At 41.2% G+C, this 895,000-nt stretch overlaps 1 protein-coding gene across 1 annotated transcript; it reads right to left on the reverse strand.

Moving 5' to 3' along the window:
- Positions 1 to 28,941: 28,941 nt before the first annotated feature.
- Positions 28,942 to 802,882, reverse strand: LOC122792407 (presenilin-2-like). The gene is made up of 7 exons (XM_044060195.1): positions 802,702 to 802,882; positions 649,072 to 649,212; positions 544,789 to 545,018; positions 457,446 to 457,587; positions 296,542 to 296,609; positions 29,078 to 29,298; positions 28,942 to 29,036 (listed from the first exon to the last, which is right to left on the reverse strand). Exons 2-7 carry the CDS (start codon positions 649,201 to 649,203, stop codon positions 28,942 to 28,944), a joined length of 888 nt encoding a protein of 295 aa, XP_043916130.1. The 5' UTR covers positions 649,204 to 649,212; positions 802,702 to 802,882.
- Between the last annotated feature and the right edge of the window lie 92,118 nt (positions 802,883 to 895,000).

Genomic DNA, 895,000 nt, shown 5'->3' on the forward strand with positions numbered 1-895,000 from the left:
TTCTTTTTGTTAAGTGGGACCCTAGGTCCATTTATGAACAAAGAAAACATCAAAAGAAAAGATTTTCAGACAAACCTCATAGGAAATTCTCCACTGTGGAGGACTCCCTTTGGAAGCAAAAATCTGTGACTACCTTCTCAACTACCCTTCCTTCCTCCTCAACTCTTCTACCCCTCTAGTCAAAAGACTCTGTCTTTACCATTTTAGGAATTGGTAACTACAGACAAATGTGTTCTATCATCCAAAAAGGCTATGCCATGACTTGGGAAAGCATTCTGTCCCTAAATGGCATGCCTCTTCCACCTCTCAAATAGCTTCAATTCCTTGACCCTATTATTCAGGACTTACTAGATCAGGAAACCATAGAAAGGGTGACTTCATTCAAGGGAATAGGTGTCTATTCCAGATTCTTTCTAGTACCAAGGAAGGAAGGAGAATGGAGACCCATTCTGGATCTCTCTCTCTTCTAAACACTTTCCTGAAAGCCCCTTTATTATTCAAGTTGCTCTCTCTTCCCACCATCCTACCCCCTCATTCTCCCTCATGCCTTTCTGGTATCTCTAGACCTAAAGGGTGCCTACCTTCACATTTCCATTCAACAGCATTGCAGAAGAATCCTCAGATTCATCTTGGTCTCTTCACATTTTCAGTTTTATACTTTGTCCTTCTACAGCACCAAGAGTCTTTACAAAGTGTCTGGTCCCAGTATCCAATATATATCCAATCTTCTTCCCTCAGAAGAAGGATAGACTGTACAATGACTACACAGAACTGTGTGTGCTTGATGTATTGATTCAAGTGACCATGGTCTAGAATTGGCCTTAGGTCCCTATTCTTTTTTGGCACTAAAAAGAATCTGGAAGAAGTTTCGAACCCTTGCTGGTCTGGTGGGATTTCTTGAATGATTCACTTATCGACCAGTTTTTTTATTTCTAGTGCTGCTGCTTTTCTTTAAGAGGGTGGTAAGTTTTTTTCATAATGGGGGTAGATGAAGAAAGGGAATGAAATAGCCACTGGTAATTGTCTAAACCCAGACATCTCTGGTGATGGACTTTTAGGTGAAGAGCCAAGTGCCCCAACTGCCTCCAGAGTGGAGGATTCAGGCAACCACTCAGGAATGCTGACAAGGGCTCTCAGAGAACTAAGCCCTGAAACCTTGATTCTGCAGGCCCCTCTGCCACAATGGCAACATCTACCATTAGAATACCCTCCTCTGCCATGTTGTGGGGTCTCTCTCTGGAGGAATCCTGAGAAAGCCCTTGAGACTTCTGAAACTACAACTTTTTACCTGTTTTTGGTTTCTAGTGAAGGTCCTCTGGGGGTACAAACCTGTATGCCTATGGCAGAAAGAGTTTTCCCATCTTGTTCTCTCCTGGCGAATATGTCTTCAACTTCAGGTCCGAACAAAGTTGAGCCATCAAATGTGGCATTGATAAAAGACATCTTAAAAGGGTCTGCAAAATCACACAAATGGATCCAGGCATGCCTCCTTATGGCAATGCCTGTTCCTGTGGCTCTCAAAACACTTTCCATTCATTGGATATGAGCTACATGAAGGTATTTGACAAGGACTGAAGAATGGCCAGCTGCAAATCCATTGTTTTTCAGTCTTCCGCAGACATAGACCCAAAAAAGAGAGACCCGGAGAACTCCTTTGTCAAGCATATCTGAAGCGTAGTCATATGTGCCAAATAATTCAGCGACCTTAACACAAAGGTTGCTGAAGTGTAAACTAGCTTCCCAAACCTGTTCTGTTAGGGGATGGATAGATGCGCTTTCTTCTGTGAGCTCCTCCTTACTGGCTGCCACTACTACCATGGCATCCACTGCCAGGCCCTTGCTCCAGTGAGAGCAGTCTTTAGGGGTAAGATATTTGTCTGTTTTTCTGGGGAAATGGTTCAGTGACATCTGGTTCCTTCCATGCCCGATGACAGATTAAATCCACCATCTCATCAGCCGGGGAAACCACTTATGGAGTAGCTGAGCTGGAACCAAAAGCCTTAATTAATGTGGATGCCTCCTGAAAAGGGGCTTAGGAAGACCAACCTCCTTTCTGAGATGCTAGAGGATCTCCCCAAATGAGATGTCCACAAGGGGTGATCTGAAGGACCCCTCCCCTTCAACAAAATCAGTGTCTTAGACTCCTAGGGAGAGTCAGTGGATCTCCTTTTACACTTATGCTTCTGAGAAGTCTCCATGGGGGGAAACTTCTGGAGATGACTTGGAAGTCTGAGGGGTGTCCTGAATGAGGACAGTCTCAAGGTTAGTATTAACCAGCTATCCCAATGGAACAGACTGTGCATGATCAGGACCAAAGGTTATCAATTGCAGAGTGGGTAGAGCCAAGAGGGCTAGAGAAGTCTATTCTCCCGCCTTGGAGATAGCTCTCTCTACTGCCTTGAAGGCACAAGCAGAGAGGAAACTTAAGATCACTCCAGTAAGAGTCAAAGCTGCCATATCAGCTGACCAACAGCACCATCCTGACTCTGCTCAGAGACCAAAGGCGCAGTCAAGCTATCTAATGCCAAGGCTTTGAGGGGAAGGGATGGCTCTGACAGTGTTAGAACTCTTAGCCCCTTGACTCAATGCCGAAGCTTTGTTCAAATATCCATCTGGCTCCAAAGAAACTAGAGCTGGATGGGTCAGAGATGATGCCAGAGGTCAAAGCCTGAAGTACCAAGGAAAGTTCCCACGGGGGAACCGTTTCTGACAGGGGGTCTGAGCAAAAAGGTGCCTTTTAGGAAGGTTTTGCATAACTTAGCTGACATAAGAGACCCTGAGTCATGACCAACATGGTAATGAGATATGGCCGCCAGCTGAACTTTGACCGTGGAACTACTGGCGCCATCATTAAAGAGAGTAGTAAGGAAATCTAGAACCAAAGGAAGGGGAACCGTGAAAGGATCTAGGCCTTGCCGCTCTGCCCAAATGGAGAAACGCTTCCATTTACTGCGGTAAATTTTTCTGGTAAAGGGCTTGTGGGCCGCTACCAGAATGGTCTTAACTGGGGACGAGATACCGGGAGTCCTGATTAGGAGTGGAACTGGAGCAGCCAAGCAGTCAACTTCAGGTTGTCCAGGTTCGGAGTTGGTAGGTTCGATGGGTGTGATATCAGATCCGGAATGGGATCTAGAATCCAAGGTGGATTCACTGAATGAGACCTTAGGTAAGGGAACCAGATCTGTCGAGGCCAGAATGGGGCAATGAGGATCATTCTGCACCCCAACCGAGAGGCTTTCTGAAGTACTTGTAGCATCAGAGGTAGAGGGGGGTATGCGTAAAGAAGACCGGGAGGCCAAGCATGCACCAGAGCTGCTCGGAGAATCCCCTGAAGGGATTAGATTAGAGAAAAACTGTCGCACTTGGCGTTTAAGGGAGAAGCAAAGAGATCGCAACAGGGAGTCCCCCACTGTGCAAAGATACGTTTCGCTACTTGAGAATTGAGAGACCACTCGTACAGGGAGAGAATGGTTTGACTGAGCTTGTCCGCTAGGATGTTGGTCCGACCCGGAATATGCGTTGCGATAAGAAAGCGGTTGGTGGAGATCGCCCATTCCCACACTCTCATGGCTTCTCGACATAAAGGGTAAGACCTGGTTCCCCCCTGTTTGTTGATGTACCAGACCACCGACATGTTGTCTGATTGAATCGCAATTGTTTCCAGGGGAAGGAGGGCTTGAAGTGCTTGCAACACCAAGAGCAACGCCCTCATTTCCAGAACATTGATATGCAGGGAGGTCTCTGAATCGCTCCACGTGCCTTGGACCGTCCGGCCCGCAAAATGCCCCCCACCCGAGGCGTCCATGGTCACTGTGGCGAGGGGAGATGCACAAAGGGCGGCCTGTGGAGGTCCGGGGAATGGAGCCACCACAAGAGAGACCGCTTGCAAACCTTGCTGATTGCAATGGGATGATACAGGGGGAGGGAGAGAAATGACTATTGCACCTGAAGTGTCCAGTGAAGTACCCGCATGTTCAAGTGGGCGAGCGGAAGAAGAGTAATCGCTGCCGCCATAGACCCTAGCGCCCTCAGGATCAATTCCGCAGGTGATGAGCTGGAGTGAAGGATGGCCCGCACCTGGAGTCGTAGATTCCAAACTCTGTCGGTTGTGAGAAAGGCTCTTAAATTTCTCGTGTCTAACCTGGCTCCTATAAATTCTATTTGTGTAGGGACCAGGTTGGACTTTTCTATGTTTACTGTGATGCCTAGCCAGGGAGCTAGACGAAGAAAGGAGTCTCTTGCCAAAGAGAGTAGATGCCTTGTTGGGGCGGTGAGAAGCCAGTCGTCTAGGTACGGAAAGACCTGCACCCCCTGAAGCCTCAGGTGGGCCGCAACCACTGCTAATACTTTGGTGAACACCCTGGGGGCTGTGGTGAGACCAAAGGGAAGGACCCTGAACTGGTAGTGACTGGCTCCCAGCCGGAAGCAAAGAAACTTCCTGGATCATCTGTCCATCAGAATGTGGTAGTACGCATCCTTGAGGTCTATACAGCACATCCAGTGATTCTCCCCTAGAAGGGGGAGGATGGATTGCAAAGTGACCATCCGGAACTTCTCTTTGGGAACTGCCAGGTTCAACAGGGACAGGTCCAGAATGGGTCTTAGGTCCCCCGTCTTTTCTGGCACTAAAAAGAACCTGGAGTAGAACCCTGATCCGATCTGGTCGGGGGGGGGGGGGACGGGCTGGATGTCTCTTTCTCAGCAGATGGCCAATTTCTGCTGAAGCGGCCTCCCTCTGATCGGGTGGAACATCGGGGAGGGTTTTTAACTTTGGGACATGAAGAAAGGGGATCTTGTAACCTCTGGATATAATCTGGAGTACCCAGCGGTCCGATGTAATGGACTCCCATGCCACTAGGTGCGCCGAGAAACGTCCCCTGACTGCCTCCAGAGTGGAGCAGTCGGGCAACCCCTCAGGGTTGCTGTGTGGGCCGTTCAGAGAAAGGTTCCCTGGACCCAAAGTTCCTGGGAGCCCCCCTGCCCCTAGGGCGGCGTCCTCCCCGTCCTCCTCTGCCGCGGAAGGACTGGTTGTCCGGAGCGGGTTGGGAGTGCTGCGACTTCCGGAACCACATCTTCTTCTGGCCCTTTTGGTTCCTAGAGTAGGACCTCTGGGGCACAGAGAAGCGGACTCAGATGGCAGACAGCGTCTTCCCGTCCTTCTCGCTCTGAACCAAGGTGTCGCGAACCGTCTTGCCAAAAAGGGCAGAACCATCAAAGGGGGCATTCGCGAATGACGCCTTGAAGGGCTCCGTAAAATCTCAGTGGCGGAGCCAGGCCTGCCGTCTTGTGACTAGGCCCGCTCCTGCAGCTCTAGCAGCTCCCTCGGTAGCGTGGGAAAGTAACCGCATAGAGGTGTTGGTCACAGAACGAAGAGTGGCCATACGGGTGGAGTGCATAAGTTTGTCCTCCTCAGACATGGACTCTGGGGGGGGGGGTGCAGCGTATTCCTTGATAAGATCGCGCTGCATCCTGATGACGTGTGCCAAATAGTTGAGCGCCCTCACTGAGAAGGTCGCTGAACTAAACATTCGCTTCCCCAAACGGTCCATCATCCGAGACTCCTTGCTAGGGGGATGGACAGAGGGACTCTCGTGGGCGAGTTCCCTCTTAGTGGCTGCTGCCGACAACATGGCATCTACCGGGGGTCCCTTGCTCCAGTGGGCACGGTCAGCGGGGGGGCTAAGGATCCTGTTGGGCCTCTTAGGGATTGGCTCCATGGTGTCCGGTTCCTTCCACGCCCTGGTGGTAATAAGGTCCACCAGGGGGTCAGCAGGAGGGGACACCCAAGAGGTAGACGGGCCCGCTTCAAATGCCTCCAAGAACACTGACTCATCCGAGGAAGACTTTGGGGCAGACCACCCACCTCTAATCCGTAACATTTCCATGATGTCTCCGAAGGAGACATCCTCAGGGGGTGATCTTGGGGAGCCTTCCCCTTCCTCCAAGTCAGTGTCTTCAGTCAAAGACTCGGGGGAGTCTATGTGCCTCCTCTTACACGAATGCTTGCGAGGTGCTTCCTCGGGGGGTCTGTCCAAGGAGCCCTCACCAGCAGTGTCCAGAATAGACCCAAAAGAGAGAGACCTGGAGAACTCCTTTGTCAAGCATATCTGAAGCGTAGTCATATGTGCACAACAATTCAGCGACCTTAACACAAAGGTTGCTGAAGTGTAAACTAGCTTCCCAAACCTGTTCTGTTAGGGGATGGATAGATGAGCTTTCTTCTGTGAGCTCCTCCTTACTGGCTGCCACTACTACCATGGCATCCACTGCCAGGCCCTTGCTCCAGTGAGAGCAGTCTTTAGGGGTAAGATATTTGTCTGTTTTTCTGGGGAAATGGTTCAGTGACATCTGGTTCCTTCCATGCCCGATGACAGATTAAATCCACCATCTCATCAGCCGGGGAAACCACTTATGGAGTAGCTGAGCTGGAACCAAAAGCCTTAATTAATGTGGATGCCTCCTGAAAAGGGGCTTAGGAAGACCAACCTCCTTTCTGAGATGCTAGAGGATCTCCCCAAATGAGATGTCCACAAGGGGTGATCTGAAGGACCCCTCCCCTTCAACAAACTCAGTGTCTTAGACTCCTAGGGAGAGTCAGTGGATCTCCTTTTACACTTATGCTTCTGAGAAGTCTCCATGGGGGGAAACTTCTGGAGATGACTTGGAAGTCTGAGGGGTGTCCTGAATGAGGACAGTCTCAAGGTTAGTATTAACCAGCTATCCCAATGGGACAGACTGTGCATGATCAGGACCAAAGGTTATCAATTGCAGAGTGGGTAGAGCCAAGAGGGCTAGAGAAGTCTATTCTCCCACCTTGGAGATAGCTCTCTCCACTGCCTTGAAGGCACAAGCAGAGAGGAAACTTAAGATCACTCCAGTAAGAGTCAAAGCTGCCATATCAGCTGACCAACAGCACCATCCTGACTCTGCTCAGAGACCAAAGGCGGAGTCAAGCTATCTAATGCCAAGGCTTTGAGGGGAAGGGATAGCTCTGACAGTGTTAGAACTCTTAGCCCCTTGACTCAATGCCGAAGCTTTGGTTCAAATATCCATCTGGCTCCAAAGAAACTAGAGCTGGATGGGTCAGAGATGATGCCAGAGTTGAAGATGAACACAATTTAGGATCGGACATGGATAGCCCAGAACTCAGATCCAATATCCCTGCAGCTAGAGGTCAGATTGGGGTAGGAATAGCCACAGCCAAGGGTCAAAAGCACGGTACGATGGGAACCAAAGCCAGGAAAACTCTCAAATTAATCTGGGTTTTGAGGAAATTCCTCATCATTCTATCCAGATCAACTTCTGTCAAGCTTCTGGTAGACCTGATGGACTTTACTGATAAAGGTGTGGAAGGTGGCCTTGAAGTTGTCTGTACAGGTCTCTCTTGAAACGGTGACCATAGCCTAGGAGATGCTGTATACTTGGCTCTGGCAAGGGAGGAGTTTTGGACTGTACCAGGATCAAATCTGGGAATTTGTAGGATATAAAGGCTTGAAAATCTCAGTTGTGAGAGCCGAAGATAAAACTAATGAAGTAGAGCAGTCAAGTGATAGCTTCCTCACTTCTCTGCTCTTTTACTTGGGCTTACAGCTCTTGTTCCTTTTGTGTTTTTCCAATGACTTTTTCCTGGATGGAGAAGTTCCAGATTCAGGTTTAGAAGTTATGAGACCCTTGAAAAATGGGCTTATTACATCAATCAATCAAGGCTCAGTAACCAATGGCTGTGCAAATCAAGCAATCCTCCTCCAGATGAGCTGCCCCCAAATAATACTCACACTTAAGGCATGAATCAGAATATGGTATTTTGTGGCTACAAGCCACGCATTTCTAAAAACTAGTAGGTTTGTTTGACATAGTCCCCAAAAGAAAAGAAAGTCTCCGGTAACATTACAAACAGTAACAAAAGTATACAGAGAAAAAATGGTGTATATATGACAAGACAAGAAATACCAACAATGGTTACAACAATTAGCAGATATTACTAGAAAGAAAGGAAACACATGCAGAAAGGTGTGATGGAAGCCTTGAGTAAAGTTTTTTTTAAATATTGGAGGGGAAGAAACATCAGTTAGAAAAACGGCAAAGTATAACAGCAAAGAAACATCAAATACTTTACAAAAGAATGTATTAGAAGATGCACTTAGCTGAATTAAAGCCCGAGCCAATGACTCACATCTGTACTCTACAAGCAGAAAACGAGATCTGAGGTAATGTTGGGGACAGTAGAGGATTATGGGTAATGGGAGGAGCCTGAGCTATGTATCCTAAGTCTGGAAAAACTGGCCAAAGTTGGATCCAAGGTGAGATCTAAAAGCAAGCCATCAGTTGGAGGAATGGATGGAAAAGACATCAGGTTTAGAATTATACAACTGAAAATGTACATTCGGTAAAAAATGTCAACATACAAGTACATTATTTTTGACATACAATTACATTATTTTTAAAAGTTAAAAGACATAACTTAAGTCATTTATTTTTAAATAATGTAATTGTATGTTAGCAATGTATCATGTATTGCTTATGGGTATTGCAGGTTTAACCGTAGCTGGCACTGCTTGCATCACCAAACCACACTACACATGGCTGCATTACTCATACATAGTCATGATTTACTGATAAATTATATAATATATACATGGTGTTTAAACTGGAATAATCTGATTGTGATAATTCCCAATTAAAAAAGAACAGCTGTATATTAAAATAAAAGAAAAACAAATTAAAAGTTGAAGCATTTTTCAGATGCGTTTTGCTATCAGAATATCTCAATTAACAAACTTTTTAATACCCACCACATTAAAAATCCTACTTACCCATAACAGTAGATGTTTGAATTTCTTCATTGCTGCAATAGCCTACAGGTAATCTCCTGCCAGCTTGCTGAAGTTCTTACTCAACTCCTTCCCTCCCTTACACTCCCTCTGGCTGCAGATATACTGCCTTCCAAAAAGGGTGCAGCCTATTAGCAACCAGTGAGGTAAATCTTAAGGATTTTACTGCCCTGAGAAAGGAAGGAAGGAAGGAAGAAAGATTCATCCTGAGCCAACAACCTAAGGAGGTAGCGTCATACCTCAACTATGTACAAAGGGAGGTGGTGGGTGGGTGCGACTACTGCAGCAGTGAAGAAATTCGAGCATCTACTGTTATGGGTAAGTAGGATTATGTTCTACATTCTCACTGCTGTAGCAGCCTATGGGTAGATTCCCAAACCTTACCCTACCAGGGAGGAGGAGGAGGGATATGGGTCCAGGAGCCCCTGGGGAATGGTTCTAGCAAAGACTATCCTGGACTTAGAGAAGGAATACAGTTTGTAGTGCTTTCTGAAGGTATGAACAGAGGACCAAGTTGCTACCTCTAGAATATTTCTAGAGTTTACCCCTTCCCAGTATGTTTTCAAAGAGATCAAGGCCCTGGTAGAATGTGTCTTAACTTTGCCTAGTTATACCATAGTGGAAATAGCAAAAAACAACAGCAGAGGAAAACTTTGTAGACAGGAGCTATTTAGACATGAGTTGAGCTTTTATTCCAGCATAGGAAACAAACTGTTTTTTAGCTTTCCTAAAGGACGTTGTTCTGTCAAGGTAGTACCTGATCTGTCTAGTGCACAGCCAATGTATGTAGAATCTGTTCTTTTTTTCTTTTTTGGCTCTTGGAAGAAAACTGGGAATTTGAAGGCTTGATTGATTCACTGTAAACTTGGAAAGAACTTCAGACGTGAAGGATTAATACATCATATGACCCAATTCCTGTGGAAAACATAGGGTTCACAGACCATGACAGCCTGCAGCTCAGATACTCACCTTACAGATGTCAGAGCAACATGTAAAACAGTTCTCCAAGTAATGAACTGCAAGCCAGTCTGAGAGGCCAGTTCAAAGGGAGTTAAGGTCAACTTTTCTAGAACAAAATTGAGATCCCAAGGAGGAGGCATTTGCTTGTGAGGGGGTCTCATGTGCAGCATTTCTTTCAGAACTAGGTTGACCATAGACATAGAAGAAAGAGGGGCTCCAGAGGCAGACAAGCTGAGATGGCTGCAAGATGTACCTTGACAGAAGCATATGACAAGTCATCTTTAAGGAGTTTACACAAATATTTGAGAACCAGAGGTGTTGCATCTCTTTCTGGTCCCCTGTGTTTGGTAAGCCACCAATTAGAAAATCTCTTTCATTTGCCAATATAACACTTTCTAGTAGCAGGTTTTCTTGCCTACTTTAGTACCTGCTGCATGTCCTCATGAGAAAGTTGCCAAAAAGGTATTAAAACTGAATCATCCAGGCTGTCAGTTGTAGTTGACTGATGTCGGAATATCAAACTCCCCTTGTGATGTGTGCGTGTAGATCCAGTCTGTAAGGAAGCTTGTGGTAACTGCCCTTGGGTAATTCCATAAGAAGGGAGAACCAATTTTGCCTGAGCCAAAAGGAAGTCACAACAAGTTTTGGTAATTATTTCTGAATATTTAGAAGTACAACAACAACAACCTTGGAATAATTGGAAAGGATGGAAAAACATACAGGAACATTCCCAAACAAGGGAATGACAAAGCATGTGTTCTCCAGGTTAGCTTTAAGGAAGTTTTAAATTATTAGTTATGTACTTACAATAACTTGGTATCTGTGTTGTCCTCTTCTCATTCTGCTTCACTGATGGGTTACAGATCCAGTCCTTGGATTTGACTCAGCCACCTCCCACAGATATTAGCTTCCAGGTTCGAGCTCCTCCCTTACCCATAAATCCTCCCACCCTAGCCTAACTTTCTCAGATTGAGTTTGCTGCCCCTAAAAACAGGACAGGGATGAAAAAGGAACCAAGAGCTCAACCTGGAACATAGGTTCCAAGAAAGGCTGTTCCAGATCCTCTGGTACCAAAGAATTCCGGAGGGGGATGGTTGAGTGGAAAGGTGAAGCAGAATGAAAAGAGGATAGCACAGATACCAAGTTATGGCAAGTACATAACTAATAAATCTGATGTTGTCCTTCTCATTTTGCTTCACCAATGGGTCAGAGCCCTCAGCTACATGATTTATTGGGTGGCCTCAAGGAAGGATATGCTGGAGCACCAAGGAACCACAGGATGTTCTGCTCCTGGACACAATATCTAACTTATAATGGGTCATGAAAGTATGAGACTTAGACCAAGTGGCTGCAGCACAAATGTCATCAATGGAAATCCTAGACAAAAAAACTGCTGATGCAGCAATGGATCTTGTTGAATGGGTTTTGGAGGACCAGCCAACTTCAAACCATTCTTCTCATAAATAAAGGAAATGCAACTAGTAATCCACTTCGCTATTGTCACTTTTGATACTGTTTGACCTTTATGATTAGGTGAAAGAGAGACAAACAACTGCTCTGATTTTCTGAACTGTTTTGTCTTATGGAGGTCAAAACATAGCTGTCTGTGAACATCTAAGGAATGTAGCAGGTATTCTCCTTTGCTGGAATAGTTAGGAAAGAACACTGGAAACTGAATATATTAGTTGATACTAGCTGAAGTGGAAACCTTTGCATGAATGAAGGATTAGTACAGAGGGAAACCCTACCTTTGTGAAAAATAATGTAGTGATGTTTGGATGGAAGAGCTTGTAAATCGGAGACCATTTTCACTGATGTAAAGGCAACAAGTAAAGCAGACTTCCTGGATAAATATTTCAAGTGACAATCGTTAGCCAGTTCAAAGAGGCTTTGGATCAAGGCTTGTAGAATGACCATCAAATCCCATGGAGGAGTTTTGTCTTGGATTGGAGGTCTAAGAAAAATGCCTTTCATAAAGGCTTTACATAACCTGGATGAAGCAATAGATCCTGAAGGTAATCCTGAATGGAAGTTGGACATGGCTACCAACTGGAGCTTAATGGTCACAAAACTTCAGCCTTGCTTATATAAAGATTCCAGAAAGGACAGGATTCAAAGGAACAGGAGCTGAAAAAGGGTAAACCTGATTGACAGCCCAAACAGAAATCTTTTCCACTTACTCTTGTACACCTTTTTAGTAGATGCTTTCTCAGAGGCTAAAATGATAGCTTTGACTGGAAGAGAACCTGGACCCTCTAACAATTATGGGAACTGGAGAAACCATGTGGTTAACTTGAGTATGGGGAGACTGAGGTGGAATCCTAGTGCTGGATGAGACACGAGGCCCGATTTGGGTTTCAGTATCCACAGAGGATATTTGAGTTGAGACCACAGGAAGGGGAACCATACCTGATGAGGCCAAAAAGGGGCAATGAGGATAACCGTGCTCTTCAACTGTTTGGCTTTCTGGAGAAATTTCTGGATCAGAGGGAACAGGAAGTTAAGCATAAAGGAGACTGGGAGGCCAATCGTGGACCAGAGCATCCTTTGGGGAACTCCCTGATGAAGGGATCAGAGCAGAGTAACTGCTGCATTGGTTGTTGTAAGGGGACGCAAAGAGGTCGCAGTAGGGGCGACCCCACTGGTCAAATATCTTATTTGCTACTGACTGCTTGATGGACCACTTGTGGAGCATCAGTACAGATCTGCTAAGCTTGTCTGCTAACATGTTGGATTTCCCCTGCACATGTACTACAAGCAGAAAGCAGTTTGAAGAGATTGCCCATTCCCAGACCCTCATGGCCTCTCACAGAGAGGGTACAAATGGGTTTCTCCTTTCTTGTTGATGTACCAAACTACTGACATATTGACTGTGTAAATAGCAACTGTCCTTAGAGGGAAAGCCTCCTGAAAGGCTTGCAATGATAAGAGGACAGCTCTACTCATTAGGATGTTAATATGCAAACTGGTCTCTATCACAGTCCATGTGTCTTGGACCATCTTCCCCTGGAAATGCCCCTCCCTAGATGGGAAGCATCCATGGCCACAGTGGCTGAAGGGGGGGAAGAGTGGAAGGTCTGCTGACTGTCAGATCTGTTTCAATTCACCACTGTAGATGGGACCTGCAAATGTTTGTCAGATATTTTGGAACAGACAGGGGCTGATGCAGAACAGATCACCAAGCAGACAGTTTTTCCACTGAAGAATGCGCATATAGTACCTGGTTAGAGGAACAAAGAGTATAGCAGCTGCCATGGATCACAGAGCTCATAGAATCAACCCAGCAAGAGGATAAGGAAGAGTCAGAATGGCTTGAACTTGAAGTTTCAATGTATCAATGTGATGCTGTGGCAAAGCAACTATTTAGGTAACAGTGCTCAGTTGGACTCCAAGATTTGAACAATCAGTGGTTGTGACTTGTCCAAGTTTATGGTAATGCCTAGAAATTGGGACAACTGGTAAAGACAGTCTCTGGCCTGAGAAAGTTGGCACTGAGTGGGGGCAGTCAGCAGCTAATCATCTAAGTATAGGAACACCTGAAACTCTTGCAGTTGGAGATGAGCTGCAACCACTGCCATACATTTGGTAAACACCCACAGGACTGTGGTGAGACCAAGGGCAGGGCTCTGAACTGGAAGTGATTGGCTCCCAGATAGAAGCGAAGATGACTTCTGGAGTGTCTGTCTATTTTTATGTGATAGTATGTGTCCTTGAAATCCACAGAGCACATCCAATCCTCCTTCCTTAACGGGAGGATGGACTGAACTGCTACCATCTGGAACTTGACTTTCTTCACATACAAGTTGATATTGCTTAGGTCCAAAATGTGCCATAGGTCCCCTGTTTTCTTTGGCACCAAAAAGAAATAGGAGTGAATTCCAGACCCTCTCTCTTCGGTTGGGACCTCTTGGATAACCCTCTTTCACAGTAGTTTAACAATTTTTGATAACTGCCAACTCCCTCTGGCTGGGTGGAATGTTGGGGAGTTTCTTTTGAATCTTTGGTGGGGGTAGAGAAAAGGGAATGCAATAGCCTCTGGATATAATGCTTTCCACTCAAGGATTTGTTATTATTTGGGCCCAGGTGCTTGACTGAAGAGAAAAATGGCCCCGAATGTCTCCAAAGTCGGACAGTCAGGCAGTGCTGCAGAAGCACTGAAAGGCTTGTTGGAAATAGGTTCCCTGAAGCCCTGGTTTTGCAGGCCTCTCTGCCTCTTTGGTGACATCTCCCACTACAGCCTCTTCCTCTGGAGGAGTACTCTCAGCTTTGATCAGGAAAGGAACCTTGCAACTCATGGAACCAAGTTTTCTTAGCCCCTCTGACTCCGTGAGTAGATTTGGTGAGGGGTGGAAAACAATCCCCATGACAGACAAGGTCTTACCTTCTTTCTCACTGTAGGTCAGGGTGTCCTTAACTGATGGTCCAAACAGTGAAGAACCATCAAAGGGGACACTGACAAAAGATGCTTTTAAAAGGCTTCACAAAATTACAAAGCCTCATCCAAGCATGACAACATATCACAATGCCGGTGCCGGCTGCCCTAGAAGATCCTTCTGCTGAGTGGGAAACAAGCCTCAAGGAAGAATTTGCTATGGAAGTAAGAGTGGTTAGCTTAGAAGAAATCTTATCAAACTCCTCCTTAGGCATGTACTCCACCAAGGATTCACAGTGTTTTGTAACCAAGTCTCTCTGAAGGTGAATGAAATGTGCCAGGTAATTGAGTGCCCTCAGCAAAAACATCGCTGAGGCCTAAGCGCGCTTCCCAAACCGGTCCATCACTCTGGACTCCCTGTTTGGTGGATGGAGAGTGGAGCTTTGTTGGGTAAGCTCTTTCTTGGTAGCAGCTGCCACCACCACATCATCAACTGGGATGCCCTTACTCCAGAAAGTATGGTTCTCTGGGGAAAAAGAATTTTGTCTGGTCGCTTTTGTACTGGTTCTATGGTGTCCAGCTTCTTTCAGGCCAGACGGGCGACAAGGTCTATAAGAGAATCTGCCAGGGGGACTACCTAGGATGTAGATAGTCCTCCCCCAAAGGCATCCAGGAATACGGATTCCTCCAAAGACAGGTTTTTGGAAGATAAGCCACCTTTTAAACTTTAAGAACTCCAAGATGTCTGTGAAAGAGACATAATCTGGTGGTGATTTGGGAGGCCCCTCTCCCTCATCTCAATCCATACCCTCGGTGAGGGACTCCACAGGGGACTCCAAGTCCTTTCTTTTGCACATCCACTTCCATGGGATCTCCTCAGTGGGACATTCAGGAGAGGAGTTGGAAGATGAGGTGGAATGGGCTGGAGGTCCTTCAAGGCAGGCTGGCCCTGGACAGAAATGGTAGATCCAAAGCTCCGATCCAATGTAGGCACACAGGGAGAAGCAGCAGTCAAAGGGTCCAGAGCTCTGCTAACAGAGAAGGCCTTTTCTATACCCCGAAAGGCTGAAGGTCCTGGGGAGAGCCCACCGAACTCCCTAGGAGCTGAAGCTCCCAAGGAAGACAGAAGAAGCTCACCAGAACCCCCGACTCCTAGACAGAACCAGACCCACGCTGCTGATGGCCAAGGCTCCAAGGGGGAGGGACAGATCCGAGAACACTGGAGCCAAACCTCAACCCTCAGATCTGGCCGCAATATTCTGAATCCAGGAAGCACTCTGATCTGAGGCAGTCAAGGTAATAGTCAGTGTCGAGGAAGCAAACGCACTGTGATCTGACCCCAAATCCCTTGAAAGATTACTGTCCTGGGGCTCCAAAACCAAAACACCGATCAGAGAAGGAGAGAAAGAAGTAGACAGGACAGGCTTGGATCCATGAGGGGAAGGACGTGTAAGTTCCCCATCTGAATCTGGGCCTTGATGACTGATATCAAAATTTTGTCCACGTCGTCATAAAGGTTCCGAGAGGATCTTGAGGAAGCCACTGAAGATGGACAAGAGTGTCTGGGGGGGGTCTGCATGATCTTCGAAGGAGCTGTAGGAGAAACTGAAGTAATGGATCTCCCTAGAGACCTAAAAGAGGATTGTGGATACAGAGATCTATGGATCCGAAGGGGTTGAAGACTACATAGATCTAGGGACTTAGGATCTGGAGACTTGGATGATATTGAAGGCTCACTCGGTGCAGTTACATCAATCGGCTCCAACAGATCTGACATAGGCCCTGGCACTGACATATTCAGATCCGATACCTCTGGAGCCTTGGCAGGAGGCTCCAAAGATGCCCTGGACTCCTTATGGTGCATTTTCTTGGCCTTGGAGCCAAGTGAATCATTGCAGGGGGTTGAGCCTCTAGTGATGAAGAAAGAGGAGCGAGCATAAGGCCCTTCAAAATCAATTTGTTTTTCCTTTCCTGAATGGCTCTTGGATTGAACCCCTCACAGATGCTACAAGGGAAACCCAGGTGAGCTGGCCCTAAACAATAAACACATCTATCATCTGCGTCCGCATGTGGAATCTTCTTCTCACACATGGCACACTTTTTAAATCTTGTAGGCTTATCCACAGTACAGGAGAGAAACAGAGAGAGAGACAGAATTAACTATTTACTAATAAAACTATATATCTGTAAGGAGTGAAAGAAGGGCTGAAGCCCGAAGAGAAAGAAGGAGGTTAATATAAAAAAACTGCCACTTAGCTGCTTGAGCTCTGGTAAGCATGTCTGGACACACTGACGGCAAGTGAGATCTGAGGAGGTTAGGCTAGGGCAGAGGATTATGGGTAAGAGAGGAGCTTGATCCCGGAAGCTAAAGTCTGCGAGAGGTGGCCGTGTCAGATTCGAGGATTAGATCCATAACCCATCAGTGAAGCAGAATGAGAACAACATCATCAGATCAGAATGTTTCCAGCTGTCTGTTTTGTAAGGAGGTAAACAACTCTACTTGAGGTGTCCCCATAGATGGATCAAGTCCTAGAACATGTCTGCATTGAGTTTCCACTTATAAGGGTCTGGTCCTGAATCTGTCTGCCATAATAGTTTCCTCTGAAGGAATATTGGGGGCCTGAAGAGTCAGAGAATGTTGAAGAGCCAGCTCCCAAGCAATCAGTCCCAACCAGATATCCTCTTGTTTGTTGAGATGCCACATCAGTGTGGTGCTGTCTGTAACCACATGTAAAGGGCCTGAGGCCTATAAGTAGTGCAGAGATTTCAAAGCAAGAAGAACAGTTGAGTAACTAAACTTACCATAACAGCTGATGTTTGAATGATCACTGATGCAGTAGCCTTAGCCATATGGGTTATATCCTGCCAAGGATGTAACAACCATCCAGTTTCCAAACCTTCAGGACACCTTCCACATGACCAAACTGTCAGGCAGTTTGAGCTGAGCTGACAAACACAAGTTTGGGTGTGAAGCCCTTCAGAGAATTCCTGCCAGTAGACAGAGAGAAAGGGAGGCTGAGCCCTGAAAGGGCAATGTCAGGAACAAAAACTAAATGTTCACCTTCTGGCATAAAAAACACACCAAAAAGCAAAGGGGATGGAGGGAGGGAGGAGCTACTGCAGCAGTGATCATTCAAACATCTACTGTTATGTTAAGTTTTACTTACAAAACTGTACTATACTCAGCATATTGATCACTGCTGCTGTAGCCGTAGCTGTATGGGTAGAGTACGTTAGGTAACTAAATTTGGGAGGTACAAAGAAAACAGTCCAGGAATCCCTGGAACATGGTCCTAGCAAAGCCTGATCTGGGCCTAGAGAAAGAGTAAAGCGAATAGTGCTTTGTGAAAGCATGTACAGAGGACCAAGTAGCAGCTTCTAGACTACCTCTAGAATCAGCACTTTCCAAAAAGCTGTAGATGAAGCCAAGGCCCTGGGAGACTGGAACTTGACGCTGCTGGGAACAGTTCTGTTATGGTGAATATAACAAAAGGTAATAGCCTTAGACAACAATTTTGAAATATTCTGTTTTGACACAGGTTGTACCTTCTTACCTTCACAAGAAATGAACAACTGATCCACAAATCTGGAAGACTTATTTCTGTCAAGATAGTACCCGAGTTGTCTGTGGACATCCAAGGAATAGAGTATCCTTTCTCCCTCACATTTAGGTTCAGAAAAGAAAACAATGAGATGGATAATTGGGCCTAAAGTAAACTTGGATACCCGTTTAGGCATAAAAGATGGATTAGTTCTCAAAGAAACTCTGTCCCTATGGAAAATTAGATATGGTTGACTCACCATAAGAGTTTGCAACTCAGATACCCTTCTTGCAGAGATCAGAGCAATCAGTAAAACTGTTTTTCATGTTAAGAACCTCAAGCCAGCCAGGTTAACTGGTCAAATGGAGCAAGTGTTAGCTTCTCCAACACAAAATTAAGTTCTCAAGCAGGGGTCAACAGTTTTCTTAGAGGCCTCTTGTGCAAAACAACTTTTAAGAACTTTTTTGACACGAGACTCCATTGAACGAGGAGAATCCATGGTCAGACATACTGAAATGTCTAATACATGAAGCTAGACTGTGAAATAAGAAAGGTCACAGAAAAGCAACTCACACAAATATTGCAGAACCAGAGAACAACTAGCCCTGGATGGGTGCTGGTTATGTTGTTAGCGCCAACTAGAAAACATTTTCCGCTTGCTAATATATGATTTTTTATTAGCAGGCTTTCTCGTCTCCATTAGTACCTGCTGTACGTCCTCAGTAAAAAGGTGTTTAAAAGGAATTAAGACTCCATCATCCAGCCAGTCAAATGAAGTTGAATGATGACAGGGTGTATGAAACACCATTGTTCTTGTGTGAGCAGATCAAGTCTGTGAGGATGCATGTGGTAAATGCCTCTGGCCATTTCCTAAAGAAGGAAGAACCACAGCTGTGTGGGCAAGAAGGGAGTCACCACAATGATCTTGGTAGATTCCTTCTGAATTTTCAGAAGTACCCTTGTTATTAGTGGAAAGGGTGGAAAAGCAATGCAAGAAAATTCATGTCCAAGGAAAACAAAAGCATCCATCTTCCAGGCATTCTTGCATGGATTCCTGGAATAGAATGTTGGCAGTCAACTGTTCAGAGAGAAGGCAAGGAGGTCTACTTGAGGAACTCCCCACAGATGGCTCAAATCTTGGAAGCCCCTCTGATCTAGTTTCCATTTATGAGGGTCTGTCTTGGTTTTGCTCAGCTTGTCTGCCACACAATTTTGCTCTGATGGAATATAGGATGCCTGTAGAGTTAGACTGTGTTGTGAAACTACATCAATCCCAAGCTAACATGGGTAGTCTGCAAAGGGGCACGCATTTCCTTGACATTTATGTGCTTCTATATGTTCTTGGATGTCCCACACCTCCTGCACTTTCATCCCTCCTGAAGCTGCTCCCCAAGTAATGTCCAAATCATCTGTGGTGACTGACTGCTTTGGAGCAGGGAAGGAGAAAGGGAGATCTGGATTTAGGGATATCTGTTGCCTCCACCAAAAGATTTCTCTTCTGACAAACCCTGGCACTGGAATTTGAAAAGATAAAGGTTGTTGATGCTGGGACCCAAGAGATTTCAGATACCACTGTATCTTTCACATGTGGAGTTTTACCAGGGTTACCATGAAAGCAACAGATGCCATGAGACCCAAAATACTGAGGTATTCTCTCTCAGGGATCAAAGTCTAAGTGGAGAACCTTAGAAAGATATAAAGATCTATTTTTCTGTGGAAGAAAAGCTGTTTGAATTGAAGTGTCTAGCTGACATCTCAGGAACACAATCCTGTGTGAAGGAGTCAAGAAAGACTTCAGAATGTTCTCTTAGAATCCCAGCTTGTGTAAAAGATCTCTCAAAGAAAAAATTCATGACACTTGAAAATACTCTGCAAAGTTAAGCAAGTTGTCTAAATATGGAATAATGTGGAGACACTGTAGCCTGCAGAAAACTCTAACTACAGCTAGACATTTTGAACACTCTTGGTACGGTAGACGGTACAAAGGGTAAGGCAGAGAACCTTATAATGTGATCCAGACACACAAAACCTTAATAAACATCTGATGTCTGGATGAATAAGGATGTGAGGATTAGCATCTTTTAAGTCTGGTGTTGCCAGGAAACTTGAAAGAGCAAGAAGACATAACAGGTTGTACAGTGACATCATTGTGAATTTGGGCAGTATCACAAACAGGTTTAGGAAAAAAATTGAGACTGTTTATTCTATTTTTTTAACCAAAGAATGAATGAGGAGATAGAAAATCCCTTGTAAACTTTGGAAAAGGAGGGCTGAAAAAAATCAGATTCCCTGTATCAGCTTGCCCCTTTCATCACACTTTTTGATCACATAAGCAGCAGAGGCCAAACACAATCTCTTTCCGAGGGAGAATTTAAAATCTAATTTTTATCATCATCCAGGAGGTTCTGAGAATGCAGACATGCAAATCCCTTCAAAAGAGCACCAGTGACCATAGCCCTGGAAGAAGTATCAACAGGGTGTCTCTCAAATATACACACACACACAAACAAAACAATGATAGTGTCCTGTGCAATAGAAGAAATTAAGTTATTTAAAGCTGATTTTTCCTCACAAGAAGAAACTGCAGACAAAACATTCCCCATAGTTTCACAATTTGTCAAAACAAACTAACATATAAGCCTGATAATTCAAAATTAAGTTCAGAAGTATGCACACTTTTTCCCATACCTATCAAGAATTTTCCCATCCTTAGAGCAGGAATGAAATTAACTAAATGCTTAGCAGCAGTGGGATTAACTAACGCTATATTGTCTGTCAGGTTTGGGAATAGTGTTTAAAATGTTAAAATACAAAGGAACTTTATACATCCTATCTGCCTTTTCATCAGGAAAATTGCAGGCAGTAACACATGCATCCTCCAAAGCAGACAGGAGTAATGGGTATAGGTTCTGGAAAATCCTTCTGTAACAGCTCATACTATTTTCTGTGGGAATGAGAAACCTCAGTGTTTTCCCACTGAAAACAATGGCACATTGTAGCAATAGTCTCAGGAAAGAGAGAAACCCCCAACAAGGAGAAGCAGAAACTGAGCTCATCTTTGAGTCTGCATCAGAAATATGAGGGAAAAAAATAGTATCCATCCCTGACTCTTCCTGTTCAAATTCAGAATATTGAATCTCTTTAAGAAAAGAGGAATCCCTCTTTCTTTTGCCAGAAACTTCTTTACAAGAAGGATCAATAGCCTGAACTAAACTCTGAGACTGACCAATTAAACTACTATCAAAAGAAAATTGCGAAAAAGTAGATAATATACTTCCCCAGGGATGGGCACAGCATGCTGACAACAGGGAATTTGCTTGTTCCCTCACCCAGAACCGAAAAGAGTGGCTTTCCCTTGCACAGTGAGAGGACCCTAGCAGCCACAGAGGACAAGGATGACCCATGGTCCATAGTGGCTGTAAATGCCACAACAGAGGAATCTGGTGTAAAAGATGAGTGATCTGAGGTACAACAAATGGCCAAAGCAGAGTCATCCAATTGTGGCCGAGACACACTGCTAACCTGCTGTGATGGCAAAGGTTGTTTGCTTACATTTTTTGTTTGTTTTTGTGGCCAGAAGGACCAATTGTGGGACTGGTAGTCTGTCCCAATGTCAAGCCTCTTTCCCAGGGAAGACAAGCAGCAATTTCCAGTAAATACTACCAGTGCAAAACAGTTACTTTGACAGAAAAGCACAATAAAATGCACTTTAACACATTAGGCCAGCCCCACAAAAAGTAAAACAAACAACTTCTCCACAGAAAAACTGTTTTCAGTTACTTTACACCACTTTTAAACTGACTGAAAAAAATGAGCGCTCCATTTAAAAGTACACTAGAGTCCCGAGGCAGTCAGTTAAAACTCTAGCTTTAAAATAACTTCCCTGAAGAAGAAAGCAATGAAATATCAACAAAATTAAGAAAATGTAAGTTTTTTCCCAAAAAGGAATTTATCTGCCCAGCAAAGGAAAGCAAAAGCTAACCATCGATCCTCAAAAGCCTCAGAGGAGTTTACTGTTCAGCGACAGTAAATTTCATAAGAGCTTTGTGCTCCAACTTGTCTATTAGTCAGCTCAGCTCAAGCTGCCCAACTGTTTGGGTCAGTGGAAGGGGTCCTGAAGCTTTGGAAACAGGCTGGTTGTTATATCCTTGGCAGGGTATTACCCATATAACTAAGGCTACTGCAGCATTGATCAATATGATGAACATCATATGTTGTAGCACTGGTGGAATCAGGTCTGTCTTGTTTGCATGATGTGAGGGGTATTCCCCTGAAAAGAGGAGAGTCTACCCACTGTCAAGTGAATCCTTCCTGAATCACCTTCAAACAACAGTCTGACCATAGGCTAAAAGGTTGAGTGTCAGTCAGTGTGTGACAGGTAGAGCAGGAGGTGTGGGTCAGGTGATCTGATTCCTGACATATTCATCCATTAGCTGGAGTGTGATGTTTTGAGAAAGTTACTTCTTTTATTTGGTTTGGAAGAGTTATCCTTTTCTTTTGGGGGCCTGCTTATTATTAGGCTGGGATTTCTGTTTGTTCTGCCCTCTAAAGAATTAAGTGGCCTTGTTAAGGTAGAACCTGGGTACTTGAAAAATCTTACGAGGCTCCCATCCTCCAATTAACCACTGTTATCCAACTGTTTCAGGTTCTAGGTAACTGCAAGCCCAAATACCACATCTGGGCTAAGTGAAGTACTAAAAATGTCAATCTTCAAAGCATCATAAAGATTCTGATTATGCAACCGAACAAATCTTCCCAACATCACAGAAGAAGCAGAAGCTCTAGACTCAGTGTCAGCACAATCATGCACAATTCTCAGAGCATGTTTAGAAAGTTCAGTCATGTTGGAAACAACCTGATTCAAATATGACCTGCCTTCTGGACACAATGAAGCAGCAAATTCTTCCAAATTGTAAGCACATTTTAACACAAACTTTCACATGTAACCCTCCCACATAGTAAAAGCAAACAGTATTTTACCTTGTTTGTCTAACTACTTGCCCTCCTTATCATAGAGTATGGGCCCTATTGAAATGTCGGCACTCAAAATGCAGAGTGCCAAAAAGCCCAAAAAAATGAAGACTGAAAACATAAGAGATGCAGCGAATCTCGAAAAATCACTCTTCTCCTTAAAACTTCTTTTTGCAGGGGGGCAAGTCCCCCCTGCACTCACCCCAAACCGCCATACCTCAAAGGAAAGGGAATATTCCGAGAAATAGTATCTTGCAGTTAGTATACGCAAGTCCTTTCTTTCAGCCATTCAGTCTCCACATTTCGAGACTCACTCTTGTTGGTCCTGACATTTGAAATGGTTACCTGGGGTACTGGGTTAGAGGAAGCCAAAAATTTCTTGTTAGCTACTGCAGTCGAGAATCATCATCAACTAACTTCTTCCCATTTTCTACATGGGGTCGGGGTGCTGTGTTAACTATAGCCATCTCTCTCGATTCAATGCCACTGTCCTGCCTTCTTCAGCACTCATGTCTAACTGTTGCAGATCTTCTCTTACACAATCCATCCACCTCTTTGCTGGATGCCCTCATTTACTCTTGCCTTTTTCCTGTCTGTCGCAAATCATCTTCACCGGATTGTCTCCTGATTGTCTGCACTGTGCCCAAACTATTGTAATCTGTTGTTTGATCTTTTCTGCAACTGGAGCTACTTTGACTTCTGCTCTTATGTCCTAATTTCTTCATCTGTCCCACAGTGTGCATCCTACCACCTTTCTCATTTCAATCATCTCTAGCTTTCTTATCTGCTCTGCCTTCACTGCCCAGGTTTCTGTGCCATACAGTAGTAATTGCTGCACCACTGTTTTGTACACCTTACGTTTTAGCTTCTTTGGCATTCTTCAGTCATACACTACACCCAACACTCTATCCCAGTTGGCTGCAGCCCCTCTGATTCCTAGCTTTGACCTCTCCATTCAGACTTCCCTTCTCCTCAAATCACCCCTCTCAGATGCTTGAAGCTGTTAACCTGTTCCACTATCTTCCCTTCTATCAATTCTCAGCTTCTTCTGATTTCCCTAATTTGCTGCTATTACCACTGCCTTGAATGTACTTAAATTTCATTCTGTGTGCTTTCAGTTTTGCATTTGTTTCCCCTGCCGTTTGCTGAAGTTCTTACTCAGAGTCTACTTGTAATGCCACATCATCTGCATACAGCAACTTTGCTGACCTGTCCCCTCTGGCCTGTTTGCTTATGTAGTCCATCATCAGTATGAACAGCAGTGGTCTCAGAGCTGAACCCTGGTGCACACCCACTCTCAATAGGAATGCCTCTGTGAGACTGAACACTGTTTGTACATGAGCCATCGGGTCCTTGTACATAGCCTGCACTAGTTCTAACAATGTTTCTGGGACTTCGAACTACCGCAGCACTGCCCAAATCAGCTTTCTTCGGACCTTGTCATATACTTTCTCCAAGTCTAGGAATGCCCAGTTGGACTCTTTCCTCATCTCTAGATTCTTTTCAACTATCTGTCTCACTGCAAACATCAAGTCAGTTGTGCTGCATCCTGATCAGAATCTGAACTGCTAATCTCTCATATTACTTTCTACTACTCTGCATATCCGTTTATTAATCGCCCTCTCCAGAACTTTCATGCAATGTGACAGGAGTTTGATACATCTGTGCTGCCCACAGTTGTGGATGTCCCCTTTGTTCTTGTACATTGGCATGAGTATGTTTACTGTCCAGTCATCTGTGATATGCCTTTATCTCCACACTGCTATGAGTAGCCTTAAGAGCCACTTCTCCCCATCTCACCTAGCATCTTTATCATATATGCTGTGATCTCATCTGAGCCAACTGCTACTTCATTTTCCTTAGTGCTATTCTTACTTATTGTAGGGTAGAGGCTCCTCCTCTGTCATCATAGACTGTGTCTGGGGCAGTAGAGCTTCTGTGGGGTTTTCTTCATTCAGAATCTGCTAGAAGTGCTCCTTCCATCGGCCTTTGTTGTCCTGTGTTGCTGGCATCCCTTATGAAGGGTGTCTGACTACTTTCTTTATCTTTCAGTCTTTGTCTTGCAACCTGATGTAGTTTCTTTGTGCCACCTACTGAGTCAAATTCCAGAAACTGGTAGAGTGCCTCTGATGTCCCAATCTTTGCTACTCCAACTCTTTTCTTAGCTTCTTGTCCAGCCAACCAACATTCCTTCCTAAACTGGTCTGTCTTTTCTAACTCCCAACTTTTTCTTGCACTCCTTCTTTCTTTTGAGGACTTCCTGGACTTCTGCATTCCAGCACCAGCTTTCCTTATTTACCTTATTTTCATACCTGGATCAGCCACATATCTGTTCTGTAGTCCTCATACATGCTGTTTTGAGGTGCTGCCATTATTCTTCAACTACAACTATTTCCCCCTCTTCTTGGGGTGCTAGAGCCCTGAGAAGTTCCTTGAACTGTTGTGCTTTCTCGCCAGTCAACTTCCAGGTCTTCAGCCTGGCCTCTGCTGACCTTATACCCTTCTCTGACCATTGGTTGCAGATGATTGTAGCAACCAGTGGTTTATGCAGTGGGCTGACTGTTGCACTGGGGATGACTTTACAATCACTGATTTTACACCAGTGCCCTTTCCTTACTAGAGGAAGTTCTACCAGAGTTGTAAGGTGGCCTCTGTTTTATGTGATCTTGTGAGTGACTCTCTTTCTGAACCATGTGTTGACTAATATTAAGCCATTTGCCAGACAGAAGTCTACAATGGTCTCTCCTTTATTCCTGTATCTTCACCCATATGGACCCATTCAGTCCTCATATTCTGTTCTGTCTGTCCTGATATGTGCATTCAAGTCACCCATTATAAACAGCCATTCTTGTCCTGGTTTATCTGGTAGGTCCTGCAACTGCTGTCTGAATGCACTCTTCCTCACTATCACATCCCTGCTGCAGGACATAGGCTGAGATTATTAATACACTGAAGTCTCATTGCCATGAGTTTGTCACTAATTCTGATGATATCCCCTCACTGTCTACTGAAGCCTCTCTCACTCACCACAATTTCCACATCATTTCTAGCCTGCCCTCCTGCTGAGTAGTAGACTCTGGATTCTAAAGGTCTTTGCTGCACTGCTCTTCCATCTTGTCTTTTTGGTACATAGAATGTCCACCATGTCATCTACTTCCAAGCACCGTCCTCTCAGTGAACCTACACTGAGAGTAGCAATTCTTAGTTCATCTACAAACCAAACAAATCAATAGGCAAATTGCTCTATAAATGCTCAATATCCCATAGTTGGGACAAACTTCCTAGTAATATGCGATTTATCAAATCTACCCTGCTCTTCAAAAAAGAACTAAAAAACTACATTGCTAATTCACCTTCCTGCTCTTGCCATCACCCTTTCTAACTCATACTCCCTTAATATGCCCTTAGCATGCTTTCCTTTCCTTGAGAAAATATAACAAATAATTGTACAATCTATCTCATTCTACTAAATAGTTGAATACTTTAATTCAGTCCTTTTCCTCCAAAATAAATTAACTTCTTGCTTATCTCCTACTTTTTCCTCATTTCCTTATACTTAAGACTCATTTATGCTTCTCGATTTCTCTATTTCTACCTCACTATTAATACTTTTTTCTTTTCCTGTCTGTTCAATCCTACAAGTTTTATACAGGTATATTTCTGATTTATTTGTTATGTTAATATGAAAATAATTATTTTTGATCTTTTGTATATAATGTATGTACTCTATGTTATCTTTGGTATTTTCTTCATTTTGTATTTGTTCACTTGTATATATGTTTGTTATATTGTGTTAATATTTCTTGTATAGTTAACATATTGTATTTTTTGTGAAGCTTTTCTCCTTGGGTCTCCACTGAAAATGGGTCATTGGCCCAGTCAGACTAACCAGGTCAACAAAAGACAAATAAATAAAAGGTTTGGCAGGTTAGTTGATTTTTTGTCCAGCTTTTGCTCAACAGAGCTATCCTGGGTAACCCAAGCTGGGCAAGTGGACACCAGCCTGCCAGCAGCTTATTGACCCAGGACTGCTGGGCTTTATGGCAGGCACACACTGGCCAACAGAAGCACATACACCCTTCCCACCATTAGCATGAGTCCCTGGCATAGGTCAGAGTAAGCCAGGTTCTCAGCCCAATTACCAGCAAATACACATGCCCATTTGATGACAGTAGTCAACATGACCAAATTCACCTAGAGACATATTTTACACCGTCGAGTGACTAGCCCTGCCACGGCATGAAGTCTGTGATCCATGTTCTCCTATCTTGAGGATACTAAGCACCACTGTAGATGCCCAGACAGGTTGGTCTACACAACTCTTCCCTCTATAGGGCACCACCTAGAGTCTGCGCTGCTGACCACAGCTCCATTCATTGGCGAGTTTGAGATGGAAACACTCAGCATGTTTTTCGGAGGTGGGAAGACCCCCGCAGAGACACAGGGGGAACATGCAAACTCCAACAGGCATTGGCCGGAGATCAGGATCAAACCTTGTACATGGGAAGTGAAGGCCTTAACCATTATATCAACTGCTCTCGCTCTCAGTTGAGAATAAAGACATTTATAATCTGGCGAGATCCTATAGTGCTTATCAGCTTTCTTTAGAACTGTAGACAGTCAGTCAGGAGCCTTAAAAGCAATTTTAAAGGTATATTCAAGAGCTGTCAAAATGGGAGGAATAGGTAATAAAATTATGGGACTCATCCTGTAATACATCATAAAGTCTGCCCAGTTCTTGGGAAGCCCTTTTTTGCACCCATGCAAAAACATCCCTGAGTTTAGCAGCAGTCTCAGCAAAGGAAAAATACAAAAAAAACTTATCTAGGATTAACTTCAGATTTACCATCTGAAGTATCAGAGTTCTGGGTTATGTATTGCTGAGGAGCATCACCCCTGTCTCTGTCAAAATTCCCATTCTCTGAAAACACATACCATTCTATGAAAATACCTGCACTAGAACTGTGAAAAGGCAAACAGCCTCCAGAGTTGAGTGACTGAGTGCAAAACACTTTGCCAAAGATATAACATCTGACTTGCATCAGAAACAACCTAATCATCAGCCCTAAAATTAAGTTTTTGTTTCTTTTTTCTAGGAATATCTCTACCGCGAGAATGGTCAGGGGGCAGCCTACTGTCCCTGGCAAGAGGTCTCTTTCCCCAGAGAACTGCTGTACCTAAAGCATTTGGTTTTCCCAAACCTGTAAAAGGCATGGGAATCTCCGGCCCATACCAACAATTACAGCTACACAAGTGGGAGTTGAGATTATAAGTAAATGGTCTGTGAAAACTTCTTTGGCCATGCCAGAGTCTAACCATAGGGTGAAGCAATAATTTTTAATTTTACTCAATTTTTTTTTGTTTTATTTTAGATACAAGCAGAGTTAAATATTAGCCATGCTGTTGCCAGAGAAGAAACCTGATCACTGGTACAGGAAGGTAATTAATAGTGGGAGAAAATTATTCAGTAGTAAGCACTAAGCACAGTACTTCCCCAAACTAGTAAACAGAAGCAGTACGCTGAAAATTGTGTCTTGAGACCCTACTTTCCAGGTAAACAAATGTTAAATAAAAATAAAATAAAACATGTATTACCTCAGAAATGAGAAAACATTCCAATTCTGTTAAAAACAGTAACATGCAGGAAAAACGCATTCTGACTATAAAAGCACAGTCCAAACTCTTAATATTTTTATAAAATCTTAGTTTTCTACACAAAATTGAAAAATAAGCCAAGTAAACAGAGCAGAAGCACATACAAACCCTGACAAAAGTCAGTATCCTCGATCGAATACCACAAGCAGCAGTTCATTTTTTTAATTAAGGTAGCTCAGAAATAATACCACAAATATTCAATAATAAATATTTATGACAGGAAGGGGTCCCCCAAATGGGGTCAAATCGGTTAGGCAAGAAGCTTTTGACCAACTACTGTTCCTCTGGAGTCAGAGACATGTTCCTCCTTGAGGTAGCAGGAAAATATTGAAGATTTACCTCACTGTGGTTGCTGATATAATTCCCTCCAAAAAGGGAACAGTAGCTTATCAGCAGCCAAAGTAAAAGAGGGAGAGGAGAGTTAGAGCTTTGGCAAACTGGCTGGTTGCTGTCTTTGGCAGGACACTACCCACATGCTAATGCAGCATTGAGAATGAAGAACACCTACCTTTAGTTTGTAAGCTACAAAATTGGCAAACCATTATAGTCTGTCAGCAAAAGAAAAAAATTCCTTTAAGAAATTTCTATTATTATGTAATAAAATCACTTTTTAAGAAGCTACATTTAGCAACACATTTACGCAATGAAATAACCAAATAAGGACATGAGCAAAAGCACTGAAATTCATTATAAAAATATTAAATTCTAAAAAAAAAGAGAAACAAATATTCAAAATAAACACCTACCGTATATAGATATTGCTCCCAAAATGACCCATGCTGACCACTCTGGGAGGTACTTGATGAAGACTAAAGCCATTAATGCACTGATCATGATGAGATAGGCCTGCTGAAGCTGCAAGGGACCCTTCCAGTGAATGCAAATCATCCCCACTGCTCCAAAGTTCCAGATAACAAAAAACAGTGTTGGGTAGTCCATTGCCACATTATATGTCTTGAAAACTTCACTGTAGAAAATTATACAGAGCAACAGATTACTATAAAAGTCATCTAAAATTACTATCTGCTTATGATTTGCACAACATAAATATGACTCATAAGCTTACTGTTGCCTAACACACTCACAAAGTTAAAATAAACGGAGTACATATGTAGTGCATGGAGCACAGTGATTGCGCACCGATTTTCAGAAAAAGGCAAACCAGCTAGAGTGGCGTGAGACCTAAACTTAAACATTAAGCATCCCCTACCATACCTTTCAACTGTCCAGATTTTTGGTCTGTTCCAACTAAAATTTATTTTCTGGCAAATCATTGAGGACTGGTCACAAAATACTGACATCTGAGTTTCAAATTTCATTCCATTCAGAAAATGTGTGCTTATACAAATAAGTTTATAAGCAACATTTAAAATTGTCCCTATTTTGAAGTACCCCCCCCCCCCCAAATATTTCTGGATTTGTCCAGAATTCTTGCCCTGCTGAAAGTTTTATGGTCAGGCCCTGTGCTAGGCAGCCAGATCTGCCAGTACTAATCAGTAAATGACAGTGGCAGAATAAAAGATTTGGCTCTGCCAGCTGCCTGTGCCAATAAGATGTCCCTTCCTCTTACAAACTAACAGGATGTGTGTTCACCTGCATTTTGCCTGAATGATATGAACTCTGAAAATTAAATCTATGTCACTATACAGTTACTTCAATCCTCTGTGATTTGTCTGAAAACCACTGACTTTATAAAGGCTAGACCAAAGAAACAAAACTAAAATCTGGACATTCTGAGAAAATCTGGACAGTTTAGAGGAATGACAAGGTGAATGTAAACGTAAGGGGATTGTATGTTACACTGCCTTTCTGACTGTATTCACTAAGTGATCAAGTGCTTTATGGCTTTGAAAGCTGGCAAAACACTTTTTTTTGCTTTTTTTTCTGTAATTAGTAGTGCATGGAGCAGATAATGATCCATGCATTACCAAGAATTATGATTGGGTCTCCGATCATAACCATAAATTATGTGTTCTTCACATTGTTGTCAAGATTCACCTCTTGAGATTTGTTCTCAAAGTGAATTTCTTGGCATCCATGTCTCAAACGCATAATAAACTGGTTATCATAGGCAGTTCAATCATAGTCTTTTATATTATGCTTACAATGAATGATTAATGCTACAATGCAGCATATCAATCTACGCAAACTTATTGTTAGACTATTTAATCCAAATATGTGCGAATGTGAGGCAACTGAAAATCAAGAAATACAGAGATACATCATGTACAAACAGGCAGCATATAAAGATATTTTTCTAAGCTTCAGTTTTAGGACCTCGGCTCCAGATCTTGGGAAGTGAAGCAGTGCGAGGCTTGTTTAGAAGAACATGTTCTCAGTGAAAAGACAAAATGTTAAACTGTTCTCCACAGTATGATGTAAATAATATACGTCCAAAACAGGCTACTGTTTTTATCTAAGAATTAATGACATATAAAGTATGTGATTCACTACACCAGTAATATTTCAATTTCTGTTGGCAGGAGGAATTATTAAACCCATATTTCTTATTTATACTGTTCACATATATAATATTCACATCTATAATGTTGACTAGCTACCTATATAAAAAAGTACAGACCAATAGCCCCTTTATGAATTCTTATGCATATGGACACGAGAAGACATTGTTGCTATGTTTAATATATGAAACAATACAATTAGATATTAAAATTCAGACTCGAGTAAATTAGTAATTTTAATATTCTATTCAAGAAAATACAATAATACTGCCATTAACAGAATCTGAACACACACACACACACACACACACACACACACACACACACACAGTAAAATAATGTGAAGCACATACAGAGGAATTTCACATTAAAACTGGAGCTATCTTTAAGCTAGGGTAGGTCTGTAAGGAAAGTATAGGATTTTCCCCAAGCAGACCAGAACAGCTCCATGGAAAGTAGACTGGAGCTAGCTGAATTCATAGTACAGAATGTTGAATGCTGCTAGCAAATGGAACATCGAGGAACAGAGGTAGGAGGAGTCTTCCTATATAGCTAAAGAACAGGTCATCAAAGCTCTAAGGCAAAAAAAACACAGCCTCTGAGTCCTGATGGCATCCCAAGCTGCATTCTAAACAAAGCAAAACAGGAATTAGCAACCCCCTTAGGCACCCTATTTAACCACAGCCTGAATACAGGATTTGTCCCTGCTGAATGGAAAACCACAACCGTTATTTCCCTCCACAAGGGTGTCTTAGCAACAGATCCAGGGAATTATAGACCCATAAGCCTGATTAGCCTTATCTGCAAGGACACGGAAAGTACAGTTGTGTACACTTCCCATAAATGTAGATGTTAGAGTGTATTCACTGATGCAGTCCTCACATATGGGTTATCCGGCTCCTGGTAGCCCTCAGTCGGCCCGAATACCAGAGTCCTTGGTATATGATGTAGGTTGCCGCCGGTTGTAAAACTGATGTCAGAACGTCATGTATAAAGGGAGGCAGACAATGCCATTTCCTCAGTTTTTCTTGCCTTAACTTTAAGGAGCACCCAAAAGAAAGCTAACCCAGGAAGGTAGCACCCTGGACACATGTCATACAAAAAATAAAAAAGCATATAGTCTGTGCCTTAGGAAAAAAGGGGGAATGGAGGGTGGGAAACCAGGGCTGCAACAGTGAATACACTCGAACATCTACATTTATGGTAAGTGTACACAACTGTACTATGTTCTTTGTGTTTCACTGTTGCAGTCCTCACATATGGGTTGATTCCCAAAGCCCAGGAAAAAGAAAGGGTGGAGGAAGGATCACAGATTAAGGGTTGGTAAGAAGGCTCTGCAAAACTGCGGAGGCAAAACTAGCCCTGGATTTACAAAACAAAGGTAGATTGTAATGCTTTGTGAAAGTATGGACAGAAGACTAAGTAGCTGCTTCTAGAATGTCCTTAGTAGGCACACCTCTCAGAAAGGCTGCAGAGGTAGAGGCTGCTCTAGTAGAATGGGTCCTAATACCCTGAGGGGGAACCTTCCCATGCTGCAGGTAACAAAAGTGAATAAAATGAGCAATCCATTTGGAGATGGTTTGTTTTGAAATAGCTTTACCCTGAGCCCCAGGAGCAAAACTAACAGACAACTGTTCAGATTTTCGAAAGGATTTAGTCCAGTCTAAGTAAAATCTCAGCTGTCTATGCACATCAAGAGAGTGCAGAATCCTTTCCCCTTTATTTTGGGGATTGTTGAAAAATGTAGGCAGGTGAATAGATTGGTTAAGGGTTAAACTGTAAACTATCTTAGGCATGAAGGAGGGATTAGTTCTTAGAGAAATTCGATCCAAGTGAAAAATAATGAAAGGTTCTACTGCCATTAAGGCTTGCAGCTCAGATACCCTTCTAGCTGAAGAAATAGCTAAAAGGAAAGCAGTCTTCCAGGATAGAAACTTCAAATCTGCAGAGGCAGCTGGTTCAGGAGGCAGAGTAAGTTTTTCCAGGACAAAATTAAGATCCCAAGCAGAAGTAGGAGCTCTTCTGGGAGGTCTAAGATTACTAGCTCCCCTCAGGAATGGTTTCATCAAGGGGTGAGAAAAAAATGGGTTGCTCAAAAGAACAATGAGCCAAAGTTGCTGAAGCGTGAATTTTGATTGAAGAAAAGGAAAGTCCACCATTAAGCAGTCCTGCTAGGTAGTCAAGAATGAGGGAAAGAGTCTTCTCCTTTAGCCTGCATCCAAGAGCAACATCTCTTTCATTTATCTGCATAGGATTTTCTGGTGCTAGACTTCCTGGCCTCATGAAGAACTTCAACCACCTGTTGGGAAAGATTTAAAGTATTAGCTAGGCAGTTAAATGCAGAGTTTGAAGATGAGGATGAAGGAACTTTCCCCCTCCCTGAACCAACAGATCTGGTACCAGGGGAAGATGCCAAGGCTGAGCCTGTGAAAGGCTGCGAAGGAGGGGATACCAATGCTGCCTGGGTCAATCTGGAGCTATCAGAATAGCCTTTGGCTTTTCATCCCTTATCTTTAGCAGCACTCTGGGAAGAGGCAGAGGACGGAATGCATAAACAGAGATGTGTCCATAGGAAGGACAACGCGTCCACCCTCCAAGCTTTGTTGTGAAACTCCCTGGTGCAGAAGGTTGGAAGGAGATGATTGGTGTGAGAGGAGAAAAGATCCACTTGTGGGATGCCCCAATGAGTGATAAGATGGAAAATGTTCTTGTTCAGTTGCCACTCGTGAGGATCCAGAACATGTCTGCTCAAATGATCCGCCAAGGAGTTTAGCCTCCCTGGGAGATACTGGGCTATTAAATATAAGCCCATGGTTGCTGCTATGGACCATAGTCTCATGCTTTGTCTGCACAAGGGGTAAGAGTGAGTCCCCCCTTGCTTGTTGATGTACCACATGACTGTGGTATTGTCTGTCCTGATCACACAGTCCCAGGGTAGAGTAGGTCCTTGAAAGCCAGTAAGGCCTGCTGCACTGCCATCAAATCTGCTGGTTGCTCCAAATCCCCCGTATGCCCCTGCCTTCCAGATGAGCCCCCCATTAAACATCTGAGGTGTCTGTGGTGAGAGTCTGGCTGGCAGGCGGTGGGCAGAAAGGCAGACCCTTGTTCTGAGAACAGGCTGTCGCCCACCAGAGGAACTCTATTTGTAGACAGGGAATCAGGGAAGAATGAAGTCTAAGTCATGTGTGTACTGACACCAACAATTCATTCTTGAGGTACTACTGAAGTTTTCTGATATGCAGCCTTGCATATGGTATCATCAAAATACATGAAGCCATGAACCCCAGTGTTTGCAGGAATTGCCTTGCAGAGAGCTGGGTCATGCTTGCCAAGTTCAGGAAGTAAGCCAAAAAATTTTCTTGCTTCTGTTGAGGGAGGAATACCTTTTGGGTGGCTGTATTCAGACTCGCTCCCAGGAAAACAATCTCCCTTGTAGGAACCAACTTATGACTTCTTTTCATTGAGAGTGTAACCCAAAGAGTGAGAGTGTTCTTCTCGAAATCCAAATCATTTTCTAGTTCTGGGGAGTTTGCTTGAATTAAACAGTCGTCCAGGTAAGGATAAATTTGAATGTTTCTCTGCCTGCAAAAAGCAATGGCTGGAGCCAGGCACTTGGTAAAAACTCTGGCAGCAGTAGATAAGCCAAAGGTCAATGCTGAGAATTGAAAGTGTTGCTTCCCAGCCCTGAAGCAAAGGAACTGCCTGCAACTTTCCCTTATTGGGATGTGCAGATAAGCCTCCTTTAGATCCAAAGTTACCAGCCATGAATCCTTGCCCAGCATTGGTAGTAACTGTTGAAGGGTGAGCATCTTGAATTTGGGAATCACCAGAAAAGTGTTTAGAATAGACAGATCCAGAATAGGGTGCCAGGTGCCCCCTTTCATGGGTACAAGAAAAAGTCTTGAATAAAAACCTAGGCCTGCTTGATTTGCAGGAAATGTCTCTATAGCCCCCATAGTCAGTAAAGAAGAAATTTGAGTTTCTACCTCTGCCCTGAGAGTTCTGGGTATGTCTGGGTACCCTTGTAAAACAGGGAAGGTGTGAAAGTAAAACTTGTAACCTTGGTTTACTATATTGAGCACCCATTTGTCATCTGTGATGTTAGACCATACCTCTGCGAACCTGGCTAACCTTCCCCCCCAAAGGAAACCCAGGGCCCACAGAGGTAGGCACAAGAAAGCCAAAGTCATCAAAAATGTTCGCTATGGGGAGCTGGCTTAGAACTCACCGATTTAGCAGAAGAAGAATGCCATTGCTTAGCCCTTTGAGGGGCAGAAGGCTGCCCTCTGGAAGATCTGAAACCCCTAGGCCTAGAGCGACCCTGCTTGCCAGAATCCGGGAAAAAAACAATTCTTGGAAGGATAATTCCTACTAAACCGAGGAGGCTAAACCTAAAGGAAATCTGTTACAGCTTGCATAGATTTCGCCTTATCCTCCAACTTCTTCAGTACCTCCTCAGCCTTATTACCAAAAAGATTGTCCTTGTGCAAAGGAACATCCATCAATTTGGACTTATCAGGTTCAGAAAGAGGATGCTACCTGAGCCAAGCATGTCTTTTAATTACAGAACCAGTGTTTGCTGCTCTGCAGGAAGCCTCCAAGGTGTCAAAACCACAATGAAGTCAACGCTTATTAACTAAAGTGGCAGAATTCAGTAAGTCTTGTAAATCTTTGTTCTCTGTCATGGAAGGAATATATCCAAGTTTAGCCTTAATAGCCTCCAACGTATGCTGCTGATACTCAAGCATGTGAAAAACACAATTCATGGATCTAATGGCAAGAGTTGCAGAGGTATAGACTTTTTCACCCCACCTGTCTAAAGCCCTACACTCCTTATCAGAAGGCACAGGGTTTTTAGCAATAGTAGCCTTAACACCCTTGGGGCCTAGAGCAATAATTTCTGGATCAGCAGTAGGGTTTTTAAAAAGGAGTTGATGAGATTCATGAACCCTATAATACCTATCCAGTTTTCTGGGGGCAGGAGGAACAGAATTAGAAGTTAAAGAGTTTTCCATGAAATCATCATCTACAACTTCAAAAACTGGAGGTATAGCCAGAGGCTTATGCTGAGGCAAATCCAAAAATTCCCCGTTCTTTTCTTAGACTGTGGAAAATCCTGACATTCCCATTTAAAATGCTCCCTAAGGGTATTCAAAGTATCCCCAAAGGAAAAATCTTCTGGAGGGGAGGCAGAAGGGGATAGAATCCTCAGCATTAGAATCCTCAAAGCCAGAAAAAAGTTGAGAATGTCCTTCACCAGCAGACATACTGGAAATCTCAGAATCTGAGACAGACAAAACATCAGGAGATAATTCTCTAGTCCTCTTTGAAGGGGTGATGAGAGCCCCTAATCAGGGAAAGATCATCACCTGCCATCTTTACCAACTGGGACTGAGGCAGAGGAGGTGAGGCCGACGTCTGCTTGCAAGTACGTTTGCTCCTGGAAGGTTTACTAGCAATCCAGAGGGACTCGGGAGGCCTAGCAACTACAGAAGTCTGAACTAAGGTAGTCGGTCTGGTTCTGGTCTCATGTTGAAAAGAAGAGGCATCAGAAGCCGGTGCCTGCAAAGCTGCTCCGGACCCATTTGAGGTGGTGACAGGTGGGGGGTCTGAAGACAAAATAGCAGCCTGCGGCATGGAGGACTCCATATAGGTCTTGGCAGAGGCTTGCTGTTGAAAATCTGCAGGCTGCACCTCACTGACTACCGCTGTGCTGACGAAAAATTTCTCCGGTGCATTGTCAGCAGATTTAAATCCTAGGCCTGTCGCGGTCCTTGTCTTTGTATTTCCTAGGTATATCCAAAGTCGGGAGACCAGAAGACGCCATACCGACGAACTTAGGCCAGACTCCGAAATGCTTATACAAAATCTTAGCTCTACGGCGTATGGTACGAGGGTTAAAGGAAGCACAGAGATCGCAGTTAGGGACGTCGTGCTTAAGGCCCAAACAAGTTATACAATATGAATGGAAACCACGGTGCGGAATTGTTTTCCACAGACAAGACAGTTATTAACTTTATCTAACATTTGTTAAAGCAAGAAAAGAGGATCCCCAACGGGGAACTTATCTGAAGGCGTCTTCAACTTGGTAGTCGGAAAGCAAAACAAAGGTAAACGGCCGACTGGCACTAATGCAAATTGCACCTGCTTCGGGTTTCGCGGCAAGAAAGACTGAGGAAATGGCATCGGCTGCCTCCCTTTATGTATGACGTTCTGACATCAGTTTTACAAACAGTGGCAGCCGACATCATATAGCAAGGACTCTAGTATTCGGGCCGACTGAGGGAATTATGAGATATCAATATACATGTGTATAAAATTAAACAATCAAACCCATCCATCCTCATCTAGTCACAACCATTTCCAGGTTCATCTACCCTACTAGCGATGTACAAGCCCCTTTACTCACCATGCATGGCAAGTATGCCCACTTGTCCAGAAATAATACAAACCCACTTACTATTAAAAAAAAAATTACCAATCCCCACATTTCTCTGCACACCGTTCTGCTTACATTTAACATTACTTACCAACAAATAACTTCCAGTTAAGTTATCAACAATTACATCTGACTAACCGCCACTTCACAAAATACATACAAAACCAACTTGGGTTGAACTCCCTTTGAAACATCACCTCCACTCACAATAAATTAGATAAGGCCAATACTTTGTTTAAAACGGTTACCCACAAATTCTTCAAGCAAGTATAGAAACAGTAACATTATACCACCTGCCTAACACTTGGTCTTCACTTAATTGCCATTTACAAATCATTTCACTTAACTCCATGACCCCCAAAACTGCAGATGTATTTAATACAAACACTGTTTTGGGGTCTTCAGACCCTCCCAAAATGATAGCAGAACATGCCTTTTTTCCTCACTGATTAGTTGCTTCTCTCTCTTTGCCTAAAATGCTTCTGAAATTGTTGGACACCAAGACTATCTGATCCTACTGAACAATTATCGTCTCCACCCACCTCCACTTGCACTTGATGCACTGGAGCCAGTGCCAGTAAGCTGCTAAAAACTTTGTAACTTAGAAATGGATGAGATTTGCTGTTTTGTTTAGAAAGAATATGAATAATGTATGATGCCGAGCCCTTTCACTTTTTTGCATTATTACCTAAAGGACATCAACTGATCAATTTACCCAGCTATTTGAACTATGACTTGCTAATGTTTTGTTGTATGCTTTACTTTACAGTTTAATTTTTTTCACTTCAGTCTGCATTTGAAAGCGAGTGACTAAGGCAGTCCTTTAACCCAACGCTACTCTGCCTTCTCGAAAACAGTTACTTGTTGTTCTGGAAGGCATTACTGAGTAATTGAGAAATAAAGTGTTAGGATTAGAAAACTATTTCATTAACATTTTCAGAAATAAATCATAACAAGACAAGTGTGTTCTCTGTTGGATAGTACAGTACAATGGAAGTGGACCGTTGTAGGAAAGGAAGCAGCGGCACTGATTCATGGCTAAGTACTAGGCAATCAGTCCAGTCTGCAGATCATCACAAGCGTAGCTGAGCCCTTATATGTAAGTTCCATCCAGGTTCAAGAAAGACAAGACAGGAATTTCTTTTTTTTGGGGGGGGGTTTGAGGTGGGCTTTGCATAGTTGTTATTGTGTCGAGAGTTAATTCAATTCTCTTTACTACTTGCAGCTTTAGTGATGTCCCGGTCCCACATTGTTTAGATTTCAGTCATCTGATTTCCTCAGTTTTTGCTGTTGGCGTACTTCACAGAAGCAAAATATAAGCAAAACTGTACAAAGTTTCACTGCTATAGTGTGACTTCAAACAAAACAAAAAGCAGTAAAGCAGCACTCTCTTATTCAATGATAACAGAATAAAGCTTTCGAGGAACACCCTTCATCAGTATAAATTACACATCTTATTCACAGTATAAATAGGCTTTTTTCTAAAAACACGACACAACTAACCAATAAAAAATCCTAATCAATTAAACAACCTTAACATAGCTTTAAAGCCATATTGCTAAAATAAAACATTTACATCAACATTCTAGTATTCAAAATGTTTGTGCATGACATTCATTTATACTCCTTTTGTCTGGCTACTAATATAGGTTTTAAACTAACCATGTTATTCAGGCCTTGATATTTATCTGCCTTTAACATGGTTATCCATCTATATTCAGCTTCATCCAACTTATTTACAATATCCCCACCTCTCATGTTTACATGTAATACTTGTAACAGTTTAAAGTTAAATTTGTGTGTTAATTCCTTTTCCTTAAGGTGCTTGGCTACTGCATTGGTCATTACCATCCTTCTAATTTCTGATTTATGTTCAATTATGCGGTCTTTCAACTGCCTAGAACTTTTACCTACATAAAATCCTGTACACACTGTGCAAGTAGCTAAGTATACTATTAATTCAGTGCTACATGTTGCATAATAGTCCATTTTGTATATTTCCTTACTTACAGGATGTTCAAATTCCATTTTACTAAATATATATCTGTGCAACAACTACAACTATAACATGGCATTGCACCCTTCTTATTACCAGATAGGCAGAATGTTGATGTAAATGTTTTATTTTAGCAATATGGCTTTAAAGCTATGTTAAGGTTGTTTGATTAGGATTTTTTATTGGTTGGTTGTGTCATGTGTTTTTAGAAAAAAGCCTATTTATACTGTGAATAAGATGTGTAATTTATACTGATGAAGGGTGTTACCCGAAAGTTTTATTCTATCATTGAATAAAAGAGAGTGCTGCTTTACTGCTTTTTGTTTTGTTTCAATTACTTCATAGAAGCACCAGTCATGGTGGTTTGATGCCAGCTTCCAAAGATATGAAGGACTACACAGCCCCCTACCCATAAACATTTAAGTCCTCTCCCTTTCTCTCTGTTGTCACTGACAGAAATCCTAAGTGTGCTGCGCATTATGAGGAATGTTCCTCATTTGAGCCATAAGAAGTCTATGTTCCTAAATGTTCTACATTGAAAGGGTCACTAATGTTGTTTACAGAGGAACAAGTTTACTGTGGAGATGTTAAGCTTGCTGTGGGATTGAGAGGTTTTGTATTTACATACTCAAACTGCAGGTACTGACTTCTTAAGAGAGTGTCATTAGTGCTAAACTGGGTGATGACTAGCTTACAGCTGTCCCAGTGTTGAGTAACAGGCAACTTACACACAGTGTGTCTGTATAGGGATCCAAACCACCACTACTGGTTCACAGGAGCATACAATTGTAGCTTTCTGGAAACTGTACTGTACATGTCAGCATAATTAAAATATTTACAGGCTATGCCGTGACAGAGAGGTGCCCGTGTCTTTATTTAATTTCTCTCAGATGAGATGTGCTTTGTCTTCCTACAGGAGTCACCTTTGCATACTAGGCTTTTCTGGCATCTGAAACTAAGTGAGGTTTGTAACGAGATTAAGGCAGTTAACTGGCTCTACTATAATGTTTAAATAGGAAAGGGCCATTGTGCAGCAAGTGACCCTTTACAGTTGCTAATTTACTGTTGAGTAAATTTTAGAAATTCCGATTCACAGCATTTGTTTTTAAGACATTAGGGTGGTATTTTTTACAGAAAAGTTTGTTACTTTATACATTGCTGCCACTTCCTGTGCAGCTGTAGTCTTTCTTTGTTTTGTGTTGTTAATTTTGCTGACCCAAGTATGCTGCTGATGTTTTGGAGTCCCATACAAACCCTTGTAACTGTCCTCATTTCTAGCTGTCCTGAGCAAGTCCTTGGCTTTAAAACTATTATTCTGTAATACTGTTGGTTACTGTTGATGTCTATGGAAAATGTTTTGCATTCTTTTAAATTTACTACATTATGAAACAGAAGCAGATTAATTGCAAAGCATTGCGTTTCAAGAGTCATTTTTGTGTTGACTTGCATACCAGAATTACTAAGTCCCCACTTGGTGATTTAAAAATCCCATCTTAGAGCAGGATAGGAGAGGCTGAACATAGAGCTAAGGTGCTATTTTTACTAATTATGGGTTGCACGGTTTACCACTACAAAATGTGTGGGTTGTTTGAACAATCTGATTCCTCTGAGATGAGAGGTATTCAGGCCTTGCAGTGTTAAGTCACTTACAGGACTTGTGCATTCTATCATTAAATTAATGTACTTCCTATCATTAAATTAATGCACTTCCAGATAGGTGATGAATCGGGGTAGCATAACTTAAGTGAATGCAAAACTGTGTTTGAAAAGCAAAAATGAAAGAAGGGCAGTTAAATGCAGTTTGGGACTCAAACGAAACAATGGCATGGGTTCTGTTACTGTTTTCATGGTGATGGTAAAACCCGAATATTAGAAGGCTGGCTGTATGGGTGAGAGAGACAGCGATGTAGAGGTAAGGAGTGGCAGTTCCCTTTGTTTTATACTGCATGGACTGTTATGTGGATTGCTATCTTAATGCCGCGGGATATGCTGGGGGTGTGTGATGACAAACGCATGAGCATAAAAAATGAAAATAAAAATGAAAAGGAAATTGGGATTTAAAGGGGCCAATCAGGAATTTGTGGAACCCTATTATTTTGAGCCCCAAACTGGGAAATGCAGAGGAATTGGGTAAAGTTGAGAGGTATGCTGCAAACTTGGTGTGATCGTTGACTCCCCAAATGATGCCAGTGTACTCCAAGAGGGGCTTACACAGACCAACAATTGGTGCCACAGCCGTGGACCCAAACTAAAAGCAAAAAAATGCATAATTTTCCTCTTTGGTAAAAGCAATGTCCCTACTACCTATCAAATCAACAATACCTTAAGTACGAATGCTGTAGTGAGGGATTTGGGCACACATGTAGACTATGACCTAAACCTTGACCACCATGTGTCCACTGTAGAAAGAAAGGCATTCTACGTTGCACATTTGATTAGCAAAGGCATAGCCTCAAGAGCAAAAGAGGTTATAACCCCCCCATACTCATCCTTTATTAGGCCCATAATTGAGTGCAACGCCCCTTTGGTATGTACCATACCAGACACCTGCAGCAACTGGAAAAACCTCAGAGATTTTTAACGAAAATGATCCAGAGTCTTCAGCACATGCCTTACACAGAGACTGAAGTCTTTGTCACTGTACTCAGTAGCATATAGGCTGCATAGGGCAGACTTGTGCCTGCCTTACACAGCAATCTCTGAACCGAACCTGATGAAGTTGCTGCACATCCCCAAGTCCAGCGACCTAAATCTGGCCTGCGATTTAAATAGGACATGCTGGATAGACAAATTCATCTCACAGAGGTTGCCACTTCTCTGGAATAGGTTACCAATTCATGTTAAGCAGAGCACCTCTAGGACTCTGTTCAAAATGAGCCTGGATGAATGGATGGGAAATTGCAAATTCTTGTCAGGAATAGCTCCCACATCCCTCTTGGACATGGGCAGTCATTACTAATAATCTTAGGCATTGATTAGACTTTTTCTCTTGAAATATAATGGGTGTAACAAGCTAGGCTTAAAATGACTCTCAAGTCAATAGCCCAGTAACCTCCAATAAGAAGGAATCCTGTTAACTGGAAGGCATTTCTATAAGCTGTGATGGAGGAATTTATTCCTTTGTCTGAGAAGCTGTTCTCCTGAGTGAAGAAAGTGAATTACTTGTTTACTGAATTCTGCTGAATGCTGGAATGACTCAATGAACTTTTTTTCTGTAAAAGAAACATGAGAGTGGCCCAGAAAGCAGAAACCTGCACTGTCAAAGTTTTTGCATTCAATACTTGGATTATTTTCTTCTTGAAAGAACTGACAAGATAAGTGTATGCTGCTTTATGTTAGGCTTAGCACACAAGTGAGGAAGGATGGCAGATGCTTAGGCTAAACGTCCCTTGACTGCCTCCAGAGGTGGAGTGTCAGGCCTCCTTTCAGGAGCACTGGAAGGATCGTTCAGTGAAGGTATCTCCAGGTTCTTGGTTTTGCAGACTGCCTCTGCCATGTGGGTGGTGCCTTCCATTAGAGTTTCCCCCTCAGCCTCCGGAGGAACTATCTCAATGTGGATCATGGAAGGAGCCTTGGGACTTTCTGATCCACATTTTTTGACAACATCATTGATTCCTAGAAAAGGTCCTTTGAGGAAATGAAAAATATACACCCACAGCAGATAGGGTTCTACCTTCCTGCTCACACCTGGATAATGTGTCTTTGACTTTGGGGCCAAATATAGAGCCGCAGACTTTAAGGGCTCTGCAAAATCACTCAGTCGTATCCAGGCATGCTTCCTAATGGAAATGCCTGAAACTATTGCCATTAAGGTACCTTCAACTGCATGGGAGATGAGCCTCATAGACGAGTATGAAACAGATTATAGGGTAGCCAACTGTGAGGCAGTCGATCTCTCTGCCTCTGAAGTAATGGTCCCAGAGAGGGATTTGGTAAGGTCTTTAATCAAATCCCTTTGAAGTCTACTGAAGTGTGCCAAATAATTCAGTGACCAAAGTGCAAGTGTCAATGAAGTATATACATGCTTCCCGAATCTGTCCAGCACCCTAATCTCCCTGTTTGGTGGATGAACAGAAGAACTTAGTTCTGCAAGTTCCTTTTTTGTGGTCGCCGCTACAACCATGGTGTTAACTGTACTCCCTTGCTCCAGAATTCCCAGTCCTTGGGTGGTGCCAGGATCCTGTCTGGTCTCTTGGGAATTGACTCACTGGAGTTGGGCTCCTTCCATGCCTGTCGAGATATCAAACCAATGAGCTCATCAGTGGGCGGAGTCACCCAGGAGGTAGATGGGCCAGCTCCAAAGGCTTCCAGGAATACTGGTTCCTTTTGGGAAGGGTTGTCAGTAGATCTGCCACCCCTTTGCTTGAGGATCTCTAGAATGTCTCCAAATGAGATGTATTCAGGTGATCTTGGGGACCCTTCCCCCTCACTGAAGTCAGCATCCTCCATGACAGACTCTTCAGGAGAGTCTCAGTGCCTCCTTTTGCACTTTCTCTTCCTAGGGACTTCTTCAGCAGGATGTTCCATTGAAGTATCGGAAGATATCAATATACCCTGCTGGGTATCCTTGTGACTTTGGGCTGTTGTCTCTGTGGTGCAGGAAACTTAGGTTCAAGACACAAAGACAACTGGGTCTGGGAAGTAGGAGCTGAGGAGGGTGGACAAGTCCTTTCTCTTGGAGAAGAGAAGGCTGTCTTCACTACCACTAAAGCAGAATGCCTAGGAGAGAAAGAGACCAATGGCTCTGAGAAGACATGTATCTGGACCACTGACTCCCTTCAACCTGAAGCCAAACCACTCGAGGCAGGAGTTGGAGCCAAGCTGTCCAAAACCGAGTTTCCAAGGGGCAGCGATGGCTCCAACAATCTCAAATAGACTAACACCCCAGATCCAGCACTGACGCACTGCTTCCAAGACTCATTTGGCACCTATGTGCTTGCAGCCGGTCCACTCAGAGATGGTATTGGAGTAGATGATACTATGATTTCCAGATCTGATATGGATGGCTCTGGGATCCACAGATCCAACTGCTCTGACACCAAAGGTCAGATCAGTGAAGAAAAGGTAGCACTAATGAAAGTCTCCAGGCCCAATGGGGTGCAAGCTGTAAGAGCCCCATTTGAATTTCCATCAAGAAGTAGTTCCTCATCATCCTGCCCACATCTGCTTTGGTCAGACTTCTGGAGGAGTGAGAGGAAAAGGCTACAGATGAAGCCCTAGAATGATGACACTTGGGAGACCTGTCCAGAAAGGGAGATGGGAGATGAGAGGACACTGGATCCAAATGCAGAGACAATCTGATCCCTTGTGACCTATCTGAATGCTTCTTCGGATCTGACAGGGTCAGATCTGAAGTTTTTGTCTTTGGATCTGAAGGGGTCAGATCAGAAAATTTTCTCTTTGCTTCTGAACAGGTCAGATCTGACAGTTTAGAAATCTTAAGAGGCGTTTCCAAGCCCAAAGGCAATAAACTTGTAGGCTCCAGGGAATACTTCTTAGCCTTTTTTTTTGTCAGGTTTCTTAGGGCCTTGAGCCCCAGATGTTGCATCAAAAGTTTTTGAGGGAAGTAACCTTTTTAAAATTAATTTATTTTTTCTATCAAGTAAAGACCTGGGGTTGAAGGCTTTGCATATATCGCAGGCAGAATCCAAGTGTGCTGGGCCTAAGTAATATACACCCATAGCATGTTCATCAGAGAGAGGAATCTTACGGCCACAGGTTGTACATTTCTTAAAGCTGGACAGTTTTTCAGCCATATTCAAAACTACCAGAAAAATAAAGAGGAGAAAGATTTTATTTAAGGAAAAAAGGAGAAAAAAAGGAAAGATTACCAAAAATGGTAATATGAAGATCTGCCTAAAGGTATGAAAGAAAAAGGAAAGAAAGATAGATTACCAACTATGGTAATAAAGAATTACACTATAAACGTTTATAGAAACAAGGGAGGATACTTAAAAAGTTTTTGTAAGTGATTTATAAATAAGGAAACTTACATTTACTCGCAAACTCTACTACTACCCAAGAGTTTGCGGTGACCGCACCCAAATACGGAGGTGGCAAATGAGATCTGAGGATGTTAGAGGATAAGGGCATTGTGGGTAAGGGAGGAGTTCAAGAGTTTCAGTGCTCCACAAGCTGAAAAAAGCGACAGAGTTGGATCGTAAGGTCAGATCCAAACAGTTGAGGAAGAATGAAAATGACATTATCATTTGAAGGGTTAGTCCACAAAGTAACCCTGTCTTTATGAAAGACAATGTAAGGAGTCTTTGATGGGTGGCCACGGTGGTGCAGCAGTTAATGTTGCCGCCTCACAGCAAGAGGTTCTCTGGTTCGATTCTCGGCTGGGGTGCCTTCTGTGCCGAGTCTGCATGTCCTCCCTGTGGTCACATGGGTTTCCTCCGGGTGCTCCGGTTTCCTCCCACATCCCAAAGACATGCAGTAGGTGGATTGGACACTCTAAATTGGCCTTGGGTATGAGTGTGTGTGTGTGTGTGTGTGTGTGTGTGTGTGTGTGTGTGTGTGTGTGTGTGTGTGTGTGTGTGTGTGTGTGCCTTCTGTGGAAGGTTGGGCACTGGGCTGGCAACTCAACACCATAAAACTCCACTGCCAATCATGAGCGGACAGATCCGCTGTGGCACCCCCTAACCGGGAAAAAGCTGAAAGAAGAAGAATGTAAGGAGTCTTTGATGAAAGAGCATGGAGTTCAGAGATCCTTTTAACAGAAGTATCAGCTACTAAAAAGTCTGTTTTCCAAGATAGGTACTTTAAGTCTGTTTTTGCTGAAGGTCCAAAGGATTGTTGAGTGAAACCTTGGAGCACCACTGTCAAATCTCAGGGAGGAGATGGATCCTTTACTAGAGGTCTAAGTAGGAAGGTGCCTTTTAAGAAAGCCTTACATAACTTGGAAGCAGCCAAACAATAGTTATTGTCCCCTGCATGAAAATTTGAGATGGTTGCCAATTGTACTTTGATTGTGGAAAAACTAGCATCTTTTTTGAAAAGAGAAGGTAGAAAGTCTAAAACAGCACAGACAGGGGCAACAAAAAGGTCAGTGTTGTTTCTCAGAGATGAAAATGAAAATATTTTCCATTTTCTCTTGTAAATCCATTTGGTTGAGTCTTTTTGCAAGGATAATAGTTTGGCATGGACAGGGGAGGAAATTCTTGGCTGTCTGGCTATTACTGGAACTGGCAAAACCATGTGGTTAGTTTGGGGGCTGGAATATTGAGAGGATTCATCCCTAAAGAGTGTGACAAAAAGGTCTGGAGTCAGGTCCAGTACCAAGGAAGGATAACAAAGATGAAACCAAAGGAAGGGGAATAATACCTAGTGAGGCCAGAAAGGGGCAATGAGGATGACCAAGCTCTTCAACTGATTTGCTTTCTGTAAGAATTTTTGGGATCAGAGGTACTGGGGAATAGGTGTAAAGGAGGCCAAACGTGGACTACAGCATCCCTTGGTGACTCCCCCTGAGGGGGGAATCAGGGCAAAATACCTGCTGCACTTATTGTTTTGTGGAGATGCAAAGAGGTCACAGCAAGGGTGGCCCCAAAGATGGAATATTTTCTCCACCACTGATTGATTGATTCAGAATGGAACTGCTGAGTTTGTCCGATAGAATGCTGGACTTCCCTGGAATGTGTGTTGCTACAAGGAAGTGGTTGGAGGAGATCACCCATTGCCATACTCTCATAGCTTCTTGGCAAAGGGGGTAAAGATCAGGTTCCAGCTTGCTTGCTGATGTACCAGACTACATACATGCTGTCAGTCTGAATCACAATAGTTCTTAGAGGAAGAGCATCTTGAAATGCCTGCACAGCTAAAAGGAATGCTCTCATCTTCAGAATGCTGATATGCAAATTCATCTCGAGAGGACCACGTACCTTGGAACGTCTTTCTCAAGTAATCCCTTCCTCACCCTAATTGGGAGGTATCTGTGGTCACTTTGGCCAAGAGGGAAGGAAGAACAAACTGCCATCCTACGTAAATGTCATCTGATAGGATCCACCAGTGAATATGGTGTTCGCATATTTGGGTAAGTTTGATTCGAAACAAAAGGGGTTGTCTAAGAAAAGACCACTGAACAGCTAGAATCTATTGAAGGACATGCATAAAGTAGTGTGCTAAAGAGACTAGAACTATTGCCGCTGCCATGGAACCTAAAGCTTGAGGCATGAGTCTGGCAGGAGGAGCAGGATGAGACAGACTTTGATGAACCTAAGACCTGAGGTGTGCCTGTATGGTGAGAAGGTAAGGAAGCAATCTGATTTGTGTTTAGATGTGCACCTATAAACTCCAGGCTATGTACTAGTGTGAGATTCGATTTGGCAAAACTGACTATTATGCTTGGCGAGTGAAAAATCTGGAGTAGGTCATCAGTGAACTGCTGTAGGAGATGCAAAGTTGGGGTGGTGAGAAGCCAGTCATCCAGATATGGAAACACTTGGAAACTTTTTAGTCTCAAATGAGCTACCATAAACTTGGTAAATGCCCTAGGGGTTGTGGTGAGTCCAAAGGGCAGGGCTGAGCTGGTAGTGACTAGATCCCAGACAAAAGCGTAAGTGTCTCCAGGAGCACCTGTCTATTTTGATGCGATAGTACACGTCCTGAAGATCTATGGAGAAATCTAGTCATCCTTGGATAGAACTAGCAAAATGGACTGAACTGTGACCATTCGGAACTTTGATTTCTTCACAAATTTATTTAATTTGCTTAGATTCAAAATTAGTCTCAGATCTCCTGTATTTTTTGGCACTAACAAGAAACAAGAGTAATTTCTGAATCCTGTTTGGTCTGGTGGGACCTCCTGGATGAATCTTTTGTCTAGCAGCTTTTGAATTTCTTGTGCTGCAGCTTCCCTCCGATTGGGTGGAATATCAGGTAGCTTCTTTCTTTTGGAAATTGGAGTCTGAGAAAATGGTAAGAAGTAACCTCTGTATATTTGGAGTCTGAAAAAATGGTACGAAGTAACCTCTGGATATATTTAGCACCCAAGTATATTTTGTTATCGTAGCCCAGGCTCCTGGTTGCATGTAGAAATGTCCCTCAATTGCCTCCAGAGGTAGGCAGTTGGGCAGCACTTCAGGAGCACTGAAAGGGTTTATCTGAATAGGAATTTCAGAAACCCTGATTTTATGGCCATCCTTTGCCTCAAGGGTGGAATCTTCTGATTCAACTCTGTCCTCTACCTCAGAAGGCATTGTCTCTGTGTGAGTCCTGGAAAGGTCTCTGAGATTTGCGGAACCACATTTTCTCGCCACCTCTCCAATTCCTTGAAAAAGTTTGTTGAGGAGTAGAAAATTTAATTCCTATGGCAGACAGGGTCTTCCATTCTTGTTCACTGTGGGTAAGCATTTCCTTCACAGAAGGGCCACACAAGGATGTTCCGTCAAAGGAAGCACTGATGAAAGAAGACTTGAAAGGCTCCGCAAAGTCACATAGCCACATCCATGCAAGTCTCCTTACAGCAATGCCTGAACCAGCCACCCATAATGCACCTTCTGCTGCAGTAGAGATTAACATCGACAAATTGCAAATAACAAAGGTGTGGCCAGATGAGATGATCTTTTGAAATACTCTGCAGACATGGACTCAGAGACAGAGTTTGATAGCTCTTTTGGCAAATATCTCTGAATCCTTGTAAAGTGTGCCAGGTAGTTCAGGGACCTCAGGCTGAAGGCCCCTGAAGCAAACACACACTTTCCAAATCTGTCCAGTGCCCTAGACTTTCTGTTAGGGGGATGGACAGAAGAGCTCTGTTCTGCTAGCTTTTTGATGGCTGCCATCAACCATAGCATTGATAGGGACTCCCTTGCTCCAGTGGAGTTTATCCTTTGGCTGGGCTAAAAACTTGTCTGGGCAATGCGGGATTGGTTTAACAGAATCCGTCTCCTTCCATGCCTGGTGAGAGACTAGGTCGATGAACAAATCAACCAGGGAAGTCACCCAAAACGTAGATGGGCCAGCATCAAAGTCTCCAGAAATACTGACTCCTTTGGAGAAGGATTACTGGTGGATCAACCATCTTTCTGCTTAAGGATCTCAAAAATGTCTCCAAATTGAGACATCAGGTGTTGATCAGGGTGATTCTTCCCCTTTCTCAAAATCAGTATCTTTAGTGAGACATTCCAAAGGGGAATCTATATGCCCTCCTCTTGCACATTCTCTTGTGGTGAACCTCTTCAGGGAGATATTCTGGTGAGGTGCTCAAAGAGAGGGGAAGTTCTTTGGTTGGAACAGACTAGAAGCTAGGAGGAACTGTCTGTCCCTGTGGATTAGGTCTGATGGAATCAGAGCTCTGAACCATACAGGGCTGAGGGGTAGGATCATCTTCAAGATGGTGGATGAGAGACTGGATACCTTGAATGAGAAAATATCCTTTCCACCACCTTAAAGGCAGATGGACCTGGAGAAACCGTGACCAGCCACACCAAAGCCAAATGGTCCAGCGCAGGCAGATCACAACTCTGGCCCGATGTATGCTTCGAGGAGGGTACCAGACCTGAGCTGTCTAATGCTGAGGATCCAAGGGACAGGGATGGAGCTGACATCATTGGAGTATACTCCGGCCCCACGGATCTGACACTGACACTTACGCTCCTGGACTCATCCCAATCCAAAGGCATAGGAGCAGAACTAATCAGGAGCATTGTTAAAACTGAAGAGGTAATTCTCTATGGTTTTGGAGCCTCACGATCCAGCAGTTTGGAGAGTTCCAGTGTTGGATTCGAAGGACTGATCAGAGAAGGAGATAAAACTGTATGGGCAGTGCAGGAAGGCTCACAGATCCAGTGGGAGACGGAGCTGATTTAACTCCCATCTGGATCTGAGCTCTGATGAATTTTCGCATCATCCTATCCACATCCACTTCAGAAAGACTCCTGGAGGACCTGATGGAGGATGCAGTGGATTGAGGTCTGGAATGCTTTTTAGGTGTCTACATAAAAGAAGAGTGGAGCTGAGGGCGATAGGATCCACCATAAAAAGTACAGTTTTGTACCTACCATAAATGTAGATGTTCGAAGATCCACATTGCTGCAGTCATAACATATGGGTAGCCCGCTGTCCTCGGTCGGCCCGAATACCAAAGTATTAGGCTGACGTCGGTCATGGGCGCTCAGATCTGACGTCAGAGCGTCAAGGCATTAAAGCGCATGACCGACGTCATATCCTCAGTCTTTTCTTGCCCCAGATGTCAGAAGGCCCTAAAAAGAAAGGCCACAGCCAAAAATAGAATACCTCCCAAAAGCCATGTACAAATAACAGCTACCACCCAAACCATACAACCATTCCAAACTACAGAGGGAAGGAGGAATTGGACTGCAGCAATGTGGATCTTGAACATCTACATTTATGGTAGGTACAAAACTGTACTATGTTCTTCATCTCACATTGCTGCAGTCATAACTTATGGGTAGAATCCCAAAGCAGAGGTAAAGGGAGGCTGGAAAAATCATAAAGCATTGGGAGCTGCCAAAATGCCCTGTAAGACTGCAGTGGCAAATCCAGCCCTAGATTTGGAATAAAGAGGAAGATGGTAATGTTTAGAAAAAGTGTGCACTGAACTCCAAGTAGCTGCTTCCAAAATATCTTTAGTAGCTACCCCCCTTAAAAAGGCCGTAGAAGTGGCAGAAGCCCTAGTGGAGTGAGGTCTGATTCCAGCCGGAATCTCCTTACCATGATGAGAATAACAAAAAGCAATACAAAGGCCAATCCAAACAGTTTGTTTTGAAACAGGTTTCCCCTGAGAACCCAAAGCAAAAGAAACAAACAACTGCTGAGACTGTCTGAACCCTTTAGTCTTGCTCAAATAATAACGCAACTGCCTGTGAATATCCAAAGTGTGCAGAATTTTCTCCCCTTTATTTTGGGGATCTGCATAAAAAGTAGGCAAATGAATAGATTGGTTCAAGGCCACATTTGAAACCACTTTAGGCATAAAAGTAGGGTTAGTACGCAGAGATACCCTATCCTTATGAAAAATTAGGAAGGGTTCAACTGCCATTAGAGCCTGTAATTCAGAAACCCTTCTAGCAGACGAATGGCCAACAAAAAGCAGTCTTCCAAGACAAAACTTCAACTCAGCTGCAGGTTCAAAAGGAGGTAAAGTAAGTTTTTCCAACACAAAATTGAGATCCCAGGCAGGAGTAGGAGCTCTACGGGGGTCTCATGTTCTTTGCCCCTCTAAGGAATTGCTTAAACAAAGGATGAGAGAATAATGGTGGGTCACAGTCATAGTGAGCAGAAATGGCTGCAGCATGAACTTTTATAGAGGAGAAAGACAAACCCTTGTCTAATAATTCTGTAAGATATTGAAGAGAAACACTCAAATCAGGCCTGGAAACATCAAAGCTCTTTGCTTTGCTCCAAATAAAAATCTCCTCCATTTATCAGCATAAACTTTCCTTGTACTAGGCCTTCTGGCCTCCAAAATAACATTCAAAACTTGTTGTGGAAGCTGCGACCCTCCAGGTTCTAGAACAGAATATGCCAGGCTGTTAGATGCAGGGACTGAATCCTGACATTGAGGAAATGATTGCCCTCCTGAGACAAAAGGTGTGGAATCAAGGCAAAGGCCATGGTGGATCCTAAACTCCTCAGCAGAGGGTACCAGTGCTGTCGAGGCCAATCTGGAGCTATTAGAATCATGGAGGGCTTGTCTTGTCTGACCTTCAAGAGTACCTTGGGGAGGAGAGGCAGAGGTGGAAAGGCATAGACGTGAAGATTGCTCCAACTGAATGATAGAGCATCCACTTTCCAAGCTGTGGGATGAAACATTTTGTGCAAAACTTTGGCAACTGGAAATTCAGTGGAGAAGTTTAACAGATCTATGTCTGGAGTTCTCCATATCACTGTCAATTTTGAAATACATGAGGATCCAATTTCCACTGGGGATCCACTATCTGTCTGCTCAAAACATCTGCTAAGGAGTTCTGTGCTCCTGGTAGAAACCTTGCCTGAAGAGTGAGGTGCAAACTGAGAGCAGTCTCCCACAAAATCATAGCTTGCCTGCAAAGAGGGTACGAATGGGTTCCTTGCTTGTTGATGTACCACATGACAGTTGTGTTGTCTGTTTGAATCAACACTTGCCCTGGGTGAAGTAAATCCTTGAAAGCCATCAATGCAAATTGGACTGCTAACATCTCCTTCAAGTTGATATGTAAATGTTGAAGTCTGGCAGGCCACGTGTCTTGAACCCATTTTCCATTGAGGTGTGCTCCCCAAGCCTTGTCCGAGGCATCTGTCGTTAAGATCTGACTCGCCTCTGGTCGGGTCACAGAGAGTCCCTTGTTTAGGTGACATTCCTGAGCCCACCACAAAAATTCCTTTTGAATGCAAGGTATTATCTGAATGACAGTGTCCAGATCTTGGCAGTGTTGTGTCCATACATTTTTGAGATACCATTGCAGCTTCCTCATATGCAGTTTGGCATTGGGAAGCACCAGAATACAAGATGCCATGAACCCCAAGGCTTGAAGGACTGTCCTTGCAGTCAGCCTGGACCGTAGAGACAATTGATGGAAGTAAAGTGTAAGGTTCTTTTGCTGGTCCGGGGTCAAAAAGGCCATCTGGGAAGCTGTATTCAGTCTCACACCCAGAAAGCACATTTCCTGAGAAGGTATTAGACTGGACTTTGTTTCGTTCACAGAATACCCTAGGCACCTTAACACTGCCATCACATACTGTAGATGATGAAGAAGTTCGCACTTGTCTTGAGCAAGAATCAGGCAATCGTCCAAATAAGGATAAATTTGTATTCCTCTTAACCTTAAGAAGGCTATCACCGGTGCCAGGACCTTTGTGAACACCCTGGTAGATAAGCCAAAGGGCAATGCAGAGAATTGATAATGTAAAGTCCCAGCCCGAAAACGCAGGTATCTCCTGCAACTGGGCCTGATAGGAACATGAAGATAAGCCTCTTTGAGATCCAGAGTTACCATCCAGTGATCTTTGCCCAACAAAGGCAGAAGTTGTTGCAACGTCAACATTTTGAATTTTGGAATGTCCAGATATGTGTTGAGGATAGATAACCAAAATCGGCCTCCAAGTGTTTCCTTTCTTTGGTACTAGAAACAGGCGAGAATAAAATCCTAGGCTCACTTCTGACAGAGGGACCTGCTGTATAGCCCCCATTTGAAGAAGTAAAGAAATCTGTTAGCCTCTACCCTTTGCTGAGGAGGAACGTCTGGCATGCCTTTGAAAGGAGGCAATGTGTGGAAATAAAACTTGTAGCCTCGGTCTATAATGTCCAACACCCATTTGTCCTGGGTGACTAATAGCCAGTTTTGCTTGAAGAGTGCCAACTTTCCTCCCAAAGGAGCTGCCAGACAGGAAGGATCTGGCAGCTGAAGATGCAGGTCATTGGGCCTGTTTACGAAAGGACTGGCCCCTGCCCTCACCAGTAGATTGTGCAGGTGAACTCCATGTTCTAGGCCTAAAAGAACCCTGAGCTCTGCCCCTACCACGTCTAGATCTGCCCCTAGACTGTAAATCAGAAGGATAAGCCCATCCCTTAGTAGGCCAATTCCTGCTAAACTTAGGGGGCTGCACCTGCAAAAAATCTTTAACAGTCTGCATAGACTTAGCCTTGTCTTCCATTTTCTTCAAGACAGACTCCACAGGAGAACCAAACAAAACTTCAGACTGCAAAGGAGCATCCAAAATTCTAGTTTTAACATGCTCTGACAAATTCTGATCCTTAAGCCAGGCGTGCCTGCGAATTACTGAACCAGTGGCAGCCACCCTGGAAGAAGCCTGTAAAGCATCGAAACCACACTGCAAAGAATGCTTACCCACCTGTTCAGAGGCATGTACCAAATCCTGTAATTCCTTACACTCTATGCCCTCTGCCAAAGCATCCACTTTAGATTTTAGCTGAGTAAGGAGAAAATTCTGGTACTTCAACATATGAAACTGGCAATTTAAAGCCCTCATTGCTAAAGTGGAAGAGGTATACACTTTTTACCCCACCTATCCAAAGCTCTAGCATCTTTATCCATAGGAACCGGATTCTTTACAACAGAAGCCCTGACACCCTTAGGTCCCTGGCTAATAGTTTCTGGGTCAGCCCTTGGACTCTTATACAGATATTTATGAGCCTCAGGCACTCTGTAATACCTATCTGGCTTAACTGGCAGCAGGCAAAGAGTCTGGATTAAGGAAGCCTCAGAGAAAACGCCTTGAACAACATCCAAAACAGGAGGTATAGCCAAGGGCCTATGCTGTGGTAAAACAAAAATTCCCTAAGCCTCTTTGGAATCTGAGAAATCCTGACCTTCCCATTTAAAATGCTCCCTCATAGAATGCAGGGTTTCTGAAAAAGAAAAATCCTCTGGAGGAGAAGCAGAAGGAGTGGAATCCTCTGCGTCTGAATCAGAATAAGGAGGAAAATCCTGAATGTCTTCAGCCGAAGACTCTGAGTAATCTGAAGCCTGCTCCAAACTTTCCACCTCTGGCTCCACCCTAGGCCTCTTATCAGGAGGGGGCATAGAACCTCTGATTAAAGAAATTAAATCTTCTGCCATTTTAAGCATGTGTTTTTTAGGTACAGGACCTGCAGAACTAGGACTGACACCTGTGGAAGACAAACCAGGCCTGCCTTTGGAAGGAACCTTAGAGATAGAAGGCCTAACCACCTTAGGCAAGGAAGGGAGAACAGCAACCTGAGAGGCCCCCTCAGCCTGACCTGACTCCTGAGAGGCCACATCTAGCAAAACTATGTCTCCCCCTGAATCTCAACTGAAACCTCGGCTGGATCTACAGATTCCACCGTAGTTTCCAAAGAACCGGCGTCCGGAACGGACGACTCATCCTGCTTGGACTTTAATGATTTTTCTTTGCACTCGCCGGAGGATCCGACGGCATATTATAATTACACCGCTATCAAGACAAGCCTAGCGCAATCTAACCTACGCTTAATGGTGCGCTTATTAAACCTAGCACAAAACACCACTACGCCATGCTCAGGCCCCAAACAAGGAATACAAAGAGAGTGGTAATCCCTATGCGGTATCTGTTTCCCACAAGAAATACAATTATTCACTTTTTCTGACATCCGGAATTAACTGAGGCAAGAAAAAACAAAAATATTCCCCAACGGGGTACTTAGCCCAACTTGGTTCCGGTCTGAAACTCAGAATACGAAAAATTCAGAACGCCGAACGGCACTTGCAAACGCTGCTTCTGCATCGGACCATGCGGCAAAAAAGACTGAGGATATGACGTCGGTCATGCGCTTTAATGCCTTGATGCTCTGACGTCAGATCTGAGCGCCCATGACCGACGTCAGCCTAATACTTTGGTATTCGGGCCGACCGAGGACAGCGGACTACCCATAAGTTATGACTGCACAATGTGAGATGAAGAACATCTTGGGTGAGTGAGTCCTCCTCATATATGATATGCTAGGCATAGGATCCGATGGTTTCAGATTCGTAGTTTTAGTAGAGCTAGAAGAGATGAAAACAGGATCTGAAGAATTTGGGTCTGAAACTTGGATCCATGGTTTGTCGTTTTGGATCCAATGAACTCAGATCCAAGGATTTCTGAATTTTCTGTAGCGGCTCCAAGGAAGTTTTTGGAGACTTTGGAGGGACTGTTTCCTGTGCTCCAAGGAAGCTTTAGAATATTTACTGGGGAGGATTGAGCCCCTGAAGAGGATGAAGATGTAGGTGGCAGTAATCCCTTAAGGACAAGCTTGTTATGCTTGTTAGCAAAGGCTCTTGAATTCAATCCTGCACAAACAGTGCAGTTTGTGTTTAAGTGAGACATACCTAAGCAGTAAACACACTCCCTGTGGACATCTGAGTTAGGGATTTTATGCCCATAGGAATTGCAATTTTTTAAACCTGTCAGCTTATCAGTCATGATGAACAAGTTAGAGAAATACTATAAAAAGAAGAAAGAATTTTTTTTTGGTAAGAAAAAATACCACTGATGGTAATAAAGAATACCCTGTTCAAAAAGGGTAGGGAAGAAAAAGGGATAGAAAGAGGAGTACCAACAATGGCATTTGAAGACAAACTACAATCAGACTAGTAGATAAGGCCTGACACAGAAAAAAATGATAAAACCAAGAGGCAGGTTTGAAAATGTAAAAATATGAGAAAATTAAAAGGGAGAGAAAAATATATCAAAAGGAAGGAGAAAGTGCACTTACAGTTAAGAATACAATTAAACAAATGCTGTGAGAGAGGATCCTACATCCAAGTGTGACGGTCGCAAACGAGATCGGAGGTGTTGTGAATGGACTAAGGCATTATGGGTAGAGGGAGGATCTTGAGAGTTGGGTCCAAAGTCTGGAGTACGCGGCCAAGTCAAATCAGAGGATTGGATCCATAACCCATTCACTGAAGAAGAATGAAAAGGACATCAGATAAGGAAAATCAAATTTGTTTTCAAAATCTTGATACTACAGTAGCATTAGGCTAATTATGTCTGCTTTTTTTTCTATTGACAAAAGGAAAACTGCAGTTTAGTATACTTTGTCTTTTTTCCTGGGATTCATAAACATGTCTAGAATGATTGCAGGGTGCATACTGTAAATACAGCTCATAGTGCAATGCAAGTACTCTCATGTCGTAATTAACTAGGTGAAAATTCACAACCCAGTTTACTGCCAATAATCAAACCCATTCACATTATGCACAGAACCTATGTTGAAGGAGGAAATCCTGCAGTCACAGCTAAGAGTGTTCTAGAGAAAATAGATAAGCATAGAGAAAGCACATGCTTGAGCATATGCGCCAAGACATAATAAGTGGAAAACAGGGACACCACTTTAAAGGGCCACTGCAACATTTAAATCTGCTTTTTTTTTCTTGTACCATAAAAAGGGTTAGAAATTTGTGTACAGGACTGCTGTAGGAAAAAGCGGCAGCAAGCAGAAGAGAATACACAAGGTAAATGGGAAAGGTAAAATTGGGAATGAGGAGAGTGGGAGGGAGGGAGGGTAGACTACTGTGAGACAAGTTCCTATTTCTTTTTTAATAAGAGAAGCTGTGAAAGATGTACGGGAAGGTAAAGTTATGGTAAGAGGATAAGGGTCAAAAGCAAGGGCAAACACACAAATAACAGACTGATGAGGAGGTGCTGCCATACAGAGGGTTGGGAAAACCATGGATTCACAAACAAAGGAAAGGAACTGGAGATGGGGAGTAGTGCACAACAAACAGGAGAGGATAGTGTCAAATAATGGAAGAGAACACTGGGAAGGGGGTTAGGGTAGATATAGTCTACTGTATTGCACTGCCTGTGCAACACCCTGAGTGAGGTCACACAACACCCTGACCACCTTCCCTATTAGACTAGCGATAAAAACAAGTGAAATCCGGAAAAAAAGCCACCAGCGAGAAATGTAGCAAAGTATAAAATTTTTAATCCAATTAAAGTAAAGCACTTTTCGTCACTCCAAATAGAGTAACTTCATCAGACATCAAAATACAGACAAAATAACTTACATTTATACTCAAACGTCATTTCCTTCTAGCACTCAATGACTTATTAAAGACATAGTCACATATACCACAACTTACTATTAAAATAAAAAGTGCTCATGAAGTGGGTAAATACTCATTAAGTACATTAAAATTAGGTTAAAAAGAAACATATGAACAATAGCTAACGTTCTTCAATATTATATTAGAATCCTGTGCTAATAATACAGTACATGTGATTGTGTGTTGCTTCTTAAAGTAATACATCATTCTAGTTAGCGAACAAGAAGTTAACGATTAATCAAAATAAACTTCATAAAGTGTATAGACATAATTGTGCTATCACTAATATGAAATTTTCACAAGTCTGAGTGTGCACTTATTCAACTAGAATAACTGAAAGTTGTTAATTAAGCCGACAAGAATTGTAGATATTACATGTCTACGAACATTATGTAAGCACAAGTTAGCTAAATAGTATACAATCAACCATGAGGTTTTTTAAAATGGTGATAAACTCTGGTCATATTATTTAACTTTGAAAAAATAAAGAATATAATTATAAATAAATATATATGTGTAAATAAAGAAATGTTACCCGTATAAATAAATATATGTGGTGTTAAAAAGTTGTATACGAAACATTGTCTAAGTATACATTTAATATACTAAAAAGTATTAATAGTAGTAATAATAAAACCTATGTTCAAATTATGAAACACTGAATATAGTTGTGTTTGTAAAAATACATATCAAATTTAAATGCAAAAATTTAGTAAATGGTATATATTAATTAATTATTTATACCAATTAGTTAAATAATATATATGTATATACAATTTATTGATGTCCTAAAATAGATAAATATACATATACAAAAAATATATATATATTTAGATAACTAAATGATTTCATCTATTCAGGCTTCTCAATTTTAGTAAACATGTAATATTACATAATTCGTTCAGTCCTGGTTTTGTAAAGGCATTAGTTAACCATTGCCAAGTTAATTCACGCTCTTCTAAAATTAGCTTATATGGACCCCCTCTGATATCAGTTACGACTTGGTCTATTGCTGTAAATTTAAAATTGTGACCAAAGTTTGAAGTTGTATGCTTTGCTAATGCGTTATCCATTTTCTTATTAGCAATAGCGTATAAATTTTATACTTTGCTACATTTCTCGCTGGTGGCTTTTTTCCGGATTTCACTTGTTTTTATCGCTTGTCCTTTCTGCTGTAGTTGGTTTTTGTGTTTCCCTATTAGACTACACCTGAAGTGGTGATAGCAGTGGCAGACAGTGATGTGACTCTACTAGTTGCAAGAGGCCCCTTTCTAGGCAGCCAGTGCAGGTTTCCATCTTATGGTCTAACAGACCTTCCACCACCTGCATCAACTGTGTAAGTATCACAAACTCATCACCTCCTGCAGTGCCACCAGGAAAGACAGTGGGGTTTCCCAGAAATTGAAGCACCACCAAGAGCAGGAGAGGTGGGCTTCTGGCTGTTCCACTTTGCACACACACACTGGGAAAGCAGGCTAGGGTACAAGTCGGGTACATACTGGGGATGACTAGGCCTGCTGGAAGAATGGAGTCTATGAACACACCACAGGCCCTGCCATGACAATGAACAGAAATAAAAATAAACAGAAAATCATTATTAAAGAAAGGACAACAACAAAGGAAGAGGAAATAGAAATAAAGACCTGAATAACTTATATGTACATATAATATATGAAACAGTGCTGAATTGCTACAGTACAGCAATATATTAGTGCAATCATTAACTGTCTGATTGCATGTTATAACTGCCTTTTTGCTAGGATGTGGTATCTGAAAAGGGAGAATAAAAGTAGCTGTCAATGTATGCAGATGTGGCTGTTTAACTTGTGGTAAAAAATATTAGTGTCTGTAGACAGCAATTACAACTTAGTGAGCCTGTGTACCTCTGCCATACTATACCTAATCTGTTGTCTATATCATGCAGGCACACAGCAAACAAAGTGCAAAGGTCAAACATACAGGTAATCTATGTAATTAACTCTATGCTCATATTCAGAATACTACTAAATGTGATACACATATATTCTCTATACCTTAACACAGGCAGTCTTACCTATACAAGTTCACACTTTTTTGCATGCTGCTGCTAGCAGACATCAAATGTAGTAATACATTCTTAACATGATTATAATTACAAAAAATATTACCTAGAAATTCTCTCTATTCTCCTTCAGTACAGAAAACTACCCTCCTATATAGCTTCCTGAGCTAGGAAAAAATATTAAGTTATATGCCAAAAATGCGTACATCTATGAATCAGGTCCTATATAGCCTGAAACAAGATACTTGCAATGATTTACTATCAAAATTTGCAATGGCAGTTGTGTGAATGCCATGTGGTCAAAATCACGGTTCTCAAGGTTCACAATGCCAAACTGAAGTAGTACAAAACATAATAATGAAACTAAAGCTGCATTCATTATTATGAGTTTGGCATTGTGAACGGAGATCGTGGTACAGTGGGTATTGGGAAATTTACCTTTTTCCTCACTGTAGTGCGATCTTGGAGTTGGTATATGTAATATGCAGGTAGTGTGATGAGGGTGCAGGGGGGGTTTGCCCCCCTGCAAAATGTAACCACTAACAGATACTTTCAATTCCGAATGTCCTGAGTTTTGAAAGGGGACATTGCAGTTATCAGTTCCGAGATTTTGTACAAAATGGTGAGCACATTTTCATCTATTAGGTTCGGCATTGTGGTGCTGCGGTAGCATTGTCGCCTCACAGTAAGACGCTGTCCGGTTCGATTCTCAGCTAGAGCGTCTTCTGCGTGGCGACATGCGTGAATGGGCATACCTTCCTTGAAGGTTGTGCGTCAGGGCTGGTAACTCGGCACGTAAAAATCAACTACCAATCATTAGCGGACCGGAGTCCCGCTCTGGCAACCCCTAAATGGGAAAAGCCGAAAGACAACAAGGTTCGGCATTGTGAATAAATGCACAACTGCCATTCCAAATTTGGTTAGTAAACCACTTGCAATATATATCCTAGTTGTCATTTCTCTGATCTTTTCTTCCCACCAGCAAAGAAGGTCAAGATGGCACCTCCACAGTTTACTGTAGTGGTGCTTATACTGCCCACTAAAGTGGGTACTCCAGTGGCAGCAAGACACTGCTTTGGCAAGACTGTGCCAGATCTCCACTTTATGCTGGTTACCTTCACAGGAGTCCCCAACCAAGCAAACTTGGTGGTCCCTATGCAGCAGATAAAGGAAGATCTTTCCTTCCTTGCTAACTCGCCAGAAAGACCTGTAGCACACAGTGTCCTTTGAAGCCATGGCCCTGACCAGGTAATATACTAGAGAACTATGGCAAGCCTCTTAGGGTCACCTCATTTACATTTTTGACATGTACCTCAGAAAGTATAGCTGTGTAAGTCCTACTTCCCTATAACAGTTGTTGTTGTTGTTGTCTTTCGGCTTTTCCTGGTTAGGGGTCACCACAGCAGAACTCCAGTCCGCTAATGATTGGCAGTAGATTTTCACAAACGCTGAGGTACCAGCTCGACGTTCAAACTTTAACGAAGGCACACCCATTTACGCATGTCTTTCGAACGCCCACCCAACCGTGGGGAAGACATGCAGACTCCACACAGAAGGCACTCCCCGCACTCCAAACGAGAATCACAGTAGATGTTCAAATCTCACACTGTCTCAATGGCATATAGGTTCTGTGCCTGTACAGACTCACACTGGCAGCTTTCCACATCTCAGACCCACCCCCCCGGCTCTCTATGACAGGGGACTGGCTAAGTCCCTCCCATCAAGGAAAGCATAACCCCCACCACAGAACGTCAGCTGTTTAGGATTTTAGTGCTAACTAGGCACCACCAAGAAAGCAAGAATTACCTGAAACTAACCAATTTAAAAAAAAAAAAACAAAGCCAGACAACAATACAACAAGGTTAGATATCACGGAATTATATACAAAAAAAACAAAAAAAGGATAATGGGTGGGTGCTGATACTGAAGCAGTGTGAAATCTGAATATCTCCTGTTACAGGTTAAGTAGGACTTCTGCAACTGTACAATGTTCATCATTCACACTGTCTCAGTGATACATGGGTAGATTCCCAAAGTTTACCCTACCTGGGAGGAGGAAGGATAAGGATCTACGAGCCCCTGGAGAATGGTCCTCGCAAAGCTTGCTCTACAACTTGAGAAAGAGTCCAGTTTGTAGTGCTTTGTAAAGGTATGAACAGAGGACCAGGTTGTTGCCTCTAGAATGTGTCTAGCATTCCACTCCTTTCCAATATGCCATCAAAGATGCTAAGGCTCTGGAAGAATATGCCTTAACCTTGCCTGAAATAGATTTACCATGGTGGAGGTAACAAAAAACAATAGCAGATGATAATTAATGAGCAATTATTTGCTTAGAGACAAGATGACCCTTCTTAGCCCCAGAATAGTAAATAAACAGCTGTTCAGCTTTCCTAAAGGACTTGATTTTATCAAGGTAGTACCTGAGCTGCCTGTGCACATCCAAGGTAGAGACTCTTCTCTTCTCTTCCATGTTTTATGTTCCAGAAAGAAAAAGTGGGAGATTGATGCTTGATTCAGGTTAAATTCAGAAAAAAAAATTTGGCATGAAAGATAGATTAGTGAACAGAATAACCTTGCCTTTATGGTAAATCAGAAAAGGTTGGCCCACCATGACAGCTTGCAAATGTCAAAGCAATAAGCAAGAGTATTCCAAATGATGAACCTCAAATCAGCCTGAAAGGCATGTTCAGATGGACATAAGCTCAATTTTTCAAGAACAAAGCTGAGATCCCAGAGAGGAGAGATTTTCTTTTCAGTGGTTCTCAAGTGCAAAATCCTTTCATAAACTGACCACAAAAAGATGAAAGAGGGGATCCATGAGCAGCCAAGCTGAGATGGTCGCAAGATGCACCTTGACATATACAGTACATAAAATAAGCCATTGTTGACAAGCTCTCACAAATACTTCAAATCCTGAGGGGTAGACACCATACGGCGCCCTCTGATATTGGTTAGGTACCACATAGAAAACCCCTTCCACTTGTAAACATAAGATTTTTTTAATTGCAGGTTTTCTTGCCTCCTTCAATACCTGCTGCACATCCTCATGGAACAAGTGCCTAAAAGTTATCAAGACAGAACCATCCAGACTGTCAGTAGCAATTGCTCTAACTTGGGGTGCACCAATTGCTCCTGACACTATGTGAGCAGATTCAGAGTGCAAGGAAGCTTGTGGCAATTGCCCATGGCCAGTTCCATTAAAAGACAAAACCTACTCTGTCCAAGTCAAAAGAGGGTCACTGCAATTATCTCTGGCAATTCTTTCTGAATCTTCAGAAGTACCTTTGGTATCAATGGAAAGGTTGGAAATTTATAAAGAAACATTCTCATCCAAGAGAATGAGGATATCAGTTCTCCAGGCATTGCTGCAAGGATATCTCAATTAGAACTTTTCCAACTACCTCTTTTGAAAGGAGGTGAACGGGTCTTTTTGAAGTGTTCTCCACTTCTGGACCAAATCCAGGCAGACCTCTGACCTGAGTTTCCACGCGTGATGGTCTGTCTGGGATCTGCTTAGTCCTTCTGCCACTATGTTTTGCTATGATGGAATAGATAAGGCCTGAAGCGTCAGAGAATGCTTTAAGGATACCTCCTAGGCCATCATTGTCAATCGGCAGAGGGTATAACCTTGTACCCTCTTGTTTGTTCAGGTACTCAGATGACCGTGGTGTTATCAGAGACCAATAAAAGGGGACCTGGAACCATAAGTAGTGAAGAAATTTTAAGGTCTGAATCACTGTTAACATTTGACATTTATGTGTTTTGTAGTGACTGAAGGACCCCATTCACCTTGCACTTGAACTCCATGTACACTGCTCCCCATGCAAAATCTGATGAGTCCATCAGGACTGACTGAACAGGGATCTAGAGGGAGAAGGGTAGGTGTGGACTGAAAAACACCTGATCCCTCCACCAATGTAACTTTTGTTTCACAAATTCCAGCACTGGCACCTAGACCTCTAAGGAATGCAGGTACTGGATCCAACATTTTTTTATGTACCACTTAATCTTTCTTATGTGGAGTTTGGCCAGTGGTGTCATGAGGATTGCTGATGTTATGAAGCCTAGAATTATGAGAAACTCTTGCAGGGGCAGCTTACTGAAGACAGAAATCTCTCAAAATGTTCTGAAAAGTCAGGAATTTGACTTCTGGTAGAATGACCACAATTACTTGTGTCCATCATACACTCCAGGAAGGCAATTCTTCATGAGGGAGTGAGATGGGAGGTATTTACTTTCAAGAGGATTTCAAATGTAACCCTCTTTTCATAACCTGTCTGACCACAATCAGGTCAACTTGAAGTTGGGAGCAATTGGAATGTGATAATAAGCATATTACATATGTAAAGTCACCATGAAATAGCAGTCAGGAAGAAGGAGTAGGACAGTCTGACTGCAGGGTAAGCATTATGAATTTGAGTACTTTCAGAAAGGTATTTGGGTACAACAAATTTAGCACTGGTCTCCATTATAGCTCCTTTTTGGGGACCAAAAACATTCAGGTGTAAATCCGTTTGTGTGGTACAAGAACTGGTTCTATAACCCCTGCTTGCAACTTGTGAAGCAGTACTGGAAAGAACAGATGTGTCTGGTCTGGTAGGTGCAGGGGGAAGTTTCCCTGAAGGGAGGAAGATTTTTCTGTTCACTGTCAAGAGTATCCCCACTGAATTATTCTTGGCACCTGTTTGTCTGAGATTTATGGCCAGGCTTCTGGGTTGAGTGAAAGCATGGGAGTAGGGGAAAGGGGAGGAGGAACAGGACAAAAAGGACAGGATGCCTTGAGCCTTTGCACAATTATTCTTTAGCAGTGGAAATGATCTTTTTAGGAAAGGAACCCCTTTTATCTGGTTTGGAAGCAATATCTCCCTGCCATTTCCTCTTGGTACCTTGACTCCTGTTATCCTGGGATTTTCTTTTTTGTTCTGCCTATTGAAGTTGGATATCTTGTTGGGGGAAACCTGGGAATATGAAACATTCTAGGTACTCCATTCATCAATTTACCTCTATTATCCCACTGTTTGAGAATCTGGGTAATGGAAGGACCAAATACAAATTTAGAACTTAAAGGAGCATTCAAAATATCATTTTGTTTTAAATCCTCAGAAAAGTTCTGTTGTTTCAACTATGCATACCTTCACACAACAAAAGTGGCTGCATTCCTAGAAATTCTCTCCACGTTCCAAGACACTCTTCAAAGCATGATTTGAAACCTGGAGTCACACATCTGTTCATCAGGCAAACACATAGCAAAGTCATCTAAACTGCATTTTTATTTTATTTTAATTTGCACATTGCAAAATAAATTTACACATGAATTCCTGGTAATTTAAAATTTTAAAAACTAAAAATTATTAGACTGACTCAACATTTTTCCCTGAGATTCTAACCACTTGTCAATTTTATCTGGCGGTGTAGGGTTAGAAGAAGCCAAGGATTTCTTGTAAGGGTTGGCAGCCACAGAAACCACAGCTGGGTCAGCAGAGAAAGGAGAAAAAAAGCTGCAAGATCAAAGTACGCCTTGTATTTCCTCATAGCCTTTTTAGGAACTGGTTCACTAGTCAAAGGGATTTTACATGCACTGTTAGAGGCATCTTCTGAGGCAGTAACAGAGTAGGAACAGACAAAACATTTGGAATCTCAACCTCAATAAGATCATAAACTCTGCCAATCTCTGGCACAGCTTTAGATTACTTCCAGTCAAATACATCTCTAAACTTAGCTAGCACCCTTGGAGAGATGAGCATACCGCCCAACCTCTTAGTGCAAGAGACAAAATGGGAGGGGGGAGGGGACCAAAGGCCCAAAAGTAGGGACATATTTTAAATATTGCTCTTATAAACTTAGAATGTTGCTAGAGGTACAGGGTTTGTTTTAACTTACATTTTCTGAAGGATTTTAAGTCTGAAATTTTGTATGTCATTATTTAATGACCTAAATCTTTTTTTCAAAACAGGTTTATTGTTTTAACATATAAGAGAAATATCATAACAATTTTATACAAGTAATTAAAAATAGGTATTATTATAATATTCAACAAAACAACTAAAGTATTTACAAAGACATCCACTACAATCAGATCAATTAATTAAACTAAAATACCATGCTATTGAAATTAAATTTTTTTTAACAAATTTTGTAAATTATCCCATACAATAAAATAAGATGTTTTTCTATTTGTTCTAGTCCTAATTGTGTTTATTTCCATATGGCACACTATATTCATAACATTTTTAAATTCATTGAACGAAGGAGGTGTATTTGAAATCCAATTTCTAGTTATTATTTTCCTAGCCACTGCTAGAATAGACCATAACAAGGGAAGCTTAACCTTTTTAACACTTTGAGGTACAGGTGTGTTGAATAATATAAGAGATTTAGAAATAATGAAATTATCTGTAAAAAGAGCCTGCAAAAATTCATTAATTGACTTCCAGTATTCTTTCAATTTTATACAGTCATAAAACATATGAGCCCAGTCAGCATTAATTTCTACATTACATCTCTTACATAGATTATCTTTATTATTTATTTTATTCATCATCAAAGGTGTATAAAAAGATCTATGTAAAAATTTCCATGTATAAAGTCTCCAGACAATGGAAGACGTAGTTCTATAAGAATGACCTAAATCTTCAGATCATCCCACAGATTTGCCAGAATATCACGAGTTTTATGAAAAACAGACCAAAAATATTAGCCACAATTCTGAACATTCTGCGAAAATCTGGACAGTTGAGAGGTATGGGGGTGAACATTTGCTTGGGTTTTTGAACCTGTTCACCTTCAAAGAATCAGATTGGATGGAGAGTGTTCACTACTGTCCGCGTCAGAGCGCCCATCAAAATCTGTGGCACTGGATTGATCTCTAGGGAATGTAGCCCCTTAGGCATTCTGAATAGAAGCACAGTCTCTACTGACTTTAAACACTTAGCTAAGGAAACATCAGCCCTATACATGGTAATAGCTGATGTCTGTTGCGTGATAAAGTTTCTATTTATTCTTATTATGAACTACACTGAAGAACAAAATATCTAGAGCTAGAGACAGACTATTATGTCTGGCAAGAAGTCTCTTACCAAAGACGTCTTCTGCACCTAAAGGGTTTGTGTCTCCCATACATGAACCTGGTACTAGGACAGCCCTGGAGGATATGTCTGACTATCGTACTACAGAGGGCTGCAGGCTAACACCAGAGGGTGGCAGGGAAAAAGTCAAGTGGTTTGTGGACTGGCTTGAGGTAACACATTCACAAGGCACTGACTGAGGCATATTTTTGTGGATTTTTTTTTGTTTTTTAGATGCAACTGGATTTCATGAGTGGGCTGGGGAGGTATCAGGATCCATCAAGTCTGCCCAGAATAATGCACCAAGACTGTTGGCGGCTGAATAAGGGCAGCAATAACAGAAAAACTACGTTTGCACATAACAAATAGACCTAAATTGCAAAACTGCAAAAATATGGCAGAAACAGTTTAAATTGTGCTATGCCTTGTTCTACAATCTGCTCAGTGTAGTAAACAACAGCACACAGTCACAATACCAAGCTAAATTCACTTATCCAAATAGTGACAAAAAAATCAAATACATGCCTTTAAATAAGTAGAAACAATTAAAACAGTACAGATAGTCATTTTCTTAGAGATGTCCTTGTTAGAAAATGAAAAGAATCTCCACAGAAAATGCAAATAAGTAATTTATGGTAAAATAAATCACGACTTAACAATAAAAATGGCTACATTAATGTCACATCAGAAGTAAATATAAAAATGAAGAAAATGGTGAAAACTGCAATATTTTCCTATCAGAACTTCAAAATGAAGCAGATAAACAGAATCAACATATCTCTTGGCACCCTGCTCTACATGGACAAGGCAGTCACTAGTGTTCAACACCACAGGAAAAATAGTCATGTACTCACCATAATGTTCCATCTGTGTTGTCTGTTTTCACTTTTTCCTCACACTTCAGTTCGGATCCAAACCCTTGGATCCAACTTGGCTGTTGCAACAGCTCATGGCAACCAAAAACCTCTTGAGCCTCCTCCTTTACCCACAATGCCTCTCTCCAAATCACCGCAGATCTTGCTTACGGGTCTATATCACATCGTCGAACTTGTATAAGTTTGAACGATGTAATATCGAACTCAAAAGTCCAATCCACAAAAATAGCGAAGCCACGACACATTGATTTTTTTCCCAGGGAAAAAAATCAGTGGTCCGTTTTTGGGGATTTGCTGTTTCCTCCACCGTGGTGCGATCTCAGAGTTGGTATATTTAAGTAGGGTGGGTGTGGGAGGTAGAGCCCCCCCACGTTGGGGTGTGTGTGTGGGACGAAGCCCCCCACTTTAGTTTTTGTTTAAGGTTTATGTTTTTTTTTGTTTGTTACGGAACAGCAATTTTATTTCCCCTGGGAAATAAAATTGCTGTTCTTTGTGTTTGTTATTGTGTGGTTTCGGACTTTGGGTTCGATATTACATCGTTCGAACTTATACAAGTTCGACGATGTGATATAGACCCCTTGTTTACATATAATCATAGAATAAAATAGAATAGAAAATTACCTTAGATAAGGCTAAGACCATTTTTGGCTTTCACAATAGCCAATAACAAATTTAGGTCAACTCAGTCCACTAGAAACAAAAAAAGGATAGGGGGGATGATGGGTGAGTTTGTGAGGATGTTGTCAATTTTCATTTTATCCTCATACTTGAGACAGAGCCCTCAGTTACCTTCTTTCCTGGGTGGCCTCATGAGGATATTCTTCAGAACCATTGAACTGAAAGAGGGTCTGTCTACCCCTAGAAATCAAATGTTGTTTGTGGTGAGCAATAAAAGTATGAGTAGCAGCCCAGTTTGCTGCAGTGCAAATGTCATCCATGGATGCTCTAGACTGAAAAACTGTCGAAGCGTCAAGAGAGTTCAGAAGTTCTAAACCTCGACTCTTGTAAACATAAGAGATACAGTCTGTAAGCCACTTAGCTAGTCACCAAATACCCAATCTATTTTCTGAGAAAGAAAAAACAGTTGGCTTTATTTTCTTATGTCCTTTGTTCTATGAAGCTAAAAACATAGTCGTCTATGAACATCTAGCAAATGCAGCATGTATTTGCCTTTATTAGTGAAATCTGGGAAGAAAACTGGCAGACTAATGGACTGGTTTGATGGTAGATTCTGAAACTATCTTTGGTAAGAATGAAGGATTAGTATGTAAAGCAACCCTGTCTTTGTGAAAGATCAAATATGGCAGTTGTGATAATGTCCAACTCTCAGAAATTTTCCTTGCAGACATAAGTATGATCTGGTTCCCTCTTATTTGTTGATGTACTAGACTACCAACATGTTATCTGACTGAATCACAATCATCCAGCAAGAGAGAGCATTCTGAAAGGCTTGCAGTGCTTGTAGCACTGCTCATCTCCAGGACATTTATGTGCGACTTGGCTTCTTGAGTAGACCACGTGCCTTGGACTGTTTTTCCCAGATACTGCCCCCCCCCCAATCTGGGAAGTGTTCATGGTCACTATAGCCTTGGGGAGTGGGGGGACAAAGGGGCAACCTTGAATAACCTGTTCCAAGTGAATTCACCATGATAGATCCCTGTTGCAAGTGTTCATAACTCATTGTGGCTGACATAGACTGATGCAGAATAGACCACTGTACTGCGAGATGCCACTATAATACTCTCATGTGGAATCTGGCTAGTGGAATTAATATTACTGCTGCTACCATGGAATCTAAGGCATGAAGAACTGTTTGAGCAGACGCCTTTGAATTGTGTGGTAACTTCCTGACCTGATCTCTTATGGTCACCACTCCTAATGATGGGAGATGTGTTAACCTCTTGATTATGTTTATGTTTGCTCCTATGAAGTCTAATGCTTGAGAGGGTTCTAAGTTTCATTTTTTATGCTTTACTGTGATACCCAACAAAGAGCAGGTCTGAAGAACTGTCTCTTGCTTGTAGAAGTACATCCCTGGTCAGGCAGGTGATAAGCCAGTCATCTAAATATGGAAACACCCAGAATCCATGTTGTCTCAAGTGAGCTACTACTGCCATACATCTGGTGAACACTCTGGGGACTGTAGTGAGGCCAAATGATGGTACTCTGAACAGGTAATGACTGGCTCCCAGACGGAAGCATAAATGACTTCTGGATTGCCTGTCTATCATTATGTGGTAGTACACATCCTGAAGGTCTACTGAGCACATACAATCGTCCTTTTCCAAGAATGGACTGAACTGTGACCATCCGGAACTTGCTCCGCTGAACTGATTTGTTCAATCTGCTGAGATCCAAAATTGGCCTCCAGTCCCCTGTCTTTTTTGGTACCAAAAAGAACCTTAAGTACCTGATCCTCTCTGGTTTGGGGGGACTTCTTGGATTACTCATTTGTCTAGCAGCTTTTGTATATGGATGGCTGCCTGCTCCCTCTTACTGGGTGGAAAACTTGGGAAGTTTCTTGATTTGGGGTGGTGGATGGGAAAAGGGTATATAGCATTCCTCTGCATATTATCCTCTGCACCCACTTGTCATTTATGTTTAGCCGGGCTTTCAGGTGCAGGGAAAGTCGACCCCTTACTGCCTCCATATAAGAGCAATTGGGTGTCCATTCAGGAGTGCTGGAAGGGTTTCCCAAAGAATGTATCTCTGGACCCTTGATGATGCTGAGCTCCTCTACGTCAGGGGTGGTGTCTTCCATAATTGTCCCCCCCTCTGCCCCTTGGGGATCTTTCTCCATGCGCTTGAAGAAAAGACCCTTGTGGTTTTCTGAACCACATTTTTCCACTGTTCCTCTGATTTTTAGAGTTAGGTCTCTCAGGAGTGGAAAAATGAATGCCCTTGGCAAAAAGGCTCTTCCTATCTTTCCTACACATGGACAGCATATCTCTAACCTTGCAGCCAAATAGGGAAATGCCGTCAAATGGAGCACTGATGAACAAAGATTTAAAGGGCTCAACAAAGTTGCATAAGTGCATCCAGGCCTGCCTCCTCACAGAGATACCTGAACCCACAGCTCTACTCACCCCTTGCGAAGTAAGCCTCATGGAGGAGTTTGCAATGGAATGTAGGGTGGCCAGCTATGTGGTGATGGAAGCCTGGACTTCTTCAGACGTGACTCCTGAGAGGGTATCTGTGAGCTCCTTGATCAGATCACTCTGCAGTCTGGTAAAAATGAAAAAGATAATAAATAATAACTTCAGGGCAAAAGTCGGTGAAGAAAACACCATCTTCCCACATCTATCCATCATCCTAGAATCCTTATTAGGAGGACAGATAGAACTATCCTCAGCAAATTCTTTCTTTGTGACCACTGCCATAACCATGGCATCTACTGGAACACCTCTTAACCAAAACTTCTTGTCTTCAGGCACTGTTATTTTATTTGCTCTGCAAAGAGTTTGTTTCAATGGAGTCTGGAGCTTCTCACGCCTGCCAAGAGATCATCTCAATGAGCTAATCTAAGGGGTGAGGTCACCCAGGGGATAGATGGGCAGGATCCAAAATCTGCAGGTACACAGACTCCTCAGATGAGGGACTGCTGGACTTTCAGCCATCCCTCTGCTTCAAGATCGCAAAGATGTCCCCGAAGGAAACACTGTCAGAGGGTGACCTAGGGGATCCCTCACCTTCATCAAGGTTAGTGTCTTCAGTGATGGACTCTTCCATGGAGTCCTCTTCCACCTCTTCTTCTGAAGAACCTCCTCCAAGGGAAGCTCTGGCATGGTATCAGAGGAGGAAGGGGAACCCTGTTGGGTACTCTGGGGCTTATGGATCTGCTGTCTCTGTAGGAGGTCTGGTTGAGACACATGGGGCAAGGTCTGCAAAGAAGAAGACTGTAGATCCAACTGGGTAGACTCTGGACTGCCAAAGCAGACATAACTCTCTACAAAGCTTTGAAAGCTGACTGTCCCCAAGAAATGGAAGAAACTCGACCCAAAGGACAGTGTCCTCTGGTCTTGGCTCCCTTGACCTCAGGAGACAGTAGTCTCAAAACTGAAGTTGGGGCCAGGCTGATTCGAGCTGGAACTCCAAGACAGGGGGAAGGTTCTGAGAACTTTGGTGCAGAACCCACCCTTTTGGAGACAGGATTGCCATGACCCTGAGAGGTCTCGGGTTCTGAATGGGCAGAGGAACTCAGAGCAGGAGCCAGAGTCGAAAAAAGAATAGTTGCATAAAATCTTACTATAACCATAGATGTCTTTCTGTTCCATGTTGCAGCATTCTGTACTCTTGGGTTTCCTCCTCTTGATACCCGAATGTCCGGAGAGAGTTCAAATGTTTGCAGTCATTGCAAGGTGTGTGAGGATGTCCAATGTGGCTAGATGAATGTGGGACATAAAAGTGATGTCTGCACGCACCATCCCTCAGAACTAAGCACCCCAGTCGGACCACAGTCCCACCTGTGCAAGTCCTGTGCCATCCAAGAAAGGAAATGAAGGATAACAGGAAGGGCAGGAGGGAGGGAAGGAATACTGCAACATGAAAGAGAAGGACATCTATGGTAAGGTTTTACACAACTATTCTATGTCCTTCTATTCTCATGTTGCAGTATTCTGTACTCTTGGGTGAGTGCCAAAGCTCACTGTGAGGAAGAGGGTGGTGACCTTGAACAATTCTCTATGAATACATGGAGGATAGCCCTGGTGAATCCAGCCCTGGACCTAGAGATCTGGTCTAACTTGTAATGTTTAGTGAATGTGTGGACAGATGTCCAAGTTGCTGCCTCTAGGATAGAGGAGGTGTCCAAGCCTTTGAAGAAGGCTCCTTGCTGTAGTGGAATGTGCTTTAACCTTGCCCCCTAACAATTTTTCATGGTGAGCATAGCAGAAGGTGATAGCCCTAGATATCCAGACTGAGATGGTTTGTTTTGTTACTGCCTTTCCCAGAGCCCTGGGGTGGAAGGAGACAAACAACTGGCCAGACTTCCTGATGGACTTAAGTTTTGTGCAGGTAGAATCTAAGCTGTCTGTGCACATCAAGGGAGTGTAAGACTTTCTCACTGTCCCCTATAGGGTGGGCAAAGAAGGTGGATGGCTTGGTTCATGGACAGCTCATTGACCACCTCGGGCATGAAGGAAGAGTTGATCCTAAGAATTATCCTGTCTTTGTGGAAGATGAATAGGGTGAACAGCCATGAGGGCTTTTAAGTCAGACACTCTCCTAACTGAAGTTAGAGCCACCAGGAGTATCGTTTTCCATGTACAGAATTTGAGGGAAGCCTTAGGTGCTGGTTCAAAGGGAGCTACCATCAGCTTCTCCAAAGCATAATTCATGTCCCAAGGAAGAGGAATGGGTTTCCTGGGGGGTCTGAGATGTAATACTCCCTTTAAGAACAACTTTACAGGCAATCTGGAAGCCAAAGGGGGTTCCAGAGGCAGACAAGCTAAAATGGCAGACAGGTGAGCCTTAATGGAGGAGTATGCTAATCCTGTCTGTAGGAGTTCACACAGGTAGGACAGTAGTAACGGGACCTCACTTTGGAATGTGTGCAACTGTCTTTGGAAACACCATATGGAGAATCTTTTCCACTTGGATAAATAACATCTCCTTGTATTAAATGTCCTGGCCCCTGCAGGACTGTAAGCACATCCTCACTGTACAGGTGTCTGTAAGGGATCAGAATTCTACCACCTACAGGGTGAGGTGTAGAGATTACCATTGTGGGTGGATGAGAGATCCCTTGTCCTGTGTGAGGAGGTCCACTCTCTGGGGTAACTTGTGGTGATTGCCCTTGGATAAATGCAGAAGGGTGGGCAAAAGGGAGTCAACCAGCAAGATTTTTGGCCTGTCCTGCTGAATCTTCAGCAGGACTTTCTGAATAAGAGGGAAGGGGGGAATGCATAGAGAAACATCCCCTTCCAAGAAACTGGAAAAGCATCCATTGCCCTTGCTTGAGGGTTGGGAAGCATGGTGCAGAAAGAGTGAAGTTGTCTGTTCATGAAGGAGGCAAACAGATCTATTTGAGATGTACCCCCATCTGTGGACTAGATCCAGAAAAACATCCCTGTGAAGCATCCATTTGTGAGAAAGTGACACGGACCTGATTAAGATGCCTGCCTGAGTGCTCTGTTTGGAAGGGATGTAAACTGCCTGAAGTGTTATTCCTGATGCGTGGCCAGCTCACACACAAGACGAGCTAGTCTGCAAAGTAAATACAACTTTGTTCCCCCGTTTGTTGACATACCACAGAACTGTGGTACTGTATGTGTATATTTTTAGCAACTCCTGTGTCAATTTGGATAGAAAAGCTGTCAATGCTAGGAGAATTGTTTTCATCTCTCTCGCACCGATGTGCTCCTGTTTGTGAGATCCTGGCCAAGCACCCTGGACTTTTAGGGGTCCCAAGACTGTTCCCCAAACATGGTCTGAGGAATCTGTGAACATTTTCTGTGTTGGTTGGGGGGGATTGCAAAGGTAGACTCGGGTTGTGGTACTCCTGAGTCAACCACCACTGAATCTCTTTTTTGAGGCAGGGTAGTATGGGAATTTTTCTCTAGCACCTCAGCCACAGTAAGCCTTCAAGGAGTAACACATCACATATTCAGGCAGTTTATATAACACCAGCTACAACCATTAATCATCAATCAAACAATTAAGCAATCAAACAATTAAAAATTAAGTGCAATACATTTCAAAAACATTTCAAACAACACTTCTCCAATAACAGTCTGTATTCAGACCCTTAGGAATCAAAGTATCGTATTTTAAATTAAGCTGGTTGGGTGAGAGATAGAACTGCTAGTACGAACAATGCACACATGCCTGCCAGTATACATGACAGACATAGTGAAAACGAAGTTAACAATGATTTTCCACCATTACCATCTCCGGTGAATGACCGCTATTTTCCTGATCATTTTCGTCCACAAAGGGATTATGGTAGGCAGCAGAAAAGAGAGCTATTCTGAACAGGAACAACACAGAGGAGGGCCTCAACATCAGTGGTGTGATAACAAAAGGATAAAATGGTACTGATTCATGCTTTGATTTGAATTATGTGATTAATTTATCTGGTTGCCAGGTTAATGACAGTATTATTACTGTATTAAACCATGGATTAAAATTTGTACAGACTGTTTTACCTAAAATATATGAATATAAAATAGAGTTGTTACGATTTGTGAGAAAATTGCATTTATGGTACTATTTTCAATGTTTGTCTTCTACTGATGTTGCTGTTGAAACTGTTTCTGATGACACATATACTACTGATGAAAATGTATCGGATGTGGATACATGTGATTCCTTTGTATCTTGTACAAGTGACCTGAATGCCTATTGTGTTATAGATACTTCTAGAGTGACAACTAAAAGTAATTTTATGCCTCCTTTTTTACATGAAAGCATCAAAAGATTTCAAGCGATGGTTGAATTTGAGGTTAATTTATTGTTGAATAGTTTTGATTGGAAACAGGTTGATTGTAATTTATCTAAAAGTGAATGGCTAGAATTAATCAATTTTTCAAAAACAGAAAGAATTGGTAGTGAAACCCTCTGATAAAGGGAATAAAATAATAATTATGCATTATACACAATATTTAAAAATGTGTTTAGATTTATTAGGGGATGAAACAACATATTGCATAGTAAGTGATGATGTTGTTGAACAGGCTAAAAATAACTATACATGTTTAATACAGAAGGGCCTGAGATTGGGATACTGGCCTGATACTGATGTCAAGAATAAGCTGATTATTGTAGACACTGGTCCAGCTTATTTTTATTGTCTACCCAAGATTCATAAAAATATCATGAACCCTCCGGGTAGACCTATAGTTTCAACCAGTAAGTATTTCCTACATAACTTGGGGGTTATTTCACATCAGGTGTTATTAAAGGAAGCACAGAAGCTCCCTTCTTATATACAAGACTCTCTTGATTTTTTAAATAAAATAAGAAATGTTATATGGAAAGACAACATGTATTGGATTACATTGGACGTGAAGAGTCTTTATACCAATATTAAACATGTGTTTGGATTAAAGGCATTACATAAATGGATGGGTGACCATCTTCTTACATATTATATTTTAGATTTAGTGAAATTTTGTTTGGAAAATAATTATTTTTATTTTGATAATCAAATTTTTCATCAAATTCAAGGCACAGCCATGGGTGCCCCATTTGCACCAGTGTATGCTAATATTTTTATGGGTTTGGTTGAACAAGAATGCATTTATACTAATTCTTTTGTTAAGAAATATGTGAAATTTTATTTTAGATTTATTGACGATTTGATTTTTGTTATGTGAAGGGGGTATGCATTTGGTACAAAATTTTATACAGGACATTCAACTAAATAGGTTCAATATATCTTTTGATGGATTACAATATGGACAAACAGTCTCTTTTTTGGACATTAACTTGCAAGGTACTGTTGGAAAACACATTAGTACGAGTATCCATAGGAAATTTGATTTGCCAAATGAGTTTTTAATGGGTACCAGTTGTCACCCGAAACGTATTATTGAAGCCTTACCGTATGGTGAATTTTTGAGAATTTCTCGTTTATGTAATGAAGATAATGTATTTATGAAGGAAATACAGCACACTAGGACTATGTTTGAAAGAAGACAATATGATGTTAAATTAATTGAATCAGATATTCAAAAGATATTTGATATTAGATATAATACAAGATCATTACAAAAAAATAGATGCAATAATTATGTTATTAATCATAAAAATGTAGGGAATTTATTTATGGTTTTGACTTGTAATATTTGTAGTGATAGTATTAAAAAATATATAGTACATTTTTGGGAAGTTTTAAAAAATTTTGTTGAGCTTAACTTAACTGACAATAAATAAATGTTTTTCTTATAAGAGGGGTAGAAACATCAAGGATATGGTGGTACACACCAGATTTTATAAACCTGAGGATAAATTGTATTATCATATTGCTGCTAGAGGAATGTCATTGTGTGGAAAATGTAGTGGTTGCCCATACATAATTATTTTTTTTTCATATATAAATATTGGTTTTAGACCAAATGGGCTATATAATTGTAGAACTGAGAGAGTTATTTATGCTATTAAATGTGGATGTGATAAGTTTTATATTGGTCAAACTAACAGAATGTTTAAGATAGGATTAATGGAACACTTGAGGGATATCAGGGTAAATAAATTAGAGAGCCCTGTAGCTCAACATTTTCATGAATATCATGGTGGTAAGTGTGATAGCTTAAAAGCAACCATCTTGGAACAAGTTTTTATAAGTGAATTTAATGTAAATAAGATTAAGAATGTGCTTCTAAAGAAAGAAACTATTTTTATTTTAAAATACGACACTTTGATTCCTAAATGTCTGAATACAGACTGTTGTTGGAGAAGTGTTGTTTGAAATGTATTGCACTTAATTTTTAATTGTTTGATTGCTTAATTGTTTGATTGATGATTAATGGTTGTAGCTGGTGTTATATAAACTGCCTGAATATGTGGTGTGCTACTACTTGAAGGCTTACTGTGGCCGAGGCGCTAGAGAATATAGAATTTTTTACTGGCTTCGTTGTTTCATTTTGTGGTGTAGCAATTTGGGTCCTGCAGTTCGTTGTTAGTATGGGAATTTTGTATTCCAGAGGATGAGAGTGTTGAGTCCAAATGGATCTTGGGTACCACTGATGTTTCCTTATTTGGAGCCTTGTCAATGGTAACATGGGAATGGTTGAAGCCATGTGGCCCAGGAACCTGAGGTACTGCCTGGCAGTCATTTCTTTGGACTGCAGTACCAATAACAGGTGCTGTGTTAAATTTTCCACCTTTTGGGGTGGTAAGAACACCTTCATTTTGTCTGTCCAAATTCTGGGTGCACCTGAGGAAAACAAGATTCTGGGTGGGGGGGGGGTCAGGGAGGACCTGGGATAATTTATCTGGAACCCCAGAGCCTGCAGGAGGGAGAGGGTTTTTGGCAAATGGAGCAGGAGGGATTCTTTGCAATCCACCTGGATGAGCAGGTGGTTAGGTACGGGAAAATCTGAATTCTCTGAGTCCTGCAGTAGGCTATCACTGCAGCCAGGCACTTGGTGAAAATCCTTGGAGCTGTGGAGTCCTCGAAGGGCAAAGCCAAGAATTGATAGTGAAAACAGGCCACAGAAAAATTAAGGTATCTTCTGAAATTGGGCCTTATGGGTATGTGGAGTTTGGCATCCTTGATGTCCAAGGTGGCCATGAACCCCTGAGGCAAGATCAGGGGAAAAAGTGTTTGCAATGTGAGCATCTGAAAGGTGGGCACTTTCAGGAAAAGGTTTAGATAGGAGAGATCCAGAATTGGTCTCCAGGGACCCTCTTTTCTTGGTACTAGAAACAGCCTTGAATAGAAATCTTTTCCCCATGCTGTCTGTGGGACATGCTGAATGGTGCCTTGGGCCAAGAGATCATCCAAAACAGCTTGAAGGACAGGGAGCTGATCTTTGGGCAAGCTGAGGGATACCCCTTCCAAAAGGAGAAGGTGATCCAAGTCATGAAGTACCCTATTTATATTATGGAGAGGACCCACCTGTCTGTAGTGATGTGTCTCCACACTTGGAGACAGTGACAGAGAGCCTTAATGAAAGGGAGACAGAGGGATGGGGAGGTGGATTCAAGAGTGGCAGATAGACACAGACTACCTGCTCTGTCTTGAAACTGAGGCTTTTGTGCTGGTGGTTGTGAAGGTCTAGCAGAAGTGGATTGTTTCCTGGCAGCCTTCCTGGGTCTTGATGGAGGAGTAGGCGCTAAGCACTTCCTAATAAATTGGGTTTTTGAGGGATAATCCCTTTGAAACTAGGGGATAGTCCTGTTGCTCCTTCCCCTTTTGTTGCAGAGTCTTAAAAAGATCTGTGACCTTGGAGCCAGACAGCTGAATTGTCTAAAGGTGCATCAAGTAATTTTGCCCTTACATCATCTGGTAGAGGCTGTAGACATAGCCTTGAATATCTTCTAAGAGCAGATGCTGATGCAGCAGATCTAGCTGAGGCCTCAGCAGCATCACAGCTGCACCTTATGGAGTTGTCTAGTGAATTGGGAGGTCAAGGAAATAAGACTGGACAGTTGAGCTTTGGCTGTAGAATCAGGGATGTCATCAGCTGTTTGGAGACTTTTTCTGAAAGAGCTAAGGCATATTTGGACATATGGGTCTGATATTTGATAGCTCTGAAAGCCAGGGTAGAAGATGTGTAGATCTTTTTGCCCAAACGTTCCATAGCCTTGCTGTCTCTATCCGTAAGCAGGAGGGAAGAAAAAGGAAGGAGTTTGAAAGCTTTATCAGTGGAGATTGAGATAATGCCTGGCTCGGCTGCAGGGCATTTCACTAGAAATTTAGCTTTCTCAGGGACTTTGTAAAATCTATTAGGTCTGCATGGAGCAGGGGGCTGAGAGAGTCAGAATTCAGGGGAAGCTGCACAGAAAGCATCAAGAAATGCCGACAGTACTGGGAGATAGCTGAGGGGGCAGGGGAATCCATCTGGAGATCATAGTACCTTTTCTGTACCTCTGTCATCTCAGATGAATCCCATTTAAAGTGTTCCCTCATCTTAGTAATGGTTTCCCCAAAGATGAGATATTCTGCAAGAGAGTCTGCTTCAAGTGATTCTTCCTTTGGAGAAGCACAGCCAAGAGGAGAGGGGAGTTGGGAAGCATAAGAGTCAATTGTCTGAAAAAGACTCAGAAGATTTCTCCTCTTCCACCTGGGAGGAGTCTAGGGCTCAACAAAGGTGGAAGTATTGGTGAGGCTACTGTAGAAGCAGGTCTCAAGGCCATAAATGCATTCAGGAGACTCTGTCTGAAAGCCTGCCAATCTGGATGGCTTTCCACAGAAGGAGAGGTATGTTTTCTCTTTTCTTTCCTCTTGAAGGAAGGCCTAGCAGGCATCTGCACAGGAGTAGGCTTAGGGTCTGATGGCAATGAAGAACTGGAAGGCATTCACCCAGTCGGCCGATGCAATCCTGGGTTTCCCCTCGGCAGAGACAAACGTCTGCAGGGCCTCCAAGGGCGTGCCTTCCACACAGAGTTCTGCAGCTTCCACATTGGTATCCGCTGTTCCTGTAAGGGCGGCAACCAATGTTCCTCCAGGCAGATGTCAGCCACAGGATGAAAGTTGGAAGGCAGAGGCACAGCAACCATTGCAGGCCTTAAGGTCTTGGCCTTTTTCTTGGGTGGCTTGGCGGGCAGATCAGACATCCCCCTCCATGCTCAATGCTAGCTGTCTGAGGTGCTGATTCTCGAGCTATATATTCAAAGCATGGAGTCTGCTATACAAAGTTTATGGGATGAAGGCCTGGCAAATGGTGCAGACCTTATGGCCATGTGACAGCCCTAAGTAGAAGAGAGAGAGCTCATGGGCGTCCTTGTGGGGAATCTGACAGCTGCACTTGCCCTTTCTGGATGACATGAACAAGCACTAGCATGCAATAACACAAATAAAGGTTCCCCAATGGGGTACTTACCTTAAGATCGTAGATCCAATGGCCAGGACAGCAGGAACATCTGATGTTCAACTGGCGGCAGAGAAGTTCTGAGGGATGGTGCATGCAGATGTCACTTTTATGGCCCATCTTCATCTAGCCACGTCAGACGTCCCCATGCACTTTGCAGTGACTACAAATTTCTGAAGACTGGCCGCACATTCGGGTAAGCAAGAGGAGGAAACCCAAGAGTACAGAATACTGGAACATGAGAACAGAAGGACATGGAAGGATCCTCAACTCCTGTATCGACAGAATTGCATGCATCAGACCAGACGATTTCAAAACTTCCAAAGGTGTCAGAGGAGGAACATGAAATAGGGACGATGAGATTTGGAACTCCTGACCCTTGGGGGTAGGAGCCGAAGGGGGCCTTGCAAAGCCTTGCACCCAGGGGATCTTCTTGACCATGGTCTCCATATCATCTTCTGCAAAGCTTCTAGTGGAGCGAGTTGAGGAAGCTAATGGTGACCTTGGCCTTTCCAAGAACAGTGATGGAATCCTGGATGGAACTGGATCTATAGAAGGGAAGTACCAAGCCCTGGGCAAAATGGGCTTAATGGGCTTCCCATCAGATCCAAAGGTGATGGATATGACCTATCCTTAGGCACAGAGGTTCTCGGATCCGAAGCTGCAGGATCCATCGGAAGAGTCTTCGAAGTTGTGGGACACATGGAAGTCTAATCTAGATCAGAGCATTTGGCAAGTTTTTCAGCTGGCTCCACAAAAACTTCAGAGCAGACGAAGGTCTTTTTCCTCCTGCTGTCTGAACCTCTGTAGGACAGGGAAGAAGCTGGGCTGGAGCATCCAGATTTAGAGAATGTATCAGTCTTCTTTTTGTCAGTGCCAGAAATAGCTTCCCCAAATGAGGAGGGCAACATGCACTTCAACATCAACTTGTTTTTATGCTCTACTAAAGCTCTGTGATTAAAGAATTTACAAATGTCACAGTCCTCCTGGAGATGGGATGGACCAAGGCAAAAAAACACACACTGTGTGAGTTACAGAATGGGATTTTGTGACCGTACTTTGGCCAGATGACTTGTCAGGTTTTTCTGCTATAATCAGGGCAGAGCACACTCCACCAAGGAAGGAAACAAGAAATAACACACACAGCACAACAATATAGCAAGTATCAGAAGAAATTGTAAGGGGAAACACAAACTACTACTACTTTTTTTTTTTTTTTTTATAAGAATATAATGCCAGAAATATGAGAGGGCAGGGAAAGGGAAAAGGGAAGAAAGTTTCACTTTATAAATAATCAAGTAAACTCAGAGAAGAGTTGGAGAAGAAGAAATTAGAAGTTATGTACCTACCATAACGTTCCATGCTAGTTGTCTTCTCTCGCCTTCTTTCTTGCTGGATGGATCGGCTCCGACTCGGCACTTGCTAAGCTCGAGAGCTAATTTTACCAGCTCGAGGCAACCCTATATCCCATGATGCAAGGCGGAGATTACTCAGATCTCATTTGGTAGCTAAAGAAAGAGCAGTATTTTCTTCCAACTTAGGAGGAAGAAATAAAAAATACTAAATAACATCATAACCCTCTAGAAAGGATCCACATAATCTAGTGACACTAGGAGTTGAACAGTTAGAAAAAGGTAATAACCTCTTAATAGAAGATGTATAATCTTCTCGGTCTGACCAGGCTAGGGGGAAGGAGGGCGGGACGCAAGAAAGAAGGCGAGAGAAGACAACTAACATGGAACGTTATGGTAGGTACATAACTTCTAAATGTTAAGTTGTCAATCTCACCTTCATTCTTGCTGGATGGGACTGCGTCCCTAGCACCTCTATCCTGGGTGGCTCAATGGAACAGACTCTTGAGAACGGTGGAACCAAAATTTGCTCTGTCTCTGGATACCAAATCTAACTTGTCATGTGAGACAAAGGTATGAGGAGAGGCCCATGTGGCTGCTGCACAAATAGTGTCTATTGGAAGTCTAGCTTGAAAAGCTGTAGATGTAGCTAGAGCTCTGGTTGAATGGGCTTTTGGGTTAGAAACCAACTCTTTGCCTCTGAGCTGATAAATGTAAGTGATCACGGAAGACAGCCACCTAGATAAAGTTACCTTAGAAACTGGAAGGCCTTTCCTGTTCTCTGCATAGGATAGAAAAAGTTGATCAGATTTCCTAAAAATTTTTGTCTTATCCAGATAATATCTCAGCTGACGGTGAACATCGAGATAATGTAACTTTTGTTCAGCTCTATCAGAATAATTCGGGAAAAATACTGGAAGATCAATGGACTGATTTAGGTTAGTCTGAGATGCCACCTTTGGTAAGAAAGATGGATTAGTTCTTAGGGATACCCTATCTTTGTGGAATATTAGATAGGGAGGGCGAACACAGAGAGCATGACGCTCAGATACTCTCCTGGCAGATGTAATGGCAACTAGAAAAAGTGTCTTCCAAAAAAGCAATTTCAAGGAACAGGCAGCTGCAGGTTCGAACGGGGGAAGAATCAAGGATGTTAAAACTAAATTTAGATCCCACTGTGGTGGGGGGTCTCTAATAGGAGGTTTCAATAAAAAGATACCTCGAAGGAATGCCTTGCAAAGTTTATGTGGCATAATGTTGTGGTCCAAAAAGCCTATATGAAAATTTGAAATGGCTGCCAGTTGAACTTTCACTGTGGAAGAAGAGGATCCTGAATTAAAAATGTCAGCTAGGAAGTCCAACACCAAATGAATTGGAGCAGTATAGGGGTCTATGTTCCTAGCTTTTGCCCAGAAAGAGAAATGTCGCCATTTACTAGTGTAGATCTTTCTGGTAGAAGATTTTAGGGAAGCTACTATGATATCCCGTACAGGATTAGAAATCATAGGAAGCCTGGCTAACGATGGAAGTGGAGCAACCAAGCAGTGAGGTTGAGAGACGGTATGGATTGGTGCAGCTGACCCGACTGGTGGGTCAGAAGATCTGGAACCGGGTCCAGATGCCATGGCTGTACCAAGAGGTAATGATGTAGGAACGGAAACCAAATCTGTCAAGGCCAATAAGGGGCAATGAGAATCAACTTGGCTCTCAAGGCGGTTACTTTCTGAATTAGCTGAGGTATCAGCGGAAAAGGAGGAAAAGCATAAAGAAGTCCCCGGGGCCAATCTTGGGTTAGAGCGTCTCTGGGGGGATGGCCTAGAAGGGGGAAGAGAGAGAAGAAGTCTGGGCATTTGCTGTTTTGAGGTGTAGCGAAAAGGTCGCAGCAAGGAAGACCCCACTTCTGAAAAATCTCTTCTGTCACTGACTGTTTGAGAGACCACTCGTGAGGCATGAGAATAGCTCTGCTCAATCTGTCCGCTATGATGCTGGATTTCCCGGGGATGTGCGTTGCTATCAGAAACCGGTGAGAGGAGATTGCCCATTGCTAAAGTCTGAGAGCCTCTCGACACAGTGGATAGGACTTGGTTCCGCCCTGTTTATGTACCACACTACGGACATATTGTCCGTTTGGACTGCAATAGTTCCCAGGTGAAGAGAGTCATTGAGGGCTTGCAACGTTAAAAGCACTGCTCTCATCTCCAGAACATTTATGTGCAGATGGTACTCGAAAGGTTGCCAAGTGCCATGGACCATTCTGCCCTGATAATACCCCCACCCAATCAGGGAGGCGTCCGATGTAACCGTGGCAACCGGGGCAAGAGGAACAAATGGTCTGCCTTGATGGATTTGAGGGGACGATATCCACCAAGTCAGATGTCTTTTGCAAGTTGGAGTTACTATGATCTCGTGATGCATGGGAAGTTGTTGAAAAGACCATTGGGTGAATAGCATCCATTGTAGCAGCTGCATGTAAAAGCGGGCGAGGGGAAGAAGTGTTATGGCAGCCGCCATAAGACCCAGTACTTTCAGAGCAAATCTGGCCTGAATTTTGTTGCTGAATAGAATCACTTGGACGTGTCTTTGAATGTCCAAGATCCTTTGGTCTGTCAACCTTGCAGAAAGTTGTACTGTGTCCAAATTTGCGCCTATAAAAGTAATATATTGACAAGGCGACAAGGCAGATTTTTCAAAATTTATAGAAATTCCTAGCCCTCTGCAAGTGTGAATGGTGTAATTTCTGGCTTGGAGAAGCTGATGCCTGGTGGTGGCAGTGAGGAGCCAGTCGTCTAGATATGGAAACACCTGGAATCCTTGACGTCTCAGGTGAGCCGTAACCACTGCCATGCATTTGGTGAACACTCTGGGGGCTGTAGTGAGTCCAAAGGGCAGGGCTCTGAATTGGAAGTGACTGGTCCCCAGCCGAAAGCGGAGAAATCTTCTGGAGCATCTGTGAATTTTTATGTGATAGTACACATCCTGAAGATCTATCGAGCACATCCAATTGTCCTTGCCCAGAAAGGGCAGAATGGACTGAAGCGTGACCATCCGGAATCTTGATTTCTTTACAAACTTGTTGAGTTTGCTCAGATCTAATATTGGTCTCCAGTCCCCTGTCTTTTTTGGAACTAAGAAGAACCTTGAGTAGATTCTGGATCCTATTTGGTCCGCTGGGACTGGCTGGATGGCTCTTTTTACTAGCAGTTTTGATATTTCTAGTACTGCTAGTTCCCTTAGACCGGGTGGAACGTCTGGAAGGGTTCCCTTTTGTTGAATTGGGGTTTGAATAAAGGGAATTTTGTAACCCTTGGATATAATTGACTGTACCCATTTGTCTTGAGAAAGGGAAAGCCAGGCTATTGGGTACAGCGATAATTTTCCCCCGACTGCCTCTGAAGGCGGACAATCGGGCAACATCTCAGGGATGCTGGAAGGGTTTGTCAGAAAGAGGCTCTCTGCTACCCTGATTCTGCGGACCCCCTCTGCCCCTAGGGTGGCGTCTATTATTGTTAGCCCCTCTGCCTCTGGGGGTAAACTGACTTCGTGCGTCAGGCGTGACTCCTTGAGATTTGCGGAACCACATTTTCCCTCCCCTCTGTCCTTTGGGGTAAGGTCTAGAAGGGGTGGAGAAACAGACACCTACGGCAAAAAGAGTCTTGCCATCTTGTTCGCATCTAGTCAAAGTGTCTTTCACTTGAGGACCGAACAAGGTCGAGCCATCAAAAGGGGAGTTTGTGAAAGACGCCTTGAAGGGGTCTGCAAAATTACAAAGCTGCATCCAGGACTGACGCCTTAAAGCCACTCCTGTGCCTGCGGCCCTACTCGCTCCATCGGCTGCATAAGAAATGAGCCGCATGGAGGAGTTAGCAATGGAGTTAAGGATTCCTAGCTGTGAGCTAATCTTATCCTGAGACCCAGCAGCTGACGGATCCTGTAAAACTTCTCCCATCTCTTTAAAAACATCTCTTTGAAGGCGGGTGAAGTGGCATAAGTAGTTCAGCGATCTCATGGTAAAAGTCGCTGAAGAAAAAATCCGCTTACCGTACCTGTCCATAGTCCTAGAATCCTTATTAGGAGGATGAACAGGTACTGAAGGATCAGCTAATTCCTTCTTGGTGGCAGCAGCCACCACCATGGCATCAACTGGGACACCTTTTGTTAAGTATTGTCTATCTTGTGGGGCTGTAATAAATTTTGAAGGTCTCCTGGGGTAGGTTCCACCGAATCCGGAGCCATCCACGCCTTTTGAGCCACTACTTCCATGAGAGGGTCGAAAGGCGGAGACACCCAGGAGGTGGAGGGTCGAGATCCGAACGCCTCCAGGTATACTGACTCGTCCTCGGAGGGATTAAGGGAGGGCCAGTTCCCCCTCTGTTTAAGGATTTCAAGGATGTCTGAAAATGAGACCTCCTCAGAGGAGGACCTTGGGGACCCCTCTGACTCATCCAAGTCAGTATCTGATGTAGTAGACTCAGGGGAGTCTAAATGTTTCCTCTTACATGTCCTCTTAAGGGGGGGGGGTTCTCCTGACGGATCAGGACAAGCCTCGGAAGAGGAAGATATTCCCAATGGGGAAACCTGAGGTGTTGGATCTCTGGGTCCGGGAGCAAAAGAGTGGGAAGAGACGTCAGCAGGCACTGTAGTGGGAGGAGCTGATGGAACTGTCTGCTGACTAAGCCCAGGGGCTAGTACACTCCTCATCACCTTGAAGGCTCCCCCATCAGAGAGACCAGAAGGTTCCCGCTCCAAAGAGATAGGAACCCCAGGCCTCACCGAGAGGGAAGGCTCTGAGGCAGATGTCGGGGCTGAGCTCACCAACGCCGAAGCTCCAAGAGGGAGAATGGGGTCGGACAAGGGTCCGATGCCACTCGCCCCCTCGGAGCCGATGAGAGAGACTAGACACCCGGATCCCTCCAATGAAGGTCTCAAGGAGGAAATCGGAGCAGAGGACGACGGAGCCGAAAGGGGTGGTATCGGCTCCGAAGTCACAACGGTACCGGTTCCGAGGAGCTCCGGCTCCGAGCTCTGTAAGAGAGTCGACGGAGGAATGTTCGGTGGATGTGATATAGCTACCGTCTGTTGAGATGGGCTATGGAGTATTTGGGCCAGTGCCTGAGACTTTAATAGTCTACTCACCACTCTCTCAAGGTCGTGATCAGATAGCCTGGATCACCGAGAAGATCGGCTCCGATGGCTCTGCTCCGAGAGCAAGGGTGATCTCAGAGCCGAATGAATAGGTTCCACAGAAGGGGATCGAGATCTCTTTTTCGAGATCAATGGAGCCATCGGAGCCGAAGATATGTCGGCTCCAACCGGAGCAGACACTGAGTGTCTAGACCTGACAGTATCGGCGCTGGATGGAGCCGATACTGATACTGGTATAGAAAGATCGGCTCCAGCCGGAGCCAATCTCGAACCTGGTGAGGAAGAACCTGAAGCCGACGGCTTGGAAGCCTGAGCCGAAGGCTTAACAGGTTTCGAGGGCTTCCCCGGTGCCAACTTAGTCAGGGAGCTCTCGGGTTTTAATAAGCCCCTTAAAATGAGCTTATTTTTTCGTTCCTGCAGGACTCTTGGGCTGAAAGCATGACAGATAGCACAAGATTCCTGCAGGTGCGAAGGTCCCAGGCAATAAACACAAGAAGTGTGACCGTCTGTCAGAGACATCTTCTGACAGCACGAGTCACACTTCTTGAAGCCTGAGACCTTAGTGTCCTTCGACATAACTGTGTCGATGAAACACTGGAAACATACTCACACACAAAACACACTCAGTCCAACAATTTAATTAAATTAAATTAAACTAACAGGGATAACAGACAGTCACACACAAAAAATTCCCTGACAGGAAAAAATTTAGGGAGGGGAGCTGGTAAAATTAGCTCTCGAGCTTAGCAAGTGCCGAGTCGGAGCCAAGGATCAGCTCCGAACCCATCCAGCAAGAATGAAGGCGAGATTGACAACTTAACATCAGCTTTTAAAAGGTTGAAGATTTTTCAAAATTATAAGGGAAAGATAATATAAATACAGAAAAAAACTTAACTGCTTGAGAGCTGTCAGAGATGACCACGTCTTCGTAAAGCGGCAAACAAGATCTGAGGTGATTAGGAGAGAGGCATTATGGGTAAGGGAGGCTGCTCAAGAGCTTTTTGGTTGCCACAAGCTGTTGCAACAGCTGAGTCGGATCTGAGGGTTCTGATCCGAACACAAGTGTGAGGACAAAGAGAAAACTGACATCAGATCTTCAGTTTTCCAGTTGAAGTCATAAAACACTTTAGAAAAGCTCTATAAGTGCATAACAGCAGCAATAAGCCTAGAAACAACACAACAGTAAGCTAGAATTCTCAGAGGAATTAATAAGCAGTAATAAACAGTAAAAATATAAAAAAAACACATTTATATATAAAAATAAAACAGAAATAAATCAAAAGTATATAATAATAAAGAGGAAGGGAAGTTCCCAAAGGGATCTTAGAGTCTGGAAGCTGTAATTCACCAGTGCATTGGAGATTCAACTGTGCAAGTCCTACTGCTGGCCTAAAAAGACTGAACAATTGGCTTTATCTGACAGGGGTTAGGCTGCCTGTGATGGGAGCGCCTTAGCCAATCCTCTATCACAGAGGGTCACAGCAGGAGATTCTTTGTACTGGAAAGCTGCCAGTGTGGTTCTGTGCAGGCACATAACCCATATGCCATTGAGGCAGTGTGAATGATGAGCATCATAGTGCACTGTAGTAGCACTACACGTCACAATGTGGTCATGATGTAATGCAGAAAACTATGCCATGGCAGAGTGGTGAAGGTATGAAATGTGTACAGTACATGCATGTTGCCTATGATGTGAGCAGTTATGTTCTTTACTGCCTCTGTCAAATTACCTTGCAACTGTCCAGAATTTTGCAGACTGTCCCAATTTTCCCCTCATAGTTCTGGTCTGTTCCTCATACAATTTGTGATTTTATGACTAATCCTTGAGAACTGAAGTCACTAAATAATGACAAACATTTGAGTTTCAGACTTCAAATAATTTAGAAATTTCGTGCTAATGTAAAACTTGTTATTTTAGCAACTACGTTTGTAAGAGTAATATTTAAACAGTGTAAGAAACTTCCCTGTGTGGAAGATATTCAGTCCATGTATATCTAGTTAATCACTGTATATTAATCAGATCAAACAAAAGCAGTAGAAGTAGCGAACAAACTCGTCTCAAGTAAAAAAAAAAAAAAATAATAATAAAAAATATATAATTGTACAGAATTACTAAGTATTTGAAAGTAATCCAAGCAAGGCGGACAGTCTGTTTTCAGTTGAAAATCCTTTAAGTACACAGACAAACGAGCCAAGAAAAACAAAGAGTAACAGTTTCCTCCTACGCTTTCTAAATATATATATATATATATATATATATATATATATACACATACATACATACTTTTTATCAGGCAAGGGAGTGGCTTATTGTGCTGTAAGACAAAGTGTTACTGGTACACATGTTAAATTCACATCCCTTCCCCCATCAGTGTAACATTCGAGCTGGTCCTACTAAGTAGGGCAGGACCAGCTCAAATGTCACACTGATGGGGGAAAGGATGTGAATTTAACAGGTGTACCAATAACACTGTTTTACAGCACAGTAAACCACTCCCTTGCCTGATAAAATATATATATATATATATATATATATATATATATATATATATATATATATATATATATATATATATTTAGAAAGCTTGTGAGGAAACTATTACTCTATTTTTGTTTTACTTAAATCGCTTGTCTGTGTACTTAATAAAGGATTTTCGACTGGAAACAGACTGCCTGCCTTGCTTGGATTACTTTCGAATACTTAGTAATTCTGTACAATTATATATTTTTTATTATTATTTTCTTTTCTTTTTTTTTTACTTACGACGAGTTTAAGTTCGCTACTACTTCTACTTTTGCCTGATCTGATTAATATACAGTAGTTAACTAGAAATATATGGACTGAAAATCTTCCACACAGAGAAGTTTCTTACACTGTTTTGTTTTTGGACCCACTACACTTGTTTAGTGGGTTGTTCTGAGACTTTGGGGATACCACGGAGATTACTTTTTTTTTTTTTTTAAGAGTAATATTTAAAATCTGTCCATGAATTTAGAGCTTTACTGCCTCCATTATTAATTTTGTTCAGAATTCTTGCGTTAAAAGGTTGAGAGGTATGAACATGAATCATGGAAACATATATTTAGTAACATTGATGGCGCCCAATTAACTTCTAATTTATGTAATATACATCCTAGCGGTCTCATAAGCCTCATCTTTCTAAGGAAGACTACATTGTAGTCATTTGTATGGCACCTGTTATTCACAGATAAAAACAAATGTTAAGCACTTGCCATAATGATGCATCAGTGTTACCATTTTCATTGTTCCTCAACTAATGGGTCTTAGATCCGACCTCAGATCTGGCTCAGACACTTTCTCTAGATTTATGGATCCAACTCTTAAGCTCCTCCCTTTACCTATAGTGCCCCATACCTCAGATCAAGTTTGATGCCCTCCGCAATATACAGAATCAAAAGAGTACAAACAGTAGAGAGAAAACTGCAGCTCAAACAAGGAACAATTTGTTCCCAATAAATATTCCTTAGATATTCTCTAGGAAGAAAGGGACGGGGGTTAGGGGGGTGGGAAGTTCAGGAAGAATAAAAATGGACAACACAGATGCATCGTTATGGTGAGTACATAGCTTTTGTATCTGATGTTGTTATTTTCATTTGCTCCTCAACTGATGGGACAGCGTCCCTAGCTAGAAAAAACTTTGGGTGGTCTTCATGGGAGGATATTTCGGAGTACTGTGTAGCTAAAAGCAGCTATGTCCCTAGAAATCAAATCCAACTTGTAATGGGCAATAAAATTATAAGCACTGAACCAAGCGGCAGTTGTACAAATGTCATATATCGAAGTCTTTGACCAAAAAGCTGCAGAAGTGGTGACAGACCTCATGGAATGTGCTCTTGGGGGCTTAGGCAAAGACCAGCTTTTGTGTTTACAGACAAGGGATATGCAATCAGTCAAACATTTGGCTAAAGTCAGTTTGGAAACTGCCATGTCCAACCATTTGGCTAAAGTCACTTTGGAAACTGCCATGTCCAATTTATGTGACAAGGATGCAAACAATTGGCCAGATTTCCTAATATTTTTGGTCCGAGTTAGTTAAAATCGAAGTTGCCTATGTACATTCAAAAGAAGCAGTATGTAATTAAAGAGCTGATTAATGTTAGACTCAGAAGCCACCTTAGGTAAAAAAAATAAAAAAGATATATTGGTACATAAGGAAACCCTATCCTTATGAAAGATCAAATATGGAGACTTGGTGGAAACAGCCTGGAGTAGAGGTAATGGGTGATAAGCACAGATGGCACCGGGGGCATTTGTGAACTAGAACATCTCTCAATGACTCTCCCAGAGGGGATCAGGGTGAAGAATCTGCTAAATTTGTTGCTGAAATGGAAAGTGAAGAGATTGCACCTTGGCTGGTCCCACCGATGGAAAATTCTCTCTACCACTTTGACATTGTGAGACCACTTGTGAGGCATCAGAATGGACCTGCTTTGTTTGTCTGCAAGCACATTGGCTTTCCCCAGAATATGTGTTTCAATGAGAAAGTGACCAGAAGAGATCACCCACTGCCACACTCTCACTGCATCACAACATAGAGGGTAAGATCTGGTCCCCCCTATATGTTAATGTACCAGACTACAGACATTGTCCATTTGGACTGCAATCATCCTGGAGTGGAGAGCATTAAGAAAGACCTGCAATGCTAGGAAGATGGCTGTCATCTCCAGGATATTGATATGGGAGTTGGCCTCTTCTGGAAGCCACATATGTTGGACTGTCCCTTCCCAAGAAATGCCCTCCCCACCCCAGTTGGGAGGCATCCCTGGTTACTGTCGCTACATGTAGAGGGAGAACAAATGGATGGCCATGAGAAACACTGTTTGACTAGGTCCATCAGAGAAGGAGTTCATTGCAAACTTGTGTTATCCTGACTGGAGTATACAAGGGCTGCTGATGAACAAACCACTGCAGAGACCTAGCCTAGTGATGAATCCTCATATAAAATCTGGCTAGTGGAACTACAGCTATTGCTGCTACCATGGACCCCAAGGCTTGCAAGACTAGTCACGCTGGAGGAGAAAAATGCAAGCTCACTTCCCTTACCTGGGACCTGAGGATTTGTACTCTTGTTGGAGGAAGAGACACTATCTGATTGACTGTGTCTAGATGAGCCCCTATGAACTGCAGATTCTGTGCAGGTGCAAGTTGCGACTTGTTGTAGTTGACTGTCAAGTAGTCCCTTGCTTGTACAAGTACATGCTTGTCAGAGTAGTCAGGAGCCAGTTGTCTAGATAGGAAACACCCAGAATCCTGGCAGTCTTAGGTGAGCAGCTACCACTGCCATGCATTTGGTGAACACCCTGGGGGCTGTGGTGAGGTCAATGGGTAGTGCTCTGAACTGGTAATGACCATCTCCCAGCCTGAAGTGCGGATATCCTCTGCTGCTTCTGTTCCTTTTGATGTGATACTGTACATCCTGAAGATCTATCAAGCACATCCAATAGTCTTTTCACAGCACAGGCAAAACGGACTGAACTGTGACCATCCAGAACCTTTGAGTATTTCATGCACTGGTTTAGTCTGCAGAGATCCAAAATGGTTCTCAAGTCCCATCTTTTTTGGCCCTAAAAAGAATCTTGAATAAATTCTGGATCCTATTTAGTCTGGGGGGAATTTTTGGAGGATTCTTTTTTTCTAGCAGCTTTCTTATTTTCAGGGCTGCTGCCTACCTCTGATTTGGTGGTACATTGGGAAATTTCCTCATCCTTATGAGAGGAATTTGGGAAAATGGTATGAAATAACCTCAGGATATAATCCTCTGTGTCCGAGTATCTCTTGTGATGGATGCCCAGGCTTCTGGATGTAGACACAAGCTCTGCCCCATCTGCCTCCACAGAATAGCAGCTGGGCAACCTTTCAGGAGTGCTGACAGGGTTTTTCTGAGAAAGCATCCTTGAAGCCCTGGTTCTGTGGGCCACCTCTTATGGGAGAGCAGCATCTTCCATTACAGTTCTCTCCTCTGCTTCCGGGGGAGTCTTGCAAAAGACCTTGGGACTTGCAAATCCACATCTTTCTACTTCCTCATTGATTCAGAAAAGAGGGTCTCCAAGAGAAAAACAGATCCCAGTGGCCTCATGGATGCATTAGAAATGGGCTGACGGGTGGCCAGTTGTGAAGAAATCTTGTTCTGGTCCTCCACAGACATGGACCTGGAAAGAGATTTGGAAAGCTCTTTTGTCACATCTCTTTCCAACTTTGTAAAGTGTGCCAAAATAATTCAGTGACCACAAGCCAAAGGTCTCTGAAGTGCAAATGCACTTTACAAATCTGTCCAAAGCCCTAGAGTCCCTGTTATGTGGATGGACAGATGAGCTCTGCAAGGTCTTTCTTACTGGCTGCTGCAACAAGCATAGCATCTACTGTGGTCACCTTGCTCTAGTGTGTGCTGTCCTTTTGAGCGGGTGCTAAAAATTCTATCAGGGTGCTCGGGGATAGGCTCCACAGTATCCAGCTTCTTCTATGTATGGCATGAGACAAGGTCTATCAGCTCATCAGCCGGGGGGGGGGGGTCACCCAAACATAGCTGGGCCACATGTGAAAGCCTTCAGGAATGCAGACTCCTTCTTGGGAAGGTGGGTCACAATACTATCCACCTTTTTTGCTTTAAAAGTTCCAGAATTTCTCCAAAGGAGCCATCCTCATCTGGAGACCGGGGGATTCTGTCCTCAATGAGAGATTCCTGAGGGGAATCCAAGTGTCCCCTTTTGCATATTCTCTTCCTAGGGACCTCATCAGTGGGATGGTCTGGTGAGATATTGGAAGTGACAGGGGAGTCCTGAGGGACTGACTGGAGGTTTGATTGGGTTGGCTGTCCCAGTCAGATAGAAGTGAGAGGCTCAGAACTCAAACCTGATGGTGGAATAAAGAAAAGATCCAAAGGGGGCAAGAATGTCCTCTCTCTAGGCAGAGAGAAGGCCCTCTCCACTATCTCAAAGGCAGATTGTCTAGAAGAAACAGAAGTTGGCAACACCAGAGCCAAAGCCCCACTGTGCCAACGAGCCCTGAATCCCCCCCAGGCCCCCCTTCCATGGAGGGAGTCAGACCCAAGTTGTCCAGCACCAAAGCACCTACAGGCAAGGACAGCTCTGATAACTTCAGAGTTGAACCCAACCCCTCCAGAGCCAGCACCGATGATTCGTCTCAGACTTTTCCTGATACAAAAGGATTGTAGTCATATGACTCAGGAAAGTGGTCAGAATCAAAGAACAACCCGTCTTCGCATCCAACAAGGATAACCCACGCAAGGATCTCAGATCTGAGGGCTATGAAACCACAGGACAGATCAGAGGAGGAGACAGCAATTGAGGGTTGGTGCAGGGAAGGATCTCAGGTCCAATGGGTGGCAGACATGGGGTACCCCCATCATCGTCTGATGAACTTCCTCATCATCTTATCCACCTCTGCTTCATACAAGCTCCTGAAGGACCTAAGGGAGGAGCTGGTAGATTGTGGTCTGGAGTGTTTTCTTTGAGTCTCCTGGAGAACAGGAAAAGGGATTCGAGGGAGAGATCGGCTCCAGCAACTATCAGGGTGACTGGATCAGAGGAGACTTGGGCTTCGAGGAGGAAGGATCTGATGGAGTTTAATCAGACTTTTTTGAGATTTTTGATGGAGGCTCAGTGGTCAGAGCCAATGTTGGTGAACAGTCCAGAAACCTTTTCCTGGAGTCCTTATACTTCACAGCCAATTTAGGCTTCCCTTTTTCAGACTTCTTAGAGGGGTTACAGCTCCAGTAGCTACAGAAGAGAAAAGAGAAAGTAGAAGGAAGAAGGCCCTTGAACACAAATGTATTCCTTTGGTCAATAAGAGCTCCATTAAAACCTGCACAGACAGTACAATCAGTATCTAAATGGGCCATATGGCATACCTCTCAACCTCTTTGCAGAAGAAATCTGGACAAAGGCCCAAAAATAGGTACAGATTTTAAATATTGCTTTTATAAACTTAGGAAGTTGACAGAATAACAGGACACATATTAGCATATCTTTTCTGAAGGATATAAAGTCTGAAACTCAAATGCATGCCATTATTTAGAGACTTCAATCCTCAGTGATTTACCCCCAAAAATACAAATTTTATGTGGAACAAACCAAAAATATGAGGCAAAAATCTGGACATTCTGCAAGAATCTGTACAGTTGAGAGATATGTACATCTAAGCAGTAAATACAATCTCTTTGGGCATCAGAATTGGGAATCTTATGCCCATAGGAAGTGCATTTTTTAAAACCAGTCATCTTATTTGCCATGAATCTTAAAAAAATATATATAGGAAAGGAGATGAGCTGCTCTACTAATGTACATATATGGTAGAAAGGAAAACCCTCTAAGGGTAGGAAAAGGGAAGTAGAACAGAAAGACAGGAGTACCAACAATGGTACTCAAGAGTATCCAAGCAACTAATGGGTAAGAAAAGGGACTACATGATGAACAGAACCCAAGAACTAGAGGGTACGGGAGGACAGGTTTAAAGATAGGTAAAAATATTCCAATGGAAGGAAACTTATAACCCTTTAAGACCAAAAACAACACTCAATTATTCGAGAGAAGGCGATCCGCATCCAAGAGATACAGCAGCAAACAACATCTAAGGTAATGATAGATTAGTGGGGCATCATGGGTAAAGGGAGGAGCTCTGTAGTTGGATCCTTGATTCAAGAGAGAGTGGCCGAGCCAGATCTGAGGTCGGACCTGAGACCCATCAGCTGAGGAACGAATGAAAATGTCAGCATCAGATGGAAAGGTATGCACTTACCATAACACTAAATCGTTTCATCCTCGTCTGTCAGATGTGACTGATAAGTCACTGGTAAACTTGTCAGATCCAAGCTGACAAAACTAGTGATTCAGTCTTGAGCTCAAATTTTTGGTGCTCCCACACTGCCCTTGTGCAAGAAGCTCCCTCAGACATAGTTTGTCACTAAAAGCAAAGCTAGCTTCTTGCTATCTACCTAACGAAACAACCAAACCTTCAGATCCTTTAGAGAGACAAATAGAAGGGGGAAGGATGGAGGGTTATTTTACTGGATGGACAAGGATGAAAGGATCCAGCATTATTTTAAGTACATAATGTCCATATCCTATTCATCCTATCTAGCAGATGAGACTGATGGGTCAAAATCACACCTGAAGCACTTGGGTGGTATGACAAGGGACATCTGTGGATACAGGCTCCAAAGAAAGCCCTTTATCTTGAAATTAAATCCAAAATAGAATGTTTGGAAAGGGCATGCATCATTGGCCAAGTTGCTGAAACACAAATATTAGAGACAAAAGAATTTATGAAGAAGGCTGTAGAACTACTGATCTTGTACAATGTGCCTTTGGCTTCTATGGCAATGGTAGATTATGGTTAGAATACACATAGAAACAGTCAGAAGACCACCTGGACAAAGTGATTTTAGAGACTTAAGTGCAGCCTATTGTTAAGTCTGGCAGAGATAACAGCCACCAGAAAGATTGTGTTAAGAAAGATATTTAAGGTCACATTTAGCTGCTGGTTTGAAAGGGGATTTAGTAAAAGCCTGCAGTAACAGATTCAGGTCCCATGGAGGAGTATATCTCTAAAAGGGGGTCTTGCAAGAAGAATGCCTTTCAAGAAGTCTTTGCTTAATTTATGAGAGGCGACAGAGGCACCATCAAAACTAATGTGAACATTTGATATGGTCACTAACTGAACTTTAATGATTGATGAACTAACTCCATATTTAAGAAGACTGGACAAAAATTCAAGAATGCTATGTATGGGGCTTAAAAAGGGTTTAGTATTATTTAGAGAAGTCCAGTGAACAAACCTCTTCCATTTGGTGGAGTAGAGCTTTCAGGTAGAAGGCTTATGGGAAGATAAAAGTATATGATGAACAGGTGAAGACAGCATAGGTTGTCTCGCTATTAATGGAACTGGAGAAGCCAAGCAGTCAAGCCTGAAGCTGGTTATGTTTGGATGAGTCATGCATGTCAAGTGAGACAGGAGATTTGGAATCGGATCCAGAATCCAGGGTTGATGAAGCAAGTGAGGCCAAAGAAAGGGGAACCAAATTTGTTGAAGCCAGTAAAGTGCAATGAGGATGACTTTCTTCAACATGGCAGCTTTCTGAAGGAATTTCAGAATTAGCTGTATGGGTGGAAAAGCATAGAGTAGACCAGGAGGCCAATCGTGAAGTAGAGCATTCCTTGGTAATTTCTCCTGTGGGGGATTAGGGCAAAGTAGCTGCTGTATTTGTTTACAGGGAAGGCAAAAAGGTTGCAGAAAGGCTAGCCCCACTGACGGAAAATTATTTCCGTGACATTCTTGTTGAGGGACCATTCATGAGGTAGAAAAATGCACCTGCTCAGTTTGTCTGCTATCACATTGGATTTCCCTGGTATATGGGTTGTCCTATGAGAAAGTGGTTGGATGAGATCACTCACTGCCACACTCTGACAGCTTCTTGACACAAGGGGTAGGATCTGGTCCCTCCTTGCTTGTTGATATACCAAACTACTGACATATTGTCTGTATGACTTGCCATAGTCCCCAAAGGGAAAGCATTATGGAAAGCCTGCAGCCCTAAAAGCACTACTCTCATCTCTAGGATATTAATGTGCAAGTTGGACTCTTTGGGGGACCAAGTGCCTTGGACTGTTTTCCCCATAAAAAGCCCTCATAACCCTAGCTGGGAAGTGTCTGTGGTCATTACAGCCTTGGGCTGAGGGGGAATAAACGGACAGCCTTCTAGAACCTGATCTGATCGAATCCACCATGTGAGATCTGTCTTGCATGTCTGAGTGACTCTCATCTGATAACACATGGGCTGGTAAAGTACTGCCCATTGTGTAGCTAGTTTCCAACAAAGAAATCTAATGTAAAATGTCGCTAAACATATTACATGTTATTGCCGCTGTCATTGAACCCAGAGCTTGAAAGACCAGGTGAGCTGAAATCTTGGTACTGCAGATTACATTTCTGACTTGTGATCTTATGGTATGAACTCTTTTGAGGGCGGTAGTGAAGCTATAGGTGACTTTGTGTTGAGTATCACTCTTCTGAATTCTAGACTCAGAGTTCCTTTTAGTGGAGACTTTTTGTAGTTTATGGTTGTCCCCAGAAGACAGCAAGTCTGGACAACCTGATCTCTTTCCCTTATCAGTTGATGCCTGGTCAGTGTGGAAATGAGCCGGTGATCTAGTTATGGAAACACCCAGAATCCTTGCAGGCTCAAGTGAGCTGCTACTACTGCCATACACTTGGCAAACACCTGGGGCTGTGGTGAGTCCAAAGGACAGGACTCTGAACTGGTAATGACTGGCTCCCAGCCAGTAGTGTAAATACCTTCTGGATTGTCTGTTCGTTACATGATAGTACTCATCCTGAAGGTCTACTGAGCACATCCAGTCTTCCTTGCCTAGAAATGGGAGAATGGACCGAACCATGACCATCCGAATTTTGGTTCATTGAAATGACTTGTTTAAATTGGTAAGATCCAAAATTGGTCTCCAGTCCCCTGTTCTCTATGGCACTAAAAGAACCTTGAGTAAGTTCTGGATTCTATCTGATCTGGTGGGATCTCTTGGATGACTCCTTCTAGCAACGTTTGGATTTGAACTGCTTCTCATTCCCTCTGACTGGGTAGAACATCGGAGATTCTTCTTTAGTTTGGAGGAGGAAGGAAAAAGGGAATTATATAACCTCTGGAAATAATCCTCTGCGCCCAAGTATCTTTTGTTAAGTCTAGTCAGGCTCTCTGGTGCAGGGATAAATTTCTCCTGACTGCCTCCAAAGAAAGGCAATTAGACCTCCTTTCTGGAGCGCTGGTAGGGTCTGTCAAAGAAGGATCTCTGGACCCCTGGTTTTGTGGGCAACCTCTGCCTTGTGAACATCGTTGGCCATTAGAGTTCCCTCCTCTACCTTTGGAGGAACCTCCTCTACATGCGTCTTGGAATGCCCTCAGACTTCTAGAACTACATTTTTCGACCACCCTGTTGATTCCTGGGAAATTATTTTTGAGGGGACGAAAAATGTACATCCACAACAGACAGGTTCTTTTCATCCTTTTCACACCTGGATAGTGTGTCCTTCACCTTGGGGCCAAGCAAAGACGTGCCATCAAAGGGAGCACTGAAGAACGAGGACTTGAAGGGCTCAGCAAAAACACACAAGTGCATCCAGGCATGCCTCTGAATGGAAATGCCTGAACCTGCTGCCCTTGAGGTTCCTTGTGCTACGTGCAAAATCAACCTCATGAAGAAATTAGAAATGGATTGCTGGGTAGCCAACTGAGAAGCCATAAATGACTGAACTTCTTCAGAAACAACTCCCAAAAGGCTATTTGACAACTCCTTAATCAAATCCCTCTGACGTGTGCCATATAATTCAAAGAACTTAAAGTGAAGGTCACTGAAGGATAGACACGCTTCCCAGATCTGTCCATTATTAGCGACTCCCTGTTGGGGGGATGGGCAGTGTAACTCCTTGGCAAGTTCCTTTTTGGTGGCCATTGCTACAACCATGGCATCAACGGGCACCCCTTTTCCCCAAAACTGCTTGCCCGTGGGTGGTGCTATAATCTTATCTGGTCTCTGAGGTATAGGTTCAATAGTTTCAGGTTATTTCCATGTCTGCCGAGAGATCAACTGAATGAACTCATTATCTGGTGGAGTCACCCAGGAGGTAGATGGGCCAGTACCAAAGCCCTCCAGGCATACCTCTCAACCATGCCAAATTCCTCTGTAAATACCGGTTTTGAGGGCAAAATATTTGGGTGCCACGAATTCCTGAGTGGCCGCTTTAATTTCCAAATTTCCTGGGTTTTGTTTTGAATTTTTTTTGTTTTTGGCCAAATTTGCTACTGATATTAACACGTGCAGGGCATGCACAATTACGTCAGCTTCACAAGGCAGACAGACAGCCTGTTGGAATGCCATTTAGCAGAACGAGAAACAGCTGGGTTTTGTTCTTATTCAGCAGAACAAGAAACGGTCTGTAAGTTCTTATTCAGCAGTTGTTGTACATTGAGTTTGTGTGTGTGCGCATTCATTGCTGTTATTCGGCAGTTGAATGAGAAATGGCAGACTGCTGTAAAGTCTTTGCAAGTTGCATTTCTATATATTCAGCAGTTATACATTAAGTTTGTGTGAAGGTCCTATACAGCTGATTAAGAGAGGTGTGTGCGTGAAATGCCCCAGTTAGGTATAACTGGTGGTTAGTGTGTTCCTCAGACTTAAACCCTGTACAAGAAGCAACAGCTTAAATTCTCTACCCATACCACCACCACTTGTGATAGTTCTCAACTGTCTAAAGTTTTACAGAATGTCTAGAATGTTTGTCTTAATACTTGTAGTCTGTTCCTCTTAAATTTGTTTGGTTTTCTGGCAAATCAGTGAGAACTGAATTCGGATTCATATTATAACACCGAACGTTGAAAACAGCGAACGGTGTTACATTGACACATATTCAAGCAAATGCTGAAAATGTCGAAACCACAGAACAGCGATTTCTTTCCTAGGGAAAGAAATCACTGTTCTAACCCCCCCAAAAAAAAACATTAAACACTTCCAAACATATACACACATACCCTAACCCTAATTATATCCCCCCAAAAACCAGTAAACAACTAAATACTCATATGCACGTAACATCTAACAAAAAAACAGTAAGCATTTTAAAACATATGCACTTACCTTAACCCGCACCCTAACCCTAAGGTCAGTAACTCTCGCACATTTACATAAACAGTTGCAAACACACACAACCTTAACCCTAATCCTACCCCCAAAACAAAAGTAAACCGCTAAAAACACACACATACATAACTCAACCATACATCTAACACAAAATAAAAAACAGTAAACACTTTCATACAAATGCACTTACCTTAACCCGAACCCTAACCATAACATCAGTAACTGTTGCACAATCATGCTCGGGAGCTATACCGAACAAGGGACCACACTACAGAACAGGCAAAGCAACGAAGCGGTCAAGCGATTTCTATCCCAGGGAAAGAATTTGCTGGACAGCCGCTTCGCCCTACATGTGCTGACAAAAACGCAGTCGACAAAATGCGTTTTCGTTGTTCTAATATGAACCCCTGAATTCAGTAAATAATGATAGCCATTTAAGTTTCAGTCTTCTCATTTTCAGGAAATGCATGGACTGGTAACACAAAACATTTTATTCCAGCAACTTTTCTAAGATTATACAAGCAATGTTTAAAATGTGTCCCCTGGTTTTGGGCCTTTGTCTCCCCCCCCGATAAATTTTGGCTTTTTCCAGACTTCTTGTTCTGCATAGTTCTTCAGGGGGAGAGAAGTTTAGTGCTACTTATGCCAAGTCTGTTTGTGCTTTTTGTAAGTAGCACAACAGGTAGAAATACTTGCTTTTGATGCAGAAGGCTGTGGGTTCTACTCCCACAGTATGTAGATGGATTGCTGATACTGTACTGTGTTGTACTTTTAAAGGGGGTGGATGCTGCAGTCCTGAGAATGTCCTCCTTGGCGGAGATACCTAGTAACTATGAACCTGTTATCAGTTTGCCATCCATTCTCTATTACAATATTACTAGCGGATAATTTTTTTTTTTATGTAAAATAGGCAATTTATTCCCCAAGGGCAATAGGCACTTTATTTGTAGATGAAATAATGAAATATAAAGTTGTTTGCTAGCAGCAACCTCTTCATTAGTTACAGAGATCTTTAATGTGGAATTATTTAGATGATCTATACTTCTGCAGAGATTGTGCATATTTACTGATACTGGTAGATTGTAGAAGTTTGAGTAGGTTTTATACTTCTCAAACTCTCAGCACAAGAAATCTGGACAAAGCCTGACATAATTGGGGAACAAAGGCTCAAAAATAGGAACACACTTCAAATATTGCTCTTACAAACTTAGAAAGTTGCTAGAACAGGATTTGTGTTTGCATGCATTTTCTGAATGATATAAAATCTGAAACTCAAATGCACGTCATTATTTATTGACTTTAATCCTTAAGTCATTTGAGTGATTTGTCAAAAAAACTATTTTTATGAGGAACAGATCAAAAATATGAGGCAAAAATCTGGACATTCTGCAAAAATCTGTACAGTTGAGAGGCATGGTAGGCTTTTATGATGGAAATATTCTGAACTGGGCATTTTCATCATTATTGGTTCATGCATTTTGTTTCATTGCTTACTGGAAAAATGTTCAAAACAAATTCAAAACTTGCTCTAACAAGTGTGCTGTATTATACAAGGAATAACATTTAATACAATCAGGAAGGTGCATCAAAGAACACAAATATGTTTCATGTGCAAGGGGTCTATGATTTGAAAACAGCCTAAAGGTAATCTTTATCCGCCACTGGCCAGATGCATTTTCTTTGAATGTGGGTTTCAATGCTGTTTCAATGAATGTGAGATTTAAGGGCAGAGTAATTGTAATGCCAAGTCTATTTTCATTGTGAGACTGTATTGCTTTTTTAGGAGATGTCTTTTAGTGTTTCTGCTATAAATTAAAAAGTAAAATAAAAGTTTTAAATGAAATCCAAATAATCATTGTAGAAGTAAAGCAGTATTCACATTAATGTTTATGGTACATGAGGCAAAATAGCCAAGTAATGGGACATTGGAATGACTGTGGGGGGGGGGGGGGCTGTCTATGGGGGGTCCCATTCGACCATGATTTTGTGAGGGAGGAAGGGCAGCAAACTCAAAGACATCCCCAGGTGGCACAAACGCTAGCTACACCACTGATCAGTAGGCCACAGAGAATGACATTTGGAGGTCCTAATAAACTATATTATTATTCTGCTAAGCTTAGACTATTGCCTACCAGTAAATGCCCTACTTTTACCACAAAAAACACATACTGCAAGTCACCAAAAACAAAATCCTAAGGTTCAGCTTCTCCCTTCCCATCATTGCTACACATTAAAAAAAAAAGTTACCATTTACTACAGGGTCTGGGGGGAGGGCACATTTTGGTTGTCTCCTCTTCAGTTTGCGTTTGAAAGCTGGTATCCCACAATTCCATGGGAGTGGGTTGTATTACATAATTATGTATGCAAATGTTATGTTAATCAGCATACAGACCTCTACTTATTCTTCATGGGCCTTTGTCCAGATTTGTGATGTTTTCAAGTTGAGAGGTATGCCTCCAGGAGGACAGACTCCTCAGACGAAGGGTTGCTGGGCGTCTAGACACCTCTCTGTTTAAGAATTTCAAGGAAGTCTCCAAATGTGACACCTTCAGGTGGTGACCATGGGGACCCTTCACCCTCATTGAAATCCATATCTTCTGTGATGGACTCCTCTGGTGAGTCTAGGTGCTTCCTCTTGCACATCATCTGCTTAGGGACCTCCTCTGTGGGATGATCTGGAGAAGTATCAGAAGAAGAAATCAAGATTCCCTGTGGGGAAGCCTGGGATCTTGATACTGGCTGTCAATGTAGAAAGATTTGGTGAAACTCTGAACGCTGAGATGTCAAGGTTGAAGATCTAGGATCGAAGGGGGTTGGATCCGTCTATTCTGTTGATGCACAGAAAACTCTCTTCACAACCTCAAAAGCAGATAGCCTTGGAGAAGGGGAAGACCTCAGATCTGAGGCGGCAAACTTCTGGATCGTGGCCCTCCCTCACTCTGAAGGCAAAATACCCGAGGTGGAAGCCGGAGTCGAGCTGTCAAATACCAAGGATCCGAGGTGCACAGATGGCTCTGAAAGCCTTGGAGTCAATTGCAACACCTCGGATCTGACAGGGAAGCTTTGGCTCCAAGAGCTCTCTGGATGTGATGGGATAGGAGTGCTCACTGTAAACTTAGGGTCTAAGTATACAGCAATGCTCAGATCTGAGCTAGATGTATCCTGGCAGCTAGGATCCATAAATTCTGAGACCACTAAGGAGTCAGAGGAGGAAGTTGTAGTAGTGGTGGTGTAAAAGAAACAAGGACCTCCTGACCCAGAGGGGTAGGAGAAGATAGGACACCCATCTGACCTTGCTCCGATAGCATTTTCCTCACCACTCTTTCCATATCTTCCGTTGTGACTTCTGGAAGAAAGAGTGGAAAATACCGAAGGAGACCTGGGTCTGTCCAAAAACTGGAAGGTACTCGAGGTTACCCCCCTATCCATGGACTGTGAATACTAAGTCCTTGGTAAAATAATAAGAGTTGAAGTAGAAGTACCAGCAACAGCTGGATCCGACAGAGTCAGATCCAAGAAGGAAGCATCAGATAATTTTGGTCTCCTCAGATCTGTAGGAGTCTGATCAGACATTTTCAGCTTCTTTGGATCTGAGGGTGAAGTCAGATTTTTTTCAGACCTCCTCTTTGAGGACTCCAAAGCAGAGATGGTGGCTTTGACGTTGAGGACTTTGTTTTAGCCTTGGTTTTCAAAGATTTCTCTCCTGATATAGCATCTCCAAAAGATAAAGGCAAAAGCCTTTAAGAATGAGTTTATTCTTGTGTTCAGCTAACACTCTGGGGTTAGACCCATGGCAAACAGAACAATCTTCATGTAAGTGAAGCAGTCCTAAGCAATATCCACAAAGTGTGGGCATCTGATAAAGAGAACTTATGCCACACTTAGTACATTTTTTGAAGCCTGCTGGAGCTTTATTTGCCATACTGTCACGCCAACAAAAATCAAGAAAGAGAAGAAAATGAACTATTTCTACTTCCTTTTTTTAAGCAGAGATAAATAAATGGCAAAGAACAGCTACCAACAATGGTATTAGGGAAATTACATAAAATGTAGTACTAAGGAAAAATACTAACAATAGTATCAAGAGGTATGCGAGTACAAGAAAAGGAAGAAAACTAAGAAATTTAGCACAACACAAGTCAAAAAGGAATGTGATAGGTAAGGGAAATACTTAAAAATAGAGAAAAGAGAAGTAAATAAGTGAAGTTTTTTATAAACTTATCTTAATATCACTTGAGAGTGTTGGAAACCATGTCTCTCGCTGAAAAGCAGCAAATGAGATCTGAAGGTAACTGGGGTTGGTGCACTGTGGGTAAGGGAAAAGTTCAAAGAGTTCTTGGTTGCCACAAGTTTTAGCAATGGCTAAATTGGATCCGAGGGATCGGATCTGAACCCATAAGTTGAGGGCAGAATGAAAACTGACATCAGATGCAATGTTTCTGAATAAGGAAGGGTCTGCAAAGGGGTATGACCTGGTTTCCCCTTGCTTGTTGATGTACCACATGACTGTGGTACTGTCTGTAACTTGAAGAGGTCCCAGGGACCAAAGATGTGCTTTGATCAGGGCAATCATCTCCTTGATATTTATGTGCTTGCATATGTCCTTGGTGTCCAACATCCCCTGCACTTTTATCCCTCCTGAAACTGCTCCACAAGTAAAGTCTAAGGCATCTGTGGTGACTGACTGCTTTGGAGTACGGAGGGAGAAGGGGAGACCCTGTAGCCTGCAACAAGCTATAACTGGAGCTATACACTGAACATTCTTGGTGCAGTGAATAGTCTAAAGGGTAAGGCAGACAACTGATATGATCCAGATGCACAAAACCTTAAGAAACATCTGAAGTCTGAATGAATAGGTATGTGATAAGCATTTTGTTGCCAGAAATTTGAAAGAGGAAAAAGATGTAATATGTTGTGGGAAGTGACATCATGTTGAATATCAGCACTATCACATACAGGTTTAGGAAAGAAAGATCCTGAATTGGTCTCCAACCGTTTTCTTTCTTTCAGCACTAGTAACATGCTTGAATGAAAACCCTTCCACACCTATGAAGGAGGAATTGGTTCTATAACTCCTTGGAATGGTATATGATGAAGAACCGGTGGTAACAAAAGCATCTGATCTGGAGGATGAGGAATGACTTTCTGAAAAGACGGAATCTCCTCCCACTGCCAAAAGGTGGCTTGATGAATGAATTCAGAACCAATATGCCTGAAATGATCTGCTGCCAAAGAGAAAAATGAAAATTCAGACTGTCTGGAAGAAAAAAGGGGCCAGGGTGGGGAGGTGGTCAAAATGTCTCTTGAATAGTCATTCAGACTTGTTGGATTGTCCTTGGTTTTGAGAGATTCTAGACTATTTTGGAACCCCCCCCCCCCCGCCTTGCTATTTCCTCTTAAACGTCTATTTACCTATATTTTGTTGAGACTGTTTATTCTGTTTTTTTGCCAAAAATGGATGAGGAGATAGAAAAATACCTTGCGGAATTTGAATAAGGAGGGCTAAAAAATCTTACTGAGTCCCTTGATAAACTTGCCCCTTTCATCATACTTTTTCATTATCTCTGCAGGCTGCAGCAGAGGGGCCAAACACTAAATCTCTATCCAAGGGCGAGTTTAAAATCTCACTTTTAACATCTGCAAGGTTCTGAAAATGCAGCTATGCAAACCTCTTATAAACAGTACCAGTTGTCATAGCCCTGAAGTATCAACAGAGTCATATACACACTGTAAGCAATGAGCAGAGGCCTGTGCAACAGAAGAAATGAAGCTATTTAAAGCAGACTTTTCCTCACAAGAAGGAAACAAAAGTTATGTACTTACCATAATGACAGATCTCAGTTGAATATTTCTGTCCTTCCTCAACATGTGGGTTTCAGATCTGACCTTGGACCAGACTTTGGATGCTGTCAGGTTTTTGGATACGGTGCTCAGGCTCCTCTCCTTAGCCATAATCCTTGTACAGATAACAAGCTACATCAGATCGACTTTGCCTGCAATAAGTTAGAAACAAACAGGGATAGTAAAAAGGACAAGTTGAAGGAAGCTATTGGATTCAAAAAATAGTCAGCCAAACAGGAAAAAATTCCCTAGGAGCCTCCAGATGTGACCAAGAAAAAGGGAAGAGACATAAAAATATATGGTATGGGCGATGGGGGTGGGTAGATGAGGAAGGACAGAAGCAGACAATAAAGAGCTTTCATTATGGCAAGTATATAGCTTTTGTATCGGATGTCTTTTCTGCCCATTTCTCAACATGTGGGAGAGTCCCCAGCTATGTTCTCTCTTGGGTGGTCTTATGGAAGGATATTGCAGAGCACAGTTAAACTGAAATAGGGTCTTGATCTGGACTGTATGTCCAATTTGTAATGTGAGATGAAAGTGTGAACCTTAGACCAGGTAGTTGCAGCACAAATGTCATCAATCAACCCTGTGGAATGAGCTTTTGGTATTGAGGGAGCTGATGATCCTCTCTTGACAGACGTAAGCTATGCATTGAAAAGCAAATATAACAAGGTGATTTTGGACCCTGTTTACCCAGGTAGCAGCTGAAATGAGACTAACAATTGTTCAGATTTTCTAAAAGTATGTTCAATGCAAGTAAAAACATAATTGGTGATGAACATTTAGTAAATGTAGTGCAAATTTACCTTTGTTTGAAAAAATTGGGAACAGCACTAAGATTTATGGACTGGTTAATGGACAATTCAGAACCCACCTTAGGAAGGAAAGAATGATTCATTTTCAGAGTCACTATGAACCCTCTATTTGATTTTTTACAAGGACTAAGAAAGTATGAGGTTTGGAAATTCTCCTGGCAGAAGTAACAGCGACCAGTAATAAGGTTTTTCATGACAAGAATTTTAGATCATCTTTGTCAGCAGTTTCAAAAGCTGGTGTTATTAAAGCTTGTAGCAAAACAGTAATGTCCCTTGGAGGAAATGGATCTCCGAGTGGAAGTTAAAAAAGAAAGGTAACTCTGAGAAAAGCCTAAGAATTTAAAAGAAGCTATGGGAGTATGATTTTCACCAATGTGGAAAGAGGATATAACTGCTAACTGCACCTTGATATGTTGAATAGCTAGCTCCATTCTGAAAAAGATGGGTGAGAAAATTAAAAACAGTGGATACAGGAGCTGAGAAATGGTCAGTGTTATTTTCGGATGCCCTAATGGAAAACCTTTTCCACTTGCTTCTATAGATTTTCCTGGTGGAAGATTTCTGGGAAGTGGACAAAATGTGAATGACTCTAAGAAAACCTAGATTGTTGAACCATCATTGGAACTGAAGAAGCTATGCAGTCAACTTTAGGGACTGAATGTTCAGGTAAGGCGACCCCGACAAATAGGGAAGAAGATGTGGATCTGAGCCAGAGTCTAGGCAGGATGAACTAGATGAGACCAGAGGAAGGGAAACCAGACTTGTTGAGGTCAATAAGGGGTTTATGAGGATGACTGTGACTTTCATCTCAGATAATTTCTGAACAAACTTTGGAATCAGGGGTACTGGGGGAAAGGTGTAAAGGAGTCCTGGGGTCAAGGGTGCATTATAGCATCCTTGAGCAACTTTCCCTCTTGGGGAACTACAGCAAAGAACGTTGCATTTGGTGTTGAGGGCAGAGGAGAAGAGGTTGCAACAAGGTCAGACCCAGTGGATGAAAATCAACTCTGTTACTAATGGATTGATGGACCACTCATGAGAGAGCAGGAAAGACCTCTTCAACCTGTCTGCAAGTATACTGGATTTCCACAGAATTTGCATCGCTATTAGACAGCATTGAGAAGATATCACCCATTGCCACACTCTCATGGCCTCTCAACATGAAGGATAAGATCTGGTGCCTCCTTTTTTTTGTTAATTTACCAAACAATGATCATGTTATCTCTATCTGGACAGGTATCACACACCTACGGGGAGCGAGCCCTGAAATGCTTGAAACTCTAGAGGAACTGTTCCCTTCTCCAATACATTAATGTGTAGACTGGCCTCTGTCTAGGACTACGTGCCTTGGATTGTCTGTCCCAGGTAATGCCCCTCCCCACACACCCAGTAGGAAGCAAGTGTGGTCACCATGACTTGGGGAGAAGGAGGAATAAAGCGTTGTTCTTGAGATACATGAGCACACCGTAGCCAACACTGTATGCAAGTTCTGCAAAATGTTATCAGTAAGACTGGAAAAGACATGGGCTGGTTTTCTAACTGACCATTCAACCTCCAGGGTTCATTAAAGTATTCTCATATAATACATAGCTAAAGGGACTAACGTGATAGAAGCTGCCAGAGAACCCAGAAGTCAAAGAAATCAGCTTTGCTGGTGGTTTCTGATGGGATAAAACAATTTGGGCTTGTTGATGAAATTATGCAACCCTTGTCTGGGGAAACTGCTATTTGGAGCATGTCCACAAGATTTCCAATAAATTCTATCAACTGCGCTGGCTGTGGGTGGGATTTCTTTCAGTTTATTGTGCTCCCCAATTCTATACACAGTTGAATCAAGGAGTCTTTGACTTGAATGAGTAAATTCATGATAAGGACTGTGATAAGCCAGTCATCTAGATATGGGAAAGCCCAGAATCCCTGCAGTCATAGTCAAGCTGCCACTACTGGCATACATTTGGTAAACACTTGGGGACTGTGGCAGATCAAAGGGCAGAGCTATGAACTAGAAGTTACTGGCTTCCAGCCAGAACCAAAGATACTTCCTGGAGCACCTGACCTGGAGAACTTATTGAGCAAATCCAGTCATTCATTCTCAATAAAAACCGAATGGCCTGTACCAAGAGCATCCAGAATTCTGTTTTACAACTTGTTCAGGTGGCTCAGGTCCAGAATATGCCTTAGGTCCCTGTTTTTCACTGGCACTACAAAGAATCTTGAGTGAATTCTGGATCCTGTCTAGTCTGGTGGGACCTGTTGGATGACTCAGTTTCTTAGCAGCTTATTTATCTTGGAAGCTGCTGCTTCCCTTTGAGAGGGCAGGACATTGGAAAGTCTCTTTGGTGAAGGGGGAGTATAAAAAGTAAGGAGATAGCCTCTGGTAATGATCCTTTGCATTCATTTGTCTTGAGTGTTTGATGGCCAGGTTGTTGGTGCAAGGATAAGCATCTCCTGACTGCCCCCAGAGTGCAGCAGTCAGATAACCATTCAGGAGCACTGGAAATACCTCTCAGAGAAAGGTCCTCTGATGCCTTGATTTTGTGGGTCACCTCTGCCCTTGGGGTGATGTCCATTATAACAGTTTCCCTCCTGCTTTCGGGGGGGGGGGCTTTTTCCCCAAAAGTGTCAGAAGTAAATTTCTGTTTACAGAAATATTTCTCTTCCCTCCATTCCAGTTTCTAAAGAAAGTCCTTTTAGGGGTGGAGAATTTGATTCCTACTGCAGATAGGGATTTGCTATCTTTCTCCCTCTTGGAGATAGTTTCTTTAAGATTATGACCAAAAAGGGTTGATCCATCATAGGGAGCACTGATGAAAGACATCTCGAAATGTTCAACAAAGTCACATAGCTGCATCCATGCATGTCTCCTGATGGTAATGGCTGTGCCAGTTGCTCTAGACACACCCTCTGTGGCATTGGAGATCAGGCATATAGAGCCTTTAGATACAGAGTGAAGGGTCCCTAGCTGTGAATCAATAAATTTCCTCTGATCTTCAGATAAGCTCCCTAGGAAAGACTCTGTAATCTCCTTAAGCAAGTCCATCTGGAAATGTATGACATGTGCCAAGTAATTTCACACTCTCATTGAAAAAGTAGATGAGGCATAGATACACTTCCAAAATCTGTCCAGTGCCCAAGACTCTCTGTTCAATGGATGGACAGAACTCACCTCGGAGTTACTTCTTTGGGGCTGCAGCTACTATTATTGAAACTGTTGCAGGCTCTTTGCTCCAATTAAGCCGTTCTTTAGGAACACCCAAAGATTTGTTGGGTCTTTTAGGGATCAGTTCATCTGTGTCAGATTCCTTCCTTACCCATGAAGAAATTAGGTCGATCATCTCATCAGTAGACAGACTACCCAAGAAGAGAGGCCAGAACCAAAAGCCTCAAGAAAGTAAGATTATTCTGGAAAAGGGGCTTGGGAAAACCATCCCCCTTTCTGTCTAAGGAGTTCAAAGATTTCCCCGAATAAGACGTCCTCAAGGGGGATCGGGGGGAACCTTCTTTACCAGAATCAGTGTTGGTGGTAGGAAATTTCTCAGAGGAATCCAAGTGTCTCCTTTTACACTTGTGCTTCATGTGTACCTCCCTCTTGTCAGATTTTAAGGAGAAGACTCAGAAGGTGACGCAGCCTCTAGTATGAACAGTCTCAAGGCTTTTGGGAAATGGTCACCCCGATGGGACAAGATGAATAATCTCCAAATCCTGGGAGATCCAATGGGGAAGGGGTGGATCAGACTTCAAACTGGTAGCCCTTTCTCTCTCAGTTGACAGAACACTTTCCCTAAAGCCTCAAACTCCAAATCTGATACGAATCTGGAGAGCTGCAATCTAGAAGCCAGAACCACCAAAGGAGGCTCAACCCTGGATGCCATCTGGTTAGGCTCCAAAGCTGACGATGGAGCCAAACTTTCAAGCACTGAAGCCCCTAAGGGAAAGATCCTACCCTGTCGGAGTCTATGCTGACTGTGCATCACTGACATTTGGATGTGTCCATCACAGTCAGAGTCAACCTCATAAAGGAACTCATTGGAATCGAGGAGTTGTGAACTCTCAGCTCCAAAAGAGATCCACCTTGGGTGAAAACAAATCCAGGTGCTCTGATCTGGAAGGTCAGATCAGAGGAGTAGTAAAGCAAAGGATGAGAGGAAGGAACACCACCTCTGGTTCCAAAAGTGGTCAGAACTTGAAGGACCTTCAGTTGTATCTGGGTCTGGATAAATTTCCTCATCATCTTTTCCACATCAGCTTTCGTGAAACTTGTGGAGGACCTAACTGTTGAGAGAAAGGAACATGGCCTGGAGAAGTAGTGTGGCTTTATCCTGTAAAATTAGAGAGTGGACTCAAGTGAAACGGGCACCAGTGAAAATCCTGGAGGTGTATGGAATCCGACAGTTACTGGATCTGAGAACAGCATCAGCTCTGAAGGTTTTAAAACTTTTGGTGCCAGAGCCAAAGAAGGTGTCTGGAGACCTCTTTTCTGAGGTTTATGCCTAATCCTTTTCAGCATCCTTTTGCTTATCTTTGGTTTTGTCTCATGGCTTCTTTATGGGAGAAGGGGAAGAAGAGGTACTTTAGTCTTCCCTGATCCTGAAGGAAGTTTGTCAGATGTAGATGGTTGAAGGAGACCCTTCAAAATTAATTTGTTCCTCTTTTCAATTATGGCCCATTGACTGAAAGCCTCTCAAACAGAGTAGGCAGTGTAAAAGTCCGATTGGCCATGGCAATCTATGCATTTGTCACACCTTTCTGAGTTTAGAAGCTTGTGTGAGGAAGTTGTTAATTTTTTGAAACCTGAAAGTTTCTCTGCCATTTTCCTAAAAATATGGAAAAGAAAGAACAAGGGAAGATTTTTTTTTGGTGAGATAAATAAAGTAAGGTAGCGATACAACAGAGGAGACTAGTAGTCAACAGTAAGGTCTCTAAGATTACTATCATTATTAATATTTTATACATGTGTGTGTGTATATATATATATATATATATATATATATATATATATATATATATATATATATATACACATATACACACACACATTATATATATATATATATATATATATATATATATATATATATATAGGCCAATACACACACAATTATTATTATAGAAAGGAACTGTGGAAATTGTAACAAAAATTGTCCCTTGCTAATGAAGGGCAGTAATAGGGTAAAGGGGAGGTAAAGACTAAAGAAAGAGGATATAAAAAAGGGGACTTGCCTATAATCTTTTGAATGTCCTCAGCACTTGAAATCTGACTAGCGCTGATGGCGGCAAACAAGAAGGTGAGGAAGCATATTCTCTGTACAGGGATTATGGGTAAAGGGAGAAGCCTAAGCACTGGATCCAAAAGCTTGAGAACAGCCAATGCTGGATATGAGGTTGAATCCGAAATCCGCACACTGAAGAATGGATGGACAAGACAACATCAGATCTGCAGATAAAACATTCCTCATACTTTCACAATTAGAACAAACTAACATATGAGCCTGACGGTTCAAAATTCTGAAAATCAGAGTTGTAGAAGTATACACTTTTTTCCTCATACTTATCAATAATTTTCTCATTCTTATCAGAAAGAGTAGGAGTGGAACTGACTAGGTGCTTAATAGCAGTGGTATCAAGTGGATCTATAGCTGCTGGGTCAGGATTGGAAATAGTGTATAAAATGTAAAAGACAGAGGAACTTTATATATTCTATCTGCCTTTTTAGGGACAGCTGTCCATCAAGAAAACTGCAGACAGTATCTTATACATCCTCTAAACCTTACAGAACTGGTAGAATGGGTGTAAGATGTGGAAAATCCTTCTATAACAGCTAATAGTATTTTCTGAGGGACTGTGAAACTTCAGAGCTCTCTAATGAAAACACTGGCACATTCTAGCAATAGTCTCAGAGAAAGAGAAACCCCCACAGGGAGCATCAGAAACTGATCACTCCTTTGAGTCTAAATAAGAAATCTGAGGAAAAAAACCCTGTATCCATCCCTGCATCTTCCTGTTCAGACTGAAAATCTTGAATCACTTCAGGACTTTATCAGAAAGTACTTTACAAGAACAATCTAGCCCAAATTAAACCCAGAGTCAAACCCAATAAACTACTCGTATTCAAAGACGTTTGAGGAGGAATTGATACAGGCTTGGGTTTGTCTCTTTTTGAAAGGAAAAATGGGGCCAGTCATGTTATTAATGGCAGCAACAGCTTCCCCCAGGAATGGGTATGAGTGGTGTAAGGTACAACAAATGGCCGTAGCAGAGTCACCTACCTGTGGATGAGACAAATTGCCAGCCTATTGTGCTGGCAAAGGCTATTTGCTTAATTTTATCTTTTTTGTGGTTGGAAGAAGGGCCTACCACGAGACTGGTAGTTTGTTCCATGGTCAAGCCAAAAATGGTTCCTCTATCCCAGGGAAGACAAACAGCAAATACTGGTAATCACTACCAGTGTACAAACGTTATTTTTTGACAGAAAAACACAGTGGAAGGCACTTAAAACACTATGCCAGCCCCACAAAAGTAAAATAAATTAACTTTCCACAGAAAAATGTTTTCAGTTACTTTGCACTGCTTTTAAACTAACAGGAAAATGAGCGCTCAGTTTAAAAGTACATTACAGTCTCAAGAAAGTCCACTGAAACACAACACTCCAAGCCTTAAAATAACTTTCCTGAAGAGAAACGTGGCAAAACAGAGCACAAATAAGAAAAAATTGAAGGACTTTTCTCCAAAGGGAACTTATCTGCCTAACAAAGTTACAACACAAGCAAACTGTCTATCCTTGAAAGCCTCAGAGTAGTATACTCTAATGGCAGTAAAGCTCTGAAGAGCTTTGTGCACAGACATGTCTTTTAGTTTGCTCAGGCTGCCTGTCAGTTTGGGCATGTGGAAGGTGCCCAGAAGCTTTGGAAGCTGGCTGGCTGTTGTATCCTTGGCAGGATATAACCCATATAGCTACGACTACTGCAGCAGTAATCAATGTTTTGAACATCTATACAATTACCATTGTCCAGGTGATATCCAATACATAGCATAGGTTCATAGGTAGGTATCGACCCTGAGGTCTATACAAGCCCAGCCAAAAAGGTACGCTGACTTTTGCCACCCAAGAAAATTATTTTTCTGTGCCACTGTCGAGCAGAGCCACAGAAGTGATCCCCTGGATGAATTTCCTATTTCCCATCCAATCATCAAGATTTTTCTTGAAGAGTGCTAATGAGGAGCTTTGTTTGATATAGATATGTAGTTTATTCCAGAGTATGGGAAGTCTCTGGGACAGGAATCTATCCCTCTGGTATGTTCTGTTTATTATGGTGACATGGTTTAGATCCCTAGAGCATGTAGCTCGGAGGGATTGGGATTTCTTTAAGTGGAGCATGTCCAACAGCTCTGGGTTTGACTTAGCTTTGTATGTTAGGCAGAGATTGCCTCTGAGTAGGCGATATGTGACAGAGTAAAGCTTGAGTTTTTTTAGACTGTCTGCGTAGGGCATCTGTTTGAGGCCAGTAATCCTCTTTGGGAGGTATTTCTGTGGCCTTTCCAGTTGTTGTAGAGGTCTTATGAGTTACATACCAAAAGGGGAGTTGTACTCTATAATGGGTCTAATGAGTGATGAGTAGAGGGGAACAATGACCTCTTTTTTTTTCTTGATGAGAAACCTTTTGTGATGTGTGCCACGTAAAAGGATTTCCTGACTACTGTGGCAATGTGATTATCAAAGGAGAGACTACTGTCCACCTGTGTCCCAAGGTCTCATCACACTTTCGGTGTTAAGTATACTACCGCCTATGTTGTAGTTTATGGGTACAGAGGTTTTACCACAGGGGATGACTATGAACTTTTTGGCATTGAGCTTGAGGCCATGGCTTTGATACCAGACATATGTCTCAGTGAGGCCCTTTTGTAGGATGTCCACATCATTAGGAGTTTCGATTATGGCTCCTAGTTTGCAGTCATCTGTGAACTTCATTAGCCAAAGACCTTCTGTGTTAGTCTGTACTTCAGAGACGTAGATACCAAACAGGAGAAGACCCAGGACTGAACCCTGTGGTACTCCACTTGTCACTGGTCTGAAGTCGGATTTGGAGTCTGCCTCTTTCACAGTGTGGGTTCTGTCAGTGAGCCAGTTGGCAACCCATCTTGTGACATAGGGATTTATAAGTTTATCTATAATTCCAGAGTGGGGGATGGTGTCGAAAGCCTTGGCAAGATCTAGATAGGCTGTGTGAACCACCTTACCCTCGTCTACGGCTTTGGTGACTGCTTCAAAGAAGTCTATCAGGTTTAGGAGACATGATCTGCCTTTTACAAACCCAAACTGGGTGGGGTCCAGAGTTTAGAGATTACCAATGTCGGTTTAGAAGTTCCATGATGATACGTTCTATGGCCTTGCAGACCAGGCTCGTCAGGCTAATGGGGCGGTAGTCCCCGGGGTCCATGGTGGCTCCCCCCTTGTGGAGTGGGATAACAGTCACTGTGCGCCATTCAGCAGACACAAAGCCTGAGGTGAGACTATGATTGAACATGGTACTTGGGTGAGGTGCTAGTTCTTTCTGTAGTTCATGTAGAATGCAGCCTGGGATGTTGTCTGGTCCCATGGATGCTGTGTTCTTGGCTTTGGAATGTGTGGTTTTTACCTGTGCAGCCGTGATTACAGGAACTTTGCATTCTTCCAGTATAGAGATGGGCTCTTTAGGGGGTGAGAGGGGGATAAAGTTAGCACTGAACCTATCTGCCAGGATGTTGGCAATATCAGTTGGGTCTGTATATTTAGTGCCATTGTGCTGTAACTCACAGCAGATCTGAGTGTTGCCATTGAGATTCTTGACATAGCTATAGAATGCTTTGTGGTTGTCTTTAGAATCAGTGGCGATTTTGTTTTCGTAACTAGCTTTGGAGGATTTTATCAGGGATCGCAGCTTCTTACTGAGGCTGACCAGGGAGCTCCTCCACTTATGGGATTTTACTCTCTTTTCCAACAGTTTCTTCCTTCTGTTGTACAGTTTGTTTATGGCAGGGGACCACCAGATTGGCTTCCTTTTTTTGGAGGATAGTGTCTTGGTTCTGTTTGGGATAGCACGATCCATGCATTCATGTAAGTGCTTATAAAGTGCAACTGTGTAGGATTCAGTAGTCATAACTGTATTGTCCATCTGCATGGGTGTCATGAAGTTCACCACTTCTGTCTTAAGAAGCATGAATTTGGCTTTGGAGAAATTTTTTACCATGGTTTCCTTAATGGGGGGTGGGGGCAGGATGTGGATATCTAGGGTAATTAGCTTATGGTCAGATCGGACCAATGAGGCGCTGATTTCAGGTGTGGAACATCGGTCACTCATGTTGGTAATGACTAGATCTAGGATATTGTTGCCCCTGGTGGGGCTGTTGTTAAGCTGATCCAGGGCATTGGAGTTTATGAATTCCAGAAAGCGTTGAGCAAAGGAGTTGGTACACGAGTAGTTTTCCCAGTTAATGGTGGGGTAGTTGAAATTGCCCATTACTAGGGTGTTTGGTTGAACTCTAATATTTTCCAGTACATCAAGAAAAGAGGAGTGGAAATCCTGGGGCATGGTGGGGGTTCTGTAGCAAGCTACAATTTGGATTGCAGTTTTGCCCAGAGTTAGTTGCACTTGGATGACCTCGGCTGCACTATGCTGAACAACTAGCCTGAAGGTGTGGATATCCTTAGTGAATATGGACACACCTCCGCCTTTGGTGTTCCGGTCCAGGTTACATGGCTGAAAAGTGTGATATGAGTTATAGCCTGGTAATGCAGGGGTGCTCTCTGGAGCCTTGAACCAGGTCTCAGTCACTGCACAGATATCGATGTTCTCCATTTTAAGGAGTGCCTCGAGTGAGTGCATTTTGACATTTAGACTTCTAGCATTGACTAGCATCACCCTCAGTTTTTGCTTGCCTGTTCCTGTTACGGTGGTGAATTTGTCATTTGAATTTGGCATTGCCTTAGTTGTTTGAAAAATAGACCTCTCTTTGTTGATGGACATGCCCAGGAACAGAGCGAGCTCAAGAAAGCAATTCTTGGCCTCTATCAGTGATTTCTTGTTTGTTGTAGATAGCAGCCAATCATCCAGATATGGAAATACTCTGCTTTCCCACAGTTGCTGATGACCTGCAACCAGAACCATGCACTCAGTAAACACCCCAGGAGCTGAGAAGAGGCAGAAGAAGAGGGCTGTGAATTTGAAATGATCGACTCCTAGACAGAAGTGTAGGAGTTTCATGGAAGGCTTGGCCATGATGTGAGATAAGCATCCTGGAGATCCACAGAGCATATCCAATCATTTGCCTGAAGGCACAGCAGAATTGACTGCATCATGACCATCCTCATACGGGTCTTTTTCTACATATGTTTTAAGGTGGCTTAGGTCCAGAACTGGCCTGAGATCTTTGTTTTTCTTGGGAACCAAAAGAATCTTGAGTAATATGCTGACCCTGTCTGGTGGAGCGTATTGGATGTCTCTCTTGAAGGAAGAAAAATTCTCTTACGACCACTTGTCACTGGTGGGGTAGTACATCTGGAAGCAGGAAAATTTTCTGAGGGGGACATCAGGCAAAGGGAGTGGGGGAACTGACACCAAAGGAACCTAAACTTCTTTTCTTGAGGAGGGAAAGGCAATCATCCTTCCCATAACCTTGTAGGCTGATCTGATGGCCGCCAGATCCAAGGAACCCCTGTCCAATGCAGGTGTCAGTCATGTGGGTGAAAGGATGGGCTGCACTAAGGAAGGTATCCCCAAAACAGACAGTGGATGGCCCTGAGGATGGAATCATTACCGAAGCTTTGAAAGCTGAAGTCTCCAACACTGAGAACAGAGCTACATGTGCCAAGAGTGGTAGTGATTAGGACCAAGACCCACTTGGCTCCAAAGACTTCAGAGTAAAGCGAGTCAGATTCAAGGCCCTGGCAGCCAAGGTAGAAGCACTTATTGGTGCTGTAGGAACCGTTCCCAGTAGCAGTGGTGTCAGCTTTGATATCACTAGTAATGTGACATGGACTGGGAAAGGAGCAAGGAAGGGAGGTGAAGGTGCTGCATTCCATCCTTGACACAGAGGTAGATAGGACACCCATCTCAATCTGTGCCTTCAAAAATGCCCTCATCATGTGATCCAACTCAACATCTGAATCACTCAAAGGATCTGAAGGATTTATATAAAAAAGCAGAATGTGGTTGAGAAGGTAAGGGTGACAGCTCCTGCTCCAAAGAGGCTCGGCTCAACAACCTCTTAGGAGATTTATCAGTGATAATCATCAACATTAAAGCCTCTAGAGCCAAGAAGCAGGTATAACAATTTACTTTGAGTGAGCGAGACCATTTTTAGATAGCTTCAGTGCCAACAGTGCAGCCATGTCATTGTTTGTCCTTTTTCTAGATTTGTCTATCCTTTCTTGGGATTTTTTCATATGGTTATCCCATTTTTGCCTTACTACCTGGGAAGAGGTCTTTTTTATTTTTTATTTATTTTTAACATTTGACTGTGCTAGTGCTGATTTAAAAGTTGTTTTGTTGTGTGATAATTCTTACTCTAAACCTGGTCAAGCTGGGACCCCACAATAAGAGGAGGAGCTACTGCTGGTGTTTCTGTGCAGTACTGGTTACTTAGTAGTATTAACTTTAATTGGCCAATGTTCTCTTCTTGCCTGCCTTAAACTTGGAGTGCATGCTGTTTTGTGATGAGCTGTGATATATCAAACTTGCCTTGAAAATTGCTACTGGACTTGATTTGGAAAACAGTCCCACACCATCTGAGAAGTGATTCTTATACTTAATATATTAGTGTGTGCTAGTGCTGATTTAAAATCCTGTTTTTTGTTGTGACCATTTGCATCTAAAACTAGTCTTATTTAGTCTCCACCAGTGAGAGGAAGGGTCTGCAGCTGCTATTTCTTTGTATGAATTACCACCGACTACTAAATTTAATTGGCCTGTGAGCTCTTATTGTCTACTTTAAATTTGTTGAGACTGTTCTATTGTTCTGCTCTTCAATATAATAAATCTGACTTTGAAAACTGTCCCACACCATCTGAAATGTGTTACACTTACTGCACTTTGCTTACAGATATACAAAACAGTACTTGATTCCACAGCACAGTAGAAGACATTGATCTTTCTGTCTATCCTAATCATCCACACCCCTATTCCTCTTCTAGCATATCTTAGTGCTCATCCTCACTTGGCAGCACTTGGGTATTTGTGCTGGAAGCTTGTGGTACTATCTACCCACTAGTGATCTTGATTTAATTTTGATAATGGCCATTTCTCGGTGTGTATTTCTTAACCATAGTTGACTGTTTTATTACTGTATCCTTCATGTGACAGCATTATTCACGTTGCTGAATTACTTGAAATTTTCAGCACTGTATTTAATACTGTGATATCCAAGCTTGCTACTGATGCCTAGATTACAAAGTTGTGGCACCCTAGCCTATTGTAGCCAAGATCTCTTATCTTGCCATTTGAATTAACCACCTTGTGGAATCTTGTGGCATTTTTCCTGTTGTATTAATCACCTCATGGAATCTTGCAATCATTGCCATCTGCATCTTCAAGGATATTTTGCCACGGTATCTCTGCATGTTGCTCATTTGCACACTAATTTCGGAATCATATGATGTAGTGCGATCCTATTTCGCCTACATTAGTAACTGATGGGCTCGGAGCCGAGAAACGGCTCCGACTCGGCCAATAAACTAGCACAATCTCTGATTGGCTGGGCCAACCCCTCTATCCCAGGATGCACCACACCCAAGCTCCCAGATCTCGTTTGCCGCTTCTAGAGATAAGACGTGGTCTTGAGTTGGCTGTGGCTAAGTACCCTATTTTTTTAGTCAAAATGTTGGCTTTTGGTGGGTTTTTTCTTAAGAATTAACCAAAAACAGCTATTTTCAAAGCTATCTTGTTGTTTGATTGTTTTAGACTTAAAGTTTGTTTTCTGTGGTAAATTCCAGGTGTTTGGTGGGCTAGGTCTGTTTAACTTAGAGGGCCTTAGCCCTGCCTTTAGAGTGTTTAACTTAGAGCTAGCCCCATTCCTTTCCTCCTTCTGTGTGTGTTTTGTGAGAATGTCTGGGAAAGAACATAAGCCTTCTGGCTTCAAGAAATGTACCAAATGCGGATACAAAATGTCCATCACAGATGGCCATGACATCTGTGTTTACTGTCTAGGGGCCAAGCACTTGCAAGAGTCTTGCAGTGTTTGCCATGCCTTCTCCTCGTGGGTCCACCAGGAGAGAGAAAAAATAAACTGATTTTAAGAGGATTAATCAGACCTTCCTTTGAAGAGGTTCTTCTATCCTTAGAGCCTCATGGTAAGAAGAGGAGGTCTTCGGCTCCGACAAGTCCGTCAGATCCGCCGGCCAAAAGAGGAAAATCTATGTCTTCATCTTCGGCGCCATTGCCCTCGGAGCCGACAGATGAGAGACCAAGTTCTGCTTCCGGTCCCATGGACTTTGGAGCCGATGGAAAGGGGTTCAGAATTGGGATTTCTCCCCTCGGCTCCTATGGCTTCGGAGCCGATAGACAGAGGGTCGGCTCCGGGATTGGTTTCTTCAGCTCCTACTTCATTGGCTCCAAAGGAAGTTTCGGTGTTTCTTGAGTCTGCCTCGGCTCCGATGCTGTTGGTGCCGATTCAGAGCTGAACTCCTACGGTGATTTTGGAGCCTTTGGAGACAGTTTGTAGAGCCCCTTCGGTTTCCTCCAAATCCTCTAGGCTCTCTGATTTGGATCTGGACAGGGTCGTCCAGAGGCTCCTACAGTCACCGGTCTTTTCCAAATTTCTGTCGGCTCCAGCCCAGTCGGCTACGGAGCCAGCCTTGCCTGTATCATTGCTTCCTCCTTCGACAACCTTAGGGTCGTCGGAGCCAGAGTTTACCGGAGCTGGGGAAGTTGTCGGGTCGGTTCCGAGACCCACTGCTAGCCCGTCGGCACCAACTTCTGCTCCGACCTTCTCGATACTTTCGACAGGTCTGGGTACTCGTGGCTCTTCGGTTGGGCCTGACGGGGAGTCATCGGGGCCTCTGGTTTCGGCTCCAAGTCTCCCTCTTGGTGCTTCGGTGAGGGGAGCCCCGACTATGGCCAGGGCCTCGGAGGTGGGTCTTTCAGCAGACTCTGGTAGACCAGCCCTCGAGGCCATGAGGAGTGCACTGGCAAAGCCCCTAGTTACTTCTCCGGAATCTGTAGCTCCTTCCCTGGCGACGACTGGAGCCTCTGTTGCACCCCTGTCCTCGGACAGCGGGGCTCCCAGGCCTGAGGATACCTCCTTCTGTGGTCCCCCAGTTTCCGAAGGGCCGTCAGAGTCCTTGCCTGAGGAGACCAAGATGTGTAAGAGGAAGCACGTGGACTCCCCAGATGAGTCCATCACCTCAGACACCGATCTGGATGATGCGGAAGGATCCCCTAAGTCGTCCTCTGATGATGTCTCGTTCACGGACATACTAGAGATCTTGAGACAGAGGGGCAACTGGCCTTCCAAGACCCCTTCCACGGAAGAGTCGGTGTTCCTCAAGGCCTTCGGAGCCCAGCCCTCCGCCTCCTGGGTATCTCCACCCTTCGACGAGTTACTGGACATTTGTCGAAGGGTGTGGGGACACCCTGACTCCGTGGAGCCTGTCCCCACTCGCCCCAATAAATTCTTGTCTGCACTCCCTGATGAACAATTTCTCACTAAGGGAGTTCCGGTAGATGCTATGGTGGTGGCATCTGCCACTCAACAGGATGTGGCAGAGGCTTCGACGTCTATCCATCCACCTAACAAGGAATCTAGGAGCATGGATAGGTACGGGAAGCGTACCCAATCTTCAGCGACCTTTACCCTGCGGTCACTGAATTATTTGTGTCATTTCACAACGCTACAAAGGGATCTCGTGAAGGAGTTGGAAGATACCCTGTCGGGACATGTGCCTGAGGCGTTGGCTCAGTCTGTCAACGCCCAGCTGTTGACCCTGTTGTCCGTCATTAACTCGTCCATGAGGCTTATTTCATATGCGGCCGAGGGGGCGGGTAGAGCAGCGAGTTTGGGCGTAACCCTAAGGAGGCAGGCTTGGATGCGCTTGTGTCACTTTGCGGAGGCGTTCAAGTCTTCTTTCACAGACGCCCCCTTTGATGGGTCCTCCCTCTTTGGACCCAAGGTGAAGGACACCCTCACTAGATGTAAGCAGGAGGACAAGACCTTGTCTGCCGTCGGGGCCCATTTTTCGCTTCCCACAAGACCTTATCCCAAGGCTCAGAGGGGAGGAAAGATATGGTTCAAGAAATCACAAAGGTCTTTCCCGGCTCATCAAGGTGAGCCCCCCTCCAGAGGCAGGGGAGGGGGGAATTATTCTGGAAGACGTCGCCCCAGAGGCAACAGAGGCCCCCGCAACACAGGAGACTGCAAATCCTTTCGTGACTCATCCTTCCAACGTCCCTGAGGGACGGCCCGACTGTGCGTCTCCGGAGCCAGTCGGGGGTCGATTTTCGGAGCACCTGAAAGCCTGGGAGTCCATCACTCAGGACCAGTGGGTGCTCCGGATCATCGCCGGAGGTTACACCATCCCGTTTATTCACCCCCCCCCCAGGAAAATCCCGGACGTTCCACCCAGTCAAAGGGTTCAAGCAGCTACAGAAGTGGTAAAGCTGCTGGAAAAAGGAGTCATCCAGCCAGTCCTTGAAGGCCAGGCCGGATTAGGAACTTACTCAAGATTATTTTTGGTGCCAAAAAGAACAGGGGACTTGAGACCTATCCTGGATCTCAGCCGTCTCAACTGCTTCGTAAAGAAGTCCAAGTTCCAGATGGTCACGCTACAATCCATTTTTCCATTGCTGGAAGAAGGAGTTTGGATGTGCTCCATTGATCTCAAGGATGCCTATTATCACATCAAGATAGACGAGGCGTCCAGGACTCATTTACGCTTTCGTCTGGAATCCAGTCACTACCAGTTTCGAGCCCTGCCCTTTGGTCTCACCACAGCCCCCAGAGTGTTTACCAAGTGCCTGGCAGTGGTAATGGCTCACCTGAGGCGTCTTGGATTCCAGGTGTTTCCGTATCTAGACTGGCTCCTCACTGCTCCCACCAAGCATCTACTCACTCGTGCTGTGACTACTACCATCGAATTGGGTCAATTGCTAGGCATAACATTCAACTGGGAAAAGTCTGTATTGCTGCCATCACAGCATGTTGCCTTTATAGGTGCAGAGCTAGACTCTAAAAATGCGAGCCTTCCTCCCAACAGAAAGGGTAAGGATTTTACAGAACGAAGTCAAGAACCTATTGCCCAGTCGGAAAGCTCCGGCCAGGTTAGTCCTTCAACTCTTAGGATCCATGGCGGCCTCTATTCTATTAGTTCCGCTGGCAAGACTGCACATGCGTATTCTACAGTGGCTCCTATCGAGCCAATGGTCCTTCCAGGAACTTCCGTTGTCCCACCCGATAATTATCACGGACTCATGTCGGCGGGATCTTCACTGGTGGCTTCTCTCTTCCAACCTGAACCTGGGCAAATCCTTCTACCCTCCATCCCCCGTGGCCACGGTGACCACGGATGCCTCCCAGATAGGGTGGGGGGGGGCCTTATCTGGGCAGGACTGTCCAAGGCACTTGTCAAGATCATGAGACTCGTCTACATATCAATGTCCTGGAAATGAGAAAGGTGCTTCTAGCATTGCAGGCACTACACAGCTCTCTCCCACTGGGGATGATTGCGATTCTTTCAGACAATATGTCAGTGGTTTGGTAACACAACAAACAGGGAGGGACCAGGTCTTACCCCCTTTGCAGAGAAGCCATGAGAGTGTGGGAATGGGTGATTGCTTCCCAGAGGTTTCTAGTGGCAACTCACATTCCCAGGAAATCCAATGTTATAGCGGACAGGCTGAGCAGGGACATCCTGATGCCCCATGAATGGTCCCTGAACGATCAAGTGGCGGATCTTCGCCCGGTGGGGGTTGCCTTGCTGTGACCTATTCGCCAGTCCGCTGAACGCGAAGTGTGACAACTACTTCTCCTTGATCCCTGCTCAAGGGGAAGAACCCAGGGATGCGCTGGTCCACAAATGGCCCTCCGGTCTACTCTATGCCTTCCCCCCACTTCCTCTACTGCCCAGACTGATTCAGAAGGCAATCCGTCTGGGAAGCACCATAATCCTGATAGCCCCATTCTGGCCCAGTCAAGTGTGGTTTCCATTCCTGCGGAAGTATGCGGTGGACAGCCCCTGGATCCTGAATCAGATTCCGGACCTCCTGACTCAGTCGGGGCAGGCCCATCTGTCCTTACAGACTCTCAAACTGGCAGCTTGGCTGCTCCGCTTCCAACCTTAGTCAGGCAACAGGTGTTTTCGCCCTGAGGTGGTTCGAATATTGTCCTCTTTGCATAAGCCTTCTACCAAGGGTATTTACTTTAGCAAATGGAAGAGATTTGCTATTTGGGCCCAGCGGCATAACCTTGATCCCCTGACAGGCCCCGTTTCCACGGTTCTGGATTTTTTGGCTTCTCTTTTTAGCCAAGGTTCTGCCGTTGCTACGCTGAAGGTACAATTAGCAGCAATTTCCAATTACCATGTTGCCTTTGATCCTACACTCATGAGTTACAAATTGTGTAAGGCCTTACTTAAAGGAGCGTGGTTGCTTCATCCCCCTATATCGCATCCAGTTTTGCCATGGGATTTGAATATGTTCCTTGGTGCCTTGACATCCCCTCCTTTCGAACCAGCAACAACTTGAGAGAAAAAATTCTTGTCATGGAAGACTGCATTTTTGGTAGCTATTACTTCAGCCAGAAGAGTTTTACAACTTCAAGCCCTTTCTGCCAAGCCTCCTTATCTCATTTTCCATAGGGACAGAGTATCCCTGAGATTAAATCCATCCTTTCTCTCTAAGGTTTCTTCTGCTCTTCACCTACAACAATCTATTGAGCTTCCAATCTTCTTTCCCGATTTTTCCAACGATGCAGAATATAGATTTCACCAGTTGGATGTGCATAGACAATTACGTTTCTATCTGGATAGGATGCAGCAGGACAGAAAATCAGATCAACTATTTGTTGCCTTTGCAGATAACAAAATTGGCAAACCAGTCACTAAGGCCACGATCGCCAGATGGATCAGGGATTGTGTGTCCTTCATTTATTCATCAACAGGAAGGTCCCTTCCATTCCCAGTTAGAGCTCATTCTACTAGGGCCATGGCAACTTCAACAGCTTTCCACTCCAGACTGTCTGTGGATGAAATTTGTGCTGCTGCTACTTGGTCTTCTCCACACACCTTTGTTTCTCATTACAAATTAGACTTGACGTCCAGAGGTCGGGTGTCTTTTGGTTCCACAGTGCTCAGAAGTGTTTTTTCCAGTGAGCCTCCCAGGATATAGGTGCTAGGGACGCGGTCCCATCAGTTACTAATGTAGGCGAGATAGGATCGCACTACATCTTTTAGTTATGTACTTACCATAACGATAGATGTATGCGATCCATCTCGCCTACATTCGTATATACCCCCCCCTCCTGCCCCCTACCTGAAGGATTTGGAGGAAACACTTTTGGGGTTTCCACTGAAGGTCTAATTTCTTCTCTCTGGATCACGTATCTCCGTGAGTTGAGTGCAGGTGAGGGAGAGTTTGTGTGGGGCAAACAAGATCTGGGGGCTTGGGTGTGGTGCATCCTGGGATAGAGGGGTTGGCCCAGCCAATCAGAGACTTTGTGCTAGTTTAATCGGCCGAGTCGGAGCCGTTTCTTGGCTCCGAGCCCATCAGTTACTAATGTAGGTGAGATGGATCGCATACATCTATCGTTATGGTAAGTACATAACTAAAAGTTATAAGATTTTCTGGAATACTGTGCTGTGCCATCCATGACCACTTCTCAGTTACACACAAATTGATATTGTAATTGATCATTCCATTGAATATCCCATGCCCACGTTTATATTGCTATATTGAATATTTCTGCATTTACTGTGCTGTGGCATTCATTTTTGTTGTTAATTTATTTCAATATTATACTGCACTGTACGGTACTCAACTGTACTGAAGTTCACTGTACATTGTTTCCCTATATATTACAGAGCTAGAGCTACTGTTTACTTCTACATGAAACTGTATTGCTGTACTTGTCTCCTGATACATCAGAGAACTACATTGTGCTCATCTCATTCAACCTCTCAATGCAAGAAATCTGGACAAAGCCAGAAATAATGGGGGAACAAAGGTCCAAAAATAAGAACAGATTTTAAATATTGCTCCTATAAAAACTTAGAAAGCTGCAAGAATAGTAGGTTTTGAATTATTATATATTTTCTGAAGGATATAAAGTCTGAAGCTTAAATGCCTGTCATTATTTAGTATTATTTAGGGACTTCAGTTTTCAACGATTTGCCAAAACATCACAAATTTTATGAGGAACAGACCAAAAATACAAGCCAAAAATCTGGGCATTCTGCGAAAATCTGGACAGTTGAGAGTTATGATAGTGCTATACACCATTAATGCTATGTTGCACTGTTTGGACTGCTTTTACGGTCCCTTTATATATTACATAGCTCCTCTTCTCCTCTAGATAGACTAAGGCTTATCAAAAATTCTATATCATATATCCTATGCCATCAGGTTTTTCAAGATCAGTAATGGGTCCTCAATCCGTCTCTGCTGCATCTGTTCCCAGCCTTCTAGTAAGAAGCATCTTGAAACAGTGTACAAACTACCACATTTACTGACAAGTATTTCTGATCATCACAAAATGAGACCGCACGTGAGAGGTGCAGACAGTTATTACAGATTACGTCAAACCTCATCCATAAACTGGTCATCAGTACCCATACTAACACCACACCTACACATCATATAGAATTTTCCTCTGTTGAGATGCTGCAAAGAATCACTTTAAGTACCACAGCATTCCCCTGAGTATGGTACTGAAAGCATCTGCAAGGCAGCCAAACCTCAGTAACACACTAACACCGAGTATGGTACTGAAAGCATCTGCAAGGCAGCCAGACCTCAGTAACACACTAACACCCATTCCATACTCCATACAGATTTTTCTACCACCATCATCACAGACAGTAGTCATTGCAGTGGTTTGGCCAGGCCTTACAAACTACAACAGCAGTCCACTTACTATAGAGATGTACTTGCTGTAGGTGACTCCATACTGTGGCATACTAATTGCACAATCAAGACAGGGTGCCAGTCAGCTGCCTGTCAGGTGCTACAATTTTCCTTATCCCCATGTTACGTCCTTACATCCCAAGAATGAATATGACATGACCATTATTCATGTGGGGAGGAAGAAAGTATAGTTGTGTAAGTAGGTATTGCATAACAGGAGGTATTCAGATGATCACAGCTGCAAAAGCCTTAGCTATATAGGTTACATCCTGTCTACGATATAGCAGTAGACCAGCTTCCAAAGCTTAACAGCTCCTTCCATGCCCCCAGGCCACTGAGAGCTTGAGCAGAGCTGAGAAAAATTTGTGGTACGGGTGCCAAGCAAATCAGAGCTTTCATGCCAACTGAAGAAGGGAGGCTAGAGCTCTGAAAGAAGTCAATGTTACATATGTAACAATGCTCTCATCTTGGCAAAAAAAAATCAAAAAATGGGGGGGGGTGGAGGGAGGGAGCAGCTGCTGCAGCAGTGATCATTCAAACATCTACTGCTATGGCAATTTACTTACACAACTGTACTATGTTCATCATTTGATCACTTCTGCAGTAGCCTTAGCTATATGGGTAGAATACTACTGCTTATAATGTTTGGAAGGAGGAAGGATGAAGATCCAGAAATCCCTGGAGAATGGCCTTAGGAAACTTTGTCTTGAACTGGAATTGGAGTCTAGTTTGTAGTGCTTTGCAAAATTATGTACAGACAACCAAGTTGTGCCTTTAAAATACTTGTAGAGTCCACTTTCCCACTGATAAAACCAAGGCCCTAGTAGAATGTGCCTTGACCCTGTCTGGAACTGGCATGTCAAAACCATTACTAAAATAGTTTGTGGTCCATTTCCTAAGCTGAAGAATGCATTTAATTGAACAAGCAGAATTAAGTCCATGCGGGTTGTAGGTGTTGACGCAAATTTGATATTCCAGCTCCTTACTTTCAAGAACAGCATTATACTTCCCCTTGAGTGGACCCATCCTGATCATGTCGAAAATGTGAAAATGAAAAGTTATGTACCTACCATAACGTTCCATGTTAGTTGTCTTCTCTCGCCTTCTTTCTTGCTGGATGGGTTCGGAGCCGATCCTCTGCTCTGACTCGGCCACTTACTAAAGCTAGAGAGCTTACTTCACCGGCTCGAGGCAACCCTATATCCCATGATGCTAGGCGATAACTCACCAGACCTCGTTTGGAAGCAGAAAAACCTAGCATAGGCCAATAAAACAAAATCCTCCAACTGGAAGGAGGAGGAAGAGGGATAAAAACTTCCAAAGATAATTATTTACACTATATATACCCTAGGACACCTAGATAGTGAACAAAGGAAGAAAAGGACCCTTCAAGGAAGGGAAGATCTTCTTGGTCTGTCCAGGCTAGGGGGATGGTGGGTGGGATGCAAGAAAGAAGGCGAGAGTAGACAACTAACATGGAACGTTATGGTATGTACATAACTTCTCAATGTTAAGTTGTCAATCTCGCCTTCATTCTTGCTGGATGGGACCGCGTCCCTAGCACCTTCATCCTGGGTGGCTCATTGGAACAGACTCTTAAGAATGGTGGAACCAAATGTTGCTCTGTCCCTGGAGGCCATGTCCAATTTGTAATGCGAAACAAAGGTATGAGGAGAGGCCCATGTGGCTGCTGCACAGATAGTGTCTATTGGTAGTCTAGCTTGAAAAGCTGTAGATGTAGCTAGTGCTCTAGTTGAATGGGCTTTTGGCTTAGAAGTTAATTCCCTGCCTCTGAGTTGATAAATAGATGTAATCACAGAAGACAGCCACCTAGATAGGGTTACCTTGGAAACAGGAAGGCCTTTCTTATTTTCTGCGTATGATAAAAACAGTTGATCAGACTTCCTTATTTGTTTGGTTCTATCCAAATAGTATTGGAGCTGGCGGTGAACATCTAGATAATGTAGCTTTTGCTCCGCTCTATTAGTATAGTTTGGGAAAAAAACTGGGAGATCAATTGATTGATTTAAATTTGTCTGCGAAGCCACCTTGGGTAAGAAGGATGGATTAGTCCTTAGAGAAACTCTGTCTTTATGGAAGATTAAGTAGGGAGGACGAATGCAGAGGGCGTGAAGCTCTGATACTCTCCTAGCAGAAGTAATGGCGACTAGGAAAAATGTCTTTCAGGAAAGAAATTTCAATGAACAGGAGACCGCAGGTTCAAAGGGGGGGAGAATTAAGGATGTTAAGACTAAATTAAGATCCCACTGAGGTGGAGGGTCTTTGATCGGAGGCCTAAGTAAATATACACCTTTAAGGAAGGCTTTGCAAAGCTTATTGGACATGATGTTGTGGTCCAATAAGCCTGTATGAAAATTCGATATGGCTGCCAACTGAACCTTTACTGTAGAGGCAGAAGACCCTGAATGAAAAATTTCGGCTAGGAAGTCTAAGACCGAATGAATTGGGGCAGTAAAAGGATCTATATTCCTTGCCTTTGCCCAGGAGGAGAAACGTTTCCATTTACTAGTGTAAATCCTTCTGGTGGAAGATTTAAGGGAAGCTACTATGATAACCCAGACGGGATTAGAAATCATAGGAAGCCTGGCTAAGGACGGAAGTGGAGCAACCAAGCAGTGAGGTTGAGAGAATGTAGGGATTGGTGCAGCTGCCCCGACTGATGGGTCAACAGATCTGGATCTGGGTCCAGATGCCAAGGCTGTACCAAAAGATAATGATGTAGGAACGGAAACCACATCTGTCGAGGCCAATAAGGGGCAATGAGAATCAACTTGGCTCTCAAGGCGGTTGCTTTCTGAATTACTTGTGGAATTAGAGGAAAGGGTGGAAAGGCATAGCGAAGTCCCCGAGGCCAATCTTGGACTAGAGCATCTCTGAGGGGATGGCCTGGAAGAGGGTGAAGAAGTCGGGGCATTTGCTGTTTTGGGATGTAGCAAAAAGATCGCAGCAAGGAAGACCCCACTTCTGAAAAATCTCTTCCGCTACCGATTGAGAGACCACTCGTGTGGCATGAGTATGGCTCTGCTCAACCTGTCCGCTATGAAGTTGGACTTCCCGGGGATATGCATTGCTATCAGAAACCGCTGAGAGGAGATCGCCCATTGCCAAAGTCTGAGTGCCTCTCAACACAGGGGATAGGACTTGGTTCTGCCTTGCTTGTTGATATACCTCACTACGGACATATTGTCCGTTTGAATTGTAATAGTTCCTAGGGGAAGAGAGTCGTGGAGGGCTTGCAACAGTAAAAGCACTGCTCTCATCTCTAGGACATTTATGTGCAGGTGGCGCTCGAAAGGTTGCCAAGGGAGGGTGGCCTAATGGTTAAGGTGTTTGCCTTACAAACACAAGGTGCAGGGTTTGAGTCTCACAAGGGATAATTGGCTAGGCTTAAAATGGCTCGCAAGAGCAGTTAGCTTAGTATGAATCTATTAACCTATTAAGTGCCATGGACCATCCTGCCCTGAAAATGCCCCCCCCCCACCCGATCAGGGAGGCGTCCGATGTCACCATGGCAACCGGGGGAGGAGGAACAAAGGGTCTGCCCTGATGGACTTGAGGGGACAATATCCACCAGGACAGATGACTTTTGCAAGTTTGAGTTATCATAATCTTGTGGTGCATGGGGAGTTGCTGAAAAGACCATTGGGCGAACAGCATCCACTGTAGAACACGCATGTGAAAACGTGCAAGGGGAAGAAGTGTTATGGCGGCCGCCATAAGACCCAATACTTTCAGGACATACCTGGCCTGAATTTTGTCGCTCTGAAGAAGAACATGGACATGGTTTTGAATATCTAAGACTCTTTGGTCTGTTAACTTTGCTGAAAGTTGTACGGTGTTCAAGTTGGCGCCTATAAAGGTAATAGACTGACAAGGCGACAAGGCAGACTTTTCGAAATTTATAGATTCCTAGCCCTCTGCAAATGTGAATGGTGTAAGCTCTGGCTTGGAGAAGTTGATGCCTGGTGGTGGCAGTGAGGAGCCAGTCGTCTAGATATGGAAATACCTGGAATCCTTGCCGTCTCAGGTGAGCCGTAACCGCTGCCATACATTTGGTGAACACTCTGGGGGCTGTAGTGAGACCAAAGGGCAGGGCTCTGAATTGGTAGTGACTGGCCCCCAGCCGAAAGCGGAGAAACCTTCTGGAGTGCCTCTGAATTTTGATGTGATAGTACGCATCCTGAAGGTCCACGGAGCACATCCAATTGTCTGCCCAGAAAGGGCAGAAGGGACTGTAGCGTGACCATCCGGAATCTTGTTCTCTTTACAAACTTGTTCAGTTTGCTGAGATCTAATATTGGTCTCCAGTCCCCTGCCTTTTTCGGTACCAAAAAGAACCTTGAGTAGATTCCGGATCCTAGTTGGTCTGCTGGGACTGGCTGGATGGCTCTTTTTGCTAGCAGTTTTGATATTTCTGATACTGCTAGTTCCCTTAGACCGGGTGGAACGTCTGGAAGGGTTCCCTTTTGTTGAATTGGGGTTTGGATAAAGGGAATTTTGTAACCCTCGGATATGATCGACTGTACCCATTTGTCTTGAGTAAGGGAAAGCCAGGCTATTGGGTACAGCGACAATCTTCCCCCGACTGCCTCCGAAGGTGGACAATCGGGCAACATCTCAGGGATGCTGGAAGGGTTTGGCAGAGAGAGGCTCCCTGCTACCCTGGTTTTGCGGACCCCCTCTGCCCCTAGGGGGGTGTCTGTTGTTGTTACACCCTCTGCTTCTGGGGGTAAACTGACCTCTTGCGTCAGACGTGACTCCTTGAGATTTGCGGAACCACATTTTCCCACCCTTCTGACCCTTAGGGTATGGTCTTGAAGGGATGGAGAAATGGACTCCTACGGCAGAAAGAGTCTTGCCATCTTGCTCACATCTGGTCAAGGTGTCTTTCACTTGAGGTCCGAACAAAGTCGAACCATCAAAAGGGGAATTTGTGAAGGACGCCTTGAAAGGGTCCGCGAAATTACACAGCCGCATCCAGGCGTGACGCCTTAAGGCCACTCCTGTGCCTGCGGCCCTACTGGCTCCATCAGCTGCATATGAAATCAGATGCATGGAGGAGTTAACAATCGAGTTCAGGGTTCCAAGCTGTGAGTTTATTTTATCCTGGGACCCAGCAGCTGATGGATCCTGTAAGACTTCTCCCAACTCTTTGAGAATATCTCTCTGAAGGCGGGTGAAGCGACACAGGTAATTCAGCGACCACATAGCAAAGGTCACTGAAGAAAACATCCACTTACCATACCTATCCATGGTCCTAGAATCCTTATTAGGAGGATGGATAGGTACTGAAGGATCAGCTAGTTCCTTCTTGGTGGCTGCAGCCACCACCATGGCATCCGCCGGTACACCTTTTGTTAGGAATTGCTTGTCAACTGGTGCTGTAATGAATTTAGATGGCCTCCGAGGGGTGGGTTCCACCGAATCCGGGACCGACCACGCCTTCTGAGCCACTACTTCCATAAGGGGGTCGAAAGGCGGAGACACCCAGGAGGTGGAGGGTCGAGAACCGAACGCCTCCAGGTACACCGACTCGTCCTCGGAAGGATTAAGGGAAGACCAGTTCCCCCTCTGCTTCAGGATTTCTAGGATATCTGAGAAAGAGACATCCTCAGAGGGGGACTTTGGGGATCCCTCCGACTCATCCAAGTCAGTGTCAGATGTAATAGACTCAGGGGAGTCCACATGCTTCCTCTTACATGTCCTCTTAAGCGGAGGCTCCGCTGACAGGTCAGGAGAAGCCTCGGAAGAGGAAGAAATTCCCAGTGGGGAAACCTGAGGCGTTGGATCTCTGGGTCCAGGAGCAAGAAAGTGAGAAGAGACATCAGCAGGCACTGTAGTGGGAGGAGCTGATGGAGCTGACCGTTGACTAAGCCCAGGGGCTAGTACACTCCTCATCACCTCGAAGGATCCCCTATCAGAAAGGCCAGAGGGCCCCCACTCCTAAGAGGTAGGAACCCCAGGCCGCACCGACAGGGAAGGCTCCGAGGCCGATGTTGGGGCCGAGCTCACCAGCGCCGACGCTCCGAGAGGGAGAACGGGGTCGGACAATGGTCCGATGCCACTCGCCCCCTCGGAGCCGATGAGAGAGATCAGGCACCTGGATCCCTCCAATGAAGGTATCAAAGTGGAGATCGGAGCGGAAGATGAAGGAGCCGAAGGGGGAGGTATCAGCTCCGACGCCACAACGGTCACGGCTCCGAGGAGCTCCGGCTCCGAACTCTGAGGGAGAGTCGAAGGAGGAAAAATAGGTGGAGTCGTAATAGCCACCGTCTGATGAGCCGGGCTAGAGATCATCTGGGCCAATGCCTGAGACTTTAACAGCCTACTTACCACTCTCTCAAGGTCGTGATCCGAAAGTCTGGATGACCGAGAAGATCGGCTCTGAGAGCAGGGGAGACCTCGAAGCCGAATGGATGGACTCCAATGAAGGGGATCTTGACCTCTTCTTAGATGGAGCCAACGGAGCCGAAGACACGGCTCCAGCCGGAGCCGACAGCGAAAGCATGGGCTCAGAGGTATCGGCACCGAGTGGTGCCAAGACCAGAACTTGTGACTCAAAGGGATCGGCTCCAGCCGGGGCTGATTTAGGCACAGACAAGGAGCCAGCAGCCGAAGGCTTAGTACTTGGAGCCGACGGTTTTGCAAGTTTCGAGGGCCTCCCAGACGCAGACTTAGTCGGGGAGCCCTCGGGCTTTAACAAGCCCCTCAGTATAAGTTTATTCCTGCGCTCCTGCAGGACTCTTGGACTGAATGCATGACATACTGAACAAGAGTCCTGCAGGTGCAGGGGTCCCAAGGCAGTAAACACATGAAGTGTGACCGTCTGTCAGAGACATTTTCTGACAGCACAAGTCACACTTCTTAAAGCCTGAGACCTTAGCTTCTTTAGGTTCCTTCGACATAACAGTGTCAAGGGTTCACAAAAGTAACAGAAAAAACACACACACACACACACACACACACACACACACACACACACACACACACACACACACACACACACACACACACACACACACACACACACTCAAAAATTATAAATTAACAATAAAATGTTAATAGGGATACTGACACACCCAAACACTCCACAGGATCCCTAAGAAAAATTAGGAAAGGGGCAGGCTTAAGGCCTAACCTAAGAGTGGAGGGGGAGGGATATAAGGGATAAAAAGGGAAGGTATATAAAAAAGTAATAGAGTTAAGGGTAGTTACTAACTATTGAAAGAAATAACTATAAATTAACTCAAAAAGGGTGACTGAATTCTCTATATATAAGACTTACCAGGAGGTGGTAAAAAAACGCACCTCGCAAGCGAAAGCGGCAAACGAGATCTGGGGAGTTATCGCCTAGCATCATGGGATATAGGGTTGCCTCGAGCCGGTGAAATAAGCTCTCGAGCTTTAGTAAGTGGCCGAGTCAACCCATCCAGCAAGAATGAAGGCGAGATTGACAACATATTTTATTATTGATGTTGACATGAGATGTTTGCTCCTTTCTTCATTTTTCTTGGACATTTTTTATGCCTGTAATTTTGATGGTTTCTGTTCTGCTACAACATATACATAGTCATTTGCATAACTGCATCTTTTCCACATTTTGTCACACACATTTTATTGATTTTTTTTTCAGTTTCTAGTGTATGACTGATTTTATGGATGCTCAGTTTTAACAGTCATCTGATGAAACCCTTTGGGTGAAAGCATTTTTTTTGTTTGTTTGTTTTTAATAAACATAAGATTACAGTTTTTAATTTGCTTATATTTTTACCTGTGATGTTTCTTTATATGGCATCTTCTCTAAGGTTACTATAGTGGGCGCTGTTTTCTAGATCAGCAGTCCTCAACCACTGGGCCGTGGATCGGTACCAGGCCACCAGGCACGGAGTGAAACAAAAAGTGAATGTGTGTATGTATCTGTATGAGTGTCTTTATATGTCTGTCTGCGTGAGTGAGTGAATGTGTGCATGAAAGCCGAATGTATGCATGTGTGAAAGAAGAAGAGACTGTGTGTGTACGACAGAAAGTGAGCAGTGAGATCGAACGAGCCATTTTATACTCACTAAGCAGCGCTTTTGCTGTTTAATGAAGTGTAAAATGAAAGTCAAGGAAACTGAAAAAATGTGCGTGTTTCTGTCCACGTGTGTGTGTGAATGCATGCATGAAAGTAGAAGAGTCCATGGGAATGTGGATGTTTCTGTCTGTGTTTGTGAGTGAATGCGTGCATGAAAGTGGAAGAGACTGTGTGTGTGTGTGTGTGTGTGTTTCTATCTGCATGTGTGCGTGAATGTGTGTATGAAAGCAGAAGAGAGAGTGTCTGTGTGTATGTGTGTTTCTATCTGCATGTGTGCGTGAGTGTGTATGAAAGCAGAAGAGAGAGCGTGTGTGTGTGTGTGTTTCTATCTGCATGTGTGCGTGAATGTGTGTATGAAAGCAGAAGAGAGAGAGTGTGTGTGTGTGTGTGTGTGTGTGTGTGTGTGAGAGTGAGAGTGAGAGATATCGATCGATCGATCGATCCCTGGCAGCAGCAATGAGGTTTGCGTACCTCTCGACCATACCATTCAACCTCTTGCACAATAAAGCTGGACAGCACACCTCTCAACCTGTTACAGCAAAAAATCTAGACAAAGCCACGAGTCATGTGGGGACAAAGGACCAAATATAGGGACACTTTTTAAATATTGGTCTTGCAAACTTAAAAAATTGATTGAACAGGTTTTGCATTAGCATGAATTTTCTGAAGGATCTGAAGTCTGAAATTCAATTGTCTGCCATTATTTACTGACTTCAGTCCTCAAACGTTTTGCCAGAAATTTGTCAGAAAACCACAATTTTATGGGGAACAGACCAAAAATATGAGGCAAAAATCTGGATATTCTACGAAAATCTGGACAGTTGAGAGGTATGCTGGACAAAGCCACAAATAATAGGGACAGATGTCAACTATTGCTTTTATAAATATAGAAAGTCAATAATGGGTTTAGACAGATTTCAAATATTGCTTTTATAAACATAGAAAGTCATTAATGGGTTTATATACTTTTCGACCATACCACTCAACCTCTCGCACAATAAATCTGGACACATTCCTCTCAACCTCTTACAGCAAGAAATCTGGACAAAGCCTAAAATAATGGGGGGACAAAGTCCCAAAAATAGGGACTCTTAAGTACTGCTTTTACAAGCTTAAAAAGTAGACAGAAATACAGGTTTTGTGTTAGCAGTTTTTTTCTGAATGGTATAAAGTTTAAAACTCAACTCTCTGTCATTATTTTCTGACTTCAAATTTCAATGATCTGCCAGTGATTTGCCAAAGAAAATTTATGAGAAACGGACCAAAAATATGAAGCACAAATATGAACATTCTGTGAAAATCTGTACAGTTGAGAGGTATGCCACTGGACAGAGCCAAACAATAGGGACAGATTTTAAATATTGCAGTTATAAACTTAGAAAGTCAATAAGGTTGCCATTAGGTTTACATATCTCGACCATAGTAGATCAATGTTATACTGTTAAGCAGACTGTACACCTTTTTTTTGGTAATTATTGTCAGTTGTCTTTTTATTATACTTTGAAGCTTTTCTCCCCTGGTCTCAGTTGAAAATGGACTTCTAGTCCAGTAGGGCCTCATTGGTAAACAAATGTCAAATAAATAAATAAATAAATATTATGCATTTTATTATGCATGCATGATGGCAAGTCAGTGTAAAATGGTCCTTGGTGCACAAAAGGTTGGAGACTGCTGTTCTAGATTCATGTGCCTGTTGTCACACACACACACACACACACACACACACACACACACACACACACACACACACACACACAAACACACACACAAAATAAAGGCAGCTGAGCATACCTCAATGGCAAATCCAGCACCAAACTGTATATTCAAGAAAGGGTGGTGGTGGGTGGGTACTGCCAGTAAGTTTATTCCATGAAGACCTGTTGTTACAGGTAAGTAGATCTTGGGCAACTATACTATGTTCAACAACACACTGCCCTACTGGCATTTAAGTACATTCCCAAAGCTTACCCAACTTGGGAGGATGGAGGATAATGGTCCAAGAGCCCCTGGAGAATGGTCCTAGCAAAGCTTGCTCTGGATTTAGAAAAGATATCCAGCCTGTACTACTTCATAAAGGTATGAACAAAGGACCAAGTTTCTACCTCTAGAATACTTCTACAGCACAATCCTTTTCAATACTCCACTAAAAAGTACAAAGCCCTAGTGGAATGTGGCTTTACCTTGACTTGATTCACCTTGCCATGGTGGGTGTAACAAAAAATCAGTATCAGAGGACAACCAATGAGCAATGGTTTGCTTAGAAGCAAGTTGACCCTTCTTTGTCCCTGTGTAGGAAATAAAAAGCCTTTCAGCCTTTTTGATGGGTTTTGTTTTTTCAATGCATTACCTGAGCTTCTGAAGCACATTCAAAGTAATTAAGTATTCTCTCGTCCTTATTCTTAGATTCTGGGATGGACATGGGGAGGTTAAAAGACTGATTGAAAATGAATTGTGAGACCACTTTTGGCATGAAGAATGGGTTACTGTATGGCACAACTCCATCCTATGGAAAATCAGGTAAGGTTGGCTCACCACTACAGCTTGCAGCTCAAAGACTTGCCCTGCAGATGTCAGAGCAATATGCTAACAGTTTTCCACTTTAAAGAACTTCAGATCAACCTGAGTGGCTGGTTCAAAGGTGGTAAGGTCAATTTTTCCAGAACGTACTTGAGATGTCATGAAGGAGGAATTTGCTTGAGAGGAGTGTCTCATATGTAATGCTCCTTCTTGAACTGTTTTACCAAAAGAGATGAAAGAAAGACGGAGATTCATTGGCAGACAAGCAGAGATGGCCACTAAATGCACATTAATGGATTCATAAGCTATCTTGAAGCAACTCACACAAAGATTTCAGGACCAGATGGATATTAACCTCAAGGGTCCCTGTGTTTCCATTTAGGCGCCACTTAAAAAGCCTCATCCATTTGTGAACATAAGCTTTTCAAGTACCAGGTTTTCTGGCCTCCTTTAATACCTGCTGCACATCCTCATGAAACATGAACATAAACAGAGTCAATACTGAATTATCCAGGCTGTCAGTTGTTGTTGCTCCAAACTGAGGTGTACCAGTTGTCCCTGAGACTGTGTGAGCAAATCCAGAGTGCGAGGAGCACTGTAAAAATTGTCTTTGGCCAATACCATTAGAAAAAGAGACCACAGCTCTGTCTCTTGTGAGTCAGGCAGAACTTAGAACTGATCAATTAAGGACTCATACATAAGATAGAAGAGGTCATTTAAGGTTAATCATTTGTGAACTGAGGGGGTGGAGCTAGGAACTAAACCTTCTATTTAAGAGGTAAAATAAATTCAGAGCTTTGCTAGAAAGGCTCACCCAGACTCTGCTATACTTTGCTGTGAAGGAAAGGTTAGTTTGCTTTTTATTTGTTGTATTTTGTATTACTTTATTGCCTTTTTATATTTTGAATACTGTGATTTGTTTTCTTTACCTTGTGTTTTACTTCTATTCTGCTTTTAAGTGCATATTAAAACTTCAAGAGACTACAGCGTTGTCTCTTGTGAGTCAGGCAGAATTTTCCTCCCTCCCACCCGCTTACTGTCGTGTTCTTAAATACCACTGTCTTTCTAGTTGCCTGCCTCTTATGTTAATTTGACCATATATCTAATTTCCTCTCTGCTTTCACTGGCTTGTGTGAATAAGCACAAAATTATAATTTTGTGAAATCACTCCCCTTCAACTATTTAAACTTCTTGGCCATCCTACTGTATTCCATAGTACCAGAATACAAAAGTGACCACCCCCTTTCAGTCTATCTTGCTGTTTTAAAAATAGTGACTCTCCACTAAAACTTAACTTTTTAGACAGGTAAAACTTAAGTTACCTACTTTCACATCTAACTTATCTAGTGCACACTGCAGTGTTTAAGATGAACCATTTTTTTTTTCATCTTACCTTTAAGCACTCTCTGACTAGCACTTGCTCTAATACCTGCTGGAAAGCACTAGGAAGCCTTAAACTGATAAAAGCACCCAACTCTCCTTGTTAATAAGGAGAAATTAATCATAGGCACTAAACAGCCTATAATTGCAAAGTACCTTGCTAAAGCAAACGAAAACAGCTCCTGTACTTTACAAAAAAAGCACCAAACCAGGCATGTCCAAGGGTCAGCTTCCGGTGATTTCTCCTGGTGACCACCTGGTGAATCTGGGCATACTGGGGCAATGCAGCAATTGCCTCATGTACAGAGACAACCCTCTTTTCCTGCCACCCAACACTACAACCTGAGAGATACACTTACATTGCCAAACTGGAAGCAAAGCTCTCTCTCCACCCAAGATTGTGCTAGACAGTCAAGAGGAGAAGGTTAACACCTGCACTACACCTCAAGCAACACACAGCCCTTCTAAACCCACACCACCAACACCCACACATAGCAACATTAAATCCACATATGTGGAGACCCTCAACTGTAACCTGCCCAAGCAACAAGGACCTCAGAAGCTGAAATGCAAACAAACACCAATCACAACCACAGTGTCACATAGCTCACAACACCAGTGTGCCACCCAGCAGAAGCCCCTAAGGCAAGACAACGTACTTAACACTTTAGTCATAGGTGACTCTATAGTCAGGAACACTGATGTCCCACTCACCAGGCTGAACAAGGAGAAAATTACAGTCAGCTGCCTGTGGGGTGCCAGGATCCGCCACATAAAGCATGCACTCAAGTCACTCCACAACAAGTATAAATATGACTCTGTCATTGTCCATGTTGGAGTGAATGACTTGAGACGTACCTCCCTGGACTACATGAAAAGAGACATGGAAGAGCTCTCGGATCATGTGGCCCAGGCAGGTATGACCCTGGTCCTGAGTAGCATCCTACCTTCGCCCCGAATGATACCACAATATAAGGACAAAATGATTGATTTCAACAATTGGCTAAGCTTCTGGTGTCATTCAAAGGGGATCCAGTATCTGTCTGCCTGGGACGACATGATCACCAGACCACGATGCTTTGCCAGAGATGGTCTGCACCTGTTACCCCTGGGATTCAGGTTACTGGCTAAGGCTCTTGCCATCCCTATAGTGCCTTTTTAAGGCAAAGTTCAAAGGACAAAACCATCACCACAACAGGTACAAGCATGCAAAATCTGAAGGTAATGCTACTCAATGCTAGAAGTCTAAACCTCAAAATGCACTCTCTCGAGGCACTCCTAAAAATGGAGAACATCGATATCTGTGCAATAACTGAGACCTGGTACAAGGCTCCAGAGAGCAACCCTGCAATACCAGGCTACAACTCTTACCACACTTTTCGGCCACCAAACCAGGACCGAAACACTAAAAGTGGAGGAGTGTCCATATTCACCAAGGATATTCACACCACCAGGCTAGCTGTCCAACACAATGTGTCTGAAATTCTCCAGGTGCAACTAACACTAGGCAAGACTGCAATCCAAATTGTAGCTTGCTACAGATCCCCCACCATGCCCAAGATTCTCACTACACCTTTTAAAACATACTGGTAAATATTAAGATACAACCAGACACCCTAATACTGGGTGATTTCAACTGCTGTGCCATTAACTGGGAAAACTACTCATGTACCAACACGTTTGCCCAACGGTTCTTGGAATTCATAAATTCCAATGCTCTGGCTCAACTAATCCATAGTCCCAACCAGGGGGCTCCAGTATCCTAGACCTGGTCATTACCAACATGGGAAATCGATGCTCCACACCTATGGTCACCCACTCGTTGGTCAGGTCTGACCATAAGCTAATCACCCTTGACATCCACATCCCACCCCCACCCCCCACCCCAGTAAGGAAACCTCCATAAAAAACTTCTCCAAAGCCAACTTCATGCTACTCAAGTCAGAAGTGATGAACTTCATGACACCCATGCAGACGGGAACTGAAAGTTCGACCTCTGAATCCTACACTAAGGCACTGTATGAGCACATCCACTCATGCATGAATCGTGTCATCCCAAATAGAACCAAGATGCTCTCCTCAAAAAAAGGAAGCCAATCTGGTGGTCTCCTACCATAAACAAACTTTACAACAAAAAGAAAAAACTGTTGCAGAAAAGAGGAAAATCCCAGGATGCAAAAAACTCCCTTACCAGCCTCAGTAAGAAGCTGAGATCCCTCATAAAATCCTCAGAAGCTAGTTACGAAAATAAAATTCCCAAAGATTCCAAAGACAACCACAAGGCATTCTATAACTATGTCAAGAATCTAAATGGCAATGCTTAGATCTGCTCTGAGCTACAACAGAATGGCATTAACTATACTGATCCCAAGGATATTGCCAAATATCCTGGCAGATCAATTCAGTGCCAACTTCACCCACCTCTCACCCCCTAAAAGGCCCATCTCAATACTGGATGATTGCCAAATACCAGTAATAATGGCCACACAGGTAAAAAATGCACTCTCCAAAACTAAGAATACAGCATCCGTGGGACCAGATGACATCATGGGCTGTGTACTATATGAACTACAAAATTAACTGGCACCACACCTAAGTGTTATGTTTAATCATAGCCTCACCTCAGGCTTCATGCCCACTGAGTGGCGCACAGCTACAGTTATCCCACTCCACAAGGGGGATCCACCTTGGATCCCGGGAACTACCGCCCCATAAGTCTGATGAGCCTGATCTGCAAGGCCATGGAACGTATTATCATGGAACTTATAAACAAAGACATTGGCAACCTTCAAACACTGGAACCCACCAAGTTTGGGTTCATGAAGGGCCGATCTTGTCTCCTGAACCTGATTGACTTCTTTGAATCAGTCTCCAGAGCAGTGGACAAGGGTAAGGCGGTTCACGCAGCCTATCTGGACCTCGCCAAGGCCTTTGACACCATCCCCCACTCTGGAATCATAGATAGACTTACTAAGCTGGGCATTAATCCTTACATCACTCAATGGGTTGCCAACTGGCTTACTGACAGAACCCACACTGTAAAAGTAGCAGACTCTAAATCCAGCTCCAAACAAGTGGAGTACCTCAGGGTTCAGTCTTGAGACCGCTCTTGTTTGGCATCTACTTCTCTGAAGTACAGGCCAACACTAAGGGACTCTGGCTAACAAAGTTTGCAGATGACTGCAAACTGGGAGCCATTACTGAATCCCCAAATGATGTGGATACTCTACAAAAGGGCCTTACAGAAATAGATGCTTGGTGCCAGAGCCATGGGCTCAAGCTTAATGCCAAGAAATGTACAGTTATCCCCTTTGGGAAAAAAAACATGTACACATGAATTACCACATAGGTGGCAGTACATTAAACACTGAAAGTGTGATAAGAGACTTAGGGACACAGGAGGACAGTGGTTTCACCTTCGATAACCACATTGCCACAACAGTCAGGAAATCCTTCTATGTGGCACACCTCATCACTAAGGGCTTTTCATCCAGAAAAAAGGAGGTCATTGTCCCACTGTACTCATCCCTCATTAGACCCATTATAGAATACAACACCCCTTTTGGTATGTACCTCTCAAAGACATCTGCAACAACTGGAAAGGCCACAGAAATACCTCACTAAAAGAATCACAGGCCTAAAGCCTCCAGCTATACTCTGTCACATATCGTCTACTCAGAGGCGATCTCTGCTTAACATACAAGGCCATGTCAAACCCAGAGCTGTTGGACATGCTACACTTAAAGAAATCCCAATCCCTCAGAGCCACACGATCCAGGGATCCAAACCTTGTCATCACAGTAAGCAAAACATGCTGGAGGGATAGGTTCCTGACCCAGAGACTCCCCAGACTCTGGAATAGACTGCCCATAAATGTTAAGCAGAGTGCCTCTTTGGCCCTCTTCAAAAGGAACCTTGACGAATGGATGGGAGAAAGGAAATTCATCCCGGGGATCACGTCAGTCACCCTGCTAGACAGGGGTCCAGGGAAGTAACAGTGTGGGAAGAAATAGCCAGGGAATTGTTATGGCTAGGCTTGTATAAGCCCCTAGGGCCAATAGTCTAGTACCAACCTATGAAAGGAGAACCACGACTGCCTGGGCCAAAAGGGTGTCACCACAGTGATCTTTGGCATTTATTTTCGAACCATCAGAAGTACCTTGTGAATCTGTCGAAAGAGTGGAAACACATACAGAACCAACCCCATCGGAGTTGATTAGGAATGAGTCTGTCCTCCAAGCATGGCTGCAATGATTTCTGAAACATAATTTTTCTAGCTGCATGTTTTGAAGGGAGGTGAACAGATCTATTTGAAGCATTCCCCACAACTGGACCAGATCCTGGAATACCACTACCTTGAGCTGCCACTCATTTGGGTCTATCCAGATCTGCAGAGTCTGTTTGCCACAACATTTTGTTCTGACAGGATGTAAAATGCCTGAAAAATCAGAGAATGCTGTAAAGCCAGCTCCCAGGCCATCAAATTCCAACCAGTATGATTAGTATCTCCTTGTTTGTTGAGGTACCACATCACTGTGGTGTTGTAGATAACCACAACAGAAATACCTGGAGTCCATAGGTGATGAAGGACTTTCAAGACATGGATTACTGCGAATATCTCCTCGATACTGATGTGCTTTCCATGTATACTTGGGCCTCCAAATGGCCTGCATCTGTACTCCTACTGATACAGCTCCCCAATCAAAGTCAAACAAATCTGGACAGCTTTTACCGGGACAGGTGATAAGAAGGGAAGTCTTGGAGTGACACTTAACTGTGCTTTCCACCACTATAGCTCTCATCTGATAAAGGGCACATAGCTGCTGGATGCAACAATTTTGGATATACCATTGAATTCTCCTCATGTAGAGACAGGCCAGTAGTATCATTATAATCATAGACACCATCAGTCCTAGAATTTTTAGGAATTCTCTTGCCTAGGCAATGTTCTTCATGGACAATTCCTGAAACACTGTCTGGTAAAAAAGGACCTTGTCTTTAGGAAGAAAAGCCATTTTTTTGCCAGTGTCGATTAAGCAACCCATGAAGACAGGTCTTTTTGAGGGTGTAAGACACAACTTCCAAAGGTTCAACTTGAACCCTAGCTGGGAGGGTAAGGTTGAGACCTTCTCTAGTGATTCCAGATACTTGGATACAGACTTTGCACAGATCAGCAAGTTGTCCAAGTAGAAAAACATGTGAATGCCAAGAATCTGTCAGGGAGCCACTACCAGAGCAAGTCATTTGGTAAACACTTGAGGTATAGTGGGTAGTCCAAAGGGCAATGCATTGAAATATTGCAAACCAGACACAACAAATCTCAGAAATCTCCTGACTCAATGAACAATGTCACCATAAAGCAATGGTCCAGCAAAAGAGGAACAGTGTCTTGAGGGTGAGTACCTTCAACTTGGGGAAATTGTCCAGAAAGGATAAGTCCAACAATGGTCACTATTCGCCTTCTAAACAATCTGAAGTATATTTATGTAGGGATCCTATTCTAAACACTGCATGAGTAAAATGACATTAGTTTCAATAACACAGTTCAAAGCACAAAATACAAGTCATAAACGTCGCACAGTTTTAATAAACAAAGGCTAGTTTCAGCCTTAAATGATTAGGAATAGAATAAACAGCATTAGACAAGGAATAAAGTATAAAGTTATGAACACATTCCTATCAGAAATGTTTAGCATACAAAATGGAGCAAAAAAAAAATCACAATTTAAAAAAAACATTCATTTAAAATGCTGTAAACCTACTCAATCAACTCAAATAATCATAGCAAAAAAATGCAAAAAAAGTTGTGTTTTCCTGTCAAAACTTTCAAATGAAGATTTTAATCAATGAAAATAACAGATATGATTAACTTGCGATTGTGGAAACATGAGACAATAAGAGGAACTGTACTAAAATGGCCTTAGCACAGAAACTCAGTTAAACATTCATCAATGGCCATAAACATATTACAAGACTTAAAACTTCACAGAAACCAATAATTTGCTTAAAACAAATATAAATCTTACACCGCAGGTAAAATTAAAACCCAAGCACATACAATTTCACAATCAGAAAAAAAAAAAAAAACAAGCAAAGCAGCAGAATACATTATTCAAGCATTGACAGAAAAGGGCTTCTTATCTGAGCTCCACAGCTGAAGAGCTCCAAAACAAGGAACAGTCTTCCAAGAGGTCCTTGTCTTACTTAGCCACTAGAAATCTGAAAGTGTCCTGTCTGTGGGTCTAAAAGACAGTCCCTGTACTGCCAGGCAATTGGTTCTTCTCACTCATAGACAGATAGTGTGAGGGACCTCTGAGCAATGGTAGACTGTTAGTGGAAGGATAGCAGGGTATAACTGTGTTAATTACAGTAAGGTAATGTGTTTGCTGAACATCAAAGTTTACACTAAACAATGATAGAAAGTACAGTTTTGTACCTACCATAAATGTAGATGTTCGAAGATTCACATTGCTGCAGTCATAACCTGTGGGTAGTCCGCTGTCCTCGGTCGGCCCGAATACCAAAGTGTTAGGCTGGCGTCGGTCATAGTCGCTCAGATCTGACGTCAGTACGCCATGGTATTAAAGCGCATGACCGACGTCATATCCTCAGTCTTTCTTGCCCCAGATGTCAGAAGGCCCAAAAAAGAAAGGCCATAGCCAAAAACAGAAAAACCTCCAAAACCCATGTACAAACAATATTTACAACCCAAACCATACAACCACTCCAAACTACAGAGGGAAGGAGGGAGGTAAATTGGACTGCAGCAATGTGGATCTTGAACATCTACATTTATGGTAGGTACAAAACTGTACTATGTTCTTCATCTCACATTGCTGCAGTCATAACCTGTGGGTAGAATCCCAAAGCAAAGGTAAAGGGAGGTTGGCAAAATCATAAAGCATTGGGAGCTGCTAACATGCCCTGTAAGACTGCAGTGGCAAAACCCTAGATTTGGAATAAAGAGGAGATGGTAATGTTTAGAAAAAGTGTGCACTGAACTCCAAGTAGCTGCTTCAAAATATCTTTAGTAGCTACACCTTAAAAAGCAGTAGAAGTGGCAGTAGCCCTAGTGGAATGAGGTCTGATTCCAGCCGGAATCTCCTTACCATGATGAGAATAACAAAAAGCAATACAATGGCCAATCCACTTAGAAATAGTTTGTTTTGAAACAGGTTTCCCTGAGAGCCCAAAGCAAAAGAAACAAACTGTTGAGACTGTCTGAACCCTTTAGTCCTGCTCAAATAATAGCAACTGCCTGTGAATATCCAAAGTGTGCAAAATTTTCTCCCCTTTATTTTGGGGATCAGCATAAAAGTAGGCAAATGAATAGATTGGTTCAAGGCCACATTTGAAACCACTTTAGGCATAAAAGTAGGGTTAGTGCAGAGATACCCTATCCTTATGAAAAATGAGGAAGGTTCAACTGCCATTAGAGCCTGTAATTCAGATACCCTTCTAGCAGTGGCCAACAAAAAAGCAGTCTTCCAAGACAAAAACTTCAACTCAGATGTAGCTGCAGGTTCAAAAGGAGGTAAAGTAAGTTTTTCCAACACAAAATTGAGATCCCAGGAAGGAGTAGGAGCACGTGGGGGTCTTATGTTCTTTGCCCTCTAAGGAATTGCTTAAACAAAGGATGAGAGAATAATGGTGGGTCACAGTCATAGTGAGCAGAAATGGCTGCAGCATGAACTTTTACAGAGGAGAAAGACAAACCCGTGTCTAATAATTCTGTAAGATATTGAAGAGAAACACTCAAATTAGGCCTGGAAACATCAAAGCTCTTTGCTTTGCTCCAAATAAAAATCTCCTCCATTTATCAGCATAAACTTTCCTTGTACTAGGCCTTCTGGCCTCCAAATGACATTCAAAACTTGTTGAGGAAGCTGGACCCTCCAGGTTCTAGAACAGAATATGCCAGGCTGTTAGATGCAGGGACTGTATCCTGACATTGAGGAAATGATTGCCTGCCTGAGACAAAAGGTGTGGAATTGAAGGCAAAGGCCAAGGAGGCTCCGTACTAAACTCCTCAGCAGAGGGTACCAGTGCTGCCGAGGCCAATCTGGAGCTATTAGAATCATGGAGGGCTTGTCCTGTCTGACCTTCAAGAGCACCTTGGGAAGGAGAGGCAGAGGAGGAAAGGCATAGACGTGAAGATTGCTCCAACTGAATGATAGAGCATCCACTTTCCAAGCTGTTGGATGAAACATCTTTGTGCAAAACTTTGGCAACTGGAAATTTAGTGGAGAAGCGAACAGATCTATGTCTGGAGTCCCCATATCACTGTCAACTGTCGAATACATGAGGATCCAACTTCCACTCGTGGGGATCCACCATCTGTCTGCTCAAAACATCTGCTAAGGAGTTCTGTGCTCCTGGCAGAAACCTTGCCTGAAGAGTGAGGTGTAAACTGAGAGCAGTCTCCCACAAAATCATAGCTTGCCTGCAAAGAGAATGGGTTCCCCCTTGCTTGTTGATGTACCACATGACAGTTGTGTTGTCTGTTTGAATCAACACCTGTCCTGGGTGAAGTAGATCCTTGAAAGCCATCAATGCAAATTGGACTGCTAACATCTCCTTCAAGTTGATATGTAAATGTTGAAGTCTGGCAGGCCACGTGTCTTGAACCCATTTTCCATTGAGGTGTGCTCCACAAGCCTTGTCTGAGGCATCTGTCGTTAAGATCTGACTCGCCTCTGGTCGGGTCACAGAGAGTCCCTTGTTTAGGTGACATTCCTGAGCCCACCACAAAAATTCCTTTTGAATGCAAGGTATTATCTGAATGACAGTGTCCAGATCGTGGCAGTGTTAAGGCCCATACACTTTTTGAGATACCATTGTAGCTTCCTCATATGCAGTTTGGCATTGGGAAGCACCAGAATACAAGATGCCATGAACCCCAAGGCTTGAAGGACTGTCCTTGCAGTCAGCCTGGACCAGAGACAATTGTTGGAAGTAAAGTAAGATTTCTTTGCTTGTCTGGGGTCAAAAAAGCCATCTGGGAGGCTGTATTCAGTCTCACACCCAGAAAGCACATTTCCTGAGAGGGTACTAGACTGGACTTTGTTTCGTTCACAGAATACCCTAGGCACCTTAACACTGCCATAACATACTGTAGATGGTGAAGTAGCTTGTTTTTGTCTTGAGCAAGAATCAGGCAATCGTCCAAATAAGGATAAATTTGTATTCCTCTTAACCTTAAGAAGGCTATCACCGGAGCCAGAACCTTTGTGAACACCCTGGGCGCAGTAGATAAGCCAAAGGGCAATGCAGAGAACTGATAATGTAAAGTCCCAGCCCGCAGGAATCTCCTGCAACTGGGCCTGATAGGAATATGAAGATAAGCCTCTTTGAGATCCAGAGTTACCATCCAGTGATCTTTGCCCAACAGAGGCAGAAGTTGTTGCAACGTCAACATTTTGAATTTTGGAATGTCCAGGTATGTGTTGAGGATAGATAAATTGGCCTCCAAGTGTTTCCTTTCTTTGGTACAAGAAACAGGCGAGAATAAAATCCTAGGCCCACTTCTGACAGAGGGACCTGCTGTATAGCCCCATTTGAAGAAGTAAAGAAATCTGTTTGTGAGCCTCCGCCTTTGCTGAGGAGGAACGCCTGGCATGCCTTTGAAAGGAGGCAATGTGTGGAAATAAAACTTGTAGCCTCGGTCTATAATGTCCAACACCCATTTGTCCTGGGTGACTAAAAGCCAGTTTCGCCTGAAGAGTGCCAACTTTCCTCCCAGAGGAGCTGCCAGACAGGCAGGATCTGGCAGCTGAAGATGCAGGTCATTGGGTCTGTTTACGAAGGACTGGCCCCTGCCCTCACCTGTAGATTGTGCAGGGGACCGTTCTAGGCCTGAAAGAACCCTGAGCTCTGCCCCTACCACATCTAGATCTGCCGCTAGACTGTAAATCAGAAGAAGGGTAAGCCCATCCCTTAGTAGGCCAATTTCTGCTAAACTTAGGGGACTGCACCTGCAAAAATCATAACAGTCTGCATAGACTTAGCTTTGTCTTCCATTTTTAAGACTGACTCCACAGGAGAACCAAACAAAACTTCAGACTGCAGAGGAGCATCCAAAATTCAAGCTTTAACATGCTCTGACAAGTTCTGATCCTTAAGCCAGGCGTGCCTACGAATAACTGATCCAGTGGCAGCCACCCTGGAAGAAGCCTGTAAAGCATCGAAACCACACTGCAAAGAATGCTTACCCACCTGATCAGAGGCATGAACCAAATCCTGTAATTCCTTACACTCTATGCCCTCTGCCAAAGCATCTACCTTAGATTTTAACTGAGTAAGGAGAAAATTCTGGTACTTCAACATATGAAACTGGCAATTCAAAGCCCTCATTGCTAGAGTGGAAGAGGTATACACTATTTTACCCCACCTATCCAAAGCTCTAGAATCTTTATCCATAGGAACTGGATTCTTTACAACAGAAGCCCTGACACCCTTAGGTCCCTGGCTAATAGTTTCTGGGTCAGCCCTTGGGCTCTTATACAGATATTTATGAGCCTCTGGCACTCCGTAATACCTATCTGGCTTAACTGGCGCAGGAGGCAAAGAGTCTGGATTAAGGGAAGCCTCAGAGAAAACATCCTGAACAACATCCAAAACAGGAGGTATAGCCAAGGGCCGATGTTGTGGTAAAAAAAATTCCTAAGCCTCTTTCGGAATCTGAGAAATCCTGACCTTCCCATTTAAAATGCTCCCTCATAGAATGCAGGGTTTCTGAAAAGAAAAATCCTCTGGAGGAGAAGCAGAAGGACTGGAATCCTCTGCGCCTGAATCAGAATAAGGAGGAAAATCCTGAATGTCTTCAGCCGAAGACTCTGAGTAATCTGAAGCATGTTCCAAACTTTCCACCTCTGGCTCCACCCTAGGCCTCTTATCTGGGGGGCATAGAACCCTGATTAAGGAAATCAAATATTCTGCCATTTTAAGCATGTGTTTTTTAGGTACAGAACCTGCAGAACTAGGACTGACACCAGAGGAAGACAAACCAGGCCTGACCTTGGAGGGTACCTTAGAGACAGAAGGGGAAGGCCTAACCACCTTATGCAAAGAAGGGAGTACAGCAACCTGAGAGGCCCCCTCAGCCTGACCCGACTCCTGAGAGGCCACATCTTGCAAAATTAACGGCTCCCCCCTGAGACTCAGCTGAAACCTCGGCTGGATCCACAGATTCCACCGTAGTTTCTAAAGAACCGGCGTCCGGAATGGACGACTCATCCTGCTTGGACTTTAACGATTTTTCCTTGGCTTGGTAGCGGTGGCCGGAGGATCCGACGGCATATTGTAATACACACCGCTTCGAAGACAAGCCTAGCAATCTAACCTACGCTTAATGGTGCGCTTATTAAATCTAGCACAAAGCGACACTACACGCCGTGCTCAGGCCCCAAACAAGGAATACAGAGAGTGGTAATCCCTATGCGCGGTCTGTTTCCCACAAGAAATACAATTATTCACTTTTTCTGACATCCGAATTAACTAAGGCAAGAAAAAAATATTCCTAACGGGTACTTAGCCCAACTTGGTTTTCGGTCTGAAACTCAGAATACGAAAATTTCAGAACGCCGAATGGCACTTGCAAACGCTGCTTCTGCTACGGACCATGCGGCAAGAAAGACTGAGGATATGACGTTGGTCATGCGCTTTAATACCATGGCGTACTGACGTCAGATCTGAGCAACCATGACCGACGCCAGCCTAACACTTTGGTATTCGGGCCGACTGAGGACAGCAGACTACCCACAGGTTATGACTGCAGCAATGTGAGATGGAAGAACATCCACAATCTCTCAACTGACAGACAAGTCATGTGACAGTTCAAAGAAAATGACATTTCTAGCAAAACGCAAACATATTTACTAAAATAATATTTCAGGCATAAATTTAATTTTTGAAGTTTTTTTTTTCCTGAAAGGAACATGTCTGCGCAGCACTGGAGAAATGCTAGTCGACTGTCAATCCTTGAAAGCCTGCAAAAGGAACACTCTTCAGTGTCTTGAAAGCTCTGAAAGCTTGCCCCCCTGGACTGCTGATTTTTTCAAGCTCTGCTTGGGCTTTCAACTGTCTGGTTACATCTAAAGTACACTTCAGTTTCGGAAGCTGAATGGCTGTTATATCCTAGGCAGGATATAAGCTATATAGCTAAGGCTACTGCAGCAGTGATAAATGATGAACATCTTGTAATGCACCCCCTTGGACTGTCTTGAGCAGTATCTTACCGTCAGCAAGAATGACGCCACAATATAAACATAGCATGACTGACTAACAACTTGTTTAGTTACTGGTGTCATTATGAGTAGGGTTAATGTCTGTCAGCCTAAAACAAAATGGAAGACAGTCATACCTGTTTTGCCAGGCAAGGCCTGTACCTACATTTCTAGGGTTTCTACATACAGACTAAGGCATGTTTTATTTATTTTACATTTGTTTGCTGGGTTAGTCTGATTGGGCCAGTGGCCCCTTTTCAGCAGACACCCAGGGGGAAAAGCCCCAAAAAGGGAAAAGAAGAAGCTATCAGAATGAACAAATAAAACAGATATACATAAACAGAATAGAAATAAGATGAAATATACATTAGTAAAAACACATTATGTAAAAAAATTGTAGTAAAAAAGAAAACAGGTATACCAGTATGCAGTAAGACCTTGTACAAAGACAAATCAACTGTGTTATATATACAAATCAATATTGGTAGATACAAGAAGCTTGCTTGGACAGAGTAAAGATAAGCTGTTTAGCGGAACAGAGGCATATGGAGATGAAATTATCCAGGGATGATACAGGAACAGAGCCAGTTGTTAGCTAGATGTTCTTTAAGAAGTAGTTTGAATTTAGAGGAGGAGGGGATGTTAAGAATGAGTTGAGGAGTGCAGTTCCACATTTTTGCTATTTTACATGAAAATAAGGATTCACCAAAAGAGTTATATTCTGCCCCAAAGTGCCTTTTTTAGGTTAGATCAGTTTACTTACTCTACCAACCACCCTCAAAGCATTCCTAAGTCTAGAAAATGTGGATATTTGTGTTTTAACAAACTTGGTTCTAGTTAGTAACAGTACTATACTCCCTTCTTAAATGGTTTTACTGCCTACCACCACTGATATAGACCCACAAGTGCAGACAGACATAATGCTGGTGGTCTGTCTTTATCCAACAAGTCATATGACTAACTGACCATGGCAATATTCTTGAATTCCTTTGTATGCTACTATCTGTAAACAAGTCCTCATAGTATGTCCTGGCCAACTACAGAACCCTCTTCATGATACCCACAAATCATCAAGTTGTTGTTGTGTCTTTCGGCTTTTCCCATTTAGGGGTCGCCACAGTGTAACTCCGGTCCGCTAATGATTGGCAGTAGATATTTATGTGCCAGGTTGCCAGCTCTGATGCACAACCTTCAATGAAGGTACGCCCATTCACGCATGTCTCCACGTAGAAGACGCTCTAGCTGAGAATCGAACCGGACAGCGTCTTACTGTGAGGCGACAACGCTACCGCAGCACCACCACCGCAGTTCACCCACAAATCATAAAGTATACCTGAATAAACTTGTCTCTCTCTATCTCTGGCACAAGCACCATCATTTTAGAGGATGTGAGTCACACCTGCACAAAATGGCACTCCTGCAGATCTACAAATAAATAAGTTTAATGACGCCTTAACTTTACCCATGCAAACTCAGATCATACAGCTCCCTTCCAACAAGAAGATCAAATATACTCAATCTTGCTCTTACCAGCACAGTACCTGTTTGCTTCCCATCCACTGTCACACCCTCACTAATCAGTGTGATCCATACCTCTTAAGTGTACCTCATTATGAGACTTAAAAACATCCATGTTTCTCGCAATTCCAAATTGAAAATATCTGTCACGTATTCAGTGTTAAGAAGTTTTCTAATATCTTTGATAATACCTACTCATATTAACTTATCAAAATAATATTTTATAAATACAGTGTAACCATTTTAACCATCAGGTGTGCTTTCTAGTTGAAGGTGTTAGTAGGAAGTGTTCCACATTTTGCTCTTTTATTCTACATTATGGGGATGGAAAGTTGAGAGTTATGGTCAGATCGCCACACTGTATTATTCACCATTTGGTCCCAGTTCAGATCAATATCCAACCTAATCATCTTCAAAGACTTCTCCAAGGCCAATGTCTTTTTTGTTCAGTGCTGATTTGAGACGGTTCAACAGTTCGCCACTCCTTATTGACCTTATAATTACCACCACATATATACAGAGTTTTTACTCCCATCTCAACTGTTGCATAGAAGCTCATGTCCTTATTTGCCATAAATACAACACTAACTTTAGAAACAAATCCCTGTTTTAGAAATCAATAAATCAATTTTACAATAAGAAAAAGCTCACAGACGTAAAGAAAAGAAGAAATTCTCAGTATACTAACATAGACCTTAAAAGGGTTGAAAATGGGGAATAAGATAAATTGTTACAAAGATAATTATAAACCAAAAATTGCTATATCAAGGGCATTGAATATGGCTGCATTGTGATCAACAGTTTAATTTCAGCTCTTCTCGGGTGTGAAAAAAGAAACAGAGAACTATGGGCCAGTAACACTGCTGGTTTTAGTAAATTAGCTAGAAAAGGTGAAGAGAAACCACTGACTGAGAAGAATCCTCTATCTGTTAAGCAAAAATCAGTTCAAGCTCCAGCTTTGGTGCAAGCCATGGCTTCTAGTAATCTAGTAGAAAAAATAAATTAAATGCACTCAAGAGCTAATTAAAATAAACAAAACATTGAAGGAATATATCAAATCAAATAAAAGGCTGGAGAATATCAAATCAAATAAAAGGCTGGAGAAAAAAAAATGGAAGAAGCTTTAAACAGATATTCAGATGAACTGATAAAACTGCAAAAACCAGAGGATGAAATTAAGAAAAGGCTGGCTAAAAGTATGAGACTGCTCAACAAGAACAGTTTCAAAAATTAACAACCTGTATTCAAACTGGAGAGACAGCCTTACAGAACTATCTTCAAGCCACGCTGCTTCGCAAGGGACGGCTTGCACCTGTCACCCCTGGGATTCCGGATATTGGCAAAGGCTCTTGCCACCCCCATAGTGCCTTTTTTAGGCAAGGCTCAAATTCTAAACCTACCACCCTAGAACACAAAAAAGGAAAAAAACTAAGGGTAATGCTGCTCAATACCAGAGGTCTAAATCTCAAAATGCACGCACTCGAGGCCCTTCTCAGTATGGAGAACATCGATGTCTGTGCTGTGACAGAAACCTGGTTCAAGGCTCCTGAGAGCACCAGCGCTATTAGGTTTTACCTCATATCATCGCGTTCCGGCCCCAAAATCCGGACAATACCAAGAAAGGAGGGTATCCATATTCATCAAGGACACCCACACCTCAAGACTTGGCAACGACGATGCATCGGAGACCATCCAGGTGCAATTAACCATAGGCAAGACTGTTTCTGCAATTGTGGGCATGTTACAGGCCCCCCACCCCTTTTTCCTCCGGGCCTTTCCTGAAAATTTTTAGAAAAAATTGTTCCCAAAAAAACCTTTTTCAAACTGGGGCCCCTTAAAAATTATTTTAATTATAGACTGGGAACATTTTTATTAACCCCAAACCTTTTGGTTCCCTTGAAAAAAACCCCCAAATCCATAAAAAACAAATTTTTTTTAAACCTTTCCCAAAAAGGGGAAAATACTTTGACCTCCAAAAAATTAGAAACCCAATTTGTTTCAAACCCCTTTTACCCCTTTCCTGGTGGCCCAAATCCCCAAATTTCGGGCTGGAGGCCTCAACCCCAAACCGGGGAAATAAAAAAGACCCGTAAGCTTTTTTCCCGGGATTCAAACCTAAAAAGGGCCTTTTTAACCCCCAAATGAAAAATACCCAAAAAGCCCTGAAAACCCACTTACAAACCCCCCCAAAAACCTCAGGGGAAGGAAAAAAAATTTCCCCAAAAAAGGGGATTTTTGAACCAAAGGGGGAAAAAAACGTCCATTTTCTTACCCAGCCATAAACAAAATCCCAAAAAAAGGGAAAAGGGGGGTTAAAAACAAAGTTTGGGACCCAAAATCCCTTAAAAGGGAAACCCACCCTTTGTTTTAAAAAAATTAATTTTTAAAAAACCTAAAGGAGCTCCCCCAAAAAATCACCCCCCAAAAGCAAAAGGGGAGAGAAAAATGGGGAAAAAGGAACCTTTAAAAAAAACAAAAAAATAAAGGCCCCCCTTTAGTATTTTTTTGAAACCCTTGGGGGAAACCCCAAGAAAAGAAATAAAAATGTTAAAGATTCTAAACCTTTTAAGTTTGCCAAAAAACTCTGCCGGTTAAAAGTGAAAAATTTTTCCCCAAAGGGGATACAAAAATTAAAAAGGTTTGGGAAAGGCCCCCAAAAAAAATTTTTGGGCCCCCAAAAGTGGAAACGGGGCCCTTCCAAAGAAAAAAAAGGGGGGAAATCCTTTGGGACCTGAATTGTCCCCTTTAGAACTAATGGAAAAAAACAGTTTTAAGGAAAAAATTTTTAATCAAATTTTACCTCGGTTCAAAAGGGGAAAATGAACTTTTCCCCCAAAAATTGAGACCCGGAAATTAGGGCCCTTAGTTTTTTGCCCTTTAAAAATTTTTGAAAAAAGGGAGGGAGAGGAATAAGGGGGCCTCATAAAAAAGGGGACATGAATTTCAAAAGGGGAAAAAACCCGTTTTTTGTAAAAGGAAAAAATAAAATTGGCCTTTTAAACTTTTGTTTTTAAAAAAAAATCCCCCTTTTATGGGGAAAACTTTTTTTACGGGCCTTTCCCTAAAAGGGCTTAAAACCTTGTTAAATAACCCCACTGGGGGTATCCATTGAAAAACCTCTTTCAGAAATGTTCTTCCTACAAAATGGGTTGGGCAAAGGCCCAAGGACCCAAACCCCACAGGGGTCCAAGTTCCCGGGGCCCTTTTGGGTTCAAAATCAAAGGGTTTGTCCCCCCAAGTTGGGGGAACAGGGGGGAAAGGCCTGGGGCCAACTTTGTTGGCACCCATTTTTAAATTTTTAAAACCCAAAACGGAGGGTTTTAGGGGGAAAACAAAGTTTGCGGAGCCCCAAAGGGGAACCTTTTGAAAAACTTTGGGACCAAAATTTTTCCTTTCGGGGGGTCCAAAAAGGCGGAAAAAACTTCCCAAGGAGCCCGGCCCTAGAAATTGCCAAAATGGGGTAAAATAACCCCCAAAAAAAAGGGTTTCTGCAAAAGGGGGAATTTTCCCCGGGGAGCCACAAAAGGTTTTGGGGAAACCCTTGGGGGAAGGTTTGAAAGATCTGAAAATTCGAACACCCCATTTTAAGCAAATTTTTAGTTGGGGGCCTTTCTTGCCCATTTTCCCTTTGAAGGGTTCTCCCCAAGTTTCGAGGCATTTCTTTAAACCCTATCGCCCGGGTTGGGTCAAGACCCCTTGTTTGGGAAAAACCCGGGAGACCAAAAAAATTCCCTTTTAAAAAGGTTTTAAAGGGCCCAAAAATCTGTCCTGTTGCCCTTTTTTGAAAAAACCCTTTAGTTTCCTATTCATTTTGGCTTGGGGCCCAAAATGATTTTTTGCCCAAAAGGGCCCTTGAAACGTTTGAGTACCCTTACCTAAAAATTGTTAAAAGAAAGGTAAGATTTTTTTTTAAAAATCCCTCTGGAGGGTTTTAGTTCACACCCAAAAGACTTCCCAAAGGGGCTTTTTTTGGAAAAAATCCCAAAACTTTGTGAGGGAAAAGAATTTGGGGCCTTTTTTCGAGAAATCGGAACCAAAATGGATAAAATTCCCCAACCTAAGGGTTCACGGGGCCCTTTTAAACAGGGGCAAGAAAAAAAGGGGAACCCCAAAACTAAAGGGGGAAAAGTAAGCCACCGGGGAAATCCTAGTTTCCAAAATGTGAAAACCCTTTTAGATGAACCTATGAACCAAATTAGGGGCAAAAGTTTTAAATTTTTTTGTTTTAATTCCCGGTATTTTGGGGAAGCTAAAATTGGGCCTTTTAATTTTTTCCCTTTCTTTGGGAAACAAGAAAACAGAATAAAATTTTATAAAGGGCCCCTTCCTTCCCCATTTTTGGTTGAAACTGGTCCCCCCCCCTTTTCCGGGGGCCGTTTTTCACCCTTTAAAAGGGGGCAAGGGGGTTTTGTGCCCCCTTTTAATTAAAAACCCTTTTCCTGGGGAAAAAGCCTTTTCAAAGGAACTTTCCCCCCAAGTTAAAGGGGGGCGGGAGTAAAAATTTTCTGTTTATTCCCTGTATTTTGGGGAAATTGCCCGGGCCTTGAATTTTCCCCCCTTACCCTCTAAATCTATAGAAAACAGAAAAATAAGCCCCCCCCTTTAAACCAATTTTGTTAAACTTACCCTCACCTCCCTTTCTTTCAGCTGAATAATTTAGCTTTGTTTCCTTTTTTAAAACCCTGAAAAAACGGAGAACCCAAACAGAATTTCCCAATTAAGGGGAGCAAAAAATTTTATTTTCTGTGAAATTCTGATTTAAGAAAATTTGCCTTTTGAAAAACTGTGTCCCCCCCGGGGCCTGAAACATAAAAACATAAAAATTTTTTAAAAATAATTTGCAATTCCTTACATCTTGTTGAAAGGTCCCCCCCCTTAATTTTGCCTTGGTTCTTTTCAGCTTGAAATAATTTAAAACCCCTATTGCTGGGGGGGTTCCTTTTTTCCCCCAACCTTTTTCCAAATTTAGAACACCAAAAGGAACTATTTTTTAAAAAGGTTAATTGGGCCCCTGGAAATATTTTCGGGGTTTTACCCGGGGTTTATAAAAATTTTTTGGTCGGGCCTTGAATACCTGTTTTTAAACCGGGGGGGCAAAAATGGGAAAAAGTTAAAAAAATTTGAAAAACTTTCCCTTACCAACCTTTTTGGGAAAACTTCCCCCAACCCCTCTTTCCCTGTTGCCCTTTCCCCACCAAAATTTCCCTATGGTCCCCTTTTTAAAAAAGAAAAACCTTGGGGGGAAAACGGGGAAACAGAACCTTATCTTAAAGAAAAAGGGGGAAAAATTTTAATTTTCGGGAAATTCTGAAAATTGGGGCTAAATTTCCCCTTGGGTCCCCCCTGGTCTTATCCGGGGGGCAAACCCCTTTTAAGGAAAACAAATTTTTTTTAAATTTTTTTGGCAAAAACCTTTAAACTGGGGTTGAAACGGGGAAAAAACCCCTATTTTTGGGGTCCTTTAAGCTGAAAAAATTTAAAGGGCTAGGCCGGGGGCCCCTTTTAATTAACCAACCCAAATTAAATTTGGGAGCCCAGCCCTTACAAAAACCCCCTTTTCAAGAAGGCTGGGGATATTTTTTTTTGTTTTCGGGGTATTTGGAGCAAATTTGGCGGCTTTAAAATTTGGTTTTAAACGCCTGCAAATCAAAAAACCGTTTAATTTTTTAAATTTGCAAAACCCCCAAAACTTTTTGCTGGCCCCCCCCCCCCTAAAAATTTCCCCTTGGGGTTCTTTCCCCACGAAATAAATTTTACTTTTGCTGGTTTCTCCTTTTAAATTAAACCAACCCGGGTTTTCAAACTGGAATAAAAAACGGGGCCTTTACGGAATTTAAATCTTCGTTAATAAAAAAGCTGGGGATTTTTCGTGGTTTTTCGTTTATAAGCAAAATTGGCGTTAATCTGGCACTGCCCGGCAAATTTTAGGGAAAACAGAATAAATTTTTATTTTTTGCAAAATTTTAATTTGGGAAACTGGTCCCCCACCCCCCCTCATTTCCTGCCTTGTCTTTCAGCTGATATAATTTAGCTAGTGCTGTGTCTCCTTTTAATTAACAACCTGTATTCAAACTGGAGAGACAGCCTTACAGAACTATCTTCAAGTTATAGAGCTGAGTATATTTTCTGTGTTATTCTGTATTATAGAGCTAAATTGTCTGCTTGATATCTGTGTCTTACTGCTCTGCAAATCTATAGGAAACAGTATATTTTTTTTATAATTTGCACATTCCTTACATCTGTGTTGAAACTGGTCCCCCACCCCCCTCATTTCCTGCCTTGTCTTTCAGCTGACATAGACCAGCTAGTGCTGCCCTTCTTAATTAACAAACCTGTATTCAACCTGGAGAGACAGCCCTACAGAACTATCTTCAAGTTATAGAGCTATATATTTTCTGTGTTATTCTGTATTATGTAGTCAAATTGTCTGCTTGATATCTGTGTGTTCCTACTGCTCTGCAAATCTATAGAAACAGTATATATTTTTATAACGGTACATCATTCCTTACATCCTGTGTTGAAACTGGTCCCCCACCCCCCTCATTTCCTGCCTTGTCTTTCAGCTGATATAATTAGCTGTGTACAAGCTTAGTGCTGGTGTCTCCTTTTAATTAACAACCTGTATTCAAACTCGGAGAGAACCCAGCCTTACAGAAACTATCTTCAGAGTTATAGAGAGGCTGAGTATATTTTTCTGTGTTATTCTGTATTATAAGAGGCTAAATTGTGCTTGATATCTGCGTTCACTGCTCTGCAAATCTATAGAAAACAGTATATATTTTTTTTTATAATTTGCACATTCTTAAACATCTATGTTGAAACTGGTCCCCACCCCTCATTTCCTGCCTTGTCTTTCAGCTGATATAATTTAGCTAGTGCTGTGTCTCCTTTTAATTAACAACCTGTATTCAAACTGGAGAGACAGCCTTACAGAACTATCTTCAAGTTATAGAGCTGAGTATATTTTCTGTGTTATTCTGTATTATAGAGCTAAATTGTCTGCTTGATATCTGTGTCTTACTGCTCTGCAAATCTATAGGAAACAGTATATTTTTTTTTATAATTTGCACATTCCTTACATCTGTGTTGAAACTGGTCCCCCCACCCCCTCATTTCCTGCCTTGTCTTTCAGCTGATATAATTTAGCTAGTGCTGTGTCTTCTTTTAATTAACAACCTGTATTCAAACTGGAGAGACAGCCTTACAGAACTATCTTCAAGTTATAGAGCTGAGTATATTTTCTGTGTTATTCTGTATTATAGAGCTAAATTGTCTGCTTGATATCTGTGTCTTACTGCTCTGCAAATCTATAGAAAACAGTATATATATTTTTTATAATTTGCACATTCCTTACATCTGTGTTGAAACTGGTCCCCCACCCCCCTCATTTCCTGCCTTGTCTTTCAGCTGATATAATTTAGCTAGTGCTGTGTCTCCTTTTAATTAACAACCTGTATTCAAACTGGAGAGACAGCCTTACAGAACTATCTTCAAGTTATAGAGCTGAGTATATTTTCTGTTATTCTGTATTATAGAGCTAAATTGTCTGCTTGATATCTGTGTCTTACTGCTCTGCAAATCTATAGAAAACAGTATATATTTTTTTTATAATTTGCACATTCCTTACATCTATGTTGAAACTGGTCCCCCACACCCACCCCTCATTTCCTGCCTTGTCTTTCAGCTGATATAATTTAGCTAGTGCTGTGTCTCCTTTTAATTAACAACCTGTATTCAAATTTTGGAGACAGCCTTACAGAACTATCTTCAAGTTATAGAGCTGAGTATATTTTCTGTGTTTTTCTGTATTATAGAGCTAAATTGTCTGCTTGATATCTGTGTCTTACTGCTCTGCAAATCTATAGAAAACAGTATATATATTGCACATTCCTTACATCTGTGTTGAAACTGGTCCCCCACCCCCCCTCATTTCCTGCCTTGTCTTTCAGCTGATATAATTTAGCTAGTGCTGTGTCTCCTTTTAATTAACAACCTGTATTCAAACTGGAGAGACAGCCTTACAGAACTATCTTCAAGTTATAGAGCTGAGTATATTTTCTGTGTTATTCTGTATTATAGAGCTAAATTGTCTGCTTGATATCTGTGTCTTACTGCTCTGCAAATCTATAGAAAACAGTATATATATTTTTTATAATTTGCACATTCCTTACATCTGTGTTGAAACTGGTCCCCCACCCCCCCCCTCATTTCCTGCCTTGTCTTTCAAATTTTAGCTAGTGCTGTGTCTCCTTTTAATTAACAACCTGTATTCAAACTGGAGAGAACAGCCTTACAGAACTATCTTCAAGTTATAGAGCTGAGTATATTTTCTGTGTTATTCTGTATTATAGAGCTAAATTGTCTGCTTGATATCTGTGTCTTACTGCTCTGCAAATCTATAGAAAACAGTATATATATTTTTTATAATTTGCACATTCCTTACATCTGTGTTAAAAAATTTTTGGTCCCCAAAAACCCCCTCATTTTTCCCTGCCCTTGGTCCTTTGGGCGGGATTTTTAATTTAGCTTTTTTCCCTGGTTCCTTTTTTTCCCCGATTCAAACCTTAAAAAAAAGGGCCTTACCAGAAAAAAAATCCCCAAAAATAGAACTAGTAAAAACCCCCCCCCCCCCTGAAAAGGGGGGAAATTTGGGCTGCGAATTGGTCTTAACCTCTAAAAATTTAAAAAAAAAGGTAAAAAATTTTTAAAATTTCTTTCATCTTTTGCTCCCCATCTTTTCCTGTTGCCCCAAAAGCAAATAAAATTTAGAAAATCGTCCCCTTTTAATTAAAAACCCTGTAAAACTGGGGAAACCCACCCCTTAAAAATTTTAAAAAAAGGGGAGTGGAAATTTTTTTTGGTTTTACTGAATAGGAAAAGCTCCCTTAAATACCCTTGTTTTACCCCTTAAAAACATAGAAAAAGTATAATATTTTTAAATTTGCAATTCCTTCCCATTGGTTGAAACTCCCCCAACCCCCAAAATTTTGTTTGCTTTTCCAGCCCGAAATTTTTTAACTTTTGGGTGTCTTTTTTTAAATTCCCTGTTTAAAATAAGAACGCCTTGAATATCCAAAAATAAAAATTTTTTTTCCCCTTTTTTTTTGGGGAATAAGCAAAAAATTTTTGGCTTGAAAAATTGGTTTAAAGGCCCTTGAAAAACTTTGGGAAAAAGGGGTTTTATATATTTTTTATAAATTTGCCTTTCCTTTAAATTTCGTTTTGAAAGGGCCCCACCCCCTTTAAATTTCCTCCCTTGGGTTTTTTTCCAACCTTGAATAAAATTTGGGGTTTAGGGGGCTTTTTTCTTTTTTTTAAAAATTTTAAAAAAGGTAAAAAATGGGGGACAGCCTTACAGAAATTTTCAAGTTTAAGGGGGAAAAAGAAAATTTTCTTTTAATTCTGTAAATAAAAGGCCTAAATTGGCCTGCTTAAATTTTTTGTTTTGCTCCAAAAAAAAACCCCTTTTTTATAAAAAATTTTTTAAAATTTGGGCCTTCCTTACTTTCCTTGTTGAAACGGGCCCCCACCCCTAAAAAAATTTCCGGTTTGTCTTTCGGGGCTAAATTAATTTTGCAGTGTTGTTTTCCTTTTAAAAAATGTAATTAAAGGGAAAAGGGGCCGGGGTTTCCCAAATTTCCCCCAAAAGGGGGTTAAGGCTGGTAATTTTTCTGGGTTTTTCGTTTTATAGGCTTTGCCCTCCCTTAAACCTTTCCCCCTTTTGGGGAAAACAAGGGGAAAACATAAATAATTTTTTAATAATTTGACCCCCCTTTTCCAATTTTTGGGGGTTAAAACCCTTTGTCCCCCCCCCTTTTCCGTTGGGTTTTGGGGCGAAAATTTAGCTAGTCCCCCCCCTTTTTTAATTTAAAAACCCGGGGTTTTCCAAACTGGGGGACCACCCTTTCCCAAAACATTTTCAAGGGGTTTGGTTTGGAGAATTTTTTTTCCTGGGTTATTCAAATTAAGAGCTAAAAATTTCTGCTTGTTCGGGTTCCCCCCTGCTTGTTATGAAAACATATTTTTTTTTATAATTTTAAACATTTCCTTAATTGTTTGAAAGGCCCCCCCCCTAAAATTTCCTCCCTTTTTCCCCTTTCAGTTGATATAAATTTTAGCTGGGGGCCCCGTGTTTTCCCTTTTAATTAAAATTTTTCCCCCAAACCTGGAGGACGCCTTAAAAACTATTTTCGTTTGGGCGAGATTTTTTGTGTTTTTCCCTGAAAAAAAATTTTTCCCTTTTTGTTTCGGTTTACTGTCTGCCAAATTTTGGCAGTTTATATTTTTTTTAAAAATTTTTGACTTCCTTACATTTGGTTGGGGAAACCCCGTCCCCCAAAACCCCCTTTAAACCTGCCTTGCTTTCACCCGGGATAAAAATTTTAAGAAAGGGTGTTTCCCCTTTTTTTCCCGGGAAAAATTAAAAACTGGAGGGACAGTTTTACAAAAAACACTTCCCAAGGGGGTTATAGACTGGAATTTTTGTTTTTTCCCGTTTTATGGGATTTAAATTGCCTCTTGAATTGGTCTTATTTTGTTTTGGCAAATCAAAAAAAACGTAAATAAATTTTAAATTTGAATTCCCCCTTAACCTGGGTTAAACGGTCCCCAACCCCTTTCATTTTGCCGGGCTTTCGGGCTGAAAATTAAATTTACCCCAGGCCTTGGGGCCTCCTTTTAAATTAAAAACCTTTTTCCCAAACCCTGGTAAACACCTTTAAAAACAGAATTTTAAAGTTAAATTTTGGAATTTTTGTGGTTATTTGAAATAGACTAAAATTGGGCCTTAATTTTTTCCCTTTCTTTGGGAAACAAAAAAACGGGAAAAAAATTTTTAAAATTTGGGCAATTCCTTCCCCATTTTTTTGAAACTTTTTCCCCCCCCCTTTTCCGGGGGCCGTTTTTCACCCTTTAAAAGGGGGCAAGGTGTGTTTTTCCTTTTAATTAACCCCCCCCTTGTTTAAAACTAAAAGAAAACCCTTTAAAAGGAACTTTCCCCCCAAGGGGTTTAAAAGGCGGGAGTAAAAATTTTCTGTTTACGAAAGGAAAAACCCCCCCTCCCTTGAAATTGTGCAGGGCCCCAAAACCCTATAAAAAACCCCTAATAATTTTTTAATTTCAATTCCTTAACTGTTTGAAAAGGTCCCCCCCCTTTTTCCAATTTCCCTCCCTTTTGGGGTTTTTCACCTGAAAAAAATTTAAAGCTAGTTGCTTTGTTTTCCTTTTTTAAAACCCTGAAAAAACGGAGAAAAAACCTTTTCAATTAAGGGAGCAAAAAATTTTATTTTCTGTGAAATTCTGATTTAAGAAAAGGCTCCCTTGAAAAACTGTGTCCCCCCCGGGGCCTGAAACATAAAAACATAAAAATTTTTTAAAAATAATTTGCAATTCCTTACATCTTGTTGAAAGCCCCCCCCCTTTTTTTCCTGCCTTGTTCTTTTCAGCTTGAAATAATTTAAAACCCCTATTGCTGGGGGGGTTCCTTTTTTAACCCCCTTTTTCCAAATTTAGAAACCCTTTACCAAGGAACTATTTTTTAAAAAGGTTAATTGGGCCCCTGGTTATTTTTCTGGGTTTTTTCTTATTTAGACCCTTAAATTGTCGGGCTTAAACGGGGTCTTAAAATTTGCCCCTGAAAACATAAAAACGGGGTATAAATATTTTTAAAAAAAAATTCCCTTAATCTTTTTAAAAACTGGTCCCCCCCCAAAATTTCCCCCCTTTGGGTTTTCAGGAAAAATTTAAGCAAAGGCTGGCCCTCCTTTTAATTAAAAAACCTGTTTTCCCAAAACTGGAAGAGAACCCTTCCAAACCTTATTTTCCCCAAGGGTTTATGGGGGGAAGCCCTGATTAAAATTTTCGGGTTTTTCGTATTTTTTGGGAAGCCTAAAGGGGCGGGCCTTAAAAACCCGGTTTTCCCTTTTGGGAAATCCTTAAAAAACAGAATAAATTTTAAATTTGAAAAATTTTTACAGGTTAAAAACCCCCACCCCCCTTTTTCCGGGGCCCTTTTTTTCCTGAAAAAAAATTTAGCTAGTGCCTGGGGGTTCCAATTAAAAACCGTATTTCAAAAGAACGCCAAACGGAACTACCCTTAATTTAATGATTTTTTTTTGGGGTTTTTTTAAATTTGGGGCTAAATTTGGCGGCTTGTATTTGTTTTAAAACGCCGGGCAAATCTAAGCGTTTAATATTTTTTAAATTTGCAAAAACCCCCCAACTGTTTTGCTGGCCCCAAACCCTAAAAATTTCCCCTTGGGGTTCTTTCCCCACAAAAATTTTACAATTTTCCCTTTTTTAAAAACCGGTTTAAACTGGGGGAAGAAAGCCAAAATTTTCCCCAAGTTTATAATTTGGTTTTTTCGGGAAATTCGAAAAATTTGGGGAGCAAATTGTTTTTGGCCTTAAATATCGTGGTCATGCCTGAAATTTAGAAAACCCGGATAAATTTTTTAAAAAGGGACACCCCTTACATCTGTGTTGAAACTGGTCCCCCCCCCTCATTTCCTGCCTTGTCTTTCAGCTGATATAATTTAGCTAGTGCTGTGTCTCCTTTTAATTAACAACCTGTATTCAAACTGGAGACAGCCTTACCAGAAACTATCTTGCCTTCAAGTTATAGAGCTGAGTATATTTTCTGTGTTATTCTGTATTATAGAGCTAAATTGTCTGCTTGATATCTGTGTCTTACTGCTCTGCAAATCTATAGAAAACAGTATATATATATTTTTTATAATTTGCACATTCCTTACATCTGTGTTGAAACTGGTCCCCACCCCTCATTTCCTGCCTTGTCTTTCAGCTGATATAATTTAGCTAGTGCTGTGTCTCCTTTTAATTAACAACCTGTATTCAAACTGGAGAGACAGCCTTACAGAACTATCTTCAAGTTATAGAGCTGAGTATATTTTCTGTGTTATTCTGTATTATAGAGCTAAATTGTCTGCTTGATATCTGTGTCTTACTGCTCTGCAAATCTATAGAAAACAGTATATATATTTTTTTATAATTTGCACATTCCTTACATCTGTGTTGAAACTGGTCCCCCCCTCATTTCCTGCCTTGTCTTTCAGCTGATATAATTTAGCTAGTGCTGTGTCTCCTTTTAATTAACAACCTGTATTCAAACTGGAGAGACAGCCTTACAGAACTATCTTCAAGTTATAGAGCTGAGTATATTTTCTGTGTTATTCTGTATTATAGAGCTAAATTGTCTGCTTGATATCTGTGTCTTACTGCTCTGCAAATCTATAGAAAACAGTATATATATATTTTTATAATTTGCACATTCCTTACATCTGTGTTGAAACTGGTCCCCACCCCCTCATTTCCTGCCTTGTCTTTCAGCTGATATAATTTAGCTAGTGCTGTGTCTCCTTTTAATTAACAACCTGTATTCAAACTGGAGAGACAGCCTTACAGAACTATCTTCAAGTTATAGAGCTGAGTATATTTTCTGTGTTATTCTGTATTATAGAGCTAAATTGTCTGCTTGATATCTGTGTCTTACTGCTCTGCAAATCTATAGAAAACAGTATATATATTTTTTTATAATTTGCACATTCCTTACATCTGTGTTGAAACTGGTCCCCACCCCCCTCATTTCCTGCCTTGTCTTTCAGCTGATATAATTTAGCTAGTGCTGTGTCTCCTTTTAATTAACAACCTGTATTCAAACTGGAGAGACAGCCTTACAGAACTATCTTCAAGTTATAGAGCTGAGTATATTTTCTGTGTTATTCTGTATTATAGAGCTAAATTGTCTGCTTGATATCTGTGTCTTACTGCTCTGCAAATCTATAGAAAACAGTATATATATTTTTTATAATTTGCACATTCCTTACATCTGTGTTGAAACTGGTCCCCACCCCCTCATTTCCTGCCTTGTCTTTCAGCTGATATAATTTAGCTAGTGCTGTGTCTCCTTTTAATTAACAACCTGTATTCAAACTGGAGAGACAGCCTTACAGAACTATCTTCAAGTTATAGAGCTGAGTATATTTTCTGTGTTATTCTGTATTATAGAGCTAAATTGTCTGCTTGATATCTGTGTCTTACTGCTCTGCAAATCTATAGAAAACAGTATATATATTTTTTTATAATTTGCACATTCCTTACATCTGTGTTGAAACTGGTCCCCCCCCCCTCATTTCCTGCCTTGTCTTTCAGCTGATATAATTTAGCTAGTGCTGCGTCTCCTTTTAATTAGCAACCTGTATTCAAACTGGAGAGACAGCCTTACAGAACTATCTTCAAGTTATAGAGCTGAGTATATTTTCTGTATTATTCTGTATTATAGAGCTAAATTGTCTGCTTGATATCTGTGTCTTACTGCTCTGCAAATCTATAGAAAACAGTATATATATTTTTATAATTTGCACATTCCTTACATCTGTGTTGAAACTGGTCCCACCCCCTCATTTCCTGCCTTGTCTTTCAGCTGATATAATTTAGCTAGTGCTGTGTCTCCTTTTAATTAACAACCTGTATTCAAACTGGAGAGACAGCCTTACAGAACTATCTTCAAGTTATAGAGCTGAGTATATTTTCTGTGTTATTCTGTATTATAGAGCTAAATTGTCTGCTTGATATCTGTGTCTTACTGCTCTGCAAATCTATAGAAAACAGTATATATTTTTTTATAATTTGCACATTCCTTACATCTGTGTTGAAACTGGTCCCCACCCCCTCGTTTCCTGCCTTGTCTTCTTCAGCTGATATAATTTAGCTAGTGCTGTGTCTCCTTTAATTAACAACCTGTATTCAAACTGGAGAGACAGCCTTACAGAACTATCTTCAAGTTATAGAGCTGATTATATTTTCTGTGTTATTCTGTATTATAGAGCTAAATTGTCTGCTTGATATCTGTGTCTTACTGCTCTGCAAATCTATAGAAAACAGTATATATATTTTTTATAATTTGCACATTCCTTACATCTGTGTTGAAACTGGTCCCCACCCCCTCATTTCCTGCCTTGTCTTTCAGCTGATATAATTTAGCTAGTGCTGTGTCTCCTTTTAATTAACAACCTGTATTCAAACTGGAGAGACAGCCTTACAGAACTATCTTCAAGTTATAGAGCTGAGTATATTTTCTGTGTTATTCTGTATTATAGAGCTAAATTGTCTGCTTGATATCTGTGTCTTACTGCTCTGCAAATCTATAGAAAACAGTATATTTTTTTTATAATTTGCACATTCCTTACATCTGTGTTTAAACTGGTCCCCACCCCCCCTCCCTATTCTTGGTTGTAGTTTAAATTTGGTGGCTTTTGCAGTGCCCGCCCCACTGTAGATTTGATCTAAGACACTCCCCAGGACATCTCTTTACCGCATTCTACCTAATAAACCCTTTCTGCACTTGCTTTTAGTCCTTTTTAATTTAATTAAATTTTTTCAAACTGTCTGTGGACTAATATTGCTACATATTCAAGTGTGCCAGCTTGCACTGCATGAGAATTGTATTTACTACTGCTTTTGCTACTTTTCTAAAAAAAAAAAATCTGCTTTTACTGTACTTGTGTTTCTTCCTACTTTATTTTGCTTTTGCGTCATCTTAAACGTTCTCAATTGTATTTATTACTGCTTGGTGTAACTCATTCTAAGCCTTTTAATTTAAACACTTGGGCTTCAGACCAGTTGTTTTACATTGAGAGGGTTTGTGGTCTGCACTGTAGTGGCAGAACAGGTAGCTTACATCCTCTAAGTTGGGAACTGCTGATTGAGGGCTCAGTGTCTGTTATTCTAAAGTATATTCTGGTTTAAGCACTTGGGCTTTCAGGCCAGTTATTTTACATTAAGAGGGTTTCGTGGTCTGCACTCTTGTGGGAGGAGAGGCTGGACTCTGCCCTTCTGAGCTGGGAATTTCTGGTTGAAGGCTTATAGTGCATGCATATCTGAATTTCTTCTTACTGAAATTGGTACACCTTGTTTGCTGTAGCATAGACTAGATCCAGGCCTGCTGAATCTAGCTTTGTTTGTATAACTTGAGCACTAATCCAGGCATTATTTAAAGTATTCAGTTGTATTTATTAATGCTTGGTAGTAACTTGGTTAAAGTGTAGCTATCACTCTAAGTCTTTTGGATTAAGCACTTGGGCTTCAGACCAGTTGTTCTACATTAGGAAGGTTTGTGGCATGCACTGTGGTGGCAGGACAGGTAGCTTTCATCCTTCTAAGTTGGGAACTGCTGATTGAGAGCTCAGTGTCTGTTATTCTTAAAGTGTATTAGCTCCGGTTTAAGCACTTGGGCTTCAGGCCAGTTATTTTACATTAAGAAGGTTCGTGGTCTGCACTCTTGTGGGAGGAGAGGCTGGACTCTGCCCTTCTGAGCTGGGAATTTCTGGTTAAAGGTTTACAGTGCCTGAATATTTGAACTGTATCTTACTGAAATTGGTACACCTTGTTTGCTGTAGCATAGACTAGATCCAGGCCTGCTGAATCTAGCTTTGTTTATATGCTTGTTGTTTGTTTGCTTGTTATTTCCCTGGAACGCTAATTCCACCTAAAGGCTTCTCAGCTTCTGTGGATCTCTAGTGATATCTGCATTGCTTACTGTACTTATTTCCTTGTTTCGCTTGAAAGAAAGTTACTGTTTGTCGTTCTTGCATTTAAGTTACCTGTAACACATTGCACTTGTTACCTGGCACTTGCTCACTAAAGCAATTATAAGTCAGCACTAAAAATTAAAAGCACTACACCCTCGCTCCCCATTGGCCCTTGTTTTCAATTATAAAGGAATTCCCAATATTATTCTAGCATGTCCAAAGGTCAGTTGTCAATCTCCTCTCCGGTCCAGCTGGTGAATATGGGAATCTTGAGGCAATGTTACAACTGCCTCATGTACACAGACAACCCTCTCCTCCTCCCAACAAATTCCAACACATGTGAGAGATGCAACCATATAGCCAAACTGGAGGCTAAGCTCTCTCAACTCAGTACTGGCATAACCAGTCAGGAGGAGAAGGAAACCACACTCACTACAATTCCAGTCTCACATAGACCTACCACGACAGCAAACCAAACACATAATCACACAAAAACATACTCGGAGGCTCTAAATAAAGATCTGCCTAAGCAGCAGAGACCTCCAAAGCAGACACCCAAGCAACCGCTACCCCAAAACAAAACACATGCAACATATCTCACAAAGCCAGTGTGCCGAACAGTCACAGCCCTTAAGGCTAAACAACACACCTGATACACTTGTAATAGGTGACTCTATTGTCAGGCGCACTGACGTCCTGCTCACCAGGCTGAACAAGGAGAAGGTCACGGTGAGCAGCCTGTCTGGCGCTAGGATCCGCCACATAACACAAGCACTCAGGTCACTCCAAGGCAAGTACAAATATGACTCAGTCATTGTCCATGCTGGTGTGAATGACCTGAGAGATACCTCCCTGGACTACATGAAAAGAGACATAGAGGAGCTCTCTGAGCATGTAGCCCAGGCTGGTATGACCCTGACCTTGAGTAGCATCTTACCCTCACCAAGAATGATGCCACAATATGAAGACAAGATGATCAATTTCAACAATTGGCTTAAGTTTTGGTGTCATTCAAAGGGGATCCAATGCCTGTCAGCGTGGGATGATATGCACGACAAGCCACGATGCTTTGCTAGGGATGGCTTGCACCTGTCACCCCTGGGCTTTCGGATATTGGCAAAGGCTCTTGCTACCCCCATAGTGCCTTTTTTAGGCAAGGCTCAAAAGACAAACCCACCTCCATAGGTATCACAAGGGATAAGAAACTAAGTAATGCTACTCAACGCTAGAAGTCTAAACCTCAAGATGCACGCACTCAAAACTCTCCTTAGCATGGAGAACATCGATATCTGTGCAATAACAGAAACCTGGTTCAGGACTCCGAGAGCACCCCAGCACTACCAGGTTATACCTCATACCATGCTTTTCGCCCCAAAACTTGGACGAAAACACAAAAGGAGGGGAGTATCGATATTCATCAAAGATACCCACACCTCCAGGTTGGTGGCAAAGCACGAAGCATCAGAGACTATCCATGTGCAACTAACAGTGGGTAAAACTGCCTTCCAGTTTATAGCCTGCTACAGACCACCCTCCCAAACCCAGGAACCCCACTCGGCCTTCCTGAGAACACTGGAAAATATGAAGGTCTCTCGAACACCATTATATTGGGTGACTTCAACTACCCAAACAGATTGGGAGCATTACTCTAGCTCCAACACCCTTGCCCAAAGGTTCCTAGAATTCATAAACTCAAATGCTATGGAACAACTTGTTACCACTCCCACAAGAGGGGAAACATACTGGACCTGATCATCACCAACATGGGGACTCTATGCTCCAGACCAGAAGTGTATCCCTCACTGGTAAGATCAGACCATAAACTGATCTCACTGGATATTCACATCGACCCCACCCCTGCCCGAAAACCACAGTGAAAAACTTCTCTAAAGCAAATTTCACACTCCTCAAAACCGAGGTGGAATCCTTCAAAGCCCCCGGGCCTGTGGAAAATACGTCCCAGACCGCAGAATCCTTTATAAATGCATTCTATGAACACCTTCAGGAATGCATGGATCATGCAATCCCAAATAAAACCAAGACCCAATCCTCCAAAGGCAGACGACCTGTCTGGTGGACCCCAGCCATAAACAAACTATACAATAGAAGGAGGAAGCTACTACATGATAGAGCAAAATCCCAAAAAGGGAAGGCATCTCTGATCAGTATTAGCAAAAAACTAAGGGCACTCATAAAATCGTCAAAGGCCAGCTTTGAGAGAAAGATTGCACAGGACACTAAAAATAATCACAAGACTTTCTTTAGTTATGTTAGGAACCTGGGTGGGAATTCACAGATATGCTCAGAATTAGTCCAAAATGACAAAAAATACACTGATCCCACAGACATTGCCAACATCCTAGCTGACAGGTTCAGCGCAAACTTCTCCCCCCTCCTCCCCACCAAAAGGGCAAATATCTATCCCAGCAGAGTGCTGCCCCCCTGACATCTCAGATGCTCAGGTGGGAGCCGCCCTCTCAAAGCAAAAACACAGCATCAATGGGACCAGGCGGTGTCCCTGGCTGCATCCTACATGAACTCCAAGAAGAGCTAAACCCAAACATAAAACTACTGTTCAATCTCAGCCTTACTACAGGATATGTACCCAAAGAGTGGCGTACAGCAACAGTGGTCCCTCTCCACAAAGGTGGTGCCTCAACGGACCCTGGAAACTATCGCCCCATAAGCCTGAGTAGCTTGGTCTGCAAAGCTATGGAAAGGATCATTATGGACCTCATAAATAAAGATATTGGGGACCTACAGACACTGGATCCTACCCAGTTTGGCTTTGTTAAGGGCAGTTCCTGCCTCTTAAACCTGGTTAACTTCTTTGAAACAGTCACCAAGGCCATTGATGAAGGGAAGGTGGTCCACACAGCCTATCTGGACCTCGCAAAAGCCTTCGATACAATACCCCACTCGGGCATTATAGATAAGCTCACCAGCTTAAATATAAACCCCTATGTCACTAGATGGGTTGCAAACTGGCTCAAGGACAGAACCCACATGGTTAGAATTGCTGGAGCCATGTCAGACTCCAAACCAGTTACAAGTGGCGTCCCACAAGGCTCAGTCCTGGGACCTCTCTTGTTTGGTATATATTTCTCGGAGGTACAGGCCAACATGGAAGGACTGTGGCTGACCAAGTTCGCAGATGACTGCAAACTGAGTGCCATAATAGACTCTCCAGCCGACACAAGCATCCTCCAAAAGGGCCTCATAGAAACAGACAACTGGTGCCAGAGCCATGGCCTCAAGCTAAATGCCAAAAGTGTATAGTCATCCCTTTGGCAAAAACAAAGTGCCCACAAATTACCACATAGGTGGTAATCCATTAAGTACAGAAGTCGTCATTAGGGACCTGGGGACCCAAGTTGATAGCAATCTCTCATTTGACAACCACGTGGCCAAAGTGGTTAGAAAAACATTTTATATAGCCCACCTAATCATGAAGGGATTCACATCTAGATTAGGGAGGTCATCGTGCCTCTTTACTCAGCCCTCATCAGGCCCATAAAAGAGTACAATGCCCCTTTGGGATGTACCTTACCAAACACCTGCAGCAACTGGAAAGACCCCAAAAGTACCTCACCAAGAGGATCAAAGGGCTCAAACAGATGCCATATGCTGCCCGTTAAAGAAACTCCAGCTCTACTCAGTGGCATACCGACTGCTCAGAGGTGACCTGTGCCTGACATATAAGGCCATGTCCAACCCGAATTAAGGGACATGCTGCACCTCAAAAATCAAATCCCATCGAGCTACACACTCGAGAGACTTGAACCTCAGCACTGAAATAAATAGGACATGCTGGAGGGACAGATTCATAACCCAGAGGCTCCCTTCACTATGGAATAAAATCCCAGTCCAGGTTAGGCAGAGTCCCTCATTGACTCTCTTCAAGAGGAATCTTGATGAGTGGATGGGAGATCATAGGTTTACCCCGGGTATCACTTCTGTATCACTGTTAGACAGAGGCACAGTATACTAACCTCGAAAAAGGGCATAGCAAAATTAATTTAAAATGGGTGGCGAAAGCCAAACATACTCTGGCTAGGCTTATAAATGCCCAAGGGCAGATAGCCTAGTATGAACCTATGAACCTAAAAATGATAGACTTAAAGAGCACACAGGGAAAACCTGAGATTTTCTGCTATACCAAAGAAACTGGAAGGAACAAACTGCATTAATTTTATGAAAACACAAATAACCAACTGTACTGGCATTCCACAGTAGGATTTGTTAACTGACAGAGCACACTGTGTGTATGTTCTATATCGGACCATGAGAAAGCAGCCAAATTAGAAGTTATGTACTCACCATAACGTTCCATCTGAGTAGGTGTATTCATTTGTCTGCAACCTGTGGGTTATGGATCCGATATCGGATCCGAACCGGCATGGTTATCCAGCTATGGATCCAAGCTCTCAGCTCCTCCCCTCACCCATAATGCCCTGCTCTACCCTCATGACCTCAGATCGAGTTTGCCAAAGCAACAATACCCTAAAAAGGGTAACAAGGAATATGCAGGAAACTGGCCAGGGGATAGGAGGCGATAGTTGCAGACAAATGAATACACCTACTCAGATGGAACGTTATGGTGAGTACATAACTTCAAATCTGAAGTAGGATATTCATTTGTCTGCAACCTGTGGGACAGAGTCCCCAGCTACCTGAATCTTGGCGGCCATCATGGAAGGATATTCAGACACCGCTGAGCCAAAGGATGCTCTACCCCTAGATGCAAGATCCAACTTATAGTGAGAAATAAATGTATGAGATGAAGCCCACGTGGCTGCTGCACAAATATCATCTAGAGGAATCCTAGCCTTGAAGGCTGCGAGGTAGATACTGACGGGTTGAATGAATGAGCATGAACACCCCGGTGCGGAGCCTTCCTGGCTTTAGATAAGCCAATAAAATGCACTGTGAAATCCAGCGGGACAGAGAAACTTTAGAAATTGGCTTGCCCAAATTGAATTTTGCAGGAGAAATAAACAGCTGGTCGGATTGCCTCATGACCAGCTGTCCTGTTGAGATAAAATCTAAGTTGCCTGTGAACATCTAGTGAGTGTAGCTTATATTCACCTTTGTTTTCATACTTAGGAAGAAAACAGGAGGTTAATGGACTGATTGATGTTTGCTTCAGAAGCGATTTTAGGAAGGAAGGACGGGTTGGTCCTGAGGAGACACGGTCGGATGAAATACCAAGTAAGGAGGTTTAGCTGACAAAGCTCTTGAAGTTCAGAAACCCTCCTGGCTGATGTAATGGCTACCAAAAGGCTGTCTTGTAGGACAAAATTTGAGATCCACCGTGTAGCCCGGGCTCGAAGAAAGGGGCGGTCAAGGCCTGTAGGGACAAAAGGTCCAAGGAGGAACTGCTTGTTTTATAGGGGCCTAAGAAGGAAAGTACCTTTAAGAAATGTTTTACACAATTTGGCTGACATAAGAGGTTAGAATCTTGACCAATGTGATAGTGAGAAATTGCCGCCAGTTGAACTTTGACTGTGGAACTGCTGGCACCATCATTAAAAAGAGAGGTTAGAAAATCAAGCACTACAGGGAGGAACCGTGAAGGGATTCAGGCCTTGCCGCACAGCCTGACAGAGAAACGTTTCCATTTGCTTGATAAACCTTTCTAGTGGTTTATGAGCCGCCACCAAAATAGCCTTTACGGTGAAGAAATACCGAGTCCTTATCAAGAGTGGAACTGGAGCAGCCAAGCCGGTCAGCTTCAGGTTGTCCAGGTTCGGAGGAGGAATGCAGGATGGATGGGATATCAGATCCGGATGGGATCCAGAATCCAAGGAGGATTCACCGAGTGAGACCTTAGGAAGGGAACCAGATCTGTCGAGGCCAGAATGGAGCAATGAGAATCATTCTGCAACCCACCGAGAAGCTTTCTGAAGAACTTGCAGCATCAGAGGCAAGGGTGGATAGGCATACAGAAGACCGGGTGTGGCATGCACCAGGCCAGATCTCTTGGGGTACCTCCGGGAGGAGTAGGCCAACTGTCGCACTTGGTGTTTGAGGAGAAGCAAAAAGATGCAAGAAGGGTTCCCCACCGTGCGAATATGCGTTCGCTACTTGATAATTGAGAGACCACTCGTAAGGGGTCAGAATGTGCGACTGACTTGTCCGCTAGGATGTTGGACCGACCAGATATGCGTTGCTATGAGAAAGCGATTGGTGGAGATTGCCCATTCCCAAACTCTCATGGCCTCGACAAAGAGGTAAGACCTTGTTCCCCTTGCTTGTTGATGTACCAGACAACAGACATATTGTCCGATTGAATCGCAATTGTTCCCAGGGAAAAAAGTCCTGAAGTGCTAGCAACGCTAAGAGCACTGCTCATCTCATCTCTAGAACATTGATATGCAGTAAGGTCTCTGAATCGTTCCACGTGCCTTGGACTGTCCGCCGAAAGTGCCCCCACCCGAGCGGGGCGTCACCGTGGCCGAGGAGGGGCAGAAGCACAAAATGGGCCTCGTGGAGAGAAGGGAGTGGAGCCACAAGAGGGACCGCAAGCCCTGCTGATCGCTATGGGATGATGCATGGGGAGAGCAAGGTATGACCACTGTACTAGGCGTCCACTGTAGAATGCATATTGAGCCTGGCAAGAGGAAGAAGTGCTATCGGCGCCATGGACCCTAGAGCCCTCAGGACCAACTCCGCTGGAACAGAACATGAATGGAGAATGGCCCGCACCTGGAGCTGCAGATTTAGAACTCTGTCCGCAGTGAGGAAGGCTCCGTAAGAACTCCTTGTGTCTAGTCTGGCCCCTATGAAATCTAAGAGCTGAGTGGGTGCCAGGTTGGACATTTGTTGTTTGTATTTGTATGATGCCCAGAAGAAATGGAGCAAGATGGAGAAAGGAGTCTCGCGAGAGAAGTGAGAGAAGTATGCCTTGTTGGGGTGGAGCCAGTCGTCCAGGTAGGAAGAGACCTGCACCCCCTGAAGCCTCAGGTGGGCCGCTACCACTGCTAGTACTTTGGTAAACACCCTGGGGGCTGTGGTGAGACCAAAGGGGACCGGAACTGGTAGTGACTGGCTCCCAGCCGGCGGAGAAACCTCCTGGAGGCGCCTGTCCATTAGGATGTGGAGAGATAGCACATCCAGTAGCCTTCTCCCAGAAGGAGAATAGATTGTAGAGTGACCATTCGAAATTTTCTTTGGGGACTGCCAGATTCAAGAGAGAGAGGTCTAGGATTGGTCTTAGTTCCCCGTCTTTTGGCACTAAAAGAATCTGGAGTAGAACCCTGATCCGATCTGGTCTGGGGAACGGGCTGGATGCTGGATAGCTCTTTCTCTAGCAGATGGCCAATTTCTGCCTCTTTGACCGGTGGTGCGAGGGACTTCATCTTTGGAAGGTGAAGGAAAGGAATGCGATATCCCTGGATATGATTTGGAGAACCCAGCGGTCCGATGTTATGGACTCCCATGCCGCTAGGTGCCCAGCGTCCCCGACTGCCTCCAGAGTAGAGCAGCTCAGGGTTGCTGCTGCGCCCGTTCAGAGAAAGGTTCCCTGGACCCAGTTTCTGGGAGCCCCTCTGCCTCTGGGGGCGGCGTCCTCCCTGTCCTCCTCTGCCACGGAAGGACTGGTTGTCCGGAGCAGGCTGGGACTGCTCGACTTCGAACCACATCTTCTTCTGACCCTTTTGGTTCCTAGAATAGGGCCTCTGGGGTGCAGAGAAGCAGAAGCCCAGTTCGACGGCAGACAGCGTCTTCCGTCCTCTCGCTCTGGGTCAGCGTCTCGCGAGCGGTCTTGCCAAACAGAGCAGAACCATCAAAAGCGCGTTAAGCGGCGCCTTGAAGGGCTCAGAAAAATCGCGGTGGCGGAGCCAGGCCTGGCGTCTAGTGACCAGTCCTGTCTGGCCAGAAGCCCTCCGTAGCATGGGAGAGTAGCCGCATAGAAGTATTTGTGACTGACCTAAGGTGGCCATTTTGGTGGAGTGCAGAACTCTGTCCTCCTCGAAATGGACTCAGAGGATACAGCGTACTCCTTAATAAGGTCTCGCTGCATCCGAATAACTGCCAAATGGTTCAGCGCCCTTACCGAGAAGGTCGCGAACTGAACATCCGCTTCCCCAAGCGGTCCATCATCGAGACTCCTTGCTCGGTGGGTGGACTGAGGACTCTCCTGAGCCAGTTCCCTCTTTGTGGCGCCGCCATCAACATGGCATCTACAGGAGGCCCCTTACTCCAATGGGTCCTGTCCGGAGTCGGGCTGCTAAGGATCCTATCAGGTCTTTTGGGAATTGGCTCCACGGTGTCCGTTCCTTCACGCCCTGGTGGTAATAAGGTCCACCAGGGGTCGGCAGGGGACACCCAAGAGGTAAACAGGCCCGTTTGAATGCCTCCAAGAACACTCGTCCGAGGAAGACTTGGGGGCAGACCACCCCTCCTCTGGGCATTTTCCATGATGTCTCGGAAGAGACATCCTCGGAGTGACCGTGGGGCCTTCCTTCCTTTCCCAAGTCCGTGTCTTCAGTGAGACTGGGGAGTCAATGTGCCTCCTTTTGCCGTATGCTGGGGGCCTCCTCTGGGGGCTGTCAGAGGAGTCCTATGAGCAATTTGCTCCATGGGAGCAACAGCACAAGCGGGCTGTCCCAGGGGCGGATGGTGGAAGCCTGGCCCAGTGCAGAGAGGGGCCGGGCAGAAAGCAAGTGCGGGGTCCGGAGACCCTCAACAGAGCCCTCTCCAATCAAAGCTACATCAAGCCGACCTCGACCAAAGGATCCGACAATCGGCTCCCCTCGGATCGGATCGGATCGGGCGAGCACTTTCGGATCCGGCGACAGTCGCTCCGACACAGGCGGCGAAGGAGCACTGATCCCCGGATCGGCTTCGGATCAGGCTCGAGAGGTCACGGTCGCCCGGCCTTTTCCCCTCGCGAGTCCGGATCCGCTCCAAAGTACTGGCTCAACCCGGATAGCTGGTTAGAGAAGGAGAGGCTCCAGTTGCTCGAACGGATAGGCGGGGAGGCAAGAGCAATCTGCATCTAAAAAGGGGTTGAGGATGAACCTTCATCATCCAAACACTCCCATCTGCATCTGGGCCTACCTTCTCATCCCGGTCCAGATCAGCATCCAGGCTATGGGTAGATCTCGCGAGGCTACTGAGCCTGGAATGCCTCCTCGATAGCCTCGGCGGAGATCAGTCTCCTCCTCCTCAGGACCGGTGAGAAGCACACAGGGGACGAGCCGAAGGAGGAGACCCGAACCGACAAAAAGCCGGGAGAAGCCCGCTTGGCTGGCGGGGCGAAACAGAGGTCTCGGCCCGCTTCTCTTGGGTGCTTCTCAGATGCATCCCTCTCCTCTCCTGAAGCGGGAGTTTGAGTCCCAGGAGCAGGAGGGTGCCACAGGGGAACAACTGCAAGCGCGGGGTCCCGAAGAGCGGAGGCGAGTCCGGCGGTAAAGACCCGCCAAGACCAGCTTGGACCTCCGCTCCTCAGTGCCTGGGGTTGAACCCTGCACAAATGGAACAACCAGATGTGAGGTGTTCAACCCTAAGACTTCTACACACCGAGTGTGGCCATCAGCGGTGAGAGCTTATGGCCACCTCGGGCTGAACTGATATAGACTTAGGCTGTTCAGCCATAATCTATAAACTAACCTAAAGTTACAGAAAAGTAAAAACAATAAAAAAAGCACACAGGCCACACACACTCCTACGTGCCAGCGAGGGAGGGAATAAAAATTACTACTGAAACTTAAATTAAACTAAAACAGTCAATATTAACGGAAACCTACTACTTTCACACAAAATTGTTAAAGAAACAAAAAATTCTCTGATTTTACACAAGAAAATAGTCTACTTAGCTGAGAGCTATGTATCCACATCCAGTTACCAGCGCGGCAAACAAGATCTGGGGTCATGAGGGTAGAGCAGGGCATTATGGGTGAGGGAGCTGAGAGCTTGATCCATAAGCTGGATAACCATGCCGGTTCGGATCCGATATCGGATCCATAACCCACAGGTTGCAGACAAATGAATATCCTACTTCAGATCTTGTATTAGTAAAGATGCAATCACATCAGCAGAAAGAGTTGATCCTGATAAAACTGTGGCAGAAAGGGAAAGTATTAAAACAAGAGATAGTAGAGTGTGTGTGGAAAAACAACTACTCACTGTACACCAGACAGAAAAGTAAATTTATACCAGGAGTCAGGGAATGTTGAGAGGTAGGTGTGAGATTCAAGCTGCTGTATCCAAACGTCTTAAGAATATTTTTTTTCTTGGAGAATCAAAATCATTTTTTGATGCACAACAGGGTAAAAAGGAAATATAAAAGTCTGTCTAACAAAAAGTGAGCCAACAAACAGGAGAGACTGCTTCTCATTCTTCTGATACTAAAGCTCACAGAATGACTTTACCAGTGAAACCTTTTCCAAGTTCCAAAAGAAAATGATCGAGACAAAAAAGCACAGAAGTTGACAAGAAGAATCAGGAATACCTTGGACTTAACCAGAGTCTGTGGATAGGAGATGGAGATGAACAGGAAGAAGACCAACAACACTGAAATTGGTGAATAAACATGAGATTATAAAGCATTAATCACATTTGTGAATTACAGCTTTTCAAAGAAACGTGGAAAGATTGGACCTTTGTTGACTTTGTTACACTTGTGGTGGACTGAAAAGTGTATACTGCACTTCATGTCATTAACGTTTGGAAGGACACTAAAAGGAAGGGAATAAAAAGTAAATGTAAGTAACGTTCTTACCATAACGATAGATCCAGGTCGCCCTATTTTTGTCTGGTTCAACTGTCAGGACTCTGATCTGACCTAGATCCAGTCTCAGCACCTTTAAACCTTTGGATCCAAGGCTTGGATGCCTCTTCTATTCATAATTTCCCTCCCTTCATTGAATTACTTCAGATATAGTTTAACTAACATGAGGTTATATACTTCCAATACTGAGAGCCAACAAAAGAAAAGGGGTGGGGGTCCCACGAAAAGAAAAGGGAAAAGACTTGAGGTTTGTGTTAGTAAGATACCTCTAGAGTACCATCTGATCTTCAAGGTACATGGGGTGACAATATGGAAAGGGAAAGGTATGTTGAACAAGATGAAAATAGGACAACAATGATCTGTCGTTATGGTAAGTACATAACTTTTGAATCTGATGATCTCTGTTTTAATCTGATTCAACTGTTGGGACAGACTGCCTAGTTCCCTAGTTACTACTTTGTCTGGGAGGTATCAAGGAAGGATATTCCAGAGAACAGCAGTGTCAAAAGATTTAACAGATCTGGATTGTACATAAAACTTACAGTGGGATACAAAAGTATGGACAGTAAACCAGGTGGCAACAACACAAATCTCATCAACTGGGAAATAATGTTGATAATCTGTGGAAGTTGCCACTGTCCTTGTCGAATGAGCTGTCTTTTTTTTTTTTGTTAATGATAAACCAAATTTGGGACTTCCAAGATGGCTGCACACTAACAGCTTAATTTCAGCTTTTTAAGTGTGAAAACAAACTCAGACAAGACAGCCAGTGACTGTCTTTTTGGGCAAATTTCAGATACTGGTTAGTAAGTGAACTGCTTGGATGCCAGCAAAGAATAAATTTAGATAACCTGAAAGAAATCAATCACAAAAGATGAGGAGAAGACACTAGCTGGGAAGAATCCTGCAGCTGCTCAGTAAGAAGCAGTTCAAGCTCTAGCTTTGGTGCAAGACACAACTTCCAGCAATCAACAGGAAAAAAATAAGTCAAACATGCTCAGAAACACTTAAGGAGTATATCAGCTCAAATAACAAAAGGCTAGAAAAATGTAAGAAGCTTTAAACAGATATTCAGATGAACTGATAAAACTACAACATATCAGAGGTCAAAATGAAGAAAAGGCTGGCTGAGCACAAGACAGCTCAAGAAGAAATGCTTAAAAAAAATGACAGAATTGGAGGACAGAGGCACGCAAGGTAAAAAAAGAAGTCAAGTACTTACCATAATGTTCCATGTGTGTTGTCCATCTCCACCTTTATTCTCATGTATGGGTCGGATCTGTCTTGACCTTATACAAAAGTTCGTTGTCTTCTACCAAGCTTTCAGGCACCCTTCCCTTCCCAGAATGCACCTCTCTGTTACCTCCGATCTTGTTTGCTAAAAATGTACATAGACATTATATAAGAAACCAAGACATAATGGTAGGTTCATAGGTTCAGAGGTTGATACTAGGCTATCTGCCCTAGGGCATTTACAAGCCTAGCCAGAGTGTGTTTGGCTTTTGCCACCCTTCTTAGATTAGTTGACTGTGCCTCTGTATAGTAGGTCACAGAAGATAGCCCGTTTAAGGTTAGTTTACCGTGCCTCTGTCTAGCAGTGACACAGAAGAGATCCCAGGGGTAAATTTACGATCTCCCATCCAAACGTCAAGATTCTTCTTGAAGAGGGTCATTGAGGGGCTCTGTCTGACATGGATTGGGATTTTGTTCCAGAGTGAGGGGAGCCTCTGGGATATGAATCTGTCCCTCCAGCATGTTCTATTTATTTCTGTGCTGAGGTTTAAGTCACTGGAGCGTGTAGTTCTCATGGATTTGGATTTCTTGAGGTGGAGCATGTCCATTAATTCTGGGTTGGACATGGCTTTATATGTCAGGCACAGATCGCCTCTGAGTAGGAGGTAAGCAACTGTGTAGAGCTGGAGTTTCTTTAGCCTAACTGCGTAGGGCATCTGTTTGAGTCCCTTGATCCTCCTGGTGAGGTACTTTTGGGGTCTTTCTAGTTGTAGCAGGTGTCGGGTAAGGTACATCCCAAATGGGGCACTGTATTCAATTATGGGCCTGATGAGTAGAGGGGCACAATGACCTCTCGATCTAGATGTGAACCCCTTCATGATAAGGTGGGCTATATAGAATGTCTTTCTAACCACTTTGGCAATGTGATTGTCAAAGGAGAGATTGCAATCTACTTGGGTCCCCAAATCCCTAATTACTTCTTCCATACTTAATGGATTACCACCTATGTGGTAATTTGCGGGCACTTTTTTTCCCAAAGGGGGCAACTATGCACTTTTTGGCATTTAGCTTTAGGCCATGGCTCTGGCACCAGTTATCCGTCTCTGTGAGACCTTTTTGGAGGATGCTTGTATCAGCCGGCGAATTGATTATGGCCCCTAGTTTGCAGTCATCTGCAAACTTTGTCAGCCATAGTCCTCCTGTGTTAGCCTGTAAGAAAGTATCGTATTGCATACCATTTTCTGAAGCCAATGAGTCCATGAAAAGAACTATGTTCTTTTATTACCCGATCTCCTAGGACACTAGGATGGGGGTTGGTGTGAGGGTTATGAGAATAAAGGTGGAGATGGACAACACACATGGAATGTTATGGTAAGTGCATAACTTCTTTATGTGATGTTGTGAATCTCACCTTTATTCTCATGTATGGGACAGCATCCCTACCAAACCTGAAAACCTGGGCGGCTCAAGGGAGAATATTACTCCGAACCAAAGATTCAAAGGAAGGTCTAACTCCTGGAGGCCAAATCTAGTTTGCAATGAGTAATAAAGGTATGGAGATTTGACCATGTTGCTGCTGCACAAACACTCTCCATAGAAAGTCTAACTAAAGGAAGAGGAAGTAGCAATAGCTCTAGTAGAATGGGCTCTCACAGGTTCATGAAGACTGAGGTTGTTTATTCTGGGAAGTGTAAATAAAGAAAATACAATCTAAAAGCCATTTAGATAAGGTGGACCTCTTCTTGTTTAAGAAAAAGAGATAAATAATTGTTCTGTCTTTCTAAATTCTTTAGTTCTGTGCAAATAGAAACAATTGCCTGTGAACATCCAATAAGTGTAACATATACTCTCCTTTATTTTGGAAATTTGGGAAAAAACATCGATAGTTCAATCGACTGGTTTAGTTTCTTGTCAGAAACTGCTTTAGGAAAAGAAGGATTAATATGAAGAGAAACTTTGTCCTTATGAAACACCAAATAAGGAGGATTGGCAGAAAGGCCTGCAATTCAGATACTCTCCTTGCTGAAGTAATAGCCACTAGAAAAAATGTTTTTCCAAGACAAAAATTTCAAATCACAATTTGCTGACGGCTCAAAAGGGGAATGGATGATATGGGACAGTACAAAATTTAAAGCCCAGGGAGGAGATGAACTTTTATAGGGTGGTCTTAACATCAAGGTTCCCTTTAAAAAGGTCTTACAAAGCTTGTATGACATAATTGGAGAGCCATTTTCCCCTTGATGAAAATTAGAAACAGCGGCCAACTGAACCCTTATATAGTTGCTGCTGCAGCACCTTTATTTATAAGCTTCATCAAAAAATCCAAAATAAAATGAAGGGGAACAGTAAAAGGATCAACATTTTTGTAGCCCACAGAGCAAACCTTTTCCATTTGCTTTTATAAAGTTTATGTGTGGAGATCTTAAGTGAGGAAAGTAAAATATGTCTAGTTGGGGACAAAAGAGTGGGATGCCTGCCTTTTTTTGGAATTGGAGCAGCCATGCTGTCAGTTTGAGATTCTGTAAATTGGGATGAACCATTTTTTGCGGATGCAAGAGGAGGTCAGGCACTCAGTCCAGAATCCATGGTTCTTCCAGAAGATGAGGCCACAGAAAAGGAAACAAAATTTGCTGGGGCCAGTAAGGGGCAAGGAGGATGATTTTTCTCTTCAACAAGCTTGCTTTCTGTAAAAATTTGGGAATAAGAAGTTATGTCTTACCATAACGATCCATGTGAATTGTTCATCTCGCCTTTGTTCTTACACACGGGTTCGGAGCCGATCCCCGGCTCCGAGTCGGCCGCATCACTAGCTTGCATCTTCGAGAAAGCTCGAGGCACAGTAATATCCCATGATTCTCTGGTGCTAACCCTCAGATCTAGTTTGCTATACCAGAAGAATCCCTCTTAGAAATGTGTCTAAAACACTTATGAACAAATACTACAAATTGTCGGGAACCCTACTGCCAGGTAGAGGATAAAAGATGCCATTACTGATGTTAATAACATGCCAACCATACCTAGAAAAGGCTGAAAAGGAATCTAATTGAAAACCGTTCTCCCAGACCGTAGGACGGGGGATGGAGGGGGGGAATGTAAGAACAAAGGCGAGATGAACAATTCACATGGATCTTTATGGTAAGACATAACTTCTTAATGTGAAATTGTTTAATCTCGCCGTTTGTTCTTACACACGGTAGCGCCTAGCTCCTTTTTCCCGGGTGGCTCAAGGGAGAACATTCCTGAGTACAGTGGAACCAAACGTCGCCTGTCCCTGGAGCTCTTGTCTAGCTTGTAGTGGGCGATAAAGGTATGTGGTTTTGCCCAAGTTGCCGCTGCACAAATGGTATCTAAAGGCAAACGAGCGGTATGGGCTGAAGAGGTAGCAATCGCCCTTGTAGAATGAGCTCTGGGTTTGAAAGGGAGTTGCTGTTTGGATTCAGCATATACGAAATTTATGCAATCTGAGAGCCATTTGGATAAGGTAACCTTCGTTACTGCCTGTCCTTTTCTTTGGTCAGCATATGAGACAAATAGTTGATCTGACTTTCTGTACTCTTTTGTCCTATGTAAGTAAAATCTTAGTTGTCTGTGAACGTCCAACTTGTGCAAAGTGTATTCCAGCTTATTGGAATGATTTTTAAAGAAGGTAGGCAGTTCAATAGATTGACTGATGTTCTGAATCGAACAAACCTTTGGAAGGAAGGATGGATTGGTGCGCAAGGTTACTCTATCCGGATGAAAAATCATGTACGGGGATCGGATAGATAGAGCCTGTAACTCTGAAACTTCTGGCGGAAGTGACGGCAACCAGGAAAAGTGTTTTCCATGAAAGCAATTTTAACGGAGTTGTGGTTGCTGGTTCAAAAGGAGGCAACATGAGTTGTGACAGCATGAGATTAAGATTCCAAGGTGCTATTGGATTACGAAAAGGGGGACGGAGATGAAAAGTACCTTTCATGAAGGCTTTACAAAGCCTGTGGGACATAAGAGAACCATCCTTAGAGCCAATATGAAAATTGGATATAGCGGCCAGTTGAACCCTTATAGTGGATGTTGATGCTCCTTCTTGAAAAAGTGAGGTAAGGAAATCTAGTATCTTGTGTACTGGGGCCCCGAATGGATCTATACCTTGTTTGGAGGCCCAGTGCACAAAACTGTTCCATTTGCTGATGTACAATTTTCTTGTAGATGGTTTGTGAGAAGATACAATAATTTGTTGTACTGCAGGAGATAGTAACTCCGACCTGGCTAAGATGGGAAGCAGAGCAGCCAAGCTGTCAGTTTGAGGGACTTGAGGAAGGTGTGAGGAACTACCGACGAATGTGTCAACAGATCTGGCTCCGGGTCCAGTATCCATGGTTCCTCCACTTGATGGGATTGAAGGAAGGGAAACCAGATTTGTCGAGGCCAGAATGGGGCTATCAGTATTATGGTCCTGTCCAGACGTTTGGCTTTCTGCAAAAACCTGGGAATTAGTGGAACAGGAGGAAAAGCGTAAAGGAGACCCGGGGGCCAATCGTATACCAGTGCATCCCTGGGGACACCCCCTGGGGGGGGGGTAACAGGGCAAAATAGCTTCTGCATTTGGCATTCAAAGGGGATGAAAACAGGTCGCAGCAAGGCTGGCCCCATCTGCGGAAGATCTCTTCCGCCACTTGAGGTCTAAGGGACCACTCGTGAGGGAACAGGATGGCTCTGCTCAACCTGTCCGCGATTACGTTGGAAGTCCCCGGGATGTGCGTTGCTATCAGAAAGCGTCCAGTGGACTTTGCCCAATGCCAAATTCTGAGGGCCTCTCTGCATAACGGGTAAGATCTGGTTCCCCCTTGCTTGTTTATGTACCAGACCACTGACATGTTGTCTGTCTGAACTGTCACTGTTCCCCGAGGTAAGGACTTGTGAAAGTGTTGCAACGCTAGAAACACTGCCCTCATCTCTAGAACATGGATGTGCAGATTGTACTCCAAGTTGGACCATTGACCTTGGACTGTTTGTCCCTGAAAGAATCCCCCCCCACCCTATCAGGGAAGCGTCCGTGGTTAGAGTTGCTACCGGACTGGGTAATACAAAGGGTCGTCCTAGTGTTAGCTCTTGACTGTGTATCCACCACAAGAGATCCTTCTTGCAATAATTCGTGATCAAGATTTCGTGAGACAGTGGAAGTTGTAGATACGACCACTGGGCGAATAGCATCCATTGAAGGATCCTCATGTGCATCCTGCCTAAAGGAACTACAAGAAGGGATGCTGCCATCAAGCCTAGCACTCTTAATACTTGTCGTGCAGAGACTCTGTTGTTGTGAAGAAGGAGCGAAATTTGATGCCCGAGGTCTGAAACTCTTGATGGGGGGAGAGTAACTTGAGCCAGGGAAGTGTCTAGCTGTGCTCCTATAAATAAGATATGCTGTGACGGTGATAAGACAGATTTTCCAAAATTCACCGTTATGCCTAGTGAAGAGCAAAGACTGATGGCGGAAAGGAGCCAGTCGTCTAGATAAGGAAATACCCGGAATCCCTTTCGTCTAAAGTGAGACGCTACTACTGCCATGCATTTGGTGAACACCCTGGGGGCTGAAGTGAGACCAAAGGGCAGAGAGCGAAACTGGAAATGACTGGCTCCCAGCCGGAAGCGCAAGTGATCTCTGGACGCCCTGGCCATTTTGATATGGTAGTACGCGTCTTTGAGATCTACAGAGCACATCCAGTCGCCCTTTTGCAGAAAAGGGAGGATTGACTGAAGCGTGACCATCCGGAACTTTTCCTTTTTCACAAAGGTATTTAACTTGCTAAGGTCTAAAATTGGCCTCCAGTCCCCTGTTTTCTTTGGAACTAAAAAGAACCTTGAGTAAGTTCCGGATCCTATTTGGTCCGCTGGGACTGGTTGGATGACTCTGTTTTCGAGCAACTTTCTTATCTCTATGGTTGCTTGGTCTCGCAGACTGGGTGGAACATCTGGGAGTTTTTTGGAGTTTGGTGGTATTTTTATGAAGGGGATGTTGTAGCCTCTGGTAACTATGCTTTTTACCCAGTAATCTGATGTAAGATTTAGCCAGGCCTCTGGATATAAAACCAAGCGACCCCCGACTGCCTCCAGAGTAGGACAGCCGGGCCTGCACTCAGGAGTGCTGGAAGGGTTTTCCAGAGATGGTCTCTCTGTCACCCTGATTTTGCAGACCCCCTCTGCTGGCTAGGCGGCATTTTCCGTTTCTTCCCCCTCCTCTGCCTCTGGAGGGGGCGTCACTTTGGGTGTGTTGAAAAGATCCCCGAGTCTTTCGGAACCACATCTTTCCTCCTCGTTGCCCTTTAGGGTAGGGTCTAGATGGAACGGAAAAACAGACCCCTACGGCAGACAGGGTCTTCCCTTCTTGTTCACACCTCGTGAGAGTCTCCTTTACTTTGGGCCCCAAAAGGGAGGCACCATCAAAGGGGGCATTGGCAAAGGAAGACTTAAAGGCTTCCGCAAAGGAGCATAAGCGCAACCAGGATTGTCTTCTCAGGGCAATCGCGAAGCTGCCGCTCTACTCGATCCTTCGGCTGCGTATGAAATCAGTCTCATGGACGAGCTGACTATGGAATTTAGGGTGTTAAGTTGCGCTGTCACTTTCTCGGCGACAGCAGCATCTGTGTGTCCCTGAAGAGTATCTCCTAATTCCTTAATGAGATCTCTTTGTAAACACGTGAAATGCGTAAGGTAGTTGAGCGATCGGATGGAAAAAGTCGCCAAACTAAATATGCGCTTCCCATATCTGTCCATTGTCCTAGAATCCTTATTAGGAGGATGGACAGAGGAAGATGATTCAGTCATCTCTTTCTTAGTGGCCGCCACCACCACCATAGTGTCTACGGGAACTCCTTTTGTAAGATAGGCTTTATCTTGGGGAGCTGTCATGTATTTGTTGGGTTTACGAGGGACTGGCTCCACTGTATCAGGTGTTTCCCAAGCCCTCCGAGCTACTAGATCCATGAGATCGTCAAAGGGAGGAGTCACCCAGGAGGTAGAAGGTTGAGTCCCAAATGCCTTCAGTAAAACCGATTCATCCGCAGAAGGGGTAAGGGTTTGCCAGTCCCCTCTTTGCTTCAGGATTTCCAAAATGTCTGCAAATGAGACATCCTCAGAGGTGGACCGTGGGGACCCTTCTGTTTCATCTAAATCGGTATCAGATGTAAGAGATTCCTGTGGGGAATCTATGTGCCTCCTCTTGCACAGTCGTTTCCTTGGAACATCCTCAGCGGGAGCTTCTGGGAATGCATCTGAGGAACCAGAGTCTCCCTGTGGGGACTTCTGAGGCATTGGGTCTCGACGCTTGGTAGGTACTGAAGGCACAGAAGCAGAACGCGGACCTTTTGGGGAAGGAGATAAAGATACCGATGAAGTATGTGTCTGATCCAGCAAGACCTTCCTCATGATGTCAAAGGCACCGGTGCCCCGACCCGAAGATCTGACCCGATCCGAAGAAGGTCGTTTCTCCGGAATTGGAACCACGGGCTCAGACACCGAGGACGGATCCGAACTGATCTGAGATGAGGCACTGAGAGGAAGAGTCGGAACCGAAATCTCAGTTCGACTATCCCCCCCGGAACCCAGGAAAGATGTTCGGCTCAACAAATGGCTAAGTTTCTGGTGTCATTCTAAGGGGGATCCAGTATCTGTCTGCCTGGGATGACATGATTGACAGACCTCGATGCTTTGCCAGAGATGGCTTGCATCTGTCACCCCTGGGCTTCTGGATACTGGCCAAGGATCTTGCCACCCCTATAGTGCCTTTTTTAGACAGCGTTCCAAAGACCAAATTACCACCGTAACAGCTACAAACAAATGCAATCTGAGGGTCATGCTGCTCAACGCCTGAAGTCTAAATCTCAAAACGCACTCGCTCTAAGCACTCCTTAAAAACGGAGAACATTGACATTTGTGCTGTAACAAGAGACCTGGTTCAAGGCAGCAGAAAGCACCCCTGCACTACCAGGCTATAACTCATTCCACACCTTTCAGCCCCAGAACTTGAACCAAAGCTCCAAAGTGGTGTTTCCATATTCATAAAGAATGCACACACCTCCAGACTGGTAGCCTAACATAACACATCAGAGATACTTGAGGTGCAGCTAACATGGTAAGACAGTGAGATTTAGGTCATAGCCTGTTATAAGTCCCCAACCATGTCCCAAGACACTCACTACACATTCCTAAGCACCCTGGAGAATATTAGGGTCCAACCTAACACTCATACTGGGTGACTTCAACTACCCCTCCATTAACTGGGAAAACTACTCGCGTACAAATACACTTGCCCAAGGTTTCCTGGAATTCATTAATTCTAATGCCCTGGACCCACACTAGAGGTAGCAACATCTTTGACTTGGTCATTACTAACATGGGCAACCATTGCTCTACTACACTAATAGTCAACTCCTCCCTGATTAGAACAGACCACAAACTAATCACCTTGGAAATACCGCATCCCTCCCACCCCCGCAAAGGTAACCACCATGAAAAACTTCTCCAAAGCTAACTTTGGGCTCCTAAGAACAGAGGTGGCTAACTTCATGGCACCCAGGCACCCATGCAAATGGAGAATAATTGCATGACTGCTGAATCATACCACCAGTGCACTGTACGAACACGTACACAAATGCATGGATCTAGCCATACCCAATAGAACCAAGATGCTCTACTCCAAAAAAATGAAGTCAATCTGGTGGCCCCCTGCCATAAACAAACTCTACAACAGAAGGAGGAAACTGATGTGGAATAAAGTGAAGTCCCAAGACTGGGAAAACTCCTTTATCATCCTCAACAAAAATTTGAGATCCTTAATCAAATCCTCTAAAGCTAGCTTTGAAAACAGAATTGCAGCAGATAGTAGAGACAACCACAAGTCCTATCATTATGTAAAGAACCTCCACAGCAATACCCAGATTTGCTCTGAGCTACTGCACAATGGTACTCCTATACAGAGCCAACAGATATTTACCAATATACTGGCCGACAGATTCAGTGCCAACTTCACCCCCCCCCCCAAAGAAGCAATCATAATACCAGTAGATTGCCAGGCACCCAGTATTACTGCTGCACAGGTTAAAACAGCACTGTCCAAGGCCAAGAATACAGCTTCTATGGGGACCTGACAATATCGCTGGCTGTGTTCTACATGAACTACAGAGTGAACTGGCACCTCACCTGTGTGCCCTGTTCAATCACAGTCTCACCTAAGGCTTTGCCCCTACCAAATGGTGCACTGCTATAGTCATCCCTCTCCACAAAGGAGGAGTGACTGCAGACCCTGGGAATTATCATCCCATTAGCTGACAAGTCTGACATGCAAAGCTACGGAACGCATCATCATGGACCTAATAAACAAGGATATAGGGAATATCCAAACTCTGGATCCCACACAGTTTGGTTTTGTGAAGGGTAAATCATGCCTGCTCAACTTGGTCGACTTCTTTGAGTCAGTCACCAGAGCTGTGGATGAAGGCAAGGTGGTTCACATACAGCCTACCTTGATCTGACCAAGGCCTTTGATACCATTCCCCACTCAGGAATCCTAGAAAAACTCACTAAGCTAGGCATCAACCCCTATATCACTAGGTGGGTTGCAAACTGGCTCACAGAACCCACAGTGTGAAAGTAGCTGACTCCAAGTCAGACTGCCGACCAGTCACGAGTGGAGTCCCACAGGGATCTGTCTTGGGTCCTCTCTTGTTTGCCATCTACTTCTCAGAAGTCCAGACCAACACGAAGGGACTTTGGTTGATAAAGTTTGCAGACGATTGCAAGTTGGAAGTCATTAATACTCCCCAAGTAATGTTGACATCCTACAGAGACTAACGACTGGTGTCAGAACCATGGCCTTAAGCTCAATGCCAAAAAATGTGTCGCCACATCCCCTTTGGGAAAATCCCAGTTCCAATGAACTACCACATCGATGGTATTCCACTAAACACAGGAGGCGTTATAAGAGATCTGGGAACACAGGTTGACAGCAACCTCTCTTTTGACCACCACATTGCCACTGTGGTCAGAAAGTCCTTTTATGTGGCACATCTCATTACTAAGGGTTTTGGAACCAGGAAGAAAGACGTCACTGACTCCCTCTACTCTTCCCTCATTAGGTCAATCATCGAGAACAATGCCCCATTTGGCATGTACCTCACTAGACACCTGTAACAACTGGAAAGGCCGCAAAAATACCTCACAAAGAGGATTCTAGGCCTTAAACACTTGTCCTATGTGGACAGACTCAAAAAACATCTATTCTCTGTCTCATATCGCCTACTTAGAGGCGATCTCTGCTTGACTTACAAAGCCCTGTCTGACCCAGCTATGTTAGAAATGCTACATCTAAAGAAATCCCAATCCCTCTGCACCATATGCTCCAGAGACCTCAACCTCATTGCCACAATCAACAGAACGTACTGGAGGAACAGGTTCAGAACCCAAAGACTGCCCATGCTATGGAACAGACTTCCCAAACATGTCAAACAGAGCACCTCACTGGCCCTCTTCAAGAGAAATCTTGATGAGTGGATGGGAAATAGAAAATTCACAGTGGGATCACTCCAGTGGTTCTACTCAACAGAGGCACTGGAAACTAAGGTCAGGTGGCTTGATGCCAGGGTAATCCTATGGGCTAGGCTTGTAAAGGCTCCAGGGCCATTAGCCTAGTACATACCTATGAACCTATAAAAAGGAACTGTGTCGCCTGTGGGACCTTATAAAATCAGTCAGGATGTTTAGATGCTGGTGGTTGTGAATCTGGTGTCTGAGAGGCCGCTAAGAAGGCATCCTGGAAAGCAGGAAGCAAAGGCGGTACACCTAAAGGGGATGGCTGTTCCATTTGAAGCAGGTCAACATATCTTTTTACTATACGAGACCTCTGAGGCCTGCCATTTAAAATGTTCCCTCATGAGGGTGATGGTATCACCAAAGGTGAATTCTTCCCCAGGAGACTCGGGTGTAATAAAGTCCCTGGGTGAATCAATTTGAGATTTATAGGTCATAGAATCTTCATCTTAGGAGAGATCTTCCTTTGATACAAGTAAAGGCAGCCCTGTTGGGGAAGCAGATGGTTGTTGTTGTGTCTGTAGTGCCTGGGATGCCTTAAACAGGCTGTGTGTTAAAACTTCCCAACCTGGGGCAGGTTGTGTTTCTGTGCGTCTTATAAATTCATAGGTTCATAGTTTCCTAGGTTGGTACTAGGCTATCGGCCCTAGGGGCCTATGCAAGCCTAGCCATAACAATTCCCTGGATATTTCTTCCCACAATATTTACTTCTCCAGGCCCCTGTCTAGCAGGGCTACTGACATGATCCCCGGGGTGAATTTCCTATCTCCCATCCAATCATCAAGGTTCCTTTTGAAGAGGGCCAAAGAGGCACTCTGCTTGATATGTATGGGCAGTCTATTCCAGAGTATGGGGAGTCTCTGGGTCAGGAACCTATCCCTCCAGCATGTTTTGTTCATTGTGATGACAAGGTTTAGATCCCTGGAGCGTGTGGCTCTGAGGGATTGGGATTTCTTTAAGTGGAGCATGTCCAACAGCTCAGGGTTTGACATGGCCTTGTATGTTAAGCAGAGATCACCTCTGAGTAGACGGTATGCCACAGAGTATAGCCGGAGTTTTTTTAGACAGTCAGTATATAGCATCTGCTTTAGGCCTGTGATTCTTTTAGTGAGGTATTTCTGTGGCCTTTCAAGCTGTTGCAGATGTCTTGTGAGGTACATACCAAACGGAGCATTATACTCTATAATGGTTCTAATGAGGGATGAGTACAGTGGGACAATGACCTCCTTTTTTCTGAATGAAAAGCCCTTAGTGATGAGGTATGCCACATAGAAGGATTTCCTGACTGTTGTGGCAATGTGGTTATCGAAAGTGAGACCACTGTCCACCTGTGTCCCTAAGTCTCTCATCACACTTTTGATGTTTAGTGTCCTGCCACCTATGTGGTAATTCATGGGTACATGTTTTTTCCAAAGCGATAACTATACATTTCTTGGCATTAAGCTTGAGCCCATGGCTCTGGCACCAGGCATCTGTTTCTGTAAGGCCCTTTTGTAGAATATCCACATCATTTGGGGATTCAATAATGGCTTCCAGTTTGCAGTCATCTGCAAACTTTGTTAGCCAGAGTCCCTCAGTGTTGGCCTGTACTTCAGAGAAGTAGATGGCAAACAAGAGTGGTCCCAGGACTGAACCCTGAGGTACTCCACTTGTCACTTGTCTGGAGCTGGATTTGGAGTTGGCTACTTTTACTGTCTGGGTTCTGTCAGTAAGCCAGTTAGCAACCCATCGAATGACGTAGGGATTTATGTCCAGCTTAGTAAGTTTATCTATGATTCCAGAGTGGGGGGTGGTGTCAAAGGCCTTGGCGAGGTCCAGATAGGCTGTGTGGACTGCCTTACCCTCGTCCACAGCTCTGGAGACTGATTCGAAGAAGTCAATCAGATTCAGGAGACAAGATCAGCCCTTTACAAACCCAAACTGGGTGGGGTCTAGTGTTTGAAGGTTGCCAATGTCTTTGTTTATAATTTCCATAATAATGCGTTCCATGCCCTTGCAAATCAGGCTTGTCAGACTGATGGGACGGTAGTTCCCGGGATCCAAGGTGGATCCTCCCTTGTGGAGCAGGATAACTGTAGCTGTGCGCCACTCAGTGGGCACGAAGCCTGAGGTGAGGCTATGATTAAACATCACACCTAGGTGAGGTGCCAGTTCATTTTGTAATTCATGTAGTACACAGCCTGGGATGTCATCTGGTCCCATGGATGCTGTATTCTTAGCTTTGCAGAGTGCGGTTTCTACCTGTGTGGCCGTGATTATCGGAATTTCGCAGTCTTTTGGTATTGAGATGGGCACTTTAGGGGGTGGGGTGGAGTTGGCACTAAATCGATCTGCCAGGATATTGGCAATATCCTTGGAATCAGTATATTTAATGCCATTCTGTTGTAACTCAGAGCAGATCTGAACATTGCCATTTAGATTCTTGACATAACTATAGAATGCCTTGTGGTTGTCTTTGGAATCTTTGGCAATTTTATTTTCGTAACTAGCTTTTGAGGATTTTATGAGTAGTTTTTGTTTTCTCTTCATTGGAGTAGATGGCAGAGAAAGAGACTGAGACGACATCTGGGTGGATGGAGGAGCAAGAGCAGGGCCCTCCTACTGAATGAGTCATGGTTCCTTTCTTGATTTGCCTCAGCGGACATACTCTAGGTTTCCAGTAGTCTAGCTTCCATCATGGTTCCTGGGCCTAGTAAGGAAACGGGGCTCTGAAGAGATCCTGGGCTTTCATCAGTCTCAAGAATCTCTCCTGACGCCGGAGGTGCAGCATGGGAATTGGGCCTGGTTTTCTTAGCCTTTTTCAGCAGCGGCTTTTAGGATGTGCCTGCTCCTCGCTCCCTGCATACAGAGCGTGAGACGTCGGAGCCTCTAATTTTCCAAGTAAAGCTTAAGCGTGGCCAAATGGCTGCGAAGGGTTTTAGGAACTAATGATTTGTAAATGGAGCAGGAGATATGGTAGTGAGCCTCACCTAAACAAAATACGCACTTATCGTGTGAGTCCTTGTGAGGGAATTTGTCTTCCACAAGTACACTTCCCCTTTCTAGTGGAGATGTACGTATTAACAAAAAAAAAAACAATGAAAACCCCACAGGGTACTTACCTGTAGCAGTTGTTTGTAGCAGTCATCTGAAACAGTGATCTGCTTTCCAAATGGGCGAACTGGAGTCAGACGTTCACTGCAGCAGAAAAATTCTGAAGGGGGTACGTGCAGATGCCACTTTTATACACTACGTCTTTTTATAGCCCTGGCGCAGGACGTCACATATACCCTTCTGAAGCAAGACTTTGGTATACTGGCCGGATGGAAGCAGGCAGCAACCTCCCTACTGTTATGAATACTGCAACATGTGAATAGGAGGACATTGTGCTTTGCTATCAAAATGTGATTGAAAGATATCGCCCATTGCCAAACTTGGAGGGCTTCCAGACAAAGAAGGTAAGATCTGGTTCCTCCTTGCTTGTTGATGTACCAGACTACCAACATGTTGTCTGACTGGACTGCTCCTGTTCCCAGAGGGAGAGAGTCTTGGAAGACTTGCAAAGCTAGAAGCACTGCTCTCATCTCTAGAACATTTATGTGCAGATGGGGCTCGCACGGGGACCAAGCGCCTTGGACTGTCCTACCAAGATAATACCCCCCACCCTATCTGGGAAGCATCTGCAGTCTCTGTGGCTTAGGGTTGACTGGGTATAAATGAATGACCTAGACTGACTTGATCGGAATTGATCCACCACTGAAGAGCCTTTTTGCATGAATCTGTAATCAAGATTTTGTTAGACATTGTAAGGTTTAGATAGGACGACAACAACCACTGCAGTATCCTCATGTGTAGGTGAGCTAGAGGCATTAACACTGTTGATGCCACCAATGTTACAAAGACCGGCATTACAAGTTTTGCTGTTGCTCTTTTCTTCCGAATCAATATTCTCATCTGATTGTGTAATATTATTCTGTTGGAGGGAAGAGTTGCTGTCATTTGTCTTGTATGTAGATAAGGTCCTATGAAAACCAAGTCTTGGAAAGGTCGTACAGCTGAGTTTTCAAAAAGTATGGTGGTTCCTAGATGTGAGCAGAGCTGTAAGGTTGTTTCTCTTGCCTGTATAAGTTGAGGTCTGTTTGTGGCTGTTCGGAGCCAGTCTAACTATGGAAACACTCCGAATCCTAGGTGCCTCAAGTGAGCCGCAACCACTGCCATGCATTTGGTGAACACTCTAGGGGTAGCAGTGAGACCAAAGGGCAGGGCTTGAAACTGATAATGACTGGCTCCCAGCCAGAAGAGCAGATGTCTTCTGGAGTGTCTGTCCATTTTTATATGCTGGTATGCATCCTCCCACTGAGCACATTCAAATGTCTTTTCCCAAAAAGGGGAGAATAGACTGTAAAGTGACCATTTGAAACTTCCTATTTCTGATCGATTTGTTTAATTTGCTGAGATCCAGAATGGGTCTCCAGTCCAGTTTTATTTAGAACTAAAGAATCTTGAGTAAGTTCAGAATCCTCATTGGTCTAAGAGGACTTCTTGGATGACTCTTTTGTCTACAATTTTTGAATTTCTTTGATTGCTTGGTTCTTTTGATTAGGTGGCACATCTGGGATTTTTTTGTTTTGGGGATGGGGATGGGCAAAGGGGATGACATAACCTCTGGATTTTATTTGCTGAATGCATTTGCCATTTGTAATCTCTTGTCAGGCCTGTGGATGCAGAGACAGCCGACCCACTGATTGCCTCCACAGGTGAGCAATCAGGCCTCTGTTCAGTAGTTCTGAAAGGGCTTGTCAAAGAAAGTATCTCTGGAGCCCTGATTTTGTAAGCCTCCCTGCCGTGAGGGTGATGCCTTCCATTATTGCTCCCTCCTCTGTCTCTGGGGGAGCTTACACCAGCCGTGTCCAGAAAAGACCTTTGAGATTTTTTGTAACTACATCTTTCTACTACCTTCCTGACCTCTGGGATAGGGTCTGGTCGGAGTAGAAAAAGGGACTCCTATGGCAGACAAGGTCTTACTTTCTTGGTCACACCTGGTGAGCATATCTTTGACTTTGGGCCCAAAAAGAGATGAGTCATCAAAAGGGGCATTCACAAAGAAAGACTTGAAAGGTTCCGCAAAATCGCAAAGAAACATCCAGGCCTGCCTCCTAATGGAGATACCTGAACTTGCAGCTCTACTCGCTTCATCTTTTGCATAAAAAAATCAGTCTCATGGAGGAGTTAACTACTGAATTAAGGGTAGCGAGTTGAGAGGCTACTTTGTCAGCGACCTGCTCAGCCACAGCTCTTTGCAGGGTATCTGTTAGTTTTCTAGTAGATCCCGCTAAAGTCTCATAAAATGAATAAGATAATTCAGCGAGCGATGAGTAAAGCCCGCTGAAGAGAAGACACACTTCATCCTAGAGTCCTAATTAGGAGGATGGATAGTGGAACTGGTCTCAAAAAGCTCCTTTTTGGTGGCTGCTGCCACAATCATGGTATCTACAGCTACTCCTTTTGATAGAAAAGTTTTGTCAGTAGGTGACGTGAGCTACTTATTTGGCCTTCTAGGAATAGGGTCTATGGTATCAGAGGTCTCCCAAGCCTTCCAAGAGATTAAGTTAATAAGCCCATTGGAAGGAGGGGGTCACCCAGGAGGTGAAAGGGCATGACCCAAAAGCCTTCAGGTATACAGATTCCTCCAAAGGGGTGCTGGACTGCCAGCCACCTCTCTGTTTAAGCATTTCCAAGATGTCTCCAAATGAGACATCTTCAGGAGGTGATCATGGGGACCTTTCGGCTTCCTCAAGATCAGTATCCGAAGTGACAGACTCCTCCAGGGACTCGATGTTTCCTCTTACAAGTACTCTTCTGAGGGACTTCCACAGTGGGATAATCTGGGGGAGCTTCGGAAGAGGGGAGGTTCCCTGAGGAATATCCTGAGGCTTGTGGCCCCCGCTGTCGCTATGGATGGGGTGAAATAGAGGCTAAAGGCACAGGCAGGGGAGGGGGAGGAAGATCCTGAGAAGACTGAGTCTGAGACTGAGAAGCAGTCAAAGCTCTCCTCAAAGCCTCAAAGGCACCCTTGCCCCTGATCCAAGCAACTCCCCAGCACCACCAAAAAAAAAAAATACCTGGCGCTGGAGGCCCCTCTGGACCTGAAGACAAGAAGTCCAAGGCCGAAGTAGGAACCTAGCTCATCCGACCAGCCGGGTCTGATCAGAAGAAAAAGTGGTTGGATGCCTATCCTCAGGGCCGACCAGAGAGCTATGGCTCTCAAAGTCCTCCCGCTCCGACAAAGCAGAGGAACTCGAAGCAGATGTCAGAGTCTATGACAGTTGAGGTCTCTGATCTGACAGAGACACAATCCGGATATCAGAATCTTCTGTCTCCGAACTAAAAGGTTGGGTCAGAGGAGGAAAGAAAGCTACTGGGGTGGACTCTGATGGCTCTAAAGCCTTAGGGCTTGGATCCAATAACAACTTGGCCTGCACTGGTGTCGAGTAACCTATGTACAATCCTATCCACATCATCATTAGAGAGGCTCCTAGTAGATCGGGTAGATAAGGTTGGAGACTTAGATCTTGCCAAAATATGGGAAAGCAGTCTGGAAGAAACAAGTCCAGTGGAAGGAGACTTTTCTTGGATCTGAGTCGGCATTGGAGCAGAGGTTGCTGGAGCAGAGACTACTAAACACTCCAGTGAACCTTCAGATCTCATACTGTTCTGCTCCGAAGTACTTAATGGAGGAGAGAGAATTTAGCCTTTTTCAGACTTGGCTCCAGAGAAACCTTCAGAGCTGATGGAGTCTTATTTGGTCTACCAGAAAAAGATGAAGATGAAGATTTAGCAGATTCATGGCCCAAAATGGCTTTAGGAAAAAGGGCTTTATGAAAAAGGGCTTTTTAATAAACCCTTTAACATCACCTTATTCTTTTTCTCTAACTAAACACGCTTGTTAAAGCCATGAGAAATACTGCAAGACTCTTGGAGGTGTAAAGGGCTGAGACAAGACACACAGAGTGTGTGTGTGTGTGTGTGTGTGTGTGTGTGTGTGTGTGTGTGTGTGTGTGTGTGTGTGTGTGTGTGTGTGTGTGTGTCACTCAAAAGGCATTTATTTTTCCACACTCCTCACACTTCTTAAACCCCAAGGGTTTGTCAGGTTTTTGAGATTTTAACAACTAACAAAGGACAGGATAAGCAATGCAGTAAACACTACTACTAACTACAAAAACATCCAGCAGAAAAATCAACAATGACAATAATCCTAGTGATTCTACTATAGAAAAACTAGAAAGATAGCAAATATAAAGAAAAATATACACTACTAATTACATTATATATAGTTTTTTTTTCTCAAAAGAACACAGGAGTCCTATTTAAAACAGCAGACTACAGAGTGACAGGAGAGGAGGGGGTGGAAGGGAACAGAGTTATTTCTACTTACTAATAAAAAAAATTCAGAAGAATGAAAAAAAAAAACAGAAATAGGAATATACTCAGAAAAGTTGGAAAAGGAATCCAACGTACAGATGATATAAAATATAAAAGAAATACACAGAATTTCAACTTAGCCTGGAGCTCAGTGAAATGACTACGTCTTTCACGAAGTGGCCAATGAAATGAGAGTTAATGGAGATATGCATTCTGGGAAGGGTGCCAGAGAGCTTGGTAGAAGGCCATGAGCTTTTGTATAAGGCCGAGATGGATCCGAGAAATCAGATCTGACCCATATGTGAGAATAAAGTCGAAACTGACATCATCACGTCTGGAGATTTTCTGCTGTACAAAAGAAACTGGGAGGAACAGACTATTAATTTTTATGGAATCACAGATAAGCAACTGGAATGGTACTTCACAACAAGAGTTATTGATTGAATGGCCACATTGTGTGCATGCTCCAAATCTGGCCATGGGAAGACAGCAAGACATGTATTAGTAAACATGCAATCCTACCAGAAGAAAGAGTTGATTCTGACAACACTGTGGGCAAAAAGGTAAATTACTAAAAGCTGGAGACAGTAAAGTGTTTGTGGAAAATGTTTACTCATTTTACACCAGGCAGAGAAGCAGCAAATTTATTCCAGCAATCAGGAAATGTTGAGAAGCAGGTGTGAGATTCAACCTGCTGTATCCAACTATCTTTAAAATATTTTTTTCCCTGGAGGATCAAAGTAATTTGTTTGATGCAGAACAGGCTAAGGAGGAAATACAAAAGTTTGTGCAACAAAAAGTTAGATATCAAACAGAAGAGGACTTGCTTATTATTCTTCTGATAATAAAGCTCATAGAGAGACTTTGCCAATTAAACCTTTTCCAATGTCCCAAAGGAAAATGCTTGACAGACAGAGAAAAGCACAGGAGTTGACTAAAAGAACTGGGAGTACACTGGAAATGAACCAGAGACTGGAGTTGGGAGAAGGAGATCAACAGGAAGAAAACCAGCAACTTGGAAATTAATGAATAAATGTGGAATTACAAAGCATAAATTACATTTGTAAAATATGACTAAACAAGAAACACTGGAACTATTTCACTTTTTCTGACTTTCTTAAACTCGTACAGGCTCTAAAGTATTTGCCCTACTTCATTTCATTAATGTTTGGAAAAACATTAAAGGAAAGGGAAGAGGAGGGAAAGAAGTAATTGTAAGTAAAATACTTCTTGTTCTTAACAGCATTTTTATGAAACAGTTCACGGATAAACTGCTAAGTATACTAAATGAAACAGGTGCTCCTTTTTTCTTCTTTTATTCTTTCTCTTTTTATTTTTAAGAAATGTAGGCATTGCAGTATAAAAAGAGAATTAAGCATGGGCAAAGGCATGTTTAAGCTAAAAGGGTATAATCTTGGGTTGCTGAGGTGTGGGATGGGGTATAAAAGTGTACAAATCATGATATAAGTAGAGTTGATAATCTTTTAATTACGTTTGCATAGCAAAATGACTGAATTAAGGCCCTTGGCTTAACATAACAGACGTTTTGTGTGGAAGCAAATATATAAGAGAAGACTGAATGTAATGAAACGTTTTCCTTTAGTAAACAAATGTTCACAGCCTAGGTTTTGAAGCTTGTAGCTGAAGGCAACTATGTATCTGGTTCTTAGGACTCTATGAAGATAAACTGATAAGAAGGCACTACTTTTTAAGGCTGAAAGTTACTGCTTTCTGAAAGCAGTCAGATTGTTTTCTACATTTGGGAAAGGAATAAAGATAAGGCTAAAACAGACAGCACTAAGTGTAAGCTGTACCATACATCTCCCCATGCATAACCTGAATTACAGATCATTTAAAGTCTGAGTGGTGCTGTCAATCTGGGAAAACTGTTTCTATTAGGAGGGTTAAATTGTATTATTTGAATATGTACACTATTTTTTATGTTTGTAGTAAGTTAATAAGTTCTGGAGGTATTCTTGGGGTGTGCTTGTTTTATGTTTGAAGGTGTTCATTAAAACAAAAGCTTACAAGATGCAACATAGATTCAAATGGACATGACAAGAAACAACTATATAAAAGATCAATCTGCCAAAAATTAGTATATGTATGCAACACCAAAGCTGAAAACAGACATTGAAAAAAGCTGTTATACAGAACAGGTGGAAACAGTAACTTCTTATCTTAATGGCAACACTTTACATTTTATCTGGAATGTAAACAGTCTCACAGGTATATACAAAAACAAAGAGTAGTGAAGTATATTAAGAAATGCAGAGTGCGAATAGCCATGCTACATGAGATCCATTTGGAAAGAAGTGAGCATGCAAATTTGATAAAGACAGGAATTCAGGATGGTTATGTAGCAGAATATATGGGACAAAAGAAATTGGGGATTACTTATAATAATTGGAAGAAGACCTCCAACAGTGACAGAAGAGGAAAAAAAGATAAATGGAAGACTTGTGGTAGTGAGGGGCTACTGGCAAGGGAGGAGGATTATGCTGGCATGTATTTATACTCCACCTAAAGCTGCTGCAACGGAGCTTAAAAAAATTCTGGGTAAAAATAATCAGCTTTCAGCAGGAACTATTGCATGTAGGTGAGGACTGAAAATATAACAAAAGAGGGTAGATTTTTTTAAGAAATTTATGAAAATATTTGTCATGGAAAATGTCAATTCAGTAGCAGGAGTTCAGAGAGTTTACATATTTCCCAGGGTATAATAACTGGGCTAGGCTAGACAGAAATTATATTTCACTAGAAGTTGTTCACTTAATTGAAAGTTTTGATACATATCCAATAACTATTTCAGATCACACAGCAATAATAAGTAAGAAAAATGCAGGGTAGTGAAGTAAAAATAAGACACTGGCACTTCTCACTTATCTGTTAAAAAGAGAAGAATTTAAAGACTGGATAGTGGAAATTATTCAGGAGTTAAGGAAGATGGAAATTTCTCCAGCAGATATAGCTAGGAAGCAGGATAAAAGGAAACTGGAGTTAAAAATACCATAGAAATAAATATAAAAAAAATGTTTAAGTACTAACAAGAATTATTTAGAAGGACTGACAAAGGTTAAAGTTTTTTAAGGGGAATCTCACAGAACAAGAACAGGCGTGAATACAGGATGTGAAACAGAAAATAAGCGACTACCTGGATAATATGCATGGATTTAAAAAGACTGCTGTTAAGCAACAGTTTTTTGATAACTCCAGAGCACAACAACTCAGGCAACACAAAGTAGAAAGTTGGGCGGCACAGTGGTACAGCGGTTAACGTTGTCACCTCACAGCAAGAGGTTCACCGGTTCGATTCTTGGCTGGGGTGCCTTCTGTGTGGAGTTTGCATGTTCTCCCTGTGTTCGCATGGGTTTCCTCCGGGTACTCCGGTTTCCTCCCACATTCCAAAGACATGCATCTGGAGCACTTCTCCCCGGGTCTCCGCTGAAAACAGGCTCTGTGGAACCTAGTCAGACTTTCCCGGTCAACAAATCATAAATAAAAATAAAAAATAGAAAGGGTTGCTGCCAAACATAGATAGCTTATAAACAAGGAAAATACCCACAGATCCTTTAGAGGTAATAGAAATATTTTGGAAATTTTATGAAAATCTGTATGAAGCACAGAAATGTGGAAATCAAGAAAAAACATAACTGGAAATATTTATGGAAGAATTAAATACGCCAAAATCAGAGGTAGATGAGACTCAATTATTAATAATTAATATAGGAGGAGATATGATAAAACATGTAACATATAATATAAATGAAAGTCTCTAGGAGTAGATGGTATTCCTGTGGAGGCTTAGAAGACATGAGGGAAGAAAGTGATAAAGATCTGGTTGGTTTTCTTTAAAAGTATTTTAAAAGGAGGGAAAGCACCAACATCCTGGAAGAAAAATGTGGTGACTGTTAACACCTAAAGATAGTAAAGACCCATCCAGCTTCATATAGACCCATTTCAATTCTAAAAAAGAAGTTATGCACCTACCATAAAGTTCCATGCGAGTTGTCCATCTCGCCTTCATTCTGTACTGATGGGTTCAGAACCGATCCTCTTTTCCGACTCAGCCGTTTAATATAGCTCGAGGTCTTCAACCAGCTCATGGCTCACTCCCTATCCCATGAAGCACTGGTGCCTTCCTTAGATCTTGTTTGTTAATATACTAATGTTCACATGTAACTCCCTATTATTTATATAGCGAGAAGAGGGTCAAGACACACAGGATGCCAATCAGTAACCTCTGGATCCTCTATGAAGCCAAGGCTGGGGGATGGAGGGGGGGCATAAGAATTAAGGCCATATGGACAACTCACATGGAACGTTATGGTAGGTACATCATTTTTTATGTGAAGTTGTCCTATCTCGCCTTCATTCTGTACTGATGGGACAATGTCCCTAGCACCATCTTTCCTGAGTGGCTCACAGGAGTATATTCTTTAGTTTAGTAGACCCAAAGGAGGCCCTATCCCTGGAGGCCAAATCTATTTTATAATGAGTGATAAAGTTATGAGTCTTCGCCCACATGGCTGCCCCACAAATTGTATCTATTGGCAATTTTGCACAAAATGCAGAAGATGTGGACACAGCCCTAGTAGAGTGAGCTTTAAATTTATATGGCAGCTGTTTATTTACTGATTGATAAGTGAACAAAATGCATTCTGACAACCACTCGGATAGAGTAGTCTTCACTACAGGCACACATTTTTTGCAGTCTGAAAAAAAAAACAAATAGTTAATCCAACTGTCTGAAATCTTTTGTTCTGTGAAGATAGAAGTGTAACTGCCTATGAACATCAAGTTTGTGTAACCTATATTCTGCCTTATTGCCATACTTGGGGAAAAATCTGGCAAATCTTTGGACTGATTCAAGTGGAATTCTGAACAAACGTTTGGTAAAAAGGACGGGTTTCTCCGAAGTGACACACTGTCACTGTGAAGCAACATATATGGGGATTTGATAGATAAGTTTTGTAACTTCGAAACTCTCCTTGCTGAGGTGATAGTCACTATGAAAATAGTCTTCCACGTCAAGAATTTTAAATCACATAATGATGCAGGTTCAAAAGGGGGAAGAATTATTCGGGATAATACAAAATTCAGATTCCATGGTGGCAGTGGGGGTTTAATAGGTGGTATCAAAAGATTAGTGCCTCTCAGAAAAGCCTTTGAAAGTCTGTGAGGCATAATATTTGGTCCTTCATTCCCAAAATGAAAATTTGAGATTGCTGCTAATTGCACCCGAATAGTAGCTGCAGCCGGTCCCTCATTAAAAAGCTTCAAGAACTCCAGGATGGAAGAAATAGGTGCTGAATAAGGGTCAATATGATTCTCGAATGCCCAGAAAGAAAACCTTTTCCATTTGTTGAGATATAATCTTCTCATAGATGACTTGTGAGAAGAAATCAGGATATGTTGTGCTGCAGATGAAAGGTTTTGTAGCCTGGCTATACTTGGAATTGGAGCAGCCAAGCTGTCAACTTGAGGGTCCGAAGAGAAGGGTGAAAAGCTCCCGACGAATGGATCAGATCATCTGGTAATGGGTCCAGAATCCAAGTCTCTTCCTGAAGATGAGGCCATAGGAAGGGGAACCAAATTTGACAAGGGCAGTAAGGGGTTATTAGAATTAAGGTCCTTCCCAATGTACTGGCTTTCTGAAGAACTTTGAGAATCAATGGGAAAAGGAGGGAAGGCGAAGAGGAGACCCATCGTGTACAAGTGCATCCCTCGGGGGTTCCCCAGGGGGGGGGGAATTAGGGCAAAGTAGCTGCTGCATTTTGCGTTCATGGATGTGGCAAACAGGTCACAGCAAGGCTGGCCCCATTTTCGGAAAATCATTTCTGCTACTTCTTGTTTCAGGGACCAGAATTGCTCTGCTGAGTTTGTCTGCTATCATGTTGAACTTTCCCAGGATGTGCGTTGCTATCAGAAAGCGATGGGAGGAAGTAGCCCACTGCCATACTCTCAGGACCACAAGACAAAGGGGGTAAGATTTGGTTCCTCCTTGTTTGTTAATATACCAAACAACTGACATGTTGTCTGTCTGGATTGCAATTGTTCCTAGAGGAAGAAAGTCTTGGAATGCCTGCAACGCCAGATGCACCGCTCTCATCTCTAGGACATTGATATGCAAATGGTCCTCGTGATCCTGCCACATGCCTTGGGTTTTCCTTCCCAGGTAATGCCCCTCCACCCTATCTAGGAGGCATCTGTGGTAACTGTGGGTAGCTGGGATGGGAGAATGAAGGGTCGACCTAAGGTCACTTGATTTGAATATAGCCACCAATGCAGGTTTTCTTGTAAGATTCTGTTAGCATTATCTGATGTGACACTGGAAGTTCCTGCATGGACCATTGGGCAAATGGGAGTCACTGTAAGATCCTTATGTGCATCCAAGCTAGGGGAACTACAATGACAGCTGCTGCCACTGTGCCCAATACTTTGAGAACGGTCTTTACTCGAGTCTTTGTTTTTAAAAGGAAGTCCATAACCTGTGCTCTAAGGGTGTATATCCTTTCTGGTGTAAGTTTTACCGTCATTGTAGTAGTATCTAAATCTGTGCCTATAAAAACAATATGTTGCAATGGCAATAAGGCAGATTTTTCATAGTTTATTGTAATCCCTAAATGAGCACACAGATTCAAAGTGGTGTTTCTTGCTTGTGTAAGTAGATGCTTGGTGGTGGCAGTTAGAAGCCAGTCGTCTAGATATGGAAACACCCAGAATCCTAAACGCCTCAGGTGAGCCGTAACCACTGCCATACATTTGGTGAACACTCTGGGGGCTGTAGTGAGACCAAAAGGCAGAGCTCGGAATTGGTAGTGACTGGCTCCCAACCGAAAGCGCAGATGACTCCTGGATGGTCTGTCCATTTTTATATGGTAGTATGCATCCTGGAGGTCTATAGAGCACATCCAATTGTCTTTTCCAAGAAAAGAGCACTGACTGCAGTGTAATCATCCAGAACTTTATCTTTTTTTACAGATTTGTTCAGTCTGCTGAGATCCAAAAATGGGTCTCCAGTCCCCTGTTTTCTTTGGAACTAAAAAGAACCTTAAGTACCGGATCCTATCTAGTCTGCGGGGACCGGTTGGATGACTCTTTCTAGCAACTTCTGAATTTCTATGGTTGCTAGTTTCCTGTGACTGGGTGGAATGTCCGGAATCTTTCTCATTAGTGGGGCAGGCATGGAAAATAGAAGTTATGTTCTTACCATAACGTTCCATGTTAGTTGTCTTCTTCTCGCCTTCTTCTTGCTGGATGGGTTCGGAGCCAACCTCGGCTCCGACTCGGCCACTCTAAAAGCTCGAGAGTTGGTTCCACCGGCTCGAGGCTCCCCTTATATCCCACAATGCTAGGCGAGAGTTACCTCAGATCTCGTTTGTAAGCTAACCCCAGCTTATAATAGTAACAGAATAACTCTAAACAGAGTCCACCTCTAACAACAGGGAGAAAGAAGGGTGACCTACATCCTGATCCAGGAAATATGCACAACAGCATATGCCTAAGAAAGAGGTGGTAGAAAGAGAGGTCACAATCACAACTCCTCTAGGTCTGTCCAGGCCAGGGGAAGGAGGGTGGGGCGCAAGAAAGCAGAAGAAGACAACTAACATGGAACGTTATGGTAAGAACATAACTTCTATATGTTAAGTTGTCTATCTCGCCTTCATTCTTGCTGGATGGGACCGCATCCCTAGCACCTTGTCCCGGGTGGCCTAACGGAACAGACTCCTGAGAACAGTGGAACCAAAGTTAGCTCTATGCCTAGAAGCTAAATCCAACTTATAATGAGAAATGAAAGTGTGAGGAGTAGCCCAAGTAGCCGCTGCACAAATGGTGTCAATAGGCAGTCTGTCTTGGAAGGCTAAAGAAGTAGCCAAAGCTCTGGTGGAATGGGCCTTAGGTTTATTAGGCAGTTTTGGTGTCTAATTTCATACACAAGGGAAATTAAAGATGTTAGCCATCTGGATAATGATACCTTTGAAACTGAAAGTCCCTTTCTGCCTTCATAGGAGACAAACAGCTGGTCAGATTTTCTGAATTGTTTTGTTCTATCCAAATAGTACCTCAATTGACGATGAACATCCAGGCAGTGTAATTTTTGTTCAGACCTATTGGAATATTCTGGAAAAAAAGACAGGGAGGTCAATGCTTTGATTTAGATTTGACGTCGAGACTACCTTAGGCAAAAAGGACGGGTTCGTTCGTAAGGATACTCTGTCCTTATGAAACAATAGATAAGGAGGTCGACAGCTGAGTGCTTGAAGCTCTGAAACTCTCCTAGCTGAAGTAATAGCTACCAGAAAAAGAGTCTTCCATGATAGCAATTTTAAAGAACAGGAGACTGCAGGTTCGAAAGGGGAAAGAATCAAAGAAGTAAGAACTAAATTTAGGTCCCACGTAGAAGGAGGATTTCTTATAGGAGGTCTGTGAAGGAAAACTCCTTTCAAAAAGGCTTTGCAAAGCTTGTGGGACATTAAGGCAGATTCAGAAATACCCACATGAAAGTTAGAAATAGCTGCCAATTGAACTTTAAGAGTAGAGGGAGATGAACCTGCATGGAAGAGTTCAGCTAGAAAATCAAGGACTATTTGGATGGAAGCAGTGAAAGGATCTATGTCCTTTCCTTGAGCCCAATATGAGAAGCGTTTCCACTTACTCAAATAAATCTTCCGAGTGGAAGATTTATGGGAAGCTATCAAAATATCTCGAACGGAGTGAGATAATTGAGGAAGCCTGGCTAAGGTTGGAACTGGAGGAACCAAGCAGTGAGGTTCAGAGAGGGGAGGGAGCGATGAAACTGACCCGACTGATGGATCAAAAGATCTGGAACTAGGTCCAGATGCCAAGGTCGCTCCAATAGAAATTGATGTAGAAAGGGGAACCACACCTGTCGAGGCCAGTAAGGGGCAATGAGGATCAATGAGGCCTTCTGAGCGATAGCTTTCTGTATCACTTGAGAGATTAGTGGGAAGGGAGGAAATGCATACAGAAGTCCCGGGGCCAAACTTGGACTAGAGCGTCTCTGCTGGGTTGGCCTGGTAAAGGGAATAGAGTGAAATATTCTCTGCACTTGCTGTTTTGGGGAGTAGCAAAAAGATCGCAGCAAGGCTGACCCCACTTGAGGAAAATTTCTCTCACAACAGAGTCTTTCAGAGACCACTCGTGAGGCATGAGGATAGCTCTGCTCAACTTGTCCGCAATTTGATTGGACTTCCCGGGGATGTGCGTTGCTATCAGAAACCGCTGAGAAGAAATCGCCCATTGCCACAATCTTATTGCTTCCCGACACAGGGGGTATGACCTGGTTCCGCCTTGTTTGTTGATGTACCACACTACAGACATATTGTCTGTCTGGATTGCAATCGTTCCCAAGGGAAGAGAGTCTTGAAGGGCTTGCAACGCTAAAAGCACTGCTCTCATCTCCAGAACATTTATGTGCAAGTGGCATTCGTTTGGTTGCCATGTGCCCTGGACCGTCCTGCCCTGATAATGCCCCCCCCACCCGATCAGGGAGGCATCCGTTGTCAGAGTAGCAACCGGAGGGGGTGGAACAAAGGATCTTCCCAACAAGAGCTGAGGGGAAGACATCCACCACATGAGATGATTTCTGCACGCCTGCGTGATCATAATGGTGTGGGACATTGGAAGTTGCTGGTATGACCATTGTGTAAAGAGCATCCATTGAAGGATCCGCATGTGGAACCTGGCTAATGGAAGCAGAGGTATGGCAGCCGCCATAATTTCCAACACTTTCAGTACCAACCTGGCTTTGATTCTGTTGTTGTTGAAAAGGAGTGAGACCAGTTTGTGAATGTCTGTTATTCTTTGATGTGTTAGTCTTGCAGACATGTCTACTGTGTCTAGATTTGCGCCTATGAAAGTAATAGTACGACAAGGCGACAAAACAGACTTTTCGCAATTTATTGAAATGCCTAACTTTTGACAAATGCGAAAAGTGTAATCCCTGGCCATCAGAAGGAGATGCTTGGTGGGAGCTGTGAGGAGCCAGTCGTCCAAATATGGAAACACCTGGAATCCTTGACGTCTCAGGTGAGAAGCTACCACTGCCATGCATTTGGTAAACACCCGGGGGGGCAGTGGTGAGACCAAAGGGCAGGGCCCTGAACTGAAAATGACTGGTTCCCAGCCTGAAGCGGAGGAATCTTCTGGAGCGTCTGTTCATTTTTATGTGATAGTACGCATCCTGAAGGTCTATAGAGCACATCCAGTTTCCTTTTCCCAATAGGGGAAGGATGGATTGCAGCGTGACCATCCGAAATCTTGTTTTCTTGACTGATCTGTTCAAGATACTGAGATCCAAAATTGGTCTCCAGTCCCCTGTTTTCTTTGGAACTAAAAAGAACCTTGAGTAGATTCCGGATCCTTGCTGGTCTGCTGGAACTGGCCGAATTGCTCTTTTTGCAAGCAGTTTTGAAATTTCCAAAACCGCTAGATCCCTTTGAGCGGGTGGAACATCTGGAAGGGATTTTTTTGATTGGTTTGGAATGCGAAGAAAGGGGATAGAATAGCCTTCGGAAATGACGGACTGTACCCATTTGTCTTGAGTCAGGGATAGCCAGGCTTCTGGGTACAGTGACAATCTTCCCCCGACTGCCTCCGAAGGTGGGCAGTCGGGCAACATCTCAGGGATGCTGAAAGGGCTTATCAGAGAAAGCTTCCCGGTTGCCCTGGTTCTGCGGAGCCCCCCTGCCTCGAGGGCGACGTCTACCATTGTTATTCCCGCCTCTGCCTCTGGCAGGGAAACGACTTTGTGCGTCAGGCGAAGTCCCTTGAGATTGTTTACGGAACCACATTTTTCCACTTTTCTGGCCTTTGGGGTAAGGTCTAGAAGGAGTAGAAAACGGACTCCGGCAGAAAGAGTCTTGCCATCAGTCTCGCACCTAGTCAGGGTTTCTTTCACTTGAGGACCAAAGAGAGATGATCCATCAAACGGGGAGTTAGTGAAAGACGTCTTGAAGGCGTCCGCAAAATTGCATAGCCGCATCCAGGCATGCCTACGTAAGGCCACACCTGTCCCTGCGGCCCTACTCGCTCCATCAGCCGCATAAGAAAGGAGGCGCATGGAGGAATTGGTTATGGAGTTAAGGGTAGCCAGCTGAGTGTTCATCTTATCTTGAAAACCCGCAGCTGTAGGGTCCTTCAACATGTCACTCGCTTCTTTGATCAAGTCCCTTTGAAGACGAGTGAAATGGCACAGGTAGTTCAGCGAACGCATAGTAAATGTCGCTGACGAGAACATCCGCTTCCCGTACCTGTCCATGGACCTAGATTCCTTGTTAGGTGGATGGACAGGTACTGAAGGATCAGCTAGTTCCTTCTTAGTGGCAGCAGCTACCACCATAGCATCCACAGAAACTCCTTTTGTCAAGAACTGTTTGTCTGCTGGTGCCGTTATGAATTTGGAGGGTCTCCTGGGAGTGGGGTCCACTGAATCAGGAGCCGTCCATGCCTTTTAGCAACCACCTGCATGAGGGGGTCAAAGGGGGGGGACACCCAGGAGGTGGAAGGGCGAGAGCCAAACGCCTCAAGATACACAGATTCATCCTCCGAAGGGTTAAGGGCTGGCCAATTTCCCCTCTGCTTCAGGATCTCTAGAATGTCTGCAAAGGAGACATCTTCAGAAGGGGAACGGGGGGAACCCTCGGAATCATCTAAATCTGTGTCAGATGTGATGGACTCAGGTGAGTCAATGTGTTTCCTCTTACACTTCCTCTTCCGAGGGGGCTCTTCTGCCAAATCAGGAGAGGCCTCGGAAGAGGATGAAATCCCCACAGGGGTTTCCTGAGGAGCTGGCTCTCTGCAGTCCGGGATGAGGGAGTGAGTCGACTTGACCTGAGGCACCGTAGTGGGAGGGGCGGACGGAGCCGACTGTGGAGTAGAGCCAGGCTCTAACACACTCCGCATGACCTCGAACGCAACCCTGTCAGGCAAAGCCAGAGGTCCCCGCTCCGAGAAGCTGAGAACCCCCCTCGGCACCGACAGTGATGGCTCCGAGGCCGATGTCGGAGCCGAACTCACCAGCGCTAAAGCTCCGAGAGGAAGAGCGGGGTCGGACAAGGGTCTGATGCCACTCACCCCCTCGGAGCCGACGATGGAAGTCCGGCGCCGAGATTCTTCTAAGGAAGAAATTGGAGCCGACGATGGAGCCGAAGACAATTGTATCGGCTCCGACGCTACCACAGTCTCGGTTCCGACACGACCCGGCTCCGAGCTCAACGGAGTCGGAGGAGGAATATATTTGATGGACAGGGGCAGGCATCGACTGATGAGTCGGGCTCTGAAGCATCTGGGCCAGTGCCTCGGACTTAAGAAGTCGACTCACTACCCTCTGAAGGTCATGATCCGACAGCCTCGATGACCTAGAGGAGTGAGATTTATGGCTCCGTTCAGACAGCAGGGGAGATCCTGGAGCCGAATGAACGGAGCCAAGGGATGGTGACCTGGACCTCTTCCTAGATGTCGGCTCCGAAGGTCTGGTCGGAGCCGACACGGGAATTTCTAATACCTTGGCTCCAGCCGGAGCCGAGGGAACCACAGAAACTGTGGATTGAGACTCATCGGCTCCAGCCGGAGCCGATGTAGGCGGAGGTTTAGAAGCCTTAGGTCTCGGCTCAGTTGCTGGAGCCGAAGACCTAGAAGCCTTGGAGGGCTTCCCTGAAGACACAGTAAGGGAATCCTCAGGCTTGAGTAAACCTCTTAAAATTAACTTATTTTTTCTTTCCTGCAGGACCCTGGGACTGAAGCCATGGCAAACAGCACAGGAGTCCTGCAGGTGCAAAGGTCCCAGGCAGTAGACACAAGAAGTGTGACCGTCTGTCAGAGACATTTTCTGACAGCATGCATCACACTTCTTGAAGCCTGAGACCTTTGATTCTTTAGACATTCCCAAAGTGCAATCACACACACAGTCAAAATACACTGATTACACCCTGTCTAGTTTAGCTTAAAATAAAACAAGTAACTAGGTTTTAAATTAAGAAAAATAACACACACACACACACCCTACTAGGGAAGGAAGAAGGCCCGAAGGCCCGAGGGAAGAACTTAAAGTTCTTGTGGGAAAAAAACAGGAATTTTAAGAAAAAGGGGCAAGAATTCCTCTAAACTAAGGGAAATAAGTATAAAAATTAAAAATAAAGGGGTTTAAATGCACTAACTTTACAAGAAAGTCACTTACCAAGAACCGGTAGAAAACCAACACCTCGATCGCTGTAGCGGCAAACGAGATCTGAGGTAACTCTCGCCTAGCATTGTGGGATATAAGGGGAGCCTCGAGCCGGTGGAACCAACTCTCGAGCTTTTAGAGTGGCCGAGTCGGAGCCGAGGTCGGCTCCGAACCCATCCAGCAAGAATGAAGGCGAGACAGACAACTTAACATAGGGTATAGAATAGCCTCTGGTTATGATACTTTGTACCCACTTGTCTTTTGTTATTTTTAGCCAGGCATCTGGGTACAAAGATAAGCGACCCCTGACTGCCTCCAGAGAGGGACAGATGGGCCTCCTTTCAGGAGCGCTGAAATGGCTTACCCAAGAAAGATTCTCCTTCACCCTGGTTTTGCAGACCCCCTCTGCCACGTGGCTGGCATCTTCCATTATTACCTCCTCCTCTGCCCCTGGAGGAAGGTTCAGCACGTGTCCGGAAAGACTCTCTCGGATTTTCGAAACCACATTTTCCCTTCCTTTTGACCTTTGGAATAGGCTCTAGAAGGTGTGGAAAAACAGACTCTGATGTCAGAGAGAGTCTTGCCTTCCTGTTTACATTTGGTTAGGGTTTCTTTGACTTTAGACCCGAAAAGGAATGAGTTATCGACAGGGGTGCTAATAAAGGATGATCTGAAGGGTTACGCAAAGTTACACAAGAGCATCCAGGAATGTCTCCTAAGAGTGATTCCTGAACCCACCCATCTACTCGCTCCATCGGCTGCATCTCATGGATGAGTTCACTATTGAATTAAGGGTGGAGAGTTGGGAGAACACCTTATCTGCAACCTCTGCAGCTACTGAACTCTGGAGCGGGTCTCCAAGCTCCTTTAAGAGATCTCTCTGTAGCCTCATGAAATGGCTAAGATAATTCAGGGACCTGAGGGTAAAGGTAGCCGAGGAGAAAATGCACTTTCCATATCTGTCCATCATGCGCAAGTCTTTGTTCGGAGGATGGACAGACGTGGACATCTCAGAAAACTCCTTTTTGGTGGCTGCCACCACCACCACAGCATCTATAGGGACACCTTTTGTCAAAAAACTTTTGTCTTCTGGAGAAGTAATAAATTTATTTGGCCTCCTAGGGACAGGTTTCACTGTATCTGGAGACTCCCGTGCCTTTCGATAAACCAATTTGATGAGTTTGTCAAAAGGTGGAGACACCCAAGTGGTGGAAAGTTGAGACCCAAAAGCCTTCAGGTAAACAGACTCCTCATCAGAAGGGATGATGGGCTTTCAGCTGCCTCTCTGTTTAAGGATCTCTAAGATGTCTGCAAAGGAGACATCTTCAAAGGGCGACAGCAGGGATCCTTCTGAGTCACTGAGGTCTGTGTCAGACATGACAGACTCCTGTGGGGAGTCCAAATGCTTCCTCTTGCATAATCTCTTCTGAGGGACCTCTTCAGGAGGACATTCCGGAGAGGTTTCAGAAGAGAACTGTTCACCCATAGGGGCAACCTGGGGGCTCTGGGTCTCTGAGTGGAATTGGTAATGCCGAGACGGACACTGGTGCTTTTGGGGGAGGAATGACTGGACCTGAGAGTGTAGCTGTCCGCAGAGACAGTGCTCTCCTCATGGCCTCAAAAGTCCCCCGCCCATGACTTGAGGAAACCCCCAGTTCCAAAGAACCGGAAGGTCCCCCTGGCTCCATGGTGGCCGGCTCCGAAGCAGAGGTAGAAGCTGAACTCACCTGAACCGAGGCCCCAAGAGGCAAGATCAGATCTGAAGAAACATCGGCCTGACCTCTCTCCCCGGACCCGGCCAGGGAGTGTCGGCTCCTAAACTCTTCAGACAGCACCAAGGTAGACAGAGCTGTAGAAGCTGAAGATCCTGGAACAGGTCTCGGCTCCGACAGTTCCAGCACTACCAGTTCTGTGCATTCCAGCTCCGAAACCGCAACTCAGGTCGGAGGAGGAATTGATGTTGTCGGGATAGGTGTAGTCAGTGCCAAATCCTTTTGGGACTGTTCCAACAAAAGTTGTGCCAGCGCCGGTGTCCTCAAGAGTCTCTGCACCACATGATCCACATCATAGTCAGAAAGGCTTTTAGAGAATCGAGAGGAGGCAGCTGGGGATTCTATGGTCTGTAAAAAGGGTGACCTCAATGTAGGAGATACCAGCTCCAGAGCAGGGAACTGGCTCCTCACTTGGAAAACCAATGGCTCCGATGCCAGTGGAGCTCAGGTGGATGGTCTCTCGGACCCAACAGATTTGGACATTGTTGGAGACATCTTCGCAGACTTTCAGTGTCACCAAACCCTCTGAAGCAGAAGAGGATGACCTTTTTGAACTTTTGGTAGTCTTGTCCAATTTTTGTGTAGGAGAAATGGGTTTCTTTGGAGGACTTTGACCCTGTTCCAAGGCCTCTGTAAAAGAAGATTTCACCAGTCCTCTTATGATTAGCTTGTTCTTCCTGTTGTGAAGAACTCTGGAGCTAAAGGAGTGGCAAACTACACATGGCTCCTGTAAATGAACTGCCCCCAAGCAGTAAACACATTCAGTGTGGCCATCGGTGATGGACATTTTTTGAATGCACTTAGGGCATTTCTTGAAACCCAAAGGTTTAACTTCTTTACCTTGTTTAGACATTTTACAAGCTACAATAACCAAGTAATCAAAGGAAGAATGGACCTGCAACTCTCTAATTTAAATGAGTTGGCTTGATAGGGAAATAAACAATTTCAAAGGATAACTGCCACACAACAACTATTCTAACTAACAATCACACTGAAAGGGAAGAGCCCCCTAAATAAAAACAGACTCAGCTGCTCTCTAATAAAAAACAAGCTAGCTTATACTAGAAGGAACTATAGAAAAAACACACCTCTAAGATAGAAAGCTATGACAGCTTAAGGAAAACTATGCAGTCGCACACAGAAAACTTATTTACAGGCTAACCTATATATATATATATATATATATATATATATATATATATATATATATATATATATATATATATATATATATGTATATGTATACATATATATATATATATATATATATATATATATATATATATATATATATATATATATATATATATATATATATATATATATATATATATATATATATATATATATATATATATATACATACATACATTTAAACTACTTGCTAAGCACTCTAAAGGCAAACAGTAAAATGTATTTAAGTGAACTACTGTGAAAACAGGATAGGAAACTATTTAGGCCTAAATAAAAAGCAACCAAAAATTGTATCAAAAAAGTCCTGGACGCCACGTAGGTTAAAAAGTCTTTATAATATTCACAAAAACACAGAGGATGAGCGCTTTCGTCTAATGACTAGACTTCATCAGATAAAAGCACTGGTACAAATTGCAACTTAAATACACCCATTCAAATCAAGTTAATTACACTCAATCAACTTTTAAAGAAACATACATAAAAATCAAATACTGCCTTAAAAAATACTATAGGGCTTATATTACTAATAAAATTTAGTCACGTTTATCTAGTTTTTCTTATAAACATTTCTTACACAATAAAATGTCTTATGGAATAACCAGAGAAATTTATGTTTAGTTTTATAGACAATTAATCAATTTTGTGTATAAAACAATTAATAAGCTGTATATATATGTATATATATATATATATATATATATATATATATATATATATATATATATATATATATATATATATGTTAATGTGTAAATATTTTAATCAAATTCATATCAAATTTCAAATTTTATTTGTTATGTATTTGGTTAATTCAAACATTTTCTGCTTTTTTACATAATACAGTTTTATAATAATATAGTCGTTTAAGCCAGGTGGGGTGTTAGATTTAAATAAAAAGCAGCCAGAAAGTTAAACAACACTCACTAATAAAGTATTTAAACACATTACCTAATAAACGTGTACTAAATATGTATTAACTAAGCCATTACAGCTACACCAAGAGTATAAACTAGAGAAATATATAGAAAAATTTGTTTTCCACTTAGCCAGAGCTGGAAGAATCACCTGATCTGTTTCAGCAGCAAATGAGATCTGAGGAAAGCACCAGTGCATCATGGGATATGGAGTGAGCCATGAGCTGGTTGAAGACCTCGAGCTAGTAAACGGCAGAGTCGGAACAGAGGATCAGTTCTGAACCCATCAGTACAGAATGAAGGTGAGATAGGACAACTTCACATTCATGATTATAAAGTGTCTAAAAGAATGGCAAAGGCGTTGCCAAAATTTATAGATATCTATCAATTTGGAATTGTGGACAGTAGGCAAACATTTGACAACATTAACAGAACAATGGTAATCCAAGAGGAAGCATAATGTAAGAAAATACCACTATTGTTGTTGGGTCTTGATGCAGAGAAAGCATTTAACACAGTAAGTTGGGATTTTTATGAGTAGGACAATGGAATCATTTGCATTCCCTGACACAATGTTGTGTCTTTCGGCTTTTCCCAGTTAGGGGTCACCACAGCGGAACTCCGGTCCATTAATGATTGGCAGTAGATTTTTACGTGCCGAGTTGTCAGCCCTGACACACAAACTTCAACGAAGGTACACCCATTCACGCATGTCTCCACACAGAAGATGTTCTAGCTGAGAATTGAACAGGACAATGCATTCCCTGACACAATAATAAGGTTAATTAGGATGATATACAAGGGACTGGACGGAAAAATTAATGCTGGGGGGGGGGTCCCCTCTGAGAAGTTCTGTTTGAACAGAGGAACCAGGCAGGGGTGTCCTCTTTGTCCCTTACTTAGAACCACTGGCAAAGAAATTAAGGGACTCAGAAATTCAAGGATATAATTGATATGGTAATCAAGGAAAGTTGGCTTTATTTGCAGATGATATTATATTGTACCTGATAAAACCAGAAAAGGACATCTCAGTGTTGTGGGACATTGAGACTGTTTCAAGTCTTTTTGGGGATATAAAATTAATGAAGATAAAACATACGCTATAGCTGTAAACTATGTACCCACAAGCAAATTGGTTCAGCAATAACCGTATTTATGGGGACAAGATACAATGAAATACTTAGGAGTATGGGTTAAGGATTCTGTTATGACAGCTAAGGATATGTGGGAAGAGACCAAGCAAAAGATGATACTAAAAATGAGGAACTGGAAGCTCTTGTTTATTATTGCCTGAATATGGATGACAAGATACAAGCAGTGAAAATGTTTTAGTCCCTTTAGTTTTATACACAGGTTAGGCATATTTTTATCAACTAGAGGAAAAGTTAATAGCAATTAATAAAGAATTGAAGGACTTTATCTGGGAGGGAAAGAGGGCAAGAGTCAAGTGGCATAAGTTGAGCCTTCTACTAAAATAAGGTGGACTGGGATTACCTGATGTGAAATATTTTAGAGCTACACAGTTAAGGGTCCTACATATAGCACAAGCAGAAAACTGCAATTCAAAGTGGAAAGGGATGATGATGATGAAACAAAGGTAAGCTAAAAAAAAATAATGCGAGTGGGATTTTGGATCCAGATCCTTAAGGAGAATAACAGCCATACAGAATATTACATACATAAAGTATCAGAAAGTATTCTATGAACTAAGCCAACACAGGAATGGAGAAATGAGATCCTGCTAATAGGGATGACTGCAATTAAGGGTACTGAGAATGGGCAAGAGGAAGCAGGAATTTACTGGAGAAAACTGGCAAAGGAACCAAAGCACTGGGAGCAAATAATTAGAGAGGGAAAGGTAACAGAATAATAAGAAGCCAAGAATACATTTGGACTGCAGGCTAGGGGCTTCCTTCCCTATCAAGGACTGATAGAGTATAGGCAAAGAGAAAGGATAGGGGAATCCCTAAGTGAAAGACCAGCACTGTTAGAGTTTTTAGTTGAATCTGAAATAGACGTTGATGCTAAAAAAGGGATAACTGGTATGGCATATAAAATATACTGCATGATAACTACAGAAATCAATCAGAGGGATTTAGAAAAGATTGGGAAGACAGACTGGATAAACAATTCACAAAGAAACAATGGGAGGATATAAGTATGGCTTCCAAATATGCAACAAAGTCTACAAGATTTAGGATTTTTGCATGGAAGTGTTTGCATGGGTACTTTTATACCCAAAGCAGACTTCAAAGAAGTTTTCTTCAGGAACATTGTAAATGTTGGAGGTGTGATGGAGAAGAGAGGCAATTTGGAAATTTTTTTGGGAATGTAATGAGTTGGCAGGCTTTAAAAATTCCCTACAGACTAATATGTCAGAAATACATGGTGAGTAAACTGGTGTACCTAAGGAAATTATTTTTTTTAGGCTGGGATACAGGATCTGAATTGCGTAGATACAGTAAGACCTTGCCAAATTTAATTGTGGTGGCTGCTAAAAAAAGCAATTATTAGAAAATGGAAATCCAATTCTAAACCAACCATATTTGAAGTAGTGAGTATAGTAACAGAGATAAAATAACTATAAGTGGGATATTCAAAAAGGTAGAAACAAATTATAAAGAAAAATGGGAATTGTGGAAACAATACATACAGAAAGATGTTTGTGAGGAGAAATGAGGTTTAAAGGAAGGTAGGAATTGAGTGAGCTATGTAATGCTGGATTGACAATGACTGTACAGAAGATTATACGTGATGTATAACGTTTGTGAGACTATGTCAATATGGATTGTTTTCATTTATATAATTCCTGTATGACTGTCTATGTCATAAGTGATAATTCAATAAAGATGGTTAAAAAATAATAAACCAAATTTGTCATAAACAAATGTAATGCAGATTGGCAGCCATCTTGAAAGAGTGACATTGGAAACTATATACCTCAGTTTTGCTTTGGAGAATGCAAGAAACAATTGGTCTGACTTCCTGAAACCTTTAGTTCTATTTAGACAGAACCCAAGTTGTCCATGAATGTCAAGCAAATGCAATGTGCATTCCGCATTATTAGAAAATGATGTAATGGAAACTGATGGGTTAAAGGACTAGTTTATGTTTGATTCAGATGCCATCTTTGGAATAAAGAAGAGATTTGGTTTTAGGAAACCCTGCCTTTATAGTAAAACAGATACGACAGTCTGCATGAAATGGCTTGCAACTCAAATTCTCTTAGCAGAAGTTACTGCCACCAAAAAGACCATCTTCCATGCTAAGAATTTTAGATCTACAGAGACTCCTGGCTCAAAAAGAGATAGTGTAATAGCTTGAAGGATCCCTGTAATATCTCATGGATGAACTGTGCCCCTTACAGGGGGTCAAAATAGGAAAGTTCCTCTAAGAAAAGCCTTGGATACCTTTAAAGAGGCTACAGGAGCCTCACTGCATCCTATGTGAAAATTAGAAATAGCTGTGCGCTGAACTTAGATTGTGGAAAAAAAAATAGAACCTTTTTGGAATAATTCCAGCAAAATAAAAAAAAATCTAAAACAGAAGGAAGAGACACAGAAAAAGGGTGTAAACCCTTTCCTGTAGCCAAAAAAGAAAATGTTTTCTATTTACTTCAATATACTTTCCTGGTGCTAGCCTTCTGACACGCCATAATGATACACATTACATTGTCCAAAAACCTGGTGTCTCTGACCATTGTTAGAAATGGAGGAACTATGTGGTTAATTTCAAGGTTTCTGGGTCCAGGAGAGAGTGCCTGAATGGATGGGCCAGGAGATCTATGCTGCAAGCTAGCATCCAGGGAGGACCTAGAGGGTGACGCCAAAGATAAGGGAATCAGACTTGGTGAGGCCAATACAGACAATGAGGATTATTTTTGACGTGCACCTTCTGGCTTTCTGAATGAATTTCATGATCACTGGAAAAGAAGGAAAGGGGTAAATGAGACCTGGAGGCCAACTGTGGATCAGAGGTCCTTCAGTAACTGACCCAGAAAAGGGATTAGGGTGAAGTAACTGCTGCATATTTTGTTTAGGTAAGATGCAAACAGGTTACAGCAAGGTTCATCCCTGCGGCAGATGATTTAGTTTGCTACTGTCTGACTTGAAGGACCACTCGTGAGGCAGAAGAATGCAACTGCTTAATGTGTCTGCTAGTACTCTGGAAGAACCTGGAATATGTGTTGCTAAAAGAAAGCAGCTGGATGACATCACCCATTGCCACACTCAAGGCTTCTTTATGAATATATAGTCGTCTGTCTGAACTGAAATCACAGACGCAGAGGGTTTTGAAACGCCTGCAACGCCAATAGCACTGCTCTCATTTTCAGGATAAAGCTTGATCTCTAATGGTGTCCATGTACCTTCAGCAGTTTTCCCTTTGTAATGCCCCCACCCTAAAAAGGAAGCATCAGAGGTAACCACAGTTATTGGAGGTGAAAGTCAAAATGGACATCCTTCTAACAACTCTGAGGATGTGATCCACCATCTGATGAAAGTTTTGCACATGGATGTTAATCTGATTGGGGTACTAACAGGCTGATAAATTTGGGACCACTGGACTGACAGGATCTATTGAAGAACTCTCTTGTGAAATGTGGAAAGAAGGGCCAAAGTAACTGCAGAAGCCACAAGCCCTAGAAACTTCACAATTAGTCTTGCTGGAGGAGCTGGGTGAGATAATACTTGGTTTTCCCACTGCTGAATGAACAGAATCCTGTGCTCTGGTAAGGTGACCATTTGAGCTGCTGCATCCAGGTGGCATTCAATTAATTCAATGGACTGAGGAGGATTCAATTTGCTCTTTGCCATGTTTACAGTGACTCCCAAGTTGTGAAGTAGCTGGAGTAAAAGGTTCATCTGCTGAATTAATAGATCCCTGGTTGGAGCAGTTAAGAGACAATCATCCAAGTACGAAAACACCTGGACCCCTGCAGCCTGAGACAGGCTGTCACTACTGCCATGCATTTGGTAAGCATCTGTATGAACTAGACTGTGGTGAGTCCGAAGGGCAGAGCTCTGAACTGAAAGTGACTGGCTCCCAGCATGAAATAGTAGGCATCTTGGAGATCTACTGAGCGCATCCAGTCATCCTTCCTGAATGAAGGTAAAATGGATTGAACTGTGGCTGTCTGGAATTGACTCCCTGACACATTGGTTTAGATGACTTAAGCCCGGAATAGGCCTTAGATCACCTGGCTTCTTTGGAACTAAAAAGAACTTGGAGTAGACTCAGTCTCCTATCTGATCATGTGGGGTATTCTGGGTGGCTCTTTTTTTCCCCCAACAGCTTTTTGATTTCTGCTGTTGTGGATTCCATTTGATGGGGTAGCACTAAGCGAGTCTTTGTTTTTATTTGAGGAAGGAGAGAAATGGAATGGTGTATCCTCCAGCTATTATCCTTAACACCCAAGAGTCTGAAGTGATGGCTCACCAGGTTTGAGGGTGTAGGGATAAGTGCTCACCAACTACCTCCAGAGTGCAGCAGTCAGGCAACACTTCAGGAGAGATTAAAGGATTTCTTGGAGAAGGGATCATAAAATCCTTGATTTTGAGGACCTCCTCTGACCCTAGAATGTCCATTAAAATTACACCCTCCACTGCCACAGGGAAACATGAGGTTTGTCCGAGGAAGTGCCTTGGTTAAAACCCTGTGATGTTCTGAACCACATCTTCTTTCCTTCTCCTTGATTCCTGGAAAAAGGTTCTTTGAGGAGTAGAGAAGCAGATTCCCACAGCAGGCCGGATGATACCATCCTGTTCACCTCTGGTAAATGTCTTTTTGACCTTAGGTCCAAACAAAGTGTAATCAAAGGGGACACTAGGGAAGAATGTCTTAAAGCTTTCTGCAAAATTACAAAACAGCATCCAGGCGTGACAGCATACAGCTAACCCTATACCTACTACTCAAAGTTCTATCAGCTGCATTAGAAAGCAGGTGCAATGGAAACATTTAAGACAGAATTTAAGGTAGAGAGCTGGGATTCCACATTTTTCTGGATATCCACTGGCAAGTTACCTGAAAGAGAATAGTAGCTCTCTCTCTGGTCAAGTCTCTCTGAAAACGAATAATATTGGCAAGATATTTCAGTGCTCTCAAAAAAAAGTTGCTGAAGCATAATTCCATTTTCCACATCTGTCCAGAGCTCTAGATTCACTATTAGAGGGGTGAACAGACAAATTTTCTTCTTCATGGTTTCCACTATGACCACTGCATCTACAGGACGGCCTTTACCCCAGGAGCTCTATCCTTTGGTTTGGCCAATATCTTGACAGGTTTCTTGGGAATTGGCTTTGCTCTATCAGGCTCCTTCCAGGCCCGCTAAGCCACAAAATCAATGATGGTATCAGGTGGGGGAACCACCCAAGCAGTAAAATAGCCAGTTCCAAAAGCCTAGAGCAGCACAGATTCTTCCAGGAAGGGTACATCGGTGGACCATCCCCCTTTCTGCTTCATCAGTTCTAGAATTTCACCAAAGTCGATATCTCTGAAGGGGGCTCTAGGCAAACCATTCCTTTCATCCAAATCTTTGTTTTCCATGTTAGATTCTGGTGATGATTCTTGGTGCTTCTGTATGCAAGTCTGTTTAATATGGGCTTGTCATTGGGGAACTTCCGGTGATGGGTCTGAATCAAACTGGGACCTCAGTGAGAAACCTACCCGGAGGCTTTTGGCAACTGACTGTCCCTGTCAACATGAAGGAGCGGTGTCCAAAGCAGTATACATAGAAGGCTGGTTTGGATCTAAATAAGAAGGTGACATCTCTTTTCTTGACTTGGACAGAACCCGATGAAAAGCCTCGAAAGCTGAAGTGGGAAATCAGAGCTGAGGAGGTCTTTCTAATGGGGGACAGAAAGATCCTGTGGCTCCAACCCACCTCAGCTCAGCTCCAATGTTGACACCAGAGCAAAGCTGTTGAGGAACTGATGCTCAGAGAGGTAGGAAAGGATCTGAATGTTTCAGAGTTGTTCTGACCCCCTCAGGCATCAGCCCTGATACTTCAGCTCTGACTCTCGTCATGATCCGACAAGGTTGGAGTTGAGAGATTGGGCAACAGTCATTGCAGAAGTGAAGGGCACTATTGGCATCAATGTAGGTGTCCAGGAATGTTCAGATCGGAGGGCTTTGGTTCCGAAGATCGGACATGCATCTGAGTCATTGGTGGAAGGATCATTGTCACTGTTCTCAGCTTAACTTGTGGAGACAGAGCCGAGAGGACCCCCAACAGTATCTCTCTTTGTAGGAACCACTGTATCATTCTGTCTATGTCAGCTTTGGTAAGGCTCCTCGAAGAACAGGCAGCCCTTGAGGAATGAGCAATCAAGGAAGCCCTGGACCAGTACTGGAGTAGAAGTATATAGAGTCAGTGACTAAACAGCTCCAGGGAAAAGAGAAGCATGGGAGAAACAGAACAGATCCACGTAGGCTGCAGAAGGTTTTGGTACTTTTGGCACCCGACCCACAAGAATTGCTGGTTTGAAAGAGAGCTTTTTGGGTTTCTTGAGCTCCTTCTCTGGAGTCCTGTTGTCCAGAGGTGACTATTTGGAGAGTTCTTTTTCCTTATCTTTTGAAGTAAATGGAGAAGGTGATGCCACTATTTTGGTCGACTAAGCAGGAAGAACCACCTTTAAAATGATCTTGTCCCTTCTACTTTGAAGGGCTTTGTGGCCAAAGGAAGCACAGGCATTATAGTCTGTGTCTAAATATGCAACTCCCAAAGAGTAGGCACTAAGGGAGTTGATGTCTTGTGGAAGAATTTTGTGGCCACATTTTGAGCATTTCTTAAAACTTTCATCAGTGAGAGAAAAAAATGTTAAACATACACACTCGCATACCAACCCTTAATTTTAAAATAAAGGAGAAAGAAACTTTAAACTCTATAAACTAACAACAAACTCACACTATGAAAATGTAAATATGTCATTACTATCTAAAAGTTATCTAAATATAAGTCTAAAATAAATATTGTCTAAATATTTCTAGAGTTGTCAAAGGACAACAGGTACAAAAGGAAAAAGGGTGAAAAGCACCAGCTAAAGACTAATGGAAAATGCCAAAAAAGACGTCCTACAAAAGAGACTGCAGCCCTTGTTCATAGGTTCATAGGTTCATACTAGGCTATCTGCCCGAGGGCATTTACAAGCCTAGCCCATCGTTTTGTGGCTTACGCCACCCCTTTAGTATGGGGAACTATACCCATTATTTTGCTGTGCCTCTGTCGAGCAGTGACACTGAGGTAATCCCTGGGGTATATCTGCGATCTCCCATCCATTGGTCAAGATTTCTCTTGAACAAGGCCAGCGAGGTGCTCTGCCTCACATATACCGGGATTTTGTTCCACAGCATAGGGAGTCTTTGGGTGATGAATCTATCCCTCCAGCACGTCCTATTAATAGCCGTGTCGAGGTTTAAGTCTCCCGCCCTTGTGGCTCTGATGGATCTAGATTTTTTGAGGTGAAGCATATTCATCAAATCTGGGTTTGACATGGCCTTGTATGTTAGGCAAAGGTCACCTCTGAGCAAGCGGTAAGCGACTGAATAGAGCTGGAGTTCTTTCAGTCGGGCAGCATAGGACAGATTTTTGAGACCCTTTATCCTTTTGGTGAGGAACTTTTGTGGCCTCTCCAACTATGCAAGTGTCGGGTCAGATACATTCCGAATGGGGCATTGTACTCAATCATTGGTCTGATGAGTGATGAGTAGAGGGAGACAATGACCTCCCTTGATCTAGATGAGAATCCCTTCATGATAAGGTGGGCAATGTAGAAGGTCTTCCTAACTACTTTAGCTACATGGGTGTCGAATGACAGACTACTATCAACCTGGGTCCCCAGGTCCCTGATAACTTCTTCTGTGCTCAGTGGATTGCCACCTATTTGGTAGCTAGGGGTAACCTTGTTTTTCCCGAAGGGTATGACTATGCATTTTTTGGCATTTAACTTTAGGCCATGGCTCTGGCACCAGTTATCCATTTCTGAGAGACCCTTCTGAAGGATATCTGTGTCAGATGTGTTTTCTACTATGGCGCCCAGTTTGCAGTCATCTGCAAACTTTGTCAGCCATAACCCTCCTGTGTTTGCTTGTACTTCGGAGAAGTAGATGCCAAACAAGAGTGGGCCCAGGACTGAGCCCTGTGGGACACCACTTGTGACAGGCTTTGAGTCTGACATGGCGCCAGCAACTCTGACCCTGTGGGTTCTGTCACTCAGCCAGTTTGCAACCCATCTTGTGATGTATGGGTTAATATTTAAGCTGATGAGTTTTTCAATGATACCAGAGTGGGGTACTGTATCGAAGGTCTTCGCCAGATCGAGGTAGGCTGTATGGACTGTCTTTCCCTCATCAATGGCTTTGGTGACGGTTTCAAAAAAGTCAACCAAGTTTAAAAGGCATGAACTGCCTTTGACAAAGCCAAACTGGGTTGGATCCAAAGTCTGCAAATTCCCTATGTCTTTATTTATGAGGTCCATTATGATCCTCTCCATGGCTTTGCAGATAAGGCTTGTCAAGCTAATGGGCCGGTAATTTCCAGGGTCGGTGGAGGCACCGCCTTTGTGAAGTGGGACCACAGTTGCAGTGCGCCACTCCCTGGGTACGTATCCAGAGGTAAGACTTTGATTAAACAGCTGTCCTAGCTGTGGGTTTAATTCCTCATTGAGTTCGTGGAGCACACAGCCGGGGACAACATCAGGTCCCATGGATGCTGTGTTTTTTGCTTTGGAGAGAGCAGTTCTCACTTGGGCATTGGAGATGTTTGGGGGGCTGCAATCGTTTGGTATAGATATCTCTCCTTTTGGGAGTTTGCACTGAACCTGTCAGCCAGTATGTTGGCAATGCCCGTAGGATCAGTAATCTTCACATCATTTTGAACTAGTTCTGAGCATATCTGGGAGTTTCCTCTCAGGTTTCTAACATAGCTAAAGAAGGCCTTATGATTGTCTTTTGAGTCTTTAGCTATTTTTCTCTCAAAATTTGCTTTGGATAATTTTATGAGAGCTCTTAGTTTTTTACTTATAGTGATCAAGGGTGTCTTACCTTTTAAGGATTTTGCTCTATCTTGTAGTAGCTTCCTCCTTTTGTTGTAGAGTTTGTTTATGGCTGGGGTCCACCAGACTGGACGCTTGCCTTTGGTACAAAGAGTCTTTGTTTTGCTTGGGATTGCCTTATCCATGCAGTCCTGCAGGTGCTGGTAGAAGGCATTTGTAAGTGATTCAGCGGCTTGTGTACTGTTTTCCGCGGCTCGGGGCCTTAAAGGAGACCACACTAGTCTTTAGAAGTGTGAAGTCGGCTTTCGAAGTTCTTTACTGTGGTCTTTTTATTTCAGGTGGGGTGGGATGAGGACCTCCAGCGAGATTAGTTTGTGATCTGATCTCACCAGTGAGGGGTATACTTCGGTGTTGAACATTGTGCTCCCATGTTCGTGATGATGAGGTCAAGTATGTTATCTCCTCTTGTGGGGATGGTAACTAGTTGTTCCATGGCATTTGAGTTTATGAATTCCAGGAACTTTTGGGCTAGGGTGTTTGGGCTTGAGTAGTGTTCCCAGTCTATATTAGGGTAATTGAAGTCACCTAGTATGATGGTGTTTGGTGATACATTTATCCCCTCTAGTGTTTTCAGGAAGGCCATGTGAGGTTCCTGAGTTTGTGAGGTGGCCTGTAACATGCTACAATTTGCAGAGCAGTCTTGCCTATGGTTAATTGCACCTGGATGGTCTCCGATGCATCGTGCGTTGCCACCAGTCTTGAGGTGTGGGTGTCCTTGATGAATATGGATACCCCCCCTCCTTTCTTGGTATTGTCCGGATTTTGGGGCGGGCATGATATGAGGTAAAACCTGATAGTGCTGGGGTGCTCTCAGGAGCCTTGAACCAGGTTTCTGTCACAGCACAGACATCGATGTTCTCCATACTGAGAAGGGCCTCGAGTGCGTGCATTTTGAGATTCAGACTTCTGGCATTGAGCAGCATTACCCTTAGTTTTGTGACCATTTGGTTCAGGCAGTAAACAAGATCTGAGGTAATCTGATGAAGGTAGGGGAATTATGGGTAGGGAAGGAGTCAGAGCCCTGGATCCAAAGATTTAAAGGTGCCAAGACTGGATCACAATCAGATCCAAGTTCCAACAGTTGAATCAGACAAAAATAGACACCATCGGACCTGTAAGTAAAAAGTACAGTTTTGTACCTACCATAAATGTAGATGTTCGAGGATCCCCATTGCTGCAGTCCTTACTATTGGGTGTAGTCCGCTGCCCAGTCGGCCCGAATACCAGAGTATAAGGCTGACGTCGGTCAGGGCGCATTAGACTGACGTCAGTACGTCAGGGTACTAATGCGCATGACCGACGTCATATCCTCAGTCTTTTCTTGCCCCAGATGTCAGAAGACCCTAAAAAGACAAGGCCCAAAATACCTGCACCAAAAATATGTACAAAATATACAAGAATATATACAAAAATATCAGCATGTAACCTCACCTACACAACCACCCCTAAACACAGAGGGGAAGGAGGGAGGGTAAATTGGACTGCAGCAATGGGGATCCTCGAACATCTACATTTATGGTAGGTACAAAACTGTACTATGTTCTTCGTTCCCCATTGCTGCAGTCCTTACTATTGGGTAGAATCCCAAAGCAGAGGTAAGGGAGGCTGGCAAATCATAAAGAAGCAGGAGCTGACAACATGCCTTGCAAAACAGCTGTGGCAAAACCAGCCCTAGACTTAGAGTAGATAGGAAGGTGATAATGCTTAGAGAAAGTATGCACTGAACTCCAAGTAGCTGCTTCCAAAATATCCTTAGTTGCCACCCCTTAGAAATGCTGTTGAAGTGGCAGTAGCCCTAGTGGAATGAGGCCTAATCCCAGCTGGAATCTCCTTGCCATGATGGGAATAACAAAATGCAATGCAAAAGCCAATCCACCTAGAAATAGTTTGTTTTGACACAGGCTTGCCCTGCGAACTCAAAGCAAAAGAAACAAACAACTGCTGAGACTGCCTAAAATCCTTAGTCCTGCTTAAATAATAACGCAATTGCCTGTGTACATCTAAAGTGTGCAAAATCTTTTCCCCTTTATTTAGGGGTCTGCATAAAAAGTAGGCAAATGAATAGTTTGGTTTAAAGCCACACTAGAAACCACCTTAGGCATAAAGGAAGGATTAGTACGTAATGATACCCTATCCTTATGGAAAATCAAAAGGGCTCTACTGCCATAAGGGCCTGCAACTCAGACACCCTTCTTGCAGAAGTAATAGCCAACAGAAAAGCAGTCTTCCATGACAAGTATTTCAATTCAGCAGTAGCCGCAGGCTCAAAAGGTTGTAGAGTAAGTTTTTCCAACACAAAATTGAGATCCCAAGCAGGAGTAGGAGCTCTACGTGGGGTCTTATATTCTTTGCCCCTCTAAGAAACTGCTTGAACAAAGGATGCGAAAACAATGGTGGGTTACAATCATAGTGAGCTGAAATTGCTGCAGCATGAATCTTAATGGAAGAGAAGGACAAACCTTTGTCCAATAACTCAGTAAGATATTGAAGAGCCACACTCAAATTAGGCTCAGAAATCTCCAAATTCTTTGCTGTACTCCAAAATAAAAATCTCTTCCATTTTTCTGCGTACACTTTCCTTGTACTAGGTCTTCTAGCTTCCATAATCACATTTAAAACTTGTTGAGGAAGTTGAGACCTGCTGTGTTTCAACACAGAATATGCCAGGCTGTTAGATGAAGAGAGTGAAGCTTGACATTGAGCAGATGACCGTCCTTCTGAGATAACAGATGAGGAATCAGAGGTAAAGGCCATGGAGGCTTCTTTACCAGACTCCGTAGTAGTGGGTACCAGTGTTGCGAGGCCAATCTGGAGCTATCAAAATCATCCTTGGCCTGTCTTGTCTGACCTTTAATAGTACCTTTGGAAGAAGAGGCAGAGGTGGAAAGGCATACACATGAAGGTTTTTCCAACTGAAAGACAGAGCATCCACTTTCCAAGCTGTGTGATGAAACCCCTTTGTGCAATACTTTGGCAGCTGGTGGTTTAGTGGAGAAGCGAACAGATCTATGTCTGGAGTTCCCCATGACACTGTCAATTTCTGAAATACATGAAGATCCAGTTTCCACTCGTGGGGATCCATGATTTGTCTGCTTAACACATCTGCTAAGGAGTTCTGTGCTCCGGCAGAAACCTTGCCTGAAGAGTTAGTTGCAAGCTTAGCGCAGTCTCCCATAAAATCATTGCTTGCCTGCATAGAGGATAAGAATGTGTTCCCCTTGCTTGTTGATGTACCACATGACAGTTGTGTTGTCTGTTAGAATCAACACCTGCCCTGGAAGAAGTAACTCCTTGAAAGCCATTAATGCAAACTGGACTGCTAACATCTCCTTCATGTTGATATGCAGATGCTGTAGTCTGGCAGGCCACTTGTCTTGTATCCACTTTCCATTTAGATGAGCTCCCCAAGCAAAGTCCGAGGCATCTGTCGTTAAAATCTGACTCGCCTCTGGCCGGGTCACAGAGAGTCCCTTGTTTAGGTGACATTCCTGAGCCCACCACAAAAATTCGTTTTGAAGGCAAGGTATTATTTGAATGACAGTGTCCAAATCCTGGCAGTGCTGTGTCCATACATTTTTGAGATACCATTGTAGCTTCCTCATATGCAGTTTGGCATTGGGAAGCACCAGAATACAAGATGCCATGAACCCTAATGCTTGAAGGACTGTCCTTGCAGTCAGCACGGACTGATGAGATAGTTGATGGAAGTAAAGTGAAAGACTCTTTTGTTTGTCCGGGGTTAAAAAGGCCATCTGGGCTGCTGTATTCAGTCTCACACCCAGAAAGCACATGTCCTGAGAGGGTACTAGACTGGACTTTATTTCGTTCACAGAATACCCTAGGCATCTTAGCACTGCTATGACATATTCCAGATGCTGTAGAAGGTCTTCCTTTTCTTGAGCCAAAATCAGGCAGTCGTCCAAGTAAGGATAGATTTGAATTCCTTGTAGCCTGAAGTAAGCTATCACTGGAGCCAGAACCTTTGTGAATACTCTGGGCAGTAGATAAGCCAAAGGGCAATGCAGAGAACTGATAATGAGAATTTCCAGCTCGAAACCGCAGATACTTCCTGCAACTTAGCCTTATAGGCACATGAAGGTAAGCTTCCTTGAGATCTAAAGTTACCATCCAGTGATCTTTGCCCAGTAGAGGTAAAAGCTGTTGTAACGTCAACATCTTGAACTTGGGAATGTCCAGGTAAGTGTTGAGGAGAGATAAATCCAAAATTGGTCTCCACGTGTTCCCCTTCTTTGGTACTAGGAACAGGCGAGAATAAAATCCTAGGCCCCTTTCTGCCACAGGGACTGGCTGAATGGCCCCCATCTGGAGTAACTGAGAAACTTGCTTGTGAGCCTCTTTTCTTTGTGGAGGAGGAACGTCTGGCATGCCTTTGAAAGGGGGCATGGTATGGAAATAAAATCTGTAACCGTGGTGAATGATATCCAACACCCATCTGTCTTGAGTAATTAAATCCCAATTTTCTTTGAAAAGAGACAGTCTTCCTCCCAAAGGAGCTGCCAGACGAGAATCTACTGGCAGCTGAAAAAGCAGGTCATTGGGTCTGTTTACGAAAGGACTGACCCCTGCCCTCACCAGAAGTCTGAGCAGGTGAACTCCCTGTTCTAGGCCTAAAAGAACCTTGAACCCTGCCCCTACCACGTCTAGACCTACCCCTAGACTGGGAATCATAAGCAGGATATGTCCACCCCTTAGCAGGCCAATTTCTACTAAACTTTGGTGGCTGCACCTGCAAAAAATCTTTAACAGTTTGCATAGACTTAGCTTTGTCCTCCATTTTCTTTAAAACTGCTTCCACAGGCGAACCAAACAACACATCAGACTGTAAAGGAGCATCCAAAATCCTTGTCTTAACATGCTCAGCTAAATTCTGATCCCTCAACCAGGCATGCCTGCGAAGAACAGAACTAGTAGCAGCCACCCTCGAGGAGGCCTGTACAGCATCAAAACCACATTGCAAAGAATGCTTACCCACTTGTTCAGACACATGAACCAAATCCAGCAACTCTTTACACTCAATACCCTCCGCCAAAGCATCCACCTTAGATTTCAATTGTGAAAGGAGATAATTTTGATATTTTAGCATGTGAAACTGACAATTCAACGCTCTCATGGCTAGAGTGGAAGAAGTATACACTTTCTTTCCCCACCTATCCAAAGCCCTAGCCTCTTTATCAGTGGGAACAGGATTTTTAACCACAGAGGCCTTAACACCTTTAGGCCCCTGAGAAACAGTTTCTGGGTCCGCCCTAGGACTCTTAAACAAAAACTTATGAGCTTCGGGCACCCTATAATACCTATCAGGTTTAACAGGAGCAGGAGGCAAAGAGTCAGGGTTCAGGGAAGCCTCTGCAAAAACATCTTCCACCACATTCAACACAGGAGGTATAGCTAAGGGCCTATGCTGGGGTAAAAACAAGAATTCCCTAAGCCTTTTCCTGGAATCAGAGTAATCCTGGCCTTCCCATTTAAAGTGCTCCCTCATGGAATGCAGAGTCTCTGAAAATGAGAAATCCTCAGGAGGAGAAGCTGTAGGAGTGGAATCATCCACATCTGAATCAGAATAAGTAGGATACTCCTGCAAATCTTCCGCAGAAGACTCAGAAGCCTCTGAACACTGTTCAAAACTGTCAAACTCCGGTTCCACCCTAGGTCTCTTATCAGGAGGGGGCATAGAACCTCTAATCATAGTAATCAAATCTTCTGCCATTTTAAGCATATGTTTCTTAGGTACAGAACCCGAAATGCTAGGAGAAGCCCCCACTGAAGCTGAACTTGGCCTACCTCTCAAAGAAGTTTTAGCAACAGAAGGAGAGGCTCTAACTACCTTGGGAAGAGAGGGAAGAACAGTTACCTGAGAAGCCCCCTCAGCCTGGCCTACCTCCTGAGAAGGCACATCCTGTAACAGTAAAGTTTCAGCCTGAGACTCCATGGAAACTCCTGGCAAAACCTCTGGCTCCACTGAGCCTTCTAAAGAACCGACGTCTGGGACTGCGGTTCATCAACCCTAGGCTTCGCTGTTTTGTCCTTGCGCTTCTTGGAAGCGGGCGCCGGAGCATCCGGCGGCATTTTATAATTGCAACGCTTCCCAAACACTAACCTGGCACAGTCTAACCTCCTCTTAATAGTGCGTTTGTTAAACCTAGCACAAGAGCGGCAACCAACAACGTCGTGCTCAGGCCCTAAACAAGGTATACACAAGGTATGGTAATCCCTATGAGGTATCTGTTTCCCACAAGAAATACAGTTATTCACTTTTTCTGACATCCGGTTAAATACTGAGGCAAGAAAAAACCAAAATGTTCCCCAACGGGGTACTTAGCCAACTCTGCTTCGGTCTGAAACTCCGGTTTCGGAAATATTTCAGAACGCCAACCTGCACTCGCAAAACTGCTTCTGCATCGGACCATGCGGCAAAAAAGACTGAGGATATGACGTCGGTCATGCGCATTAGTACCCTGACGTACTGACGTCAGTCTAATGCGCCCTGACCGACGTCAGCCTTATACTCTGGTATTCGGGCCGACTGGGCAGCGGACTACACCCAATAGTAAGGACTGCAGCAATGGGGAACGAAGAACATCGCTTTTTTTCTTAACAGTATTTATATAAAACATTTCATGATACAAGTAGCATGGTACTTAGTAAAGCATTTTCAGTTACTGTTGTATGAGATAACAATACTAAAGCACATAAGTGCCTTTTTTTCTTTAAGTTTTAAGAAATGTAAGCAATACAATGTAAAAAGAGAAGCAGGGCTGGACAAAACATGTTTAGGTTAATATGCTATAATCGTGGGTTGTTGAGGTGGGGTTGGGGTGTAAAAGTGCACAGACATATAATACAAGTAGAGTTGATATGTTTTCTCTTACATAGGTTAATGTCTGGATTAAGGCCCTTGACTTAATCTAATAATATGTTTTCGGTGTAAGCAAGTAAATAAGAGAACACTGAATGTAATGAAAAGTTTTTCTTCAGCAAAAAAGAAGTTATATACTCACCATAACATTCCATGTGTGTTGTCCATCTTCGCCTTCATTCTTACTAGGCTGTGTACGGATCCGATCCTCGGATGTGTCTCAGCCTTATTTTCAAGGTCGAAGCCCTCTGCCAGCTCGTGGCTAAATCCCTATCCCAGCATGCAGAACTATCCTCAGATCTTATTTGCCCTAACTTTCAAATAAAGATTCAGAGGCTGGAGAAGGACACAGGTTAGGGTAATCCCATTTGTATAGACCCAGTCCTCTTGGAGTAAAAGAAGGGAAGGGGAAAGGAGGGTGGGATGTTATGGTTAGTACATAACTTCTTTATGTGATACTGTACTATCTCACCTTCATTTTTACTAGGTTGGGACATCGTCCCTAGCATAGCGAATCTTGGGTGGCTCATGGGAGAATATTCCTCAGAACCATGGATCCAAAAGAGGCTCTATTCCTAGAGGACAAATCAAATTTGTAATGAGTGATAAAAATATGTGGTTTAACCCATGTTGCTGCAACACAAATGGTGTCAATTGGCAGCTTAGCCAGAAAGGCAGAAGTTGCAATGACTTGTAGAATGGGCCTTAACTTTCTTTGGAAGTTCTTTACTTTGAGACTTGTAAATAAAAGTTATGCAGTCTGATAGCCACTTAGAAAGTGTAACTTTGGAGACGGGATCCTGTCTTTGAATCCGAAAGAGACAAATAACTGATCAGATTTTCGGAGTTCTGCAGTTTTATATAGATAAAAACATAAGTGTCTATGTACATCCAGTTGCTGTAACATGTACTCTGCCTTGTTTTCATAATTTGGGAAGAAAAAAATTTATGTACTCACCATAACGTTCCATCTGAGTAGTTCTACTTCATTTGTCTTCAACCTGTGGGTACAGGATCCATATTGGATCCAAGCTGGCAATTTCACTAGCATCTGCTCAGAGCTCCAAGTTCTTCCCCTTACCCATAATGCATATCCACTACCTTCCAACCCCCAGATCGAGTTTGCTGCCACTTATACTGAGGACCCAACCTGAAAAACACCTTTCGCACCTAAAACTTCAGCCAAACAGGCTGTCCATATGGTAAGGCTAGGGGGAAGGAGGGAGGGACAGTTGAAGACAAATGAAGTAGAACTACTCAGATGGAACATTATGGTGAGTACGTAACTTCTTTATCTGAAGTAGTTTACTTCATTTGATCTTCAACCTGTGGGACAGAGTCCCCAGCTACTAAACACCTGGGTGGCCCTCATGGAAGGATATTCCAGAGCACCCCGGAAGCAAAGGATGCTCTCCTTCAAGAAATCAAATCCAATTTATAGTGAGAAATAAAGGTACGAGATGAGGACCAAGTGGCTGCAGAACAAATATCCAATGAGACTCCCCACCAAAAGGCTGCAGAAGTAGCTACTGAACTAGTCGAATGAGCTTTCACCTGACCCAAAGGAGACAAACCCTTATCCTTATAGACCTGAAGGATGCACAAGGAGATCCACCTAGCGATGGTGACCTTGGAGATAGGTTTACTCAAAAAGGGTTTAGAGAAGGACACAATTGATCAGATTTATGAAAGATTCTAGTCCTGTGTAAATAGAATCGTAACTGTCTATGAACATCCAGCAAGGGAAGTCTGTGTATTCCACTTTGTTAGTAAAATTTGGAAAGAAAACAGGTAAATTAATGGTTTGATTGATGTTAACCTGTGATGCTATTTTAGGAAGAAAGGAAGGACTGGTACGAAGAGAAACCCTGTCCTTATGGAAAATCATGGATAGAACTTTAATAGACAACGCTTGTAGTTCTGAAACCCTCCTAGCAAAGGTGATAGCCACTAGAAACACTGTTTTCAAATACAAAAACTTAAGATCCATGGTTGCTGCAGGTTCAAATGGCAGGGCAACCAATGAGGTCCCATGGGGGAATAGGATCTTTGACCAGAGGGCGTAATAGGAAAGTACCTTTAATAAAAGCTTTGCACAGTCAGGAAGAGGCTAGAGAAGCAGAAATCTTGCCCACGTGAAAATGGGAGATGGCAGTTAGATGAACTTTGATAGTAGAAGAGCTAGCTCCTTGTTAAAAAATATTTGCTAGAAAATCAAGAATAGCTGAAACAGGAGCAGTGAAAGGGTCTAAACTCCTTTGAGAAGCCCAAAAGGAAAAAGTTTCCATTTGCTACGATAAACCTTCGTGGTGGAAGGCTTATGAGCTGCCACCAAAATACACCTGACTGAATAAGACAATCCAGGAGTCCTAGCAATTAGGGGAATTGCAGCAGTCAAGCTGTGAGCTTCAAACTGTCCAGACTCAGATGAGGAACCCCTGAGGGGTGTGAAATGAGGTCCTGAATGGGATCCAAGGTGGAGCCAAAAGATGAGACCACAGGAAGGGAAACCATACCTGCCATTGCCAAAACAAGGAAATGAGGATCATTTTGCTCCCCAGTCGGCAAGCTATCTGTAGAAACCTTGGAATATGGGGTACAGGAGGATAAGCATACAGTAAGACCAAGCATCTCTGGGGGACTCCCCCTGCTGGGGGTTCAGAGCGAAGAACTTGCTGCACTTCACGTCGGAAGGAGATGCGAAGAGATTGCAGTAAGGCTGACCCCACTCCAGAAAGATCTGCTCCGCTACTGAAGGATTCAGAGACCACTCGTAAGGCAACAGTATAGTCTGACAGCCTGTCCGCTAAGATGTTGGACTGTCCCAGAATGTGCGTTGCTGTCAGAAATTGACCGGTGGAGATCGCCCATTCCCAAACTCTCATAGCTCGTTACAAAGGGGGTAAGATCTGGTCCCTCCCTGTTTGTTGACATACCAGACCCCTGACATTTTGTCTGACTGAATTGCAATGATTCCCAGAGGAAGAAAGGCATGAAGGGCTTGCAACGCCAAAAGGACCACCCTCATCTCCAGGATGTTTATATGCAAACTGGTCTTGATAGGGGACCACAGGCCTTCGACTGTCCTGCCTTTATCAATGCCCCTCCCCCACCCTAGTTGGGAGATATCCATGGTCACTGTGGCTTGAACAGGGGCTGGAACAAAAGGTTGTCCCTCCAGAATTTCCGTAGAATGCATCCACCAAAGGGATGACCTGCCGACTCGACTGAGGTGTATTGGATGCGACAATGGATGATCCAACAGGGACCATTGCACTGCTAGAGCCCACTGTAGTACTCATGTGTAATTGGGCACAAGGAAGAAGTATTATGGTTGCTGCCATAGAACCTAGGGCCCTCAAAACAGATTCTGCCGAGGGAAGGTGAGAACGGTAGATGCAGGTAACATGCATCCTTAGGTTTCGAACTCTCTCCATGGTTCGGAAGATTTGTGACTGTAGTGTGTCTATCCGTGCCCCTATGTAGTCTATCACCTGGACAGGATTCAGAAGAGATCTGGATGCATTGATTGTAATCCCTAAGTGGAGTGCAAGCTTTAGGAAATAATACCTGGTGAGGTAAAGTAGACACTTTGTGGGAGCAGTAAGGAGCCAATCGTCCAGGTAAGGGTAGACTTGAATCCCCTGAAACCTCAGGTGAGCCGCTACTACTGCCATCACTTTGGTGAACATCCTGGGGGCTGTGGTGAGACCAAAGCATAAGGCTCAGAAACCAATAATCAGCGTGTAATAAAACTCCGTAACCACAAAACCACACTGAAGAAACCCCTCGGGTCTTGGCAGGCAAACAAATCCAATAAAAGGCTAAAGGAGCGTTAACTAAGTTCACGACAATAAAGTTTAGTAAAATAAAAACGTGTTTAATCCACAAATCGATAACAGTTTAGCGCTTTCACTCATGTAAGTTGAGCTTCTTCAGAACTAATCTCCATTTTAGAAAAAACTGTTTAAATGCACATTTTGGCGCCAAAAAAAAAAAAAAAAAAAAAAAAAAAAAAAAATTTTAAATCTTTAAAGACACAGTGTTTCAAAATACACAAAATACAAGAATTAATTAGTAATGCATAAATAAATTAATAGATTGAATATCAGCAAATAACTACTAATATGTCAAACTACATATCAGTTATACATATATAACGTAGAAAAAATTAAAAATGTTCTATTAACTTATTATTAACATTAAAACATCACAACATGTATTTGATAGATATTGAATCATTTAAACCTGGTTCATGTGCAGCATCTGTATAAAGTTGCCACCAGGTTTCCTTATACAATAATTGTTCTTTAAAATTCCCACCCCTGTTATTTGTCTCAACATAGTCTATAATACCAAATTTAAAAGAATGAGTCAAATCAAATTTGCTAACATGTCTGAACAACGCATTATTCTCATTTTTGGTTTTTATACAATATAAGTGTGAATATATCCTTCTACTGAACTTTTGCTCAGTTTTTCCTATATAGAAACTTGGGCATCTTTCACATTTAGCTAAATACACCACCCCCTTAGTGTTACAATTTCCTGATTTAAATCTAATGATGGTATTATTCACATTTCTCAATTTAATTTTTTCTTCTTCAAGAATATTATTACACTGACGACACATACCACATTTTTTAGTATGGTCACCTTCACTGTGTTCGGTATTTATTCTTCTCTCCAACAACTTCTTCAAGTTGTTCCCCATTTTATAAACAAAAGAAGGTGCACCACCCAATATTTGTGTAATACTGTCGTCCGCTTGAATAATACTCCAATTATTAATAATAATATTTTTTATTTTGGCTACATGTGGTCCATATTGTAACACACATACCCTTCCTAAATGTTTTGTAGGTGAACTTTTTTCTTTTTCGATATTATTATTACATGTACCATACACACTTTCCCCCAACAGTGGTTTATATTTGATACCCCAGTCTTTGATCAAACTTATTGAAATTTTCTTAAGCATTTGGTACTCGTAACCTCTACTTTTAAATAAATCAATAATATAGGAAACTTCATCCAACATGTCATGAAAATTCGATGTCATTCTTATGGCTCTAATGATCTGCCCTTTGAAAATGTTATTAAACATTTTCCTAGGGTGGTTACCTTGAAAATTCCAAATAGTTGTTGGAGAATGTGTTTTTTCTGTACAATCTAGACTCGAAACCATTGTTACCCTTGAACACATATGTGTCCAAATAGGCCAAACCTTGGTGATCACAAGTTGATGTAAATTTTAAGTAATCACTACTATCACGAATGTAAACTAAAAATTCTTCCAATAATGTCTTGGTGCCATCCCACAAAATATACACATCGTCCAAGTACCTTGAGTAGTATTTGATGTGTTTATTGTATTCACTAGGAAAAATAACCCTTTCTTCCCAGTCTAACATCACAAGGTTGGCAAAAATGGGAGCACATGATGCTCCCATAGCCACTCCCATGTCTGTTTAAAAATTCTCCCTTGTGTTCAATATAATTATGTTCTAGCACCAAAGACATTAATTCCATGATCAGGCATATATTGTCCCAAGATAAACCACTGTATTTTCTTACACTATTCAAAAATGCCTCTAGGCCTGAAGCTTTAGGTATACAACTAAAAGATCCACAACATCCACAGTGACGAAAAGCATATCTGATTTCCATATGTTGGTGGGATATTTTCTTAGAAACTCCCAAGAGTCCTTAACCATATGATGCGATTTAGATATGTTTTAGTTGTTGATCAATCATAACACCCATAGGAAAGGTCTTAGAGTGACTACCCGAGATAATAGGTCTAAAGGGGGGGTCAATAGTAGACTTATGGATTTTTGGAATACCAAAAATCCTAGCCAGCAAAGGATATTCCACTTTAATAAATCCATATGTCTCATCAGAAATTCTATGATCTATCAAAAATTCTTCAATATGGTAGTCTATTTGCCTATAAGAAGACAGAATTTCATTATAACATATAATCTGATAATTATCTGTATTATATAAGATATCATGTATTTTATTAAAGTATACATTGCTGTCATATATAACTATTCCCCCTCCCTTGTCGGGTTTCATTACATGCTGTTTCACTCTGTCAAGTTCTTCTAACAACTCAATCTCTGCTGGGGTTAAATTAACGTCCGGTTTACTGACATAGATCTTATTAAATAACTTATATATATGTCTAGTAACAACTCTATCAAAAACAGCCACTGTAGGATGTGTGGGCGGAATAAATTTACTTTTCTTTTTTAATAACTTATTCTGTCCTGTAGTATTTTGAGATGTACTCAAAGTTTCAGCACCATCTTTAAATAGAATAGCTAAATTTAATTTACGTGTATATTTTTTAAATTCAATCAACGTGTCCACTAATTTAGGTTTTACAGTGGGAATATACTTCAAACCTTTCGAAAACAATTTAAAGTAAATTTTATCAATGTCCTTGTCTGTATAGTTGTAAATGTTGAAATTTTTATAAGACAATACATTACCAACCCTCAATATGTCCTCTTCTTCTGTTACATTACACACACAAGTGTCAATCAAGGCTTCAGGGGAGATGTCCCAACCCTGAACTGAAAAAATAGATTTACTACAATCATTAATTCTGTCGTCATTCCTTTCTAACCCATTAGTAGCGTAACTAACCAATGGATTATTGTCCTTATTTACCATTGCTGGTGTCTGGGGTATTGTTCTTCCCTTCTCTTGTACCTCTTCGGCTTGTAGGTGTTCTCTTCCCCCAAAAAATAATCACCTTTACCATTACCAGCCTGTCCGACACTGTTGTTAGAAAAACTACCTTTTTCCCTGTTCGAAACTTGATTATGTGTTTGAAAATTGTGGTTAATCCTATTCCATTTATACGCTACATTTTTTTGGTATTGTGTAATATCTCTTGACAACTTTTGCGTCTTTCTATTATAAACCTTCTTAGAAAACATTTCTACATTCTGAAATTGTTTTTGATACAACTTTTCCCACTGTGGGAAAAGTGCATCACATTGTATTGTATTATTAATATTTTCCACTTCTATTAACAACTTACAAAGATAACCATCATTGTATTTTATCAAATATTTCATAAATTGAATACCAAATGAATCAAACAGAATGTTGAAATCTGACATCACAGCCTCTGTTAACTCTAATCCCATGGGGACTTTGAAAAATCTCAGCCCCATCGGGACTATATTAGATTCAATACATTTAGAAAAATACGCATTGTCCATTTTTAAGTTGTTAATAAGTTGCATTTTCTTCCCCAGCAAATAAATAATATCACGTAGAGAACCACATTTAGCCATAGAATTATCATGTAATGATTCAGTACCTTTTTTAGTGTTGAAATCACAACTGTAATGTAAAAACTTTTGCAAGCGTTCATCTACTTGGGACTGATGTTGACCAGTACGTACTGTTCTATTAAAATTCACTTCTGGGCAACCTTCTCGTCCATTGACCTTATTACAATTAGCATAAGTTCGAGCGGGTACCTGTCTCTTAGGTTTTGTACCCGTTCGTTGAAATTCATCCTCATTTTCGGTAAATACAAAATCGAACGTGAAGTCTGACAAACCCAATCTACTACTGCTCTGCTGTTGGTGGGTTGCTGGCAAGTCAATCAAGTTAGAATAATTCCGCTCACCTCTCTGTCCATTAGGGATAACATCAGATTCCACGCTAGAAAGATTAGACTTGTTGAGATTATTCTCATTGATATCGTTTGTAACAGGGTGCATTGCTTGTACAGTAGGAAGGGAATCACCTTCCGATGCTGGCTGAATGTTACCAATATAGTCCGGGCGACTGAATGGAGTTCGCCCAATTTCTTTAAGTAAACACGTAATATTTTGTATTTCGCTCCTCAGCGTGGCTAGTTCAGCCTGAACGCTGTTCCACTCACTTCGTGAAATAGATGGACTCAGCGGTGGTGTTGCTCCGCTAACAGACGCCATGGGGTAAAAACTGAAACCTCAGAAACCAATAATCAGCGTGTAATAAAAACTCCGTAACCACAAAACCACACTGAAGAAACCCCTCGGGTCTTGGCAGGCAAACAAATCCAATAAAAGGCTAAAGGAGCGTTAACTAAGTTCACGACAATAAAGTTTAGTAAAATAAAAACGTGTTTAATCCACAAATCGATAACAGTTTAGCGCTTTCACTCATGTAAGTTGAGCTTCTTCAGAACTAATCTCCATTTTAGAAAAAACTGTTTAAATGCACTTTTTGGCGCCAAAAAAAAAATTTTTTAAATCTTTAAAGACACAGTGTTTCAAAATACACAAAATACAAGAATTAATTAGTAATGCATAAATAAATTAATAGATTGAATATCAGCAAATAACTACTAATATGTCAAACTACATATCAGTTATACATATATAACGTAGAAAAAATTAAAAATGTTCTATTAACTTATTATTGACATTAAAACGTCACAACATGTATTTGATAGATATTGAATCATTTAAACCTGGTTCATGTGCAGCATCTGTGTAAAGTTGCCACCAGGTTTCCTTATACAATAATTGTTCTTTAAAATTCCCACCCCTGTTATTTGTCTCAACATAGTCTATGATACCAAATTTAAAAGAATGAGTCAAATCAAATTTGCTAACATGTCTGAACAACGCATTATTCTCATTTTTGGTTTTTATACAATATAAGTGTGAATATATCCTTCTACTGAACTTTTGCTCAGTTTTTCCTATATAGAAACTTGGGCATCTTTCACATTTAGCTAAATACACCACCCCCTTAGTGTTACAATTTCCTGATTTAAATCTAATGATGGTATTATTCACATTTCCTCAATTTAATTTTTTCTTCTTCAAGAATATTATTACACTGACGACACATACCACATTTTTTAGTATGGTCACCTTCACTGTGTTCGGTATTTATTCTTCTCTCCAACAACTTCTTCAAGTTGTTCCCCATTTTATAAACAAAAGAAGGTGCACCACCCAATATTTGTGTAATACTGTCGTCCGCTTGAATAATACTCCAATTATTAATAATAATATTTTTTATTTTGGCTACATGTGGTCCATATTGTAACACACATACCCTTCCTAAATGTTTTGTAGGTAAACTTTTTTCTTTTTCAATATTATTATTACATGTACCATACACACTTTCCCCCAACAGTGGTTTATATTTGATACCCCAGTCTTTGATCAAACTTGTTGAAATTTTCTTAAGCATTTGGTACTCATAACCTCTACTTTTAAATAAATCAATAATATAGGAAACTTCATCCAACATGTCATGAAAATTCGATGTCATTCTTATGGCTCTAATGATCTGCCCTTTGAAAATGTTATTAAACATTTTCCTAGGGTGGTTACTTGAAAATTCCAAATAGTTGTTGGAGAATGTGTTTTTTCTGTACAATCTAGACTCGAAACCATTGTTACCCTTGAACACATATGTGTCCAAATAGGCCAAACCTTGGTGATCACAAGTTGATGTAAATTTTAAGTAATCACTACTATCACGAATGTAAACTAAAAATTCTTCCAATAATGTCTTGGTGCCATCCCACAAAATATACACATCGTCCAAGTACCTTGAGTAATATTTGATGTGTTTATTGTATTCACTAGGAAAAATAACCCTTTCTTCCCAGTCTAACATCACAAGGTTGGCAAAAATGGGAGCACATGATGCTCCCATAGCCACTCCCCGTGTCTGTTTAAAAAATTCTCCCTTGTGTTCAATATAATTATGTTCTAGCACCAAAGACATTAATTCCATGATCAGGCATATATTGTCCCAAGATAAACCACTGTATTTTCTTACACTATTCAAAAATGCCTCTAGGCCTGAAGCTTTAGGTATACAACTAAAAAGATCCACAACATCCACAGTGACGAAAAGCATATCTGATTTCCATATGTTGGTGGGATATTTTCTTAGAAACTCCCAAGAGTCCTTAACCATATGGGGTACGATTTCGTAGATATGTTTTAGTTGTTGATCAATCATAACACCCATAGGAAAGGTCTTAGAGTGACTACCCGAGATAATAGGTCTAAAGGGGGGGTCAATAGTAGACTTATGGATTTTTGGAATACCAAAAATCCTAGCCAGCAAAGGATATTCCACTTTAATAAATCCATATGTCTCATCAGAAATTCTATGATCTATCAAAAATTCTTCAATATGGTAGTCTATTTGCCTATAAGAAGACAGAATTTCATTATAACATATAATCTGATAATTATCTGTATTATATAAGATATCATGTATTTTATTAAAGTATACATTGCTGTCATATATAACTATTCCCCCTCCCTTGTCGGGTTTCATTACCCGTACTGTTTCACTCTGTCGAAGTTCTTCTAACAACTCAATCTCTGCTGGGGTTAAATTAACGTCCGGTTTACTGACATAGATCTTATTAAATAACTTATATATATGTCTAGTAACAACTCTATCAAAAACAGCCACTGTAGGATGTGTGGGCGGAATAAATTTACTTTTCTTTTTTAATAACTTATTCTGTCCTGTAGTATTTTGAGATGTACTCAAAGTTTCAGCACCATCTTTAAATAGAATAGCTAAATTTAATTTACGTGTATATTTTTTAAATTCAATCAACGTGTCCACTAATTTAGGTTTTACAGTGGGAATATACTTCAAACCTTTCGAAAACAATTTAAAGTAAATTTTATCAATGTCCTTGTCTGTGTAGTTGTAAATGTTGTAAATTCAGAGCGAAGAACTTGCTGCACTTCACGTCAGAAGGAGATGCGAAGAGATTGCAGTAAGGCTGACCCCACTCCAGAAAGATCTGCTCCGCTACTGAAGGATTCAGAGACCACTCGTAAGGCAACAGTATAGTCTGACAGCCTGTCCGCTAAGATGTTGGACTGTCCCAGAATGTGCGTTGCTGTCAGAAATTGACCGGTGGAGATCGCCCATTCCCAAACTCTCATAGCTCGTTACAAAGGGGGTAAGATCTGGTCCCTCCCTGTTTGTTGACATACCAGACCCCTGACATTTTGTCTGACTGAATTGCAATGATTCCCAGAGGAAGAAAGGCATGAAGGGCTTGCAACGCCAAAAGGACCACCCTCATCTCCAGGATGTTTATATGCAAACTGGTCTTGATAGGGGACCACAGGCCTTCGACTGTCCTGCCTTTATCAATGCCCCTCCCCCACCCTAGTTGGGAGATATCCATGGTCACTGTGGCTTGAACAGGGGCTGGAACAAAAGGTTGTCCCTCCAGAATTTCCGGAGAATGCATCCACCAAAGGGATGACCTGCCGACTCGACTGAGGTGTATTGGATGCGACAATGGAAGATCCAACAGGGACCATTGCACTGCTAGAGCCCACTGTAGTACTCATGTGTAATTGGGCACAAGGAAGAAGTATTATGGTTGCTGCCATAGAACCTAGGGCCCTCAAAACAGATTCTGCCGAGGGAAGGTGAGAACGGTAGATGCAGGTAACATGCATCCTTAGGTTTCGAACTCTCTCCATGGTTCGGAAGATTTGTGACTGTAGTGTGTCTATCCGTGCCCCTATGTAGTCTATCACCTGGACAGGATTCAGAAGAGATCTGGATGCATTGACTGTAATCCCTAAGTGGAGTGCAAGCTTTAGGAAATAATACCTAGTGAGGTAAAGTAGACGCTTTGTGGGAGCAGTAAGGAGCCAATTGTCCAGGTAAGGGTAGACTTGAATCCCCTGAAACCTCAGGTGAGCCGCTACTACTGCCATCACTTTGGTGAACATCCTGGGGGCTGTGGTGAGACCAAAGCATAAGGCTCAAAATTGGTAATGATGGACTCCTAGCCGAACGCGGAGGAACCTCCTGGAGCTTCTGTGCATCTTAATGTGATAGTAGGCATCCTGGAGATCAAACAAGCACATCCAGTTGCTCTCTTGCACGTACGACATGGACTGTTAAGGTGACCATCCAGAATTTTTTTTTGTCAAATGACAGGTTTAAGGTAGATAGGTCCAGAATGGGCCTCAAGTCCCCCTTTTTCTTTGGTACCAAGTAGAACCTGGAGTAGTTGCCCGATCTGGACTGATCTGGTGGGACGGGTTTGATGGCTCATTTCTCTAGCAGCTTGGAAATTTCCAGTGCTGTTGCCTCCCTTTGCGTGGGTGGTACATCCAGGAGGTGTTTGAGAGGTTTGGGAGGAACCACAAACGAGATTGAATATCCTCTGGAAATTATCTGAAGCACCCAGCAGTCTGATGTTACGGACTCCCATGCTGCCAGGTGCAACTACAAGTGACCCCCGACTGCCTCCAGAGTAGAGCAGTCAGGCAACCCCTCAGACTTGCTGTGTGGGCCTGTCCAAAAATGGCTTTAGAGACACAAAATTCCACGGACCCCCTCTGACTCTGGGCTGGCATCTACCCTGTCCCCCTCTGCCTCTAGGGAAAGAAGAGCCCTGAGTGTCCCAGGAATACTGAGATGTCCAGAACCACATCTTCTTTTGCTCTCTCTGATTCTGGGAAAAGGATCTTTGAGGATTCAAGAAGCAGATTCCGACGGCAGACAGTGTCTTCCCGTCTTTCTCACTCTGGACCAAGGTGTCTCGGATGGTCTTAGCAAAAAGGATAGAACCGTCATAAGGGACATTCACAAAAGACACCTTGAAGTGTTCCATGAACTGACCATCTGAGCCAGGCGTTACATCTCATGGACACGCCGGACCCAGCTGCCCTAGCCGCTCCTTCAGTAGCATGTGAGTGGAGTCGCATGGACGTGTTGGAAACTGCTGTCAAAGTGGCCATCCTCGTGGAGAATGTGTCTCTGTCCTTCTGCAACATGGACTTTGGGGGAGACTCAGCCAGTTCCTTTACCAGGTCACGCTGTAGTATAGTAACATGGACCAGATAGTTCAGTGCCCTGATGGAAAAGGTTGCTGATGCATGGCTGCTGTTACCACCACAGCATCTACAGGGGACCTTTTATTCCACACTGGTCTGTCGGGAGGGGCTCAAAATTTTGTCTGGGTATTTTGCGATTGGTTCCACGGTGTCTGGCACCTTCCAAGCCCATGAGGTGACCAGGTCCACCAGGGGATCTGCGGGAGGGGATACCCAGGAAGTAGATGGGCCCATGCTGAAACCTCCAGGAACACAGATTCGTCTGAGGAAGGTTTTGGGGTGGACCAACCTCCCCATTGGTGTAGGATTTCCATGATGTCTCCAAAAGGGATATCCTTGGGAGGTAATCTGGGGGAACCTTCCCTATCATCCAAATCCATGTCCTCTGTGAGGGGCTCGGGGGCATCCCAAGTGCCTGCTCTTGCACGTATGCTTGCGAGGCACGTCTCCGGATGGGCTCTCCAGGGGGAACTCACAAGCCACTTGTTCCTTAGGGGAAACACCTGGGGCTCCTCGAGCATGGGCTGTCCCTCAGGTAAAATGATGGAATTCACACACAAAGTGGAGGGAGCTGGGTCGGAGTCCGAGGAAACAGTCAAAGGTCTCAATCCAGTGAAGAGAACACTTTCTACCACATTGAACACCAAGGGAGAACGAGCTTCCAGGGCAACCAGTAAAGAAACTGCTCTCCCCGGATCCGATGCGAGAATCGGAGCCACGCCTAAAGTGGATGGAGCTCCGAGGGGGGGGGGGACTTGGCCCGACAACATCGGAGCTGATGGAAAAAGTTCCACTCCCTCTGATCAGACACCCAGGCTTTGGCTCAGAGAGCCACTCTGATCCAAACTGGTCAGATCTAACATGTTCCAGGCAGCTGCCGACATCAAGCAGACAGGTACCGTTGGTGCCAACCCCCTGACTAAGGCCATCCTCGAATCCATGTACTCCAAACCCAGAGGTCGGATCAGAGAAGGAGAAATTGGAGTGAAGAAAGGAAGTGAGTGGCCCCTCCAGAGGGAGAGGGGGCTGGCAAGACTCCCATCTGGATTTGTGTATGAATGAACCTCATCATTTTATCCTTGTCGACTTCGGAAAGGCTTCGGGTGGACCGCGATAAGGCCACGGACTCCAACCTCACAAGTCGAGTAACCGAGACCCTAGATGGTGGTCGTGGCTCCTCTGGCTCCAGGGAAAATCTGGGGGAGTCATGGTGCCTAGATCGACTCTTGGAAGGTGTTCTTGATGCTGAAAGGTCCAGGGACCTCTTACGTTTCTCTGTCCGGTGCTCTCTCTCCTATCTGCCTTTTCTGCGCTCCGCTTCTGCAGGCTTAGAAGTGGGAGGGAGAGTCCCAGCCTGGGAGGGAGGAGAAGGAAGGACAAGAGAGGAAGGAGAGGTGGCCACAACAGTAGAGGAGGCAGTTGCCACCGTGGTAGGTAGAAGGCCTTTCAAGGATAACTTTTCCCTTCTATCCTTAATGGTGCACGGCTTTCAACCTGTGCAAATGGCACAATCAGTATTTAAATGGGCTACACCCAAACACAGCACGCAAAGAGTGTGACCATGAGTGGGTGACAATTTGTGGCCACACTCAGTGCACTTCTTAAAGACTGGCTTAGGATCAGCCATGTCTCGCACAAAGATTCTTAGAAAAGTCTAACATGCAATATAGAAAAACAAAACTATTTTCTACACAGACCCACTCACCACACTCCCAGAAGGCACACAGAACACTGAGCGGTGGAGGGGAAGACAACTATACACTAACTGGCTAAAACCACACAAAAACCTAAAACTTGACGACCAGTGATGGGAAGAAGAGAGGGAACCTTCATTGACAAACTACACTCAAAAAAACACACAAAAAATACTATAATACCAAAACTACCCAACTCACAGACTCAGAGCTCAGGATCACGATGCTTCTGGCTAACCACGGCCAAAGAGATCTGGGGGTTGGAAGGTAGTGGACATGTATTATGGGTAAGGGGAGGAACTTAGAGCTCAGAGCAGATGCTAGTGAAATTGCCGGCTTGGATCCGGTACCCACACTTTCAAGATCAAATGAAGTAAACTATTTCAGATCTGGTAATTCTATACATTGGTTTAAATTGTTCACTGAAACCACCTTAGGTAAAAAGGAGGGGTTTGTTCGCAAGGACACCCCGTCTCTGTGGAAGCAAATATGGGGGCTTAATGGACAATGCTTGCAACTCTGACACCCTTCTAGCAGAGGTGATTGCTATCAAGAATATGGTTTTCCTAGTCAAAAATTTCAATTCACAAAATGCTGCTGTTTCGAAGGGAGGAAAAACTGTGTGTGATAGAACAAAATTTAGATCCCATGACCCTGATGGGTCTCTGATAGGCAGTCTTAACAACATAGTACCCTTGAGAAAGGCTTTACATAGTTTATGACATTATATTGGAGCCAGACTCTCCCAAATGAAAGTTCGAGATCGCTGCCTGCTGAACCCTAATAGTAGTTGCAGCTGCACTGTCACTGAAAAGTTTTGCTAGGAAGTCCAGAATAAAACTAACAGGAGCAGAAAAGGGACCTATATGGCTATTGGTAGCCCACTGGCAGAATTTTTCCATTACGTTTATAAATTTTCCTTGTTGAAACCTTATATGAAAATATTAGAATGTGTTTAACTCGAGAGGAAAGGGTTGGAAACCTGGCTATCGTTGGAATTGGATCAGCCATGCTGTCAGTTTTAGGGTCTGAAGGGATGGATGGGGGGTTCTTGATGCATGAGTCAGAAGGTCTGAAACTGGATCCAGAATCCAAGGCTCTTCCAGAAGAAGCGGCCACAGGAAGGGGAAACAGATTTGGAGACGGCAGTATGGAGCGAAGAGCATCAAATTCCTTCCCAAACAACTGGCTTTCTGAAGGACTTTGGGAATTAGAGGAAAAGGGGGAAAGGCATAGAGGAGTCCCAAGGGCCAATCGTGAACAAGTGCATCCCTTGGCGACTCCCCCAGAGGGAGGATGAGAGCAAAGAAGCTCCTGCATTTGGCATTCATAGATATTGCAAAGAGGTCACAGCAAGGCTGGCCCCATTTTTGGTAAATTCTTTCCGCTATTTCTTGTTTCAGGGACCACTCATGAGGCATCTGAATAGCTCTGCTGAGTCCGTCCACTATCACATTGGATTTCCCTGGGATGTGCAATGCTATCAGAAAACGCTGGGAGGAGGTTGCCCACAGCCATACTCTCAGGGCCTCTCAACAAAGGGGGTAAGATCTGGTTCCTCCTTGCTTGTCCTTTTTTTCCCGCCAAAACCAACTGACACTCTACTCCCCAATTTCAACTTGTTAACCAATCCTACTCCCTTCCCTCTTCCTGACCACACCCCTCTATAACTAATACTACTCTCCTTACTTCTAAAATAACTTTCACTTCCTCTATACATAACTATCTCCTATTTACCAAACAACACCATTCTATTACTGTTCTACTGTTACTCTTCTACAACATGCTTCCTAAATACTCCATCTCCCTTCCACTACTACTTCTCCTCTCCTTATCTTATCTCCACCATCTCTCCCAGCCCACTACTTCCTTCACCTTCCAATCCTTTCACATAACTAACCACCACAACTCACCCCCATTACAATCATACTCTCTTATTTCCCCCTATTTATACCCCTCAGACAACCTCCTTCTTTATCGATACAAACTTATCTCCCATCACACAATTTCCATTCCCATAACTACTAGTAAAACCCTCTATCTCACAACAAACCCCAATCTCACCACACTGCTATCTATTCACCTAAACTGTTACATACCACACCTGATTGGTACTCTCATATCAGGTGACATCCATCCCAACCCAGGCCCTGCCACTATAACCACCACAACTAAATCCTTATTATTCACTTCCTTAAATCTGCAAAATATTGTTAACAAAGTCCCAAACCTTCATGCTTGGCTTATACACAATAAACCTGACATCTTGACTATTTCTGAAACCTGGCTAAAATCTCATATTAAGGACTCTGAAATAGCTCCCTCTAACTACTCCATCATAAGAAAGGATAGACCTCTCAGAAAGGGCAGAGGAGTAGCGCTTATATATTCCTCCTCCCTAGTAGTTTCTCCCTACAACAAACCTATCCCACATTTTAACAACGCTGAACTTCTCCTTACTCTTCTACAAATCAATAATCACAAACACATATGTATAGCTTCCCTCTATATCCCCCCCGGGGATAACATCTCTACACTTGAACTTATACTCTCTTGGCTATCCAGTAACATTAGCAATGAAACCATAATCCTTGGAGATGTAAACATTAACTGGGCCTCTATCCAGGCTCCTGCAAACACCAACAATATCAACCTCTACAATTTCTCACAACTAATCAACTTGCCCACCTACCCAGCCAAAAACCCCTCAAATGGGAGCATATTGGATTGGATTCTAGTCTCTCATCCCCACTATTTCACCAACAGTGGTATCCTTCCCGACCCACTAGGTGACCACCTACCCACCTTTACCCACCGACTTCCCACTATCCTTCAACGGACCCACAACATCATTACAATCCGAGACCAAAAAAACTTCAACCCAATAACCTTTTCTAACTCACTTAAAGCAGTAAATTGGACCTGTCTAAAAACACTACCTCTAGACAATGCTGTCTCTTACTTTAACTCAACATTCTTAAATGTACTTGACTCCCAAGCTCCCCTACGGACCAAGAGAATAAAAGCTAAATCAGCCCCTTGGCTATCTAAACCTACTCTTTCTACCATGAAACAAAGAGACAAAGCATGGGCACGCTACCAAAAACATAAGGCAACCCCACTCCTTAACGAATACAAAATGCTTCGCAATAAAGTTAAGAAACGCATCTCTTGTGATTGACGAAACTATTACTCTGCACTCCAAAACCATAACAAAAACAACCCTCAAAAATTCTGGAAAGGAATCTCCTCTCTCCTCCACCCCAGCAAACCAGAGACTCCCACCCCAGACCCAAATGCTCCAGAACTAGACTTAGCCACCCAATTTAATTCCTTCTTCATTGACTATTTCCAAGCTTACCTCCTCTTTCTCTATCTCCTCCCCATCATCTAACACCCCTTCACCCACCCCCATTATCTCTGCATCCACACCATACTCACCACCCACTAATCCCACTATCCCCCATTATACACAAATTCCACCCTCATCTTTACCACCCCAGAATTCAACACCCCCTGACTGCACTCTCTTCACTTTAAATCCCATTACTACTGCTACCATTAAGAAATTCCTTCAGAAATTGAAACCATGTACCAATGCTCCTGACAATATCCCATCTTACTTTCTTAGTATTGCTGCTGAAAGCCTTGCCTATCCCATCAGCATCTTAATTAATCACTCCCTACAAGAAGGCACAGTTCCCCAAATTTGGAAACAAGCATTTATCATACCATTACACAAAGGTGGTAACAATAACAGCATTACTAACTTCCGTCCCATAGCCATCCTGTCCCCCATTTCAAAAATCCTTGAAAAATGTGTACAACTCCAACTCCTTCCTCATCTCCTAGACAACAAGCTTATCACCCCCACACAACACGGTTTCAGACCTAATCATAGCACCATGACTGCCCTCCTCTCCTTTCTTGAAATCGTCAACAAAGCCCGTGACTCAGGTCAAATTGTTTCCACCGTACTCCTTGATCTTAGAAAAGCCTTCGATACTATCTCTCACAGCCTGCTCCTAACAAAACTCTCCAAACTCTTCCTCTCCACCTCCTCTTTGAACTGGTTCTCTAGCTATCTATCAAACAGAAATCAAGCTGTTAAATGGAAAAAAGCAACTTCCTCTTACCTAACTACCCCTACTGGAGTTCCACAAGGCTCCATACTGGGTCCTCTACTCTTCAATATCTTTATTAATGACTTCTACAAATCTATCCCTCTCTCTAGCATCATCCAATATGCTGATGATTCTACTATCATCTGCTCTGCCTCTTCTATCCCCACACTACAAAAACTTACTCAAGATGCCTTTTCTTCCACAGAGCAATGGATGCTAAGCAATCATCTAGCTCTCAATGCCACCAAGACCAAATTAATGTTATTTACTCCCTCTAAACTCACTCCTCCCAACATTAACTCATTCTTAGTTACTAGTCAAAACAACTTACCTCTCGAAATAGTGTCAGACACCAAACTATTCGGGGTCCAGATCGACAACCAACTAAAATTTAATTCCCTCCTACAAAAAAACATCAAAAAAACACATCAAAAACTTGGCATGCTGTATAGACAAAATGCCTACCTTACATCCACCACTAAAACCACTCTAGCTACTTCCTTTCTTATCCCCTCCCTTCTCTATGGTGCCCCTCTACTTACTAATCTTCAGTCCTCATTAAAAAACAGCTCTCCTCATGCTACAACAAAATTGCTAAATTTGCCACCTCTCATAGGTCTTCCACTCACCACTGTTTCTCCCTCCATAAACTAAAATGGCTAGAACTTCCCAACTATCTCACTTACACTCAACTAACTCTAGCCCACAAGCTGATTCTAAACCCCTCCAACTGTCCCTCCTTTTCTTCTGCCCTTAAAATGCACCTACCAAACAGAGTTCTAAGGTCTAATAATCAGAATCTACTAGAAGTGCACAAACCCACTCATCCCCCAGGCAAAAACCTTCTTTCCTTCAGCCTCACTCGCCTCTGGAACTCTCTACCACCTAACATCCACATTACCACTAACCACTCTACCTTCAAGAAATCTCTTTTCTCACACCTAGCATCTCAATGGGAGTGCTCATGCACCCACCCTCATAACCTACTCTACTATATAACCAACTCTACTACATGCCGTTTAATACCATAACATACTGTTTTTCATCTTCTATGTTTGCTCATTAATCTGCATTTTTGTTTGTGTTTGTTGCTTCTATAGCATGTACCAAGGCTGTTACTATCAAATTTTAATGAACATTTATATTTTGCTTATGTTCTTTTACTACAATGTACCTAGAATTTATTGTCAAATGTTAATGTACATTTATTTCTGTTTTGGAGCTTTTCTCCCCAGGAATCCTTTGAAAACGGGTTCTTCGAGGCCCAATGGACTATCCTGGTAAACCAACTGCAATAAATAAATATCCAACTGACATGTCTGTCTGGATTGCAATGGTTCCCAAGGGAAGAGAGCCCTGGAGTGCTTAACAATGCTAAAAGCACCACTCTTATCTCTAGGAAATTGATGTGCAAGTGGGCCTCGTGATCCTGCCAGGTGCCTTAGACTGTCCTTCCCAGATAATGCCACACCCTCTGAGAGGCGTCCTTGGTCACTGTGGCCACTGGTTGCGGGAGAACAGTCGACAGAGTTACTTGAGAGGAGTGTAGCCACTATCAAAGATCCTTCCTGCAAGTTCCTGTGATGATTATCTTGTGAGACACTGGCAGCTCTTGCATCGACCACTGAGTGGATAACCACCACTGAAGAATCTTCATATGCAGACATGCTATGGGAACCAAAACTGTTGCTGCCACTATGATCCCTAGAGCTTTGAGGACAGTCTTCACTTGGGCTTTCTTCCTTCTTAAGAGATATTTTCACATGGTAAATTAGAGATTGTATCCTTTCTGGTGGATGTTTTGCCGTCATTTGTGTTGAGTCTAATTCTGCCCCTATAAATACCACATGCTGAGTAGGCACTAAAGCAGATTTTTTGTAGTTTATGGAAATCCCTAGGTGGGAGCAGAGTTGCAAGGTTGTATCCTTGGCCTTGATTAGAAGATGCCTGGGCGTAGCGGTTAAGAGCCAGTTGTCTAAGTATGGAGACACCCAGAATCCTAGACATTTCAAGTGAGTCACTACTACTGCCACACATTTGGTGAACACTCTGGGGGCTGTAGTGAGGCCAAAGGGTAGAGCTCAAAACTGGTAGCGACTGGCTCCCAGCCAAAAAAAGCAGGTGTCTCCTGGATCGCCTGTCCATTTTTATATGGTAGTACGCATCCTGGAGATCTATAGAGTACATCCAGTTGTCTTTTCCCAGGAATGGGAATATCGACTGCAGTGTCACCATCCGAAACTTGGTATTTTTTACTGATTTGTTTAGAATGCTGAGATCCAGAATTGGTCTCCAGTCTCCTGTTTTCTTTGGTACTAAAAAAAACTTGAGTACGTTCCGGATCCTACTCAGAATACGGGAACTTGTTGGATGACTCTTATCTAGCAACTTTTGAATTTCTAGAGTTGCCTGTTCCTTTTGACTGGATGGAACATCTGGAACTTTTTTTATCTTTGAAACAGGAAGTGAAAACGAGATGGTGTAACCCCTGGAAATTATGCTTTGTACCCATATGTCTTTTGTTACTTGTCGCCAGGTTTCTGGGTACAAAAATAAGCAATCCCTGACTGCCTCCAGAGCTGAACAGTCTGACCTCCTTTCAAGAGCGCTAAAAGGGCCTACCAAAGAAGGATTCTCTGTCGCCCTGATTTTGTGGTCCCCCGCTGCCACAAGATTGTCATCTTCCATTATTACTTCCCCCTGTGCCTCTTGGAGACGTTTCACCACATGTCCTGAAAAGATCTCTGTGATTTCTGGAACCACATTTTACCACTACCTCTCTGACCTTTAGGATAAAGTCTAGTAGGCATAGAAAAATGGACTCCTACGGCAGACAGAGTTTTTCCTTCCTGTTCACACCTGGTGAGTGTGTCCCTTACCTTAGGCCTGAACAAGGACGAGCCATCAAATGGGGCATTTACAAAGGAAGACTTGACAGGTTTAGAAAAGTCACATCAGTGCATCCAAAAATGTCTCCTTAGGGAAATTACAGAACCCGCTGCTCTACTTGCTCCATCTGCTGCGTAGGAGATGAGTCTCATGGAGGCATTGACAACTGAATTTAAGGTAGCCGGCTGAGAAGATACTTTGCCAGCAACCCCTTCAGCTACCGAACCTTGGAGGGCATCTCCTAGCTCTTTCAGGAGATCCCTCTGCAGTATCGTAAAATGAGTGAGGTAGTTCAGCGATCTAAGAAAAAAGGCCTCTGAAGAAAAAAAATGCGCTTTCCATACCTGTCCATGGTCATGGACTCCTTGTTCGGGGGACAGACAGAAGATGATGTTTCAGAGTTCCTTCTTAGTGGCTGCCACCACAACCATGGCATCAACTGGGACTCAATTTGTTAGAAAAGATTTATCAGAGGGGGATGTAATAAATTTGTTTGGCCTCCTTCGATAGGTTCCATGGAATCTGGGGACTCCCACACCTTTCGAGGCACCATGTCCACAAGCTCATGGAAAGGTGGAGACACCCCAAGAGGTGAAAGGGTGAGATCCAAAAGCCTTCAGGTATACAGACTCTGCAGCCGAATGGTTAGAGGACTTCCAGCCACCTCTCTGTTTTAGCATTTCCAAGATGTCTCCAAAGGAGACATCATCAGGAGGGGACCATGGGGACCCTTCAGCTTTGAGTTCCATATTGGAAGTGATGGACTCCTCTGGGGAATCTAAGTGCTTCCTCTTGCAGAATCTCTTCCTGGGGACATCCTCAGGAGAGTACTATAGGGAGGTTTCGGAAGAGTGGGGGGATGCCCTGTGGGGCATCCTGAGGCCTAGGATCTCTGCGTCCCTGTGGCTGCAGGGGTATAGAGGCAGGCACCGATGCTCTAGAGGGAGGAATATCCTGAGAGGAATGTGGACCTGTCTGTGGAGACAGCACCCTCCTCACTACATCCAAAAGCCTCCCATCTCAGATCTGAGGACATCCCTGGATCCAAAGTAGCCAAAGGAGTACCCGGAATCAAAGACAATGGACCCGAGGCTGCAATAGGAGCCAAACTCACCCAAGCTGAGGCCCAGTGAGGCAAAGTCAGACACGACAGCTGTCTGATCTGACTCACCCCCCCCCACCAGACCGGACTGGAGAGTGTCATCTTCTAGACTCCTCCAGCTCCACTGAAGCCGAGGACATCCGAGCAATGATCAGATCTATAGAACCCATGGTGTGTCTCAGATCTGACAGTTCCACTAATATAAACTCCATATCTTCTGGCTCCAAAGCCAGAAATTGGATCAAAGGAGGACTCTGAGCAGAGGAGGTGGATGTCATAAGATCCGAAGCCCTGGGGGCCAGATCCAACAATAATTTGGCCAGCACCAATGTCTGTAAGAGCTTCTGTACCACCCGATCCACATCATCATCAGAACGGCTCCTAGAAGATCAGGTGGGGGGATGGGAGATTTTGTCTTTTGTAGTAAAGGAGTGCTTAGAATAGGGGAGATCAGTTCCAAGGTCGGAGATCGGCTCCTAAGATCAAACTCAACCGATACTGAGCAAGAAGGTGTTGGAGATGACGAAGCTTTGTCTGATCCAGTAGCCTTTGGATCAGAGGAGGATAGTCTAGGGATTTTATATGTCAGATCCAATAAAGTAGAAGAGGAAGGTCTTTTTACAGATTTGTCAGATTTTGAAGAGGGAGCTTTATCAGATTTAGATGAACCCAGACCTTCTTCCAGTACCTCTGAGAAGGGGGTTTTTAGAAGACCTTTTAGAATCACCTTATTTTTCCTCTCCAGTAGTGCTCTATAATTAAAGGAATGGCAAATGCAGCACAACTCCTGGAGGTGGACCACCCCAAGACAATAAACACAGTGTGTGTTTATCGCTAAGGGGCATTTTGTTTACTACATTTGTCACACTTCTTAAAGCCCATTGGTTTGGATTCCTTGCCAGGCATTTTTAAGCTAACTAAAAGAAAACACAACAAAACACTTTTTTTTTTGCAGGCTGGACCCTCTGACTTAAACGGGTTGAGCTATGTAGGAAACAGAACACACAGGGGAAAATACAGTGACAAAGCCCTCTAACTTAAATGGGCCCTGCACAAACAGAGAAAGACAAAGACTAAGCCCTCTAACTTAAACGAGCCATGTTACAATTCTCTAAGTTAAACAAACTGTAATAATACTATGGAAAGTGAACTAGTAACAAACAGAGAAAAAAGGGCAAAAACAGTAGGGTTAAAAGCCTTCTAACAAAAATGAGATATCTAACAGTTTCTCTAAATTAAACAGACTATTCCACTAAGGTAAACTACAGATTAACACAAGCTGGGAAAGGGAATACAAGGCCTAATGAAAGACGATGGCCAAGGTCAGAAACAGCTCAAATATGGAAAATATCCAGATATGAATAGACACAGTCAACTGCAAATTCAGAAAATATCCACAAATTTCTAGAATTACAGATGAAAGGTAATCAAAAAGATTATACCTAGCCAGAGCTAGCAGACAAATGCTTGAACTTGTTTAGCGACAAACGAGATCTGGGGATAGTTCTGGTCCATGCTGGGATATGGACTTAGAAACAAGCTGGTAAGGGCCTCGAGCTTGAAAATAAGGTTGAGATGGATCCCAGGATCAGATCCAAACCCAACCTAGTAAGAATAAAGGCAAGATAGGTCAACATCACATCTAATGTTCAGTGTGACATGAGATGTCTGCAGCTGAGGGCAGCTGTCCATTTTCTTATTAAGTTTCCATGGAGGTAAGTAGATTATAGGGGTAGGCAATAAAAAAACAGAGCACTTTTTAAGGCCAAAAGTTAATGTTTTCTGAAAGCATACAAGCTGTTTTTCACATCTGTGAGGGAAGTAAAGATTAGACAAAAACAAACAGCAACAACTGTAAGAAGGAGCACAGGCTATAACATGCATTATAGCATAATCTAAATTTTAGGTTGGGTAATTCCCGTCTGTGCAGTTGTCAATTTGGGACAATTGTTTCTATCAAGGGGGTTAATCTTCATTATTTGGAGAGGCACATAGTTTTGTCTAAGTTAATATGTTACAGGGGTGTTCTGGGGTGCATTTAATTTTTATTAAAATAAAAAGTACTGCAAAATGTGATAGGTTCAAATGGAGATGACAAGAAACAACTATATAAAAGATCACCTTCCAAACATTAGTGGGTGCATGTAATACAAAAGCTGGAAACAGACACTTAAAGTGGTCATACAGAACAGGTGGGAATAATAACTTCTTACCATAATGGCTACATTACCCATGTTATTTTGGAAAATTAATGGCTTCACAGGCACAGACAAAAAGGAAAGAGTACTGAATTATATGAAGAAATGCAAAGTGCAAATAGCAATGCTAGAGGAAACGGACTTAGAAGCAAACGTGAATTTGATAAAGAAAGGATTTCAGGAGGATATTCAGCAGACTATTGAGGACAAAGAAAAAGAAGACTACTTACACTAATTGGTACAGGAGCTTCAATAATGATAGAAGAGGGAACAATATAAAAGTAGATTTATGGCAGTAAGGGTCCACTGGGAAGGGAATAGGATTAGACTGGCACATATTTATATTCCACCTAAAACTGTTGTTATGGAGCTTAAGAAAATTCTGAAAGAAATAATCAGCTTTCGGCAGGGAATATTACTTAAAGGTGGGGACTGAAATTTGATTTGCAACAATGAGGATGTATCTGGCAGACACAGAAGGAAATATATAATGAAATAAGGTCGATTTCTGAAGAAATTTATGAAAATATTTGGTATGGAAGATGTGAATTCAGTAGCCGTAAAATGGAGAGAATTTACATGTAATTTCCCAAGGTATAATAAGTGGGCTAGACTACAGAGAAAAAAAAGTTATGTCTTACCATAACATTCCATCTGTGTTGTAGATCTTCATTCATTACTGATAGGACTTCGGTTCCATCCTCGGAACAGACAGCCATTTCCAAGCTCACACTAGCCAAAAATTCTCAGCAAAGACCCACCCATAATGCCCCTCTCATGGTCTCATCAGATCGAGTTTGCCTGCCCCTATCTTATAGAGATAATAAGAGAGACAGTAGGAGGCTCTGTCTGAGCAAATAGTTAACCAGGAGATCCTAAAGTCCACCAGGAGTCCAGACAAGGGGAAGGAGGGTGGGAAGTAAAGAATGAATAAAGATCTACAACACAGATTGAACATTATTGTAAGACATAACTTCTTTATATGATGTTGTAAATCTTTATTCATTCCTTACTGATAGGACCAAGTTCCCCGCTACTTGAATACTGGGTGGCCCTATGGAAGGATATTCCTGGGCACCATAGAACCAAAAAATGCTCATCCTCGGAGGCCAAATCCAATTTGTAATGAGTGAAAAAGGTATGAGGTCTTGCCCAAGTGGCTGCTGCACAGATATCATCCATAGAGGCTCTGGAATGAAAAGCCACTGAAATAGCCATCAATCTATTGGAATGAGCCTTTACTCTGGAAAGTTAGGACAGTTTATTCTGATGGTAGAAGATAATGACATTTCTAAGCCAGAAGGATAGAGTCACTTTGGAGACAGGTTTACCCAATCTGGGTCCCGCAAAGGCTACAAACAACTGATCATTTTTCTGAAAGATTTAGTTCTGTCCAAATAAAAACTAAGCTGCCTATGAACATCAAGGGTGTGAAAAAGATACTCCCCTCTGTTAGAATGCTGAAGGAAGAAAACCAGCAGGTCGACTGGTTAATTGAAAATCCAGAAATGACCTTGGGCAAGAAGGAAGTGTCAGTATGTAGGGACACTCTATCCCTGTGGAAATTCAAGCAAGGTCTCTTGACACTCAAGGCCTGCAACTCAGATACTCTTCTCGCTGAGGTAAGTGCTACTAGAAGCAGAGTCTTCCAAGATAAAAAATTTATATCACATGAATTAGAAGGTTTGAAAGGAGGGCTTGTTAATGACTGAAGTACCATAGTCAAGTCCCAAGGTTCTATGGGGGGCTTAACAGGAGGTTTAACCTGTAATACTCCTTTCAAGAAAGTTTTGCACAGCTGGTGTGACATAACAGAAGAATTATCAAATCCATTATGGAAAGTTGCGATAGCTGCTAAATGTACAGTAATTGTCAATGCTGAGGCTCCTGCATGTAGAAGAGTAGTCAGGTACTGTAGGATCTTCTGAATAGGCATACAGAAAGGGTCTATGTCCTGATCTTTGGCCCATGTAGAGAACCTAGCTCATTTACTAGAATAATTTTTCTGGTGGAAGGTTTGTGTGAAGCCAGAAGAATCTCAAAGACAGGAGATGAAATGTCAGGCAGCCTGGCAATCATCGGAAGTGGAGGAACCAAGCTGTGAGCTTGAGGCTGTGGAGATTGGGGTGAATCAGTCCCTGAGGGTGAGATAGCAGACCTTGGAATTGATCCAGGATCCACAGGCTGTGAATCAGATGAGGCCATATGAAAGGAAACCAGACTTGATGGGGCCAATAAGGGGCAATGAGGATCACTTTGCTTCTCAATCTTTGAGCTTTCTGGAGGAATTTCAGGATGAGGGGAAACGGGAGAAAGGCATACAGTAGACCCAGGGGCCAATCGCGTGTTAGAGCATCCCTTGGCGATTCCCCCTGAGGGGGGATCAGGGCAAAGTAGCTTCTGCATTTGTTGTTTAGAGGTGAAGCAAACGGATCACAGCAAGGCCTGCCCCAATGGCAGAAGGGACCACTCATGCGGCATCAGGATGTTCCTGCTCAGATTGTCCGCAATAAGGCTGGAACTCCCGGAATGTGCATTGCTATAAGAAAGCAGTTGGAAGCTATCACCCAGTGCCAAATCCTCATGGCTTCCCGACACAGGGGGTAAGACCTGGTTCCGCCTTGTTTGTTTATATACCAGACTGACATGTTGTCCAATTGAATTGCAATGGTCCCAGAAGGGAGGGATGTATGGAACACTTGCAACGCTAAGAGAACTGCCCTCAATTCCAGGACATTTATGTGCAAATTGGCCTCCATGGGGGACCAGGTGCCTTGGACTGTCTTTCCCTGGAAATGCCCCCCCCCCCTAACAGGGAAGCATCCGTGGTCACCGTGGCCCTGGGCTGGGGGAGACAGAACGGTCGACACCAAAGATTTGATTCTACCTTCATTCACCATAGCATTTCTTTCTTGCAAAGGTTTATCAGGCATATCATGTGGTCGAGTGGGTGGGTAAAGACTTACCATTGTGATGAAAGGAGCCACTGTAACAGTCTCATGTGCAACCTCACCAGTGGTACTAGGGTAATGGCTGCTACCACACAGCCTAATAGTTGTAGTACAACACGTGCTGGTACAAAAGTCTGTGGAAGGAGGACTTGAATCTGGTTTCTTATTTTTGAAAGCCTGTGAGGAGGGAGGGTGGGAAGCTTGACAGGATGTTGTGTCAAAGATCACTCCAATAAATTTCAGTGTTTTTGTTGGGGACATTTAAGATTTGTCCTTGTTAATCATAATCCCCAAGCAGAGAGCAAGGCCTTGAGTGTAAGAGAGGCTGTGGATGAAAAGACACAGTGGTTGTGGCGGTAAGGAGATAATCGTCTAGATACGGAAACACCTGGAATCCTTGTAGTCGAAGATGAGGTACTACAACTGCCATACAACTGGTGAACACTCTGGGGAGGGGGGGCTGTCGAGAGACCAAATGGCAGTACCCTAAACCGGTAGTGATTTGCTCCCAGCCAGAAGCGGAGAAATCTCTGGAGTGCTGGTCCATCTTTTTATGTGGTAATATGCGTCCTGGAGATCTATACAGCACATCCGGTTGCCCTTCCCTAGGAAAGGGAGAATGGACTGTACCGTGACCATCTGGAATTTTTGAGGTTTTATAAATTTGTTCTAGGATTGGTCTCCAGTCCTCTGTCTTTTTTGGCACTAAAAAGAACCTAGAGTAAAACCTGAATCCTCTCTGGTCTGGTGGGACTGGCTGGATGACTCTTTCTTAGCAGCTTTTCTATTTCTAAGGCTGCTACCTCCCACTGAATGGGTGGAACACCGGGGATTCATTTGACGGGTCTGTGAGAAAGATCGAATGGGATATGGTAGCCTCTGGATATCATTCTCTGCACCCAAACATTGGTAGTAATAAGATGCCAGGCTGGTAGGTGCAGAGAAAAATGACCTCCAACTGCTTCCAGAGGAAAGCAATCGGGCCCACTGCTCAGGAGCGCTGGTAGTGTCAGCCAGAGAAGGAATCTCTAAGCCCCTGGTTACGTGGACCCCCTCTTCCCCGAAAGGGGAGTCTTCCAGATGAGTTGCCCCCTCTGCCCTAGGGGGATTGCTCACCATGAGTGTCATGAAAAGATCCTTGGGACTTTTTGAACCACAACTGCCCCTCCCCTCTGTTTTCTGGAATAGGATCTCTGGGTGTGGAAAAACTTATGCCCACAGCAGACAAGGTTTTTCCGTCTTTCTCATTTCGTGCTAGTGTGTCTTGTACTTTGGGACCAAAAAGAGTGAAGATTCATCAACAGGTGCATTGATGAAGGAAGATTTAAAGAGGTCTGCGAAATCACACAAACGCATCCAAGCTTGACGTCTCATGACGATGCCTGATGTGGCTGCCCCCTTGGTGGTGTGAGATATCAATCACATTGAGGAGTTAGAGGTAGATTCTAGGGTAGCTAGCTGTGATCTGACAGTGTCACGCACCTCATCAGGCAGTACCCCCACCAAAGAGGTAGAAATTTCAGAAATTAAGTCTCTTTGGAGGCGAGTGAAGTGTGCCAGATGGTTCAGCAAAGGAATGGCAAAGGTTGCTGAAGTATAGGTCCGCTTCCCCAGTCTGTCCATGGCCCGGGACTACCTGTTCGGGGGGCGTGCACAGTGAAACTATCTTCTGTCAGTTCCCTCCTGGTGGCCGCCACCACGACCATGGAATCAATTGTCAATTGCTTGGACCAACTGGGCTGGTCTTTGGGGGTGGATAAAATTTTGTCCAGCCTCCGGGGGACCGATTCTATGTTGTCAGAGGCCTTCCAGGCATGCTGCATGATTAGCTTTACAAGCTCATCCGCAGGTGGGGTCAACCCAGGAAGTAGATGGCCAGGTACGGAAGGCCTGCAAGAACACAGATTCCTCCAAAGAAGGGTTAGAGGACTTCCAGTCTCCCCTCTGCTTGAGGATTTTGAGAATGTCTCTAAACAAGACGTCTTCTGGGGGAGACTGTGAAGACCCTTCTCCCTCATCGTAATCTGTGTCCTCAGTGATAGATTCCTCAGGGAAATCGAGGTGCTTCCTCTTGCACCATTTCTTTCAGGGAGGCTCCCCAGTGGGATCTTCTGAGGAGGACTCCGGAGAAAGAGTTCCCTTCAAGGGAAGGTCTTGCGGCTCCCATGCCCGGGATCCTAGAGTAGGGAGTTGGGACAGCTGCATGCTAGGGGGGGGGGGGGTTCTGGTGTCGATGCCATTGGTGCTGACTGCGAGCCCGTGGAGGCAAGGACACTCTCCATCACCTGGAAAGCAGGCCCGCCCGAGGAGGGATGGGAGCCCAGAACTGAGGACAACCTCGGAACCGGGGTCACTCCCCGCCCTAAGGAGCCCGCCTCCAGGTGAGGAGGTCTGAGAGAACTGGTAGCTGTTGGTGGAGCCGTGGACAGATGGTGCTAGTGAAAAAATAGGTGCAGAACTAGGAACCATGGTGCTAACAGCCCAAACACTGCTCCGAGAGTGTACCAGTTCCAACGGAGCTGATGCACCAAGGGTAGTCAGAGCCAACAGGGGAAATTCCACAGTTGGAGCCGAGACAGTATGCACCACGGTGGTCATCGGTACAGAGATCTCCAGAGCCTGGGAAGAGGCTGGAGGATATACTGGTGAGCATGCTTTGAAAGGATCCATTCCAAAGGGGATGGAAGGTCTAGCTGGGCTGGGCAATCCTCTAGCTGCCAGAAGCTGGTCCACAACCCCCACTACATCTTGTTCTGAAAGGCTCCTGGTGGATCTATAGGAGGCTGGTGAAGGAGAGTCTGGTCTTTCAAGAAGGGGGCTAAATTGGTGCCCTGAAAAAGGGTCATACATTGGAGAACATCTGGTTCTTGGAAGGTGTTCAACCTTTGGAACCGATGGGATCATAGTCTGTGGAGCTGAATAAGCTATCGGTACAGTGGCCAGGGATGGTTCCAAAGCGGGTATGGTCGTCAAAGCCAGTGTTAGAACCAATGATGGCACCAAAGACGATGGTGCCGAAGCTGGAACCATAATAGGAGTCAACATCTGAGATGGCACTGAGGGAGAAGACACAGACCTTGGTGCCAAGGTTGTTCGCGCCAAAGGTGCTGGAGAAGCTCAGTGTTTACGGACAGGGATGTAGAAACTGAGCGACTCCGTTTCTCTTTGTGTTTTTTTGGTCTTAGGAGGTGGTGCGACCTCCATTCCAGAGACAGCCTCCCAAAAAGGTGTTTTTATTAAACCTTTCAAAATCAGTTTGCGTTTGTGCTCGGCTAGAGTGCGATTACTGAAACTGGAGCAGATGTCACATGAAGCATTTATATGGTCCATTCCCAAACAATAAAGGCACCGAGTTAGGCATCTTACACCCACACTTATCGCACTGCTTAAACCCCAACTTAGCTTATTCTGACATAATGTACACTGTTGTTTCCTTTCTTGATAGTTTTTTGTCAAAGTGAAAGGAGAAAGGTTTTTTTTTGTAAGATATATAGAAGGAAAGAGAAAAGTACCAACAATGATATCTAGAAATACCACAAGTGGTAAAAAGAGGGCCTACCAAAGGTAGGAGAGACGCACAGTACCAACAATGGTATAAGGGTAACTACTAAACGTAGAGGGTAGGAAGTAGAAGAAGTTTACAGGCGAGTAGGAGAAATAGTGAGACTGACTAAAAAAGGTAAAGTTTTGACAGAAACTACACAAAAATACACACATTTTACACTTAGCTTTGAGAGACAAGGCTTGGCACGTCTGACAAGGAACGTGGCAAACGAGATCTGAAGAGACTATGAGAGGGGCATTACGGGTAGGTCTTAGCTGAGAGTTTTTGGCTGGCGCGAGCTTGGAAATGGCCATGTCAGTAAGGAATGAATATTTACATCATCAGATATTACATTTCAGAAGAATATGTGCATTTAATTGAAAACTTTGACACGCGTCCAGTAACTGTTTTAGATCAAGTGCTAATAACAACCAAGATAAAAACGCACAATGATGAAGTAAAAATGAGACACTGGTACTTCCCCACCTACCTATTAAAATGAGAGGAATTCAAGGAATGGGTAGTGGAAATTATTCAAGAGTTTTTAGGGAAGATAGGAATTTCTTTATAGGGAAGATAGGAATTTCTTTATAAGTTGTAGCTAGTGAATGGGATAAAAAGTTTAAAAATGGTAGAAATAAAAGAAAAAACATATCAATAAGAAGTAACAGGAATTTAGAAGGGCTGACAAAAGTTAATGTATTGCAGAATAAGATGATCTCACAGAACATGAAGAAGCACAACTGCAGAGTGCTAAAGAGAAAATAAGGGAGTATTTGGGTGATATGCATGAGTTTAGAAAGAATGCTGTTAAGCAGCTTTTTTTATAACAACTTCAGAGCACAGAAACGTTTAGCACTATACTTGGGTAACAAAGTAGAAAGAGTTATTGCCAAACCTACAGAGCCTATAACAAAAGAAACAAAAAATCACCCAGAGATCCTGTAGTGATAGTAGAGATATTTTGGAAATTTTATGAAAATTTGCATAAAGCAGAGAAATGTGGAAATTGAGAAAGAGCACAAATGGAAATATTTATGTTCGACTTAATTATGCCAAGGTTAGTGGTGGATGAGGTTCAGCAATTAACAGTTAAGACAGAAGCAGATGAGACAGTGATGTACAATCAATCTGCAGGAAAGTCTCCAGGAGTTGCTGGTATTTCTGCAGAAGTTTGGAAACTAGGCAGGAAGAAATGATAAAGATCTGGAAGGTTTATTTAACAGTATTTTAAAAGGAGGGAAGCACAAGCATCCTGGAAGAGAGCTCTGGTGGCTGTAATAACTAAAGACGGTAAAGACCCATCAGACCCAGTTTCATATAACCCCATTTCAATTTTAAACTATAATTATAAAATGCTTATGTCTATAATATCTACAAGTATGGCAAACGTGTTGCCAAAACTGATAGATATGGATCAAGGTGGTTTTCCACAGGGGAGACTACAACTCATACCACACATTTCAGCCACCAAACCAGGACCAAAACACTAAAGGTGGAGGAGTGTCCATATTCACCAAGGATATTCACACCATCAGGCTAGTTACCCAACACAATGTGTCTGAAATTCTCCAGGTGCAACTAACACTAGGTAAGACTGCAATCCAAATTGTAGCTTGCTACAGATCCCCCACCATGCCCCAAGATTCTCACTACATGTTTCTAAACATACTGGAAAATATTAAGATACAACCAAACACCCTAATACTGGGTGATTTCAACTACTCTGGCATTAACTGGAAAAACTACTCATGTATCAACACCTTTGCCCAACGATTCTTGGAATAAATTCCAATGCCCTGGATGAACTAAATCCACAGTCTCACCAGGGGCTCCAATATCCTAGACCTCGTCATTACCAACATGGGAAATTGATGCTCCACACCTATGGTCACCCCCTTGTTGGTCAGGTCTGACCATAAGTTAATCACCCTTGATATCCACATCCCTCCCCCACCCCCCAGTAAGGAAACTTCAATAAAAAACTTCTCCAAAGCCAACTTCATGCTACTCAAGTCAGAAGTGACAAACTTCATGACAGCTATGCAGATGGGAACTGAAAGTTCGGCTGCTGAATTCTACACTAAGGCACTGTACGAGCACATCCACTCATGCATGAATTGTGCCATCCCAAACAGAACCAAGACGCTCTACTCCAAAAAAGGAAGCCAATCTGGTGGTCCCCTGCCATAAACAAACTTTACAACAAAAGGAAGAAACTGTTGCAAAAAAGAGGAAAATCCCAGAATGCAAAAAACTCCCTTACCAGCCTCAGTAAGAAGCTGAGGTACCTCATAAAATCCTCCAAAGCTAGTTACAAAAATAAAATTGCCAAAGATTCCAAAGACAACTGCAAGGAATTCTATAGCTATGTCAAGAATCTAAATGGCAATACTCAGATCTGCTCTGAGCTACAACATAATGGTATTAAATATACTGATCCTAAAGATATTGCCAATATCCTGGCAGATCGTTTCAGTGCCAACCTCACCCCCATGTCACCCCCTAAAGGAGCCATCTCAATACTGAAAGATTGCCAAATTCCAGTAATAACAGTCACACAGGTAAAAAACGCACTCTCCAAAGCTAAGAATACAGCATCCATGGGACCAGATGACATCCCGAGCTGTGTATTACATTAACTACAAAATGAACTGACACCTCACCTAAGTGTCATGTTTAATCATAGCCTTACCTCAGTCTTCGTCCCCATTCAGTGGCACACAGCTACAGTTATCCCACTCCACAAGGGTGGGATGTACCTTGGATCCTTAGGACTACTGCCCCATCAGTCTGACGAGCCTGATATGCAAGGCCATGGAACTTATAAACAAAGACATTGGCAACCTTCAAACACTAAACCCAACCCAGTTTGGGTTCGTGAAGGGCCGATCTTGTCTTCTCAACCTGAATGACTTCTTCGACTCAGTCTCCAGAGCTGCGGACAAGGGTAAGGCGGTCCACACAGCCTATCTCAACCTCGCCAAGGTCTTCAACACCATCCCCCACTCTGGAATCATAGATAAACTTACTAAGTTGGGCATAAATCCCTATGTCACTCGATGGGTTGCCAACTGGCTTACTGACAGAACCCACACTGTAAAAGTAGCCGACTCCAAATCCATCTCCAGATAAGTGACAAGTGGAGTACCTCAGGGTTCAGTCCTGGGACCGCTCTTGTTTGGCATCTACTTCTTTGAAGTACAGGCCAACATTAAGGGACTCTGGCTAACAAAGTTTGCAGATGAATGCAAACTGGGAGCCATTACTGAATCCCCAAATGATGTGGATATTCTACAAAAGGGCCTTACAGAAACAGATGCTTGGTGCCAGAGCCATGGGCTCAAGCTCAATGCCAAGAAATGTATAGTTATCCCCTTTGGAGAAAAAAAACATGTACCCATGAATTACCACATAGGTGGCAGTACACTAAACACCGAAAGTGTGATAACAGACTTAGGGACACAGGTAGACAGTGGTCTCACCTTCGATAACCACATCGCCATAACAGTCAGGAAATCCTATGTGGCACACCTCATCACTAAGGGCTTTTCATCAAGGAAAAAAGGAGGTCATTGTCCCACTGTACTCATCCCTCATTAGACCCATTATAGAATACAACACCCCGTTTGGTATGTATCTCCCAAGATATCTGCAACAACTGGAAAGGCCACAGAAATACCTCACTAAAAGAATCACAGGCCTAAAGCGGATGCCCTATGCTGGCCATCTAAAAAAACTCCAGCTATACTCTGTCGCATATCGTCTTCTCAGAGGCTCTGCTTAACATACAAGGCCATGTCAAACCAGAGGTGTTGGACATGATACAATTAAAGAAATCCCAATCCCTCAGAGCCAAATGGTTCAGGGATCTAAACCTTGTTATCACAATGAACAAAACATGCTGGGGGGATAGGTTCCTGACCCAGAGACTCCCTAGACTCTGGAATAGACTGCCCATACATGTCAAGCAGAGTACCTCTTTGGCCGTCTTTAAAAGGAACCTTGACGATTGGATGGGAGATAGGAAATTCACCCCGGGGATCACATCCATCACCCTGCTAGACAGGGGTCCAGGGAAGTAAATATTGTGGGAAGAAACAGCCAGGGAATTGTTATGGTTAGGCTTGTGTAGGGCCTAGGGCTGATAGCCTAGTACCAACCTATGAAGATTAGAGGAATGATGATTTTGAGGGAAGCAAAATGTAAGAAAATACCTCTATTGTTGGTGGGTCTTGATGCCGAGAAAGATTCAACACCTTTTTTTCTTTTATGAGTAGGGGAATCGAAGCACTTGCATTCCCTGATGCAATAATAAGGTTAATTAGGAGGATATATGAGGAATCAGAGGCACAAAATAAAGGAGGCGGGATCCTTTCTGACAAGTTGTGTCTGAAAAGTGGAACTAGGCATATGTGTCCTCTTTCCTTTGTTATTTTCTTTACATTTAGATTCAGTGGCAAAGAAAATAAGGGACTCAGAAATTCAAGGGTATAACTGGTATGGTAATCAAGAAAGCTTGTCTTTATTTTCAGATACTATTTTGTAACTGATAACACCAGAAAAGGAAATTTCACTGTTGGTGGAACATCTTAAGACAGTTTCAAGTCTTTTGAGGATATACTGAGGATAAAGTAAAGGCTACAGCTGTAAACTATGTACAGCCACATGAACTGGCCCAACAGTATTCATTTATGGGCACACAATAACATGAAGTACTTAGGCGTATGGATTAAAATGCTACAGTTAAGGACATGTGTCAAGAGACTAAACAAAAGATAATACAAAACCTAGGAAACTGGAGGCTCTTGCTTATGGAGATGGATATCAAGATACAAGCAGTGAACATGTTTTAGTCCTAGTTTTATTTTCAGGTCAGGCATATATTTATCAACCATAGAAGAAGTTGTGGACAATAATAAAGAGTTGAAGGAATTTATCTGGGAGTGGAAGAGGGCAAGGATCAGTGAATAGCTGATCCTTCCAACAGAACAAGGTGGTTTAGAATTACTTGATTTGCAGGGATGTTTTAGAGCTACACAGTTAGGCTCATATACATAATATAAGCAGAACGCTGTAATTCAAAGTGGAAAGGGATGATAATGAAGCAGGGGAGAGAATTTAAGAAATAGAGAGAGAATGGTAACACAGAATAGGTAACAGGGGGCTGGAATTAATTGGAGAAAACTGGCAAAGGACCCACGGTACAGGGAGCAAATAACTAGAGAGGAAAAGGCAACAGAATGAAGAGAGGTCAAGAAGGCATTTGGACTGCAGGCTACAGTCTGCCTTCCCTATCAAGGATTAATATCAGCGTACAGGTAGAGAAAGGGATAAGGGGATCCTAAGTGAAAGAACTACTTTGGTAGAGCTGTTAGTTAAATCTAGAACAGAAGCTGCTGGGTAATTAGTAGGGCATATAACTATAGAAATCGGTCAAAGGAGGTTCGAAAAGATTGGGAAGAGAGATTGGACAAGAAATTCACAAGGAAACAACGGAAGTATATATGTATGGTTCCCATGTATGCAACAAAGTCTAGAAGATTTAGGATTTTTGCTTGGAAGTGTTTGCACAGGTATTTTTATACCCTAAGCAGATTCCAAAGAATTTTTCCTCAGGCAGATGGCAAATGGAGGTGGGATGGAGAAGAAAGAGGTACCTGGGAACACATGTTTTGAGAGTGTAATGAATTGGCAGATTCAAAAATTTTCTAGAGAGTACTCTGTTAGAGGTATTGAGTGAGCAAATGGATGTAACCAAGGAATTTATTTATTTTATTTTTTTTTTAGTTTGGATACAATGTCTGAATTGCCTAGATACAGTAAGGCTTTGCCAAGTTTAATTCTGGTGGATGCCAAAAAAGCAGTTACTTGAAAATGAAAATCAAAATCCAAATCAAGTATATATGAAGTATTGAATATTGTAACAGAGATAAAAGAACTGGAAGTAGGAGCAAATTACATAGATAAAAATGGAAATTGTTGGAACAATACATGTAGAATAATGTCTAGAGGAATAGTAAGATTTAAGGGAAGGCAGGTTTTGAGCAATTTTTGTAATGTTGGATTGATGATAGTTGCACAATAAAATAAATGTGATGCATAATATTTGTAACTAGGAACATGTAAATATAGTTTGTTTACTTTTATATAAATGTATGTTTGCCTATGGCTTAATTGATAATTCAATAAAGGTGTTTAAAAATTGCTACATCAGCAAAGGACAACACAAATGTGTTCTTTAATTATGTAAAGAAACTCAAACAAAAAAACAGTATTGCACCAAGTTTATCTCTAATATCACCATCTACTCAGATCCCAAGGATATAGCTAACATCCTTGCAGATAAATTCAGCTCCATCTTCTCTCACCTAGCAACTCCAAATTTCACAATACAAATTAAAAAAAGTTAATACCCTCTCCCCATAACTGCCTCTGAACCCATACTAAAAGTACTCTCCAGGACCAAAAACATGAGCAATATAGGGCCAGATAACATAAAAAAAAGTCATATACTCACCATAACGTTTCATGTTTGTTGTCCATCTCGCCCTTCATTCTTACTGTTTGGGTTCGGAGTCGACTCAGCCAAATACACTAGCTTGAATTCTTTCACTTGGCTAGTGGCTGAACAGCTATCCTATCATGCAGTGGTGTAATTCCCCAGATCTTGTTTGCTGCTAATCATAACAATGTGTCTACATTTGTCATGCAACATCAGGTATAGAAGTAACAAGGAAATTCAGAGAAGTTCCTTCGCTAAGGAAGAAAAATCTCTAAGTCCTCTAGGAGCCCTGGGCTGGGGGAAGGTGGGAGGGTCGTAAGAATGAATAGCGAGATGGACAACAAACATGGAACATTATAGCGAGTGCATAACTTCTTTATTGAAACAAGAAGTGGTGTAAAGGTGCTTATAAGCCCAGCAATTAAAACAAAATTAAGCACCCAGGTTGTTAGACTCAGATCCGTTTATTATAACAAAATATGTTAAGCCCTTTCATCAAACAAAGACTTCATCAGAACAAGGAAACCAAATGAATTTAAATAGTCTAAAAATATGTTAAAATATATACCAAATATTATATCATAAATATTAATTACTTCCAAGGTGGTAACATGAAAAATATAAAATTAGTGGCTTAGACGTGTCCTGCCCTTTCTTTCAAAACTGGCAGGATAGTCATACAGTCATTCAAGCCCAGGATATATGATGGCAACCAGCCTTAATTGTCACATTAACTCTTTTTTGCACAATACATTTTGCCAATCTCCCCCTCTAGAATCAATTTGCACAACATCCAAAATGGCAAACGTAAAGACAAAATTCTCACAATGTAAACCGTGTCTGAATAGAGCATTAGTTTCTTTCTTATTTTTTACATCATATAAATGCTCATATATTCTAGATTTGAGAGCCCTCTCGGGTTTTTCCAACATAAAATGCCATACATGTGTTACACTTCTTAAGATATACTATTTTACTTGTAAAGCAATTACCTTTTTTGAAAAACAAAGTATTCACATTTTAGTTGGCCAAGGAAATAGATGTGCCCTGTAAAATGTAGTGGCAATAGGAACATCGACTACAAGGTCTAGTTCCATTTGAATTCTTATCGGCTTCACCACTATTAATTTTCCTCTCTAAAATCAACTTTAAATTGGGTCCTATTTTAGAAGAAAAAGTTGTTTTCTCACCCAGTACTTTATAAACTTCTTTGTTGGTTCTAAAAATGCTCCAATTTTTATTAAAATATTTTTTACCCCATTATATAAAGGGCTATACTGAATAACACATGCTTGCTGAAAATAAATATGTACCTCACCATCCAGGACGAAATCAACTTGTGGTGTTTTAGTTAACCCCCTACCTAAAAGTGGGGTGTATTCCCCCCCCCCGTCATCTAAAACTTCACTTAAGTTAGCATCAATAAAATCACTGGGATATCCCCTATCTAAGAACGTCCTTCAAATGGACAAATTCCTTCACCACATCTTTTTTGTGAAGTCATCCGAGCTATCCTGATGGCTTGTCCTTTAATAATGCCCCTCCTCTGAAATAATGGGTGGTGACTATTAAAATGTAAATAACTATTACAAAAAGTCTTTTTTCGGTATACCCGGGATATAAAAAGTACAGTTTTGTACCTACCATAAATGTAGATGTCACTCCACCCACGTCATCTCTGTTGGTCTTGGGGTATAAAGGCATCAGCAGATGCCAGAAGCCCTCTTGCAGGCTAAAATTTGGATAGATGCCAATGTTTCCAAATAGATAGAGGTAAACACAACAATAAGCATGTATGCACATATAGACAAACAAATACACCATAAAGACCCCCACAGCTAGCTATTTAGAGGGTAAACACCCTAGGAGTACCACAGAGGGACATCTACATTTATGGTAGGTACAAAACTGTACTATGTCCTTCATGGATGCATCTGCAGTCATAACAACTGGGTAGAATACCATAGCCAACTAGGGAGGAGGATAAAAGTAGATTATGGTGTGTTTAGGATCCCTTGCAGTACAGCAGTGGCAAACCCTGCTCGGGATCTGGAATATAGAGGCAAATTATAATGCTTGGCAAATGTATGCACGGAGGTCCAAGTAAGAAGGCTGTGGTAGTGGCTGAGAATGAGGTCTTATGTTCAATTGGTTTTCCATGGAAGGAGTAACAGAATCGTATGCAATTTCCTATCCATTTGGAGATTGTCTGTTTGGAAATAGCCTTTCCTTCCCTTCCTGTTGCATAGGCTACAAAAGTTGGTCAGTCTTTCTGCTATTTTTTGTTCTGTCATGCAGAATTCTTTCCTCTGTTTTGTGGGTTGGGAAAGAAGGTAGGTAGGTGGATTGCCTGGTTTAAAGACACTCTGGATACCACCTTGGGCATACATGTAGGATTAGTCCTCATGGACACTCTATCTTGGTGGAAGATTAGGAAGGGTTGCACTGCCATTAAGGCCTGTAGTTCTGAAACCCTCCTTGCTGAAGTAATTGCCAGTAGGAAAGCAGTTTTCCATGACAGGTGTTGAAGGTCTGCTGTTGCTGCTGGTTCAAAGGGTGATAGTGTCAATTTTTCTAGCACAAAGTTCAAATCCAGGAACTGCCTGAGCAAAAGAATGTTAGGCATATCTATGTTTGACACATCTTTTCTCTTTCTGTGTCCAAATGACAAAACCTTTTCCATTTTCCAGCATAGTTCCTTCTTCAAGAATAATGTCTTAAAGTTCTGGATTAGCTGCTGCTATGTGATGTTCCATGCAGTTAGTTGCAACGCTTTTAGGTTTGGATGTATGATGCTGTAGTTGTTCTGAGTTAACATCAAAGGCCTCAGGGTACCAGTGTTGTCTTGGCCAGTTGATTTTCAGTAGTACCTTGTGTATCAAAGGAATAGGTGGGAATGCATATGCTGTTAGGCCTTTCCAGTTGAAGGAACTTTCCATGCTAGAGGGTGGAATGTCCTTGTGCAGAATTTTTGAGCTGGTGATTGAGGGTGATGCGAAATAGTCTATCTGTGGCATTCCCCATTTCTTTGAGATGGTCTTGAAGATGTCCTGCAGCTTCCATTCCATCGAAGTGGTTCTGCTTAATATGTTGCTAGGGTATTGTCTTTCCTGGTACAAATATTGCCTGTAACTGGATGTTGTAGCTGAGTGCCAGGGTCCACAGCTCCAAGGTCATTCTGCATAGGGGTGTATGATGAGCCTCCCCCCTGTTTGTTGATGCACCACATGACTGTGGTTGTGTGTGTCCTATCATCAACTGGCCCTCCTTGAGAAATGGTTTGAACTTTTGGATTGCCAGTTTTACTGCCAGCATTTGGTTGATGTGCAGGTGAGGTGGAGCCTGTGACCACAGTCCTGGCACGCATTTGTCCAGCATGTGGGCCCCGATGGTCTGGCTTGCTTGACATGGTAGGCCTGGGTTTGACTGGCATGCCTGAGCCCACCATAGAACTCCTGTTTTAAGCATGGAATTAGTGGGATTTCTGTTTCTAGACTGTGTCTGTGTTGGGACCATAAATTCTTTAGGTACCACTGTAGTTTTCTCATATGTAGTCTGGCAAATGGAACCAAGATTATGCATGATGCCATGAAGCCCAAGGCCTGCAGTACTTTTCTTGCTGTTAACTTGTTCAGTTTTGTTAGTGCCAAGAAGTAAAGAGGAAGTTCTTTTGTTTTTCTGTAGTCAGGAATGCCATTTGTTTTACTGTGTCCAATTCGCCCAGCCCAAGAATCTCCTTGTTTGGGATGGTATCAGCCTTGACTTTTGTAAATTGACTGTGTATCCCAGTGCTTGTAGGAAGTAAATGACCCTTTGTAAATCTGTTGTCAGCTTGCTTTTGTTGTCCGATGCCAGGCATTTTGTGAATACTCTGGGCGCAGTAGATAAGCCAAAGGGCAATGCTGAGAATTGATAGTGCTCTGATCCTGCAAGAAATCTGAGGTATCTTCTGCAGATTGGTTGAGATCTAGAGTTACCAGCCAAGACTCCTTGCCCAGCATGGGAAGAAGCTGCTGTAGGGTCAGCATTTTGAATTTTGGGACAATGATGTATGTATTTAAGGTGAATTGGTCTCCAACTTTTTCCTTTCTTGGAACTAGGAATAGTCTGGAATAGAACCCCTTTCCTTGCTCTGCTGTTGGCACTCTTTCCACAGCTCTCATGTTTGCTAACTCCATTATCGAGAGCCTCTGTTTTTGATTTGGAGGTAGATTTGGCATTCCTCTTTTGACTGGTAAAGTGTGGAAGTAACCTTGATCTATGGTTTGTAAAATCCACTTGTCTTTGTTATGCAGTGCCAGTTCCTTGAAAATAAGGTTTAACTTTCGCCTAGAGGAGCTGTTATTTGTTCCCGTCACTGTGGTTGTGCTGATGTAGTGGCAGTGGCTGTGTCTGTGCCTCTGTTGTTACCTTGCCACTGTCGTCCTCTGTAGGCACCTCCTCTGGATTGGTTTCTGCCTCTGGAACGCCTATTCCTGCCCTTTGAAATTTTGTGGAGTCAGGAAAGGACCAATTTTGGCAGGCCAGTTCCTGCTAAACCTTGGGGTTGAACCTGCAAGAAATCTTTAACAGTTTGAACAGATTTTGCCTTTTCTTCCATTTTCTTCATAACCTGCTGGGCAGGTGTACCAAACAAACTTGTCTTGTCCAAAGGAGCATCTAGCAGCTTAGCTTTAACATGATCCTCCTTTAGCCATGCATGCCTTCTTATCACTGTGCCTGTCATGGCTGATCTAAATGAAGCCTCCAGTGCATCATAGCCACATTTTAAGGAATGGTTGCTAACCTGTTGTATGTTATTTATCATCTCTAATACATATTTCTTATCAAGAGATTCATCAGTGGTTAGTTTTTTAGTTACTTACGTTGTTTTTGAGTAAATTTTGATGGCGGAGACTTCAGGGGCAGAGAACAGCAAAGAGTCCATTGTATCGGAGAAAGGTGAATGTTATCGGACAATTGTCCCAACTTGTAGAACTACTAACACCAGTTTGTTCATCCATCTCAGTGTTACTAAATGAGTGTATAAATGTAAAACAGAAGCGGTTCCTGTTTCTTCACCTACCGTAGTTTACTCGGGTTTGCAAAGCGAACTTTCAAGGTGAACGGTCTGTTCACCAGTGTGGACAATGGTGGGCAAGCAGCTCTTATTCCAATACCAAATATCAATGATTTTGATGAGTTTCCTCGTCCCTTTCATTACAGAGCATCGGAAGTTTGTGACATTAATACTGAACATTGTCCTAATCAGGAACCTAGAAGTCAACGTGAACGGAGGTCCCATTTAAAACAAGGTGACTGTAACAAATGTTATTCTTTTGACTTGCAAGCTTTTTTAAGCAAAAAATTCAGTATCAATGAAGGAATTAATGACGCTAATGTGCCTTCATCATCTTCTGTAACATATAAAGAAAACTTGGACCTTTTATATTTTTATGTAGAGAAATATGAGAGGGTTGTGATATAACATTTTTACAAGAATGTGTTACTAAGGGTATTGTCCCAAAAGGGTTTGCAGTATGTAAATACCCCAACCGTGTGGAAGAAAATTCAGTATTCCACAAGGATTTAATAGGAATTTTGACAAATGTGGAATCGAAATTGTTAAAGCTATTATATGAAAACAATAGGGTTAGGGAACATTTATTTAACAAAATTATTCATGTCAACACAAAAATTACAAGTGATTTATTATATAATGTAGAATCAGAAAAGTCTGTATATCTCAGTATATTTACTAGTATTGAAAAGGATTGTCTCCAAAATATGAAAAGGAAAGCTTCTAAGTTGGAGAGGGATATGGAAGCTTACCAATTAGGGAATGCATACCCAAACGAAGCCCACAAGTCATATCGAAGTGAGATGGTGGCTAACCATGACACATCCAATGCAAATATTAATGTTGATGACATCTCTGTTCACAGTGTGAGAGAATTAAACAACCAGGATTTTCCATTGGAATATGTACCCCCTCACATAGATCGAACAGGTTGAGGAATCGTTCCCCAGTACTTTACAATCAGTACTATTATCAACCCAGGTTGAATCGCAGGTAGTTATTCAGGGGGGTGATGACATTCAACAGAATATGAATGTATATGAATATAAACACTATAAAATTTTAACTATAGTATTTTGGAAGTTACCACAGAACTCTTTGAATTATTTATAAAGGGCTTCAAATTCATTCCACTAAGGAAGACCAACATTTCAAGTGCTATTGTGGATCTTAAGATGTTTCTCAGAAAACAAAATTTAGACATTATGTTTGGTAATAATCCTCTTGGGTCAGTAAATTTAAGTAACACTCATACTGATGTTTCATTAAAGAAAAAGAGTGTATTTAATCCCCCCTTACACCCACAATTAAAGAATTTAGAACGTGTAATGGAGAAATTAGAAATACCATCAGTTCTCACTATGTCTCTTAATTTATCTAAACGAGCAGGAACTCTTATTCGATCTGAGGGCAACAAAAATTTAAGAATTATGCAACCTGATAAAGGGGTGGTGCTGTGGTGATGGATTATATTCTTTATGAATCTAAGATGAAACAATGTTTAAATAATGTTTACAACTATTCAAAAGCTTCTCTCAATGAAATTAATATTTCTAAAAGTAAAATCAACATTTTATTGAATGACTTATTATTTGAAGGTACCATTGACTTGGATACGTTTAATTATTTACACAATCAATTTCCAAGGGTTCCTTCAGTTTTTGGGATACCCAAGATTCACAAAGACCCCCATGACCCACCCTTGCGTCTTATTGTGTCCTCTGAGGGCTCAGTCACCACCCCCTTGGCCAAGTACGTGGATGTGAAACTGAAAAGTTTATCAAACCAGGGTACAACAGTTATCAAAGATTCCTGGGACTTTTTAAGACAGGTGAAGTTAAATCTTTTTTCCAAGGATATAATTTTCATTACCTTGGATGTTATTGATCTTTTTGGCAGTATACCCCATGACATGGGTTTGACTTGGCTTGAGGAAAGTATTTTGCATTTTGGTGACTTAAGTGATGACACATTTAGGACAGTTATGGTTTTAATGGAGACTGTTCTGAAACACAATTTTATGTTCTTTCAGGGTGAATTTTACAAACAGGAAAAGGGTGTGGCATGGGGGCTAAATGTTCACCCACCTATGCCAATATTGTTTTATCATGGTGGGAGAATAAGTACATTATTTCTAGTGAATATAGTAATTCTTGGGTATTCTACAAATGTTTTTTGGATGACATTATCATTTTTAGAAAGATTTCATGAATTTTTTGAGTACATAAAATCTACTACAAATTTTCTTGACTTTACATATAGCATCAACCATGATGAATGTTGCTATTTGGATGTTTTATTAAGGAAGGGTGATGACCATTTTATTTCAAAGGTGTACAGGAAACCCACCTTTTCCAATTCTTATCTTCATTTTACTAGTGGCCATCCTTTTGGACAAAAGAAGAATATATTAAAAGGACAACTTGTTAGATCCAGTAGGATGACCTCAGAAGAAGTAGATTTTTTAACAGATAGCAAGTTCATCATAGATATGTTCAAGGAAAGAGGATATCCAAGCTTTTTGTGTGATGAAATATATGAAATGGTCATGGAAGGCAGGAAGAATAGATTTTCCCCAATTCTTGGGTGTCACGAATCCACTAATACTATCCAATCTACTATACACACCCCAATGTTACATCAAAGACCGTTGATAATTATTCCACTGCTTATGTAATGGACTATACAGGTGATGCATTCCCACTTAAAAAAGTTTTAAGTAGGGAATGGGAAAGGTTTCAGGAAATTACTGACTTAGAGCATTTGAAGAATAAACCTATCAAGTTTGTATATAGGAGAGACACTAATCTAAAAATATTTTGAATTTGGAGGACAAGGTACTACTAAAAGGCCATGGCCACAAAAGGAACGTTCAAATGTGGATCATGTTCAGTGTCAATATATTCAGACGGTTCACAATTGTTTGTATCTGAAAGAAATAAAACAATTAAAAGTACATCCTTTGCCAACTGTAATACACAAGGGGTCATATATATACATGCCACTCCTGTTCTTCCTTTTATGTAGGTAAAACTGAAAGGAAACTGAAATCCAGAATATATGAGCACTATTATGAAATGAGGAAGGAAATATAAACAATGCCTTATATAGACATTCCCAAAAATGTGAGAATTCCATCTTTTATTTTTGTCATTGAAATAGTGCCCAAAGAAATCAGGGTGGCATGTGGGAAACAAAACTCGAATATAGTGAATTGTACTGGCAAATTGTTTTGGATGTTGTCAGGGAACCTGGTTTGAACGACATGATATCACTAGCTCCAGTATTAAAACTGAGAGCTGCCAAATTGTGAGTGTGATTTTGATATTTGTCCACTAGATGGTGTTGGAGATTTTTTTAACATTTTTTTAGCAACTTTCAACTATTGTAGTAATTAAATATACAAATATATTCTTATTAAAGTATATAATATCAATTTTAAAACCATTTTTATACATTTTAATCAAATATACTATTTCTTATTATGTTTTATTTTATATCATAATTATTTAGTATTAATAAATGCTTTTCAAAGAAAACACTATTGCATATCATGTTTAATGAGTTAATTAATTCTAATGATCATCTATTATTCAATCAAGTGGTGTATAAATACAGCAATAAAGTAAGTGAATGTATGTTCTGAGGAAGGTGTTCGAAAACGTATGTATTTGGAAGCGTTATTAAATACTTCAGTCTTACAACGGAATTTTGGTGTTTTGTTTAGAAACTGTCATCTTTTGGATCTATCCTTTGGAACTCTTATTTGTGTGGTTCTCATACCCTTATTTGGGTCTCAAAGAGTGAGTTTGTGGTTTACAGTATTGTGTTTTCACTCTTTACCATCTTACGTTGTTTGTTAGTTTTTTAGTTAACTGATCAAGCATAAACTCTTGGTATTGTATCATGTGAAACTGACAGTTTAAAGCTCTAGCTGAGAGAGTAGCTGAAGTGTAGACCTTTTTACCCCATCTGTCTAATGACCTTGCTTCCCTTTCAGAAGGAGTAGGGTTTTTTGGGACCCTGGGATATAGTTTCTGGGTCTGCAAGTGGGGCCTTGTAAAGGTGGTGATGAGTATCTGGCACCCTGTAAAATCTGTCTGGTTTGGCAGGGGCTGGGGGTAAAGAATCTGGAGCGGAGCAAACATCATTGAAAGCATCATCCACCACAGAGAGAACAGGAGGGCCTGTATAGCTGTGGGAGGTGCAGAAAGGTCAGTCTGAAAAATCCTGTTGCTGCCATTGGAACTGTTGGAGAATTCTTCGGTGGGAAGCAGCTGGAATGGATTCTTCAGCATCAGAATCTTCAAATTGGGAGAGGGAGCCTCTGGCTGGTCAGTTATGTCTGATTCATCAGCAGATTCATCAGAGGACACTGGCTCAGGGGCTCTGCCCTAGGTCTCTTCTCTGGGGCTGAGAGGCCCTATCTGGGTGAGATTGAGATCCTCTAATTAAAGAAATTAAATCTTCTGCCAAACATTTGGGAACTAGAGAGGGCCTGGATGTGGGGGTTTAACAGGCACTGTTTTAGTAGTCTTGGCTGCTTTAGCCCTGGCGAAGGCCTTAATGGACATGGCTGCTGGAGGCTAGAGACATCCAAGGGATGGTGTCTGATAAGTCAACCACAAGTGGGTAAAATTTCTGAGGTCGATTCAAGAGTTGTAGCAGGGGCCTCAGTTGTAGTAATCGGTTCAGCTGTACTTAGATCAGTTTTCTCGGTTTCGTTCCGGACCCACAGCGTTTTGCTTAATTTAGCAACCATGATTTCGAAACCGAGACCCGCGAGTGTGGTCTTCTCTCTTCTTTTTTTTTGGTAGCTTGGGTAGTCGGAGGATCAAAATCAGAACCGAAAACTGTTCTGCAACAACCCGAACGACGAAGCCCGTCGGCCGAAAGAAAAAGCACAGGAACAGGCAGGCTGCACGATGTGTGGCTGGGCCTAAACAAGGCAGACAGTAAGAGTGGAAATCTTTATGAGGTATTTGTTTCCCACAGGTTAAACAATTGTTAACTTTTCTGACATCGGCTGAGGCAAGAAAGAGTCCCAACGGGGTACTTTAGCTTAGAAGTCTTCAAGTAGGCTTCGCCTACGTGGCAAGAAAGACTGAGGAAATGCTGGCTGATGCCTTTATACCCCATGGGCTGATGCGCCTTTATACCCCAAGACCAACAGAGACTTTGGAATCCGGCCGACTGAAGGGCTGCCTGACGACAGGACAACCCAGTTGTTATGACTGCAGAAGCATCCATGAAGGACATCCTTCATTTCCCTTAGCTATACTAGTATCAAGATAATGTACTTCTTTATCAAGATATTCATAAGTAAATTTTAAAAAAGTAGTGGTATTATTCAGATACTCAATGAAAGCAGGTATATTATATCTTTCTTACCTTTCCACAAAATAAAAATGTCATCCAAAAATCTGTTGTATGATAGAATCTCAGAAAGATATTCACTTTTAAAAATGTGTTCCAATTCCCAACCCAACAACACAAGATTGGCATAGACTGGGCACACGTGGCCCCCACTGCTACACCATTTTCCTGTTGGAAGTATTGCCCCTCAAAAAAAAAAAATATTTTCAAGAATAATGGCCATAATTTCACATATCATAGTGATTTGCTCATGTTGCAAATGGGAACAAGTAAAAAGTATCTCCTCAACTAATTCTAACCATTCCTTTTTAGGTATACAGGAAAAAAGATGTTGAACATCTAGTCAAAAAAAAATCCTGGAGACCACAATTCTGATTTCAATTGCCCCCAAAAACCCCAAGAATCTTTTACCAAATGTGGCACCTCTTCTACAATATGCTTTATTATTCTGTCTACATAGACAGCTAGAGTGTGTGTTTTGGACCCACCAGCAACTACAATAGGCCTAAAAGGTGGTGTCACAATGTTCTTGTGTACTTTTGGTATGCCAAACATAACCGGCACCTTAGGATGTGTATTGGAAAGAAAATCATAGGTCTCTTTAGTGATCCTTTGCTCCAACAAATATTCATATAAAAACTATCAATACGCTGATAAGAAATGTGAATTTGGTTTTTGGAGACTTGGGAATAATTGTCAACATTAAACAATATATCCTGCATGACATTAGTATAATCCTCAGAATTAAAAAACTACTACACCACCACCTTTGTCTGGGGTCATAATTGGAATTCCTTTGTCTTCTCTTAATTGTTTTATAAGACTCCTTTCCTTTGGACTAAGGTTGAAAAAAAAAACTTTTTTCTCCCCACGTTTTATAAAGATCATCCCTAACTGCTTTCTCAAAATGTAGCTACTAGGGGATGCAAGGGTAGATTAATTGCACTACTTTTTTAAAAACATCTTTCATTTACATTTTACTGCCACCATCCTTTTTACCAAATAAAACTTTAAAATTTAATTTCCTTGTGTACAGTTGTGCATCTATTAATACTTATGCAATGTCAGGAATTTTAGTGGCAACAAACAAACCATTTTGAACACAGTGAAAAAAATTCCTATTATAGGTTTATCAGTATAATTATAGATGTTAAATCCATGAGAAGTATGAAGAATCTGTTGCCCCTCACTTCCTAGTATTGATTCCTCCCCCTCTGCCAACTGGAAAAACCCTTCTGGTATTGTGGCACTTGACTGTAGGCAGGTTGCCTTCCTTGGTTCCTGTTTGCTATCCTTTCAGAGCGTCTTAGTACAGGAAAATCCTGCTGTTCGGGACAATCCACCATGTGTTCTTCCTCACCTTGGGAGTAACTAAATATTTATGATATAATGTTTGGTATGTATTTTAACATATTAATATTGATAAGGCATGGTGTTTAATGTATTTTGGTTGGTTTCCAACCAATCCTGTTTTTGGACTATTTAAATTCATTTTTTAAAAAGGTTTCCTTGTTCTGATGAAGTCAACTTTGTTTGATGAAAGCGCTTAACTTATTTTGTTATAATAAACCTGAGTCTGACAACCTGGGTGCTTAATTTTACGTAACTTCTTTATGTAATTTTACGTAACTTCTTTATGTTATATTGTCCTATCTCACCTTCATTCTTACTGGTCAGGACAACGTCCCTAGCACCATTTTTCTGGGTGGCTCATGGGAGTATATCTTTGAGTACAGTGGAACTAAAGGAAGCCCTGCCCCTGGAGGCCAAATCAACTTTGTAATGAGTAATAAAAGTATGTGGTGTTGTGCACGTAGCAGTGGCACAAATACTGTCCATTAATAATCTGGTTTGGTAAACACAGGATGTTGCTAAGGCTCTAGTCGAGTGGCCTCTAACTTTTTATGGTAATTTCCTATTTGTGGTGTATATAAAGGTTATGCAATTTGACAGCCAATTTGAAAGTGTAACTTTTGAAACTGGCATGCCATTTTTAGCTTCTGAAAAGGAGCTGAACAATTGGTCTGTTTTCCTAAAATCTTTAGTTCTATGCAGATAAAACCTAAGTTGCCTATGCACACCCAATTAGTGACATTTGTATTCTGTCTTGTTGCTATGATTAGGAAAAACACTGGGAACCCAATTGGTTTATTCAGATTGGTTTGAGAACAAACTTTTGGCACAAAGGATGGATTAGTTCGCAGAGATACTCTATCCTTATGGAAAATCAAGTATGGCAGCTTGATTGATAGAGCTTGCAATTCCGACACTCTTCTTGCAGATGTAATGGCTACTAACAAAATAGTTTTCCAAGAGAGAAATTTGAGATCACATGATGATGAAGGTTCAAAGGGAGGCAAGGTTAGGTGAGTCAGGACACAATTCAGATCCCATGTAGAGATTTGTGTGACATCAGGTTAGAAGTGTATTCACCAATGTAAAACTTAGAAATTGCAGCTAGTTGAACTCTAATTGCAGCTGCGGCGGAACCTTGCTGGAAAAGTTCTGCAAGAAATTCTAAAATTCAACTAAATGGGGCAGAAAAGGGATCAATGTTTTTTGCTTTTGCCCAGTAGAACCTCTTCCATTTACTAGAGTGTAACTTCCTGGTAGAAGCCTTGTGAGAAGATACCAAAATGTGTTTTACTGCTGGTGTGAAGTCTTGAAGCCTGACTAAGTTTGGAAATGGAGCAGCCATGCTGTCAAACTGAGTTGAAGAGAAGGATGAAGTGTTCCTGACATATGGGTCAGAAGGTCTGGAACTGGGTCCAGAACTCACGGTTTCTCCTGTAGGTGAGGCCAGAGAAAGAGGAACCAAATGCAGCAATGAGAATTAGCCTGCTTCCCAAGGATTTTGCTTTCTGAATGACTGGGTATCAGGGGAAAGGCATACAGTAGTCCCTAAAGCCAATCAAGTGCGTCTCTTGGTGTCTCCTCCATAGGGGGGATTAGGGCAAAGTAGCTGCTGCAGTTGGTATTCATGGGGGTGGCAAATAGGTTGCAGCAAGGCTGGCCCCATTTTCAAAAAATCTTCTCCACTATGGTTTGATTTAGAGACCACTCATGAGGCATTAATATCACCCTGCTGAGTTTGTCTGTTATGTTGGATTTTCCCCGGGACATGCATTGCTACCAGAAAATATTGGGAAGAGTTTGCCCACTGCCATACTCTCAGCATTTCTCGACAATGGGGGTATGATCTGGTTCCTCCTTGTTTGTTTATGTACCAGACTACCGATATGTTGTCTGATTGGATTGCGATCGTTCCTAGTGGAAGAGAGTCCTGGAGTGCTTGCAACGGCAGAAGCACTGCTCTCATCTCTAGAACACTGATGTGCAAATGGGCCTCATGTTCTTGCCATGTGCCTTGGACTATTCTTCCCAGATAATGCCCCCCCACACTATCAGGGAGGTGTCCATGGTCACTGTAGCTAGGGGTTGTTGTGGCACAAAAGGTCGCCAGATGGTCACCAAAGCCACCATAGAAAATCTCTCTTGCATGACTAATTCTGATCTGGTGAGACATGAGAAGTTCTTATAACGACCACTGAGCAAAAAGGAGCCACTGAAGGATTCTCATATGCATTCTGGCTAGAGGAACTAGGGTGATAGTTGATGCCATGGTTCCTAGGACTTTCAAAATTGTTTTTGCTTTCACCTGTTTTTAGGTAGAAGGTTGGCTATTTGCTGTCTGAGAACAGAAGCTTTGTCGGGAGGCAGACATGCCATCATGGAAACAGTGTCGGGATCTGTGCCTATAAATGTAATATGTTGACAGGGCAACAAGGCAGATTTTTCTAAATTCACTGTTATGCCTAACTGAGAGCAGGTTTGTAGAGTGTTGTCTCTTGCCTGTTGAAGTAGATTGCTTGGTGGTGGCAGTTAAAAGCCAGTCGTCTAGATACAGAAACACTTGGAATCCTAGACGTCTCAAGTGAGCCTTGACTACTGCCATGCATTTGGTGGACACTCTGGGGGGCTGTAGTGAGACCTAAGGGCAGAGCTTGAAACTGATAATGGCTGGCTCCCAGCTGGAACCATAAATAACTCTGTGATGCTCTGTCCATTTTTATGTGGTAGTACGTATCTTGGAGGTCTGTTGAGCACATCCAATCATCTTTCCCTAAAAAGGGAAGAATTGACTGCTGTGTCACCATTTGGAACTTGGACTTCTTCATGGATTCGTTTAGTTTACCAAGATCAATATGGGTCCTCAGTCCCCTGTTCTTTTTAGCACTTAAAAGAATCTCGAGTATGTTCTGAATCCTATTTGGTCTGCGGGGACTTTTTGGATGACTCATCTAGCAACTTTTGACTTTCTATAGTTGCTTGTTCCCTCTGACTGGGTGGAACATCTGGGGAAGTTTTGATCTGTGGGGATAGGATGGCAAAAGGGAATGGAATAACCTCTGGATATTATACTTTGTACCCAACTTGTCTCTTGTGATATCTTGCCAGGTTCTGGGTACAAAGTTAACCACCCCCCCGACTGCTTCCAGAGTAGAGCAGACGGGCCTCCTTTCAGGAGCGCTGGTAGGGCCAGCCACAAAAGGAATCACGATCACCCTGGTTTTGCAGACCCCCTCTGCCTCGTGGATGTCCACCATTATTGCCTACCCCTCTGCCCCTGGAGAAGGGTTCACCTTGTGCATCCTGAAAAACTTCCTGGGATGTTTTGAACCACATTTTTCCACTCTTCTGACCTTTAGGGCAAGGTCTTAAAGGTACGGAAAAACGTACTCCAACGGTAGAGAGAGTTTTTCCTTCCTGCTCGCATCTGGTTAGTGTATCCATGACTTTGGGTCCAAAGAGTGAGGAACCATCAAAAGGGGAATTGACAAAGGTAGACTTGAAAATCTCCGCAAAGTTACACAAGCGCATCCAGGAGAGTCTCCTCAGGGAAACTCCTGAACCCGCTGCCCTGATCACTCCATCTGCTGCACAGGATATCAGTCTCATGGAGGAGCTAACTATGGAATTTAAGGTAGATATCTGAGAGGTCACCTTTTCTGAGAACCCCGCAGCCAATGAACCTTGGAGAGCATCTCCTAACTCCTTCAGGAGATCTCTTTGTATTCTTGTAAAGTGCGTAAGGTAGTTCAGTGATCTAGGGGTAAAAGTCGCTGATGAAAATGTATGCTTCCCATATCTGTCCATCATTTGAGAGTCCTTATTCAGCAGATGGACAGATGAGGACGTTTCAGAAAGTTCCCTCTTGATGGCTGCTGCCACCACCATAGCATCTACATGGGCACCTTTCGTGAGAAAATCTTTTTCAAATGGAGCTTATAAGAACTTATTTGGCCTCTGGTTCCATGGTGTCTGCTGACTACCACGCCTTCCGACTAACCAACTCCAATAGCTCGTCAAAGGATGGGGACACCCAGGAGGCTGAAGGTTGAGATCCAAAGGCATTCAGATACACAGACAACTCATCAGAAGGATTGATGGGCCGCATCTCTCTTTCAGGATTTCTAAGGTATCTGCAAAGGAGTTATCTTTATAGGATGACCATGGGGTCCCTTCTGACTCCTTGAAGTCAGTGTGAGAGGTGACTGACTTGTCAGGGGGGAGTCTATATGCTTCTTGAATGTCCTCTTTCGAGGAGCCTCCTCAGAAGGGCATTCTGGGGAGGTCTCGGAAGAGTGCGGTTCATCCAATGGGGGTCCCTGAGGCACTGAATCTCTGCTGTCCTGTGGATGGAGTGGTGTTGAGACAGAAGCCGGTGCCTTGAGGGGAAGAATACCAGTATCTTTGTGTAGAGCAGTAGGTGGGGCAGCACACTCATCAGCTCGAAAGCAGATCCCTCTGGCTTCAAGGGCACCTTCGAGGAAACAGAGGAAATCCCCGGCTCCAAGGCTGAGGCTGATGTAGGAGCCAAGCTCAGCCATGCCAAAGCCCCGAGAGGTAAACTCGGGGCCGAAGAAACTTGGGTCCGAGTGAGTGCCCCCCCCCCCCCCACCACCACCAGAGCTGACCAGAGAACTTCGGCTCCTACACACCCTGGATGGCACAGGAAGTGTCTGAGCAGGGATCAGTTCCGAAATCTCCTGGAGAGGTCTCGGAACCAAAGAGCCTACATCAAGTGGTATCTGGCATTCTGGCTCTGAAAATCCAGTTTGACTTAGAGGAGGAATAGTCATGGATGTAACAGTCTTGGATGGCTCCAAAACTGGTTGGGTTGGAGCCGAAAACAATTTAGCCATTGCCGGTGACTTGTGCACCACCCTGTCCATGTCATCATCCAACAAGCTCTTGAGGACCTGGAGGAGAAGGTTGGTGAGCGAGATCTCTGCAATATGGGAGATCTCAAGTTAGGGGAGACCGGTACTAGTTCAGTATACCGGCTCCGAAGGCTGTGGAGCCAAAGGACTTGATTTGACTAATTCAATTCTCTCTCTCTCTCAGTTGAGGGCTGTGGAGCCAAAGAGATTGATGTTTTTGAAATTTTGGCCAGTTTTTGAGGTAGCTCCTAATGAGTCGATGAAGAGGAAGAGGAAGATGGTCTTTTTGTAGACTTGTCACCTTTAGAGGAATGGGACTTATTTTTAGAAGAAGGACTCTGTAAAGCTTCATGAAAAGGAGGTTTCAGGAGTACTTTGAGAATTAACTTGTTCTTTCTTTCCTGTAAGACACGGGAGCTGAAAGAGTGACAGGAAGTACATGTCTCTTGGAGGTGAATGGCCCCCAAACAATAAACACAAATACTATGTCCATCAGTAATTGACTTTTTGTATGGCCCTCTAACTTAAACGGACCTAGTAGAGCAACAACAAGGGCACCCAATAGACAAACCCTCTAACTTAAGAAGGTATTTAGAGTAGCTCTCTAACTAAAACGAGCTAATAAACACATTCAAGGGAATACACACTCTAACCAACTATTCTACAGAAAATTTGATGGGATAGAAGAGAAATGGCCTTGCGACTTAATGACAGCAAACAAAGCAACAAACACAGTAGCTAGATTAAATTGCACATGCAACACTACAGCAGAGAAAAACTATCTACATTACTAAACCTAGACTAATTACTATAGCAGAAGACAAGAAAAATATAAAGTTTTAAACAAACTTAGCCACGGCCAAGGAGAGAGCATCTGAACTTGTAAAGTGGCAAATGAGATCTGGGGAATTACACCACTGCATGATGGGATAGCTATTCAGCCACGAGCCAAGTGAAAGACTTTGAGCTAGTGTATTCGGCTGAGTTGGAGCCAGGATCGGCTCCGAGCCCAACCAGTAAGAATGAAGGTGAGATAGAACAACATAACATCAGGTTGTTTCCTGATCAGTGTGACGTTCCTATTATCAGACTTCCTTTCGCAACCACAGCCTCTCCACTGGATACATACCAGAAGCCTGGAAAATAGCTGTAGTAGTGCCCTTCCACAGGGAAGGATCCTTATAAAACCCTGGCTACTATAGATCTATCAGCTTTACCAGCATCATTTAGAATGTGATGGAATGCATCAATATGGACCTCATTAACATGGGCATGGGAAACGGACAATCTCTAAAATTAAGCCAGCCTGGTTTTGTAAAGTGTAGATCATGCTTAAGAGTGAAATAAGCAACAGAGGAGGGAATTTCAGTGCATACAACTTAACTTGATCTAACTAAAGGTTTTGTCACTATACCCCACTCTGACATCATTGACATCCGGGTCACACAATACAATTCACTACGTAACAGTGTATATTACCAAATTATCACTAACAGAACCCACTCAATTAATGTTGGAGGCACAATATCGTCTAAGAAACTTGTCACCAGTAGTGTACTCCAGGAGTCTAGTTCTGGAACAGCTTCTATTCAGGATTTACTTCTCTGCTGTCAAATCCAACACAAAGTCTTTGGCTGAACAAATTTGTGGATAATTGTGAGCTTGGAGCCATTATCAAATCCCACGAAGACAGTCATATCATCCAAAAGGACATAACTGGGATAAACTTGTAATATTAGGATCATTGTCTACATCTGAATGCCAAAAAATGTTGCATCATATAGTTTGGGAGAGTAGAAATGTCACAAACCTACTATAAAAACTGCAACCCTCCCTTAATACTTCTGTCATTAGATATGCCGGTTGATTCATAAACAACTGCTTTTTTGTCCGCTACATATCCACTGCCATCAGAAAAGCCTTCTTCCTCACCCAACTGATTACTAAGGGGGCTCTCTTCAGTCAAAAATGGTCACCATTCCCCTATACTCATCCCTCATCAGGTCAATACTAGAAAACAATGTACCTTTCAGTATGTAACTGTCCAGGATCCTAAAAAAACTATGCTAAGTTACCCAGAGCATCTGAATTTTCTCTGTCAAATACAGACTCACCATGGCAGTTTATGCCTGGCCTACAAAGCTGTAAATAAACTAAGGCACTATATGCCTAGCTTAAAAAGCTGTAAACCAACCAGTCCTGCTTGATGCACTGCATATGTGCAAGAATGGTAGTTATACAAATACATGATTAAGGACCTGAAGCTATACTGCAACATAAATGGGGCTTGTTGGCATGACAAATCTCTCTCCCAAAGAATTCACCAACTCTGCAGCAACTTCCTACTTTTTGAAAAGTAAAGCATGTCCCTTCACTATCTTCTAATCAAACTTAGATGAATTGAAGGGAAAACAAATTTACCACAGGCCTAACCCCGTCCCATCCCTTATGTATCAGTAGAATTAATTTACTATAGTAGTAGGACTACAGTGGCTAGGCTTTAAATAGCTTAACTGGTCTACTAACTAGTAGCAATCTAAGAAGCCTATGAACTATTACAGGCAAAAAATCATCTGAGTGAGGTTAAGGTAATGGAAGGGTGGAGCAATCCTACAGTTAAAGATCGAGCTTTTGAAATATTTACATCATCTTTATCAACATATGTATTACTTTATATCTTACTGCGGTGGTGGTGCTGTGGTAGCGTTGTCGCCTCACAGTAAGATGTCCTGTTCGATTCTCAGCTAGAGTGTCTTCTATGTGGAGACATGCGTGAATGGGCGTACCTTCGTTGAAGGTTGTGCGCCAGGGCCGGCAACTCGGCACGTAAAAATCTACTGCCAATCATTAGAGGACCGGAGTTCCGCTGTGGCGACCCCTAACCAGGAAAAGCCAAAAGACACAACAACATTTATTTTACATTTGTTAACCGGGATGGTTTGACTGGACACAGGTCCATTTTCAGTGGAGGATTGGAGAGAAAAGCTCCACAGTAAGTAAAATTGTACACAATATGTTAAAATACAGTATACAGAGAATTTTCAAACAATATGTTAAAATACAGTATACAGTAGAAGACATATGACCTATATATACAGGAAAAAAATAGTTACACACGGTTAACACCACAATAAGTATACAAATTCAATCAGCATTAGGAGAAGACCTAGACTGTAATATATATTACAGTAGGTATATTAGGAAGTGAGGTATATAAGTGGAATAATCTGAGGACTTATGCAATACATGGGCATAGCCACCTATTCTTTGTGTGTGTTCTAAGTGAGTTTTTAAAGTGAGAAGAGGTAGTGGCAGAAATCAGCGCAGGAGGGAGATTATCCCAGGTTCTAGCTATGGAGTGGGAGAACAGTGCTTTTCCTGCAGTATTGTTAGCCCTAGAGATACAGAGGAGGAGCTTGTCGGAAGATCGGAGAGGACGATTTGTATTATAGTGGGAGAGAAGCTGGCCTAGTGTAGGGGTTTTTGCTGGATGTGTTACCAAATTGTAGGCAATGACTAATTGGTGGTAGGTTAGTAGGTGGGGAGGTTCCAGCCATTGCAGTTCCCTTAGAGCCTAGCAATGGTGGGTTCTAAAGGTGGAGTTGTTTGCAAACTTGGTGATTTTATTATAACATGATTAGAGTCTGGCAAGGTTACGTTTTCTAAGCTGGGTAAGAATTGGAGCAGCATACATTAGGGTAGACAAGAGGTGAGTTTGGGCTAGGGTAATCCATGCTTGTTTCGAGAGGGATTTCCTGTGCCTATATAGTGTTCCCATTTATTTATGGACTTTTTTGATAGTTTGTGAAATGTGGATGTTGAAGTGTAGATTTTTTATCAATTTCAACGCCTAGGAGTTAGGTATAGTCAGAGGGAGAGATAATAGTACCATTTTTGGAAGAGATAATGAAGGATAGAGGGGTGGAAATGGTTTTGTTGGGGGTGAGAAGTAGTAATTTGGTTTTATTAAGGTTTAGGATAAGTTGGCTCTGAGTGATCCAACTTTCCACAGAGCTAAAAGATTCCTGGGTGAGTTGCTGTAGAGTGGGAAGTGATGTAGCTGAACAGATTAGAGTTGAATCGTCAGCATATTGTATAAGTGAAGCAAGCTGTGTGGTGGTATGGAGATTATTGGTAAATATGGAGAAAAGAAGTGGGCCTAATATGGAGCCTTGTGGTACACCTATGGTAGGTAGTTGGGAGTAAGGGGGATAGTACACTTTGCCATTGGACACACTGTTGCCTCTGATAAGACAGCTTTTAAACCAGGCTATAGCAGATGGGGCAAAGGATGGGGATGTCAGGGTGCCTATTAGTAAGGCATGTGAAACCATATCAAATGCTTTGGAGAGGTCTAGAAATATTGCAGATACAAAGTTATTATTTCTGTGTTGGCTGATCAGATTGGTGAAAGAGCAGAGCGGTGGTTGTGCTATGGTGTTGTCGGAAGCCATGCTGTGTGGGGGAGAGGAGATGTGTGAGTTTAGGAATTGTGTTACCTGAAAATGTATACATTTCTCTAGTATTTTAGATAAAGGGGATAGAATGGCAATACGGTGATAATTTGAGAATTCCTAACAGTTTCCGCCTTTATGTAGTAGAATAATGTATGATACCTTCCATAGCTGTGGGACATGTGCTTCTTGTATGGCGTGAGTGATAAGAATAGAAATAGCCTAGGATACGGATTCAGCAACTATTTTTAGGAAGTTGGCTGGTAGACTGTCAGTGGCTAGGGTGGTAGGTTTCAGTTTTATGAGGTGTTTTTTAATTGTTGAGGTGGGAACAGGTGACAGCGTAAAGGATGGGATGTTGTCAGGACATTTGGTTGGGTTATATGTAGGGCTGCTTTTGGATAGCTGGGAGGATAGTGTTAGGATGGATTCTGTGAAGTGGTGATTGAATTGGGAGGCAACGTCCTTGTTGTCATTCGTGGAGTCAGGAGTGGTAGTGGTAGTTTTGCCTGGTTTTAGCAGAGTTAATGGCATGCCAAAACTTTTGGGGATCTATCAATGAGTTATTTGTAAATATTTTTGTGCATTTACTTTGAGTTTATTTGCTTCTCTAAACTCAGTTACCTCAAAAATATCAGTACAAAAAGAGTTAACAGACCCGATCAGCCATGCACTGGCAGTACAACTGTATTTTGATGCTAGTCAGTCAGAAAAGTGAATTCATTTCAGAACAGTTTTCAGTAAAGCCAGATCGTTAAAGTTCACAAAACATGAGACACCCTTAAACTTTTTAAAAATATCAAAATACATTAAACAAAATATAAATAAGCATGCATAAATAAAGCAAACTGCAGCCAGACAGACATTTTCAGTAACACTGCTAAAATGAATAAATTACACAGGTAATAAACTAATTATTTGGCAATATTCAGCTTCTAACCTCCCAAACATTCAAGCAGAAAAAAAATCAAACCACAGAGTTTTAATCACAATACCTTATCAGACAACTATCACATTTCACAAGACTCTAAAGTGATACCCTGTTAAGGAGTTTTCAGTGCTCCAGTCACAAAACTTTTTTTTTCAAATATTACAAACAGTACTCAGACGCTGTTTAGCCCAAAAAGATAAAATCTAGTTAAAATCAAATTTTAGGGAAATGAAGATCGCACTTCACACAGATGAAATGACTAAGAATTCAACTTTCTTTAAGGGCTGCCACTATCTGGTACAGATTCTTAATGCTGCCATCCTCAGAAGCATGTGTTAGACAGTGGCAGGCCCCCTTTTTTATTTGGCCATTGCTTAAGAATAAACCATTAGAAGACAAATGGAAGGGATGAATCTGAAAGGTGAGTAACTAACAGATAAGGAATGTTATCATTAGAGCCTGCCTTAGGAAACTGTTACATGTTCTTGACACGGATGCCAATATTCATATCTCAAGCTTAGTTCTCAAGGTGAATTTCTTGGCATCTACAGCTCAGACATGTAATAATCTGGTCGTGATTGGAGACCCAGGCAGAATCCTCTATATTCCATTCTCGTTTTCTTCTCTTATTTTTCAGTAGCTCAGTGACTGTTGTGCTTAAGGACCCCCACAATACCATTTTTTATTCTGTCAAAAATTTACAGACAAAGATAAATTCACATTTAAGTTTTTTAATATTAGTGCTACCCTTCCTGCACTGAAAACCTGCTTAAACTCTGCAGGAATCATAAAATGCACCGCAATGTACAGTGTAAGACACATGACATTTTATTCTCCATTTTCCTTTTATTGTCTCCTGTATTCCATTCCACTCCAGTCACATGCTCAGTAATGCTGCCTCTCCTCTCCACTCTTTTTATGTTTTACTATCCACAGCCATGGTCTTACCATCAAGCCCACAGCAATTCAATACAATCAGTTAAGTGACTCAGTTTTTGAAATTATACTATACTTTGATGACGTTTTGCATGTTGTACTGGTACTACCTCAGAATGACAATCAGTTTCTACCTTTCTTCAAAGCACCTGTAATGTCACTGCTATCCACTCCCCCACACCTGTTAACTGCCAAATCATATGTGGTTGTGGGCATTATCACAATGGATATTCCAAATTAATTCGATCATCTTAAGAAATTTGCTTTATCCAAATGGAGGCCAGACAGAGTCCCCAATCATATTAACTCTTCCTTTCTGCCTTTTCTCACAAGTAATACCTAATGCAATTGATTATGTCAATACAAGTACAATACTGCTCTAGCAATACTTTCTTCTCATTCATCTTTGACCTTTTTAACTTTACCACAATTACTGGATTTTGTTGTGTTCCACTGCTCCCACCAAGGTTCACCTCTTCCTCATTATCTAGGTTTGTCTCCTTCACATATACATGCACAAACTTTATTCATGACACAATTTTATGCTTCACATACTAAAACTGTTACCTTCCCAAACACAGTGTCTCACACTCTGTCATCCCTCAACTCTGTATTTTCAGCTGTGTTCTCCCATTAATGTTTCCTGGTATTCCCCTCCTCTTCATCTCTGATTATATTATTTCCTTCCTGCTATTTTTTGTTCACTAGCTGTACCCTCTTCTCCATCAACAGATTCATCTGGCTTCCAATGTCCATTCTACTTAATATACAACTTCACTATTGGGTTGCCCTCTGCTACCCCTCTACCATACCTCTCAGAGTACTTAAACTTTTCCTGTCTTACATATTTTACATACTATTCCTATTGTTTTTTTTGGTTTTTTTTTTACAATTTTCAAAAAAAGCCACTGTATTTCTTCTGTTGCTCTTTTTTTCTCCAACACAGCTGACCAACAACTGACCTCAGTGCATCTCCTTTACTGCCTACCTTCTGACTGCCTTGGAATTGTTCAAATTAAGGTTGGATCTGACAACAAAATCAATGTGTCCTGGGACAGCACCCCACTGTTGCTGTAGGAGTATTTTTCCTATTATCCCTACCCCTGTGTGTGCCCAGTAACAACTTGAGTGTGGAATGTGCAATGGGCATTAGCCCTGGACTCCCCTCCCTTTCACAAGTGGCTAACAGTATGATATCCTGCATACCCCCCAGGTGGCATTTTGTGGTTGTATCCCCCTGTCTTCACCAGGGAAATCAAACCATAACATGCCCCCTCATGTTTACGTCCACAAGAGGAGCATACCCACTCTCCCCTTGCAGCACCTCAGGCATTTGGGCTGCTAACCAAACCCAGGTTGTCGTGACCATGGTCAGGGATTTATCAATCTACACAATGGTGCTGGCAAAGCCAAATAATGCTTTTAAGTGGAAATCTGAATGTATCTGTGTTTGAGCACTATCTAACTGGTAGCACATCACAAGATGAGGTCATAATGCATAGTACAAAGGAGTGAAGTCCCCAGGGGCACTGATCCTGAGCTGCCTATCTAAAGCAAAACACAAACTGGCAAAAAATGCAACCTATTTATTCAGCAATGACTACACAGTTGACAGTTTGTTCATGAGATTGTCTACTTTTTTGCCCCACATTCTGTTTTAATGTATAAAGTATATATCAGTTATACTCTTTAAATGATGAAGATACACTCCAAGTCACAATTTAAAGAGCAAAGTTTCAAACTAATATTTTCTGTTTCACATTGCAGCACCTCTTACCATCTCAATAAGTTTATAATACACAGAGATGATTTGCAATCTCAGTTTGAATTATTTTTATTCCTTCTTTTTGTCCTGTTAGAGTTGCTACTTCAGCTGTTCTGGAGCATATAATGTACTCTGTCTTGTGTCATACAAAGACATTTTCACTGTAATTTTTATTTCAATAACAGGTCAATTCTGTGTGCATTATACTAATAAGGCATGCTAGGTAAGACTCTATTATACATCCATGGAAAGTGCTCCCTAATTTTTTTGCATTAGGTAACTGTAAGGTTTTACTGTACAAACAAAATGAATGCAAGAGAATGAGTGGCTTAGCAAACTTGTTTTTCACATTAAACATAACTTTAAACAACATATAGTCTGCTTCTATCTTCATCCTAAAATCAGCATATGGCTGCTAACAGTATTTATTTTATTTAAACAATAAGAAAAAATACATCCTTAGCATGCACAAGCTTGCTTCAAACATAAGAAATATGTCAGCTCATGTTAAACATATGCATTATCAGAGATAAAGCTCCATGGTGGAGCAGAGCCATGCCTATAATGCATTATCTCAATGATATTTTTGTGTGTGCACTTACCCAAGATAAATATAGGTGAAAAGGAACAGCAGCATCAAAGAAGACAGAATCAGCCAGCCATTAATGAACTGCAAAATAAAAATATATGAAATGGTATGATGAAGTGGACTATGCGCCCTGTTCTGCTGCTTGTCCCTATCAGAAAAGTAACTGTGATAAAAGTTTAGAAAGCTTTCAGCATTGCTTTATCTTTTCATCCACTGTTTTGCAAGGTACTGAAAATGTACTACATTTTAGACATCTTTAGAAAAGACAGTTTGGCTGAGATGTAGCATAAAAAAGAAAGAAAGTTAATGAACCATATATGTGTCAAACTGGAATTCCAGCAATTTTGACAGCGTGTCTTGATAACATGGTGGAATCCAAAATACACGATGGGCAATTTCACCTTCCACTGATGTGCAGTGAACCCTATTCTGAAGAAAATCCAGTATTCATACTAAGTCCAAATGTACTGTCTTTACTAACCAATTTAATACCTTTGCTTTTTTAATAAAAACATTTTTGTTGATGCTTTAGTTAAATTAACAAATTAAAGAACACTGCATCACATCACACAAACAAAACAGGTATACCCACCTTCTGCCTTCTGTCTGTACTGTGCATTGCTTTCTTGGATGTAAGCCAATACATGTTACTTTCTGTAGTATATTCTACACATTTTAGTTATACTTTGTCAGTAATATCCACACATTTCTCCTAATCACTGGGGTTATCCTTGAAAGCATTTCTAAATGTCTGTTTAAGTAGAAAATGAACTCTTAATCCAGTCCTCATAAGTATCCCTATTCGTATTAGTCCAGTTTTCCATGATGTACTGCTTTCTAGTCACAATGGGGATAACAGCACAAGATTCATGGTATTCAAATTTATGGGTTTTAAAAATTAAGGAAGCATACTTCCAATGATGGTACTAGTACTGATGCCAAGACTCCCTCTTTAATAACATCATCAGCATTCCATTCCAGATAGAATGGTTGTTTTGATCTCTCTCTTATTGGGGCACAAATACAGCTTTGGTTATCTATACCCTAAAAGATACTTGTTTAGCCTGTGCAAAGTGTAGGTTATGAATTATCATTTAAAATGTAGTGCAAATACTTACATTTGGTGAATGGAATATATGAGTGAGTACTCAAATGGTTCCAAATGAAGTTTGTAGTGTTTTCTCTGGGTGCATTCTCCCAAAGACTTGATTTTTAAAGTAGATATTTTCCAGGTTCATTAATTATGTCCAAGTATATGTAAGAGATCATGTTCTTGGGTGATGAGTGCCTGCACACAGTTCTTGGGAAGGCCAGGGTCAATTAAGTTGGAGTGGTATAGCCACTAGAAATTTCAAGGTAGTAATTATATAATCCTTAATCATACAGAGGTCACTGTTTTACAGATTCCAGTTTTTAACTAGAATATTTATGTCCATAAATAAGTCTTAAACTTGAAATCACATACGGTCTTATCCTTTAACTTGGCAAATCTTGTATGCTTCAACATATAATTATTCAGGGCAATGTTTGGATTGTTGTCTTATAGTTGTCATAGTTTAAATTCCCTACCATAGCCAATTACCTCTACTAATTTGCTAGCCTCAGATATTAGATTTCTTAGAGGCATCGGCAACTAGAACTTTTTAGACCATTTTATGTTTAGAAATGTGGTTGCTTTAATACTGATTTGAATGTTACTTTTCTTTTTGTAACACTATTATTCATAATGAGGTTGAATTTTTTGGAAGTGTAAAATAAAGTGTACAACATTTAGCTGTTTTGCTAGCCTGCTGACTGTAACACGTGAAGTACGAGAGTTTGAATATTCTGTTACTTGTGTTTCTAGCAAGCCAGTTTAGACGGCATCTATGAATGGTAAAGTTCCAGACAAAATCCAGAGCTATTTTGTTGAACTAATGACATGTTTTATTATAAACTGAAGTAATTGCGTAGTTACTTAAAACAAAAAACATGGGCAAATGCATTTTGATTATTATAACCCTCACTAATAGCTTAAAATGCATTTCCCCATCATAGTAAGTCTGCCTTGACCGCTCAAATGTTTTTAATATGTTATTTATTTTACATTTTTTAACTGGGAAAGTCTGACTGGATACATATCCATTTTCAGCAGAGGCCCAGGGAGAAAAGCTCCAAGCAGATAAACAGTTAAAATGCAGTATACAGTAATATTTAGCAATTAACAAAATCAAAAGAAAAATACACATAGGTTACATATTTAAGAGAATGGTCTGAGTAAGGTAATATTTACAGAGATATTAAGCAATTTAACAAAAATAAAAAGACAACTACAAATAGGTTCCATAATGAAAAAGGTTCAAAGTAAGGTTATATTTGGATAAGAGAAAGTAGACAACAACGTGGGAGGTGGAGGGAAACTATAAAGGGAGAAAAAAATTAAACATATAAGAGAAATGAGGGTATAAGAAGAGGAAAAAAGGTAAAGGAAGATCATTTATAAAAGAAAGAGAGGAAGAATGAGATAAGGGAAGGGCAGGTTAGGTAGAAAGGAGCAGAGGCTGAGAACGGAAGTTACAGTTCTGATAATGGAAGCTAGAGCCAATATAAAGGGGTAGAAGAAATTAATTGAAGGAGGGTACGGAGAGAGAAAAGGGAAATTCTCTTAGATAACGAAGATGGTTTAATAGATTATATGAGTAATGTCGGGTTAGACTCGGACTAGCTAAGACTAAGACAAGCTTTAGTTGAAACTCAAGTCAGTGAAGTAACTCAGACTGAAGAATTTGAGTTTTAGTCAGGGTTTAGACAAGGACATAGCCAGTTATTGTACATGTGTGTCTTTCGTGATATTTTGAAGTGAGGCAAGGAGCAATTTGTGGTTAGTTCACCAGGAAGGGAGTTCCATTTTTTACCAGCAGTGTTAGAGAATAAGGAATCTCCAGCAGAGTTGCTGGCTTTGGTAGGTTGTACTAGCATTCTGATGGAAGAGCGAAGGGATGCTAGATTGCAATATGGGGTTAATGATATTAGCTAGACTGGGGGTGAGGGAAGGTTGGTGGAGGATTTTATGAGTTACTATGAGTTGGTTATAACAGATCTGGTTGGGTAGCTCTAGCCAACCTAATTTTTTGAAGATTGTGGCAGTGGCGAGTTCTGTATTCTGAGCCTGTGGCAAATCTCGCTATATTGTTGTAACATTTAGTGATTTTGTTGAGATTTGATTTGGATAAGTTAGTGAGGATGGGTGATGCATAGAGAAGGGATGACAAAAGATGTGTGCGAGCTATGGCTGTTCTAGCAGTTGGGGTTAGAAATTTCTTAATCCTATACATGGAGCCTATTTTTTTGTTTACTGTTTTTATAGTTTTGTCTATATGGGCATTGTAGTTTAGATTATCAATGAATATACCTAGCAGTTTAGCAGTTGGTTCTGGAGAAAGTATGGTACCATTCTGAGAAGAGACTGAAAATGTTGGTGGTGTTATCTTACAGGTGGGGGGGAATAATAGAAGTTTGGTTTTGTTTGGGTTCAATAACAGCTGATGATTAAGCCAGTTCTCTACTTTGTTGAAGGTTGTTTGGGATAGGGATTGTAATTCTGTAGGAGTTGTGGCAGAGCAGATTAGCATGGAGTCGTCTGCGTACTGTATAGTAGTAGCATGAGGGATAGCTTTGGGCAGGTTGTTTATGAAAATAGAGAAAAGGAGGGGACCCAGAATAGAACATTGGGGTACTCCTAGAGTGATGGATAAAAGAGGAGATAGATGCTCTTTCCACAGGACTGCTTGCTGCCTACTGTGCAAGTAAGAGTGGAACCATTTGATTGCAGGGTTTTCTATGGACAGGGATTTGAGAGAGTCTAAGAGTAGGGTGTGGTTAACCATGTCAAATGCTTTTGATAAGTCGAGGAAGAGGGCAGAGGAAAGCAGGTTTTGATTGCGGTTTTGGTTTATTTTGTGGGAGAATGTGAGAAGGGCAGTGGTAGTACTGTGGGCTGGTCTGAAACCATGCTGGGATGATACTAGGAGATTGTTGTGGGTCAGGTGGTTTAAAAGTTGTTTTTGCATGCATTTCTCCATTGTTTTGGCTAGGAGAGATAGTATGGTGATAGGTCTATAATTAGAAAGTTCAGTGGAGTTTCTACCTTTATGAAGTGGAATAATATGAGCTGTTTTCCAAATGGGGGGGACGTAGGACTTCTGGATACAGCAATTGATTAAGATGGAGATAGGGATAAGCTATTACATTGGCAGCTTTTTGTAGGAACACTGCGGGAAGTTGGTCTGCAGCCAGGGAAGTAGGTTTTAGTTTCTTTAGTAAGGATTGGATATAGTCTGTAGGTATATAATTGAATTTTAAGTGGGGGGATTCAGCTGATTAGCTGTGCTAGTAGTTGAGGAGCAGGGAGATAAATTATTAGCTAGGAAATTTACAGTTTCGGTGAAGAAAGTGTTAAAGGTCTTAGCTACAGAATCAGGGGGTAGATGTAATGTTGTTGATGGGGTGGGGGTAGCAGATTTACCTGGGTGTAGTAGTTTATTCAAGCTTGACCGAAATTTTTGAGGTTGATTTTGGTGTTTTTGCTGTAAGTTGACATAATAGCTTTGCTTGTCTGACAGGATTGATCTTTTTGCTTCGTTTCTTAATTATATTATATTAACGGAAGAGCTTTTGATCATGTGTATATGTTATTTCCAGATATTTCAGCTCTACTGAAGAGACCTTTATGCCTCTGACAAAGCCAACATTGCTTGTGCTTGCAAAAACACTGTACTTTCCAAGGGACCACAAACTGGTTTTGTAGTAGGACTTCTGCAACTACGCTCATCATACCTGCTACTTCTGTGGCATTTTGGGTAGATTCCCAAATTTACACTACCTGAGAGGTGAAAAGGTAAGGATCCAGAAGCCCGTGGAAAATGATCCTAGCAAAGCCTGTTTTGGACCTTGAAAAAGAATCCAGTTTGCCATGCTTTGTGACTTTATTAATACAGAACCAGGTTGCTGCCTCTAACATGCTTGCAGAGTCCACCACTCCGATATGCCAACAAAGAGGATAAGGCCCTAGTCAAGTGCGCCTTAATCTTGCCTGGAAGAGATTTACCATGGTGAGTGTAACAGAAAACAATAGCAGAGGACAACCATCATATAATAGTTTGCTTAGGAGACAAGCTGACCTTTCCTAGCCACTGCATAGCAGACAAACAGCTGTTCAGCATTACTAAAGGACTTTGTTCCGTCACAGTACTGCCTGAGCTGTCTGTAGGCATCCAAGGTCTGTAGCAGCTTTTCTCCTTTGTGGATCAGGATAGAACACTTGGAAGACTGATGGCCTTACTAAAGGTAAATTCAGAAACAACTTTAGGTATGAATGATGGATTACTGTGCAACACAATTCTGTCCTTGCAAAAAATGAGATAGGGTTGGCCCACCATGACGGCTTGCAGCCTAAAGACTCAACTGGCTGGTGTCAGAGCAATGAGTAAAACAGTCTTCTAAATAGTGAACCATAAATTAGTCTGAGAGGCAGGTTCAAAAGGAGGTAAAGTCAATTTTTCAACAAAGTTGAAATCCCAGGGAGGAGGAATTGGCTTTCGATGGGGTCTCATGTGCAAAACTCCTCTCATAAACTATGTGACCATAAAAAAAGAGATGAAAGAGGGGAATCCCATGGGCAGACAAACAGACGGCTGCAAGATACACTTTGATACAAGCATATGACAAACAAAGTAGCTCACACAAATATTTCAAAACAAGAGGGGTCAAAAGCCTTTTGGACCTCTGTTATTGAACCTAGAAAACCTCTTCCACTTCTAAACAAAGATTTTCTAATTGCAGGTTTTCTTGCTTCCTTAAATACCTGCTACACATCCCCATGGAACAAGTGCCTAAAATATATTGACACAGACTCATCCAAGCGGTCAGCTGGAATTGCTATAAGATAGGGTGGACCATTCACCACTGATGCTCTGTGAGTAGATCCAGCCTGTGAGGAAGCTTGTGGTAATTGCCCTTGGCCAATTCCATTGAAAAGGAGAACCAACACTGCCTGGGCCAAAAGGGGTTCACAACAATGACCTTTGGTAGTTCTTTATGAATATTTAGAAGTATCTTGGGAATCATTAGAAAGGGTGGTAATGCATACAGGAATATTCCTGATCATGGAAATGACAAAAGTATCATTCAAGCATGGATGCAGGGATGTCTTGAACAGAAGTTTTTCAGTTGTCTGTTTTGAAATGATGTGAAGATCCGCTTAAGATGTTCCCCACATCTGGATCAAGTCCTGAAAGACCTCTAGATGGAGCTTCCTCTCATGAGGGTCTGTCCAGGATCTGCTTAGTCTGTCTGCCATTGTGTTTTGCTCTAGCAAAATATATGCGGCCTGAAGAATCAGAGAATGCTGTAGATCCAGCTCCCAGTCCATCACTGCCAACCGGCAAAGAGGGAATGACTATATACCCCCTTGCTTGTTCAGGTATCACATTATGGTAGTTCTGTCTGTGGCCACTAGCAGTGGACGTGGAGTCCATATGTGGTGAAGAACTGTTATGAATCACTGTCAATATCTCTTTTACATCTATGTCCTTTGGTTTGTCTTGGGGACCCCACAAGCCTTGCACTTGAACTCCCATGGACACTGCCCCTCACACAAAATCTGAAGAGTCCATCAGGGCATAATGGATTGGGGTCTGAAGAGAGAGAGAGAAAGGGAATCCTGGATTCAGAGACAGTTGATCCTTTCATCACTGCAGTACAGTTTTACACATCCTAGTACAGGTAAAGTACAGCTGTGTACCTACCATAAATGTAGATGTTAGAGTATATTCACTGTTGCAATCATTACTCTTGGGTTATCCTGCTGGCAGGCTACCCACAGTCGGCCTGAATTCCAAAGTCCTGGTCCGGCGTCGGTTTCTGTCGCCTCTTCCCTGACGTCAGTGCACCAGGGGTATAAAAGATGCAGCCGACGCCATTTTCTTCAGTTTTTCTTGCCCCAGATGTCAGGTGCCCCCAAAAGGGTAGTCTAAAAATTCTGCTTATAAAAAAAGCATGCACAAACATAAACATTACCTTCATCTAGAAGCAAATACACCACATAGGTTGTATAGAATAGAGAAGTACAGAGAAGTTCCAGCAATGAAAGGGGGATGGTGGGAGGGTAACCTGGACTGCAACAGTGAATACACTCTAACAGCTACATTTATGGTAGGTACACAACTGTACTATGTTCATCGTGTTTCACTGTTGCAGTCATTACTCTTGGGTTGAATCCCAAAGCTGAGGTTGGGTGGCTGGGCCTAAATAGAATGAGTGGCTATGAGGCCCTGCAGAACTGCAGTGGCAAAGCCTGCTCTGGATTTAGAGTAAAGAGGTAAATGGTAGTGCTTGGTAAAAGTGTGCACTGAAGTCCAAGTTGCAGCCTCCAAAATATCCTTGGTTGGTACTCCTCTGAGGAAGGCTGCTGAAGTGGCTGCTGCTCTGGTTGAATGTGGTCTAATGCCCTTAGGCACTGATTTGCCATGTTGTGAACAGCAGAAACGAATGCAGTGGCCTATCCATTTTGAAATAGTCTGCTTTGAAATAGCCCTTCCCTGTGATCCTGCAGCATATGCCACTAAAATTTGCTCAGTCTTTCTGAAAGCTTTTGTTTTGTCCAAGTAGAAGCGTAGCTGTCTCTGTATGTCCAAAGAATGCAGAAGTCTCTCCTCTTTATTCTGTGGGTTTGGATACAAGGTAAGCAAATGAATGGTTTGGTTATGAGCCACACTGGACACTACCTTAGGCATAAATGTTGAGTTTGTCCTTAGAGAAACGCTGTCTGAATGGAAAATAATAAAAGGTTCCACAGCCATTAATGCCTGTAACTCAGACTCTTCTTGCTGAAGTTATTGCTAGGAGCAGAGCTGTTTTCCATAAGATTTTATCTCGGCTGTATTGGCTGGCTCAAAAGGAGGCAGTGTTAGCTTTTCCAAGACAAAACTGAGGTCCCATATAGGTACTGGTGCTCTCCTTGGAGGTCTTATGTTTTTGGCCCCTCTGAGGTACTGCCTTAGCAGTGGATGTGAAAAAATAGGTGGGTCCGTATTGTAATGAGCTGAAATGGCAGAGGCATGGATCTTAATTGATGAGAAGGATAGGCCTTTGTCCAGCATCTCAGTTAGGTATTGTAAAATCTGAGGAATATTTGGTACGAGTGTCAGTTCCTTGTGCCTGGTTCCAAGCACAGAATCTCTTCCATTTTTCTGCATAAGATTTTCTGGTGCTGGGCCTCCTGGCCTCCAAAATAACATCCATAACTGCTTTATAGAGAGATGTGTTCTGAGTGGTTATATTATCCGCCATGCAGCCAGATTTAGGGTTCTGAGTTGGCTGTGCAGGATCTGATTGCTTTTTTTTTTTTTTTGGGTCAGTAGATGAGGAATTTGAGGTAACGTCCAGGCTGGACCTTGAGACAAGCTCTTTAGGATTGGATACCAGTGCTCGCGTGGCCAGTCTGGGGCAATCAGTATCATTTTTGGCTTCTCTTGTCTGACCTTTAGGAGTACCTTGGGGAGGAGAGGCAGTGGAGGAAAGGCATATACTGTTAAGTTTTTCCAGCTGAATGATACAGCATCCACTTTCCATGCTTGTTTGTGATAAGTCCTTGTCCCTGCTCTTGCTGTGGTACTCGATGAATAGCCTTCATGTCCATTTGTGCCTCTGCCCATTGATTGTGTGGCACTTCTAGCATACCTTTTGTCTTTGGAAGGGTGTGAAAGTGGAACCTGAAGCCCTGAGAGCCTATATTCAAGACCCATTTGTCCTGGGTGATCATGTGCCAATTTTGTATAAAAAGTGCTAGCTTTCCCCCTAAGGGTGCTGCCAAAAGATAAGTGCTTGGCACTGGCAGAGGAAAGTCATTGGGACTGTTTCCTATATGGCTGTGATTTGTCATCTCCGCTTTTGGAGGTAGAAGCACCCCATTGTTTAGGCCTGTATGAGCCTTGGGGCTGGGGTCTGCCCTCTAGGGCATCTGTATCTGCCTCTTTGTGGTCTGTCTGACACTGGAAAGGAGCACTTCTTCGAAGGCCAGTTCCTGCTAAATCTGGGTGGCTGTACCTGTAAGAAATCCTTGACTGTCTGCATAGATTTCGCTTTATCCTCCATTTTCTTTAACACCTCTTCTGCCTTAACACCAAACAAAGTATCATGCTGCAATGGAGAATCCAATAATTTTGCTTTAACATGATCAGGCAGATTCTGTTCCTTTAACCAAGCATGCCTTCTAAAGACAGAGCCTGTAACAGCGGCCCTGCAAGAGGCCTCCAGTGAATCAAAACCACATTGCAAAGTATGCTTTCCCACTTGTTCAGCTGCATACAATAAATCCTGCATTTCCTTATTTTCAGAACATTCAGAGCTTGTCAACATTTTATGTTTTAGCAGTGACATTAAGTATTGCTGATATTTAAGCATATGAAACTGACAATTTAAAAGCCCTTACAGCCAAAGTAGCAGAGATGTAAACTTTTTTCTCCATCTGTCCAGTGCTCTAGAACCCCTATCAGAGGGGACAGGGTTTTTTGCAGTGGAAGCCTTGACCCCTTTGGGACCCTGAGATATAGTTTCTGGGTCAGCAGTAGGGTTTTTATATAGAAATGTATGAGAATATGGAACCCTGTAGTACCTGTCTGGCTTAATGGGTGCAGGGGGTAAAGAGTCAGGAGATAGGCCGGACTCTGAAAATACATCATCTACAATGTCTAGAACAGGTGGAATAGCAAGAGGTCTGTGCTGAGGCAGTAAGTCTCTGAGTCTTTTCTTAGATTCCGAGTAATCTTGGCTCTCCCAGTGAAAATGCTCCCTCATGGTATGCAGGATTTCCCCCAAAGAATAATCCTCAGGAGGAGAGGCTGAAGGAATAGATTCTTCAGCATCAGAATCCTCACAGGGAGGAAGAGAGTATCCCTCTTCTGAAGAGGAATCAGAGGAAATGGAAACCTGATCAGAAGAATCATATTCAGTGTCTTGCCTAGGCCTCTTATCAGGAGGGGGATGGGAACCCCTGATCAAAGTAATTAGGTCTTCGGCCATTTTAAGCATCTGTTTCTTAGGCATGGAAGTCTGTCCAGGAGAATGCTGTACTTGTTTCTTTGTCTTTAAGGCTGTTTTAGTCTTTGCCTTGGAAGCTGAGGTTGGCTTGACATATAACTGTGTAGGTCTGAAAATACCCTCAGAAGCCGATGCCTGCTCAGCGGGTCCGGACCCATCTGAGGGAATAGTTTCAGAGTGTCCAATACCTTGAGTATCCAGAGGCCTAGTTGTCTCCACATGGGAGTCGGAAGCGGCCTGTGGCTCTGAGGTAGCGGGTGTCAGGGGCTGCGAAAACGCCTCACTGAGAACCGGCGAGCCGGCAACTGGCCTAGCAGAGGCCTCGTAGTCGGTTTTAGATCTCAGATGCCTGCCTTTTTCCTTTTCCTTGCGCTTTTTATGAACTCCGGTCATCGGCTGTTCCGGTGGCATTATATAATTAAACCTTCGGCCAAAGTAATGAAAGGCAAAATCTTACCAACGCTTAATAGTGCATTGGTTAAATCTAGCACAAAACCGACAGCTAACAACGTCGTGGTCAGGGCTTAGGCAAGGAATACAGTAAGAATGAAAATCCTTATGAGGTATTTGCTTCTCACAAGAAATACAATTGTTAACTTTTTCTGACATCGGTCTGGAGCAAGACAAAAGTTTCCCCAACGGGGTACTTGGCTTTATTGAAGACTTCGGATCTGAAATGCGATTTCGAAAATCTCAGGAGTCGGCCGACCGGCACTTGCAAACTGCTTTTGCTTCGGGCACTGCGTGGCAAGAAAGACTGGGGAAAATGGTGTTGGCTGCATATTTTATACCCCTGGCACACTGACGTCAGGGAATAGGCGACAGCAACCGACGCCGGACCAGGACATTGGAATTCAGGCCAACTGCGGGTAGCCTGCCAGCAGGATAACCCAAGAGTAATGACTGCAACAGTGAAACACGATGAATATCTGGAATTTCAAGGGATGAAGGTGCTGGGTCCAACAATTCAAGTATCACTCAAGTTTTCGCAAATGTACTCTGGCTAATGGTATCATGAGCCTCATTGATGCCATGAGGTCTAGAATTCTGGGGAACCCTCTTCGTGAAGCCATATCTAGGAGAGAGAGAAATCCAAGAAAATGCCCTGATAAGTCAGAGCTTTGTCTTTTGGCAGGAGCCATCCTTTTACTGTGTTTATCCGATACCCCATGAAAACAATTCTTCAGAAGGTGTGAGGAAGGACTTTTGAAGGTTCAATTTGAAGACCAGGTGGGAAAGGAAACAAGTGACCTTGTCTAAGCAAGCATATGGACATAGAATCTGCACAAATCAGCAAGTCACCTAAATAAGGAAAAATGTGGATGCTTAAGGTTCTGCAGTAGGCAACCACTGGGCCCAATCACTTTTGTAAACACCTGAGGTGCAGTAGATAACCCAAAGGATAATGCAGAAAAAAAGAAGTTATGTACTCACCATAATGTTCCATGTATGTTGTCCATCTTCGCCTTCATTCTTACTAGGTTGGGTTTGTATTCGATCCTCGGATCTCTCTCAGCCTTTATTTACAAGCTCAAGGTCATTTGCCAGCTCATGGCTAACTCCCTATCCCAGCATGCACTGGAACCACCTCCAGACCTTGCTTGCCCTAAATTTATAGAGGTCTTCCTAACTCCAAAGAAAGAAGGGCAATGGTCAAGGGGATCAAATTTGAATAGACCCAGTCTTCTAGGAGTAAAAGAAAGGGAAGGGGGAAGGAGGGTGGGATGTAAGAATGAAGGCAAAGATGGACAACACACATGGAACGTTATGTTGGGTACATAACGTCTTTATGTGATGTCGTCCTATCTCACCTTCATTCTTACTAAGTTGGGACAGCATCCCTAGCACCTTGCTTCTTGGGTGGCTCACGGGAGAATATTCCTCAGAACCAAGGATCCAAAAGAGGTTCTGCTCCTGGAGGCCAAATCAACTTTGTAATGAGTGATAAATATTGCAGGAAGAAATATCCAAGGAATTGTTATGGCTAGGCTTGTATAGGCCCTAGGGCCAATAGCCTAGTACCAACCTATGAACCTATAAAGGTATGGCGGATAACCCAAGTTGCTGTTGCACAAATAGTGTCAATAGGCACCTTAGCCAGAAAAGCTAAAGTAGCAGCAATGACTCTAGTAGAATGAGCCTTAACTTTTTTCAGAATATCTTTATTTTGAGACGTGTAAACAAAAGTTATACAGCCTGATAGCCATTTAGAAAGTGTAACTTTAGACACAGAGGATCCTTTCTTTGAATCTGAAAAGGAAACAAATAGCTGATAAGATTTTCAGAATTCTGCAGGTCTGTGTAGGTAAAAACGTAACTGTTTATGTACATCCAGTTGATGTAACATACACTATGCTTTGTTCTCATAATTGGGAAGAAACTGGTAATTCAATACTTTGGTTCAAATTTGTTTCTGAAATCACTTTAGGTAGAAAAGGGGGTTTGTTCGTAAAGACAACCTGTCTCTATGGAAAAGCAATGGGGGCTTTATGGATAACGCTTGCAACTCTGACACTCTTCTAGTAGAGGTGATAAAGTAAATGGTTTTCCAGGTCTAAAACTTTAATTCACAAGATGATGCTGGTTCGAAGGGAGGAAAAGCTATGCGAGACAGAATGAAATTCAGATCCCAAGGTGCTGGAGGGTCCCTGACAGGTGGTCTTAACAAAATAGTACCTTTGAGAAAGGCCTTGCATAGTTTAGGAGACATTATATTAGTGCCAGAGTCACCCAAATAGACGTTTGAGATTGCTGCTAGCTGAACCCTAATAGTAGCTGCAGCTACACCCTCATTAAAAAGTTTTGCTAGGAAGTCTGGGATAAAACAGGAGTAGAAAAGGGATTGATATGGTTATGGGCAGCCCATAAACAGAATCTTTTCCATTTGTTCTTGTAAATCTTCTTTGTTGAAGACTTACAAGAAGAAATTAGAATGTGTTTAACCTGAGATGAGAGGATTGGGAGCCTGGCTATCACTGGAATCAGAGCAGCCACACTGTCAGTTTGAGGGTCTGAAGGGATGGATGAAGCGTTCCTGACGCATGAGTCAGTAGGTCTGGAACTGGGTCCAGAGACCATGGCTCCTCCAGAAGAGGAGGCCACAGAAACGGGAACTAGATTTGGCGAGGCCAGTATGGAGCAATGATAATCAAGTCCCTTCCCAAACAACTGGCTTTCTGAAGGACTTTGGGAATAAGAGGAAATGGGGGAAGAAGCGTAGAGGAGACCCAGGGCCAATCATGTACAAGGGCATCCCTTGGTGACTCCCCCGGGGGCAAAGTAGCTGCTGCACTTGGCATTCATGGATGTCACAAACAGATCACAGCAAGGCTGGCCCCATTTTCGGAAAATTTTCCCTGCTACTTCCTGTTTCAGGGACCACTCGTGAGGCATCGGAATCACTCTGAGTCTGATATTACGTTAGATTACCCGAGGATGTGCTTTGCTACCACAAGGCGTTGGGAGGAGATAGCTCACTGCCATACTCTCAGGGCCTCTCGACACAGGGAGTAAGATCTGGTCCCTCCTTGTTTGTTTATATACCATACCACTGACATGTTGTCCGTCTGAATTGCAATGGTTCCCAGGAGGAGAGAGTCACTGAATGCTTGCAATGCTAAAAGCACCACTCTCATCTCTAGGACAATGATGTGTAAGTGGGCGCCATGGTTATGCCATGTGCCTTGGACTGTCTTTCCCAGATAATGCCTCCCCCACCCTATCTGGGAGGCATCCGTGGTCACCGTAGCCACTGGTTGGGACTGAACAAACGGTCGACCTAGTCACTTGAGTGGAGTGTATCCACCATTGAAGGTCCTTTTTGCAAGATTCTGTTATGATTATTTTGTGAGACATTGGTAGTTCCTGCAAAGACTACTGAGTGGATAGCAACCACTGAAGAATCTGCATATGTAGACGTGCTAGGGGAACTAAAACTACTGCTGCTGCCATGATCCCTAGAGCTTTTAGAACTGTCCTCGCTGGGGCTTTGTTTATTCTCAAAAGAGATCTCACCTGGTACCTTACAGATTGAACCCTTTCTGGTGGGAGTCTCCCTGTCATCTGTGTTGAGTCTAATTGTGCCCCTATGAATATCACATGCTGAGAAGACACTAAGGCAGATTTTTCGTAGTTTATGGAATCTCTAAGTGGGAGCAGAGTTGTATGGTTGTATTTCAGGCCTTGTTTAGCAGATGCCTGGTCGTGGCAGTTAACAGCCAGTTGTCCAAGTATGGAAACACCCAAAATCCTAGACGTCTCAAGTGAGCCACTACTACTGCCATACATTTGAACACTCTGGGCCTGTAGTGAGACCAAAGGGTAGAGCTCGAAATTGGTAGTGATTGGCTACCAGCCAAAAGTGCAAGTGTCTCCTGGATCACCTGTCCATTTTGTATGTGATAGTACACACATCCTGGAGATTTATAGAGCACATCCAATCATCTTTTCCCATGAATGGAAGTATCGACTGCAGTGTCACCATCCAGAACTTGCTCTTCTTTACCAATGTTTTGGAATGCTGAGATCCAGAATACGTCTCCAGGCCCCTATTTTCTTTGAAACTAAAAATAATATGGAGTAAGTTCTGAATCCTGATTGATCTGCAGGGACTTTTTGGATGACTCTTTTTGTCTAACGACTTTTGAATTTCTAGAGTTGCCTGTTCCTTTTGACTGGGTGGAACGTCTGGAACTTTTTTCATCTTCAGAGTGTGGAGGGAAAACGGGATGATGTAACCTCTGGCTATGGTGCTTTGCACCCATTTGTCTTTTGATAGTTGTCACCAGGCTTCTAGGTACAAAGATAAATGGCCCCCAACTGCCTCCATAGCTGGACAATTGAGCTTCCTTTCAGGAGAGCTAAAAGGGCCTACCAAAGAAGGATTCTCTGTCGCCCTGATTTTGTGGACCCCCTCTGCCACAAGGTCGGTGACTTCCATTACTATTTCATTGTCTGCCTCTGGAGGAACTTTCACCATGTGAGTCCTGAAAAAATCTCTGATTTTTCGGAACCACATCTTACCACCATCTCCTCTGACCTTTGGGATAAAGTCTAGTAGGTGTGGAAAAACAGACTCCTATGGCAGACAGAGTCTTTCCTTCCTGTTCACACCTGGTCAGCGTGTCCTTCACATTAAGCCTGAACAAGGACTAGCCGTCAAATGGGGCATTTATAAAGGAAGACAAAGGGTTCCACAAAGTTACATAAGCGCATCCACAAATGTCTCCTTAGGGAAATTCCAGAACCCACTTCTCTACTTGCTCCATCAGCTGCATAGGAGTTGAGTCTCCTGGAGGAGTTAACCACTGAGTTTAAGGTAATAAGCTGAGAAGATACTTTGTCGGCAACCCCTTAAGCTTCTGAACCCTGGAGGATATCTCCCAGCTCTTTTAGGAGATCCCATTGCAGTCTCATAAAATGGGTGAGAAAGTTCAACGATCTGAGAGAAAAGGCCACTGAAGAAAAAATCACATTCCATACCTATCCACAGCCCTGGATTCCTTGTTCAGGGGATGGACAGAAGATGTCTGAGAGTTCCTTCTTAGTGGCTACCACCACGGCCATGGCATCAATTGGGACTGCTTTTACAAAAAAAGATTTATCGGGGGGGGGGTAATAAATTTATTTGGCCTCCTAGGAGTAGGCTCCATGGAATCTGGGGACTATCACACCTTTCGAGAAACCAGCTCAAAGAGCTCATCGAAAGGCGGAGTCACGCAAGATATGGAAGGGTGAGACCAAGGCCTTCAGGTATACGGACTCCTCCACCAAAGGGTTAGAGGACTTCCAGCCACCTCTCTGCTTTAACATTCCCAGGATGTCTCCAAACATCATCAAGAGGTGACCCTTCTGCCTCACTGAGGTCCATATCAGAAGGGATGGACTCCTCTGGGGAGTCTAAGTGTTTCCTCCTGCACGGTCCCTTCTGAGGGACCTCCTCAGAAGGGTATTCTAGGGAGGTTTTGGAAGAGTGAGGTGTACCCTGTGGGGTGAGGCCTAGGGTCTCTGCATCCCTGTGGATGCAGGCATAAAGAGGTAGGCACCGATGCTCCAGAGGGAGGAATATCCGAAGACTACGGACCTGCTGTGGAGACAGCACCCTCCTCATGACCTCAAAAGCCCCCCGTCCCTGATCTGAGGATATCCCTGGATCCAAAGAAGCCGAAGGACCCCCCGGAACCAATGATGACTGACCTGAGGCTAAGATAGGAGCTGAACTCCCCCGAGCCAAGGCCCCAAGAGGCATAGTCGGATCCAACAGCTGTCCGATTAGACTTGCCTCCCCACACCCGACTGGAGAATGTTGGCTCCCACACCCCCTCTAGTTCAGATGGAGCTGAGGACGTCTGAGCTGTGGTTGGATCTGTGGAACCCATGCAGGGTCACGGATCAGACACTTCCACTAATACCAACTCTGTACCTTCCAACTCCGAAGCCAGTGGTTGGATCGGAGGAGGACTTGGAGCAGAGGAAGTGGATGTTGTAGGATCCGAAGCCCTAGGGGTCGGATCCAACAGTAATTTGTCCAGTGCCGGTGTCTGTAAAAGCCTCTGTACCACCTGATCCACATCATATGAAAGACTCCTAGAAGATCAGGTCAAGGGAGTGGGAGATTTAGCCTTTTGTAAAATGGGCAATCTCAAAATAGGGGAGACCAGCTCCAAGGTTTGGGACTGGCTCCTAAGTTCACACTTGTTCTTGATAAGGTTTTTTCCTGACTATGTCTTTACTGAGAGGTAGATTTAAACTGATTTGCTTTCTGTGTTATTTCATTTCTGATTTTATATCTGATGATGCCTTTATTGAAGGCGAAAGCACTTAAAAATTAAACTACACTTAGTTATTTCCAGTCCGTTCACTTAGTTGTGGTCTGCTGGAGGAGTCTGGTGTGTTTTCTTGTCATTGGAGTTTCACCTTACACCAGGCAACCAAAGAGTGGTTACTAGTCTTTTTTGGAAGTTGCTACACCAGAGTCTGCTTTCCACTACTTTGTAGAGTTTTGATTCAGCAGCTCAGCTGAGCTACAACTATTTTGCTGCTGTTTACACTGTTGTGTATTGTTTTTTGCTACACATTCTGTCTTCCTACAGATTTACTGGGTGTTATTAGTTGATTTAGCCAGGCTGCATTTTTCATTTGACTTTGGGGCAGCTTTTTATAGGCTTCCTTGTAACGTTGTTGATTGTGCTACAAAGCTGTGCGGACTGCTTCTTCATCATGGAATCTACACCTGCAGATCTCACACTGTTAATTCAGCAGTTATCCAAGTTAGTTTCAGCACCAGCGGTGGGGGAAGGAAATGGGTTACTTAATCCTACAGGTAGCAATGTTCCCTGCTGCTCTACACAGAACGTATTTGCACATGCTAACCCTTTTGATAATGGCTTCCACTATGACCTTATATCCTGGCTTTCCAACCCAGACTTCATGATAGAGGAACCTACGGGTAAAGGTACTCTTATTTCACAAATTAGATTGTTTGAACATAATCTCATTAAGTATAGAATTTTACATATTGACAGTATGTACTTAAATGAGTGTGATAAATATAAAAGTGTACTCAGAGGCCTTAGACTTTGGAAATTTCCAGTTGGTTTACTGCCTAATTCTTCTTTATACTGTGAACATATTGAACTGTTTGATTGTACAGGAATTGAGTTAGTTAAATTGCTTATTACAATGAGAGTAAAATCTAGTTTTTGGAGCATGAAGTACTGCAATTACACAATAAATGGTCTCCTTTGAAGTAAAAATAAAACCTGGACCCCAGCTCAACCAGGAATATTCAGGAACTATTCTAAGGTTAACCTCCTGCTATTAAGTGAGAACCTGGCAAAATTTTAAGCCCCTATAAACTCTAAGAACACTTCTGCCTATGCAGGGCTCTTCACAGAAACACTGTACAAGCATGTTCATAGCTGCATAGAGGCAGCTGTACCCACCAGGAAGAAGTAGAGAACTAACTCAGAAAAATAAGCCACCCTGGTGGAATCACAAAATCAATCAGATGTACAACAGGAGGAAGAAAATCATGGCAAAAATTAGCTGCAGCACCCAGAAGGATAAAAGCACTCAAACTAAACAAACAACTCAGAGGACAAATAAAGTCTACCAAAGCCAAATTTGAGCTAAGTTTGGCCTCCTAGGCCAAGGACAACCACAAAGCATTCTTTAGCTATGTCTGCAACCTCAAAGGCAATACACAATTGTGTGCAGAACTCATTGCAAATGGAGCCACCTATACTGAGCCAGAAGATATAGCAAACCTCCTGGCTGATAAATTCAGCTCAACTTTACTCCACTCTCCCGCTCAACCTTCCCTCAGGAAATATCATCAAATATAACTCCCCTTACTATCACTAGGGAAGAGGCCCTTAATGCTTTTTCTAAGACAAGAACACTGAATCAGTGGGTCCAGAAAATATCCCAGGATGCCTTCTAAATAACATGAAATATGACCTTTCAGGGGCCTCTGGAATTACTATTTGACCATAGCCTCCAAACAGGCTCTGTGCCTCATGAATGGAGAAAGGCAACACTCATCCCTCTGCACAAAGGTGGGCCATCCACAGACCCTGGAAACTACAGACCCATAAATTTCACGAGTCTTATATGTAAAGCCATGGAAAGAATTATCATGGAAATGATCAGAGATATAGTAAACCTCCAGACCCAACCCAGTTTGGTTTCAACAAGGGCACATCATGCTTACTCAGCCTGGTGGACTTCTTTGAGAAGGTCACCAAAGCAATGGATGAGGGCAAAATTGTTCACACTGCCTACATTGACCTGGCCAAGGCATCTGACACAATACTCCACTCAGGGATTGTTGACAAACTCAAGAGGTTAGGTACAAAGCCGTATGTCACCTGGTGGATAGCCAACTGGCTCACAGACAGGACCCAGGATGTTAGAATTAGGAAGTCCACCTCTACAAAGAGGCCAGTCACAAGTGGAGTCCCTCAGGGATCAGTTATTGACCTGCTTCTTTTGGCATTTACTTCTCAGAAATCAAGGCCAATGTCAATAGTCTCTGGCTGACTAAATCTGCAGATGATTGCAAATTAGGAGCGGTCATTGAAACTCACACTGACAAATGTTCTCCAGGAGGGGCTGACAGACAAATAACTGGTGTCAGAGCCATGGACTACAACTAAATGCCAAGAAATGCATAACAGTATCTTTTGGGAAGTCATCCATCCCTGGTAACTGTCATATTGACAACACATCCCTAAGAGTTGACCCAGTAGTCAGGGACTTAAGATTCCCATTCCCACACAGATAGTAATCTAGTCTTTGATCATCACGTGTCTACAGTGGTGAGGAAATCATTCTATGTTGCACAACTTAAAAACAAAGGTATGGCATCCAAGTCCAAGGAAGTTACTGTTCCACTGTATTCGGCATTTATCATAGGTTCATACTAGGCTCTTTGCCCTAGGGCATTTATAAGCCTAGCCAGAGTGCGTTTGGCTTTCTCCACCCATTTTAAATTAATTTAAATAAGCCCTTTTTCGAGGTTAGTATACTGTGCCTCTGTCTAACAGTGACACAGAAGTGATACCCGGGGTAAACCTACGATCTCCTATCCACACATCAAGATTCCTCTTGAAGAGAGTCAATGAGGAACTCTGCCTAACCTGGACTGGGATTTTATTCCAGAGTGAAGGGAGCCTCTGGGTTATGAATCTGTCCCTCCAGCATGTCCTATTTATTTCAGTGCTGAGGTTCAAGTCTCTCGAGCACGTAGCTCGATGGGATTTGGATTTTCTGAGGTGCAGCATGTCCATTAATTCCGGGTTGGACATGGCTTTATACGTCGGGCACAGATCGCCTCTGAGCAGGCGGTATGCCACTGAGTAGAGCTGGTCTTTAACCAGGCAGCATATGGCATCTGTTTGAGCCCTTTGATCCTCTTGGTGAGGTACTTTTGGGGTCTTTCCAGTTGCTGCAGGTGTCTGGTAAGGTACATCCCAAAAGGGGCATTGTACTCAATTATGGGCCTGATGAGGGATGAGTAAAGAGGCACGATGACCTCCCCTGATCTAGATGTGAATCCCTTCATGATTAGGTGGGCTATATAAAATGTTTTTCTAACCACTTTGGCCACGTGGTTGTCAAATGAGAGATTGTTATCAACTTGGGTCCCCAGGTCCCTAATTACTTCTTCTGTACTTAACGGATTACCACCTATGTGGTAATTTGTGGGCACTTTGTTTTTGCCAAAGGGGATGACTATACACTGTTTGGCGTTTAGCTTGAGGCCATGGCTCTGGCACCAGTTATCTGTTTCTATGAGGCTCTTTTGGAGGATGCTTGTGTCGGCTGGAGTGTCGATTATGGCACCCAGTTTGCAGTCATCTGCAAACTTGGTCAGCCACAGTCCTTCCGTGTTGGCCTGTACCTCTGAGAAATATATACCGAACAAGAGAGGTCCCAGAACTGAGCCTTGTGGGACGCCACTTGTAACTGGTTTGGAGTCTGACATGGCTCCAGCAATTCTAACCATGTAGGTTCTGTCCTTGCCAGTTTGCAACTCATCTAGTGACATAGGGGTTTATATTTAAGCTGGTGAGCTCATCTATAATGCCAGAGTGGGGTATTGTATCGAAGGCTTTTGCGAGGTCCATGTAGGCTGTGTGGACCACCTTCCCCTCGTCAATGGCCTTGGTGACTGTTTCAAAGAAATCAACCAGGTTTAAGAGGCAGGATCTGCCCTTAAAGCCAAACTGGGTAGAATCCAGTGTCTGTAGGTCCCCAATATCTTTATTTATGAGGTCCATGATGATCCTTTTCATAGCTTTGCAGACCAAGCTAGTCAGGCTTATGGGGCAATAGTTTCCAGGATCCATTGAGGCACCACCTTTGTGGAGAGGGACCACTGTTGCTGTATGCCACTCTTTGGGTACATATCCTGTAGTAAGGCTGAGATTGAACAGTAGTTTTATGTTTGGGTTTAGCTCTTCTTGGAGTTCATGTAGGACACAGCCCAGGACAACGTCTGGTCCCATTGATGCTGTGTTTTTTGCTTTGGAGAGGGCAGCTCTTACCTGAGCATCTGAGACGTCAGGGGGCAGCACTCTGCTGGGATAGATATTTGCCCTTTTGGTGGGGGGGGAGGGGTTTGCACTGAACCTGTCAGCTAGGATGTTGGCAATGTCTGTGGGTTCGGTGTATTTTTTGTCATTTTGGACCAATTCTGAGCATATCTGGGAATTCCCACCCAGGTTCCTAACATAACTAAAGAAAGCCTTGTGATTATCCTAAGTGTCCTGTGCAATTTTTCTCTCAAAGCTGGCCTTAGACAATTTTATGAGTGCCCGTAGTTTTTTGCTAATACTGATCAGAGATGCCTTCCCTTTTTGGAATTTTGCTCTATCATGTAGTAGCTTCCTCCTTCTATTGTATAGTTTGTTTATGGCTGGGGTCCACCAGGCAGGACGTCTGCCTTTGGAGGATTGGGACTTGGTTTTATTTGGGATTGCATGATCCATGCATTCCTGAAGGTGTTCATAGACTGCGTTTATAAAGGATTCTGCAGTCTGGGCTGTATTTTCCACAGGCCCGGGGGCTTTGAAGGATTCCACCTCGGTTTTGAGGAGTGTGAAATTTGCATTAGAGAAGTTTTTCACTGTGGTTTTCAGGGCAGGGGGTGGAGTCGGGATGTGAATATCCAGTGAGATTAGTTTAAGGTCTGATCTTACCAATGAGGAATACACTTCTGGTCTGGAGCATAGAGTCCCCATGTTGGTGATGATCAGGTCCAGTATGTTTTCCCCTCTTGTGGGAGTGGTAACAAGTTGTTCCATAGCACTTGAGTTTATAAATTCAAGGAACCTTTGGGCTAGAGTGTTGGAGCTAGAGTAATGCTCCCAGTCTATGTTTGGGTAGCTGAAGTTGCCCAATATAATGGTGTTTGGAGAGACCTTCATATTTTCCAGTGTTCTCAGGAAGGCCGAGTGGGGTTCCTGAGTTTGGGAGGGTGGTCTCTAGCAGGCTATAAACTGGAAGGCAGTTTTACCCACTGTTAGCTGCACATGGATAGTCTCTGATGCTTCGTGCTGTGCCACCAACCTGGAGGTGTGGGTATCTTTGACGAACATTGATACTCCCCCTTCTTTTGTGGTTCGGTCCAAGTTTTGGGGCCGAAAAGCATGATATGAGGTATAACCTGGTAGTGCTGGGGTGCTCTCGGGAGCCTTGAACCAGGTTTCGGTTACTGCACAGATATAGATGTTCTCCATGCTAAGGAGAGTTTCGAGTGCATGCATCTTGAGGTTTAGACTTCTGGCGTTGAGTAGCATTACTCTTAGTTTCTTATCCCTTGTGATACCTATGGAGGTGGGTTTGTCTTTTGAGCCTTGCCTAAAAAAGGCACTATGGGTGTAGCAAGAGCCTTTGCCAATATCCAAAAGCCCAGGAGTGACAGGTGCAAGCCATCCCTAGCGAAGCATCGTGGCTTGTCGAGCATGTCATCCCAGGCCGACAGGCATTGGATCCCCTTTGAATGACACCAATACTTAAGCCAATTGTTGAAATTGATCATCTTGTCTTCATATTGTGGCATCATTCTTGGTGAGGGTAAGATGCTACTCAAGGTCAGGGTCATACCGGCCTGGGCTACATGCTCAGAGAGCTCCTTTATGTCTCTTTTCATGTAGTCCAGGGAGGTACGTCTCAGGTCATTCACACCAGCATGGGAAATGACCGAGTCATATTTGTACTTGCCTTGGAGTGACCTGAGTGCTTGTGTTATGTGGCGGATCCTAGCGCCCGACAGGCAGCTCACCATGACCTTCTCCTTGTTCAGCCTGGTGAGCGGGACGTCAGTGTGCCTGACGATAGAGTCACCTATTACAAGTGTATCAGGTGTGTTGTTTAGCCTTATGGGCTGTGACTGTTCGGCACACTGGCTTTGTGAGCTATGTGTTGCACGTGTTTTGTTTTGGGGTAGCGGTTGCTTGGGTGTCTCCGTTGGAGGTCTCTGCTGCTTAGGCAGATTTTTATTTAGAGCCTCCGAGTATGTTTTTGTGTGTTTATGTGTTTGGTTTGCTGTCGTGGTAGGTCTATGTGAGACTGGAATTGTAGTGAGTGTGGTTTCCTTCTCCTCCCGACAGGTTTCGCCAGTACTGAGTTGAGAGAGCTTAGCCTCCAGTATGGCTATATGGTTGCATCTCTCACATGTGTTGGAATTTGTTGGGAGGAGGAGAGGGTTGTCTGTGTACATGAGGCAGTTGTAACATTGCCTCAAGATTCCCAGATTCACCAGCTGGACCGGAGATTGACAACTGACCTTTGGACATGCTAGAATAGTATTGGGAATTCCTTTATAACTAAAAAAAAGGGCTAATGGGGAACAAGGTACTCAAGGAGAGTTTGTGAGGGTGTAGTGCTTTTAATTTTTTAGTGCTGACTTATATAATTGCTTTAGTGAGCAAGTGCCAGTTAACTTAAATGCAATGTGTTACAGGTAACTTAAATGCAAAAATGACAAACAGTAACTTTCTTTCAAGTGAAACAAGGAAATAAGTACAGTAAGCAATGCAGATATCACTAGGGATCCACAGAAGCGCTGAAAAGCCGCGCTTTAGGTGGAATTAGCGTTTCAGGGAAATAACAAGCAAACAAACAACCAGCATACAAACAAAGCTAGATTCAGCAGGCCTGGATCTAGTCTATCCTACAGCAAACAAGGTGTACCAATTTCAGTAAGAAACAGTTCAAATATGCAGGCACTATAAGCCTTTAACCAGAAATTCCCAGCTCAGAATGGCAGAGTCCAGCCTCTCCTCCCACAAGAGTGCAGACCACGAACCTTCTTAATGTAAAATAACTGGTCTGAAGCCCAAGTGCTTAAACCAGAACTAATACACTTTTAGAATAACAGATACTGAGCCCTCAATCAGCAGTTCCCAAGTTAGAAGGATGTAAGCTACCTGACCTGCCACCACAGTGCAGGCCACAAACCTTTCTAATGTAAAACAACTGGTCTGAAGCCCAAGTGTTTAATCCAAAAGACTTAGAATGACAGCTACACTTTAATCAAGTTACTACCAAGCAGTAATAAATACAATTGAATACTTTAAAGACCTATCATTGAGTACAGTGCATCCTTGGTATGTACCTAGCCAGGCATATCCAACTGGAACGTTCACAGAGGTTCCACATTAAAAGAATACAAGACATAAATCATATGTCCTATGTAGACTGCCTCAAGACCCTATCCCTGTATTCTGTCTCCTACAGGCTTTTGAGGGGAGATCTATGCCTTGCATAAAGGGCATTGTCAGACTCTAGTCTGATGGACCTCCTGCATATCCACAAAACAAACAGTAGCAGAATTACCCATTCTAAAGACTTAAACATTGCCTGTGTTATAAACAGGACCTGCTGGTGAGATAGATATGTATCCCAGAGACTACCCCATCTATGGAACAGGCTCCCTATCCATGTGAAGCAAAGTTCCTTCCTAATCCAATTCAAGAGCAACTTGGACAATTGGATGGGAAACAGGAAATTCACCCCTGGTTTGGCAGCTATGTCTCTGATGCAAACAGGTAACCTTTAAAGGGTTCATCTCCTAGGCCCATGCTTACACTTATCAAGGGTATCAGAATTTGTCAGAGATTTGGGATGCATGGCTAGGCTTATAAAGGCCCTTGTGGTCGTTAGCCTAGTAAACTCCTACGAACCTAATAATATTGAGGCTGATCCATCTTTTTTAGGGTACAAACAAGAATATTTCAAGATGTTTAATAAGGCTGACAATCTAGTAAAAAAGAATAAAACAAGGCAACAGAAAAAAATACCTGGGATAAACAAGGGTACGACTAAAACCATGCTTATCCCAAACCTAAGCAGGACCATCAAAACAAGGTGCCTACTTCTTATAATGAAAGACAACAGTAACATGCTTTTAATCTACACTTTAGCCCTTTGATTACAAATGATGCTGAGGTTTTTGACAATTCTGGAACTGGAGAGCCTGACCATAATGAAAGAAGGGCCTCCAATAGATTTGTTTGTCAGAGTCCCCCTTTTTGGAATCTGCAATTAAATTCTCCCAAGCAATCGAAATGGACCAGAAAAGGGAGGAATAACCGGAAAAATTTTAAATTGAACTTTTTTTACTGACTGTTTAGAATACAACGATTGTTGCAAAACTGTTACAAATGATGTTTTTAAATTATTTAATTATAGTTATCTTGAACTGGACAGTGCACGTTTCGCTTTTTAAAAAAGGGTTCAAGTTTGTTCCCGTCTTCAAGCAGGATATAGTACAAGTGCTATTACATTTTAAACTGCTAGACAGCTTAACCTGACATGCTTTTTCTGCCCCCCCCCTCCGCACCAGTAGTTCCTTGGTTTGTAAACGGAAGAGTATGTTTGTACCACCTTGCTGCCCTATGACTTCTGTTTTTGAGAGAGTTTATGAGGGTAAATTCAGGCATTTCTTGAAAAACAGTAACAAAGTAAAAGACAACTTAACATCTGAAGAAAGAGAACTTTTGGTTCAGATTAAGGGCAACAAGGAGACCCATGTTATGAAACTGGATACAGGTGGGGGGCTGTCATGATGGATTTCTTCCTTTATGCAAGTAAGATGTTGGATTTATTACACGACGCAGCTTCATACAGTCAGGTATCAAAAAATCAAAATCAACATAGCCCACTCTAAAATTGATTTTTATTTGAATGATCTTGTTCAGGGGACTATGTCAAGAGACGTTTAGGATTTTGTTAAAGTTAACAAGCCGGTAATTACAGCAATCTTTGGAATACCAAAAGTGCACAAGTGTATACAAAACCTCCACTTACACCTATTGTGTCAGAGATGAAATCCAAACAGAGCCCCTAGCTAAGTATGTTGATGCAAGATGTAAAGCTTTGGTGGAAAGTGAGAACCACATTCTGTGGGACTCATTGCATTTGTTAAATTCTGTTCCATTCAAGGAAAATGTTAAGTTTTATCAACACAGATGTGATTAATTTGTTCTCAGTGATTCCACACAATGAGGGTTTACAATATTTTCATAACATGTAATTTAAGGACAAAACAAAGAATGCCAATAAGATATATATATTATTCACAAATTCCATGAAATGGTATTAAAATAATTTTGTTTATTCTGATAGTGAGTTCTACCATTAAATTACAGGGGTAGTGATGTGTGCTAGATGTTCTCCCATTTACAGAATGGGAGCACACCAAGGTTCTTAGTTCCAAGTTTTTCAATAAAGTATTTCGTTATTTCAGATTTTTGGATGATATCCTAATTTTGTGGGATGATGTTTCTGTGTTCAAGCAATTCCTATCTGAACTAAATGCCTCTACAAGCTTCTTGGAGTTTACATCCACAGTTGGAAACTATTCCATCAACTTCCTTGATGTGACCATAACCAAGGACAGGAAGCAAAAAAGATGTATTTAAAACATATTTAGAAAGGAGACCTATTCAAACTCCTTTCTACATTATAATAGCGGTCATCCCCTTTTCAAAAGATGAATACAATTAAAGGCCAAATGGTATGCTGGTCAAGAATATTTTCTCTTGACACTATATTTGCAGAGGAGCTTGACAAGCTTGGCAATATGTTCTGTGAAGGGGATTATCCTTCTGAATTGGTTGAATCTGTTAAGACAAATACTAAAAGGTAGACAGGCAAATTTGCCCTTTTACCTAGTAACACTAATAAAATGAATGAATTTTCATAGAGTAAAAAGTTTGTCACCAGCAATCATGAAAAGGTTGGTGCTATAATTATTCGGTACAACCATCGGATACCAGCACCAAGAGGTATTCTAAACAAAACTTGGAGTACAGCTTTTACTACTGAATAGCACGTTTTAGGCCCAGCACCCAAAATTAAATACAGTAGAGGTGAAAACCTGAAGAATATTTTTGAAAAAAATAATAGTAGTAGTATAAGATTTTTAGGTTCAAAAATGACAGTGTGGCTATTGCAAATTTTTTCAAGATGGACTATATGTAGCTGTTCATGGACATGACAAAGAATCTCTCATGTCCAGGGGTATGTGATTTTAATACGAAGATGGTTGTTTACTTTGCTACATGATCAGTTTGCTCTGCATTCTATATAGGTAAAACCACTAGAAAGCTAAGAGAACGGATTTATAAATATGTTTATGACATAAACAAATCAAAATCTACAAATACTCTTTTTAAAACACATCTATGTACTGTCCAGATTTCAGGATATTTCTTTATTCTTCATATTGACAGGGTTTGCAGGTCAGAGGGGGAGATAGTGAACTGTTATTAGAAAAGTAAGAACTAAACTGGCAGATCCAGTTAAATGCAACTAATAAACCTGGATTAAATGATTATGTCTTAATTGCATTTTAAACTCTCTTTAAGTAACACTATTTTTATGTCTGTTTTATATGTATTTGTGCTTTGTATATATGCACTGTCACTTTAAATGTTGCTATACTTGTTCTTGATAAGGGGGTTTATTGGCTTTATATTTACTGAGAGGTAGATTTAAACAGATTTGCTTCCTGTTATTTCATTTCTGATTTTTATCTCTGATGATGCCTTTATTGAAGGCAAAAGCACTTAGAAATTAAACTACACCTGGTTATTCAGCTGTGCTGTTTCCTGTCTGTTCATTTCAGTTGTGATCTGCTGGAGGAGTCTGGTGCATCTCCTTTGCCACTGGAGTTTCACCTTATATTGGGCAACCTATGAGTGGGTAATAATCCCATTGCATTCGCACCTCGTCAGACCAATAATTAAGTACAATGCATCCTTTTGTATGTACTTCACCAGGCATATGCAACAGCTGGAGTGACCCCAGCGGTTTCTCACCGGGAAGACATAGGATATAAAAGTAAGTCCTCCACAGAAAAAAATAAAAGCCCTATCACAACAAGCTTCACATTCATGTGAAGCAAAGCTTTTCCCTTATCTTTTTCAAACATAACCTTGATCAATGGATGGGTAATCTTAAATTTACTCTTGAGTTGGTACTATGTCCCTCACTGACAGAGGCAGTCAGTATAAGATACCATAGCATAGGCTCATACCTCTGTGAACTTCATTCACCTAGTTTTTGAAAACTGGGAAACTCGGGTTAAATATGGCTAGGCTTGTAAGGGCTCTTGAGCCATTAGCTCAGTAATCTCCTATGAACCTACGGGAAGAAGGAGGAAGAGAAGAACGGAAGGAAGGTTGGGGGCTAGGGTTGCTCTGGGACTTGGCATAGTCATTCCTTCACAGGGGGTTGATCCTTTTTCAGAAAGGAACCACTGGTTTCAAAGAATTATCATTCTCCCATCTTCTGTTGGATCCCTGACTTTTGTTTCACTGGAATTTTTGTTTGTTGTGCACCTTGAAGGAAGAAACTTTGTTTGGGGAGAACTTGGGTGCATGAAACATCTTAGATACCACATACATTCATTTGTCTCTATCATCCCACTGTTTGAGAATCTGTGGAACATAGGGCCTATATACCAATTCAGAACTTAAAGGTGCATTCAAAATTTGGAATTCTAAATTATCAGAATTCTGATTATGCAACCAAACATACCATCTTAATACAACCGAAGCAGCATTTCTCAAGACTATAGCTGCACATTCAGTCACACCTCTCAAAGCATGTTTCATAACTCGAGTCAAATTAGAAGCAATTTCATTAATATAAGACTGCAAGAATGCAGCAAAATCATCCAAACTATACACACTCTGGAAAATAAACTTCTACATACAGCATTGATAATTTGACATTTTTAAGACTAGGTAACTAGAGACATCATTTTGCACTGAAGATCTAACCAGTTTTCCTCTTTATGGGGGGGGGGGCAATGAATTAGATGAAACCACTTATTTGTGTAGGTGGCTGGAGAGACTGCAGCTGGGTAAGCAGTAAAAGGAGAACAGATGTGTGATATGTCCAAGGAGACCTTATACTTTCTCTGAGCCTTTTTAGGGATTGCTGGAATAGATACAGGTATCATGCAGGCGGCTTTATAAATATTGTACAGGTCTGGTAAGGGGTGGATAGCCAAAAAACTGGACAACTCATTCTCTATAAGGTCGTATACCTTGCCTAGCTCTGGGGTAGTTCCTGACTGCTCCAAAGCAAAAACATCACTAAATCTAGCAATCATCTGAGGAAAACTGAACAGTTGTTTAGACTTAAGCATTCAGAATTCAAGAGACTGGACTCATGAAAAATATGAAATCACTATTGTCTGCTAAAACAACAGGAAGGTCTATAGCCAAACTAGCACTACAGCCATGTATGGCAACACAGCCATCAGAATTAGCTATAATATGATCATCAGATGAATGTTAAAGCTTTGGTTTCTTTTTCTTGTGAGCTTCACACAAGACAAAATATCTAGGAGCAGAGTATTATGTTTGGCAAGGGGTCTTTTACCCCAGACTACTACTGCACCCAAGTGGTTTGGTTCTCCCATACCTGCGCCAAGTAGTGGAACACTCCAGAGAATGTGTCTAAACCTCATTCCATGGTGGCCAGCAAAGGTATACTAAAGAAACACAGACAAAAAGGTAATGGAAAAAATAGGGAGATGGCTAGTTTAGCTTAAAGTTAACTTGGACAACACTTTAAGCATAAAAGAAAGATCAGTTCACAAAGAAATCCCTTCCCAGTGGAAAAGAGGGTAGGTTTGACTCACCATAAGAGCTTGCAACTCAAATATCCTTCTTGCAGAGGTCAGAGTAATCAGTAAAACAGTTTTCCATGTTAAGAACCTCAAGTCAGCCAAGTTAGCGGTTTCAAATGGAGCAAGTGTTAGTTTCTCTAACACAAGCAAAACCCCTTTCAAAAACATTTTAACATGAAAATGTATTGAAATAGAAAGGTCCAATGGCAGACATGCTGAAATGGCCAATAAATGAACATTGGAGGAGTATGAAAGGCTATAGGATAGTAACTCACAGATATATCATAAAACCAGAGAACTAGCCCTGAATGGATACTGGTAATGTTGGCACCAACTAGAAAACCTTTTCCATTTGCCAATATATGATTTTTTTTACTAGCAGGCTTTCTTGCATCCATTATCACCTGCTGCATGACCTCATTAAATAGGTGCCTTAAAAGAATTAAGACCCTATCATCCAAGCAGTCAAATACAGTTGATTGGGGTTAGGGTGTATCAAACACCCCTGATCTTGAGTGAGTAGATGCAGTCTATGACCCAAAACTCGGAGTTATTCCCTCACAGTGACCAAAGTCCAAGTAGAAAATGTTAGAAACAGATCTAGATATAGATCTATTTATCCAGTGGAAGAAAAGCTCTTTGAACTGAGGTGTATTGCTGACACACCAGGAACACAATCCTGAGTAATGGAATAAAGAAAAGACTTTTGAATGTTCTGTTGGAATCCCAGCTTGAGTAAGATATCTCACCCAAGTGAGAGATTCCTGACACTGAAAAAGACTGCAAAGATAAGCAAGTCATCTAAATATGGAATAATGTGGACACCCAGTAGCCTACAATGAGCTACAACTGAAGCCATACACTCTGTGAACACTCTTGGTGCAATGGATAACCCAAAAGGTAAGGCAAAGAACTGATAATGTGATCCAGACACACACAACCTTAAGAAAAGCCTGAAGTCAGAATGAACAGGGATGTGGTGATAAATATCCTTTAAATCTGGAGTTACTAGGAACATTGAATAAGGAAAAAGAGGTAACAGGCTGTGAAGTGACAGCATTTTGAACTTCACTAAGGCTATAGCTGTTGGGTCAGGTTTGGGAAGATTGTATAAAAATTTAAAAGACTGGAACTTTATACATCCTATCTGCCTTTTTATGAGCAGCAGGAAGACTTATCAGGAAAATTGCAGGCAGTAACATCTGGTGTAACAGGTGAAGGCTCTGGAAATGCCCTTTGTAACAACTGATAGTATTTTCTGAGAGAATAAGAAACCTCAGTGTTCTCCACTGAAAACACTGGCACATTCTAGAAATAGTGTCAGAGAAAGACACCCCCCCCACCACCACCACCACAGACAAAATCATAAAAGTACAGTTTTGTACCTACCATAAATGTAGATGTTCGAAGATCCACATTGCTGCAGTCCTAACACTTGGGTAGTCCGCTGTCCCTCGGTCGGCCCGAATATCAGAGATAGGCTGACGCCGGTCAGGGCGCATTTGACTGACATCAGACGTCAGGGTACAAATGCGCATGACCGACGCCATATCCTCAGTCTTTTCTTGCCCCAGATGTCAGAAGACCCTAAAAAGGTCAAAACCATAGACCACAGCTAAACAATCAACCAACCTAACACCAAAAATGTACAATATATACAATATACACAATATACCTCAGATGGATAGCCCAACCCACACAACCACCTCAAACTACAGAGGAGAAGGAGGGAGGGTAAATTGGACTGCAGCAATGTGGATCTTCGAACATCTACATTTATGGTAGGTACAAAACTGTACTATGTTCTTCATCTCACATTGCTGCAGTCCTAACACTTGGGTAGAATCCCAAAGCAGAGGTAAGGGAGGATGGCTAAACTATGATGAAGCAGGAGCTGCCAAAATGCCCTGCAACACAGCAGTGGCAAAACCAGCCCTGGATTTAGAGTACAATGGAAGGTGGTAATGCCTAGAAGGTATGCACTGAACTCCAAGTGGCTGCCTCCAAAATATCCTTAGTGGCAGTAGCCCTAGTGGAATGAGGCCTAATCCCAGCTGGAATCTCCTTGCCATGATGGGAATAACAGAAAGCAATGCAAAATCCAATCCACTTAGAAATAGTTTGTTTTGACACGGGCTTGCCCTGAGAGCACAAAGCAAAAGAAACTAATAACTGCTGAGATTTTCTGAACCCTTTAGTTCTGTCCAAATAATATCGCAACTGCCTGTGTACATCTAAAGTGTGCAAAATCTTTTCCCCTTTATTTTGGGGATTTGCATAAAAGTAGGCAAATGAATAGTTTGGTTTAAAGCCACACTAGAAACCACTTTAGGCATAAAGGAAGGATTAGTAATAAAGATACCCTATCCTTATGGAAAATTAAGAAAGGCTCAACTGCGATAAGGGCCTGCAATTCAGAAGCCCTTCTTGCAGAGGTAATGGCTGACAAGAAAGCAGTCTTCCATAACAAATATAACAACTCAGCAGTAGCTGCAGGCTCAAGGTTGTAGAGTGAGTTTCTCCAACACAAAATTGAGATCCCAAGCAGGAGTAGGAGCATTCGTGGGGGTCTTATATTCTTTGCCCCTCTAAGAAATTGCTTGAACAAAGGATGAGAAAACAATGGTGGGTCACAGTCGTAGTGAGCTGAAATTGCTGCAGCATGAATCTTAATAGAAGAGAAAGACAAACCTTTGTCTAATAACTCAGTAAGATATTGAAGAGCCACACTTAAATCAGGCTCAGAAACATCCAAATCCTTAGCTGCACTCCAAAACAAAAATCTCTTCCATTTATCTGCGTACACTTTCCTTGTACTAGGCCTTCTAGCTTCCAAAATCACATTCAAAACTTGTTGTGGAAGTTGAGACCCTCTATGGTTTAAAACAGAATATGCCAGGCTGTTAGGTGAAGGTTTGACATTGAGCAAATGACTGTCCTCCTGGGACAACAGATGTGGAATCAAAGGCAAAGGCCATGGAGGCTTCCAGACTTCTCAGTAATGGGTACCAGTGCTGTCGAGGCCAATCTGGAGCTATCAAAATCATCCTTGGCTTGTCCTGTCTGACCTTCAGAAGTACCTTTGGGAGGAGAGGCAGAGGTGGAAAGGCATACACATGAAGATTTTTCCAACTGAAAGAAAGAGCATCCACTTTCCAAGCTGTGGGATGAAACCTCTTTGTGCAAAACTTTGGCAGCTGGTGGTTTAGTGGAGAAGCGAACAGATCTATGTCTGGAGTTCCCCAGGACACTGTCAATTTCTGAAATACATGAAGATCCAGTTTCCACTCGTGGGGATCCATGATTTGTCTGCTTAACATATCTGCTAAGGAGTTCTGTGCTCCTGGCAGAAACCTTGCCTGAAGACTTAGTTGTAAACTGAGAGCAGTCTCCCACAAAATCATTGCTTGCCTGCATAGAGGATAAGAACCTTGCTTGTTGATGTACCACATGACAGTTGTGTTGTCTGTTAGAATCAACACCTGCCCTGGAAGAAGTAAATCCTTGAAAGCTATTAATGCAAACTGGACTGCTAACATCTCCTTCAAGTTGATATGTAGATGCTGTAGTCTGACAGGCCACTTGTCTTGTATCCACTTTCCGTTTAGATGAGCTCCCCAAGCTGTGTCCGAGGCATCTGTCGTTAAAATTTGACTCTGGCCGGGTCACAGAGAGTCCCTTGTTTAGGTGACATTCCTGAGCCCACCACAAAAATTCCTTTTGAATGCAAGGTATTATTGGAATGACAGTGTCTAGATCCTGGCAGTGCTGTGTCCATACAATTTTGAGATACCATTGTAACTTCCTCATATGCAGTTTGGCATTGGGAAGCACCAGAATACAAGATGCCATGAACCCTAAGGCTTGAAGGACTGTCCTTGCAGTCAGCCCGGACTGAAGAGATAGATGATGGAAGTAAAGGGAAAGATTCTTTTGTTTGTCCGGGTTAGAAAGGCCATCTGGGATGCTGTATTCAGTCTCACACCCAGAAAGCACATGTCTTGAGAGGGTACTAGACTGGACTTTATTGAATACCCCAGGCATCTTAGCACTGCTATCACATATTCCAAATGAAGAATAAGCTCGTCCCTTTCTTGAGCCAGAATCAGGCAATCGTCCAAATAAGGATAGATTTGTATTCCTTTCAGCCTGAAGAAAGCTATCACTGGAGCCAGAACTAGTAGATAAGCCAAAGGGCAATGCAGAGAACTGATAGTGAGAAGTCCCAGTCCCTGCAAGCCTGATAGGAACATGAAGGTAAGCCTCCTTGAGATCCAAAGTTACCATCCAGTGATCCTTGCCCAGCAGAGGTAAAAGCTGTTGTAATGTCAACATTTTGAACTTGGGAATGTCCAGATAAGTGTTGAGGATAGATAAATCCAAAATTGGTCTCCACGTGTCCCCCTTTTTTGGTACAAGGAACAGAATAAAATCCTAGGCCTTTCTGGCATAGGAACCGTTGTACCCTATGTGAAGTAACAGAGAAATTTGCTTGTGAGCCTCTATTCTTTGTTGAAGAGTGGCATGCCTTTGAAAGGAGGCAAGGTATGGAAATAAAACCTGTAACCGTGATGTATGATATCCAATACCCATCTGTCTTGGGTAATCAAACTCCAATTTTCTCTGAAAAGTGCCAACCTTCCTCCCAAAGGTGCTGCCAGGCGAGAAGGTTCTGGCAGCTGAAAGGTAGGTCATTGGGTTTGCTTATCACCTGAAGACTGTGCAGGGGAACTCCTGTTCTAGGCCTGAAAGAGCCCTGACCTCTGCCCTGCCACCTAGATCTACCTAGACTGGGAATCATAAGAAGGATATGTCCACCCCTTAGAAGGCCAATTTCTACTAAACTGGAGGCTGAACCTGCAAAATTCTTTAACAGTCTGCATAGACTTAGCCTTATCTTCCATTTTCTTTAAAACTGCCTCAACAGGGAACCAAACAAGACATCAGATTGCAAAGGGCATCCAAAATCCTAGTTTTAACATGGTCAGATAAATTTTGATCCATAGCCAAGCATGCCTGAGAAGAACTGACCCAGTGGCAGCTACCTAGACGCAGGCCTGTACAGCATCAAAACCACATTGCAAAGAGTGCTTACCCACCTGTTCAGAAACATGCACTAAATCTTGTAACTCTTTACAATCAATACCTTCCGCCAGAGCATCAACCTTAGATTTCAACTGAGAAAGGAGATAATTTTGATATTTCAACATGTGAAACTGGCAATTCAAAGCTCATGGCTAGAGTGGAAGAAGTATAAACTTTCTTTCCCCATCTATCCAAGGCCCTGGCCTCTTTATCTGCCGGAACCGGATTCTTGACAACAGAAGCCTTAACACCCTTAGGCCCCTGGCTAACAGTTGGTCTGCCCTAGGACTTTTAAAAGATACTTATGAGCTTCAGGCACCCTGTAATATCTATCAGGTTTAACAGGAGCAGGAGGCAAAGAATCAGGATTAAGAGAAGCCTCTGCAAACACATCTTCCACCACATTCAGAACAGGAGGAATACCCGAAGGCCTATGCTGGGGTAAAACAAAATTCCCTAAGCCTTTTCCTCGAATCAGAGAAATCGTCACCTTCCCATTTAAAATGCTCTCTCATCGAGTGAAGGGTTTCTGAAAGAGAAAAATCCTCACGAGGAGAAGCAGAAGGAGTAGAATCATCCACATCAGAATCAGAATAATGAGCATACTCCTGCAAGTCTTCAGCCAAGACTCAGACACATCAAGCCTGCTCCCAATCCCCCAACACTGGTTCAATCCTAGGCCTCTTATCAGGAGGCTCTAATTAAAGTAATTAAATCTTCTGCCATTTTGAGCATGTGCTTCTTGGGCACAGCACCTGAAGAACTGGGAGTGACACCCAGAAGCTAAACTAGACCTGCCTCTGGGAAGCCTTGGAAGCAGAAAGAGGCCTAGACCCCTTAGGAAGGGAGGGAGTACAGTTACCTGAGAAGCCCCACAGCCTGCCCTGCCTCCTGGGAGGCCACATCCTGTAAAATCAAAGTTTCTCCCTGGGACTCCAGAGAGGCCTCCGGGAACCACCGGTTCCACTGACGCCTCTAAGAACCGGCGTCCGTTCGAACGACTCCTCTAACCTAGGTTTAACTGCCTTGTCCTTGCGCTTCTTTGAGGAGCATCCGACGGCATTTTGTAATTGCACCGCTTCCCAAAGACCAACCTGGCACAATCCAACCTCCGCTTTATAGTGCGTTTATTAAACCTAGCACAAACAGGTCCCAAACAAGGTATACACAAATTATGGTAATCCCTATGCGGTATCTGTTTCCCACAAGAAATACAGTTATTCACTTTTCTGACATCCGTAAACCACTGAGGCAAGAAAAACAAACCCAACTCTGACTTCGGTCTGAAACTCCGAAAAATTTCAGAACGCCACGGCACTTGCAACACTGCTTCTGCATCGGACCATGCGGCAAACCAGCCTCATACTCTGATATTCGGGCCGACCGAGGGACAGCGGACTACCCAAGTGTTAGGACTGCAGCAATGTGAGATGAAGAACATCGGAGCTCTCCTATGAGCCTGAATCAGAAATCTGCAGGGAAAACCCTGCATCTGTCCCTTCACTTCCTGTTCAGGTTAAGAATCTTGAATATCTTCAGGAAAAGCAGAATCCCTCTTTCTTTTACGAGAAACTACTTTACAAGAAGGATCAATTGCCTGAATTAAACCCTGAGCCAAATCTAGTAAACTACTCCTGTCTAAGAAAATTTGAGGATGAACAGACACATGCTTCGTTTTCTGTTTCTTTTTGACTGGAAAAATGGGGAAACCATGTTTCTAAACGGAACAGCAACTTCCCCGGTGATGGGCACAGCATTCTGAGACAACAAGAAAGCTTTTCCTATTCCCCTCCCAGGACTAACAAAAGTGGCTCTCCTTTACCCATTGAGGGAATCCCAACAGCTGCAGATGATGTGGCTAACCCCGAAGTCCATAGTGGCTGTAGGTGCTACACCAGAGGTATCCGGGGTAAAAGATGAATGGTCTGAGGTACAACAAATGGCCACAAAACAGTCATCCACCTGCAGCTGAGGCAAACTGCTTTATTTAAAATTTTTAATGCAAAAAAACACAGTAAAAAGTACTTTTAAAACACTTTGCCCAAAAAAGAAAAATAAACATAATTCCACCAAAGAAAAAAATGGTTTTATGTTACTTTACGCAACTTTTATACTAACAGGAAAAGAGTGCTACGTTTTAAAAGTATGATACAGTCTCAAGACAGTCCATTAAAGCACAAAACTCCTAGCTTTAAAGTAACTTTCCTGAAGAAGAAAGTGATAAAACAAACAATATTTAGAAAATGGGAGGTTCTCCCCGAAAAAGGAGATTATCGTCCAGGCAAAAGAACAGTACCAAGCTAACCATCGATCCTTGAAACCGTGAGAGGAGTGTACTCTTCAGCAGCAGTAAACCTCTGAAGGGCTTGGCACCCAAACTTGTCTTTTAGTCAGCTCAGCTTGAGCTGACAAGTTTGGGCATGTGGAAGGTGCCCTGAAGTTTTGGAAGCTGGCTGGCTGTTACATCCTTGGGCAAGATATAACCCACAGAACAAAAGCTACTGTTGCAGTGATCAGCATGATGAACATCACAAGTTATGTATGTGTGATTTTATGCTAATGTGAATTAGCTTGGGGGGGGTTGACATTGAGGGGCTTTAGAACTAGGATTGATGTACAATAGTAATAACAGTAAATACTGTGTTGCACCAAATAAGGTGGAGATATTATACTTACAAATATAATTTCTAATTTGTGAATAAATGATATAGTGAACAGCAGCATATAACTGATGAACAGAATATTCAAAGCATTAGCAGCTTTTCTGCAGAGGGAAATTTAGTAAAAGTAATTTTTCTCAGATACTCAGATATTCAGTGTTAGGAAGAGTAAAGCATGGTAGCATAAACAAGGTCAATAACTAGGTCTTGAAATGATACAAGCAGGAGTGGTATATGGTTGCGTAAGAAACAAAGATATTCTGGAGAACAGATGGGCTATTAAGCAAGACTGTGTAACAGTTAAACTGAGGGGAGAGAGATAACTGCTAGAATGTACTAGGGTGCATGAGTAGAACTTAATGAAAATTAATTTATAAGAATCAAGAAAAAAAACATTGGGAAGACAGGACAAAAAGTACATAAAAATGAAATTTTGGGGAAAGTGGTGTACTTCTGTAAGTCTGCAGGATAAAAGTTATATACTCACCATAACCATCCATCTTTGTTGTCCATTTTCATTCTTCTTCAATGAATGGGTATCAGATCCAACTCACTTTTCTTCCAGACTCTGGATTTGACTCTCAAGCTCTTCCTTTTCCCATAAAGGCCTTTACTACTATTTTACCTCAAATTGAGTTTGCTGTCACTATAAAGTACACACGCATGAAAGTTATAACATGAAAAAGAATAGCATAGGGACTCAAATAGGAACAGTGATTTCAAAACACAACTTTATCAGGCCACTTACAAAGGAAAGGTGAGGGGGTTGGGAGTTCAGGAAGAATAAAAATGGACAGCACAAATGCAGAGTTATGGTGAGTACATAACTTTTACATGTGATGCTGTCATTTTCATTAATTCCTCAATGAATGGGACAGAGTCCCGAGGTACGATAACCCTGGGTGGCCCTCATGGAAGGATAGTCCAGAGTATGGCAGAACCAAAAGCAACTCTTTTTCTAGAGATGATGTCCAACATGTAATGAGCAATAAAAGTATGAGTACTGGATCATATAGCTGCAGCACAAATATCATCAATGGAAGCCCTGGCCCAGAAAGCAGCAGATGTGGCCATAGATCTAGCAGAGTGAGATTTTGGATGTCTTTTTTCAAAGGTAAACGCTTCAAACAGTAAACATAAGAAATGCAATCTGATATCCATTTAGCTAGGGTGACTTTAGGTATTGTTTTTCCCCAATGTTTGATGGGTAAAGGAAACAGAGTTGGTCAGTTTTCCAATAATCATTCTATGGAGATGAAAACAAAGCTGTCTATGTACATCCAAAAGGTGAAGCATGTATTCTCCTTTATTAGAAAATTTTGGAAAGACCACGGGCAAATTTATGATCTGATTTATGTTTGCTTCTGAAGATATCTTTTCGTAGAAAAGATGGATTAGCACATAAAATAACTACATTTCTTATGGAAAATCAAAAAAGGTTGTTTTGAAGAAAGTGCTTTAGAGTTTAGAAATTCGCTGAAAGAAATAGCCACAAGGAAGACTGTATTCTGCGGTCAGATTTAGCTGAGGGCTCAAAAGGGAGCTGAATCAAGCTCTGGAACACAACTGTGATATCGAAGATGGAATAAGATCTTTAATCGATCAAAGCAGAAAGGTGCTTTTAAGGAATGCTCCACATAGTCTGGACGAAGCTACAGGAGAAGCATAATCTCCAATGTGATAATTAGAAATAGCTACTAGCTGAACTTTGATGGTGGAGAAACTAGTACCTTCTTGAAAAATCGAGGCCAGAAAATCCAAAACAGCAGAAATAGGAGCAGTAACGGGATCTAATTGTCCCTGTTGCACCCAGATGGAGAATCTTTTCCATTCACTCCTGTATATTTTCCTGGTCGAGGGTTTCTGGAAAGATATTACTATTTGTTGAACTGGAGAAGAAAGTCTAGACTGTCTAGCTATTATCTGAAATGGAGAAACCATGTGGACAACTTGAAGCCTAGAATGTCCAGGTGAGACATCCCTGAGGGATGAAACACCAGATCCGGACTGGAGTCGTGCATCCAAGGAGGACACAGAAGGTGAGACCACAGGTAGGAAAACCAAACTTGCCAAGGCCAGAAAGGGGCAAGGAGGATAAACTTGTATTTCAACTGGAGTGCTTTCTGAAGAAATTTTGGGATTAGAGGTAGGGGAAGTAAGTGTACAAGAGACTGGAGGGCCAAACATGGACTAGACCATCTCTCTGCGACTCCCGTGACTCCCCTGAGCAGGAATGAGGGCAAAAAGTCTTTTGTACTTGTTGAGGGGGCAAAGCGAACAGATTGCAGCAAGGTTGACCCTATCTGCGGAAGATCCCTTCCATCACTGTAAGATTGAGAGAGCACTCATGAGCCAACAGAACAGTTCTGCTGAGCTTGTCTCCTAGAAAGTTGGATTTCCCAGCTATGTGTGTTGCTACTAGAAAGCAGTTGGAAGAGATCCCACTGCCAAACTCTCACTGCTTCTCAGCAAAGAAGCTGGACCTGGTTCCCCCGTTTGTTCCTAGAGAAAGAGTTCTGAAAGGCCTGCAACACTAAAAGGACTGTTCTTATCTCAAGACAAATTAATCTCTTCTGGAGCCCACGTACATTGAGCAGTCCATACCAAGAAATGCATTCTCATCCCAATTGGGAGGCATCCGTGGTCAGCGTGGCCTTTGAGGAAGGAAGGATAAAGAGACATCCCCGTCAAACATCGCTGGACTGGATCCACCACAGAAGGGAGTATCTGCAAACTTGAGAAAGTTATAGGATGATTCAATGGTTGTCAAAGAATCAACCATTGCACTGCCATAGTCTACTGGAGAACTTGCATATGAAGGCTAGTAGTGGGTAACACTGTAATCACTGCAGCCATAGAACCTAAGGCCTGAAGAACCAGTTTTGTCCGAGAAGGATGTGATAAGATCTGACTGACATGTAGTTTTAAAGTATGAATTCTGTTTTGTGGACTAAAGACCAACTGACTGTCCAAGCGAGCTCCTATGAAGTCCAAGACTTGAAATGGCCAAAGGTGAGACTTGGGGAGGCTGACTGTGATCCCTAGGGACGGATACAGATAGAGTAAGTAATCCCTGGTTCCCACGAGTAGACGCCTGGTTGGACCGGTAAGTAGCTAGTCATCCAGTTAAGGAAACACTCAATCCTTGCAGTCTGAGATGAGCTGCCACCACTGCCATACACTTGATGAACACCTTGGGGGCTGTGGTGAGACCAAAGGGCAGGGCTCTGAACTGGTAATGACTGGCCCCCTGCTGAAAGCACAAGTGCCTCTAAGAACATCTGTTCATTTTGTTGTGATAGTATGCATCCTGGAGGTCTATGGAGCACATCCTGTCATCCTTTCTCAGAAGGGGAAAAATGGACTGTACTGTGACCATCCAGAGCTTGGAGTTCTTTACAAACAGATTCAAATGACCAAGATCCAGAACTGGTCTCTGGTCCCCTGTTTTCTTTGGAACTAAGAATCTTGAGTAAACTCCAGATCTTCTTTGGTCTGGTGGGGCCTCTTGGATGACTCTTTTGTTCAGAAGCTTTTGAATTTCTAGGGCTGCTAACTCCCGATAACTGGACGGAACATCTGGGAGACGTGTTTGTTGGAATGAAATACGCTCCGGATATGATTCTTTGCACCCAAGAATCTTTTGTGATGGCTTTCCAGGTATCTGGATGCAAAGATAAGCGCCTCCTGACTGCCTCCAGAGAAGAACAATTGGACAACCCTTCAGGAGTGCTGAAAGCACTTACCCAAAAAGGAATCTTGGAACCCTTGGTTTTGCAGACCCCCTCTGCTGTGAGGGCAGCGTCTTGTGTTATTTCCCCCTCTGACTCTGGGAGAAATTTCCGTTTGTGAATCCTGAAAAGGACCTTGGGATTTTTGGAACCACATCTTTTTCTCGCTGAAATGATTCCTAGAAAAGGATCTTTGTAGAGTAGAAAAATGGATTCTGATGGCAGATAAGGTCTCTCCATCTTATTCACTCTCTGAAAATGAGAAGTTATGTACCTACCATAACGTTCCATGTTAGTTGTCTTCTTCTCGCCTTCTTTCTTGCTGGATGGGTTCGAGGGCCGACCTTCGGCTCTGACTCGGCCTATACTAAAGCTCAAGAGCTATTTATACCAGCTCGAGGCTACCCTATATCCCATAATGCTAGGCGCTAACTACCCAGATCTCGTTTGATAGCTGAAAACCATAGCAGTTTAGCTCTCCAACAAAAGGAGGAGAGGAACCTCACTAGAAAGTCACCTAGACCTATAGCTACCAGAAGGGATAGCCTAGGGGTCAAACTGAGGCAAGAAGAAGATCCCCAAGGATCCTTTAGGTCTGTCCAGGCTAGGGTGATGGGGGGTGGGATGCAAGAAAGAAGGCGAGAAGAAGACAACTAACATGGAACGTTATGGTAGGTACATAACTTCTCAATGTTAAGTTGTCAATCTCGCCTTCATTCTTGCTGGATGGGACCGCGTCCCTAGCACCTTCACCCTGGGTGGCTCATCGGAACAGACTCTTGAGAACGGTGGAACCAAAATTAGCCCGGCTTCTGGAGGCCATGTCTAATTTGTAATGAGAGATAAAGGTATGAGTAGAGGCCCAAGTGGCTGCCGCACAAATGGAATCTATTGGTAATCTAGCCTGAAAAGCTATTGAGGTGGCTAATGTTCTGGTGGAGTGAGCCCTGGCCCTTGACGGTAGCTTTTGGCGTCTGAGCTGATAGATGAAAGTGATCACAGATGACAGCCATCTAGAAAGGGTTACTTTGGAAACTGGAAGGCCTTTCTTGCCTGCTGCATAAGAAAGGAAGAGATGTTCAGATTTCCTAGCTTGCTTGGTTCTATCCAAATAGTAATGGAGTTGACAATGAACGTCCAGAAAATGCAGTTTTTGTTCCGCTCTGTTGGAGTAGTTGGGGAAGAAAACTGGAAGATCGATAGTCTGGTTTAGGTTCACTTCAGAAGAAACCTTGGGTAAAAAGGACAGATTAGTCCTGAGGGACACTCTGTCTTTATGGAAAACTAGATAAGGTGGACGAATGCAAAGGGCCTGAAGTTCTGATACTCTTCTCGCAGATGTTATGGCGACCAGAAAGAGAGTTTTCCAAGAGAGCAATTTCAGGGAGCAGGAAGCCACAGGTTCAAAGGGGGGAAGAATCAAGGAGGTTAGAACCAAATTTAAGTCCCACTGTGGTGGGGGTCCCTGATTGGGGGCTTAAGCAAAAAGATACCTTTGAGAAAAAATTTACAAAGCTTATGGGACATGATACTGGAGTCCGAAAAGCCTGCATGAAAGTTCGAAATAGCCACTAACTGTACTCTGATGGTGGAGGAAGAAGACCCTGAGTGAAACAATTCGGCTAGGAAGTCTAGGACTGATTGGATAGGGGCAGTAAAAGGATCTATATTTCTAGCTCCTGCCCAGAAGGAAAAACGCTTCCACTTGCTGGCATAAATCCTCCTGGTGGATGACTTTAGGGAAGCTATAAGTATGTCACGCACAGAATGGGAAATAAGGGGAAGCCTGGCTAGGGTTGGAATTGGAGCAACCAAGCTGTGAGGTTGAGAGATTGGAGGAAGTGGTGCAGCTGTCCCGACTGATGGGTCAAGCGATCTGGCACTGGGTCCAGATGCCAGGGCTGCTCCAAGAGCTAACGATGCAGGAACGGAAACCATATCTGACGAGGCCAGTAAGGAGCAATGAGGATCATGGTGGCTCTCACGGCGGTAGCTTTCTGAATCAATTGAGTGATTAACGGAAAGGGGGGAAAGGCATACAGAAGTCCCCAGGGCCAATCGTGGACTAGAGCGTCTCTGGGGGGGTGGCCAGGAAGAGGGAAGAGAGTGAAGAAGTTGTGGCACTTGCTGTTTTGAGGTGTTGCAAAAAGGTCGCAGCAAGGTCGACCCCATCTCTGAAAAATTTCTTCCACTACTGTTTGTTTGAGAGACCACTCATGTGGCATGAGAATGGCTCTGCTCAACCTGTCCGCTATGATGTTGGACTTCCCGGGGATGTGCGTTGCTATCAGAAACTGCTGAGAGGAAATCGCCCACTGCCAAAGTCTGAGAGCCTCTCGACACAAGGGATAGGACTTGGTTCCGCCCTGCTTGTTGATGTACCACACTACGGACATATTCCACAAACCAGAAATACAACCCAACACAGGGTCAAAGAGATAACAGGCAAAATATTCCAACCACTGCACCTCAAGTCACCAATGCCACGAATGTCTGGTCTAAAAATTTTTATTCAAGACTAAATTTAACCTCCTAGTGTATAACCTCAAGGCAATTAAAACCTGAGCAATGTCCAATCTAAAATTAGGAACAAAGTTAATGCCCTTACTAAATAGGTCAAAATACGTTTCACGTAACTCAAGGTCAGTGTAGTTATATATAAAAACCCCCCGCATCTGTGTAGTGTTACATTTCAACAAAACTTCACATTGCGAGTCACATTGAACTAAGGAGTTGTTTCCCTGAAACTCGAGATCAAGGGTACTATCTCCCCCAGCACTTTCCGTTTTACCATCAAGTAGTTCCTCACTGTTAACCACAGAATACGAAGTAGAAAACATATTGTCATTCCCTAAACAAATATCACATAATTCTGTGTCACCCGAAACAACATGCTGGGTGCACGCTACCACATTCAAGCAAGTGCTAGTATTGCAGTTATTAAACAGAAAAGATGACTCCTCAACCTGAGGCACATTTAAAATGTTGAAATCAACGTCGTTAAAAACATCCAAATGATCAACACTCCCAGCAGTAAAAATCATCGCCCCCCCCCCCGATAACCCCCTCTCCCTCTCACAGGATGTTCCTGAAAGTTCAACTGCTTGTTCCCTCTGTTCAATAGTCTTTCTGACCTCCGAGGGCCGTAGGACTGTTCCAAAAAAGGCTCATGTACTGACTCAAAGTCTTGATCATTGTTCTGCTGGTGCGCATTACCATCGTTGTCAAAAAAACCAGGCCTATCCGAGTTAGTCTTTGGTGTATAAACACTATACTTTCGCCCAGGTAGATAAGCACACTTGTTAGCATAATCAGTAGTATCCCTGGTCAACTTTTTTTGTTTCAGCATCCTACTTTTGTTTACAAAAAACTCAATGTTCTTCAAGACCCTATCAAAGTTAGCTTGATACTGGAAAAACAACAAATCAGTGGTGATACTGGTGTATAACTTAGAAATTTCTGAACGCAATAATTCCAACTTACTATTGTTGTTCTTGATGATCACGTCTAACATTTCCATGCCAGTCCGGTCAAACAAACCAACTAACTCGTGGAACGCCTCAGAACCATATTGTCCGTCTGAACTGCAATAGTCCCGATGGGAAAAGAGTCCTGAAGGGCTTGCAACGCTAAAAGTACTGCTCTCATCTCCAAGACATTTTTGTGCAGGTGGCACTCGAAAGGTTGCCATGTGCCCTGGACCATTCTGCCCTGAAAGTGCCCCCACCACCCGATCAGGGAGGCATCCGTTGTCACCGTGGCGACCGTGGAGAAGGAACGAATGGTCTGCCCTGAAGGACTTGAGAGGAGACCATCCACCAAGAAAGGTGTTTCTTGCAAGACAGGGTTATTAAAATGTTGTGTGACATTGGAAGTTGTTGAAAGGACCACTGGGAAAAGAGCATCCATTGAAGGATCCGCATATGAAAGCGAGCTAGGGGAAGTAGAGTAATGGCTGCCGCCATGAGACCTAATACCTTCAGGACAAACCTGGCTTGGATTTTGTTGTTCTGAAAAAGGATGTGAACATGCCTGCGAATATCTAGAACTCTTTGTTCGGTTAGTTTTGCGGAAAGCCGGACTGTGTCCAAGGTGGTGCCTATGAAGGTAATAGACTGACAAGGCGACAAGGCAGACTTTTTGAAATTTATGGAGATACCTAGCCCTTTGCAAGTATGAATGGTGTAATCTCTGGAGAGAAGTTGACGCCTGGTGGTGGCAGTGAGGAGCCAGTCATCTAGATATGGAAACACCTGGAATCCTTGACGTCTCAGATGAGCCGTAACTGCTGCCATGCATTTGGTGAACACTCGGGGGGCTGTAGTGAGACCAAAGGGCAGGGCTCTGAACTGATAATGACTGGTTCCCAGCCGGAAGCGGACAAACCTCCTGGAGCGCCTGTGCATCTTGATGTGGTAGTACGCATCCTGAAGGTTTACTGAGCACATCCAATCGTCCTGACCCAGAAGGGGTAGAATGGACTGTAGCGTGACCATCCGGAACTTCGTTCTTTTTACAGACTTGTTTAGACTGCTGAGATCCAATATGGGTCTCCAGTCCCCTGTCTTTTTTGGTACCAAAAAGAACTTGGAGTAGATTCCGGATCCTTGTTGGTCTGCTGGGACTGGCTGGATGGCTCTTTTTGTTAGCAGTTTTGATATTTCTAGTACTGCTTGTTCCCTTAGACTGGGTGGAATGTCTGGAAGGGGTCCTTTTGGCTGAGTTGGATTGTGGATAAAGGGAATTTTGTAACCCTCGGATATGATCGACTGTACCCATTTGTCTTGGGTGAGTGAAAGCCAGGCTTCTGGGTACAGTGATAACCTTCCCCCTACTGCCTCCAAAGGCGGACAGTTGGGCAGCTTCTCAGGGATGCTGGAAGGGTTTGTCAGAAAGAGACTCTCTGCTACCCTGATTTTGCGGACTTCCTCTGCCCCTAGGGTGGCATCTGTTATTGTCCCCCCCCCGCCTCTAGAGGGGAACTGACCTCTTGTGTCAGGCGCGACTTCTTGTGGTTTACGGAACCACATCTTCCCATCCTTCTGACCCTTAGGGTATGGTCTAGACGGGGTGGAAAAACGGACTCCCACGGCAGAGAGAGTCTTGCCTTCTTGCTCGCATTGGGTCAAAGTATCCTTCACCTGAGGTCCAAACAAAGCTGAACCGTCAAAGGGGGAGTTAGTGAAAGATGCCTTAAAGGGGTCTGCAAAGTTACAAAGCCGCATCCAGGTGTGACGCCTTAAGGCAACGCCTGTGCCTGCAGCCCTACTCGCCCCATCGGCCGCATAGGAAATAAGCCGCATGGAGGAGTTGACAATGGAATGCAGGGTTGCCAGCTGGGAATTTATTTTGTCTTGAGACCCCGCAGCTGTTGGATCCTGTAAGACCTCACCCACTTCTTTGAGCATGTCTCTTTGAAGGTGGGTGAAGTGGCACAGATAATTCAGCGAATGCATGACAAAGGTCGTTGAAGAAACATCCGCTTGCCATACCTATCCATAGTCCTAGACTCCTTGTTAGGAGGATGGACAGGTACTGAAGGATCAGCCAGTTCCTTCTTAGTGGCTGCAGCCACCACCATGGCATCAACCGGGACACCCTTGGCTAAAAACTGTTTGTCCGAAGGGGCTGTTATAAATTTGGAAGGCCTCCGTGGGGTAGGTTCCATTGTATCAGGGGCCGTCCATGCCTTCCGCGCCACCACTTCCATGAGGGGGTCAAAGGGCGGAGACACCCAGGAGGTGGAAGGGCGAGAGCCAAACGCCTCTAGGTAAACAGACTCATCCTTGGCAGGATTAAGGGTAGACCAGTTCCCCCTCTGCTTCAGGATTTCAAGGATGTCTGAAAAGGAGACATCCTTAGAGGGGGACCGTGGGGACCCTTCCGACTCATCCAAGTCGGTATCCGATGTAATGGACTCAGGGGAGTCCACATGCTTCCTCTTACATTTCCTCTTCCGAGGGGGTTCCCCTGACGGATCAGGGGAAACCTCGGAAGAGGAGGATATTCCCAATGAGGAAACCTGAGGCGTTGGATCTCTATGGTCAGGAATGAGAGGGTGGGTAGAGACCGCAGCAGGCACTACAGAGGGAGGAGCTGAGGGAGCCAACCGTGGAGCAGGCACAGGGGCCAGCACGCTCCTCATGACTTCGAAGGCGCCCCTACCAGGCAGGGTAGAAGGTCCCCACTCCGAAGAGATAAGGACCCCTCCCGGCACCAAGAGGGATGGCTCCGAAGCCGATGTCGGGGCCGAACTTACCAGCGCCGAAGCTCCGAGAGGGAGAATGGGGTCAGACAAGGGTCCGATGCCACTCACGCCCTCGGAGCCGACGAGGAAGTCCATGCGCCTGGATCCCTCCAAGGATGGGACCATGGAAGAGACCGGAGCCGACGACGAAGCCGAAATGTGAGGTATCGGCTCCATGTCAACAGCCATGGCTCCCACAAGCCGGAGGAATCGAAGATGGGGTAGGGATAGCCACTGTCTGTTGAGAAGGGCTATGAAGCATTTGGGCTAGTGCCTGAGACTTAAGAAGTCTACTAACCACCCTCTCGAGGTCGTGGTCCGAGAGCCTGGAAGACCTGGAGGAATGGGTTCGATGACTCCGCTCCGAGAGTAAGGGAGACCTCGGAGCTGAGTGAACAGACTCCAAGGATGGAGATCTGGACCTTTTACGGCTAGCAGATGGCGCCAACACCACTATCGGCGCCGACTGAGTCTCGGAATCATCGGCTCCGGTTCGAGCCGATGTAGAAGCCTGAGTTTGAGGAACATCGACTCCAGCCGGAGCCGATGATGAAGACGGTCTTGGAAACATTGCCGGTTCGAGACGATGTAGAAGCCTGAATTTGAGGAACATCGCCTCCAGCCGGAGCCGATGTGACAGCAGTTCGAGTACCACCAGTCGAAGGCTCTGAGCTCGGAGCCGACGGCTTAGATGGCTTCAAAGGCTTCCCCGACGAAGACTTGGTCGGGGAACCTTCAGGCTTTAACAAGCCCCTCAAAATTAACTTGTTTCTGCGTTCCTGCAGGACTCTTGGGCTGAACGCATGACAGACCGAACAACAGTCCTGCAGGTGCAGAGGGCCCAGGCAATAAACACAAGAAGTGTGACAGTCTGTCAGCGACATTTTCTGACAGCACGAGTCACAGTTCTTGAAGCCTGAGACCCTGGTGTCTTTTGACATCCTACGTACAAAAAATTACACACTCACACACACACACACACACACACACACACCCACCCTTTTAAACAGTAAAGTCAGTCACACAAAATATAAAACTGACAAGTAAAGCAGAATAGGCCCAAAGGCCTAACCTTATAACTAAGGGGATTAAAACGAACTTAAAAGGGATTAAAAAGGGACCGGAGTGGGGATTAGCTATGAAGGGAAGCTAATGGGATAGTCGCTAACTAAAACTAAGAAAAAAACGGACTAAAAGATAGAAAATTTTTGAATTAAAACTTCTAACCTGAAGAGCCGGTAATAAACGCACCTCGCAACTGTAAGCGGCAAACGAGATCTGGGTAGTTAGCGCCTAGCATTATGGGATATAGGGTAGCCTCGAGCCGGTATAAATAGCTCTCAAGCTTTAGTATAGGCCGAGTCGGAGCCGAAGGTCGGCTCCGAACCCATCCAGCAAGAATGAAGGTGAGATTGACAACTTAACATTGCATCTTTAACAGTGGGCCCAAACAAGGAAGATCCATAAAGGTGAGCATTGATGAAAGAAGAGTTGAAGGATTCCACGAAATCACACATGTATCCAAGCATGTCTCCAGATGGCTACACCTGAACCCGCATGAGGAACCTTCATGCTGCATGAGAGATTAACCTCATGGATGCATTCAAGATGGACAGGAGGGTGGCCAGTTACGAGGAAAAAACTTCAGTTCCTCTGCTGACATGGACCCAGGGGTAGACTCAGATGCCTTAATCAATTCATACCACTGTGAAAACGTCTTTTGTAATTTGTGAGTATACTAATCATGTCTAAATAACTAAATGTATCTGTAATTTTCCTATGTGGAGCTTTTCTTCCCAGGCCTTTGCTGACAAAGGGCCTTTTCAGCTCAGACACCCTTGGTTAACAAATGTAAAATAAATAAATGTAAAATAAATTCCCTCTGTAACCTAGTAAAGTGTACCAAATAATTAAGTGACCATAATACAAAGGTCACCGACACATAGATGCATTTTCCAAACCTGTCCAATGCCATAGACTCTCTGCTGGGTGGATGGACAGAGAAGCACTGTTTGGCTAGTTCCTTTTTTGTGGCTGCTGCAACAACCACGGCATCTATGGGAATTCCCTTATTCCAAAAGGGTCTGTCCATGGGTGGAGCTATGATCTTGTCCAGGTGATGGGGAATTTGCTCTACGGTATCTGGCTCCCTCCATGTCCGGCAGGAGACAAGGTCTATTAAGTCATCCATCAAAGGGGTAACCCCAGCCATCGATGGGCCAGACCCGAAGGCTTCTAGGAACACCGATTCCTTCTGGGAAGGGGGTTCAAAGGATCAACCAATATTTTGGTGAAGGATCTCTAGAATGCCTCTGAAGGAGACATCTTCCGGTGGTGCCTTGGGGGATCCTTCCCCTTCATCAAAATCAGTGTTTTCATTACGAGATTCCTGGAGGGGGGGAATCCCAGTGTCTCCTTTTACACAGCTTTGTCTGGAGAACCTCTTCAGTGGGATGGTCTGGAGAGGTATCCGAAGAGATGTAAAGTTCCTGGACTGGAATTGCCTGGAAGCTCATACGGGCTGTCTGTCTCTGTGGAATAAGGCAGATGAGGCTCAGAAGCTGGATCCAAAGGGGAAATGGGGTTAGGATCCAAAGTAAGAGTTGAGAGTGTTCTCAGATGAGAACGTTCCTACTCCACCACTTTGAAAGCAGAGGGACCAGGAAAAGCCAAGGTCAACCTCAGTGAAGCCAAAACTCCCAGTGCTGCCCTGACCTTGCCTAGAGCTCTGCTCCGAGGGTGGAGTTGGACCAGAGCTGTCCAGCGCCAAGGCTCTGAGGGGAGGCAATGGATCTGGGACTCTGAGTCAAAGACATCCTTCCAGATCAGACACCAACACTTAGGCTCCGATACTCATCCTGCTCAAGGGGGTAGGTGCTGAACAAGTCAGGGATATGGTCAGAGATGAAGATGAAACTATCTTCGGATCCAACATTTTGATTCTCTGGGCTCTCAGATTTGATGGCTCTAAAATTGCTGTTTGGATCACAGAAGGCGAGACGATGGAATAGGAAACGGATTGAAGGCTCATGGATCCTATGGGAGACAGGGATGGTAAAACCCCCATCTGAATGTGAGCCCTGAGAAATTTCATCATTCCATCCACATCAGCTTTGGACAGACTTGAAGAGGACCTGCTGGATGATGAGGTGGAAGGAAGGTGTGACAACTTTCAAGAAGTTTCTTGCAAAAATGTTAATTGGAGTCGTGGTGAGATGGGCTCTGAGGTTGAAGAGACTTAAAAGGTGAAGGAGTCAGATCAGAATGTTTATAAATTTTGGCCAGTGGCTCCAATATCAGAGTGGATTTTGGAGACCAAGTGGGAGAGTGTTTCCTATGCTCCCTTGACTCCAAAAAAGATTTAGTTTTTTTGAGGGTGCTTGAGCCCCTGATGCTGAAGCACAGGAAGGAGGAGCCGAAACAGGAAAAAGGCCCTTAAGAACAAGTTTATTTCTCCTATTGTTAACAGCCCTGGTATTAAATCCTCCACAAATCTTACAGGGGGGAATCCAAGTGACTAGGGCCTAGACAATAAATGCACTTCCTGTGGGCATCAGAATTGGGTATCTTATGCCAAAAGAAAGTGCATTTAAACCAGTTGGCTTCTCCACCATGTTAGAAAAAGGGAAGGTGGCCAAGGACAGATCAAGAAAAAAAGTTGTTTTTTTTTTTTTGAAAGGGAAGAAAAGAAATAAAGATAAAGTTACTAACAATGGTAACTACATTAACCTGAAAAAACAGGTACAAAAGGGTGAAGGGTTGCCAACAATGGTAACAGAGAGATACCTAAAAGGGTAGAAATAAGAACAGAACTAGCATTCTACAAAAAGGTAAAGGGTAGGTACAAGGAATAGAAAATTAAAGATAATAAAATTCTATTATATACTCACATAATTTATAGGAAGCTATCCCACAGCTTGAGATAGCGTGATCTGAGTCCAAACCGTTTAAGTGGCAAACGGGATCTGAGGTAAAACAGTAGAAAGGGGCATTAGTGGTTAGGGAGGAGCTTGACAGTTAGAGACGCAGTCTGAAAGAAAAGTGTCCGAGTCAGATCTGATATCCATTTGTTGAAGAATGAATGAGAATGACAACATCAAATCTCACGGTTATTTTCTTCATCATCTTGTTCTGAAGTGGAATGTACAGCTTTCCTCCTAAAAAAACATTTGCACTGTAGCTTCTATGACTTCCCTCTAGAAAGAGTAGTTCTGAACAAAAATGACCCCCTACTTTAACTTCTTTACCATCTTAACAAGCCTCCTGATAGCTCCATTTTTTCTTCAGCTCTCTGTTCCTCTTGGAAACAAAAGGGTTTAGAATTCTGCATTGTCTTACCTATCTCATTTTTAAGTACTTGCTGCCACTTCTTCTCATGTAAGTGCCTCTTTTCTTCTTTTTTTCTCTCTGCTTCTGTGCTAACACTTATTCTAAGTCTCTGTGCACACAATTATCTTTTTTAACATCTTTATAGAATTACCACTTAAAACGGAAGCAAACATACCTTTATAACAGAAAACCAACCATGTTAGCATGTTCATAGTTGTAAACTTTATACATCACATATATACATTTTATAAAATGATCAATCCAACATTACATACATTGATCAATCCCTGCCTTCTCTTAAAACTAACCACCAACAAAGCATTATTCTGGATGTGGAAAAGCATAAAATGGAGCAGAATAAAACGATGGCCAGCAGTAATAAAAATAAAACATCTTTAATGGAATCTAAATGCAAGCGCTTTCACAGTTACATAGACTGCTTGTGTTGTTCCCACAATTTCCATTTTTTCTGTTATTTGCAACTACCATTTTCTAAACATCCCACTTACAGTTCTTTTATCTCTGTTGCAATATTCACTACTTCAAATACAGTTGGTTTAGACTTGGATTTCCATTTTCTACTAATTGCTTTTTTGGCAGCCATCAGAATTAAACTTAAAAGACCTTACCATGTCTAGGAAATTCAGATTCTCTATCCCAGCTCAAAAAAAATTTCCTTACTTGTACCCATTTACTCACCCAATATATCTGATGGAGTACAATGCAGGGAACTGTTACAGTGTGCCAACCCATTACACTCTCATAAAAAAGAAGTTATATACTCACCATAACGTTCCATGTTTTTTGTCCATCTCGCCGTTCGTTCTTACAGTGATGGATTTGGAGCCGATTATCGGCTCTGACTCGGCCGAATACATAGCTGAAAGTCTCAAACCTGGCTCGTGGCAAGAAGGTATCCCACAATGCAGAGGTGTAATTCCCCAGATCTTGTTTGCTGCTACTACTGAATGATATGTACACTATATACAAATATATACATATATCCAAGTCTATATTATACTTACTAAAAGGAGAAACAAACTGAGAAAGAACTCCTGAAGGTAGTAAAAAACATCTACCAGGTCCACAAGGAGTCTTTGGCAGGGGGAAGGAGGGAGGGTTTGTAAGAATGAACGGCAAGATGGACAACAAACATGGAACGTTATTGTGAGTACATAACTTCTTTATGTTATGTTGTCCTATCTCGCCATCATTCTTACAATGATGGGACAGCGTCCCTAGTGCCTTTACCCTGGGTGGCTCACGGGAATACACCTTTAAGCACCATGGAACCAAAGGAGGCCCTGTCCCTGGAGGCCAAATCCACTTTGTAATGAGAAATAAAGGTATGTGGAGAAGTCCAAGTAGCTGCTGCACAAATATTATCCATGGGAATTTTGGCTTGAAAGGCAGATGATGTAGCCATTGCTCTAGTGGAATTTGCCTTCACTTTGAAAGGTAAATCTCTGTGATTTGAGGTATAGATGAATGTAATACAATTAAAAAGCCAATTGGAAAGAGTAGTTTTAAAAATTGAGCTACCCTTTTTCACATCAGAGAAGGATACAAATAAATGATCAGATTTTCTGAAGTCTTTGGTCCTATTTAAATAGAATCTGAGTTGTCTATGCACATCTAGTTGATGTAATTTGTACTCTGCCTTGCTGCTATGATTAGGAAAGAACACTGGAAGCTCTATAGATTGGTTTATGTTTTTTGGAGAAGAGACTTTGGGTAGAAAGGATGGATTAGTTCGTAAGGATACCCTATGGCGGTTTAATATAAAGAGCTTGCAACTCTGATACTCTTCTAGCAGAAGTTAGTCACTAGAAACAAGGTCTTCCAGGAAAGGAACTTGAGGTCTGAAGATGACGAGGGCTCAAAAGGTGGTAACGCGAGATGAGACAGAACAAAATTTAAATCCCAAGGAAAAGGGGTTCCTTAAAGGGAGGTCTTAATAAGGAGGCACCTTTTAAGAAGGGTCTACACAAGCTATGTTAAGTTGGAAGTAGAATCAGCAATGTGAAAATTTGATATTGCAGCGAGTTGAACCCTGATGGTTGCTGCAGCTGAACCTTGTTGGAACAGTTCCACCAAAAATTCCAAAATAGAATGGATAGGTGCAGAAATAGGATCAATGTTCCTGTCTTGGGCCCAAAAGGAAAACCTTTTCCATTTGCTAGAATATAGTTTTCTAGTGGAAGCTTTATGTGAGGACATTAAGCTATGTCTAGCTGTACAAGTGAAATTGTGAAGCCTGACTAAATTGGGAAGTGGAGCAGCCAAGCTGTAAATTTTAGGGTGCGGAGAGAAGGATGAAACTCCCCTGTCATACGAGTCAGCAAATCTGGTACTGGGTGCAGAGTCCAAGGCTTCTCCTGACGATGAGGCCAAAGGAAGGGGAACTAAACTTGGCGAGGCCAGTAAGGAGCAATGAGAATTATCCTGCTTCCTGAGTACTGAGCTTTCTGAATGACTCTGGGTATGACAGGAAATGGAGGAAAAGCATATAGAAGTCCCGAGGGCTAATCGCGAGCAAGTGCGTTTCTCAATGTCTTCCCCAGAGTGGGAATTAGGGTAAAGTAGTTGCTGCACTTGGCGTTCACAGGAGTGGCAAAGAGATCGCAGCAAGGCTGACCCCATGTTCGGAAAATCATTTCTGCTACATTGTGATTCAGAGACCACTTGTGAGGCATTAGGATTGCTCTGCTCAGCTTGTCTGTTACCACGTTGGACTTCCCCGGAATGTGAGTTGCTATTAGAAAGCGCTGGGAAGAAACTGCCCATTGCCAAACTCTTAGGGCCTCTCGACAAAGGGGGTAAGATATGGTTCCCCCTGCTTGTTTATGTACCAAACCACAGAAATATTGTTTGACTGTTTCACAATTGTCCCTAGAGGGGAGAGACAGTCGTGAAGTGCTTGCAACGCAAGTAGCACTGCTCTCATCTGTAGAACATTTGTATGCAAGTGAGCCTAGTGTTCTTGCCATGTACCTTGGAATGTTCTTCCCAGATAATGCCCCCCCACCCTATCTGGGAAGCGTCCATGGTCACTGTAGCTATGGGTTGATGTGGAACAAAGGGTCTGCCTATTGCCACATGAGTGGAGTGCATCCACCATCTTAAGTCATTCTTGTATGATTCTGTTATTCTGATCAGTTGAGACATCGGTAGCTTTTGAAGTGACCATTGGGAGAACAAAAGCCATTGAAGGATCCTCATGTGCATTCTGGCACGAGGGGCCAGTGTAATCGTGGAAGCCATTGTTCCTAGTAATCTTAGAATTATCTTTGCTTTCACTTTGGTCTTGGGAAGGAGGTGAAGTCTCTGCTTACTGAGTGCTACAACTTTTTCTGATGGAAGACATGCTACCATACAGGAGCTGTCTAGATCTGCGCCCATAAATGTAATATGTTGACAGGGCAACAAAGCAGATTTTTCAAAGTTTACTGTAATACCCAGCTGATTGCAAATGTCCAAAGTTAGATCCCTGGTTTGTAGGAGTAGATGCTAGGTGGTGGCGGATAGGAGCCAGTCGTCTAGATAGGGAAACATTCAGAATCCTAGATGCCTCAGATGAGCCGTGACTACTGCCATGCATTTGCTAAACACTCTGGGGGCTGTAGTGAGACCAAAGGGCAGAGCTCAGAACTGGTAATGGCTGGCTCGCAGCCAAAGGTGTAGGTACTTTCTTGATGTTTTGTTCATTTTTATGTGGTAGTAAGCACTTTGAAGGTCTATCGATCACATCCAATCATCTTTCCCTAAAAAGGAAGTACAGACTGCAGTGTCACCATTTGGAACATTGACTTCTTGACAGATTCATTTAATTTGCTTAGCTCTAATATGGGCCTCCAGTCCCCTGTTCTTTTTGGCACCAAAAAGAATCTTAAGTTCTGAATCCTATTTGGTCTGCGGGGACTTCTTGGATGACTCTTTTGTGGAGCAACTTTTGAATCTCTACAGCTGCTTGCTCCCTTAGATTGGATGGAACATCTGGGACTGTTCTCGTCTGTGGAACAGGATTGGAAAATGAGATGCAGTATCCTCTGGATATTATATTTAGTACCCAATTGTCTCTTGTTATATTTTGCCAGGCTTCTGGGTACATCGATAAATGTCCCCCGACTGCCTCCAGAGTAGAGCAGTCTGGCCTCCTTTCAGGAGTGCTGATAAGGGCATCCGCGAAAGGAATCACAGTCACCTTGGTTTTGCGGACCCCCTCTGCCTCAGGGGTGGAGTCTACCATTACTGCCTCCCCCTCTGCCCCTAGGGAAGGAATCACCCCGTACGTCCTGGAAAACTCTCTGGGATCTTTTGAACCACATCTTTCCACTCTTCTGGCCTTTGGGATAAGATCTTCAAGGTACAGAAAAACGTACTCCAATGGCAGACAAGAGTTTTTCCTTCCTGCTTGCACCGGGTTAGTGTGTCTCATTTTAGATCCAAGGAGTGAGGAACCATCAAAAGGGGCGATAGTAAAGGTAGACTTAAAGGGCTCTGCAAAATTGCACAAGCACATCCAAGAGTGTCTCCGAAGGGAAACTCCAGAACCCACTGCTCTGCTCGCTCCATCTGCTGCGTAGGATATGAGCCTCATGGAGGAGTTAACAATTAAGGTGGACAGCTGGGAGGAGACCTTTTCATTCACCCCACAGCTAATGAACCTTGTAGAGTATCTCCTAGCTCTTTCAGGAGATGGCTTTGCAGCCTTGTAAAGTGGGATAGATAGTTCAGCGATCGCAGTGAGAATGTCACTGATGAAAAGACATGCTTCTCGTATCTGTCCATCGTTCGAGAGTCGTTATTTGGAGAATGAACAGATGAGGAAGTCTCTGCAAGTTCCTTTTTGATGGCTGCTGCCACCACCATAGCATCTACGGGTACCCCCTTGGTTAGAAAATCCTTACCCGAAGGAGCTGACAAGAATTTGTTTGGCCTTTGAGGGACTGGCTCCATTGTGTCAGGTATCTCCCACGCCTTTCAACTAACCAGGTTCATTAGCTCATCGAAAGGCGGAGACACCCAAGAGGCTGAAGGTTGAGATCCAAAAGCCTTCAGATACACTGACTCCTCATCAGAAGGAGTAGTGGCCTGCCAGCTGCCTCTCTGCTTGAGGATCTCTAGAATATCTGCAAATGAGATATCAGAGGACGGCCGTGGGGACCCTTCCGACTAATCAAGGTCAGTGTCTGAAGTTAACGACTCATCTGGGGAGTCAACGTGCTTCCTCTTGCAAGTTCTCTTCCGAGGTGGCTCCTCAGAAGGATATTCTGTGGAGGCCTCGGATGAGAGGGGCATTGGAGGATCCTGAGGCTCTGGATCTCTGCTGTCCTGTGGAATGGGTGGTGCCGAGACAATAGCCGGTGCCTTGGGGGACGAGTACTAGTATCCTTCTGTGGTGCTGAGTGGGTAGACAACACACTCCTCATCAGCTCAAGCAGATCCCGCCATCTCCGAAGACTCCCTCGGCTCTGAGGAGACAGAGAAAGGCACTGGAACCAATGAGATCGGACCGGAAGCCAATGTGGGAGCCGAGCTAACCCAGGCCAACGCTCTGAGGGGTAGACTCAGCACTGAAGAAGATCGGGCCCGAGAATCCCCCCCCTGGGCCGTTCCCCAGCTCTGAGTCCCTGGACGGCACCAAGAGAGTCAGAGCAGATGTCAGCTCCATGAACACTGAAGGGGGTCCTAGAACAGAAGGATCCACAGTAAGCGGTACGAAGTACCCTGGCTCCGAAAGACCAGCTTGGCTTGAAGGAGGAACAATAGTGGGTATAATGGATACAGTATGCTCAGAGACCACATGAGTGGGAGCAGAGAATAATTTAGACAGCGCTGGTGACTTCAGGAGCCTGCGCACCACCCGTTCCATGTCATCGTCTGATAAGCTCCTGATGGACCTGGAAAGACAGGGATGGACAGCGAGACCTGTGCAGGATTAGAGATCTCAATGTCTGAGAAACTGGCAAAATATCCATGGACCGGCTCCGAGGACTTTGGAGCCGAAGTACCAGGCCTGTCAACTAGTATGACCTCCGACAGCTCCGATGACTGTGGGGCAGAGGAGGTAGTGGCCTTGGAAATTTTTGGAAGTTTGACTGGCGGCTCCGACTGAGCTGATGTTGCAGGCGAATGCCTTTTTTGAGACTTAGCCTTTTTAGAGGAAGGAGAAGAAGAGGAAGAACTAAGGATGACTTCCTCAAAAGTTGGTTTTAAGAGCCCTTTCAGAATCAATTTGTTTCTCCTTTCTTGAAGTACTCTTGCACTGAAAGAGTGACAGAAAGTGCAGTCTTCTTGAAGGTGAATAGCACCAATGCAATAAACACATATAACATATCCATCTGTGATGGACTTTTTTGTGAGCACTTCTGACATTTTTTCAAAGCCCGAAGGCTTATGTTCTCTCTCTTTTGGTTCATCGGACATAATTAAGGTAAGACTGCAAAAGCAACAATAACAACAAGAAAAAATGTAGCTATTGACTAATGAAGAGCTAAAGCTACATCGAACTGTAACTACGGGAAACACAAGGAAAAAAGACAGCCAGGGAGAGAAAAATAGGACCTCTAACTCAAAAGATCCTATTTTCTAGACAATAATTAACTACAAGCCCTCTAACTTAAAAGGGCGAATAGCTCTCTAACTTAAATGACCTACAGATAAAACTAGCAGACAGAAACAACCACTACAAAAGGATACCAATAGGCCTACAAAGCAATGGCAAAAGCTGTGCTAAAGGGGAAAATACTATCACTAACAGAAAGGCAATAAAAAGCACAACAAATTAAATATAAGAAATAAGCTATCTATTAGCAAAAATAACAATTTTGAGGAAAAAGTAATACAAAATTTGTCACAACTTAGCCACGGCCAAGATAAGCGCATCCAACCTCGTAAAGTGACAAATGAGATCTGGGGAATTACACCACTGCATTGTGGGATACCTTCTTGCCATGAGCCAGGTTTGAGACTTTCAGCTATGTATTTGTCCGAGTTGGAGCCGAGAATCGGCTCTGAACCCATCATTGTAAGAATGAACGGCAAGATTATTATGATAACCCAGTGAAAAAGAATATCTTTGTGAATCTCAATATGGAAGAAATGTTTGAGTTAAAAGCATTGTGTAATGATCCCCAGCTTGTATTTAAGCCAGCAGATAAGGGAGGGGGGATTGTAGCCATGGATGCAATTTTTTACCATGAACTAATGCTCAATATGTTAAACAATGATACTGCATATAAGAGGATTGATAAACAACAAATAATATCATTGACGCAATATGTCCATGACACACTATATGATATGTTAATGACTAGATCCATTGACAAACCTCTATATGATTTTTTGTTGATAGAACTTCCCTTGATCCCTATCATTAAAGGCTTGCCGAAGCTGCACAAGGACAAATACCCACCACCTTTGCGTCCTATTGTGTCAGGTGATCACTGGGTAACTTATAATGCATCACTTTATGTACAAACTAAACTAGGAGCATTAGTGAAGCAAGTACCTACGATCCTTCTTGATTCCTTCAAACTTCTGGATGACCTGAAGTTGAACATGGTAACAGATAAAATAACAGACGGAACTCTGTTAGTAACCCTAGATATTGAAAGCCTATTTACTAATATTCCCAATGAGTATGGCCTAGATGCGATAAAGAACCCATATGACAACTGGGTATTGATAATGGTGAAATTATGAATATATGTTGTCTACTGGACTTAGTCCTAAATAATAATGCTTTCCTCTACGACAATGTGGCATATGCACAAACATGGGGGGTTGCCATGGGCACCCCCTGTGCAAATGCATATGCTAATCTTGTCGTATTGGAATGGGAAAAGGAGCACATTTTCAATGACTTGAGATTTGCAAATGTCGTACTATACAGACGTTTTGTAGACGACATACTAATATTATGGAATGGGGACGAAGATAGCCTCACTTCTTTTATCAGCTACATGAATAGTGTTACTTCGTTCTTTAAATTTAGTCATGATTTTTCTTATCATAGTGCAAATTTCTTGGACATCACCATTAAGAAGGGTAATCAATGTAAGCTAGTGACGACACTCTATAGGAAATCCTGCTGGAGGAATGGGATCCTCCATTATGACAGCTTACATCCGCGACATATTTTTCGCAACATAATAAAGAACCAGATGAGCAGGATAAATAAAATTTGTAGTGACAAACTGGATACACTTAATATATTGGACATTCAGAGGAAGCACTTCATGGATAGGGGCTATCCCTTAAAATTGATTGATGAAATGAATGAATCCATACCCGATAACATCATACCCCAGACCAAAAAATTTTTTAATTACCATAGACCTAGTAAGAATATGGCCAATACTCTATCTTATGATATAAAATTTACTAATGATGTACAGTATTTGACTAATATAGTGAGGGGTAACTGGAAGATTTTACTTTCAGATATGTCTGTCCTAGAAGCTGTCAGTGAGAAACCGGCATTTAGATTCATGAATTGTATGAATTTAAAAAGACTTTTATGCAAGGAGAAGTTAGTTATTACATCTACTGACATTAGATCTCAGATGAAAACAGGCACTTTCCCATGTGGAAAATGTTCTTTCTGTGGCTACATCTCCAAAGAATGTGGATTTACACCTCCAGGTACTGGAGTGAGTACACTACCCATGTTTTATGCAAATTGCAATACTAAAAATGTGGTCTACCTTGCTACCTGTACTCTCTGTGATGGCTACTATGTGGGATTGACCTCACGGAGACTAAGGGATCGAATATATGATCATGTTTATAATATCAGAAGAAATAATTTTAATAATGCCTTGGCTTTACATTGTAGTACCCATCCCAAGCACAGTTTTGTGTTTCAGGTGCTACAGGTAGTAGATCCCAATAGGAGGGAGGGTGACCACATGAATACCTTGGAGAATTTTGAACTAAGGTGGATCCTAAGACTTAAAGCTCACATACCACCAGGTTTGAATACTGTGGTCAATCTTCGACCAGCCTTGTTAGGTCCTAGCTAATTTGATCTGCTTTATTATGTTTAATCTGAATATCAATTTATGATGTATACCTTACCATTGTGATCTGGAAATTTATATTCCTTTATAATGTATAGGGATTTGCATTGATATATCTATGACGATAAAAATTGTAAATATCAAGCAATACCTTCCTATTCATCAGTGTTTATTTGTACAACGTATTGCAATATAGCAAAATTTTTTGCCATATTATGTTGTTACATTTCATGATCCATCTGGCCATTAGTCTGAATGCTTGGTTGGCCCGCTTGTAGCACAAGGAACTATTCAGAGTATGACTCTTTTATGCTTTTGTGTTTTTGGTTTTTTGTCCGAATAAGGACATCGGCGCAATATAACAATTATATGCATTTGAGGTTAGAAAGAAACCCTCACGTGTCTTTGAATTCTTGAATTATTGAATATTTGATTTATTGAATTTTGCATTTTTGCACTTTTGCACTCTTGCATTTTTGCATTTTTGCATATTTGCGTCTTTTTGCACTTTTTGTATTTGTGGCACTATATTGACGTTATGCATTATTTTTGTGACTATAAAGTTGGTTTGTGATATGGCTATTTGGCTAAGTATGTCTTTATTGATACTAGTCAACGGCACAAGTTTGTAATTACACTTGGACGTGGTCAATCATCTTTAATATAGATGTCATTGTGTATTATACCTGCTATGACAATTTATGCATAAATGACTGTTTTTAGATTTTCTAGATATTACAGTTTTAGCAAGTTAATGTTTTATTCTATATTTTTATATTTTATATTTTGATGGGCCTTGTGCATATTGTATTCTAATTTTGATGACTGGGTAAGTTCAAGGCGTTGGTTGGTTAGCCTTGAGTTGACAGATGGTGTTCATCGGAAATTAAATGGAGTTTTGTGAATTTTGTGAATAGCATTGTATTATGCTGGGAGCACACATAAATAATATCTGGTTGCTTGTGATGTTTTTATCATCATTTTTGCACAGCTCTTGCTTTACGTAGCATTTGCTTACTTTTGTAATGACTCATGTCATGGTCTTGGTGGAAGCGGTATTGTAGCTCCTTTGACTTTGGACATGTACTCATACGGCATAGATGATGATGCTTGGTCTTTAACTTGCTTTTGCGAGAGCGTCTTTAAACAACAAGCAGGCCTGAACCTGTTGTTCTTTATGCATCACTGAAGATATATGTAAATGTTTTGTATAACGCCGTATTTGATAATGGATATTTACAACGGATATCTATATACATATTTCCAATATTTGATTTTACTATCAGCAATGGCTGGCTCTATTATGTTCTAGCTAGGATGTATTGACCTATTGTTTTGGCTTATTATGCTTTGAACTTTATGTTCTTAATAATATTGAACCAAATGGAACACTATGAAGTTGGTGTCTTAATTAGGTAACAAGACTGATAAGAAAGGTCATACTTTAAGCTATCTTCCCTCCAAATATGGACATTACTTCCTGAATAATAGTTAATGAGGCTCATTGCTAACAATTACGGAAAGTCATGCATTTTGATACTTTGATATAAGTCCATTGATTATAAATTTTAAATGATGGGTATTGTTGCATTAATAAACAATATCATTAGGATGCCTATTCTAAATGGTGTGCTAGGTTGTTGAATGTATAATTGTTATGCATTTTTAAGACTATGATTCTCGAATGAATTAACTGAACTAATTGGTAAATTGAATAATTGTGGTTAATGCATTACTATAAAAGGTAATGGAAGTCTTTGTAAGATTGTAACCTGATGAAGCGCAATCTTATTGCGTGAAAGCGCTTGTTCCTGTTTTTTTTTTTCATTAAATGCTGTTTGAATTACATCGTGGTGGTTTCAAGCAATTTCTTCAGTACTCAGAGACCACATGAGTGGGAGCAGAGAATAATTTAGACAGCGCTGGTGACTTCAGGAGCCTGCGCACCACCCGTTCCATGTCACCGTCTGATAAGCTCCTGATGGACCTGGAAAGACAGGGATGGACAGCGAGACCTGTGCAGGATTAGAGATCTCAATGTCTGAGAAACTGGCAAAATATCCATGGACCGGCTCCGAGGACTTTGGAGCTGAAGTACCAGGCCTGTCAACTAGTATGACCTCCGACAGCTCCGATGACTGTGGGGCAGAGGAGGTAGTGGCCTTGGAAATTTTTGGAAGTTTGACTGGCGGCTCCGACTGAGCTGATGTCGCAGGCGAATGCCTTTTTTGAGACTTAGCCTTTTTAGAGGAAGGAGAAGAAGAGGAAGAACTAAGGATGACTTCCTCAAAAGTTGGTTTTAAGAGCCCTTTCAGAATCAATTTGTTTCTCCTTTCTTGAAGTACTCTTGCACTGAAAGAGTGACAAAAAGTGCAGTCTTCTTGAAGGTGAATAGCACCAAGGCAATAAACACATATAACATATCCATCTGTGATGGACTTTTTTGTGAGCACTTCTGACATTTTTTCAAAGCCCGAAGGCTTATGTTCTCTCTCTTTTGGTTCGTTGGACATAATTAAGGTAAGACTGCAAAAGCAACAATAACAACAAGAAAAAATGTAGCTATTGACTAATGAAGAGCTAAAGCTACATCGAACTGTAACTACGGGAAACACAAGGAAAAAAGACAGCCAGGGAGAGAAAAATAGGACCTCTAACTCAAAAGATCCTATTTTCTAGACAATAATTAACTACAAGCCCTCTAACTTAAAAGGGCGAATAGCTCTCTAACTTAAATGACCTACAGATAAAACTAGCAGACAGAAACAACCACTACAAAAGGATACCAATAGGCCTACAAAGCAATGGCAAAAGCTGTGCTAAAGGGGAAAATACTATCACTAACAGAAAGGCAATAAAAAGCACAACAAATTAAATATAATAAGAAATAAGCTATTAGCAAAAATAACAATTTTGAGGAAAAGTAATACAAAATTTGTCACAACTTAGCCACGGCCAAGATAAGCGCATCCAACCTCGTAAAGTGACAAATGCGATCTGGGGAATTACACCACTGCATTGTGCGATACCTTCTTGCCATGAGCCAGGTTTGAGACTTTCAGCTATGTATTCGTCCGAGTTGGAGCCGAGAATCGGCTCTGAACCCATCATTGTAAGAATGAACGGCGAGATGGACAACAAACATGGAACATTATGGTGAGTACATAACTTCTTTTTTTTTTTTTTTTTTTTTTGAGAGGGTAGCGGGTTGGAGCACTATAACAGTTCCCTGCATTGTACTCTGTCAGAAGTATTGGGTGAGTAAATGGGTACAAGTAAGGAAATTATTTTTTTGAGCTGGGATACAGGATCTGAATTTCCTAGACATGGTAAGGCCTTTTAAGTTTAATTCTGATGGCTGCCAAAAAAGCAATTACTAGAAAATGGAAATCAAAGTCTAAACCAACTGTATTTGAAGTAGTGAATATTGTAACAGAGATAAAAGAACTGTAAGTGGGATGTTTAGAAAATGGTAGTTGCAAATAACAGAAAAAATGGAAATTGTGGGAACAACACAAGCAGTCTATGTAACTGTGAAAGCGCTTGCATTTAGATTCCATTAAAGATGTTTTAGTTTTATAACTGCTGGCCATCGTTTTATTCTGCTCCATTTTATGCTTTTCCACATGCAGAATAATGCTTTGTTGGTGGAGTTAGTTTTAAGAGAAGGCAGGGATTGATCAATTTATGTAATGTTGGACTGGCAATAAACACATAACTTAGGATGGAAGAAGAATCCGTCCGTAGAAAATGACTCTACAATAGAGGGGAGCAGTCGAAAGAAAGCTCTTTGTTGATTTTTAACATTGTCATTTCCATTAACCCGAGCAAGTAAGTGTTTTAAATAGAGGGCTTAGTTTTGTGCCTTCCCAACCAGTTCTTGTAGAGGATGTTCTGCTTGACATAAAACTTTTTACATGCAACGTAGCTCTTAAGCTACTTTATGGGGAATGTACTAATGTATCCGCTGCCTAATACCATGCAGCCCAAACGAACAAGTACTTTTGTTCCACAATTACCACCTGTGCTTGAGACTTTTTTCAGGACTGTTGATAAGGAGTTGCTTTGCACTGATTTGAAAAAGATTAACTTTTATAATTTAACTAATGTTGAGTTCAAAGCATTAAGTGAGCTACAGACCAATAATGAACTTACTATACGTCCGGCGGACAAGGGGGGCTCAATAGTGATTCTTGACACTGTGAAATATGACTCTTATACGACAACTTTACTTAATGATGTTTCTACTTATGAATGTTTGACTGAAAATCACTTAACATGTATTAATAATGTGTGTAAATGTCTATGATTTATTGATGGAGCAGGCTATTGATAAAGCACTTTACGATTTTATGTTCGTAACCAAACCCTTGATACCAGTTATACATGGTTTATCGAAGGTCCACAAGACTCTTACTGACCCACCCCTGCGCCCAATAGTTTCGGGCAGGGGTTGGGCCACTGAATTCATCTCTGTTTGGAGGGGCAACTGAAGAAACCACTTGAGAAAGCAGTTGCTGTCTTGAAAGACACTGAACATTTTCTCAGTAGTCTGGGTGAATTGGCTAGAGGTCATGGTTTATTCACTGGAGATATCCTTCTGGTTAGCATGGATATTCAGATGCTCTTTACAATAATTCCTCATGATTTCGGGATAGCGTCATTAAAAAAAATTTTAAGGGAAAATGCTGGTTATTTTCTTGATTTGACAGAATGCTTAGGTGTTCTAATGGAGATAGTGCTATATAATAATGTATTTTTGTATGGTGATTCTGTTTATAGGCAGAAGGTTGGTGTGGCCATGGGGTCTCCATGCGCTAACAGTTATGCCAATATAGTATTGGCGGACTGGGAGCACATGGCAGTCCTCTGTGGTCATGAGTTTTCATCTAATCTTCTCTATCATAAGCGTTTTGGGGATATTTTTATTTTGTTGCATGGCTCAGATCTAGACCTTATGATGTTTGTGCAATATCTTGACTCTACTAGTAGCTGCTTTAGATTTGTTTTAAGTCATTCACCGACAACCATGGAGTTTCTTGATACTAGGATCACACTGACTAATGGCACTTTATCCAGCTCTCTTTTTAGGAAGGATTGCAGAAAGAATGCATTTTTACATTTTAATGGTATGCATCCTAAACATATCTTTAAGAACAATGCCTATGTTAGGGTACCCTAATACGTATGTCACATTTACACACTGATGATGTGCAAAGTCATGAATCGATGCTAAGCATCAAGGAAGATTTATTAGTGAGAGGCTATAGTGAACAGTCACTGGACAGCAGCATGAACTTGGTTGGCGCTATGCATTCAGATAGAGGTCAACCATTTTTTCATCGGACGTATACCTCTTTTAAGAGGAATGTTCATGTTAGTACTAATACTAATGTTAGGTTATCGCTAACGTATCAAGTTTGTAATGTGATCAAGAATTTTTGGCCCATCATACTCTCTGATGACAAGGTTAAGGGTATTGTGTGTTATAAACCATATTATACTTTCAAAAACAATTTTTCTCTTAAGAGACAAGTCTGCTATAAATCAACTTATACTTCTTTGCCTGTATCTGATCGACATGGCACTTATAAATGTAGAAAGTGTAAAGCTTGTAGTCTTATTTCCATGGTACAAGAATTTCAGCATCCAGTTATTGATTATTTAGACCATGTTTTTATGCTGATTGTAGGTCCAAAGGTTTGATCTATTTGGCTAGGTGTAGGCTATGTACATCATTTTATGTGGGCAAAACAGTCAATGTTAAAAGAACGTATCTTGCAGCACATGGGAGATATTAAACGTTTGAATTTATTAAATGCATTGGCTAAACATGCCTCTATGGCACCAAGGCACTCTTTTGTTTTTAGTGTTTTGCAGATTGTACATGTTAGTAAGAGAAGAGGTGATTTCAACAACAAATTAGAGACTATTGAAGCCAAATGGATTGTGAGGCTGCAGGCAGACAAGCTGCCTGGGATTAATTCATCTGTACCTTTAAAAACCTGCATTACAAAAGTGTAGTATACATCAGTAATTGATGTTCTTGTTTGATTGGTTAATTAACTGATTTTGTATTATATAAGACTATGTGATTCCGTGATGTTTTTAAGGATCTGATGAAGCACTAGGTGTGAAAGCGCTTATCCTCTGGGATAAAGTTTTACTTGAGTTTATCAGCCCTGATAGAAGCTTGGTTTTTGTGGAACATTTGCTATACCCAAGATCGAGTCTGCTGCCCCCAGATATAAAAGGACAGCCTATTATAAAAATTACCAAAGACAGAAAAGAAAGGGGAAGCTGGAGCTCAAATAAAGAACAGAGGTTCATGCACAACTCTTAGATCTTTCTAGAAGCAAAGGATGGGGGTAGATAGGCAGGAAGTTGAGGAATAATGAAAATGGACAACACAGATGGAATGTTATAGTGAGTGCATACATTTTTTATCTGATGTTGTCCTTTTCGTTCTTTTCTCAACTGATGGGACAGAGTGCCCAGCTACTGTGACCTTGGGAGTCCCCTATGGAAGGATATTCCGTAGCACTGCTGAGCAAAAAGGCCACTATGTTTATGGAAATTAAATCAACTTGTATTGAGCAATGAAAGTATGAGGATGAGCCCAAGTTGTAGCTGTATCATCTAAACAGGCACTTGACCAAAAGGCTGAAGAAACCACTGAAGACTTAGTGAAAGAAGCTCTAGGAGGTTTGGGCAAAGATGATCCTAATTTACCATAGACAAAGGTTATACAATCAGTCAACCACTTGGCCAATGTAACTTTAGATACTGGCTTGCCTAATCTGGTAGGAGAAAAGGAAAATAATTGGTCAGATTTCCCAAAGTCTTTGTTCTATGAAGGCAAAAACTAAGTTGTCTATATGCATCCAAAAAGTCTTAACATATACCTCCCTTTGTTTGAAAAGTTAGGAAAGAAAACTAGGAGATTAATGACCTGATTTATATTTGACTCAGAAGCAACCTTAGGTAAAAAGGATGGGTTTGTTCACAATGATACCCTCTCTGTGAAAAATCAGGTAATGAGGCTTTGAGTACCTAGCCTGCAGTTCAGATGCTCTTCTAGTTGATGTAACAGCAACCAGAAAAATGTTCTTCCAGGATAGAAATTTAATATCTGCTTTGACTGAAGCATTACATTTAAACCCCACTGAGGAGTAGGCTCTTTTAATGGAGGTCTAAGCAAAAAGGCTGCCTTGAGAAAGGCCTTGCATAGTTTAGAAAATGCAAAGGTAGTTATTTTTGCCAAGGTGGAAATTAGAAATGGCAGCCAACTGAACTTTTGTAGATGAGAAACTAGCTCCTTCACTGAAGACTTCTTCTTTCAGCTGCTCCCATTAGGGGTCGCCACAGCGATTCAACTGTTTCCATTTCTTCCTGTCCTCTGCATCTTGCTCTGTCACACCAACCACCTGCATGTCCTCTCTCACCACATCCATAAACCTTATTTCTTAGGCCTTCCTCTTCCTGTTACCTGGCAGCTTCATCCTTAGCATCTTTTTCCCAATATACTCTGCATCCCTCCTCAGCACATGTCCACACCAACATAATCTTGCCTCTCTGGCTTGGTCTCAAAACATTCCAACCTGGGCTGACCCTCTAATATACTTATTCCTAATCCTGTCCATCCTCGTCACACCCAGTGCAAATCTTAACATCTTCAACTCTGCCACGTCAAGCTCTGACTCCTGCCTTTTTGTCAATGCCACTGTCTCCAACCCATATAACATAGGTGGTCTCACTACCCTCTTGTAGACCTTCCCTTTCACTCTTACTGGTACTAGTCTGTCACAAATCACTCCTCTCCACCCACTCCATCCTGTCTGTACTCTCTTCTTCACCTCTCTTCCACACTCCCCATTACTCTGAACTGTTGATCCCAAGTATTTAAATTCATCCACCTTTGCCACCTCTACTCCTTGCATCCTCACCATTCCTCTATCCTCCCTCTCATTCACACACATATATTCTGTCTTAGTCCTGCTGACCTTCATTCCTCTTCTCTCTAGAGCATATCTCCACCTCTCCAGGGTCCCCTCCACCTGTTCCCTACTCTCACTGCAGATCACAATGTCATCTGCATACATCATAGACCATGGGGGCTCCTGTCTGATCTCGTCTGTCAACCTGTCCATCACCACTGCAAATAAGAAAGGGCTCAGAGCTGATCCTTGATGTAATCCCACCTCCACCTTAAATGCATCCATCACTCCCACTGCAGACCTCACCGCTGTCACACTACCCTCGTACATATCCTGCACCACTCTTACATACTTCTTGGACACTCCCGACTTCCTCATACAGTACCACAACTCAGGGGCGGCCCGTGCTATTGGACTGCCGGACTGCAGCCCTCTCAACAAAAAAAAAAAAAAAAAGAAAAAAAAAATTAAAAATTCGCGGACTTCGCGCATGCGCAGTAGTCCAGACTACTGCAAGTCTACTGCACATGCTCCAGGCAGTCCAGCAGTCCAGGTAGGGAAACATAGGAGACGTCTGTGCACTTTTAAAGTGCACAGACTCGCTGGGAAAACGCGTCGCGGCCGGACTGCAACAGCCAGTCTCTCTCATCGGGACTGTGGATTAGGGTTTGGATCGCGGGAATCTCGCGGGACTGTAGATTATTGCGCGGGCATTTGGATTATGTTATGGAGAATGGGCAGCAAGGACAGGTAAGTGTGTTTAGAATGGTAGGGAAGTGTGTGAATGAATGCCTATTTGAATAGACTGGGGTGTGTGTATGAAAATGCCCCAGGTGCTCATGGTGGTGTGGTAGGGAATACCTCAGGCTTGAACCCTGTACCCTGTATGCAGGTGTTAAAGACTTGAGTTCCCTACCCACCACCATTTGTAAACAAATTGCAGATTTTTGCCTCATATTTGATCTGATATGTTCCTCATAATATCTGTGGTTTGTAAATATTTCAATGCTTGATATTTGATGGTGTAGTAGTAGCATTGTTGCCTTACAGCTGCAGGTTCTCAGGTTTGATTCTTGGCTGGGGTTCCTTCTTTGCTGGGTCGTTTGCTTGATATTTGATGGAGTAGTAGTTGCAGTGTTGGGGGTTCCTTCTTTGTGGGGTCTGTTTGCTTGATATTTGATGGTGTAGTAGTAGCATTGTTGCCTCACAGCTGCAGGTTCTCAGGTTTGATTCTTGGCTGGGGTTCCTTCTTTGTGGGGTCTGTATCTTCTCCCTGTGTTTGTGTGGGTTTGCTTTTGTGTCCTCCCATGTTACGAAGACATGTCTGCATTATTTCTTCCTGGGCCTCTGCTGAAAATTGTTTTTTTGTTCCAAGTCAGACTGTCCTGATTAACAAATGTTAAATAAAATTGACAGGCATTTGAATTTCAGACTTCATAGTCTTCAGAAAATACATAGTAAAACAACTTTTTATTCTAGCAATAAATATATAGTAACACAACCTTTTATTATAGCAATTTTTTATGTTTATAAGATGACTATTTGAAATTTTTCCTTATTTTTGGGACTGTAATACCCTGTTAGTGGCTTTGTCCAGGTTTTTTGTGCTAAGGTTGACAGCTATGGCAAGAACTGAATTCACTGAATATGTTTGCGGGCTGTATTCCCTCATTACTGGGTTTGTCCAGGTGTTTTGTGCTAAGGGGTTGACAGCTATGGTGAGAACTGAATTAATTAAATGAAAGCCATTTAAGTTTCAGTCTGCCTCTCATTCACAAAACAGCTGATTTGGCGTAGTGGTATGTTGCTCTTGACTGTTTTGCACAGGGACCTTGTCTGTAAAATGTACGATGGTAACACAGCATTTTTCTTTCACAAAGCAGGTGATTTGGCATAGTGGTATGTTCTGACTCTTTTTTGCACAGGGACTTCGGCAGTAAAATGTATGGTGGTACCGTGGTAACACAGCATTTTATTCTAGCAGCTTTCCAAGATTATACAAGCAATGTTTAATGTGTCCCTGGTTTTGCCCTTTGACCCACCCCAATAAATTTTGCTTTTTCCAGACTTCTTGTGCTGCGAAGTTGAGATGCAGTTGAGTATTGAGCAGATTTTACAAGGAGCTGAGAGCTGCAGGGAAAGAGAAGTTTAGTGCTAATAGCACAACAGGCTGTGTGCTTGCTTTTGATGCAGAAGGTTGTTGGTTCTACTCCCATAAGGGGTGAATGCTGAAAGTTAAGATACTAATTATGAGCCTGTTATCAGTTTGCCATCCATTTCCTATTGCAATATTACTAGCTTATTTTTAATGTAATTTAGGCAATTTATTCCACAGGGGCATCAGACACTTTTTTTTCGATGAAAACATGAAATGTAAAGGTGATTGCTAGCACCAACCTCTTCATTACAGATTTATTTAACGTGGAATTATTTAGATGACTTTTTACTACTTCAGAGATTGTGCATATTTACTGATAATGGTGGACTGTAGAATTGTGCATATTTACTGATAATAGTGGACTGTAGAAGTTTGAGTAGACTTTTATGATGGAAATGTTCTGAATTGGACAGTTTTGTTTCATTGTTTACTGGAAAAATGTTCAAAGCAATAGGAAGGTGTATCAAAGAGCACATGTACGTTTCATATGCAAGGGGCCTATGATTTGAAAACAGCCCAGAATTAATTTTTATCTGCCACGAGTAAAATGTATTTTCTTTGAATGTGGATTTTAATGTTGTTTCAGTGAATGTGAGTTTCAAGGGCAGAGAAGGTTTAATGCCAAGTTTGTTATGTCTTAGTGTTTGTGCTGTAAAATGCAAAAATAAAACTTTCAAATGAAGTTCAAATCATCATAGAAGTAAATCAGTATGCACATTAGTGTTTATGGTAAATGGAGTGAAATAGCAAATTAATGGATCATTGGAATGGCTGCAGGGAGGCTCCATTCGACCAGGGTTTTGTGAGGGGGAAGGGCAGCAAACTTACACAGCCCCAACTTAACCATACCTCCCAACTGTCCAGATTTTCAAAGAATGAATAGATGTTTTGCTTCTTATTTTTGATTTGTTCCTCATAAAAATTTGTGATTTTCTGGCAAATCATTTAGGAATTAAGTCACTAAATAATGACACACCTAGTTTCAGACTTCATAACCTTCAGAAAAATGCATGCTAAAGTAAGACCTGTTCTATCAACTGTCCCAGTTTATAGAAGAGCATTTTTTAGTACTGTTTATATGTTCCCCCCAATATATTTGGCCTTGTCCAGATTTATGTCCCAGTTTATACAAGAGCAATTAGTACTGTTTATATGTTCCCCAATATATCTGGCCTTGTCCAGATTTATTGCATTAACAGGTTGAGAGATACATGCAAATAAATTGCTTTATAGAATTAGGCATAGCCAAACCTCTGAACTGTCCCTGATTTTGACTCAAAATGTTGCTCTTCCCTAATGATCCCTCCGCAAAAATAGCAATTTTGGAAGAAAACATGGAGGGTTTATAATTAAGAAATAACTGTAATAATCAGATTACTTTTATTTCAGAAATGCATGTAGATTATTTTATTTTGTCAGCTGCTCAAGTTAGCAGTACTAATATTAAAGTGTCCCTTCTTTGACAGGTTCCCAGCTGTATTGTGTTGCTATTTTATATTTTTACATCACATTTTTGGTCCATTTTTCATAAAATTGTGTTTTTTGGCAAATTAGTGACAAATAATTAAAGACTGAAGTTAGAAAATAATGACAGACATTTGAGTTTCAGATTTCATACCATTCAGAAAATTCATACTAATGCAAGACCTCTATTAGCTTTCTAAGGTTATAAGAGCGATATTTTAAAAATTGTCCTTATTTTTGGGCCTTTGTCCCATTTCGTTGTATGGCTTTGTCCAGATTTCTTGCTCTGAGGTTGAGAGGTATGACAAATGTGTCAGGGCCATCACAAGTCAGCCAGAGACATTTCAAACTGTGACATACTTGTTACACCCCACTCCCCCATGTAGTGACTCGGGATGTGTCGAAGCAAGGCAAGGAGTAGTTATGCAGTGTAAATGTGCAGAGAATCCCACCCATCCAAGGTAGACACAAGTACTAGAGTGGCTTTTCATCTGTCCTTGATTTTTGCAGAATGGTCTGGTTTCTGTCATATTTTTTGTACTGTTGATTTATGCTTATTACTCAAAGTGCATGTTGCTCTGTGTTTAAGTAGCAATACTTTAATGACCATCAGGTAAGCTTGGCTGAGATTGCAAGATGCAAGTAAGCTTTAATAAGCATACTGTTAAAGAATTGCCAACATTGAAAGCCTTTCTGTTGCCATGTAGAGAATACTTAACTAGATAATGTATAAGCCTTGGGTATTGAAATGCATATGCCAGTATTTGTAATAAAGGACAGAATTACATTATTTTAAGAGTCTCATTACACTTGGAGACTTACAGTCATCTCTGCAGGCTTTAACCATAAACCGAATGCCAATCGTGTGGTCTATAACCTGTACAGTAATCCTTTTAAGCAATGTATCTTGAGCTCATTTCTTGTTTGCTTTTCATTTTTTACTTTGATCATGTTTTCCCCATGAAACAAGTAGTTGTTAGGCAGCAGGTCTTTTTGGATAAGGAACATTTTTACAAGTGGGGGCCATCAGAGATTTCTACTTTCAGCATGTTACTTTAATAAAGCTGAATATAAATTATAATTAGAACTGCAGTGCAAGAAGTGGTTTGAGTTGAGTGCTGCTTGTTTTTCTTATACTTGATTTTGACTGGCATTCCATTAATGTATTTAAAAAAAAGTAATTTCTTCATGCCTCACAACCTTTTTTGTTTCCATCTAGATATTAAGCTGTCATGCAGCCAATGCATTGAAATATTTTTATTCTTCTACACTTCATTTTGTCTTGATTGGACTCTCATGACAACTGTTTGGCACCCAATGCAGTATATTTAGTTTTTGTGGTTTGCTACTACAGTTGTGTGTGTGGTAGGGAATACCTCAGGCTTGAATCCTGTACCTTGTATGCAGGTTTTAAAGACCTTAATTCCCTACCCACCACCATTTGTGAAAAAAAACTGCAGATTTTTGCCTCATGTTTGATCTGATCTGTTCCTCATAATATCTGTGGTTTGTAAATGTTGTAATGCTTGATATTTGATGGGGCAGTTGTAGCATTTTTGCCTCACAGCTGCAGGTTCTCAAGTTTGCTTCTTGGCTGGGGTGCCTTCTTTGTGGGGTCTTTATCTTCTCCCTGTGTTTGTGTGGGTTTGCTTTTGTGTCCTCCCATGTTACAAAGACATGTCTGCATTATTTCTTCCTGGGCCTCTGCTGAATTTTTTTTTGTTCCAAGTCAGACTGTCCTGATTAACAAATGTTAAATAAAATTGACAGGCATTTGAATTTCAGACTTCAGGTTTCTGAATGTTTAAGTCTTTGCATATTTGATGGTGCAGTGGTAGTATTGTTGCCTCACAGCTATAGGTTTTCTGGTTTGATTCTTGGCTGGGGTGCCTTTTGTGTGGACTCTGCATTTCCTCCCTGTGTTTGTGTGGATTTGCACTGGTGCCCTGTCATTTTACAAAGACATGTCTGCAGTATTTCTCCCTGGGTCTCTGCTGAAAATTGTTTTTATTCTGTCAGCAGTAAAATTGACAGGCATTTGAATTTCAGACTTCATGTTCTTCAGAAAATACATAGTAACACAACCTTTTATTCTAGCAATTTTCTAAGTTTATAAGATGAATATTTGAAATTTGTCTCTATTTTTGGGACTGCATTCCCTCATTATTGGCTTCGTCCAGGTCTTTTGTGCTAAGGTTGACAGCTATGGCAAGAGCTGAATTCACTGAATGTTTGAGGGCTGTATTCCCTCATTACTAGGTTTGTCCAGGTGTTTTGTACTAAGAGGTTGACAGCTATGGTGAGAACTGAATTCACTAAATGATAGCCATTTAAGTTTCAGTCTTCCACTTTTATAAAGCAGCTGATTTGGCGTAGTGGTATGTTGATCTGTTTTGCACAGGGAGCTTGGCAGTAAAATGTATGGTTCTAGCAACTTTCCAAGATTAAACAAGCAATGTTTGTATCCCTGGTTTTTGGGCTTTTGACCCCCCCCCCCCCAATACATTCTGGCTTTTTCCAGTTTTCCTGTGCTGCAAAGTTGAGTATTGAGTAGATTTTACAAGGAGCTGAGAGCTGCAGGCGAACAGAAGTTTAGTGCTGCTTAAGTGAAGTTGGTTTGCCTAGTTAATAGCCCAACAAGTTGTGTACTTGTCTTTGATGCAGAAGGCTGTGGGTTCTACTCCCACAAGGGGTGGATGCTGCTGTACTGAGAATGTTCTCCTTGGTGAAGATACTAACTATGAGTTCGTTATCAGTTTGCCATCCATTTCCTCTTGCAATATTACTAGCTTATCATTTTTTTAATGTAATATAGGCAATTTATTCCTGAGGGGCAACAGGCACTTTATTTTTCGATGAAACCATGAAATATAAAGGTGTTTGCTAGCAGCAACCTCTTCATTAGTTACAGATTTCTTTAATGTGGAATTATTTAGATGACTTTTACTTCTTCAGAGATAGTGCATATTTACTGATAATGGACTGTAGAATAGTGCATATTTACTGATAATGGACTGTAGAATTGTGCATATTTACTGATAATGGACTGTAGAATTGTGCATATTTACTGATAATGGTGGACTGTAGAATTGTGCATATTTACCGATAATGGTGGACTGCGAAAGTCTGAGTAGACGTTTATGATAAATGCTCTGAACTGGGCAGTTTTGTCATTATGGGTGCATGCATTTTGTTTCATTGTTTACTGGAAAAATGTTCAAAACAAATTTAAAACGCCCTCTAACAACTGTAATATATTGTACAAGGAATATAATTTAGTACAATGAGGAAGGTGTATCAAAGAGCACATGTATGTTTCATATGCAAGGGGCCTATGATTTGAAAACAGCCCAAAATTAATCTTTATCTGCTACTGGCAAAATTTATTTTCTTTGAATGTGGGTTTCAATGCTGTTTCAATGAATGTGAGTTTCAAGAGCAGAGAGGTTTTAATGCTAAGTTTTCATTGTGAGACTGCATTGCTTTGTTTAGTAGATGACTTAGTGCTTGTGCTGTAAAATACAAAATAAAACTTTCAAATGAAGTCCAACTCATCATACAAGTAAAGCAGTATGCACATTAGTGTTTATGGTAAATGGAGTGAAATTGCCAAGTAATGGTTCATAGGAATGGCTGCAGAGGCTCTTCAACCGTGATTTTGTCAGGGGGGGGAAGGGCAGCAAACTCAGACAGGCCCAGCTGAACTATACCTCCCAACTGTCCAGATTTTCAAAGAATGAATAGATTTTTGCTTCTTATTTTTGGTTTGTTCTTCATAAAATTTGTAGTTTTCTGGCAAATCATTCAGAAATTAAGTCACTAAATAATGATACACTGAGTTTCAGACTTCATAACCTTCAGAAAAATGCATGCTAAAGTAAGAACTGTTATTCTATCAACTGTCTCAATTTGTACAAGAGCAATGTTTAGTACTGTTTATATGTTCCCCCACTATATTTGGCCTTGTTCAGATTTACTGCATTAACAGGTTGAGAGGTACATGCAAATAAATTGCTTTATAGAATTAGGCATAGCCAACCTCTCAACTGTCTCCGATTTTGGCTTAAAATGTTGCTCTTTAATAATCCCTCCGCAAAATAGCAATTTTGGAAGAAAACATGGAGGGTTTACAATTAAGAAATAACTGTAATAATCAAAGTTATAGATTACTTGAAATGCATGTAGATTCTTTTATTTTGTCAGCTGCTCAAGTTAACAGTACTAATATTAAAGTGTCCCTTCTTTGACAGGTTCCCAGCTGTATTGTGTGGCTATTTTATATTTTTGCATCACATTTGGTCAATTTTTCATAAAATTGTGTTTTTTGACAAATTAGTGACAAATCACTAAAGACGGAAGTCAGAAAATAATGGCAGACATTTGAGTTTCAGATTTTATACCCTTCAGAAAAGTCATACTAATGCAAGACCTATTCTATTATCTTTCTAAGTTTATTAGAGCAATATTTAAAAATTGTCCTTATTTGTGGGCATTTGTCCCACTTCTGTGTATGGCTTTGTCCAGATTTCTTGCTCTGAGGTTGAGAGGTATGACACATGTGTCAGGGCCATCACAGTCAACCAGAGACATTTCAAATTGTGACATACTTGTTGCACCCCACTCCACCATGTACTGACTCTGGATGTGTCCAAGCAAGGCAAGGAGTAGTTATGCAGTGTAAATGTGCAGTGTGCCCCCATCCAAGGTAGACACAAGTACTACAGTGGCTTTTCATCTGTCCTTGATTTTGCAGAAAGGTCTGGTTTCTGTCATATTTTTGTTCTGTTGATTTATGCTTATTACTCAAAGTGCCTGTTGCTCTGTGTTTAAGTAGCAATGCTTTAATGACCATAATGTAAGCTTGTCTGAGATAATAAGATGCAAGTAAGCTTTAATAAGCATACTGTTAAAGAATTGCCAACATTGAAAGCCTTTCTGTTGTTGCCATGCAGAGAATACTTGACTAGATAATGTATAAGCCTTGGGTATTAAAGGACAGGATTCCATTATTTTAAAAGCTCATTACACTTGTTGGAGACTTCCAGTCATCTCTACAGACTTTACCCATAAACTAAACAGAATGCCAATCATGCGTGGTCCATAACCTGTACAGTAATCCTTTAAGCAATGTATCTTGAGCTTGTTTCTTGTTTGCTTTTCATTTTTACTTACATGTTTTCCCCATGAAACAAGTAGATAGTTGTCAGGCAGCAGGTCTTTTTGGATAAGAAACATTTTTACAAGTGGGGCATCACAGAGATTTCTACTTTCAGCATGTTACTTGGCACTTTAATAAAGCTGAATATAAATTATAATTAGAACTGCAGTGCAAGGAGAAGTGGTTTGAGTTGAGTGCTTCTGGTTTTGCTTGTACTTGATTTTGACTGGCATTCCAGTAATGTATTTAAAAAGTAATTTATTTTTTCATGCCTCACAACCTTTTGTTTCCATCTAGATATTAAGTAAGCTGTCATGCAGCCAATGCATTGAAATATTTTTATTCTTCTTCACTTATTTTTGTCTTGATTGGACTCTCATAATGATGGTTTGCCATGCCACCCAGGGGAGTGTATTTAATTAAAGTTAGTTTTTGTGGTTTTGAGCATAGCTCCTCCCCTTTCTGGTTGGCCACACCCCTTGACCCCACCCATTCAGCTGGCTCCTGCAGCCCCCCTTTGATTTGAAGTCACCAGCCGCCACTGCCACAACTCCTCTCTAGGCACCCTGTCATATGCTTTCTCGAAGTCCACAAAGACACAATGCAACTCCTCCTGGCCTTCTCTGTACTTCTTCATCAATACACCCAGAGCAAACATCGCATCTGTAGTGCTCTTTCCTGGCATGAAACCATATGATCACTAATCATCACCTCACTTCTTAACCTAGCTTGCACTACTCTTTCCCATAACTTCATGCTGTGACTGATCAATTTAATCCCTCTGTAGTTACTGCAGCTCTGCACATCACCCTTATTCTTAAAAATTGGTATCAAAACACTTTCTCCATTCCTCTGGCATCCTCTCACTTTCCAAGATTTCATTTAATCTAGTTAAAAACTCCACTGCCATTTCACCCAAACACCTCCATGCTTCCACAGGTATGTCATCTGGACCAACATCCTTTCCATTCTTCATCCTCTTCATAGCTATCCTTACTTCCTCCTTGTTAATCCACTGCACTTCATGATTCAATATTCGTACATCATCCAACTGTCTCTCCCTTTCATTCTCTTCATTCATCAGCCCCTCAAAGTACTCTTTACATCTGCTCAACACACTCTCCTTGCTTGTGAGTACATTTCCCTCATTATCCTTTATCACCCTTACCTGCTGCACATCTTTACTAGCTCTGTCCCTCTGTCTAGCCAATCGGTACAGGTCCTTTTCTCCCTCCTTAGTGTCCAACCTTTCATACAACTCTTCATACGCCTTATCCTTCACCACCTCTCTCTTTGCCATGCACCTCATCTCCTTATACTCTTGTCTACTTTCTTCATCTCTCTAACAATCCCACTTCTTCGCCAACCTCTTTCTCTGTATACTCTCTTGTACTACTTCATTCCACCACCAGGTCTCCTTGTCCTCCTTTCTCTTTCCAGATATCACACCAAGCACCTTTCTAGCCATTTCTCTTACTAGCTCAGCTGTAGTTACCCAGCTATTCAGTAACTCTTCACTGCCACCCAGTGCCTGTCTTAACTCTTCCCTGAACTGCACCTCACAATTACCCTTTTTCAATTTCCACCATTTGATCCTTGGTGCTGCCCTCACACTCATCCTCCTCTTCTTGATCACCAATGTCATCCTACAAACCACTATCCTATGCTGCCTAACTACACTTTCCCCTGCCATCACTTTACAGTCTCCAATCTCCTTCAGACTGGACCTTCTACATAGCTCCTTCACTGAAGACTGAAGCTAAAAATTCAAGGATCACTGGCACAAGTGCTGCAAAAGGGTCCAGATCTTTAAGGGCCCACAAAAAAACTAACCTTTTCTATTTACTCTTGTAATACTTTCTAGAAGAAGCCTTATGGGAATATAACAACATATGACAGACTGGGAAGGAAAGCCTGGGTTTTCTAGCAATCAGTGGAACTGGAGAAACTAGGAGGTCAACTTGAGGCCTGTTATGTCCGGATGAGTCAAGTCTGTCAGATGTGGCAAGAGGTCTGGAGTTGGATAACGAATCCAGGGTGGATGTTGAAGATGAGGCCAGAGGAGATCTGGAGATGGATAACAAATCCAGGGTGGATGTTGAAGATGAGGCCAGAGGAATGAGAATCAAATCTAATGAGGCCAAAAAGATGCAATGTGGATCACTGTGCTTTTCAACTGAAGTGTTTTCTGAAGAAACTTGGGAATTAGTGGCAAGGGTGGAAAAGCATAACTGAGACCAGAGGGCCAGTCATGAACTAGAGCATCTCTCTGCGACTCCCCCAATGGAAGGATCATGGCAAAGAAGCTGCTGCATTTGTTGTTGAGGGGAGAGGGAAAAAGATCACAGCATGGTTGACCCCAATGATGGAAAATTCTCTCCGCTACATTGAGATTGAGAGCCCACTCATGAGGCATTGGAATGAACTTGCTTAGTTTGTCTTCAATCATGTTGGACTTCCAATCGCTTTTTAATAGCAATGCACAATTCGAGGAAGAGATTGCCCATTGCCATACTCTCATAGCTTATTGACAAAGAAGGTAAGATCTGGTTCCTCCTTGTTTGCTGAAGTATCAGACTACCAACATATTGTCCATCTGTATTGCAATTGTCCTGGGTGGGAGAATGTCTTGAAAGTCCTGCAATGCTAGGAGGAGAGCTCTCATGTCCAGGACATTGATATGTATCTTGACCTCTTTGGACGACCCTGTACCTTGCACTGTCCTTCCCACGTAATGCCCCTCACCCGAACTGGGAGGCATCCTTGGCCACTGTGGCCAACGGCAGTGGAAGAACAAAAGGATGGCATTTGCAGAGATGGTGCGAATTAATCCACCATAGAAGATATCTTTTGCATACTTGCGTGGTCTTGACTGGCATGGATAATGGATGTTGGAGAATGGGCCATTGAGTCCACTGAAGGATTTTCATATAGTACCTGGACAAAGGGACAAAAGGGCGGCCATGGTGGTGCAGCGCTTAGCATTGCTGCCTCACAGCAAGAGGTTCTCTGGTTCGATCGTTGGCTGGGGTGCCTTCTGTGCGGAGTCTGCATGTCCTCCCTGTGGTCATGTGGGTTTCCTCCGGGTGCTCCGGTTTCATCCCACATCCCAAAGACATGCTGTAGGTGGACTGGACACTCTAAACTGGCCCTAGATGTGAGTGTGCACCTTCTGTGGAAGGTTGGGCACCGGGCTGGCAACTCAACGCTGTAAAACTCCACTGCCAATCATGAGCGGAAAGGTGATCCACTGTGGCGACCCCTAACCAGGAAAAGCCGAAAGAAGAAGAAGACCTGGACAAAGAGACAAGGGTGATAGCTGCTGCCATGGAAACTAAAGCCTCAAGTATCAGTTGGGCTGGAAGAGATAAACTTTGGATCACTTTCTTAAATTGGGATTGCAGTGTGATTATTCAAGAAGGAAGAGAGGCTATCTGAGTACGTCCAAATGAGTATCTATGAACTCTAGACTCCGTGTTTGGGCAAATTAAGACTTGTTGTAATGGATTGTTATTTTTAGATGTGAACACAACTGAAGCAAGTAGTCCCTTGCCTGTAGAAGTCGATGCCTGATTGACGCAGTAAGGAGACAGTCCTCTAGAAATAAAAATACCCTGAATCCCAGAAGCCTGAAGAGAGCTGCTACCTCTGCCATGCACTTGGTAAAGACCCTGGGGGCTGTGATGAGACCAAATGGTAGTGCTCTGAACTAGTAATGAGTTGCAATCATCCTGAAGGGCAGGTATCTGCTGGAGCACCTGTTCATTTTGATATGACAGCAAGCATCCTGATGATTTACTGAGCACATCCAATCACCCTTTTGCAGCAGAGGCAAAATGGACTGAATCATGACCATTCAAAACCTTGCATACTGAACAAGCTGGTTTAACTTTCTGAGATCCACATCTCATCTCCCCTGTCTTTTTTGGCTCCAAGAAGAATTTTGAATAAGTTCCGGACCCTCCCTGGTCTGGAGAGACCTCTTGTAGGACTCTTTCTAGCAGCTTTTTTATTTCTAGAGATGCTGCTTCTCTCTGACTAGGTGGAACATCAGGGATTTTCTTCACATCTGTGGGAGGGGTTAGGGAAAACGGTATAGTACAACCTCCGGATATGATCCTCTGAACCTACAAATCTTTTGTGATAGATAGCTAGGATCTCTGGTGCAGAGATAAACGACCATTGACTGCCTCCAGAGTGGAAAAGTCAAGCTTCCTTTCAGGAGTGCTGATAGGGCTTATCTAAGAAGAAATCTCTAAAGCCTTGGTTCTGCAGACCACCTCTGCCACGAGGGCGGCATCCTCCATTAGAGAATCCACCTCTGGCCCTAGTGGAACTATCTCTGCATGAATCCTGGAAAGGATCCTGGGCATTCCTAAACCACACTTTCTACCACCTCATTGGTTCCTAGAGAAAGATCTCGGAGGGGCAGAAAAACACTCACCCACTGCATACAGGGCCTTTCCCTCTTGTTCACACCTGCAGAGTGCGTTCTTAACCTTGGGGACAAACACAGCAGATCTATCAAAAGGTGCACTGATGAAGACTTGAATGTTTCCACAAAATCACATACACTCATCCAGGCATGTCTTCTGATGGCTATGCCTGAACCAGTCGCCCATGAGGTACCTTCCACAGCATGGGAGATCAATCTCATGGCCATGTTTGAGATGGATTGGAGGGTGGCCAATTGCAAAGAGATTCTGTTCCATTCTTGGACGACATGGACCCAGAAAGAGATTTGATAAGCTCCTTGATCAAATCTCTTTGCAGTCTTGTAAAATGTGCCAAGTAATTCAGCGACCTGACAGCAAAGGTCAGTGAAACATATACATGCTTCCTAAATCTGTCCAATGCCCCAGACTCTCTATTAGGGGGATGGACAGAAGAAATCTGTTCTGCCAGTTCTTTCTTTGTGGCTGCAGCCACAACCATGGTATCAACTGGTACTCCCTTGCTCCAGTGTGCATGGTCTTTTAGGGGGCTAGAATATTATCCAGTCTTTTCAGTATTAGCTCAACAGTGTCCATCTCCTTCCACACCTGCTAAGAGACTAGGTCAATGAGTTGATCAGCAGGGGGGGGCACCCAAGAAGTAGATGGGTCAGATGCAAAAGCCTCTAGGGACACCAATTCATCAGGTGGTGATGTGGGGGACTTCTCCCCCTAATCAAAAATGGTGTTCTCTGTGAGAGATTCCTGGGGGAATCCAAGTGCCTCCTCTTACACATTCTTTTCCAAGGAACTTCCTCAGTGGGGTGTTCTGTAGAAGTGTCAGAAGAGAGAACAATGTCCTGACAAATCAGCTGAAGACTTGTTCGGGTTGGCTGTCCCAGTGGAAGGGATGATAGAGGCTCAGAGCAAATAGTGTAAGGAAGGGTTGTCTGATCGGAGGGGGGCCAGGATGTCTCTTCTGTAGTTGAAGAGAAAACCCCCTTCACAACCTCAAAGGCAGAGTGCCTAGGGGAAACAGAAGTCGACTGATTGAAGGCTCCCACAACTCCAATAGCATTCCGCCAGAGGAGGAAGACAGACCTGAGCTATCTAGTTCTTTTGTCTGACTTTTTAGAGGGGGTTTGAGGCAAAGCAACTGAAGGAGTAGAAGAAAAAGGCAACAAACTTTGCAGAACTAATTTATTCTGGTGATCTGTTAAGGATCTGGTGTAAAAACTTGAGCAGATCACACAGTACACTTCGAGGTGTGCAGTACCCAGACAGAATGCACATTTTCTGTGGGCATCTGAGTTGGGAAGCTTATGCCCACAAGAAACACATTTTTTTTTTTAACTTGGAGGGTTTGTCCAACATATTAGCAGAACAACTTCATAAACAACAAAGTGCAGAAAAACAACAACCAACTTTTATAGGCAAAAACTACACTAAAAACCTAAAGATTTATTTTTGCTGAAAAAAAAAAAAAAAAAAAAAAGAGACAAAAATTAACAATGGGTGAGGAAGTACTCGGAGGAGTACAATGAGATACAAATAAAGGTATTTTTATTTATTTATTTTATTTTACATTTGTTAACCGGGATTGTCTGACTGAACAAAAGCCCTTTTACAGCAGAGGCCCGGGGAGAAAAGCTCCAAAACATAGTTACAAAAACTACTGAGATAAGTACTAAAAACATGGTAACCTAAAACAGTAAAGAATAAAACTAATTCATTAGATTACAGATGAGAATAAGAAGATACAAGGAAACTAACTCACAACACAGGTGGAATATGGATAATATCCAAACAATGCTCGAGAGCTATGGAATCTGCATCCAATACCCAGTGGCAGCAAATGAAATCTGAGGTACATTAAGTTGGTGGAGCATTGTGGGTAAAAGGAGGAGCTTGAGGGTTCTAGGATCCAATGATCTGGCAGAAGCGGCTGAGTCAGATCCTTGTGTTAGATCTGGACACATCAGTTGAGGAATGAATGAATGAAAAGGACATCAAATATAATATTCTGTATGGCTGTTATTCTCCTTAAGGATCTGCATCCAAAATCCCACTCTCCTTAATTCCTGAATCCCCCCTTGCTTCATCATCATCCCTATTCATTTTGAATCTGCCTGTGCTATATATATATATATATATGAGCCTTAAATGTGTAGCTCTAAAATATCCCTTCAAATCAAGTAATCCTAAACCAACCTTGTTCTACTGGAAGGATGAACTTATCCCCTTGACCCCTGCCCTCTTCCACTCCCAGATAAAATAATTTATTAACTACTGAAGACAACCTCTTCTTTGGCTGATAAAAATATGCCTGAGCTGCATATAAAACTAAACGGACTTGAAACATTTTCACTGCTTGTATCTTGCTATCCATCTCCATAAACAAACCCCCCAGTTTCTCATTTTTTGTATTATATTGTCACATATCCTTAGCTGCTATAACAGAATCCTTTTTAACTCATACGGTATCATGGGTGAGTCTGCTCCGACTGAGCCAAGGCCCACAGAGTTGGTTCCAGAACCAAGGTGAGATCCATCATTGGTACTGAAGACGTTGGCACTGGGAGAGGCGTTGGGAGTTGAGGGCTCCAAATCCTGTGGGGGAAGTTGAAGGAGGAAGATAAGTTGGAGTCTGTGGAGAAAAAACTCACCTCTGGGTGAGAGGGAGGTCGTAGATGGGGTTGGAATACCTCTGGCCACCAAGAGCTGATCCACCAATCTAACTACTTCAAGCTCCGGAAGGCTCCTGGATGAACGAATAGACATCCCTCAGGGAGGTTCTGGACGATCAATAAAGGGACTGAGCTTCTGACCAAAAAAGACTCCTGGCTAGGGATTCAACCTTTGGCATCGTGGTTGGTTGACCAAAAGCTTGTGTTGGGGAGGAAGTGGCCAGTTTTACAGGGGAAACTATTTTGGTGCAGAGAGGGTCTGAGGTACTGTGGAAAGACAGTACAGTGGTAACTTTAGTCGGTTCCATGAGAATAGATGGCATCGTGGAAGGGGTCGTAGAATCCAGTGCTGAGATGATTGTTGGTGCAGATTTCAACTGTTCAGATTTTGGTTCTGTGGAAGCCTGGCCTTTTGACTATTTTGGTTCCTGAGAATGAGGAGATGCTGGAACAGAGTGGCTCCTCTTTTTTGCTTCTTTCTTAGGAGGTTCTGACAACTCCTCCTCAGACAAAGCCTCTGAAAATGGGGTTTTTAACAACCCCTTTAAGATCAACTTGTTTCAAAGCTCTGCAAGGATTCGGATACTAAAACCCTTACAGAGCTCGCAAAGAACCTGAAGTTCTAAGTGTGGCACTCCTAAGCAATAAACACAGGAAAGATGCCCATCAGAGTTGGGCATCTTCCTGCCACATTTGTCACACTGTTTAAATCCACTTGTACCATTTTTATCAGCCATTGTTAGGTAAATCACAAACTGAACCGCCGTTCATGCAATCACACACACATGCACAACAACAGTGAAAAAAGAAAGCAAGTGAAAGATTTTTTTTTTTAAGCGTACCAGCAATGGTAGCAAGAGAAATATCCAGAAGGGTAAGGGATAAGAAAAGAAGAAAGGGAAAAGAATACAAACAACGATATTTATGAGTTATCGAAGGTAAGAGGGAAGGGAGGGGCCTACACCAACACTGGTAAAGAAGAAATACCATCTAGGTAAAAAACAGGTAAAACATCACTCACACACTAATTTGGTAATATAGAATAAAGCGACAGAAATATTAAAGAGGGGAGCTATAAAAGAGAAAAAATATTGAGAAATATATAGAAAAATAAAGCACTTAGCTTGAGAGCATGGCCTGATGCATCTTGAAACTCTATGGGGCAAACAAGATCTGAAGGGAAGGGAAGAGAGGCACTATGGGTAGCCTTAGCTCGAGAGTTTCTGGCTGACCTGAGCTTGTTACAACGGCAGAGTCGGTTCGAAGGATGGAACAGAGACCCCCATGGTCATGAATGAATGAAGATTGACAACAGATTTTATTTTATGACAGGGGTTAGCTATTGGAGATGGTGAATTCAATTTCTGATGAAGTGATACTGCAGTGACATAAGTTTATTCTATTTTGGTACCTGGTCAATTAAAGGATATTCAGAGAGTTGTTATAAGTAGAGCTAATGCTAAAGCTATGGTGGTTCCTTTTGGACTTCACAGTAATTTAATTACAGAAATTTTGAAAAGAAATTAGAAATTAATAATGTATCTATACAATTTACAGAATGTTTTAGGGCAGAAATCTATTGGAATATATAAACAGGGAAGGAATGTTAAAAATATAGTAGAAGATAATAAATATCTTAATGAATGACAAGGAATGGTAAAATGTAGGTCCTGCAAGCAATGCAGTCATATTTATGAAGGAATGAATGCATCTATCATTTCCTTCTTTAACAAACAAGTAGAAGTTAAGCTACAATACCTCAGGAGTAGTTTATTTGGCAATGTGCCTTTCCTGTCCCAGCTTTTATTATTGGCAAGACGGAAAGGCAGCTAAGATTTATGAACATACGCTAATTATTAAAAATTAGGAATTAAGGAATGCATTATTTAAGCATTCTATTAATTGTCCTTTTTTTTTAAATATTTTTTTTTGTGCTAGAAAAGGTTCCAATTATGACTAGGGGAGGTTCATGGGAAGCCAAACTGCAGTCAAGGGAATTGTTTTGGCAGATTAAATTAAATGCTACCCATTCCCGGGGTCTTGATGATAAACAATCTATTAACAGTGTTTTACAGTTGAAAGTGAGTCAAATTTAATATTCAATATTATTAATAAGTTTAGTAAGCTTATTTTGGCCCAGAAACAACGGGCGCAAGTTTTAAACTAGGAATCCTCCCCTGCTGGTCTCACAGCAAGTTTATTTGCAAGTATGTGTTATACAATTGATTGTGCATTATTTTTAAGAACTGTGCAGTGTAACCATTACCTGTTGCTTTATCGGGCTTAATGACTGTGCTTTTGTAAGTTGTCCTAAACCTATGGCTTATATCAGAAGCTAATCTTACTACAAGTTTAAGTGACTGGGTCTGTTACCACTTTAAAAATTTGGCTGGTTGCAGAGGTTCTTGATACGTTGTTATTTGAACCAGTTTAGAGCAGACATAGTACCACAGATTATTTTTGTCTACATGTTTAAGCACCTGTGTTTGATTCAACTTTAAACCCATGGCCAATGCTGGAGGCTAATCATTTACATTGCAAAATAAACTATATGTTTTACTTGCATGTAAAAAGCTTTCTTTTCATGGCTACACGACTGCCTTTGATGTATACTTAAACTTGTGGCTGGAACCAGAGACTATTTATTACAGTGCTAAACATACTATTTAGTTCATTCAGAATAGGACTTTAGTTCAGATTACCTGTTGAGGAATATGTAGCTAGTGTGTGCAGTGATATGAGTGCAGTATTTGCCATAGAACAAAGACCTAACTATTGCTATAATTAGACTGTTTACTTACATCTGCACTACTATACTGTGGATGAATATTCTAAACTGTTTATTTTGTGGTTGTTAAAATTGTGGTATTTCACAACTGCCTACTGTTCTCTAAACTGTATTTTAAGTTTTGGGGGGTTTTAAAGCTGTGGAACTTTACAACTGCTCACTGTTCACTACCATCTTCTACTGTCTTTTTCAGGTCAAAGCCAGCTGTGTCCCATAGCATTCGCGGCACCTATCCTGTGGCAAATAACAACACTAACAACTAAAGCCAATGGGAATCCCAGCTGTTCAGAAAAACCTTGCAGAACTTAAGTGTATGTCTCATTATAATACAAAAGGCATTAGTAGGTTGTTTTATTTTGCTGTAATCCTTAGTGTACTGAGCATAACTGCATGAGCCAGCAGCAGGGATTTCAGTTCTCCACCCGGCCCCCCAAGTAGAAACATCCTGGTTTCTAATCTTAAAGTCTGTAAAACACTCCATTCTAAACTATAATACTAGTCCTTAAAGTCTCAAGAAACATTTGGCCATCTGTTCTTTCTTGTCTGAGCTATATCCCCACTACCCTTCCAGTCTGTGTGTTACAGTCAACAAAAGCTGACCTTTTCACTTACAGCCCTCAGACAAGGCAACGTCTTAGGGCATCCAACTGATCAAATTAAAAGGGGTCTTACTATGTTAAAGAAAAAAAAAAGCATAAGCAACTAAAGGGCTAACATTATAGACGTTACTTCAGAGCAAGTGATAGTTTACTTTTTAATTGCACACACCTTGCTGAGCTCATCCCACTCTGTTCGCCCTACTGGCTCACTCCGCTCCCTTACCCTGCCCCCAATTCCCACCTGCCTCCCCTACTACTATGTTTACACCAACATAACCCCTCCTATCACCCTCCAATCACAACACTTCACACACCCAACCATCACCCTATAACCTAAATTAGCTATTCAAAACCTACAATTAATCTATAGTACATAACAAAACAGCCTTCAGCACATATCCAGTTACTAAGCATACATCAGCAATACCCTATCCTCACATTAATCCTACATTAAACAAAACCACATACCTACTTACCCTACATCCACAGACAGTACAATAGGTTACTTTATCCTCTTCTCCTAACAGCTGCACAGCTCACATCGTATCATGCACATCTAAACACCACATGGCAGCAGCAAACCCCCACAACTCCCTACCCACCAAAACAAATAGAAATCTCCATTATCATTGCTGCTAACATCTTTAATATTGAGGCCACCTACCTTTACACATTGCACCTTGTCCCCCTCAAAACACAAGCACCTACATCACTGACATATGATAAAGCATTACAAAGATACATAAAAGTAACAGTTAACATTGCATCACAACTAATTCTTAGTGGAGATATACATCCCAACCCTGGCCCCCCCAACAAAACCTGTCAACCTACCATCAACCCTGCTAAACCTCACCAGAAAAAAACTCCAATCTCCTAATATTAAATATAAACCTTAGAAGTATTCTCAACAAGACCAGTGAACTCCACACCACCCTCTCACACTACTCACCCGATATAGTTGTCTTAACAGAAAATAAGAAGTTATATACTCACCACAACATTCCATGTTTGTTGTTCATCTCGCCTTCATTCATGCTGGTTGGGTTTGGAACAGAGAATCGGTTCCAACTTGGCCTTATTCAAAAGCTTTAGAGCTTTCACCGGCTCATGGCTATTCCCTATCCCATGATGATCCGGGACTATTCCCCAGATCTTGTTTGCAGATAAACAATCATTACCTCTCAACAGAGAACATATCCAAAAAAGACTAAGAAGAGATTCAGAGAGTTGATAATCAATTTGCCAGTAAAGACCGCCCGATCCTCCAGGAGCAAAGGCGGGGGAAGGAGAGTGGGACGCACAAATGAAGGCAAGATGGACAACAAATACTTCTTAATGTTATGTTGCCCTATCTCGCCTTCATTTTTGCTGGTTGGGACAGCGTCCCTCGCACCTTCTTTCTTGGATGGCTTAAGGGAAAATACTCTTCAGAGCAGTGGACCCAAAAGAGGCCCTGTTCCTGGAGACCAAATTGACTTTGTAATGAGTGATAAAGGTATGAGGCCTTACCCATGTTGCTGCTGCACAAATGGAATCAAAAGGTAGCCTCACCTGGAAGGCAGATGAAGTTTAAATAGCTCCTGTGGAATGGCCTTACACTTTCCCTGGGAGTTGTCTGTTCTGGAATTTGTATGTGTAGGTGATACAGTCTGAAAGCCACTTAGAAAGGGTGACCTTTGAAATTGGCAACCCTTTATTTTTGTCTAAAAAGACACAAACAGCTGGTCTGACTTTCTGAAATCTTTTGTTCTATGCATGTAGAAATGTAACTGCCTATGCACTTCCAACTGGTGTAATCTATATTCTGCCTTGTTGCATTTTTTTGGGGGAAAAAAACTGGTAAGTCAATGGATTGATTTAAATTTGCGACTGAACACACTTTTGGTAGGAATTTAGGGTTAGTCCGCAAGGAAACTCTATTTTTGTCAAAAGTTATGTACGGAGGACGTATAGACAAAGCTTGAAGTACAGACACTCGTCTAGCAGACGTTATGGCCACCAATAGAGCGGTCTTCCACAACAACTTTGTCACATGATGATGCAAGGTTCAAAGGGGGTAGAATCAGTAGCGATAGAACGAAATTTAAGTCCAATGGAGGTTCTCTTACTGGAGGCCTTAGTAAGAATGAACCCTTAAAAATTATTTGCAAAGCCTATGGGACATGATTTTTAGTCCCATTTCCCCAATATAATAGTTGGATATAGCGGCTAATTGAACTTGAATAGTAGCCTCATTAAAAAGTTTAGCCAGGAAATCTAACACTGCTGTGATAGGGGCAGTAAAGGGATCAATGTGGTTCTTTGATGCCCAGTGTGAAAATCTCTTCCATTTGCTAGAGTATAACTTTCTGGTTGATGCCTTATGAGAGGAAATCAGTATATGTCTAACTGCAGGGGAGATATCAGGGTGCCTAGCTATTTATTGAGCTGGAGCAGCCAAGCTGTCAATTTCAGGGTTTGTAGCGATGGATGGAACATCCCCGACGAATGAGTCAGAAGGTCTGGAACTGGACCCAGAATCCACAGTTCCTCCTGGAGATGGGGCCATAGATAAGGGAACCAAATCTGATGAGGCCAGTATGGTACAATGAGTATTACTGTGCTTCTCAACTTGCTGGCTTTCTGAAGGACCTTCGGTATCAAGGGAAAGGGGAGAAAGGTGTAAAGGAGACCCAGGGGCCAATCATGTACAAGTGCATCCCTTGGTAACTGCCCCAGAGGGGGAAATCACGGCAAAGTAGCTGCTGCATTTGGCGTTCAAGAACATGGCGAAGAGATCATAGCAAGGCTGGCCCCACTGGCAGAAAATCTCTTCCGCAACTTCCTGTTTTAGAGAGCACTCGTGTGGCATCAGAAAAGCTCTGCCGAGTTTGTCCGCTATCACAATAGATTTCCCCAGGACGTGAACTGCTGTCAGAAAGCATTGAGAAGAGACTGTCCATTGCTATACCCTCTGTGCCTCTCTACACAGGGGGTAGGATTTGGTTCCTCCTCATTTATGTACCACACTACTGACATGTCTGTCTGAATTGCAATTGTTCCTTTTGGAAGACAGGCCTGGAATGCTTGCAATGTGAAAAACACCACTCTCATTTCTAGGACATTGATATGCAAGTGGTTTTCATGTTCCTGCCAGATGCCTTGGGACAGTCCTTCCCAGATAATGACCCCCCCCCCCCATCTGAGAAGCGTCCATGGTCAACGTTGCTACTGGTTGTGGGAAGACAAGTGGTTGGCCTAAGGTCAATTGAGTTGATTGGAGCCGCCAGCGCAGGTCTTTCTTGCAGGACTCTTATGATCTTGTGAGACAAAGGTAGATCTTGCATGGACCACTGGGAAAAAAGCAGCCATTGAAGAACTCTCATATGTAGACGAGCTAGAGGTACCAGAATTATTGCAGCCATCATGGTACCCAAAACCTTCTAAATCTTCACTTGCACTTTCCTTTTGGATAAAAAGTTCTTGATTTGATGATGTAGGGTTTGAATCCTCTTGGGGGAAGTTTGGCCAACATTTTGTGTGTCTAACTAAATGTGAGATGCTGTAATGGCAACAAGGCAGATTTTTTGAAGTTTACTGTAATGCCCAGCTGAGAGCACATATGAATGGTTTTGTCCCTTGCTTTTTTTAGTAATTGCTTGGTGGTGGTGGTTAGGAAACAGTCGTCTAGGTATGGAAACACCCGGAATCCTAGACGCCTCAAGTGAGCAGTAACTACTGCCATGCACTTGGTGAACACCCTGGGGGCTGTAGTGAGACCAAAGGGCAGGGCTCAAAACTGGTAGCGACTGGCTCCCAGCCGAAAGCACAAATGTCTCCTGGATGGCCTGTCCATTTTTATGTGGTAATACGTATCCTGGAGATCTATCGAGCACATCCAATAGTCTTTCCCCAGAAAGGGGAGTATTGACTGCAGTGTTACCATCCGGAACTTTGATTTCTTGACAGACTTGTTCAGTCTGCAGAAATCCAGAATGGGCCTCCAGTACCCTGTCTTTTTTGGAACTAAAAAGAACCTTGAATAAGTTCTGGATCCAATTTGGTCTGCGGGGACATTTTGGATGACTCTTTTTCTAGCAACTTTTGCAATTCTAGAAATGCATAATCCCTCTGACTGGGTGGAACATCTAGGACTGATTTTTTTTCTAATGGGAGAAAGGAAAAGGGAATGTAATAACCTCTGGATATGATCGTTTGTACCCATTTGTCTTTTGTGATTTCTAGCCAGGTGGTTGGGTACAACGATAAGCGACCCCCAATGACAGACAAGGTGGGCCTCCTTCTCAGGAGCGCTGAAAGGGCTTTCCAAGGAAGGAGTCCCTTTCGACCTTATTCTACGGACCCCCTCTGCTGTGAGGTTGGCATCTTCAATTGTTACTTCCACCTCTGCCCCTAGGGGAAGGATCACCACGTGCGACTGGAAAAGCTCTTTGGGACTTACAGAACCACACCCCCTCTGACCTTTGAGATAAGGTCTAGTGGGGAGGGAGAAATGGACTCCCACAGCAGCAAGAGTCTTCCCCTCCTGTTCATACCTGGTTAAGGTATCTAACTTTGGGCCCAAACAAAGATGAGCCATCGAAGGGGGAATTAGTAAAGCAAGACTTGAAGGGTTCTGCAAAATCACTTAAGTGCATCCACGAGTATTTCTTTAAGGAAATTCCTGTACCCGCTCCCTTGCTTGCTCCATCAGCTGCATAAGAGATCAATTGCATGGAGGAGTTTACCATGGAGTTTATGGTGGAGAGTTGGGAAGAAACCTTATCCAAAACCCATGCAGCTACAGTACCTTGAACGGCATCTCCTAGCTCCTTCAGGAGATCCCTCTGTAGTCTTATGAAATGGGTTAAGTATTTCAGCGATCTAAGAGTAAATGCCGCTGAAGAATACATACACTTTCCATATCTGTTCATCGTTCGAGATGCTTTGGTGGATGAACACATGAGGAAGTCTCTGACAATTCCTTCTTAGTGGCTGCCACCACCACCATACCATCTACCGAGACACCTTTGCTGAGGAACTCCTTTTCTGAGGTGCTGTGATGAACTTATTTGGCCTCCTAGGAACAGGTTCCACTGAATCTGGAGAGCCCCATTCTTTTTGACCAATTAGATTCATTAACTGGCCAAAAGGCGAGACCCAACAGTCTCAGGTACACAGACTCATCCTCAGAAGGGTTGGTAGGCTTCCAGCCACCCCTCTGCTTAAGGATCTCCAGGATGTCTGCAAAAGAGACATTTTCAGAGGGTGACTGTGGAGACCCTTCTGATTCAATTAATCAAGGTTGGTCTCTGAGGTGATGGACTTCTCCAGGGAGTCCAGGTGCTTCCTCCTGCACAACCTCTTCCGAGGGACCTCCTCAGAGGGGTACTCTGGAGAGGTTTCAGAAGAGATAGTTTCGCCCACTGGGGCCTCCTGGGGCTTAGGGTCTCTACGCTTTGGGGGGGAGCAATGGAGCTAAGACCAACACTGGCACCTTTGGCAGAAGATTACTTGGATCAGACAGCAGAGCAGTCTGAGGTGACAGCACTCTCTCCATCAGGTCAAAAGCCCCCTTCACTCCACTCTGAGGAGAACCCCGGCTCCAAAGAACCAGAAGACTGACCCCGAAGCAGAGTGGCTGGCTCCAAAGCTGATGTAGGAGCAAAGCTTAACTATGCCGAGGCCCAGAGGGGTAGAATTGGGTCGGACAGCTGCCAGTCTGACTCCCATCCCCGGACCAGATGGGAGAACATTGGCTCCTAGACTCCCCAAATTCTGATGGAATCAAGGAAGATGGAGCAGTTGTCTGAATCAATAATCCTGTAGCAGGTCTCAATCCCGATGGTTCCACTCCGATCTGGTCCAAGCGCTCTGGCTCTGAAATCCCAAGTCAGGTCAGAGGAACCAAAGAAGGGGTAGTGGTCTTTGTCGGCTCCGGTTCACTCTGGTTGGAGTTGACAATTTTTGCTACCGCCGGCATCCATAGGAATCTCACCACCCACTCCACATCATCATCCGATAAGCTTCTGGAGGATCGGGAGGACAAAGTTGGAGATCCCGCTTTTTGCAGGAGTGGAGACCTCAAAATAGGAGATTCCGGCTCCAATATGGGGGACCAGCTCCGAAACTGGAACTCTGTTGGCTCCGAAACCACACTTTTTGAGCCGAAGAGGGAGACTTTTTTGGACCCAAGAGCCCTTGGTTCCAAAACAAATTCTTTAGCCATTTTTTTAGGTGGCTCCAAAGATGAAGACGAAGTCTTTTTTCCCAACTTCTCAGATCTAGAAGGGAATTTGTCTGCAGATTTACTGCCCTGAGTCCCTTCTAAAGCCTCTAAACGAGCCTGTAAGCCAGGATAGGGAAGGTTTAACATCTACAGGCCTAGCAAAAGGACAATGGCCAAAAACAAGAACCAGTAAACAGTAGCGGACTAAGCAAACACCACTAAAAGTGTAACAAAGTTGAACAACAACAAAATACTAAATACAAGCAATTATAGCAAGAAGAACAAAAGTAAAGTTATTTCCACTTCGTCAGGAGCCTGCATGGAAGTCATCTGATCTGTTTAGTGACAAACTAGATCTGGGGAATAGTCCCAGGGCAGCATGGGATAGGATACAGCCACGAGCAAATGGAAGCTCTTGAGTTTTTGAATAAGGCCGAGTTGGAACTGATTCTCGGTTCTGAACCCAACCAGCAAGAACGAAGGCGAGACAGGACAACATAACATAAGAAGTTATGTTCTTACTATAACATTCCATGTGTGTTGCCCATCTCCTCCTTAATTCTCACTTGTGGGGATGGATATGATGTGTCGGGTCCATCTCGGCGCCTTCAGCAAAGCTTGTAGGCTACATTTTTACCTATAATCCCTTATCCGGATTACGTCAGATCTTGTCTGCCTCCCCAAAGGTGCATAAAGAAGAGTTACACAGTAACTAATTGTAAGTGTATTATGCGTATGTGTGTATTTTATATATATATATATATATATATATATATATATATATATATATATACACACACACACACATGTACACATATATATATATATATATATATATATATATACACACACACATATACACACACATATATATATATATATATATATATACATACATATATTTACATGTGTATACATCTTCTCCCCTGAAATGGAAGGGAGTGAAAAGAGATATTCTCTGAGACTATACATATATCTAATGCAATCCTCTTTGCCACTAGTGTACCAGGAGTCTAGGCAGAGGGAGGAAGGAGGGTTACGAGAATAAAGGACAAGATGGACAACACTCATGGAATATTATGGTATGAACATAACTTCTTTATGTGATGTTGTCAATCTCGCCTTTATTCTCACTTATGGGACCATGTCCCTAGCAACAAAACTCTTGGGTGGCTCAAGGGAGAATATTCCTCAGGACCATAGAACCAAAATCTGCTCTACTCGTGTAGGCCAAATCTACTTTGTAACGGGTGATGAAAGTATGAGAGTTGGCCCATGTAGCTGCTGCACATATATTACCCACAGGTAGTCTAGCATGGAAAGTTGCAGATGTGGCAACAGATCTAGTAGAGTGGGCTTTAGTTCCATTTGGTAGGTGGCAACAAATCTAGTAAAATGGCTTTAATACTATTTGTAAGGGTCTTATTATTAGAATTGTAAATATTGGATATACAAGATGTTAGCCATTTGGATAATATGACCTTAGAAACTGGGTAGCCTTTCTTTGTATTTGAGAGCAAAACAAAAAGTCGGTCTGACTTCCTGACTTCTGAAGTTTTTATAAATAAAAACGTAACTGCCTATGAACATCAAGTAAGTGCAAAGAATATTCTCCTTTATTCTGAAAATTGGGGAAAAACACCAGGAGGTCAACAGACTGGTTTAGGGTATTTTCCATAACCACCTTGGGTGGGAAAGATGGATTGGTGCAACAACACCCTATCTTTGTGAAAGGTTAGAAATGGGGGTTTTATGGACAAGGCTCGTAATTCAGATACCCTTCTAGCAGACAATTGCCAAAAGAGTTTTTCATAAGAGATGCTTCATATCGCATGTGGTAAAAGGTTCAAATGGAGGACGTATAATGTTTGCTAAAATGAAATTTAGATCCCAAGGAGTTATTGGGTGTTTAAGAGGAGGCCTTAACATGACAGTGCCTTCCAAAAAGGCTTTGCAAAGTCTATGAGCCATGATTGGGTGGTCATTATCTCCTATATGAAAATTAGAGATTGCTACTAGTTGAACTTTCACTGAAGCTGCTGCTGCATCATTGAAGATATCTGCCAAAAACTGAATAATATGAACTGGTGCTGTAAAAGGATATATGTTTCAACTCTTAGCCCACATTACAAATTGCTTCCACTTGCTTCTATAAACTTTGAGTGGATGACTTATGAGATGATAAAATTATATGCTTGACTGGGAAGAACAGGGACAGAAACCTAGCAAATAAGGGAACTAAAGCAGCCAAGCTGTTAATCTGAAATTGTCTGGGTTGGGATGAACCATCCCTGACGGATGTGTCAGAAGGTCTGGAACTGGGTCCAGAATCCAGAGTTCATCCGGAAATGAGGCTGAAGAAAGGAAAACAGATTTGACAAGGCCAGTAGGGGGCAATTAGGATAATGGCCGTCTCCAACAAACATGCTTTCTGTAGGAGCTTTGGAATTAGAGAAATAGGCAAAAACTCAAAGAAGTCCTGTGGGCCAATCATGAACAAGTGCATCCCTTGGTGACTCTCCCATTGGGGGAATTAGGGTGAAGTAGTTGCTGCATTTGGCATTGTCAGGTGATGTAAAGAAGTCGCAGCAAGGCTGGCCCCATTTGCGGAATATCACATCCGCTACCTTCTGACTGAGGAGCTACTCATGTGGCTATAAGATGGCTCTGCTCAATTTGTTCGTAATCATGTTGGTTCTCCCCGGGATGTGCGTTGCTATTAGAAAGTGGTTGGGAGACTATTACCATCCATACCACACAACTCAGGAACCAATTTAACCAAAAAATAAAAAAACAGTACATGGTAAAAAAAATCCTTTATTTTATTCACCAGATGGATTCAGTTAAGCACTTTCATGCCTAGTTTACATCAAGGGACTTCTTCAAAACTAATACTAAAACACTTAAAATAGTAACATCAATTAATTCTCCACCAATCAGAGAGTTAAAAAACATACTCAAAACTTAACCCTTAAAATGCTGGATTTTTAAAAGGCAAGAAACGCTAGAAAATTCATTTAACCCTGGATATACAAAAGCATTACAACGCAAATGCCATTTTAATTCGCAAAGGTCAAGATGCTCTAGTAAAATTATTCCTTGAGGGTCTGGAGTTAACTGCTGTATAACTAAAAAACAAAATTCATGCCCACTACACTCCATTATATGTTTACTCAGAGCATTAGTTTGCTTTCTTTTTTTAATGTCTGCAAGGTGTTCATACATCCTGTCACGTAAAGACTGAGATGTCTTTCCAATATAGAATACCGGACATGTTGTGCACTTTGCTAAATAAACTACACGCAGTGGTGGTGCTGTGGTAGCCTTGTTGCCTCACAGTAAGACACTGTCTGGTTCGATTCTCAGCTACAGCATCTTCTGCATGAAGACATGCATGAATGGGCATACTTTTGTTGAAGGTTGTGCGTCAGGGCTGGTAACTCGGCACGTAAAAATCAACTACCACTCATTAGCGGACCGGTGTTCCGCTGTGGCGACCCCTAACCGGGAAAAGCCGAAAGACACAAGTGGACTGACAAAATGACAGTTAATAAATAGCTTAAAATCCAAAAAATTAAATTTGGCACCTGTAGTGTGAATGTGTGGACATAATGTACACATTCTGCATTTAAAATTACCAGGAGGCCTATTTCCACACAAATGTACTAAATTAGTAGACTCCAATAGGTTTTTTAATGATCTATCTTTTCTATACACTATATTGGTCACCAAACCCCATACAGTATGGTCCAAAGCAAAACAATTCCAGTTTTTAAGTATGATATTATTTCTAGTTTTACTATCTTTAATGAATACTATAATGAAGGAATGTTCATCTTTCTTTTTCCTACCGCTGTCCAAATATTCAATAGTTCCATTCTCAACTAAATTAAGTCACTGACCTTTGATGGTAGTCCAAAATAGGTCTAATTACACCATTCTTTTTTTGAATGACCTCTTTACTTATACTACTGAGTATTCTTTTGCTAGGAGTGCAGCTTCACCAGTACTGTTACCAGTACTGTTACCATCCATACCACACAACACAGGAACCAATTTAACCAAATAAAAAACAGTAGATAGTAAAAAAAAACTCCTTTATTTACCATCCTTTAAGGGTTAGGTTTTGTGTATGTTTTTTTAACTCTCTGATTGGTGGAGAATTAATTGATGTTACCATTTTAAGTGTGTTTTAGTATTGCAATTTAGTTCTGAAGAAGTCCCTTGATGTAAACTAGGAATGAAAGCGTTTAATTGAATCCATCTGGTGAATAAAGGAGCTTTTTTATCATCTACTGTTTTTTATTTTCTGGTTGGAGACTATTGCTCAATGCCAGACCCTGAGAGCTTCTTGACAAAGTGGTTAAGACTTGGTTCCCCCTTGTTTGTTGATGCATATTACCAATATGTTGTCAGTCTGAATTGCAATTGTCCCTGTGGGAGGACAGTCCGGAAATGCTTGCAACTCTAAAAGCACCGCTCTCATTTCTAGGACATTTATATGCAAGTGAGCCTCGTGGTCTTGACAGATGCCTTGAACTGTCTTCCCCAGAAAATGCCCCCCCCCCCCCAATCTGGGAAGTGTCCATGGTCACCATGGCTAGAGACTGTGGGGGAATAAAGGAGCAGCCTCACAGAACTGACTGAGTGGAGCTACCATTGTAGATCACTCTTGCAGGCCTCGGTTACATTTATATTGTGGGACACAGGAAGTTCCAAGATTGGCCACTGAGCAAACAGCATCCACTGGAGTACCCTCACATGGATGTGAGCTAGAGGAACTACAAAGATGGAAGCAGCCATTTTCCCTAGTACTTTTAGAACTAATTTTGCAGTGGCTTTGGACTTTTTTTATGAGTGTCCTGATGAGATGACGGAGATTGCGTACTCTGTCTCGAGAGAGTCTTGCTATCTGAGTGGTAGTATCTACTTCTGCTCCTATCTATCTTAAGGATTCCAATGGTTGTAGCACATTTCTCATAATTTACTGTAATGATCAGAGAGGAGCAGAGTTGAAGAACATGATCTCTTTACTGAAGTAAGTGATGCCTGGTCGGGCTGGATACGAGCCAGTCATCCAGGTATGGGAATACGTGGATTCCCTTGTGCCTCAGGTGAGCTGCCATACATTTGTTGAACACTCTGGGGGCTGTAGTGAGACCAAACAGCAGCGCTCAGAACTGGAAATGACTGGCTCACAGCTTGCAGCATAAGAACCTTATGGACCATCTGTCCATTTTGATATGGTAGTACAAGTCTTTGAGGTCTATGGGGCACATCCAGTTGTCTTTTCCCAGAAAGACAAGTACTGAATGCAGTGTTACCATCTGGAACTTTGTCTTCTTTACTAATTTGTTTAGGTTGCCGAGATCCAGAATGGGTTCCGTTTTCTTTGCAACTAAAAAGAATCTTGAGTACATTCCGGATCCTTTCTGGTCTGCGGGGACTTCTTGGATGACTCTCTTGTTTAGCAACATTTGAATTTCTATAATTGCTTGTTCCTTTTGACTGCGTGGAACATCTGGAACAATTCTGTTTTTGGGGATAGGAAGGGAGAAAGGTATGATACATTCTCTGGATATTATGTCCTGCACCCATTTGTCGTTTGTTATATTTTACCAGGTTTCTTGGTGCAGGGATAATCACCCCCTGTCTCCCGAAGGGAGCAATCAGGCACTCCTTCAGGAGCATTGGAAAGGTCTCGCAAAGAAAGATTCCCTGGAGCCTTGGTTTTGCGGACCCCCCCCTGCCATGAAGGCAAAGTTCCCCATTGTCGTTCCCTCCTCTGCCCCTAGGGGAACTTTCACCTTGTGTGTCCTGATAAGACCTCTGATTTTCTGAAGCACATTTTTGCACTACCTTTTTGGCCCTTGGGAAAGGGCCTGGTAGGAGTGGGCAAACTTACTCCAACTGCAGACAAGGTCCTACTTTGTTGTTCACACCTGGTGAGTGTTTACTTCACCTTTGGCCCAAAGATGAATGAGCCATCAAAGGGGGTATTAATGAAGGAAGACTTGAAGGCCTCCGCGAAATTGCAAAGGCGCATCCAAGCCTGTCTCCAGAGAGAGATACCCGAGCCTGCTGCCCTACTCATTCCATCAGCTGCATAAGAAATCAGCCTCATGGAAGAGTTGACTACTGAATTTAAGGTAGCAAGCTGAGCAATGACTTCCTCTGCTGCTACATCAGCTACAGCTCCTTGAAGGGAGTATGATAACTCTTTAATCAGGTCCCGCTGAAGTTTTGTAAAGTGAGTTAAGTAATTCAAGGACTGTAAGGCAAAGGTCACGGATGTGAAGACACACTTCCCATATCTATCCATACTAATGGAGTCTTTATTATGAGGATGGATAGAGGTACTCGTTTCAGAGAGTTCCTCTCTGGTGGCTGCTCGCCACGACCATGGCATCAACTCCAACACCTTTTGTAAGGAAATTTTTGTTTTTGGGGCAGTGATGTATTTATTTAGCCTCCTAGGAGTAGGATCTATGGTATCTGGGGTCTCCCAAGCTTTTAGAAAGACAAGGTTGATAAGCTCATCAAAAAGTGGAGTAACCAAAGAAGTTGAAGGGCAAGACACAAAAGCCTTCAGGAATACGGACTCCTCAGCAGAAGGGGGGGGGGTGCCAATCACCTCTCTGTTTCAATAGTTCTAGGATGTCTCCAAAGGAGATATCTTCAGGAGATGATCATGGTGACCCTTCTGCCTCGAGGTCAATATCAAATGTGATGGACTCTTCTGGAGATTCTAGATGTTTCCTCTTACATGTCCTCTTCCGAGGGACCTCTTCAGTGGGATACTCCGGAAAGGTATCAGAAGAGGGGGCAATAACTTGAGGTACGTCCTGAGTCCTAGCATCTCTGTTGACCTGTGGAGAGGGTGTGTGAGAAGACAAAGGCAACTGACGTAAAGAGGGAGAAAGAACTGACAAAGACAGAGTCTCAGACTGTGAAGTGAAGGCACTCCTCATTACCTCGAAGGCAGACCATCCCCTTTCTGAAGAGGTCCCAGGATCCAACACGCAAGTTGTCGGTGCCGAAGGTCTCGCCAGGGCCGAAGATAACAACTCCAAAGCAGAGGCAGGAGCCAAACTCACCCGTGCCGAGAAGGGACAAAATCGCCTCCAAAGAAACCCAAAAAGTCTCCATGAACCCAACAGACGAGTGTCAGCTCCTAAAAGTCTCCTGCTCTAAAGGCAGGGAAATGTTCAGGGCTGATGTCAGAACCGGGGAAGTTATGAGTCCCAGAGCCGACAGAGACAACCTGGATGTCAGAATCTTCCAGCTCCAAAGCAGGACGACAGATCTGAGGAGGAGCTATGGCAGGAGAAGGGTTATCTGAACCAATTCCTTTGGGTTTGGATCCACAAGAATTCTGGTCAAGGCAGGTGTCTTTAAAAGTCTCTCCACATCTTCATCTGACAGACTCCAGGTGTACCTAGTCGATAGGGAAGACTATCTTGAAGGGGCTAAAATTGGAGAAGGGAGCCTAGAAGAAATCTTTTCCACTGAAGGAGATTGGCTCCTGTGTTTCTGCACCAAGGATGTTGTCTGAACACGTGGAGATCCCTGCTCCAAGGAAATACTGGAGCCAAGAGTGGATGTCAGATCCGATGGAGCTTTGAGATCTGTCAATTTCAGAGCTTTCTGCTTTGGCTCCAACGAGGATATCTGCTCCAATGAAGGTCTTTTTGGTGGTTTGTCTGATTTTTCTGCAGATATAGCCTCAGATAAAGGTGTTTTCAAAAGGTCTTTCAATACTAATTTGTTCTTACTTTCCATCAAAGCCCGGTGGTTAAAATTATAGCAGCTGGAACAAGACTCTTATAAGTGTATAGCCCCTACGCAGTATACACACCGAGTGTGTGAATCGCTAAGGGGCATTTTTTTACTGTACCTTCTCACACTTTTTAAAGCATACAGGCTTGCTGTCCTTTTGAGACATTATCAAGAAATATAGGAAGACAGAAAGGTACACAATCACTCAAGACAATTCAAGTCCTCCAACTTAAACAGACTTAAGGTACTCACACAGAAAAAAGTTTAAAAGTTTTAGTAACAAGGAGAGGGACGAACTCGAACTTAAACGGACGTTCCTAAAACACCCTCTAACTTAAATAAACATATGGTGACAAGGAAGCACTAAAGGGAGATAAAAGTATAAAGAGAAATATATATGAAAATATAAGAAATATATAAAATATATATTAGAAAATAGCTATCAAAAAATGTGTACTTCGCCCAGGGCTATGACTGACTGAACCTCTTTGCTGCATGGAAAACAAGATCTGAATTAATCAGGGGGAGGGATTATGGGTAAAAAATGTAGCCCACAAGCTTTGCTGAAGGCCTCTAGCTGTAATATTGGCCAAAACGGATCCAACACATTGGATCTGAACCCATAAGTGAGAGTAAAGGCGAGACTGACATCACATCATGGCTTAAATCAGACAACAATTAGATAACATCCCCTGGCTATAACATACATAGACAAATCTGGATAGGAAAAAGAGGCGGAGGTGTAGCCATATTATACAAAAATAACCTAACCCTCAAAGCTACAGACATAAGCATCCCAGATGTCACTAATGCACAAATATCAACTAAACTTTTACTTAATTCCAAGAAGCAAATAAACAGAGTAGGTGTCTACATTACACCAGGGAATAATATCCCTGCCCTATAGCACATCCTACAATAGGCACATAAGCTCCTTCCCCAAGAAACAATTATACTTGCAGACTTTAATATCGATTGGTATTTCTGTAACTCAAACATACCCATAAACCACATTTCTCTGTGCGGCTTCTCCCGACTAATCCAACACACTACCTGGATAGACAAAACATAAAAAAAAACCCAATCAATCCTAAATTGGATACTCACCAATCAACCTAACCTCTCTCAACTCACAGGCTGTCTCCCTGGCAGCCTTAGTGACAACCACCCCATCTTTCTACTCCAGCAGCAAATACTCTTCCAAAACCTAATCATATCAGCAAATCAGAAACAAAAAAAAAATTTCAATCCCCAAGAGTTCATATACACACACTCAAAAGCTGCAGATGGGCACCTTTCAAATACCTCCCATTAGGCAAGGCAGTGGAGTTATTTAACTCCACCTTCCTTAGCATCTTAAATAACCTTGCCCCCACCTAGAACAATTAGGATAAAACTGAAGTACACCCCATGGCTAACCAAGGAAACAAGAGCTCTACTAAAAGCAAGAGACAAAGCTTGGGACGACTGGCATCGTCATAAATCACTAACCAATCATCAGAAATACCTAGAACTAAGAAATTCTGCCAAAAAACATACAAGACAAGACAAAAAAAAGAATATTATGCTAAAATACAACTAGAACACCAAGGAAACCCACAAAAGTTCTGGTCAGCAATCAAGAAAAGCCTTAAGCCTAGTCAAATCACTACCCTCCCCCAAACACTGACAACTTCATAGAGGACATACCCACACAGTTTAACAAATTTTTCACCAATTCTGTACTCAAACTAACAAACACTAGCCACTCCCCCCACGCCTCTTTCTCTCCAACACAAAACAAGAACTTCTCCCTACAACCATTTCCTACTGCAATCATAAAAAAATAACAAAAAACTCAAACCAACAACCACAGCTGCAGACAACCTACCCACAGACTATCTCAAAATCACTGGAGAAACTATCGCATACCCTGTCTTCATTCTTATAAACCACAGGTCTCAACTACCTGGAAAATAGCCCAGATCATTCCACTACAGAAAGATGGCAGCTCTATAGAGAGTTTTCCAACTACTGTCCAATTGCTTATCCTCTCTCCACTATCAAAAATCCTGGAAAAATGCATCCATACCAAATTCCTCCACTATCTCCTCACTAACAATCTACTATCCAAAACTTAACATGAATTCCGTCCACACCATAGTACAGCCACTGCCCTTGTAAGCTTCACTAACTCTGTCACCCTTCTCAGAAATGAAGGTAACCTGATCTCATCTATCTTTCTGGACTCTCAAAAGCATTTGACATGGTCTCACGCTCTAGACTATTAAATACACTATCAGAATTTAAAACCAGCCACTCCACACTCACCTGGTTCCAGAGCTATCTCACTGGGAAGCAGCAAGCAGTCAAGGGGGGTAACTCCCTCTCCCCACTGCTGTCAGTCACCTTACGGGTCCCACAAGGATCCATTCTTGGCCCTCTTCTCTTCACATTATTCACCAATAGCGTACATACTGCCACTAATGAAGCCATTTTAATACAATACACCAAAGACTCTACCTTAATTTGTGCAGTCCCAACACTCCACCATCTTCAGGAAATAACACAATATGCCTTCTCTAAAATAGAAACCTGGCTAAGCAAAGCCCAGTTATTACTCAATCCCAACAAAACAAAACTCATCCTGTTTAACCATACAAGATCCTCAGACCCCTCTTCGGTATTCAAAATCATCTCAGCAAACAAAACCATCATTACCCCAGTATCCTACACCAAACTCGTGGGAATAGTAATGGACCAAAACATGAATTTTGATCTCCACATAAATCAAATAATCAAAAAAGTCCACAAAAAAATGAGTAGCCTGTACAGGAACAAATGTTTCCTCACAGACAAATCCAAAATCTCCATTGCCAGAACCCACATTCTCTACACACTCGTATATGAGTCACCCATCCTTGCTAAGCTCAAGAAAACTACTAATATTTAACCAGCTCTCCATGGCCAACCAAATACTCAACCAACCTGAAGAAACACCTGCTCTCAAAGGTCTACTTACTCACTATTCCAATAACCGGACCCTGCACTCCACTAACAAAAACCTAAAAAACATCACTAAAAGTAGCAATAATGCTGGTGACTCGCTATATTTCAAACAGTAATCGCCAAAATATGGAATTCCCTACCCATCGATATTAGATCCACCTCGAGCACCACCAAAGTTTAAGAAACTGCTAAAAAGATCACTTAACATCTACCTGTCTCTGCTCATGTACTAACCTAGGATAACTTTCCCTCATTCAGATACAACCTCTAACTACACTTCTATCCACTCTAACTCCTGTAACCGTCGCTCTTTCCTATATTCCCTTGTCTTCCTCACAGTTGTAAACTGTATTCTGTCAGATGACATACTAAATGTACTGTAGAGGCTTAAGATAATCTAAGACATGCTGTACTGTATTTGTACTTTGTGTGTTAATCATATCTCATGTATATATTTTTGTTGATTAATCTCTTATGTATATAAATTGCTTTACTGATCTCTGCTAGACTGTAAGTAGATGCATATAAGCTGTATAGTAAAGGTTTTCTTTGTTGTACTAGATATGTATTAGTAAAAATGTACTTTGCTGGAGCTTTTCTCAGGCCTCCACTGAAAATGGACACGACTGTCCAGTTGGACCATCCCGGTAAACAAATGTTAAATAAATAAATGCATTTACCTAAAATTAATTTTTGACTTTTGATATTCAATTCAATGGTATTAAGATTTTATAACTACTTAATTTTGATTGACTTGTGATTAAATATGAATTTTAAGTATCTATATGCCTTTAAATGTTAGATATGATTTTTTTTTGTATTTCCTTGAATTTTATTTGCTGGTGAAGTTATGTATCAGAGTTTTTTCAATTTAAATACTGTGTTGTTTTATTTTATTGCTTCTGATGAAGTTCCTTATAGGAACAAAAGCCCTAAACCTGTAATAAAAATTTTGTAACTTGTATTTTGCGTGTCCATTGTCTCTTGGGTTCACACTTAGGTTTCCAGCATTTTGTGCTGTGTATTGTTTTACTGTACACTGGTTTTGTGATCTTTTTTTTTTTTTTTGCTTGCTTCATAGTATCCAGGTACTTCCTTATTTTTTCTTTAGCACTCTAGATCTGTACCTCATCTTGTTCTGTGACATTCTCCTTATTCTGCAATGCTTTAACCTTTGTCAAACCCTCTAAATTCTTGTTAGGTCTTAAACCACATATTTTTTTCTTTTATTTCTACCCTATTTTTAAACTCTACTTTCATTTTATACCACTCTCTAGCTATAACTTCTGAATAACTTTATATCTTCCCTAATAACTCCTGAATAATTTCCACTATCCATTCCTTAAATTCCTCTCTTTTTAACAGGTGTGTGTGTGTGTGTGGGGGGGGGGGGTGCCAATATCTCATTTGTAGTTCATTATCCTGCATTTGTTTCTTGGTTGCTATTGGCACATGATCTGAAATAGTTATTGGATGTGTGTCAAAGCTTTCAATTAAAATGCACATGTTCCTGTGAAATATAATTTCTCTCTTGTCTAGCCCAGTTATTGTACCTTGGGGGGAATAATATGTAAATTCTTTCTGAGTTTCTACTACTGAATTCAAGTCTTCCATATCAAATATTTTCATTTATTCAGAAATCTACCGTCTTTTGTTATAATCTTCCCTTCTAGGTACCCAGATACAATCTCACTGCTGCAAATCATGTTCCAGACCCAACCTACAAGTAATATTCCCTGCTGAAAGCTGATTTATCCCAAAATTTTCTTAAGGTCCAAAATGGCAGTTTTAGGTGGAACATAAATACAAGCCAGCACAATCTTCCTCCCTTGCCAGTAGCCCCTTATTACCACAAATCTGCCATAACTATCTTTTTTTTTCTTCTTCTATCATTATTGGAGCTCCTCTAGCAACTGATATAAATAGTCCCATTTTTGTCTCTAATATTTTCCTGAATATCCATCCTGAAATCCTTTCTTTATAAAATTCACGTGCATCTTTCCAAATGTGTGTCCTGTAGCATTGATACTTGCACTCTGCATTTTTTAATATAATTCAATACTCTTACTTTTTTGTCTATAACTGAGACCATTCACACTCCAAAATAATGTTTAGTGTAGCCATAAGAAATTATTACTGCCTATTATATATATGACAGTTTTTTAAATGTCTGTTTCCTGCTTTTGTTACATGCACCCACTTGTTAGGTTGATCCTTTATACGGTTGTTTATTGTCTTAATTTGAACCCAAGTCGCATTTTATAAGACTTCTTGTTTTAATGAAAACCTTCACAAAAAAAAAATCAAACACCCCACCAGAACATCCCCACTACCTATCAATTTAGACAAAACTATGTACATCTTCAAATAATGAAGTTTAACCTTCCTGGTAGGAACAACTGTCCCAATCGACAGCTGGGTTCACAAGCACCGACCTAAAATTAATTTTTCAATGCTAAGACTGTGCAGCCATTCATATTGTACTAATTTTCTTACTTCAGAGTTTTCTATCAGTTCACCCTTAGTTCAAGTGACATCTCTTACAATATTGAGTTTCTGTTGTCTCATCAATCGGATAGGTACTGGTAATACACAGATTCATTTTTACCATCAAACTATAACCAAATTCTATACCCTTTTAAGCTTCCATGTTAATTCTCCTGTCCTAATTTTGATTGAGTTCACTTTTTGCTTTTCCCATCATTCTTATACGGAGTAAGCATAGCAAACTGTTGCTTTACCTTTTTCTTATTAGGTGTATCAGCTTCCCACACATTCTGTATGTACGCTCCTTCCTCCCACATTTCCAGTGAGTCTTAAAATTGTCATATCTTTTCCTAGGACATCATGAGTCAAAGTCAAGGACTACATCTATAAGATGCAAACGTTTTCGCAGAAGTCTGAAATTCTACACATGTGAAGGGATAATAATTTCTATGACCATTAATGCATATCACCCCTACTTTTTGCTTGTTACTAACCTTATGCTTTTACAACAGGGGACTTGTGACAAGTATACTCATGCTTCCAAAGTGTAGCATATCTTGAACAAGTCTCCCTCCCAAAAATGGAGTACAGTTTAATAACTTGGTTTTAGTAAAATGGCATAATGCGGACTCAAGTTACTCTAGTAGCAGTCTTTTCACACTCTAAAGGAACAGTTACATTTGAGGAATACATATCAGCTTTCTATGAGCATTCTCTTCATTATAAATGGAACAGAATTTGTTAAATGACTCCCTCCTTGAACATCTGAAACAGAACAGCATATTCCCTTTTTATCAGTAGTATAACCTATTCATTTCTACTTTTTGTTCCACAAGACTGCATATTTCTTATTGCAGCTTTAGACTTGGACACACAATTCAGTTTTAAACAATAAACAAATCCGATGAAGTTCCAGGTGAAATTTATTTTTTTTCAAAACAGGTTTATTGTTTTAACATACAAGAGAAATATCATAACAATTTTATACAAGTAATTAAAAATAGGTATTATTATAATATTCAACAAAACAACTAAAGTATTTACAAAGACATCCACTACAATCAGATCAATTAAACTAAAATACCATGCTATTGAAATTAAAATTTTTTTAACAAATTTTGTAAATTATCCCATACAATATAATAAGATGTTTTTCTATTTGTTCTTGTCCTAATTGTGTTAATTTCCATATGGCACACTATATTCATAACATTTTTAAATTCATTGAACGAAGGAGGTGTATCTGAAATCCAATTTCTAGTTATTATTTTCCTAGCCACTGCTAGAATAGACCATAACAAGGGAAGCTTAACCTTTTTAACACTTTGAGGTACAGGTGTGTTGAATAATATAAGAGATTTAGAAATAATGAAATTATCTGTAAAAGAGCCTGCAAAATTCATTAATTGACTTCCAGTATTCTTTCAATTTTATACAGTCATAAAACATATGAGCCCAGTCAGCATTAATTTCTACATTACATCTCTTACATAAATTATCTTTATTATTTATTTTATTCATCATCAAAGGTGTATAAAAGATCTATGTAAAAATTTCCATGTATAAAGTCTCCAGACAATGGAAGACGTAGTTCTATAAGCAGATTCAATATATATTGTTTATCTTGTTGATTTGGTGGGTCCCCATTAATAGAAGTGAAATAATTCCAGTATGAATCTACACTGTAAAAAGTTTCTTGTCTGATAGTTTTATGTATGTATGAAAGTTTACCTTTATCAGAAACTTTATGTTGTAAATTTAATATCAAGTAATCAATCAGTGTTGGAATAGATTCTTTAACTGTTATAGACATTAGATCAATTTTATTAATGAGATGTTGTCTAAAGGTCTGAACCTCTAACCAGTAAGTTTCTCTTAGATCAAATTCTTGTTTTAAGAAATCTAGATTTTTAACTTTATTATCAGATATCAACTGATACCAGTACTTTAGATAATTATCTATAGCTAAATGAGTTCCTTCAGAAGTAGATGACAAAAGCATACCCTGAGTATACATTATAGGGAATACAATAAAATTCCATTCCCTATACTTAGGGTGCATGAATATAAAGTTACGATAACTAATAATAATATTTAATGGGTAACAAACCATATGTTTAGGTGTAATAGGTGAAGTACAAAATTCCTTTAGTAACCATAACATGGAGTTATTTACAATCATATTTTTATGTGTTAAGGAGATTTTCATGAAGTGCATACTAATTAGCTCCCAATAATCTTTCCATTTTGCGACATATGACTGATCTATTAATAAAGTAATAACTTTTACAATAGAAGAGATAGTTTATAAATTAAAGTCTGGAAAAGAAATACCCCTTGAGACCAGCTATTAGTATGTTTCTTTAATGCAATCCTAGGTCTATTAGGTGCCCATAGGAAATTTAACATTAGTGTATTCAGTTTCTTGATAATTAATTTTGTAGGTGGAAGTATTATTGATTGTATTAAGTATAAAATCTTGGGGAATATTATCATTTTAATAATTGTAAGTCTCTCCTCCATAGTAAAAAACATATTATTCCAGGTATTAAAAAGATTTTGTATATTAAGAAAACAGGTATTATAATTATTATATATAATAGATTTAATATCTTTAGATAGTATTATACCTAAATAAGTTATCTGACCTGAGTTGGGTACGTATTTAGTAAAATCACTAATGAGAATATTTTTTCGTGTATATATAGGTAGTATTTTAGTTTTTTCTTCATTGAATATTAAACCAGAAATACTTTTAAAATTCATCATTTTATCAAATAGAGTCAGCATAGAAGAATTAGATCCTGCTGATGTAATTAGAACATCATCTGCAAAAAGTTGAATTTTGGATGTTGTATTTTCATCTATTTCAAAACCCTCTATGTCAGTACTGTTTCTGATCAAATTAGCCCAAGGCTCCATTACTAAAGTGAATAATAGTGGGGAAAGTGGACATCCTTGTTTTGTACCTTTAAGAATGGGTATTTTTTGTGAAACATATGTTCCTACCTTAATATAAGCCAACGTTCCTTTGTATAAATGCTCAATTAGATTTACAAATGCATCTGAGAAGTTTGTGCACTTCATTAAGGTAAACAGATAGTCCCAACTTACTGAATCAAATGCTGAACTTATATCAAGACTAATAAGTGTTAAATCTTTCTTTTCCTATTTGCAAAATCTATTAATGTTAAAGTTCTTCTTATATTATCAAAAGTATTTCTATTTACAATGAAGCCTGTCTGATCTATATCTATAATGCTGGGAATGATTGTCTTCAATCTATCAGCAAAGATACTCAAACATTTTATAATCAACATTAAGTAATGAGATGGGCCGATATGAAGAACATCTAGTTGGATCTTTATTAGGTTTTAAAATTGGCGAAATAAATGTATATTGCCAAGATGGGGGGGGGGTTTATTAACTCAGTTTGGGCCAAAATAAAAACCTTATGTATTAATGAATATGGGAGGGTGGTTAAGGTGTTTTGCCTTATACAAACACAAGGTGCAGGTTTTGAATCTCACAGGGATGGTTGGCTAGGCTTAAAATTTGGCTGGGCAGTTAGTTAGTTAGTACTAATCTATGAATCTATGAATCTATGAATCTATGAATATGTACTTTTAGAAAAGATTTTATATATCTCTGGTATAATACCATCATTACCCAGTGCTTTGCTTGATTTAAGCTTATTTATTTGTGTAATAACCTCTGTATATGAAATACTTTTGTCCAATAGTTTAATCTGTTGTTTATTAAACTTTTTATTCATGTTTGTGGTTATAAACTCCTTTATTTTATCTTTAGGTTCCATGTTAATGTTATTATGGTTAATTTTGTGAAAGTGATTTCTAAATTCATCTAGTATTTCTGGTATACTAGAAACCTTCTTCTTTTTCCTTAGAGAAAAGATTTCTTTGATATGGTTTTGTTTATTCAACCTTTTTGTTTTATTTTTAAGTCTATGTAAGTATTTGGGGCTTATTGAATAAGACAAAAACTTGTATTTCTCTAAAGTTATTTTAACTTTATGAGTTAAAATTTCTTTGTATTTCTCATTTAGTTTGTTTATTTCTTCAATAACTTTCTTGTCCATAATATTTTCTTTATTATTATGTTTATAAGAGTCTAATTTACTTTGAATATCTAACAATTCCTTATCCCAAGATTTCCTTTTATTATTATACCATCTGATACTTTGTCCATATAGATATGATTTTAAGGCATCCCAAACATAAACAATGGAGACTTCAGGAGTATTATTTATGTCTAAAAATGTTTTACTTCTGAAAGTATATATTCTTTATAGTCTTTTAGTTGAGTTAAGTATGCTGGTATCCTTTTGATCTGAACATTATGAGTATTTTTTATCATGAATTCAAAACAATTGAATTATGATCAGATATAGGACATGAAATGATTTTGGAATTAATTAAATCTGTTACCATCTGGTTAGAAATAAAGACCCTATCTATTTTTGAATAAGTTTTGTATCTGTTAGAAAAAAGGTGTATGGTAATGATTTTGAATCTATCTGATTATTAATATCATTCAAATGATAAGAATTAGCAAAATCATTTAAATGTTTTGCATTAGATGTAATTCTTCTTTTCCTATAGTGGTAGTATCACTTTCATGTAGTATACAATTAAAGTCACCAGCTAAAATAATATATCCTATAGAGAATGATATGATCTTATCAAGATGATGTTTCACTGTATTAATACCAATTCCAGGTATCCAATATACATTAATTAAAGTGTAAGTCTTCCCATTAATTTGTATTGTAATCATACAAAACATTCCTTTGTCATCCTGATGAGACTTAATGGTTTTAGGAATGGGCATACTTTTATTCCATAAAATAGCCACTCCTCTTTTTTCTGAGTGTGCTCTGAACTAACCAATACTGTATATTTGTTTGTGGCTAGTTTATCAATATCTTTTTTCAAGAGATGGGTTTCTTGCAGGAAGACTAAGTTGGCCTTATGTAAATTAATGTATCTTATTAGGCTTGCCCTTTTACATGGATTATTCAATCCATTAATGTTTAAAGAAATTCCTTTTAAAGATGTCATTTGGCATTTTTAAAACTTAAGAATCTTATGATCAAAATAACAAATAACAAGATAAGTAATGTTACATCTCCTCCTTTAGGTGTACCTTTAAATATAGCTGTATTTATTGAATCTCTTATGGGATTTCGTATAGGATTCAATTTTGTTTGTAGTGACAATGAATGTACAAAATATATTGTGGATGTCAAAACTATATACAAATAACAATGAACAAGTGAAAATAATGTAAGGATTAAACCTTGCATCCAGCCTGGAGTTATAAACTCCAACTTAGAGTAGTATTTACCACTCAAGTTAACCCCTACCAAGCAGCAGTACCTCAGCTACCACCTTATCAATTTAATACTAGTTATATTTAACTGAGGTTAACAGTTTTCAATTCAATTATCTAGCAAGACAAGACTACACATTTGGTAAAACAGCATCATATAAACTAAAATAAACCTTTTTTTTTTAAAACTGTTCATACTACTATATAACATCCGTGTAATATAAAACACCTGTATTCAAATAGCATTCAAATAATCTTGATGTTAGAAATCAAGAGGAGAGAAAAATAAGTTCTAACATTCATTTAAATCAAAAACTTTGGCTAATATGATTCAGACATTACATATATTAAGATGCATCTATTTTCTGTCATGTAAATGCAATTAACAGCTTCCAAAAAAAACCTTGAATTGCTTGTATATGAGCATTTACTCAAACTCATTATTGTCAATAGAATAAAATATTGTATTCATAGAAATTGTTATAAATCATACTGCATAGTTATGCAGATTCTCAGAAACACTTATATACATATATACATACACACACACACTCACACACACACACATATATATATACACACACACATATATACATATATATATATATATATATACATACACACACACACACACACACATATATATACATATATATATATACATATGCATACAAACACACACACACACACACACACACACACACACACACACACACACACACAAACACACAAACACACACAAACACACACACACACACATATATATATATATATATATATATATATATCTGATCTCACTGAGTTGTGTCCTTACTGAGCACCATCTTACTTGCTGTCCCTACAATAAATCTGTCTGCTTTATACAAAATAATGCACAGCAAACACATTTTAGTAACCAGATTTTACAACCATGCTATACTACTGCTTTAAAATATATCACATGACAATTTCTTCCAGTATAGAGTTATAAAATTATTTATGCTTGTCAATCAGATGAATTAAATGAGTTATAGTAATGTATATGTTTGGAACATAAGTTTTTAACACAGATTATTAAGCTGCTAAGTAGATTTTCAAAAACACTTGAATAAATGTTTCATTTTCTATGCCTTCTAAAATAAGACATTTACTTACTACAAGAAACTGTATCATTTAAACTCATTATAACTGACATATTTTATGAATTATAACAGATATTTAAGTAATTATATAAAATAACTCACATTTAGATGTTAAAGAGTTCATTTTCCTTCACATAGTCACATTTGTATCATTTCTATTTCCTGGTAGAGTGTCATTGCTGAATCTGTGATGTGTCAGTGTGATATCTAGGTCAAAGGTGAGACTAGCTGCTTTCAGCTTCTCTGTGAGAATTCTGAGAGTTGAAGCTTTTGAAGTAGCTCATGGACACTGTGCATGAGACAGCCCACATCCCAGATTGTCTCTCTTAACATTTTGGCGTGATACTTATTACAAACTAGTGACAAACATTCATTTAGCAGTGTAAATGCATCTAAACATGACAAAACCTTCACAATGTATTTTACAGGTTATTACAGCCTCTATGTAAGTGAAATTAAGCCCAAAATTATTAATAAGTAATAAAACTCAATATTTTTGTCCCAACTCAATTTTTATGCAAATCTTATTATTTACTGTGTCTATATGATCAAAAGCATTTCTATATATTAATAAAGAAAAGAAAAGAGAGTAGAAAGTAAAAGGGTGTAAGGCAGAAATAAAAATGTAAGAGAAAGCTATAAGAAGTATATACAATGGAATATTACTTACTGTTTATATTAATAGAGTTAAAAATAAAACATATTATTTACTATTATTTAGTTCTAATTATTATTAGTTAAAGCATGACAGATTATTTACAAACAAGCATAAGCAGTGTAATCAAGAAAGTATAATTAGGAATAGCATTTGAAGAACATATAAACTTTTTTACAAGGAATAAATATGTTATTATTCTATTAATCATATTTTCATTACTCTTCTCTCCTGCCCTCCCCCACCCTTTACCCACTACATAATCTAAATAGAATGTCATTGTTTAAACAAAGAAAAGAAGAAAAGGAGAAGAGAAAAAAAAGATAAAGAAAAAATGTATCAAATTACTGACCTTACTTCTCCTTTTCAGAAAGAGAAACAAGTTGAATCACAACTTGCCATTAAATCTCCAGATATTTTGACTAGTTATGAAACAAAGCATTTCTTTGCACACAGAGAATAACTTTGATTAAATCTTTTTCAAAATATTTGTTGCTTCTTGGAAATGCAGGAACTATATTTAAAAAGATTAATAATGAAATAAAATGATGAGAGAAAAAAAAATAGAACAGATCATTTGTTTTTAGTCTCTTCTTCTTCTCTGAAGTCTTCCACGAAGTTTCAGTTGCCAGTCTCTTTAATGAAGGACTAGCCCATTCCATTTCTTCTATTTTATCCAAAATCTTATTTTTTGATAAACAGTAAGGCAGAGTCTAAGTCATCGAAAATTTTAGGACCATCAGGAAGGAAGATTTTAAGCTTGGCAGGAAACAGAAGGTATGTTTTAAACTGTGCTTTTTAAGCTCCCTTATTAGTGGCAGAAAAACTTTTCTTTTAGCTATTACCATGGAAGAATAGTCATTGTCAAAACGCACAGTTGTCTCATTAATCTTAACAGGAGCTTTAGCCCAAGCAGATTTAAGAACCATCTCTTTATCAAAAGATGATAGAAATCTAACTATAACTGATCTAGGATAGTTTTGTTAGAGTTAGTATTAGCTATAGATCTATGTGCTCTTTCGATACCAAAAGAGAATGCTTCTGGTAAGTCTAAAGTTTTAGGGAGCCATGTTGTTAGAAAAGAAGTAATATTGTTACCTTCAATATTTTCTGGCAGTCCAAAAATCCTAATGTTATTGCGCCTAGATCTATTTTCCAGGACATCCAGCTTTGTTTGTAAATGTGTATTTTGTTTCAGCAGAAACTCAATGTTGATTTCTTCTTCTTGTATTCTATTTTCCATGTCATTCACAGCTTCTTCTATGCCTGTCATCTGGATCTTCTGTTGTTGCAGGTCTATATGTAACAAGTCTATTTGTTTTGTAGTTTTTTCTATGAAGGTGTCTATTTTAGTATCCATTTTATCCATCTTAGCAGTAAGTTGCTGGATTATAATTATCAGAGACTGAAGTTCTTTCTTGATGCTGGAGTCTTGAGAATTTGTCTTACTGGAACTCATTTCAGACTGATAAACTGACAGGAAAATTTCCAAAGTGATTTCTGACAGGAATATTGTTAAGATTTCCTTTCTTTTTTAGATAAAGTTCAGGAACTATATAAAACACACATATTTAGAAAGAAAATTACTTCAAAAATTAATTTTTTAAGTAATTAATTCTTGTCAGTGTAATGAAATTGGTGGAGCTGAAGAAATCTGCTGCTATCCTGTGTTCATCCTTGGCCACGCCCCCCTCACTCCTCCAGGTGAAATTTATGATTAAAATAGGGACTTCCACTTGTGGCTACATTTTTTATTAATAAACAATGTGTCATTAACTAATAAGCTTTCTACTAAAGTTACTAACTTGTTAGACAACTCAGGATCACTTTGCAACACCCACTGTGTTATGTTTACTAGTTAATGCTCGTTTAAATCTATTCACTGCTAGAATCTCTAACATTTTCATTTTATTGTTCCTATCATATTCTAACCACAGTTTTAATATAGGCCATGCATCTGGTGCTCATACCAGTTGGCCAATACTGAAATTCCAATTGTAAAACTGTACTTTAGAACTTATCTTAGCTCCATCAACAAAACATATTAAGTTTTTTCATATTCAGTGTAATCAGTCCTCTACTGTGAGAAAAATATTTTGGCCCATTCTTATTTGCCCCAGTCTTTTGTGGTGGCATACCTTTTGAAAGTCAACGGCTATGACTAGAGGTCATCCTTCTTGCTTAACTTCTTTACAGCAGCAAATTATGACTCTAGATCATCATCTTTGCTTAATTTCTTTATGGCAGGCATGTTTCTGAGGGTAATCATGTTAACCATCATCCAACTGCTGCTGCTGCAGCTGCACTAGCATTTGATTAGTCAATTGCTTTGGATTCCACTAAAGTTTTAATCAAGTTCTCCGTGGTAATGGGTCAAAAGAAACACAACAGACAAAAAATCTCAGCCCAAGACATACTAAGAATAGCAGCAAAACGTGTAGTTAGAAACTCCTCAGCAAAAATCAAACCAAACAGGTGATGCATTTAGCAGCATATGGTGACATTGGTGTGGAATGGTATGTTTGGAAGGTCCTCGACTAAACTGCCCCCACACAAACCACTTAAGAAATACTGAAGGTGTATATTTATATCAATCCAAAAAGAAAAATAAAACAGCTTTACTGTTCTAAACAAAAATAAAAAAAAAAAGATAGGCTTTGCACAGTATTTAAAAGTCTCTCTATATATGTATATCTATTTATATATAAAAACTTTGTTGCAAGGTTTTATGGTCCATACAAGTACTCTACAAATTATTTTTAATCCTAAGCAGTCTCTCCAGTTACAAGCTATTAAACATAAAAGTCACAAGTGAAGGCACTGCCAGGCCTTCCCTTCAGTACCACCAAACAAAAAAATTTTCACCTGAAGAAGTTTTTTTCCTTGGTCACCTAAGGCTGATTTGTTTTTATAATACTTAGGGGGTCTTGTAATTTAGTTTGTTAGCTTTACCTCCACCTTTATGTATGGATACATGTAAAAATGTTCAGTCCTTGGGAATAAATCAGTTTTTTAACATACTGTTAAACATCAGTTTTTTAACATACTGTTAAACATTCCAGTTAATGGAGCTGTTAAGTTTTCTAATGATGCTTTAACATCATCTTCTGCTATCATGGGACACACTTCCTAGTGGTTAACGGTGGCTGTTCCATCTGCTTTCATGTTAGAAGTATTTACCTCAGAAAAGTAAGCAATGACAGTTCCTGCCATTTCCTTTTACTCCAAAATAACACTAGATTCATCCTTAAGAGGTCCTATTTTGTCCCTTATGCTATTTTAGCTTTCATTTATTTAAAATAAATGTTTCTTATTGTCTGGTAGATTTATTTAAAAAATTCTCACATTTCCATTTCTTATCCTTTAAACAATATCACTAAAAGCTTAAAATGTGTTGTAATATTTTATTATATTTAGTACCAGTGGCGGATTTAGGCATGGGCGCAGGGGCGCGCGCCACCCCCTTTTTAAAGCTGCTGTGCGAGTTAAAAAAAAAAGACATGCACTGCGCTGTGCTTTTGTTAAAATTGGAAAATCTACTACCAAAATCGTACGTTGCTGTTTCAACTTTTTTTTTTTTTTTTTTTATGTGAAAGATGCATCGGAGATGCAATTGGAGGTTGCAGTCAGGTGATCTATAGGACGATCCTTAATTGCTCCTCCAATTGCTTCTCCACTATAGTTGAGTGAAAGTGCGTCTGGTCACAGCGAGGATTTAGTAGATTAAATTGCACATCTTTACTCTAGCTGTGCTACTTTTTTGTCTCTCATGTAATATTACTCACCTTCTTGTCCTGTCTTCTTTATCCACTTACTTTATGTAAACTGCAATAGCGCAGAGAAAGTTAAGTTAGTTATGTCAATATATGATTTTTGACAGAAATTTTTTTTCTATAAGGGTAGGTTTATTAGCTTACTGTGATATAAAGCTTAAAAGAAAGTTCTAGACCTACCGGAGCCCACTTTTTCTTTTTTGAATTGCACACAGAGGGGGTTTCCGTTGGGTTTGAAGCCTACACCAAGCACCATTTGTTGTTCACTGTTTACACACCACGGTTGCTGTTAGCTCGAGCTTTACGAACAGATCCGATTAACAGGAGGTATGTCCCAAAAATTGGGATGCTAGAGTTGCCCTTTTTAATAAATCGGGTAAATGGGTTAAATTGTGAATACTAAGAAGTTAAGCTTGGACTTAAGCGTGGATATACAAAGAACAGCAACTGTATTTTACATTTTATTAACTACAGTCTAAGAAGGTGGCTGTTACCTCTTCTGCCTTGTGTCAACACCCACATGTGTGACTTTGAAGCTAAATGAAAATGGAGATCTGGGCAAGTAGATTGTAAGCTGTACACAACATTACATTGGCTTTGTTGTGATCATGACGAAGACCTGATGTTGTAAAATAGCACATATACATGTCAGTTTGGTTTTATTTTTTTTTTCATGGTGTGAGGCAGTGTAAATGGCAAATTTGCTTCCCCTGAATCAGTGTATTTTAGTAGTTTTTTCTTCAGAGCGTCCTGTGCTTACTGTACTTCAATAACCCCTCCCACACTGTGATGTCACCATTTTCTCATCCTGTCTCCTTATCTTCTAATTATTTATGCCCTTTAGTGACAGTCCCAGAATTGTTTTTATTCACCTGGGAAAACAAACACTAGGTTGATGTTAGTTCAGTTGTGCCTTGTTAGTACAGATATTTAATAAAGCTGAGCATCCTGAACTGTGCAATGTTTTTTAATCTTACAGGGAATGACCTTTGTTAGAAAAGTATTATATGTAATTTGCCTTTTTTGTAGACTGTATGCACCAACTCTTACTCAACAACCTCTCAAATAAATACATATCAAGTAAAAATGCATACTTAATAATGATAATTAATGATAAAAAAGTCAGCAGCACTTTGCTTTGAACTATAAGTTGTAGTTCAAAGCAAAGTGCTGCTATTTATCATTAAAATCAGCGGTTGTTTCGTGTTATCGAACATCTCGCTGTTATTATAATCAGCTAAAACATTATTGCCTATGCATTCAGATGCAGTGGAACATTTCTAAGCAGGTCTATGGCCATATTTGTTGGTCTGTTGGACCTTACTGGTGATATCTATTTTGTAACACTTAAATGGGAAGGATGGCATCTGGCTCTCCTGCATCCCTGACTTTAAGCTGTCGTGCTGTCATTTCAAGAAAATGCAAACTAAATGCTTTTTTCAGGGTGCTGAATTGCATGGGTTGCCACCTCTCACAGTTAAACCATTGTATACATTCTCCCCACATTAACTACATCTTTAGGTAATGAATGTCCCTTTTTTAGGTATAAGGCTGATGTCATTATAGAAGTGATAAAGGAACCCATGTTGTTTCTTAGGAATTGCCACAGATAACCACCTTATCATTCTCTTTTTCCAATGAAGCCTAATCTAGGGGGTTGAGTACTGTGTCTGCCTCTGGATGAAGATATTTTATGTATATATATATATATATATATATATATATATATATATATATATGTGTGTGTGTGTGTGTGTGTGTATCTATATAAACATACATATGTCTGTGTATGCGGTGGCAGAGGTGAGAGTAGGTGATGGCCGGAGAAAGTACCATGCAGCAAAATAGTGTTGAAAGTTTGCCAGTTATGGACAGTAAAACTTGCAGGTGACAAATTAATTGCTCCACACTAATATACTAGTAAACAATTAAAAAAAATCATTGCAAAGCACATTTAACCGCAGCCTTGAATGTTACATTACTACTGTTATCGGAGTTATGTAATACCTAATAATGAAATCCTATGATCAAACTTCAACCAATGAAATGTTGTAATTTATTTTACATGCCTGCATTAATCATTTAGTTTTCTTTTTCTCAACATGGACTTTATTCTTTAATAAATGCTATCCTGTGGTATGTGATCGTGACCAGTTCTATTTAATTTTATTTTATTTCATGTTTGCTTTTGGTGCATTGCTTAGAAGTAATAACCGTTATTACTTCTATTGGAACCTTTGCTTGAGAGGTGTAGTTATGGTAACTATATCACTATTAGCTTGTGTAACACACAGCATGGTCCAGAGATACTGCTAAATGTGTGTGAGCTTCGTCTAGGTTATCTGACACCTTGGATAGTTCCCCACACTGGTGCCTGCCTCAACCTAAAGTTGACAGACTAAAAGAAGTAAAATTAAACTTCACTGTCATTATAACTGTAGCAAGTCTCTTGCTAGAATCATACAAAGTGTATTGCTAAAGTTAATGCAGCATCAGAATTAATTTAAAAAGCCCCAGTATCACCTGGCTTTGCAGTCACATCCAATTGGCAATTGCCAGTAACCTGACCTTTGACCAACACATGTCTACTGTGGTGGGAAAATTACCCTATGTTGCACAACTTGTAATGGCATGGCATCCAGGTCCAAGGAAGTAATTTTTCCACTGTACTCTACTCTCATTATACCAGTCATTAAGTACAATGCACCCTTCAGCATGTATGTGACCAGGCACTTGCAACAGCCTGAGAGACCACAGACAGTAAACAACTGCTATGCAGACAGTCTCAAAGTCCTGTGTGACAAAGTGCATAATAGTACCCTTTGGAAAGACAGCCACCTCTGGAAATTACCACGTTGATAATACACCCCTAAAAGTAGACTAGTGGTCAGGAATCTGGGGACGCATGCTGACAGTAACCTGACCTCTTACCACCACGTGTCTTCTGTGGTGAGAAAATCACTCTGTGTTGTACAACTTTTAAGTAAGGGCATGACATCCTGTACTGTGCTGTCATCAAACCCATCACTGAGTAAAATGCATCCTTCAGCATGTACCCAACCTGGCACTTACAACAGCCTGAGAAACCACAGAGAGTAAACAAGTCCTATGCAGACTATCTCAAAGTCCTATCCATTTACTCAGACTTCTACAGACTGCTGAATGGCAGTCTGTACCTAGCCAACAAGGCATGTTTGGCATCTACTTCTCAAAGGTCCATGCAAAGGCAAAAGGTCTGTGACTGACCAAGTTTACAGACAACTGTAAGATGGGTGCTGTCATCGACTCCCCAAATGATGTTAACATACTTCAAGAGGGTCCCACAGCAACAAATGACTGGTGCCAAAGTCATGACTTTAAATTAAATGTATAAAAATGTATTATACCATTCAGCAAAAACATGGCCCTTACTGATTACCACATTAGTGGCAACCCCCTAAACACACAACCTGTGGTGAGAGACCTGTGTACACAAGTTAACAATCTTACATTTGGCCATCATGTAGCAGCAGTGGTCAGAAAAGTGTTTTACTTGGTTCATCTCATAAGTAAAGGGATTGCATCCAGAAGAAAGGAGGTCATTACCTCTCTGTACTCCTCCCTCATTAGGTCAATAATTGAGTACAACACCCCATTTTTATGTACCTCTCAAAACACCTGCAGCAACTGGAAAGGCCACAGAAATACCTCACAAAGAGAATCCATGGCCTGGAACACCTGTCATATGGGGACAGGCTCAAATCACTATCACTCTACTTGGTATTGTACAGATTGCTCAGAGGTGACCTGGTCTCATCTACAAGGCAATCTTGGACCCTGATCTACTATAGATGTTCCATATCTGTAAGTCTAGCTCCTCTCTTAGTACCTGATTGAAAGGCTTAAATCTAATATGAGACATTTACAAAACCTGCTGGAGAGACATATTTGTCTCCCAGAGACTGCCCCATCTCTGGAATAGACTCCCTATACACGTCAAACAAAATACACTGCTAACCCTCTTCAGTGCAACCTTGATTAGTGGATGGGCAATCACAAATATGTCCCAGGGGTTCCACCTGTGTCCCTCACTGGCAGGGTGGTTTCTTTTCTGGGGATAAACTCTTGGCTAGGCTTGTAAGGGTCCCAGAGCCATTAGCCTAGTAATCTCCTATGATACTTTACTGATGGATTTGTTGCACATGTGCAAAACAAGTAGCATCTGAAAGTGCTGTGTAAATAAACTTACCTTAGCAGTAGATGTTTAAATAGATCACTGCTGCAGTAGCCTAAGCTATATGGGTTATATCCTGCATAGGATGTAACAGCCAGCAGGATGGAAAGTAGAAAGTTGGGGATAGGGTTGTTGAGGGTAGAAAGGGGCAATGCAGGCAGAAAGAGTAGTGATGACCTTTTGGGCCAGTGTTTTTGTTGTAGATGGGTTAAATACATTTCAGAGATAAAGGATAATAGGGAGGTTAAGAAGGACAGATGCAGATAATTGTACTGTTGTAACATATGAAATTAAAGGTGTGGGAAGCAGAGAACCTTTGGAATCATGGCCCTAATATAGTACTGAGATAGTGTGTGTGTGTGGGGGGGGGGGAGATAATAAGCTAGCGGTGTTGTCAGGACAGGTTTTTGGTCAACTGACACCCTAGGGAAAAGGTCTCCACAGTGCTCCCGCCAACACCACCCTGTGCCCCCATCCTGGTCTACCTACACCATCCAGATTACTGGAAAAGCTCCGCTGATAGAGCAGTGCTCTAGGCAGCTGCCTAGTTGGCCTATGCCTAAGGCCAGCTATGGGTCTTGTCTTGTAAGAGATGGAGGCAGAATGTAGAGCAGGTGAAGCATGAGTTGTGTAAGTAGGTGTCACTGAGGAAAAGGATGGGTAAATCTGAGTGATATGGGGCTAATGGATAAAATAACGATGAATGGGCGGCCACAGTGGTGCAGCAGTTAGTGTTGCCATCTCACAGTAAGAGGTTCTCCGGTTCAATTCTCGGCTGGGGTGCCTTCGATGCAGAGTCTGCATGTCCTCCCTGTGGTCGCGTGGGTTTCCTCCGGGTGCCCCGGTTTCCTCCCACATCCCAAAGACATGCTGTACGTGGATTGGACACTCTAAATTGGTCCTAGGTGTGAGTGTGTGCGTGTGTGTGCCTTCTGTGGAAGGTTGGGCACCGGGCTGGCAACTGGACACCGTAAAACTCCACTGCCAATCATGAGCAGACAGGTGATCCGCTGTGGCGACCCCTAACCGGGAAAAAGCTGAAAGAAGAAGAAGCGGATAAAATAACGATGAAAAGGACAGACATCCAAGATGGCTGCACACCGATCAACAGACTGAGTTCATTTCTCCCTGCGTAAAAACAGAAACTGTGAAAAAAAGGACCCCAAAACTGTCAGTATGAGTAATCAGTCCCTTGTTAGTAATTACACTTCTTGGAGGCTAGCAAAGAGAATTTTGGAAGAACCTGTAAGAAAATCAACTGCAAAGAAAGAGAAGAAAACTCTGGCTGGGAAGAATCCCGCAGACATTCAGCAAAAAGCAGTGAAATTCAGCTTTCGTACAGGAAATGACTTCAAGAAATTTAGAGGAAAAAATAAATCAAGTGTACTGAAATGTGTTAGAATAAGTGAAACACTGAAGAAATAGCTGAACTGAAATAATAAAAGATCGGAAAAGCAGAAGTTGTTTTAACTAGTTATTCAGCTGAACTAATGAAACTACAAAAATCAGAGGATGAAATGAAGCAAAGCCTAGCTGAGTATGAGGCGCTTTTTATCATTTTCTGCAGATTACAATCTACACACACACACACACACACATATACACACACACATATACACACACACACATATACACACACACATATACACACACACATATACACACACACACACATATACACACACACACACATATACACACACACATATACACACACACATACACACACACACATACACACACACATACACACACACACACACATATACACACACATACACACACACATACACACACACATACACACACATACACACACACACATACACACACACATACACACACACACATACACACACACACATACACACACATACACACACACATACACACACAGATATATACACACACACACACACACACACACACACACACACACACACACACACACACACACACACTTGTCAAATTGTATCACGTTAACTAAAACATAAACTCAAATAATGAGGAAAATAACCAGGCTCTCTCACCACGAAGTAGTATAAAATCTTAGTATGTCCAAACGAAACTCAAAGTTCATGTGAATAACAACAGCAAGTCAATGAATCAAAATCAATAACTTCACTTTTCCAGTAAGCAATAAGCAATCCAGTATACGAACACCAAAAAACGTTTATTGTAAGCGCTTTCGCGTGGTCACCACCACGCTTCATCAGACAATACACATAAAATTCCAGTCATCCATTTATACAGATAAATATATAAAAAGGCGCCAAATCAAAGCAAACAAATCATGCAATTTTTCAATTAGAAAGTTAATTAAAAGTTTTTTGATTAGTACATGCTGTTCAGAAAGAGCCCAAGTTTTTAAAGAGCTAAACTATTCAAGAACCATTCTCCAGCTAGTTGTCGACACTAGAGGTTAATGCTGTCAGCGAGTGTTCCAAAAAATAATAACTAAATTAAATTACCAAGTTTCAATATGGAAAAGCACATTTAAAACACATTTAAAACAAGAACAATAATGACATATATATGAAACATTTCTCTATAAAAATTTCTCTATAAAAATTGATAGATAAATAAATAAATAAATATCTGTTTTGATGAAGTGTAAGTGCGTTATTGTAGCATTAAATCTTCCAAATGTTTTGTTAATATTTATTAAATTCATAAATATAGCAGTGGACTCAATTATTATAACAAAGATTATGAAGTTGATATTGTTCATAAATATTTAAAAAAAATTTTTAATAATAATATGAGTCTAACAAAATATGGGGTATATAATTTGAAGTGTAAAATATATAATATATATGGTTGGATGTATAATGAAATATATATAAGTAAATAATCAATATTTTATTTATCTAATCAAATATTAAATGTGAAATATTAAGTATTATACATTAAATATTAAATATCAAACATTAAATAAATAAATAGACAAATATAGTTATAATATATCCCTATGGATATAAATATGAGAAATATATAAAAAACATATATAAATTTAATTATCTATAAATGTGAGTATATATACAAATTATTTTAGCATATAAGAATTAGTATATGTAACTGTTATGGATGAATATTTGATTAGTCATTTGAAAGAAACCAAACAGTATAATGAACAAATACTATATGTATATTATTTGTCAAATTGTATCACGTTAACTAAAACATAAACTCAAATAATAATGAAAAAAATAGCCACATATTCTAGTAATACCCTTGGCATAGTATATGGTAAGGGGTGTTTGATTATAGCAATAACCCACGCCTGGGTGTGGGTAATGCTAAATTTACCCACGGTTGGCGTGGTTTGGTCCCGAGGCGAAGCCCGAGGACCAAACAAAGTCAACCGTGGGTAATTTAGCATTACCCACACGCAGAAGTGGGTTATTGCTATTATACCATGAGATTATTTAAGAAAAGAAACTATTACGTTTCTTAAATAATGGCATAGTATAACGCCTGTTTACTGCCCTTCCGCAGATGTCTGGCATCCGGCAGTTCTGATGCACCGCGCGCGCAGTACATCAGAGCTGTGAGCAACGGAGAAAGCAAGATCTCCGTTGCTTTTATGTCTCGCTATGTTAAATGAGTTTAACATAGCGAGACAGTTTTAAAATAAGCAACGGACATCTCCGTTGCTTATTTTAAAACTGTCTCGCTATGTTAAACTCATTTAACATAGCGAGACACTAAAAAAAGCAACGGAGATCTAGCTTTCTCCTTTGCTTTTTTTTTAAAACACTGTCTCGCTATGTTAAATGGGTTTAACATAGCGAGACAGCTTTAAAATAAGCAACGGAGATCTCCGTTGCTTATTTAAACTGTCTCGCTATGTTAAACCCATTTAACATAGCGAACAATGTTTAAAACGAGTTATACTAATGGAAAAAAGTCCGGGCGACCGGACCTTTTTCTATTAGTATAACTCGATTTACAACGGGCACGCTGGCCAATCAGCGTGCACGTTTTGGGGGGGGGGGTCATGGTATAATAAATTAGTTTGCATGTGAATTATTCTAAGCTTGCTTTAATCACTCTGAGTTAACCGTTCTTGGTCTTGGACAAGGGAAGTGAATAATGGATAGTGCTATCTGAGGTGAAATGGCCATATTCATTTTGAGAAGCTAAATATACTGTTGACTGACTATTTTTAAAGTTTAAGATTTTAATCTGAAGTTTAAAATTATTTATTCATCAGTGTATTTGTGGATTTGAATTTGTTAACCAAAATGTAATGTACTAATCACAAAGTAGTGATTTTTAGGCCTTAGCAGGGTGCAGTCTCTTGTGAAAAAAATACTTTGATGTTTTTTTTGACTGGTTAGGGAGTGGTTAGGTATGTTCTTGTATGAGGTGAGGTATGTTTCTTAACGTCTATGGACTTTAGCTTAGTTGACAATTTTGACATAGTGGAAAGGACAATTTATCAAAATCTTTATAGTTTTTTTTAAGAATGCTTAGTTTTGCTGGCAACTGACAAATGATAGTTTATTTATCATTTAGGCTTAGTAGGTTTCATAAAAGGAGAATTTCAAAACTTCTGACCTTTATTCCAGTCGAGGAAAGTGTTATAAGATACTGTCTAGGTTTGCTTGGGCAGTGGACACACTTTTTTGTAGAGGGTATCTAATCAGCTTAGTTGAGGAAGGCAGCTGCTAGGCATGCTTATTAAACAGCTGCTGGACATTACAGGTAAGTGTACATTTTTATGTTTCAGAGATTCTTATTCAAGCTTTGAATTAATAATGGTGGATGTAATTGACATAATAAGTAAGCAGGAATGATGTATTTATTGCACTTTTTGTTAACATATGTTATATTTGTGAGGTTATGCTTTGACTCTGAGTTTTATTTTTACAGTTTGCCAGTTTTACTGCACTTAGTGTGGGCAGTTTTATTTCAGGTGTATATTTTGGCTATGTTAGGGAGGGTAGTTTCTTTCTAATAAGTTGGATTTGTCTTAAGCTTTGTGCTTATTTGATAGCCAGTCATTCTGTTTTACTTTTCATGAAGCTTGGACAAGCATTTGCTCATTTCAGCAGTTATATAAGATTTTACATTTGTGTTTGTCCTGTGTTATATGTATGTCTGTGTATGTATAAATAAGTGTGCATTTGTGTGTGTTAATGTTGCCACCAGAATGTCTTTTGTTGAATTGTAGTTTATTGTGGTGATGTTTATCATATTAAACCATTTAATGTATATTATCAAATTTTAAAGGGAAAGTGTCAAAAGATCCAAAGTTTAGGAAATACTGCTTTTTTGTAGCAGTGCATAGTCCTTTTACTAAAAAATGCATATGTTTTACATTTCTTCTTTAATTTCAAGGCAGTGGAGTCTTGTGATGATTTATGCCTTGCCAGTACCCACCCTTTTGCTGCACCCCTTTTTCTAAGAAGATTACACTAGCCCAGGTGAATTTATGGGTGCCCATTCAATCACCTAGGACTTATTCAAAAATGATATATGTCACACTGTTTAACTGGCAGGAGGCAGTCTGTCTCAGAGGTGGAGGAAGTGATGTGTGATGAATCTGTCTCTCCATCACGTTTTATTTAACTGTTGGTGAAGATTTAGGTACCTTCTTCTGGCATTTGTGGAACTAGTAAGCTTGTGGAGATACAAAAGATCTAGGACAACTGTATCTCTCATGCCACAGAGAGAAGGCATTAATCTTCCCTCAAGAGTCTAATAAAGAGGCAGTGCTTCTAGTCTGTCTCAGGAACTCGGGTTCATTATGGCAGTGATCTTAGGAACTTATGGGTTTCTCTATAGTTGTTTGATATGTCTGGTGAGGCACATCCTGAAAAGGGCATTGTACTTAATTGGCCTAATAAAGGCTGAATGTAAAGTGACACTGCCCTCTTTAGATCTGAATGATATTCTCCTGGCCATTAGCTGCACTATTTAGAAGGATTTTGCGTCAACTGTATTTCACCTGATGATTGAATGAAAGGGAATTTTCAATCCAAGATTCAAGGCCCCTAACAACATTTTAATTTTGAAGTAGGGTATTGTCTGTGCTGTAGGTTGTCTACTAAATCAGATAATAGTATACTTTTCTGCATTTAATCTGAGCCTGTTTTCAGCACACTAGTTATTAATAAAAGGTAGGGGAATCGGGGGTGGGGGTGGAAATTACAGTAACTCACCGGTTGCAGTCATCTGCAAACTTAGTTAGCCAGAGATCCTTGTTTACTGTCTATAGATGAAAAAAAGTAAGTCCCAAAAAAGGTGCTCAAAAACTGAGCTCTCAGGTTAGGACTTATTGCCTTCATGCTTCCTATAAGACAATTGTCACTGGCACTTTGATGATTCTGTGTTTTAGCCAGTCTGCTATCCATCGTACCATAATTGCCATGATCATCCTCAACCCCCTTTTTCCCCAGTTTCTACATGGGCTCAGGGTATTTTGTTAACCATCACCATCTCTCTCCATTCATTACCACACTCTTGCCTTCTTCAATACTCATGCCTGTCACAGATTTTCTCTGACACAATCCAAGCATCTCTTTGCTGGATGCCCTCATTCCCTGTTACCTTCTTTCTGTCTGCCCCAAATCTTCTTCACCAGATTGTATTCTGCTTTTCTGCACATGTGTCTGAACCACTGTAATCTGTTCTCTTTGATCTTTCCTGCATTTGGAGCTACTTTGGCTTCTGCTCTTATGTCTTCATTTCTTCGTCTTTATCATATCTGCTGTGACCTCATGTGAGGCTGCTGCTTTCCCTGACTTCATTTTCCTTAGTGCTGTTCTTACTTCTTCTAGGTTGGGCTCCTCTTCTCTCATTGCAAACTGTGTCTAGGGCAGTACAGCTTCTGTGGGTTTTTCTTGATTCAGAAGGTGCTGAAAGTACTCCTTCCATCTTCCTTTGATGGCCTGTTGACTGGTGAGTAGGTTGTTACTGGCATCCCTTATGAAAGGTGTCCGACTCATAGGTCTCAACCTCTTAAGGGGCCAGTGTGGAACACAGACCTTAGCAATGTACACCCACCATTTCCATGGGACCTGGTTGAAGTGTGCTTTCTGCCAGAAGTACTAAGTTAGTGAATACCGTACATTTTTAAAATTCAATAGGACACATGTCAAATAAAACAAAGTCAGCAGAAGCCATTGATAAAATACAACATACTCAGTGGCTGGTGCCAGGTCTGCTGTACCAATTCACTATGAATAGTATTAGACAAGGATCACACTCTGCAGAAAACAATAATGTTAAATCTGCCAGTGAATATCTTGTTGAGGTCCAATGGCAGGAAATTCCCCAATTATATTAACAGAGCATCGATTCCATTTGGACAATGATTGCCTAGTGTTTCTTATACTGCTGCCTCTCATACCACTCATCTGTCCAGATTTTTACCTCATATTTTCGTCTGCTCCTTATAAAATTTGTGGTTTTCTGGCTAATCATTGAGGATTGAAGTCAGTAAATAATATTAAATAATGACAGACATTTCAGTTTCAGACTTCATATTCTTCAGAAAAATACACAATAATGCAAAACCTGTTATTCTAACAACTTTCTAAGTTTATAGGAGCAATATTTAAAATCTGTCCCTATTTTTGGCCTTTGTCTCCCCGTTGTGGTATTTGTACCATTAACTTGAAATAGTGACAGAATAAGATAATGTAAAGTCGCATGCATTTTCAAGTAAACTAAGTCAATATATTTACACTTAGTCATTATTTCCTCAATGTAACCAACCATTTTGTCTCCCCAAATGGCAAGTTGGCAAGTTTTAGGAAGGACAGAACAACATTCTGATCTAAAATCACGGACAGCTGAGAAGCACGAGTAACAATCTATGTTGTGAGCTTCCTATTTGAAGCTGATTATTGTCGCTAAGTGGTATATATTTTACCAAGGTGTCTCACGTTAATCAAAAACAATCAAGAGGAATGACGATTCCTCTTCAACATATATTTGACATTAGGAAGGAAATCAGAAAATCTAGCAAAAACTCATGTAGATGTCCACAAAATGTACGAGACTTCCACCAGAAAACCTACACTTTTAAGAAAATACCGCTGGCTGCCAACACCTGCGGTGCGGCAATTTCCACATTCTAGTTTTCATTACATAATTTGCGGAGAGGCTGCACGTATGACTGATACTGTTATTTCTACCAAGAATGCAGAACTGGAATGCATTTGGCTGTAGGCAAGTATGGAAAAGCAATCATCCAATAGGTAGCATTTTTTTTTTAATTAACGTCCATACATACCTATTGCTAGTGACTTGACTCCGTCCTCATTTGGATGTGGATGTCAAAACACAAAGCGGAGCAATGGCTGCTCATTACGGAACAGTGGAATATTTGGCTTAATCGATTGCAAATGCTGAGCATTCCGCACAATCCTTAGCACTTGGCTGCTCAGGTCTGACCACCTTCTTTATCTTTCTGACTTTGTCTTGCAACCTGATATAGTTTCTTTGTGCCCTTTACTGAGTCACTTTCCAGAAGCTGGTAGAGTGCTTCCGATGCCTTGCTCTTTGCTACTGCAACTCTTTTCTTAGCTTCAATGCTAGCCAACAGTAGTCCTTCCTAGCCTGGTCCATCTTTTCTGTCTTCCACTTTTTCCTGAACTCCTTTCTTTTGATGACTTTTTGGACTTCTGCATTCCACCACCAGCTTTCTTTATGAAAAGAGAAAGCCCTCTACCTTGGAATTACTATGCCTATATGATTCATTTTTGATACCTTTGTGCACTTTGTTTCCGATAGTTATAGTGAAGTAGGAGGAGTTATGATGTTAGGTGTACGAATTTTGCTGTCCAGATTTTTGGTTGTATGTATCTGCTTTCCAAGAACCTTTGTCTATATTTTTGATGTCTGCAGGTTGAGAGGTATGATGACCTTATTTACATTAACAATACATGGAGTATCTGTAGGTTATTTCCGCAGTATAAGACTAGATATGATGAAGTTCTGGAGGAACATAGATAACTTTCCACCAGCCATGGGGGAGTTTCAAAGTAGAGGATTAGAATGAGTAGTAGGCATTGAGATGATGCAGGAAGGGTGCCTTCTCAGCACATAGGATATCATCATATGACTCCTAGCTAATATGTAAATGTGACACACTCACTTTAAATCACTTTTATTCCCTGTCAGATGGTGTGAAAAGTCTGAATGTGAAAACAAGTGATATTGATACTGGCACACAATGTTTTAATAGCCACTAAGCAAGCAAGAATAATCCACAACAAGCCCACTTCCCGGCTACACAGAGATTCCACCTACTCTGCAGTAGGGATCCTGCCTATAGTGGCTTACTTGAGTAAATTCCTCAGCTCTGTGAACACCTGCAGTTACTTCAGAGTGTCTGACTCTTGAGTGTAGAACAACTGAAACGCATTCTATCCACAATTACCCCAGCTGTTTACTATATTTGTTTACTGTACCACAATATATTGGATATCAGAAGATTTCGTTTAGTGTTAACTATCAGTATGAACATTGCATTAGAGGTCATGCATACACATTTACAGTATCTATTTATCAGCTGAATGTATATTGCTGTCTTTTCACACATAATTCAGAGCATCTTAAGGTGATGCTTACACACCTCCAGTAACCAGTGTTCCGCTTTCTCACACCAACCCCTGTAGTTGACTTACTAGACTGCGCCCCCCCTTTCCCATATTCCTAGATCCGCCACTGAGTACTGTGCACTTTGCACACACACACACACACACACACACACACACACACACACACACACACACACACACACACACATATATAAAGTTTTTTATTAATTAATTTCATTAAAAATGTTGTCCACCATGGTTTCCCATTTTTCCTTCATTTGTTTGTAAAATTCTTACTTTGTTGAATTCTGTATGACATTTTTAAATTTATCCCAAACACAGTCCTTTATTGCTTCTAAGTGAGATCAAAATCTTTCTTAATTAATACTCAATAAACTGCCTCTCCATCTAGCAGTTTGTGGTTATACCACAGAAATTTGTAGGTTTGTTTATACCAAGTGTTAATAAACTCAAATGATATATGTTCATTACCTCAAGTTTCTACTGGGTGTAGGCCTTTAATGTTTTCTTATTATATCATCTTTACTGGTTAGACAAGATCAAGTATATTTGGACCTGTTGTTATAAAATAAGAAGTTATGTACCTACCATAACGTTCCATGTTAGTTGTCTTCTCTCGCCTTCTTTCTTGCTTGATGGGTTCGGAGCCGATCCTCGGCTCCGACTCGGCACTTGCTAAGCTCGAGAGTCACTTTTACCAGCTCGAGGCAGCCCCATATCCCATGATGCAAGGCGGTAAGTACCCAGATCTCGTTTGATGACAAAGGGCAATAGCACCAAGCATAAATACTTCCCAAAGGAAGAAAGAAAGAAAGCCTACAGGATGAAAGAAGGACCAGTTCTGAATGGTCTTCAGCATAACAATCTCTTGTAGAAAGGTCTGTCCAGGCCTGGGGAAGGAGGGAGGTCAAGAAAGAAGGCGAGAGAAGACAACTAACATGGAACGTTATGGTAGGTACATAACTTCTTAATGTTAAGTTGTCAATCTCGCCTTCATTCTTGCTTGATGGGACCGCGTCCCTAGCACCTCTATCCTGGGTGGCTCAACGGAACAGACTCTTGAGGACTGTAGAGCCAAAACTGACTCTGTCCCTGGAGGCCAAGTCCAATTTGTAATGAGAAACAAAAGTACGAGGAGTGGCCCAAGTGGCCGCTGCACAAATAGTGTCTAAAGGAAGTCTAGCTTGAAAGGCTGTAGACGTAGCTAAGCTCCTAGTTGAATGTGCTTTAGGTTTTGAGCACAGCTGTTTTCCCCTGAGCAGATAAATTTCAGAGATGACAGAAGAAAGCCATCTAGATAAAGTCACTTTAGAGACAGGAAGGCCTTTCCTGTTGTCCGCATAGGAAACAAAGAGTTGATCGGATTTCCTAAATTGTTTAGTTCTGTCCAAATAATATCTGAGTTGGCGGTGGACATCAAGATAATGTAATTTTGTTCGATCTGTTAGAATAGTTTGGAAAAAATACAGGGAGTTCAATGGATTGATTCAAATTAGCCTTTGAGGCGACTTTAGGCAAAAAGGTCGGATTAGTTCTCAATGATACTCTGTCCTTGTGAAAGACCAAATAGGGGGGTCGAACCGAAAGAGCTTGAAGTTCAGACACCCTCCTGGCCGATGTAATAGCTACTAGGAATAATGTTTTCCAAGAAAGAAATTTTAGGGAGCAATAAACAGCTGGCTCGAAGGGGGGGAGAATCAAGGATGTCAGCACTAAATTAAGATCCCATTGAGGAGGAGGATTCCTGATTGGAGGCTTTAGCAGGAAAATTCCTTTCAAGAAGGCTTTACAAAGCCTATGGGACATGATATTGTGATCTGCGATCCCGACATGAAAGTTTGAGATAGCAGCCAGTTGAACTCTAACTGTGGAAGAAGAGGAGCCTGCATGAAAAATCTCCACTAAGAAGTCCAAAACTGCCTGAACTGGGGCAGTGAAGGGATCGATATTCTTGGCTTTAGCCCAATAAGAGAAACGTTTCCATTTGCTTGTATAAATCCTCCTGGTAGAGGATTTTAAAGAAGCTACTATGATGTCTCTAACAGGGTTAGAGATCAAAGGAAGCCTGGCTAAAGGAAGGAAGTGGAGCAACCATGCTGAGAGGTTGAGAGAAGGGATAGACCGGTGCAGCTGACTGGATTGGTGAACCAGAAGATCTGGCACTGGGTCCAGATGCCATGGCTGCACCAAAAGGTAACGATGGAGGAATGGAAACCAAATTTGTCGAGGCCAATAAGGAGCAATGAGAATCATTTTGGCTCTCAAAACGGTAGCTTTCTGGATAACCTGAGGGATTAGAGGAAAGGGAGGAAAGGCATAAAGAAGTCCCTGGGGCCAATCCTGGGTCAGAGCGTCTCTGGGGGGATGGCCTGACAGAGGGAAGAGAGAAGAAGTCTGGGCATTTGCTGTTTTGGGGAGTAGCAAAAAGATCGCAACATGGGCGACCCCATTCCAGAAAAATCTCCTCCACTATAGACTGCTTGAGAGACCACTCGTGAGGCATGAGAATAGCTCTGCTCAATCTGTCCGCTAAAATGTTGGTTTTCCCAGGGATGTGCGTTGCTACCAGAAACCGATGAGATGAGATCGCCCATTGCCACAGTCTGAGTGCTTCTCGACACAAGGGGTAGGACTTGGTTCCGCCCTGTTTGTTGATATACCAAACTACAGACATGTTGTCTGTGTGGACTGCAATCGTCCCTACAGGAAGAGAGTCGTTGAGGGCTTGCAACGTTAAAAGCACTGCTCTCATCTCTAGGACATTTATGTGCAGGTGGTACTCGAACGGTTGCCACGTCCCATGAACCATCCTGCCCTGATAATGCCCCCACCCGATCAGGAGGCATCCGTGGTGACAGTGGCTACCGGGGATGGGGGTACAAAGTGTCTGCCTTGGTGAATCTGGGAGAAGTGATCCACCAAGCAAGATGATTTTTGCAAATCTGTGTCACCAGAATTCGGTGACGCATTGGAAGTTGTTGGTAAGACCACTGAGTGAACAACATCCACTGAAGAAGGCGCATGTAGAAGCGAGCCAGGGGAAGAAGAGTAATGGCCGCAGCCATGAGACCTAATACTTTTAGAACCATTCTGGCCTGTACCTTCTTGTTGGCTAGAATGATCCTGACATGACTTTGAATGTCTGAAACTCTTTGGTCTGTAAGGGTAGCTGACATCCGAACAGTGTTTAAGTTTGCGCCTATGGCTGGCAAAGGCAACATCTTGAAGCATCCATACATCATAGAATTGTACCTCGAGGAATGCGTGTATTTTGCATGCCATCCTATGGAACTAATCATCCAGTGCTCCAGAAAAAGTGGCAGGACCTAAATATTGAACAAGGATTCAGGTACATGTCACTTTTAAATGAATATTTTTTACCTCTTGAGACTAAACTACGTACTGAAATAGATATAACTCACAAAAATTTAACTGACAAGTTTAAATCAGATTATGCTAAAAATAGACTGCAAACCATTTTCTCACAAGTGAATTCTTTTAGTGAGAAATTGAAACAAATTAAACTGAAAAAGTTGCAGAGGGACTTTAATGATTTCCAAACTGGTCAGATTTTTGTCTGGCCCAGACATAATAATGCACAAACTCAATCACAAAGGCCAGTCTCTTTATCAAATGCTAATGACAATGTTTTAACTAATGATGCTGCTTCTACATCTGTTGGTGTTTCAGCCCCGTCTACTCTACCTATAACTGATAACAATTTTGCTCTACCTAGTGAGATGGATTTTCCTAGATTGACTGCTTACTCTGCTACACCACCTCCTAACCAACTAGCTTTTGCTAATATGCACAATGATATTCGTTTAGGTGCAAAACCTAAATTGACTCAAGAAGCAAGTCGTTTTTTACCCTATCCCATAAAAACACAGTATCAAGGGAGAGGGCGCTCTCAGAGCAGAGGGCCAAGAAAAAGGAAAAATTCAGAGGGAGGCTGGCAAATCATAAAGAGGAGCTGACAACATGCCTTGCAAAACAGCTGTGGCAAAACCAGCCCTAGACTTAGAGTAGATAGGAAGGTGATAATGCTTAGAGAAAGTATGCACTGAACTCCAAGTAGCTGCCTCCAAAATATCCTTAGTTGCCACCCCTTAGAAATGCTGTTGAAGTGGCAGTAGCCCTAGTGGAATGAGGCCTAATCCCAGCTGGAATCTCCTTGCCATGATGGGAATAACAAAATGCAATGCAAAACCCAATCCACCTAGAAATAGTTTGTTTTGACACAGGCTTGCCCTGCGAACTCAAAGCAAAAGAAACAAACAACTGCTGAGACTGCCTAAAATCCTTAGTCCTGCTTAAATAATAACGCAATTGCCTGTGTACATCTAAAGTGTGCAAAATCTTTTCCCCTTTATTTTGGGGTCTGCATAAAAGTAGGCAAATGAATAGTTTGGTTTAAAGCCACACTAGAAACCACCTTAGGCATAAAGGAAGGATTAGTCGTAATGATACCCTATCCTTATGGAAAATCAAAAGGAGCTCTACTGCCATAAGGGCCTGCAACTCAGACACCCTTCTTGCAGAAGTAATAGCCAACAGAAAAGCAGTCTTCCATGACAAATATTTCAATTCAGCAGTAGCCGCAGGCTCAAAAGGTTGTAGAGTAAGTTTTTCCAACACAAAATTGAGATCCCAAGCAGGAGTAGGAGCTCTACGTGGGGGTCTTATATTCTTTCCCCCTCTAAGAAACTGCTTGAACAAAGGATGTGAAAACAATGGTGGGTCACAATCATAGTGAGCTGAAATTGCTGCAGCATGAATCTTAATGGAAGAGAAGGACAAACCTTTGTCCAATAACTCAGTAAGATATTGAAGAGCCACACTCAAATTAGGCTCAGAAATCTCCAAATTCTTTGCTGTACTCCAAAATAAAAATCTCTTCCATTTTTCTGGGTACACTTTCCTTGTACTAGGTCTTCTAGCTTCCATAATCACATTTAAAACTTGTTGAGGAAGTTGAGACCTGCTGTGTTTCAACACAGAATATGCCAGGCTGTTAGATGAAGAGAGTGAAGCTTGACATTGAGCAGATGACCGTCCTTCTGAGATAACAGATGAGGAATAAAAGGTAAAGGCCATGGAGGCTTCCTTACCAGACTCCTTAGTAGTGGGTACCAGTGTTGGCGAGGCCAATCTGGAGCTATCAAAATCATCCTTGGCTTGTCTTGTCTGACCTTTAATAGGACCTTTGGAAGAAGAGGCAGAGGTGGAAAGGCATACACATGAAGGTTTTTCCAACTGAAAGACAGAGCATCCACTTTCCAAGCTGTGTGATGAAACCCCTTTGTGCAAAACTTTGGCAGCTGGTGGTTTAGTGGACAAGCGAACAGATCTATGTCTGGAGTTCCCCATGACACTGTCAATTTCTGAAATACATGAAGATCCAGTTTCCACTCGTGGGGATCCATGATTTGTCTGCTTAACACATCTGCTAAGGAGTTCTGTGCTCCTGGCAGAAACCTTGCCTGAAGAGTTAGTTGCAAGCTTAGCAGTCTCCCATAAAATCATTGCTTGCCTGCATAGAGGATAAGAATGTGTTCCCCTTGTTTGTTGATGTACCACATGACAGTTGTGTTGTCTGTTAGAATCAACACCTGCCCTGGAAGAAGTAACTCCTTGAAAGCCATTAATGCAAACTGGACTGCTAACATCTCCTTCATGTTGATATGTAGATGCTGTAGTCTGGCAGGCCACTTGTCTTGTATCCACTTTCCATTTAGATGAGCTCCCCAAGCAATGCCCGAGGCATCTGTCGTTAAAATCTGACTCGCCTCTGGCCGGGTCACAGAGAGTCCCTTGTTTAGGTGACATTCCTGAGCCCACCACAAAAATTCTTTTTGAAGGCAAGGTATTATTTGAATGACAGTGTCCAAATCCTGGCAGTGCTGTGTCCATACATTTTTGAGATACCATTGTAGCTTCCTCATATGCAGTTTGGCATTGGGAAGCACCAGAATACAAGATGCCATGAACCCTAATGCTTGAAGGACTGTCCTTGCAGTCAGCACGGACTGATGAGATAGTTGATGGAAGTAAAGTGATAGACTTTTTTGTTTGTCCGGGGTTAAAAAGGCCATCTGGGCTGCTGTATTCAGTCTCACACCCAGAAAGCACATGTCTTGAGAGGGTACTAGACTGGACTTTATTTCGTTCACAGAATACCCTAGGCATCTTAGCACTGCTATAACATATTCCAGATGCTGTAGAAGGTCTTCCTTTTCTTGAGCCAGAATCAGGCAGTCGTCCAAGTAAGGATAGATTTGAATTCCTTGTAGCCTGAAGTAAGCTATCACTGGAGCCAGAACCTTTGTGAATACTCTGGGCCCAGTAGATAAGCCAAAGGGCAATGCAGAGAACTGATAATGAGAATTTCCAGCTCGAAACCGCAGATACTTCCTGCAACTTAGCCTTATAGGCACATGAAGGTAAGCTTCCTTGAGATCTAAAGTTACCATCCAGTGATCTTTGCCCAGCAGAGGTAAAAGCTGTTGTAACGTCAACATCTTGAACTTGGGAATGTCCAGATAAGTGTTGAGGATAGATAAATCCAAAATTGGTCGCCACGTGTTCCCCTTCTTTGGTACTAGGAACAGGCGAGAATAAAATCCTAGGCCCCTTTCTGATACAGGGACTGGCTGAATGGCCCCCATCTGGAGTAACTGAGAAATTTGCTTGTGAGCCTCTTTTCTTTGTGAAGGAGGAACGTCTGGCATGCCTTTGAAAGGGGCATTGTATGGAAATAAAACCTGTAACCGTGGTGAATGATATCCAACACCCATCTGTCTTGAGTAATTAAATCCCAATTTTCTTTGAAAAGAGACAGTCTCCCTCCCAAAGGAGCTGCCAGACGAGAATCTACTGGCAGCTGAAAAGGCAGGTCATTGGGTCTGTTTACGAAAGGACTGACCCCTGCCCTCACCAGAAGTCTGAGCAGGTGAACTCCCTGTTCTAGGCCTAAAAAAACCTTGAGCTCTGCCCCTACCACGTCTAGACCTACCCCTAGACTGGGAATCATAAGCAGGATATGACCACCCCTTAGCAGGCCAATTTCTACTAAACTTCGGTGGCTGCACCTGCAAAAAATCTTTAACAGTTTGCATAGACTTAGCTTTGTCCTCCATTTTCTTTAAAACTGCTTCCACAGGCGAACCAAACAACACATCAGACTGTAAAGGAGCATCCAAAATCCTTGTCTTAACATGCTCAGCTAAATTCTGATCCCTCAACCAGGCATGCCTGCGAAGAACAGAACTAGTGGCAGCCACCCTCGAGGAGGCCTGTACAGCATCAAAACCACATTGCAAAGAATGCTTACCCACTTGTTCAGACACATGAACCAAATCCAGCAACTCTTTACACTCAATACCTTCCCCCAAAGCATCCACCTTAGATTTCAATTGTGAAAGGAGATAATTTTGATATTTTAGCATGTGAAACTGACAATTCAACGCACTCATGGCTAGAGTGGAAGAAGTATACACTTTCTTTCCCCACCTATCCAAAGCCCTTGCCTCTTTATCAGTGGGAACAGGATTTTTAACCACAGAGGCCTTAACACCTTTAGGCCCCTGAGAAACAGTTTCTGGGTCGGCCCTAGGACTCTTAAACAAATACTTATGAGCTTCAGGCAGCCTATAGTACCTATCAGGTTTAACAGGAGGAGGAGGCAAAGAACGAGGGTTCAGGGAAGCCACTGCAAAAACATCTACCACCACATTCAACACAGGAGGTATAGCAAAGGGCCTATGCTGGGGTAAAACAAGAATTCCCTAAGCCTTTTCCTGGAATCAGAGTAATCTGGCCTTCCCATTTAAAGTGCTCCCTCATGGAATGCAGAGTCTCTGAAAATGAGAAATCCTCAGGAGGAGAAGCTGGGAGTGGAATCATCCACATCAGAATCAGAATAAGAGGATACTCCTGCAATCTTCCAGAAGACTCAGAAGCCTCTGAACACTGTTCAAAACTATCAAACTCAGGTTCCACCCTAGGCCTCTTATCAGGAGGGGCATAGAACCTCTAATCATAGTAATCAAATCTTCTCAAAATCAATTTATTTCTTCTTTCCTGCAGGACTCTCTGGCTAAAGAATGACATATAGCACAGGAGTCCTGCAGGTGAAGAGGCCCCAGACAGTACAGGCAGAAGAAGTGTGACCGTCTGTCAGGAGACATCTTCTGACAGCACGAGTCACACTTCTAAGCCTGAGACCCTTTCCTTAGACATGGTGCAAACAAACACACACACCAGTCCAAGAAATAAAATTAAATATACCAAAAGATATTACTAACAGACACACACACACACCCTAACAGGGGATGGGATGGGTTTAGTCTGACTAAAAGTTTAGAAAGACAGGAAATTTTCTGTCAGAAAGGTATTAAAATTAAGTTAAAACTAATAATTTAAGGTTTTGAAAAAAGGGGCTAAAATAGTAAAGTAAAATTCACTTACCAGGAGCTGGTAAAGGAGGACCTCATCAGCGGCAAACGAGATCTGGGTACTTACCGCCTTGCATCATGGGATATGGGGCTGCCTCGAGCTGGTAAAAGTGACTCTCGAGCTTAGCAAGTGGCAGCCGGAGTGAGCCGAGGATCGGCTCCGAACCCATCAAGCAAGAATGAAGGCGAGATTGACAACTTAACATTGTACTTTTTGACTAAAATTTTAATTATATCCAGAAAATATGACTCCACATAAGTACTATGTTATATTACTTTACAAATTGACCTTAGAATAGTTAAAATCACCTAAGAAAATGGTTGGCCGTTTATCTATATAACTGTCTATATTTTTTAGGAATTAATTACGCTGTCATATTCTAGGCCTTCTATTTGCTGCAGGAATTCTACAATCATCCTCAGCTAAAACATGTTTTAAAGGATAGTCATGATTTCATCTTTACTACTCATTTTCCAAAGTGCTTGTGATAACTCAATGAACTAATGATATACTGCATGCAATAAAAGGAAGAATAAAGATATTTAATTGTTTGCCGTGCCAGTATTTTCTTATTAAATTGCTTTTGGATGAATTGTCAGAAAAGGGCAAATGATGTATAAAATTATGTCAGAAAGGTTATGTCATTTATGCAAGGAGCTAGAAACAACAAAACATGTTTCCTGAAGAGTGTAAATGCAGAGAATATTTGGAATTTGATTTTCAAAAAGATATGTTGAATGGGAGCATATTACTAAATAAATCAATATGGGTGTGACATTGCATGGATATTACAGACACAGAACTAAAGCAGAAGTTTAAAAAAATGGCATAAATATGTTTACACTGTATGGGAATTATGGAAAGCACGGCTGGAAAAAGACTTATTTAATAAAAAATGGATTTTAGCAGACAAAAAATAAAATGCAGTTGTGAAAAGAAGAGTAGGAGATAAATAAGATTTTCTAGTAACATGAGTTTGTATAAGGTGAAGTTCTTGCAATATTTAAATATATATATACATATATGTGAATATATAGATATGTAAATATAAAATTGCAAACATGTATATTCCAATAAAGAACACTTACATTTTTTTTATAAGTGTTGTCTTTTACATCCACCAGTGCCACCATCAACTCAGGTCAATGGGACCCAGGTTTAGCATCATATTTGAAAGATGGCAAACTCAGGAGTGCAATACCCCCTTATGCTGCAACCTGCAGTGTCAGCACTGGAAAATAAATTAAAGCACCTGGCATGGGAAAAGAATCTACAGCCTTCTGATGTTCCACCATCAAAGATGAGTATACTACCTGTTGAGCTACTGATAGTGAAATAGAAATAACTTTACACATACACACGCACTCACATGTGTGGGTCTAATATGTACACATTCATTTGTGTGTCTGTGTGTACATATGACTTATTATACATGCATACACACACACACCATATATAGAAATATAAATATCTATGTCTATACATACATTTTATATATATATATATATATATATATATATATATATATATATATATATATTAGTCTGTGTATTTGCATACATCTAATACACTTATACTATTAACATGCTAAGTATCAACGTCTTTATGTTGAAACTACATACGTTGAAAAACAACTACTCATGTACCAAAAAACAGCCTCTGTGCAAGAAAACACAAACAAAAAAAGTTATGTCCTCACTATAACATTCCATCTGTTTGTCCATTTTCATTCTTCCTCAACAAATGGGTTTGGATCAGACTCGGACACTTTTTTCAGCTCGTGGAAGGCTGAAACTCTCAAGATCCTCCCTTACCCATAAAGCACTAGTCCTGTAACATACCTCCAATCTTGTCTGCTGCCCTTTACACCATATAACATAAAAAAATGATGAAATAACAGCATCTGGACCTCAAATAAAGTAACACTGGTTCCTTCAGCATCTTCCAGTCCTTCCAAAAGTCAAATTGGTAGGGGGTTAAAGACAGGGCAGTTGAGAAAGAATGAAAATGGACAACATAAGTGAAACATTATGGAGAGTACATAACTTTATCGGACATTGTCATTTTCATTCATTCTTCAACAAATGGGACAGAATCCCCAGCTACCTAAATCCTGGGAGGACACTAAGGAAGGATATTCCTAAATATCACTGAGCCAAAGACTGCTCTTCCCCTAGAGACCAACTCCAATTTGTAATCAGCAATACAGGTATGAGAATTGGCCCAAGTTGCAGCTACACAAATATCATCCAAGGAAGATCTTGATAAAAACACAGAAGTAGCCACAAACCTGGTGGAATGAGCTTTAGTGGTTTTGGTAAAGACGAACCCAATTTTTCATAAACAAAGGGAATACAGTTAGTTAACCATTTAGCTAAAGTCACTTTAATAACTGGTTTGCCGAATTTTGAATATGAAAAGGAAGTAATTGTTCTAATTTCCTGAATTTGTTTGCCCTATGCAGGTAAAAAACATAACTGTCTGTTAATATCCAACAGGTACAAGATACATATACAAGATACAAGATGTATATATGTATACAAGATGTTTGAGAAATTTGGAAAAAATAGAAGTTTGATTGAGATTGGATTCTGACACCACCTTAGGAAGAAAGGATGGATTGGTTCATAACAATACTTTAGCCTTAAGAAAAATCAAGTAATGAGGGTTAGAAGATAGGGCTTGAAGTTCTGAGACTCTTCTAGCAGAGGTAATGGCAACTAAAGAGACAGTTTTCCAAGTTAAAAATTTTAGCTCACACTTAGCTGACAGTTCAAAAGGAGATTGTGTCAATGGTTGTAAAACAATATTTAAATCCCAAAAGGGAGTGGGATCTTTAAAAGGGGTCTAAAAAGAAAGGTTCCCATTATAAAGGCTTCACAAAGTTTGGAAGAGGCTAAAGATGATTTATTTACTCCTATGGGAAAATTAGAAATGGCAGCTAGTCGTACATTAACAGTTGAAGAGCTAGCACCTTCATCAAACATTGCAGCTAAAAACAAGAACTTTAGGTACTGGTGCTGAAAAAGGATCAATGTATTTTTGTTGCACTCAGAAAACAAACCTTTTCCATTTACTTCTGTAAATTTTTCTAATGGAAGCTTTACGGGAAGACAAAATAATGTGGCAAACAGGGGAGGAGAGCCTAGGCTATCTAGTTATCAGTGGAAATGGAGAAGCCTTCCAGTCAACTCCAGCCCTAGAATGTCCAGGTGAAGCACGTCTGTCTGGTGAGACAGAAGGTCTAGAACTGGATCCAGAAGCCAAGGCAGGTGAAGTAGAGGAGGACAATAAGGGGCAATGAGGATAACTGTGTTATTCAATCAAGATGCTTTCAGAAGAAATTTGGGGATTAGAGGTACTGGAGGATAGGCATAGAGGAGACCAGGGCCAATCGTGGAGAACTGTCCCCCAGTGATTCCTCCAGTGGGAGTATCAGAGCAAAGAACCTGCTGCACTTGTTGATGGGAGACGCAGAGAGATCGCAGCAAGGTTGGCCCCATCGATGGAAAATGTTTTCCGCAACTTTCATGTTGCCTGACCATTTGTGAGGCATTAGAATAGACGTGCTTAACTTGTCTGCCACCACAGACTTCCAAGAATGTGCACAGCTATCAGAAATCAAATGGATGAGCTCGCCCATTGCCACATTCTCATAACTTCTTGACACAGGGTAAGATTTAGTTCCTCCTTGTTTGCTGATTTATCAGACCACTGACATACTGATGTCTGAATGGCAATAGTCCCAGAGGGAAGATGGTCTTAAAAATCCTGCAATGCTAGGGCAGTTGTCATTTCCAGGACATTTATATGTGTTGGCCTTTTCAGGGAACCATGTGCCTTGGACTATCTTTCCCAAGAAATGCCCCTCCCACCCTATCTGGGAAGTGTCCATGCTAAATATGGCCTTGGGCTGAGAGAGAATAAAGAAACAACCTTGCACTACTTGATCGGAGTATATCCACCACAGGAGATAATTCTTGCAGGCCTGAGCTTTCTTGATTTGGGTGGATAAAGATTGGTGAAGAATGGACCAATGAGTTGCTAGGATCCAATGAAGAATTCTCTCACTTTTTAATTTCTCCAAGTCTTCTGGGTTTCTAATACCATGATGGGAATGGACCCCATTCCCAAGTCAAAGTACGAGTCAAGTTCATGAAATTAGTATTATTTCAATCTTTGATGTTAGAAGTGCTCTTCTCAGCACTCGCAATGTGCCCAGTATTGACTCCTTTTGCAATTCATATGGAGTTACATGTATTGGTAACATATCTAAGTATGGACTGTATTTTTTTTTATAAGACCCATTGCTCCTGCTACTATTGGAACTGTCTAGGTAATCTTTTTCCACATTGCCCTTGTATCTGCCTGCAAATCCTGGCATTTTATGATTTTGTCTCTCTCTGTACATAAGACAGCGTAGTCACTGGGTGTAGCAATTTCAATAATCAATATCACTTTTGTCTTCTTTTCATGAACTACTAGATCTGGTTTTCTCACATCAATTTTTTTTGAACTGTTAGTAATGGGTGATCTCATGTGATATAAACCATCATTTTCTATAATGGTTTGTGGCGCATGTTTCCAATGTTTTTCAGCTACTTCAATACTCTGTTTGCACAATCACCAAAGCAACAGTCTTGCCACATTATTATAGTTTTCAGTATGCAGTCCTTCTGCCATTAATATATCACAACCAGCAACAAGATATGTGACCGTTTCCAATTCTGTTGTGCAAAACCTACATTTGTCAGTTTCTCCCACATGGTCAGTGGACTCTGTAAACTAATGTGTAAGTAAGCCCACTATCTTGAGCTGCCAATATTAACCTTTCATCTTTTGGTTTCAATTCACCTCTCCTTAACCATTCCTGCATTTGATCCTGATCAACATGAGGTTGTCCCAAGAGTTTTCTATACTTGCAACTATATTTGAGCATTTTCCACATTTCTTGCCTTCTCATCTGATCCTTCATCTTATATTTGTGCTTTTATTTTTTGACATATTCAGTTACTGTTTGATCTTTATCTACTTCTGATTTGATTTCCATTCCTGCTTGACACCAATATGCTTCTACTAAACTAATAAGGGAGGTCATCTTAAACTTATTCTCCTCATACTTTAAAACTTTCGCTATGTTTGGGTCTTTTGAGGTCAGCAGATATGTATGTAATCCTAAAATTGCAGATTTATACATATACATCAATTTCAAGGAGGCCCATACCTCCTTCAGAACAGGGAATATATAGTCTTGGTATACATTGATTTTTATAAATCATTTGATAAGCATGAAGCATCCTTCTTGTTTTCCAATCACTCTAAAAGTGTAAGTTAAGACAGGAAGAGGAAACTGGTTTATAGCCTAGACTTTGTTCCTAGTCGTCAGCGCTGTTGACAATATTAAATTTTAGTCTTCTAAAATATTCCTTACCAAGTTTTCTTTGCATTTGTTCATGTTTCATTGTTGATCCTTCATTAATTCCCAAGTATTTATACACACCCTCTTGTTCAAGTTCTTTTATATCACATTCTTGTCCCAAACTGATATTTTCTTGATGCTACAGCTTTCCTGCTTTAAAGTTTGCTTTTGCATATTTATCAAGACCAAATGACATTCTTGTATCTGAAAAAGTTTTGACCACTTGCGCTTGTACTTTCAGTTCCTCATCTGAGGAACTATACAATTTTAAATCATCCACAAAAATAAGATGAGAAGTCTTTACAATTTGTTGTTTTCTGGGAGCTAAATTGTAGCCATGACCTTTATCTACTAAGTAGACATCTTGATGGGTTAAGGTCAAGACAAAAGAGCAGCCGTGACAAAGTCACCCTGGAATGCCCCCTTTGAATTTTTATCCCTGGAATAATTGTCCTTTTATCATGGCTTAACTGCAAAGTGGTTTGCCACTGTTTCATGGTCGGTGTAATGTAATTGATCAATGTAGGGTGTATCTTATAGACTAAGTATTCTTTTAACCATGAATGTGGGATACTGTCAAATGCTTTTTTGTAGTCTATGTCATACTTCAAGTCTTCTCCATGTTACAGTTCTCCATTATAACTTTATTTAACAACATATGATCCTTTGTTCCATATGACTTACTTTTGTTACCCTTTTGTTCTACTGCCATGATTGAGTTTTCTTCTAAATGACTATAAACTCTGTCGGCATCCATTCCAGTGTACAGTTTATACATCATCGGAAGGTAAGTTATTGGTCTATAGTTTTTAGGATAGCTTGCAGGTTCGCTCTTAAGTAGGAGTATTGTTTTCCTGTTAACCAGGTTGATGTCTGTTTGGGGGGCACATCGTCTAAGTTTTTCTGCCTGTGCTGATATTTTTAGGTTATTATTTGCGATAGTGCATGATAGATCCTGATGTGTTCTGATACTCCGCATTGCTTTTATCTTGTCTATCTTTCTGAATATTTTTGTTCATCTGTTCCCTCTTCTATAGTCTTCTAAGACACTTCTTGTCTTAATTGCTTTATAATTTTCTCTATTCGATATTTCCATGATAAAATTTGATTTCTCCCCTTCCTCTTCCTTACCGCCCAGTGTTTTTTGTGGTAAGACGATCTATTAATTTAGCTGCACAGTAATATATCCTATTTACTTGTTATATTGTATGACTTTTTATGAACAGTCCTATTACTGTGTTCATTTGTTTTATCAAACATCTAACCTTTTGGGTTTTATTGATCTTATGTAGTTATTTCTTTCATTGATCTTAACATGTCTGTCCATCTCTATTAAATCAAGCAACTCTTCTCTTAGATAATTTTCTTCTAAACTGAGGACACATTCTTTGTTCTCCAATTCCTGCAGGCATTCTACAAAAAGTAACAGAGCATCTTCCTGTGCCACATTCTGTTCAGTTTCATCCTGTGTCATCCATTGCTCTGTCATACGGGAACTCACTGACCTATCTCTCCACAACACTGACTGTGTCAGAGTCGCCACAATTTCCTGTTCCTTCTCTTGCTGTGCAACTTCAAATGGACTTTTGTGATGGTTTCGTATGGAAGGCTCCAAAATATCTTCATATGGCAACTAAATCAGATGTTTTCTGCTCCACTGGTTTCTCCTTAATTTGAGGATCCATTGAAATAACCCGTGGTGATGTTATCAGAGTTAGATTTTCTGCACTAAATCCATCACTTTGCAGGTAAATCATAACTTCAGTTTCCATTTCTTTATCTTCTCCATTACTAATCCTTTTTTCTATTTTTTCTTTTTGTTTTATTTTTTTGTACTGCAAAATTGTTCATATCCGGATGCCTTTACCTGTACTTCTCTTCAAATATCTATGGTGCTGATCTTTTTGCACTGAATAGTTTTGCTTTCTCCTTTGCATAAATATTGCACCATAACAAATCTCATTTTCTTTTCAATGTCCATATTTCTTCTTCAGATGTCTCCAGCTCCTCCAGTTTCTCTCTACTTGGAGAAGTCATTGTTCCATCATGCTGTGATATAACCTTTTGCAGACTTTCTGCACTAACTCCTTCACTACCCAGCTGTTCCGAAACTTCAGATTCTATTTGACTGTAACATTTGCTGTACTAATCTTCTATTCTATATTCTCCCTTTGTGATCTTATTTTTTGTACTGTTTAATTTTCCATATCTGGATACCTTTGCCTGTATTTCTCTTCAAATATATTTGGGGCTGCATTTATGAATCTATTACTTTGGCTTTCTCCTTTGCATAAATATTGCACCATATCATATTTTTTTTTCTTTCCCATGTGCATACTTCTTTTTTATACCTCTTAAAAATCTCTAGATTTTATTCTTTAAATTTTTGCACTTATTCAGTCTCTTCTTTTTCCAAACGGCCCAAGGTTTCTTGGTCTATATGTTTTTTTATATAAATCTGTTGTATTAATGAACACAAATTTTTATTTAAAGCTTCTGACAGTTTTTCTTGTGCAAGTATTTTTCTTTCCTCTATTTTCTCTCAATCTTTTTGTATATCTTCTGAATTCTGGGCTTCTAGTACAAGTAGTAGCAAACAATTTCTTTCTTATCCTCAATAGTCCACTCTATCATCTTTATGGCTCTTTTTTGGCTTATCGGTTTTTGTGGTCTACTACTTCCTTCTATAACGGGGGTCTTCCCCTGAGCCTGGCCTAGCTGCACTGTAATAATGTTTCCATGCCTTGAGGATTCTACACAGTTATTTTTTTTTAAGTCCTAGCACTAGTGTGTCTACCAGAATTGGGCACTTTTTATCCAGGGTCTTGTGCACCAGCTATCTTTTTTATTTTATAACCTACTTCTGTCCATGGTATAAGCTATACAGAATATAGTCTCTATACCAGTGTCATCTTAGTAGTGTCATCTTAGTGAGATTTTGTGAAAAACAGAGTACACCTCGTGATGGTACTCTCCTTTGCTTACTGATTTACCATCTCTCCATTCAGGTGAGAATGGAGAGATGCAATACCTTGCTAGTGGAACCAAAACTACTGCAGCAGACATTGACCCAATGCATGAAGGATCAGTTGAGCTGAAAGAGAAGTATTCTGAGTGATCTTTTTGATATGGAATCGAATGGTTTGCCTCCTTGATAGAGGGAGAGAGGTTGACAGATACTGTATTGAACACAACTCTGATGAACTTCAATATTTGAATTGATTCTAGTAGAGATTTCTTGTAATTGATGAAAATTCCCAAGTGAGAGCATAACTGGAGTACATAATCTCATGCTTTGATCAGATGATGCCTGGTCGGAGCAGTTATGAGCCAGGTGTCCAAATATGGAAACAGCCGGAATCCCTGTAGCCTCAAGTGAGCTGCTACTACTGCCATACATTTGAACACCCTGGGGGCTGTGGTGAGGCCAAAAGGCAGAGCTCTGAATTGGTAATGACAGTCTCCCAGCCAGAAGCATATCTTCTGGAACACCTGTTCATTTTAATATGATAGTGCGCATCCTAAAGATCTATTGTGCACATACAACTGTCCATGTGCAGAAAGAGCAAAATGTGTGCATCCTAAAGATCTATCGCGCACATACAACTGTCCATGTGCAGAAAGGGCAAAATGGACTGAAATGTGACCATCTGGAACTTGATACATTGGACTGACTTGTTCAGAATGCTGAGATCCAAAATTGGTCTTAAGTTCCCAGTTTTCTTTGGCACAAAAAAGAATTTAGTAAGTTCTGGACTCTCTCTGATATGGGGGTACCACTTGGATGACTTTTTTTCTAGCAGCTTGTTTACTTCTAATGCTGCTGCTTCCGTTTCATTGGGTGGAACATCAGAGGTTTTGTTTACTGTCAAAGGGGGTGGTAGGGAAAACGGCATCAGATAACCTCTGAAAATAATTTTCTGCACCTATGATTTTTTTGTAATTCCTAGCCAGGTTCTATGGTGTAGTGATAAACAACCCACTAACTGCCTCCAGAGGTGGACGGTCGGGCCTCCTTTCAGGAGTGCTTGTAGGATCTGTCAGAGAATGTATCTCTAGATCCCTGGTTCTTTGGACCACCTCTACCATGTGGATGGTGTCTTGCATTATTATTCCCCCCTCTGCTCCTAGGGGAACTACCTCCACGTAGATCTTGGAAGGGACCCTGGGACTATCTGAACCATATTTTTTAACTGCCTCGTTGATTCCAAGAAAAGGTCCTTTGGGAATCAAAAAACATTTGCCTAGAGCAGACAGGGTTTTACCTCCCTGCTCACACCAGGGTAGTGTGCCTTTTACCTTGGGGCCAAATAAATAACTTCCAAAGGGAGCATTGATGTAGGAAGATCTGAAGGGCTCTGCGGAATCACACAAACACATCAAGGCATGTCGCCTAATGGAAATGCCTGAACCTGCTGCCTTGAGGTACCTTCAGCTGTGTGTGAGAGACAAGCCCCATGTACAAGTTTGAAATAGATTGTAGGGTAGCCAACTGTGAGGCAATTGAGCTCTCTGCCTCTGAAGTAATGGTTCCAGAGAGGGATTTGACAAGTTCTTTAATTAAACCCCTCTGGAATCTAGTGAAATGCGCCAAATAATTCAGAGACTGAAGTGCAAATGTCACTGAATCATACACATGCTTCCCAATGTGTCCAGCACCTGAGACTCCCTATTAGGGGGATGGACAGAAAAGTTGCTCTGCTAGTTCCTTCTTCATGGCCTCTGCTGTGACTATGGTATTAACGGTTACTCCTTTGCTCCAGAATTCCCTGTCCTTAGATGATGCCAGGATCCTGTCTGGTCTCTTGGGGATCAGCTCAGCAGAATCAGGTTTCTTTCATGCCTGTGGAGAGATCAAATCAATAAAGCTTGTTGGCAGGTGGAGTCACCCAGGAGGTAGACAGGCCAGGTCCAAAAGCCTCCAGGAATACAGACTCCTCTTGGGAAGGGTTATCGGTAGACCAGCTACTTCTTTGCTTGAGAATTTCTAGAAAGTCTCCAAAGAATACCTCTTCAGGTGGTGATCTTGGGGACCCTTCCCCCTCATCGAAGTCAGTATCCTCTGCGACAGACTCTTGAGGTGAGTTTAAGTGAATCCTTTTGCACTTTTTCTTCCTGGGAACTTCTTCAGTGGGATGTTCCGGAGAAGTATCAGAAGAAATCAATACACCCTGCTGGGTATCCTGATGACTTATCTGGGCTGGTTGTCTCTGTGGTGCAGGAAGTTGAGGCTCAAGATGCAAAGACAATTGGAGATGCTAAGAACCAAGGAGGGTGGAAATGTCCTATCTCTAGGAACTGAGAAACCTCTCTCTACTACCTTAAAAGCAGAATGCATCAGACAGAAAGAATCCAGTAGCTCAGAGGAGACATGCTTCCAGACTATCTGCTCCCTTTGACCCGAAGGTAAACAACGAGGAAGGAGTTGGAGCAGAGTTGTCCAGCACCAAGTCTCTGATGGGCAGAAAAGGCTCTGACAACTTCTGAGTTGATTCCAACACCCCGAATCTGGTGCCGATGCCATAGCTCCAAGTTTCATCTAGCTCCGATGTGCCCAGAGCCAATTCACTCAGTGATGCCACCAGAATCAGAGATACCATGATCTTCTGATCCAATGCAGACGATTCCAGGATCCACAGATTTGACTGCTCCGAAACCACAGGGTGGAACGGAGTAGGAGTCAGTATAGGTGGGGTAGTACTCATTAAGGTCTCCGTACCTGATGAGGTCAGAGACTGAGAACCCTCATTTGAATTTGTGTTGAAAGGAGCTTCCTCATCATCCTGGCCACATTGGTCTCGATCAGATTCCTTGAGGAATGAATGGAAAATGCTTGCATGATGCTTTAGAGTAGTGATGCTTGGGGGACCTGTCTAAGAATGGAGACAGGAAGACACCAGATCCAGGAGCAGAGGAGATATGATCCATGGTGATTTATCTGATTTGTCTTGGGATCTGAAGTGGCCAGATCCAAAGGTTTCGAAACCTTGAGAGGTGGTTGAGCCTGGAATTGAGGAACTTGCAGGATCCGTGGAATGCTTCTTAGCCTCTTTTTTCTAGGATTTTTTAGGGGGTTGAGCCCCAGATGATGCTTTGGAAGATTTAGAAGGAAGTAACCCTCTCAAGATCAACTTATTTTTGCAATTAATTAAAGCCCTAGGATTGAATGCTTTACATATGTCACAAGCAGTCTAAATGTGCAGAGCCTAGACAATATACACACCGAGTCTGCATCTGAAAGTGGTATTATATTGTTGCAGGTCATACATTTTTAATACCAGAAAGTTACGATTTTCAGCTGGAAACAGAATGCCTGCCTTGTTTGGATTACTTTCAAATACTTAGTAATTCTGTACAATTATATATTTTTTTTATTTTTTTTTTTATTTAAAACGAGTTTAAGTTCGCTACTTCTACTACTTTTGTCTGATCTGATTAATATACACTAGTTAACTAGAGATATATGGACTGAAAATCTTCCACACAGAGAAGTTTCTTAAACTGTTTTGTTTTTTGGCCATTATCTAATTTAAGGAGAAACAAAAACTTAGAGAAAGATTTTTTTAAATAGTGTAATAAAAAGAAGAAAGAAACATTACCAATGATTGTAATTTTAAGATGTACTTTAAGTACAAAAAAGGAGAAAGACTGCCAATTACGGTAGCAAAGAATTACATAAGTAAACAAAGACATACACTCATGAACACTACTACCTAACAGTTTGCAGTGATAACATCCATACGCAAAGGCAGCAAATAAGATCTGAGGTGACTAGTGCATTATGGGTAAGGGAGAAGCTCAAGAGTTTTAGTACTCCACTAGCTGGACAAAGTGGCAGAGTCTGATCAGAGGGTCAAATATGGAACTATTTGTTGAGGAATGAATGAAAATGACATCAGATTATTGTTTTTTGCAGGGGGTCAACCCCACCCCCACCACATCCTGCAAACGCCCCTGCTAATTATCATAAAAACACAGGATTAAGGGCACATTCCCCAAGCCCAGGAATTGTTAGATTTCTGACATATTTCATCCAGCTGTTTAGTCAATCATAAACAGCCAACGAAATTAGACAGGCCACCCTAGGAAAAATCTAAATAATGAACTAACCAAGATCTGAGGGAGGCCAAGGGGAGAGGGGGGAGGATTAAGAAGGAGGCTAGCGCTCTCGCCAGGCCTGGCATGGAACTCTAGTCGAGGACTTTAACATATTGGTGTTAATCTAATCTGGGCGACATTTAAGAAAGAACGACCGCCAAGGCCCTAGTTATGGTATCCCGGTCCAGATTATTGAGAGACAAAATAGAACATCATTCCCCAAAACTGGCCCTATCTCCTAAGGCCTATGAACTACTACCAACTGAGATGTGAGACAAGAGGCTGTGGGCATGAGTAGTAGCTGCACAAAAGGGTATCAGTGGAGTCTATTCCTTGAAACATAAGCTCCTGGGATAGAAGCTGCTGGTGAGTGTGTAGCTGCTTGTGAAGATACATTCCTGGAGAGAGAAGAAGCAAGGCATCATAGGAAAGTCAGAAGTCTGAGATCTCTGGTTTATCACTTTATAAGACATAGGACCCATTGGATTTCTGGGATTCAGATAGTTAGTTTTGTTTATTTGGTGAATTGTTTAGTCTTCTAAATGGAATAGTGAATGTGCAGTTCATATTCAAAAGCTGGAGAAGATTTTTGATGGAGTCTGCTCTGAATGTTAGTTTATAAAAAAACTTGTTGGTGAGATTAGACATAGGAAAATAGTTGGAAAAAGATTGGTTATTGGGAAGATTTAGAGGAAAAAATCAGAATGACTTAAAGGGAAAAGAAGAGACTTGCAGGGGAAATATTGGAGAGAATGAAGTTAGAAACAATCAAATAGTATTTTTCAGTAAAAACATACCAAAAAAGGTGCATTCCAGGTTCAGCAGGCGAGAGAGGTTTGGGAGTTAGGTAGTATCAAGGAATAAGTTTAATAACAAGTTGCGGAGGAGGATGCTTTATATGGAGGACAAACTTTTTATAGGAATTACGTGCCAAAGTTATAAATGTTGTAGACGGATATTATGTTAGAGCAGATACCTCCAGGGTCTTGAGTAGAAATAATGTTACTTCAGCACTCTGGCCAGCGAGGAGAAGGAATGAAAATGAACTTTAGACTGATTGAATGATGCAACAGGGAACTCAAAAGAATCCGGCCTTTCTGTAATTCTGACCATGAACAGGCATAAAAAGTAATAATAAAAAGCAATGGTTCCTGGGCTATAAAAAGAAATGACGAGGAACTTCAATGAAAACCTCAATCTGAGGTAAACTCAGAGGGTAGCCCAGCCAGGGTGAAAGCAGTGAGGTTGAGAGAAGAGGACAAGACTGCTGCTGGCCCAGATGGTGGAAGAAAGAGATAACTTAAATGATTTGCCGCAGATGCTCCATGGGCTGTGGATGATCATGCGCCCCCAGACGGCGTATCCTCTGAGGCCACCATGGAGCTCACTGAGAACTGGGCACCACCAATCAAAACTAGAGGCCAAACTGACTTGCTCTGGGAATACTTGAAAATCAACTGGGCCCAGGTAAAGCTGGGCAATCAGGGATCAATGGAGAGTCTGTGGAGAGAAAAGCTGAGAGGAAGGGAAGAGTGGGGAAAGAGAGATCTGAGAAAGTGATAGTAGCAAAAAGAAGGAGAGCGGCACAACTCAAAAAAAAAAGATGCCCCACTGAAGAGAAAGGTCACTACAGACATCCGGAGAGAGATCCTGATGAGAGATAGGATCAGAAGCGGTTGGAGTGAAGAACACCACTGGATTGTTGACAAGAAGTAGAATGCTTACCTGCCAAACTGCTGAGCCAATGCAGAAAAATCTTGAGAGCTATAGGACCTGAACGGAACCTGACTGTTGATCTACCTAGTTGTGGATATGTTGGTTGCTGTCTGGCTGTTGGGAAGAAAGGGCTAGGTGTTTTGATAAGAAAGTCTTATGAAAGCACTAAAGCACTGCCCCTGCAGATCCACATTTCAAGGGCTGCTCATGTATTCACACGGGTCGCAAATGCCGCCAGATGATAAATCCCCTGACACAGCCACGTCCGGTAGAGAGGCATCCGTAGTGATCATGGGATAAGGAGGGGGGGAAATTAAAGGGAGGGATGACCAGTGAGACCAGGAAGATATCCACCAGTTCAGATGAGCTCGGCACATCACCCGCGGAGACTTCAAATGTTATGCGCGAAGAGAGGGTGGTAAATTACTCAGCCAGAAGGCAGCCTGAAGAAGGCGAGTGACGAGAATCCTGGTGCCAGTGGTATAAGAAAATGAAAGATACCCATAAGACTCGATCAATATTTGATAATTCTGGAACCAAAACTTTCATATTCAAAAAAATCCAGAAACAAATTTTGATGTATCAGAATGTTGTCTCCTATAACATTTAACATATGTTCGGGGAGCCTGGTCATTTTGGTGAAAGCAACCAAGCAGTGATTGAAAAGGTTTCAAGTTTACTGAAATTCCCAAACTGAAGCAAGTTTACTGAGGTGACTGAAGCCAGATGCCAGGGCTGCACCCGGGAAGAGGAGGAGACAGTCCTGTGAAACCAGGTGAAAACCTGGAATCTGGCGCCGATAAAGATGGAGACCACTGCCATGCATTTGATCTCAAATGACTGGGCTGGGGTGCCAAATGAGAGGAAAGGGGTGCATTGTATGACTGTCCCAATCCTGGCCTGAGGGCTCTTCTGAGGGCGGCCCTGAGATGGCCGAGAGTCTGAAGACCTAATGGTCTATGTTGCCAGAAGGAGGTCCTGATCGCAACAAGGAGCGAAAAGGGCAGAAAAAATCTGAAAAGGGCAGGATTGACCACAAATCCTACCATTGGGCATCAGAATGCTTTCGTCAAATCTGTCTCTCCAATCGGGGTGGGACCTGCTGACAAGGTCCAGAAACCGCTAGAGAAGCTCTGCTGTTTTGGTCTCCTGGAGAGCTCTAGATCTGAAAGGAGGGACCCTGGAAACCTTTTCGCTGTGTCTTGTGAGACCCTCACGGAAGATTTAATAGGTGAGGAATTTACAGTCCAAATGGGAAGGTGCCTCTGGACGGAAGGGATCGACGGTAGACCGGGGATATAGGGATTGCCCTTGGTGCAGATGGTACCAGCCTTCTACAGGAGACCCGCGGCTGAAGTCGTTCCTTGCCTCCAAGGACCTGAAAGGGAGAAGCATCCGTGAGCTCAGACTCTGAGGCCCTCTGGTGGACGAAGGGCCGCCCTGCTGAGGAAGATATCTCTTCTCCTGCTCTGCGTGGCCTCATCTGTACCGTAAGTGTTCTGCCCTTGGCCTTTGTGGAACCACATCTCCCTCTGAGGCCGGGGGGGCTTCTGGATTCCGGTGGAAAAACTGTTCGTGAGCATGAAAAGAGTTTTTACCCTCTCTACAACTGTTACCCTGTCCTCTGGGGCCAAAACCTGTCTCAACTCCAGGTGGTCCAACAAAGGGGTCACCAGAAAGTCAGATTTTAAAGGGGTCCGTTAAACTCACAAGAAGGCAAGCAGGCTTGGCGCTAGTGAGATACTTAAATGCCTAAGTGGCCTCTGCTCGGCCCATCCATAATAAAGAGGCCAACCCCGCATATGAGAGCATGTGATAGGACTGTGAGGCCATGGATATGAGCAGAGATCATAGCAATTCCCCCCTAGCAAGCTCATCCAAAATCCTCTCCATCTTTCCCCCCAGTCCTTTGAAGCTGACCTGGGAGGATGATTCCTGAATATCTGTTGAACGCTCAAGCAAAGGCTCTTTTTTCACTGTCCATGGCATAGATCTTCCATACCTGAGGATCATCCTCCTCCATTCCGCTGGAGCCCCTGGTGAAGTCATCCTTCTTTCCTCCAAACTAGACCATCCAGATCAAACCCTGAATACCCCTCCGGAACCATACCACGGCATGATCAACGGAACATTCTTTTCGCGCGCCCTAGACCAGGATTGGGAAGGAACTCCACAGAATCTACAGGTGCGGACTGCATGACATCCTACATCCACCACTGAATCGAAGACGGAGCCAGGGAAACACAGGAAGCGGATTCAAAAGGGCCCAGTACAACGGGAGGTATCCTCGGAGGGTCACCGGGAGCCAATTCCCAGGTCTGCTACTCGGGAGGAGCATTAGGAGGTGGTTCCAGCCGGGATGGGCGAAGCCGGGGGGACTCAGAGAGGCTCATCTAAGATGTTATCAGATGTAGTAGACTGAATCAGACATGTGTGTTTCTCTTTCCTCAGGGGTTCCCTGGGTCTGGTTTCCTCCTCGGTCAGAACCTAGAGGCAGGAGAGTGAAAAAGGTGTGGGGCGGCAACGCCCTGGGCCTGTGAGCAAGAGGAGCAAGCCGTGGGCAAGAGAGGAACGGGCACCGGAGAGAAGAAGGAGAGGATGACCGGAGACCTGAAGAGAGAGGGAGCTTGACCTCATCACCTCACCAGGCTCTCCAGGAGGATATCCTCCTACACCCGCCCAGGAAGGAACTGGGAGCAACAGAAAGAGACAGAAAAGAGAATCAGAGAGCCGGGGCTCGAGCCGCGAAGCAGCCGAAGGAGAGGCGCCGGGCCAAACAGAGGAGTTGGAACAAGCAAGAGTCTGGACTACTAGTCAAGCAGGGCGAGGGAGAGGAGAGCCGGACCGCGAAGGTCTCAAGGGAGAGAAGAAGGGAGAGCGGGCCGAGGGCGTCACTCCCGAAGGAAATGGCAATGGCAGCGTCGAGAGCGAGCTGCAGGCTCATGCGGTGTGGAGCCGGTGTGGGGGAGTGGGGAGATTCAATGATTGGGGCTATCCACTGGTCGAAGTAGGGAGCCAGTGGAAACGGACTTGAGGTCCCAGCCCGGCTATGACAGCCTGCTTACCATTGGACAGTACTGGAGCTGGTGTGGTCAGACAGCCTGAAGATCTCAGAGGCGGCTCTCTCTCCAGCTCCCCGACAAAGAAGGAGACCCCTGAGGAGTGGATACTCAGTATAGAAGGGGTCAGGGAAATCTAGCCAAGAAGGGCGAGGGCAGCCCGGTCCAAGGATCCCGGAGCCGAGGAGACAGCCGATTTCGTTCGAAGATATAAAGTGTTGGCCACGGCGCCCGAGGCCACAGTCGTCAGGCGTGTCCGGGTGGTGATAGCGGGGACGCCATCACATGTATTCGGAAGCAGCCGGAGCCCGGGCGATGAGGGCCCGGTCGGAGTCAGCCACGCCGGAAGGAATGGCGGCTTGGACGCTGAGCCGGAGCCTGGTGGTTTAGAAGGTTTTCCTGACCCTAATTGGGGAGGAGAACTTAAGTGCTATAATAAGCCCCGGAGGATGAGGTTGATTCCTTTTCGGATCCGAGCCTGGCCTCTTTCAAAGCATGAAGCAAAGCAGAAAGCAAGAGTGGTGCAAAGGCCCCAGGCAAAAGACAACAAGAAGTGTGACCCTCTGTCAGAGACATTCTTTTTCTCACTGGTCACACAGCACTGCCTGATCTTGACCTTCCTTTGACATCCTAGGAGGATGGAAAACACAACAACAACAACTAACATACATCCCAACTTACAACACAAACAAACACCACACAAATGAAGCCTGGAATCAAGTAGGCCTGACTAAAAGAGAAGAAAAAAAGACTGAAAAAAAAGGAAAAGGTAATGGGGAAGGGAAACTTTAGTAACTAAACTAAACACATACAAAAAAAATAAAACTAAACCCTTACTAACTTTTTTCTTATTTTACAAAACTCACCTCAGTTAAAGGGACCTCTTTAAGCCTTAAGTAGCAAGCGAGATCTAAGGTAGTAACGATATGCCCTATATCTCATCATAGGGTTGCCTCGAGGCTTCGTAAAAGGAGTTCGAGTTAAAAAGCAGTTTAGTCGATGGAGCCGAGGATCGGCTCCGAACCCATCCAGCAAGAATGAAGGCGAGATTGACAACTTAACATCAGCTGTTGACCCAACACACACTCAAGCAGTGGCATAGCACCAATATAAATTATATACAAGTAACTTTACAGCATACCAAATGTATATTATGTTACAGAGATACCATTAAGAAACTACTAGGACTCTGTGACTGTGATTTCACATGTATAGTCACCATATGTATAGAGATCTTGTATGGGATTGAAGCCCTCCTCAGTAACAACCCACTCACGAGTCAATTTAATAACATGAAGAGTAAACAGGCAAGGGGGCTAACCCCATTTGCAAGTACAGTATATGCATGTTTGTATTACAGTGTCAATACATTCTACAGTGTATTTATGTTGGGTTAATGCACGACCAGCGTTTGGTCATTTGATGCCCTAGGCAAAAGGGATCCACAGCCCCTCCCCTCCACACAATGCCACACTACCCAGTGCCCTCACCCTGGTCTACCTACACTATCCAGATTACTTTTTTCTTCCTTTTTCCTCACAGTTTGTCTTACTATTCAGTTTTTCCTGGAATCGTTCAACATATTTTAAAGAAACAATTTCTTTACTACAAAAAAATAAACAAATAAATACTGGAATAGTGCCCCCTGCTAGAGGAGGCACCCTAGACGGCCTCTTAGTTGGCCTATGCCTAAGGCTGGCTATGAATTAATGGCTTGCTACTCACATACACACGCATATATACAAACATGCATACCCATAAATATATAGGCAGCATTTATACAAGACACTTGCAACAGATTTATTAATACAAACTGTTTTTACCAGCGGCCTAAGTTACTTTACAAGTAATGCAGGCCAAAAATTGGCTTTTCTGTATACAATCATCATAAAAAAATGTACTGTCACTAGAATTCACTGCAAATATCTGATGAAAAGGAAACATTTTTAGATTTATTTTAGAATGGATTACAGACGTGTACGAAAAATATTCTATAATGTTGGCATTATATCTGCAAATGCATCACCTGACATGTAAAATACTGAAGTCAGTCTCCAGTAGATTTCTACAGATCCATCTAAATTTTATCAGCAGATCTTATGGCTCAGTTTGAATGCTACCCACATACATGAAAGATCCAACTATATACTACAACAGAGGTTCAGGGAGATATATGGCCCTAGGATGCAAAGGATCATAACACTTCATAAACATCAATGAGCCATAAATCAGCAAAACAATAATAATGCTAGAATAATCTCAATGTAGCAGGATGTATCAGTCTATATTTGTGTAGCTGTACTCACTCAGAATACACATGTTACTTTAAAACTAATGAGATGGAATTAGTACATGCATAAACACAACAGCTATATCACTAACATAGAACAAAGTTCTGATCCAGATTAAATTTTTAAGACATTAAGTATCAAGTCGAATGGTTTCAGAAACCGGAGATGAAAGCATAAAGACTCCACCCTTCATTACACCAAAATAATGCACCCTTGAAAAAGCTTCGAGTTTAGTAATTTAGTAGAATTTAAGCCTTAGTCTGTATATCTTTAGACAGGCTTCTGCAACAGTATTGATGACTTTCAATATTACACAGTGTCACCTTAGGAGTACACTTTTTTCTTGACCTCAAGGATATGGCAGAGTGACTTATTATCATTAATGGAGATGTGCATCTTTTGTCCATACAGCCTGATAGCTTTATTTAAAAGCACATACATTCTGGGACCACACTGTGTAAGTATTAAGTCCTCTGAGATACTACATTTAACAGGAAACAAATGAAATGCGGTAACCAAACACCACCAATGTCATACCACAAAGAACATTTAGATAAGAAATATCTTCATGTTCCAGCTTTAACATGATTTATTAAAAGTTTTATTTAATACTAAACTGAAAAGCCACAGATTAGAAGACCTTGAATTTGTCTGATACAGAGTTAAAATGTTTTCACTCCTTACCTTGTAGCAGCGGTACTTGTATAGCATAACAAGAATTACTGTCATCACAACAATGACACTGATCATGATGAGTGTATTCAAAATGGAATTCAGAAGGCGTTCACCAACTGAATTTGTGTCTTCAGTGAATGGGGTATAAATTCTGCAAAACAGAATAAATGTTAAAATAATTCAAATGTTGTCAGATAGCAGCTGTGAACAAAACACTACTCTTTTGAAGTACAAATGCACATCAATGGGCACTAGAGCACCATACAGACCGTGATAACACATTATGCTGAATCATTCTTTTACACTCCTTTCTGTTTACATTTATGAAAATAAACATCTTCATAGCCAATGTATTTTATATAAATATTGACACTGTTATTGTAAAGAGCATTTAATACCTTCCAAATTCACCAAAAATTTAAGCAAAACTTAACAGTAAGAGGAATTTTACAGTTATACAAGTAGTTCCTCATTTCACGTGTACAGTCTGAGAATGCAAACCTACATTAACTTACAAAATGTCAGTATCTTTCATAGGCATCTACCTCTGACTTTTTACCTTTCAACCAGCACACACTAAAAATGGGATCATCCAGCTAACAATCTAAACATCTAATTAGCATAAACTTTACATACCAAATAGCACACAACTCTCCCCGCTTCCAGTAGGAATGAGTGACAAAAAACATGGAAAAAGAGAAGCACATTATCAAAGAGATAGTGTAAAATCTGTAGACTTTAATAAAATATATTGCAAAATTCTACCACATAAGGTCATTTATTTTGCTTCAGAAAAAAAAAAGAAGTTGTAAGATGTGTGCCCTCTCTCATTAAATTATCATTGCCACTAGTATGATTGTCATATAGTATGTTTTTCTGCATACTAGACAGCTACAAAAATCGCATGTGATGAGGGGGGATCCAAAAAATTGAATAATAGAGTAAATCAAGCCTGAAAATAGGGACATGCTTCCAAAAATAGAACCATCTTAATTCAGGCCTGAAAATAGTAACAGTCTGCCAAAATAGGGACAGTTGAGAGGTGTGTCTGACTTGCATCCTTATACCAGAAGGTATCCACCCAGCTGCACTTGTGCTACCAAAGGAATTAAGTCAAACAGGCACAGAAGTATGTCCACATGAAAAGAACTACAGACCATTTTCACACCTTTCCTATCCAGTTTAAGTTCTGCACCTCTTGTTACCCTACTATAGCTTCTTCACCTGCAACTCAACAGCTCTCAATGCCAAAATCCGCACTTACAGATAAACACATTTTAGAAGCAACAAAGAATTGATTGGTCTGTTTGGTCAACCCATACCTGCCAGGGGTAAACTGCAATTTTTTTTTCTCCGCACCGTAACAACTTTATTACATTTTTCTCTTTTAGGCTATTTTCCCTTTACTACCTACAAACAGTCAGCCTCTCTCCAATTTGTCTTGGGTCCTAATCATTCCCCATCAGTAACAATATGACAATGACTCAAGGGAGAGTTGAGCACAGGAAAGAAGGAATGGAAGTTGTTTGTTCTAGACTGTCTAGAGTCCACACACCATTAGCCTTCACCTTCAGTCATTTGTCCATTGAATGGCTTAGACTGCCATTCTGGGAACCATGACTGACAGATTGAGAATCTTTTTTCCACCAACTGGCTCATCATTTCCTTGAACTGCTACTCCCACATTCAGAGAGCCTCCAGTGAAGCTGTCATCCAAGATGATGGCAGAGCTTTTCTGTATATAGCGATGACCCTACCACCAGTGGCTGACAGAGCCAAGGGGTCCTACTACACCCTCCCCTAGTATTAGTGTGCTACAACCATTACATTTCAAGAGCTACCATCACCAGCTTGGTAGACCCAGCCCACATCCTCAGTCTATGGTGAATTTCTGTTACCAGCAAGCCTCCACTTGCTGGATGTGAATGCAGTCATTGACCATAACCACCGAGCCAACTCTTCCTACAGGAAAGGGAAGAAAGCAATGACCAGTCACTCCCACCCTCCCTCAACTCCCTGCATGATGCCAGGGTAATCCTATGGGCTAGGCTTGTAAAGGCCCCAGGGCCATTAGCCTAGTACACACCTATGAACATGTTTCTCTAGCACCCAAGTCACCTAGGTCATCTAGATCATGGTCAGGACTTTACCTTTCTGGGCTATACAGCTGGGCTTCTTTCATAAGCATTCTTGAATTAAATCTTTGATGGTCTTAATCCTTCACCTCTTAAGGAAGGCTACTCCAATCCTAAACCATCCTTTAAGTGAAAATATTTCACTATATCTCCCAAGCTGTCCACTTTATATTTTCAAACTGTATTATTTCTTTTTTTTTTTTTAATATGGCACCCATTACAACTGTTTGCATTTCTCACTGTGCTTCACAGCAAGCACTGATTACACATATTCTATTTTATCCAAGCCTTCCACCTGTCAAATATTTCTATTTGTGTTCATCATCTGTTATTTTCAGCCCTTACCTACTTTTTCTAATTTACTTCTTCTCCTTTAAGAACAAACTATCTTCAGCTCTGCTAATCTCAGAATTTCTAAAATGTTGATGTGCTTTTCAGCCCATGAACTTAACTCTGAATAAAATAACTTTCTTCCTCACTGTTATTCCCTCTCTGTCATGTAGAGATACCTTTACTGATCTGTAGCCATGGTTTCTTAGTTTTGCTTTAACTGGCAGTTACCATTCCTTTATAAACAAATGCATTAAACTTTTTTTCCATAAATGTCTACACAGAGTAACACACAACTACCATATAATCAAACAAAAATAAAACAGACATATGAAAACATTAATAAAGATAATAGTGTGTACAGTTTAATATATGCAATTCCTCAAATGTATGCTTAAAAATCTGTGATTGCAAGAACATCATCGTATAGTTTGGAAACCCAAATAAACCAGGTGCTAGGTTAAACTAAAAACTTCAGAGAACTGTAACTTCAATAAAACATTTATGAAAGCATCCCATAGTTTAAGAAATGTACTTACGCATTTATGACATTTATGTAAAATATTTTTCATTGATTTAATATCTGGAAAGTTTTCCATTTACTGTATAATCATTTATCTGTACTAATCCAGTTCTTAGCTACATAATATTTAACAATTGAAAAAAATGTTCCTTAATTTCTTCTCTGTTTTACTCAAGATAAAGATGTGGTTGATTGCAATGACAAGGACAGTCCAATGTCTTCTAATGCTGTAACCAAGATACAGAATTTAAATTATAAGAATCAGATAACTTTAAAGCTAATAAATGATTATTTCTTCATTTGTCTTAGTATCACCTTCTCAAAGTTCTTAATCCATCTAGAAACACAAACTAAACAACCTTTATTAGACATACAAAATAAGGTTATCAAGAAATCAAGTAAGCAATCTGTGAGTATCCCAAAGATCCAGTGCAGTTTCCTGCTTAAGAACTATACACACTTTAACAGGCACGGTTACCATTCTTGTTAGTGCTGCACAACCTCTGTTATCGCCAGCATATCATACATTTGAGGTCTTCTTCAATGACAGATTCTAATGCAACAGTTACTTCAGGGATTTCTGATTCCAAATGACATTATCATCAACAGCAGTGAACAGAGTAGTGGAATCAGAATCTGTTTCCTATATTTGCACATGAAGGAATACATGTCTGACTTTAAAAATCCATATTATTCTTACTGTGACAAAAAAAAAAAAACATTTTTTTATTTTGCATTGCTATCTGAGTTTTCCAGCTGGGCAGTACCATTTTCTTTGACCGTCCGGGGAGAAAAGTTCCCAAAAGTATACAAGCATTATGAAAATGAAGCAAAAATAGTCAAACTAGAACAGATAATACAACTCCTATTAAAAAAAAAAAAAGGCATAAAAACAACTGACTAAATACAGAGAAGACCAGCCTAAGAATAATATAAGGTAAAACAGCAGTACTAAGGTTACATGTATATACAGTGGATATAAAAAGTTTACACACCCCTGTTAAAATGCCAGTTTTTTTATGATATAAAAAAATGAGACCACAATAATTTCAAAACTTTTCCCACCTTTAATGTGACCTATAACCTGCACAATTCAATTGAAAAATAAAAATTGTTAGGGGGAAAAATCTAAAAAATAAAAAACAGTACGTTGGTTGGATAAGTGTGCACACCCTTCAACTATTACTTTATTGCGTGTGCGCACCCTTCAACTAATACTTTGTTGAAGCACCTTTTGATTTAATTAAAGCATTCAGTCTTCTTGGGTAGAACTCTATTAGCATGGCACATCTTCACTTGACAATATTTGCCCACTGTTCCTTGCAAAAGCGCTCCAAATCTGTCAGATTGATAAGGCACCTCTTGTGCACAGCCCTCTTCAGGTCACCCCACAGATTTTCTATTGGATTTAGGTCTGAGCTCTGGCTGGGCCATTCCAAAACTTTAATTTTCTTCTGGTAAAGCCATTCTTTTGTTGATTTGGATGTATGCTTGGGGTCATTTTCGTTTTGAAAGGTGAAATTCCTCTTCATCTCCAGCTTTCTAGCAGATGCCTGAAGGTTTTGGGCCAAAAGTGACTGGTGTTTGGAACTGTTAATTCCTTCCACCTTGACTAAAGCTCCAGTTCCAGCTGAAGAAAAGCAACTCCAAAGCATAATACTACCACCACCATGCTTCACCATGGGGATGGTATTCTTTTGGTTATGCAAAAATGATGTACTCACCATAACATTCCATGTTTGTAGTCCATCTCGCCCTTCATTCTTACATATGGATTCGGAGCCAATCCTCGGCTCCAACTTGACCGATTACAAAGCTCGAAGTCTCTAAGTTGGCTTGTGGCAAGGTAGTTATCCCACAATGCACTAGTAACAATCCCCAGATCTTGTTTGCTGCTGTCTAAGTATTTCTACAAGGAAAAATAAAGATGAAAGGTCTCCAGCTCTAAGGAAGATGGACATTATCTTGTCCTCAGATCCTCCAAGGATACATGGACGGGGTAGGTGGGTGGGGTCGTAAGAATGAAGGGCAAGATGGACTACAAATATGAAACGTTATGGTGAGTACATAACATCTTTATGTTCTGTAGTCCTATCTCGCCTTCATTCTTACATATGGGACAGCATCCCGGGCACCTTTTTCTTGGGTGGCTCACGGGAATATACTCCTAAGAACAGTGGAACCAAAGGAGGCTCTACCCCTGGAGGCCAAGTCCAACTTGTAATGAGTAATAAAGGTATGAGGGGTAGCCCAAGTTATTGCTGCACATATACTGCCCATTGGAATTCTGGCTTGAAAAGAAGCAGATGTGGATATAGATCTGGTGGAATGAGCTTTAATTTTAAATGGGAGTTCTTCACCATTAGAAGAGTAAATAAAAGATATGCAATTTGAAATCCAGTTTGATAACATTATCTTCGAAACTGGCATTCCTTTTCTAGTGTCCAGAAAGGATATAAATAATTGGTCTGATCTCCTAAACTTTTTGGTTCTATGTAGATAAAACCTTAACTGTCTGTGTACATCAAGTTGATGAAATTAGATATTCATTGTCTCTGCAACTATGGACAGAGTCCCCAGCTACCTGAATCTTGGGCGGCCATCATGGAAGGATATTCGAGCACCGCTGAGCCAAAGGACTTTGAATTGGCTTGCCCAAATTGAAATTTTGCAAGGAAATAAACAGAGAATCCAGGAGGGATCACAGAGTGAGACCTTAGGAAGGGGAACCAGAGGTGTTTGAGGGGAGGCAAGATCGCATGAAGGGGTTCCCATTCCCAAACTCTCATGGCCCTCGACAAAGAGGGTAAGACCTTGTTCCCTTGCTTACATGGGGAGAGCAAGATGGACCACTGTACTAAGAGCGCCCACTGTAGAATCGCATATTGAGCCTGGCAAGAGGAAGAAGAGCTATCGGGAAGCCATGGACCCTAATGGCCGCACCTGGAGCTGCAGATTCAGAAATTCTGTCCGCCGAGGAAGGGCTCGTAAACTCCTTGTAGATGCCTTGTTGGGGGTAAAGAGTGGCCAGTCCCAGGTAGGGAAAGTGGGGGTGAGTGAGAAGGGAAGGAGGACCGGAACTGGTAGTGACTGGCCCCCCAGCGAGGCGGGAGAAACCTCCTGGGCGCCTGTCCATGAGTGACCATTCGAATTTTTCTTTGGGGACTGCCAGATTCAGGAGAGAGATTGGTCTTAGTTCCCCCCTTTTTTTTGGCAAAAAAGAACCTGGAGTAGAACAAGGGAATGCGACATTCCCTGGATATGATTTGGAGAAACCCAGCGGTCGATGTTACTGCCTCAGAGTAGAGAGCTCGGCCCTCCCTTGCTCTGGGCTGCTGCGTTCAGTCAGGAAAGGTTCCCTGGACGACCGTTCTTCTGGGAGCCCTCTGCCTCTAGGTGGCGTCCTCCCTGTCCAGTGACGTCCCTCTAGCGCGGGCCCGTAGCATGGGAGAGTAGGGCGCATAGAAGCATATTTGTGACTGACTTAGGAGTGGCCATTTTGGTGGAGTGCAGAGCTCTGTCCTCCTCCGAAATGGACTTATATTCCACTTTGTTTGTATGATTTGGAAAAAAAGACTGGCAGTTCAACAGTTTGATTAATATTTGATTGTGAACAAATCTTGGGGATGAAGGAAGAGTTAGTGCGAAGGGAAACTCTGCCACTATGAAATATCAAGTAAGGAGATTTGACAGAGTGCTTGCAGCTCTGACACTCTTCTGGTGGACGTAATGGCTACCAGAAAAATGGTCTTCCATGAAAGGAACTTTAAATCACATGTATGTGAAGGTTCAAAAGGCGGTGAGGTAAGTTTTGAAAGACAAAATTTAGATCCCAGGGAGATATAGGTTCCTGAAAAGGAGGTCTTAGTAAGGTAGTGCCTTTTAAAATGATTTACACAATCTGTGAGTCATAAGATTAGGTTCATGCTGCCCCAAATGAAAACTGGAGATAGCTGCTAATTGAACTTTGATTGCAGCAGCAGCTGATCCCTGATGAAAATGTTTGGTTAGAAATTCTAACACTAAGAGAATGGAGGCTGTGTATGGATCTATGTTCTTAGCTTGTGCCCAGAGAGAAAATCTTTTCCATTTGCTAGCGTACAATTTTCTCATAGAAGATTTATGAGAAGACATCAGGATGTGTGTAACCGCAGGGGAGAAATCAATAAGCCTGACTAGGGATGAAGTGGAGCAGCCACTCTGTCAAGTTGAGGGTGTGGAGACAGGGATGGAACATGCCTGACCTGTGTGTCAAAAGGTCTGGTACTGGGTCCAGAGTCCATGGATCATCCAGAAGGTGAGGCCCAAGAAAGGGGAACCAAATCTGACGAGACCAGTAAGGAGTGATGATAATCATTCTGCTTCCCAAAATATTTTATTTCTGGATGACTTACGATATTAGTGGAAAGGGAGGAAAAGCATATAGAAGTCCCGAGGGCCAATTGTGGACAAGTGCGTCTCTCTGTCTCCCCCCCCTCCCCCCAGGGGGGGGGATAAGGGTGAAGTAGCTGCTACATTTGGTGTTAATTGGGGTGGCAAACAGATTGCAGCAAGGCTGTCCCCATTTGTGGAAAATCTGTTCCGCGACTTTCTGATTCAGAGACCATCCGTGAGGAATCAAGATTGCCCTGCTGAGCTTCAGCTACCACACTGGTTCTGATATGTGTTGCAACTAGAAAGCGTTGGGAAGATATCACCCACTGCTAAACATGCAGAGCCTCTCAACATAGGAGGTAGGATCTGGTTCCACCTTGTTTGTTTATATACCATACCACTGACATATTGTCTGATTGGATTGCTATTTATCCATTGTCCCTAGAGGAAGAAAGTTGTGAAGTGCTTGCAATGCTAGTAGCACTGCTCTCATCTCTAGAACATGGATATGCAAGTGAGCATCGTGTTCTTGCCATGTGCCTTGGACTGTCCTTCCTAGATAATGCCCATCCCTCCCTATCTGGGAGGCATCCGTGGTCACAGTAGCAACGGGTTGGTGAGGAATGAATGGTCTCCCTATTGTTAGTTGAGTTGCAAGAGTCCGTTAATAATATGGGATGAGACAGAGGCAGTTGCTGAAGAGACCATTGGGAAAAGAGTAGCCATTGTAGAATTCTCATATGTAGTCTGGCTAGCGGAACTAGAGTTAGAGTAGAGGCCATGGTTCCCATGAGTTTGAGTACTGTCTTCGCTTTGACTTTGTGTTGGGGAAGCAGGCTGTATATTTGTTGTCTTAGATTTGCACTCTGAAGGAAGTCAAGCCATCATTGCGACTATTTCTGCGCCTATAAAAGTCACATATTGAGAGGGTGACAAGACAGACTTTTCTCAATTTATAGTGATGCCTAGCTGAGTGCAGACTCGGATGGTTGAATCCCTGGCTTATAGAAGTAGGTGCCTGGTGGTGGCAGTCAAGAGCCAATCGTCCAGGTATGGAAACACTTAGAATCCAAGACGTCTCAAGTGAGCTGTTACTACCACCATGCATTTGGTGAACACCCTGGGGGCTGTGGTGAGACCAAAGGGCTGAGCACAAAATTAGTAATGACTGGCTCCCATCTGGAAGCGTAAATGACTCCTTGATGCTTTGTCCATTTTTATGTGGTAGTATGCATCATGGAGGTCTATGCAGCACATTCAATTGTCTTTCCCTAACAGAGGAATTATAGACTGCAGTGTTACCATTCGGAACTTGGACTTCTTCACTGATTCGTTTAACTTGCTGAGATCCAAAATGGGCCGCTAGTCCCCTGTTCGTTTTGGCACTAAAAAGAATCTGGAGTAAGTTCCAAATCCTATCTGGTCTGGATGACTCTTCTGAAGCAACTTTTGGACTTCTACAGTTGCTTGATCCCTGTGATTGGGCGGAACATCTGGGATTCTCTTGGTTAGATGAGGTGGAAAAGAGAAGGGTATGTATTATCCTCTGGAAATTATTCTTTGCACCCACTTGTCTTGTGTGATGTCATGCCAGGCTTCTGGGTACAAAGATAAGCAGCCCCCGACTGGCTCCAGAGAAGCGCAGTCAGGCCCCACTTCAGGAGTGCTGATAGGGATGTCCACGAAAGGAATAGCGGTCACCCTGGTTTTGCGGACCCCTCCCTGCCTCTAGGGTGATGTCTACTACTATTTCCTCCTCCTCTGCCTCTGGAGAAGGAATCACCTGGTGCGTCTGGGAAAAATCTGAGATTTCTTGAACCACATTTTTCCACCTCTCTGACCTTTAGGGTATGACCTAGAAAGGATGGAAAAATGTACTCCCACGGCAGAGAGAGTCTTCCCTTCCTGCTCGCATCTGGTGAGTGAGTCTTTTACCTTTGATCCAAACAGAGAGGAACAGTCAAAGGGGGTGTTGGTAAATGTAGACTTGAAGGGCTCCGCACAGTTACATAAGCGCATCCAAGAGCATCTCCTAAGGGAAACTCCTGAATCCGCTGCCCTGCTCGCTCCATCTGTTGTGCAAGATATCAGCCTCATGGAGGAGTTTACAATAGAGTTTAAGGTGGACAACTGAGCAGTAACCTTCTCAGGGACTCCTTCAGTTAAAGTACCTTGGAGAGCATCTCCTAGCTTTTTAGGAGATCTCTTTGAAGCACAGTGAAATGGATGAGGTAATTCAGCGATCTGAGTGTAAAAGCCGCTGAAGAAAAAATAAATACTCTTCCCGTATCTGTCCATCGTTGGAGACTCTTTGTTCGATGGGTGGACAGATGAGGAAGTCTCCACTAGTTCCTTCTTTGTGGCTGCTGCCACCACCATGGCATCTACAGGCACACCTTTGGTAAGAAACTATTTTTCGCTAGGAGCTGAAAGAAATTTGTTTGGGCTTCTGGAGACTAGTTCCACGGTGTCAGGAGTTTCCCCACACCTTTCGACTCACCAAATCTAACAACTCATCGAAGAGATACCCCAGAGGCTGAAAGTTGAGACCTGAAAGCCTTTAGATACACTGACTCCTCACATCAGAGGGGTGATGGTGGGCCAGCTGCCTGTTTCAGGATCTCTAGTATATCTACGAAGGAGATATCAGAGGACAACCTAGAGGACCCTTCTGACTCCTCGAGGTCAGTGTCAGAGGTGATGGACTCTCAGGAGAGTCTACATGCTTCCTCTTGCAAGTTTTCCTCCAAGGAGGCTCCTCAGAAGGGTATTCTGGAGAGGTCTCGGAAGACTAGGGGCCACCCACGGGGGGCTCCTGAGGGTGCGGGTCTCTGCTGTCATGAGAAAGGGATAGTGCTGAGACAGGTCAGAGCTTGAGTGGGAAGAACATTGGTACCCTTCTGTGGAGCTGAAGATCTAGATAGCATGCTCATCATCTCAAAGGCAGATCCCCTCGGCTCAGTGGACACCACCAGTTACGAAGAAGCGGTAGTCGTCCCTGGCTCAGAAGGGAATGGCTTCAGGACAGATGTAGGATCTGAGCTCACCTGAGCCGATGCACAGAGAGGTAGGCTCAGAACTGAAGTTGTTTGGGTCCGAGCATCCCCATCGAGGCAGACTGGTGAGCTTCGGCTCCTAGACACCAGGAACGGCACCAAACACGTCAAGAGTGGAACCCTGCTCCAAGAAAGCCACTTGGGATGCTGGAATTGACAGTTCCACAACAAACTGCACTGACCGATCTGGCTGTGAAAGACCGGTATGGCTCGGAGGAGGAACAGAAGCAGGAAATATGGCCTTGGACAGCTCCGGAACTGATTGGGTCGGAGCTAACAACAAATCTGCTAGCGCCGACAACTTAAAGTCTAAACACCATGCTCTCAACATCCTCCCCAGAAAGGCTCCTGGAAGATTTGGAAGACAAGGTAGGGGATTGACATCTCTGCAAAATTAGAGATCTAAGTGTCGGGCAAGTCTTTTGACCGGCTCCGAGGTATGGATTCAGCTTTCGGCTCCGAAAAACTTGGTGCCAAAACTGGAAGGTCTATATCAATAACTTCAACTGGCTCCAAAGGCAGAGGAGCCGAAGAGCTAGAAGGTTTGTCAATTTTGGCAACTTTCTCTGGAGGTCTTGATTTAGCAGTCTGTGTAGGAGCCTGTCTTTTTACTGACTTGACCTTCTCTTTTTTAGAAGAGGAAGACCTGGAGTGAGAAGAGGAAGAAAGTACAGTTTTGTACCTACTATAAATGTAGATGTTCGAGTGCTAATACAGCTGCAGTCATAACAGATGGGTTCTCCTGCCATCAGGCGAATCCTCGGTTGGCCGAATTCCAAAGTCTAGGTCCGGCGTCGGTTGTCGTCGCTTCTTCCCTGATGTCAGTGTGACAGGGGTATAAAAGAACCAGCCGACGCCATTTTCTTCAGTTTTTCTTGCCCCAGATGTCAGGTGCCCCCAAGAAGGAAGGCAATACATAAATTTGTGTAATAAAGCTATGCCATATAATCAAAATACAGTAGTGCAAGCAAATACATCATGCATGAATACCCCAATCAGGTTGTATGAGGAGGTGTTAGCCAATAGGCCTGTCCCAAGAGGGAAGAAGGGAGGGAAACCTGGACTGCAGCTGTATTAGCACTTAAACATCTACATTTATGGTAGGTACAAAACTGTACTATGTTCATCATGCATACAGCTGCAGTCATAACAGATGGGTAGAATCCCAAAGCTAAGAAAGGGGTGGTAGGCACTAGGTGGAACTAGAAGGAGCCAGAATGCCCTGCAAGACTGCAGTGGCAAAGCCTGCTCTAGATTTGGAGTATAATGGAAGGTGGTAGTGCTTGGAGAAGGTATGCACAGAACTCCAAGTGGCTGCTTCCAAAATATCTTTGGTAGGAACTCCTCTGAGGAAAGCTGCAGAGGTAGCCGTGGCCCTTGTGGAGTGAGATCTGATGCCTGTAGGTACAGTTTTGCCATGAAAAGAATAACAAAAACGTATGCAGTGGGCTATCCATTTTGAGAGTGTCTGTTTGGAAATTGGCTTCCCTTGAGCTCCTATAGCATAGGACACAAAGAGCTGTTCTGATTTTCTGAAAGGCTTTGTTCTGTCAAATAATAATGCAGTTGTCTGTGGATGTCCAAGGAATGTAGTAATCTCTCCCCTTTGTTTTGAGGATTAGGATAAAAGGTAGGCAAGTGTATAGCCTGATTCAAAGCTACCCTGGATACCACTTTTGGCATAAAGGACGGGTTGGATCGTAAGGAAACTCTGTCCTGATGGAAGATGATAAAAGGCTGCACAGCCATGAAAGCTTGTAGTTCCAATACCCTACGAGCTGAGGTAATAGCCAGAAGGAAAGCTGTTTTCCAGGACAAATATTGCAAATCTGTTGAGGCAGCTAGCTCAAAAGGAGGCAAGGTCAGCTTTTCTAGAATGAAATTGAGATCCCAAGCAGGTATTGGTTGTTTCCTTGGGGGTTTTAGATTATTAGCCCCTCTGAGGAACCGTCTTAAGAGAGGGTGAGAGAATAAAGGTGGATCAGTGTTGTATTCTGCAGAAATGGCTGAGGCATGGATTTTGATGGAGAAGAATGAAAGTCCACTGCTTAGCAGCTCAGCTAGATACTGTAATATTTGAGGTAAATTCAGTTTTCCAGGATTCTGGCCCTTTTTCTCATTCCAGACACAAAACCGTTTCCATTTTGCGGAGTAAGCTTTCCTAGTAGACGGTCTTCTGGCCTCCAAAATGACATCCTGCACCTCCTTGGAGAGTAGGGTCTGTTGTGATGTTAAGGAATCTTCCATGCGGCTAAATTGAGTGTTTTCAGCTGACTGTGAAGAGTTTTGAAGCTGTGCTGAGTCAGAAGAAGAGGCATTCGAGGCAGGGTCCATGGTGGGGAATGCGTCAGGCTCCTCAGGAGTGGGTACCAGTGTTGTCTTGGCCAGTCTGGAGCAATGAGAATCATCTTTGGTCTGTCTGCTCTAGTTTTTAATAGAACTTTGGGCAGCAGAGGAAGAGGTGGGAAGGCATAAACTGTCATTGTTGTCCAACTGAAAGAGAGAGCGTCCACTCTCCAGGCCTTTGGATGAAAAACCCTTGAGCAGAATTTTGTCAATTGGTGATTTTTGTGGGAGGCAAAGAGATCTATATCTGGCCTTCCCCATGCTTGAATTATCTCTGTAAAAACTTGAGGATGCAACTTCCATTCGTGTGGACCTGTCATATTTCTGCTTAGGTTGTCTGCCAGCATGTTTTCCTTGCCTGGCAAGTACTGTGCTTGAAGGTCGACTTGTAAGTCCAGAGCCATGTTCCAAAGTGACATGGCTAGCCTGCATAGGGGGTATGAATGGGTTCCTCCCTGTTTGTTTATGTACCACATTACTGTGGTGTTGTCTGTCCTTATCAATAGTTGACCTGGATGCAGAAGGTCTTTGAAAGCTATAATAGCATTTATTACTGCTAGCATTTCCTTTTGATTGATGTGAAGGTGCTTTTCTTTTTGGGACCATTTGTCATGTGCGCCCCCCAGGCGTAGTCCGAGGCATCTGTTGTGATGACTTGATTTGCTTGAGGCTTGATGAATGGGAGACCTGTGTTTGTTTGGCATGCTTGAGCCCACCACAGAAATTCCTTTTGAAGACATGGAATTAGTGGGATTATTGTTTCCAAACTGTGGCTGTGTTGAGACCATAGGTTTTTCAGGTACCATTGAAGTTTCCTCATATGCAGCTTTGCACATGGGATTAGTAAGATGCAAGATGCCATGAATCCCAGAGCCTGCAGGATTTTCCTTGCAGTCAGCCTGGTGAAACTTGCTAGTATTCTGAAGTATTGAGTTAGTTGCCCCCACTTCTCTGGCGTGAGGTAGGCCATCTGGGTGTTTGTGTCCAAGTTGGCACCCAGGAAAATTATTTTCCGAGAGGGTATTAGCCTTGATTTCCTTTTGTTGACTGTGTATCCCAGAGAATTCAACAACATTATTACATAAGCCAGATGTTTCAGAAGTATGTGCTTGCTGTCCGCTTGGATCAGGCAGTCGTCCAAATAGGGGTATATTTGTATCCCTTGAAGTCTGCAGTAGGCAATTACTGATGCCAGGCATTTCGTGAATACTCTGGGTGCAGTAGATAAGCCAAAGGGCAATGCAGAGAATTGATAATGGGTTGAACCTGCAAGAAATCTGAGGTATCTTCTGCAATTTTGTCTGATTGGGACATGCAGGTATGCCTCCTTGAGGTCCAATGTTACCAGCCAAGACTCCTTGCCCAGCATGGGAAGAAGCTGCTGTAAAGTGAGCATCTTGAATTTTGGTACGAGTAAAAATGTGTTTAGGATGGATAGGTCCAAAATAGGTCTCCAGTCTTTTCCCTTCCTTGGTACCAGGAATAGTCTGGAATAAAAACCATGACCTTGTTCGTGAGTAGGTACCTCTTGAATAGCTTTCATGTCTATGAGATCTGAAATTTGTCTTTGTGCCTCTGCCCTTTGATTGTGTGGCAGGTTTGGCATGCCTCTCATTTTTGGAAGGGTGTGAAAATGGAATCTGTAGCCTCTGTTTATAATGTCCAGGATCCATTTGTCTTTTGTGACAATATGCCAATTTTTTGAAAATAATGCCAGTTTTCCACCTAAGGGTGCTGCCATTTGAGCCTTGCTTGGCATGCAAAAGGGAAAGTCATTGGGCTTGCTTTCTGAATGGCTGCGAACTATCCTCGCCACCTCTGTGTAGGAGCTTGCCATTGTCTGCCTCTAAACGATCCTTGGGATTGCCCTCTGCCCCTGCTCTTTGAGGTCTGTCCGTCGCTGGAAAGGACCAATTTTTGGAAGGCCAATTTCTACTGAAACGTGGGGGTTGTACCTGTAGAAAATCTTTCACTGTTTGCATTGATTTAGCCTTTTCCTCCATTTTCTTTAATACCTCCTCAGCATTAGCACCAAATAATACATCCTTTTGTAGAGGGGCATCTAGTAATTTAGCTTTGACATGATCTGGTAAGGTTTGTTCCTTGAGCCAGGCATGTCTACGTATAACTGATCCTGTAACAGCAGCTCTACATGAGGCCTCTAGAGCATCAAAACCACATTGTAAGGTATGTTTACCCACTTGTTCTGCACTATGCATCAAATCCTGCAACTCCTTCAAGTCTGGTTGTTCAGGTTGTGACATTTTACTTCTCAATTGTGATAATAGAAACTGTTGGTACTTTAGCATATGGAACTGGCAGTTTAATGCCCTCATGGTTAAGGTGGCCGAGGTATATACCTTTTTTCCCCACCTTTCTAAGGATCTGGAATCTCTCTCGGAAGGTAATGGATTTTTAGCAGTGGAGGCCTTAATTCCCTAGGGGCCCTGTGAGATAGTTTCTGGGTCAGCAGCATGGCTTTTGTATAGAAATTGGTGTGAGTCAGGAACCCGGTAGTACCTGTCAGGCTTGACTGGGGCTGGAGGTAAAGAATCCGGGTTAAGGCAGGCCTCCAAGTACACATCATCTAGTATGTCCAAGACAGGAGGTATAGCCAGAGGCCTGTGCTGAGGTAGCAAGAGAAATTCCCTAAGCCTTTTCTTGGAATTGGAGTACTCTTGGCCTTCCCAGTGGAAGTGCTCCCTTAAGGTATGCAAGGTTTCCCCAAATGAGTAATCCTCTGGGGGGGATACAGAGGGAATGGACTCCTCTGCATCAGAATCTTCAAAAGCGGAGTAAGAATGTTCCTGTTCATCAGAGTGCTCTGATATAATGGAGGCCTGATCAGAGGAGGGGGATTCTTCCTCCACTCTGGGCCTTTTGTCCGGGGGGGGGGGGTTGAGAACCCCTGATAAGAGTAATTAAATCCTCAGCCATTTTAAGTATCTGTTTTTTAGGCATGGGGCCTGGAGATGGGCCCTGTGTAGCTTGTCTCTTAGAATGCATGGCTGCTTTAGACTTAGTGAAAGCCTTGATGGAAAAAGAAGAGGAAGGTTTGAAGACACCTTGAGAGGAGGCAGATCTGTCCACATTTTGAGATTCACCACCAAGAGTGGCTTCGGTATCTGTAGTCGGGGTGTGGGCCGAGGAGCCTGCGACCTCGGGCACAGAAGACACCGCCAATGAAGTGTCGTTGGTAGTCAGGGGCTGCGTAGGCACCTCGCTGAGAACCGGACCACCTGTAGTCTGCTTTGGCGTGGTGTCAGTAGAGGCCATGGACCTCGTGTGTTGGTCCTTATCTTTGCGCTTTTTAGACAAAACTGGAGTCTGAGTATCCAACGACATAATATAGTTAAATTTTTTGCAAAATAATGCTGGGCTAACTCCGCCCGACGCTTAATGGTGCGTTTGTTGAATGTAGCACAAAAACGACAGACCGAGACGTCGTGGTCTGGGCCTAAACAAGGAATACAGAGGGAATGGAAATCCTTATGTGGTATTTGCTTCCCACATGAAATACAATTATTAACTTTGTCTGACATCGGTCTGAGGCAAGAAAAGTTTCCCCAACGAGGTACTTAGCTTTCAAGAAGACTTCGGTTGCAAAACTTTCGTAATTTCAGGAGCTGGCTGACCGGCACTTGCAAACCGCTTCTGCTTCGGGCACCGCGCGGCAAGAAAGACGGAAGAAAATGGCGTCAGCTGGTTCTTTTATACCCCTGTCGCACTGACATCAGGGAAGAAGCGACGACAACCGACGCCGGACCTAGACTTTGGAATTCGGCCGACCGAGGACCCGCCTGACGGCAGGAGAACCCATCTGTTATGACTGCAGCTGTATGCACGATGAACATCTAGCTAAATCCTCCTCAAAGGAAGGTTTAAGGAGACCTTTCAAGATCAGTTTGTTCTTCCTTTCCTGGAGAACCCGGGAACTAAAAAAATGGCAAAAGGTACATGTCTCCTGTAGATGTATGGCTCCCAAACAATAAACACAATTATGCCAGTCAGGGGCATTTTTTGTGAACATTTTAGGCATTTTTTGAAACCCAAAGGTGTATGGTCTTTAGTTTACTTAGACATACTACTTTTTTCACAACAACAATCACAGATTATAAACTTAGAAAGATAAGAAAGAGGACAATGTCCTCTAACTTAAACGGGCCTAGCCCTGAACAGAAGGGTAGGTGAGATAGAGAATAACAAGCAACAGACAAAGGCTAGAGTAGGTCCTAACTAAAAAAATGGACCTATGCCTAAGAAAAGATTAGCAATAACTAGCACACAGAAATAAAGGGATACCACTAAGGAAGGCCTGCGGAAGCGACAGCCAACAATTAACAAACATTTGCAATAAAACTTCAAAAACACACTAACTAGTACAAGTTAAAAACAGTAAGCTATTAATACTAAACTAACTATTACAGTAAAAAAAAAAAAAAAAAAAAAAAAAAGAGCACTATAAATATTTGAATAAAAAATATTCCAACTTAGCCACGGCCAAGAAAGAGAACACTTCTGAACTCGTAGAGTGGCAAACGAGATCTGGGGATTGTTACTAGTACATTATGGGATACCTACCTTGCCACAAGCCAACTTCTAGACTTCGAGCTTTGTAATCGGCCGAGTTGGAGCACAGGATCGGCTCTGAACCCATATGTAAGAATGAAGGCGAGATAGGACTACAGAACATGTATTGTTTTTGCACCAAACATACCTTTTGGAATTGTGGTCAAAAAGTTCAACCTTGGTCTCATCATACCATAACACATTTTCCCACATGCTTTTGGGAGACTTGATGTATTGTTTTGCAGATTTTAGCTGGGCCTGGATGTTTTTCTGTGTAAAAAAAGGCTTGCATCTTGCAACCCTACCCCATAGTCCAGACATATGGAGAATATGAGAGACTGTTGTCACATGTAGTACACAACCAGTACTTGCCAGAAATTCCTGCAGCTCCTTCATTGTTGCTGTAGGTCTCTTGGCAGCCTCCCTGACCAGTTTTCAAACATGCTTTTGGGAGACTTGATGTATTGTTTTGCAAATTTTAGCTGGGCCTGGATGTTTTTCTGTGTAAAAAAAGGCTTGCATCTTGCAACCCTACCCCATAGTCCAGACATATGGAGAATATGGGAGACTGTTGTCACATGTAGTACACAACCAGTACTTGCCAGAAATTCCTGCAGCTCCTTCATTGTTGCTGTAGGTCTCTTGGCAGCCTCCCTGACCAGTTTTCATCTTGTCCTTTCATCATTTTTGGAGGGACATCCAGTTCTTTGCAATATCACTGTTGACCCATATTTTCTCCACTTTTTGATGACTGTCTTCACTGTGTTCCATGGTGCATCCAATGTTGTCGAAATGTTTTTCTACCCTTGTCCTGACTGATACCTATCACCAATGAGATCCCTTTGATGCTTTGTAAGCGCTCTGCGAACCATGGCTTTTACTGTAGCAGGTAACTGAGTAAATGTCAGAAAAAATCTACTTGGACAGCTTAACTTTATTTGGGGTTAATCAGAGTCTCTAATTGATGGCAGGTGTGTACCCAAGAAGACTGAATGCTGTAATTAAATCAAAAGGTGCTTCAACAAAGTATTTCTTTAAGGGTGTGCACACAGAACAAAGTATTAGCTTACGGGTGTGCACACTTATGCAACGAGCATATTGTACTTTTTTATTTATATTTTTTCCCCCAACAGATTTGTTCGTTTTTCAATTAAATTGTACAGGTTATAGGTCACATTAAAGGTGGGAAAAGTTTTGAAGTGATTTATTGTGGTCTCAATTTTTTTATATCATAAAAACCTGGGATTTTAACAGGGGTGTGTAAACTTTTTATATCCACTGTATAACACATGCACATCAAGCAGTGAGAAACAGTTATGGCATCATGTAGAGGGATATAGTCTGAAAGGTGAAGAAGCAGTAGTAAAGAGGGATAATAAAGGTTAAGATACATAAGAAAAAGTATGAAAAAATGTAGAGGAGAAAGAAAGACCAACAGTAAGAACATCTCCATTTCATGAAATACAAAACAATAGCAGATGGAAAAATAATGAAAATAAGGAGTAGAATAAGAGATTATATGTCGCCTCATAGCAAGACGTTGTCCCGTTCGATTCTCAGCTAGAGCGTCTTCTGTGTGGAGGCATACGTGAATGGGGCGTGCCTTTGTTGAAGGTTGTGCATCAGGGCTGGTAACCCGGTACATAAAAATCCACTACCAATCATTAGCAGACCGGAGTTCCGCTGTGGCGACCCCTAACCGGGAAAAGCCGAAAGACACAAACAATGACATAGAATGACAAAGGAAAATATAGGAACAGTTTAAAACAAAAATATGTTATTGGGAACATAAATCCAAAAGCAAGAATGGTGAAGAGTATTCGCATTTGTGGAGAAATGTTTTTTTCACTGCTTCAATGTCTTAATTTCAGCTACTCAACCTGAAAATAGATTATCGGTAGCCAATCTCCACATCTGAATTGTAAAAAAAACTTCTCCATACCACTGATCTAATTTCCATTTAAAATAATTTAATATTTCTACTAATCTTACATCACTTAACATATTTGATCTTCTACCTGCATGTACGTGAAAATCTACCTAAATGTGAGCTCATTTTTTAAATCCAATACCAACTTGCTATTTCTGATTAACCTTTCATATTCCAGAAGGGGTGTATCCAGTGTGCAACTCAAAGATTAATTTCTTATATTTTTATATACTCAAATTAAACTCCTCCATTAAATTCTGAACCATTTTGAATATAAATTCAGTTTCTTCAGTCTTTCCTCACATTCTAGATTTCCGACATGCATAACATTTTTGATAATACATATTTGAACTTTTTCAAGCTTAGTAATATCATTTATGGAGTATGAAGAAAAACCTACACCATACACAATTACTGATACTACTATTGATTTATAAATGGGTCCCAAAACGTATTCTAAAATTTATTTATGTAGCATTTCTAAACATAGTTCTTAAAATAACACTGTCTCAGGATATGGATAACATGCTCTGCAAAATTTAGCTTACCATCCAATCTCACACCCAAATTAACCATTTTATCACATTCCCTATAACAGTGGCACCAAAAGAATATAGCTAACCTGAGCTGATTTACCAAAAATATATCACCTTACATTTCAAAGTGTTAAGCACAATATAACCTAAATGAGCCCATCTAAACAAACCATCTAAATTATTTAAAAAAACTCATTTGATCCTTTATTGAAGGCACACAAGCTGTTACTTTCACATTATCTGTGAACTTACTGAGCCAACCTTCGTCCGTTACAGAAAACTTGGATATAAATATGTATGACATTTTAAATTAGTGTAGGTTGCCTGTTTCTTTGACTGTGACTAGCACAAAAATTATAAATTTATGACATACAGTGCCCAAAATGCTTTCACTGTATGTGTTGTTACTTTTGGATGGACACCCTAAGATCATCCTTGAGTATCACTGCCCACTTCTCCAAGAGATTGAAGAATACGATGGTCCTATTCTGCCCCTCCCCACTGAGGATACCCATCCTCCTCATACCAGTTCAATGCCAAAGAAGCTGCCATTTTTATCTGCATTGATTATAGCTCTGCACTCTGCATTTCTTGTGGGAATTATCCATGTTAATATCAAGGAATTTATTCATTTAGTTTGTTGGTTCACTGGTGACAGGTAACATTCCATTCCATTATGTAAGTTTTTTCCTGCTTTATCTGCATTTCCTGCTTTGAAGTGCCCTGCAGCACCTTGACTGTGTCACTCATTTCACTGCCAGCAATCTGTCTAAGATCAGTGTTCTCATCTGCAGAAACTGTAGCTGATAACGGATACAAATCTATTACAAACACTGAAGGAAATGAAAATCTGATATCAATTTATCAGGAGTTACCCACACTGGATTTGTACTAAATGACTGCCATTACAAAGGAGGATCCTGTTAAGTATTGAACTTAATTCTACAATTAAGCTGTCCGACAGCAGCATGGATAAGAATGTGGAGTAACAGTCTCTCAGTGGGGTACTTTATTACAACTGGCAGGTCTCAGAGCTTTTGTATCAGGATTGGAAAGACTTAGTTATTGGATTACTGAATGTGACTGAACCTTTGCATTTCCTGAAAGTGGAGACTTATGGGAGGATTCATAAAGGTTGTCAAGAGGTGTCCACAATGTTTATACCTTGAGTAACTTTTCTGAACAGACAGCCCTACCACACTGCTTTTGCTATCTATTCATTCAGAAAGTTTATTCAAGGTGTACACACTGTGTTCACCTCTTGGTAACCTTTAAGAATTCTCCCTTTAGTTTTCCTTCTAGAGCAATTCATTCCATATAGCCATTCTACAATCTGGAACAACCAGCTGGGAGTTCAATCTATTAAATGAATATCTTTATTGAATTATCACGTGTGTCATAGGCATATTTACATTTATACAAAAGTAATCAAACTGTACTAAGTTAATTAACAAACATTGTTTCACATATATTGCTATATATCACATAACATAAGCAGCATTACATAAATTATTCAATTCTTATTCCTTTTTTTAAACAAGAAAAATCTTTAACCATTGTTTACAACATAAGCAATTATACATTTATATAAATGAAAATAAACCACACCAACACAATCCTAGTTGCAAGCATTTCACATCACAAACCATACTGACACACTCCCAGTTGCAAACATTATACATCACTTATAATCTACCCAATCATTTTTAGTCAAACATTACATAGCTCATTTAAGTCCTGCCTTCTTTTAAACTTCATTCCTCCCCTGTATGTATTGTTCCAATTCCCATTTTTCCTATGTAGATTGCTCCTACTTTTATAAAAAGATCTCACTTCCAACTGTTGTATCTTTGTTACTACATTCACTATATCTAATACAGTTGGTTTCGATTTTGATTTCCATTTTCCAGTAATTGCTTTTTGGCAGCCACAATAATTGGACAGAGCAAGGCCTTACCATGTCTAGGCAGTTCCAGTTCTGTATCATAGCTCAGAGGAATTATCTCCCTCGTCAAACCAATCTGCCCACCCAACATCTCTGACGGTGCATCCCACATGGAATCCTTAAAGTCTGTCAAATCACTGCACTAGCAGAAAATATGTTCCCAATTACATTTTTCTTTCCTCTCACACCTCCAACATTTGCCGTCTATCTGAGGAAAAATTTTCTGGAGTCTACTTGGGGTATAAAAATATCTATGCAAACATTTCCAAGCAAAAATCCAAAATTTTCTATATTTTGTTGCATATTTGGGAGGCATACATATATCATTGTTTCTTTGTGGATTATTTATCCAATCTTTCTTCCCAATCCTTTCTAACCTCCGCTGACTGATTCTTATAATTATCATGCAATATTTTATATGCTCTACTAATTATTCCTTTTTTAATAGCAGTTTCTGTTCCAGATTCTACTAAAAACTCTACCAGTGCTGGTCTTTCATTTAGGACCCCCCTCTATTTCTTTCTCTTTGCCTATACTCTGATATCAGATTATGGGAAGGCAATCCAAATAAATTGTTGGAATTTTCCCATTTTTATCGTCTTTCCCAATCTATTTAATGAATATTGTCATCATTCATGACCTTCCTACCTGCAGCCCACTAACAATACAAATTTAAATTAACCAATGATCTCAGTCAGAATACCTAGAACAGCCCAGCTTATTGACTAACACAAATAAGTCAGCTTTGCTGAACTGCCAGTATTTTTACTTTTCCTGCTTTTTCTGTGCTTTCTACTTTTGTGAAACTATCTTCTACGCTTTCTCAATTTCAACAATGACCCCCTCCTGATGACAACTAATTTCTTTGCAGAACTTTATCCCAAAGCCTGTCCCAAAACCAGCACTGACATAACTGCAAATAAAACCTGATATAAGTTTACCAGAGGCAATACAAATTAGATGTCTGTCATATTACTGCTTGATATCCTACTTATAGGATGGTCCTGAGTACAGAACCTGATTCCACAATTAAAGTGATATGTTTCTGCTTCTTATTCAACAGCCCTACAAATTACTTTGGGTACTGTTCAGAAATTATAATTTTTGTTATCATAGGTTAATGTTTTGCCTGAACACCACACATCTTGCACATTTTTATGAAGTACATGTAGAGGCTTATTTTCTGGGTATTGGGAAATCAGACTGACAGTAACCTGAACTTTGATCATCACATGTCTAAAGTAGTGAGACTATCTTTCTACATGATGCAACTTACAAGTACTAACATGACATCCAGATCTAAGGCGATCATAGTCCCACTATACAAAGCCTTCATTAGACCAATAATAGAGCACAATGCACCCTTTGGAATGTACCTGACCAGGCATTTGCAACAATTGGAGTGGCCACAGAGATTCCTCACTAACAGAATACAGGGTGCAAAACATATGTCCTACACTGACCACCTCAAAGCCCCGTTCCTGTACTCAGTCTCCTACACACTATTGAGGAGTTATCTATGCTTAACCTACAAGGCATTCTCTGATCCAGTCCTGATGGATCTGCTACAGATTTGGAAAAACAAGCAACACTAGAAATACCTGCTCTAAGAATCTAAACCTTGTGTGTGACATAAACAAAACATGTTGTAGGGATAGGTAAATTTCTCAGATTACCACAGCTCTAGAACAGACACCCCATTCATGTGAAACCGAGCTCTTCCCTAAGCCTGCTCAAATGAAATTTGGACCAATGGATGGGTAATCACAAATTTACCTCTGGCTTGTCACCTGTAGCCTTTATGGGAAGTGTTACTTTGTAGATGCCTTATGTCACAGGCATGTACCAAAGCCATTGTACCCCATGAGCATTGATAATTGGGAAAATTAAGTAGGTACAAAGGGGCCTAAACATGCGTTGGTGGCTGATAAGTATAATGAAAGGGAATTAATGGAACGGTTCTTATATGAACAGGGTAATGAATTTGTTACAAAAAATGTGGCTCCTGTTACTAATTCCAATGGTTTTAACATTACCACTTTTAAGGATACTATTTTTGAATTTGGCAAGAAACTTCTTGCCTATAAGAACTGTAAAATGGACATTGATTATTTAAACTGTTGTTTTGAGAACAAGGTTGTTCCCAAAGGGATTCGTTTTTTTAAACTTCCATTGGGTTTAGTGTATACTGATGCTGTCAAACGTGAATTTAACGAACTTTTTGATAGTTTTGGGGGCTCATTCATGCAATTGCTCATAAAACATCATAAAGAAAAATGCACTTTGCTAGCAGAACAACTTGAAAATTTGTATGAGATCATTGTTGGGGATGTTGAATATGATACATGGAGTGATTTGTTCAAGAAACAGTTTACATTGGCTGACAGCAAAGTCAAGAATATCTATGATAGAAAAAGTAAAAAGTTAGATAGAGATCTAAATTTATATAATACTGGCCAGGTGTATGTTTGGCCTAAACATCAGGATAAAATGAGCCATAACGAACTAGGACCGGGTAGAGCAAATTTTAGTTATCCCACTCGGGATTTTCAGAGGGATGGACCCTCAACCAACAAGTACCCCGACAGGTACAGTCGCCATTACAGGAGGTAGTTAATGTATTTTACACCCATGTCAGTGGTCAGACTGAGGAAGAGATTCCTGTTCTCCCAGCAGTATTGAAATCTTCCACTTTGGTGAATGACTTGAACACCACAGTTCATCAACAGGGGCCTGTATGTGTTTTCTACTCATATGAAGGCTTTAGTGTTTACAATTACACTGACATGGAGGTAAACGAACATTTTATTAAAGTTATGAGTAAGGGTATGAAATTTGTCCCAACGGCTCGTAGTAATTTAGTGGATAACATCAAACAGATAAAATTCTATTGTCGGGATTTAAATTTAGCAGTTCATTTTAATGATCAGGATCAACTTGTAGGTGAGACAATGGGTAAAAAGTTGAAGAAGAAGAGTGCATTCATTCCAGTTGCCCATCCGAGTATTGCCAACTTTGAAAAATTGGTTTGTCAAGACCTGTATAGGTTACACAGGGATATTAACAACCATCAGTCCATGTATAAAACCTGTCAGAGTAATCTTACCCAGGCTGAGAGAGATTGTCTTAAGCAAATTGTTAAGAACAAGGAAGTCCGCATAATGAAACCAGACACCATCTGATGATTATGTGTCTAGGATATATGATATTTTACATCAGACTGAGGTATATGAGACAGTTTCCCTTAACCAGATTAATATAGGTCATCACCGTATTGATTTGGTTATAGAGGAATATCTCATTGACAGTAGAATTACCAACGAGACTTATACCTATTTGAAGAATGATCATCCGGTTTTAGCGAAAATTGTGGGGATCCCCAAAATTCACAAATCTGTGGACAATCCTCCTTTCAGACCAATTATTTCCGGGTCTAGATCTAAAACCTTCAAGTTGGGCAAATGGATCGACCACCAGCTAAAGCATATTTTGAAGGATTCATGGAGTTTTTTAGGAAAACTCACACATGACCACTGGCAGACCAACCTTACCCTGGTCACTATTGATGTAGTGGACCTGTTCTCCTGCATTCCTAACCAACTAGGATTGGAATATTTTTCCAACAGTCTACGTAAATATTCTGGATTCAGCTGGGACAGGATAAGCTTATTATGTGACATGATGGGTTTGGTCTTGGAACACAATTACATCACGTTCCAAGGGGAGTTTTTTAAACAAATCAAGGGTGTGGCCATGGGTTCCTCATGCGCTCCGATATTTGCAAATCTGGTAATGGTCGAGTGGGAGGAGGAGATTTTGTTCCGAAGCCCTTATTATGCGGACATTAAATTTTATGGACGATACCTGGATGACATCTTTATTTTGTGGAAAGAATCAGCCGACAAGTTGGATGAATTTATGGCCTTTCTCAATACTTCTTCTATTTTTTTAAAATTCACCCATAGTATTAGTAACAGTGATATCCCATTTTTGGATGTCCTCATTGGATTGGGGTCCAGTAGGTTTACTTCACAACTATACCGCAAACCCACTTTTTCCAACGATTATTTGTATTTTTCCAGCTGTCATCCACCCCACATTTTCTCTAACATAGTTAAGGGACAATGTATCCGTGCTGCGAGGATGTCTTCTACTAAAAATGTTATGATTATTGAAATTGCTAATATTAAAAAATTATTCCTGGATAGAGGTTATCCATTGCATATGGTTAACAATGTTACTAAATATGTGCAAAAAGAATGGGGTATTAAATATCCCCCGTTGTTAGGAAAATGTTCTGCCATTTCTGAAAAAGAGGCAAAGGAAGATCAAATCTACCGAAGGGTGTGTGTTTTGACTTTTACCCCACATACAAATGTCATAATGGACATATTAAAGCAACATTGGGATATTATCCTGGCTTCTAGGCTTGAACATATAGTTGGATCTTTGCCAAAGGTAGTGTACAAGACAGGAGCAAATTTAAAGAGAATCTTAGAAAGGAATACATATGACAGTGACCAACGGGATATTCTTACAGGTACCACTAAATGTGGTTCCTGCAATCAGTGTAGGCACATTAATGAGGTTAAAAATATTAGTCTAAGGGACAATAATAATACATTCATTAAGTTTAGGAAAGGGAATTGTAATTCCACTAAAGTGGTATATTTAGCCACATGTATTCATTGTTCTGCTTATTATGTGGGCAAAACGGAAAGGAATTTAAAGAAACATTTTGAAAAAGATAATAAAAATGCATTGTATAGGCATTTGCTTGAACATGGGGAAGCCCATACTTTCCGCTTTGCCATTATTGACCATTTGCAAAGTTCTATATTTAGTGGAAATTGGAAAATGCAGTTATCTGCGTTAGAGAGTAAATGGCAGATAATATTAGATGCTACGAGGGCCCCTGGACTTAATGATTCAATTAGTATAAAACCATTTTTGGTATTAGCTCAATAATGTTGTAAGTGTATCTTACTTACTACTGAATGTACATATTATTACAGTATACAAGTGTGGACCTTTATGTATTCACATATATTTATATCAAATTAGTAGTATATGTACAGATGATGCATTGACATGATGAATTTTTTAAATAATTTTTTTAAAAAAATTTTTTTATATATGTATTCAAAACTAAGTATATTTAAATAAGATTTTTTGTGACGTTTTTATAATTATATTATATGTATTGTTTATTAGTGAGCTATTTTATGTATTATACCTTTAAATGTTTTGGCGCCTTTTTTAATTAATAAGGGTATATAAACTTGTTAGGTATGGATATGTATGGTTCTGATGAAGACTAGTAATTCTAGTTGAAAGCGCTAAACCAGGTTGCAATAAACTGTTTTTCCTGTGCACGAGGTTTGCTGGATTTCCTTGTTCCAATTTTCTTATCAATTGGGAAAATTAAGGCAAGAACGGTTAGGCTGAAAAGACTCTATGGCCATTAGCCTAGTAACCTCCTATGATCCTGTGAAAAGATGTCTCCATTATCTTATAGTTTTTGTCTACCCAGCCCTGATAATGTTTATTTGTATTTTTAAATGACATTATTGGTCACTGAAATCTCTGTTATTTGTTATTACTGGAAACAGAGTTTTGTTGAATGCAATCTCTTAATGCAGTCTGTCATCTTCATACTGTTTTAATGCAGAGCATTTTAGAATTACAAGTTAATGGCTGAAATTGTCTCTAATGCAGATTACATCCCAGGCGGGAAAAACACTGAATAGGAACTCCGCAATAAAGATTCACCAAAAGGTGCTTCATTGTAGCTAGCAGATTTGTGGATTTTTGTGTAAGTACAGTAACTGCTTAATTTGTTAGATTTTTTCAACCCACCCACTACTGAACCACCCTCAGTGAAATATGGCTATAATTACAACAGAGACTCTTCCTTCTTCATTCTTTCAGACTGCTTATTCATTAGGCCAGGTTTGATTCCAAGAAGGTGATACGAAAAGTACAGTTATGTAAGTAAATGTGTGAATGATCATTTTTACAGTAGCCTTAGCTATATGGGTTATATCCTGCTAAACGTACAACGGCTGGCCAGCTTCCAAAGCTTAAGGATACCTTCCACATCCTGAAAGTGTTAATCAACTCTAGCAGAGCTTAAGAAAAAGTGAGTTTTGTGTCCCAAGCTCTTAACTTTCATGCCTAGTGTAAAGATAGGTAAAGGCCGCCAACCTGCCAGATAGAATTTTGTAGATAATTCTGTCATTTGTAAATATTAATGTAAACCACAGACTCGTTCTCTTAAATGTGAAAAGACTGCATTGGATATTGAACTGCAGAACTAACAACAGTGCACTCTGCTGTATGAAAGATAAGTCAAGCATTTTATGACAGTCTTTGATGTCAAACTTTGGAGCGGATATGTCTGGATGAAGTAATTCTGCCTATTGTTTTGACGCCAGAGTTAATGACTAGAATTTGTATGTATAAATGTCCTTTATTGCTCTGGTTTCTAACCAGGTGTAAAGAATGTAAATGTAGTTTCTGTTAGCCTGGGAACACCAGAGAAGTGTGAAGAATGATGTCATGTGAAGCAGCTCTGTGTTATCAATTTAAAGAGAGAATCAGAGAGCTATGAGCATTTTGTCTTGAGAACATCCAACATCACCAGCACCGTTTTGCTCTTTATGTACGTTTATTTTAGAACAGTGTTTTCTCTTAGATATAGCTAGGAAATAGGAAGATTAGACTAGTTTGTTTTTCTGTGGTGTCAGAACTTTTGCTACTGTTTAAGTATTTCTCTGTGATCTCGGAACTCTTGACTAGCACTGTGTAGTAAGAAGTATTGTCTTGTGTTTTTATTTATTATAAAATATTTTAAAACCTTTCAACTGTGGCTGTTTTATGTAGAGTTAATATAAGCTCTAGAGTACATTGCATGTATATATAGTGATACTGTACCAAGTCACTCTAATAAGTCTTGACTGTTTAGTCACACTTACCATTTGGATAATAATATTGCACAGTAATAATTGGACACCCTTTCAGAAGGGCTTTGAGTAGCTATTAGTGGGTGGTGGTAGCTGGTACTACCGTACAGTCTGGGTAAAAGTGACAAAGCTGGAGAAACTGTGCCAGCCTTCTCCAGGAGTGTCTGTGTGGCTGTACATAACTCTTATCTCAGTGTGTGTGTGTGTGTGTGTGTGTGTGTGTGTGTGTGTCAGCTACTTGGGTAGGGACATGAAGCACTGGTTGGACAGAGAGGGTGCTGGAGGTTTTAGCTTGCCCACTAGGCTGAGATCTGGACCCTATAGCTGTGCCAGTGGGGAGTATTATTGGGGAACTAGAGAGAAAGGGAGAAACCAGCCCCAGACTGACTGTAATCTTTGTGCTCTTTATGGAAATTGTACTTTACTGTGTGTGTATTTATTATCCTTTTTGCCTATATGGACGCCCCTCACTGGTGTTAGTGGTGAGGACTGAGGCTCCCTGATTGCTGGGCCAGTGCACGGGCATCACATATTAATTGTTTGGCAGTGGTCGGATATCCACACCACATATTAATTGGTTGGCAAATACTAATTGGCTTGTAGTGGTATGGGTAGAATGAATTCCTGTAGCTTGTGTACAGTGATCACTGAAGGTGTTTTGTACTCTAATCAGCCATGCAGTGAATACTCAGTTCAGATCACAATTGTTTTATTTCTTTTGTTAGCTTAGTCAGGGAGAGCAGGCAGCATGTCAGCAGAGGAATACAGAAAGCTGACAAGGAGCCAACTGGCCGAGATGTGCCAGGCTAGGGGACTGGTGCATGGAAACCTGACTAAGGCAGACATGACTGCAGATTTGGTCACAGCTGCATCAGAAAACAGCAACAAGGAGGATGATCAGACTGGCAGTGGAGATGTACTACCTCAGAGAATGGACAGATCAACCTTTCTGCAGAGGACTTAAAAATACAACTGGAGCTAGAAAGACTTAAGTTGTAGGCCTGGCATTTGGAAATAGAAGCAGCTGAGAGACTGAGACGTCTGCAGGCTGAGGAGAATAAGAAACTGCTACTCCTGGAAACTGAGGAAAAGGAGAAGCAGAGGCAGCATGAAAGGGAGATGCTCTTTGCCAGAGTCATGGGGGTAATGGGGAAGGGAGTAACTGGACCCCAGAAGCACAAAAGGTCAGTAAATTCCTACTACAGTTTAAAGAGGGGAATAATTTTGATAGTTTCATTCATATGTTTGAGAGGGTATGTAAACAGTATAATGTTGACCAAAGGCTCTGGGTACGGTTCCTGACTTACTCCATGGTAAAGCTGTAACTGTGTTGTCTAAAATGTCTAACATTGACTGTTTTAATTACATTGTTGTTAAGCACTGCTTGCTAGAATGTTTTAAGTTAACACCTGAAACATACAGGAAAAAGTTTCGTGAGCAAAGATGCAAGGCAGATGAAAGTGTGTGAATATGTTGCTGAACTGAGCACTTATTTTCATAGGTGGGTGAGTGGATGTCAGGTTACCACTTTTGAAGGGCTGGCAGAGCTTTTGGTGAGGGAACAAGCCTTTAGCACTTTGCCTGAGGACATGAGGATCTGGTTAACTGATAGTCATTGTGCTACTTCAGCCAAGTTGGGGAAGAAGGTAGACCTATACCTAGCAAGCAGGGCATTCCTGCATAGGAAAGGGACCCCCAGTACTGCTCATGGGTCTAAAGGAACCCATGGTGGGCAGCACAGACTGCAACAGAATCTGCCTGTAGCAGGGGAAGCCCCTAGTCCAGGTACATGTCCAGGACCTAAGGTTAAATGTTTTGAATGCAATCAGTGGGGCCATGTAACATACAGATGTCCATGGAGGCAAGATGGGGAACAAAAGGTGAGAGAGCCAGTAAGTGGGAAAGACAAAATGCAAACAGTAGGCTGACTTGAGACAACAAGGGTACTAAACTACCATCCTGCAGATGTCCTGATAGGGAAGGATTTGGATGAGGCAGTACCATGTGTTTATGCAGTTACACACAGTCAGGCTAGGAGACAAGCATGTGGGTCTGGAGCCCGGGGGAGACCCAGACAGACTACATACTTGCAGTCAGGACTGGTGAGGTGGTTACTTCAGGGAGGGAGCTACTGTGTAGCAGTGAGATTGATGGTGAACCACAGCTGCTTGTGGGTACTGATGTTCCCTTGAACAGAGTGACTGCAAAGGTAAAGGTGAGTAGTAGTAGTACCCAGGCTGACAGTGAGGCACCACTGTCAGAGGATGCCAGATTTCCTGTGGAAGAAGAGCTGGGAAGGATTACAAAGAGAGATGAGACAGGCTCAACTTTCAGACCCTACATTGCAAGGCCTGAGGCAGGTACCTAATGAGGCAGCGGATTCTCAAGGGAAGGGGGACTCTGTATACTGGGACAAAGGGCTACTGTAGAGAGAGTGGACCCCTGACTGAGAGCTAGAAGGTGAGAGGGTACAGCAGTTGGTGCTGCCTAGAGCCTACCATCTGGCACCCCTAGGCATAGCCCATGATATTCCCTTTGCAGGTCATATGGGCATAAAACGTACAAAGACATATTCTGCAGAACTTCTATTGGCCTGGAATTTCCAGAGATGTAACATGATACTGCAGGACCTGTGAGCAGTGCCAAAAGGTACACAATGCAGGAGACAAGGTGAGAACTCCTTTGATGCTTTTGCTTGCGATTGAGGAGCCATTTCAGAGGGTAGCTATAGATATTGTGGGGCCTCAGAGTACCCCAATTTCCACAGGGAAAAAGTATATCCTAGTGGTTGTGGATTATGCTACATGATACCCTGAGGCAGTGGCTCTGTCCTCCATTGAGGCAGAAAAGGTGGTAAATGCTTTGTTAGAGATTTTCAGCAGGGTAGGTTTCCCAAAAGTAATACTGACTGACAGAGGTGCCAATTTCATGTCAGAGCTGCTGGCTTGTCTGTGGAAGTCCTGTGGGGTGAAGCACCTGAAAACCACTCCCTACCATCCCCAGACTAATGGTCTTGTTGGGAACCTCCCAAGTCCATGCTATGCGCATTTAAAGACCAGTTTAAGAGGGAGTGGGACAAATAATTTGCCCCATCTGTTTGCTTACAGAGAGGTTTCCCCAGGAATCCACAGGTTTTTCACCCTTTGAGTTGCTGTATGGGCATAGGGTGAGGGGACCTCTAGATGTAATTCGAGATGAGTGGGAAGGTGAGTGTGAATCTCACAAGGAGTCTGTTGTGGCATATGTCCTAAACCTCAGGACAAGGCTCAGGGAACTCATGGGCTTGGCCCAGGAGAACCTGGCAGAAGCCCAATAGCAGAAAAAGGTGTGGGATGACAGGAATGCTCAAGATAGAGAGTATGCTGTGGGGCAGCAGGTAATGGTTCTCATTCCTGTCAGACACAACAAGCAGCTTGGGAAGGAACCTACAAGGTGGTAAGAATGGTAAGTGATGTTAACTACATGGTGGAACTGCTAGGCAGAAGGCAGGGGCACAAATTGTACCATGTTAACATGATGCAACCATACCATGATAGGGAGGCCCTTGTGCTGAGCATTTGCAGTGGATTGCAGGAGGAGTCAGAGATCTGTTGACTGATGATCTCGGTGAGGCTCGGACTGCTACCCCTTCCACTGAGGTGTCAATGTCCCAGCAGCTATCTCCTACCCAGGTTTGAGAAATCCGAGCAGTGTTACAGGAGTTTGGGGACATGTTCAATGGGAAACCAGGGTGCACCCAGCTGGTGCAGCACCAGGTGGATATCTGAGTGAGTCAAACAGGCTCTGAGAGAGGAGATACTGGAAATGTTGGGCCTCTCCAGTGGTGCTAGTGCCAAAGAAGGATGGCAGCACCAGGTTCTGTGTGGACTACAGGAAATTAAATAGTCACACAGAGTCAGATGCTTATCCTATGCCTAGGACAGATGAGGCTCTAGAGCAGCTGGGTGGGGCTAAGTATATTACAACCACTGAGCTTACCAAGGGTTACTGGCAGGTGCCCTTGAATGCCAGTGCTTAAGAGAGGCAGCCTTTGTAACTCCTTTTGGCTTGTGTGTGCTCACAAAGATGCCCTTTGGGATGAAAAATGTGCCAGCGACTTTCCAGAGGCTGGTAGATCATATCCTAGCAGGAGGGTTTGCCCTTGCTTACCTAGATGATATTGCCATCTACAGCCATTCATGGCAGGAGCACCTTCAACATGTCAGGGAGGTGCTGGGAAGACTACAGAGGGCAGGGTTGACCATTAAGCTGAGCAAATGTCAGGTGGGTATGGCAGAGGTCTCCTACCTGGGACATACAGTGGGGAGTGGTAAGATCAGGCCAGAACCTGCCAAAGTAGAAGCCATTCAGGCATGGCCTGCACCTGTTACCAAAACATAGATGAGGGTATTCTTAGGGACAGCAGGGTACTACGTTATGTTTCTCTCCAGTTATAGTGCCATAGCTGTTTCCCTCACAGACCTGACAAGGAAAAACAGGCCTGATAAGGTAGTGTGGACCACAGCATGTGATCAGGCATTCCAGAAGCTTAAAGAAGTTTTGGGAGGACCCCCTGTGTTAGCCAGTCCAGATTACAGCAAAGAATTTGTTGTGCATGTGGATGCGTCAAACCATGGGGTGGGCGCTGTACTTAGCCAGATTTCTTCAGAGGGAGAAGAGCACCCAGTGGTTTATCTCAGTCGTAGGCTCCAACCCAGGGAGGAATGCTATGTAACTGTAGGAAAGGAATGTCTAGCCATAGTCTGGGCACTGCAGAAATGTCAGCCTTATCTGTATGGAAGAAAATTCACTGTAGTGACAGATCACACCCCCCTAACATGGTTAAACAGAGCCAGCCAGCAAAATGCCAAGTTGCTAAGATGGAGCTTAGGGTTGCAAGCATATGTCAGTGCAGCACCGCAGTAGGATTAGCAATGCCAATGCAGATGGGCTCTCAAGACAGGGAATGGAATAAGGTATACTCAGATACACCTGACCCTCTCAAGCAACGTTTCTCAAGGATCACTTGAAAAACCAGCTTGAGCTCTCCAGAGAGGAGATGTGTGAAGATAGGTTAAGGCTACCAGCCTAGCCAGATAGAATTTTGTAGATAATTCTGTCATTTGTAAATAATGTAAGCCACAGGTTTGTTCTCTTAAATGTGAAATGACTACGTTGGATATTGAACTGCAAAAATGCAACAGTGCTCTCTGCTGTAAAAAAGCTAACTCAAGCATTTTATGACTGTCTTTGATGTCAAAATTTGGAGTCGATATGCCTGGATTAAGGAAATCTGCCTACTGTTTTGAGGCCAGAGTTAATGGCTAGAATCTGCATGTATAAATGCCCTTTATTGCTCTGGTTTCTGATCAGGTGTAAAGAATGTAAATGTAATTTGTTAGCTTGGGAACACCAGGGAAGTGTGAAGAATGATGTCATGTGAAGCAGCTCTGTGTTATCAATTTAGAGAGAGAATCAGAGAGCTCTGAGCATTTTGTCTTGAGAACATCCAACATCACCAGCACGGTCTTGCTCTTTATGCAAGTTTATTTTAGAACTGGGTTTTCTCTTGCATATAGCTAGGAGATAGGAAGACTAGACTAGTTGGTTTTTCTGTGATGTCAGAACTTTTTCTACTCTATTAAGTATTTCTCTGATCTCTGAACTCTAGACTAGCGCTGTGTAGTAAGAAGTATTGTCTTGTGTTTTTATTATTAAATATTTTAAACCTTTCAACTGTGGCTGTTTTATGTAGAGTTAATTTAAGCTCTAGAGTACATTGCATGTATATAGTGATACTGTACCAAGTCACTCTAATTCACCCTAATAAGGCTCGACTGTTCAGTCACGCTTACCATTTGGATAATATTACACAGTAATAATTGGACACCTTTTCAGAAGGGCCTTTGAGTTGCTGATATTAGTGGGTGGTGGCAGCTGGTACTACTGTATAGTCTGGGTAACAGGGGCACAGCTGGAAAACCTGTGCCATCCTTCCCCAGGATTGTCTGTGTGGTTGTATATAACTCTTATCTCAAAGTGTGTGTATGTCAGCTACTTGGGCAGGGATACAAAGCACTGGTTGGACAGAGAGGGTGCTGGAGGTTTTAACTTGCACACTAAGCTGAGATCTGGACCCTATAGCTGTGCCACAGGGGAGTCTTATTGGGGACCTTGAGAGAAAGGGAGAACCCAGCCCCAGACTGACTGTGATCTATGTGTGCTCTTAATGGAAACTGTACTTTACTGTGTGTGTATTTATTATCCTTTCCCTATATGGACACCCGTCACTGGTGATAGAGGTGAGGACTGAGGCTCCTTGATTGCTGGGCCAGTGCATGGGCATCACACCTAGGAAAACAAAAATAAAGGTCCTCACCTTGGCAACAAAAAACATACAAAAAATGGGATAGAAGGAGCATCTACTGCAACAGTGATAATTCATACCTCTACTGTTCAATAAGTTTACTTACACAGCTATACTGCGTTCATCATTTGATCATTGCTGCAGTAGCTTTAACTTTATGGGTAGACTACCAAAGCTTGAAATGACTGGGAGGAAAAAGGATGATGGCCCAGGAGCCCCTAAAAATAACCCTAGCAATGTCACTCTTAGACCTGGAGAATTAATTTACTTTACAGTGCTTTATAAAGTATATACAGAGGACCATGTTGCCACTTCCAGAATACTTCTAGAATCCAAACCTTTCCAAAAAGCCACATAGAAAGCCAAGGCACTGGTAGAGTCAGAGACTTCCACGATGGCTGCACACTGAGGAATAGCTTGACTCTAGCACTCCCAGTGTGAAAACAGAAAACCAACAGAGAAAGCCAGCAAACTTTTAAGTTTATGGGTAAATTTCAGTAACTGGCTAGTAAGTGTACTGCCTGGATGCCAGAATACAGAGCACCTGGTAAATAATCAGCTACAAAAAGTGAGGAAGAAACACTGACTGGGGAAGTTCTGCAGCTGTTCAGCAAAATGTGGTTACATTTGGAGGGACACTACAAGGAAAAAATAGCCAAGTAAAATAATTTTTGTTGTTAACATTATTTGTATAAAACATTTTGTGACATAAATTGCATATTACATAGTAAAGTATTTTCAGTGATTGTTAAATGTTCTAAAGATACTAAAATATTTTTTTTAGTTTTAAGAAATTTAGCCATTATAATGTAAAAAACAAACGTCAGCTGGACAAAAGTATGTTTAAGTTAATATGCTGTAATCTTGGGTTGATGAAGTGGGGATGGAGTATACAAATGCACTGTTTATAATATATGTAGAGTTGAGATGTTTTCTTTTACTTTTGCATAGTTGGATATCTGGATTAATTCCCTTGGCTTAATCTAATGACAAATTTTTTTTGTGCAAGCAAGTGAGCTTTAACAATAAGAGAACACTGCGAGTGTAATGAAAAGTCTTCCTATAGCAAATAAATGTTCACTGTGAGTTAAGAAGTCTGCAGCTGAGGGCAGATGTACAGTCTGTTCTTATGTTTCCATGGAAACAAGCTGACTACAGGTGAAGGCAATAAATCTCAAGAGTTCTGGACATTGTTTGCTGAGAGATGCTTAAAATTAAAAGGTGCAAGGGCAAGCATCTTAGTAAAAAATAAAACCTGAAATTATTGGAAGTGAATAACAGATATCCGCTTTCCTGTTACCTAAATACTTTAATGCAACTACTAGAACAGTGTATAAACATAGCCAGTGCACTTTTTCTTAAGGCTAAACTCAATTTTAGGTTAGATAATACCTGTGGGAATACAGTTGTCAATTTAGGATAACTGTTCCTATCAGGAGGGTTAAACTTCATTATTTTCATACATACACAGTTTGGTGTGCTTGTTTTAAGCTAATTAGTTATGAAAGCGTTCTGGGGAGTTTTTTTGTTTGTTTGAGGGTTTTCATTAAGACAAAGTCTTGCAAAATGTGATATAGGCTGAAATAGAGATGACAAGAAAAAATGTATAAAAGATCTACCTGCCAAACATTAGTGGGTGCATGAATAATGTTTTGGAGGAGGAATGAGGTTTAAGGGATGGCAGGACTTTTTAACACATTCATTGAATTATCACTGAAAGGAAAACTCCACCTTAGCACTAAAATATATACATATTTTTCACTCTGTTTACTGGGCTATTTTTAACACCTCATAAATCATACGGACTGCTTCATAAAGAATTTTAATATGTTTTCTGTAAAATGGTTGCTAACGGGTCTTGACATAATCAATGTGATCTTGCTTTTCTTCAAGCCTTTCTCTTTCTCATAATCCATTTCAAATCTGCTTTATATGAGTCAGACATACATAAGGAAGTAGTGGTGTATTTCTATGTCATTGACATATAATGGGTGTCAGCCACTGTCATCTTGTATACCCTCTGTAACTGGACTACTTTTATTTCCTGAATGGCCCTCATTTGTGTGTGAGCTTGATTTACAGTACACTACGGAGTTATACCTCTGCAACCAAAACAAAAAAACCTAAATCGCAAGCCTTTGTTCAAAGTATCTTTTTGTAGTCAGAAATGAATTGAGAGTCCCCTCCTCCAACCTCACCTTTTGGCAAATGTGTTGTTACTTTACAAGAATTACAAGAAATATATTTCCTGACATTTCTCTAAATGTCACAGATATATGATATTACATTAAAGTTATTTTAAAATGTAAGAGAGTATAAACAACAGTTAAAGTTTAAAGCTCAGCACTTCAGTATTGTAATGCTGCTTATATAAATTTATCAAAAGAGAAGACAACTGTCTTTGAACCACTGACTGATCTAATTGCTCTGTTTTGCTATAAAAGGCATGACTACATTAGAAGCAGCTGTGGCTTAGTGTAAATTCTCTTCTTCTCTGCAATAAAACAGTGGAAAACAGTTTCACATCTCTGTTTATTTTACAGAAACTGCTGAGCTCCTGACATTGGCAGGACTAATTACCCATATAAAATTGTCAGCAGCACCAGACTACAAATTTCTCTATGTCCGTGGTATGTCATGCAGGTGTAGAAAAATTCCTCTGCAAATTATATGAAGTTTTTTTTTTTGTTTTTTTTTTTAAGTGGGTGGTCTTTCCATTCCTTTGATTCTATGACAAGGAAATGAAAGTTTTATAAAGTACAAGCAGGTTTCTGATACCTACACAATACTGGAACCATGGTGTAGGGAGAAAAGGAACTTAAGAGTTGAGTTAAACTATAGGAGAAGGTGGAGTTTTCTTTTAAGACACAGGCAAATATACATTTGTATAAAATAAAATAAACCATATTAACATATTCCCAGTTGCAAATATTATACATGACATATATTCTTTTGTATATTCATCATCAATTCAACATTACATAAATTGATCAAATTCCTGCCTTCCCTTAAACCTCACTACTCCCCCAAAACATTATCCTGCATGTACTGTTCCCACACTTTCCATTTTTTCTATGTAATTTGCTCGTACCCTTTCCTAAAGATCCCACTTCCAATTCTCTTCCTTCTGCTACAATATTAAATACTTCAAATATAGTCAGTCTAGAGTTTGATTTCCATTTTCTAGTAATTGTTTTTTTGGCAGCCAAAAGACTTAAACTTAAAGCCATACTATGTCTAGACAATTCAGATCTTGTATCCCAGCTCAGAAAATAATTTCCTTAGTTATACCCATTTGCTCACACTATATTTCTGACAGAAAACTCTGTAGGAAATTTTAAAAGTCTGCCAACTCATTACACTCCCAAAACATACGTTTCTTCCAAATCACACCTCCAACATTTTACATCTACCCACGAAAAAAATATTTGGAGTCTACTTGGGTTATAAAAATACTTATACAAACATTTCCAAGTGAAAAATCATAAATCATCTAGACTTTGTTGCACATTTGGGAGCCAAACACATGTCCTCCCATTGTTTACTTGTGAATTGCTTATCCAATCTCTCTTCCCAATCTTTTCTAACCTCTTCTGATTGATTCCTATATTTTTTCCGCAAAATTTTATATGCCCTACTAATTATTCCTCTTTCAGCAGCAGCTTCTATTCTAGATTCAATTAAAAACTCTACCAGAGGAGGTCTTTCACTTAGGCTTCCCCTATCACTTTCTCTTTGCCTATATTCAGATATCAATCCATGATAGGGAAGACAGTCTCTAACCTGCAGTCCAAATGTCTTCTTGGATTCTTCCTAATGTATTAGTGGTTCATAGGTAAGCACTAGGCAAACCTGCCCTTGCACTTGTACTCAAAATAACATAGCTCCATTTTATATATTACCTTTCCCTCTCTAGATATTTGCTCCTAATATCTTGGTTCCTTTGTCAGTTTTCTCTAGTAAACTCCAACCCCCTCTTGCCTATTCACTGTACCGCTAACTGCAGTCACACCTATTGGCAAAATCTCCTTTCTCCATTCTCATAATGGCATTTTCTGCTACTTTATGAATATAACATTCTTTGAGGCTGCTGCTATTCTAATTAAGGATCTACATCAAAAATTACACCCACTCTATTTCTTGAATTCCCCCTCTACTTCATCATCATCTCTTTCCACTTTCAATTGTACCTTTCTGCTTGTGTTATGTACATCATACTTAACTGCGTAGTTCTATAATATCCCTTCAAATCAGGTAATGCTAATCCACCTTGTTCTATTGGAAGGATAAACTTATCCCGCTTAACCCTTGCCCTTTCCCTCCGAGATACAATTCTTGAACTCTTTATTAATTATTCTCTAAAACTTCTCCTCTGGTTGACAAAAATATGTCCGACCTGTATATAAAACAGAACTCCTTTATGATAAAAGAAAGCCACAATGCCTATCTACAGGAACTAGAATCACTCCATATTAAACCCAATATCAATACCATTTTCCTAGGTGATCTAAACATTCCAGCTATAGACAGGGAAACCTAAACAACTAGTGCACATGAACAGAAATTCCTGGACTTTGTCAATACAAATGCCCTGGAACAATCAGAGTACCCACTAGGAGGAGTGGCATATTGGATCTTGTCAATTCTAATATAGCAGCATCTTACACCATCCCATGTATATCTTCATCATTTGTGAGAATAAAGCAAACTCCTTCAAAATAAAACTAAAACCAAAGATCCCTTCCACCCAAGGTACCTTTAGATATTTCTTTAAGACAAACCACCTACTTCTAAGTGATACTTTGGTAAGCTTCAAATCCGCACCAAACCCAGTTAACTCCACTGAATACACAGAAGTGAACACCACCAACACTGTAACCAGCTTGTAAACAGCTACACAGATGCAGCTGTACCCCACAGAAACAAGTGCAGGCAAACTGCAGAAAAAACCCACACGGTGGAACAATATCAATAAGTTTTATAAGAAAAATAATTTTGACCACAAGTAAGAAGATTAATTCCCAGAATGTTAGAGCCCTTGCCACTGAAATAAACAAAACTTAGGAGCTTAATAAAATGCCAAGTTTGAGGCTAAAATAGCTACCTATGCAAAAGACTATCACAAGGCATTTTTTTTTTAATCATTTCGTAATCTCAAAAGCACAATACAGCAATGCGCTGAGCTGATTGTAAACAAATGTTACCCACACTGAGGCTGAAGGTATAGTAAACCTACTGGCTGACTTTACCCCTCTCTCCTCTTGGTCCCTCAAGATATACCTGAAATTCGCTTGCCTACCGTTATTACACAAGATTAAGTCCTAAAAGTGCTATCAAAAGCTAAAAATAATGCATCAATGGGTCCTAACAATATCCCTGGATGAATCTTTTAACAGCAGGAAGCATGATTTAGCCATGGCCCCTAACACTGTTCATTCTCAGCTTCATACAGGTTTTGTACAAAGTGAATGCAGAACAGCCACAGTCATTCCCTGCAAAAGGGAGGACCTTCCACAGACCCTTGAGAATAACCAGCCTCATACGCAAAGCCATGGAAAGACATATCATGGAATTAATCAATCAGGACATAGCGAATCTCCAAACACTGAACCTGTCTCAGTTTGGACTCATCAAGGGTAGGTTATGCTCACTTACCCTAGAAGATTTTTTGAAAACGTCATGGATGAAGGCAAAATGCTATACAAAGCATATCTCCACATGACCAAAGCTTTTGATACAATTCCCCACTCAGGCATAGCAGTATCACCTGCTGGTTTTCCAACTGGATTACAGATAGGATGCAGATAATCAAAATTGGGGAAGTTACCTCCACAAAGAGACCAGTCATTAGTGGTGTCCCCCAGGGTCCTGTACTGGGACCTCTCCTGTTTGGCATCTACTTTTTTTTAAAGAAAAAGCCAAAATCAAAGAGCTGTGGCTGACTATGTTTGCAGATGACTACAAGCCAAGAGCAGTCATTGAATCCTCAAATTACTTAACCATCCTGCAGTAAGGTTGGTCTCAAATACATAACTGGTGCTAAGATCATGGACTGAAACTAAATGCCCAAAGTTGAATTACTGTATCCTTAGGGATCTACTCCAGGGAACTACAACATTGACAATATGCCTCTAAGATTTGAACCACTTATTTGGGATCTTATGTGGACAGTGACCTAACTTTGACCAACATGTTTCTATGGTTGTAAGAAACTACTTCTACATTGCACAGCTTATAAACAAAGGGATAGCATCTAGATCTAGAGATGTATTATCCCCCTCTACTCAGCCTTCATTAGGCCAATTACTGACTATAATGCCCCTTTTGGCATGTATCGGTCCAGACGCATGCAACAAATGGAACACCTACAGCGATATCTCACTAAAAGGATACAAAGCCTAAACAACACATTCTACATGAACCGACTCAAAGCCCTGTCATGTATCCTACAGACTGCTAACAGGTGACCGTGTCTGGCATAGAAGGCATTCTTCAACCATTACTGAAGGATTTACTGCATACAAGTCAAACGGCATCAGAAATACAAAGTTTAGGGATTTAAATCTCTTCTGCAACATCAACAGAATGGTTTGGAGGGGCAGATATACCTCAGGGAGAATACCGTTGCTGTGGAACACTACCCATGCACATAAAACAAAGTTCATCCCTGTCCACATTCAGGCGCAACTTAGATCTATGCATGGGACAGAAAAACTTATTCCGTGACTGTCCCCTGTAGTATTATTGACAGCGACAGCTCCTAAATGCTTTATCCCATGCACAGGTCCCCTCAAATTATCTAGGATATGATCCCAGTTATTCTCATTAGGGATAATATATAATTATCGACTATGGGATAGCCAAGGCCACTCTATAACCAAATGGGCTAGGTTATTTCCAGCACAAAAAGTCAAACTTGACTAGGCTTAAAATGGTCTGCAAGGGCAGCTAACATAGTACTTAACTATGAACCTATGAAACTAAAGGGAATAGAAATATTTTCACTGCTTGCATCTTACTATCCATTATCCATAAATGGCATCCAGTTTCTCAGTTTTTGTATTATCTTTTGTTTTGTCTTTCCATGTATCCTTATATCTTTCCACATATCCTTATCTATCACCAAAATCCTTTTTAATCCATACTCTTAAGTACGTCATTTTGTTGTGTCCCCATAAATATGGGTATTGCTGGACCAAGTCATGCATGGATACATAATTTACAGTTACAGCCTTGGTTTTATCTTCATTAACTTTATATACTGAAAGGACTTGAAACTATCTCAAGATGCCCACAGCACAAATTTCCTTTTCTGATTTTATCGGGTATAAAATAATATCTGCAAATAAAGCCAACTTTTCTTGATTACCATACCAATTATATCCTTGAATTTTTGAGTCCCTTGTTTTCTTTGCTAATGGCTCTAAATATAAAGCAAATAAAGGCGAAAGAGGACACCCCTGCTGGCTCCTCTGATCAGACGCAACCTGTCAGAAAGGAACACTCCCACTTTAATTTTTGCACCCGATACATCATATACCCTCCTAACAGACCTTATTATTGTATCAGGGAATGCAAATACTTCCACTGCCCTACTCAAAAATCCTAGCTTACTCTGTCAAATGTTTTGTCACATCAAAAACCACTACTTTCTTACACTTTGCTTCCCTTTGGATCATCATTGTTCTAATAACGTTTTCAAATGTTTACCTCCCGTCCACAAAACACACTAATCCATATCTATCAATTTTGTTCACACCTTTTCCATTCATTTAGGTACTATAGGCAAACACTTAATCATGGTTCAAAATTTAAATGGGCCTATATGAAGCTGGGTCTGGTAGGTCTTTACCATCTTTAGATATTGCATCCACCACAGCTTTCTTCAAGGATGCTGGTGCTTCCCCTCCTTTTAAAATACTGTTAAACAAAACCTTCCAAGTATTTATCACTTTCTTTCCTCCAAGCTTCCAAATTTAAACAGGAATATCATCGAGTCTTGGTGACTTTCATGCAGATTGTTTGTACGTCCACATTTTTATCTCATCCCCTTTTATCTTAACCGTTAATTGTTAAGCCTCATCTACCTCTAACCTTGGCATACTTAAGTCTTCCATAAATATATTCATTTGTGTTCTTTTCTAATTTCAATACTTCTCTGCTTTATACAAATTTTCATAACATTTCCGAAAATTCTCCAATACTTATACAGGATCTCCGATTATTTTTCTTGCTATAGGCTCCCTAACTTTGGTAACACCCTGTTCTACTTTTTGTTGCCCAAGTCACTGTGATAAAAGTTGTGTTCTGGAGTTATAAAAACACAGTTGTCCAACAGTAATCTTTCTAAACTTGTGCATATTATCCAGATGCTCCCTTATTTTCTCTTTAGCACTCTACAATTGCACTTCTTCTTGTTCTATGTGATTGCCCTTATTCTGCAGTACTTTATCCTTTGACTTCTTAACTATATCGCATTTTCTTTTATTTCTATCCTATTCTTAAACTCCACTTTCATTTTATCCCATTCACTAGCTATAACTTATGAAGAAATTTCTATCTTCCCTAATAAAAATTGAATAATTTCCCTACCCATTCCTTAAATTCCTCTCTATTTAACAGGTAGGTGGGGAAGCACCAATGTCTAGTTTTTACTTCATTTTTATCTCATTAGCTGTTATTGATGTATGATCTGAAATAGTTACTGGATGCGAGTCAAAGCTTTCAAATAAATGCAAATGTTCTTGTGAAATTTAATTGCTGTCTAGTCTAGCCTGGTTATTGCACTTGGGGGATAATATATAATTTCTCTCCAAGTTCCTGCTACTGAATTCATGTCTTTCATGCCAAATATTTTCATAAATTTCTTCAGAAATCTACTCTCTTTTGTTATACTTTCTCTTCTAGGTCCCCAGATACATCATCACTGTTGCAAATTAAATTCAAGTCCCCACCAATAAGTAATACTGACTAAGAGCTAATCTCTCCCAAAATGTTCTTAAACTCCATGATAACAGTTTTAGGTGGAATATAAGTACATTCCACCATAATCTGCCTCCCTTGATAGCAGAACTTTACTTCCACAATTCTACCATTATCTTTCCCCCTTTCCCATCACTATTAGAGGTCTACTAGCAATAAGTACAAGTACACCGTTTTTCCCTTGTTCTTGATACTCTGCTGAATATCCTTCCTGAAATCCTTTCTTTATCAAATTTACACTCATTTCTTTCCAAGTGAGTTTCCTGTAGCCTTGCTGTTTGCATTGTGCATTTCCTACTATAACTCAATACTCTTTCCTTTTTGTCTATACCTGCGAGGCCATTCACGTTCTAAAATGTTTAATGCACCCATTATAAGTTATCATTCCCACCTATTATTCAAAACGGCTTTTATCTGTTTCCAGCTTTTGTGTTAAATAAAGTGTTGCGAGGAAAAAAAAAAACAATGACATACAGGACACTGCGCTATCTTCTCAGGCAACAAAAGGAGGAAACACAGTATAACAGCAAAACCAGCCAGACGTTTATTGAAACAACTCACAAGGAGTGAAGAAGAAGCCTACACATGTTAGGTGAAAGCGCTTAACCTTGGATTATATATGCACTATGGAGTGTCCTTGTGAGTTGTTTCAATAAACGTCTGGCTGGTTTTGCTGTTATACTGCGTTTCCTCCTTTTGTTGCCTGAGAAGATAGCGCAGTGTCCTGTATTTCATAGCTTTTGTGTTACATGTACCCACTAATGTCTGGCAGGTTGATCTTTTATACAGTTGCTTCTTGTCATCTCCATTTGAACTTGTGCCACACTTTACAGGACTTTTTTTGAAGGTTTTCATTAAAACAAACACCCATATAACCTATTAAACACACAAAACCACATGCATTTCAAATAATGAAGTTTAACCTTCCTGACAGGAACAGTTGTTCCAAATTGAAAATTAAGGTTATCAGTGTTACAACTCATGTTACAGCCTATGCTCCTACTCACACTAATTGCGGTCTGTTCTCATCTTTATTACCCTTCTAGATGTGAAAAACTGCTTGCATGTCTTCAGAAAACATTAACATTTAGCATTCGGGCTTTTAGTGCATACCAGTTAGCTTGAATCTATGGAAACCTAAGAATAAAATGTACATCTGCCCTCATCAGCTACAGACGTAAAGTGAACATTTGCTAAAAGAAAACTTTTCATTACATTCAGTGTTCTCTTATTTACTTGCTTACACAAAAACTTGTTACTAGATTAAACCAAGTACTTTAATCCAGGCATTCACTATGCAAAAGTAAAAGAAAATACGTCAACTGTGCATATATTATAGTCTGCACAACGTTACACTCCACCCCCACCTTATCAACCCAAGATTACAGCATATTAACTAAAATATGCTTTTGTCCAGCCTTTCTTCTCTTTTTATATTACAATGCCTTTGTCTCTTAAAACTAAAAGAAAAAAAGGCTCTTGCTTAATTTAATATCTTTATCACATACAGCAACAACTGAAAAGTTTTACTATACAACATGCAACTTATAGCATGAAATATTTAATACAAATACTGTTAAAAATAACAGTTGTTTTACTTAGTTACTTTTTCCCCTTCCTCTTAGTGTCCTTCTAAACACCAATGACATGAAGTTGGGTAGGATTTTCAGTGTTCCACAAGTTTAAGTCAACATAATCTTTCCACTTTTTTTTTTTGCAAAGCAGTATTTCACAAATGTGATTGTTGCTTCATAATCTCACATTTATTTACTAATTTCAGTGTTGTTGGTCTTCTTCATGTCCATCTCCAAACCCCAGACTCCAGTTCAAAGGGACTCCCAATTCATCTTCTCAATTCACAACCTTTTTATGTCTCTCAAGCATTTTCCTTTGGAGCAATGGAAGAGGTTTCACTGACAAAGTCTCTCTATGAGCTTCATTATCAGAAGAATGAAAAGCAGTGTTCCCTTCTGTTTGCTGTCTCACTTTTTGTTGAACAAACTTTTGTATTTCCTTCTTAGCCTGTTCTGCATTAAAAATGACTATAATCCATTAAGAAAAAAAAATCCTAAAACAGCTCAATAGAACAGTTTGAATCACATCTGCTGCTCGATATCCCCTAACTGCTAGAATAAATTTGCTTCTCTTCTGCTGTGAATAATACTTTTCCATAAACACTGTACTGTCTACAGTTTTTAATACTTTGCCATTCTGCAAGAATTTTGTCAGGATTAACTTTTTCTGCTGGTATGACTGCATCTTTACTAATACAGATCCTGACTGCTTTCTCATGGCCAGGTTTGGAGTATATACACAATGTGACCTTTCAATTAAACAAATCCTGCTGTGGAATACCAGACCAATTGCTAACTTCTTTCATAAAATCAATACAGCCTGATGTTCTTCATAGTGATCTCTGCTTCAGTAGCCTTAGCTATACTGGATAAACTGGCCAGCTACCAAAGCTTCACGGGACACTCCATGCACCCAGACTGTCAAGCAAATCAAGCTGACCTGAGTAAAAGATATGTCTGGGCATAAAGCTATTCAGAGTTTTCCTGATGCTAAACAGTACACTCCTCTAAGGCTTTCAAGGACTGATGGGCAACTTGTGCTTTCCTTTGCTGGACAGATACGCTCCCTTTGTGGAAAACACTTCTATTTTCTTATATTTACTAATGTTTTTATTACTTTCCTCTTCAGGAAAGTTATTTTAAAGCTAGGAGAGTTGAGTTCTAACAGCATCTCTCAGACTAACGTACTTTTTAAACATGACACTCATTTTTCTGTCAGTTTAAAAGTAATGAGTGCAAACTAACTGATAACATATTTTCTACTTTACTGTTGTAGGCCTGCAATAGTGTTTGAAAGGGCTTTTTACTGTTTTACCAGCATTTTCTGCTCATCTTCCTAATGAAAGAGGTCCCATTGTTGTGTTGACCATGAAACAGATTGCTGATCCCATGGCTGGTCCTTCTTCCAGCCACAAAAAAAGTTAAGAAAATTGCATTTACAGTCACAGAAGGCTAGTAATTTGCCTCAGACACAGGTTGGTGACACTGCTGTGGTCATTTGTTGTACATCAGACCACTCATCTTTTACCCTAGATCCCTCTGGTGTAGCACCTACAGCCACTATTGACCGGGGGTTAGCCATATCCTCTGCAGCTGGATTCCCATCCATGAGTAAGTGATGGCCACTCATATTAGTCCTAGGAGAGAGAACAGGGAAGGTTTTCCCTGTTGTGTCAGAATGCTGTGCCCATCCCCAGGGAAGCAGTGGTTGCCATCAGTAACATGACTGGCCCCATTTCTCTTGTCAAAATGTAACAGAAAAGCATGTATCTACTCCTCCTCAAATTTCTTTGGATAGGAGTAGTCTACTGGGAATTTAGGGTTTTATCATCAGATTTTTGATTCAGACTCAAAGGAGAGCTCAGTTTCTGATCCGCCCTGTGGGGGGGGGGGTTGTTTTTCTTTGAGACTATTGCTAGAATGTGCCAGTGTTTCCAGTGGCAGAACACAGAGGTTTCTCAGTCCCTCAGAAAATATTATGACTTGTTAGAGAAGGATTTTCCAGAACCTACACCCATTCCTTCTGTCCCATCTGCTTTAGAGAATGTGTCTTACTGTCTGCAATTTTCCTGATAGTCAGCCAGCTGTCCCTAAAAAGCAGATAGGATATATAAAGTTCCTCAGTCTTTCAAATGTTTATACTCTATTCCAAAACCTGACCCAGCAGATGTAGCCTTGGTTGACTCCACTGCGGCTTGCTGCTAAGCACTTCGATAACTCCAATTCTCTCTTTCTAATATGAATGGGAAAATTATTGCTAAATATAGGAAAATGTGTATAAGTCTGCAACTTTGATTTTCAGAATTTTAAACTGTCAGGCTCATATGTTAAAGTTTGTTTCAACATATTGTGAAAGCATGAAGAATGTTTTATCTACAGTTTCTTGTTAAGTAAAATCTCCTCTAAATAACTTAGTTTCTTCTACTGCACAGGTCACTGCTCATTGTTTGCATTGTGTGTATGATTCTGTTGCTACTTCTTCCAGGGATATGCCACTGATACTGTTCTAAGGAGGTTTGCCCCAAACCTTACAGATGACAGTAAACAAGATTTTAAATTCTCCCTTGGATAAAGATTTAGTTTTCAGTTCTACTGCTGCAGATATCATCAAAAACTGTGACAAAAGGGTTAAGCTGATACAGAGACTAATTTTTCAGCCCTCCTTTTCCAAACTGCCCCAAGGATTTGCTTTCTCCTCACCCAATTTAAAAAAAAAAAAAAAGAACAAATAGTCTAAACAAAATTCAGGTAAACAGATGTTTATGAAGTGGCAAGGAGTTTCCAAAAAGAAGTCTCAAATCTCCAAAAACCAAGGACAGTCCAACAAGTATGAATGACTATTCAAGAGATCTTGTGACTCCCTTCAGTCTGGCCCTTTTTCTCTTCCAAAAAGTCTAAAATTCCATTTTTCACATTAGTAAACATTGTTTCAGACAAATGATTTCTGAAAAATCATTCATGGGGTATAGATGGCAGGAAGAGGAAATTCCTCCTTTCCAGGAGGTCATTCTTTATCCTCCAGATCAGACTCTTCATCACATGCTCTCCCAAGGAGTGATATAATCAGTTCCTCCTTCCAAGGTGGAGGGAAAGGGTTTTATTCATGGATGTTCCTAGTGCCAAAGGAAAAAATGCTTAGAGAACAGTTTTGGATCTTTCTTTCCTAAACCTGTATGTGATAGTTCCCACATTCAAAATTACGTCACTTCACAACCAGTTAACTCTTCTTCCTCTTTCAAGTTTCCTGGTAACACTAGACTTAAAGATGCTCAGCAACATATCCCTATTCATCTAGACTGCAGGGGTTTAAGGTTTTGTTTGTCTGTTATCACACCAGTTTCTCTGCCTTACCCTTTGGATTATCAACGGCATCACAAATGTTCAAAAACTGTCTAGCTCAAACTACAGCTAATTGCAGGCTACATATTTTCTGCATTTTTCCACATTTAGATGACTTGCTTATCTTTGCAGTCTTTTTTTAGAATATCAGAAATCCCTCTCTCTCGGGTGAGAGATCTCCTGCACCAGCTAGGATTCCAAGAGAACATTCAAAAGTCTTTTTCACTCCCTCATGTATTAAAAGAATATCAACTATTAACTAGGCTCCTCAGTTCAGAGATTTTTTTTTCCCCCACAGGAAAAAACTAGATATTTATTTAAATCTGTCTGTATGGTTTTCCACTAAGACTTTAGTCACTGCAAAGGAATACCTCTATATTTGGGTCTCATGTCATCTATGATTTTCATGATACCCCTGGCAAGACTCCATATGAGAAAGATATAGTGGTATCTGAAATCTGTTGGGTCCCACCATCAACATCCTTTATCTTTTTAGATCCCAGTAGTGGAGTTTGTCAGAAGAGAAAATTTGGTAAGAGACATTAGATATCTTTAAATCTAGGTTTCCCTTCCTGCTCCAAAGCAGTCAGCACAGACTCTTTGGACTTTGTTTAGGGAACAGTTTCAGAAGGGATAAAAGTGCATGGGATGTGGGACACCAAGGACAGATGCAAGCATATAAATATCAAGGAGATGCTTGCCATGCTCAAGGCACTCAACTCTCAAAACCCCCTTTGCTCCCCAGGACCTCCTTCAAGTGGTTGCAGACAATACCACAGTCGTGTGGGACATCAACAAGCAAGGTGGAATCAGGTCATACCCCCTTTGCACACTAGCCATGTTAACTTGGGATATAGCTTCACAACAAAATCTCCCTCTACAGAAATCCTACATTACATCAAAGCAAAATTGTGTGGCAGACAAACTAAGCATAACCAGGGCAGACTCTCACAAATAGAAACTACAGCAGGGGGTCTTCCAAGATCTGAACCATTGCTCGAGGAGTTCCACAAGTAGACTTCTTTGCCTACTCTCTGAGCAGTCATGTGGCAAAATTCTATTCCAGGACTCCAAGCACGGTCTGAAAACAGATGCCTTTTCTTTGGTGTGAATGTTTCTGTATGCTTTCACTAATACCAGGATACTTCTGAAAATTCAGAAGGAATCCCCAAAGATCATTGTGGCGACTCCCTTCTGGCCCAGGCAACCATGGTTCTTCCTTCTTTTGGAAATGGCCAGGAGCAATTACCACAAACTTGCTTGTTGTTAGTAGCCGGACTACATTTTAACTCTTTTTCTAAGCCCCTTAGATTTGAGTCAAGCACTTGGGCTTCAAACTAGCTGTCTTCCATAAGGAAGGTTTGCAGTCTGCACTCTTGCCACTAGTATGTTGGTCATGCAGGCCAATTCTGTACTGCACAATGCTGGAAGTCTTAGCAAGACACTTCACTCCCTATGGTTGAAGGCTTATTGTGTCTGTTATTCTAAAAGGGTCTTGGTTCTAGTTTAAGCACTCGAGGTTCAGGCCATTTATTTTACATTTAGAAAGTTTGTGGTCTACACTCTTGTGGGAGGAGAGGGTAGCCTCTGCCCTTCTGAGCTGGGAATTGCTGTTGAAGGCTTATTGTAGTTGTTATTCTAACTGTCTTTGCTCCTTGTTTAAGCACTTGAGCTCCAAACCAGTTATTTTACATTAGGAAGGTTTTGGGTCTACACTCTTGTGGCAGGAGAGGATAGCCTACACTCTTCTAAGATGGGAATTGCTGGTTGAAGGTTTATTGTGTCTGTTATTCTAAGTGTCTTTGTTCTGGTCTGTGGTCTGCACTTTTCTGGCATCACTGTCTAGACAGATTTTTTTTTTTTTTTTTTTTTTTTTAACTACCGGAGCATCTAGTTTGCTCATAGCTGAGAGTTGCTCATCAAGTTGCTTGTCTTACTTGTTCAATATTTAAGTTTTCCTCACTCCTCCCCAGTAGATCAGTGGCCATGGATATGCACTTCCCAACTCTCTCTGTGATTAGTATGTTTGAGATGGGTATTCTGAGGCATAGCAGCAACTATCTCATGTACACTGACAGCCCACTTATTCTAGTGTGTGATAGGTGTAAATACACTTTAATGCTGGAAGCAAAACTCACTCATACAACCAAAACTAATCCTATAGATGTTGTCAGGGATACTTGCACCATGCCTACTGCACAGGCTAAAGACCCTACACATAAAACTACTTAAGCTGAGGCACTTACAGGTAACTTTCATTAAACATTAAGATCTCCTGCACAGTACAATCAAAGAAAGGGTCCTCAGCCATCACAAAAACAATCCGTTAAAACATCACCCACAGCTACATATAGTAACATTGCAGCCATTGTCTCCACTGCGAAGCCCTTAAGGCAAATCAGCACCCAGCCAAATTTCCTGGTCATTGGTGATTCTGCAGTGAGGCACACTCATGTCCCCCTCACTGAGTAAGAAGAGAGTTCACAGTTAGCTGCCTTTCCAGGGCTAGGATCCATGAAGTTACACAGGCACTCGGGTCATTGAACCACAGGTACCAATATGACTATGTCATAGTCCATGTGGGTGTTAATGACCCGAGATATACCTCCCTTGACTATAAAAAGTCAGACCTGATCAAGCTCACTGATTATGCGTCTCAGGCAGGTATAACCCTAGTACTGAGCAGCATACTACTTTCTCTAAGGATGATGCCATGTTACCAACAGAAAATGACTGAGTTTAACAACTGGCAAGCTTCTGGTATCAAGCTGGGGGGGCGGGGGGGTAGAATATTTAACAGTCTGGGAAGACATGGTTGACAAACCACGCTGCTTTGCCAGAGATGGTCTGCACTTATCCTCTAGGTTTTCAGATATTGACAGAGACCTTTTCAACTGCCACAGTGCCTTTTTAGGCAATGCCAAACTGATAAACCTTCAGACTTAATTGAACCTATGAAGGAAAATCTGAAGTTTGTACAGCTCAATAGTGGAAGTCTTGACCAGACACTTCACTCCCTGCAAGCCTTGCTTTCCCTGAAGAGTGTAGACATCTATGTAGTAATAGAGATGTGGTTTAAAGTCTCTGCACGTACCCCAGCAATGCAAGGTTATAATGCCTTTCATACCTTTAGGCCAACTACTGCACAGGAGGGAACTAAAGGTGGAGGAGTCTCAGTCAATATTAAGACTAATCTCACATCCAAACTAGTTAAAGGGTATGACCCACTGGAACATGTGCAACTCACCATAAACAGGGTGGCATACCACATCCTTGCACATATAGGTCCCCCTACATGTCCCAGGAAACCCATACTACCCATCTCAATGTACTAGAGTCCCTTACCGTTCAACCCAATATGATATTCATGGGGGATCTCAACTACACCTCTACAGATTGGGAATCCGACACCACTTCTGATGCACAAGCCCAGTGATTCCTAAACTTTGTTAATAGCACCATCCTGGAACATTTGGTCCATTCTCCTACTAGAGGAGCAAACATCCTTGTTCTTGTATTCATGAACATTGGGGGGGGGGGGGCAATGTTCCTTTGCTTGTCAGATCTAACAATAATGCAGTATTACTTGAAATAAAAATTAAAAACTGGGGATCCAGCAAAACCAAAAACTTTAAGAACTAAGGTTAACCTCTCTCTACTAAACACCTTGGCTAAATTCCAAGCACCCCCAAACCCAGTATACACCACAAAATACACAGAGCTATTTATAAAATCTCTGTACAGCCATATTGACAGCTATATAGACCAAGATGTGCCAATTCATACTAATAATAAGACAAACTCAAAAGACATGCCACCCTGGTAAAGTCACATTATTAATCGGTTATACAACAAAAGAAAAAAATATTTGCCAAGCACAGCAGGAGCAAAGTCATACAAATTAAAAGTCCCCTGACCAATCTAAACAGACAGCTAAGAGGGAAAACTAACACTTTAAAGGCTACATTTGAAGAAAAATAGCTTCTCAGGCAAAGGACAACCACAAAGCTTTCCAGAGCTGTGTCCGTAACCTCAGAGGAAATGCACAACAATTCACAGAACTTATTTGTAAATGGCATCACAAACACTCAGAGGCCATTGCCAATGTTTTGGCTTGACAGGTTCTGCTTAAATCTCCCCCCACTCCCCCCAGCAGTCCAAAGGAAATACCACATAATCCCCCCAACCATTACTACAAAACAGATCAATAATGCACTTTCCAAGGCCAAAAATGCTGCACTGATGAGCCCTGATAACATCCCAGAATGTTTAAGAACATGAAATATGACCTCTCTGGTCCACTTGAATCACTTTTCAACTGAAGCATTCTGTCAGGTTTTGTGCCCAAAAATGGATGATGGCTACAGTCATTCCCTGCACAAAGAAGGTCCAACCACTGATAGGATAACTAAAGGCCCATAAGTCTTACCAGCCTCATATGTAAGGCCATGGAAAGAATTATACTGGACATGATAAATGAGGACATAAGTACCGCTGGACCCATCATAGTTTGCCTATTGCCTTTGTTAAAGGAAGGTCATGCCAATTAAGTCTGGTGGATTTTTTGAGAGGGTCACCAAAGCACTGGATGAAGGTAAAACTGAACATTAGAGGGAACTCAAATGATCCTTACAAAAAGAATACAAGGATTAACAAACCTGACTTACGCAGAGTGCCTTAAAGGCCTTGCCCTCTACTCAGTCTCGTATAGATTGCTGAGGGGTGATGTATGCCTGGCTTACAAAGCATTCACAAAGCCCACACTAATCACCTACATAATTGTAAGTCAAAGAGTACCAGAAACACAAAGTCTAAGGACCTGAATTTTGTCTGGGAAATGAACAGAACACGCTGGAGAGACAGATGTGTCCCAGTGACCGCCCTTCCTACAGAACGGGGTTCCCATCCATGTGAAGTTGAGTTTGTCTATTACCCAGTTTAAGCACAACCTAAACATGTGGATGGGGAATAGGAAATTTACACTGGGCCTGGCACTCATGTCCCTTATGGACAGAGACAGCTTTAAATGCCTGGCCCTCAATGTCCTATTTGGATACAGGACATCATTCTTTCAGGAAAACTTGGCTAGGCTTAGAAAGGCCCCTTGAGTTGTTGGCCTAATAACAGTCTGTGAATCTATGACTATGAAACTTCCTCACAGAATGTATCTACTCACACTAACAGGGGTATTTGATACACCCAAACATCAATCTTCTTCAAATTACTGCCTTTTAAGCACCTGGTCTCTGTGGATGTACAGCAGGTACTAATGGAGGCAAGAAAGTTTGCAAAAGGAAAATCATACATTAGCAAATGGAAAAGGTTTTCTTGTTGGTGCCAAAAACATAACCAGCATCCATTCAGGGTTAGGTGTTCTCTGGTTTTACAATATTTGTGTGAGTTACTATCCTATGGCTCTCTTATTTCTCTCTCAAGGTAAATTTATTGGCCATTTCAGTATGCCTGCTCATGAATCCTCCTCTTTCAAGGCAGTGTCATGTCAAAATGTTCTTGAAAGGGTTTTGCACAAGAGGCCTCCAAGAAAACTGGTAGTTCCTCCTTGGGATCTTAATTTTGTGTTAGAGAAGATAGCATTTGCTCCATTGGAATCAGGTGATCTGACTCCTTAAGTTTCTTAACACAGAAAACAATTTTACGGATTGCTATCACCTTTGCAGGAAGGGTATATCTGAGTTGCATGCTCTTATAGTGAGTCACCTCATTTTTTATAGGGACAGGGTTTCTTTGAGAACTAATCCTTCTTTTATGCTTAAAGTGGCATCCAGGTTTACTTTAAGCCAAACTATTCACCTCCATGTTCTCTTTCCTGAACCTAAAATGAGAGAGAAAGGAAATTTCTTACCTTGGTAGTCCACAGACAACTCGGGTACTATCTTGACAGAACTAAATCTTTCAGATCTTCAGATCAATTGTTCATTTCTTGAGAAGATAAGAAGGGACAACCTGTGTCAAAGCAAACCATTTCCGAATAGTTACTTAAGGATATTACTTTTATTATACTTACCATGACAAATCTATCCCAGGCAGGGGGCAAGGCCCACTCTACCAGAACCTTGGCTTCATCTATGACTTTTTGGAAAGGGTTGAATTCTAGAAGTATTCTAGAAGCTACTACTTGGTCCTCTGTACTTACTTTGACAAGCAGTATAAGCTCGATTCCTTCTCTAGGTCTAGATCAAGCTTTCCTAGGACCATTCTCCAGGGTCTCCTGGACCCTTCTTCCTTACAAATATAGTTAGCTATGGTGATCTACCCATATAGCTAAGGCTACTGTGGCAGTGATCAATATGAAGAACATAGTACAGTTGTGTAAGTTGAATTCACCATAATAGTAGATGTTTGAATGATAACTGCTGCAGCAGCTGATCCATCCCTTCATCCCCATTGTTTTTTTTAATGTGTTTTTTTTTTTATGCCAGGGTGTGGATATTCCTCTCTCTGCTGTCAGGAAATCTCTGAAGGGCAAGGTTTCCAAACTTTTCTTTTGGTCAGCTTAGCTTGAGCTGCTTAACTGTTTGGGCATGTGGAAGGTGTCCTACAGCTTTGGAAGCTGGTCAGCTGTTATATTCTTGGCAAGATGTAACTCACATAGCTAAGGCTGTTGCAGCAGTGATCAATCGAAAATTTACTCTCATGTTAAGTTCAACTTACACAACTGTATTTTATTTCCAGCTTCTCTGGTGCAGCAGAAAATCTCAGGTTCTCCCAACATGCTCTGTCCTTTTTTTTTTTTTTTTTTTTTTTTAAAACAGCTTTTCTTGAGCAGTGTTGTACTCAACGAGCCTTTTCTTAATTTCAACCTCTGATTTTTGCAGTTTTATTAGTTTATCTGAATAGCTCTTCAAAGCTTCTACTTTTTCACGACTTTTATCATTGTTATTTGAGTCACTATACTCCTTCAATGTTTTACTTCAATCAGCATATCTGATTTATGTTTTCCTCTAGATTACTGGAAGCCATATCTTGCACCAAAGCTGGAACTTGACCTTGTTTTTGGTGAACAGCTGCAAGATTCCTCCCAGTGTTTTCTCTTCACCTTTTCCATTTCCTTTTTTCAGGCTCTGCGTTTCTTTTTTGCTGGCATCCAGACAGTGTGCTTAATAGCCAGTAAATGAATTTACTAAATCTGGCAGGGTTACTGGCCCTCATCTCGGTTTCTTTTTTCACACTGGGAAAGCTGAAATTAAGCTGTTGATCAATGTGCAGCCATCTTGGCAGTCTATCAAAGGAAGGAAGGAACTGAGAAATTTATGTAATGCTGGACTGAAGATAATTATACAAAAGAAAGTATGTGATGCATAACATTTAAAATTGGGAACATGTTAATATGAAAGAACACGTAATCCAGTACCATAAAGGATGTCCTGTTGTCTTCAAGGAACCAGTACGTTGAGTAACCAAACAAAAGTTTATTGCACAAAAACAAGGTTCAAATCCATAAAATCACACACTGTCCATTAAGCGCTTTCGTCTCCTACCACGGGAGATTTCATCAGAATAACGTTTTATCTCATAGAAGGTCTTAAATAGATTCCCTATTTTGAATCAACGAATAAAAACTTTACATCAATTACCTCAAACTTTTAAAGTCACAGTAAAAAGACAGTTGTATAAATTCTGTAAATCTTTAACACCATAAGATGTTACATATATATATTTATATACCTATGACCTCCCATAAAGAATACTAATAATATATTGTTATTCTTATTAAAATATAATAATTAAAAATAATTAAAAATTATTTTTGGATATGGCCACTTTAATGGAATGTTGGCAGTCACTTTAAGGCTCCTTTTTGACAAATTCTGGGAGGCATACATGTATATATTTATGTATAAGGTAATAAAGTATGTATTTATTTTTTATGTATTACATAAACATTTTATATAATTGCATATTTAGGCAGAATTTTTATAAATTTGTATTTTTTAGAATAAATAATTTTATGAATTTTAACATGAAGTATTTATTTACATATTGTCAAAGTATGAAATGTAATGCACAAATACAACACTATAATAATATAACAGTATATTAACATATTGGTATGTGGGTTATTATATTTGTAATGAGTTAATTAATATGGAAAATTGCATCACTGGAGTTTCTATAACATATAGGGTTGCAAATATACACATGTATATGTATACCTGGTCTCTTTGAAGAGAGAGAGAAAAAATAGGCATTTGTATTTTTTACAAAATGAAAAAACAGGCACTTGCACTTTACAAAAGAAAGAATGTGATATGTTTCATGTAATTTTTAATTATTTTTAATTATTTATATTTTGATAAGAATAACAATATATTATTAGTATCCTTTATGGGAGGTCTAATAGGTATATAAATATATATATGTAACATCTTATGGTGTTAAAGATTTACAGAATTTATACAACTGTCTTTTTACTGTGACTTTAAAAGTTTGAGGTAATTGATGTAAAGTTTTTATTCGTTGATTCAAAATAGGGAATCTATTTAAGACCTTCTATGAGATAAAACGTTATTCTGATGAAGTCTCCCATGGTAGGAGACGAAAGCGCTTAATGGACAGTGTGTGATTTTATGGATTTGAACCTTGTTTTTGTGCAATAAACTTTCGTTTGGTTACTCAACGTACTGGTTCCTTGAAGACAACAGGACATCCTTTATGGTACTGGATTACGTGTTCTTTCAAGTTTTCTTGTTTTGTGCTGTTTGGTTACCAGTTGGTGTATAGTGATCCGGATACGAGGAGTCCTTTTAACAATACGAAATATGGACAGCAGTGCGATGTTGAATGAGCTTTTGAGGGTTATTGAGGCTCATTCGCAAAAAGATACTTCACCGGCAGGCACTGGCAATAGCATACCATGTGCGCAGAGCAGTCCCAAGGACCCCAGGAGCGGACGTAATGCAGGGGAGCCGAACAACAATTTTCCGAGAGCTGAAAGAAGGGCTGGTAGAGAGAACGGAAAAACAAGAGAGGATGGAGCCAGAAGCAATGGAGATTTGGGTACTATGAACGAACTGTTCACGGAAACTTACAAGGACATAGAATTTGGAGCGTGGTTAAACAAATCTTTTCATGGTGATGTGGGTGATGTGAGAAGAGACGTGAATCCTAGTAAAGGAAGAAATGCTTACACTTATAAGGACAAATGTACTATTTTTAAAAAACTTTTAACTAGATACAAATCATTATCGGTGGAAAACTGGTATTTTGAAAAGTGCATAAAAGAAGGAATAGTGCCAAAGGGATTGAGATTGAGTAAATTCCCTAACAACATCAATGGAGACCAGGTATTTTTTAAAGAGATATGTGACATATTAAATAATTGTGGTTTGTCATTTTTAAAAGCTATGATAAAACATAATACAGAAGTAATGATTCAAACTAAAGTAGAAATTGATAAAATGTATAATGACATTAGTAGTGATTTATTTACTGTGAATGAAAATAAAAATGTTTATTATAGAGTACTGCATGATACTGATATGTTAGTTAATTCCAATATAAATAGGAAACTTAAGAAATTTGATAGAGACTTAAAATAATATGACACGGGTGTAGCATATGCGCAGGGTGAAAAAGTGGGAGCCTTTAAACCTTTCAATATACAGCATTTTCCACAGAGGCATGTGGCAGATAATGCAACATATCATCAGCAGCAATACCCTAGGGCTAAGACATGGCAACCCCAACACAGGGGGTCATACAGGGGGGGATATAATAGTAATTACAATAGTAATTACAACAGCAACAACAATTACTATAGATGTGACATACCAAATAGGGGGTATTATGAGGAAGACTATGATGAAGCATTTCCTGTCTTAGAACCAAATGATGGCAGGGAAGGGGTTATTGGTCAAAGGGGCCTGGAAGAGGTTAGGAGATCAGAAAGACTAAAAAGCAAAAATCAACAGACATCCTACGCACGGGCAACTAGAGGTGAACAGGTTAATATGGATAGAGATATAGGTGGGCAGGATTTTCACTAAACGCGGACTATGACACGGTGCAAACAGAGAATAGGGACATACAAGATAAGTGTGTTATATATACCCACAATAATTTTCATATATTTAATTATACGGACATTGTTGTTGATGGAGGTTATTTTGATTTATTTGTGAAAGGTTTTTCTTTTGTTCCCACCAGGATACCTAGGATGGAGGAGTTAATACTTGACATAAAAATGTTTACACGGAAATTGAATTTTGGACATGTGCATAATACTGAGAACAGGATGGATAATAATTATAATAATAATACTAGAAGTTTGTTTGTGAGACATAGTATTTTCAATCCACCTTTGCATTATGAGATATTAAATTTTGAGCGTTGCGTAATCAACAAGATTAGGAATGAGTACAAAAATATTAAAGAGATTAATAATTTAACAGATGAAGAAAAATTATTATTTGAGCTAAGTAGCAATAAGAGACTAAGGGTAATGAAACCGGACAAGGGAGGGGGAGTAGTTTTAATGGATACTTGGGAATACATAAGGAAGATGAAGGAGATTTTGGACAAAGATGACAATTATACTTTGATTACTAAAAATGAGATTAATATATTTTACAGGAAAATAGACCTGATTTTAGAAGATAATATATTATCTGGAGCCATTGATCTAGCATTATATAAATATTTAAAAGTACCAAGACCAGTTATCCCATGCATCTTTGGGATTCCTAAGGTGCACAAATCGGTGGACCCCCTTGAGACCCATAGTAGCTTCACATGGCTCTAAAAGCATGGCCGATGGCAATATATGTTGACACTATGATTAAGAAAATTTATAGTAGATGGGAACACATCCTAAAGGATTCCTGGGATTTTTTAAAGAAAATAGGGGAAAGTGAGTACAGTGACAATATGTTATTCATTACAGTGGATGTGAAGGAGCTTTTCACTGTAATACCACAAAATATAGGTTTGGAGTGGTTTGAAAAGATTTTAGTTGAAATGGATTGGTTGACACATGCGGAGTTTAGAAATGTACTGGAAAACATGGAATTAGTTTTAAAATATAATTTTATTTACTTTGAAGGTGACTATTATCATCAAAAGGAAGGGGTAGCAATGGGGTCAGCCTGCACCCCTAGCTACGCCAATGTTATAATGCTATACTGGGAAAGGGAATTTATATTCAACTCCGAGTTCAATAATTGTATAGTGAAATATTTTCGATTTTTAGATGATATATTTATTTTGTGGAATGGTACAAGTGGAGATATAGAAAAATTTATTCAATATATTAATAATACTACAAAGTTTTTAAAATTTACCCATTCTATAGAAACTGAAGTGGTGCATTTTTTGGATGTGAAGCTTTCAAAGGATAGGAATAATAAAATATACAGATCTAATATATACAGGAAGAAGAACTTCTCGAATACCTATCTGCATTATGATAGTGACCATTCATACCAATTAAAGAGAAATATAATCAAGGGGCAAATGATAAGAATGGCACGTATGATTTCAGATAACAATGAATTTTTGAAAGAAATTGAATATGTAGGGGGGTTGTTTGAGGAGAGGGGTTATCCGAAGGACTTAATAGCATCAGTAAAAGAATACGTGGTAATGGGTAGGGGGACTAGGTACATGCTGCTCCTAAAAACGGAAATGGTTAGGGAAGGAGAACTAACAAAAAATGAAGAGGAACTAACACATTATGATGATCAACAGGTTATTAGTGGAAGACAAGTGGTAGGGAATACAAATAAGGGGGGCATGATTGAGGTTGAGGCTACACCATACCTTACAATGACGCATTTTTATGGGACCAAAAGGTTGAGAAAAAGTATACATGAGGTGTGGGACATGTTCAGAGACATAGCGTCCAAAACAGAAGTATTTAAGAAAGACTTAAGATTTAGTTTTAGGAGGAATCCCAATATAAAAAATATAATGGAAAAGAAGAAAGACCAAATTGATGGAACTAAAAAGAAACATGGAACTTATAAATGTGGGAGATGTGGGCAATGTCCTTACATCTTAGAGGGCAAAGAAATGAAACTACCAAGTATAAAATTAACTATGTCTACCAAAAAGTACAGCAGTTGCTACACCAAAGGTTTGGTGTATTTGGTGAAATGCAAAGCCTGTGATAGTTACTATGTGGGGAAGACGGAAAGATGTCTCAAAAATAGAATATATGAAAACGTCAGAGATATTAATAGACGTAACGAAAATAATGCACTGTATAGACATGCACTCAATTGTCCCAATGCTGATTTTAGATTTTGGGTGCTGGAAGTGGTGGAATATCCAGAGAGAGGTGGGGACTGGGAGACCAAAATAGAATATAGGGAAATGATATGGCAAATGAGGTTGGATTCAAGTTGTGGCAAGGGTCTTAAATCATATATCAATCACTCCAGCACTCAAGATTTTAGCAATGGACCCTAAAATAAACAAAAAATAAACCAGGGTTATGAAGGGGTATGCACAATAACAAAATATTTTTAATATTTTTATATTTTTAAATTTGGTACATGTATTTATTCACCATTATTTATGCACTTTATTTACTAGATGGGCATGTTTTTGGCAGGTTTTGCATGGGTTTTAGATACTTTTTAGATATTTCTTCAGACATTCCTAGACACCTTCATATTTTTGGATATGACCACTTTAATGGAATGTTGGCAGTCATTTTAAGGCTCCTTTTTGACAAATTCTGGGAGGCATACATGTATATATTTATGTATAAGGTAATAAAGTATGTATTTATTTTTTATGTATTACATAAACATTTTATATAATTGCATATTTAGGCAGAATTTTTATAAATTTGTATTTTATAGAATGAATAATTTTATGAATTTTAACATGAAGTATTTATTTATTTACATATTGTCAAAGTATGAAATGTAATGCACAAATACAACACTATAATAATGTAACAATATATTAACATATTGGTATGTGGGTTATTATATTTGTAATGAGTTAATTAATATGGAAAATTGCATCACTGGAGTTTCTATAACATATAGGGTTGCAGATATACACATGTATATGTATACCTGGTCTCTTTGAAGAGAGAGAGAGAAAAAAATAGGCATTTGTATTTTTTACAAAATGAAAAAACAGGCACTTGCACTTTACAAAAGAAAGAATGTGATAGGTTTCATGTAATTTTTAATTATTTTTAATTATTTATATTTTGATAAGAATAACAATATATTATTAGTATCCTTTATGGGAGGTCTAATAGGTATATAAATATATATATGTAACATCTTATGGTGTTAAAGATTTACAGAATTTATACAACTGTCTTTTTACTGACTTTAAAAATTTGAGGTACTTGATGTAAAGTTTTTATTCGTTGATTCAAAATAGGGAATCTATTTAAGACCTTCTATGAGATAAAACATTATTCTGATGAAGTCTCCCGTGGTAGGAGACGAAAGCGCTTAATGGACAGTGTGTGATTTTATGGATTTGAACCTTGTTTTTGTGCAATAAACTTTCGTTTGGTTACTCAACGTACTGGTTCCTTGAAGAGAACAGGACATCATTTATGGTACTGGATTACGTGTTCTTTCAAGTTTTCTTGTTTTGTGCTGTTTGGTTACCAGTTGGTGTAACATGTTAATATGGTTTGTTTTCTTAATAGAAATGCATGTTTGCCTATGTTTTAAGTGATAATTCGATAAAGGTGTTTGAAAAAAAAAAGGATACAACAGCTAGCTAGCTTCCAGGGATTCAAAGACACCTTCTATGTGCCCAGACAATTATTCAGCTTAAGCTTCACTGAAAAGAGTGTTTCTTTCATGCCAACTGCGAGAGGGAGGCTACAGCCCTGAAAAGGTCAATGCTAAGAAACTAATGTTATAGGTCTTCACCCTGGCAACAAAAACATACACAATAAGGAGAGTGGAGGGAGAGCTCAGCTACTGCAGTTAGTCTGCAGAGAGGATATGATTCTGTTCCCCCTTGGTTCCTAATGTAACAGTCCGAGGGACCATAGAAGAGAGTGTCAAGAGCATTTATAAGTGGCAATATCTTTTTTTTACACATGTGTTTTGGTCTTTTCTAAAGATGTTGCACTTTTATCCCCATAGACATTGGTCCCCAAACAAAGACTGGGGTATCTGTTGTTACAAGACTGACATGGAGCTAGAAGGGAAAATGGGAGACCTGGATTCTGATAAAATTGGTCTTCCACCAAACAATCTCTCTTTTCAAAAACCCCAAAAATGGAATATGGAAAGTGTGTGGATGCTTACTTCAGGACCATACACATTTTAGGTACCAGTTCATTTTTCTCCTGCAGAATCTTGCCAGAGGAATCATTAGAGTCATAGATGCCATGAGACCAAGAATCCTGAGAAATTCCTGGGTGAGACAGAAGTCTGAGTGGAAAAACTCAGGAATACATCTCAACATAGATCTACTGTTTTCCCTGCGAAAGAAAAGCTCTTTGAACCGAGGTATCCAGGAGACACCCTAGGAAAATAAACATGTGAGGAGTTAAAGACTTTTGTATACCTTCCTGGATCCCCCGTCTGTGTAAGAGATCTCTCACCCTAGTGAGAGATTCCGGAAACTGTGAAAAAAGCTGCTGCAAAGATAAGCAAGTCATCTAAATAAGGAAAAAGGAAAATATGAATTCCTTAGAGTCTGGAGTAGTCTGTCACTGGAGCTAAGCACTCAGTGGATCAACTAAAGTGTAATTCAGAAAACTGATAGTGTGATCCAGACACATCTAAGATCACCAGAAAACTCAAATGGGGAATGGCAGGTAGCAAGTTGTGAAGGTATAACATTTTGAACTTGGGCACTATCAGTAACTGTTTAGACAGAAAATATCCAGATGTAATCTCCATGAATCTTCTTTCTTTGGTACCAAAACCATTCTTGAATAAAACCTTTCTTTCTGAGGAGGAAGGCCTGCTTCTATCACCACCTAAATTAACAGGTATTGAATGATAGGATGAAAAAAATGAGTGATCTGGTAGATGAGGGGGAATCCCTTGAAAAGGAGAGAGACTCCCACTGCCATTTGTAATCCTAACAGATTACTTTTCACAAATAATTTGACTAAAATCATATGTTGCCAGAGAACTGGAGGTTCAAATTTTCTTGAAGGATTAAATGTTTTCCATAGTGGTGGTGGTGGGGCAGTCTTCTAGACAGTCATTTAGACTTTAGACTGCTCTTTATTCTGGGGGGGGTCCTGCTTTCTTCCTGAAAAGTTTTTACCATTGTTTTTTAAACAGCTGCTTACCAGCAGCTTGCTGTCTTTGCTTACTTTGCTTTAAAAATTATGTAGAGTTGGCATTAAAACCCTTGACAAACTTGAAGGAAGGCAGAAAATCTGAGAAATTCCTTGAATAAGCTTACCTTTCTCATTATATTTTTCAGGACCTCTGCAGCAGATGGTACAAATACTAACTCTCTTTTTAAGGGAGAATTCAAAATTTCACATTTATCATCCTAAGTAAGGTTTTGAGTAGGCAACCAAGCAAACCTCCTCATAACACTCAGTGGCAGAAGACCTGGAAGTGGCATCAACAGAATCATATGCACATTTCAAGCAATGGATAGCCACTTGAGACACAGAAGCAATCAGGTTACACAAAGATGTTATTTGTTCTGGAGAAGAAGAAACAGATGCTATAGTATTCTCCATGTTCTCAATTAGGGCAATCGTGAACTTTAACACTTGAGGTTGACAGTCAAGAATTCTAAAAATGCATTTTACCCCCAAATTAACCAAAGGTTTTCCCATCCTTCCCAGAAAGTGAGGAACCAGTATTAACTAGATTTTTGCAGCTGGTAGCTTCACTAGAGAAAAAAACTGCTGCCTCAAACCAGTCTTTTTCCTCAGCTCTTCTCAATATGGTTAGTTGTCTAGGTGTGTTGAGGGTGCCCTTAAACCTTGGAAGCTGGCCAGCTGTTATATCCATAGCAGGATATAACCTCTACAGCTAAGTCTACTGCAACAATGATCAAATTATGAGCATTTTGCCTTTATCCTTCCTGTATCCCACCTCTATAGCTCTTATAATTGCATTTCATCATAATCATATATAAAACAATACTCTAAATACATGTAAAGTTGTGTAAATAAAGTTACCATAACAGTACATGTTCTAATAGATCAATGTTGCGTAGTCTAAGCTATTACAGTCTTATCCTGGGTAAATGGCCAGCTATTCAAAGCTTAAGAGCGGGTTCAGGCACCTAGGCAGTGAGACATTTTCCTGTGGCACATCTGACTGGGGATACATGGCTGAAGGGACAGTTAGCTGCAGAGAAATATGGCTGTTTGCAAATTCCCTGTGAGCAAAGAGAAGAATGTGTTGCTATGCCCACAACTTCAATAAGCAAATGCACAGGGGGAAAACAATGTCCATGGTCCCCAAGGGAACATGAGACAGCAGGCAATATGCTGGCCAGAGGGCATGTAGATGGCAGTAAAAATGTACTGCACAATGGGCAGTGCCTTTATAATTGGTGTGTGTGAACCACTACCCCCCTTCACAGTGTCTAGGGAACATTACCTAAAACCCATACTGGAGCATAAATGTGACTACAGCAGCATGCAGGATTTCCCTTCATGCTATAGCACACTTCTACATGTTGTAGTTACATAAGTATGTACTGTACACTGAGCACAACACTCATTACTTCATCTACCTCCATGCACTCAGTAAGTAAAGTTGTGGGCACGGCAATGTGTGCTTCTCTTTGCCCACAGGTAATTTGCAAACAGACATATTTCTCTGCAGCTGAATTTCACTTCAGCCATGTATCCCCAGCCAAATGTACCACAGGGAGATGTCTCGCTTCCTAGGTGCCTGAACCCCTTAAGGGCATCCTCCATGTTCTCTAACTGTTAGAAGCTTGAGAAGAACTCTATATAAAAAAACAGTAAGAGGCCCAAAATTTTCAGACTTTTCTTGCCCCAAGAAGGGAGGCAAAAGCCCTGAAATGAAAAAAAAATGCTAGGAAATGTAACACTAGAGTAACTTTATAGCCATACTCAAGTAATGCAAAAACACCAAAATAAAGGGAAACTGGAGATATTGCATGACTACCACAACAGCGAGCTATTAGAACATCTGCTGTTATGGTAAGTTACCTTACAGAATTACACTAGGTTCAATATTAAATAATTGTTGCAGTAGCCTAAGCTACTTGGATACATTACCATAGCTTAGAAACTAAAGAGGGGAGGAAGTCAATGAAAGAATCCAGACAGCCCTGGAGAGTGGTCCAAGCAAAACCTGTTCTGGACTTGGAAAAGGAATTCAGTCTGTAATACTTTGTAAAAGTATGTACAGATGACCCTATTACTACCTTTAGAATAATTCACGAGTTCTTTCCAGAAAGCCACCACAAGAAGACAAAATCAAAGTGGAATGGGCCCTTACTTTGCCTGGAAGTGGCTTGTTATTTGTATAAATAGCAAAAAGAAATAGCATTAGACAACCATCTAGAAATGTTCTGCTTTGACACTGGTTCTTCTTGATACCATAATTCCCCCTGGTCTTTACTGCAATATTCCTAACATTATTAGCCATTGTCATTTACCATCATTCCACTTTCCACTTGTTTGTCTTTACTTTTTAATCCAAACAAACCCACAAAAAAACTAACTACTAATTTAACCATATACAGTTATAACATATACACATGCATGCAGAATGACATTTTTCATTCTTCATTTACCCTCCCCCAGGGTTGCTCTATTCTAATAACTCACTTCTGCTAGCTTTCTAGTTGAACCTATTATACCTTAAGTCAGCCCATCTTCCCATTCTTTTACCATCTCCATATCTTCCACTTTCTCTACTTATTTGTTAGCCTTCTGCCTTGTTTTCCTTTGCACTTGCATATTCCATTTCTCTGATCTTCTTTTATTAATATTTCTAGTTTATCTGTCCTGGGCTTATCCTTCCATTTCCAAAGTATGGTAATTACTTTTAAAGCTACTATTAACATGAAGGAAATTGTTTTTTACAGTTTGAATACGAAACCTTTACTCATCTTATTAAAATCATTATCCTAGCCAATTCTACTGCTGCTGCAGAATTTGTGTCTGCCAAGATTTACAGACCTTGCTAGAAGTCCTACAGTTGTGAGTTCCAAAATATATGTTCTCATGCCCCTTAGTCCTGCAGTTCCAAAATATATGTTCTCATGCCCCTTAGTCCTCCTCCTCATATCTCCAACAAGACCTTGATGCCTCTAGGAATATATGTTGTAACCTAGATGGCATACACAAACATTTACAGAGACAGTTCCATGTAAATACATGAACATTTTCTTGCTTTGTTTGCAAATCTGAGAGTTAAACATATCCTTTGCATTCTTTACCTGTGACGTATATTTGTAGCTTTTGTCCTCAGTCTAGCCTTAAGCCGACCTGAATGCTTGGGCCATGAGGGATGAGGCATGCCATACATCAGGCCACCTGGTTGGTGTGCCAAAGGAAGGAACATCAGTTTTTTTTTTTGATCATCAATGGAAAAGCTGGGGGGGCACAGATTTCACTGTAATAAGCCAATTGATTGCTTTTTTTTTTTTAATCTTCACTTGAAGAGCAGAGTGGGTGGTGGTCTGATTCACAGTACCAACCTAGAGCACTGGCTGATTCGGCTCTTTAAAGCTCCAACAGACAATCCTCAGTCTCACTAATTTTTTAATTTTTCCATCAGCTCACTCCATCCCCAATAATTACGCAACTACTTGCTAATACCACCATATATAACCTTTATAGCCAGTCTAGTTCAAATCCTTCCATTCAAACTCCTTAAATCAAACTCTGCTTACACAGAACATTTTCTCTATACTCACCACCAAACTGTGGCAAGCACTTATCTCAGAACTTACTGACCTGAGAGACTACTTCAAGTTTAAGCCTCACTTCAGACTTTCTGTACAAAGCATATGCAAATACAACAACAAAGCCTATATTATATGAATACTGTACCCCATGCCTTCTCCAGTCTTTACACAAAATTACATTATGCCAACCTCACTACAATCAATTTACTGAATCTTCTCTAGTTCTTAACTTCCTGCAACTCTTCGACTGATCTCTCTCAATCTCTAATCTACAGTACTTGTAAACATGTACATAGCTTTATTTCAAGCAGTCTTGCACTGCATCAGTTAAACTGCTGTAATTTGTTGCTTCTTACTCTTTTTATTGTAACGTATGCTCCTGTATTTCTCTGTGTTCTGCTCTATAACATGTTAACTGTCATTTTATACAACCTGGGATGAGCCTGCAAATGGTCGTTAATTGATTATTGCTCTACTTTGGTAAACAGACAGAAAAAAAGATGAAAAAACAACAGCACTTACTTAAAACTGTATATGAACAGTGCTATATTATCTGCTACTTAAAAATATACTCCAGATTGAGGAGGGCTTGGAGAAAGTTTAGCTTTTTGTTCACATTCCTGGAATTGAGCAGACACCTTAAGGTTCAGCCAAGTTAATTTTGCTATGTTGGTAGGCTTGTCAATTTGGCATCACCCAAAAAAGACTCTATGAGGGATGATAAAGTTTTAGCCAGCATTTGAAAGCCTAGAGGAGATAGGTATAGTCCACCCTTGGCAAACAACACAATTTAACAATGTCTTCTCATGCTGACAAATACTGGATCCCCTTTATAATGACACCAGAAATTCAGCCAATTGTTAAAAGCATTCTTTTGTTGGCACTGTGTCGTCATCCCTAATGAAGGTATTATGCTGCTCAGTGCTTGGTTCATACCAGCCTGAGATACACAGTCAGGGAGATCTAGAATGTCTCTCTTCACATAGTCAACACAGGTATGCCTCATGTCATTTATACCTACACGGATTATAATGGAATCATACTGGTACCTGCAGTGCAGTGACTTGAGTAAATGAGTAATTTGGTGGTTTCTGGCTCTAGACAGGCAACTAACTGTTACCTTCAACCTTGTTCAGACTGGTTAGAGGGGCATCAGTATGTCTTACAATGGAGTTCCCTATGATTAGAGTCTTGGGAAGTGTGTTTGCTTGCCATACAGGCTTTGTATTTGGGGTACCACTGATTTAGGCTATATGTATTTTGCTAGGATGTTGCTTTTCTTGAGTGCTACGTGTGGGGATGACAGTGTGAGTGGTTTTGGCAACATGTGTGCTTCTGTGTGAGAGTTTAGCTTCCAGTGACATTGTTTATGTACACCTCTCGCATACTTTATCCATTACTTCAAGGATTAAGTGGCTGACAGTAAACATGAGACAATTGCCTCAAAATACCCATATACGTCAGGCTGGCTGCTGAGAAATTAGGAAATTGCATATCCATGTTGTCTGGTCCCCTAAATAGTAAGCTACAAAAGTGTGGAATATGGGAGTTCACAGAAGGCCATTAAGGGTGCTTTTTTGGGAGCGGGCTGGAGGCAGACTAGGCTACAAAAATACTAAATTTAACAGAATGTTAAGGCTGTCACTCGATGCAGAACTAGCTGCTCTAAGCTTGTCAGTATGTAAGGTATTTGCTCTATACTTGCCAGGGTACCACTTTATGGATAGTTCTAAAGGGAAAATTAACTTCTAGATGTCTGTGTCTATACAGGGCACTGGCACAGAGAACAGCTCCATGGAAACATGCAGAATTTGTACCAGCACTGGAAATACAGAAAACTGACTACTATGCCCTCTAGACAATAAAACAATTACACTTAAAGCCCTTTTTTGTGCTTCCCAACTCACACAGACCAGGCAAACACCTAGTGCTACTAGATAAATAATCCCAGTCCTCCTAGTATAAAAGCACAGTAAGAGAGAGTGTCTGAAATGCAATGGTACCACAAAGAAACGTAAACTTAAGGAAAGGCACAAGAAAATACAGTTGTGTACCTACCATAAATGTAGATGTTAGAGTGTATTCACTGTTGCAGTCATTACACTTGGGTCATCCTGCTGGCAGGCTACCCACAGTCAGCCTGAATTCCAAAGTCCTGGTCTGGCGTCGGCTGCTGTCGCCTCTTCCCTGACGTCAGTGCGCCAGGGGTATGTAAGATGCAGCCGACACCATTTTCTTCAGTTTTTCTTGCCACAGATGTCAGGTGCCTCCAAGAAGGTAGGCAATACATACTGTTATAAAAACATACAGTAAAATAAAAGCAATACCTTCATCTACAAGCAAATACACCACAAAGGTTGTATAGGATAGAGAAGTATAGATAAGTCTCAGCAAAGAAAGGGGGATGGAGGGTGGGTAACCTAGACTGCAACAGTGAATACACTCGAACATCTACATTTATGGTAGGTACACAACCATGGCCGGCCTTAGGCATAGGCGAACTAGACAACCGCCTAGGGCGCCGTACAGGCCGGCCTCGTAAAGGGCGCATTTTTATGTATTCATTTATTTTATTATTTTGCTATCTTCTCGGGCCCCTATCTGAGTGATGGGCACCAAAACAATAGGTAGAGGGGGAAGGGTGAGCACCCTCCCACTTTTATAGCTTCAGATGGACAGGAAGGCTTCAAGGAGGTTAAAAAAAACTTCTGCCATCGCGCACAGAACTTAAAGGGAGAGTGTCAATGTTGTAGCTTTCAGAACACTTTGCTATTTTTGTCACCAATGTGTACTTTAAGTAATGTACTGGGGACCCATCTCACTGAATCTACACTCTTCTGCTGCTTTTTTGTGTAAGTAGTCTGTTTTTACTTTCAGAGCGTCCCGCTCTGTCTGCCAGGTAAGACCACCCACTGTGTGATGTCATCAGTCACACCTGTTCTCTGCCCTCCCCTTCTTTAATTCTCACCATGCTTGAACTTTCCCAAATTGTTTTAATTCACTATGGAAAACAGAAGCAATGTGGCTTTGGTTCCAATCTACTCACGCTCCAACTGTGCTCGTCCTTCTCGGTGAATGTGCATAAAATTACCGAGGCTGTGTTAACATGTTTTTAAATGACAAAAAAGAAAGCGTTAAATGCAGCACTAACTGCAGAACAAGTTCTGTAACGTTCTGTACAGATTGCTTCCTTCATAACTTACCAGCAATACCGGTACCGTACGAAAGGCATCGATCATTTCTTCATTACTCTAAACTTCTTTATTTAATAATCAGTAAGACAGTGATGGTGAAAAAAAGTCCAGAACAAGCGACAGTTATTTAAATATAGTTCTAACTATGTTGAAAAACCAAATATAACAAGGGGCTTTACATCTTGCAATTTTTGAACAAAAAATACACAACTCTTCTTGGGTATGGCATTATGGACCAACGGTAACGATATTACAAAGCTCAGTGTCCAGGTGCCGCTTGGTGCCTTTTCTCCAAAGATAAGGGAAATGTCTTATCAGTTAGCAGTCTTCACCTAAAGACTCTCTGAAGGCGCAAATAATATGTGGCAAAACTTCTCAAATATTAGCTTATTTCAGGTATCATCTGCAGAGCTCTGGATCGCTTGTTTCCAGACACAGATACAGGAATGCTCACAGTAATCAGGCACACATTTTGAATGTTAATTTCTGTAATTTGCTGTGTTGACAGAATAGAAGAATGTGAAGTAATGTTCACTTTCAGATGTAAAGTGAATAAATTGTTAACATTATTTTAGTGTATTTCACCACGTTTTTGTGGGTTACTGATAAACTGTCAGGGTACAATATCGTTGCAATACAGTATTAGCTTCTTACATTAATGCTGATACTGATTTTGCAGTAGCGACTGAAGCGCCAACGCGCCTATTGATTTTGCAGCAGCATATTGCTTTTTACATTAATTTTTAACAAAGCAGTTTTAACAGAACATTTTTTAAAGTTCTTCTAATACACTTTACAAAGTCATGAGTTTTGCATAAGCATGCACATTCAGAACAATGTGTGCTATTGTTGACAAACTGTGATCCTCCGTAATGAAAATCACAGGTTTTACAAAAGGGCCAGAACCTAAGCAGCAACATTGGTACTGTAATATTCTGTACCACTTGCTTCCCTCATGGCTCTCAATTCTTTATTTTAATAATTGATGAAAGCTGATAGCATAATGACTTAACCATTGCAAACCATTTTAAATATTTCCCTAATTCTCTTGGAAAGTTGAACACCATTCTTTCCATCATTGTGCCTGTTCTGAGCAAGAAGTATGACCCTTTAAAGGAGTACCACACCCACAGACTCAAAAAACATGTTTAAAACATCATGGCATGATGTTTCCTACACTTTAACAGCACTCTGGGATTATTTACAGGATTTTAAATATTTTTATATGTAATTCCAGACTCTGACCACCTGGAGGCTGGCATATTGACGTGGTTTGGATAAATCAGGTTGCCATCCAGTATCCCAGAAATCATTGTTTGGCTCAAAAATGTTACATCATGCAGGCCTCTGTTTGCCTAAAGTTCCTGTCATTTCATAGATGTTGCATGCGTACAAAGTACTGAGTAAAATAGAGCAGTGTAAGTAACATTCCCTGCTGCTGGATGACTACTTAAAACAGAAACAGTGCAAATGCCACAGAACACACTCAAAGTGCTGTTTACTGCCGCCTTTTTTTCTAATTTAGTTTAAATGGCACTAATTTGTGAGACAATGAATTCCAGTCCATTTACTTCTCCCCTCCCCCATAACACTTAGCTTCCCTAGCTGTCAAAGTCCTGAGGGTAATTTGACCTGGTAATTCCACTGATTGGCAGATCTCAGCAGGGAATCTTTGCTCTAGCATTTCCTTTGTTATAGGGGACATTTTTTGCTGCACTATAGCCATGGCCTTACTTGACTGCAATCACATCCAGTAAGGTCTTGCAACAAGGAGCTAAAGAATAAAACATTTATACTATTAACCAGTTTAGACCTTTATTAATTTAAGTGTTAAGGTATCACTTCATGCTTCCACCTTGTTAAAAATCGAGATTTACATGTGCAAAGTGTGTTGGTATGCAGTGTTTGCCTTCATATGTTTTTACTCCACTGGTTGGTTTGCAAAAAAAAAACTTTTGCAGTGTCCCTGGATTTGTCTTTGTACATACACACCATATTGCTATATTTTCCCCTTCCTTTTTCTTGTGTCCAGAAGTCACTTATAACAAAGTAAATTTATTGATTTTTTTTTTTTAAATAAAGGACATCAAGGTCAACTTACCTTGAATCAGATAATGGATGCCACTACAAAGAATCACTGTTGAAATATTTGTGCACGGACAAAATCCCTTACTAAATCTATTTGCCAGCCTCCAGTTCAACTGGTGCTATGGCTTTAATATACTGGTGTGTTTGCTCATGCCTTCCAAATATCTCCACCATTACATACCATAACCATCCGACATGCCCATATACCTTTAGCCATCAATATGCAGCTACTCCTGTTCAAGTGAGTATATGAATTAATTTTCAGACTTAAGGTGTGGAAGCTGCACTGAATAATTCTAGGTGCTTGTTCAGGTTTCACATGGTGCTTGCTTAGAGCTACTCTCATGTTAAGCCGCTATGAATATGTTGCACTGCCACCTCTGATACCAGGTAATGTTTTAATCTTTCTATTCCTGCACTGCACACTAGCTGTATCTGGTGCAAATACAACAGAGAAGTATGCAAGCAATACACCACCTAAACATCATTTGCCGTGCAGAATGTACAAGTATGCATACCAAATTTCTGTGTTTCCAAACATCAGTGTTACTACACTACTACTGAATAAAATGAACAGCACTCAGGCTGGGGGAAGGACAAGGGAGCCATGACATCACAGAATGGGTGGGTCTTATTATTTTACTTAGAATCAGATGACGGCTGTGGTGACATCACTTTGGGGGAGGGAACTGATTAAAAAAAAAAAAAAAAGTACCTGCACTGCCTGGCCTCGATCTCAGTAATTGGGCGACTCCAGCAAGCTTTATTCAAACATGAGAGAATCATTTTGTAAGTGAAACCATCACAGTATGAGAAGGTAGGCTTCTGTTACGAAAGTACAGGGAATTATAAAAATTGTAAATGCTTTATTGTTATTGCTTTACAGAGGACAATGTAAATAGGGAGGAAAAGGGCCGTGAAGTTGAGGAATACACTAGAGAAGCCTGTTGTACTCCTTGGCACTGGTCATTGGCTGTAATCCTTAGTGATTTACCAGTAAATCAAACATTTTGCCAGGAGATGGGCAAAATCAACATCTTGCTACAAAGTTAGAGACAGCTGGGAAGTATGCTTATTGCTAAAGTCTGTTCCTTCAAATCACAATTTTTACTAGGTTCATAGGGTGATACTAGGCTATCTGCCCTAGGGCATTTATAAGCCTAGTCATAGTGTATTTGGCTTACTACGCAAAATAAGGGACAGTTAAAAGGCTTATTTATTGTAGAAGTTTCTTCTTTCCCTGACAATGCTATACTTTACTTCCACTCAGTTACATGTAACTGGACTGATCAGTACATATATTAAGAAAGTTACTGCTCAGCATAAATTTATTTTTCTGTTGTATAGCTTGATGCTTAGAATTATTATTACAGCTTGTTTCTATTCTCTTGCCTAGTACTGTAAATGTCATTGTAATGGGTAATAAATATATCTCTCCAGTACATTTTTTTATCTGCTGGTGGAGATAAAGAAATACAAGGCAACTGGGTCTTTCATGGCAAAAAAGGCAAGATATAGATCTCTGACTCGTACCTCTCAACTGTACAGAATTTCTAAATTTTTGCCTCTTATTTGTGATCTGTTTTTCACAAAATTGTGGTTTTATAGCAAATCACTGACAAATTGTTGAATATTGAAGTCAGAAAAAACAATGACAGACATTTGAGTTTCACACTTCATACCCTTCAGAAAATTCATGCTAATGCCAAACCTGTTATTCTATCAATTTTCTAAGTTTGTAAGAGCAGTATTTAAAAAAATGACCCTGTTTTTAGGCCTTTGCCCCCCCCCCCCATTATTTATGGCTTTGTCCAGACTTCTTGCTCAAAGAGGTTGAGATATTTGATCTCTGATCAAGATTCTATAAGATTCTGAAGAAAATGACACAGAGTTTTTCCTGGTAACTTATTACGTCAGTGATCTCTTTATTTAGGAACAACTGGGGTCCTGCTAGTTGCTTGATATGTATAGTGAAGTACCTCCCAAAGGGAGAATTATGCTCAATAATTGGACTAATCAATGCTGAATATATCAAAAAATTGAATTCTGTAGATCTTGATTGTATTCTGTTGGAAAGTAACAATACTAGGAAGGATTTTCTGACTATTATTGTCATGATGACAGGTATGTGATTATAGGACCGGAAGATAAGGTCCTTAAATTTTCATTTGAAGTGGTGTGCTATCTATGCTGTATATTTGGGGTAAGGGCTGCCTACCAAATGTCACAATATTGCATTTTTTTACATTTAATTTTAGATAATTTTCAGTACACCAGTTATTTATGTGTGGATATTCTTGCAGAAGGGTCAAAGTATCAGAAGGGGATTGGTTTATTTATTGAAATTTGATTACCTGGAAAGACAGACTGGGTAGAAGACCATTTTCAATGGAGGCTCGGGGAGAAAAGCTCAAAATTATTCATAGGTTCATAGGTAGGTACTAGGCTTTTGTCCCTAGGGCCTATATAAGCCTAGCCAAAAAGGTACCCTGGCTTTTGCCACCCAAGAAAATTATTTTCCTGTGTCCCTGTCGAGCAGAGCCACAGAAGTGATCCCCAGGGTGAATTTCCTATTTCCCATCCAATCATCAAGATTTTTCTTGAAGAGTGCGAATGAAGAGCTTTGTTTGACATAGATAAGTAACAACTGTACTATGTTCATAGTGTTTCACTGTTGCAGTCATTACACTTGGGTTGAATCCCAAAGCTGAGGTAGGGCGGCTGGGTCTAAATAGGATTAGGAGTGGCTATGAGGCCCTGCAGAACTGCAGTAGCAAAGCCTGCTCTGGATTTACAGTAAAGAGGTAAGTGGTAATGCTTGGTAAATGTGTGCACTGAACTCCAAGTTGCAGCCTCCAAAATTTCCTTGGTTGGTATTCCTCTGAGAAAGGCTGCTGAAGTGGCTGCTGCCCTGATAGAATGTGGCCTAATATTCTTAGGCACTGACTTGCCATGCTGTGCATAGCAGAAATGAATGCAGTGGCCTGAAATGAATGCAGTGGCCTATCCATTTTGAAATAGTCTGCTTTGAGATAGCCTTTCCTTGTGATCCTGCAGCATATGCTACAAACAGTTGCTCAGTTTTTCTGAAAGGTTTTGTTTTGTCCAAGTAGAAGTGTAGCTACATGTGTATGTTCAAAGAGTGCAGAAGTCTCTCCCCTTTATTCTGGGGATTTGGATAAAATGTTGGCAAATGAATGGTTTGGTTAAGAGCTACACTGGATATTACCTTTGGCATAAATGTTGCGTTTGTCCTTAGAGAAACCCTGTCCGGATGAAAAATGATAAAAAGGTTCCACTGCCATTCATGCCTGTAACTTTGAGACTCTTCTTGCTGAAGTTATTGCTAGGAACAGAGCAGTTTTCCATAAGAATTTTATATCAGCTGTATTGGCTGGCTCAAAAAGAAGGCAGTGTGAGCTTTTCCAAGACAAAGTTGAGGTCCCATGTAGGTATCGGTGCTCTCCTTAAGGGTCTTATGTTTTTTGCCCCTCTTAGCAGTGGATGTGAGAAAATAGGAGGTTCCGTATTGTAATGAGCTGAAATGGCAGAGGCATGGATCTTAATTGATGAGAAGGATAGGCCTTTGTCCAGCATCTCAGTTAGGTATTGTAAAATCTGAGGAATATTTGGAACAAGTGGTTCAAGTTCTTGTGCCTGGTTCCAAGCACAGAATCTCTTCCATTTTTCTGCATAAGATTTCCTGGTGCTGGGCCTCCTGGCTTCCAAAATGACATCCATAACAGCTTTAGAGAAAGGTGTGTTCTGAGTGGCTATATTATTTGCCATGCAGCCAGATTTAAAGTTCTGAGTTGGCTGTGCAGGATCTGATTGTTCTGTTGAGTCAGAAGATGAGGAATTTGAGGTAAAGTCCAGGCTGGGCCTTGAGACAAGCTCTTTAGGATTGTATACCAGTGCTGGCGTGGCCAGTCTGGGGCAATCAGAATCATTTTTGGCATCTCTTTTAGGAGTACCTTGGGAAGGAGAGGTAGTGGTGGGAAGGAATAAACTGTTAGGGTTTTCCAGCTGAATGATAGAGCATCCACTTTCCATGCTTGAGAGTGATAAGTCCTTGTGCAGAATCTCTGTAGTTGGCAGTTGTGAGGGGAGGCAAAAAGATCTATGTCTGGGCATCCCCATTTCCTTGTTATCATGCTGAAGACCTGTGGATCTAGTTTCCACTCGTGAGGGTCCATGAGGTTTCTGCTTAGTTCGTCTGCCAGAGTATTTTTCTTTCCTGGCAGGAATTGTGCCTGCAGAAGTACTTGATAGGTCAGTGCTGTGTTCCACAAAGTCATGGCTTGCCTACAGAGGGGGTAGGAATGTGTGCCCCCTTGCTTGTTTATGTACCATATAACTGTAGTATTGTCTGTCTTTTGTAATAGTTGTCTTGGATGTAGTAGATCCTTGAAGGCTGTCGGGGCATTCCGTACAGCTAGCATCTCTTTTTGATTGATATGAAGATGCATTTGGGTCCGTGGGCCATGTGCCCTGAATACATTTTCCTGCCATGTATGCCCCCCCCCAGGCATAATCCGATGCATCTGTTGTTAGTGTCTGCCTGGCTGTGGGTATAGTGAAAGGCTGTTCCTTGCTGTGGTGGCAGGCCAGTGCCCACCAATTGAAACTCATGCTGCAGGCAGGGAATAAGAGTTATTATTGTTTCCAGGCTCTGGCAATGTTGAGTCCAAACACTTTTTAGATACCATTGTAGCTTCCTCATATGCAGTCTTGCATATGGAATTAGCAGGATGCCATCAAATCCAAAGCCTGCAGAATTTTTCTTGCAGGTAGCTGGGTCTTTGTTGCCATCATTTGAAAGTAATGAGTCAGTTGTCTTTGCTTGTCTGGTGTGAGATAAGCCATCTGGGCAGTTGTATTTAAGCTTGCACCCAGGAATACTATATCTCTTGAGAGGGCACTGGTTTTGATTTCTTTTCGTTTACTGTGTACTCTAGGCAAATTAGTAATCTTTTTACAAACGCCAGATGCTTTAGTAGAATGTCCTTGCTCTCTGCTTGAATAAGGCAGTCGTCCAAGTAGGGATATATTTGAATTCCTTTTTGTCTGCAAAATACAATTACTGGTGCCAGGCATTTTATGAAGACCCTGGGCGCAGTAGATAAGCCAAAGGGCAGTGTAGAGAATCGGTAATGCATTGAGACAGCTATGAATCTGAGGTATCTTCTGCAAGATTGTCTGATTGGGGGACATGCAGGTATGCCTCTGAGGTCCAAAGTAACTAGCCAAGCCTTCTTGCCCAGCATGGGTAAGAAGTTGCTGCAGTGTCAACATTTTGAATTTTGGAACATCCAGGAAAGTATTTAGAATAGACAGGTCCAGTATTGGTCTCCAGGCTTTGTCCTTTCTGGGTACCAAGAAAAGTCTTGAGAAAAATCCTTGCCCCTGTTCTTGCTGTGGTACTTTTTGAATAGCCCTCATGCCCATGAGAGCAGAAATTTGTTTTTGTGCCTCTGCCCATTAATTTTGTGGCAGGTCTGGCATACCTTTTGACCTTGGTAGGGTGTGAAAGTGAAACCTGTAACCCTGAGAAACAATATTCAATACCCATTTGTCCTGCGTGATCATGTGCCAATTTTGTGAGAAAAGTGATAGTTTTCCCCCTAAGGGTGCTGCCAAAAGGTAAGTGCTTGGCATTTGTAGAGGAAAGTCATTGGGACTGTTTCCTATAAGGTTGTGATTTGTCTTCTCTGCCTTTGGGGGCTGAAGCACCCCATTGTTTAGGTCTGTATGAGCCTTGGGGCTGAGATCTGCCTCTTGGGCATCTGTATCTGCCTCTTTCTGGCCTGTCTGACACTGGAAAGGACCAATTTTTAGAAGGCCAGTTCCTGCTAAATCTAGGTGGCTGAACCTGTAAGAAATCCTTTACTGTCTGCATTGATTTTGCTTTATCCTCCATTTTCTTTAACACCTCTTCTGCCTTAACACCAAACAAAGTATCATGCTGTAATGGAGCATCCAGTAATTTTGCTTTAACATGATCAGGTAAACTCTTGTTCTTTTAACCAAGCATGCCTTCGAATAACAGAACCTGTAACTGCAGCTCTGCAAGATGCCTCTAATGAATCAAAACCACACTGCAAAGTATGCTTTCCCTTTTGTTCAGCTGCATGCAATAAATCCTGCATTTCCTTGTTCTCAGGACATTCAGAGCTTGTAAGCATTTTCTCTTTTAGCAAAGACATTAGGTATTGTTGATATTTAAACATGTGAAACTGGTAGTTTAAAGCCCTTACAGCTAAAGTAGCAGAGGTGTAAACTTTTTCCCCCATCTGTCCAGTGCTATAGAATCCCTATCAGAGGGAACAGTGTTTTTTGCAGTGGAAGCCTTGACCCCTTTGGGACCCTGAGAAATAGTTTCTGGATCAGCAGCAGGGTTTTTATAAATAAATTTATGAGAATCTGGAACCCTGTAGTACCTATCTGGCTTAACTGGTGCAGGGGGGTAAAGAATCAGGAGTCAAACTGGATTCGGAAAAAACATCAACTATATCTAGTACAGGGGGGATAGCAAGAGGCCTGTGCTGAGGCAATAAAAGAAAGTCTCTGAGCCTTTTCTTGGATTCTGAATAATCCTGGCTCTCCCAATGGAAATGTTCCCTCATGGTGTGTAGGGTTTCCCCAAAAGAGTAGTCCTCAACAGGAGAGGCTGAAGGGATGGATTCTTCAGCATCAGAGTCCTCATAGGGAGGAAGAGAATATCCCTGTTCTGAAGAGGAATCAGAAGAAATAGAAACCTGGTCAGAGGAGTCATAGTCAGTGTCTTGCCGATGCCTTTTATCAGAAGGGGGATGGGAGCCCCTGACCAAAGTAATTAGGTGCTCGGCCATTTTGAGCATCTGTTTCTTTGGCATGGATGACTGTCCAGGAGAATGCTGTACTTGTTTCTTTGTCTTTAAAGGTGTTTTAGACTTTGCCTTGGCTGCTGAAGAGGTCTTGATAGTAAGCTGTGTAGGTCTGAAAACACCCTCAGAAGCCGATGCCTGGTCAGCGGCTCCGGACCCATCTGAGGGAATTGTTTCTGTAGGCCCAATACCTTGAGTTTCCAGAGGCCTAGCTGACTCCATGTGGGAGTCGGAGGCAGCCTGTGGCTCTGAGGTAGCGGGTGTCAGGGGCTGCGAAAGCGCCTCACTGAAAACCGGCAAAACGGCGACTCGCCTAGAAGACACTTCGTTGGTTTTGGACCTCGGATGCCTGTCTTTTTCTTTGTCCTTGCGCTTTTTATGGACTCCGGTCATCGGTTGTTCCGACGGCATTATATAATTAAATCTTTGACCAAAGTAATGTAAAAGCAAAATTGAACCGACGCTTAATAGTGCGTTGGTTGAATCTAGCACAAAACCAACAACTAGCAACGTCATGGTCAGAGCCTAGGCAAGGAATACAGTAAGAATGAAAATCCTTATGAGGTATTTGCTTCCCACAAGAAATACAATTGTCAACTTTTACTGACATCGGACTGGAGCAAGAAAAAGTTTCCCCAATGGGGGTACTTAACTTTATTGAAGACTTTGGATCTGAAATTCAAATTCGAAAATCTCAGGAGTCGGCCGACCGGCATTTGCAAACTGCTTTTGCTTCGGGCACCACGCGGCAAGAAAGACTGAAGAAAATGGCGTCGGCTGCATCTTATATACCCCTGGTGCACTGACGTCAGGGAAGAGGCGACAGCAACCAACGCCGGACCAGGACTTTGGAATTCAGGCCAATTGCAGGTAGCCTGCCAGCAGGATAACCCAAGTGTAATGACTGCAACAGTGAAACACGATGAACATCAGGCAATAAGCAATTCAAGATATCAACAGCAGTGTACATAGGAAATGAAAGGTAAAATACAAAAAAATAATTTTTTCTTACTGTACAAATACACAAAATACTAGTAATACATTTTAAAATACTCAAACCTTTCATGTATTCTGCTCCACCAACATTAATTTTTCAAGCATAATTGCTAGTTTCTACATTAAACACTTCACATAAAAGAAAGGTCAGTCAAAACTCCTACTGTACATGATATACTCTTACATGTTCATAGGTTGATACTAGGCTATCTGCCCTAGGGCATTTATAAGCCTAGCCAGAGTGTGTTTGGCTTTTGCCACCCTTTTAGATTTGTAGACTGTGCCTTTGAATAGTAGGTCACAGAATATAGCCCCTTTACGGTTAGTTTATTGTGCCTCTGTCTAGCAGGGACCCAGAAGAGATCCCGGGGTATACTTACGATCTCCCATCCACTCGTCAGGATTTCTCTTGAAGAGGGTCAGTGAGGAGCTCTGCCTAACCTGGACTGGGATTTTGTTCCAGAGTGAAGGGAGTCTCTGGGATATGAATTTGTCCCTCCAGCATGTCCTATTTATTTCTGTGCTGAGGTTTAAGTCTCTGGAGCGTGTAGCTCTAAGGGATTTGTATTTCTTGAGGTGGAGCATGTCCATTAATTCTGGGATAGACATGGCTTTATATGTCAGGCACAGATCGCCTCTGAGTAGGCGGTAAGCAACTGAGTAGAGCTGGAGTTTCTTTAGCCTAACTGCATAGGGCATCTGTTTGAGTCCCTTGATCCTCTTGGTGAGGTACTTTTGGGGTCTTTCCAGTTGCTGCAGGTGTCAGGTAAGGTACATCCCAAATGGGGCATTGTATTCAATTATGGGCCTGATGAGTGATGAATAGAGTGGCACCAAGACCTCTCTTGATCTAGATGTGAAACCTTTCGTGATGAGGTGGGCTATATAGAAGGTCTTTCTAACCACTTTGGCAATGTGATTGTCAAAGGAGAGATTACTATCTACCTGGGTCCCCAAAATCCCTAATTACTTCCTCTGTACTTAATGGATTACCTCCTATGTGGTAGTCTGTGGGCACTTTGTTTTTCCCAAAGGGGATGACTATGCATTTTTTTTAGCATTTAGCTTCAGGCCATGGCTTTGGCACCAGTTATCTGTCTCTGTGAGACACTTTTGGAGGATGCTTATGTCAGCCGGAGAGTCTATTATGGCACCCAGTTTGCAGTCATCTGCGAACTTGGTCAGCCACAGTCCTCCCGTGTTTGCCTGTACCTCAGAAATAAATACCAAACAAGAGAGGTCCCAGGACTGAATCTTGTGGGACTCCACTTGTGACTGGTTTAGAGTCTGACAAGGCACCTGCAATTCTGACCATGTGGGTTCTATCCCTGAGCCAGTTCGCAACCCATCTTGTGACATAGGGGTTGATATTTAAGCTAGTGAGCTTATTTATGATTCCTGAGTGGGATATTGTGTTGAAGGCTTTTGCAAGGTCCAGGTAGGCTGTGTGGACTACCTTCCCTGCGTCTATGGTCCTGGTAACTGTTTCAAAGAAGTTGACCAGGTTCAAGAGGTAAGATCTGCCTTTAACAAAGCCGAATTGGGTAGGATCCAGTGTTAGAAGGTTTACGATGTCATTGTTTAGGAGTTCCAAGATGATACGCTCCATAGCTTTGCAGACCAGGCTAGTCAGGTTTATAGGGCGACAGTTTCCGGGGTTTGTTGTGGCACCTCCCTTGTGGAGCGGGACCACCATTGCTGTACGCCATTCCTTGGGTACATATCCTGTGGTAAGGCTGAGCTTGAACAGTGACTTAATGTGAGGGTTAAGTTAATCTTGTAGCTCGTGTAAGACACAGCCCGGGACACTGTCCGGTCCCATTGATGCTGTGTTTTTTGCTTTGGAGAGGGGAGCTCTCATCTGTTCATCTGTGATGTCTGGGAGGCTACACTCTGTTGGGATGGAGATTTGCTCTTTTGGGGGGAGAAATTTGCACTGAATCTGTCTGACAGGATGTTGGCAATGTCTGTGGGTTCAGTGTATTTTTTGTCATTTTGCACTAACTCGGAGTATATCTGGGAGATGCCACCCAGGTTCCTGACATAACTAAAGAAGGCCTTGTGATTGTCCTTAGTATCTTGTGCACGTTTTCTTTTGAAGCTGGCCTTAGATGATTTTATGAGGGATCGTAGCTTCTTGCTATTACTGATCAGAGATGCCTTCACTTTTTGGGATTTTGCTTTATCATGAAGTAGCTTCCTCCTTTTGTTGTATAGCTTATTTATGGCCGGGGTCCACCAGACAGGTCTCCTGCCTTTGGAGGAGTGAGTCTTAGTTTTATTTGGGATAGCATGATCCATACATTTCTGTAGGTGTCCACAAAATGCATTTGTGAAGGATTCTGCAGTTTGAGCTGCGTTTTCCACTGGCCCAGGGGCTTTGAAGGATACCACCTCTGTTTTGAGAAGTGTGAAGTTTGCTTTTGAGAAGTTCTTCACCGTGGTTACCTTGGCTGGGGGTGGGGATGGGATATGGATGTCCAGTGAGATTAATTAGTGGTCTGACCTTACCAGTGAGGGGTATACCTCTGGTGTGGAACAGAGTCCCTATGTTTGTGATGACCAGGTCCAATATGTTTTCCCCTCTTGTTAGGGTGGTGACCAGTTGTTCCATAGCATTTGAGTTTATAAATTCTAGGAACCGTTGGGCGAGGGTGTGTGGGCTTGAGTAGTTTACCCAGTCAATGTTTGAGTAGTTGAAGTCACCCAATATAAAGGTGTTTGGAGAGACCTTCATGTTCTCCAGTGTTCTCAGGAAGGCCGAGTGGGGTTCCTGAGGTCTGTAGCAGGCTATAAACGGAAAGGCAGTTTTGCCCACCGTTAGTTGCACATGGATGGTTTCCGTTGCTTCGTGCAGTGCTACTAACCTGGAGGTGTGGGTATTTTTGATGTATATGGATACTCCCCCTCCTTTTGTGGCTCAGTCCGAGTTTTGTGGCCGAAAAGCATGGTATGAAGTATAACCTGGTAGTGCTGGGGTGCGTTCAGGAGCCTTGAACCAGGTTTCTGTTACTGCACAGACATCGATGTTCTCCATACTGAGGAGAGTCTCGAGTGCGTGCATGTTGAGGTTTAGACTTCTGGCGTTGAGCAGCATTACCCTTAGTTTCTTTTTCCTTGTATTGTCTATGGAGGTGGGTCTGTCTTTTGAGCCTTGCCTAAAAAAGGCACTATGGGGGTGGCAAGAGCCTTAGCCAGTATTCAAAAGCCCAGGGGTGACAGGTGCAAGTCGTCCCTAGCGAAGCAACGTTGCTTGTCGAACATGTCATCCCAGGCTGACAGACACTGGATCCCCTTTGAATGACACCAATACTTTAGCCAATTGTTAAAACTTATCATTTTGTCTTTATACTGTGGCATCATTCTTGGTGAGGGTAAGATGTTACTCAAGGTCAGGGTCATACCAGCCTGGGCTACATGATCAGAGAGCTCCTCTATGTCTCTTTTCATGCAGTCCAGGGAGGTACGTCTTAGGTCATTCACACCAGCATGGACAATGACGGAGTCATATTTGTACTTGCTTTGGAGTGACCTGAGTGCGTGTGTTATGTGGCGGATCCTGGCACCCGACAGACAGCTTACAGTGACCTTCTCCTTGTTCAGCCTGGTGAGTGGGACGTCATTGTGTCTGACTATAGATTCACCTATTACAAGTGTATTAGGTGTGTTGTTTAGCCTTAAGGGCTGTGACTGTGTGGCACACTGACTTTGTGGACTATGTGATACATGGGTATTGTTGTGGGGTAGCAGCTGTTTGGGTGTCTGCTTTGGAGGTCTCTGCTGCTTAGGCAGATTTTTATTTAGAGCCTCCAAGTATGTTTTTGTGAGTTTATGTGTTGTTGCTATAGGTCTATGTGAGACTGGATTTGTGGTGTGTGGTTACCTTTTTCTCCTGAGTGACTGTGCCAGCCATGGGTCGAGAGAGCTCAGCCTCCAGTTTGGCAATATAGTTGCATCTCTCACATATATTTGAGTTTGTTGGGAGGAGGAGAGGGTTGTCTGTGTACATCAGGCAGTTGTAACACTGCGTTAAGATTTCCATATTCACCAGCTGGATTGGAGAGTACACATGAAACTGACCTTTGGACATGTCAGGATATTTATGATTACTACTTTTGGCTGATCTAGGAGGATCAGTTAAGTATTTAGAAGAGTATAAGATAGGTTTTAGTGCTTTAAAATTTCTTCTAAGTGCAAGTGAAAGGCTATAAAGTGAAAATAGAGTGCTTCCTTTGATATATAGATCAGTTCCAAGGGAAAAAGTGAAGAGCAGACTCTGTGAAGCCGGTAATAGTTTAAACCTGTTTAGACGACGCTGCCCGGTGCTGCGCTATGCGCAAAATCTCTCAAATCTGCGTTAAAGCGGGTTTTTAAACAGGGGACTTGAAAGAGCTAGGAATTAGCCCAAAACGGCCAATAAACAACAAGATTCTGTGCTGAGATCACTCTTCCAGGGACAGATAGGCTGCTCAAAGCTCCCCACTCCCACTGGTGAACAAAGAAGCTTCCTTCTATCCAAGTAAGGATATGGGCAACACAGGAACTATTCTAAAGTCCAGAATACAGCAATACCTGTATTAGGGACTATTCTAGCTCAGGAAAGGCGGGAAACAAGGATTTTTTTGTTTTTTTCTTTTTTTCTAAACAGGCAACAGAAAATGCACAGTAAATACTTTACACAGGCTAGCGCACTTGAGTGAGCAGCCTCAACATTTAAATCAACAAAAAGACAAACTTTAAAGTGCAGGTATTAAATAAATGCAAAAAAAACAAGCTGAATTCTAAGAAAAGAGCATTTTTTTTCTCGCTTTTCAGCGAGAATAGACAGTCGCAAAGGTAAAGGCAGTAAAAGGTACTTAAATCAGGTAGCAGTCACTCTTTTTCGTCTCTCTGCTGCTATCACCATTCCGCTATCAATATTAAAAAAATCATGATAATCCTACTTCAAAATAATTTTCTTTATTAATGTTATGGGGGCAATATCCATTACTGCTTTATCAGCTGAAAACAGAGTACCAGAAAGTGCTGTTTAAAAGTGTTCAATGCCTGTACTTTACATTTCTAATTTGGCATAAAGTTCATATGCATATTGATGAGCATTCAAATAAACACTTGAATTTTCATGATGTATGCATTAACTGATCATGTTCTAAACTGAATGCATACTCAAATACCTACAATGTACTGCTTAAAATGTTGAAGAACAAATTATAAAGTTAATTCTGAATTAAAAATGAAAAGTAATAGCACCTTCCCAATATTTGTTTTAAGATAAAATACTACATTCAGAACATTAATAAAGAAAAATAAACAGAGACCTTGGAAAGAGATCTACTTCAGTCCTAATACTATACTATTTTTTGTACACAATTTCAATGAACTCACAACTTATCAAGTATGCATCCAAAATCAGCATGAACATCACATCACGATTTTGTACTTAGTTTACATATTGACTTTCTTCATAAACTTTTTAACATTTAAAATTAGACAATCTGCAAACCATTACATCTACATACCACTTGCTTATATTTCTGAGCCATTTTCAGTTTCCCCAACATTCTTATCTTCCCCATTCCATTTTAGAGTATGCTTTTTGTTCTTTCTCCTGTCTAACAAGCCTCACTCAAACTGCTTTACTGATTTTAGAATGCCTAGCACATCTTCTTAGGTCAGTCTAACACCCTTGATTTTCACTTGCCAGTTATCACTTTTTAGCTGCTAACATAATTAAAGTGGTACTTTTCCTTTATCGGGGCAACACTTCTAATGCCATTAGAACAGAGTTGTGGTGAGATACACATACAAAAGGTATAAACGGCATGGATGCCTGTTGTCCATTACCTTGGTTAACTGTCCAATATTATTCTTATAAACATAGAAAGCTGATAGAATAATACGAGTTATACATCCCCCCCCAATTACTTCAGGCTTTGTTCAGATTTCTTGCACAAACATGTTAAGCTGATGAGCAATGTGACATCAAAACACACCAAAAATATTTTTTAAAATAAAAACATACAAAGTGATGTTAGAGAGAGCCAATTTTCTAAGGGGAATAATATCCTCCTGGATGAGTGTTACTGGATGATAATAGTCCTCTCAAAGGTATCGAGAGCTTCCACCTGTGGCATCGGGCCTCAGCACATCTCCGGGTGAACCATTATTCTCCCACTCTTTTGGGTTATTATTACAGGCTTTGACTCAACCAAAGAGTAAACTGAATGACTGGAAAAGCCAGGATAAATATCTAATGAAGCATGACTAACACTTCAAGATGACCTGGCAAGGGTCAAGTGGTGCCACAACGGGGACAGTAAATAAACTGCAATAAAAGTATTATCCATGACTAAACATTCTCAGTAACAGAAAAATAATTACTTAAGACAATGGAAAATGCAAATGAATGTGCATGAATGATCATACTCACAACTGTCCATTCTTTTGTGTGTAGAAGCTGACAGATTTTATTGTGGCAACCACTACCATCATGCAGAGAGTTACTGGCACAAATAACATGATGACATGCTTTGCTCCATATTTAAGGGTAAGTTCTTCATCGTCATCATCAACAGTGGAATCTCTAACTTCTGGCCCTGTTCCAAGTATTCCATTATCTGTTGCATCATTTGGGATTGGTATTCCATCGGAATGTTGGTGCTGACAAAAAAGAAAAATGTACATTAAAAACTTGTTGTGGATTTTTCACTGTGCTTACCAATTTATACTTATACCATTTTCTTTTTAAACACCTTTATCAAATTATCACTTAAGACAGAGGCACACATACATAAAAAAGAAAACAAACCACATTACATCTGTTTTCATTTACACACATTATATATTACATATACATTTTCTCTTTTTAACAACTCTCATAGAGTCCAACATTACACAAACTGCTCAATTCCTCCTTTCCCTTAAACCTCGCTGCTCTTCCTCCTCCTGAATATTATTTTACATGTACTATTTCCACAAATTCCGTTTATATTTATGCAACTTGTTCCTTTCCTAAAGATCCCATTTCCAATTTTTTACCTTTTTTTCAATATTCAATACTTCATATATAGCTGGTCTAGATTTTGATTTACATTTTATAGTAATTGCTTTTTAGCAGCCGACAGAATTAAACTTGTACCTAGGCATTTCGGATCCTGTGTGCCAGTTCAAAATAATCAGTTTCTTAGTTATAGCCATTTGCACGCCTATACTTTTGACAGAGTATTCTTTACAGTTTTTAAAATCTGACAGCTCATTATGCTCCCCCCAAGAAAAACATGTTCCCAGTTACCTCTTTTTTTCTCCATCACATCTCCAACATTTGTTGTCTAAGGAAAAATTCTTTGAAATTTGCTTGGGGTGTAAAAATAACTACACAAACATTTCCAAGCAAAACTCAATAAACGTCTGTACTCTGTTGCATACTTAAGAGGAGAAGGACATATGTCCTCTCGTTGTTGCCTTGTAAATTGCTGATCTGTACTTTTACCTTGAATAAAGAGTTCCACACAGTTAGATATGTCACAGCAGCACAAGCCTTGGTTTCATTGCAAACCAAGATCCTGAGCAGTTATTCTTTCCTTCTTCCACTGGCAGTTCTGTCAGATTTCAACATCTCTTACAGGAATCACCTAGAAATACTCTCCAAGCCTCTGACTGGCACAGTTCTTGCATGACTGAAAGGCTTATAGATTCATAAGGCATCAATGAAAGAACAAGGAATAGGAGACTTCCAAGATTTTAGATTTGGCAGGCCGCTCCAGGTGTGGATAAAACGACAGTGTTAGCCACTCAGCATGCATACATGCTTGCTTATCCCATTGCTGAAAGTGAACTTCAGAAGACAATACCCTTTTAACATGATATTCAGAAACATAATTTTTCAGAAAAAAATGCTAACAGCATAACTGGTAAAGGCAAGCAGTTTTCTTAAAATGTTTTTCTGTATACGCCCATTTATATGTGCATGTTTATATGTGCATGTGGAGTATTCTGTATAACTGTTTTATGCAATAACATAATTGAGTTATTTCTCAAAACAGCATCTGTAAATTTATAACACAATAGTTGACATAACTTCCACTGTGGTCTGTACCATCCTAGACTAACCACATTTCCTCAAGTACAGCAAAGTTGACAACAGATTATATTATCTCAAAACTACTTATTTGCAGCTTTTTTTGTACAACAGTAGTTCTCAGTTGAAAAATCTGTTCTGAAATATGAAGCTATTCATTTCTGAATCTACTGACATGTTGATGTCAGTGGTTTTGAGAAAAGCCATGGTAGTGCCTATTCAAAAAGACACAAGACACAGGAAATTACAGGTTAGTTAAATCTTATATTACCACCTAGTAAATTAAAGAAAGTACAAAGGAGCAAAGGAGTATCTCAAAAGAAGTTGTGTCAAATGAGGCTGCAAAAAGGGTGTATATGGACCTTAGAAAACCATTCAGTAAGCTTTTGCATAAAAGGCTTGTGAAAGAACCCTTGAATGGTGAGCTGATAAAAATTTGCCTGGTAGACACTAGCGAGAACTAACAAATGTCGCTCTACCTCAAGTGAGGGGGGAGTACCTAGGGGGGTTCCTACAAGGATAAATGCTGAGACCAATTATATTCAACACCTATGACTCAAGTAAGAACATAGGAAACCATAAGAGGCTTAGCCATACGCACCTTTAAGCAAACCCAATTAAAAGGTCTTGCCACTCCCAACAGTTACTTAATAGTGCCCACCTCCCAAATCAAGCAGGGCTGTACATGATAAACCTGGTGTAAATTTGTGTCTACCCATCCAGTCATCAAGACCAGCCTTAAAGGCAGATATAATAGCACTTTGCTTAACCTGTAGTGGTAACTTATTCCATAGTCTGAAAATATGTTGAGTTGTGAATGTATCCCTCCCAGTTTTGTTTATTTGTTGATGTAAATTTAGTTCCCAAATACATGTATTTGTAAAGCCACTGGTTTGGTGAAGAAATAGGTCAAATAGGGTGGGCCTTTCATGGTTTGAAAAGCCAGACACAAGTCATTTCGGAGCACTCAGTAAAATACCAGGTATAAGTAGGGTTGTCCAATCAGGACAGCTGAATTATTTTAAGGCCTTTAATCCTTCATGATGAATGAAATACAGATATTATTAAACTTTTTTTGGCTAGTGATACAAAAATATGAATAGCAATGATATATAAAAGGAGATAGCACAACAAAAAAATGTAGAAAGATAACAAGAAGGCTGATCGGTAAAATTAAGAATGCAATCATAAGACATGCAGGATGACATATACAGAAAGAAAGAAAAAAAACAGCAGCAGAAATGCATAATAAAAGTCCTTCAGCTGGAGAGTAATGAGAAGTACAACAGACCGGATGACCACTATGACCTCAAAGACAAATTATAAGGAGCAACATGTAAAACTGCAAGTAAAAATAAATCAGATGCTGAGAAGTACAACAGGATAAGACTCCAGAGAGACGGAAGTCAGAATGTGTGTGCATTCCTGGAGACTACATCAAGAGAAGGAATTAGTTTAATTGAAGATTGCAAAAGCAAGGTAACTAAAATGGCAAGACTGTTAGGAGGACTGGAATATGAATAAAGGCGGTCAGAAAATATAATTGTATGGGGTACTCACCATAGCAGTCAACCATCAAAAATCAGGATGCAGTTGCTAAATATCATAAAATAAATACTTAAATATTAACGAAAGCACCCTTCTCCTGCCAGAAGACACCAAAGTAGTCAGCCCCTTCCACTGGTTCAAGCTATTTCTTAAGACAATTAGCCTATTATAACACTATTATAGTTAAAGAAACAAATGAGAATGACACATGCAGTCCTTCTGGTTGTAGTGAAACAGTGTAAAATTAAATGCTGAAATATAATGGATTAAGAATTTATTTAAAAAAAAGGTTTGTTTCAATAAATGATCTACAGCAAAAATAACCAAGAATAAAAATGTAATTAATGAGTAAACATAATGATATATTAAAATAGGTATGAAGTCATGCAATATGCAAAATAAATGTAAATATGTATACAAGACAGAAACAGTGGGGTAGAGGGTGTGAGGTCATCTAACAACAGGCATCCTATTGAGGACTTGCATTTTACAGCACCCTAGTTCCAAAACGGAGAAGACAATAACTATGTTAAACACGTCTGATGTAAAAAAACTGCTTAAAGTTTTCAGTGATGTTATGCTCTAGTCTTTGCTTGACAGCATAAACAGCCATCATAGTTCAGTGTAAAGAAGGTGAAGCAGCTTTAAAGTCATAATTCACCTCCTACTGTTGTTCTTCATCGTGTGTGTGTGTGTGTGTGTGTGTGTGTGTGTGTATTACAGCCTTTAAAGTTGTTACGGGCTTAGATAAACGCTTCATTTCTGGCTGCTGTGAATCAGTGCTAACAGCCTGCAAATCTGTAAAGCACTTCATACTGCTACACTTTCTTTTTTTCCGTTTTTTTTTGCATCTACTAGTATACTAGAGCAACTAAACGTCCATGGATTGCAAATAACTGTGTGACAGCACTCAGTGTGTTACAGATTTCAAAGCTGAAAAACTCTTTAAATTTCCTGTGTTTTTTTCCTTAGTCTCTCCCTTTCTCTCTCTGTAACACTCAGCATAGACAGAAGGTAAGGTTCTATATGTAGAACAAAGAATTAAGACTGGATATCTTCAATCATTACCAAGTAATTATACATTCCTGAAAATACATGTCAACCTTCACTTTACTATGCTCTCTAGGTGAATTTCTTTATGCACACATTTCTAAATCATACAACAGCCCAAAATCATGTATGTATATGTATATATATATATATATATATATATATATATATATATACACACACATATATATATATATATATATATATATATATATATATATATATATATATATACACACACACATATATATATATATATATATATATATACATATATACACACACACGCATACATATACACACATACATATATACATATATAAAATGAGCATCTCAAAACACTGTACTATTTTCTTTATAATGGATGCAGTCTCCTTGATACTGATGAAATTTGGGTAGAGTACAAAGCAGTTTACCTTAGTATCTCCCAATAAAAACACAACTCCTTGAGTGGTTGAAGGACTTCAGGACAAACCAATATGCAAACAGACTAAATGTATTTAAGAGCTGCTTTACACATTGATACTCGAAATCTTTGCTGCTTTTATCAGTGTGTGCTTATATTAAATGATTTTTTCGAGCTCTTTTTTTATTATTGCCTTAGTTTTCTTCCTTTTAGCTCTTGCTCTAGTAGCTTCCTCCTTCTTTGTTTTTGTTTGTTGCTGTAGCTGTGCCAGGGCACAGACTCCTTTGGTTGGTGGTCTTGCTTTTTTTTGTTTTGCTTCTTTGTTTTGCTTCCATAGCCCTGGCAGATGCTAGAAGGCATTTGTTTGTGATTCAGAGCCAGGCTTGAGTATTGTCTTCCTGGCTGGGCCTGAAAGGAAAACACTACAGTCACACTAAGTGTGAGTGTGAAAGTGGCTTTTAGAGTTCTCTTTTCTTGGTTTTTTCTTTGGGGGGGTGGGGGGGAGGACCTCCCAGGGTAGTTGTGATCTGATCTCACCAGTGAGGGGTATACTTCCGGTGTTGAACATTGTGCTCCCATGTTCGTGATGATGAGATCAAGTATGTATTGGACGTTGGACTTCTTGGTCTTTTTCATTTACTTCCCAATAAAAGTGAGGATGGAAGTAAACAAATGTGAAATAAAGGGCAGAGAAACTGAAACTAGCCCTCACTCTGGAATGACAACCTAACTTATGTTTTGCAAATCAATAAACAAACAAGTGGCAGCTATGCCATGAGGAACATATCTGCAGCTTGACTGTCTACATGCACCTTTCTAAATCAGATATCCCTGAACGACTGTAGTTATTAGAGTACAATAAATAAAGCATCTGCCCTTACTCCGGGTTTAGAATGCCAACATACAAATTAAACCATTTTCTTTAACTGATTTGCAAATAACTCACCTGGGGAAGGGGGAAGAGACCTCAACAACAATAATCAAATAAACTACTTCTGAAAAAGTAGTTTTGTACCTACATAAATGTAGATGTTCGAGTTCACACTGCTGCAGTCATTACACTTGGTTATCCTACCGTCAGGCGGTCCCCGCAGTCGGCCCGAATTCCAAAGTCTTGGTCCAGCGTCGGTTGCTGTCGCTTCTTCCCTGATGTCAGTGCGCCAGGGGTATACAAGATGCATCCAACGCCATTTTCTTCAGTTTTTCTTGCCCCAGATGTCAGGTGCCCCCAAATAGGTAGGCAATACATATTGCTAATCAAAAGTATACAATAAAAACAATACCTTCAGTTACCAGCAAATACACCCCAAGGGTTGTATAGGATAGAAAGGTATAGATAAGTCTAGCTAGTTCAGAGGGGATGGCGGGCGGGTAACCTGGACTGCAGCAGTGTGAACACTCTAACATCTACATTTATGATAGGTACAAAACTGTACTATGTTCATTGTGTTACACTGCTGCAGTCATTACACTTGGGTAGAATCCCAAAGCTGAGGTTGGGTGGCTGGTCTATAGAGAGTGTTAGGATTGGCTATGAGGCCTTGCAGAACTGCAGTGGCAGCCTCCAAAAGTTCCTTGGTAGGTACTCCTCTGAGAAAGGCTGTTGAAGTGGCTGTTGCCCTGGTGGAATGTGGCCTAATGTTATTTGGGACTGATTTTCCATGCTGTGTGTAGCAGTATCGAATACAGTGACCTATCCATTTGGATATAGTCTGCTTTGAGATAGCCTTGCCCTGTGATCCTGCAGCATATGCTACAAACAGTTGCTCAGTTTTCGTGAAAGCCTTTGTTTTGTCCAAGTAGAAAGTACAGTTGTGTACACCTACCATAAATGTAGATGTTCGAGTGTCTTCACTGTTGCAGTCATGACTGTAGGGTTCTCCCCTGCCGGCAGGCAGCCCTCGGTTGGCCAGAATCCCAAAGTCTGGGTCCGGCGTAGGCTGTTCAACCATGTTCCCTGACGTCAGAGCGCCAGGAGTACAAAGCTGACACCCGACGCCATCTTCTCCAGTTTTTCTTGTCCCAGATGTCAGGAGTCCCAAAATGAAAAAGGTCCCATAACCTTTGCAAATACACTTCAGAAGAATGGTGAAAAAAGGAAATACACAAAAGTAAAAATAAGAGGGGACAGGAGGGAGGGAAACCCAGACTGCAACAGTGAAGACACTCGAACATTTACATTTATGGTAGGTGTACACAACTGTACTATGTTCATCGTGTTTCACTGTTGCAGTCATGACTGTAGGGTAGAATCCCAAAGCTGAAAGAAAGGGAGGTGGTCATAGAGAGGAAGGGCGGCTAAAAGGCCCTGCAAGACTGCAGAGGCAAAGCCTGCCCTAGACTTAGAGTAGAGAGGTAGATTGTAGTGCTTAGAAAAAGTATGCACTGAACTCCAAGTTGCAGCTTCCAAAATGTCCTTGGTAGGAACTCCCCTGAGGAAGGCCGCAGAAGTGGCAGCAGCTCTGGTGGAATGAGTCTGTATACTCCCTGGGATTTGCTTACCATGGTGAGAATAACAAAATCTGATTCCATGAGCAATCCATTTAGAAATGGTCTGTTTTGAAATGGCTTTACCTTGGGAACTTGAAGCATAAGAAACAAACAATTGTTCTGATTTTCTGATGTCCTTGGTTCTGTTCAAGTAAAAACGTAGTTGTCTGTGTACATCCAAGGAATGTAAGATCCTTTCCCCTTTATTTTGAGGAGTGGGGAAAAAGGTTGGCAAGTGTATAGTTTGATTAAAAGCCACTTTGGAAACCACCTTAGGCATGAAGGTAGGATTAGTCCTCAAAGATACCCTGTCTTGATGAAAAATAATATAAGGTTCCACAGCCATAAGAGCTTGTAACTCAGAAACTCTCCTGGCAGAGGTTAGGGCTAACAGGATAGCTGTCTTCCAAGATAAAAACTTGATGTCAGAAGAGGCAGCAGGCTCAAAAGGAGGCAAGGTTAGTTTTTCCAAAACATAGCTGAGATCCCAAGCAGGAATGGGAGGAGATCTAGGAGGTCTTACATTCTTAGCTCCTCTGAGAAACTGTCTCATGAGCTGGTGGGAAAAGATGTGAGGGTCTGTATTATAATGAGCAGAAATAGCAGAGGCATGTATCTTAATGGAAGAGAAAGAGAGACCCTTATGTAAGAGATCTGTCAAGTAAAGTAAAATTAAAGTAATGTTAGGAAGAAGAGGATCAGAATCCTGAGCCTGCATCCAGGAACAAAATCTTTACCATTTTCCTGCATAAGATTTTCTAGTGCTAGGACATCTGGCTTCTAAAATGACATCCATAACCTGCTTGGGCAGTAAAGAAGAAATCAAAGGCCCTGGATTAACCAGGCTGAGAGTTCTGACATGAGAGTGTAGAACCTGACCCTGATGTTGGGACAGAAGGTTCGGAGACTGAGGTAAAACCCAAGGGGGCTCCAGGCATAGGTTTTTTAAGAGTTGGATACCAAAACTGCCGAGGCCAATTTGGAGCCAGCAAGATAATCATCTTGGGATTGTCCTGTTTTATCTTCAATAAAACCCGTGGAAGAAGAGGAAGAGGAGGAAAGGCATATCCCGAGAGGTTCCTCCAACTGAATGACAGGGTGTCCACTTTCCAAGCTTCTCTGTGGAAAGTCCTGGTGCAAAAATTCTGTAGTTGATGATTGAGATGGGATGCAAAGAGGTCTATGCGAGGACATCCCCAGACTGCTGTTATCATCCTGAATATTTTGGAGTCCAGCATCCACTCGTGTGGATCCGAAAGGTTTCTGCTCAGACCATCTGCCAGGAAGTTTTGTTTCCCTGGTAGAAACTGAGCTTGAAGATCCAAATTGCAAGCTAGAGCTGTGTTCCATAGATCCATGGCTAGTCTGCAAAGGGGGGGAGGAATGAGATCCCCCTTGCTTGTTTATGTACCACATAACTGTGGTGTTGTCTGTCCATATTAGCAGTTGTCCTGGTTGTAAAAGATTCCTGAAGGCCAATAGAGCTTTCTGAATGGCTAACATTTCCTTTAAATTGATATGCAGGTGCTTCTGATCCTTTGTCCAAAGGCCCTGCAAACAATTGCCCTGAAAATGGGCTCCCCAAGCATAATCCGAGGCGTCCGTGGTTAGAATCTGAGTGGCAGGAGGCAGACGGAAGGGTTTCCCTTTGTTTAGAGCACATGCCCTGGACCACCAAAGAAATTCCTTTTGAAGGCAAGGAAGGACAGAGATCAGTATGTCTAAACTGTGGCAATGCTGAGACCATACACTTTTAAGGTACCACTGTATTTTCCTCATGTGTAGTCTTGCATATGGTACGAGAAGGATGCAGGAGGCCATGTAACCCAAAGCCTGCAGGAATTTCCTTGCAGATAGTTGAGTTAGAGTTGCCAAGGTTCTGAAAGTTGAAACCAGCTGTAATTGTTTTTCGGATGTCAGAAATGCCATCTGGGTTGTGGTGTTTAGAAGTGCACCCAGAAAAGTTATCTGTTGTGATGGTGTCAAATTTGACTTTTTTATGTTTACAGAGAATCCCCTTGAGGAGGTTCTGTACAAATTCTAGATGCTGGAGTAAGACATCCATGCTGTCTGCCTGAATTAGACAATTGTCCAGATAAGGGTAAATTTGAATTCCCTTGAGTCTGCAGTAAGCTACTACTGGAGCCAGGCATTTGGTGAAGACCCTGGGTGCAGTAGACAATCCAAAGGGCAGCGCAGAGAATTGAAAGTGCCTCGATCCGGCCTTGAACCTGAGGTATTTTCTGCGATCCTGCCTGATGGGAATGTGTAAATATGCCTCCTTTAAATCCAAAGTTACCATCCATGCATCTTTGGACAGCATTGGAAGTAGCTGCTGTAGAGTAAGCATCTTGAATTTTGGAATCTCTAGAAAGGTGTTCAAGACAGACAGGTCCAGAATGGGTCTCCATGAGTTTTGCTTCCTTGGGACTAGAAAGAGCCTGGAGTAAAAACCTTTTCCCATCTCTGAAAGAGGAACCAGATCTATGGCATTCATAGCCAAAAGAGCTTCCACCTGGTTTAAGGCCTCCGTCAATTGATGTTTTGGAAGGTCTGGCCATCCGCTTGGCCTTGGCAAGGTATGAAAATGGAATTTGTAACCTCTTAAAATCACATCCAAAACCCATTTGTCCTGGGTTATTTGAGTCCAATTTTGATAAAAAAGAGAGAGTTTTCCTCCGAGAGGGGCTGCCAGGCAAGAAGTTCCTGTAGCCCAACAGAGGGAGTCATTGAGTTCGTTTCCTTTGAGATTGTGACCTGTCCTCTCCTCCCCTAGGGGTGGAAGCAGTCCACTGTCTTGGTCTATAAGCAGCTTGCGTTTGAGGCCTCCCTCTGGAGCGTCTATGTCTACCCCTCTGAGGCCTGCCTGACGTGGGAAAGGACCAATTTTTTGAAGGCCAATTCTGCTAAATCTAGGTGGCTGTACTTGTAAGAAATATTTAACTGTTTGCATGGATTTCGCCTTATCCTCCATCTTTTTAATCACCTCTTCAGCTTTTGATCCAAACAAAACATTATGCTGAACAGGAGCGTCCAATAATTTAGCCTTTACTTGTTCAGGTAAATTTTGTTCCTTTAGCCATGCATGCCTTCTAATGACTGTGCCAGAGGCCGCAGCCCTACAAGAAGCCTCCAAGGCATCAAATCCACAGTGTAGACCATGCTTCCCAGCCTGTTCAGTGGCATGCAATAAGTCAAGTAATTCCTTATCTGCACAGGCAGAAATGGAAGTAAGCTTTTGTTTTAAGACAGACAAGAAAAATTGCTGGTATTTAAGCATATGAAACTGGCAGTTTAAAGCCCTAATGGACAAAGTGGCAGAAGTGTACACCTTTTTGCCCCATCTTTCTAAGGATCGAGAATCCTTTTCAGTAGGAATGGGATTTTTGGCAGAAGTGGCCTTAACTCCTTTAGAAATGGTTTCAGGATCAGCAGAAGAGTTCTTGTATAAAAACTGATGGGAATCAGGAACCCTGTAGTATCTATCAGGCTTAACAGGAGCAGGAGGAAAAGAGTCAGGGGTTAAGTTAGCCTCCGAAAAGGCATCATCCACAATATCCAAAACAGGAGGAATAGCTAGGGGTCTATGTTGGGGAAGAAGAAGAAAATCTCTCAGTCTTTTCTTGGATTCCAAATACTCCTGTCCTTCCCAGTGGAAATGTTCCCTCATTTCATGCAAAGTTTCCCCAAAAGAAAAATCCTCAGGGGGGAGAAGCTGAAGGAATGGATTCTTCAGCATCAGAATCCTCATAAGGAGGGAAAGAATATTCCTGATCAGAAGAAGAAACTGAGGAAACAGAAGCCTGATCAGAGGAATCATAAAACACATCCTGCCTTGGCCTTTTGTCTGGAGGGGGATGTGAACCCCTAATCATAGTAAGTAAATCCTCCGCCATCTTGAGTAACTGTTTCTGTGACTTGGGAGCCAGTTCAGAAGAGGCCTGTGTTGAAGTCTTTGATTTAGAAGGAGTCTTTGCCTTTGTCTTTGCCTTTACTAGTAGCTGAGTAGGCCTGAAAACCCCTTCGGAAGCCGGTACCTGCACAGCGGCTCCGGACCCATCCGAAGGAGCATTGTCCGAAGGTCCTGCAACAGAAATATTTAAAAGCCTCGTTGGCTCCACATGAGAGTCCGTTTCAGCCATCGGTTCTGAAATGGCCGACGACAGGGGCTGCAAAAGCACCTCACTGACGATGGCCAAACCTGAAGCTGGCTCCGCTTGTGCGCTATCATCAGATTTGGACCTCGGAGGCCTGTCTTTATCCTTGCGACGTTTGTGAACTCCGGTAGCCGGGACCGTATCAGACGACATTTTGTAGTTAAATTGCCTACCGAAGTAATGAAAAGCAAAATCGTACCTTCGCTTAATTGTACGTTGATTGAATCTAGCACAAAACCGACAACTAGCTATGTCGTGGTCAGGGCCTAAGCAAGGAATACAGTAGGAATGAAAATCCTTATGAGGTATTTGCTTCCCACATGAAATACAATTATTAACTTTTTCTGACATCGGAGTGGAGCAAGAAAAAAGTTTCCCCAACGGGGTACTTAGCTTTGAGTGGAGAAGAAAGTCTTCGGACTGAAGTATATCAGAAAAAATAGTCAGGAGTCAGCCGACCGGCACTTGCGAACTGCTATCACCGCATGGCAAGAAAGACTGGAGAAGATGGCATCGGCTGTCAGCTTTGTACTCCTGGCGCTCTGACGTCAGGGAGCATGGTTGAACAGCCGACGCCGGACCCAGACTTTGGGATTCTGGCCAACCGAGGGCTGGCTGCCGGCAGGGGAGAACCCTACAGTCATGACTGCAACAGTGAAACACGATGAACATGTGTAACTGCCTGTGTATGTCCAAAGAATGCAGAAGTTTCTCCCCTTTATTCTGGGGGTTTGGATAAAAAGTTGGCAAATGGATGGTTTGGTTAAGAGCCACACTAGATACCACCTTTGGCATAAAGGTAGGGTTTGTCCTTAAAGGTATCCTGTCCTGATGAAAAATTATAAAATATTCCACTGCCATTAATGCCTGTAGCTCTGAGACTCTTCATGCTGAAGTTACTGCCAAGAGCAGAGCTGTTTTCCATGATAAAAATTTTAGATTGGCTGTATTGGCTGGCTCAAAAGGTGGTAGGGTCAGTTTTTCCAAAACTAAATTGAGGTCCCAAGTTGGTGTTGGTGCTATCCGGGGCGGTCTTATATTTTTAGCCCCTCTGAGGTACTGCTTTAGCAAGGGATGAGAGAATAAAGGAGGATCCGTGCTGTAATGTGCTGAAATGGCAGAGGCGTGGATCTTAATTGATGAGAAGGATAGGCCTCTGTCCAGCATCTCAGTTAAGTATTGTAAAATCTGAGGAATGTTTGGAACAAGAGGGTCAAGGCTTTAAGCCTGGCTCCAGGTGCAGAATATCTTCCATTTTTCTGAGTAAGATTTCCTGGTGCTAGGCCTCCTGGCCTCCAAAATGACATCCATAACAGCTTTAGAGAGAGAGGTGTTGTCTGTTTGACTAATGTATCTGCCATGCAGCCAGGTTTAGGGTTTTGAGTTGACCGTGCAGGATCTGATTGTTTTGTTGAGGCAGAAGGTGTGGAATTTGAGGCAAAATCCATGGTGGGCCTTGAGCCAGGTTCCTTAAGATAGGGTACCAGTGCTGGTGTGACCAGTCTGGAGCAATCAGGATCATCTCTGTTTTTTCTTGTCTGGCTTTTAGGAGTACCTTTGAAAGGAGAGGCAGTGGCGGGAAGGCATAAACTTTTAGGTTTTTCCAGTTGAACAGAAGAGCATCCACTTTCCATGCTTGCTTGTGATTAAGTCCTTGTGCAGAATTTTTGTAGTTGGCAATTCAGTGGGGAGGCAAAAAGATTCATGTCTGGGCATCCCCACTTTTGCGTTACCATGCTGAAGATTTGTGGATTCAATTTCCATTTGTGAGGGTCCATGATATTTCTGCTTAGGTCGTCTGCCAGAGTATTTTTCTTTCCTGGCAGGAATAGTGCTTGCAGGTGAACTTGATACGTTAGAGCTGTGTTCCACAAGGTCATGGCTTGCCTGCATAGGGGATAAGAATGAGTGCCCCCTTGCTTGTTTATGTACCACATTACTGTGGTGTTGTCTGTCTTTAGTAGTAATTGTCCTGGATGTAGAAGGTCCTTGAAGGCTGTTAGGGCATTTGGAACAGCCAACATCTCTTTGATTGATGTGAAGATGCATCTGGTCTGTGGTCCACTTGCCCTGAATGCATTTTCCTGCCATGTGTGCTTCCCAGGTGTAATCTGAAGCATCTGTTGTTAGAGTTTGCCTGGCTGTGGGTTGGGTAAAAGGCTGACCCTTGTTTAGGTGACATGCCTGTGCCCACCATCGAAACTCCTGTTGTAGGAAGGGAATCATTGGTATTACTGCTTCTAAACTGTGAGAGTGTGGAGTTTCAGGTACCATTGTAATTTCCTCATATGCAGTCTGGCATATGGTATTAGTAGTATGCAAGATGCCATGAATCCCAGGGCCTGCAAAATTTTTCTTGCAGGGAGATGGGACTTTCTTGCCAGCAATTGAAAATATTGAGTTAGTTGAACTTGTTTGTCTGGCGTGAGGTAAGCCATCTGGGCTGTTGTATTTAAGCTGGCACCCAGGAATATAATCTGTTGCGAGGGCACTAGTTTTGACTTCTTTTCGTTTACTGTGTACCCTAGAGAAATTAGCAACCTTTCTACAAACACCAGATGCTGTAGAAGAATGTCCTTTGTCTCTGCTTGAATGAGGCAGTCGTCCAGATATGGATATATTTGAATCCCTTTTTGTCTGCAAAATGCAATTACTGGTGCCAGGCACTTTGTGAAGACCCCGGGCGCAGTAGATAAGCCAAAGGGCAGTGCAGAGAATTGGTAGTGCATTGTACCAGCTTTGAATCTGAGGTATCTTCTGCAATTTTGTCTGATAGGGACATGCAGGTATGCCTCTTTGAGGTCCAGAGTAACAAGCCAAGCCTTCTTGCCCAGCATGGGTAGAAGCTGCTGTAATGTCAACATTTTGAATTTCGGAATATCCACGTAAGTATTCAGAATTGAAAGGTCTAGTATGGGCCTCCAGGCCTTGTCCTTTCTGGGGACCAGGAAGAGTCTGGAGTAAAATCCTTGTCCTTGCTCCTGTTGTGGTACTTTTTGAATAGCTCTCATATCCATGAGGGCTGAAATTTGTTTTTGTGCCTCTGCCCTTTGATTTTGTGGCAGGTCTGGCATTCCTTTTAGCCTTGGTAAAGTATGAAAGTGGAATCTAACCTTGAGACACAATATTCAGGACCCATTTGTCTTGGGTGATTGCTTGCCAGTTTTGAGTAAAAAGTGCTAGTTTTCCCCCCAAGGGGGCTTCCAAAAGGGACGTGCTTGGCGTACGAAGGGGAAGTCATTGTGACAGTTTCCTGTAGGGTTGAGACTTGTCCTCACCACCTTTTGGGGTTGAGGTGCCCCACTGTCATTGTCTGAGCCTTGGGGTTGAGATCTGCCTCTTGGGTGTCTGTATCTGCCTCTCTGTGGCCTGTCTGACACTGGAAAGGACCAATTCTTTGTCGACCAATTTCTGCTAAACCGAGGTGGTTGTACCTGTAAGAAATCCTTGACTGTTTGCATAGATTTAGCTTTAGCCTCCATTTTCTTTAACACCTCTTCTGCCTTAACACCAAACAAAGTATCATGCTGTAAAGGAGCATCCAATAATTTTGCCTTAACATGATCAGGTAAACTTTGTTCTTTTAACCAAGCATGTCTTCTAATCACAGAACCTGTAAATGCGGCTCTACAAGAGGCCTCTAAAGAATCAAAACCACATTGCAGAGTATGTTTTCCCACCTGTTCAACTGCATGCAATAAATCCTGCATTTCTTTACAATCATTAGCTTCTGTGCTTGCAAGCATTTTCTGTTTTAACTGAGCCATTAAATATTGTTGGTACTTAAGCATGTGAAATTGGCAATTTAAAGCTCTTACTGCTAAAGTTGCAGAAGTGTATACTTTCTTCCCCCATCTATCCAAAGTTCTGGAATCTCTGTCAGAGGCTACTGGATTTTTTGCAATGGAAGCCTTAACCCCTTTAGGACCCTGGGAAATAGTTTCTGGATCAGCAGAAGGGTTTTTGTACAGAAACTTGAGAGTCGGGGACTCTGCCTTGGCTGGAGCAGGGGGCAAAGAGTCAGGAGATAAACTGGATTCAGAGAACTATTCATCCACAATATCTAGCACAGGCGGAATAGCCAGGGGCCTGTGTTATGGCAATAAGAGGAAATCCCTGAGCCTTTTCTTGGATTCTGAGTAATCCTGGCTTTCCCAATGGAAATGCTCCCTCATGGTATGTAAAGTTTCCCCAAAAAAATAATCCTCAGGAGGAGAGGCTGAAGGGATAGATTCTTCAGCATCAGGGTCCTCATAGGGGGTAGAGAGTATCCCTGATCTGAAGAGGAATCAGTATCCCTGATCTGAAGAGGAATCAGAGGAAATGGAAACCTGATCAGAGGTGTCATAGTCTGTATCCTGCCTAGGCCTTTTCTCAGGAGGGGGATGGGAACCCCTGATTAGAGTAATGAGGTCTTCGGCCATTTTAAGCATCTGTTTCTTAGGCATGGAGGACTGTCCAGGAGAATGATGTACTTGTTTCTTTGTCTTTAATGGCGCCTTTATCTTGGCTGTTGTTTTAATGGTAAGTTGTGAAGGTCTGAAAACACCCTCAGAAACCGATGCCTGCTCAGCGGCTCCGGACCCATCTGAGGGATTAGTTTCAGTGGTCCCAATACCTTGAGTTTCCAGAGGCCTAGATGTCTCCATGTGGGAGTCGGCAGCGGCTTGTGGCTCTGAGGTAGCGGATGTCAGGGGCTGCGAAAGCACCTCACGGAGAACCAGCGACTGGCCTAGAAGAGGTTTTGTTGTCTGTTTTGGACCTCGGATGCCTCTCTTTAAACTTGTCTTTGCATTTTTTTGGTATTGAGGTCGTCGGCTGATCCGACGGCATCGTATAATTAAACCGTCAGCCAAAGTAGTGCAAAGCAAAATCAAAACGTCTTTTTATAGTGTGTTTGTTAAATCTAGTGCAAAACCAACAACTAGTGACGTCGTGATCAGGGCCTAGGCATAGAATACAGTAAGAGTGGAAGTCCTTATGAGGTATTTGCTTCCCACAAGAGATACAATTATTAACTTTTTTTGACATCGGCCTGAGGCAAGAAAAAATTTTCCCCAACAGGGTACTTTATTGAAGACTTCGGATCTGAAATTAGACTTCAAAAATTTCAGGAGTCGGCCGACCAGCACTTGCGAACTGCTTCTGCTTCGGGCACCACGCGGCAAGAAAGACTGAAGTAAATGGTGTCAGATGCATCTTATATACCCCTGGCGCACTGATGTCAGGGAAGAAGCGACAGCAACCGACGCCGGACCAAGACATTGGAATTCGGGCCGACTGTGGGACCGCCTGACGGCAGGATAACCAAGTGTAATGACTGCAGCAGTGTATTCGGGCCGACTGTGGGACCGCCTGACGGCAGAATAACCAAGTGTAATGACTGCAGCAGTGTAACACGATGAACATCAGCTTTGTCTAACCTCTAACAGACTTTCTTCAGTGGTATGCATGACAAAACGCAAACACTCCAAATGTGCACGGACCATCTGCAGGGCTGCCATGAAATTTATATCTACTTCCTTTCTAACAGAAGCATCAAGTTCAGCTTCTAAACATGAAAAGGAAATGCACTGCCAACTGAAATGGTCAGATGGGACATAATATTTGGGAAGCATTCCATATCTTCCATAATGAGGGTACACCCTGAATGCTCCTCAGACATATTTAGAACATTCTACAGCTACAGGAAAGTCTTCAGGGTGTCTCAAAAACACTATGAGATTGTCAGTGAAAAGTCTGCCAGAACAAACCTCAAAAATTTAAGTAAACAAACTGCTCCACCCTGGCCAAACCTCCACCCCCACTCCCTCAACTTGCGACCTTAAAACTCCAGAGGAAACTGCTAACATCATTAACATTTTTTTTTTAAACCATCTAATCACTAGCTAGCCAACTACCCCCCACCAGCTCCTTTCAAAACTCCTCCACAACCACTACCCCACTCCCTTTCGCCTTCCAACCTGTATCTACATCCACCATCTGATCTCTAATTAACAAACTAAAGCCCACTACCCTGTGCAGCTGATCTCCTCCCACCAGAATATTTACAAAAAGGGGCAGATGCCATTGAATACCCTGTCTCGATCATAATAAACTGCACCTTGACTGAAGCCACTATCCCCTCTCTCTGGAAGGTTTCCCATGTTATTCCACTTCATAAAGGAGGGAATTCTTTAGACCTCTCAAACTTTGGACCAATAGCCATACTATCGCCATTGGCCAAAATTATGGAAAAGTGCATCCACAACCAATTAATGCACTATCTCACCCAAAATAAACTACTGGCCAACTCTCAGCATGGTTTTAGGCCACACCACAGCACCACATCAGCCCTCCTATCCTTCTCTATCAATATCAACAGAAACAATAAACTTAGCTCTGCTCTCTTCCTAGATCTCTCTAAGGCCCTTGGTATTGCCAATCACCAACAGCTTCTCCGTACCCTGAAAGAACTGTAACTGAATAGTAACTCTATTAAATGGTTCCAATCTTACCTGTCTGATAGACAAGCAGTTTTATGGCACGTCTACCCATTACTATAGGAGTCCCCCAAGGCTCCATACTAGGACCACTACTCTTCTTAGTCTTTATCAATGACCTACCCACCAACACTCCCAAGGCCACCTGCATCCAATACGTGTGCAACTCTACTTTAATATGTACTTCCTCCTCCTCCTCAACTGAGCTTATGACCCTAACTCAGAATACTTTCAATGATATAGAAAAATGGTTCGCAAACTGTCAGATTCTATTAAACCCAAACAAAATGAAACTGCTCATCTTTTCCCCCACCTGCAAATCCTCCTTACCATTCTGTACTACAAGTTCCAACAATGGCACAATTATATCCCCAGATACTCACACAAAACTCCTGGGTGTGTCAGTTGATAACGCCCTTAAATATGATATCCATGTCAATAAAACCATCAAATCTGTCAACAAAAAACTGGGTTCCCTATACAGGATCAAACCCTTCCTCACTCCTTTTGCAAGAACCACTATCATTCGATCCCACCTACTTTCTACCCCCCTCTGTGCCTCTTCACTAACCTGAACCAAGCCACCCTTAAAAAACTTGCTAGTTGTTACAACCATATTGCTAGATTTGCTACAGGTGCTACCTCTAGGACCCACCATTGTATCAACCTAACTCAACTAGGATGGCAGGAGTGGCCCAGTCTTCTCCGATACAACCAACTTGTAATAATCCACAAAATACTACATCAACCCAAAAAAACACCAGCACTAAACAAGATCAAACCATACAGCAACCTGAGGTCACTACGCTCTGCTGACAAACTGCTGGTACAAACAACTAAGAGCATAAATGTGGCTGGGGACTCTATTCACCAATTCAGTAGGTAAAACTTGGAATATGCTACCTGCCGAACTTACTCACCAATCCTCCTTAACCCAGTTAAAAAAAGCCTCAAACTACACTTCCAACAGCATTGGCAATGCCCCTGCTTAAACCCTGACTAATCACCACCCGCTGTTCCTGCAAACTCTCCCCAAGCATTTCAATCATATACTCTAATAAGTGTATGAATTCTTGATGGGACTTAGCCCATAACTGCGTGTATTATTGTCTGAAACTGAAGCCGCATGATTTTGATGTTACCTACTATGTTTTATCTAAGTTTGTAACCCTACTGAAAACTGCATATTATACTTATCTCTAAATATTTCTACTGTTCCTAACGTATTTGTATTCTGGAGCTTTTCTCCCTGGACCTCCGCTGAAAACGGACATATATCCAGTTGGACTTTCCCAGTAAACAAATGTAAAATAAAGAAATTATGAGTCATGGCCATAGTAAAAACAGCCAACCAGGATAGGCTGAATAACCTTTACTACAGCTGAAAAACTCTTGCACAATTCTTGCAACATATTTATCAATATATGAGAAACTCAAAAGCTGTCAGCACTTATTTACAAGTAATCCCAAGTACGTTTTCTGCATCAAAACTGAAGAGAATGTCCCAGCTCTGTGACTCAGAGGATTGGAGCCATGACACAACCCAGACAATTAGAGTTCAGCTAGACAGTTGGGTTTTGGAAAAGTTGGGCATGGGAGGGAGGGAGTGAATTGCCCACTATGGCTCACCCATCCTAGGGGGAGGGAAACGATGACCCCAGCCTTCCACACTTCTCCTGTGCAAATGAGGATATACATCACAACAATGGCCACAGGACCTGGGAATGTAGGCTTGGCCTTACAAGCTGGTGATGTTATCCATCATTGGCATGTGTCTGGAAGTGAGCACACACCGGAGGAGGGCACAGAATGCACCCTTGGTGATGCAGATACTTACATCAGCCACCAGAGGTCAGGGTAAGGAACTTAACAAGACCCCAGTAGCAATATGCATGATGGTTCCCTAGGAAGGCATAAAAGAAAAATCATATAAAATAAACTGAGGAGGCAAGACACTTTTTTCCAGCAATACCATATTCAGGTCTTCCGCATGCTGGCCTGACTAAAGATAATCGCTTGCCAAACATAGTATCCTCCTCATGCTGTAAAAGGTATGTCATTATTTTATGAAACAGCAATGATCCTGATGTACAAGCCTTCTCAAGGAAGTCTGAATCCTGGCTACTCTTATTCCTATAAACAGTTTATAGTCAGTATTCACTAAGGCAACTGGCCTACAAAAGGGCATAGCCCCACATATGCCAGGTTTCTCTGACTTTAATACCACTGCAGTGGTCACAAACGTCTGAGGTGCTTACCTGTTAAGGTACCTTTCTCCCATTCCTGGAACATGTAGGTTGAAGCTGACTCCCTGTGTGTAATCCAATGCAGATCTAGTGGTTAACTTCTGATCTGGGAGAGGGGTAAGAATGAGAGACTGGAGTTCAAGTTATGTGCTAGATCTAACATTATAACTCTTTGAATAAAAGTGGTAGAACAAGAATACTAACTCAACTATATGGTCTTCTGATTCCGCAAATTCCTATTATACCACCATATTTGTTAAGATGCAACTTCCGCGGTGGTGCAGCGGTAGCGTTGTTGCCTCACAGCAAGAGGTTCTCCCGTTCAATTATTGGCTTGGGGAGTGCCTTCTGTGTGGAGTCTGCATGTCCTCCCCGCAGTCGAGTGGGCGTTCGAAAGACATGCGTTGAATGGGCGTGCCTTCATTGAAGGTTGGGCGTCGGGCTGGCAACTCGACACCATAAAAACTAACTGCCAATCATTAGCAGACCAGAGTTCCGCTGTGGCGACCCCTAACCGGGAAAAGCCGAAAGACAAACAACAACAACATTTGTTAAGATGCAACTTTCCGTTAAGCAGGGTGATGAGCACAAGTGTCAGGATGTATTTCTTCAAGTAGAATTACTTCATATATTGCTTCTATGCAAGCTGGGGCAGAATACAACTGTGTTCTACAAAATTATTTCAGACACCAAGCTTCATTTTAAGAGGAGGGTTAAGCTGCAGTGTGAACAAAATACATTGCCAGAAAAGTGTAATTAGAAACATTGCAGAGGCAGATAACAGACCACCATAATGTAATGATCTTGGCTTTATAACAAGTTTTTCATGAATAGAGTATTGCCAAGCCTAAGGAAATTTACAAGGATGACAGCGTGAGAAACATGCTCAAAAATGGAGAAGTTTCCAGATGTGTCACAATTTAAGTTATTTAACTGAATCAAGTACAGTTGTGTAAGTAAACTTACAGTAACAGTAGATGTTCAAATGATTACTGCTGTAGTACTCAAGCTATATGGGGGTTATATCCTGCCAAGGATATATAGCTAGCCAGCTACTAAAGCTTCAGATCACATTCAACGTGCCCAAACTGGCAGATAAAGCTGAGACAACTAAAAGACAAGTTTGGGTGCCAAACCCTTCAAAGTTTTCTTGCCAACAGAGAAAGGCAGAAGTAGACTGAGCCCTACAGGGATAATGCTAGGAAGAACAAAAAATAAATAACCATGCCCTGGCATAACACTCCAGTAAAACATGGGGGTTGGAGAAAGGGAGAAGCTACTGCAGCAGTGATTTTAGCATATACTGTTATGGTAAGATGACTTAACACCTAACTGCACGATGTTCATCATATTGATCAGTGCTGCAGAAGCCTTAGTTTCACCTATCTTTCTAAATTTGGGAGGTGGAAGGAAAAGAGACCAGGAGCCCATAGAGAATGGTCCTTGCAAAGCCTGCTCTAGACCTACAGAAGGAATCAAGCTTACAGAGCTTTGTAAAAGTAGGTATAGAGGACCAAGTTGAGGATTTTAGAATATTTCTAGAATCTAACTCTTTCCAAAAAAACACAGATGAAGTCAAGACTATGGAAGAATGAGTCTTGATCCTGCCTCAAATAGTTTTGTTATGGGGAACATAACAAAAGATAATAGAGAACCTTTTGTAAATACTCTGTTTTAGCACAGGATATGCCTTCTTTTTACCTTCACAAGAAAGGGACAATTGATCCGAAGATCTAAAAGATTTTGTTCCGTCAAGATAGTACCAGAGTTGTCTGTGGCTATCCAAGGTATGGAGTATCCTTTCATCCTCACTTTAGGTTCAGGAAAGAAAACAGGGAGATAGATAGTTGGCTTAAAGTAAACACGGATAACACTTTAGGCATACAAGGCTTAGTTCTCAAAGAAACTTTGTCCCGGTGGAAAATGAGACAAGGCTTGCTCACCAGAACACTCACAGTAATCATTAAAACTGTTTTCCATGTGAAGAACCTCAAGTCAGCCAGGTTAATTGGTTCAAATGGAGAAAGTATTCACGTCTCAAATACAAAATTAAGATCCCAAAGGAGAATCCAACAGTTTTCCTGGAGACCTCTTATGCAAAACCCTTTTCAAAAAATGTTGACATGAGAATGCATTGAAAAAGGTGGATCCAGGGGCAGACAATTTGAAATGGCTGCTAAACGAACCTTGACAGGAAGAGTAAAGAAAGGCCATAGGGCAGTATCTCATACAAATATTGTAAAACCAGAGAACACCTAGCCCTGGATGGGTGCTGGGTATGTTTTAGTGCCAGCCAGAAAACCTTTCATTTTTAATGTACGATTTTCTTGTAGCAGGCTTTCTTGCTTCCATTAGTACCTACTGCATATAGACAGAAAACGGGTGTCTAAAAGGAATTAACATCCTGTCACCAGGCAGTCAATTAAAGTTGATTGGTGTCTGGGTACATGAAACACCTCTGTTCTTGTATGTGTAGATCCAGTCTTTGAGGAAGCTTGTGATAATTGCTGCTGGCTATTTCCAAAAGAATGAAGAACCATGGTTGCCTGGGCTAGAAGGGAGTCATCACAATGATCTTTGGAGATTCCCTCTAAATCTTCAGAAGTACCATGGATATAAGTGGAAAGAGTGGAAAAGCATACAGGACCAAAAAGCATCTGCCTTCCAGGCTTTCTTGCATGGAGTTCTGCAGCAAAATCTTAGCAGCTGATCACTCAGAGAGGAGGAAAATAGGTCTCCTTGAGGATCTCCCCACAGATGGTCAAAGTTTGGAAGACCTCTGATCTAGTTTTCATTGGCAAGGGTCTGCCCTTCTCCTGCTCAGCTGGTCTGCCACATAATTTTGCTCTGACAGAATGTAGAATGCCTGTATAGTGAGATTGTGCTGTGAAACTATATCCCAAGCTAACACGAGTGGTATGCAGAGGGAGTATGAACTGGTTCTCACTTTCTTGATGATGTACCACATGACTATGATAATATCTGTAACAACTTAAAGATGTCCTGGGGACCAAAGATGCTTCAGAGATTTGAGTGTCTTGATCAGGGAAAGCATCTCATATTTATGTCTTTCATCTGTCCTTAGTATGGCACACATCTTGCACTTTTATCCCCCCAAAACTGACACCCAAGCAAAGTCCATGGCATCTGTGGTGAGTGACTGCTTTGGAACAAAGAGGGAGAAGGGGCAACTTGGAATTAGGGATATTGGTTCTCTTCACCAAGGGATTTCTCTGCTGACAAACCCCAGCAGTAGGATCTGAAAAGACAGGGGTTGTTGGTGCTAGGACCAAAGAGAGACTTCAGATACAACTGTATCTTTCTCATGTGGAGTCTTGCTAGTGACATCATGAGAATCATAAAAGCCATAAGAACCAAATCCCACAGTTATTTTCTCACAGTGACTGAAGTCTGAGTCAAAAAACATAGAAATAGATCTAGATGTACAGTGGATATAAAAAGATTACACACCCCTGTTAAAATGCCAGGTTTTTGTGATATAAAAAACGAGATCACAATAAATCATTTCAAAACTTTTCCCACCTTTAATGTGACCTATAACTTGTACAATTCAATTGAAAAACAAACAAATCTGTTGAGGGAAAAAATATAAAAAATAAAAAAACGTACAATAAGCTGGTTGCATGTGTGCACACCCTTAAACTAATACTTTGTTGAAGCACCTTTTGATTTAATTCAGTTTGATAAAATCTGCCCCTATTTTTAGGCCTTTGTCCCCCATTACTTTTTGCCTCTGTCCAGATTTTTTGCACCAAGAGTTTGAGAGATGTGGACAGCCATCACAACAGCAAAAAACAAGGCATCAGAGGCGCTCTATCAACTTATGGAAAGTGACTTTGCATATGGCACAAAAACTATCAGGTTACAAGGCTAAAACAGAAAGATAAAGACAGTCAGACACCCTTCATAAGGGTGCCAGCAACAACCTGCTCACCAGTACACACAACAGAGGCAGATGGAGTACTTCTAGCAGCTACTGAACACACCATTGGACAAGCCACAAATAATGTGGGGGGATAATGGGGGGGGCAGGGGGGCAAAGGCCCAAAAATGGGGTCACTTTTCAAATATTACTCTTACAAGCTTAGAAAGTTGATAGAATAACAGGTTTTGCATGAATGTTCTGAAGGAAATTAAGTCTGCATCTCAAATGTCTGCTATCATTTCCCGACTTCAGTCTTCAATGATTTGCCAGGGATTCATCAGAAAACCACAATTTTATGATAAACAGACCAAAAATATGAGGCAAACATCTGAACATTCTGCAAAAATCTGGACAGCTGAGAGGTATGCTTCTGAACGAACAAATCCCATAGAAGCTGTACTGCCCCAGACACAGCCTACAATGAAAGGAGAAGAACAGACCATCCTAGAAGAACAGCAGCCCTAAGAAAATGAAATTGGGGAAAGCAGAATTCTTCCCAATTTGTTCATATATTAACACCAGACTGAATACAGCAGGAAGGACTCAGATCTTGGCTTGGCTTCCCTTCCAAATTCTTTGGAGTAAGGATTATTGACAGAAGCTTTCTAAGGAGCATGGAAGAGCCTATGTGAGAACACCAACCAGCTAGAAAAATATCTATTGATAATGGGTTCTGTAGCAGGAAGTGAAGACAGATGTTGAGGCTGGTGGGAACCAATCTAACCAATCCCTGATGATAGGGAACTAAACTAAAAAAAAAAAAAAAAAAAAAAAAGGCTTAGGGGGAAGTCAACAGAGCTTACATGAGTTTTTTTGTGTATGCATCGTGGTGTCACATGAGCGTGAACAGTTTTAGATTCAGTAAACCTCGCTTAGCGGCGCTCAAGCACATGCAAATAAGGAAACTTCCGTGCAATGCAAATTTAGGATTAAGCAGGTGAATTTCATGCAAATTAGCCAGGTGAAGTGATCCAACAAGCCAGGAGACATCTGTGTAGACTCCATAGCCGTGTTAGTATTGTACATGGAAATTTTCCTCATATAGGAGTCTACACAGGAAAAAAAGGGATTTAAAGTCCACAAATATGGACATAACTTTCCCTGAAAAGGTTAGATCACAGAATTAAATGTACAAAACATACATTGTGGAGGCAGGGAATATGTGAAATTAATAATTTTTTCTAGTAAGTTCCGCATGTTTGAGCTATGCGCCACAGTGCGCAAACTTGTTCTTACAGAAAAATTTAACAAATTGTAAAAATAACACATATGTTGTACTTTACATAAATGTACTGCAGTGCCTTGCATTGGGTCTGTACAATTGTGCATTTGTGCTGTTTCCCAGCTTACACGACTATGAAAATTGTAGTTTCCAGGTTGTCAGAAAGAATATTTATGCAAATGAGGGGTAAATGCTGTGCATTTGTTGAATCGCTAAAGGGTGTAACCACGTTCACAAATCCACATCATGTAGGCTCCTACACAATGTTTACATTCCCAGTGGATTTTTTTGTGCTCAGTTTGCATGTTTGCACAGCACACCGCTTGCTGTAAACAGTATGGGCATAGCTTAGCATGTTCACGTGACTAGACCACCCATGTGACATTTATGACATAGCCTGCTATGAATGAAAACTGGATATATTCAATTAATATTATGCAGTTTTGTATAAGCTATGCTGTGCGACGCTGCGCATACCACTGCATCACGCAAAAAAGTAGGGCCTTTAAATCATGTAAATTACATCTTAAGCAGGTGAACTGCATCATAAATAGCCAATCCCGCATGGTGGACCTACACCATAACTGTATATCGTATGCATAGACCCTACACTCTGATTTTCCTTCAATACTCTGAAGCATTGGGAGTAGACACTTGGAAATTTTAACTGAGATAATGCTAGGGGCTGCTGCAGCTATTCTAAATCTGTATGTGATAGATGCTGAAGCCAATGTTGCTGACAACAGGCTTTGGTTGAGGAGAAGCATGTTCAGTTCCAGGGTAACCTACCAGAAGCTACATGAGCTGGAGATTGTACAGCACTACAGGGTGGAGAGGGACATATTACAAGAGCTCAGTGAGCTCTGTCACACTAAACTCAGAGCCAGAGTTAACAGAGAGGAACCCAGCCCAGTGGAAAGTAAGGTATGCGTAGTCCTTAGGATACTAGTTACAGGTACTTTTTAGCAGCTGCATCCAGGATACTCTACCAATTTCTGGATTCTATGGTCCCACATGTCAGTGAGCACATATATATATATATATATATATATATATATATATATATATATATATATATATAATATATGGGTGGTCTTCTCTTAACTGACAACACAGTTTGTCGAGTAACAGAAGATCGAACCCACGTCAGCGAAAATGCACACCATCAAAAGTGCACTTTCGCTGAAGCCGATTATCAAAAAAACAAAAAATTAACTTGAAACTGTTTATACAGGGGGGCAAGCCCCCCTGCACCCCCCACACCTCTCCTACTTAAATATACCAACTTCAAGATCGCACTACAGTGCGAAAAGGATGTATTTCCTTATCCCCACTGTAACCGGCTTCAGCAAAAGTGCACTTTCGATATTGTGCACTTTCGCTGAAGTAGGTTTGATCTTCTGTTACTCGACAAACTGTGTTGTCGATTAAGAGAATGGGATCCATATATATATGTGTATATATATATATAGATATATATATATATATATATATATATATATATATATATATATACACACATACACACACACACACATTTTATATATATATATATATATATATATATATATATATATATATATATAAACACTTTATAATCTCGAAATACTGAAATGTCGAATTTCAGCATCTCGAGACTATAAAGTCTAAGTATGAAAATATCGAATGTGCATAATCGCGAATTCAAATATCTTGAATTTGCGGTTATGTCTTTACACTACATAATGTCAGGGATTGTTTGTGAATGGTGTGCAGTGCCATGTGTGTATTTAGGTATTATGTCAGGTAAATGAGTGTTTTGTAAGGGTTTTGGGAGGGGAGTTTAAGTGTTGTGCGAGTGTGCCGATACGTGTGATGTGTGTGTGTGAGGGACTGCCGAATGTGTGCGTTTGCTTTTGTTTACTGTTTGTGCGATCTCGGAGTTAGTATATATAAGTAGGGATGGTGTGACAGGTGCAGCCCCCCACATGGGGGGTGCATGGGGGCTTGCCCCCCTGCTTATTTGTGTTGTAGGTTTGTGGATGTGTGTTGTTTTGTTTATGTTGTGATGTGGGTGTTGTGGTATATGTGTGCTCTGGTGTGTGCTGTGTTTTAGCTGTTTTGAATTTCGCAGTTTTGGGTTTCACAGTTTTAGTGTTTCGGTGTTGAGTGGATCCGATTTCATGGTCTCAAAAAACTTAAATTCGAGATTATGTAGTGAATCCAGATTATATATATGTATATATATATATATATATATATATATATATATATATATATGTATATGTATATGTATATATATATATATATGTATATATATATATATATATATATAAAACATGCATTGCTCTTCAAAACAGATGTGAATCCTAAACTGGCATGGTTTTATGCTATTTTGGGTGTTGCAGGTACTGCAGGCCTCCAAACTCTTGTCCTCCACAAGGCCTGCTGATGCCATCTACTATAACAGTACCTAAAAACAAGTTAATGTCAGACTTTAGTAGTGGTGTGTGCGATACTTTGTGTGTTCTGTAGTCTCTAAACTTAGATAGGTAGAGGTTCTATTCTTAACTGCAGCCAACTTGGTGTGTGTGTTTACTGTGCAGTGTTCTGTAGAAGTAGATAGGTAGTGGTAACTATTGTCACTGCAGCCAACTTTGATGTGTGGCTGTAGGTCACAGAGTTTTACATCAATCTATGGGATCATAGGAAATTACTAAGCTAATGGCCCTAAGGCCCTTACAGTCTTAGCCAAGTTCTTACTCTTATTTCCATGATCAACACCTACACCCCCTTTCTAAGAGGGACACAGGTTGAATCCTCAGGGTGAATTTAAAGTCACCCATCCAATCGTCCAGACTGCGTTGGAAGAGGGCCAATGATGTGTTCTGTTTGACATGACATAGGAGTCATTTACAAAGGTGTGTTAACCTCTGGGAGAAAAATCTGTCCCTCTACAGGTTTTATTAATGTCACATACCAGGTTAAGGTCTGTAGAGTGAGTAACCCATGTAATATTTGACTTCTGGATATGCAGCATTCCCAATAAAGCAGGGTCAGAGATTGCCTCGTATGCAAAGCACACATTACCTCTGAGTAGCATCTATGAAACAGAATAAAATGACAGTCATTTCAGATGATCCACATATGTCAGATGCTGAAGACATTGATTTTTCCTTGTGAGGGACTTTTGTGTTCTCTCCAATTGCTGCAGGTGCTTGGAAAGGTACATACCAAAACGGCCGCTGTACTCAATCATTGCCCTGATGACGGAAGAGTACAGGGGGGCTATAACTTTTTTTTTTCCTGGAAACAATACCCTTACCATGACATGAGCAAGATAGAATGCCCTACTTACCAGTGTGGAGACATGGTGGTCAAAGGTAAAGTAGCTTGGAACCTGAGTGGCTAGTTCTCTCACCATTGAGTGCGTATGTAAGATGTTGCTATTGATGTGGTAGTTAGGAGGGACATCACATTCACAGAAAGGAATGATAATATATTTTTTTTGCATTGAGGTTAAGGCCATGACTTTCACAACAACTATTTGTGTAAGACCCTCTTGCAGGATGCTGACATCATTTGGAGATTCTATGACCACTCCCAGTTTGCAGTCATCAGCAAACTTTGTCAGCCACAGACGTTTAGTTTTTGCCTGTACTTCATGGAAATAGATTCCAAACAGTACAGGTCCCAGGACTGAACCCTGTGGAACTCTACTGGTTACAGGTCTGCTGTTGGAGGAGGATTCCCCTAGTTGTATTATGAGTTTTTTCAGTGAGCCAGTTAGTGACCCATCTAACGGTTGATGCCTTGGGTGAGTTTGTCTAGGATGCCTGAGAGGGAGGATAATGTCAAATGCCTTGGCTAAGTTCAGGTATGCTGTATGCACAGATTTCACCACATGCAGGGCCTTTGTGACTGTCTCAAAAAAGTCCATCAGGTTTAACAGGCATGATCTCCCTTTGACAAATCCATACTGAATACAGTGAAGTTTTTGGTGATTACCTATGTCTTGTTGATAAGGCTCAAGATGATTTGCTCCATGGCCTTGCAGAGAAGTCTAGTCAGGCTAATAGGTCTACAGTTCCTGGGGTCAGTGGACGCACCACCTTTGTACAAGGGAATAATGGTGGCTGTTTTCCATTCAGCTGGCATGAAGCTGGTGCTTGCAGTATGATTAAAAAGAGTACCCAATGTTGTGACCAATTCATGTTAGAGTCCATGTAGGGCACAGCCTAGAATGTTATCAGGTGCCACAGAAGCTGTGTTTTTGGCTTTACACAGGGCATTTACAGCTTGCACTTTTGAGATACAAGGTAGGGGGGCCAGGTGGTAAGGATGCCATGGGGTACATGCGACGGGGACAGGGCAGTGAAGCTGTCAAAGAATCTGTTGGCCAAAAGGTTAGCTATGTCCACAGGCTCAGTATATGTGATAGCATATACTGAGCCTGTGGACAGTATATGTGATCGCATTAATTAACAGCGTGGCACAAAACTGGTCCTTTCCTTTTAGGTTACGGATGTAGAATGCGCTGTGGTTGTCCTTTGAGTCCAAATTAGCTTCCTCAACACAGTTTGCTTTGGAGGACTTCACAAGACTTCTTATTGTCTTGTTTAAGCTGAGGAGGGAGTGTTGCCAGTTTAGGATGGCTCCCTCCCTCCTTGTCTTAGACACCAATTTCTTCCTCTTACTGTAAAGCCTGTTAATGGCAGTTGTCCACCAGGCAGGTTTGCTCTTCCTTGTGGAGCTTGTTTTGGTCATATCAGGTATGACATAATCAATGCAGTTAGGTGTTTGTATAAGGCATTGGTTGTAGAGCTCGCCATAGTTGTCAGTTCCATTTGAGGGAGGAGGTGCACTGAGGCTACTTATACCATCCCATAAGAAGTTATAATCTGCTTTGGAGAATATTTTTGTGTAGTTGCTGATGGGTTGTGGGGCAGGTGTGACAGTTGCTTTGAATGACATTGATTTGTGGCCAGATCTCACCAGGGAGGATCTCACAGTGGTGGTGCTGCAGTGGTCGCCCATACTGTTAAGCACAATATCCAGGTTGTTGGCTCCTATTGTGGGGGTGTTAACCAGCTGGTCCATGCCACTGCAGTTAAGGAAGCTGAGGAATCTTTGGGCAAGTGAGTATGAGCATAAGTAATGTATCCAGTCAATGGTTAAGGTCACACAAAACCATGGTTTTTGATGAATCTTGATAGTATCAAGTACATACAAACAAGCAGGGGGGTGTTCTGATTCATGGAGGAAGTCCTGTTGCTGGCAATGACTTGAATATGTGCCCTACAAACAGTTATTTGCACCTGAAGTGTCTCCAGGGAGCCATACTGCTTAACCAATCTGGATGTATATTTATCTTTAAAGAATAGTGATACACTGCCAACTTTATTTTCACACCTTCAGTGTCAGGTGTGAATGTGTAGAAGGAGGTATACCCTGTATGGCTGGGGTGCTCTCCACAGCCTTGATCCAGGTCTCTGTGACTGCACAAATGTCTGCATCTTCCAAGGTGAGGACGGCTTCCAGTGAGTGCAGTTTTGTGATGAGACTTCTACCGTTTAGCTGTACAACCTTGGTTTGTTTTTGGACGTGTTTTTTACATTGGGAATTTTGAACGTGAGATACTGCCTAAAAAGGGCACTACTGAGGTGGCAAGAGGCGTGTCCAGTAGCCGAAATCCATGGGGTGAAAGATGAAGACCATTTCTGGCAAAGGACTGAGGTCTGTTGATTATGTCATCCCAGGCTGTCTATACTGTGTATCCCCTTAGAATGACACCAGACACTAATCTAATTATGGAGGTCAATTATTTTCTGTTTGTATTGAGGCATCATCCTAGGTGAAGGTAAAATTCTGCATAAGGCTAGAGACATATCTGCCTGAGAAACGTAGTCTGAGAGTTCAGTCATTTGTCTCTCCATTTAGTCCAGAAAGGTACGTCTCAAGTCAGTGACACCAACATGGTCTATGACAGAGTCATAACAGTACCTGTTGTTGAGAGACTTGAATGCATGTGTGATATGGCATATCGTGGCACTTGACAGACAGATGACCATGACCTTTTCCTTCTCCAGTCTGATGAGAGGGACATCAGTGTGTCTCACAATGGGATCATCAATGACTAATATGTTTGATTTTGTGTATTTCCTTAGGTGTTTAACCATGGAGACACTGGTGCATGAGCTATTACATGTAATGTGTTCTGCAGACGAGGTATTGTGTAGCATGCTTGTGTTTGAGTTTTGGAGGTCTCTGGTGTTTAGGTATGTTACTGGTAATGACCTCTGCATATGCAGATATGTGTGATGTGGGTTCGGGTAGAGTAGGAGGTGAGGTGTGTATGCTGGCAAACTGCTCACTGTCATATGTACTGACTGACGTAGGAGACAGCATGGATTCAAGGATCTTAACAGAGCTAAACAACACAAACTTATAAAAACAAAACGTCAGCTCTAAGTAGGATACAGTTAACACAATTTATTCAACATGTATCTAAAGTCCACTTCACACATTTGCTCAAATGTCCTTAGGGTAGTAATGGTAGTGACTGACAGTAATGATGTAACGGAGAGTAATGATATTGGTCTTGGCATTCAAAATGAGCTCCCTTTAGAACAGAGTAGTGTGCGTCATTCCGAGAGGATTCGGAACAAGAGGGGCAACCCTCCCAGTCGGGATTATGTGAACTATGGGACTTACCAGACGAGGAAGCAGAGAACAGACTCCTTTTCCAGGACGAATTATCGCCAGAACTGGTAGGTGGTTTAAAAGAAAGTATGGTTAACCGTTATCAATTAGTTGATAACAATAAAAAAAAAAAAAAAAGCCACCAATTCACGAAACTGGAAACTAGGTAAATGAAAAAAACGTGAAAATAGGACCAACAGAAGACCACTGACAGTGCTGTTTAAAGTTTAGCACTTTCTTTCGTTTAATACCAACGAACTTCTTCAGAACAAACAAACACTGCTCAATCCACTTAAATACAAATTAGTTAATTGGTAGTCCAATCATATTAAATCATCAATAAAATACTCAGATCTTCAAAGAATATATATATATATATATATATATATATATATATATATATATATATATCTGTTTCTATACATTTTTATGCACATTTAAAATGTGATTTTTTTACATAAATCTAATGAATATAAAAATCCCACACTATTTATATGTACAAAGTTAATAATATAATTTGTCATTTAAAAGACATTTCACGGTTAACATACCATTTAGTCCTGGAAATTTATCAGCCCCTAAAAAAACTTGCCACTAACTCTTTAATTTCAAGAGCATTGTTGAAATTAGTAACATAGGGAACTGCATCAATAAAATCCAAGACAAAAAATGAAATTTTTTAAAAATCTACACATTCCACAGCATGCTTTGCTAAAGCATTATTAACATCCTTGTTTTTAATAGCTAAACTGTGTTTATAAATTCTTTTGTATAATGCTCTAATCGTTTACCCAACATAAAAATTAAAACAAGTGGAACATGTAGCTAAACAGACTATTCCACAACTTTTACAATTAAACCTAGATTTACTAGTGACCATTTTTTGATTATGAGGGAAAAATATATATTTTGAAGAATCTATGAATCTACATTGCTTGTGGTCTTCTGTTGGTCCTATTTTCAATTTCTTTTACCTAGTTGATAACAATGCTAGAGATTTTAATAGTTATAATTACAGCTGTTTTGAGCTGAATTCAGCAGACACAGAGATTTTCAGTAAAGGGTTGACTTTGTTCTTATGAGGGGGACCACTACCACAGAACCTATAACGGATTTAAAAATGTATATAAGGAGGCTTAATCTGGCCTTAGTGTTTCAAGATACAAATGGTGTTGATGTTAATCAACTGAAACTGCCAAGTACTTTTAATCCAAGTTTGCACCCTACCTTAAGGGCATTTGAGCAAATATGTGAAGCGGACGTTAGATGCATGTTGAATATTCCATGTTGTAATCCATTGTTTAATATTACAACTGAGCAACAGTCCTTATTGTGTGAATTAGAAAACAGGGGTGACTTGAGATTCATGCAGCCTGACAAGGGCAGCAGTTCTGTGGTAATGAGCCAGGTTGATTATAATCAGGGTATGTTACAGTTACTTTTTAATGATACTTATGTAGAAGCATCTTTAAATGAACTAAATATTTCATATAAAAACATTGATTATTTTTTTACGGGATATGGTGATTCAGGGTCAAATCACTCCAGAGGATTTTGCATTTATGTATGTTGAATTTCCTAGAGTGGCTGCCATATTAGGTATACCAAAGATCCACAAGGATTTGAATAATCCACCTTTGCGCCCTATTGTCAATGGCGGGCAAAGACGTATTATACAGCCAAATATGTAGATTGGCAGCTAAAAATAATTTAGGTAAGCTTGAATATTTATGTTTGACTCTTGGGATTTTTTTATCTAAATGTAATAAATTGAGGAAGGACAATCATTTAAATAATTTTGTGTTTTTAACTGTGGACGTTAAAGATTTGTACTCCTGTATTCCTCATGCGATTGGAATTGAGTGGTTCACAGATTTTTTTATGGAGATTATGCCCATTAGTCAGGACAAAATTAATGTACTTTCACATTTATTGGCATTACCGTTGTGTAACAATTTTATATTTTACGATGGCCATTATTTTAAACAAGTGAAGGGGTAGCAATGGGGTCGACTTTGGGACCACTTTATGCTAATGTGGTTATAGCCATGTGGGAGTTAAATATTTGTTTAATTCACCTTTTATGACATATATGAAAATGTACACTCATTTTTTTAGATTTATTTTTTGTATGGGATAGTCCTAAAGATATTACACCTGTTTTTATGGACTATCTTAATACAGCCACTGAATTTTTGGAATTTTCATATCAGGTGGGTGAAAACAGTATATCCTATTTGGATGTTCTATTAAAGGATTATTTAAGGGGGTGCTTGAAAGCTAATATATATATAGGAAAAAGACCTAATCAAATACTATCCTAAAGGAATGGTGGAGGCTATAACCCTTGAGGTGATCAATAAAGAAAGAGTACCTGGGGTTTTACCCCACTTTTAGAAACTTATGCTCCAGTTAATGTGAATAAGAGTGAGACAGTAGTAGTAGAGTCAGACACCTCGTATAATGGGAATGTTGAAGCTAAAAGTGTTCCTACTACTAATTAGAATGCCCAAAATAGGAATTTAGCTTTTGGTCACCACTTTTTCCAATGATAGTCAAGCAACATGGCAAATATTACAGAAAAACTGGTCATTTATTTTAAGTGATGGGGAGGCGAGTAATATTTTGGGCACTACCCCTAAAGAAGTATATAGAAGGGACAGAAGTTTAAAAGATTGGTGCAATACTATTGCAGTTAACAATACTAAACCTATGGGAATGATGAGGAAGTGTGGGTCTTGCAATTATTGTTGTAACATTTATGAAAGAGAAGAAATTCCACTAAGTGATAAAATTATTACTATACATGGTCACTATAATTGTGGGCCAAAGGGGTTGTATATGTTGCTAAATGTTTGGACTGTTCTGCCTATTATATAGGGAAAACAGAACAAAAATGGAAACAACGTATTTATGAGCATTTATATGAAATATCTAGATGTAAAAAAACTAATGCTCTAAATAGACATACACAACAGTTTGGCAATCATTCCTTTGGTTTTATTACATTAGAACAAATTAAAATGAGTCCCAGGGGGGGCCTTGGAAGGTTACTTTAAAAAATAAAAAAGACTGGTGGCAAGTTTTTCTTAATGCTTCTGTTTAACCAGGTTGAAATGAAACCATTTCGGTTTCTAGTGTGTTAAAGATGAGGTTATTAATAGGTGAATTTTATGTTACCTACATAATAAATTGAGTGTAAAATTGGTTTTAATTGTACACTTATTCAGTTATATAGTGTGTATAAAATGGGACAATTAATTTTTTGAAATTGTCTGAAGAAGGGTGGCTTACAAGTCGAAAGTGCTTACCATTAAATTGTGTTAACTGGATCCCACGTTTTTGTGTGGACTAGATATAGAGTGTTGGTGATGCTGTCCACATCTATCAAATGACACTGCTAATGCCATTAGCAATAGATTATTGCTTGTGCATACGTCACAAAAGGACATGGTTAGGCAGTGACCTGACAGATGCTTAAATGTCAGATGTTATTACCTTTATGGTGTCATTCTAAGGTAACAGTATCTGACAGTGTAGGATAACATAGTGAATTGAGTATGCTGCTTTGCCAGGCATATGGCACTTTCCTGAGCCATAATCCTGTTATTAGGCAGGGTTGCAATAGCAGACCTACAAATGTCACAATGTACAACTCCAGCAAAGTAATGGTCATGCTGCTACAACCTTGGGGTTCACAGATTCAAACACACTTTCTGTATGCACTTTTTGCAGTGAAGATGTGGCTGTCTGTGCATACACAGAAAACATGCTCAACTTTGCAGCAAGTACTTAGGCCTTGCAAGGCTTTAATGACCGTCAAACAACCAGACAGCAAATGGATGTTGTGTGAAATAATTTGAGACTACAGTTTAGTGTTCTGGGAACCTAAATGTACAGTATGACATACCTAGGACATGCTGGGACAGCAACATCTCCAAAAGGTGGCCACTCCTCTGCAGTAGGCCTCAAATTCATGTCACACAGATCACCTCCATTATGCTGTTGAAGGGCAGACTGCATTAACTGATGTGAAACTGTTACCTAACATGGATCACTGCCACTGTGGACCTTGCTAGAACAACCTTGGACATTATGTCACCCGACATTTAACTTTATATTGTGTTGCAGCAGCTATGTTCCTAATCACCATCAGGTAAGCACCCTAGTCAAATCCAAGGAACCTCGGAACCCAAGGCATAATACATGCAAAACAGAACCAATTGGTCTATTTGCCACTCAAGGCATCTACCTGAAAAAGCATGCAAGCAGCCTATAGGCCTTCGCATCATCTGGAACAAATGTGTGGATCAATAAACAGGCGGAGGCCTGCTTCTCATCTTGGGTGCGGTATTAACAGTTTGCTTCTTGTGAGATGAAAGGAAAAGGAGTATTGCATCCTAGCAGAGTGCAGCTGTGGTAAGACCAGCAGTTGTAGTAGCCAGGCATTAGCCAGTCATGCAACTACCTTCTTTTCAGCATTCTTCACAAGGTAATTCTTTGTTTTCAGTAAGCACTGCTCGACTTGTGTTTAACTTCAGAATAACTGCCTAAATACTCCATCCTTAAGTTTTCATGGTGTACTTAAGCAGTTTCCCCTCCAGTGTTTGGCATTGCTGTGTACAGACTCAGACAACTTGAGTGACATTTCTCCTGGGAAAGCATGATGGAACTTACTACAACACTGAGTTGCATACAGGACAACTAGCCTGCAGTGACAAGCACTGTCCCCATAGTTGCAAAACACACTCATGACACTGACTGATATTCTCAATACAACTGTTTAATCAATAAAAAAGGGTCTGTTACCACGGATATGACCTTTCCCACTGTGATCGTTACCACCTTGGTAGATATAGGCATCCTGATGCAATGTACAAATTTGCCTTGTGTTTACAGACAACCAGTTCATTCTCAAACTGATATGGTATGTGAGAGATGTACTGACACAATGTCACTGTAATCAAAGCTCTCACATGACAGTACTCCTAATGTCAATGAGGTAGTCAGTAGTACACACACTGCACCCATCTCATACAATTCAAAGCAGACATATGCTGAGGCACTGAAATGTAACCTTCATAAATCATAAAGACCTCACAAAGTGCAGATAACAGATGCCCTCAGCAGCCCCAAATGCACTCTGTAAAAACAACACACATACCAACACATACAGCTACATCTCATGAAGACTCAACCAGTATGCCCATAAGGCAAACCAACACACAATTCAACATTCTATTCATTGTAGACTCCATTGCGAGACACACTGATGTTCCTCTCACCAAGATGAATAAGGAGAAAGGCACGGTCAGTTGTACATCAGGGGCTAGGATCTGCTGCATTATGCACCCACTCATGTCACTGGAACACAAGTAACACAACCACAACATATCACAGATGCAACTATATCATAACCTTGGAATACATGCTCTCTAACATCAGTCAGTACATATGACAAAGAGCAGGTTGTCACCCTGCACACCTCACCTCCCATCTCACCCAAACCCACACCACACATACCTACATATGCGGAGGTCATCACCAGAAACAAACACCAGATACCTCCCAAACACAAACGTAAGCATGCTACACAAAACACATCCAGTGTAGAACACAACACTCATGATAGTTTTCGCACCAGTGTCTCACCTGTCAAGCCCTTAAGACAAATCACTGAAAGCAACATACTGGTCACTCCAGTGCGAGACACAGATGTCACTCTCACCAGGCTTGACAAGAAGGTTACTGCTGTCTTTCAAGTGCCGGGATCCGCTACATCACACATCCACTCACATATCCCAAGAGACATGACTGAACTCTTGCACTATGTGTCTCAGGTTGGTATGTCTCTAGCCTTAAGCAGCATTTTACCTTCATGTAGGATGATGCTTCAATACAAACAGAGAATGAATGACCTCAATAATTACCTTGGTTTCTGTTGTCATTCTAAGGGGATACAGTATGTGTCAGCCCGGGATGACAATCGACAGACCTAGATGCTTTCCCAGAGATGGTCTTCATCTGTCACCTCTGGGATTTTGGCTACTGGCCAAGGCTCTTGCCCCTCCTATAGTGCTCTTTTTAGGCGGTGTCTCAAGGACAAAAGTCCATACATGAAAACCCCATATAAAAACGGGTCTATATTAGAACACTGAAGTCTTAAAACTTCGAATGTTCTAATATCGACCCCTATTCAGCAAACGCTGAACATAGCAAAGCTGCAGAACACCGAATATTTTCCTAGGGAAAGAATTTGGTTGGCCGTTTCTGTAGCTTCGCTATTTTCAGCACTGTGGTGGAAAGTTACGGGTCGGGTTCAGGTAAGTGTGCGATTGTGTGGAAGTGAGGGTTAGGGCGCGGTTTAGGTGAGTTAGGGCGCGGGTCAGGTAAGTGTGCGATTGTGACGGACGTTAGGGTTTGGGCGGGGTAGGTATGTTAGGGTTAGGGCACGGGTGAGTGTGCGATAGTGACGGACCTTAGGGTTAGGGTTTGGGTTAAGGTAAGTGGACAGACAGTAGTGTATGTACAGTTTACTGTAGGGTTAGATGTGTGTGTGCGTGTGGATTGCTGTTTTTTTGGTGTGCTTGTGTTGTGTGTATGTGTTTCGAAACAGCAAATTTTTTCCCTGGGAAAAAGTTTGCTGTTCTGCATGTTCGATATTTTCAGTGTTCGCTGAATAGAGATCGATGTTCTAATATAGACCCATAAAAACAACCTCAAGGTTATGCTGCTAAATGATAGGTGTCTTAATATGAAACTGCATTCACTGGAAGCAGTTCTCACCTTGGAAGACTAGCACACATGTGCAGTCAAGGAACCACAGTCAAGTAGACCTGGTTCATGGCTGTAGAGAGCACCACAACCATATCTGGCTACACCTCCTTCCACATGTTCAGACCACAAACTGAAGGCATGAAAACTACAGGAGGTGGTGCATCGATATTCATTACATATAAATACAATGCCAGACTGGCTAACCCGTACGATTCCCTGGAAATACTAGAGGTGCAATTAACTGTTGGTAGGACACCTATTCAAGTCATTGCCAGCTACAGGACCCCATATGTGACTCAGGACACCCACTCTGCCTATATGGATCTACTTGAGTCTACCAAGATACATATAAACATTCTGGTTTTGGGCAAATTTAACTAACCATCCATTGACCAGGTAAAGTACTTGTGCTGTAATTCACTTTCCCAAAGGTTCCTCTACTTTATTAACTACAAGGAACTGGACCTGCTAGTTGACACTCCTGCAAGGGGTACCAACATCTTAGAATCTGGTGCTTATCAACTTGGGGGAGCCAATACAGCACCACCACTGTGAGGTCTCCCCTACTGATATCTGACCACAAATCAGTATCATTCAAAGTAACTATCACACCAACTCCTCCCCCAACAGCAAAGAAACTAAAACACTTCTCCAAAGCACATAATTACCTCTTAAGGGAAGGTATACATAGCTGCACTGCACCTGCCACCTCAGATGGAACAGGCAAGTATGGCGCGTTCTACACCAGTGCTTTATACAAACCTCTGTTTAACTGCATTGATTCAACCGTACCTGATAGCACCAAAACAAGCTCCACAAGGATGAGAAAACTTGCCTGGTGGACGACTGCCATTAGCAGCCTTTACAATAAGAGGAAGACAATGCTGTCTAAGAGTAAGAGGGAGGGAGCCCTAAACTGAGAACACCCCCTCCTCAGCTTAAACAAAACAATAAGACTTCTTGTGAGGTTCTCAAAGGCAAACTATGAACCCAAATTGTATTCCTCAACTAAGGACAACCACAAGGCATTCTTTAGTTACATATGTTGCCTAAAAGGACAGGCCCATATCTGGGCTGAACTGGTAGTTAATGATACCACATATACTGATCCTGTGGACATAGCTACCTGTTAGCTGACAGGTTCTGTGAAAACTTCACTCCCCTGTCCCTGCTACATGTACCCCATGACATCCCTACCACCTGTCCCCTACCTTTTATCTGTAAAGAGCAAGTCATAAATGCCCTCTCAAAGGCCAAAAACACAGCATCTATGGAACCTGATAACATCTCAGGCTGCATCCTACATGGGCTCCAACAAGAATTAGCAACAACATGGGGTACTCTTTTAAACCATAGTCTAAGCACAGTCTTTATACTGGATGAATGGAAAACAGCCACCATTATTCACCTGCACAAAGGTAATGCTTCCACTGACACAGGAACTATATACCTATTAGCCTGACTAGCCTTATCTGCAAGGCATGGAGCAAATCATCATGGACCTTATCAACAATGACACAGGGAAGCTCCAAACACTTGCCCCTACTCGTTTTGAATTTCTCAAAGAGAGATGATGCCTGTGAAACATTGTGGACTTCAAGACAGTTACAAAGGCTCTGGAGGAGGGGAAATCTGTGGGTACAGCCTACCTAGCCAAGGAGTTCGACACTATCCCCCACTCATGCATTATTGACAAACTCACCCAGCTAGGTATCAACCTTTATATCATTAGATGGGTTACTAACAGGCTCACTGATGGAACTCAGTCAAAATAGGGGACTCCACCTCCAACAGCACACCTGTAACCAGTAGTGTTCCCCAGGGATCTGTCCTTGCACTTCTGTTTACAACCTATTTCTCCAATGTGCAAAGTAAGACTTAAGGATCTTTGGCCGACAAAGTTTGCTGATACCTGCAACCTGGGAGCAGTCATAGACCCTCCAAACAATGTCAACATCCTACAAGAGGGTCTTATACAAATGACTGATGCCAAAGTCATGGCCTTAACCTCAATGCCAAAAATGTATCATCATCCCTCTCTGTACATGTAATGTTCCTGTACGTGCGATGTTCCTGCTAACTACCACATCAATAACAAAACATTAAGCATGCACTCACTGGTGTGAGACCTGGGCCCACAAATTGACGGTAAACTTACCTTTGATCAGCATGTCTCCAGAGTGATAATCAGGGCATTCTATATTGCTCATCTCATAAGTAAGGCCACTGCATCCAGAAATGAAAGGAGTTATAACCTCTCTGTACTCTCCCCTCATCAAGCCAATAACAGAAAACAACGCCCATTTTGGTATGCACCTTTCCAAGCACCTGTAGCAATTAGAGAGACCACAAAGGTTCCTTACAAGGATAATTGAAGGTCTTCAACATCTGTCCTACACTGACTGTCTGAGATCACCACTGTGACTTCAGTCTTTTTCATGAAGACTACTCATAGGTGATCTATGACTTGCATATGAGGCAATCTTTGACCATGCTTTATTTGAAATACTGTATATCTGCAAATAGTCTCCCAGAGGTTGCCATACCTTTGGAATGGACTCTCATTTCATGTCAAACAGAGCACCTCATTGTCCCTCTTGAAATGCAGTGTGGACAATTGTATGTGTAACCGTAATTTCACACTGGGGGTTCCACCTATATTCCTCTTGGACCAGGGCAATTGTTACTGACTGTGGAAATAAGGGTAGAACTTGGCTAGGCTTCTAAGGGCCCTACGGCCATTAGCCTAGTAACTTCCTATGATACGACTCATAGTCCATGTGGGAGTACATGACCTGCAACACAGCTCCCTATCCTATACTTACAGATACTCATCTGAGCTCTTGGAAGATGTCTGTGCAATCACTGACACATGACTTAAAGGTACAAAGAGCACACCCACAGTGCAAGGTTAATATGCCTTCCATACATTTAGATCAGCTAGCTCACAGGGAGGGGCTAAAGGTGAAGGTGTCTATGTACATCAAAACTAAAGATACTTCAGGGCTGGTCAAACAGGACAATACACTTGAGCCGCTCCATGTGAAAGTCACAATAGGCAAAATCCAATTCTACTTCCGTGCAAGCTATAGGCCCTCCTCTATGACCCAGGACACCCAAACCACATATGTAAACTTATAACAAACACTAACCATCCAATCCAAGACCCTATTCATGAGTGAATTCCATTATCCCTCTCTTACCTGGGCATCCTATATGACAACAAACATACTAGCTTAGAGATTCTTGGCTTTTGTAAATACAGACTCCCTGGACCAGATAGCCATTACACCAAACAGGGGTGCAACCATACTGGATCTGATCCTCACCAATATGGGTGAGTCATGTACAACCCCGTACTGTAAGGTCTACCCTGGTAAGGTTCAAACAAATTGGTCTCCTTTGAAGTAAAAATGACACATGGACCTCCAGCTAGACATGGAATATTCAGGAAAAAAGTTATGTACCTACCATAATGTTCCATGTTAGTTGTCCTTCATCTCGCCTTCCTTCTTGCTGTTTGGGTTTGGAGCCGATCCTCGGCTCTGACTCGGCCTACTTCTATAGCTCAAGAACTATTTACTGGCTCAAGGCTAACCCTTATCCCACAATGCCCAGCGTCAGCTACCCAGACCTCATTTGAGACAGAGCACACTAGACATATAAAGTAACCAGTAACCTAAAAACTGATTTACCAAAATAAAAGATCAGAGTAAGCTGCCATAAAATTACCTGGCATGTGAACCAAGAAAAAAGGAAATCAGCCAGTGAAACCGTAGTGAATTCCTCTCAATCCTCCAGGAAGGGGGAAGGAGGGGGGGGACGGGCGCAAGAAGGACGGTGAGATGAAGGACAACTAATATGGAACGTTATGGTAGGTACATAACTTCTTTACATTAAGTTGTCCCATCTCGCCTTCATTCTTGCTGTTTGGGACAGCGTCCCTAGCACCTAAAGACCCCTGGTGGCTCATTGGAGCAGACTCTTCAGAACAGTGGACGCAAAGGAAGCCCTGCTACGGGAGACCATATCCACTTTGTAATGAGAGATAAAGGTATGAGGGTTTGCCCAAGTGGCAGCTGCACAAACTGAGTCTATGGGCAATTTAGACTGAAAGGCTACAGAAGTGGCTAATGCTCTAGTAGAATGACCTTATGTTTAGTCTTAACTGATAAAGGAAATGGTGTCAGATAACCATTTGGATAAGGTCACCTTAGAAACTGGAAGACCTTGCTTACTGTGAGCACAGGAGAGAAATAATTGGTCTGACTTTCTTAGCTCTTTGGTCCTATAGAGGTAAAAACGTAACTGTCTGTGCACATTCAGTTGGTGAAGACTGTATTCTGCCTTGTTGCTATGACTGGGAAAGAAGACGGGGAGATCAATGGATTGATTTTCTGAACAGACTTTTGGTATGAAGGATGGGTTGGTTCTCAGAGAAACTATCTTTGTGAAACACCATATATGGAGGACAAACACACACGTCTAGCTGAGGTAATAGCAACCAGAAAAAGTGTTTTCCAAGAAAGAAATTTTAAGGGACATGAAGCTGCTGGTTCAAAGGGAGACAGAATCAAAGAAGTCAAAACTAAACTGAGATCCCAAGGAAGAGGTGGATCCCTCACTGGGGGTCTAAGAAGAGATGTTCCTCTCATGTAGGCTTTGTAGAGCTTATGAGACATTATGCTAGAATTAATAATTCCAATATGAAAATTAGATATGGCAGCCAGTTGTACCCTGATGGTAGCAGCAGCTGCACCCGAATGAAAAAGCTCTGCTAGAAATTCTAGAATTTGATGGACTGGGGCTGAAAATGGGTCTAAGTTTCTAGATTCTACCCAGTAAGAAAATATTTTCCATTTGCTAGCATAAGTCTTTCTCGTAGCTGACTTATGGGAGGAAACAGTATCATGAACTAATGGGAAGATACTTGGAAGCCTAGCTAAAGTAGGAAGTGGAGAAACCAAGCTGTGAGCTTGAGAGTCTGTAGGGATTGGTGTAACCCGCCTGACTGATGAATCAACAGATCTGGCACTGGGTCCAAAACCCAAGGCTGGTCTAGAATGTGGAGGTGCAGGAATGGAAACCATATCTGTCAAGGCCAATAGGGGGCAATGAGGATCATTTTGCAACCCAAAGATTTTGCTTTCTGTATGAGTCTTGGAATTAGGGGAAAAGGGGGAAATGCATAAAGGAGTCCCTGAGGCCAATCGTGGACTAGAGCGTCCCTGAGAGTTTGACTTGGAGGAGGAAGCAGGGAGAAGTAGCTGCTGCATTTGTTGTTGAGGGGGGGTGGCAAATAGGTCGCAGCAAGGCTGGCCCCATTTGCGGAAGATAAGGTCTGCAACTTCCTGACTCGGAGACCACTCGTGAGGCATGAGGATAGCCCTGCTGAGCCTGTCCGCTATTACATTGGATTTCCCAGGGATGTGCGTTGCTGTCAGTAAACAGTAGGAGGAAATCGTCCCCTGCCATAGCCGGAGGGCTTCTCGACATAACGGGTAGAACCTGGTCCCACCCTGCTTGTTGATGTACCACATAACTGACATGTTGTCTGTTTGGATCGCAATAGTTCCGGAAGGAAGAGAGTCTTGAAGAGCTTGCAACGCTAGGACACCACTCATCTCTAGGACACTGATATGCAGATAGTACTCATGAGGTTGCCACATGCCTTGCACTGTTCTGCCTAGATAATGCCTCCCCACCCTATCAGGGAGGCATCCGTGGTCATTGTGGCTACCGGAGGGGGTTGAATGAAAGGTCTGCCCTGAGTCACCAGTGGGCAGACCATCCACCAAGAGAGGTGTCTTTTGCATGTTTCTGTAATCAGGATCATGCGAGACATGGGTAGTTCCTGGAAGGACCACTGCATGAAGATAAGCCACTGAAGGACTCTCATGTGGTAACGCGCTAATGGTACAAGAAGAATGGCAGCTGCCATGGAGCCTAGAACTTGCAGGACATGTCTGACTTGGATCTTTCTGCTCTGCATTAGAAATGACACTTGTTGGCGAATAGAGAAAACTCTTTCCTGAGGTAACCTTGCAAACATCTGTTTTGTGTTTAATTCTGCTCCTATATATGTAACAGACTGACAGGGCAACAAGGCAGATTTTTTGAAATTTACTGTAATGCGGCACTGTAAAAATCTACTGCCAATCATTAGCGGACCGGAGTTCCGCTGTAGCGACCCCTAACCGGGAAAAGCCGAAAGAAGAACAACTGTAAGGCCTAGTTGGGTGCAGGTTTTTATTGTATAATCCCATGCCTCTAAAAGCTGATGCCTGGTGGTAGCAGTTAGGAGCCAGTCGTCTAGAACACCTGGAATCCTTGATGTTTCAGGTGAGCCGTGACTACTGCCATATATTTGGTGAACACTCTGGGGGCTGTAGTGAGACCAAAGGGCAGAGTTCTGAACTGGTAATGACTGGCCCCTACCTGGAAGCGAAGAAATCTCCTGGAGCATCTGTCCATTTTGATATGGTAGTACGCATCCTGAAAATCTATGGAGCACATCCAGTTGTCCTGACCCAGAAAAGGGAGAATGGACTGCAGTGTTACCATCTGGAACTTTTCTTTTTGTACAGATTTGTTCAATCTGCTGAGATCCAGTATTGGTCTCCAGTCCCCTGTCTTTTTTTGGCACTAAAAAGAATCTTGAGTAAGTTCCGTATCCTAATTGGTCTGCAGGGACTTCCTGAATGGCTCTTTTTTCTAGTAGTTTTGAAACTTGAACAACTGTTTGATCCCTTAGATTGGGTGGGACATCTGGGATGGACTTTTTTGACTTTAGAGGGGGTTGATGGAAGGGGATTTTGTAACCTCTGGATATGACAGATAGTACCCATTTGTCTCTTGTTATATTTTGCCAGGCTTTTGGGTAAAGGGAAAGTCTTCCCCTGACTTCCTCCAGAGGTAAGCAGTCAGGCAACCTGTCAGGGATGCTGGAACGGTTTGGCAGAGAAAGTTTCTCTGTCACCCTTTTTTTGGGGTCCCCTTCTGCCATGAGGGTGGCGTATGCCATTGTTGTCGTTTCCCCCTCTGACCCTGGGGGAAAAATCACCACGTGCGTCAGGCAAGGGTCCCTGGGACTTTCGAAGCCACATCTTTCCACCCCTCTGACCTTTGGGATAAGGTTTGTTAGGAGTGGAAAAATGGACTCCCACGGCAGAGAGAGTCTTGCCTTCCTGCTCACACCTTGTAAGCATGTCTTTCACCTGAGGCCCAAAAAGCGAGGAGCCATCGAAGGGAGTATTTGTGAAGGATGCTCGAAAGGGTTCCGCACATTGACAGCCGCAACCAAGCATGTCTCCTGAGAGCCACTCCTGTACCTGTGGCTCTGCTCGCTCCATCGGCTGCATAGGAAATCAGCCTCATGGAGGAGTTGACTATTGAATTAAGAGTCGCAAGCTGGGAAGCTATTTTGGCTGATGCTCCCTCAGCTGTAGGATCTTGTAGGGTATCTTCAAGCTCTTTTAGGAGATCCCTTTGAAGTCATGTAAAATGACAGAGATAATTCAGGGACCTCATGGAAAAGGTCACTGAGGAAAGCATTCGCTTCCCATATCTGTCCATCGTCCTAGACTCTGTTTGGTGGACAGACAGACAAAGAAGTTTCTGCTAACTCTTTCTTGGTGGCTGCTGCTACCACCATGGCATCAACTGGCACACCTTTAATGAGAACTTGTTTGTCCTGGGGGGCTGTTATGAATCAATTTGGTCTCCTCGGAGTAGATTCCACAGAATCCGGAGCTGACCAAGCCTTTTGAGCCACTACAGACATGAGTGGATCAAAAGGTGGAAACACCCAGGAGGTGGAGGGTCGGGAACCAAATTCCTCCAGGTATACAGACTCGTCCTTGGTAGGGGCTAGGGAAGACCAGCCACCCCTCTGCCTAAGCATTCAAGGATGTCTGAAAAGGAAACATCTTCAGCGGGGGACCTGGGGGACCCTTTCGATTCATCCAGGTCTGTATCTGAGGTGACAGACTCAGGGGAGTCTAGGTACTTCCTCTTGCAATTCTTCTGGGGTGGCTCCTCTGAGTGGTCAGGGGAGGCCTCAGAAGAAGAGGGGTCACTCAAAGGGGTGTCCTGGGGCATAGGTTTCCTATGCTTCTGGGCAGGAGAAGGAGCAGAGGTTGGCACAGGCACCACAAGAGAAGGAGCCGATGGGGCTGATAGTAGGGCTGTTTCAGAGGACAACACACTCCGCATGACCTCAAAGGTGTCCCGACCCTGAGGCAAAGAAAGCTCCGGTTCCGAAGAGACGGAAGTCCTTCTCCGCATTGAGGGCAACAGCTCTGAGGCCAATGTGGGAGCCGAGCTCACCTGCACCGAAGCTCCGAGAGGGAGAGCTGGGTCGGACAAGGGTCCGATGCCACTTCCACCCTCGGAGTTGACGAGAGAGCTTCGGCACCGAGATCCCTTGATAGACGGAACAATCGAGGTGATCGGAGCAGACATCGGAACCGAAGAGGAGGTGATCGGTGCGGTCAGTTCTACTATCAGTGCGCCCAGGGTCTCCGACTCCGAACTAAGTGTAGTCAGAGGAGGAATGGAGATGGAGGCGGATGGAGCCGCAACCTGCTGAGGTGGGCTGGAAAGTAATTTCGCAAGGGCCTGTGATTTAAGCAACCTGCTGACTACTCTCTCCACGTCCTGATTAGACAACCTAGAGGATTGAGAGGAGTGGGATGAAAAGTGATGACTGCGCTCACTTCCTAATAAGGGTGCATGTGGCACCGAGTGGACTGGTTCCAATGAAGGAGACCTTGCTCGTTTGTGGCTCCGAGATCGTTCCAAGGTAGCAGTTGGAGCAGAGGGAGGAGTTGACTTGTCGATGCTTGTCAGCACCGACAAACTTGGTTGTTCAAGCCCAGGAGTCAGTTCTGAGGATGGTGCCGACAGCTTGACTGACTTAAAGGATTTCACTGGTTGAGAACGTTTAGCCAGGGAATCCTGTGGTTTCAATAATCCTCGAAGGATTCATTTGTTTTTGCACTCCTGCAGCACCCTTGGACTAAATGCATGACAGAGCAGGAGTTCTGCAGGTACACCGCCGCTAAACAATAAACACAGCTAGTGTGCCCATCTGTCAGAGACATTTTCTGACAGCATGAGTCACTTTTTGAAGCCAGAAACTTTGGCCTCTTTAAACATCTTACACTACTAAACTAAGAAACAAACAGTCTTTTTTTTTTTTTTTTTTTTTTTTTTACAGTTAAGGAAAAGAAAGGAGAGACTAACTTAAACGGCTGTCCTAAGGGGGGGGGGGGGGGGACGACTCTCTAATTTAAATGAGTTCAGGGGAAACAAAGGCTTGCGAGTATGGAGCGACGGCCAACAAAGCTACAACACACAAGAAAGGCGATAACAGATAAAGTACTATATCTAGACAAAAACTTGATAAACTTTGAAGACTAAACAACAATTCTAATAATAGAAAAACTATACTAAGCCTGGGCCTGTAATGAAGCAACCTCGCAGCTGAAGCGGCAAACGAGATCTGGATAGCTCACATTGGGCATTTTGGGATAAGGGCTAGCCTCAAGCCAGTAAATAGCTCTCGAGCTGCAGAAGTAGGCAGAGTCAGAACTGAAGATCGGCTCCGAACCCAAACAGCAAGAACAAAGGCAAGATGGGACAACTTAACATCTACTGTTAGGCTAACCTCTGGCTATTAAGTGATAAACTGGCCAAATCTCAAGCCCCCATAAAGACTGAGAACACTGCGGCCTATGCATCAGTTTTCACAGAAACCCTGTACGAGCATGTTAACAGCTGCATTGAGGCAGCAGTACCCCCCAGGGAGAAGTAAAGAACTAACTAAAAATCAAACCACACTGGTGGAATCAAAGAATTAATAGGCTGTATAACAGAAGGAAGAAACTCATGGCAAAACATAGGAGGTGCATCACACAGCAAGATAAAAACACTCTCAAAGTGAACAAAACAGAGGACTAAAGAAGTCTGCCAAAACCAGATTTGAGGTAATTTCAGGCTCCCAGGCCAAGAACAATGAGAAAGCATACTTTAGGTATGTCCGCAATGTTAAGACACAATTGTGTGCACATCTTGTAAATGGAACCACCTATAATGAGGCAGAAGATAGAGCAAACCTCCTGCCTGATAAATTGAGTCACAACTTTATCCCTCTCTCCCTCTCAACCTTCCCTCAGGAAATACCATCAAATGTAGTAACCCTACTATCACGAGGGAACAAGTCTTTAATGCTCTCTCTAAGAACAAGTACAATGCATCAATGGGGCCCAGACAGTATCCCAGCATGCCTTCTAAATAGCATGAAACATGACCTTTCATGACCTGTGGAATTAATATTTCACTGTAGCCACCAAACAGGCTTCGCGCCTCATGAATAGAGAACATCAGCAGTTATCCCTCTGCACAAAGTTCAGCCATCGACAGAATGTGGGGAGTACAGACCCAGAGGTCTCACTAGTCTGGTACATAAAGCCATGAAAAGAATTATCATGGAAATGATCAAGAGAAATGCAGTACACCTCCAGACACTGAACCAAACCCAGTTTGGTTTCATTAAGGGCAGATCATGCCTACCCAACCTGGTGGACCTATTTGAGATGGTAACTACAGCAATGGACGAGGGGAAAAATTGTTCACACTGCCCACCATGGCTTGACAAGGCAGATGACATTATACCTCCATCAGGCATTGTTGACAAACTCAAGAGGTTAGGTACAAACTAGTACATTCAGTGCAAACTTTACCCCCCTTTCACCCCCAAAGGGCCCATCACAATATCTGAGGAATGCCAAGTCCCTATTATCATGGCTACACAGGTAAAAACCTCACTGTCCAAAGCCAAGAATACAGCTTCCATGGGACCTGATAATATCCCTGGTGGTGTTCTACATGAATTACAAAGTGAACTGGCACCACACTTGAGTACCCTGTTCAATCACAGCCTCATTTCAGGCTTTGTTCCTACCGAATGGTGCACTGCTATGGTCATCCCACTCCACAAAGGGGGAGCGACTACAGACCCTGCGAACTACCGCCCCACTACCCTGACGAGCCTGGTATGTAAGGCTATGGAGCGTATCATCATAGACCTTATAAATAAGGGCATAGAGAATCTTCAAACTTTGGACCCCACGCAGTTTGGGTTTGTGAAAGGTAGATCATGCCTGCTCAACCTGATAGACTTAGAGTCCATCACCAGAGCTGTGGATGAGGACAAGGTAGTTCACACAACCTACCTAGATCTTGCCAAGGCCTTCAACACCATCCCTCACTCAGGAATCATAGACAGACTCGCAAAACTAGGCATAAACCCCTATGTCATAAGATGGGTTACCAACTGGCTCACTGATAGAACCCACACTGTGAAAGTAGCAGACTCCAAAATCTGACTATCTACCAGTTACAAGTGGTGTCCCACAGGGATTGGTCCTAGGTTCTCTCCTGTTTGCATCTACTTCTCTGAAGTTCAAGCCAACACAAAGGGACTCTGGCTGACCAAGTTTGCAGATGATTGCAAACTGGGAGCCATTGCTGATTCTCCAACTGATGTAGACATTCTACAAAAGGGCCTCACTGACGCCAATGACTGGTGCCAGAACCATGGCCTTAAGCTCAATGCCAAAAAGTGCATTGACATTCTCTTTGGGAAAAATTTGGTGCCCATGAACTACCACATAGGCAGCAGTCCACTAAACACTGAAGGTATGATAAGAGACCTGGGGACAGTCTGACAGCAACCTCACCTTTGATAACCACATTGCCACCATAGTCAGAAAGTCCTTCTATGTGGCACATCTCATTACATAAGGTTTCTCATCGAGGAAGAAAGAGGTCATAATCCCTCTCTACTTGTCCCTCATTAGACCTATTATACAATACAATGCCTCATTTGGTATGTACCTCACTAGACATCTACAACAACTGGGAAGGCCACAAAAATACCTCACTAAGAGGATCTTAGGCCTTAGACATATGCCCTATATAGACAGACAAAAAACTCCAGCTATACTCAGTCTCTTATCGCCTACTTAGAGGTGATCTCTGCTTAACCTAGAAAGCCATGTCTGACCCAGAGCTGCTAGATATGCTACACCTAAAGAAATCCCAATCCCTCCAGGCAACATGCTCCAGAGAACCTAAAGCTCATTACCACAATAAATAAAACATGCTGGAGGAACAGGTTCCTAACCCAGAGACTTCCCATACTCTGGAACAAACATCCCATTCACGTCAAGCAGAGCACTTCACTGGCCCTCTAAGAGAAATCTTGACGAGTGGATGGGCAATAGGAAGTTCACCCCGGGGATCACTTCAGTGGTCTTGCTTGACAGGGGCACTGGGAACTAACTCTGGCGGCATGATGCCACGGAATCTTCTTGGGCTAGGCTTATATAGGCTCCAGGGCCATTAGCCTAATACACACCTATGAACCTATGTAAGCCAGTAGATAGCCAAGTAGCTCACATACAGTGCCCAGGAAGTTAGCATATTGGAGTCCACCTCTATAAACAGGCCAGTCACAACTGGACTCCCTCACAAATCATTCCTTGGAGCACTCCTCTTAGGCATTTACTTGTCTGAGGTCAATGCCACTGTCAATGACCTCTGGTTGACTAAATTTGCAGATGATTGCAGATTAGGAGCTGTCATTGAATCCCACACTGACATAAATGTTCTCTAGGAGGGGCTGACACAGACATGCAACTGGTGTCAGAGCCATGCTGTAACACTAAATGCCAAGAAAAAGAAGTTATGTTTTACCATAACGTTCCATCTGTATTGTTGATCCTCATTCAGTCATTACGCATGGGTATCGGTTCCAAGCTCGGAACAGAGCCGGCCATTCTCCAAGCTCGCGTCAGCTTCAAACTCTTGAGCTAAACTCTTACCCACAATCCCCCTCTCCCTGTTACCTCAGATTTCATTTGCCGCGTTGCCATCCGGTCGTGTCAAGCTACTTACAGTCAATTGTTGTTTAATTGTTTTACAAATTACTTTTCTGTCAGAAAAGTTGATATTTTATTGTCTCCTACCCTATCACATCTAGCGTTCATAATTTCCTCAGGTATTTCTGTTTTTTCCTTGCTACTTTTACTGCGAGGTATTCTCTCTTTACCGTCGTTGGTAATCTTTTTCCCTTTTCTCACTCATACCTTTGGGTACTCTCTTGGACCATTGTTGGTACTTTTCTATTAATTAATCTGCTGTCATGGCAGATAAAAAAGGTATTCCGGGGTTTAAGCCGTGTTCTTATTGTGGACACAAACTACCTACTTCTGATGCACACTCTTTGTGTGTTTATTGTTTGGGAGCTTCCCATCTGTTGAACCACCCTGTACTACTTGTGAGAATTTTTCTAATAGAACTTTGTTGGAAAGGAAAAACAAGCTGATACTGAAGGAACTTCTAAAATCTCCCTTTTCAGAAGCTATTTCTGGGTCGGAGGTCTCAACTCCTCCTAAAGCCCATAAGAAAATGGATGTTTCTACTAAGGCTAAATCCTCACCAACCAAAACCTAAAATGGCTAAATTTTCAGCTCTGGAGCTCTGTCAGCCCCAGTGCAATAAAATGGCCGGCTCGGTCCCGAGCTCAGAACCGATACCCATGCGTAAGGAAATCATATACTCAAGAGGGTAAAGTACACATATAACGGTTTCACAATATACAACTTTTGCAACTTAGAACCGAAGATAGACATGTTAGAAGAGATATATTTATTGAAACTGTCATAGAAGAAAAAAATGCTTTCCTTTAAACTACAACTTAGCATTTGAAGACAAGCAAGGTAGCATAGGGTTTTATGGACTCTTATATAAGGAAAAATTTTTTTTTATCAAAAGGGAATTTTCAACAAATTAAAAGGGTAGCAATGGTGGAGCCTGTGCACCTACTTTTGCTAATTTAGTTAAACTGTAAAAAAGAAAAGATTCCTCAATAATATATTTTAGTTTGGAGACTGGAGCATAGTTAAATGAATTTATGAATATATGGAGCACTGTAAGAAAAACCTAGTGAAAGGTCATAAACAGAAAGGGAGGTCTCAAAAAGGAATGGGAGAAGTTTAAAGGAACTCAAATAATAAAGTAGGTACTTACAAAATGTGGAAAATGTAGACAGTGTAAGTTTATAATATTGTTACAAAAAAGGCTATTTTTTTATATGCAGTCTAGAGGCTTGGTTTATTTAGTAATTTGTAAGAAATGTTTCCCTGAAAAGAGGATCACTATTCAGACATTCACAATTATAAGGGAAATACGAATACAGATTTTGAACTATGGTGACAATTAAACCTAGAAACAAAACAAACAAAACTGTTAAAAACGAATTTTTTTTATTTACCCCCCGTTAAAATTAAAAGCAATGAAGATATAACACAAAAATATGACATAATAAAAAAAGGACCAGCAGATGGCACTATTTTTATAATGTTTTAAACTTATTTCATTCAAAGGCAAAGTAGAAAGTATAGAAATTAATGGACTGACCTGATTGGACGGGTTTAATTTTACATGTATAAAAAGTTGATTTTGTGTTTTAGCACTTTGTATCTGATGAAGTCATTATTTTGTAATTAATGAGGATTAACAATATCAGATATGCACAATACTGTGCTTTGGGAAATCATTCACCCTTGGTAACTCTCACATTGACAGCACACCTCTAACAGTTGACCCAGTAGTCATGGACTTAGGGACATACATTGATAGTGATCTAGCCTTTGACTGTCACATGTGTACAGTATTGGGGAAATCATTCTATGTTTCACAACTTATTAACAAAGTTATGGCATGCAAGTCCAAAGAGGTCTATTCTGCATTCATCAGACCCATCACTGAGTGCAATGCTACCTTTGGTATGTACCTAGCCAGACATATCCAGCAGCTGGAACATGCACACAGATTCCCCACTAAACCAATACAGGACGTACATGAAATGCCCTATGCAAACCACATCAAAGCCCTGTCCCTGTATTCTGTGTCCTACAGCCTTTGGAGGGGAGATGTATGCCTGCCATACAGGGTGCTATCAGACCCCACTGTGGACCACCTTCATATCCACAAAACAACTAGCACCAGAATTACACATTCTACAGACCTATACCTCTCCTGTGGTATAAATAGGACGTGGTGGAAGGACAGGTATTTATCACAGGGAATACACCCTTTATAGAACAGGACCCCAACCATGTGAAGCAGAGTTCCACCCTAATGCAAATCAAGTGCAAGTTACACAATTGGATGGGGAACAGGACCAACCATCCCTGTTTTGGGACCTAGGTCTGTAATGGACATGGAGAAACTGTTGGAACATCCAAGTGTTTAATCTCCCAAAACCTTGCTTACACTTATCAAGGGCATCAGACCTTGTCAGACATTTGAGATGCATGGCTAGGCTTAAAGAAACCCTTGTGTTCATTAGCCTAGTAAACACCTATGGACCCATGAACCTACACTGTATTACCTTTTTTTTCTGTGCTGACATTCAATCCTGTGCTTGGACACTGATGGGTTGATTGTAGATGTGTACCCATCAGTGTCACCAACACCATCCTGAAAGTGAAATGTAAACATTTACATGAGACACATTTCATTGTGTGACTCCACAACCCTTACAACAGCATCCGTCATAATGTACACATAATGCTATACACATTATAAATGGCAAAGTACAATATGTGTAAATGACCAGTACAAGTAGCATGTTTACAGCAACAATGGATGAAACTAATACATGTTAATGTAGATAGTCACCCTGCACATTAGGCACATAGCTTTATTTCCCTGCATCCATGAGAAAAACAATAGAGGTGTGGCACAGTTATCACTTGCACAGGGTGTTGCGTGGGAGGTGCAGGAAGCATACACTAACAATAGGTTGGCAACCCTGTGTGTGTCAGGAAGGGAAGCAGGCAAGATGGACCACAGAAATGTGCGTGTGTGTCTGTAGGTGTCCTCAGTGTGACAGTGGTGTGTCTATCTGCATGAACACAGCCAAGCTCAGTGCCAACCCTGCGTGTCTGTATGTTTGATAGGTGTGGCAGTGCATGGTAGAGCTGAAAGTTAGTCTCCACCCCCGAACATGAGAACTGGCTCTGCCAGGAGCTGAACTGGCACTGTGCTACCATCTGAGAGTGACTGATGTCTGTTGGGAAAGTGTCCGCCATGAGAACACCCAGGACCACGAGCCCATGGCCTGCTGCATCTTGGTGTGGACAGCACACTCCACTCTGGAGCACTGGATGTACTGCCACTACAGAAGTGTGACTGCGCAAAACCATGTTGACTCTCAGCAGATGTAGTTGCCTACCTACACCCACGAGGACGATGCTCAAATCCAGCAGGATGTTACAAGATAGATAGTGTGCGATCTCTCTCAGATCTACCTCTTTCCACTGTGTCAATCGTTCCAGGGTATCAGCAACATGATGAAGGCAGTCACGGATGTCAGACTGTGCTGCATACATAACCCTGAGCATTCGTTGGAAGTCCCTTTCTGAACTTGCCTCCATGACAGCCCTAAACATACAAGTGACATGATGAGACAACTGGGACAGGTGGTTGAGGGAGAGCAGGCCTTCTATGAGCACCCCTATCTATCCGCCTGTGTGGAACCTCACCAACTGTTTGGCTATGGTCACCAACAGTCACTGAAGCAACAGTAGCCACACTTCCTTGTTCAATGTCCTGACCCTTCAACTATCCAATTTCTGTGGCTTCGGGGGACTGGCAATACATAGGCAAACTGGGTGTGTACGATGATAATGAGGGTGGACAAGGGATGCCAACCTTTGTGTTCTGATTCAGCCTCTACAACCACCAGCTGTGCCTCAATTTTCCCACCATCACCTATAGAGTCTGGAGAGACACTGACATCAGGTTGTGAAGGGGACAAATACAAACCTCACTGGTCACCTGAGATAAAAAGGAGACAGCAATACATTAATACCTGCACTTCTATCCTCTGTATTACTATGTTGCAATATATGAAAAAGCTATGTACACAGCTGTCACTATTACAGACTTGTATAACTCCCAACCTCACGTAGGAGGACAGCAGGGCTTTATTTTCTAACCATAATCTGTACTTATTTGAAAATAATTCTTCATTAAACAAGATTCTCATGAGTAAAACAAATTATGTACACTGTACATTCTGCAAAGCTCTGCACAGTTGACAGTTATGGCAATCTGTAATGTCCTGACAATACTGTCAAGTCAATCACTATGGTCATACTTGCAAGGCAGAGCTATGACTCTACACTGAGGACATTCAGAAAATATCTGTCCATTTGGCAATCATGCAGACCAGGCCTGGGATGACACTTCAGCAAATACTTTGAACTATATCTACATCTCTGACAAAAACAAACAGTTTTGCGCTTACCAGCAGCAGGAGCACAGCCTCTTCCAATTCCTGACAGTCCTGAAAAACATGAGGGAGAGGTAATGGCAAAAGCACTGCATATTACAGTACAACAGAAGCAATATGTCCAAATATCTCACATTTACAGTAGCTGCTATTTTAACAGGTATGTGGGTCACAATCTCCACATGAGCTTAAAACTGCAGCTAACCCCCTTCCCACCACAATAAAACACCTAACGCCCCCATAAAACTATATAGACCCCGACACGCTGAATGCAACAGTATTCCAATGCAGATCTAACTAAGCATACCTGGAAGCTCCTTTTCAGAGGACTGGGTGGCACCCACATCCACAAGATATTGGCTGATGGATGCATGGGATCTGTCCTGTGTTGCAAGGTTTGACAGGAATTCTTCTGTGGCTGAGAGAGGTTGTTCTGCTGCGGGCCCACCACCAGTGACTTGATGATCCCTGACCACATCAGATGCATGTCTGCATGCAATGTGCATCACATCCATGGCATGGAGTCACACCTGCTCATATATTCAATTCTAGTGACCCATGGCATTAATGTTACGCACCAGTTCTTCCCAAAAGTCTGCACACTCTTGCCCATTTGCCTTCCCTCAGGACAGCAGGACTTGGTAGTGTTGACGCAAAGACTCAATGATGAGGTCATTTTCTGCCTCAGTAAATGGTGCTCTGCATCTTGCATGTACAATATCTCCTGCAATACAAATAAATGAGAACATATATCAGGATCACATAAGTGGGAGTACAGTATGTAGAGATACAGCAATAAAGGAAGGCTATCAGTATTCACTGCTTGATTACACATCTCATATTCAACAGGGTGTGGATAAAACTAAGACAGTTGCAATAGTAACCTACTCCTGTTTGTGCTATGACAGATACTCACATATGATCACACACCCAACACAGGAGTCCACTGTATTGTGCCCCATAGCAGGACCCTCCTCATATAATATGTAAAAACAACAGTGACAACCAAACAGCAGTATACTATTATAACTGCTATCAAAGGAAGTATCCAGGAGACCTGTGTATCTAGTTACACACATTATGCCCTTGCTGTACTCTATATCCTTTGCAGATATAACACAGCTAGAGATCAATGGCATGTCATCAGAACAGTTCTAAGAAAGGCTTACTGATGTAATCTCCATTCTTCCCAAGTATATTCAATCATATGCATCATATTGGAAAGAAAATGGTTACATACCTGATGGAATACAATACTCCTCTGTTGAGAGATACAGCTACACAAGTACTGTGTCAATGAGTTAACCATACAAGCTAACTCTCATACACAACGGTTCCCCTAGCTAGGAGTTTGCTTTTTTAAGATGGTTCTAATTAGCAGGTGATTACCTCTAAACCAATCTGTGGTTCAGAAATACTATATGCATCCTACACAGCTAATCTGCAGTATAATCAGCCAATCCCATGCAACTACTCAACAAGATACAAGGCCTCAATGTAGATTCCATCTCCTTTCTCATATGTTGGGATGGAAATTACTGGGGTAAAGATACTATGTTAGCACAGAGAGAGTGTTTGTAGCAGCTACTTTTTACATACAGATGTGTGCGCTACAGGCTGAAGCTGCTGCTGCAGGCAATAGGCATAGTCAGAAAGGCTTCAGAATGTGCAGTACAACAACATTTAAGAATAACTGTGGGATATGTGGCAGCCTTGGTGTACAGCTAGAGAATGATTGAGGGAACCCATCCCACTGGAAATTAAGGTGTGTGTTTAAGGAATGTATGTTAGCCAAAGGTATCATTGTTTGTCTTTTCAGCTTTTCCCAGTTAGGGGTCACCACAGCAGAACTCCAGTCTGCTAATGATTGGCAGTAGATTTTTATGGTGCCGAGTTGCCAGCCTGATGCCCAACCTTCAGCGAAGGCACGCACATCTTTTGGAGGCCACTTGACCGCGGGGAGGACATGCAGACTTCCACACACAAGGCAGCATGCTTAGTGTGTCCTAGAATAAGGTAGGAGGTACATTAACCATTATTAGATAACTTCCAAGTCATGTGTTATGTCATGGTAGTCATCTGGAACATATGTGCTGGCAACCCTTGCTTGTAGCATGACCTCCATGTATGTATGTTATTTGTGCAGCTGCAGTCATCTGTAATATCACTAGCAAATCATTGTGGGCTGCAGTCTGATATTACTGGGCCTCATCTGTATTACATACTTCAAAATCCTCTGGGAATTTATACTAATACATGACTTTACATTCTATGTACTTTCTAGTGTTATAATAGGAATAGTTTAAATGTGGTCCTATCTGTAGGGCTTTGACTTCCATTATTTAGAAGCAGACATTCCATCTGTACTGCTTTGGGTGGATAAGTGATGAGACAGTCATACATATCGGAACTCATAATGGAGATGTACACATACATGTATTTTAAATGCTAGACACAACTGTATTTGAACCCAGGACCATGTGGACCAATAATCAATGTTTTCAAAGCATTTAACAGATTGAGCTATTGTATCACTGTTATAGCAGGTGTATTTTTACATGCTGTAGATATAACTGCACACTTAACTGCTGTTACATACCTCACTTGCATCTATTATTATGTGCATTACTTTATAGTGATGTATTTCTCTACCAGAGGCCCAGTTAAACTCCTATTTTTCCATTAATCTTTTGGTAGATTTGGGTGATGCAGCACAAAGCACAGCATTACTTAAACATGCTTAATGACAAGAAAATGACAATTACTATGTTTTGCTTAAAACACATGTGTTAATTAACTGGCGGTGTGGCTTGGCGGGTTCATGCAATGTTCTTCAGGTGCAATGATACTGGGTTCAAAATAAGGCGCAGGTATACTTTCTGAATGTGATTATTATGCTTTCAAATACACATATCAATATACTGCCATTTAGCATAGATTAGCGATGCTGTGCATAGTGCAGCATCGAGCAAAAAATCTTTAAAGGACAGAAGAATTGAGGCGCTAGGACAGTGGTGAAATGGGGTGCAAGCAAAGAGAAAAACACAGTGAAAGGCAGGTAGGTATGTGCAGAAAGGGTGTAGGAAAGAACCATAGCTATCAATTTCTTCAACGGCAACAACTGTGCACCATTTTTTTCAGCTGAATTTGGACTGGCACCCCCAGAGAGAGGGGTGATGACAACATAAGTGCCACAAATGAATGAAAGTTTTTTTTTTTTTTTTTAACAGCAAAGCAATATTAAATTATATATAAAGCCAACATAAGAGATAATAAATATAACATCAAATGATAATCATAGATATATTTAAAAAAGAAAAGAAAAGAAGTGGTGGGTTGAGAGAAAAAAGAACATTAGTAACTTCACAGATACACAACTACATAGACAATTACATACTTCTAGATGTGCTAGACTTCACTTGTGAGAACACAGACTGCTTATATTGTATATATGTTTCATGTACATGGCTCTCAATCTCAGCGTGGGACATTATGCGGACGTAGCCATATATAATGGTGATACAAAAGCAGAATGATTTGGAACATTCTTACATAGTGTTCTCGTACAATAGTAGCAAGGTGCTTTGATAACAGATTTGCCATTAAATTGCATTTCAAGTGATGTCAAACATCATCACAGGACCAGACATATGGGGCAGTATTCAGTACATTCTGCAAAAACTGTGACAGTTGAGAGGTATGTTCGTGTACATTGATTACACTTGACAACTGGACATTTCTCACTTGGCTGGTGTGGGATTAGAACCCACAAGCAGTGACTACAGGAATACTGAACGTTTTATTTTAAAACAAATTATCATACCACCATCTCCTTTTAAACTTTTATTCAATCATTCATGTTGTGCCGAATCTTGCATTTTTACACACATGCATAGCTGTGTAGGAGTTCTGTTACCGTACACACTTACCCTATTCATTTACTGACTGCAACCTCCAGTATATATCAGACAAAATAAGCAGAACGCAGCACTGACTCAATCTGGGTATTACACAGCATTGATTTCTGATGTACTAAAACAGTACTGCCTACTGCACATAAGTAAGATATCGGACGTCGGATTAGAAACCACAAGCAGGGACTACAGGAATACTGAACATTTGATTTAAAAACATTAAATTATCAGAGCAACATCTCCTATTGCACTTTGATTTATGTTGTTTCAAATCTTGATTTACACACATGCATAGCTGTGTAGGAATTCTGTAAACTTGCACGTTTAACCTATTTATTCACTGCAACCTACAGCACATGTCAGACAAAATAAGCACAACACAACATTGACTCAGTCTGGGTACTGCACAGCATTTATGACATATGGTGAAACATTACGGACTACTGTACATTTTTCAGTTGGCTGGTGTATGATTACAACCTACAAGCAATGTTTACAGGAGTAATGAACATTTTATTTGAAAAAAATATCAGAGCACTATCTCGGACCCGTGGTGGTGGTGCTGCGGTAGCATTGTCGCCTCACAGTAAGACGCTGTCCTGTTCGATTCTCAGCTAGAGAGTCTTCTGCATGGAGACATTCGTGAATGGGCATACCTTCATTGAAGGTTGTGCGTCAGGCCTGGCAAGCCAGTACGTAAAAATCAACTGCCAATCATTAGCGGACTGGAGTTCCACTGTGGCGACCCCTAACTGGGAAAAGCCGAAAGACACAAACAATCAGAGCACTATCTCCTTTTACACTTCATTGATTCATGTTGCTACAAATCTTGCATTTACACATATGAATAGCTGTCTAGGACGTCTGTTAACTTGCATGTTTACTCTATTCATTTACCGAGTGTAATCTACAAGCATATTTCAGACAATGAGCAGACCACAACATTGACACAATCTGGGTAGACCACATTAACTGATGGCTGGAAGCTGTTACACAGTACTGCATGCTTACTTGGTTTAACTTGCTTTACCAGTTCAGATAAGCACCGACACATTAATAAAAATGTATGAAGTCTCAGATATTTCACACGACTGTTAAGACTGCAATATCTGTATTTATTTTATTATCAAGTTATTGCTTTATTTATTTTCTTACATACCACATGCTTGCCTCATACTGGCCAAACACCTTGCATGGGACTGGACATTGCAAGCCCTCACGTATGTGGCTGTGGTAGGAGAAGAAAAACATTATGCATACCAGTTTTGCACAGATTCAGCTTACTGAAAAACATACATCTATATCTGTGAGGTGTGCTCATCCCTTGCCTTTTGGATCCAGGAATCCAAGGTTCCCCTCTCTTCCTACGCTACAGGTCATCATTGTGGTGATGACACTGCTATTCAGTGTGGGGGATACCAGTTGCACTGTTTAGGTCCCTGGCCAAACAATCCCAGGCCTCAGACTTATAGTCTGAGCCCTGGTAGTCACCCTGTACCAGCCGGCATCTGTGGCATTATACCAGGAGTCCAGTGAAAACCCTGGACTCCTGCGCACCCCACCTTTGTGCCTTAAAGCGCACATCTTCTACCATGATTGCAACCATACCTACAGTTAAGATCAGGCTGCAAGGAATAATGTGAAACTCCTGCCTACTGGCCTTTAAATAGGCTGCATTCCTTATCTTGCATGTCATACTGTAATTACTAGCATCATGCAAACTTGCACAAACCATGTTTAAGTGAAGCTAATCAATGCCCAAACTGGAAAAGACCATTGACCATGTTTAAAGCACTGCTTAGCATGGCGCAGCTTTTCTAAATGTAACAATTAGTTAAAGTCAACTATTTCAGTCACCTGACACAGTTTCACACACTATATGGAAAAAGTATTACTGCCCAAGACTCTAACCCAGGACCCACTACACTGCAGGTCATGACTCAAACTATCTAGCCACTGGAATAGTGAAGGGAACTTGTTTATCTTCAGATATACTGCAAAGGTGCCTGTAAGCATAGCTGAGCTTTGCTGCACAGGTTTGCATGTTGCTAAGCACTGCAGAACTAAAACAACCAAACGCATCCAGTTTCTATTTTTAGCTGTCTAGCGGATGTCTAATGCTTAAGTATACCGCACTGTTAGCTAAATAATGCAGCACATCATGCAAACAAGTGCATAAAGTAAAAAAAAAAAAATTAAAATTGAACGCATCCAGTTTCTATTTTTAGATGTCTAGTGGATGTCTAATGCATGAGTGAGCAGTGCTAAGCATAGCTATACAATGGGGTGTATCGCACAAACAAGCACATAAAAATAAAAAAAAAATTAAAATTGAATGCATCTGGTTTCTATTTTTAGATGTCTAGCAGATGTCTTATGTTTACGTGTGCAAAACTAAGCAATGTGCCACACCGCACAAACAAGCAAATACATGCAAAAAAATCCAATTTAATAAAATAAAATGTCTTGTACACCTTTCGGTCAAAGTTAACAGGCAGAAAGGTATGTGGCTGTGCCACCAGTTTTACATGAAGTCAATATCTGTGTTGCTGTGACTTTCCTTAGGTACACACCGTAATTAATATGTATGGCGTGCTGCAGAGGGGGATACATTCCATGTAAGCTCTACACAGAGCCTACATGAACTTTACTGAATCCTGAGGTTTATTTTTTTAACATTTGTTAACCGTGGAAGTAAAATAGTCCAAGGAACTTTTTCAGCTACAATCCCGGCCAATGGCAACGACATTTACAATGTACATACCGTTAGGCATTTCTCAATCACATAAATAATATGCAATCAAATAATTTTCTATCACAAAGTAAAAATGTGAAATACAGAAAGACAAATACTTGCAATTAAAAATGTAAAATAAAAATATATACTTTTTATATTTCTAACAAGATACACCCAGATTTATCTATCCTAAATCTATTAGCTAGTACAACTGGCAATGTAATTGCCATTTCTTAATGAGAGTAAAAGCAATACACAGTACTTACACTACAGTATCTGAAAGTTGATCTTCAGACTTCTAAATGTGCAAAATTGTTTTTTCACCGAATTAAAAATTTAACTGAATTATAGCTGAGCAAGCAAGTACATTTACATTGATCTCTGATGACGGTTCTGAGGAGATTCCTAAACAATGCCAGTTAGTACATTTCAGTCAATGGTTTCAAATGCCATTTTTAAATCTAAAAATACAGCTTGTTAGTAAACTTTCCTCTTTCAACTAGACCTATAAGATCTACGGTCGGATTCATAAAGGTTACCAGAAAGTGAACACTGTGTACACATTCTGATTGAACAGACAGCACAAGCTTTGTGGTAGGGATGTTGCTGAAATAAGAAAGTGTGCCCTTTACAGTAACCTTTATGAATCTTGACTCTAGTTGGTCAAAGTATAGACTGCCAGTGAAGTATAACAGCTGGAGTGAAATCATGCAATTTATCAGTTAAAATGCCATACTTTTGAATGTTTTCTAATTTTTGTCTGTAAATATTTTGCAAAGGGACAATGTTTGCAATCTGATAATAGCTGTTAGAGAGGTCAAGGAGATTTGGGGATAAGGCAGTTTCAAAACTTGCTTATAGCCATGTGGATTTTTGTTTCAGTTAGTATTAGAAATGTAGGTATGGATGTCAATACAGTGCTCAAATGACAAGTTTCAGAGCTCTTGGATGTAGCGAGTGGTAAATGGGCTTCAAGTGGGTCTTTAACCACTGATTCAAAGCAAAAAGGATTATGAAAGTAATTTGTGTAGTGGAGTATTTGGAGTGATACCTGGAGGTGTTTTTAACAGAATACTGGTGGGAGAGTATGGAGAGTGTACATGGTCTTTTATGACATTGACAGTTCCACAACTTAGTCTGTTATTCTGGAAAGTTTTGGGGATACCTTTATTTATTTTTATTTTATTTATTTTACATTTGTTGACCGGGCTAGTCTAACTGGAGATATTTCCATTTTCAGTAGAGGCCCGGGGAGAAAAGCAATACAATAAGGCAAACATACTAGTGTTTTAAAGAAAGTTTTAAGAGACAGAAACTAACAACTCTACAGTTACTCATTATTAGTACTGTGTGTGTGTGTGGTGTGTGTGGTGGTGTGGTGTGGGTGATGTGTGGTCAAGGACCATTGTTTGAAATTTCCTGAAGTAAATTTACTTTGGATATGTTTTTACTGATCCTTTCACTACATTTTAAATACTGGCATACAACATACTTGTCTAGATTGTTTTTCCCATTCAATCCAAGCGTCATCTCACAGGTTTATGAGTTGCTGTAGTTCAGTGTTAGCTGAGGAGATCTTGCCCGGTATACTTTTCAACCTTCTGACTCAAGCATTCTGGAGAAAAATAATTTGGGGGGGAGGGTCAAAGGCCAAAAATAAGGAAAATATTATAAATAGGTTCATAGCCCGAGGGCTGCCCGAGGGCCCTAGCCCATTAGCCCAGTATCTTTTTGCTGCCTACGCCACCCTTTAGTATGGGGAACTATACCCATTATTTTGCTGTGCCAGTGACGAGCAGGGTAATCCCTGGGGTATATCCTGCGATCTCCCATCCATTTCGAGATTCGTCTCTGCTGTGGCCAGTCCGAATCGCTCTGCTCCTACATGGTGCCGTTTTTGTTCCGTAAGGGAGTCTTTGGGTGATGAATCTATCCCTCCAGCATGTCTTATTAATGGCATTAATAGGGGTTTAAGTCTCCGCCCTTGTGGCTCTGATGGATCTTAGATTTTTTTGAGGTGAAGCATATTCATCAAATCTAGGATGCTGTATTTTTGTTTTTTTTTTTGAGAGAGACTTTCTCTCACTTGGCCTTGGGGAGATGGGGGGTGCAATCGCTTGGTATAGATATCTTCTCCTTTGGGGGGGGGGGGAAAGTGAAACTCCTCTGCAGCCAGTATGTTGGCAATGTCTGTAGGATCAGTAATCTTCACATCATTTTGAACTAGTTCTGAGCATATCTGGGAGTTTCCTCCTAGGTTTCGCTTTGATGATTTTAGAGAGCTCTTGGTTTTTTTACTTATAGTGATCAAGGGTGTCTTAACGGCATTGCTGTTTTGTTCTCCTCGGCCTCGGGCCTTAAAGACACTAGTCTTTAGGTGTGTGAAGTGACTTTTTTGAAGTTCTTTACTGTGGTCTTTTATTTTCAGGTGGGGGTGGATGAGGGACCTCCAAGCATCACATGAATAATCAGGGGATTCCCCGATGAATGACACCAGTACCAATGCCCCTCACAAGCTTTCAATTGTTCTCTATATTGTGGCATCATTCTTGGTGTGGTCAAGCCAATGACCAAGTCAAGGTCATTCCCTGCTGGAGAGACCCGAGTGCCGCGCTCCTCAAATCAGAGAGTCTCGGTTGTCAAGCTTACTGCCAGTCGTTTTAGGTGGTCGTGGAGCCGGAACGCTGAATGAGACTGTACTATGGCTGTTGTAATCTGTGTTGACGTGCATTGTCTTTGGGGCTAGATATGGTGAGGCGCTGACACAGGCAGCTTACTGTGACCTTCTCCTACTCCAGTCTGCGTCCAGTGGTCAGTGTCTGCTTTGTACCATGTTTTGTGGATTAAGTGTGTGTGGTGGTGTGTTTGGCTTTATGGTATGACTGTGTTTTGTAATGGACTGGTGTCTCTGTGTGTGGTGGGTGTGTTGTGTTCTGTGGTGGTGGTTGTTTGGGTGTCTGCTTTGGTGGCCTCTGCTGTTTTTGTAGATTTTTGATCAGAGCCTCCTTTATATGACAAGATATCAAATCAAGGTAATAAGTACTGTAAACAAGTGCTAGGTTTTACCAATAGGAGAATAGTCACTTTGGAGTCAAGTAGAGATGATCTTTTAGTTATAGGATTGCTTGAGTGAGTATAGCTATAGAAGGTAGAGGAAGGTAGTTTTAAGGAAAATTAAAGGACTTTTTACTTAGCCGAATAGTAAACCTGCTTAACCCGGCGGTAGCCTCCTAGTGTGCAACAGTGGCAGGTGCTTGCTCTCCCGGCTAATTCAAGGCGCGTCGTGCTTTATAGCAGGGGCTGGAAAAGACAGGGAAATGACCCAAAATGGAGAATAAAATACAAGTTACTGCCTTAAAAACCACTCCTCTGACAACAACACAAAGCTCAGTACTCCCTACTCTACTCCCACTAGTAAGTAAACCCCTTGACCAAAACAAAGGAAAATGGAGAAAACAGGAACAGAAGAAAAGCCCAGGGATCAGCAAAATCTGCTCTTATAAACTTAGAAAGTTAACAGAACTATGGGTTTTGCATTACCATGCATATTCTGAAGGATAAGAAATCTGAAACTCAGATGTTTATCATTTGGTGACCAGTCTCCAGCAGTTTACAGAAAACTACATATGTTATGATGAACAAACCAGAAATATGTGGCAAAAATGTCGGCAATGTTCAAAATTCTGGACTGTTGAGAGGTACATTGCTTGGCAACATTCTGCTTTTGAGGAGATATAGTCCATATGCAATAGGGGTGAGAAGAATCTAAAAAGCTAGGAAGGCAGCAGTTCATTCAGTAAAGTAATAACAGTCCAGTCTATGAGGCTTAACATTTATTAAGACAGATTATGAAGAATCAGAGATAAATTGAGAAATACATTCATCTACAACCCCGTTTATAGATTTTTGCACAAGGGGTCGGGGTGTCACTTCAACAGTGACAATCAAATAGAGCAAAGGTTTACAACACCAGGTGGCTAGCCCTGCCCCAGTACTTCATCCACACCACACACACATGTACTCGCACCTATGGCCAATTTAGAGAGTGTCCAATCCATCTATTGCATGTCTTTGGATGGGGGAGGAAAGCAGAGTACCCAGAGGAAACCCATGCAAGCACAGGGAGGGCATGCAGATTCTGCACAGAAAGTACCCCAGCTGGGAGTCGAACCAGGGAACCTCTTGCTGTGAGGCAACGGCTCTATCCGCTGCACCACTGTGCCATCACACATTTCAGTAGACTAATGTCACTGGTTAAAGTAAAAGAAAATGTTAAAAAATGTGGTGGGAGACAGGGAGCAAAATCTGCAGAATGCAGTGTAGACTAGTATTAAGAATCTATTCAGCAGCATACATTTGGCTGGAGTAATGCTAATGCTTACAACAGAAAAGAAAAAAATGGAGGAGGTGGTACATGAAGACTGCAATGTAGAATACCTCCAATCATAATTCTTAGCAGACGAATTCTTGACAAAGCCAAAAAAATTGTAGGACAAGGCCCCCAAAATAGGGACAAATTTTAAATATTGTTCTTATAAACTTAGAGGCAAGAAAAAAGGTTTTGTATTACCAAGTATTCTCTGAAATTATGAAATTTGAAACTCAAATATATATTATTTAGTGAATTAAATCCTCAGTGCTTTACCACAAAACCACAACTTTTATGAGGAACATACCAAAAATATAAGGCAAAAATCTGGACAGCTGAGAGATATGCCACTGATTATGCCTAGGCCATCCTCATCAGTTTTGTAGTCATCTTCGCATATGGAGAAGAGGTAATCCCCAGCAGGTGTTAAAAGAATAAGTGTAGGAGGCCACCACCAGAACAGCTATGGGCAACTGCATTCTGCCTTGCCTTTGCTCTGGCACATCTCACCATATCATTGTCCCTTTTCCTATACTGCATCAATAGGCAGGTCTAGCTCCTAAATGTATTTATATCCAGAATCATTTGGTTCTACACCTTTGCCTTCTCAGCTTGTTTTGGCCCCCCTTTTCCAAAAAGGCATATGTCCTGAGGGCCCCCATCATGATGCAGTTCTCCTCAGGGATGAAACTGTCTATCCTCTGCTTGGATCCCTGCTGCTGAATCAGCATTCACCTGAAACAACATACAGGAGAACCCCTACTGAAGCTTCATTTACAGAAATGAAACCCACTCATCATCCCTGCACAAAGCACTGAAAGCATTAATAAACATTTGAGTCCTAACCCCAAAGTCCCTTGCTGAACCATGCTTGCAGCAATATAAAATAGAATCATGAAACCTAGATTTAAAGCAAAATTAAAGCATCATTAACATAAGGCATGCGTAAAACAAATGTAATAATTTCACGGAAGTATCTTGACAGCTGATGACATTTATATTAATACAGTAGGTATTAAGACTGTTAAATGTAATGTTAACCTTCTCCACCAGTAACCAGGTAAGCATGTATCACTTCCAGGATCAGCATATATTTGTATAACCAGATCAACACAGAATGACATGTTACCTAGTCTTTACCCTAACATTTCCTGTACATATTTCGCTGTCACGTATGTACAGCTAATAAATGACACTTCAAATTTACAACTCCTGTTATTATCACTCATGTCATTTGCATTAACATAAATTAATTGTACGTTACATTCACTTTACATTAAATCAAATGGTTTTCTTGTAAGTAAATTATCCATGAAATTGAATTTGCATAACTGGCCAATAATTTAAAAGTGTAAAGTTATTTTCAGCTTACTTTAAAAAGTTTGCACTTTAACACAACAGAAGCCACTTAACTGGGCTGAGCACAGTTAAAAATGGCAGCTTTACAGTTACTGATGGAAATTCAAATCCATCTGTGCATTTTTTATGCAAATGAAGCTCAGCCAATCTTATCTGTATAAATTACAGTTACACACATTGGTGTTTGTGGTCTCATACGTGTAAACTGACTTTGGGTGGTCATGGATGAGCTGTCTTCAGTGGCACTGGCCATGAAAATGGGTGGCTGGGCAGAGTATGTCACTATGAAATTTAACTATGTCACATCATTTAAATCGAAGGTTTGTCTAAGTTAACATTTAGGTTGGCGTTTACTAAAGCTAAATCCATGGTCATCCAGCATACTATGCTATACCTCATCACTCTCTAACAGTCAATTTGACCAAAGCCATCTATCACCAATTACATGTTACTAATGCATTACAGTTATGAAATTATAGTTATGAAAGGAGTACATAAAGCACTACTTCAAATGTTATGTTGCCATAACTTAGCCATGCATCACCATAACAATGTTGTGGAATTCACGTCAATGCATTGCTCTGCTTAGGCAAATGTACATTTAAGCACATGTGAAATTAATGGACTGATCACGGATTTTCCTTCTCATAGCAAAGTAAGGTATACAAATGTAATTAAAAAAAAAAAAGAAAACAAAATACACTTTCAAGTGACTGTTTCGATGCAATTAGTAAATGAAACTTGAGACTACTATCATTACTATCAGCAATACCCCTACATAGTTACACAGGTCGGGCATGGTGATGTCACACCTCAGAGGGTGTGGTTCCTAACCTCTGTCCTGCACTTACATTCCTCGCTTTGGTTCTGGCACTTCTAAAGATGGCAGGAGATGTAAAGGCATGAGGTCAAGCCTACCTCTTGTAAGAGTCATACCTGCAAAAACTTGAAAATGCAGTGGCTGGAACTGAGTGGAAGAAAACAGACATCTGGCAGGAGTTAGGTGACCACCTGTCACCAATGACAGGAATCAGCATTCTGGGAAGCAGTGTCAGCCCAGATATGATGACCTGAAGAGGTGGAGAGCCAATCAGCTAGCAAAGTGGGTTTTGCAGGTTCAGATGAGAAGGCCAATAGCACTACAAATTTTTTTGCATTTTCCCTTTTCCTCTTAAATGAAATATTTTTTGAATAATGGTAGGGTAATACTGTGAAGGTGTGTTACACAAGTGCATGTATCTGCAACTAGAAATGTGTGTGTGTTTGTGTGCAGAAATATATAAAGATATTCAAGACAAATTCATGTGTTTACATACATGTGTGTGTGTGTGTGTGTGTGTGTGTGTGTGTGTGTGTGTGTGTGTGTGTGTGTGTGCGTGCACAGAAATATACATATTTTTGATTTTATGCATTACACATAATATAAAGTTATTATTGCGGAAAAGCTTACTTTATAACATGCATAAAACTTTTAAAATGTAGTGTTCGGTGCAGGCCACAGATAATTTGATAATGTGTTATTTTGTAAGACCATCATTATTTACAGAATACTTTACATATGTACAGGATGGCAGAACAGTTGGCCACCACACCTTCAGCAGAGTGTGAGTAAGGGACAAACTATCAACTGAATGACCTGCATACAGCTTAATAATAATCTCTCCTACATCCTCTCTACCACACTTCCTTCCCAAAAGTGTTAATTTTTTTGTACAAATTTAGTAGTATTTTCCTTAAAGCTACTTAAGATGATATTCAGAAAAACAAGACAAAGTATGCAAGACATACTGCAAAGCAATCACAAAGTAAAATAAACTTCTATGCATTCTGGCCACACAAGCTGGAGCCAGAGCAAATGTATCTAAGCAGAGAAAGTCATGTCATTCTTCAACTTTCACTTGCAGTAAACAAAGTTAATAATACATGAATATGAGGTAAGAAATGTCACTGAATATTCAAAAATAATTTCTCCTTGTTAGGAGTTTGCCTTTAGTATATGAAGGCATACCATGCTATGTACTAAATAATATCTGACAGCTATGCATAGACATATATGATCTTTTTGTAGCTGAAGAGGCGATCAACTATATTAGAGATCAGACCTAAAGGTAGTTAAATAGGCTTACCAAGGGTGTTCATGACAATGCAAACATTAATCATGCCTATGAAATCAATATTTATGATTAAGCCAAGTATTCTGATGAATATGAATGGAAAATAGTCTTTATATAATCATTCAGATACAAGTAATAATCAAACCAAAATTGCACCAGTACAGTATTTAAGTAATTTATTTATTTATTGACATTTGTTAACTGGGAAAGTCCACTGGGTTGGAAACCCATTTTCAGTGGAGGCCCAGGGAGAAAAGCGCCACAAAAATGTTTATTACAGAGTACGTTAAACATTTCCAGCACAATCCATTTCAGTATAATATTGTAAAAGGTTTCCTTAGTGTAAGGGTTAGCAAAACTTCATCTGTCATGCCAGCACATGAGATGCTTACAAGCATTGCCAATAAAGTAATGATGCAACAACTAATTATATGTGTATTTTATTGTCACCATTGTGTGTGTCTTTGTACCATCTCTCTCTTCTTTTTAATTTAAATTATGTATTACTTTGCATTTCTTTTTTTCCTTTCTATCCCACATATGTTCCTTTTTCCACAGGTCCAGAGATCCCAGGAGCAGCCCAACCACATTCCTCCCATGTCAGAGAATGCTCAAGATCACCTTCTGCACACCCAGGACTGTCTTCAATGGGTCAGGGCAAGTCTCTGGTTCTATAGGTATCCTGATGTGTTGCAGCCTGGTAAGTTATGAAATCGGTGAGCTTTGGGACCTGGAAAAGGAAGTGGTGGAGTGGGCAGAGTAGAGGCATTTTTGGCCCATGCAAGACCTACTTCAGCAGGTGCAAGACTCAATGTCCTGGTTGGCTCTGACCACCGTGCCACTGCAACCCCCCCCCCTCCACAATTCCGAACACTGGGATCTTTCAGTGTAGAAGCATCAGGCAGTGGAAAAAATGTGGTTCTCCAGATCAGGTTGAGCCTGACTAACTTCTCTTCAATTATCTCCTTCCCCAAGCCTCTCCTACATCCTCTCTACCACACTTCCTTCCCAAACTTCCCCCTCATGATAAAAAAATGAAAAATAAGGGATTCTATTCCCTGCCAAAACTTCCCCTTTCACGCCTTTCAAAGAATAAGTCAGGGTGTCTACATAAAGACATCCTTATAGATAATGCATAAAAACGCTCTTTTTTTTTAAACTTGGTTCTGAAAAGCTGCACTGAGCATAGCTTGCATTAACTGCCTTCCATTAATTTAAACAGGCTGTCACAGTGCCTCATTCATCTACAACGTTTGAAAAAATTCAAAGTCAATCAAGACTTAATACAATAACGTGAAAATTCACATATAACTACGCCACTGTATTTCCATTTTAACCAATTTTTATAAGTGGCCATTGCTTGCAGACTTTCACATTGCCGCAGTCACTGCAAATAACCTGCACTCAGTATATTTGCATATAGACATAGCTGTGCTATTCGCATACAAGTGCTGCACAAGTACAAACCTTGGGACTAGGAATACCACCTCTTAATTTTGAGCAGTTCTTTATGGAGATATCTAGGATCCAGGAGATTCATGATGGCTTTTGTAACCACAACACTTCAGTGTTTACTGCACAAACCTCATCATCAAGAGTGTGAATAATATAGGTTCATAGGTTCATAGGTTCATAGGTTCATACTAGGCTATCTGCCCAAGGGCATTTACAAGCCTAGCCCATAGTTATGTGGCTTTTTAGTTTGAATAAAAACTATGCCTATCATTTTGCTGTGCCTCTGTCAAGCAGTGACGCTGAAGTAATCCTATATCTGCAATCTCCCATCCATTGGTCAAGATTCCTCTTGAACAAGACCAGAGAGGTGCTCTGCCTCACATGTATTTTGTTCCACAGCATAGGGAGTCTCTGGGTGATGAATCTGTCCCTCCAGCACGTTCTATTTATAACCGTGTCAAGGTTTAAGTCTCCCCCTTGTGGTTCTGAGGGATCTAGATTTTTGAGGTGAAGCATATTCATCAAATCTGGGTTTGACATGGCCTTATATGTCAGGCACAGGTCACCTCTGAGCAAGCGGTATGAGACTGAATAGAGCTGAGTTCTTTCAGTCGGGCAGCATAAGACATATTTTTGAGACCCTTTATCCTTTTGGTGAGGAACTTTTGGGGCCTTTCAAGCTGCAGCAGGTGTCTGGTCAGATACATTCGAACGGGCATTGTACTCAATCATAGGTCTAATAAGTGATGAGTACAGGGGACGATGACCTCCCTTGATCTAGATGTGAATCCCTTCATGATCAGGTGGGTGATATAGAAGGTTTTCCTAACTACTTTAGCAACATGAGTGTCAAAAGGCTACTGTCAACCTGGGTCCCCAGATCTCTGATGACTTTTCTGTGCTCAGTGGATTGCCACCTATATGGTAGCTAGGGGTAGCCTTGTTTTTCCCAAAGGGTATGACTATGCATTTTGGCGTTTAACTTCAGGCCATGGCTCTGGCACCAGTTATCCATTTCTGTGAGGCCCTTCTGGAGGATATCTGTGTCAGATGTGGTTTGCAGTCATCTGCAAACTTTGTCAGCCATAACCCTCCTGTGTTTGCTTGTACTTCAGAAAAGTAGATGCCGAACAAGAGTGGACCCAGGACTGAGCCCTGTGGGACACCACTTGTGACAGGCTTTGAGTCTGACATGGCTCCAGCAACTCTGACCCTGTGGGTTCTGTCACTTAGCCAGTTTGCAACCCATCTTGTGATGTATGGGTTTACATTCAAGCTGATGAGTTTTTCGATGATACCTGAGTGGGGTATTGTGTCAAGGCCTTTGCCAGATCGAGGTAGGCTGTATGGACTGCCTTTCCTCATCAATGGCCTTGGTGACTGTCTCGAAAAAGTCAACCAAGTTTAAGAGGCAGGATCTGCCTTTGACAAAGCCAAACTGAGTTGGATCCAAAGTCTGCAAGTTCCCTATGTCTTTATTTATGAGTTCCATTATGATCCTCTCCATGGCTTTGCAGATATAATTTCCAGGGTCTGTGGAGGCACATGAAGTGGGACCAATCCTGAGGTGAGGCTAAGATTAAACAGCTGTCCTAACTGTGGGTTTAATTCCTCATTGAGTTCATACACCATCCGTCCCATGGATGCTGTGTTTTGCCTTAGTGAGGGCAGTTCTCACCTGGGCGTTGGAGATGTTTGGGGCTACAATCCTCTGGAATAGATATCTCAGTTTGCACTGAACCGGTCAGCCAGTATGTTGGCAATGTGTGTAGGTTCAGTAATTTTCACATCATTTTGAACTAATTCTGAGCATATCTGGGAGTTTCCTCCTAGGTTTCTAACATAGCTAAAGAAGGCCTTATGATTCTCTTTAGAGTCCTTGGCGATTTTTCTCTCAAAATTTGCCTTGGATGATTTTATGAGAGCTCTTAGTTTTTACTTATAATGATCAAAGGTGTCTTACCTTTCAAGGATTTTGCTCTATCTTGTAGTAGCTTCCTCCTTTTGTTGTAGAGCTTGTTTATGGCTGGGGTCCACCAGACTGGACGCTTGCCTTTGGTACAGAGAGTCTTAGTTTTGTTTGGGATTGCCTGATCCATGCAGTCCTGTAGGTGCTGGTAGAAGGCATTTGTAAGTGATTCAGCGGTTTGAGTAATGTTTACCACTGGCTCAGGGGCCTTAAAGGAGACCACACTAGTTTTTAGAAGTGTGAAATGAGAAGCTTTTCACTGTGGTCTTTTTGTTTCAGGTGGGGCGGATGAGGACCTCCAGAGATTAGTTTATGATCTGATCTCACCAGTGGTGAGGTGTTGAACATTTTGATCCCATGTTCGTGATGATGAGATCAAGTATGTTTTCTCCTCTTGTGGGGATGGTGACTAGTTGTTCCATGGCATTTGAGTTTATGAACTCCAGGAATCTTTGGGTTAGAGTGTTCGGGCTTGAGTAGTGTTCCCAGTCTATATTAGGGTAGTTGAAGTCACCTAGTATGATGGTGTTTGGAGATACATTTATCCCTCCAATGTTTTCAGGAAGGCCATGTGAGGTTCCTGAGTTTGAGAGGGTGGCCTGTAACATGCTACAAATTGCAGAGCAGTCTTGCCTATGGTTAATTGCACCTGGATGGTTGTGGGTGTCCTTTATGAATATGGACACCGCATGATATGAGGTGAAACCTGTTAGTGCTGGGGTGCTCTCAGGAGCCTTGAACCAGGTTTCTGTCACAGCACAGACATCGATGTTCTCCATATTGAGAAGGGCGCATCTTGAGATTGAGACTTCTGGCATTGAGCAGCATTACCCTTAGTTTTTTCCTTTTGGTGTTCTAGGGTGGTAGGTTTAGAATTTGAGCCTTGCCTAAAAAGGCACTATGGGGTGGCAAGAGCCTTTGCCAATATCCGAAGCCCAGGGTGACAGGTGCAAGCGCCCCCGCGGAGCAGCGTGGCTTGTCCAGCATGTCATCCCAGGCAGACAGACATTGGATCCCCTTTGAATGACACCAGAATTTAAGCCAATTATTAAAGCTGATCATCTTATCACTGTATTGTGGCATCATTCTAGGTGAAGGTAGGATACTGCTCAAGGTCAGGGTCATACCTGCCTGGGCTACATAATCAGAGAGCTCCTCGATGTCCCTTTCATGTAGTCCAGGTCGTTGACACCAGCGTGGACAATGACTGAGTCGTTTGAACCTGCTGTTGAGAGACCTGAGTGCTCTGACAGGCAGCTTACTGTGACCTTCTCTTTACTCAGTCTGGTGCAGTGTGTCTGACTATGGAATCACCAATGACAAGTGTGTCTGGCATTTTGTTTGACACTCTGACTGTGTGGTCTATGTGTTGCATGTGTTGGGTCGTGAGGTGGTAGTTGTTTGGGTGTCTGCTTTGGTGGCCTCTGCTGTTTTGGTAAATTTTTGATCAGAGCCTCCGAGTATGTCTTTGTGTGAGTATGTGTATGATTTGAAGTTGTGATGGTACCATGTGTGACTGGGTATGTATTGTGTGTGGTTACCTTCTCCTCCTGTCTGGTCTTGCCAGTCCTATGTTGAGAGAGCTCAGCCTCCAGTTTGGATAGTTGCATCTCTCGCATGTATTTGTGTTTTGTGGGAGAAGGAGAGGATTGTCTGTGTACATGAGGCAGTTGTAACATTGCCTCAATATTCCCAGGTTCACCAGTTGAGCTGGAGAGGACACTAGCAACTGATCGACATACTAGAAGTAGTAGATAAAGAGACTTTCAAAGGACTCGGGGAAGTGGGTTTTAGGCTGGTGGGGTACTATCTATAATAAGAGTGCTTTATCAAGGTGCAAGTACTGTAGGAGTAAGTGCTAGGCTTTACAGATAGAGAATAGTCTACTTGGGAATCAAGTAGAGATGAACTTTTCAGTTATAGGATATGCTGGTTAGATCAGCAGTACAGCTCGAGGAAGGTAGTTTTAAGGGAAAATTGGAAGAGTGGAATTTAGATGGATCAAATAGTTTAACCTTGTTTAACCGCCGCTGCTCTTGTGTGCAAGAACAGTAACTCTAAATCAAATCAGCTTACGGGCGTTAGCTGGTTTTATAGCAGGGGCTGAAGGGAGCTAGGAATTGGCCCAAATGGACTACTAGTTTCTGGCTGAAACTTCACCAAATCAGACAAACAGTGCTTCACTGGTAAGCAAAGAAACTTCCCTCCTTCCTAATAAGGCAATGGATCAGTAACAGGAACTAAAAACAAAGCCCAGGGATCAGCAACTCTGAAACTGGACTACTCTAGTTCAGTAAGGGAAAACAAGAGATTTTTTGTTTTATTACAGAGACAAGGAAAACAGACAGTAATTGCTGTAATTGCAACAATTAGTAACTTAAAGTGCAATAAACAGTGTAAAATGCAGAAATCACTTAAAGTAGCAATAAAAAATAACAGTGGGAAAGCCACAAAAAATACTTATATCTGGTAGAAAGTCACTCTTTTAGCTCTCTGCTGCTTGGATCACTCTGCAGGCCACCACGAGGATCTGTGCTGATAGATCCATCATACCATCAAACACACTAAAATCTCACTTCAAAATAAGAAAAAAGGTATAGATGAAAATACCAAAGTATTTTCAAAGCAAGGCCAGACAAAAAAAAAATTTCTACAAAAAAGCATGCCGCACCACACCCATGTGACTAAATATACTAAACTCTACAGCCGTTCGTCCTTGGCAACAAAAATAATACTTCCTCACCTCCAAAGTTCAGCAATCACAATTTTAGATACCTCTTAATGACAATTTGGCTTTCAATTGCCTAACAGAGAAATGTCAACAAAGAAACAACATGCTAACATATGGAACTGTATGTGTGTTTTTGAAAAAATGGCAGGTAGTGTGGTACAGGAATATCCCCCCCCCCCCAATGTAGTGCAACTTTGGAGTTGGTTTATTTAATGCTGTGGGGGCCTGTGGCACAGCCCCCTCCACACGCAGGGAGCAGGATGGCTGCACCTCTGCAAAAATACTGTATTTTGTTAATTTTAGGTTATGTGAAAGGTGCAATAGAACCCATTGTGTGTGTGTGTGTGTGTGTTTGTATATATACTGATATATATATATACCATATATATATATACATATATATATATATGTATATATATATATATATATATATATATATATATATATATATATATATATATATATACATATATATATACACACACACACACACACACACACACACACACACACACACACACACACACACACACACAGGATATAAAAAATGTACATACCCCTGTTAAAATGCCAGGTTTTTGTGATATAAAAAAAATTAGTCCACAATAAATCATTTCAAAACTTTTCCCACCTTTAATGTGACCTATAGCATGTACAATTCAAATGAAAAACAAATTTGTTGGGGGAAAATATAAAAAATAAAAAACATACAATAAGCTGATTGCGTAAGTGTGCACAGCCTTAAACTAATACTTTGCTGAAGCACCTTTTGATGTAATGACAGCATTCAGTCTTCTTGGGTAGGAATCTATCAGCATGGCACATCTTGAATTGGCAATATTTGCCCACTCTTCCTTGCAAAAGTGCTCCAAATCTGTCAGATTGCTAGGGCATCTCTTGTGCACAGTCTTCAGGTCACCCCACAGATTTTCTATAGGATTAAGGTCTGGGCTCTGCTGTGCAATTCCAAAACTTAAATTTTCTTCTGGTGAAGCCATTCTTTTGTTGATTTGGATGTATGCTTGGGGTCATTGTCATGCTGAAAGGTGAAACTCCTCTTCATCTTCATCTTTCTAGCAGACGCCCAAAGGTTTTGGGCCAAATGTGACTGGTATTTGGAACTGTTCATAATTCCCTCCACCTTGAGTAAAGCCCCAGTTCCAGCTGAAGAAAAGCAACCCAAAGCATGATACTGCCACCACCATGCTTCACCATGGGGATGGTGATCTTTTGGTGATGTAAAGTGCTGTTATTGCGCCAAACGTACCTTTTGTAATTGTGGCCAGAAAGTTCAACCTTGGTCTCATCAGACCATAACACATTTTCCCACATGCTTTTGGGAGACTTGATGTATTGTTTTGCAAATTTTAGCCAGGCCTAGATGTTTTTCTGTGTATGAAAAGGCTTCAGTATTACAATCCTACCCCATAGTTCAGACATATGGAGAATATGGAAGATTGTTGTCACTTGTAGTACACAACCAGTACTTGCTAGAAATTCCTCCAGCTCCTTCAGTGTTGCTGTAGGCCTCTTGGCAGCCTTCCTGACCAGTTTTCATCTTGTTTCATCAATTTTGGAGGGACATCCAGTTCTTTGCAACGTCACTGTTGTCCCACATTTTCTCCACTTTTTGATGACTGTCTTAACTGTGTTCCATGGTATATCCAATGCTGTGGAAATTTTTTTGTACCCTTCTCCTGACTGATACCTTTCAACAATGAGATCCCTTTGATGCTTTAAGCTCCCTGCGAACCATGGCCTTTGGTGTAGCAGGCAAAGTACTGTTGTGTACACTTACCATAAATGTAGATGTTAGAGTGTATTCGCTGTTGCAGTCATTACCATTTGGGTAATATGCTGGCAGGTTGCCCTCAGTCGGCCTGAATTACAAAGTCTTGGGTCCTGCATCGGTTGCTGTCTTCTCTTCCATGACGTCAGGTCTTCAGGGATATAAAACATGCAGCAGACACCATTTTCTTTAGTCTTTCTTGCCCCCGATGTCAGGTGCCCCCAAAAAGGTAGCAATATTATATAAATATATATACATGCATCAATATAAACTCTACCTTGAGGAGCTCTCTGAGCATGTAGCCCAGGCTGGTGTGATCCTGACCTTGAGTAGCATCTTACCCTCACCAAGAATGATGCCACAATATGAAGACAAGATGATCAATTTCAACAATTGGCTTAAGTACTGGTGTCATTCAAATGGGATCCAATGCCTGTCAGCTTGGGATGATATGCTCGACAAGCCACGATGCTTCGCTAGGGACGGCTTGCACCTGTCACCCCTGGGCTTTCGGATATTGGCAAAGGCTCTTGCTACCCCCATAGTGCCTTTTTTAGGCAAGGCTCAAAAGACAAACCCACCTCCATAGGTATCACAAGGGATAAGAAACTAAGAGTAATGCTACTCAACGCCAGAAGTCTAAACCTCAAGATGCACGCACTCAAAACTCTCCATAGCATGGAGAACATCGATATCTGTGCAATAACAGAAACCTGGTTCAGGGCTCCCGAGAGCACCCCAGCACTACCAGGTTATACCTCATACCAGGCTTTTCGGCCCCAAAACTTGGACCGAACCACAAAAGGAGGGGGAGTATCGATATTCATCAAAGATACCCACACCTCCAGGTTGGTGACAAAGCACGAAGCATCAGACACTATCCATGTGCAACTAACAGTGGGTAAAACTGCCTTCCAGTTTATAGCCTGCTACAGACCACCCTCCCAAACCCAGGAACCCCACTCGGCCTTCCTGAGAACACTGGAAAATATGAAGGTCTCTCCAAACACCATTATATTGGGCGACTTCAACTACCCAAACATTGACTGGGAGCATTACTCTAGCTCCAACACCCTAGCCCAAAGATTCCTAGAATTTATAAACTCAAATGCTATGGAATAACTTGTTACCACTCCCACAAGAGGGAAAAACATACTGGACCTGATCATCACCAACATGGGGACTCTATGTTCCAGACCAGAAGTGTATCCCTCACTGGTAAGATCAGACCATAAACTAATCTCACTGGATATTCACATCCCGACCCCACCCCCTGCCCAGAAAACCACAGTGAAAAACTTCTCTAAAGCAAATTTCACACTCCTGGAAAGTGAGGTGGAATCCTTCAAAGCCCCCGGGCCTGTGGAAAATACGGCCCAGACCGCAGAATCCTTTATAAACGCATTCTATGAACACCTTCAGGAATGCATGGATCATGCGATCCCAAATAAAACAAAGACCCAATCCTCCAAAGGCAGACGTCCTGTCTGGTGGACCCCAGCCATAAACAAACTATACAATAGGAGGAGGAAGCTACTAAATGATAGAGCAAAATCCCAAAAAGGGAAGGCATCACTGATCAGTATTAGCAAAAAACTACGGGCACACATAAAATTGTCTAAGGCCAGCTTCGAGAAAAATTGCACAGGACACTAAGGATAATCACAAGGCTTTCTTTAGTTATGTTAGGAACCTGGGTGGGAATTCCCAGATATGCTCAGAATTAGTCCAAAATGACAAGAAATACACCGAACCCACAGACATTACCAACATCCTAGCTGACAGGTTCAGCGCAAACTTCTCCCCCCCCCCCTCCCCACCAAAAGGGCAAATATCTATCCCAGCAGAGTGCTGCCCTCTGACATCTCAGATGCTCAGGTCAGAGCCCTCTCCAAAGCAAAAACACAGCATCAATGGGACCAGATGGTGTCCCGGCTGCATCCTACATGAACTCCAAGAAGAGCTAAACCCAAACATAAAACTACTGTTCAGTCTCAGCCTTACTACAGGATATGTGCCCAAAGAGTGGCGACAGCAACAGTGGTCCCTCTCCATAAAGGTGGTGCCTCAACGGATCCTGGAAACTATCGCCCCATAAGCCTGACTAGCTTGGTCTGCAAAGCTATGGAAAGGATCATCATGGACCTCATAAATAAAGATATTGGGGACCTACAAACACTAGATCCTACCCAGTTCGGCTTTGTTAAGGGCAGATCCTGCCTCTTAAACCTGGTTGATTTCTTTGAAACAGTCACCAAGGCCATTGACGAGGGGAAGGTGGTCCACACAGCCTATCTGGACCTCGCAAAAGCCTTCGATACAATACCCCACTTGGGCATTATAGATAAGCTCACCAGCTTAAATATAAACCCCTATGTCACTAGATGGATTGCAAACTGGCTCAAGGACAGAACCCACATGGTTAGAATTGCTGGAGTCATGTCAGACTCCAAACCAGTTACAAGTGGTGTCCCACAAGGCTCAATCCTGGGACCTCTCTTGTTCGGTATATATTTCTCGGAGATACAGGCCAACACGGAAGGACTGTGGCTGACCAAGTTCGCAGATGACTGCAAACTGGGCGCCATAATCGACTCTCCAGCCGACACAAGCATCCTCCAAAAGGGCCTCATAGAAACAGACAACTGGTGCCAGAGCCATGGCCTCAAGCTAAATGCCAAAAGTGTATAGTCATCCCCTTTGGCAAAAACAAAGTGCCCACAAATTACCACATAGGTGGTAATCCATTAAGTACAGAAGAAGTAATTAGGGACCTGGGGGCCCAAGTTGATAGCAATCTCTCATTTGACAACCACGTGGCCAAAGTGGTTAGAAAAACATTTTATATAGCCCACCTAATCATGAAGGGATTCACATCGAGATCAGGGGAGGTCATCATGCCTCTTTACTCATCCCTCATCAGGCCCATAATGGAGTACAATGCCCCTTTTGGGATGTACCTTACCAGACACCTGCAGCAACTGGAAAGACCCCAAAAGTACCTCACCAAGAGGATCAAAGGGCTCAAACAGATGCCATATGCTGCCCGGTTAAAGAAACTCCAGCTCTACTCAATGGCATACTGCCTGTTCAGAGGCGATCTGTGCCTGACGTATAAAGCCATATCCAACCCGGAATTAATGGACATGCTGCACCTCAGAAAATCCAAATCCCATCGAGCTACACGCTCGAGAGACTTGAACCTCAGCACTGAAATAAATAGGACATGCTGGAGGGACAGATTCATAACCCAGAGGCTCCCTTCACTCTGGAATAAAATCCCAGTCCAGGTTAGGCAGAGTCCCTCATCGACTCTCTTCAAGAGGAATCTTGATGAGTGGATGGGAGATCGTAGGTTTACCCTGGGTATCACTTCTGTGTCACTGTTAGACAGAGGCACAGTATACTAACCTCGAAAAAGGGCATAGCAAAATAAATTTAAAATGGGTGGTGAAAGCCAAACACATTCTGGCTAGGCTTATAAATGCCCTAGGGCAGATAGCCCAGTATGAACCTATGAACAAGCAAATACACCACATAGGTTGTAACCTGGACTGCAACAGTGAATACACTCAAACATCTACATTTATGGTAAGTGTACACAACTGTGCTATGTTCTTCGTGTTTCACTGTTTTAGTCATTACATTTGGGTAGAATCCCAAAGCTATGGTTGGGAGGCTGGAGCTAAACAGTATTAGGTACGGCTATAAGACCCTGCAGCACTGCAGTGGCAAAGCCTGCCCTGGACTTAGAGTAAAGAGGCAAATGATAATGCTTTGTAAAGGTGTGAACAGAACTCCAAGTAGCAGCCTCTAGAATGTCTTTGGTTGGTACTCCCCTGAGAAAGGCTGGTGAAGTAGCTGCAGCTCTGGTGGAATGAGACCCAATGCCCTTGGGCACAGATTTACCATGGTATAAGTAGCAGAAACAGATGCAGTGGCTTATCCACTTTGAAATTGTCTGCTTTGAAATGGCCTTTCCTTCTGATCCTGCAGCATATGACACTAGTAATTGTTCAGTTTTTCTTAGAGCTTTAGTTCTGCCTCAAGCAGAATCTTAGCTGTCTGTGTACATCCAAGGAATGCAGAATTCTCTCCCCTTTGTTCTGCGGATTTGGATAAAAAGTTGTAGGATGAATTGTTTGGTTAAGAGCCACAATGGAAACCACCTTAGACATAAAAGTAGGATTTGTCCTAAGAGACACCCTGTCTGGGTAAAATATGATAAAAGGCTCTACAGCCATGAGGGCCTGTAGCTCTGAAACTCTTCTTGCTGAAGTAATTGCTAGTAGCAGAGCAGTGTTCCATGACAAGAATTTTATATCCGTGGTAGCAGCTGGTTCAAATGGAGGCAGGGTGAGCTTTTCCAACACATAATTGAGATCCCATGCAGGTAATGGTGATCTTCTAGGAGGCCTTAAATTTTTGGCTCCTCTAAGATACTGCTTTATTAAAGGATGAGAAAAGATTGATGGCTCTGTATTGTAATGTGCCGAAATGGCAGAGGCAAGGATTTTGATTGATGAAAAAGACAGGCCTTTGTCAAGCATCTCAGTTAAGTATTGTAATATCTGAGGAATATGTGGTTCTGCTTTATCAGTTCCTTGTGCTTGATTCCAAGCACAGAATCTCTTCCATTTGTCAGCATAAGATTTTCTAGTACTAGGCCTTCTGGCTTCCAAAATTACATCCATCACAGCTTTACTGAGAGGTGTCGTTTGTATGACTACATGATTAGCAATGCTGCCAGGTTCAGAGTCTGTAGTTGATTGTGCAGGATCTGATTGTTTTGCTGGGACAGTAGCTGTGGTCTTTGAGGCAAGGTCCAAGCTGGGTATTGAGACAAGTTCCTTAGGATTGGGTACCAGTATTGGCGGGGCCAGTCCGGGGCAATTAATATCATCTTTGGCTTCTCTTGTCTGACTTTTAGGAGGATCTTGGGTAGAAGAGGCAGAGGAGGAAAGGTGTCCACTTTCCATGCTTGTCTGTGATAAGTCCTTGTGCAGAATCTTTTCAATTAATAATTTTGAGGAGAGGCAAATAGATCTATGTCTGGGCTCCCCCATTTCTCTGTCATCATGCTGAAGACTTGTGGATTTAGTTTCCACTTGTGAGGATCCATAAGGTTTCTGCTTAAATAGTCTGCCAGAGTGTTTTGTTTTCCTGGCTGGAATTGAGCTTGAAGATGTATTTGGTAGGTCAAAGCTGTGTCCCACAATGCCATGGCTAATCTGCAAAGAGGGTATGAGTGTGTGCCCCCTTGCTTGTTTATATACCACATGCCTGTGGTGTTGTCAGTCTTTATCAGTAGTTGTCCTGGATGAAGTAAGTCCTTGAAGGCTGTTAGGGCATTTTGAACAGCTAGCATCTCTTTCTGATTGATATGTGATGCATTTGTTTTGGTGCCCATATGCCCTGAATGCATCTTCCTGTCATGTGGGCCCCCCAGGCATAATCTGATGTGTCTGTTAAGGTTTGGCTGGCAGGGGGTAGAGTGAAGGGCCGTCCCATGTTTTGGGAACAGGCCTTTGTCCACCATAGAAACTCCTGTTGCAGGCAGGGAATGAAAGGAATCATTGTTTCCAGACTGTGTGAATGTTGACTCCATAAACTTTTTAGGTACCATTGAATTTTCCCCATATGCAGTCTTGCATATGGAATTGGTAGGATGCAGGATGCCATGAAGCCCAGAGCCTGCAGAATTTGTCTTGCAGAAGACTCTGCTTTTGTTGCCATCAGTTTGAAGTAAGTAGTCAGTTGCCTTTGTTTGTCTGGCATGAGGTAAGCTATCTGGGCAGTTGTATTCAAGCTTGCACCTAGGAATGTTATCTTTTGAGAGGGTACCAGTTGGGATTTATTTTCGTTTACTGTGTACCCTAGGCATGTTAGAAGCCTTTTCACAAATGCCAGGTGTCGAAGAAGAGAGTGTCCTTGTTCTCTGCTTGAATGAGATAGTCGTCCAAGTAAGGATATATTTGTATGCTTCTTTGTTTGCAAAATGCAATTACTGGTGCCAGGCTCTTTGTAAAGACCCTGGGCGCAGTAGATAAGCCAAGGGGCATTGCAGAGAATTGGTAATGCATTAAGCCAGCTTTGAATCTGAGGTATCTTCTGAACGATTGTCTTATTGGGACATGCAGGTATGCCTCTTTTAGGTCTAAAGTCACCAGCCAAGCATTCGTGCCCAGCATGGGCAGAAGTTGCTGCAAAGTGAGCATTTTGAATTTTGGAATGTCGAGGAATGTGTTCAAAATCGATAAATCCAGTATTGGCCGCCAGGCCTCTTCCTTTCTGGGTACCAAGAACAGTCGAGTAAAAACCTTGTCCTTTTTCCTGTTCTGGTACTGTCTGAATGGCCCTCATATCCATGAGTGACGTAACCTGTTTCTGTGCCTCTGCCCATTGATTTTTTGACAGATCTGGCAGAGTGTGGAAATGGAATCTGTATCCCTGTGATATGATGTTTAGTACCCACTTGTCCTGGGTTATTAACTGTCAATTTTGAGCAAAAAGTGCTAATTTTCCCCCTGTGGGTGCTACCAAAAGATAAGTGCTTGGTGTAGGCAGAGGGAAGTCATTGGGATTGCTTTCTGTAGGTTTGCGCTTTATCTCCTTCAGATTTGGAGGTGGATGCGCCCCATTGCTTTGACCTATATGAGTCTTGTGCCTGGTATCTGGAACCCTTAGGACGTCTGGATTTGCCCCTTTGAGCTCTGTCTGACACAGGAAAGGACAAATTTTTTGTAGGCCAGTGTCTACTGAATCTTGGTGGCTGCACTTGTAAGAAGTCTAACAGTTTGCATAGACTTAGCTTTGTCTTCCATTTTCTTTACAACCTCTTCTGCCTTAATACCAAACAGAGAATCATGCTGTAAAGGTGCATCTAACAACTTAGCTTTAACATGGTCAAGCAAATTTTGTTCCTTTAACCAGGCATGCCTCCTAATCACAGATCCAGTAACTGCGGCCCTGCAGGAGGCCTCTAAAGAATCAAAACCACATTGCAAAGTATGCTTTCCAACTTGTTCAGCTGCATGCAATAATTCCTGCAATTCTTTATTTTCTGCACAATGTTTTTTAGGCATAGAGACTTGTGCACGTGGCTCATGCGTCAGTTTTTTAGTTTTAGAAGTTACTTTTGACTTTGGTTTTGCAGCTGTCTGTTTGATATACAAATGTTGAGGTCTGAATACACCCTCAGAAGCCGGTGCCTGCTCAGCGGCTCCGGACCCATCCGAGGGAGATACATCCGTCGGTCCAATATCTTGAGTATCTTGCGGCATGCCGGACTCCACATGGGTGTCGGTAGAGGCCTGCGACTCGAAGGTAGCGGGCATCAGGGGCTGCGAAAGCACCTCACCGAGTACCGGCGACTGGCTTTGGAGAAGCTTAGCCATTGGTTTTGGATCTCGACTGCCTTTCTCTGTCCTTTTCTTTGCGTTTTTTTATGCACTCCAGTAGTCTGATTGCTATCAGACGACATTTCTGGGTAGTTAAATCTGTTTCCAAAATACTTTGATGCAAAAATATACAGATGCTTAATAGTGCGTTGATTAAATCTAGCACAAAACCGACAGCCAGGCACTTTGTGATCAGGGCCTAGGCAAGGAATACAGTATAAATGGAAATCCTTATGGAGGTATTTGCTTCCCAAAAGTAATACAATTATTAACTTTTTCGGACATCGGTAAAAAGCAAGAAAAATGTTTCCCCAATGAGGTACTTAGCTTTAGTGAAGACTTCGGTTCTGAAGCTCAAACTCAAATATTTCAGTAGTCAGCCGACCGGCACTTGCGAAATGATTCTGCTTCGGGCACCGCACGGCAAGAAAGACTAAAGAAAATGCATGTTTTATACTCCTGACGATCTGACGTCATGGAAGAGAAGACAGCAACCAATGCAGGACCCAAGACTTTGGAATTCAGGCCGACTGAGGGCAACCTGCCAGCAAATTACCCAAATGTAATGACTGCAACAGTGAAACACAAAGAGCATCTGAGCAAATGTCAGGAAAATCCTACTAGGACAGCTGAAATGTATTTCGGGTTCATCAGAGTTTCTTTAATTGATGGCAGGTATGTACCCAAGAAGACTGAATGCTGTAATTAAATCAAAAGGTGGTTCAACAAAGTATTAGTTTAAGGGTGTGCACACTTATGCAACCAGCTTATTGTACGTTTGTTTATTTTTCAATTGAATTGTACATATTATAGGTCACATTAAAGGTGGGAAAAAGCTTTTAAATGATTTATTGTGGTTTCATTTTTCATATCATAAAAACCTGGAATTTTAACAGGGGTGTGTACACTTTTTTATATCCACTGTGTGTGTGTGTGTATATATATATATATATATATATATATATATATATATATATATATATATATATATATATATATATATATATATATATATATATACACACACATATATTACATATATTTATATATATATATATATATATATATATATATATATATATATATATATATATACACATACACACACACACACACACACACTTATTTCCCTGAAAATAAGAGTGAGTCTTATACTCCCCACTGCCGAAATACGCATTAGGGCTTATTATCAGGGGATGCCTTATTTACCCCCCCCCCCGTACAACAATCTACATTTATTCATGTACAAAAATCTACATTTATTTGGTACTTCTCCGTTACTGGGCAACAGTTCTAGATAATGTGTTAACAACTGTGTGAGAATTCTACATAAACAGTGCAACAAATATTTTCAACTTCAGAATATCTACACCTTGGCTTTCACGGTGCAATATTTCATGCTTAACATAAAGTGCAGAAAAATCTCAATACATGTGTATTGGAGGAGGGGAATAAAACAGGTGAATAACTGCCACTTTTTGAGTGGTGATGTTTTCTTTATTTCTTACCCAAACTAAGAGAAGAATGATGGAAAGTCATAAAAATTAAGTCTGGGAACTACTGGCCTTACTTTGTAATTACCCCTTGATAATGAAACGTTACCTTAATACAGTAAAGTAAAAAAAAACGACAAGAGCTTGCTGGCAGCTGAAAGCAGAAGCAATCCATTCTGTTGCCCCGATAACAGGAAAGTTATTCAAATACAGTCATATCATCTTTTTCTGTAACATTGTCATAAGTCTCCAGCCCTCAAATTCTGGCCTGAATTTCTTGCAACTCCATTTCCTGTAGAACCATTGGCCCCAATCTGTCATGACTAGTAATAGAACTCTCCTTAAATGAGCACTGCTTGTCCAAGTAGCTTGCTCGTACTGCATTGGCAAAACAGCTGTCAGTGATTTTATCCCATGAATTTTTCACTCAAGTCATGACCTCTTGTAGGCTAGGCTTCATAAAGTTTCCATGCTGATTTTGCTCCATTCTATTTTCAGTGTAGTCATTGAGTTTCATGCGCAAATGGTCCTTGAATGGCTTGTTTATTGCAATATCAGGAGTCTGGAGATAGGCAGTCATTCCTGCAAGAATCATTATTTGATCTATTCTTCTCCGTGCTCCGTTTCTTCATGTCTTTAGCGCGGTGAGTGCTGGCTGAATCCCAGACAACTAGACCTCTTTCGCCACCTCGCAAAACAAATGGCAGCATTACATCGACCAACTTCCTTATAACTGCTTGTGTGCAACAGGCTTTTTCGGTTTCAAGAATGTAAATGCCTGAAACACGTTCAATTTTATCTTTCTTGCCCTTACTAATGATTAGAGGTGGGGTTTTCTTTCCATCTAGACGAACTGCCAAAATACAGGTAACACATGCACTTTCGTAACCAGTGGAGGGAATGTAGATTAACGAGGCACCCTCGGATCAATTGTTTGAGATCCTTGGCCCATAAACACTGCAGTTTCATCCATAGCAATCATGTTGGGGAGTTGATATTTAGAAAAGTCGATGCCATCAACAAAGGACATGAATGCAAGTGCACGTTTAACAACTTCAGTATCTTCCAGCTTGAAGAGTGTTGTTGATGATCTTAGAGACAGTTCACATCTCTGAAGGAAGCCATCCAGCCAATGTTGTGATGCTATGAATTCTTCTGGGGATATTTCTAACTGTGGTGCCATTGCAAGGGCAAATGCTTGAATATCAGCCCTGCGCACAACCAAAGCCTTTGCTTTCCTGTTAGCAATCCATTCACAGATTTCTTCCAGCTCAGGAAGTAATGGCTGCCGACCTGATCCACACTTGCACTTCTTAACATTTTCCTCTTTGGTCTGTTGACTGAGGTCATCGTACACTGCACGCCATTTTCGGACCATTTGGAGATCCAACTTCTCTTTGCAGAAAGCCATCAGATTCTTTCCTTGGGAGTCCTCCACGTTTCCTTTCTTGTACTCGATGGAATAGCTCTTTCTTTTTGCACTCATCTTGTCTGGGGGGGATTAATTGAAGACTTATGAGACAGGAGTGGCAACACAAAATGGCTATTGTCAAGAAGACACCACAGCCGTTCGTTATCAAGTGTGCACGTTTTACGTGCGTTGTTTGTACTTTGACCAATCAAAGTACACTTGCCAGTGTTTATGGGCCAAGAATCTCCACCATCAAGTGTGAGTGAGGATTAGGGTTACAGTAATAATTGTGGAGGACTCCCAGGGAAAGAATCTTACGACTTTCTGCAAAGAGAAGAATTTGGGTGTCCGAATGGTCTGAAAATGGCAAGCAGAGTACGATAACCTCAGTCAACAGGTGTCAATAATATTTTATAATTCAACTCGTCCGTCGTGTGTTGTTGACGATCTTAACTGGGAACTGGGGGTTTGTGGGGTAGGGCTTATATCATGACCACCCTGGAAAACCCTGCTAGGTCTTATTCTCTGGTTGTTTTATATATATATATATATATATATATATATATATATATATATATATATATATATATACACACACACACACACACACACACACACACACACACACACACACATAGGTATATATATGTATGTATTTATAAAAACGTTTGTTAATTGGGTAATTGGACTGGTCTAAGCACCTTTTCAGCCACAACCTGGGTCAAATAGGCAAATACTAAATAGAGACAAAAACAAAACAAAGTTCATATGACATGTAGGCAATATGCAGTAGCATATATCATTAGAAAATACATATCATGTAAAATAAGATAGGGAGCACTTGCATTTTTACAAAAGTGTAGTTACAATATACAAAACAGAAAAAGCAGTTTGATATATAGCTTCAGCTACAACTAAGGAGGAAAAAAAATTAAAAATCTTAAGGATTACTAATATAATGAGAATTCAAAGCGAGCAGATGCAAATGGACCAAAGAGAAGAGGGGAAAATATTAGTAAGAGTTGACCAGTACCTCTGAAGCAGTTACATTTATTTTCCTCGACTAGATGGGAATGACCAGATTCCTTGAATGCTTTAAGATTCTTAATTTGTCTAATTGCTTCAGACAGGAATTTCCAGCAAGCAGGATCAAGGTTAAAGCAGGTATATGCAGATGGAAACAGTTACAGTTATGGGTGGGGTAGGAGTGGCTTTTGATTGCCTAGTACTTAGCTATGAAAAAACTGGCAATCAGTCTGTAGCTCAGTTCAACAAAAAAAACTATTCATAATTTCCCTCTAGCTTCAAGGAGGGCAAGCCAAGTTAGTCCAGGAGAGAATTTAAAGTTGCCCATCCAGTTATCCAGGTTTACCTTGAAGGTAGCAAGGGTGCTAATCTGCTTGACATGTAGTGGAAGTTTGTTACAGAGTTGAGGGATACGCTGAATATGAAACTATCATGCCAAAAAAAAAAAAAAAAAGTTATGTACTCACCATAACGTTCCCTGTGAGTTGTTCATCTCACCTTTATTCTTACAGATGGGTTCGGAGCCGATCCTCGGCTCAAAGTCAGCCAACTACAAAGCTCGAGGTCTTCAGACAGCTCAAGGTCAAGTCCCTATCCCATGATGCACCTTGAGTTACCTCAGATCTTGCTTGCTGGCTTTAGTAATACCATATGCCATTTTGTCACTTAAGATAAATACCATAGTAAAGACAAAGCAACCATGAACATGAATCTCGGTCCTTGAAAAAACCTGGAGGGGGTTGGCGGGTGGGAAGTAAGAATGAAGGCGAAATGAACAACTCACATGGAACGTTATGGTGAGTACATAACTTCTTTACGTGAAGTTGTTCTATCTAGCCGTTCATTCTTACAGATGGGTAGCGTCCTAAGCACCATCTTCCTTGAGTGGCTCACGGAAGTATGTTTCTCATGACAGTATAACCAAAGGAGGCCCCGTCTCTGGAGGCCCTATCGACTTTGTAATGAATGATAAAGGTATGAGGCTTTGACCAAGTGGCTGCTGCACAAATATTGTCTAATGGCAACCTAGCTGAAAAAGCAGATGATGTGATAGGAAATACGAAATTCACCCTGGGGATCGCTTCTGTGGCTCTGCTCAACAGTGGCACAGGAAAATAATTTTCTTGGGTGGCAAAAGCCAGGGTACCTTTTTGACTAGGCTTGTAGAGGCCCTACGGTCGATAGCCTAGTACCTACCTATGTGGACACAGCTCTGGTAGAATGAGCCTTAATTTTTTGTTGTAAAGGTAAACTGGTAGCTGAGTAAGTGAAAATGATGCAATCAGATAACCATTTTGATAGGGTTGTTTTTGCCATAGGCATACCTTTTCTGGAATCTGAAAAGGAAACAAAAAGTTGTTCAGATCTTCTAAATTAAACAACTATCTAGGTAAAATCTGAGCTGTCTGTGAACATCAAGATTGTGCAGCATATACTCCAAATTGTTGGTGTGCTTAGGGAAAAACCCTGGTAAATCTATAATTTGGTTGTTCGCTTCAGTGCAAACTTTAGGTAAGAATGAAGGATTTGTTTGCAGTGAAACTCTGTCAGCATGAAATACCAAATACGGAGATTTTATGGACAAGGCTTGTAGTTCTGAGACTCTTCGAGCAGACGTGATGGCTACTAAAAAGATAGTCTTCCAAGAGAAAAATTTCAAATTGCATGAAGAAGCTGGCTCAAAAGGTGGGAGAATAATGCATGAGAGCATAAAGTTTAGGTTCCAGGGGGTATAAGGGGATTTAACTGTTGGTCTAAGGTGGAAAGTCCCCTTGAGAAAGACTTAGGATAGCTTGTGTGACATTATGTTATAGCCTTCAGTACCAAGATGAAAATTAGACATGGCGGCAAGCTGCACACGAATTGTAGCCGCCGCTCCTTTGTTGAAAAGCATAGTCAAAAATTCTAATATGGAGGAAATAGAGGCTTGGTAAGGGTCAATGTTATTCTAAGAAGCCTTCCATTTGCTGAGGTGCAACTTCCTAATAGAGAATTTATGAGAAGATATTAAGATATGTTGCATTTTGCTTGAGAGGTTATGGAATTTGGCTAAGTTGGGAATTGGAGCAGCCAAGCAGTCAATTTTAGGGACTGAAGGGAGGGATGAAGAGCGCCAGACGAGTGCATCACAAGGTCCAGAACTGGGTCCAGAATCCAAGGCTCCTTAAACAGATGAGATCGAAAGAAGGGGAACCAAATCTGACGAGGCCAATGAGGGGCTATTAGAATGACCGTCTTTCCCAGGGCTTTGGCTTTCTGTAATACTTTGGGTATCAGGGGAATTGGTGGGAATGCATAAAGGAGACCCGGAGGCCAATTGTATACAAGTGCCTCCCTTGGGGAATCTCCCAGAGGGGGAAATCAGGACAAAGTAGATTCTGCATTTTGTGTTCATGGGGGATGCAAAAAGATCGCAGCAAGGCCTGCCCCATTTGCGGAATATTCTTGCCACTATTTATTTTTTGAGGGACCACTCGTGAGGCAACAAAATCGCCCTGCTCAGTTTATCTGCAATCACATCAGATTTCCCCAGGATGTGCATTGCTATCAGAAAGTGCTGGGTGGATGTAGCCCACTGCCACACTCTTCGAGCCTCTCGACAAAAGGAATACGACCTGGTTCCTCCTTGTTTAAGTACCAGACCACAGACATGTTGTCCGTCTGAATCGCAAATGTCACCAGAGGGAGAGAGTCCTGAAAGTACTGCAATGCCAAGAGTATTGCTCTCATCTCCAGGACATTGATATGCAGATGTGTCTCTTGTTCGGTCAGTATACCTTGGGTTGTTCTTCCCTGAAAATGACCCCCCACCTGGTCTGAGAAGTATCTGTGATCACCGTGGCAGATGGTGAGGGTAGGACAAAAGGACAACACATCATGACTTGGAGAGAGGTCAACCACCACTGAAGATTCTTTTTGAATGTGTTTGTTAGAATAATGAGATGTGACATTGGGAGCTCTTGACAAGACCATTGTGGGAATAAAAGCCACTGAAGAATCCGCATGTGCATACGACCCAATGGAATTGCCATTATTGCAGCCACCATCATACCCAACAATTTTAGCACTTCTGAGGCTAGCACCTTGTCTCTGGAAATGACATTCAGAATTTGCTGATGAACTATTGATATCCTTTCTAAAGGAAGTTTTAAAGTGGTGGTGGTGGTGTCCAAATCTGCTCCGATAAAAACTATACATTGCGATGGTGACAAGGCAGAGTTTACGGTAATCCCGAGTTGATTGAAAAGAGTAAGTGTGGTGTCCCTGGTTTGTATAAGCTGATGCCTGATGGTGGCAAAGAGGAGCCAATCGTCCAGGTATGGAAACACCTGGAATCCCAAATGCCTCAGGTGAGCGGTGACCACTGCCATACATTTGGTGAACACTCTGGGGGCTGTAGTGAGACCAAAGGGTAGGGCTCGAAACTGGTAATGACGGCTCCCAGCTAGAAGTGCAGATGATCCCTGGATGGTCTAGCCATTTTTATGTGGTAGTACACATCCTGGAGATCTATCAAGCACATCCAATTGTCTTTCCCTAAGAAGGGGATTATTGACTGTAGCGTGACCATCCAAAACTTCTCTTTCTTGACAGATCTGTTCAGTCTGCTGAGGTCCAAAATAGGTCGCCAGTCTCCTGCCATTTTTGGAACTAAAAAGAATCTTTAGTAAGTCCCGGATCCTATCTGGTCTGCTGGGACTGGTTGGATGACTTTTTTCTAGCAACCTTTGGACAGCTTCTGTTGCTTGTTCCCTGGAACTGGGTGGAACGTCCAGGATTTTTGTTATCAAGGGGGGGGAGGATTGGTGAAGGGAATAAAATATCCTCTGAAAATAATGCTTTGTACCCAGTTGTCATTTGTTATTTTGAGCCGGGCATCTGGATACAAAGATAAGCGACCCCTGACTGCCTCCAGAGTAGGACAGTCGGGCCTCCTTTCAGAAGCACTGATAGGGCTTTCCCAAAGAACTCATCTCTGTCGCCCTGATTTTGCGGACTCCCCTCTGTTGTGAGGGTGGCATCTTCCATTATTGTCCCCCTCCTCTGCCCCTGGAGGGGGGTTCGCCATGTGTGTCCAGAAAGGCTCCTTGGGCTTTTCGGAACCACATCTTTCCTCCCTTTTGACCCTTTGGGGTAGGGTCTAGTAGGGGTGGAAAAACAGACTCAGATGTCAGACACAGTCTTTCCTTCCTGCTCACACCTGGTGAGAGTTTCCTTAACTTTGGGCCCGAAAAGAGTTTCCTTAACTTTGGGCCCGAAAAGAGATGAGCCATCAAAAGGGGTGTTGACAAAGGATGACTTAAAGGGCTCCGAAAAGGAACATAAACGCATCCAGGAGTGTCTCACAAGAGTGATTCCTGTACCCGATGCCCTACTTGTTCCTTCAGCTGCATATGAAATCAGATGCATGGAAGAGTTCACTATGGAATTAAGGGTAGCAAGCTGGAATGCAACCTTGTCTGTAGCTCCCTCAGCTACCGTACCCTGTAGAGAATCTCCAAGCTCTTTAAGGAGGTCTCTTTGCAGTCTTGTAAAATGTGTGAGGTAGTTCAGTGAACAAATGGACAGCACATGGGTGAAGCCAAAAAAGGCACAAATAGAGTTAAACCAAGGCATAAAAATGGCTAGAATAATTTATTGTCCATACCGGTTTCAGCAAAATAGCCTTCATCAGTGGAATACCTTGAAACAATGAGTACTCATTTCTACATATCTAGACCCATCCACCAATGGGAAATACAGCCCTCCCCACAACATAATTGATTAACAAAACCTCCTTCAATTAAGCACCTACGCACCAATAATGATTGTAATGCAATACAAAAGTGGAAATACAGATCATTACAATTAATATATACTGAAAGAATCCACGCAGGAACACATAATTTTTATACAAATAAAAAATAAAGAAAAAAATTTGTTACATTAACATTTGTTACTGTATCCTCATTTGGTTTGGCCCTGCACTGCTGTACGTGCTGAACATTTCTACTTTGCAGTCTGCTTCTGCTCTGCTGCTGGCTGGGTGCTGGCACTATCTTCTGGTTAACTGTGGATTTATTGCATCAGTGTGTTTCAGTCCTCTTGGTTGAATTTAGGTCAGTCGGACCTGTTGGATATACAATTTTTTTAAATCATCTCTTTTCAAATTAGCACCAGCATTTTTTGCTTTTATTGTGGAAGCTTAGTTGGGTCATACAGTAATTCTCCATTATGGTTATCGTGATCACAAGCTGGCGGTGTGAGCTGTTACATATGGGATGTTTGCAGCACTTTAAAGCTCGTTTTTCCTTCTTGGGACTTCTTATTTGTCAGAAGCTTCACTAATACAAGAGGGCATTACTTATGTCATGTTCAGGTACTGTTGGTTTAATTTTTGTTTGGGTAGCAACGAAGTAACATTTTGGAATTTACGACTAAGCTGAACTGGACTTGGGACATCCGTTACAACTACAACTGTTACAATTCATTTATTTAAGGACATTTTATTGTTTGTATACTGAATGGGGGTTTGCGGTGACTGAAATTACTAGTTAACGAAGTTGGTTGAATTTTGGACCCCTCTACTATTTTCCTCTTCGTTATTCATTTTTACAACTTTTGGGACATATCAGTGTGAACTATACATACACACAGGTACTTGTGCTTTTGTGGTGTGTAGATACTGCATTGAAACGAGTTACTGGGACAGTATGAAATGACGACTGAAAGCTTGAGGATCCCTTTCAGAAGTGCTTGGTGCATTATTACGTTCCGGTATCAGGGACTTTGGTTCTGTTGCATTTTGAAACTACATAATTTAGGTTTTGTCCGATTCCATTTGGGGTTGGATATGCTTAAAACTACATCGTGTTTATGATGTTATTTGGACTTTAATATGTATACGGGTCATAGTTGATTCTAATGTTATCTATCCTCAGCCATATTTTGTACTTACATAGGGAGCTTTTTCATATTACGAGGCTATGAACAACTACTGAATGGTATTCTGATATCAGGGATTTGTATGGCTTGATTCATGATTTATGGATAAACATATATGTTCATGATGTTGTTTGGACTTTGATATGTCTGTGGGTCACAGTTGATTCTAATGTATCTAGGAGCTATTTCAGTCTACAAGGCTATGAATAACTATTGAATGGTATTCTGATATCAGGGACTTGTATGGCTTGGTTCATTATTTATGGATTAGCATATGTATTCTATATCACCCGGTTTCACCATAGGACCTCATTGAACATTATGGTGTGAGGTTTTGATTATTATATAACCTGACCTGGGATTTATCATATATCATAATTTACTGGAATGTTTTCTCTATGTTAAAACACATGTTTCATGCTCGTCTATGCCCACTTACTTTTTGTTATTAGATTTACAATATTTGGGCGATCATTATTCTAAATTTAAAAGATATCTTGGTACACAGCTTGTATATATTATCTTTCTAAGTGTGCCAATTTTGGTAACTGTTTTTGGGGAGTGTATAGGATTTGAAACAATGTTTTCCTGTATTTACAGTTACTCTGTGGTTGGATTCTTACTATATCTACCATACACACTTTGGTATACAAGTATCTTGAAAAATTAATCTACTATCATAGATAGTTGGGAGGGTTACATCCTCCTTATAGGTATATATATATATATATATATAGATATATATATATATATATATATATGATATTCACTGGGGAACAATCAATACTGTAGATGGTTAAATATAACACAAGCAGGAATGACTATCAACCCTCCTGTTGATGTATGATGTGTTCAAGCCCAATTGAATACTAACCACAACAGTAGCAATAAGGCCTGATGCCAGGCCTTTTGACACATACTTATTTGTGTTACCAAGTTATTTTCAGTGCCTTTTGAATTGTCAAGGCTACAAGTGGGGACATTGGATGCATCACTGAATTTGGCCAGACAGTGTCTTCTGATCATTAAAAGGATTGGGATATCATATAACTTTATACTAATCTACTAGATGCAATGGGCTTTTTTGGCTCCATCAACAATTTTTGTGTGACTTATGTCAGTTTTTCATCATTTGAATCTGGTCGATTTTGGTCATTTTGCACCTGGAACTCTGGTCTCAGAAAAATCTCTTTGGGGTATTATGTTACCCAGTCTGGGATTACTTTCCCTATTGGTTTTTCATATGAGGTTCCCTCCTTTTGGGGTGGGTTTTTATATGTATTTGGGATACTTATCAGTTTTAGGAATTTGGGGCTCCTTTGGTAGTTTGTTTTAACAAGGTTACTGAGCCTCTGGTGGCATCCTAGTTCACTGTTTTTTGTTGGAATAGTTGGTTGGATTATGAACTTATTGTCATGGATCTAGAATCTATTTTGAATGGCCTATGTGCCGATAGAAATGACATGAGTGTTTGGCATCTCAAATGAGAATGGCACTGATAAGGGTGTTTCCAATATGGATCCAGTTGACGGCTGCAATCTTGCATTCAGTAAGCTAGGTAGGGGGATGAAAACCCTCAGAATGAATATTTGGCATCTGAAGCTTTTCAGAGCTTATGAGAACAAGGATATTATGTTCAGAGGACTCAGGGTTCGTATTCAGCCTTTAGTGAGCAAGATGGATGATGTGTTGGTTAAAGACTGGAACCTGGCACTCCAGCAGGCTTCCATGTCCTTTGTACACATCCTGAGCTCATATTATGAGCGGATGATTGACATGAATATTGTGGAAGTTAAAACTCTCTGTGAGGAATCAAAAAAGATATGACGGTCAACCTCATTACACTGTTTGTTTGAACAAGTTATAAAAGGAGCTTCTCACATTTGAAAAATAGACACGGGATAAAAAAATAAGGAAATTCAATAGGGATGTAACAGATTATCACAGGGGCAAAGCTTCTGAGGAGTCCAAAACAGTGACAATTTCTGAGACCAGTAGACCAGTTGGGGCAAATAGCAAGAAGAGACCCAGATCCATTTTGAAAGGGACAGATACCTATCTTAGCAGCACTTCTCCTGAGGAATCCTCAGCTACAAATTTAGCTAGTGCCAGCACCTGGGAATCACCCATCCCCATAAAAAACAACGTAATGCGGATCACCCTTTAGATGTAGTGGAGGAGGGGTGGTAGGAACCACAGGAACAGGAATAGTTACGGTGGAGGGACTATTACAGACTTTAATGACACACTAGCCAACAATTGTCATAATGTTTTGAATATATCCAGTGTAATTTTAATAGAAGAGCAGAAGCAGCTTCTTAATAAAGGTTTAAACTTTGTGCCAGGCTTTTTTGTGGATGAAACTTACATGGTATCTGACCAACATGATTTTTGCCGCAGACTTAATCTTACTGTTTTTTTTCTAGAGACAACTCTCAAAGATCTACTGATTTCAGATTTTATAAGTCTGAATTTTCAGCCACCTATGAATAAACATGAGTCCATCTTTTTACAGGCGGTGCTCAAAGATTTACATTTCAACACTGGTGAGTCTTTGGTATTGGGTCATAATCTAACTATTGGGCAACAGCAAGCGTTACAGGAGCTTAAGGACAATCGTAGGGTGGTCATTGTACCTACGGACAAGGGGGGGGCAGTCATGTTAGACACGGATTATTATCTTGACGAGAGTAAGGGACAGTTGTCCAACCCACGTCATTAAATGGCTATGCCCTTGAATCCCACACTGAACTTAAAGAAGGATATTGATTCTTTTCTGAGTCAAGCTGTTGAAGAGGGTATTATCACAGAGACAGTTAAATCCCATTTAACTGTCAGGGATCCCTAGAAGCAAATCATGTACCTCTTGCTCAAAATTCATAAATCTCTTAATAAACCACCAGGTTGGCCCATTGTTTCCAGGAATGGCTCATTAACCAAACCTCTCTCGGCTTTTCTGACCCAATATATCAAACCCCTATTGAATCTCATTCGGGCACGTATACAAGACATCACACAGTTTTTGAAAGTTTTGTCAGAAGCACAGCTGGAACCTGGGTGGCTCTTATGCACTTTGGATGTCAAGGCCCTGTAAACCAACATCCCATTGGGCCGGTCTTCAGGCCTTACAATTTTGGCTGGAGCATGCCAATTTGTATCCGGCAGGGTTCAACACTTTACTCCTGTGTATGGCGGATCATGTGCTGAACAAAAATGTTTTTTATTTTCAGGGGGAATGCTACTGGCAGATTCAGGGCACCGCAACGGGTGCCTCATTTGCACCGATCTATGAATACTTGTTCATGGCCTTTGTGGAAGAGCAACTAATATAGGATTCCTCTCAATCTATATATTGATGAAATTGACATCTGGCGGAAATATCTGGATGTTTGTTGGATGGTATGTCGAGCTGATATGGGTTTTCTTCTTGAGTTTGTATAATACCTTAATGATAATAAGTGGGGGTATTGAGTTCACTTTGAGCTCGGACATTAACGAAATTAACTTTTTGGATATTACCGTTAGGAGAAATATGGATAATACTCTGAGTACCAAAGTTTTTTGTACATACCCTCAGTACAATACCCTGCTTCATGTCACCAGTTTACATCCTAGCCATACCATCCGCAACATCCCAAAATCCCAGTTTCCTCATATGAAGAGAATTAGTTCTACTCAAGAGGATTATGACTCTTCTCGGCAGGACCTCTGTAATAGATTTCAGAGTAGGGGATACAGGGACTTTGACACCATCTCTGCTAGTAACTGGGCCAGTAATCAGCTAGGATGTCCCTATTTGACTACAAGACTAAAACCAGGGGGGATACCAGTCATACCATCAGGTTCATTCACCACATATGGGTGAAATACCAATATTATCAAAGATACTATTCACAAACACTGGAATATTCTTTTGGCAAATAACGACCTAGGACCTATCTTAGGGACCATATGTCAATTTTCATTTAGGAAAGGCAAAACATTGGGTTCTCACTTTTCCCATTTCAAACATACTGGTAGTGGGGGTGCTATATACCAACAACTTACCCTGTCTGGGGACACTCTGTTTGGCACCTCTCCCTGTGGACATTGTTCTTCATGCCGTTATGTTAACAAATTGAAACAATTTACAAGTAAAAATACCAGTAAGGTGTATGACATAAAATTTTTTGGGAATTGTGGAATTGATTGGGTTATATATTTGGCTACCTGCAAATATTCAGCCTTTTATGTTGGTCAGACATCTCGTCCACTAATAATAAATATGTCAGAACGTCGTAGTGACATACGTAATAAACGGGAAACTAATGCCTTATACAGTAACTGCTCGACACATACGAATGCAGAATTTCACTTTATGATCATTAATAGAATTGCTGGTAACAGGAATAACATGCAGGGTTTGCATAGCATCCTGAATAGAAAAGAAAAATTTTGGATCATTAAGCTGGGGGGGGGGTCTTTTCCAACCTGGACTGAATGACCATTTATAGTGCTGTATTTTTTTCTTAATTTTTTTTCTTCTATTTTTTTCTTTATTTTTTCTTTGTATAAAAATTATGTTTTCCTGCGTGGATTCTTTCAGTATGTATTAATTGTAATGATCTGTATTTCCACTTTTGTACTGCATTACAATCATTATTAGTGCTTAATTGAAGGAGGTTTTGTTAATCAATTATGTTGTGGGGAGGGCTGTATTTCCCATTGGTGGATGGGTCTATATATGTAGAAATGAGTACTCATTGTTTCAAGGTATTCCACTGATGAAGGCTATTTTGCCGAAACCGGTTGTTGTTGTCTCTTTCTTTTCCCAGTTAGGGGTCGCCACAGCGGAACTCCAGTCCGCTAATGATTGGTAGTTGATTTTTACGTGTTGAGTTACCAGCCCTGATGCACAACCTTCAACGAAGGTATACCCATTCACTCATGTCTCAACGCAGAAGACGCTCTAGCTGGGAATCGAACCGGACAGTGTCTTACTATGAGGCGACAACGCTACCACAGCACCACCACTACAGTATTTTGCCAAAACTGGTATTGGCAATAAATTATTCTAGCCATTTTTATGGCTTGATTTAACTCCATTAGTGGTATTTGTGCCTTTTTTGGTTTCACCCATATGCTGGCCATTTGTTACTGTATCCTCATTTGGTTTGGCCCTGCATTGCCGTACATGCTGAGCATTTCTACTTTGTAGTTCAGTGAATGCATGGCAAAAAAAATCGCTGAACTAAACATGCGCTTCCCATATCTATCCATGATCCTAGAGTCTCTGTTAGGAGGATGGACAAAGGAAGAAGTTTCCGACATCTCCTTTTTAGTGGCTGCCGCCAACACCATGGCATCAACAGGCACTCCCTTTGTAAGAAAAGTTTTATCGTGAGGGGCAGAAATAAATTTATTGGGCCTCCTAGGGACAGGCTCCATGGTGCCTGGAGACTCCTACACCCTTCGTGAGACCAGCTCCATAAGCTCATCAAAGGGCGGAGACACCCAAGAGGTGGATGACTGAGACCCAAAAGCTTTCAGGCCACCCATCTGCTTTAAAATTTCTAAGATATCTGCAAATGAGATCTTCAGTGGGGCCCTTTAACTCCATGTGTATAAAACTTGATTGTGATAATATAAGCAAACCCTTTATTAATTCTTATTTTAGTTTGCAATTGTTCGCTGCTGAATATGACACATGTAGCAGCATTTATATGTTAAGGCAGGAATGCATATAATTTTTGTACATATGACGGCACTGACCGTGATTTGAAACGATCTATTTCAGTTAAATACTGAAATGCATTAATGTCTATCAAAGTATATATTGTTGCCTTTATGCTACTATGTGATAAAAGAACCTTTTTAAGAAATGAGCACTTTAAAGTCATTACGTAGGTCACCAGGTGTTCTAGGTGACCAATGGAGTTTTAAGTGATACTATTTAAATGCCCTCTGTCAATCAGTTTTTGATAGTCTCATGAAGGACCCTGCTACTAAAAGAATGGCAGATGGAGCAACTCTTTGTAAGTGCAGGGCACCCAATAAAAGAATTTGGCGTGACTATCAGTCAAGATTGTTTTTTGACTTGTGGACATTTTAAAACCAAACTTGGGTGACTTTTCCTGATCAGCGTTTTATTGCCAGTTGGACAACGTGCATGCCTTTGGATTTTGAAGTTCACACAGACAAGTGTTTAACAAGTCCAAAAACTACAAGTATTTTAAGATATAAGCAGCTCTTAAAACAACTGCCTCTAAGACACTAAATAGAATCTAACTATTAATAGCTAGAACACACTCTTATAAGCTATAAACTACTAACTACCTAGTAAACACACTTTAATCCACTAAACACTTTTATTAATACAGCCCTTAAAGAAAAAACAAATGGGCTCTATAATACTAAATAGAGTTTAACTGCTAAAGCTGAAGAAACACATTCTAATAGGCTATAAATGCATGTTAAAACACACTTCAAAACTACTAACCCTCTGCTAAGGCACACCAGAAGAAGGGAAGGGAAATAACAAAGGCCTAATAAACAAAGGCCAACAAGGCTATAAACGGCACTATAAGAAGTTAAACTACACACTAATACAATTTTTTAAAGTTATTAAATTGCAAAAAATACTGTTAATAAAGATAAATGTTTCTATACTGGCCCAAGCTGTGAGGAAACCTCCGATCTGTTACAGCGGCAAATGGGATAGGAGACTTGGCCTCGAGCTGTTTGAAGACCTCGAGCTTTGTAGTTGGCTGACTCGGAGCTGAAGATAGTCTCTGAACCCATCTGTAAGAATGAACAGCGGATAGAACAACTTCACATGTATCCCATTTATCAGCTGATTTAGTTTTAGTTCCTTTAACCATGTACTTTATTGTACCACCAGTTCTGCAGAGGAATAGGATGTCAAACATGGTTGGATCTTTGATGGCACAAAAGGCTAGACATAGATCTCCACAGAGGAGTTTGTAAAAGACAGAGTACAGAGAAAGGACTATCAGTCTCTCCAGATAACCAAGATTTTTGTGGCCACTGATCTTTTCAGTTAAGAATCTCAGAGGTCTTTCAAACTGTGTGATATGCAGTAGCATAGCTAGGGCAGGGTGAAAGGGACAACTGCCCCAAGTGCAAAGTGTTAGAGGGAGTGATCTGATTGGCCATTCATCATCCTGATCAGTCTTCGAGCAAGCAGTTTGCTACAGTTAAATGTAAAAAAAAAAAAAAAATCTTACTTTCTTTTTGCTTTACCTAAAACTTGAGCACTGTAGCGCTCTATGCAGGATATAAACTGTAGCAAGCAGTTTGCTACAGTTTAAAAGAGAAACTTTTTTTTTTGTTAAAGTAAAACCTGACTACCCTAGCACTCTGTGTAGGGTATAAACTTTAGCAACTGCTTGCTACATTTGCAGCACGCACTTTGCTACAGTTTGAATATACAGATTTTTTTTAACTAAGAACTGAGAGCTGTAGTGTTCTGTGCAGGATATAAACTGCATCGACTGCTTAGTATATTTGTTGCAAGTAGTTTTCTACAGTTTAAAAGACAAACTTTTTTTTTTCATTACTCCATTACTCTAATGTAACGAGGTATGGTTGGAAACAGGGCAACAAAATAGGACCCAAATGTCTGGAGCAGGGTGGGGGGAGTGTCCTGTATCTGGCCACTTAGCTGATATTCCAGTAAAAGGAACAGACTTTCGTTCTGCTGACATGAAGAGCTTGGGATGGTGCAGATTGGGTACAGTTTGCAGGAAGCATCCTGAAACTTTTGCAGAAGTCCTTTTTTTTTTCTTTTCACATGAAGAGCTGAGTGGGAGGGCACTGGTCCGAGGACCTTACACAGGGTGCTTGTTGGGCCAGCTATGCTTTTGCTATGTTTAAATAAATACATGCCAAAAGGTGCATTATATTTAACAATGGGACAGATAAGATATGAGTAAAGGGGCGCAAACACACACACTTCCTCTGATGCATGAAAGAACTGTCACTAGTTCTAGATGTAATGATTTTTTGGCATCTGTTTTGCACTTTGCTTTATTTTTGCAATTTTATTGCTATTTTTTAATTTCTACTTGCCTGCTGCACCTCAATGATTAATTAAACTAATCCAAGTATGGTGGCAGCTTCTAGCTCTCATATAACATTGGAATAGATTATAAAGGTAACTGCAGAATAATGAAATGATGTATCTCCAGATTTACCTAGACAGGATCTACCAATATAATATGAATGTTATGTAATGGGGTACATTAACATCTGTTTACAAGGAATTTTTCTTTATTTATTTTCCTTAGTGAATCACCTCCTAGGGTAGCCAAAGCACAATTCACATTGAGTGTAACTACTGCCTGTCAGTAAGGTTCTGGGTGCCAATCAATCCACAGCTATAAAGCTGTCCAGCACTAAAGGCAAATTCCTTTATGTTGGAAACAGGGAACAGTCATGTATTTCTCCAAAAACAAAGAAACAGCATCTACCATTTATCAAATCTTGCTAAACCCTGGAGCAAAGCTCTCCAAAATGTTAGGATATCCTTGGCTGGATTTTGATGTTACCATATAAAACATTACATACTCTGTTTGTCTGTGTTCCTGTTGATTCTTGTGCTTCCATGTTGTCTACATAGGAAGTTGTAGGAGAGGCCTCTGCAGACATCAGTGCTGTCCTCTCATTGCAAAACTCTTCTTCACTGTCTGAGTTACTCATAACGGAAATCTGTTGAAATAAAAATTTATTTTAAATGTTATTTTTTACTACAGTTATTAGAAATGCATGTGACTGTAACTGTTTTCATATTAGAAACTAAGAAGTTCAACAGATACAATAGACGTAACTTATGATACATTAGAAGACTGCAGGGTTCTGAAGGACTCCACTCCAAAAAAGATTAATAGCTTTGCTGAAAGCTAAGCACTGCTAATGGAAGCCAACAACAATGTTATACTATGTAATGAGTAAATAATAGCCAATGGAACAGTCTCTTAAAAATTATACAGTGGGATTATCTGGCAACAGCAGAAGTAAAAAAGGGAGATAAAATTTAAAGCAAAGCTTCTGAGTTTCTTCTTGAACACAAAAAGACAAACATTTCCAAATTTAATCTTTACAGCACATCTATAAAATGGGTTACTGTTCATAACTTCAGAATGAGTGTGCAACACAAATGCCATTCATGAACACTTACTTCTTCAGATTCATATCATATTCTTAATCCCCTACCCAATTATCTAAATTCCTCTTTACTGATTTATATTTAATGAATGTTTAACATGTTGTCAGTTCATCCCAGTCTTGCAATGTTCTGTGACATAGATGGTCACTACTCTTATGTCAATTTAATATGTTAGAGTACAAGTATAGCTCTAAAATATATACATAGGAAATCATCATTTAACACCTTGAAGGCAATCACAGTTTTCTCTAACATGATATCATATTGTAAAGAGGTTCAAGACTTTACATCTATTTTTGCAATATAAACAATGTAAAGTTGGTACTGCTCTAGTAAATTTCCTCAATAAAGATGTTTACTGGTCTAATACTACAGATACAAAACAAAGAGTTATAGTCAATAGCAGACCTTACATGTACTTTATAAAGCCCAATTACTGTGTGTTTACTTTTACCAATATATTTTAAGCAGCAAACCTAGCTATCTTATCACATTAATTTTAATATTACCACGCATGTAATGTTAAGCCACAACAAATACTGATCCCAAGATCTTTAAAATAATTAACTTCTTCTAAACTGTGACTCTGAAAAAAGAGGTTATGTGCCTACCATAACGTTCCATGTTAGTTGTCCATCTCGCCTTCCTTCTTGCTGGATGGGTTCAGAGCCGATCCTCATCTCTGACTCGGCCACTTTCTATAGCTCGAGAGCTCTTTACTGGCTAAGAGGCTACCCCTTATCCCAGAATGCCCAGCGTCAGCTATCCAGATCTCGTCTGAGACAGCTCACACTAGACAAACATAGAAGATAATCCATTATTATTAAACTTGGATATACAGTAAATTGTCATGGTTTGCTTGGGAAGCAACTAAGAACAAAACAAGTTAGCCAGTGAAACCATTGAAAATCTCCTCTCAATCCTCGAGGAAGGGGGAAGGAGGGCAGGACGTAAGAAAGAAGGCGAGATGGACAGCTAACATGGAACGTTATGATAGGTACATAACTTCTTTATCTTAAGTTGTCCAATCTCGCCTTCATTCTTGCTGTATGGGACAGTGTCCCTAGCACCTCAATCCTGGGTGGCTCATTGGAACAGACTTTTCAGAACCATGGAACCAAAGGAAGCCCTGCCCCGGGAGACCATATCTACTTTGTAATGAGAAAAAACTGTATGAGGATGTGCCTATGTAGCTGCTGCCCAAATTGAATCTATGGGCAATCTAGACTGAAAAGCTACCAAAGTAGCTACTGACCTGGTTGAATGACCTTTGGGTCTTGCTGGAAGATATTTTTGTCGCAAATGGCAAGTATAGGCAATGGTGTCTGATAACCATTTTGACAAGATTACTTTAGAAACTGGAAGGCCTTTGTTTGTTGTTAGCAAATGAAAGGAACAACTGATCCGATTTTCTCAGCTCTTTAGTTCTATGGAGATAGAAACGCAGTTGTCTATGCACATCCAGTTGGTGTAATCTGTATTCTGCCTTGTTGGAATGATTAGGGAAAAAGACATTTAATTTAATTCAATGGATTGATTCAAATTGTGTTCTGAACAAACGTTAGGTAGAAAAGATGGGTTGGTTCTCAGAGAAACTCTGTCTTTGTGAAAAAACAGGTATGGAGGGTGAACACATAGGGCATGGAGTTATGAAACACATCTGGCAGAAGTAATAGCAACTAGGAAGAGAGTCTTCCAAGAGAGAAATTTCAAAGAACATGATGCTGCTGGTTCAAAGGGTGGCAGTATCAAGGAGGCCAGAACCAAATTAAGATCCCAAGGTGGAAGGGGCTCCCTCACTGGGGGTCTAAAGTAGAGATGTACCTCTCATGAAGGCCTTACAGAGTTTGAGCCATTATGCTTGAGTTAAAAACTCCAATGTGAAAATTTGAAATGGCAGCTAGTTGTACTCTGATGGTGGTAGCAGCTGCACTAGATTGAAACAGTTCTGCTAAGAAATCCAAAATTGTGTGTACAGGAGCTGTAAAAGGATCTAAATTCCTGCATTTTGCCCAGTAAGTGAATCTTTTCCATTTGCTAGCATAAACTTTCCTTGTAGTTGTCTTATGGGAGGAAACAATAATATCATGCACTGCTGGGGAAATATTGGGGAGCCTGGCTAGGATTGGAAGTGGAGTAACCAAGTTGTGGGCTTGACAGATTGAAGGGATTGGTGTAAATCGCCTGATTGATGAATCAAGAGGTCCGCCACTGGGTCCAGAACCCAAGGCTGAGCTAGAAGGTGGGGGTGAAGGAACAGAAACCAAATTTGTCGAAGCCAATAGGGGGCAATGAGGATCATCTTGCAACCCAACAATTTTGCTTTCTGAATGACTTTTGGAATTAGGGGGAAGGGGGGAAATGCATAAAGGAGTCCCTGAGGCCAATCATGGACTAGAGCGTCCCTGGGTGTCTGACCTGGAGGAAAAACAAGGGAGAAGTAGCTGCTGCATTTGTTGTTGAGGGGAGAGACAAAGATCGCAGCAAGGCTGGCCCCATTTGCAGAAAATAAGATCCACAATTTCCTGTTTCAAAGACCACTCATGAGGCATGAGGATAGCTCTGCTGAGCCTGTCCGCTATTACATTGGATTTCCCAGGGATATGCTTTGCAGTCAGAAAACGTTGGGAGGAAAATCGCCAATTGCCACAGTCTGAGGGCCTCTCGGCACAAGGGGTAAGACTTGGTTCCGGCCTGTTTGTTGATGTACCACACCACTGACATGTTGTCTGTCTGCACTGCAATAGTCCCGGCAGGGAGAGAGTCTTGAAGAGCTTGCTCTTAGCACCACTCATCTCCAGGACGTTGATGTGCAAGTGGTACTCGTGAGGTTGCTACATGCCTTGGACCGTCTACCCTAGATAATGCCCCCCCCACCCTATCAGGGAAGCATCTGTAGTCACTGTAGCAACCGGATGGGATTCCATGAAAAGTCTGCTCTGAGTCACTAGTGGGGAGACCATCCACCAGGAAAGGTGTCTCTTGTAAGATTCCGTAATTAGCATCATATGAGACATGGGTAATTCCTGGAAGGACCATTGTGTGAAAAGAAGTCACTGAAGGATTCTCATGTGAAAGAGTGCTAAGGGAACTAGAAGAATGGCTGCTGCCATGGACACTAGAGCTTGAAGGACATATTTGACTTGAATTCTTTTGCTCCTCAGCAGAAGTAACACCTGTTGTCAAATAATGGAAACTCTCTTTCCTGAGGCAATTTTACAATCATTTTTTTGTGTCTAGCTCTGTTCCTATGTATGTAATAGATTGACAGGGCAACAAGGCAGATTTTTTGAAGTTTATTCTGATGCCTAGTTGAGCACAGGATGTGATGGTGTAATCTCATGCCTCTAAGTTGTTGCCTGGTAGTAGCAGTGAGGAGCCAGTCATCTAGATAAAGAAACACCTGGAATCCTAGATGTCTCAGGTGAGCAGTAACTACTGCCATGCATTTGGTGAACACCCTGGGGGCTGTGGTGAGACCAAAGGGCAGAGCTCTGAATTGGTAATGACTGGCCCCTAGCTGGAAGCGTAGAAATCTCCTGGACAGTCTGTCCATTTTTATATGATATAAGAGTCCTGAAGATCTATGGAGCACATCCAATTGTCCTGACCCAGAAAGGGGAGAATGGACTGCAGTGTTACCATCCGGAATTTTTCTTTTTGTACAGATTTGTTTAATCTGTTGAGATCCAGAATTGGTCTCCAGTCCCTTGTCTTTTTGGGTACTAAAAAGAATCTTGAGTAAGTTCCGGATCCTACTCGGTCTGCGGGGACTTCCTGGATGGCTCTTTTTTCTAGCAGTCTTGAAACTTCTGCAACTGCCTGATCCCTTAGATTGGGTGGAACATCTGGGATGGATTTTTTTGAAACAAGAGGGGGTTGATGGAAGGAAATTTTGTAACCTCCGATTATGATGGATAGTACCCATTTGTCTTTTGTAATATTTTGCCAGGCGACTGGGTACAATAAAAGCCTTCCCCCGACTGTCTCCAGAGTTGAATAGTCTGGCATCCCTTCAGGGATGTTGATAGGGTTTGGAAGAGAATGTATCTCTGTCACCCAGATTTGTGGACCCCCTCTGCCACGAGGACAGCATCTGCCATTGTTACTGTTTCCCCCTCTGCCCCTGGGGGAAAAAATCACCATGTGCATCAGGCAAGGGTCCCTGGGATTTTTGAAACCACATCTTCCACCCTTCCGACCCTTTAGGTATGGTCTGGTAGGAGTGGAAAAACAGACTTCCCACATCAGAGAACGTCTTGCTTTCCTGCTGGCACCTGGTAAGCGTGTCTTTCACCTGAGACCTGAAGAGAGAGGAGTCATCAAACGAGGTATTGGTGAAGGATGCTCAGAAAGGTTCCACAAACTGACACAGCCGCAGCCAAAAATGTCTCCTAAGAGCCACTCCTGTTCCTGCAGCTCTGCTCGCTCCATCGGCTGTGTATGAAATAAGCCTCATGGAGGAGTTGACTACTGAATTTAAAGTTGCCAGCTGGGTAGCTACCTTTCCCTCAGCTGTGGGATCTTGTACGGTACCTCCAAGCTCTTTTAGGAGATCCCTCTGAAGTCTAGTAACATGAGAAATATAGTTCAGGGACCCAAGGGAAAAGGTCGCTGATGACAACATTCACTTCCCATATCTGTCCATCGTACAAGACTATTGGTGGATGGACAGATGAGGAGATTTCAGCTAACTCTCTCTTTGTGGCTGCTGCTACCACCATGGCATCAACTGGGATACCTTTAGTCAGGAATTGTTCATCTTGGGGAGCTGTGATAAATTTATTAGGTCTCCTAGGGACAGGTTCCATGGAATCTGGAGCTGACCAAGCCTTTTGAGACACTACGGACATGAGTGGATCAAAACGGGGAGACACCCAGGAGGTGGAAGGTCGGAAACCAAATCTGTCCAGGTATAGAGACTCTTCCTCGGTGGGGGTTAGGGAAGTCCAGCTACGCCTCTGCCTAAGAATCTTGATGATGTCCGAAAAGGAAACATCTTCAGAGGGGGACCTTGGGGACCCCTCCGATTCATCCAGGTCTGTATCTGAGGTGACAGACTCAGGGGAGCCTTGGTGCTTCCTCTTGCACTTTTTCTTCTGGAAAGCCTGCTCAGAATGCTCTGGGGAGGTTTCAGAAGAAGAGGGTGCATCCAATGGGGTGTCCTGGGGCATAGGTTCCCTACGCTTTGAGGCTGGAGGAGGAGCAGAGGTTGGCATAGGCACTGAAGGGGACAGAGCCGATGAGACCGATAGTGGGGCAGTCTGTGGGGATAGTACTCTCTCTGCATGACCTTGAAAGCATCACGGTCTCAACATAAAGAGGGCTCTGGCGAGACAGGAATCCACTCTGCGCCAAGGGCGATGGTTCTGAGGCCAATGTGGGAGCCGAGCTCAACTGAGCCAACACTCAGAGGGAGAGCAGGGTTGGACAAGGGTCCGATGCCACTTCCCCCCTCGGAGCCGACGCAAGAGCTTTGGCGCCCAGATACCTCGATGGAAGAACCGAGGTAATCGGAGCCAACATCGGAGCCGAAGAGGACTTCATCAGAGCCGAAGGAACCACTATCGGAATGTCCATGGACTCCGGCTCCGAGTCGGAGGAGGAATAGATATCGAAGTGGATGGAGCCAAGGTTTGTAGAGGCGGGCTCTAAAGCATTTTTGCAAGGGCCTGTGACTTCAGCAACCTACTGACCAGTCTCTCCACATCCTGATCCGATAACCTTGAGGACTGAGAGGAGTGGGAAGATGAGCGATGACTGGCTGTGCTCTGAAGTAAGGGTAATTGTGGCACAGAGCAAAGGCTCCAAAGAAGGAGACCTAGCTCATTTGTGGCTCCGAGGTAACAGTTGGAGCAGAGGGAGGAGTAGTCTTGTCTGTGCTAGAGGGCAGCGACACACTTGGTCTGTCAAGCTCACAGGTCGGTTCTGAACATGGAGCTGAAGGCTTGACTGACACTAAAGATTTCACTGGCTGAGATGCTTTAGCCGAAGAATCCTGTTTCAACAATCCATGGAGGATTAGCTTGTTTTTCCACTCCTGCAGGATCCTTGGACTAAAGGCATAACAAATAGAGCAAGAGTCCTGCAGGTGCAGAGCCCCCAAGCAGTACACACAACTAGTGTGCCCATCTGCCAGAGATATCTTCTGACAGCATGAATCACACTTTTTAAACCCTGAGGTTTTAACTTCCTTGGACATTTTGAGAGAAAAAAAGGAAGTACCACAAAAAAGCACACTGCAATAATACAAAAAATATAATAACAACTTTAAAGGAGAACCTCTAACTTAAACAGCTGTCCTTAAGTGGGGGGGGGGGGGACTCTCTAACTTAAGCAAGTTCAGGGAACAACAGAAGGCCTAGCGTCTAAGGGGCGATGGCCAACACAGCACAAAAACACAGCGAAGGACAAGATAAGGGGTTATGACTAAATAAACTTACAAACTACTATAAACAGAGAAAAAATACTAAGTTTTCAAGTAAATTATTTAACTTTAAACAGAGAAAAAAGTTATACTAAGCCTGAGCCAGTATTGACGCAACCTCGCAGCTAAAGCGGCAAACGAGATCTGGGTAGCTGACGCTGGGCATTCTGGGATAAGGGATAGCCTTGAGCCAGTAAAGAGCTCTCGAGCTATAGAAAGTGGCCGAGTCAGAGCAGAGGATTGGCTCTGAACCCATCCAGCAAGAACGAAGGTGAGACTGGACAACTTAACATCTTTATCTTGATTCTCAGCTAGAGCGTCTTCTGCGTGGAGACATGTGTGAATGGGCGTCCTTTCGTTGAAGGTTGTACATCAGGGCTGGCAACTCGGCACGTAAAAATCAACTGCCAATCATTAGCGGACCGGAGTTCCGCTGTGGCGACCCCTAACCGGGAAAAAGCCGAAAGACACAACACAACAACCTTCTTTCTACTGAATATCATGTATTTACATTTCCCTAAACTAAATTTTAAACCTTTATTTATTGCCCATAGTGATCTTTCTTCTTAATAAGTATTGAAGCATTTCAAACCAGTCTTTGTCTCAAGAATAGCACTTATTTTACAGTCATCTGTGTATTTATTAATTCAGCAGTGCTTAATTTAAGGTAAATCTGCAAAGACTGCATTAAACAATGTGGGTTTTCAAGACACGTCACTGTGGGAAACCCTTCAGTTTTTGCCAAATCAGAAGAGTATGTGCCTTTAATAACTACATACTATGATCTTCTTGTCAGCAAACTCATCATACACTTACTTGTCAGCAAACTCATCATACACTTACTTATCAAGGAAATGGCTCACAATCTTATCAAGCTTTTGTAGACAGACTTATTTTATTTATTTATTTCAGTTTGATTATCGGGGAAGTCCACTGGGCCAGAACGTGCCCATTTTCAGTGGAGGCCCGGGGAGAAAAGCTCTGTAAACAAATACAATATAATAAAGGTTACATAATGTTAAAAGTAGAATACATGTATAAAATTCAAGAGTCAGGAAATGCAAAATGCATAAAATGTACATCATAAAAACTCAGATAATAGAGAACACAGTTTACAGGTATTTCCATTCAGCGCAGCATGATCAACTGTTAAATAAAAAGATCTGAGGTTTCTTGTGTTTTTACATTAGAAGGGAGGGCAGTTAGCATGCATATGTTTTAGTTAAATAAGGTAAAAAACTTGCTGTGCAGACAATAGAAGTACTGTGATATTTACAATGTTTACATACTTGAAGTCATGTGAGAGAAATTGCTTAATCAGGGACTGTCAAGCTTAAGTCTATTTTAGGAGAATAGAAGTGGAGCAAGGAGTATGGAGAGCTCATAGGGGAAATTCGTTTGAATTTAGGTAGGGTGTAAGCAGGAACATTTCCGTTTGGATGACAGGAATGAGAAAAGTTGGGTCTTGAAGGTTTCAGCGTTTGGTATAGTCCTAAGTGAAGGAGGGAGAGAGTTCCATTTCTTACCTAGAGAGACAGTGAGTAGAAGCTGGCCAGAAGGACGTACGGGTTTGTGGACAGAGATTAAATTTTGGTGTTCAGATCTCAGAGATCTGTTTGGGATGTATGGGGGAAGGATGTCTGTTAAGGCTGGGCATTTATCTGGGTAGAATATTAATTTGTGAGCAGTGGTTAGTTGAAGATAGTCTAGGTGGTTAGAGAGTTCTAGCCAGCTGAGTGATTGTAGGGTAAGGCAGTGGTGAGTAGAGGTTTTGGATTTAGTTGCAAATTTAGAGATCTTATTATAGCAAGTTTCAAGATTTGAGGTGTTGAAAGAAGACAGATAAGTTAGAAGAGGGGCTCCATATAGTAAGGAAGGTAGAAGGTAGGTAGCTGCCAAGGTATGCCTAGAGGAGTTGGAGAGAAAGAGGTTATTCCTGTAGAGCATACCTAATTTTTGGTGGGTTTTCTTTATGTTTTGTTGTATGTGAATATCGAATTTAAGGTGTTCATCTAAGGTAATGCCAAAAAGTTTTGCAGAAGGGACCACTTCTATAGCAGTGTTGGTTTGGCTTAGGACTTTGAAAGCATTTTTGTTGTAAGAGAAAGCCCTGGCAGGAGGGAAAAGTAGTATTTTAGATTTATTTGAGTTGAGAGAGAGATGGTTTTGGTGCATCCAGTTCTCAGTAGTAGAAAATGCTATTTGGGTTTTAGTAAAGTAGTTCAGGAAGGTTAGAGGCGGCACAGACTAATGTTGAGTCATCAGTGTATTGGATAACTGTTGTGTCAGGGATGACAGTGTGAAGATTATTAATGAAGATGTTGAAAAGCATGGGTCCAGGGATGGGCCCCTGGGGAACGCCGGTGGGTGTTGGCAAGGAGGAGGAGGTAGAGTTCTTCCATCTGACAGCTTGAGATCTGTCTGATAGGTAACTGGAGAACCAGGATAGAGTATTAGGGGAGAGATTAAGGTTGGCGAGATGAAAGAGAAGGTGTTTATGGGAAATGGTATCAAATGCTTTAGAGAGGTCTAGCAGAACAGTGGATACTAGTAGTCCAGAATCTCGGGCTCGATTGACTGTTTCTAGGAAGGATAGTAAGGCAGTTATGGTGCTGTGGCCTGGGCGGAAGCCATGTTGGGTGGGTGTTAGGAGTTGATTCTGGGTTAAAAAAGGCATAAGTTGGTGGTGGACACATTTTTCTAGAATTTTCGATATTGGAGAGAGTAGGGCAATGGGGCGGAAATTGGAAATATTGGTGTTTTTGCCTCCTTTCTGAAGAGGAAGAATGTAGGCTGAAAGCCAGAGTTTGGGTACATATGACTCTTTTAAGGATCTGTTAATTAGGATACTGACTGGGAGTGCAATACCATCAGCAGCATATTTAAGGAAGGAGGAGGGTATGTTGTCAGGGGCATTAGAGCATGGCTTTAATTTGGATATGAGCCTTTATATAATAATGGTTGAAACTGGTTTGAGCTGGAAATTAATGGGACAGTTATTAGGGTTGTTGAGTGTTGAAGAATGAGAGTTGAGCGGATTGTTGTTTGGGAAAGTTTTGGTTAGGTTAGCTATGGATTCTGTAAAGAAAGAGTTGAAATGAGAGCTCAGTTCAGTGTCAGTTATACTTGGGTCAGGGCAGGGATTATTCCTGGACCCTGGATGGAGAAGGGAATTAACGGATTTCCAGAATTGTTTTGGGTTCTTATTATTGTTGGACTGAAGCTTATTGTAGTAGTTTTGTTTTGTCCATGGTGATTAGTTTTTTTACATGGTTACTGTGTTAGGTGTATTGGAGCAAGGTAGTATAAAATTTTTCTGGTAAAGCTTCCAGGAGTTGTCCCTATGGTGCATGATTAGTTTAGTTTCTTTGGACAGCTAAGGTGCAGAATTAGCTTTGACTCATTTGTTTCTTAGAGGGGCTAGGGAGTTAAGGTATTTAGGAAGACAGAGTTGAAATGTTCTACAGCTTTGTCAAGGGGAAGAGTATTTAGGATTTGCCAAGTAATTTGTTTGAAAATGTTTGAGAAAGTAGTGAGGTTGAAGTTGCTAAGATTACGAGTGGGAATGTAAAGGTGTTGATATTGGGTGGAGTTAGCTGAGCGGTGAATGAAAGCAGGGAGATGGTCACTAAAGGTATCTGGGATAGTGCCAGAGAGAATTATTTTGTTTGGATGGGAGACTAGGATCCAGTCTATGATGGATCCTGGGGGGTGATTTTTTTTTATTAGGATGGGTGGTTGAGTGGATTACTTGGGTGAAGTTGTAGAGGTTAATGGATAGGGAGGGAGTAGGTGTGTTGATTTTATTCCAAATCAATATTAATGGTCGCCTAGTATGCAAGTTTCATATTTTATTTCAGTTGAGGCCCAATAAAAGAATATTTTCAAGGGTAGAGATGTTGTCGCCTGGGGAGATATATAGGGAAATAATGCAGATATTCTTATGTTTATTCTATCATAGGAGACTTGCTGTTAGTTCAGAACTTTTGAATTGTGGAGTTGGGATTTGAAGAGGGATTAAGGAAAGAAGGTTAGAGTAGATAAGAGCATAGCCTCCACCTTTTTTATTTAATCAGTCACTTCTGTGGATATGGAAACCAGGAGGTAAGATTTCAGAGTCAGCAATATGGGGTTTTAGCCAGGTTTCGGAGATGGCCAAGATGTCAGGTTGGTTGTGGTTAATCCAAGCTTGTACTTCGTGTACTTTATTATTAAGGCTCTGGGCATTGATAGTGAAGAATTTAAGAGTGTTGAGAGAGAAGGCAGAGGAAGAAGGTGAAAGGGTTAAATGTAATGGGAGAAGTTGGGGGAAGGGAGAAGGGGTTGTTTGTAAATGAGACTAGGGCCAGGGTTGGGATGGATATCTCCAGATAAGGCTAGGACATTACAGGAAGTAACTTTTAGCCTTTTGGGTTTGTATAGTAGGGAGCTGTTTGGGGCTAGCAGGAGTTCATGAGTAAAAGATTTTGTAGTGGTGGAGAAGTGTTTGGGATGGAATAGGTACAGTGGGTTACGAGGAATAAGAGAGGAGGATATGGAGTGAAAGTGAGTGCATAAAGGAGGTTGCAGGTGAGTGTAAGGGATAGTTTGAGAAGACAATAGGCATGGGGGTACTTTGGAAGAGAAAGAAGTAGCATAATAAAGATGAATTAGTACTACAAGAAGAGAGCAAGGGATCCGGACAGTATACAGGATTGGGGAGGGCATGTTTAGAATGGGGGATATTGAAGGAAGTATTATAGTGGAAGTGAATTGGATTATTGAGGAGGAAAGGTATAGAAGCAGATGAGGTTATATTAATTTACTGGAGGAGAGGAGGAGACTAAGAAGAGAGGGGTATATGGTAGTGGAGTGGGAGCAGTAAGAGTGGGAGGGTGTAATAAGGAGAGGACTATGATTCATTAATTGATATGGGTGGGAGGAATATGTGAAGAATAAATGCAGAGGTGCTGGGGGCGGGTGGAATTTGGGGGCAATGTAGGGGAGTGGAGTGAGCCCGCAGGGCGAACGGAGGAGCCAAAGGAAGGAGAATGTGAGGAAAACAATCAGCAGAGTGTGAAAGCCTGAAGGTATGTTTGCAGTGATTTATAGGAAGGTAAGAGACTTGCATAGAAATAGAGTAGAAGGTAGATATCTAGATGATAAACAGTAGAAGAGAAGAGGCTTACGAAGGATAGAGATGAGATGTTAGTAGAGTGAATGTGGATAGGTAATCCTGGGACAATAGTGAGGGAGTGAACAGTAAAAGAGATGTCTAGGAACTGTGTAGGGGAGATAAGGGAAAGACTGGATGAACTAATTGTCAGAAAAATATGTATTAATGTGTGTATTAGTAATATGCTTAGTGCATTTAGAGCTTGAAAAGGGTTAACTCATTTATTCTATTTCATACTGCATAAATCTGCACAAACTGCAGATGCATTCTGACCTTGTATTGTCAGCTAAAATATTTGCTTATGTGTGGAAATTTACTAAGAAGCAGATGATTTCTGCCTGTGTTAGGAAAATAATTAATAGAACAATACTACTTGTATAAATGTTATGAAACTTGGTCAAGAAGTTCCGCTTGTGCTGTGAGAAAATACACAGCTGTAGAAGCTATAGATAATTAGAACAAAGCCTGCTTGAAAATATGAACTGCAATCAGTATCTGCTTGTATCCGAGTTAGAAAGGTACCTTGAAATGTAACACTGTACAATAGAAGCCTGTAATGGGTTAGTGCCCACCAAGGCCAGGTTGTTTTTCTCAAAAGTTTCTCACAAATCTAGTCATGTCAGCAGAAAATCTGAGTAACATCTGCTGTAGAATAATACTGAAAGTTGTGTTTGATTACATCAACCATAGAAGGCCATGTCTTGTAAAACAGTATAAGAATAGCATGCTTCCTGTTAGTAGCTAGGCAAAATCCTGTATTTGCACGTTTTTGTCTCCTTGCAGCAAGTTATTAAATGCGCCTTAACTGAACCTTACGTGTATTGGTCTTTGAAGTTATTTCCTTTGACAGATTGGCCCCTCGAGCTGGAAACCCTCACTTCGCCTCGGATCAGACAGGCCAGGTAGCTTGAAACCGTACGGGGAAGAAACCACATCGGTTCTTCTTATTTGAAAAGCCCTCCGACTGAATTGTCGTACAAAAGAGGCCAGCCACTTTCTGATCTGCGACTGAAGGATGGGTTTACTCGAACCAGGTGATCAATCACGAAGACTTAGGTAAGGTGAATCTACCTTTTTTCTGTTTTAGATCAGGGACTAAATTTGTATTGTGATCAGGGACTAAATTTGTATTGTTTTGTTAAGACTTTGTTTATACAAGTCAGGGACAAAAAGATTACTGTCTTGTCATAGATCATGGAAACAGAGCAGGTAGGCAGTCATTCTGAAGAGACTATAACAAAATCTGTGGTACCACGTTAAAAATAAGGAGTTACGTAATGATCAAAAGGATAGAACAAAATGGGTAATTGCACAAAAAGGTCCCAAAATCCGCCGTTAACTGAAGATGCGAAATACATGCCGTCAAAATAAGGAGTTACGTAACGATCAAAAGGGTAGAACAAGATGGGTAATAATTGCACAAAAAGGTCCCAAAATCCGCCGTTAACCGAAGACGCGAAATACATGCAGTCACAGTGTGCTGATAATATTAAATATTACTCAAAATGGGTTACCAAGTATGAATTTGACAGTAAATTAGAAAAATCCTCGCTTGTCAAACTTGTTAAACAGCTTAAAACAGATTCCAAAGGTCGGGTAAAAAAAGCAGCGTCAATTAGGAATTCCTCAGGCACACAGGTGGATTGAGGAAGTAAACCGTAGGGAACAAAAGAATAATAATTCAAAAGCAATGTTTTTAGATAAGGAGGACAATGACTTGGTAATAGCATCAGCCCCTCTGCCTCCCTTACCAGAATATGAAGCAAGTGAACAAGTTAGTCCACCCCCGCGAAATCCTGCTGTTACCGTAAGTAGAGGTACTACAAAAGCAAAACCGTTTATAAGAGAGCCCATCGAGACCAGGTCTCGAACACGGGCAGGTAACTCAAAAAGGGACATTGAGTTATATCAAATGGGTAGGAAGTCACGATCTATGAGTGAAGAAGAAATATGCCCACTTATAGAAGTGCCTAATCCTCAGGCAGGGCAAGAGGGTCAGGACCCAACTATCCTAGTGTATAGACCCTGGACTCCGGAAGACATCCGGTAAGCCACTGAGGGAATTCCCCATCCAAAAGTAAATTTTAGAAAGTTTTTAGAAGATTTGCAAGGACTGAGTTATAATTTAAACGGAAAAGAGGTAGAAAAAGTAGTCAGACAAATTGTGGGACCAGATTGGCACATAATTAGTGGCGACTGGAATCCCCATGACGCTGCGCTCAGGCCCCTCCCACATAGCAGCGCAGAGTTAGACAACAGAGTGAAAGGTCTTACAGACCGAATCTCTGAGAAATGGAAGCCTAGGGCAGACTGGACTTGCATTAATCAATGCATCCAACAAGAAGGCGAGACTGTTGACAGCGAGACTGTTGACAGATATTATGCCAGACTGTTAGAATGTTTTAATAACCACTGTGGAACGCAGGCTCCTGAAGATCAGACACACGATTCCCCATATGAGCAGCAGTTAAAGAATGCATTTTTGAAAGGCAGTATTGCACCCATAAGCAGCTTCATCACAAAGCACATGGTAGATCATCGTACAAGCAGGTTACAGTCATTACTTGAATATGCTAGGCATGCCAAAAGGCATTTTAATTGCAAAAAGAAAAAGAAAGCCCAAGTATTTTCTGTAGAAGATGGAGCAGAAGTTTATGTAGTACAGTCCGGGAAAAAGGGCAAGAGAAATGCCCAGGGAAACAAACAATCTGATCAGCGATCAGAGGACTTTGAAGGGCGAAAGAAAAGGGGTGAATGTTTTAAATGCGGTAAAAAGGGACACTTGGCAAGGGATTGCAAGAAAAACAAGAAGGCAACCAAACACAAATACTTGCGAGAGATGCAGCTATTTAGCCAAACTGGAGGCTGAGCTCTCTCAACTCAGGACTGGCAAGACCAGACAGGAGGAGAAGGCAACTACACACACCACAAAACCAGCCTCACATAATGCTACCACTCCACTGAATCAAACACATAAACACACAAAGACATACTCGGAGGCTCTGAGTAAAAATTTACCTAAACAGCAGAGGCCTCCAAAGCAGACACCCAAACAACTGCTACCTCAAGACACCCCACAAGCAACACATAAACCACAAAAGCAGTGTGCAAAGCAGTCACAGCCCTTAAGGCCAAATACAACACCAAACATACTTGTCATAGGTGACTCCATAGTCAGACACACTGGCGTCCCACTCACCAGGCTGAACAAGGAGAGGGTCACAGTAAGCTGCCTATCGGCTAGAATCCGCCACATAACACAAGCACTGGGTCACTCCATGGCAAGTACAAATATGACACAGTCATTGTCCATGCTGGTGTGAGCGACCTGAGGCGTACCTCCCTGGACTACATGAAAAGAGACATAGAGGAGCTCTCTGATTATGTAGCCCAGGCAGGTATGACCCTAACCCTGAGCAGTATCCTTCCTTCACCAAGAATGATGCCACAATATAGAGACAAGATGATCAGCTTTAACAATTGGCTTAATGTCTGGTGTCATTCAAAGGGGATCCAGTGTCTGTCTGCCTGGGATGACATGCTTGACAAGCCACGCTGCTTCAAGGGACGGCTTGCACCTGTCACCCCTGGGATTCCGGATATTGGCTAAGGCTCTTGCCACCCCATAGTGCCTTTTTAGGCAAGGCTCAAATTCTAAACCTACCACCCTAGAAAACAAAATGGGAAGAAACTGAGGGTAATGCTGCTCAATGCCAGAAGTCTAAATCTCAAAATGCACACTCGAGGCCCTTCTCAGTATGGAGAACATCGATGTCTGTGCTGTAACTGAAACCTGGTTCAAGGCTCCTGAGAGCACCCGGCACTATTAGGTTTTACCTCATATCATGCGTCCGCCCCAAAACCTGGACCACACCACAAAAGGAGGGTGTATCCATATTCATAAAGGATACTCACACCTCCAGGTTGGTGGCAACGCAAAGCTTCGGAAACCATCCAGGTGCAACTAACCATAGGCAAAACTGCTCTACAAATTGTAGCATGCTACAGGCCACCCTCTCAAACTCAGGAACCCCACACAGCCTTCCTGAAGACACTGGAGGGTATAAATGTATCTCCAAACACCATCATATTGGGTGACTTCAACTACCGAATATAGACTGGGAACATTACTCAAGCCCTAACGTTCTAGCCCAACGGTTCCTGGAGTTCATAAATTCAAATGCCATGGAACAGCTAGTCACTGTTCCCACGAGAGGAGAAAATATACTAGATCTCATTGTCACAAACATGGGGACAAAATGCTCCACACCGAAGTATATCCCTCATTGGTGAGATCTGATCATAAACTAATCTCACTGGAAATCCACATCCCCCCACCCCAAGCAAAAGACCATAGTGAAGAACTTCTATAAAGCAAACTTCACACTACTCAAGACTGTTGTGGTATCCTTCAAGGCTCCTGAACCAGAGGAAACCACAACCCAAGCTGGAAGCCCTTACAAATGCCTTCTATGAACACCTCCAGGACTGCATGGATCAGGCAATCCCAAATAAAACCAAGACTCTTTCCACAAAGGGCAAGCGTCCAGTCTGGTGGACCCCAGCCATTAACAAACTTTACAATAAGAGGAGAAAGCTATTACATGATAGAACAAAATCCATAAAAGGGAAGTCACCCCTGATCATTATTAGTAAAAAATACGAGCACTCATAAAATCAACTAAGGCCAATTTTGAGAGAAAAATTGCCATGGATTCAAAGGACAATCATAAGGCCTTTTTCAGCTATGTTAGGAACCTGGGTGGAAACTCCCAGATATGCTCAGAATTAGTCCAAAATGATACAAAATCACTGAACCCACAGACATTGCCAACATACTGGCAGACAGGTTCAGTGCAAACTTCACCCCTCTCCCCTAAAGGAGAGATAACTATCCCAGCCGAGTGTAGCCTCCCGGACATCTCAAATGCGCAGGTGAAAGCTGCTCTCTAAAGCTAAAAACACAGCATCAATGGGACGGATTGTGTCCCCGGCTGTGTGCTACACGAGCTAAATGAGGAATTAAACCCGCACATAAGGCAGCTGTTTAATCTCAGCCTTACCACAGGATACGTGCCCAAGGAGTGGCGACGGCAACTGTGGTCCCACTCCACAAAGGCGGTGCCTCACGGACCCTGGTAATTACGCCCCATAAGCTTAACAAGTCTAGTCTGCAAAGCTATGGAGAGGATCATAATGGAGCTCATAAACAAAGATATAGGGGACTTGCAGACATTGGACCCGACCCAGTTTGGCTTTGTCAAGGGAAGATCATGCCTTTTGAACTTGGTTGACTTCTTGAAACAGTCACCAAGGCCATTGATGAGGAAAGGCAGTCCATACAGCCTACCTTGACCTTGCAAAGGCTTCGACACAATACCCCACTCGGTATTGTAGAAAAACTACCAGCTTAAATGTAAACCCATATGTCACAAGATGGGTTGCAAACTGGCTTAAGGACAGAACCCACAGGGTTAGAGTTGCTGGCGCTGTGTCAGACTCCAAGCCGGTCACAAGTGGTGTCCCACAGGGCTCGGTCCTTGGCCCCTATTGTTTGGCATCTACTTCTCAGAAGTACAGGCCAACATGGGAGGACTTTGGCTGACAAAGTTTGCAGACGACTGCAAACTGGGCCATAGTGGAAAGTGCATCGGACACGGATATCCTTCAGAAGGGACTCACGGAAACAGATAGCTGGTGCCAGAGCCATGGCCTGAAGTTAAACGCCAAAAATGTATAGTCATACCCTTCGGGAAAAACAAGGTAACCCCAAGCTACCATATAGGTGGCAATCCACTAAGCACAGAAGAGGTTATCAGGGACCTGGGGACCCAGGTTGACAGTGGCCTTTCTTTTAACACTCACATTGCTAAAGTGGTTAGAAAGACCTTCTACATTGCCCACCTGATCATGAAGGGATTCACATCCAGATCTAGTGAGGTCATTGTTCCCCTGTACTCTTCACTTATCAGACCAATGATAGAGTACAATGCCCCATTCGGGATGCATCTCACCCGACATCTGCAGCAATTGGAGAGACCCCAAAAGTTCCTCACCAAAAGGATAAAGGGACTCCAAAATCTGTCATATGCTGCCAGATTGAAGAAACTCCAGCTCTATTCAGTCGCATACCGTCTGCTCAGAGGTGACATGTGCCTGACATACAAGGCCATGTCCAACCGGAATTAATGGACATGCTCCACCTCAAAAAATCCAAATCCACCAAAACCACTAGAGCAAGCGACTTAAACCTTAGCACGGATATAAATAGGACGTGCTGGAGGGATAGATTTATCAGAGACTCCCTATGCTGTGGAATAAAATCCCGGTCCATGTGAGGCAGAGCACCTCGCTGACTCTGTTCAAGAGAAATCTAGACCTGTGGATGGGAGATCGTAGGTTTACCCCGGGAATCATCTCTGTGTCACTGCTGGACAGAGGCACAACAAACTAATGGGCACAGTATTTTTTCATATAAGGGGTGGAGTAAGCCACAATAATTTGGGCTAGGCTTATAAATGCCTTAGGGCAGCTAGCCTAGTATAAACCTATGAACCTATGAACCTATAAGACAAGGAGGGTGAGGACTGACTATATCATAGTCAGGAATCACTAGAAGGGGATAGCAGAGAAAGGACAAATGAGAATATGATAGAGGGAGTAGAGGATGTGACAGAAGAAATAGAGGAAGTGCAGGAAGTCACGGATAGTGATGAAAATGAAATATTGGATTTGGCTTTATTGAGCTTAGAGCTCTATTTAGCAGACACGAAACCAGAAGTTACACTTCTGGTAGAAGGGAGGGAAGTCAGAATCTTGTGTGACTCAGGGGCATCACGGACCCCGATACATCCTTCCAAACTCCTTCCAAACTGCCAGAGAACTCAGAGTCACCTGATTACATACTAGTGAAAGCAGCTAATGGACAGCTGTATCAGGAGCCCCTCTCCCATATTGCAACAACTGATCCTGTTTCAGGATTGACCCAGAAAAGCAAAATTGTTGTTCCTGCAAAATGACCAGTAAACCTCTTAGGCAGAGACCTTATGCAGCTATTTGGTATAGCAGTAGTTCCGACTATGCAGGGTATGGAAGCACAGCGACAAATTGATACCTTTGCAGTGCAAACAGAAGGTAAAATGTTTTATTGGTACAGCCAGGACTTGGTTACGACTGGTCCAGGGGCAGTGATCGAAGAATTGATGAACACAGCCATCAGCAAGTTCCCCTCCCTTGACATTGATAAACAACATTTGTTGCACTGTAACACACCAGGACCTGATAAGGAATATGAGCAAGAATTGTTTAGAAATTGTGCAAACAGACTGATATTACATAATCTGTACTGGGACACAGAAGGGAACAGTGTAGTCAGCTGTTCATTGCTCCAGGAGTTCTTTGTACTTTATAAATCTAATAGATTCCCACATGTTAGCTTAACTAAGGACAAAAATGTAAAATGGGTAGACTTGGGAGAAAAAGTCACAAAATGGGAAAAACAGACAGAGTTAGAACTGTCAGAACAGGGAATACAAATGCAGAAGTTGAATTGGATAACTCAAACCCACCCAGCTGTACACTTGCAGTCTAGCAAGGACAGCTGATTAGCACCCCTATTGAAGGAGGAAGAGAATGCCTTACAGAATATACCAGAAACTCTCTGGTCAATGGGAAAATCAGATGTAGGACTTATTCGTACAGCGGGACCAGTTACTATTACGCCAAAGTCAGCATTTAGACCACAAAAAAAGACAGTATCCCTTAAGAAAAGATGCAGAGGTGGGAATCAAACCTATTATAGCAGCTTTACTTAAGGAAGGGGTGCTGGTGGAATCTCCTGATTCACCATGTAACACACCCTTATTTCCTGTTAAGAAAGCGAATGGAGAGTGGCATATGGTCCAAGATTTACAAGCAGTAAATGACACAGTAATACCAAGGGCACCTACGGTGCCAGACCCACACACCCTGTTAAATGATTTAAAACCTCAACAGAAATATTTTTCTGTGGTAGATATCAGCAATGCGTTCTTTTCGATACCGATACACCCTGACAGCCAGTATTGGTTTGCATTCACATTTCAGGGGAAAAGGTATACATATACACTACTACCACAGAGGTATCGTGAAAGTCAAACAATATTCTCACAAGAAATGGCAAGCAGCTTGGCGGGATTTACCCCACCAAGAGGTAGCCAGATTTTGCTTTATGTTGATGATATCCTGCTGGCGGCCCCCACCCAGCAACATTGTAAAGAAGATACCATAGCACTGTTACAATTTTTAGCCACTGTAGGACAAAGTAAACAAAAATAAACTGCAGCTTTGGAAAAAACAAGTTAAATACCTAGGATATGTAATATCCAAGGAGGGTAGGACATTAGATGAGGACAGAAAAGTAGCGATTTTGCAAGCACCAAAACCCACTACCAAGAAGGAAATTACGTCCTTCCTGGGTACAACTAATTTTTGTCGGAGCTGGATTCGAAACTATACCTTGGAATCTGCACCACTGACTAACCTGATTTATAAAAAGCCTATGGCAGCACAGGATTTGTTACAATGGACACCAGAAGCAGAATCTGCTTTCTGCAAACTGAAACAGTTAATAGTGTCCTCATTAGTTTTAGGTTTACCAAACTATCAAACGTTTTTTCCAAACTGTAGATTGTAAGCAAGGTTATATGACATCAGTGTTAACACAGCAGCATGGGGACAAGCAACGCCCTATCGCTTATTATTCATCACAATGGGACCCAGTGGCACGGTCTTTACCTCAGTGTGTACAAGCAGTAGTTGCAGCTGCAATGGCAGTACAGGCTTCGGCCTCAGTAGTTTTGTTCCACCCTCTCACATTGAGAGTGCCTCATGCAGTCGCGATTATTTTACTGCAAGAGAAGGTAGCATATCTTTCCCCTGCTAGGCATCTTTCCTGTATGACTATATTGTTGAGCCAACCTCATATGACAATTGAACGATGTATGACTTTGAACCCTTCTACCTTGCTCCCAACCCCTGCAGATGGCACACCACACAGCTGCCTGCAGGTGATTGAGCAAAAGACACTGCCTAGAAAAGACCTCACGGATGCCCCCTTGGATGATGCTGAGGTGACATAGTACATGGATGGCTCGTGCAAAAGGAGTCCTGCAGGACAGAGCCTAGTAGGATATGCAGTAGTTTCTGATACTGACATTATAGAAGCGAAATCTTTACCACACAATTTATCTGCACACGCAGAAGAATTGATTGCCTTGACACGGGCATGTACCTTAGCAAAGGGTAAATGTGTGAACATTTTTACTGACAGCCAGTATGCTTTTTCTACTGTACATGTTTTTGCGCAACAGTGGAAAAATCGAGGAATAACATCTACTGGCAAACCAATCAATCATGCACAGTTTATTTTAGATCTTTGATAATCTATTCAGTTACCTCAGAAAGTAGCTATTTGTAAATGCACAGCTCATACAAAGCAACAGGACAGGATTTCAAAAGGTAATGCGAGAGCTGATACAGCTGCAAAGCAGGCAGCTTCAGAAGTATTTCTTTTGAATGAGGAATTACAACCCTCTGAGATTTTAGACTTAGAAATGTTAAAGACAATGCAGACACTTACTACGCAAGTTGAAAACCAAAGATGGGTAAAACGAGGAACAATTCTCGAAAAAGGGCTGTACATCTCTAAAGAAGGAAAACCGATATTGCCATCTAATTTGTTTAGATATGCTGCTTTGTTGAGCCATGGGCAGTGCCATGTCTCAATAGGGGGGATGGTACAGCTGGTGAACCAAGTGTTCACGACATATGGATTCTTAAATTACTTTAAAAAATTCTGCTCGATGTGTCACGTTTGTAATAAACATCATGCACAAGGGGCGTTAAAGCCCAAGCAAGGGAGTTTCCCTACACCACCGTATCATACTATCTGTATGGATTTTATAGAATTGAACAAATGTGAAAATAAGAAGTATTGTCTTGTCATTGTAGATATGTTTTCCAGATGGGTGGAAGCCTTTCCGACTAAAAATCCAGATGCTGCAACCGTGGCAAAAGTTCTTGTTAAAGAAATCATCCCTAGATTCAGCATTCCAGAAAGGATCTACAGTGACAACGGCACACACTTCGTAAACCAGACTATACAACAGTTAAGTAAACATTTTGGTATTTCTTTAAAAAATCATTGTGCGCATCACCCACAATCTGCAGGGCTAGTAGAGAGGCATAATGGGATTTTAAAGAATAAGCTAAGGAAGTTAATAGTAGAAACACAGAGAAATTGGGTGCACTGTCTGCCCCTGGCACTGTTGAGCATAACTGTTCCGAATGCAAAAGGATTGACTCCTTTTGAAAAACTATTTGGAAGGGCTTATTGTATACCTCAGTGGAAATCTCTCATGCCCGCAGACCAGGAAGCCGATAGTACACTAGCTGAGTATATGAGAAACCTGTTAAATTCTAAACATTTGTTGCAGTCAAATTCTGTTTCAGATAAAGAACGAACCAGACCGTCAGAAGTGGCAGTGCCCCCGGGTACCTGGATCTGGGTGAAGACAGTAAAGAAAAAGAACTGGGTATCACCAAAGTGGAAAGGTCATATCAGGTGCTTCTGTCGACACCCACTGCAGTCAAGATAGCAGAGCGCGCCTCCTGGATCCACCTGACGCACTGAAAACTAGTGAAAAACTTTGAACTGGACAAAAATCTTGTCACATGCCAAGAGTAAAAATGATAAGAGTCCAGAAGAAACAGGAATGCAGAACAACCCTTTCCTCAGAAGTATTGCATAATCATCCTGTTAACTGTACTAGTGACAATAATCTTTTTGTTGTGGCCTTTCCTTTTCCCAGCCACACAGATTGAACTGAATAAACGTTAAGTGTTACTCAGACTGGCATCCAAACTTTAGCACTTACCAGGCAATTAAATATGTGTATGCTGAGACTTTCAATGTTTCAAATTGCTGGATTTGCACAGCTTTGCCGACAGCATATGGGGGGTTATTAATGACTACAGTCCCCCTAGGGGTCAATGAGACCTGGGAAAACTTGATTTATGATACCTCAACCATTACATCACAAGATAAAATAGCATTGCACTTGTCTGTTCCACAAAAGGGAACTGTGTGTTTTTATAAAAATGATACTGTTCAGGTGGGTTGGAGCAATTGCAATGTGACTGTTCCTTATAAATGTTACACTAAAGGTAACAATGTAGATTTTTATTGTAATACAAATTATGATTAATTTCTTGGATTGATGCACAAAACAACTTGTGAATAATTCTGTTCTTTATAAGCAACTGTCTATAATTGATAGAAAAATGTTTCATGCAGGGCGAGTGTATATTCACAGCAAGGTTATTACTAAAGTAGAGGACTACTATTTTGTGTGTGGCAGAAAGGCATACAAATGGTTACCTGAGAATTGGTCCGGCAGTTGTTTTTTGGGTTACCTGGTTCCGGCCATATGACACACTGCAGTTTTGCCTCGAGGAAAAATTTGAAATGCCCGAGAGGTCATCAAGAAACCTGTAAATCCAGTGGGACAAATCTATGTGTGTTGGAAAGACCATCATTCTATAGGTAAAGGACTGGCACACATGGACTTGAGTGATAGTGTTATATCGTGGGCAGGCATATTACTAGCATATGGTGCAGTGCAATCGATCTGGGAGCTAAGAAAACTGTCAAAACTTCTCGAAGTAATGAGCAACGCAACTTTTTCTGCTCTCGAATTGGTGACTGATGAACTGAATGCCATGAGAACTGTAGTGCTTCAAAACCGCATGGCTCTCGACTTCACCCTAGCGGCGAGAGGTGGTACTTGCGCTTTAATCCAAGAAGAATGCTGTTTGTATATTCCTGACCATAAACACGAGATAGACAATCATCTTGAGGTAATTCAGCAAATGTCAGCCATGACCAAACCAGGCCCAAACCCACTGACAGACTTTTTCCAGAAATGGTTTGGGGGGTGGGGTACCATCCAAATGAATATCCTGATTGCCATTTGTGTAGGAATGCTCCTACTGGGAGTATGTGTTTGTTGTGGTATCGCCTGCATGAAAAGACTGATTAAAGACTTTATAGACATGTCAGTTACTGAAACCTTATATCAAAATACTGAGTTTGAAGAACTGTTAAAAGATTGAAAATGTTTTCATAAGTTTAAACTGAATGAACTGCAACTCCTGAGTGGGAAGAGGTTAGGAGAAGAAAACAAACCGTTTCTGCTTATTTTGAAAGTAGAATAAAAGTATTAATAGGGGGAAATGTCAGAAAAATATGTATTAAATGTGTGTATTAGTAATATGCTTAGTGCATTTAGAGCTTGAAAAGGGTTAACACATTTATTCTATTTCATACTGCATAAATCTGTACAAACTGCAGATGCTTTCTGACCTTGTACTGTCAGCTAAAATCTTTGCTTATGTGTGGAAATTTACTGAGAAGCAGATGATTTCTGCCTGTGTTAGGAAAATAATGAATAGAACAATACTACTTGTATAAATGTTATGACACTTAGACAAGAAGTTCCGCTTGTGCTCTGAGAAAATACACAGCTGTAGAAGCTATAGATAATTAGAACAAAGCCTGCTTGAAAATATGAACTGCAATCAGTATCTGCTTGTATCTGAGTTAGAAAAGTACCTTGAAATGTAACACTGTACAATAGAAGCCTGTAACGGGTTAGTGCCCACCAAGGCCAAGTTGTTTTTCTCAAAAGTTCCTCACAAATCTAGTCATGTCAGCAGAAAATCTGAGTAATATCTGCTGTAGAACAATACTGAAAGTTGTGTTTGATTAAGTCAGCCATAGAAGGCCAGGTCTTGTAAAACAGTATAAGAATAGCATGCTTCCTGTTAGTAGTTAGGCAAAATCCTGTATTTGCATGTTTTTGTCTCCTTGCAGCAAGTTATTAAATGTGTCTTAACTGAACCTTACGTGTATTGGTCTTTGAAGTTATTTCCTTTGACAGTAATAGAGACAGCAAGATGGTAGAGGAGCACCACCTAGTGGGCAGTCAGTTTGTTGCAGCAAAGTCCCCTGAAGAGGATATCAGGTTTAGGGGAAGGCGGGAGCTATCGTAGTTCAGGATAGGGGGTATGATATAATAGGGAGAGTAGGGGTTATTTATGTGAGAAAAGGGGAGTTTGGCTGCTGGCTAACCTGACAGGGAAGTGTACTACCTTACTTGTTACAAAATGGTTAAAGCAGTACACATACTTTCACTGAAATTCCTTGCTGGGAGTGACTCTGAGGGAGCAGATGGGATTTTAGTTTTTGTTTCTGTTTCTGTTTTCCTTGTTTGTGGGTTCTTAACATGGACGTCCAGTAGGGCACATTCAGGTGGTTAGAGCAGGACAGGCAGGAACACAAGTTTCACTGAAATTCCTTGCTGGGAGTGACTCTCAGGGAGCAGATGGGATTTTAGTTTTTGTTTCTATTTTCCTTGTTTGTGGGTTCTTATCATGGACGTCCAGTAGGGCACATTCAGGTGGTTAGAGCAGGACAAGCAGGAACACAAGATTAGGTGCGAACGCTGGAGCCAGGGAATGCACAGCAGCCAGGGGCAGGTCTAGAGAATTAACTTATGGGAAAGGTGATAAAGGTTTTCACTAGGTCTATGTACACCACTCTATGTACAGCACTCTGTTTGTCAAACCCTGATAAACAGCAATGGATGCAGAATCATACAATTCTGCCATGTTAGTTAATATTGAGTAGCCTTTTAGAAATGCATGTCAAACAAGGTCTAAACCTATTACTTCTGATTCATGTATTAAGTCCAAAAGGCATAATTCAAAGCACTTTCCCAATAAAGTGATCCAGTTGTTTACTTCCAAGGCATTGCCATCTACATATATGAGAAATAGTAGATGCTTTCTATATTGCTATAACTGTAGAAGTTTGAAGTAACCTATTAAGTATTTTATAAAGTTGTGCAAGTAGATCTTATTATTTGTTTTAGCAAAGGTCCAGGTATACAGTCCAGTCCTGGTGGAAGTAGATCTTCCTATAATTTTAGTAAAATTCCAGATATACAGTCCAGACCCATACAACTACAGGTTTTAATCTTTGAAAATGTACTTTTTTAGTGTATGTAGCTATGAGTGGGCAAAAGTTGTCTTTCCCTATGATGCTCAAGTAAAGTACATCATTTATGTTACGAATGCACGTTACACTACCCATACAACTACAGGTTTTAATCTTTGAAAATGTACTTTTTAATGTATGTAGCTATGAGTGGGCAACAGTTGTCATTCCCTATGATGCTCAAGTAAAGTACATCATTTATGTTACGAATGCACGTTACACTACTGAAAAAAGTTGAATTCTGTAGTGATTTCATCTCGTTTCATAATTAATATACTGTTTATTGTCACAAAGTTCTCCATTTTTTGGATTTAGTTTTGGAAATGGCACACCTATAGTAATTTTGTATTGTTATTGATGCCCTTAGCTAAATTCATTTTAAATTTCATTTTTTGCCTAATTTTATAAGTACACTTTTAGATACACTATTTACCATGGATTTATTATTTTTGGTAGGGTATTTATTTATTCTTTTTGGTATGGTATTTCTTTATGTATTATGAGATCTTTTATTTCCTTTTTATGCACAAAGAGTTTAAGGTATAGCTACTTCTTATAACATTTTTAATAGTAAATTCAACACATTTACATAAATAACCACAGTACTGTAGTTACTCAGTTTTAATAGTAGTTTTCACTGAATTAATGATGATATGCTGTAACATAGTATATCCATAACAACCAGTGGGACTTTCATGTAGCAAGTTAACACACATTCTTAAATTATTTTTACCTTCATTGTAAAATATTTCAAAGTTGTATTTTTAATTGTATATGCAGTTATACTGGCATTATTTATATTTGTAAATTTCAGGGAATTGTGGTCTGATGTCCAAAAAGAGTTTGAATTGAATTATGGTCAAATAGTCTGCTAAACTATGGATATTACAGGTCACTAAGTCAAGAATTTTATAATTTTTTGGAGGTTTCCATTACCAATTGTTGAAATACAATGGTTGACAATGTCAAGAACCTCTTGATCAAAGGTCATTGATGATGTCCACTGTGTCCATTTAAAATAATGATAATTAAGATCACCTAAAATAATTTTATAACGGAGAAAACCATCTGACTTTTTCATAAATTCACTATATGCATCTGAGCCCACAGAAGGACTCCTGTAATAGGTGACTAACCTTACATTTCCATAACCACTAACATTCACTATGCCCAGGACTAAATTTCTTGGTCTATATCATCTTCTACCTAATGAGATTAGTGTCATGTAGCAAAACCATAATACCCCAGACTTCCAAGATGGCTGCACTTTGAGTAATAGCTTAATTCTAGCTCTCCCAGTGTAAAAACAAACTTAGCAGAAAGCCAGTGGACCCAGATTTCTGGGTAAATTTCAGTAACTGTCTAGCAGGTGCACTGCCTGGATGCCAAGGAAAAAAGAAATACAGAGGACCTGAAGGAAAATCAGCTGCAAAAGGCAACAAAAAAAAAGATTGGGAAAAGTACTGTAGCTGTTCAGCAAAATGCAGTGCAACCTCCAATGACTTCCTGTAACCTAGGTGAAAGTATAAGGCAACTGCAAACAGACCTGACTAAAATAAATGAAACCTTGATGGAGTATTATCAATTAAAACAATAAAAGACGGGAAAAAAAATGGAAGAAGCTTTAAACAGAAATTTAGACAAGGTGATAAAAAATGCAAAACTCAAGAGGTTGAAATGAAGAAAAGGCTGGCTGAATATGAGACCGCACAATAGATGTTTAAAAAAAATAATAGAATTAGAAGACAGGGCACATAGGGAAAACCTGAGATTTTCTGCTGTTCCTGAGAAGCTGGAAGGAACAAACAGTATTAATTTTATGAAAGCACAAATAAGCAACTGGACTGGTATTCCACAACGGGAATTGTTAATTGAAAGGGCACATTGTATGTATGCTCCAAACATGGCTATAAGAAAACAACCCATTCCTTTCATAGTAAAGATGCAATCTTACCAAATGAATAAATTGATTCTGACAAAACTTTGACAGAAGGACAAAATACTAAAAGAGGGAGACAGCAGACTGTTCATGGAGAATGACTACTCATTGTACACCAAGCAGAACAGGAGTGAATTTATCTCATTATTCAGGGAATGTCAAGAAGCAGGCATGAGATTCAAACAGCTGTAACAAAATAAAGTATTCCCAGGTGACAACCTTTTTCAATTTTAGCAAGCCAACCTAGTTCATAACCTCTTTGGATGAAAAAAAACTGAGTTTATTGAGTTTACACATTTCATTCATTAAAATAAGCTGGTCAGTTGTAAGACAGAAAGATTATAATAATTTCTATAATTACATATTTTTATACTTCCATATGTTATATTTGATTACTTGTAGTATTTATCTTTCTCATTTTATAGTTACATCACTGACAACACCTACATTTCCCAATGATTTAATTGGTTGATTTTATGACATGATAGTTTGAATTTTTATTTAATTAAGTGGTGATGGTTTTGAATTTTCCTTTTCTGAAGAAGTTCTGTTTTTTATTAAAAAGAACAAAAGTGCTGAAGGTTTTTGTCCAGTTTCCTTTCCACTTGTGGTTTGACTCGGAGTTATTCTGTTTCATGTTGTTTCTTCAGTTCAGTTGTTTATTCAAATAGCTGTACCCAGCTATCTTCAAAACATTTTCCCTGGATGAACAAAATCTTTTTTTTTTTTGATGAAGTACATGTTAAAAAATATAAAAGTTTGCCCAACAAAAAGAGAACTATGAAACAGAAGAAGATTCTGCTTCTTGTTCTTCTGGTAATAAAGACAACAGAGAGACTATGCCAGTGAAGCCTTTTCCAGTGTTTCAACAGAGAATGCTTGAGAGAGGGAAAAAAAGCACAAGAGCTGACTAGAAGAATCAAGAGTACATCAGAAATGAAGCATAGATGGAGTTTGGGAGAAGGAGATGAACAGAAATAGAACAAGAAAATCTGGAAATATTGCACTTTCTTGGACTTTATTCAACTCATACGGGAGTCTATAGCATATGATCTACTTAATGTCATTAATGTTCGGAGAATAAAATCAGTAACTTGTAAATTGACAAATGTGGGATTACAAAGCAATAACTATATTTTTGAAACATGACAACCAGAAAATATGGAAATCTTGGACTTTTTTGGACTTTGTTAAACTTGTACTTGACTCTAAAGCATATGCCCTACTTCATGTCATTAATGTTTGGAAAAATACTCAGGAGAGGGTAAGAGGGTAAGAGGAGGGAGAAAGTTAATTTTTTTTTCTTAATAGTACTAAAATAGTGCATGAGTTTCTTTGCGTGTTAAAAAGTAAAGATTCTTCAGTTATTTTTAAATATAATTGGGGTAACTAATGTAAACAGGTGAACCTGTTTTTTTCTTTGTTTCTTTTTCCCTTCCCTCTTTCTCCTTGTTCAGTTTTAAGAAATGTAGGCACTTCAATGAAAAAAATATCTGGTTAAGAGAGCATGTCAGAAGAAAAAATAGTGTTGTTTCTCTCATTCTTGCACAGGGAAATGACCGGGTTAAGGACATTAATCTAATAATAAGTTTTAAGAGAAAGCAAGTAAATACAAAAGAATACTGAATAATATAAGGCTTTTTTTCTAGTAAGAGAGTTTTGTCTCGTTCTCATGTCTCTAACATGCAATCTGATAAAGATAAATGGCTTGAAGAAAATGTTTTCTGAAAGTATTCAAGTGTTTTCCCAGCTGAGACAGAGAAGACAAAACCAGACAGCACTTAATAAAACCACAGGCTATACTGTGCATCTCAGCATGGATAACCTTTCTTTTAGGTTAGCTTGAGTTTATGCGCGTGGCTGTCAGTTTGAAACATTTGTTCCCATCAGGAGGGTAAAATTTCAATATCTGAAGATGTACATAATGTTGTGGGTTATTAAGGTAATAGCTTCTCGTGGGCATTGGGTATGTGTGAGTATTTTTGTTTGAGAATTTTCATAAAACAAAAAGTTCTGAAAGATGTGACATGGGCTCAAATGGAGATGACAAGAGACAACTGTACAAAAGATTAACCTGCCATACAGTACATACATGTAACACAAAAGGTGAAACTATACATTTAACAAAAAAGCTGTTATACGTAATAGGTGGGAATAATAATCTCTCAAGAATATGATGCTTTCTATAATGTCTTTCAACATTAATGGTCTCACAGATACATACAAAAAAGAAACAGTAGTGAACTGTATCAAAAAATGTAGAGTGCAAATAGCTATATTACAGGACACACTCTTGGAAAGAACTGAACATGTGAATTTGATAAAGAAAGGTTTTCAGGATAGTTATTCAACAGAATGTCTGGGGTAAAGGAAGAGAGGAGTGCTTACATTAATTCCAAGAGGAGCTCAAAAAGTAAAAGAACAAGATAAAAAAAGACAATAATGGCAGACTTTAGTACCACTGGGCAAATGGTAAGGGAGGAGGATTACACTGGTGTTTATTTATGATCCACTGAAAACTGCTATAATGAAGCTTACGAAAATTCTGGGAGAAATAATCAACTTTCAGCAAGGAATATCACTTATAGGTGGGGAGTGGAATTTGATTTGCAACAGTGAAGATGTCCCAGGGCCCAGAAGGGAAAATATAACAAAGGAGGGTAGAATTTTAAAGAAATTTATGAAAATATTTGGTATGAAGATGTGACTTCACTACTAGGAGTCTGCAGTGCATTTACATATTACTCCCTAAGATACAAAAACTGGGCTATTCTAGACAGAATTTACACTTCACCAGAACATGTGAATTTAATTGAAGGTCTTGATACATACCCATTAACTATTTCAGATCATGCACCAATAATAACTAAAATAAAAACACAGATTAATGAAATAAAAATGACACACTGGAACTTTCCCACCTATTTGCTGAAAAGGGAGGAATTTAAGGAAGTAGTAGAAATTATTCAGGAGCTATTGGAGAAGACAGAACTTTCTTCTGAAAGTATAGCTATAGAGTTAGATAAAATTAAGGTGGAGTTTAAAAATAAGGTGGAAATAAAGGGGGATATGGTTAAGAAGCAACAGGTATTATTTAGAGGGGACTGAAATATTAAAATATTGCAAAATAGGAGGAATCTCAGAGGAAGAGGAGGAGTAACTGCAGAATGCTAAACAGAAAGTCAAGTACTACATCGATAATATGCATGAGTTTAGAAGACTGCTGTTAAGTAACTATTTTTTGATAGCTCTAGAGGAGCTCAATTACTAACAGTTGCGATAGGAGGAGATGAGATAGCTCTAGAGGAGCTCAATTACTAACAGTTTCGATAGGAGGAGATGAGATAAAAATGGTGATGTATAACCAATCTACAGGAAAGTCCCCAGGAATAGATGGTATTCCTTTGGAAGTCTGAAAGCTAGGATGGAAAAATTATAAAGATCTGCAGGTTTTTATCACTGTTTTAAGAAGAGGACAAGTACCAACATCCTGGGGAAAAAGCAGTAGTAGCTGTAATACCTAAAGAGGGTAAAGATCCATCAGATCCAGCTTCATACAGGCCCAGTTCAATCCTAAACCACGATTATGAAGTGTTTATGTATATAATGGCAAAACTGATGCCAAAACTGACAGGTATGGATCTAAGTGGTCTTCTGGAGGGGAGGCAAATATTTGGCAACATTAACAGAGCAATGATGAGCCAGAGGGAAGCAGAATGTAAGACAATACAATTGTTGTTGTTGGGTCTTGACGCAGAGAAAGCATTTGACAGAGTAAGCTGGGACTTATTTTTCTTCTTTAAAACACCTTTATTGAATTATCACTTGTGACTTAAGCAAATTTACATTCATTCAAAAGTAATCAAACCGTACTAAGTTCACATTTACAAAATATTATACTTCTCATATATTGCTTTATATCATATAACCTAAGCAACATTACATAAATTAATAAAGGCAGGAATTGAATAAACAAGAAACATCTTTATTAAACCATCACGACATAGGCAATCATACTTTTATATAAATGAAAACAAACCATGCTGACAATCCTAGTTACAAGCATTTTACATCACAAACCATACTGAAACACTCCCAGTTGCAAATATTATACATTACTTATAACCTACCCAGTCATTTTCAGTCAAATGTTACATAGCTCATTTAAGTTCTGCCTTCATTTAAACTTCATTCCTCCCCTGTATGTATTGTTTCCACAATTCCCATTTTTTCCTATGTAGTTTGCTCCTACCCTTTTCTAAATATCTCAGTTCTTTTATCTCTGCTACTATATTCACTACTTCTAGTATAGTTGGTTTAGCTTTTGGATTTCCATTTAATAGTAACTGTTTTTTTGGCAGCCACCATAATTAGATATGGCAAGGCCTTACCATGTCACGGCAATTCTGATTCTGTATCACAGCTCAGAAAAATCATCTCCCTCACCACACCAATCTGACCACCCAGCATCTCTGACAGTGCATCCTGTTTTCTTTGCAATGCACTGCACTCCCAGAAAATATGTTCCCAATTACCTCTTTCCCTGTCACACCTCCAACATTTGATGTCTACCTGAGGAAAAATTCTCTGGAATCTACATGGGGTATAAAATATCTAAACATTTCCAAGCAAAACTCCTACATCTTCTAGATTTTGTTTCATATTTGGGAGACATATATATATCCTCCCATTGTTTCTTTGTGAATTGCTTATCCAACCTCTCTTCCCAATCCTTTCTAACCTCTTCTGATCGATTATTATATATTATCATGCAATATTTAAATGCTCTCCTAATTATCCCTCTAACTGCAGCTTCTGTTCTATATTCTACTAAAAACTCTACCAGTGCTGATCTTTCATTTAGGACCCCCTATTTCTTTTTCTTTGCCTATACATTGATAGCAATCCTTTATGGGGAAGGCAATCTCTATCCTGCATCCCAAATAAATTCTTGGCATCGTCCTATTCTATCATCTTTCCCCCTCTAGTTATTTGCTCCCAATACCTTGTTTCCTTTGTCTGCTTTCTCCAAAAAATCCAGCCCCCTTTGCCTACTTTCTATATCCCTAATTACAGTCATCCCCATTGGCAGAACCTCCTTTATCCATTTGAGTGTTGGCTTAGTTCTTAATATACACTCTGCTACTTTATCGATCTAATATTCTGTATGATTATTGTTATTCTCCTTAAAAGTCTGCATCCAAAATCCCAGCCTCTCCTGGTTTTGTGAGCTTCCCCCATTTCATCATCCCTTTCCATTTTGAATTATAGTTTCCTGCTTGTGCTGTGTATATGTGCCTTAACTGTGTTGCTCTGAAATACCAATATATTGCCCTTCAATTCAGGCAATCCCAATCCACCCTGTTCTGCTAGAAGAATCAGCTTATCCCACTTGACTTTTGCCATCTTCCCCTCCCAGATAAAGTCATTCAGCTATTTATTAATTGCTATCCACAACTTCTCCTTTGGTTGATAAAAATATGCTTGACCTGTGTACAAGACTAAAGGGACTAAAATATTTTAAATTGCTTGTACCTTAATGTCCATATCACAAAGCTTCCATTTTCGCAGGTTTCATATTATCTTTTTAGTCTATTCCCACATATCCTTAACTGGCACAACAGAAACATTTTAATCCATACTCCTAAATACTTCATTTTATCATGTCCCCATAAATATGGATAATGCTGAACCAATTCATGTGTTGGTACATAATTTAATGCTATTGCCTTTGTTTTAGCTTCATTAATTTTATATCCTGAAAAGATTTGAAACTGTCTCAAAATGTTCCACAACACTAAGTCTCTTTCTGGTTTTCTCTGTTATAAGATAATATCTGCAAATACAGCCAGCTTTTCTCAATTAGCATACCAGTTATATCCTTGAATTTGCTGTTTTCTTTGGCAATGGTTCCAAATATAATGTAAATAACAAAGGAAAAAGAGGACACCTATGTCCGGTTCCTCTTCTCAAGCAGAAATTATCAGAGTGGACCCCACCCACTTTAACTTTCGCCTCTGATCTCTCATATATCCTGTTAATCCACCTTATAATTTTTTTAGGAAATGTAAATGCTTCCGTTGTCCTGCTCTTAAAGTCCCAGCTTACTCTGTCAAATGCTTTCTCTGCATCAAGCCCAACCACCTACAATGATATTTTCTTACATGCTTCACTCTGGATAATCAATGTCCTGTTGATGTTATCAAATGTTTGCCTCCCCTCTATAAAACCACAATGATCCATATCTAGCAATTTTGGCAATACTTATGTCATTCTTTTAGCCATTAGAGACACAAACACTTTATAATCATGGTTTAGTACTGAAATGGGCCTATATGAAGCTGCATCAGATGGATCTTTACCCTCTTTAGGTATTACAACTACCACTGATTTCTTCCAGATGCTGATACTTCTCCTCTCCTCAAAATACTGTTAAACAAAACCTTCCAGAGCTTTATAAGTTTTCCTTCCTGGTTTCCAAACTTACACAGGAATACCATCTATACATGGGGACTTTTCTGTAAATTGGTTATACTTCGCAATTTTTATCTCATCTCCTCCTATCCCAACAATAAGTAATTGAGCCTCCTCTACCTCATACCTTAGCATATTTAATTCTCCGATAAACATTTCCATTTGTTTCTTTTCTTGATTTCCATTTTTTCTCTACTTTATACAGACGTTCTATGAATTTCTGAAATATTTCTAATACCTCTATAGAATCTTTTTTTTTTACCTTTGTACTTTGTGTTGCCTGAGTCATTGTGCTATAAGTTTTTCTGCTCTAGTGTTATTATCAAAAAACAACTGCTTAACAGCAATCTTTCTAAACTGTTGTATATTATCAAGGTAATTCCTTATTTTCTGTTTAACATTCTGCAGCTGATCTTCTTGTTCTGTGAGATTCCCCCTATTCTATAATATTTTAACATTTGTCTGTCCCTCTAAATTGTTCTTACTTTTTAACCAGAACACCCTTGCTTTTATTTCAGCCCTATTTTTAAACTCCATCTTAATTTTATCCTACTCCCTAGCTATATTTTCTGAAGAAATTTCTATCCTCTCAAATAGGTCCTGAATAATCTCCTCTACCCATTCCTTAAAGTCCTCTCTTTTCAACAGATAAGAGGGAAAGCAACAGTGTCCCACTGTTATTTCATTACCATGTGTTTTTGTTTTAGTTCTTACTGGCGCATGATCCGAAATAGTTACTGAGTATGTATCAAGACCTTCAAGTTCCTTTGAAATGCAAATTCATTCTAACATAGCCACATTTTTATATCTTGAGGAATATTATGTAAATTCACTCCAAACTCCTATTACTGAATTCACATCTCCCATGCCAAATTTCATAAATTTCTTCAAAAATCTACCCTCATTCGACATACTTTCCCTTCTGGGCCCTTCAGACACATCTTCCTGCTGCAAATCAAATTCCAGTCCCCACCCTGCTGTAATTCTTGCAGAAAACTGATTATTTCTCCAGAGAATTTTTTAAGATCCATTATAGCAGCTTTAGGTGGAATATAAATACATGCCAGTGTGTTCCTCCTTCCTTGCCCGTAGCGCCTTAGCATAACAAATCTGCCATCATTATCTTTGTTATCCACTTCTATCACCACTGGAGTTCCTCTATCACCACTGGAGTTCCTCTAACAATTAATGTAAGTACTCATTTCCTTTTTTCCATATATTCCACTGAATAGCTATCCTGAAAACCTTTCTTTATCAAACTCGCATGTTAAGTTCTTTCCAAGTGTGTCTCCTGTAAAATAGCTATTTGCACTCTACATTTTTAGTATAGTTCACTACTCTTTTTATCTGAGACCACTGACATTTAAAGACATTACGGAAAGCATCATTGTATTAAGAAGTTATTATTCCCACCTTTTACGTATACCTTTTTTGTTAAATGTCTAATTTCAACTTTTGTGTTATATGCATACACTGTTTGGCAGGTTGAACTTTTACACAGTTGTTTCTCGTCATATCCATTTGAGCCTATGTCACATCTTAACAAAACTTTTTGTTTTGCTGAAAGCCCTCAAACAAAAAAAAATCAAAACAATTCCCCATAAAACCTATTATCTTAATACTAACACACAAAACTATGTGCATCTTCCAATTTTGAAGTTCTACCCTCCTAATAGGTACAAATGTCCCAAACTGACAGCCACACTCAAACTTGAGTTAACCTAAAAAAGGGTTATCCACACTAAGATGCATGGTGCAGCCTGTGCTTCTAAGTAGTAACTGGTTTTGTCTTATCTTTATAGCTCTCCCAGCTGGGAAAAACCCTGAATGCTTTCAGAGAACATTATCTCCTAGCCAGTTTCTCCTTTTTTTCTCCCAGCCAATCACTCTCCACCAGACTATAACCAATTTTCTGTTTATCAGATTGGTTCCATGGAGACATGAGGACCAGATACATAAATGCGACTAAGCATGCATTAATTTGTTAGTATAAAGCCTCACAATATTCAATATTCTTTTTCATTTACTTACTTTCTCTTAAAACATGTCACTAAATCAATCTAAGGTCCTTAATCCTTGTCACTCCCATATGCAAGAATGAGAAAAAGCAGAGTAATTTTTATTTGTCATGCTGTTTTAACCAGACTTTTTTTTCACATTGCAGTGCCTGCATTTCTTAAAACTGATCAAGAACAGAGAGAGAAAGGAGAAAGAAAAAAAACAGCACCACCTGTTTACAACCTGATTACACTTGAAAAAACTGAGAAAACTACTTTCTGATATGCAAAGAAAATCATACACCACAAAAATAGTATTAAGAACATTTTTTCTTTACTGACAATTAACTACTTTCTCTCCCCTCTTTCAGTCCCCAAAGCAATTTTCCCAACATTAATGACATGAAGTAGGGCATATGCTTTAGAGGCCCCACAAGTCCAACAATTTCTGAAAAAGTCCAATATTTCCAAATGTTCTTGCTCTGTCACATTTCACAAATATAATTATTGCACTGTAATACCACATTAAGTTACTGGTTTTATTACTGTTGATCTCCATCTCCCAAATCCTGTGTCTGCTTCATTTCCAATGTACTCTCAAATTCTTATAAGTCAACTCACATGCTCCCTTCCCTTCTATTCTACATTTTCCTTTGAAACATTGGAAAAGGTTTCAGAGGTAAAGTCTCTCTGTGGTCTTTATTACCAGAAAATCAAGACGCAGAATCTCCTTCCGTTTCACAGCTGACTTTTTTGTTGGACAAACTTCTGTATTTCCTCATTAGCATGTACTTCATTAAAAAATGACTTTGTCCTTCCAAAAAGGAATACTTTACAGACAGCTGGGTGCATCAGTTTAACTCTCACACCTGCACATTGACATTCCCTGAATACTAGAATAAATTTACTCCTCTTCTGCCTGGTGTACAATGAGTAATCATTCTCCACACTCGTCTCCCTCTTTTAGTACTTTGCCTTTATGCCACAGTTCTGTCAGAATCAACCCCTTCTGCTGGTAGGATTGCATCTTTACTATTCAAGGTCTAGGTTGCTTTCTCATACCCAGGTTTGGAGCATACACACAATGTGCCATTTCAACTAACAACTCCTGCTGTGGAATATCTGTCCAGTTGCTTATTTGTGATTTCATAAAACTAATGCAGTCTGTTCCTTCCAGCTTCTCTGGTATAGCTGAAAATCTCAGGTTTTCCCTACATACTCTGTTCACTAATCTATTTTTTTAAGCATCTCTTCCTCAGCAGTCTCATATCCAGCCAGTCTTTTATCGATTTCACCCTCTGATATTTACAGAGTTATCACCTCATCTGAATAAAGTTTCTTCCACTTTTTCCAGCTGTTTGTTTGTGTTGATATACGCCACCGTTTCGTTTATTTTTAACCAGGTCTGTGTGCAGTTGTCTTGTACCTTCCCGTAGGTTACTGGAAGTCATGTCTGGAGATTGCATTGCTTTCGGCTGAACAGCTTCAGAACTTTCCCCAGTCAGTGTTTCTTCTTCACATTTTGTAGCCGATTTTCTTCCAGGTCCTCTGTATTTTTTTCCTGTCAACCAGGCAGTACACTTACTAGCCAGTTACGGAAATTTACCCATAAAACACAAACGTCTACTGGCTTTCTCGGCTATTTCTGTTTTCGCACTGGGAGAGCTAGAATTAAGCTGTTACTCAATGTGAAGCCATCTTGGAAGTCCCTAACCTGGGACTTTAACAGCAGAACAACAGAAGCATTTGCATTCCCTTGAAAATTTAAGGTTGATAAGGATATATGAGGGAACTAAGGCAAAAATTAAAGTGTGTGAGGTCCTCTCTGATAATCTTTGCTTGAGCAGAGGAACCAGGGAGGGGTGTCCTCTCTTTCTCTTTTTAAATTTCTAAACATAATGCAAATAAGAAATTCAAGGATATGTGGTCAAGAAAAACTGGCTCTATCTGCAGATGACATTATTCTGTACCTCACAAAACCATAAAGGGACATTACAGTGTTGTAGAATATACTGAGACAGTTTCAAAACTTTTCAGGCTACAAAAATTAATGAAGCTAAAACAAAGCCAACAACGATAAATTATGTACCCACATGTGAATTTGATCAGAGATATCCATACCTATGGGGACATGATAAAAGTATTTAGGAGTACAGATTAAAAATGATTCTGGTGCGACAGCTAAGGATATGTGTTAAGAGACCAAGCAAAAGACAACACAAAAGATGAGAAAATGGAAGCCCTGTTATATGGATATCGATGGTGAAATACAAGCAGTTAAAATGGTTTAGTCCCTTTAGTCGTATACACAGGTTAGCCATATTTTAATCAACCAGAGGAGAAGTTGTGGATAGCAATTAAGACAGCTGAAGAATTTCATCTGGGAGGGGAAGATGGAAAGAGTTAAGTGGAATAAGTTTATTCTTCCAAGCAGGATGGATTGGGATTACTTGATTTGAAGGGGTATTTCAGAGCAACACAGTTAAGACACCTATACACATCACAACCAGAAAACAATAATTCAAAGTGGAAAGAGATGATGAAATAGGGGAAGTTCAAGAAAGAAGGAGAAACTGGGATTTTGAATGCAGACCTTTAAAGAGAACAATAATCAACCAGAATATTGCTTCCATAAAGTAGCAGAAAGTATCCTAAGAACCAAGCCAACATGGTAATGGAGACAAAAAAAAATCTTCCTTTAGGGATGACTGCAATTAGGGATATAGACAATAGGCAAGAGGGAGTTGGAATCTATTGGAGAAAACTAGCAAGGGAACCAAGGTACTGGGAGCAAATAACTAGAGAGGGAAGGTAATAAAATGGGAAGACACCAATAATTTAGTTGGACAGCAGGTTAGAGATCATCATTGATTGCTTTGAGTATAGACAAAGAGAAAGAAATAGGGGGTCCTAAATGAAAGATCCACACTGATAGAGAGTTTAGTAGACCATAGAACAGAAGCTGCCATTAAAAAGGAATAATTAGTACAGAATGTAAAATATTGCATGATAGCTATAAGAATCAATAACAGGAGGTTAGAAAAGATTGGGAAGAGAGATTAGATAAGCAATTCACAAAAGAAACAGTGGGATGATATATGTAGGTCTCCCAAATATGCAATAAAATCTACAAGATTTAGGATTTTTGCTTGGAAATGTTTACATAGATACTTTTATACTCCAAGTAGACTTCAGAGAATTTTTCCTCAGGTAGACAGCAAATGGAGGTATGACGGGGAAGAGAGAGGTAATTGAGGACATATCTTCTGGGAGTGCGGTGAGTTGGCATGCTTTAGGATTCCCCAGGGGATGCACTGTCGGAGATGCTAGGTGGGCAGATAGGTGTGACAAGGGAGATGATTTTATTGAGCTATGATATAGAATCAGAATTGCCTAGACATAAGGCCTTGCTGTGTCTAATTATGGTGGCTGCCAAAAAAAGTAGTTACTAGAAAATCAAAATCAAAATCTAAACCAACTATACTGTGTTGTTGTCTTTCGGCTTTTCCCAGTTAGGGGTTGCCACAGTGGGAACAATACATACAGGGGAGGAAGGAAATTTAAAAGACGGCTATGTAATGTTTGACTGAAAATGACTGGGTAGAGTATAAATAAGTGATAGGTTCATAGGTAGGTACTAGGCTATCGGCCCTAGGACCCATACAAGCCTAGCCAAAAAATGTACCCAGGCTTTCGACACCCAAGAAAATTATTTTCCTGTGCCCCTGTTGAGCAGAGCCACAGAAGTGATCCCCAGGGTGAATTTCCCATTTCCCATCCGATCAAGATTTTTCTTGAAGAGTGCTAATGAGGAGCTTTGTTTGACATAGACAGGTATCTATCCCTCCAGCATGTTCTGTTTATTGTGGTGACAAGGTTCAGGTCCCTAGAGCGTGTAGCTCGGAGGGATTGGGATTTCTTTAAGTGGAGGATGTCCAACAGCTCTGGGTTTGACATAGCTTTGTATGTTAGGCAGAGATCGCCCCCAAGTAGGCAATATGCGATGGAGTAAAGCTGTAGTTTTTTGAGACAGTCTGCATAGGGCATCTGTTTGAGGCCAGTAATCCTCTTTGTGAAGTATTTCTGTGGTCTTTCCAGTTGTTGTAGATGTCTTGTGAGGTACATACCAAAAGGGGCGTTGTACTCTATAATGGGTCTAATGAGTGATGAGTAGAGGGGAACAATGACCTCTTTTTCTGGATGAAAATCCTTTTGAGATGAGATGAGCCACGTAGCAGGATTTCCTGACCACTATGGCGATGTGATTATCAAAAAAGAGACTACTGTCCACCTGTGTCCCAAGGTCTCTTCACATTTTCGGCATTAAGCAGACTACCAGCTATATGGTAGTTCATGGGTACAGAGTTTTTACCAAAGGGGATGACAATACACTTTTTGGCATTGAGCTTCAGGCCATGGCTTTGACACCAGGTATCTGCCTCAGTGAGGCCCTTTTGTAGTTTGTTCACATCGTTAGGAGTTTTGATTATGGCTCCTAGTTTGCAGTCATCTGCAAACTTTGTTAGCCAAAGACCTTCTGTGTTGGCCTGCACTTCAGAGAAGTAGATACCAAACAGGAGAGGACCCAGGACTGAACCCTGTGGTACTACACTTGTCACTGGTCTGATGTCGGATTTGGAATCTGCTACTTTCACAGTGTGGGTTCTGTCTGTGAGCCAGTTGGCAACCCATCTTGTGACATAGGGATTTATACCTAGTTTAGTGAGCTTATCTATAATTCCAGAGTGGGGGATGGTGTCAAAAGCCTTGGCGAGATCTAGATAAGCCATGTGAACCATTGTACCCCCATCTATGGCTTTGGTGACTGTTTCAAAGAAGTCAATCAGGTTTAGGAGACATGATCTGCCTTTTACAAATCCAAACTGGGTAGGGTCCAGAGTTTGGAGATTACCAATGTCTTTGTTTATGAGTTCTACGATGATACGTTCCATGTATAATGTTTCTAACTGGGCCTGTGTCAGTATGGTTTGTGATGTAAAATGCTTGCAACTAGGATTGTGTCTGAATGGTTTGCTTTCATTTATATAAATGAAAGCAAACCAATGTCAGAAGTGATGTTTTAATACAGATGTACCTATGTCAGAAGTGATGTTTTGATACAGATGTTTCTTATAAAAAAAATAAATAAATAAAAAAGGTCACTGGATAGTTTCTACAAATATTGTAGAACCAGAGAAGAACTAGCCGTAATTATGTTGATGGCAGCAGCTAGAAAACCTTATCTATTTGCTAATATATGGTATTCTAGTAGCAGGCTTTTCAGAGAGGAAGCAAAGGGCTACTTGAGGAACTCCCCAAACATGGATCAAATCTTGGAAGACTCCCTGATCTAGTTTCCCATTTGTGAGAGTCTGTCCTGGTCCTGCTCAGCTTGTGTGCTACATAGTTTTGCTCTGATGGAATACAGGATGCCTGTAGAGTGAGAATTTGCTGTGAAGCTATATCCCAAGCCAACAAGGCTAGTCTGTAAAAGGGATACAGTCTCATTCCTCCTTGCTTGCTGATGTACTACAAGACGGTGTTTATTGGCTATAACCACTTGAAGAGGTCCGGAGGACCAAATATGGTTCACAGAGTTGAGTGCCTTGATCAGGGCAAGAAACTCCTTGACGTTTATGTGCTTGCATCTGTCCTTGGTCTCCCTCATCACCTGCACTTTTATCCCTCTTGAATCTGCTCCCCAAGCAAAGTCCGAAGCATCTGTGGTGACTAACTGCTTTGGAGGGAGGGGGGAAGAATAAGGGGAGACTTGAACTGAAAGATATGCATACTGTCTCCACCAAAAGATTTCTCTTCTGACAAACCCCCAAAAGTGGTGTTTCAAAAGAGAAAATGTGTTAGTGCTGGGAGCAAAGAGATTTCAGATACCACTGTATTTTCTCATGTGGAATCTTGCCAGGGGTATCATGAGAATCAGTGATGCCATAAAACCCCAAATCCCAAGATATTTCCTTGCAGTGACCGAAGTCAGAGTAGAAAACTTTAGAAATAAATCTAAATAAAGGTCTATTTTTGCTGCGGAAGAAAAGCTCTTTGAACCGAGGTGTCTGGATTATATCTAAGGAGCACAATCCTTTGCGAGGGAGTCAAGGGCTTTTGAATGTTGTCTTGGAATCCCAGCTTGTGTAAGAGATTTCTCATGCAAGGAGTGAGAGAGAGAGACAGAGACAGAGATTCCTAACATTTTGAAAAAGACCCTGCAAAGATAAGCAAGTCATCTAAATATGGAAAGCGATGATACTCTGGAGAAAGACACTTTGTGAATGCACTTGGTGCAGTGGATAGTCCAAAGGTAAGGCGGAGAACTGACAATGTAATCCAAACACAAAATCTTAAGAAACATCTGAAGTCTGGATGAATAGGGATGTGTTATGAGGAAACTTGAAAGAGAAAAAAAGAGGTAACAGGTTGTAAAGTGACCATTTTGAATGTGGGCCCTATCAAAACAGGTTTCAGAAAGAAAGATCCAGAAATAATCTCCAAGCATTTTCTTTCATTTACACTAGGAACATCCTTGAATACAAGCCCTTCCCCACCTGGGAAGAAGGGAATGGTTCTACCACTCCTCAGGAGAGCAAGCAATGAAGAAAAGGTGCATCAAGAGAACGATCTGGAGGATGAGGAATGACTCCTTGGAAAGGAAGAATTTCCTCCCACTGCCATTCATAACCCTGATGAATGATTTTTGGAACCCATCTGTCTATAACAATCTGTTGCCAAAGAGAAAAATGGAGATTTGGACTTTCTGGAAGAAAAAGTGGGCCAGGGTGGGGAGGGGTCACAAGGTTTAACAGTTATTCAGACTTGGACTGTCCTTGGTTTTGGGAGGTTTGAGACTTCTTTTTGGAATCCCCTTGCTATTTCTTCTTAAATATCTGTTTAACTGAATTGAGACTGCTTATTCTGAATGTTTCCAAAACTGGATGAGGAAATAAAAAAATCTCTTGGCCAATTATGAAAAGGAGGGCTGAAACATCTTAGAGGGTCCCTGGATCAACCTGCCCCTTTCATTACACTTTTTGATCACCTCTGCAGCAGAGGGGCCAAACACCAAACCTCTATCCAAGGGAAAATTTAAAATTTCATTTTTATCATCTGGGAGATTCTGGAATGTAGCCATGTAAACCTCCTCAAAACAGTACCAGTGGCCATAGCCCTGGAAGACGTATTAACAGGGGGATCCTCTTTACTAATCAAATTTTCACTTATCAGAATTTAAAAGGACAAGACGACTTCACCGAAAACTTATTTTCACGAACACTCAAGATCGCTGGAATTTTACTCCAGAAAAGGAAACACTTTGCCACCATGGTGAACTTTGCCCTTTTCCCCCACTGTAGTGCAATCTCAGAAGTGGTATATTTAGTTGGGGGGCACAGCTCCACATTTGGGCAGGTTTGATTTGCTTTGGTTTATTTTGTTGTGGTGGCCAAGTGGTTCCTTTCCTGGAGTAAAATTATGGTGACCCAAGTGTTCATGAAAGTAAGTTTTTGGTAAAGTCATCTCATCCTTTTAAGTTTTGAGTAAGTGAAAATTCAATTATGTGAAGTAGATCCCAACAGGGTTATACCCAAACTGCAAATTATGAGTGCACCTCAACACCTGTGCAATAGAAGAAAGTTAAAGTGTACTTTTCCTCACAAGAAGAAACTGCAGATAAAACATTTCTCATGCCTTCAGTTTGTCAGAAAAAACTAACATTTTAGCCTGACAATTCAAAATTCTGAAAATCAAAGTTGTAGAAGTATACACTTTTTTGTGATGTCTACCAACAAATTTCCGTCTTTATTAGAAAGAATAGGATTGGAATTAACCAAGTGTTTAGCAGCAGTGGGATCAACTAAAGCTACAGCTGTTGGGCCAGGTTTGGGAATAGTGTGCAACGTTTTAGAAGACTGAGGAACTTTATACATCCTATTTGCTTTTTTAGGGGCAGCTGTCTGACTATTGGGAAAATTGCAGGCAGTAACATGCACATCCCTCTAAAGCAAACAATAGAGGAATGGGTGTAGGTTCTTGAAAATCCTTCTGTAACAACTCCATTTTCTGAGGGACGAAGAAACCTCAGTGTTCTCCCACTGAAAACACTGGCACATTCTAACAGTAGTCTCTGAGAAAAATAAATCTCCACAGGGAGAATCAAAAACTGAGAACCCATCTGAGTTTGAATCAAAAATATGAGGAAAAAATGTATTTGCCCCTGCATCTTTCTGTTCAAATTCAGAATCTTGAATCTCTTCAGGAAAAGAGGAATCCTTCTTCTTTTACCAGAAACTATTTTACAAAAAGGATCAATAGCCTGTATTAAGCCCTGAGCCAGACCCAGTAAACTAATCTTATTCAAAGAAATTTGAGGAGGAGTAGATTCAAGTTAGATTTTCTGTTTGTTTTTGACAGAAAAAAATCGGGCCAACCGTGTTATTCATGGCAGCAGCTGCTTCCCCAGGGATGGGTACAGCATTCCGACACAGAAAGGAAACCATGTTCAATTTCCAAGGACCAGCAAGAATTGCTCTCCCTTGTCCATTGAGGGAACCCGGCATTGAAAATGCAGACTACCGGCAAGCCAAAAAAAAAAAAAAAAAAAGACTGAAATCATAGAAGAGCTGATCTTGAAAATTTTTCTCATTTAAAATTCTTTCTGCAGGGGAGGCAAGCCCCCCCTTCACCCCAATGCCCTCAAAACTTATAAATACCAACTCTGAGATTGTCATACCTCAGAAAAAAAGGGAATGTTCCGAGAAATGGCATTTTGAACTTGGTATATGTAAGTCTGATCTTTCAGCCATTCAGTCTCTATTTTGGGACTTGCTCTACCGGATCCCAACATTTTAAATGGCTACCGTTTAAAATACTATGTCAGCCCCACAAAAGAAAAAAATAAACACAATTTCTCCACAGAAAAAATGTTTTCAGTTGCTTTACACTACTTTTAAACTGACAGGAAAAAAATGCGCGTGCCATTTAAAAAAAAAAAGTATGTTACAGTCTTCAGACAGTCAGTTAAAATAAAATACTCCTAGCTTTAAAATAACTTATCTGAAGAGGAAAGTAATAAAACATAAACAAAATAAAAAAAATGGAAGCTATTTCCCCCCCAAAGGAAATTTATCTGGAATACACAAGCCAGCAGTTGTGCTTCGAAGTCTCAGAGGAGTGTACTGTTCGGCAGAAGTAAAGCTCGGAAGGGCTTCATGCTTAAACTTTGGAAGGTGGCCGGCTGTTAAATCCTTGGAAGGATAGAACACTTTATAGCCAAGGCTACTGCAGCAGTGATCAATATGATGAACATCTTCCCCCAACCAACCTATTTTTTCTTCTCTTTTCCCTTTTCTCTCACCTCCCCTTCCCCATTCATCTCCCATCTCACTCTTTTCCTTTCTTCCCTAAGTAAACATTAATACATTCATAGGCCTTTATTTGTTGTGTACTTTATGTAGCTATCCAGTATTTTTAACTACAATCATTTTTAATTATACAGTGAAGCCAAACACATACTTATTATCAATCATATGCAATCTGTTTATTTATATTTGCTAACCAGGGTAGAACACGGGCCATTTTCAGGCTGTGCCCATGACAAATAAAACAAATTAAACATAAGAAAAGTTGTATATTAATTACAGATTTCAAGTTTGTTTGAAAACATATAGCATATAAAATTACTGTGGTTACACTGCAGTGTAAAGATTTTGCAAAAGTATATGTTTGGCTTACAAGCCCAGCCATTAACCCATATTCAAGTATATGTTTGGCTTACAAGCCCAGCCATTAACCCATATTCAGAAGTTCCCTGTAGTTCAGCCTCATGGAGGACAACCACATGATAGACTGGAGGAAAATTTGAGGCTGCCCATCCAATTATCTATGCTTATTTTTCCCTTGACTTTGCCCTTTTTACTTTTTAATATTCCAGATAAGTTTCCTTTGGGTATTTTCGACTTGCACATTTGATTTTTGGATGTGAAGGTATGCTAGATTTTGGTAGAACACCTTAAGTGCTCCCAAAAAGTTTTTCAATTTACGTGGAGAGCACAGCTACTGTAGCATTTTGTTTTAAACGTTAAACATTTTAAATTATAGTCCCTGCTTTCATTTGCACTCTGTTGCAAAAATAAGCTCTAATATCCTGTATCTGTGTGATTTTTTTTCTAACTTTATTTAGAGCAAGAGTTCATCTTACAGATTTACCAAATTTACTAACTTTCCTGTCCCCAGCATACTACTACACATTTCTAGGCTTGCATCCTCTTGTGCTTCAAATTTTTTTAGTTTTCACATAATCTATATTACGAAGATCAGACAGAATCTTACTGCGATATAGTTGAGAAACTTCTTTAGTAAAATTTCATGAATGACTGAGTTGTACTGCACATGCATTTCATCTCAATACTTGTGATTAGTATGTTCACATGTAAAATGGAAGGACACATCTACATTTGTTGCACAGCTGCAGGCAGAATACAATTGATTCATTAAATGCCAATAAAAACAGTGGAAAGCAGTAGTGCTGTAATTAAACCTTGTTTTCTTCAAAATAGTCCTTATGTAGGACATTTAGTATGGCATTCTATTATGCTAGTATTCCCACTAATTAAGTATAGTCAGTTAAGCAAAGTACCCTACTTAATATGCGCTACATACAAAAAAATCAAGTCTTGAATTTGGAACCATCTTGAACTAACCTAGAGTTAAGCAGCACAAAGCATTTGGATGTGAACAATTATTAACATGCAATATCATCTCCATTTTTAGTGAACTCTTTTAAACATACATATTGCAGTAATGCTATACTGACGGTTTTTAAATGATATTGGCCTCAGAGGTGTGATATGGTCAATTATATGCTCAGGTCCCTATGTTAGTTTGGCAGCATAACTACTGTGCATCTTCTTGTATGAATGGTGGACAAGGTGTCCTGTGGGAATGCTTACATTATATAGCAGTGCAGCATCTCCTGTATGAATAGTGCACAATGTGTCCTGTGGGAATGCTCACAGTACACATCAGTGCAGCACTGTGCACCTTCCTGTACGAATAGTGCAAAAGCTGTCTTGTGGAAGTAGTAAGAACACACCAAAGCAGCACTGTGCAACCTCCTGTATGAATAAAATGAATGTGCCCTGAATATGCAGTGTGTGTGTGTGCGCGGAGTATGGCAAGCTCTGCACCTTTTTGTACAGATAGCATACAAGGCAACCTGGGGTATGCTAAAGTGCAAAGCAGGGCAGCACTAAGCATCTACACTGTTACAGTGTCATTGTGCACACATTGTGCACACACGTATAGCACTCAGAGAGTTCCATGCCAGGTATGGCTATATGCAGTGAGAATCACTGGCATTGGCAAAAATACACAGGACTCAGCAACAAAGTTAATAGGGTTTTCTAATTTTTAACAAAAATCATCTTTATTAAAATTTTCATGTATGACATAGGCAATCTTACATTTATTCAAATGAAAATAAACCATAATGACACATCAGTTGCAAACATTATACCTTACAAACCGTGCCAACACAACTATAGCTGCAAATGGTATATATCACTTTAAATATATCCAGTTATTGTCAGTTAACCATTACATGGCTCATTGAAATCCTGCCTTCTTTTAAACCTTGTTCCTTCTCTGCATGTATTGATCCCACATTTCCCAATTTTTCCTATGTAATTTGCTCCTACCCTTTTACAAAGATCCCAATTCCAGTTGTTTTTATCTCTGTTACTATCTTCATTACTTCTATTAAAGCTGGTTTAGACTAGGATTTCAATTTTCTAGTAATTGCTTTTTTGGCAGCCATCATAATTAGACTCAGAAAGGCCTTACTATGACTAGGCAATTCTGATTCTGTATCAGAGCTCAAAAAATAATTTCCCAAGTTACTCCAATTTGCTCACCCAGCATCCCTGACAGTGCAGACTGCAGGGAATCTTTAAAGTTAGCCAACTCATTACACACCCAGAAAATAATGTTCCCAGTTACCTCTTTATTCCTCATCACACCTCCAACATTTGCTGTCTACCTGATTGAAGTAAAATTCTTTGGAACCTGTTTGGGGTATAAAAATACCTAAGCAAACACTTCCACACAAAGATCCTAAATCTTCTAGATTTTGATGCATATTTGGGAGACATACATATATCCTCCCATTGCTGCTTTGTGAATCGCTTCTACAATCTCTCTTCCCGATCCTTCCTAAACTCCTCCAATTAATTCTTTAGTTATCATGCAATATTTTATATGCTATACTAATTATTCCTTTCTTAATGGAAACTTCTATTCTAGATTCTACCAAAAACTCTACCAGTGCTCGTCTTTCATTTAGGACCCCCCCCTATTTCTTTCTCCTTGCCTATACTCCAATATCAAGCTTGATATAGAAGGCAGTCTCTAACCTGCAGTCCAAATAAGTTCTTGGCATCTTCCCATTCTAGAATCTTTCCCTCTCTAGTTACTTGCTCCCAGTACCTTGGTTACCTTACCAATTTCGCCAATATATTTCCGCACCCTCTTACCTATTGTCTGTATCCCTAATTGCAGTCATCTCTATCAGCAGAATCTCCTTTCTCCGTTCCTGTATTTACTTAGTTCTTACAATACCTTCTAATTTATAATATTCTGTATGATTATTGTTCTCCTTAAAGGTCTGCATCCAAAATTCCAGTCTCTCCCTGTTACTTGAGCTTCTCCCTGTTTCATCATCTCTTTCCAGTTTGAATTACAGACTTCTGCTTGTGGTATGTATAGGAGCCTTAACTGTGTTGCTCTGAAATATAGTTGAGAAGTATTGAACTGCTGATTATCCAAACTTGGACAGCTGCTTATCTGCATCTCATTTGGGCTTTGCTCTCTTACCTTGCAAAAGTAGAAAAGACATTACACAACATGCACATGTATTGTTTACATTACAGCTCACCACTGTCTGTGCTACTGTAACAGTGGTTGCTTTACATATGGAACATAAAAAGGAAACTTGAATCTGATTTGAGAAAGTGCATGTAGTATATTATATTGTGATGTACGTGCATGCATTTGTATAATTAACCTTACTGTGGATTAATCCAAACTATGAGCACAACACTAAAACATTCACTGAAAGACTACTTATTAGGAGTATATCACATACATGGAACAAAAGGTTAAAAAAACTCTTTAATTTACTACCAAGTATCTAAAACCCCATGGCTTCTTGGAACCAAGCAGAGTAAGTATAAAAGATTTATCACGTTTGTCACAGTTACAGAGACATGACTGTTGTAAGTGGGATTTTAAGGCTTTTTTGAAGGAAGTAATGGCCTTTAAAGAGAAATACATATGAAGGCAGCCAGATATGGAAAATTTCACAATATAAAAAATAAGATCACAAGGGGGAAAGCATAGAACAGATGATTAGTAAAGTAGAAATTAAACAAACAGAAGCTGAAGTTATGGAATACCTGTGAAGTGAAGGATTTTGTGTAGAAAGTCTAACACAAGTAATGTCACAACATAATGGAACAATGAGTCCCTAAAGAATGGGGAAACAAGAGGAGCAGGAGACATATGAACAAGAAATAAGGACATGGGAAAGAAAGAGAGATGTAATATGGTGCAATATCAACGCAAATGAGAAAGCAAAGCTAATCAATACAAAAAAGCAGCATCAATGATATCTGAAGAGAAATATAGGTAAAGGCATTTGGATATGAAAAATTTTAAAATACAAAAAATAAGAAAACAAAGGGGGATAGTAGAAAAGAGTATACTAGTAATGCAGAAGTTAAAGAAATAGAAACTAAGTTATGGATTATCTCCAAAGTGATGGATTTAGTGTAGAAAATCCAGCTCTGGTAATATCACTGCATGATAGAACAGCGAGTCCCCAAATTAAGTTGAAACCAGTGGAATGGGAAGCATTTGATCAGTTGTCATATGAAGATTCTTTGGAGCCTTCAGCAGGAAACTAGTACAAAAGTTCAGTTGGAGTTGCACAGCAAGGGAAGGAGCAGGAAACGGTGGCAACTCTGACACAGTCAATGTTGTGGAATGATAGGCCAGTGAGTGCCCATTTAAAAGAGCAATAGATGACACAAGCTGAAGAGAATATGTCACAGGAAGATGATCTGGAACTTTCTGTAGAATGCCCGCAGGAAACATGGAACACAAAATGTGCCCTTAGTTGAAAAAAAATGATCGAAGGGAAGAGCTGCTTGAGTTAATACAGATGGACAGACACGTTAAAAATGAATGAAAGAAACAGATTACAGATAGTCAATAAGAGCCATAATCTTAGAAGTTTGAGAAAACAAATGAACACAGTAAAATATTGTTCACAGAAATTAATGTGACATATAGCAGAACTAAACAGTATATATTAATGTGCAGCTAAATTTATAACAGATGAAAGTCTTACCACAACAACATAGGGCAATAAGGGAAAGGAAGGGAAGAAATCAAATGCCATCATGGAAGTATCAAACAGAGAAAACTATAAAGCAATTAAGACAAGTGTCACTGTTAGAAGAGTACTGAAGGGGGAAAAGATCAACAAAATACTTAAGACGTGATAAAAACAACACACAGCATCAGAGCAGACCACGAGCTGTTGTACACTATTGCAAATAATAAACTAAAGATATTAGCACATGTAGAAAATGTAAAAGATATGCAGATAAAGAGAAGGGAAAAGTAGAAAATAAGCATTTAATTCACAACCCCCCAAAAAAGTTTTATAGAGAACTGGGAAACAAGGCAAAAGGAACCGAAATACCACCAAAAAAAGAAAAAATAGACATTTTGGAGAAATATCTATGAAAACCCTATGGAACATAAAGATGTTGAATAGTGAGATGTAAAAGAAACCGTAAGTTCAAATGTAGAGGATATGAAATGGGCCAGAGAAATTATAACACAATTAAGAAAAGTTCATAAATGGAAAATTCAAGGCCCAGAAGCAGTACCTAACTTCTGGCTAAAACTATTAACATCTTTACATGAAGATTTAGCCTTAATTAGGAACTCTTTTTTTCATTTTTTATTTGGTTTTAAAACAAAAGATAAACAAATCAGTTATAAAACAAACAGATAGCTATTTACATAGGTCCACAGCTGATCAATACAAAGTTAACAATTAATATTTTTCAAGCAAGTCTTTAAGAAGTTTAAGCCAAAATTTATATAAATCTGTAATATTATTAGTTCTCATCTTTATAATATGCAATTCACTACTGCAAACAATTTTTGCCATACTAATAAATTCACCACTAGAGGGGGTAACTTTACTTTTCCAATTTTTAATAATTACTCAAACAACCAGGAAATACCCAGCTCGGCAGCCCACTTCATGGTTTCCCACCAGCTCACTCATTAACAGCAGGCATCTACCACAAAGGATGATCACAGGTCTCACTGACTAACTATACCTTGAGGCTGCAAATAAATCTTGTATTTTTTACCTGCCATTAGCGTTGTAGTTGGTAACCAACCAGAACCTGCTTTACACCTCTCTTTCTCATAATAATCTTACTGGCTTTTCTATTAAAACTCTTTCACTACTTATAGTTACTACCACCCCTAAGCTCTCCCTACCTTCTCTGTCCATATCTTCTAACTATCCTAACACTTCTCTACACACCTACCCTCTCCACAGATTGTTTTTTGTGAGCATTCCTCTCTTTGCTCATCCAGCCAGCCGGGCTCACTTCGCCCCCCTACTCTTCCCCCAATTCCCACCCAACCTCACTACATCTACATTTATCTTTACACATAACCACCCCTCCCACCTCATTACCCAATCATGTACATCTACCCATATCATCCAACTCTCCTCCTAACCCCTCCCTTAATTAACTCTACTCTACTACTCCTTATCAGTGATACACCATCACTCCCAAACCCTACCCTGCACAAAGACTACAATCCACTCATCTTATTAACATGTTACTAGTACATATTACTTCCATAATTGTACTACTTATACTTTCTCTCCTCACCTCTTACCATACCCACCTACAGCAGGTAACCCCACATTATGCAGGTACTGCTGCCTCTCATCATAAGTGCATTCAGTCTTACTTCTCTATCTCTTCCTCTATCCTTACCCTATCACCCACCAACTACTCATGCTTTAAAATACTACCTCACCCCAAATATCTTCAACCCTCCCTAAAATTCAACAGACAAATCACAAAACTCCTGCAGTCCATTCTCTACATTATCTCTAAATTATCAAACCCTGGGGATATTCATCCCAACCCTGGACCAACAACTACTACAAACCTACCCCCCTGCAAATTTCCCTTCTCCCCAATAGTCTAAATCAACTTCCTAGGAAAACTACTGACCTACTGTTTCTAAATATAAACTGTAGAAGCATCCCCAACAAATTCCATGATCTGATTGCCTGTACTTCTCTATACCAAGCAGACATAGTGGTTATAACTGAGACTTGGCTAAAGCCACATATCAATGACAATGAAATTATTCCTCTAGGATAAAATATACTAAGGAAGGATAGAAAGGACAAAAGGTGGTGGCATTGCTATATTATTTAAGAACCATCTCACAATGCAAATACTAAGTATACCATATCCCTCGGTTGACAATGCAGAAATACTGTTCACCCAACTGAAACAACTCCAAAAAACTAAAACATCATTGGATGCTATATACCTCCTGGCAACAATATACCCACTCTAGAAAATCTGCTCCATTGGTCCTGTTTATCTCTCCAAAATGAAACCATCATTCTGGGTGATTTTAATATAGACTGGCTATCCTGTAACTCTTGCACCCCAACAAATCATATTAATCTCTATAGCTTTATCCAAGCCATCCAAACTCCAACAAGAATTGACAAGACAACTAACGGGGAATCAATCTGACTGGATTCTAACTAATAAACCTAGCCATCCCTCTATTGCAGGTTTACTCCCAGATGGTCTAAGCGACCATCTGTTGACCTTACTTTAACAACACAACCATAATTCCAAAGGTGCAGTCTATAATTTTATTAGAAAGAAAAAGAACTTTACCCCATTGATTTCACAGGCAGAACTAAAACAGTGCAATTGGGCACCCTTGAAATACCTGGAATTAAATGAGGCAATTACTTTAATAACACCTTCTTAAATGTATTAGATCTTCACGCCCCTCCTAGAACCATAAGAACCAGATCTAATCCCACTCCATGGCTTACCAAAGAAACCAAAGCCCTCCTCAAAGCTAGAGATAAAGCATGGGTTCCCTAGAAAACTGTCAAGTCCCCAGCTGCAAAACAAAAATATCAGGAGCTTAGGAATAAAGCTAAGAAACATGTAAAACTTGACAAAATTAATTACTACTTCAATCTTCAAATCAAGCACCAAAATAGCCCTCAAAATTATTGGGCAGCCATTAACAAATTACTACTAGCAGGCAAAACTGGTGCCCCCTCTCCCACCTTAGTAAATAACTCTGACAGCATTCCCACTCAATTTAATAAATTATTTACTGAAACAATACTGACCCTAGCCAATTGACAGAAAAATCAACACACACCCTTCCTCTGAACCCATCACTACTCCCATATGGAATAGCTCCTTCAAATTCCAGTTAGTCTCTATAGATAGGATAAAAAAATACCTCAAAAAACTTAAGCCCACTACTCTGGCTACTGACATTATCAGGGGAATCCTTAAATTGCTGCCAATGCAGTGGCCTACCCTATAGCCATTCTAATTAACAGATCCCTCTCAGAAGCCACCATCCCAGACATATGGAAAATATCTCACAATCCCCCTACATAAAGGAGGTAACGCCACAGAGCTTACCTAACCACTGACCAATAGCAATTCTATCCCCTCTAGCAAAAATCCTTGAAAAGTGCATACACTTCCAAATTATTCACTACTTGCACACACACACAGGCTCTTATCAAACACCCAGCATAGCTTCCGACACTTCCATAGTATGACCACTGCCTTATTGTCCCGCTCCAGTACAGTAAACTACCATAGAAATACTGGTAAATTTGTTTCTGCCACTTTGTTTGACCACTCATATGCCTTCGATATGGTTAAACATGACATTCTTATCAAAGAACTGTCTGATTTAGGACTTTCTCTTCCCACCATAGCCTGGTTCCAGAGCTATTTAGCTGGCTATCAGCAAGCAGTCTTGTGGAAACAAGAACTCTCCCCCTTCTCACAGTTAATCTTGGTGTTCCCCAGGGTTCAATTTTAGACCCCCTGCTGTTCACCCTCTATACCAATAAGCTTCATTTCTCCACTTCCAAAGCATCGGTCATCCAATACGCTGATGATTCTACGTTAATTTGTGCAGCTTCCACACTACGGGAACTTCACACATTAACTCAGGAATCTTTCCTCTCTATAGAAACATGGCTATCCAATATCCAACTTATCCTAAACCCTGCCAAAACCACACTACTACTCTCTAAATACACTAAGTCCACCTCATCAACTTCTACCTTTAATATAATCTCCAGTAACAAAAAATAAAACTCTCTCCCACAGAGCACACCAAACTCCTAGGCATTGAGATTGATAACCTAGGATTTGATATTCATATTCCCCAGACAATCAAGAAAAGTTCACAAAAAAAATAGGTATCCTTAGACAATTCCTTATGCAACAAACAAAAGCTACTATATCTCACACTCAACTTATTTCTACCCTCCTCTATAACTCGCCTATTCTCACCAACCTTAGAAAAGCAGACCTAGCTAAGCTTGACTCCTGCTATAACAAAATAACTATATTTGCCTCTGGCACCCCATTTAGATCTCACCACTGCTCATTCTTGAAGCTGCTCAACTGGCTGGAACTTCCTCAACTCCTGCATTACAACCAACTCTCTCTAGCCCATAAAATTTTATATCAATCAGAAAAAACCTGCATTGCAAAGCCTACTTCACCTCCACACCAATAACAGAACTCTTCACTTCAGTAATAAACTTATTCTCACAGTAACTAAGTCAAATACAGCAGGTGATGCCCTCTTTTCTAATTATGTATCCACAATATGGAATGCTCTATCCTATAACATAATTACTATGACAACCTTCATACAGTTCAAAAAAGCATTAAAACTGCATCTAATAACTGGCTATGCTCTTGCACTGCACCAAGCTAGATCCTCCACTATGTCAGATCCTTCACCACCTTAACTATATCACACCTCAAGAGGAACAGATAGATCTATATTCTATTACTGTAGAAATACATACAATATAATAAAATAGACTGTTATGGTTTATACCCCAATAGCCTTTAAGAAGTTGTTGGTTTACACAGGACTCCCTCCAGCAATGACTAAGGTCATCCTATACATCTCTTTAGACTAAAGAAATTATTACTGTAAGGTTTCTCTGTTTTCACTAATTGTGACTGTTGTGTATGAATATACTACTATTAAGACTCACTGCATTTTGTATCTAAATATACATTGTAAACTTTGTAGTCTTTTTGTTGCATGTTATTCATATGTGTGGAGCTTTTCTCCCTGGGCCTCCACTGAAAATGGACCTGTTGTCCAGTGGACTATCCCAGTTAACAAATGAAAAATAAACAAATACTTTTCTGGCAATAGCAAGAATAGACCAAAAGAAGCACTTTTTTGGAATTATCTCAGGAATTACAGCATTAAATAAACTGAAGATTTAGAAATATTTCATTTATCTGACCATAGAGCTTGAATGAAGTTATTAATTTCTTTCCAAAAAGGGGAGATGATTTCATATTCATATACATAGTCATCCAGTCAGCTTTGATTTCAGAACAACATCTCCAGCGTTTAATTATATTTGAATTATAAACAACTGTAATTTTGTTAGGAGTGACAAAAGCTCTGTGCAAGAATTTCCAAGTGAAAACTTTCCAATATAATAAAGATGTGGTTTTATCTGTAGATTTTATTATTATTTTCCTGCATCCCTCAGAGAAGTCATAATTGTTAATTTTGAGGAATAATTCCAAAAGGAATTGTCTAAATATGTGAAATATAACTTGAGAATTTTATAAATTTGTGACAAAATATAATTTATCTTTTACTGCATTATTATTGATATTTATTAAGAATTCCAATAATTTGGGGAACAATTTCTTATCTAGGTTAAATATGCTACTTATCTCTCTATTCACAAAGTCTATAAATATTTGTAAAAATAACCAGTTCTCAGAATCTTGATTGTATTTGGACCTTAAATTTTCAACAGTATATATCAGTACCATTTAAGAATTGATGCCAATAAATTAACTTACTTTGTTGTTTCAATACCAGCATTTTGTTGAAGTTATGAGTTTCTAAGCAGTCACTCATATACGTCATAGGAAACATAGAAAATATTAAGTCTTTAATAAAATGATTAGAATACGTAAACTTTTGAAAAGAGGAAATTATGTTATTTAAATAGGGAATTTGAGAAGAGGGTATAATTCCATTAATACAAAAATCTTTTAATAACCCGATAAAACTATTTTTATGACTGGTTGTGATATATTTATTACTTACTAATAATATTTCTTGACGTATTTGTTTCCATTTTGAATCATAAGATCAATTTATCCACAACACTGTGACTTTTACAATTGAAGCAGCATACAAGTGAACATCAGGGAATCCCATTCCAACATTATCCCAACCTTTTCTTTGCCAATCAAAGGAAACTACTGGTTTATTAGGAATTTAAGTAGAATATTATTTATTTTCATCATATTTTTATTTTGGTTAAGATGGTACTAAAAATTGTAAGAAACAATATTTAGGGAAAATTACCATCTTAATAAGCATTAATCATTTTTCCATGTTAAAGAAGAATTTGTTCTAATTTGTGACTAAACTTGCCTTTTGAAAGTTTGTATAATTTCTTTATTATTAGACATAATGGTTCTACCAAGGTATTTCATTTGATTTCTATTCCAACTGAAGTTAGACTATGTTATGTATGATTTACAATTTTTATTAATTAATAACATGTTTTCTTATGATTAAATCTTAAGTTTGAGATTTCTTCAAAATGACTCATAGAACTAATGTTATAATGAATTTTCTAGATTTCCTATTGCTAGTAAAATATCAACAAATAGCTGAATCTTTAGTTTGAAATCTTCTTTTATTTTGATACCATTAATGTTCTTATTGGATTTTTCTATCTGCAGTGGAATCTTTGTTGGGTAAAATGGAATTAAATTCACCAGCCTCTTTACTGGATAAATGAACAGCTTAGCAGCTACAATTCCCACAAAAACATTCACAAGTGAATCCAAGCCACCCCTCACCAATCTCCCAAACCCCTCCAAACCACCAAAAACATTAAAAAACATTTCAAAGTATGTTAACCACTAAAAAGCTATTGTATTTAAAGAAATAACATTTAATGATTCAATAAGAAATATTTGTATAAGACTGATTTATTTTACATTTGTTTACCGGGGAGGTCTGACTGGACAAAGCTTTTCAGCGGAGGCCCGGGTAGAAAAGCTCCAGAAACAATTGCTAACATACTATACACAAGACATTTACGAGCATTGTGGTTTACACAGTTATAAAATATAGCAGATAATAACATGATTGCATAACATATTTATACAAGCATAATGGTTTAGACATACAATTAAAAGTATAGCAGGTAGTAACATATGATTGTTGTTCATATGTTTAGTAGAAATAATCATGAAGATGTGATGAAGATAACAGAAGAAAGGAAAAACTAAAAATACAAGCCAGTTTATCAAAGGATGAGAATATAAACAAGTTCATATGAGGTTCTTTGACATTTTAAGGGAAAGCTTTTCAACTTATTCTAGGGGAGAGTTAGCGGGTACAGATGGGACAGTGGGGGAGTAGATGGCAGTGAGATGGTAAGTAACTCGTGATAATATAGTGCACCGAGTTTTTTTAAAGAGGAGGTTGGATAGTGGGCAGAGGAAAGGTGTTAGAATGCATCAGCCAAGTGCTAGGCAGTTGTATGTCCAGTAATTGTTTAGGTGTTTTTTGAAGAAGGTTTTGTTAGGTTGTACCCCGATTTGTAGTAGTAGGGAGTTCCAAGTCTTGGCAATTTTGCAAGAATACAGGTAGTCACCAGAGCTGGAATGGCTTTTGGACATTGTGATTGGTGCCTAGTTAGTGGATCTAAGTTCTCCGTTACTGGAGTAGAGGGTGATCAGGTCTTGTAAGGCTGGAGTTTTGTCAGGTCGGTACAGTATTTGGTGAGCTAGAAGAAACTGGTTGAGAGCTTAGTTAGTGGATCTAAGTTCTCCGTTACTGGAGTAGAGTGTGATCAAGTCTTGTAAGGCTGGAGTTTTGTCAGGTCGGTACAGTATTTGGTGAGCTAGAAGAAATTGGTTGAGAGCTAAGGGAGTTCCAGCCAGGAAAGCTGCTTTAGGGCTTGACAGTGGTGGGTGAGGTAGGAGGAGTTTGTGGCATATTTTGCTATTTGTTGTAGCATACTGATAGCTTGTTTAAATTCCTCTTGTTTAGATTAATTAGGAGAGGAAAAGCATACAGTACAGTAGAGAGACGATGGGTATGAGCTAGGGTAACTTTACTGTTGCTGGTTAGGAGGTTTTTACATCTATAAAGAGTACCTACTTTTTTGTTGACTTTGGTTATTGTACGAGCTGCGTGTTTGTCAAGTTTCATATTATTGTAAATTATGACCCCTAGTAATTTGATTTGTGTGATGGAGGAGATGGGGGTATTATCTGAAGCAGAAATAGAGAACAGAGGAGTAGGTACTGCTGCTTTGGAAGGATGGAAGAGCATAAGTTGGGTCTTTTTAGGCTTTAGTATTAGCTGGGAGTTTGTTAGCAGGGTTTCGTTGGATGTAAAGGCTTCTTGGGTCTTGATGTGAAGTTGTTGGAGGGTTGTGGCAGAGCAGATTAAGGTGGAGTCATCAATGTATTGAACCAGGTTTGCTAGAGGGGTGGGTTCGTGAAAATTATTTGTAAATCTAGTGAAAAGTAGGGGTCCTAGGACTGATCCTTTGGGTACTCCTAGTTTTACAGGACGTAGGGGGAAAGGGAGTTTTTCCACTGAACAGCTTGTTGGCATTGGGAGAGAGAATCTTGAAACCATAATAGAGTGGGGGTAGTTGGTTTTAATTCTGAAAGGGATATTAGACGTTTTGCATGGGAGACTGTATCAAATGCCTTTAATAAGTCAAAGAAAACTGCAGACACTAGTTGCTTCATCTAAAGGAAGTGTTAAAGAAGGGAGTGTTTAAGGGCTGCATTAAGGTCCTAAGAGAGCTAGTTCTAGAGTTTAGTTTGGTCTCTGATGAAGAAGGTTGGAAGGTGGTCACTTAGAGCATCAGGAAGTGTACTGAAATTATGGGTGGAAGATGGGTGATTGGCGAGAATCCAGTCTAGTATGGATTCTTTTTTTGAGGTTTTGTCTAACCTAGTAGGGGTTTGTATAAGCTGTGAGTAGCCATAAAGGTTAATATGATTTGAGGGGTGGGGTGATTTAAGTGAGGTCCAATCAATACTTAAGTCACCTAGTATAATGGGTTTCATGGAGGAGGGTTTCTGATGTTCAGTGGAGAAGAGATTCTAGACTTTTGATGTTACCTTCTGGAGAGATATATGATCCTAGGCTATTTAGCCATTTGTGTGTATTCAGTCTTAACTTAGTAAGTAGGATCTTTGCATTATTAAATGCAGGAATTTCTATGTTAAACAGTTCAACACTGATGTTGTTCTTATATAGGAGAGCGACTCCACCTCCTCATTTAGCTGTACAGTCTTTTCGTAGTATGCTATAACCAGGGGGAAGCATTTCTTCAATTTTAATGTGTGATTTAAGCCATGTTTCTGTGAGGAAGGTGATTTCGGGTAAGTATAATGCTATGGCTGCATGGAATTCAATGGTTTTGTTAAGAATGCTTCTCGTGCTATGATTTATTATTAGAATATTGGATGTTTTCTTATGTAGGCTAGTATTGGTTCTAGGCTGAACTTGGTGATTTGTTGGACCTGGGTTGGGGTTGACATTGCCACTGCATAGTAGGCAAGAAGCAATGTTTATTATGGTTTCTAGGTATTTGGAGAAGGCTAAGTCACATTGTGTGGATACGCTAGACTTGCTTTGATAATGGAGAGGTTTACAGGGGTGTAGGTCACAGGTGGCGTGGTTAAAGAGTGAGGGTGAGATGAGTAAGGGGTAGTTAGTGAATGTTAGAAGTGAGGGAGGTTGAGGTGGGGTGACTTTAATTGGGAATTGTAATGTTGTTGATGTAGGGCGAGGTTAGGTGGGTTGTGATGGTGAGGGCTAGTGTTAGAATTATTTGATGGGAGTAAGTGTTTGGTTTGTTAGAAGTAGGAGTGTATAGAGAGATAGCCCTGTGGAATATGTAGGGGTCCTAATAGTATATTGACAGGATGGACTGCAGCAACTTTGTGAGTGGGGAGGTACTATGTGTAGAGTGTGTAATATGACAGTAAAGGATGGGTGATGGTTGTTAGCGTGATTGGCTGAGGGATGGGGGTTTGTGTGGAAATGAGCTAGGGGTGGGTGGGAATGGAGTAGGGTAGAGATGTGCAATGGGCCCGACCAAAGCAAGGGGGAGTGGAATGGGTAGATCCCTACCTATGAGGTAAGGGCTGAAAAAAGTATCAGGAGTCTGACTAAGTAATGAAGTAAAGCAGCATTGTGCCTTAATTGCAGGAATTATGCCAGTTACTGTGCTTCCACAATTTATTCACTATGAATGGAAAAATAACTGCAGTGAAGGAACTTGGGTAACTTTACAGTAGACAGAAATACTGGAGAATTTAAATAACTGTAGAGTACGGTCTTGCTTACAGGATGAGTTGTTTATCTGGGCCAAGACTCAGTTGTTTGGTGGTGTTCTGCAGACTGTCATTTTTGAAAGGAGACAGAATACAAACTTGCATCAAAAGAATGATAGTTACGTGTGATCCAAGTTTAACATGTAAACATGTGAATCGTACTCTAATTATTTGATAACATTCCAATAACAACTTTTATATATGTAAGAAACTACATTTTTTATACTTTAAGTATTCTATCAGTAGCAAGCATTCAGAACTGCGTAAAAACTGACCGTAATGCAATTCATTGTCTTTTGCTTATTATACAACTTTCATTCTTTGACATCTTAGCATACGATTCAAAATATTATGACTATTTACTTTAAGACAGGAAGAAGTAACCTGGACAGTTATTAGAATTTCAGAACTTCCACAGCATCACAAAAGTGCACATGACTAAGTTCTTTCAAGCTGGTTTTCATGATAACGGCTTGAAAATGAACAGTCCATCAGTTACAACTCACAAATGAATCCAAGCCACCCCCACACCACACATCAATCCCAGTAACCCCTCCAAATCACCAAAAAAAAATCTCAAAGTCTCCCAAACACTAAAAAACCATTGCACTCAAAGAAATAACATTTAATGATTCAGCAAGCACTGTTTGTATGAGATGTTCAATATAAAGCAGACCATCTTTTTTTAAAAGAGACATGGCATATAAACTTGCATTAAAAGAATAACAGTTATGTGTGATCCAGGTTTAACTTGTAAAAGTGTGAATGTTACTCTAATTATCGGATATCACTCCAATAGTAACTTTTAAACATGTAAAAAATCTATATTTTTATACTTTGTAACATAGTATACTTGACATGCAATAGCCAGGAAAGACATACTATCAGTAGCACACTAATAGACCATTTTAAGAACCCAGAATGTAACTTAACATGCTAACATGCTTCTTTAGTATCATTTGTTGCATATTGCATTATATTTAATAGTACATTACTCAGCTATGCCAAGGTATCAGAAAGCATGCCACCTAACAGAAGTTCCATCATAATAAAAATCAACTTTTAATAAAATGAATAGTTTAAACTTTTAAACTCTAAATGAAAATAAGTGACTTATTACAATATTAATTACATATATAGCTAAAAGAATCAAATTCTAACATTTTAAAAAGGGAACCAGTAATCATTTGAAGTAGGGAAAGAAAGAAAGAAATGACTTCCCTTGCAAAAAGTAATATTCAGCACCAGTTCATAAGTATTTAGGCGTTTGTTTAAATTAATTCATAACCATGAAACGCATTGATTTTAATTTGTCCTTCAACTTTTTACCGCTTTTGTCTTTTATTAACCAACTATCTCTTGTTGCATTTCTCTTCAAAGAAGTTGATAGATTCCAGTCCATTTCTTCTGTTTTTTTCTAGGATTTTATTTTTTGTATAAAGTCTATTGCATCTTTCAAGGTGTTAAAAATCTTTCCTTCTGGAAGGTGAATCCTTATTTTTGCTGGAAACCAGATTTGTTCTTTAACATTGTTTTTCTATAAGCTTTTAACAAGTGGCACACATGCTTTTCTCTTTAACATCATGTTGAACAGTCATTGTCAAATCTAACAGTATTTTCTTTAATTTTAACTAAATAATTAGTCCATGTAGCTTTAAGGACTAAATCCTTATATTGACTTTAGAAAAATCTTACGATCGCATTTTTTTTTGTTTGTTTTTTTTTTTTTAAAGATGATTTAGAAAGTGATCTGTGCACTTTTGATCCCAAAGGAAAGAGCTTCAGGCAGGTTCAAAGTTTTAGGCATCCAGGTATTAAGGAACTGAATCATACAGTTCCCCTCTTCTTTTTCAGGAATTCTGCAAAGCCTGAGGTTATTCCTTCTAGATCTGTTCTCAAAGTCTTCTATCTTTTTCCAGCATAAGTTGTTTTGTTTCAGAAGTTATTCAGTGTTATTCTCATTTTCAAGTAATCTTCCATCAAAATCAGACATTGCCTCTTCTATACTTGAGATTTGTGATTATTGTTATTTTAAGAGATTCACTCAGCACTTCAACTCGTTTTCTATATTCCTCTAAAATTATTCATTTTGCTTTCTAATTTATCTGTCTTTACAGATAACTCACTGATTTTACTTAGTATAGCCTGTCTGTTTTACTTTATAGTACTGTCCTCTACACTGGGCTTACAGTGGTTCATTCTGAGGCAATTAGTTCTTTCTAGTTTTCTTGACAGGAAAAAGCAGAGTTTCAAACTTGTTATTTTTTGTAGTAAATCTTTCGGAAGTTCAACTATAAATCCATCAGGTTTTGAAATGTTCTATTTGAGTTTTTTTAGTAAAAATCCTGTCAGATGTTAAAATGATGCAGAGCTAAAAACAGTGCTGTTAAATGATAACCCTCTTGGCCACGCCCCCAAGAAAGAATGAGAAGTTATGTACTTACCATAACGTTCCATGTTAGTTGTCTTCTTCTCGCCTTTTTTCTTGCTGGAAGGGTTCGGAGCCAAACTTCAGCTCCGACTTGGCCTAATACTAAGAAGCTCGAGAGCTATTTTTACTGGCTCGAGGTTATGCTATGTCCCATAATGCTAGGCGTCATATACCCAGATCTTGTTTGATAGCCAACACTATGGACATATATGTCCCATCACAACAGAGAATAATCCACCTAATCATAGATACAAAAATAAAGATATATATATATATATATATATATATATATATATATATATATATATACACACACACACACACACACACACACACATACACATATATATCTATATATATATATATATATATATATATATATATATATATATAAACCCCTTTAGAAGAGCTAGCAAAAAAGAGGGAGCAAGGGAGCTAGCTGGGGAAATAACTGAGGTGGCAATAACTCTCACAAGGTACTCTAGATCTTCCCAGGCTAGGGGGATGGAGGATGGGACACAAGAAAGAAGGCGAGAAGACAACTAACATGGAACGTTATGGTAAGTACATAACTTCTCAATGTTAAGTTGTCAATCTCGCCTTCATTCTTGCTGGATGGGACAGCGTCCCTAGCACCTAAATCCTGGGTGGCTCAATTGAACAAACTCTTGAGTACAGTAGAACCAAAATTAGCCTGACTTCTGGAGGCCATACCGAGCTTGTAATGAGAAATGAAGGTATGAGGAGAGGCCCAAGTGGCCGCTGCGCAAATGGAATCCATCAGCAATCTTGCCTGAAAGGCTATTGAAGAAGCTAAAGCTCTGGGTGAGTGGGCTCTAGGCTTAGTAGGAAGTTCCCTGTTCCTCAACTGATAGACCAACATGATAAGACAGGACAACCACCTGGACAAAGTTACCTTAGAGACTGGTTGACCTTGCTTCCCCTCCGCATAAGACAGGAAGAGCTGGTTTGATTTTCTCATCTGCTTAGTTCTACCCTGGTAGAAGCGTAATTGACGATGAACATCCAAACAATGTAACTTTCGTTCAGCTCTATTGGTGTAATTTGGGAAGAAGACTGGAAGATCTATGGTCTGATTCAGATTTTTCTCTGAGATTATTTTGGGTAAAAAAGACGGATTAGTCCTAAGTGACACTCTGTCTTTGTGAAAAACAAGATAAGGAGGGTGAACGCAAAGGGCTTGAAGTTCCAAGACCCTTCTTGCTGAGGTGATGGCTACTAAGAAGAGTGTTTTCCACAAGAGCAACTTCAACAAACTAGATGCCGCCGGCTCAAAGGGAGGAAGAATTAAAGAAGACAGTACCAAATTTAAGTCCCACGGTGGGGGAGGGTGCTTAACCAGGGGCCTAAGTAAAAAGGTTCTTTTTAAAAAGGTTTTGCAAAGTTTGTGGGACATGATGCTGGTCTCTGACAAGCCAACGTAGAAATTTGCAATAGCTGCCAGTTGAACTCTGATGGTAGCTAAGGAGGAGCACAATCGAAAGAGTTCTGATAGAAACTCTAGAACTGTCTGGACAGGAGCCGTAAAGGGGTCCACGTGTTTTTCCCCTGCCCAGACAGAGAAACGCTTCCATTTGCTAGCATAAGTCTTTCTGGTAGTAGACTTGTGAGAAGCGAGGATGATATCGCAAACTGGTTGAGAGATAAGGGGAAGCCTGGCTAGGGTTGGAAGTGGAGTAACCAAGCTGTGAGGTTGAGCAATCGAAGGGACTGATGCAGCCCGCCCGATTGATGGGTCAGAAGATCTGGCACTGTGTCCAGATGCCAGTGCTGCTCCAGTAGATGGCGTTGCAGGAACGGAAACCAAATTTGTTGAGGCCAGTAAGGGGCAATGAGGATCATCCTGGCTCTCAAGGCAGTTGCTTTCTGGATTGAGTAATCAAGGGAAAGGGGGGGAATGCATACAGAAGACCCCGGGACCAATTGTGAACTAGAGCGTCTCTGGGTGGGGGGTAGACCTGGGAGAGGGAAGAGGGTGAAGAAGTCTGGGCATCTGCTGTTTAGAGGTGTTGCAAAAAGGTTGCAGCAAGGCTGACCCTACCTTCTGAAAATTCTTTCCGCTACTGTCTGGTTGAGAGACCACTCGTGAGGCATGAGAATGAGTCTGTCCGCTATAACGTTGGACTTCCCGGGAATATGCGTTGCTACCAGAAACCGTTGAGAAGAGATTGCCCATTGTCAAAGTCTGAGTGCTTCTCGACATAGGGGGTAGGATCTGGTTCCGCCCTGCTTGTTGATGAACCACACTACAGACATTTGTCTGTTTGAATTGCAATAGTCCCGGTGGGTAGAGAGTCCTGAAGGGCCTGCAACGCTAAAAGTACCGCTCTCATTTCCAAGACTTTTATGTGCAAGTGGCATTCGAAGGGTTGCCATGTGCCCTGGACTGTCCTGCCCCGAAAATGCCCCCCCCACCCAATCAGGGAGGCATCCATTGTCACAGTGGCAACAGGAGGAGGAAGGACCACAGGTCTGCCCTGGAGTACCTGAGGGGAGACAGTCCACCAAGAAAGGTGTCTTTTGCATGACTGAGTGATTAGAATGGTGTGTGACATGGGGAGCTGCTGAAAAGACCACTGGGAAAATAGCATCCACTGCAGGATCCGCATATGAAAACGCGCTAGGGGGAGTAAAATGATTGCTGCTGCCATGAGACCAAGTGTTTTTAGTACAAATCTGGCTTGGACTCTGCTCTCCTGTAATGGGATCTGAACATGGTTGCGAATGTCTGAAACTCTTTGTGTGGGTAGTTTTGCTGAGAGCTCCACTGTGTTTAAAACGGCGCCTATGAAGGTAATAGACTGACAAGGCGACAATACAGACTTTTCGAAATTTAGAGAGATACCTAGCGCGTTGCACGTTTGTACAGCATAATCTCTGGATTGGAGTAGTTGATGCCTGGTGGTGGCAGTAAGGAGCCAGTCGTCTAAATATGGAAACACCTGGAATACTTGTAGTCTCAGGTGAGCCGCAACCACTGCCATGCATTTGGTAAACACCCTGGGGGGCTGTGGTGAGGCCAAAGGGCAGGGCTCTGAATTGGTAGTGACTGGCTCCCAGCCGGAAGCGGAGAAACCTTCTGGCGCACCTGTTCATCTTGATATGGTAGTATGCATCCTGAAGGTCTATAGAACACATCCAATTGTCCTGACCCTGAAAGGGTAGAATGGACTGTAGCATGACCATCCAGAACCTCGTTCTTTGAACCGACTTGGTCAGCCTACTGAGATCCAAAATAGGTCTCCAGTCCCGTGTCTTTTTTGGTACCAAAAAGAACTTGGAGTAGATACCGGATCCTTGTTGATCTGCTGGGACTGGCTGGATGGCCCTTTTTCTTAGCAGCTTTGAAATTTCTAGTGCTGCTAGATCCCTCAGACCGGGTGGAACGTCTGGAAGGGGCCCTTTTGGCTGTTGTGGGGTGTGAATAAAGGGAATTCTGTAACCCTCAGATATGATCGACCGTACCCATTTGTCTTGCATGAGGGAATGCCAGGCTTCTGGGTACAGTGATTGTCCACCTTCGGAGGCAGTCGGGGGAAGACTGTCAGGCAGCTCCTCAGGGGTGCTGGAAGGGTTTGTCAGAGAAAGATTCTCTGCTACCCTGATTCTGCGGACCCCCCCTGCCCCTTGGGCGGCGTCTATTATTGTTCCCTCCTCTGCCTCTGGAGGGAAGCTCACCACGTGCGTCAGGCAGTACTCCCTGAGGTTTGCGGAACCACATTTTCCCACCTTTCTGACCCTTAGGGTATGGTCTAGAAGGGGTAGAAAAATGGACTCCTATGGCAGAGAGAGTCTTGCCTTCCTGCTTGCACCTGGTCAATTTATCCTTCACTTGAGGTCCAAACAAGGCAGAACCGTCAAAGGGGGTGTTAGTGAAGGACGCCTTGAAGGGGTCGGCAAAGTTGCAAAGCCGCATCCAGGCGTGTCTCCTTAGAGCAACGCCCGTGCCTGCAGCCCTATTCGCTCCATCGGCGGCATAGGAAATGAGCCGCATGGAGGAGTTTACACTAGAGTTCAGGATCCCAAGCTGGGAGTTGATCTTTTCCTGAGACCCCGCAGCTGATGGGTCCTGTAAGGCATCACCTAGCTCTTTGAGAAGGTCTCTCTGAAGACGGGTGAAAAGGCACAAATAATTTAGCGATCGCATGGCAAAGGTCGCTGAAGAAAACATCCGCTTGCCGTACCTATCCATAGTCCTAGATTCCTTATTAGGAGGATGGACAGGAACTGAAGGGTCAGCCAACTCCTTCTTAGTGACCGCCGCCACCACCATGGCATCAACGGGGACGCCCTTAGTGAGAAACTGCTTGTCCAAAGGGGCTGTAATAAATTTTGTGGGCCTCCGGGGAGTTGGTTCCCTAGTATCCGGAGCCTTCCACGCCTTCCGAGCCACCACCTCCATGAGTGGGTCGAAAGGCGGGGACACCCAGGAGGTGGAAGGGCGAGAACCGAACGCGTCTAGGTACACTGACTCGTCCTCGGAAGGGTTGAGGACAGACCAATTCCCCCTCTGTTTAAGGATCTCTAGGATGTCAGAAAATGAGACATCCTCAGAGGGGGACCTTGGGGACCCTTCCGAATCATCCAGGTCAGTGTCAGATATCAGTGACTCCGGGGAGTCCACATGCTTCCTCTTGCATGTCCTCTTCCGAGGGGGCTCCCCCGCAGGATTAGAGGAGGCCTCAGAAGAGGAGGATATGCCCAATGGGGCGACCTGGAGCGTTGGTTCTCCACGCTTGGGTTCGGGAGGGTAGGCAGAGGCCAAAGCAGGCACCATGGAAGGAGGGGCCGATGGGGCCGACCATGGCGCTGGTATAGGAGCCAGCACACTCCTCATGACCTCAAAGGCGCCCCTATCAGGCAGAGAGGAGGGACCCAGCTCCAAAGAGATGAGAGCTCCTCCCGGCACCGAGAGGGATGGCTCCGAGGCCGATGTCGGGGCCGAGCTCACCTACGCCGACGCTCCGAGAGGGAGAACGGGGTCGGACAAGGGTCCGATGTCACTTGCCCCCTTGGAACCGACAAGGGAGTATCGGCGCCCAGATCCCTCCAATGACTGAGCCAATGAAGGGATCGGAGCCGACGAAGAAACCGATAAGGGTGGAATCGGTTCAGACGCCCCCACGGTACCAACCCCGAAGGCCTCCGGCTCCGAGCTCGAAGGAATAGTCTGAGGAGGAACTGGAGCAGGCATTGGGGAAGCTGCTGTCTGTTGAGATGGGCTATGCAATAACTGGGCGAGCGCCTGCGACTTCAAAAGCCTACTGACTACCCTCTCGAGGTCGTGGTCCAAAAGCCTGGAAGATCTAGAGGAGTGAGACCTATGGCTCCGCTCCGACAGCAAAGAGGACTTCGGAGCCGACCTGACAGACTCCAATGAAGGAGATTGGGAGCGCTTTCGGCTTGGAGACGAGTCCGACACCAAGGTCGGAGCTGACTGAGGCCTCGATGTATCGGTTCCAGCCGGAACCGACGAGGCAGAAGGTCCGCTCGGCGCCGGCTCCGGACATGGAGCCGACGGTTTGTCGGGCTTAGAAGGTTTTCCTGACAGAGGCTTGGTAGGAGAACCTTCAGGCTTCAATAAGTCCCTTAGGATGAGCTTATTTCTGCGCTCCTGCAGGACTCTTGGGCTAAAAGCATGACAGATGGAACAAGAGTCCTGCAGGTGCAGAGGGCCCAAACAATACACACAAGTGTGACCGTCTGTCAGAGACATCTTCTGACAGCACGAGTCACACTTCTTGAATCCTGATATCTTGGTATCCTTAGACATGATACCACAGGAACGGGACAAAAAAGTCTAAACAAGTATACAAACACACAACACTTGAAAGACACTCTCAAAGTTACTACAATAAAACAAAACAAAATTCCACACACACACCTACTGAAAGGAACCTGTACAAACCTACTATAAAGGGGGGTAAAGGCCTAACCACCTTAAGGGTGGAAAAGAGTAAGGAAAACTATTAATAAAGGGAGGGAAGACTAGTCGGGAGACTACTAACACTACTAGAAAAAAGATCTAAGGGAAAAATATCTATCAAAAACTAACTATAAATATAAAAAATTTTAAATACGACCTGGAGCCGGTGAAAACGCAACCGCGTAGCTGAAGCGGCAAACGAGATCTAGGTATATGACGCCTAGCATTATGGGACATAGCATAGCCTCGAGCCGGTAAAAATAGCTCTCGAGCTTTAGTATTAGGCCGAGTCAGAGCTGAAGTTCGGCTCCGAACCCATCCAGCAAGAACGAAGGCGAGATTGACAACTTAACATCTCTTTATATGCACATCCTGAACAGACATCAGCCTCGTTAACAGGAAAAATGATACTCTTCCTTAAGCTATCCTAAAAACTATAGACCAATAACTTGCCTTTAGAAAATGTATAAACTACATATTTGAATTGATGTTGACAGATTTTATAGTCATTTAGAAGAAAACTCAACCATGGCAATAGAACAAAAGGGTAATAAAAGAACGTCACATGGAACAAAAGATAGTTTGTTGTTAAATAGTCATAATGGAGAACTGTAAAAAAGGAGAAGAATCTAAGTATGGCAAGGATACATGGCAAAAAAGCATTGACAGCATTCCACATTCATGGATAAAAAGAATACTTACAAATGTATAACATGCGCCCTACATTGATCGATTATATTACACTGACCATGAAACTGTAGCAAACTACTCTGCAGCTAAGCCATGAGAAAGGACAAATTATGTATCCCGGGAATAAGAATTCTAAGGGGATATTCCAGGTGACCCTTTGTCACTGTTACTCTTTTGTCTTAATCTTAACCCATTAAACTATCTACTTAACAGATTAGGTCATGGTTACAATCTAGCTCCCAGAAAACAGTGTAAATTCTTCTCATCTTTTTGTGGATTATTTAAAACTGTATAGTTCATCAGATGAGGAACTGAAAGCACAACTGCAAGTGGTTAAAACTTTCTCAGATGATATAAGAATGTCATTTGGTTCTAGATAAATGTGCAAAAGCAACATTTAAAGCATGAAAGCTGCAGCACCAAGAAAATATCAATCTGGGACAGGAATGCATTATAAAGGAACATGAGCAGGACAGAGTGTATAAATATTTGGGAATTGATGAAGGATCGACAATAAAACTCGAATGTATGTGAATAAAACTTAGTAAGGAATATTTTAGAAGACAAAAATTAATACTGAAAACAGCTCTGACATCTAGGAACAAAGTCCAACTTTTAAACCAGTTTGCTCTTTCTGTTCTAACTTACAGTTATGGGGTGATTAATTGACCCAAAAGGATTTGGATCAGCTGGACAGGAAAATTCCATGTTTGTAGTCGATCTTGCCTACATTCTTGCTGGATGGGTTCGGAGCCGATATTCGGCTCCGACTCGACCGATACTAAAGCTAGAGAGCTTTTACTGGCTCGAGGCTAGCCTCATCCCATGGTGCCTGATGGCAATTCCCCAGATCTAGTTTGCAAGAAAGCAATAAGTACCTATCAGGTAAGACAAATATCAGAGCTGCATATATACAGACAAAGGATTTTGAAAATATAATCCATGCCAGGTGGACAAAAAAAAAAAAAAAAAAAAAAAAAAGAGAACCAGGTCAGACAGCACCAGTATGGTCCACCAGATCCCCCAGAAAACAGGAAGGGGGTTGGAGGGAGGAACTCAAGAATGTAGGCGAGATGGACTACAAACATGGAATGTTATGGTAAGTACATAACTTCTTTGTTATGTAGTATTATCTCGCTGTAATTCTTGCTGGATGGGACAGCGTCCCTAGCACCTATATCCCCGGTGGCTCAAGCGAAGAGACTCTTCAGCACAATGGACCCAAAGGAAGACCTGTCCCGGGAGGCCAAATCTAATTTGTAATGAGTGACAAAAGTATGTGGTCTTGCCAAAGTAGCTGCTGCACAAATATTATCAATTGGGAGCCTAGATCTAAAGGCACATGAAGTAGATGCAGCTCTAGTAGAATGACCTTTAACTTTGATGGGTAATTGTTTGCCAGCTGATTGATAAGCAAATGAAATGCAATCCGAAAGCCATTTTAAAAGTGTAACCTTAGAAACAGGCAAGTCCTTCTTGTCGGAAAAGGAAACAAATAATTGATCTGATTTTCTGAATTCTTTAGTCCTGTGTATATAAAATCTGAGAATTCTGTGAACGTCTAACTGGTGTAGTCTATACTCAGATTTATTAGAGTGGTTTGGAAAAACACAGGTAGTTCAATAGTAGTATTCAGATTGTGCTCTGAGCATACCTTGGGAAGAAAGGAAGGGTTTGTCCTGAGAGAGACTCTATCCTTGTGAAAAATAATGTAAGGAGGCCAAATAGTTAGAGCTTGCAGTTCTGAGACTCTCCTAGCAGATGTTATGGCTACTAAGAATAGTGTTTTCCATGACAACAATTTTAGGTCTGATGAAGAGGATGTCTCAAAGGGTGCAGACATCAAAGATGAGAGGACCAAGTTGACCGAAGGGAATAGGGGAATACACCTCGCTATTCATGGAACTGGAGCAGCAATGCTGTCAATTTGAGGGGGTGGATGGTGGGTGGAAATGTCCTGATTGATTAATCAGATCATTGGTCCAGAATCCATGGTTCCTCCAAAAGGTAGGGCCACAGGAAGGGAAACCAAACTTGTCGAGGTCAGTAAGGAGCAATGAGGATCAAGGAACTCCTCAACTGTCTTGCTTTCTGCATTACCTTTGGGATGAGTGGAAAAGCAGGAAAGGCATAAAGAAGTCCTAGGGGCCAATCGTGGACTAGAGCATCCCTGGGTGACATCCCCGGATGGGGAATGAGGGAAAAGTAGCTGCTGTATTTTGTGTTCAGGTGAGTGGTGAATAGGTCTCAGCAAGGCTGGCCCTATCTGTGAAAGAACTATTTCGCAACTTTTGGATTCAGGGACCACTCATGAGGCATCAAAATTGCTCGGCTGAGTTTGTCTGCTATTACGTTGGATTTCCCTGGGATGTGCGTTGCTATCAGGAAGCGTTGAGTATCCATCACCCATTTCCAAACTCTTAAGGCATCTCTGCAAAGCGGGTAAGATTTGGTTCCCCCTTGCTTGTTTATGTACCACACGACAGACATGTTGTCTGACTGAATCGCAATTGTCTCGGTGGGAAGGGAGCTGTGAAGTGCTTGCAACGCATACAGCACTGCTCTCATCTCCAGAACATTGATGTGCAAGTGGTTCTCATGGTTCTGCCAAGTACCTTGGACTGTCATTCCCAGATAATGCCCACCCACCCTATCTGGGAAGCATCCATGGTCAAAACTGCTTTCTCTTGGGGAGAAACAAGTGGATGACCTAGGAGAAGTTGTTCTGTGTGCAACCACCATGTCAGATCCTTTTTGCAGGTGTTTGTTATAAAAATCTGGTGAGACATTGGAAGGTCTTGCATCGACCATTGGGCAAATAGCCACTGAAGTATCCTCATGTGTAGATGTGCAAGAGGAACTAATAGGATGGCGGAAGCCATAGTCTCTAGGACTTGAAGGACTACTCTGGCCTGAACCTTTTGTTTATTTAGCAAGGATCTGACATGACTGCATAGAGAGACTACTCTTTCTGGTGTTAGTCTTGCTGACATGGTGGTTGTGTTTATTTCTGAGCTTAAGTATACAATGTGCTGCAAAGGACATAAGACTGACTTTTTTAGGTTGACAGTGATGCCTAGACTGGAGCACAAGGATAGAGTCTCGCCCCACCTTCTGATGAGTTGATGCTTTGTGGTAGCAGTGAGGGGCCAGTCTAGGTACGGAAACACTTGGAATCCTTGATGTCTCAGGTGAGCCGTTACCACTGCCATGCATTTGGTGAACACTCTAGGGGGCTGTAGTGAGACCAAAGGGCAGTGTTCTGAACTGAAAATGACTGGCTCCCAGTCGGAAGCATAAGTGTCTCCTGGAGCTCCTGTCCATTTTGATGTGCTAGTGCGTGTCCTGGAGATCGACTGAGCACATCCAATTGTCTTTCCTGATAAAGGGAAATATCGACTGCAGAGTGACCATTCGGAACTTCGTGACCATTCGGAACTTCGATTTCTTTACCTGCTTGTTGAACCTGCTGAGATCTAGGATTGATCTCCAGTTCCCTGTCTTTTTTGGAACCAAAAGGAATAGAGAGTAAGTTCCAGATCTTACTTGCTCTGTGGGGACTTCTTGGATGACTCTTTTTTTTGTAGCAATGAGATGACCTCTGATGTTGCATGGTCTAGTTGGATGGGTGGTACACGTCTGGTAAAGACAGGTTTGTTGGGGATTTGGAAACAAAGGGGATCACGTAACCTCTGGATATTATGGTGTGTACCTAACGATCTTGGGAGATGGTTAGCCAGGTGCTTGGGTACAGCAATAGACAACCCCTGACTGCCTCCAGAGATTGACAGTCGGGCAACCCCTCAGGGGCGATGGAAGGGATGATCAGAGAAAGTCTCCACTCCCTGATGCTGCGGACCTTCTCTGCCACGAGGGCAGCATCTTCGATTTTATCCTTCCCCTTTGCGTCTAGGGGAGGGTTATCCTTGTGCCTGAGGGAAACCTTTTTGGGATTTATGGAACCACATTTTCCCTCCTTTATTACCCTTGGAATAGGGTCTAGATGGGAGGGAGAAATGGACTCCGATGGCAGATAAGGTTTTCCCTTCCTGCTCGGACCTCGTCAAAGTCTCTTTCACTTGGGGTCCAAAAAGAGATGAACCATCAAAGGGGACGTTAGTGAAGGAAGACTTGAAGGACTCCGTAAAATTACAAAGACGTATCCAAGAATGTCTTTTGAGGTATATTCCTGCTGCAGCTGCCCTACTCGCTCCATCTGCCACGTACAAAATCAGCCTCATGGAGGAGCTAGCTATGGAAGTAAGGGTGGAGAGCTGCGCAGAAACCTTATCCATGGAACCCAGAGCTACTAAACCCTGGAGGGTGTCTCCCAACTCTTTCAGGAAATCCCTCTGAAGACAAGTAAAATGAATAAGGCAATTCAGCGATCTTAGTGTAAATGCCGCTGAAGAAAAAGTACGCTTCCCGTCCCTATCCATCGTCCTGGACTCCTTGTTAGGAGGACGGATATTGAAGATGTCTCTGATAGCTCCTTCTTGGTGGCCACTGCTACCACCATAGCAACAACGAGAACTCCCTTATTAAGAAAAGTCTTGTCCTCAGGTGCTGTCATGAACTTATTTGGCCTCCTCGGGATGGGCTCCACTGAATCTGGAGAGGTCCAGGCTTTCTGCGATATGACCCCCAAGAGTTGGTTATAATGTTGTGTCACTCAGGAAGGTCGGGAACCAAAGGCCTCAAAATACACAGATTCATTCTCAGTAGGGTTAAAGGTCTTCCAATCACCCCTCTGTCTAAGGATTTCTGGGATGTCAGGAAAGGAGACATCCTCAGAGGGGGATCTAGGGGACCCTTCTGATTCCTCTAAATCAGTGTCTGACATGACAGACTCAGGGGAGTCGACATGCTTCCTCTTACACAGCCTCTCCTGAGGGAGCTCTCCAGTGAAATAATCTGGAGAGGTTTCGGAAGAGGGGGGGCCCCTCCAATGGGGGCTACTTGGACCTCTGGCTCCCTATGCTGTGGGGGAAGCAGGGGGGGAGAGGTTGCTGCCTGCTGCTGGTGGGACACAGGTTCCAATGGTATGGCTTTAGCAGAGGATAAAGCGTTCTCTATAGCTTTAAAAGCCTTTCCCCCTCACTCTGAAGACCTCCGTTCCAAGGGGACAGATGGTCGACTCCTAGCAAGGGGAATGGCTCCGAAGCAGAAGTGGGAGCCGAGCTGAGTTGAGCAGAGGCTCCAAGAGGGAGGGTTGGTTCCTAAGAGAACCCAGGGTGACTGTCCCCCTCAGAGTCGACTCGACAGCATCGGCTCCCAGATCCTTTGGCTCCAAACTGAGCAATCAAGGATAGAGTAATTGGCTCGGAGGAAGCAGGTTGAATCCCCGAAGCAGACGGGTCCAAGACAGAAGAACCTGAAGTAATGGGCTCCGAGAGTGAAGCAGTCAGAGGAGGAACAGTGATTAGTAAGGGGGTCAGCTCCGAAACCTTTGGGTCCGGAGGGGCCAATTTTCTTGCCAGAGCGAGATCCAAAAGCAACCTCTTCACCACCAGCTCGATGTCCTCATCTGATAGAGACCTGGAGGATCTGGTGGAGACAGAAGATCTCCTTCTCTCCAAAATAGGAGATCTCAAGGTGGGGGGACAACCTCAATTTCTGATAAAAGTTTTGGTACCGAAGGTTGCCTCGGCGCCAAGGAGACTGATGGCACCAAAATAAATGAAGCTGAATCGGAACCGGAACTTCTTGGCTCCGACGCTTTGGTCTTTTTACTCGGCTCCAAAGTTGGGGCCAAAGATTTTCTCTTAGAAGATTTTGGAGCTGCCTAACCAAGTTCCAGCTGTTCCTGGAAGGAACTGATCGTGAGACCCCTATCACACAAGTTTTCTCTTTCTTTTGTTTAAAACTCTGATGCTAAATGCGTGGCAAAAAGTGCAGGGCTCCTGCAAATGGGCTTCACCAAGGCAGTACACGCAACTGGTGCGACTGTCTGAGAGAGACATTTTCTGTGCACATCTATCACACTTCTTAAACCCCGAAGGGCGATGATCCTTATGATCCCTATCCTTATCTTTAGACATTCCAACTACCAGGAATAGAGTAGCTAGATAAACAACAAGCACTACAACACTAAATACTAACTACAGACAAAGAAGAAGTGTGGAAGAAGAAAAGTATAACTTTATATAAACACTCACACACAGGGAGGAAAGGTCCTCTAACTTAAATGGGCACTACAGCCCTCTAACTTAAATGGGCCGGACAGTCCATGGGGAGGAATAGGGGTCGGAAACTCTCAGTCACACAAAACACAAAAAACTATATATATTAAATAATGGATAGAAAGGTTAGGAAAAAGGACTAAATTTTTAGCCAATGAGCCAGTAAAGACACAACCTCGAAGCTTTCGCAGCAAACGAGATCTGGGGAATTGCCGTGAGGCACCATGGGATAGGGGCTAGCCTCGAGCCAGTAAAAGCTCTCGAGCTTCAGTATCGGCCTAGTCGGAGCCGAATATCGGCTCTGAACCCATCCAGGAAAAATTACAGCAAGATAGGACTACATAACATAAATGCTTCACACTTATAAAAGGAAAAATTATACTCTCCCTTAAGCTAAATATAAAAAAAATCAGTGTATACCAAGATATTTCCCATTCTGAAGGAGGTGTGCGCCTCCTCAAAATTGACTACATGTATAGATCTGCAATCATTGGACGGCATACATATTTGTTGACCTCAAGATCCAAACATAGCGAAAGTTTTAAAACATGAGAAGAAAAAGTCTAAGACGACTTACCTGCTTAGTTTAGCAGAAGCATATTGGTGTCTAGAATGAATGGAAATAAAATGAGAAGTAGACAAAAATCAAGCAGCAAGTGATTGCGCCACAAACAAAAGCAAGAATATAAGGTGAAGGATCAGATGAGAAGGCAAGAAACAGAAAAGGCATATAGTTGCAAGTGCATTAAACTCCTGGAACAACCTCATGTCGATCAGGATTTGATGCAGGAATGGTTAAGGAGAAGTGAATTTAAACTAAAAGATGAAAGGTTAATATTGGTAGCCCAGGATAGTGGATTACGTTCACGTTGGTTTACAAAGTCCATTGAACATGTTGCAAAAACAGACAAATGCAGGTTTTGTAAAACAGAATTTGAAACAGTCGCACATCTTGCTGCTGGGTGTGACACACTAATGGCAGAAAGACATACTGAAAGACATAATAATGTGGCATGACTGTTGCATTGGGGATTACGCAAACATTACAATAGTGAAGTAGTTGAGACTACTGTACACGAGCCACAAATCATTATAAAAAAATGAAGTTTATATCACATGGGATTACCCATTACCAACATTTAAAAAAATATGTGAGAAAATCAGATATAGTAGTCCATGAAAAAAAGAAAAAAGTAGCATTGATTACTGAAATTGCTATGCATAGTGATTACAATGTCTTACATAGAGAGAGACACAAAGTAAAAAAATATCAGGATTTGCAGGCAGAAAAGAGGGCAATGAGGAAGGATACCCAGACAGCTCAAATAATAGTAGGAACAATGGGTCTCATAGAAAAGAATCTGTAGTTGTATTTAGAAATGCTAATGATACATGTAACTCTGTATGAATTGCAAAAGGAGTAGATTCTGAGTTCTGCAACAAGCACTTCTGGTAACACAAAAGATTGAAACAATACTAATTTAATGAATTTTAATCACACTTTGACTTCGAATGCGGTCCATTCCCGTCATGGAATTAGAAACCCAAAAGACTTGCAGAAATTAAACTGTCAAGTAAAAATGCTCTTTTCAATAACTCATAGAAATGTAAGTGTTGCAGGGACATAGGCTAAGCTACCTCTCTAATACTACTTTTTGATTTCAGTCTCACTACTCTGAACTATGTTCACTGCTGGAACTTGGTCATATTAGTTCAATCCTGTCACAACTCCTTCTCTTTACTTCTATGAATTTTCTCACTAATTATCTCTTCACTCCTCAGTTTTCAGGTACTAAGTACTTTTGCTTTTTTTTCCCTTTCACTCCTTTCTGTTGAAAATGTTTTAATGCTGACCCTATTACCTAACAATCTAATATTCAGTCATTTTTCTTGTATCATCTTCACTATAGTAACATTACTTACTAGTTAATACACACATATGCTAAACCTATACTGATTTAATGCGGACTTTGTATAGTCTATGCTACAAGCTGCCTCAACAAAATGTTCACGGTACCATTAATGTGCTCAGCATCAGGATCTTAGCTGAAAACCCACCTACCCAGTCAATAAAGTCCAATAATAACAATAATAAAGAAATCTTCTGGCCAGCCTTGAGGGTATGTAAAAAGAACATTAAAACAGCACAGGACTGGTCTCTGAAACGTGAAAAAGAAAGCAAAAGAACTCTACTCATAACCTATATAGAGAGTAAAACAAACCTTTACACAAAAAAAAAAAATCAACAAAGTACTAAATATAGCTTCTTTAGTAAAAAAAAAAAAAACTGTTGATATTCAGGTACGTATGGGAAGATCAAAGGCAATAAACATTTTTTTCACACAAAGTAACAGGCACATATAACAGTCTCATTAAGGAGAGACTAGTTACTGGCTTCTGAAATAACAAAATCAAAATTGTGTGGGACACAGCCTGTCTCCCTGGCACAATGGGATGGAGTCCTTACTGTGATCCAGGTGACCAAAGTTTGTGAAGAGGCATGGTCTGCTCACCTGTACTAAGGGAAAAGGAGAGTTCCAGGCACTCTGGACGCACATAAAGAGGTGTGATTTCTCCTGTGGAGACTAGGGAAACCACTTCCTGTGCCTTAGGAAAGGGGTGGGGCTGCTTGCAGGCAACATCCTTTGCAAAACTGAGGAATGCCCAGTTTAATCAGTCTAGTGCACCTCCTCCATCTCCACTAGCAGAGTGTTTCCTGGTAGTAATGGTAAGGCTTAAGAAAACCCTTAAACCACCACTGATGGCTGTCTGTATGACAGTTCCTCAAGGTGGCCCTCGTCCCAATGACAGGGAACAAATGTGTCAGATGATCATCAGGCAGTGGTGGCAAAAAGTATCAAAAAAGTATATGGGACACAATTATGAGGTAGTTCCATTGAGAAATGAACCTACTTATTCTAAACCCTAAAAAGACCGACCAAACTCTTACTCTTTCTGCCTTGATCTCTCACTCATTACAAATCCACCTTTACTATTACATTCTCTAACACTAAAATCCAACCCGAAGCTCACACAACTCCTGGGAGTTATCATTGAGGCTGAACTCAAATTTAACCTTCACCTGCTCCAATGTATAAAAAAGACACACCAGAAACTTGGTTTACTGTATTACAAAAAAGAATTCTAACTGCTAATGCCAGACTCTCCCTTACACAAGCTCTACTCCTTCCCTCCCTTCTATATGTTGCCCCATTGCTTACCAACATCCAAACTACAACCTTGAACAAACCAACAAATTTACCAAACGATAACTAGATTTATCACAAACTATCCATACAATTCTCATCACTGCCTTGCCCTAAAACTTGCTCCAGTGGCTTGAATTCCTCCAACTACTACTGCTCTCTCAACTTCAAATGTTACACTTCATTCTCTACAAACCTTCATCATGCCCTGCTTTCTCTTTCTTCATCTCTATCTATATTCCACCTCGGACACTCCGTACCTCTAATCAGCAATTACTGGACATCTACCAAACCCAAAAAAACAGTAGGTAAACTACTATATAAACACTCCGTTGCCCATGCTTGGAACAAATTTCCACTTGATATACGTTCATCATCCACCCAGCACACTTCAAAGAAAAACTCAAAGTTCATCTACTTAACTCCAAAAGTTGCCCCTGTCGAGCCCCAACTAAAGCTCCCCTCACCCCACTTACGTACCTTTCTCAATCCCTCCCCTGTCATCCAAGCACACCATCAGGCTGATACTTACTAAACTCTATACAACCAATACTGCTGGACAAAATACTTGTATACATGTAAATATAATGTTAATCTGTAAAAACATTATGTGTATAGACCTTGTGCATGCATTACTGCTTTGTATTTTTAACTTTCTTATTTAACTGATTTTTTTGTCATATTATAAGTCAAATATTTTAATTTCTGTAAACTGTGTATGGAGCTTTTCTTCTCAGGTCTCCACTGAAAATGGGCCACAAGCCCAGTTGGACCAACCCGGTTAACAAATGTTAATAAATAAATAAATAAATAAATAAATAAATAAAATATAAATAAAGAACAACACAAACCAGGCTATTTTATTAACTAGGGCTGACAGCTTATTACACTAAGTTGGTAAACTGTCAAACTGTGTGAGAAAAGTAGTCCTTACCTGCTGTCAAAGCTTGTCTGTGTAAATTGGGAGACATGATGATAATCGTATTAGACATCTTAAAAGACTAGGAAACTATATAATAAGGTTATATGAACAGATGGATTATATCTAGTGGTATATACTGAAAGATGTAATAAATGGAAAATTAAAGTATTTCCTTCTGGAAAAGTAGCTGGTAAGATGCATGCTTATTACTCCTGGAGATCTTCTAACTGGAAGAAAATGGACAGGACTTACTTGGTATTGTTTATTTACTTATTTATTTCAAATTTATTAACCAGTGTAGAGCACTGATCCCAGTGGACCTATTTCATTCTCAGCCTGGGATAAAAATATTCTAGAGGAATGGGGTGCAGTATTTGTCAGAAGGCACATGACATGCCTAAATAACCAGAGTGTATACTCCCAAAGAATAAGTGATGATATCTGGCATATATGGTGAAGCACTTCAAGAAAATTAATCACTTTAATAGGACAGCATCCACTAGATGGGGGGGGGGGGGGTAGAGAAAGAGAGAGAATATACCGTTCAACCTTTAACTCATTCCCTCCAGTAGAGCTCTTTTGAGTGTGCACCTTTAACTCCTAGTGGGCGTGGCTTCAGCATTTAAAAATTGAAGTTATCACCTTCCATTTTTAACAAATACCCATTGACAGAGGTCATATATCAATACAATTGTGTTTGCTATCATGTATGCTTCAAGAAAAATTTTTCTGATACCTTGTATGTAACATGGTTTTGGAATTATTAATGCAAATATGAACAGGCAATATTGGACGCCTAGAGGAGCAGTAGGGTGTAACTGCAGAAACGCCTGGAGACGTCACTCGGCTGTAATGAATTCTGGACAAAACCAAAAATAATGGGAGGAAAAAGGCCCAAAATTGGGGAAGGACTTTAAATATGGCTCTTCTAAACTTAGAACGCTAATAGCATAAATGGTTTTGCATTAGCATGCATTTTCTGAAGGATATGAAATCTGAAACTCATGTCCGTGATTTAGTGACTATCTTTTTTCTCTCTCTTGTAAATCACTGAGAACTAATCAAAACAAAAGGATACACTCTTCTCAGCTATCCCTGATTTTGCCTCATATGTTTGTCCTGCTCTTGTATTTTTTTCTTTTGGTAAAACACTGAGGATTACTGTCAGGTAATAACCCCAGATAAGAGTTTCATAATCATTCAAAAATACAGTTGCGTAAGAAACTTATCATAACAACAGATGTCTGAATGATCAGTGCTGCAGTAGCCTTAACTATATGTGTTATTATCCTACCATCTTCCAAAGTTTCAGGGCACCTTCTACTTGCCCAAACTGTTGGTCAGCTCAAGCTAAGCTAACTAAAGACAGGTTTGGGTGCCAAGTCCTTCAGAGCTTTTATGCCAACAGAGAGAGGGAGCTTGATTCAATAAAGGAGTAGGCTAGGAACAAAAATAAGTGTCCACACCCTGACATAAACATACCACAAAACAAGATAGGTCGAGAGAGGAACTGGCTACTGCAGCAGTTGTTAATCGAGCATCTGCTGTTATGGTAAGTTTGCTTACATAAGTGTACTATGTTCATAATATTGATCAATGCTGCAGTGACCTTAGCTATATGGGTAGATTACCCTAGCTTACTTCATTTGGAAGGTGGAAGGGGAAATATCCAGCTGTCCTTAGAGAATGGTCCTAGAAAAGCCTGATCTAGACAGAGAAGGAATCAAGATTGTAATGTCTTGTAAATGTATACACAGAGGAGCATGTTACTGCTTCTACCATATTTCTAGAGTCCAGCACTTTCCAAAAAGCTACAGATGAAGCCAAGGTCCTGGTACAGTGGGCCTTGACCCTACCTGGAAAAGTTTTATAATGAGACAACCATATGAAAATAGCCTGCTTTGACAAAAGTTGCCCCTTCTTACTTTCACATGAAATGAACAATTGATCCAAAAATCTGAAAGATTTAATTCTGTCAAAATAGTACCCAAATTGTCTGTGGACATCCAAGGTATGGGGTACTCCTTCACCCTCATTTTTAGGTACAGGAAAGAAAATGTGAAGATAAGACAGCTTGGCTTGAAAGTAAACTTGGATACCACTTTAGGCATAAAAGGATTACTTCTCGAAAAAAAATGGTCTCTGTAGAAAATGAGATGGGACTGACACAGTCAGTGCAATCAGTAAAATGGTTTTCCATATTAAGAACCTCAATTCAGCCAGATTAGCTAGTTCAAATGTAGTTAAGTGTTAGCTTCCCCAACACAAAATTCAGATTCCAAGGAGGTGTCACCAGTTTTCTTGAAAGCCTCTTATGCAAAACACTTTTCAAAACCATTTTAATGTGAGAAAGCACTGAAAGAGGAGGATCCACAAGTAAACATGCAGAACTGGCTGATAAAAGAACCTTGATAGGGGAGTATGAAAGGCCAGGAGGAGAGTAACTCACACAAATACTGTAAAACCATAGATGCACTAGCCCTAAAGGGTGCTTGTTATGTTGTGGGCACAAACTAGAAAACCTTTTCCCTTTACTAACCTACGACTTTCTAGTAGCAGGCTTTGTCTCCATTAGTATCTGCTGGACATCCTCAGTAAATAAGTGATTACAAGGAATTAATCCCTTTCATCCAGGCAATTGGTTGAACTCAACTGGGGTCAGGGTGACTCAAACACCCCTGATCTTGTGTGAATAGATCTACTTTGTGAGAAAGCTTATGGTAATTGCCCCTGGCCATTAGAAAACAGAGAAACACTCTTGCCTGGGCCAGAAGGGAATCACCACAATGATCTTGGGAGATTTCCTTCTGAATCTTAAGTACCTTCGATATCAGTGGAAAGGGTAGAAAAGCATACATCAACATTCCTATCCAAGGAAAGAAAAAGGCAGCTGTCTTCCAGACCTTGCATGGAGTCCTAGAGCAAAATCATGCCAGCTGATTGTTAAGAGAGGAAGCAAATGGGTCTACTTGAGGAACTCCCCACAGACTGATCAAATCTTGGAATACCTCCTGATCTACTTTCTGTTCATGAGGGTCTGCCTTATCCGGTTCAGCTTGTCTGGCACAATTTTGCTCTGACTGAATGCAGGATGCCTGTACAGAGATACTGTGCTAGGAAGCTATATCCCAAGCTATCATGGTTAGTCTGCAAAGGGGGTACAAGATGCCCTCCCTTGTTGATTTACCACATGATGTGGTATTATCTGTAACAATCTGAAAAGGTCCTGGAGACCAAATATGACTCGGAGAGCTGAGTGCTTTGATCAGGACAAGCATTTGTTATAAATACGTGTGCCTGCATCTGTCCTTGGTGTCTCAACATCTTCCACTTTTATCCCTCCTGAAACTGCACCGCAAGTAAAGTCCAAAGCATCTGTGGTGACTGACTGCTTTGGAGCATGGAGGGAGAAGGGAAAACCTGGATTTAAGGATATCTGTTGTCTCCACTAGAAGATTTCTGTTCTGAAAAAACCCAGAACTGCTACTTGAAAAGAAAGAGTTGTTGATCCTGGAACCAAACAGATTTCACATTCCACTGTATCTTTCTCATATGGAGTCTTGCCAGGGCTATCATGAGAATCACAGATGCTAGGAGACCCAAAATCCTGGGGTTTTGCCTCACAGTGATTGACATCCGAGTGGAAAAAATTAGAAAAGATCTTAAGATCTATTTTTTTCTTGTTGAAGAAAAACTCTTTGAAGTGTCTAGTTGACATCCAAGGGGTACAATTCTGTTTGAGGGAGTCAAGCAAAACTTTCGACTGCTCTCTTGGAGTCCCAGGTTGTGCAAGAGATACCTCACCTAGAGAGAGATTCCTGACAATTTGAAAAAGACTCTGCTAAGATAAGCAAGTTGGCTAAATATAGAAAAAAGTGGATACACAGTAGACACTTTGTAAACCGTATTAGCACAGTGAATAGGTTAAGGGAGAGAAGTGACAAGGTTATCCAGACATACGAAATCTTAAGAAACATCTGAAGTCTGGAGGAATACAGATGTGATAAGCATCTTTTAAGTCTAGTCTCACCAACACTTGAGATAAGAAGTAGTAGTAGTAGTAACAGGTTGTGAAATGACATAATTTTGAATTAGACACTAATCACAAACAGGAACAATAAAAAAAAGATCCAGAACTGGTCTCTTAGCATTTTCTTTCTTTGGCACTGTGAAGATCCTTGAATAAAAACCCTTTCCCAATTGGGAAGGAGGAACTGATTCCATCACTCCTCAGGACAGCATGCGGTGAACAGGTCGTAACAAAAAACTCTCATCTGCAGGATGAGGATGGACTCCCTTGAAAAGGAGAAGTGCATCCAACTACCATCTGGATTCTTGATGAATGATATTCAGAATCCATTTGTCTAAAGCAAACTGTTGCCAAACAGAAAAGTGGAGATTAAAATTTTCTAGAAGAAAAAGGGGGCCAGGGTGGAGTTGGTCATAAGGTCTCTTTAATAGTCATTCAGATATATTGGACTGTCCATGGTTTTATGATGTTAGAGACTTATTTTTGGAACTCCCCTGCCATTCCTTTTTAAACATCCATTTACCTGAATTCCACTGACACTGTTTAATCAGTTTCTGCCAAAATTGGAAGATGAAAAAGAAAATCCTTTCGACTGTTTGGAAAAGGAGGGATGAAATATCTTTGAGATTCCTGGATCAGCTTGCCCCTTTCATCACACTTCTTTGATTACCTCTGCAGCAGAGAGGCCAAACACTAAATTTCTATCCAAAGAAAACTTTATAATCTATTTTTTATCATCATCTGCAAGGTTCTGAAAATGCAGCCATGCAAACCTCCTTAAAACAATACCAGTGGCCATAGCTTTGGAAGTAGTATCGAAAGAGTCATGCATACACTGAAAACCATGAATACTGACCTGTGCAATAGAATAAACTTTGTTATTTAAAGCAGATTTTTCTTTACAAGAAGAAACTGCAGATAAAACATTCCTCATACTTCCACAATCTAGGATTGGGCACCAAGTGCCCTCTTTTTGGGTACCAGGAAAAGTCTAGAATAGAACCCTTGACCTATATGTTCTACCAGAACAAGTTGAATTGCCCTTATGGAGAGCAGGGATTAAACTTGGTTTTGTGCCTCTGCCCACTGGTTTGGAGGAAGGTCTAGGAACCCTTTTGGGGTTGGCAGTGAGTGGAAGTAAAATTTGTACCCCTGGGATACAATGTTGAGGACCCATCGGTCTTTGGTGATGGAGGTCCAGTTTTTTGCATGATGGGCAAGTTTTCCTCCTAGGGGAACGAGCAGTTGGGCAGAGGTGAGGAGTGGAATAGAGAAGTCGTTGTGAATTCTTTCCATAAGGGGGTGGCTTAGCACTCCCTGTTTTTGAAGTGGAGGCACTCCATTGCTTAGATCTCTTCATACCCTGAGACTGAAGTCTGGGGGGGGGTCTGTTTCCCCAGGTCTAGTTTAAGATGGCCTTGATGGGGCTGGAAAGGACCAATGTTTCGAGAGGCAATGCCTACTGAATCTAGGGGGCTGCTCTTGCAATACATATTTGACTGCCTGCATAGCTTTAGCCTTTTCTTCCATCTTTTTTTAGAACCTCTTCTGCTATGGTGCCAAACAGATGCCCCTTTGAACAAGGACAGTCTAGTAATTTTGATCTGACTAGGTCTGGCAAGGTCTGCTCCTTAAGCCAAGCATGCCTTCTCAGTACAGAACCAGTGACTGCTGCCCTACAAGATGCTTCTAGGGTATCAAAACCACATTGCAAAGCATACTTGCTGACTTGGCTTGCAGAATGCATACGCTCTTGTAATTCTTTATTTTCTGCACAGTCTGTAAAGGCAGCTAATTTTTGCTTAATAAGTTCCATAATATGTTGCTGGTATTTCAGCATGTGAAGCTGACAATTCAATGCCCTAATGGTGAGAGCTGCAGAGGGGTATACTTTTTACTCCATCTGTCTAAAGCTCGTGAATCCCTGTCTGAAGGGGTGGGATTCTTAGCTGTAGTTGCTTTTATACCTTTAGGCCCCTGGGAAATGACCTCTGGGTCAGCAGTAGGATTTTTGAGAAGAAATTTGTGCGAATCAAGGACTCTGTAGTACCCGTCTGGTTTCCTTGGAGCAGGGGGTAAAGTATCAGGAGTTAGGCTGGATTCCATAAAAACATCATCCGCAACATCCAGAACTGGAGGTATTGCTAAAGGTCTATGTTGTGGCAAATCTAGAAATTCTCTGAGTCTTTTTGGACTGAGGATAGTCTTGGCATTCCCAGTGGAAATGCTCCCTTAAAGTATGTAGGCTTTCACCAAAAGAAAAATCCTCTGGAGGGGAAGCAGAGGGGATGGATTCCTCTGCATCTGAATCCTCATAAGCAGATAAAGGCATGTCTTCATATTTAGAAACCTCAGAGTCTGATGCTTGGTCTGTTAAAGCTGATGGGGACATGTCTCTTTCTCTTAGCAGGAGAAAGCTGGCTTCCCCTAATCAGCATAATCAGGTCTTCTGCCATTTTAAGCATTTGATGTTGTGGCAAAAAACATGTGCTTGAGTTTGGGTCGTCGTTATTTTAGGTGTAGTTCATACTCTTGGCCTTAGAAACTCGGTAGTTTTAGACAGAACTGAAGACGCGAAAGAAGTCAGTTTGTGTCGAATATCGGTAGTGCAAAGAACTTCCTCAGAAGCCGGTGCCTGCACAGCAGATCCGGACCCATCCAAGGTAGAGACATCCGCAGGTTCCATAGTCAAAGAAGAGTCTTGTGGCATACCGGACTCTGAACGGGTATCGGTAATGGCCTGCGACTCCATCGAAGTGGGCATCAGGGGCTGCGAAAGCACCTCACTGAGTACCGGCGAACTGGCGACTATATTAACGGAAGAGTCGTCAGCAGTTTTGGACCTGTGCGGTCTTCTCTGTCTTTATCCTTACGTTTTTTCAAAAGATCGGTAGTCGGACGGCTTACTGAAGCCATTTCGGACTATGGAGATAGATAGCGAAAGTATTTAGCGACAATAAGGGCCCGACGATGAATAGTTCGGGCATTGAACAAAGCACAAAACCGACAGCGAGGTACGTCATGGTCTGGGCCTAAACAGGTGACGCAGTAAGAATAGAAATCTCGGTGTGGTATTTGCTCTCCACAGGCGAAACAATTGTTAACTTTTTCTGACATCTGTTAGAGAAAGAAAAAAGGATCCCCAATGGGGTACTTAGCTTTAGAAGACTTCAGGATGATTCGATTCGGAAACAAAAACTCTGGTAGCGGCCGACCGGCACTCATGCAAACTGCTTCTGCTTCGGGCTCCTCGGCAAGAAAGACTGGTGTAATGGCGTCAGCTGCCTGTTTTTATACCAGACGACCTGACGTCAGTCTTGGAGCGACAGCAACTGACGCAGAAATACCAAGTCTCTGGTATTCGGGCCGACTGAGGGCTACCTGCAGGCAGATAACCCAAGTGTGATGACTGTGATGACTGCAACTGTGAAACACAAAGAACGTAAACAGGATCCAGCACCAGATTCAGTAAAGGCCAACTGTGTAGGGGCTAAATATGTCACTGGATTTCACAGTATGTTTTCCTCTCCAGAATTATTAATGTTATATAAATAAAAATCACTGAAATTATTCAGAAAAGCATGGGGAAGCTGTAACACAACTCTGTGGCCAGGAAGAAGAAGTAGGTTGTTAGGTAGCTAGGACTAACAGCTTGATTATCAAACACACGAACACTGGTAAACTATAAAAACAACAAACTGAACAGCAAACAGCAACAGTAACCACTAAACCATAAATTTTTAAAGTTAAGCGCTTTCATCAGAAAAAATATCCAACTTCTTCAGCACAAATTCAAGTAAAATAACAAACAGCCTTCAATATAGAAAAAACTCACTACTTAATTGTCCATTTACATTAACCCTTAAAATCCCAAAGCATATTTTACTATGTTTGAAATGCACTTGTCTTCGCATCTAAGCTGTAGAAAAATTTAACCACGTAATAAAACAGGTCTTAAAAATCAACCTATATATCATTGTACACCGTCACATTTAAAAAAATGAATAACCTTCTTCTAGGATAACTATAAAGCTAACTCAGCTTTGAGCTTTAGTACACTACTAATGGAGGTAGTTTCATTGAGACCAGGGTGTTAACTGCCATTTTAGTTCCTTATACTCCAAATATAGGTCTAATGGCCTGCCCCCCTCTAGTCCAAGGTAACTATCTATAGCAGTGTATTTAAAACTGTGGGATGAATTATTCTTTATATGCTTTGCTAGTGCATTCCAGTTATCACCCCTTCCTATGTCGTATCAATGCTGGTAAATTATAGTTCTAAACTTATTGGTTTTCCCAATATAAAAACACTCGCATTGCTGGCACTTAGTTAAGTAAACCAAGCCGGTACCATGACAGTTGTACCTACATCCCAATGTTATAACAGCTCACCTTGGCACCACCACTTCAGTTCCTTCCATAATAAACCTACATTGATTACACTGCCCATATTTAGTCATACATCCTACTGATGATTCTTTTAATGATTTTTCAATAATATTTTTGAAACATGTCCTTTTTGTATACTATGACAGGGTTTTGCCCCACCTTATTCATATACTCCCCATCTACTCTAATTATGGCCTATTATCTTTTTAGTACCTTGAAAATGTAAATTGCACGACACAACAAGGGCATTTTGAAATTTTCTAGTATACACGTTTTGGGTATGTTCCCCCATCACACATGTCAACTTACCCATGCCCAGTAGCCTCCTTGTCCTTTCCTTACAACTTCATCAAGTATCTCCTCCAAAAAGTGGCTGGGTATCTCCTATTACACAACATTTCTTCAATATCAGACCCTGTTCATAAAATAAACTGTCAGAGCTCACCATGTGGGCTAGCCTCACCATTTGACCTTTAACTACTGACTTTTTTTGATGTATAGGATGGCGACTATCAAAATGAAGAAGAGAACAGGAATACGTTGGTTTCTTATAAACATTTGATTCAAACCTCCTAGCAACCCAGCTTTTACTGATGGTAACATCTAGATAATATACACTGTCTTCCTCTATCTCTATAGTAAACTTCAAAAAGTTCATACTGTTATTCAAATATTGGTAAAATTGGTTTAACCTTTGTCTATCACCTTTCCAAAAAATTATGGCGTCCAAGAAGCGGCCATATAGCAACCAACAACTTGCATACTCGGAGTTGAGGAACATTTGTTCCTCCCATTGTGCTAATATTATGTTGGCAAATACTGGGTGCATACCATCCCCATAACTACCCCAGTCTTCTGGTCACATTGTACTCAATTGTGTTGCTAATTCTTGTTGAGCCCATGTAGGACACAGCCTGGGATGTCATCAGGTCCCATAGATCCTGTGTTTTTGGCCTTAGAGAGGGCATTTATTTTCTCTAGAGATATAAGGTGGGAGACGGGTGTCATGGGGTATGTGTGGCGAGGACAGGGGAGTGAAGTTTTCACATAACCTATCAGCTAACAGGTTTGCTATGCCCACAGGCCCTGTATATGTGAAATTATTATCTAGCAGTTCGGTGCAAATCTGGATCTCACCCTTTAAGCTACAGATATAACTAAAGACTGTCTTATGGCTGCCCTTAGTTGAGGATGCCAATTTGGATTTTAAGTTTGCTCTGGAAGACTTCCTAAGAAGTCTTATTTGCTTGTTTAAGCTTAGGATGGAGTGTTTTCAGTTTAGGACACACTCCCCCTTACTTTTTGGGCAACAATTTCTTCCTCTTACTGTAAAGCCTGTTGATGGCAGTTGTCCATCAGGCAGGTTTTCTCTTCTTTGAAGAGCTTGCTTTGGTCTTATCGGATACGGCCTTGTCAATGCGGTTATACAGGTGTTTGTAAAATGCATTGGTGTAGGATTCAGCATACTTGCCAATTACATCTGAGGGGGGAGGTGCAGTGAAGCTATTTATACCATCCCTTAGAATGATATAATCTGCTCTGGAGGAGTTTTTTTAGTTTAGTTTCATGCTAAGACTCCTAGCTTTTAGCAGCATAACCTTGAGGTTGTTTTTTTGATGAAATGTTTATGCCTGGAATTTTGTTCTTGTGACATTACCTAAATAAGGCATTATGGGGGTGACAAGAGCCTTTGCCAGTAGCTAAAATTACAGGTGTGACAGATGACTATCTCTGGCAAAGCACTGAGGTCTATCGATCATGTCATCCCAGGCCGACAGAAACTGGATCCCCTTAGAATGATAATTGAAATTAAGCCAATTATTGAAGTCAATGATTTTCTGTTTATATTGTGGTATCATCCCAGGCGAGGGTAATATGCTGCTCAAGGCTAGCGACATACCTGCCTGTGACACAATCACAGAAGCTCAATCATGTCTCTCCTCGTGTAGTCCAGGGAGGTACATCTCAAGTCAGTGACACCAACATGTACTATAACGGAATCATAATGGTACTTGCTGTTGAGACACTTGAGTGCCTGTGTGATTTGACGAATACTGGCACTAGAAAGAGAGCTGACCATGACTTTCTCATTGTTCAGCCTGGTGAAGGGGATGTCTGTGTGTCTCACTATACAGCCTCCTATGACCAAGACATTTGGACTGGATGTGTGTTGCCTTATGAACTTTGATGGCGAGACACTTGTACTTGTGTCATTATGCTTACTGTGTATTTTGGGTGTTATAGTTGGTTTAGTATGTATGTGTTTTGGAGGTCTCTGGTGTTTAGGGAGATTTTCTGCGAGTACCTCCGCATATGTTGGTCTATGTGTATGCTGTGTGTCGTTGAGTAGGAGTTGTGGTAGATGGGCTGACAACCCGCTCTGTACTGCTATCTTCTGAGCAAGAGAGCTGTGATTCCAGATTCATAATGTAGGTGCAGCTCTCACAAATGGTACAGGAATGATTTAGAAGTAGGTGGTTGTCAGTGTACATGAGGCAGTTGCTAAATTCCCACAGTAGACCTATGTTAACCAGGCTGGTAGGAGAAAAGGAGGGAAACTGACAGTTCAGAGTCCTGGGACTAATCTTGGTCTGGCTATAACAGTTAAAGAGGGAATACAACAGGGGCATGTATTAGTATGTTTAGGCGGAAAGAGCTCTGGTTTAGGTAATATTTGCGAGGCTAGAGAGTAGGTGTCTGTAACTAGCAATCCCTTTGCTAAGTAGTGTGCAAACAGGTTCAAACAAGCACAAACCGGTTCAAACAGAGGCTTATTAAAGCAGAAAAACAGGAAACAGCCAAAGTTCACATTATCCAAAGAGCCCTAAACAAAGCCCAGCAACAGTAACTCTAGTCCAAACTGTACCTTCCTACCACTAGGGCATGGGGGGGGGGCTCCCCAGACAAAAGGTTAACTTTTACAAGCTCCAAAGGTCACAAAAAGTATTAGATTCAGCAAAAACCTGAACTTAGTCTGTGCTAGTGTTTTTCAAGTGCAGCAAAAAAGTAAAATTAACAAAACAGGCAGATAAATTACAGTTGTAAGAGGAATTCAATTAGCAGGCAATCTAAAAAATGCAGTAAAATACAGTTTCACAGTTTAAACAAACAGATATGCAGCAAATATTATTTTGTTTAATCAAAGTGCAGAAATAGTTGAAAATAAACACTCATCTTTTGCAGTCTCTTAGCAGGTATTTGGAAAACAGCAGAGCAAGGGCAGAAGGCCTAACTCACTGCAGCTTTGAGAAATAAGCACAAACTATTTCAAACAGCGGCTTATTAAAGAAAAAAACAGGAAACAGCCAAAGCTCAAATTATCCAATTAAAACTTCCTAAACTCTAGCTAGATCAGTCCAAATGGTACCTTCCCCCCATAAGGGCACAGGGAGGCCTCTCCAGACAAAAGTATACATATGTATCACAGGACATAAGGTTATGTAACAAATTCAACAGAATTGATATATTAATTTAAAAGGTTAGAACAGACAGTTTGTTCACCTAACAGCAACATTTATTGAGGCATTGAATACATAATATTAGGCTATACCTGCACAAGGTGCAAACTTAGTCACAATAATGTTCCTGGACACCTAGGTTAAACTAATAAAGGACCTGTGGTTCAGTGGGCATCACTGTATCAAACAGGACTGGTAGTAACTGATTAATAAATTACAATGCTTTTCTGTTGCAGTTTTCAACTTAATGGTATAAGTGACTACATACAAATGCACTCATACAAAAACAGAAAAATTCTTAGTACAAAGGTACAGAACATACAGGCATAAATTAAACCTTTACCAAGTACATTTATTACAATCATAGTCAAGAATGAGTTCACTCAATGTCCATAACTCAGCAGTCTTAGAACCTGCTTTCATATCAGGACAGAGAACTCTCAAAACTAAAACAGGTTCGAGTCCCCCCTCCCCTCGAAACAAGTACTCATAAATGTCATGGATCAATTTAAATACAGTTAGACTTTGGCAATTATGACAGTTCTTCAGGCAAACAGTAAAAATGATCAATGAGACTGTTGAGATGAAGGCAACCAGGAAACATCAACTATATTTACAAATGTTAGACATAAAAAGAACATTAAGAACCAGACATAAAAGAATAATAATGTCATGGTAGAAGGGCTTCAAGTGAAGTATGGTGGAAGGGTATGGGTCCAAGATGGAAAAAGTACAAAAAGCACATCCAAGTAATTCACACCATTCATAAAAATGTTCAACAAAATAAGAAATGAATGCTACACTGGAAGAAAGAAAAGCTGGACTTTTACCCTTATGGTACCAGAGGTTAGCGATAACAATGTATTCATAATATACTGCCAACACATTAAAATACTATAAACACTAAACAACAGTGTCACTCAATCCCACACTAAGAAACCATACTACAAAGTCTGTGCAGCAAATTAATTTCAGGACAGGGAATACAATAAAAAATATTCAGGAAAGCTTTTCATAAAATCTGCACACAAATATATTTCAAGACTACTCTACAATAATGTGTACAGTCAGAAAAGTTGTTTAATTCCAACAAGAAATCAATCCAATTATATTATAAAAACACAGAAAATCAATAAAAAATAAATACATAATTATACAACACCAGGACTCACAATGCTAATAAGTACACTGACAGAACTGATCATATAAAAGGCAAAATCCATAGATAAAAGGAAATATCTATATGCCAAGGAAAAACAGAGGGGCTCACAGATGCCTTCCTTACTACATACCAACCAAGTACAGCGGCATCTCAACTGTACTACTGACAAGCTGTTGCTAGTTGCTCAGCACACAACACTGTGAAATAAATGGAAGTGAACTGAGTAGTAGTTCAGTAAGTCACTCAGTTCAATGATGCGCTGACTGTCTCATCAAGTAAGAAAACTATCTGGGAGAACAGGACATGCATGACAGCACTCTGCAGTGCTGCACCCCATAGGATTCAGCGCAGGAGTGGAGGCTCTTAGGAGCATCTTATAAGGGCTGAAGAGCAGTTCAAACTGTGCGGTCAGCTTCATCAGGATTACTATTTTATTACTATATTATATTATTGCATCCTTTGCGAAGTCATCTACCCCAGGGAACTACCACATTGACAATATGCCCTCAGTTCAGAATTTGGGAACTTGTATGGACAGTGACCTAACTTTTGACCAACATGTGCTCATTGTAGTAAAAAAGTCTTTTGTATTGCACAGCTTATAAACAAAGGGATTGTGTCTGGATCTAGGATGCTATTGTTCCCCTTTACTCAGCCCTCATTAGGCCAACCATTGAATATAATACCTCCTCTGGCACATATTTGTCCAAGCACATGGAACAACTGGAGCACCCACATAGATACCTTATGAAAAAGATACAAGGCCTAAACAACATGTCCTACATGGACCGAATCAAAGCCTTGTACTGTCCTATAGACAGTTAAGAGATAACCAGTGTCTGGCATACAAGGCATGCTCTGACCCAATACTGATGGATTTACTTCACATCAGCAAATCAAATGTCATCAGAAATACTCAGGCAATGGATCTAAACCTCATTTGAAACATCAGAACAACTGTTTGGAAGGACAGGTATATCCTGCAGAGGATGCCACTACTCTGGAACAGATTCTCCATCCACATAAAACAAAGTTCAACTCTGCCATATTCAAGCACAACTTGGATCTATGGATGGGAAACAGAAAATTTATCCCAGAACTGCCCCCTGTACTACTTACTAATGAACAAAAGAGCTCCTAAATGCTATATCTAATGCATGGGTCCCCTCAAATTATCTATGGTATGATCCCGGTTATTTTCATTAGGGGTAATATATAATTATAAACCATGGGAAGGCTAAAGACAATATCTAACTAAATGGTTAATTTGGGCACAAAGATGGAAACTGGTTAGATTTAAAATGGACTGCAAGGGAAGCTAGCCTAGTACTTGCTTATAAACCCGTAAGAACTGCAGGAGACATCCAGGAGGAGATATTGAACAAGGAGTGCACAACAGTGCAGTGTGTGTGCCCATACTTATTACTGCTGCAGGAAGCACTTCAGGAGGGTGATTGTGACAAACGTTCTACAACATCACAGGCTATCAGCCCATAGGAGGAACTGTGAAGCAGGTGCTTAGAGAATGAAAAGAAGATTTGTTTGACTTTTTATCTAGAATGTTATCTATGGACTAGTAATAAGTCACAGACACTAGTCTTGGGTTTGAGGCCTTCAGTTCAACTTGAAAAACTGCTGTAAATCTCGAGAAGGTCAACAGATACTACTCTAAGGTTTGTCCTTAACCAGGCACTTGTACCTTATATACTTACCTGATTAACAAAATATACAAAATAAAAACAAAAAAAAAATGATGTGCACAGCAAAGCAGCACTATGCACCCTATTGCTAATAACCATACAAGGCATTGTACGAGTATAATGAGGGTGCACAACAGGGCAGTAATGTGCACTGTATTTTAGGAACAGTGCAGAAGATTCCCTGGGGAATATACTGATGGTACAAAGCAGGGCAGCACTGTGCATCATCCTACTAAAACAGTGTACAAGGCACAACAGACATACTGGAGAAAAACAGCACAAAAGTACTGTGCATTCTCTTTTGGGAAAAGAGCCTAAAATGCCCCAAGGGTATAGATAGTGTGTCAAGTAGGGCTGCACTATGTAAACCTTTCTAGAAATAGTATGCAAGGTACCCAGGGAGTATAAAACTGAATCACTATGCACCCTAGAGCACCACTGTACCTGCATACATGCAATACTTACTGACAACAGGCAGCGCAATGGATGGTTCAACACAATGTGTGAGATTCTGCTGCAAACACCACTGTACTGTAATAATAATGCAGTGCAGAAAGTAAATGAATCTGTTTTATTATCCTGTTCCTGCACATTACCACTCATCTGTTTCTCAGCTAAGCTTTGTATTGAGAAAAGCAAGCAGTTCTGACATTTTACAGGATCATATTTTCCTCCTGTTCTGTTTACAGTCTGCTGGTGTCCATGAGAGATCTTAATGTACAGCTACACTACAGGGAAATGGTAATTTTCTATTGGGAACATATTAAGAAACACTTAACTGGTGTGTATGTGCAGGTGTACGAGTCTACACACACACACACACACACACACACACACACACACACACACACATGTATTATACACCTCTTTTCAGTGGTGGCCTGAAGAGAAAAGCTCCAGTAAATGTGGTACAATCAAAATCTTTTAATTATACACTATCAACGATGTCAAGCAGAATTAAACTAAACTAATTTTTACAATGTCAAAACAGATAATATACTAAACTATACATGTCATGTCTATAATGGCTAAAAGAATGGCAAAAGTAATGCAAAAAATGATAGATATGGATCAATGTGGTGTCGTGGAGGAGAGGCAAACATTTGACAACATTAACAGAACAATGATGATCCAAAGGAAAGCAGAAATTAAAAAAAAAAATGGGTCTTGATGCAGTGTAAGCTGGGGCTGGGACTTCATGAACAGGGCAATGGAAGCATTTGCACTCCCTGACAAAATTATAAGATTGATTAGGAGGATATAGGAGGGATCAGAGGTGAAAATTAAAGTGGGTGGAGTCTTCTCTGTAATTTCTCCTTGAGTAGAAAAAACAGGGAGTAGTGTCCTCTTTCCTCTTAGATATTTGCATTATATTTAGAACCATTAGCAAAGAAAATAAACTCAGAAATTCAAGGATATAATAAGTATGGTAGTCAAGAAAAGATGGCTCTACTTGCAGATGATATACTTGATAAAACCAGAAAGGGACATTATAGTGTTGTGGAACTTTCAGAGACCATTTGTAATCTTTTCGGGATACAAAATTAATGAAGCTAAAACAAAAGCAATAGAGGTAAATTATGTACCCACAAACAACTTGGTTCAGCAAAATTCATATTTATGGGGACATGATAAAATTCAGTATTTAAGAGAACAGATTAAAAATGATTCTGGTGTGACAGCTAAGGATATGTGGGAAGACACTAAACAAGAAATAATACAAAACTGTAGCTCTGTTTTATGGATATGGATAGTAAGATACAAGCAGTTAAAATGTGTTTAGTCCCTTTAGTCTTATACACAGGTCAGACATATTTTTATCAACCAGAAGAAAAGTTGTGGATAGCAATTAATAAAGAGCTGAAGTATTTTATGTGGGAGGGGAAGACGGCAAGAGTCAAGTGGAATAAGCCAACAGAACAAGGCAGACTGGGATTACCCAATTTGAAGATGTATTTCAGGGCAATACAGTTAAGGCTCCTATACATAGCACAAGCAGAAAACTATAATTCAAAGTGGAAAAGGATGATTAAGAAAAGGGGGGAAGCTCAAGAAACAAGGAGAGACTGGGATTTTGGATGCATATCTTTGAGGATAACAATCATACAGAATATTATATTCATAAAATAGCAGAACGAATTCTAAGAACTAAGCCAGCATGGGAATGGAGAAAGGAGATTCTGCTGATAGAGATGACTGCTATTAGGGATACAGACAATAGGCAACAGGGGGCTGGAATTTATTAGAGAAAACTGGCAAAGGAACCAAGGTATTGGGAGCAAATAACTAGAGGAAAAGTTAATAGAAGACTCCAAGAACTTATTTGAACTGCAAGTTAGAGATGGTCTTCCCTATCAAGGATTGATAGAGTATTGGCAAAGAAAAAGAAATGGGAGCATCCCAAACAAAAGACCAGCACTGGTAAGTTTTTGGTAGAATCTAGAACAGAAGCTGCTGTTAAAAGGAATAATTAGTATTGAGTGATAACTATAAGAATCAAAGGAGGTTAGAAATAATTGGGAAGAGAGACTGGATAAGCAATTCACAAAGAGCAATGGGAAGATATATGCATGTCTCCCAAAATGTGCAACAAAATCTAGAAGATTTAGGACTTTTGCTTGGAAATGTTTACATAGATATCTTACACCCCAAGTTGATGCCAGAGAATTTTTCCTCAGGAAGACAGCAAATGTTGAAGTGTGACGGGGAAGAAAGAGGTAACCGGGAACATATTTTCTGGGAGTTTAATGAGTTGGCAGATTTTAAGAATTCCCTGCAGACTACTCTGTCAGAGGTGCTGGATGGGCAGATTGGTGTAACTAGGGAAATGATTTTTCTGAGCTATGATACAGAACTGGAATTGCCTAGACAAAGTAAGGCCTTGATGAGTCTAATTATGGTGGCTGCCAAAAAGGCAGTTAGTAGAAAATGGAAATCAAAATCTAAACCAACTGTACTAAAAGTAATGAATATAGTAACAGAGATAAAACAACTGGAGTCGGGATCTTTAGAAAAGGGTAGAAGCAAATTACATAAGAAAAATGGGAATTATGGGAACAATACATACAGGGAGGAATGAGGTTTAAAAGAAGGAAGGACTTGAATGAACTATGTAATGTCCAACTGACAATGGATTGTGTAGATTATAAGGGATGTACAATTTTTGTAACTGGGATTGTGTCAGAATGGTTTGTGATGTAAAATGCTTGCAACTAGGATTGTGTTAATATGCTCTGTATTGATTTATATAAATGTACGACTGCATAGGTCATAAGTGATAATTTAACAATGATGTTTCTTGTTTAAAAAGGATACTAACTATACATGTAGTAGTTTACAGTTAGAGAAATAACTATGCAGTAGGACAGATGCAAGAATTCCGAGTACTGAGTTATTTACAAAGGGTGGATAGTGAAAGGTTAACTTAATTAGGACATAAAAATGAAATGAGTGGTGGAGAGTTAAGACAGGCATAGGTAGATGGTGGGGTGGGTGAAGACAGAATGATAGTTGGTAACAGGCTAGAGGAGAGCAGAGGTGTAGTAGAAAAGGAGGAAGATAGCAGAGATGTTATACTTATCCTGGACATGTACAGTACAGAGCCAGGATGTTGACAGGCGTTTCTTAAATGAGTTTTGGATGCCGGACAGCATGTGGGAGGGCATTCCAGAGGGTGCCTACAGACTGAGTACTAGGAGGCTCCTGATACATTTTGGGCTTTAGTGATGGAGAGGAGGAATTTGTCTTTAGAGCAGACAGATTTGGAATGCCTTTTAGCGCTTATTACAGTAGGATATTACAGTAAGAGCTAGTAGTAACTGACTACAGTGGAGGTGATATGAGAGTTCAGTCCAATTTAGTTGTTTAAGGAAAGAACAAATTTGCAGCAAAGAGAGCTATTTTATTATAGCACACCAGACTAAAAAGCCAGCGAAAAAGATGCCACCAATCTTGTATTAAACAGTTTTTTTTTCACACTGAATAACACTCTGGCGCCTCAGCACAGCCTTCCTAGATTTACAAAATATTCCACACCATACATCCATATATACACACATATATTCACTTAAATACAATTAAACAATCATCTAATTAGTCAATCAATTAAAATAATCATATATACATTTTAAAGAAACACTCGCCAGTTACATTCACTATTTAGACCTGCTGGAGTTGGCACATTAAATTTTAAAATATATAATGTTTCTTTGTACAATAATTTCTTTTTCATTAACACCATCTGTTTCTGAAATATGTTCCAAAATACACGCTTTTAACAGTGAAAAGTCACTACTATGACAAGTAAAAAAAATGTAAAGCTACAGGGCTCATAGCATTATTTTTTATGTCTCTAATATGTTCTTGCAACCGTAGCTTAAATATTCTTTTAGTCTCCCCTATATAAAACAAATTACAAGGGCAAGACAAATCATATACCACTGACTTAGTCATACATGAAAAAGCAGAAGTGGAACAGAATTTTACACCATTTATTTTTTCAAAACATTTGGTAATGTTGGGGCAAACAGACCACCTTCCACAAGGGAAGGTGCCACATTCCACAACCTGTAGGTTTAATTTTTCACCAGGTGAAACAAATCCATTGTGTACCACAACTTTGATGGTTCTACTTCTCTTAAGAGATATTTACAGTTCTACAATTTTTTAACCCTTCCATATTAATTAAATAGGGCCAATAATATCTAATGACATCCAATAATTTTCTTACTTAGGATATTATATACAGTAACAAAATAAACTTTTCTACACTCCTGCACAGTATTAAATTCTCTATTATTACTTACCTTATTTACTACAGGGCTATTATGAAGTAAACTGGTATCTATTATAAGGGAATCTAAAATAACATTTTCATCATACCCCCTTTGCTTGAAGTTAATACATGTTTTTATTATTTCTTCTTCTAGACTCATTTCATCATCACATAGCCTGCTAACTCTCAATAATTCATTATAAGGTAGTGCCTTCAAAGTATGTGGTGGATGGCAACTACTACCATCCAAAACATTATAATCTCCAGTTCCCTTTCTGTGTATATTACTTACTATAGTTACTATAGTATTATTCCTAATAGTCAAACTGACATCTAGATAGTTAACTATTTTTCCTATCTGTAAGCCATCAAATTTCATCTGAAAACGATTAGCATCTAAATCATTTATAAACTGGGGGCCATTTCAGCACCCCCCTTACATAAAAAAAAAATCAAATCATCTATATAGCTACAATATAAAATAACATAACTATTAAAAAAAATCAATCTATACAAAAACTCAACTTCAAAAAGACCCATGAACAGGTTAGCATACATGGGTGCAAAAGATGCACCCATGGCAGTACCTTGGTACTTGATGGTAAATGCGATTAAACTAAAAAAAAAATTATTCAAATAAAAATGTAATAATTCCATCAAATAATTGTTAACAGGGCTATCACCTAGAAAAAAATCTAACAGCTTCCATACCTAACTCATGGGTAATACTTGTATAGAGACTTTTTACGTCTATAACTATCCAGTAATATTCTTCATCACATTTAACTTTCTTTATTTTATCCATAAAATGGAAAGTGTCTTTAATATAAGAATTTAACTTAACTACATAGTTCAAAAGACAGGATTGTAAAAATATTCCCATATTATGGAGAAAATAATTCTGTGCTGCTACTATGGGTCCACCTGGCGGGGGGGGGGGGGGGGGCTCACATTTTTGTGGGTCTTTGGCAGACAATAACATTTAGCCAGTGAGCTTCCTTCTACATTAAATTTATTTAGGGCATATTTTCTTGTAAAATAGCCCAATCTTGGGCCTTTAGCTACCAGTTCTTTAAAATTCATTATAGCTTGATAAAAAAACATCAATATTTACTGCCGTATTTTATTATAGCATTGTTCCAGCTTTGTTTGTGTAGAAGTTTGTAAGTTAGTAAAGGTTGGGGAGGCATACAATGAGGTAGGTAGGAGGCAGACTAACTATGTTTTTTCTAGTTCTGTATGTTAGGTAAGGTTTTGTTCTATATGAGGCAAGGCTTTTGGTGAATTTTTTTTTAACAGATTGGAAGTGTGGGACTAGGGTTGCCACCTTTTCAAATGCCCAAAGTGGGACATTTTTGGTACAAAAAGTTAGATTTTGCAAGGTGAAACATACCCACGGCCAGTACCAAGGACAAAATGTCAGTTTTTTGCCTAAATAAAAGCTTATTCTTGTAGCATTTTAGTTGCCTATTCTGTTTTTTATAACATTTAGTGTTTCAGATACAAAATAACTGTTTTATGCAACTATTACATAAAATATAGGAAATAATTTTGTCCTAAAATCTCAGGACATTTGCCATTTTTTCAATTTTTTTGCAGAACACAACTGCCCAAAGAGGTACTGTCCCTCGCAAAGTAGGACAGGTGGTAACCCTATGTGGGGCAAACATACATTAACAGAAAATAAAACAAATGTTTTTTTTTTCCATTTACATACATTACATATCATTTAGACCAACATTAAATAAGTTGCTGAATGCCTGTCTTCTCTGAAACCTCACTCCTCCTACTGAACCTTATTCTGCATATATTGTTCACACAATTTCCATTTATTTCTATGTAATTTGCTCCTTCCTTTTTCTAAGGATCCTTCTGATCCTTTTATCTCTTTTACTATATTTCAATACTTCAAGTACAGTTTGTTTAAACTTTGATTTCCATTTTCTAGTAACTGCTTTTTTGGCAGTCAACAGAATTTAACTTAATAAGGCCTCACTATGTCTAGGCAGTTCAGATCCTGTGTCCCAGCTCAAAAACATATCCTTAGCTACAGCCATTTGCTCACTGTATTTCTGACAGAGTACTCTGTAGGGAAATTTTAAAATATGGCAACTTTACCACACTCCCAAAACACTTGTTCCTGGTTACCTGTTTCTTCCTCACCATACCTCCAACACTTGTTATCTAACTGAGAAAAAAAACATTTAAAGTCAGCTTGGGGGTACAAAAATACCTACACAAAACACTTTCAAGCCAAGTTCCCAAACCTTCTGGACTTTCTGCATACTTGGCCGCTATTTATACGTCTTCCCATTGTTCCATTATAAACTGTTTTTCCAGTCTCTCCACAGACTTTTCTAACCTCCTCTGATTGATTCTTATAGCTATCATGCAATACTTTATATGCACTAATAATTAACTCATTTTAACAGTTTCTGTTCTACATTCGACTAAAAACTCTACTAGATCAGGGCTATCACTTAAGATCCCCCTATTAATTTCTCTTTGCCTATATTTTGATATCAATCCCTGGTAGGGAAGGTACTCTCTAGCTTGCAATCCAAATGTCTTCTTGGGCTCATCCCACTTTATTACCTTTCCCACTCTAGCTATTTGCTGACACTATCTTGGTTCCACTATCAGTTTTCTCCAGTGAATTCCAGTCTACTCTCTCCTATTTTCTCTACTCTGACTGTTGTAATTCCTATTGGCAAAATCTTTTCCATTCTCTTGTTGGCTTAGTTCATTAAAATACTTTCTGCTACTTTACAAATATAATTTTTTTACATGGTTGTTATAATTTTCCTTAAGGATCTACATCCAAAATCCCACTCTATTTCTTGAACATCTCCCAACGTAATTATCATCCTTTTCCATTCTGAATTATGGCCTTCTGGTTATGTTATGTATACAAGCTTTAACTGTGTAGCTCCAAAATATTCCTTCAAATCAGGTAATCCTAAACCACCCTGTCCTACTGCAAGGATCAGCTTATCTCACTTAACTCTCACCTTCTTCCAGAAAAGTGCCTCGCAACCAGGACTGCAAGCCACTCGCAATATCAGCATAAACACCAGTGATAAAGAATCTGACATCTAGAACTCAGGAAAGAAAAATGGTACTACAACCAAAATAAAACCCATTTAATAAAAAATGATAAGCGCTTTCATCCCAATCCTGCCTTCTTCCCCTCCTACATAAATTCCTTCAACTCTTTATTATTGTCCACAACTTCTCATTTTGGTTTATAAAAGTATGTCCAACTTATAAATAAAACTAAAGGGACTACAAACATTTTTACTGTTTGTATCTTACTATCCATATTCATGCACAAGGTCTTCCACTTTCTCAGTTTTTGTATTATCTTTTGTTTAGTCTCTTCACATATCATTAGCTGCCATAACAGAAGCCTTTTTAATCCATTCTCTTACTCATCTTATGTCCCCATAAATATGGGTATTGCCAAACAAATTTGTGTGTGAGTATCTAATTTACAGATATAGCTTTTGCTTTATTTTCATTTTTTATATCCTGAAGAGACATGAAACCGTCTCAAAATGCTCCACAAAACAGATATGTCCCTTTCTGGATTTATCAGGTATAAAACAGTATCATCTACCAATAAAGCCAACTTTTCTTGGATTACCATAGAAGAACACATCCTTGAATTTCTGAGTCCCTTATTTTATTTGCCAATGGCTCTAAATATAAAGCAAATAAAGGGGAAAGAACACATCAGCCTGGTTCCTCTATTCAAACACAAATTATCAGAGGCACCTTCCCGCTATGAATCTTGCCTCTGCTCTTTCATATATCCTCCTAATTAACCTTACTATTCTATCACGGAATGCAAATATTTACATTATCCTACTCATAAAATCACAGCTTGCTCTGTCTTTTTTTGCATCAAGACCCACAAACAACAATGATATTTTCTTACAATCTGCTTCCTTCTAGATCATCATTGCTCTTTTATTGTCAAATGTTTGCCTCGCCTCCACAAAAAGCACTTTATCCATATCTTAATTTTGGCAGCACCTGTGACATCCTTTTCGTTAGTATAATCACTTTATAATCATGGTTTAAAATTGATATGGGTCTATATGAAGCTGGGTCTGATGGGTCTTTACCTGCTTTATATATTATAGCCACCACAGCTTTCTTCCAAGACATTGATGCATCCCCACTTTTTAAAACACTGCTACACAAAATCTTCTAAATCTTTATCATTTCCTTCCCTTCTAACTTCCAAACTTTCACAGGGATACCATATGTTCCTGGAGACTTTCCTGAAGACCAATTTACAGCACTATTTTATCTCATCACATCCTATCTTAACTATTAGTTGTTGAGCCTCAACTCTCTCAAACCTTAGCATAATTCAGTCTTTCACAAATGTGCTCTTTCTGGTTTTCACATTTCTATGCTTTATACAAATGTTCATAACATTTCTGGAATATTTCTAATACCTCTGCAGGATCTCCGTTTATTTTTCTTGTTATAGGCTCCCTACATTTGTTGACAGCCCTTTCTATTTTTTTGTTGCCCAAGTCATTGCACTAGAAAGCTATCATCAAAAAACAGTTGCTTAACAACAATCTTCAATCTTTCTAAACTCGTGTATTATCTGGACACTCCCATACTTTCTTTTTAGTACTCTGCATTTGCACCTCTTCATGTTCTGTGAGATTTCCCTTATTCTGCAATACTTTAACATTTGCCAGCCCCTCAGGTAATTTTTATTGCTTCTTAACCAAATTTATTTATTTTTTTTTTTCTACCCTATTTTATATTCCCTTTTCATTTTATCCCACTCACTAGCTATAACTTCCAAATATATTTCTATTTTCCCTAATAACTCTCAAATATTTTTGACTACCCATTCTTTAGAATTCCTCTCTTTTTAACAGATAGGTGGGAAAATAGCAGTGTGTCACTCTTACTCCTTTAGCCTGCATTTTTATCTTAGTTTTTATTGATGCATGATCTGAAATAGTTATTGGATATGTGTGGAAGTTTGCGATTAAATGCACATGTTCGTGTGAAATATAATTTCTATCTAGTCCAGTTATTGTATCTTGGGGAAGAATATGTAAATTATTTCCAGTTTCCTACTATTGAATTTACATGTTCCATATCAAATATTTTTATAAATTCCTTCAGAAATCTGCCATATTTTGTTACATGTTCCATCCCAGGTCCCCCTGATATCTTCTCACCTTTGCAGATCAAATTCCAGTCCCTACTTATAAGTAATATACCTTGCTGAAAACAATTATTTCTCCAAAATATTTTTTTAAGCTTTCTAATAAATGTTTGGTGGATTATAAATACATGGCTATCCTTCTTTGCCAACAGCCCCTTACTACTCCATATCTAACATAATTGTCTTTATTCCTCTTCTATCACTACTGCAGACCCTCTAGCAATTAGTATAATTACCTCCCCCTTTTCCTTTGTTCATGACATCTGCTGATTATCCATTCTGAAATCCTTTGTCAAATTCACATGCCCATTCCTTTCCAAATACATCTCATGCAGCATTGTTATTCATGCTCTGCATTTCTTAATATAATTAAATACAGTCTCATTTTTGTCTATACCTGTAAGGCCATTTACATTCCAGGATAATGTGGATACTGTAGCCATTATGATAAAAAGCTACTGTTCCCACCAATTATGCTATAACAATGTTTTCCACTTTTGTGTTAGATGCACACACTTTTTGGTAGGCTGATCTTTTGTACAGTTGTTTCTTCTCATCTCCATTTGAACCTGTGTCGCACTAAGAATGTTTGCTTTAATGACAACCCTCAAACAAAAAAACTAAACACATTTTCAGAACACGCTGATTCCCTGTTAACTAAGAACAATATACACCTTCAAAAACTGAAGTTAAACCCTCCAGATAGGAATTACTCCCCCAAATTAACCGCTGCAACCACAGACATTACCTAACCTAAAATTAACATTGCTCATGCTAAAGCACATGCTACAGCCTGATTTCTATATGTTCTTTAAATTATCTCTATTCCCCTTCTCAGATGTGAAAAATAGCTTGTATGCTTTCAGAAAACATTAACCTGCAGCCCTAAGAAAAATGCACTGGCTATCCAAGTAAAACTAAATTGTACACTGTTCTATTAAATGCATTAAAGTATTAAGTTTGCTAATCTCTTGTTCACTTCCCACAATTTTAAACATTAGTTTTTTTTAACTGCTTGCCATTGTATCTTTAAATATTGTGTTTCCCTAAGCAAAGAACACAAAACTCACAATTACTTGCTTGCACTTAGATATCCTGTCCCCATGCAAAAGTATCTTTGTCAGTTTCAATCAAAACAAAGCTGCCTTCAGATTTAAACTTTTTGACTCAATGAACATTTGCTAATTGTAAAAAGGTAAAAATCTTGCATATGCAAGAAACTTAGCAGTTTTGTGGCTTTCATCATTTTGTCTTATTTTTGAAGTATACTCGCTTACAAAAAACACTTATTTATATGTTAATCCAAGGGCATTAATCTAGTCATTCAACCTTGTAAAAATAAGAGAAAAATCTCTTAACTCTACATATAATATAATTAGTGCAATTTTACACCCCACCTCCACCCCAGCAGTCTAGCATTACAGCACATTACCATTAAACTTGTTTTTCTCCAGTCTTTCTTCTTTCCTTACACTGTAAAGCCTATATTTCCTAAAAAGTGCCCGTTTACCTTAATATATCTAACACACAGAGCAGTCACTAAAAATCCTCCCCCCACATTTAAAATACCCATGACTAAACACTACATAAAACTGCTTTATATAACATGCAGTTTATATCATGAAATGTTTTATACAAACACTAAGAACAAAAATTGTTTTACTTAGTTACTTTTCCCCTTTTAGTGTCCTTCTAATCATTAATGACATACAAATGGGTACATGGTTTATTTTACACCCACAAGTTTAATAAATTCAATGAAAGTGCAGTCTTTCTCGGCCATTTCTTGCATAACCATATGGAACACATGTGACTAATGCTTTAAAGTCTCACATTTATTCACTAATTTCACTGTTGCTGGTCTTCTTCCTGTTCATCTCCATCTCCCAATACCAGACTCTGGTTCAAGTCTAAGGTACTCTTGATTCTTCTAGTCAGCTCATGTGCTTTTTTTCTGTGTCTCAAGCATTTTCCTTTGGAACACTGGAAAAGATTTCAGTGGTAAAGTCTCTCTATGAACTTCATGGTTAGAAGAATGAAAAGCAAAGTCCCCTTCTCCTTGCTGGCTCACATTTTACTGGATAAACTTTTTTTTATTCCCTACTTAGGTATGTTCTACATCAAAAAATGTATTTGATCCTCCAGGGAAAAATATTTCAAAAAGGCAGCTGGATACCGCAGCTTGAATCTCACACCTGCCTGTCAACATTCCCTGATTGCTGGGATAAATGTGCTTCTCTTCTGCCTGGTATACAGTTAATAATCATTTTCTACAAACACTCTGCTGTCTCTAATTTTTAATATTTTGCCCTTCTGCCAGTTTTGTCAGGATCAACTATTACTAGTGGCATGATTGCATCTTTGGTCATATAGGTCTTGGCTGTTTTCTCATGGCCAGGTGTGCCCGTTCAATTAACAAATTCTGTTGCAGAACACCAGTCCAGTTGCTTACTTGTGCTTTCATAAAATGAATGCAGTCTGTTCCTTCCATCTTATCTGGTACAGCAAAAAACTCTCTGCACTCCGTCTTCTAACTACTATTGTTTGAAGCAGCTCTTCCTGAGAAGCCTCATACATGGCCAACTTTTTCTTAATTTCAACCTTTGATTTGCAGTTTCACCAGTTCATAACAGCTAGTTAAAACTTTTTCTATTTTCCACACTTTTGTTATTAGAGTTTATATATATTCCTTCAATGTTTCATTTATTTTAATCACCTCTGAGTGCATCTGATTTATTTTTCCTCTACATTACTGGAAGCCACCTCATGAACCAAAGTTGAAGCTTGAACTGAGTTTTGCTGAACAGTTGCAGAATACCAGTACAAGTGGGGTTTTCTTTTCACCTTTTCTGGTTGATTTTCTTTCAGCTTTTCCAAATTTCTTCTTTGACGGCATCTAGGTAGCGCACCTACTAGCCAGTAACTGAATTTTACCACACAGCAGTTTCAATGGCACTGCTTCTTATCAGTTTCTGCTTTCACACTGGAAGATCTGAAATTACGCTGTTGACCAGTGTGCAGCCATCTTGGAAGTCCCTGGATGAAAAGGATTTTTGAGTAACTTCTTGAATTTTTTGTGGGTTACAGGCTCTGTAGATGAGTATACAGCCACCTGCATGTTGCACAACAGAGGCATGCTTGGAAGCAGTGTGTAGATCATTTATAAATAGGTTAACCAGGAGGGGTCCAAGTATGGAACCTTGTGGCACTCCAACAATAATGGGCAGAAATGATGAGTATTCTTGTTGCCATTTGACTTCCTGGAATCTGTCTGTTAGGTAGCTGTTAAACCAGGAGAGGGTGGAGGGAGAGAGATTATATACTAAAAGTATATGCATAACTGCATAATTTTAGTAACTTAGAAAACATACTAATGTGTAGTAAAGGAGACCTACACAGTGAATACCACACACAAAGCATCAAATTAAACGCGTACAAGAATGTCTCAAAGATCCAAGACTGAGGTTACCTCATACCAAATCTGCACACCAGCGAAGAGTTATTTTGTATTAAGATAGCGGGCAAAGTTGTATTTTGAAGGAAGAGCGGCAGGTTTTTATCTGTCACCAAAATAGAATTTACAATACATTTTTAAGAAATCTTATTGGTCCAATAGAGAACTACTGATAAAATGAGATTTAAAAAGACATAAAAGCAGTTTTGCCTTGTTTAATGGTGTCTTTTCAACTTTTACATGAGCTTAAGTCATATAAAATTTCAGTCTCACTGTCAGGGGAATCTAGCTCAGGTCACAGATACCAAGTTTTATATTTCTTCCACAAAGTTGTACATCTCATTTGCAAACAGTGTGAATCACCTGTTTGCTTGGTATGCAGCAACCATATCCTTGTTGTAGTTCCACTACACAGCAATCTCTGAATTCAGGGACAGCATTTGCTCTGATTTTTTTCTGTACAAGAGCCCTTCAAAGAGACTAAGGTGCCTCATTAGTTCAACAAAAAGTGTAAACAGTAATATATAAAACAGTCAGTACAAAAACATAGTAAAAAAATAATAAACTATGAGGCTTCCTTATACCCTGTCAACTTTCAAAAAGATGAGATTCCTTGTAGTTTATTTCAACTCCCCAATGTTGACCTTCCCATCACTAAAAAGGAAATCATTGACAACACAATTTCTAAGTGTGCACAGGTAGCACTTCCTTTTGTTTTAAGAATTTCTTTCTTCAATGTTTGTATGGAATTAATATATATAAGGTTGGGTTGTAGGAAACTTGCCATCCCATGTAGATATGCAGAAGGAACTTGCCCCTGCAAAACACACACTAAATTTTTCATTGGGTTGAATTCCTGATGAGATGAACCCAGCAACCAAAGACTTCATCAAGCTGAACACTGGGAACTCGTAGATGACCCGATGTTACCCCCCCCGCAATGTTAAATTTCGTACTAGGAGTTTGGGCATTCCTCTTGATATGGATGACTATTCAAATACAAACAGCTTATGCTTTGGCCTTGTTATATATAAACATGCCTATTTTTTTCCTTTTTATTACATTAATGTATATGCAAAGGGGAATAGACAGCCCAGTGCTGCGCTAGAGCTGCTATTTTTGGGAGGGAGTGGGGAGATGGGGATGCTTTTGATTTTACACTTGGAGAGGAGCCATTCCTCCTTTTAACACTTACTTATTGTTAGTCATTTAATTACAACTGTGAGAGCCCATTTAATTGGAGGCCTGAAGGAAAAAGCTCCAAGAGAGATACAAGATAAATACGAATCAGTAAAAGGAATAAAATGTAAATAAAAAAATAAAACAAATATATGATATAAAACGGAAAGACACTCAGCATAGGTGTATTCATGGTATGCAATGTAAAACAGTGAAACCAGGTATGTTACTATACAGAGGTAGGAGTGAAATAGTACAAGACTAGTTACTAACAACCAAAAACAAGCTGCACAACTTATTTTTTTGGCCAGTCACTTCAGACTCCTTCAGTGCCAGATCCCATATCATCCTTGAACCCATATCATCCTTGAGCCCTGGTTGTTGTTGTTCTTCTTTCGGCTTCTCCTGGTTAGGGGTCACCACAGCGGAACTCTGGTCAGTTAATGATTGGCAGTAGATTTTTACAGTGCAGAGGTGCCAGCTCGACGTCCAACCTTCAACGAAGGCACGCCCATTTTACGCACGTCTTTCAAATGCCACTCGACCGCAGGGAGGACATGCAGACTCCACACAGAAGGCGCTCCAGCCAAGAATCGAACGGAAGAGAACCTCTTGTGTGAGGTGACAACGCTACTGCTGCACCACCGAGTAGCACCCAAATATAACCCATGTCCCATGTGTAGGTTCTAATCAAAGGATAAAAATAGTTACACATACAAACCATTCAAAAAAAACTGCAAAAAGGACTCTACCAAGCTATAGTCTTCACTGTGCAATACCTTAAACTTCCTGCAGTGCATGTCCATGGGATATATAATGTCATATCATACATCAAATCTGGACGATACTTTTGCATAAAGAGTATTTACATAACTTAGATGACCGCCTAAATTGTACTATTACTGGGTGACTTAAATTACCTTGGAATATGTTGGGAGTCACTACGTACTAGCTCTTACTTTACTAAAGAATTTGTGGATCTTGTCTCATATCATGGAATGACTCACCTGGTAAAATTCAATACCAAGGCAAAGAATATCCTGGATCTCATATTGACTAATATACCAACTAAAGTTTGATCTATAAAGATACTTCCATCATTGGGATCATCAGATCACAATTCTTTCATTTGTTATTGATAATTCATTAATTGGAACCACACATTTAAAAACATATGCATATGGAAAGCTAGATTTAAAAAGATTTGTTGAGCATTATGTGAAATAGGAGGGTCTATATTATAACTTCGAAGTTTTAAAACTTCGAATGTTATAATATCGAACCCTTTAGAGCGAAAGCTGACAATAGCAAAGCCTCGGAACATCAAAATTTTACTTAGGGTAAAATTTTGGTGGTCCGTTCCATGGCTTTGCTATTTACAGCACTGTGGTGCGATGGTTACGGACCGGGTTAAGGTAAGTGAGCGAATGGACTGGGGTAAGGTGAGTGTGCGGTAGTTAGGGACTTTAGGGTTAGGGCGCGGGTGAGGTGAGTGTGCGGTAGTGACAGACTTTAGGGTTAGGGGCGGGTTAAGTGAGTTAGGGTGCAGGTGAGATGAGTGTGTGAGAGTTACAAACCTTAGGGTTTGGGTTAAGGTAAGTGGATAGATAGTGTATCTTCAGTTTAGTGTAGGGTTAGATGTAGGATTTTAAGTGTATGTTTGTGGATTGCAGTTTTGGTGTGCTTGTTTGTGTGTGTGTGTGTTTGTTTCTTGGAACAGCAAATTTTTTCCCTGGGAAAAAAATTTGCTGTTCTGAGTGTTCAATGTTATGATTGTTCGACTGAAATGGGTCTATATTATAGCATTCGAAATTTTGAGCGTTCAATGTTATAATATAGACCCGAAATATGATTCGATGACTATAGTTAGTAGATCTGATAGTTGCTACGGATATAGTGTTTTGGAGAAGCTGCTTTAGGAGGAAGCTACTACTATAGTACAACAAAACAGAAACCATTCCAATTTAGTTTGGTGGAACAAAGATATTTTGATATTGTACAGGAGGAAAAAGCAGATCTTAAAAACCTTAGTAAGGTCCCCTTCAAATATCAACAGAAAGAAATTTAGTACATCATGTAAGAACTTGAAAAGGGGAATTACTCACTGCAAAATACATCCTAATAATGAATTAATTAGAAATACTGCAAATAAAAAGACATTTTACAGATATACAAATTAAATTAAAAGCAATACTTACTTATTACTGATGTTAATTTATGGTGAGACAATTACTGAGCCTAGCAAAATTGCCAATAAATTTAATTTATTCTTCTCAAGCATTTGGTGATAGCATAGATAAGGATGTCTACAGCTGTTTTGTAACAGGGTCATGCTCAGTGTTAACAGGAACAAATATTACAGAGCACTTGCCAAGTTAAAAGTTACTACATCTATAGGCCCTGAACTCACCCCAGGTCTGTTTCTGAATTCTGTAAAAATACAATTTTACCTACCTTAAGTTTAATATTTAACAAACTGTTACAATCAGAAACTGTTACAGAAGCTCAAAAACTGTCCTGTACAACTCTACTTCACATAAAGGTAGCTCAAAGGATCAGATGGGTAATCTTAGACTCATCAGATTAAATTCCTTATTAAGAAAATGTTTTGAAATTTGTTTATTAGGATCTTGTTGAAAAATCAGAAGGAAACATAGAAATCCTTTATATTAATCAACATTGTTTCACAAAAGGATGTTCTATTCTTAGTAACGTTAATATCTTTTATGAACAGAAAAATTTTGGCTTGGATCTGGGCTAATATCCTGGAGTTATTTTTCTGGATCGTGTGAAAGCTTTTGATAGTTTACCTCACAAGGTTGTTATTAAATGTTTACAGGAACATAAAGTTAATACATACATCATAAGGTGGATTGGTAACTGGTTACATGGAAGAGAACAATGTGCAAGAATACAATGTTCTCATTCGGATTACTCATGAAGTACCTCAGGGTTCTGTCTCAGGACCAGTCTTATTTAATAGGTTATTTGCTACATTACTCAATAATAATAAATTCTGGGGTTATAAGTATGCTAATGATTACAAGACTGGTTTCTCAATTCAATATCCCACTGATATAAATGAGTTAAATAATTATTTACAGTCTCTAAGTTGTTGGGCACTGGAAACAGGTTTAAAATTCAGTCTGAACAAGTGTAATACAATTTTTGTTGAGTCTTTCAGCTCTTCCCAGTTAGGGGTCGCCACAGCGGAACTCTGGTCCGCTAATGATTGGTAGTTGATTTTTACGTGCCGAATTACCAGCCCTGACGCACAACCTTCAACGAAGGTATGCCCATTCACGCATGGCTCCATGCAAAAGATGCTCTAGCTGAGAATCGAACCGGACAGCGTCTTACTGTGAGGCGACAACGCTACCGCAGCACCATCTTTAGGTAAACTAACAAGTTTAATATAGGTTTCAATTAGATACCCAAAGCTTCCTGTATATTTGGCATCTTCCCCATTAAATGAAATACAGGAATATAAAGACTTGGGTATACTTATTACATCTAAGTTATCCTTTATAGCAATTTGATCTGCATGTGCATTAAAAGCAATAAAGTATATGGGATACCAACTGTTATGGGACAAGACCAGCTTATTAAAATGTATATTAGAGTTTAATGATGCTATAACTGTTTGTGTCTTTCGGCTTTTCCCGGTTAGGGATCGCCACAGCGGAACTCCGGTCCGCTAATGATTGGCAGTAGAGTTTTACGTGCTGGCTTGCTGGGCCTAACACACAACCCTCAATGAAGGAACACCCGTTCATGCATGCTGCCACACAGAAGACGCTCTAACTGAGAATCAAACGGGCAACGTCTAACTGTGAGGCGACAATGCTACCGCAGCACCAATGATGCTATAATATGATTGTTAAAAAGCAAATATAATTTGTATGCAGGGCTGGGAAAAGCTTCATAAGCTATAGTATTGCTGTCTTAAACTGCAATTTTTTAGTATGTAATAAGAGAGAATAGTACGTGTTGCATGAAGTATAAGTGCATAACTGTGTTTGTAGTATAAGTGCATGACTGTGTTTTTGTTTGACTGAGTGGTTGTAAGATATACAAGTAATAGTGAGAGGACCCCACAGTAAATGAGTATAGTAAATGTATGTGCACATACAGTAAAGGACAAATTAACAAAAGGAGGCGCCTTGTGTCAAGGGCGGTACCCTCATGATTGAAAGGTAAGAAGTATGAGAGATGTTTTTATTCTGTCAATGTATGACAAAGAAAAAAAAAAGTTAAAAGCTAAAAGTAAAGTTAAAACAAGTTCATGAGCCCAATGCATGACTGGGATGTAGACTATACAACAAGTTCATGAGCCCATAGCATGATTGGGACGTAGACTATATACTGTTAAAACAAATTCATGAGCCTACCGCATGATAGAACGTAAAGGTATACGTTGTTAAAATAAATTAATGAGCCCAAAAGCATGCTGGGACTTAGTGTGATTGTGTGAAAGTACCCTCAGACGGTCCGAAAGAGTGGTCATTTCTGGACACAGTACCTATCCGCCCTGCTATCCTGACTGCAATGCTGGAGCTGTAACTTTTGAGCTCGCAAAAGCAGAGGGGTGCTGTGGAAAAAGGCTGATCAAAACCTCTCCTCTGTTGCTGCACTCTGCCAGACTTCCTACTTTCCCTTCCTGTATGGTTTGTGGATTACTACAGCTATTATCTGTCTTCGGAATTGTCAGGATCTAGGAGTTGTAAGGTAAGCCTAACATTTTTATTACTGATTTATAAAAAAAGAATGGGAGCAAAGATAAGCAAGCAAGATCAAATCCCTAAAAAGGGAATACCTGCATATTTATGTATTTTAACTATGGGAAGGAAAGTTGTAAATATTTGCATGACTGGTTTCAACTTACTAAGAATGTGTTGGTGGGGTATTTCCATTAAATAGAACTTATGATAAGACTAAATTGCTGACATTGAAATGTATTTTAAAAGAAAAGCAAAGTAAGTGGGGAACAAATGACAGCATTTTATTCTTGGTACAGTGAAGCACTTAAAAAGGGAAAAGGACTCAGCATTAAGAGGGTTGCAGGATGTTAATAAGAAATTGTTGCAACAAGTACAAGAGGTTAAAAAGGCAGTACAGACCAGTAAAAAGGGCTCCCTTTATCCTGACTTAGCAGGTCTGAAACAAACTGAGGATGGCCAAAAAGCTGAAACTTCTGAAGAGGATGGTAACCATCCAATAGCTACTGCACACCCACCCCCATATGCACCAGTATAGGTACCTCCTGTACAAGTCTCTGTTGTTTCTCAGACTGCTACCTTTCAGTCTGCTGTCCATTGGATACCCAGTTCATGTGATACTGGTACATCTCAGATTGGCTGCCCTGTTCAATCTTCATCTTTTGAACAGGCATCTGCAGTCGAGGGGGGGGGTCTTCTTCCTATCCTTCTCAGATAGCTTCTACTTCCCCAACAGGGGTATTAGTATTTGACACTCCTGTATCTCACCATACATGCTCACATGACAGAGTACAACAAGAAGAGATTACAACCTCTGAAGGGAACCTATTGGCACCTCCAACAGAAATTTTGGGGGCTAACAATAGGGACTTGTTCATCGTCCTTGGACCCGTGCTGATTTGCATACTATGTCTAAAAAATTTCCAAATATTAAAGAAGATCCATTAAAATTCAAAGAAAAATTAAAAACTATAACAGAATGTTATAATCCTACTTTGACATGTTTAAATCAACTGCTGAGGGTTGTTATTTCAGATGAAATAAGAAAGCAGTAATGGAAAAGGCTGAAATAACAGATTTTACCCTCCTAGAAAATGCATTAATAGATAAACGAACAGCATTGTTAACCAAGATTACAGATGTGTGTCAAGTTAGGACTGGCTGGTCTAAAATACAGGCATGTAAACAAAATAAAGGGGAAGCCCCTGCAAACTATTTGAGTCGCCTTAAAACAGTATTTGCTAGACATTCAGGAATACCAGACCAAGAAGAGCAAGCTAAGCCAGCTATTGCAGCAGCCTTTGTGCAAGGTGTGCAAGCCCCTGTACAAAATCAAATAAAGCAGGTGCTCATAGACTGGCAAGGGAAGGACTTGGAGTCTTTATTAAGTGCTGCAAATCACTGTGCAGATTATCAGGAAAAGCGAAGGAAGGATACTGAGGATAAGCTGTTAACTTTACAAAGCAGGCAGATGAAAAACCCAAGGGGTCAATGTAGAAGCAGGGAAAGGGGTAGAAAAATTGCTAGAGGATTTAGCAAAAGTGCTGGTCAAGGGGAACAAGGTGCAGTTGGTTGGCAACAACGAGCTGGCAGTGCCCCTCCAGCTTCATCTAATAAATCTTGCTTTAATTGTATAAAAGTAGGACATTGGACAGGGGAGTGCCCACACAGGCAAATGCAAAGAGTTCAAGACACTTGGACCGAGTGGCAACAAATTATAATAATGCAGTTTTTCCTCCACCACCTCCTCAGATTGGAAGGAGTCAAAAGGCTCCATAATGACTAGGTCAAAAAAATAATACAGAAGTGAATCTTAACCCTCTACTGCCAATAGATCAAAATGGGCCCTACGTTAAGATGAAAATAAATTCAAAGAAAACCACATTTCTGGTGGACACTGCAGCTACTAGTTCAGTGCTAAAAATTACTTCAGATAGTCAAATACCAGTTTTCAGAAAATAAAGTAAAGTAAAGGCAGTTGGAATAACAAATACTACGGTTACGTATCCTGTTTCAGAACTAATCCCCACTTTTTTCAATCGGACCTAAAGAAAGCATTCTTTTCTTCTGAGTACTACTGCACCAGTAAACCTACTAGTAAGAGATCTGTTATGTAAGCTGGGTTGTACTATTTATTGTACTCCAGAAGGGGTGTATCTAAATGTTCCAACAGAATCGGAGGAGGAAGTATTGGCAGTTTTAGCAGAAGCTGAAGAACAGCCTGCTGGAAGCATACAGAGAGATGGAGAGTTACTACAGCAGGTACCTGCCAACTTGTGGGCTAAGCATGCAAATGACGTAGGAATGCTGAAATCAGCAAAACCAGTAGAAATAAAATTAAATCCATCAAGACCTCTCGCCAGAGTTCCACAATATCCACTAAAGCCAGAAGCAGAGTAGGGTATCAAACCTGTAATTCAGTCTCTAATACATCAAAGAATAATAATACTAGCTAAAAGCCTTTATAATACTCCTATTTTTCCAATGAAAAAGCCAGGAAAGGATACTTATAGATTGTACAAGACTTAAGGGCTGTAAATAATGCAGTACTGCCTCCTTTTTCTGTTGTTCTAAATCCAGCAACAATACTGAGTTGCATACCATCTACAGCTAGTTACTTTTCTGTCTATGTTCAGCATTCTTTTCTATACCTATTCACCCTGACAGTCAGTTTCGGTTTGCTTTCACTTATCAGGGACAGCAATATACCTGGACACGGTTGCCACAAGGATATACTGAATCTCAGTCATTCCTGTCTCAAATTCTAAAAAAGGATTTGGAGAAAGTGACATTTTCGGGTGGGTCTGTGTTAGTACAATATGTAGATGATTTACTAATAGCATCAAATTCCTTTCAGCAATGTCAGCAGGATACCTTGCATCTTCTGACTATCCTTGCAGGAAAGGGGACACAAAGTGTCTAGAGGAAAATCTACAATTGTGGTCATTTCAGGTACGTTATCTTGGTCATTTAATATCCCAGAGTAGCAGGCAAGTGTTAACATTTCATACTGATGCAATATCTAAGGCCCCACATCTGACAGCTTAGGTCTTTCCTAGGTATGACAGGATACTGTAGACAGTGGATCCCTATACAAAAATTGCCAAACCTTTGACAAATCTTTTAAAGCAGGATACACCAGAACCTCTTGTTTGGAATAGAGAAGAGGAAAATTCATTTCAGAACATGAAGCAAGCTTTAGCTACTGCCCCAGCTTTAGGGTTAGCAGACTATAAGACTTTTATTTTAATTTTGTCATGAAAGAAATTAATTCACACAAAGAGTACTTGCACAAAAAGATGAGGACAGCTATCGTCCAGTAGCTTATTACAGCACAGCACTTGATTCTGTTGCAAAAGGTTTCCCACCCTGTTTAAGGGCAGTTGCCGCTGCTTCCATTCTAGTTAATTTAGCACAATCATTGGTGCTTGGGCATGATCTCACAGTAGCTGTCCCTCATTCTGTATCATCTCTTTTGCTTAAAATGAAAACTCAACCACTCTCAACTGCATGTCTAACTAGATATGAACTTACACTTCTGTCTGATCCATCTATGTCTCTGATCCGCTGTCCTGTTCTAAATCCTGCATCTCTGTTGCCTACTGCTGAGGATGGGGAAGAGCATAATTGTGTGTAACTATTTGCTTTCTCCTAGGGAGGACTTAGAGGACACTTCTATACCCAATGCTGACATGCCATCTGTTTGTGGATGGTTCCTGGGGAACAGATCAAACAGGAAAGTTGATCTCGGGAATAGCAGTCTGCACAGAGGAAACGATATTGTTGCAACAAAGATTAGAGGGTGTTCACTCTGCTCAATTAGCTGAGCTAGTGGCTCTGCAAAAAGCCTGCAAGTTAGCCAAAGACAAGGTGGCCAATATTTTTACAGGCAGCCGTTATGCTTTCGCAAGGTAGCAAATATTTTTACAGACAGCCGTTATGCTTTCGGGATGGTACATGACTTTGGGCAACTTAGAGAGAGAGAGAGAGAGAGAGAGAGAGAGAGAGAGAGACAGTGTTTAACTTCTTCAGGAAATCAAATTAAAAATTCAGGGTACATAAAATCATTGTTAGATACACTTTATTACCTAAAAAGCTGTCTGTAACCAAATGTTGTGCACATCAAAAGGGTTTAAACGTTGTTACAAAAGGTAACAACTGAGCAGACCAAGCTGCTAAACAAGCAGTAGTAAATTGTTGCAAACATCTTTGTATGTTGACAGCAACAAACTACAACAGTAATGATGTGTTTGATTTTCAAAATTGTCAGCATTTCAAGCTGAAGTATCACAGGAAGAAGTTCTGAGGTGGCTCAAGGATGAATGTAGAAAATCCTCTGATGACATATGGTGACATCTGGATGGCCGACTGGTAGCGCCTGCCTCTTTGCTACTTACCTAGTAAGGGCATATCATCTACTGGCCCATACAGGTAAAAAGTTGGTATGCCCCTCATGTCTCGTCATACTTCAGTATATACAAAATTGTAGTATTTGTTTAGAATATAACATAAGCAAACATGCCAACATCAAATCTGCATGTTTACCTCCACCCTGGGGACCTTTTGTTAATATACAGCTGGATTTCATCCAGATGCCTAAGACTAATAATTTACAATTTATTTTGGTGGTAGTGTGCATGTTCTCAGCGTGGGTGGAAGCTTACCCATGTCGCAAAGCTGATGCAGTCACAGTTATTAAAAATTGTTATCTGATTATATACTGATATTCAGTATACCCAGCATTGTTAACAGTGACCAGGGAACTCCTTTTAATAATAATCTGTTTAAAAGAATTATGTAAAGCTTTTAATACTAAGTTGAGTCTTCACTGTCCCAACCATCCCCAGTCATCTGGATTAGTGGAAAGGATAAACAGATTTATGCTGAAATCCACTTAAAGTGGCCCAAGCCCTTCCCTTAGCATTGATGAGTATGAGGGCCTCACTGAATGCCACCACAAAATTGAGTCCATATGCGATATTAATGGGGAGACCCATGGCCCTTCCAGCTACCCCTCCAGTGGGAAATGCCGATTTAACTTTGTCAGATAATGCTACGATTTCTTATTGTGGGAAACTCCTCAAAATTTGGCAGCAATATCATCAAACAGTAAGACCAGCATTACCAAAGCCCCCTGACCAACCCCGTCATCAACTACAACCGGGTGATTGGGTATACATAAAAGCTTTTCAGAGGAAAAACTGCCTGAGCCCAAAGTGAAAGGGGCATTTCCAGGTCCTCCTCACTACTCTAACTGAAGTTCGCTGTGCAGGACTACCAACGTGAATCCATTCATCTCATTGCAAGAAGACCCGTCATGTAGGGACCCCAGACGAATCATCGCAGCCAACAGAGGGAGATAGAGGTGTGAGAGATATATCATCTGCCCAGTGAGAAGGTAAACTTCAGTAGCAGTCCATTGACAATAGGTACTTTTGCTTAGTTTCTGCTGCTGTTCCCTTCTATAAACTGGTCGAGAGAAAATGAGAAGTTATGTACCTACCATAACGTTCCATGTTAGTTGTCTTCTCTTGCCTTCTTTCTTGCTGGATGGGTTCGGAGCCGAACCTCGGCTCCAACTCGGCCTATACTAAAGCTCGAGAGCTAATTTTACCGGCTCGAGACAACCCTATACCCCATGATGCTAGGCAATAACTACCCAGATCTCGTTTGGTAGCTAAGAAACCATAGCCAATAAAGTCTCCCCTCTGAGGTGGAGGAGGAGAAGGAAGAACTCCCAAATTATCACTACCTGAAGATGTATCTACCCCAGGACCAACTGTCTGAGCTAGGAATAATGCAAGATAAGGTCCCCTGTAAGAAGGGGAAGAACCTCTCGGTCTGTCCAGGCTAGGGGATGGACGCAAGAAAGAAGGCGAGAAGACAACTAACATGGAACGTTATGGTAGGTACATAACTTCTCAATGTTAAGTTGTCAATCTCGCCTTCATTCTTGCTGGATGGGACCACGTCCCTAGCACCTTTATCCTGGGTGGCTCATTGGAACAGACTCTTGAGAACGGTGGAACCAAAATTTGCCCTGTTTCTGGAGGCCATGTCCAATTTGTAATGTGTAATGAAAGTATGAGGAGAGGCCCATGTAGCTGCCGCACAGATAGTGTCTATTGGTAATCTAGCTTGAAAGGCTGTAGATGTAGCCAACGCCCTGGTTGAATGGGTTCTTGGCCTAGAAGGCAATTCTTTACCTCCGAGTTGGTAAATACAGGTAATCACAGAAGACAGCCACCTAGACAGGGTTACTTTAGATACCGAAGACCCTTTTTATTCTCAGCATAAGATAAAAAAAAGTTGATCAGATTTTCTGAATTGTTTAGTTCTGTCCAGATAGAAGCGGAGCCGACGATGAACGTCCAGACAATGTAGTTTTTGCTCCGCCTTGTTTGAATAATTAGGAAAAAGCACTGGAAGATCAATAGATTGACTTAAACTTGTCTGAGAAGCCACCTTGGGTAAAAAAAGATGGGTTAGTTCTTAGAGAAAACCTGTCTTTGTGGAACAGTAAATAAAAAGGGCGAATGCAGAGGGCATGAAGTTCAGATACTCTCCTAGCCGAGGTAATGGCGACTAGGAATAGCATCTTCCAGGAAAGTAACTTCAGGGAACAGGTGGCCGCAGGTTCGAAGGGAGGGAGAATCAAGGATGCTAAAACTAAGTTTAAATCCCACTGTGGTGGGGGGTCTTTGATCGGAGGCCTGAGTAAAAGATACCTCTGAGGAATGCCTTGCAAAGCTTATGGGACATGATGTTGGAGTCCGACAAACCTATGTGAAAACTTGAGATGGCTGCTAGTTGAACTTTCACTGTGGAGGAAGAAGATCCTGAGTGAAAGATTTCGGCTAGGAAATCCAAGATCGAGTGTATTGGAGCAGTGAAGGGATCTATGTTCCTAGCCTTTGCCCAAAAGGAAAAACGTTGCCATTTACTAGCATAGATCCTTCTGGTGGAAGATTTAAGGGAAGCTACGATAATATCGCGGACAGAATTTGAAATCATTGGAAGCCTGGCTAGGGACGGAAGTGGAGCAACCAAGCTGTGAGGTTGAGAGATTGGAGGGATTGGTGCAGCTGCCCTGATTGATGGGTCAAAAGATCTGGCATTGGATCCAGATGCCAAGGCTGCTCCAAAAGGTAGCAATGCAGGAAAGGGAACCATATCTGTCGAGGCCAATAAGGGGCAATGAGGATTATCTTGGCCCTCAACGCGGTAGCTTTCTGAATTGTTTGTGTGATTAACGGAAAAGGGGGAAAAGCGTAAAGAAGTCCCCGAGGCCAATCATGGACTATAACGTCTCTGGGGGGATGGCCTGGAAGGGGGAAGAGTGTGAAGAAGTCGAGGCACTTGCTGTTTTGTGGTGTTGCAAAAAGATCGCAGCAAGGAAACCCCCACTTCCGAAATATTTTGTCAGTCACCGATTGATTGAGAGACCACTCATGAGGCATGAGAACAGCTCTGCTCAGCCTGTCCGCTATGACGTTGGACTTCCCAGGGATGTGTGTTGCTATCAGAAACCGCTGAGAAGAGATCGCCCACTGCCAGAGTCTGAGTGCTTCTCGACACAAGGGATATGACCTGGTCCCGCCCTGCTTGTCGATATACCATACTACGGATATATTGTCCGTCTGAATTGCAATCGTCCCCAGGGGAAGAGAGTCTTGAAGGACTTGCAACGTCAAAAGCACTGCTCTCATCTCCAGGACGTTTATGTGCAAGTGTAATTCGAAGGATTGCCATGTGCCATGGACTGTCCTGCCCTGAAAATGCCCCCCCCCCAATCAGGGAGGCGTCCGTTGTGACTGTGGCGACCGGGGGGGGGGGAGAAGCAAAAGGTCTGCCTTGATGGACTAGAGGGGAGACCATCCACCAAGACAGATGTTTTTTTGTAAGATAGAGTTATTAGGATCTTGTGTGTCATAGGGAGCTGTTGGAAGGACCACTGGGAGAAAAGCATCCATTGAAGAAGCCGCATGTAAAAGCGGGCAAAGGGAAGGAGTGTGATGGCTGCTGCCATGAGACCTAACACCTTCAGAACATACCTGGCCTGGACTTTGTTGTTCTGAAGGACGTGAACATGACTTTGAATATCTAAGACCCTCTGCTCCGTTAACTTTGCGGAGAGCTGAACGGTGTCGAAGGTGGCACCTATGAAGGTAATAGACTGACAAGGTAGACTTTTCAAAATTGAGAGAGATACCTAGCTCTTTGCAAATGTGGATGGTGTAGTTTCTGGCTAAAAGAAGTTGACGCCTGGTGGTGACAGTGAGGAGCCAGTCGTCTAGATATGGAAACACCTGGAATCCTTAACGTCTCAGGTGAGCCGTAACCACTGCCATACATTTGGTGAACACTCGGGGGGGGGGGGGGGCTGTAGTGAGACCAAAGGGCAGGGCTCTGAACAGATAGTGACTGGCTCCCAGCCTGAAGCGGAGAAACCTTCTGGAGCGCCTGTGCATTTTGATGTGATAGTACGCATCTTGAAGGTCTACTGAGCACATCCAATTGTCCTTGCTGAGAAGGAGTAAAATGGACTGTAGTGTGACCATCCAGAACCTTGTTCTTTTTACAAACTTGTTTAGATTGCCGAGATCCAATATTGGTCTCCAGTCCCCTGTTTTTTTTGGTACCAAAAAGAACTTTGAGTAGACCCCGGATCCTAGCTAGTCTGCTGGGACTGGTTGGATGGCTCTCTTTTTTAGCAGCTTTGATATTTCTAGTGCTGCTTGTTGAAAGACAAAAAGTACAAAGGAAGTGCCAAACCAGAGTCCGATAAAGAAAAAAATGGAAGTAACCCCATTTGAATCACTGGGGTTTGGATAAAGGGGATTTTGTAACCCTTGGATATGATCGACTGCACCCATCTGTCTTGAGTGAGGGAGAGCCAGGCTTGTGGGTACAGAGATAATCTTCCCCCAACTGCCTCCGAAGGTGTACAGTCGGGCAACACCTCAGGGATGCTGGAAGGGCTTGTCAGAGAGGGTTTCTTTGTAACCCTGATTCTGCGGACCCCCTCTGCCTCTTGGGCGGCATCTATTGTTGTTGTTCCCCCCTCTGCCTCTAGGGGTGAAATGACCTCTTGTGTCAGGCATGACTCCTTGTGATTTACAGAACCACATTTTTCCACCCTTTTGACCCTTAGGATATGGTCTAGATGGGGTAGAAAAATGGACTCCTATGGCAGAAAGAGTCTTGTCGTCTTGTTCGCATTGGGTCAAAGTATCTTTCACTTGAGGTCCAAACAATGCTGAACCATCAAAGGGGGAGTTAGTGAAAGATGCCTTGAAGGGGGTCTGCGAAGTTACAAAGCCGCATCCAGGCGTGACACCTCAAAGCTACACCTGTGCCCACGGCCCTACTCGCTCCATCGGCTGCATATGAAATAAGCCACATGGAGGAGTTGACAACAGAATTCAGGGTTCCCAGCTATGAGTTAATTTTTTTCCTGAGACCCAGCAGCTGATGAATCCTGTAGGACTTCACCCATTTCTTTAAGAATGTCTCTTTGGAAGACGGGTGAAGTGGCATAGGTAGTTCAGCGACCGCATGGCAAAGGTCACTGACGAGAACATCCGATTGCCGTACCTATCCATTGTCCTAGATTCCTTGTTAGGCGGATGGATAGGTACTGAAGGATCAGCCAGCTCCTTCTTAGTGACCACCGCCACCACCATGGCATCAACTGGGACACCTTTGGATAAAAATTGTTTATCAGAAGGGGCTGTTATAAATTTAGAAGGCCTCCGTGGGGTGGGTTCCAACGAGTCAGGGGCCGTCCACGCCTTCCGTGCCACCACATCCATAAGGGGGTCGAAGGGTGGAGACACCCAGGAGGTGGAGGGTGGAGAACCAAAAGCCTCCAGGTAAACTGACTTGTTCTCGGAAGGATTAAGGGAAGACCAGTTCCCCCTCTGTTTGTTTAAGGATTTCAAGGATGTCAGAGAAGGAGACAACCTCAGAGGGGGACCTTGGGGATCCTTCCGACTCGTCCAAGTCTGTGTCAGATGTAACGGACTCGGGAGAGTCCAAATGTTTCCTCTTACATGTCCTCTTATGCGGGGGTTCACCTGACAGATCAGGGGAAACCTTGGAAGAGGAGGATATTCCCAATGGGGAAACCTGAGGCGTTGGGTCTCGATGGCCGGGGGCGAGAGAGTACGAAGAGACATCAGCAGGCACTACTGTGGGAGGAGCTGACCGTAGAGCAGGCACTGGGGCCAGTACGCTCCTCATGACCTCGAAGGTGCCCCTGTCAGGCAGGCTAGAGAGCTCCTGCTCCAAAGAGCTAGGAACTCCAGCCGGCACCGACAAGGACGGCTCTGAAGTCGATGTTGGGGCCGAACTCACCAACGCTGACGCTCCGAGAGAGAGAACGGGGTCGGACAAGGGTCCGATGCCACTCGCCCCCTCGCAGCCGGCGAGAGTCCAAGCGCCCAGATCCCTCCACCATGGACGAGATCGGAGCAGACGACAGAGCCGAAGGGGGAGGTATCGGCTCCGACGTCAAAACGGTCACGGCTCCGAGGAGCTCCGGCTCCGAACACTGGGGTAGAGTCGAAGGAGGAATAGTCTGTTGTATGGATGTAGCCACTGTCTGATGAGATGGGCTATGAAGCATTTGGGCCAGTGCCTGAGACTTTAATAGTCTACTTACCACTCTCTCAAGGTCATGATCGGAAAGTCTGGATGACCGAGAGGAATGGCTCTGCTCAGAAAGTAACGGTGACTTCGGAGCCGAATGTATGGACTCCAGTGATGGAGATCTGGACCTCTTTCGTGCGGAGGGCATCAGGGTTAATGGAGCCGATGAAGCTATAGACATGTCGGATCCAGCCGGAGCCGACTTTGAAGACAGAGCCTTAGAGGTATCGGCTCCGGATGGAGCCGATGCAGGTAGCTGCGATCCTAAAGTATCGGCTCCAGCCAGAGCCGATAATGTCGCAGATGATGAACCACCATCCGAGGGCTTAAGACTCGGAGCCGACGGTTTAGGTGGTTTCGAAGGCTTCCCCGGCACACACTTAGCCGTTGAACCTTCGGTCTTTAACAAGCCCTTTAATATCAGTTTATTCCTGCGCTCCTGCAGGACTCTAGGGCTAAAAGCATGACACACTGAGCACGAGTCCTGCAGGTGCAGGGGTCCCAGGCAATAAACACAAGAAGTGTGACCGCCTGTCAGAGACATCTTCTGACAGCACGAGTCACACTTCTTGAAGCCTGAGATCTTTGTCTCCTTCGACATTGAAGAGTCGAAAGGAAAAACCACAGTTAGAATGACAAAAAACACACACACGTCCCAAGAAAAGGATACAGGGATACCGGGGAACACACAAACAGCAAAGAATCCCTGTGAGGGAATTAAAATAAAATGGAAGGGCCTAAGGCCTAACCTAGGGAGAGGGAGTATGACAGGGATAAGGGATAAAAATTAGAGACTAAACTTAAAATTTAACAGAAAATAGCCTATAAAGGACTAAAAGGTATACTAGGGGAAAAAACTAAGGAAATACTAGGATTTAGAGAGAAAAAACAGTCACTAACCTGAGCCGGTAAAAAGAGCAACCTCGCTAGCGTAAGCGGCAAACGAGATCTGGGTAGTTACCGTCTAGCATCATGGGATATAGGGTTGCCTCAAGCCGGTAAAATTAGCCCTCGAGCTTTAGTATAGGCCGAGTCAGAGCAGAGGTTCAGCTCCGAACCCATCCAGCAAGAATGAAGGCGAAATTGACAACTTAACATCAGTTTCTTGCTGGTCCTTCAGCAATATGCCAAAAATCTAAACAAAAACTGCTGGATATGTTCGCATATACCTCATCATTCCAAGGCAGGGATTCTCATGATTCCCATCCCTGCATCACAGGTGTCATTTGAAAAGGACCTTAATGACATCAGCTTAACCTGGCATAATGTAACTGATTTTTCAAAAGTTGTGTCTCTTCAACTTGCAAAAACACAACATGGCGACACATGTTATGTCAGAAATGGGACTGTGCCAATAGGAAAAAGCAAATGTAATGACACCAGGCATGAAAGTTTGTTAAACCCTTTGCACTTAAAAAGCTATGACTGGGGGTGTGGCATGGGCATAAGTGACTGTTACTACATCTGTGGTAATTGTGCCTACCCCTGGTTGCCTACAGACTGGTTTGGATGTTGCTTTGTAGGCTATATTACTCCTGCTATTCAACATTTCGAACACCCACCAGCAGGTAGACTAAGAAATAAGCGAGTAATCCACTGGACTGAGCAAGTATTTTCAGCTTTTAATCCTGGGTATGGAGTGCAAAGGACAATGCTTGAAGATCACCATGCTTGCTCAAATTCTACAGGAGGTGGCCAACGAAACTTCGCATAGAATCAGGATGGCAAATTGAAAAATGACAAATGAAACTGTGGTGTTACAAAATCAAATGGCACTTGATATAATGCTTGCTGCAAAAGGGGGGGGGGGGTCATGTGCCCTCATAGGGAGTAGTTGCTGCTCATATATTAGTGACTATCATGATGAACAGGAACAGGCATACCTCATGGAACAAAGGGCCAAAGAGTTGGACAGCACATCCAAAAATTGGACACTTTTTGAATGTTTAGGCAGTATTTTTGGTAACCTGGAAACTAGCATAATCCAGGGTATTGTCATTGTACTTTTTATTATATGTGTAATCATTTTAGCATTTTCTATTCTAAAGGCTGTGATTACAATATGTTTAACCTCACATGCACATGAAATGCCACTGCATGCATAAATCAATGGCAGCTCTGTTTTGACAGAAAATGATGATGACTACTAGAATTCATGTCAGTGTCCTAGATCATTGTATTTACAATCAATTACACACATATATTGATACACATGTACCATTGTTGGCGTGTATATACATATATAATTTTTGCATGTATATATTTATATATAATTTTTGCGTACACATTTTTGCAATTCTTACATACACATATATATATGTATGAATTCTGTATTTATACATTAGTTTTATATATTAACATATACACATGTATGTTTATGACCAATTTACGTTCATGCTGATATTATAAGTGTTTTAATATATTTTATTATAATGTAACCTTATCATAATTTTAGATATACATATATATTCTTATTTAGGGTATTATGAAATGTGATTTACATTATTTTTGGTTCATCTGTACAGTTTATAATATATTATATTATCGCATTTTATTATATGTATAAGTTATAGGATCAGTCTTTTAGTATTTTGTATTAACATTATTCATTTCATACGCACACAACGCACACTGTGTGTTTAAAGGTTTAAATGGAATAATTATTTTATTGAGCAATTTTAGTTAATTGATGTAATCAGTGGGAGGGTGAATGATATTTAAAGAATGAGATGTTTTATGTTGGTTATCTGATGAAGTTCGTCACTGAACGAAACCTGGGTCATCTGTGGTTCTTCAATAAAGTAGTTTTGGATTGTCGTTCTATCGTTTTTTGTGCTTAGTGGATGGGTGTAAGCATTTGTAGCTGAAGACTGTTGGTGTTTACTCCTGGTGTACTTGGACCTCCTTGTTACCTTGCTTACTAGTTCGTGTGTGTTGTGCTTTGTTGGTTTTATGGATAACGAGGACGGAACGGTAGACCTGGCGAGTGTACTACAGAACATTCAGGTACAATTGAAGGAGCATTCAGAAATCTTACAAAAATTACTTAATACCGATCCAACATCAGCTTTTCCAAGCACGAGCGATAGCCTGGGGTTACCGCTCACTCAGGCTACACCTAGCCAGGGCTCTCCAGGTGGAATTACTAGTGAATTGATACCCAGCAACGGCCTATCAAGAGGTAAAGAGCGGTGCTGTAATGATGCATGGAAGAAGAACATGTATTTGTTTAAAGATAGAAAGATTGTGGAAAGCACAGTGGTTAATAGAGATGTGAAACCAATGAAAGAAATGCTTAAAAACTTTGAGCGGAAGCTCTTTAAACTAAAAAGAACTCAATTAGAGAACGGGTATTTAGTAAGGAATTGTGAACTTGGATTAGTGCCGAAAGGCTTGCGTATGTGGAAGTATCCGAACGGATGTGAAGGCAATGGTGATATGTTGACAGAACTGCACAAGTTTTTTAACCACTGTGGCATACAATTAATGGAAATTATGGTCAAATTTAACAACATTAAAATTGCAAAGCTGACTGAGGAATTGGATCAGCTTAATAACAGTATAAGCAAGGATCTGTTATTTGATCAGTACTATAATAATTACACGCACATTATTCAAGATGTTGAACTTAGTTGCGATAACATTTATCGCCGGAAAAACAATAAAATAGATAGAGACATTAAGAGGTATGAGCTGGGTGTCATTTATCCTTATTCGAAGGCAACGGAGAGTCGTCATGGCAACCAAACACAAAGAGGGCGTTTGCGTCATAGTTGTGACGAGGCAGACGTCATTTCGGTAGTGAGCAAGCGGAAGTTCGGACACCGTGCACGCTCAATGAAGGGATATAGAGGAAGGCGTCCGGAGGTCCGAGACTCAAAAACACAGGCCCAAGTGGCCCCAATACTGATTACCAACGAACTGGAGCTCGGTCTAAAAAAGATTTTTTAGACAATCAAAAAAACGGGTGGAAGACACGGAAGTAATGATGACGAAATTTGAAGATTTGTGTGTGAACTGTACAGAATTGAACTTGGGATATGTGCATGATGTTTCTGGACACAATTGTGTGAATATGGATAAGTTTGATCATACTATGTGTATAGGTAAGTGTATCATTGGTACAGACATTCATTTGGAAGCTAATGATAATATGTATGATAATGACACTGCTGGTATATGAGTTGGAAATGTATTTTGTGGCTCGAAGACAATTGTAGAATCTATTGGGATTCTGGATAATAACAAGTCACGTTTAGTTGACAATAATGAAAATGATGGTGATTGTTCACATGTGTGGGGAGACATTAATTATGATGAAAGTAATGAAATGCATAAATATGTGGAGAAGCATGACGTAAAGGATGAAGTGGACATCATAGATTTGATGGATATGAGCACACATGAATATACAAATAGCATCATATTAGTTGATGGGATGAGACATGGTGCACAAGGAATTGTATCAAATTATATATGTATTGAGGAAGATCTTGTAGGACAAACACTTGGTGTTGACAATGAAAGTATGGATATGAACGTGAATTTTTACATTAATTTAGATCCAGATGTATATTGTGAAGTAGGGAACGTTTATGAAAATACATCTAATTTAAATCATAATACAATCACAGACACAGCTAGTACTATGTACGCGGTTTTGAGTCACCCTATGATTATAGAGAACGAAGTGGGTGACTTTAAATTATATAATTATTCAAAGATTAGTATGAATGAAAAACAGGTGAACCTATTTTCAAAAGGGTTTAATTTTGTTCCTTGTAGGAAAGGGGAATTGGTTAAATCAATTATGGAGTTAAAAATGTTTACTCGTAAATTAAATTTAAGAACTTGGTTCAACACGTTTCCTGATGATGAAAATCTTTATAGACAGAAAGACAGGGCACCAAAAAGCGAAGAGTGCATTCAATCCACCAATGAATGACCAAATAGCTATTTTCGAAAGACTAAGTGAGAATGATATGAGGAAATTTTACAGGACTTACAAAAATTTAATGCATTATAATATGTCCAAAGAGGAATATGAGATATTTAATAGCATAAGGAATGAGTCAAGCATTAGGATTATGAAACCCGATAAGGGTAATGGGGTGGTTGTGACTAGTACACAGGATTATATTTCTTATATGATCGGCATGTTGCAAGGAGACTCTTATGTGGAAGTAAGTCTTAATGAAATAAATATAGCGTATGCCAAGATAGATTTAACTATCAAAAATATGTTACAAAAAGGAGAGATAACAGAAGATGAATATAATTATATGAATAATGAATATCCAGTAATCAGTGGGATATTTGGCATACCTAAAATTCATAAAGGCTTGGACAACTTGCAATTTCGACCTATAGTCGATGGTAAGAGAAATAAGACGTGTTTTGTTAGTCAGTTTTTAGATTACCACCTCAAGAAATGTTTGACTAAGTTTCCTTACATCAGCAAAGACTCTTGGGATTTTTTGGCGAAAATTAAGGAGTTAAAAATGAATGAGGGTGACTCATTCATCACAGTTGATGTATGTAATTTGTTTACTACAATTCCACAGGATATCGGCCTCATTTGGCTGGAGGAGCAACTATATGAAACAAAGTTATTTGATCAGGACCAGATAAATATGATGGTGAACCTGATGGAAATAGTATTAATGAATAATTATATACATTATGAGGGCAACTATTATCAGCAGATAAATGGAGTGGCAATGGGGGCATCTTGTGCCCCCATTTACGCTAACTTGATTATGAGTTACTGGGAAGTCAATTACATCTTTAAAACTGAATACTTTGAACATATTAAACTATATACAAGATACCTTGATGACATATTTATTGTATGGGATGACAGAAAGGATTTGTTGGAATCGTTTATTGGGTATATTAACAATACGGTGAGGTTTCTGAAGTTTACCCATGAAATTAGTGAGAAAGAAATAACATATTTGGATGTGAAGTTAACCTATGATAAGAAGTGTGGTAAAGTAACATCTAATATTCATAGGAAATCAACTTTTTCTAATGCCTATTTGCATTATACCAGCTGGCACCCTGACCATCAGAAAAAAGCAATTGTTAAAGGGCAGATGGTCAGGGCTGCCAGAATGGTTAGTAACAATGATGATTTTGTGGAAGAACTAAAGTTTATGTCCAATATGTTTCAGAATAGAGGGTATCCTGAACAATTATGCGCTAAAATATCAAATGAGGTGTCTTACAAGAGAAGAGTAGGATTTTATCAGGCTATATTAACATCAACAGGTCTGGATTTGATTAATACTAATCCTAATTGTGAAGAAGATAAAATGAGTGGCATTCCCTTATACATATCAGTATACAATGATTGTTTTCTGATTATTAGGGACATTATTCTGAGGAATTGGGATATAATTAGTAAGGATAAAAAAGTAGGACACTTGTTCAAGGGCGACGTAAAATTTGTTTACAAGAAGGATGCATCATTTAAAAATTGTTTTGAGAGATGTGATGGTTCCAAAAATACAACTACATGTAGACAGATAGGAAATTTTAAGTGTGGACGATGTACTATATGTTCACACATTTATTGCACTGGTGAAAATATTGTTGTCAATAGTTATAGTATTAATTTAAAGGGACATTTTAATTGCTATTCATACAACGTGGTATACCTTGCTTTGTGCCAGGATTGTGACTCATTTTATGTCGGTAAGACTTCCCGACATTTTAAGGATAGAGTAAGAGAGCATTTATCTGATATTAGAAATCTTAAAACAACTAATGCACTTGCCAGGCATATAATGGGAAATGCCGGACATAAATTTAAGTTCTGCATTATACAGAATGTTATTTGTGATGTACAAGGCAGGATTATTCCTTTAGATTTGGATATATGTGAATTAAAATGGCAGTTAGTGTTAGATGCATGCAACATCCCAGGGCTTAATGAGTGTTGTACCATAAAGCCCTTTTTGAAAAGTATTATGGTTAAAGGCAGGTAAATTGTGTGAATATAATGAGTTTACAATACACACACAGTTTATAGCCATGGATGTACCATTTTAGAGAAATCGATTTTGCACACAATATACACAAATAATATATATGTTTGTTTATATATACATTATCTATTTATTTATATATAGATTTATACATATATCCTCAATATATATAAAAACATATATAATTTTATTAATTCATGTCTTAGTGTCCTAGATCATTGTATTTACAATCAATTACACATATATTGATACATTTGTACCATGGTTGGCGTGTATATACATATATAATTTTTGCATATATATATATATCTATAATTTTTGCGTACACATTTTTGCAATTTTTACATACACATATATATATGTATGAATTCTATATTTATATATTAGTTTTATATATTAACATATACACATGTATGTTTATGACCAAATTTACGTTCATGCTGATATTATAAGTGTTTTAATATATTTTATTATAATGTAACCTTATCATAATTTTAGATATACATATATATTCTTATTTAGGGTATTATGAAATGTGATTTACATTATTTTTGGTTCATCTGTACAGTTTATAATATATTATATTATCGCATTTTATTATATGTATAAGTTATAGGATCAGTCTTTTAGTATTTTGTATTAACATTATTCATTTCATACGCACACAACGCACACTGTGTGTTTAAAGGTTTAAATGGAATAATTATTTTATTGAGCAATTTTAGTTAATTGATGTAATCAGTGGGAGGGTGAATGATATTTAAAGAATGAGATGTTTTATGTTGGTTATCTGATGAAGTTCGTCACTGAACGAAACCTGGGTCATCTGTGGTTCTTCAATAAAGTAGTTTTGGATTGTCGTTCTATCGTTTTTTGTGCTTAGTGGATGGGTGTAAGCATTTGTAGCTGAAGACTGTTGGTGTTTACTCCTGGTGTACTTGGACCTCCTTGTTACCTTGCTTACTAGAAATGGGACTGTGCCAATAGGAAAAAGCAAATGTAATGACACCAGGCATGAAAGTTTGTTAAACTCTTTGCACTTAAAAAGCTATGACTGGGGGTGTGGCATGGGCATAAGTGACTGTTACTACATCTGTGGTAATTGTGCCTACCCCTGGTTGCCTACAGACTGGTTTGGATGTTGCTTTGTAGGCTATATTACTCCTGCTATTCAACATTTCGAACACCCACCAGCAGGTAGACTAAGAAATAAGCGAGTAATCCACTGGACTGAGCAAGTATTTTCAGCTTTTAATCCTGGGTATGGAGTGCAAAGGACAATGCTTGAAGATCACCATGCTTGCTCAAATTCTACAGGAGGTGGCCAACGAAACTTCGCATAGAATCAGGATGGCAAATTGAAAAATGACTGAAATGAAACTGTGGTGTTACAAAATCAAATGGCACTTGATATAATGCTTGCTGCAAAAAGGGGGGGGGGTCATGTGCCCTCATAGGGAGTCGTTGCTGCTCATATATTAGTGACTATCATGATGAACAGGAACAGGCATACCTCATGGAACAAAGGGCCAAAGAGTTGGACAGCACATCCAAAAATTGGACACTTTTTGAATGGTTAGGCAGTATTTTTGGTAACCTGGAAACTAGCATAATCCAGGGTATTGTCATTGTACTTTTTATTATATGTGTAATCATTTTAGCATTTTCTATTCTAAAGGCTGTGATTACAATATGTTTAACCTCACATGCACATGAAATGCCTCTGCATGCATAAATCAATGGCAGCTCTGTTTTGACAGAAAATGATGATGACTACTAGGATGCTGAGGCATATTTTATCAAGTTAAGAAAAATAAAAATATAATTATATGGTATGACACATAGTGTCAGAGGGAGAAAACTGTTATGGGACAAGACCAGCTTATTAAAATGTATATTAATTTCAGTTTATTAACGATGCTATACTATGATTGTTAAAAAGCAAATATAATTTGCATGCAAGGCTGGGAAAAATACAGCTTCATAAACTACAGTATTGCTGTCTTGTAAACTGCATTATTTTAGTATGTAATGAGAGAATGGTATGTGTTGCAAGAAGTGAGGCATGTATTTATTACAAAAAAGGAATTTGTTAGCCTGACTCCTCCAGGCTAAGAGTGTGTTGTTGCTATAGCAGGTTTGAAACAAGACCCTTTGGAAGCAGGTGAATCATGTATAGGTAGGTGTTCACGTGAAGTCTAAGGTGAAAATCACGAGGGATGAGGACATTTGCAAAGTTTTCTATAGGACACAGTCATTATAACATAATGAGATTGCATGAGCAGTTTGATAAGAAAATGTATAAAATTACAGTTTTTTGTATGTAAAGTGAGAATGCTTAATCAAGAATTATGAAGACTAACTCCCAATGCTGTAAGAATAAATTGCACATCCTGAAGTGTTGTTCCGGACTAAAGACATATAGGGTACATTCTTAATGTTATTTATTTATGACTTTAACACTACTAAGGAGATTATCTATTAGGGATGAGCATGTGATGATTGTGGGATTTAAAAAACTTATATAAGACCATTACTGCAGTTAAACACTTTTTGTATTTATACTTGGGTAATACATAAAACTTGAAAGTCCAAAGGAGATTTACAAAAAATACAGAAAGACAGATCCATGCATTATGGCCTTTGGTTTAAGTTGTTAAATGTATATAGTCTCTGTTATAGGTATACAAGCATAAAGTTGTTATTAGCATACAAGATCCTTCATGACCCTATATTACAAAACATGTATAGCATCAAGGTTAAACAGATGTATTAAAATGTACAATCATAAGAATATGACATTTATACTAAAAAAGAGAACTCTCAAAATCAGACAGCAGTTTATTGCTGTTACAACTACAAGACTTAGGAAAAATATTCCTATAAGCTTATACAATTCAAACAGTGTTGGTAGTTTTAAAAGGAACCTGGATATTTGGACGGATGATAATGCCAGATAATGCCATATACTGATGAATCAGTGTTCTTTGATGGCTAAATGGCCTAAACACTGTATCTGAACAAATGAACATAATGCAAATGACTTCTTAAGAACACATCAGTGCTTTGGCTACATGGCTTCTGAATGTCCATGAGTTTTTAATTTTTAACTCTTTATTGGTACATTCAGGCCAATAAACCCAAACTCCACTAACTACAGACATGCCACATTTTCAGACTTTTTGTGACCTCTTCAGTACAGCATATGTTTGCCAACTATACCCCTAGCAAAATGGGTGGCTGGCAATAGCATAACAAGCTATTAAAAATAAACAGTCATAATGAAGAAAAGGGCATAAATGTATAAACTTCAAAAGAAATTAGAATCTAGCTTTGACTGGAATGTACAGAAGAACATGTACATAGGTTCATAGGTAGGTACAAGGCTATTGGCCCTGGGGCCTATACAAGCCCAGCCAAAAAGGTACCCTGGCTTTCGCCTCCCAACAAAATTGTTTTCCTGTGCCCCTGTCAAGCAGAACCACAGAAGTGATCCCCGGGGTGAATTTCCTATTACCCATCCAATCATCAAGATTCTACTTGAAGAGTGCTAATGAGGAGCTTTGCTTGATATAGATAGGTAGTTTGTTCCAGAGTATGGTTCATACTAGGCTATCTGCCCTAGGGCATTTATAAGCCTAGCCAGAGTGTGTTTGGCTTTCGCCACCCATTTTAAATTAATTTTGCTATGCCCTTTTTTGAGGTTAGTATACTGTGCCTCTGTCTAACAGTGACACAGAAGTGATACCCGGGGTAAACCTACGATCTCCCATCCACTCATCAAGATTCCTCTTGAAGAGAGTCAATGAGGGACTCTGCCTAACCTGGACTGGGATTTTATTCCAGAGTGAAGGGAGTCTCTGGGTTATTAATCTGTCCCTCCAGCATGTCCTATTTATTTCGGTGCTGAGGTTCAAGTCTCTCGAGCATGTAGCTCGATGGGATTTGGATTTTCTGAGGTGTCCATTAATTCCAGGTTGGACATGGCTTTATACATCAGGCATAGATCGCCTCTGAACAGGCGGTATGCCACTGAGTAGAGCTTGAGTTTCTTTAACCGGGCAGCATATGGCATCTGTTTGAGCCCTTTGATCCTCTTGGTGAGGTACTTTTGGGGTCTTTCCAGTTGCTGCAGGTGTCTGGTAAGGTACATCCCAAAAGGGGCATTGTACTAAATTATGGGCCTGATGAGGGATGAGTAAAGAGGCACGATGACCTCCCTGTATCTAGATGTGAATCCCTTCATGATTAGGTGGGCTATATAGAATGTTTTTCTAACCACTTTGGCCACGTGGTTGTCAAATGAGACTGCTATCAACTTGGGTCCCCAGGTCCCTAATTACTTCTTCTGTACTTAATGGATTACCATCTATGTGGTAATTTGTGGGCACTTTGTTTTTGCTAAAGTGGATGACTATACACTTTTTGGCGTTTAGCTTAAGGCCATGGCTCTGGCACTAGTTGTCTGTTTCTATGAGGCCCTTTTGGAGGATGCTTGTGTCGGCTGGAGAGTCGATTATGGCGCCCAGTTTGCAGTCATCTGCGATGACTGGGAAGTCTCTGGGACAGGACTCTATTCCCTCCAGCATGTTCTGTTTATTGTGGTGACAAGGTTTAGGTCCCTAGAGCGTGTAGCTTGGAGGGATTGGGATTTCTAAGTGGAGCATGTCCAACAGCTCTGAGTTTGACACAGCTTTGCATGTTAGGCAGAGATCGCCTCTGAGTAGGCGATATGCGATGGAGTAAAGCTGGAGTTTTTTGAGACGGTCTGCATAAGGCATCTGTTTGAGGCCAGTAATCCTCTTTGCGAGGTATTTTTGTGGCCTTTCCAGTTGTTGTAGATGTCTTGTAAGGTACATACCAAAAGGGGTGTTGTACTCTATAATGGGTCTAATGAGTGATGAGTAGAGGGGACTCTTTTTCTGGATGAGAAACCTTTTATGATGAGGTGTGCCACGTAGAAGGATTTCCTGACCACTGTGGCGATGTGACTATCAAAGGAGAGACTACTGTCCACCTGTGTACCAAGGTCTCTTATCACACTTTCGGTGTTAGGTAGACTACCGCCTATGTGGTAGTTCATGGGTACCGGGTTTTTACCAAAAGGGATGACAATGCACTTTTTGGCATGGAGCTTGAGGGCATGGCTTTGACACCAGGCATCTGTCTCAGTGAGGCCCTTTTGTAGGATGTCCACATCATTAGGAGTTTCGATTATGGCTCCTAGTTTGAATTCATCTGCGAATTTAATTAGCCAAAGACCTTCTGTGTTAGCCTGTACTTCAGAGAAGTAGATACCAAACAGGAGAGGACCCAGGACTGAACCCTGTGGTACTCCACTTGTCACTGGTCTGAAGTCTAATTTGGAGTCTGCTACTTTCACAGTGTGGGTTCTGTCAGTAAGCCAGTTGGCAGCCCATCTTGTGACATAGGGATTTATACCTAGTTTACAGTGAGTTTATCTATAATTCCAGAGTGAGGGATGGTGTCTAACGCCTTGGAGAGATCTAGACAGGCTGTGTGAACCGCCTTACCCTCATCTATGGCTTTGGTAACTACTTCAAAGAAGTCCATCAGGTTTAGGAGACATGATCTGCCTTTTACAAACCCAAACTGTGTGGGGTCCAAAGTTTGGAGATCTCCAATGTCTTTGTTTATGAGTTCCATGATGATACATTCCATGGCCTTGCAGACCAAGCTCGTCAGGCTAATGGCATGGTAGTTCCCGGGGTCTGTTGTGCCCCCCCCCCTTTGTGGAGTGGGATAACTGTCACGGTGCACCATTCAATGGGCACAAAGCCTGAAATGAGGCTATGATTGAACATGGTACTTAGGTGGGGTGCCAGTTCATTCTGTAGTTCATGTAGAAGGCAGCCTGGGATGTTGTCAGGTCCCATGGATGCCATGTTCTTGGCTTTGGAGAGTGAGGTTTTTACCTGTGAAGCCGTGATTACAGGAACTTTTGCATTCTTCCAGTATAAAGATGGGCCCTTTAGGGAGTGAGGGGGCTGGTAAAGTTAGCACTGAACCTATCTGCCAGGATGTTGGCAATATCAGTTGGTTCTGTATATTTAGTGTCATTGTGGTGTAACTCAGAGCAGATCTGAGTGTTGCCATTGAAATTCTTGACACAGCTATAGAATGCTTTGTGGTTGTCTTTAGAATCAGTGGCAATTTTGTTTTCATAACTAGCTTTGGAGGATTTTATGAGGGATCTCAGCTTCTTACTAAGGCTGACCTGGGAGTTCCTCCAATTGTGGGATTTTACTCTTTTTTGCAAAAGTTTCTTTCTTCTGTTGTAGAGTTTGTTTATGGTAGAAGACCACCAGATTGGCTTCCTTTTTTTGGAGGATAGCATCTTGGTTCTGTTAGGGATAACATGATCCATGCACTCGTGTTAAGTGCTTATAAAGTGCATTTGTGTAGGATTCGGCAGTTGTACCTCTATTGTCCATCTGCATGAGTGTCGTGAAGTTTGCCACTTTTGTCTTAAGAAGCGTGAAGTTGGCTTTGGAGAAATTTTTTACGGTTGTTTTCCTAATGGAGGGTGGGAGCGGGATGTGGATGTCTAGGGTGATTAGCTTGTGGTCGGATCTGACCAAAGAGGAGCTGACCTCTGGTGTGGAACACTGGTCACCCACGTTGGTGATGAGCAGGTCTAGGATATTGCTGCCCCTGGTGGGGATGTGGATAAGTTGATCCAAGGCGTTGGAATTGATGATTTCCAGAAAACGTTGAGCAAAAGAGTTGGTACACGAGTAGTTTTCCCAGTTAATAGTAGGGTAGTTGAAATCACTCATTATTAATTAGAGTGTTGGGCTGTACCTTAATATTTTCCAGTGTATCAAGAAAAGAGGAGTGGGAATCCTGGGGCATGGTGAGGGAGTCTGTAGTAAGCTACAATCTGGCTTGCGGTTTTGCCCAGAGTTAGCTGAACTTGGATAATCTCGGATGCATTATGCTGAGCAACTAGCTTGGAGGTGTGGATATCCTTAATGAATATAGACATGCCTCCACCTCTAGTGTTTCGGTCCAGGTTTGGTGGCCGAAATGGTGTGGTATGAATTATAGCCTGGTAATGAAGAAGTGCTCTCTGGAGCTTTGAACCAGGTCTCTGTCACTTCACAAATGTCAATGTTCTCCATTTTAAAGAGTGCCTCGAGTGAGTGCATTTTGAGGTTTAGACTTCTAGCACTGAGTAGCATTACCCTCAGATTTTGCTTGCTTGTACCCGTTACGGTGGTGAATTTGTCATTTGAACCTTGCCTAAAAAAGGCACTATAGGGGTGGCAAGAGCCTTTGCAAGTATCCGGAATCCCAAGGGCGACAGGTGCGGGCCATCTCTGGCAAAGCAGCGTGGTCTGTCGATCATGTCATCTCAGGCAGACAGACACTGGATTCCCTTAGAATGACACCAGAAGCTTAGCCAATTGCTGAAGTCAATCATTTTGTCCTTGTACTGTGGTATCATTCTGGGTGATGGCAGGATGCTACTCAGGGCTAGGGTCATACCTGATGACCTGATACAAGATCGGAGAGCTCCTCCATGTCTCTTTTCATGTAGTCCAGGGAGGTATGTCTCAGGTCATTCACACCAACATGGACAATGAGAGTCATATTTGCACTTGTTGTGGAGTGACCTGAGTGCATGCATTATGTGGCGGATCCTGGCACCTGACAGGCAGCTGACAGTAACTGTCTCCTTGTTTAGCCTGGTGAGTGGAACATCAGTGTGCCTGACTACAGAGTCACCTATGACTAGAGTGTTGGGTACGTTATGCCTTATGGGCTGCAGTTGAGTGGCACACTGAGTATGTGGGCTGTGTGTCATTTGTGTTGTGTTGGTGGGTGGAGGTTGCTTGCATTTCTGATTTGGAGGCCTCTGTTTGGGCAGATTTGTACGGAAAACCTCCGTGAATGTAGGTGTGTGTTTTGTGCTTGTGTGTGTGTGTTTTGGTGGTGTAGGTTTTGAGGGAATATGTGATGAGTGTGGTGCGGTGCAAGTGTTTACCTTCTCCTCTTGACTGTCTAGGCCAGTCTTTGGTGAAGAGAGCTTTGCTTTCAGTTTGGCTATACAAATGCATCTCTCACCGGTCGTAGTGTTGGGTGGTAGGAGGAGAGGGTTGTCTGTGTACATGAGGCAATTGCTGCATTGTCTCAAAATGCCCAGATTCATCAGGTAGACAGGAGAAAACACTGGGAGCTGACCTTTAGACATACCTGAATAGGTGCTTATTTACTAAGTACTAAAAACTGTTTTCCTCTAGACAAGTGAGGAATGTTGAGTGCTGTTGTAATTTTCTAACTTATTTAGTGCTTACAATGAGTTCTGAACAAGTGTTGAGCTCAAAGAAACAGATTTGAGTGCTAAAACTAAAAAGCTGGCTAGCTGAATGGGAAATTTTGAAGAAAAGACTTTATGGCACCAGGAATAGTTTAACCCCAGTTAAGTGTGGGGGGGGGCTTATGAGCTCACAAATAGTCCTGGACACAGCAAATCCATATCTGGACAAGACCTGCCACAGGAAATGGAGGAAGCGAGCTTAGAATTTTTTTTTCCAGTAAAAGTGGAAATGGAGAAAGCTTGAAACATAAGTTAATTCAACGTTAAGGATCTGTGTGGGTTGGCCTTCACAAATGTTCTCTATTAGATTGAGTGGACTAATGACACTAGACTGGAAGGAGTGTCACAGATCAAATATACAGTATGGGCGGGCAACTGCAAAGCCACCAAGTATAAGAACACACAACACTAGGGAGGGTATGTGGGAAAAATTACAGTTCCTAGCTGCAGCCACTACATGAAAGTTTTAAACAGATCAAGGAGCAGACTCTAGAGAATGCTTTTAACTGTAAACAGACAAGTATATAGTAATGCACACTATTACAGTTCCTAGCTGTAGAACAGAGAAACCTCAAAAAATCAAAAATGCACAGAAAAGCTCGGATAGAGCCCTCAAACAGAAAATACAACTCTCAGTATGAAAAAGCAGTTTACAGTTAAGTAATTCAGTGAACATGCAATTAGAGTAATGAAACAGTATCTAGCAATGAAAATACAGTATAAAACAGTACATAAATGCAGTGAAACAATAAAAAAAGCTTTATAACAGTGCAAACTGTAGTAGATCAACTGTATAGCACAATTATAAGTGTTTCAGAAGTGCAGTTCAGTGAAATAAGTGTAAGAAATAACTTATCCTGTTCTTGGAATCTTAAGAAATTTCCACTTATACAATGCAATCCAGAGTCTGAGCAATGCAAGCTTATTTGAAACCTGTCACCAAGTCTTACAAGAAAACTTCAGTTGTTAAGTTAGTGAAAGAAGTCAGTGAAGAAACTGACAGGGAAGCACCCACACTGCATAACATGGAACCTGGTTAGAATATTCCAGCCATTAAAGTAGTGAAAGATACTTGTGTTGAGATGGAGAGACCCATAGTAATAAATCCACTAAGAGAAGAAAGGGAACCAAAAACAGATTCTAAAATTTCCCTCTGTAATGTCAGAGACCTAGTCAGAAACAGGTCTCTCAGCAGCAGGTACTTAGAGAGACAGAAGTTACTGAAGTAAAAGAACTGCAAACATTACAAGAAGAAGAAAGTCGTGCACAAACTGCCTTTTGCAGAGTAAAGAACAGGAAAAGAAGAAACAAATATACTTGTATTTGTAGGTGAGAAGGCTATACCCACTACTTCACATCAGCATACTAAAAGTATTTCTGACTTGGCAGCTTTAAACATAAGAAATGACAAGACTGAGAAAACATAGTGGAACAATGATACATTAAGCAGAGCAGCGAGAATATAGCTAGAATGATATACAGTATGTATACATATATATATGTATGTATGTATGTGTGTGTGTGTGTGTGTGTGTGTGTGTGTGTGTGTATATGTTTGTGTGTATATTTATAAAGAAAAAACAAATGAGCAGACTGGCCAAAGCATCTTAGAAAACTTGACATGAAAGTAAAACATAGTCATACTTTGGGAGAACACTTAGGGACAGAAAAAAAAAAAAAAAAAAAAAAAAACAAAGCTCGAACTTCAGTTAAAATTTTATTGGCTTTGGTTTTACATTTCACTGTAAATAAACTGATCTTAAAACTGATCTTAAAACTGATCTTAAAACTGATCTTAAACTGATCTTAAACTGATCTTAAACTGATCTTAAACTGATGCACCAGTTTGTTATATAATCATTAATGCGTATAGCTGTATACACACAATGCAGATAAATGTATACATATAATCAGACATAAAAAACACTTTTTGAATTGTGTATGTTGGTTGAGTGGGTTCGCAGAATGGTTCAGGTCTTTTAGTTTACGGACATAAGGTACAGTGTTTGATTCTTACCTTTGGATTGGGAAATTTGACTGGCTTAAAATGGCCCCAAGGGCAGACAGCCTAGCACTAACCTATAACCTATGAACATATGTAGGTGTGTATATCACACACATATGTATGCACCCTAATGAAAGTGGGAATATACCAATATATGGAGACTTGATACGCCAAAAATAAAATGTAAAAATTTTGAATAATCACAGATCCATAAAATCAATTATGAAATAAGTTTCAGAAGTAAAATTATATATACTTACAATTAATTGACAAAATGCCAAACAAAAAACACATTAATGTTTGAAAAGTACACAATTTTCTATTTTTATCTTAGTTTCATTACTTAGATTTGTTAAATATTACTGTAATTGCTCTGTAATCTTACTTCAATCTAATGCTTATGGGTCTCTAAATATGTGTACATCTTCCTTTGTTGCCCCTTAAACAAATCATAGTTTACTTTGTCCAACATACATCACTGTACAGACCATTTCAAGTTTATGAATGGAGTTAGATGACTTACTTTAATGGCTCATGTCAAGCTAGCAAATAGCCTCTTCTGATGCTGAATGCTGAGGTAAAGTTTGCTACAAAGTTCAATCAATGCCCATAAATACTAATGAAGTGCACAGACTACTCCCTGAAAGTTTGTACTAATAAACCATTTTATTTTTCTTAAATATTTCCTGCTACAAGTTATTTGGTATGGTTGCAATATTTTATTGTACATACTGTTCTATTTTTTTAAATATACATTACAATCTGTTCACTGGTGTTGTTGAAATGTACAGGTATAAAACATCAGGATGCAATATTTTACTTAAATATTGCATTTTAAAAGAATAATTATTAAATTTATTGACAAAATTCCCATACACGTCTTATTTATGTCTCTCTATATTTTTTATATATATATATATATATATATATATATATATATATATATTCATACATACACACACACATATGTAAATAATTAAAATTAGATATATGTGTATATATATATATATATATATATATATACACATATATATATATATATATATATATATACATACACACACACACACACACACACACACACACACACACACATCTATAAGTATATTATAACACCTATAACTTTAGACATAACAGTACAGAAAATGGTCTCCTAACTAGGTTAATAGTCATTGATACAAGGGGAGTTCTTGACTCTGTAAACTGCAAACTTCTCATAAAAATTCATGAGAAACTGTGATCCTGTCCAGAAATAGTGATACAACTGGAAAGTTAGTTAAGTAAAAGGACACTCAGGGTTATGGTGAATGTGTACAGCTCAGGTGAAGGATTATTCAAAACAGTAGTTTGATAAGGACCAGTCCTAAGCAACAACTGCTTTCCACTACTTATGAACAGTCTAACACATTAGTTTGACAACCTGGTAATATTTCATGAAGGGAAGTCAAGTATCACGTCTACAAACAAACTTTAGGAAACTATGGGTCTGGATTTATAACAACAAAGTTGATAATCTGCTTTTGTATTTATTGGTATCACACTAAGACTGAAGAATACCCACATCCTTAAAATACATGATGTCCACAATGTTTAATATGGAGCAAGAATCGCAACATAAGAACCTTGAACAATGGCGATACCCCATTCTCACTCCTTTTAACAACAGGACAGAGCTAATGTGAATAAAGACCTAAGGTAGCTATGTTAGTCAAACTTTCCAGTGTACTTACAGTTGAACCTAAAAGTGCTCTAGGCATAAACATGTTAATTTCTGAACTGGAATATTCACCACAATGACTAGCCCCCAACTTTTTTTCAAAACCCAGCTTTGCTCCAAATTACAGTAAAAAAATCTGTAAGTGTATAACACTCTTATGGCTTAAAGAACTATACTGCCTCACCCTAGATAAGGCCAAATGGCTTCTGGTTATGACCAGAGCCATCATGCAGCTAATGTCATTCACATATTAACAAATGTCAATAAATAAATATAAACTACTACACTTAAGATGCCCCCAACTAACAAATTGACGCCTTTTATTACCTACCATCATCCCCTGTGCTCAGAAAATCTAGCAGCACTGTCTTCTAAAGCACTGACATTTGGCCAAGTCTTTGGAAAACTGCACTAGCCACATGGAACATCATACCACAGGAGATAAGAAAGAAGAAAATTACATGTACTTTAGAATGTAAATGATACTGCTACACATAAAGAAACAAGACTACAAATGCTACAAATGGTGGATAAACAGCTCTTGTTCCGTCAGCTCTGCAGATTCACTTTACCGAGCCTTGGTATTAGCAAACACATTATGTAACCTGCATGTCTGGCTACAGTCCATCTGTATACACATACTATTTTATCCTGCTGTTTTCTTACAGTTGTTCAGTATTATAAAAAAGTCCCTACACAACAGTACTTCTGTTTAAACTGGATATCATTGGAACCAAAAGACTAGAAGTAAGGAAAAAAAAAAGTTAAACATATACTGAATCAGAGACTGCTATACCTCTGACTATTTCCCTACTATGAAATAACAGTGATCTCTAATGCAAGTAGTAAGATTATGAAGAACATCTCCCCCTGTCAAACTGCTTTAATTTCCTTGCACTCAGTTTCAACATTCACTCTAATTCTGTGTCATATGCACTTTTTCATAGTTGTGGGACTAATAACTATGGTTCTCGCACTTGGAAGTGGAAGCCCTTATAATATGTAAAATCTTCTCTCGAGTCTTACTAAAGAATTATACTACATAATATTCCTTTACAAAAGAGGCTAGCTAGTGCTTGTTTAATCAGCATACAACACTATATCAACTTTTGAATGTTGCCTATTATTTTATGCTTTAAAATTATATATTTAATGCTCCTCTAAATGTCTGCATTCTCTGCTGTAGGAATGCTCTCAACCAAGATAAGAAAGGAAGAAAATTTTACTGTATTAGTGAATGAATGACTATGTCTGGCAATTATGTAAATGGCATCCTGTTACTTAAAACTTATTTTTTCACTTGCTACTATTGCTGTAATGAAAAAAGTTTGATGCTACTTCTGTGTATAAGTGAATAAATGCTGGGCAGGATTCCAAAAGACTTGTCATCTGTGTAAGTGACTTACTCTAGTGTAAGACCTAGCTATAATGCATGCTTATACTGGAGTAAATGACTTATACCGAGAGCAAGTCTTTTTAAAACTGAGCCCAAGGTCTGGCTGGAAACTGTAAATATATTTCACTGACAATGGCCAAGTCTGTGACTGAAAAGGGTTCTTGGATAAGCCCACTTATACAGGTAACAAATAAATAAAAATAAACACAGAAGAGTTTTTGAATTGTGTCTTTTTCTATTTCACCATTATAAATTACATACAGAGGATATAAAAAACCACTGTTAAAATGCCAGGTTTTTGTGATATAAAAAATGAGACCACAATGAATGATTTCAAAACTTTTCCCATCTTTAATGTGACCTATAACCTGTGCAATTCAATTGAAAAACAAACAAATCTGTTAGGGGAAAAATATACAAAATAAAAATGATACAATAAACTGGTTGCATACGTGTGCACGCCCTTAAACATACTTTGTTGAAGCACCTTTTGCTTTAATTACAGCATTTAATCTTCTTGGGTACACACCTGCCATCAATTAAAGAGACTCTGATTACCCCAAATAAAGTTCAGTTGTCCTAGTAGGATTTTTCTGACATTTACTCAGTTACCTGCTACAGCAAAAGCCATGGTTCGCAGAGAGCGTACAAAGCATCAAATGGATCTCACTGTTGAAATATTTCCACGGCGTTGGATATACCATGGAACACAGTGAAGACAGTCATCAAAAAGTGGAGAAAATATGGGACAACAGTGAAGTTGTAAAGAACTGGACGTGCCTCCAAACTTGATGAAAAGACAAGACGAAAACTGGTCAGGCAGGCTGCCAAGAGACCTACAGCAACACTGAAGGAGCTCCAGGAATTTCTGGCAAGTACTGCTTGTGTACTACATGTGACAACAATCCCATATTCTCCACATGTCTGGACTATGGGGTAGGGTTGCAAGACAGAAGCCTTTTCTTACATAGAAAAACATCCAGGGCCAGCTTGAATTTGCAAAACAATACATCGAGTCTCCCAAATGCATGTGGGAAAATGTGTTATGGTCTGATGAGACCACGGCTGAACTTTCTGGCCACAATTTCAAAAGGTACATCTGGCGCAACAACAACACATCACCAAAAGAACACCATCCCCATGGTGAAGCATGGTGGTGGCAGTATCATGCTTTGGGGTTGCTTTTCTTCAGCTGGAACTGAGGCTTTATTCAAGGTGGAGGGAGTTATGAACATTTCCAAATACCAGTCACTTTTGGCCCAAAACCTTCAGGTGCCTGCTAGAAAGTTGAAGAGGAATTTCACCTTTCAACATGACAATGACCCCAAGCATACATACAAATCAACAAAAGAATGTATTCACCAGAAGAAAATTCAAGTTTTGGAATGGCCCAGACCCAAATCCATTAGAAAATCTGTGGGTGACCTGAACAGGGCTGTGCACAAGAGATGTTCTCACAATCTGACTGATTTGGAACTTTTGCAAGGAAGAGTGGACAAATATTGCCAAGTCAAGATGTGCCATGCTGATAGACTCCTACCCAAGAAAACTGAATGCTGTAATTAAATCGAAAGGTGTTTCAACAAAGTATTAGTTTAAGGGTGTACACACTTATGCAACCCGCTTATTGTGTGTTTTTTATGTTTTCCCTAACAGATTTGTTTTTTTTTTCAATTGAATTGTACAGGTTATAGGTCACATCAAAGGTGAGAAAAGTTTTGAAATTATTTATTTTGGTGTCATTTTTATTTCACAAAAACCTGGCATTCAGGCATTTTAACAGGGGTGTGTACACTTTTTATATCCACTGTATATGTATACTCAGCAATACAGTCTCATCACTGAGGTATTCTTGCTTTAAATGTGTGTGTGTGTGTGTGTGTGTGTGTGTATATATATATATATATATATATATATATATATATATATATATATATATATAAAATTACACACACACACCTCTCAGTTGCCCTTTACTTCCTGGGACTTCCCTCTAAAATTGGGACTTTGGGAAGAAAAGGTGGTGGACTATGTTTAATAAATAGTGACAATAATTACAGTTTATGGACTATGCTTAATAATAAATAACAATAACTATAGTTTATAGACTTACTTAAGAAAATGCATGTTAACTCACAATGTATTATTCTGTCAACTTCTCAAGTTAATAGTACTAATATTTTAAATAATGTCCAACTGTCTGATCATTTTTGGATTGGACTCCAATTCTGGAAGTAAAAGGTTGACAGCTATGCACATACACACAGATATATATGTGGTTGTATGCGTATGTTACAATGACAGTTATTGAAAAGCACTTCATTTGCAGTTAGTTGAAATGTTACTAGGCAACCTGACTTTAGGAATGAAGCTTGAGAAGACAGATTACTTAGAATCACTGACAGTAACTACTAACCATACTTTTAAGAAGCAGAGACATTCCATAGTGTGTGTGACAGTAGGTACTGCGAGCGATGCCAGGGGAAGTGGGGCAGTGGATGTGTAACATATGCCAGCACAGCTAGCTGGAATTTAGTAAAAAATATGTCATTTGTGTATCAAACAGATTTGCAAAGATGCTTATGTTTAAAAATGTATTTGTAAAGTTACTAGTGTTAAAATGTATCAGCAGTGTGCCCTGCTGGAATGAAAAGAAATGTACATGTACTATTGTAACTGAATTAAATGCATATGTTTTATCAGAGGATACTGGAAGAAGAGGTTAATCACGATCCAGCTGCAGCAAACTTTCAAAAACAGCTGAAATTAAATTAGGCCATAAAGATTCTATCTTGCAGTTCTGAGTGCAGCCAGAGACAAAATGTCTGCTAGAAGCCTGGCTTAGTAGCTCTGTAGGAAGAGTAGAAGTGTTAAAATGGGTTTATGACTTCCAGCAGCTACATCAGATCTGAGCAATGCTTAATATTCTTCAGTGTCTTATTGAAATGTAGGTGCTAAACCCTGGCAGCTTCTAGTGATGGGGTACAGTGCAGGAAACAGAGTCAGATGACCAGATGTGTATGATGTCACTCTGTAAGCCAGAAATAATATTTCAATATTAGTAGGACATTGCTCTCAGTATTCTGTCTTGCATCTGACAACATGGACCACTCACCCACATCATCTTGCCTTGCTCTAATCAGTAAGAACGAATAGTAATTCTCTAAATCAGTCAGGAAAATATAGTGAGAATATTTAAGTATTGTTTTTCTGTAACTGTGCAACTTTCCAGCTGTATTTTCAATATTTCTTGTGGCTAAAACTCTGGTGTTTACTGTAAATATATATTTAGTATTTTCATGTTTTTATGATTAATTATAAATATATTTAAAGTTTTCATTGTTGCTGGTCCTAGAAAAATATTTAAGCTATGAGAGTATTTGCATATATATATATATATATATATATATATATATATATATATATATATATATACATACATATGGTGATAACTCTGGCCACTCTTTAAAGTCTTGCTGTTTCAACATTACCATTTGCATTAATATTAATTTTACGTATAATTGGGTACCTTTGCAAGAGCCTTAGGTAGCTGGCTTTGTAGTGCCTGCTGGCAGTGATAACTACCTTATAATCTGAGCAGGAGGGGGTACAGCAGGTAAATCCGTACCAGCCTTTCCCAGGTGTGTGGGTCTGAAAATTAAATCTCACAGTGTATGTGTGTCAACTACTTCGAGCAAGGACACGAAGCACTGGTTTCACAGAGAGAGTGGTGGAAGACTTGGCTTAGGCACTCAACTAAGGACTTAACTCTGCAGCTGTGCCAGTGGGACGTCTTACTGGGGACCTGGGGAGAGACAGAGAGAGAGAAACTCAGATCCCGGGCTGAGTGCGCTCCCTGTGTGCTCTTAAAGGAGACTGTACTTTATGCAGAGAGGTCGGCATCTGGGAATACTGAGTGTATCCATTTCTATTCCAAGTGAACGTTCCTCTCCAGTGTCAGTGGTGAGGATTCAGGTTCCTTGATTACAGTGGGGATATCACACAGTGTTTGGACTTTTACGACTATTAAATAATACTTACCTTACTTATACAATTACTAAGTAACACGTTTTATACTACTTCTCTGTGTATGTTGAATAGTGTGACGCACATCAGGGTTGTAACAGTTTCTGCTGCCTTGTAGCTTTGTTAAACTGTATAATCTGTTAGGTTATGTTTCAATTAATAGCTTCAGAAAGGAAACATTCCAAAACTGTGCTATGGTTATTTGGAAAACAGTTCAAAAATCTTGTTTTTCTCAATTTTTAACCCAAAGGATGATATTTAAAAAGCTTTCACTAGGCTGCAAGGGGGGATTGCAGGGCTAGCCAATATGGCTACCACAGATTTAAAAAGTTATTGAGATGTGCATAAATAACTTGTGACAAAGGGCAAGTTGTTTGAGCTTAGACCCAGAGCTGACTCTACACTCTTGGTTTACTCTTCTGTTCTGCAAACCTTCCTGCATTGCTGAGCCAAATGTATGGCTTAGCACTGCATGCCAAGACTATCAGCCAAACAAACAAACAGTTTTTTGAACACAATGCATGGAAAAAGTTAGGTTATCATTCTAGACAGTCTTTGCAGCTACAGGACGTTACATGTTCAAATTTTCAGTACTTTATTATATTAATATCTAATAAAATATCCCTCACCACCCCATATTGTTCTTCCTCTGGCCATGCAAACAGTTTGATATAATTGCAACATCATGCTGATAGGGGCTAAGGCATGCTGAGTAAAGAAGAGCTGCACTAAGTGTCCAACAAATCCCTGAATTCATTTTTCAAGAGGCTCCATGTGGAGCCCCTCTTGGTGAATCATAATTGTTTTTTTTTATTTTCAGATTTTATTTTGATTATTTTATTATCCACTATTTGCCATGCCCAAATACTACTGCTCAATCTCCTCAGCAAGACAGAGAGGAGCTATACAATCCCAGTAGTGCATCATGCTGTTACAGGCTTTTTTCCCCTTTTTAATCCACCCTTCATCACACCCCCCTCCACACACACACACACACACACACACACAGAGTGCAAAGAAAGTATTTTGTTTGTACATGCTGCCATAAACACACCCTTCTCTGCAGATGGTTTGTGTGTACTTTTCCATCACTTTCTTTGTACCGGACCTTGGGCCGGTAGCTTCCAGTGGTCACTGTAGCTATGCAGAAAACTGATACTACCCCCCGGATGGGTGACCCAGCTTTTAAGTCATTTATTCACACTCCTACCCCTGCAGCCACATTTGCCGATTCCCAGGCCTGCTACCTGACCCCCCTAGAGTCAGAATGAATTGGGCATTACAACTAAGCAGGGTGTGAAAAGCTCTGTACCTTCTTAACATTTTGAAACTTGACTAGTACCGGTGGCATATGGTTGCACTCTACTGCTACCAAAAGTATTTAGACTGGTCTGAAAGGGACTCATTCTATAGGATACTTTTTAAAGGGACACACAACTTCTGTATAGTACATGTGACAACACCAAGTCTGAAACTAGGACTTCTCTTAAGCTGTCAACTTTCGCAGTCCAACCTACTTCTAAAGAAGCTAGTGCAGTACAATTGTACTTAGGATATAGCAACTGCAGTTTAATCAGACTTACTGACTGAGCTGTACTATGATTATCACAAGAGATTTTATATATTGTACATAGTGAGTTCTGAAAGGCTTCCTGAAAGCTTTCCATTACTAAAACAAATTGCACAATTAACAATGCAAGAGAATTGTATCTTTGTAAAAATCTGTGATGTAATCTACATTGTTGTGGAGCTTTTCTCCCCGGGTCTCCACTGAAAAGGGGCTCTTTCTGGCCCAGTGGACTTCCCCGCTCATCAAACTTAAATACATACATAAATAAAGGCTGTTCTTATGTGGGTCAGGTACAACAAAACCTCAGTTTATAAAGAGCTGCAGTTTATGTAACAAAAAATAGGCAAGAAAGGAAAAGCAACATCCTTTGTCCAAAACACAATTGCCTAGACTGGTCAGAAAGGGACTCATTCTATGGGATATATTTTTTAAGGGACACATGACAACTTCTGTATGGTAAACCTGACAGCAGCAAGTCTGAAACTAGGACTTCTCTTAAGCTAGCAACTTTCACAGTACAACCTACTTTTAAAGAAGCTAGTGTAGTACACTGCACTTAGGATATTGCAAGTGCAGCTTAATCAGACTTAATGACTGAGCTGTACTATGATTATCACAGGAGATTTATATATTGTACATAGTGAGTTCTGAAAGGCTTCCTGAAAGCTTTACATTATTAAAACAAATTGCACAATTAAGAATGCAAGAGATAATTCAAGCCTGTTCTTATGTGGGTCAGTTAAACAAATAAAGAGTTATAGTTCAAGTAACAAAAAATAGGCAAGAAAGGAAAGGCAACATCCTTTGTCTAAAACACAATTACCTGTATTTAACCACTGTGTAATGCATCCATGAAAACCATTTTGCAGGAAAATGTCTACCCTAACATTAGGGTTGGATTTTTTACTGTCATAGACTCATATGCACAGCATTAGTGGGAAGCTCTACAACTAAACCTCAAGACCAGTTGTGCATATTTTCTCACCACCATTCCTTCCCTCCAACTATGGTTTGTGCTAAAGCCAGAGTTCAAGACCGCTGCTACCTTGGAAATTGTTTTTAATTGATACTAAAAAAATAAGGAAAACTTATTGGAACTGTACACCAAGTTGCACATTTTGGTTTCCCTCTCAAAGCAGCACAACTACCATTTTTGTTAAGGTACATACCCTAAATAATGAACTTAAACTGACATTATTACAGTGGTCAGAAGCCTACTTAATTGGACAATCAGTGATACTGTAAACATTAATAAGTTTAGAATAAATATGAACATAAAAATTAAAAAAAAATATGCCTTGAATGTCAATTGTGAGTGAAAATTACTGTTTAAGCATACAAAGACTGTCCATAATTAAGCCTGCATTGCTCTTGACATCCTTGTCTTCTTTGCTGGCTAACACGTTCATTTGTGCGTCTAATGCTGGGACAAATGGTACTTACTACCCTGGTGTTGCCTGGCAGCGGTGAATCGCATTTGAAGAAACTAACCTCAACTACATTAAAATACACACCAGATGATTACACTGAAAAGATTTAAAGATTACGTGGCAATCCACGTTACTGCAACAAATAGCTAGATGTATACAACAGATACAAGGTACATATATTACTCACTAATACACACGCGCGCATACTTTAACGATAATCTTTATGCGGTGCAACTGCGTTCCGTGAAAAAATAAAAAGCCCAATGTTATTAACAAAAAAAGTTTTCTATTTTTTCCTAAAAAAATAAAGTCAATCTGTTCCGTCTACATAAACAACTATATGTAGACAACACAGCGCAATAAAATTTAAACTGTGCCATTTATATTAAAGCCATCAACTGTGTTTCGAATGGGAAAAATAACGTACTGCTTTCATGTAAAAATGTGGTAACCTTAACCAAGACTCTTAATTCCGGGCTACCATGGCGCCTGTCACATTAATTAGGGAAGATAAACAGTACAAAAAGGTTGTACAAAAGACACAAAAAATTCCCAATGACACAGGTGTACCTCGTCGGCGTGTGCAGTTAGTTAGATTCCCCGGCAAACTTTATTATTTCAACACTGACTCCGTCGTCTCTCTTACGAAATGAAAGTGTAAGCAATCTCAAAGGACAGCATAATCACCAGACTGCATATCAGCTGATGCGACGGTAGAGTCACACGGAAAAAGCCAAACAGGGCAAGCATTCAAGACTACCCTTTCCATTTTCAGTGACGTCACTGCATTAGAACCTATCAGCGAGAAGCAAATTGGGAAACTAGTACTCACTGTACAGACATAGGCAGGATTGCCATCAGTGAGGCTTCTTTAAATGCATATTGACTTTAGTCATATCGAGTTCGGGTAGCATAGAAGTGTTTTTTTACTCGACTTCAGTCGCACAATTACACCAGAGAAGTGCACATATGTAGAATGTTCATGTTTATTATATGGAGAAAAAATATTAAAAGGCACTTAGTTGTAAAGAGTGCCATTCTCACTGTATTGAATATAGCTGTAGTCCATAGCGCTCAACCTTCCATCTGAAAACGAGGAACACTAGCCCTCATAATGTGGAACAAATGGGCAAAATGTGCAACACAGACTCATGGCTAACTAACAACTTCAATCAGGAAGGTCATAGATTGTTAAAATATGCTGCGTTTACTTATAAAAAAAAAATTGTAATGAATTAATATAATTAATTTCTATTTGCCATGAATGTCAGATAAAAAATTCCTAACACTGAATGTATGACACACCCTTTCAATATGGAACTTCGAGGAACATAACTTTTTAACACCCAAATGTGGTACGTTCCTCGTAATGAGGTACACTTGAGAAAAAGAAGTTATGTCTTACCATAACGTTCCATCTGTATTGCTGATCCTCGTCCACTCATTACATATGGGTCATGGTTCCGATATCGGAACCAAGCCGGCCATATACCAAGCTCGCGCCAGCGATAAACTCTCGATCTAAGCAATCTCTTACACTTAATCCCCCTCTCTCTGTTACCTCAGATTGAGTTTACAAGTCAGAAAAAGGTAGAGGCTATCTCTGGTCAAATGACCTAAAGAGAAGGATGGCGAGATCCACTAGAAGCCATAGGAGGGAGGGTCGTAATGAGTGGATGAGGATCAACAATACAGATGGAACATTATGGTAAGACATAACTTCTTTATCTGATATTGTTAATCCTCGTCCACTTCCTTACGTATGGGGCAGAGTCCCCAGCTACCTCTATTCCTGGAAGGCTTTCATGGAAGGACATTCCTGAGCACCATAGAACCAAAAGATGCTCTTCCCCTGGAGGCCAAGTCTAACTTGTAATGATTGATAAAGATATGAGGAGTGGCCCAAGTTGCAGCTGCACAGATGTCATGCAAAGAAGCTCTGGCATGGAAGGCAGAAGTTGCCATTGACCTTGTTGAATGAGCCTTGATGGTAGTTGGCAAAGAAGTATTGTGTACCGAATAAATACTGGTCACAGTGTCTTTTGACCATCTAGCCAATGTGACCTTAGCAACAGCACATCCTAATCTAGATCCAGAAAAAGCCAAGAATAACTGGTCTGATTTACAGAAAGATGTAGTCCTTTGCAAATAGAAACAGAGTTGTCTGTGTACGTCTAGGGTATGTAGGCAGTACTCTCCCTCATTAGAATGATCAGGAAAAAACACTGGCAATTCAATGGTCTGATTAATAGACATTTCAGAAATGACTTTTGGCAAGAAGGAAGGGTTAGTTCTTAAGGATACCCTGTCTGGATGAAAAATCAAGTATGGACTCTTTGTACATACGGCCTGAAGCTCAGAGATATGTCTGGCAGAAGTAATAGCTACCAAAATTCTTCCATGACAGATATTTGAGGTCGCATGAAGCAGCTGGTTCAAAAGGGGGCAATGTCAGAGTTTGAAAAAATAAAGATAAATCCCAAGGTTTAATAGGTTCCTTGAAAGGGGGTTTCAGATTCACACCCTTTATGAAGGCTTTACATAACTTGTGAGACATGAGGGAGGAGTTCATAGGTTCATACTAGGCTATCTGCCCTAGGGAATTTATAAGCCTAGCCAGAGTGTGTTTGGCTTTCGCCACCCATTTTAAATGAATTTTGCTATACCCTTTTTCGAGGTTAGTATACTGTGCCTCTGTCTAACAGTGACACAGAAGTGATACCCGGGGTAAACCGAAGATCTCCCATCCACTCATCAAGATTCCTCTTGAAGAGAGTCAATGAAGGACTCTGCCTAACCTGGACTGGGATTTTATTCCAGAGTGAAGGGAGCCTCTGGGTTATGAATCTGTCCCTCCAGCATGTCCTATTTATTTCGGTGCTGAGGTTCAAGTCTCTTGAGTGCGTAGCTCAATGGGATTTGGATTTTCTGAGGTGCAGCATGTCCATTAATTCTGGGTTGGACATGGCTTTATACGTCAAGCACAGATCACCTCTGAGCAGGCGGTATGCCACTGAGTAGAGCTGGAGTTTCTTTAACCAGGCAGCATATGGCATCTGTTTGAGCCCTTTGATCCTCTTGGTGAGGTACTTTTGGGGTCTTTCCAGTTGCTGCAGGTGTCTGGTAAGGTACATCCCAAAAGGGGCATTGTACTCAATTATGGGCCTGATGAGGGATGAGTAAAAGAGGCATGATGACCTCCCCTGATCTAGATGTGAATCCCTTCATGATTAGGTGGGCTATATAAAATGTTTTTCTAACCACTTTGGCCATGTGGTTTTCAAATGAGAGATAGCTATCAACTTGGGTCCCCAGGTCCCTAATTACTTCTTCTGTACTTAATGGATTACCACCTATGTGGTAATTTGTGGGCACTTTGTTTTTACCAAAGGGGATGACTATACATTTTTTGGCGTTTAGCTTGAGGCCATGGCTCTGGCACCAGTTGTCTGTTTCTATGAGGCCCTTTTGTAGGATGCTTGTGTTGGCTGGAGAGTCGATTATGAGGCCTAGTTTGCAGTCATCTGCGAATTTGGTCAGCCACAGTCCCTCCGTGTTGGCCTGTACCTCCGAGAAATATATACCGAACAAAAGAGGTCCCAGGACTGAGCCTTGTGGGATGCCACTTGTAACTGGTTTGGAGTCTGACATGGCTCCAGCAATTCTAACCATGTGGGTTCTGTCCTTGAGCCAGTTTGCAACCCATCTAGTGACATAGGGGTTTATATTTAAGCTGGTGAGGTTATCTATAATGCCCGAGTGGGGTATTGTATCGAAGGCTTTTGCGAGGTCCAGGTAGGCTGTGTGGACCACCTTCACCTCGTCAATGGCCTTGGTGACTGTTTCAAAGAAATTGACCAGGTTTAAGAGGCAGGATCTGCCCTTAACAAAGCTGAACTGGGTAGGATCCAGTGTCTGTAGGTCCCCGATATCTTTATTTATGAGGTCCATGATGATCCTTTCCACAGCTTTGCAGACCAAGCTAGTCAGGCTTATGGGGCGATAGTTTCCAGGATCCGTTGAGGCACCACCTTTGTGGAGTGGGACCACTGTTGCTGTACACCACTCTTTGGGTACATATCCTGTAGTAAGGCTGAGATTGAACAGTAGTTTTATGTTTGGGTTTAGCTCTTCTTGGAGTTCATGTAGGACGCAGCCCAGGACACCGTCTGGTCCCATTGATGCTGTGGTTTTTGCTTTGGAGAGGGCGGCTCTTACCTGAGCATCTGAGATGTCAGGGGGGCAGCATTCTGCTGGGATAGATATTTGCCCTTTTGGTGGGGAGGGTTGCGCTGAACCTGTCATCTAGGATGTTGGCAATATCTGTGGGTTTGGTGTATTTTTTGTCATTTTGGACTAATTCTAAGCATATCTGGGAATTCCCACCCAGGTTCCTAACATAACTAAAGAAAGCCTTGTGATTATCCTTAGTGTCCTGTGCAATTTTTCTCTCGAAGCTGGCCTTAGACGATTTTATGAGTGCCCGTAGTTTTTTGCTAATACTGATCAGAGATGCCTTCCCTTTTTGGGATTTTGCTCTATCATGTAGTAGCTTCCTCCTTCTATTGTATAGTTTGTTTATGGCTGGGGTCCACCAGACAGGACGCCTGCCTTTGGAGGATTGGGTCTTGGTTTTATTTGGGATTGCATGATCCATGCATTCCTGAAGGTGTTCATAGAATGTGTTTATAAAGGATTCTGTGGTCTGGGCAGTATTTTCCACAGGCCCGGGGGCTTTGAAGGATTCCACCTCGGTTTTAAGGAGTGTGAAATTTGCTTTAGAGAAGTTTTTCACTGTGGTTTTCTAGGTAGGGGGTGGGGTCGAGATGTGAATATCCAGTGAGATTAGTTTATGGTCTGATCTTACCAGTGAGGGATGCACTTCTGGTTTGGAGCATAGAGCTCCCATGTTGGTGATGATCCGGTCCAGCAAGTTTTCCACTCTTGTGGGAGTGGTAGCAAGTTGTTCCATAGCATTTGAGTTTATAAATTCTAGGAACCTTTGGGCTAGGGTGCTGGAGCTAGAGTAATGCTCCCAGTCTATGTTTGGGTAGTTGAAGTCACCCAATATAATGGTGTTTGGAGGGACCTTCATATTTTCCAGTGTTCTCAGGAAGGCCGAGTGGGGTTCCTGGGTTTGGGAGGGTGGTCTGTAGCAGGCTATAAACTGGAAGGCAGTTTTACCCACTGTTAGTTGCATATGGATAGTCTCTGATGCTTCGTGCTGTGCCACCAACCTGGAGGTGTGGGTATCTTTGACGAATATTGATACTCTCCCTCCTTTTGTGGTTCGGTCCAAATTTTGGGGCCGAAAAGCATGGTATGAGGTATAACCTGGTAGTGCTGGGGTGCTCTCGGGAGCCCTGAACCAGGTTTCTGTTACTGCACAGATATCAATGTTCTCCATGCTAAGGAGAGTTTTGAGTGCGTGCATCTTGAAGTTTAGACTTCTGGCATTGAGTAGCATTACTCTTAGTTTCTTATCCCCTGTGATATCTATGGAGGTGGGTTTGTCTTTTGAGCCTTGCCTAAAAAAGGCACTATGGAGGTGGCAAGAGCCTTTGCCAATATCCGAAAGCCCAGGGGTGCCAGGTGCAAGCCGTCCCTAGCGAAGCATCGTGGCTTGTCGAGCATATCATCTCAGGCTGACAGGCATTGGATCCTCTTTGAATGACACCAATACTTAAGCCAATTGTTGAAATTGATCATCTTGTCTTCATATTGTGGCATCATTGTTGGTGAGGGTAAGATGCTACTCAAGGTCAGGATCATACCGGCCTGGGCTACATGCTCAGAGAGCTCCTCTATGTCTCTTTTCATGTAGTCCAGGGAGGTACATCTCAGGTCATTCACACCAGCATGGACAATGACTGAGTCATATTTATACTTGCCTTGGAGTGACCTGAGTGCTTGTGTTATGTGGCGGATCCTAGCGCCCGACAGGCAGCTCACCGTGACCTTCTCCTTGTTCAGCCTGTTGAGCGGGACATCAGTGTGCCTGACGATAGAGTCACCTATTACAAGTGTATCAGGTGTGTTGTTTAGCCTTAAGGGCTGTGACTGTTTGGCACACTGGCTTTGTGAGCTATGTGTTGCACGTGTTTTGTTTTGGGGTAGTGGTTGCTTGGGTGTCTGCTTTGGAGATCTCTGCTGCTTAGGCAGATTTTTATTTAGAGCCTCCGAGTATGTCTTTGTGTGTTTATGTGTTTGGTTTGCTGTCGTGGTAGGTCTCTGTGAGACTGGAATTGTAGTGAGTGTGGTTTCCTTCCCCTCCTGACTGGTTACACCAGTACTGAGTTGAGAGATCTTAGCCTCCAGTTTGGCTATATGGTTGCATCTCTCACATGTGTTGGAATTTGTTGGGAGGAGGAGAGGGTTGTATGTGTACATGAGGCATTTGTAACATTGCCTCAAGATTCCCAGATTCACCAGCTGGACCGGAGAGGAGATTGACAACTGACCTTTGGACATGCTAGAATAGTATTGGGAATTCTTTTATAATTGAAAAAAAGGGCCAATGGGGAACAAGGTACACAAGGGGAGTTTGTGAGGGAGTAGTGCTTTTAATTTTTTAGTGCTGACTTATATAATTGCTTTAGTGAGCAAGTGCCAGGCTTTAGAGTAGGAGTAGGGTGTTTATTATGAGAACTAGATCAGTTCAAAGGGAAAAAGTGAAAAGCAGACTTTGCGGAGCCGAGAATGGTTTAAACCCAATTAAGCGGAGCTGCCTGATGCTGCGCTATGCGCAAAATCGCAAAGCCACGCCAAAGCAGGTGTTATACAGGGGGACTTGAAAGAGCTAGAAATTGGCCCAAAACAGCCAATAGACTACGAGATTCTTGTGCTGGGAAAACTCCTCCAGGGATAGATAGGCTGCTCTAAGCTCCCCACTGCCACTGATGAACAAAGAAGCCTCCCTTTATCCAAGAAAGGAAATGGGCAACACAGAAACTTTCTAAAAGTCCAGAATACAGCAAAGCCTGTATTTGGACTACTCTAGGTCAGGAAAGACGGGAAACAAGGATCATTTTTTTTTTTTTTTTTTTTGCAACAAACAGCAGGAAATTGCAATAAATATGTAACACAGGCTAGCGCATTTGAGTGTGTAGCCTCAACAGGTATATGCAACAAACAGGACAAACTTTAAAAGTGCAGGTGCAAAAACAACTGTAAACAGTTTAAAACAGTTCAAGAAGCAGAAATACTTGCAGTTTAGCTAGATTGGACAGTCACCCAGGTAGTAGCAGGAAAAAAAAAACTTTTATCAGGTTAGCAGTCGCTTTTTTAGCCTCTCTACTGCTAGCACCACTCTGCAGGACCACGAGGAGCTTGGCTGAGTAGTAACAAGTGCAAAAACCGCGCCAAAGCGGGTTTTATACAGGGGGACTTGAAAGAGCTAGAAATTGGCCCAAAACGGCCAATAGACTACCAGATTCTTGTGCTGGGAACACTCCTCCAGGGATAGATAGGCTGCTCTAAGCTCCCCACTGCCACTGATGAACAAAGAAGCCTCCCTTTATCCAAGAAAGGAAATGGGCAACACAGAAACTTTCCAAAAGTCCAGAATACAGCAAAGCCTGTATTTGGACTACTCTAGGTCAGGAAAGACAGGAAACAAGGATCATTTTTTTTTTTTCTTTTTTGCAACAAACAGCAGGAAATTGCAATAAATATGTAACACAGGCTAGCACACTTGAGTGTGTAGCCTCAACAGGTATATGCAACAAACAGGACAAACTTTAAAGGTGCAGGTGCAAAAACAACTGTAAACAGTTTAAAACAGTTCAAGAAGCAGAAATACTTGCAGTTTAGCTAGATTGGACAGTCACCCAGGTAGTAGCAGGAAAAAAAACACTTTTATCAGGTTAGCAGTTGCACTTTTAGCCTCTCTACTGCTAGCACCACTCTGCAGGACCACGAGGAGCTTGGCTGAGTAGTAACAAGTGCAAAAACCGCGCCAAAGTGGGTTTCATACAGGGGTACTTGAAAGAGCTAGAAATTGGCCCAAAACGGCCAATAGACTACCAGATTCTTGTGCTGGGAACACTCCTCCAGGGATAGATAGGCTGCTCTAAGCTCCCCACTGCCACTGGTGAACAAAGAAGCCTCCCTTTATCCAAGAAAGGAAATGGGCAACACAGGAACTGTCCAAAAGTCCAGAATACAGCAAAGCCTGTATTTGGACTACTCTAGGTCAGGAAAGACGGGAAATAAGGATAATTTTTTTGTTTTTTTCTTTTTTGCAACTAACAACAGGAAAATGCAATGAATATGTAACACAGACTAGCGCACTTGAGTGTGTAGCCTCAACAGGTAAATGCAACAAACAGGACAAACTTTAAAGTGCAGGTGCAAAAACAACTTTAAACAGTTTAAAACAGTTCAAGAAGCAGAAATACTTGCAGTTTAGATAGATCGGACAGTCGCCCAGGTATTAGCAAGAAAAAAAACACTTTTATCAGGTTAACAGTTGCTCTTTTATCCTCTCTGCTGCTAGCACCACTCTGCAGGACCACAAGGAGCTTGGTTGAGTAGTAACAAGCGCAAAAACCGTGCCAAAGTGGGTTTTATACAGGGGGACTTGAAAGAGCTAGAAATTGGCCCAAAACAGCCAATAGACTACCAGATTCTTGTGCTGGGAACACTTCTCCAGGGATAGATAGGCTGCTCTAAGCTCCCCACTGCCACTGGTGAACAAAGAAGCCTCCTTTTATCCAAGAAAGGAAATGGGCAACACAGGAACTTTCCAAACATCCAGAATACAGCAAAGCCTGTATTTGGACTACTCCAGGTCAGGAAAGATGGGAAACAAGGATCATTTTTTTTTTTTTTTCTTTTTTGCAACAAACAGCAGGAAAATGGAAAAAATATGTAACTCAGGCTAGCGCACTTGAGTGTGTAGCCTCAACAGGTAAATGCAACAAACAGGACAAACTTTAAATTACAAGCGCAGAAGCGCGCTAAAGCTGGCTTTAAAGCAGGGGGTTAGAAAGAGATAGGAAATGGCCCAAAATGGCCAATAAGCTACAAGTCACTGGGCTGGAACCACTCCTCAAGGGACAGATAGGGTGCTCAGAGCTCCCCACTCTCACTGGTGAACAAAGAAGCTTCCTCCTATCCAAATAAGGATATGGGCAACACAGGAACTATGACACAGCCGAGAGATCAGCAATACCTGAAGACTGGACTATTCTAGTTCATTAAAGGCGGGAAAAAAGGATATTTTTTTTTCTTTTCTTTCTTTCTTTTTTTTTTTTTACAAAGTAGCAGAAATTAGGTACAGAAACACAGTAAATACTTTAATTCGGCTAGCGCACTTGAGTGTGTAGCCTACCAGTTAAACTAAGCAAAAACAAACTTTAAAGGTGCAAAAAACTCAGAAATACAGACAGGAATGCAATAAAACAACTTTGCAGAGCTTATTTAGTTAAAGAAACAGAGAAGTCTATATATATACAGAAAAGCAGCTAAAACACACAAACACTTCAGATGCAGTGCAACCTAGAGCACTTGAGTTGTAGCAATATTAAGGCAATTACAGTTATAATAAATGCTCTGAAATATACTCTATATTTCCAAAATATTTGAGAAGCACAGTCAGAACACAAGGAGATTCAGATTTTTGAAAGGGAAAAAGGAGAAACAGAAGGCCTTAGCCAATGTTCTCTCTGTATTAGGTAGAATGAGCTAATGACACTAGACTGGGAGGAGTGTCACAGATCAGATTTACAGTAGGGGCAGGCAACTGCAAAGCCACCAAGTATAAGAGCAAGACACCAACTGGGAGTGGGACAAAAACAATAGCCTACAGAAAGCCACAAATGAAAGTTTTTAAACAGATAAAGATTTGTAAAGATACAGACTGCTTTTAACTGCAAACAAATCAGTTACTTGTGCAGATTAGTTAATAGCAATAAAATACACTCAAAGACTAAAAAGCAGGCAATAAAAGTGCTATATATTAATTGTTAGAAACAATAATCTGTATAAATAATCGAAAAAAAAAAACAGGATACTTATATATCTCATCTAACAGTTGTGGTCAACAACTCTCATCCACTCTGCTCAGTGTGTATAGGAGTCTTGAACATTCTCGTGGAAATTAGAGATCGCAGCCAAATGTACTCTAATGGCAGATGCTGACAGCCCCAATTGAAATAGGGCGGTTAGATATTCAAGTACCATCGACACCGGTGCTGAAAAGGGATCAATTTCCTTATCTTTCAGCCAACAGGTAAATCTTTTCCATTTGCCTAGATAAGTCAATCTAGTGGAGGGCTTATGAGATGCAATAAGAATGTCCCGTACTTGTGAGGGAAGATCATTTTGCCTGGCAATCAAGGGAATTGGAGGAGCCAAGCTGTGAGCTTCAGACTGTGCAGGTTGGGGTGAATCAGATTCTGCGGATGGGAGATCAACTCCGAGGTTGGACGAAGTATCCATGGTTGTTCTAGCAGGTGAGGCCACAGAAAGGGGAACCACATCAGACGAGGCCGATATGGAGCAATAAGGATTACTTTGCTCTTCAATCAACAGGCTTTCTTTAGAAACTGGGGAATGAGGGGAGTGGGTGGGAAGGCATAAAGAAGACCCGAGGGCCAATCGTGAACTAGAGCGTCCCTGGATGACTGTCCCGGAGGGGGGGTCAGGGCAAAGTAGTTGCTGCATTTGAAGTTGGTCGGGGATGCAAAGAGGTCGCAGCATGGATGGCCCCATCGGTGGAAGATCTCCGCCGCTATGAGAGGATTCAGGGACCACTCGTGAGGTTGAAGAATGCACCTGCTGAGTCTGTCTGCTATCACGTTGGAACTCCCGGGAATGTGCCTTGCTAGAAGAAAGTGGTTGGTAGCCATCACCCATTGCCATATCCTTATGGCCTCTCGACAGAGGAGGTAGGATTTGGTTCTGCCCTGTTTGTTGATGTACCAGACTACCGCCATGTTGTCTGATTGTATCGCAATTTTCCCTGATGGCTGCAAGGGATGGAATGCCTGCAATGCCAGAAGCACTGCTCTCACCTCTAAAACATTTATATGCAGATGGGCCTCCACTTCGGACCAAGTGCCTTGGACTGTCTGTCCCTGACATAGCCCTCCCCACCCCATCAGGGAGGCGTCCATGGTCACTGTAGCCTTGGACTGCTGAGGGGAGTAGGGCCGAGACCATTGTGACGGGTTGTGGTTCAACCACCAGTTTAGATCTTGTTTGCATCTCTGACTTATGTGAATCTTGGCTGTAAGGGGTAGCTGGAAAGGATACCATTGGGTGAGCAGTAGCCATTGTAGAAGCCTCATGTGAAACCTGGCTAAGGGGACAATGGTGATGCAAGCTGCTATGTAACCCAACAGCTGCAGGATCGAGTGAGCTGTGGACTTTTCCATTGAGAGAACTGGTAACAGTTGCTGTCTGATTCATGACAGTCTGTGTTCCGGTAAGGACGGTCTGCAAGTTTTTGAGTCCAAAATGACCCCTATGAATTATGTGGACTGAGAAGGGGTGATATTGGATTTCTGCCAGTTTATTGTTATGTCCAACTTTTCGATAGTATTGAGAGAGTATGCCAGGGCTTCCTCCAATAGGTGTCTGGTGGGGGCGGAGAGGAGCCAGTCGTCTAGATATGGAAAAACCTGAAAACCTTGAAGTCACAGGTGAGCTGTGACAACTGCCATGCACTTTGTAAACATTCTGGGGGCTGTAGAGAGTCCAAAGGGCAGTACTCTGAACTGGTAATGACTGGCTCCCACACAGAAGTGTAGGAATCTTCTTGATGGTCTGTCCACCTTTATGTGGTAGTACGCATCCTGAAGATCTATCGAACATATCCAATCATCTTTTTCCAAGAGAGGAATAATAGACTGTATAGTGACCATCCAAAATTTTTGCACACTCACAAATTTGTTTATCACACTGAGATCCAAAATTGGTCTCCAGTCCCCAGTTTTCTTTGGCACCAAAAATAGTCTCGAGTAGAATCCGGATCCTATCTGGTCTGTTGGGACTACTTGGATGACTCTTTTGTTTAGCAGCTTTGTAATCTCTAGAGCTGCTTCTTTCCTTTGACTGGGTGGAACATCGGGATATCTTGATGGAGGGACAGGACAAAGTTCGAAGGGGATCTTGTAACCTCTGGTTATTATCCTTTGTACCCAAGAATCGTTGGTAATGGTTAGCCAAGCAGAAGGGTACAAAGAGAAATGTCCCCCAACCACTTCCAGAGGAAAGGGGTTGGGCCGCTCTTCAGGAGCGCTGGTAGGATTGCCCAGAGAAGGAATCTCTAGAACCCTGATTACGTAGACCCCCTCTGCCCTGAAAGGGATGTCTTCCTTGTGAGTTTCCCCCTCTGCCCCTAGGGGAAAATCAGCCTGTGTGTCACAGAAAGGACCCTGAGATTTTCTGTACCACATCTTCCCGCTCTTTCGGTTTCTGGACAAAGCATGTTGGGAGGAAGAATAATGGATACCTACGGAAGACAGGGTCTTACCGTCCTGTTTACACCTGGTCAATGTAGTTTTGACTTTGGGTCCAAACAAGGAGGAGGACTTGATGGGAGCATTGAGAAAGGAAGCCTTGAAGGGTTCTGCGAAATTACACAAGCGCATCCAGGCATGTCGTCTCAAAACAATGTCTGAACTCGCTGCTCTAGTCGCTCCTTCTGATGCGTGGGACACCAAGCATATGGAGGAGTTCAAAATCAATTCAATAGTGGCCAGCTGAGAGGCACTTTGTCACAGACCTCATCAGTCACGGCACCTGCCAAAGTTTCAGAGAGCTCAGATACTAGGTCTCTTTGAAGCCTGGTGAAGTGTGCCATATAATTCAGGGAGCTGATAGCAAAGGTTGCTGATGCAAAGGTGTGCTTCCCTATCCTATCCAATGCCCTGGACTCTTTGTTGGGCAGATGGATAGTCTGGCTTTCCTCTTCTGCCAGGTCTTTCTTAGTTGTGGCTGCCACCACCAGAGCATCTACAGGGAGACCTTTAGACCAATGAGGTTCAGAAGCAGGGGGGGACAAGATTTTGTCTGGCCTCCAGGGAATGGCCTCAACAGTATCAGGGGTCTTCCATGCATGCTGCACAATGAGCCGGACCAGTTCGTCTGCAGGTGGGGTAACCCAGGAGGTAGGGGGCCGGGCACGAAAAGCCTGCAGGAACACAGACTCCTCAGAAGTCGGGTTACAGCACTACCATTCACCTCTCTGTTTAAGGATTTCTAGAATATCACCAAAGGATACATCAGAAGGTGAATGAGGGGACCCTTACCCATCATCAAAGTCTGTGTCTTCAGTGAGAGACTCCTCAGTGGAGTCCATATGCTTCCTCTTGCATGAGGATTTCCGTTGAACTTCCTCAGAGGGAGATGCTGGGGAAGACAACACCAAGGAGGTATCCTGTGGGAGTATATCCTGAGACCTTTGTGCCCAGTGTCCACTAGAAGTGACCTGTGTACATAGTGGTCCAAAGGAGGATGGTGAGATGGTAAGCACAGTATCAGCGGTAGATGCCAAGGCCTTCTCCATGACTTGGAAGGCAGGTCCACTAGAAGAGGGGTGAGTGCCCAAGGGGGAAGTCACCTCTCCCCTAAGTGATCCAGCCTGCCAACTGGGAGTCCCAGGATGGCTGAGAAAAGTCAAATCCTGGGTCGTAGCAAAATTTTTCTGCCACGAAGGCAACTGCAGCTCCTTAAAGAGATCCATAAATGGAACCGTAGAGGGGGAAGACTGTGCTACATCAATAGATTTCAAGGGAGAAGGATAGGTCTTGAGAGGTGGAATTCCTCTGGCCAAAAGCACTTGATCCACAAGTCGCAATACGTCATGTTGGGAGAGGCTTCTGGTAGATCTCACAGAAACAGCTGAGGGGGAAACAGGTCTTTCTAGAGATGAGGGCAGGTCGGTGCCCATTTCAGTAGACTGCATCGAAAACAACGGTGCCGTAAAGGACTGCACTACAGGTGTCTGCACCGAGGAAGTCATCGGTGCTGATGTAATGGTCTGCACCGACGAAAAGGTCAGTGCCGAAGTAGTTGTTGGTGCTGAGGTTGGAACTGATAAAATAGTAAACAAGGACTGAGCTGTCGGTTCCGAAACAATGGTAGACTGCGCTGACTGTGAGGTTGGTGCTGGTAAAGAAGTTTGAACTGAGGGGCCCCTCGGTTCCAATACAGCAAAGGACATCGGTACCATAGACATAGGTGGTGCCGAGGACTTTTTTTGGAGCCGAAGATCTAGGCGCCGAAGATGTCGGATCCGAGAGGGTCAGATCCAAAGCAGAAATCTTTGCTTTATTTCTTGGTTGATGAGAGTTCCCAGCCGGGGATGAAGGAAGAGATTTAACCTTAGAAGCATCCTCAGACTTCTTTTTATGGGATCTTGGAGGGGTTGAGGCCTCTGACCCAGAAATAGCCTCTCAAAAGGGAGACTTTAGTAACCCTTTCAGCAAAAGTTTATTTTTCCTCTCTATGTGTCCCATAGGGTGGGTCAACAGTTAAGTGAGGTGCACCTAAACAGAAAACACACAAAGAATGTGCATCTGAAGTAGATAGTTTATGTTCACAATCCTAACATCTTTTAAAACCAGTACTACCTTTTTTATCTGTCATGTTAAAGGAAAAGCAAATACCAACAATAATACAAAAACACAAAATTACTCGAAGGAAAGAAAGGAAAGGCTATCTACCAACTATGGTAATCAACTGATACCTTACATTAGATAAAAAGGGTGAAAGTGACTAAAAAATTTTTAGAAAACTGAAAGAAAAGGGAGTCGCTAAATGTGATAAGGTAAGAGAGATCAGAAAATCAACTTTTCTGAGAGAAAAAGTCCTTATTTTGAAATAAAAGGACAAAAAAAGGTTTCACTTAGCTCAAGAACAACAGCCTGACATGACCTGATGGCGATGCGGCAAATGAAATCTGAGGTAACAGGGAGAGGGGGAATTATGGGTAAGAGATTGCTTAGCTCGAGAGTTTATCACTGGTGCGAGCTTGGTATATGGCCGGCTCGGTTCCGATATCAGAACCGTAACCCATACGTAAGGAAGTGGATGAGGATTAACAATATCAGATGTAATATTACCCCCTCAGGTATTATTATAAAAGTAACTTGCATGCCGGTATGCGCAGAAGTGGGCATGGCCTCAGTTATTGACAAGTGAAACGGGTGTGTCGTTACATGACTTCAAGTATTTTTTTCCTTCGTTTTTGGAGGGGAGGCAAGCCTCCCTGCACCCCCCCCCACACACACAGACCCACACCCCACACAAAACCAACTCCACGATCGCATTATCTTGAGGAAAAGGGCAAGTTATGAATAGACAATGAATATTCATACTCCCATCAGTTTGAATATTACCTTACTTTCCACACATTGTTGGATGGTGGGCAGGGTTTGGGTGGGACTTGCTACTGCACATATGCGAGGTGTGCTTCTAATACAAAGCCATTAAACCTAAGGATTACATTTAGAATTCCCTTGTATAATCCAGTTTTGTTACAGTTTTGTTGCTATTCAGGCTTGGAGATACCTGCAGTGTTACACAGGAACTGATGCATGAGTGAATGTGAAAATTCAGCAAGCTTCTCTATCTCAGAGCTATCTAAGAAGTCTTTCAAGCTGAAAAAAAATCTGAAAGAAAGCATGCGTGTTTTTTTTTTTCCTTAGAAACTAAATTATTAAGGAAACAGTATAAATATGAACTGGCCGGCTTTTGTGACAGAAACATACAGATATTCCATGCATAGCCAGCCTTAGGCATAGGCCAACTAGGTGTCCGCCTAGGGCGCATCTCTAGCAGGGGTGCTTTTCCAGTATTTATTTGGTGTAAGTAGACCAGGATGGGGGGCACTGGGTGGTATGGAGGGGTGCCGTGGAGCCCTTTTGCCTAGGGCATCAGTTGACCTAAGGCTGCTCCTGATTCCATCTTAGATCAGGTTGATAGCTGCGCTGTTAAGCGTACAACTGAAGACTTCTGGGCATTGTTATAGAACAGAACTTCCTCGAACGCATGGTAGGAAGTCCTGCCTAAAACAATGCCCACCATCCAACACCTGGTGATAAATTGGAATAATGAATGAATATTCATGTTGATATCTTCACTAGCCTTATGAATATTTATTGGGTATTTGGCACATTAACTCGAGGGGCAGGGATAGGGTTAGGCCCAGGGTTAACCCTAACCTTAAGTGACCTCTTGGCTCTGTAAAATGTGGACCAAGGCAGAGTAATAACATCTGTATCTGGGGGAACCCATGTGTACAGCGGTGATTTCAATATCTATCTGTCAAGTAACAGTATCGTATATACCTAAATAATTCTTGGATTATTCTTTTTTTCTAACATTGAATGTCTAATTACTATTCATAGGTTCATAGGTTGGTACTAGGCTATCGACCCTAGGGCCTATACAAGCCTAGCCATAACAATTCCCTGGCTATTTCTTCCCAGAATATTTACTTCCCTGGTCCCCTGTCTAACAGGGTGACTGATGTGATCCCTGCAGTAAATTTCCTATCTCCCATCAATTGTCAAGGTTTCTTTTGAAGAGGGCCAGAGAGGCGTTCAGCTTGACATGTATGAGCAGTCTATTCCAGAGTTTGGGGTGTCTCTTGTTCAGGAACCTATCCCTCCAGCATGTTTTGTTCATTGTGATGACCAGGTTTAGATCCCCGGAGCATGTAGCTCTGAGGGATTGGGAGTTCTTTAAGTGTAGCATGTCCAACAGCACTGGGTTTGACATGGCCTTGTATGTTAAGCAGAGATCACCTCTGAGTAGGTGATATGCGACAAAGTATAGCTGGAGTTTTTTAAGACGCTCAGCATAGACCATCTGCTTAAGACCTGTGATTCTTTTAGTGAAGTATTTTTGTGGCCTTTCCAGTTGTTGCAGATATCTTGTGAGGTACATACCAAACAGGGTGTTGTACTCTATAATGGGTCTAATGAGGGATGAGTACAGTGGGACAATGACCTCCTTTTTTCTGGATGAAAAGCCCTTAGTGATGAGGTGAGCCACATAGAAGGATTTCCTGACTCTTGTGGTAATGTGGTTATCAAAGGTGAGACCACTGTCCACCTGTGTCCCTAAGTCCCTTATCACACTTTCGGTGTTTAGTGTACTGCCACCTATATGGTAATTCATGGGTACATGGTTTTTCCCAAAGGGGATAACTATACATTTCTTGGCATTGATCTTGAGCCCATGGCTCTGGCACCAATCATCTGTTTCTGAAAGCCCCTTTTGTAGAGTATCCACATCATTTGAGGATTCAATAATGGCTCTCAATTTGCAGTCATCTGCGAACTTTGTTAGCCAGAGTCCCTTAATGCTGGCCTGTACTTCAGAGAAGTAGATGCCAAACAAGAGCGGTCCCAAGACTGAACCCTGAGGTACTTCGCTTGTCACTTGTCCGGAGCTGGATTTTGAGTCGGCTACGTTTACAGTGTGGGTTCTGTCAGTAAGCCAGTTGGCAACCCATCGAGTGACATAGCGATTAATGCCCAGCTTAGTAAGTTTATCTATGATTCCAGAGTGGGAGATGGTGTCGAAGGCCATGGCGAGGTACAGATAGGCTGTGTGGACTGCCTTACCCTCATCCACGGTCTGGAGACTGATTCAAAGAAGTCAATCAGGTTGAGGAGACAAGATCAGCCCTTTACGAAACCAAACTGGGTGAGGTCCAGTGTTGCTAAATTGTCCTATATTATGTGTCTGGAGCTTTACTCCCCGGGCCACCGCTGAAAAAGGGCTTTTGCTCAGTCAGACACTCCCGGTCAACAAATGTAAAATAAATAAATAAAATGTATGCATGATGTCTCTGTCAAATCTGAATGACAGTCAATCATGCATCATTTGCATACAGCATCATGGTCATTTGGCATGTCAATCACATAAACCATACCCACTTCTGCGCAGACCAACCAGAGAGGTACTGTTCTAAAACAATGCCGAGTTGTGTCCAAAAAAACCTAACACCTTAGACTAGAAGTAAGTCGTATACTATGTACTATGCATAACCAAATGCCTTGTGTTTTGGTATCCTTCCATTTTCTACTTAAAGGAAAACTCCATCATCTCCTACAGTTTAACTCAAGCCTTAGGTTTCTTTTCTTCCTACAATATGGTTTCAGTATTGTGTAGGTACCAGAAATTTGCTTGTACTTTTTAAAACTTTCATTTTTTTGCTTTAGAATCAAAGGAAGGGAATGCCTACCTACTTTTTTTTAACCTTAACTTCTCACATAGGTTGCAGAGGAATTTGTCTCTCCCTGCATGACATACTGTAGACACAGATAAATTTGGAGTTTACTCTGTCAGGTACTGCTTTCAATCTTAGATGGGCAATTAATCTTAATAATGTCAGGAGCACAACAGCTGCTATAAAAAGACAGCACGCTGTGGAACTGTTTTGCAATGTTTTTAGCGCAGAGAGGAGAACTTCACACCCCCCTTTCACAGCAAAAACAAAGCAATCAGATCAGTCAGGGGTTTAAGGGCATTTGTCACCTCTTCTGCTAAGGTTACATAAGCACCATCATAGTACTGAAACACTAAGGTTTAAATGTTGGTTGTTTACAATAGTTTATATGTTAAGATAAATGTAGTATCAATGATTTCTGTGACATTTAAGGAAAAGCCAGAAAAACATTTCTTGTAAAGTAAGCAACAATTTAACATTTTCAAGCCTCCCTCTCACCCCCCCCCCACACACACACACATGGGACAGGACTGCAGAAGGAGAGGTAGGTGGCAACCCTATCAAATAGGTGCACTGATACCATTCATAAAAATGTCTTTTTTATGCTTTATTTGTGACATCCTTGTAGAGAAGAATGCATATCTGGTACACACAGATCCACTGTAAAAGACTCCCACTGATTTTGAGTCAGTCCTTACAGGGGTAGAGTACATAAGCATTTTCTAGTCCCCAAAGGAAATGTGACCACTGATGGCAACCATAATATACAGCTGAACTTACTTTAACATATGTTTGCTATGTGCCCTTGCATTAAAAATATTAAGAAGTAATCAGAAGGACTTAACTATGTTTTAATGCACGTCTGGCTGTGTCTGTCTGTCTGTGCATATGTAGGCATATATATATATATATATATATATATATATATATATATATGGGATCCATGCATAACAGAATGGAATGGGAATATTCCCTTCCCCACTGTGGTGCAATCTCGAGTTGGTTACACTGTGTGCAATCCTCGGGTTGGTATATTTAAGTAGGGGGGTGGGAGGTGCATGGAGGCTTGCCCCCTTGCAAAAACATGTATTAGTGGGGGGGGGGGGGTAGCCCAGGGAATTAGACTTCAGCAAAAGTGCACTTTCATTGAAGTGGACTTTCGCTGAAGTGTAGGGTCTACTGCTCTATTTTGAAGAAGTGTATTTTCGATGTAAAGCACTAGACCCATATTTATACACACACGCATACACACACACACACACACACACACACACACACACACACACACACACACATATATATATTATATATTTTTATTTTTTATTTAACATCTGTTGACCCGGAAAGTCCGACTAGGTTCCACAGAGCCTGTTTTCAATGGAGGCCCGGGGAGAAATGCTCCAGATGCATGTCTTTGGAATGTGGGAGGAAACCGGAGTACCCGGAGGAAACCCACGCAAACACAGGGAGAACATGCAAACTCCACACAGAAGGCACCCCAGCTGAGAATCAAACCAGAGAACCTCTCGCTGTGAGGTGACAACGTTAACCAATGCACCACTGCGCCACCCATACATATATATGTCTAGTACATGTGTGTAGTACACATCTTACATGTATGTACAAAACCATGTGAGTGTGTATGTATATAATGGAGAAATAGATTATATGCCTGTGTGTGTACTTTATGTCCTTTAAATAAAAACAAATCAAAATGGAAATTTTGCGTAACTGTATGTGTGTCTGCACAAACACACATATGCATGTATATGAATATGTATATATGTGTGTGTATATATATATATATATATATATATATATATTTATTTGTGTGTGTGTGTAAAATGTATGTATGTAGCATGTATAATACTATATGTGGGATGCAGTACATGTGAATACAGCTAGAGAGAAATATACAAAAAGATATTTTTGTAAGTAGTCACACATCCACCGACATTTGGAACTGCATGTATGTGTGTGTGCGTGCACATGTGGGTGTGTATACATAACAAACATGTATAAAGATGCACACAAATATATACACACACAGATGGGGCGTGTGCACGCATGTGTGTATTATATAATTATTATCATCCTAATCAACCTCCTTTCTCCTACTTTATACATATCCCAAATATTTTTTACCATACTAGTTAGTAGGCTCAACTGTAATGGTTGTTCTTTTCCAAAATTTATAGGTTTAGTATGTTTTCATACTATCCTAGGACAACAAAAGTGATGCACATATAATTATCCCTTGCCCGTTTCTTTTGTGATGCCATAAAGCATTCACTTGCTGATGCATCGTTGTTTAGAGAACAGCAACATCTTACAGAGCTGTAAGTTGTGCAATATGGGTGCATAGAATTTGTTATTTATACTAAAGTTAACATAATAGAGTTAAGCATTATTAATGTATACATTCTAGTAAATGTTTAATGTTTTACTTATTTGCTGTCACACCTTGGCTATGTGTTGTACGTGTAATCCTTGTCACCTTCTTTATGGTAGTATTTTTTTCTTTGTATTGTTAAGTGCATTTATTACTTGTTATTATCTTTGCCTTTTTAATTTCTCCAAGTCTTTTGGGTTCTATTACTCGTAATGTGCCCAGTAATGACTCTTTCTGAAATTTGTATGGAGTTTCATGTATTGGTAACATATCTAAATACAATTGTAGATTATTTTTTATAAGACCCATTGCTCCTACTACTATTGGAACTGTCTGGGTATCTTTCTTCCACATTGCTCTCATTTCTACCTGAAAATCCTGATATTTTTACAACTTTGTGTCTCTCTGTACCCAAGACACTGTAGTCACTGGGTGTAGTGATTTCAATGATCAATGCTATTTTTGTCTTTTTTTCATGGACCACTATATCGGGTTTCCTAGCATCTATCTTTTGAACTGTTGGTAATATGTGAGCTCATGTGATGTAGACTTCATCATTTTCTATGATGCTTTGTGGCTCATGTTTCCAGTATTTTTTCAGCTACTTCAGTACCATAAGGTTTACACACTCACCATTGCAACAGTCATGCCACATTATTATACATTTCAGTATACAGTCCTTCTACCATTAGTATGTAACAGCCAGCAGCAAGGTATGTGACTGTTTACAGTTTTGTTTTATAAAACCTGTATTTATCTGTTTCTCCCACATGTTCAATGGACTTTGTAAACCAATGTGGGGTAGCCCACTATCTTGGGGCACCAATATTAATTAACCTTTCATCTTTTGGTTTGAATTCGCTTCTTCTTAACCATTCCTGTGTTTGATCCCGATCAACATGAGGTTCTTCCAGAAAGTTTCTATACGTGCAACTATATGCATTTTCTACATCTCTTGCCTTCTCATCTGATCCTTCACCTTATATTCTTTCTTTTGTTTTTTGGCACATTCAGTTGCTGCCTGATTTTTATCTATTTCTGGTTTGATTTCCATTCCTGCTTGATGTCGATATGCTTCTGCTAGACTAAGTAGGAAAGTCAACTTAGATTTAGTCTCCTCATGTTTCAAAACTTTCACTACATTTGGGTCCTGTGAGGTCAGCAAATATGTGTGCAGTACCACGATTGCAGATCTGTGCATGTAATCAATTTCAAGGAGGCCCTTACCTCCTTCAGAACGAGGAATATATAATCTTGGTATGCACTGATTTTTATAATTCATTCGATGAGCATGAAACATCCTTCTTGTTTTCCTGTCTAATCTATCCAACACATTTTGAGACCAGTCAATCACTCCAAAACTGTAAATTAGGACAGGAAGAGAAAATTGGTTTATAGCTTGAATGTTGTTCCCAGATACCAATGCTGTTTTCAGAATTAATTTAAGTCTTCTAAAATATTCCTTACTAAGTTTTATTCCCATTTGTTCATATTTTATTGTTGATCCTTCATCAATTCCCAAATATTTATATACTCCCTCTTACTCAAGTTCTTTTATATCACATTCTTGTCCCAAACTGATGTTTTCTTGGTGCTGCAGTTTTGCTGCTTTAAAGGTTGCTTTCACATACTTATCAAGACCAAATAACATTCTTATATCATCTGAAAAAAAGTTTTCACGACTTGCAGTTGTGCTTTCAGTTCCTCATCTGATGAGCTATACAGTTTTAAATCATCAACAAAGAGAAGATGAGAAATCTTTACACTTTTTGTTTTCTAGGAGTCAAATTATAGCCATGGCCTAATCTGTTAAATAGACAGCTTAGTGGGTTATGGGCAAGACAAAATAGCAGAGGAGACAGGGAGTCACCCTGGAATATCCCTTTTTGAATTTTTATCCCTGGAATAATAATTTGTCCTTTATCATGGCTTAATTGCAAAGTGGTCTGCCACTGTTTCGTGGTCACTTTAATGTAGTCGATCAGTGTAGGGTGTATCTTATACACTTTAAGCACTCTTTTATCCATGAATGTGGAATACAATCAAATGCTTTTTTGCAGTCAATCCATGTCATACTTATATTCTTTCTCTTTTTACAGTTTTCCATTATGACTTTATTTAGCAACAGATGATCCTTTGTTCCATATGACTTTCTTTTATTGCCCTTTTGTTCTATTGCCGTAATTGCGTTTTCTTCTAAATGACTATAAACTCTGTCAGCATCAATTCCGTTGTATATTTTATACGTAGTTGTAAATCTTGGCTCGAGATGATTGTCACTGCAGAAATGACACCCCGACACCATGTGTAAAATGGGAAAAGGGGTTGAGGATGGCTAGACGGAAGGAAGGCAGGTTACTGGTCTATAATTTTTAGGGTAGCTTGCAGGTTCACTCTTAAGTAGGAGCATTGCTTTTCCTGTTGTTAGCCAGGTTGGTATCTGTTCAGGGTGCGCATATGAATAGTTCTTACTCCTGGCTAAATCTTCTTGCAAAGATGTTAATACTTTTTAACCAGAAATTAGGTACTGCATCTGGGCCTGGTATTTATCAATTAGAGGCTTTTCTTAACTTTGTTTCAATCTCTCTGGTTGTTATTTCATCCCATTTCATATCCGGTACCTTTGAACTTCTTATTCTTTCTTTTACTACTTCTGTCCATTTAGCATTTTTGTTATGTTACATAGGGTGTTCATAAATACTTCTCCAAAATGTATCTATTTCTTCTTTTTAGGGTGGTCTTTCAGTTCCTTTTACCTTGTTTCCCAATACTGTATAAAATTTTTTGGGGTCATCAATTAACTGCTTATTTTGTACTTTTCCTTTATATTTATCTGTATATTCTAATTGTTTTTCTGCCTGTGCTGATATTTTTAGTTTATTATTTGCGACAGTGCATGATAGATCTTGATCCATTATAATACTGTGCATTGCTTTTATCACGTCTATCTTTGAGTATTTTTTATTGATCTATTCCCTCTTCTATACTCCTCTAACAATGGCACTTCTTGTCTTAACTGCTTTATAGTTTTCTCTATTTCATATTTCCATGATGGTATTTGATTTCTCCCCATCATTTCCTTTACTACCCTGTGTTCTTGTGGTAGAAGTTTATCTTTTATTAATGTGGCTGCACAGTAATATATCCTGTTTACTTCTGTTATATCACATGGATCTCTATGGACAGTCCTAATTACTGTGGTCATTTATTTTATCAAACTTCTGACTTTTTGGGTTTTATTGACCTTCTTCAGTCTATTTCTTTCATTGATCTTAATATGTCTATCTCTATTAAATCAAGCAACTCTTCTCTTAGCTCATTTTCTTCTAAACTGAGGGCACATATTTTGTTCTCCATTTTCTGTGGGCATTCTGTAGAAAGTTCTCTAGCATCTTCTTGTGGTACATTCTCTTCAATTTCATCATGTGTCATCCATTGCTCTGTCATATGGGGATTCACTGGCCTACCACTCCTCAACATTGACTACTCCAGAGTTGCCACAGTTTCCTGTTCCTTCTCTTACTGTCCAGCTTCAAGTGAAAGTTTATACTGGTTTCCTGTAGAAGTCTCCAAGATATCTTCATATGGCAACTGACCAGTTGCTTCCTGTTTCACTGGTTTCTCCTTAATTTGGATGTCTACTGCTGTATCCTGCTGTGGTGCTTTCCTGAGTTAGATTTTCTACACTGAATCCTTCATTTTGCAGGTACTGCATAACCTCAGTTTCTATTTCTTTAAGTTCTCCATTACTAATCTTCTTTTATACGTTTCCTCTTTGTCTGCATAGATTTTGCATTGTAAAGTTTTCCATGTCTGGATTCTTTTGCCTGTATTTCTCTTCAAATATTTTTGGTGCTGTTCTTTTTGTAGTGATTAATTTTGGTTTCACCTTTGCATAAATATTACACCATATTAAAGCTCTTTTTCTTTCCCATGTCCATATTTTTTCTTCAGATGTCTCCTGATCTTCCTGTTTCTCCTTACTTTGGGACTCGTTCCACCATACTGTGATGTAACCTATGTTAGACCTTCTACACCAAATCCTTCACTTCACAGGCATTCCATAACTTCAGCTTCTATTTTTTTAACTTCTACTTTACTAATCTTTTCTGCATTCCCTCTTTGTGATATTTTCTTTATTGTGAAATTTTCCATATCTTTGCCTGTATTTCTCTTTGAATATCTTTGGGGCTGCCTTTTTTGTATTGATTAATTTGGCTTTTGACTTTGCATAAATATTTCACCATATCAAATCTCTCTTTCTTTCCCATGTCCATATTTCTTTTTATACTTTTCAAAAATCTCTAGGTTTTATTGTTTATATTTTCGCACTTACTCAGACCTTTCTTTTTCAAACAGATCAAAGTTTCTTGGTTTATATAATGTTTTTCACAAATCTGTTGTATTAACGAACCCACATTTTTATTTGAGGCTTCTGACATTTTTTTGTGGAAGTATTTTTCTTTCCTCTAATTTCTCACTTAATCTTTTTGTATATCTTTTATCTGGAAATTCTAGGCTTTTTGCATAATAGTAACAATACATAATTTCTTTCTTATACTCAATAATCCATGCTGTTGTCTTTATGGCTCTTCTTTGGCCTATCGGTTTTTCTGATTTTTGTGGACTGCTACTTCCTTCTACAATAGGGAAGCCATCTTCCTCCTGGGCCTGGCCTAGCCCCATTGCAGAATGTTTCCATATTTTGAGGATTCTACACTGTCATTTTTCCAGTCCTGGCACCAGTGCACCTACTAGGATTGGGCACTTTTTTATCCTGGGTCTTGTGTACCTAGATATCTTTTTTACTTTTGACCTACTTCTGTCCATGATATATGCTATATAAAATACAGTCTATATATCAGTGTTGTCTTAGTGAGATTTTGTGAAAAATAGTGTCCAACTTGTGAAAGTACTCACCAAGACTTGAGGATAAATTCAATTTCAGCAATACTACTCTCCTTTGCTTGCTGACTTATCATCTCTCCATTTGAACCCCTCTTTGCCTTTGTAGTCCAGGTCATGTCTGAAAAGGGTCGTGAGACCGGTTTACTTTCCTGGTTACCAAAATATAAATTAATACAAAATAGAAAACATGACAGAAATAATTAAGGAACTGATAAAGCACATTTTACTTCTACATTATTCATGAGGAAAAAAACTTCCCACTGAAGGCATTGGGAAGTAGCAGACAGACTTACTTTGGAGCCCTTTCCAGTAATACTTGTCACCTGTACATGATACAACAAGGATCATTTACTGCAGTGAGAGTTTTCACACCTCAGGATGAGAGTGTAGGTGAAGGTCTGTCAATTATTTTAGAACTACAAAATAATGCCTTTACAAAAGCCAGCTATTTACCTACTTTATTTTGCTGGAAGTAGTTAACAGTTATTTATAGCATCTGGGAAGAAGGAATACAAGCAAGACAACAAGATCATGTTAACAAGGCAGGCCCCATCATCTGCCATTTTGTGGGAAATACATTAAAATTGTAAAAGAAGCAATTGGAGTGACTTTGAGGCATTAAAATAGCTCAGAAAACAAAGATACAATTAAGAAAACATGCTTTTTGAGTTATAAGCTAGCGTTTTCCTTTAGAAGCTAAAAAAAAGAAAGAAAAATACAATCAAATGGCCTTTTCCCAGGGAAACTGTAGAGACTTCCTTTCTACAAGACCAGAGTGTTTGATGGCACATACTGCTGTCACTCAGTTGTATCCTCAGTTGTATTTGGCTGTCACTCAATTCCTCCCAGGTAGGGAAAGATGGGGTCTAAAATGAAATATTGCAATTAATGTTACAGCTTCGCATCCTGATATTAAGTTGATGATCTTATTTCAGATGAAAGAAGTACTGGATCTCATTTCTAGTACAAAAATAATGCCCCCTTACTTTCTTGTTTATTTTAATCAGTGGTAGTGTTGTTTTAATTGGCTGAATTTTATTATGACAATGCGGAATAATTCATGTACTTGTCAAATAAATAAATTCACACATATGTTATGTTTGTCTTTTTATTTATTTTACATGATTTGTGCACTAACTCCCCAGTGGGCTCATTCAATCTTCCAATGGGAGGGCATCAGCCAGGCCCATTTGTTCCTCAAACATGGCAAGTGCCATGCAGCCCATTCATTTCCCATATGAGGCAAACACCCTATCAGCCCATTCACTTTGCTACAGAGGAAAGAATAAGAGTTGAGGGAGTAGGCCATTTTGCTAACTATGCAGGACCTATTCCAAGCCTAAAGTCTTTCTTCAATAGGTGGAGTTCCCTTGTTGCTGCTGCTCTATAGAAGTCCCATGTGGGCTTCTGCATGTATGTGCATACCTTTCTATCTTATGTACAACAAACACATAGCTAAATTGAGCACTGCAGCAGGCCAATCCACTCAACTGTACCCATTATGGAGGTACAGTCCTATTATCAGGCTTGATTTACTCCTTCACAGAATTTTTGAATAACTGTGCATATTTTGGAGTATGTTCTGTTTTTCATACTTCAATTACCCTTTCACACAATTTTCCCAGTTCACCTATCACACATAATGTTGAACTTGTTTATTTTACAGAAAACCAACTGCAAAAAATCTGCAGACAAAAAAGGAAAAAAACTAAGGGTAATGCTGCTCAATGCCAGAAGTCTAAATCTCAAAATGCACGCACTCGAGGCCCTTCTCAGTATGGAGAACATCGATGTCTGTGCGGTGACAGAAACCTGGTTCAAGGCTCCTGAGAGCACCCCAGCACTATCAGGTTTTACCTCTTATCATGCGTTCCGGCCCCAAAATCCGGACAAAACCAAGAAAGGAGGGGGGGTATCCATATTCATCAAGGACACCCACACCTCAAGACTGGTGGCAACGCACGATGCATCGGAGACCATCCAGGTGCAATTAACCATAGGCAAGACTGCTCTGCAAATTGTAGCATGTTACAGGCCACCCTCACAAACTCAGGAACCTCACATGGCCTTCCTGAAAACACTAGAGGGATAAATGTATCACCAAACACCATCATACTAGGTGACTTCAATTACCCTAATATAGACTGGGAACACTACTCAAGCCCAAACACCCTAGCCCAAAAGTTCCTGGAATTCATAAACTCAAATGCCATGGAACAACTAGTCACCATCCCCACAAGAGGAGAAAACATACTTGATCTCATCATCACGAACATGGGAGCACAATGTTCAACACCAGAAGTATACCCTCACTGGTGAGATCAGATCACAAACTAATCTTGCTGGAGGTCCTCATCCCACCCCACCTGAAATAAAAAGACCACAGTAAAGAACTTCTCAAAGCCGACTTCACACTTCTAAAGACTAGTGTGGTCTCCTTTAAGGCCCCGAGGGCGGAAAACAGTACTCAAGCCGCTGAATCACTTACAAATGCCTTCTACCAGCACCTGCAGGACTGCATGGATAAGGCAATCCCAAGCAAAACAAAGACTCTTTGTACCAAAGGCAAGCGTCCACTCTGGTGGACCCCAGCCATAAACAAACTCTACAACAAAAGGAGGAAGCTACTACAAGATAGAGCAAAATCCTTAAAAGGTAAGACACCCTTGATCACTATAAGTAAAAAACTAAGAGCTCTCATAAAATCATCCAAAGCTAATTTTGAGAGAAAAATAGCTAAAGACTCAAAAGACAATCATAAGGCCTTCTTTAGCTATGTTAGAAACCTGGGAGGAAACTCCCAGATATGCTCAGAACTAGTTCAAAATGATGTGAAGATTACTGATCCTACAGACATTGCCAACATACTGGCTGACCGGTTCAGTGCAAACTTCCCCCGCCCCTGTCCCTCGCAAAAGGAGAGATATCTATACCAGCGATTGCAGCCCCCAAACATCTCCAACGCCCAAGTGAGAACTGCTCTCTCCAAAGCAAAAACACAGCATCCATGGGACCTGATGGTGTCCCCGGCTGTGTGCTCCACGAACTCAACGAGGAATTAAACCCACAGCTAGGACAGCTGTTTAATCATAGCCTTACCTCTGGATAATGCACTCCAGGGAGTGGCGCACTGCAACTGTGGTCCCACTTCACAAAGGCGGTGCCTCCACCGACCCTGGAAATTACCGCCCATTAGCTTGACAAGCCTTATCTGCAAAGCCATGGAGAGGATCATAATGGACCTCATAAATAAAGACATAGGGAATTTGCAGACTTTGGATCCATCCCAGTTTGGCTTTGTCAAAGGCAGATCATGCCTTCTAAACTTGGTTGACTTTTTCAAACAGTCACCAAAGCCATTGATGAGGGAAAGGCAGTCCATACAGCCTACCTCGATCTGGCGAAGGCCTTCGATACAATACCCCACTCGGGTATCATTGAAAAACTCATCAGCTTAAATGTTAACCCATACATCACAAGATGGGTTGCAAACTGGCTGAGTGATAGAACCCACAGGGTCAGAGTTGCTGGCGCCATGTCAGACTCAAAGCCTGTCACAAGTGGTGTACCACAGGGCTCAGTCCTGGGCCCACTCTTGTTTGGCATCTACTTTTCCAGTACAAGCAAACACAGGAGGGTTATGGCTGACAAAGTTTGCAGATGACTGCAAACTGGGCGCCATAGTAGAAAACACATCTGACACAGATATCCTTCAGAAGGGTCTCACAGAAATGGATAACTGGTGCCAGAGCCATGGCCTAAAGTTAAATGCCAAAAAATGCATAGTCATACCCTTCGGGAAAACAAGGTTACCCCTAGCTACCAAATAGGTGGCAATCCACTGAGCACAGAAGAAGTTATCAGGGACCTGGGGACCCAGGTTGATAGTAGTCTGTCATTCGACACCCATGTAGCTAAAGTAGTTAGGAAGACCTTCTACATTGCCCACCTTATCATGAAGGGATTCTCATCTAGATCAAGGGAGGTCATAGTCTCCCTATACTCATCACTCATCAGACCAATGATTGAGTACAATGCCCCATTCGAATGTATCTGACCCGACACTTGCAGCAGCTGGAGAGGCCACAAAGTTCCTCACCAAAAGGATAAAGGGTCTCAAACATCTGTCCTATGCTGCCCGACTGAAAGAACTCCAGCTCTATTCAGTCGCCATCGCTTGCTCAGAGGTGACCTTTGCCTAACATACAAGGCCATGTCAAACCCAGATTTGATGAATATGCTTCACCTCAAAAATCTAGATCCGTCAGAGCCACAAGGGCGGAGACTTAAACCTCGACACGGCTATTAATAGGACGTGCTGGAGGGATAGATTCATCACCCAAAGACTCCCTATGCTGTGGAATAAAATCCCGGTATATGTGAGGCAGAGCACCTCGCTGGCCTTGTTCAAGAGAAATCTTGACCAATGGATGGGAGATCGCAGATATACCCCAGGGATTACCTCAGTGTCACTGCTCGACAGAGGCACAGCAAAATAATGGGTATAGTTCCCCATACTAAAGGGGTGGCGTAAGCCACAAAACTATGGGCTAGGCTTGTAAATGCCCTCGGGCAGATAGCCTAGTATGAACCTATGAACCTATGAACCTATGAACATGGTCAATATGCTTGAGGCTCCAATAATTTAAAGAAGGAGGACATCATGTTACATGTCCCTTTTCAGAAGTAAAAATAAATGACTTTGTGAGGAAGATTTTTGCAATTTGTTTAATAAAATCTACAGATTTTACAACGTGTCTTTGATAATATGCTCACTTTTGTATCATTTTTGTTACCTAGTGTTTTAAACATATTTCCCACAATCCTACTGAAATTGTATTATGCTAGTATACAAATCTTATGGTAATTAAGTGACCCATTTATTTATTGATATGTATGAAACTACTTTTCAAGAGCCTATGTACTTATTTTTGATGTCTGCAGATTGAAAGGTATACCTCCCTCCCCACACAGAATGGACAAGCTGGAATCAGCCACTCACTCTGACAGTAACCATACCAGATCTTACAGTGCCAATCCACTAATCAAACTCAGGTTATCTGGGTTGTCATAGTCAGGATTATATGCCTGTGCATCAGACAGGGCTGAACCCCTTATAATGAGGCTTGCAAACATCTGCACTATTAAAGAGACAACATGAGATCCAACCACTGGCTTTGCAGTATGTCTTTATGTTATGCTCTGAAGTCCACATACTTTGTTTATAAATAAGTATTGCTATAACTGAGTCCACTGTATTCTGTATTTCCATTACATTTATTACCTTATTGTAAAACATATAATTCATAAATACAGATAAGATGAAACAGAAAAATAAATAATTAAGTCTTCATCAACTTTACTTTCAAACTTTGCAGTAGTGTACAAGAAACTAGACCACAAGGTACACATAATGAAACACTGAATGTGGCTAAAGGTATCTTATTTTAGTGATATGCACACATATGTTAGATCATATTTTGCTTGAAGCAAAATATTTTTTTTTGAGTGTAAGCTATACTAAGATATTCAGTTAAATAATGTTTACATTTTTAGAAAGATATGTCAGCCACTGTGGTGCAGTGGTTAGTGTTGTCACCTCACAGCAAGAGGTTCTCCAATTCAATTCTCTGCTGGAGCACCTTCTGTGTGGAGTCTGCATGTCCTCCCTGCGGTCGAGTGAGTTTTAAAGACATGCAGGTGGGTGCATGTGTGTGCCTTCAATTAAGGTTGGACACTGGACTGGCAACTCAGCACCATAAAAACACCACTGCTAATCAATCTGCAGACCGTTGATCCGGTATGGCAACCCCTAACCAGGAAAAGCTGAAAGTCATTGCTTTTTTATACATTTTAGAACAATATCTCTTCAGATTTCTTTTTTCTGTCCAAACAGTTTTAAATATTCAAATGACAGTCATTTAAGTAAGTATGCAGAATTAGTACTTTATTGCTATTGTGAAAAATGCATGTCAGTCTTTTCACACTTGATATTACTTTAGAGCATTTTTCAGTTCTTACAAGTCAAATCTCCTGATACAGGTTGGTGCAAGAACTGTCTGCTTATCTGACTGTTTTTCTAAGTAATTTTTCAAATCCCTAATCCTTAAGGGATTCTATTGTCTGAAATGATGTTAATAGTTTACTTGAAACAATGTCTGGTGTAATGTTCCATAAAAGTTTATCAGAGCTTTTGTCTTTAACTTCTGTATTTGGAAATATCTCTTAGGGTACCTATTTGTACATCTGTCTTAGAATACCTGAACATTTTGAGGACATCAAAAACACAGTTTATGTGTCCATTACAGACACTACAAGATGTATTTATTTTGAGCATATGTCTTCTGTTTCTTATAAGCAGTTTTCCATCCATTGTGCATGAAATAAACTACTTTTGTTACACACACACATAGCTTCAAAAAAACATCTAGTTGCTTCTCCTCAGAACCCTGCTAAATTCTTACTCTTTCCCTGCCCCCACCCCTATCCATTTTAATAGATGACAGACACTTTGTGCATTGATTGTAATAGAATTTCTGTCTTGAAATGTTTTGTATCTGTATTTCTTAAATCTGACTTTTATTCTCAGGAATAAGTCAAGATTATGCATAGCTGGAATGAGCAGTGTTATGTTGAAACTCTCACTATTCTGAAAATCTCTTGAATTATGCACATTCTTACTGTGGATCATTATCTGATATCTAAATTCCATACCTAAAAAATATAGCTTCCAGTGCACTGAACACACATTTCCTTGTATCTAATTTTATGACCTAAGGAAACTGAATAACACTACAGATCAGTTTCTGCACATTCTTTATAATGAAATAAATATTTTTCAGCTTTATTCCATAGTCTTCTTGGTAATTAATAATGAACCATTTTTTTTCTAATTGCAATAAATCATGTTACAGAAGTTAACTCAGAAGTTTTTAAAGGGAGATTCTCTTGAGATTGAAAGTAACAAATTCATGTTTTTCAAGCCTAGAAAACATTAATGACCTTGAACAGTTCAGTGAGTAATCTGTGCTATGCATTACAGGAGTTTCAAACAGCAAAGAAAACACAAGGTTAGTCAGTTTAATATAAATTGCTCATGCTCTTAAAGTATCTTTAACCACCAGGATCTATATGCAGAACTTTGCCAGGCAGTCTAGAGTGAAAAGTAAAAGTATGTTGTTTTGCCATACACAGTCATATTACAATTGCAAGAAACACAGGACTAACTATTTGCAGTGTAACCAGCAATGTCAGAACTGTTGTATCTGACTTTTTTTCACCAGCATCCTTTCCTCCATAACCCCCTTTTCCCATTTTTACACATGGGGTAAGGATGTCACATTAACAGTGACAATTATCTACAGCCAATGTTCATACCACTGTGTAGCTAACCCTGCAGCAGTTATTTTCCCATTTATAAAGTGTAGGCTATACCCAGATATTCATTTATATCATTTATATGCTTCAAATGCATGCATGTACACTCACACCTATGGCCAATTTAGTGTGTTCAGTTCATCTATTGCATGTCTTTTGAATGTGGGAGGAAACTAGAGCACTCAGAGAAAACCCACACAAAGACAGCAAGGACATGCATACTCTGCACAGAAGGCACCCAACCGAAGAATCAAACCCGAGAATATCTTACTGTGAGGTGACAATGCTACATGCTATACCACTTTGCCAGCATGCACATGGATAAAGTCTTATATTAGTAGTACATGTGAATGCTTGACATAGTAGCTGCTACTTGAAGCTGCCCAAAAAAGACAGACAAGAGCAGCATTTTGAAGAATATGTTAAACCTGGATATTCTACTTCCTGCAATAACATAAATTGAAATCAATCCCCAGAAAAAGTATGCCATATGATTTCAATTTCCTAGAAGAGAGTTCAAGTAAAAAATGTGTATGCTCATCTGTGTGTCAACAATAAGACGTTTCCTGTAAGATAACTGTTTTTCAAACTATTAATAAGCAAAGAATGTATACATTGGCATTCCTGAACTAATATGTTGCTGTCTGTAACTGTTGAGGGCATGATGCACTGTGCAGTTAAAGAAGGAAATTATTTTTTTTTCCTGAGGACATCTCCAGTACTTATATACTGACAAAAAACTGTGTTCCACATTGTTCTCAGCCTGTATCTGTAACCTTTAAGGATTTCTTCTCTGAATGACTGTAAATCTTTGTCCAGTAGAGAACATAAATCATCCATGATGTATGGTTACATAGAGAGAGAGACAGAGAAAGAGACAGAGGGACTCTGACTTACATATAATTTTTATTATTTTTGATTTGGGAAAGGTGAATGGGATAAATTCATAAAAAGTTTATTTTCACGGGTTTTAATAAAGATTGCAGGAACATTTAAATGGATTCCAGGTGTATCACTACACTGGCTATTTGCCAGGTGAGTTATAAATTCTAAATCTAGTCTAGTCCAGATACAGATTTGCTGTATCCAGGACTGTTTGTAAGCTCCTGAGCCTCCCCCCAAGCCTTTCTGTGTTGGCAGGAATCCTTCTAGCTTATCAGTGGGAATGGTAAGCACTAGGTAACCTATCTACCACATGAGGAGTGGTTCTGGCCCAGAAATTGTAGTTATTGGCTGTTTGGGCAGTTTTTCCATCTCTCTCAACTTTCTGATTTAAAAGCCCACATTTGCACTTGTTTCCCCCCTTCCCTGTAACTAGTCTAATCCAGATACAGATATGCTGTAGCCAGGACTGTTTGTAAGCTCCTGAGGCCCCCAAGCCTTTCTGTGTTGGAGGGAAGCCTGCTAGCTTATCAGGTGGAGTGGGAGTGGTAAGCACTAGGTAACCTATCTACCACATAAGAAGTGGTTTCTGGCCCAGAAATTGCAGTTATTGGCCGTTTGGGCAATGTTTCCATCTCTTTCAACTTTCTGATTTAAAAGCTCACATTTGCACTTGTTTTTTTTCCTGTAACTAGTCTAGTTCACATACAGATTCTTAGTTTTAGCACTTGACTTTGCTTATTCATGCTCAGCACTTGTTCCAAATGTGTTGTAAGCACTAAATAAGCTACAAATTACTATAGCACTCAATTGTCCTCATTACCTAGAGGAAAACAGTTTTTGTACTTACTTACCTCACTTGCTTAGAGAAAAACAGATCTTGTACACACTTTCCTGACTTGTCTAGAGGAAAATAGTTTTTTATTCAGGCATGTCCAAGGGTCAGCTCTCAGTGTTCCCTCTTATCTATCTGATGAATCTGGGCATCTTAGGGCAATGTAGCAATTGCCTCATGTACACAGACAACCCTCTCCTCCTACCACTCAACAGTACAACCCGTGAAAGATACACTTATCTAGCCAAACTGGAGGTAAAGCTCTCTCCAACCAAGACTGAAATTGACAGTCAAGAGGAGAAGGTAAAGCCTTGCACCACACCACACTCATCACATAGTCCTACTAAACCTACACCACCAAAATCCACACATAGAAACACAAAAACAATCACGGAAGCTCTCAATAATAATCTGCTCAAGCAACAGGGACCTCCAAAGCAGAAACACAAGCAACATCCACCCCCAACACAACCCAAATAACACATAGCCCACAGACTCAGTGTGCCACTCAACCACAGCCCATAAGGCATGTGAACGCTGCCAGCCTAGCCAGAGAGAATTTTATAGATAATTCTATCATTTGTAAATATCAATGTAAGACACAGGCTTGTTGTCTTAAATGGAAAAAAAACTGCTGTTAGATGTGGAACTGGAAAAATGTGACAACAGTGCACTCTACTGACCAAAGTAAAGCATGTGGTGACCCTTTGATGTAGACAGTGGTGCCAAATGGTCTAGATGAAGAAATTCTTGCTATTGTTTTAACCAAGAGTTAAATTGGTAGATTTAAACATGCAAATGTATTTTTATTGTTCTGCTTCCTGACCAGCTGCAAGATAACAAAAGGAGATGTTACAAATGTAAATGCAGTTTCTGTTAGCCTGGGAACCCAGGGAAGTATGAAGAATGATGTAATGTGTAGCCTGGGAACCCCAGCAAAGTGTGAAGAATGATGTAATGTGAATCAGAACTGCAATTTAATTTAAACAGAGAGAACCAGAGATTGTTAAGCATTTTTGTCTTGACCATCCAACTCACAGCCCTGCCTTGCTCTTATGTAAGTTATATTAGACTTGTGTTTTCTTTTAGAAATAGCTAGAAACTAGAAAGATTAGACTAAGTGTTTTTCTGTGATGTCAGAACTGTACTACTGAATTATTTTAAGTATTTTTCTGTGATCTCTGAACTCTTGACTAGCACTGTGTAGTAAGAAGTATTGTCTTATGTTTTTATTATTTATTATTAAAGGACCAATACGGGCAAACAATGAAAAAACATATATTTTTTATCTTGCCATGATTTACTGCACCTCCTAAAGCTGCCTGCAGCAAAATAAGTACTCATTCCTAATTTTATTTATATTTTTTTACTCTTGTCTGCCCTTGTGGGGGCAGACATTGTGATTCCTTTGTAAAGCTAAATCTATCTCAATGCACAGACTGTGAGAACAAATAGCCCTACCATTTGTTGTCAGACTAGACTTCCATTCACTTCTAATGGACCACCTGAAAAAAATTGCCAAGTTTGAGAGTCTGCAGCTCATGCGTCATTGACTGGTATGTGTTGAGTTTTACAAATGTTGTTCCTATTGATGTACTACACATTCTCTGAAAGAAACTTGCAAACGTGTCAACAAATTACGGAGATAAAAAAGACTTTTTACAAGGAGCAGTTTTGCAAGTTTCAATTCCTGGCCAAGTTACTCCTCCCATCTCCCCTCCTTCAGTGGGCTACAGTCTTACATTTCCAGCTTGGGTAGATTCAACTATTTTGTCAGCTTTGCATGACAATAGACATCAAAAAATTACAGCCTGGTGTGCCACTAAAACTGTTCCCTTATATGTCTCTTCACTTCTGAATAGCATTTCCCCAGGAATAAAAAAAAACAAAACAAAAACAAAGCACACACATCAGTCAAGAGTTTGGGCCAATCTATCCATTTCTTAATGTGCACAGTAAAACATTCAGTTTATAATGCGTTCTGGCTGCTGACATGGTTATCTTTACATAGTTATTCTCTTATAGTATAACCTGAACTTATGGTATTCAATGCCAAGCTTTACAACAGTTCTCAGTTTCTTAACAATGACCTCCCAAGTCTCTGATGTGACCCAGTACTTTGTCAATATACTGTAAATACATAGATTAATACAAATATTTGTGCATATATGACAAGTACAATAATACATATATACCATCATTAAAACAAGATAAATGCAATAACAATCATATCAATATAGTTATGATTTCTAGTTTATGACCCTGTCTATGGAAACTTATTTTTGAATTTATGTTCAAGCAATTGTATATTTGTTGTATATTATCTTGTTTAATTGTTTCTCAATATTTTAACCACTGTATGCTGCATCAATTGTAAAACTCTGCTTTTACTCCTTTTATATTTTCTATGCTCTTTGTACAAAATAGCTATGTTTGTACAATTTATTTTTATTATTTTTTATAATTGTTTACTATGTATCTGGAGCTTTTCTCCCCAAGCCTCCGCTGAAAATGGTCACATTGTGTCGAGTCGGACTACCTGGTAAACAAATGGAAAATAAATAAAAAATAAAATATACTAAGAAAATCAATCAATATACCAAGAAAAATCCAAAACTTAAGAAAAAAAACACATAAGGAAGGAAAATGTTTCCTTCATGCTGTCATGAAAATCCCACTCACTTATTCAGATATTATGGGCAAACATATATATATATATATATATATATATATATATATATATAATAACATATATAATATATTAGGCAAAACAACATACCCAACACACTAGTCATAGGTGACTTTATAGTCAGGCACACTGATGTCCCACTCCCAGGCTAAACAAGGAGAAGGTTATTGTCAGCTGCCTGTCGGGTGCCAGGATCCGCCACATAACCCACCCCACTCAGGTCACTCCACAATAAGTACAAATATGACTTTGTCATTGTCCACGTTGGTGTGAATGACCTGAGATGTACCTCCCTGGACTACATAAAAAGAGACATGTCCATGTTGGTGTGAATGACCTGAGATGTACCTCCCTGGACTACATAAAAAGAGACATGGAAGAGCTCTCTGATCTTGTAGCCCAGGGAGGTATGACCCTAGCCCTGAGTAGCATTCTGACATCGCCCAGAATGATACCGCAGTACAAGGGCAAAATGATTGACTTCAACAATTGGCTAAGCTTCTGGTGTCATTCTAAGGGGAATCCAGTATCTGTCTGCCTGGGACGACATGGTCGACAGACCACGATGCTTTGCCAGAGATGGCCTGCACCTGTTACCCATGGGATTCCAGATACTGGCTAAGGCTCTTGCTGCCCCTAGTGCCTTTTTTAGACAAGGTTCAAATGACAAATTAACCACCATAACAGGAACAGGCAAGCAAAAACTGAGGGTAATGCTACTCAATGCTAGAAGTCTAAATCTCAAAATGCACTCACTCAAGGCACTCCTTAAAATGGAGAACATTGATATTTGTGCAGTGACTGAGACCTGGTTCAAGGCTCCAAAGAGCACCCCTGCACTACCAGGCTATAACTCATACCACACTTTTCGGCCACATAACCTGGACCGGAACACCAAAGGCGGAGGTGTGTCCATATTCATTAAGGATATCCACACCTCCAGGCTAGTTGCTCAGCAGAATTCATCCAAGGTTATCCAAGTACAACTAACTCTGGGCAAAACTGCAATCCAAATTGTAGCTTGCTACAGATCCCCCATCATGCCCCAGGATTCCCACTCCTCTTTTCTTGATATACTGGAAAATATTAGGGTTCAAACACCCTAATAATGGGCAATTTCAACAACCCCACCATTAACTGGGAAAATTACTCATGTGCCAACTCCTTCGCTCAACGCTTTCTAGAATTCATAAATTCCGGTGCCCTGGATCAACTTATCCACAACCCACCAAGGGCAACAATATCCTAGACCTAGTCATTACCAACATGAGTGACCGGTGTTCCACACCCGAAGTCAACTCCTCGTTGGTCAGATCCGACCATAAGCTAATCACCCTTGATATCCACATCCTGCCCCCACCCCCCATTAAGGAAACCACAGTAAAAAAATTTCTCCAAAGCCAACTTCATGCTTCTTAAGACAGAAGTGGCGAACGTCATGACACCCATGCAGATGGACAATACAGTTACGACTACTGAATCCTACACAAATGCAGTCTATAAACACTTACATGAGTGCATAGATCGTGCTATCCCAACCAGAACCAAGAAGCTATCCTCTCAAAAAAGGAAGCCAATCTGGTGGTCCACTGCCATAAACAAACTGTACAACAGAAGGAAGAAACTGTTGCAAAAGAGAGTAAAATCCCATGAGTGGTGGAGCTCCTTGGTCAGCCTCAGTAAGAAGCTGAGATCCCTTATAAGAGCCTCCAAAGCTAGCTATGGAAATAAAATTGCCACTGATTCTAAGGACAGCCACAAAGCATTCTATAGCTATGTCAAGAAACTCAATGGCAACACCCAGATCTGCTCTGAGTTACAGCACAACGGCATGAAAATTACAGAACAACTGATACTGCCAACATCCTGGCAGATAGGTTCAGTGCTAACTTTACCACCCTCTCACACCCTAAAGGGCCCATATCTATACAGGAAGAATGCAGAGTCCCTGTAATCACAACTACACAGGTAAATGCTGCACTCTCTAAAGCCAAAAACATAGCATCCATGGGGCTGGACAACATCCCAGGCTGCGTTTTACATGAACTTCAGAATGAACTGGCTCCCCACCTAAGCACCATGTTCAGTCTTAGCCTCACATCAGGCTTTGTGCTCACTGAATGGCGCACAGCAACAGTTATCCCACTCCACAAAGGGGGAGCCACCACTGATCCTGGGAACTATCGTCCTATTAGCCTGATGAGCCTGGTCTGCAAGGCCATGGAACGTATCATCATGGAACTCATAAACAAAGACATTGGTAATCTCCAAACTCTGGACCCCACCCAGTTCGGATTTGTGAAAGGCTGGTCATGCATCCTGAACCTAATCAACTTCTTTGAGGCAGTCACCAAAGCCATAGATGAGGCTAAGGTGGTTCACACAGCCTATCGTGACCTCGCCAAGGCTTTTGACACCATCCCCCATTCCGGAATTATAGCTAAACTCACTAAACTAGGTATAAATCCCTACATCACAAGATGGGTTGCCAACTGGCTCACTGACACAACCCACACTGTAAAAGTTGCAGACTCCAAATCTGACATCAAACCAGTGACAAGTGGAGTACCACAGGGTTCAGTCCTGGGACCTCTCCTGTTTGGTATCTACTTCTCTGAAGTACAGGCTAACACAGAAGGCCTCTGGCTAACAAAGTTCGCAGATGATTGCAAACTAGGAGCCATAGTCAAGTCCCCAAATGATGTGGACATCCTACAGAAGGGCCTCACTGAGACAGATGCCTGGTGTCAGAGCCATGGCCTCAAGCTCAATGCCAAAAAGTGCATTGTCATGCCCTTTGGTAAGAACTGTGTACCCATGAGCTATCACATAGGCAGCAGTCTACTTAACACCAAATGTGTGATAAGAGACCTTGGGACCCAGGTGGACAGTAGTCTCTCCTTTGATAATCACATCGCCACAGTAGTCAGGAAGTCCTTCTACGTGGCACACCTCATCACAAAAGGGTTCTCATCCAGGAAAAAAGAGGTCATTGTTCCCCTCTACTCAACACTCATTGGACCCATTATAGAGTACAACATGCCTTTTGGAATGTACCTCACAAGACATCTGCAGCAGCTGGAAAGGCCACAGAAGTACCTCACAAAGAGAATTACTGGTCGCAGATGCCCTACACTGACCATCTCAAAAAACTCCAGCTTTACTCCATAGCATATCGTCTACTCTGAGGTGATTTCTGCCTAACATATAAAGCTATGTCAAACCCAGAGCTGTTGGACATGCTACACCTAAAGAAATCCCAATCCCTCTGAGCTACACACTCTATGGACCTAAACCTTGTCACCACAATAAACAGGACATGCTGGTGGGATAGATTCCTGTCCCAGAGACTTCCCATACTCTGGAACAAGCTACCCATCTATGTCAAGCAAAGTTCCTCATTAGCACTCTTCAAGAAAAATCTTTGAGTGAATGGGAAATAAGAAAAATACCCTAGGAATCACTTCTGTGGCTCTGCTCGACAGTGGCACAGGAAAATAACTTTCTTGGATGGCATAAGCCAAGGAACCTTGTTGGCTAGGCTTACTTAGGCCCTTAGGCCGATAGCCTAGTACCTACCTATGAACCTATTATTAGACTAAATACAATATTATGTAGCATTGAAATGTGCTGACATTATAAGGGTGACAGTTCATTATTTACCCATAAAACAAATGTCAGAGTGGAAAAGTTCAAATAGTGGATAAAGAGGAGGAGGGGAAGAGAAGAAAGAGTGATAAAAAGTATTTGTTAGAAGTAATAATTAGGGTAGATATGGGAGGCAGGAGAAAAAATGAGTAAAAGCAACATTACAAGTAAGAGAAACTAAACCAAGGAAGAGAAGAAATAACGGACAACAAGATTTACTGTGTGTGTGTGTGTGTGTGTGTGTGTGTGTGTGTGTGTGTGTGTGTGTGTGTGTGTGTGTGTGTCTGTGGTGTAAAAGAGCTATAAAGCAAATCTGCACTGATACCTGCTTGCTGCCCTGCTGAGGGGGGGGGGGGGCAGTTGTGCAAGTGCAGTGGCCTGGCTCCAGTAGGAAAGGATGGCAGCATACCTCTCAACATCATAGAACAAGAAATCTGGACAAGGCCATAAATAATGGGGGACAAAGGCCCAAAAATTGGGACAATTTATAAATATTGCACTTACAAACTTTTATAAATATTGCACTTACAAACTTAGAAATTTGATAAACAGGTTTTGCATTACAGTGGATTTTCTTAAGGGTATGAAGTCTGAAAATCAAATGCCTGTCAACTTTCTGACTTCAGTGTTGAATGATTTGCCAGTGATTTGACAGAAAACTGCAATTTTATGAAAAACAGACAAGAAATCTGGACTTTCTGCAAAAATCTGTACTGTTGAGAGATATGGATGGGAGCTCCGAACCAACACCCATCAGTCATTTTCATTTGTTTGCCAAAGCCATTACAGCAGTGTTTTGCGGTGAGGTGGGAAAAGCCTTAAATTTGACTGGTATGTTGTGTGGGTATGGGTAGCTGTGTTTGTGGAAGGTGGAGGTGTGCCTTTGTAAGTGTGGTGCGAATGCTATGGATTATGAAATGGAGAGATTAAGAGTAAAATTGTGCTCAGTGAAGTCCCTAGCAATTTCATCACTGCTTGATTCAGACATATACATTCCCCTGTGTTTGTCAGTACTATGTTTGAGTGCATTGTTATGGAGTATGGTATCACTGCTACAGCTGCTGTTACTATTTCAATACAAGTATCTTCTTTGGAAGTTTTCTCCAGGAGTCTGTTGCTGAGAGGATGAGAGACATGCTACAGGTATACAACTAAGACAAACTAGATAAAGCAATAGTAAGAAAACGTACTAGTTCACATCAGAGGCTTGGGAGGTCATTGTTAAGAAACTGAGAGCTGTTGTAAAATTTATCATTAAATACCATAAGTTCAGGTTATACTATAAGAGAATAACTCTGTAAAGATAGCCATGTCAGCAGTCAAAATGCATTACAAGCTGAATATTTTACTGTGCACATTTTAAAAAATGGCTAGACTGGCCTAAACTCTGGATTGATGCGTTTGCTTTTTTTTTTTTTTTTATTCCTGGGAAATGCTATTCAGAAGTGAAGAGACATACAAGGGAACATATTTAGTGGCACACCAGGCTGTGATTTTTTTATGTCTATTGTCATGCAAAGCTGACTAAATAGCTGAATCTAGTAAAGCTGGAAATGTGAGACTGTAGCCCACTGAAGGAGGGGAGATGGGAGGAGTAACCTGGCCAGGAACTGAAACTTGCAAAACTGCTCCTTGTGAAAAATCTTTTTTATCTCAGTAATATGTTGATACTTTTGCAAGTTTCTTTCAGAGAATGTGTAGTACATCAGTAGGAACAACATTTGTAAAACTCAGCGCATACCAGTCAATGACACATGAGCTGCAGACTCTCAAACTTGGCAGTTTTTTTCAGGTGGTCCATTCTAAGTGAATGGATGTCTAGTCTGACAACAAATGGTAGGGCTATTTGTTCTCAGTCTGTGCATTATGGGACAACTTTAGCTTTCCAAAGGAATCACTATGTCTGCCCCCATGAGGGCAGACAAGAGTAAAAACAAAATAAAATTTGGAATGAGTACTTATTTTGCTGCAGGCAGCTTTGGGATGTGTAGTAAATCATGGCAAGATAAAAATATATGTTTTCTTCATCATTTGCCCATAGTGGTCCTTTAAATATTTTAAAACCTTTCAACTGTGGCTGTTTTGTGTAGAGATAATGTAAGCTCTAGAGTACACTGCATATTTATAGTGATTACTGTACTACGTCACTCTAATAAGCCTTGACTGTTTAGTTATACTACCAATTGGATAATAATATTGCACAGTAATAATCGGACACCCTTTTAAGGGCCTTTAAGTAGCTGATAAATATTAGCTGGGTGGTGGCAGGTGGTACTATCATATAGTCTGGGTAATAGGGGCTCAGCTGGAGAACCTGTGCCAGCATTTCCCAGGAGTGTCTGTGTGGTTGAATAAACTCTTATCTCAAAGTGTGTGGGTGTCAGCTACTTGGGCAGGAACATGAAGCACTGGTTAGACAGAGGGTGCTGGAGGTTTTAACTTGCCCAGCTAGGCTGAGATCTGGACCCTATAGCTGTGCCAGTGGGGAGTCTTATTGGGGACCTGGAGAGCAAGGGAGCAACCAGCCCCAGACTGACTGTGATGTCTGTGTGTTCTTAAGGGAAATTACACTTTACTGTGTGTATTTGTTATCCTTTCCTTCTATATGAGACGCCCCTCACTGGTGTTAGTGGTGAGGATTGAGGGTCCTTGATTGCTGGGCGAGAGCATGGGCATCACATATTAATTGGTGGCAGTGGTGGGATATCCACACCATATATTAATTGTTTGGCAGAGGTGGGATATCCAGATCACATATTAATTGATTGACAAATACTAATTGGCTTTTAGTGTTGTGGGTAGAGTGAATCCCTGTAGCTTGTGTACACTGAGCTTTGAATGTATTTTGTACTCTAAATCAGCCATGCAGTGAATACTCAGAGTTCAGATCACAATTGTTTTATTTCTTTTGTTAGCCTAGTTATTCAGGGTGAGCAGGCAGCATGTCAGCAGAGCAGTATGGAAAGCTGACGAGGAGCCAGCTGGCGGAGATGTGCCAGGCTAGGGGACTGATGCATGGAAACCTGACTAAGGCAGACCTGATTGCAGCCTTGGTTACAGCTACATCAGAAAACAGCAACCAGGAGGACAATCAGACTGACAGTGGAGATGTAATACCCTTGGAGAATGGACAGCTCAACCTTTCTGCAGAGGACTTAAAACTCCATCTGGAGATAAAGAGACTTGAGTTGGAGGCCATGCATTTGAAGATAGAAGCCGAGGAAAAGGAGAGGCAGAGAAAGCTTGAGAGAGAAATGCTGACTCTTCACCAGAGTCATGGAGGTAATGGGGAAGGGAGTAACTGGACCCCAGAAGCACAACAGGTCAGTAAATTTATTCTGCAGGTTAAAGAGGGGGGATAATTTTGATAGCTTCATTCATATGTTTGAGAGGGTATGCAAACAGTATAGTGTTGACCAAAGGCTCTGGGTATGGCTCCTGACCCCCTTACTCCATGGTAAAGCTGTAACTGTATTGTCTAAAATGTCTGATGTTGCATGTTTTGATTATATTGCTGTAAAAAATTGTCTATTAGAGTTTTTTAAGCTAACACCTGAAACGTATAGGAAAAAGTTTTGTGAGCATAGACGCAAACCAGATGAAAGTGTGTGTGAATATGTTGCTGAACTGAGCACTTATTTCTATAGGTGGGTGAGTGGATGTCAGGTCACCACTTTTGAAGGGCTGGCAGACCTTTTGGTGAGGGAACAAGCCCTTAGCACTTTGCCTGAGGAAATGAGGATCTGGTTAGCTGATAGACAATGTGCGACTTCAGATGAGTTGGGGAAGAAGGGAGACCTATACCTGGCAAGCGGGGCAGACCTGCACAAGAAGAGGACCCCCAGTACTGCTCATGGGTATAAAGAAACCCATGGCAGGCAGCACAGACTGCCCCAACAAAATCTGCCAGTAGCAGGGGAAGCCACTAGTCCAGGTACATGACCAGGAGCTAGGGTTAAAGGTTTTGAATGCAACCAGTGGGGCCATGTGGCATACAGGTGTCCATGGAGGCAAAGTGGGGAACAAAAGGTGAGGGAGCCAGTAAGTGGAAAAGACAAAATGCCAATAGTAGGTTGTCTTGAGACAACAGGGGTACTGAACTACCATCTTGCAGGTGTCCTGATAGGGAAGGAATTGGATGAAGCAGCACCATGTGCTTATGCAGTTACACGCAGTCAGGCTAGGAGACAAGCATGTGGGTCTGGTAGCCTGGGGGAGACCCAGACAGACTGCATACTTGCAACCAGGACTGGTGAGGTGGTTACTTCAGGGAGGGAGCTACTCTGTAACAGTGAGACTGAAGGTGAGCCACAGCTGCTTGGGGGTACTGATGGTCTCTGGAACAGAGTGACTGCAAAGGTAGAGGTGAGTAGTAGTACCCAGGCTGACAGTGAGGCACCACTATCAGAGGATGCCAGACTTCCTGTGGAAGGGGAGCTGGGAAGGGTTACAAGGAGAGAGTTGAGACAGGCTCAGCTCTCAGACCCTACATTGCAAGGCCTGAGGAAGGTAGCTAGGGAGGCACCTGATTCTTAAGGAATGGGAGAATCTTTATAGTGGGACAAAGGGCTGCTGTATAGAGAGTGGTCCCCTAAGGGAGGGCTAGAAGGTGAGAGAGTACAGCAGTTGGTAGTGCCTAGAGCCTACCATCTGGCGCTTCTAGCCATAGCCCATGATATTCCCTTTGCAGGTCATATGGGCATAAAATGTACAAAGAGGCGTATTATGCAGAACTTCTATTGGTCTGGAATTTCTAGAGATGTAACAGGATACTGCAGGACCTGTGAGCAGTGCGAAAAGGTAGACAAGGCAGGAGACAAGGGGAGAGCTCCTTTCATGCCTTTGCCTGTGATTGAGGAGCCATTTCAGAGGGAAGCTATGGATATTGTGGGGCCTCTGAGTACCCCAAGTTCCACAGGGAAAAAGTATATCATAGTGGTAGTGGATTATGCTACACGGTACTCTGAGGCAGTGGCTTTGTCCACCATTGAGGCAGAGAAGGTGGGAAATGCTTTGTTAGAGATTTTCAGCAGGGTAGGTTTCCCAAAAGAAATATTGATGGACAGAGGTGCCAATTTCATGTCAGACCTGCTGGCTTGTCTGTGGAAGTTACATGAGGTGAAGCACATGAAGACCACCCCCTACCATCCCCAGACTAATGGTCTTGTTGAGAGGTTAAACTCTACAATCAAGTCCATGCTATGGGCATTTGCAGATCAGTTTAAGAGGGAGTGGGACAAATATTTGCCCCATCTGTTGTTTGCTTACAGAGAGGTTCCCCAGGATTCCACAGGTTTTTCACCCTTTGAGTTGCTGTATGGGCATAGGGTGAGGAGACCTCTAGATTTAATTCGAGATGAGTGGGAAGGTAAGTGAGAGTCTCACAAAGAGTCTGTTGTGGCATACATCCTAAACCTCAGGACAAGGCTCAATGAACTCATGGACTTGGCCCAGGAGAACCTGGCAGAAGCCCAACAACAGAAAAAGGTGTGGTATGACAGGAATGCTCAAGCTAGAGAGTATGCCGTGGGGCAGCAGGTAATGGTTCTCATTCCTGTCAGACACAACAAGCTGCAAGCAGCTTGGGAGGGACCCTACAAGGTGGTAAGAAAGGTAAGTGATGTTAGCTACATGGTGGAACTGCTAGGCAGAAGGCAGGGGCACAAAATGTACCATATTAACATGACGAAACCTAACCATGATAGGGAGGCCCTTGTGCTGAGCATTTGCAGTGGATTGCAGGATGAGTCTGAGGGAGATCTGGGGGCTGATCTTCTCAGTGAGGCTCAGGCTGACAGCTCAGTGGAAGGGGTAGCAATGTCCCAGCAGCTATCTCCTACCCAGGTTTGAGAAATCCAAGCAGTGTTGCAGGAATTTGGGGACACGTTCACTGGGAAACCAGGGTGCACCCATCTGGGGCAGCACCAGGTGGATACAAGACCCCAAAAGCCTATTAGACAAGCCCCTTATAGAGTGCCTGAGTAAGTCAAACAGACTCCGAGGGAGGAGGTATAGGATATGTTGAAACAAGGGGTGATTCAAGAGTCCAACAGTCCCTGGGTCTCCTCAGTGGTGCTGGTGCCAAAGAAGGATGGCAGCACAAGGTTCTGTGTGGACTACAGGAAATTAAATAGCCACACAGAATCAGATGCTTACCCCATGCCTAGGACAGATGAGGCCCTAGAGCAGCTGGGTGGGGCTAAGTATCTTACAACCATTGATCTTAACAAGGGTTACTGGCAGGTGCCCTTGACTCCCAGTGCTAGAGAGAAGTCAGCCTTTGTGACTCCTTTTGGCTTGTATGAGTTCACAAAGATGCCCTTTGGGATGAAGAATGCCCCAGCAACTTTCCAGAGGCTGGTAGATCATATCCTAGCAGGAGCAGGAGGGTTTGCTCTTGCTTACGTAGATGATATTACCATCTACAGCCATTTCTGGCCAGAGCACCTTCAGCATGTTAGGGAGGTGCTGGGCAGACTACAGAGGGCAGGGTTGACCATTAAGCCAAGCAAATGTCAGATGGGTATGGCAGAGGTCTCCTACCTAGGACATAGAGTGGGGAGTGGTAAGATAAGGCCAGAACCTGCCAAAGTGGAAGCCATTCAGGCATGGCCTGCACCTGTTACTAAAAAGCAGGTGAGGGCATTTTTAGGGACAGCAGGGTACTACAGAAAGTTCGTCCCCAGTTATAGTACCATAGCTGCTCCCCTCACAGACCTGACAAGAAAGAACAGCCCAGATAAGGTAGTGTGGACCTCAGCATGGGAAGTGGCATTCCAGAGGCTTAAAGAAGCTTTGGGAGGACCCCCTGTGTTAGCCAGTCCATATTACAGCAAAACATTTTTTGTGCAGGTAGATGCTTCAAACCATGGGGTGGGGGCTGTACATAGCCAGATTTCTTCAGAGGGGGAAGAGCACCCAGTGGTTTATCTCAGTCATAGACTCCAACCCAGGGAGGAATGCTATGCAGCTGTAGAAAGGGAATGTCTAGCCATAGTGTGGGCACTGCAGAAACTTCAGCCTTATCTGTATGGAAGGAAATTCACTGTTATGACAAATCACAAACCCCTAACATGGTTAAAACAGCATCAGCCAGCAAAATGCCAAGTTGCTAAGATGGAGCCTAGGGTTGCAAGCATATGATATTTCAGTGCAGCACTGCAGTGGGAGTAGCAATGCCAATGCAGATAGGCTCTCAAGACAGGGAATGGGGTAAGGTACATTCAGATAGACCTAACCCTCTCAAGCAGTATTTCTCAAGGGTCACTTGAAAAACTAGCTTGAGTTATCCGGGGGGGGGGGGGTGTGAAGGCTGCCAGCCTAGCCAGAGAGAATTTTATAGATAATTCTATCATTTGTAAATATCAATGTAAGACACAGGCTTGTTGTCTTAAATGGAAAAAAATGCTGTTAGATGTGGAACTGGAAAAAAATGTGACAACAGTGCACTCTACTTACCAAAGTAAAGTATGTGGTGACCCTTTCATGTAGACAGTGGTGCCAAAGGGTCTAGATGAAGAAATTCTTGCTATTATTTTAACCAAGAGTTAAATTGCTAGATTTAAACATGCAAATGTATTTTTATTGCTCTGCTTCCTGACCAACTGCAAGATAACAAAAGGAGATGTTAAGAATGTAAATGCAGCTTTAGTTAGCCTGGGAACCCAGGGAAGTGTGAATAATGATGAGGTGTGTAGCATGGGAACCCAGAAAAGTGTAAAGATGTAATGTGAATCAGAACTGCAATTTAATTTAAACAGATAGAACCAGAGATTAAGCATTTTTGTCTTGACTATCCAACTCACAGCACTGTCTTGCTCTTATGTAAGTTATCTTAGATTTGTGTTTTCTTTTAGAAATAGCTGTCAGAACTGTACTACTGAATTATTTTAAGTATTTCTCTGATCTCTGAACTCTTGACTAGCACTGTGCAGTAAGACGTATCGTCTTGTGTTTTTATTATGTATTATTAAATATTTTAAAACCTTTCAACTGTGGCTGTTTTGTGTAGAGATAATTTAAGCTCTAGAGTACATTACATATTTATACTGATTACTGTACCAAGTCACTCTAATAAGCCTTGACTGTTTAGTTATACTACCAATTGGGTAGTAATATTGGACAGTAATAATTGGACACCCTTTTAAGGGCCTTTGAGTAGCTGATAAATATTAGCTGGGTGGTGGCAGGCGGTACTACTGTATAGTCTGGGTTATAGGGGCACAGCTGGAGAACCTGCGCCAACCTTTCCCAGGAGTATCTGTGTGGTTGTATAAATTCTTATCTCAAAGTGTGTGGGTGTCAGCTACTTGGGCAGGGACACGAAGCACTGGTTGGACAAAGGGTGATGGAGGTTTTAGCTTGCCCAGCTAGGCTGTGATCTGGACCCTATAGCTGTGCCAGTGGGGAGTCTTATTGGGGACCTGGAGAGCAAGGGAGCAATCAGCTCCAGACTGACTGTGATCTCTGTGTATTCCTAAGTGAAATTACACTTTACTGTGTGTATTTGTTATCCTTTTACTTCTATATGAAATTCCTCTCACTGGTGTTAGTGGTGAGGATTTAGACTCCTTGATTGCTGGACCAGGTCACGGGCATTTCAAGGCAAACAACATACCCAACACACTAGTCATAGGTGACTCTATAGTTATGCAGACTGATGTCCCACTCACTAGTCTAAACAAGGAGAAGGTTACTGTCAGCTACCTGTCGGGTGCCAGGATCCACTGCATAACCCAAGCACTCAGGTCACTCCACAACAAGTACAAATATGACTCTGTCATTGTCCATGTTAGTGTGAATGACCTGAGATGTACCTCCCTGGACTACACGAAAAGAGAGCTCTCTGATCTTGTAACCCAGACAGGTATGACCATACCCTTGAGTAGCATCCTGCCATTGCCCAAAATGATACCACAGTACAAGGACAAAATGATTGACTTCAACAATTGGCTAATCTTCTGGTATCGTCTAAGGGGATCCAGTATCTGTCTGCCTGGGACGACATGGTCGACAGACCACGATGCTTTGCCAGAGATGGCCTGCACCTGCCACCGCTGGGATTCTGGATACTGGCTAAGGCTCTTGCCGCCCCTATAGTACCTTTTTTAGGCAAGTTTCAAATGACAAATTCACCACTGTAACAGGAACAGGCATGCAAAAACTGAGGGTAATCCTACTCAATGCTAGAAGTCTAAATCATCTCAAAATGCACTCCCTTGAGGCACTCCATAAATGGAGAACATCGATATCTGTGCAGTGACTGAGACCTGGTTCAAGGCTCCAGAGACTACCCCTGCATTACCAGACTATAACTCATACCACACTTTTCGGCCACCTAACCTGGACTGGAACACCAAAGGCAGAGGTGTGTCCATATTCTTTAAGGATATCCACATCTCCAGGCTTGTTGCTTAGTATAATGCATCCAAGGTTATCCAAGTGCAACTAACTCTGAGCAAAACTGCAATCCAAATTGTAGCTTGCTACAGATCCCCCACCATGCTCCAGGATTCCTACTCCTCTTTTCTTGATATACTGGAAAATATTAGGGTTCAACCAAATACCCTAATAATAGGCTATTTCAATTACCCCACCATTAACTGGGAAAACTACTCATGTACCAACTCCTTCACTCAATGTTTTCTGGAATTAATAAATTCCAATGCCCTAGATCAACTTAGCCACACTCCCACCAGGGGAAACAATATCCTAGACCTAGCCATTACCAACATGAGTGATCAGTGTTCCACACCTGAAGTCAACTCCTCGTTGGTCAGATCCAGCCATAAGCTAATCACCCTAAATATCCACATACCGCCCCCACCCCTCATTAAGGAAACCATGGTAAAAGATTTCTCCAAAGCCAACTTCATGCTTCTTAAGACAGAAGTGGTGAACTTCATGACACCCATGCCAATGGACAATACAGTTACTACTGCTGAATCCTACACAAATGCACTCTATAAGCACTTACACGAGTGCATGGATGGTGCTATCCCAAACAGAACCAAGATGCTATCCTCCAAAAAAAGGAAGCCAATCTGGTGGCCCCCTGCCATAAACAAACTCTACAACAGAAGGAAGAAACTGTTGCAAAAGAGAGTAAAATCCCATGAGTGGAGGAGCTCCCTGGTCAGCCTCAGTAAGAAGCTGAGATCCCTTATAAGATCCTCCAAAGTTAGCTATGAAGACAAAATCACCACTGATTCTAGGGACACAACCAGAAAGCATTCTATAGCTATGTCAAGAATCTCAAATGGCAACACCCAGATGTGCTCTGAGTTACAGCACAATGGCACAAAAATTACAGAACCAACTGATATTGCCAACATCCTGGCAGATAGGTTCAGTGCTAACTTTACCCCCCTCTCACCCCCTAAAAGGGCCATTTCTATACAGGAAGAATGCAGAATCCCTGTATTCACAACTACACAGGTAAATGCTGCACTCTCTAAAGCCAAAAACACAGCATCCATGGGAATGCACAACATCCCAGGCTGCGTTTTATATGAACTTCAGAATGAACTGGCTCCCCACCTAAGTACCATGTTCAATCAAAGCCTCACATCAGGCTTTCTGCCCACTGAATGGTGCACAGCAACAGTTATCCCACTACACAAAGGGGGAGCCACCACTGATCCCAGGAACTATCGCCCTATTTGCCTGATGAGCCTGGTCTGTAAGGCCATGGAACGTATCATCATGGAACTCATAAGCAAAGACATTGGTAACCTCCAAACTCTAGAACCCCCCAGTTCAGGTTTGTGAAAGGCAGATCATGCCTCCTGAACCTGATCGACTTCTTTGAGGCAGTCATCAAAGCCATAGACGAGGGTAAGGTGGTTCACACAGCCTATCTTGACCTTGCCAAGGCTTTCAACGCCATCCCCCATTCTGGAATTATAGCTAAACTCACTAAACTAGGTGTACATCTCTACATCACAAGATGGGTTACCAAATGGCTCACTGACAGAACCCACACTGTAAAAGTTGCAGACTCCAAATCTGACTTCAAACCAGTAACAAGTGGAGTAGCACAGGGTTCAGTCCTGGGACCTCTCCTGTTTGGTATCTACTTCTCTGAAGTACAGGCTAGCACAGAAGGCCTTTGGCTAATGAAGTTCACAGATGACTGCAAACTAGGTGCCATAGTTGAGTCCCCAAATGATGTGGACATCCTACAGAAGGGCCTCACTGAGACAGATGCCTGGTGTCAGAGCCACGGCCTCAAGCTCAATGCCAAAAAGTGCATTGTCATCCCCTTTGGTAAAAACTCTGTACCCATGAACTACCACATAGGCGGCAGTCTACTTAATGCCGAATGTGTGATAAGAGACCTTGGGACCCAGGAGGACAGTAGTCTCTCCTTTGATAATCACATTGCCACAGTAATCAGGGAATCCTTCTACATGGCACACCTCATTACAAAAGGGTTCTCATCCAGGAAAAAGAGGTCATTGTTCCCCTCTACTCGACACTCATTAGACCCATTATAGAGTACAACACCCCTTTTGGAATGTACCTCACAAGACATCTGCAGCAGCTGGAAAGGCCACAGAAGTACCTCACAAAGAGGATTACTGGCCTCAAACAGATGCCCTACACTGACTGTCTCAAAAAACTCCAGCTTTACTCCGTAGCATATCGCCTACTCCAAGATGATCTCTGCCTACCATATAAAGCTATGTCAAACCCAGAGCTGTTGGACATGCTACACCTAATGAAATCCCAATCCCTCCGAGGTACATGCTCTAGGGACCTAAACCTTGGTACCACAATAAACAGGACATGCTGGAGGGATAGATTCCTGTCCCAGAGACTTCCCATACTCTGGAACAAGCTACTCATCTATGTCAAGCAAAGTTCCTCAGTAGCACTCTTCAAGAAAAATCTTGATGAGTGGATGGGAAATAGGAAATCCACCCCGGGGATCACTTCTGTGGCTCTGCTCAACAGGAGCACAGGAAAACAACTTTCTTGGATGGCATAAGTCAGGAAACCTTGTTGGCTAGGCTTACTTAGGCCCTTGGGCTGATAGCCTAGTACCTACCTATGAATCTATGTTAATGGCCATTGGACATGCTTCTGGTAAAACAAAAAAGAACCTGAATATTTGATCAGTGGTTTCCACAGTTGCACATTTAGGATTCTAGAAAAAAAGGACTTATTTATTTTAGGTTTTATGTTTTAAAAGGAAAGACAATTTTACTGGTAATTAGTGTCAATAATGTTACATGTTAACAGACTGTTTCAGAGTGCAAAGTTTGATTCCTCCCACTTCCATTCACCTATTATGCATGCTTATAAACTTTCAAGTAGTATGTTATTTTTCTTTAATACAACAAGAAGAATAAAGATCTTGATCAATAAAGATATGCAAGTTACTTCTAAGTCTGACATTATATGTGAGATATACTGATTTCATATGCAAGGTACTCTAGGATAAAAAATATTATCTGCACAGCTGTAAAGCATTGTTTATAGTATAAAGGTATTATTTTAGGTTATGTGTTTCACAGGCACAGGACAAATGATAACTGTTTTACTCTTTATGCATATTTGCATGACATTTTAAAGTTGATTGATATATTTCAATGACAAACAATATTTTCTGCAAGATTTCATTTCAAAGGCATTTGCAGATTTGTGCATGGGTAATTAGACATGAGTTGTTATATATGGACAAATGGTACCCCCCCATTCCCAGACATTGACACAATCACAATCATAGAACTTTTGAATACTTAAACTGTGAGGGATGATTAAGAGTGACAATTTAAAGTTTTCAGCTTGATGGATATATTGTTTGGTTTATATTCTACAGCTTTTCTTAATACAAGAATTATATATATGCAACCATGCAAAGACATACAATAGTTTATGCACTTTTATAGCGTTTGAATACAGGATTTAATTGCAAGGGTGTACACATACTTGATTGTTAGGGTCATTTATAGAGTGTAACAAAAAATCTGGTATATTTAGTATTTGTTTTCTTAGGATCACAGACATCAGAGAGGAACATTGCATCTTAGTATTCTAAGAAATAAGATTTAATGTAATAAACCATGGATCAAAACGTTTTACCTGTCCTGGGAAATGCATTAACAGGAAAATAATGTTATTTTCATTCATTATCCAAAAGGTAGCTTGGATATTACAACATAAATATTATTTTGTAATTTATTTATTGCATATCAACTGAACACAAAATTGAGAATACTCTGATGTCTTTGTGAGGTATGATTTTTACATACTGCATTTGCTGATTCAAAAAAGGAAATTATTAGTTTATGGGTCACATGTCTGTACACTGGAATTTTGCTAGGACATTCTAATGGAAATGCTTATAAGACATTTGACATAAAGGTACACAAAAGGGTTATGGTAGTAATTTGTAAACTTAAGGTATACCAGATGTTAACTACGCCAAATACCATAGTGACAGACTAGATTTTAAAACACCACTTTCAGAAATGGAAGAGAGAATGTGCAGGTGTAAATTTTCAAAGTATTTTCATTAAAGAAGCTGCTTTAGATGAATCCATCTTTTTTATTGTCAGGAAGATAGATATCCTAGGTAAGCTGGGAATAACAGCACATTTAATTAATTCTCTTTGTAGCAAATCCATGCTTGCTGATGTATATGTGGTATTAGACATAACTATTTTAATATGTTTTACAAGGTAAATAAGTAAAGACAAAGACGAGCATGTCTCCAGAACCACATGACAGGTAACTCATGCAGCGTACAGGAAAAGTTTCACTCACCTTTAAGTAGAACAAAAGATAAACTGAAGGCTAGTCTGGCATATGATGCAAGTGGAAGGATAGGAAATTGCCACTCTTCCACATTCTGGCCAAAGCTGAATTTATCAGACAAGTGATGGGTGACTGAGAAAAACAAAGGTTTACAATACAAGGACATTTCTGTTGTTTTCATTATTCATTAGCTAAAGTTAACAATTATGGTAAGATGTTATATGGCTGAACTATTTAAGACTACAACATTTTTGGTGTCTGCTGTAAAAGCCACTTAAAAATCAGATTATATTAAGCAGCTGATTCAGGGTTTGAGTCCTGGCTAACTAGTAACTGCTAACTTGACACATAAGAAGTCAAAATACCTTGTAGTGCATAGTAAATTCAAGTAGAAATATTTTATTTTAAGTTTGATACGTTATGAGACTACAGATGTTTTATGCGTATCTAAAAATTTATAAAGAAAAATTAACATGGGCTTCACAAGGAATTTCAAAATAGGTAAATTTATGGGTAGACGTATATAAACATTCATACATGTACAGGATGGCAACCAGCAGGTAACCAATGCATTATAACTGTATTCAACTTATTTTATATATATTCATATGTGTGGATTTTCACAAAAATATATACTTTTTCTGAAGTTAAAGGAGATTGGATAGAATGACATTCTAAAAACACATTTTATATTCAGTTTTTTTTCTGTATGTGTTCAGTAATATGCTATTAGTAATTGTCAAATTCATTTGAGGAAAAATATGAATAGAGCCAAACTGTAGTGTGGCCCTTTGACATCCACATAGGAAAATAAATAATAAGGTTCATAGTTATTACCCGTATTACACAAATTTCATCATCTTTGTGTAATAAAGTTGATACTACATTTCTTATTGCTCATTTTCCTCACTAGATGTAAGAAGACAATGTTGCAGTTTGGATTCTTTTTTTGTTTTTGGCCTTTGCAGTGGCAAAGTGTATATTTTTGAGAAATATGAATAGTATAAAGAGGACTAATTAAGGACAAAAGGAGAAACATTGATCCAATTGTAGGATAAAGATGATTTAAAAATCATTGGAACTACATTAAAAACCATTAGACAAACAGTAGTAAGACTACTTGCAGAATTGAATATAATGTAGCAGATAAAGAGTTAGATATAGCAAATGATATGTTTATGTCTGTGCATTGAGGATGGTTACTTAGGAAGTGTGAGACACTTTTAGTGGCGAGTTTTATTACATGGTAATACTGACTTAAGGACTGGCTCATTCATTAAAACAATTTCAATGACTTTCTTCTCTTGATGGTAAGAATATCTGTAGCTGAAAACACAACAAGATTTTGTTAGAATTCTATCAACAGGAACCACAGTTATTTCAATGCTCAGTATGATATCTTTAGATTATCAGACAGCTTTTTCAATAAGTATGGTATATGTATGTAATCAAACAGATTTTACAGTATAGCATTACAGGTATACTATTCAAACGTCAGCTTGAAAGGTGAAGTGACATGTTTATTGTGATATGCTTGTCAGAATGAGTTATATGACTACCTGAGAAAACAAGCAGTGAAGGTTACTGAATGAGATCCAAGAGATAATAAATCAGGCTTTAAATCTGTAGATTATTTAATGATAAATTACTATAAAATATGGGGAATTGGAGAATACTAACAGGGTATAACAGATTTCACTTTGAGAAATAGTGACAGAAGACATGATTTTAATGCATGTCAGGACAAACAAAGGGGAAACAAATTGCAAATGGGTTTGTGAAAGTGCAACAATAGCAGTAGGAAAGGTAGAAATGTATACGAATGCAAACTGCTATTATATAAAGCATGTTAAAGGAGGTTAAAGCCTAAATTTTTAATATAAAGTTAAACTGATATATTTCTAAAGTTATTACAGGTAAATGAGGAATTCTTATATTCTCAGTGAAAGAACAGAGAATGTGTGACATGCAAATTCTGCACTCTCATTAGAGAGAATATTTGAGTATGTTTCAGCAAGTCATAGATTTTTAACATGCAAAAGTTAATAACGCACTGTGGGTATGGCCACTAACTGTTTTCAGGATAGGGAGGAAGACATTTGAAGTGCTCTTAGCTGTAGCACTTATAATTCTAATCTTGCTATGCTTTATGTATAGGAGCTTAATAATAATGAATTAGTGATAGTCATGAAGTATATATGAATACATATGCATGAAGTGAGCCGTAGGACTCAAGCCAATAAATGCACTACTGACTTAGTGTTCATTTTTTTCCCTACACCTTCTGTTTATTCCACTGAGGTACTTCTTAGTGTTGATCTGAGGATGAGAATAATTAGATGTATAAAATGTCTGACCTCTTCTTGGTAACAGCGAAACTTTTTTGGAACTCTGATATTGCTCTGAATCAGGTTTACAGTACCCTCTTTCCTGAGTGAATTCTTGAATTAAGGTTATGAATCAGGGGGAATTGTTAAGTGGAGTGTTAAAGCACAAGTTTCAGAATGGATTTTTTTCCAAGTATAATTATCTTAAACATCACTTCTCTGCAAGCTAAGGCAGAAGATATAATTCTATTCTGTGAAACTGCATGATGCAATTTGAGATAAAGGTTAAGCTGCAGTATAGACAAAAGACATTGTCAAAGTAAAAAAAAAAACATTGTAGAGACAGATAAATAGATCACTTTATGTTATGACCTGTTATGGAAGGAAATTTACTGGACCGAGAGTGTGAAAAACATGTTCTGAAATGGAGAACTTTCCAGGGTAACATCTGAGCTTTCATTTAGATGCTAAAAAGAAAGTTTATTGGATGATATAACAATCAAATAATGGTAATTGGAGAATATTCCAGAAGAGCAACCATACCGCTCAACTGTCCAGATTTTCACAGAATATCCAGATGTTTTCCTCTTATTTTTTGTCTGTTCCTTATATAATTTGTGATTTTCAAAGAAATCACTGAGGATTTCTCATCTGAGTTTCAGACTTCATGTTATTCTGAAAACTGTCTAGGTTTCTAAGAGCAATATATGAACTCTGTCACTATTTTTGGAACTTTGCCCCCCTTATTTTAAGCTTTATCCAGATTTCTTACTGTAAGAGGTTGAGAGGTATGATAGCCACCTAAGCTGAGAAACTGCTGATTTTGTACTTTGTATATGTAACTAAGTTATCCATTAGTCTGTCATATATAAATTCACTTTTGTGATTCTCAAAGTGTTTCTCTCCTGTTCGAATAAAAACTTACTTGTTAAGTGGACTTCCAAGACGGCTGCTCATTCAAGTAACAACTTAATTCCAACTCTCCCAGTGTGAAAACAGAAACTTAGCAGAGAAAGCCAGTGGACCTGGATTTCTGAGTAAATTTCAGTAACTGGCTAGTAAGTGCACTGCTAGGATGCCAGGACAAAAGAAATACAGAGGACCTGAAGGAAAATCAGCTACAAACACTTACTGGGAAAAGTACTGTAATTGTTCAGTAAAAAGAAGTATAAGCTCCAGACCTGACTTCCAGTAACCTTGAAGAAAGTATAAAGTAACTGCACACAGACTTGACTAAAATAAATGAAACTTAGAAGCAAAGGTGGCTAACAAAGTACAAGAACACTAACACCAAACTCAGTCTGGCAGATGGAACCCAATAAAGGCAAACACCCTTTTCAAATTAAACAAATAATAAATACATAAATACAATACAGGAACAGCTCTAAAACTTTAATAACAGATTAAATTAAGGGCTTTCATTTCATGTTACTGAACATTATCTGATGACATAGTAATGTTTTTTTGGTTACCAATCTACAGGAAAGTCCACATGATTAGATAGTATTCCTGTGGAAGTTTGGAAGCTAGGAGGATAAAAACTGATAAAGCTGTAGAAGGTTTTGTTTAACAGCATTTTAAGAGGAGGAGAAGTACCAACATCCTGAAAAAAAAAAACAGTGGTAGCTGTAATACCTAAAGAGGTTAAAGATCCATCAGATCCAGCTTTATACAGGCCCATTTCAATACCCCCATTTCAATGCTAAATCATGATTATAAAGTGTTTATGTCTATAATGGCTAAAAGAATGGCAAAAGTGATCCCAAAATTGATAGATATGGATCATTGTGGTTTTTGGAGGGGCCAACATTAACAGAGCAGTGATGATCCAGAGGGAAGCAGAATGCAAGAAATTACCACTGTTGTTGGTGGGTCTTGATGCAGTAAAAGCATTTGACAGAGTAAGTTGGCACTTTATGAGCAGCGCAATGGAAGCATTTGCATTCCTTGATAAAATTATAAGGTTGATTAGGAGGATATATATGAGAAATTGGAGGCAAAAATTAAAGTGGGTGAGGTCCTCTCTGATTATCTCTGCTTGAGCAGAGGAACCAGGCAGGGGTGTCCTATTTCCTGATTGTTATTTGCATTATATTTAGAACCATTGTTAAAGAAAATAAAGGACTGAGAAATTCAAGGATATAATTGGTATGGTAGTCAAGAAAAAACTGGCTCTGTTTGCAGATGACATTATTTTATACCTGACAAAACCAGAAAGGGACATTACAGTGCTGTGGAACATATTGAGACAGTTTCAAACCTTTTCGGGATACAGAATTAATGAAGCTAAACAAAAGCAAAAACGGTAAATTATTACCCACATACAAATTGGTTCAGCAATATCCATACTTATGGGGGCATGATAAAATGAAGAATTTATAAGAATGGATTAAAAAGGATACCAGTGTGGCAGCTAAAGATATGTGAGAAAAAAACTAAACAAAAGATAATACAAAAACTGAGAAAATGGAAGGTCTGTTATATGGATATCAATAGTAAGATACAAGCAGTTAAAATGTTTTTAGTCCCTTTAGTCTTATATACAGGTCAGGCATATGTTTAGCAACCAGTAGAGAAGTTGTGGATAGCAATTAATAAAGAGCTGAAGGATTTTATCTGGAGGGCGAATATGGCAAGAGTCAAGTGGGATAAGCTTATTCATCCAATAGAACAGGGCAGATTGGGATTTCCTGAGTTGAAGGGGTATTTCAGAGCAACACAGTTAAGGCTCCTATACATAGCACAAGCAGAAAACTATAATTCAAAGTGAAAAGAGATTATGATGAAATGGGGGAAGCTCAAGTAACAGGGAGAGACTGGGATTTTGGATGCAGACCTTTAAGGAAAGCAACAATAATCATACAGAATATTATAGTCATAAAGTACCAGAAGTATTCTAAGAGCTAAGCCGACATGGGAATGAAGAAAGGAGATTCTGCTGAGAGGTATGACTGCAATTAGGGATACAGGCGATAGGCAAGATGACTGGGAATATAGTGGAGAAAACTGGCAAAGGAAGCAATGCATTGGGAGCAAATAACTAGTGAGGGAAAGGTAATAGAATGGGAGGATGCCAAGAACTTATTTGGACTGCAGGTTACAGATTGCCTTGGGGTGATAGAGTATAGGCCAAGAGAAAGAAATAGGGGGTCCTAAATGAAAGAGTAGCACTGGTAGAGTTTTTAGTAGAATTTAGAATAGTAGTTATCATTATAGGTTCATAGGTAGGTACTAGGCTATCATCCCAAGGGCCAATGTAAGCCTAGCCAGAAAGCTTTCCTGGCTTTCGTCACCCAAGAAAGTTATTTTCCTGTGCCCCTGTTGAGTAGAGCCACAGAAGTTATCCTGGGGGGTGAATTTCCTATTTCCCATCCACTCATCAAGATTTTTCTTGAAGAGTGCTAATGAGGAACTCTGCTTGACATAGATAGGTACCTTGTTCCAGAGTGTGGGAAGTCTCTGGGACAGGAATCTATCCCTCCAGCATGTTCTGCTTATTGTGGTGACGAGGTTTAGGTCCCTAGAGCATGTATCTCAGAGGGATTGGGATTTCTTTAGGTGTAGCATGTCCAACAACTCTAGGTTTGACATAGCTTTGTATGTTAGGCAGAGATCACCTCAGAGTAGACAATATGCTACGGAGTAAAGCTGGAGTTTTTTGAGATGGTCAGCATAAGGCATCTGTTTGAGTCCCATAATCCTCTTTGTGAGGTACGTCTGAGGCCTTTCTAGCTGTTGAAGATAAAAAGTGAAAATAACTAAACAATCCAAGCCGATACTGCTGCTACTTAGCTCGGACAGAGCTCCTCTACACATACAGTTGTTGCTGGGATTCAGCTACAGAAACGTTGCAAGAAACTGTTATAAACGAAATGTTTATTCCACACTGATACACATCTTCACATCAAGGTTTAGCGCTTTCATCTGGATACGTCAGACTTCATCAGAACCTGCTAGTAAACATTCTCATTTCCCTTTTAAGCCCATTTTGGCGCCAAATCTTAGCAGAAGTTCTTTCGGTAACTTTTTGTTAATGAGAGCCTCATCATTATTGGAAAAGACCTGAATCATTTATCTTTTGCTGATACCGTTGCCACTTATTCCAACAACCAAATAGGCAAAGATAGTAGCCTAACAGTGTATGAAGGAACTTCTGCTAAGATTTGGCGCCAAAATGGGCTTAAAAGGGAAATGAGAATGTTTACTAGCAGGTTCTGATGAGTGTGGAATAACATTTCGCTTATAAATAGTTCTTGCAACGCTTCTGGGTAGCTGAATCCCAGCAACAACTGTATGTAGAGGAGCTCTGTCCCGAAGCTAAGTCAGCTAATGTCAACCTTGGATTGTTTAGCTGTTGAAGATGTCTTGTGAGGTACATTCCAAAAGGGGTGTTGTACTCAATAATGGGTCTAATGAGAGCCAAGTAAAGGGGAACAATGACATCTTTTTTTCTGGATGAGAACCCTTTCTTGATGAGGTGTGGCATGTAGAAGGATTTCCTGACTACTGTGGTGATGTGATTATCAAAGGAGAGACTACTGTCCACCTGAGTCCCAAGGTCTCTTATCACACATTCGGCATGGTAGTTCATGGGTACAGAGTTTTTTTCAAAGGGGGTGACAATGCACTTTTTGGCGTTGAGCTTGAGGCCATGGTTCTGACACCAGGCATCTGTCTCACTGAGGCCCTTCTGCAGGATGTCCACATCATTAGGGGACTTGACTATGGCACCTAATTTGCAGTCATCTGTGAACTTCATCAGCCAGAGGCCCTCTGTGTTAGCCTATACTTCAGAAAAGTAGATATCAAAGAGGAGAGGACCCAGGACTGAACTCTGTGGCACTCCACTTGTCACTTGTCACAAGTCAGATTTGGAGTCTGCAACATTTACAATGTGGGTTCTGTCAGTGAGCCAACTGGCAACCCATCTTGTGCCGCAAGGATTTATACCCATTTTAGTGAGCTTATCTATAATTCCAGAATGGGGGATGGTGTTGAAAGCCTTGGCAAAGTCAAGATAGGCTGTGTGAACTGCCTTGCCGTATTCTACGATTTTAGTGACTGTTTCAAAGAAGTCGATCAGGTTCAAGAGGCATGATCTGCCCTTCACAAACCCAAACTGGGTGGGGTCCAGAGTTTGGAGGTTACCAATGTCTTTGTTTATGAGTTCCATGATGATGCGTTCCATGGCCTTGCAGGCCAGGCTCATCAGGCTAATAGGGCAATAGTTCCCGGGGTCCGTGGTGACTCCCCCTTTGTGGAGTGGTATAACTATTGCTGCGCACCATTCAGTGGGTACAAAGCCTCTTGTGAGGCTATGATTGAACATGGTGCTTAGGTAGGGAGCCAGTTCATTCTTTAGTTCATGTAGAATGTAGCCTGGGATGTTGTCTGGTCCCCAGGATGCTGTGTTTTTGGCTTTGGAGAGTGCAGTCTTTACCAGCACAGTCATGATTGGAGGGGCTCTGCATTCTTCTGGTATAGCTATGGACCCTTTATGGGGTGATAGGGGGTAAAGTTAGCACTGAACCTATCAGCCAGGATGTTGGTGATATCAGTTGGTTCTGTGATTGTTGTGCCATTGTGCTGTAACTCAGAGCAGCTCTGGTGTTGCCATTGAGATTCTTGACATAGCTATAGAATGCTTTGTGGTTGACCTTGGAATTAGTGGCAATCTTGTTTTCATAGCTAGCTTTGGAAGATTTTATGAGGGATTTTAGCTTCTTACTGAGGCTGATTAGGGAGCTCCCCCACTCATGGGATTTTACTCTCTTTTGCAACAGTTTCTTCCTTCTGTTGCAGAGTTTTTTATAGCAGGGGACCACCAGATTGGCTTCCTTTTTTTTGAGGATAACGTCTTGGTTCTGTTGGGGGTAGCATGATCCATGCACTCATGTAAGTGCTTATAGAGTGCATGTGTGCAGTATTCGGTAGTCATAACTGAATTGTCCATTGGCATGGGTGTCGTAAAGTTTGCCACTTCTGTCTTAAGTAGCATGAAGTTGGCTTTGGAGAATTTTTTTACAGTGGTTTCCTTTATGGGGGTGGGGGTGGGATGTGGATATCTATGGTGATTAGCTTATGGTTGGATCTGACCAAAGAGGAGTTGACTTCAGGTGTGGAACACCGGTCACTCATGTTGGTAATGACTAGGCCTAGGATATTGTCGCCCCTGGTTGGGGTGTGGATAAGTTGATCCAGGGCATTGGAATTTATGAATTCTAGAAAGCATTGAGCGAAGGAGTTGTACATGAGTAGTTTTCCCAGTTAATGGTGGGGTAGTTAAAATCTCCCATTATTATGGTGTTTGTTTGAACCCTAATATTTTCTAGTATATCAAGAAAAGAGGAGTTGGAATCCTGGGGCATGGTAGGGGATCTGTAGCAAGCTACAATTTCGATTGCAGTTTTGCCCAGAGTTAGTTGCGCTTGGATAATTTCAGATGCACTGTTGGGCAACTAGCCTGGAGGTGTGGATATCCTTGATGAATACGGACACACCTCCACCTTTGGTATTCTGGTCCAGGTTAGATGACTAAAACGTATGGTATGAGTTATAGTCTGGTAATGCAGAGGTGCTTTCTGGACCCTTGAACCAGGTTTCAGTCACTGCACAGATATTAATGTTCTCTATTTTAAGGAGTGCCTCGAGTAAGTATATTTTGAGGTTTAGACTTCTAGCATTGAGTAGCACTACCTTCAGGTCTTGTTTGCCTGTACCTGTTATGGTGGTGGGTTTGTCATTTGAACCTTGCCTAAAAAAGGTACTATAGGGGCGGCAAGAGCCTCAGCCAGTATCCGGAATCCCAGGTGGGACAGGTGCAGGCCATTTCTGGCAAAGCATCATGGCTTGTCGACCATGTTGTCCCAGTCAGACAGATACTGGATCCCTTAGATGGACACCAGAAGCTTAGCCAATTGTAGAAGTCAATCATTTTGTCCTTGTACTGCGGTATAATATAGGGCAAAGGTAGGATGCTGCTCAGGGCTAGGGTCATAGTTGTCATGTCTCTTTTCATGAAGTCCAGGGAGGTATGTCTCAGGTTTTTCACACCAACATGGACAACAACAGAGTCATATTTGTACTTGTGGAGTGACCTGAGTCAGTGGGTTATGTGGCAGATCCTGGCACCCAACAGGCAGCTGACAGTAACCTTCTTCTTGTCTGGTCTGGTGAGTGGAACATCAGTGTGCCTGACTATAGAGTTACCTATGACTAATGTGTTTGGTATGTTGCTTTGCCTTATGGGCTGTGGTTGAGTGGCACACTGAGTCTGTGTGTTATGTGTCTTTTGGGTTGTGTTAAGGGGTGGAGGTTGCCTGCGTTTCTGCTTTGGAGGTCTCCGTTGCTTGGGCCAATTATTATTGAGAGCCTCTGCAAATGTTTCTGTGTTTCTAAGTGCGGGTTTTAGTTGTGTAGGTTTAGTAAGTCTATGTGATGAGTGTGGTTTGGTGTAAGTGTTAACCTTCTCCTCTTGACTGATGAGTTTAGTCCTGGTTGGAGAGAGCTTTGCCTCCAGTTTGGCTAGATAAATGCATCTCTCACAGATTGTAGTGTTGGGTGGTAGGATGAGAGGGTTGCCTGTGTACATGAGGCAATTATTACATTGCCCTAAGATGCCCAGATTCATCAGGTAGACAGGAGAAAACATCGGGAGCTGACCCTTGGACATGCCTAAATAAACAACTATTTTCCTCTAGACAAGTGAGGAAAGTAGGTACAAGAGCTGTTTTCCTCTAGGCAAAAGAGGAAACTAAGTACAAAAATGTTTTCCTCCAGGTAATGAGGAAGGTTGAATACTGTAGTAATCTGTAGCTATTTAGTGCTTACAACCAGTTCTGAGCAGCTGCTGAGCTCGAAGAAGCAGATTCAAGTGCTAAAACTAAGAAACTAGCTAGTTCTAGGGGAAAAATTGAAGAGCAGACTTTATGGTGCTGGGAATAGTTTAACCCTAGGTAAGTGGCACTGCGCGATGAGCAAAACCACACAAACATGGGTTTTTAAACAGATAGATGAAAGGGATAGAAATACCCCAAAATGGCCAATAAAACTACAATTTCTGAGCTGAAACCACTCCTTCAGCGACAAATAGGCTATTCCAAGGCTCACCAGTCTCACTGATGAACAGAGAAGCTTCCCTCTATCTTAGAAAGGTCTGGGCAATGCAGGAACTTACAAACAGCCCAGAATTCAGCAAACACTGAAAACTGGACTTTACTAGATCTATAAAGGCGGGAAACAAGTATAGGGATAGTTTTTTTTAAGTTAAAGCAAATATAGCCCTAAAAACACTTTTAACACAAAAATTGCCTATCACACTTGAGTGTGTAGCCCTTTACAGTTAAACAGATGAAAACACTTAAAAAACAATATTTTAAAGTGAAAACAGTATCTGATTTCAAAAACAGTTCAGATAATTAGCAAAGTTAATAAAAAGTGGTTGGAACAATGCTCTAGAAAAAACAAGCAATAAAAAGCAAAACAGAGGTACTTAATCCATCAAAGTCTCCTTTTCTCTCTGCTGCTGTAGCACTCTGTAGAACACCCAGGCAGGCTCTTGCTGAGGTAATACAAGTGAAAAACTGTTGCAAACATGGGTTTTTAAACAGAAAGATGAAAGGGATATACATAGCCCAAAATGGCCAATAAAACTACAGTTTCTGAGAAAGAAATAATTAGTAGAGCATATAAAATATTGCATGATAATCCATGGCAATTTTCTCTCAAAATTGGCCTTAGTTGATTTTATGAGTGCTCGTATTTTTTTACTAATAATGATCAGGGGTGACTTCCCTTTTATGGATTTTGTTCTATCATGTAATAGCTTTCTCCTCTTATTGTAAAGTTTGTTAATGGCTGGGGTCCACCAGACTGGACGTTTGCCCTTTGTGGAAAAGAGTCTTGGTTTTATTTGGGATTGCCTGATCCATGCAGTCCTGGAGGTGTTCATAGAAGGCATTTGTAAGGGCTTCGCAGCAGGTTGTGGTTTCCTCTGACTCAGGGGCCTTGAAGGATACCACACCAGTCTTGGAAGTAGTGTGAAGTTTGCTTTAGAAAGTTCTTCACTATGGTCTTTGTTTGGGGTGGGGCGGGATGTAGTTTCCAGTGAGATTGGTTTATGATCAGATTTCACCAATGAGGATATACTTCGGTGTGGAGCATTTTGTCCCCATGTTTGTGACAATGAGATCTAGTATATTTTCTCCTCTACGTGAGAACAGTGACTAGCTGTTCCATGGCATTTGAATTTATGAACTCCAGGAACCGTTGGGCTAGAAAGTTAGGGCTTGAGTAATGTTCCCAGTCTATATTGGGTAGTTAAAGTCACCAATATGATGGTGTTTGGAGATACATTATACCCTCCAGTGTCTTCAGGAAGGCTGTGTGGGAGTTCCTGAGTTTGAGAGGGTGGCCTGTAGCATGCTACAATTTGTAGAGCAGTTTTGCCTATTATTGGTTGCACCTGGATGGTTTCGAGAAGCTTCATGCGTTGCCACCAACCTGGAGGTGTGAGTATCCTTTATGAATATGGATACACCTCCTTTTATGGAGTAGTCGGGTTTTGGGGCGGAGCATGATATGAGGTAAAACCTAATAGTGCGGGTGCTCTCAGGAGCCTTGAACCAGGTTTCAGTTACAGCACAGACGGCGATGTTCTCCATACTGAGAAGGGCCTCGAGTGCGTGCATTTTGAGATTTAGACTTCTGGCATTGAGCAGCATTACCCTCAATTTCTTCCCATTTTTGTTTTCTAGGGTGGTAGGTTTAGAATTTGAGCCTTGCCTAAAAAAGGCACTATGGGGTGGCAAGAGCCTTAGCCAATATCCGGAATCCAGGGGTGACAGGTGCAAGCCGTCCCTTAGCGAAGCAGCGTGGCTTGTCAAGCATGTCATCCCAGGCAGACAGACACTGGATCCCCTTTGAATGACACCAGACATTAAGCCAATTGTTAAAGCTGATCATCTTGTCTCTATATTGTGGCATCATTCTTGGTGAAGGAAGGATACTGCTCAGGGTTAGAGTCATACCTGCCTGGGCTACATAATCAGAGAGCTCCTCTATGTCTCTTTTCATGCAGTCCAGGAGTGCGTCTCAGGTCGTTCACACCAGCATGGACAATGACTGTGTCATATTTGTACTTGCTGTGGAGTGACCCAGAGTGCTTGTGTTATGTGGCGGATTCTAGCGCCGATAGGCAGCTTACTGTGACCCTCTCCTTGTTCAGCCTGGTGAGTGGGGCGTCAGTGTGTCTGACTATGGAGTCACCTATGACAAGTATGTTTGGTGTTGTATTTGGCCTTAAGGGCTGTGACTGCTTTGCACACTGCTTTTGTGGTTTATGTGTTGCTTGTGGGGTGTCTTGAGGTAGCAGTTGTTTGGGTGTCTGCTTTGGAGGCCTCTGCTGTTTAGGTAAATTTTTACTCAGAGCCTCAGTATGTCTTTGTGTGTTTATGTGTTTGATTCAGTGGAGTGGTAGCATTATGTGAGGCTGGTTTTGTGGTGTGTGTAGTTGCCTTCTCCTCCTGTCTGGTCTTGCCAGTCCTGAGTTGAGAGAGCTCAGCCTCCAGTTTGGCTAAATAGCTGCATCTCTAAAGTATTTGTGTTATGTGGGAGGAGAGGGTTGTCTGTGTACATGAGGCAGTTATAACATTGCCTCAAGATTCCGAGATTCACCAGCTGGACCGGAGAGGAGATTGACAACTGACCTTTGGACATGCTAGAATAATATTGGGAAATCATTAATTGAAAACAAGGGCCAGTGGGGAGTGAGGGTGTAGTGCTTTTAATTTTTAGTGCTGACTTATATAATTGCTTTAGTGAGCAAGTGCCAGGTAACTTGAGTGCAATGTGATACAAGTAACTAAATGCAAAAACGACAAACAGTAACTTTCTTTCAAGTGAAACAAGGAAATAAGTACAGTAAGCAATGCAGATATCACTAGTGATCCACAGAAGCTGAGAAGTTGCGTATTAGGTGAATTAGCTTCCAGGAAATAACAAGCAAACAAACAACAAGTATATAAACAAAGCTAGATTCAGTAGGCCTGGATCTAGTCTATGCTAGAGCAAACAAGGTGAACCAATTTCAGTAAGATACAGTTAAAATATTCAGGCACTATAAACCTTTAACCAGAAAATTCCCAGCTCAGAAGGGCAGGTCAGCCTCTTCTCCCACAAGAGTGCAGTCCACGAACCTTCTTAATGTAAAATAACTGGCCTGAAGCCCAAGTGCCTAAACCAGAACTAATACACTTGGACACTGGGCTCTCAATCAGCAGTTCCCAACTTAGAAGGATGAAAGCTACCTGTCCTGCCACCACAGTGCTTGCCACAAACCTTCCTAATGTAAAACAACTGGTCTGAAGCCCAAGTGCTTAATCCAAAAGACTTGAATGATAGCTACACTTTAATCAAGTTACAACCAAGCAGTAATAAATACCATTGAATACTTTAGAGAATGTCTGGATTAGTGCTCAAGTTACACAAACAAAGCTAGATCCAGCAGGCCGAATCCAGTCTATGCCACAGCAAACAAAGGCACCAACTTCAGTAAGAAACAGTTCAGATATGCATGCACTATAAGCCTTTAACCAGAAATTCCCAGCTCAGAAGGGCAGAGTCCAGCCTCTCCTCCCACAAGAGTGCAGGCAGCGAACCCTCTTAATGTAAAATAACTGGCTTGAAAGCCCAAGTGCTTAAACCAGAATTAATACACTTTTAGAATAACAGACACTGAGCCCTCAATCAGCAGTTCTCAACCTAGAAGGATGTAAGCTACCTGTTCTGCCACAACAGTGCAGACCACAAACCTCTCAGTGCAAAACAACTAACTGGTCAGAAGCCCAAGTGTTTAAACCAAAGGCTTAGAATGAGTTACACCAAGCAGTAATAAATACAATTGAGTATTTTAAGATGATGCAAAAGTAAAAAAGTAGGTAAAAACACAAGTACAGTAAAAGCAGATGAAATTTTTTTTTTTTCTCTGAACAAGTGCTGAGATCAAAGAAACAGATTTGAGTGCTGAAACTAGAAAACTGGCTAGTTACAAGAAAAAAAAAACAAGCTAGAAGGCTTCCCTCAAACACAGAAGGGCTTGGGGAGGCTCAGAAGCCTACAAATAGTCTGTACCACTTAACAAGAAAGGCAGGAAATAAGCTTAATTTTTTTTTTTTTCTATTTCCCAGATGCTCTCTTTGTACACAGTAGGAGTGCCTGAAATCAGAATATGATCTCACTGCACTCAGTTGAGTGAGCAAATGAGATGGGCCCAGAGGCAGGCTGAGGGTGGGCAGTTTCAATGCCACTAAGATTAACACCAAAACAAAAACAGGGCGGGTGGGTGGGAATAACTGAAGAGCAGAATAACCAGTTAAAAATTCCTTCAACGCTCCTTCATACACAGTTTAAATCAATTTAAATACTGTATTTTTTTAAAAGAAAAAGTGCATAAAAAGGTACTTAAATTCTCTTATACGTCCAGTTGAATATAACCAAGTTCTTAGCTTGCCAAGCTGAAGTTTTAAAGCAGGAATTATTTCACATGCACCAGTTTAAATATGCAAGGACAGGAAATCACTGAATGTGGCTATCCCCACACCTGTAATTACTAGCAAATAACAAAATTCAGCCAACACTAGCTTTTAGTTCAAGTTACTGAAGAGCAGAATAACCAGTTAAAAATTCCTTCAACACTCCTTCATACACAGTTTAAATCAATTTAAATACTGTATTTTTTAAAAGAAAAAGTGCATAAAAGGTACTCAAATTCTCTTATCGTCCAGTTGAATATAACCAAGTTCTTAGCTTGCCAAGCTGAAGTTTTAAAGCAGGAATTATTTCACATGCACCAGTTTAAATATGCAAGGACAGGAAATCACTGAATGTGGCTACCCCCACACCTGTAATTACTAGCAAATAACAAAATTCAGCCAACACTAGCTTTTAGTTCAAGTTACTGAAGAGCAGACTAACCAGTTAAAAATTCCTTCAACACTCCTTCATACACAGTTTAAATCAATTTAAATACTGTATTTTTTAAAAGAAAAAGTGCATAAAAGGTACTTAAATTCTCTTATCGTCCAGTTGAATATAACCAAGTTCTTAGCTTGCCAAGCTGAAGTTTTAAAGCAGGAATTATTTCACATGCACCAGTTTAAATATGCAAGGACAGGAAATCACTGAATGTGGCTACCCCACACCTGTAATTACTAGCAAATAACAAAATTCAGCCAACACTAGCTTTTAGTTCAAGTTACTGAAGAGCAGAATAACCAGTTAAAAATTCCTTCAACACTCCTTCATACACAGTTTAAATCAATTAAAATACTGTATTTTTTAAAAGAAAAAGTGCATAAAAAGGTACTTAAATTCTCTTATACGTCCAGTTGAATATAACCAAGTTCTTAGCTTGCCAAGCTGAAGTTTTAAAGCAGGAATTATTTCACATGCACCAGTTTAAATATGCAAGGACAGGAAATCACTGAATGTGGCTACCCCCACACCTGTAATTACTAGCAAATAACAAAATTCAGCCAACACTAGCTTTTAGTTCAAGTTACTGAAGAGCAGAATAACCAGTTAAAAATTCCTTCAACACTCCTTCATACACAGTTTAAATCAATTTAAATACTGTATTTTTTAAAAGAAAAGTGCATAAAAAGGTACTCAAATTCTCTTATCACGTCCAGTTGAATATAACCAAGTTCTTAGCTTGCTGTTGAAGTTTTAAAGCAGGAATTATTTCACATGCACCAGTTTAAATATGCAAGGACAGGAAATCACTGAATGTGGCTACCCCACACCTGTAATTACTAGCAAATAACAAAATTCAGCCAACACTAGCTTTTAGTTCAAGTTACTGAAGAGCAGAATAACCAGTTAAAATTCCTTCAACACTCCTTCATACACAGTTTAAATCAATTTAAATACTGTATTTTTAAAAGAAAAGTGCATAAAAGGTACTTAAATTCTCTTATCGTCCAGTTGAATATAACCAAGTTCTTAGCTTGCCAAGCTGAAGTTTTAAAGCAGGAATTATTTCACATGCACCAGTTTAAATATGCAAGGACAGGAAATCACTGAATGTGGCTACCCCCACACCTGTAATTACTAGCAAATAACAAAATTCAGCCAACACTAGCTTTAGTTCAAGTTACTGAAGAGCAGAATAACCAGTTAAAAATTCCTTCAACACTCCTTCATACACAGTTTAAATCAATTTAAATACTGTATTTTTTAAAAGAAAAAGTGCATAAAAAGGTACTCAAATTCTCTTATACGTCCAGTTATATCCTTGATGAATACGGACACACCTCCACCTTTGGTATTCTGGTCCAGGTTAGATGACTAAAACGTATGGTATGAGTTATAGTCTGGTAATGCAGAGGTGCTTTCTGGACCCTTGAACCAGGTTTCAGTCACTGCACAGATATTAATGTTCTCTATTTTAAGGAGTGCCTCGAGTAAGTACATTTTGAGGTTTAGACTTCTAGCATTGAGTAGCACTACCTTCAGGTCTTGTTTGCCTGTACCTGTTATGGTGGTGGGTTTGTCATTTGAACCTTGCCTAAAAAATGTACTATAGGGGCGGCAAGAGCCTCAGCCAGTATCCGGAATCCCAGGTGGGACAGGTGCAGGCCATTTCTGGCAAAGCATCATGGCTTGTCGACCATGTTGTCCCAGTCAGACAGATACTGGATCCCCTTAGATGGACACCAGAAGCTTAGCCAATTGTCGAAGTCAATCATTTTGTCCTTGTACTGCGGTATAATATAGGGCAAAGGTAGGATGCTGCTCAGGGCTAGGGTCATAGTTGTCATGTCTCTTTTCATGAAGTCCAGGGAGGTATGTCTCAGGTTTTTCACACCAACATGGACAACAACAGAGTCATATTTGTACTTGTGGAGTGACCTGAGTCAGTGGGTTATGTGGCAGATCCTGGCACCCAACAGGCAGCTGACAGTAACCTTCTTCTTGTCTGGTCTGGTGAGTGGAACATCAGTGTGCCTGACTATAGAGTTACCTATGACTAATGTGTTTGGTATGTTGTTTTGCCTTATGGGCTGTGGTTGAGTGGCACACTGAGTCTGTGTGTTATGTGTCTTTTGGGTTGTGTTAAGGGGTGGAGGTTGCCTGCGTTTCTGCTTTGGAGGTCTCCGTTGCTTGGGCCAATTATTATTGAGAGCCTCCGCAAATGTTTCTGTGTTTCTAAGTGCGGGTTTTGGTTGTGTAGGTTTAGTAAGTCTATGTGATGAGTGTGGTTTGGTGTAAGTGTTAACCCTCTCCTCTTGACTGATGAGTTTAGTCCTGGTTGGAGAGAGCTTTGCCTCCAGTTTGGCTAGATAAATGCATCTCTCACAGATTGTAGTGTTGGGTGGTAGGATGACAGGGTTGCCTGTGTACATGAGGCAATTATTACATTGCCCTAAGATGCCCAGATTCATCACGTAGACAGGAGAAAACATCGGGAGCTGACCCTTGGACATGCCTAAATAAACAACTATTTTCCTCTAGACAAGTGAGGAAAGTAGGTACAAGAGCTGTTTTCCTCTAGGCAAAAGAGGAAACTAAGTACAAAAATGTTTTCCTCCAGGTAATGAGGAAGGTTGAATACTGTAGTAATCTGTAGCTATTTAGTGCTTACAACCAGTTCTGAGCAGCTGCTGAGCTCGAAGAAGCAGATTCAAGTGCTAAAACTAAGAAACTAGCTAGTTCTAGGGGAAAAATTGAAGAGCAGACTTTATGGTGCTGGGAATAGTTTAACCCTAGGTAAGTGGCGCTGCACGATGAGCAAAACCGCACAAACATAGGTTTTTAAACAGATAGATGAAAGGGATAGAAATACCCCAAAATGGCCAATAAAACTACAATTTCAGAGCTGAAACCACTCCTTCAGTGACAAATAGGCTATTCCAAGGCTCACCAGTCTCACTGATGAACAGAGAAGCTTCCCTCTATCTTAGAAAGGTCTGGGCAATGCAGGAACTTACAAACAGCCCAGAATTCAGCAAACACTGAAAACTGGACTTTACTAGATCTATAAAGGCGGGAAACAAGTAGAGGGATAGTTTTTTTTTTTTTTTTAAGTTAAAGCAAATATAGCCCTAAAAACACTTTTAACACAAAAAATTGCCTATCACACTTGAGTGTGTAGCCCTTTACAGTTAAACAGATGAAAAACACTTAAAAAAACAATATTTTAAAGTGAAAACAGTATCTGATTTCAAAAAACAGTTCAGATAATTAGCAAAGTTAATAAAAAAGTGGTTGGAACAATGCGTCTAGAAAAACAAGCAATAAAAAGCAAAACAGAGGTACTTAATCCACTCAAAGTCTCCTTTTCTCTCTCTGCTGCTGTAGCACTCTGTAGAACACCCAGGCAGGCTCTTGCTGAGGTAATACAAGTGAAAAAACTGTGCAAACATGGGTTTTTAAACAGAAAGATGAAAGGGATATACATAGCCCAAAATGGCCAATAAAACTACAGTTTCTGAGAAAGAAATAATTAGTAGAGCATATAAAATATTGCATGATAACTATAAGAACCAATGACAGGAGTCTAGGAAGGATTAAGAAGAGAGATTGGATAAGCAATTTGAAAGAATTGATAAGACTGTAGTATAAAGGAATTAACTGGAAACAACTGAAATGTGACTGGAATGAAAGTTTTTATCTGTTAATTACCCAAACTTGTGCTGAACAGGTGCCAATCTCTCCTTTATAGACCAAGTCTTTTGAACTTTTCAGAATGAATACTGCAAACAATGTAGTTCAGTTATTAAGGCTTTATTAGATGTTACATTATCTGACTACTGCCTTCATTAACAGTGCTCTTAAACAATAACAGTCTGTAGAAATGCTACAATGCTGGTCAGTAATAACAGTGCTGCTAAATATATCCAAAGTTTCTGCACAGATATTCTGATTCTCCTAAATAATATAAAATGAAACAGAGTTTATTTGACCTGTCTTCTGTACTCAGGCTTGAGTGTCTGTATTGTAGTGACCCTTTTACATATAAGTCCAAATGCTAACTCATATTCTAAAATGCTGGATATTTAATCTTTTATGTATGTCAGTCCAAACTAACTGACTTCACTACTGTATTTGAAGTATATTTTCATAATACCAAAAACCCTGTAATGTTTTACACGTCTCTTTAGCCTCGGTTTCCCAGGCCTTGTCTTGCATGTGCCTTATTTATCATTTCATTGCAAGTACATCTTTCCCTTGAGAAAGAAACATTCTGTATTTTTGTATTTCTGCACATCTCATGCTTTATCTTTATTTTTAATAATTGTCTTTCCCTGAAACTAAATGCATGCATGAAAACACAAGTCTGACTCTATATTTTCAGGCCTATTATTTTACCTTAATGTACTATTGTGAATTCACTAAAAATACCCTAACTCTAACAGCTCCCCCTGAGGTCCATGATGAAAGTTTACAAGGACCTTTTTTTGTAGTTACCTTATATCTGTATTGCTAACTACTGTAATCTGGTTTGAATATACAAACTTTATGCCACTTTACTAATACTCTGCAGATGTGTAATAAAATTGCAATTTTAATTTTGACCACTAAGTGTTACTTGAGCATTTATGGTCTGTTTGGATTGAAGTAGCTTAACTTTATGATTTAATTCTAACCGACAATTTTTTTTAATCTGGTGAATACACTTGCAATTTTAATTCTGACCACTAGGTGTCACTTCTGTTTGGATTGAAGTCTGTTAACTTTATAAAACATAAAATCCTGGTGTTGGAACGACCAAAGCTGAAATCAATGAAGTTGATGAAAAATTCAGAACCACAAATATCCACCAAATAAACAATCCAAACCGTTCCTATTAAGATCTTTAATTCACCATATCAGACATAGGTAAGCACTTTCACCCACAAAGGGCTTCCTCAGACTATAAAACTTCATGGTACAATACATTTTTTAGAAAAAAGGTGCCAAACCATCACAATAAATCAATCAGCACCCATTAAGAGCAATTACAGTACTGAGAATCATGTGCATATAGAATAAAGCTATACTTAAAACATATATAAAGATAAAATATGCACTACAAAAGTGTGTACAAATACAACACATTCAAAACATATATAAAAATAACATATGGATAAAATATACATCCATATGCGTAAAGACATCATGTTAAAATTAAAAATTATTAATTATTATATACATATATATCTCAAACTAGTCACATATTAAAAACAATCGAGCTGGCTGATAGCTCATATGAATTGTATTTACTACACAGCCAAACATATAGATCGATTATACATATATATAATTCAAATAGTGAGTCATTTAAGCCTCCTGTTCTTTAAGTAGGGTCTCAGTGGTACTTTGTCATTTAGACCAGGGTGTTTATCACTCCTTAACCTAATAATCCACTTGGCCTCCTGAGTCTCTGTCCTGCCTCTGGTATCTCCACCTCTAGAACTAACAGGAATTCTCTCTATCACTTTAAAAAAAAAAAGTGTGAGTATGATCTATACTAATGTAATGCTTAGACAGGTCATTCACAAGTGATCCAATTCTGATCTGATACAAATGTTTCCTTATTCTATCCTTAAGTTTCCTGTCAGTCTTCCCTACATAAAATGCATCACATGAGATACAGGATGCCAAATAGACTACATGCTCAGACTGGCAGTTGGCATGGACCCTGAATACAAACCTCTCACCACTTGAAGGATTAATAAAAAATCCATTGGAATCAATGCTACTGCAAAAGTTGCATTGATTACAAGGAGATGTACACACTAATACCGTGGAATGCTGTATATGCCTTAGATGACATAGTAATTCCTTCAAATTGGATTTATGTTTATATACAAATTGAGGAGTGTCATTTATGACCTCTCTAATGTCAGGATCTGCTGAAAGTATACGCCAATGTGTTCTAATAATATCTTTAATTACACCCACATCCTGTGTGTAAAAAATAGGTATCCTTATCTCATTCTTATTCACTGGATTGTCATCACATTCATGCCCCCTTTCACAAAAATCTGAAAAATATGGAGTAGCCCTGTCCATCCTCAACATTGGCAAATCATGAAGTCCTTTCTGTATATCACTACTCTTATATGCTCTAGCTTCAAATCTATTGCACAGGTCACTAAGTTCTTTATCCAACTTCTCCAATGAAGGCGTATAGCATGAGGCTCTCATAACCTGACCTCTCACTATATTCCCAAAAATGTATCCTGGGTGCATACTATGTCTGTGTAGAAATGCATTCCTATGGCATGATTTCCTGTATAACCCTGTATTTAACATGCCGTTCTCAAGTCTTTCAAAATACACATCTAGAAACAAAATCCACCTATCTGAGAATTTACAACTAAATTTCAGGAATGAGGTTAAACCATTAATTTCAACTACAAAGCTCTCGAGCTCACTAACCCCTCCTTTCCAGATAAAAAACACATCGTCTACAAAACGCCTGTAGAACAAAACATCAGTCTGAAATTCTTCTAGCTTGAACAACATATCCATCTCCCAAGCTGCCATAAATAGGTTGGCATAGCTATTGGCACAAGAAGATGCCCATAGCTACGTCATCCCTCTGTAAGTAGTATTCAGAATCAAACATAAATATATTGTTTTCCAACACCACCTCTATGAATAAAACCAACAGATCTATCATGGAGTCACTGTACTGGGTGTTGTTTTTCAAATAGTCATAAACCCTTTGTACTCCTTCATCATTAGGGATCACTGTGAAGAGCGACTGAACATCCATAGTGACCATTTGATATTGTAGTCCATTAGGTACTTCCTTCATACATCTATATAGATCTAGTAAAAACTGTTTGGTGTCTCTTAAAACATGTCTGTTAGAGTCCAACACAGGTTGTAATAATTTCTCCACATATATGGAGAAGGGTTCAGTCAGCAACCCTCTCCCTGCAACTATCGGTCGCATGGGTGGAAATCTACTATCCTTATGGATTTTAGGCAGACCATTAATTATTGGTACCAAGGGATCAGTGTGACCAACAAATATTCATAGAATTCCTGGGTAATAATATAGCTTCTAACCAAATCTTCCAACATCTCATGGGTCCTATGTACATGTGCAAATACAATCTCTTGTCCTATTCTCTCATAAAATCTATCATCTTCCAACATCTGTTTCATTGTTTGATCATAATAAACAAAATCTAGGACTACCAAACAGCCTCCTTTATCAGCAGGCCTGATAACTATAGAGGGATCATTCCTCAATTCCCTTAAGGCTTTCCTCTGGCTGAAATTCAAATTACTGTGGTATCTCATATGTCTTTCCTCAGCATACATACTGTATAAATCATCCTCAACTAATTTGCTAAAAGCTGCCACTACAGGTGGTATCCCTGGTGTATATAAACTCAGTTTCTTGAACATCATGCCATCACATGTAGAGTTCAAATTCTTAAATTCTAATTTGAGTCATAAGTTCCTCACAAACATCTTGAAATCAATCATAGTGTCAGTCAGTGTGCTCTTACATGTAGGGACAAAAGATAGCCCTTTTGATAGGACTCCAATCTCATCTAAAGTCAGTGTACGAGAAGATAAATCGTACACTATCATGTTGTTGTAGTTTTCTCCCACATTTTCTTCAAGTTCTGGTTTGTTTGGAACTCTACAGAGAGCTTCCTCTTCTTCCTGTTTGAAAGATTCAGAACGAAGGACTTGTCGTCCTGTTCCAAAACTGTTTCAGAGTATGCGTAGGCTCCAAGAACGGAGTCCCAGCCAGAAGGGATTTGTAACCAGCCCTCTTTACCTGATGTAAGGAGGAAGAATGCTTCTACAACACAGGTTTTTGGGGAACTACAGTTACCGCTTCCTGTGAAGCGGTTGAGAACAGGAGAATGAGAATGCAATGTATCGCCGAATAGAGGGAGGAAGAGGGGACACCAGCAATAGGAGACTGCTCATACTCTGAAACAGTTTTGGAACAGGACGACAAGTCCTTCATTCTGAATCTTTTAAACAAGGTATTGTCTGAAATTGAGTTAACATTATTACAAAGTGGCCTTAATTTTATACTGACTAAGAAGTCTGAATTATCAGATGTTTTGGTTAATTTAAGACTCTTTGCCAGAAATGTAACACTTAAGATGTATTTCTGTGATAGTGCTTCTGAACTTTCTATGTCATTACCTTTCAAAAAGCAAAGTGTTTTTCAACCTCCGCTTAATGCAGTTCTTGAAGTTTTTATTAACAAGTGTGAGCAGGATTTATTTAAATTGTTTAGCAACAAGGATGTTGTAGATTTGACTAGTAACGGGACATGTGTTTTACAATTTGAGCAAGTTAGAATGGAGAACTTTGAAAACTTTACAGGATGATGTCAATATTACCATTAAAATGGCAGACAAGGGGGGAGCGATTGTTATTTTAGATCGAGTGTTCTATGTTAACTCATTGATGGAAATGTATTCTCATGACAATGTCTATGAAAAGGTTGAACAAGATTTCATTTGGGACTTGCAATGTACAATATTTTTTACTGTACGTGACTGTGTACAGAATTTTCTTATTACTGATAGCCTGTCACAATATCTTAATGTGGAACATCCATTTGTTCCAGTTTTTCAAGGACTCCCTAAAATCAATAAAGACATGGCAAAACCTCCTTTTAGACCTATAGCATCAGGAAGGAAATGGTTGACTGAACCATTTTCTATATATGTCGATAAACAACTTTGACCAGTACTTTTGAAAGCTAAAACAGCGCTGAATGACACAAGGCAATTGTTAAAAGAATTGTATGCTTTCGTACATGATAATAGAGAGGTTGCCTCTCAATGTCTGCTAGTGGCCTTAGACGTTGAATCCCTGTTTACCTGCATCCCTCATACTGACGGCATCATTATGGTTAAACAATACTTGTTAAAACACAGTGGTTATGATTTGAAACACATTGATCTTTTGTGTTTGTTTTTGGAAGTTATTCTTGAAAACAATGTGTTTATGTTCCAGAATACATATTATTTACAGAAAAAGGGCATAGCTATGGGCACGTCATGTGCTAATAGCTACGCCAATATGGTATTGGCTCATTGGGAAGAACACTATGTTTTTGGTACTCATTACAATACTTCAGTTATATTTTACAGAAGGTTTGTTGATGATGTCATACTTTTTTGGAAGGGTGACAACCAACAGTTGAATGAGTTCTTGGATTATTTGAGTAGTACCACCTCCTTTCTAAGGTTCACTTCTTCTGTATCCTAGGAAGAAGTAGTTTTATTGGATGTTAAGATTAATAAGGAAGCCACAGGTAATTTTACAACTAGGCTCTTTAGAAAATCTTCTGGACAAAACACATTATTACAGCGTAATAGCATGCATCTGACACGTGTACAGGAATGTTTTGAAGGGACAAGGGATGAGGATGTCAAGATTGAATAATACTGAAGAAGGTTTTGTAGCAGATTTGGGTACACTTTCAAAGGACTTCCTGACCAGAGGCTATAGTAATGTTGAAGTGGACACAATGACAAAAAAAGTCATGAATCTTAGGACGGGGAGGGCTAAGCCATACTTTTCTGAAGATGGTGACTATTTTGATAGGAGACCATGTCCACAGAGAGGTGGACATATTCCCCTGACCCTGTCATTTGCTATTGACATTAAGCAGGTCAATTATGTTATCTATTCTAATTGGGGCATTCTAACCTCAGACTCTTGTATTAGAGACTTGATAGGTGAGAAACCCCTTATTAGTTATAAAAATAAAAAATTCTTTGAAACTACGTCTCTGTTATAGAGACAGTTACAATGAGTTCCCCCGATCACAGTCTTTTACAGGGACTCATCCCTGTGGCAGCTGTAGATATTATGTTCATATAGATGGTACTAATGAATTTATACATCCTGTCTCTGGACAAACTTTTGTCTTTAAAGTTAATGCCAATTGTAAGACCAAAAACCTGGTTTATTTAGCTACCTGCAATGATTGTAACAGTTACTATATAGGGAAAACTAATAGAATACTCTTTGAGAGGATTCGTGAGCACCTTTATGCCATAAAAAAGTATGATGCTACAAATGCTTTAGCTAAACATGTGTTAGAATCTGACTTGCAACATAGTTTTGTTTTTAAAGTAATGGAGGTAGTGTTTAACAATCCCAGAGGTGGTGATTTAAAGAATTTTACTGAACACAGAGAACTACAGTGGATTTTGAGGTTTGGTGCTGAACGGAAACCTGGCCTCAATGACAGGGTTTTTTTAAGACCCATTTTAAAATCAAGGGATTTAGTTAAGTGATAATTACTCATTTTAATAATTGATGACTGCTGTTTTACTATATAAATGTGTTTTGTTGTGATGTTATTTGTCTGAAGAAGCACTTTGGTGCGAAAGCGCTCACCATTTGTTGTCAAGGTTTGTTTTTATTAAAAGAATTGTGCTACAGCTTTGTCTTCTGGGATTCCTTCTACTTTTTACTTGAGAATTTTGCTGTTTTTTGGGCTCCCTATCTAGCCTTTTTGGAGGCATATTGAACTTTGTGAAATCTGAATATGTTATATTTTAGAGACTAAGTTATTAATATCTTTTTGTCACTATTGTTTGAACACAGATAAAAACATAACATGAAAACTACTACTGTTATATAGCTGTCTGAAAACAAGAGAACATTTACATACTTGCTTTAACTCATACATTTTAACTAAGGAATTTAAACTGAAAACTAGTACTGTTATATAATTGTCTGAAAACATGAGAACATTTATACATTTTGTTTATATTGTGCACCATGGCCCTTGTATGAAATAAACATAAATTCTTGTAAACCTATTAGCAAACTGATAATGTAGTATAGTGAACTAAGCTGGTGTAACTAATAAATACATTCTTGCAAGTTTGGAACTGAACTGATAATATACTACAGTGAAATGGAAAGGCTGTAACTTTATTATTAAATTAAATGAAAACCTTATAATCTGTCATAACCTCAAATGTAACTAAAGTAGTAACCTGACACTGTGCATTTTTGCATCTATATACAATTAATTGTAACTGTTGAACTTTTTATATTTACTTTTGTGACCCTCAGATTTTAACATACTGTTAAACTCCACCCACTGTCTTACCATAGACATTTTTTTAGCTGACATAATTTAACTTTTCAGTATTACTGAATGCTGCAAGAATTTATCATTACTGTCTACAATTTTCTTGGATAAATATTAAGTACTGTAACTGCATAAACTGAATTAAATTGATTTTTACCATACTGCCTTATGGCATACAGAACTCTTTTTACTTCAGCTTGCTGAGCTGGCTATAATCTGCTGTGGTGTGCCTTGTAAACTATAATTTCTGTATGAAATATATACAATCTTAAACTGATTACATAGACACCTTTATTGCTAGAGTTGAACTGATCTGATTCTGGAAGTTTACTTGTCTGTCTTTTATATGTGTATGTGAAGTTTCTTTATCTGTAAGTTTACTTGAATGTCCTTTATGCAACTATGTGAAGTTTTTATATAGTATACACATTTATTACTAGAGTTGAACTGATCTAATTCTGGAACTTTACTTGTCTGTCCTTTTTACAAGTAAAACATAGGAGTTGAACCTGTGGCTTTAATGACACAATATTTATGATGCACTTTTTTCATGCATGAGATCTGAACTTTTAACTGTAGTGTCACTTTTACAAACTAGCATTGACTTTATATTTTACATGTTTACATAATTCACAAAGAAACAATGGGGGAGGGGTATATGTATGTCTCCCAGATAGACAACAAAATCTAGAAAATTTAATATATTTGCCTGTAAGTGTTTACATAGGTATTTTTGTACACCAAGCAGACTCCAAATAATTTTTCTTCAGGTAGAGAGCAAATGTTGGAGGTGTGATGAGGAAGAAAGAAGTAACTGGAAACAGATTTTCTAGGGGTGTCATGAGTTGGCAGACTTTAAAGATTCCCTGCAGACTCCTCTGTCAGAGATGCTGGATGAGCAAATTGGGGTAACTAGTGAAATGATTTTTTGAGCTGCAATACAGAATCGGAATTGCCTAAACATAGTAAGACCTTACTGAGTCTAATTATGATGGCTACCAAAAAAACAGTTACTAGAAAATGGAAATCAGAGTCTAAACCAACTTTACTAGAAGTAGTGAAGATAGTAACAGAGATAAAACAACTGGAACTGGGATCTTTAGAAAATGGAAGGAGCAAATTACATAGAAAAAAATGGGAAATGTGAGATCAATACATGCAGAGAAGGAACAAGGTTTAAAGAAAGCAGGATTTGAATGAGCTACGTAATGGCTGATTGACAATGACTGGATATCTTAAAAGTGATGTATAATGTTTGCCGCTACTGTAGTGTTGGCACAGTTTGTAATGTATAATGTTTGTAACTGAGGTTGTGTCGCTGTCGTTTATTTTCATTCATATAAATGTAAGATTAACAATGTCATACATGACAACTTAATAAAGATGTTTCTTGTTTAAAGCAACTTACTTATTTTAACATGGTTTATATTTCCAAGGGATTTTATTCAAGACAATCTACAGTCAAATTTGTTTTCGTTTATTAACATAAGTGCAGATAAATCAGTTGTTAATTGAATTAAACATGAATAATGAGAGAATTAATATTTTGCACATGGGGTAAATAATACAATATTTCAAAAAAGAAGGGAGTGTGGATATATGTTAGAGGTTTTGGCTATGTAATATAAGGCATTGAGCTAAAAATATTTTTTTTGCAACTTACAAGTTACAAACTTTAAAAACATCAGTTAGCTTTATTGTTTAGTAAATTTTATACAATGTTATCTGGTTGCAGCTGCTGAATGAGAAGTTTATAAGGACGTATTATAGTGTTAAAAGTTCAACTGAAGTAAAAAGTTCTTGCGGTTGCATGGAAGCTTAGCAGCTAAGCAGCTTGTTCTTTTTAGTTGCTACTATTTCCAGCTAACAAACAACCAGGCACCAGATGTAGAAGGTGAGATATTCACTAAGGACTGTTCAGACTGTCCAGACTGCCCTCTCATTGACCTTATTTAGTAGAACATGGTTAAGGTATTGAGAAAAGCTGCAAAGGAGCAATACACTGAACTGCAGGAAAGGACATAATGTTAACTATTTTAAAAGCTGCAACTCTGTGATGTGTAAACCAAAAAATAAATACATGTGTCCGCTTAAAACAGCTGTGTTCATTATATTAACTAAAGTTGTGCTATGTATAATGCTTTAAAGCATTTTCCTAGATCTAATTGTTTAATTTTGTATGCATTTATTTATTTATTTATTTATTCATTCATTCATTCTTTCATCATTTGTTAACCAGGTATGTATACTAGTCCAAGGTCTCTTTTCAGACACGACCAGGGTCATTAGGTTAAAATGAATAGAGTAGACAGAAAAAAAACAATATAACAGAAAAACAACCAGTGAATCTAGTTGACATTAGCTAAAATTGTAGTATTTGTCCACGTTTAAATTTCAAGAAACTGTTTGTAGTTTGTATTGAAACAGATTAGTTCTTAGGTTCATATGTTCACAGTTATATACTAGGCTAACAACCTCCAGGGCCTTTGCAGCCTAGTCATGCAATCCAACGCAATTGTGTCCCTATGTATCATAGGCATTTATTAGGTGGGGATATGTTAGGAAGTTTCTAGTGATTATGTGAGGGGGTATTTTAGTTTTGGCATTACTTTTGCCTCTGTCTATCAAAGACTTGAGGGCTAGACCCAGGATGAATTTCTAATTTCCCATCCATTGGTCAAGGTTACACTTAAATATGGTTAGGGATGGACTCTGCTTCACATGGATGGGGAGCCTGTTCCAGATTATGGGGATCCTCTGAGACACATATCTGTCTCACCAACATGTCTTTTTTATGTTACAAGCAAAATTTAAATCCTTTGATCTAGTGGTTCTGATGTTTTTGTCATGGGGGTACTCTATTATAGCTTCCAATTTGCAGTCATCTGAGAATTTAGTCAGCCAAAGGCCCTTGACATTAACCTTTACCTCTGAGAAGTAGATGCCAAATAGGAGCAGTCCCAGCACAGAGCCCCCTGAGTTACCTCGCTGGTGACCAGTCTCTTAGTGGAGGTAGTATCACAAATCCTGACTTCTTGGGTTCTATCTGTGAGCCAGTTGGCAATCCAGTGAGTTATGTAGGGATTTATGCCCAGTTTGGTGAGTTTGCAAACTATGCCAGAGTGGAGTGTTGTATCAAAATCCTTAGCCAGGTCCAGATAGGCAGTATGCTCAATTTTTCCCCATATCCATTGCCTTGGTGACTTTCGCAAAGAAGTCCACCAGACTATGTAGGCATGTTCTTCCCTTGACAAAGCCAAACTGGGTTGGGTCCTGTGTCTGAAGGTTACCTATATCTTTGTTAATCATTTTGATGATAATGCATTCCATGGCTTTGCATATTAGACTAATCTGATTTAACAGGTCTGTAGTTTCTGGGGTCAGTTGATGGTCTGCTCTTGTGAAGTGGGATGACCATTGCAGTCTTCCATTCTTCATGGCTGTTTTGAGGCTATAGTCGAAAAGTGACTCAAGTGGTCCTGTCATGTTTCCATCTATTTAGGAGGCATCCTGGAATATTGTTGAGGCCCATAGAGGCTGTGTTTTTGGCCTTAGGGAGTGCCACCAGGACCTGCGCCCATTTAAAACTTTGGAGGGATTATGCCAATAGGCATTTTATGAAGGGGGCATGGGGTAGTAGGAGGTGAAGTCTGAGATGAATTCATCAGCCAGCAAATTTGCTATATCAGTCTGCTCAGTGAAGGTGGCACCATTGACCACCAGTTTGGCACGCTGATGTGCTGTAGAAGGTCTTGTGATTGTCTTTAGCATGTGAGGCTATCTTGACCTTGTACTTATCCTTGTTGGACTTAATTAGTCCTGTTAGTTTCTCTACTTAGTTTAATTAGAGAGCTCCTATCATTATGGGAGTTGCTCTTCCTGATTTTAGCCATTACATTTTCCTTTTGTTATATACTCTATTAAGGATAGGATTCCAGCAGTGTGGTTTGTGTTTAGAGTTTGTTATGGGCTTGGTTCTAGTAGGAACATCAACCTCTATTCAGACATTTACATGATTGTACAGGGTTTCAGTTAACAATTCTGCATAGGTTGTTGTGAACTCAGGGTTGGGAAGGCTATTGGATTTTGATAAACTATCACTTAATAGGGTGTAGTTTGCTTTGGAATAGTTTCTATCTGTTACAGAGTTTGCTGAAAATGCTGAGTTGATTTTTATTTTGAAGGAGATAGCTTTGTGGTCAGACTTCACCAGTGAGGATGTGACACTGGAGGAGATGCAGCCTGCTTCCTTATTGGCAAGTACCTGGTACAGTATGTTTGAAACTCTGGTGGGTGTGCACACTATCTGGTCAAGGGAATTTGTGTTAATAAAGTCCAGGAATAATTGTGCCTGTGATTATGAGGCAGTATATGTTTCTCAGTCTATAGAGGGGTAGTTAATGTCTCCTATGAGTAGGTTATTTAGTTTAATGGTCAGTGTCTCCAGTAGTTCGATGTATAAGTTATGATATTTTAGGGACATAGAGGGTGACATATAGCTTGCTAGGATATGGTATGGGACATTGTCTATGGTGATTTGCACTTGGATGAATTCCAGGCTATCATCCTGTTTAACCAACATATGGTTATGCTTACCGCTAATATAGAGTGAAACTCCTCTACCTTTTGTCCCTGTCTGCACAGCTGATGGTCTAAATAGAGTACTTTCTACAGATTTAAATCATGCCTCTGTCATGACACAAATGTCTATATTCTCCAGAGTGAGGAGAGCTTGTAGAACGTAGAGTTTCTTATTTAGGCTCCTAGCATTGAGAGGTAATACATTTAGGTTTCTTCGGGTTTTCTTTGCTTGTTGGTAGGGTTGTCAATTTGGCATTGCCTAAAAAGGCTTTAAGGGGTGGATTTTAGGCAATATTCAAAAGCCTACGGAAGACAGGTGCAGACCAGCCTTTGCAGAACAACATGGTCTATTAACCATGTTCTTCCATGCTAAAAAATATTGAATCCCTCTGGAAAGACACCCAGAAACTAAGCCAGTTATTGAAGTCAATCATCTTTTGTTCATACTGTGGCATCATCCTTAGTGAAGGTAGAATGTTGCTCAATGCAAGGCACATACCTGACTTAGACACATATTGAGAGAGCTCAATAATGTATGTTTTTATATAGTCCGGGGACGTATGGTTCATGCTGTTAACACCCATGTGGACTATGATAGAATCATATTGATATCTGTGGTGTAGTGACTTGCATGCATAACTTGGTGGATCCTGGCTCCAGAAAAGCAACTAACTATTAACTTCTCCTTGTTCAGACTAGTGAATGGGGCACCTGTGTGTCGTACAATGGAGTCCCCTTTGACAAGAGTCATGGGTGATGTGTTGGCTTGCCTCATGGGCTTTGCTCTTGGGACTCCACAGGGTGTAGGAGTATGTGTGATGTTTGGTGTTGATTTTTGTGAGTGCTTTAAAGATTGCTTAGGATAGGCATTATTGTTTATAGGTTCAGGAGGTCTTTGAGGTTTGGGAAGTTTAGTTTTTAGTGTCTCAGCATAGGTTGGTGTATATGTATGGTGGATGTAGTGTATATGTTCTTGACCACCTTGCTTGTATGAGCGATTTTTGCCTCCAGTGAATTTGTGTATATGCATCTCTTCCATATTGTGTTTGTTTTTTAAGAATTAAATGGTTGTCTGTGAACATGAGATAATTGTTGCATTGTCTTAGGATGCCCATATCTACCAAGCTGGCTATGGAGACATTTGAAAATTCCATATCCATGTTATCCGGATCTGTAATTGGGTAGGCTACTGCAGGTCATGGACTGCGTTATACAGAGGTCTCCTTGGGTGCTCTCTGGGGTTTGACACTGCACTAGGTTACAGTATGCTAACATTTGACAGTAGTGCTGTTTAATGTGCAAACTAGCTGCTTGAAACTTAACTCCGCACAATGACTTTGTTTCAGTCACACTAAGTTACACATTTTAGTTCTAAGGGAAGTTTTATAAATAAAATTTACTTTCTGGGTGTTTGTGTCTATACAGGGCACTACTAACCTCTTGATGTAATAAAATCATGGAAGACTGCTTGCCAGTATAACACTACAGAAAAAACTTAAAGTACTTTGTCAAGGTTGCAGGTATTAGGGACCTTTAGCATTATTTAAAAGCAAATTCAACAAATAAAGCAAAAAAAACAACAAAAAACAAACAAACAAACAATATCACTCTAAAAGTGATGAATATTTTTGGGTAAAATTACATTTTCAGCATAGGATTATGTATCCCTATTTGAAACTACATGCTGTACAAATATATAAAATTATTCATCTAAGAATATGCACATTTATTTGTGAATTGCATAAGCAATAGAACTTAAAATGCTATCTACATATATACAATATTTTTCAACTTAAAAGCAAAACACATGGAGAAAGCAGCAGGGTTTTAAACTGTGTTACAAATATTCCCATTTGCTTAAATCTTTGAGCTACTTCTAAATTATTTTTTAAGAGTAGAAAGTAGTAGGCAGAAAGTGGTGGAATTTGTGAGGTGAAGAGGGGACGGTATTAAGCTAGAGTAGTGAGGTGGAACTAGTTTATACGATTTGAGATAAAGCAGAGACATTTTGAGTGGCTTTGGAAATATATTTTTAGTTATGCTTTGAATTTTGGGTAAATAGATATGTCTTTAAATTGAAGGGGGAATAGATTCCCAGATCCTTGGACCTAGGAAAAAATATAAATAAAAGACTACTCAAATAAAACCTGGCTCTGCTCCTGCACTACCACAGGCTGAACTAGTTCCTCCTTCCTTCCATCACCAGTATAAATCGTCTATGTTCAGAGAGAAGGAATTAGTAAAATCTATTTTCTTAGGCAAAAATCAAATATATTTTGCCTAGGCTATATTATCTAGTCATCTCTGTTCCAAAGAGTGTACTTAAATGTGTTTAATGTTATCTCTATGAACTGCAACTTGCGAATACTTTAACTATTGACAATGTTTTTTTCATCTGGTTATAGCTGTCCAAATATCTGCACTGCGAATGGGTAGGTTCACACTGAATGAACTGAAGCCAAATTTTTTACTTAGTTTATAGTAACTTTTCTGTATTAGGTTTTGTAATAACTTTATGATTTCTAAGGTTGTAGGCAGGGAGATCTCTGATCAGTTTAGCTGCTAAGGGTGAAATGTGTTGCTACATAGTGTAAATACGTGTGAACTTAAAAGAAGGTCTGCTCTTTGTTTGACAGGTAGCCATTTACCTTTATATAGTGTTTTGCAGTGGTGCTGTTCTTTGGGAAGGAGAGTAATGAATCTGCAGATTTTATGGGTAAGTGAATGAGTGCTGAGCTTCTCTTTGAGGCATATGCTATTATTGGAAGTGCATACTGAGCTGTGACAGCAATATGCCTTTCCCTATTGCTGTTTGTAGGCCTTTGAGATAAAGAGATAGACCCTGTTTGTCTGAATGGAAAGTGATTTTCTTTTCTCTGATATCCAGATTGTGTGTGGTGGTGGTGGAGGGGGGTAAAGGTAAGTGATGTGTCAACCCAGAGACCTACATATTTAAAAGAAGTAGTGTGTTGTTTAGCTATAATATTATAATCTGTGATTCTTAGTGTATTTGTGATTTTGCTCAGTTTGTTTGGTTCTGAAGATCATAGCTTTTGTCTTGGACGAATTTAGTAGTAAAGTTTTGTGTTTGATCTATTAGATTAGGGAGAGGAAGCCAGATTGCAGTTGTTGTTATAGTAACAGCAGGGGTTGGTTGGATTGGACTAGAAGGACAAGGGAGATGAAGGAGAGCAATAGGACATTTTTTAAGTAGCTGGAGAAAAGAAATGAAGCTAGAATGGATCCTTGAGGTGTGCCTTGTCTCAGCTCAGGCTAAATAATAGTGAACAGTGAAGAGTGAATTTTGACTTGGAAGTGTCAATATCAGCACGACAGTGAACAAAGGCACAATGTTCATTGCACATACATGGATATCGCTTACATATTAGAAGCGATTTCTTCACAAGCTCAGGTGTGCAGATGTTTTATGAATAACACCAGCAAAAAGCATGTTTAAGTTTAGTATATTGTATCAGTGTCCTCCTTCTGTTCTGCAAAAGACAGAATTTATTTTATTTATTTATTTTCCATTTGTTTACCGGGTTAGTCCAACTGGAAACAAGGTGACCGTTTTCAGCAGAGGCCTGGGGAGAAAAGCTCCAAATACATAGTAAATAATTATAAAAAAACAATAAAAATAATTTAAAAAATTATATAAACATAGCTATTTTGTACAAAGAGTATAGAACATATAAAAGGAGTAAAAATCAGAGTTTTACAACCGATGCAGCATACAGTGGTTAGAATATTGAGAAACAATTAAACAAGATATTATACAACAAATATAGAATTGTTTGAATATAAATTCAAAAAGAAGTTTCCATAGACTAGAAATCATAACTATAAAGGTGGCCTAAACACATGGTTCACAGTACTATGCACGAAGTAAAACTACACAGTACACCTATGATCTAGGGATGTTGAAAGTCAGGAACAGGTGAAATTAGTCTGGTTCTGTACAAGAACATATCCAAGTTTTGAATAGATCTTTTAGTAGGGATTTGGAAGTATGTTAACTATTTAGACATCTAATGTCAGGGGGTAGAGAGTGCTAGGCCTTAGCAACTGCATAGGAATAAAGAGATTGGCCTGAACTACTAATTGCTTACACTTGGGTGTTGGTCTTACAGTGACAGTTTTGTATTTTGGGGGTATTTGTAGTAGTAGTGGGGAAATTGTTGAATAACTTTTGGATGGAGGAGGTGAAATAGTGATTAAACTGGGTGGCAATATCATTGTTATCACCCTCAGTGTTTGGGTTTGGGGAGGTGATTTTGCCTGGTTGGAGAATATGGTTGATTGCAGACCAGAATTTTTGTTTATTGTTGTAGTGAGTTTTTTGTAGATGGATATAATAACTTTTTTTGTCATTACATGTTTGTTTTAAGTAAAGTCTATTGATACACTATGGTTTAAATAATGAACTGGTAGAGAAACAGTTTCTGTATGAATAATTTGCTTCTCTGCGTGAGAGTGTTACTGGGTGACTGCTCTGGGGTTACAGTTTTTTCATTGGTTAGATTATAATACTATCATGTATGTTATTTACTTTTAAACTGGTGATTGTTGTATAATTCACTCTGAATGTTACAGCTGTTATGCAGAAGTTTTGTTCTTTATTATACAAAGATTTTTTTGTGAAAGGAATGTACATTTTCCTGTTTTTCTTCTTTGATTTCCATGTTAAATGCAGTAGTTAATGAACTAATTGATACACTTTACCTAAGTGATAACAGAATTTAGAAGGCAGACTGAACTATATAGAAGGTCAAAGAATATCATTGCATTCATGAGTCTTTGAATCTTCCTTCCTATGGACATTTAAAATCTAATAGGGTCCTTCAAATGGTTAACTGAAGAGGTCATCAGGTCAGAAAAGAGTGGTGAATGTTGTTTGCCTAGACTTTAGCAACATTTTGTCATAGTACTACATTTAAGACAAAAGCAGCACCTTCTGACAGATCAGGTGACACTGTAAATAATACTTGCTGCTATGTACTCCTTTGTTGCATACCATTGATCCCAAGTAAGTGCTACATCTATTTCTGAAGCCCCCTATATTTAGTAGTAAGAGAAGTAATATATGCTGAGACCTGGTACTAGCAAAGGCATGCTGAATCAGAAGCTCTCAGCTATGCTATCATGCTGCAGTTTGTTAAAGAACAGTGAAGTATAACATCTGGTATACTGCCTTGCAGTAGTCATCATTAAGCAACGTTTCCTGATGAAATCAGCAATTAAATGTTTAATTAACATAAAAGGAAAGTACAAATTCTATGATGCATAAAAAGCTTGTCTCAAGGAAGCATACATTATTACTGGAAGCTATAACTGCAGTTAAGGACAGTGGTAGTCAATAGAGAAGTACTAAACATAATAATGCTGCTGCAAGAGGCGTGCACTTAATTCCTGCTCTCTGTACTAAACAAAACTGCATAAAAGCTTCATCTACCGGACATAAATTCCATATTACCAGCTGAAAGTGCCATTTCTTAGCTAATAGCTACAGTAGAAGACTTGTTTGTAAAACAAATAAAGTAGTCCTCTAATTTGGGAAAATGTCTAAAAATGAAAAATTGCACATTGTTTTCATTTTGCAAAACTGCAGTCTGCAAATCTAAGTCACTGTTTAATTGTAGGAAGCCAGTAATCCTAGCAGAACCTCCATAATTTTGTGTTATTTTTAATCTGAGTTTAAATGGCAGTTTAATTGTGGAATGGTGTGAGAATGATCCCATATTTTTCCTATTATCTTTAATCTGAGTGTTTACTGCGGTGGTGGTGCTGCAGTAGCGTTGTCGCCTCACAGTTAGACGTTGCCCGTTCGATTCTCAGTTAGAGCGTCTTCTGTGTAGCTACATGCGTGAATGGCCATTCCTTCATTGAAGGTTGTGCGTTAGGCCCGGCAAGCAGCACGTCAAAATCTACTGCCAATCATTAGCGGACCAGAGTTCCAATGTGGCGACCCCTAACCGGGAAAAGCCGAAAGAAACAAACATCTTTAATCTGAGTGTTTAGTTGAGGGTATAGTTATGTTGGAGTATGAGGGGAAAGGGCATTAATTCTGTAACAGTTATAAAATATGATTACTCTTGATTGCATTTTTCCAAAGTAGAAATTGACTCTTTTTAACCTAAAGAGAGGTGAAAAGGAGGGTGTTATATGGGTGCAACAGACTCTTGGGAAGACATAAATGAATAAAGCTGAAGAGAAAAGACAGAGGAATTAGACTGCATAATCTTCGGAAATAGCAATAATTTTAGGCTAGACATAAGAAAATGGTTCTTCTGCCAGCACAGTATGTGTATGTGTATGCATATGCATAGATGTTTGTTATGGTTGGCAGAGACAATGCTATGTATCATTACACTGCCACTCTTCTGGTAGGTCTATATTACATTTTGCTGTCCTTAGGTACATGATGCAGGAATGTCCCATCTCCATGCAAATATTACATTTTAATTAACAGATTCCAGTGGTGTCCAAATTACCTTAGTTTTCCAAAAAAATGTCTAATGTTAGGAGAGACAAAGAGAAATGGTATAGCGTGGAGCAGAAATATGATGGAAGAAGCAAAATACTCCACAGACTGTAACACACAGGCATACACACACACATACTCAGACTATAACACACAGGCATACACACACCACACACATGCTCAGACTGTAACACACAGGCATGCACACACACATACTCAGACTGTAACACACAGGCATACACACACACATTCTCAGACTGTAACACACAGGCATACACACACACACATACTCAGACTGTAACACACAGGCATACACACACACATGCTCAGACTGTAACACACAGGCATACACACACACATACTCAGACTGTAACACACAGGCATACACACACACATTCTCAGACTGTAACACACAGGCATACACACACACACATACTCAGACTGTAACACACAGGCATACACACACACATGCTCAGACTGTAACACACAGGCATACACACACACACACACATGCTCAGACTATAACACACAGGCATACACACACATACTCAGACTGTAACACACAGGTATACACACACACACATACTCAGACTGTAACACAGAGGCATATACACACACATGCTCAGACTGTAACACACAGGCATACACACACATGCTCAGACTATAACACACAGGCATACACACACACACACATGCTC

The sequence above is a fragment of the Protopterus annectens genome, chromosome 1.part2 (assembly GCF_019279795.1).
Source record: "Protopterus annectens isolate FY-2018-M chromosome 1.part2, PAN1.0, whole genome shotgun sequence".
In the NCBI taxonomy this organism is placed as follows: Eukaryota; Metazoa; Chordata; order Ceratodontiformes; family Protopteridae; genus Protopterus; species Protopterus annectens.

What these genes read in the sequence shown, in the direction of transcription:
- LOC122792407 (XM_044060195.1), bottom strand. Translation starts at nt 649,203, where the DNA reads ATGAGTAACTCAGACAGTGAAGAAGAGTTTTGCAATGAGAGGACAGCA. An exon ending in ACACAAAAGAATGGACAGTT is followed by an intron (nt 457,588 to 544,788) that starts GTGAGTATGATC and finishes TCTGTTTTGCAG; the next exon opens with AATTTATACCCCATTCACTG. An exon ending in ACAAGTACCGCTGCTACAAG is followed by an intron (nt 296,610 to 457,445) that starts GTAAGGAGTGAA and finishes TTTATTTTGCAG; the next exon opens with TTCATTAATGGCTGGCTGAT.